Genomic DNA, 912,664 nt, shown 5'->3' with positions numbered 1-912,664 from the left:
ATGTTCCTTCACAGGAATTGTTGGAATCTGTTATCCTACACAGTTCTTTGTCAGCTTGTCTATTAATTTCCATATCTGCTCATGGAGGTATATGTGCTTTATTCACAATACATGTCTAGAACCTAGTATAGTGCTTGACATACACTAGGTGCTCATTGGTTTAGAGAGTTTTTCTGATTGGAGTTTTTAAGAGATAGGGTCTCCCCTGCGTCACTCAGCCTGGAGTGCAGTGGTGTGATCATAATTCACTGCAGCCTCAAACTCCTGGTTCAAGCTATCTACCTGTTTCAGTCTCCCAAGTAGCTAGGACTACAGGCACGTGCTACCGTACCAGGTGCTCACTGTTGACATGAAAGCTCCTTTCCTAATATGAGGTATTATCAATCCATTGACATTTTTGCCACTGTAATAATGAAATCTCTATTTGTAGTTCTCTAATCATTAGTGAAGCTGAATATTTTGATTCCTATTTCTTCCTATTTTTTAGAGTTGTTTTCTTATTATACTATAAATATTCTTTGTGAGATTAAGTCTTTATCCATTATGTTTAAGGCAAATATTTTCTCCTATATTATTATTTACTTGAAACTTTATTCATTACATCTTCAATCATAGATTTTAAATTTTTTATGTACTTAAATCTATAGTCTCTATGGTTTCTGAGATTTGTATATATTGCTTAAAAAGGAGTTTCTACCCCCAAAGTATAAAAGTATAAAATCATCCTTCATTACATTTTTATTGTGTTGATTGAATACAAATTGTCAAACTGTGTATCCTTTTGACATTTGTTTGAAAGAAATACTTCCATTCATAGCTAAAGTCCTAAATACTGAATTTTTATATAAATATGGGTCTACTTTAGATTCTCTACAGCATTCAATGAATCAATTTATAGATTGATTACAATGCCAATAAGACTTTGTTATTCCAACCAACTTTAAAGTTTTTTAGTCTTTTATCTCAAAGTAATTTCAGTTTTGGTTTTAATTTTTTTCCCCAATAGTCATTTTCAAAGATACTTTAAATTTTTTAATTAAAAAATTAACTGGACCTGGTGGTACACACCTGTAGTCCCCCTGCTTGGGAGGCTGAGGTGGGAGGATTGCTCAAGCCCCGGAGGTCAAGGCTGCAGTGAACCATGGTCATGCCACTGTACTCTAGCCTGGGTGACCGAGCAAGGCTCTGTTTGAAAAAAAACAAAAAAACAACAACAAAAAAAACCAGAAAACAAATTTTTAAGTAAATAGACTTTATGATCTCATACTGCTTAATTTCTAATTTTACTACATTTTTCTCAGGGACTGTGGTTTTCTAGAATTTGGGGGGTTTTTGGAGGTTACCAAGCATATTTGAGGCCTTGAACATGGACTTTTAGTGTTTTTAAAGTCAGTATTTATAAAGAATATGTGTTTTCATATATCGAGTACAACACTTTATGTTTATACAATTATGCTTAGCATTGTTGTTCAGATCCTCTTTCCTTATAGTTTTTTGGTTCACTTGATCTGTTAATTTCTATGGAAAATTAATTCAATAAAAGGAAACTTTGGCAAATCCATTGTCTATATTAGAGACTAACAGTTTTTGTCCTATGTATTTCAGATCTATTTTGATAAAGATTTATGACTTGCATTTTCCTTTGGATTATATATTTTATCTGCTTAAAATATCCTTTATCCTGTTGAATGCTTTTCACCTTGAATTGCTTCTTTTGTTAGCATTTATGGATATATTTTACATGCCTTTGTTTTCAACTCTTGATTTATAGATATCCCTTGTAATCAAATATAGCTAGATTTGTATGCAATCTAATAAGGAAATTTAGCCTGTACACGTTTTTTGTGAATGCAGACTTATTGGACATAATACTTTGTTACTTTTTTTTTGAAAAATCCCACCTTCTTTTCTGCCTTTTATTGTAAAGACAGAAATTTATGATCAAATTTGTATTTGTTGTGTTATACCTACATGTTTTTGTATTATTTATCCTAATTTGTACATATAATTAGCACATAATTAACTATATAATAAACACATTAATTTTTCTATCAATCTCTGTAATTGATATCCAACATTCACTCATGCAACAAAGGAAAAAACTTATTGTAGTTCATATCCCTGTCTCTTCCTTGTGCCTCTTCTAGTGCTAAAATCCTCCATGCTTTTATTTAGAGCCTGTTGATTCTTATTTAAACAGAAAACCAAGCATATATTTGACTACAAATGTCACTGTTTGTTCACAAATGGTTCTGGTATCTATGCCTTCTTCCTTCTTGGATTTACTATTAGTTGGACTAGAGCTCATTTTTATGTAATTATTTTATTAAGGCTCTTAGAGCTCACAGAGAAGTGATTAAGTTGGCTGTGCAGGTGGCTTCTCTTTAGGATGGGGATCACATATTCCCCCAGGTACAGTATGTTTACCTGGAGCACTTTCTGGGTCCCAGGGCCTTCTTAGTGAATCTCATGCTTTAAGAACTGGTTCTCAGGCTCTATTGTTGGGGATAAAGGCTGGAGTTGGCTGCTCACTTTCCCTCACTTCTTCCTCTGCCGTCCTTGTTGGAGTTACACGGTATTCGGCGTCTCTTTCCAAACACTATCCTAGATCTCTTATGTGGATTGTATCAATTAGTCTTCTGAGTTGGCAGCTATTGCTATCCCCCACCCCAGACCCCAAGAGGTTAAATGATGTTCTATTAATGAGGAAAAACATTATAGTTTAAACTCAAGCAGTCTAACCCCAGCTCCCCTGCCTTCCCGAAAGAAGAACATGGATGGTACTAGGTTCCAGTGATAAGAAAACCAAGTGAAACTATTTTGTAAGAAAGGAACTAGTCAACTTTTATTTTTTTACCAATTATTAATTACATACAGAGAAAGATAATAACTGGCCTGGCACTCACAGCTAGGCCTTGGTGTTCTACTGTTGAAAGTAACCAAGTCACATAATGTCAACATCCAAAGAGGTCACTGTCACTATAATAGCTCATAACAAAAACAAGACCAATCTATAACATGTCTGAATGCAGAAAAATACATGGACCATGTACAAACTACAAAAGTGACCAAACATCCCAAAATTATGGCTAATATGAGTGACTGCTGCTTCTTTATCAATTCCAGCATGAGTCTCACTCTATTCTTCCCTCTTTCTAGATAAGATTAAAATACCTCATCACAGACCTACCCCTACTTTCTGATAACATCTAATCCAGAGCAAAGCTCACTTCTTTAAACCTTCCCCTGAATAAACTAAGTATTAATCTGTTCTCATGCTGCTAATAAAGACATACCTGAGACTGGGTAATTTATAAAGAAAAAGAGATTTAATTGACTCACAGTTCTACATGACTGGGAAGGCCTCATAATCATGGTGGAAGGTGAAGGAGGAGCAAAGACATTTTACATGGCGGCAAACAAGACAGAGTGTTTGCAGGGGCACTACCCTTTATAAAACCACCAGCTCTCTTGAGACATATTCAGTATCATGATAACAGCAATGGGAAAGATCCACCCCTATGATTCAATTACCTCCAACCAGGTCTGTCCCACAACACATGGGAATTATGGGAGCTATAATTCAAGATGAGATTTGGGTGGTGACACAGCCAAACCACATCAACCTGACACAGACGCAAATGGTATAAGTCCTTTCTGACATCTAAGATGGCCCATGATTCCCCATGGTGTGTCTAAGGAGTCTGGAATTCATTTTATAGGCAGCAGGAATAGGAGATAAACAAATCTGTTAGACTAGAGGAGTGACATGACCAAAGCTGTGTTTTAGAAAACTAAACTTGACAAAACATGTAAGACAATGAAGTGACTGGTTGCAAAGATAGTAATGGAGTCATGGTAGTAGACTGGGGAGTGGCAAGAAGTCACAGAAGACACAGGCCATGATTCAAGTGGCATGTGATAGTACTGATATGAGGCCAGTGGCAGTGGGAATGAAAACGAGGTAACATACACTAGGATATCTGCAGGGAGAATTGATAATGGGTAGAGATTTTAACATGGTTTTAACCATCAGCATAATTTTACATTCAGTAGGTAGGAATTCCCTCTGACCAGATTTTTCATAAGCTGTTCAGTCTTATTCTGAACAAAATAGATATGAGATTTTTGTATCCATAAGTTCACTTTATTAGCATAAGATAGAAAGTTATGAATAGGATGACTTTCTATTCACCTTACCTGGATTATAAAATTCAAGGTTGGATTTAAGTCTACCATATGGATAAGGGATCAACTGAGCCCTTAAGTGTCTTTCAGAAGCTCCCATGAAGGACGTTAGAAGTTTTGTGAGCATATTGGAAGGCAAACTTGGTGCCTAAGTGTGCATATTCAGCAGACTTGCCTGGATTCTCAGCTCTAGGAGACTAAAATAGATGAAGATGTGCCCCATAGGAACTCATCACACTATTACTCAAATGGAAGTAAAACAGATGCATGGTTTCAATGGCAAAAATGAAAAAAACTTTCCGATATTAACAATCGACAGGCTGAGCTCAAGGATAGGGAGGCCCTATTTTGGAATGGGCTTGCTTCCAAGAGCTTTTCCAACTGAGGTTTTGAGAACTGAGCCCCTTCTCCCCTAGAAACAATGTTGGAAATGGTACCTAGGAATAGAGTGCAGCTAGGAGAGGTCACAAAAGCCCATCCACCCTATAGTAAGTTTCATTATGGTACTAATGCAGTGTTGGGCCTGGGAAGAGGAGATCATTCATATATGCTGATCACAGAGAAAGGAGACACATTTCCTCAGCTGCACTTTTACCTATTCTAGCAAAATCTAGATTTTGGTAGAAAGAAATAAAAGTCAACTGTCCAAGTCTTTCTCTGTGAGCTGCCTGTCCCACCCTCTCCAACAGTCCTCTCCACAGGTAGCCTGTGTTTCTACAGTTCTTGCCACCCCTACACCCTACTCAGATATTCCTGACCTAAAAAGTATGTATTATACTTCTTAATCACCTATTTTCCCTAACCCCCAAAATTCCCAAGACCTAGACTTAGTTGCATCACTTACTGTCTCTGTGATTTTGAGAAATTTTAATTACGCTGGGCGCGGTGGCTCAAGCCTGTAATCCCAGCACTTTGGGAGGCCGAGGCGGGTGGATCACGAGGTCGAGAGATCGAGACCATCCTGGTCAACATGGTGAAACTCCGTCTCTACTAAAAATACAAAAAATTAGCTGGGCATGGTGGCACGTGCCTGTAATCCCAGCTACTCAGGAGGCTGAGGCAGGAGAATTGCCTGAACCCAGGAGGCGGAGGTTGCGGTGAGCCGAGATGGTGCCATTGCACTCCAGCCTGGGTAACAAGAGCAAAATTTCATCTTAAAAAAAAAAAAAAAAAGAAAGAAAGAAAGAAATTTTAATTACCTAAACTTCCACCTATAAAATGGGGATACAACCCTGAAAGGTTGATCTGAAAATTAAATGAAAAAAAGCCTATATCAACTGTGTCAAATATTAAGCCTGCCATTCCACAGGTTCAAAATTACTCAGCAGGTATTTTTCAAGCTTTCAAAATAATCTTTATTTTTTAAAAGCAAACTAAAAACACACAAGAAACAAAGAACAAAGTTATCCGTAAGCACAAGCCGTTGTACAGTTTGACACATCCTTTTAAGTCCTGTGTGTATACAGATTCAATACTCAATTTTATAGGATTGAGATCATACTGTGTGTATCATACTTTTTCACATCATGAATATTTACTAATTGAAAATACCAATATATAAGTATTTTGATAACTAAGAATACACTACATGAACTCAATCTGTTTAAAAAAAAATGTAATCCCACCTTTCTTGGGACAAAATTTCATAGAAGACAAAAATGGCAACAGGCCTCTAGATAAAGATATTGGTAGAGTTCCAGTTAATATACAGCATTCCCTTAATGCTTAATTTAAAATGAAACATAAAGCAACAGAATATACCAAGTATAATGTTTCTAAGAAAATTATCAGATCTACAACATTAAAATATTAGCAAGAAGGTATGTTTCTATTTAGTTACTTAAGATATTCCTGTAATACAACCAAGAGATGTACCTACCTCAATGGCTAGCATCAAAATGTAAACATGAATACATCTGTGTACATCTCTCCCTTTTTACTTCCTTCTGCCCCTCTGCTGCCAACATAATGAACAAGTCCTGACCTACACTGCTCAGAGGTGGTTTAACAATTCCATGTCCAACACGCATCTTTTTTATCAACTATAACCAAAAAAACGTACAAATTGGCTAATTCACCAGCTCTACTTTTTATCATACATTGTTTCCTTAGGACATCTATAAAGCTTAAATATTGTGAAATAATTAACTTGATCCACAATAAACCCAGGCACTTTCCTGAAAATGCATATATAGACTTTTAAGGTTATAATCCAAGACAGTCTTCTATACATGGAGATACTAACAAAAGCCCTTCCCGTCACCCACTTCCACCGTTCTGATGACTAGGTACTGAATGACGTCTAACTCCAAGAGGCAGATTAACAAAGGTCACTCGAGAAGACAGGACTTCCTAAAAACTAACAAAAGGACATTTGAAAAGAGATTATTCTACTACCTCTACTTTTAACAAACTTTTAGCATTAGGACTTGTTTATCCTTTAATACACAGCAATATTAATTAAAATTCACATATAGAACAATGGTCAGACAATCTGAACTAATCTAACTCACAACCTGTCTCTGCATACTTGCTCCTCCCCCCAACCTGCCACCATCCAATGAACAGTCAGCATACTCTCCAAAACATCAGACTCAATGACTATTCCCAAATGCGACCACTCCTGTGAAATAACAAAAAAACACCTAATGCTTGTTACTTTAGTCTTCTACTTTTAACATGTCGTGTGTTTTTAAACATCTTGAAAGGCTAGCTGTTTCAAATAAGTTTTCCACTGTAGAGACCGATATAAAATAAGAACCCATTTGTCCAGTATGTACACAATACATAAAGTACAGCAAAGTTAAATGACGTGTACATATACAGGGCAATGGATAAGCTGAAATTTTCTAGTATGTACTAGCAAAGCAAAACACTCTTTGCAACTTCTTCCTTCCCACCTCCCTCAACCCAACAAACAAGTAGAGAGTTTGTTCACAGAGGTGGTTTAACAATTCCACTTCCAAAGATAGTTATTTCCCATTCATTTTTAAAAGCTATTTACAAAACGTATTATTCTATTAGTTCCACTTTTAAATATACCAAGCACTTCTAAGTATACAGAAAGAGTAGATATTTCATATAAGAACTATCCAATATGCACACAGCACTGTCGAATAAAATCGCACACACATAACAATGATTAGAATCTCAGGTGTATTCTAAATATGACCATTTGGGCCTTGAACCATTCCTTCCTTCCTCCCTTCCTTCCTTCCTTCCTTCCTTCCTTCTGCCTTCAATGCAGTTGGTAAGTATAGACGTGTAATGCTTAGAGATGTTTGAACAAATTCATCCTATGATGATTTTTTAAAAATGTTTTATCAACTGTTATTTCACATCTTCCATTTAATAGAAAAGGCCACCCAAAGGTATCATAAATGAATTTTATAAGTAATAAATAATTGCAGAGACTAAAAATAACCTCAAAACTTAGACCAAGGCTAATTGCTGATTTCTACCCTCTGTTTTCAGGCTCAAGAATCCTAGAACGAATTCTAAATTATAAAATTGGAGTCTGTCCCCAGCCAGAGTAGCAGGCTTAATGTATCATTAATCTGTTCTGCTCTCAGCCGCTCATTGAAAGTCACAGTCATTCGATTTTTAAGGAAAAGACAGTACTGCAAAAGTACAATCCAGAGGTCTTTTCATAAAAACCATCCTGTGTGCTCCATCTGCATGTGCAATCTGCTTGTGTATTTTCAGCCAGCTTGCATGGGCAGATTAATGCGTACAATTAGAAAGCAACCTCACAGGCATTCGATAAACTGCCTTCATTATTACACTCAGGAGAGTCCCTTTGGATGTCAATAAAAGCCTAGTTTTCTGCCTGTTAGCTAAATAATTGACAACACTAAAAATAATCAGAAGCAAATGAATGAAGTCAGGAACAAGGTGTTAAGAAAGAGCACATTAAGATTCTCATGGTGGTGCCCCAGGTTGCTATCATGAGCTTTTTCTCCAGCAACTTGGATTTACAGTCTGCTCAAGTCCATGGTTGCCCTTCTCTACAAAAAAAAAAAATCATTCCTGCTCTGCTATGAGTATCAGACAGTGCAGCACAGTGAAACTAGCCAAGTATTGACTGGCTTGAAAGAATTTCTTATGTATGTTTCTATTTTGTGTTCCTTTGTTTGACAGTTTCAGGAGAATCTAATTTGGGAGGTGGGGGTAGGCAGTCTGGTTGGTCTGGCAAAACCTCTGTGCTGTTAAAAATCCAAAGGGCTGGCTGGGCGTGGTGACTCATGCCTGTAATCCCGGGACTTTGAGAGGCAGAGGCAGATGGATAATCTGATGTCAGTTCGAGACCTCAGGAGTTTGAGACCAGGCCAATGTGGTGAAACCCCATCTCTACTAAAAATACAAAAATTAGCCATGTGTGGTGGCAGGCACTTGTAATCCCAGGTACTCAGGAAGCTGAGGCAGGAGAATCACTTGAACCCAGGAGGCAGAGGTTGCCGTGAGCCAAGATCGTGCCATTGTACTCCAGCCTAGGCAACAGAGTGAGACTCAATCTCAAAAAAAAAAAAAAAAAAAAAAAAAATCCAAAGAGCTTTCCTAGACATTTTTCCCACCATAAACTGATTCTAAGAAGTTATGATAAAGACTTGTCATATAGAGGATCCATCTTTTCTAAATCTCTTTTATATTTCTAACTAAATAATGGCTGTTCATTTCATGAGCTATTGGTCTTTTAATTTCAAAAGTAATTCAAAACATAATACTCTTTCAAAAAAGAACCTCACACATGTACCTCTTCTCGTGTTTCTCAATAGGCTTTAAAAATCAATTTGAGATACTTCTCATTTTTAGCCAACCTCCCTTTTTCCTGGTTAACTGGGACTTTTACAATAAGCAGAAGAAAGAGGAAGAGTGAAATGTGCGTGTAATTGAATTCAGCTCCACTGATAGTAGGCTGGGTGGCTGAGGGCAAACTTTTTTTTCTTTACAAAAAAAGGGTGATGAATCTTCTGTATTTGGTAAAACACAAACTCAAGAAGCTGAAACTATAAAAGAAAGGAGGTTGGGTGCACAACTTCCAATATCTACTAAAACTTCAAGAGTCTCTTACCCTTTACTTTGCCATATTTAGAACTCTCCAGAGAAGGAACCCATTCAACTATCCAGTCCTGTACCCCAGGCCCCTCACTGCTAAGCTGGTCTTCCCTCCTCCGATGTAAACCTGGTATGCCATAGGACATACTAGTTTCACAGGACAATGACATTCGTTCTCATTTGTGACTCTAGGCTACTAAAGGCCCCAGCCTATCCCCTAATCGCTCTCAACTCTTCAGGCTGAACCTAAAAATAAATTCTCATTCATTCTCTACCCATGAAAGGGGAGACAGTGATACATTCACATCCTTCAACTAGTGCCTCCCTCCCACCATATTTCTCTGCAAGACAGACAGTTTCTCCTGGTGCTTTGCTCCTTAGCTTCCCACCAGATCTTCACTTAGATGCCTGCCTTAGAAGAGTGGGGAGAGACAGGCTATGGATTCTGTGATGAAAATGAGAGTGATGCTCCTTTTAGCTAAGGAGGATGACATCACTTATCAACACTTCCATCCTACCCCAGCCCATCTCCCATCTATTTTCTGGCCTGGGTAGCAGAGGCACAGTACCTAACTTGCTAAGGAGCAAAGCAGAGGGTTGAGAAACTTCTCTTCCATTCCTGCCTCTGAATCTTAAAGCAAGAAGGACCTGTTAATGATAGAGGCAAGATCATTTTAATGGCATGAGAAATCAGAGAATATTGTGCTTAGAGGAGGAATATGTTGGAGGGTGTCACAAATATGCTCACCGCAATATCTGAGTGATCTTAAATTCTGCAAACAAGGGACAACAATGAAGAGAACACAAGGCAGTCAGTGAATATTTCATATGAAAGTGGAGGGCCCATTACTGGTTCTGGTGGGACCAGAAATCTGTGTTCAGCCTCCATAAAATAAAAGTTGTATGATCCTATTCAATAAGGGCCTCTGTAAGAAGGATCATTTGAAGTACCTGTAATAGGCACTTTTATATCATTTACATATTTTATTTAATTCTTGCAAATGGCATATGAGATAAGATATTATCTCTATTTAAGAAAAAAACCACTGACATTCAAACAGTTTTAGCGGGAGCTAAGACTTTGAACCCAGATCTGCTTGGTTCTATTTCTACCACATTTAGATTTAATGTAGAACCAGAAATAAAATTCTTTGGTTTTGTTTTTTAATCAGTGTGCAGGTAACTGGGCTACCAAGAGTTAGGACATGAACTCATCCTTAAAGCCTGCATAACAAAGTAGAGTACATTATAATGCATGTAATAGGTGACCTACATCTGTTAGCTGCTACTGTTCACAAATCATACTGCAAATCACCTTGATGTATGACCACCAGTTGAGAGTTTTGCCAATAACTACTAAATGATTTCTTAATTCTTGTCTAGAAAAAAATACAAGTACATAGTTGTCCTCAGTCCATTAGATAAATCCCTGGTCAGTTTAGATTCTGCTTAGACACTTCAGCACATATACCCCAATCCTTATATTGTTATCTTGGAAGTCAACATGAGCAGAAGTACCTTTGATCACCAAAGGATCAAGTCTTCCAAGTTATTTATAACAGGGAATTTCTCAAATGTAGTATTATTGCCGATCAATTGACTACTAAAGGATACTTTGGTGAGTAGACATGTTGCCCACCTTAGATTCTCACTTACATGGTGACAGAGTTCTATTACATAATTAATATAAAAGCCAATGATCCAATACCAGATGTTTTTACAAGTTACCATCACCTGAATTTAAAACCTGTATGAACAATCCGCCTATAAAGGTACAAAGCTCTGAAAACATAAACTTACTATTGCTGATGCTCTCTAAATGCTTCTCTTCTACGGTTTTCTTCGAGCCTTTTTTTCTCCTCCAGTTTATTGCTCTGAAATAGCAAATATCAAAACAAAACTTATTAAAGATGCTTTAAGAAGAGTCATGATGCTAAAATTACCCAAGGCCCAAATCCCACAGTTCAAGTGGCTTTGATAGTCTAATACAGTATCCTGCTAGAGGCTCCGAGATGGTATTCCCTGTCAGACCCATGGGCACTGCACTGACAGCCAGGAGCTCCAAGTTCTTTCCATAGCTCCCCTCTCCCAACTTGATTGGTATAATCATAAAACCAGTATTTCCCATTTTTATACTTTAGTTCAAACGATAGCAACATTTATTTTTTAAGCAGTGCTTTCAAAATGTTTTCATGAAAACATGAAATGTCCATACCAAGCATGTTAAATTAGAATTATAATAAATGGTTAAATAGCTCATGCAGAATTTATACATACACCAAATTCTACTAAAGTATTCGGGAAGAGATTTTCAATAAGACAACCCAACTCCCTTCTGACTTAGAATCAGATACTTAAAGCCATTGAGGGACTGAACAGCACATGTCATTTAAAAAAAAAAACAAAACATCCACTTGAATAGAAAATAGTTCTTTTTTTTAATTAGCTGTTTGGAGAGCCTAGAGATAAAGGGCTTCATATTTGATATTACTGTCACCATGGCACTGGCATATTTTAATCCAATTTAAATAACCCAGGAACATTTGCTTTTTGCTCACCATGACACACTGTCATTTTTTAACTTGCTATGACCTATGAAAAACAAGTAAAATTCCTAGACAACAAAATTTGATGAGGAGTTGAAACACATTCTGCAACCCAGGAGGATCATGAAGTTTTAAATGAATCCAAGAGAGACAGTAAGCAGCTGGGTTTGCTTTAATAAAAAATTGAATTTGCCCAGAAGAGGACCTGTGAAAGGGGAATAATGGAAATCATCACTTTCAAGCCCAAATATGAGTCTGGTTCTATCTTTCAAACAAAGGAAAACACTGCTTGTATTGTTCATTTCCATGAAAGTCTTCATTCACTCAAAACTAATTACTAGTCCCATTTTGAAAGGCAAAATGAATGATGGTTTCAGCTTCAGAAAAAAACTAAAGGAAATTTTCTACAAAGAGAATCAATTATAAGGCAAGCAACTGGATTATTAATGAAACACAGAATTCTAGGAGGCAAACTAATGGAAAACTGTAAAACCAAATACAGATACTTCTCATCTAGGAAAAAATCCTGACTCAAGAGTGCAAAAGCATTCCATTTTTAAGAGTTCCCTGCCTTCCAGGGTAGGGACTGAGGGGGATGGCGGGTAGTGGTGGATCTAAAAGGGTAAAAGACAGCAAGCAGGCAGTATTCAGAATGCTACTCAGAGAACAGTGAGAAAGCCACAAAAACAGCTAAAGACAAAAGGCTGGGTTCCCTTAGCGAGGTCAGAAATTGAGACCATTGGTTTTAACCTTTTCACTAATAGATTCCAACTCACAAACAGTCACACAGTAGCTAAATTTTATCCAACAAAAGTCTGTTTATGGCCGGGCGCAGTAACTCACACCTGTAATACAAGCACTTTGGGAGGCCAAGGCGGGTGGATCACCTGAGGTCAGGCGTTCAAGACCAGCCTGGCCAATATGGTGAAACTTTGTCTCTACTAAAAATACAAAAATTAGGTGAGCATGGTGGCTGGCACCTGTAATCCCAGCTACTAGGGAGGTTGAGGCAACAGAATCATTTGAACCTAGGAAGCGGAGGTTACAGTGAGCGAAGATTGTGCCATTGCACCTCCAGCCTGGGCGACAAGAATGAAACGCCATCTTAAAAAAAAAAAAAAAAAAAAAAAAAAAGTCTGTTTATGCCTCAGCAGAAGTTGATAATTTATGGAGAAGTATTTTGGGGGAAAAAGTAGTAGTAGTAGTAGTAGTAGTAGTAGTAGTAGTAGTTGTAGTAGTAGTAGTTGTAGTTGTAGTTGTAGTTGTAGTAGTAGTAGTAGTAGTAGTAGTAGTAGTAGTAGTGAAAAATTGTATTCAATCCCTATTCCTATCAAATGCCTGTTACATGCTTGGTACTATGTTAGATGCTGGGAATACAGCTATGAACATAGCAGTGCCCATCCTAGAAAATTTCAGAGCCTAGCTGGGAACACAGACAAGAAAGCAATGATGGCGATATGCTAAATACGTCAGGAGAGAGCAGCAGTTTGCAAATAACATAGTAAGAATACAGAGAAAGCACTTACCTGGATTGTCAGAAAATGCTCTCAAAAGTTCCCCAGCCACTCAGTGCCTACTGAGTGTTAGACTCTACCTGGGCATGAGAGCCAAGAAGTTGAATAACACTGGGAATGTGGTTTCTAACTTTGGGTAGGCTGCATGTTACAAGGATGCTAGAGTGCTTCTTTCTATGGAGAGTGGACCCACAGCTTTCTTCATATTTTCCAAAGGGCTGATGACCAAATAAAAGGATAAATATCATGGATCTGATCAGAGATAGAAATTTTATATCTAAACCAATCTTAAGCAAGAGTGTTTCAGGAGAAGGAGAAGGTAGGAGCAGGATTACTACACTCCATTATATGGGTTGTTCAGCCCAGGGGGGTCCCAGCAGGTCGGAGGGTCAGAAAAGAAAAACAGAGCCAGTGTTCAGCTCACCAAGACTTGCACTGCAGCATGTGGCTGCTTTAGCACAGACTAAGTGTCTTTTTCTGTGTCTCACAAAGGCACTACCTATCACCAATCTGAGCACCCATAGATTTGACTGCCTGGATGAAGAACTGGTCTCTAATTTGCACAAAGGCAACCATGGGCTGCTAGTAACCCTGGATAGGAAAGGGGGCATTCCCAGAACTTACAACTTTTTTTTTTTTGAGATGGAGTTTTGCTCTTATTGCCCAGGCTGGAGTGCAATGGTGCCACCTTGGCTCACTGCAACCTCCACCTTCCAGGTTCAAGCGATTCTCCTCCCTCAGCCTCCCAAGTAGCTGGGATTACAGGCATGCACCACCACGCCTGGTTACTTTTGTGTTTTTAGTAGAGATGGGGTTTCTCCATGTTGGTAGGCTGGTCTCAAACTCCCGACCCCCGCCCACCTCGGCCTCCCAAAGTGCTGGGATTACAGGTGTGAGGCACCATGCCTGGCCTACAACATTTTTAATGTACAAAGGCACAAGAGAGTATGTCAGTTCAGGGAAACCCAAGAAGCTCATGGATAAATTGAACAGTGTTTGTAGAGAGACGAGTAGAAGATAAGGTTGAGAAGAAAGAAGGGATAATTATATAGGAATGTATGTGCCAAGTAAAGGAGTTTGGACCCTATGACACCAGTGATAAGCCGTTATTTTATTTTGAGCAAGAAAGGAAGCAGCTCACTCTTATAGCAACATGGAGGTTAAACTGCAGCAGGGGCCACAAATACAAGAGAACCCCAGGGGTGATTCTCACAGTAATCTAGTAATCTCACAGTAATCACAGTAATCTAGGCCATAAATTATGAGTCCCAAGTTAAGTCAGCAGGTATAGGGGAGAGAGAAGAAAGGACAGTCTTGAGAAAAACTTAAGGGACAGAAGTAATAGAAAGTGTGACGACATGGATATGGGATGAGTAGAAAGGGAGGAAGAGTCTAAGATTGCTATCATTTAAGAGCATTAGAATGAACAGGAGTTCAATTTTGAATTTATTGGACTTGAGGTAAACTTGCAGAATATTTAGGGAGAAATATCAAGCATGCAGTAAAATATATGGTTCTGGAATTTAGAAATATGGTCTGGCCTAAAGATACGGACTGCAGAAATCAGCACAAACAACAACTAGATCCTTAAATGCAGACGTTTTCACCTAAGGAGAGGGGGCCTAGGCCCAGAAGTATTAGAGGAGACCATGGGATGGGATCTGGTGAGCATCAATCGTGGAAAAACAAGTCCAAGACAAGGATCTCAGGGAAGTTCAGAAGGCGGAATTTGAAGGACGGAGTAGGTAACAGTTAATTTTAAATTTAAATTTTATTTATATATTTATTTGATATAGGATCTTGCTCTGTGCAGTGCAGTCGTGCCATCTCAGCTCACTGCAACCTCCACCACCCAGGTTCAAGTGATTCTCGTGCCTCAGCCTCCTGAGCAGCTGGGATTACAGGTGCAGACCACCACACCTGGCTAATATGTGTGTTTTTGTAGAGATGGGCTCACCATGTTTCTCAGGCTGGCCTTGAGCTCCTCAGCTCAAGCAGTTAACCCACCTTGGCCTCCCAAAGTGGTGAGATCACAGGCATGAGCTACCGCACCCAACCTTAATATTTTATTTTACTCAGAGCAAAATAAGTGAGGAATTTAAGAACCTCCACCAGATTATTTTCTTTCTTTTTAAGAGATGGGGTCTCACCACGTTACCCAAGCTGGTCTTAAAGTACCGGGCTCAAGCAATCCTTCCTTCTTGGCCTCCCAATGTCCTGGGATTACAGGCATGAACCACTCTGCCCCGCTGGATTTTTCCATTAAGAACAACATTGGTAGGCCAGGTGAGGTGGCTGATGCCCGTAATCCCAGCACTTTGGGAGGCTGAGGTGGGTTGGTCACTTGAGGTCAGGGGTTCAAGACCAGCCTGGCCAACATGGTGAAACCATGTCTCTACTAAAAATAACAAAAATTAGCTGGGCGTGGTGGCATGTGCCTGTAATCCCAGTGACTCGGGAGGTTGAGGCAGGAGAATCTCTTGAACCCAGGAGAAGGAGGTTACAGTGAGCCAAGATCACGACATTCCACTCCAGCCTGGGCAGCAAGAGCGAAACTCCATCTCAAAAAAAAAAAAAAAAAAAAAAAAAAACACCACTGATGATCTTAGGTAGATTAGAACCAGAGAAGTATTTGAAAGAAAAGCCAAACTTAGTCCATCAACAAATGAGGAATCAGAGAAAGAAAGGAATCAGAGAAGGTAAGTTCTTAAGCTAGGTGAGCAATGCATCCCCGGGGAACATTATTTAAATACAGAGATTCTTTAGTTCCGGTGATTGTCAGAGTCAGTCTGTGGACTGACATTTAGGAACCATATGTGGTAGAGAAACTTGAAAGTTCAAACTTTCAAGAAGTTTGAACCATGATGCTAGTGATAAAGGAGTTGAAAGCAGACCACCATACAGAAAATTTGTTTTTAAGATGAGATATTTGAGTAAGATTAAATCCCTAGAAAGAAAAACAAAAATAAACAACAAAACAAGAAAGTGAGAGGAGAAAGGAAACTTAACTGATGGAGAAGTAAGGTCCCTGTGGAGACGGGAGGGAAGATGAGATGGTCAACACAGGTGGAAGAATCCATGTTAGCAGTGAGGAAAGGGGCCTTCTGATTCCTCCTGAGATACAATGGGGGTAGGCGCAGCAAAGGGAGAATGAAAGAAAAATGAAGACACTTAAGGCCAGTGACCTTTATTTCCTATGAAGTGAGAGATGAGGTCACGTGCTACAAATGAAAGGAGGGTATCAGAAGAATATAAAGCCAGCAAAGATTTTTGTAATTGGGGTTAGTCCTAAAATGCAAATTTAAAAAAATGCTGGGCATTAGGCATTGGGAAAGACCAAGCTGAAATGAAATCTCAGAAATGTGGTGTGGCAAAAGAAAACCCAAAAGTCACATGTGTTTTTCTCTCCAGCAACCTCATTCATGTGGGTTTAGTAGAAATGAACATTGAACCCATCCAGTTCATGCATAAAAATAATAATATGCTCTATGACCCCCTTCCAAGAGGCTGATATAATAGACTCCACTGAGACAGTGTTAAAGCACTTCTTTACATTTATAATTAGGTTAGGGTACTTTTACTGAGTGCTTATGAAGTGCTAGGTATTATGCTAAGGGCTCTTCATATATTGCATCCTCTAGTCCTACCAGTCTCATTACATTATTATTATATCCATTTACGAATAAGGTAAGTGAAGCGCAGAGAAGCTATCAGCCCACACTCTTAGTACCACATCTTTATTTCAGAGACATTAACATTACAACATTACGGGATTAATTAGTGAGACCCTATTTCAAGAACCAAAGGCTTAATGCCTCTACCAATTCATCTACAAAGAAATGTGTGATGTAGAAACCACATTTCTTGGAAACACTGATAGTCCCTGAAAGTTTTCAGAAATGGAAATGTCTCCCAGTTTATATAAACAACATTGAAATAATTTCCTCAATGTTGAGTTTACCCCTAAAATTCTCCTTAAACTGTTAGCCCTTGCTACTACTTGCTTCCTAAAAATAAGAAAGCAACAAGTGTGATTCCTTAACATGTACATGTATGCATCTCTGCATCTAATATGCATAACTTATATTCTACCAGTTATTTTCTACTTCACTGTATAGCATTAAAACTGTGCTTCTCAGTGACTGCATAAAACATTGTGACTTCCAGTGCTTCAAATGGTTTTAGCAGCCATAGCTTACTGGAAAGAGCAAGGAAAGGTGTTGGAAGCCACTCAGATCATTAGCTGGTTTCCTGAATTCTCTGAGGTTACCATACCAAAAGGTTGGGGAATCAAATCAAGTACAGTTGGTCCTCCTCATCTGTGAGTTCTGTATCTGCTGACTCAACTAACTTCAGAAAGAAAATATTCAGGGGATGAGGGATAGATGATTGTATCTATACTGAATATGTAAGACTATTTTCTTGTCATTATTCCCTAAACAATACAGTATAACAACTGTTTACACAGCATTTGCATCATATGCAGTATTATAAATAACCTAGAGATGACTTAAAGCATCAGGAGGATGTACATAGGCTTTTACAAATACTACTCCATAAAGGATGGCTGTATTTGAAAACTATATAATACTGTATATTATCTCAAACATGTGTAGATCAAAGGCAGAGTAAGATGAACCTAGGGAGCAGAGAGAGTCTTTAAAATGGAGTTAGAAGATTTTCATATTTTAGGTTTGTGGGTATTATGAAAGTACGAGAAAATCAAATTATTATTTATCAATGTGATTATGAGGGAAAAATGTGATTTACTCCCACAGCACTAAATTTGGGTGAAATACTTGCTGTGGGGAGTTAGGAAAACCTATTTATGCTGAAAGAACCAGTGGCAAAACACTTGCATCTGGTAGACTGCTTTTTACTTTAAGCAAGTTTCCTTTACTCTAATGTTCTAATGTCCTAGAGACATTGTCTCTATAGATTTCTTGGAAAAGAAATTAATACATCATTATAAAACCATGAGTAGTATTAGTTTCCTATTGCTGCTGTAATTAATTACCACAACAGCTTAAAACAATACAAATTTATTATCTTACAGCTCTGGAGGTCAGAAGTACAAAATGGGTCTCAATGGGCTAAAATCAAGGTGGAAGCAAGGCTGTGTTCCTTCTGTAGGCTGGAAAGAAAGCAATTAGTTTCCTGGTCTTTTCCAGCTTCTAAAGGCCGCCCACATCCCTGGGCTAATGGCCCCTTTCTGCATCTTCAAAGCCAGCAGTGGTGGGCTGAATCTTTTTCCTGTTGCCATCTCTTCTTTCTCTATCTCCCTCTTCCAATTTTAAGGACCCCTATGATTATATTGGGCACCTGGATATTGCAGGATATGCTATTTTAAGGTCAGTTGATTAGCAACCCTAATTCCACCTGTGACCTTAATCATCTTATCCATGTGAGGAAACATGTTCCTAGGTTCTGAAGATAAAACATGGACATCTTGAGGTGGAGCATTATTCTGCCCACCACATGAACTATAACCTATTTTTAAATCAGTAAATATCAACCACACAATAGGACAGCTATTTCCCCAAATCTTTGCCCTCCCTACCCCTTTGAGGCTTGGCTTTGGAATGTGGAGGGGGTGGAGTAAGAAAATACCTTTTTCATTTAGTGCTAAGTGGTGGTGTGCTGGTCAACATTTAAGAATCAGGTCTAGAAGGGAGGAGGAGGAGGAGAGAAAATTGATCTGTAGCATTTACTGATTTCCACAGTGTAAATATTGTCCACCACAGTCAGTTTCAAGCTGCCAACATGAAGTCGAGTAGCTTAAAAAAAAAAAAAAAATCCAGAAAATTTGACAATCTATTCTCACGGTATAAGCCAGTGCAAGGAAGCTACAGCACAGCACTAGACATATATATACCATGACAGACTATAGCCTAGGGAATGCAAGTTACATTCCTGAACTGAATACAATTGAAATATACCAAATACTCTCTCCAAATTTCCCCTTTTACCCGTAAGACTAACTCTTCCCATCAACATGAATGGATACTAAAGAGCTGGTTGATTTTCACACCTTTCTGTCTATTAAGGATCAAAAAATACCCACAAATGCTGGCAAGGAATCCAGTCTACTCTTCTCTCACTATGTGCTCCACACACAGATGATGAACAATCAGAATGAGACCCAAGGTCCCCTGGTGACTTCTTCTGGGAAAGGAGAAAATGAAAGGCAGAAGGGCAGTGGCCAGTTGGGGCAAGACCAGAGACAAAGCTAGAGGCTGTTGGGCAGCAATAGGCTGCTTGGATTCTACTTGACTCAGAGTTTCTGGGCAGCAGCCATTTGCCTAGGGAGGAGGGCAGTGTGTTTGCAGGCTGATGTCCATTTGTGTGTTTGCTGTGCATTTTAAAAATTAAGTGCTCCATAAGCACAGCCATTATCACTTGCCTTGGCCATTTTCACACTGGCAGTGTGAAATATGTCATTTCTAGATGGCTAATGTTCATTTTTCTTATCTGACACAAGCTACTAACTAGGCTCACATTTAACATGAAAAGTTACAGATTTATCTATGGGAAATGCTAGGATCATGGTGGCAGTGCAGGCCAATCAGCCACAGAAATCGCGTCTGTGGAAGGACAAGGATGGGTCACTCCTTTTTTTTGCAAGGTCGTTTAAATTAATGCTCCTCAAGCTTTTACGTGAACAGGAATTACCTGGGGAGCTTGTTAAAATGCAGATTCTGATTCAGTAGGTCTGAGGTGGAGCTAGAGATTCTGCTCTTTTAACAAACTCCCGGATGATACCAATGTTGCTTGTTCAAGGGCTGTATTTTCAATGAGAAGGGTCTACAGATCATCTCTCTCTCCCCATCTCTCACTTTCTGGCAAATTTATGGCAATAGAATTACAGTTGTCATATTAGGAAAGAGAAAAACACTACTGTTAGACAATGTTAAAACAGTTTTGGCCAGGCATAGTGACTCATTCCTGTAATCTCGACACTTTGGGAGGCCGAGGCAGGTGGATCCCTTGAGCCCAGGAGTTCGAGATCAGCCTGGGCAACATGGTAAAACCCCATCTCTACACAAAATTAAAAAATTTAAAAAGCTATGGTGGTGTTCACCTATACTCCCAGCTACTCAGGAGGCTGAGATGGGAGGATTACCTGAACCCAGAAAATTGAGGCTGCTGTGATCACATCACTGCACTCCAGCCTGGACAACAGAGTGAGACTCAGTCTCAAAAAAAAGAAAGAAAACAGTTTCAACCACAAACATTTACGAATAGTATACATTATTGATCCATGAAGAAATTAGCTGTAAATGACCCACAAGCCAGCCAATCATGGGTATTAAATGACAATAAATGACTTTTAGGACAAGAGGTTGCAATACAATAATGATTAAAGGTCTGCAAGCCTCTTAACTCTGCTCCTGGTGATGACTTAATGATTTTCTTTGTTCTACCTGAAATACAGACTATGCACTGTAAAGGGAGTGCCTCCTCTAAAATTGCAAGACCTAAGCATGAATCTTCCTTTGAAGGAAAAACGGAAGAAAAAACACTGGATGAAGAAAAGAAGAGTGGGGAACAGAAACACAGAGAGAGAGAGAGAGAAATACAGGTAAATTTTTAAAGTTGCTGTAATAAAAATTTTCTACAGTGAAACCATAATCATTGATCAGTCAGAAATGGATGGCCAAGTCAAACTTTATGAAGTTCCTATGCTCTTTTTATACTTCCAGCATTTTATTTCAGTTCCTTGTTTGCAAATCCAGTCTTATCTCCATCCACAAAGCCCACATCTCTACAGCAACAGGGTGCCCTCGAACTTGGGAGAAGAAGGTTTGGTGCTTCAGAAAAAGTTGGGAGCCTACCCAAGGTCACACTGCACAACAGACATCTTCCCAGATGGATTAGTCTGCTCCCAGCCAGGATGCATTCCCTTGACTTAAGGCTGCAGCAAGTGTCATGCATGGTGGTCAGTTTCATGAGCCAGCCTTGTCCCCAAACCTCCAAGATTTAAATCTATTACAGCTTAGGAATTTGTGGAAAATGAGAGTAGTAGGAAGAATGAAGGAGGGGTGTGGACAGAACACTACTACCTTTTTTTTTATTTTTCTCTAGCAGATAAACATTTTTAGGAGACTTTTTCCCCCTAAGTCCCAGAAAGAGTATCAAAACTAACACATCACTTTGAGGTTTAGAATAGATCATGTCACCAAAAAGGAAATGCAAATATAGGCTTTTTCTTTTATCAATAAGAGAGGCATGCTTACCTACATCCCACCCAATCTGGAAAGTTCAATATTTGGATGTAAGTACAGCAGCATATACCACTGATCGCCATCATTACTAGCTGCTTTGCCTTCTGGAAAAATATATGGTTACTACTTTCATCACTCCCCTAAGGAATGAGACAGTGTGGTGACAAGACACACAGCTCCAAGGCCAGTCTGCCTGGATGTGAATCTCAGTTCTTCTTACTGGTTGATATGGTTTGGCTGTGTCCCCACCCAAATCTCACCTGGAATTGTAATAATCCCCACGTGTCGAGGGTGGGGCCAGGTAGAGACAATTAAAGCATGGGGTAGTTTCCCTCATAATATTATTGTGGTAGTGAATAAGTCTCACAAGGTCTGAGACTTTTATAAAGGGGATTCCCCTGCACAAGCTCTCTTGCTCTGTTGCCGGCTGCCATGTAAGACATGACGTTGCTCCTCATTCACCTTTAGCCATGATTGTGAGGACTCACCAGCCATGTGGAATTCTGAGTCAGCTAAGCCTCTTTCTTTTATAAATTCCCCAGTCTTTATTAGCAGTCTAAGAACAGACTAATACACTGGCTGAGGGGCCCCAACCGGTAGGCAAATTATCCAGCCCCAGTTGCACAATTGGGTAATAAGGGGGACAGGTTCTTCACAGAGTTACTGTGAGGATTAACTGAGTTGATATACGGACAGTGTCCAGAAGACAGCCTGGCATATTCTAAGCCCTCAGCAAATGTGAGCTAATGCTCCTCCTCCTTACCTTCTCTCTCTGAATTGCCTTCATTTTTTGGAGTTCAGCTTCTTCAGCTTCCTTCTTGATTCTTACAGATTCTTCTCTTTTTAGCTAAATTATATTGAAATTACAGAGAACGAAAACAGTTACCATTTTTCAGTCTGAACTCTGGAACACAAAATTATGATGAAAGGCAAATTGCAGTATTGTTTGTGCTATACCTCACCATGATTATAGGTTGTTACTTCAAGCTACTTAGATCACAGAGACTGGCCGGGCTACGTCTTCTGCCTGTGAAATTTCTGTCTTTGTGTTTCTTCCTTGGTCTCTCCCTTTCTCAAGGTTTCTGTCTCTCTCTCTCCCTCTCTCTCTGTGTGTGTGTGTGTGTGTGTGTGCGCACGCATGTGTGTGGTATGTGTGTGTATTGGGGAGGGAAAAGGGAAAATGATTTTTCCTGATTACAAAACTCAGTGTTCATTGTAAAAATCACTGAATATCTTAAATCTTTTTTGTACTGCTTCCACGATTGGCCTGTGGTAAATAAATTCACATTCTTAGAACCAAAATATTCCAGACATAATAGACTTTAAACTATAGTTAAAATATAGTTAACTTAAACTAGAAAAAGAAGTCCTTTAACTGAGTGATAAAGGGCTTAGATAAGAATTGAAGGTGTCCATTTCTGAACTTCTTACTTCCTGATAGCTTTGATTTTGAAAGCTGCCTTTGCAATTGGCTGGAAGATTTTATGCTTTTGGTAAAGTTACTGTGTTATTTCACGGTTACTTGAAAGAGCTGGTACTCATATTCCTTACCAAAATTAAACCAAAAGAGATGAATTCTGACCTTTTGCTGGTACTTAGATTGCCTCAGCTGGAGTTGTTGTTTCTGTCTGACTTCAGTTTCTGACTGGCTTCCACCTTAGGAAAAAAAAATTCACATAGGTGAAACATAAATATTAAGCTGAAATGTCAGCCATCAAGGACTAATTAATAAATAATAAATTTGTAACATGAGTTTTGTGAATATTCTCATGCTCTTGGAAATAAGAACATAACCTGTTTTTCTAATAAGAACTTAAATAAGGAGAATACTTAGAAAAGAGAGGTGGATGGAAAGAGGAGGCCATATTTTTAAAACAAAAGAACACTTCTAAAGATTTTCAATCATGTAGGTAATTCAACTTTTCACTTGGATTGAAATCATACCTAAAGGTCTGCACTAAACAGAAGAAACAGTTCCTGTCTAGGAAACTGTAGAATATTCCTCCTTCTTGATTATGACCATGACTGAACCTAATAAAGATGGTGACCAAAGGTGCTTCTATTGCTTTTCGTCTTCCAACTCTATTGCCTTGTGTTCAAGCAACAAGGCTCAGGAAGCTCTCAGAGGTCTTGCCACTAGACAAGTATTTAATCTTTATAACAGTTTCTAAAAATACAATGGGAATAGTCTAGTTAGTAACTGATCATCAATCCATACTATTTATTGTTCTTTCTTTATATAGTCAAACTAAAAATATGGATGTTAAATTATTTACTTGCTCTCTTTTATATACACATATTTTAAAAATCAGATATTAAACTGATAAGAACAGATACTAGATTTTAGCCAAAAGGCCGAGAAGCAATATTGCTCTCTCTTAAACCTAAAAGAATTTGGGGCCAGAAATCCTGACAGCTTGACAATCATCTAAGAATTGCCCTTTAGGGAATTATCAGTATTTACGCAAGCTTGGTGTGCATATTATAGAGGTTCCTTTGAAATAATTCTCTGGTGCTTTGGTCACTAAAAGTGTCAGCTTTCTGAAAGATGCACTCTCACAGAAGATGCATTAAAACAATTTGTGTTCACTATAGATCTTATAATTGAACTGAGAAAGATACCATAGGGACTTCTCTTCTGAGATTCAAAAGATATATAAGGGCTGTTTGATGTGGGCCCTTCGATTGCTATTGTGGGGGGTAGGGAATGTTTCTTTCTAAATAGTGAAGAATGTTGACGTCTTTCATAATGTTACAGCAACTTTTAGCATCTCCTGCAACAATTCCAGTATTTTAAGGGGTAGAGAAATAGAGGAGTTGAAAATTAGAAGAAATGTAGAGAGCCAGATGTCTAAACATTTACAAGTTTTGTTCAAAACTCATCTTAAAGTTTAATACAATTTAGAATTTTCTTTTCTACCCCCATGCCCCTCCCCCACCACACACACCTTACTATCCCTAGATAATGTATGTAACAGGAATTTGCAATAAGAATCCTGGTCACTCTACTGTTTGAGAAAAACCAAAAGCTTTAATTTTTTACATCATCCAAAAAGCCTGGGAAAAACTAGTCTCACATAGCCAATCTCAGGACCAGGTTAGAAGAGATTAAAGCTATTTTCTGATTGTACCCTTCAAGTCTGGCTCATTTGCACCAAGGAAACACTTGAGATAAGCACTTTTAATGAAATACAGTGGGATGATGATAATATTACTACTTCCTCTCATTAAATAATTTCCAAATTAGATTATTTTTACCTATGTTCTTGGGGGTGGGGAGGGAACTCAAACAATCACAACAGTAAATGGCTTCTGACACAAGACGTGCTTCTATTAACTAAATCTGTGGACACTGTGTGTCCAACCCTTTAAATTTTCGGCTGCTGCTAGAAGAAAAAAGGCAAAGAAAAGATGTGAATGATTCCCATTAGGTGGCATCCCCTCTGAATGATTCAAACACCAGCAAAGGCAGCCCAGACAATTCATCACACTGGCAGCACCTGCTCCAGAGGCCCAGAGGTCTCTATCTGCAGAATAAAAACACAGGTGATGTTTCTCTTATACCCACCACCGGCTCTCCAGCTCACTCTCATCTTGCTCTTGGAACTGACTCTCCACTCCTTTTCTTCACATTAACATTTAACTGCCATGATTAATATGCTTGTGTTAGCGTTTACTCCCATCCTGACTAGTGCTATGCCAGGGCATATGCAGCGCCCCAGGTAAGCTCTCTTCAGAGTCAGTCATCTAAGAGGCTCTAAATTATTTCGCAATTAAGCCATCACTTTGTTCCCATAGAACGGTAGCATTACAGGTTTGCTACTTACAGAAAATCAGAAATATGTATATCTTCATTAAATGCATTCCACCCAAGCAGCACAATGACCAAACAATCTGCAATGGACACTCACAGACATATGCAAGCTGTTAACAGGATCATCCATCGGGGGCCCCGCCCTCCCGCATTCGGGCCGCGTGCTTGCTTACCTAGCGGCCTGGGCACCAGGTGAAGTGGTTTAGCTCTGTTCTGCTCCTTCCATTTCTCCAGGTTGGCCAGCTCTTGCTCCGCAACTAAGCAGGTGAGAAATATCAAATTGTCAATTACTAGACTTCTGAAAGAAAAACAGTCCCTAAGAAACAACTATTAGAAGGCAATTAAACAACAATTAGAAGGCAATCCATGTTCACTACATGGGAGCATGAGTGAACAAGGCTTCCAGGACAGGAATATTCAGCCCTGACGCCTATGGGTCACCCTCCGCCTGTGGCACATTCTTACCAAGAGTCAGCACAAAGAGTTCAAATTTTGAAAAACCACCTGGGCTCCTACTAAAACAAAAAATGTATAGATTTTCCTACCATTCTGGCATTCTTAAAACTCTGTATCAAGTTAATTTTTAAAGTTTCCTATAGACAATGTGTGCACAACTAGAATATTTTCATGTCAAGAATTTTCCACACACAGGTAAACATGCTCCAGAGAATTCTGATACCCATACTCGCTTTATGTTCAATGCTCCCCAAGCTTACTGCAACTCTAGGGAGTGAGGGCTCGGTGCCACAGGTGGGGACCCTCGCTCTGGTTTCGGGCATTCCAGACCAATTATGCAGAGTGGGCTTCCCGGGGAGCAGGGCTCGTTTCCTAAATGTTCACTCTGCACGACAGCAGGGGGCGCCAGAGAGAAGAGAGTTTTGTCAATCCAGTGCCTCCCCTTATCTCTCCGTGAGATCTGTTTCAAATGTCCATTAGAAAAACAAATTCTGAAACATTTCAGAATCCAGACCACAATGAGACTTAAGCTCCTATTAAGTATCTTAATCAAAAGCTTGTAAGATACCAGAACGGCTGGCAGTTCCCACAGTCCCTGCATGGCGGTGATTGTCATCTGCACTGACCCCACTATACCTCCCGGGGCTACATGTCTGGTGGGGACTCTTTAGAGAGCTTTTGTGCCTTTCTGTCCACATTAGTCATAAAGTTAAATTTCCTATCAATGATCTAATAAAGAAGACCATCGAATTTCAGCATCAAGCTTGCAGTTTGTGGACTAAATGAACTTTATCTTCCACCTCTAAAGGATAATGCTATAACTTTAAATGGCAGCATTTATATTTACTGTACATTGATTAAACATTAAACATACAGAGAGCACAAAAACGAGTAAGATGTGATCCCGGCCCTCAAGGAGGTTTCTTGGCAATAAGTGTAAAGTTGTTCAAGCTAGCAGAAGTCCAGGAGCTACCACCATGTCATGAGTTCTGTTACTAAGGTAGAGAAACAAACTTAGAAGTGTTAATAGAGTATTTTTAAGGTATAATCAAAACTGCTGATGTTTAACAAAAAAATTAAAAACACTTGATGAGATTTAGTGAGTCTACATAAATCAGAAAATACTTCACACCAAAACAAACCAGTTGTAAAGAGAGAGAGAGAGGGCTGGGTGTTGTGGCTCATGCCTGTAATCCCAGCACTTTGGGAGGCCAAGGCAGGTGGATCGCCTGAGGTCAGGAGTTCAAGACTAGCCTGATCAACATAGTGAAACCCCATCTCTTTATTTAAAAAAAAAAAAAGAAAAGAAAAGAAAAAAAGAGAGACAGAGAAGAACTCTGAACGTTAAATGAATGATTATACGTACTTCTTTGTATCTGATTTCTTCGGTTTACATTTGGTGCTATCATGGTATATGCACTTGTGCTGAAAGGAAGAGAAAAAATATTGCTTATCACCACGAGAAACTACCAAGGTATATAAGCCACCAAATTATTTTTCCTTCTGTTATACTGTATTTATGATCATCACCATCAAATAGGCACTATGAAAGATAATCTTAAGACCCTGACCTGTTCTCTGAGACCTCACAATCTTGATGTCAAAGTAAACAAAGGACATGGCCAAATACGGAAATAGAAAGCAATCAATGAAGAGTGACAAGTGACTAGCTGGTATACTGTCCTTGCAGGGGTCCACTGTTCCTCTAGATGATGCTTGTGAGTAAATTCCTTTAAGATTGCTTTAGATTGGCATTCTCTTCCATGTAACCATACTGGGGTACAGGAAACATTAGTGCATTTTTGTCCCCACAGACTGAGCCTCAAGGCCATTTGCAATGCAGCCACCTCCTCTTGATGACCTGAGTAGCCAAATGGCTTTCAGGCTTTGGCCTTTCTAGGCCTCTGTCCACTGGGTCTCTTATTCTCCTAGGGTCACAGGTTGACCATAATCAGGGGCTCAGAGAAGCAAGGAGTCATTTCAAACAGGGGGATCAGGGAAGACTTTATTTAAACAAAAATATTCAACTGTGTGACACTAGGAAGCTATTAAAATATTGTGAGCTTTTGAGGGCAGAGAGTGTGCTTGATTGATGTATATTCCAAATCCCTGGCACATGTCTGGCGCAAAGACACTGGCAGCTTGATAAATGTGTGCTGAATTAAAACAAAACGATGCTACAGACCCAGTCTGTGAGTCTGTGTTGGGATGGCTCATTTTTGAGATGACGCATGTGATCCCACAAGAGCATGAATACTCTGTTAAGCAAAAATGAAACACAGCAACAGACTGCAACATACATGTAGGTACGGTTTTAAGAGAAATGCTGTGGATAAACACAACCAACTTATACCTGTAGTATTTAAGAGGGGGAAAATAACCACCCAGATACTCTTCGAAGTCTCTCTCTTTTACCTGAATGTACAATTTCAAAGGGCAAATTAGCAAAGATTAAACAGTAGAGGCCAAAAGCACTGATTAACAGAAGCCATTTCCTTCCTTATCTCATTATTTTTCTAGCAGCTAGCCTTCAGCCAGCTTCAAACTGGGCTTTAATTTTAGACTTGTAAATGTGAGATATGCAACAGCCTTTGCATGCAAATGGGGCTGCTGGATGCCCAATTACCTAATGTATATCAGCAGACATTGCATGTGTAGCCTAGCATGCATACAACGTTATGAATACAAAATTAGGAGGCTGCCACTGGAAATTAATCCCTTGTCCATTGCATATTCTTTGTTCACCCTAAGAAAAAATTTTCACTCCTGAATTGCCAGTACTTTATAGGAGCTTGGAAAGCTGCAATGCCATGAGTAGTCCCTGGAAACTTGAATATGATACAATGGTGAACCATTCTACAGAGACTGAAAGCTGAAACATGAGATACAAATGTAAACGCCAACCATGAAATTGCTAGGCAATCTTCAATGTCTGCTAACATTGTGGTATAGAGCGTCTCTCTATACCACAGATTTGACTATACTTCAGAGATCAGTAGTTATCAGCCTTAAATTGTGCATCATAATCACCTGGAGGGCTTGTCCACCAGCTTATTAAAGAGTAGAGTTTCTAATTCTGTAGCTCTGTAGTGAGATCCAATAACTTACATTTTTAACAAGTTTCTAGATAATACGGATGTTCTTGATCTAGGTATCACACTTGGAAAACCACTGCTATAGAGCAGTCAAGCTATTATAGAAGATTTGCGCTAAAAGGAAACTTAGGGATTCATAAATCATTGGTAAATACACAGAGGTTGAATCTCAGGCCGAAGATCACCAGGTCAATTGAGCAACAGTGATGAGACTCCAATCTAGGACTTTTGACTTAGATCAGTTATCTGTCCGTGGCTAACTTTTCAACTCAATGTGCAAAGCACAAAATATAACCATCCTTTAACTTCAGCCCCTTGATAGACTTCCAAACAATTCAGCGTACCTAACTGAACACTTATTATGGACTTATCATATCAGAGGCTTACAGACAGTGTGGGGAGAGTCCAAAACGTGGATACTAATCACTTTAACAAAACTTACACTTTAGTTAGGAACAAGTCAAGAAACCACCAAAGCATCCCACAAGAATATCCAACCACTCAACATGAGTTCTGGTTGGGGGGGGAAAAAACAAGAAAAAAGAAATAAATAAATTTATAAAGAATATCCGCACAAGTCTTAAAGTGGGACGATGTACTTACCTCCCTCTTTAAGACTTGTGCAGATCCAAACAGTGGAGATTCATAGAGACCTCAGAGGAGTAGAAAAATGAATAGCATGAAATAAGAATAGCAAGCTGAGGCTTGAAGAATAGGACCTGAAATCGCAGAAGTGCTTCTTTGCCAGGACTTTGCCAAAAGCAGCCTCACAGAAAATTTTCCAAGTCCATGGTCTCTCTTACAGAGATTTTGCAAAAGGTTTGGAAAGCAAAATCAATCTGTTTGTAAACGATTGTATTCTACAACATCTAATCTGGTTAAGTTTTTAAGTCTGACATCATACTAGAATCTTCCGTCTCAGGAATAGGACTTCAGTCAATCTATGGCCAATGTATATAGCCTACAGTTACCTAATAAAGAAACATAAAATCAAGAGAAAGAATTAGCTCTGAATTTAGAGGGTTTTTACTGAAGGCAGTTTAGCATAAATCCAGGCAGTGATTCCAGGAATAAACATTTTATGTAAGTGAATTCCTTGGCAACCTTCTTAGCAATATTTTATTGGCTGAAAATGCCAAATCTAAAACATGTTGTATTAGTCACAAGAAAGCATTGCCAAGTAAATGGCAAGTAACTTAGCTTCTATTTCTATTACTATAGGAAGAAGAGCTTAAGACAAAGGATATGCTTTTTATTTTTTAATATCATGTGTCAGAGTGTAATGCCTTAGTAGATACAAATATTCATCCCTTCTTTCTCAGCTTTCTCTTGACATGAATAGCAAGTATAATTTATTAATGTTTTTAGCCAATTAGTTTCTACCCACAGCAAAGGCTTTGCTGTTTTCACCTATGTGCCATCCCTTTCAACAGTCTGATTCTCAAAGCTGCTGATCTAGACAAGCCCAACAACTAACATTTGGTATTCTTGTTATTTCCTGATTAAGCAACATTCAAGCCACTGTAATAAATGTATATATTTGAAAATGAGTGTTCTTAATTACCTCATTGAAATTTAATGAAGTATCTCAATTTGTAAGATTGTTTTCACTTTCTCAACAGCACACATCCATGAGATATACTAAGGAAGAATATATGAAAGAACAGATAAGATAAAATATTTTTCTGCACCATAGAAACATAAAATAAAAAGATATTCAAGAAATGTTTGGTCGGGCACATTGGCTCATACCTGTAATCTCAGCACTTTGGGAGGCCAAGGCACGTGGATCACTTGAGGTCAGGAGTTCAAGACCAGCATGGCCAACATTGTGAAACCCTGTCTCTACTAAAAATACAAAAATTAGCTGGGTGTGATTGCGCACACTTGTAATCCCAGGTTCTTGGGAGGCTGAGGCAGTAGAACTGCTGGAACCCAGGAGGCGGAGGTTGCAGTGAGCCGAGACCGTACCACTGCACTCCAGCCTAGCCAGTAAGAGCAAAACTCCATCTCAAAAATAAAATAAAATGTTTTCCTTGTGCGGTTTCTCGAGTTACACAACTGCATCTTGTGTGTACATTCTTGCACAATTTGTATAACTTTTTCTCAATAAGCACTCTGAAAAAATGTTACGTTGAAGTTATCAAAAATATCTTGGCTGGCTAAAAGTAATACATAAATATATCCCCTGGTGTGTACAAACTGCACCAGATGTAATTTAAATTTCTAATTAGAAACAATACTGGTTTGACTGAAAAAGAAATGTAGTCAAGAGCAAAAATTCAGAAAGAGAAGATTAAGTGTAAACATAATTTCAAACAGAATAGTAGACATGTAAAGTCACCAGTGTGGCAAAAAAAAAATTGGTTTGAAGTTTTCATAGTTCAAGTAAATCTTATCCTTGGGTATATATAAATTGAAAAAAAGATTTGAGGATAATCAAAGGCATTTGGATATATCCCTTATTTGTCTAGATATGACATTCCATATTGTTTTTTGTTACACGACCTTCAATGTAGGAATCTGAAACTTACTGTTTTCAGTCAACACTGAGTCAAATCTTCTGAGGCATTTAAGTTTCCAAAAGGTTTTTCATAAATAGATCAAATTCCCAAGAAAAAATAAAAATGACAAGATCAGGCCGAGTGAATTGCCCTTGACCCTTAAGCCTGTATCATACCACCCTGATCAAGTGTTCCACTTCTCCAGTATGGAAATGTTTATGAATTATCTTGGCCTCAGAAACTACAAAGCTTAAGACACTATATCTGCACACCCAAGAAGCTGATGTGTAATTGATTAGTTCTTTTATCAATATAACTCATAGCTTCTGTTAGAGGGCTGAATAAACACACAGCGGGTAAAGACAGATAAATAAGCAGGAAATACTCAGGGTCTTTGTTTATAGGATGCTTTTATGGAAACTAGAGGCACACATACATACCCAGGATCCCCATGGCTTAGTGAGACATTGTAAATTCACGCAAATTAGAAAAAAAGCGCTGCTTCTTTCAGGTGGAAGTAATCCCACACTAAGACACATGGTTTGGTATGTATCTCAGCCACAAATTACACCTTAGCTGGGCAAGTATGTGCTGTCACCAATCTGCACAACCATATAGAATGGACCTGAGATGATGTATTTCTTCACTTAAACACATACACATAAATAAAATCCACACCAAAAAAATTAGCAAGAAGGAGTCACACTAACAATACAAAGAATGTATATGAAGTACAATACTGTAGAGACTCAGCATCTTTAAGAGTTCAAAAACCAATGACGGGACCATCATTGAAATGGAGACCAGTTGGTAGGTATACTTACAAAATGTCTTGTAACTACTTCCTAAGTAAAAGTAACTAGAAGAAATTCATATTTTCAGAACATAGAGATGTCAGGTCTGGGATTTGATTGGATTCCACTTACAAGCTAATAAGTTAGCCTGTCACTGTTTCATGGACACTGGAAGAAGACATGAAGTTCCTGGATCAGAGACAAAGGACTTTATGACTCATGGCACCATAGGCAGCATGAGCATCAGTTTATTTACATCTATTCTCTCTGGCCTCAAGTCTTATGGGGGCAACAGGATAGATGCTGCACACATGGCGTGTTTGCATTGCAGCTGAGAAAATGCTTGGGGAATATACCATTTTTACAGCAGATACTTAGTGAGACCGGTCTTTGCCCTGGGGAGAACAAACCTCATCTCTCAAGGTTCCCAGCTAAATAAACAACCCTAAGAAATAGGTTAAAGAGTAGTCTTGGCACATCCAACAAAACATGAGTACAAGAGGCCCTAGGGAGACACTCTCTTTTCCAGCAAGAGAATATTTAGTATTAACATTCCTATTAAGAATGACTTAAGAAAGAAATTGGTATTTGCATAAAACCACCTACTTATGAAATCTGCTATATATTTTCTCTTCATATTATTAGCAGTAGACTTAGAGCTGATTATGTTCACATCTGAAGCATTACTCCTCAAGATTATCTACAACCTAAAGGGAAAAACCAGCAATGCAAGACATAATGATGTACTCCAAAATCTGTGCATGGAACATTTAGAAATGAAACTTACTGTTTATTTCTGATTTTGAAAGAAACACACTTGTAAAAGAAAATTCAGAAAACTATTTTTAAAACATGTAAAAGTCACACATAATCCCATCCCTTAAAGATCACAATTACAATTTTATTTGGACGAATTTACTTTTCATCTGTGTTCTATATATATTGCACAGTTGCAATCATATTTTAAGTACAGTTGTATATTCTGCTTTCATTTACAAGTGGTTTTCCTAATTTGATTATATGCATAACATGCTTAATGCTCAATGGCTGCATAGTATTTCATGACATTGGTGCATCATACAACCTCTCAACTATTTTAATTATTCACTATTATAAATAATCCTGCAGGATGTACAAAGCATACCACTTTCAACAGAAAGTTATCCAGAAGAAAACGTGAATAGTCCTCTGAAATCACTACTCTGAACAGGAATGTGGGCTACATTTAAATTTTTCTTCCTTACATAGCCTACTTATATTTCAAAAATCTCAGAGACAACATAATCACATGATTAATTTCCACTCTTATGCTTGAATCCCTATTTTTTTATTTTTTTATTTTTTTGAGATGGAGTCTCACTGTCACCCAGGCTAGAGTGCAATGGCGTGACCTCAGCTCACTGCATCCTCCGCCTCCCAGGTTCAAGCAATTATCCTGCCTCAGCTGCCTGAGTAGCTGGGATTACAGGTGCATGCCACTGCGCCTGGCTAATTTTTGTACTTTTTTAGTAGAGACGGGCTTTCACCACCTTGGCTAGGCTGGTCTCAAACTCCTGACCTCGTGATCCACCCACCTTGGCCTCCAAAGTGCTGGGATTACAGGTGTGAGCCACCGCGCCCGGCCGACTCCCTTTATTCTTAAACTAGAAGATATGTAGTAGGCCCTACCCAACATTCACTCTTACTTCTGCCTTATTGATAGCACTTCTATATATCATTCAGACAGACAATGTGCCCAGCGAAAAGACTACAGCCACCAACCTTCTTTATAGGTAGGTATGATTATGTGATTAAGTTTGAGAAATTGAGATATAAGCAGAAGTCATTGAGAGGGATTTCTAGAAGTCTCCTTTAAATGGTAGAAATAGATAGACAAATAGAAAAAGCTGTTTTGTTATTTTCCTTCTTCCTGGAAAGCTGAAATGGTAGCTGGTACTCAAGCAGCCATCTTAATCTGTGAGGCACCCTGAATATGGAAGACATGATCAGGAATAGCAGAGCAGAAGGACAGAAGCAGTCTGGTGCTCTGTGACCATGAAACCACCACATTAGTGGTCATCTATTGCTGTACTGCCCGACTTCAAACCGTAATTCTGTTACTTCCTAACTGTCCAACTTTGAGCAAATTATTTATTTTTTTCATTTTCCCACCTGTAAAATAGGGATAACTATCCACTTCATAGAATATAAAGTGCTGTGAACCCCGAATAGCTGAAACGGGTCTCAGTTAATTTAGAAAGTTTATTTTGCCAAGGTTGAGGATGAGCCAATGACACAGCTTCAGGAGGTTCTGATAACATGTGCCCAAGGTGGTCAGAGTACAGTTTGGTTTTATACATTTTAAGGAGACAGGAGACATCGAACAACATACGTAAGATGAGCATTGGTTTGATCCAGAAAGGCGGGACAACTGGAAGCAAAGGTGAGACAACTGGAAGCCAGGAGGTGACTTTGAATAGAATGGAAGGCAAGTTTGCCCTGAGCAGTTCCCAGCTTGACTTTTCCCTTCAGCTTAATGATTTGGAGACCCCAAGATTTCTTTTTCATTTCACAGTGCTTAGAACAATGCCAGAAAATATTCTATTATAGTTTCCTATTATTTTTACTAGATCAGCCCTAGACCACCTACCCCCAGACTTATTTTATGGGAAAGAAGTAAAGCCATAGATACTTGGTGAAGAAGCCTAGGAACATCTATTTTATCGTATGTAATTATAGTAAGTATATATAAGGTATATGACATCTATTTTATGTGTAATAGAACCTAGCCCTGAATCACTAGTACGTCTCCTTTATTCATGCTGGGACTGATTCCCTTTGCTGCATCTTCTTTCATAAATATACATCAAGTTATTTCTAATTACTTCTTTATATCCCTGTTTCTGGCTCTTCCTTTTAACATCTATATCCTGGTTCCTGATTCTTTCCTTTGAATAATAAGGACGACTGCACGAAACAAAGTAGTATTTATAAATAATACAGCTTAAAGATTAGTACATATTTTTCCCCTGTAAATGGTAGTATGAGTCTGAGCCCAGGCTTTTTTCATTAAATTATTTATTAAAGTATAATGTACCTACAGAAAACAACACAAATTTTAAGCATACGGCTTATGTCTTTTCTTATTTTTATTCAGTCTCCGTAGAGACTGAATAAATTGCCAGTGCCGACTGTATTGCAAGTTGTCATGGCGGGGTATTGGGAATGGTTTTCAATTAGCAATAATCACACCTCGAATAAACCTCATTGGCTGCGATACTGCCACTGCGCAAAGCTGGTATACAGCTTCATAACAAAAGTTCTTTTACATTATCCAGGTTCCAAAAGAGAAAAGGAAAAAAATAAGAAGAGGCACAGGCCGGGCGCGGTGGCTCAAGCCTGTAATCCCAGCACTTTGGGAGGCGGAGGAGGGTGGATCACGAGGTCAAGGGATCGAGACCATCCTGGTCAACATGGTGAAACCCCGTCTCTACTAAAAATACAAAAAAATTAGCGGGGCACGGTGGCGCGTGCCTGTAATCCCAGCTACTCAGGAGGCTGAGGCAGGAGAATTGTCTGAACCCAGGAGGCGGAGGTGAGCCGAGATTGCGCCATTGCAGTCCAGCCTGGGTAACAAGAGCAAAACTCCATCCCAAAAAAAAAAAAAAAAAAAGAAGAGGCACAATAGTTTTAGAGTATCACCTAAAATTACATTTCTCCCAGTGTTTTAAGAAATTTTAAGCCTAACAAGCAAAGTTAAATATTAGTAAAGTAAATACCCATATACTATTTATTTATATTTACCAGTTGCTAATGTTTTCCCACATTTGCTTTTTCTCTTTTTTAACCATAGGAAAATAAGCTGCAGGATCATAACACATCATCCCTGAATATTTTAGCATGTATCTCCTTAAAAAAAAAAAAAGTCTCATACTTAAATACAGTAGCATTATCACAGCCAATAAATTTAACATTAATATTGCCTAAAAGTCTATATTCAAATTTCCAAATTGTTTTCATTTTAATATTCTTCCCTACCTCTACCTCATCCTAGATCCGATTATGGATTACACATTTCTGTTGTTTGACATGTGTCTGTAGACTCCTATAACCTCAGACAATTTCCTTGACTTTTTTTTCTTTCTTTCATGGCTGACGTATTTGAAGGGTTCAGGCAGCTTTTCTTATAGAATGCTTCACAATCTGGATGTAAGGAAATGATTATTTCCTCATGATTAGACCAGGTTAAACATTTTTAGAAACAGCACTAAATAGGAGAGGTCGTCCAACATGCCACTGTGAGAACAAGGGTTGTTTTCTTGTACAACTAAATAATAAGCCAAAGTGAAAAACATTGTCTGTATGATGGGGTGCAATCACAGTTTAAAACAAAGATTAGAAAAAGAGTATCTGTCACCTTCTATTGGCAATAGAAATCAAAGGGCATTGTACTAGTCCATTCTCATGCTGCTAATAAAGGCATACCTGAGACTGGGTGATTTATAAAGAAAACGAGGTTTAATGGACTCACAGTTCCATATGGCTAGGGAGGCCTCATAATCATGGCAGAAGGCAAAGGAGGAGAAAAAGCATGTCATACATGGCAGCAGGCAAGAGAGCATGTGCACAGGAACTGTGCTTTATAAACCATCAGGTCTCTTGAAACTTATTCACTATCACAAGAACAGTACAGGAAAAAACCATCCCCGTAATTCAGTTACCTCCCATGGGTCCCTCCTACGATACATGGAGATTATGGGAGCTACAATTCAAGATGAGACATTGGTGGGAACACAGCCAAACCATATCAGGCATCATGGCCCTAAGGTTTTCCAATTGGCATCAAGAGTCAAAAAGTGCAACCTATACTTTAAAGGTTTCTTTACACTCAACTTTGCAGTGTTTATTTCTAAGGGTCAGAATTGCAGGGACTTTCACATTCTGTATTCTTTTTGTAATGTTTGAGTTTTTATAACAAGCAGATTTAACTTTACTTTTATAACCAGAGAAACATATTCCAAAGATTTTTAATAGAGAAATATTTAATATAAATATTTCTTAAAGCAGGGTCTCAGCTTTTCTTACAAGATTTGGCAGCATAGGTTTCTGCTTTCACTAGTACATAATAAAACACTGGGCAATACTAGCCCTTGAGTTTTAATGATGGTAAATGTCTTCAGTTTTTCTACAGGACTTTAATGGATTGCCTTTTAAGTCTTCATATTTGCAGGGGTGGGGGACAAGGAATTACAAACATTAAAGAACAGAGGAAACATCATCAGCCGATTCTCTGATATAGAACAGATCCTTCAAATGCAGTCTTCTCCCTTTGATTATTTCCTTTCCTCTAAAGCTTTTGTTTCAGATTCTAATAAATTCTGAATAGATGCAATTAACCTTAATATGTATAACCTTACAGCACTCTACTGACTTTGAAGTAAGTAACCTTACTGTGTAATTGAACAAAGTTTCCTTTTTTCTCATTTCTGCTATGGTTCTACTGATTATTATAGGTATTATGTGTTTTCAAGCTTTCATCATCCTGTTGATTTATTCACCATTTGAGCTGTCAAAGACTTTTTGAGCAATTCCCATTCATTTTTGATGATATTGTATTTGAACAAAAATGACTGCTCCCCAAGACTTGGCAGACCACAAATGTATACCATACTGAGGAATGGAATCCAGTGCAGAAAAGTTGGAAATTCCTTCTAAACAGGACTGTAATTTCTACCCTCCTGCACAATCAGGAAGGTAAATTTGATCTAATCAACCAAAATGCTTTTTCTTTTCATCTACTCTAACAATCTCTTCTGCCATGCATAGAACTGTGCTTTTCTAACTGTAGGAGGTAACCCTCTAATGGGTTATAAAATCAATTCAATGGATTTATTTTTAATGCAGAAGAATAGAAATATAGTATATATTATATAACGCACATATAATCAAGGTGAAAATTGTTTCGTGAAATTTTTTCAGTTATATATACCCTAATATATACTCAGACATGTACTAGGTCATGATGTCAAATGAATTGCTCACTGTCAGCTATGATCAGAGGTCTGAAAAAAATCTCTGGAAGTTACTATGTTGTTGAGGTTGCACAGTGACAGTGAGGTAACTGCTCTAATGCCACAGGCATCTGAACCAGAGTGACTCCATCTTGAATAAGGCTGAGACCTACTAGGCTGCATTTCTAGATAGTTAAGGCATTCTTTTTTTTTTTTTTGAGACGGAGTTTCGCTCTTGTTGCCCAGGCTGGAGTGCAATGGCGCGATCTCGGCTCACCGCAACCTCCGCCTCCTGGGTTCAGGCAATTCTCCTGCCTCAGCCTCCTGAGTAGCTGGGATTACAGGCACGCGCCACCATGCCCAGCTAATTTTTTGTATTTTTAGTAGAGACGGGGTTTCACCATGTTGACCAGGATGGTCTTGATCTCTCGACCTCGTGATCCACCCGCCTCGGCCTCCCAAAGTGCTGGGATTACAGGCTTGAGCCACCGCGCCCGGCCAGTTAAGGCATTCTGAGTCACAGGATGAGATAGGAGGTCAGCACAAGATACAGGTCATAAAGACCTTGCTGATAAAACAGGTTTCAGTAAAGAAGCCAGCAAAAACCCACCAAAACCAAGATGGCAACAAGAGTGACCTCTGGTTGTCCTCACTCACTGCTACACTCTCACCAGCACCATGACAGTTTACAAATGCCATGGCAACATCAGGAAGTTACCCTATATGGTCTAAAGAGGGGAAACACAAATAATCCACCTCTTGTTTAGCAGAAAATTAAAATAACCATAAAAATGAGCCATCAGCAGGCCTCAGGGCTGCTCTGCCTATGGAGTAGCCATTCTTTATTCCTTCAGTTTCTTAGTAAACTTGCTTTCACTTTATAGACTTGCCTTGAATTCTTTCTTGTGTGACATCCAAGAACCTTCTCTTGGGGTCTAGATCAGGACTCCTTGCCAGTAACACTAACATAAGGCTACCAAGCTCACTGTCATTTGTGAAAAGCAGCAAAACAAAAGGAATCCACATAGAAAATTTGCTCCTACAAACCACTTCTCTATTCAAATCATTTTAAAGCTATCATGGGGTTCAGCACATGTTATCCCAAAATATGGCACCTTGGCATTTGAGAAAACAGCAGAAGCAGGAAGTCTTCTCTGACCTTTTCCTGCCTTTCTCCCCTGAAGCAAGCCATATAAAATTTCTCTGACCTTCCTCTAAGACAGGTCATAAGACCCTCATTTCAGAGGGATCCCCCCCTCCTCCCTATACCCAGAGGAAAGGAATAGAGACATAGAGACGCAAAGAATTTGCACAAACAGGCCTTGCTAAGCTTCCCTAGTTTATTTTTAGACCATGCTCCTTTTTATTCAATCTCATTTCTATACAACTATCCACTCATCATCAAACTTAAGCATAAAAAGACAGTTTACCCTGGTTCTTTGGGTGTTCATTTTTGAGCACTCCTAAGTGCTATAAAACCTATGTTAAATGAATGGGTACGTTTTCTCTTGTTAATCTATCTTTTGTTATAGGGATATCAGCCATGAACCTAGGGATAGATAAGGAAAGAAATCCTCCCCCTCTCTGCAGCTGTAAATGTCACATTACTGCTTCTATATTACCACTCTCTTTAGCCTATAGAATTTCTCTTTTCTTAATGTCATTATAAAACAATGATAGGACCTTAGCTAGCTGCACCATCACTCTTTCTATCCTCCACCTATACATCATATTCAAGATCCAGAATTTGGCAGACAGACACAGGTTTGAATACTGGTTTTGTCACTCAAAAAGCCGTGAGATCTTGGAAAATCATTTAAATTTTCAAGACACAGTTTCCTCATCTTTAAAGTAGCAAATGACTTATCATGAACAGAATATTCCATAATATACCTGACATACTTACCACAAGATCTAGCACATGGTTAATCATTGAAAACACATGAGCCGTTATTTGCTTTTAGTCTCCCAGGGGTACCCAGTTTAATTATTCCAGGTCCTAACTGATTTACTTTATGCTATAAGATTGCAATGCTTCACTGTATTTCTCATTTAAAAAATAAGTCAAATAGTATTCATATCTGGTAATCATTGAGACATCTACCCATCTCATTGAGACATGTCATTAGTAAGAGTTAAATACTCTCTGTTGCTTTATAAACTTTCTGCACACTAGAGATTGACTTAAATAATCCCCTAATGAATAACCATCTATATTGAGCAATCAAGAAGGTTACTCATTACAATCACAGATACTCTCTTCCGATGCACTATTATTTCATAACATTAAAAGAACTCCAGCACGATTCAAGTATCCATCTCCAGGGATGAGCAATAGCTGAAGCATTCAGGCCCCTTAGCATCTATAAGCAGAATTTTATTTTCTCATAATCATATAAAGACAAAAATTGAAATGTGGACATTGCAGTGAGGAAGAAATAGTGAAAGCAGTTTTAATATGCTCTAATAAGTTTGTAAACACCTGTGCTTAATTTCAGAATATTTTATGTAGCTGGTTCAGATGCAAATAACGTGAGACAAAATGGCTTAAGTTCTGTCTTACACAGAAGAAACCAAACTTCAGAATTTTAGAAAACAGACATTAAATAGTGATGTTAGTGTTAAATAAAAATTTAACACTGTAACTTAGTGACGTTATTGTGTATATCCCACGTTGTATTCCATTTTATAGTTACAAAATACTTTACAAAATTTAACAATGCTTTTTAAGGAGAAAAGAGAGACATATCAGGATTGGCTGCGATGAAGCGCTCTTAGCAAACCATCATTTATTCTCCTTTTATCTCCCTTGAGAGTTTGGGGATGAAGAGGATTACAAAGATTATTTCCTTCCCTCAAGCACAACAAACTGGTGGGATGCATTGAGGTTGGATCAAGGAAATGTTCCCTGGGCCCTAAAAGAGGAAGTGAGAAAAAGAATGGGTTTCTCCAATCTGCATGGATAGCATGGCAACAGCAGACATGAATACGGTGTCTGAGCTGTTGTGGTTGCAGTAGGGTGTATTAGTCTGGGTCCTTCAGAAGCTGACACCAAGACAAGGGCAGACATGCAAGAGATGAAAGGGGGAAGAGGGGTAGGTAAGGAAAGCCTTGAGAATGAGACCGGGTCTGATTCCCACTGCCAAAACATAAATAAAAGACAGCGAGAGAGGCTCTCCAAAAGAAAATTAGATTTATTCTGGACTGAGCGTTGCAGTGGGAACACAGTGGGTATATTCAAGAAGGTAAAGGAGCCGGGCGCGGTGGCTCAAGCCTGTAATCCCAGCACTTTGGGAGGCCAAGGCGGGTGGATCACGAGGTCAAGAGATCAAGACCATCCTGGTCAACATGGTGAAACCCCGTCTCTACTAAAAATACAAAAAATTAGCTGGGCATGGTGGCGCGTGCCTGTAATCCCAGCTACTCAGGAGGCTGAGGCAGGAGAATTGCCTGAACCCAGGAGGCGGAGGTTGCGGTGAGCCGAAATCGTGCCATTGCACTCCAGCCTGGGTAACAAGAGCGAAACTCCGTCTCAAAAAAAAGAAAAAAAAAAAAGAAGGTAAAGGAAGACAAGGGTTTTTAAAGGAAAAGTGAGGAGGGTGCTGCAAGTTGTTTGAGACAAATATCCTTGGCTATAAGGATCAACAAGGGTAGCGTCAGTCCAAGGTTGAACAGGCCATCGCTAGGCAGATATCCTTGCAGAAGTAGTTTTTGTGTAAGGTTGTAGCTTTTATGCGAAGTTGTAGTTTTTGCAGAGCCTTTTGTGAGAGTTCTTGTTATCGGGCATATGTGCTTGATAATCCTCCCTTTATGGCCCCAGCTCCCTGTGTTTGACACAAGTGACCTCATATTTATTCTGACAACTTTCATTCTATCAAATGACAAAAGGGAAGAGGATTGAGTGGCAAGGTCCTCAGACTGTTAAGGTTTCTGAGAAAATCTTGGACAGGAATATGGGGAGTCTTCCAGCAAATGTTGTCTAATAGAAGAGTCCCATATGGGCCAGGAATGGGCTAGCACTGAAACCATCCCAAGAAAATTGTATAAAATTGATCAAGAGAAAAATAAAATAAAATCCAATCAGGCTTGCAGCAGCCATCATTAAGCCAGCTTACCCTTTGGTCCAGTTCCTTGTAGCTGGTTCTTGCTCGCTAGCCCAGCTTTGAGCTGTCCAATGGACAACCCCAAATTTTATAGCCCCTCACCCTTCATGAGTCCCCTTAAAAACCTTTGCCTAGGACCCCTGGAAGGAATGAATTTGAGGCTTGAGAATTCCTCCTGTTTCCTGAGAACATTGTGATGATCAAACCCTTCTGCTGCAAGTGCCATCGTCAGTGTCTCGGTCTGTTGCTGTGCAGCAGACGCATGAGCCTGGCAGTTCTGCAACAGCAGTGGCACCCTGGAATGCTCAGCCATTGGCTGGGACGGGTGCAGCGCAAGCCAGCACTCATAGGCAAGGTGTAATGGATCCAAATGGGTGGCAGCTGGGGCTGTCAGCTGACTATGCTCCCCACTGTAAGTTCTTCTGAAGACAATCTGATTAACAAGTTTCTTTGGCTGTCCAGAGGCCATTTAAACTCCTGTGCTGTAATAAATAATAAATATTTGGTCACGGTCCCTGGTTCCTGGTTCCTGGGACAGAGCTCCCAAAACCCTGGGATTTCCCAGAGTGCTAAGTGTCTTTTGTATGCCAATGACTGTTGGTGCTTAAGAACCCAGACTGGTATCTAGAAAAATCAACTATGGGATTGGAGGGTTAAAACTTTCAGCCCCATCTCAATTTCTGGGGAGAAGAAGGCGCTGGAGATTTAATCACCGATAGCCACTGATTTAATCAATTATGCCTAGGTAATACAGCCTTAATAAAAGTTTTCGAACCATAAGGTTTGGTGGTCTTCCAGGTTGGTGAACACATCAAAGTATCTGCCTAGAGTATAGAAACTCTTCACACCCCACTGCATATCTCTTCATTCCCCAAGAGATGCCTTACACGTCTCTTCCACTTGACTGAGTTGTATCCTTTATGATAAGCCTGTCATCAAAAATATAGTGATTTCTGTGAGTTTTGTGAGTTACTCCAGTGAATTATCAAAGCTTGGGAAGGTGGGAACCCCCACATTTGTAGTCAGCTGAGCAGTACAGGTAGCCTGGAGACTCAATTCGCAGCTAGTGTCCGAAGTCTGAAGTGTGGGGGGGGGGCAGTCTTGTGAGACTGAGCCCTTAATTTATGGGGTCCACACTAACTCTGAGTAGTATTAGAATGGAACTGTGGGACACTTACTGGGGTCAGAGTTAGTTGCTGTTAGAATGACATATTTGGTGTCAGGGGAAAAAACTACGCAACTCCTAATTATCCTGTAGACCAAAGCTCAAACGTCACGTCTGAGGAAAGATTTTCCTGCTCCCCAAACCAGCTCAGGCCCTGGCTTTCCTTGGAAGCTTGTAGAACCCAGGGCCCACAAGGCGCATGTAGCCCAGGTGGCTCAGGACAGCTTTGAATGTGGCCCAACACAATTCATGAACTTTCGTAAAACATTATGAGAATTTTTGTGTGTGATTTTTTTTTTTTAGCTCATCCACTATTATTACTGTTTGTGTATTTTATGTGGACCCCGAGATGATTTTTCTTCCAATGTGGCCCCAGGAAGCCAAAAGATTGGGTACCCCTGCCTTATAGTATACATATTTATTCACATAATGATTAATAAACGCCTGTCCCATCAATTAGACAGTAAGCTTCATAAGGGCTTATGTTTTTGTTGAATAGTTATTTGTTCCTAGTTTTTAATTTGTTCTTTTAAGCTAGAGATCCTCTTATTCCATGGTGGTTATGAGGACTGAAAAAGTTAATATACATCGTGTGCTTTTACGTAAAAGGTACTACATAAATGCTAATTTATTTATTTATTTTTATTTATTTATTTTTTTTATTAGAGATGGGATTTCTCTATGATGATCAGGCTGGTCTCGAACTATTGACCTCAGGTGATCCCTGCTCCTTGGCCTCCCAAAGTGCAAGGATTACAGGTATGAGCCACCACGCCCGGCCATAAGTACTAATTTATTATTGCTCATATTTAAGTCTCTATAATACTAAGTATAAAGTAGGCCACAAATATGTTAAGATTAACATAATTTACAAATTCAGCTCAAGTTAACTGTAAAATAAAATTCCACATTATAGGTTCATTTTCAAAATCTCTTTGTATTTTCTTCAAACAGCATCAAGCTCAAGGTTATAGACAAGTATATGAATGTGAACTAAACCCTATATTACTAGCATAGGTAAGATCCCATTTCCCAGAATTGGATAAAACTAGGTAAATGCATGTCTTTGTCTTATATTTATCTAGATATGATACAAATGTAAACTACTTACAAAGAAGCAAAATATTAAAAGATAAAGGTTTACTTTGGATTAGAAGTTTGTGTAAGCTCCTCTGTTGTGTAGATAGCTTATGATATTTAAGAACAAGATAAAAATCACCAAATGAAAATATTTGGGAAAGCCAGTATGAACTAGTAAATACTTGTAATAACTATAAATTCAAATTCCATGAAGAACTCAATCTTGTCTATCAGAGGTACTCAGAATCATTTAATATATTAAGAGATAGCCATAGACTTTTACTAGTATATTTTGTTTCTATGTAAGTAGGTGATTGATTGATTGATTTGAGACAGGGTCTCACTCCAGGCTGGAGCACAGTGGTGCAATCACAGCTCACTGTAGTCTTGAGCTCTAGCTATCCTCCTGCCTCAGCCTCTTAAGTAGCTGGGACTACAGGTATGTGCCACCATGCTCAGCTAATTTAAAGTTCTTTTTCTTTTCTTTTTTTCTTTTGAGATGGAATCTTGCTCTGTCACTCAGGAAGGAGTGCAGTGGTGTAATCTTGGTTCAAGTAATTCTCTGCCTCAGCCTCCTGAGCAGCTGGGATTACAGGTGCCTGCCACCACCCGGCTAATTTTTTTCTTTGTGGAGACAAGGATCTCCCTATGTTACTCCTGGACCCAAGTAATCTTCCCACATTGCCTTCCCAAAGTGCTGCGGTTATAGGCATGAGCCCCTATCCCTGACCATACAAGCAGGTGTTTTAAACCTGTGTGTATATGTGTATGTGTGTGTTTAACAGGACACAAACACTCAACTTAAGGGTGACGGCATAGTACTTTACCATGCACAAAGTTATGTTTTATGCATACACACCTGGAAAAATTAAAACCCTATGAAATTGATATTGTCTCATATTCAGTAATGAGAAAACTGAGGCGTAAAGTAGCTAAGGATCTTGTTCAAGAGAAAATGACAGCATAATCAGAACTTGAACGCAGGTCCACCTGGCATCAGAGTCCATGTTCCTAATCCCCACACGGGGGCTGCATGAGGAAATTAATGGAAGGATACACACAAAACCAGACAAATGCTTTACCGTATAAATAAGTTCACATTATGAGCGAACAAATGAAGCTGTACTATTAAAGCATTAACTCTATCCTCTTTTTTTCTTAATTTTTTTAAATCAGAAAGTGCTAATATGTATCCAAAAATAAATAATGCCGCCTTTATTTTGAGGCAGGGGGCAGGGAGGTAATTCTACTGAGATATTATTTGCCATTCGTTTTCCTTGGTTTTCCAACTCCATTAAAGGAAACAAATTTTGAGAAAGTGAATCTAAGTAACTAATGGAGATGCGAGAAGAATTAAAAGTTCATCCAAACAGGATCTCAGACATCAAACCCCTAAAAGGGAATATATAATTCTATACTTACTGCAACTGGTTCACATGAAAAAAAAAAAAAAAAAAAAAGGAAGACTCTGTGAGAGATAACTAAACTCTTCCGGGTATTTTTTAATGGTTTATTTGAAAATCCTTTTAGGAATTGCAGGGTTTTAAGACCCAGATTATCAATCAGAAAACTGTCTCTTTCTGAGCAATTTGCTCTAGCAAGATTCCAGGGTAATTACAACCAAATAAGAAAACAGATAGATGCAACTGTTAATACTTAGGTGATGATATGAGCTTACAAATAAATGGTTAGATCTAAACAAATGCTTTTTAAAAAGTCATGCAAATGGTATTAATCATTAACTACTCATGGACATGATACCATATGTCTACGACCTTTGTTACTGTTAAGTACTATAGTGTGTGTATTTCAAAGTAAAGGCCTGCTTCTATTGTGGTGAGACACCAATTATTCTGAGGAGGAGAGAAACTTAACAATCTCTAATTGATTTCCAGCTTATCTGCCCCATATAAGGGTGAACCTAAGCTGAATAATAATATTAAAGGCCTGGTACTTTCAAAAGCTAAGGGATGAAAGAAAATCTGCTGTTTATCAGTCATAAGGTTATATACTGTTTCTTAGCAACCAGGGTTTGTCTTTCACACGACTAGAAGTTGATGAAAAAGGAGACACTAAAAATAAAACCATTTGGACAGTTCCAGTTCACAGAGGCAGCACTTTAAAGGCAGTGACATTGTGATAAACCATACTGTTGACTTAAAGAAGTTCATTCCATTGGGTGGAAAGAGAGGCCCATGACACTTGAATAATAAATGTTTCCCAAATACTCACTGCAGTCCTTGAACCAAAAGCCAGGAATAAACGCTACCTATCTTTTGCTGCATAGAGCACACATCAACTGGGACAGAGATACTACTGTCACTCACCTCCTCACTCTTTCAGCTCCAGTCCTCTGGTTGTAAGAGGCTAGTTTATCTGGGAGTCTTGCTGGGATTTAGGCTTGCTCCTAGCTAGAGGCAGAATTTGAATTTTCTATACCATGTCACATTTCCTGTTGACCCTTACCTGTTAGTGTCTGATGTAGTAATTCATTTAGGGCACCAAGCTTTGTTATTTTGTTTTGTTTTGAGACAGAGTCTCGCTCTGTTGCCCAAGCTGGAGTGCAATGGTGTGACCTCGGCTCACTGCAACCTCCGCCTCCTAGGTTCAAGCGATTCTTCTACCTCAGCCTCCGAAGTAGCTGGGGCTACAGGTGCGTGCTACCATATGCAGCTCATTTTTTATTTTTGGTAAAGACGGGGTTTCACCATATTGGCCAGGCTGGTTTCGAATTCCTGACCTTAGGTGTTCCGCCCGCCCTGGCCTCCCAAAGTGCTGGGATTACAGGCTTGAGTCAACGCGCCCTACCAGGCACCAAGTTTTTAAAAACAGTAAGGGAAAACCTATTTCCATACGGTTGGAGTATGAGTTCTGGAGATACCTGGAAAATGACATCTTACTGGATGCCTAGGCGGTTTCTAAACACCGTATCTTTCAATTCTGCCGTCAGTTACCAAAGTCAGGAGAGTAATGTTCCTGGAAGGAACCGGCCTGAATATTTACTAAAGGTCTGTAAACTAGCCGACTCAACTTATAAGGAAAGGCATGAATGCTTTCATTAAAGCAAAGGAGCTTTTTCATTCAGTCAAAATCCCTGTGGTTTCAAACTCCTAGGACCATGAAGGTGTTTGTGAGTATGTTTGGGGCCCGGGCTCCCGCCCCCAAGACAGGTTGTTAAAACACTTACTGCCTCTGACCGGCTTGCACGATGCTCTCCCGCGAAGGGTTCTCGGGGGCTGCCTCCAAACCCTGTCTCTGGTCTTGCAGCGGGCCCAGCTCCCCGTGCCGCCCGTAAGGGTCCCGGGGGTCCCGGGCCGGGCGGGAGGCAGGGGAGGCGCCGAGCCCGGAGCTCACCGCTCTGCTGCGGGTGTACATGGTTCACAGCCCGCGGGTCCCGGGCCGCCGGCCGCTGCTGGAGGGATGCGGCTGGGGCGCCTAGCGAGTCTCGAGATGCGATTCCAAAGTGCAAGGGCAGCGGTTTTAACAGCTGAGTTTCGGTTTCTCGGTATCAACTGCAGACTGCGCCCGCCCCAGAGAACTTCCCCATCCTTTCTCCACTGAGGCGCCCTCCCGCCTTACCGCGGGTTAACAGCTGGTGGGATGTTGACTTGAGCTGGCTTGGTTCCTACAGGTGAGACCCTTTAAAGTCTCACAATCACCTTAGAGGTTAATTAGAATAACTGTGACCAGCCACGGACACTTGTTGAGCGATTAGCCCGTAAAGTGACTGCAATCCTGAAAGATACTTGAGAAACTGTTTAACAGATAACTCTAATTTAAGGTTACCGCTGGATATTTGAGACTGTAAAAAAATATTAACCTTAAAATACCAGAGATTAGGTCAGGAGCTAAAATCATCTCAACAAAATGTTGCCTTTTATCAGGAATGACTGCTGTGTGGCTGTTACCAATGTAGATACTTTCAAGTTACAGGAAATGGAAACTGAAATCAAAAGAAAACAAAAACCAAAAACCCACAAAGACGGAGAAGCAAGGTAGACATGATTCTCCAGGCAGCCTTGCTAAGTAATTAACTAGACATTCGAGAACTATTAAATACCTACTCTGTGCAGAGCAGTGTGCAATGGTGATGTGGGGCCATTTAAAAATATGGATTTGTGGCCAGGCACAGTGGCTCACACCTGTAATCCCAGCACTTTGGGAGGCCAAGGCAGGTGGATCACCTGAGGTCAGGAGTTCGAGACCAGCCTGACCAACATGGAGAAACCTCGTCTCTACTGAAAATACAAAGTTAGCCAGGCATGGTGACACATGCCTGTAATCCCAGCTACTTGGGAGGCTGAGGCAGGAGAATCGCTCGAACCAGGAGGCGGAGGTTGTGGTGAGCCAAGATTGTGCCATTGCACTTCAGCCTGGGCAATGAGAGCGAAACTCCATCTAAATATATATATATATATATTTATATATATGGATTTGCAAGACTCAGTTTCTGTAGGTCCACGGGTGAACTCTGGCATTCATATTTTTGAAAAGCTCTGAGATGATTCTGAGGTGTGCCGGGGTTATTGCCAGTGTCACAATGCTGTCCTACACAAAGAGGAGTGAAGAGTGAAGGCTCCTCCCTCACATTACCTGCATTCTGGCAGTATTCTAGGAGACAGGTAAACGGGAATGCCACTTTGTGATAAATGAAATGACAGCTGTGGAGGCACAGGGAACCTAGGGATTAGCCTTCTGAGTAAGTCAGGAAAAGGGACATTTGAGAATGAGCCATCAAAGACATAGGAATTCACCAGGAAGAAGGAGATGCTATGCTATGGCAGGCTTGTCACTTTAAAATTACATGGTGTGTACTTAATTCCAGGGTTTGTCATGTGGCTGGAGCACCACAGCCTTAGGTCAGCAAGGCACTTAGGAGCTGGACTGTCTTCCTTACATTACTGGTGCTTAGAACAGAAAGACAAATGCAGGTTTGATAGCTAACAAAAGAATGAAATTGAAGGGTGGGCAAGGCTGGGACAGGAGAGTAGAAAATAATAACAAGGATCATGGTAGGAAAGGCAGTCAGGGTTTCTTTTTTTTTTTTTTTTTTTTGAGACGGAGTTTCGCTCTTGTTACCCAGGCTGGAGTGCAATGGCGCGATCTCGGCTCACCGCAGCCTCCGCCTCCTGGGCTCAGGCAATTCTCCTGCCTCAGCCTCCTGAGTAGCTGGGATTACAGGCACGCGCCACCACGCCCAGCTAGTTTTTTTTTGTATTTTTAGTAGAGACGGGGTTTCACTATGTTGACCAGGATGGTCTCGATCTTTCGACCTCGTGATCCACCCGCCTCGGCCTCCCAAAGTGCTGGGATTACAGGCTTGAGCCACCGTGCCCGGCGGCAGTCAGGGTTTCTATGCGATCCTAAGGCATTAGAGTTTTGTAGATTAGGCCAGAGTTTCACAAATTTCCGTAAGCATCTGAACCATTTGGTAGAAGGTGTTTTAAAACTGATTTATGGACAGGCACAGTGGCTCATACCTGTAATCCCAGCACTTTAGGAGGCCGGGGCAGGAGGATCACCTGAGGTCAGGAGTTCAAGACCAGCCTGGCCAACATGACTATACCCTGCCTCTACTAAACCTTAGCTAGGCGTAGTGGCAGATGCCTGTAATCCCAGCTACCATGGGGGCTGAGACACGAGAATCGCTTGAACCCAAAAGGCAGAGGTTGCAGTGAGCTGAGATCATGCCACTGCATGCTCTCCAGCCTGGGTGACAGAGAGAGACTCTGTCTCAAAAAAAAAAAAAAAAAAAAAAAAGAGTTTCGGATTCAGGTCTGCAATGGGGCCCAAGGATTTGCATTTCTTTCTTTTTTTTTTTTTTTTTTTTTTTAGTGCAATGGCGCGATCTCGGCTCACCGAAACCTCCGCCTCCTGGGTTCAAGCAATTCTCCTGCCTCAGCCTCCTGAGTAGCTGGGATTACAGGCACGCGCCACCATGCCCAGCTTATTTTTTGTATTTTTAGTAGAGACGGGGTTTCACCATGTTGACCAGGATGGTCTCGATCTCTTGACCTCGTGATCCACCCGCCTCGGCCTCCCAAAGTGCTGGGATTACAGGCTTGAGCCACTGCGCCCGGCCCCAGGATTTGCATTTCTAAGAAATTTCCAGTTGATACCATTGACGCCTGTCTCAGGATCACCCTTTGGGAACCACTGTTGCAGGCAGTGGGGAAGGCACAGGAAGTTTCTCAATAGGGCAGTTATGCAGTAATATCTGTCTGACAACGTTAGCTACTAACAGTGTGATACAGAGATTGAAAGATAAAGAGACTGAATCAGGAAGATAAATTCAGAGCCTAATTATATCTAGGAAGGAAATACAGATCTGAGCTAAGTCAATCCGGAAAGCAGGAAGCAAAATTAAGACATTTCACATAGGCCAGGCTCAGTTGCTCACCCCTATAATCCCAGCACTTTTGGATGCTGAGGCAGGAGGATCACCGGAGGCTAGGAGTTTAAGGCCAGCCTGGGCAACATGCTAAGACCTCATCTCTACAAAACAAATAAATAAAACATAAAAAGCATTTCACATGAGAGATTAGCATAGATAAAAACTAGATGAAAGGGAGAATTAAGTACTGGAAGGAGGCAGGAGAAGGGGAGATGGCTTTTGCAGTACTTTGAAACCAGCTCTGCCGCATACTGGTCACACAACCAAGTCCAAGTCTCTTAATTCCTCCAGAGGCCCAGTTTCCTACTCTGCTTCATGTGGGTATTATGAGGAATAGAGATCGTCCACATCAATGGTTCGCAAATGGAGCTGATTTTTCCTCTAGCAGATATCTGGCAACGCCTGGAGATATTTTTGATTGTGAAGCCTCACAGAGGGTAGGTGCTACTAACATCTAGTGTATAAAGGCCTGGGATGCTGCTAAACATCTTACAATGCACAGAATAGGCCCACATGACAAAGAGATGTCCTGCCCCAAGTGTCAATAGCATTGAAGTTGAAAAATCCTCATCTTCATGATATGCCTACCTTAGAGCCCCAGTAATTTAATGGCTGCTGTCTTTAGGGTGACTTTTAGCTTCATGACTGGATAGGAGGTAGAACCATTAACTTGGAGGAGGGACAACCTTTTTTATTTTACTTTATTTTTTAATTTTTTTTTTCCCAACCTCGCCTCCCGAGGAGGGATAAACTTTGAAGGAAGTTCACAGTGTCTGTTTAGGTGCTGTCGGGTGTGAGGTTCCTGTGGGGTGGGAAAGGCAGACCTGGAGACCAAGAGAAAGAGGAAGAGCATGGCCTTTCTGGAGGCCATCTTCCACATTGTTTTTCGCTAGGAAAATGCCCCTGGAACTCTTGTTTCAGAGGAGAAAATTATTTTGGTGGTTGGATGAAATTTAAAGGTTGAATAAGGGAAAACCCAAATAAGGGGAAAACCACTTCTAAAGGAGCTAGTAATAGGGATGTTGGCCTCAAGAACACACTTAGTTGACCATATTTGTTTCACAACACAACCACATCACACACGAAAGTTTCAAACCTGAGATGTTTCACTCCATTCACTTCTTGTTTTGCCACATTCTCAAAATGTTTTTAAATATGTGAATGTGATTTATTATGGCAACAGACATCTACAGACTCCTTTTGGATGCCTGAGAATGGGCTCTCTACTTGCGAATCATCTATTCTTTCACCTTATGTGTGTGTATTTGGGTGTAAAAATGGGCTGGCCTTTTGCTGGAGTTGTTCTGGGGTGTGTTCTTCTGCAGCAGTGGCTGGTGGAGAGGAGCAGAGGTGAGTAGGGAGGATCCTGGGCCCCCATCCCCGTTTAGCCCAGTACTTTAGCCTCTTAGCTCTTTTGCTTACTGAGCTGCTGCCTAATTTTGTTTGAAGAAAAAATTCAGTGGCTTTTAAAAGTTTGAAAAGCCACCGTACTAGACAATTACCTAGGAATATGTTTTAAGAGACATGAAAAAGACTTGAAATCTAGTGAGATTGTTAGATGGTCTGAAATTTGGCCAATTAGAGATTTATTTAGGAAATAGTTTTCTTTTCTTTTTTTTTTTTTTTTTGAGACGGAGTTTCGCTCTTGTTACCCAGGCTGGAGTGCAATGGCGCGATCTCGGCTCACCGCAACCTCCGCCTCCTGGGTTCAGGCAATTCTCCTGCCTCAGCCTCCTGAATAGCTGGGATTACAGGCACGCGCCACCATGCCCAGCTAATTTTTGGTATTTTTAGTAGAGACGGGGTTTCACCCTGTTGACCAGGTTGGTCTCCATCTCTCGACCTCGTGATCCACCCGCCTCGGCCTCCCAAAGTGCTGGGATTACAGGCTTGAGCCACCGCGCCCGGCCTTAGTTTTCTTTTCAAATGAAACTGCCTCTGGAAAATAATCATGTATTTGTTCCTTTCGGAAAATGAATTTAATCTGAGCAAAAGACATGTTGTTTGGGGAAAAGGAGAGCTGAGTGAAAAGTAAAAGGATTCCAAAAGTTGTGAAAAGAAAAATGTAAAACGAGACATTGTTGGGAAACAGAAATTCAGGAATGCAATGAGCAATTTTAGCCAGCCTTATGACCTTTATGAGAAAAGATTAGGCCTGGCGCGGTGGCTCACACCTGTAATCCCAGCATTTTGGGAGGCCAAGGCGGACTGATCACCTGATGTTGGGAGTTCAAGACCAGCCTGACCAACCTGGAGAAACCCCTGTCTCTACTAAAAACACAAAATTAGCCAAACGTGGTGGCGGATGCCCATAATTCCAGATACTTGGGAGGCTGAGGCAGGAGAATCACTTGAACCCAAAAGGCGGCGGTTGCAGTGAGCTGAGATCCCGCCATTGCACTTCAGCCTGGGAGTGCAAGAGCAAAACTCTGTCTCAAAAAAAAAAAAAAAAAAAAAAGAGAAGATTAAATAAAAAAGAAATTTTACCAATTTATTTTACTGAAAACATGTTTAACTATGTCTTTATCTTTCAAGAAAATGATTGGAAATATATATCTGACTTTCAAATTAATTGCTTTAGATTACTCCTATATTAATATGTATAAATATAGAGATACATAAACTCTAAGACTTGTCAGAAAGTGTATCAATGAAAAAAATCTTAGTTTTTGAAAATCCTAAAAAGTTACATTTTCTTAAATTTGATTCTTCAGTGGAAAGTTAGATTAATCTAAGAGATTTAGGACAGCAGTTATCTAAAGGTGTTTTTTTCTCTTCTAACAGGAGTTACATAAAACTCACTGAATACTTGGTATCTCCTCATTTCTAGTGTGTGTGTGTATGTTTGTGTTTGAACATATTTGTATTGTGTCAATTTCATGTGAAATTCTTTAAATGCTACCATAGAACTGTGGAATGGTACAATTGTGAGTCACCATAAGTTCATACAACAAATATTTTTTGAATGATAAGCATATATCATTCTTTGCATCAGACCCATCAGCTTTTCATTTTTTGGAAGATGATTGTGACAAAATGTCTCTTTTGACAAAGTTCAGAATTTTGAATGTATTTCACTTATAATTTTCCCAATTAGCAGCTGCGTATTACTTTCTAAAATCAAAATAATTATATCAAAGTTTCTGAACCTATCAGAATTAACATTAATAAAAACCTTAACACTCCAATATTTACCCCTGTAATTACATGATCAAGTGATCTCCACAATGATAGTGCTTTATACAACCTGTCAAAATTTCATGAATTGCAAAAAGGCTATATTTGGACTAAAATGTCTCTAACAGTGTTAAAATAATGAGCCTTATAGTGAAGTGCAAAGAATTCTACTTAAGAATGGGAAGATGCTGGGCACAGCGGCTCACACCTGTAATCCCAGCACTTTGGGAGGCTGAGGTGAGTGGATCACGAGGTCAAGAAATCAAGACCATCCTGGCCAACACCCTGTCTCTACTAACTAATACAAAAATTAGCTGGGCGTGGTGGCGCACACCTGTAGTCCCAGCTACTTGGGAGGCTGAGGTAGGAGAATTGCTTGAACCTGGGAGGTAGAGGGTTGCAGAGAGTCGAGATCACGCCTCTGCACTCCAGCCTGGTGCCTGGCGACAGAGTGAGACTCTGCCAAAAAAAAAAAATTATATATATATATATATATATATATATATATATGTATACGCACACACACACTTTTTCTGTTTTTCGGATGACAATGTGTATTGTCACTTGGGGAAATGAGGAATGTAGAAATGTGCTTTAATTGATATTTCCTACCCTCAGGTAGGTGGCTGAATTTCCTTGTTCGTAAATTCAAATCTGAGGAGTAGGTTGTGTAGTAGCTGTCACAAGATCTCTGTTGGCTAGAGGAATGAAAGGAATTTCCCCTAACTTTAGGGAAACTTCTGTAGACTCTGTCAGTGGCTTTGGCAGGGAGATTCCCCTGAAGGGTTTCTTTAGCTGTGATAAATGAATCAAACGGAAACTCTCTAAATTACTATTCATTTTTTTCTTTTGTACTTTTTTTTTTCTTCAGATGAAGTCTAGCTCTGTCACCCAGGCTAGAGTGCACTGGCATGATCTCAACTCACTGCCACCTCTGCCTCCCAGGTATAAGTGATTTTCCAGCCTCAACCTCCCCAGTAGCTGGGATTACAGGCATGTGCCAACACGGCCCGCTAATTTTTATATTTTTAGTAGAGACAGGGTTTCACCATGTTGCTCAGTCAGGCTGGTCTGAAACTCCTGACCTCAAGTGATCCACCTGCCTTGGCCTCCCAAAGTGCCAGGATTACAGGTGTGAGCCACCGCACCCAGCCTTAAAGTACCATTTATTTTTACCCAACATCTATTCCTTTTCCAAAGATGCCCCTTCTTAGGGAATGCCTAGTTGTTCTGATGTTTTCACTTCAAGCCAACACTTTTGTGAGCTTCATGGCAAATATCACCAGGTATGTAAGAGAACATGTGGCACAGGGGAAGGAATAATGCCCACAAAGGTAGAAGACCTGAACTTGAGACCTGGCAAAGCCATTTAAAGGTCACAAAACCCCATGCAACCATTGAAACGCTGAACTTTGGTTGCTTTATTTGTAAAATGGAAATATTAATCATAATAACCCCACCTGTCCTATCTACCTTTGTAGAAGCTTGTGAGGGCCATAAATGGCACCTTGATGCAGTCTAAATTGATGTTATAATTTTTGAGCTGTCAATGTAAGAGCTTGATGTATTTTTTCTAATAATACTTAAATTTGCCCTCAAAGAATTCTTAACTTCAGTTTCAGTGGCTTTTGGTTTTCAATTGCTAAAGCATTACAGAGATGTATCTTTAGTGTGTTTTATCTTGAAATCCCTTTCAGAATAGAAATAAAGTAGTGTTTATAGTTTTACTTACAAATATAGAAATACCTGGCACAGAATACAGTTTCCAGTGAAGCTGGAATTCTGCTGTCATAATTATGAAGCTCTGGGCATTCCATAGACATTTTATGACAATGTCCTACCCTGTTACCTTCTGGAAGCTAACAAGAGTTTCATTTCTGTGGATAAGGCGGTGGGTTCTCCTGTTTGACTTAACTTAGAGAAGGAATCATATTAGGAATTTCTATGACCTTTCATGTTTCCAGGACTGCGATATAGGTTTGGAATTTACCAAAGGCACATCACATAGGTTAGAGTTCAAGACTTTTCCAAATGGTCCACAGTAACCCACCAACTATTAGGTTGGTGCAAAAATAATTGCAGTTTTTATCATTAAAAATAATGACAAAACCCACATTGACTTTTGCACCTACCTAAATACATGGCTCCTCTCCTTGAATTACCAGTAAGACAATCCTTGACCAAGAGAAAGTGATGAGAATAAAGGTAATGAGGTTACATGCAGTCTGAAGAAAGTGAATGGTCCCTCTTATCCATCAATGCAGGACAGTTCTCCAGGTGGCCATGGGCCAATCCAGTTCTCCCTCATTTCTTGCACACAGTTCTCAAGAAAACTGTAGAATGCGCTGGGAATGTTGTATCCCGAGATAGAAAGAAACTGCCTGAAATAGCCCAGGCCATGTTTCTGTCCCTCCTAAGGAATATAACATCTTGAGTTAGGGATGGAATGCCTGAGACAGCCCAGGCTTTGTTCCTCTCTCCCCTAGAAGCAGGATGTCCTTCAAAGCTTTGCCCAGTGAATCACATGGGCTCTGAAGTGGGTAACCCAGGGCAGGCTGCCTTTTGGGGTCCCTCAGCTGTGGTGCAAGTGGGACATGCACAGTCAAGACCGCATCCTCCCTGGGAGCTTTCTTGAGCTTTGGGGGACCTGCTCACACTGGATCTGAGACATCTTTTGTTCCTTACTCTCTGTAAATAGCATGCCAGTTTCATATAACTTGTGTGTGAGTGTGTTCTGTCTCATTAAACTCAGACAAGTAGATAACCAGTATATGGTGGACCTAAATAGTATCTCAGGATATAGTGGGCATATATGTATGGACTCCTATTTCTGACGGTTGACATAGTGATCTTTGCTATTCTCTATGCTGTGGAGGTTCTCACTCAGGATTGGTAATCAGTGAACCTGCTTCGCAACAAAGAGCTTGCTGTTCAAGCTTCCGGTTTTGTCAAATAGTTCTGTGTTTAGATTTTGGCTCTGCTATATACAATTGAGTGACTTTGGGCAAATTACTAAACGTCTCAGGGTCTCAGTTTCTTCTCCTATGAAATAGGAATAATATTTACATGACCTACTGAATAGTGTTGTCGTATACATTAGGTAAGTATAAAATGCTTTATATCATGTATCCAAAGTAGTATATTAAATAAATGTAGTGATCATTATTATTTAAGCTCTAAAAAAACAAAGTGAGCAGGACAAAATACTTCAACAAGCACTTTACACACACACACACACACACACACACACACACACACAATACAAATGGCTAACAAATATATAAAAAGGAACTTCATTTGTGACAGAGGAAATGCCAATTACAGTCATACTGCGATATCTCTATGTGCTCGACAAAATGGTTAAAATGAAAGCAAAAGTCTGTTTTAGGCAAAGATGTGAAACAACTAAAATTCTTGTACTCTGCTAGTGGACTTGTAAATTAATACAAGCTTTTTGGAAAACAGTTTAGCAGAATCATCTAAGGCTGAATATTTTTATATCCAGCAATTCCATGGCTAGATGTCCAACATAACTTTGTACATGTATTCACCAAAAGTCACATATGAAAATGTTCATATTGGCATTTTTCACTGGAGTGTAAAACTAGAAACTACTCCAATGCCTATCAACCACAAAGGAATAAATTGCAGTATATTCCTACAATGTAATACTATGTATGAACAAGCACTGTATTTGTCATTCTGTAAGTACTAGTTGGTCATTATCTTACTTCCTCAGGCCATCCCTAGTTGTTGTTAGACTACTGTCTAACTCATCTCACTTATATAACTTATAATGGTTAAACTTTAGGCTCAGCTGCAGTTGTAGAGAATTAAAATAACTGTAGTTTAAACACTTGCAAGTTTGCTCTTAGATACCAGTCCGGGCATATGCAAGCCAGGGGCTAGGATGAGGACTTAATTGAGTCAAGGGTCTAGGTTTCCCCATTTGCTTTGCTCTGCCTTCTCTACAGTGTTGCTCTTATTTGCATCCAACACAGACACAATGTAGCCAGTGAGAAAGGGGAAAGGAAACTGGAGGACAAGTTCATTTCCTTTATGGGTACAACCTAAAAATTGCACACAATGCTTTTACTTATGTTTTGCTGGCCAAGATTTACATGGCCAAACCCAGTCACATTTACATGGCCAAACCCAGTCACAAAAGAAACCAAGAAATGTAGTCTTAATATTAGGTGTAGGCATACTGTAGTAGCTAACCTCCAAAGTGGCCTCCAATGACTCTTGCCTTCAGGCATTTCTATCCCTATGCTGTTTGTTTCCTCCAACGTTGAACAGGACTATCCAGTGTAACCTTCAGACTCTATCAAGTTGATTACAATTGTAGTTGACATCTTGACTGCAACCTGAGGCAGAAACATGCAGCTAAGCTGCTCCTGAATTTCTGACTCTTAGAAATTATTTGAGAAAATAACTATTCAATGTTGTTTTAAGCCACTGATTGTCAGAAAAAATTTGTTATATAGCAATAGATAACCAAGACAAGCATTGAGGGGAAGAAACTAAAGTAAAAAGAGAACGGGGGTAGGTGTGGTGGCTCACACATGTAATCCCCGCACTTTGGGAGACCAAGGTGGGGGGATCACTTGAGGCCAGGAGTTTGAGACCAGCCTGGGCAACATGATGAGACTCCCTTCCCTACAAAAAAATAACACAGTTAGCCAGGTGTGGTGGCATGTGCCTGTGGTCTCAGCTTGGGACATGGGAGGCTGAGGCAAGAAGATTGCTTGAGCCCAGGAGGTCAAGGCTTCAGTGAGCCAAGATCGTGGCACTGCAATCCAGCCTGGGTCATAGAGCAAGACCCCATCTCAAAAAGAAAAGAAGAAAAGAGAATGAGACATGGTCTATGAAATTTTAGATAGAGTGGCCAGGGGAAATATTAATGTGGCCTCTGAGTAGGGAAATAAAGGATGTGTGAGCACAGCAAGAGTATTTTGGGTAAAATCATGTTTATAGTCAAAGTGTTTATCAAGCAGTATGCCACAGGCACTGACAAACCAGAATAGGTGCCCAAACAAATAAACACTGAGACAGGTCATAAACATTCACCAAGGCCTCACGTGGAACCCCAGCTACGTATCAGCCGTAAGCAGAGGGAAAAGAAGTCAAAGACCCTGAGGTGGGAGAGTGCCTGTGTTTGATAAACCACGAAAGGACTAATGTGAGCAGAGGGTGACAGCAGGAGGAAATAAGGACAGAGATATGACCCAACATGGAGGCCAGACAGGATAGTGTCATCTAAGTCAGAGTAAAGCCTTTGGCATTTATTCTGCATGAAATGGGAAATGTTTGAAAGACTTTGTGAAAAGCAGCAACATGGTGTTACATGTTTTAACATGATCACTCTGGCTGGTATACTAAAAACAGACTGAAGCAAAATGTTATAGATTGAATGTTTGCGTCCTCCCTAAATTCATGTGTTGAACCCTAACCTCCAATGCAATGGTATATAGAGGTGGGGCCTTTGTGAAGTAAATAGGTTTAGATGAGGTCATGAGGGTAGGGCCTTCATGATGAGATTAGTACTCTTAAAAGAAGAGGAAGGGAAAGAGATCGCTCCCTTTCCACGTGACCACAGAGGAAAGGCTGTATGAGGATAATGAGAAGGAGGCCTTCTGCAACCCAAGGAGAGAGTCCTTACCAGACACCAACCCTGCTAGCACCTTGATGTTGGACTTCAAAAGTCTAGATGTGTCAGAAAATAATTTTTAGTTATTTAAGCCACTCAATCTATGGTGTTTGGTCATGTCAGCCCAAGTTGACTAAGACAAAAGGCAAGAGTGGAAGCAGGGAGGCTGTTGCAATAATTCAGATGAAAAATGATGGCAGCTTGGCCAGCATGGTGCAGCAGAGGTGGTGAGAAGTAGTGAGATTCTGGATATATTTGTAAAGTATAATGAACAAGATTTAAAACCGTAAGATGAACAAGAACAGATTGAATGTCAGTTGTAGAGAAAGAGTCAAGGATAAGATCAAGGTTTTGAATTTCAGTCGCTGGCAGGATGGAGTTTTCATCAGCTAAATTGGGGAAGGCTGTGAGAGGCATTTCTGGTAGTGGTGGTAAGCCAGAGTATTGTCATGAGCTCATGTTTGGATTTGTTAAAGTTTTCAAAGCCTGCTAAATATCCAAGTGGAGTAAGTTATTGAAGTACAAATATGGAATTCAGGGAAAATACCCAGATTGAAGACACGAGTTTGAAACTCGTTGTCACATAGAGTATATTCAAAGCCAAGTGATTAAATGATATTACACAGTAGTGAGTTTAGATCAAAAAGAGTTTGGGTGGCCTTGTCCACAGCTTTAAATTGTCGGAGCAACTTTAACACTATCGGAGGAGAACTAGAATTCTCTCCCTGCTCACTCCAGTTTCAGAAGGTTAGTAAGAGTGTGTGGTTTCCAGGGACGGACATTAGTGAGCTGGGTCAATGTTCCAGTGGTGTAGGGTCAACACGAAGGGTGTAAGAACAAACAGACATATCTGAACCTCTAAATCTGAAGTCCAGTCGAGACTATTGTCATGGACAAGGGGGAGATGCTGTTGACTCACAGCCGGAAAACCAGCTCTTTGTATTCCAGATCAGTGGTTCTCAATGTTGGCTACACTTTGGAATCACCTGGTGGGCTTTAGCACCACTGAAGTTTGGTTCCCACCCCAGGATTCTGGTTTAATTGGTCTGGAGTGTAGCCTAGCCTCTGGGAATTTAAAACGTTCCCAGGGATTCTGAGGTACAGCCAAGGTTGAAAACCACTACGGTAACTGAAGAATGCTATAGTCGTCATTATCAGCACCTTTACAAGCAGCTCTTAGTTTGCTTATTTGTTCAGAAAGATGTTAGAGAGAAGTGACTAAACTGTGACAGAATGACAGCTCAGGAGGCTACAAAATAGACGAATTATAGGGAGAAGCATTAAATATATATTTTAAATTGTTTTTTAGTAGGATATTTCTCAGAACATTAGGCTAAAACCACAAGGATGTGTGCAAACAGAATAACAGTTCGGGATTTTTCTGTGGTTTGTGACAGAGTAGGTGGTGTGCAGTACAGCAGAAGAATCATCGGCTGGTTTGTGAGGGAAGGTTCATGAAGCATGGACACAGAGTATATTCAAACATAGGCAATGCGGGTGAATGTAACACTTTTCAGAAGAATGTAGAATAGGTAAGCATACATAAATTGCTTTTTTATCTCTTTTTTTTTTTTTTTTTTGAGACAGAGTCTTGCTGTGTCACTAGGTGCCAGCCTGGAGTGCAGTGGCGTAATCTTGGCTCACTGCAACACCTGCCTCCCAGGTTCAAGCAATTCTCCTGCCTCACCCTTCCCAAGTACAGCTGTGCGCCACCATGCCCAGCTAATTTTTGTATTTTAGTAGAGATTGGGTTTCCTCACTTTGGCCAGGATAGTCTCGATCTCTTGACTCTGGGATCTGCCCGCCTTGGCCTCCCAAAGTGCTGGGATTACAGGCCTGAGCCACTGCGCCCGGCCCTATTTTTTTATCTTTTGAGACAGAGTTTCACTCTTGTTGCCCAGGCTGCAGTGTAATGGTATAATCTCAGCTCACTGCAACATCTGCCTCCCAGGTTCAAGCGATTCTCCTTCCTTAGCCTCCCAGGTGGCTGGGATTACAGGCACTCACCACCACACCCAGCTAATTTCTGTATTTTTAGTAGAGACAGGATTTCACCATATTGGCCAGGCTGGTCTCGAACTCCTGACCTCAGTTGATCCACCTACCTTGGCCTCTCAAAGTGCTGGGATTACAGGCTTGAGCCACCATGCCCGGCCTTCGATATAAGACATTTTTAATAGTTTGAATAGTGTTTTCAGAATTTCTTCAAATATATTTCTGATACGTTTGCTTGCCAGAGTATAGCTCCATCTGACCCCTACTCAGTTGACCTTGAAAAGGTCATGCTGTTCTTGTGGCTGCAGTTACAGGGACATCACATTGATGAGACGGGTAGTTTTCATGGTACAGAATTGTGAAAGATAAAAGTATTTTGAAAAGCAAACACGTATCACCCTAAGTTTCTTTTGTTTTAATCACTTAATATGACTCAATGTAGATAGAACAAGTAAAATGCTGGAAAAGTGGTACAGCTTGTACTATGTCAGCACTGGATTTGTTATTTAATTTAGGTTATGACAATCCAGGAGACTTTGTCCGAAAACCTCGCGTATTCACGTAGAATCTGACCACAAAAGCAAAGTTGAGACCCAGATGAAAACACAATGTTTTCTATTTCCTAGCTGTTTGTTAGCAATGCTTTTTCTGAGGCAAAGGACTTGGATTACCAAGCTGTTGTTCCTTTTTAGGTTGTATATAATCCAAGAAAAATGTGTTGCTGGGTTATAGAATGCTAAGGTTGAGTTTTAAACTCACTGGGAAAATAAATGTAGCAATCCAATATGTCCTGTTATAAAGAGTAATAGGTGGATTAGCTCTTGGGTACTAACAACCTGGGCTTCAAACCAGATGTTTAGTTCTGGCTGGAATCCTAAACTGTGTTCTAAAGAGATGACTGACACTGGTATTTTAGGAATGTTAAACAAGAACTTTCCCGTATTGTCTTTTCTTCTTAAGCTACATGACCTTCAGCAAATTACTCAACTGTTCTGAAATTCATTTTCCTTTTCTGTAAAGCCTCCCCTATTTGCTTTCACATGATCTCAGGGACAAATGTGATTATTCCACATGAAAAATGATAAAGTGCTTTTTATAGTTAGTATTTAACAAGTTAATAATGGCATACTGGATAATCTGTGCTTGCAGATAGAATTGTAGCATGCATTAGTGAGATGGTAACATTTTTTTAGAGATAATGTGTATGTTCCCAACAAGAAAGTTTAAAGATCAAAAAAAAAGTTTACATTTATTACCACCTTATTTATCCTGATATAACCTGTGAAGAATGTTAGTTTTTCCATTTTTAAAGATGACACAAGCAGCTCAGAATTATTGTGCAATAATTAATATACACACATATTTATGTACATATTTATCGGGCTACCTTTATGTGTCAGCCGTTGTTAAGCATTTTCTCCTATATTATGTTAGTTCCAAAAGCAGGCTTCAAATCTAACTCATTAAACTCTCTAACATTCTTTTTACTAGCTAACTCTCTATTTTATCATATTGGGAACTTTAAAGGAGACACACTATTCAGCAAAAAATTGAGATTTAAAATACATGATGACATCATGCACAAGGCTACCCTAGGTATACGAATGAAAGATACATGCAGAGAAAAATGACAAAATACTCTTTACACATACGTAGTACTGAGGCTCCCAGCTCAACTGAAGAAGCCTCAAGGTCTCTCTGACCTTCCCCACTATACCATTTTGTCTCTCCCAAAGCACAGAATGAACTTGAAGTTCCTTTATCTGACTAATATCCAGACCCACCAAAAAGAATATTTTTTTTTTGGCCTCCTCTTCCTGTAAGACCAAGATATAACCACACCTGAACAAATCCTTTCACAAAATAAGGTAATCTCTGTTCCCCGATTCATTCCTTCTCCCTGGTAATCCCCACAACAGAATTCCTCTTCTTCCCCCTCCCATAACCTGTTTTGCCAGGACAGTGTATGAGCTTCTGAACCCCTGTTGGCGGATTCATAATCACTTTGTGGTTCTCCCTACGTATAGCTTAATAAAATTTCTATGCCTTTTCTTGAATTACTCTGCCTTTTGTGGGTTGACTTTTTAGTCAACCTTTAGAGGACAAAGAAGTTTCCCTACAATAGGAATACATTGTTACAAATCTCTTTCAGTTGACTTTTTAGAATTTTCAAGTGCAGAAGATTATATACCTAAGAAGCTGATGTTAATGCAAGCAAACAAAGGATTTATATTGTGACAAAATGCAGGTTTAGCCACTGGCTGCTTGCAATATCCAACAAGGAGGATGTAGTGCAGTACAAAGAAGGCGACTTCATTTTTTGAAGCTAGCAGTGGGGAAGTGGTTCAGGCTCCTGCCTTAAGAAAACCGCTTTAAAATTCTCAGACAAAATGCTAGGGTTTAAGAAGTGAGGAGGCGGTGAGGCAGTACCAGTCTCGTAGCTTGTTCCAATGACTTGTGTTATTGCCCCAACTGGTGAATGGGCTGTTGCCATCTCAGGCTTGTCTGTGCTATCAATTAGCTGCAGCCTTGAGGTAATCTCCTGGTTGGGGAGAATTCCATACACACCTGAATTGTCTCAACACTCGGTCTCTGGAACTTCTAAGCAAACTTAACTAGATAAGCTAGCAATGCAAGCTTATGGTGGAAAGAAGGAGAGTAAAGGTTATTATTTTATTACTAAGAAGTTAATACAAAGGGCTGCAGAAGGAAAAGGGGAGAAAAATTCCTTAAAACCAGGGTACTTAGTTATAGGGTTAGTTTCTTAGGGCTGCCATAGCAAGTACTACAAACTGGGTAGCTTAGAACAACAGAAACGTATTCTCTCACAGTTCCGGAGGCTAGAAGTTCAAAATCAAGGTGTTGGCAGCGTTGGTTCCTTCCTCCCAGGGGGATCTGAAGGAGACTCTGTTCCATGCTTGTCTTCCGGCTGCTGTTTGTCAGAAATCTTTTGGCATTCCTTGGCTTGCAGCTGCCTCACTACCATCTCCGCCTCTGCCATCATGTGGCCTTATTCCCCGTGTGTCTGTGTGTCTCCAAATATTCCTCTCCTTTTAAAAATTTTTATTTTATTTATTTATTTATTTATTTATTTATTTATTTGAGATAGAGTCTCACTCTGTCACCCAGGCTGGAGTGCAGTGGTGTGATCTCAGCTCACTGCAACCTCCGCCCTCCAGGTTCAAGCGATTCTCCTGCCTCAGCCTCCTGAGTAGTTGGGATTATAGGCGTGTACCACCATGCCCAGCTAATTTTTGTATTTTTAGCAGAAACAGGGTTTCACCATGTTGCTCAGACTGGTCTCCAACTCCTGACCTCTTGATCCACCCGCCTCAGCCTCTCCTTTTAAGAACACAGGTTCACCCTAATCCAGTATGACAGTATGACCTCATCATAACTTGATTATATCTGCACAGGCCCCATGTCCAAATGACCTCACGTTCACAGGTACAAGGGGTAGGTTTTCACAGGTTTTCAACATTTCTTTTGAGGAGGCGCAGTTCAACACACAGACTATTTTTAAAACTCTTTTTGCTGAAACATTTGAGTGTAAGTTGAAATCACTTTGCCATCCTAAATACTTCAGTGTGTGTAGTGTTTTTGTTTGTTTTGTTTTTTGAGACAGAGTTTCACTGCGTTGTCCAAGCTGGAATGCAGTGGCATGATCTTGGCTCATTGCAACCCCCACCTCATGGACTCAAGCAATTCTTGTGCCTCAGCCTCCTGCTCAGCTAATTTTTTGTATTTTTAGTAGAGAAAATACAAAAGGAATCTCGTTATGTTGCCCAGGCTTGTCTTGAACTCTTGGAATCAAGTGATCCACCTGCCTCAGCCACACAAAATGCTGGGATTACATACATTACACCTGGCCTTCCTCAGTGTGTATTTTCTAAAAATCAGAACACTCTCCTAAGAATCAAGAAATTAACGTCAATGCTTATTACCATCAAATACACAGATTCCATTCAAATTTTGCCAGTTGTTTCAGTAAATTCTTCATAAGAAAACAAACTGAAAGCAAATTTCTTCCATTTTGCCCCCTTTCTTCATGATCTAGGGTCCAATCTAGGACCATTTAGTTGTCTTGTCTCTTCTCTTTCAGGCTGGAACCATTCCCAAGCTTTTCCTTGTCTTTAATGGTTTTGACATTTTTTGAAGTGTACAGGTCCATAACTTTGCAGTGTCCTTTAATACGGGTTTGTCTGATGTTTCCTCAAAATTCAAATAAGGCTCTGTATTTTGACAGGACTACCACAGAAAAGATGCTGTGTTTTTCTCAGTCCATTATATTGGGAAACATAATATTCTAGTTTGTCCCAGTATTGGTAGTGCTGACTATTATCATTTGGTTATGATGGAACATGCTGGGTTTCTCTATAGTGTGGTTATTGAATAATTAATGAACAGCCGATATGCAATTTTCTGGGAGATACTTTGAGGCTATGCAAATATCCTGCTCCTCATCAAACTTTTACCCTCAGGTTTTTGCATCCATTGATGTTTTCTGCCTGAATCATTTTTGATTGTGAAATAGGAATTTCTAACTCCATCGTTCCTTCTATACTTATTAGCTAGAATTCAGCTGTAAGGAAGAGCTTTCTCTTTTCCCTTTTGTATTCATGTATACAAATAACCCCCCTTGGATATTTATTCAATAGGTTATAATTCATTGCTATCATTACTTTGATTGGCACATTTGAACAGTGAAAGCTGCTTCATGAAGGCCGCTGTATCCTTTTTTTTTTTTCTTTAATTTTTAAATATAGAGATGGGGTCTTGCCATGTTGCCCACACTGGTGTCAAACTCCTGGGCTCAGACAAATCTTCCCACCTCAGTCTCTGAAAGTGCTGAGATTACAGGCGTGAGCCACTGTGCCCGGCCCCCTGTATCCTTTTGAGATGTCCTTATTATTCTTTGAGTGCTTCTTTGCTTTCTGGTATAAGATGTTCCAGATTTCTCTTGTACTTTTCCTGCCTCAGCCATGAAAATATCCATTTTAACCAGGAGCCATGTTTCCTTTTAGTGGGGAGTGCTATTTAGAAACCAAGATTTGGGTGTAAAGTGTACTCCTTTTTACTGGGGTGTCATGGTTTCTAGGCCCTTTTAGAAGACATATATAGGAAATACGTGCATGTATCCATGTCTCTATTTCTGTATCTATCCAGTAGATATCTACTGACCCACTGACAAAGTATAGATAATATAGTAGACAGAATTCTAAAAGTGGCTTTCCTGAGATTCTTGTGTCCTGGTTTTTCAATCAAATATTACAGTAGGTACTCTAGTGAAGGTGGATTTTTGCAGGTGCGATTATAGTACTAAACCATTTGACCTTCAGATAAGATTATTCAGGTAACCTTGGTCCGTTCAGGTGAATCCTCTAAAAGCACAGAGTTTCCGCCAGCTGGGAGCAGAAGGGAAGTCAGATAGATCTGCAGCATAAGAAGGTTTTATGTGCTGTTGCTGGCTAGATGATGGGATTAGAGCAATATAACGCGGAATATAGGTGGTCTCAGAGCTGAAGACAAAAAGAAAACAGAAACCTCAATCCTACAAATGCAAGGAACTAAATTCCACCAACAACCTGAATGATTTTGGAAGCAGATTATTTCCCAGAGCCCCCAGATAAAGGCCCAGCCTGACTGATACCTTGATTTGGGCCTTATAATGCACTATGCCTAGAACCCAGCTGAGCCCTCTTGGACTTCTGACCTATGGAACTGTGAGCTAATAAATGTGTGTTGTTTTTAAGCCACCAAGTCTGTGGTAATTTGTTATATCAGCAACAGAAAACTAATATAGATAGATATTGATATAAATATATCTCTACTAATATCTAAACTAATATAGATAGATATTGATATAAATATGAAACTGAGTTTACACCAATTCTAATCCAATGCCACTGAGCTTTTTGAGTTTTCCCTTTATCATATCTGTACCTCCAAGAAATAATAACCTGATTTCCATTATCTTCAAGATATTTACTTATTTGCTCAATCCCCTCATTTATAACCAACTTCTTTACCACGTGGATCATCTCCTTGGCCTTGGCCCCATAGCACACAGTGGTTGCTCTGGTTAATTGTCCCTCAATCCCGATCCTATCACATACAGTAAATCTTACTGTTTGAGATGGCTCCCAACCAGACCTCATCACTCACAGGGCCTATGCCAGTCAAGTTACCCCTGGCCTAGGGACCCATGGATGATTTATATTTAGGTAACTTTTACTTTATTTAGCATCATTTCAGAAACAAATTATTTGAGAGATAAATGGTAGGTATGTACCACTTTCTACTTGAACAACATTATCACTTCCAATAATATGAAAAATAGCATTTTGCTAAGTCCCATTGTTCTCAGAATTGTATTGGATAGGTTGGGTAGCATTTTGGGTGGCCATGGTGGGTGGATCACCTGAGGTCAAGAGTTCAAGACCGCCGGGCGTGGTGGCTCAAGCCTGTAATCCCAGCACTTTGGGAGGCCAAGGCGGGTGGATCACGAGGTCAAGAGATGGAGACCATCCTGGTCAACATGGTGAAACCCCGTCTCTACTAAAAATACAAAAAATTAGCTGGGCATGGTGGCGCGTGCCTGTAGTCCCAGCTACTCAGGAGGCTGAGGCAGGAGAATTGCCTGAACCCAGGAGGCGGAGGTTGCAGTGAGCCGAGATTGCGCCATTGCACTCCAGCCTGGGTAACAAGAGCGAAACTCCGTCTCAAAAAAAAAAAAAAAAAAAAAGAGTTCAAGACCAGCCTGGCCAATATGGCAAAACCCCATCTCTACTAAAAATATAAAAAATTAACCAGGCATGGTGGTGGGTACCTATAATCCCAGCTACTTGGGGAGGCTGGGGCAGGAGAATCACTTGAACCTGGGGAGGCAGAGGTTGCAGTGAGCCGAGATCTCACCACTTTACTCCAGCCTGGGTGAAAGAGCAAGACTCCATCTCAAAACAAAAAGTATTGGATAGATATTCTGAAGCAATTCTAGATGAGCAGTATGATGACCACTGTCAGACCACCTTTTTTTTTTTTTTTTGGAGAGTGGGTGTCATTTTGTTGCCCAGGCTGGAGTGCAGTGGCAGGATCATAGCTTACTGCAGCCTCCACCCTCTATGCTCAAGTGATCCTCCCAACTCAGCCTCTTGAGTAGCTAGGACCACAGGTGAATGCCACCATGCCCAGCTTTTTGTTGTTGTTGTTAACTTTTTTTACAGGTGGCTGTTCTCAAACTCCTGGGATCAAGCAGTCCTCCCAAAGTGCTGGGATTACAGATGAGAGGCACCATGCCACCATTTTTTAATATGATTAAGTATAGAAGAATTACAACCCTGAATGGATAGCTGAACTTTTACTTTGCCTGACACATTTCTTCTTCAAAATCTAATAGACTGTCTCACGTGGTTTTGTTTTTTGTTTTCTGGTTTTTTTTCTTTTTTACTTTTAACATCATTCAATGATCTCTTATGGGCCAGGTGCAGTGGCTCATGCCTGTAATCCCAGCACTTTGGGAGGCTGAGGTGGGTGGATCACGAGGTCAGGGGTTTGAGATCAGCCTCACCAACATGGTGAAACCCCGTCTCTGCTAAAAAATACAAAAATTAGCTGGGCGTGGTGGCACGTGCCTGTAATCCCAGCTACTCGGGAGGCTGAGGCAGGAGAATCACTTGAACTCAGGAGGCGGAGGTTGTAGTGAGCTGAGATAGTACCACTGCACTTCAACCTGGCAACAGAGCCAGACTCCGTCTCAAAAAAAAAAAAAAAAAAAGATCTCTTATGTCATTTTGAGATTTTTTTTAAGCAAACATACTGTGATATAAGAAACATATATTTAGTCTTTGTCTTAGTCCATTTTCTGCTGCTGTAACACAATGCCACAGAGTAGCCAATTTATAACGAAAAGTAGTTTATTTGGCTCGTTGTTCTGGAGGTCAGGAAGTCCAAGACTATGCATGATGTTGATAACTGATGAAGACCTTCTTGCTTCATAGCGTGGTGAAAGATGTAACATGGTGAGGAAGCATGCACACAAGAGAAAGAATGGGGGCTAAATGTATCTGTCGGGAGCCTACTCCCATGATAATGGCATTAATCCTGTCATAATATAATCATCCCTTAAAAGCCTCACTTCCCAATACCATTACCATTGACAATTAAATTTCAACATGAGTTTTGGAGGGAACATTTAAATCATAGCAGTCTTCATCCACAGTTCTTGGCACAGAGCTCCTAATATCCTTCGAATTCCTGAGTGAGGAGTGACAGGAGCATCTTTTGTTACTCATAAGAAGCTCCTTTCAACCATACCGTATCATAAACATAACATTAATCATATCAAACATATAGTACAAACCGTATCAAACGAATAACATAAACTATATCATAAACATACTGAGTTTATGATAATAAGGTGACTCTTAGATAACGGGAGCTAATTGTCAGGGAAGCCAACCATGTGATTAGGGAGTTGGTATTTTTAGCCCCACCCCCTGACCTTCAGGGAGGGGAGAAGGGCTGGAAATTGAGTTCAATCACCAATGGCTAATGTTTTAATCAGGCATGCATATGTAATAGAACTTCCTATTACTTTTTGTAATTAAAAAAACCCTTACATTTATTAAAATATAAACAATTAACAATAGGATTTGAAAAGCTTCTGGGCTCATGAACCCATTGAGATGATGAGAGGATGGGTGCCCAGAGTGGGCACAGAAGCTCTGTGCCTCCCACCTCCCAATACCTCATCTCGTGCATCTCTCCCATGTGGCTGTTTATAATAGTTGTGTCCTTTATAATAAACTAGTAGTAATACAACGTTTCACTGACTTCTGTGAGCCATTACAGAAAATTCTTATACCTGAGAATGGGGTCACGGGAACCTCTGATTAATAGCCAGTCAGTCAGAAGTACAGGGGGAAACCTGGGACTTGCAATTGGCATCTGAAGTGGGGGCAGTGTTATAGGACCTAAGCCCGTAACCTGTGGGGTCTGCAGTAATTACAGGGTAGTTAGTGTCAGAACTGAATTGTAGGACACACAGTTGGTTTCCAGAAGGGTGGAGAATTGGTTGGTATGAGAAAAAAAAACCCACACATTTGGTATAAAAAGTGTCGTGTGGGTAGCCAGAAACAGTTTTTCCTTTTACAGCCCATGTGTTTATTAGGAACATACCTTCTACACATTTCTTCTCTTTTTAGGACAGAGAAAGAAGAGGGAAGAGCTGAATTTGAAAAAAATGTAAAACATAATAAATTTTAATTATAATAGGTAATACACAGAACTTGTTTTGCTATCTAGGAGAAAAAGCCCTCTTCTCTCAACTATAAATTTGGCTGAGAGACAAGGACAAAATAATTGTATATTCACCTCCATCTTTCAATAAAGGCAGAAAGAGCTTTCCATTTCAAACTTGTTTTGTTTTGTACCACATGTGGGTTAATTAGATAAAACCATGTCATGTGCCAGATTCAATCAGCCTGAAAATAATCAGAAAACTGAGTTTGGCATTGTTTATGCTGTTGTGGCTCAGCTAGACAAAAGCACAAAATGTAAATTGGCTCCAGAAAGCAGCGTATGTGTACTGGTGCCAGCTTTCCTTTCATGGGATTATCTCTAGCTGGCACCTGAGCAGCAAAGGCTGCTCTGGGTGACCATTAGACAAATCTACATGATGTAGATACCCATTTTCCTCAATTAGACAGTGGACACCATCATGAAGGGTACTTATTTTACTGCTTTGACGTAGGCCAAAACTAGCTTGCCAACTACTGGCTGTCAGTCAACTGAAAATACAGGTTAAGGTTAAAAAAAAGAACCACATTTTTGCTTAGCATATCCCCTTGTGGCTTCAAGTTCATTTCTTGATTTTTAATTGCCTGTAAGATTAGAAATAAAGGCTGGGCACGGTGGCTCATGCCTGGAATCCCAGCACTTTGGGAGGCAGAGGCGAGAGAATCACTTTAAGTTGGAAGTTTGAAATGAGCCTGGCCAACATGGTGAAACCACGTCTCTACTAAAAATACAAAAATTAGAGGATGTCATGGTGCATACCTGTAATCCCAGCTACTCAGGAGGCTGAGGCACCAGAACCGCTTGAACCTGGGAGGCAGAGGTTGCAGTGAGCCAAGATAATGCCACTGCACTCCAGCCTGGGCACCACCGCACTCCAGCCTGGGAGACAGAGTGAGGCTCTGTCTCAAACACACACACACACACACACACACACTCACACACACACACACACACACACACACACACTCTAGAAACAAAGCCCCCAAACCACCCCTCAGCTATATATCCTTATTGTAGGTGGTTCAGTGAAATATTATTAAAAAGAAGGCTGAGCATTTCACTGTCTTCCTACCTTAAGGTGGTTTTTTAGTGTTTCAAGGGTTAAATATTTTAGCAAATATCCAAGCAATCACAGTATGAGAAATAGTCATTTCAAAGACCTGATCATCTGACTGATGATGATAAGCTCCACGAGTTGGTTTTCTCTTCTCTTTTTGCTATATAAACTATTTGACATTACAACACAGAGAAATAGCATTATATGTTGCTCTATTTATACTTTTTTTTTTAAAGAATACTTTCTAGAATATTCTAGAATGTGGGATGAGTAGTGATCATTGTCTCTCTGCTATAAATGAAACTCTTCTTGCTTAGGTCACCAGTGATCACCTAGTTGCAAATCTCATGGGAGCATTTTATCCTTACTTATCTGTGAGCACCTGGCATGTCTCATTATTTCTTTTTTTTTTGGAAAACTTACTTGGTTTTCATGACCCCACTTTCTCCTCGCTTCTTCTATCTTTTTGGCTTTTTATTTGTAGTTTCTGCCACCTCCTCCCCTCTCCTCCCACTGTCCGTTCTTTGAGTCTTAGTGTCCTTAGAGCATGATCTTCACTTTCTTTTCTTACTCTGTATATTTTTCCTAGCTCTGTAGTTGCCAAAGGAAGAAATCTTGGATCTTTCCTTGGATCCAATGGAAAAATCACCTTGGATCTTCCTCTTTTCATTATCTCTCTTATTTTTTCAACCCCAAATCATCTCGATGCTATCCCTTTTCCATCTTATAGGTGAAAGCAGGACATCAAAAAATGTTGACTCCTTGGATCAGTTAGAATGATGGGGTTGCAAATACAGAAAACCCAGCTAAAACTTGTCTTAAAAATAAGGTGATGGTTTTCTCAACAAGTTAATATATTTAAAAAGGTGTAGAAAGGGATTTTTAAAAATAAAATAGGACTAATATGACATAATGATTGTCTTCATCTAGATTTTGTTGCTATAAAAGAACACTATGGACTGGGTAATTCGCAAAGAAAAGAACTTTATTGCCGGGTGTGGTGGTTCACCCCTGTAATCCCAGCACTTTGGGAGGCCGAGGTAGGTGGATTACCTGAGGTCAGGAGTTCAAGACCAGTCTGACCAACATGGTGAAACCCCATCTCTATTTAAAAAACAAAACAAAACAAAACAAAACAAAACAAAACAAACCACTTTATTTCTTATAGTTCTGGAAGCTGGGGAGTTGAAGGGCATGGTGCTGGTGTCCGGTGAGGGCCTTTGGGCTGCATCATCCCATTGTGGAAAAGTGGAAGGGCAAGTGAGCACATGCAAAAGATAAAAGCAGGAGGGGCCGAGCTTGCTTTATAACAACTCACCCAACAACTAACCCAGTTCCATGATAATGGCATTACTTCCCTTATGAGGAAGGAGCCCTCATTACCTGAGGCCTCAATTCCCAACACTGTTGCATTCAGTGTTAAGTTTCAACATGAGTTCTGGAGAGGACATTCAAACGATAGCAACCATCTTCTGCTATGTGTGGACTTTGTTTGGATCTGATATGAGCAAACTATTTAAAAGTTTTCTGTAACAATAAAATTTGGATATCAGGTGACACAAAAGGTTATCAGCAATTTTTGTTAGATGTTGCATGGTGCAGGTATGTCAGAAGATTGTCTGTATTTGGCAGGAATGCATACTCAAATATCCAGAGTGAAATTTCTTGATATATTTTAAATACTTAATCAGAAAAAGGAAAATAAATGAAGAATGGTGGCAGCATCTTGACAATTGTTGAATCTGGTTTTGGGAGATGGGGGCGTTCATCATATTATTCTTTCTACTTCTTCAATGCTGGCAATTTTAAATACAAAATTTTAAAAAAACATAATAAAGGAAATTTTTACTCTCATAACTAAAAAGTTTAGAAACAGGGTAGATATCAAATGAAGCTTCATATAGTCAATATAATCAAGGATCCAGTTTCTTTTTAATTTCCCCATGGCTTTCAATGGTGTTTACTTCATCCCGAGGCCATCTCTTCTCATGGTACAGGGACCATATATTACAGTTTGCTAGACAGTCTCAGTTACATCTATTGTCATAATATAATTATTTATAGCACTATCTTTCTCTCAAATGTGACCTTGTTTTGGATGATAAATTAAATGGTCACCCTAGTTTATGGTTGTCAAAAGACTGCCAACCACAATTAGGGCTTCACGCTTCTCTGTTCATATCCAGCTAAAGAGAGAAGCTGCTGTCCCCAAAATAACCAACAAACCTTTCTTATAGTCCCAATGTCTCAGAAGGGCAAAGTGACCATTCATGAAACAGACATCATGGCTAGAGTGATGGGATGCATTGGTTGGCTTAGGTCAATCAGGGACCACCCTGAGAACAGGGGACAAAGTCAATGGATGGGTCCTTGGTAGGTGGGGCCAAGAGGGATTAAATGTGGGGAAGAATCCAGTTAAAATCAGTATGCTCCTCCTTGCCATATTTTCTGCCACTGCCCTAGTTTAGGGCTCAGCATCTCTTAGACTATTGCAAAAACTTCTTAGCTGATCTCCCTCCTTTTGCTTTGGCTACTATGTTGCTGCCACAGTGATCTTCTTAGTATGTAGATCTGATCATGTCACTGCCAGATTCCACATTTTTTGATGTCCTGCTTTCACCTATAAGATAAAGTCTAAATGCCTTTGCTTATTACATAAAGCTGTTCAATACTTGGCCTTTGTCTGGTTATCTGTCCGCATCCATCTTCAGTCTCTTCTTTATACTTTAAGCTTTAGCAAAACAGAATGACTTGTAGTATTGTTTACATACAAGGCTTTCTCACACCTTGTTTCCCCAAGCCTGCCTCATTCTTATCAGTTCAGCAAATTTGTTTTCATCCTCCCATGTTATCTTGATGCTGGCTTCTCTGACTCCTTCTTTGAATATTTCAGGCCCATTTTTGGTGCCCACTGCACTTTGTCATACAGTAAAGCCAGCCTTTTTTCTGATCAGACCAGGATAGTGGTTGGCGGGTTAATTGAAAAACCAATTAAAATCTGAGATCATAACAACATACATATTTTAACCTTTTTTTATTTTTATTTTTTGAGATGGAGTTTCACTCTTGTCACCCAGGCTGGAGTGTAATTGCATGATCTCAGCTCCCCGCAACCTCCGCCTTCTGAGTTCAAGTGATTCTCCTTTCTCAGCCTCCCAGGATGCTGAGATTACAGGCACCGGCTACCACACCTGGCTAATTTTTGCATTTTTAGTATAGACAGCATTTTATCGTGTTGGCCAGGCTGGTCTCGAACTCCTGACCTCAAGTGATCTGCCCACCTTGGCCTCCCAGAGTGCTGGGATTACAGGCGTGAACCACTGTGCCCAGCTCACTTTAACCCTTTTTTTACATCATATATATAATACATATGATATATATGTCCCTTTTTTTTTTTTTTTTTTTTTTTTGAGATGGAGTTTCGCTCTTGTTACCCAGGCTGGAGTGCAATGGCACCATCTCGGCTCACTGCAACCTCCGCCTCCTGGGTTCAGGCAATTCTCCTGCCTCAGCCTCCTGAGTAGCTGGGATTGCAGGCACGCGCCACCATGCCCAGCTAATTTTTTGTATTTTTAGTAGAGACGGGGTTTCACCATGTTGACCAGGATGGTCTCGATCTCTTGACCTCGTGATCCACCCGCCTCGGCCTCCCAAAGTGCTAAGATTACAGGCTTGAGCCACCACGCCCGGCGATATATGTCACTTTAACCATTGTTTTACATCACTGTTTCTCAATCTTTTTTTTTTTTTTTTTTTTTTTTAAATTATCTCCACCCAAAGCTTTTTTGGACTTTTTCCCTAATAACAATCCCTATATTCACATGAAATTTTAGTCTCACACAAACAAACTGGATATCTATTCACATACTCTATGTGTATCTGCAGGGCTACAGGGCTAAGACCTTTTATTTGGATATGGGTCCTCTGGTCCAGTTCTGCCTTGGATTTCTTCCCCATTGATAACCCATCCTCTATGATTCCTAATTAGAGTTTGTTTAAAATGAAGGTGGAGCAAGATATTTTTTAAAAAATGTACAGGATCATAGTGTTTGTGATTCTCTTCTGATATTCACCATTCAATAGCTTTTTAAAAAAAATTTGGTTTTATCAAATCTTTCCAAGGTATTTCATTTTCATAAAAACAACTATTTCTTCTCCCACAATTATACTTTATCACTATGCAATGTTAATCAGATTTTGTAATTTTGAAGACAAGACAATTGGTTGGGGATCAGCACAACTGTTGGGGGAAGGAGGCAGAGCTAGTGAGAGAAAATACTCAAGGAAATAAATCGGTGAAAGAGGTAATGTAAAGAAAATAGTAACTGACAATTTTGTAGAAGTTACTAGGTATCAAGCACAGTTCTAAGAGCTTTGCAAAAGTGAACTCATTTAATCCTCACAGGAAAGGTGCCATTATTATCACCTGCTTTACTAATGATGGAACTGAGGCACAGAGAGGTCAATTGTCTTTGTCAAAAGTCCTTTCAAACAATAAATTTTTAACACATTTTCTACTGAGATGTTTCCAAGACATATTACCAATGCAATCTGCTTTTCTCTTACAAAGTCTATTGAACATCATGTAATTTGTCTTTGAAGTGGCATAACTAATAAAAGTAGGCCAATGAAAATTTAATGTGGCCTCCCTTTTGGGTTTCACAAAAAGTATTTTTCTTTGTTCTGTAGAAGCGAGGAAAATGAGTTTAGCTAAATCAGGAAAAGATCCTTGTGGGGGAGAGGAAAGGACTTCATTGCCCTTTTTTCATCCTTTCTTTGCTGAGGAGGGTGAATTTACCAAAGAACCAAAGGCTGGGAACTGAGTAATCGTTGTGGATGAGATTTTTCTTTAAAATTGGCTACATCTGTAGGAGTGGACACCTGAGGCAGCAGTGGAATGAGGTCAGTCAGGTCTACAAGCAGCCAGTCACCTGCTCTCAAAAGTTTGGGGTCTGAGCTGAGATGCAATCCTGCTAAGTCCGCCTCACCTCCACCTTGCTATATTCTCCCCTTCCCGCTTCTTCTATTCCTCCTTTTCTTGGCTTCTGTTCTGAAAGCTTCTCCCCAGTTCCTGATCAGGGGTAGCAGCTGTCCTAACAGGAGCTGAAGCTAACCTGGGTCTTGCTCTAATTGTTCATTTGTTTCAGGCCAGCAGCCTGTTACTGCTAGGGCCCAGCTGCTAGCGTAAGCCAAACTCCAAGGAATCAGAGACCTTATTTGTATGTTTGACTGTATAGGTCCAAGGCCTAGCATCGTTCCTTATACCTAACAGATACTCGATAAATATTTATTGAATAAATAAATGAGCGGAAGAATGACCTGTAGGCCCTGATCCAATTTATTTGCCTAATTTGCCAGTGTGCTTCATAGCTGTGGATCCATTTAACAAAAATTAATTTCTGTAATATGATTATTTCTCTGAAGATTCCTAGAGTATTTTTTACCCAGTCCTATGAATCACCTTTTTTCATTTCCTTGCATTTGTTTCCAGTTGAAATTTATGGTATTTCTTCTCTTCCATCAAAACAAAAAACAAACAAAAAAGTACCCATTCTTTTTTTGTTTATTTTATTTTGAGACAGAGTTTCATTCTTGTCGCCCAGACTGGAGTGCAGTGGCCTGATCTTGGCTCACTGCAACCTCGCCTCTCGGGTTCAAGTGATTCTCTTGCTTCAGCCTCCCTAGTAGCTGGGATTACAGACATATGCCACCACACACGGCTAATTTTGTATTTTTAGTAGACACAGGGTTTCTCCATGTTGGTCAGCCTGGTCTCGAACTCCCAACCTCAGCTGATCCACCTGCCTCGGCCTCCCAAAGTGCTGAGATGAGAGGCATGAGCCACCGCGCCGGGCCGACCCCCGCCTTAATTAGCAAAGCGAGCGCGGTCTGCTGCATCTGAGAGAAGAAACCGCCCTAACTAGTTTGTCCCTCCGGCTGCCTCGTAGGTGGTGCCGCGGCGCCCTGCGTCTCTCCGGCCGGACTGCCATGGCTAGCCGTGGTGTCGTCGCCCCGGTCGGCGAGGGGTTGCGCTGCGCTGAGTACTTACCGCCCTCCGCCAAACGTCCCGTCGCCGACCTCGACCAGCAGGGACCGGTGAGTCCTGCCGGCGGCCCCCACCCCTCTCTGGCCCCGGGCTGCCCGGCTCTGCCCAGCGGGCGTCCTCCGGGGCCCCCTTCTAGCGTCGGCTCCAGCCCTCCCTGCCGCCTCCCCCTGGAAGCTTTGCGCTCCCCCGCGTTCGCTCAGCTGCCCGTGTCCTCGCGCTCCTTCGTCAGCGGAGAGACCGCTCTGTGCTCGGCTCTGACGCCTGGGCGTGGGGGGCGGAGCGGGTCCGAGGATCTGTTTCCTCAGGGAGCTTCCAGTCTTGTCTGGGACACGAACCAAAAAGCTAGGCCATTGCAAATACGGTACGACGAGGGCTGTGTGCGGATTTTCCTTTCTCCTCCGAGGCCCTGCTCCCGTCTTGCAGGAGACGTGGTGGGATCAGGGACGCTTTTTGGAGAAAGCTGTAGTTAAAAATTAAGATCTCAGCCGGGCGTGGTGGGTCTCGCCTGTAATCCTAGCACTTTGGGAGACGGAGGCGGCTGGGTTGCCTGAGCTCTGGAGTTCGAGACCATCCTGGTCAACATGGTGAAACCCCGTCTCTACTAAAAATACAAAAAATTAGCCGAGCGTGGTGGCGTGCGCCTGTAATCCCAGCTACTTGGGAGGCTGAGACTGGAGAATCGCTTGAACCCGGGAGGCGGAGGTGCAGTGAACCGAGATTGCGCCTTTGCACTCCAGCCTGGGCAACAAGAGCGGAAACTCTGTCTCAAGTCAAAAAAAAAAAAAAAAAAAAAGAAAAGAAAGAAAAGGAAAGAAAATTGAGATCTGAATGAGTACAAGCAGTTCACTCAGCAAAGAGAAGGGGGAAAAGTGTTTGAACACCAAGAGTACTATCTCCAGAGTCTCAGGCACAGAAACAGGGCCCAGTTGGAAACAGCAAGTGATGTATTCAGGATGAACTATGGAGCTGGGAAAAGAAAGTGTCCCGCAGAAACATATTGCAAGCCACATATGTATTTTTATGTTTTCTGTTAAGTGAAGAGAAACAAGTGGATTTAATTTTAACGATGTATTTTCTTTAGCCTGATACATGCGCAGTGCCTGATAATATTTCAACATTCATTATAAAAAATGGCTCAGGCCTGTAATCCCAGCACTTTAGGAGGCCCAGGCAGGAGGATAACTTGAGGCCAGGAGTTGGAGGCTAGCCTGGGCAGCATAAGAGACCCCATCTGTACAAAAAATTAAAAATATTAGTTGGGTGTGGTAGTATGAGCCTGTATTCGTAGCTACTTGGGAGGCTGGGTCTGGAGGATCACTTGAGCCCAGGAATTTGAGGTTATAGTGAGCTATGATTTTGCCACTGCAGTTCAGCCTGGGAGACAGAGCCAGACCCTGTCTCTAACGAAGAAAAAAAATAAATGGGGCAATAGAGATTTAGAAAATTTTAAGTAACGGGCCGGGCGTGGTGGCTCACGCCTGTAATCCCAGCACTTTGGGAGGCCAAGGCGGGTGGATCACGAGGTCAAGAGATCGAGACCATCTTGGCCAACATGGTGAAACCCCGTCGCTACTAAAAATGCAAAAAATTAGCCAGACATGGTGGCACATGCCTGTAATCCCAGCTACTCAGGAGGCTGAGACAGGAGAATTGCTTGAACCCAGGAGGCGGAGGTTGCGGTGAGCCGAGAATGTGCCATTGCTCTCCAGCCTGGGCAACTAGAGCGAAACTCGGTCTCAAAAAAAAAAAAAAAAAGAAAATTGTAAGTAACTTGTCCGGGATCATCCCTGGTAAGTGGCAGATCAGTGATTCCAAATGCTACACTTGTTCCACTATAATTTGCTGACTCCTTAGAAATAAGGATTTCTGGGTAGTCTTCAGTGTATGACATAGCTGAACAAGATTAGGTAGAAATAGTCCTTTTGTGGAGAGTTGTAAAAATTGCAGTATCAGACGTTCAAGGTAGTTGGGAGCTGTGGTAGTTGGAAGATAGAACTAATATTGGTGATTTTCAGGTCTGTAGGTATTTTTAATTGGAAGAGGAAAGAGTTTACAGAATCCAGCGTATCAGTTAGGAAGCATCTTTAGTAGTGCAGGTACATGAAGGCTAAAGTGTAGGCCAGTGATTCTCAAACTGTCTCCTGTAACATCCTGAAATCTGAGGGAAGATTCATAGACAATAAAATATACCCCTAAACATAACTTTTAGTAATCAGTATAATGCTTTAATTGAGACATAAAGGTGAAATATTTTATTTGAAAATAACATGTCCACAAGCTGTGTGCAGTGGCTCATGCCTATAATCCCAGCACTTTGGGAGGCCAAGGCGGGAGGATCACCTGAAATTAGGAGTTCGAGACCAGCCTGGCCAACAGGGTGAAACCCCATCTCTACTGAAAATACAAAAATTAGGCATGGTAGCACATGTCTGTAATCCCAGCTGCTTGGGAGGCTGAGGCAGGAGAATTGCTTGAACCCAGGGGGCAGAGGTTGCAGTGAGCGGAAGTTGCACCACTGCACCCTAGCCTGGGCGACAGGAGTGAGACTATCTCAAAAAAACAAAAAAACAGAAAATAACATGTAACGTGTCTACAATTTAAATACGTAAATACTTAAACATTATTACATTAGAACACATCATGCAGTAATTATTAGTTGCTAGCATGTTGCTCCAATTCATAGAGTCACTGTGTATATGACAGCTACCAATGCAGATTGTTTATCAAATGTAATATATTGGCTTTTCAAATAGCAGAAGCACCATTGTCCTTTACAAACTTATTTTTCTCAAATGGCAAACAATTTCTGGTAAAAATTTGAACAAAACAGTGGAATCTCCCTCAATTTACATGACAGTTGCACTTGTGGAAAATTTAGTTTATACTAAAACAGTGTAATATATATTTATATATTATAAAGTTCTGGACTAAGATTATCATAAACTTTTCACCTACTTAATGTCCAGTGGAATCTTTTAAAATTGAGGGATGCAAACAGTTCTTTGTTATACAGGATTGCCTTATGTATTTTAGGACGTCTAGGATCAATAGTCGCCTATCCACCAAATACCCTCCCTCCTATTCAAATTATTATGCAACCAAACAGGGCCTCATGTATTTTCAGAATGTCACGGGGGGTTGTTCTGCTTCTTTTGGGAATTGTTGGTCCAGGCAATGATCAATAATGAGGCAGAAGATAAGATTGTTGATAATAACTTTAGGAAACTTGGAAATGCTGAAAGCAATGAGACGCTGACAAAGGTAAGTATTAGGAAAGAAAAAAATGGCCACGGTGTGGGGCATATTTGGCAAACTTATTGAAAATAAAAAATAATGTTTATCAATAAGTTAAAAAAAAACCTTTCATACTATATTTTAAAATGTAATTCATTTTCAGGTTTATGAAATATATCTTGGTGGGCTCAGCATGGTGGCGCATGCCCTAATTCCAGCGATTTGGAAGGTCAGGCAGGAGAATCCCGTGAGCCCAGGGGTTCGAGACCCAGCCTGGGCAATATAATGAGAACCCTGTCTCTATAAAAGAAAAATCAAAAATAAATAAATATATCTTATTTATTTATTTATTGTACTTTAGGTTCTGGGGTACATGTGCAGATCATGCAGGATTGTTGCATAGGTACATACATGGCAATCTGGTTTGCTGCCTCCATCCCCCGTCACCTATATCTGGCATTTCTCCCCATGTCATCCCTCTTCCCTAGCACCCCCAACAGACCCCAGTGTGTGATGCTCCCCTCCCTGTGTCCATGTGGTCTCATTGTTCAACACCTGCTTATGAGTGAGAACATGCAGTATTTGATTTTCTGTTCTTGTGTCAGATTGCTGAGAATGATGGTTTCCAGATTCATCCATGTCCCTACAAAGGACACGAACTCATTGTTTTTTATGGCTGCATAGTATTCCATGGTGTATATGTCCCACATTTTCCTTGTCCAGTCTATCATCAATGGGCATTTGGGTTGGTTCCAGGCCTTTGCTGTTGTAAACAGTGCTGCAGTGAACGTATGTGTGCATGCGTCTTTATAATAGAACAATTTGTAATCCTTTGGCTATATACCCAGTAATGGGATTGCTGAGTCCAATGGAATTTCTATTTCTAGGTCCTTGAGGAAGCGCCACACTATCTTCTATAATGGTTGAACTAATTTACACTCCAACCAACAGTGTAAAAGTGTTCCTATTTCTCCATATCCTCTCCAGTGTCTGCTGTTTCCAGATTTTTTAATGATCGCCATTCTAACTGGCATGTGGTACTTTCTAATGTGGTTTTGATTTGCATTTCTCTAATGACCAGTGATAATGAGCATTTTTTAATATGTTTATTGGCCTCACAGATGTCTTCTTTTGAAAAGTGTCTGTTCATATCCTTCTCCCACTTTTGAATGGGTTTGTTTTTTTCTTGTAAATCTGGTTTAGTTCTTTGTAGATTCTGGATATTAGTCCTTTGTCAGATGGGTAGATTGCAAAAATTTTTGCCCATTTTGTTGGTTGCCAGTTCACTCTAATGGTTGTTTCTTCTGCTGTACAGAAGCTCTGGAGTTTAATTAGATCCCATTTGTCTATTTTGGCTTTTGTTACCAATGCTTTTGGTGTTTTAATCGTGAATTCCTTGCCTGCGTCTATGTCCTGAATGGTTTTGCCCAGGTTTTCTTCTAGGGTTTTTATGGTGTTAGGTCTTATGTTTAAGTCTTTAATTTATCTGGAGTTAATTTTAGTGTAAGGTGTCAGGAAGGGATCCAGTTTCTGCTTTCTGTGCATGGCTAGCCAGTTTTCCTAGCACCATTTATTAAACAGGGAATCCTTTCCCCATTGCTTGTTTTTGTGAGGTTTGTCAAAGATCAGACGGTTGTAGATGTGTGACGTTTCCAAGGCCTCTGTTCTGTTCCATTGGTCTATATCTCTGTTTTGGTACCAGTACCATGCTGTTTTGATTACTGTAGCCTTGTAGTATAGTTTGAAGTCAGGTAGCTTGATGCCTCCAGCTTTGTTCTTTTTGCTTAGGATTGTCTTGGCTATTCGGGCTCTCTTTTGGTTCCATATGAAGTTTAAGGTGGTTTTTTCCAGTTCTGTGAAGAGGGTCAAAGGTAGCTTGATGGGGAAAGCGTTGAACCTTAATTACTTTGGGCAGTATGGCCATTTTCACAATATTGATTATTCCTAACCATGAGCATGGAATGTTTTTACATCTGTTTGTGTCCTCTCTTATTTCCTTGAGCAGTGGTTTGTAGTTCTCCTTGAAGAGGTCCTTTACATCCTTTGTTAGTTGTATTCCTATGTATTTTATTCTATTTGTTGCAATTTGTGAATGGGAGTTTGCTCTTGATTTGGCTCTCTGTTAGTCTGTTATTGGTGTATAGGAATGCTTGTGATTTCTGCACAGTGATTTTGTATCCTGAGACTTTGCTGAAGTTGCTTATCTGTTTAAGATTTTGAGCTGAGAAGATGGGGTCTTCTAAATATTCAATCAAGTCGTCTCAAATAAAGACAATTTGACTTCCTCCTTTCCTATTTGAATACCCTTTATTTCTTTTTTTTGTGCCTGATTGGTCTGGCTAGAACTTCCAGTCTATATTGAATAGGAGTGGCGAGAGAGGGCATCCTTGTCTTGTGCCTGATTTCAAAGGGACTGCTTCCAGTTTTTGCCCATTCGGTATGATATTCGCTGTAGGTTTGTCATAAATAGCTTTTATTATTTTGAGGTACATTCCATCAATAACTAGTTTATTGAGAGTTTTTAGCATAAAGAACTGTTTAATTTTGTCAAAGACCTTCTCTGCATCTATTGAGATAATAATGTAATTTTTGTCTTTGAGTTCTGTTTATGTGGTGGATTATGTTTATAGATTTGCATATGTTGAACCAGCATTGAATCCTCGGGATGAAGCCTACTTGATTGTGATGGATAAGCTTTTTGATGTGCTATTGCATTCGGTTTGCCAATATCTTATTGAAGATTTTTGCATCTATGTTCATCATAGATATTGGCCTGAAGTTTTCTTTTTATGTTGGGTCTCTGCTGGGTTTTGATATCAGGATGATGTTGGTTTCATGAAATATTTGGGAAGGATTCCGTCTTTTCGTATTGTTTGGAACAGTTTCAGAAGGAATGGTACCAGCTCCTCTTTGTCTGTCTGGTAGAATTTGGCTGTGAACCCATTTGGACCTGGACTTTTTTTGTTTGGTGGGCTATTAATTGCTGCCTCAACTTCAGCCCTTGTTATTGGTCTATTCAAAGTTTCAACTTCTTCCTGGCTTAGTCTTGGGAGTGTGCAAGTGTCCAGGAATTTATCCATTTCTTCCAGGTTTACTGGTTTATGTGCATAGAGTTGTTTGTAGTAATCTCTGGTGGTAGTTTGTATTTCCAAGGAATCGGTGGTGATCTCCCCTTATCATTTTTTATTGCATCTATTTGATTCTTTTTTCTTTTTATTAATCTGGTTAGCAGTCTGTCTATTTTGTTGATCTTTTCAAAAAGCTAGCTGCTGGATTTATTAATTTTTTTTTGAAGGGTTTTTTGTGTCTATCTCCTTCAGTTCTGCTCTGATCTTAGTTATTTCTTGCCTTCTGCTAGCTTTTGGGTTTTTTTTGATCTTTAAATAACTTTTTCTTAGGTAAGCTTCCCATTAGAAACTAAGAACTGGTGTTCATTAGCCTGTTTAGGAGATTGAAATAATTTGGTAAAATATGTAGTATCTTGAATAAAATAGCATTTTACAATTAATGGTTTAATAGTAAGAAGTTATGATCAAACTTTGCTCTGCCAAAGCTGGTTCACATGGAAGAGTAGAAAAGAAACTTTTAAGTTAAAAAGAGAATATTATCACATTTTAAAGTAGTTTGAACAAAACTCAGTTTGTATGAAGTGGTAGTCTTTTAGTTTCCATTACTTTCCTGAAAATTGTAACTCCTGTTATTTTTATTTTTCTTCAGTTTTTAAGTTCAAGGTTACATGTTGTAGATATGTGGGTTTGTCACACAGGTAAAGTGTGCTGTGGTGGTGCGCTGCACAGATCATCCTGTTACCTAGATATCAAGCCTAGTATTCATTAGCTGTTCTTCCTGATGTTCTCCCTCCTCCCACCCCCAAACTCTTGTTATTATTAGAATAGTGTAATATGTAAAAAAAAAAAAAAAAAAAAGCCGGGCGCGGTGGCTCAAGCCTGTAATCCCAGCACTTTGGGAGGCCGAGGCGGGTGGATCACGAGGTCGAGAGATCGAGACCATCCTGGTCAACATGGTGAAACCCCGTCTCTACTAAAAAACTACAAAAAATTAGCTGGGCATGGTGGCGCGTGCCTGTAATTCCAGCTACTCAGGAGGCTGAGGCAGGAGAATTGCTTGAACCCAGGAGGCGGAGGTTGCGGTGAGCCGAGATCGCGCCATTGCACTCCAGCCTGGGTAACAAGAGCGAAACTCCGTCTCAAAAAAAAAAAAAAAACTAGACACATATATGTTTCATTATAAGCAGTCCTGATACATGAAAACTAAGACTTGTCAAAGACACAGATTATCAAGCATTTATTCATTACCAAAAATATGGTAATGCTGTAACTATTTTGCAATTACAACATGAATTGAAACATTTTAATAATACTTTGAAGCTTACATTGGTAATCACATGGATTATTTACTGTATACCTATATTTTTAACTTTTTTTTTTTGAGACATAGTCTCACTCTGTCACCCATGCTAGAGTGTAGTGTAGTGGCACGATCTCAACTCACTGCAACCTCTCCCACCTGGGTTCAAGTGATTCTCTGGCCTCAGCCTCACAATTAGCTGGGATTACAGGCACCTGCCACCGCACCAGGCTAATTTTTATAGTTTTGAATAGAGACAGGGCTTCACCATTTTGGCCAGGCTGGTCTTGAACTCCTGACCTCATGATCCACCTGCCTTGGCCTCCCAAAGTGCTGCGATTACAGGCATGAGCCACCACACCCGGCTGGCTTTTTTTTTGAGATGGAGTCTCACTCTGTTGCCCAGGCTGGAGTGCAGTGGCAGGATCTTGGGTCACAGCAGCCTCCGCCTCCCAGGTTCGTGTGATTCTCCAGCCTCACCCTCCCAAGTAGCTGGGACCACAGGTGCCCCATGACCTCACCCACCTCATTTTTGTATTTTCAGTAGAGATGGGGTTTCCCCATGTCGGCCAGGCTGGTCTCAAACTCCTGACCTCAAATAATCTGCCTGCCTTGGCCTTCCAAAGTGCTGGGATTACAGGTGTGAGCTACTGCATGCAGCCTAACTGATTCATTCTCACCGTTTTTTATATGATAGGAGGCTAGAAGGTTAAGTTTCGTGGACCGGGACTTTATTTGTTCTCTGGTGTATATTTCTAGCATTTATAATGGTGCCTGGTACATGGTGAGCATTGCAAAAAGAAATTGTTGAATGAATGAATGTTATTCTTGAATGGGAAGAAATGAGAACTTTTCTTTCAGTAAATGGAGTCAGTAAGTATTTCCAGATGTCTACCAATGAGTACCACACACAAAATACAAAATTCAGCTTATTTAAAATGTAGCTCATTATAGCTCTCCCTGAGCATGCTGACTCTCCTCTTCTTTCCCCTTTCTTGACTAGTGCCATCAACTCCACTTTCTGCTTTACCTCCACCATTCATCAGTCACTTTGCCTCATTTGTAATTTTTTTTTATTGCTGTCCTTTCCTTTGCTATTCTCTTATTGTCTCTCCTCTGGCCTGTAGTGATCACCTTTAAAAACAGGTCTCTTTGTTTCTGGTTCTAAACTTCACACAGCCATCAGTTATTTTTCTGCAAACCAGACTTGTTGATGATACCATCCCTTTTTATGAGTTTACTACGATCTAAACCTTTCTCAGGATCTTATACAGGACCCTTGATGTACTTATCCTCAAATGATGTATCCAGCCACATTTCCCATCCCCTGTGTTGCACTGTACCCTATACTGAAGTTACATTGAGTTTCCCTCATGAAATTTTATGGTTCTATGACTTTACTAGAGCTTTCTCTTTTGTCTGAAATTCTTTTCCAGGCTAATTCCTATTCATTTTTTAAAAGACACATCTTACCAGTGTGAAGCCTTCCCTGACCCCACTTCTCCTTCTCTAATAGAAGAAAATTGTTTCATACCATGTGTTTCCTTAGGAAGTTGAACAAATTTTTATTATGTAGTTTATTAGGGGACATCAAAATTATTTATATTTGTATAGGCACCTATGGTGTGAAGTCCTCAGGGAAAACACTTTCATCTGTATCTGTGATTGACATTGTAATTGGCATATGATAGTCATTCTATTATTGTTGAGCAACTTAATAAATAAACATGGATATTTGACTTTAATATCATATTGACACCTTTGTTTTTTCCTTGCTGGGTCCTCTTATATGTTGGCCTCTAAGGGAGAGCAAGAATCTGTTTGTCTGGCTCACTGCTCTTTCCCCAGAACTTAGCAAAAGTCCTGGCGTATGCCAAATAAATGTTTATGTATTCATATGGTAAACGCTAAGTAAGTATTTGTTGAATGAGCGAATAGTCTCTGTCTTTCCTCTCTCCATCACAGCTACCTCCCCTCTTGTGAGGAGGAAGAATAATTTTTTTCTTCTTAATTTCCCTCTGGTACAACTATTGTTTTTCTTGGACTCAGATATTCAGTCTCAAGATAGAAGTTTTAGCATTTTATAACACTTTCAGGCAATTTATATTTATCTAAAAAGTTATTTACTGTTTATATTGTTTTGGAAGAATAAAATACCTTAGGGAATTTGTAAACAATTTTGATGCCTTTTTTTTTTTTTCAGCTTTAGCAGCTATAATGGAGTCAGCTGTTTTCTCAGTTTTCAGAATTTTTTTTTGTTTTTTGAGACAGAGTCTCACTCTGTCGCTCAGGCTGGAGTGCAATGGCATGATCTCGGCTCACAGAAACCTCTGCCTTCTGGGTTCAAGTGATTTTCTTGCTTCAGCCTCCCAAGTAGCTGGGATTACAGGCACCTGCACCACACCCAGCTAATTTTCTGTATTTTTGGTAGAGATGGGGTTTCACCATGTTGGCTAGGCTGGTCTTGAACTCCTGACCTCGGGTGATCCTCCTGCCTTGGCCTCTCAAAGTGCTGGGATTACAGATGTGAGCCACCGCACCTGGCCATTTTCAGAAATTTTTTGATTCATATTAGTGGAACGTTTAATTTTTCTGCTTTTTTATTTTTGTTGTTATTTTGGTTTTCTAGTGGATATTTGAAACCAGGTAGTGGTAACAGATACCTGACATGGCCCATTTGTTGATTTGCTGGCATTATTTAAATGTTTCTTCTTCTTTTTGAAATATGCCCTTTTAACTAAAATTAGATATTCTGTATAGACAGGAATGAAGTGTTAAGGATACTCTTTTTTTTTTGCCCTTGAACACCTCCCCCCCGCCCCCCACAAGGATACTCATTCTCTCAGTTCCCAACATAGTACCAGGCACATGGTTGCTCTGCTCCATAAATTTTTGTTGACTCATTAAATCAACAAATGAATGAAACAGCTAGCCTGGAGATAAGTAGATTAGGGAAGTATTATAGAATGTTGAACTGACAGCCTTAAGGAATTAAGAAAAGAGTAAGATAAATGAGACTATGCCTCTTTGACTTTTGTAATAGTCAAGAGAGCCTAAAATATAAGTGTCTAATCAATATGTGTGTAATCAGAGTAGGTATAATTCTCTGACTTCTGATGTGCTTTTTCAAGTTTTGATCATTGCTTATTAATATCTCCAATAACATAGGCAGTCTTCAACTTAGAAATAGGTTCTGTTTTTAAAATTTGTCAGTTAAATTCACTTTAGTAGATTTTTGGGTAACACCAAATATATGGAAGCTATAAACTAAATGTGTATGGGGAGGATATAAATAAACCAAGACTGCCACCCTCACGGGCAGAGGATAGCAAACTTAATTTGTAAAGCGTTAGTAAACGTTTCAGGCTCTGCAGACCATATCACCTCTGTCACAACTACGCTCTTGTAGAGTGAACACACAGACAATAAACAAATGTGGCTATGGTCCAGTAAAACTTTATTTACAAAAACAGTTGCTCTAGGAGGCAAATTTGGATCAAATTTTAATGACCAATTAAAGACAGATTCTCGTAAGTGCTATCATATTTCTGTTCATTCGTTCATTTATTCTTCCATTTGCTACTTTATTTATGAAGTTGCACATTATTAGGTAAAGTTCTGAGGGTAAGTGCTATAGTGGATACAAAGTTAAGTCAAGTATGCATTTTCTCCTCAAGGGATTTGACCAGAAACTAAACCTAGACTCCTAAACTGGGAACTCCCCAGCAGTGGAAATCTGTCTGATTCACTTTTGAGAATGACTTGTAGGGCCAAGCACAGAAGGGGGTAGGTTACAGATACTTAGTAAATGCCTTTTCAAGGGTAGGTGAATGAAAGACTAAAGCATAGGTGTCATAAGAGAGATATGTGGATACAATGCTTGATTTCATAGGAATGATCCGTTGTTTCTTGTTTGGAAAATCAGAGAAAACTTTGTGAAAAGTTAATGAATGAGTTGAATGAGCCGAACATTGAGAAAAGGGAATAAAAAAAGGGAAGAATATGAGCTAAGTTAAAAAGATAAAATCTTAGGCAGAGGTAGCAAATTCACATGCTTAAGGGGGCCAGGCAGGTTGCATAAATGAGTGAGGGGATGACTGGGTTAAATGCTATTGTGTTGTATGAGTGATGATTGTAGCAAGATGAGAGAGTACTTGCTTTTCTAAAGGAGGCAGATCATTGGAATAAACCATTATTACCAGACATTTGAGTTTTCAAAAGAAACCAGAAAGAAAAAAACAGGTTTTCTAAAATGTGGGTTGTATCAAGGAAGAAAAATAAGGAAAGGTAGGTTGAGTTATGACTATAGATAGCTCCAAATGGCAAATTAAGGAATGTGGACCAAATTTGTAGACAGTTAGTTTTGTAGGAGTTGTGTGATCAGTGGAGGCCTTCAGGAGAATTAAGCCCAGAGCACTGTTTTTAAGAAAGGTAGAAACCAAACCTAGACTCCTAGACTGGCAACTCCTCAGCAGCGGAGATCCTGTAGAAGAGGACAAGCCCAGTTGAAAATGGATTACAGTGGGTAGTACTCTGGGAGTATAGAGGAGGAGATGGTAGCAGCAATAATAGTAATGATAGCTGAAATGTTTTGTGCGGGGCTTTATGCTAATGTCTTCAATGCGTGAATTCATTTAGTCTATATAATAACCCTAGGAGGTATAGATACTATTAATATTATAAGCCCCCTACTTGTAGATGAATAAATTGAGGCTTAAAGCACTGAAATAATTTGTGCAAGGTCACCTATTTAAGAAGTAGATGAATCCCAGAGGTACTCTGCTTTCTTGCGTCTGTGCTTCTAATCAGAATATTCTCTTTGTTTCTCTTTCCCCTTCAACTTTGCTAATTGTGTCACTCAAGTTCTAACTAGGAAAATATAACTTAAATAATATAAAACAAGGGAAATGTAATTCAAGGCATTGCTTTCATAGCTGTTGGAGTCGTTGAGAAACGAAACAGGATGGCAAAGCAATCCAGAGATTGGGAACAGTGAGGAACCAATATCACTCCTAGAGCTGTAGGGCCAAACGGAGGAGTTGGTGTTTTCAAAACCACTCTACATTAATTGAAACCATGGATGTCTGTAGGGGAGCTGGAGCCACTGCTGCTGCTGCAGCAGTTGCTAAAGGTGGAGAGGAAGGGGCGGTAATACCCTGGTTTCTTCCTTGTTTTCACTGTCCAGTCTTTCACCATTGCATCCCATTGGTCTGACTGTACTGGGAGCCAGCTGACACAAGAGCTTGTAGGATGTAGCTATTCTAACAGAACAGAAAATAGCCAAGGAATTGATTGGTGAATGCAGATAGGCCTGAGACCAACACATCTGATTTCAGCTATAAAGTAATTTGAATTCCCCTGTTACTGAGAAATTTGAAAGCAGCCTCCTAAAAGCAATGTTAGAAAACACTTTTTGAAATATTAAGTGTTCCCTTAATGCACAGAAGTCAGTTTAACCCACAGTGTAAGGGAAATAGAGTATTATTTTATGGAATACCATTTGCACTGTCTTAAGTCCTTCAAATATTATTTCCATGCTATTAGAGATGAAATAAATACTGTTGCCAGGCGTGGTGGCTCATACTTGTAATCCTGGAACTTAGGGAGGCCAAGGTGAGCAGATTACTTGAGGCCAGGAGTTTTAGACCAGCCTGGTCAATATGGTGAAACCCCATCTCTACTAAAAATATACAAAAATTAGCTGGGTGTGGTGGCACATGCCTGTAGTCCCAGCTACTTGGGAGGCTGAGGCAGGAGAATCCCTTGAACCCAGGAGGTAGAGGCTGCAGTGAGCCCAGGTCGTGCAACTGCACTCTAGCCTGGGTGACAGAGCAAGACTCTGTCTCAACAACAGCAACAAAAATAAATAAGTACCATTAGCTTTCAAGACTGGGTAATTTATAAAGAAAAGAGATTTAATTGGCTCACAGTCCCATAGGCTGTACAGGAAGCATGATGCTGGCATTTGATCAGCATCTGGAGAGAACTACAAAACTTGCAATCATGGCAGAAGACAAAGTGGGAGCCACCATTTCACATGGCCAGAGCAGGAGGAAGACAGAGAGACGGGGAGGTGCTGCATACTCCCAGACAACCTGATCTAACACAAATTCACTATCACAAGGATAGCACCAAGGGGATGGTACTAAACCGCTCATGAGACATTGCCTCCATGATCCAATCACCTCCCACCAGGCCCCACCTCCAACGTTGGGAATTAGATTGAAAGTGAGATTTGGTCAGGGACACAACTCCAAACTATATCAAGACAATATACTGAGATCCCATTTCTACAGAAAATTTTAAAACTTAGTCACTTATGGTGGCACATGCCGGTAGTTTTAGTTGTTTGTGAGGCTGAGGTGATAGGATCAGTTAAGCCCAGGAGTTCAAGGTTATAGTGAACTGTGATCATACCACTGCACTCCAGCCTGGGTGACAGAGCGAGATCCTATTTGGGAAGAAAAATAATAATAACAAACTAATATTGATACATTGTTATTAACCCGAGTCATATTTTATTCAGATTCTCATGCTTTTTAGTTGATGTCCTTTTTCTGTTCCAGGATGTCAACCAGGTACCACATACATTTAGTTTTCATGTTTCTTTCGGCTTCTTGTGGCTGTGAGAGTTTTTCAGACTTATTTTTGATGACCTTGACAGGTTTGAGGTATACTGTTTAGGTATTTTGTGGAATACCCCTCTATTGGAATTTCTTAGATGTTTTTCTCATGTTTGGACTGGAGTTGTAGGTTTTTGGGAGGAAGATCAGAAAGGTGAAGTGCCGGGCTGGGTGCAGTGGCTCATGCCTGTAATCCCAGCACTTTGGGGTGCCGAGGTGGGTGGATCACCTGAGGTCAGGAGTTTGAGACCAGCCTGGTCAACATGGTGAAACCCCATCTCTGCTGAAAATACAAAAATTAGGTGGGCATGTTGGTGCATGCCGGTAATCCCAGCTATTCAGGAGACTGAGGCAGGAGAATCGCTTGAACCTGGGAAGCAGAGGTTGCGTCGAGCTGAGTTAGTGCCATTGCACTGCAGCCTGGGCGACAAGAGCAAAACTCTGTCTCAAAAAAAAAAAAAAAAAAAAAATTCTGTGAAGTAGAAGCAGAAAAAAAAAAAAAGGTGAAGTGCCATTTTCATCACATCGCTTGAAGTGTACATACTATAAACATGTTTCTTGCAATTGATGTTGATCTAATCTGATGCAGTAGTATTTGTGAGTTAACTGTAAACTTTATTTGCATACTGTACTTTTTGCAAGAAAGTCACTTTGTGCAGCCCACATTTAAGTAGAGAGTTATGATCTCCATTCTTGAGTGTAGCATAATCTGTCAGATTATTTGGAATTCTTCTGCATGGGAGATTTGTCCTTATACTCACTCCCATTTATCATTTATTTAGTTTGGTTTCATGGATATTAATTTTATGCTTTGGATTTATAATCCAATACTGTATTTATGTTGTTGTCCGGCCTGTTTCATCTTTGGCTGTTGGGATCTCTTTTGTTGACTCTTATGTACTTTTGTCATATCCTCAACATTGTAGGGGATTTTTTGAGCACTTTCTTACTTTCTGGTACTGCATGGTACTCTAGGCTCATTTTGTGTATTTCCTGCCCCAGTCCTAAAATCAACCATTTCTCCAATGAGTTCTGTGTATATAACATTTTATCTCATGGGGAACTTCATTCTCGGTCATAACTTAAGATCCTAATCCATTTTTCTCCTCCCACCAAATCTTCCCCAATTCCTTTATCTTTTTTCCCTATATAGCTGATGAGGTAAGAGTAAAGATCCTTGTCTTGTTACATATGGCTGCTGCTTTCAGTCCATCAAGGACAGTAGAATTTTTCCCTGAAGCTTCAGTAAAGTACTTTTGTGTGTGTTTGGTTTGGGCATTATTTTTGTTTTTCAATATCTGGTGTTAGGGACTGCTAATGGAGGGAGGTTGGTGGTGGGGGGGATTGTGAAAGGAAGAGACTCATTAACTCTTCTGCATTTACCATTGTATTTCAAGTTTTTTTAATAGAATCTTAGTACAGGTCAGGTGAACAGAAAAGAACCTATCTCTGGGTATAAGGTAAAAAAAAATACATACATATATATGTATGTATTTTTTTTTTTTTTTTTTTTTTTGAGTTGGAGTTTCACTCTTGTTACCCAGGCTGGAGTGCAATGGCGCAATCTCGGCTCACCGCAACCTCCGCCTCCTGGGTTCAAGCAATTCTCCTGCCTCAGCCTCCCGAGTAGCTGGGACTACAGGCGTGCGCCACCATGCCCAGCTAATTTTTGTATTTTTAGTAGAGACGGGGTTTCACCATGTTGACCAGGGTGGTCTCGATCTCTTGACCTCTTGATCCACCGCCTTGGCCTCCCAAAGTGCTGGGATTACAGGTGTGAGCCATTGCACCCGGCAAGGTAAAATATTTATTGCATATTCCTTCCTCTAAAGAACTAAATGTGGTCTTCAAGAGAATGATTTTCACTTCCTTTTGGAATACCTAGAATTTAACAATCACCAACACACTGATAAAATGTTTTTATATCGTAGGCGTTAGAACTAAAGAGGAAACCAAGAGTGAAAGGAATGCTACTTTAAATAGCACTTCCCTCTCCCTCCCAATAATGCCTAGCTGCAGTGATGTTAAAGTTTAATTCAAAGACATTACTATATAGTACCTGACAGATTTTTTTTTAAGGTATTATGTGATTTTTGAATAATTACTGTATTGATTTGTAAATAATTTTTTTCAAAGTACCAATTTATTTTTAAACTTGCTTTTTATTTCTTTTGAGACAGGTTCTTGCTCTGTCTCCTAGGCTGGTGTACAGTGGTGTGATCATAGCTCACTGCAGTCTCAATTTCCCAGGCTGAAGTGATCTTCCTACTTCAGCTTCAGCTTCCCAAGATGCTGGGACCACAGGAGTGTGCCATCATGCCTGGCTTTTTTATTTTTATATTTTGTAGAGATGGAGTCTTGCTATGTTGCCCAGGCTGATTTTGAACTTCTGGGCTCAAGGGATTCTCCCACCTCTGCTTCGCAAAGTGCTGGGATTACGTGCATAAGTCACTGTGCCCAGTCCAAAGTATCAATTTTACATTTTAAAAATTGGATTCTAAAAATCTGCCTTCTTATCTGAAGACTTTTTCAGATTCCATTTTATTTTGTTACTTTTTTTTTTTAACTGTGATTGGACAAAATGTTTTTCCAATTTTTTGGGGGAGGGTGTGACAGACTCTCATTGTCATGCAGGCTGGAGTGTAGTGATATAATCTTAGCTCACTGCAACTTCCACCTCCCAGGCTGTACTCACACCTCAGTCCTCCCATCTCAGCCTCCCGAGTAGCTGGGACTACAGGCAGCATCACCACACCAAGTGCAGCCCTCAGCAGAGAGGAGACCTGGACTGGGTAGCTCCTATCTACAGACAGGTTATTCTGATGAGTGAGTGAGTCTGGCTGAGTCTGCAGGTTTTTATGTGCTCAGAATGTAGGAAGTGCATGTTGATTGGTCCATGAGTGGCCATGGGCAGCCCTGGAAAAAGCACCATCCAACTGGCTGATTGGTCATCAATGAACTTCTCAATCCAGTTGGTGGACTTCATCCAGAACCGGCAAGCTGGCCCATAGGCTTTAGGCTGGTCCTAGCTTGAAGGAGGAGTCCCACCAGGAACTCACCCTTTCCTGCCCAGGAACCTGTCAACTTCGCACTGCCATTAACATGCCCTTCATGTCACCCTGGCTGTCAGTGCTGCAGGGAGCCCACAGGCCCACACCAAGCTGCCCTCAGTCCCCTGTCAGACTTCCCTCAGGCTTGTCGGTGGCCAAAGTCTGGAGGGGGCTGAAGGGGCAGGGAGCAGGCCGTCCTGAGTGCATGCACACCCAGCTGGGTTGAGACAGTGCCTGAGCTTAGCCACAACTTTGTCCCACAGTGGAGTGGATGCTGGGAGTGGGGAGAGGCCAAGAAGCATGAGCAGGCACTTCAAAGCCTGTAGAGGCAGGGGGCTTCCTGGGTTCCTGAGAGTGTGGCTGGGTGGCTGCAGCTGTGCCGGGGAGCACTTGGCTCCTGCCCAGCCAGCTTGGTAGGTGGTGGGCCTTCCACTCGTTCCCAGCTCCTGGAAGCTTAGCTGAATGCACAGCCCCCACAGTGCCTCCCCTTCTGCAGCCAGCTCCACACAGTGCTGTGGTGGCCACTCCAGAAGGGCCGTAGCAGCCATGCCTTAAAGTAGGATTGGTTGCCGTAAGAGAGTAAAAGTAGCTTTCATTAAAGGGGATGATTTCTCAAGCAAGAATAAATAAGCAAAGCTACAAAATGTTGCAGATAAGGTGTACATCGGATATAAGCTGAAAAAGAGAGTTTGAGGCGTTCTTGCTGGAAACTTCAAAGTCAGTATAATAAAAACTTGTTGGAGTACTTGATAGGACAGAGGCCAGCTAGAGACACAGTGGGATCATTTTTATGATCAGGGTGCAGATTTAAGTGCAAGGATAAAAAGAGAGACACCAAAGATCAGTGTACTAGTTCTTATTGAAGAATGCCAGGAAGAATTCATTTTTAAAGTTTATTTTAAAGTAGACAGGTCAGAGGGTTTTTCTGTCTTCTGAAGTTAAAACTTGTTAAACCCATCTCACAAGGTGGGATATTCCTAAGATTTTTCTTTTTTTGATAACTTTCATTTTTTCCCCCTGATTTTAAAAAGAAACGATTATGTAATATTATATAGTAATTGTAATAGCTACCATTTGTTAAATGTTTATCCTGTGTCAAATATACTAGTTTATGTAATGAATGCCCTAACTTATTTTGGAATTAAGTATAATCATCATCCTCATTTTACACATGAAGGAACACACAGAGGTCTTGTGACTTGGGCGGGTCATGAAGCTGACAAGGAGCCAAAACTCAAACCATATTTCTTTGATTCTAGTCTAATGATCCCAAGACTTTGTTTTAATGAAAGCATTCTTTTTTTGTAGCCTGCTTTTATTCTGTACTTAATGTATGGTTGCTAAACATTCGTCGATAATGTATTTAATTGTTGATTCATATTTTACATGTGCCTTAATTTATTTAATTATTCCCTCATTGTTGAGTAGTCAGATTGTTTCCAATATTTTGTATTACAAATAAAACATGGTGATGAATTTTTATTAAATATTTTTATGGATTTTTCTGATTATTTTCTTAGGATAATTTTTTTGAATCGTAGTTACTCAGCCTAAAAACATTAGTATATTTAAAGTTATTGATTCCTGTGACCAAAGTAACCTCAAGACACATTGTCCCAATTTGCATTCCTAGCATAAGGAGATTGTTCACTGAACCATTTTTTTGACAATTTGTAAGACTTGGTGAAAATGTTATACCTCTCATTATTAACAGGCTGTGTACTGGAGGTATGGCAGATTGTCACATGGCCCCATCCAGAAGAAAAGCTGAAGGAGGACTAGTAATGCCACTTTCATACTCATCAAACTCATCAAAATTTTTTTTTTTTTTTTGAGACGGAGTTTCGCTCTTGTTACCCAGGCTGGAGTGCAATGGCGCGATCTCGGCTCACCGCAACCTCCGCCTCCTGGGTTCAGGCAATTCTCCTGCCTCAGCCTCCTGAGTAGCTGGGATTACAGGCACGCGCCACCATGCCCAGCTGATTTTTTGTATTTTTAGTAGAGACGGGGTTTCACCCTGTTGACCAGGTTGGTCTCGATCTCTCGACCTTGTGATCCACCCGCCTCGGCCTCCCAAAGTGCTGGGATTACAGGCTTGAGCAAAATTTTTATATTAAATATAGGAGTATTGAAAATACAACTGAGGGGAAAGAGACCAAAGATAAAATTTCATGAAATAAAGAATTATGAGGAGTAAGGACACCAAGGCCTGGTGCTAGGATCTAGCTTGAGGTTAGATAATAAAAATGACACTGTATTCTCTAGGAAATTTAAAAACCTACTTAGTAATAAGTTGTACAAGACTATATACTTTTTTTGCGAATGGGCAGATGGGGTGTTTTGTTGAGTGTGAGCTCACACTGGAAAAAATCTGTGAGTAATTTTTATAATCCTTTAAAGGGATTGTGGGAGTGACTTAAGATTGTTGCTTAAAGGCATGAGCTCTGTTCTGGAATTCAAATACCTGGGCTCTAGTCCAGTGCAGACACTGATAATTGTGCTGCAATTTGCAAGTCAGGTAACTTCTCAGGCCCTCAGTGTCTTCCTTAATTCTATGATTCTGTCATGTTGACTTAATTTATTATTACCCTCGGAAATGTCAACAAAACATCCTGTGGAAACTATTGAAAATGCCCCAGAAACATCTTTTTGTATAAAATTATAGTGTTTCATACCTAGAAGTCTTTGTGTCCTTTTGCTTGTACTTTCCATGCAATCAAACAAAAATGAAAAATTTCCATAAAGGGACAAGAAGTAAATTTATTGAGGGGAGAAGTGTGTGATTGAGTGTGTAGGAGTCAGGGGGTGGGGGCACCAAAGGAAGGCTAATTTGAGGACATAGGCAAAATCGTTCAGAACTTATTTCAGGAATTTAGAAACTCATTGACCAAAAAATTTTAATAAAATTTCAGTACAATAATAAAATGATAAAAAGATGTTGGTTGGGTGAAAAAGATCCTTTCCTTCAAGTTTTAGAAAACAGAACTAAGGATACAGTTTAAACTTGAAAGAAATAAATTTGGCTGGGTGTGGTGGCTCACATCTGTAATCCCAGCAATTTGGGAGGCTGAAGCAGGTGGATCACCTGAGGTCAGGAGTTCGAGACCAGCCTGACCAATATGGTAAAACCCTATTTCTACTAAAAATATAAAAATTAGCCAGGTGCAGTGGCATGCTCCTGTAGTCCTAGCTACTCGGGAGACTGAGACAGGAAAATTGCTTATACCTAGGAGGCTGAGGTTTCAGTGAGCTGAGATCACACCACTCCACTCCATCCCGGGCAACAGAGCGAGATTCCATCTAAAATAAATAAATAAATAGACAGACAGACAGACAGACAGACAGATAGACAGATAGATAAATTTAGGACTAGTGAATTAAATAGCAGGGATGAGCAAGTTAAAGAATCTCACTCCTAGACCCGAATGAACCTTGAGGAATCCAGAAGACTGAACTTTTGAGAGCAGCTGTATCTGAAGCTTCAGACTTAAAAACAATTGTCAGAAGTTGCATTACTAGACTTGACATATGTGCCAGCCATCAAGAGCCACAAAGCAAAGATATAGAGCCTACTATAGTTCTTTCTTCCTAATAAATTCTTTTCAAATGCTGAAGCCTTTTACAAATATTTTTTATGGCTTATTTTCTAACTAGAATTTGGTTTTGGCTTTGAAATTTTTGTCCCTTTTTGGCTTACCTGTTTCTGTAACCATAAACAGGTAATCTTGAAATGACTCCATAATGTTAAATAGATGGAAGTTGACTTTACATTTTACAGGTTGTCTGGTCTAATCTGTATTTAAAGTATTCTGCAGGCCTAGTCTGTTTTTAACATATTCTGTGGTTATGTAACATATTTTGTAAATGTTCCCTGCCTCCCAACACACACACAGACTCGATTGCAATAACATAAGGTAACAGTGAGTTGAGGGCGGAATCTGAGTCGGAATTCACCATCTAACCGTGGTTCTCTACCTATATCCTCATGTTTCCCTTCTTGGCCTAACCTTGAACCTGTGCTTCAGTTTTAACTGTACTTTTCTAAGAAGCAGTCTGTGATCCAGAAGCAGAGGACTCAGCCAGCTGGCCAGCTGTCTGTTTTACCATCTCTCCATGAATACATCCATGCAGTCAATTAATTGCCAGCCTTTATTTAGCCTTTACTATGTATTGGGAATACAAAGGTGAATGAAGCCTGTCTCTTGCTCTCTAGAGGTTCATAGCATGGTGAGGGAGGGAAGTTTTGAAGTGTGGCCCAGGATTACAATGGAGCAATAAGCTGGGAAGTAGCCAGGTGGTGGTATCTAAATAGGTAAGACCGTAACACTGACATTGACTTCTTTCATGGTGGATTTTTACTTAATCCTGCTGCCTGTCTTAGTAGGTCCCCTCTTATCTGTGGGATAGATGTTCCAAGACCACCAGTGGATGCCTGAAACTGTGGTTAGTACTGAACCCTACATACAAAGTATTTTTTTCCTATAGTACTGAACCCTTCATATACAATTGTTTTTCTTATATACACTTAATTTAGTTTATAAATTAGGTACAATAAGAAATTAACCACAGTAACATAATACAGTGGAACAGTAATAACAGTATACTGTAATAACAGTTATGTGAATATGATCTCTCTTTCTCTGGAAATAAGTTATTGCATTGTAACTGTGGAAAGCAAAACTAAGAGGACTGCTAGAGTTTCATTTCTTCTTCTTATTTAGGAGCTGAGAAGCAATATATAGTAGGTACTCTCCTGTGTTAGGGACAGGGATCAGTCATAACATCTTTAGTTGAAGGGTGGTGAAACAGAAGGGCAGGAATGCATTAAGAGTCAACTAGGATGGGGGAATATGACTCAGATGTCCCAGCTCCCAGCTGAAAGCCAGCAAATTCAAAAGAGGGAGAGCTTATTTCGAGAAAAAAAGTCATGGTACCACATAGGGTAGGGACCAGCTCAACAGAGAAAATGTGTAAGACTAGATGCTAGTTTCTTAACGCTTATATCCCAACAGGTTCTTCTTGCTGCACAGATAAAGTCAGTACATTGAGAGTGGTGTTCAGTAGAGAAAGAGTTTAATTATTACAAGGCCAGCTGAGTGGGAGGACGGATGTTTCTCAAATTTGCCTCTCCAAGAGCTCAAAGGCTAGGGTTTTTAAGGTTAGTTAGATGGGCAGGAGGGCCAGGGAGTGGACGCTGCTGATAGATTGGGTGGTGGTGAAATCATAGGAGTGTCAGAAATCTCTTTGCGTGCTGAGTCAGTTTCTGGGTGGGGGTTATAGGAGCTGTGGAGTCAGTTCCTTGGTAAGAGTCATGGATCCAGGTGAAGACCAGTCTTAGATCTTACAATAGTGATATTATCTATAGAAGCAATTGGGGAAGTTTATAAATCTTGTGACCTCTGGCCACAGCCACATGACTCCTGAGCAGTAAGTAGGCCAGGGAACAATGGCTGGTTATCACTTAACTGTGGGTAGGTTTTAGCAGAATTCATGCCCCTCCCATAATTCTAACCTGGTAGCCTTTCATTAGTTTACAAAGGTGGTTTCAGTCCCTGAACAAGGAGGGGATTAGTTTCAGGAAGGGACTATTATCCTTCTTACTTTAAACTATAAATTCCTCTCATAGTTAGCTTGGCCCACACCCAGTAAAGGAGGACAGTTAGCTTGTAGGTTAGAAGCAAGTGGAGTCAGCTGTGTTAGATTTCTCTCACTGTTATAATTTTGCAAAGGTGTCTTCATTAATAGCGGCCTCTGATTAAATACCCTCTGAAACCATTTTCCAGCCTCTCACTTCCACCACCTTCTGTCAACACTGACTTATGAAATTGTAATAAAGAAGTAAAAATGTAATTTTCACCTCTCAAGTTAAATCTAGTGTCAAAAGTCAAAAAAAAAAAAATTAAGTTTGCCTGGGCGAGGTGGCTCACACCTGTAATCCTAGCACTTAGGGAGGCCAGGGTGGGCGGATCATGAGGTCAGGAGATTGAGACCATCATGGCTAACACGGTGAAACCCAGTCTCTAATAAAATACAAAAAATTAGCCGGTTGTGGTGGCACATGCCTGTGGAACCAGCTACTTGGGAGGCTGAGGCAGGGGAATCCCTTGAACCCAGAAAGGGGAGGTTGCAGTGAACCGAGATCACACAACTGCATTCCAGCCTGGGCAAGAAAGTGAGACTCTTGTCTCCAAAAACAACAACAAAAAAATAATAATAATAACAACTAATAAGTTTCGAAGGTCATACGTTTTGTTTTGAGATTGAGATGAGAATCAATTTGTAACCTTTGTAAGGTCATTTTATTGATCTGTATCTCTATGCCTAGTGCAGTGCCTAGCCTGTAGTGGGCATGCAAATTAAATATTTAAATATTGAATTAATTTGTGAATAATGAATTAAGGGGATACCAAAAGCATTAATTTCTGAAACGGAACAGAAATTTGTGTCAGTCAGGGTTCTCTAGAGAAATAGAACCAAGTGGTATGTATGCATGTATGTATGTACAGATTGGATATCCCTTATCTGAAATGCTTGGGACCAGAAATATTTCAGATTTTGGGTTATTCTGGATTTTGGAATGTTTGCATATACGAAATGAAGTATCTTGGGGATGAGACCCAAGTCTAAACATGAAACTCATTTATGTTTAATAGACACCATATACACATAGCTGAAAGGCAATTTTATACAGTTTGTTTATTTAATTGTTTATTTATTTAGAGATAGAGCCCCACTCTGTCATCCAGGCTGGAGTGCAGTGGCTCGGTCATCGCTCCCTCTAGCCTTGACCTCCCTGGACTCAGATGATCTTTCCACTTCAGCCCCCTCACCCTTCCAACTGAGTCGCTGGGACTACTGCCATGCACCACTATGCCCGGCTAATGTTTGTAATTTTGGTAGAGATGAGGTTTTGTTATGTTGCCTAGGCTGGAATTTTTTACAATATTTTCAATAATTTTTTGCATGAAACAAAGTTTGTATACATTGAACTATCCGAAAGCCAAGGGTTCTATCTTAGCTACCCATGTGAATAATTTGTGATGTCACATTGATGCTCAAAAAAGTTTGAGCATTTCAGATATCAAATTTTTAGAATGGGGATGTTCAACCTTTGTCTGTTTATTTCAGGGAATTTGTTTACATGGTGGTGTAGCTGGCAAGTCTAAAATTCGTAGGGCAGGCCCACAGTCTGAGAGTTTTCAGATACGATGAGATTCTTGAGGCAGAATTTCTTCTTCTTCAGAGAAACTTCAATTTTGTTCTTAAATCTTTGTAAATGATTGGTCCAAATAAATTAGCTAACATAGATTATCAAATATAAACTCCATATATATTAGCCACATCTCCAAAATACCTTCACAGCAACCCCAAGATCAGTATTTAACTAACTGGGTAATCATAATATAGCAGGTTAACACATAAAATTAACTGTCACCATGTACCTGGGTTCAAGGTATGCAATCTGGTTTAGCAAGCCTGTGATGGATTCAGGGGCTCCAAGTGCTCTCCAGGCTGCCAGGAAATGGTTGATGACTGGGGCAAGATTTCTGACCCATCACATTTATTCACATTTTGGTTTAATATGAACAAAGCTGCTTTTTAAAATTTTTTTTTATTTTTTAAAAGGTAGCCTTGCCCTGTTGCCCAGGCTGGAGTGCAGTGGCATGATCTTGGCTCACCGCAACCTCCGCCTCCCAGGTTCAAGTAATTCTCCCACTTCAGCTTCCCCAGTAGCTGAGACTACAGGTATGTACCACCGTGCCTGGCTAATTTTTGTATTTTTAGTAGAGACAGGGTTTTACCATATTGGCCAGACTGGTCTTGATCTCCTGACCTCTGTTGATCCACCCGCCTTGGCCTCCCAAAGTGCTGGGATTACAGGCGTGAGCCACCATATCCGACCTTAAAAGCTTCTTATGTTATGAGAAGGCAGAGCCACAACTCACACCATTATTTTGAGTAAATGCAAAAGTACTTAAAAGATCATTCTTTTAATTATTTATTTATTTATCCTAGACCTTTCTGACAGTGTGAAAAAGATTATTCTTAAAAAATCATTATCTATAGTGAAGATTTAAGTTTGAGGAGTTTTTTGTTAATTATACTGGGGAGTGGAGTAACATTCATTTGGGATAAGCCTAAGAGTTTTGTTTCTTAACATGTTTGGCTTTTGATTTAGTGTTGTTGTTTTGCTCTTTATTTATTCATTAGTCTTGCTATAGATATTAATGCTTGCCTGTGGTTTAAGAGAAATTAAGTGACTTACAAACAAAGCAAATAGAAATGTAGTTGGCTTTGCCTTTCTTTTTTGCTTAATTTAAGGCTTTCAGGGGAATTGATGTTTTGGGAGGAGTTCAAATGTATTTCCTTTTTGCAATGGAACAGTAATGGTAAGGGTAGGGTATATTAATGTAGACTGGTTCAATTTAGATATCAAAGTCTGAAATTTATATTGGCTTGAAGATTTTAGGGCAGGATAGTTGTAAAAATTCTCTTGTTAATGTCATTTTATCGTCTGACACTTTTTCTTGAATGTAAATTTTCCTCCGCTCCTTATTCTGATCTGCATGGATAATTCCTCTCTTTCCCAAATTATACTGATTTGCCAGCAGACTTTCTTGTTCCCTCTTGTGGGTCAAGATGGCCAGGGGGAGACCTATGTTAATTCTAGCTAAATAATTAAAAGGTTGCTTGGCTCAGAGTATGCTGAAGTTTATACACCTAACTAAACTATGTTATTGGTGCAGTTAATTAGAAATGAAGCAGCAACAGGAGGCCTAAGGTAAAGACCATCCAGGAGCTCGATAACACCGGGGAACACCTCGGGGCGGTTGCAGAGCAGGGAATACTGCTCTGGTCCCATGAATGCCTTCTCAACATGGAGAGTGTATGAGGGCCTCCTAAAGAGGTCTCAGGCAAAGATCTCCGAGAAGGAAGGCAACCTCTGCTCACAAGATCCAGGAGGGTCTTTGCAGATGGGAGCTGCCCAGGAGAAAAGCCTTGCAGGGCAGAGATCACGGAACACCTCAGGCTCTGCCTAGGTTCTCAGAATATGGAGTGATTTTAATTACTCTATGTCAGGTGTCCCCAAACTACGGCCCGCGGGCCGCATGCCCCCTGAGGCCATTTATCCCCCCCCCCCCCCCCCCCCCCCCCCCGCCGTACTTCAGGAAGGGGCACCTCTTTCTTTGGTGGTCAGTGAGAGGAGCACAGTATGTGGCGGCCCTCCAGTGGTCTGAGGGACAGTGAACTGGCCCACTGCGTAAAAAGTTTGGGGACGCCTGCTCTATGTTCTCAATGCTCGGGAGATAAAAGCCCCTGGATGCATTGGGTATGGTCAGGCCTGGTGGCTTCTAATCCGCTCTACTTCTGATGCAGCCACACCCTGATAGCAATGGATGATAAACTCAGAGTACTAGTTTAACATGTCTTAGAAGGATCTCAAATGCTGTCAAATACTCAGAGCACTAGTTTGCAGGTCTTAGAAAGATCTTAAGTGCTCTCTACCCCTTCACCCTCCCCTTCCACACTCATAAGATCAATGAAATTATAGACGTAATAAAAGTGTTTGGAGCCTTAGCTTGGGGTCAACGCTTGCTTTGGTCCCCTGGACCCATGCTGTAAATTCTATTCTTGTATTTCTGTCTTTATTTCCTTTTCTCAATCCCTTGGCACCACAGGGACTAAGGGCACCCACTTACGGGGTTGGGCTGGTTCCCAACACCTCTCTTTTTTCTCCTTTCTACTTGCTGTTGTTTAAATTCAAAGAGTTTTCTTTGTGGAAATTGAACCTAATAGTAAGACAGTATAAGCACCGAGTTCAGCAGAAAGTGATTTGCTTGTGATTAAGCCTTGGGAATTAAGTCACTGCAAGGTAACGAAAGAATGAATGTTTTCGAAACATCAGGCCCATTCTTCTTTTCCGTTAGTAGATGAGACCTCCCTATCTTTACCCTCTAAGTGTTAGGGATTCTCATACTGCTTTGCTTAGGTTTTATTTATCATACTCATCATGGCATATTGTTAGAAAATAAGTCCAAAAGAGAGTTCATGACATCCCCTTTCTTTGCCTCAGATATCTCCCAGCCCTTGCAGCAAAGGCAGTTTCATTCTTTCAGTTGTGCAAGACAATTACCTTGACTCTTCTCTTATACTTTTAGTTGTTCAAGACAGTAACCTTGACTCCATATCCAGTCTCTCAGCAAATCCTATTGGCCTTACTTCCAAAATCTGTCTAGTATCTCACCACTTTCCTCATTTCCATCATTAATCACTCTAGTCCAAGTGACCATTATCTCTTTCATGGATTATTTAATAGAATTAGAACTCATCCCCATGCCTCTGCTTTTGGTCCTTTACAGTCTATTCTCAACATGACAAGTAGAAGGATCCTTAGAATTTTAAGTGAGATAGTCTTAGGCCTCTGCTCAAACAATTATGTATTGTATCGCTCAGAGAAAATCTAGTCTCTATGTTGATCGTATAAGGCCCAGCACGTTCTGTTCTCCTTGTGACCTGTCTGACCTTACTGCCTATTTTTTTTGCTCTCTCTCCCTGCTGTAGGCACACTGGCCTTCTCGCTATTCCTCAGGCACACTGGCACCACCTGTGCTTTACGGCCTTTAAACTTGTTCCCATTGCTAGCCGAAAATGTAAGGAATCCTTTTGCTTTTTTTCCCAAAAGTCCTTTTTCAGCGAAGCTTGCCCAATTCACTTTAAATTTATTGCTCTCACCATGTAAACACACACCTAATTCTTCACCTGCTTAATTTCTTTTCCATAGCACATATCACTGTGTAAAATAATTATATATTTTTCTTTTTTATACTGTTTGTTGTCTGTCTCTCACTAAAATGTACTGCATGGGGATAGTGATTTTGTCTGATATATCCCTAGGGCTTAACATCATGACTGGCACATAGTAAACACTCACTGAGTATTTATTGAATTAATTAATGAGACAGTCAGAGATGGGAAGTAGCCTTCAAATGGCTGTTTGCTAAATTACGTAACCTTTTCATTGGAAGTTTATTTTCTTTAATGTTTGTTTAACAAATTAGTTATTCCTTCATGTTTTCCACATAACCTGTGGATAGTCTTCATTTTTATTTATTTATTTATTTTTTGGTAAGGAAATATACCTGACAAGGTCCTAACTTTATTTGCTTTGTCTTTCATGAGACTTTTGGATATATTACCTGGTCTAGGATATTTTGAAGCATGACTATATGTTAGATTCTTAATTAAGTTTAACTAGCGTTGTCCATTATTTTTTCCCATTTTAAAACATAATTTCAGCCACCAGTATAGTACACATATAGTATGAGCTACAAGAGACATCTGGGTGGTAGGAAGGCTTCTTAAGATCATTTTCATGTTATACAGACTTTTAGAAAACGTATTATGTACCAGATGCTTTGCTAGATTTTGGAAATCCAAAGAAATACAACACAATCCGTACCTCCAGAAGCATGTATGTTGGAAGGGATTTGAAATAGGTAAATGAGTATAACTAATGTCATACGTATTGTAGTAGAAAGATCTGCTGAGTACTGAAGAGTTGTGTTTAGGTAAGAGGTGAGTGGGGAAAGCATTATTGAGAAGATGAGCTTGAAGTTGATTGCTGAGTAAGATTTCCTAGAAGAAGTAAAGCAGAGAGGAACAGGAGTAAGAAGATGGGGTTGAAATTGATTGCTGAGTAGGATTTCCCAGGAGGGAAAGCAGAGAGGAACAGGAGTAAGAAGATGGGCTCGAAGTTGATTGGTGAGTAAAGATTTCCCAGGAGGAGTAAAGCAGAGAGGAACAGAAGGAGTAAGAGTAAATAATGTGAAAATGAAAAAAGGACTTACGTGGAATATCCACCATGTTCACACAGGTGCTGATCATTTTTCATAACCTTGTTTGAATCATTGTGAGCATATTATGATATAGGTATTTATATTATCATTTTCTAGATGATGAAATAGGCCCAGAGAGAATAGCTTAGGGTTGCAGAATGTTGAGGTGGAATTGAGCTCAGGTCTGATTAACTTGAAGCCCATGGACTTTCCATAGCAGCCCCTTACATAGCATTCAGGTGCGAAGGAGTAGAAAGCATAAGGGGTTCATGCTTGCTGCATGGATTAAAAACTTGAAGGCTTATGTGAAAAGTAAAAGTTTAGTAAGAGTCATGAGGAATGGGAAAGGGTACTAATTAACAATGAGGAGGATAATGGTACAGAGCAGGCCTGAAGGGCCAGCAGGCATCAGAAACCGTAGTTGTGTGTTGGTGCTATTTAGTGAGAACGTAAGACTTTTTTTTTTTTTTTTTTGAGACTGAGTCTCACACTGTTGTCTGGGCTGGAGCTCAATGGCACAATCTTGGCATGCTGCAACCTCAGCCTCCAAAGTAGCTGGGATATAGGTACGTGCCACCACACCCGGCTAATTTTTCTTGTATTTATAGTAGAGATGAGGTTTTCACCTGGTTAACAGGGTGAAAACCCCATCTCTACTAAAAATACAAAAATATTAACCAGGTTTCATCCTGTTAACCATTCTCTGTGGTAACTCTGCCACCATTTTGAAACCAATCAATGATTTCATTGACAATTTGCCACCAAGTCTGCAGTGCTATTTTTTGCATATGCCTGGAAGTTTTTAAATCCAAAATATTCATGCATTGTATATAGTCAGAATGCAATGAAAGCTTTGCTTTTTGTAATTTTTGACAAGTGTACTCTAAAGTTGTGAATTTTAAATACTTAAATACTCTTGTCCCATATCACATAAATTTGTTTTTTGAGTATATATCATCTTTTCTTTTCCCACGGTGACCATGACAAGATTGTTAAAAACTAAACTTCTAAATTTGACATGAGTAGAATGTTAGGTTTTTGGTTTTTCTTACGTAGAAACCACTATTCCCTAACACCATTCTGGGCCAGTTGTAAAAGAATTTTTTTTTGGTGGAGTTTGTAACTGATTTCATTTTTAGGTATATATGTGCATGTATTTATAGAAAGATCAGCATGTTCTATAAGTAGAAGTAGGTGTGTGCCACTCTAATTTTGTATAACAATAACAAATATATCCAATAATTTATTTAGATATTCTGCAGGCCTAGAAAATGTTAGCTACTTTTCTAAGCCATAAATATCTGACTCTTCAAAGAAAATGTTTCAAAACTAAAACTCACCCAAGGCAGCCTTGTGGATTTTTTTTTTTTTTTTTTGGCAGAATTTTTTTTAAGAATTAAAAAGATGCCTTATGGCATCCACATTTATCATCCACTGCTACATATGTGTTACAGTTAGGGCAATATTAGCCTATACAAGGGTACAGGAATATACTTACTTATCTTTTTTAAATCACACTTTCTGATTTATTTTTATATTCCAATTTTTCCTGAGTCAAAGAAACAGCAACATTTCTTTATTTCTGCAAAATTCACAGATTTGTTTAATCACATGAACAGTTTTAGGCATTTAACCTGGTTATTGCCATGTTGGTAGAAAATGACTGTAGTTGTGGTAAGAACATTATGCCTGATTCACCATTTTGCTGTTATACTGTCTTTTCAGTATCATTTTTTCTCATTCTGTTATTGGCAGTTTTAGTTTTAAAGCATCATGGTTTAAAAAATATTCAAAATAAAAATTGAAGTACATCTTTCTGTTTACAACTGGATCAATATGGTGTTGTGCATATAAAAGAAACAAACTACAGCTCCTCAGCCTGGCGCGGTGGCTCATGCCTATAATTCCAGCACTTTGGGAGGCCATGGCAAACGGATCACGAGGTCAGGAGATCCAGACCATCCTGGCCAACATGGTGAAACCCTGTCTCTACTAAAAATATAAAGATTAGCCATGCGTGATGGCACACGCCTCTAGTCCCAGCTACTCAGGAGGCTGAGGCAGGAGAATCGCTTGAACCCGGGACACAGAGGTTGCAGTGAGCTGAGGTTGTGCCACTGTACTCCAGCCTGGCGACAGAGCAGGACTCTGCCTAAAAAAAATAATACAAATCCTCTTAGCCCAAGGATATGATACTGAAGTTTAGCAAATGAGAACTAGCATAGTGATGAAAGAAGCATGTTAATTTTTTTTTCAACAGTAGTAAAATAGAGAACATGTTGATGGAATTATTGCATATTTACAGTTATGCCGGGTAATAAACCATAGGTTATTAAAAAACTTCAGTGTGTTTTAGATGTTATTTTATTCTAAAAAATTAAACCAAAGAAAGGTTATGGTCAAGGGTTCTGTGTGAGTTACTTCCTTAGACTTAGATTGACTCCCTTTCTCCTGTATGTCTGTTTTCTACATTTGAAATTAGTTTCTTTTTCCTGTTTGAGTCATTAACATATTTGGAAGTTTGAGGAGAATTGTTACTGTTTTACAGCTTACGAAATCTGTGTCTGAAAAGAAATAACAGTGGGTTTTTAGCAAATAAAAAAATGTTAGGTAGTAGGAAACAATTCATATTATTCTGGGTCAATTTAAGTTTTATTTATTTATTAATTTATTTATTTAGAGACAGCGTCTTGCTTTGTTGCCCAGGCTGCAGTGAAATGGCACGATATCGTCTCACTGCAACCTCTACCTCCCAGGTTCAAGTAGTTTTCCTGCCTCAGCCTCCCAAGTAGCTGGAATTGCAGGCACCTGCCACTACGCCTGGTTAATTTTTTCTATTTTTAGTAGAGACAGGATTTCGTCATGTTGGTCAGGCTGGTCTTGAATTCCTGACCCCTCAGGTGATTTCTCCCCCTGCTCCCCCCACCCCGGCCTCCCAGAGTGCTGGGATTATAGGTGTGAGCCACAGCACCTGGTCAGTTTTAATTGTTTATAGATCTAACAGCCTTCCTATTTCCATAAGAAACTTTATAATAACTTTTATTCTTTCCTTTTAAATTTTTAAAAATTTCGTAGTTCTTTTGAGACGGCAAGCTGGAGTGCAGTGGAATAATCACAGCTCACAGCGGCCTCAATCTTCCAGGCTCAAGCAAACCTCCCACCTCAGCCTCCCAAGTAGCCGGGACTACAGGCACACCCTACCACACCCAACTAACTTTCTTTTTTTGCGGTAGAGATAGGGTCTTCTTGTGTAGCCCAAGCTGGTATCCAACTTCTGGGCTCAAGCAATTCTCCCATATCAGCCTCCCAAAGTGAGGTCTTTAATTCTTATTTCAGATTATAAAATCTGATTTTATAGGATATATGATATTTAAAAAAATTTCAAGTTGATTTCAACTTCTAAATATGTTTTTGTTTACTATCAATTGTTCGTGCTCAAAGTTATATTTTAATGTTAATTAAAATACAATGAAAGATAATTTAGATTAAACCCTCTTCAATAAAGAATTTTTAAGATTAAAAAAATTTTTTTAGCCTTGATTTGAAACTGCATAAGGAATTTTAATTCCAGTAAATAAATGAGTTTTTGATAAGTAAGATTTGATTGTACAATTTTGATTATTTACTGAACATCCTTTTTTGCTCTAGTGATCTACTTAATTTGGATTTCTTTTTGTTGTTTTTATTACTTTTATTATTTTTTATTTCGGTAAGTTTTAGGGGAACAGGTGGTGTTTGGTTACACAGATAAGTTCTTTAGTGGTGACTTCTGAGATTTTAGTGCACTCGTCACCTGAACACTGTACCCAGTGTATAGTCTTTTATCCCTCACCCCCACCCTTTACCTGCCCCACGAGTCCCCACAATCTGTTGTATCATTCTTATGCCTTTGCATACTCCTATCTAGCTCCTACTTGTAAGTGAGAACATACAATATTTGGTTTTTTGTTCCTGTGTTACTTCACTTAGAATAATGGTCTCTAGCTCCATCCAGGTTGTGAATGCCATTATTCATTTTTTTTTTTTTTTTTTTTTTTTTTGAGACAGAGTCTTGAACTGTTGCCTAGGCTGTAGTGTAGTGGCTTGGTCTTGGCTCACTGAAATCTCCCCCTCCTGGGTTCAAGCAGTTCTCCCGCCTCAGCCTCCCAAGTAGCTGGGACTACAGGCATGCACCACCACGACCAGCTAATTGTTTTGTAATCTTAGTAGAGACTGGGTTTCACCATGTTGGCCAGGATGGGATCTCAATCTCTTGACCTTGTGATCCGCCTGCCTCAGCCTCCCAAAGTGATGGCATTACAGGCGTAAGCTGCTGCGCCTGGCCTATTTGTTCATTTTTATGGCTGAGTAGTATTTCATGGTATGTATACACCACATTTTCTTATCCATTCTGATCATGAGCATTTGGGCTGGTTCCATATTTTTGCAATTGTGAATTGTGCTGCTATAAGTATGCATGTGCAGTACCTTTTTCATATAATGACTTCTTTTCTTCTGGGTAGATACCCAAGAGTGGGGTTGCTGGATCAAACAGTAGTTCTACTTTTAGTTCTTTAAGGAATCTCTGTACTGTTTTCCATAGTGGTTGTACTGGTTTATATTTCTACCAGCAGTGTAAAAGTGTTCCCTTTTGTCATATCCATGTCAACATCTATTATTTTTTTATTTTTAAATTAGGGCCATTCTTGCAGGAGTAAGGTGTATGATACTGTCGTTTTGATTTGCATTTCCCTGATAATTAGTGATGTTGAGCATTTTTTAATGTTTGTTGGCCATTTGTGTATCTTTTTTTGAGAATTCTCTGTTCATGTCCTTAGCACACTTATTTTGAGATGGAGTCTCGCTCTTGTCCCCCAGGTTGGAGTGCAGTAGTATGATCTTGGCTCACTGCAACCTCCATCTCCCAGGTTCAAACAATTCTCCTATATCAACCTCCCAAGTAGCTGGTATTACAGGTGCTTGCCTCCATACCTGGCTAATTTTTGTATTCTTAGTGGAGACAGGGTTTCACCATGTTGGTCAGGCTGGTCTTGTACTCCTGACCGCAGGTGATCCTTCCACCTCGGCCTCCCAAAATGCTGGATTACAGGCATGAGACATTGTGCCCAGCCATTAGCATACTTTTTGATGGGATTTTTTATTTTTTTCTTGCCAATTGATTTGAGTTCCTTGTAGATTGTATATATTAGTCCTTTGTTGCATACGTAGTTTGCAGAGATTTTCCCCTACTCTATGGTTGTTTGTTTATTTTTCTGATTGTTTCTTTTGCTGTGCAGAAGCTTTTTAGTTTGATTAGTTCCCATCTATTTATCTTTGTTTTTGTAGCATTTGCTTTTGGCTTCTTGGTTATTCAGAAGCAGGTTATTTAATGAAATCTTTGCCTAAACCAATGTTTAGAATGGTTTTTCTGATGTTATCTTCTATAATTTTTATGCTTTTAGGTCTTACATTTGAGTCTTTGATCCATCTTGAGTTGATTTTTAAATAAGATGAGAGATGAGGATCCAGTGTCATTCCTCTACATGTGGCTTGCCAGTTATCCCAGCACCATTTGTCGAATAGGGTATCCTTTCCCCACTTTATGTTTTTGTTTGCTTTGTGGAAGATCAGTTGACTGTAAGTATTTGGCTTTATTTCTGGGTTCTCTATTCTTTTCCACTATTGGCCTGTGTGCCTGTTTTTATACCAGTACCATGAAGTCGGATAATGTAATGCCTCATGATTTATTCTGATACCTTAGTTTTGCTTTGGCTATGCAGGCTCTTTTTTGGTGCTGTATGAATTTTAGGATTGTTTTTTTCTAGCTCTGTGAAGAATGATGGTTGTATTTTATTGGGAATTGCATTGAATTTGTAGATTGCTTTTGGCAGTATAGTCATTTTCACAATATTGATTTTACCCATCCATGAACATGGGATGTGTTTCCATTTGTTTGTGTTATCTATGATTTTTTTCAGCAGTCTTTTGTATGATAGTTTTCCTTGTAGAGGAGAGGTGTTTTACCTTCATGGTTAGGTATATTCCTATGTATTTTTTTTTTAATTTTTTTTTTTCTTTGCAGCTATTGTAAAAGGGGTTGATTTCTTGATTTGATTTTCAGCGTGGTCACTGTTGGTATGTAGCAGAGCTACTGATTTGTGTACATTAATTTTGTATCCTGAAACTTTGCTGAATTCATTTATCAGTTCTAGGAGATTTTTGAAAAAGTCTTAAGGGTTTTCTAGCTATACAGTCATATCTTCACCAAATAGAGACAGTTTGACTTCCTCTTTGCCGATTTCGATGCTCTTTATTTCCTTCTCTTGCCTGATTGCTCTGGCTAGGACTTCCAGTACTATGTTGAATAGAAGTGGTGAGAATGGGCATCCTTGTCTTGTTCCAATTCCTAGGAGGAATGCTTTCAACTTTTCCCCATTCAGTATTATGTTGGCTGTGGGTTTATCATAGATGGCTTTTATTACATTAAGGTATATCTCTTGTATGCCAATTTTGCTGAGAGTTTTAATCATAAAATAATGATAGATTTTGTCAAATGATTTTTCTGTGCCTGTTGAAATGATCATGTGATTTTTGTTTTCAATTCTCTTTATGTGCTATATCACATTTATTCACTTTGTGTTAAACTATCCCTGCATCCCTGGCATGAAACCCACTTCATCACAGTGGATTATCTTTTTGATATGCTGTTGGGTTTGGTTAGCTGGTATTTTGTTGAGGATTTTTATATCTGTGTTCATCAGGGATATCGGTCTATAGGTGTTTTTTGTTGTTGCTATTTTGTCCTTTCCTGGTTTTGATATTAGGGTGATAACTGGCTTCATAGAATGATTTAGGGAGGATTCCCTGTTTATCTTTTGGAATATGTTCAATAGGATTGGTACCAATTCTTTTTTGAATGTCTGACAGAATTCAGCTGTAACTCCATCTGGTCCTGGACTTTTTTTTGTTGACAGTATTTTAGATTACCATTTCAGTCTCACTTCTTATTATTGGTATGTTCATAGTTTCTAGTTCTACCTTGTTTAATCTTGGAGGGTTGTATATTTCTTGGAATTTATCCATTTCTACTAGATTTTGTAGTTTGTTCATGTAAAGGTATTCATAGTACTCTTCAATGATCTTTTGTATTTCTGTGGTATTGGTTTTATTGTTACAGGAAATAGAAATATGGTCTATCTTAGAGAATGTTCTATGTGCTGATGAATAGAATGCATATTCTTGCAGTCGTTGGGTAGAAGGTTCTGTATATATCTGTTAAGTCCATTTGTTCTAGAGTGTGGTTTAAGTCCATTGTTTCTTTGTTGACTTTCTGTCTTGATAACCTGTCTAGTGCTGTTAGTGGAGTATTGAAGTCCCCCACTATTATTGTGTTGCCATCTATCTAATTTTTAGGTCTAATGGTAAATTTGGGAGCTCCAGTGTTAGGTGCATATATATTTAGGATTGTGATATTTTCCTGTTGGACTGATCGTTTTATCATTATATAATGTACCTCTTTGTCTTTTTTAACTGTTGTTACTTTAAAGCAGGCGTCCCCAGACTTTTTACACAGGGGGCCAGTTCACTGTCCCTCAGACCGCTGGAGGGCCGCCACATACTGTGCTCCTCTCACTGACCACCAATGAAAGAGGTGCCCCTTCCTGAAGTGCGGCGGGGGGCCAGATAAATGGCCTCAGGGGCTGCCTGCGGCCTGCAGGCCATAGTTTGGGGGCGCTTGCTTTAAAGTCTGTTTATTCTAATAAAAGAATAGCTAGATACTCCTGCTACTGCCTCCTTGAGTAGCATAATAATTGCCCTTCTGAATTCTTTGTCTGGCAATTCAGATATTTCTTTTTGGTCTGGATCTATTGTTGGTGAGTTATTGTGGTCTTTTGGGGTTGTTAGAGAACCTTGCTTTGTCATATTACCAGATTTTTTTCCTGGTTCTTTCTTGTTTGGGTAGACTATTTCAGAGGAAAGATCTGGGGCTCAAAGGCTGCTGTTCAGATTCTTTTGTCCCATGGGGTGATCCTTTGATGTGGTGCATTCCCCCTTCCCTAGGAATTCAGTTTCCTGAGAACTGGACTGCAGTGATTATTACTGCTCTTCTGGGTCTAGTCACCCAGCAGAGCTACTGGGCTCTGGGCTGGTACTGGGGAGTATCTGTAAAGCGTTCTGTGATGTGATCTGTGTTTGGGTCTCTGAGCTGTAGATACCAGCACCTGCTCCAGTGGAGGTAGCACGGGAGAGAATTAGACTCTGTGAGGGTCCTTGGTTGTAGTTTTGTTTAGTGAGCTGGTTTTCTTGAATACTGGTTGTACTAGCAGTGCACTTGTTACATGGACAGACTCAGAACCTCTGGTTAGCCAGTGCTACGGGCAGTGGAATTAGCTGTTATTTTCTTCTTTCTTAGATTGTAATTGTGCTTTTATGAGTTTCTGTAATGGCTTGAGTTGGTTGGCCTCTGTCCAGGAGATGGCACTTTCAAGAGAGCATCAGCCGTGGCAGTATAGGGGGGATACAAGCTTGCCCTAAGGTCACCTGGATAAGTCTTTGGTTTTCTCAGCTGATGGGCAGAGTTCCCAAGAGATTATTTCCTTTGTTTTTGGCTGCCAGGGCTAGTAGAGAAAGATAACTCGGTTGGGGAAGGGTGAGGCTTGTCTGAGCTCAGACTGTTCTTAGGGAGGGCTCGCTGTGGCCACTGTGGCAAATAGTGTTGTGGTTCTCAGGACTGGGAACTTGCCCCAGGCCACAAGTCTCCCATGGCTTTCAGGCTCCCTGCATGCTTCAGCTGCTGTGTTCATATCTGCACTTCCTGTTTGATCCTCTCCCACCCCTTCCTCTTTTCTTCCCAGGAAAATTCACACTGGGAATAATTGAAATTATTACAAAGGTCACCTGGAAGTTTCCTTCTCTCTGTGTTCCCTCCCTAATGCCATTGGCAGCCCTCCTGAAGGACCCCTGTGAGATAGTCAGAAATGGCTTCCCTGGGGACCAAGAGTACTTAGAGTTTTTGGTCCCCAGGGACCAAGGGTTCTTCCCACTGTTGCATCTACTTTTATTTTTTTGCTCAGCTCTCCAAATTGGCTTCAGCTCTAGGTAAGGTTAAATCCTCCCGTTACCTGGATTTTCAGGTTCCCCATTGAGGTTGTATGTTCAGAGGCAGACTTTTCCCCCCTCACACTTTGGGCACTTACAGTTTTTCTGCCGTCTCATGGAGTTTGCAACGGCAAACTGCTTCTTTCAAAGCGTCTGTGAATTCCTTTGGTTCTCCTCCGAGAACTTCTGGAGCAGTTCTTGGAGCAAAAGTTTGTGATGTGAGTCTTCACATGCTGTTCTGTTCATCCAAGTGAGATCTGGAAGTTAGTCCTGCCTTTTCACCACTTTTTCCTTTTTGTTTTTAAAGTTTACAAGGTCTTTTTTTTTTTCCCTATAAAGTAAGTCTTTAGAGAAATAGTCTATTCTGTTATTAAAAAATTAAGTTTTTAATTATATTATTGAATGAATGAAAAGTGAAATATGTGACAGGTCTTCTGATTTGCTCTAGGAGATGAAAATTGAATGAGAGATCCTCTCAGACTTCAGTGAACTCATATATTTATATATTTATTTTTAAAAAAAGATTCTTAGGTTGGAGCTTATGAGCTGAAGGACTTCGGGAAAACCCATGGAATCCCCTCAAATTGTATAGAAATTTTTGTAATATGTTTGTGTTTTCCTGAGGAGATGATCCATAGATTTTTGTCAAATTTTTAAAGACTTTCAATACATAGAAAAGCTGAAGGAGGCGTGTTAGGCTATTCTTGCATTGCTATAAAGAAATATTGAGACAGGGCAATTTATTTTAAAAAGATGTTTAATTGGCTCATGTTTCTGCAGGCTTTGCAGGAAGCATGGTGTTGGCATATGCTCTGCCTCTGGGGAGGTATCAGGGAGCTTACAATCATGGCAGAGGTGAAGTGGGAGTAGGCATTTCAAATGGCGAAAGCAGTAGCAAAAGAGGGAGAGTGTGGTGGGAGGTGCCACATACTTTTCAATGACCAAATCCCATTTGTATTCACAGCAAGAGCTCACTAGTATCACCAAGGGATGACCCAAGCCATTCACGAGGGATTTACCCCCATGATCCAAACACCTCCTGCCAAGCCCCACCTCCAACATTGAGGATTACATTTCCACATGAGATATGGGTGTGGACAAATACCCAAATACAAATGTCTAACTAATTTAGTACAATGGATGTTGTAATAAGGATAAAAAGCAAGAACTTTAGGAGATTAGTGTAGAGTTGGAGGCCTACCTAGCATGTTCAAATTTCTATATAGGACTCATTTGATATCGACACTTGGGCCAAGTTTACCCTGTTCCATGCCACATCTCTCACATGCAATACAGTAACTGGTATGTAGTGATGATTTTATCAGTAAGAATCCTGGTAGTAATAGGTGGATTTTTTTTTTTTTTTTTTTTTGAAGGTAGTTTATTGAAGGGACTATTTGCAGAGGTGTGACCATGGTTTAAGATAATTAAGAAAGGATGATGAATCACCTAGAGACTAGCAACACTTGGAAACTGTTATCTATCCAGGTGACAGGACAAGGATGGAAACCATGTTCCAAAACTCAGTGAGAGTTGTAGGCAGAAAGAAGAACCACCCCAACAGGAGCGGTGGCCAAACAAGAAAAAAGACAGGGAAGAAACGGGGAATAAATTATACCATTATTTCTCTTTCCTTCCGCTGTTTCTTTTTCTGCTGATTCTTCCTCTCACTGGTGAAACCCAACCAGAAGTTAAAGGGCAAGTTATTCCCTAGAAGTAAGGCGAGGCAGAGATGCAGAGCAAGGCAGAGAAAATTAGAAAACGGATCTGGGGAGAGACAAATGGAGAATAATCAACACATGATACTTATTTGTTGAATTAAATCAAATTTTTATTGTTAATCACAATTTAGCCTTACATATTGTTAAAATAAAGTGAAAAATGAGCAAATGCCTGATGGTTTAACATTTTCTTATATACCTTTAATCCTTGAAATAAAAATCTCTTTGAAATTGTAGAGGCAACTATTTCTGTCATTTGAATGGTTGAAATAGTAAAATGATGCAATAATTATTAATCTATAAAAATTCAATATTACAATAGCTTACCTTTTTAAAGACTTTTTATTTTTCAAATGTGCATTTATCAAAATGTGAAAAATTAAAGTAGTTAACCTAGGAAAGACCAGTTCATTTTCCAGAGGCTACCTCAAAAACACTTTGTGAATCTTCTCTTACTCATACATATTTAAGTGTTATAGAACTTTGTTTGAACTTCTGTTATAATACTCTTATTTAATAGTAGTTATTTTTATTGATAATTTTTATTATCATTATTATTATTTTGGAGATAGAGTCTTGCTCTATCCCCCAGGCTGGAATGCAGTGGTGTGATCTTGGCTCACTGTAACCTCCACCCCCTGGGTTCAAGCGATTCCCATGCCTCAGCCTCCCGAGTAGCTGGGATTACAGGAATCCACTACTATGCCCGGTTAATTTTCATATTTTTAGTAGAGACGAGGTTTCACCATGTTGGCCAGGCTGGTCTCAAACTCCTGACCTCAGGTGATCTGCCCACCATGGCCTCCCAAAGTGCTGTGACTACAGCCATCAGCCACAGCGCCTGGCCTTTAATTTATTTTTTGAGAGTCTGGCTCTGTTGCTCAGGCTGGAGTGCAGTGGCATCATCTCAACTCCCTGCAACCTCCACCTCCCAGGTTCAAGTGATTCGCATGTCTCAGCCTCCTGAGTAGCTGAGATTACAGGTGTGCACCACCACACCCAGCTAATTTTTGTATTTTTAGTAGACATGGGGTTTCACCATGTTGGCCAGACTAGTTTTGAACTTCTGACCTCTGGTGATCTGCCCTCTGTGGCCTTCCAAAGTGCTGGGATTACAGGCGTGAGCCTCTGCACCCAGCTTTTACTGATAATATTGAAAGCAGTTCACATTTACTGATTGTTTGACGTTTCCCAAGTCACTGTGCTAAATCCTGTATGTGTATTCTTACGTTTTATCCTCACATAACCCTGTGAGGTGTGGATACTGTCGCTATGCCCTTGGGATGCATCATTGGACAAAACAAGTTCCATAAAGGCCACAGATGTTTGTATTCTGATATTAATATTCTGTGCCATTCTGTTGTTGGTATTCTCTTGTTCTGCTTGAAATGGAACACATTTTTGTATGTTTATTAGCCATTTATTTTTGTGTATGTGTTTTATGAAATTACCGACTTAGTCTTTTGCCCATTTTCCATTTGGCTGTCTGTCTTTTTATTATTAATTTGGAGGAAGTCTGTATGTATGTTTGAATATGTGCCCTTAGCTATGTGTTATAAGTGACTTCTGCCATTCTGTGGCAGATCAGGCTGAGATATTAAGAGCAGGTAGGATTTGGATAGACAAATATTAGTGTTTCTAATGAGAAAACAATAAACATAATTATAAGGGAAGAAGATATAATTCACATATGAAATAGTTGAATAGTTTGATTGGACTGAGGGTCCTTAAAGTGAACCAATGGAAGGTCAAGCCAGAGAGCTCAAAATATAGAGCTTCCCATTTTCAGGGAAGCCCTAGAAAATGGCAAAAAGATACCTCAACAGAATATTATTTTCTTTAAATACGTCTTCTTTTCAGGAATAGTTTTCTGTTTCAGGCAGGCTAGACAACCAGAAAAGAACCCTGAAAATTGTTTGCTTCTCTGGTAGGTAGCTCTGTGCGTTCTCTTCTCTGCTAGGGAATAAATCTTCTTTTACTGAAATGGCCCTGCTCTCAGTTCCTTGTGAAAAGGCGTGACTTAAAGCTGGAACTGATGGGGAGAGAAGCCTAGAGGAATGTCCTTCATCTTGTCTTCAGGCTCTAGATTTCTCAGAGTTTTGCATATTAAAGTTAGAGTACCTTCACGCAGCTACCTTTGCTGACCTGGTATTTCTCTTTATAGAGTCATTCCTTGGAGGCTGGGACTTTGATTTCCTATGATTTGGTGTGTATATTTCCTTCCAGAACTTGAAGGCCAGTGGCCGAATGGCTTTTTGGTTTTAGCATCCCTTTAGTCTCAGCCTCCATCTTACTATGTCTGCACCAATGAAGTATATTCATTCTGTTCCCTAGGGAGATTATGCTAGTGTTTTAAAAGTCTTTGCTGACCCTTATGGATTTGCCTCTCTCACCACTTATCAGACAAAAATGTTTCTGTGGTTTCACTTCTTAATTTCATATCCATTAGAATTTGTTTTGGCTCCAAGTGCCTAAAACCCAAAAATATATAGTGGCTTAGGAACATAGGACTTTTCTTTTTATCTCATGTATTAATAAATAGAGACAATTCAGGGGTGACAAGGCAACTCCTTGATCATCTGGAATAGTGTCTTTTCATCTCATTGTTCTTCCTTCTTTATCCAAGAGCTCCAGGAATAATGTATGCATTCCAGCCATAAGGAAGGAGAAATGGAAAAGGAGAAGGACATCTCCCTCCCACCCCGTGGGTCTTCTCAGAACTTGCATCCACTACTCTGGTTATATCTTATGAGCCAATGCTTAGTTAACATAGCCACACCTAAGTCTTAAGCAGGCTTGGAAAAATTTGTTGGGCTAAAAATAGGAATTCCTGATCCTGTTGAAAAAAAGGAGAATGGATGTTGAGGATAACCATTGATCTTTGCCACATAAATTTTTTGTTATTGTGCCATTAATATTTTCCTGAGATGTTTAAGGAGGGAAAGCTTAGAATAATATAGGTATACAGCCAATTTAAAATCGATTTTCTTCAGAATTAGCTTATGTCTTTAGATTCTGACATTCTGAATTTTGGGCCCTTATTTTAAAATCTTTACTCTAGGGTAGACATTAACCAACTCTTGATTTTTTATTATTATTATTATTATTATTATTGTTAAGTTTGGAAGCTTTATTTCTTCCCTAAACATTAATGTCAGATTTCATGAAATTTTTAAATATAGCAAATGCTGTTGAACATTGCAAACGTAAAATATGGAGGAGGAAATATGTGCCTTTTATCTTTATAGAAGATAAATATATTAAACCCACTGTTAAAAATAGTCTATAGAAAAAATTTTAGCAATCGGTAATATAAAAGCTCTTGGTTAGAATGGATTCAAATATATGGAAATTAAATGAAAATCTAGACTCATTTCAGTTCATTGAGAATTAGCTGATATAGTGAGCAGCAGATATAATCTCACAGACACTGCATACTTTTTAAAGTCCTAGTCTTCACAGTAGAGCTTGAAGAAAATGTATTGTAACATAATTATTCTCATTATTAAAAACAATTTACTGTTAAAGCCCAGCATGTTACATCATAAGTAATATTCATTTTTTTCTTCCATAGTCAAGAAGTTTGATAACTGTAGGACTGGGTGTTGCGGCTCTTGTATTTGCAGGTAAGATAAAGAATATATACCAATAAATTGCAGGAGAAATATTTCCAAACAGCATCTACAGTGATTCATGAGTAGACCCTTAGTGTTCTGAGGTTTTGGTTTTTAGGCATTATACATTCTCATTTTTTCCACCATTGGTAGTTACTGAACATTTGTCATTGTAGCAAAATCTAGATAAACTTTATGGGAAGAAAATTAGTGGTACAAAAGCCAGGAAAACTAGCTCCAATAATAGTTTATCTTCCTGGCATTTTTTTTTTTTTTCAGTTTCAGGTATACTATACTATAAAAAGAAATCTTTAATATTATGTAATATAAGTGGTATGGGGTTCCTTATTCTCCCATATTTGTTTATTCTTGCAAATAGGTTTATGCATTTTAAGCTGTCAGTTTTTTCTCATGAGCATACTTGTTCCCTGTAGTTTTTTTTTAATTTGTCTCTCAACATATTGGTATAATTACCTTGATAAACCCAGGAGACTTTTTTCACTGCTAAAATTACCTTTCTCGATAGAATAGTTCTTAAGATCTAAAGTAAATTTGTTGAGTCTGTCGTTAACCTATAGTAGTTTAAAATTAGCTATTTCCTAATTAAATGTTAATTTGATAATATTTCCTTATTGATAAAGATTTACTTTTTTGTTTTAGCATTTGCGTTTGTAAGTTCTATCGATTCCATCTTGTTAATTGGATCTTCTTTTAGGCGAAGTTGCATTCCATTGTGGCTATGTGGAGTTTAGTAAGATCTAACAGAAAAGTGAGAAAAAAAGAGAGTCTTGTTTTATATGGTATTTAATTTCTCATGATTATCATTTAAACCACTTTATTTTAATCTTTTGTCTTGCAAGTGAAAAAACACCTGAACAATCAGAACTTTAAAATCTAGATCAAGCCAGGCGCGGTGGCTCAAGCCTGTAGTCCCAGCACTTTGGGAGGCCGAGGCGGGTGGATCACGAGGTCGAGAGATCGAGACCATCCTGCTCAACATGGTGAAACCCTGTCTCTACTAAAAATACAAAAAATTAGCTGGGCATGGTGGTGCGTGCCTGTAATCCCAGCTACTCAGGAGGCTGAGGCAGGAGAATTGCCTGAACCCAGGAGGCGGAGGTTGCTGTGAGCCGAGATCGCGCCATTGCACTCCAGCCTGGGTAACAAGAGTGAAACTCCGTCTCAAAACAAACAAACAAACAAACAAAAATATAAAATCTAGATCAGTGGTTCAGATTCTCTTGATCTTTTTGTCATCAGGATCTTATGTCTCAATTATATAGCTTATACTTCACTAATTTCTGAGGTTTCATGAGAAGAATATCATGTCTCAAGAAGTTCTGACAAACTCTCCCCTAAACATAAAGCAATTTTAGTATTAATTATTATAGTAGAGTAGGCATAGTTATAAATTCAAATGTAAGATTTTGATTTGAAATTAGATAAAGAAGTATTTTTTCCAGGGTTGTCTTTCTAAAATGACAATTGGTGTGTGTATTCTATGTAGAACACACAGTTTCCAAATTCGTATTACTGACTAGAATATTATATTAAATAATAGCAAAATCTCTTCCAGAGCCAAATACAACCAGATAACAGAAATTAGGAGAAAGTACAGTTAGATTTGTTGGAACTAGGTCCTCCAGTTAGAGTAAACCATCACATGTCACTTCTTACAGCATTTAACTGCTTTTTAACTGAGACTAGAAGTCAGTCACTATGGTTTTGAAGAATTTTGAGGTAATATAAAAGCTACATTTCATACTATTGTAAAATCAAATGGAATATGTCATCTGTGTGATAAGACATACAGTCAAGTTAGGGAATCAGCCTCATTTAATTTCACTTTAGTGTTCTTATTTATGTCAAGAGCTTTTTAATTTTCACATTTTCCCGTTTCTGGCATCCTGTCTTTCATGTAACGTGTTTGCACAGAAATAACAGTATACATAGGCAGGTAAATTTTTCTAAAAGATCTAGGTAGTTGAATTTTTTTTTTTTTTTTTTTTTTTTTTTGAGATGGAGTTTCGCTCGTTACCCAGGCTGGAGTGCAATGGCGCAATCTCGGCTCACCGCAACCTCCGCCTCCTGGGTTCAGGCAATTCTCCTGCCTCAGCCTCCTGAGTAGCTGGGATTACAGGCACGTGCCACCATGCCCAGCTAATTTTTTGTATTTTTAGTAGAGACGGGGTTTCACCATGTTGAGCAGGATGGTCTCGATCTCTCGACCTCGTGATCCACCCGCCTCGGCCTCCCAAAGTGCTGGGATTACAAGCTTGAGCCACCGCGCCCGGCGGTAGTTGAATTTTTGCAGTACAACTTTTGGTTTGCAAATAGGCTTATGATTAGCATAAGCCTGTAGTGTCATATACTGTTTTTCTAGCAAGGCTGTTGGAGAAAGAGATACTAGAAAATACAATCTGATTGGGGTGCAAAAGATAAATTAACTAGATAATATTTTAATCTTGTTTGATGCCCTCAAAATAATTTAGAATCTGTTTTACTATTGACTCTTAGTTGTCAAGACTCAGTGGAGTTTTGATTGTTAGGATTTCTAACTAAGGAAAGAGCTAAAAATAAGTTTTTAGAGAGAGTAGCCATCCTCAGTGAGAAAAATTGATAATTAACATCCTTGGTAATTATTTCATACGTATTGCCTTTTTACTTTATAATAATTCTATTAAGATCATATGTGTAGTTTAGATCATAAACAGAATTTGTTTTCTGTATATTTCAAAGTGATTATCACCATAAAAAGCAATACAATTGCCGGGCGCGGTGGCTCAAGCCTGTAATCCCAGCACTTTGGGAGGCCGAGGCGGGTGGATCACAACGTCAAGAGATCGAGACCATCTTGGTCAACAAGGTGAAACCCCGTCTCTACTAAAAAATACAAAAAATTAGCTGGGCATGGTGGCGCGTGCCTGTAATCCCAGCTACTCAGGAGGCTGAGGCAGGAGAATTGCCTGAACCCAGGAGGCGGAGGTTGCGGTGAGCCGAGATCGCGCCATTGCACTCCAGCCTGGGTAACAAGAGTGAAACTCTGTCTCAAAAAAAAAAAAAAAAAAAAAAAAAAAAAAAAGCAATACAATTAATCATTTTAGTATTATAAGTGTCTTTATATGTAATAGGAGTTTACAGTTTGTTGTAGAAAGAGTACTAGGATCTTTTTTTGTGACCTGTACCATAATACAAATGTAAGATATTATACATAAATGTTGAAAATTTCTAGTTTTATTATCATAAACTAGAAGTTGATAAATTTAATGGCTATGATAATGGTATTAACATGAAATTCTGCCCTCCAGTAAGTTATAAATTTGAAAAAAAAAATGACCATCTTTTTGGTAAGTTTTGAAATATTTATTGAAATAACATATATAAGCTATCAATAAATACTATGACAGGCACTTTGAAGGTAATGATTGATGTCGATTATAGAAAATATGTTTGCTTTTATTCCTTTTACTATTTAGGTCGCTATACATTTCGGATCTGGAAACCTCTAGAAGAAGTTATCACAGAAACTGCAAAGAAGATTGTAAGTTGAATGTGGCTTTAGTTAGAAAACTCGCTTTGGGCCGGGCGCGGTGGCTCAAGCCTGTAATCCCAGCACTTTGGGAGGCCGAGGCGGGTGGATCACAAGGTCGAGAGATCGAGACCAACCTGGTCAACATGGTGAAACCCCGTCTCTACTAAAAATACAAAAAATTAGCTGGGCATGGTGGCGCGTGCCTGTAATCCCAGCTACTCAGGAGGCTGAGGCAGGAGAATTGCCTGAACCCAGGAGGCGGAGGTTGCGGTGAGCCAAGATCGCGCCATTGCACTCCAGCCTGGGTGACAAGAACAAAACTCAGTCTCAAAAAAAAAAAAAAAAAAAAAAAAAGAAAACTCGCTTTGATTTTTGTTGGTATGGCATATTTGAATTAGCTTAGAAAATGGCTTGGATTTTCCAATGTTTGTAGCTGTTTATTTCCTTCAATATCATTGATGAGTTTGTCTAACTTACTGACTCAGTTTCTTTTAAGTTTTTGGTCACATTATTTTTATATCTAACTTTATTCCTTGTTTTGATATCTAGTTATTATAATCTGTTTAGTATTATTATATCAATTTTCATATAGCTTAATTTCCCTGTTTAGTTAATGTTTATTTACTCAGTAAACATTTAATGAGTCCTGATCCCTGTGCCGGGAGCTCGGAATAGCTGATAAACAAAGAAGACATGGTTCTTGTCCTGATGGAGCTTACCCAAAAGTTGATGCCATCTTGAAACTTGAAACTAGACCCCTTATAGCATCACACCTGGCCATCTGAAACATAAAATTACAAGATTCCAATGATGAAATGCTATAGAACTAATTATACATTCTTGTACGGGCATTATAGCTATTCTTGGGAGCTGACAATAAGTGGAAAAGTGAATGATAGTATGTATCCTTAAAAGTAACAGTATGAATTGTAGTTTGCAACAACTGAAGACAATATAAAGAAAAGTCAATGAAACCCTGTAGCATAAACATTGGCTTCAGGGAAATAGAAGCAGATTTGGGATAGATCAACTTGGTTGAGATTTGAAATTCTCAAATTGCTGCAAACCAAGTTGATTATCAGCTATTCTAAGCTGCTGGCACAGAGATGAAGAATCACTAAATGTTTATTAAATAAATGAACAGTAATTAAACAGGGAAGGTAAGTTATATCAAAGTTGACATAATACTACTAAATGTAAAACTTACTTTATATGTTATTTCATTATATATTTCAAAACCTACCAGAGAGACTGTCATTTTTTTTCAAATTTATAATTTATTGGAGGATAGAATGTCATATTAATACTATTATCACAGCCATTAAATTTATCACATTCTAGTTCATGATCATAAAACTCAAATTTTTCAATGTTTATGTATAATATATTTGTATTATGGTGTAGGTCACCAAAAAATGAATAGCTTGTGAGACTTAACCATGGACAGTGATAGCACCAAAAGATGACATACTGACAAATAACTAAACTTAGATTCACACACACACACACACACACACACACACACACAAACCAGCAAGTGATTTTACAGTCTTATAAATGCATATCTATGATTAGAGGGAACATAGGCATATTTTCTGTCTTCCTGTTTATATTTTATTTGGCTAAAATAGTGGTAGGTATTGAGTAAATATTCATTGAACACCTAGTACATGCTAACTAGACATTATCATAGATAGTAGGATATATTTATGGACCAAAGACATTGCCCTCTAAGAGCTTACATGTTAGTAGAGAGACACAGTTAAGAAAAATGTAGTAAGATATATAATACCCAGAAGTGTCGCATGCTTTTGAGAAAATCAAATCAGAGTAAGAGTCTAAAGAGTAACAACAATGAGGTATCTTTACATTAGATAGGCCAGGTAAGATTTCTCCAAGAAGATAAGGGAACAGGCCATGTGAGCCATCTGGTGTAAGAGCTTCCTGGGTGGTGGGATCACTACATAGGTTCTGAGGTGCAAATGAGCCTAGAAGCAAGAGTAACTCCAAGGATTGTATGAAGGGAATAGTGGCAGCTTGGGCCCAGATCCCTTAGTGCCTAATAGACGATGAAGGAAAAAAAAAAACTTCAGATTTTACCTTAAGCATGATATGATAGAAAGCCCTTGGAAGGTTTTTTGTTTGTTTTTGTTTTTGTTTTTTACATGGAGTCTCACTCTGTTACCCAGGCTGGAGTGCACTGGCGCAGTCTCAGTTCACTGCAACCTCTGCCTCCCAGGTTCAAGCAATTCTCCTGCCTCATCCTCCCAAGGAGCTGGGATTACAGGCGCCCACCCTATGCTGGGCTAATTTTTGTATTTTTAGTAGAGACAGGGTTTCACCATGTTAGGCTGGTCTCAAAATCCTGACCTCCAGTGATTCACCCGCCTCAGCCTCCCAAAGTGCTGGGATTACAGGTGTGAGCCACCGTGCCTGGCCCCTTGGAAGGTTTTGAGCATCAAGGCAATGTGATTTGCATTTTAGGTTATAACTCTGCTTGCTACCTAGATCATAAACTAGAGTGAGCCAGAGTAGAAGCTGTGAAACTGGTAAGAGGGTATTGAGATAGTTCAAGTGATAGATGATGATGGCTTGAAATAAAGTAGTAGCAATGGACACAGTAACATAGTTCTTTAAATGAATTCTATTTATGTCTTTCCATATGTTTATAAATAATAAATAATAAACATATGGAAAGACATAAATTTCAGAAGAATTTCAGAAGTCATTTCTCTTCTGTTATGGTGATCTTCAGTATACCGTAAATAGAAAATTATGAAGCTTTGCAGAACTATATAATTTCACATTGTAAAAGGAGAGAGGGCAAGAAAATGAGGAAATCTTCAGTACGTGGTAGAGACAGCTCACAGATAAGGCAGGGTAATTCAAGAGATTACAAGGGATACACTCATGTAAACTCTTTCTTTAGTGGCTCACATGGTCTGCTCCCTCATCTTCTAACAGTGGCCTTACTTGTCCTATTTAATCTAAAGAGTCTGAACCTGGTACCTGCATTTCTTAAAGGAAAGAGAAATGATGTGTACCCCCCTTTCGTTCTCCTTTGTGGGTCAAGGTAAGAAACCTGGCTTTCAATAAATCTTGCTCCTTTTCACAAAGTGCTACTCTTGAGTTTTCAGTAAAACATCTTAGAATATCTTTATCATCATCATGATCATCATTATTAAATTTTTACCTCAGTAAAGATGCAAATATTTTTAAACAATTTTTAAAATAGTAATCATTCTAGGGAAGCTGAGAAATGAAGTATGTGCATACTTTCTCTTGGTGTTGATGAATCCTAATGTCATACCTCAGACACAGCGTATACAGTGTTTTGATTTTATAAGTATTATTCATTATTCAACCAAATAAGGTTACTAAAAAGACAAGAACTGCAATTGTGTGTCACTAAATCTATTATTCAAAGGAGACTGTCCAAGGCTCAAGTTTCAATGGAGTTTCATTTCATTGTTTTTTAAAACTTCATTTCCTCTAAGCTTTAACGTCTTGTTCTTAAATCTTATCTTTCTCTTTTTCATATTTTTTTCATTTTGCAGAAATAGTGCCTAGAATAATTTTTTACATGAAATGCATGGTTGGTAAACGTTTTTTCTTCTTTGTTAAACAGTTTGTTTCTTTTGTTTTCACTGTTGTCAGCTGCTAGCTCCTTGAAATCTGGTGGAGCCAACATTAGAGAAGTATAAAAATCTCTGCTGAGATGAAGCCTCAGTGCCTGCACTCCTGCGTTTTTGTATACTCACAGCTAGATTTTTTTGGTGGTCTTCTGACTATTCTTATTCCATTTGTAGACAACCTGTTGTTTTCATTTTCTTTTGTTGTTTGGGTTTGGGGTTTTAGGTTTGGTGGCAGGTTTTTTTAGCTCTGAAAATTTGTAGGATTTTCTCTTCCTTATTGATGTTCTGGAATTTCTTAAGAATTCTTAGTGAGCCCTGACTTACTTGAAAATGGTCTTTAGTTCTCTAAGATTTTCTTACAGTTTTTTCTTTCATTATTTCTTCCCTTCATTGTGTCTCTTCTCTGTCTGTAGAACTCTGAATAGAAAGATATTGGACTAAATAAAAAGATGTCTACTCTCTATGTCTCTTGCCATTTTCTCTTTTCTATCTTATCTTTCTTTGGTCTTCAGTTAGGGCTCTTCATTCTATAGTATTTTCACAGCGTATTTTCCAGATCACCAGACTGGGCTTTAGCAATGTTTATTCTGTTATTCAGTTTATCCACTGAATTCTTCACATTGGTATTTTTTTTCTTTTTTTTTTTTTTTTTTTTTTTTTTTTTTTGAGACAGAGCCTTGCTCTGTCACCAAGGCTGCGTTGCAGTGGCACAATCTCAGCTCACTGCACCCTTTGCCTCCTGAGTTCAAGTGATTCTCCTACCTCAGCTTCCTAAGTAGTTGGGGTTACAGGCACTTGCCACTGTGTCCAGCTAATTTTTATATTTTTAGTGGAGATGGAGTTTCACCATGTTGGCCAGGGCGGTCTCAAGCTTCTGACCTCAAGAGATGGCCCACCTCAGCCTCCTAAAGTGCTGGGGTTACAGGCGTGAGCCACTGCTCCTGACCCACATTAGTAGTGTTCTAAATTCCAAGGATTCTTTCTTATTTCTTTATACAAGAAAAATTGCAAGTCATTTTTTAATTAATTTGATATCCTTTTGAATATTTCTAAAGCGATTAATTAGAATTTGGCCAAATTCTCCTCTGCTTCCTAATTTATCTCCTCTTCCTAAAGCCAGTTGTTATTTGTTCATATTGGTTCTTTTTTTCTCCTCCATGATACTGGGTTTACTCAAATGTCCAGTGACCCTTGGTTGTTGATTTATATTTATGATAACTAAACTGACTAGTAGAGGTAATATTCATGACTTTCTTCAGCAGTTTGGTAGGGTTGGTTCAACAGCTTAATTGAATGAGAGTGTTGACAGTGGGCTGTAAGTAACATAGGTGGGTTTGTTAACAGGCATGTCTTTCCAAGCAAGGAGACTAGAGGCAGGATTGGTACCTGGAGAGTTCAAGAGAGGTTGAGCACTGTATACATTTTACTCCTTGGCATAGCTTCCCACCCCCTTAGACTTCTAGGTTCTGAAATGGGGCCTGCTGGTATGCCCCTTTGTGTCTTGTAGTACCTACCACCCAGAGTAAGATGCATATCAGAGTAAGAGGCATATGGTTCTCTTTCTCAGCCTGAGGGTAAAGTGACAGGTGCCAGGCCTCTTATGCGCTGTATTGGTAGAGAAGGAATGATCTATTTACGCTGCTCTGGTTTAATAAGTTACACTTATTTTTTTATTGTTGTTATTGGCTCTGAATTTAGTGTTCTTGTTTTCCTGAAAAGAGTTTCTTCCGGCCGGGCATGGTCGCTCACGCCTATAACCAGCACTTTGGGAGGCCGAGGCGGGTGGATCACGAGGTCAAGAGATCGAGACCATTCTGGTCAACATGGTGAAACCCCATCTCTACTGAAAATACAAAAATTAGCTGGGCATGGTGGCGCAGCCTGTAGTCCCAGCTACTCGGGAGGCTGAGGTAGGAGAATTGCTTGAACTCAAGAGGCGGAGGTTGCAGTGAGCTGAAATCGCACCGTTGCACTCCAGGCTGGGTAACAAGAGCGAAACTCCGTCTCAAAAAAAAAAAAAAAAGTTTCTTCTTTTCTCTGGTGTTTGAGACTGCTGGGATTTTTCTGTACATGCAGTTTTTATCTAGGATTTCTTTTTTTGTTGTTTGTTGTTTTTTTTTTTTTTGAGATGGAGTCTTGCTCTGTCACCTAAGCTGTAGTGCAGTGGCACGATCTTGGCTCATGGCATCCTCTGCTGCCTGGGTTTAAGCGATTCCCCTGCCTCAGCCTCCTGAGTAGCTAAACTACAGGTGCGCACCACCATGCCCAGTTCATTTTTTTGTATTTTAGTAGAGCTGGGGTTTCACCATGTTAGCCAGGATGGTCTGGATCTCCTGACCTCGTGATCTGCCCCCCTCAGCCTCTCAAAGTGCTGGGATTACAGGCATGAGCCACTGAGCCTGGCCTTATCTAGGATTGCTGTAAACTTTCTTGTTTGCTGTTTATTCCATTTCTTGTTTCCTAGGCCTATTAAGGTTTTTTTGCTTTTTTTTTTTTTTTTAATTTACAATGTCTTTTCTCATTTCAAAGGTACTTTGGAAAGCAAAAGATCTTTATAACTCAGTCTGCTCTTTTGAACCAGTGCCCTTTTGCTTGTTTGTTTTTGTTTGTTTGTTTTTGTTTTTGTTTTAATGTATATTATTGACTCAGCTAATGTCTAATTACTCTACATTTTTTTCCGGAGGAGAAAACCCATCATTCATCTTTTTATTTATTTTGTTTTTAGGCTTTTAATTTTCTATTTGTGAATCTGTCTTTTTATTTAAATATAATTTTTTTAAGTTGCATTTCTTTTGTTTTATGGTCAAGTGAAATTATTGAAAAATACTGATTAAAATCATCCTTTAGTTTTTATAAATCAAATAGATTATTGTACATAATAAAGTTTATAGCTTATGGTAAATGTATTGGAGGACTTTTGCGTTTCAAGCTATCGAGTGAATGAATTAGCTAATGAGGAGTTTGTTTTAACTTAGCAAAGGAGATGCAAAATGATCTAACATGGCACTACAGCATTTAGTGCCAATTTTAGAAGGAAGTGATTCTGATTTCTGTTGTTTATTTATACAATATTTTACGAATGGAATAATACAAAATAATCATTTGTAAGGTCCAGGATGTGTTCCTGTTCTTAGAAAAATAGGACAATTTATTCCATCCATTTGATGGTATACTTGTTCCTTAGAGTAATCTCATTTTTATAGATCTAAACATTTTTTTTTTTTTTTTTACCTACTACAGTGTGGTCAGAAAATGGTTCCGTACCACCTTATCTGTCAGTCCTAATATAATACAATATGGGTATATTATTTTCAAGCTTAAAAGGGCCTTTCAATTATACTTTATTACTGGGGAGGAATAAAGAGTTACTATTTTGTGCTTGCTCATGACATGGACACTAATTCGAACATATTAATAGATTAAAATACTGTGATAACAGTTTTGTTCTATTTAAAGCTGTATAAGACCTAAATTTCCTACAAGTTTAGGAATCATGATTTTCTCTGAAGAAATGTGTAAATACAGTTGACCCTTGAACAACCTGGGTTTGAACTGCACAGGTCCACTTAATCATGATTTAAAAAAATAAACTCAATGAGCCCTCCATGTCTGCAACCAAGCGTAGATCAACAACGTAGTATTCATGGGATGCAAAACCCACCTACACTGAGGGCCAACTTTTTGTATCTGTGGTGTCTGTAGGGCTGACTATGGTACCTGAATATGTGCAGATTTTAGTATGGGTGGTCCTAGAACCAGTCACCTGCAGATGCTGAGGCCTGAGTGTATTTTAGTAGTGAGTAATGTGGCAATTTTTTGTTTTCACTTTGCATACTTTTCTGCACACTGCCCCAAATGTAAGTTTCTGTTTGCAAAATGGTCCAGTTCTTTTGGAAGTGTTGTGTTGATTTTATATATATGTACATACAGAATGACTTATTCATAATAAATTCAATGTCCACATGAACTTCTTCCAGACACTAGATTTTAAGGAACCTTTTCTGAGACTCTGTGTCTACCTGGGCAAAACTGAAAATTTAAAAATCACTCAGTTACCAATACCTGCTTTTAAGGTTAATGAGCTTTCTGACTATAATGGGAATGACAGTTTATAAAACATCCTGAGTTTATCTTTTTTATTATGCTGGTTCCAAATTTTAGGTAAATAAAGACTCATTGAAATATTTTTATTCTGAATAAAGAATTACTCTATGCATTAGTTCCAGGCATGATTTAAAAACAAAAGAACAAATATTAGGTGATACTTCTGTTTTGTTATGATGAAACTAATTACCTTTAATTTAGGGGTAAAGTATGCATCTAGTAGAAATTTTGGTTTCCTGAAAGAAACCTTAAAACCAGCGCTATTCCTCTAAGTAAGTCCCTCATTCTTGTTTTTTTTTAACTGAGAAGGAGTTTCACTCTTGTTGCCGTGGCGCAACCTTGGCTCACCACAACTTCCACCTCCCGGGTTCAAGCTATTCTCCTACCTCAGCCTCCTGAGTAGCTGGAATTAGAGGCATGTGCCACCACACCCAGCTAGTTTTTTTATACTTTTAGTAGAGATGGGATTTCTCCATGTTGATCAGGCTGGTCTCGAACTCTAGACCTCAGGTGATCTGCCCGCCTCGGCCTCTCAAAGTGCTGGGACCACTGCACTAGGACATTTTTTTTTTGAGACAGAATCTTGCTTCAGGCTGGAGTGCAGTAGTATAGTCTCGGCTCACTGCAACCTCTACTTCCCAGGTTCAAGCGATTCTCCTGCCTTAGTCTCCAGAGTAGCTGGGATTACAGGCATGCATCACCACACCCAGCTAATTTTTATATTTTTAGTAGAGGCGGGGATTCACCTGGTCTTGAACTCTTGATGGGGTTACAGTCGTGAGCCACCATGCCTGACTCCCCATATTCTTTCCATTCGTATCTGTATCTAAATTTCTCTCCATATCTCTCTTTATATATGGGCATACTCTCTATGTAGTACATTTAGAAAGATATAAAGTTTGTTCAGTTTAGTATGTGTAATTAACCCAATTTGATATCCTTCCTCTCCTCAAAACTTGTATCCAGGGTGGGGGACTATTTGTTTTTTTCACTGGATTGTAAATTACTTGAAATTTGGATAGTACACTGTATTCTCACAATATTGATTCAGTGATAGATTAGCATCTATGTGATGACAGACAGTCCTTGGTCTCTCATTTGAAAATTGCCTGGCACATAGCAGTTGCTGAAGTGTTTATTGAATGAATTAATTGCCAGAAATTATTTATTACCAAGTAGAAATTTATAACAAGCTGTTCAAAGACTGTAGCTTATATAAATGGCCAGATCTGACTGTCTGGAACTCATTTTTTTAAGCTCTAGTTATTTCCTTGGTTTCTTATAGTATTCTTCTTTTTCTTTAGTTGTATAAATAACATGGGTTCACTGTTGAAAATTTAGAAGTTTAAAAAAAAAAAAAGTTGTAATCCTACCAGCTAAAAATTAAAGTTATTTATATGCTTTTAGATTTTATTTTATGTAAGCATACATATTTTTCTGAAATGGTTTCATGCTTAGAAACATATATGCTTGTAATCATATATGCATATGTTTCCTCCTAAAAGCTGAGTTTGTACATCCTGTCTCTCTGTTTAGAGCTACTGTAAATAGTGTCTTTACTTGCTGTCTCCATCCTTTTCTTCCTATTCTGTCTTAAACACACTCTAATCATATGCTAGCTCACCTTCTGCAACTCTTAGTTTTTGGTGTCCTCTGCTAAATCCAGAGGTTAGTTCTTGGCTCTCATTTTATTACTGATCAGAAACTTTGAAACCATTTTTCATTTCCTCACTCTTGACTTGTAGTTTCTTCCTCCCTTACTGCTAGGCCTTCTCAGCCTCCTTTACTGATTCCTCTCCATTTCTATATCCCTAAATGTTGCAGTTTTTAGAGTACAGTCCTTGGACTTCTACTTTTAAACTCTCATTAGTCTCATGGCTATAAATGCTATCTGTACACTAATGACTCTCAAATGTTAAGTCTAATGTTAAGTCAGACGTTCTCCACGTGGATATTTAAGACATTTCAAACTTAATATATACCAAATCATTCTCCTCATGTCTATCACCCACAGCGAATAAACAACTGCTTCTTTCCTAAGTCATTAAATGGCAGTTTGGCAGTTTAGGCCAGAAACCTTGAGGTCATTTGCACAGCTTGGGTTCTGTGGAAATCAGAGTGTTACAAAGACAAGAAAGCTGTACTTTTCTTCGGGAGTACTCTTAGCATAAAAAACTCCAGAAAGAAAGGGAAAGAAGGATAGAAGGACAAATTAGTCTTCGGTGCAGTCCTAACAAAAGCCTCTGCCAATCTCACAAAGACCTCTAAACAAGGATGACTTATTGTAGTTATCCCAAGTTGGGGCAAGGGGTCATGAGATTAAATGACGTTACCTGGGAAGTGAGTATAGGTAAGTCCAAGGACTGAACCCTAGAGAACTACAATGTTTCTTTCCCATGTCAGCCAGTCTCAGTAGATACAGGCTGCCCACAAAGTGGGTTGAGCTTGAGTGTCTTTAGGCAAGGATTCCTAAAGTGTCTGACAGCTGGGAGCTATCAGCCAGCCACAGCCCTAGTGTCTGGGGAGTAAGTCCTTCACTCCTGATGGGAGATCTAGTGAGCACATAACAGTGTCCTCAGCATCATTCTTTAATTCCTTTTTTTCTCATATCCCAAATTCAATCCATCAAGCAAGTGTTAGTTCTGTTTTAAATATAAATCCAGAATCTGACCGTTTTTATCACCCCTCTGCTACCACCTTAGTTATACCATCATCGTCTGTTTTCTGGATTATGGTTATGTTTTCTTAACTGGTCTGCTGCTTCTACCCTTGCACCTTTCTCTTCTCTACATGGCAGTTAGATTAAATCAAAGTTAGATTGTGTTATTCCAGTGCTCTGGCTTCTCTTCTCACTTAAAATCCTAATTTCTTTCCATTGTTTACAAGGCCTTCCCACAATCTGGCCCCCATTACATCTCGAATCCTCCTCTTCTTCATTCCTCTCCAGCAGCATTGAAACTTTTCAGTCCAGCTTCCCAGCCTCTCTTGGCTTGCCTGTCTGCCACTGTGACATAGTCACCACTTCATCAGTTCCTCCCCATTCTCTGTTGGCTAGTGTGATAGGGAAACCATATCTGCCATATTAACATTAAATGACTTGATCAAGGTTATCCAATGAGAAAAGTACTACGAGCTTAGAAAAAGTTCAAGCATTTTGCTTCTACCAATTTCTTTTGTTCCTTCTGTTATATCTTGGTATAGAAAAATTAACGTTTGAAAGTGAAAAAGAAGTTAACATTTTTTAAGTCTTCATGTTGGTCAACGTTTCCTGAAAAGTTTCATTGTTTGGTTGGTCCTTCCCCCCGCCCCATAATTTTGAGTTGACTTCTAGTAAAATGCATTACTCTAACTGCAGCTGTGTGATGAGATTGAGGTTATGCCACCTCATGCATGGAACTAATGATTTCTTGCTCTTTTCTTCTCTATACAGAGGCTTTCATCCTACTATAAAGGAGGATTTCAACAGAAAATGAGTAGGCGAGAAGCTAGTCTTATTTTAGATGTAAGGTAAGTGTGCAGTGTAAGTATTATTTTGTTCTGTGGCCAAGCTTGTCTTTAAAAAAGAGAAAACGCTACAGTAAGGTTATACTTACATTTAAAATTATGAGTAGGAGGCAGAGGAGAAAATACCCAATTTTTCCATTTTAAAGCCTCAAGTCTAAAAGAATCCCACTCCCCTTAAAAAAAAAAAAAGGCAAAATTGTGAAGTATCTTTATTTAGCAAGGATCTATAATAGTTGAATACTAATGTTTCAGTCAACCAAAGTATCCTTTTTTGTGACACTGAATTCTCTCTGGACTCAGTTTTATAATTTGATATGTCTAATATTTTTAATTATAATGCAGGATATGTTTCATAGTTTTTTTCTGCTTCTGCAGTGTGACATCAAGCATATTTTATTGTGCTTTTTTCACCTTAGTATCCATTTGTTGTCTTTTTGGACAGTATGGGACAAAATTAATGATATTATGTGATTGCTGTGTGATGTCATAAAACATTTACTGTTAATAGTATTTTCCCCTATGATAGATTTACCAACAGTTGTATTCATTTGTTTACCATATGTTCCCTTAGAGCCCACTCTCAAATTTTTGTGGGAATTGGTTACAGTATGTCATGTACAGCAAATCTTCTGATGATATAATCAACGCAATTAAGCAAATTAGATAGTAAAGTCCTATATTGGCAAAAAAAAAAAAAAAAAAAAAAAAAAAATTTGATATCTTGTAAATCAGATTTTTTTTTTAGAGATGGGGTTTCACCATGTTGGCCAGTCTGGTCTTGAACTCCTGACCTCAGGTGATCCACCCACCTCAGCCTCTCAAAGTGCTGGGATTACAGGCATGATCCACCATGCCCAGCCTACATTTTTTTCTCTTTTATGATCTGGCAGGAAAAACAAAACAGGAGGAGGAGCTCAGTTTAGCTTGGTGCTTTATTTAAATCTAAGAAGAGATGAGATCTCTCCTTTTCAGACAACGGAAAATAGGAAATGATTTTAAGCATGAGAGTTAGATTAGGAAGTTAGCTATACTGCTAACTATTCCTTGCTTAAAATTATCCAGAATGGCATTGTTATTTTTCCTGAAGTTTTATTGGCCTCCCAAAATACCTTGTTGGTGATCTTGAAATCTGAGTATGAAACACATTAGAAAACCAAATACAAAGAGGATATCCTTTAATATTATGCAGGACACTTATGTTGTTAGGACAGACAGGAGTTGACTACATTTTGACATTCTCTTAAGATAATATGTTTATAAAGTTTTATCCCATAGAACTGAAAGCTGTATAAAATTCACTTGGAAAATGTAGTGATTAAGAGCACAGACTCTGGTCAAGTATCTGGGTACAAATACCAGTTTACTACCTACCAAATGGGTGACCCCAGTTTTATCATCTGTAAAATACAGATAATAGATTAGCTTTAACTGCATAAGATGCCATGAAGATTAAATTATGTAACATGTGAACTTCTTTTTTTAGAAGTTTGTTTTTTCTTTTTTAAACTTTTAGGTTCAGGGTTATATGTGCAGGTTTATTATAAAGATAAACTTCTGTCACAGGGGTTTGTTGTACGGATTATTTTGTTGCCCGGGTACTAAGCCAGGTACTGAAAGAGTACCCAACAGTTATTTTTTCTGCCTTCTCTCACATCCTACCCTCCACCATCAGGTAGGCCTGTGTCTGTTGTTCCCCTCTTTGTGTCTATTTAGCTCCCACATATAAGTAAGAACATGTGATATTTGGTTTTCTGTTTCTGCATTAGTATGCTGAGGATAATAACCTCCAGTTCCATCCACGTTCCTGGAAAGCCCACGATCTAATTATTTTTTGTTTTTTTGTTTTGTTTGTTTTTAGCTGTTCTATACTTTCGCTTCTTCATTTTTGAATTGAGATTAATAATATTCTGCCTTGTTAGAATAACATAAGAATGATATGTTAATACCTTTTTATATAATACCTACCAAATATCAGGTTCTGAAAAAATTTTGGCTCTTGTTTCTTTCCATGTCTGTCATGAATGCAGAAGCTAGATATTTGCCCCAACACATTAAATGGAAAGGTAAATAAAACTTACCTGCTTTCCTCTAGCCCTTTCTTTCAGTCAGGCAATTTTAATTATGACAAGATAATTTAAGATATGAGTACATGGCTATGGTTCCTGTGATCTTTGAATATTTACTATGTAGACCATATAACAGGTAGATGAAGACAAAATGGACCTGATCCTTTTGATAACTTATTTTTAAAATACTCTGTGTGTGCTAGATGATTCTATACATTCTGACATATTGCATAGAATGAGAATTGCTTATTGAAATGCATATTTGAGTCTTTGCCTTATGTTTTTCCTTGCAAAAGAATGGTGTCCTGCACTATACCTCATGTCTATAACAAAAAGCCTGAATTATTTTACAAAGCTGCCCAGGAAAATTGTTTTTATACCTGGTACAGTAAGTCCTCACTTAATATCACCCATGGGTTCTTGTAAACTATGACTATAACTATAATGAAGCCAGTTATTTTCATCAGTGTTATAAAGAAAGGATGTTAAAGGAAATGACATTATTCAAGGACCTGCCATACATCATTTTGCTTAAAATCACAGTTTTTTAAAGAACTGTCAGCAACATTGAATACTTACTGTATTGTCTGAAATGATGCACGTTTGTGATTTTTAAGCTTTCTAAAAACTTTTGTGGAACTCTGTTTATAAACTATATGTATTAGTTCATTCTCACACTGCCATGAATAAATACCCAAGACTGGGTAATTTATAAGGAAAAAGAGGTTTAATGGACTCACAGTTCCACATGGCTGGGGAGGCCTCAATCATGGCAGAAGGCAAAGGAGGAGCAAAGGCACATCTTACACAGTGGCAGCAGGCAAGAGAGCATGTGTAGGCGGATTGCCCTTTATAAAACCATCAGATCTCATAAGACTTAGTCACTATGATGAGAACAGCATGGGAAAAACCCACCCCCATCAATCAGTTACTGCCCACTGGCTCCCCTCCCATGACACACAGTGATTATGGAGCTACAATTCAAGATGCAATTTGGGTGGGGACACAGCCAAACTGTATCACTATATGTTACTCAAAAGCTCAGTAGTAAAAAAAAAGATGAAACCAAAACTGCCGCATTTGCCGGAAGGTCCAAGAACACCACTCAGTTCCACACACCCCTACTGCCAGCCAGATGCATTCTAGGGAGCCATTTGAAATATCTGGTCTGGGTAACATCATGTTTAAAGTTATATTTTCAGTTTCATAGTAAAGTTGTATATACTGGAGGTATATCATCATAGCCACATTTAATTTTTTTTTTTTTTTTTTTGAGACGGAGTTTCGCTCTTGTTACCCAGGCTGGAGTGCAATGGCGCGATCTCGGCTCACCGCAACCTCCGCCTCCTGGGTTCAGGCAATTCTCCTGCCTCAGCCTCCTGAGTAGCTGGGATTACAGGCATGCGCCACCATGCCCAGCTAATTTTTTGTATTTTTAGTAGAGACGGGGTTTCACCATGTTGACCAGGATAGTCTCGATCTCTCGACCTCGTGATCCACCCGCCTCGGCCTCCCAAAGTGCTGGGATTACAGGCTTGAGCCACCGCGCCCGGCCTCACATTTAATTTTTATACTGAACTTAAATACTAGACTTCTCTCATGTTGTTTAATCTTTACAGCACAAACATATATTAATATTAAAATGTATTAAGGTTTAAGAGACTTAATATAACAATAACTAAAAGGGAGTGAACACTGCCAGCAAAGCAGAATACGTCTCATTTGCAGAGTTCACCATTAGGAGTCTTGATAATTATTATCTTAAAGGCAGAGTGTTTTGAATGCCATGTTTGCACATATGTACATTCCTTCCTTGTGTTTACTTTAGTTCAGTGGTTGGTGGACCTCAGTGTGCTTATGGTGTTTTATATACAAAACCACGTGGACTGATTTTTATAGCGTAATTGATTATCAAGGATAATTTTGACTAATTTTCAGATTCGGTTTTATGTACTCAACTAAAACTTAATATCTAGAATAAAATGGACCTTGCCATTTATCTTCTAAAAAATATACAATGGTTCAGAAGAACATTGACACATATATACACATATACACACACACAGATATATAAATATGTGTGTGTGTGTGTGTGTGTATGAAATTTGGATTTTACTGAACTTTGATCTTCATTAAGGGCCACATTGGTGATGAGCTTTATGAAATAAATTCTTTGCATAATCTTTGTAATATCAGTATTTACTAATATGGAGTATTTGTTCTTTTAAGTTGTTTTCCATTTTACAGTCATTTTTGGAGAGTTATATCAAATACATTAAGCCACCTATATTATATACATTCTAAATTCTATTTTAAGATACAAATCATAGCTTCAGCCCTAAAGTTATTTAGAATCTACTTAAGGCAACGTGCCAAATACACACAGAACAGCTAGAAAACATGACTAACAAAGGCAAGATGCTCCACAGAGCACCTCTATAGAGGAGGTGATAAATGTAGATTAGCCAAAGAATTCGAAACCATTATACTGGAATTTTTCAAAGTAATAGGTTTTTTATTTCTTAATAGGCAATTAAACAGTATAGTGTTCATGCCTCTGGTATGATGTTTAACAATTGCTTTCTCAAAATTTAGTAGTCTTTTAACCAGACAATGTTTAATTTCTCTTTGGGGGTTACCTACAAGCCAAAAAGCAAGTTCAGAATGCTGCCTCAAAGACTTAGGTAAACAGCCAAAAGGAATACCCTTAGGTCCTTATAGGAAAAGATTTGATTCATTTTACTCATGATAGAATATTTTATGTGCTTACTTAGCAATTAATAGTGCATTTGAACGTGCTTGGTGAGCTGTCATTTACCCACAGATTAGAGGTAGCAAGTAACTGGCAAGGAACTGCCCAAGACTAGAACAATAGCAGAATCAAGGATTGACAGCTGATAGCAAGGGGGAGGCACTGTTCAAAATAGAACTTAAATGAATAACATTCTAGGTCCATTTAGCAGGAGGACAGGCAAACATTACCAGACCTTGAGAGTTTAAATGATAATGATGACAATGCTCTGAGCCATTCAAGAAATGTTAAATTAAGTTATTTGCACTTTATTTTTAGAAAGCAGGGAGTATCTCTAATACATTCTCATAAGCATCCTTTATATTCATGTATGCTAGGTTATATTAATCTTTTTACCTATATTATCTAATTTAAATAAATCTGGGAGGTAGATTTTATTACCTGTATGTTACATATGAGAAAATTGTAACTGAGTTTAAGCAGGGCAAACTTTCACAGCTAATGAGTAGTGGAATCAGGACTTTGAACCTATTTCTGACTAACTCTAAAAGTACATGCTTTTAGCTATTACATTGTGGTTCATCCATGCAAATTAAATTACTGTGAGCTTCATAGCAACTACCCTGTGCTTTAAGTCAACCATTATTATCCCCATTTGAGACTCAGAAAAGTTAAGTAGCTTAAACAAGATAGTATAGCCATTAAGTAGCAGTAGATATTGTTGTTGTTAGTGTTATTTTTTTTCCTTGCCTAGAAAATTTACTCATAAGCAACATTTCCAATACTGGATAAATTAGGTTTTACCCAAATAATTTTAGGAGAACGGCTAGGCATGGTGGCTCACGTCTGTAATCCTAGCACTTTGGGAGGCTGAGGCAGCCAGATCACAAGGTCAAGAGATCGAGACCATCCTGGCCAACATGGTGAAACCCCATCTCTACTAAATATACAAAAATTAGCTGAGCATGGTGGCACGTGCCTGTAGTCCCAGCTACTCGGGAGGCTGAGGCAGGAGGATTGCTTGGATCTGGGAGGCAGAGGTTGCAGTGAGCCGAGATCACATCACTGCACTCCAGCCTGGAGACAGAGCAAGACCTGGTCTCAAAAAAAAAAAAAAAATTATCTACTTTAATTTTTGTTTACAGCATAGGCTTACAGCCAAGCTTTTCCCATGGGTTTTTTTCTCAGAGCTAAATAACTATGAGATATAAAGAGTTTTGAGATGCTCTGTAAAGATAAAAGATATTAAAGCATTTGCTACATTCCAGGTATTGTTCTAGCACTTTGTAGGCATTAACTCATTTAATCCTTATAGTTGCTCTAGCCCTGTTTTACAATGAGGAAACTGAAGCACCAAGAGAAAGAAAATTTGATCAAGCTCACCCAATCTGATGCTGGGATTAAAATCCAGCAGTGGGCTGGGCGCAGTGACTCACACCTGTAATCCTAGCACTTTGGGAGGCTGAGGGAGACAGATCATGAGGTCAGGAGCTTAAGACCAGCCTGGACAGCATGATGAAACCCCGTCTCTACTAAAATACAAAAATTAGCTTGGTGTGTTGGTGCACACCTATAATCCCAGCTACTCAGGGGGGCTGAGGCAGGATAATCGCTTAAACCTGGGAGGCACAGGTTGCAGTGAGCAGAGGTCGTGGTACTGCACTCCAGCCTGGGTGACAGAGTAAGACCTTCATGGAAAAAAAAAAAAGTCCAGCAGTGTCCCTCTGGAATCCAAATACTTGCCTGCTACACTATATTTACTGCCTTCCCCCAAAATAACTTAAAAGCATACGTTTTCAAACTTACAGTATTGTCTGCAGACTCTGACTCCCCTAACCTATATATCGTTTTGTTTTTTAAATGAATTGAGAATAAGGACTGATATTACAAAGGACTGAAGAAAAACACATGTAACATTGAATCAATGATTTATTTTGATGGTTAGTGGAATTAAGTGGAAAGCTGTAATTTCGTATTTGTCCACAAGATGGTGAAATTCTCATTAGGTTTTAATTTCTTGAAACCCATATAAACCATTAATTTATAATCTGCATTTGGCGCTATTTATTGTAAGCACTTTGATTTCTTTTTACAGCCCATCTGCTGGCAAGGCTAGGATTAGAGCAGCTTATAGGAGAATCATGATTTTGAATCACCCAGATAAAGGTAGGCAGAATTCTTATTTTTTATAATATGTGTATCAAAATATACTATGGATTTCTTTCAAATTAAAGTCATTATAAATGATATGTAGTTGAGATGGAAGTTTGTGTGCCACATGTATTGTGATATTTTTTCTCATAAATAGCATTTAGGTTAAAGTTGAGTGATTCACACAAATAGTGGATTTATATTATATACTTTCAAGAACTTAGTTGCTGGTTTTGATATATGACTTCCTGAACCCATTTGATGTACCTACTATTTTGATCAAGAAAAATAAAAAATATGAGTTCTGGACTCTTTGGTTGTATAAATTGATTTGGATATCACAGATTATATTTATTTAACCTTAAATGTAAAACCACGAGTGTTAGAGGATTTCCTCCAAATCTCTGAATGTAGTATGTCATAGATGATTCTGAATTTCTTAATTTTATTCTGGAGGACGGTGAGGCTGAGCCATTTGTTTTTAACTGGCCAGGTTTTCAATGTAAATTTATCTTACAGAAAGACAATTATTATAACTTTAACTACACTACAGCTGCTTGAGAGAGAAAGCCCATATGTTCATTGCTGTTTCTGCTTTGAAATAACAGATGGTAGAAAGTTACACTGTATTTCAGAAGTCAAAGGAGGGGAGGTAGGAGAGTGAAGGGTTTCTTGGATTCTTATTTACAGACTTTCAGTTTTCTAATTATTCAAAAAAAATTAAAAACAAATTTTGGATTCCTCTCCATCCTAACCAACACCAAAATAAGGCATTCTTTTTCGGCTTTCTCACTTAATTACTTACTATAAAAATTCTTTTCGTTGAGCATCATCTCTGTTGCTTTTTGCACTTACTGTTCTTTAGCATGAATAAACATGAGAATAAACTTTGAAAAGAGGTTTTGCTGAAAATTTCTAAACAGTTTCAACAGTTACTGAAAGATTCACTCAGCTAATTTACTTTGCATTGTGGGCTTTTGGAGTAATTGGCGGAGAAAGAAATGTGTTGAAGTGCCTCCTTAAAGCCCTCTGTTTCCTAAACAGTCCTGTTCCTTCCAGGTCAAGTGAATACCCTTCTCTGATTGATTGCAGTAGGGTCAAGCACTCTGTCTGTCTTTCAGATGACTGACAAGTTGTTGATTGTGCCTGCTGGCAAGGAAGCAAGTTCTAAAATGTATCTAACAATATGTATTTTTAGACAGTTGTAGTAAAAAAAGAAAATGTTTGTCTCTCTTACAAGCCAGTAGTGTTTAAGGAATTACTTGATTTATTCTGAGATGGTATATTTATTCGAAGTGAGATTGTTCACTTTAGTGGGCTTACTAATACCTTCGGTCTGGCCCTGTGTGGGTAGCTGGGTGTGAAAGAATGGACTTAGGAGCAAGGGGTCAGCATGTTTCTCTGGCTTCTACCTTCCAGCCAGCATGGCGGCCTTGAACATTCTTTTAACCTCTCCAAATATGAGCTTATTATTTACAAAATGAAGGGATTTATTTCTAAAGTCCTTTTTGTTTACATGATTTAATAACCTTTAATACCTATTCAATAATGTAAAGGCTGCACCTTATGTCTCTGTTCAGATCACATTCTTTTTTCTTTTTCCTTTTTTTGAGACTGAGTCTCACTCACTCTGTCACCCAGGCTAGAGTGCAGTGGTACGATTTCAGCTCCCTGCAACCTCTGCCCCTTGGGTTCAAGCGATTCTCCTGCCTTAGCTTCCCAAGTAGCAGGGATTATGGGTGCACACAAGCATACCTGGCTAATTTTTGTATTTTCAGTAGAGACAGGGTTTCATTCGCCATGTTGGTCAGGCTGGTCTTAAACTCCTGACTTCATGATCTGCCCACCTCAGCCTCCCAAAGTGATAGGATTACAGGGGCAAGCCACTGTGCCCGGCCCAGATCACATTTTTAATTTAAGAAAGATGCTTTTGCCGGGCGCAGTGGCTCAAGCCTGTAATCCCAGCATTTTGGGAGGCTGAGGCAGGTGGATCACGAGGTCAAGAGATCGAGACCATCCTGGTCAACATGGTGAAACTCCGTCTCTACTAAAAATACAAAAAATTAGCTGGGCATGGTGGCACGTGCCTGTAATCCCAGCTACTCAGGAGGCTGAGGCAAGAGAATTGTTTGAACCCAGGAGGCGGAGGTTGCGGTGAGCCAAGATCGCGCCATTGCACTCCAGCGTGGGTAACAAGAGCGAAACTCCGTCTCAAAAAAAAAAAAAAAAAAGAAAGATGCTTTTAATTTTTTTGGATTATTGTACTCTCTAAGAATATATTGACAACTGTGGACTTTTTTTTTTTTTCCATATAACTGCTCATTCACCCAAAGTTTAAAAACACTTGGAGTTTTAGAAAGTTCATGTGCTTCCTAAAACCCATCTGTATACTTACAGTTAAGAACTCCAATTAAGGAATGTTGGAACCTCTGATTTTGATGGAGTTGGAGATGGTAGCTTATGCATCGGAAGATTATCTTTGAGGAGGAAAGTTGTTTTGTTTTCAATGGGAAGATAAAAGATTTTAAACAAAAATGCCTCACTGCCTTTGGAAAGAGAAATCCAAGAGTATTTGGGGAAGTATGAGAATGGGCAGCTTTTAATTTTGTTTCTTCTTTTTAGAATCTTTCAGCATATTTACTTTGGCCAGGTCACCACTGGGTATTGTTGGTAGCTGGAAATACTTAAATCTCATTTCCAGTGCTTCTGAATTTATGAATATGTTTCCTCACCCCACCCCACACCCAAGTAACTTTTCTGTTGGTTTTGCTACCAGCTGATAGAACAAATTTGTAATCTCAAATGTTGGACCAACTATAATTTGTTACATATTTCATTATCAGCTGTGCAAAGAAAGTGACACCAGAAAATTGGTGTGGGAAATGGCTGAAAATAAATTTTTTGTGATTAGTTTAAAATGAGCATTTAGATGTATTTTGGTAAAAAGGAAATTTTGCTTTTTCAATGTAGTGAGATAAAAAATTAATACAGTAAGCCGGGCGCGGTGGCTCAAGCCTGTAATCCCAGCACTTTGGGAGGCCGAGGCGGGTGGATCACGAGGTCGAGAGATCGAGACCATCCTGGTCAACATGGTGAAACCCCATCTCTACTAAAAACACAAAAAAGTAGCTGGGCATGGTGGCGCGTGCCTGTAATCCCAGCTACTCAGGAGGCTGAGGCAGGAGAATTGCTTGAACCCAGGAGGCAGAGGTTGCGGTGAGCCGAGATCGCGCCATTGCACTCCAGCCTGGGTAACAAGAGCGAAACTCCGTCTCAAAAAAAAAAAAAAAAAATTAATACAGTAAAACCATCTTAGGTCCTTGATCTAATGCTTTCAGGGCTAATATCTTTTAGATTACTGCTTTTCTTAAATTGATGAAGAAAGAGGTTGGTGGTTATGAAATCAGTAGTTTTACAGTAATACGTAGAAGGGGAGAGGACAGATTGCTCAGAGATTTCTGAAAGGCTATCCAATGCAGTCTTAATCAATGTGTATTTTGCCTGTTCTTGCCAGGCCAGTTTGTGCAAGTTAAAAACAGGAATCAAAAGTGAACATTTAGAAAGTTTTATAACATCACCATGATAATCAAATGTGTGATACTTTTGTGCTATGTATAAGTATTGGTCCACTACAGATTGGAAATTTTTTTAAAATTTAAAAATACTCCTTTGCCGTATTTTGAGAGGCACTGATCTAATCAATGCTACTTCCTACACAAACTGCTGAGCCCCAACCCCAGGTTTTCTGATTAAGTATGTCTAGGGTGGAACCCAGGAGTTTGCATTTCTAACAAAAGCCCACAGGAAGCTGCTGACAGTGTAGGGACCACATCTTTAGAAATGCTGATATAATGTAATACATCAACATTTGAATGCTATATAACTCTCAGTGAAGCTGTATTTCCCAAATGACCAATGAATTATGTTACAAAATCATAGATAGCAAAATAATAATAATAATAATTCAAAGTAAAAGACCAACAGATATTAATGTAACAGACTTTGAAAGTTCATTGGCATGGTTTCAGGTTCTACAATACAACTGATCTTTAAGAAACTACCACTTGTTGAGTTTTGAGTTCGCAGCAATGAAGAATATCTGAAAAGATGAATAAAATACTCTTTCCTTTCCCAGCTACCCATTTGTGTGAAGTCTTATTTTCTTCATACATTTAAACAAAACAACATATCACAGAATGAGTGAAGAGGTTGATACACGTATCAGGGTATTTTCTTTTAAGCCAGACATTAAAAGAGATGGGGCATGCACCTGTAATCCCAGCTGCTTGGGAGGCTGAGGCAGGAGAATTGCTTAAACTCGGAAGATGGAGTTTGTGTTTTACGAAGCCCTCTAGTTGATTGTAATGTATACTAATGTTTGAGAACCACTGCTCTAAGGGTTCCAACTGGGTTTCTGGGGTGTTCAGTGGGGTTCCTATGCCTGGCACGTTCTGATCTCTAATCACAGTCTCCTTAGCATTTTGAAACTTTCAAAAACTTTACTGTGCTTTTCAGAAGCTTCTTGCTTTTTTTCAGAAACTTTCTGTATAAACTTTGTTCTATTCTGTATAAGTTCAGAATTTGGGGTGTGTGTGTGCATGTGTGTATGTGTATATAAAACACCCAACTGTGTATCATGCTCTATTTTCAAGCTTGCCTTTGTCAGGTTGTTTGTGTGTGTGTATGTGTGTATGTGTGTATGTGTAAAACACCCCACTGTGTATGTATCATGATCTGTTTTCATGCTTGCCTTTGTCAGGGTGTGTGTGTGTGTGTGTAAAAACTCCCAACTGTGTATCATGCTCTGTTTTCAAGCTTGCCTTTGTCAGTTGTATCCTAAATCTTTCTGTCTACAATTTTTGTCTTAGCAGTGTGTCCTTTGCCCATACTTTTTAATTTCTTGCCTTACACCAGGAATCATCAATACTCCAAGGGAAAAAGCAGTTTCAGAATGTCATTTTACCTCTTCCCTTCCAGAATCCTCCCCTTCAGAATCTTTGGACCCTCAAGTCATGGTTTTCTTAGCAGTTTCTCTGTAACACTAATTCAGCAGGTAGGGTTTTTTGGTAGTGGTTTCATTTTTGTTACGAATTTCGTCTGGCTTTTTAAAGTTGTTTTCAATGTGAGCATCTAACACACTATTCCATCATAACCAAAAACAGAAGTAAAGAAAGTTACTTTTAGACAGTGTGACAAATTAAGGTCATCTGGGAGGCCGATACAGTAATCTCAGTGAGAAATAATGATGACCTAATTCAGAATGGAGACAAGAAAGTGAATTTGAGATGTGTTTTAGAAACAGAAGCAACACTTAACTGCCAGTTGATTTGATATAGGAAATTTAGTATTTCCCCTTGATTTCTGAGTCAAAAAATTAGATAGATGGTAGAGCTGTTTACTGAAATGGGAATGATCTAGAGTAGACAAGTATATTGTAAACAGGTTTAAGGGAAAAAAATATGTCTTGATGTTAAGTGTATTAATAAATTGTCCAAGTAGAAATGTAGAGTAGAAATTGAATAAATGACTCTAGAGTTCAGAAAAACAGACAGGACTTAAGAATTTGGGAATCATCAATTTAAGATAGTGTTGAAACCAACCTTAAGAGGTCCTGAAAAGTGAAAGTATGGATAGAAATGAGGAGGAGGGAAAAAGCCTAAGGATCCAGGTCTAAGGAACCAAACACTTAACCAATCAAGTTAGAAAAGGAGAAAACAGCAAAGGAGACAGAAGGAAAAAAATCTAAGGAGAAAATCATACCAGAGAAGCTAAGACAGGAATATATTTAAGAAAACCAGGTGATCAACTGGGTTGAATGCTGCTGTAAGAACCATTAAAATAAGGATAGAGAAGAGGGCCTAGAGTATTTTCGCAACATTGGAAGACTTTGATGACCTTAAAAAACGGACTTTGGCACTAGCCTGACCAATGTGGAGAAACCCTGTCTCTACAAAAATTAGCCCCGTGTGGTGGCTCATACCTGCAATCCCAACTACTTGGGAGGCTGAGGCATGAGAATCACTTGAATCTAGGAGGCAAAGTTTGCAGTGAGCCAAGATCACGCCATTGTACTCCAGCCTGGGCACAAAAAAGAAAAAAAAAAACCACTTGAAATTGGTGCTGGGTTAAGGAGTAAAAAGATGTGGAAGTTGAGTTAGCTTATGTACATAGCTGTTTTAAGAGTTTTGTGAGGAAGAGGAGGAGAGAAATGGAATAATATCTGCAAAGAGGGGGATGAGTCATTATGGAAAAAAATGCCATTTTTTGTTTTCTTTTGCTTTTTACTTTTTTTATTATAAAAGTTTGTTGAGTAGTTTTGAGCAGGTTTGTGTGTCAGTGGAAATGATCAACTAGAGAAGTTGATGATTTAGAAGAGATTATGTTTAAATTTGGGGGGGGAATAAATGTGATGTTTTAAGTCTCAAAAGTCAGTTGTATAAATATTGGACTGATTTGGCAGTGTTTCACATGGAAGAGAGCCATGAGACATGTATTTGATCTGAAGGCCTGTAAGAGTCAACAACATAAAAGCTACTAAAAATTTTATGCAGTCCTAAGCTGCATAAAGAACACATAGTATCTTTACTAAAGACCAAACATTACTGCAGTCCTCTGTATTTGTTTGTTATGCATTCATTCAGTTAACATGTATTTATCCAGCTGTACTGAGCTAGGCATTTAGATCTCATCTAGAATTTTGTGTCTGTTTATGGATGCTAGATTTTTTAAGGATACTTACAAATCAAATAGTATTCAGAGGAAGTTGAAACAGGATCATGAAGTAACTGGAAACAATGTTATATGAGCAATTATTTATTCCTCAACAAAATTTATTGACTACTTAATGTAAACCAGATAATGCACTAGGTACTGAAGAAGATAACCAAAGACTTTGCTGTCATGAATCTTACATTCCACTGTGAGAGACTGTAGTAGATAGGTATTGGTAGTCTAAAAATGGCCACAGATTCTTCATAGCAACTGTCATCAAGAGGTGAAGTCTGATGTCTCACCTTTTATATTCAGGTTGGCCTTTGTCATTTGCTTTGACCAATAGAATATAGCAAAAATGACATGTGATTTCTTAGCCTAGGCCTCAAGAAGCATTGTAGCTTCAGCTCTTACCTTCTTAGATCTTTGAGACCACCAAGTGAAAACGACTAAGCTTTCTTGAAGTATGAAAGACCAAGTAGAGAGAGGCCTACCTATCCTAGCTTAGGCCCTATTGAGGCCATCCTGTACCACCCACTCAGAAGAACCACCCAGCCAGTTCACAGAAAAGTGAGAAATAAAAAGAACATAGTTGCTTTCAGCCACTAAGTTTTGGGGTGGTTTGTTATGCAAAAAAGACTGATATAAAAAAATGCCCATGATGTCATGGATCATAAGTGCTTTGAAGAAAAAGCAGAGCGTGAGAGATAGAGAATGGCAGCTGGAGGGGAGGCGGTTGCTGATTTACTTATAGCCTTCTTAGAAATTCTCTCTAAGGAGATAATATTTGAGCAGGGACCTAAGGGAGTAAGTCATGCAAAATGAAGAAAGAATATTTCAGGCTGAAGAAATACCAAGTGCATAGGTCCTGAAATGAGAACATATGGTTTGTTTCTGGAATCATAAGCAGATTAGCTGGAGCATAGCAAGCAAAGGGGAGTGTGGTAGCAAATACAGTTGGAGAGAAAGCCCAAGGCCAAATGATGGAGTGACTTGCAAGCCATACTACAAACTTTGGGTTTTACTTTTAGGTCTTATGGGAATACTATTACCTGTTTTATAGTATATAGAAGACTATTTTGCTATGAAGCAAATAGGGAGTCAAGAGTGGAAGCAAGGAAGTCACTAGAGAAAATTGTAATTCAAGAGAATGACACAGTTTTGGACAAGGGTTGTAGTAGAGGAGGTCAGGGAAAAAAGTCTAATTCAGGATATATTTTGAGGGAATGCCCAAGAAAGCTTATCAATCAGGGGTAAGAAAAAATGAGGAAAGATGACTCCTAGGTTTTTGGCCAAAGCAATGGTTAGAGAAAAAGAAATTTGCTACACTGAGAAACTGAGAGGGGATCTGTGCTACATCGAATACTTAAAATGCAGCATGCATGTGAAGTCCCTCTTCTATTCCTCTATGAGGACAGAATTATGTTCGTCGAGAAGAAACAGTGAAAATTTGACCCCTATAAGGAGGGCTTTTCTTCTAGTTGGAACACAAGACATCAGTAAGCTAGTAATTATTGAGGCCTTTTGAAAGTCAGTAGAACAGGGTACTCTGGCACTGGAGCTACAGCAGCAGAAAAAGTGATGTGCAGATAGAGGCAGCAAAGGTAATTTGATTGAAAACTACTAGAGAACAACTTGTTAGGGATGTCATAGAAGGTATTCATTTATTGAGTAAGAGGTAGAACCCTTTCAGACCCTTCCAACTCTGGGTTTCTGTGATTCTCTAATGATGTGATAAATAGAATCTGACTCAGATATTTTTCTTCAGATCCTCTGATCTTTATTTTTTAATGCTATATTGAGATATAATTCACATGCCATACAATTCAATCCATCCACTTAAGGTGTACACAGTTCAGTAATTCTGGTTTATTCTCAGACCTATGCGAACATCACCCTCAATTTTGGAATGTTTTATCACCTCAGGAAGAAACCCCAAAGAAACCCCTTTAGCTATTGTTCCCTCATCTTCCTGTTCTCAGTTCTGTTCCATTGGTCTGTCTGTCCTTGTCCTAGTACCACACTGTCTTGATTACTGTTGCTTTGTAATAAGTTTTAATATTGTGACATGTGAATTCTCCTACTTGATTCTTGTTTTGTGGAATTGTTTTGGCTATTCTGGGTCCTTCCATAATAATTCCATATGAATTTTAGAACGACCTTGTCAATTTCTACAAGGAAATAAGCTGGGATTTTTGATAAGAATTGCATTAAATCTGTAAATTAGGGTGGAGAATTTTGCCATTTTAACAGTGTTAAGTATTTTGATCCACAGAGACAGGATGTTTTTCTGTTTATGTAGATCTTCCTTAATTTCTTTCAACAATGTTTTGTAGTTTACAAGTCTGAGTTTTGCACTTCTTTCATTAAATGTATTCCTGTTGTATTCATTTTAAGGTTACTGTGAATGGAATTATTCTTGTAATTTTATTCTCAGGTTGTTTATTATAAATGTATAGAAATACAGTTGAGTTGTATATTGATTGATCTTTTATCCCACAACCTTGCTGAACTTATTTATTAGTTCTAATAGTTATCAGTGGATTCTTTAGGATTTTCAGCATACAAGATCATGTCACCTATGAATAGTGATAGTTTTACTTCTTGCTTTCCAATCTGGATGTCTTTTTTTTTTAACCTCATTAGACTGGCTTGAAACTCCATTACAATATTAACTAGGATTATGAAGAACAGACATTCTTGTCTTATTTCTGAGTTTGAGGAAAAGCATCTAGTTTTTCCCCACTCAGTCTCTGAGTCTTTTATAGATACTTTTTATCTACAAACATACTAATACTTAGACAACTTCTTTCTATTACTAGTTTGCTGGGTGCTCTTTTCACGAAAGGGTGTTGAATTTTTTCAAACCCGTTTTCTCCATGTATTCAGATCATTATGTGAATTTTATTTTCTTTTGATGAGATTGGTTATGTTAATTGATTTTAGTGGTTACACCAAGCTTGCATCCCTGTGTGGGTAAATCCCACAGGGATGCAAGGTTTATAATTTCTGCATCCCTTGGTTGGTCATGGTTTATAATTATTTTTATATGCTGCTGAGCTTGGTTTGCTAGTATTGTGTTTTAGAATCTTTGCATCCATATTTATAGGATCCATATTTGTTGATCAGTAGCTTTCTTGTGATATCTTTGTCTGATTTGGTATGAAGATAATACAGGCTTTATAAAATAAATTAGGAAGTGTTCTCTCTTCTCTAAGCCATCAGGGCCTGGGCTTTTCTTTGTGGGAAGTTTTTGTTTATTCAGTCTGTTAGAGGAATATTCAAGTTGTCTTTGCTTACGTCAGTATCAGTAGTTTATATCTTTTAGGAGCCTTGTGCATTTTCTCTAAATTATCTAATTTATTGACATATAGTTGTTTCTCTTCTTTTTTCATTGTCTTAGATAGAAGGTTATTTATTTGAGATTTTTTTTTTTCTGTCACCCAGACTAGAGTGCAGTGGCACAATCATGGCTCACTGCAGCCTTGACCTCCCGGGCTTAAGTGATCCTTCCACCTTAGCCTCCTGAGTGGCTGGGACTACAGGCACATGCCACCCTGCTCAGATATATTTTGAATTTTTTGTAGAGATAGCATTTTGCCATGTTGCCCAGGGTGGTCTCAAATTCTTGAGATTAAGTGATCTGCGCCCCACTTAGCCTCCCAAAGTGCTGAGATTACAGGTGTGACACATTGTGCCCAGCTGTCTTCTTTTTTAACATAGACATTTATAGCTATAAATTTCTCTGCACTCCTATCCCTGTGTCCTGTAAGCTATAGATGGTGTTACTCATTTTTAATGTCATTTTTTTATGGTTGGATAATACAATGTATTATTTCTGTCCTCTTCAACCTATTAAGTTTTGTTTTATGGCCTAATATATACTCTGTCCTGGAGAATATCCTCTGTGCATTTGAGAAAAATTGTATATTCTGTTGTTGGGTAGTGTTCTATAAATATCTATTAGGTCTTGTTAGTTTATAGTATTAAGTCTTCTGTTTCCTTGTTGATCTTTTGTGTGGTTGTTCTATCTATTATTGGAAGTGGCTTGTTCTATCTGCTACTGGAAGAATATAAAATATTCTTCATTTTTTAATTTCTGTTTTTGTTTTGGTTAGTTTTTGCTTCATATGTTTTGGTGCTCTGTTGTTAGGTGCACATATGTTTATAGTTGTTCCATTTTCCAGATTCATTGGCCCTTTTTTCATTATGAAATGTCCCGTTTCATCTCTAATAATATTTTTGGTTTCAAAGTTTACTTTGTCTCATTAGCTAGTCTAGCTTTTCAGAGATTGCTGCTGTCAGGATATGTCTTTTTCCATCCTTTTACTTTCAGTTTATTTGTCTTCAAATCTAAAGTGTGTTTCCTGTAGAGAACATATAGTTGGTTAATCCTTGTTTGCTTCTTTTCTCTCTTTTTAATAGAGACAGGGTCTTACTGTGTTGCTCAGGCTAGCCTCAAACTCCTGGACTCAAGTGATCTCCTGCCCAGGCCTCCCAAAGTGCTGGAATTATAGGCATTGAGCCACTGCACCTGACTGGATCACGTTGTTTAATCCAGTCTGACAACCTTTGCCTTTTGATTGGATTGTTTAATCCATTCACATTTAGTGTTATTATTTGTTATTTATTTTTATTTTTATTTCAATAGTTTTGCGGGAACAAGTGGTATTTGGTTGCATGGAAAAGCTTTCTCATGGTGGTTTCTGAGATTTTGGTGCACCCATCATCCAAGCAGTGTACACTGTACCCAATGTGTAAGTCTTTCATCCCTCATCTTCCCTTTCTGTCTCCCCACTCCAAAGTCCATTATATCATTCTTATGTCCTCGTGTCCTCATAGCTTAGCTTTCACTTATAAATGAGAATATATGTTGGTTTTCCATTTCGGAGTTACTTCACATAGAATAATGGTCTTCAGTTCCATCCAGGTTGCTGCAGATGTCATTATTTATTTCTTTTTATGGCTGAGTAGTTTTCCATGATATATATGTACCACATTTTCTTTATCCTCATGTTGGTTGATGGGCATTTAGGCTGGCTCCATATTTTTACAATTGTGAATTGTGCTACTATAAAGGTGTGCAAGTGTCTTTTTCACATAATGACTTCTTTTTCTGTGGAAAGATAACTAGTAGTGGGATTGCTGGACCAAACAGTTCTACACTTAGTTCTTTAAAGGATCTCCATACTGTTTTCCATGGTGGTTGTACTACTTTATACTCCCACCAGCAGTGTAAAAGTGTTCCCTATTCACCACATCCATGCCAACATTTATAATTTTTGATTGTTTAATTATAGCCATTCTTGTAGGAGTAAGGTGGTATGGCATTGTGGTTTTGATTTGCATTTCCCTCATAATTAGTGATATTGAGCATTTTTTATATGTTTGTTGGCCATTTGTTTATCTTCTTTTGAGAATTGTCTTTTCATGTCCTTAGCCCACTTTTTGATGGGATTATTTTTTTTCTTGCTGATTGGTTTGAGTTCCTTGTAGCTTCTGGATATTAGCCCTTTGTCAGATGCACAGTTTGTGAAGATTTTCTCCTACTCTGTGGGTTTTCTGTTTATTCTGCTGTTTATTTCTTTTGCTGTGCAGGAGCTTTACTGAAAATTTTTATTATGAATGTGTGTTGAATTTTCTGAACCTATTGACATGATTATATATTTGTTTTTTGTTCTGTTAATGTGCTAAATTACATTGATTAATTTTTCAATATGTAAGCCAATCTTGCATTCCTGATAAAAACATAACTTGGTCATAATAGCTAGTCACATTTGATGAGTGAATATTTTGTTTGTTTTGCACCTGTGCTCATGAGAGATATGGGTCTGTGGTTTCCCTGTGACATCTTCACTAGGGTTTGTTATCAAAGATATGCTACCTCATAAAAGAGTTAAAAAGTGTTTTCTGTTTTTCAGAAAAATTCAGTAAACTCATGACCAGGATTTTTATTTATGGGAAGGTTTTTAATTAATGTTTAGTTTCTTAAATATTCTTTTGATTTTTCATTTCTTCTCATATTGAAGTTTTGTTTTTCTTGGAATTTATCTTTCATTTACATTTTAACATGCTGTGACATGAAGTTGGTTAGTTTTTTTAGAGAACTAATCTTTCACTATGTTGATTCTCTCTCTTGGATGTTAATTTCTATTGTGATATCTTCCTTGATGCATGAGTTATTTAGAAGTGTATTGATTAAGATTCAAATGTTGGGATACCCTGGATATGTTTGTTACTCATTTCTAGTTTAATTCTACTATGGTCAATTAACAGACTCTTTTTCAGTGTTTCTCGAACTCTTTGTGTTGGAGGACTTTTTTTTTTTCTCTCTCATCTCAAGTGGACTGACTGCTTTTGTAAAATACAATGAAAATTAAATTACTAGAAAATTATAATATCCAGGTTTTACAGGGATACAATATTATATCAAACAGCTATATTTTCTAAACACTTATTCTCAATTTCCAAATATGTCTATGGTCTAATAGTAGTTGTAAATCAACATTAGTCCATGGAACACACTTTTAAGTAGAACCATTTATTGTTATTTTAATCTTTGAAGTGTGTTGAGACTTGCTTTATAGCCTTGCACATGGTCAGTTACAGTAAATGTTCCATGTGCAGTTTAAAAGAAGATACATTCTGCACTTGTAGGGTGGAATGTTTTATGTGTCAGTTAAATTAGGTTTGTTCATGTTATTTTACTTCAGTGTTCCTACTCTCATCTTGTCTACTTGTTTTATGCGTTATTGAGAAGAGGCATCACTCACTAAGATTGTGGATTTGTGAGTTTTTTCTTTTTGTTTTCTCCTTTTTTTTTTTTTTTTTTTTGCATATTTTGAGGCTATCTTATTAGGTATATTCAAACTTAAATTGCTTTCTCTTAGCAGTAGACTGACCCTTGTAACACTATAAATTTGCCCATTTTATTTTTGGATTTTGCCTTAAAACGTACTTCATCTCATAATTAGCATAGCAATGTCAGCGTTATTTTTGATAGTGTATATATTTTTCTATTTCTTAAAAGTATAGTCTCTTAAAACAATACATAGTCTGCTATGTATTTTTATTAATCAACTTTATTGAGATATAATTTATATAGAATCCCCCATTTAAATGTGCAATTTGATGAGTTCTGGCAAATGTATCTGTGCCTGTAACCACTAACAATCCAGACATAGACCATTTCCATAAGCTCCAAAGATTCCTTTTTCCTTCCCATTGCCAGTCTCCCTTCCCTCCCCCGCCACAGCTTGGGCAGTCACCATTCTTCTTTTTGCCATAGACTACAGATTAGACATGTCATTTTAGAGTTTCACACATATAGAATAGTATTATATACTCTTTTGTGTCTGGCTTCTTTGAAGGAAAAAAGCAGTGCAGAATGTTGGGCTCATCATAGTGCATTTCCTTTATCAGGATCTTGGCCCTCAAGACCTGACTGACTTGGTAGCCCTCCAGTGCTTTTATACTGATGTGTTTATATTTTATTTAGCTCTTCTAGTTGGGTGTCAGTGGGAGGGTTGGTCTTAAACATGATAGTTCACAGTAGCCAGAAGCAGAAGAACTCTGGCAATATTTAGTGGTAGAAGTACAAAGATACAGAAATACCAAGGGTGAAGGTTGAGTGTTCTAATTAAATGGAACCCAGTGAATTCCCCCAGAAAACTGAGAGGGATTGAAAAATGTTATTTTCTTTATTCTTTTTCTTTCTTTATTTTTTTGGAGATAGGGCCTCACTCTTTAACCCAAGCGGGAGTGCAGTGGCGCAATCAAGGTTCATTGCAGCCTCAGCCTCTCCGGTAATTCAGACTACAGGTGTGCACCACCACACCCAACTAACTTTTTAATTTTTTATAGAGATGGAGTCTTACTATATTGCCCAGGTTGGTCTCAAACTCCTGGGGTCAAGCGATCCTCTCACCTCAGTCTCCCAACGTGCTAGGATTACAGGCGTGAGCCACTGTATCCAGCCAAGAGCATTTTGTTTTCATTAAATCTAAAATATGCCATCAGTCAGGATTCAGTGCCAGCACCTAGGTATTTTAACCAGGAGAGCATTTTTTCTGACTGCTGAGTGAGCATATTACGGCCTGTGATTTAAATATCCAGAATGCATATCAATCAATTAAAGGTTATGTTTAAATTCAATTAATATTTTAATATTTGCTGAGGATATTCAGGACATTGAGGATATCACTCTGATAACTCTTAAGAATTTAAACAGCTCACCACATAGGCACTGCCTAATTCCTGATTGCTAGATCATCTTCAAACATAATCATGAAATCAGTGTATTTCATAACCAAGTACTTTAAACTTTTATCGGCTTTCTTTGTAACTCTGTCACCTGGCCTGAGTGCAGTGGTGCGATCTCGGCCCATTGCAACCTCAGCTTCCCAGGTTCAAGCAATTCCCCTGCCACGGCCTCCCATGGTTGCCTTTTTAAACATGCATTTTATTTTTGTGACATCGTAAGCCTTGATTAGGACTTTAAAAGACCTCTTGAATTGATTTACCTTCTTCAAAAAGATACCCTCTTCACAGATGAATATGTCTTTAAAAAAAAAAAAAAGAAGTCATGGGAAAGCCTGTAACTTTATTTACCTAACCATTCACTTAATTTTAGAACATTCTCTGGTCAAATGAATGATGAATGTCTGACCAGTGAAATATTTTATTGTTTTTCAAGTTATTTCTGATCGTACCTTTCTTCCATCATTTTTCTCAGAGGTTTTTTTGATTGTTGAATAGTTGTAGGAATTCACTAATCAAGTTTAATTTATATGGTTTGGATTTCTAGTTAGCTTATAAAATAATTCATCAGATGATTAATGTGTGAGACAATATCAGAGAAGAGTATTTTTATATTTAGGGGACTTTAGAGTATGTCAATGATGAAGTACATTTTAATTCATTTTTCTTTTTTTCTCTCAGGTGGATCTCCTTACTTAGCAATCAAAATAAATGAAGCAAAAGACTTACTAGAAACAACAACCAAACACTGATTGATGCTCAAGCATCACGCTGAAGGGGGAAAAAAATAAAAAAAATAAAAAAGCCTTGCAAAATATTCTAAAACATGGTCTTCTTAATTTTCTGTAAGCATTGACCACATCCTTCCTTCCACCATTAGGCTGTATAACAATAAAATATTAATAGTCTTGCTTTTTTTTTTATCTTTTAAAGGATCTCCTTAAAATTCTATAACTAATCTTTTTTCTTCTTTGTGACATTCATACATTTTTAAGATTTTTGCTATGTTCTAAATTCCCTCCTACACACACACGCACACGTGCACACACACACGTATGCAAAAAGTGTAACTGTCAAAGAATGCAATTGGGATTTGTGAGCAATGAGTAGATATTATCTTATTGCTTATATTTGTACCTATATTGTCTCTCTTTTTCAGGGAATTTGGGACTTTACCTATATAACGTGCTTAAAATGTCTTAGAACAAGCAAGCACTGGCTGATACCTCTTGGAGATATCTGAAATGTAATGGAATTTATTAAATGGTGTTTTGTAGAGTAGGGTTTAAGAACTTGTTCAAGAACCCTGCTCTCTCTGATACCCTATAGCTAAAGTGTGAGGGCTTGGAGAGCTACTAAAATGATTCAGGTTTACAAAATGAGTTCTGTGAGGAAAGGCTGAGAAAAGTCTGAGGAGTTTGTATTTAATTATAGTCTTTCAGTACTGTGTATTTATTCATTACTCATCTACAAATATTTATTGACCCCTTTTGATGTGCTAGTCACTATTGTGGGTCCCCTGAGAGTTTTAAGTATGAAGCAGTTATGGATCATGACCCAAAGGATACATAGAAGGATAAATCACATAAATGGTGAATAGGGTTAGCTACAGATATATTTTTAAAGTTCAGAGGAAGAAGAGAATATGTTAAACAGTGCATGAGGGAGGAATAAGTGGCATGGAGCTTTGTGGAGTTTGTGGCATAGAACTGGGCTTTAAAAAAGAAAAATAAGAGATACCATATGATTGGTGAGATGAGTCAGTGTTATTTCTCCTGAGAGGAGAATTAGCAGAAATAGATATATCAATTAGTGTGATTAGAGTGCAGGGTTTCTGGAAAGCAAGGGTTGGACTGAGTGGTCATCAAAGGCCAGTCCTGTGACTTACACTGCATTAAAATTAATTTCTTAAAACGTAGTCCCTGATCATTATCACTTTACTATTCCAAAGGTGAGAGAACAGATTCAGATACAGAGTGCCAGCATTATTCCCCAGTACTCTTGGGTTAATTCCAGGTAAACAGAACTACTGCATTTTCTCTATCTTAAAATACTTTTTAGATATCCTAGGTACATCTTTCAATTTCTAACATTCTGTAGTTTAGGAGTTCTCAACCCTGGCATTATTGATATGTTAGGCCAAATAATTCTTTTTTCTGTGGGAGATCTCCTGTGCATTTTAGATGATTAGCAATCACTACTAAAGACTAGTCATTTCTCATTAGCAGTGACAACAAAAATGGTTCCAGTTATTGCCAAATGTCCTTTAGAGAACAAAAATCGCCCCCAGTTGAGAACCACTTCTGTAAAACTTTAACACTTTTTTCTTTTGGTTTATAAAACAATGATCCTGACTTAAAATTGGTAGAACCTTAAAGCCGATGAAATATGGTTCTTGCTTTAAAGTCCTTATACATGTCCTACTCATTTTCTTATGCTTTAGTGTTTTTCATTTTTCTCCTGTTACCTTTGTACCTAAGAACGCCATCCCAGTCCCCAGATCTCCACCTGCTCAAAGTCTAGGCATAGCTGAAGGCCAAGCTAAAATGTGTCCTTCTTTTACTGGTGCTTCCAGCACAAGTAATATCATGAATTATCAGCTCTCTGAGAGCAGACATCATGTCTGTTGTTTACTGTTAAATTGGCACCCAATAAATATTTGTTGAGTGAATGAATAAATTCCTGTAGCACTTTATTCTTCAGATGGTATATAGGGACTATAGCTTGGTACCTTGTGAGCAACTCTTTGTGTAACATACCTTATTTCTCATACTAAAATGCAAGAACCTTCAGAGCAAGGATCTTGCCATTCATCTTTGTAACCTCTTGACTCTGGAGCACTTGTATTTAGTAGGCATAAAGTTGTACGTACTGAGATAATGTTGCTGTTTTCTGAATGCTGTACATCAGAAAATGTTACTGCTGATTTGGAAAGTTCTGCTAAGGAATATTGGGGCAGCCTCAGATGCATCTTTTAATTGATGTCATGTTTTTCTAATCCATACTTTATTCATGAGAATTTGAGTCACCCCAGCATTAGCTTGGAATTTCATTAATTCCCATTTTCTTTGCAGGTGCCTTGAAGTCAGAGCTGATTTTAAATACTATCTTCCTGTTATGTGAACTTGGGCAGTTACTTAATTTTCCAGTCAATAACTTGTATCTATAAAATAAAGAAAATCTAATAAGGTTATTATGGGGAATAAGGATGTGTAAAGCATTTAGTCGCATAAATGCTCAAAAAAATTTAATTTTTACTTTCACTGCCCCATTTAATTAGTTTTATCTTTAAAACCACCTTGGATTAAGGGTAAAGTTTCAAGTATGTCCCAGTAATCATGTATTTTGCCCTTAAATCTGCAATTTGGGTAGAATATGGTGGGGACAGCTCATCTCTGTTCCATGCAGCATTAACTGAGGCTGGAGGCACCACTTCTCTGGCCAAAAAGTTGGACCTGGTTGTTGACGGAGAGCCTTGGTTCCTCCCTCCATGCATAGGTTCCTGTTTACATAGGCTCATCCCTAGGGATGGTAGAGCATCGTCACACCATAGCAGTTAGAGAGTGGCCCAAGAGGCAAAAAAATAGAAGCTGCCAAATTGTTCTTCCTGGGTCTGGAAACTGTCCGGGCATCAGTTGTGCCATATTCAGTTGGTCTAAGAGTTACAGAGCCTGCCTAGATTCAAAGAGAGGATAGGACTGAGTCAGTGGTCATCTTTAATATGCAGCAGGACAGGGTTGGGATATTTTCTCCCTTAAATCTGTGAAGGCATTACTTAAAATCAGGCATATATAATTGAACTATAGCTACTTGGAGTATAAGCTCAGAAAATTTCAGTTAATAAATACAATTACTGTTTTTCTGCTGTTATCCTTGTACCTAAGGGTGCCATCCTAATCCCCAGATCTCCACAACTCTACCTATGTAGTTGAAGGCCAAGCTAAAAAAATGTATTCCTCTTTTTCTAGTGCAACCAGCAAAAGTAATACCATGAATTATGAGTTCTCTGAGAGCAGGGATCGTATCTGTCTTGTTTACTGTTGCAGATACCCAGGTATAATTCTCTAAATGGCAGTATACTTACAAAACTGAATTTTCACTAGCTACCCACCCCCCAACTCCTTATTATCTGTAAAAAGCTAATTTGAATGGTTACCTATCTTCAGTAAAGATTGCACTTTCGTATTTGCTGTCATTGCATATTCTCCTTAATTAAGCTCTTTGTTGATATTGCAGTTTCTGTGTATTCTTACATCTTAGATGCAATCTGAGGGACGAGGAAGGACCTTTTAAAAACAAAACAGATTGCAGAGAAAGTGTAAGTCATATGGACAGTTAATTAAAGGGGAACACGGCATCCCTGTAGATCTATTTAGATCTTAGTTGATGGTGCCAATCTTCAACATAAAGTCAAAAGTGGAGAGAAGATTAGGAAAAAATGTTGGGCTTGGAATACATTGTTTAGTCTTCAGAGCACTTTACTCTGTATTAAATGTATTTTAGACATTCAGCAGATATTGAATACTTAACTATATCAGGCAGTAAAGATATAAGTTCATTCCTAAAATGTTCAACATGTTCAAACTAAATACAAAAAAAAAAAAAAAGCATTCTTAAACAGGTGACTTTTTTGCCCCATACTTTTTAATTAATGAGACAAGTAAGAGTTACATTAATGGTCATGCTTATGATTGCCCAGCAGGGTCATTAGAAATAACATATTTATTTATGTGCAGAAATCTTTTGGTTGTCATGGGGAACCTTGCACACAGAAAAGAGCTTTTATTGACTTGCCTTCAACACACTTGACAATTAGCTTAGTACAGTTTAATGTCATTCATGGGAGAAGATGAATCAGCCCGGCCTTTTATGTGAAGAATATGAAGTTTCTCTAAACCAACTTAAGATGAGCTACAGAGACTGCAGTGAAAAGAAAACCAGCTCATTTCACACAGTGGAACCATGCTGTCCCCAGGCACTCTGCACCTCGCCCAACAGTCATCAACCAGATACAGGCCCCTGGCTGCAAGGACGATTTGATGGGAGTGAGTAAACGTGTCATTATAGTCCCTCCCTTCTAATGGAAAAGCATCCCAAAGAGCAAATACTGTGAATGCTGGATCACTATCATCTAGTCAAAAAGATTCCGTGAATTATGAGTCAAAATTTTACTTACGGTGGCATTACATTAAGATATTGGGATTTTTGTTAGCATAATTTATTAGCTGGAAAAATTGAGAAGGTTCTCTGGACTCATTTTTATAGGTGGAACCTAAGTGATCTGGATCATTGCCCACCAGCGAAATTGCTGGGCATGGTGGACAAAGAAAATGTTCCTTCTAATGATTTTTTATGAGCTGAGTAGCTATTGTTCCCAGCTGAGTGCTCTTTTCCTCTTTTTATTGTTGCTGAGCAAAAGAATTTATAAAAAGCTTTCTTTTTTATTAAAAACTCTCTCAATTGAAATGCAAGTTCATTAAGTACTGTTCATTTCTCATCCTGCCATAATAACCCTTTCCCCCTCTGTTTTATTCAACAATGTCTAGCAGCACTGATCAAAATTTTAAGTCTGAACAGACTATATTACATAGATACAGAGAAATAGATAGTAAATCTTCAACATTAAGAGGGAGTTTAATTTCACATGGTTAGAATATGATCACTCAGGCTAGATGTTGGCCATAAATTTCAAATTAATATCTCAACTTAGATGGGGGAAGGCAACAGTGGCAAATTTCAGTTATGACAGGATAAAAATCATGTAGAGATACTGGTTCATTATGGACATCTACTAAACTATAATGCTAATGGTCAATAATTAGAATGAGTTCATTTTAAGAAAACCAATAATAATATTATAATAATATTAGCTAATATTTGTTTAGTACCTGTGCCAAACATTCTACCTATGTTACCTTGATTTTCCTAGCTAGCCTAAGAGATAGCCACTATTATGTATCCCCATTTTACAGATTAAGAAACAAAGGCTCAGAGGAGTTTAAGATCTTTCCCAACATTACATAGCCAGTAAGTGGTGGGACTAAGATCTGAATTCAGACTCTGAAACACATACTGTTTATATATCACACTCATATATGACTTTTGGCTCATTGTATGACTTTGGGCTCATTCTTTGATGCCTGTGACCTTGTGAAAATGTGAAATTATGTTTACAAAAGGATCCAGTGTCATCATGCGTCATGAGCAAGGAGTACCTAATCTTTAATTCTTCCCTAGAAGCTTAGGGTGTCCATCCAAGAGTACATAGCAAAAGTTCTGTTGTAAGGTTTAGTGGAGTGAGTTTCTCTGACTCAGAATGAGGATGGAGAAAGCTCGATAAGATTTTATCTGAAATGTTCATAGGCAAGAGCTTTCAAGGAGAACATCCAGAGCAAGGTTCAGAAGACAGCTCGTTAAAGTGAAGCAGCAGACCTTGCACAAGAAATGAGGAGAGAGCTCAGTGTATTCAAGACGGAGACAAGAAGACCGATTGATTGAAAGGAGCAGAGGCAATGGAAAACAAGACAACTGAAAGCAGGTAACTTGCACCAATTGAAAGGGAATTTTTGTACTTTTGTAGAATTTAAAAAAATTGTTTTCTGCTATTTATTTTCAATTTTGGACAGGGTTATTTGTCCATGCCATACTTTTTTGCCAATTCCAAAATTTTATCTATATAGTTCTACATTGTCTGGTGGAATCAGTGGAACTTTGGTTACCAATCTAAGAATGTGTCTTTGAAATTATTCAGTGAACTATTTCCGGTAGCTATAATAAATGGTGAAAAGGTTTCTAACTCCTTATGACTAACATTCATAACAGACTTGTGAGTTCTTGAACACAGGATACACCTATATTCAAAAAGCGTATTCCAAAACCAACTCTGTGATCTTTCCATGTATCTATTCTTGGATTAGCGGTGGCTTTGCTCTTTCCTTCTGTAAATGTGAATAGTTTAAGAGTTGACTGTGGGGCCGGGCGCGGTGGCTCAAGCCTGTAATCCCAGCACTTTGGGAGGCCGAGGCGGGTAGATCACGAGGTCGAGAGATCGAGACCATCCCGGTCAACATAGTGAAACCCCGTCTGTACTAAAAATACAAAAAATTAGCTGGGCATAGTGGCACGTGCCTGTAATCCCAGCTACTCGGGAGGCTGAGGCAGGAGAATTGCCTGAACCCAGGAGGCGGAGGTTGCGGTGAGCCGAGATCGCGCCATTGCACTCCAGCCTGGGTAACAAGAGCGAAACTCTGTCTCAAAAAAAAAAAAAAAAAAAAAAAAAAAAAGAGTTGACTGTGGAAGTGTTTACCCTTTGGCTTCCATGCCTCTGGAATGTTTGTGCTTTGGTGGTGAGATGTGAGACTGTATTTGTATAGTGTGCATCTCTCAGGCTGTCCCAGAATGTTGTGTAGTGCGGTGCTGAAGAAAGCAGCAGGTACACACAGAAATGCAGCCTTCCCTGGTTAACCCTGCTTGGATCTGAGTGACGCTTTGTTTCTTGATTTCTTGGGACTTAGGTAATCAGTTTGTCTTCTACACCATCCCATTTTGTACTCACTTACATACTATATTCTTGTTTGGTTTTTTTTTTCTTTCTTGTAAGCAGAGGTTTTTCTTTTTTCTTTTCTTTTTTTCTTTTTTTTTAGCCAATATGTGAAAATAGGGATACCCAAAAATAAATAAAATACCGTTGTGTTTGTTTTGCTTTAAAATTGTAAAAGATAAGCAATAAGATAGTTTTATCTATGTGGTTTTCCCAATGCAGTTAAAATAAAATCTGACCTGCCAAAATTGAATTGAATTTATATTCAGTTTTTCTGTTGTGTAACTGTTGAAGATCACCTTGTCTGTTACATAACTTCATCTACACTGTGAGCTCTTTTGTTCATTAAAAGTCTATGTTAGTCTTTCATTGTTTTCTACATTTCCCTTTACTTCCTCATGAGATGCTCAGCCTAGTTGTCCCTCAGGACACAGTATTGACTGGTTCACTTTTAAAAGCAGCTATTAGAAACCCAAATCATAGATGTGAGTTTTCTCAGAAGCCATTATTGAAACTTGGATTTTTATCTCTCATACCAAAATAAGGGAAAAAATAGAAATCAGCCCAATAATACTTTAAAATTGATTTTTATATTTAGCTTGTAATGCAAATACCAAGGAAAAGTGCCTAGTTCCTTGGTTTATTTACTTATATCTTGCCTCTGTTATCTTTATATCAATTTTTGGCCTTAGCACTTTTGATTGCATAAAGAACTCTAAACATAGGCAATGGTGATAGAAATGCTGAAACATCTGAACTGTCAGCCCCAGAATATATTATTGAATATGACTGCACAAACGCCTGGAACTTAAAGAATAAGGTCACTGTTTTCAACTTCCAACTGGAGGAGAATACAGACAGATGTGCCCTCTGTTTCCCCTCTCTGGCTCTTCCATTGTATTTCCCCACCTCTCGTGTATGTATACATGCAGGCACACACACATACCAACACCTCCTGCCCCATGAAGTGGTCACATCTTAATATTTACTAAGGCCAGTTAGACATTCCGTGGGCAGAGTGTATGTTGCAGTTGCTTAACTGGCCTGAGGTTTCATGATGTCATGGGCACCATCCAGGGATCTGTTTTCAAAGCTGTAGGAGGAGGAGGACTGGTAGTGTTGGGCTCACGTAACATAAAGGGCCTGTCTACCGTAAACAGGAGCTTGGATTTGTTTTGTCAAGAGATGAATATGTTTTTTACAGCAGTCTGGTGAATTAAGAACAATACACAGACTCCCACAGTGAGTGTGTTCTATTTGATGCTGTTGCTGGGATTTATGTATGGAACATCAATTTTCTGTATAGACATAATTGAATACATATTATCATGACCTGAAACCATGTAAGAATATGTATCGTGTATGGGAAACCTGAAAACAGATACAACTGATGAAGTTATTAGTTTACATTTTTTTACTCAAAATATTTGTGAAGCAGCTATTCCCTGCATGTGCTCTATGTAGAAATGCAGAGACAAATAGATGATTGTAATGTGTCACCATCTCCATTTTGGACTGAATTTTTAATAGAGCAAGAAGGCCTAAGAGAGAAATCCCTCAGATGTGGTATGTGGCTCAGTAATGCCCTCAGTTCTTTGCAGCTTCTCCCCTTAGGACTCTGAATAAAGTCTCTGGTGTCAGAAGGTCTGAGGGTCTCTTGTATTTAATAATATCAAGGGAATACAGTGTTATCCCTCAAAGCCTGGTCAACAGTTCCTCCTGGAGAAAGAAAAACAACCTGGCTGACAAATATGTCACCCGTGTAAACTGACCAGAAATACCTAGAGCCATGAACACCTAGTTCGTGGGGTCAGCAATAGGCCAGGCAGTAATTGCTCAGTGCCTCATTCAGTAGCAGCAGTGGAATTGCTGTAGTGTTGTCTTTAGGGGCCAAATTGATCAACCAAAAGAGGTTTAGAGATTTTTGGTGTTCTGGTTCCTGACGAGGGTTCCTACTTTCTGGATCACATGATGAAATGTGTGGCAGTTGACTCTTTGCTCTCCTCTAGGTTCTGTGTCTCCCTTCTAACCCTCATCAGCAACCATTTCTTGTTCTTGAGGCTGCTTAGTCTAAGAGCTTTTGGTCTTTGCTGTCTGGGAGTTACGAATCCACAATCTTTCTCATCCTTTGTCCTCTCCTGCTTTTGGCCTTTTTTCACTTTTGCACCAGTTACACTTGCATCCGCCTGCTAGACAGCATCAGGGCACTGAGGCATGGTTCCTGCTGCTCAGTCAAGGAGTTCTGGGTCCACAGCCCAAATCCCCAAGCTGCCTTGCCTTGTTGCCCCTTCTGAAATACCACCCACCGACCTGCCCACAGAGAGAGACAGTGAGACTTACATGAAGGTCATAGGGAGTAATGAGAAGAAAGGGGCCCAGCATGTTCTGGACTCCTCGAAGAGAAGTGTTTGTTCAAGGCATTATTAATATTTTTGCAAGACACAGTAACATTGATTTTGTCATCCAAGAACCATTTTGCATTTGCAGAGTAGTTGCTAGAAGGTTGAACCATTTTCTTTTGTACATGGAGGAAGTGTCTCATCCTCGGCCTAAGAGCACCAAATTTGAAGTTGGTATTTGTTATGTCCAGTTCCAGGTGTGAATCTTTGTTCCATATTGCAGATAGCTGGAAAATCTTCTGTTTGTTTAAATCCACCTTGGGTAAACTGCATCATTTTAAGTTTTCTATCTGGAACTCGGAATAGGAGTTCACCAATGCCAAGCACGGACTCTGCATAGAATGCTGTATATAGGCTCCATGCTGCAAACCTCCCACACGGGTGGATTTAAATTTTTATTTTACATCCCAGCCAATCAGGTGTCTGACTGTAACTTGAAGCCAATTAGTATTTTTCACAGAGCCAGGTGCAAAGCTGCCAGGTAACATCTGCAAGTGACTTGCATTGCTCTAATGGGATCTGCATATGTTCAGCTCTATATGAAGATGTTTTTCACTTGACATGAAGTCATCTTTGGTCTTGTTCTCCCCTGACTCCATTAAGCAGACACACATACATGTGTTGCCAATTTGATCCACTTTCAAAGGAAGATCATGCCTAGTGTTTCTTTTCATGATGCTAATATTTATGCTGATGCCGCTTGGGAAACTCACCTACCCACCCAAAGTGCTTTGGAAGGGGAGGGGAGGGGGTGTAGCAACACATCTCTAGGTTACTCTCAGGGTATTTTCTGATATACTGCCATCTAACCTAAATTATGCTATAAAGATTTACTTGAGGACTTTATAAATTTTTTTAAAAAATATATCTGATGGAGGCAATTTTTTCTCAAAGAAAGAACACACTGGCCAGGGGCAGTGGCTCATACCTGTAATCCTAGCACTTGGCAGGCCAAGATGGGTGGATCAAAAGGTCAGGAGATCAAGACCATCCTGGCTAACACAGTGAAACCCCATCTCTACTAAAAATACAAAAAAGTAGCCAGGCATGGTGGCATGTGCCTATGGCCCCAGCTGCTTGGGAGACTGAGACAGAATTGCTTGAACCTGGGAGGCGGAGGTAGCAGTGAGTTAAGATCACACCACTGCACTCTAGCCTGGATGAGAGAGCTAGACTCTTATCTAAAAAAAAAAAAAAAAAAGAGCATACCTGAGTTCCTGTAACTTTGAGGAATGAAGATGTGGGTTCTAGTCTCCTAGTCTGAAGCTAACAAGCTGTGTGACTCTGACAGGACATAGCCTTTGCTGAGCCACTTGCATTAGGTACTCACTGATGGCCATGGGACCTGTAGAAGGAGCACACATTTCCAAGTCACGCTGACCTCAGTTTCAATCCCTGACCCACTCTATTAGCACAGTAATCTTGTGGAAGTTTTGTAAGTTCTCTTTTGGTGTTCTGACCCATAAAATGGGTGTAATAATAATACATACTTCAGAGTTATTTGGAGAGTTTAATGATTTCATAGATACAGACATGGCTGCTTAGTACCTGTACATGATAGCTTTTCAAAAAAATGCTCGTTTTCCCTGCCTATCTTTTTTACTCCACTGCTTTTATTTCAAGCACTGTACAAATATTACAAGTGGATTTTTAAAACGGTGGATAACAAACTACCAGTATTTCCAACATCTTAATCTCAGCTATATTCTTTTTTTTTTTTCCTGGGGTCTCTTCTGGTACATATTCATGTAAAGCCTTAGGAATTGATCTTACAGAAAATGGCTGTAGATAAATATGCACATCTCTAGATTGGAATTTGGGCCATTGTATTTACAACGACATCGTAATGAAATTTGAATATTTTTATTAAATAACTATCAATACTTGTGGCTAAATAAGAATACGTGTTTAACAGCTGAAAATTTCATCCAAGAACATTTAGAAAAAAGAAATAGTCCTTTGGCCAGGTTTATGGTAAAGCAAGGTATGATAATATTAATAGCTGTTAATTACTGAGTACCTGATATTTGTGTCAAATGTTCTTTTTATATTTTTTTATCCTTACAACACCCAGTTAGCTATGAATCTGTTTTCAAATAATGTTTTCAAATGTATAACAACAACGACAACAAAATCACAGGGAACCAATTAGTTTAAAACACTTTTATAAAATTAAAAAACATTTGTGATATAGTAATGTATGTGCCTTATAATTAATGCTAAATGTAAAGATTAATTTCACAAAGAAGATGTTCAAGAACATAAGTACTTTTCATAGAATCACATGGTCAGGAAGGGGTAGGGTTGGATCTGCTTCCGGACCTTCTACCCCCATAGTCTGTCCTCTTTCCCCCTTATCCTGCTGCAGGGAGCTTAAGACTCAGCCTAAGTTCCTGAAAACTTCTCTCCTGGCTTAAAGTGAATGCTGGGTAATTAATTTAGTCTGCTCAGGGTAGTCATTCATTCCAACATGATTGTAGTCCAAGGCCCTCCCTACCTTTCAGAACATTTGTCACTTGTCATGTTGCATTTAGGACGCCAGAGGAGGCATCCAGTGGAATGAACAGGAGGCACTTTTGTGACAAATAGACTTCCGAAGCTAAAGCTGGAACTGGAAGAGACCTTGTAGATCTTCAAACCTCTTTAAGGTACAGCCTGATGGATTTGTAGATCGTGACATTTTTTAAACACTTGATCACAGCAAAAAGAATGAACACTGTGATTTAAAAGGAAGACCCCGGACCTGGGTGTAAGAGAGAATGTTGCCACTTTTATGTAATCTCCACAGAGAAATAGCAGGATTTCATGAACTTGGACTTTGGACGAAGGCTGATGTGGATTTAAATTCTGGGTCATATACTTACTTGTTATGTGGCTTTGGACAATTTACTGTAAAATGGAGGTATATCACCTACTTCACAGGATTGCTGTGAGAATGATAATGCATGTAACACACTGAACATAGTGCCTGACACCTGACTGGTGCTCCATAAATGTGTGTGCACAATTCAATTCCTTTCACTAAACCAGTGATCCTCTGCTTTGCCTGTTTCTTAGAACCCTTACAAGGCAGCACCCCAGACCATCAGACTTTCTGGTGTGGGAGCCAGGCAACAGTATTTCTCCATATCCAGCCAACATTGAGCATCCCTGGAGTAGATACAGGCTGAGTGAGGCCCAGGCACAGAGCCGGGCCTGTCTGGGAGGGCTCTGCAGGAGCACAGCTCAGGAAGGCAGCAGGGGGAGTTGGGGGCGGGCCCCAGGGCCTGAGGGCAAATGACTCTGAGGGCTTTCCTTCCCCCACAGCACTTTTATCAAGGTGAAACTAGCTTAAAACGGAATGAAAGGGCAGCCTGGAGAAGTATTATAATCAAAGCAGACAGCTTAAAGAGCTATGGTAAGGAAAGGGGGAAGGAGAGAGAGGGGTGGTGAGAACAAGCCTGCACCTGCACAGCTGACTGCGGAGGCTCTCTGACTTTCAGTGCAACTGTCCAAAGTGATCGTCTCTTTCACTTGCTCAGAAGTCAAGGAAGGCCTGGGCGACCCATTTGTCTCTTTCACCTGCTCTGAAATCTAGGACTTGGCGAAGAGCGTTTCCCCCAATCATTGTTGGGAAGTTCATTGTGGTCCCAGGATCAGCAGCACAGCATTATCAAAGAGCTGGTCAGAAATGCAGAATCTCAGACCCTGCCACAGATCTGCTGAGTCAGAATCTCTAGTGGTGGTGCCTAGGAATATGCATTTTCACAAATTCACAAGTGAGCGTGATTGAGAAGCACTAATGTGTATAGTGAAAACAGAACAAACTTTAGGGGGCAAACAGCACTTCTGAGTTTGAGCCCTGGCTCTTTCACTTACTGTGTGATCTTTGAAAGGTTGCTTAACTTCTCTGAACACCTGTTTCCTCATTTGTAAATTGGGGATAAAAATACTTACTTTAATAATGGACATCCAAGGAAACTATATGAAATGGAGGAGGGTCTTTGTACTTGGATTGGAAAAAAATTTTTTTGTTTGTACAAATTTCTAACTACAATTTAGCATTTTCTTTGATTATGAATGTAAGCAACATTTGTTAGCATCCTGTGACTTTGTCACTGGTACAAACCACGGACATTTCCATATTACATTACAGTTGTTGCAGATAACTCCAAATATCATTTGTATTCATCCAGTTCAAAATTACAGTTGCTCTTAGACTTGCTGCTAGATATTTAATGCATTAGTAATGAGGGACATACACCATGATATCACAAATGTTTTTTTAATTTTATAAAAACTGCATTTTAAATTAATTGGTTTTCTTTGTAATATTTTTATATGCAGTTGAAAACATTATTTGGTGAGAGGTCCATAGGCTCATGCCACAAAACACTTTCAAAAGCCCTCCCTGCCCAGAAAGTCGTGATGATTTACTGATGGAATCAAATGTGTCCAACACTTTACAGAGACTCAAATAACAGTGCCCTGATTGTCCTCCCCAGCATTGTCGTGTCTTGCTTCACCCTAAGCCTGGGCCAGAGATCCTCTAAACTTTTCTCAGGGTGTGTCAGAATGCATACTGTCTGGTTAACTTACCCTGTAGGCATTTCTCTGGCTGAGCTTGGTTTCATGGAATGAGAGCTGTTGTGTGTTGAGTGCCCAGTCTGTGCCACAGTGGTGAAGTATGCTGTCTGGAATCACACAGCCAGTAAGTGGGAAAGCTGGCAGGTAGTCTTCATGCTGCCATGTATATTCCTGGGTGGAGCTAAGTCCAGATGGAGCGGGACAGACTAAGGACTCTCCTGCATCCTCCCAGTTCAAGAAGATGACAGAAGGGCTATCAGTGGATTCGCTAAGCACCTACAATCTCTTAGTTCTTGTACAAACAATAAGCATTTATTAAGCACTTACTATGTGCCTGGCCCTATGCCAGTCACTAGGTTACGCAGCTGGGTAGGCCATAAGCCCTGCCTCTAAGAAGACTATGGGCCCTGGGAGCGGAGAAGGTATCTCCTAACCCAGTAGGGGAAGAGGTGGGGGATTGAAACAAGGCTCCCCTGAGCTGGTGGTTAATTTATGTGTCAAATTGGCTGGGCTACGGTACCCAGGTGTTTGGTCAAACATTATTCTGGATGTTTTTGTGGGATGTTTTTGGATGAGATTAACATTCTAATAGGAGGAATTTAAGTAAAGCAGATTGCCCACCATAATGTGGGTGGGCCTTTTCCAGTCAGTCGAAGATTTTCATAGAACAAATACTGACCTCCTCCAAGCAAGAAGGAGTTTTGCCAGCAGGCAGCCTTCAGACTTCAGCTGTGGCATAAGTTCTTCCCTGGGTCTCCAGCCTGGTGACCCACCTGGCAGATTTTCGACTTGCCAGCTTCTATAACCTCCTGAGCGAATCTCTTAAAATAGATCTCCCCTTCTATCTTCACCTCCCATTGATTCTGTTTCTTTGGAGAGCCCGAATACAAAGTCCAACTGGCTATATTCATTTGTCCTTATGCTCCTGCGTGCTTTACTTTTTATTTGATTATGTCTTATTATACAGCTCTTGTCCTGGGGCTCTGAGACCCTGAGGGATTTTCATTTTATTACATAGGCCCCTTGTGACAACGGTATATCTGGGCTAATATAACCAGTGCTGTTTCATTGGGCACAAACCATTTGAGGTGCACTGGGAAGCCTGAGTGAGGAGGGAGAAGGAAAGACATTTATTATGGCTACTGACTGCCAGGCACTGTGCATTTACACTCATTTCAGCCTCTAATGCTCGGTATACAACAAAGTACGCAGAATTTTTCCCATTGCACAGACAAAGAAACTGAGGTCAGGAAAGGGTAAATGACTCATCTGAGCACATGCAGCTAATAAGAAGAATCAAAGATGGCACACAAATCTGAGTGTCTGCCTGACACCCAAGACACCCAAGGCCAGGCTCTTTAAAACATAAATGCTGTTTCACAGAAAAGGTGCCAGGCCCAGGGAAGAAGAGCCCCTTCTCTGGAGAGCCATGTCTCCGTAGCCCAGTAAAGCTTCCCACCACCAAGGGTCCCCTGCAGCCACACCACCCCCTCCCATGAGAGATTCTCTGCACCTTGCTTGAAGCTCATCAGGAAGGTCACCAAATTGTAAGACAAAGGAACTCTTCAGTCTCAGGAGGATCTGTGAAACACTCCACCTCAATCCTTGGCTGAAGAGCCTGGGTTCTACCCAGGGCTTTAGGGACTCAGGCATTTGGACCATCAAGTGCTACTTGACCCCTCTATATTTCACTCCACAGTGACCCTGCCATTTTGCTCGGCTGATGAGGATATCACGTCGGGCAGCATCGCAGCTCTTGTGCAGCCCGGGAGATTGCATCTATTGCTTGTTTCCTTATCTGTGCGCTCTTTCATTCTATCAGACAAGGAAATTAAATTGGTCTGGCACCATTTGCTCTCTAGAAAGCTACTTTGGCTGCTAAATCCACCAAAGGGGGTGGATTTATTTGGGTGTTTCTTTCCTAAGTGAGTGAACAGGCCTTTTCAGAGCCGCCCACAATTAACTGAGAGGCCCGAGCTGCGGTGCCAGGCCCACCTGTCAAGGGGATGGAAGCCAAATGGGGCAGATGGGATCGAAGCAGGGCCAGAAAATAGCCTTTTAATTTAGCACCAGAGTCCTCTCCCACTCTGCTCCAGCCCCCCTACAATTAGAAAAATGTGGAAGGCAAAAATGAGTCAGAGAAAACTATCCAGGAACCTGGGTGTTAAAACCCCACCTCCAGACTGCAGCAGGGAATGTTAGGAACAAAGGGCTGGAAACCAAACGTCAATATTGGTTTTGCTCCTGATACCTGGAAGGGCCCCCTTGCCTTGTCCTCTTCATGAAGGAACATCCACCTCTTCATCCTCCAAAGGGGGCCCTCGTAGGAGTTTTCTGCAGCCTCCATCTCCCCATTTTCCCAGGCAGAGCCCACTGGCCCTTTTGCATCTTCTGCACGTTGAAATGATCCATTGTCATACTTACGGGCTGACATTATTATTTTTTTTATTTTGACTTGCCCCAAGAAGGAGTTGAGGTGGGTTACAAACTATAATTGAACTTTAAAATAAACCATTCACTTGAAAGTTGGTGACAAGATCAGAGCACAAGGAAATAAAAAAATTTATGTAAAATATTTACTCTGGGGTCTTCTTGGTGGGCCATGGCTTTGGCCCCCAGCTTTCCAGGAGCCAGCCCAAACTGCTGCCTGTCAGTTCCTTGATTCACGCTGTTCATGGCTGGTCAGGCAAAGCACAGCTTTTCCAGTTACTGAGGCCTAAGAGGAACTTCGCTCATAGTTTCCCATAAAAAGGACCCTGTGAGGGGTCACGAACAATGTCCTGAGCGAATGGACACTATACATGTTATGGACATTGTCCTTAGGATAGACATGTTTCATGGGGCTGTGTCATATAACATCTTTTCTGTCCTATGGTACCACATCACATGCCCCTTGGGGAAGGCAGTTCTACAGGGTGGCCAGTACAATGGGACTTGGCTGTAATTTCCTGTTAGCCTGCCTAGATTCACAATAGGCTTTCTGGAATCTAGGGATTCAGGATGCAGTTTTCGCTTGCCTCAATGGAGGTTTGAATGAGTTTATGCAGTTGTCATGAATGAATATTCATTCTTATCATTGCTGAGCATCTGAGCCCCCTCCTTGGCTTTGTGGAATTCCCTGAGCTAAGGCAGATCTTGCCTCCCATTGCAGAGGCTGAAAGTGGCAGCTACTTACTTTTCTAGCCTCCTTTGCAGCTAGCAGGTGGCCAGATGGCCCAGTCACCACCAAGCAGACACATCGCCCCCAAGTTATAACCATGACAAGGGTGCTGGCAGTGGCTGCAGAAGGATAATCTCTTTAGGACAGCATGTGCAGCACACTGACTGGGGGTATCCAGTGACTGGAGTCAGCATATCAGCATTGGAGACTGTGACCTCCTCACTTGACCCAAGCCACTGTCCAGGCTGTAGGAGCCTGAACTTAGTTCTTCTGCCCTCCTGCTGAATATGTGAGCCTCTCGATATCCTTGTAAGGTGTGTATAGTCTGCTTAAATCAGCCCGAGTTGGCTTGGTTGCAAGAAAAAATGTGCTTGATGCAAGCAGCTGTTCTTCTCTGCTCCCTGCCCACCTACATGCAAGGCATAGGAAAGTCATACTGCTGTGAAAACCAAGGATGCATACACACATAAGGACACAAGCCAGGTCTGCTCACAGAGTTCCTAAGGGGCATGGATAGAAAACTTGTGGGCCCTCCCTGCAACACAGGCCTGGAGTCAGAAAGGCTGTCCCAGAGCTGGCTAGCCTGGCATCAACAGTCTAGATTTTTACTGTCCAATATGGTAGCCAGTAGTCACATGTGGCTGTTTACAATATGAATTTAAATTAGTGAAAATTTAGTACAACTCCTGTGGAGAACAGTTTGGAGGTTCCTCAAAAAAATAAAAATTGGGCTACCATATGATTCAGCAATCCCACTGCTGGGTATATATCCAAAAGAAAGGAAATCAGCATATTGAAGAGATATCTGCACTCCTATGTTTGTTGCAGCAGTGTTTACAATGCCTAAGATTTAGGAGCCAACTAGTGTCCATCAACAGATGAATGGATAAAGAAAATATGGTACATAGGCTGGGAGTGGCGGCTCATGCCTGTAATTCCAGCACTTTGGGAGGCCAAGGTGGGCAGATCGCCTGAGGTAAGGAGTTCAAGACCAGCCTGGCCAACATGATGAAACCCCATCTCTACTAAAAATACAAAAATTAACTGGGCGTGGTGTCAGGTGCCTGTAATCCCAGCTACTTGGGAGACTGAAGCAGGAGAATCGCTGGAACCCAGGAGGTGGAGGTTGCAGTGAGCCAAGATCGTGCCACTGCACTCCAGCCTAGAGGATAGACCAAGACTCTGTCTCAAATATGTATATATATATACATATATATATTATATATTATTAATATATGGTACATCTATTATATATAATACATATTATTAATATATGGTACATCTATGAGTACTAATCAACCATAAAAAGGAATGAGATCCTGTCATTTGCAACTACACGGATGGAACTGGAGGACATTATGTGAAGTGAAATAAGATAGGCACAGAAAGACAAACATCTCATGTTCTCACTTATTTGTAGGATCTAAAAATCAAAACAATTGAAGTCATGGACATAGACATGGAGACTAGAAGGTTGGTTACCAGAGGCTTGGAAGGGTAGTGGGGGGCGGGGGTGGGGAGGTGGGTATAAAAAAGAGAAAGAATGAATAAGAACTACTATTTGATAGCACAACAGGGTGAGTATAGTCAATAATAACTTAATTGTACATTTAAAAATAATTCTAAGCGTATAATTGGATTGTCTGTAACCCAAAGGGTCAATGCTTAAGGGGATGGATGCCCCATTCTCTATGATTTGCTTATTTCACATTGCATGCCTGTTATCAAAACATCTCATATACCCCATAAATATATACACCTACTGTGTAACCACAAAAATTAAAATAGAATTAAACAATAAAACATTAAATTAGTTAAAATTAAGTAGAATTACAAATCTATTTCCACAGGCACATCAGTCACTGATGGAGTGCTCGGCAGCATATGCACCTACAGACTACCGTTTAGTACGGGACACACAGAGAACACGTCCACAAGGTTCCACTGCACAGTGACCACCTAGAACCGTGACATTCCAGGCCGAGTGGCAGGATTTCTGCCTTTTTGAGTCACACGAGTTGCTTCTGGTGTCTGACGAGGCTAGGAATTCCCAGGACGTGAGGCGGCAGTTCCACCCTCCTCCATCCTGGTGGTCTGAAATCCACACCAGCTGTCAGGACCACAGAGTACCGGGCCAAGGCTCAGGGAACCCTGTTTCCCCTGTCGCATCTCCGTCTGTGTCCCTTTTGCTGCTGGTTGGCTGCTTCAAGGAGAACAAAAGTAAAGACAACCTTGGGTCAAGTTCTCACCATCATTCTCATCACCCTGGAACCTGGACCAGGCTCTGCAGCCTGGGCTGGCGCAGGGGCCATCTCAGGTATGAAAATGAGTATGTTATGCAAATGAGCGCTTCCTCCAAATAAATGCTTTATGCAAATGAGTGTTTGCATTCTCTCTCACACTGGGCTGAACCGGGGGTTTGTACTTACCCCGGGATCACCCGGCACAGTGCTTGCCACATCAAAGTACTCAGCAAATGTTCACTGGGTACGCATGGATGTAACACAGATCCCGAGGGACCTGATGGACGACAATCATTTCCAGGCAGAGTGTCTTCCTTTCAGTCCCAGGGAAGGACTGAATGATAATGATACTGAGAGTGATGACATGTATATGAAAAAATGAAAATATGGAGTATAAGTTTATCATAAAAATGCAAAGAAATTGGTTACAAGTGTAAAGAAGTGTGGAGTTATGGGCATATTTTTCTTTTAAAATTCCTTCAATATTGTTGTTACCCATCAGGGTAGTTAGGAGTACGCTCAGACAGACATGGTCCTCCTCTGTGAAATGGGAGCTGCTACCTCACTGGGCTGTGTAAGGACTAAATGAGATAATGCATGAAAAAATTCAGTGCTGCCTTTGGCTCATAATCAATGCTAAGTACAAGGGAGCAATTACCGTTATTTTTGCACTAGAAATCCGTGTGATAACAATAGAGCAGAGCAGGACTGCTGGCGTCCCTGTCGTTTGTGGCTGTCGCTTCCCACCCTCCTGGAGTGGGGATGGAAAGCTCTGGGCCTGGATGTGACTTCTGTATCCTGACAGCCCAGCCCTCTGCCCACAGGGCAACTGGGCCAAGTCCCCACTGCATGCCTCCAGCAAGAGGGCGCTGCCAACCTTCTCGTACCTTTTTATGCTTCTCAGTATAAGCCATGGGGGGTTGGAGGGATTTTTTTTTGAATTCAAGATCTGTCATCCTTGCAAATGAGTTTGCCCTTTGCAGCAAATCCACACAAAACAGGGACACTCTCCAGTTTTCTTTCCCTTGCCTTTTCTCCTCCCTTCTGTTCGAGTCCTGCAGCTACTAATGAGGGCCTCTGTCAGCTCCCTGGGAGCACAGGAAGAGCCGCCATTCGTTCTCCTCCCCCGCTCCCTGTCTCCCAAACACACGCACAGGGACTCAGGAGAGCTGCCCCGTCTCATCTGCCCCTCCCTTTCCTCCTCGCCCCCATCTTTGCCCTTATCTGGCTGTTTCCACACTTTCTTCCTCCATTTCTCCTGTGACTCTTTTTCTCTGAATCTCATCATCTCTTCTATTTCCTCTCGCATAATAAGTGTGATATAAGTATTTGCTGTGATTATGATGTCTCCCCCTTCTCTCTCTCTTCCTGTGTCTATCTTTGTAATCTTTCTGTCTCTCTTGGTAACTGGCTATTTCTGTCTCGCACTGGCTCTGTCTATCTCCCTCTCTGTATGTATTTCTCTGTCGTCATCTTTCTGCGTGCATCTATTTCTGTCCCTCTCTTCTCCCTGTCTGTGGCTCTTCGGCTGGCTCTTCCTGTCCCTTAAATCTTCTAAGCCCCTCTGAGGGCTGTGGTCTGAGTACAGGAAGCAATAAGGAGGAGTGTGCCTGTTCCCACCCCCAGCCACCCAAGTCCTCACCACAGCACCAGAGAAGCGAATCCGCCTCCCCTTGGCCTGAGATGAAAATGTATCTCTCTTCTAACAGCCCCTTTTCATAGAGAGGAAATACTGTGTATGGGGTCCTGCCTGGGAAAACTTCTGGTTGAGGAAGTCATTTTGCAATGCTTGCAAAACAAACTTTCAAAAACCAAATGTCTTGAAACCAAATCTTTGTGGCTGTTTAACTGATTTCGTCTACTGGTAGACGTGCAGAGTAACTAAGATGTTTATGATTAAAGCATTGCACTTTATCTTTACCCTTTGATAATGCTTTTTGATACTTTAGCCCACTCTTGTTTCTCAGCATGACCTTTTCATAGTAGGAGAGGTGGCATTATTATTATCTCCATTTGTAACAATGGGAAGCAATACTTATAGAGATACACTGGGCCGGGCGTGGTGTCTCACCCCTGTAATCCCAGCACTTTGGGAGGCTGAGGTGGGTGGATCACAAAGTCAAGAAATCAAGACCATCCTGGCCAACAGGGTGAAACCCCATCTATACTAAAAATACAAAAAATTAGCCGGGCATGGTGGCGGACACCTGTAGTCCCAGCTACTCAGGAGGCTGAGGCAGGAGAATCACCTGGGAGGCAGAGGTTGCAGTGAGCCGAGATCGCGCTGCTGCACTCCAGCCTGGTGAAAGAGCGAGACTCTGTCCCCCAAAAAAACGAAAACAAAAACAAACAAAAGAGCTGCAATGATTTGCTCCCTATTGAGTTATTTTCAATACCCCAGGGTGTAGGACACTCAACCACTAGGGACCGTGAGCCCCTCTTGTGCCCTCCACTCTAGGGCTGTGTGAATCCCACCGGAAATCCCAAACATCTCAAACCAAACCTGCCCAAGAGAGAATCTATGTGGCTTTTTTGTGCACCGTGTCCTTTGTAAGTCATTGTTCCCACCTCACGTGCACCCACTGTCTCCAGACTGAAGAGAGTTAATCACATTTCCAGACTCAGGCCATGGCAGTGAATCTTACAGCCATGCACCCAGCGCTGCAGCAGAAACCCTGGTGACAGAAGGAGCTCTCTGAGGATTTGATGGGATAAATTATTACAAAAGTAGTGAAACTTAATTCCTGCTACAGATTGGGACAAACAAAATGTGATCTACTGCATTGTCCTTGCTCATCCAAATCTTAGCTTCTTTTTCCATGTAAATAATTGGGGGGAATAAAAGTACAGAGACCTTCTGGAGCATTATCGTATTAGGATCCAATTTTAACCAGAACGCTGAAAATTTTGTATGGAATGCAAGTGCCTAGTTGCTGTACATGCAGGCAAACTTCAAGGTGAAGGGACTCCTCTGTGTAATCGAGAATGCAAATGTTCAAAGCTACTCAACAATTTTCCCCTTGCAGCTGCCCATTTTATCTCTTGCAAAACTAGTAATGATACAGCAGTTGATTATGGTTTACAATAGCAATAAACCTCTCAGAATTGGTTGTTTCCAAAATAAATAGCCATTCTGTTAAATGTTAAATAACAAGTCATAAACTGCTGAAAACAACCAATTTCTTGTGGATTATTGCCTGAATAAATTTCAGCAGGACCGGCAGATCATTAAGCTGTGAACGTCACAGATCAAAACCATTGGATTTTTAAAAAAGCAATCAATTAACTTAAATCGATCCAAAGGAATTCCCATTTTACAAACCAAATCACACCACACATTTTTACGTCTTCTTTTGAGCTTTTCCTTAGCTAGTCATGGTTAGTTCGATTCTGGCCAAAATGCCTTCATTGTTTTTCAGAGATTAAAGAATACCTAGCCTTCGTGGTTAGATTGGCTCATTCTGAGAGCGTGCAGTTTTCGTCAGCTGCATTTTCTGCAAGTCTCTGTCTCCAGTGTTCCAATTGATAAAACACAGACCTGTCCACTAAGTTAAACGTTTGAGTCAAGGCTCAGTGGCAAATATATTCAAACTGCAGCTCTAATAGAGGCTGTTCTGGTAAGAGAAGCCAACTTCATCGGGGTGATTGACAGAAGATTCCTCACCATAGCAACCAGGGTTATCTCTCTGGAATAACAACATTAACCTCCTTCATAACCAGTTTTTCATCCCTGAGTACAAAAGGCAGCTGCATGCATCTTGTATGATCCTTTATTTTTATTTTTGAACGAACAGTTAGCACTTAAATAAAAATGGGACAAGATGCAGCAAAATCAAATTAATTTTGAATTCCTCTTGAAAAAAAGCATGGCAATGGATCTTGTAGGCAGAACAGTTAAAGAGCAGAAAGGGTTCCTGTCTCTTCTGAGCACAGGGCAATAGCAGGGAGATTTCTATTCATCTGCTGCCTCTGAAATAGCCTCCTCCATTGATTCGCTTTCTGCTGCTGTGGAGGGTGGGGAAGGGGCAAAGAATTTGTTTCTTGTTTTATTCCTGTCTTATTCTTTGTCTTCACAACTCCCAACACACACGCGCACACACATACACACACATCCACTCACACATATACATGCGCGCACACACACACACACACACACACACACATCCACACACATCTTAGAGGCTCTCAGGTGCAAAGCAATAAATGGTCTATGGGAAAATGGTGGGAAAATGCATATTATTTCTGGAAAAAATGCATATTCCATCACTATTTTGAAAGAAATTGCTAAATGGACCCCAAACCATCTCCTCTGACTTATATCTAATGTTTTGTGGAAGCTGTGGACATTGGTACCTTGAAATGTCACTGAAGCAGCTCACCAGCCCCTCACAGAGATGCTATGCCATGCTCAGAGCCTGACTTCTCATGCCAGTCTCCACAAATGGCAAGCATGGCACTCAAGCCACAAGGAATAAAGAGTGTGACAAGGAAAGACAGACTGTCCACTTGGATGGGCCACTGCCAAGTCAGGTCCTTCCCTGTGTCATTCCATTTCAGATGTGTTTCCCGTTGGCACCATCTTCATTGCAATTGCCGCCTTGAAAAGTAGAGCCATCTTGATTGAGGCTTCTGTGTCACTCAAGGTCACAATTTTGAAGCCCAAGGCCCTGGTTATAACCTCGAGAAATGTCAGTCCTCTGCTGAGGAAAGAGGCTGAGCAGGGAAAATGTGCCACCTGGGCCCAAGCAAGGGGCATCTGGGAATATGGCATTTACAAAGAGGAGGACAGCGTGGGGCCTCCGAGGGGCAAGGGGTCATCCAGCAGAGCCATTCCAGGTGAATGGCCTGATGTCAATGTAAGCAAACAAACTAGCCAAAAGGCGTGACAGGTGGACTTCAAAAGATGTTCTGTGAAGAAATGCTGTTATTTCTGAGTTGGAAGTAGGAAGAAATCTTTGAGATCCCCACTGTGTTACACAAATGTTGACAGCCTCCTCAGATTCCTTCAAAGCCACCTTATTTCCAGAGGTGCTACCTGCCCCTCATACTCCTCACCCTGCCAACAGCATCACTGTCATCACCAAGCTCTGGAACTACCTGGAATCCAGTTGGGGCCCTGAGTCTGTGTGACCCTGTTACCAGAAAGGGGTCAATTCAGACCCCAAAAGAGGGTTCTTGGATCTTGCACAAGAAAGGATTTGGGGTGAGTACATAGAGCAAAGTGAAAGCAAATTTATTAGAGAAGTAAAGAAACAAAAGAACAGCTGCTCCACAGGCAGAGCAGTGGCGTGGGCTGCTCGAATGAGCACATTTATGGTTATCTCTTGATGATATGCTGAACGAGGGGTGGGTTACTCATGAGTTTTCCAGGAAAGGGGTGGGCGGTTCCTGGAACTGAGGGTTCCTCCACTTTTTAGACCATATAGATAACTTCCCAGCGTTGCCGTGGCATTTGTAAACTGTCACGGTGCTGATGGGAGTGTCTTTTAGCACACAAATGCATTATAATTAATGTATAATGAGCAGCGAGGATGACCAGAGGTCACTTCCATCACCATCTTGGATCTGGTGGATTTGGGCTGGCTTCTTTACTGCATTCTGTTTTACCAGCAGGGGCTTTTTCACTTGCACCCTGTGATACCAGTCCTGCTGACCTCCTATCTCATCCTGTGACTAAGAATGCCTAACCTCCTGAGAATGTAGCCCAGCGGGTCTCATCCTCATTTCACCCAATCCCTATTCAAGGTGGAATCACTCTGGTTTGAATTCTTCTGATAACCCCAGCCGCACTGCTGAGCATCCTCAGTCCAGAATGCCTTTCCACTCCAGGATTTGAATAAAATGCCACAGCTGTGGGCATGGGACCCAGCCTCCTGAGTAGCTCCTGAGGAACCAGGTGACACCCAGAAATGCAGGGTGTTACCTCCCTGGAGTGTGAACCTGAACCCAGGTAACTAGAGGTGGAGAGTATGTCCTCTCCACCCTGAGGTGTGGTTCATCCTGGCAAACCTTTTGCAGAAGTCCCACGAGCTGAGGGGACACACTCACAACAGCCTGTGTCTCTAGCCACTCACCAAGAAGGAGCATCTGGGGCAGCACCACTGCATCACCTTGATCCTCATCTTTCCTGCCTTTCCTCCTCTTCCCCTCGTCACCTCTCCAGGGTTACACCTCTCAAATAAAGCAGCTGCACTGTAATCCTTGCCTCAGGCTCTGCAGGGAGGACTGGGGGGGGGTTCCTCCCTGTGGCCTGCGTTTTAGGCAAAGAAGTGGGTGGTGAAAATCATGGCCTTTCTCTATGAATCAGTCCAAAGACTCTCCCTTTCATTTGCTAAATGACCCCTGATGTTATAGCCACCTCTGGAAGCTGCAAGTTTCCTGAAAGCTGAGGTTGAGGAAGGGTTGGTTGGTTAATTGCTTTTAAGAAGCAGTGTAATGGGGCTTATTACTTAATTGACAAAGGGCTTGACTGGCGGAAAATGAAGCCTCTTTGCCTCCAAGATGTTTGCAATTAGTTTTCTCTAAAACAGAAAAGAAATTTTCTTGAATAATCAAAAGAACAATAGCAATAGTAGCAACACCCCGAATTACAAATTGGGCTATTAGACTGAGGAGAACTAAAGCCTCCCTTAAACACACACAGAGTGGGGATTGCCTTTCCCTGTGCAGAGGAAAGAAAGCTGATGCTCTTCCCCTCTCACTCAATGCCCTCCTCACAAAGTCTTGCTAATCCTGCCCTGTGTATTTCATTATTTATGGGTGTGCTGGTTTATTCATGCACCTGCCCAGCCATGCTGTGATCTCTCTGTTTGTGTGGAGTTTGTGTGACTAGTTGGTTGCAGCTGGTGCTAATAAGGCCAAAGCCTGGGTTCAATCCCCAAGGGGGCCAGTTAACTTCACCTGCTCCGTGGCTGGAGGCTGCACTCAACTGCTCTGATCGGAACGTGGGTTGTATGTATTGGACGAAGGGCACAGTGGGTAGAGGAAAGGGAGGAGATGGTTCAACAAGTGGTCCCCACGTCTGCTGGAAAAACAGCCACTGCCTTTAACCCTTCAACCTCTGCAAAGGTCAGTACTGTTGCTGTTCCCCGCTCCGCCAACCTTTTTTATTTAATCAGCAAGTATTACCTCTTATGAGTTAAAGAGTGAGGCACACTTGTTTTGCATCAATTCCTTTGGCATCCATTATTCATTTACTAGAACACACAGCCTATGCGAGAGGTGCTTCCGTGGACATCAGGAAAAAAACTAGGTGGAGTTACAGATTGTGGCATAATGTTTAGTGAAAATAATCACGAAAAAAATCATTTATTTATTCACTCAACAAATACTGACTGCCTATTATGTCTCAGGCACTAGAGATACAATAGTGATCAAAATAGATTTTAACATTTCTGCTTTATGGAGCTTAAATTCCAGTAGGAGAGGGTGGCGCCATAGACAGTAAATAAGAAAAGGTAGTTTTAAAAAATGTCTATTTTACATGACCATAAGTTTGAAGAACAGAGTAGGCAATGGACAGACGTCACTAGGAAGGGTACCGCAACTCTAACGGGATGGGCAAGGTAGACCTCAATGAAAAGTGATGTTAGGGCGTGGATCCAAAGCGAGGGGGCGTGAGCTGCGTGGTTAGCAGAGGGAACAGCGAAGGTGAGAAGGGCAAGGAGGGAGCATGCGCGTGGTGCATGACTTGTTCGAGGGACAGCAGGGTGCGCCAGCGTGGCTGAGGCAGAGGGAGCAAAGGAGAGGCGACGTTGCTGAACTGCACCGGGGTCTGGGGCCTGCTGGGTAAGGTCAAACGTCCGCACCGAGGTTTGCAGAGGGAGAAAGGAGGGCGTTTATTTGCGGGGCACTAGGCAAGGTTGATTGGGCAGCTCATGCTTAAGACCTGACCCCTGCAAAGGCTTGCAAGCAAAGTTTTTAAAGGCAGGGGAACTTTTCAGGAAAACAGAAGTTAATACAGGCACATTTAAGTCAATGCATGGAGGTTATATATTGGTTGGCTGAAAAAGGTAGGGTAACTTGAAGCAGGGGCTTTACAGGGCATAGGTGGGTTGACAGATTTTCTGATTTGCAGTTGGTTAAGGAAGAGAAGCTTTGTTTAAAAAATTGGAGTTAGCAGGAAAGAATGTTTGCTCTGGCTCACAGAAGTGACTTCTTCAGGCCGGACGCGGTAGCTCAAGCCTGTAATCCCAGCACTTTGGGAGGCCGAGGCGGGTGGATCATGAGGTCGAGAGATCGAGGCCATCCTGGTCAACATGGTGAAACCCCGTCTCTACTAAAAATACAAAAAACTAGCTGGGCGTGGTGGCTCGTGCCTGTAATCCCAGCTACTTAGGAGGCTGAGGCAGGAGAATTGCCTGAGCCCGGGAGGCGGAGGTTGCGGTGAGCCGAGATCGCGCCATTGCACTCCAGCCTGGGCAACAAGAGCGAAACTCCGTCTCAAAAAAAAAAAAAAAAAAAAAAAAAAAAAAAAAAAAAGAAGTGACTTCTTCAGGCCCCTCAGGAAGAACAAAGAGCAGTCGTCGGAGTTGGTTCCCCCTTGTCCAGGGTCTGTGTGCCAGCAGATACATTTGGTAGGGGTCCAGGTTTTTGAAAAGCAACTCAGGGATGTACGTTAAGAATTAATCTTTAGGGCCGGGCACGGTGGCTCAGCCTGTAATCCCAGCACTTTGGGAGGATGAGGTGGGCGGATCACAAGGTAAGGAGATAGGGACCATCCTAGCTAATGCGGTGAAACCCCATCTCTACTAAAAATACAAAAAATTAGCTGGGCATGGTGGTGGGCGCCTGTAATCCCAACTACTTGGGAGGCTGAGCACAAGTTTCACTGGAACCCGGGAGGTGGAGCCAAGATCACACCAGTGCACTCCAGCCTGGATGAAAGAGTGAGACTCCATCTCAAAAAAAAAAAAAGAATTAATCTTTAGCTTCCTTAGGGAACCAAACATCCCGGGACTCCAACTTCCTTGCCTATTGTTTTAGGCTACTGTTATCTTGCTCATCCGATTGCTCATTTACTTCTCAGGGCCAGCTAAGTGCCTGCAGTTTTCCTTGAAGGAAGATGATTTTTCTTTATTTCCATGATTGTGGTGGTGGTGAGGGTGGCACAGGCCCTTAAGAGGGTCCCTGCTCCATCTCAGGATGGGAGATGCAGCCAAGAAAAAAGGGAAGAGGGAGAATCAGGTGGCGTCCACAGACCCTTGTAAAGGCTTTGGCTTCTTGCTGAAAAAGTTAGAAAAGGTTTCATCAAAGATGATGCTTTTGAGTCAGATCCCAGGGGCTGAGTAGTGTTAACTCATTCGCTGCAGGCGATTCTCTGCACTCTGCCTGAAGCAGGTGTTGCCAGACTGACCGTGTAATTTGAGAGATAACAGGCTGTTTCCAAACTTGAAGACAGACTGGAGTTATCGTCGGCTCCTGCCCTTCACTCACCCACCCCGTGCCTATGCCCTTATACATGCTACTGGCCAGGGGGCCATGCGAGGCTTATATGGTTCCAGCCTGGGGGCCCACTCAAGGACTGGGATTAGTCTGCCCACCAGCCAGGCGGTGGGGGCTCAGAACAGATAAAGAGTCGTGTTGTTTCTCGAGCCATAGTTATAGACATCAGTCCATGCTTGCTAAAGAAACAGATGAAAATTAACTGGCAAGGTGAGCCCAGTGCAATGGAGAGAGAAAGCAAACACTCCCCTGGTTCCATGCAGGAAGGAGCCACATGGGGGCTATTTGAGAGGCATGGTGTCAGGGGGAGTTAATTATAGAAGACTTTGAGGGGCAGATAAGATTTGAGTGGGTCTTGAAGCACAGGTGAGTGTGAATCTTCAAATGGGCAGGAGAGCATGGCAAGTCACTGTCCCTTTATGAAGGGCAGCAGGAATGTTTAAAAATGTTCAGGAGTAGGAAGAGGATTGTCTAGGCTAGAATGGAGTGGCTGTGTAGGAAAAGGGCTGGCAGAGAGTGGGGCAGATTGTAGAAGTCCCAGAACGCCAGCTGGAGAAGTTTGGACTTTCGCTGCAGGCGATTCTCTGCTTTGGATGGCAGGACTATAGCAGACAGACCATGTCTGTTCCCTTATGCATATAAGTGTGTGTGTGGTAGCCTTGCCAGATACAAGATGCAAAAGGAACTCTGTTAAATTTAGATTTCAGATTAACAACAAATAAGGGCCGGGCACGGTGGCTCACGCCTGTAATCCCAGCACTTTGGGAGGCCAAGGCGGGTGGATTACGAGGTCAAGAGATCGAGACCATCCTGGTCAACATGGTGAAACCCCGTCTCTACTAAACATACAAAAAATTATCTGGGCATGGTGGCGCGTGCCTGTAATCCCAGCTACTCAGGAGGCTGAGGCAGGAGAATTGCCTGAACCCAGGAGGCGGAGGTTGCGGTGAGCCGAGATTGCGCCATTGCACTCCAGCCTGGGTAACAAGAGCGAAATTCCGTCTCAAAAAAAAAAAAAAAAAAAAAAAAAAAAAACCAAACAACAACAACAAATAAGTTTTCAGTATAAGAATATCCTGTGAAATATCTGGGACATAAATATAGGATGCCCAGGTAAATTTAAATGTCAAACAAACAGTGTACAATTTATTTAATTAAATTAATTCATTTATTTGAGACAGGGTCTCTCTCAACTGGCCTGGAGTGCAATCATGTGATCTCGGCTTACCGCAACCTCCACCTCCTGGGTTCAAGTGATTCTCTTGCCTCAGCCTCCCAAGTAGCGGGGACTACAGACATGCACCACACCCAACTAATTTTTGTATTTTTAGTACAGACAGGGTTTTACCACGCTGGCCAGGCTGGTCTCCATCTCCTGACCTCATGATCCATCTGCCTCATCCTCCCAAAGTGCTGGGATTACAGGTGTGAGCCACCGCACCCGGCCAAACAGTGTACAATTTTTTTTTTTTTTTTTTTTTTTTGAGATGAAGTCTCGCTCTGTAGCCCAGGCTGGAGTGCAGGGGCGCGATCTCGGCTCATTGCAACCCCTGCCTCCTGGGTCCTGGTTCAAGCAATTCTCCTACCTCAGCCTCCCAAGTAGTTGGGATTACAGGCATGAGTCACCATGCCCAGCTAATTTTTGTATTTTTTAGTAGAGACAAGATTTCACCAAGTTGACTAGTCTGGTTTTGAACTCCTGACCTCATGATCTGCCTGCCTCGGCCTCCCAAAGTGCTGGGATTACAGGCATGAGCCATCGCAACTGTCTACAATGTGCAGTTTTAAAGTATGATTATGTCTTGCAATATTTGGGATGTAGTTATACTAAAAAAAATTTCATTGCTTAAATAAAATTCAAATTTAAGTGGACATTCTGTAGTTTTATTTGCTAAGTCTGGCCCTCATTGTGTGATGCTGAATAAATGCTGCTTACCAATGCTATGAACTCCAGGGCAGAGCTCCCTCCTGTTACACTAGCCTGAAGAGTTCTGCCATGAGGGAGCCAATTTCTTGACCACCTTTTGGTGCTGGCTCAGCTCTCCGATGACCCAAGTTTATGAGTTACCTGTGAGAAAATCCTGTTTTCTCAAGAGTCAGCCCCAGATCCCAAAATCTGCCTCTCCAAATCAAGAAATAGGAGCCCTGGCTTTTTCCAGCAGCTTAGCAGCTAGAATCAATAAGCAGCCCTGATGGGTGGGGTGGGCTGGAACAGTCTGCTACCCTGAGCCCTGCAGTATTGATCACGCAGGCGGCTGTCCATAAACCAAGCAGCCATGCTGAAATGGGGTGCTGCTGGCAGCCTTCACTTTCACGGGGATGACTCTTGAGATTTCTCTCAAAGCCTGCCAGGCTCAAAAGGAAAACCAGTAAATTCTTTTTTTCACTAATGTAATGCCCTGGGGAGCTGCTGCATTACATTCTTTTTTTCTTGTTTCCTTTTTAGTGCAAAGTTGTGGGGGTGGAAGACAGAAACCACAACAATCCTCTCTCTTTTGGGATTCTCTCTTAAATGTGGTCCATCATTCAGTTTTAAAAACTAAACACAAAATATAAAAACTAATAAAAGTCATTTTTTATTGAAAGCCTCAAATGTACTGGGCATGAGAGTGAGCAGTTTGTAAGTCTTGTGGTGTTCTATCCTTATAATAATTCTCTGAGATTGATATTTATTACTATTCCCATTTTACAGATTCAGAAATGGAGGCTCACCCAGGCTAAGTAATTTGCTCAGGGCCGTGCATCCTGTATCGGGTCTGTGCTGTGGTCCAAACCCAGGTCCGTTTGACTTCTTTTTTTTTTTTTTTTTTTTTTTTTTTTGAGACGGAGTTTCGCTCTTGTCACCCAGGCTGGAGTGCAATGGCGCGATCTCGGCTCACCGCAACCTCCGCCTCCCGGGTTCAGGCAATTCTCCTGCCTCAGCCTCCTGAGTAGCCGGGATTACAGGCACGCGCCACCATGCCCAGCTAATTTTTGGTATTTTTAGTAGAGACGGGGTTTCACCATGTTGACCAGGATGGTCTCGATCTCTCGACCTCGTGATCCACCCGCCTCGGCCTCCCAAAGTGCTGGGATTACAGGCTTGAGCCACCGCGCCCGGCCCGTTTGACTTCTAACGCTACTGTCTGCTCAATGAGCCCAAGACGTCGTAAACACTACCGGCTTGTCATCCTAGCTTGTCCTTTTAGATTCCTGAATTCCTGAGTGATGAACATCCTCTGATAAACTGTCCCTGGTTGCTCTGAAAAAAGCCAGGTACTCCGCTGCGCCCTCAGATGAGTTTCTTCCCATCTGTGTGATGTAGAACCTCTGTGTAGTGCTGTAAAAGCACACCCACCTTTCTGTGTCCTCCTTAGTACACAAAGTCCTCCAGGACCGTGGCAATTTTTTTTTGTTCCAAGTGTGCTCCTCTCTAGCTGCAGGGACTAGACTATTGTTGAACACACAAGCTCTATAAATATCTGCTCGTGGTTACTGCTGTTGCAAATTCTCTTTTACCGTTTGTTTAGGGAGCTTCAAAGATGCTGTCCCGTCACCAGGTTTCATTGTGATGCTGGGCTTTGCGTTTTCACCTATGTTTTTTTACAGTGAGTTTTGTATTTGCCAGTCCTCAGTGAGGACTCTTCTGACTGGTCCATGCCAATATTAATAGAAAGTTCTTCCCTGGTTGAATGATTGAACAAGCATGTTTGCCATGATGCCCGTATTTGCACACATCCAAGTCGGTCTTCTTGATGGTTCTTCCTATAATTTGGTGGAAGGGTATAGAGGTAAATGAACCCTATGAGTAGCCAAACTTCCTGCACTTGGGATCTCACAGTCAATGTTTTTTGCTCACAGTGATACAGGGTGTCTCTTGGAGACTCAAGAGAAAGAGAGTTGTCAATGAGAGAGGGTGAAAGATGACAGAATGGCTCTGATCCTACCTTCTCACAAGAGCTTCTGAGAAAAGTCAGCCTACTTTTGAGAAGAGCACAGGTTCTCACAAAACCCCTTCCAGGAAGTAGAGAGACAAGCTTTGCCGTGATTCTGCTCCCAGGAGTAAACATGAGATCCCACATGTCCTCTGGCCCTTTAGAGACAAACAGTCTATGAAGCTGATGATTGATCCTCAGGGACAGGCATTGGCTGAGAGGCCTGGATGGATTTCAGGTCTGCCCAAAACGCTAAGGAAGTCTTTAAATGGGGATTATCGCATTTAAACATTTTTAATCTTTATGTTGTTCTGCAGGTCTGAGGCCCTTCAGACTGACAGTGATCACCTTGTCACTGTTATTAATTCTTCTCACATAGACTGTTTTTCTTGTAGGTCCTATCTGGGGCAAAGATGACTATGACACCAATCTTAGCTTGTTCTTGCTGACAGAGTTAAATTTGGTCTGTGTTTCCTCTGCACGAGAAGAAAGCCTGAACTGCGCTGAACAACTGTCTTGAGGGCACATCCAGAGCTGAGTTTGTCTCTCTCATGTTCATCCTTTTATTGTTTTTGTTATTGTACATATTTCAGTGATGTCAGGATTTTTTTTAAGTTTCCACCTTAGGGGAAGCTCAAGAAATGGGCTGTGTTAGCACTGGTGAGGCCAAGACAGTTTTATGCATATAAGCCTGGCTGTTTATTGATCCCTTGGAATGAAAAACCAATTGGAATATCCTGGCTGTGAGAAATATAACCCTTGACCAGCCAAAGTCATTTATCTGGCTTCCCTGTTGAAAGAAGCACATTTAAAATTTCTCACCTGGGAGAAACTTTTTAGAAAGAATATTTCATGCAGAATACACTTCTTGGACCTGAGTTGCAATTTGGATTAGAAAAAAATGACCTTTGCCGGGCGTGGTGGCTCAAGCCTGTGATCCCAGCACTTTGGGAGGCTGAGGCGGGTGGATCACGAGGTCAAGAGATCGAGACCATCCTGGTCAACATGGTGAAACCCCGTCTCTACTAAAAATACAAAACATTAGCTGGGCACGGTGGCGCGTGCCTGTAATCCCAGCTACTCAGGAGGCTGAGGCAGGAGAATTGCCTGAACCCAGGAGGCAGATGTTGCGGTGAGCTGAGATCGCACCATTGCACTCCAGCCTGGGTAACAAGAGCAAAATTCCATCTCAAAAAAAAAAAAAGAAAAAGAAAAAGAAAAAAATGACCTTTTTATGTCTGAGCACATATTTTTGTTAGAGGCCATTTTGAGAACAGGAGCATGGCGCTGGGGACTGTGGCTCACGCCTGTAATCCCAACACTTTGGGAGGCCGAGGCGAGTGGATCACTTGAGGTCAAGAGTTCAAGACCAGTCTGGCCAACATGGTGAAATCCTGTCTTTTTAGTAAAAAATACAAAAATTAGCCAGACGTGGTGGTACACACCTCTAATCCCAGCTACTAAGGAGGCTGAGGCAGGAGAATCACTGGAAGGTAGAGGTTGCAGTGAGTTGAGATCACACCACTGCACTTCAGCCTGGGTGACAGAGCAAGACTCCATCTCAAAAAAAAAAGAGCATGGGTTATTGAAGGGGTTGTTGAATTGTTTATACATGGTCTATCTCTTGGAGTAGATTTTGGTTGCATTTTGCTCCACATCCTGAAAGAGGGGTTTGAATCTTGAACTGCTATGTTGATTTATTGCTGTGGTTGCTAGGGAGGAGGCCCCAGCAAAGTTCAGAATGTTAAAATGTTAAAGTATGCTGGGAGGAGATGCAGAACAGCCCTCGATTTCCATCCTGAGAGCTTTATGGACAGTTACTGGAGGGAAAAAACACTCCAAAAATTAAAGTCAGAGGTTTATATTTTGAATTTTGGAGAATGTTTCGTCTTCCTCCGGAGGTTTTGTTTTGCTTTTTAAATTAACCAGGTTCTATGAAATACATTCCCTAAGGAATGCTGAAGAAATGTCCCATCAAGATTCTTAGTTTCTAGTGCTTGGAGGGCAACAATTGCACCCAAAAACTTTCTCTTTCTTATAATCTTCCACTTCCAGAGGCCTGTGGTTGGAAGGCAGGTGACCGCGTGGCATTGGGGTACCTTGCTGGAGAATGGATTTCAGCAGCTTACTCTGGGTAGCAAGGGTTGCCAGTCCTGCCAGGCGCTTGGTCTTGTATCTGTTGCAGCTGTGCACTTTGCAAAAGATGAACGATGGGGGCATGACTGCAGAAACCTTAGAAATTAAAAAGGATATATTTCAGATATATCATCAGGGAGATCTTGAGAAATTGCCATTCAGAGTATCACTGGGAGAGACAAGACTATTTTGAATCCACAGGTTCCAATGCAGCATAGAAGATGCAGGAAGTGGTATTTGACCTGATGTTTGTCTCAGTGTCATTGACAACAACAAGGGTGTGTGCTTAAACCAGATTGCAGTACCTTTGTGATTTCTGCTGATGAAAGCTGTGCTTCTCAAATGCTAATGTGTATGTGAGTCACCAGAGGATTGTGTTAAATTGCAGATTTGGTTCAGTAGGTTTGGGTGGAGCCCGAGATTCTTGGTTCCTGAACTCCCCGGTGATGTTAGAGCTACAGGTGCAGGATCTGCCTCCTCCCTCACTCTTTCAAGGAGAAGACCCAACATCTTTCCTGCGTCTATCAGACTAGGCTGATCACCTCCTCTAAGATCTGCTGAACCCTGGCTACTCAAGTTTGCAACACAAAGAAAGGAACCAAAGGGTGGAAACTCCCCTGGGAAGAGATGGGGTTCTCTGAGGTAGAATGCGGGAGGGAACCCAAAAGGAAGCAGGGACCCAGAGGGAGCTGGGTGCAGAAAACAGGGTATTAGCAAGACAAAGGACAGGGATGGAGTCTTCATGGGAAGTTGAAGCCCTTTACAACCTCCCCCTTCCAAAGACTCAAGTCTGCAAGTCTGTCCTTCCATAACAGAATTCAATGGTTAAATGAAATCTACTTAGGACTTCTATTTCTCGCTCATGGTACTGTTATTTTGAGCTACATCTGACCTTTCAATAAATAACTTTCTGCTAGCACTGCTATAATCTCGTTAACATACCTATATCAGGACACAGTGGGGTACCAACAGAAAACCCCTTCATTTTCTCTTACTGTTGTCTTTCAATCCCAGGACTCTCTGACCTTGGACAGTATCTAGGGCCAAGGGCATAGCTTTTTTGAATTTCTTCCAGGTAATGACGTACATTCTTATCAGACAGCAAAAACTTCAAAAACAATCTGATCTCAAAACTGCAATCTCTCATCCTATTTCGAGCTTCTCCTCTCCCTTGAGCTCAGGCCAGACTCCTGCAGAAACCTGCAGGGAAAGAAGATGGGAAAAATTCCATGCCCTCCCCACCTGCTCTGCTGCTTCGGGTCCAGGTTGGACTGAGAGAGAGAGCAGAGGAGCAGCAAGGGGAATCAGGAGCTTTTCATCTGAGCTGTTGGAACCTGTGGTTAGGAATCTGCCCTCTGTGTGACCTGAGTCTTAACTCAGCTGTCTACCAGTTCCCAGGATAATTTCAACAGGAGCACTTACCAAGTGACAACCTCGATCAGCACCATTCTAGAGTTATGGGAAATGAAGATCCTCAAGGTAATTCTCATTGCAGAGTAATTCAGAGCTTGCAATTTGATTTTTCTCTTTCTGGGTCTCATAAACTGTTCTCCCTCTAGGAAAGCATTATAAATTCCCACTAAGAGTGGCCCTTACCTTGAAGACTAGTTTGCAGACATAAGACCTTTCCCTGGGTTACCGGCAGCCCTTTAATTCACCTATGACGCCTCTTTGTCCTGCATTCACAGGTCCAAGAAGGCGGCTCAGGACAGACATCCGCACATTCTTTTGCCCAAGATATATAGATGACTGGAAGTGGAACTATTCAAACTACTACAACTTTCAGACCCCTCTTAAGAATTTGTAGGATAATGTCAGTATATTATAGGTTTAGCATAATACCATGGGGAAAAGAAAGAAGAGAAAAAGCGAGGGAAGAATACTCCCCAGAAGTCCGACCTGAGAGACTTTGTGGGTTTCCGGTCAGTCTGCCCTGATGCTCAGAGGACAAACAGCAATGTGGGGGCAGTGTGAGGTGCTGACCCCTTGACCAGATGAGCTGGATTATATTCATGCTTTGGGTCCTGCTTGCAGAGTAAGAATGAACCCTTAATGCTTTGCTGCCATTCATAAGAGGGCATCAGGTTTTAAAGATTCTTTTGCTGTGGGTTGAATTGTGTCTTCCCTACGCTCCCCAGAAAGATAGGGAGTCCTAACCGCCATACTACAGATGTGATCTTATTTGGAAAGAGGGTCATTGCAGATGTAATCAGTTTAGGTCAGACTGGAGTAGGGCAGGCCCTGAATCCAGTAAGACTGGTGTCCTTATGAGAAGAAGGCCATGGGCAGGCAGAGACACGCCAGGAGGGCTCCATGTGATGACAAGGCCAGAGCCAAAGAAAGCCAGGGGTTGCTGCAGGCAGAGATGTAGGAAAGGACAAAGAAAGATCCTTCCCTAGTGTTCAGAAGGAATGTGGCCCTGCCGTCACCTTGATTTCTGCCCTTTGGCCTCCAGAACCCAGAGCATACATTTCTGTTGTTTTAAGCCACCCAGTTTGTTACGGCAGCCCAAGGAAACTAGTACACCTCTCATGGCCCTTACAGGAAGATGGTAATTGCATTTGCTTGCGAGCACGTCTGATATCTGGCGGTAGACTGGAAGCTCCTGAGGTTCCCTGGAGCCTACTGCCTAACACAGAACAAACACAGTGTGTGCCAGTAAATTTTGGTTGAATGAACAAATGGAGGACTTTCAAACTTAATGGTAGATTAATACAAACAAAATATAAGAATTAACAAGGGAGCAAGTCCTGCCTAGATTGGTGTACGTATTTCATTCATAACAACATTATATAATCTTATTATGATTTGCATAAATGAGCTATTATGCCATCATTTGAAACTCAAATCAGTGGCTTCTCCCTGCAACATGAATGAGATGAAACCAGTCTTCCTCTCCTCTCTGCATGTTAAGGATGATTGCTGTGTGAGTCCAATGATAGAGCCCGGTCTTCACTGTCTTATAACGTCTCAGCATCTTTTCTGGTTTCTCACTGGAACTGGAATGGCTGCCGAGGGACTCTTCCTGCTTGTGAGATTTACATTATTTGAGATTTAAAGCAAACACTATTTCAAAACTAGCGGTAACTTCAATAATTGACGGAAGTTAATGCCCCAAGGCGGAATCTCAGATCATCAATTTGACCTACCTGGTTCTTAATCTCCAGAAAATAACTGGCCTCTGGATCATTGCCGTACACTTAAGAGGCCATGACAGAAGAGTCCCAGGGCCTTGGAAAAGATTTATGGTGGTAATCTCATTGGGACTTTATTTCTTCCTGGTTTCCTTTCTGAATAGCAACTTAGCATATACGCAATTGAGAGGGATAACTGCGTGCATGTGTGCGCATGTGCGTTTGTGCATGGAGCCCAACCAGCAGAAGGGAAGGACTAGAGGACTCATTGCAATCACTTACCTGAGGAGGCATAGAAAATACATGCGAGACAAGAAAAAGAAAACCTAGCCGGGCGCGGTGGCTCAAGCCTGTAATCCCAGCACTTTGGGAGGCTGAGGCGGGTGGATCACAAGGTCAAGAGATCGAGACCATCCTGGTCAACATAGTGAAACCCCGTCTCTACTAAAAATACAAAAAAAATAGCTGGGCATGGTGGTGCGTGCCTGTAATCCCAGCTACTCAGGAGGCTGAGTCAGGAGAATTGCCTGAACCCAGGAGGCGGAGGTTGCGGTGAGCCGAGATCGCGCCATTGCACTCCAGCCTGGGTAACAAGAGCGAAACTCCGTCTCAAAAAAAAAAAAAAAAAAAAAAAGAAAAAGAAAACCTGATTAATCAAAATTAATCATTGGCTGCAAATTATTGACCAATTCCTTTAGTGATGTTGTCTCTCTTTTCACAATTCTTTATCTTTTGTATTTAAAGATTCTGGTTCAATTTGGTGGTATTCATTTGCTGCTGCTTCAAATAGATGACCAGGGATAGTTTGGGCGAATTCTTTTTGGAATCTGGCAGAGCTCATGTCTTTCAATCCTATTCTTAAATTCATACCCATATCTTCTTCAGTCCAGCTTTAATTCAGCCCAACATAAGGTAAGATTTCTTACCTTATGTCAGGCTCAGTACTTGACAGTTGAATACGAAGATGAGTAAGACACAGCTCCAGATGATGAAGAGTTTCTAATCTGGCAAGGGGATGAGATGCATTACCCAGGTGTGACAGGGACCTTTCGTTTTCTGTCCTTAAGGGTGATCTTTGCCAATCCTCAGAGGGCTATCAGGAGGTTAAGACATATTGCCCCTCCCAAATCTGAAGTCTTCTCTAGCCTCTCCTGGGTCGTGAGTCTCTTCTATGTAGCTGATCCTACAAGAGATCTCAAAAGCATCCCTCCCAAAGGGTTGGACAGGCCCATTTCTCCTTGGGCCACCCTGCACTTTAGACCTTGCCAAATTCAATACTTGAGACTACAATTTAGACACATGGAATTCTCTACTGAAGGGCTATTGGTTTAGAGTTTCCATTTGGGTTCTAATCAATCGAGCAATGCTGCATGCATTCCCGGGGTGGGGGGGAACAAAAGGTGGGATCTATTCTATTGTGGATGCAGCAAGTGCCCAGTGACCTCAGGAACATGGGATTCCTGGGCAATGCTGGACTGCAGCATTGTGGGGTCCCTGGGACCAAAATCTACCTTCCTATTCCCTCCACCAGAATTGAAGTTATGTGGTCCTCAGTGAATATCAGGCTGACCTCATTGAGTCATAAATCAAGGAGAAAAATGAGATAAAAGAGGGATGAGCTTGGCTTAGCTTCCCAACAACAGGCCTGTTTGTTTTGTAACCTAGCATGGACCCTGGTTATACAGGACCTATCCTGCCTGAGCATAGAAGGGCCAAGAGAGCAAGAGAGGGGCCGAGCCTGTTTCCCACTTTTAAAGGCAAGCCCCCCACCCACTGGTATGTGGGATGTTTTCCCAGGAATTTCTGCCCGTCTTGGGTCATGAATGAAGCCAGTTCCTCCTCCTTTTTTTAAGAAGGAGAAAACAGCAAAAATGGGGATCAAAATATACATTCCCATACTTCCTCCGATCTTGGAGTGGAAATCTCCTTTCCTCTCTGAAAACACGGGTGTGCTATTGGGTAGGGGAGGCAGCTGAGAAAGTTTCTGGCAACGAGGCAAGCAAACAGCTACTAGACAAAACCTCGCAAGACCATTCCCAAGTATGTAGGGAGGATTCGAGTTGAAATTCTAGGCAGACATTTCTTTCTCTTGTACCTTCCCATTTTGGCCCTGCATGGGGAGGCTGGTCCCTCAGATGTTCCATGAATGCTGGTCCTGAATTTCTTCCCTCTGATCATCCACTCTGCAGCTGTCTTCTCGGGTCTGTGAGCGCAAGAAGACCACATCTGCACCGGGAAAACGTCGCGCCTCTTTAAGGGTTTCTTTGAAACTCTTGTAACCTAGAGCTTCAGCTACATGTGCAAGGATGTTTTCTGCTCAGTCATCACAGCTGCTGGGTGACGGAGGGCTGAGGACTCCTGAATGGGACCCAGGGAAAAGCTACAGGTGGGTTTGTCACCTTACAAGTCATTTGTGTAGTTGTACCTTGCCTCAGAGACCACACAGTCTGATCCTATACATCCTACATGGAGAAGGGGCATGTTTCCCATTTGCTTTTCCTTTAGCTTTGCCTCTTAGGGATGGTGGCCACCTTACTACAGGGCAGGGAAGCATCGGATCCTCTCCCGCCCCTCCCAGGCCCGACGGCCTTATGAGACCATCAGGAGAAACTCGTTGTCGAAGGAGTGATGGTGCCAAGTGTGGGGCACTGCCCTGGACCAAATTGTTTGTAGGTCTTCTGATAAAAGCAGGCAGGAGAGAGTCTGTAGATTGCTCCAATATAGACACATAGGTAAATGAGCTTATTCAAGGGAGGGAAGAGTGAGACCCCACAGAAGGTATCGATAGCTTTTGAAGGTTTTCAAAGAGTAAAAAGCTCAAACCTAACAGGCAGTAAGGGATGCAGCCCGGAGGCAGCACCAGGGGAGGTTGGGGAGGCAGAGGGAAGAGCAGAGGCCTCGGGTGAAAAAGCAAATTCAGCTGCGGTTTGTGTTCAGGAAAAAGGATGATCAGCGTTTGACTGTGGTGTAGAAAATCAGTCAGGAAGTGAGAAGACTGGAAAAGACGAAGGGGCGGAAAGCCAGGCTGTGGAGTTGATATTTCACGTGGGAGTATCCTGCCGTTATTGGAAGTGTCCGAGGAGAATGATCTGATCAAAGCAGCACTTGAGGATGGCTAACCCGTCACAGTGTGTAGGAGGAGAGACAGGCAGGAAGGCAGAGGTCGGAAGGGCGGTCAGCTAGGAAGAGGATGATGATGGTGAAACCCTCCTATGAGGTGAGACTATTTCACAGATAGTAAAACTAAAGAACAAGGAAGTAAAGTAACTTGTCCAGGGTCACCTGGCTAATAAGTAGTGGACGTGGGGCACAATCCAGGTGCTCTACGTTATTTGTCCAGGCAAAATGCAATGAGGAGCTGAGCAAAAGTGGAATGGTGGTCACGAGACGGTGCAGACGGCTTGGGATGTCACAGGGTTGGAGGCCACCTGATCAGAGGTGATGACAGGAGAGCAGTAGATGGATGGGAAAAGGAAAAGTGGAAAGGGCCGTCCAGCTCACTGCTACAGGTCACTGAGGACGTAGCGGTAATAGCGATTAGAATAGGGATTCGCAGAAGAGGGACTGGTTTTCAGGTCAAGATGGCACAGCAGTAAGCCACCAGCATGACGATCTGCAGTGGTGCAATTCTGTCTCCTTGTCCCTTACAGTCCATTCTTTATATGGCAGCTCCTGCATAATGTAAAGTAGATCATGTTATTCCACATCAGTATCCTTCAATATCTCCACAGCTCTCGAATCTAAAATCCAGGCTCCTTACTCTGGCAGACAGATTCCACAGGAGCTGCCCCAGCGTCTTTCTGGGACTGTCTCAGCTTGTGGCTGCATCACTTGAATCTCCCGGGCTAGTACCTTCAAATCTCTCCAGGCTCCATCATCACACTGCTTTCTCCTCCATGTGTCTACGTTAGAATATTTCTCTGGGCCAAATGTGGTGGCTCACACCTGTAATTCCAGCATTTTGGGAGGTCAAGGAGGGAGGATGGCTTAAGCCCAGGAGTCCAAGACCAGCCTAGGCAACATAGTAAGATCCCATCTCTACAAAAATTTTTTTAAAAATCAGCCAGGAGTGGTTGTGCACATCTGTAGTCCTGGCTACTTGGGAAGCTGAAGCAGGAGCATCACTTGAGACCAGAAGGTAAAGGCTGCAGTCAGCCATGTTCACACCACTGCACTCCAGCTTGGGCAAGACAGTGAGACCTCATCTCTTAGAAGAAAAAAATCTCTCTCTGCTTCTCAACCAGAAAGTTACCTATGATTGTACTTTGGGTCCACTCTGAGAATCCAGGGTCATCTTCTCATGTCCATACCCTTATTTTGTCAAATCTGCAAAGACCCTCCTTCCATGTAAGGTGACATAAGTTCCAGGGATTAGGACCTGATATTTTATGGGAACCATTACCCTGCCTCCTATAATTTCTGCTGCCCTTCACTTAGTCTGTGGGGGAAATCAGCTGTACATCAGGTGCCTAGAATGGTACCAGGCACATTATTGATGCTCTGCTGTGATTTATTAAACTGGCAAATAAATGAATATAGCCAAGTGTATTCTACTCTAAAAAGTATTTTTCCCTATATGTTCATAACTTAATAACAACACATCATTTGTTCTAAATTCTGTAACAGTCAAAGAGCTTTGATACAACAGTCATCTTATATAAATGAAAACATGATTTAATGAAATGGCATTTTATGAGCTTTAGGCAAAGCAAACATTTGAATGATCTTGTTTAAATTAAATGGCTCTTTTGTGTTCAGTAGTCAGCATCACTAAGTGTGTCTATCTTGCTAATACAGTGGCATCATTATATTCTAAATTATACAATTTAATTGCATGTAACTTGAAGCTGAAATATTGGTGAGGCACAAGTATGACCTTTACATCCACTTATTAATGTTTTTTCAAATGAGATGACACTCAGAATTTAACAAAATCTTATGATTTTGAATCGGCTTATGAATTGGCTAAATAAAACCTTAAGAAACTGACAAACCCAGTTCCAGCCTTTGCTTTGCCACTTAATGGCTGCACGATCCTGGGCAAGATATTTGAGTACTTTAAGATTTGCAGTCCTCACTCTATAAAGTGGAGTTCTTGAGAAGAGTGAAATGAATTAAGATAAGCGTCTAAAATGTGCCTCCCAATTATTAGCCAATATTAGCTCCTTCTTCCTCCTTCTTTTCCCACAAACATACCAGGCAAAAAAATCTATTTTAATCTGTCAAATAATTCCTGACACCTACGCATACCATACATAAACACACTGGCCTAAAATACGTGGGCAGCGTTGTGTGCTGCCATCGTGAGCCCTGCCTGCTTGCTTTCCCACTGCATTGTGCCTTGAGAAACTGCCCCATGTGTTTTCTGGCATTCAATCCTGTGCCAGAGCCCATAGGATAGAAGAATGAGAAGGAGTTGAGTTGAGCCCTTTCAGAGAGGACACTCTCCTTTGGGCATCGGTGGTTATGTAGGAGCTTCTCGCCACAATTCAGGCTGCATGCCGCTGGCACAGGGGAGAAGGCACTGCACTGTCAGAAGGACAGAGACACAGAGAAGCAGACTGAAGCATGGCGATGGCCAGGCATTCTTCAGGGAGAAACAGGCTACATATGGGGTAAGGATTTTGGAACATGGAAAGAAGGGTCACTTTACCAATCTGAGGCTGTTCAGGCAGTGGTGCCGTAAGTCACAGAATATATGTCAAAGCAAGTTTTTCCTCACGCAGTCATCCCTCAGGATCCATGGGGTATTTAGGTTCCTAGACCCCCTCAGATACCAAAATCCATAGATGTTCAAGTCCCTGATATAAAATGGCACATAATTTGCATGTAACCGACACACATGTTCCTGTTTAATTTAAATCAACTGTAGATTACTTAGACCTAATACAGTGTAAGTGCTATGCAAATAGTTGTTGTATTGTTTAAAAGTTGTATGATTTTTTATTGTCTTATGGGTATTTTTAATTGTTTTTTCAAATATTTTTGATTCACCCTTGACTGAATCCAGATTGTGGAATCTATAGATACAGAGGAATGCCTGTCTTTTTTCTCCTTCTGTGCCTCCCTTTATTTTAGCTTACTATTTATTTCACAGACTCTCAGGTCTGGAGAAGCCCTTAGAGATATTTTGGCTCAACCTCCTTCTCCATGCAGAAATCTCCTTTACAACGTTCGCAACAGATGGCCATTGTGGTGTTGCTTTGTTATAATTTATTTTATTTAGTAATTGGTTTTTATAGAACACCATTAAGTTAAAGAGTTTATTTTTCAAGTCTCCATGGAAATGGCTCTCTTTACCATCTGTGTGTGCCTCTCATATGAGATTAGACCCTGGGACTTCCTGCCCCTTGACGGCCCAAACTATTAGTAAGGGCAGAAAAGGGAAAAGGACTTACCTCACTTCTCAATCAAGACTCCTGGGCAAGAGGCAGTGCCAGGAAATGGGGAGGGAAGGGTAGGAATGATTTAAAAGATATTTCCTAGCTTGGGAAAGGTCATTCTGACCTTTGGTGTTGTGTCTTTAAAAATAATACTGTTGAGATTTCTGCTTATGCAAGCAACCCAGGAGCACAATTTTTAAAAATTATTCAAAAGCAGTAAAAAATACTACTATTTGGGAGTCCTGGGATGATACTGTTTCTTCTTTTATATTCTGCTGTTTTTGCATTATAATGTGCCATTACATGTTCTTCTATAACATAAGTCCTAGTTATGCATCATATTCTGTTTCATAGCTATGGAATTATTTACTTAACTAGACACGTCTGGTTTCCTCTCACCTCTTGCTTCCTCGTGCTGGTCAGAAAAGCTGCCTCTGGCATAAGCCCTACTTAATCTGCCTTGATTTTCATCCAGACACATAAATGCTTGTCCCAACGCATTTGCATGGGATGATACAATTCCAGAGTGTTTCCTAGGAGTAATCATGGTGTTGTAGCGGAGTCCATCTTTGGGCTTTGTGTAGTTGATGTGTTAATTACACTCTGTCAAGCCACAAACTTCCATTCCCCAAGCCTCTCTAGGCAAGCACAGTCATTTGTGTTTCACGCTGCAAGTGAGGATAAGTCTAAATGGACCCTTTAAATCAGCTTGGCTGCTAACTTTGGCTCTATTGACTTGCTACAGTCAGGGACCAGGCGATGGCAGGGCCAGCAGTCTTGGCCCATACTGCACCAGAAGGAGCGGCAGCAGCCTCACGTCATATGACAAATGACCCAGGACAAAGGGTGGTGCCCAGGCTCCCACTCTAGGGGCAGGCGGTCCTGCTCACACACCACCGCTTCCACCCCTGTCTGGCTCTCTGCTGGCCCTGATCGAAATGGGGTGTTGTGCTTTGTTATTGTTGCCGTGAGAAGTGGCAACAGGGCCTGGAAGTGCAAGGTAAATGCTTGCAGTGGCGTTCCAGGGGCATCTCCATGGTCTGATGTTTTGAGCAGTACAGAAATACTCAGGAACACTGATGTCCCAGAATCTGAATCTGTCTAGAACTGACTGCTTAAGATGTGGGTTATTCTGCTCTGTAAGGGTTCACACACACATACATACCTCAACCTTTTAGAAGAAGTCCTGGGTCGATAAGATTCCACCTGCTGGTTCTACCTCTGAGTTCCCCACTCTCGGTCTCATTGGGTCCTGACTGAACGATTGACCATAAAGCCGACCTTGGTTCTTGGTCCTTGATGGTCTTGATGACCTCCACCTGCTCTTCACCTGGCTCCACACCCTGGATGTTGTCATGACCTCATCTTGCTTCCTCTCACATCCTTTGCTAGATATGACTGCTGGTGTCAAGAGGGGCCCTTGGGTATCAGGCTAGGAGTTTTGGCATAAAATAATGCACTTTGGTACTTCTTTGGGCTGTGCTTTGTCCCTGGGGCTGAAGCACTGCGGTTTGTGCTCTGAGTCTCATGACAGCAATGCCCAGGCTTTACCATGCGGCTCTGGAGGCAGCAGTCATGGGCATTCAGGAACCAGAGCAGGAAAGGAAGACAAAGGACAGTATTCTGGTGGCCTGTGTTAGCAATTGATTCTGGCTTTTCACTCTCTCCTCCTCCCTAGTTACAGAACTTCTCTCCTAGCTGCAAAGACAGGCTCCTGATCTAGGCCTAGCTAATCACGGCACCCCCTTTCCCTGGACACAGCAACAGCCCAAGGATGGGTGTGAGTCCCACACAGAGTTCCTCAGAGTCTGTCCCTGGGATTGATTCATAGATGTTGGGAGAGAAAGGTGCTTCCTTTCCATTAGGTTTGCTAAGCAAGGGCTGCCATGTGGTGTGCCATCGGTTACAGAGAAAAGAAAGCTGGTACGTAAAAGAGAGCAGAGACAGACAGAAATGAGAGACGGGAAAAGAGGAGCAGCACAGTGGAGGCTGAGCACCAGCATGGCCCTCGAGGCTGCCGTGCCCTCCACTGCTACTTCAATTACATGAAAAGCTGCAGCATCTTTCTCAACAATGGGAGCCAATTATTCTCCTGTCTTTCATAAGCAAGTTTGTGATGGGCTCTGACACACATGGCCAAAAGGGTCCTGCCTAATGCACTTTCTGATGCCAGCAGGTGCCAGTTTGATTTGTGAATACAGATGAGACATCCCTCCAGGAACTTTAGGAAATAGCATAAGGACACTCTGAGGAAGACCCGTTTCCTGCAGGCAGGCAGGATGAAGTCTTCTGCCACAATAATTTGTATTATAAAAGGGATGTATGACCTTGTTTTGTAATCATAAGCTGGTGAGACAGAAATATGTAGGCTATTCTCTCAAAAATTCATACACATCTCTTATCAGATTGGCTTCTGGCTGGACCTTCTGTCCCAGCCCCGGGCCCCAGGCCGTCAGACCTGCTCAGGTCTGAAATCAAGCCACGGAGGTCACCTGAGCCGGGGACACACTCTACCTCACCCAACTCTCTACAGAGAGAAGTTTCTGTAAGAGAATTGTGAGGTTTTAGTGGACAGATAAATGAAAAGCAGGAGAAATAATCAAGAGTAGCATCAAGATTTGAGACTGGGGAGTCAGGTGTGTGGTGAAGTCATGAACCTAGAGAAAAGGTTATTAAGGGAAGAGGATGTATGTGGGAGAGACTGACTCAGAGTCGGACATGTTACACACAGTATGTGCCTGGCTTTACTGTGTTTGCTGTTTCAGGATGTGCTTGGAAACACAGGTCTCAATCTCAGGGAAGAGCTCCAGGACCCAGCACATAAGACGTAGACATTGTCGGAGTGTAGATGAAATTGAAGTCATGAGGGTTGAGCAAAATTACTTATGAAGAGCGTTACATTGGTTTCCTAGGGCTACTATAACAAATCACCACAAAGCAGGGTAGCATGAAACCACAGAAATTTATTCTCACACAGTTCTGGAGGCCCGAAGTTTGAAATCAAGGTGTCAGCAGGGCCGTGCTCCCCTGAAAGCCCTAAAGGAGGCCTGGCCCTTCCTTGCCTCTTCCTAGCTTCTAGCGGTTGCTGGCCATCCTTGCCATTCCTTGGCTTCCAACTGCATTGCTCCTCTCTCTGCCTCCATAGCCACGTGGCCTTCGTCCCTCTGTGTCTTCCTGCCTCTGTGTGCCCTCTCCTCTTCTTACAGGGACGTTGGTCACCACATTAGAGTGGTCACATTAGGGTCCACTCTAATCCTATAGGACCTCATCTTAACTATTTCTACCTGCAAGATCCTAGGTTCAACTGAGGTCACATTCTGAGGTTGTCAGTGGGACCTGAATTTGGGGGTTGGGGAGTACTATTTAACCCACTATAATGGTGAAGAGAAGAAAAGAGAAAGCTAAAAGCAGAATCATGAGAAGCACTAACATTCTCATGGTTAGAAGGGAAGTGTCAGCAAAGGAAAAGAAAGAGAAAGAGAGAGAGAGAGACCACATTCGTAGCTGCTGAGAGGCCAAGTGGGGTTGCAAGCAGGTCACTGTGTGTGACCATCAAAGAATACTAACTGCAATTGGGTGACTGACTAACACAGTTCACCCGTGACTAAGGTGGCAGTCCAGGATGCAGAACTTTCAGTGCTAAAACTCAACAGTACCAAGCACACGGGAATGGTTGGCCATTCTACCTGGACGCCAGCAGTTCTTTTAGAACTGAACGTGGGGAGAAGGCAGGGCTGAAGCTTACTGGGTTGGGGAATGAGCGAGCCTTAAGAAATGTACTTGCCTGAGGTGTGATTTTGGTTGTGCTGTTTTTCTGACAATTCCACCATATTTGGAATTTTCTGACTTAGGATATGGGCTTGAGTTTGTAATTTAAAGTAAAGTCTTCAGGTAAGGTCAGCTCAGTCCCTAACCACCGAACATCGTGGAACAGCCAAATTATTGGAGATTAAAGTGTCCCTCAAATGTTGTGAATGCCACTCTGACCCTCCTTGCCTGGAGGGGCCCTCCAGGGCATGCTATTTAAATGAACCAAATTTTAAAAGTTCATCTATCTCTACTGAATGTGATAGCTATCTTGCTCTGCCTTCAGAGCACTTATCTTCAAAGCATTCAGCACCAGGCAAAAGCCTTGATTTTTCCTTGAAAAAGAAATTGTCAGGATGTCTGACTCCATCCACACCTTTGCATGTGTGATTTCATTATTCATAGGAATTCAAGTCAGAATTCCTCTTCTGGCTTTTGATCTGTCGTTTACAGAATGTGTGCTTAAGGAAACTCTTTCCCATAAACTGATCTCTTTACCCTCTCAGCCCAGAATAACTTTCCGTTTATTCCTTTGATAAAGCGTTGATGCTGTGAGCCAGCATACATTAAATTTATCATGATGCAAACACAACACTACACTTTTATCCAGCCCAGATCGGGAACCAGATCACTGCCAGTGCCCCTCAAGTGTCTCTGGTGATGAACAGCCAGACCTGTGGAATTTCGCATGACTATCAAATCTGAAGAAAGAATTCTGCTGAGAACAGTTTGCAAAGTCTATCACCAGTATCCAACTCTATTATTAGCTTGCAAGGTAGTTAAAGAAATCATCTCAGCCTTGACTCACTAATAAGCACTTTTAAATATGTATCAAAAAGCCCTCTTAATTAAAATGCTTCAACAGCTTTCCACCTCTCTTCTGATAAATGCCAATATCATTAACATGGCTGTTCAGAAGCCTGCTGCCTCTCCAGCCTTGCCTGGCCCCAGACTCCTCTTTCCCTTCTGCTACTTCCCCTAAGTTGAATGTTCTTGATTCTTCTTTCACCTGCTTCTCTCCTACTCATCCTTCTCTTGTCACCTCAATTATCACTTTATTGGGGAAGCTTTTCCTGACCCACCCCCTGTCCCATCCACCTACTTGCCCCTGATCCCCAGGCTAGGTTAGAGACCTTTATTTGCTTTCACAGAACCACTACCAAGTCAAGATAGGCTGAATGTGACCATAGCAAGCACCACCAAAACCTCAGGGTGGATGGACGAGGATTCACAATGTTTGAGACACTCACCGTCCAAGGCCAAGTCCATGAACCTGGCCTCTCCTGGGAGCTCACAGTGTTTACATGTATATAGATGTGTATTTACAATCCAATTAACTCCTCGTAACAGATTATTTATTAGATATAGACATCCATATCTTAGCTGCAGTTCAACATAGAAGTACTTTGGAAACAGGAAGATACTGTGTCTGTTTCACCTTTGAGTCCCCCACAGTGCCTATAATCTGCACTTACAGACATGAGATGCTCAATAAAGTTCAATTAATTAGTGAATGAAATCATAAGTGAATGATTTTTAAAATCATTTTCTTTTCTTACATGTTTTTGAGAAATGTAGGCATCTTCATCTTCTTCCACCAACAATATTTTTAGAAAGCTTCATTTTCCAACAGCTTTATTTAATAATGTAATTAAAAAGCAAAGACATCTATCTAAATATGTACAGTATAAGTCTGTGATAGTTTTGATCCCATAAAGAGTCAATTCCATTTGGTTCAATTCAGCAAGTATTAATTAAGTGCCTATGAAGTCAAATCTCTGTAGTGTGGCAATAGAATGCTGCATTTCAGTGGGATAATTTAGGATGAAAAACTTCTGAACATCTTTCAGCTCCTAAGTCTGACTTCGGCAGTCACAAAGCAATTCTCCCACGTGTAGACTATATCCATTCATTCATTTGCTCAATAAAACTTTATTGGATATCTATTAGATGTGATCATGACTGCTCTGGATTAGATCTCTTGAAAAGTATGGTATGAAAGAAGAGATTGTGCAGGGTTTGCCCATTTGGAAAGAAAAATTCAGTAGTTAAAGTACCTGACAGAGAGTAAGAGACCTGGGTTTAATTTCCCACCTCATTCTGTTGTTAAGTAGTGAAGGGAACTTAGAAAGTCATACCATGGCCCTGGACCTCAGTGTGTTATCTGTGTAGTAGGGCATTAGACTAGATGATATCTAAAGAATATTAGGGATTAGAAAGTCTTTGTCCTGGATGGCTTGCACGAGTCACTGGAGTTGCTTGGCAGGAAGGCATGATGACATTTTGTACGTCTAAAGCTCTGTCCCTCTCATGCAGCAAATGGTAGAAGAATCCAGAGGCAAAGTTAGGTTTAACAGGAAGTCCTGGCCTAATACCAGGAGCCTGATTCCTGGTTCCATGCTTTGTTTACCTCTACCACTTGCAAGGATAAAAAAAGCATCTCTAGGCCTGGCCCACTGTATGGAATCTATTTTGTGGGACTAGATATTTTATTAGCATTTTCAACTGAACAAGTGATGTGGGGTTAGACGATGTGACAGTGACTAGATGATATATTCCTTAACTAGTGAGTATGAAACTGCATAGAAATAAGATTTCACAATGTTGTGATAGTGATGTACTTTCTAATATTTTACAAGATTCATAGAAGATACATTATTTACAGTTTTGGGTTGATGTACATAGGTAACAAAAATAACTGGAGACTTCTTTTGGAGAAGTTTGCAGTTGGATTAGTTAGCATACATTCCCTTACAAGTGACTCAAAACCCAACTAGCAATGACGAAAATGTTGAGAACATTTACTGTTTACCCAGCAAGACGTCTGGAGAGGGTGGTTTCCGGTGTCAGGCCCTGGATTTGTGTCTCTGCCATTCTCTTGCTTTTTCTCGGTCACAAGATAACTAACAAAGCTGCAGATAAATCCTCACATGACTGACGACTGTAACTACAGAAAGGAGGCAGGGGAGATGAAGAGACCTCTCCCTTTGCACCTCTTTCCTAGTATTAGAGAGAAAAACACCTTTCCAGAAGCTTCCCCAGCTGACTTGTCCTCTGTAGCAGCAAAGAAATTTGAGAAAGCAGAAATCTGTGGTTTTCAGCCTCTACCATGGAAGGTACACAAGTGAAGAGCAAGTTGGGTGTGTCTATGGATGGGCTGCCAACGTTCTTACCAAAATCCATCCCGCAGGTCACCCACTATCTGTAGATATCTTTAGTCTCCCACAGCCACTGTGGGTGGGATGTTGTGGCTCATTGTCTGAGAGAGAGCAACTCCACAGGGTCATCCAGTTACTGTAGCTAGCACCAAATCTTGCACATTTCCACGTCATCACATGTCAATGTAGAGTCCTGTGGTGTAGCAGCTTATAACTAAAAGAAAATGTATCTGCTTCAGATGCGGTGATGCAGAAGTTTAATTTACCTTCCATGAAAACTTGCAATTGGAAAAGGGAATGATAGGAAACACAATGGTCACTGTTTGTTTGTTTGTTTGTTTGTTTTCACATATCTAGTTTTGTTGATCTAGAATAATGAGATTGAGAGAGGATTAAATTCCTTGGCTAGCCCATCTGGCAGCCTATAATGCTGTTCTTTGGGAAAATGTTCCTTATTTATGTTCCCTGTGACCTACCTGAGACATTAGGGAAGATGCTCTACTTGAAAATTGCAGTCTTTCCAGCTCACTGCATTTTAGATCAAGGTTTTGAGATCTTCACATTGTCTTAGGAATTCAACAGAGTTCAATGGTCACAGCCTGTTGTTGATCAGCCTTAGAGTCTATCTGGCAATGCTACTGCTTCAAACTTAGTGGGCTTTTTGAGATCTTTGCTTCAAGTCAATTCCTGCATCCCATGTGTCTGTTTGGGTTTTTTAGGAAGCAGAACACTGAGATGGAGTTGGGAGTGCAAGAGATGTATTTTTAGGGGGCGACAATTATGGAAGTTAAAGTTAAAGAGGCTGGATTGGAAAGGGAGAGCCTTCAGACTGTGATATATGTCTCACACCTGTCACAAGAGATGAGGCAGAAGTAGGATTGGGCAGGAAAATCCTCAGACTATGACACAGATCTGGCAGACGTCTTTGCCACCTCCATAGGGAACTTCAGAGCAAAGACAGCTCATTAGGAGAGCTCCACATTGGGCAGAAATAGTCGGGCCCTTGGATGCCTGCGGTACTTGCCATTGACTAGGGGTTGCTCAGAAACAGTATAATTTCCACTCCAAAGCTAAGCAGGATCCCAAAGGAACTGGAGGCTGTCAGCTAACCGCTCTTGTCGCAAGTTTTTTCTCGAAGGGAGATCTGACTAGGGTACCTCCATGGTGGCCATGGCCCAGGCTCTGGTCTCCCCTCTTCATAGGCTTAACGGTGGTTGTTCTGAAGCAATTCAAAGCAAGAGGTTTGGGTGGGGAGGTCCCACTTTGATCAGACATTTGCCCGCAGTCGTGCCCTCTTTGCCTGTCAAATAACGCTGGATGAGGGGAGTTTAGGAACTTGGGAATGTTGTGAGTCTGACTTCTTGTTATGTGTATACTCCCCTGCTTCTGACTCCAGCGAGTCTCCAAATTATGAAACTTCGGTCAACTTAGACCTCAGACTACCAACAGAGAAGATCCTCAGAAAAATTCCTTTTCTTCTCTCCCTGCTGACAGATTTTTTTCTCATCTGTGCTCATCTTTTTCTTGTAGGACTTTGCCAAAAGCTCCAGGAAGTAGCTAGCCAATGTACCTCAACATCCCAAATGTTTCCTGCCATTTCCTTTAACGCTACAGCCTCAGCTGGCACATAATTGGAATCTCAAGGCACGACAAGCAAGAGTCCGAAGCAAATGTCTTGCTGCCACCCAGCAAGTGCTACCGACATCCAGCCTATTCTAGCTGGGTCCTCACTGCCCTCTGCCTGCCACTGCAACTCAGCCATTCTGTATTTTCAGATATTATCTGTGCTGCTCTGCTTACTGCAGCTAAATTCAGAAGAATGTGTGTGGCTACAGGTACAGAGGATAGGACAATTAAAGGGATTTTATTTAGTCAACAAGAAGTCCGGACAAACATGGTTCCAGGGTTAAGTTTGGCACTTCCATGACATCTAAGCACCAGGTTGTTATTGCAGCCAGCCTCTGGTCTTCCCCTCATGGTCACAAGATGGCTGCCACAGCTCCAGGGTTATCCTCACCTAACAATGTCCAGAGGCAGAAAGGAAGGTCACAGAAGGGTGTTCTCTTTGCATGCCTCCCTCCTGTGATCAGAGAGGAGAAATCCTTCCCAGAGGCCGACTGGCATAGTTCTGTTACATGGCCTTCAGTTGCAAAGGAAGCTTGTGACATGAATCGCTGGCATTTTCATTCTTTAGAGTGGGAGGAGGACAAAGGCGGAGAGGGATTTGGAGCAAAGCCAGACAGCAGTGTCTACCATGGGATCATGCCTATTGATCTTAGTTTTCCAACCTCCAACTTGGAAATAGATAAACCATCTGTCTTCCCTTCCTGGGGAGTAGCAGGTTATGAATAAATTATGCTGCCAGAGCCCAGAGAGTCCTTAAAACAAAATACTGTCAATCCAAGGCTCTCATTTCATTAAATCCGTATTAGTTTCTATTGCTCATTTGATGATGGCATCCGATTGTTCTCTAGGATGGGAGGTATTGGCAGGACAAGGAAAAGGGAGAAAATTAGCCCCAATCCACCTTCCCCATCGCCCTCTTCCCCCAGTGCTGATAGTCATGAGGTCCCCAGGTACTTCAGTTATATCTGGGGAGCTAGTGAGCTGAGTGCACAGGTCCAGGGCCAGGGTATAGACGCGTTCCAGAAAACTCTGTGCTGGAGCCCCGGAGAGGGCCGTTGGAGAAAAGACACATGACTGATGTTGAAAATCCAGCCACCAGTGAGAAAGTTGGGACAGTACCGGGGGACAGTACACCTCTGTTAGCCCCTGAACCTACACCTTATAAAGCTGCTGATCCACCTTTCTGCACACAACAGCATACTTTTCATCTTTTTTAAAAAATTATTTTAACACCAATGCCACTTGCCAAATAATAGTATTCTTATCTCACAATAATTTTATCTTTCCAATTTCTATGATCTCAGGATTCTTAAAAGGGTTATGAGAAAATTCCCCTTTGTTTCCAGGCCTGGTTGATGGCTGGTTGTAGACTCAGAGGTCTAAACTCAAGAGTGCCTTGAAGAATCAAATGCAGCCACATAATCATTATTGCCATTCGGGCTGGAGCCCTTTAAATTGGCCCAGGCTTACTATGCCGAAGGGCTGGGGAAGCAAATGCGAACGACTGCTTATTCCTCTGTCCCCATGGACTTCTCTCTCACACATCCTACCCAAAGTTCTTGTTTTCATCTTCCCTCCTTGGGTCCTCACTGCTTCGCCAACATGTCTTTACTACATCTGACTCAAGTTTCTACTTGCTCCCCGGTGCTTGGGGCACACCCACAGGCCCCCACTGACCACCCCAGGCTTCTAGAGTCCCAACTGCTTTGGGCCTGCTCAGGTTTTTCAAGTTTATCATTGCAAGCCACGAAAAGAGGTGGTACTTGTGGATACTGCCTGGACCTTAGAGGTGACGGTCAACTTGAACTGGCTTCCTCGGGACTTTCTTGGATCTGGCTTGCACCTTTTCTAGATAAGGGTCAGTTCCTTTGCTCCCCTCTCACATTCCTAACATCTGGCTAGTGCTGGTCTGGCTCCCAGAGATGGGACCAATGCACACTCTCCATGCCGGGGCTGTCCCAATAGGCTCTCTCTCCTCCGCGGGCTCTGTTTGTGAGCACTGATCTGACGCTGGTTTCCAAGAACAGAAAAAGACTGCAATCAAAACTCATCTCAGCCCCAAATTCACTGGTTTGAAAATTGCTAATCCAAGATATTTGTAACCCAGATGTCAGCTGGGATCCTTTTGACTTTTGAGATTCAAATGAATTGGCTTCAGAGTATAATGAACAAAAATGTGAGTCCTAGAGTCCATCAGCCCAGATTCTACATTCGGGTACTCTTCTTACTTATTGTGATCTGGTGCAGGCTACTTAATTTCTCTGTTTGTTTGTTGTTTGTTTGTTTGTTTGTTTGTTTGTTTTGTCTATAAAATGGGCATAATGATACCTGTATAAATTTGGGGTGCTGATTTAATGAACTGTTGCAAGTGGAACATTAAGAACAATGGCAAGCATAAAATGTTACCATTCGCTCTGCCCCATGAGGAAGAAACACCCTGTTGGATGAATTTATATTTTTTCTAGTAACTCTTGGCTCAGAATTTCTGCTGCAGCCAGAACAGACCAGTTTCAGGAACTGTCTTGACATACTGTGCTCTCTGATTCTTTTCTGTATTGTCACCCCTTGCTTAATGCCACCTTGATTCCATCACTCTTCCAGATACTTTCTGACTGATAAAATCAGGTATGCAGAGGCTTCCTGAAATATTACGGCAATGAGAAGGCTTTATATTGCAGCATTACACAATTTAGATTTGAACTGAAGACATTTAGTTCTTAGAAGTCCTTTGACTCCATAGTCCCCAGCCTCTAGCCTTCTCCTTTTCTCTTTTCTGGTTGTCTTTTTCCTTAACTTTGCTTGTTTCTCTGTCTACCTAGAATAAAATCATTAGGGCTTTAGCTTCTACGCCAAAAATTACTAGTACAGTACTTTCTTGCTCTTTTCAAATTTTATTTATTTTTATAATTTTTATACTTTAAGTTCTGGGATACATGTACAGAACGTGCAGGTTTGTTACATAGGTATAAGTGTGCCATGGTGGTTTGCTGCACCCATCGACCTGTCATCTACATTAGGTGTTTCTCCTAGTGCTCTCCCTCCCCTGTCCCCTACCCCACGACAGGCCTCAGTGTGTGATAGTCCTCTCTATGTGTCCACGCGTTCTCATTGATCAACTACCACTTATAAGTGAGAACATGTGGTGTTTGGTTTTCTGTTCCTGTGTTAGTTTGCTGAGAATGATGGTTTCCAGCTTCATCCATGTCCCTGCAAAGGACATGAACTCATCATTTTTTGTGGCTGCATAGTATTCTATGCTGTATATGTGCCACATATTCTTTATCCAGTCTATCATTTGTGGGCACTTGGGTTGGTTCCAAGTCTTTGCCATTGTGAAGAGTGCTGTAATAAACATATGTGTGAATGTGTCTTTATAGTAAAATAATTTATAATCCTTTGGATATATACTCAGTAATAGGATTTCTGGGTCAAATGGTATTTCTGTTTCTAGATCATTGAGGAATCACCACACTGTCTTCCATGATGGCTGAACTAATTTACACTCCCACCAACAATGTAAAAGCGTTCCTATTTCTCCACATCCTCTCTAGCATCTGTTGTTTCTTGACTTTTTAATGATCACCATTCTAACTGGCATGAGCTGGTATATCATTGTGGTTTTGATTTGCATTTTTCTAATGACCAGTGATGGTGAGCTTTTTTCATACATTTGTTGGCCACTTAAATATCTTCTTTTGAGAAGTATCTGTTCATATCCTTTGGCCACTTTTTGATGGGATTGTTTGTTTTTTACTTGTAAATGTGTTTAAGTTCTTTGAAGATTCTGGATATTAGCTCTTTGTCAGATGGATAGATTACAAAACTTGTCTTCCATTCTGTAGATTACCTATTCACTCTGATGATAGTTTTTTTTTTGATGTGCAGAAGCTCTTAAGTTTAATTAGGTCCCATTTGTCAATTTTGGCTTTTGCTGCCATTGCTTTTTGTGTTTTAATCAAGAAATCCTTCCCCTGGCCTATGTCCTAAATGGTATTGCCTAGGTTTTCTTCTAGGGTTTTTATGGTTTTAGGTCTTATGTTTAAGTCTTTAATCCATCTTGAGTTAATTTTTGTATAAGGTGTAAGGAAGGAGTCCAGTTTTAGTTTTCTGCATATGGCTAGCCAGTTTTCCTAACACCATTTATTAAATCGGGGATCCTTTCCCCATTGCTTGTTTCTGTCAGGTTTTTTAAAGATCAGATGGTTGTTGATATGTGGTGGTATTTCTGAGGCCTCTATTCTGTTCCGTCAGTCTATATATCTGTTTTGGTACCAGTACCATGCTGTTTTGGTTACTGTAGCCTCGTAGTATAGTTTGAAGTCAGGTAGCTTGATGCCTCCAGCTTTGTTCTTTTTGCTTAGGATTGTCTTGGCTATGTGGGCTCTTTCTTGGTTCTATATGAAATGTAAAGTAGTTGTTTCTAATTCGGTGAAGGAGGTCAATGGTAGCTTGATGGGGATAGCATTGAATCTATAAGTTGCTTTGGACAGTAAGGCCATATTCACAATATTGATTCTTCCTATCCATGAGCATGGAATGTTTTTCCATTTATGTTCTCTCTTATTTCCTTAAGCAGTGGTTTGTAGTTCTCCTTGAAGGGGCCCTTCACATTCCTTGTAAGTTGTATTCTTAGGTATTTTATTCTCTTTGTAGCAACTGTGACTGGGAATTCACTCATGATTTGGCTCTCTGTCTTAAAGATAGTTCTAGTCCTGAAAGGAACTCAAGTTGCAGCTTTTTAAATAACAAAAAGTCTCCTCTATATATGTTGATGATGATAATTAATCATGACAATCAAAGATTTAAATGGCACTAGTAACAAAATGGCAACTACCAACTATCATTAGCATGTGTTTCACAGCTTAGAAAGTGCTTTCAAATTCTTTATTGTCTCATTTCAATGGATTTCCTTTTCATTTTATGCCTGGAAGATTTGTAAATAAGGGCTTTGTAACAGAGGATAGCCATACCTACACATGTGCATGCACACACATGCACATTAGCATGTAGCACTCTGTTTCATGTGGGTTCTGCGATGCTCATATAAAGCTCCCTGAGATACAAGGCCTCTGTCAATCTATAGACAAAGTCATTGGTTCAGTGTCTATTGATCCGGGGTCCTGGGCTGGTTACCCTGACACAACAGGCCACCATGACAAGACATTACAGCCTTCCTTTCTTAGTAGATATGTGTATTGAGTTTCTGAAAATTCAGAGAACGATGGGCTCATCTTCCTCTGGGATTATTGGGTCATTTCTCAGCATGTCTGAAGCCTGAACAGGAGTGAGGCCCTGATGAATCACAGTCAGCATCCACAGTTCAAGCAGGAGAAGTCTGAAATTTCAACAAAGATTTAAGTGCTTGCAAGCACACAGCCTTTCATCTTTAAGGACTAATTCACAGTGTACATTTTATGCATCTTTATAGGGTCGTGTTGCCGTTCCTAGACCCTTATTTCTTGGCAAATGGGGGGTGGAGTGACATTTATAAGTGAATGCATTCAGTGGGAGAGCTTGCCATGACACGTATTTCATTGGGAGAGGCCATGAATATTTTTTGCACACATATCTGTATATCCATGTGATGCTTCATTTTGGAAAGCAACAATAACAACTGCGTCATTAAGCAACAGAGAGGCTAATGTGTCAGCTGGCCTAGTGGGAAAGACAAACAAGGGTCATCTTGTCAAGTTAAAATGGATTATGCTTTGGCAGCAGCTGCCTGCTTGTTTGTGGGTTTGGATTGAACCTGCAGTTGTAACTTAGGGTATCACCGCATCAGGCAACTCACCAGCATCCTTTCTGCCCTCCAAGGTCCCTGCCCTGACTGTGATGGGAAGTTCCTAGAAGTCCACACTGCGGACCAACTATTGCCCAGGGCTTTTGAAAGTGTACCTGAATAGCTGCTGAAATGGAACACACACTCAGGTATGTCCCTAAGGCTCTTGGTTACTGTCATAGCTTTTAACACACCGCATTGTAATTGTTTTGTAGAGGAGGAAAATATTTTTCCCTCTCTCCAGCTTAGGTTTATGGCAGAGTTTCTTATTGCAAAGGGCAGATTAACAAGAGAAAAGCATACATATTTATTTAATGTAAGTTTTATGTGACATGGGAACCTTCATAGGGAAATGAAGGCCCAAAGACACAGTTAAATCTGAATGGTTTTACAGTTGTTTTGATGCAGAGTAGAACATCATGGAGAAATATGATAGGGCAAAGTGTGTGATCTAATGGTAACAAACTGGGGGAACTTAGGCCTGTTTATTCAGATTCTTCTCTGTATCCCTTTGCTTTCAGAGATAAGGATAGTCCTTTCCTCCTGGTATAGGGAGGGTACCTCCCACATGAGAGTCTTATGATCTGCTTTAGAGGAATGTCAGGAAATCCTTCCTAGGTTTTATGACCTGCTTCAGGGAAGAAGGGCAGAGGAAGGTGACAGTGATCTTCCTGTTTATGCAGTTTTCTCGAATTTCTTCAGCTTAAAATACTCTTAGGTAGTGTGTCCTGAATCCCACTGTCAACTGGAGAATCATGAAGTTTGTAAATTTGGAAAAAAGAGCTTTTTTCTTATAAAGAGTTGCAGCCTGTACAGGCTGGCTGTTCCACAGGCTGGGAAGTGTAGCCTCCCACAGAAAGTAAAAAGCAGGCACTTTGAGGGAGGGAAGAATGACACAGAAATTTATGCTGAATGGGTTAGCTAAGTATATCTATTCAACATGTTATAAGAGGAGCTATGAATATTCATGAAAGGGGCATGCATATGCATATAAGCAAGCATACATACATCCCATGTTTGCTTTGGAGTGGATACTTAACATTTAAATGCATTAAAATTAGGCTTTTTACATCAAAAGGTGAAATAGAGGACACAGAATCATTTGGCGTGCAGCTCCTCTGTAAACTGGCCAGAAACAGTCCATGGTCAGCGGTCTCTCCTCAGGAAAGAACACTGGTTGGTTGTTGTGCTAAAACCACAAAAAAGGAAGGGAGACCAGCAAGTCTTTCAAAAGGGCTTGGAACCCTTGGAAAAGAAAGTCTAATGACCATTAGTGGGGGCGGGGATATACTGAGACCTGTCCAACCTCCCATCCCATCATGCCTAGGAGCTCAGTTTTAAGGTTACATTAGGGTCTTGTTGGCCAAGAAGAAGTCTGTTTAGTTGGTTGTGGGCAGGGTTAGGACTTTATTTTTATTTCTCACTATCAATCTGATCATCTCTCAGTCTCCATTATTAGATCAAAAACTCCATGGAGATGGAGACTATGTCCTATTTACATCCATGTACCCAGCATCTAATACAATGCCCGGCATATAATAACTAATCAATAGGTTTGCTGATTGAATAAATGAATAGTCCTGTCCCAACAGGGCAAAGGAACTTGTTTTTCTGAATGAAATTATTCCTTTATGAGCAAGTTCACCTCCCCTAATTTCCTTTGGATTACTTTGTCTCTTGCATCTCATGTAGATGATGAATATTGAGAACATTTATGCTTCATTTAGTCATTTTCTCCCCACACAGACATGATAATGAATAATTTTATCATAAAATCAAATAAAAAGTGAAATGGAAGTATATTGGTTTGGTAGCATAGTAGACAGGATGTCTGGATTGTCGAGCTATATATGCCTGGGATTGTCGATGCTGGGCTTGATGGAGATATATACAGGCAGTGCTCGACTTACGAGCACGATCGGGACCGCGGCACGGTCATAACACGATTTGGTCGTAACTTGAGTAGTCTGTATGTACAGTTGAAATGGTGCACGCGGAGATGGTAGTGTTGCCAGAAGCTGGTCCGCACTGTCGTATGCCCAGCTGGGCAACCTTTGCGCTGCCAGACGTGGAGCGGTCGTGGCTAGCGATTGTGGTTATAAAGTCGAATGGTTGTAAGTCGATCAATGCCTGTAAACACCTTCAGCTGAGAATGGGTCTTTGCCACCTCCTAGGGGCTATGAAATGTGGATGGCTGTGTTTATCATGACTAGAAGGAACTTCTCTCTCTTAATGGACGGGACTCAGGGATGTTAAACATCCTGTAACATTCCAGTCAAATCCTTATGATGAAGAATTTCCTGCCTTAATGCCGTTAATATTCAAGACGGGAATCATCTTTTATACTATAAGTTAGTTTAACTTCAAGATATGCTGTTTCTCTCCTCCCTCCACCTTCTTTGTTCTTTTTTCTCTTTTTCTCTTTCTTCCTTTTCTTCCTTATTTCCTTCTTTCCTTCCCTTCCTCCTTCCAATACTTACTAAACATCTACTAAGGGAAATGGATGGTGATCTTATGAAGATGAATCGGACACAGGCTTGGCCTCAGGGATTAAAGTCATGCAGGGAAAGATATCACATGTGTTTAAAAATCAAGAGAATTTGGCAGAAAGAAAGTAATAAGTGTAGGGAAAGTAAAGGTAAAATGTTATAGGTCAGAGGAGAGAGAGTTTTCCCTGATGTTTTGAATGAAATGCATCTTATAAATCAACACTTCATCATGTTTTGTAGAACTCTATAGTTTACAAAGTCCTTTCCTATATGTTTATTCATTTATACTAATACTCACAATAATCTTAAAAAGGAACTTTATTTGCCTTCGGATTTATTCTTCACTGTTTCTCTGCCCTACTCTGTATTACCAGGGGCCAGACCTTGCAGGCTATGCCCCCATCCTTATTAGCTGGCTGCTAGCTGGGTTTGGCCCAGGGGAAGCACTGGTGGGAGATACGGTCTTCTCCCTTAAGCAGCAGGTAGCTGCTTCTCCTCTGGGCCTCCACTTCCTACCAGACAAGCCTTCCGTGTCTAGACTCCGGAACTCTGTTTCTTCCCTTTTCTCTCCTGCTAAGGAGCAGTATGACTTCCGGCTGTTGAAATATCTGGTTTACCTCACCATTCCCTTTGACTCTTCAAGTCTCTACCACCTGAGTAAGCAATACTTTGTATTAAATTCCCTGGGCTTTAAATATTTGAATGGGATTTTGTTTTCTTAATTACATCCTAAGTAGAAAGAAAGCATTATTCTTAGCACTTTAGAGATAAGGAGAAAGTTAAATGACTTTCCCAAGGTCACTCAGCAAGAAGAGGCAGAGTCCAGGTCTGACTCCTGACTCCAAATCCAGGCTTTTATCCACTGCCTCATACTGCCTTCATAAGAGATAATAACAGTGAAAACATAATATAAAGAAATACTTTTCTAAAATTACATAAAACACCTATCAGATTGGAGGATTTTTTTTTCCTCTGTGTGCTTTTAAATTGAAAAGAGCTTCTTTTGTTTCTATTGTTCTTGGGAAAAGTTAATATATTAGCTAGATTAGGAGAATGTCACACAAGTACATATGGATATTAGCCTGACATTTGACAAAGTCATTCATGATAGCCTACTGGAACAATGCATGTTGGTACAGTCACATGGATTAGTAAATGTTTGATGCAAGGTTTTTAAAAGGCCACATATTACCTTATGCTGTCATATCTTATAATATTTCTATGACTATCATGATGACTTCACCTTGGAATGAGAAAAAAGTAAAAGTCATACTGAAAATGTTTTCAGTTTAGAAAGCTTTCACAAATATCTGAATCAGAGATACATTTGTCCAGGTTACCATGCCCTGGCTACAGGGATATTTTAATTATCAAATATTACTGAATTAGTTACTGAATGTTACCAATCACCAAATCAACTAATTTAGTAATTATTATAAAGCCCTATTCTCTGGAAAGACCTTATGGGGATGGACCAGTATCTGAAGTAAGGGCTTGGAGATATAGGGCTGGCAAAGATGGGACGTGAGGCTCTATGAGAAGGCTCAGTTTGGAGGCGCTGCTTATTCAGAGGCTCATTTGGATGGGGGCTGCTTGTTCAGATGTTGCTATGACTTGAGTCCTGTTATTTCTCCTGGAGAACAAGAAACTAAGAATGGGAATCCAGAAGCATCAGGTCACACTCCGAGAGTGGTTATTTATACCACATTTGTCATCAGCCAAATCTATTTTGCCTTGAAAGCAGAGGAGAGAAATAGGAGGAAGGGCATTTGACAGTGTTACTTCCTTCTTTGTACATGAAACCCAATAAGTAGCCTTATTTCATTTTTAAAGTACATGGTGTTGAATGCTAAATTATCCTTATCCTAGAGGGATTGAGTTTGAATGGGTTCACATATCCATCCCAGTGATTCTCAATTGTAGATCCTAGAGAACATTTGGAAAATTGTGGGATTGTTTTTGTCAGAAATAATATCTACAGGTGGTTTAGCGCATGTTAGTTGTTAGGACAGCTCCATACAACAAAGAATTATCCTAAAATTATCATACCTACCTCCTAGGTGGTACATGTGGTACTCTGTTAGGATTGTCTGATTTTATTCCATGAAGGTCTGTACTCCTTCTGGGGTTAGGGCTTTGGCTGGGGTCTCCCTGAAAAAGGAGGATTTCCTAGGTATTGATTTTCTGGAGAAGAGATGATTTATTAGCCAAAACTCTCATCATTATTTGGGGCAAAACACCCAAGAATATTTCTGCTTGGAACAGATGTAGGCCCATATATAAAAGAGGGTCAACATGAGATCGTATTAGAGAAGCTGGAATTATCACCAATCTTTTGGGCTGTGGAAGGAATAAGTTGACCTGCTTCATCTAACTCCACTAGTGAACAGCATCTTGTCCACATTGTTAGGCTGGGGAATGTGTGAGTCTTCCTTTGGTGGGTGTCTCTTAGGGGCTGAAGCAGCCTCCAATGTCCAGGTGGTGATGGCGGTGCTGTAAATGAAAGAGCTCCAAAAGAAGGCAAATCCAGATAGGAAAAGAAAAAGACTGCAAAGTTCATTCATCTCTTCTCATTTGAGGAGTCTCCTGCCATTGCCACTTAAAAAATTTTTTTTAAATTTTATAATTATTATTTTTTGAGACAGAGTTTTGATCTTGTGGCCCAGGCTGGAGTGCAATGGTGTGATCTCGGCACACTGCAACCTCCACCTCCCAGGTTCAGCGATTCTCCTGCTTCAGCCTCTTGAGTAGCTATGATTACAGGCATGTGCCACCATGCCTGGCTAATTTTGTATTTTTAGTAGAGACGGGGTTTCTCCATGTTGGTCAGGCCGGTCTCAAACTCCTGATGTCAGGTGATCCATCCACCTCGGCCTCGCAAAATGCTAGGATTACAAGCATGAGCCACTGTACCCAGTATTTTTTTTTTTTTTTTTTTTTTTGAGACAGAGTCTCTCTGTTGCCCAGCCCGGAGTGCAATGGCATGATCTTGGCTATATCCTCTGCCTCCCAGATTCAAATGATCCTCTGACCTCAGCCTCCCATGTAGCTGGGATTATAGGTGTGTGCCACCATGCCTGACTAATTTTTGTATTTTTAGTAGAGATGATATTTCACCATGTTGCCCAGGCTGGTCTCGAACGCCTGACCTCAAGTGATCCACCTGCCTTGGCCTCCCAAAGTGCTGAGATTACAGGTGTGAGCCACCACATCCAGCCCATTGCCAACTTTGGAAGATTGAAGTGTTATTATGCTATGGCTAGATGTTCATCAATCCTATTTCCTCTTGTGGGCACATAGAAAGACTACATTTTCCAGCACTTGGTTTGGAGCCATATGACTGGTATGGCTCAGAGCCTGTGGCTGAAGTGATATATGACACTTTCAGACCTGGCCCTTAAAATCTCCTGTGAGATTCTTGACTCTCTCTCTCTGTTCCCTATCTTCATGTATGTTGGAGCCACTCTATGGGAACAACCCAGTTTCCTAGATACTGGTTAAAGGAAAACTGTCCAGAGGAGTCAGAACCAACACTGGACTGAGACATAATTGTGAATTAAACTTCTGTTGCATTAAGTCACTGAGATTTGAGGGTTTAATTGTTACAGTAGCAGAGCCTAGTCTATGTACAACAACTTTGAAAGAGCAATAATCAATAAACTGTGGCTAATTTCTGGAGAAAATGATAGAGTGGTATATGACAAGGCTCTGCTTTCTACTTGTTAATGACCTGGCTGAGAACAGTGGTAGGATACCGATCAAATTAAATTGAAAACTGATAGTAAACAGAAGGGAATACTTCATGTATCTGGCAATAACATAGAAATCTAAAAATTAAAATACTGGACCAAATCAAGGAAATTTCTATAGAGCTAAATGGAAACTACTACACTTATATCCAAAAAGCCAATCTTACAAGTACAGAATAAATGATATGTGAAAAATGACTTCAAGGTTTAAAATGACAGTAAGGTCAATATGAGCTAATGTGTTGCAGTTATGTGATATAATCTTCAGCTGCATTAATATAAATAAAGTCTGAAACTGTAGATAGTAGCATCCTTCTATTTTTTAGTGATTGAATCAATACTGTGCTCTCTAAATGCTTCAGTTTAAACGTTAGGACTAACCCTGTAGGGAAAAAAATAATCACCATTATTGTAGGAGCTTGAATTAATGGCATGGAGAATAATTTAAAAAACCAGACAGGTTTACTTTGGAGAAAACTGAAAGGGACCTTGATAATCACCTAAAAATACATTTTATTGAGATATACTTCACATACCATTACACTTGCTCTTTTAAATTATGTAATTCAATTTTTTAAAAGTATATTCACAAGGTTTTACAATGATCACTACTATCTAGTTTCAGAATATTTGCATCATCCAAAAAGAAACCCTATGTACATTAGCAGTTACTTCCTATTTCCCTCTCCCTGTAGTTTCTGGTAATCGCAAATCTGCTTTAGGTCTCTACGTATTTGTCTATTCTGAGAATTTAGTACCAAGGGAATCGTATAATACGAGGCATTATATGTCTCACTTCTATCAGTTAGCATAATGTTTTGTAGGTTCACCCATTTTGTAAAATGTATCAGTACTTCGTTCTTTTTTATGGCTGAAAAGATTGCATTACATGGATATAACATTTTGTTTATCCATTCATCAGTTGATGGATATTTGGGTTGTGTCCACCTTGTGGCTATTAGAAATAATGCTTCTATGAACAATGCTTCTATTAATGCACATTTAAAAAATTTTTTTTAAGTTCTGGGGCTGGGCATTGTGGCTCACACCTGTAATCCCACCACTTTGGGAGGCCGAGGCAGGCAGATCACAAGGTCAGGAGATCGAGACCATCCTGACTAACACGGTGAAACCCCGTCTCTACTAAAAATAGCCCAGTCTTTACTAAAAATACAAAATATTACCCAGATGTGGTGGCATGCACCTATAATCCCAGCTACTTGGGAGGCTTAGGTGGAAGAATTGCTTGAACTCAGGAGGCAAAGTTTGCAGTGAGCCAAGATGGTGTCACTGCACTCCAGCCTGGGCGACTGGGTGACAGAGTGAGACTCCATCTAAAAAAAAAAAAGAAAAAAATTTAAGTTCTGGGATACATGTGCAGAACATGTAGGTTTGTTAGATAGGTATACGTGTGCCATGACCTGTCCCTTAAGTTCCCTCCGCTGGCCCCACACCCCACAACAGGCCCCAGTGTGTGTTGTTCCCCTCCCTGTGTCCATGTGTTCTCATGTTCAACTTCCACCTATGAGTGAGAACATTAATGCACAATTTTTATGTGACATATATTTTTAGTTCTTTTGGGTACTGATATGGTTTGGCTCTGTGTCCCCCACCAAATATCATCTTAAATTGTAATCTCCACATGTTGAGGGAGGGACCTGGTGGGAGGTGATTAGATCATGGTAGCAGTTTCCCCCCATGCTATTCTCATGATAGTGAGGAAGTTCTCACAAGGTCTGATGGTTTTAAAAGTGACAGGTTTTGTTTGTTTTTTTCCCCTGTACTCTCTCTCTCCTGTCATCATGTAAGATGTGGCTTGCCTCCCCTTGGCCTTCCACCATGATTGTAAGTCTCCTGAGGCCCTCCCAGCTATGCACAACTGTGAGTCTTTCTAAACTCTCTTGTTTAGAAATTACCCAGTCTCAGGTAGTATCTTTATAGCAGTGTGAAAACAGACTAATACAGGTATATACTTAGGAATAGAAATGCTGGGTCATGTAGCAACTCCATTTTAACGTTTTGAGGAAATGCCCATCTGGTTTAGGAATCAGCTGCACTGTTTTACATTCCCACCAACAATGGCAACAGTTTCAATTTCTCCACGAACTGTTCAAAACTTGCTATCATGTGTTTTTTTTATTAGAACCATCCTACTGTGTGTGAAGTCCTATCTTATTCTCACTTGATTTGCATTTCTCTAATGATTAATGATGTTAAGCATCTTTCCATGTACTTATTGCCATTTGTATATCTTTTTTGGAGAAATGTCTATTCAGATTATTTCCCAACTTTTATTGGGTTGTCTTTTTATTATTGAGTAATACTTCTTTTAATATTCTGGATACTAGATCCTGATCAGACATATAATTTGAAAATACTTTATCCCATTTTGTGGATTCTTTCAATTTCTTGATAGTGTCTTTTGATACACAAAAATTTTTAATTTTGAAGCCCAGTGTTACTATTTCTTTGGTTTCTTATACTTTAGGTGTCATCTCTAGGAAATCATTGCATAATGCAAGGAATTAGAAAGATTTAACCTAAGCTATCTTCATTGTCTGTAATTTAGGTCTTTCACACATTTTGATTAAATTTATGTTTGAGTTAAATATATTCTGAGTAAAAATATGGTGTAAGGTACACATCGAACTTTATCTTTTTGCATGTACATATTCAGTTCACTATTTGTTGAAAAGACTATTCTTTCATTTATTTACACCCTGGTCTAGTATTTCCTTTCTTCTGCTTGCTTTGGGTTTAATTTGCTATCCTCTGTCTAATTTCTTAAGGAAAAAGATTAGGTGATTGAGTCAGGATCTTTTTTTTTTTAAATACAGATATTTATAGGTATAAATTTCCTTTTAAACACTGCTTTCATAGCCTCCCTTAAGTTTTGGTATGTTGTGTTTTTGTTTTCATACAACTCAAATTATTTTCTAATGTCTCTCATGTCTTCTTCTTTAACCCATTGGTTATTCAGAAGTTTGTTTAATTTCTAGATATTTATAAATATTTTAAATTTCCCTCTGTTACTGATTTTGAATTTCATTCCATTATGGTCAGAGAATATACTTTGTATGATTTTAATCCTTTAAAATATATTAAAACTTATTTTATGTCCTAACATGTGTTCTATCTTGGAGAATGTTCTGTGTGTACTTGCAAAGAGTTTTTATTCTGTTACTTTTGGGTGGAATATTCTATAGATGTCTATTAGCTCCTGTTGGCTTACAGAGCTGTTCATGACTTCTATTTCCTTGTAGATCTTCGGTCTAGTTGTTCTGTCTATTATTAAAAGTGAAGTGTTGAAGTCTCCAATTATTTCTTCAATTCTGTCAGCTTTTACTTTATGTATTTTGGTGCTCTGTTATTAGGTGCATATATGCAATCATTTTGTATTGCATTGAATTGATAAATCAATTTAGAGAAATTGTCATCTTGACAATATTGACTCAATATATGCATATAAGGGGACTTAAAAACAGTTGTGGGCCAGGCATGGTGGCTCATGCTTGTAATCCCAGCACTTCGGGAGGCTGAGGCAGGCAGATCATGAAGTTAGGAGTTCAAGACCAGTCTGGCCAACATAGTGAAACCTGATCTCTACTAAAAATACAAAAAATTAGCCAGGTGTGGTGGTATGTTCCTGTAATCCCAGCTACTTGGGAGGCTGAGGGAGGAGAATCACTTGAACCCAGGAGGCAGAGATTGCAGTGAGCCGAGATGGCACTACTGCACTCCCACCCGGGCAACACTGGGAGACTTTGTCTCAAAAAAAAAAAGTAGAAAAAATGGAATTCAAAGTAAAATAACAATAAAAAGTATAAACTTTATTTCCAATATAAGCTCCATCAAGTTCAAGACACCTTTCTAAGAGATGGTTATCAGCCATTTAGCACATCCCTAAAGGACTGAGGGTCTTGGGAATTTAATCACATCAGTACAGTCTTTTTTTGCATTATTATTATTATTATTATTATTATTATTATTATTTTTTGAGATGGAGTTTCGCTCTTGTTACCCAGGCTGGAGTGCAATGGCGTGATCTCGGCTCACCGCAACCTCCACCTCCTGGGTTCAAGCAATTCTCCTGCCTCAACCTCCTGAGTAGCTGGGATTACAGGCATGCACCACCATGCCCAGCTAATTTTTAGTAGAGACGGGGTTTCACCATGTTGACCAGGATGGTCTCGATCTCTTGACCTCGTGATCCACCTGCCTCGGCCTCCCAAAGTGCTGGGATTATAGGTGTGAGCCACCGCACCCGGCCGCGTTATTAACTGAAGAATAGTAGGTGCCCTTTAAAGATATTTTAAGATAAGAAAAAAAAAAAAAGATCAGAAGGAGCCAAATCAGGTCTGTAAGGCCTAATGATTTCCTATGGAAATTCTTACAAAATTGCCCTTGTTTGATGAGAAGATAGGAGCATTGTCGTGATGGAGAAGAACTCTCTGGTAAAGGTTTCTCAGGCATTTTTCTACTAAAGCTTGTAGTAATCCCAGCACTTCGGGAGGCTGAGGCAGGCAGATCATGAGGTCAGGAGTTCAAGACCAGTCTGGCCAACATAGTGAAACCTGATCTCTACTAAAAATACAAAAAATTAGCCAGGTGTGGTGGCATGTTCCTGTAGTCCCAGATACTTGGGTGGCTGAGGGAGGAGAATCACTTGAACCCAGGAGGCAGAGATTGCAGTGAGCCGAGATGGCACTACCGCACTCCCACCCGGGCAACACTGGGAGACTTTGTCTCAAAACTTTCTCAAAATACTCTCATAATAAGCAGATATTATTATTCTTTGGCCCTTGAGCAACCCAAAAAACTGTTGCCATGACCTTTGCTCTTGGCTAGTCTGCTTTTGCTTTGATTGATCCACTTTTACTTCTTGGTAGCCATTGCTTTGATTGTGCTTTGTCCTCAGAATCATTCTGGTAAAGTCATGTTTCATGTCCGGTTAGAATTCTGCATAGAAATGCTTCAGGATCTTGATCTCACTTGTTTTAAAATTTCCATTGAAAGCTCTGCTCTTGCCTGCAGCTAATCTAGGCACAATGGTTTTGGCCTCTATTGAGTGGGAAGTTTTTTCAACTTAATTTTTTAAGTCAGGCTTGTATAAGCTGAACCAATTGAAATGTCTATGATATTGGCTATTGTTTCTGTCATTGTTGGTCTTCTTCAATGAAAGCACAAACTAGATTAATTTTTTCCCTGAAAGAAACTCTTTTCAAACTGATGTCTTATACTTCTTAGTGCATCAAATAGAATTAGGTTCAGACATTATAACAAGTTAGTACAAGTTTATTTTGGTGCAAAAAGATTTTGAAATACATTCATAGTTTTTTTCGTAATATGCATTTTCCATGAACTTCGTGAAGACCCCTTGTACAGTATATCTCTCCACTTAGTTAGATATTCTCTAACTTATCTCAGTAATGTTTTATAGTTTCCTATGTAAAGGTTTTGCATATATATATTTTTAGATTTTTTTTTTGGTACAAAGATATATAATTGGTATATTTACCATGAAACTAGTACTTATAATAAATTATACATTTTAATAGCTTTTGGTCACTTTGAACTTTCTACATATATAATTTGCCTTCTAGAATAAAAAGAAAAAAGAAACTGGTTGTTTTATTTCTTCCTTTCCAACTCTTAAATATTTATTTCTTATTCTGGCTGCATTCTGCTGGCTATAACCTTTATTACAATATGAATATAAATGGTGATAGTAAGAGTCCTTGGTTCATTTCAAATCTCAGAGCAAAATCTTTTAACAATTTACCATTAACTGTGATGATTGTTGTAGGTTTGGATAGGCATTCTTTAATAGATAAAGGATATTCCTTTCTATTCTTTGTGAACAAAGAGGTTTTCATTTTGCTGTTTCTGAGTTTTTGTTTTCGTTCTCCCCTCTTCGACTTTCATTTATTTCCACAACTCCTTGAGAGAAGCAGTCATAAGCAGCTTGTTCCATCTTCATAGCGGAGAAGGGCACAGGATACTTAAAGCCTACTTAGTCAAAGAATGAATTACAATGTATTCCAGAATGAAAATGTGATGACTTTCTCAATTTTGAAGTTGATTGTTAAACCACAGAGGCTTTTAAAATAAAACAAGAGTCCATTCCAGGGGTTGCAAACTGGTGACCAGTAGGGTAAATCCGGCTGCAGATGGTTTTATTTGGCCCACAGTAGTTTTAAGCTTCTGGTTTTCTTAAATTCTTCACCAGAGATACAAAAATTTTACCTTTACATCTGTGATTTCTGCCTTCACTTTAAAAAAAAATTGACAACAATGGGCCTTAATGCAAAATCAGCTGGAGAAGACTCCCTTTTTAAAACGCATGTGTTCTTAAATTTGCCACTGATACTCACATATCAAATTTCTACTTTTAATTTTGTTGTATAGTTTTGAATCTGGGCAGACTATCTGCCATTTGGTAAAAATGTTGTTTAGTATGTAAATAAACAGAAACACCTAAATTTTACATGGCTACAGAATGCTGAATTACATAAATTGAATGAAAATAAAAAAGACTAATTAAAGGATGGGTGTGTGGGGGGGGCGGGGAGGGCAGTTTGAACTTAAAGATTCCAAAGCAAGTGAAATCATAGTACACAGCTTAGAAAATGTATGTGTACAACATAAGGTGGACTGTGAAGTTAACCTTAAGAAAACATCAGCAATTTGAAAGGGAAATTGACAGACCACAAAGGTTGTTTCCTCTATCTTCCTATCAATATCTTAATTCAAAATGTTTAATGGAATGACTCCTCTGACAGTTAAGAAAATTTACATATTAAAACACTTATTTCTGTAGGATAGGTCTATCATTTGAATGTTAAGACCAAAGAATACCTTACTAAACAATTAACTGCTTTTAAGTATATCATCTGTGATCAATTCAGTAAAACTAAGTTTATTACACTTCAATTCCAGGCATAAAATGACTATCCAGTAAACTACAAAGCGCTCCTTACAAAAGAAGTCCATATAATTACAGATATTGTAGAATTCCAGGCTCTTCTCTGAAAAGTGCAAATCAATCAATCTTTGAATACTATGGTAATCCACATCTTTCTCAGGTCAGACTATGCCATATACTACAGAAATGTTTAATCGGTTTTAGCAGCCCAGGCCACAAAGCCCCACCACAACATCCTGAAGTTGTTAGAATCTAACTGTTGGGTCACTGTTAAGAACTGCAGGATCTTCAAGGCTTTCTGGGAACCTCTGCTCAGTTCGCAAATCACATAAAAGGGAAGAGTTGCCTCTTCAAGTTTGCCTGGCTTCCCTTCCAGAATTGCTTCTCTTAGCAGTTTCAGGCTCTTTGGTATTTTTCTATTTTAAAGGTTTCAAAGGGATGTGTAGGGCATGAGTCAAATGACATATCCATCACCATTTGAGGTCTGATGTCCAGCGTCAGGTGGGTGGCCTCAGAATCCAGAAGTTGCTTTAGTCTGTGATAGAAATCCAATCCTCGGCAACTGCAGGGGGCCGCACTGAGGAGCCACAGAAGTCCATGCAGTCCTCCAGATTGGTCACCGTGGGCAGGCCTCACAAGCATGCTGCATACTCCGGCCTGCACTCTGCAACAGAATCCTACGGAATTACCCTATGAAGGCATCTAAGAGCAGCAGGCTGCCACTGTGAAGGGGCCCAAACAGCAGAGATCTCTGCACTTCCAGCATCCGCACCAGCACCCCATTACTTCACGTTGATCCCCCTCTCCCCACGACCCCCGGATGCCACCCCCCTCTGCTGGAAGTGGTACGGGCGAAGACAAAGGGATGGCATGCCGTAAGCGGTAGCCTGTCATGTGGTCCTCCAAGCGCGGGAGAGATTGGCCGGCATTTATTAACCACGTGGCGAACGGGCACTTCGTCTGAACAGTCACCCGCAGGTCCTAGCGGCAGGCTAGGTCAGCGCGGTGTGTGGAGTGAGGGCCTGGACTTAGGGAACGCATCCATGGCCAAGGTGAGGCGGCAGAGGCAGAAAAGGCGGAGGCCCAGCAGGCCAGGCAGCACCTCACAGCGCAGTCCGTGCTACTCCTGCTCGTATGTAGTCATTGTGCGGCGCAGGCCAGCGCAGGCAGCACTAGCTGTCGGCCGAGCGCATCGCGGCTCCACGGCCTTCCGAAGACAGAATCAGTGACTCAGGCTCTGCCTCCTGCTTTCCCAGAAGCCTCCACCGGGCACGGCTTCCGGGAACCGAGCTCCTCTTCCTGCTGGGCAACTTCAGCTGCAAGGTAAGTGTCTCCTTCAGAGCGGCTGTGGTAGCCTCTTTTGGACGTTATTTTCAATACATTGGTTTTTGAATGTGAAACTCGCCTTTTTTCTCTTAAACCCAAATTGTTCATGGTGTGTTTTTTGTAGATTGCTGTATTTGATTTGCTAAAATTTTGTGTATCATGTTTTGCATCTGTGTAAATGAGAAAGGTGGATCTCTAATTTTCTTTCTTTCCTTCATTCTTTCTTCCTTTTCTTTTCTTTTCTTTTCTTTTCTTTTTTTTTTTTTTTTGAGACACAGTCTCTCTGTCACCCAGGCTGGAATGCAATGGTGCAATCTTGGCTCGCTGCAATCTCCCCCTCCTGGATTCAAGTGATTCTCCTACTTGAGCCTCCCTAACAGCTGGGATTACAGGCATGTGCCACCATGCCAGGCTAATTTTTGTATTTTTAGTAGAGATGGGGTTTCACCCTGTTGTCCAGCCTGGTCTAGAACTTTGAGCTTGTGATCTGCCTGCCTTGGCCTCCTCAAGTGTTGGAATTACAGGCGTGAGCCACTACACCTGTCCTCTAATTTTCTTTTATTGTAATGTCATTGGCAAATTTTGTTTTCAGTGTTATGCTGTTCGCATAAAATGATTTGGTGAGTATTCTCTCTTTTAATAATTGGCAAATTTTGTTTTCAGTGTTATGCTGTTCGCATAAAATGATTTGGTGAGTATTCTCTCTTTTAATACTTTACAGAATTTGTCAATTTTATGTAATTTTTTCCATAAATATTTCATGGAAATCACTGGTGAATTCTGCATCTAGAATTTTCATTAAGGGAAGGCGTCAATAGCTATAGAACTATTGAGTTTGCATTTGGTTTTGATAAGTTGCACTTTCCTTAGGGTTTATTTCATCTAAAATGTTAAATTAATTGGCCTGAAGTTGTTCACAGTGATCTCTTATGAGCTTTCTAATGTCTGATAGGACCTATAATGATGTCCTCTTTCTCAGCCCTAATTTTAGTTTGTGTGAGCTCTTGCTTTCTCTCTTTCTCTCTCACTCTTGCTGTCGTTCTCTCATGCGCTCTCTCTCTCTGTCTCCAAAGACAAAAAAAAAAAAATGTATATATCTGGTCCTTTACAGAAGAAGTTATTTTATTCCTAGTTTCTCCTCTCCTATGTTTATTACAGTAATATCTTTTCTTTTATTGTTTTTATTTAAATTTAATTTGCTTTTTAAAAATATCTTGAAATAGTTTCTCAGATAAATTGATTTCCAGTCTTTCTTCTTGACTACCTTATTTATGAAGTCATACATTTCCCTCTAAGTAAGGCCTTGACTGTGATTCATAAGCTTCGATATATTTTTCATTACCATTTGGTTCAAAATATTTTCTAATTTTCATTTTAATGTTTTTATTTGAAACTTGGGTTATTTATTGGATGTCTTAACTTCAAAATATATTTTCTAGTTATTTTTTGTTGTTAATTTCTAGATGAATTTTAGAGTACTCTGGGAATATAGCATATATTTTTTTTTTCTTTGACATTTTTGAGACCTGCCCTATTCTCCAGCATATGGTCAATTTTGGTAAATATTCTGTGTCCACTTGAAATAAATGTGCATTCTGAAATTATGTGCAGTGTTCTAAATATGTCAGGCCACATTTTGTAATCCTGTTGCACTAATCTGTACCCTTACCGATTTATTGTTTGCTTGTTCTAGTTATTATTGAGAGTTATGTTATACTCTTATTATAATTGTAATTTTTTTTTTTTTTTTTTTTTTGAGACAGAGTCTTGCTCTGTCACCAGGCTGGATTCTGTCATTTTGGCTTTATATATTTTTCATACAAATATGGGTTAGGTACATAAAATTTCAGAATTGCATATGATCCTGGTAGATTGACCATTTTATCTTGTGAAACATCCTGATTTATCTCTGGTAATTAATCCTGCCTCAGTGTTTACTTTTCTGATATTTAATAAACTGTAGCAGCTAATTCTTCGTTAAGCGTTTCAATGTCCTGTCTCTTCTTTTTTTATCTGACCAATGTATTCACACATCACACAGTTCTTTAGTTTCAATATTTAAATGCTCTTATAATTAGTACCTGTTTCCTATCAGCAGTATATGGCTGATTGTTATTGTTAAATGTATTCTACCAATCTTTATATTTCAATTTGAGTAGTATAGATATACTGTATTTACTGATACATTTCAATAAAGGCTATTTTTCCCACTTGTTATCTTTCTTTTTCTAATCTTTATTGGCTCTTTTGAATTAATTGTTTCTCATAATTCAAATGTTCTCTCAATATTTATATTTTTAGTAGTTATCTTAAATTACTGACATTTTAGAAAATAAAACAATGTATTTACCTCTCACCAGACAATGTAAGGACTTTAAATCTACTTCCCTTCCCATCAGCTTAGGTGACATTGTTGTCATGTGTGTTGATTCTATATAAATTTTAAATCCTAAAATATATGATTGAGTTATAGAATTAGTGTTCTTTTACATTTACCCATGATGTCACTATTTCTCTTAGCTGTTATTCCTTTTGGCATCTCCTTGCTTCATTGAGAAGTCATCTTTCTTCAACCTAAGGAATATGTCAGTATTGGCCGGGCACAGTGGCTCATGCCTATAATCCCAGCATTTTGGGAGGCCAAGATGGGCGAATCACCAGAGGTCAGGAATTCGAGACCAGTCTGGCCAACATGTCGAAACCCCGTCTCCAGTAAAAGTACAAAAATTAGCCGAGCATGGTGGCGGGTGCCTATAATCCCAGCTACTCAGGAGGCTGAGGCAGGAGAATCGCTTGGACCCAGGATGTGGAGGTTGTAGTGAGCCGAGATCATGCTGTTGCACTCCATCCTGGGTGACAAGAGTAAGACAGTGTCTCAAAAAAAAAAAAAATAAATAAATAAAAGTCAGTATTTCCTTTAGTGTGAATCTTCTGTGGTGATTTTTTCCCTCAGTTTTGTTTGACTGAAAATGTCTTTATCTTCTTTTTTTTTTATAATGAGACTTTATCTTCCTGCCTTTATAATTTCCTCCCGGTTTTTATTTTCAAAATTTTAAGTGTGATGTTTTCTACGTGTGATTTCCTTCTATGTGTCTTTCTTATAGCTAATGGACCTTCACTAGTATCCTTCTTCAGTGGTTTCTTTTGCTCTATTTTTACCCCCTGGAACGCCCATTATAGGTCTGTCAGACTTTCACCATGTCCCATATAATTCTTAAATTTCTTTTTTTCCCTGTATTTTCCATCTTTTTGTCCCTTTGTGTCAGTCAACACATTTTATTTTGGCCTATATTCCAGTTTACTAATCATCTTTTTAATTGTAACTTTTTCTTTTCTTTTTTTTAGAGACAGGGTCTCACTCTGTTACCCAGGCTGGAGTGCAGTGGTGTGATTATAGCTCACTGTAATCCCGAAGTATTGGGCCCAGGTGTTCCTCCTGCCTCAGCCTCTCAAGTAGCTGGGACAAGAGGCATGCACCATAACACCTGTCTTGAACTGTACCTATTGGCTTTTTAAATCTATCCATTTGGAATCATGCTATGAGGATTTTTTAAAAACAGCTTTATTGAGACATTAATTCACATACCATACAATTCACCCATTTAAAGTGTATAATTCAATGGCTTTTAGTTTATTTACGTGGTTGTGTATCCATCACCACATTTTTTTGATACATTTAGAACATTTTTATTACCTAGTAAAGAAACCCTGTACCCCGTAGCCATCACTACTTAACCTCCCATCATGCCCACCTCTGGGCAGCCACTAGTCTGCTTTCTGTCTGTATAGATTTGCTTGTTTTTGACATTATGTATAAATGAAATCATGCAGTATGTGGTCTTTTGTGGCTTGTTTCTTTCACTTAGCTTAGTTTTCAAGGTGGGTCCATGTTCCATGTATCAGTACTTCATTTGTTTTTATTTCTGAATAACAATGTATACATGTATCATATTTTATTTATTCACTCATCTGTTGATGGACATTTATGTTGTTTCCGTCTACTGAGTTTTAAATTTCACTGATCGTTTTCAGTTTTAGAATGCTAATTTGATTCCTTTTTATATTTTCTAGTTCTAACTCTTGTTAGAACTTCTTGTTAATTTGTTGAACATATCAATCTATGTCATATCTATAGTATCTGGATTTTTTGTTGTTGTTTTGCTCTGTTTCTGTTTCTTTTTCTCATTTTTTCCTCTTTAGTCTGAATGTTTTTGTATACCTGTTTATTTTTTATTGAACTTTTCAGATATTTTTCATGAAAAATGGGAGAGATAATTTGTGCCTCTGGATTATGCTATCCCCTCCAGAGAGGGTTTACTTTTTTCTGGCAGGCATTTAGGCAAGGAATTTGACCACCTGAATCCAATTAAGCTTGCCTTAAGTGTGAGATGTGGTCTATTGCTGGTTCACCCATATATTTTAGGTCTGCAGTCCTGAAAGCCCAGGTGTATGCCAGGGTCCCGCCTTCTTAGTGATTTCCAAGTTTTGATCCTTAAACCTGGAGCTGTTAAAAGCCCTTCTCTGTTTCTGACTCTTAGCTGCCACTTGTACTTTGAGCATCAGTAACAGCCATAAGTATCAAAGTAGCCATGAGTTGTGGGTTTAAATTTTTTTGGTTTTCTCCTCTTCCATGTCTTTGCCTCACAAGTCTTACTTTCTTGGGAGATCTCATGTCTTTAAAAATATTTTTAAAGTATATATTATCCTGCTTCTGCAGTTATTCTGTTAGAAGGCTTCTTTGAAACAATCTAGTTGGCCAAAGCTGGAAACAGAAATCTACCCACAAATTTGTTAAGAATCACCTTTTTCAAGGATATAGTAAAGCAAGCATTCTTACACATAGCTGATTCAAGTATAATCTAGTTCACCTCTCTAAAAAGCAGTGTTTCAGTTAGCCCATGTTCTTAAACACATTATACTCTTCGATGCAGCCATTCTAATTCTGTGAACAAATCAGAAATAAATTATTAGAGAGGCAGAAAATATATTTATATACAAGGATATTCATTAAAACTCTTAATAGAGAAAATTGGTTGTAAACTAAATATTCAAGGATAAGGATGATAATTAAATTATATCATCTATGAGATAGAATAGTATGTGGTGATTCAAAGTCATGTATTGAAAAGTGTTGATATAGAAGACTAAGACATAAAGAGGAAAATGATCTATACTTTTCATGGTAGCATGATTCCAATGTTTTGAAAAAGTTATATGGTCAGGGAAAGTGCTAAAAAGAAAACCGATTTTTAATGAACTTAATGTTAGATGGTGAGATTAAGGGTTTTTAAACATTTTCCTCTTTATACATTTTTGTATTTCAAAGGTTTTTAAATATTGAGTATGTACTACTTTTATAATGAAGAAAAAGTCACAAAAAAGAAAAGCTAAACTCACTTTTAATCTGGTAGATTATATTCCATTCCTTTAATATAGTCTTTAGCAAGCTAGAAATTCTTTAAATTTTTAAAGTCTTAGAAATTAAGACAAAGACCCTTGCAGAAAACAACATAGGATGTTGCTGGAGGGACAACAGTGAGCATATTCATCATGAACCAGGGAGCGGTTGGCTGCATGATCCTAGTTGTCGTTTCAATACTTGACAGAGGTTTCAGCCTTTGCAGAGTTAGTGGTCTTCAGACTCTTATTGATTGAAAAAATACCTCTCTACACAAGTACAATAGGTTTTGAAGTCTTTCACAGTGAAAGGCATATACCCTACCAGATTTTATTAGCTACAATTTTTATTTTAAAAACCTCTGGGTGGTATTAGAGACATTCTCTTCTTGAAATTCCAAATGGATTTTCTAGCTAGGTGTGGTGGCTCACACCTGTAATCCCAGCACTTTGGGAGGCCAAAGCGGACGGATCACTTGAGGCTGAGAGTTTGAGACCAGCCTGGCTAACATGGTAAAACCCCATCTCTACCAAAAAATTAGCCAGGCGTGGTGGCACAAGCATGTAGTTCCAGCTAGTCAGGAGACTGAGGCACAAGAATTGCTCAGACCTGGCAGGCGGTGAGCCAAGATTGCGCTGCTGCACTCCAGCCTGGGTGATAAAGTAAGACCTTGCCTTAAAAAAGAAAAAAAGAAATTTCGATTTTCATAAGAACCAATTTTTCCCACTGTTCTTTATAGAACAGGTCATTTATGGAGGGATCTTACTTCTGAGGAGGGAAGGTTAGGAGGGGCAGTCTGGTTATTTGACTGATTACCTAGCAGCTTTATATGGGATGTTTTATTTCACATTCTTGAATTAATCATTAACTAATTTCTCGTATCTGACCTCTGTTTTCTTTGAAATATTGGCGAACCAATCTTCTTCCCACCCTACCCCAACACTTTACTTTCTTCCCCAGCTTGGTTTCAGATAATCGGCAACCTTATGTTTGTTGCTTCAGATATGGACGGTTCGGGAACTATCCAAAGTTTCTCATTGCTCATCTGTAATAATACTTTACATGATATCACCAGGATCTTAAATTCTGGTCTGATTCAGTAAGATGATCCATTTTCATATTTAAACTGGCCTGAAAAAAGTAAGGCCTCTTGATACAGGTAGGGGTCCACTACCCTGAATTGTTGCTAAAAAGCACGTTTCAATTTTATTCAAAAGCTTTTTTTATGTGTATTCCCCCAAAGCACCTTAGCTGAAAATCAAATTTTATTTTAGAGCTCTAAACAGACCAATGTCTCCTTCTTGCTTCCTGTACACCAATAAAATGTGTATTTCAATTTAACCTCAATCTGCCTGTGTTTAAAATATAACGCTAAGGTTAAGGGCTTTCACTGCTAGCAACCCTACCTGGACATCTCTATTTCTAGGTAAAACCTTTTACTGAGAACATTTTATTGGCCCTGTAGCTCAACTCTGCCATATATACCAGCCTATCATATTAATCCTTAGCTACAAAAATATCAGAATCATTTATGGGCTAAAGTTTTTTTTAAGCTTTTTAATTTTCTGAGCCTTTGTGGTATTATTTGGGTCAATTTGGTTGCTGGGGCTCCACCTCAATCCAGTGTCTCTCGGTTGGGGCGAAGAGTCTCAGGAATCATGGGCACCAGGAGGCCTTAGGACTGATCACTTGCTGTAAATGATGGTCTCATGCTGGCCTGTTGGCTGATTTGGGATGCAAGATGCCCCATCACTTTCCTTCTGTGTTGTTCCTCAAGTCCTGGAATCCCACACCAGCTCATCTTGTTTTGCCACTCTTTGCTCTTCTTTGGGCCTATTGCACCATTTCCAGATTTTATAGTGTGCTTAGTGGGAAAAGCTGGGAGAAATGGCTCTGCACCATTTTGTATAGACTAGCTGTTTTTAGCTATATAAAAGATTTCTTCTATTTAGACTTATCTTCTTGTTCATAAAATGACACTCTACCTTCAGAGACATGTGATTTTAATGCCAGGACTCCAAGGCTTGTTCTCTGCTCATATATAAAAGCAATGACTGGGTTGAAGTGTTGCAGAACCCATGAAGTAGTGTCTGGACCAGTTCTACCACTGAGGCTCAGGATCACTTAGGACTTAGTTCTAGATTTCATACTCATATTTCAATGTCATACTCAAATGAGCTTGGCAGAAATGCATAAGTGGGTTAGAATTAGGGCCTGAGGAACCACTGTCATGCTTCTTTCTGTCCTTTAACAGTTAACAGGGAAACCGACTGACTGCTGAGCCAGAGATCTTTGTTTCTTGGAAGATTTTGCTTCACCTGGGTTCTCGCCTCCTAACAGAAGTTTGGCTGTGTCCATGTTTTTATTCACCAAAGCAGGGGTCTCAAGTGAAATGTAGACATCACTACTGGGCTTTAGGAATGTTTGGTGGCTCCTGGAGAAGTAGTAGAATAGACTGGAAACGTGGGTGTCTCCTGGGAAACAACTTCAGCCACATCCACTGCTGGAGCTGAGATAGAGGCATGTGCTGTTCTTGACTCTTCTCTTTCCTTTACCTTCCATATCTAAGATATCCACAAATATGTTACCACCATCTTCTAATGCATCCAGAATCCAATAGCTTCTCATTGTCTCCCTTACCACCTTCCTGGCAAGCCACCATCCACTCTCTGTGGACAACTGCACTACCCCACTAGCTCATCTTTCCTCCCCTGTATCTCCCCTACCCCAGAAATGCAAGTCAGACCATGAAACTCATCTGTGTTTTCCATCTCATTCAGGGTCAAATGCGAAGTTCTTCAGTGGCCTGTAGTACCTGGCATGATGTAGCCCTGATACTTCACTGGTTTCATTTGCTGCTTCTCTCCTCCTTGCTGATTTCTTTCCAGCAATGTCAGTCCTTAAACATGCCAGGCACACCCCCACCTCAGCACCATTATCTTTGGATCCCCTGATGGCAGTGTTCTTCCCCTGGACATCTGCATGGCTCACTCTTCACCTGCTCAAATGGCACCCCGTCAGGTTTCGCAGACCACTCTGTAAAATTTGTTCTCCACTCTTGGGTTGCTCTTAATCCCCTTTTCCTGCTCTGTTTTCCTTTGTGACACTTGGCATCACCGGACATAGATATATATCTGTTTGCCTCTTTGCCCCTTATGGAAATGAGTGATAGGACTTTGATGCATTCCTTCTGTATCTCCAGAACCTAGAACAGAGCGTGGCATGTAATGGGCTTCCACTGTTTAATGAATAAATGAAGCAGTAAATGAACTGAGATAACCTCATACATCTCTTCAAGGTGGAATTGGAACTCATCAGAAAGAAATAAGGCCTACGAGAGTTTTAACCAGTAGCTGAGAAAGGTAATTCTGAAGACAGAATAGTGATTATCTTTAGGCCCAATGCCCATTGGACACACGTCTGGTCTTTGGAAAACAGTGAAGTTATAAATAAGATCAGAAAGATTCAACTGGGCATGGTGGCTTATGCCTGTAATCCCAGCACTTTGGGAGGCTGAGGCAGGTTGATCATGAGATCAAGAGATTGAGACCATCCTGGCTAACATAGTGAAACCCTATCTCTACTAAAATACAAAAATTAGCTGTGCATGGTGGTATGTGCCTGTAGTCCTAGCTACTCGGGAGGCTGAGGCAGGAGAATTGCTTGAACCCAGGAGGCGGAGGTTGCAGTAAGCCAAGATCTTGCCACTGCACTCCAGCCTGGTGACAGACCAAGACTCTGTCTCAAAAAACAACAACAACAACAACAACAACAACAACAACAACAACAAAAATCAGATTCATTTACCTGAACTGTAAAACAAGACTGCTCTGGGAGTGTTGTTCTTCCTGTTTCACAGGCATTAGTTTTCTATCCTGTGTAACACAATACCAGACAACACCATTATGTCACAGTTCTGTAGGTCAGAAGTCCAGGCAGGCATGGCTGTGTTCTCTCACACAGCTGACATCAAGGTCTTGATTGAGCTGGACTCTCATCTGGAGGTTCTGGGGAAAAATCTGCTACTAAGCTCATTCAGGTTGTGGTAGAATTAAGTTCCTTGCAGTTGCAGGGCTGAGGCTCCCATGTTTTTTCTGGCTGTCATCTGGGAGCCACTTTCAGCTTCTAGAGGCACCTGCATTTCTTCCCACATTGTCTGTCCATCTTCAAGCGAGCAACAGCACCTTAAATCTTTCTTGTGCTTTGAATCTCCCTGACTTCTCTCTCTACCATGAGCTGGCGAAAACTCTGCTTTTATGGAGTTTCTTAGGTTTATGTTGGACCCACCTGGATAATTTTTGTTTTGCCAAATAAGGTAGCATAATCATAGAAGTGAGAGCCGATGATATTTAGATTCCACTTACACTCAGAAGGACCCACACTGTGAGTTGTTCTTAGAATTCTACTGCACAGAACAGTGCAGCTTGGCACTAAGAGGGTTCCTGGGATCACAGTGATACCTGATGGAGGCGCAGTGGTCCCTACTGCATTTGTGGACTGTTTTGCCTTGGGGTGTATTGAAGGGAAAGAGGCTACTTCTAAGAGTGGCAGCAAGATTCTTTTAGCCTGGTGGGTAGAGGCACTTGCAAGAATAGACCTGCTTATGGACCTATGACAATGACTGTATGGAGACCTATAGAAAGACTTGCAAAAATTTCTGAGGGTAGATGATCCTGCAGCAACACATGGGGCCACAGACTAATCAAATGTGAGTCACTACTGTTGGAGTGGCCATGTTTGTGTGCATACAGTAGTGAGGACTGGAAAAATGTTCCTCAGGTCACAGCAGATGTCAGTGACTTAATCTGATGAAGTCCTGAAGATCTGTTGTATGACCCTTCTATGCCCTTGTCCTTTCAATTTTGAGATTATAAACCTGGTAAATAGCTAAGCTAGCATTCAGCCAGTTTGTCAAGCTCAAAAGCCCATGAATTCTTCTCACACAGTCTGCCAGGGATGGGAAACGGGTGGCATGCTTACTGTGATGCCATGCTCCCATGTACTATCACTGACCACACACCACCTTCCTGCTAAGACCTGAGCAGCCTGGGAATCATCATGACTCTGCTCTCAACTACCACTGGCAATTAAACAGAGTTGAAGTTCAGGGAAGAACTCAACTCCCATCCCTGGAGACCACACTATACCTCAAATTCCAGCAATGCTAGAAACAGAAAGATTTCTGCCAATTTCTTACTCAGCTGCAAAATCATATATTGTAAATGTGAGAGGAATACCTCGACTCTCTCTATTGTGTACCTTTAGTTGAATCTGACTAGGGCAAGGGAAGTTAAAAGAACTGAAATCTTTTATACATTTTTAGGACTATTACTCAAATTTTAATTCTGGGATTTTCCTTTCCTAGCTTTTCTTTTTTTTTTTTCTAAGTATTTCACTGATTAAAATGAATGGGAAAGGAATTAAAATCAATAAATGGCAGGAATGTCGACCCAAAGAGGATATACTAAAGCCGTTTGTGCTATTTAACCTTCTTAGAGGGAACTGATGATGTTAACATTAAGAGGCTGTGCTCTGTTCCCACAGAGAAGCAGGGCAGCCTTAGGCAAGCTGTCAGGGAGCTCAAGTTAATGGAAGTTACTGGAAGCTCTGTAATGTATTGCTAAGAGAGGCGGGGTGGAGGGGGAGTCTCTTGGATGGTGCAGCAACTGTATTTGGATCTGGGAAGGTGGAGAAGTGGGCTGCTGGAGTGTCCTGTAGTCCTATATTTTGAAATGCAAAGGTTACCCTTTTTGTATTGACATTTCTAGGATGCATTCACATGGTGCAGCCATCTCAAACTAAAGATCAGGGAGGTTACTCTTTTTTTTTTTTTTTTTTTTTTGAGACGGAGTTTCGCTCTTGTTACCCAGGCTGGAGTGCAATGGCGTGATCTCGGCTCACTGCAACCTCCGCCTCCTGGGCTCAGGCAATTCTCCTGCCTCAGTCTCCTAAGTAGCTGGGATTACAGGCATGTGCCACCACGCCCAGCTAGTTTTTTTTGTATTTTTAGTAGAGACGGGGTTTCACTATGTTGACCAGGATGGTCTCGATCTCTCGACCTCGTGATCCACCCGCCTGATCCACCCGCCTCGGCCTCTCAAAGTGCTGGGATTACAGGCTTGAGCCACCGCGCCCGGCGGGAGGTTACTCTTAAATTGGTTTTAGGAGCCAGTGATCTAACCCCCACCTACTCCACCGTCACTTCCCAGGATCTGGGCAGAGGCCACACTGGCCTCAAGGTTTTCCGTGTGGCTCTTTTCCCTTTGGTCTGTTCTCGCCTACCTCTTTGTTAGAGTAACTCCTATTTAGTGGTGCATGGTAGACACAGCTGATAGCAATAACGTAAGCATACTCTGAGAATGATCCTTAGGGCAGACACAAATGAATGTAGGTTTCCAGGCTCAGGAATCTGGGAGTGGCCAAGCCAGAGATTGATTCCTTATCTATGAGGAACATCTGAGCCCCTAGCTTGTCCCCCTGGAACCGGGGTCAGACAGGAGATCCAGGCCCTTTGTGTTTGGTTAAATGAAGATTGCCAGGTGGAGGTTGTTGGGGGAGGGCGCTAAGTGAAGGTGCTGTATATAAACTGCTTGCTTATTGCAGGCCGGGGTGGTTCTCTTGTCTAGCCTCCTGACGCTGCACCATCCGTTCGAGTAAGTTTCCCACTGATAAAACCCTGTGTCGTGTTCACTGGTTCTGGGACTCGTTTTTGTCTTCTTGAACTTGGTGCCGTCCCTGCTGAAGTGAACAGGGATCCAACATGACAAGTTTTCTTGTCTTAATTTAGGTGCATGCCTTGTGGGGCTCTTTTCTGTCCTGCAAACCTTATCAGATGCCTCAGTTACACCCTCGCCTACAGCCGTGTATCCTGCCTCAGTCACACTTGTGGTTGCTACTCAGTAAGGCTTACTGAATAATTAATTTATTGTGTGCTCTAGTTCTTTTTTAAAAATGGGATTGTAAATTCCTTGAGGCCAGGAATTAAGTCTCTTTCGTTCACTGCTGTATCTGCAAAACCTCGCTCAGTATTTAATACTCAGGCAAGGGCTTGGCGAATATGTGTTGAATGAATTACTGTGAGAAACAAAAAACTAGCAGCCCAGAGCACTGGCTATGACACGAACATGCAGCTGGTGGGTTTTGTTCTCGGTACACCTTCTCCCTCTTGCAACGTCTCTCTTCCTGCATACATCCACACATGCCAGGCTCAATTCGTAGGGCTTAGCTCCCAGTTGACTGTTAGGTATTTCCTCAGCTAAGGAACTGAGTTGACAATGACCAAGGCTGTTTTGAGCTATTTTTGGAGAATCTTAAACAACAGAGATGTTTCTAAGTTTTTGCTGCTTGGAAGATGTTAAATTGGTAACCAAGGTAGTGATCTAGGAAATGCCATGTGCTATAAGGAGATTCTCCCCCATACTATTAAAGGAATCTCCAAAATGAGGCCACATAGCAGATGGGGGTAGGTGGGAGGGAAACTTTTGTGACGGTGATGATGCAGGTGGAGTGAATTAGATCAGCTGTTTTCATTTTTAGCAGAAAATTGTGATGGTTGAAACTGACAAGACCTCTGTGGCATCTTTATTAAGCCTCCAGCAGCTACACACCTCAATATGAGGAGGGGCCCTGCTTGGTTGATTAGCAGGTGGTCGGGTGGATGGTTAGTTGGTTGGTTATTTTCTTCCGGTCAAACTTGACTTTCTAAATGTGTAATAAAGTCATAAGACTTTCATGCCTTTGCCCAAAATGACTCTTTCTGGTCAGAATTCACTGTGGGTACCTTGGTGCTCACAGAGTGGTTGGCAGACATTTTATTTCATTTTGTGCTCCCTCAACAGACACTAGGCCTTTTAGGACTAGAAGCCTGTTTCCCACATCTGTGTCCAGAGCCTCAATCCCAGTGCATCTCACGAGTCAGTCCTTGAGACCGATGTGTTGATTTAAACCCAATGGAATGTTTTAGAGGACCCGCCTGGCCTGGCCTCCCTCACTACCGAGCATGGGTTGGCCATGGAGTAACAGGTCTGAGGCGTCTGGGGGGCGTGTGCATGCACACTCTTTCTCCTTTTGGCCTTCTGAGTTTTTCTCCCCTCTCTCCTGCCTTTCTTTTTCTTCTTTCTTCCTCCTTTCCTTCTTGTCTCTCTCTTAGTTTCAGTTTCTCTGAGTGATTCTTTCATCTTTCTTTCTTTGTCTGTTTCTTCCTTTTTTTTTTTTCTCTCTTCTCTGTGACATGAAAGGGTTTATAGGTTGTTAATTGCACAAGGACCCCTTGGCAAGAGGAGAAATGAGGGCAGAAATCCAGCCCACACTATACTGGCCGAGGCATAAGTGCTGGCACGGGGTTTTGGCTGCCCAGAGAAGGCATCTTTTTCTAATGTACACAAAAGTGTTTCGGGGGCTAACAGTAGCCTTTTCCTGGCCTAGAATATTCTCAGGGGAAACAGTCATTTTCTATTTTCCTTTTTATCCGGGTTTCCTTGTATCCCAATAAACCCTCCATTACCCTCCTTCTCCCATCTGCTGACCAAACCTGGGCAGGTTGGTATTGCATTTGTATTAGAAACATATCATTTAAAAAGTGTTTTGCCGTATTTAGGATTTTTGCCCTTTTTTTTCCCGCCGATTTTTTATTTTTGTTGGACTCTTTTTTTGAGTAGATGAGCGAAACTTTTAATCATTTTCCTTAGATGTTTCCCTCTAATTTTCTCTTCCCAATTGTCTATATAACTAAACCTTCCTAAGCTCTTGTTGATCCACTGGCAATGAAGGTATGTTTGTCTAACAGTGGTGTATGTTCCATAATCTCTGACTGAAAATACTGAGGATGGGAAACCTTTGCATCTGCAAGCAGCCTGACAATCAGAATTGCAAACAGGGAAGTTTGAGCTTTGGGGATACTTTTGAGATTGAGGTCCATTTCTAATTACCTTTTGTACCTGTTGTTCCTGGCACATCGTTTAGTACATAACAGGTATTCGTAAAGACTGCTGAATGCCTGGATGAAGAAGTGAGTGAATAAATCCTCCTCTAGTCACAGGCTATTTAGGAGACTCACACTAGTGTTAGGAGTAGCCAGTATAAATCCAGGTCAGGGCAGGCACTGACCCTTGCATTCCGCTGGCCTCAGCTGCAGTGAGATGATACTTGTATTAGGCTCTTGTAAGATTCAAGAAACAGGAGCACACTAAGGTTAACCCACTTAAAAAACATAAAATACATGGAAGCCAGGGAGACTGGAAACCAGATCAGTATTTATAGACAAGGTCTCCGGCAAGGCCATGCAGATCAAGAGAGCAGGAGAGATTGTTCCCTGAACTGCTGCTCCACCATTGTGATGACGGTGATTTTGGTCTGCCTCTGCTGTTCCCATGGACTGCTTCTTGCTCTCCTCCAACCTCACACTTCCGCCTAGTGTCTGGTCTTGGAGTTTCTCCCAGTGTCTGTAGATTATGCTTTCTGGTGGCTGTCACTATAGGTCCCATCGTCCAGCTCTTCTGACTGGGTGGTCCAACCATGTCCAAAAATGGTCCTGCTATAGAATGCAGAACCCTTGTGCCAGACTGCCTCAGGGACAGCATCCTGGATGTGGCAAACCCCTCAGACAGAGACCATTAGTGCAGGCATTTCAGGCTTCCCAGAAGCACATGGGCTGGGCACTTTGTAAAGATCGCTGCTGTGTCTTGAGTGTCAAACCAGAATGCTGTAAACTGTAAATTTTCAGTTTACAGTCATACCTCATTCACTTAGAGCTGGCAGTCTCAGAATACTTTTATAATACGGGCGAATGCAACTCCATTACAGTGCCAAACCATGTAGTCAGTAAAAAGACAACCCCGGTTGACAATAGAGAGTGTACTATCGAAGCTCTCAACCAGTGGCACTTGCAGGTCATAGAGACCTAGCTCTCCTTGATTTAGGGTAACTCTTCCTCGGCTGTGATCTCCCCTTCTGTTCTTCATTCATGATGCCTGACAAAAGATGCTAGAGGTGTCTCAAAAGTGTCAGAGGTGGTTTTACAAAGTTTCAGTCTCTTTCAAGAAAATGGTTGAGGAGACAGAATGAAGCTATTAGGGTTTGGCAGAAATTCTTTGACAATATGAAAGAAAGACCTCGTCAAACTCACTGCAACCTGGGATGACTGCCTGATGATCATACAGAATTGGAAGGAATGATGTCGGAGCTTGTCAAACTTCAGGGGATTTGATGAGGACAGTCACTGTCTCTTTAATGATGATGCTGTAATGACTGTGTGCATCGCTTATCTCATTTTGGGGAATGCATTCTCCCCACCCTCAAGCTATTTCCCAAGAATGAACACAGGACAATTCCCAGGAGAAGAGCCCTGATCTTTATTCTGTCTTAGCACAACTGGAGCTCACTGACATTTTCTTCGCCAATGTAAAGAACACACAGGGCTGAATCTGTTCTCTTGTGCCACGGTGAGTGTCGCCGTAAGTCCAGATACTGTTTCCCTTCTGGGGACTTGGCAGCTAGCCTGAACCTCCTGCCTGGGATTAGCAGGGACCAGAGAATGGAGGGGAGGCTGCCCAGGTCATTGTCCTTGTCCCCCTTGATCTCTCCCTTTAAGCAGCAGATTCAGTCACTGGAGCCATCAATCTAGCACATTTCATAAACAGTAAATTCATTTTAAAAACCTGCTGCTGAGCAGCCATCTGTCTCCATTTTTGTCAATCTGCTATCACAACAATGCTAGTGTATTGTGAGGTTGTCTTTCACTAAAGACTCCTTGATCTGAAGGCGAGCACACTAAACGCAGAGACAAGAACTGTGTGCCAACTGACAGCATTTCTGACCATTAGCCTTTCATCACTGGAACCTGGAATCTAAAACTTATTTTTGACCTAAAATGATGATATTGATGGTTTCTATATCTTGCTGTGCTTGATTTCCATACTTTAAGATTATAGAGTGTTCTAACAACCTAACTTATTACTGAATAGGTAGGAAGAAGACCAAGAAGGCTTATTACCATTTAAGTGTTCCCAGTAGATAAACTGAGGCAGAGAGTAGTTAGGTGCCTAAGGTCACATAGCAAGGAGGAGGACTGGGAATATATCTGGAGCTGTGGTCTCCCTCATGAACAACTGAGTCATCTTCCTCTATCTGCTTTTTTTTTTTTTTTTTTTTTTTTAATATCATGTAAGCATTGCACAGAATCTCTACACATGGACATTTTGCTCTCCAGAGGCCAGTCTGAGCACAGCAAAGAGAATTGGAAGCAGCTCTGAGCTGTGTTGTAAGAAGAAGCTGACACCTGGATCCCAAGCCAGCTTTTAATACATAACATCCTACAATGTATTCTCCTTGCAGCACACAGGACCTCTCTCCACTAATCATTTTTATTAGGAGGAAAACATATTAAACAAAACCAAAAAACCTCAATAACATAAAAATCACTGAAAGCGAGCCAGGGATGCAGACAGCACCAGACGGACTGTAGGCAGTGGAAATACTCTCTTGCAAAGGAAGCATGTTAACTTACACTCAGGCCCCACAGGCTTGTCTCTAGATGAAATGATCTGTAGGAACCTGGAGTTTATTTTCCTGTGCTTACCACCCCTAAGGACCCTTACAAGCCATTTTGGATGATAGAAGAAAAGTCTAGGTGGGAAGCTGGTTCTGAGCCCATCAGGATTCCATTATGCCCATGACGTTGGCATGCCCTATCTGTTAACATGTTAACATTTAGAGCTACCTAAAGTAAGTCAGATCTAATCTCCAAGCATAGATTTGAAGGCAGTGAGCCACTCTGTTGTTCATTCCTGCAGCATCCTGGGTTGTCACTCCCTGCCTGGCTCCCCTCCACCTTCCTTTGAGGAAAGTGCTTGGCTTTGACATGTTCCCTCTAGTGTCTGTGATCATCCTCTTTGTGGCTCTTCTACTGCTTTGTTCTTGTTTTTGACACATGGAGCAAAGCACCTGGAATTGACAGGGTCAGCTTCCCTTTGAGCAATCAGTGGATGCCAAGAATACTACTTCTGCCTATTCTTATTCCTTGGGGTTATGGTTAACTCTACATCTCAACTTGGCTAGGCTGTGGTGCCCCATTGTTTGTTCAAACACTTGTCTAGATGTTGCTGTGAAAGTAATTTTTAGATGTGATTAACATTTCACACAGTAGACTTTAAATAAAGTAGATTACCCTCAGTAATGTGGATGGGCCTCATCCAATCTGTTGAAGGTCTTAAGAACAAAGACCAGTTTCCTAAGGAAGCAGCAGATGTTTGCTTCAAGATGGCAACATAGAAATTCAGCCAGAGATTCCGGCCTGCTGGCCTGCCCTGAAGATTTTGGACTCAAGGCTGTAGCATGGACTCTTATCTGTATTTATAGTCTGCCTACCTATCCTACAGATTTTGGACTTGCCAGATTTCATATTTGCGTAAACCATACCTTAAATGTCTGTCTGTCTACCTGTCTATCCATCTACCCCACCCATCCACTCAAACTTTTTGTTCTGTTTCTCTGGAGAGAAACACTAATATACTAAGCAACAAATACACTTGGTCAATTTCAACATTTCCTTCTCTACAAAGGACTAGAAGGTAATTAGAACATTCTGGAGCTGCCCTAGCTCTGTCTTTTATTAGCTCTGCCTCTTGTATGATCTTGGGGAAGTTGCAAACATTGCTGCCTCTGTTTACTCAACTGTTAAATCGGAATAGATTATTTGCTGCTAGGTTGTTATTAGGATTAAATGAGGATGTGCCACAGAGTAAATGCTATATGTTTTTAAAATTAAAACATGTATATTAAAACATATCCAGCAGTTTGGGAGGCTGAGGCAGGTAGATCATCCGAGGTCAGGAGTTTGAGACTGGTCTGGGCAACATGGTGAAACCCCATCTCTCCTAAAAATACAAAAATTAGCCAGGCATGGTGGCGCGCATCTGTAATCCCAGCTACTCAGGAGGCTGAGGCAGGAGAATCATTTGAACCTGGGAAGCGAAGGTTGCAGTGAGCCGAGAACATGCCACTGCATGTCAGCCTGGGCAGCAGAATGAGACTCCATCTCCCCCGCTCAAAAAAAAAGAAAGAAAAAAAGGTAAAATTATTTGACGTAATATAAAATCCATTGATTTGATGTTGTAGGCATATAAAGTGTTCCTGTGTGTTCTAGTATGTGAGGAAGTGCCGGAGAAAATGTGGAATGCATTTCATGTTGTTCCTGAATCATTGCTTCTAATTTCCTGGAGGACTGTGGTTGATGTGTTGAAGGAAAATGCAGGGGCATTGGAGGTGGATCAATCCACCCTTAAATCCTTGTTCTCCTGTCTTACCACTTTATGATGTAAAGCAAAGGATACTACCTTTTTGAGACTCGGGACTTTTTAAGACCCTTAGTTTGACCCTAGCTCCGTAGAGGTGGAAGTCTTGAGAATGCGCTTAAGTGGATCCACAGAGAATTCACCCTGAAAAGGAAAGGAACCGGAGGACACTTGCTTGGCACGGGACCTTGATTAGTCACCACTAGGATGCAAGACTTCAATGTGCCTATTCCCCAGTTTTGCCACTGAATTTGTCCCAAATTGTTCAAGAGTGATGGCGTAAAAGCTTGGAGAACAGTCTCCCCATTGGAAGCCTAATGAAGAGCTATAAAACCTGGTGAGTAGAGCAGCAAAAGGGGTTGGCAGTCGAGGACAAGTGGAAAAGAGAAAAGAACAGCTGTTAAATGATGAGGGTTTTTAGTGTGAACAGCTGTTGAGATGTCTCAGCCGGATACAAGGGCAGGGGCTTGGAGGGAAGCTTGCCACCCCATGGTCATTTCCTGGTGGTGGTGGGATCAGTTTTTACCCCAAAAAAAAGGTTTAGTTTAGTTTAGTTTTTTTTCTTTCTCATATTCTGGAGCAATTGTTCTTAGCCAGTGAAGATTTTGTCCCCCAGGGGAACTTTAGAAATGTCTGGAGTCTTTGATTGTCATGAAGGGGTTGCTTTAGTCATCTAGTGGGCATCTAGAGCTGCTGAACATTCCGCAATACACAGGACAGCCTCACAAGAAAATACTTGGCTCAAAATGTCAGTAGTGCCAAGGTTGAGAAATCCTGCTGTGGAGCCCCTCTGTGCCTTAAAGGAAGAGTAAGCAGCCCTGGTACGGACTGTTATATTGGTGGCAATAATAGCATAGGAGTCTTGGAGAACAGGAGGCTCAGATGTATTTTGGATGTTTCCTCCAAGACAATAAATTTGCTTGAATGTCTTGTGTGGTGCTGTGGGTGCTGCCTCACTCAAACCAGGTATTTCAGAATTGATTTGGAAATGACTTGAGACCAGTTCACCTATTGCTTCAGCATGATGGTAACATAGAGCCAGGACAGCATCCATGACAGTAAAATGGCTTTGATAAAATGACTTCGTTCCCGCTGTTCAGCTGGGGCTTTCTGCTCCTCATTTGATCTTCTCAGTTGAAGTGCAGACTCAGAGTGGGCAAGAGCTGTGCCTCCTCCCTTTCCTGGGCCTCCCTCCATTCCTAACAAAGGGCAGGACCTCAAGAAAGAAATGTTTCATAGAGGAAAGTCACCTCCTACTTTAATATAGTTCAACAGGCTGACAACCTGAAAAAAAAAAATTAGGACAGGAAGGAGAAAACCATCTCAGTGATGAATGTTCTAAAATTAGAGTCTATGGTGCAGGTATTGTATTTCCTCAGAATATTAATATACCCTCACTGGAATACATCATTGAGATTTTACTGGAAAATTAGAAAGGACAAGGAAAGAGATTCAGCCTGAAGGATATTTTGAATATCTTAAGTTATTGAAATAAACAAATTAAAAAATGAATTTGTTATGTTCAGGTCCAGATTTATGACAAGGCAGTAAGTTTGAGGTCATTTTAATTGTGGCACATGGGGAAGCCTCTGAAGATTCCTGTGTCCCAAAGACCTGTTCCCAAAAATATTTTCCAGATTCTTCTAACTCAGCTGTATGGGAGCATAGAGAATGGTGTTTCCTATCGAAAGTATTTAAGAAGCTGTCACTGACTCAAGATCACTTAGTCAGTGACTAAGCCAGAACTAAAGCCAGTTTCCCGGCGATGAGACCATCACCCTGCGCTGCCCTGCCTGCCATTTGTCATGGTGTCCGACATTCCACCCTTGACAGGTAGGGAGATAAAGATGATAGGTGTTTGGAGTCAGGCAGATGTGAGGATGCAGCACAGCTTGGCTGCTCTTTTCTGTGGGGCTTGTGTCACTTTTCTGATTCTTGGTTTTCTCATATGAAAGTTGAGAAAATAATTAGTGGTTTACTTTACCTGTGTCATGAAAACTTCTAGGCCTCTTACAGCTCCTTATTGTAATGCAGTTATGACAGTGACCTTTTATAACATACACTGGTGTTACTCAGATTGTGATTCACGGAATACTCATTTTCAAGATGTGTTTAACTTTTTCAATAATTAATGTGTTTATGGCTAAATAATTATAGGAGACATCAGTTAAATCGAGATAAACAGAATAGGAATTCTTAGAGCCTCTAATAGGTGAATGGGTAGGACTTACTTTGAGAATATAATAAGCAACATTTTACAAATATGACCATAGAACTTTTTTTAAGTGGAACATCTGATAACAACTTGTGGGATGCTAGTTTCCGTGGGACACAGTTTGGGAATTATGGTAGGTTGATTATATTGATGGGTCTACTCCTTGTTTCTGGTCTCAGATATGTGACTTATTTTGGCTGTTCAGTGGTTAACAGGTGTGATGCAAGCAGGAGTGATGTAAGCAGAAACTGAGAAAGTCCTTGTGCATTGAGTTTTGCTGTCTTGCTGCTCTTTATAATCACAGATACTAATTTTCTCTGGCTCCTTCATCATAACTGTTGTACTGAACCCCTTTAGACTCCACTGGGGATGGTACCAGGTTCTAGAGGCTGGAGAAGAGACCCACAGCCAGTGAATGAGGCATGAGATTTTACTGGGTCTTACATATGGGGGAGAGAGTCCACTGGCGATGGGCTGGACAGAATATTTGCATGGATTAGTGGTGGTGGGCTGGGCAGGAGAACCACAACTGCTTGCAAAAAATGTGTTTTATATAGCATTTTCACTGAACACCTTTTCCCTGACCACTTCCACCTGGCAACCTTCATGGAACTCAAATCTCAAGGCTTCAATCCCCCATATAGCCCATGTTCCACTGGACAGGCAGGGAACTCAGATGTTCCTCATACACAAGGAATGAATCTCCGGATTGGCCACTCCTGAAACCCCTGGCTTAGAACACACATTCAGTTGTATGTGCCATACAGGGTCATTCTCAGGGTACGCTTAATGTTGTCAGTTGGCATTTACTATATGGTAACTATGAGTATATGCTAGGTTAGCATATGCTAACCTGCTGGAAGAATGTGGGGGAGATTGGAATTGACAAAGCTGTGGTCACTTGACCTTATTGCCCCAAGCCAACAGCTGGCCAACCACCACCAGAAATGGAGTCTCAGCTGAGAGCCAACTGACCTAGAAAATATATAAGTGAGTCCAATCAAGATCAGGAGAAATTTCCAACTTAAATCACAAACCTGTAGGCCTGTGAGCCAATACGTGATGGTTGTTTTAAGCCACTCATTTTTGTGTGGTCAGTTATAGAGCATTATGTGTAGCAGTGTAAAGCTGATACAGGAATTGAAACAGATAGGAAAGTGGAATGTCCACACTCTGGCCCCAACTCTTTCTTTTATTCCCTATGTACAATACAGTCCCTCCCTCCTCCCAAGATCCTTAAAGGTCTCGTCATAGCATCAGGTACAAGGTCCAGGATCTCAAGGTGTAAAACAGGTCCTGATGTGGCTCCTTGAGTACAGTTCCTTTGGATTGAAGATCTATGAGTGAAAAAGACAAATTTGGCCTTCAAACCTAATGCAACAGGGTAAGAAAGGACAGAATAATTATAGTAGACAATCCCATTCAAACAGCAAAAGAATGGAAAGCTGGTAAGAGGCACTGGCTCATAATAATCCTGAATTCTGTCCTTGAAAATGCTACCAGGACCTTCTCTTCCAGAGGAGGGGAATATTCTTAATTAGGCCTCGGTTCTGTCTCCTGGGAGTGACTCCCTAGTCCACTGTTTTCTAAGGCTCTGTTTTGTACCATCTGGGTTGTCTTTTCTACCCCCTCTTGGCTACTCCTATGTGTTTTAAACTTTTTTAGCCTGTTTCCTGATTGTGGAAATTAGAGACCTAGAGGTTTTCTTACATTTTGAATAGTCTCAATTTCTTTTTGTATAAACTGGTGATCCTTTTGTCAGTATAGTACCATCAAAACTTTGTGAGTTTCTTATAAATCTAATGGACCAAAAGCAATACAATACTTTTAGAGCTATATCTCTCTCTAGACTCAACCATGGTTATTTGGGCAAGTTAAGTACTGTGAGACAGTGTTCTTAAGATTCCTAGTAGCCCCTTTGTTGAGCTTAGAGGATCTGCTATTTTCTGTCCTGTTTCTTTCCAAGGTCTTATAGATGGTCTTAAAGACAAGCATTTAATTACATCCTTGTCCCAGGCTACATTTCACTTTGAGGCTCTCTTGCTAGCTGAAGGGACAGATGAAAAACAATTTTCTTTTCCAGCCAAGAAGTCCGAGTTCCTCTATGGTCTCTCTCAATTTGCTTATACACTGGGCAGTTATTTTTCTAGCCCTTTCATTTCTTGTAGCATCTTACCAGTTTGCAGCAGACACTTTCAGCGTTGTGCCTGGAAATGTTATTGCTCAAATCCCAAGTTTTTTAAGGAAATTTTCTACTGTCTGAATTGACGCTTGTAGCAGTTTTGTCTTTTTTTGTTGTTGTTACTGCATAACATCTTGTCGTTTTCCATCCTCTTGTAGCAGTTTCCTCATAATTTTTCTAGCCTCTGGCCATTTTTTTTTTTTTTGGTTGCAATAGCACCTTAATTCTAAATAAGTGTTTCAATGTTAGCTACGTGTTGCTACAAATAATGTTGAATAACAAGTCACCCCAAAATAAGTGGCTTAAACAATCATTTATTTAGCTCACAAGTCTGCAGATCAACTATTGAGGCTGAATTGTTCTTCTTGTCTCTGACATATTTTCTTGAGGAATCAACTGGCCATCAGCAGATCCAGATGGCCTTGGCTGGGGCCACTTGGCTCAGCTGCCCATATGTGGCATGGCTAGCCCAGTGGGCTGGCCCATTGCATCTTGTTAGAAGTGTCTAAGTGCAAGAGTATGCAAACCTAACCATGCCAGAAGGCAAGCAGAAATGCACAGGGGCTCCTCCAGCTTCTGCAGCCATCTCACTGGCCAAAGCAGCATCAATAATCAAGTCCAGAGCTGGAGTAGGACAAGATTTCAGTGTTACAGAGAGCAAGAGATATGGATATAGATAGACCATTAAATAGTGCTGTTAATAACCTCTGTATACTATAGAAATTATTTCTGTGTAACTATAAGAATTCCTGCTGGGTGTGGCGGCTAACACCTGTAATCCCAGCACTCGGGAGGCTGAGGTGGGCAAATCACTTGGGGTCAGGAGTTAGAGACTAGCCTGGCTAACATGGTGAAAACCCATCTCTACAAAAATTACAAAAATTAGCTGGGCATGGCAGCGATGCCTGTAATCCGAGCTACTCGGGAGGAATTCCTGAGTTAAAAGATTGTGCCAGTGCCTCCCTGGAACAGAGTTCACTGATGTCCTTGTGGGTTAACTGTGTCAGTTTCTTTGCCTTTTCTGGCTATTTCATAAATTTGTTTGAAGTATTTCCAATCCTCCTACATTTCCTGCCAGTATCATCTTTTTAAAGTAAATTTCATATGTTTATTACCTACAGGGTTGAGTGTCACCTTCTCTTACTTGTCCTAAGTTAGTCATCCTACTGGGAGAAGTGAATAGCTGAAAGAAATAGAGGGAGGAGAGGGAAGCACCTGAGGGATCAAAAATGATTACCAAAAGCAGAGATATCTGGATGTCAGTGAAGTTGTGAATATGTGTAAATGTGGCTACATGTATATATATTTGTACCGGATGTAATGTTTACATGAGTGTGTATACAAGAATTTTTATTAGTGTAGGTATGTGTGGGTGTGTATACACCTGTGCACATGTGTTTTAGTGAACGTATACATGTGTGGTAATGGGTATTCCTTCTACTTCATTGAAAATCACTATGCGTGACCTGATTAATGAATGAGCCAGTTACCTAAGTACTCACAGAGCAAAGCCCTATGGCAAAAGAAGGAAATAGAAACACAGAGGAAAAAGGGTTATAAGAACAAAGCAGGAGTTGGGGGCTCTTACACCCCATCTTAAACTTCCAAGTTTGAGAAATTCCAAATGGCATTAATGAGCATTTAACTCCTTCTCTCCCCATATCCTTTCTTAGGTCTCAACACTGAGGAAATACGAGATAAAAACATCAAGTTGCCTTTCCATAGAGTAATATGAAACAGAGGAACACAAGATGGATTTTATCCCTTTGATTCTCCCACCAAAATGTCCCATCCTTACTGGAGATAGAGGACCCAGGAGGTGCTATCTAGTCCCTTCTCTGTCTCAAGAGCGTGCTGTTGTTCTATTTCCTCTGAAATATTTTATTTTGAGAACACATAACCGATATGTCTTTGCCAAGACTCTTTTTTAAGAGGCCTGGTTTGAGTTAGGAACTTGCCTGTTACTGGTTTCATGAGTTCTCAGAACCCCTCTGTGAAGCTTCAGGAATCTGGGGTTCTTTAGAGGTCCTAATTCTAGTTCCACACACTTACCAAAGCTCTTGAGACAAGTGGGAGATTTTCTCTTACGCTGTATGAAAGCATTTGTTGTTCCAGGGAGGAATCAAGAAGTTGATTCCATTTGATGTGTTAGTGGTGATCTCTGAGGGGAAATACTTTTCAGTTGGCAGGGGATGGTGAGTCTATGAGACTGAAAACTTTTGCTTGAACAATTCTGTAATTTTAGATGACTCAGTATTACTTAGTCAATGGATAAAATTACAGAATTACTCCGTAAGGGTTAGTATTATCCCATTTCAGGATTAAACCTCAAAGAGATTAAATCACATGCCCATGATCACTCAATTGGGATGATTCCAAAACAATGCTGTTGAGCACCTCACTCTACTGCCTCTGTCTATTCCCTCCAGACCAAAAGGCTATGTACTTTATTTACCAGTCCCCCGTGGTAGAGCAACAATACAAAAATAGGTTAACTGGGCTGGGCACGGTATAGCTCATGCCTGTAATCCCAGCGCTTTAGGAGTCTGAGGCAAGCAGATCACCTGAGGTCAGGAGTTCTAGACTAGCCTGGCCAAACCCTGTCTCTACTAAAAATACGAAAATTAGCTGGGCATGGTGGTGGGTACCTGTAATCCCAGCTACTCGGGAGGCTGAGGCGGGAGAATCACTTGAACCTGGGTGGGAGGTTGCAGTGAGCTGAGATCGTGCCACTGCACTCCAGCCTGGGTGACAGAGCAAGACTTTGTCTCAAAAAAAAAAAAAAAAAAAAAGAGGTTGACTGTAGGCTGACACAGTGTGGATTTCTCTCTGTCCCCTGCTATCCACAGTCTGCTTGCATAAAGGCTCAGCCTACAAAGCCTTGTCTTAGATACACACTGAACCAAAGTTCCCTTTATCTCCTCAAGGAACAGACCAGTGAGGTGCAAAATCCTACTTTGTTGCTGCTCAGCCTTAGACAGTGACAATTATTCTAAGAATTCATAGCAATCATATTTGAAACTTGATTTACTGTGATTGCGACTCTTAAAAATGATGCATAATATGTCAATTTTGATGTAACAATGTCTCTTTAATAAAAGACCCACAGTAGTTTTCATACATTATCTCCACCTTAAGATAATGTTTGACTTCCCAGACCAGACTTGCTCTTCTATCTCAAGAAATGCTAGAGAAACAAATTCTTGCTTATGCATAAACATATTCAAAGGCAAAAGATTTATTGATGAGAACCTCAAATTGACCAATTTTTAGCCTTTTCTTCTGAAAAGAAAAATGTTTTCCAAAATGAGATTGCTACCAGATGTAGTGAATTACATAGCACTTTCTCAGATATGAAAAGCAGATGAAATGGAATATTCTGGTTTCTGATTCAGCCCTATTCTTATCTACACATAACTCTTCTTAAGTGAACTTGACAGTGTTGTGGGCTGATATTAAGATAGACTACTTTAGTAAACAAGAAAAAGGGTTTCACTCCCTGCAATAGCAAATGAGCTTTATAATAGAAATTTCTTTGTGCAGGAGAAGACATTACAACTTTCAACACACACTAAATATATTTGCTAGGCAAAAAAATGCATTTCATTACATGCAATGCACTTTGCTGTTGTACATTAACCACTTTTGGCTTTGTATTGAAGATGTAACATTCTCTACCGTAAAATGTCTGCAATTTATTTTTAGGCTTCTGTTTTTCCCATGAAGTAAATAGCCCTGTTCTGATAAATGTACATTATATAAGAGGCAAAATGTGCAGAGCAAACATCTGAGTTTGTTGGGGTATCTGTACAGTTTTGTGAGCAGGCAACAGTTAAAATTTTGGACCACAACAGCTAATTTTATTAACACAACCAGTCTGTAATTACTAGATTTACTGGAGTCCTTTACTTTGACACTCTCAGCAACTATAATAGATGTGTATGTTCTCTAAAATAATACTATTGCAGCTACAACTATAATTTTTCCTGACAATGTGTCTGCTGGGTTAAAAAAAACCATAATTAATACTTTAGTTAATCTTTGCATACTATATACCTAGTTGACCATCATTCAAAATGGCAGTAGCCCAGAGCCATAGTTTCTTCACAGTTGAATGTATTTGACCCTAATTACTGCTTATTGGAAATACACCAAATAAGAAAAAGGAGCTGTAACAAAGAATTCAGGCTTTAATTTTTTCTGTGATGAGAGGGCTTTGATGGTCATTACTTATTTGCCTATAAGAGCTGCGGATGTTGGGAACCAGCCGAACCCTGTGCGTGGGTGCCCCGGCGTCCTGACGGTGAAAAGGAAATAAAGACACAAGAGTAGAAGTTCACAGCATGGGCCCAGGGGGTCCAAGGAACTCTCGCGCGCTTGGTGAACTGCCTTTGCACTGAGCTCTGGGCTCCACATGCTTTTTTAGGTATATACACTTGTTACTTGAGGGGTGGGGGAGCAAGGAGGGATGATCAGGGGAGGCCTTGAAACTATTGGGAGAGGCCTTGAAACTAATGTGAGCAAGATACCCAAGGGGGAGAGGTAGGGTCTGCAGTATTCACTAGCAGATGTGATTCTTATGCAAACCTAGAACACTGAGTTCTACCACTGGTTGCTACCAAGGTGCATTTGCATCGAGCTTAATGGTAAGGTGCCACCAGGTTTGACCACACCCCTCCCAAGCATTTCGGACACAGAGCCATCAAGCTTACTCCATATTCTGAGAACCTAGGCAGAGCCTGTGGTGTTCCATTAATCTCTGCCCTGCAAGGCTTTTCCTCCTTGCAAGCTCCTATCTGCAAAGACCTTCCCGGATCTTGTGAGCAGAGATCACCTGGAGGTCTTACACAAGTCCTCTTTATGTGATCCTCATGCAACCTCCGTGTTGAGAAGGCATTTGTGGGGCCAAAGCTGATTTCCTGCTTAGCAACCACCCCGCGGTGTTCCACGGTTTCACTGCACTCTCAGATGGTCTTTACCTTAGGCCTCCTGCTGCCGCTTGATTTCTATTTTACTGCACCAATATTTGATACAGCTTAGTTCAGGGTATAAACTTCAGTGTACTAAGTAAAGCAAGCTTATAATTATTTAACTAGAAACAACATAGTTCTGCCTCTGGCCATCTTGACCCACAGTGGAAGTCTGCAGGTTAGAGAATTACAATTATCTTGCTAATGTCAGTCTTACACTTGAACATGTTTAATGGACGATTGGTGGGGATTATGCTTGCTTTATACTTATTTTATCCTTGTATTTAGAAGCATAAGATTGACTGTCGGTGGTCAGGAACAGGAATAGGCGGATAGCAGGTTAAGGGCGTGTCCCCTTTGCTGGAAATGATGTAGTTGAAGTACTATTCTTGTAGAAACAAATGTCTTCAGTCTGCCTGGCTCAGTGTTAGGGGGTGCTTTTGCATGCTGTCTTATTTAATCATCACCCTGTGATGTAGGCATTAACATTCCCCTATTATAGATCTGGGACTAGCACCTCAGTGTGGGTAAGGAACGTGCCCTGGCCACAAGGTCAGTGAATGTTGGGGCTGGGCTTGACTGCAGTACCGCCTGAGTGCTCGCCTACACAGTATGAGACATTTCCAAACATCTGAAGCCTGGGAATGAAAAAAAAGTCCACTTGCAAGTAGAGGAGGAAATTGGAGGTGGCAGAACTAGAGAGACAGTATTCGCAGTGATCTACTGTATAAACACATTCACTGTAACTTGTCTAAAATGCTCCTTTTTGGTGCGCTGCAGAGGATAGTTTCTTCAGCTGCTTATGACAGTCTTATTTAATATGCATGTGAACTTTTTCCCATGTTGATGAAAAATAAGTCAAGCTATAAGATTGTAGAGATCCGATGTCTCTATTTTCTCAGTTTATGGGAAGAAATTGAGTATTATGGTAAAAGAGGTCTTATGTTTTGGGGATAAACCACCGTTTATTGAGTCCAATAAATAAACACAGTAGCCATTTTCTGAAAAGGGCTATAATCCCCTCCCCACCACCAAAAAAAAAAAAAAAAAAAAAAAGAACCAACCTCAAAGTAAAACATCCCCGACCCTTACCAAGAAAAAGCAACTTGTTTTTCTTACGCAGCCTATTATTCAGCCTTAAAAATAAGTGAAATTCTGATACATGCTACAGTATGGATGAACCTTCAAGACGCCATGCTGACTGAAAGAAACCAGACACAGAGGGCAAATGTGGTATGATTGCACTTACATGAGATGCCTAGAATAGGCACATTGATGGAGGCGCAGGGCCTGGCAGTCACCAGAGGTTAGAAGGGGAAGAGGACGAGGAGTTATTGTTTAGTGAGTACATAATTTTTGTTGGGGATAACGTAAAAGTTTTGGGTATAAATAGTGATGATTGGTTACATAATACTGTGAATGCATTTAATGTCATAGAATTGTACACTATGACTGGCTAAATTGATAAGTGTTTTACCACAACAAAAAATTAAAATAGAAAAATAAGGGTTTTGCCAAGATATTACAAAGGAGAGACGTAAAGTTCTAGCCTCTATTGCTGGACCTAATGCCTGAATATATTCTGATTCAACAACTTCAGAAAGTTCCTGTGAGTTCTTCTTTCATTAATGTGATAAATATTTATTTATAAGTAATAATATGTCGTGTCAGACTCTGAGGGACTGGAGGGATAAGTAAGGGAGGTCTCCTGCCTGCAGGAGAGGAAAGACAGCCACATTAAAAAATGATTAAAATACAGTCAATGGGCTGCAATAGAAATGTAATGAATAGTAGGGGGAGCCCAGGAGAAGAGCTCCTGAGGGAATCAGGGCCTCATAGAAGAGTTGATAATTGATCTGGGTCTGAAGTTTCAGTAGGAATCGGGTTGCTTATTTTTTTATCTCAATAATATGCAGTACATTCTCACTCACATTTCCCACCTTGGAATCTTGAATCTAAGATATTTGCAGCCTTTTCAAATATTTTGTAAGATTTTCCCCTTGGGTATGTATAGCCAAATTGGTACCTGGAGGCAGAAAAACATCTTGGATCACTTTCTGTCCTACTTTCTAAATATTTATAAGCAAAATCACTTTGAGAAATAATTCAAAGTAAATGAGATGTGTTCAGGTCCATCAGAGAGCTTGTAATATAATAGGGCAAGGACAGCTGGGTGGCAAGTGCCTTAAAAAACAGTCAGTGTGAGATGACTGTGCAGAGGCAGGACGAATGACTTCTGCTGGGGCATGAAGGCTTATTTCCCACTTAAAGTTGTGTAGCACTGTGATAACTAGATGTGACGAAGGTGGTTTCATTCAAATAGGTGAGCAAAAGCAGAAAAGCAAGAAAAGAGATGAACCATATTCAGGGAAACAATGACAACTGTTAGAAAGGCCCTTTGGGGCCAGATCACAAGGATCTCCAAACCTTCGATACTGTGCTTGTTCTAAGGAGAGAAAGATATGAAGAGCCTTCACCTCTCTGCCCATGTATAAGGGATGGTGGAGAATAAAAAGGGATCCAAAGGCACTGGATGGCACTGGGCTCACAGGTGGGGTGGAATGGGTTGAACTATTAATAGAAGTATGACCAGCGAAAAGAAGAATATGTTTGGGAGCCAGTTAGCCTTAGGTTCAAATCTCCATTCAAAATGTACTAACTGCAAAGTTGGCCAAATGACTTAAAACTTCTGAGCCTCATTTTCCTTGTGTGACAAATGGGGATAATAATATTATCTTCATATAGGGTTATCAGGAGGATTAAAGGAGATGAGGTGACAGATATACATAGACTCCAGACCACCCTCATAGGCACTGATGTTAGTTCTTTCCCAGGTGAGCTCTAAAGTCCCAGCTGAACTTGAGAGTCTGTGAAATAATTTAGAGGATAAAAAAAAATCCAAAACCAAATTATTCACATAATTGAAGTTAAAATACATAATCAATATATTTCTAGACAAGTAATAGAATTCATTTCAAGTATAAATAAAAAAATTACAGCCCAAATAGATTTTTCTAGTGCAGAAGCCTATCTCCAGCAATGACCGTAATATTTTTGGAAGCTGAATTAACCATTTCATCCCCCCAAGTTGTGCTACAGAGCTCAGATCCATGTGTTTGGAAATGATATCTTTTTGTCAGATCTAATATGAGGTCCTCGGCTTTGTGTGAGCACAAAGCTCAGAGTTAAGGGTTGACCCTGTGCAGAATGTCTTCCTGCTAAAGTGACTGCTAGTAATACTGGAAACTATCAATGCATGCTTGAAAATATCTACCATGCTTTCCATTAGAAATAGCATAGACTGTGGTACCTTCCCCTATGTCTTCATTAGACTTCATGACTTTATAACTAGCCACTTTACTGAATTCTATTTTCCTTGTTTTTCAGGTGAACTGCTTAGGTTTCTATTTTACAATAATAGCAGCATCTGTAAATGATGTCTTCTCCTTTCTAACTATTGTGTCTTTACTTGTGTCTCCTGACTTGGAGCTAAATGTTAGGATGATGCTGGCTGTAGGCATGGACTGATGGTAAGGGAAGGCGTGTAGGGTTTAATATGATATGGGCATATAGTTTGAATGCCATAGCACTTGTCATATCTTTCTTGTTCCAAGAATCACATCGTATATAAACTTTTGGGGAAAATGTCTTTTTCTTTTATCTTATTTTTTGAGATGGATTCTTGGCTCTGTCATGCAGGCTGGAGTGCAGTGGTACCATCTTGGCTCATTGCAACCTCCACCTCCCAGGTTCAAGTGATTCTCCTGCCTCAGGCTCCTGAGTAGCTGGGACTACAGGCACCTGCTACCAGGCCCAGCTATTTTTTTTTTTTTTTTTTTAATTTTGAATAGAAAGAGTTTCACCATGTTGGACAAGCTGGTCTCAAACTCCTGACCTCCAGTGATCCACCCGCCTCAGCCTCCCAAAGTGCTGGGATTACAGGCATGAGCCACCGTGCCTGGCTGAAAATGTCTTCTTCATACTGAACTCTGAGCACATTAAGAAAAGGGTCTTTTCTATCTCATCTTTATATTCATTAGTGTTAACCCTGAGCCTGAACAAAACACATGTGTAGATATTTATGGGAGGTATGAGTAAATACCTTAGTTAGTTTATCAGAGATCAGTAAAGGTACTTATCAATAAAGGTATCAATAAAGGATTATTCCAATAGGAAATTATGAATATCTTTTCATAATATCAGAGAACATGAACTGTTTAGCTGTCTTCCTAAAAAATGTTCCAATTTCAATTAAGAATACTTGTCTTTTTTGTGATTTTTATGTAGGATAGCAGGAAGGGTACCAAAAGCCATATCCCATTTGTTATTAAAATAAAGAGGGGAAGCCCAAATTCTATCTAAATTGTTGGTCCTAGTGTGGAGCCCTTAATTTCTTTTCTAATGTGTTTTCCAGTAAACATACAAATGCATAAATCCAAGAGTTAATGAGATTAATGGACTACTTTGTAACTGCCCAGGAGAACACAAAACAAAGGTAAAATTTGTTTATTATTTGTGGATGCTATATCCTCCTATTTTAAAAATCTATTCTAATGCTATATACTAATGCTGTATAATCTCCTTTCATGGTAATATCCACTCCATAATTTTTATATATTCCTATCTGAAATAATGTCTTAGCTCTTAATGTCACTTACGTATTTAATCATTTTTAAATGGTAGGATATGAGATGGGACCAAATAATGAGAAAAAGATTTCTTAAGAGAGAAATAAAATATGTCAAAGAATAATTTGTAAAACCAATATGGTAGAAGTCATATTTATTGAAAAAAATTAATATCTTTGCTATAAAATTTGTAACAGGAATATTTACTGAATGTTTATTTTGATGCATAAACCTGAATGTTACATACCAAGTACAAGACAATAACACTAGTTTTTCCTTTATTTACACTTTATGAAAATTGTTATGCAGTCCATGTTAAAAGAACTTATGATGGAGAATTGTTACATTAGAAAAATAATATTCTTGATAAAGCATTCTCAATGTGTCCAATCATATTTTCTGCCTCTTCAATAAGGCAAAAGTCCCTGGAACAGCATATAACTTAATTTACAAAATACAATAACTATTTAGACACATATTCAAGTTTTCTTTTGGTATGATTTTTCCCTTACTGTAAAATTATTTTTTTCTTCCTTTTTTTTTTTTTTTTTTTACTAAAACAGAAAGACTTTCAGGAAAATGTCATTTAATGATTTCAGCTATACATTACATATACAACTCTGTAGCCTAGCAACAATCATCGCTACACCATCATTAACTTTAAATATTTTGCTTGGTGAGCTATTCTCAAATGTAGCATATTTTAAAATTTTGCCATCATTATGACTGTGGAATCATTGTTTGGTTTTCATAGGAAACAGATCTGTCACAGTATGAAGCTTTGTTTATTTTAAGGAACTGGTACACAATTACATTTCCACTCACAAGAGAACGCCACAGATATAACTAAAGGCAAGCTTCGATGTTTCCACAAAGGTTGCGTGCTGGACCAATCCCACACCTCCTGCTCCCCCGTTGCACAGCCTGGCCAGGTTCACATGGTTTCATTTCCAGACATGTTTTTTTCTTCACAGTTAGGTAGTTTTAATTCCTTCAAAGGCACACAATTTCCATCTTTTTTCCAGCGTGGCTCCCACGCCTGTGAATTCCTGTTTGAACATGCGTGGCAGCCTCATCAAAAGCATTTCTATTTCATTTGCAGATATCTGTTAGAAAGGAAGAAAAGTTACTTTGGGGAAAGGAACTCATCTTAAAGGAGGAATGGATTGGGGAAGGATGAGCTTTTCCAGTGATATAAATAGCATTTAGTTTTCTATGGGGCCGTCAGGGGATGTCCTTATAGAAGGACCATTCAGAAGTACTGAATGTGATTATCCCATCTCCCGAGCAGCTGGCGAGGTGGGGCATGAGTTGGATGGGCAGCAAGTGCCAAGTTCACCCTTCATATGGATGGCCACCTTACTGGCAGCACCATGCCTGAACAGCCCTCCTTGATATAAAAGGAGATGGGGAGGGAATTTAAGAGGGCTGAGAGCAAATCCATCACCACTCCTGGAAAGCTACTAATGTCTTCATCATCATGTTTGAAGGACAGCAGTTTTTTTTAATGCTGCCAGGAGCAGAGGACACTTCGGTGGATTTCTTGCCACCCAAATTTCTTTCTCTTCCTTAACCTTCACATGGACCAGAGACCATGAAGGTTTAGGAATGGAATCTAAACTCCAAAACCTATAACAAAATAAGTCTTGATATGCAGTCATAAAATCCAGGTATATTTTTTAATGCAACTTTTTTCTTCTCCCAATTTTTATACCAATAATTCATTTTATCTTAAAGAAAAAAGCAGCCACAATCCCTCTGCTCTAACACAGTGATGGCTTTTGTTTTCGTGGGTTAACATGCTAATCCATCTGTGTGCATGTGGATTTTATATAGCAGTGTGGCCAAGTTGGGGTCTGATACTGTTTGAACATCCCCAGAATTTAGGGTCTGATACTGTTTGAATCCTGTACCTACCATTGTTACAAGTTAAATGACCCTTGCAAAGACAGTCTCTTTAAGCCTCAGCAAATGGAATAATGACCAAAGAGATATCATTTTAGAGTCTACACTTTTCATCTAACAATATTAGGATTCATTTAAAAGCAACACAAAATAGACCAAGAAGTGAAATCAACTGTTCATTTCCTATTCTCATGGAAAAGACTTCATATGATATGTTCACTATTCTTGGGCCTGTAATACAAAACTTTAGTTAAATAGAGGCAGTGCTGAAAATCTAATTGAATTCTGCAATTTTTTTTGGTGAATTATTTTGAAATCTGAATGCATTTCCATATTAGAATGGAACACCGTATTAGAGGGATGGTTAGATTCCCAGGTCAACCGACAAAAGCCTGTGACAGATTATGTGAAGGTTTGTAATAACTTTGAGAAGTACATTTTCTCGCAGTGAGCATTCTGCAAAGCACCTTCACCAGTGTTCTCATTTAATTCACACAGCATTCCTGTGAGATATGTGAGCAGATATTATGATGCATCTCCACTTTATAGCTCAGAAAACTGTGTGAGCTACACAGGGTTAAGTGTTTTATCAAAGACAGAACTTGGGAAAGAACGCACAGTGCATGGCTTAGGGCCGGGGCCTTGATTGGTGTGCCTTAAGCACTTCCCATGATTGTCAAAGGCCAGGGGTAAACAACCCAGGGGTGTTGGGAGGTCTTTCTCAGTAGCAGTCACCTGAGGCGCTTGTCAAAAAAAAATTGGATCCCCCAGCCAGCCTCTTCTCTGGAGACCCTGATTCAGCTGGTCTGGGGTGTAGCCCACATAATCTATTTTTAACAACCATTCCAGATCATTCTTATTGTCAGGCATATTTGGATTAAGAATGGGGACTTAAGCCAGACAAGCTTAAGATTTTACTTTGGTTAGGCCTCAAGCTGTGTGACTTTGGGAAGATTACTTAATATTTGTAATGCTCAGTTTCTTCAGGTGTGTAATAGAAGTCATATCTTTCAGGGTAAGTGTAAGGATTATGTGTAAAATGTAATACAGTGTCTGTTTATGGATAGAAAATGACACTATTATCTAACCTTTTGTGGTATAGTTATATGTGGTCAAACATAGTTTTTTGTTGATGCAGAAGACGGTTTTCTTTAAGCCTTGCGAGACCAAGTTACCTTCTCAACAAGCTCCCTTCTTCCTTTTGGTGGAGGACAGCACAAATCATCTATGGCAGTCTCTAGTTGCCAAATTCAAGTGCCACCACTGGCATGTCCTTCCCCAGATCCAAGAGAGGCTTTAGTAGAATAGACAGGCCGAGGTGCCCACCAGCACCTTGTTTCCAGTGTAACTGCCACCTCCCTTGGAAATGGAAATAGCCTGTGCTATTCCTTAGGAAGGAGAGAAAAAGCTAAATTCTTGAGGGAAAAATCAATATCTGATTTAAAGTTAATGTGTAGGAAGCCAGCTGGGATCAGAAGCAGTCCCACCCTGCAGCCTTACAGCTGGCTGTAAAAGTATGATAACTTACAATTGCCGGGAAACCTTGCCGGACTCTTCTGAAAACAGTATTTATTTCTGACACTCTCATAAGATAGGGAATAATTTACCTATAAGAAAACAAGCCCTGATTTTCTGCCAGGATGGCCAAATAAGAATAGCTCTGCTGCACAGTTCCCAGCGAGATAGATGCAGAAGGTGGGTGATCTCCACATTTCCAACTGAGGTACCTGGTTCATTTTTTTTTTTCATTGCATTTTAGGTTTTGGGGTATATGCAAGATAGTTGCATAGGTACACACGTGGCAGTGTGATTTGCTGCCTTCCTCCCCTTCACCTATATCTGGCATTTCTCCCCATGCTGTCTCTCCCCAACTCCCCACCTCCGACTGTCCCTCCCCTATTTCCCCTCAACGGACCCCAGTGTGTAGTGCTCCCCTCCCTGTGTCCATGTGTTCTCATTGCTCAACACCCGCCTATGAGTGAGAACATGCGGTGTTTGATTTTCTGCTCTTGTGTCAGTTTGCTGAGAATGATGGTTTCCAGGTTCATCCATGTCCCTACAAAGGACACGAACTCATCGTTTTTGATGGCTGCATTATATTCCATGGTGTATATGTGCCACATTTTTCCTGTCCAGTCTATCATTGATGGGCATTTGGGTTGGTTCCACGTCTTTGCTATTGTAAACAGTGCTGCAATGAACATTCGTGTACATGTGTCCTTATAGTAGAATGATTTATAATCCTTTGGATATATACCCAGTAATGGGATTGCTGGGTCAAATGGAATTTCTATTTCTAGGTCCTTAAAGAATCCCACACTGTCTTCCACAATGGCTGAACTAGTTTACACTCCCACCAACAGTGTAAAAGTGTTCCTATTTCTCCACATCCTCTCCAGCATCTGTTGTCTCTAGATTTTTTTAATGATCGCCATTCGAACTGGCGTGAGATGGTATCTCAATGTAGTTTTGATTTGCATTTCTCTAATGACCAGTGATGATGAGCATTTTTTCACGTTTTTTGGCCTCATGTATGTCTTCTTTTGTAAATTGTTCATATCCTTTGCCCACTTTTGAATGGGTTTGTTTCTTTTTTTCCTGTAAATCTGTTTTAGTTCTTTGTAAATTCTGCATAGCAGCCCTTTGTCGGATGGGTAGACTGCAAAAATTTTTTCCCATTCTGTTGGTTGCCGATTCACTCTAATGACTGTTTCTTTTGCTGTGCAGAAGCTGTGGAGTTTGATTAGGTCCCATTTGTCTATTTTGGCTTTTGTTGCCAATGCTTTTGGTGTTTTGGTCATGAAGTCCTTGCCTACGCCTATGTCCTGAATGGTTTTGCCTAGATTTTCTTCTAGGGTTTTTATGGTGTTAGGTCTCATGTCTAAGTCTTTAATGCATCTGGAGTTAATTTTAGCATGAGGTGTCAGGAAGGAATCCAGTTTCTGCTTTCTGCATTTGGCTAGCCAGTTTTGCCAACACCATTTATTAAACAGGGAATCCTTTCCCCACTGCTTGTTTTTGTCAGGTTTGTCAAAGATTGGATGGTTGTAGATATGTTGTGTTGCCTCCAAGGCCTCTGTTCTGTTCCATTGGTCTTTATCTCTGTTTTGGTACCAGTACCATGCTGTTTTGATTACTGTAGCCTTGTAGTATAGTTTGAAGTCCGGTAGTGTGATGCCTCCCACTTCACACTTTGTTATTTTTGCTTAGAATTGACTTGGCTATGCAGGCTCTCTTTTGGTTCCATATGAAGTTTAAGGTGTTGTTTTCCAGTTCTGTGAAGAAGGTCATTGGTAGCTTGATGGGGATAGTGTTGAATCTGTAAATTACTTTGGGCAGTATGGCCATTTTCACGATATTGATTCTTCCTAACCATGAACATGGAATGTTTCTCCATCTGTTTGTGTCCTCTCTTACTTTGTTGAGCAGTGGTTTGTAGTTCTCCTTGAAGAGGTCATTTATGTTCCTTGCTAGTTGTACTCCTAGGTATTTTATTCTCTTTGTAGCAATTGCGAATGGCAGTTCGTTCTTGATTTGGCTCTCTTTAAGTCTGTTATTGGTGTAGGAATGCTTGTGATTTTTGCACATTGATTTTGTATCCTGAGACTTTGCTGAAGTTGCTTATCAGTTTCAGGAGATTTTTGGGCTGAGACAATGGGGTCTTCTAGATATACAATCATGTCATCTGCAAATAGAGACAATTTGACTTCCTCCTTTCCAATTTGAATACCCTTTATTTTTCTTGCCTGATTGCTCTGGCTAGAACTTCCCGTACTATATTGAATAGGAGTGGTGAGAGAGGGCATCCTTGTCTAGTGCCAGATTTCAAAGGGAATGCTTCCAGTTTTTGCCCATTCAGTATATTGGCTGTGGGTTTGTCATAAATAGCTTTTATTATTTTGAGATACCCTCAATACCTAGTTTATTGAGGGTTTTTAGCATAAAGGCTGTTGAATTTTGTCAAAGGCCTTCTCTGCATCAATTGAGATAACCATGTGGTTTTTGTCTTTGGTTCTGTTTATGTGGTGAATTACATTTATAGACTTGTGTTTGTTGTACCAGCCTTGCATCTCTGGGATGAAGCCTACTTGATCATGGTGGATAAGCTTTTTGATGTGTTGTTGCAATTGCCTTGTCAGGTATTTTATTGAAGATTATTGCATCTATGTTCATCATGGATATTGGCCTGAAGTTTTGTTTTCTTGTTGAGTATCTGCCGGGTTTTGGTATGAGGATGATGTTGGTCTCGTAAAATGATTTGGGAAGGATTCCCTCTTTTTGGATTATTTGGAATAGTTTCAGATGGAATGGTACCAGCTCCTCTTTGTATGTTTGGTAGAATTCGGCTGTGAACCCATCTGGACCTGGTCTTTTTTTGGGTGGTAAGCTCTTAATTGCTGCTTCAACTTCAGACCTTGTTATTGGTCTATTCAGGGTTTCAACTTCTTCCTAGTTTAGTTGGCAGGAGGCAAGTGTCCAGGAATTTATCCATTTCTTCCAGGTTTACTAGTTTATGTGCATAGAGTTGTTTGTAATAATCTCTGATGATGGTTTGGATTTCTGTGGAATCTGTGCTGATATCTCCTTTATCATTTTTTATTACATCTATTTGGTTATTCTCTCTTTTCTTTTTTATTAATCTGGCTAGTGGTTTGTCTATTTTGTTGATCTTTTCGAAAAACCAGCTCCTGGATTTATTGATTTTTTTTTTGAAGGTTTTTTTTGTGTCTCTGTCTCCTTCAGTTCTGCTCTGATCTTAGTTATTTCCTGTCTTCTGCTAGGTTTTGAGTTTTTTTATATCTTCTCTAGCTCTTTCAATTTTGATGATAGAGTGTCAATTTTCAGTCTCTCCTTGCTTCTCGTGTGGGCACTTATTGCTATATATTTTCCTCTAGAGACTGCTTTAAATGTGTCCCAGAGATTCTGGTATGTTGTGTCTTCGTTCTCATTGGTTTCGAAGAACATCTTTCTTTCTTTCTTTCTTTTTTTTAATTGCATTTTAGGTTTGGTGGTACATGTGAAGAACATGCAAGATTGTTGCATAGGTACACAAATGGCAGTGTGGTTTGCTGCCTTCCTTTCCCTCACCTGCATCTGTCATTTCTCCCCATGGTATCTCTTCCCACCTCCCCACGCCCCCTCCCTCCCCCATTTCCCCCCAACGGACCCCAGCGTGTAGTGCTCCCCTCCCTGTGTCCATGTGTTCTCATTGTTCAACACCCGCCTATGAGTGAGAACATGCGGTGTTTGATTTTCTGCTCGTGTCAGTTTGCTGAGAATGATGGTTTCCAGGTTCATCCATGTCCCTACAAACGACACGAACTCATCGTTTTTGATGGCTGCGTAATACTCCATGGTGTATATGTACCACATTTTCCCTATCCAGTCTATCATCGATGGCCATTTGGGTTGGTTCCAGGTCTTTGCTATTGTAAACAGTGCTGCAATGAACATTCGTGTACATGTGTCCTTATAGTAGAATGATTTATAATCCTTTGGATAAATACCCAGTAATGGGATTGCTGGGTCAAATGGGATTTATATTTTTAGGTCATTGAGGAATCGCCACACTGTCTTCCACAATGGTTGAATTAATTTACACTCCCACCAACAGTGTAAAAGTTTTCCTATTTCTCCACGTCCTCTCCAGCATCTGTTGCCTCCAGATTTTTTAATGATCACCATTCTAACTGGTGTGAGATGGTATCTCAATGTGGTTTTGATTTGCATTTCTCTAATGACCAGTGATGATGAGCATTTTTTCATATGTTTGTTGGCCTCCTGTATGTCTTCTTTTGTAAAGTGTCTGTTCATATCCTTTGCCCACTTTTGAATGGGCTTGTTTGTTTTTTTCTTATAGATCTGTTTTAGTTCTTTGTAAATTCTGGATATGAACCCCTTGTCAGGTGGGTAGACTGCAAAAATTTTTTCCCATTCTGTTGGTTGCTGATTCACTCTACTGACTTTCTTTTGCCGTGCAGAAGCTGTGGAGTTTGATTAGGTCCCATTTGTCTATTTTGGCTTTTGTTGCCATTGCTTTTGGCATTTTGGTCATGAAGTCCTTGCCTATGCCTATGTCCTGAATGGTTTTGCCTAGATTTTCTTCTAGGGTTTTTATGGTGTTAGGTCTGATGTTTAAGTCTTTAATCCATCTGGAGTTAATTTTGGTGTAAGGTGTCAGGAAGGGGTCCTGTTTCTGCTTTCTGCACATGGCTAGCCAGTTTTGCCAACACCATTTATTAAACAGGGTATCATTTCCCCATTGCTTGTTTTTGTCTGGTTTGTTGAAGATCAGATGGTTGTAAATATGTTGTATTTCCTCTGAGGCCTCTGTTCTGTTCCATTGGTCTTTATCTCTGTTTTGGTACCAGTACCATGCTGTTTTGATTACTGTAGCCTTGTAGTATAGTTTGAAGTCCGGTAGTGTGATGCCTCCTGCTTTGTTCTTTTTGCTTAGAATTGACGTGGCTATGTGGGCTCTCTTTTGGTTCCATGTGAAGTTTAAGGTGTTTTTTTCCAGTTTTGTTAAGAAGGTCATTGGTAGCTTGATGGGAATAGCATTGAATTTGTAGATTACTTTGGGCAGTATGGCCATTTTCATGATGTTGATTCTTCCTAACCATGAACATGGAATGTTTCTCCATCTGTTTGTGTCCTCTCATTTCATAGAGCAGTGGCTTGTAGTTCTCCTTGAAGAGGTTCCTTGTTAGTTGTATTCCTAGGTATTTTATTCTCTTTGTAGCAATTGTGAATGGCAGTTTGTTCTTGATTTGGCTCTCTTTAAGTCTGTTACTGGTGTATAGGAATGCTTGTGATTTTTGCACGTTGATTTTGTATCCTGAGACTTTGCTGAAGTTGTTTATCAGTTTCAGGAGATTTTGGGCTGAGACGATGGGGTCTTCTAGATATAGAATCATGTCATCTGCAAATAGAGACAATTTGATTTCCTCCTTTCCAATTTGAATATCCTTTATTTCTTTTTCTTGCCTGATTGCTCTGGTTAGAACTTCCAGTAATATATTGAATAGGAGTGGTGAGAGAGGGCATCCTTGTCTAGTGCCAGATTTCAAAGGGAATGCTTCCAGTTTTTGCCCATTCAGTATGATATTGGCTGTGGGTTTGTCGTAAATAGCTTTTATTATTTTGATATACGTTCCGTCAATACCTAGTTTATTGAGGGTTTTTAGCATAAAGGCTGTTGAATTTTGTCAAAGGCCTTCTCTGCATCAATTGAGATAATCATGTGGTTTTTTTCTTTGGTTCTGTTTATGTGGTGAATTACGTTTATGGACTTGCGTATGTTGAACCAGCCTTGCATCCCCGGGATAAATCCTACTTGATCATGGTGGATGAGCTTTTTGATATGCTGTTGCAATCGGCTTGCCAGTATTTTATTGAAGATTTTTGCATCTATGTTCATCATGGATATTGGCCTGAAGTTTTCTTTTCTTGTTGAGTCTCTGCTGGGTTTTGGTATGAGGATGATATTTGTCTCATAAAATGATTTGGGAAGGATTCCCTCTTTTTGGATTGTCTGGAATAGTTTCAGAAGGAATGGTACCAACTCCTCTTTGCATGTCTGGTAGAATTCGGCTGTGGACCCATCTGGACCTGGGCTTTTTTTGGGTGGTAGGCTCTTAATTGCTGCCTCAACTTCAGACCTTCAACCCTATTCAGGGTTTCGGCTTCTTCCGGGTTTAGGCTTGGGAGGATGCAGGTGTCCAGGAATTTATCCATTTCTTCCAGGTTTACTAGTTTATGTGCATAGAGTTGTTTGTAATAATCTCTGATGATGGTTTGGATTTCTGTGGAATCTGTGGTGATATCCCCTTTATCATTTTTTATTGCATCAATTTGGTTATTCTCTCTTTTCTTTTTTATTAATCTGGCTAGTGGTCTGTCTATTTTGTTGATCTTTTCGAAAAACCAGCTCCTGGATTTATTGATTTTTTTGAAGAGTTTTTTGTGTCTCTATTTCCTTCAGTTCTGCTCTGATCTTAGTTATTTCCTGTCTTCTGCTAGGTTTTGAGTTTTTTTTTTATCTTGCTCCTCTAGCTCTTTCAATTTTAATGATAGGGTGTCAATTTTAGATCTCTCCTTTCTTCTCATGTGGGCACTCATTGCTATATATTTTCCTCTAGAGACTGCTTTAAATGTGTCCCAGAGATTCTGGTATGTTGTGTCTTCGTTCTCGTTGGTTTCAAAGAACATCTTTATTTCTGCCTTCATTTCATTGTTTATCCAGTCAACATTCAAGAGCAAGTTGTTCAGTTTCCATGAAGCTGTGCGGTTCTGAGTTAGTTTCTGCATTCTGTGTTCAAACTCGATTGTACTGTGGTCTGAGAGACTGTTTGTTATGATTTCCGTTCTTTTGCATTTGCTGAGGAGTGATTTATTGCCAATTACGTGGTCAATTTTAGAGTAGGTGTGATGTGGTGCTGAGAAGAATGTATATTCTGTGGATTTGGGGTGGAGAGTTCTATAAATGTCTATTAGTTTTGCTTGTTCCAGGTCTGAGTTCAGGTCCTGGATATCCTTGTTGATTTTCTGTCTGGTTGATCTAATATTGACAATGGGGTGTTAAAGTCTCCCACTATTATTGTGTGGGAGTCTAAGTCTCTTTGTAAGTCATTAAGAACTTGCCTTATGTATCTGGGTGCTCCTGTATTGGGTGCGTATATATTAGGATCGTTAGCTCTTCTTGTTGCAGTGATCCTTTTACCATTATGTAATGTCCTTCTTTGTCTCTTTTGATCTTTGTTGCTTTAAAGCCTATTTTATCAGAGATGAGAATTGCAACTCCATTTTTTTTTGCTCTCCATTTGCTTGGTAGATCTTCCTCCTTCCCTTTATTTTGAGCCTTTGTGTATCCTTGCATGTGAGATGTGTTTCCTAGATACAGCACACTGATGGGTTTTGGCTTTTTATCCAATTTGCCAGTCTGTGTCTTTTGATTGGGGCATTTAGTCCATTGACATTTAGGGATAGTATTGTTATGTGTGAATTTGATACTGTCATTTTAATGCTACCTGGCTGTTTTGTTGGTTAGTTGATGCAGATTCTTGATTGTGTTGATGCTCTTTTACCAGTTGGTATGTTTTTGGAGTGGCTGGTACTGGTTGTTCCTTTATATGTGAAGAGCCTCTTTCAGGAGTTCTTGTAGAGCAGGTTTGGTGGTGATGAAATCTCTGAGTACTTGCTTGTTCGCAAAGGATTTTATTTTTTCTTCACTTATGAAGCTTAGTTTGGCTGGATAGGAGATTCTGGGTTGAAAGTTCTTTTCTTTAAGGATGTTGAATATTGGCCCCCAATCTCTTCTGGCTTCTTGGGTTTCTGCTGAGAGATCTGCTGTGAGTCTAATGGGCTTCCCTTTGTGGGTAACCCGACCTTTCTCTCTGGCTTCCCTTAGCATTTTCTCTTTCATTTCAACCCTGGTGAATCTGATGATTATGTGCCTTGGGGTTGCTCTTCTTGAGGAATATCTTTGTGGTGGTCTCTGTATTTCCTGGATTTGAATATTGGCCTGCCTTGCTAGGTTGGGGAAGTTTTCCTGGATAATATCCTGAAGAGTATTTTCCAGCTTGGATTCATTCTCTTCACCACATTCAGGTACACCTATCAAACGTAGATTAGGTCTTTTCACATAGTCCCACATTTCTTGAAGATTTTGTTCATTCCTTTTTGTGCTTTTTTCTCTGTTCTTGCCTTCTCTTTTTATTTCATTGAGTTGATCTTTGACCTCTGATATCCTTTCTTCTGCTTGGTCAATTCGGCTGTTGAAGCTTGTGCATGCTTCGCGAAGTTCTCATGTTGTGTTTTTCAGCTCCATCAATTCACTTATATTCCTCTCTATGTTGTCCATTCTCGTTAGCATTTCGTCCAATCTTTTTTCAAGGTTCCTAGTTTCTTTGCATTGGGTTAGAACATGTTCTTTTAGCTCACAGAAGTTTCTTACTACCCACCTTCTGAAGTCTGATTCTGTCATTTCATCACACTCCTTCTCCATCTGGTCTGGTTCGCTTGCTGGTGGGGAGTTGTGATCCCTTTTAGGAGGAGAGGTGTTCTGGTTTCGGGAGTTTTCATCCTTTTTCCGCTGGTTTCTTCCCAGTTTTGTGGGTTTATCCACCTGTTGTCTTTGTAGTTACTGTCTTTCAGATTGGGTCTCTGAGTGAGCTGGCCCTTCTGCTGTAGGACTGCTGAGGTCCTCTCCAGGCCCTGCTTGCCTGGGGATCACCTGCAGCAGCTGCAGAACAGTAAGGGTTGCTACCAGTTTCCTCTTCCGCTATCTTTGTCCCAGAAGGATGCTCGCCAAATGTCAGTCCGTTCTCTCCTTTATGAGATGAGTCTTTGGATCTATGGGGGTCAGGTAGCTACTTGAGGAGACAGTCTATCTTTTATTGGGGCTTAAGTCCAGAGCTGTGAGCTCCGTTGTTCATTCAGAGCTGCTGGGCAGGTACGTTTAGGTCTGCTGCAGCTGAACTCATAAAGCACTTTTTGTTCCCAGGTGCTCTGTCCTGGTGAGTTAGGGCTTTATGAGTTTCCGTTGTGCTGCTGCACTTGTTTTTTCTTTCAGGTCTGCCCCGCCCAGCTAGCGGCCCGCCTGGCCACTGTCTGCCCGCAGAGGCTTTGCTGAGCTGCTGTGGGCTCTGCCCAGCTGCCCTGTGCTCTTCCCTGCAGTCCTGTTTATATATGGGCGTAGTTAGAACTGCCTCAGCAATGGTGGCCCCGCCTCTGTTATGGCAGACTCTCTCTGTTTTGGCAGATTGCCTCACCAATGGCGGGTTGCCTCAGCACAGGTGACCTGCCTCCGTAGTGGTGAAGAGTCTCAGTGATGGCAGATGCCCCTCCCCCACAGAGCCGTACCATCCAGGGTTCAGCTGTGCTTGCTGTGAAACACTCAACCCAGAGAGTTTTCAATTACTGTTTTTGTTTTCCTTGTTGTTGGGGGTGGGGGGGTGGGACCAACCAAGCCTGATCACCTGGCTCCCTGACTCAGAGCCTTTTTTTTTATTTTTCAAGTTGAATGACCCCGTGTTCCAGTAACTTGTTGAGAAGGCACTGGGATCTCCCATGCTGCGACTCACTGAGTCGGCTCAAACAGCGGTGCTGGCTCCTGGCGGATTTTTTGCCTAGGAATCTCCGGGCCTGGCTCGCTATTTCGGATGAATGGGCAACTCTGCCGTCTCAGGGCTCCAATCGCCAGCTAAGAGGGCTCCCAGACCAGTGGCTTTTGTTTGGAGAACCGCCACAACAGGGCGTGGTCACAGCAGCCGCGCAGGCCGAATCAGCCCCGCCGGAGCCAAAACAGCCGCACCGGCCGGAACAGCAGCGCTGGCGATCCCTCTGCCTGGGTATCTCCTGGTCTGTGGGCAATAAAAATTCATCTGTAAATGCGGCGTCCACTCACCCTCTGCACTTTCACTGGGAGCTGAAGTCCTGAGCTGTTCTTAGGCAGCCATCTTGCCAGCATCCCCTGAACATCTTTATTTATGCCTTCATTTCATTGTTTATCCAGTCAACATTCAAGAGCCAGTTGTTCAGTTTCCATGAAGCTGTGCAGTTCTGAGTTACTTTCTCAATTCTGAGTTCCAACTTGATTGCACTGTGGTCTGAGAAACTGTTTGTTATGATTTCCGTTCTTTTGCATTTGCGAAGGAGTGATTTACTTCCAATTACGTGGTCAATTTTAGAGTAGGTGTGATGTGGTGCTAAGAAGAATGTATATTCTGTGTATTTGGGGTGGAGAGTTCTGTAAATGTCTATTAGGTTTGCTTGTCCCAGGTCTGAGTTCAAGTCCTGGATATCCTTGTAAATTTTCTATCTTGTTGATCTGTCTAATACTGACAATGGGGTGTTAAAGTCTGCCACTATTATCGTGTGGGAGTCTAAGTCTCTTTGTAAGTCAGTAAGGACTTGCTTTATGTATCTGGGTGCTCCTGTATTGGGTGCATATATATTTAGGATCGTTAGCTCTTCTTGTTGCATTGATCCTTTTACCATTATGTAATGCCCTTCTTTGTCTCTTTTGATCTTTGTTGCTTTAAAGTCTGTTTTATCAGAGATGAGAATTGCAATTCCTGCCTTTTTTTGCTCTCCATTTGCTTGGTAACTCTTCCTCCATCCCTTGATTTTGAGCCTTTGTGTACCATTGCATGTGAGATGTGTTTCCTGGATACAGCACACCGATAGGTTTTGGCTTTTTATCCAATTTACCAGTCTGTATCTTTTGATTGGGGCATTTAGTCCATTTACATTTAGGGTTAATATTGTTATGTGTGAATTTGATACCGCCATTTTGATGCTAGCTGGCTGTTTTGCCTGTTAGTTGATGCAGATTCTTGATTGTGTTGATGCTCTTTACCATTTGGTATGTTTTTGGAGTGGCTGGTACTGTTGTCCTTTTATGTGTGTAGAGCCTCTTTCAGGAGCTCTTATGAAGCAGGCCTGGTGGTGATGAAATCTCTGAGTACTTGCTTGTTCACAACAGATTTTATTTTTGCTTCACTTATGAATATTGGCCCCCACTCTCTTTTGGCTTGTAGGCTTTCTGCTGAGAGATCTGCTGTGAGTCTAATGGGCCTCCCTTTGTGGGTAACCTGACCTTTCTCTCTGGCTGCCCTTAGCATTTTCTCCTTCATTTCAACCTTGGTGAATCTGATGATTATGTGCCTTGGGGTTGCTCTTCTTGAGGAATATCTTTGTGGTGTTCTCTGCATTTCCTGGACTTGAGTATTGGCCTGCCTTGCTAGGTTGGGGAAGTTTTCCTCAATAATATTCTGAAGAGTATTTTCCAGCTTGGATTCATTCTCTTCATCACATTCAGGTACACCTATCAAACGTAGATTAGGTCTTTTCACATATTTCCACATTTCTTGGAGACTTTGTTCATTCTTTTTTCCCCTTTTTTCTCTATTCTTGCCTTCTCATTTTATTTCATTGAGTTGATCTTCCACCTCTGATATCCTTTCTTCTGCTTGGTCAGTTCGGCTGCTGAAACTTGTGCATGCTTCTTGCAGTTCTCGTGTTGTGTTTTTCAGCTCTATCAATTCACTTATATTCCTCTCTATGTTGTCCATTCTCATTAGCATTTCGTCAAATCTTTTTTCAAGGTTCTTAGTTTCTTTGCATTGGGTTAGAACATGTTCTTTTAGCTCACAGAAGTTTCTTACTACCCACCTTCTGAAGTCTGATTCTGTCATTTCATCACACTCCTTCTCCATCTGGTCTGGTTCGCTTGCTGGTGGGGAGTTGTGATCCCTTTTAGGAGGAGAGGTGTTCTGGTTTCAGGAGTTTTCATCCTTTTTCCGCTGGTTTCTTCCCATCTTTGTGGATTTATCCACCTGTTGTCTTTGTAGTTGCTGACTTTCAGATTGAGTCTCTGGGTGAACTTCCAGTTTGTGGATGATGAAGTTATTTCTGTTTCTTAGTTTTCCTTCTAACAGTCTGGCCCATCTGCTGTAGGACTGCTGAGGTCCACTTCAGGCCCTGCTTGCCTGGGGATCTCCTGCAGCAGTTGAAGAACAGTAAGGGTTGCTACCAGTTTTTTCTTCTGCTATCTTTGTCCCAGAAGGATATCCGCCAAATGTCAGTCTGTTCTCTCCTTTATGAGGTGACTCTTTGGACATACGGGGGTCAGGGAGCTGCTTGAGGACACAGTCTGTCCTTTAATGGAACTCAAGTGCTGATCTGTGAGCTCCGTTGTTCATTCAGAGTTGTGGGGCAGGTATGTTTAGGTCTGCTGCAGCAAAACTCATAAACGCCTTTTTTCCCCCCCCCCAGGTGCTCTGTCCCAGGGAGTTAGGGCTTTATTTATGAGTTTCCGTTGTGCTGCTGCCTTTTTTTTTTCAGGGCTGCCCTGCCCAGCTAGGAGGCAGCCTCATCACTGTCTGCCTGCAGAGGCTTTGCTGAGCTGCTGTGGGCTCCGCCCAACTGCCGTGTGATCTTCCCTACAGCCCTGTTTATATGGGTGTAGTTAGAAGTGCCTTGGCAATGGTGGTGGTGGCCCACCTCTGTAATGGTGGACTGTCTCTGTAATGGCAGGTTGCCTCGGCAACGGTGGGCTGCCTCAGCGATGGTGGACTACCTCTGTAGTGGTGGAGTGTCTCTGTAATGGCGGACACCCCTCCCCCACAGAGCTGGACCATCCTGGGCTCAGCTGTGCTTGCTGTGAAACTCTAAACCCAGAGCATTTTCAATTGCTGGTTGTGTGTGTGTGTGTGTGTGTCAGGGTGGGTCCAGCCAAGCCTGATCACCTGACTCCCTGACTCAGAGTCTTTTTTTTTTTTTTTAGTTGAATGGTCAACTCTCTCCCAGGTGTTCCAGTCGCCTGTTGAGAAGGCGCCGGGATCTGTGTGATTTCCCGTGTGGCGACTCACTGCGCTGGCTGAAACAGCTGTGCTGAGATTCATGGCAGTTTTTTTCCCAGGAATCTCCTGGCCTAGCTCCCTGTTTCAGTTCGTTTTAAAATCAGATGAATGGGCGATCTGCCTTCCTGGGTCTCCAATCACCAGCTAAAAGGGCACCCGGACCAGTGTATTTTGTATGGAGAACTGCTGCGCCAGGGCGCCGGCAAAGCAGCCGTGCCAGCCAAAACAGCTGTGCTGGCCAAAACAGCCACGCTGGTGACCTGTGGGGCTCTTCTGCCTAGGAATCTCCTGGTCTGTGGGTAATAAAAATCCATGTGGAAATGTGGCGTCCACTCACCCTCTGCACTTTCACTGGGAGCTGCAATCCTGAGCTGTTCCTATTTGGCCATCTTGGGTCCTCTCCCGTACCTGGTTCATTTCACTGGGGCTGGTTAGACAGTGGGTGCAGACCAAGGAGGGCAAGCTAAAGCAGGGTGGAGCATCACCTCACCCAGGAAGTGCAAAGGGCTGGAGAACTACTTCTTCCAGCCATGGGCCATTAGAGACTTCCCCCAACACTCTGGCACTCTGGCTCAGATACTGTGCTTCTCCCATAGTCTTCACAATCTACAGACCAGAAGATTCCCTCTGATGCCTATAACACTAGTGCCTCAGGTTTCCAGCACAGAACTGGGCAGCTGTTTTAGCTGTACTTTTTTTTCATACCTCATTGGCACCTGGAATGCCAGCATGACAGAACCACTCATTCCCCTGAAAGAGGAGGCTGAAGCCAGGGAGCCAAGAGATCTGGCTCGGCAGTTCCCACCCCCCCATGAACACCAGCAAGCCTAAGATACACTGGCTTGAAATTCTCACAGCCAGCACAGCAGTCTGAGCTCGACCTGGGACATTTGAGCTTGGTGTGGGGAGGGGTGTTCGCCATTGCTGAGGCTCTGGTAGGTGGTTTTAACCTTGCCTGTGTAAACAAAGTTGCCAGGAAGTTTACATAGTGACCTCGCAGAGCCTATGGCAGCTCACCAAGGCCACTGCAGGCAGACTGTGTCACTAGACTCCAGTCTTCCTGGGCAGGGCATCTCTGAAAAAAGGCAGCAGCCTGTCAGGGACTTATAAATAAAGCCCCCACCTTCCTGGAACAGAGTACCTGGGAAAAGGGGATGCTGTGGGTTCAGCTTCAGCATACTTAAATGTCCCCGCCTGGCAGCTCTGAAGGCAGCAATGGATCTCCTAGCACAGTGCTTGAGATCTGATAAGGGACAGACTGCATCCTCAAGTGGCTCCATGACCTCCCGTGTATCCTGACTAGGAGACACCTCCCAGCAGGGGCTGACAGATACCTCATACAGGAGAGCTCTGGCTGGCATCTGGCAGGTACCCTTCTGGGATAAAGCTACCAGAGGAAGGAACAGGCAGCAATCTTTGCTGTTCCGCAGCCTCTGCTGGTGATTCCCAGGCAAGCATGGTCTGGACTGGGCCTCTAGCAAACTTGAGCAGAGGAGCCTGATAGAAGGAAAACTAACAAACAGAAGGAGTTTCAACATCAACAGAAAGGACATCCACTCAGAGATCCCATTCAAAGGTTACCAACTTCAAAAACCAAAGGTAGATAAATCCAGGAAGATGGGAAGAAACTAGCACAAAAAGGCTGAAATCTCCACAAACCAGAATGCCTCTTCTCCTCCAATGGATCACAACTCCTCACCAGCAAGAGAATAAAACTGGATGGAGAATGAGTTTGACGAATTGACAGAAGCAGGCTTCAGGAGGTGGGTAATAACAAACTCCTCCAAGCTAAAGGAACATGTTATAACCCAATGCAAGGAAGCTAAGAACCTTGAAAAAAGGTTAGATGAAATGCTAACTAGAATAACCAGTTCAGAGAAGAACATAAATGACCTCATAGAGCTGAAAAACACAGCATAAGAACTTCATGAAGCATGCACAAGTTTCAGTAGCTGAATTGATCAAGCAGAAGAAAACATATCAGAGATTGAAGATCAACTCAATGAAATAAAGTGAGAAGATAAGAGAAAAAAGTTAAAAGAAATGAACAAAGCCTCCAAGAAATGCGGAATTGCATGAAAAGAACAAATCTATGTTTGATTGGTATACTTAAAAATGACAAAATGAAACCAAGTTGGAAAACACTCTTCAGGATATTATCCAGGAGAACTTCCCCAACCTAGCAAGGCAGGCCAACATTCAAATTCAGCAAGTACAGAGACTATAAAGATATTCCTCAAGAAGAGCAACCCCAAGACACATAATTGTCAGATTCACCAGGTTTGCAATCAAGGGAAAAATGCTAAGGGCAGCCAGAGAGAAAGGTTAGGTTACCCACAAAGGGAAGCCTATCAGACTCACAGTGGCCCTCTTGGTAGAAACCCTACAAGCCCAAAGAGAGTGGGGGCCAATATTTTACATCCTAATAGAAAATAATTTTAAACCCAGAATTTCATATTCAGCCAAACTAAGCTTCATGAGCAAAGGATAAATAAAAATCCTTTACAGGCCAGGCACAGTGGCTCACGCCTATAATCCCAGCACTTTGGGAGGCTGACATGGGTGGATCACAAGGTCAGGAGATTGAGGTCAGCTGACCAATATAATGAAACCCTGTCTTTACTAAAAATAGAAAAATTAGCCAGGCGTGGTGGCATGTGCCTATAGTCCCAGCTACTTGGAAGGCTGAGGCAGGATAATCTCTTGAATGGGGAAGGTGGAGGATGCAGTGAGCAGAGATCATGCCACTGCACTCCAGCCTGGGTGACAGAGCAAGACTGTCTCAAAAAATAAAATAAAATATAAAATAAAATCCTTTACTGACAAGCAAATGCTGAGAGATTTTGTCAACACCAGGCCTTCCTTACAGGAGCTGTGAAGAAACTACATCAACTAATGGGGACCATCGACATTATGAAGAAACCGCATCAACTAGTGGGAAAAACAACCAGCTAGCGTCAAAATGGCAGGATCAAATTCATACATAACAATATTAATAAATGTAAATGGGCTAAATGCCCCAATCAAAAGACACAGACTGACAAATTGGATAGTCAAGACCCATTGGTGCACTGTATTCAGGAGACCCATCTATGTGCAAAGACACACATAGGCTCAAAATAAAAAGATGGAGGAAGATTTACCAAGCAAATGGAGAGCAAAGCAGAGGCTGCAATCCTAGTCTCTGATAAAACAGACTTTAAACCAACAAAGATCAAGAGAGACAAAGAAGGGCATTACATAATGGTAAAGGGATCAATGCAACAAGAAGAGCTAACTATCCTAAATACATATGCACCCAATACAGGAGCACCCAGATTCATAAAGTTCTTAATCACCTACAAAGAGACTTAGACTCCCACATAGTAATAGTGGGAGACTTTAACACCCCACTGTCACTATTAGATCAACAGGACAGAAAATTAACGAGGATATCCAGGACTTGAGCTCAGATCTGGACCAAATGGACCTAATAGATGTCTACAGAACTCTAACCCCCAAATGCACTGAATATACATTCTTCTCAGCACCACATCATACTTACTCAAAAATTGACCACATAATTGGAAGTAAAACACTTCTCAGCAAATGTAAAAGAACAGAAATCATAACAGTATCTCAGAACACAGTGCAATCAAATTAGAACTCAGGAGGAGGAAACTCACTCAAAACTGTACAACTACATGGAAACTGAACAATCTGCTCCTGAATGACTACTAGATAAATAACAAAATGAAGGCCAAAATTAAGATGTTCTTCAAAACCAATGAGAATGATGACACAACATACCAGAATCTCTGGGACACATCTAAAGCAGTGTCTAGAGGGAAATTTATAGCACTAAATGCTCACAAGAGAAATGAGGAAATAATTAAAATCAATACCCTAACATCACAATTAAAAGAACTAGAGGAGCAAGATCAAATAAATTGAAAAGCTAGCAGAAGACAAGAAATAACTAAGATCAGAGCAGAACTGAAGGAGAGAGAGACACAAAAAACCCTTCAAAACAAATCAATGGATCCAAGAGCTGGTTTTTTGAAAAGATCAACAAAATAGATAGACTGCTAGCCAGACAAAGAAGAAAAGAGAGAAGAATCAAATAAATGGAATAAAAAATTAAGATAAAGGGGATATCACCATTGAACCCACAGAAATACAAGCTGCCATCAGAAAATACTATAAACGGCCTCTATTCAAATAAACCAGGAAATCTAGAAGAAACGGATAAATTCCTGGACACAATCTCCCAAGACTAAACCAGGATGAAGTTGCATCCCTGAATAGACCAATAACAAGGTCTGAAATGAAGGCAGCAATTAATATCCTACCAACCAAAAAAAGTCCAGGACCAGACGGGTTCAGAGCAGAATTCTACCAGAGGGACAAAGAGGAGCTGGTACCATTCCTTCTGAAACTCTTCCAAACAACAGAAAAAGAAGGAATCCTCCCTAACTCATTTTATGCGGCCAACATCATCCTGATACCAAAGTCTGGCAGAGACATACTAAAAAAGAATATTTCCGGCCAATATTCATGATGAACATTGAAGTGAAAATCCTCAAAAAAAATACTGGCAAAACTGAATCCAACAGTACATCAAAAAGCTTATCCATCATGATCAAGTCAGCTTCATCCATGGGATGCAAGGCTGGTTCAATATATGCAAATCTATAAATGTAATCCATCACATAAACAGAAGCAAAAACAAAAACCACGATTATGTCAGTAGACACAGAGAAGGCCTTTGACAAAATTCAACAGCCCTTTATGCTATAAACTCTCAATTAACTAGGTATTGATGAAATGTATTTCAAAATAATAAGAGCTATTTATGACAAACCCACAGCCAGTATCATACTGAATGCACAAAAACTGGAAACATTCCCTTTGAAAACCAGCACAAGACAAGGATGCCCTCTCTCACCACTCCTATTCAACACAGTATTGGATGTTCTGGCCAGGTCAATCAGGCAAGAAAAAGAAATAAAGCATATTGAATTAGGAAAAGAGGAATTCAATTTGTCCCTATTTGCAGATGACATGATTATATTTAGAAGACCCCATCTTCTCAGCCCAAAATCTCCTTAAGCTGATAAGCAACTTCAGCAAAGTCTCAGGATACAAAATCAATGCACAAAAATCCCAAGCATTCCTATACACCAATGACAGAGAGTCGAATCATGAGTAAATTCTTATTCACAGTTGCTACAAAGAGAATACAATACCTAGGAATACAACTAACAGGGATATGAAGGACCTCTTCAAGGAGAACTACAAACCACTGCTCAAGGAAATAAGAGCACAAACAGAAGGAAAAACATTCCAAGCTTATGGTTAGGAAGAATCAATATCATGAAAATGGCAATACTGCCCAAAGTAATTTATAGATTCAATGATATCCCCATCAAGCTACCATTGATTTTCTTCACAGAATTGGAGAAAACCACACTAAACTTCATATGGAACTGAAAAAGAGCCCACATAGCCAAGACAACCCTATGCAAAAAAAAAACCCCCGAACAACAAAAAATAAAGCTGGAGGCATCAGGCTACCTAACTTCAAACTATATTACAAGGCTACAGTAATCAAAACAGCATGGTACTGGTACCAAAACAGAGAGATCTACAGAACAGAACAGAGGGCTCAGAAATAATGCCACACATCTACAACCATCGGATCTTTGACAGACCTGACAGAAACAAGCAATGGGGAAAGGATTCCCTGTTTAATAAATGGTGTTGGGAAAAATGGCTAGCCATGTGCAGAAAGCTGAAACTGGATCCCTTCCTTATATCTCATGCAAAAATTAACTCAAGATAGATTAAAGATTTAAACATAAGACCTAACACCATAAAAACCCTGGAAGAAAACCTAGGCAATACCATTCAGGACATAGTCATGAGCGAGGACTTCATCACTAAAACACCAAAAGCAATGGCAACAAAAGCCAAAATAGGCAAATGGGATCTAATTAAACTAAAGAGCTTCTGCATAGCAAAAGAAACTATCATCAGAGTGAAAAAGCAACCAACAGAATGGGAAAAATTTTTGCAATCTACCCATCTGACAACGGGCTAATATTATGTATTAAGAAAGAATGTAGAAAGAACTTAAACACATTTACAAGAAAAAACAACCCCATCAAAAAGTGGGCAAAGGATATGAACAGACGCTTGTTAAAAGGAGACATTTATGCAGCCAACACACATATGAAAAAAGGCTAATCATCACTGTCATTAGAAAAATGCAAATCAAAACCACATTGAGATACCATCTCACACTAGTTAGAATGGCGATCATTTAAAAAGTCAGGAAACAACAGATGCTGAAGAGGATGTGGAGAAATAGGAACGCTTTTACACTGTTGGTGGGAGTGTAAATTAGTTCAACCATTGTGGAAGACTGTGGTGATTCCTCAAGAATCTAGAACTAGAAATACCATTTGATCTGGCAATCCCATTATTGGGTATATACCCAAAGGATTATAAATCATTCTGTTATGAAGACACATACACATGTATGTTTATTGCAGCACTGTTCACAATAGCAAAGACTTAGAACCAACCCAAATGCCCATCAATGGTAGACTGGATCAGGAAAATGTGGCACATATACACCATGGAATACTATGCAGCCATAAAAAAAGGATGAGTTCATGTCCTTTGCAGGGAAGGACATGAAACTGGAAACCACCATTCTCAGCAACTGACACAAGAACAGAAAACCAAACACCACGTGTTCTCACTCATAAGTGGGTGTTAAACAATGAGAACACATGGACACAGCAGAGGGGAAACATCACACACTGGGACCTATCGGAGGTCAGGGGCTAGGGGATGGATAGCTGAGGGTTAGGGGATGGAGGGATAGCATTAAGAGAAATGCCTAATGTAGATGACAGCATGATGGATGTAGTAAACCACTATGACACATGTATACCTATGTAACAAACCACGTTTTGCACATGTACCCCGGAACTGAAAGTAAAATTAAACAAAACAAAACCTCAAGAGACTCAGTAACTCCCATAGGGTAACACAGGAATTAAGTGTGGACCACCCTCCTGGTTGTGGTGCCTTGTTCTTAGACACCACTGCGCACCTCCACTAGGGAGGGGACCATCTGGTAAGAACAGGAAATCTCTTTGTCACTGCTTCTCTGGTCCTGAGTGGGTCTGGGTGCCATGGGAGGCATCTGTGTACAGGAGGGCAGGGCTTCTCTGTGGTGAATAGTATTAGAGTGATATCAACATCAACAACAAAAACTGAAAATTCCTAAGTCACCTGGCTCACATACATTCATATTGCTGATGCTTGGGCAGCCCACATGAATGATCCACCAAAACAGTAAGCAAATCATTGGAAGTCTTGACTAGCATGTACTGAAATGTGGCAACATCTTGTTTTCCATGGTGTCTTTTGACCTGAGCCTTGACTTTAACCACAAAACAAGCAGGACAAGGCTTTCAGCAGGAGAGAGGTAGCTTACCCTCTACTGGGCCTTCACTGCAGGAAAGGGAAGAGTAAGTGCTTTACCTGCATTAATCTCATCAGAAAGCTCATTCAACAAGCAAGTGCACCTGTCACTTGCAGGAATAAAGAAAAAGAGACACAAAAGGTTTGGATCACAGTGACAGAACATTCATTCATTAACCTCTTCCTTTGTTAACCTCTTCCAGTTTAGTAACCAGTCACTTAACTTCTTTGGGGCTTGTTTCTCATTTGCAAGACAAAGGAATTGGAAACAAACACACAGAATGCCCTGATGGCTTGGTTTGATTGCTGGCCTCTCCATATCCTAGTTTTTGTTTTAGGGCAAGCCATTCAAAATTCATCTGTCAATTAGGTTATGGCAAAGATCTCAAAATGAGAGGATGTGATAGGTCTTTTGTGCACTTTAAAGCACAAAACAAATGACAGTCCCCACTTTAGTAGCACTTACTGTGTGCCAGATACTGTTCTGGAATGCTTTTCATCTACTAAGTCATTTAATGCGGACAATAACCCCCAAAAACCCATTTTACAAATGGTGAAATTTTGGCACAGAGATATTAAATAAGCTACCCAAAGTTAAACAGCTAAGAAGTAGTGAAACTGGGATTTGAAATCCTCATAATTACTTAATACATACTTCAGATTTTGAGAAAGCAAGAAATTAGTATAACGGGAATTAATCTCTAATGTATTAGCTGTAGTTTCTGTTGATAGTGTTAGTTAACAGCTAACAGTCTACCATAAAGATGCAAATAATATACAGTTGTGTCATAACTATGGAGGAGACCACTTCAAATAAAATCCTATCTAAAATATCCATTTAATAAGACTCTCAGCAGCTGGGCATGGTGGCTTACACCTATAATCCCAGCACTTTGGGAAGCCAAGGTGAGAGGATCACTTGAGCCCAAGAGTTTGAGACCAGCCTAGGCAGCATAGAGCAACCCAGTCTCTACAAAACATACAAAAATTAGCTTATATGGCTGGGCGCGGTGGCTCATGCCTGCAGTCCAGCACTTTAGGAGGCCATGGTGGGTGGATCACAAGGTCAAGACATCAAGACCATCCTGGCCAACGTGGTGAAACCCCATCTCTACTAAAAACACAAAAATTATTTGGGCGTGGTGGCATGCACCTGGGACACGTAGTCCCAGCTACTTGGGAGGCCGAGGCAGGAGAATTGCTGGAACCCAGGAGACGGAGGTTGCAGTGAGCCAAGACTGCACCATTGTACTCCAGCCAGGGCAACAGAGTGAAGACTCCATTAAAAAAAAAAAAAAGGCTGATATGGTGGCACATCCCTGTGGTTCCAGCAACTCAGGAGACTGAGGCAAGAGGATCCCTTCAGCACAGGAGTTTACAGGCTGCAGTGAGCTCTGATCACTCCACTGCACTCCAGCTTGGGTGACAGAGTGAGACCCTGTCATAAGAAAAAAAAATCTCAGCTAATTCTAGAAGAATTTCTTAAAGTTCCTTAAAGATATTTATATCTCATGACAGAAGAAACATCAAGGAGAAAGCTGTATCAAGTAAGTTAGTTTTATGATTTTCAAACTTCCCCTACCCTGAAAAATAACCTTTATAATATTTTACCTTTTGGGATTTTTAAGACAAATTCAAGAGAAAATTCAATTTGTCCTCTTTTTTCACCCTATGACCAAAGAATTTTTAATTTTCAAATATTTCCACTTCAGTTCTATTCTCTTCCTAATAATTTGTCAGCTACTATCATCTTGCCATCATAATATCCTTTGCCTTCTCATCAGTACATTCTTTGTATTGAGAATTCAGAGTCTGGAGTCATCACGTGAAACCAAGCACCCAGACCTCACTGGCCAAGCTCTGAATGAAGTTTACCCCTTTCCTCACCTCCTGTGCAATTCTCTTCCTGTAAGGTCTTTTAGGCTGACTCATGGCACCATGGTCACCATGGTAGCCGCTGTGACATACACAGACACTCCAGATGAGTTCCTGGAACTAGATAGTCTGAAATAACTGGAAGACCACGAAAAGAGGAAGAATGATCAACCCTTGCAGCACCTAATTAACTTGAGACATTCTTCTGTTGTTCCTTATTCCCAACTCAACTGATAAGGCAACTGGACTTTGTAACCAACCTTCAGCCCCCTCCCAGCTTGCAAAAACCGCCCTGAACTATAACTTCTGTCACTTTCCACTGCCTACCCCAAACCTATAAAACCAACTTCTATCCTACCCTCCACTGACACTCTTTTCGGACAGCCTGCATGCACCCGGGTAAAGAAAGCCTGTTTGGGGCGGTCTCTTCATTCAGAGTGCATGTTTTAACGTTTGGTGCTGAAACCTGGGACGGGGGAACTCCTATGGGAGACCAAACCCCTGTCCCTGTTCTTTTTGTGCTCCCTCTGTGAAGAGACCTACCTACAACCTAGGCTCATCAGACCAGCCTGTGGATCTACTCACCATCCTTAGATTAGGTATAGTGGTCTGCCTCAACTCTCTTCTTTAGCCCTTCTCACTACCTGTCAGCCTCCTTCTCCTTTCAGTTTCATTTTCCTCTCCCTTTCAGTGGAGACAAGAAAGAAACGACTTTCTATGAGGTTCATGACCAGAAAAAATCCTATGTAGGTCATGGATCTGGGAAGACAGTCTTCTCTCGGTGACTGATCATTGCAGAGACATCAGCTCTGGTCACTCACTTGCACGCATAGATGATGGATCAATGCGATCCATTGGTCAGACCTTGGTCTGACCGATTCACCCCAGGTACAGACCAAGGTTTAGTCTCGGACGCCAGCTAAGCTGCTTGGTTGCACACTTTCCTTGTTTGTGCTGCTCTTAAGCTATGGGAAGTCTCCCACCCTCTATCCCTCCCTCCTCTCCCTAAGCGTGTTCTAAAACATCTCAAACCCCTCCAGCTATTACCTCACCTAAAACCTAAGCAACTTATTTTCTTCTGCAATACCGCTTGGCCACAATATAAACTGAACAATGGCTCTGAATGGCCAGAAAACCGTATCTTTGATTTTTCTATCCTGCAGGATCGAGACAACTTTTGTTTTAAAATGGGCAAATGGTCTGAAATTCCCTATGTCCAGGCCTTTTTTTTTTTTCTGCACTCCAATCCCTCCATAATCTCTGCTCTCAATGCAACCCATCCGAAATTTTCCTTCTCTCCCTTCTGTCTGCCCCTCCTGCCTCTGCCAGTGACCCAGAATACTCCTTGTCCATCGACCCTTCTGACCTTTCTCCTCCCTGTCTGTCTGAACCAGACCCCAATCTAGGTCCTAACCACCCCCTCCACCCCAAGAGCCTCCCTTCTCTTCCTCTGCCTACAAACCACCTCCTTATACCCCTCTTGTCACCTCCCCACCTCATACCTGGTCCGGCTTATGGTTTAATACTGAGGCTAACTCCTCCACCCCTTCCCAACAATTCCCCCTTTGAGAGGTGGCTGGAGCCAAAGGCATAGTTAGGGTGCATGTTCCTTTCTCTTTATCCGACCTATCCCAAATCAGCCAATGGTTAGGCTCTTTTTCATCAGATCCTACTAAATATATACAACAGTTCCAATATTTAACCCAGTTCTATAATCTCACCTGGAGTGACTTAAATGTCATCCTTACTTCTACTCTCACCCTTGAAGAATGCTTAATACGCATTTTATCACCCAATCAGCCCCTGACTGTTTGGTAGAAAAACCCACAGTCCTCCATTTTGTCCCTCACTTCCTGGAGTCCGCCTGCAGACCTTATTCTGCCTGGTAGCGCAGGGCGACCAATCACTGCTCAGCCTTAACCCGCCAAACCTAAAGCCAACCCCCATCCCCCACCCCTTGGCAGTTGCAGTAGTCTGCCTAGAAACAAGGCAGCCAATAAAATTCAAACCTAAGCCCGCCAAGAGGTGACCAATCCCCTTCTGGCACACAGAAAACCCTCCTCTGCTCTCCCTTCCACCAATCACTCCACAACACCTAACCTAAGCAGGCCCCCTCCCTATAAAAACCCTCTCCGGCAGCTGCTGGGTGCAGCTCAGCTCCCCTCCCGCCTGGGTTGCCCGCAGATCCCAATAAACCTGGACTCGGCTTAACAACTCCTCGCTCTCATTTGCTTCGGGAAGGGTCTCTGCGGGTCGCACACTGACATTACAAAAAACTATGGAAATTAGAATCTGGCTCTCAAACCCCACACAGGAATTAATCAACCTCACCTTCAAGGTGTTCAATAATAGGGAAGAAGCCGCCCGGCAGCAGCACGTCTCAGAACTGCAGATGGTTGCTTCTGCTGGAAGACAGACCCCAGCCACATCACCAGCTCAAGACGACTTCAAAGCACCCCTGCCCCTCCTGGACCTTGCTTTAAATGTCAGAAACCTGGCCACGGTGCCAAGGAATGCCCACAGCCCAGGATTCCTCCTAAGCCCTGTCCCATCTGTGCAGGGTACCCACTGGAAGTCGAACTGTCTGACTTATGTTGCTGTTCCTCGGCTTGGCAGCTGAAGACTGACACTGCCCAACATCTCAGAGGCCCCCTGGACCATCATGGACGCTGCGCTTTGAGTAACTCTTACGGTGGAGGGTAAGTCCGTCCCCTTTTTAATCAACATGGGGGCCACCTACTCCACGCTGCCTTCTTTTCAAGAACCTGCCTCCTTAGCCTCCATAACTGTTGTGGGAATTGATGGCAAGGTCTCCAGGCCTCTCAAAACTCCCCAAGTCTGGTGTCAATTAGGCGAGAACTCCTTTCCACATTCTTTCCTAATCATCCCCTCTTGTCCAGGTCCCCCGTTAGGCCAAGATATACTAACAAAATTGTCTCCTTAACTATTCCTGGGCTACAGCCACACCTCATTGCCATCCTCCTCCCCAAACCCGTACCTCCCTCAGTAGCTTCCCTTATGTCCTCCTACCGTAACCCTAGGGTTCGGGACGCTACCTCCCATCCCTTGCTACAAGTCACTCACCCCTCATCATCCCCTTAAAACTTTACCACCCTTATCCTGCCCAGCACCAGTACCCCATCCCACAACAGGCTTTAAAAGGCCTAAAGCTTGTTATTACTCACTTACTGCAACATGGCCTTTTAGTTCCCACTAACTCTCCTTACAATTACCCTGTCCTACCTGTCCAAAAAGCAGACACATCCTGCAAGGTAGTCTAAGACCTCTGCCTCACTAACCAGATTGTACCTCCCATCCATCCTGTTGTACCAAACCCCTATACCCGCCTATCTTCCATGCTTGCTTCCACAACTCACTATTCTGTTCTTGACCTCAAAAACGCTTTTTTCTAAGGCTCTAATTTCTTCCCCAGTCGTTACCTGTCTTGGTATAATCTCGATATAATTTGCCAGCACACGCGCTCTTCCTGCCGATCACGTTTGGGTAATCTCCCAAACCCCAATCCCATCCACTGAACAACAGCGTCTCTGCTTCCTAGGCGTTGTAGGATACTTTTGCCTTTGGATACCAGGTTTTGCCCCTCTAACCAAACCACTTTATAAACTTATAAAAGGAAACCTATCTGACCCCATTGACCAAAAATCCTCCCCTATTCTTCCTTCTCTAAAAAAGGCCTTAGAGACAGCTTCTACTTTAGCGCTCCTCAACTCCTCTCAACCCTTCTCTCTCTACGCAGCAGAAATAAAGGGCTGTGCCATCAGAATTCTTACACAGGAACCAGGCACACAGCCTCTAGCCTTTTTTATCCAAACAACCTCACAGTCCTGGGCTGGCCCTCATGCCTATGAGCAGCAGCTGCCACCCTGATACTTTTAGAATCCCTCAAAATCACAGGCTATGTCCCACTGACCCTCTACACCTCTCACAACTTCCAGAGTTTAGTTTCCTCTTCACACCTTACACATATACTCTCTGCCCCTAACCTCCTCCAACTCAATTCACTATTCATTGAAACCCCCCCAGTAACCATTGCTCTCGGTCCTGACTTCAGCCCAGCCTCTCACTTAATACCTAACCAAATCTTGAATCCCATGACTGTATCTCCCCAATTCATATAGCATCCTCCCCATTTCCCCATATTTCTCTTTTCTATTCCAGACCCAGACCACACATGGTTTACTGATGGCAGTTCCTCCAAGCCCAGTTGGTGGGCGCTGGCCAAAGCTGGCTATGCTGTTGTATCCCACTCCTCTATCATGGAGGCTGCAACACTCCCCTCTTCCACCACTTCTCAGCAAGCTGAACTGATTGCCTTATGCCATGCTCTTACTCTTGCCAAAGGACTACATGTCAATAGCTATACTAACTCTAAATACGCCTTCCACATCCTGCACCACCATGCTGCCATATGGGTAGAATGAGGTTTTTTCCCACCACACAGGGGTCCTCAATTATCAGTGCCCCCTTAATAAAGGCCCTCCTTAAGGCTGCTCTCCTCCCAGTCAAGGCTGAAGTTATCCACTGCAGAAGACACCAAAAACCATCAGATTCTGCTGCCCAAGGAAATGCCTTAGGTGACAGAACAGCCAAAGGAGCAGCGGACACCCCAGTATCTCCCCCATAAGACCAGTATTTTCCCTTCTTATCTATCTTCCCCACCTATTCTTCTTCCAAAAACTCACTTTACCAGTCACTTCCTACACAAGGCAAATGGTTCTTAAACCATGGGAAGTTCTTCCTCCTGGCCTCACAAGCTCACTCTATCCTCTCATCCTTTCACGACCGCTTCCATGCAGGATACAAGCCCCTGGCTCGTCTTTTAGAACCCCTTATTTCTTTTCCATCATGGAAGTCCATCCTCAAAACAATTACATCTCAATGGTCTGTCACTCTACTATTCCTCAGGGCTTTCTCAGACCCCCTCCTTTTCCTACACATCAGGACTGCAAAATTTCCCCTATCCAAGACTGGCAAATAAACTTCACGTTTTGCCTAGGTAGGCATTTACCCTGTCTCTCACCCTGTCCTTGGCTGCCCTTCCCTGGTTCATCTTCTGTCTTCCAGACCCCTCTTCCTGCCTGCTCATACCTAACCTTGTTAATGAAAGTGAGTGGTTACTTACAGATATCACATACTTCCTCATACACCATGAAAACAAAAGCTCTCCCTCCACAAAGTTACCCTACCAAACCCTGCTACAACCTTCAACAGCCACAGCCCTTGCTGGTTCCCTTGGCATTTGAGTCCAAAGCCCCAGCCCCTTCAGAACACTTTCTTACATTTTCAGTGTACACTTTCAGTTCTGTCTAAGCCAAGGACTTATTTTCCCTCTGTGGTTCTTCTTCTTACATCTGCCTTCCTACCAACTGGACAGGCACTTGACCCTAGTTTTCCTTACTCCCAAAATTCAGTTTGCCAATGGAGACAAAAGCCTCCCTGTGCCTCTTGTGGTCCCAATACGACACAAGTGGGTCATTCCATTGATCCCCTTACGTCTAGGGTAATTCCTAACCCTAGAAGTTAGGAATTTCGGCATAGCAGGCCTTACCACCTCAATCGTCACCTTCTGTAGCCTCTCTGATGATTTCTCTGCTAGCATTGCAGAATTAACTCCATCACTATCCCTTCCTCAAGCTCAAGTAAATCCCCTAGCTGCAGTTGTCCTCCAAAACCACAGAGGTCTTGATTTACTGACTGCTGAAAAAGGAGACCTTTGCCTATTCCTAAATGAAGAATGTTGTTTTTATGTAAACCAGGCTGGTCTCATATATGATGCCATCAACAGATGAAAAGATAGAGCCCAAAAGCTTGCTAATCAGGCAAATGGTTAGTCTGGACCAGGCTGGGCTGGCTGGACACTCTAATTGGGTGTCATGGCTTCTTGCAATCCTTAGTCCTCTGATACCTATCTTTTTCCTTCTCTTATTTGGACCCTGTGTTTTCCCATTAATCTCTCAATTCCTACAAAATTGTATACAAGTCATAACCAATCAGTCAATATGACAAATGCTCCTTCTAACAACCCCACAGTATCACCCTTTGCCCTGAGGTCTCCCAGCAGTCTAAATTCTTTCCTATTTTTAGGTTTCCGTGCCACCCATAATCCTGCTTGAAGAAGCCCTGAGAAACATTGCCCCATCACCCCTCTGTGCTGGCCTTCCTAATATTCCACTGCCCTCCACTCTTCATTTCCTTTTCCTTTATATTACTAATATGAAAAGACAGCAATGTAAGGTCTTTTAGGCTGACTGATGGTACCATGGATGCCACAATAACCTCTGTGACCTGTGTGGACACTCCAGATGAGTTCCTGGAACTAGAAAGTCTGAAGTAACTGGAAGACCACAAAAAGGGGAAGAATGATCAACCTCTGCAGCACCTAATTAACTTGAGACATTCTTCTATTGTTCCTTATTCCCACCTCAACTGATAAGGCAACTGGACTTTGTAACGGACCTTGGTCAAACTTGTGACTCCAGACCCTACGACCCCCTCCCAGCTTGCAAAAACCACCCTGAACTATAACTTCTGTAACTCTCCACTGCCTACCCCCAACCTATAAAACCAAATCCTATCCCACCACCCTCTGCTGACTCTCTTTTTGGACTCAGCCCACCTGTACCTGGGTGAGTAAACAGCCATGTTGCTCACACAAAGCCTGTTTGGAGGGTCTTTTCATTCAGAGCATGCATTTTAACACTTCCCTGAATCACTTCTGAGATCAGGGATTCTCTCTAAGCTCCTGCTCCTGTTCACGGATGGAGCCCTGGGGTCCGGGGAAAAGCTGTTGCTTGCCTAGCAGATAAGTGACGGGGTAGAATTTGGAACAAGGCCTCTGAATCTGGCCCTGCTTTTAGAGTGATGCAGTCCCTCACTCCCAAGCGTATCATGAGGAGATTGTAATACACATGGTTAAGAGACCACTGTGCTGCACTGTGATAGAGGTTAGAGACAGGTGCCATGACTATGAAATCTTTTTCCCATACACCATGTATTTAGTACTCTAGCAAGTGGAGAAGATAGCCATCACCCTGAAGTTTTGATTACCCTCTTACCCAGCTGGCTTTTTTTTCCAAGAAATTTGTGGCCTATATATTTTCAATGTTTGATATTGTCAGTGGATTCTTCTACCTCTTTTTTGTGAAACTTTCTTACACTTTTAGGAAGGATTTATTTGCTATAATAATAATAATAAAAAAGAAAGCAAACATGAGAACAAACATGAGAAGGAAAAAAAAAGGCTCTGTGTAACCAAGGAGCTTGTGTGGTGTTAACACCAGAGGTCATTTATAAAATCTGCCTGATTTATTTTCTAATTTGCTGACTCTAGGCCAAGCCTGCCGCCTCCTGGCCCAGCCTCTAAGCACATGTACAAATGGACACAAGCAGATGCAAATCAGTTTGTTGTCATCATGGTTGGCTCCATATCCCACATCATCAGGCAAGGGAAGCCCGGTGAAGCAGGGCGCCAATCTGGGACACTGAGAAGACTGGCAGAGGCCAGAGCATCAGGGGAGCCATTTGAAAACCAGACTTCATTACATGGGCAAAACTGACTTTGCACCTTCAATGCACATTTAAATCTTGTTCATGCTTCACATCCTGGGCAGGGCATAGTGTTAGCACACACAGACACCTTGCAATAAACGTTCACAGAGAAATACAAAGTGTATTTGTATTGTATGGGGCAAAGGGAGGGAAGGAAGGAAGGGAGAAAGAAGGAAAAGAGGAAAGAAGACATCAAGTCAGGAATTCAAGGAAGTGAAGCAAGAAACTGGTAGAGGAAGGGAAGGGGAGAGGAAAAAAAAAGTGATAAAAGAAGATAAACAGGAGAGAATTAAAAGGAGAAAAGAATATGGAAGGAAAATGAGGGAAGGAAGGATAGAAGAATGGGTGGGTAGAAAGAAGAGAAAGGAAAGAAATGTAGCAATGTTAGCTAAAGCATTCCAGAGGAAAGCCACCGGAAGACGCATGGACTCGAGGATACCTTACTGTTAATCATGACTGTCACAGACTTCACCCTTCTCTAACTCCTGTCTCACAAAGTATCTTCCCTACCCAATTTAACACTTCATTAGCTCACGTCTGATTCTCAAGTTATTTCATCACTGGGCTACAAGCTTGTTGAGAACGTGGTTCTAACTTAGATTTCTTTTGTACTTGACCATCTCCTGTTCTTGTCTGGTCCCTAAGACAGTGCTGGGTACATGAAAAGCAATGAGTTATCCCAGCATTCATTAGGTCCCTGCCAACCTTAGCAACTTCTCTCACTGTGATGTGCAACTTCTTTTTTGTTCTTTATGTAGTCAAGTGGGAAGTATTGTTATCTCTGCTGTCATGTATTTTCCAGAAGTGCCACAATATCTAAAAAACACATTCATTATAGTCTGTCTAAAGAATCACTCATTGATATTACTGTGACAGGTTGCTCTTAAGGAATGCATACTGTTAAAGATCCTTCAGGTGGGCAATCTTACAAACACTACTGAGAACTTTTCACCCACCCTCACCACCTGGCTAGAGTCTGGGAAAGAATGCCATCCAAGTAAAGCAGGATTTCAATCTCCTTTCCATAGCCAAGACATTTAAATTTTGTGTTTGCAGAGGTAGTACGCGTGTGATTTTTCCCCTCTGGTGGGAAATGTAACACATGCCCATGACCTCCCAAGCTGGTCACGGTGGTGTGGTGCCAAAATAGCAGGTCCTCGTATATCCTCAAACCTCTGTGGCCACATTACACCGAGTCTGGTTTTCAGAACTAAATCTTCCTCACTATGGGCCTTGGGATGAAGCTGCAGGTGTGTAGAGGGGGCAACTAGACACACTTGTAAAACCGAGCCGTCATCTCCTAAAGGATACATAAACAGGGAAGAGCAGACAGACCCCTCCTCTTGACTGTAAGAAGTATTCATATGCTAATGCTCAAGTCAAATGTGTCTTCTGGGCTGCTTAGGACAGACAAGAAGTTGGGCCTGATGGGTCCTGGGGCTGACATGGAAGATTCTGTGCATTGATCAGAAACCATTTTCACGACAGTGTTGCCTGTTCTGAAGAGTTTGCCTGCTGCGCTCTGGGCATGATTTTTGACTCAGCAAAGCTTCAGAAGCCATCACCCCTCTAGCCCTTGTCCTGTCTTCCTCTGAATGAACCTTTCTGACTTTTTCAAGTGTTTCTGATACAAGAGAACCGAGTGAATGAAAGTGGGTAATTTAGAAAAGACCAAGAAGAGAAATATGCAAATGTCATTATCAAGAGTAGGAATAATATTTAACTAGAAAATAGCCTATTATTGGGCTACATGGTTTTAGGAAGCCATGTGCAATGTACATGCCCAGCATAATTTAAATCAGGCGTCCCCAAACTTTTTACACAGGGGGCCAGTTCACTGTCCCTCAGACCGTTGGAGGGCCGCCACATACTGTGCTCCTCTCACTGACCACCAATGATAAGAGCTGCCCCTTCCTGAAGTGCGGTGGGGGCCGGATAAATGGCCTCAGGGGGCCGTAGTTTGGGGATGCCTGTTTCAAATGAATTCCTTCCATTTATGGTCATTATTATGCCCATATGTAGCCTTTGGGGAAATCCTAACAACAGTGACATTACTGGACTGGGTTGAGCCTGCTTTCCCTGTTCTCATCAGTAAAGGGTGGGCACTGGAGTTTGCTCTCTGGATTAAAAAGTCTAAATATCCTCTCAGCTTCACTGGAATAGAAAGAACATGTGGTCTGATCCCTGGCCCCCAGCAGTTTGGAGCACTTTTCAATATACTTTCTACCCCAGACATGAGGAGGAAACCTGACAGCTCTGCTGGGCGTTTCATTCAGGAGATGGAGGGCTATCTGGGGGTAGACAGGGGACACCTCGTGTGTTTCCTCTGCGAGGGAAATACTTTCATCATCTTCCAAAATAAAAGTACCAGTCTGATAAGATGCAATTCCCTTGACTGAATCCCATCCAGAAAGGCCCATCATCTAATGGCCAGGGACCAGGCATGTGAATTCTCTCTCCTCAGAGACTGATAAGGGAGTCACAAATCTGTTCCTTGAGCCCTGAGAATAAGAATAAAACAAGAGCTCTCATGCACCTCCCCCAAACAAATCATTAGTTATCAATCCCTTCCCATTCCCAGGAGACAATTTTACACACACACACGCGGGCACTTACATACACACTTCACTGGTGATCATCATAGATGTCAGCCTGTGATGATGGCGTGGAGAAAATTCTTTGATAAAAATGACAAGTCCTGAAATTCTTTGATAAAAATGACAAGTGGATTCTTGGCTATTTCAATTCCTACTAAAACAACAACCGCTTCTCAACAAAGACGTCCCACTTGGGACTTCCAGAACGAGGAGAACAGAAATGTCAACAATACAAGGGAAAGATGGTAGCAACAATAGGAATCATTTCTTGAGGGCTTATTCTCTGCCAAACACATTGGTGCAAGCAGTGTTTTGTTTAATCCTCTAGGCAAAGGTGGCGCTGATATTAAGGAACAATGGTACTAGTGAAGGGGAAACAACAGCAGAGAAATCCTTCAAATCTGAATGACAACAAAGGAACACAGCAGCAAGTCCTTCTCATTTCATCTGAGTTTAACCGGAACATTTTCATGTAAAACCACAGAGAAAACAACAGACGATTCTGAACCTCAAGAATTTAAAAATCCTCTAACTCCTTTCACCCTGTTTTGTTCTGCCCTGTCATAAAAGGCATGAGTCTGTTTGACCGAAAAGATTCCTCTCAAAGGGGAAGTTAGATTCATTTAAGAGGTTAAACAGTTTTGGGATCATGTACTGGGAAGATTATTTGAATCAAAATAAGAACACGAGGTAGTCATTCAATGCATGCTAGCCATTGAAAATTGAGCATGGTTTATCTGTGTCTGTTCAGGGACCCAGCAATGCAGGCTGCTGGTCTGGTCGTACCAATCCCATGCATTTTTCTGTGCTCTATGGAGGACCTTCTTACTTATTTCCATTTTCCTTCAGGACAAAAATTGATAGGTGACTCACTGGCTTTTCTAGCTTCTCTGTTTCGCTTCCATGTTCACCCTGCTTCTGGGCTTCCCTAGTATTAGTTAATGATATTGTTTTATTTTGACAGGGCCCTTCCCATTGTTCATATGAATTTGACACATAAATCATATTCTTTTTGTCCCTTCTCTTTGGGCATACAAATACTGCAATGGGCTAGGAGTACAGCTCATTTGCAGATGGGAAAAACTGAGCTTCAGGGAGGTGAGGAATGATGTCTGCCTCTGGATGTGAGCCTGGAGGGGTACAGCTGAGAAGAAGTCACTTTTTTTCTACTTAAAGAACAATGCTGAAAAACAGCCATGAATACAGCTTTCTTGAGTCATAGAAGATCTTTGTATTATTTGGGATGATCTTTCCTCAATTGTGTGAAGTCCAGAATATGGAATCCTATAAGAATATGGTTTAAGGATAGTGCCCTATTAGCCACTGTCACCTGATTTCACACTTATTTTGGGAACTTTCAGGTGAACTCATACTTTTAAATCTCTCATAAGCTTTTCAAATTAATTTGGCATCTGATGAAAGTCATTACCATTTTGGATAAGTGCTTTTCTTTCTACAAAGACAAAAGCAAGCAAAAAGTAGAGAACTATCTGCCAAAAACTGAGGTCACTGCAAAAGAGAAGGGCTGATAAACCCCCAGAGGCTGTTACATCCCTAGTGCAACTCATGAAGAGTCCACCTGCAGCCAGCAGTTATGCTAAATTTTAGCAATGCAAGTTCACTCGAGCAAAATAATTTACCTTGGAGTCCAGTTGCTGCATGTATGACCAAAGATATTCTATATTGGCTCCGAAAGGATGGACATGAAGAAACGTTGATATGATACCTGAATTAAAAAGGCAAACATTGGAAATTATTCAAAGGCAAATGAGAGTCTTTGTTAAATAATGCTATCTAACCCCAGTGACTGATCTGCCAGACTGAGTTATGGTCCTGCCATTTCTAGCAGCCATCAACAAACATTCAATAATAGCACATTTGAAGACAGTAACAGTAACATGGCAAACAGAACACTTTATCTCCTGAAATGATAGTAGTTAGCAAAACTAGACTCTGAGATAATATAAAGCTGAATAAAGGTATTTCAAAACAAAGACTCCTGGAAGCATTTCAACTACCAATTTTATGCTTGATTTACCAATATAAAATTATAGTTATTGGAAGGATAAAATTTTCTTTCCCTCAGTGGACTTTGCAGTATGAAAATGGCTCATACAACTGTGTCAGAAATCACACTGCCTCAAATTTTCCTGATAATTACAGTTGCCAGTTGTGAAGAGTATTTAATCTATATTTCCCCCAACTGCCATTGAAGGAAGCCCAAATTCTTCCTGAAACATTTGCTGTTTTCCCCGGTTGTTGCTCTTGTTTAAAAGGAGCCAGCTCATTCTTCCCTTCTCGCTGCTGTAATTTACAAGATCATTTTAAAAGGTCAGGGAATGGATGGTTTGGATGCAGTTTGATTATAAATCATAAGGCTTTTCCATCATGAAAATAAACTGTCAACATTGTACTGACAAATGAGAAGCTGGATGTTGGTGTCAGGAATGAAGTACAAAGCATTACCTTCCTCTTCTCCCTGCTCCCAGATCCAAAATCAAAATAGTGAACACAAGGAAGTCAACTCCATAGACTATAGACTGTTTTTTGTTAAGAAGTTGTGCTCTTGCTATTCACAATAGCAAAAACATGGAATCAGCTCAGGCGTTCATCAGTGGTGGATTGGATAAAGAAACTGTGGTATGTATACACCATAGAATACTATGCAGCCATAAAAAAAGAAAGAAATCATGCCCTTTGCTGCAACACCCGTACAGCTGGAAGCCATTATCCTAAGTGAACTAATGCAGAAAGAAAACCAAATATTGCCTGATCTTGTAAGTGGGAGCTTAGTACTCATGGACATAAGAAGGGGAACAGGAGACACTGGGGACTGCCAGAGGTGGGAGACAGGGACAAGCGTCAGTGCTGAGAATCTACCTATTAGGGATAATGCTCATTACCAGGAAGATGGGTTCAGTCACACCCCAAACCTTAGAATCATGCAATAGGCCTCTAACAATCCTACACATGTACCCCTGGATTCTAAAATAAAAGTTGAAAAAGAAAAAAAAGAAAAGTTGTGCTTAGACGGATAGTTTTTAGCATTCTATTAAGAAGGTTTCACAGGTTTCGAGATGAATAAACCTGAGGGTAAGCCTTCATGTTCTGATTTTTGTGAGCCTTCATGCTTGGAAACCCAAGGTCACAGGGCAGACCCTCACCTGTATGAAATGCAATCTGGGTGGGCACAGGTGGGCACAGCATTCTTGTACGAGGTCATCCTCTATTTGTAGGTGACCTTGAATTGATCTGCCATAGGGTTTCATGGCTCCTGATGCTATGAGATGAGCGTCAAGTTTTTAAAGAAAAGTAACCCGTTCATCCTTAGGCTGAGACAGAGAACCAAAAGGACTCTCCAAGACCTGTCTTCAGAATACTGCTTTTCCAGGGCTTCTGGAGGTGTACAGTGAGATGGGGAGGTAGAAACAATTCCAACATTTCCCTGTAAAGGTAGAATCTCAGTTTTTAAAGACTGACCTGTTCTTTCTGAGATACAAAGAACTACCATTTTATTCTGAGGTTATAGTCTTCCTTTTCTTGTCAAAATGTCCTTTTTTGAAATAATGGCAATGGTAGAAGGTAATGAGGGTACTTTAAAAGTATCTTTAAGTGGCAAAATAGCCACTTTTAATGTACTCAGGAAGCACTGTGTTGTCCCCTCCCCTTATTTATTTGCTTATATTTTAATTTTAGAGATCTGGAAGCTACTTCCCTGTGTCTGAAATTCTCAACTCTGGTGAAGTGGCTTTGTAAGTAATTCTATTACTAATAAGAGTTAAAATACAAAAGCTCATGAGTGATTTCTTTCAAAAAATTAAAATATAATAGAACTATTTAGAAATGATTTGTTTCATTTGCATTTCTTTTTTTAAAAATTTAATTGATATATAGTAGTTGTACATATTTTTGGGGTACATGGCATATTTTGAAACCTGTATACAATGTGTAATGATAAAATTGGGGTGATCAGCATAGCCATCACCTCAGACATTTATAATTTCTTTGTGTTGAGAACATCCCAACTCTTTACTTTTAGCTATTTGGCAGTATAAAGTAAATTGCTGTTAACTATAATTTCCCTACTGTACTATCAAATACTGGAACTTAGTCCTGTTTTTTGAATGAGAGAGTAAAGGCTGAATCATAATATGTGTAGAGGGAATCCCCTCTCTTTCAGGATGGTGAGTGGGGCTTTCACTGACCATCCCAGGTACTGTGGCCACCGCTTTCCACAGCCAGCCTCCCACAAGTGATGGGCAGGAGAAGGACAGGCGAGGGAGAAGGAAAAGTCAGCTTTGGCTTTGTGAGCAAGTGAGGGGGTGCTCCTAGTTGGAAACTTTTTTTCTTGCCCACAGGGTTCTCCCAGGGAGATGAGGGGTGCTGCAAGGTGGAGAGCAGCATGCCTTGGGTGGATATGTGCTTAAGCAGCAGGGCTGAGACAGGGAGTGGCAGTGGCACTGCAGACTTTGGGGTGACAAGGGTGTGTAAGTCTCCCATGAGGAAAGAGGGCATAAGACTTAAGCAGTCTTACGTAAACTACCTCAGGCACCCCAGCAAATAGATAACAGCCTTTTTCTTATTATCCCTCCTGGACAGAGAGTCTTCAACATCTCCTGCTGTAGGTTATCTACAGCCTCTTGTAAATGCCCATGGGTGTTTCGTTATCAGTTTAAATGGCTTTAATAGGATGAATAAAACAAGTCAGAGGAGGATGGGGTGGGTTGGGGGAAAGGTTGATAACCCTTAGCCTAGGAGATCAAGTGTTGACATGGGTAATTTAGGGCCACCAGAAACGGGAGGACCTAGAGTGGCCTCTTTTGTTGTACCCTCTGTGAACATGGATTTGCTCCTCCACTATCTGCTGTTGCCCCTGATCCTAGGTCTGCACCCCAAGGAGCTGTGCTCTTAGTCTTTGTGTGTTCTGGTTCCATATCCAGAACACAGTGTACATTTACAAGAGGTATATGTTGAATGTATTTATTTGCCAGAACTGGAAATTGCCAGCATACTTGTTTAAAATTTCTATTAGTCTATTATTGATAAATGGGGATAAATAAGAACCTTAAACATTTCTACAAGTAGTAACAGATCTTTAAAAAACCAGGTAACTTTGAGGTATTATTCACTGGCAATTCTTACTCTTAACTCACCCTGTCATGGATTTAGAAGGACAGAGTAACTTGGATGTTTTGTGCAAGGAAAATCTTCACTGAAACTATTTTGCTCATAGCTAAGGGGAAAATGCTTACATGATTTCTGTGTACTTTTCTAAAATCAGATTAGAAATCCTGATGTGGACTGGAGCATTCTTTTAGGAGGGTATGCAGAACCATCTCTGTGGTAGCTGATATTAAGAAGGCTTTAGCTTTTCCTTATAAGAGTTCAGCAATTGCCACTAGATATATGTAGGGTCAAGGCAGGCAGTCACATAAAGGCTTCCCAAGCTTTTCCTGTGGATGACAACCCAATTATCCAGTGTTGTTGGAGACACAGCAGAAAGGAAAGCATGAGTCATCATCCTCCACAGTAACTTGCCTCTCCTCAGCCCAACTCCCACTCCTGCATCTGCCCATCCCAGGAGCACCACATAAGCATCGGTCATGCCACTTGAGAAAATGTTTCTAGGCCCTGTGATTTTGGATCAGGTTCCTTTGAGGGGATCTTCCTAAATAAACAAGTAAAGCATCTTTGCAGCTTCTTTAAAGGAACTGGGATATTCCCTGGGGTTGGAAAAAGGATGGCTGTAACTCAAAACTAATGAAAAATACCACAAACCTGGAAAATTGAGACTATCTTATGGTCCTCTGGAAGGGACCAGAAGGCTTGATAAAAGGAACACTAGGCATGGAGGGTGCGGGATTTAGCTGTTACTGAACTGGTGGATCTCCAAAGGAACGGCTCAACAGCTGGTCTTGCTTGTTTCCACGGAGATGCAGAAGGCCTCCATATTTGAGAATGGGTTTCCAACAGTGGAAGAAAACATTTTAAGCAGCTAATTTTAAAAAGTTTTAAAATAACAAAGGAGGTTGTCTGTACTATTGGGTTTTTTGCACATCTTGGAATCTTAAAAACTAGTTTAGAAAGATACACTAGCTCTGGACGCCTGTGGCAAATCTCGTTAGGAAGGCCCATTTAAACTGGATACCCAAAAGCACTGTGAGCTGCTCCCATCAAAACCAGCTAGTTTATTTTCATTACTGGGCCTCACTAAGACTAAGGAAGCAGTATTTAAATTAACCAAATAGTTCCAGATTTGTACTACTTCATCACTTATTTTATATTTTACACACTTAGCAGCCAGGAGGTGGCAAGGTGCTAGAGGCACAGCATTGTATAAGACAGGCAAAGGGCTGGTCCTGTGGAACTTTTATTCTAGGTGAGCAACACAGATAATAAACAAAAAGATGAAAAATAAATATTTTTAGATAGTGCTTAGCACAATGAAGAAAACCAATCAGGGAAGAGGACAGAAGAGAAACCTGCAGCTTGCTGGAGTGCTACTTTACACAAAGCGGATGTGGTTTGGCTGTGTCCCCACCCAAATCTCATCTTGAATTATTGCTCCCATAATTCCCACATGTTGTGGGAGGAACCCAGTGGAAGATAATTGAATCATAGGGGCAGTTTCCCCATACTGTTCTCATGGTAGTGAATAAGTCTCACGAGATCTGATGGTCTGATAAGGGGAAACCTCTTTCACTTGGTTCTCACTTCTCTCGTTTGCTGCCATGTAAGACGTGCCTTTCGCCTTCCCCCTTCCACCATGATTGTGAGGCCTCTCCAGCCTTGTAGAACTACAAGTCCATTAAACCTCTTTTTCTTTATAAAATACTCAGTCTTGGGTATGTCTTTATCAGCAGCATGAGAATGGACTAATACAGTGATCATGTGAAGACCTCTCCCTGAGAAAGCAGACCTTCTCAAGTGTGAGATGGGAAGGAGCCAGCCACGGAAAGCCTAGGGGAGATCATTCCAGGTACAGGCCACAGACAGTGCAAAGGCCCTGAAGTGGAAGCGAGCTAGAAGAACACACTGGGCTGGAAAGTGGCACAACATATGTTTAGTGGTATGCGGGGGCCAGATCATGCAGGACCTTGTATGCCAGGGGAAAGAGTTTGGATTAGATTTAAATTCTAAATGTTCTAAACCAATTTTCCTGCTTAGAACCAGGTGCTTGACATGATCTGTATTATGTTTTAAAAACTTTTCTCAAGCTGCTGTGTGGAGAGTAGAGCCGAGGGGATCAGGGAGACCAGTTGGAAGTGTTTGCACGAGACCTGGAGTGGTGAGTTGTTATCTGACTACAAAGGGAGAGATGGACTCCAAAGTTAGAACCACGGTGGGTGGTGCGAGCAGTGAGGCTGGGGAAGAATGAAAGATGAGTAAATAGTTTTTCACTTGAGCAACTGGGTGGGACTATTTTCTCAAAGAGAATACTCGGAGAGGAGCACATTAGGGTAGAAAAAAGGGGAATCAAGAGTTCTGTTTTGTCCTCATTAATTTTGAGATGTCCATTAGCATCTAAGTGAAGAATATTAAATAGCAGCTGGAGATGGTATAAATTTGTGAGTCAGTGGCAACCAAAAGGGATTTGAAGCCTAAGTATTCATTGAGATTACCTAGGTAGAGAAGAGGCCTTGACCAAAGCCTGAAGAAGCCTAAATTTAGAGGTGAGCTGAGGAAAACTCATCAGGGGACTCTGAGAGGGTGTGATCGATAAGAAAGTATGGCACCATGATGGCGGGCTGAAGAAAGTATTTCCAGAAGATGTGAGTGGTCAACCATGTATAGTAGCTGCCAGGAGTTGAGACATTGGTGACATGAAATTCTCTGGTGATGTGGAAAAGAAATGGTTTTTGTGTGAGGATGTAAGCCAGACCAGAGTAGGCTGGAGAGAGAGGGAAGGAAGGGGACGGAGAGTGTGAGCATAGCATGTTGGAGGAATCCTGCTTTGGACAGGGGTGGGAAATGGACTGTTGGTGGAAAGAGGTCATGGTGTCAAGACAGATTTTCCTTCTTGTTTGTTTTAAAGTTACAAGATAGTAGAATCCATATTTATATATTGATGCACATGATCCTCTACTTATATACAAGATCACTGTCTACGGGGCAATGCAGCTTTCATAATAGTCCTCATATATTACAGAGAATTGAGTTGAAAAAGACCATCTAATCAAACCTCCTAATTTTATACAGTATGAAGGCTTATACATCACAGTGGATAAGCGATTTGGCTTAGATTACCCAGTGGATGAAATGCCTCAATCCATAAATATTTAGGACCTCTCCCTCTGCCCCACCGACTGGGGCTGCTTACAGATCATCAGGTATTATGGTTTCTCACAGGGCTAACCCATCCCACTCCTGTGTTTTGCATCCTTATGCAGTCCATCCTTATGCAAAAGATGGGAGTGGGATGGGTTAGCCCTGTTACAGTTTAATTGTATCGGTTACCCGATGAGAATAAAGCATCACTTTGTGCATTCAGTTTGGTCAGCACATTATTCTCTTTGAGTGGAATGAGAAATGGAATCTTTCCAGAACATACTCCCCATCCCCAGGCTGCTTGGAGTTTTTATTCCAAACTCTTCGTGTCAGGTTGTAAAGTTCTGGCTGAGATTAGTTTTCTCTATATCCACACTCGTTGATAGTCTCCTAGGAAACTTCAAAAGACCCTGGGGCCCATCAGCTCACTGGGATAGAGGGACACCTTGGGGCTTTCCAGAGACCTTGACTCTGCATATGAACAGCTGTGTCTCTAGACACAATCACATCTTGCTGGGAATCACCAGAGGCCTGACCATAAACCAGCCTGAAATAGTCTTGTTTCATGTTGAAGCCCGTATAAGCGCTCTATGGATGTTGAACTGGAGAATCAGCGGGGAAAAAAACCCATGCAAAATCTGGGTCTCCTACTAAGCCACGAGGGGACAGTTGTCTGTGGGCAGCTGGAGAGTGATGAAGCACATATGGGAAGTGAAGAGAAACTGTAGGAAACTGATCAAACCCTTGTGGTTTGGGCCGATGCTTCTCAGTGCTGTGGGATTCTAAAAAGCTTTAATTTTCCAAAAAAGCAGTTTGTTCCGCTTACTTGGTGAGTACAAAACCTAATCTTGTATGGCTGATTAGTTTTGTTTTGTAATATTTATCTGTCTTATTTTTTTCAGTTAAGCCCCTCATACTATATTTGGGCCTTTTAGTAGTAAATTGTTTCTGGTACCTGAAATGCCCTTAACAACTTCTTTATCCATCCAGTGAAAACATTTTTATCGTTTAGGACTAGCTCAGCTGTCCTTTCTTCTTGACAAGACATCTGTAACATAAGTAGCCCCTTCTCTGTGTCTCTAATTTTAGTACAAACCACAGTTCATTGTAATTAACTGCATTCTATCTACGAACTTCTTGAGGGAGGGCATTTTTCCACCATCAGCTAACACATGGGTTAGCACAAAGCAGGCCAGCGTTTCTCAAACATGGTACCAGATGTGCTTGCTTTAGTATCCCCTCAGATGTTAGTATTACAATGAACAGGATCTCTCTCTCTCTCTCTTTTTGTTTTTTGACAGGGTCTCACTCTATCACCCATGCAGTTGTGTAGTGGTGCTGCTCACAGCTCACTGTAGCATCAGGCTCGTGGGTTTAAGAGATCCTCCCACCTCAGCCCCCCAAGTAGATGGGACTACAGGTGCATGCCACCATGTCCAGCTAACTTTTTGATATATATATATATATATATATATATATATATTTTTTTTTTTGGTAGAGATGGGAGTCTTGCTATATTGCTTAGGCTGGTCTCGAACTCCTGAGCTTAAGTGATCCTCCTGCCTCAGCCTCCCAAGGTGCTAGGATTATAGATGTGAGCCACCACACCTGTGTGTGGGGCTAAAGATTCTGCCTTTTAAATAGGCTGCCTAGATAATTCTTTTCCACAATGAAGACTGATTATTCTTATTTTAGGCTCTTGACAAATGTTTTTTGATTTACTGATATGGACATTTGTGCCTTGGAAACAAGATTGAGGTCAATGACTCATTCTTTATGGTCAGCAGCTTTCAGAGAGAAACATATTCCCAAGATCACTTTTCTCAGGTACAGCCTAAATATGGCCTCAACTTTATTCACCAAAAATCATCAAAAAGTTATTGCTTAATCCTCTTTAAAAACATTTTTCCATATTACACTCAGCTGTTTCTTAATTCTCATGTTAGGAGGAACATTCCACTTCCAGTATAGCCTGGTTGTGTGCACCTGTGAGATGGAGACTGTGATGGAAATGATGTGTATGTCCTGATGTGCAGAGGACTCAGGATATGTAATGAAGTTTGCCTAATCATTGTCAACCTGAGGATAGTTCTCAGGGGACCAGGGAGGTTTTAGATAAAAGCTGCTTTGCAAATAGTTAAAAGTTGTGGAGAAGTTTTTGACTACATCTGGATAGTATTTACAATGACTAGCATCAACAGGGTGCCAATCAGAGCTGCTGGGATTGAAATCTGTTGTGTTAATATTATTATAGCAAGAGAAGATAGAGTGGTATGGACCCAGAGTTATCAGAACTATTAGATTATTAATAGAAAAATTTGATCCATTTTTCCTTCATAATGATCTCCAGCCAAACACAGCTCTAAAACTTTGGCCCCAAATCAAAAGTAATGACTCACTCTAACCCAAACAACTTCAGTGTATGCCAATCCAACATGTGGGCCATATGTGAAATGAACTAGGAGTTCTGGCATAGACACTGCGCAATGTCAAGCTGAGCTTCTGTTTGGTTACTATAGCGTTATGAAACATAAAACGCTACCCTGCAATGCCCCCATAAAAACAGAATTCTCTAAGGTCCAATTATATGTCAACTTGTCTTTAAAAAATTGATTACAAAATAACCCAGAAATCACAATAATAAAGTATTTTCTAGGGGCCTGTCTTCTTTAGTTGATTGGAAGACCCATTAATTGTCAAGAAAAAGATTGTCAGAATGGTCGAACTCTAAAAATACTCAGGATCAGATCTGTAAAATTCCATGTCAATAAAATCCCATGGATCCTCTCTAGTAAGTACCAACTTATATGCCCTGAAATAAAGATTCTAGTTTTATAAAGTGGTCATGAGAATGTCTGGACAGAATATACACTTTTGCCCAGATGAATTGGCGTCACAAATAATTACACATAACTACAATTGTTCATTGTTTAGGAAGTTCCAGCCTCAGTTTTTTTCTCTCCGTAGATGGAATCCATTTGAAGAGGTTTTTTCCTCACTCCCTTTCTCTTCCAGGGAATGCTCTGTGCCAGTGTGCATTTCTTATATAACATTTATGTGCCCCAAAAGGGCATCGATCATATGACTGTACTGGCATACAGCATATACTATAAGCATGCAGATGTGATGACGATTTTGCCAACTAATATTTCCAAGTTGTGGGACATTTTCTCCTCCTAGGCTGGCTTAGAGTATGACTATTGTGTCCTCTCTACTGATTTAATTATTCCAAGGGAAGATTTCAGGGGAATTGCAGAGTATTTATGACTGCTCCAGATGTACCAGAAGGCCAGAGGGCTCCTAAAATCATTCAACATATGAGAATTCTTCAGAGAAATGTAGCCCCAGCACCAGGAAATCCTTTTTCTCTTTATTCTGGTCCAGAGCAGTTTTGTCCCCATCACAATCTATATCCAGATTCCAGAAGCTTCAGGGGAGATCTTTATGGACCCAACATTCAGGTATCTACAAAGTATGAATGACCAAACTCAATTAGCAGATTGGATCATTTAGTGGCAGGATGCAACTGCAGCCTTTGGCAGGATCCATTTTGCTGGTCTTGGAAACTGTTCCCCATTGTGGCATTCTTTTGGAGGATTATTCTTTCTTTGGTTACAAAAGACTAGAAATATATAGGTGTTTTGGAGGTGGGTTTGGCCAGGAAATGACATCTGTTGTCAAAATATCATTAAGAAGAATAAAATATGGAGAAAGGGAGCAAGATAATGGATAACTGAAGGGAAAGTTAAATTCCTATTTATTTTGATCAAACACTGAAGTCTCTGGCCTCCCTTATACCTAAATATTCTCATATATTGATTCAAAGTAAGTGTCACCCCCTATTTCTCTTTTGCCCTGCTCCTAACTTCAAATGCTAATATAAAACTAGTTCAAAAGACCAACAGTGAGGGGAAAAGTCTTAGAAAATTTAGAGTTGGTTGTGTATGCTTTTTATTGAAGATCCTGACTAATATTTTTCTTTCTAACACACTTGAATTAACTAATTTTATAATTTTTTTGTGATGCCAAAGACATCAGCAAGCATAGCATGTTATAAATGTAATCTTCCTACCTATTCCCATTAATGTACTGCATGTAAAGCATATCATTTAAAAATATTTGAAGTATCTGACTAAAAATGTACATATATGTGTGTACATATATAAATAAAACCTAATAGCTACTTGGAAAATATTGTAAATGAACTGTGCTCTCCAATTACAACACAAAATAAAAGGGGAAGCAATCGCTAGTAAAAGGAAAAAAATAAAGAAAATAGAGATCGGTTCCCATTTTTTTAACCTTCAAATGGACAGAATTATTCCTAAACCAAGAGGGAAAAGTTGGCTGCAGATCGTTATTTGCTTTGTTCATACCCTAAAAGCATTAGAGGGAAAAATCACACTTTGGTCACACCGAGTGACAGAGAAACAGTTGTCAGAGTTGGACATGTTTGCCAATAGAAGAAAAATCCAGTTACCAACTACATATGGTTCATTTTGGGTTCCTGGAACTGATAGCACATCAGCATGTCTTCCGAGACTCGTGCCTGGCATGTTATTACAGCTGTATATCATCAGAGCAAAAAAAAAAATAATAATAATAATTGGTTTTCCTTGGAGTATCTCTAAGTTGATGTCATATTCAATAACCCTGTAGTTGAAAAATCTATATATGATGGATGGACTCTGGACTATCTTTTGAATTTAATTCCTCATGTGCCAGCTTCTCTAGGCCCTGGTGTACCTGTCATTTTTAGGTGAGCACATGCAGTATTCAGAAAATGCAACCAGGGCTGGGCGCGGTGGTTCATGCATGTAATCCCCAGCACTTTGGATCACCTGAGGTCAGGAGTTTGAGACCAGTCAGGCCAACATGGTGAAACCCCGTCTCTACTAAAAATATAAAATTAGGCCGGGCGCGGTGGCTCAAGCCTGTAATCCCAGCACTTTGGGAGGCCGAGGCGGGTGGATCATGAGGTCAAGAGATCGAGACCATCCTGGTCAACATGGTGAAACCCCGTCTCAACTAAAAATACAAAAAATTAGCTGGGCTTGGTGGCGCGTGCCTGTAATCCCAGCTACTCAGGAGGCTGAGGCAGGAGAATTGCCTGAACCCAGGAGGCGGAGGTTGCAGTGAGCCGAGATTGCGCCATTGCACTCCAGCCTGGGTAACAGGAGCGAAACTACATCTCAAAAAAAAAAAAAAAAAAAAAAATACAAAATTAGTTGGGCATGGTGATGCACACCTGTAATTCCAGCTTCTAGGGAGGCTGAGGCAGGAGAATTACTTGAACCCAGGAGGCAGAGGTGCAGTAAGCCGAGATCATGCCACTGCACACCAGCCTGCATGACAGAGTGAGACCCTGTCTCAAAAAAAAGAAAAAGAAAAAGAAAAAGAAAATGCAACTACTTCTGCCAGATAATGAACTGTAGGATAACAATTTGTCTTGCATGTATAGTCACCTCATTCTTCACTCTTAACCATGCCACCAAGAAGCCAGTCTCAACTTGCAACTCCACACTGGGGTCCACTGCCAAGGTGCAGCTTGAATCAGTGCTGTGCACTGCAGCATGAGGGTGGTGGCTTCCCTTCCTCTGAATTTGAGGGCTTCAAAGACAGCCTTAAACATACAGGTGCCTAAGATGGGCTTCCAGGCACACTGCCAGCACATCCTCAAGAACTCTTCCTTGTGAAAATAAGTATGATATCTGGATCCACTGAGGATGCTTTTGTTCCTCCTGGACATAAGGATCCAAACTTGGACAGAGACGCCTGGAGCTGACTATCCTGGATTAACCTAGCACCAGTACCCTGCCTGCCCCTATTTCCCAGCATTGCAGGTCTAGCCTTGGGGCTGACTTTAGGATGTGGCCTCTGCTAAGGGGCTTGGAGTTTAATCTCAGGGTTCAAAGCTGTTCTTGAGCCTGGGGATGTGGCTTGGTTTAGAACTAGATGCAATCTGGCCTCCAGTTAGAAGTGACATGCCCAAACTTAGAAATTCAGATTTGTGACATGTGAGATGCAAGTTAATGTCTTCTTGAACTCAGTTTTATGTCTGAGGGTTAACATACACAGTTACAGAAAAGCAATACCCCCATTAGTTTGTATGCTACTAATTTGAAATGTATGTAATACAGTCTGATGAAATTAATCTCACCTCTGACCAGAAGGCAATGCTGTTTAAATTAACAAGTTGGAGGTGAATTGCTAAAATATTAAGTTAATTACCTAATAATGATTTAAGAGAACAGATGAAGACAACAGAATTTCCTTACCTATTAGCAGAGCTTCTTTCTCTGATTTTAAGCCTTGGCTTCTTTTCTCAATATTGTTCTCTCGGTCTTGGTTGGCCAATGCAACTGTCAACACATTGATTTCCTATAAAGTTAAAAACCAACAACCATTCATGGGTTTATGTAGATTCTGTGCATGTCAATAAAAACACCAGATCTCTTAAACTCTATAAATGAGGTCATCACTTCTATTTATAACTAAAGATCAAATCTTTTATACAATTGATCTATTTGCCCAATAGTAGAAAAGTAACTCTGTAAAGTTAGTCTCCTAGATACTGTTCCCAGCATGCCATGTAATTATCTGCATAAGTGGCAAATTTGGCACAAATTATCTTAGATTTTTGTTCACATTTTGATTCAACTCTGTTCATTAAAACTCTACTTGACTATAGCTATTTTAATGTGTTTTATTTCAAATATGAAAAATCTTTGGGAAAGCATACAGGATATTGACTCATAATACCATGCTAATAATGTGTGTGAATTGAATGTGTAGAGAGACAGGGCCTATTGGAGAGGTAAGATAGAATTGTTAGACGTGTTTTTAAGTTTGAAAACTAAAAATGAAGAGTTGTACAACAAGCCAATAACACATGCAACATTGAGGCTCTACTATTTTTATTTTTTTCTGTGGTCTTTTAACAGAGATGAAGATTTAACTCATACCCTCCTAGACTTTTGATATTAGGACTCAAAATGGAGAGTGATTTAATGGAAAGTCAATTTAATGATCTGCATATATGACCTGCATACATGGGATAGTAGAATCACTGAGTCTTAATGGAGGAAAGTTGCTCACTGAAAGATGGTACCAAAGAAGGACTCGTATATTGAGTAGTTGCAGGGAACCTGCAGGAATGATAGAGAACAGGTAGGGAGAGCCGAATGGACGAAGAAGAATTCAGAAGGTTTGAACAAATGGGTTGACAGGTGTTCCCAGGACTGGAAGTAGTTATAGGAGAGATATTTAGCTCCTTAGTACATATTAACAAAACTGGTCAGATCCAAGAATATAGGAAGTATTGGGAGCATGATGCACCTACAAAAGTGAAAGCCACACCTGAAGGCATTCAAATAAGAAAAATAAACTCAGCACATCTCAGTCAAAACAGATCTATGAGCTTCATTTAACTTATGAGCTACTACTTTGTAATCCAGGGTTAATGAGAAATTGCCAGGAAAGAAGGCTCTACTGAGAAACTGCAGCTGCTAATATCTGATGAGCATTTTAGAGGCTCCTCTTAAGGTCACACTTACTTGCTGAAGACCAAGTGATCAAGACAGAAGGAGAAATGAAAAAGGGCAAAGTAAAGAATTGAGAAAATCACCGTGATGTGATGATACATCACAGGGAAGAACTTGGTTGGCTAGAGGGTATAACAGGCCTCAGGCTGATGGTAGGAACATTCCAATAAGGACAGGAGTCAGGAAGAGTTTGGGGAGTGGTCTAAGCTAAGTCTGGAGCCAGCTAGTATCATCAAAGGTTACTAGAGATGAAAGATGCTCTTACAAATCAGACACAGGATCTTGGGAGTCAGCCTCAATTGAAACACAATGAAGAATTTTAGAAGAAAACAAATCAAAAGGCTTATGTAGGTGGGATTAGAACATTTATAATGAGAAATTACAGGAAAGGAAATAGAAGTTCCTTCTATAATAAAATAACATTTAGTACTTTCTGATTAGGCTGTCTCAACTGAAGCAGAGTAGGTCTGCGTGTGTACACATCATCTTTCTGGGGTAGTGGGGTCAATGGGCCTGCTGAGTTCTATTAGTGATATGCCTTAAGGACAAATAGGTCCCACAGGGACATGGCACTGGACTTCTGGGCCTGGGAGGTGAAGACTGCTGAGAAGATGCAGGCTGAGGCTCTGTAAAGATCTCCCAAGGGAGGTGTAGGAAGAAAGAGGATAGAAGAACATTAACTAAGATAATGATGGCATCATTAAAAAAATACAAAAAATGAACCCTGGAGCTGAGTGGAAATAATATCTCCAATAGAGGGTGATCTGTTCACAGCCTGGATGGTAATTGGAGCCAAATGAAATTATTCAGAATGAGTTTAGCATGTAACAGGCCCACATTAATTGCCAAGACTGAGTGGTGTCCTGGGGCCATCACATAGTTGAAGATCCAGGTTCACTGAGGGAAATGGGCTGTAGAGGGTAGGCAGATGTCAGGAGCCAGTAGAGAAAGGCAAGGGCAGAAAAGACAGACCACCTGAGAATGCTGTTCTCTCCCAAGGTCCAAAAGTGGAATCACACAGGGGGACTCTGAGTAAGGCTCAAAGAATTGCTGCTGAATCAACAATGCCTACTAGGAGCCAGATAGGGTTGGGAAAATGAGTATGGAAAGATAAGAGTTTTAGGATCACCACTCTGTGGAAGTATTTCTTGAGACCGGAGTTTGTGCTCTGCTGACTAGAAATGGTGTGCTCTTATGCAGTCATGGCCAGTGACTGGAGTGGACACATCTCCTCATGGCTCCCACAATAGTCCCGCAGGCCTGGGCTTGACGGAGGCCAGAGGCTTGGCAGACACTCCAGCTTTGGGGCACATCTGTGAGTTTTCTCCAGGTTGGAGACAGCTGTTTTTCTGACTCGTCTAGAGGGAGAAGAACTATGCTAGAAGTGGTACAGGATCATTGAAGCTGATCAGGCAGACTCCAAGGAATGCTCGCATCTTATGATAAACTGGCCTCAAGAATCTCCAAGGGAAAACATCATTTCCGTTAGAGTCAAGGGTGTGTCCAAGCCTATGAAATAGTCTGTAGCATTGAGGGAGGTGGACCAACTTATGACCAGTCAAAAGAGTCACTACTGACTAAGCTCTGGATCCTAAGCCTGCCTTGGGCCTGGTATAAGCTCAGGCTCTTGCTGACAAAGTCACAGAGCTAATTAGATGGGTAAATGCTCATGTCATCCATTTTGCCAAAGAGAACAGTTAAAGTTAATATAGTTGTGTTTCAAGGGATAGAAGACATGATAGCAATTTTAGACAGCCACATTATATGTTGTGGTTTTACCTTTTCCAACTATTCAAAAAGGAGAGTTTTAATGACTCACTAATCATGGGTTCCTTAGAAAAATAAGGTTAATTTGATTTGTTGGTATTTATGTTGGTATTGTTCAGTTGAATAAGAAAATGACAATTATTGATAATCTACAAGTTTGGGGTAGTCTACAAAGTGGATATAAGCAACAGCTGTACCCTCTCTGTTTTTATTTATTGTCTAGAAATCTAAATTATCACATTTGTCAAAAGAGTTCCATCATCATGATTGCTTAAGGTGAAGGGAATACACAGAGAAAATGTGGAATTGAGTAATTCCCAAACCAATTCCTTGTTGCATGTAAGCTAAGCCTGTTTTTACTTTCAGCCACTGAGTAAATATGTATGCTAAATACATACATCACATGCCTACTATATGCCAAGGAATTCTAAGTTTTTAAGGATATGGCATTCAAAGTGATCAGAAGTGCAAGCTTACCCAGGGACCAGCAAGCAATTCTTATAAAAGGTCTAAAAGAAAGAAATATGAGTAGATGAAGCTGGAGAAGTAGGTAGATCATGGTAAGAAGTGTAGATTTTATCTGGAAGGCTTAACAAGTGAAGACTTTTGAGCTCTGCATTCTAGAACATTGGTTTAGAGGCAAATGAAACTGGAGTCAGCCTACTGCAAAAGTGTATCCACTTTTGCTTTTTGATGATGACAGTCAAAACCAAAACAATGATATGCAGAGTGCCAACAGCATTTAAGAGGTGGAACTAAAAAGAAAAAAAAAAAATTTGGTGACCTGGTGGATGATGAAAATATTGAGAATGAGTAGGTGCCTCAGTGAATAGGAAAATAGAGAAAGAAGCTAGTCAGGGAGAAGACTGTGTGTTCAGTTTAGGAAATACTGAACTTAAGGTTTCTATAGCATCTTGTCAAAATATTTTAGAGGAAGTAGGATGTGCATGTTTCTGAACTCAGAAGTGAGGCTCTGACAGCTCTTTTTATGGGGCCTTTCTCAGGTTTTATTTGCAGGAGACAATCTTGATGTTTCCTTGTGGGACAAAGAGCAGGTTTGCTCATACCTGATATAAAAAAGGTAGATTCCTAAGCTTAGTGTTTCTATTTTGTAACACAAACCACTGCATGCACTGGCATCCTCTGGGACCCTCTACGGAGATGCTCAGGTTATAAGATCTGTGAGGGTAAGTCTGGTGAAGCCAATATTCTTCTGGGAACAATCTCTCAGTTGGATTTCATATTATTCAGATAGGACACTCCAACTTATCTTTTTAGTAATTGGGGAACACATATTATAGAGACATTGAATCATAAATTATGCATGGTTTTGCTCCTTTCGTAAAAGGTTCATAGTCCTTATTACTGTCTCCACCCCAAATCTCTAGAGAATGGAAAGGACCGTATCAGAATAAGAAAGTTTTATCATTAGAAACATAAAATTATGAAGACCCTTTATCCTTCTATCACCTTAAAATCCTTTAGCCTGATAGATGCAACATGTCCAGAAGAATGATGAGTGTATTAGATATTCCAGAAAAGAGGTTCCAGATGCCTAGTGATTACAAAGTAAAAGTGAGTCAGTGGGGATGGAGTGGGCGGTGAGGAAGGTTACTAAGCGTAAATGGTTAGTGCTATAGAAAGTACGCAGTGGAAAGGGAACATTAGGATGGAAATCAGATTTCCTCCTTCCAGTGAGATCTATTGGATTATGAAGTAGTCTCCCAAAGGAAGTGGCAAGAACACAGTAAAAGCACACCAGAGTAGAAAATGCACTGCAGGTGACAATTATGCACTTGACATGAGATTGGAGATTACCTAATAAATCTTTTCTCAGCCTACCTTTTAACTCTAATTTCTGTGATACTTAGAAGGAATCATTAAAGGGTTAGAGAAGAGGTTTTCAATAACTGGAAACTAGATATCACAGACTTTTTAAAAGATTTCTTTAAGAGTTAGCTACTTGAAGGCAGAAATTTCCCTTCTCAGAGTCCTCATCACTTACTTTGAGAAATGATCAAAGTAATTTATCATTTAGATGAGCTCTTTTTCAGTAGTCTACTAAGTTAGAATAGTGCTTTGTTGTTTTACTTTTGTTTCTCTCCACCCACCCAAGCCCCTAAGGACCAAGAAAATGGCCTCCATGGCTTATAAAATCCTTTCGCTATTGTTTTCACTTAATTATTCCTGTGGTTTCCTTATCTTCAGGCCTGTTTTCTTTCTGTGCAAATCTTCTTGGATACATGTTGCCTACCTGTGTTTACTGCCTTATCATCTGAAATCTCAGCTTTTTTTGTTAGGCACTCTAACAAATCTACTCTAAATATTTCCAGTGACCTTCTTGCCAAATGATTATTTTCTCAGTCCTCTTACCATGTGATATTTGAATTGCCTCACTTCTCTACACAGGAGGTCTTGGTCTTTTTCCTCCTAAATTCTTGTTTAGTTTTCACTGGGGCTCTTTTGTTCCCTCTGCTGGCCCATTGAATGTAAAGAAGAGGCTACTCTGGTAGCTTCGTCACAGAAGGATATTCAGTACTTGAACGCAGATCTGGACCAAGTGGACCTAATAGACATCTATAGAACTCTCCACCCCAAATCCCCAGAATATACATTCTTCTCAGCACCACATTGTACTTATTATAAAGTAGATCACATACTGGAAGTAAAATACTCCTCAGCAAATGCAAAAGATCAGGAATCCTAACAAACAGTCTCTCGATCACAGTGCAATCAAATTAGAACTCAGGATTAAGAAACCCACTCAAAACTGCGCAACCACTCGGAAACTGAACAAAATGCTCCTGAATGACACCTGGATAAATAATGAAATGAAAGCAGTAATAAAGATGTTCTTTGAAACCAATGAGAATGAAGACACAGTGTACCAGAATCTCTGGGACACATTTACAGCAGTGTGTAGAGAGAAATTTATAGCACTAAATGCCCTCAAGAGAAACGAGGAAAGATCTAAAATTGACACCCTAATGTCACAATTAAAAGAACTAGAGGAGCAAGAACAAACAAATTGAAAAGCTAGCAGAAGACAAGAAATAACTAAGATCATAATGGAACTGAAGGAGATAGAGACACAAAAAACCTTTCAAAACATCAATGAATCCAGGAGCTGTTTTTTTTAAAAGATCAACAAAAGAGAGAGACCACTAGCCAGACTAATAAAGAAGAAAGAGAGAAGAATCAAATAGATGCAATAAAAAATGATAAAGGGAACATCGCCACTGATCCCACAGAAATACAAACTACCATCAGAGAATACTACAAACACCTCTATGCAAATAAACCAGAAAATCTAGAACAAATGGATAAATTTCTGGACACTTATACCCTCCCAAGACTAAACTGGGAAGAATTCAAATCCCCAAACAGACCAATAACAACATCTGAAATTGAGGCAGTAATTAATAGCCTACCAACCAAAAAAAGTCCAGGACTAGACACGTTCGCAGCTGAATTCTACCAGAGGTACAAAGAGGAGCTGGTACCATTCCTTCTGAAACTATTCCAAACAATAGAAAAAGAGGGAATCTTCCTTAACTCATTTTATGAGGCCTATCTCATCCTGATAGCAAAACCAGGCAGAGACACAACTAAAAAGAGAAAATTTCAGGTCAGTATCTCTGATGAACATGGATGTGAAAAACCTCAATAAAATACTGGGAAATCAAATCCAACAGCACATCAAAAAGCTTACCATTATGATCAAGTCAGCTTCATCCATGGGATGCAAGGCTGGTTCAACCTATGCAAATCAATAAACATAATCCACCACATAAACAGAACCAAAGACAAAAACCACATGATTATTTCAAGATATGCAGAGAAGGCCTTTGACAAAATTCAAGAGCCCTCTATTTTAAAAACCTCAGTAAACTAGGTATTGATGGAACATATTTCAAAATAATAAGAGCTATTTATGACAAACCCACAGCCAATATCATACTGAATGGACAAAAACTGGAAGCATTCCCTTTGAACACCAGCATAAGACAAAGATGCCCTCTCTCACCACTCCTATTCAACACAGTATTGGATATTCTGGCCAGGGCAATCAGGCAAGAAAAAGAAATAAAGGTATTCAATTAGGAAAAGAGGAAGTCAATTTGTCTCTATTTGCAGATAACATGGTTGTATATTTAGAAGACCTCATCTTCTCAGCCCAAAATCTCCTTAAGCTGATAAGCAATTTCAGCTAAGTCTCAGGATCGATATGCAAAGATCAACAAAATCGATGTGCAAAAATCATAGGCATTCCTATACACCAATAACAGACAAACAGAAAGCCAAATCATGAGTGAACTCCCATTCACAACTGCTACAAAGAGAATAAAATACCTAGGAATACAACTAACAAGGGATGTGATGTGAAGGACCTCTTCAAGGAGAACTACAAAGGACTGCTCAAGGAAATAAGAGAGGACACAATGCAAAAACATTCCATTCTCATGGTTAGGAAGAATCAATATTGTGAAAATGGCCGTACTGCCTGAAGTAATTTATAGATTCAATGATATCCCCATCAACTACCACTGACTTTTTTCACAGAATTGGAGAAAACCACAATAAACTTCATATGGAACCAAAAAAGAGCCTGCATAGCCAAGACAATCCTATAAAAAAAAAAAAAACACAAAAAACAAACAAACAAACAAAAAACAAAAAACAAAGCTGAAGACATCATGCTACCTGACTTCAAACTATACTACAAGGCTACAGTAATCAAAACAGCATGGTACTGGTACCAAAACAAAGATACAGACTCATAGAACAGAACAGAGGCCTCAAAAATAATGCCACACATCTACAACCATCTGATCGTTGACAAATCTGACAAAAACAAGCAAGGGGGAAGGGATTTCCTGTTTAATAAATGGTGCTTGGAAAACTGGCTAGCCATATGCAGAAAGCTGAAACTGGATCCCTTTCTTACATCTTATATAAAAATTAACTCAAGGTGGATTAAAGATTTAAACATAAGACCTAAAACCATAAAAACCCTAGAAGAAAACCTAGGCAATACCATTCAGGACATAGGCATGAGCAAGGACTTCATGACTAAAACACCAAAAACAATGGCAACAAAACCCTAAATAGACACATAGGATCTAATTAAGCCAAAGAGCTTCTGCACAGCAAAAGAAGCTATCATTGGAGTGAACAGGCAACCTACAGAACGGGAGAAAATTTTTGCAGTCTACCCATCTGACAAAGGGCTAATATCTAGAATCTATAAGTAACTTAAACAAATCTTCGAGAAAAAACAACCCCATCAAAAATTGGGCAAAGGATAAGAACAGACACTTCTCAAAGGAAGACATTTATGCAGCCAACAAAATGAAAAAAAGCTCATCATCACTGGTTATTAGAAAAATGCAATTCAATAACACAATGAGATACCATCTCACACCAGTTAGAATGGTGATCATTAAAAAGTCTCAGGAGACAACAGATGCTGGAGAGGATATGGAGAAATAGGAACGCTTTTACGCTGTTGGTGGGAATCTAAATTAGTTCAATCATTTGTGGAAGACAGATTCCTCAAGGATCTAGAACTAGCAATACCATTTAACCCAGCAATCCCATTACTGGGTATATATCCAAAGGATTATAAATCATTCTATTATAAAGACACATATACATGTATGTTCATGTGGCACTGTTCACAAGAGCAAAGACTTGGAACCAACCCAAATGCCCATCAATGATAGACTGGATAAAGAAAATGTGGCACATATACAGCATGGAATACTCTGCAGCCATAAAAAATGATGAGTTCACGTCCTTTGCAGGGACATGGATAAAGCTGGAAACCATCATTCTCAGCAAACTGACACTAGAACAGAAAACCAAGCACCACATGTTCTCACTCATAAGTGAGAGTTAAACAATGAGAACACATGGACACAGTGAAGGGAACATCACATACTGGGGCCTTTCCGGGGGTGGTAGGCTAGGAGGTGGGATAGCACTAGGATAAATACCTAATGTAGATGATAGGTTGATGGATGCAGCAAACCATCAAGGCATGTGTATACCTATGTAACAAACCTGCACATTCTGCACATGTACCCCAGAACTTAAAGTATAATTTTAAAAAATACAAAAATTAACTGGGTGTGGTGGTGCACATCTGTAATCTAGTATTTAGGAGGCTGAGGCAGAAGAATTGCTTGAACCAGGAAGGCAGAGTTTGCAGTGGGCCGAATTCATGCCAGTGCACTCCAGCCTGGGCAACAGAGCAAGACGCCATCTTAGAAAAAAAAAAAAAGAAAAAAAATGTCTTTATACTCCCTCCATGCCCCACCAAAAAAACAAAACAACAACAACAAAAAACATCTGAGTCCAGGTCCTTCCTGATGTAGTTTTCTAAAATTCTATAATTTTATGTCTAAAACCCAGTTCATCTCATTCATCAAACTGCACCCTCTTCTAAGTTTTCTGTTTTTATTAATGCCGGCATCATTCTTCCACTTGCCAGCGCTCAAACCCTCATTTTATCTTTGATTCATTCTCTACTGTCCCCTAAGTGCTTTTAAGACATCTTTAAATCCAAATTCTATCAAGTGTCTGTGAGACGTCTCTCATGCCGTGTTCCCATTTGCACTCCTGGTGCTTTACCCTCAGTTCTACTTGTTTCATACTTTGTTTTAGAGATGCGGTCTCACTCTGTTGAGCAAGCTGGTCTGGGACTCCTGGGCTGAAGCAATCCTTTTGCCTCAGCTTCCCAAAGCACTGGGACTACAGGCAGGAGCCACTGTTCCCAGCTGATTTCACACTTGGACCACTTTGACTGCTGCAAGAACCTCCTACTTTGTCTCTGCCTCTAGGCTCTTCCTCTTCCACTCTATCTTACGTCATACCACCAGGTCAATTTTCTAACATGTGACTTTTTTCTCATCTCTCTGATTTAAAACTTCAGATGCTTTCTGACAACCTACAGGACACAGTCAGATGCTACTGCCTGGCATTTGGGGTTTACTCCTATCAAACGAGCCTATCTTCTTTCTATTCTATGTCCAGAAATGCTCTTAGAAAGCTCTCTCCTCTCCTTGCCTCACGACTTCCTACTTATATTTTACACACAACCCAAGTCCCGTATCTCTCAGAGGCATCTGTTTCAGGCCACTTGCAAGGCTTCCTTATCTGCACACATTTCCTATGCCACTTATATGGCAGTTCATCACTTATACATGTGGGTAAAAAAAACCACATTTCACCTGTTTGGTTCCTCCACAAAACCACTGCCTTCTTTAAACAGTAATTACATCCAAGCAAGTGAAGCAGAATGGCTGAATGGAAGCTGTGTTCTAATTCTGTCTCCATTATTTACATACTAGATAACTTTAGGAGAGCATTTCTTTAAAGCTTAACTTTCTTTAATGAAAAACATGGATAATACCTTATGTCTCTTCCCCATGGTTAGTGTGAGGACCAAATATAAGTGAGACAGTGCTTTCAAAAACTATAAATTTCTAGGAGTATACTGTGGCGTCACTATGATGACCATTATTCACTTTTATGATTCACAGGATTGACTGGATACAGAACAAGTGGTGATATATACTTGGGGTACTGAATCCATGAAAGAATTCTGTATAAGACTTTGACTAAAATTATATAAAAATATTTATGCCAAAATGATAACTGCAGTTGTGTTCAAATAGTGGATATCTTCTATTTTTCTGTGTCAATGTTGTTATTATTATCCTTATAATTAAAAAAGCAAGAAGAGAAACCAATGACATACAGTTGTTTTGAAGAGCTACATGTAAGGATAGCCAGTCACTGAATACTTAACATATTGAGTGACACCACTCACCCCCTATATAGAGAGACCATCACCCTGTGACTTCCCCTATGGCCCTCCAAGGGCTGGTGGCCACCATAGCTGCTAGTGCGAGGTGAGTGGGACAGTCAACAAGACCTGTGTTGTAACGATTCGCCATGTCGCCTCCCACTCTGCCAGCAGCATACCGCAGGGCTGGCTCTTCTTCTCTGCCCTCTTGTTCCATGGCCTTCTTTTGCTGTTGGCTCAATTCTGCTAATTGCTCATAGGCCCTACTCTTAAACATCATACTTCATGAAATCTGGGGCCCTATAGATAATTGTCAAGATGTCTATCAGCTACTTTCTTATCCTTTACTCATATTTTTGTAAAGTGTCAAAAACAATCCATCAAATCATGTGCCAGTCGCCAATAACCTTCAAACTATTCCTCAGACGATTAGAACTGTGGCTGGGGGAGGAAGGAGAATGGAGATACTCCTTATACTTCCTTTTATGAGCCAGAGACTAGCACATGCCAAGTGCCCAGTGGCTGATAAGCGAAGGAATGACCCACCAACAATGGCCTGGAATATTGAAAACATGATGATTTGGACATAGAAGAAACAGATTCTATTTGCCACTGACTTGCTGTGTTCCTTTGTTTCCTTTTTGCTCTTTGTACAAAGACAGGACTGAAGCAGATGACCTCCACAGTGTCTTCCTGCACCCTGATTCCAGGCCTGCTCTGTGCCCTCTCCCCTGACTTGGACCGTCCCTTCAGATTAGAGTAGCCAGCTTGGTACAGACAGTATATACTTATCCTGTATTTCTGATGCCAATAAGAATTAGAGTGGAAAGAGGAAGCAGAGTGAGAAAAACAAAAACCAAATAGATGAGGAAAGGATTGATGAGAATGTGTGACTAAGCTTTAGAATTTTATTTTGAGACGGAGTCTTGCTCTGTCACCCAGACTGGAGTGCAGTGGCGCAATCTTGGCTCGCTGCTACCTCTGCCTCGTGGGTTCAAGCAATTCTCCTGCCTCAGCCTCCCGAGTAGCTGGAATTATAGACACATGCCACCATGCTCAGCTAATTTTGTATTTTTAGTAGAGATGGGGTTTCACCATGTTGGTTAGGCTGGTTTCAAACCCTTGACCTCAAGTTATCTGCCCATCTTGGCCTCCCAAAGTGCTGGGATTACAGGTGTTAGCCACTGCACCCAGCCTAGAATTTTTTATGGTTTCTTACAGGAACATAAGAATGCATCCATCCCCAAAGAGTGAGCAGGGTCTTGGGAATTTCCAGTGGGACAGAAATCCCAAGGCCTTGCTGATCTGATCAGTTGGGAAAGGTTGGCACTGCCCATCCAATGGGGGTCATGGGCTTTCACCACCTCTACCCTTTTTCAGCAGGCTTTGATGGTCAAGGTCTGGACAAGGGAAGCCTCAGAGGCCCAACAGTTTTCAGTATCAGAGAGATAGTCTGAAAGCAGATGTGTGGGGCTCCAAGTTCATCATGATATGACCATATTTCACATGCTGAGATGTTCCACCTCATTGGGGTTCAATTGCTGGATCAGGAGCACATGCATGATGTCTTTGGGCAACTCCAAGAACTGTGTTTTCTAAGATTTCCAATTGCAAATATTAAAATAGGTGAGAACTAGTTACAGGTCACACGAAGGACCCTTTAAAGACAAATGAAGACTCAGTGTGATTTAGGTGCCGGTGATATCCAGATACAGCATTTCTCCTGGTGGCCTTCTTTCCAGGTCACCTTTGGTTATAATTATTTAACAAACACCTGTACAGTACTTATTATATGCAGGAAGTGTTATAAGCACTTGACAAATATGAATTCACTTAACTTTCATAAGCGCTCAAGATCATTTTCATTTTACAAGTTAAGAAAATGAGGAATAATGAGGCTAATGATTTGCCTAAGGTCATGCAACTAGTAAGAAGCAGCCTCAGGATCTGAACCAATGCTGTCTTGCTCCAGAGTCCTAACCACTGCACTAGGTTGCTGGTTGCATGGATGTTGAGTGCCTGTGGAGCTCTGTGACCAAACCCCTCCTGAGGGCTGCCTAAAGTCCCAGCTCATTCAGGAGCCAGCAAGGCTCCAGGCAGGCCTGGTGAGCTGTGGTTCCCGTACAGACATGAAAGGGAAGAGGAGCAGGGTGGGAAGCCACCAGGGCCTGGCCGAGGAGCAGCATTAGCAGAGACTGAGGAGGCTAGCTGGCTGCTGCTGTCGTGATGACAGACTTCTTCAGTGTGACTTTTAACCACAGTCTGTGCAATGGGGAGGGATTTCCAAGGAAGGGTGCTGGGGCCAGTGAAGAAGAAGAGGTGGTGCCCACGCTCTCTTGATTTGAAGGATGTGGGTAGGGAGAGCCAAGGTCAAAGTCGCTCTCCAAAGACTGTGGTTGGGCTACATGCAGAATTGGCTGGGCAGGTGGACAGGCTCATGCAAGGAGGCCCCTGAAGCTTCTCTAGCCACACCCCAAGGATGTGGCAATAAGGTAGAACCCCAGAGGTGACAGGAAGAGAGAAAAAAAGTGGAAACAGAAGGCGTTATGAAAAAAGAATGGAAAGATTCTATGTGTGAAGCAGTGAAAGGCAAGTTAAAATTATTTAAGCAAGTCAAGTCTACACAGCTAGCAGAATAGTGACACCAGAATCAGAGATCGTGAACAATTAGAAGTATTGCCTCCTCTAACATTTTAAAATACTGCAGTTGAGGTCTTAGAAAGGCTGAGGGTCGTGGGCTCTCACCACCTGGGCCCTTTTCCAGCAGCCTTCAGTGGTCAAGGTCTGCACAAGGGAAGCCTCAGGAGATTTTTCAAGTTGGTAGTTTTTTAGGTTGTGAAGGCTGTGGACTTGATTAGCTACAGCAGTGTGGGTTACATTTTCTGCATACTGAAGAGGAACACATGCTATTCTGGAGATCAAGCGTATTGTTTCATGTGGTTATGTCTACAGCGGCATCCAGGCTGGGAGTACCCCTTTCTGGCCTCTCTCTTGCATGGTCCCAGTGCACCTGTTGTCCCCAAAGGATTAGCAACAGTGCCACCTTTCACCCTCAGAGACAACGGTTTGAACTTACATGATCACTTTACCTATAATCTCTACAGAGCAACAATGCCCTCAGTACCTGGCCCAGTGCTCTGTACATAGATGCAATTGATATTTTTAAAAGAAAAAAATATAAATAGTAGGCCCTCTCATATTACATCAAATGAATTTGTTACAACATGGAGAGGCCAGACCTCATGGGTGAAAATGGCTGGCCATCATAAGGGTTTGGTCAGTACCCTGGGCCTGGAGTCAGCTGGAAGTCTCTGAGGAATATATCTCTCCACTATATCTATAGTGGATAGTGAAAAAAACTGTGCAATCACTTTGGAAATTTTACAGCCTTTTGGTCCCTAAATGCATTTATTGTAGTATAATTTTAAAATAACAATTTCTTTAGCCTTGTAGACTGAAAGAGGTAAGGAAGTTAATTTTTCATTTTTATCTATTATTAATGCTTTTAATGTTTTAAGTATTAACTTTTTTTTTTTGGAAGACCAAATCACAAGCTTATAACCTTTTTCCTTCCCTTTCTTGTCCAAAATATGTATTTTTTCTAGTTGACTTTCTTAGTAATAACCTTTATTCATTTTCTCATTCAAATAAAAAAATATATATTCAGTGTAGAAAATATACAAAATAAATATTAAAAAGTAACTGAAATTCTACTACTGAGATATAAATGCTATTATTCAGATATTTGTCTTTTATAGTTTATATATAATCCCCTCACACATATATATATAAGATATATATGTGTTTGCATATATACATACATGTATAGATGGTTGTTTAATTCTTCTTTGAAAAATAGGATTATGATACATATATAGACCCCAAAGAGAATATTCTACATAAAGAACAGAGACTTTGATAGAAAAGAATAATTTCAATTTCTTAATGTTTCCCATTAAATACTAAGAGGATCACTGCTGCCTGGATCATAACTTAATAATGACAATCACAGTTCACACCATGCTTAAATTGTAGTCTCAAGCTGGCAATTAAATGACTTTCTTTTGGTCTAGTTTTGTGACAGCCATGTTAAATAAAAACGATCTAAAAATGAGAAAAAAAATCCTTTGCAGTAACTCCATTCATTATCTAAACTGTTAAGTTGTAGTATCTTATTTTTAGTTTTACTATATGCCACTGTAGATATAATCAAATGAAAAAATATACTTGATCTCAAAAATAGCTGTGTTTTTCTCTCAGTATGTAGAAAATGTAACCCATACTTCTATAGCCACTCAAGTCCATGCCTTTCATAACCTGAAAAAGTACTAACATGAAAAATCTCCTCAACCAATAAAAATAGAGCAGCAAACAGAAGAAACTAAAGTGAAATACTTTTCTAAAACGTATGTATGTGCATCCAGAATTAGTCGGTTTGATTTATCTTGTATGATACTAACTCTATTGCTGGTAAAGATTAATTGTATTATGGTGCTCTTGGCATGTTATTTTCTCAGTTCATTTCTCAGTATGACATTTCTTATTTTTCTCTGCTACAAAGCACCCACTATCATAATTTTCACCTGCTGAGTTTATGTTACTAATGATAATATTAAAATTTAGAGGTTTGTTTTTGGACCTTTACAGTGGTAAATTAGGTCATAAAAATAGATGGCACACAATCTGATAAATAGGAAAGAGAAAGATTTGATTATTGTTAAAGTAAAACCAAGTTTTATAAGAATTCCCTGGCATACTATGAGATCTTAGTAAACACTGAATATCTTCCTTCTCTCACACTCCCAGACTGAGTTCTCTCTATTCACCGCTGTGTTGCATATGCCACATCTGAGAACTATTCCAAGAACCAAGTGCTCCTGATTGCTCCTGCATGGTGCATTGGATGTCCTCTGATTAAAACCAAACAATACAAATAATAGTGGTGATAATAATACGAACAGACCTTATCGAGTGCTTGGTAGATGACAGTACTGGTCTCTTACTCTCTCCATTTTACAGCTTAAACACTGAGGCGCAAGTATACCTCACTGTTTAATCTGTAAAACGGCGATAAATAATAATAAGTAGCTTCCTTAAGCTCACACACATGGAAAGCAGTGGCATCATGACTGGACCCCAGGCAGTCATACCCCAGGGCCTTTGGTCCGTGCTGCCTTCTGTCTGAATGACCTCTCAGGAAACTATAGATTCTCCACTTGGTTCAGGCCCTTGATCCCAAGTCTGTTCCTTACTGAGAAGACTGCAGTCAGTCTTGAGTGAGTTCCCTTTTCAGTTGTATGCTCTGTCTTCATGGGGCCATGTGCTGCTCTGTGATCTAACGTGCTCCCAATAGCTGGCATTGTGCCTGTCATGTGGACTTGGAATGACCTTGTTAGGAGTGGCTAGTTATGGGTCCACTGATCTTTTTTGTGTATTGTCCAAATCAGAGTGATTTCTTAAGAACCAGAGTCTGACAATTACTAGTGATGAATTTTCTTTTGGGAGTTGAATGGCAGCAAAACTCAACATCTGGATTAAATGAAGTATCTGTACATCTCACTTCAGTATAATTTGATTGGAATTTATTGAGCCTCTTCCTCTTTCATTTATTGAGAACGTATAACAAGGGTACATTTTGTGTTAAGACAACCAGATTCAAAGATGAATAATAGTGATTCCTGCTGTCAAAGAATGTAGCAATCTAGAGGGCAACGAGCTATGTAAAATAAGTTAAAATACAGCATGATTTCAGCTATGGCAAAGGAAGAGCCAAGGTGCTGGGGAAGCCCAGAGTGCCACCTAGCCTGTCCTAGGGTGGAGAGCAGGTGGTAGTGTTACCCGAAGTGTGGTCCACAGACTGGCAACACTGGCATTATCTGGGAGCTTACTAGAAATGCAAATCCTCAGGTCCCAGCTTGGACCTGCCCAATGGAAAACTCTTAAAAAAGCTATTTTTGATTCTGTTGCTTACTAAGGTTTGAGAAGCATAGCCTTGGAGAACATAAGACTCATAGACACAACAATTATACAAGAAAACATATACCTAATTTAAACCTGTAAAATGAGAAAGTTGGATGATGTGATCTGTACCACCTCAGTTTTAACCATCAGTCGACCAGACTTCTATACACATCTTAAAGTTAACTGGAGTGAGGTATATTTATCTTTAAGATCACCTGCAGATAATATGCAGAAGGAAGGTTTGCACTTCTCACCTAACCACACCAAACAGATTCACAGAGCTGACTGAGGCTGCTGCATTCCTATCAATTCAATCATCAGTTGATGAGTATTACTAATGTACCCACCTACCTAGGCTCATTACTGTGTTAGGTTATGCAAGGAATACATACAAATTCTCCACTTTGAGGAACATGACCTGAGTTGGAGAGATAAGCCTCTATCAAAAGTGGGTTGTTCAAGATGGTTGGAATGATGATAAATTGTAGGAATCTGGAGAAGATGGTGATTGATCTGGATTGATCTTAGGGTAAGGCCCTAAGAAATGGGAATTGAGCTAGGCTTCAAAACAGGCAGAATTTGCATTGCAGACCAAAATGGCGATAAGATAGATGGAGAGGCTGTGTTATCAATACAAAATCTAATTATTTAGAATTTTTAATGAATGGTGCACCAAGCTGAATTTGACCTGTTGACTCAAACCATTTATTCAGGAAATCAGGCTAACATTTTTTTCTGAGTACCAGACCAATAGTTATTCTGTTTTCACCAGGGGGAATAGTTTGAATACTGTCATATAAAATGGTCAAGAATGATATATATGCTTGCAGCTGTGAGACTTCTATGTTATGCGTATATGTTTGTGTGATTGTGTGTGTGTGCGTGTGTAGTAAGGGGGCCAGAGAATTATGATGACACGGGTACTGGGGCTTGATATAGATCGTATTTGTATACCGTTCCCATAGTTTCACGTCATCTTCCTAAAAGTTGGCATGGAAAGAAATTGCCTGTGCAAATTAGATTATGCAAGTCTCATAAACATAAGTAGCTCACCAGCATACACTGAACAGTCTGGAAATTGTCCAGACAGAGAAAGCCACACTGTAATCTCACAGGGAAGCTGACATAACAATAGAAATGACTTGTTACTGAGTTTCACGGCCACAACCTCCCCTGCAAGGACAGTTTCAATCTGGGAAAGCTGAGATTTTGAGGTTTTTCTTGGGGAAAACAATTAAATGAGCAGAAATATGGAAAAAATATCTATTAAATGTTCCAAACCTGGTTGAATGTTTTCAGGGGAACCTAGAGTTTTCCGAGAACGGCCTCCATATACCTGGTAAGGAGCTGCTGCCCAGAGAGGATGACAGGGAAAGCCCTCCCTGTCTCTGACATCTGCCCAGCTCAGAAATGCAGTCATTTTTTCCCCCCAGGAAACTCTTGTTTTCTTTCTATACAAACATTATTTAAAACTGTAACAAAACATGTGAAAGCTTCTTTCTTTGGGCAACAGCTTTTCTTCCAAATCAAACTTTTTCTCTGCCTGAATTAGGAATATGTGGAGGAGATGAACATTGAGGTGCAGTCTGCTGAATTTCTGACAGGTTTTGAGACCTCAAGTTAGATTTAGAGCTACCAGTGCGGGGTTTGTAATCCTGGAGGTCTGATTTAAATGCCCTGTTATGGGGGCTACAATCAGGTCCCACTGGGCGTGGTGGGCAGGTCAGTAAGGAGGTATGGTGAAGCTGGATTTGGTGGCCATGAACTCTCACCTGGGTATAGTTCTCAAATGATAGGCCCCAGCAAGGGAAGGGAGGGTACAGGGAGGGGGATCTCCATCAGAGCTGGGAAGAGTTTTGAGGTTGGAAGGATTAGAACACACTTCAGTGTGTTGTGGGAAATTTAAACATACTTATTTCCAAGTCTGACCTTTGTTTCTCCCAGGAAGCCCACCAAGAATGTTACTTGTAGACTGACATTTGAGCTTTTTTGCTTCCACTTCAATAGCCTTAAGATAAGCATTTCATAAAGTGTGGATATTTGTGCACACCTTTGATATAAGCAGATTTCACAGCTAGAGTTGGCAGGGCAGTTGCGTGATGGTGAAAACTGCTGCTCTGCTGCCTGCCAGGGTCAATGTGGAAGGGCTGAAGGGCAGAGCATGATGAAACTTAGGCAGCTCTTTCTGTTCCAGTCTTTCCCACCTTTCTTCCCTTTTTTCTTCATCTTATCTTTGTACATACTTTTTTCCTTGCCATTTTCCTACATGTTTTATATGTAGGAAAATGCCATAGCCCAGTGAGCTACGTGTCAATGAGATGGATGATGTTGGAGATGAACATTGTATGAAGAAACAGAGAATGACCATCTTTTGCAGCACTGCAGAACCATCCTGGGAGAGCTGGAGAGTACCAGGCAAGGAATCCTTGCAAAAGACCAGTGTCAAGGATGGAGTCAGAGCAGTGCTGGCAGGTGCATTTCACACCTCTCCCCTTCCTGGTCTCATGTGTGTTCAGCAGAAATGAAGCAGTATGGAAATCACTATGGAACAGTTAATAACGTAAATTAGAGAGGTGGATCCAAGACGGCCGAATAGGAACAGCTCTGGAGTGCAGTTCCCAGTGAGAACAACGCAGAGGGTGAGTGATCACCACATTTCCAAACAAGTCATTACTGCCCACAGTCCAGGAGATTCCTGGGCTGAAAAGTGCTATGACGTTCCAGCATGGCTGTTTCACCTGGCACAGTGGGTCTCTGCACAAAAACACACAAATCTGGGTGACTGTTTCAACTGGCTTCTGGAATGCCTGGGAGACAGAGCTGCCCATTCAACTGAAAAAAAGGGGGCTGAAACAGGGAGTCAGGTGATCTGGCTTGGCTGGTCCCACCTCTACAAAGACCAGCAATCTGAAACGCTCTGGATTGAGAGTTTCACAGCAAGTGCAGCTGGATGCAGAATGGTCCAGCTCTGTTGGAGGAAGAGCGTCCGCCATCACTGAGGCAGTCTGCCACTACTGAGGTAGTCCACCACTACCGAGACAGTCTGCCATTACAGAGGCAGTCCGCCATTACTGAGGCAGTTTTAACTATATCTCTGTAAACAAAACTGCAAGAAAGTTCATATAGCAGCTGGGCAGAGCCCACGGCAGCTCAGAAACCTCTGCTGGCAGACTGTGACTAGGCTACATCCTTGCCGAGCAGGGCATCTTTGAAAAACAGCAGCAGCACATCAGGAACTTATACATAAAGCCACACCTTCCCAGGACAGAGCCCCTGGGGAAAAAGGCGGTTATGAGTTCTGCTGCAGCAGACTTAAATGTATCTGCCCAGCAACTCTGAATGGAACAACGGAGCTCACAGCCCAGCACTCGAGCTCTTATAAGGGTCAGACTGTCTCCTCAGGCAGCTCCCTGACCCACATGTATCCAAAGAGATACCTCACAAAGGAGAGCTCAGGCTGACATCTGGTGGGTATCCTTCTGGGACGAAGATAACCAAAGAATAAACTGGCAGAAACGTTCACTGTTCTGCAGCTGCCACAGGTGATCCCCAGGCAAGCAGGGTCTGGAGTACGCCTCCAGCAGTCCTACAGCAGAGGGATCTGACTGTTAGAAGGAAAACTAAAAAACAGAAAGAAAAAAACTTCATCATCAACAAAAAGGATGTCCACTCAGAGACCCCATCTGAGTCACCAATCACAAAGACCACAGGTAGATAAATCCATAAAGATGGGAGGAAACCAGCATAAAAAGGATGAAAACACCCAAAACCAGAATGCCTCTCCTCCTCCACGGGATCACAACTCCTCACCAGCAAAGGAACAAAGCTGGATGGAGAATGAGTCTGATGAATTGACAGAAACAGGCATCAGAATGTGGGTAATAACAAACTTCTCTGAGCTAAAAGAACATGTCCTAACCCAATGCAAAGAAACTAAGAACCTTGAAAAAAGGTTTGATGAAATGCTAGCAAGAATAAACAGCTTAGAGAAGAATATAAATGACCTGATGGAGCTGAAAAACACAACACAAGAAGTTCATGAAGCATACGTATGTTTTAATAGCTGAATTGACTAAGCAGAAGAAAGGATATCAGAGATTGAAGATCAATTCAATGAAATAAAATGAGAAGGCAAGATTAAAGAAGAAAAGAGTGAAAAGAAATGAATAGAGCCTCCAAAAAATATGGGATTATGTGAAAAGACCTAATCTACATTTGATAGGTGTACCTGAATGTGACGGAGAGAATGAATTCAAGCTAGAAAACGCTCTCCAGGATATTATCCAGGTGAACTTTCCCAGCCTAGTAATAGCAAGGCAGGCCAATATTTAAGTCCAGGAAATAAAGAAAACACCACAAAGATATTCCTCAAGAATAGCAACCCCAAGACACATAATTGTCAGATTCACCAGGGTTGCAATGAAGGAAAAAATGCTAAGGGTAGCCAGAGAGAATAGTCGGGTTACCCACAAAGGGAAGCTCATCAGACTCACAGCAGATCTGTCAGCAGAAACCCTAGAAGCCAGAAGAGAGTGGGGGCTATATTCAACATCCTTAAAGAAAAGAACTTTCAACCTAGAATTTCATGTCCAGCCAAACTGAGCTTCATAAGCGAAGGAGAAATAAAATCCTTTATGAACAAGCAATGGCACAGAGATTTTGTCATCACAGGGCCTGCCTTATGAGAGCTCCTGAAGGATGCACTAAACATGGAAAGGAACAACCAGTACCACCCACTGCAAAAACATATCAAATTGTAAAGACTATCAACACTATGAAGAAACTGCATTACCTAATGGGCAAAACAACCAGCTGGCATCAAAATGGCAGGATCAAATTCACACATAACAATATTAACTTCAAATGTAAATGGGTTAAATGCCCCAATCAAAAGACACAGACTGGCAAATTGGATAAAAAGTAAAAACCCATCGGTGTGCTGTATCCAGGAAACCCATTTCACATGCAAGAACATGCAGGCTCAAAATAAAGAGATGAAGGAAGATTTATCAAGCAAATGGAAAGAAAAAAAAAAAAGAAAAAAAAAAGCATGAATTGCAATCCTAGTCTCTGATAAAATAAACTTTAAACCAACAAAGATCAAAAGAGACAAGAAGGGCATTACATAATGGTAAAAGTATCACTGCAACAAGAAGAGCTAACTATCCTAAATATATATGCATCCAACACAGGAGCACCCAGATACACAAAGCAAATTCTTAATGACCTACAAAAAGACTTAGACTACCACACAATAATAGTGGGATTCTTTAACTGCCAATATTAGATCAATGAGACAGAAAATTAACAAGAACATCCAGGACTTGAACTAAGATCTGGATCAAGCAAACTTAATAGACATCTACAGAACTCTCGACCCCAAATCCACAGAATATACATTCTTCTCAGCACCACATCACACCTACTCTAAATTTAACCACATAATTGGAAGTAAATCACTCCTCAGCAAATGCAAAAGACATGGAAATCATAATAAACAGTCTCTCAGACCACAGTGCAATCAAATTAGAACTCAGGATTAAGAAACTCAGAACTGTAAAACTTCATGGAAACGGAACAACTGGCTCTTGAATGGTGACTGGATAAACAATGAAATGAAGGCAGAAATAAAGATGTTCTTTGAAACCAACGAGAATGAAGACACAACATACCAGAATCTCTGGGACACATTTGAAACACTGTCTAGAGGAAAATTTATAACAATAAATGCCCACATGAGAAGCAAGGAAGATTGAAAATTGATATCCTATCATCAAAATTGAAAGAGCTAGAGGAGCAAGATAAAAAAACACTCAAAAGCTAGCAGAAGACAAGAATAACTAAGATCGGAGCAGAACTGAAGGAGATAGAGACACAAAAAACCCTTCAAAAAATCAATAAATCCAGGTACTGGTTTTTTGAAAAGATCAACAAAATAGACCACTAGCTGGATTAATAAAAAAGAAAAGACAGAAGGCTCTAATAGATCTAATAAAAAACAATAAAGGACATCACCACCAATTCCACAGAAATACAAACTACCATCAGAGATTACTGTAAACAACTCTATGCACATTAACCAGTAAACCTGGAAGAAATGGATAAATTCCTGGACACCTGCACACTCCCAAGCCTAAACCAGGAACAAGTCGAAACCCTGAATAGACCAATAACAAGGGCTGAAGTTGAGGCAGTAATTAATAGCCTACCAACCAAAAAAAGCACAGGTCCAGATGGGTTCAGAGCCGAATTCTACCAGACATACAAAGAGAAGCTGGTACCACTCCTACGGAAACTATTTCAAACAATCCAAAAAGAGGGAATCCTTCCCAAATCATTTTATGAGACTAACATCATAATGATACCAAAACCCGGCAGAGACTCAACAAGAAAAGAAAACTTCAGGCCATATCCATAATGAACATAGATGCAAAAATCTTCAATAAAATACTGGAAAACCAATTGCAACAACATTATCAAAACCTTATCCATCATGATCAAATAGGCTTCATCTTGGGAATACGAGGCTGGCTCAACATACACAAGTCTATAAACGTAATCCACCACATAAACAGAACCAAAGACAAAAACCACATGATTATCTCAATAGATGCAGAAAAGGCCTTTGACAAAATTCAACAGCTCTTTATGCTAAAAACTCACAATTAACTAGGTATTGAAAGAACATGTCTCAAAATAAAAAACCCACAGCCAATATATTACTGAATGGGCAAAAACTCGAAGTATTTGCTTTGAAATCTGGCACTAGACAAGGATGCCCTCTCTCTCCACTCCTATTCAACACAGTATTGGAAGTTGTAGCCAGTGCAATCAGGCAAGAAAAAGAAATAAAGGGTATTCAATTAGGAAAGGAGGAAGTCAAATTGTCTCTGTCTGCAGATGACACGATTGTATATTTAGAAGACCCCATCATCTCAGCCCAAAATCTCCTGAAACTGATAAGCAACTTCAGCAAAGTCTCAGGATACAAAATCAATGTGCAGAAATTACAATCATTCCTATACACCAATAACAGACTTAAAGAGAGCCAAATCAGGAAGGAACTGCCATTCATAACTGTAACAAAGAGAATAAAATACCTAGGAATACAACTAACAAAGGATGTAAAGGACCTCTTCAAGGAGAACTACAAACCACTGCTCAAGAAAATGCTAGAGGACACAAACAGATGGAAAAACATTCCATGCTCATGGTTAGGAAGAACCAATATTGTGAAAATGGCCATACTGCCTGAAGTAATTTATAGATTCAATGCTATCCCTATCAAACTACCTATGAACCTCTTCACAGAACTGGAAAAAAAAAATTAAACTTCATATGGAACCAAAAGAGAGCCCACATAGCCAAGATAATTCTAAGCAAAAAGAATAAAGCTGGAGGCATAACGCTACCTGACTTCAAACTATACTACAAGGCTACAGTAATCAAAACAGCATGGTACTGGTACCAAAACAGTGATATAGACCAATGGAACAGAACAGAGGCCTTGGAGGCAATGCCACACATCTACAACCATCTGATCTTTGACGAACCTGATAAAAACAAGCAGTGAGGAAAGGATTCCCTGTTTAATAAATGGTGTAGGGAAAACTGGCTAGCCATGTGCAGAAAGCAGAAACTGGACCCCTTCCTGACACCTTACACTAAAATTAACTCCAGATGGATTAAAGACTTAAAGATAAGACCTAACACCATAAAAACCCTAGAAGATAACCTAGGCAAAACCATTCAGGACATAGGCACAGGCAAGGACTTCATGACTAAAACACCAAAAACATTGGCAACAAAACCCAAAATAGACAAATGAGATCTAATTAAACTCCAGAGCTTCTGTACAGCAAAAGAAACAATTATTAGAGTAAACTGGCAACCAACAGAATGGGAACGAATTTTTGCAATCTACCTATCTAATAAAGGGCTAATATCCAGAATCTACAAAGAATTAAAACAGATTTACAAGAAAAAAACAAACCCATTCGAAAGTGGGCAAAGGATATGAACAAACACTTTTCAAAAGAAGACATATATGAGGCCAAAAAACATATAAAAAAACGCTCATCATCACTGGTCATTAGAGAAATGCAAATCAAAACCACATTGAGATACCATCATCTCACGCCAGTTAGAATGGTGATCATTAAAAAATATGGAGACAACAGATGCTGGAGAGAGTGTGGAGAAACAGGAACACTCTTACACAGTTGGTAGGAGTGTAAATTAGTTCAACCATTGTGGAAGACAGTGTGGCAATTACTCAAGGACCTAGAAACAGCAATTCCATTTGACTCAGCAATCCCATTCCTGGGTATATATCCAAAGGATTATAAACCATTCTGTTATAAAGACACATGCACACATAGGTTCACTGTGGCACTGTTTACAATAGCAAAGACCTGGAACCAACCCAAATGCCCATCGATGATAGACTGGATAAGGAAAATGTGGCACATGTACATCATGGAATACTATGCAGCCATAAAAAACAATGAGTTCGTGTCCTTTGTAGGGACATGGATGAATATGGAAACCATCATTCTCAGCAAACTGACACAAGAACAAAAAATCAAACACCGCATGTTCTCACTCATAGGTGGGTGTTGAACAATGGACACAGGGAGGGGAGCATCGCACACTGGGGTCTGTTGTGGGGAATAGGGGAAGGACAGCAGAGGGTAGGGAGGTTGAGAGGGATAACATGAGGAGAAATGCCAGATAGAGGTGACGGGAGGATTGAGGCAGCAAACCACATTGCCATGTAGGTACCTATGCAAGAATCCTGTATATTCTGCACATGTACCCCAGAACCTAAGTGCTATAAAATACATATAATGTAAATCATAAAAACAAATGTCCAGGGCCGGGTGTGGTGGCTCACGCCTGTAATCCCAGCATTTTGGGAGGCCGAGGCTGGTGGATCACGAGGTCAAGAGATCAACATCATCTTGGCCAACATGGTGAAACCTCATCTCTAATAAAAAAAATACAAAAATTAGCTGTGTGTGGTGGCCCGTGCCTGTAGTCCCAGCTGCTCGGGAGGCTGAGGCAGGAGAATTGCTTGAGCCTGGGAGGCGGAGGTTGCAGTGAGCCGAGATCGTGCCACTGCACTCCAGCCTGGCGCCTGGTGACAAAGCAAGACTCTGTCTCAAGGGAAAAAAAAAAAAAAAAAAAAAAAAGGTCCAGGAAGCCTTATGGCTTGTGAGTAACATACAGAACTAAGAGGAAGGGGAGTTTATCTGCTGGTGCATCCTTGCTCCTGGTGGTTTTATACAACTAATCCTGGTACCATGTCAGTGGGGACTGAAAGTGCTTGAGGAAAGGAGGCTCCCCACTCCCCTGCTGTCTACATGAGGCACTAGGGCAATCCTCTGCTTCTGTCCACCTTTTGGGCTCCCAACTCTTTTCACAGATGCTACTGAATGTTCCTCCTGTTTCTTGTTGCTTGGGATATTAGACAGTGCTAAGTCATACCTCATGTGAGGCAGGAATCCTGTAATTGAGCCCTTTTGGCTTATTTGACTTGAAAATGATCCTGCTTGCATGCAAGTGATGTCTGCATATTTGTATATGCATCCTCTGTTGATTGTTTGGAGTTTACCTGAAATTTCTTGGCCATAAGTAGAAATAAAAGCTTAATTTGGGGGTTGGGTTAGAACTTATTTTGTTAACTTTCAATTAATCACTCTTGATCTCACATGTTTTCTCAAGACGATGGACAAGCCTCATTTGGGTATGGATGGCTATTAATGTTGGTCTGGGGTCCATACAGAGCACAGGCTCTATAATCCCTAGGCCACAAAGAAGGCTCAGATACAGAGTTCACAGCATAACACCCCAAGTAATATATCTGAGTATTGTTCTTCTAAATTATTTATGAAGTATATAAAATTTGCCTTTCTCTTCAAAATGCAAGTATTATTGAGGTTATTTTCCTTTCCAGTTGAGGTATTCAGTATCTTCTCTATGTGGTAATATTCAGCCTTTATTATGGGGTGTTTATTTCATTATTTACCAAGTTGGGGACTTAGCTTTATTTAAAAAAAAAAAGATTCAGTGAATCTTCCTCTGTTCCTAAATTCCAATCAAGTATAAAAGCTTCCCTATTTATAAAGTGCTCTTAATTATAGATGATTAACCAATACACTGTCAAAGAGTATCCATTGGCTATTATCCATGACAGCAAAAACAAATAAGATTTTAAAGTCCCACAGCAGGTACTGATTAAAGAAATTAGTGTACATCTGTGGCATGAAATATTAGGCAGTCATTAAAAATTACAAAACAACTGATACCACAGCAAATACAAATGATCCTTAGAATCTGTTATGAATAACTATATACCAACAAATTGGAACACCTAGAAGAAATGGATAAATTCCTAGACACATATAATCTACCAAGATTGAACCGTGGAGATATAACATACCAATTAACAAGTAATAAGACTGAAGCAGTAATAAAAAGTCTCTTATAAAGAAAAGTTCAGAATCTGCTGTCTTCACTGCTGAATTCTACCAAGTATTTAAATAGTAATTCAATTCAAACTATTCAAACACCAAAGGCCAATATTAATGACAAACATAGATACAAAAAAATCCTTAACAAAATACTAGCAAACATAATTCAGCAACGAACTGAAAAGACCATTCACCATGATCAAGTGATATTCATCCCGAGGATTCAAGGATGGTTTAACATATGTAAATTGGTAAACACAATATATCACATTAACAGAACCAAGAATGAAAACCATATGATGATTTCATAGATGGTGAAAAAGGATGTGGGAAAACGCAACATCTCTTAATGATAAAAACTCTCAACAAACCAGGTATAGAAGGAACATAAATAAAAATAATAAAGACCGTATATGACAAACACAAAGTTAACATCATACTAGATGGGGAAAAATGGAATGTTTATCCTCTAACATCTGGAACATGATGCGAATAGCCATTTACCACTTTTATTCAACATAATACTGGAAGTCCTAGCCAGAGCAATTAGGCAAGAGAAAGAAAAAAACATCCAAATTGGACAGAAGAAGCCAAATTAGCCTTGTTCACAGATGACATGATCTTATATTTAGAAAACCGTAATGATACTGCCAAAAAATTGCTAGAACTCATGAATTCAGTAAAGTTGCAGTATACAAAACCAATATACAGACATCAGTAGTATTTATATATACCAACAGCAAGCAATCTGAAAAAGAAATCAAGAAAACCAACTTACTTTTAACAGCTTAAAAAAATGTAAAATGTGTAGGCATAAGTTTAAGTAAAGAAGTAAAAGATATCTACAAGGACAATTATTAAATACTGCAAACATTGCAGATTACACAAAAAATTGCAAAGTTATTCCATGCCCATGGATTAGAAGAACTGATATTGTTAAAATGTCAATATTACCAAAAGTAATTTACATATTCAATGAAATCTCTATCAAAATACCAGTGACATTCTACATAGAGACAGAAAAAAAGTCCTGAAATTTTGAAGAAACTACAAAAGATTCCAAATAGCCAAAGCAATCCTGAGCAAAAACGACAAAGCTGGAGGCATCACATTACCTGACTTCAAAATATACTATGAAGCCACAGTAACCAAAACAGCATGCTACAAGCATAAAAACAAACACATAAGACTATTAGAGTAGGGAACCTAGAAATAGATCCTTGCATTTTTAGCTAACTGATTTTTTACAAAGGTACCAAAAACATAGACTGGGGAAAGGACAGTCTTTTCAATAAGTGGTGCTAGGAAAATAGTATGCAGAAGAATGAAACTAGACAGCTATCTCTCACCATGTATGAAAATCAAGTCGAAATGGATTAAAGACTTAAATCTAAGACCCATAACTATGAAACTACTAGAAGAAAACACTGGGGAAATGCTCCATGACACCAGTCTGGGCAAAGGTTTTTTTTAAGGAAAACCTCAAAAGCACAGGCAGCAGAAGTAAAAATAGACAAATGGAATTACATCAAGCTAAAAAGTGTTTGCACAGCAAGGGAAACAATCAACAAACTGAAGAGACAGCCTACAGAATGGGAGAAAATATTTGCAAACTCTCCATCTGACAGGTGATTAAGAACCATAATATAAGCGATTTATAACATAAGGAACTCAGTAGCAAAAAGACAAATAATCTGATTACAAAATAGGCAAAATATCTGACTAGACATTTCTCCAAAGAGGACATACAAATGGCCAACAGTTATATTTTAAAAAAATGATGAACATCACTAATCATCAGAGAAATGCAAATCAAAACCACTGAAATATCATCTCACCCCAGTTAAAATTGCTTTTATCAAAAAGACAAAAATAATAGAAGGTAGTGATTATATGAAGAAAGTGGAACCCTAGTACACTGTTAGTGGGAATGTAAATTAGTACCACAGTTGTGGAAAACGGTACGGAGGTTCTTCAGAAAAGTAAAAACAGAGCTACCATATGATCCAGCAATCCCATTACTGGGTATATATTCAAAAGAAAGAAAATCACTATATAAAAGAGATATACTGATTTATTACAGTGCTATTTACAATAGTCAAAATGTAGAATCAACCTAGTGTCTATCATCAGATGAATGGATAAAGAAACCATGGTATATATATACAATGGAATACTATTTAGCCATACAAAGAACGGAATCTTGTCATTTGCAGCAACGTGGATGAAACTGGAGGTCATTACATAAAGTGAAATAACCCAGACACAGAAAGTTAAACACCACATGTTCTCACTAGTATAGGGGAGCTGAAAAAGTGGATCTTATGAAGATAGACAGCAGATTGGTTGCCAGAGGCCAGGCAGGGTTAGGGTTAGGGATGAATAGAGGTTGGTTATTGGATACAAGAGTACACTTAGAATAGAGTTTGATAGTTTAGTAGGTTGACAAGAGTTAACAGTAATCTATTGTATATATTTCAACATAGCTAAAAGAGAAGAATTTGAGTGTTCACAGAATAAAGAAGAGCATTCAAGGCAATGGATATCCAATTGTCCTGATTTGATCACTATGCATTATATGAATATATGAAAATATCACAGGTACCTAAAAACATCTGCATCTATTATGCACTGATAAAATATATTTTTAAAACTTACTTAATAACATAAGTAAATGTTCACTCTTGATAAATTTAGAAATGTAGGTTGTAAAATTGTCCATGTGATATGCTATAAACTTGGTTAAAATGTATATACATGCACATAAACAGAGATAAAGAAAATACAAAGAAGTGGAAACTAATTTGTGAGTGGTGAGATGGCAAATGGTTACCTTTTAATTTTTTCTGCATTTCTACATTTTCCACAAAATGAAAATGGTACTTTAAGGATAACAGTATTTTTGTGTATTTATCTATATGTATATTGGCTCTATTAAAAGTTACCATTCTCCATTCTAAACAACTGCTTTTGCAGTTACCTCTGGTAGGATTATCATGAACCTTTCTGGGGAAGGACGTTCTGTCTCCAAAAGGGGTAACTTTTGTTCAGACCTTGGTTTTACCTATACAGGTATCCATGTCCATGTCAGACCATTTCACACAGCACTGAAATTTGTTTCCTTTGCCTGATTTTCTCTAACCTGGCCTGGAGGAAGAAGTTATTTTCACTTCTCTAAACTCAATTTGTCAGCTTTATTAAACCTGCTAATACTGTTACATGCTCCAAATTCATTAATGACCAAGCAGGTACCACCAACTCCTGCCCTTATAAAAAGGACAAACTTCTCGCCCCAGCCTCCAGCAGTGGAAACAGTAAATTGGCATTGAGGTGTCTGGGAAGGAGGCCTCTTTGAGCCTTCACTGGATACAAGACCACTCACCATGAGCCAGCTTCTGTCCATTTTTGACAGCAGTTCCCTCTCTAATCCTTCTTTGGAGCTCTGTACATGCTGGGATGGGGATATCCTAACAGGGTCCCTTTGCAATCACTGACTTTTTCAAGCATGCTGCATTGGGATGTGTGTGGATTTTTTCAGATGGAACTATGGGTTTCACAGTGAATTGCAGTACATGCAGTTAATTCCCAGCAGAAAATACAGTGAAACAGCTGGAAGGCGGCAGATGCATGGGGGTAGGGGGTATAGAGACAGGGTGGGTTAGAGATGGGGAAGGAAGCATTGGCAGGAGAAAAGCAATAATGTTACAGGGGCTATAACTAGAGGCAAAGAGCAAGTTCTGGGTATGAGCATGTAATATGTGGGCAGGGTAATATATCCAATAGGGCAAAGGAAATATTAGTCCATGAGAAGTCCACCTTCTTGACTTAGGCCTATCTATAGAGCAAAGGTGACCTCAGACATCTACAGAGGCCCATCCCTCTCTAAAGGGAAGACAGAGTGGCTCCTGATTTTCCAGTTGAGCTTTCTGGAGACCATGAAGTTCTCTGTACCACTCATTGTACTCCACTCCTACCAGACTCTCCTCCCAAGCCTGCCAGGGAGCCAATCCTTCCAAAAAAGGTCTTGTCTCCAGAAAATTGCTGGAACCATACAAATAAATTGCCTCAAGCCAATTCACTGTTATACTGACCTGTAGGCAGAGAATGAGTCCTGACAGAATGAAACAGGATAGCGAGTTTTGGTAAGTGAAAGGCATGAGGACAGGGAGTCAGCTCCACGTTGGAACAGAAATCACGTCTTTATTGCTCACCACAGTGTCTCCAGAACCTAGCCCAGTGTGTCCAAGGCTGGAGTAACAGTAATGTCAAACATGTGCTGATCACAGCAGCACTGCAAAGCAAGACTCACAGTGACCCTATGAGGTAGGTATATTATTACCTTCATTTTGGAGGTGAAAAAAATGGAGGTGCAGGGGTTCAGTGTATGGCTCAGAGTCACCCAGATTGAAAGTGGGCTGCTTGACGTCCGGATCTGTTCAAAACCTCTACACTCTGCTGCCTCTCTTAATGAATGCTGGTGGGTGTACTGAGTAGAAAGTGATGTCAGGCTGTGTGGGGACAAATGAGGCCTCTGTACAGAGGCTGGGAGGAGAGTCACATGGAGCAGAATGCAAGAGCTGCGACACCTTTGGTCCCATGTTGGTGTCTGCTAGGCTCAGTCCTAGTGGATCTAGGCTCATTTTCCTTTCGATAGAGCTGTGGGTTGGGGTGAGGGAGGTGTGAAACCTTCTATTCATCCCTTTCTGTTTTGTCTCCTCCTCTCCCAGTTCAAGATCAGGGCCCTGAAGACCAGGCAGCAAGTTCTGGGAAGAAAGAATCCAAGCTGAGTTGTTTTTTCCCTTTTGAAGATATGGTGCCATTCCTCCATAGAGGTTGTCTTTTTCTTTCTCACCTTGTTTGGTACATCAGGATGTATTCTCTCTCATGCCTCCCTGCCTAAAGGGAGAAGCTACACTCAGAAACCGAGCAGAGAACTCGGCACGTGTGGAGGTCCCTCACATACATCATTAAAATGCATGGCTAACGACGGCCTTCTGCTGTGCTGTACTAAACTTGAAGAATGTTCTTTGCACATATCTCTTCCATACGCTCCTAACGTCTTTACTCTGACAGATTTAAAGACAGCTCCTAGGATTTACTTTCTTACAGAGGTGATGTGAAAAACTGAAAAGTCTTTTTTCTTTTGTGTTTTTGTTTTATTGGTAGATGGGAAGGGCTTCTGGTTGACAGTGGCAACCTTCAGCATCACCAATTAAATCTCTTTAGAAATTGCAAATGATTTCTTTAACCCCAGTGTGGGAGTGTGAATTGAGCCAATAGAGGAATGTGAGGTGACAACTTTCCTGTAACAGAAACAAGGACGGGAGGAGAGAAAATTCATGGAAAGCTTTTAGACCAAATTGTTCTAAACATTGCTGGCTTAAGCTGTCACTGCATTTCATTCCTCCTACCTGATCCTACAGTTCTCCTTCCGCCTCCTTCTCTTCCACAAACACACTCATGCAAGGATCATATGTGGTGATACTGCTGGGAAGAAAGTCATCAAAAAAGATGCAAGATAAGACCATGGTATTTACTTATTTTTATAATGTAAGGTGTTGATATCTGTTATACACAATTACCAGGGACTAGGTTGGTTATTCGGCAGTCCTAGGGACATGGAGATGGCTCAGAGACAGAGATGAAAAGAAAATTTATAGCTTTGCTTTCCAGGAAAGAAAATTGGGTCTGAAAAAACAGAAATCCTTAAAGAAACTGGAATAAATGTTAGTTTTAAACTTGGTTACACTTAAATGGTTGAATTGCCTGTCGTTAATCTACCCAGTTCTAAATACAAAGAAAAAAACCAGCAAGCATGAGCATGAGTTGCGCAAGTCCTCTTGGAGAGCAGGGTCTTTGCAGCTGACTTCAGTTTCTGGCCCTAACAGTTTTAAATCTGCTTTCAGAAAACTTTTCTCTCAGGCGCGCATTTGCAGAAGATCTTGTGATAAGGGGCCAGGGTTGGGTTTTTAAAGGGTATATCTGTTTCGAGACCTCAAGAATGCTGGATAGGGCTGGGTGCGGTGGCTCAAGCCTGTAATCCCAGCACTTTGGGAGGCCGAGGCGGGTGGATCACGAGGTCAAGAGATCGAGACCATCCTGGTCAACATGGTGAAACCCCGTCTCTACTAAAAAAATCCAAAAAAATTAGCTGGGCATGGTGGCGCGTGCCTGTAATCCCACCTACTCAGGAGGCTGAGGCAGCAGAATTGCCTGAACCAGGAGGCGGAGGTTGCAGTGAACCAAGATCGTGCCATTGCACTCCAGCCTGGGTAACAAGAGCGAAACTCTGTCTCAAAAAAAAAAAAAAAAAAAAAAAAAAGCTGGATAATGTGTTGGTCAGATTCTGGTGGTACACAGTAAAACATAAAAACAACAGAAAAGTAATACTAACAGACCATAAGCTAGATTAGTCTTGAGACTAAGACAAACAAGGAAATTCAAGATGCTACATATCCTTTAGTGGATCCCTTCAGGACGACTAATAGATACTGTAAGGGAACAGCAGCCACACCAGCATCCTGAATGCCAGGCAATCCCAGAAGTCTGAGGCTCCCTGCCAGACTCCACCACAGAGCTAATAACATACAGAATCCCCCAGAAATAAATATGAAATGCAACCAAGATTTATGGATATGTTAATTACAGAATTATTTACAATAGCAAAAACAGGAAGTTAAATGCCTGACACACAGGAGTGTGGTTCAATTATTTCATATCTACATCATACAGCCATTAAGAATCATGTCTTTGAGGAACATTTGGTGACAAGAAAAATTATGATATAATGAAAAATCAAAAAGGTACAAAACTGAAGACAAGATGACAGTATTTACGGGTTTTTCCCTCTGGTCATATACATGTACATGACTGGAAAAAACAAAAATAAAATGTTAATGGTGGTTATCTGAGTAATGAGATACAGAGGGTTTTTTTCTCCCTTCCCTTTGTACTCTTTTCTATAATTTTCAAGCTTCAAACATACTTTGTTTTTTACTTTTATAGTAAAACACTGTTTTTTTTTTTTTTTAAATTCTCAGCTCTCACAAGAACACCCAGCTAGGCTGGTACCAGTCCACTGTATAACTGTTATTAATAAATGATAATGCATAAAATTCCTGCCCCCAGATGTAAACAACTGTAAAGAAAAATAATTTATTTGTCTCACTCAATAGCCTTTGGGCCAGAGGCTTTAAACTTTGTGGCCTTAAAATTTATCCTGCCAAAGTCCTTTCAACTATATTAAATACTTTTTTGTTTTTGAGACAGGGTCTCTCTCTGTCACCCAGGCTGGAGTGCAGTGGTGCGATCTCTGCTCACTGCAACCTCTGCCTCCTGGGCTCCTGCTTCAGCCTCCCAAGTAGCTGGTACTACTGGTGCACACCATCACACCTGGCTAATTTTTATGTTTTTGTAGAGATTGAGGTCTTACAATATTGCCCAGTCTGGTCTTGAATTCCTAGGCTCAAGAGATCTGCCCACGTCGGCCTCCCAAAGGGCTACGAATACAGGCATGAACCTCTACACCCAGCCTATATTAAATACTATTGATGCATAAAGATAATTAATACTTGTTGAATATGTTAGGCTCGGTGTTAATGTACATGGCTTCACTTAACACACAAATGAGGAATGTGAAGTTCAGAAAGTTCAAATAACTTGCCTCAGTCACATGTCTACTCAGTAATCAAAATGGATTCAAACCGTCTCAGTCTGATTTGAAAGCCTCATCGCTTTTGACCGCCACAAGGCTGGTGGCAACTTCAGATGAGATGTAGACTTCATTTCAGACATTTAAGAATACATTTGCAAAATATTTTGCTAGTGCTCCTAATGTGAGAGCAAAATAATTGATTTTTATTTCTTTTTCACACGCCCTAGTAGAGGTACTAGGGAAACTGCCAAAAGAGACAAAGTTCACACAGAAAAGAGGATGAGTGAATAATCCACCAACCAGGAAACCCTGACACAACAGGCAGTGATTGTTAAGATTAGCCCAGCCGTCTGCCTAGGAAGGGAGGTGGCGGCCTGCAGCGACTGGTAAGGACTGTCAGGCTCTGTCACTTCATGAATATCTCCCCCACCCTAGGTCAAGGTGCTGCTCTCCCCTCCTACTGGGTCAGAACCCGATCTCTCAACAGTCATTTCTTTGAGTTGATTACAAAGCCTACATCACAGACTCTAGATAGGTATCTTAAAAAGCTGAAAACTTTCCTACTGAAGGGACAAAGACCACAAAGATTATCTCCCTTTACTTTTTCCATTGAATGGTAATGACTTTTAAAATTTTTCAAAAAGGGCCTATAGGCTAGATACTGTGTTACCAGCATAAAAAGGCTGAGAATACCCCAAATCAGAATGCCTCTCCCTCTATAGGGGATCACAGTTCCTCATTAACAAGCGAACAAGGCCTGATGAAGAATAGGTGTGTTCCAATAAGAGAATTAGGCTTCAGAAGGTGGATAATAAGAAACTTTTGTGAGTTAGAACATGTTCTAGCCCAATGTAAAGAAACTAAGAACCTTGAAAAAAGGTTTGATGAAATCCTAACGAGAATAGACAATTTACAGAGGAATATAAGTGAATTAATTAAACTGAAGAATATAAGAGAACTCTGAGAAGTATCCATAGGTTTTTAACAGTTGAATTGATCAAGCAGAAGAAAGGATATCAGAGGTCGAAGACCAACTTAGTGAAATGAAATGGGAAGACAAGATTAGAGAAGAAAAAGTAAAAAGGAATGAGCAAAGTCTCCAAGAAATATGGGACTATGTGAAAAGACCTAATTTACGTTTGATAGGTGTACCTGAATGTCATGAAGAGAATGAATCCAAGTTGGAAAATGTTCTTCAGGATGTTATTCAGGAAAACTTTCCTAACCTAGTAAGGCAGGACAATACTCAACTCCAGGTAATACAGAGAACACCACAAAGATATTCCTCAAGAAGAGCAACCCCAAGACACATAATCATTAGATTCACCAGGGTTCAAATAAAGGAGAAAATTCTAAGGGCAGCTAGAGAGAAAGGTCAGGTTACCCATAAAGGGAAACCTATCAGACTCACAGCAGATCTCTCAGCAGAAACCCTACAAACTAGAAGAGAGTGGGGGTCAATATTCAGTATCCTCAAAGAAAAGAATTTTCAACCCAGAATCTCATATCCAGCCAAACTAAGCTTCATAAATGAAGGGAAAATAAAATTTTTCACGAACAAGCAAGCACTCAAGAGATTTCATCACCACCAGACCTGCTTTACAAGAGCTTCTGAAAGAAGCACTACACAGAGAAAGGAACAACCAGTATCAGTCATCCCAAAAACTTACCAAAAGGTAAAGAGTATCTCCATAATGAAGAATCTATATCAACTAATGGGCAAAATAGCCAGCTAGCATTAAATGACAATATTAAAGTCACAAATATCAATATTAATCCTAAATTTAAATGGATTAAATGCCCTAATCAAAGACACAGACACGCAAATTGAATAAAAAGTCAAAACCCTTCGGCATGCTGTATCCAGATCCATCTCATAAGCAAGGACATACCAAGAGTCAAAACAAAAGGTTTGATGAAGACTCACCAACCAAATGGGGAGGAAAACAAACAAAACAAAACAAAACAGGAGTTGTAACTTTCGTCTCTGACAAAATAGACTTTAATAGTAACAAAGACGGACATTACATAATGGTAAAAGGATCAATGCAACAACAGGAGTCAATGATCATAAATATATACGCACCCAATATAGAAACACCCAGATACATAAGACAAGTACTTCATGACTTATAAAGAGTCTTGGACTCCCGCACAATAATAGCAGGAGACTTTGACGCCACATTGTTAATATTCGACGGATCAACGAGATAGAAAATAAACATTTATTATTTGAACTTAGATCTGGAACAAGTAAACTCAGTGAATATCTATAGAATTCTTCACCCCAGGTCCACAGAACATACATTTTTTTTCAGTATTACTTTACACCTATTTTGAAAGTGACCATATAAATGGAAATAAATCACCCTTCAGCATTTGCATAGCATTTCACATATTTAAATGAAATATTGGTTGGCTGTTTTTGTTATTTTCTTCCCTTATTCCTTCCAGTCGCCATTGTTAAGTACAATTATTGGCATAAAAGAGGTTTTTAATACCTATTTTTAGATTGTGTTCCAGCCTGAGCAATAGAGAAAGACTCCTGTTCTCTCTCTCCGTTTCTCTTTCTCTTTCTTTCTTTCATTAAAATAAAAAAGAAAAAAAAAAGGAAGGCAAGGTAGGAGATATCATCCCCATTTCACAAACTAGAAAAAGGAGGCCCACTGCCACTTTGTTTGGCTTACTGGAACAGAGAGCAGCTTCCCTGGAAGCCACAGGGGGACTGGCCCTATGTGGAGTGGATATGAAGGTCTTGGTTGAGAATGTGGCAGCCACGTGTCCCTCAAAGACAGGATCCTGAAGAAGGGCTTTAGGGTAAGGACGGGGGTCATGAATATTAGAGTGCAAAGACAAACTATGTCACATGGCACTGCCTATGGGGAGCTCTGTATGAACGGTTCCTCCTCTGGCTTTCCACTTTCTCAATCCTGTTCACTCCCCAAAGCCAAACTCAAGTCCCACAGATCCAGGAAGCCTTTCTTGATTATCTAGCACAAAGAAATCATACAGGTAACCACCTTAAGGTTTTCCCAGGCCTTAGCTCATTACAATATTATGACATGTTTTTTAGATAGGCTTTGTCATTCTTTTTACAAGTGAGAAAAAGGAAGCTCAGAGAGGTTAAATAACTTGTCAAGCTGACACAGTTGATAAGCAGCAAAGTCTGGACTTCTGACTATATCACATCATAGCTGCCTCAACTTCCTGTATGCTTATCACCTCCTGTATATCATGTGTTTCTTAATTCGTTAGCTCAGTTATAAGTTCCCCGAGGGCAACAACAAGTCATATATTTCTTTGTTATCCCCATTTCTGTCCTCTTGGAACTTAGCAGCGCACCTATGAACATAAAAGTCCTCAATAAACATGATATGTTAAATATCTGGTGGGTAGGAACAGTAATGATTAAGTGGGATTTTTTTTGGATGCTCTGAATATTAGGCTCTCTGTTGTATATCATTAAAACAAAAGTGAACAAGAAATATATAATTTCTCCTAGCTCCAGTGTAATCAGGCATGCATTATCCTGTCTAATTCTGTGTTCTGTGAAAAGAACTGCTTAGTAAGCATTTTCTATGATGAGGATGATCAAATACATACAGATATCAGAGAGATTTTAAAAAGACAAAATCATCAAACATATGGAGAGGCAATGATCTAAATGGTCTAATATTCCATCTGAGACTAAAGAAGTTTCAAGCCAAAAAGAATACTTGTTTCCATTCTGACAATTGGATATTCAAGGAAAACTAAGAGAGGAAGTCACGGTGTAACTGAGATCTTGTACCATCACACATTATTCTCTATCAAGAAGATGGATGCACCGTGCTACTGTTCTGGGTGAGGAACAGAAAAGAGGTGCAATTTCAAGGGCTATTCTGAGAGAAGGGGTTTGCTCTGAGATCTTTTCAGCATGTCAATCATTTAAGTACCACCTTCACTGGCAGGCAAACTTAATGAATATACATGCAGTGAACAATTGATTACCCTGTCAGGTCTCTTTCCATTTCCCTCCCACTATATCATCAGTCATAGTTTTGGAAATATTAAGAGCTCAAACAGACTCACTGAGATTAGATTTTTTGATGGTGGGGATTAGCTCACATACTTCTAAATTGACATTTGATAAACTAGGCTAACAATAGCAGTGCCTGTCAACCACACTTTCTTGCCAAACCCTACATATTAATCTTAAATTGCTGAGGGGCAGAGCTTCTGATTTCCTCCAAGTTGTAGATAAAGTGCCACATCCCCATGTGTTCAACCAACACCAAGCAGGAAGAGCAAATACCAGGTTTGTGGTACCTACATTTGAATCCTCATGGCTGTGGCCATTGGTCTCGACCAATTCCTTGGTACCTTTTAACTGCAAATTTGAAGGAAAAACAACGTGAAACAAAATAACGAATAAGCAAGCAAATCTCTTAAACATATCATCTTGTTAACTGATTTATCTGAGGTTGCATTTTATAAAACTTCCAATGAGGTAAAACAGATGGAGCACATATTTCTAATGAGCCTTATTGGAGCCAGTTTGAGACCAATATTTTATGAAGCTTGATGCCTGGCAAACGAATAAATGGGTCTTGGTCATTATTTTTTAAATAATAAGATTAGAAAGCAGTTCCATAGGCATAAAATGTATAAGATTGGTTCTTAAGAATAATAAATGATTTCATTTCCTAGTTGGATTGCTATTAATTTAAACCCTGCAGTGTTTGCAAGTTGCCACCAGCAAAATGATGTTATATTAACGATTATTCGTGAATGATACATTTTTAGCCGCTTTTAACATGCTGCCGTGCTACTAGACATGTCTTCCTTGAGAATATATTTGAATGACTGACATCTCTGGAGGCCTAAAGACGGCTGCTTCTTTGGTAGAGAAAGAGTTTGGATGACATCTCCTTGGCCACTGAAGCATTAGAAGAAATGATATTTCTCAAATGAGATTTTTAACAGTGAACATTTGAAAACACTTCTCTTTCTCAGAGGCTTAGGAGTAATCGGTTATCTGGAGGTTTCAGAAACCCTTTAATTGGCGTTTTATCCTATCCTGACTCAAAACAGACATTTAGAATCTGACAGCAAAGGAAGAGGGTGAGCAGGTTTGCAGCTGTTTTGCCAGCATTTTTTCCTGGCTTAGGAAGCAGCATCTCCTCCATTATCTTTTTTGTGCCTAATACAAAATATTCACGGTAGGAAAAAACACTTTAAGAGTTGAAAGAAAATCAATACACATATACCACCAATGTGTTTGATTCAGAACACTGGTTCCTTCTATTTGTGCATATGAAAATGAAAGTGTCTTTAGATTTTTAAAGCCAGTCTTAAACTCCCAGCTAAAAAGCCCTACCTGCTCCATGCCAAAGGAGGGGTTTTGCCAAAAGAATGGTAACATGAAGAAACTGAGGATCAAGTAGTTGATTATGGACCAAAGGCTCTTTGGCTCATTTCCATATCACACCCATTTAAGAAAAAAATCTGCCCACTGTCCTTCAGGGCAACATCATTGATGTTTCTACACATGACAGACAGGGGAGCATGGGCAATGTATGGCGTATATGACAAGGCAGAGGTGTGCTACAGTGATAGGAACACTACCTATTATCACAGGACACGAAAGGACTTTCTAAAATCCCACCCCCCCCACCCCACCCAGCTCTTTTCCTAGCTGAAGGTTTCTTATTGCAGGTGTCCTGCATCATCATCTTCTTCATCAACCCTTCTGCTCATCCCACTTTGGATCCTGCAGTTTGTGCTCCCATGAGTTAGAGTGGGGTTAGCTCAGAAGGTCTTGCTCTTTCTCAGTAGAAGTAAAGGACTATTTCATGAATGTCTGTTCCACCTTTACGTGTTCAGCAACATAAATGTGCCAGTTGCTCTCCTCCCTCTTAAATAAACTCCATTCTTCCTATTCCATGATGTCCTCTAACTCTGCCCTCGCTGTTTCTGCTCCTGTTTACTCTCCCTCACTCCCTGTCTCCTGGCATTGTTCACTCCGGTGTGCTCTGTAGCCAGAACCACGGGAGGAAAGCCCTCCCACTGCACATCGCCCTCTCCTCCCTTGGAGCTGCAGCTCAGGACAGTTGCTGCTTTGTTGTTCCCTCAGCTCCCTGCTCTTCTCTCCTTTAGCTGCTACTCTTCCCCAGGTAGGGCTGCACATCTTGTCTGAGGAAACTTAGGTTTGTGAACAAGCTCCAGATGTAGAAAGCTATCCTCAGTGCAAAGGAGATGAAAGACAGGAATCAGTGGGGCCTGGAGCGACCTAGAGAAGCTGCATCTTCGCGTATGGGAAGACTGAGAGCTTAGGGAGTGGCTGGTCCTTCCTTGGATGGGTTGGGCCTGAGGGTAGGAAAGGTCTGCCCCCAAGACCTATCCTTTCTTGTCAGGATTCCCAGCAAGGGGCAATCCCATTAATAGCAACATCCTAAATCTTCAGAGAAGGGTGTATCTTTCCCTGCATCTGTCCATTTGTTTAGGCCACATCTATGTGGCCGCTGAAACTGTTTGCACATGGAGTTACTCTGCACAAATCCAAAGAAAGCCTCAAAGGCAATGGTCAGCGGAGGTGAGAGGTGTGGCTGTCAGTGCACATCTGTGTGTGGGTGCAGGGGCCTGGAAGGAACCTGTACACTGCTTGGTAATGGTACCAGCACCCAAAAATATTTGGTGTCTCAGGCTTAAAGATTCTTGGTGTCTTTGCTTGGAAAGAGCTATCCCATTTAAATTAATATCGCAGATTCAAAATTCTTCCTTCTCAATCATATTTTCTAGGTCTTTAATGACTTTAGTTGTTTCAAATCCTCTTCACGTTCTCTTTTTTTCAAATAATGGAGAGTGAAGTGTGATGTTTCACCCATGCCTGTGTGTGCTTTGCTCTTTAAAAATGCATGCCATAACAAGATATATCAATACTTTCTGCAAAACCCAGAATCTAGTTTTATGACTAGGGTTTGGACTTAAAATCAAAATAAAAGATTTGAGTCATTTAGAGGAAAGAGAAATTCACCCTTCCCCATTCCAGTCAAAGCTATCTAAAAGGAAAAAAATCAGGGTGAGAGAGCAGGAAAAACAAAAGCTCAGAACTATATCTGATTGATTTGGAGCAAATTTGGACCAACTCAGTTCCAAAAAGCTGGGAGTCTTTTCATATTATAACAGTGGAAGGGGCAGTGATTTCAGATCTCCTCAACTACAGGCCATTGTAAATTTAGTCAACTAGATTTTTCACTTCAATCTGTTATATTCGAAATCATAGTGCCAGCCTCAGTACATGTTACTGAACCTGTTTTCATCACATAAAGATAATTATTAGTTTTATGAAGTATTTTCTTCCAAAGCTATAAAAGTTTATAAACTGATATCTTTACTTTCCCCTCACAAATCAATCATACCTTTAGGAGAAAATAAGATATTTTCTGGACCCCAAAGCATTAAAAAAAAATCACCCATAAAGTGACATAGAGCTGACTTGATATATTCTCAAATGTCACCTTTGAAGTTATTTATACAGTGTAAGGTTATTTATACAATATAAAACCAGGATGTATGAGTGAAAAATTTAAAACAATCGGCATTTCGTTACCCACAGAGGGTTGGGGTTCTTCCTTCAAATTACCATTCATATATTGTTGGCAGCAAGTGAAGGCCAGAAATAGGAAGGCGTTTCAAGAGCTCTCCTGGCTCCTCTCATGTAGATAGTGGGCTTAGATTTCACTCTGCTGCCTGCCGAGTGCTCCGTCTTACCCTGCCGTAAGACAATGCTTTCCAATCCACTTATCAATGTCAGGCCACACTTTCATATCAAAGAAAGCCAGAATGAAATGATCAGATTTACAAACTCCATATAAAAGGTCTGTTGCTCACCACGGTTAGATAAGTACCGTGATGCACAGGGAAGATATTTTTTAAGTGTTGCTATGAATCAGTCCTTGTTCATGTGTCTGCAGGAGTCTCATGGGTTATGCTAAACTCATTTTCCTCACTGTTAGACTTAAGAAGAAACCAGCTGCTTACTTTGAAACTTTGAAACATACCTCATAGCCAGTATTTTAAAACTTTATCAAAATTTGGTTGGCTTCTGGAAGAAGCTTTCACACAACACTGGCAGGCTTGGGCAATCTAAACAGGTACAGGAGTGAGGACAGTGATGCTGAGAATGAGATGATAAATTCTGCATAGCAAAGCTGCTAGGAGGTTAGACAGGGTTCAGGCTAATTGTACTGCAGATTACTTTCAGTAAATGTTTGCACTGGTGACGCACAAGGGAGGTATGCATTGGGGTGTTTGAACTGATTCATAAATCAGAGCTGTTTCATTCACTTACTTGTTCCTGGAGGACTTTTAGTAACGCTTGTGTATGTGACTGCTCTTCCTTTGCTTGTTCCAATTCTGACTTTTTGTTGTTTAATTCCTCCTGGATGGTTAGCAATTGCTGTGAAATTAAAGGATATTTAGCGTAAGTAGGACTGAAGGTCAGATGATTTAAAAATATCCATGAAACCCATGCAAAAGTATAAGTAGAAGATTTTTACATGTCTTGAAGCTGCATTCAGACCTCAGTTGACCTTGTGTGTTTTCCCCACTAAGTATCGGGGCACTGCAGTTTTTGACACACGGTTATGTTGTTTGTGACACCAATGTGCAAAACTTGTTTTCATATTTGTGAAGGCATCATTATATTCCTTTGAGCAAATGCCTATTTGTAAAAAATATATAGGGTAGTGCTAATATATAACATTGATAGATGAAAAAATTAAATAAAAATTTAATTAACTTGTCCAATATTGCTTCATTTCACATATTACAGTAAAGCTAGATTTACAGTAATTCTATAAAGCTACTTTGCCAAGTGGCTGGGACCACAAAAGATCCTTTTACTTTCTCTGTTATGATGGTGATGTTTTATTAGATCAGCAGGACTGAAGTCCAAACTGCAATCAATATATCAGCTGAGAAAACTGCTGATATAAACTGTCAAAACACTAAGCTATGGCCTACACTGCTATTTTTAAGCAGGGCCACTGAAGGGATTTTTGTAAGCCCTGAGCTTCTCTCGCCCTATCAACTGTAACTCATGTGAAGGCTTTCCTTGTCTGCCAAAAGCACAGCGCTGTGCAGTGTGAATTCTTTGGGACATGGTTATACGTTAATATATACATAGGTTGGAGAATACATTCAAGAGCTGCAAAATAGGCCCTGGGAACAGCTCTGACTATTCCGAGCTTCTTGACAACAAATGACTAGTTCAAAAAGACAGAAGTGCATTTCTTCTGCTACCGTACATAACAGTTGCTGTACTGATGATCTAAAAATGATAGTGGATTCCTGCCGTGAAGAGACCTGTCTCCAATAACCAGGCTACTTCTTCAGGGCCTTGACAAGCTGGCTGCAGAGCTGTCTGGCCAGTTCCTAACCATCAAAGCCTGGAGAAACGTTGGCACTGGAATTCTCAGGCTTAAACCTACCAACTGGAAGGATTAAATTCTATCTCCAAAACTACTGGTTTGGGGGGCTTTTGCAGGGTAGGAAGTACTCAGAAAAACATACTGCACTTTCCCCTGGGCTTGCTTGTTCTGTTAACTACTGGGGCACTGGGTATAAATATAAGAACCTACTTTGGTCCTATAGCATAAACAGTGATTTCTTGAAATTTTCTAAAAGCTCAGTGCATCCTGTTTCACTACCTACCCATGAAATAATCAATCACATTTGAGGTAATGCATACATTCCACATTGGCTCTCTTAACAGTTTATGGGATTTCATTGTGCATCATTGATTAAAGTACAGAAACCAGGGAGCCCATATTGAACTGTGGCACAGTGACAAGTACCTACATTGTGTCCAGACATTGGGGAATGGCCCTGTTCCTTCACTCACATTCCTGACTGGCCCTAGAACAGTTCCAAAGGGAACAGGTACTCTGACTTGGATAATGCTGAGTGAATTTTACTTTCTGAGACAATTTCAAATCCAATCCTTAAGCCTCTTTTGAAAAAGGAGCCAAATGAAGGATAGAAAATCATCCTCAAAGGTAGGTAGCTTAAGTTTGCTTATTGCAGTGTTTGGGGTGGCAGAACCAAAAATAACTGATGTCCAGAAGAAGGAAGGTGGACGTTAATAACGGTGTATCGGTATCCCAGGACACCATGAGCCATTAGAATGAAGTTGCACTAATGTCTCCTTACGACACAGGAGAAGCTCACAAAGCACTGCTCAGCAAAAAATACACTCAGGTGACAAAATTTAACTTGGCAGCATATTCCTAGGAAAGGATCTGGATGCTGTTTCTGGGTGGGTGGGTTCACGGAACTTTCTATTTTGCTTGCCAATTTTCTGGTATAACTGTAAAACACATACTGCTTTAGTAATGAGAAAAAGTCAAATGAATTTAAGATCGGGGAAGAATAAAGAAAGGAATACTACTTGGACACAACTTTCAACTATTACCAACACTGTGCATAAATTAGGGGGAGAAGTGTATTGGAGTCTTTATTTCATCCACACACTTACAACTCTTTCTCCTATTAAAACAAACACACACCCACACCCACACACACTCACATACACCCTTTCCCTTGACCTCTTTTCTTCCTTCAGCCTCCCTCTTATCTCATCCTTTCTTGAAATCACACTTTTAAATGAAACGTCTTCACTCTCATCAGTGAAGGCAATCACTGATTTTCTTTTCTTCTTATGTGTAGGCAATCACTTCAATGATATAGTGTCTAGATTTTTATTTCAGTGTGTTTTTCCAAAACATATATTGTCATTGTTTTGTATGTATTTTTATGTAAGTGATATTATGTTTCTCATTTGTTACTATGTTTTAAATTAGCATTATGTTTTCAAGATTGGCCAGGTGCAGTGGTTCACGCCTGTAATCCCAGCACTGTGGGAGGCCAAGGTGGGAGGATCATGAGGTCAAGAGATCGAGACCATCCTGACCAAATGGATGTCTCTATTTTTAAAAAATACAAAAGTTAGCCAGGTGTGGTGGTGATAGCTTGTGGTCCTAGTGACTCTGGAGGCTGAGAGGCAGAAGTTGCAGTGAGCTGAGATTGTGCCACTGCACTCCAGCATGGTGTCAGAGTGAGACACCATCTCAAAAAAAAAAAAAGAAAAGATCCATCTATGTACTATTTTTTTTTTGTTAATGAATAAATGAATTTATTAAAAAACCTAATAGATTTTCCCTTTTTATTCCCCAAATGTGCTATATATAAGGAAACTTTGAAATTCCCTTGCGATTTTACTGAGCTTGTTTATTATTATTATTATTATTTATTATACTTTAAGTTCTGGGATACATGTGCAGAATGTGCAGGTTTGTTACATAGGTATATACACGTTACTATTTTATATATCTAATCCATGCTTCTTATGGAGTATATCCACTCAATTTTACCCAACCCACTCTCACAGTGAAGGCCATTCAGATTACCCCAATTCTTCCTGCTGTATATAATCCTGCACTGGAACATGCTAGTGCACGTTCCCTTATGGCCCCATGGGAGAATTTCCCTGGGATGCGTCTCCAGTGGTAGAACTCTTAGGTCAAAGAGTGAATTTGGCAAAGCTGCTCTCCAGGATGGTTATGCCAGCCTACCTACTGTCAGTGGTGTGTAAGAGCTGCTGTGTGCCACTGAATAATAACACCAGGAATTATCCAGCTTTCTAATTGTTGCCAGTTTAATAGAATATCAAGACCCTTCGCCTTTGAAAAATTTTGTACTTCTTTGATTCCCTGTAATTTTAAGCATCTCATCATATGCTTGCTAGCTATGGGAGTTTATTTATAATTATTAAAAGAATAGTCAAGAGCAGTGGTTCTTAATTATGACTCTCCATTAATACTATCTGGGAAACTTTTCAAAAAAATGCTTATTTCTGGGCCTGACAGAAGACCAATTAACTCAGAATATTGAGAGGTGGGACACAGGCATTGATCCTGTGAAGGTATTTTAAAAATACCTTCACAGGTAATTATTCTAATGTGTAACTGGGGATGAAAACCACTGTATCCTGTAATGCTTATTTAATCTTCAATCTACTATAATGTGACCTTAATCCCTAGTACTCTAGTCAATCCGTTCTCACTACAGTCACCAGTGCCTTGCTAATTGCCAACTAGTATTCCAGGTTATTTTCTTCTCACTACACGCTCTCTCCAGGGGATCCTATTCATGCCCATGGCTTTAACTACACATCACATGTGCTAATGCTTTATAAGACTGCCTTTACAGCCTCTGCTTCTTTCTTACTACCTCCCAGAACCTTCACTTCTATGTATTTCCAACTGTGCCTATTAGCATACCCACCCTTCCCACGCCAACCCAGTCTAAGCCTCTTCCCCTGGTATCCAGAATTAAAACCTTGAAGTCAGCGCTGGCCCTTTCATCACCCTCACGGCTCCTTTGCCGGTTCCTTGACCTTTTCTACATCCCATCCTAGCTATCTAGTAAAGGTTACCATTTCCTCTCCTCTGGGTTCTTCCTGTTCCCCCTGCCATCATTTATCCAACACTCCTGGGAGAGTTGACTTCCCATGATTAAAAATACTGTTAATTCTCCTACCGTTGTAGATAAAATCTAAACCACTGAACTTCTCATCCTTCTCCAGACATGCCAGCTGCTTCTATGACTTGTAAGTTTCCCACTCAGGATTCTGCCTGGCTGATTCCTACTCATTCTTTAAGCACCACCTCACATGTTGCTTTTGGCTCAAGATCAACTCAGTTAATGCCTTTGTAAAACTGAAAAGAGCCCCAACATCCCAGACACAACCCCTCACTGGGTATATGGTGGGGTACTGGCATCGAGGCTTGATTTCATTCCCACTTACTCCTCTGGCCTGCTGCTGTCCAAGGCTACTGCACTATGAAATGCAGTAGGCTTGGGTTCTTCCTCCGTAAAAATGTTCTCTAATCACCCAAACAAAGTTAGTTCATCTACCTTCTTGCTCCCAAAGCACTTAATATGGTATATCACATTTCATATCTGTCTCCCCAATCAGACTACGTTCACCAATATTAAGGTCAATAATCAGGTCACCTCTAACATATAATAGGTGCTGAATGAATGAATAAATGAAGGGATGAAAAGTTTGCTGTTTCTCCGCTTCTATGGGATTAAACCATGATCTAACAATAACAAAAAACCCCCCACCAAAATAACAACAAAAACAACCCTCCCCCAAAACACCTGAGGAACGATAAACTACTAGGGTAATGCATTGTTCTAAACGTAAGAATACAGAAAACTTTTTGAGGAAAACAGCAGTTTCACTTAAGACATTTTGATTCATTACTTAGCAGTTCCATATATCCTCCTTAATCTGAAAAGAAATATTTCTCAACAGGCTAAGGAAATCCAATCAATGAATTTATAATTATGTAATTTATTCCTTAAGTTTCACTGCAATAAACACAAAATTACCACTATCAGAAAAATAAAATCAACACTCCTAGACTGTTTTGTGCATTCTACAAATTTAATGCGTTCTGTTGTTTTCAAAGTATAAACTCACAATCTAATATTTATGTATTCAAAACAACAGTGATTCAAAACTGCCACTCTTCATTTGATTAGGGGTCCTTTAAAAATAGGGAGGTAGTCCACAACTAGATCATTTAATTCAGCCTTTCTGGTCTTTTTCACTTGAAATTTATGAGTCTCTATAATATTCTTTCCAGTTTGAATTTTTAAGTACTAAAGTGCCTCAATTATAGAAGTTCATAAGCAGCTAGAACTTAATCAGAAGAGTCTCTTGGTTGGATTGGCTGATGGCAGCATAATTTTAATTTAGCATTTGAGAGTGTGGCATTAAACAGATGCACTATTACATTCTTTGGTGGTTACAATTGAGTGTGTTCCAATGAGACAATTATCCATATGCCAATCAAGTGGAAACACTTGGGCAGACCATAAGCAGGTAAATAAATGCTGTACCTGACACATCTTGATATTTCCAGGCCACTGATTTAATGGATCATTTGTAATGCTCTTTGGGGATGTAGACTTCAGTATGTAATGGGTCTTTCTTTCTGACAAATTCAGAGCATTACAAATGTTATTTGGAGCCCTAGAATAAGTGAGGTCACATTTCCATTTTTACAGATGGGAGAATCATGGGCACATAGAGGTTAAGTCATATATCCAAGGTCACACTGTCTGAAAGAGACCTACCACTTGCACAGCTCAATTTTCCTTCTTCATCTATGGTTTCTACCTTGGCAACCACACTGTGCTGTCAATTTGTAATGGAAATCAGAAGATGCCAAACTTCAAATCCTCCTAGCAACGACTTCTATCTTAACATTCATCATTTCCACTTAGGAGCCAGGCTTGTTAGAGAAACGCTTTTGTGTATACTTCTGTGAGCAGTGTGGTAAATTCAACTTCACTTTAAGAACAACAATCCCTTCCTTGCCTTTTTTTTTTTTAATTATATACTTTTGCTACCAAGATGAAGTTTTTATATAGTTAACAGATTATATAAGGTTGGTTCCATGAAAGTCACAGATGACAATGCAAATGCCCTATGTGAAATGTATCAGCCACATCTCATTGTAATCTGGAACTCACAGGATTGTGATAATTCAGGAATCTTTGGCAGGATAGTGTGGGGTTAGGAAGACTTCTGTGGGATGGAGGAGTAAGTACCCCTTCTAAATTTAGGTTGGTGGTGGGTCAGGTAAACTCCTAACACAAGAAAGACAGATATAGACAGTGACTGATATCAACACACACACACACACATGCGCACACACAATTTCTTTTCTTCTCTTTGTTTCAGGATTTCCCCAGTGCTTGGCTCTTTGTTCAGTTCTAAAACAATCTGCTAATATTTATTCATTCATTCCCTTAGCCAACACTAAGGTCCTACTATGTGCATGGTACTGGGCTGGGCAATGTGAAGGATACAGAGGAAACAACAGTAAGTCGCCTCTCCTCTAGATGCTGGGTCACAAAGGTTCTTTTATGTACATGATAACTAAGTCAGGGCTGTACAAAGTACTCTTGTAATGGCTATAATTGGTGCGATTTGCATAGGAATCCAGGAGACTTCCGAGGATCAGTTTAGGGGTCAGGAGAATGAGCTCAGGGGATCCATTTTGAATCACAACTTATTCTACTTATTGGAAATGAACCACTGAATATTCACAATAGTCTGGAAATATTTGAATCCATAGAATATTATCAATTTAAATTCAATGTGTTTTTATTCTTTTGATTCAGTTTTAGTAACTGTTGTTCCATCTCCATAACTCTGCTATATATCAGATGTCCTACTCAGTGGGATATGCCTTTAAGGCCAGTAGAATATCACCTAAGGAAATGAGGTCCAGAGGTTTCCAAAGAGAATTCTCACCAAAGGCAGTGGGGGGTGTAATGTGTTTGATGGTCTCATCCCAGCAGTCCTTTAAATGTTTGCTCTACGTGGTGATATCCATGAGAGTGTCCTGCCCCATCCTGCCTGTGCACCTTGCTGCCAACCTGATTTCTCCCAGTATTTCAGCCTGCAATCTGAACTCCACCTGTTACCAGCTCTGCCAGATCCTTGTCTTACTATAGAGCTTGAGATGGAAGTATATACCCCTTAATCCCCTTTCTCTTGGTGGGATCCTATCACCCCCCACCACCCCACAGCTTACTGTGTCTTCATGTCTCCCCAGGACTCTCCAGACCGTCCACTGCTCCACCGAGTTTTGGTTCTCACTGACTTCAGCCTTAGGTCTGCTGATCAGGTCTACCTAGCTTGTTTTCCATCTTACACTGTGAATTCTGAGCTAATCCCTGATTGTTAGAGAACGTTTGAGATGTAAAAACTCATGTGCACATCATCACAACCAAAAAGCAAGGCTTTGCCTAAAGGCAAACACATCTAACAGGATTTCTGACAGAGTAGAGAACCTGTCTCTGGGGAAGGACAGTCATTTACCACCTGGTAGCTACAGTGCTCCCTTTTCTCCTTGAAAAAAGAAGGAATTGAACTAGTTTGAATTTTTTTGTTACACGGGCTGGTAAAACTACTCAAGATCTATTCTAGTTTAAAATGTCATCTGCTTCCACCTGGGGATGAAACTGCACTCAATTTACACCAAGGTATGAGGGTAACCAAGCCCATGGCCAGTGTATTAATCCTGGTGCCCCCCTCTCTTGCCTCAGGCATGGTGACCCCTGGGGTAGAAACATCTCTTGGAGACAACTCCACCAGATGACTGATAACAGGAATGCTGGATCACAGAAATGAAATTGTGTTCAGAGCCTAATATCCTATTACACTAGGCTATACATATTTAATTCTTTGGGTCTTTCCTCATAAATCAATTCCTCTAGGGCTTTAATCTCATCAATATCTTTTCTGATATTGAATTTTAAATGCCACTCTCATTGCTAGGCAGAAAGGCAATCTCTTGTTCGTGATGAGATCAGGCTTCATTTATAGCTGAGAGATGCTGGGAGCATGGCCCTGTTCCCTGACCCTGCTTTAAGATCTTAATGTCAGCCAGACTCAACAGCCCAGGTGCAGGCCTGCCTGGGTTGATCTCTGACAGGTCAAGACCATGAACTCTGCGGTCATGCCTATCATTAGTTTGGGAGCCTGGAACAACTACGGAGATGAGTGAGAAAGTTCAAGTAAGTGTTTCCAAGGGTCTGGGTTCTCACGGGGCCACCTGAGGCATGAAGCACCCTGTTGACACTGACCTGGCAAGGATTCCTGTGGACTGAGTAAGGCATGAGCTAAAGGATGCACACTGTGTGCATATATCGGAGCAATAGCTCCCAGGGCAAGGGTGAAGGGAGGGCACAGGCTACCTGTTTTCTAGGGGCAGAGAGGGGATGGAGGAACTCCAGAGAATAAGGACTTAGAGCTGAAATGTTTCTAGGTTCCCCAGGATTGGCCTAGAGTGCAGTGGGATTTCCTCTGCTGCAGAGAAAAGGAAAAAAGTCCAAGAATCTTTAAGCCAGGAAAAATTTACAAAGGGAGGAATGAGTTTTGTGGGACCTCGAGAGCCACAGAGAAGTTGGGAAAACACAGGAAGCCATCTGAGAAGCAGATTTGAGGGCCTAAGTCTACAAGAAGTGGTGGGGCCTGGGAGCTACCTGCCTTGGGGTAGGAGTAAGCAGGTACAATTGTACAGAATGTAAAAACAATAATAAAGCTAAAGGTGTATCCATCTATCATCACTATGCACCAGGAATTCTAAGCAAAATCATTGATAAAATTCTCCTTCCTCATAAAAATCTTTTGCTGATCTAAATTCGAATCGTTGCCATTACCATTAAGATTTAATAATATGTATGTAATCTTCAAATCAGCATATTCTGTTCCTTGCCCTTTAACAAACATATTTTATGTAGAAACTGATTTGGGAAATTTCCAGTCTTATAGTCTGCCCAAACTCTCTCTTACACATGGACTTAGCTGCACACATTTGTTCTGACTTCAGCTTGCTTTGGATAGTGTTTCCAGCCTCCTGTAGCACTACATATATTGTGCATTTCTAAATTAGATTCAAAATAAACAATCAGCTGGGCGCAGTGGCTCATGCCTGTAATCCCAGCACTTTGGGAGGCCGAGGCGGGCAGATCACGAGGTCAGGGATCGAGACCATCCTGGCTGACATGGTGAAACCTCGTCTCTACTAAAAACACAAAAAATTAGCTGGGCATGGTGGCACGTGCCTGTAGTCCCAGCTACTCGGGAGGCTGAGGCAGGAGAACCTGGGAGGTGGAAGTTGCAGTAAGCCGAGATTGTACCACTGCATTCCAGCCTGGGTGACAGAGTGAGATTCTGTCTCAAAAAAAAAAAAAAAAAAAAAAAAAAAAAGCACAGTTACCTCCATTCATCCCCACAGGACCACTCTGAGAATTTTTATGTTTAAAATTCAAAACAATGAAACATTCTTAGTTGGCAAGTTAAGATGTTAGTTCATATGTGAAATGTGTTTACCACATTTTAGTATTTTTTAAATTGAAATTTTTCTTTATAGATTGCTCGCTTTAAAACTAAAAGACAAATCAAGGAAATGTTACATCAGAGACACAATACTTACCTAAATTGTGCCCTTTGCATTTGGTTTCTTTAATACTCACTATGATTCCCTGGACAATTATTTACATACAGTACTATGTTAACTATAATCAAGGATTAAAGTTCAAACTGTTAGGTAAAGAAAACTATTGAATAGATAGTTGTAATTTTTTCCTTTTATCATACTATTTTATTTTCTTACTGGCATAAATATACGCGAAATTCAATAGAAGAAAAATTTTAGTCTGCATTACTTTCTTGGCAAGTATTATTATTCATTCCATTTTAATAATTAATGAAAACAATGCTGTCTAAATTTAGAGGAGGAAGTCTTTAAAAAAGGATCCTCTCTGAGTGTTAAATTTCACTAGACAGGACAGTCATGACCTTGGCCTGTTGGGCTGGGGGCTGGGGAGAACTGTTTCATCAGACAAGATTTTAGAGACCATTTCCTTTGCTTGAATATGCCCCTGGGAGCACCTGGTGTGAAAGACAGATGCTTCGTGGCATTCCCATAATCCACCGGAGTTACTAAGCATCATATACTATATCCCAATATGCAACATTATTCTGAAAAGATATATAGCCAAGGACTGGCAAAAAGGCAAAAATTAAGCATGTCAGCATTTCAAAGGCTAGCGTGATTAGCTCCATTATCCGCTTGCTGTGCAAGTTTGAACAAGTTACTTTACTGCTCTGGCCTCCTCTTTACCCCAAGCCTTCTATCCTTACAACTGTCTCATGAGGAATTATTAATCATTTGCAAAGCAAGATATCAATGAATGTCTTGACTATGGAACACAGTAAAGGCAAATGTAAAAGTGGTTTGAAAGGCTCTAAAATCTATATTCTCTTCTACAGACAATTTTCTTAACAGTGTAATTTGCAGGGTCATCTCAGGTTCCCGTTTTCACTTTCTTCACATGTTTAATAAAGATAACACTTACCAGTGGGATATTAAAAGACTAAAGAACACACGTTAAGTATGTGAGGCTCCCTGAATGGCAAAAGGTGCCCACTGAGTTAAATGAAAGTGCTGTTATTATTCTCTTTGCAAAAATGGAGGCACTAAGACCCACAAGGTGAAGTGACTTTTAAGTCACAGGAGTGGGCAGTACTGGGATTAATATTCAGAGAGAAAGGTCGGTTGTTCAGCCCCAGCCTAGCCATGCTGGTGTCCTCCTTCAGCCCATGTTTAAAACACAGGCCAGCCAACTTGAATTAACACCATTCACGCGATTCACAAGAGAAGGTGTCAAATGCCTTGCTGAAGTAGGAACATGTTTTAGTGATATTCTCTCCCTTGCCTTTGCTGGCAATTTTGCTGCAAATGATAATTCAATTTGCTTGGATTTATTTATTCTTACCACTTTTTTTTTTGCAATTATATGAGCTAGTCATCACCCCAACCTCTGGGCATGTGTACAGTTGTTAATGTGGAAATTTAAAATATTAACATGCTTTCCAGCCAGGTTGGCCCGTTTACTTCAATCAAATAAGGACTTGATTGAACAGCTGGGTCTTGCACTATGCCCTGAAGGGCAAGAGAAATTTGTTCTTTCTTTACAGATTTCATAACCTAGTCATGATCAGAGACTATGGCTAGAAAACCCTCTATGTGTGACGTGTAACCTCTTTGGAGGTGCCTTTCACAAAGTGATCTGGGCCTCATTCAGTTTAGCCACCGGAGAACCAAACCATAACTTGTTTCAGCAGCATTAACAGATATTACCATCATCACTAGTCTCTTTGGTTACAGTTTTAGGAAAGCAGCTTTTGCCTTAATGATTATGGAAGAAGGATGTGTGTTGGAGTCCAGAGAGCTTTTAGTTGAATCTTAATGGTGAGAGTTACAATGATCTAGCATGTTTTGCAGATAAGTGAAGAGAAAATATAGCTGAAGGTCTGATCTCTACATCAGCCATAGATGTCTGACTAAGGATGGAAAACTTTATTATGGATCTAGAAGGTGTGTATCACCTATATTACTTAACTCCTGATAACTGTAGAACTTTAGTGAAGTTAATCCAGTAAATTACAACATTCCCAATTTTTCTTTGTTAACACAAGTAAACATTTTTATGACTAGGAGAATTAGACATTTAGGGGCAGGGTAAAGAGAGAAGAATAGCCCTGAACTTAGCACATTTAATCTTTAGGCAACTCTGGAACAAGATATAGAAATAAACGGGCACATTCATCAATCACTAAGGAAAGCGAGAGGGAGAGGAAGTTTGCTCCTTCTTCAAAGTTTCCAAGTTACTTAAATACATTTAGGCTGATCTGGAACCCAACATGTGAGGAGTGTCAGATTAATTAGAACCTTTGGAGGTCTTCAAGATTTATGTATTCCCTGCTCCAGGGTCAAGCCCTGGATAGACAGGTGAGGGCTGCATTAGACAGGAACAGTTTCTCCATAGGCTTTCAGCCACCTGTAGCAGCTACTGAACCTCTGAACTATCTCAGATTTGCCCTGTCTTTAAACTTCAGACTCCTTGTAAGGAAAAATAATAATATTAATAATAGCAGCACAAAACCTCAACAAATACTGCCATTGTGAAATGTGCCACATATTCTTAATATCGGCTGCTGAGATCTATCCGGCAAAATACAATACAGCACCACCGTCTTGTATAGATTCCCAAGTGCAGAAAATGATCATCTTAAACCAATCTTCTCTGTTTCAGAGACAATAAATATAGAAAGCATTAAAGAAGTAAGCTGAATTATTCAGAGCCTTTGCTATAAATGCTGTCAACATGGCATGAATTTGATAACAGCAAAAAAGACTTCAAAGATATGAAAATTAAGAGAAATTAGAGACTTAGCTTTATACTTATTATCAATATCCACATGCCTGTGATGAAGTGCTCCTCTAGCCTTAGGAATCCCCCTACTCTCGTTGGCAATTGTGCACATTTTAACATTGCATGTGATGTATACTCACGAAAATTTCAATCACAAGTTTTGCTTAAGTCAGCTGAAAGTCCAGCTGCTAACAGTGATGGCACAGAAAAGATGATCATTTGTGACATATGGGTACTTAAGTTTGTACTATAGAAACAGGGGAGGGATAACACTAAGGTTGGTGCTGATGACTTTTCAAAAGGGAAGAATAGAGAGGCCACATTTTTAGGGTCTGCTAGTAGGCTTTGTGCAGCAATCTTTTCCTGCTTCTAGGGACAATTTGAAAATGTAAATCATGATACAAAGCAAGTGACGTAAATCATTGCATTCTAGTCCAAATGATTATATTAGGTTTAAGAGAGATTATATTGGGATTAGTCTGGGAGAGTTTAAAAAATCACAATTTGTCACTGAGGTTGCTGGGGATAATTTTTATCAGGATAAGAAAGTTCCCTTCTATTCCAAGTTGTTAAAAGCTTCATTTTTCTTTGGTTGTTTTAGTTTTAAACCATGAATTCACATTTGGTGGCCATCAGAATGATTGTATTATTCTGGTTTAACCTGTTAATGAAATACATTTCATTGATAGATTTTTCAAATGTTGAACTAACCTTGCATTCCTAGAATAAATCCGATTTGGTGATTTATAAACTCTCAGGTTAATTTTCCTTTTCTAAAAGAATTATAAACCCATGTTAATAACTGAGACTTGCCTATGAGTTTTCCCTTTTTAACTTTTACCTGTCCTTGTTTTGTTTCAATATTATATATACTAGCCCTATGAATTAGTTGGAAAGTTTGTCCTCTTTTTGCGTTCTCTGAATGAGTTAAAGATTGGTATTCTTTTTTTTCTTTTTCTTTTCTTTTCTTTCTTCCTTTTTGAGACAGGCTCTTGCTCTGTTGCCCAGGCTGGAGTGCAGTGGTTCAACTGTAGCCTTGACCGCCTAGGCCCAACAATCCTCCTGAGTAGCTGGGACTACAGGCATGTGCTATTTTTAAAATTTTTTGTAGAGACAGAGTTCTTCCATTTTACCCAGGCTGGTCTCAAACTCCTGGGCTCAAGCGATCCACTTGCCTTAGCCTCTCAAAGGGCTGGGATTACAGGCATGAGCCACCACACCCACCCTTAGTATTATTTTTTCTTGAATGTTTGGTAGAACTTGCCTATAAAGCAGTTTGGGGTCTGTTGCTTTGATATAAGATTTTAAGGTATTGGCCAGGTGCAGCGGCTCACGCCTGTAAGCCTAACTCCTTGGGAAGCTGAGACAGGCGGATCACAATGTCAGAAGTTTGAGATCAGCCTGGGCAATATGGTGAAACTCCGTCTCTTCTAAAAATAAATACAAAAATTAGCTGGATGTGGTAGCATGTGCCTGTAGCCCCAACTGTTTGGGAGGCTGAGGCAGGAGAATCACTTGAATCCGGGAGGCAGAGGTTGGAGTGAGCTGAGATCACGCCACCGCACTCCAGCCTGGACGACACAGCAAGACTCTGTCTTAAAATAAAATAAAATAAAATAAAATAAAATAAAATAAATGTTAAGCTATTAATTCAAGCTTTCAGTTTCTTCCCAATTCATTTTTAATTAGTTATTTTTTCGTACTGAAATTGGTCTATATCGCCAATGTTAAAAAATTTGTCATAAAACGATTCCTAATATTCTAATATTTCTTTAGTTTTTGTTGCAGCTGTGGTTATACCTCATTTTTAATACTGTTTTTAGATTGTTCTCTTTTTTATATGCATATTGTTAAAGATTTTCCATTTTATTAGTCTTTTCAAACATTTGGCTTTGTTGATCTTCTCTATTGTATGGTTGTTTGCTACTTTACTTTCATTTTTTGTATTATCCCCACTACTTTGTGTTTATTATTATTATTATTATTATTATTTTTTTGTTTCTTTGAGATAGGATCTCATTCTGTTACCCAGGCTGGAGAATACAGTGGTGCAATCATGGCTCACTGCAGCTTTGACCTCCCAGGCTCAAGGGAATTCTCCCACCTCAGCTTCCCAATTTTCTGGGACCATGGGCATGTGCCACTATGCCTAGCTAATTAAATTTTTTTTTTTTTTTTTGGGTAGAGCTGGGGTCTTGCTATGTTGACCAGACTGGTCTCAAACTCCTGGGCTCAAGCAGATCCTCCCGCCTTGTCCTCCCAAAGTGTTGAGATTATAGGGGTTAGCAACTGTACCTGGCCTATTGTTTTCTTTTTTTGTTAATAGAAATGGATGCTTACCTTACTGTTACTAGTTTTCTTTTTTCCTAAAACAGACAAAGTTTAAAATTTTTCCTCTAAGTTCTGCTTTAGCTGCATCCCACAAGTTTTGGTATGTTATAATTATCAATTACTTCTACGTATTTTAAGTTAATTCTAATTTCTTTTTGAGGCTATAAAAATGACATATGTTTTAAACCTTCCAGATATATGGAATTTCTTTTAGTTGTCATTTTTGGCCCTGATTTCTAACAATTTAGTGTGGTCAGAAAATACAATACCACTCTTTTGACATCCACTGAGATTTGCTTTAAGGCCTAATATGGGATTAATTTTTGTAAATGTTCCCAGTATATCTGAAAAGTATGATTTTCTTTATATGTCCTACATATTGAGTTTATAGTAGCTTATAGTTATAATGTTATGGACTTTACAGTCAGGCCCTTGCAAAAACCTCCTGAAATAAATTGTAAGTGGCACTGAAGATAAGAAATACAAACCACTAGGAAAGAAATATAAACACCAGGGAGAAGAGGGCAAGGTGCACAGAAAATTAGCGAACAAAATCATGGTATACCACCCTATGTTTAAATGACTGAAAAAGGTGTAACACAGTGGCTCCAAATGATTTAGTACAAAATATAAATCATGGGTGGAAATATACGTATCTTAACACCATCAGTGAGAGTTTCAAAGCTGGCCAACGAAACCCGCTCTGACTGAATCCCTGAGTGATACCTGGTTTAAAATAAATTAAGATGGTGATGGTGGTAGGGGGCATAAAAAATAGAATGCAGTTGTCTGGTGGGTCAGCAGGATGAATTAAGAGAAAAAAACGAAGAAGAAAATAAAAAAGATAATTTTTTCATCTCTTTGAAAAGTCACTGTGTTGGTCTTTCATTTATGAGCACTACTTATTATACTCTTCTTGGAAACTTACAGCCAAAGTTCAGATATACTTTCCCCTTTATTGTCTTTCCCAGTAAATACGGCTGTTGTGGTTATTTGTTAAAGGGGGGTGTGTGTGTGTGTGTGCGTGAGTGTGTGTGAAAGAAAGAGAGGGGAGACAGGAATAGAGAGAGAGACACAGAGAAGAAACAGAAACCACTAAAACTGGAAACTGGAGAGGTAATGAGAAGCAATTACAAAAGAGGAGATAGAAATATGTAGAGAAGGAGAGTCAGAGATAGAGACACAGAGAGAAGAAACAGAAAGCACAAAAACCAGATAGGTAATTACCAAATGGAAGAGACTGAGTACAGATAAGAACGTCACAATGCAGGGTGTTCGCTGATCAATTGAGCGAAATGGGTGGTCTGTAAAGTGAGGATCAGATTGGGCACTAACTTGTTTAAGTTTCCCTTGATGACTATTCAGGGTGCTTTGTTAAACAGAGGAGAAAACATAGTCTTTAACTAACCGTCTAACATCTTGGAACTGAATTCCCAATGCTATACTTTGGTTACAATTCCAGACACTTTAACTAAGTCTGGCTATTCTATTGGCCAGTATTTAAAAATGAGTAATACTCTATGTTTATATGTTTATGGAGAAAAAGATTCCAAGGCCATATATAAATGTTAGCAATAGTTATATCAAGGTAGTGACACTATGAATGATTTTTGTTTCCTTTTATACATTTCTTTTATGCTTCCAAGTTTTGTGCGTTGAGCATATATTCTTTTGTAAAATGGAAAAACAAAACAAATTTAAATGACAAACTTGGACCCAGAAAAACTGCTACTCCCACCTATGTTTCTCTTCCTCTGTGTTTTCTCTTAGTCATATAAGGAGGATTTTTTTGCTGAGGCGGGCAGATCACCTGAGGTCAGGAATTTGAGACCAGCCTGGCCAACATGGTGAAACCCTATCTCGACTAAAAATACAAAAATTAGCTGGGCGTGGTGGCAGGAGCCTGTAATCCCAGCTACTCAGGAGGCTGAGGTAGGAGAATCACTTAAACCTGGTAAGTAGAGGTTGCAGTGAGCCGAGATGGCACCATTGCACTCTAGGCTGAGTGACAGGAGTGAGACTCCATCTCAACAACAACAAAAAAAGAGGAGGTTTTTTTCCCCTCTGACTAATTCTTCTTTCTTCTTTGTTCCAATGCTGTATTTCTTTGCCCCCACCAATTTCTCCCCACATTTTCTTCACTGCTTTCATTTCTGACAAGAAGGAGTTGGCTGGTCTTCCTATTCCTCATGTTGCCTCTCCTAGCCAGCTGCATAGAGAAAGCCTTGGAGCATGAAGACCCCCAACTGTGGCTAGAGTTGAGATGGGTGATTATGTCAGTTTGGCTGTGAGCAGGACACCTGCTATAGACAGAAAGCTGCTGGCAGGGTTCAGGGCTTCAGTGTGAATGAGTTTTTGCATTGGCAGACTAAAAAGAAATGAAGTCAAGGCCAGATCGCAAGCATTCATTTTAGTGTCCGTGGCTGGAGGCAGAAAGACAACAATGGTCACCGTGGAAGGCCAGTATGTGTCTGCAGCAAAAGTCCACTTTGATGTATTACATTTAAGAAAAGATCCATTTTACTGTAAATCTGGTACTTATAGTGTGATATAGACTATAAGTCAGGAGGCAATTTCCAAAAGAGGTAGTGAAAGGGAAGGTCATTCAGAGGTCATCCAGAGACTGCCAGGGACACAGTGTTGGGAAAAGCAGAGTTCCTTTATCCTGGGAATGGAAGTCTACTGGAGAGTCAGGATTTCCCATTGCAGACATCAGGGAAAGCAGCAAAAGGCAGAAGCCAAATGATTTTAATAGTCTGCAGGGCAATGCCATTATTTCTGCCCCTGGCTCCTACATTGATTCGTCTGCTAGCCTCATTATTTTGAGAAGGAATGATTACTAATGAGGATGCATTTGATGATCAAATTAATTAATGGCAGAGCAGGATAACTAATGAGGAGATGAAGCCTCTCATAGTTAAATTTTATTAGGGCTTCTCTTCCCTTTCCCAGAAGTGAAGAGATTTATTCATGATTCAAATTTAATAAATAAAAGCTGTATGTACGTTACTTTCCTTTTGCAGGCACTTACTCTGCTAATGCAAAGACCAAATTAGGGTCTATGACAGAGTTAGAAAACAGGCAATGGGTTTTTGCCAGTATCATTTTTAGCAATCTCCAGGCATAGGAAGAATGGAACTTCCTAGTCTTCTGCTGTTGTGATTACTGCAGTTCTGAAGCACTGCTTTCAGGGTACACTCTGGAAAGCTATGGTGTGGGGTAACAGAGGGAACCCAGGGGCTTGGGTCAGACAGCCCTAGTTTGCAGTTCTCACTCTGTGTGGTGTACCTGTGCCCTGAACCAGTCACCTGACACCTCTAGGTCTCAGTTTCCTACTTGACAAACTGGGATAGGTACATACCCCTGAGCTGTTGTGAGGACTACATAAAATAATGTGGAGGTGCTTTTGTGAGTCAACTGGAGAGACTGGGCCTTCCTGTGGTAAGGGGCACAACGCAGGCCACCCTGTGACAGGAATTTATGGCCTGGACTTGTCCAGACTAACTCTGTGATCTTCAGTCTTCTTTTAAGCCTCAACATCTTTTCATATTTTCACCTGGAATATGGCAATGACAGTTCACATTTGTGAAATGCTTTTCAAAATGTCCTCACATACATGATCACATGTGATGGATGCTTTTATCATAGCAAGGTCTTACTGAGGTTGGCAGGACTTACTCTCCAGGAGAAGAACTGGAGGCCCAGGTACCCTGACTTTCCCAAAGAAGTACAGAAAACAGTGAAGCTGGAGTCACATTTTCCTTCTCCTAGTTCAGTGTTTTCATTTCATCATTCATGCCCTTGGGTGGCATGAGTACATCTTATCTTCCTCCTCATCTTATGACCTCTGGTCAGTGAAGACAGCAAGATACTCAGTGGCCCATCCTCACTCAAAACTACTAAAAAATATAAGGAGGTTTCCTCTCCATTATCTTCATTTTCAGTCTTTGTATCTTGTCCAGAATCAAAAGGGAAAGTGCTTTGAAAACTCCCAAACCTCTAACAGATGTCAGGTGTGATCATTTCAGACAGGTAGGTCTTTGTAATGGAAAGTCCTGGGCCAAGAACTGAAGAATTGGTTTCTATTTCTGGTTCCAAACAGAGCCAACAATTCCTTCAAGAGTCTTACACTGAAGAGTCTCATACCTTTTTTGGATGTACCACGAGTATAATATGCAAATGTCAGAAAATGTACACACTGCCAGCAGGAACCCTACAAATGACCTTGAACAGCCTAACGAAAGGTGCCAAGGAATTATAAGTGAGGATTATCATCTTGTGGCCTGTCATCATAATGCATCATCCCAAGATTCTTGGCCAAGGAATGGATAAAAAATGAAACCCTGGGATAGTTAAAAGAAAGAATGACCATAGTGGATCCCAAATTTGGCAGCTCTTGTGAACCCTGATGTTTAAGTCACTGAACCTTTTTAAAGCCATGTCATCTGAGAGATGTCCATGTTTTATGATTTCTCTGATTCTAGTAAAATGTCAGTAGCTCTTAATATGAATGTGGAAAATGTCTTCTGCATTTCCCATATCCATATTCTATTCTATCCTATTCAGAAAGAAAGAAACTTCACCTGGATTGTTGAAGAATCAGATAAACATGGGATATATCTTTGCAGCCATAGCTCGTAAGGACTCCAGGCTTTTATATGTGTATGAGTGTCTATTTATGCAAACACATATTTACTTTTTGGACTTTTTAAAGCTGAATATTTGACTACTTGTACATGAGAGTCTAAAAGAAAGCCCCTTTCTCTACACTGTAATGAGATTTTCTTGCCCTGTCCAGTGATACTGAATTATTTTCTGCACTAATGTAAAATCTGTCATATATTAAAGATATTAGGATATCATTGTTCTTGAATGAGCCAATAACCAGATCATTGTGTATGGGCTATTCCTTCCTTCTAATTGAACATTTTTGAGGCTCATGATCTCTACTTAGAAGATAGATTCTCCTGATACGTTGCAAATTAATTTCCAAACTTTCAATCTTTAGGGTTTTTTTTTTTTTTTTTTTTTACATTCTACATCTAAGTATTTAAATCTTTCGTAAAAGCTCTTAAAATTAGTAAAGTTTCAGGATACGATAACTGTGTACAAAAATCAGTAGCACTTCTATTCACCAACAATGTCCAGGCTAAGAGTGAAATCAAGAATACAACCCCACTTACAACAGCCACAAAGAAGATGAAATACCTAGGAAGACGGCTAACCAAGAAGGTGAAAGATCTCTACAAGGAGAACTCTAAAACACTGCTAAAAGAAATCAGAGACAATACAAATAAATGGAAAAACATTCCATGCTCATGGGTTGGAAGAATCAATATCATAAAAATGTTCATATTGCTAAAGATTCACCGCTATTACTATCAAATTGTTGTCATTCTTCATAGAATTAAGAAAAACTATCATAAAATTCATATGGACGCAAAAAGGAGCCCAAACAGCCAAAGCAACTCTAAGCCAAAAGAACAAAGCCAGCAGCATTACACTACCTGACTGCAAACTGTATATGATAAAGCCACAGTAACCAAAGCAGCATGGTACCAGATGCCTAGACCAATGGAATAGAACAGATAACTAAGAAACAATTATGCACACTTACAAACATCTAATATTTGACAAGCTGACAAAAACAAGCAATGGGGTTGTTTTCTGTTCAATAAATGGTTCTAGGATAACTTACTAGTCACAGACAGAAGATTGAAGCTGGACCCCTACCTTTCACTGTCTACAAAAATTCACTCAAAACGGGCCAAAGATTTAAACGCAAGACTTCAAACTATAAAAATCCTAGAAGCCAACCTGGAAATTCTCTTCTCGACTTTGGCATTGGCAAAGATGTTTTGGCTAAGTCCCCAAAAGCAATTGTAACAAAACCAAAAATAGGTAAGTGGGACCTAATTAAAGAGCTTCTGCGAAGAAAAAGAAACTATCAACAGAGTAAACAGTCAACCTACACAGAATGGGAGAAGATATTCGCAAACTATGCAGCTGACAAAGGCCTAATATCCAGAATCTCTAGGGAACTTAAATCAACAAGCAAAACCCAAATAATGCCATTAAAAAATGGACAAGGTACATGAACAGATAACTCTCAAAAGAAGACATGCAAGTGGCCACCAAACATGAAAATTGCTCAGCGTCACTAATCATCAGAGAAATACAAAGAAAACCACAATGAGATACCATCCTCACACCAGTCAGAATGGCGATCATTAAAAAATTCAAAAACAACAGATGCTGGTGAGGATGTGGAGAAAAGGGAACACTTACACACTGTTGGTAGGAATATAAATTAGTTCAGCCACCGTAGAAAGCAGTCTGAGATTTCTCAAAGAACTTAAAACAGAGCTACTATTCGACCCAGCAATGCCAATACTGGGTATATACCTAAAGGAAAAGAAATCATTCTCCAAAAAAGACACATGCACTCACATGTTCACTGCTATCACTGCTGTGCTGTTCACAGTAGGAAAGACACAGAATCAACCCAGGTGCCCATAAATGATAAATTTGATAAGGAAGATGGGGCATGCATACACACACACACACACACACACACACACACACACACACACCATGGAATACAAATACAACTATAAAAAAGAATGAAATCATGTCCTTCACAGTAACAGGGATGCAGTTGGAAGTCTAAGCGAATTAACATAGTAACAGAAAACAAAGTACTGCATCTTCTCACTTACAACTGGGAGCTAAACACTGAGTACACATGGACATAAATATGAGAACAACAGACACTGTGGACTACTCTGGGGGAGAGAGGGAGGGAGGTGTGGTTGAAAAACTACCTGTTGGATACTATGCTCACTACCTGGGTGATGGGATCTGTACCCTAAACCTCAGCATCACGCAATATTCCCATGTAACAAATCTGCACATGTACCCCCTGTATCTAAAACGGAAGTTGAGGTCAGGTGCAGTGGCTCATTCCTGTAATCTCAGCACTTTGGGAGGTTGAGGTGGGGGGATCACTTGAGGTCAGGCATTTGAGACAAGCCTGGCCAACATGGAGAGACCTCATCTCTACTAAAAATACAAAAACTAGCGGGGCGCAGTGACACACGCCTGTACTCCCCGCTATTTCGGAGGCTGAGGCAGGACAATCGCTTGAACCCAGGAGGCAGAGGTTGCAGTGAGCCAAGATTGTACCAATGAACTCCAGCCTGGGCAAAAGAGCAAGACTCCATCTTAAAAAAATAAAATAAAAATAATAAAAGTTAAAAAATTTTTTTAAAGCTCTTAAAATATAATTTATCATTATAAATGTTGAACTTAAAGAGATTTCTTCTTTTTCTATGCTTGTGCATTTTCCTTTGAAAGCAGTTTTCACTGCAGAGGAAGAGCTGTTTGTTCTTCTACTGCATCTCCCACTGCTAATGGACATCCTTCTCATCCCGGCGTCTGGAACAGACTCTACTGTTCTGCCTCCTGCACATGCATGGGACCTTAGGTGTGTCCTGCTGTGAACCATTAGTCCTGCCACCTTCTCTTCTAGGACAAGGAAACAGAAATAGTGTGGAGGGCAAGTTCACTGTTTCTCTATCTTTGTTCCGTATTTCAGCCTCTTCATATCACCTTTTCCGATTTATCTTCCTTTCTCGCTTTCAGAAACCATTTTACTTTGGCATCAGCCTCTTCTTGCTCAGACAGCTACCTTCACTCCAAAGTATGCCACCTGAAGTTCCTTTGTCCTTCCTCCTAGACATTCATGAACCTGCTTGCTGTTCTTCCTTTCCCTATATGTTTCTGGGCAGCCAGAACAATTTGCAATACTCCTCTCACTTCTCTGCCACATGGTAACCAAGAACTCATTCAAAGACTGGGTTAGAGTTAAAGGTAAAGGCCCACCTGCCGGGCGCGGTGGCTCAAGCCTGTAATCCCAGCACTTTGGGAGGCAGAGGCAGGTGGATCACGAGGTCAAGAGATCGAGACCATCCTGGTCAACATGGTGAAACTCCGTCTCTACTAAAAATACAAAAAATTAGCTGGGCATGGTGGCGTGTGCCTGTAATCCCAGCTACTCAGGAGGCTGAGACAGGAGAATTGCCTGAACCCAGGAGGCGGAGGTTGCGGTGAGCCGAGATCGCGCCATTGCACTCCAGCCTGGGTAACAAGAGCGAAACTCTGTCTCAAAAAAAAAAAAAAAAAAAAAAAAAAAAAGGTAAAGGCCCTTGAACAGGTTCCTATTCAAGATGTCAGAGGCAATATATGTGTGTGTATTTTCTTCTTCCAGAGACTCAATTAAAATGTCTGTCAATGAATAAACTTACAAAAGCAAGGAGAAAGGAGAGTGAGTTCCAGGAGTTCCTAGTGTATGACAGGTTCTGGCATTTAAGGGATTCCCAAATCTCCTTAAAACGAAGGCTGCCTGTCAAAGAGTTCTCGGCTGGCCACTGCCCAGGTGAAAGACTCGGCCATGCAGGAGGTCCAGACACTGCAATAAACAAAGCCACAGAGCCTCACAGAAAAGCAAACCACACCCTCCATACCTAAATATACACAGACTGCCAGCCATCACCTTGCTCATGAGGAAACCTGTACATAAAAGAGAGACTGAAACACAGTAGCTAAACAACTAATCCTGGAGTAAAGAGAAATGATTCAGGAACTAAAAAGATCTCTAAAATCCTACTTAGTATTCTTTAAAAGATTTGAGAAGATACTGTACCCATAAAATATGAATAGTGTTGCATGAAAATATAATAATTAGAGAACAAAATAACCTCCTGAAAATAAAATAATATGATTACCAAGCAGAAACTTCAATGGGAAGGATGAAAGATAAAGTTAAAATGGAAAAGATTAGGAAAAAAGATGATGGGCACAAGGCATTCACCTATTAGGTCCATTATCTGACTGGTGGGTATTTCAGATAGAAATTAAAAACAGAAAACAAAAGCAAAAAACGATCAGAAAAAAGGAGCACCTCCTGTCACAAACTCTTGCAACCCTCCTCTGTGCTCTTGCCTGCAGCTCTGCATTTGCTGCGTTCTCTGGACCAGTAGCTTCTGAAGTTGGCTGGGGGCATCTGGTCTGCTGTACTTTTGAGGATTTCCACAATTTTCAAGGGACAAGGTTTTAATAAATTTTAAAATCCTATAAAATATTCTTGAATATGTTCATTTTATCTCTTTCCCTAAAGTTTTTTAATCATTAAAAGCACCAATAACCCTACCATAGCCTCCTTCACCACCACAGCCCCCAACACCGCCATAGCCCCCACTGCCACTATGGTCCCCTTCACTGCCATAGACACCATCCTCACCATAGCTACCTTCACCACCACAGCCAACATGACCATCATCGTCACCATTCCACCCTAGTCACCATCTTCATCCCAGCCACCTTTAACACTTCAGCCACCATCCTCACCATGGCGATCATCACAACTACAGCCACCAGCGCCAACATGGCCACTCTCACCACCACGGTCACCATCCTTCCTTACCATAGCTGCCTTCATCACCACAACCAACATTAGCATCACAGTCACCACCACAGTCACCTTCACCACCACAGCCACCAACACAACTACCGCCACCATCCTCACCATAGCTTCCTTCATTACCACATCTACCACAGCCATTTTCACAACAATAGCCACCATTCTCACCACAGCCAGCAACACAACTGAGGTTATCATCCCCCTCACAGGGGCCTTCATCACCACAGCTGATATTAACATCAGTCACCATCCTCTCTATAGTCACCTTCACTACCACGGCCACCACAGCTAACCTTTACCACCACAGTAACAACACAACCACAGCCAGCACCCACACCATGGCCATCTTCATCACCATAGTTACCTTCTCCACCACAGCTACCTTCATCAACACATCCCTCAACACAACCACAGCCACCACAGTCACCAAAACAACCACAGCCACCATCCTCACCACAGTCGCCTTCACCTCCAGAGCCAGTATCACTACTACAGTCACCTTTACCAACATGACAACCATCACCTCCACAGTACCCTCATCTCCAGAGCCACCATCAACACCATCCCTAACATTATTATGATCTTGATTTTGACAAGTAACATCAGACTTAATTACATGTGAGTTTTGGGGAGGAATGGAGTGCAAGCTTTTCTCTTTCTTTAAAAAAAAGTACTTTCTAAGCAACTAAATAGTTTAAACAAGATTGCAGAAGACATGCTGTACTTACTCAAGGGGTCAGATGTAATCACTATGCTTAATTTCAAAAATACTTTCATTTATTCCTTAATAGATATTCCAAAGTCTGACTCTTACTCAACCTCTGGCAAAACTAACTGGGGTTAGTTTGTATTTTAGGGAAGTAGTAATGTTACATTTCTTCATCTTCCATAAAATTAGTCTAAATGGGTGAGATTTCTACAATATACACACAGAAAATCACACGTACATTCTACTTTGAATATAAAGGAAAAAAATACTTGTCACTTAACTTCTAAAATGCTTTTGATCATAATAATCCTACTTTTCCCATTTTTCCCCCTGATATTCCCTTGTTGAAAGTTGTCAAGACAGCAGACCAGGCCTGCACCTTACTGATGGCAAGCTAAGAGTGTAAGAGAGTCACTGCTGCACATGGGCCAATGGCTTGCTGGCCTAAGACAGCTGGTCCTCAGACTAGATTTAACGCTATTCAAAAGCATCAACTTAAAGTACTTAGGAAGGAGCCTTCTGACATAATCATCATGAGTCATATGTACTTTTATGATCAGCAGTTTTTAATGATATCCTGTTATCCAAATGTTTATTAGTCTTGTCAATATGATTACACAAGTCTTCAAAAACAATTCTGATTTTTAAGTGGATTATTAAAAAATATTACATACTAACCTATCCTCACAAATGAAAATAAAATACTACTGCAAATGTAGGTGTGAATAAAATCATAATGAGATATCACTATAAATTTACAACAGTGGTTAAAAAAAAGATAAAACAAATTGACCCTGTCAGTGCTGCCTGATGCGGATGCAGAACTGGAGTTTGCATATGGTCCCGAGGGAATGTATGATGGTACAGACGCTGGGGAAAAAAGTTTGGCAGTTTCTCCAAAAGTTAAACACACTTGGCATATGACCCAGGAATTATAGTCCTAGGATTTGCTCAAGTAAGATGAAAAATTAGGTCTAAACAAAAAGCTTGTAAGTGAATGTTTGCATCAGATGTATTCCTATTTGTCCCAAATTGGGAAGTATCCATCCACTAACTATTGACTGGATAAACAAACCACAGCTCTTTCTTACGGTGGAATACTACTCAGCATCAGATGGAATGAACACCTGATATGTACAGCAACAAGAGCAGTCTCACGCTTATTATGCTAAAGGAAAGAAGCCCAACTCAACAGGTTGCATACTGTTCGATACTGTTCTAGAATGTCATATAATTGCATACTGTTCAATTATATGATATTTTAGAAAAAGAAAAACTATAAGGATAGAAAACAGCAGTGGTTGCTGGGAGTGGGGCTGACTCAAAAGGGGCATAAGGGAATGAGTGATGGAACTGATTTACATATTGATTGTAGTAGAGGTGGTGATGTGACTGTATGCATTTGTCAAACTTCATAGAACGTATGCCTAAAAAGAATATGTTTCATTGTATATAAATTTTACATCAATAAACCAGTGTGGTAACATGAAGAAAAATAAGAGTTTAAAATATGTATATTCTTTGCTTGTATACCTAAAGGTACAAATGAAAGTCAAAAGCCTCACTATCCCTGCAGCAGAGACAGGTATACTTCACCATCAGCTTATGATCAGGTAAAGGCTACTGTGTTACCATGGATATAAGCTCTTATTCTCTTTTGTATGAAGCATTTAATATTATTAAATTGTGATTCACATGGTCCAGGAGTAAACTCGGAAACATCCAAAGTCCCTCAAGGGTTTTTCCATTTTAGGAACCCTGCCCATAATGTTTTCTTCATGAACACATGAGAGACTGTGATGCAGTGAACATATCCTTAAGGGGTTAAAGAAAGAAAGATTAGAAACTTTCTGGCTAAGGGTTGAAGGCAATTCCAAAAGCTATCAGCTAGTCCTACGGTCATTAAGGCTCTTTCTTTTTTTGTTGTTTGTTACAGAAATAACAAACGTAGACTGTGGAAATGGTGATGTATGGGATGATGAACCCTCCTCTCTGTGTCATCTTTCATGTGAAACCATGATTTTCTGATTTATGAAGTAGATAGTGGGGAGACTGAAAGAAGGTTTTAAAGCCAGGCTAATTCTTTGCGGTGGCAAGCAAACTGTGGTAATTTCCTCACGCATGGTAGGTCATGATAGAAATAAGACTCTTTAAAAAGCACATGTATTTTAAAACTCTGCTAAAGATGTTCTGCCACAGAGATAGTCATGCATCCGCCTAACAACCAGTAAACATGAAAACCACAGCAGCCACCAGGGACCAAGCACTTTCTGCAGGCTAAGGAGGCACCGCACACACCTCTCGGGCCTTGGCTCTCCCACTCCCCACCTTGCTCTTCATGATCTAGGCTCCCGCATAGCCCAGAGCTCCCGCGGCACCATGCTAGCCTTGTCTCCAGGCCTTTGTCTATTCATTCCTTCATTTGACACAGATATTCTGACCGTCTACTATGTGTCTGTTACGGATTGAATTATGGCCCCACCGCCCCGGCCACAAATCCAAATGTTGAAGTCCTAGCCCCTACTACCACAGAATGTGACCTTATCTGGAAATAAGTCCTTGTAGATATAAGTAATTAAGATGAGGTCATACTGGAGCAGAGTGGGCCCCTGATCCTATATGAACTGTGTTCTTATAAAAAGAAATTTGGGGGCCAGGCGCAGTGGCTCACACCTGTAATCCCAGCACTTTGGGAGGCTGAGGCGGGTGGATCACGAGGTCAAGAGATCGAGACCATCCTGGTCAACATGGAGAAACCCTGTCTCTACTAAAAATACAAAAAATTAGCTGGGTATGGGAGCACGTGCCTGTAATCCCAGCTACTCAGGAGGCTGAGGCAGGAGAATTGCCTGAACCCAGGAGGCAGAGATTGCGGTGAGCCGAGATCACACATTGCACTCCAGCCTGGGTAACAAGAGCGAAACTCCGTCTCAAAAAAAAAAAAGAAATTTGGACACACACACACACCCACCCCAAGAATGACAAGGGATAAGGAAGACAGAGAGCAGGGTGATGTGCCTACAAGTCAAGGAAGGCCAAAGATTACCAGCCAGCCTCCAGAATCTGGAAGAGGGGCAGAAGTCAGAGTCTTCCTTACAACCTCAGAAGGAACCAACCCTGCTCTTGGACCCTAGATCTTCGCCTTGTAACCTTCAGAACTGGGAGACAATACATTTCTGCCTCAACTACATTTTTAGCTATATAAAGTATGTTTCCTACTGACAAGGAGATTCTGAAAATACATGAGAAGCTCCATTAACTGAATCCCTTGTTCAGGAGGATGGCTCAGGTGGTGATCTGAAACACTACTCCTTTGTGGATCAGGCACGTGGCTCCTCAGTGCTTTTGCAGCCGTGACTGAGCAGCTCACCCTTGCATTCTCTGACTTCTTTTAGATTTAGATTGACTCTGCAATAACCTAAAAGACTGTACTTTTAAAGCAATTGGGATAATCGTTTCTGGAGGGAAAAAGGGAGAGTTGTATAAAGTGTGACACAGTGGCTTTTGGGCTAGGTCTGGTGCCATGGTCTTTGGGGAAATCGACAGCCTCTCATCTTGGCAAGGGCACTGACAAACACCCAATGTTGAGGCATATGGACAACCCCAGAAGCCTCACACAGCAGCTGTTACATCGATTTCCAAGTACAGAGACCTGAGCAATGACTGTAATGACATTTTCCTGGCTGGCTCTGACCTCTGAATCTCACTGATTAGTCTAACACACACTGTGAACATCAACCAGTTAGGACTCCAAGCCAAGACTCAAAAATTGCTTCAAAATGGCAGGAGATGTTTAAGACATAATTTGTGTGAGTTGGTCATTAACTTGCTCACTTCCCGATCCATGATTCTCTTTTATACTCTCCCTCTCAATTATTTTTCCCTGTTAGGCTGATGTTTCTGTAGTAGTTAGCTCTAATCACTAAGATACTTCTGCAGGCAATTCATGCTCTGGATGTTACAAAGCAGTCAATATGAATGAGGGAATTAAAAAAAATTCGACTCACTATATATTCTAACTTTCCATCCATCATTCTACTTATATTTCTCTTCTTTAAATAAAAGCAATCTTTTTTTTTTTCAGAAAATAATATTGATTGGATTTGTATATTCAGAGGGGTAATTAAAAAATACCCAAGATGGTAATTTATGCTCTATTATTTTAAGGTGACTCAAAGGCCCAAACACCTTAAGAACATCAAATACCAATTGACGTTTTCAGATACAAATCTGCCTGTGAATCTTTGATTCTATTTCCTCATTGCCAACAGTCAGATTTTCCTCTCCTGTCAACATTTTATTTCCCACAGTACATTCTCCTTTTCCCTACTCCAAAGCCCTCAACTTTCATTTCCTTTCCACACTTGCCATAAATACACATCTTTAAATTCAGTATGCCAGGATGAAGTCTGGCACTCTTCAACAAAAACACAGCTATTGCCCTGTTTCTAAAGTTACCTAAAATTCGAATGCTTCATCTACTCCATCAACAAACATTTCTTAAACATGTAATGTGCTCGTAGCACCTGACTAGATCCTAAGTGTAGCATAGGAAAAGTGAAAACAATGTAGTTTACATTTATACTAACCTTGAAGACAGACAAACTGCTTTTGTAAAATCAGTTGGCATGCTTTGAACTTAAAAGTTCTAAGATTACAAAACGCTTGTATCATGATCGGCAGGGATCTGCTAGATGTTTGCCATGGGGCTATATTTCACATACAGCCTTTCAATCTCCTAAATCCAAATCATTTTCCTATATTTCCTACCTCCGGGGTGATTTCTTCAACGTATTTTATTGGCTTAGCTTTTCTCCAGATTCTACCCTTCCACAAATAGTCATTAGCACTTTTCTTTCCTAGGAGCGTACCTTTTGGGTTGTGATTTCTTCTTCCCCCTTTCCAGCACACAGCTGCCTTTCCCTTTTCATTTAATACACATATCCCTTTATCTCAAAAAACCACCTGGGTCGGGTACCTGCTGCATGCCTTGCATGGTTTGCTGCAGGAACTGCAGTTGCTGGTCCTTGGTGAGGTTTTCTTCTGTTCGGAAAAGCTGTTCTTTCTCTTGTTTCAGCAGTTCCACCTCATTCCTGTAGGCATCCAGCTGCCAGCGGAGACTGTCATTCTCCTCTTTCAGAGCGTAGGCCTGAGCGGCCAGGGCTGAAGGACAGACAGAGCGAGTGCAAGTGAGTTACCTTCTTGATTAGCTTGAGGAGGCCTTCTGTGGGAAAAGGAGTCTGTCACCCACATTCTTAATGTTTGTACCAGCTCAGAAATAAAGCCAAAATGCCTTACCCCGGTGCTCTCTATTTTGTATTCGGTATGCATCACCTGTCTTGGAATTTTTAACTATTCTGTTTGTCCTGTCTTATGTATGAATGTTTCTTATGGGTGAGGGATTAATTCCTCCCAGATTCTTGTCCCTTCACCTCTCCCTCAATGCTAGATGCCCTCACAGAAATTGGTATGTGGTGTTAGATGGTGACAAAACTCAGAATTCCAGGCAATCACATCTACTAAATACTGTCTTCCCCCTTTCTACAGGATTGCTTAGCTCCTTGGAGGGCTGCTTTCTTTCAAATAATCAGCAGCTCTACAGGTTGAGACATGCGGCAGCATCCCAGGGGAGGGAGGAATTTATATGCACACTATTCCTTCCTGCTTTACTGCTGGGACAAATTGTACAGATTGTTTTTCTCTAACTCCTATCAGAATGGGAACCTAGCTCCATCTGTTTCACCAACAAATTAAAACTCTTTTCCTCTGCAAGGCTGAGTGGTTACTCCAGTACCTCTCCTTGAAACCCCAAATTCTCCATGTTTAGATTCAGACTTCATTCACATATTCATCTTATTAAGAAACCAAGACAGTTAACCCAGGGTCTCATGCATCTCAAGGCTTCAGAAATAGCCGAAACTGAAAAAGAGAACCAATGGTACAAAACAAAGATTGAGGGTAGGGAATCCCTTTTCCTAGTTTCCACCTTATTGCTTAGGGGTCTCTCCGGGAATCATCACAGCCTGCTGAGCACTCACAAAGCACTGGACCAAGAGATTTGTATGAACTCACTCACTTCATTCCCCCATCAAGCCTGTGATGCCGGTGCTGGTCTTATCCCCATCCTTACAGATGAAAAGAATGTGGCACAGAGAAGTTACATAACTCGTTCAATCCCACAGAGTAAGTAGCTGAAAGCCTTCATGCCCAGGCTGCAGGCTCCAGAGTCTCTGCTCTCGATTATCATCGGTCCATGTGTGTTTAGTTCTTACCAGGCTGTTCAAAACCAGTCTCACATTCCCCCACCTACTGTCCCATCAGTTTCCTTTTAATCTTCCCCCTCACAGAAAAGCCATTCCCCAATTTGCTAAGCAAGAGGAAAGTGAAAGAAAATGTGAAACACTTATCAGAAACTTCACACATGTAACTTCCAGTATGTCAAGGCATCGTGCAGGCCCAGTGCACGCCCGTTTCCAGCCCCTGCTCCCCGTGTCGGAGGACCAAATGAAGGTCAGCCTCCTGAGTGCTCTACCTGCACATGACAGTTCCATGGTGATAAAGCTTTACCGAGGTGCTCTGAGACCACAATGAATTCTCTCCTCAAATATCAAACGTCAAATTATGTTAATAATAGCTTTACAGTTGAGTGTTTTACACTATTCCATCTTGCAAAATGATAATCTCTGTGTAGTACACACTGAACTACTAATCAAACAGAACATGCAATTACCCAGAAAATCCCCTACCTCAAGCCAGCAGGGATCAATTACTTAACATGCATTTACTTCATATTTACCTGTGCTCAGGTCTGTGTGGGCATCTCAGACCACAAAAAGAGGAGACAGTATATACCTCTTCTCTCAAAGTGCTTAAGAACTGACACATTTAAAAAGAAATTATTGCTTTCAAAGGAAGAAAGAATGGTGTGATGTCTGGAATACATTAGGCACTCAATAAATGCTGGTTGAATGAATAAATAAATGAGTCAAGAGACATGAAAAAAAAAATGTATCCTATAGGAGTTCAGAGAAGAGAAAGAAAAATTCAGACTGAAGGAATAAAAGAGGGCTTTGAAAGATGAAAAACCAAAGAACTTGGGAAGGCTGTCTCTCAGTCAGGAGCCAGAGCACAGGCAAAAGCCCGGAGATGAAAATCAAAGGTAGAATCCTTGGGGCCAGACGGAGAGAAAGCTGACCAAAAGGGCAAGTGTTTGCCTGGAAGCAGTGAGAGAAAGGTGATCCCTGTCAGGTGATGGGAGAAGATGGGGAAGGTTGGGTTCAACGGAGCGGCCAATTGCGAACCACTGCCAGTGCGTGGGGTAGTGGAAGGACATGATGCAAATGGGATTTAGGAACATTAGTTTGGCAGTGGTGCATGGAATGAACTGAAGGCTGAAGAGAATGAATAAAGGAGATTTTATTTGGTGTATGTGTGTACAAAACCAAGTAGCAGGCACTTTTACAGTTTTTAGGGACTTAGTCATAAAATCAGAAATTATCCAGCACGTACCCAGCAGCATGAGCCAGTGCTTTTTAACATTATGCAGCCTAACTACGGATCCTGTCCACACCCTGAGATACCACCGCCTGACAGCTTCGTTTACCGAGCCATAAGGAAATGGTTATGAGGAATCATTTGTGAGAGGGATGTTGTAATAGGGCAAAATAACAGAAAATGCAAATGATGAAAAAAGTGTTGGCACTACACAGGCACATTACTACATTTAGTAGCATTCAAAGACACTTAAGTCATTTCCTTAGGAAGCTCTATTTGGCCCTTTTTCAATTCAGAGTGGCATTTTTATTATCATAACTGATAGCAGGTGTTTGTGAAGAAATCGATTAGTATGCAGGGATGGAAATTACATTTTTCCAAATGAATTGCATAGTCTGCAAGATATGCTGAAATCTGTGTAGCAAAATGTAAGCAGCTATAAAGCATGTGCCAGCAGCATTATTTAAATAAATTATCTGAACATAAATACATATAGGAAGTGTACCATCCATTATTTTAGGGGATCTCTTATAAACCTATGGAATGGCACTTCTGAGAGTTCTTATTCTTGGCTAAGTCAAGTGACCAGAGTGCCTGCCAAGCAGGATATAATACTGTTTGCATTCCTGGAATAGAATGCAATATGATTATATATATACACGACACACAACAGCTGTAATTCTTCCACCAAAATAAAAAAAAAATCAATACCATAGCAAACTTCATCAACATTTTTATAATTGGGGCATATAACTGATTTACATTCCTGATTAAATGATTTCAAGCTTGATTTTTACAAAAAAAAATTTTGTTACTCATGTGGCAGCAAGTAGTTTATCTTCAAAGGGGTGAGACGTTTTATACTGACTCCACTTAGCTTCAGGCCACCTGTCTGTAAACATCACTCAGTGCCATACTGCAGCCCTGAACCTATTCCTCAGACAAGGCTGCCTGGAAGAGGCTACACTATGTTTCTTGGGCCAGAGCTCTCACAGAAAAAAATCCTAATTAATTTCTGACTTAATATAACTTCTCAGTGTGTTAAAAATTCAGAAATTGGAAAGGGCAACTCTTTTATTTCTCTCTTTTCTCGTTAGTTCTTTCTGGAATACTATACTAAAGAGTTTTGAAAAACGTGTCATCAAGCTTCTATGGTAAAATTTACCTTATGAGACTGCACAACAAGTCCACTATCCAAACAAGCATAAGGATTTTTTAAAAAGTACAGTGTGAATCTTTTGGTAGAAATTCCTAAGGAGTGCACCAAGTACCAACAGATACAATATCTAAGAGACACCCCATATGGATTACCAATTTCCAATAATAAAAGAAGAATAGAATTAGACACCTTACGTGTAAACTGGAGTGAACATAATTCTTTTTTTTTTTTTTTTTGGTGATTTTAAACATACTGCAGAATCTAGTGGTTCCTCTGGATTACCATCAATTATGTTAACAAACTACCCATTTATGTATTGATTGAGAAAACATGGCGAGGAGCTGGAGCAGTCACAAGAAGCTTGAGGCCAGTACAGTCATCCATTTCCGCTTAGTACTTTAGAAAAATTCTGAATACTGGAATTGTATCATTGGATCAAAAATGAAATAAGAATATTGGAAAACTTTTGCTAGGCAAGGTAGTTATACTTCAAAAATTAGCACTGGACTAATAAAACAATCAAAGTGACACTAGTGTATAAATATTAATCCAAAGACTGAACTGCACTGCTGAAGAAAAGCCTTTAAGGTATTGTAGGATCTTGTTATAGTCTTTACTAGATTCTATATAAACTATTATTCTTTATATTAATTATGGTCAAAGTGACCTCCCCTTCTGTCCCTTGTCTTACTGTGTTTCCATGGGAACAGATAATGGCATGCTTAACTTCTTTAAGTAAATAATCTGGTGAAAGCCTTGAAATCTCTTTCGCCAGCCTGAGCCAGCCTCAGAAAAACAATTAGCAATATATGAAAAATGTAAGTTATTTTGGGTTATGTCCCAGTAAGCTGACAGTCTGTTAATATCTTTTTCATGCTCAGGCAAGATGTAACTAAATAATAAAACATTTTAACATATTGTTTCTAACAATATCTGTGTTTCTCCAGAACTGTTAGTCTTTGTGTGTTTGGGGAACTCTGTGTTTAACATTCCCCCTCCACTTTGCCAGATGTCCTCCTGAAATGCTGGAAGGACACTGCTGAACTGTAGCTTTCTTTCCCACCTGCGAAGAAAGTCTTTTTCAAGGATTTCATTGGCTGCTACCCAGGTAGGCAGTTGTACCGACAGCCTCTGAACACAGGAAGACGGAGGCGGGCTGAAGGCCTGGCAGATATCACCACAGTATCTGTGTGCCTTCAACAGCTGCCTCCTCAGCCACAACCCTGCCTCCTGCTCCCCTGTGAAAGAGAGCTATAGTCATGGCCCAGTGACAGGGACTCTCTCCAGCTTCTACCAGCTTCTCTGCATGCTGAATCTTCTTGTGAGGTGCCTTGAGGCCTTTCGATGCTATTCTGTGGCAGAGACATCATCACACTGTGTCCTCAAACTCATGCTTCTCTTTGTATACAGCAGTGTTGCTCCTGAGAGGTGACTGCCCTAGAGGGCGCCATGTGAGCAGCTTTCATCAATGGAGTGTGACGGGGAGTGATGATGCCTTCTGCATGGTCCCTCGTTCTTTGCCTGCTATGGGAATGAGCTTGGGTCTCTGAGTCACCATATGGAGGAAAGGTGCCCACAGTCCCAGCCTATCTGCCTTGGACTGTTCTGTGTCCCAAAAGAAACACTTTTGTTTTTTTGTTAGGCCACTGACATTTTGGGACTTCTTTAGATAGCAGCTGGTGTTACTCTAACCCAGTGTTCTCCAAACATTGGCCTGCATTACAAGCTCCTGGCAGGCATATTAAAACACACGTTTCTAGGCCCTACCCTCAGAGTTTTGCAGTTCAGTTTGTCTGGGAGGAAGCCCAAGATCTGCATTCTCCCAACTCCCCAGGTGGTGCTGATGCTGCTGGTGCAGAGACTATACTCTGAGAGCAACCGCTCTGACTGCCACTCATTCTATCCCAATTCCCAAGTTGGAGCTGTGGCTGGCTTGTTTGGAGAAATGCTTCTGAAGGAACCACATGCTTGGCTTTTCCTTCTGGGTTTATTCCTTGATCTTCTTTTGTATGAGCCCCAGCTCCATGTTCTGCACCTGGTAAGGCAGCCCTGTCACATCCCTGCGCCCAGGTCCCATGAGCTCAGCTCTGCCCCAGTGCCCTGAGTACCTCCTATGGAGTTAGGAGAAGATTTGGGCAAAAGGCACAGTCATTATTCTGTTTTCCTCAAATAACACTAGCAGTAATAAGAATAGCAGTAGTGGTAGTGACAGCTAATGACTTTTATAAACCAGGCACTGTGCTAAGCATATTATTTACACAGTATCCTTTCACCCTCATGAAAACATGATACAGTAGATACGATTATTATTTCTGTTTTCAAGATGATGGAATGGAGTTTCTGAGAGACAGAGGTTTCTGGTTGGAGGCTCAAGGTATGGCTCCAGAACTGCATTCTTCCATGTAATACCACGAGGGTAGCTTAGCTCCACGTAAGCGCCACCCAGCCCAGAGAAAGGAGGGAACCACGGACCCTACTGTAGTGGCTCGCTTGCTCCTAACAGAAGTAAAACATTCCATTTCTGGCTCTACCTGGGGAATGCTCTGCTGGAGAGAGACTCTGCTATAAAAGCAGAGAGGATGATCCTATTTTAAAATAAACATACCTGTATTTTCCTCTGGACAAACTCGGGGATGATTTATGGGGAAGTTAAGTTCACCCTTCAGGAAATCTTGAGGCCTGGCTGGAACCCCTTAAGGATCCTACTTTCTGCCCTATGTCTCTCTCCTCTCAAACAGCCACACTGATACCCACTAATCCCAGAGCTCAAGAGCCTGAGTTGTTAATAATGCTTTATTGAGGGAGTTTTGTCCACAGACCCATGCTGATCTCAGGATTCCAGAAGATGCAGTATGAGACTGTTCACCCCATCTATCTGAACTCACCTATGTTTGTTTTTTAAAGTATCTGTGCCTTCAGTTAGAATAAAGGTGACAGAAACGCCTCTCCTGTTGTGCTAACCTCCCATGAACTCTGTTCCCTGAGTCTGCTCTGATTGGGCTGACGAAGGAAGACAAAGCCTAGTACCATGCTCAGAAGGCCAATGGAGGCTCAGGATCCTTCACTGTTGACGGCCTCAATCTCAATGGCTGCTGATGCCATCAAGGCCTCCCAGTGGCCAGGCACAGAGCTAGAAAGCATCCTGGGATGACGTCTGCTGACAGCCAGTCTCCTGCTGGAGAGCCTCTTATGGTAGCAACCAAGTACAATTGATCTGTTTTTCAGTGATAACCTGTATAACCACTGAAGCAGCAATCTTCCTCAAATTGCTCACAGAAATTTCTTCTGCTATATTTTTGCAGGATTATTATTATTACAACTTAGCATTGACATAACATTTCATACGTGCAGTGTATATTCGAATCTGCACATTAGCTATTATTAGAGAAAGCTAAACAGAAGAAGAATGCAGTGTCTATTTCCATCATTGTGTGAGGCCAGGGGAATAAGAGTGATTTGGAGAGAGCAGGTAAGCTAGATCCTGTTATTATGATGGCTTAATGTGAATCTGGGGGAACAATGGGCAGCAGGTGACTCAGGAAAAGAAAATCCTCTGCTCCTCCCTCCAGAGCTCTTCCTGAGAAGTAGTCTGTACCAGCAGCAGAACCAGGAGGTGCCGCTGGGCTGCTGCCACTATGGAGAATTCACATCATGCCTTATCACTTTTCCGTTTACATTATTATCCTCTGATCCATCCCACAATCATCCCCATTTTCCTCAGAGGAAAATAAGCAAAGGAAAGAGGCATGTTCACTTCTTCCAAAAGCAGGATAAGTCTGTCATTTAAAACGCTCTTGAAGGATGCTGTGTCAGGTGAGGGATGCCTTTAGAGTCCTCCGGGAAACACATCAGAAGTGTATGCTGCAAGTATGAGCTGAGCCCCCTACTCTAGGCCAAGCCGGGGAGAGGGCAGGGAAACATGGCTTTCAGCCCCTGCCCTGCCTGGCCTCGCCTCAGCAGCTCACAGCCCAGCTGCAGGGAGAGCTATAGATACAGAATCTGGTGGAAGATGGTTACAAGGGTGCCAGGAGGGGCCATCCTCACACTGTGTAATGGGAGTCAAATAAAGGAGAGAAGGCTTCTGGCTGGAACATAAGAGCTGGGGGAGGCTCTTTCTGGAAGGCAGGGGTTGAGCTCACATGCTGAAGAGCTGAAGGGAAGCAGAGCAGGACTGCTGCACAGTAGACACTGCTTTACCAAAAGACCCAGTGATCTCCAGGAGGAGGTGCCACGGCTATGGAAGGAGAGGAAGGCAGGCTGCTTCCTACCAAGCCCCAAAGCAGGCAGGAACATCTCAGGAGGCGGCATTTCCCCCCACTCTTCCTTTTCTTTTGATTAGATTTCAGTTTTCTTTTGATTAGATTTCAGTTTTCTTTTTCACTTTCGGTCCCTATTTTGATTTCCAAGATTATAGGGTCATTAAAAAAAATCTAAAGGCTTTAAAGATTCTTTTTCAGGCAAGTCAGACTTAGCTAAGCCAGGCTAGATCATAAAATGACACTAGCTTTCAGGAATAGTACCCCCTGCCCTGCAGACAGCGCACCTTCTTGGGTGTAGCACTCCACCACGGTCTTTGCCCTGTGTGACTTCATCCTAACTAGTAGTTTGGTGTTGTCCAAAGTCAGAAACTTTAAACAGCAATCCCTCCCTCCAAAACAACTCTCATTTTCTCATCAGCCTGCAGTATAAAAACAGTGACCTCTTTTTCCTCCCGTCTTACGGCTTTCCTTCCTTTTTAACAAATGGTCACTTCTAATTTTCATCAAGAAGCCTTCCCCTTAAGAAGTGATATTTCCCTTCTCCTGCTCTACTCCCTACATGCAAAAACACACACGTGCACACACATGCAGAGTTATATTAATATTTGAACTGGTGCTTCTACCACGTAAAACACATCCACACTACGAACTGTGAAATGATGGTGAGCCCAAACCTAAGGTGTCTTCTCAGTTCTATGCATTGCTTTTGCAAGTAGCAGCATCTTTTTTGCAAAGCTTTTACTTTATATGCCAAATACTTGCAATAACAACAGTGGGCTGAACAGAAAACTTTCTTTCGAAAGCTACTTCTGCCTTCGGTAAACCGTTAACTATTCAGACTACTAAGAGTACCAAGACTTCACTTGTATGCTTGGGTAGTGACTGTGCTTGGTCTGTCTGTGAGCTTCCTCCTCCCCACTGTCCTCATGACCAACATTGAAATTGCCTTATGAACACCTACTTTTGTTTGGCAATAGGATAAAAAGTATCAGCATTCTCTCTAAATGTATAACCAAGGTAGGAGGACCTGGTATGAACAGCTAGCTGGTATCTTAAGGTATCTGTATCACTTTGGTATCTCTTAAATGAGCAACCTTGGACTCATCCCAGATGTTATGAATCTGAGTTTCTGCAATGGGGCCCAGGGATGTGCCTTTCAGCAAGTTTCTAGGGTGATTCTGCTGGATGCCAACATTTTAGAACCACTTCCCTGGCCTTTAGGGACCGGGTCCCCACTTCCTAATGCTTTCTTCATAACTTTCTTCTAGTCTTGATTTATTTCATTAGTTTTTCATACTTGCTTTCTTTCTGCCTTTTCCAACAGCTGAAAAAACCTTCTTTCCTGTGTCTACAACCCAACACAGCCTTCTGGGCTTCTCCGTCTCTGCCACGCCTGCTCCTCGCTAAATGCTACCTCCTGACTCTCCTGGAATGACACTGTGACTGAATGCTTTCATAAATCCTACAGGCAGTGTCTCCAAAACACATCGTTCTGATCTGCTCGATGTTGTCGTGCATTCCTTTTCTTTGCAGCCATATGTCTGGAGAAAGTTTCAGCTATGGTAGGTTTGTGGCTGGCACCCAGGAGAGGCCAGGCTGAGCCTCTGGAACTGATTGCCCTTGACCCAGCGCTGGGATCAGCCTTTTTACTGTGGAAGAGGAGACCTCTCCTGCGTACACATGCTTACCATACCAGTCTCTAGATTTGCAGAAGCTTTTCTCCTTGCTGAGTGGCCAGGCATGCTTGCTACCCTCTCTCACTGCTGATGGATGAGCAAACAGTCCCTGTCTCTTCTAGAGGTAGAGAAAGGCAGGGACTCTGTCCCTGGTTTGCATCACCACTCATATCAGGCACCCTCCTCCCCGGTCCTCCCTTTCAAGCTGCCCTTTTTTCCAATGAACCTGAGGATACTCCAAATGCGCCCAGCACAGACGTGTAAGGGGACTTTTCCACCTGGGTCTCACAGGCCCGACTTAAACTACCTCCTTCTCCCTTTCGTTGCTCCTTTATCATTGCCTATGTCAGTCACTTCCTGTCCACTGCAGATTTTTATCCTTTACTCCATTTTTGTTTTCTTCTCATTCCTACATTGTATTACCTTACCTCGACCTGTTGTGTTCCCTCCTTCCTGCCTAACAGGTGGCAAAAGAGGTAACCCTTCTGACATCCTCACAAAAGAAGGTTTTGCTTTGTTCATTAAAGTGGTTTTGCATTTCTGATAAGTATAATTTTTCAGGTAGCCATGTTTTATTCTTACCCGCGCCTCCTTAGCCTTTGCAAGTGCTGAGATGCCAGTTAAGTGCTAGGTGACAGCCATCCATCCTCAGGTTACATGCCAGTGGTTTTCAATCCTTTGGGCCTCAGAATCGCCTGGGGAGGGTTTTAATAACACAGATGCCTGGGTATTAACCCGTGGGCGTTGGTAGGTGCATAAAGTTTCCCAGGCATTTCTCACGTGCAGATGGGGCCGTGAACCACGCACTTATACCTTTTGCTGTTGCCCCCAACTCTCCACATTGCCACAGTGCCTGGTATTTGCAGAATGCCACAGAATCCCTTAATTGCTTATTTCTCACAGCCTCATCGAGGAACTCCCAGGATAAGCCTCATGTCATTGCTGAGAAAGTTGAGGCTTGGGGAAGGGACATTATTTGCCAAGCCATGACAGAAATAAAACCAAGGTACTTCAAGGGCCCTCTGACCTCATCTGATCAAAGTTACTTCTTCTTCTTTTTTTTTTTTTTTTCTTGAGATAGAGTCTCGCTATTAGCCCAGGCTAGAGTGCAGTGGCGCAACCTTGGCTCACTGCAACCTCTGCCTTCTGGACTCAAGCGATTTCTTCTGCCTCAGCCTCCCATGTAGCTGGGATTGCAGGCATGTGCCCCTACACCTGGCTAATTTTTTTATTTTTAGTAGACAGGGTTTCACCATGTTGACCAGGCTGGTCTGGAACTCTTGACCTCAAGTGATACGCCTACCTCAGCCTCCCAATGTGCTCAGATTACAAGTGTGAGCCACAGTACCCGGCTTCCAAGTTACTTCTTTACTGTATTCAGTGACTCTAAACTCCCCTCACCAGTGATACTGGTTCTCACTTGTAGAGGGCCCTTTCTCAGAGCCATGCTAACCATTTGACCACCCAGATGGCCCTCTATTCCAAAGACAGTATCATAGTGAGCTTGGCAGTCCTCAGTCACGCCCCGACAATGGGGAGGAAATGCAGAAGGAAGCCAAGGACTTATTTTCGGGATTCTCAATATTTCAGTGATTCAGATGGCGCCTGTTCACATTCTTCAACTGGACACATCATCACTTCTTTTTATACCCTGAGTTTGAGTGCTACAAAATCTTGCTTTGACAAACTCAGCATTTGTCTTCATGGAGTCCTTGGGCAGGGGAAATGCATGTATTTTATAAACTGTCTGGATGGATAAATTACAGCAATTTCTCCCTGGGAGAGAGTTGTTCAGACATTAAAACCCTCTATATATTGAGCATGATAACCTTTCTCACATCCCCACAAAAAACAGTTTTTGCTTTGTTCATTAAAATGATTTGTTTTGTGTTTCTGATGAGTATAATTTTTCAGGTAGCTAAGCTTCATTCTTACCAGAGCTTCCTTAAAAAGCCTCTGCAAGTGGTGAGGTGCCAGCTAAGCACTATTAATCAAACGCTAAATGCTTTTAAACAGCTCTGCCTTTTTTTCTAATTGAGAAATAGAGCTGTTTGGGCAAGTTTATGAGGTGACCTTGATTGAATTAAAGAGGTCAGTGATGGAACAGACTTCAAACCCATCTTCAATATTTTTTTTTTAAAAAACGACTTCTTTCCAATTAAGCAGAAATTAGCATAAAATACTTTGTTTCTGAAAGGTTAAAAGAATTCCTCTGAGAAGGCAGCTCTCTAGTTACTAGCTTTTTATTGAACATAGGAAGTAAGGGACTATGGATAGTTTCATATAAAGTGCTTTGTTAACATGACCCTGATGAGCCGGCATCAACTGCAATATTCCTTAGGAGCCTAACCTGTTACACAGAAGCGGCAAAAGTCCATTTTAAATTTTACTTCCTATTTCAAAGTCCAAGAACCCAATGACTTTCAATTACTAAGAGAAAGAAAGAAAACTAAAGCAAGATATAGTTTATCATTTGCAAAAATTTCAACCTAGTTCTACAGAAAAAAGCTTCGAATAAATGTTACCTATTTCTTTACTCATCTTCCTGTTAGCCCCATCCATAGTCCCCCGGATTTTAATGACCTGAAGGAATGTCACATTCTTCCTGCCAAAAAGAGTAACATACAAAGTACCTGATACATAATGATGGAAGCAGGATTCCACAGAGGGGAGGAGGCACCACACACAGGCGGTACTTTGGGGACTGCTGGGTGTTTCTGAGCACAGTCACCCTGAGAGACACATGTGATATAACACAGTGCTCCGTATCCCACATATCTACCCCTGCCAACCTCAGAGAGTCAAGTGGACATGGATTATATATAGGAGAGAGGCACAGCAGTGCTAGAGAAAGAGAAGGGGCCCTGAAGCCAGATACCAGCTATGAGGCTTGGGGTAAGAAACCAAACCTCCAAGAGACCTCAGGGTCCTTATCCAAAAAATGTAGTCAGTACTATGAGGACTAAATAATAGGGTTTTTTTTTTTTCTTCAAAATGAAAAAAAAATATCCCCCAACAGATTAAAAATTAGTTCTTCCTGGTTTTACTTTCCTATGCATTCATTTAAAAAAAAAAAGTCACTCCCCTACTATGTACAATGCAGTGGGCTGGGCATTCTTTATGTGAAAGTTTAAGCTCTCACACCTCTTTATGTTAGAGTTTATCTACTAGTTTTTGGCTATGATTTCGGAGGGCACAGAGAGCAGACTGTAAGGACCCGTGATTGGACACTATTCCGGGAAGAGCAGAACTGATGTGATGCTACGGGGATTTTTCAGTGTAGATAAGCAACCTTCTCAGATCCAAGGTTGAGTCTCAGTCTTTTAAGACTTTGTCAGCTATTCTTTCCCCTTTTTCTGGCACTGTAAAGAAGACAAAGGATATGGTCCCACACATATTGTGAGAAGTCACTGAATATTTGTTGCTTTAATTTTATCGCTGCTTTGTATTATGACATTGTTTAAGACAATTTGTGGTGGCAGAGGACTAAGGATAGCGAAATGGATGGCTTTAAGACACTCAGTAGATTAACTACATTAGCAAAGTCCGGTATTGCAGGTGGAGGCATTTCATAAACAACTGACGGGTAAATCACTACAAGAAGAAAAATAAAATCTCTCATCCTACCTCCAAAAGATTTGCCAAATATATGTTGTAGATTAAGTTGTGCCTGAAAACTTGTAATCACAAAAAAATTACAAGTATCCAATACAAACTTGTGATATTTATTCAGCAGCTCAATTATTATTTGGGGCTACCCAGATTCATTTTTCTCATGAATTTAGGACATTGGGGGAAGGGAGAAGACATATTACTTCCAAGATCTCTTCCAGATCAGAATTTCCCTGAGTCTGTGAATCTCAATAGGATTGATATTACTGTAGATACTGTCCCTCAGACTCTTATTTTTAAAATATATTGAGAGGTACATCTCATAAAGAAAAGCCTCGGGGACAGAGAAACAGGGAGAGGCACTTCAATAAGTCTTGAAATTAGATAGTGAGTCAATAAACTGGTGATCTTCAGGTAGGCTCTCCCAGACCTTGGGGGAGCAGAGAAAACACGGGATGAGATGGGAAATCAAAGGTTTGATATTGTAGCTCAGATCATTTCACATCTACCATCAAGCACGTGCCTGTGGTTTGAGAAATATCTTCATTTTTCTCTTTACCTTTCTGGGGACTTATGAAATGGAAAACATGGGTTGTGACAGTGTGTATGGTTACCAAAGGAAACACGTAACACAGCACTGAATATGCCCTATGCGCTTTGCCTCTTCAAACTATTTCCTTTTCTTCTTCTTCTTGTCTAAAGCCATACCGTGGCCTCTGCTTTCAGGAAATAGATGTCACTCAATTAGCAAATGGTTGGTACCAATTTCCTGAATAATTTTTAGCGGTGGCATTTCTGTTGGGATGGGCTTATAAAGAGTTGGCTGGGTGCATTACCTATGTTAAAGCAAATCTCCTTCTAGTTAGTAGAAAAATACAGAAAATGATGGAAGGCCAAGCAGAAACACCAGTCGGCTTTGTCTGGATTAACATATTAAAGTAATAAGCATCTTCAAGCTACCTTGGCCTCCAAAAGGCATTATGGCACCATGTACACTGCAGGCACTCAAAATCTTTGGTTGATTTTATTCGGTTACTGACTCTTACGATGTCACTGAAGACATTTGAAAGAGATTCTAGAGTCTTTTTCCCATCAAATTCACTGGTGCCATAAAAGGGTCACTAACCCAGAAAGGAGAAAGCTAGTATTGAGCTCTAGACTTTCCACTTACAATCTTGGGTAAATAACATAACTTCTCATCATTGTCAATCTCTCTATGGGTAAGAACTCAACATTTCTGCCTGGTTTAGAACTTATTTCTTGGAGCCATTAATTAATATTTATACCAATATGATTAGCTCTTAGAATAGGAAATTGCAAGATTATGTGGTCTGGGAAGGTAAGCATATTATGGTGAGTTAACTGTGGAAATTCCCTAATTTAAATCAAAAGAAGGCAATTCAATAAACTATCATTATCTGATACTAGTTACTATTCCTTACTATTCTTGACTTTCCAGAATGACTGGAAATGTCTAGGTAGTATTCCTCAACCAACATGGATTTTTTTCATAGATTCTCCTAGGTAGTTTATAAATCAATATTTATTGTAGTTTTAATTATTTAAATAATACCTGCATATATTGTAGACATTTTTGATATGCACAGAAAAAAAAGAAAAATCACTTGTAAATACACCATCTGGTGATAATCACTCTGAATATTTTGACCTATATCCTCACAGATTTTCTCCTAACATAAATTGGGAATATAACACATACACACACAATTGAAATTATCCATGCAGGAGTTTGTAACTGCTTTTATCACTTCACAATATATTAACAACCTTCTCTCATCCCATTTATATAGTCTAAACCATGGTTTCTTTCAAGACTGCTCATGGATATACCATTAATTAACCAATACCCTAATGTTAAATGTTTACATGTTTCTAAACTAATTCTGATAACTAAAAATTTAGGTAACTGCTTTGAGCTGCAATGACCAGCATGCCCCAAGTAGAAAGCGTGCACCTTTGGGACACAGCACCTCTAGAACTTAAAGGGGGCACATTAAAGACCCTGCAACACCCTGCCTGAAACACTACGATTAACAGACTCTGTATTACAACTTGTGCTCCAGAAATGTTTCTTCCTACTTCTCTGCTAGGGACGGGAGTCTAAAATAAAACTTTCCTTCTCTAGCCACTTCCTAGAAGGCTTCACAAATTGTGTCCTCAAACTGGGGGAAAGAGTTGCTGAGCTCTTGCTCCCTCTTCGATATCAAGAACATTCAATCAAGTGAAAGAGAGGGTCTCTAAGCCATTTAGATATGGGAGAGCTTACTATAATAATAATTTCCCATAAACTTCAATTTTCAAGGCTAAGTTAGATTTCCAATTTCCTATTTGAAGAGCTAATCATATTGGTATAAATATTAAGTATCATACAATGGCAAGTGGAACTTCCAAGAAAGGGAAGAAAGTAATTTTTTTTGTATTAGTTATGTGACTCTTAACTACATATAGTTAACTAGAATTCCACAAGACAGCCTCCTGTCTTCACCTTCTGTGTTTGTGTAGTATACCTAGCATCGTCAAGTCTTTGATGAATGAAGCTTATGCGCAGCAGTGTTAGGAGTCAAGGTAGAATAATTCTATGTCATCTACTGTGTTTTGATGAACAATACAGTATAAAGGCAGAGGAGAAATAGGACAATGATGATCACAAACAGCACATCACAATGCTAAGAGGCTGGTAACAGTGTATGTTTTATATGGCCTAGTATTGATTCTTTTGGCCAGTGTCCTACTTTAGCAGTGTTATAGTCACACTTCAACATTTCGGATGGAGAGGTAGAGAAGAAAATCAACAAATGCTATTTTTCCACTATCAACTGGCCTACATATCTATAGCTTCTCTGCCATACTTGCATTCAAGGGACCTAAAAGATGCTTTTAGAAGGTCTGGTCCAGTTGCTACGCTTTTAATAGCCTCAGGAATCTACTCTGACCACCTCAAAGATTTTAGTTTCAACTCTCAAAGGTCCAAAGGAAAGAGCCTATGATCCAGGAAGAATACAAACTTATTTGTTCTCTATTTTCCATTTCATCAATATATAAAAATAAAGCTCTTTAAAAAAAGGTCTACTTATTACATGAGGACTCTTGTCGGAAACCAAAATCACGTAGAATTTTATTACTGAGGCTCAAAAATACACAAAAAATACAGTTAACTGTGCAAAAGAAAAAAAATTAGACGCCAAAACATTCTTCTGTAATGTTACAACACAATTTTGTTTTCTTCTCTATTCATTATTCTTAGTCATTAGGTTTTCAAAAACGACCAGGTATTACTTTTATAAAAATACAACTTTTCTTTTTAAAAAATGTTACATGCTGTTAAAGTGCAATAGAGTGACCTACTGAAAGTGTTTTCTATAAGCATCTACTAGAATCACAGGTAAGCACTTGACAAAATTCATTGATGTTTTAAAGGATAATCCCTTTTTCATAATCAGAGATTCCCACATATTGCTTATAAATGAAAAGGGAAAATCAGGAACAAAGTCTACTGAAGAATTCTCTCCTGTTTTTAGCAAAGAACAACAACAACAACAACAACAACAAGCTTACAAACTTGCCCAGATTCTGTCATCTAAACTCCTTCAAAAAATATCCTGATTTTTTCTGGAAGTTGTGCAAACCGCACTTAAATTCCAACAACACTGTGTTAATTTTGCTCAAATGCAAGCTGAAAATATATTTTAACATCCTGTCAGAATGAGATACTAAGAGTGTCGATAAAATGACACTAAAATAAATGTAAATTTAGATTTCTGTTACAAGTGGCTGCTTGGCTCTGGGAAGACGTTAGGTTGCTATAGTATTTTCCATAGCAACTTTGCATTTTATTACATAAATATTCCCTCAGTGTCCTTAAAGCCTGCTACAGAAACAGGATTAAATCTACTCTCCTATGTAATGATCCTGCATCAAACCTTACCAGAATAAAATGCCCAGAAAACATAATAAACTGTAATCTAGATAATGGCGTTCCTGGCAGTCAGTAAGCATCAGAGCACTCGGGGCTGCACGCAGGCAGCAGTGCGGTGACCCTGTGCTGCTCCTTGGCCATGTGTCTTAACCTTTCCCAGGTCAAGGCCTTGGTGGCTCTCCCTTTCTGAAGGGTGGTTGCTAATGTCCTCATTCTTTTCCTCTGCCTGCCAACTGCCCGTCAGCCCAAGCCCTCCACCAGGCTCAAGGGACTCATGGTGCTAAGCAAGAAGCCAAGGCCTGACAACAGCTGGGAACATGCTGGGCTGTCACACAGGAAACCTTGGGGAGATCCCACCCAGCGCCAAGCTAGGATCAAACAGGTATGGATTGTTTAAGAACTTCGGTTAGGCCTCAGTTGAGTTTCATGGAGGTGCAGCACCATTGAGTAGTGAAGAGTATTAGGGAAAGTCCTTGGTCCCCTAGACACTAATGTTAGCAACACAGATCAATCTTACCTAAAATTCCAGATTATGGAAAGTTTGTGCATATATGAGAGAGATGTCAAGAATCATACCATTGTTAGGTGCTACATAAAAATAGGATTATAAGGGGGCTAAGCTTAAAGACAGTTTAGTCTCCAAGTGTGAATTTATAAAACAAACACAGTCTGGTTGGGCAGAAGGAGTGTTTCCATTGAAATGGAATCTTCTGCTACAGGATCAATTTAAATAGCATCTGTTTTATTGCATTTAAAAGGTGAAGCAATTTGCAAAAAAAATTTTTTTCTACGCTTTTCAGAAGCATATCCATTATGGAAAGGGAATTGTAACTGCACACAAGATTAGGGAACTTAAAAATCCACCCAAAATAAACACTTATTTGAATTCCTTGGGCAAGAGTACCAAGATTTTAAAAAACAAAGAAGGGAAAGAAACAGGAAACCCTTGGCTCCTTTGCAAATGAAACTCTGTTTAGAGTTTAGGAAGAAAGCAGGCTACTCAGCCCTCCTTGCAAGATTTCTTTTATCATCTTTAAGCCACATTAGTTCTGATTCATCACATTTCCTTGTTTGGCCCCCTTGGGTTCCCAGAAGAAAAAATGCTTGTCTTTGATTCCGTGGTCATTGATGGACACAGCCCACTGCTCTATTTCTGTTTCAGGAGATAGTGCCCTGGGCTATCATTACATGTGAAAATAGCTTATCCTTCTATGCTTCCACTGGACACAGACACCCCTGCCCTTGGGGTCTGCTGGTGCCTGGAGCTCAGATCCTGACATGTGGCCCCAGACTGAGCCATCTCACTTTCAGTGAATTCTCTTGTCCCTCTGCCAAGTTCTGAGCCAATCTAGAGTGAGCCTGCTTTAGGTTACATTCAGTGCTTCCTAAAAGTAAGTTTCTACCAGCTGTGAATGACAAAGCCCTTTTCAGTTGACCCCTTCAGTCAGCTGCCGAACCCTGTTTGGTATTCAGTAACCCTCTCCTTCTGTGCCCAGGCCGGTGATGCGGTAGCAGTGAGCCTCTTCTCAAGACTGTGCCTGATTATATTCTACTGATGGGCATCTTTAAGGATCTTTCAGAAGCACTACCACGCAGAAAATACTTAATCTGAAAAAAATAGGTTGTCCTGCTATTCAAAGAAATCAATGGGATGGTCAGAGACAGCCCTATTAGTATTTATTAGTATTATTGTAATGTAAAGCTTCCAAGTACATATATAACTATTTAGATAGGCTGATACTTCTAGTTCCAACCGAATCTAATTATGAGTTCCTAATTTGATTTAGTGGCTGAAAGATTTGGAAAGTCCTTGTTTGACTTCTTAGTGAAGTTTAAAAAAAAATTCCTTTGTACCTATGTTATGGTGAATTTTCATGAAAAATTGACAACTCAGAAGACAATCTTCGTAATTAAGAGCATCTGCTCCTATGAAGAGCTCAGAGTTTAAATGAAATGTTGTTAAAATTCAAAAACTTTTTTTTATGTTTTATGGAATGGTATAATGATTGTCTATTGAGCAAGGGACTTTTTAGTTTCACTCTTCTAAAATTTGTGTTCAAAGTACACTCATCAAATAGTGGGTGAAGTATACACACTATGAAGTGATGTTCATTGTGGTTATATACTAAATTTTATTTACTGGCTTTAGGACATACCTAACATTAGAATTACACTGTTTTCACTTAAAACACCCTGGAGGACAGGGTGCCCTGTATCTAACCCTCTGTGCCCAGGGTCTACAGCACCTTGAACATACAAAATGTAGATAATCAAAACAATGCCAGACTATAGCTCTCTGGGGCATGGCCTGTTCACCATGTGGCACTGAATTTTGTGTGTATAAAGTTCTGAACATTTTGTTTGAATATGCCTCTTCAGACTTGCGATTTCAATTTATTTAGAACAAATGCTCTCAGGGTTATCATCTTCCTATCAACTTCCGGGCAAAGGTATCAAAAACATTCAGATCAGAAGAAGGGGAATATGAATTGAAGTCCACAGACTTTTATTGAGTACTTACTGGGGAAAAGCTCAGGGCTGGGTGTTGGAGGATGACGAAGATAACAAGCAGAGTTAACACTTACTGAGTATTTACTAGATGCTCAACACTCTAAGTGAAGTCAGAAGTGCCTTACATGCATTGACTCATTAACCCACAATACTACAACGTATCGGGTTTTGCCATCTGAGGCCTTAAAATCTAGGACAGACTTCCTCTTTCCTTTCTCCTTTTAAATTTCTTGTGGACACTACCCTGCCCAGCAGAGTGAACCTGGAGGGAGGACGGGAGTGGAGAAGGAGAGAGGTAGAGAGAGGGAATGAGGAGGAGAGACAGAAAGAGAAAAAGAAGAACAGATCTGGATTTTAAAGTTTGGCTTCATTTCAGTAGGAGGCAGACTAAACAAAAATAAATTTGAATTTTTATCAAAAATTATCTTCACAGGCTTTAGAGCAGGATGCTGATCTTCTTGAATGAATGCTTCAATAAATCTGTCATCATTTTCAAATTTATTAACAAAATTCATTTTCATTTTTATCAGCATCTTAGTTTTGCTCCAGTGAACTCCCTTTTCCCCTTTAAGATTCAACTGATGAAGAAGAGTGAACACCCCACCCGGAATTCTATTGTAGGTATTGGAGAATCATAGCTAAAGGCATATTGCAAATTATTATATGTGGTAAAAAGTAAAAGTACAATGAAATTATTCTTCATATCCAAAACAGCGAAGATATATTGAAATTGGATTATTTTTTAAAAAGTAAACCCAAACTATCATACAAGTCCTTACACAATAAATTATGCCTTTTCTAAACACTAAACAAGTCATTTCTAAATACCAAACAAGTCAATTCTTTCCATCTCCTCCCTGCCCCCCAAAATAAAACCCATTACAGGGTAGTTTTTGTCTGAGTATGGAGATGACAAGCAAAGCTGGCCCTGGGGGACCAGAGATGGCACAGGGAGGTGACAAATGAAAGATATTCTCTTCCGGAATTTCCAAGAATTCCTGGGTCAGCTACTACCCAGGAGGTCTGGGGCAAAATCCCACTGTTGCAGCGGAGAGGAAATTGGCAAGGGATTCCTTAAAGGATGGAGACTTGAATTTCATTTCAGCACTGGCAATTCCCCTGTTAGTGAATCAGAGTGCTACATTTCGAGAGGACTGCTTCTATGTAGGTGACTGGCAGATGGAAATGTGTACCTAAAAACAAGTGATGTGTCACCTACGGAGATACCGCTGGAAGGTGTTTCCCTCGGGCTATGGCCTCCATCCTTCCCCTTCAAGCAACAGTTAGCAGGGATTTGTCTGAGGTTTGAACAAAAGACCAGATGGGAATTCTTGCTGTCAGGCTGTGTCCCCAAATAAGCAGGGCTGAAAGGAAAACAAGTGCCTGTCTCTGGGCCAGATCTTCAGGGCCCCGTGGAATAAAAAAGGTTAGTTGCCTTCCTTTCTCTTTAATCAGTCCTGTCCTTTCTTCAGAAACCACATGCCATGATCTCTGGTCCATCTCATTTTGAAAAGTACGAAAAGACTCTGAACTCCTCAGGGCCTGGCATTTGAACTCCAGTCCTTTCATCTCTTCCCTCAGAACCTGGTACACAACATGCCCTGCTCTTTGCTCATTAATTCGGCTGACCAAGTAACAAGACTGGTGAAAGTGTTTTGAAAGTTCAGGCTCTACTTCATGCTCTCATCAGATGCCTGGGGAATAAACCAAGAGAGGTGTCGGGGGATAAGCCAGCCCCCGATTCTATAGGCATGTACGTGTTGCAAGACCTCGTCAGTGAGCGTACTGTTCAGAGTCATCATTATTCTGGTCCTATCCTAAGCAGACTATGAAATTATATACAATTCTTACTGGGGAATCTGACAAGCTATTTAAAAAGAAACATCACCCAAACAAACAAAAAGCCACAGGTTCAAATCAGAACTTCTGACTGATGCAGCTCTTTTCTCCTACACCTACCTTGTCAGCATATTAAGAATCCAAGTTTCATGTCAATTTGCCCCTCATCCAGAAGCTTCACAAAGGATTAAAGCGCTTTTGACAAAAAAAAAATATTTCTTTATTTGAAGATCTCGTTGAATTTAAGAAATTCACACAAATCCTTGATTCCCTTCTTTTGCTATGTTAAGGTTTGGAGAATAGAGATCTTGTGAGGAAGGTGGTCTCCTCAAATAAACAAACCTGAGAGTAAAGCAGTCCTGAGGAATCTGATGTGGGCTTAGTAGGAGACATACATCATTGACACATAAGTGCTAGGTTCATTTTTCAGACAAAGGACATACGGCTTCAGAAAATAGTGGCACAGTGCTGGCTGTATGCTAAGCTTCTGGAAGATTAAAATGAATTGAATTTGAGGGTGAAAGGGAAAGTTTCTAAGGCAGTGGTACTCAAATTTTGGCATGCATCAGAATTTCCCATAGGGCTTAAATCACAGACTGCTGGATTTCACTTGCCCACACCCCTGAACTCACTAGAAGTTTTTGATTCAGTAGCTCTTGGGTAGGGCCCGCTAACTTATATTTCTAGTAAGTTCCTAGATGATGCTGATGCTACTGGACTGATAACCACTACTTTAAGGAAATTAAAGCCTTTCTATATATGCCTGTATACAGGAGCTTTTTCTTATGATCACCCCTCGCACCCCTGACATTCTCTTCTACAGCCCCAGAGAAACAGAACATCCTGACCACTTTGCCGTCTTGGTGACCTGATCCTTTTGGAATCTTGATTCTGGCTTCTTAATAAATTAACAAAGATTCTTGACTCCTGGTCACCTGCAATCTTTCTGCTAAAGAGTCTGTAACAGATGTGTGTTTTATTCACTCGTACACATGAGGAGACAGATCAAATCTATACCATCCCTGTCATTTCCTTTTTTGGCAATCATGGCAATTACAGTTCTTCCTAGGTCCTTTAGACGATACCTTTCCACTCAGACAAGCAGTCTTCCTTGGTGTCTCATGTTCTGAATGAGCTTTTCCCTTGCCCGCTTTTATAATACCAATGGATTTACATATAATTCAATGAGAGCATTCTAAATTAGCATCTCCCATTAGACAAAGCACACCAAGCAAGATTCTCTCTAAGCTTCTCTTCTTTTTACAACCCAAGGAGTGACACCCCTAGCTTGATAGCAAATGGGGCCAGCTTTTTAAATACAGGTTAGGTGAAAGAAGATTTATGTGAAAAGAAGTCTAATTCTCCAGCATCTTGGCTCAGGAGCTAGAAAGCTTCTTCAGGGGGATTAAACAATTCCCATGTAAGAAGTATACTGACTAAAACCAAATTTTATCCGTCTTTTAGCATCAGCTGTGGCTGCCATGCTCTGGAAAAGGATTTTTAAGGAAACAGGCAAATATCCCTGAAAAAAAGCATAATGGCCCCAGATCTACATACAGAGAAACAACCGGAGCAATTTAAATCACTCTGTTCCTAAGAAGGAGTTTAAAGTTCTATTAATAAAAAGCAGAGTCACTCAAAGATGAAAGTTTAGTATAATTCAAATAAAAGTGAGTTATAGGGCCATTTCCCAATACTTATTCCCCATCTGAGATTTGGAAGATCATTATGATACCTCATGGGTCTGTGGCAGTTACTGGCATTACCTGATTCATCGACTCTCATTTTTTTTGTAGGGCTGTCACAATTCTCATCATCAGACATTTCCATTTCTTCTTCGCGGCGGATGCCCATGAGCTGCTCACTTTGAGCATTCCGGAGCTCCTGCAAGTAGAGGATACCCAAATGTCAGAGTCATAGACACATATGACTTTCCCCAATGGTCTTTGGGTGTATATAACTGATAATATTAACATTCAGAATCCAAAGGTTTTATCTCCCAAATATAGCCTCACCTAACCTAAAGGAGGTTCTGGAGGGTAGGGGGTAGAGGATAGACCAAGGTCAGGCTGAGATTAATCCCTGCTCACCTATGCCTAATTAAGGGCTCTTTAGCAAATTATTTAATCTCTCTTGAGTCTCAATTTCCTCATTTGTACAAAGGGGATAATAACATTCACCTGGCAGAGCTGCAAAGACTACATAAAAATATCTGTTACATGGCTGGCATATGTACACTAAGGACCTAGAACTTACGGTTAAGAACATTAACAGTGGAATTTTAAAAAGCACTATTCTACCACTGACCCACTGTGTGTGATATTAGAAAGAATTCTTCATCTCTATTAACATAAATTGCTCACTGGAATATTATGATAAAAATAGTTTTGAGGATGAAATGAGTTAATGCATGTACAATACTTAGTATCATGCCAGACACTTGGTTTGCTAAGTTGATAATGCCGGAAATTATTATTTCTCATGCAAACATGGTGCCCCTGCATGTGTGTATGCACACGTGTGATCACATACACACACATATAAGCACACATACACCATCAACTACATTTAAAATTAGTAACATGTTATGGAACAAAACACAGACAGATGCCTTTTCTTTTGTACTGCACATGGTCACGCAGGGGCTATTGTTTTTGTTGTAACGGTTCCTTAGCATCACGTTTAGAGCCACAGATTTTAAGATCACATCTTACTTTCTCCACTTATTAGGGGAGTGACTACAATCAAGTTATTTAATTTATTTGAGACTTTGTCTATTCACTCACAAAGGAGGAATAACAATACAAGGCTGTTTGAATGCAATAGCATTTGTAAAAACTCATTGTAAAGAGTAAAGAATTATACAGTAAATTTCTTACTACTGTGCCTAAAATCAGGACACTGTAATCACTTTTGCTAAATATTTATATTATTTTGTATCAAGCTGTGTATTACATATTTGTGAATCCTTCCTTATTCATTCTGTTCTCTTACATGTACTGTCTTCAGAAATACTTAAAACGGGAAAGGCTCCCTTATGCTTTTTCCCTCTGTAAAGTCTCTAAATAAAAGTCAAAGTTAAAATAATTTCATTTTATGATCAATAAACATATGAGTAACAATAAAAGTAAATTACTACATCTAATTTATTAGTGGTATGACTTTAAACATGGTTCCAGTGCCCATTTGATAGACATGCATATATCACTTCATGTTATGGGTTCTCTCAATTCTTTACTCTCCTTAGCGCACAGATTTTAACTACAGCACGATGGAGAAGAAATTATTTATTGCTAACAGCATTTGAATGATCAACAATGTACCCTGGGAATCACCCTTGCAGAGGACAGGGAAGGAGGAAAGCAGAGAGACAAGGTCTGGGGTGGGGTCAGGGGCACCAATCACAGGGCAGACCTAAGAGGCCAGAGGGACGGCAGACAAGGCCTCCTTATTTGATTATGCCACCCAGAAGAAACAGGTGCCAATTCCATCTTAAATAACACCATCAGGCATTGGAGGTGGGTGTCACATGTGATTAGTGGGGAAATTTTTAGGCTGTGGACAGCTAATTTTTCTACTGACAAAGAGCCCAATTCCCAAAGAGGTGGCCTGAAAACACTTGAAACAAGGAAAAGTCAGGTGGAAAGAATAAATGAGGCTGAAAGGGCCTGTTGTTTAGTCCCTGAGATTAATGACACACTGTCATATGGAAGTTGTTCTTGTGGGAAAGGGTGGTGGAAATGAAAAAAAATTGAGGAAAAAAAAAAAAGCTGAGGGTGTTTCCACAGGGTGCCTCCGGTTCAGCATTAAATCACTAGTACACTCTAATAACTCTGTAGAGGTGTTGCAGATAATTAACAGATGCTGTACATTGGAATGTGGGAAAAAAATCAAGCCAATTATCAAGCTTATACGCAACTGAGAAATCATCCGCAATGTTAAATTACCAACTGGTATTTAATCAATTAAGTGACATGCGGGAAAGAAAATCACAGCTAATTTAGAATTCTGTGTCCTAACGTATGTCAAAAGAGGTGGGGAGAGTAGCAGGAAGGCACAAAGATCCTTCGCAGGAGCACCTTTGACAGTTGCACTCCATCTGTCCCTCTGGAGCCTCACTTCTGCCTCCTAGCACCAAGCAAAGCAAGCAGGCTTCCTTAGGCCCGCATGGAAGCCTTCACACGTTCTACTCCCCACTGTACCCACGGGAGGAGGCAGGGCTAAGCAAAGGTGAAAAGTTGAGACAGATGTGGTGGGAAGCGTGATTCAGATCAGTAAGTGACATTTGCTGACACATTCTAATGATGGCCTTTTTATGCTCAGGTTTATTATCAGGCCACCAGCCTGTCTCTCAACACTCCTTTTAATCATGTTTGGTTTTTATGTGAAGAAATAAATAATTCACGGACTGATCATTCCCGAATCTGAAGCATCATTTATGAACTCCAATTTGTATTTTCATAACCCTCAGTTTGTATACTGCATCACACACAGAGGACTCTTTTTCAATCCTGAAAATCAACCTGGACCTGGGTCTTAGGTCAGAGTCAGGGAGAACACCAGGAAAGCATCCTTCATTTTTCTGGCCCCTGAAAAATTAGAGAGAAATCCCACCTCTTCCTTACTCATAGTCCTGAACAGAAAAACAGAACTGTATCAGTCACCCACCACCTTAGGCATTAGTGAACAAAATTAAAAATGTCCTTCTTAACAATAAATTGCACTAGCATTTTAAGTGTCACATTATTGTGAAGTCATTCGGTATTCACCATAATAACAGTGATAATAAAGAATTCATTTGGTATTCATGTGGATGTTACATCTAGTGCTATTGGTATTCAACTGTAATTTAGCATTAGTTAATGGGCACTTAAAATGCTACCCAAATGATTGATATCATAGTACTCTGTGGTTCCTTAAATTCTATATAAAATACTTATTTTACAAGTGTGAGCCAAAATCATTAAATAAATAAACCTTACCTTCCATAAGTTTGGAATTTTGAAAGAGGGGAATATCATTTAGAGAACTTTAAGATTAACATGCTAGAGATGGAGAGGCATCCAAATGAAAAACGTTCTTTCATTTAAAAAAAAGAAGCAAAGACAGTATACTTACTTTTAAAGTACAGGTTCAAAGGGTACACTACTCTGTGGAGTTAAAAATAACAGCTGGACGACCAATGACTAATGACACATTTTGGTCCTTCTAGGTGACTAGGAGGTCAAGTTCTAGACTGTTCTCTTGGGGGTAGATACTCACACTTCACACATGCATGAATGCCGATGGGTGGACCCAGCTGGCCTAGATACTTACTCCCCTTACAACATTGGCTCTGGGGAGAAGTGTAATAGGATTTACTGGCTAGCATAGGAGATTATGATGAGAAAATATGGACAGAAAGTTGTACTTGTCCAAAGAGCAAACTGTCAGCATCATGTAGAACACTTAAAAAAAAAAAAACAACCCTCTGTCTTTAAAAGCCAGTTTTCTATTGTAAGTTACATTTTTCTTCAAAATAATTTGCTAGGCAAAGTGTCTTGGTTTACTTCTGAGATCTTTACTATGAATGGGAAAAATTATTTTCTCCCATAGCAGGGGAGAAAAACACTCTGTTCTCATAAGTGTTAAGTCAGCTGCTTTTCTGGACAAGGAACAAATCTCAGCTGCATTTGGAGCTGACAGTGAGACCAGACAATGGCAGGCAGACTGCCCACTGTAACAGAAACCATCATGGCTGCAGCCACGCTATTCTCTGCCAATCCAGCTGTGTGATGGTGGTTAAAAAGTAATAATAAAATCACCAACCTCAGAATGCTTTCGCCAAATGTCTATGTTCTTGCGCTGGGCTTTCGAGAAATGGTCCCAAGCTTTTTGTCTGGTAGAAGCGTTGAAAACGGCCACAATCTGCTCAACTTTGGTGAACAAGGAAGTCAAACAAGACAAGTAATTTATGTTGTGATCACTATAGGGAAGCAAAGCAAAGACACTAGGAGTCTATGGATGATGTCACAATAGAAACAACATCATCAATATCCATCCAATTTGTGCCTTTTGTACTTACATTTTAGCAAGGTTGGGGATGTCTCCCTTCAAGTCTGCCTCCATAACTTTAGGTTAAAACAGATTCTAAGTATGACTGGGAAAGGGCATGGGCATCTACTTCCAAGCATTCTTTAGCTGTTGTTTCCATATGTGATTTGGTCTATCTATATACCTAGATCTATAGATATACAGACACTGGTGTTGGCATCCAGATATACAAAGTAATGCCAGGTTGGGTATGGAGAAATGAAGCCAGGGAGAAGTGGCTGAACGAGGAAGAGCCAATCATATATCACTTTTCCTTTTGGTCTCTATCTCAAGGACTCAACTGCAGTCCTCTCAAGACATTATCATGTCCAAGTTCCAAGCTGGGACAATAAACAGCCATGCCATATCTCCCCTCAATCTCAGGGAGTCATTCTTCCTCCTTGGCTCCTGTTTCTCCCCCTGTTGCACTGACTGCTGCCAGCCCTCCAGCCCTCTGGCAGGGAACAGGAACCACAGCCTCCACTTCAAGACAGACCAAAGCTCACCCAACCAGTGGCACTGGCATGCAGGTCTTATTTCAACCACCATAGGGCGCCCTCCATAGCTCCTCATGATCACCTTCCATTGTCACTTTCATAAGGCTCTGGCTCCCAAACCACTTGAAGTTCTAGCTTTACCATCTTGACTTAATTTAGCACTTCTGCTGCTTCCAGACCTGGTGCTACTGGACTGGTAAATGCTGAGAGGTTGTGAACAAAACTACCTAGACAAAGGCATGGGCACTTAGTAGTGGGTGTTAGGGGTGGGGCCAACTAACTGTAGACTTAATCTTCCTTAAACAGTTATTGATCCAGTAAGCATGAGATGAAGGAAATTAAAGCACTGAATTAATCATATGATTAAAACTAAAATTCTAAATTTTTAGTTAGGAAGGCATGGTTAAAATTAGGTTCTCAAGGATTCTAACACCTTATCAACATAAATCTTTCATAAGTGATTCCCAAGGCTCTATTATAAAAAAGGACATCAAAGCTCTTCCAAATCTTCTGGTGTCCAAAGAATGTCAAAGAACAATAGATTAATCCTCACAGAAGAACACTTGGTGCCATAATTTTTTAAATGAGCACACAAAATAAGTGTATAATGGAGCAGAAAGAAAAAAGCAAATTCCATTCACTTACAATATTGTGAATATTTTGTATGCTGATGAGCAACTACTTCTCAATCTATAGCTAATTTTCACAGCGGGCTTTTATCTTTTTACTATTAACATTTTTACTATTTTCCACTTCAGGAGAACACCAACCCCAAATCTCCTTATTTAGCAAAACCTGTCATCATGTCACATGATGAATTTATTTCACTCAATTTTAAGAGGAGGATTTGCCTTCACTTTGGCTCATACTCTCGTTGGGCACATGTGGCTTCCCTCCCCGACCTCGCCTGGAAAAACTAAATACCAGAATAAACACCTGGGGCTGCTCTCAGTGCTGGCCTTGGCTCACCACTGACCCTTAGTGCTCTGGTTGGCTGCCCTGCAGCATGGCCAGCAGAAGAGAGAATCTGTTCTGGCAGATCACTGGGGCTTTTCTGTTTTGTCTGTACACAGGCTGGGATCATTGGGAATTTCAGCTGCCTTCTGTAGGGGCAACACAGAACAGTCAGCCCCAAATCTAGGCTGGCAGGAGTAGTTAATAAAAGAGGTTATTAAAAGAGTAATGGGCTTCATTGCTTATAACAACAGAGCTCTTTGGCATCCTTTAGAAGGGGAAGAACTATGGTGTCCTCTCACCAGTCCTAAGGGGAAAGGACAATAAGGGTTGAGACTGTTTGGGTGGGAATAGTGAAAATTCTGACATCAATCAGAGAAGGCTGTTAATAAAAAAAAAAAAAACTAAAGAAAAGTATATCTGTTCATAAAAATGTGTAAGGGGTCGGGGAGAAGGAAGGTAAGAGAGACTAGCAATGCACCTGGAGGAGTATAGAATAGAAAGCACTAAGGCCCACCTCAAACAAATCTCCCAAGCTGAATTTTTGTTTCTTAATGCTATCTAGGCTCATGATAGAGCCTTCACTCTGTAGGGTACAGAGGAATTTGTTTTTCCTTTAAGGAGTAACGTTTCCAATAGTGCACAGCTTTAGGAGTAAAAGGAGATCCCCTAATATCTACTCAAGCCATGTGCTATTAGAATATTTCCTGTTTGTGGCTAAGTGCCTCAGTCACTTAGAACACATTATTACCATATCCCAGGGCATAAGTTCAGTTGATTCATCATTCAACAAACATCTGGATTCCTACTAGGTACTAGGAACATGATTAATTGCTAGAAACGTATGATCAAGGCCCAGTCCTGTCCTTGATGCAATCATAGTTTCAAAAGAGAAAGAAAGACAAGCAGGTAATTATCCTGTGCAAGAGAGGCACAGATGACAGCTTTGAGGACACAGAGAAGAGAGTAACTAAGTAGATGAGTGGGATTAGAAAACATTCCACAAATAAAGCAACATTTCTGCCAAGTCTTAAATAGTGAAGCAATGCTTGCTAGGCAGAGAAGGCAGGGATGGCCTGTTCAAAGGCTGGTATAGAGTTGTGGGAGAATGAGTGAAAGGAGCTGTGGAGCTGGGGCTAGTGCTAAGTATGAATTAAGAAGGACCATGCAAAGTTTCTCTGATTAGAAACTTTATATTGTAGAATTGGCTTGGGAGGAATTACAGTGGAATGAATTAAGGCAGAGGCTCTGGTGCGGAGTGTGGCACAGGCAGCCATTCGACAGGGAGACTTCATAGGAGGAGGCAGCTGACTTGCTACATGGGAAGAGGAAGAGGGATGGGAGGTCACAATGACTGGAGCTGGGAAGTACGTTCCAAACTACATGAACAAGCACGGGTGAGGGCTGAGAAAGAAGAGGAATCTGCTTTCGGACATGCTGAGTTTGAGATGCCTGAAGGCCATCCAAGTGGGGCTGAAATACGGATTAGGGGTTCAGAAAGGAGTCAGAATTCAAAGAGATGGATCGGAAAATTTCTGGACCATTCTCAATTTCTTGTATTCTTTTTAAAAAGGGTAATTAATTAGATGTAAGACTAAGTGGGATTTAATTGTATACTTTTCTTATGAACTTTTACACTTTTTTCCCTATACCAATCAAAAAGCAAAACAAAACAAGACAAAATCCAACAAAAACCCAATAACTGTGTAATTCAGCTGAGGTCTGGCAACTACGCTCACATGTCCCAGTTTACTTCTCCCATTGCTGCACACACTGTCCCTGAACCAGCTATTTGTCTTGCAAATGGAAGTTCTTGGGCACACACACAAAAAGGACTCTGGAGGATTGCTTGGCTCAGCATTAATTCATGAGCATTAGAGAAAAAGCACCTCTAAGAGTATGCCCTAATGAATGTCATTCAAAGACAGCATTATTTTCAAACTCATAAATCAAGACGACTACGGGGATTGACGTAAATACACTATTCATTGCTTACAGTAGGAACCACCAGAGAGGAATCCCATGAATCAGATGACCACTTACTACTTCTCTGGTATAATTTGTACTACTTATTCTATGTTAAGTAGTTACTATCCTAACAGGCTCTTCAAAACTTTGCTTCTCAGAGAAAGTTATAACCAGCAAACAAGACAGCATTGGCATTTGTTTAAAACAAGCGGCTTACTTTGTGCTGCAGGCAGAACAAATTGAGATCAACTCCCTATCCAACGCCTTCACCACCTCAGCAGTCTACAGAGCGGTGGCCAGAGACCCCACACAATCCTGTCTCAGATAAAAAGCAGAGATCCTGTTCCGATTGCCACCTGATTTATTCAAGAAAGTATACTCGAAAGTTTTGCAGGTAAATTGTTTTTTCCTTGAGGGCTAACATTTTCCCAAATTTCTATTAGCAACTGAGAGAGCGCTCCATCAGAAAATTTAAATGTACCCCCTCACACTTTGCAAATCTTTCCCCCAATTCTGTTTGAATTTTTTGCCTAAATTAGGTTATTTGAGGATCATAAGAAAAGTAGAAATGATAAATTCTTCAGAAATACGCCTGAATGCCAGTCTTAGATATCACAGTAGAGTCCCTAGTATACCCAGCAGCTATAAATGACCCTAAGGGCAGGATAAACGGAGCCCTGATGAAGTTGCTAATCACTCCATTCAGCTGCAAACCCTCACTAGTGGTTATTCATTCACTTACACACGTGTTTGTATGGAGATACATACCCTCACTGAACATACACGTGTTACACACATACATGTCTACATGCTTCCAATTTGAAACAAATCCATAAGACTAATTTAACAACATTTTTTGCATTTTTCCCAACCCCAAAATGTTTGGACATTTGGTGAGTTTACAGCACACTTCTTACTGATAGAGAACTTTACAGACCATCATGAGACGCAACAGACTTTAGTCTTTCAGGGAGGGAAAGCTCAGAACAGGCCATCCTTCTATCCAGAAACAGTCCACACTGAAGCAAACTCCCTGGGAAAAAGCAGCCACTGAGCACAAAAGTTCAGATTTCCGGGCTGCACAAGACACCTGAGTTTTGAGCTCTGGGCAGGAATGCATGGGAAGTGATAAAAGAGAAAGGTTAGGGTCCTCCAGAGAACACAAACGCAGCCCTTTTCTCTTCATGTCCTGCCGAATGTGTTCTTTCTTACAGGCCCTGCACCTCCTGTATTCCTTGTCCCAGCTAAACAGCACTGAAAGAGTCTTAATCCAGTTAGTGTCCCAAATATCTGGAGAAACTGATTAAGTCCTTACAGGCAATAGGCTTGCCTAAATAAAGCACCTCAAACAAATCTCCCAAGCTTAATTTTTGTTTCTTAATGCTATCTAGGCTCATGATAGAGCCTTAACTCTGTAGGGTTCAGAGGAATTTGTTTTTTCCTTTAAGGGATAACATTTTCCCAAATCCTCTATGAATAGCTCATGAGAGATTTTCAAAGGCATATAACACAAATGAAATAGTTGACCTCTCCCACCCCAGCTTGTTTTTGTTGTTTTTAAATACTAACAGCTAGGGGAGAAGGGACAAAAGAAAAGTATAAGGCTTTAGATGTAGTGCTGGAATAGGCGAGCCTTGGCTCTAGACTGAAGAATTATAATGGAGGGAATGCGGTAAGTGATTCCAGCTCTCAGGACACCCAGAGGAGCAAGACAACGTCCAAGGGAGGAGCGGTAAGTGTCGGACAGCACATAAGAGGAAGCTGCTATAAAAGAGATTCCCAGACAGACTCCAGCACATTCACTCGGGTTCTGGGTCCTGAGCACGAAGGAGCTGCCAGTCAGCCTGGCAGAAAGCCCAGGAAACAGAGAATGAATACGGCCAAACCCATACTTTAAGGAGGAATGGACCAGAATTTCAAATTAAGGAGGGAAAAGGGCATTCTGGGGTTTTGTCTTGAGATGCATATAAAAAAAAAAGGCCTCATGTGACATCGTGAGTCCATTACAGCCCTCTTAAAACTGAGGCCAAACCACCACCAGCAGACATCATATTTCTGAACTTCCTGGCTAGATGAGGCCAGATATTTGTTTCTTTCAGGGCAGCACCCCAATGTTTTTGGCACTAGGAACTGGTTTCGTGGAAGACAACTTTCCATAGATGGGGGTGGGGGTTGGTTTTGGGATAGAACTGTTCCACCTCAGATCATCACTAGTTAGATTCCCATAGCAGTGTGCAGCCTCGGTCCCTTGCATGCACAGTTCACAATAGGGTTCACGTTCCTATGAGAATCTAATGCCGCTGCTCATCTAACAGGAGGCGGAGCTCAGGCGGCAATGCTCACTCACTTGCTGCTCACTGGCTGCTGTGTGACCCAGTTCCTAACGGGCCACGGACCAGTACTGGCCCAGGGGTTGGAGACCTCTGTTTTAGGGAGTGGAATTTAAAAAAAGAAAAACATACTGATAAAAGTGTATTAAAAAACAGGATGTTTTTAGCAAATTTCAAGCCAGCAAGAAATGATCAAATTATTCAAATAAAACAGAAGGATATTAGGCATATAGTGACTTTTAAAGGTTTGTATCAATGCAAGTATACTACAGGGAATTGTAGAGCCCTTTATTAATGCATATATTTAACAATTTTGGAAAGTGACAAAAAAATCCATGAGATTATAGATCTAGTATTTCCTCAAAACACATAGCACTTATCAGTTTTTTAACTCCAATAAGTCTCCTGCCTAGATTACCCCTACTGACTAAATGAAAGTAATGCACGTACAGAAGAAAAAGGGGACAATGTGAAAAATAAAAGTCTACCTTCCTATCTTGACAACTCTACCAATTTCTCTTTTGAAAGGTAACCAGTAACCACTATTAACAGACCCATCCAGAAAAAAAAGCTTATGCATATAATACAAATGGCGTATATTTTTCTATGCGAAACTGGTTTTACTTACACAAAGGAGCTAATATTACATATGCTATTCTGTACCTTGCTTTTTTCACTTATCTTGGAAATTCATATGTATGTTATCAATAAGGCTGCTTATAAGCGTCTTCCAACATATCTTCTGAAATCCTTACGTAAGTATCTTTATAAAAAATTCTTAGCAGTAGAAAGGATACATAAAAGAGCACCCAAAGTTTTAATTTTGAAAGGTACTGGCACATTGCACTCTAATTTATGTTCCCGAAGCGTTTTCCAGCTTATTTGTCGTATCCTTTACCAACAGTGCATGATCAAACTTAACTTGCCATTCCTGATAGATGAGAGAAAGACATGGATTACATGGAGACCCACTGTCTGTACCAGTGATATGTACGTTTGCAGTTTCCATTACAAATAACAGAAACAAGTCCAGACTCATTAAGCCTGCCCTGTATTCAGTTGGTTCCATGCTAAGTAAGAGCTGTCACACAGCAGCAGGAGGAGAGACCTAGTTTCTGGGGATCTTTTCTGCTTTGTGACCCTCAAAATGGCAACACTGATTTCCTCTGGGTCTCCACTAACTACATTAATGGTGATAAAAATCATAAAATGGTGATAGACAATTTCTAATTACTTGGCCCTTACTGGGCCAGGCACCACACTTGATGATTTAAAACAGTAGTTATCACAGTATGGTTCATCAGCATCACTTGGGAACTCACTAGAAAGGCAAACACCCAGAGGCCAGACCTACTGAAGCAGAAACTCTAGGGATGGGGCCCAATAGACTGCTCTAACAAGCTCGCTGCGTGATTCCAAGGCATGCTAAAATTTGAGGACCTCTGATGTAACACGTTATCTTACTTAAGTTTTCCAATGACCCTCTGAAGTAGGTGCTAGTATGAATGCCCATTTCACTGATGAAGAAACTGAGGTTTACTGAGAGGTATATTTACTTGTCCAAGGTCATATATTTAGAAGTGATGAAGTAAAAATGGGAATTACATCTGCCCAACTTCAAATCATGTACCTATACCCATAATATGATGTGCCAAAGTCTTATGAGCTCTGGGGTGTGTAATGTGCTAGACTGTACTAGACACTGGGGATAAAAAAGGGCCAAATATGCAGCTGGTCCTTGAGCTGCTCAGAGCCCCTGGGGGAGACAACAAATACATGATTGAATTGCAGGATGAGAACTGCTTAAGGGAGCTGCAGAGGATGCCAAGGGAGGCCAAGAAAGGCTTAAAGGACCCCTGTGCTGAAACTTGCAGGTAAGTTGAATTTTCAAAGCAAACAAGCAAAACACTGGAAGTTGTGATGGAGCAGCAAGCTGCATTTGCCTCTCTACAAAAGTGTATTGAGGAGCATGAGCCACGGTGCAGAAGGATAAAAGTGTCTGGAAAAAAGGTCCCTACTTCTTTTGTGTCTACCAGGCTGGAACCAATTTCTCTCAGTGTGTGCCCTCAGCCTTCTCATTTCATCTAAAATCCAGTCTGTCCTACTTTTTTTGAAGTAAAAGTCATTGAATAAGCCTCAGCAGGGGAAACTTACAGAGGTGGGGCCAAGGGAGTGCTTTCACGAATACAACACTGTTTTGGGGTTGCATGCAGAGGGAAGACAGTTGAGAAACCTGTTGGTCAAGTCCTAGCTCCATCACTAACTAGCTTTGTGACCTGAAAAAGTGTCTATTTGTTTGAATCTCAAGACAAAGGAAGCTGTGCTGGACCATATCTAATCTTCTTTCTGGCTCTGAGAGCCTCTAGAAGAAGGCTTAGCAAACTTTATCAGCAAAGAAACAGATAGCAATTATTTTGGGCTTTGCAGGTTATACATCTACCTTGGTGTAGAAGGTGTCTACACACCTAAGTGGGTTGTCTCCTTAAATAGAAATCCTCTCACTTTGTCTGTGGCTACTGTTTCATGATTATCCCTGAGCACAGTTTTCTTTGGTTGGAAAACAAACACTAAGTTGTACTTCTTTTTCAGTTATGCAAAGAGTTAGTAACACATCATCTCTGCTGTAAAGTAGCTTTATTGACACCTTACTTCTCCTCAATTTGAAAGTGTCCTGGCTTTAAAAAACTTTTGTAAAAAAAGTTTTCATGTGTGGATTCTGTCCAGTGTAACTCAGCGACTATTTCCCAGAGTCCTCCAATGCTAGCCACACACACTCCCCTCTCCTGATGTGGGGCAGTGGCTAGAGCCCAGTCATAGACCCGGGCTCATATCAAAGTGACAGAGTTTTCATCTTTAGCTCCCAGAAGCCATACCTTGCCTGAATTACTATATTTCACTTAACATGCACTCTAGTTCTTTATTCTTCCACAGTATAAGACTTGATTTCTATCTTACATTTGGTATTATTAAAAATATTTTCTTTTAAAAAAACATAATTATTTGACTCAGTATATATATATATTTTCCATGAGACTGAAAGGAAGTTTACCCTTCCCCCTCAAAAAAAAAAAAAAAAAGGTTCATTTCAGTTCTGGCAGGCATACTGTCCCCCACCATCACCTTTGGCATCTTGTGAAATAGAATGCTCTCTGCTCATCCTTGATTTTGAAATTTTTACACAAATTATTTTCTCTGGATATTTATTCCCTGAGACCAAAGAGATATTTTTTTAATGGAAATAATGTTTCCAGCATTTAATGCATTGGCAAATACAGCCATCAGTACAATTTTGAAGAGAAATAGAAAACTTGTCACATTGCTAAAGCAGTTATGGGGATTTTTTTTTTCTTCCCATGGATGAACTATAGCAATGACTGCCACCGACATGGGAAAACATTTTAACACTTCATAAAATTCCTTTTCGACAGCAGGGGACATAGAAGCCAAATTTCCCTTGGTGGAAATAAAAAATGTTGGCTGAGATGTTCCTAAAAAGTAAATGATTTCAGAAAGAGCTTTTCAGGCAGAAGAAATGTGGACGAGGACACCAATCTGCCTAAAAGGGGGATCGTCGTACACAGAGATCAGAAACCCCTCACATTTCACTCTAGCACTTAGCACACAATGGCACTGGATAAATAAATATTTGTGGAATGAATTTAATCATTCATTCAGACACCTGAGGCTTTTACGATTTTACCTGAGAAGACAGATGAGGGCGTGACAGTGGAAAACTGTCAGTGCCCTGTGCAGCTGTCTTTGCCAATAATTCTGACCAGTCTTCAGCACCTGCAGAGTGCTATGCACACAATCGCAACATCGAAACGTTGCTTAAAATTCACTGTAGTCCAAGAGGAGTAACCTTCACAGCAAGGTATAGGCAGAACATTTTCACAGAGTAATATCTGATCATCTGTTCTATGATCACTTTCGGAGCTTTGAACCTCATGATTGGGTCCTGGCAGATACTTGTGTTTAGATATCCAGAGACAATAAAGGATCCACATGGTTGATATGATAAGCACTGTGGAATCTTATGGGTGGAAAGGAGCCTTTGGGGATTATCCAGTTAAACGCTTTTATTACTGAGATGAAGAAAAGGAGACTTCAGTTGCTTAAAAGACTTTCCCAAAGTCACAAGGCTAATTAATGGTCAAACTGGGATTAGAACCAGATCTCTTCGCCTAGTGAAGTCTTTCCACCACTTGCAGTTTTAAGACCTAACATGAGGTTGATGTCATTTTCTACCACAAATGTATAAAGCAAAGTTGCATGATAGTTCTAACCTTTCCAATCTCCAGGTTGAAATAATACTCATAACAGTACCTTAATACTCCCACGGTAAAATTCTCAACTAAAGTATATGCTGTGTGCTCTACTTTAAAGAGAATGGCATATTAGAGCTAAGATCATCGAGATCATGGTTTACTAAAAAGCAACAACGTGTAGACTGTGTTTTGCAATTACTAGGTTCTAGCCCAATTTTCAGCATCATCTTCTTTTCCACCTGTGATTGGTCAACAACCAGTATTTTTTTCTGAGGTCTTCTTTGTGCTTATGATAATTATGTCAGGTCCAGGAGTGGCACAGTGAGGTAGAAAAGAGAACAGTAAGCAGCCAGTATCTCTATTCAACCTACAATCTTGCTAGAGGGAAAAACAAGCAAACAAAACAATAAACTTGATGCACATAAAATAATTAGAAGCTAAGTAAGTGCTCAAGGAGAGAGTATTAACAAGTGCCGCAGAAGGCAGGTGACAGGGAGATGGTTATGGCTTATCATGGATGAACAAGGTTTCAGGGAGGAAATGTGACAGAAGTGGGCTTCAATTTTGGCACTTGGAGAAGGCGAAATATTTCAGGAAAGGGAAACAGCATTAGCAAATGTGTGGAGGTAGGAAAGAGGGTGGCGCCGGGCAAATACTTCATTCTCTTGCCAGATACCAGCATTTACACTCAGTGTGATATCAGCACACCTCTCCAACTCTACCTGTAAACTGTACATTGACATTATAATATTCTTCTGATATTTTCATTTTATAACCACGTACCCACACACCCGCTCATATACTTAGAAAGCAAACTGTACAAGGAGCCAAGAGCCTTGGTTCTAATCTGCCCATAAACTGCTAAACGGCCAAGAATTTGTGCTTTTTCTCATGTCTGCTTTCTTCCTCTGTGAAATGAAAGGGTTTGGCCCAACCCTCTAAGACCACTCTTTGCTCTAACATTCTCTAATTTCTGCTTTTTAATCCGTGCTCATTATATGTGTGGCACATATTCTTAGATTAATATTAACCAACCCTTCTGCACTGCTGCTGGCTTTCCCATTTGCCTCTTCTCCAGTTTGTTGCCTTCTCTCTTACTAGGAAGAGGATTGGGAAAGTAGCAAAATGGGAATACCATGGCGTGTTTGAATTTTTATTCGATAGGTGTGTGTTGTAATTGTAAAAAGGCATGCATAACTCATCATCTTGGCATGCATATTAATAACTGGATGTGTCAGTCCATGCTTCCTGAACTTCATAAACGGATCCTGTATGAGCTTCGAAATGACAAGCCTTGTTCATAACTGAGAAACTAAAAGTGGGCAGGCCTATGGGGAGTTCCTATGAAGCATAAAGTTTTAAAAAGTAAAGATCGAAACTCCAATGTCTCTGAGTTGGAAAACCTTGGGAAGCTCCTGGCAAATGGACGGGTTAAGAAATGACATAAAGCTGAGACGAGGGTACTATTGGGATAAGGTGACATGAGAAAGACGATTTACCTGTGCCGACAATTATTTTCTCTTTCTTCTGTATCTAGCAAATGAGATCTATCCAGCTGGCCCAGAAGGGAAGAGAAAGCCCCAGGTGCCACAGCAGGATAGACAATGTCCTCATCTCACATCTTTGATAACTAGACATCCATGGTCAGAAGTGAAAAATCACCCCACAGAGAAGTGCATGGAAGCTGTGCTCCCCAAACTTCTGGTTTGGTTTAGTTACAGTCCCTTGACACCTTAAGCCAAGGCTTTGACAAAAAAAAAAGAATGACCGCTTGATATTTAATAGCTGGTCCTGGTGTGAAGACCAGAGATATGAAAGATGTTAGAACTTCCGCAAATATGGACAGAACTAAACGCCATCAAAGATAGAAGGTAACGGCTGTAGTTTGAAGGAGATGTATAAATAAATCACGACTTTTTCCTTATGTTATTATTATTAATGGCTTGGGATGTTTTTCAAAAGACATTTGTTAAGCACTGAACGTCAGGAATGATATCTCAGCTTTCTTTCTCCTCAATGGCTGGAGAGTAATCCAGGCCAAACATTTGAGCCTATGGATCCTTTCCAAATGAAAGCAAGAAGAAGTACACAAGCATGGAAAGGAGATGGGGCATCTTATCCAGCTCCTGGGTCACACCTGAAGTTTCCCTTGTCCTATTCAACCACTTAGCTATTTCCAGCAAAATCCATAAGGGGACCCACATGCTTTTAACATGCTTTGAACCCTGCAATGTACCTGAGCTTCCCTGGAAGTTGCTGAGTGAGCCCTCTGTTGGGGATACCAGGCCTGCCCCACTAGTTAGCTAGTTGGCCAATACACCTGCTTCCAAACCACCTCACAAGAATTTCTCAACATGCTTGGCTGTTTAGTGAACGGGCTACCAGGGAATGCCTTCAAGAACGTCGCTGACGCTGAGATCTTTTGGCACTGACACTGGGGAGATCCGTTATGTGGGAGGGAGCAGTTAGGGGTGCTCTGGAATAACCAGGAAATTTCCAGCCACCTGGGAGAAGGAAAACAGAAGTGCAACTCCTGAAGACTCGTGCTTAACAATTCTAATCTCGTTCTAAGGGAAGAAGCCAAAATGTGATTCCTGTGGTGCTTGCCAGGAATATTAAGGCAGACAAATGGGGTGTGACTGGTTCTGCTTTTGGAAAATGCAGCAAGTGTGTCAGTCACGGTGGACTTTGGCAGTTACTGTTTTATAAGCATCCCCACAGTCCTGACGCCAAACTCAACTTGCCACACTGAACAGAGCTGTAGAAAGCAGGAATTGTGGTTGAGACACAAATATAGCTCCACTAGAGGGAGGGAAACTCCAGACAGGAAAGGAAATGCATTCAGATTAAAGGAGGAGGAGATGTGCACACACCTACCAGGTTAGTCAGGTTACTGCTAATATTTTCACAGACCGGGTTCCTCTTTGCAGACTTTTTTGTAAAAGCACATAGAAGAGAATGGAAAGTTCTGAGGCTGCTCAATGAGATATGCAATCTTCCGGTGCTGCCTCACAGGCTTAATTCTAGCCGACGCTCACATTTAGGGTATCTCTCAACTTCCAACTTCAAGTCATCTTGAAAGATCTTGGCTGTCAAGGACTCAAATGAAGGCCCCTCACAGCCTCCATGGCTGGGATGTATACACCCTGGCTAGCACTGTAGGATTTTCATAATCTCGGTTGATATCTGCCAACTGCTGAAATACTTCTCAGAATCAAATTACAGGGCTAAGGGGGATTCTCAAATAGTAACAGACAGATGGTAAATACAGAGATTGCTGGATGGTTAAAATTGGAGATACTCCAACGTAAATTTTTGATGATTCGTTCACCCCAACTCTCCTAATATTTCCTAGCCTCCTACCAAGAATTTGGTAAAGTGTGGCAATTTCCAATAAAAGTACAGCAGTTGAGCTTTTTCTCTGATTTGCTTCATTATACATGCAAGTTGAAACCTTGTTTCCTGTAGATGATTCTCATGTCAATGCCAAACTACTCAATGAGGTCACCAGAAATTTCTGAACTCACTGTTTCAGGGTTCCCTCCTGCCTGTCTTCCGATTCACTCATTCATTCACACACTCATCCACCAAATATTTCTCTCATATTTCTATGTTCTAGCACTTGATATATATTGATGACTAAAAAACGACACATCTCCTCCTTTGTGATGCCTGCTATAATAAATAAAAGCAGACATATCATGAAGTCACTACACATTTGGATAAGTGTTACAAAGGACCTTAATAAGATGCAGCGATAGTGAATCTACTACAAGAGGTGGACCAGAAAGACCTCTCTGAAGAGGTGGCCCTTCAGCCAAGACCTACAGGATAAGAAAAAGCGAAGCATACAGAGTAGGGGAAAGGGCACTCCAGGCAGAGGGAACACAATGTGTAAAGGCCAAATGGTGGAAAAGTCGTTTTGATGGGCTCAGGGGGAGGGGGGCCAATGGAGTTGATACATGGTGAGTCTGAGGATAACTGATGCTAAAGAGGTAGGCACAGAGAGCTCTGTTGGCTAGGGACAGTGAGTATTCTCTAAATGCAAGGGGGAGCTACTCAAGGAATGTTAAGTGGGGAAGACATGATCTGATTTGCATCAGATGAAATGTGAAAAACAAACGAACTAGAGTAGAAGTAGAAAGGGAGGCACTCTGTATTGCAAGAACTGCAACATTCTTCCTAGTAGCCATTTTCCACTCCTGCCTTATTATGATAACTCCAGTTTCACTCTGGAGAGCAGGAGGCCTAGTCAAAAATTGTATTTCTCACATTCTCTGTAGTTAGGCATGGCCAGGTGTCATAATTCTGCCTAATGAGACATATGTGGAAGTCAGCTGGGGATGGATTTTTGGGCAAGTTTTGCTTTCTTGCTATGATGATGAGACTCCTTCCTATGTCTTTGTTCCTCTTTTCTTACATGATTTCAGCCTGGAAAAAGAAGATGTGATGGCAAGCGCAGCAGCAACCATCATAGACAACTATCCAGGAAAAGCAAATAGCACCAGAGAGACCTCAGCCCTGGCAGCCTTGAACCACTGGACCAGTGCCAACACACTCCACATCTGGATTTTACTATGTCTGAAGAGAAAAATCTTCCACTTGTTTCAGATACTGTTTGGCAGAATTTTCTGATACTCACGTGTGGATGCCGTGTCTTACTGACACATCGGGCAACCACAGCCTGACTTGGGTGGTGGCAGTTAAAATGAAGAAGGGTGTGCTGAATTGGGGTATATTTTTGAAGGAAGAAACAATGGGACTTCTTGATGACCTAGATGGAGGTTGTGGTGGTGGGAGATGGCAGATACAAAAAGTACAAGACTTTGGCTTGAGAATTTATGAGAATGGGAAGGAAAAACCAGAAAAGGAACAAGTTTGAAGATTAAAAGCAAAGATTTCATTTTTGGTATTTCAAAGGTGAGGTGCCCAAGAGACAGTCTCCAATCCTGTGGTTTCTAGGAGATAGGATCTTGCTGGCCCTGCTCCACCCCTTCATTTACTCCTTCTCAGGGAGTGATGAGCCCGCCTCCCTGGGAAGAGCATGGGTTCTGCTTGCCTACTCCCTTGCTTAGGCATCCGAAGTGTAGCCTCCAGCGAATGTGGCTGGGGTCTTCACTGCTGCCTGAGGCTGGATGCTCAACACAGCATCCAGCATTTGGAAGCCAATTATTGCTGTAAATCTCCACATCATTTTCCAATTTGGTTTTCATACCAAAAAGTATTTGTAGTCCCCCATGCAACACTTTTCTGTCCACTTCTCAGTTGCTTCAAATATGGGCCAACTTACAGCTGTATAATGACAGGTAGACATGTCGTGTTCTTTCAGCCACATCATAGGGGCCTCATTTTAATAGGTGGCTCTTTCAATAGTTACTGCCAAAGAAAACTCTCACCTATTCTAGCCCATTGCTGCCCTCTTATCTTTATTGTTAGAGCCAACATTGGGTCTCCTGTGCCCGTTGGGACTATACACTGCATGGGAATTAGAACTTATTTAAAATTGATGCCAATCAGTGAAAGGTAAACATACAGTAATCATCTCACTGTTCAGGCATATGACTTCTTACCATAACTTACTTTACAGAAACTGTATTATTAGAATTGTTTTACTCTACTCTCTCTCATTTTTCTCCATTACTAGTTCATTCTTACCTTCCCTCTATCCACTGATCCATTCTCTTCTTCCCTCCTTTAAAAACTGCTGTTAATATTACTTCTCTGTATTCTATCCTAATAACCTTAGAGTTTCTAGACATACACTCTTAAGTAAAGGGCTGCTCCTCAAGGCTGGTGAATCTAGGTAAGGTGGTCTGGTATCAGTCTGTGTAAAGACAGAGCAGTCATTTTTCCTATTCCTTTTCTTTAAAGACAGATTGGTCTTATGCTGGATACTTGATCACTTATTAAAATTCACATTTGAGAATTTGTTACATGACATGCTATGCTGCTGCAGAACCTGTCTTTTGATCAAGTCATATAAGATATTTGTACATTTAAGATCTTGGTTTTGTCCACCCTTCCACCCCATCCTGACAGATACAGTATTTCTTGTGTTTGCACTGATGAAAGAGATGATAGGCATTTTGGCACATGATAGCACAGAAAATAGGACTTATCTTCAGAATGGATATATACACCCCATATGTCACTGTCGCATAGGGCCCTGCACCTGGTTCGGAATGGAGCGTGGCATTGTTACAGTGTCATTCAGTGGCTTTTACCAAGCAAGAGAACATCAGCAGCTGTGATGCATTATGCTGCCGTGACATTAACTACAGACACAGATAGAGTGCCCATAAGAAAAATATACGCCCTTTTTTTGGAATAGAGCCTGGGTAATTACCCTGACTATTGTTCTAAGAGAAAGCCCCATTTACACCCCTTCATCATTTAGACTCTGGACATTAAAAAAAAAAAAAATCACAGGCATTAAGTAGTTAAGGCAATTTGCTTTCCAAATGAAGAAAGGATAAAAACATCTCTACTCTTGAGTTGGCCGTTTTGACAGCCACAGCTCACCCAAATAAAAGATCCTGAGGAGTTTTTCTGGTGGTACCCTTTTCCTACACAGAGCCCAAGGAAAATGTGTTCAAGTTTGCTTCCTACTGTCAGCACTAGGAGGACACAGGGGTCTGTGTGGACAGCCTGCAGATGAAGAGTGGCGGCCCTGCAGCTCTGATATGAACTGTGGTGGCTCCAGCAGGCACAGATGCTTCTAGCTGCCCTGCCCTGGGGGCCAGGCTTGCTGTTCTGAGGAAAAGCTACAGAAACGTTGCTCACCTTGAGAAGTAAACTCTCAGGGCAGGGTCCGTGTTCTTCCAAGTTGCCACAGAACATGAAATAGGTTATGAAGTTTGCCATTGAATATGAAGTAAAAATGGGAGATTATTGAACTACTTACCCCCAAATGAAAAAATAAAATTAATGAAAAAGAAAAGGCAAAAATCACAACAAAAAAAAATGGCCCCCAAAATTTTACTTACATTGAGTGAGAATCCCAGTTAAGGCATTTTTAAAATTCTCCTTGGCTTCCTCCATCTCTTGCTCATGGGTGGCTTTTTCATTCATGAGCCGGCGGACGTGGCTGTTGGCTGACTGTACCATGGAATAGAACTGGTTTGCAGAGCGCCGATTCACTTCCCCTCGTTCAATCCAGGAAAGTAACACTGTGATAGCCTCTGAAAACTTGCTATCATCTGGAAATGGAAAACCACCGAGTACAAATAATGCCAAGATGAGAAAATACACTTTATTCTTGTTCCTCTCAAAAGACAGAGCATAGTCTAACCTACTGGATATAGTTTCAGAACTGAACAAATTGGCTTTCCTGAGACTGACTGCCGTATAATCACTTAACTTCTCTTTTCTCATCTAACTCTAAGGTGCCACAGAATCACTCAAGAGGTTCACACTCTCCTCTACCAACTCCATGAGCTCAGCTCTAGGAGATTTGTTCTAGACATTCTTAGGCATAAGTTCCAGCCTCATTCTTCCACCAAATCTTGATTTCTCTTTCTTAAGACAGACTTGAAAAACTGTTATTAACCTACTGGGTCTCTACTTCATTTCTTTTTTTCCTTTATCGAAAATATTAAACAGTGTTACCAGTTTTCTGATTTATGGAATCAGCTGAGTTAGTGTTAAAATGTGGAAGAAAGAACGGATTACTTTAAAACTGGTTGTAATGTATGGTATTGTTCCTAAGACAAGTAGTAGAAATAAGTCAGTTCTCATTCTACTGTAGTTCAAAACTGATTTCATTTTAGGGCTAATACCACATATTTAATTAAGCTGAAAAATAGAATATTTCCTAGTTTTCTACAAAAGAGGACATGTTTCCTGATGTGTTCAGTGTTTGCTTCAGATGGCTATGGAAAGCCCATTTGAAGCTGGTTTGGGATATATGTGTGTGGTGCTGGAGGCATAGGAAAAGGGAAACGAAAATAAGTGGTCAAGTCTATTTCAAAGGAAACAGACTTGCCTATTTGGGAATGGTTACTGGAACAAACCTGTATTGTATGGCTTGGAGGTGGAGAAAAAGGAAGTCTGCGGGTGATTAGGTTAATTAGAACTGGAAGTTGTATGTCAGTTGTTACAACATTAATCAATCTGACTACTGCTGAAGGCTCACTGCCTATTTTCCAGGCAAACCTGAGGGAAGAAGCCTTTCATTTATATTCTGCAATCCCTAGAAAATGTACTTTAGGGAAAAATATCCTACTTTTCTTTCTTTTTTTTTTTTTTTGAGATGAAGTCTTACTCTTGTTGCCCAGGCTGGAGTGCAATGGTGCGATCTCAGCTCACCGCAACCTCCGCCTCCCAGGTTCAAGCTATTCTCCTGCCTTGGCCTCCTGAGTAGCTGGGATTATAGGCATGCATCACCATGCCCTGCTAATTTTTTGTATTTTTAGTAGAGACAGGGTTTCTCCATGTTGGTCAGGCTGGTCTTGAACTCCTGACCTCAGGTGATCCGCCCACCTCGACCTCCCAAAGTGCTGGATTACAGGCCTGAGCCACCGTGCCTGGCCTAATATCCTACAATTTTACAAGTAACATAGGTAGACTTTGAATTCTAAGAATCAGGAACAAAATTAGATTGAAAGATTCAGATTCTTACCCATTCATTTAAAAAATTCTGAGTGCCTACTGTGTGCCAGGCACTGTCCCTCCACTGGAGGGGCATCAGAGACATCTTTATGTATTGTTTACATATAAACATATATACATTCCACATGAATAGGCAGCTGGAGATTCATGCTTGAGAAAATGATTTTATTTTACTCATCAGATATTTAAAATCAACCATTGAGTTGTTATTAGTATTTTACACACCATATGAAAATTTCCCACCATTGAGTGCTTTGTAAATTTATAGTGTGCTTTACAAACATTCATCAGTATCTTTTCTCATGAGGACCTCCTCCCAGACAAGGGTACAGCTTCCTTAGTATGGCTGATGTTTGCCCACGAGGTGCGCATCCTGAATGAAGGTGGGGCTGAGCCGGATTCAAGGTCCTGCAGCTAAGCTCTGCCTTCCTCAGGGAAAAAAGCAGCTTTTAGGGATGTGCCCTAAGAATGCTGCTCAGCCACCATTCTAAGCCCTCTCCTGCTGCACACAGGCCTTCTAGACTTGGGGATCAAAGCTTTTTTATGAGCAAACCTGCCCCCCTGCCCTCATACTTTAACCAGAGGAGATAACTGGCCTGGGAACACCCACAAAACATCCTGTCAGTGACAGACTCAAGTTTCCTTGAAAATCTCAACCCACAGGCACAGAACACACTTACTGAGTATTGTAGCCAGCTTACATCATTTTGTTAACTTTGGAATTTCAGTCTAAGTTCAACCTTCAGTGAACTCCAGCTGCAATGGTTTCTTATCTCATTTCATGGACCGGAGCGGCTTGTATAAGATAAAATCCATCACACAACTTAACATTATGTTCAGCCCATGGAGAGGCCCATAATTTAGCATTATGTTTGTGAGAGGCCCACTGCGACCGTTCCAGGCAGAATAAATTTTGCCTCCATCCACTCTCTCTACCTCTCTCCCCACCAATATATGTTAGGAGAATGGACCTCAGAACAGACAGTAGAAATAAACCTAATGCTGAGAAGAAATCTTTTTTTTTCCTCTTAAAAGATAACAACAGAAAAAGAGACACTGACTTCATATAGCATTTTTCCCCCTTTGCTGTGACTTTCGTGTCTATGTAACACAGAGAAAGAAAAATCCTTAATGCGTTTGTCATGAGCTTTATAGGGAGGGAGCATAATGCTGTTCGTCTCTTTCTCCCACAGCGGTATTTCCTTCTCTTGCTTGGGGTGCTCAGTTCATAAATAGACTAACTTTACTATCAGGAAAAACACACTTAAATTGTAAAAGTGTATGTTTGCTCAAATGGTCTGAAAGCATTTGATTGCTCTTCACACCTAGATCCAGATCACAGTAAGTTCACTAGCAGACTGTCATTTCAGAAAGAGGAAACAATATTCTTAGGATTAAGCCACTGAAAATACATGATTTCAAAAGTAAGTATCCAAGAGATTTTCTAACATGTTAACAAGTACTAGGAGGCAGAATTCCATTAGCCTAAAAGAGGAATATAGTTTTGAAAACTCCCAATTTCATCTTCATTTCTGAACTTTCTGAAACTGACAGGGCGACATATGATTGATGTACTGACATTCAAATTAAATTAAAAAAACATTAGTTAAGGCATGCTTGATAACGCCAGTCAATATTTGTTGCCATGTAAGAAGTAACTTTAATTTATATTAATTAAGACTAAGCCAGTAACTCTCTCTGGATGGCTACAGGAGGATATTGGGAGTGGTCATTTTCAATACTCAACTGTAAATTCAATTTTGTATTCAGTGGAAAGATCACTGAGAAAGCAGAAAACAATATAAACTAATTTAAACAGGATTTAGATTGCAGCATTATTAAAGCTATTCATGTGGAAAGAAATTAACACTGCTCATAAAAATCACATCAAAGACGCACTTATAAAAATTCCAAAGACTTTCTGCGAACATGCTCAGGCATGACTCTGAACGTGGATGCACTTTAGAAGCTAGAATGTGCAGATGTGCTTTTTCCACAGTAAGAATTGGGAAAAACTGGTTTATTACAGAGTGAATATAAATCATTTGCTCATTAAAAATTGCCACCATTTCTATCAGGGTATACAGTGTTAACGCACCTGAGTTAATGCACAGGTTCATTCACCGGGCTTGCCTTTTTCCCCCGCTTCCATCCGTCCGCCGCTTCCTTTGCCATAGCCCTCTTTGTTAAACACCATGGCATGCCTCCCTGCATTTGCTCATGCTGTGTGCTTATCCTTGGGTCTCTCACACTCCTGGTCCCCCTGGTCAGCTGTTACTCTTCCCTCAAGATTCAGCTTAAGTGCCCTTTTGTAAAGAAACCTCTTCTGCAACTCTGGGATGAATCAGGTGTCTCTTTGCTATGTTTCCACAATTCCCACATATCCTGCTTTAAAGCATTAGTCACCCTGTATAGTAATTGTCGGTTTACAGATCTGTCTCCAGTTTTGAGGGGCTAATAGGAGAATAAAATTTCCAAAGCATATTTCGATCTTCTGGTTACTCCGAGTTTTTCCCGTTGTATTTTATATTTTATTACACTCTGCAATAGTTCCTCCTTATCCACAGTTTCACCTTCTGGGGTTTCAGTTACCCCAGGTGTCAGTTAACTGTGATCAACTGCAGACAAAAAATAATGGAAAATTGCAGAAATAAGCAATTCATACATTTTAAATTGCACACTGTTCTGAACAGCATGATGAAATGTCACGCTGTCTCACTCTGACCTGACCAGGATATGAATCATCCTTTGTCCAGGGTACCCACATTGTCTGTACTACCTCCCTATGAATCACTTAGTAGCCACCTGGGTTATCAAATCCACTGTAGTGGTATAGATGTGTTTGAGTTCAAGTAACCCTTATTTGGCTTAATAATGGCCCCAAAATGCAAGAGTAGTGACGCTGGCAGTTTGGAAATGCCAAAGAAAAGCCACAGAGTGCTTCCTTTAAGTGAAAAGGTGACAGTTCTTCACAATAAAGAAAGAAAAAGAATTGTATGCTTAGGTTGCTAAAATCTAGGGTAAGAACAATATTTTAATCTGTGAAATTATAAAGAAGGAAAAAGAAGCTTATGCATAGTATATATATATAGTGTTCAGTACTATCCATGATTTCAGGCATCCACTGGGGATCTTGGAATGTATCCCTCAAGGATAAGGGGAGACCAGTGTATTCCTAATAGATTTGTAGCAATTAATACTGGAAAGATACAAATATAATGATTAAAAGTCAGGGAACATCATAGTTGATAATAAACATTTAAATTTCCTGTCAAAGAGTATTTTTACATATGCCATTGTCTACCAGAGAGAGATGTTCTCATGACAATTAAGCTGGATGATCCTGTTATACTTCAGGCTTCTGAAGTCATTATCACTGGCAATGAAAGTTAAAAGTGATGTCAGATAATCCCACAGAAGCAAGGCCCTCTGTAGTGAGACACTAAACAGTTTATCAAGTAACTCAAAAATGTTTTTGAAAGCATTTTTAACCATTGGAAGGTAATTGCTCTTTAGCTTTGTGAGGAGTAAATAATATTATAATGATACTATCAGATGTCACCACTGGAATCCACACCCATCTCATTTCATATCTGGTTATTCCAGACTTTGTTAACCTCATTCCCGATCCTTCTCTTCCACGTTTGAAAACTTGGCCCGTAGTAGGATTATAAAACTGCATAAGGGAGAACTCTTTGCTCTTCAAAGACCAGATGCAGGAGCAGCCTTTGGGAGCTTGTTAAAAATGCAGACTCAGCCTTTCTCACACCTCCAGTATTGGAATCTGCATTCTATTCCAGGTGATTTGTATGCACATGGAGGTCCGAGAAGCACTGAAGACAGGACTCAGTGAAGGCCAGGTAAACTGGTTAGGAGCTGACCCGAGTTAAGAGATAATGAAAACCTGAAGTGGAAGGTAGCGGCTGAGATAGTAGAGACTTTCAAAAGGAATAGACGTGATTCTTCAGAGCTTTATGAGTCTCTGTCCCTGTCCCCATGCCCAATTACAGAATAGCTGTGACTTCTACCCAGGAAAAAAAAAAAGTGTTCAAGACTTGGAAATAGGCATAGAGATGACTACAGACCCTTGCTATGGAATGCTGGGCACGAATTACCTAATTCTACAGGGTTGGGAACCTTTAATTCTTTGGCAAATCTCTGACTAGGCTATTTTGCAACTCTGTAGGAGTGGAAGATAAATTGTGGCAAACTGATAACAATACAAATAATTCCTCTCTGTAACAACGCACATGAATTTTTATTCAGTAGAAAATGTAAATCTTTATAAAGCAAATTCTCCTTTGAAACAGTTTTAACATTTTATTTGGTCTCCTCATTAATTAGGGAGTTAAATAAAATCATTGGCACATGTTCACTTTATATTTGTAAGACAGTCATGATTTCACTGCCACAGTATCGTCTGAAAGTCCAGGACATGGCACAAAGTGGTGGGTACCTGGTGAATTTTAATTAAACTGATATATAGATAATGATGGGGAAAAGGAACTCAAATTGGTAAGTGTTTTTTTCCTCCTGCTTTGTGTGCATAGGGAGATGCAGCCCTGAATTTCAGAACAATAGATGGGATAGGAGCCAAGCCAGAAGCACTGAATATGAAACTTAGGTGGGCTGCAGTATCCTTATTTACAGCTGGATCTATAAAGGAACAACAAGGTGGCAGGGATTTTTTTTTTTTTTTTTTTTTTTGAGACGGAGTTTTGCTCTTGTTACCCAGGCTGGAGTGCAATGGCGCGATCTCGGCTCACCGCAACCTCCGCCTCCTGGGTTCAGGCAATTCTCCTGCCTCAGCCTCCTGAGTAGCTGGGATTACAGGCACGTGCCACCACCATGCCCAGCTAATTTTTTGTATTTTTAGTAGAGACGGGGTTTCACCATGTTGACCAGGATGGTCTCGATCCCTTCCTTGACCTCGTGATCCACCCGCCTCGGCCTCCCAAAGTGCTGGGATTACAGGCTTGAGCCACCGCGCCCGGCGGTGGCAGGGATTTTATATCTGAACAGAATGAGGGAAAACAAGACATTCTAAAACACTTTTCTTTCCAAAGAAATGGAGGGACACACACATGTGTACACACATACAAACACAAGGAAAGGTGTGTCTATAGTTATCACTGATTTCTGGCTCCAAAGATGGCTGGAAATTGCTCATAGTGTACAGTTACATAGTCGTCTAAGCAAATTTGGAATTTCAGTATGGTCACAACATTGCTGCTATCACAATCCCCAAATTTCTGTACATGTCCCTAAACAAGTCTCCTTTTCCTGGCTGCTCAATTAACCCTGCATCAAATGACGAGATCGCAGACAGCATAAAAGGTTAAACAAACAGTTAGTGTTCCCCTCTAGCTACTAAACACACATGCAATCTCTTAACTATTTGGAAGCTATAAAAATGGGAAAATTAAGAGGGCAATATGAAAATGCTGATTATTCCTGCTTCAGGGTCAAGCAAAATGTTTCTTTTCTTTCTTTTTTTTTTTTTAATCTATCCAGTAAGCAAAATGTTTCTAATAAAACAGCACATCTTGCCTCTATGAAGGTCAATAACATGTAAGGAAGTTATTTGCAAACAGGCTTCTATGTTTCATATTTCCCTTACCCTATGAAGGAAGCCTGGCTTCTAGCTAATGGGACATCCACTTGGCTCATAACTTTATTGATTTTTACTTTTGTGGAACCATAAATATTGACAACCATCTCAGCAAAATGCTGGTACCACATCTGTCCATTCCTCCCTCTGGCAGACTGACATGGGCCATTCTATATGCAAATCAGAGTCCAGTTCTTTGGAAATTACGAATGCTGATCCCAGGAGGATGATATTCTTGTTGACACATCAGGGAATCTCAAAGGCACTGCTTGCAAGGTTTTGTCAGGACTTCACCTGATTCAGAGAGGAACTCTTCACTTCATCACAAAATGAAAGATTATGTGAAGCTTTCTAAGGGGGTAAAAAGTACACAACAACTTTTAAATGCTCTTGCCAAGAGACATCCCAGTGAATTAGAATATAATCCTTCTTCACTGTCTAATCAATCTCTTCCTTCCACAGTCCAAACACGGGGCTCCCCCGGGGTGGATGGTCCATGTTAGACACACCGAAATTCATTATCTCATCTGCCTGGTGCCACTGTTTCCAATAAAGTGTAATTATGGTGTTATTGAGCTCTTTCTCACTTTCTCAAAGCCATGCTATAAACTTTGGGTTTGTGAGCAGTTACTGCTGACGGTCTTCATTAAGTTGAATTGTCTCAGAACAATGTCTACTTAACCAGCAAGGTGCCTACTAATTTTCTTTTTTAGAATTTGTATTAATTTAACAGGCACTGAGTGACTCCATGTCTCAGACACTACACAAACACAACATAGCGTTTCCTCTGGTTTCAGATGGTCAAGTAGCCAGTGAATGGGATAGCCTGGTCCAGAAGATCCTCCCTCTCCCACTCCGACACTGCCCATCTGGGCTGGCTATCTCCCTTGTGGCAGCACTCTGCACTTCCCACATATAACAAGGGGATTATTGTATTTATTTTAATAGTGCACTGTTATAAGTAGCAAATGTAAGGTGACTTATTATCGCCTCTGTCACTGAAGACACCTAAATTCTTTGAGGCAGGGGCTTGTTCACTGTTGTCCTTTCCACCAGCGGCTTGGACAGTGCCAGGCATGTGGTAAAATGCTAATTAACGAATACTTCTTGAGGGATTCGAAGGATGGCTGAGCACACATCACATCATTTCCATGTACTTCTCATCATGCCCAGTAGAACTGCTGGCCAGAAATTCAACATGCTCATAGATCCAAATAGCAGAAGAGAGAAAAGAATTATTTTACTGAGCACCTACTATGTGCACAGTTTCAGCACTGCACAGGACATGGAGAGGGCCTTTTGAATCATAAGAAAGACTTCATTTTTACAGATTTTGCTGAATAAAGCTGATTTTCAAAGAGAAAAATTATAAGAATAAACAAGTATGATATAAAATAGAGGAAAAGTATCTGTAATAAATCCAAGATAGTAGGATTTCTCAGGGGGGGAAAAAAATCAAATCCAATTAGGTTATTTTCAGATTGCATTTCCATTTCCTTTCTGACACAGATTTCTTTACCTTAGGTCTTGACTATATTTTATGTCCCACATCAGTCAAATCATCTTCAGGGAAACAGTGTCCTCAGCTCCTCCTGTCTGGCTTTGCAACATTATAAGGAGCATGGAGTGGATTTCCTCTCTGAGGCAGCCAATTTCCTAAGCAATTAAATGCTGTTTATATTCCAAACTCTAAGCTTGGGTTGAAATTGTCAAGCTTCATATTACCTGACTCTTGCCTAAGATGTATCCCCATCTAGTTCATTCTACTGTAACAGCCATCTATTAAAATTTCCAATCTGTTCTTTCCTCAAGGGATCACACAGTACTTGGCAAAGATACAGCTTCTGAATTCCGCAAATTATACTCATCTATATAAATATATGTTTTTGAAATGGCAAGGCTTGCAAATTACTTTACCAAATTGACATCCCAATCTGTTATCCTCTAAAAGGAGAGGCAAATGCCACGTACTTCATGCGTGTGGAGACACTTCTGTACTGGATTCTTAAAAACAACATAACCAGATGATACACTTTAATGAAACTGCTCCATGAGGTCACAGATCCAGGTGCCAGTTTTTGTCACTTCTAGGCGTGGACAAACTGAATCCAGTTTAGTCTGTGTAGATCATAATCTGATACCACACAATATATTGGATATTAAAAAAAATTATTGTTCCAGTGAATATTCCTTGTTGAGAACCTTGATGTGTCTCATTTTGGCCACTCCTTATGGTTTCCAGGCTGGATGGAAAAGTGAGATGATGTCTGTATCAGCACTGCATATGCTTTTTTTTTTTAAAGGGACAGCCACAGCCTATGTATTTACATCAGGAAGACATGACTTCTCAAAGCAGCAGAACACATCACAGGAGCATCAGCAGGAAGCATTCCTTGGTTATGGTGTGGGCATTTCAGTGGCAACTGCAGTTGATTAAGGATTCTCAAAGCCCTGGATGGAGGATGAAGATTGGAAGCATAGTGCCCTCACCCCCACTTTTTTTTTTTTTTAAGCATAGAATGTCAACTTCCTATCTTCCTAAAATAGGTGTTAGGCAGCTTTTCATGCATTTTTATTTTTAAGTGGAAATATCCAATCCACTTTATACACTGGCAGCAATACACCAGCCATGTTCTAAAACACTTGAATGATCAGTCACATCCCTCCTCTTATCAGAAATCTGTTATGGCTTCTCCACTGCTTATGAAATAAAACCCAAATCCAACAATAACCTTCAGGGGTCTGCCATCTGGCCCAGATTGCCATTACAGCTTTACCTCACTCTAGAAGGGCAGCTTCTATGCTGAATTCCCTCTGCTTCTGTGGGTTTTTATTCCCAAATCTCCAGCCTCTAACTAGAATGCTCTTATGACTTTCTTTTTCTCCTGGGGGAAAAATTTTATTTATTCTGCAAATTTCAAATTATGCCTCCTCTATGAAGACTTTCTTGATGCTTCCATCAACATTATTTGCACTGGCCCCTGAGTTCCCAAAGCATGTTGCATATAACTTGGTTGACAATCACGCCATTGGCATGGTATTACAGTTAATTGTTTATCTGTAGACACCTACATGTGGCCAGCAACTCTGACTTACGTTCTCTCATCAAATCCTGACAGTGCTCAATGACCTGAGCAGGGTCTGACCATCATTTGCCTACAAAATGCCCATATGTTGCTCAGCTCACACAACTTTGGCCAATAATAGAACTGAATTCACATGTCATCCCAACTTCAAAATCTGGCATCACTGTAGTTCGCAGGGGCAGGTACTAAAGCCTTCCTATGTCTTTATCTCCCTCAGCACAAAACACCATGGAGGCCCTCAGAAAACATTAGAGGAAATAAAACATACTCTCTTGCTAATCATCCTGTAAAAGCTCCACGTGTCCCTTCAACGGCATCTCTGAAGACCGGAATCCCATTCTATGTTTCTTTTCTGTCCTCCGTGGACCCTAGCACCATGTCTGCTGTTTTGCCTTAAGAAGGCTTTAAGAGTCTGGTAAACATGCGCATTCTTTATAGAGCTGGAAGAACACTTAGACCGCCCCACCAATGGCACAACACTGGGTCAGAAGATAATAGCCTGCTTTGGGGGCCTTTCTGTCCCATCATTCAGTGAGATCTGTTGAGTGACTGTACATATACTTTCATGGAGAACACGGGTGAACATGCTGGAAAGGGGCAGGGCTCTGTCCCAGGCAGGAAGATGGAGCCCAGGTGTCTGCGGCTTCCAGGGGACTCCCAGCTAATCCCACCCAACTCTGCAGAGTCTGCACTTACATGAGCCTCTTAAAACCTTTTTAAGACAGAACAGACATTGTACTGAAGGGTCAATGGTGAAGAGGCAGGAAAAACGCACAGTGCATGTCTGGGGATCCCTGTGGAGGAAAAAGAGCCAGCGTAGGTGGCACATACCTTTCAGCTTTTCGGCCAGCAGAGCGGCTTCGTGCTCCGAGTAGTGCATTATGGCGGGCGGGGACGGGGGCCGGAGCCGGTCCTCCTCCAGCTTGCGCCGGTGCCGCTCCTCCCGGGCACGCATCCTCTGCTTGCATTCCCACTCATAGAAGTCATCTCTGGCCTGGGCAAAGTCCACATGAAGGCGGCCTGAATCCTTTTTGTCGGTGCTAGACCCTAATCGCATCCTGTAACCTGAAACCAATGGAAAATCTGGTCACACCATAATGTCACAGTGGCCACACGTTTTTGGTCCAGACCTCCAAGGCACGCTTAGGCAAATGCTCACTTATGTCTTTGACGTCACTACGGATACATTTCCCATAGGAGATGGGAAACGACTATGCTTTTCCCCAGCAATCCTGAAGCTCTCCAAAGTTAGGGCTATTACAGGTTTGGGGATAAACACACCTTGGAGAGTTGTCTCAGAGGGATGCTTACCCATCTTCCAAACCAGTATCCCCAAGAGAGGATGATCCTAAGAACTAGAGGCTTATCATGGTCATTCCTTCTTCTCCCTGGCTTCTAGGAAGCTCAGAAACAAATTTGGCATGAAGCACTTTTTTTTCTCTACCTTTTTATGGCCTTTATTTTATTTTATTTTCAGTTTACTATAATTCTATTGTATAGGTGAAATATGAGTAAATACAGAGTATCTATGATATTTTAAAAGATCTACAAGGTGAACTCTGGAACACCTCACTCATGGGCTATTGCTACATTTCCCTAGAAAATGCTCCTGCTCAATTTTCTCAGCGGCTGCAAAAGCCACAATTACCAAGGCAATTTTGCAATGCTGTTTTATTTCCACTTATCCTCTGAGGCACGCAGGAGAATATTTTACCTTCAATCAAGAGCCCTCACCGCTGCCTTCCTCACAGCCCTGCAGCACCTCATCTGGTATGCAGTACCACACAAATTGTTCTTGTAATCTTTTAAGGCCACAGGAGCCTGTGCAAAAGCCTAGAGCTAGACAAAGAAAAAAATGGGCCTGGAACTCTTTGGGGGATTCACTGTGAGCTACCCAACTTATATAAAGATTATGAGCAGAAACTTGATCTGAGAAATCAACACTAACAGAACTGAAACCAGCCAGCCGGCCTAACTTCAAATGAAGAAGAGTTGACTTTGAGGTTGCTCTTCAATTTGGGGTACTCGAATTTTCAGAACATAAATCCAGGTCCCAGCAGGAACACAGCTGCTGGAGGCTGCCGGAGGAGAGGGCAACATAAGCACTTTTCCAGGGTAGGGGCTTTGCAAATGAGATACAACTGTAACATGCTAGACTGCACTGTGCTGATGTTCAGTATCACACAGTAGATTTCAATGGATTATTTTAGCATTTTTGGGATAAAACTCAGCTGAAAATCTCTGTAGAGGCTGGCTTCTCCCCAGGAGGCCACTTCATACCTCTGAAGTTACAAATAAGATATAGATCTCACATCTGATTTCTGTGATGCCATGGGACCCTTCTCACTGCTAGATTTTCAAGCGTTATCTAAAAATGGGAAGACATAACAATACCAATCAAAAACCAAAACATCCGATCACAGATGCACAGAATTAATGCGAAAGCAAAGTGTATCTTGGTTGTGGGCCAAGGAAACTTCATAAGTCAGCAAGCCACAGTGAGACTTGCATAACAGCTGAGCAAGCAGGACTGTTTAAACTGGCCAGCTATCCCAACTGGCCAAGTACCCTTCCCCTGCTAAGGTCCAGAAAATCAGTTTTCAAACATTTCTGGCTCCAGAAACACCCTAACTTTCACAGAAATGTCATCATTAAGGACTTAAAAGAGACCCTGATGAGGCTGCGTCTAAAATTAGCTAGGCCTTGAAATGTGAATGTGGTCCTAAAATTAGACAGGCCTTCCAGCTGGGCTTGGGCTTGCTGGAGCCCACACACGGGAGGGGCCGCCTGACTTCCTTCCTGCCTTTCCAGTTAATTGGCCTTGCAGATCTTCCTGGGACTGACGCTGCAGCCTCTCAAGGGCAGGGAGGCAGAGTTAGGAGGCTCCTCTGTACCCAGGCAGGGAGGCTGGAGGCCTAGCTGTCTTCTCCCACAGTAACGGGGCAGACCAAGCAGCAATCTGGGCTTTGCTGAAAGAAGTGGGACCAGCACCCAGGCTAGAAAATCCTAAGATCAAGGTATAATCAAGGAGTACTTTTCATACGCATAAATTTGGGACTGTACATCTTTGTCAGTGTCTTATGAGGTTTCTGATTGGGTCTGAACATTGTGTTGTATTAGTGTTGAAAAGAACCTTTGATTGACTCTAACCTCATTTAATCAAGTGGGGTAAAGAATACAGTTGACCTATGAACAACATGGGCTTAATCTGTGTAGGTCCGCTTGTAGGAGGATTATTTCCAACCAAACATGCATCTAAAATACAGTATTTGAGGGACGTGAAACCCACATACATGGAGGGCTGACTTTTCATATACATGAGGGTCCTGCAGGATATACATGGGGCGGGGGCGGGGGTCCTGGAATCAATCCCCTGAGTGTACTGAGGGAAGACTGCAGTTTTATTGGTACAGTGGTGATTAGAAACCAGGTCCCCAAGACAGGGTTCTTGAGATAGAAAAATCAATCCTTCTTTATCGGGATCAGGATATTTGTGTTAAAAACAACCATTTCCTAAATGATCTTTATGTTGCAGGTGCCCTGCTAAGCACTTAATATCCATTATTTGATTTATTTCTCCTCACAATCCTACAAGGTCATACTGTTACTATCTTTATTTTGCAGATGAGAAAACGGAATCTCTAGGCCATGACCCAGTACCACAAAATCACCAGAACCCCCGTCGTCTAACAGCGGATTGTGCGTTATAAAATGTCTTCATTCTATGCTTTGTCTTCCTTCTCCATTTTGAAATGCTTTTCGTTTGTATTTTCTACTTTGTAAGGTTTTACTGAAATAAGGAGTTTTAAAGTTCTGCATATCACTGTCTATCTCAGGTAAGTCTCTGCAGTACTCTACCCTCCAGGCTTCTGGGGTTTGCACAGAATTTCATTGCAATAGAGGCAGACTGCAGAAATTAAGTAAAACCTAGGGGGAATCTTCAGATAGGTTCCCTGCTATTGTTTTCCCGCCTTCCCCCATTAACTTTGCCTCAGGAACGGGGAGGTGAAATGCAGAGGGACAGACTGAAAGATGGAGCTAGGGAGTGTGAGGGAAGGGCAGTTAATTCAGTCTAAAAGTATGTCCTTCCAAAGCCATCCCCGAATTCTTAGATTTGGAAAGGCCTTGTGGACAGACTCCATTCATTTGGCCCAGCACCCACAGATGGGGAAGGCAGCACTAGGCTGAATTTCAGTATCTGCAAAAATCACCTATAAAAATTGGCACCAAAGGACAAGGCTTAATGAACCACCAAAGAGGGAATGATACCAGGGCCTTCTCCCAGGGCCCCCGAGCTACTTTCCCGCAAGGAACTGACCTTGCTTTGGTACCCTGGTGTCTAGAAAGTGAATTCATTTCCAAAAACCTGAAATTATTCTGAGAGAGTACTTTACTCCCCCAGAGGATTACATCCAACAATAATAATGATCCTTAGTACTCATAACGTTGCTTTTCATCTAATAAGCACTTGAGAACATTAATTAGAAACTCGATGGAATTCCTAAAGACTGGATGGTGGGAAATTGCTCTTGCACTGAGGTACCTTCACAGACTTAGCACAGAGCTTCTGGCAGCCAAGAAGCCAGGATTCTTCCTTTTCCAGCCCCAGACTATGAGGACTTTATTTTGCATTAAGGCCAAAGGGAATAAGCTCATATTAACATCACAAAACATAACAAAATGCCTAGAAAACTCCTTATGTAATGCAAAGTACCAGAAAGGTAAATGGCTTTATCAACCATGAATTCCTCTGCAAAGCGAATGTGACAAAAATTCTTCTTGCTTTTCCGAATCGCTGTAATATCACCGCACTGTTCAAAGACTTCTTGAATAATTTCTTCAGTAGCATTTTCTGGTAATCCTCCGACAAATACAGTCTTACACCCAGGAGGTCGTTCTCTTGTGGAAGGAGGTGGAAGATCTAATAATCACAACAAAACAGAGTTTTGTCTTTCATTTATTTACTCTCTCTTTCTGGTTTCCCCGGCAAAACGAAAGCTTGCAGAGTAACTGTCTCCAGACTGACTGACGGTAAATTTCTATACCAACTTACATTTAGCCCAGGCTGCCTTGTTTCTAAGTCACTCTCCCCTCCTGCTCCCAACCTCTACTTTCTGTGTTCAGTGCTACACAGAGTAGCTATATGCTTGTCCATGAACAAAGATAAAGCAAATGTCTGCATAATTTCCTTTCTCCTTTACACTACAGAAGCCCAGAAAAGGGAGGGAAAAAACTTCCCAAAGTACAAAACACGATGAAAGGACAACGTGATGAAAAACCTCAACGTGTTATCTGCTTTGTCTCATTTCCAGATAAAGGAGCAGCAAAGCAGAATACGGCAAGCATAACCTAAAAAAGCACACGCAATACCTACTCAGCTGTGAAACGCCCGGCCTCAAAAAACACTTTGTTATTATTCACATTTAAATGAGCAAACTATTAAATTTTGGGAAGGCTGTATAAAAAGATAAAATGTACACTCTTACAACATTTTACCTAGTTTATATGTAGATTACTAAAGCAATCTCCTGAAAAGTCCACTTAAAAAAGGCAACACTGATTAATGTGAAAAAAAAAAAAAAAGTACTAGCTTTCTAAGCCCATAAACTTAGTATCTGAGGCAAAATTAAAAAATAAAATTCTGGCCCATTTACTTCATCAAATGTATGTTTCCTTCAAGCAAATGCAATTTGGTCCAGAAACTCTGAGATGCAGGCTTCCCTCTCCCCGCCCCTACATTGCTAGCTGTCAAATTAATTCAATTTTCCATCTAGCAAAACATATTTCAGAGTTTTTCTCCCACATTTGTGAAGATGGATGGAAGTGTTCACATATTTCACACTGTGTTCTCTAGCAAACACTAGACTTCACTGCATGCAAAAAGTCTTAACACCGGATGCACATCCCCAAATCCCACGTACTGGCTTTACAGTGTGGATGCAGCTTCTGGACAGACACGTGGCCACATCCCTGTGTATGTATTCTAATCGAGAGACAAAGGCCTTCTGTAGAATGTTCCCCATTCTGTGCATTTACGTGTGAGTAGCATCTGAAAATGACTGCAATGCCATTCTTAAATTTAAAAAGAAAAAAATTTTAAATGATGAGCAAATATTTCTCATAGGTGTTACTTACTTGGATTCTGAGGAAAAAGAGTACAGCTTTTGCAGTGGATTATTTCTTTGACAACAGCCACTTCTGTTGGTGGTGGGGGAGGTACCAGTCCAAGGCCTGGTATCATTGGGTTAATGGGGGTGATTCCAGTCATCATGTTGAGGCTTGGATCAAAGCCTGGGACACAGATTGAGTCTGTAAAGCATACAAGATAACATTTTGACTAGAGATTAAATCCATTTCTGTTGTTGTTTTTGCCATTTTCCTGTGAAGATGATTTGATTTTATGCTTTCTATTTTTCAGGAATTTCTCCTGGTATAAGATGCAGTATTATAGAAAGCTATACCAGAAGGGTAAAGAGAAAAAAAGGAAAAGATGAACCTTAAGCTACACGAAAAGGAAATTATATTACTTAAAATATTAACATGGCAGAAAGAACACAGCATATTAAAGTGTAAAAACCATGCACCATGAAGCTTCGCTATTACTGCGAATGCAATTTTCTGTTTCTTAACGTTGGTGTATTGTTTATACTGCCTTATGACCCAGAATACGGGAAGAATATCATTTAACATTGAAGTGCCCTGGGAATCTAATTGTCAACGTGGTTTCATCAAACGAGCCTTCTTACCCAAGCGACCTAGATTTAGAAAAGTTCAATTTATATGTGTATACTTTATAATGATGTATTCAGGTCCCACCTAACCTATTTCCCCCAGAATTAAAAAAAAAAAAAAAAAAAAAAAAAAAAAAAGCAAAACAAAGTGATTACAGTTACTATGGCTGGGTTAGCTACATGCAGGTATAAAATTAGCTATATTCATTTCTGGATTCCATTGGATAATTGCACTTTCTTCCTACAATTTAGTCAACAAATAATTGACCTACCCTTTTGAAATCTTTATGCCCTGTATTAAAACACACACACACACACTTGAAAATAGAAAGTGTGCAAAATGAATGGATTTTCCAGCATAAACACTGACTTTTTTTTTTATCTGATAATGAAACAAGTGATTTCAAAGGTGACATAGAAACTAGTAAGCGAGACCCTTCTAACAGCAGGGACTATGAAAGTACTGTACTGAGTCGCTACAAGGGGATCCCGCTTATGAGGGTTTTCCCGTTGGCAAAAAACAGTCTCACGGGTGGTGTGCAAATGTTCCCAGGTAGACAGGAGAGATCATGGTGCTCTCCTCTCCCCCTGCAAGAATGAAACTTCCTTCTTGTCTCATACTCTCCTATCTTTTTCTCCCTCCTCACCTTACGTCACTTCCATTCTTCCTTCCTGCCCCCCGAGCCTCCCGCAGGCCCCTTTTGGTTCTTCTGTACAGCTTGTGCCTCAGGCCTCTGCATGGCCTCGCTCTTGCTTACCTGTGCTGGAAGGCTGAAGGAGATCAGAAGCAGAGGACAGGATAACCACACCCTTTGTTTACTAAGAAGCCATAGGATACAGAAGGTCTAGAAAAAGGTTTCTTTTCTGGAAAAAGGTTTACAGACCCTGCCAGCTACTTTGGACATTTCCACTCCTCCTCTGGGCTGAACAGAATAAACAGTGTGATTCTGATCTCTAACCCCAAGAGGACTGCTGTCCCATTTATTAAAAACTGCATTTAAGTTGACAGTGTACTAGCCTGACTTCAGTAAAAGGAGGGTGTTTTGGTTGTTTTTTTTTTTAAAAAAGAACCCTAAATATAAATGTCAAATAAGCATTTTCTTTCAAAGTAGTCACCCTGGCATTCTAGGTACTTCCTCTACAGCTATGGCTCTCGGTTTCTTCATCTGCATTATGGGACTGTTTGACTGGATTCTCTCTTGGAGTGCTAGCATTCCAAGACTCCAGGATTCCATGCTGATGGTGCTCGGAACAAACTGACATACAAAACACATAGAGGTTTACAAGTGGCAGGGATGACCCTGTTTATTCTCTCAACTGTCAGAAAGTTTCACAAGTATTATTTCCATTTTACAGAAAAGAAAGTAGGGTGGCAGAGTCATAATGAGGGCCCGGGTCTTTGTCTCGGTATTTAAACACGTATTAAATGTGACTATTTCAAAGTTTCCATCTAGAATGACCCAACCTGATTATTCACCTAATACAAGCCACTACTTCTTAAAATTTACTTTACCCTTAAAAAAATCAAGATGGGTCCTGATCCAGATGCTAATTCTAAAGGAAAAGTTCCAGAACAGAATGGTTTTCAACATCATCATTAAAATAACATATTGGCCTCCAAGGTGACCACATTAGAAAAAGAAATATTGGCAATGGGAATATTGGCATGCTTGTGCTTTTATTTAATCTCATCCCGTACATAGGCTTCATCTGTTTCTTTCCTGGCCTGGCCCTCGCTATTATTTGCCAACACGGGATGATTTAAGGCTGAAACCACTCAGGACTGCAAACCCTGAAATGAGAGCCCTGTGAATTATAATCAGCAGATGGTTCCCACAAATGAGAAGAGAAGCCCAGTGCTTGCCTTCTCTTTAGTTGTAACAGACTCCTGTGCTCTTTCTAAATAAATAAGTGTCCAGAAATGGGGACAGAAGATACCACTCTTGTAGAAAATATTTTAATATACAGCAAGAGTTACTTTGCTTTTTCTGAGACATCAGTGTGAGGAGACTACGAGGTTTAATGAAGTCTGCACGGCAAGTGCAGTTGCTTGAAAAGAGCTTAGAAAGGAATTAACACAAAAATTATGTTGGACCTCAAAGGATCGGAGATTCAGTATTTGAGAGGAGAAAGGAAGGAAGGATTAGAGTTTAAGAAAAAAAAAGAACCCATTACTTTTTGACAATATTTGTAAAGATGTAAATTGTTTTCTCAAACAGCACAGGAGAATAGGATGTACTCACTCATTAAAGCAAACGCACAGACTGACAATCCAGGAAGACACAAACACAGGAAGACAAAGGTGAGAAGGCAGCACAACCCTAAGAGTCAGCTCCAGGCCCTGTTAGGAAAAGCTGCCCTGCAAGCTTCAGAGATAATGAGGTATAATTCTACTCAGCGAATAAGAGGAGAACTGCTTAAATCACAGCAAGAAAGAATCCAATTAAGTGTACAGTAGAACTTTATTATCAAAACTGTACTGAAACGAGAGGAAGGAAGGGTTATTCATCTCGGACCGTGGCCCTGTCTGGCTCCTCTCTGTGTTGCCTGCTCCAAGCAGAGAGTGTCCATGGCCAGGGCTCAGCAAAGGTTTCTTTTTGGTTCTCTGTTCCCAAATGGATGAGACAAAAAAACAAAACAAAAATCCTGTTTACTGATTCACAGGCCAGTGTTTTATCAATTGGATGAGCATTTTTCAGAAGGCAGGTTGGGGCTTTGTGTTTAGGATTTTAGAGGCATGGCAGTTGAATTAATTAAAGCACTCATTCAGCTGAATTAAAGCGTTCATTCAGCATTTCCTGGGCACATACGACTGCCAGGATCCAGAGTTACAGAGGTGACAGTAGTAAGTTCCCCACTTGAGCCTGAGGAGAGGATAAAGGATGGGAACCAAACTCCGCAAAAGAGTTGGGACACACGAGCTGAGGCTCAGAGGACACAGACAGAGCCTGGTAGGCCTGGGGAATTCCAAACCATTTTTCATGGCTGTCTCATGGTGTGCATTTGGCAGTGTGGCCACGGTGTCTGAAGAGACTGCAGGAATCAGATCAGATCAGAGGGACCCTGCTATTCAAGCTGGTGAGTTTCAACTTTGCTCTTCCTGGAACTCAGCCCCTCCAAGTCAGATATGCACCCTGCCAGGCCAGGGCCTGGGTGCCTGGGCCGCCCTTCCTCACTCCTCCTCGTTGCTGCCCACGAGCCATGGCTTGCTCCTTTTCTACCCTTTCCAGTCAATGCTTCAGTTCAGAGTCTCGTATTTGAGATGAGAACTAGATTTCATTTGAAAGAAAGGTGGTGGAGGCCTTTTGCCCGGGAAGGCTAGGCATACTAACTAGGTTAGGTGTGGGCAGGGAAAACAGACAGAGAGAAGTTCTCAGTACCAGGAAAAAGTCCGGCCTGGAAGAAAACATGAGGCGGTAATCAGGCTAAATGACTGCATTACAGGTGTAGTCCTGGGCTGAGGGTATCCTGACAAAGTGGTTGAACACAGAGATTATTAGCAGCAGATAAAACACATGTCCAGCCAAGGCGGCTGCTCAGAGGACTCTGTCTATGGGTCACAGGGCATACACCCCCTGGTCCAGGGTTCAGATCCAGCCCAGGGGAACTAGAGTTTGCATCAACTCATGAAGTCACAGTTGAGAAATACTAGGCCAACTGGCAGGTTACTTAAGCCAGGATTCAGGTAGGAGAAGCAAGACAGGATCCAGACACCAGAATAGAAGCCTGGGGTTTGGGGAAGGAGATAGACCCCTCAGTTATCAAACATGGAACACAGGTCGCAGCCTGACCAGCATAAAGCCTGCTTGGATGCTGAGTCTTAGAATGCAGGGCTCCATAGCCCCCTTCCTTCCTCTTGCCTGATGCCAGATGGACCCTCAAGTCCAGGGAGAGGCTGAGTGTGTGGCGCCAGGTCCCAGGACTTACGCAGGGCAGAGAGACAGGCTAGAGGGCTCTAACAAACATGCAGTCACTCTGCTTCTTCTTCCAGAATTACTGGCTTAGAATTACTGACCTATCATCACTCTGCTGCAGAGAAGCCACGTGATACACGAGGACATTCTGTTTAGCCGGAGTTTCCAATGGAAAGACTTTTTCAGAATAGCCTGCTATTGCAATGGACAAGTCTTGCTGTTCTATAATATCATTACATTTGTGAACTATTAAGGTAATGCTTTTTTTTCATTCCATGTTTTCCTTTTTTCAAACATTCTTAAAAAACTGCTCTGTGCACAGCAGAGGAAAAGTGAACATTTTCGAAAAGGTGATCTGAAAGACAAGGGATCTGGCACAGCTGGATGACCTAAGGCTGACTGGCTTTTTAACCTCTCTGGGCTTCAGGGTCTTCATCAAGGGAAGGAGAACACGAATACCGGACAGACATACTGGTCTTCCCGGGCACCCAACAACATCTGGGTGATAGCAGTATATCAAAGTATGGAGACCCCCACTGCCTGCATGACTTTGGGAAATTTAATCTTTCTAAGCCTCATTTATAATATCTGTAAAATAAAGTGAATAATATTTACTTTTTAATGTTCTTGTGAGGATTAAATGGGATTAATAAAACAAAACCAAAGTGTTTAGCATAATGTGCAGCACATGGTACTCAATAAATGGTAGCAATGACACACAGCATTGATAAACATATTAACATATAGAATATTTACATAACCTTATATAAATGTTATTAACATAGAATACACACAATTATAATGATGATGAAAAAGTCTTGCATCTGACAAACATTTGAGTGCCTACTGGGTGTTGAATGTTTTGCTAGGTTTTCTGCATTCAAAGACATTGCAATGTCCTTCCTTCACAGATGTGGAAAGCTAGTGACTGTAACAACTTAGCGGAGAATACCAATACAGTCATGACATCTATTTTGGGACATTTAAATGAAGGGCGCTATGAAAACACTGAAAAGGGGACATCTAAACCAGTCTGGGATAGGGGGTATAAGGGTTGACTTGTGTCCCCCAAAAAGATATGTTAAAGTTCTAATCCCCCATACCTGTGAATGCAACCTTATTTAGAAATAGGGTGTTTACAGATGTAATCAAGATATGATGAGGCCATACTGGATTAGGATAGGCATGATTTAATATGACTGGCGTCCTTATAAGATGAGGCAAAATGACACAGACACAGCGAGAATGCCATGTGATGACTGAAGAGATGCACCTGCAAGTCAAGGATCACTCAAGATAGCCGGCAAACACCAGAAGCTATGAGAAAGAAAGGCATGAAACGGATCTTCCTGAATCCTGCAGCCAGAATGAGGCCCTGCCAACACCTTCTGGAGACTTTTGGCCTCCAGAACTGCAACATGATACATTTCTGTTGTTTTAAGTCACCCAGCTGTGATACTTTGATACAACAGCCCTACCTAGAAAACAAATGGGGTTGGAGGTGGAGGGGGAGGTGCTGGGGGAGTGTCAGGAAAGGAATCCTGGAGGGGTGACAGTGACCAGGTTATTCAAAAGGATCTGTATATGCAATGGGCATGTAAAAAGGTATCCCCCAAATATACCTATTGGGATCATAAATACAAAGATATGTCTAAATATTCTCCTGGGAGGAATGTTCAAAACCAGTCCCCTGGAAGCAGAATAGCTCTTAGGTTTTTCCTTTGTTAAATAAACAAACTCTGAAGATGGCTACATATTTGTTAAGAAAAAATTAACCACACAGACTATATTAACATAACAGAATACTTCATGAGTAATGCCTACAACCTGGATCTTTAAAACAGTGAAATTGAAAATGCTTTTATAATCTTGCCAAGGAGTTTCAAAGGCAGCGAGGTATGTTTTCCATTTAAACCCAAGATGTATATCCAGAGTGAGCTCCTGGTGCCCTGCTGTGCACACTTTATAAACAAAGACCTCATTCCATCAATAAAACCCTCTGTCTCCTTTGACCAGGATGCAATGCTGGCAGAACTGAAGAATGCAGCCGTCAACAGCTATTCTAAGTATTGTTGACTTGGGTTAGGAGATCTGTATCCACGTTTGAAAATATTACATGACATGAAGCAAAGAGAATTTCAAAACTCCTGACCAAAGCTGGCAGAGAGAAAAACTGACTGCTCAAAGAACTCCATCAGATCTTTCCAGCAACCTGTGCATGGAGCATGCACTTGAAAAGCAAGTGTGTTTTGAGTGAGCAGGAGGTAAGAGCTCATCAAAGGTTCTGCAAAATTCACTCACATTGCGGGCCAGGAATTCAATGGCAGCACAGTTTCTATACAGAAGCCTGGGCTGACACACTTAGAGCAAGCTGCTCTAGCTTTCTTAGACCTGCTGAAACACACTCTTAAGATACAGTGGGCCTCACAGCTGAGGCGTGAAAACCATGCTGGCATGTGACAACCAGGTGTGGAGGGGTTCATTTTGACAAGGAGGCAGCAGACACTGGACCTAACCAAAGATTAGGAAATTGCAAAGCTGAAAGCAACCTGAGCATTACCAATCCTACCGTCTTGATTTAGAGGTAAGAAAATAGATTCCCAGAGAGGTGAAGGGACTTGCCCAAAGTTTCACAGCTAGTTCAGAGGAGAGCTGGAATCAGAATGAAGAGGCCTGCTGCTCCTTCACTGTGCGCCTGAGCTCCTGTCTCTCCAGTCTGCCTGCCTTTGGATGTCTCTAGTGATATGGCACTCACTAGCTCCTGAAGTGGCCATTCTATTTTTTAACAATTTTCATAGTGAAAAATTTATCCCTCATATGTTGACTTAGGACTTGATAACCTGTAGTAAAATCCATTGTCCTTATTCAGTACCCCTGAGTTCCTGTGACAGGTCTGATTCTGTTTCCCGCCATTCCTAGCCAAATCCATAAAGAAAGCTCACACAAATACCCGACTCTTTCTCCCATTCATCCTCAGCACCCTCTTCCCTCAGTCCTTCCATGGACTAAAATATACCTTTTCTGAGGTCTAAAAAATTCTAAAAATCCACGTTTTCTGAGATCCAGGGTTATCCACAGAAAGAGGCCAAAAAGAAGCTGACCAACCAATTAATGGTAGTCCTAGTTCTGAACTTGTACGTATATATTTTACTAAGTTGGTCTGTTATGATTAAAAAGCCATGGTCATGTGTACTCCTCGCTTTGTGACAGGCCTGTGCTGAAAGCTTCGTCTCATCTCATCACGTCATCTTTTTGGCAGTCCATCACAAAGCTGACAAATGCTAAGTGACCTCATTCAGCTAAAACACACGCGTCTTGTCTCTCCTGCAGAAGGATGCTCTCATGCAACTTTGCCATTGACATTTTGAAACTAAATAAAGGTTTTTACATTTTCCATTTAATTTGCCAAAATCTGTCTTCTTAGTTCTCCTCCTGTCTTGAATTTCCCCTCCCTTGCCCTCAATAGCTATAAATGGCTAGACAACCCTCTCTTAAAGTTCCCGTCTCTTCTAATTCACCAGCAAATTTCTTCTTGCAGCCACAGAGGGCCAGAAGATCCTTCTGTTGCCACATTTTGGAGGTGAACCATTAGCTGCCTTCCTGGCTGATTCTTACTGGGGGCCTGGAACTTGGAGCTGGCACGTGGAGCACGTCCTCCTCCATTTCCTCCCTCCGTCCAGGCGGTTGGTGCTTTGTTCTCACCACGGCAGTTTCTGTTCTTTCCCCTCTCTACCTTCACCCCAGGTGTACACCAGGCTCCCTGCACCCTCAGGTTTGTGAACTCTAGCATGTGCTTCTAGAAATATCTTCTTAAGCAAATCTGCTTAGACTCCTTCCCCTAACACTGATTTCTTCTGAATCCTCTGTTGTTAACTTCCAGTTTTAAGGGCCATTGCCAGGTCTAAGGGATGCACATGGGGTCCCCATTAATTCCTTAGGTCAGAAGCTCATGTGTACCAAGTTATTTTCCCTGCTCCCTCTCACTCTTTATTCTATCTTGTCTCAATGTACTCCATAGAAAATTGTTTCTAGGATCCTGGGCATCTGTGCTACTCTACTCCTCTTAGACACTTTGGGTTAAATAACTTTAGGGCTTGGCTGTTTCTTTTAATGCCACCAACTCCTCTCATTCCTGGTTTAAAACCTCTATAGGTAATCATATCTAGTCACTTGCCAAACCCTTTCAGATGGAGCCACCTTAGAAAGGATTTCTATATCATTTTCTTTTCTTGTTCCCATTGCTAATTTAGGTTCTCATTAGCGCTCATCCGGAATACTGCGAAAGCCTCTTTTTGTTCCCACAAGCCGTAGCTTCTATATCCGCCCTGTCCTCACTCCCTCCTGTCCTTCCTCCCTCCACCTCCTCCATACATGCCCTTCTCACACCCCTGGACATGGGATCGGCAAGCGACGCACATGGGAGAACTATGAGATCAGGCCCTAATTGAGGCCTCTAAATTACTTCTTTTAGACTTCTTTTCACATCCCCATCTCATTAGCTGATGATTAATTTTCTCTCTGTACAATGTTATGTGACTTTGTACAGCAGGACTGTTATATAATGATAGGGAGGGAGAAAAGGACTGAACTGGCTCTGGGTGTTCTCTGCTTTGTCCTGACAAGCTCATGGCGCAGGAGGAGACAGTAGAGGCAAAAAAAAATCATTAAATGTTGAGAAAAATTTTTGAATATTCAATCATGCCCCTAAGAAGTCTTCAATTTTTATACATTGTATAAAAACTACTTGTATCTTCCTGAGGAGTGGGAACACTCCAAATATATGTTGAAAGACTAAATAATAAATAAAGACCAAATACATGTTGAAAGATTTTCAAATATATGTTGAAAGACTAAATAATAAATAGATTGAAGGACTAATTATTTGAAGTCAGGGTAATAGCCTTGTGACACCATACAGATATAAAGCCCACTATAGTCAGTAGTTTAACAGCAGAGATGGTATTTCACAGCATGTAAATGTCTTTATAGGAATCTTCCCTTTGAAACCTGCATATTTCTGAGGGAATATGCAGGTGTTAACCTTTTGATTTTACTTATCAAGTTTCGTTTCTGTTTACAAAGGCACGTGAGAGATAGGTAACATCTCATAAATTTTAAAAAGAACAAAGAAAAACATTCAATATTTAGCTTCAGAGAAAACATTCCCATCATATTATTTTAAACAATTTATGTAGGTTTCAATTTAAACTTACTGCTGGAAGGGACTGAAACAACACAGAATTGGTCTCTTTAAATAATATCGGTATCTAACTGTAGACTGGGAGAGAAAATAGAGCCTGTTTTAAAGATAAACACATCATGAATATTCCAAAAGGGAACTGCAAATTGTGTGTGGTTTGTAAATCACAGACTAATCTAATATTAATTTAATTTTTATACTAGACTGTGCAGGCAAGGAGAACTGGGTGATGTAACTTATCACTTATCTCAGGGTCCAACATTGCCCTTGGCATATAGTATCCTCTTCAACAAATATCAGTTACATGAATGAAACAAATTACAAAATTTACAGAATTTACAGAGTTCATCCTCAAGAGACAAGACAAAGTAGTATTTGGTTGCTGAATCCACAATGTCGCAGCATAAATTCATATATGATTCTAAGCAAATGACAGGTGGTATTCTATTTATCTTATTAACTAAACAGCAAGAACCATGAAGCTTTTTGTTTGTTATTCCTCCATAATTGGAAAATTATGATGACGATGACATACATTTCGCAGATAACGAGGCTAAGAGGCACAAGGAGTGAGGGTGTGCTCACCGAATAAATGGACAGAATTGGTCACTGAATGCTTCTTAATATGGCATTCTGGAGGGCAGACGTCACACTTCCCTTTCCTTCTGACTACAAGAACCCTGATCTGAGATCGAAGTAATAACACAGAGGGGCAGTAAATACAGTCTTACCTAAATCCGTACAAGGTCATCTCGTACCATTCAGCTTGGGAGTGCCTGAAAAATGCAGGACAGGAACAGGGACAGGAGAGATCGTAATCCCATGGCTCAGGGGAACACTACAACCTAGCAGGAGCCTAAGTGAAGGCAAGCTAACCAAAACAAGTTTACAAAAGAGGCAAAAATAACACTTCACTCATCTGCTATTAAAATTTTAAATAGGAAGCATAAACCATAGGCAATAAACTCAATCTTCACTTCTATACGACAGTAAATTAGTAAGGGAAAAATAGAGAAAATACAGGAACTGTAGATTCTGGGTAGAGATTAGAAGTAAAAGGAAGAAGTTGAAGATGGAAGGAAAAGAAGTCAGAGGGAGAGGCAGCAGCAGACAGATGGAGGGACGGTTCGAGTTCTAGTTCAAATGTAGACTAAAGGAAACTGTGCCTTGTTTCTTAATCTACAAAATAAGAGTACTAAAGAGAGTCTTTACCCTGACAGCATTAGGATACAAACTAAAATATGTACAAGGCTTCAAAGAATACCCGCGACAGAGTAAGCACTCAACACGTATTAGCTATCACTTTGATGAAGATTATATGTATTTGTGTGCGCAAGTATATGCACGTGTATATTACAGCGTGTAGGGTGGTACAATACTGCTTTCATGTCCTTCCTTTTTTTTTTTTTTTTTAAGCATACCTTACATCTTGGTGGCTTCTTAAGTTCGTATTTTATTATCTGTCCTAACTTCTTTGGGTGGAAACCAGGAGGCCTTCTAGGAAAACAGCTGAGGAGAAAATGCCATATAGTTTCTCTACAAAAGAAACTTCTCCAAGGGAAATTAGAAACTTCCCCACCCTTCTCCCCCAGGACCTAAGATATGCTTCATGCTTGGAAATGAGAGTTGCAGCATTGAGAGCTGTTTCCTCTCTGCTTTCCCTGCCAGGAAGATTAGGTGTTGTACCCGACACACCAACTGCGCTCATTCGTATGTTTGGCATACCTGCTTCCCCCTTAAGCTGAGTTTTCTCTTTGTAATTCTCTTTTATTCATCCCAATGAATATGTCTATTTTGAGCTTCTTTACACACACACACACACACACACACACACACACACACACACAGACATCTTTTTAATAAATTAAAACTGAGCAGCACCAGACTTTATTACATCTGAGGCCCTGGCCAGATTTACTTATTTACATGTTGTTGTGCATTTTAATTTAGAAAGCACCAATGCCAACCCATACTCCCCCATAGCCTGTCATTTCTGGAAACATCCTGAGTAATTCCAGGGGCGATTTTTTCAGAGAAGTAAGCTAAGGGGGAATAATTTAACTAACAAATTGCCATTTAAAGCTAATTTAGCCTTTTGGGCTGAGTGCAGTGTGCTTAGAGGAGCATTCCTTAATGACTTGTTTGGATAATGTTTTTCTCCATAGTGTTGATCCCTCAACATTAGAAACTCAGAGAGCTCATTTCTCACATGAAAAACATACCCTAAAAGCAGAGACTATCACCCAGATTTTTCATTTTCTTCCTTTTTCTTTTTTTAGATAGTCTCATTCAGTCACCCAGGCTGGAGTACAGCAGCTCCGCCACGGCTCATGGCAGCCCCAACCTCCTGTACTGGAGTGATTCTCCTACTTCAGCCTCCCAAGTAGCTGGGACCACAGGTGTGTGCCGCCACACCTGGCTAAGTTTTGTATTTTTTGTAGAGATGGAGTTTCACCATGTTTCCCAGGGTGGTCTGGAACTCCTGGGCTCAAGTGATCCTCCCACCTCAGCCTCTCAAATGTTGGCATTACAGGCATGAGCCACTGCACCCAGACAGATTTTTCATTTTCAATTAAGTATTTTCTGCCCAGTTGTAACTTCAAGGTACATTTTTATACTTCATTCAGGGGTCTACATTTCATTCTTACAGCAACTTGTAGTTTTGAATTGTTACTATGCTTTCATGCAGTGCTACATTTTCAAAACCCTTTCTTAGTCATTTATAAAGCTGGTCCTCATTATATCTCCACAAGATTTTCCCTCTCCATAGATGAAGAAGGAAGTTGAGGTTTGGAAGGCTGAAAACATCTGCTCACAGTGTCACTGGAGCCACAGGGAAACAGGCCGTGGTTCACGCTATCCTGCCCGTGATGAGAGTCGACTTGTCTGCAGCCTCCAGGGTGGCACAGAGCAGAGGGGAAGAAGCAGGATGCACCGTATTCAGGATTTCGTTGCATGTGAAGGTCAGCTTCCTCATCTCAGATGTGAGGCTGCAACCTACCTACTTACTTCACATTGTTAGTATGAATGCCAAATTCTGTGATTGATGTTTATGGGCCAGCAATTTACAAACAAGGAATCAATACACAAGCATAAATTATAGTCAGCATTTTTTCCTATTTTGGTGACTTCTGAGATTCCACAATGCTGCTAAGTGCCCTCCCCGTCCAGACAGAGAATTCAATATATTATTCAGCATATTACTGTGTTTTAACAAGAATACAGAAGCATGGCCGGTGAGAAGGAAAGAGGGAGGAAAAGGAGGAAGGTGGGTGGAGAGCCGGGGGGAGGGGTCTATGTATGTGCATATGTCCTCGATCCTTGTAATCCATGGTTCTCAGCAGAACTGTGCCATTCTCCACGTTAGGGTCAGAGAGTTTTTATAGTTGGACAATTGAAAAGCAGAGTGGCATATTGCCCTAGGTCCTTCTAAGATATTTGTTCATGCAACATTTATTAATTACATACAAGTTTGCTAGGCAAGACACTGGGGGCACAGAGGTAAGTCAGGGTCCCTGGCCCTAAAGTGCCCCCCAGTCCATGGTGCTGCAGACACGCGGACACACAGCTATGTTAGAGAGTGGCAGTTATTAGCGAGGCACACAAAGTACCTACATCATCATCCTGAAGACAGCCTGACCATTCTCTGAATTGTGAGTGGCCTTCCACAGTGAAAGTATGCATCTAGCTAAGCCGCTGTATCCCCAAAGCCAAGCACAGAGCATTCTGTAAATACACACCCAAGTCAGAGAGTGGCTACCCCGTGGGTCCCAGCCACACTTTCAATAGCAGTCATTTTTCCTGCATTTATCAAAAGACATTTTGGGGGCAGAGGATTGTTGGGCATTTTATTATTTATCTTTATATTTTTACCTTTCTCCTCTTCTTGCCACAGGAACATTCCGGATCAGTAGGCCTCTTGAAAGTTGAGTCTACACCAAAGGTGCACATACTGCGGAAGGCTGAGGTTATAAAGGATAAATCTGTCACAGAGACAGAGTAGGAGGGCTGGCTAATCTGTATTTGCTTATTGTAACTGAATAGGGAATTTATATTTGCCAGAATAGCAGAAAAGAAATATTAGCTTGGGCATTCATGCCCTTATTCAATTATTATATATATTTTTGGCATAACAAAAACAGATCTTCACATTTTTTTCAAATACATTTGGCCAGTCAGTCAAAGGAATTTGAAAAACATATCACAAGTATTTAACTTCCTTCTATCAGCAAGTGATGGAACAGAGAGATGAGGGAAGTGAATCATTTCATCATAAAGCTTTTGTTAAACAGAGCTAAGCTAAACTGAACTAAAATAGAGCAAGCTGGATGTATGAGGCGTGTATGATGAAAATTTATCCTGGGACCTTTTCTGTTCAGTGTCTTTTCTTGATGTCTTGAACAAAGAATGCTATAACACACTCACTAAGTACTCACCATCAGCAAGTACTTGTGTTGAAGGCATGTTAGGTGCTAAGAACACAGAAAGGCTGAAGATGAGTGTTTAGGCTTCATGTTTCAAGAGGGACAGGAACTTTCAGAGTACATTAAAGTGACAAAAAGAGTACTTTAATTTATTGAAAAGCATGCTAAAGTGAAATTAAAGAATTGAAACTATAGCCAGAGTTACATGACTGACACAGTCACAGTAGATTATAACAGAAAGTCAAACATGTAAGAGGTGAATCCTAATTCCAGAGAATAACGTAAGAGACATCGGGTCTCACAAAGCATGCCTCACACTGTTCCCCTTGGCCACCATCTGTCAAGAAGTGGTACCAGGTCAGCTCTTGTTATTACCATGAGAAGCAGAAAGGTAAGAATTGGGAGGATCCAGGTCAGATGGACTTCTCCTAACCTCTTCCAGTTGAAATCTGGGCACTTCTCCCCTGGCCTCACCCCTTCACACCTGGCTTGGCTGGTCTGCCTTGAACTGGCCTCACCTGTGACCATGCACATCAGCTACCTCTTAGACAGACTTTATACTAGTCTGACCAGAAGATCTTCTTAGCTATGATGCTTACTGCCCAATTTTTCCTTCTGTCCCTGCTATAGTTTGAATGTGTCCCCCAACATTTTATGTGTTAGAAATCTAGTGTTGCCAAGCATTAAGAGGTGAGCCTTTTCAAAGGTGACTAGGGACGTTGTGCTCTCATGAAGGAATTAATGCTGTTACGGTGGGAGTGGATTAGTTATTGTAGGAGTGGGCTAGTTATTGTGAGAGTGAGCTCCTGATAAAAAGATAAGTTCAGCCCCCATTCTCTCTCTGTCTCACATGCTTACTTGCTTTTCTGCTTTCCACCATGGAATGATGCAATAAGAAGGCCCTCACCAGATGGCTGAGCAGATGCTGGCACCATGCCCTTGGACTTCCCCATCTCCAGAAACATGAGCCAATTAAATCTCTTTTCTTTATAAATTACCCGGTCTGTGGTACTCTGTTATAGCAGCATCAATGAACTAAGATACTCCCCACCTCACATTTGTGATTGTATTGGGACTCTTTGCCACAAATAAAACTCCTGGATATGATCTCCTCCCCACCCTCCTCCGCCTTTTTTTTTAAGTGAATTACCCTCTGAGTAAAAATCTAGCTTTGGGGACTCCAAATGGATTGTGGAGGAAGGTATGGGAAGAGGTAGGGTACTCATTTTAACCAAGTATTCCAGGTGCCAGGCAAGGTGCTAGGCATTTTTGCATAACTTATTTAATTTTATCTTCCGGAAGACAATGCAGGGGAAGTTAAGATGTGGAGAAAACTCAAGTCAAGTGTCAGCTGGAAGCAGAAGAGTCAGAGCTGACACTCAGGTCAGTTCTATTGCAAAGCTTTTTTTGTCTCACCAGGGCTGTCAACGATAAAACCCTAAATTGGATGGATTATAGGGTCTGGCCAGGACACAGGACACGATGGACCTTTAGCTGGTAAACACCAGTATGGGCATATCACAGTTTTAAGCCAGCATCTGTTCTGTTTGGTCAGTGCCCAAGACCTATCAGTTGTTAAATATTTAGGCATCATTGTTGCCCATATCAAAATGAAATGTTTGGCAAATAATAAATGTTTGACTTTTACTCTGGCAAGGAGACAGTAACAGTGACTGGATATGTTCTCCCACCTGAAACAACTAAAAAGCCAGATAAAGTATACGAAACACGGTTTTCAGATACTGAGCATCAGGTAATGCAAGACAATGATTCGTGAAAGAAGTAAAACAAACGAAGTGAGCTGTATGATTGCCACAGCTTACTGCTAGGAGAGTTTCTAGGCTATAGCACAGGGAAGAGGAACTCTGGAAAAGCCTGACAGTCTTCCTGAGTAAAGAAATAGTTGGTAGTTTAGGATGGCAGCCTAGAGTTCACAGGGTGAAGTACCACAGAGAAGAAAATTGCACACATATGTGGGCACACAAATACATCTTTCCTTGGAGGTATAAAGAGGGTCTACCTCAAGTCTTGAGCTGAGAACTGATCAGTGTATTCGTGTGATAAAACTACTAGGCTGAGAAAAGAACCACTCAAAAGGTTTAGAAGGAATAATCTACAGAGATTACAAAAGACTGTTCTCATCAGAGTAGAAAAGTCTCATAATTCATGAGGTTATTGGGTATTATACTCACACATTTGTAGTAGGACAAAATTAGCCCAAGAAAAAAAAGGCTGCTCTGATGTCTCATAACAAAGCTTAAAAGCAAGCCTCAAAGGACTCAACTGCTTCCCAGTAACTTAAATAGGTCCTAAAATAAACCTCAAGGATGTAAGAATACAGAAGTACCCAGTACCTGACAAGGTAAAATTCACAATGTCTGGCAACCAATGAAAAATTACCAGGTATGACAGGATAATTCCCAAACCTGTGAATATGTTATTTTACATGTCAAAGGAACTAAGGATACAGAAGGCATAAAGACTGTTAATTGGCTAACTTGATATCAGATTATTCTGGATTATTGATGGGGGCACAATATAATCACAAGAGTCCTAAAAAGGGGAAGAGGGAGGCAGAAGAGAAGGTTGGAGTAATTTGATGTATGAAGAATTCAACCCTCCATTACTAGTTTTGAAGACAGAAGAGAGCAATGAGCCAAAAAAATGCAGGTAACCTCTAGAAGGCGGAAAAGGCAAAGAAACAGATTCTCCTCTGGAGCCTCCAGAAAGAAATGCAGCCTGATGACATTCTGATTTTAGCTCAGTGAGATTTGCATTAGATTTCTAACTTACAGAACCACAAGATAATAAATTCGTGCTGTTTTTGAGCCTCTAAGTTTGTGGCTACTTATTATAACAACAGAAATAAATAAATACAAAGTACATGGCAGGCATACAAAGAGGCAGGAAAATGTGACCAATAATAATGAAAAAAATAAAACAGCAGAACAAAAAATAAATAACACAGATGACAGAATTAGTGGACAAAAATATTAAATAGTCACAACTGTGTTCCATGTATTAAAGAAGGCAGACTTCTAAAAGAAGATTTAACATATTAAATAGAGACATGAAAGATTAAAAAAGACTCAGAATGTACTTGTAGAGATGAAAAGTACAATGTCTGAGATAAAAAGATGTACCGTATGAAATTAACAGCAGATTAGATGATTTATAAAACAGTAAACTCAAAGAACAGCAACAGAAACTATTCAAAATGAAACATGGAGAAAGAAGATAACAAAATGAACAGAGCATAAAAGGGCTGTGGGACAACTGCAAGGAGCCTAATATATTTGTAATTAAAATTACTTGAAGAGGGTGGGGCAAAAACAAATATTTGAAGAAATAATGGCTGAAGATTACCCAAATTTGATAGAAACTATAAGCTCACAGATCTAAGAAACTCAAGAATAGAAGGCACAAGAAACATGAGTAAAAGTATATGAGGGCACATCATAATGAAGTTACTTAAAATCAATGATAAAGACAAACTCTTAAGAGCATCCAGGAAAAAAGACATATTACATACAGAGGAACTAAGATAAAAATAAGAGCATATTTCTTATTGGAAACAATGTAAACTGGAAGACACTAGAATAACACCTTTAAAGAATTGAAATAAAAAAATATTTTCTTTCACTAAGTCCTATATCTAGTGAAAATACCTTTCAAAATGAAAGCAACAGAAAGACTTTCAGATATAAGCTGAAACAATCCGTCACCAGCAGATCTACACTATAAGAAATGTTAAAAAGGAATTCCTCTAGGCAGAGAAAAATCATGAGCTGTAAATCTTGATCTACACAATAAAATAAAGAACATCAGAAATGGCAAATACATGACTGAATAGAAAAAAATAATTTTTTACTTATTTTTGAACTCTTTAAAACATAATTGCCTGAAAAGAACAAAAATACTAAGAATGTATTTTGGGTTTATAATATATAGAAGTAAAATATATGACAGCAAACATAATACAAGAATATAGTTTTTATACTATATATGAAGAGGTCAGCCAACAAAGGAGATAAAATTGAAATCAAACAGATACTCAATCCAAAAGGTAGCAGAAAAATAGAAAACTGAAATAAAAAACAGTAAAACAAAATCAATTATTAAGATTAATTTTAACCCAATCATACTGATAATTGTATTAAATATAAACAGTCTAAATAAATATCCCAATTAAAAGGCAGAGATCAATCTAATACATCAGATTGATTTAAAAACTCTGCTACTTATAAGAAACCCACTTTTAATAAGAAATCATAAAGAAGTTAAAAATAAAAAGACTGGAAAAATATACCATGCTAATATTAATCAAAAGAAAGCTGGAAAGAGGGCATGTTAACATTAGGAAAAGTGAATTTAAGATAAAACATATATATATATATATATATATATATATATATATATATATATATATATAAAATTATGGTTCAGGAGTGGTGGCTCACACCTGTAATCCTAACACTTTATGAAGTCAAAGTGGGTGGATCACCTGAGCTCAGGAGTTCAAGACAAGCCTGGCCAACATGGTGAAACCCCATCTCTACTAAAAACAGAAAAATTCACAGGGCATGGTGGCAGGCATCTGTAATCCCAGCTACTCGAGAGGCTGAGGCAGGTGAATTGCTTGAACCCAGGAAGCAGAGGTTGCAGTGAGCTGAGATTGTGCCATTGGGCTCTAGCCTGGGGGACAAGAATGAGACTTCACCTCTCTCTGTCTCTCTCTCTGTCTGTCTTTCTCTCTCTCTCTCTCTCTCTCTCTCTCTCTCTATATATATATATATATATATATATATACACATATATATATGTGTGTATATATATATACACACATATATATGTGTATATATATATATATATATATATATATATATATATATATAACTATGGATAAATGAGTCATTTCATAATGGTAAAGAGGTGAATTAAACAAGAAAATATAACAACCAAAACATTTATTAACTGCATAACAGGACTTCAACATATATGAAGTAAAAACTGATAAAATGGAAAGATGAAGTAGATGAATCCAGTCAGAAACAGTCAGAAATTTCAACAACCCTCTCCTAATAATTGCTAGAACAAGTAAACAGAAAGTCAGTAAGGATATAAAAAATTTAAATAATATCAACCAATTTGACCTAATTGATATTTATGGAGTGCTTCACTGAGCAAAAACAGAAAAGACGTTCTTCTCAAGATTACATGGGTATATTTATCAAGATAGGCCATATTCTAGGCATAAACCAAACCTTAACAAAATTACAAAAACACAAATCATATAAACTATATTCTAAGACCACAATAAAATTAAAATTATAGATTGGGCACCAAGATGGCTGAGAGGTGGCAACACTGGAATGAAGCTCCCAGAAAATGAGACGCAGAGGGATAGAGGACTTCATGATTCCAAGCGAGGTGCTGGGTTTGTCTCGGTGGGACTGGTAGGACACTGAAAATTGCCCAGGGAAGGAGCCAAAGCAGGGTGAGAGCCATCCAGGAAGGGTTAACCAAGACAGGGTGGAGTGTGTCCCCACCTGGAATGTGCAGCTGGCTCGGAGGGTTGGGGACTTCACCCCTCACTGCTGCGATTTGGATCCTATGCTTACCTTATCCCTCCTGCAACCCATGTTCCATGAGAGCCCCGCCAGACTGAGGGGCACCATGGGTTGTCAATGCCAATCTGAGTGACAGCTCCCACCTGGTGCCACAAGTTGTCGGCATGGACCTGGGCGGAAATTTGGAATAACACCAGCAGGACAGACCGTCCCACAGAAAGAGGCAGAGTTGAAAGAAGGGAAACAGGCCATAAGGACTGGCAGGCCCCACCCCCACAAAACTCAAACTGTAGTACGCGTGCTAGAGAGCTTGGCAGTTAATACACCAGTTTGAGCCCAACCGGGAAGATCGAGCTAGGGGAAGGAGAGACGCCATTGGGAAGGCGGGGCTAATCTCACCTGCAAACAAACTTCAGGGGAAGACCACCCACCCAGCAGCCTGACTGAATCCGAGGCATCCCAGCAGCATCTCCACAGGCCAAAAAAGATACAGCTCCAACCTCAACAGAAAAGACATGCACTCAGAGTTTCCTCCCAAAATCACCAACTTCAAAGATCAAAGGGAAACAAATCCACGAAGATGGGAAGAAACCAGCACAACAAGGATGAAACCATCAAAGACTGGAACACCTCTTCTCCCAGGGATCATAACTCCTCACCATCAAGGGAACAGAACAAGACAGAGAATGAGTTTGACGAATTGACAGAAGCAGGCTTCCAAAGGTGGGTAACAACAAACTTTTCTGAGTTAAAAGACCATGTTCTAACCCAACGCAAAGAAACTAAAAACCTTGAAAAAAGGTTAAATGAAATGCTAACTATAATAACCAGCTTAGAAAAGAAAATAAATGACTTGATGAAACTGAAAAACACAGCATGAGAACTTTGTGAGGCATACACAAGTTTCAACAGCCAAATCAACCAAGCAGAAGAAAGGATATCAGAGACAGAAGATCAAATCAATGAAATAAAACAAGAAGGCAAGATTAGAGAAAAAAGAGTGAAAAGAAATGAATAAAGCCTCCAAGAACTATGGGATTATGTGAAAAGACCTAATCTACGCTTGCTTGGTGTACCTGAATGTGAGAGGGAGAATGAATTCAAGTTGGAAAACACTCCTCTTAACACTTGTCAGGATATTATCCAAGAGAACTTCCCTAACCAAATAAGGCAGGCCAACACTCAAATCTAGGAAATACAGAGACCACCACAAAGATACTTCTCAAGAAGAGCAACCCTAAGACACGTAATCTTCAGATTCACAAGGGTTGAAATGAAGGAAAAAATCCTAAGGGCAGCCAGAGAGAAAGGTTGAGTCACCCACAAAGGGAAGCCCATCAGACTCATAGTGGATCTCTCAGCAGAAACCCTACAAGCCAGAAGGGAGTGGGGAAGCAATATTCAACATCCTTAAAGAAAAGCTTTCAACCCAGAATTTCATATCAGGCCAAACTAAGCTTCAAAAGTGAAGGAGAAATAAAATCCTTTATGGACAAGCAATTGCTGAGAGATTTCATTGCTACACAACCTGCCTTACAAGAGCTCTCGAAGGAAGTACTAAACATGGAAAGGAACAACCAGTATCAATTACTGCAAAAATGTACCAAATGGTAAAGAACAATGATGCAATGAAGAAACCACATCAACTAATGGGCAAAACAGCCAGCTGGTAACAAAATGGCAGGATCAAATTCAAACATAACAATATTAATGTTGAATGTAAAAGGCCTAAATGCCCCAATCGAAAGACACAGACTGGGAAACTGGATAAAAAGTCAAGACCCATCAGTGTGCTATATTCAGGAGACCCATCTCACATGCAAAGACACATATGGACTCAAAATAAAGGGATGGAAGAAGATTTACCAAGCAAATGGAGAGAAAAAAAAAAAAAAAGGAAAAAAAAAAAAAGCAGGAGTAGCAATCCTAGTCTCTGATAAAATGGATTTTAAACCAACAAAGATCAAAAGAGACAAAGAAGGGCATTACATTAAGTAAAAGGTAAAAGGATCAATGCAACAAGAAGAGCTAACTATCCTAAATATATATATGCACTCAATGCAGGAGGACCCAGATATATAAAGCAAATTTCTTAATGACCTACAAAGAGACTTAGACTCCCACACAATAATAGTGGGAGACTTTAACACTCCACTGACAACATTGGACAGATCCATGAGACAGAAAGTCAGTAAGAATATCGAGGACTTGAACTCAGATCTGGACCAAGCAGACCTAATAGACAGTTACAGAACACTCCACCACAAATCCACAGAATATACATTTTTCTTAGCACCACAATGCACTTACTCTAAAACTGACCACATAATTGGAAGTAAATCACTCTTCGGTGAATGAAAAAGAATGGACATAATAACAAACAGTCTCTCAAACCACAGTGCAATTAAATTAGAACTCAGGATTAAGAAAAGCACTCAAAACCACGCAATCACATGGAAACTGAACAACTTGCTCCTGAAAGACGAATGGATAAACAATGAAATGAAGGCAGAAATAAAAATGTTCTTTGAAACCAATGAGAATGAAGACACAATGTACCAGAATTTACGGGACACATTTAAAGCAGTGTCTAGAGGGAAATTTATAGCGATAAATGCACACATGAGAAACAAGGAAAGATCTAAAATTGACACCCTATCATCAAAACTGAAAGAGCTAGAGAAGCAAGAATCAAAAAAACTCAAAAGCAAGCAGAAGACAAGAAATAACTAAGATCAGAGCAGAATTGAAGGAGATAGAAACACAAAATCCCTTCAAAAAAAAAAAATCAATAAATCCAGGAGCTGGTTTTTGGAAAAGATCAACAAAATAGACAGTAATAAAAAAGAAAAGAGAGAAGAATCAAATAGATGCAATAAAAAATGATAAAGGGGATATCACCACTGATTCCTCGGAAATACAAACTACCATCAGAAATTACTAGAAACAACTCTATACACATAAACCAGTAAATCTGGAAGAAATGAATAAATTCCTGGAAACTTGCATACTCCCAAGACTAAGCCAGGAAAAAGTTGAAATCCTGAATACACCAATCACAAGGGCTGAAGTTGAGGCAGCAATTAATAGCCTACCAACCAAAAAAAGTCCAGGTCCAGACGGGTTCACAGTCAAATTCTACCAGCAGTACCAAGAATTGGTGGTATCATTCCTGTTGAAACTATTCCAAGAAATACAAAAAGAGGGAATCCCTCTTTTCTATTAGACCAACATCATCCTGATACCAAAACCTGGCAGAGACACAATTAAAGAAGACTATAGGCCAATATCCATGATGAACATTGATGCAAAAATCTTCAGTAAAATACTGGCAAACCGAATCCAACAGCACATCAAAAAGCTTATCCACTATGATCAAGTAGGCTTCATCCTGGGAACGCAAGGCTGGTTCAACATACCCAAATCTATAAATGTAATTCACCACATAAACAGAACCAAAGACAAAAACCACATGATCATCTCCATAGATGCAGAGAAGGCCTCTGACAAAATTAAACAGCCCTTTATGCTAAAAATTCTCAATAAACTAGGTATCGATGGACTGTCTCTCAAAATGATATAAGTTATTTACAACAAACCCACAGCCAATATCTTACTGAATGGGCAAAAACTGGAAGCATTCCCTTTGAAATCTGGCACTAGACAAGGATGCCCTCTCTCACCACACCTATTCAATACAGTACTAGAAGTTCTAGCCAGAGCAATCAGGCAAGAAAAAGAAACAAAGGGCATTCAATTAGAAAACGAAGAAGTCAAATTGTCCCTATTTGCAGACATGATCGGATATTTAGAAGACCCCATTGTCTCAGCCCAAAACCTCCTTAAGCTGATAAGCAACTTCAGCAAAGTCTCAGGATACAAAATCAATGTGCAGAAATCACAATCATTCCTACACACCAACAACAGACAGCCAGCCAAATCATGAGCGAACTCTCATTTACAATTGATACAAAGAGAAAAAGTACCTAGGAATACAATTAACAAAGAATGTAAAATATCTCTTCAAGGAGAACTACAAACCACTGCTCAAGGAAATAAGAAAGGACACAAACAGATGGAAAAATATTTCATGTTCATGGTTTGGAAGAATCAATATTGTGAAAATGGCCATACTGCCCAAAGTAATTTATAGATCAGTGCTATCCCCATCAAGCCACCATTGACCTTCTTCACCAAACCAGAAAAAAAACACTTTAAAATTCATATGGAACCAAAAGAGAGCCCACACAGCCAAGACAATACTAAGCAAAAAGGACAAAGCTGGGGGCATCATGCTACCTGACTCCAAAGTATACTACAAGGCTACAGTAATCAAAACAGCATGGTACTGGGAGCAAAACAGTGATATAGACCAATGGAACAGAAAAGAGGCCTCGGAAGCAATGCCACACAGCTACAACCATCTGATCTTTGACAAACCTGACAAAAACAAGCAATGGGGAAAGGATTCCCTATTTAATAAATGGTGTTGGGAAAACTGGCTAGCCATATGCCCAAAGCTGCAACTGGACCCCTGCCTTACACCTTATACAAAATTAACTCCAGATGGATTAAAGATTTAAACATAAGAAGTAACACCATAAAAACCCTAGAAGAAAACCATTCAGGACATAGGCACAAGCAAGGACTTCATGACTAAAATGCCAAAAATATTAGCAACAAAAGCCAAAACAGACAAATGAGATCTAATTAAACTCCAGAGCTTCTGCACAGCAAAAGAAACAATCATTAGAGTGAACCAGCAACCAACAGAATGGAAAAGAATTTTTGCAATCTACCCATCTGACAAAGGGCTAATATCCAGAATCTACAAACAACTAAAAGAGATTTACAAGAAGAAAAAAAAAAAAACAAAACAACCCATTCAAAAGTGGGCAAAGGATACGAAGAGGCACTTTACAAAAAGAAGACATATATGAGGCCAACAAACATGAAAAAATGCTCATTGTAATTAGAGAAATGCAAATTAAAACCACATTGAGATATCATCTCACGCTAGTTAGAATGGTGATCATTAAAAAATCTGGAGACAACAGATGCTGGAGAGGATGTGGAGAAATAGGAACACTTTTAAACTGTTGGCGGGAGTGTAAATTAGTTCAACCGTTATGGAAGACAGTATGACAATTCCTCTAGGATCTAGAAATAGAAATTCCATTTGACCCAGTAATCCTATTACTGGGTATATACCCAAAGGATTATAAATCACTCTATTATAAACACACATGCACATGTATATTTGTTGCAGTGCTGTCTATGATAGCAAAGACCTGGAACCAACCCAAATGCCCATTAGATAGACTGGACAAAGAAAATATGGGACATATATACCATGGAATACTATGCAGCCATAAAAAACAATGAGTTCATGTCCTTTGTAGAGACATGGATGAATCTAGAAACCATCATTCTCAGTAAACTGACACAAGAACAGAAAACCAAACACTGCACGTTTTTCACTCATAGGTGGGTGACGAGCAGTGAGAACACTTGAACACAGGGAGGGGTACAACACTCACAGGGTTAGGTACAGGGGTGGAGGGGAAGGGAGGGGAGGGACAGTGTGTGGGCAGGGAGGATGGGGAGGGATTACACTAGGAGAAATGCCTAATGTAGGTGGCAGGGGGCAGGGGATGGAGACAGCACAGCACCATGGCATGTACTGACCTACGCAATAATCCTGCAGGATGCAGGATGTGCACATGTACCCCAGAGCCCAGAAAGCATAATCAAAATAAAAATAAAAATCTTTTAAAAATTATAAATTAAAGAAAAAATATGTAGAGAATCATGAAATAATTAGAAAATAAATAACACATTTCTGAATAATCTATAGGTCAAATAAGAAACCAAAAGGAAAATTTAGAAATACTGTGAATTAAATTAAAAGCAAAATTCATTACATGCCGTTAAAACAGTACTTTAAAAATGTGTAAGGCACTAAAAGCTTATACTAGAAAAGAAGAAAGATCTTATATCACTGACCGTGGCTTCCACCTTACAAACACACAGACACACACACACACACACACACACACACACACACACACACACACGAAATTGAGCCTGTAATAAGCAGCAAAAAAATAATAATAATAATTAAGGAAAGGAATCAGTGCAACAGAAAAACTATAAAGAAAATTAATCAAACTAAATGCTTGTTCTTTGTGAAGATCAATGAAATTGATAAGCCTCCAGCCACCCTTAGGAAGGAAAGCAGAGAAGATACAAACTACTAATATTAAACATAAGGAATGTAACATAACTACAATTTCCATACATTAGTATGAAGGTATATTATAAAAATTGTATGTCAATAAATTTGACAACTTAGATGCAATAGATTCCTTGAAAGACACAAATTACCAATGCTGATTGAAAGAAAAATAAACTATCTATATAGCCCTGTATCTATTAAAGAAGTAGACTTTGTAATTACAATTATTCCCACAAGGAAATTTCATGCCTAGATGACTATGCTAGAGAATCCTACTGTAGTAGAAATTAAACATTAAAGAAAAGATAACACTAATTCTACACAAACTCTTCCAGAAAATTAAAGGGTATACCTCCCAATTTGCTTTATGATTCCAGCATTACTTTTGATACTTAAACCAGATAAAAACATTAGAAGAAAGAAAACCTATAGACCATATTCAGCATAATATTCAGCATAAACTTTGATGTAAAATTCTAAACACAATTTTAGCAAGTTGAATTTAGTATAATGAATAATACATCATGACCAAGTAGAGTTTATCCCAGGAATACATTGGTTTAACATTTAAAAAGTAATTCATGTAATTTACCAAATTATTAGCCTAATAAAGAAAAACACACACATACACACACATGATCATCTCAATAGATGTAGAAAAAGCATCTGATGAAAATCTGACATCCATTCTCTTAGTAAACTAAAAATCAAAGGAAACTTGCTCAGTAAAGGTAATACACTTTAAAACGACACATATGCTCATACTTAAAATGGTATTTCTTCATAAGGTCAGAAATAAGGCAAGGACGTCCATTCTATTTCTATTCACCCATCAAGATATATGACAACATGGGTGACTTTCAGAGTAACTATATTGGGTGAAAGAAACCAGAAACTGAGTATATTCTATATGGTCTCGTTTATATCAAATTCTTAAAAATGCAAAACAATTTGTAGAGATAGAAGATCAGTGGTTGAGAATGGGGATGGGTGGGAGAGAGGGTTTGAGTAGGCAGGAAAAAGGCAAAATAAAGGGAATCAAAAATGTTTTGCTATGGCTGAAATGTCCATCATTTTGATTGTGATGATTTCACAAGTATATACAGACGTCAAAACTTATAAAATTATAGAATTTAAATATGTACAATTTCTTGTATGTCACTTCATTAAAGCTATAAAATATAACAGACACTTTAGGTCATAGGTAAACATGAAAACCCTGCTACAGTGAACCAAGCTATATCCAGCCAAGGTCTTGGGTTCAACTAGGGAATGCATGATAGGAGGGCATGGTTGTCCTTCCTGGCATCAACTTAAAAGCATCAGATATGTATATATAAAGCTTTTTAGTTTCCCAACAAGAGATACTTAATAGATCTCAATTTAAAGAAACACAAGCAGTTATATGCCAATTCTCTGTGTTAGAAGTCAACAAGCAGCATACTGGGGATCATAGATGAACTAAACAAAATCTAGCATAAAACATGGTACCAGACCTCAAATCCCTTCAAAGGGATTTGAAGACTGTAGATGAATTAGTAGAGTGAGGTTAATTCTCACTCTCAACACAATCCAAGAGAGGAAATTTCTCCAAAATAACAAAAATTTGCAGAGTTTTAGGTGTCACTGTATATCTGAATTTACTCCACAGAAATTCTTTTCCCAACTTGTTAAATTTCAAGACTTCTCCTTGGAGCCATGAGCAGAATAAGAAAAACACAGATGGCTCAACTTCACGGTAATAATGATTCAGGGCAGGCAAACCTTAAGCTGTTTGTATTTCAGATTAAAATAGAATTGAGGAGAGAAACATCGTCCTGGGTGCTAAAATGAATATTAAGATAAAGCTAGTATAAGTATTATTAACACTGCACTATTACCATCTTGGGTTTGTAATCCATAGGAAATCCATGTATGCTTCTGTTTGCTTCCCTCAGAACTGGTATTTTAAATAAATTCTGCATGCTCAATAAATAGGGTCTATTTAGTCAAAGGCGACAGACCCTATGGTACTCTCCACAAAGACTTCCCTCATGGCTTCCTGCTGCTGTTGTTTATATAGGGCTGCAATTACAGAAAGAATTCTCAGCAAAACGAGCAATGACACCATTACCATCAACAGGAAATCTCCTGGCACTGTGGAGATTCTTTATTGAAAGAAATACAAAGGCAGTGTGTTGCTAGCAGAATGCATAAATTTGTTTGGCAATGGCTTTCTCCTTCTGGACACCACCCTGCAGGTTAATGACACTCAATTCTGAGCATCCTTCTTCTCTTCTTTCAGCAGGTGTTTTCACACCTTTCTAAGTTAAGTGTCCCAGAACGCAAGGGCTGCCACGACAGGGAGGCAGCAGGACACAATGCATGAGACTGATTGGCTGTGGAGCCAGACCGCCTGTGTTGACATCCTGGCTGCACCACTCACTGGCAGTGTGACTTCAAACACATTATTTAGCTTCTCTGTGCCCTGGTGTGCTTATTCCTAAAAATGAAGTAATAACAATACCCCTTTCACTGGATGAGGATTAGATAATGACTATGAGATGCTTAGAAAAATGCCTGGCACATACACAATAAATGCAAGCAATTATTATTATTAACACAGCTTTGTTGACACAATAGCATTTGTGGAGAATGAATGACAGCAGCTACTCTAAGCTGCCTCCTTATGGCAAGCACAGTAGGAACAAAAAATAGAAATACTTTCTCTAACAATGCAGCAAAATCTTCTGAGAGAGAAAGCCATACAAGACCAGCCTATCAAATAACAATAATTATATTAATACCACCAATTACATAGTACCTTCTACACATCGCAGTGTGTAAAATGCATCTATATATTATCTTATTCATTCCCACAACCCCACAAATTAGATGATTTAACTTCCATTTTCCAGATAAAGAAACTGAGACACAGAGAATTAAGTAATTTCCCTCAGTTCATGTGGCTAAGACAAATATTTCTGCATAGAACCACCTGGCTCTTAGCCAGGTTTTTCCACTATACCATGTACTTTTTCAACCCAAAATGTAGTACGTAGTGTGTTCTGAGCAAAGGCACGCAGGAGAAAACAAATCTGTCAGGAGGCAGAGTACCCAACAGCACACTGTCTTTGAAACTACTAAAAGGACAATCTTAAGTACTGCTAAGTGAAACACAGTTTCCTTGTCACACCTGAACACAGAGACAGCAATCCTAATTGCTGGGTCATCTCTCAGTGGCAGGATAATATACGTACTTGAAAGGATGATCAGTTGTTTCCTGGTTTTTCTTTGGCCCCCACTAGGTACCCTGATTCAAACCAGGCTGTTCATTGATTACCTCCTCAGAGAAAGATACCATGCAGAAAGCTCAGAGAAAAAAAAGTGTGTGGTATGCTGGCATCATGGCATTACTGTAACTGGAAGGACTGTGGCACTGGGATCTAGTGTAAGGTACTCCGATTCCTGCATGGGAGGGAAAGGTTCTATAATGCTTAAATGAGTCCCTTTTTTTGCACATTTGGGATATTTCATAATTAAAAATTATAAAGTAGGCCGGGCACGGTGGCTCAAGCCTGTAATCCCAGCACTTTGGGAGGCTGAGGCGGGTGGATCACGAGGTCGAGAGATCGAGACCATCCTAGTCAACATGGTGAAATCCCGTCTCTTCTAAAAATACAAAAAATTAGCTGGGCATGGTGGCGTGTGCCTGTAATCCCAGCTACTCAGGAAGCTGAGGCAGGAGAATTGCTTGAACCCAGAAGGCGGAGGTTGCGGTGAGCCGAGATCGCGCCATTGCACTTCAGCCTGGGTAACAAGAGCGAAACTCCGTCTCAAAATAAATAAATAAATAAATAAAATAAATAAAAAGTAATTATCTATAAGCAGGAGAAAATTTTATTTTATTATAAGTAACTCAGAATATTCTCAAGATTAATTTTGAGAGGAAACTAATGATTAACTTTTATATTAAGTAACAATTATACAAAAACACAACAGCCTAAATCAATTCAAATCTTAAAGTAAAAATATTTGCAACACCTATGACCTATTGTAAAGGGACAGAATCCACAATAAAGAACCCTAGTAAATCAACAAGAAAAAAAGAAAATATTTCAAGAGATAATAAGTAAAAAACAGCATATTAAAAAAAAAGTTACAGTAAATTAAGATTTGGAAAAGTTCAAATAAAAGCAAGATATTTTTCACTCATTAGCAAATATCTAAAGAAACAATAATAGCAGTTTTGGCAAGAATTTGAGGACTGGACCAACAATATGTCTGGCTAGTGTTCAAAAGGTATTTATTGACATGAGAAAATTTTACTTTTTTTCCTTCACTGGTAAGAAAAAATGATAATATATTTGGAATGACATCAAGTTTTTAGGATTAAACACATTTGTTTATACATTTGTAGAAACAGAAACTCGAAGGAAATACAAGATACATGCAGTAGTTATTTCTGCATCTTCAAATTATTTTTTTCTTATTTATACCTTCATATATTCAAATTTTTATAATAAAATTATATTATTAAAACTTCCCTTTGTGCCAGGCACGGTGGCCCACACCTGTAATCCCAGTACTTTCAGAGGCCAATGCGGGCGGATCACTTGAGGTCAGAAGCTTGAGACAAGCCTGGCCAACATGGTGAAATTCTGTCTCTACTAAAAATACAAAAATTAGCTGGGTGTGGTAACCTGTGCCTGTAATCCCAGCTACTCCAGAGCCTGAGGCAGGAGAATCAATTGAGCCTTGGAGGTAGAGGTTGTAGTGCGCTGAGATTGTGCCACTGCACTCCAGCCTGGGGAGCGGAGTGAGACGCGGTTAAAAAAAAAAAAAAAAAAGCAAACAACAACAACAAAAACTTTCCTCGGTACATTCTAGGTTCTAAAAACAAAAACCAAAAAACAAACTTTATCTTTGATGGAAAATGGAAGAGACAGGATTCATGTTACACATCCCTCCTAAGGCCTTCAGGGCCATGCGCAGATGATGTATGAAATTTCTTTGTAACAATGTTGTCGTTGTTTTCCCAAGAGCATTATTTAAGAAGAATGGATAGGTCTATGGGAAAATTTACCTTTATATGATTTTTAGGTCTGAAAAGTCTAGTTCAGCCTGGCCATACTCTTCTATGATAAAAGAATGAAAAAAACAAATCACAATATCATATTAAGGTTATTTTCCTAAGCAAATAATGTGTTTGACAGCTGCTCCCATTCAGTATATCTGTAAGTGAGGAAAGTCAATTGAAACTAATGTTTACCAAAGACTATTTTTAACCACCCGTTGCTGATTTGGATGTAAAATGGTAAGCATTTTGTTTGAAAATGAAACAAAATAAAATTACTTTTTGATAGTAGAATCCAAATAGCCCAAGAATATGATTTTCTTGGGGATTCCTTTTGGGAAATTAATTTTGACATTTCACTCACGTTATAAACAGAAATCTCTCCTTGGTTGTTTTCTTAAAATGTTTAGAACTGATGTTAACAAACTTTAGTTTATTCATTGCAGCAACTTTTGACCATAACCTTTCAAATTCTGGAGTTCAAATAGTAAAACTTGACCTGATAAAAATGCTTGCGGGACACCTTTACAAAATGGAATGTTTAAAAAACTCCAGGGGATTTAGAAATGGGGGAAGAAAATTATACGAAAAGATTTGGAGTCCTCTAAAGCAAATGCTTTATTGAAATATTTTTTCACCCAGTAAGTATTAATAAGTACCTTCTATATGCCAGGCATTGTTTCAGGAATTGGAGACACAACTTGGAACAGGACAGCCTTGCTTCCTGCTTTCTGGAGGCTCACCTCCTAGTTAGGATATACATAATCAAAAAGTAAAGAAAGAAGTTACTTTCAGATAGTGCTAAGTGCCACTTACAAGAATGTAGGAGAGTTACCAAGTTACCTGGGGTGAGAGAGGAGGGAGGAAGCTGTTTGGTTGGTTAAAGATGGTTTGTCTGGAAAATAACTTTTGAGTTCAGTTCCTGAAAATGAGGAGCTGGCCTGTGGTGGGAAGATAGGGAGGAGGTGATTATAGGCAGAGGGAAGAGATGGGGCAAAGGCCTGAAGGCAAGAGCAAGCCTAGCATATTTCAGAACTAAAAGGAGGCGAATGTGAACAGAGACCGGTGGGCAAGGGGTACAGTGACGGATGTGAGATCCAACAGAGGGCTCCCAAGGGCCTCCTCATCCCCACTACTCAACTGGATAACTACTGTCTTTTATGCCTATTGACTTTCTGCTTGAACAGTCATTTAAAAGTGTTGTAAGTTGAAAAAGAAAGGTTTAAAAATCTCTAAGTAGTTTGAATTTTATTCTGATTGCTAGAGGAGATACATAAACATACACGTGCACACACATATGCATACAAACATAAATATATAAATGTGCACATATATACATATATAAACATTTATAGATATATATATGAAAACATACACAGACATACACGCTGTGGTGCTCTTAAACATTTGACAAGGATCCCTACCAGAGAATCAGTGGCATCGAAATCACAGTATAGGAGGTAAAATTGGATATTAATGTTTGGAAGTACTTTAGGTTGCTGAGGCAAAGTTAACCATAGGTGGGTGGAAGCTTTTCCCCAGCTGGAGAAGCTCAGTATGTCAATGAAACCAGAGGTTACTAATAAAAGATACATGAATGACATGAACAGGTATATTCTGAAAATAGCAGGGTTGGAAAATGTTAACATTAGAGTCAATAACAACAATGAAGCCTGCCAGAATTAAGTGGATTGGTGTCACTTAAGAGATGTGATCTAAATAGAAAGAAACTCAACCCATTGGATGAGGATGCTTAAGATATTTTGTTTGAAGAGAAATTTATCTTGCTCAGTGGAATACACCAGAAGACTAAACAAGAAAAGACCACTGGGGAAAGATACCTAACTATAAAGATCATTGCAGCCCTGTGTACAACAGCAAAGACCTGAAACCAACCCAAATGCCCATCAATGATAGATTGGACAAAGAAAATGTGGTACATATACAACATGGAATTCTATGCAGCCATAAAAAATGATGAGTTTGTGTCCTTTGTAGGGACTTGGATGAATCTGGAAACCATCATTCTCAGCAAACTGACACAAGAACAGAAAGCCAAACACCGCATGTTCTCACTCATAGGCGGGTGTTGAACAGTGAGAACACGTGGATTCAGGGAGAGGAGAATCACACATGGGGAAAGTTGGAGCGGACAGGGGAGAAACAGTGGGGGGTAGAGAGGGTGGGGAGGGATAACATGGGGAGAAATGCCAGGTATAGCATGCACCTAAAGTAAAATAAAAATAAAAATGAAAATTTAAATTAAAAAAATACAAATTAGAACAATGTGAAAACAATAATATGTGAAGCCACCTATATTAATAAACTTGGTTTGTCTGTTCGGAGTTCTAAAAATGACTTGTGAGGGGAGAATACGGTGTTTCTTTGTACTCCATTACTCTTTGAGGTAAAATGTTTGACGAATAACTCAGTTCAATATGACTGACAGTATTAATTATGCACCTATATGTGGCTAGCCCTGTACTAGGAAGTGTCTCTGCTCATAAAGAGTGAAACCTGCTAAAGAGAAAAGGCATGACAGACCACCTGGGATGTGGAGTGTATCCATTTACAAAATCTTATCAGCAGAGCAAACAATGGGAACAAATTGACCACAGGCCAGGTCAAATCCTATGGTAAGAGCAGTAACTGCCTTGGGGCATGTAGGAAAGAACATCTCTGAAATTAGCCAGAGCTACCAAGGAAGGCTATTAGAGAATAGAGAGGGACTTGAGGCTGCCCTTGGAGGAGCTGGTAGGATTTTGATAGGTGGAGAGGCAGGGGAAGATATCTCTGAATCATTAACAGCTGAACAAGAGCAGTTCAATCTGATCCAACTGTGAGTCTAGAAATACTGCCTAATTATTAACTAGCAGGTGAAAAGAACAGAAAACAAACCACTGGTGCCACCGCCAAGCTTCCATCTGGCTGTGGTATCATTAGAAGCCCCTTAAAGCGATAGTTCTTGGGCAATAAGAAGGCAGCATCTTTTACTAAATTGACAAAATTAACTTACTAAATAACAAAAGTAATTTTAATTACACCTAGATTTAGCAAGGGTACCAAAAAGCAAACATCCAAGTGTCTCTGCTGATAAGAATACAACCAGAAAACCTCTTTTGGATGTAATCTTGTGATGTCTCAAGAGTAACTAAATGACCATGTCATCTGTTGACCTGGTGACCTTAAGGAAATAGTCCAAATGGGAAATAAAAAGTCAAAGATACTACTTGCAGAGTTATTGATACTATTGAAAAACTGGGAGCAGATCAAAGATTACCAACAGTCGTCAAAGTAATGGAAATAGATGTGTGATATCATTTGCCCATGGAATTAGTAAAAGTTAAAATTATTTTAAACATTCCCTATTGGTGTGAGTGTAAAATGGGTTTAAATTTTATACAGGGCAATTTTGGAAATATCAAAATTTAAAATATGCATTCCTCTGAATCAGCTCCAGAAACGCTGAGAAGGGATCAATAGTTAAAATACTTAATCCATGTAGAGGGTTTTACTGAGTCCAAAGCATCTCCTTATTTCCTTTCTTAAAAATTACGTCATTCACAACACATATGATCTTTGAAAGAAAGATAGATATTTATTATTGATAGTCCCATTTTCTAACGAGGGAAATGAAGGTCAAAGAGGTAAAGTAATTTAACTGTCTCTAGCCCTAAGTTCAAATGCCTGAAAAGTCACGATGCAACTGGTTGGAATTTCACAAGGCTAAATACAGTCATCTTGTTTATGTGAAAATATCTCTTTGTTTAGAAATACAATCCCATTTCATGGAGCCAAGGCAGTAGAGTCTAAACTAACAATGGCTCTCCTATTCTTCCCTGGGGATGATAACACTGCTTCTACTACACTTGGCAGAGGCGGGAGAAGGGGAGAAAAAAGTAATTCGTTGGTCTTCTGACCTAGCTTGTGTGAAAGAACAAATAAAAATAACTTAGGTGCGAATATAAAATACAGTGTGAATACTGAAAATGAAGTAAGGATTATGAGAGGTCTGTTATCTACATGTATTGTATATACTTGGAGAGCACATTTGAATGGGGGAGGTGAGGCATTATTTCACAGCAGGAGAAATCATCATTCTCATCATTTCTAAAAGCCATGCAGCCTTCAGTTGGTTTCACAATAATCAATTAATTAGCCAAAGTAAATATTTAGAATGAGTTACAGCACAAAGATATGAAATCATGGCCTATAAATGAGCTTTAGACATGTAAACTTATTCTTCAGGGGGAGAGATTACTCAAAAGGGAGAAGTGGTATTGCACCAGATGGCTGGGTCCAACAATAACTTTCAGTGGACACATAACGATACTTGTTTAATTATTTATCAAGGAGAATGTCTGCAAAAATTCAATTAGTTTATAAAATTTTTGGCAAGTACAAGACTGTGTCAGCCAATAACGTATTCTGAGTTTTAAAATGCTCCCTCTTGGTGGCTTATGATAATACCTAATCCTAGATCAAGGATTCACCATTTTTCTGTGTCTCAGTTTCACCATTTATATTAAGAACTGGAAAACCTTTACCCAAATCAAGGAGTTGGGACTCTTTCTTCTCTAGGACTTTATTTTTTATATTAAGCCCTGAATCAAATACTTCTTCCTACTCAAACCATGTCTAAAGGTGTACCGTCATATCCTAATTATCTTCATCCTGTCTCACTGCCGTTTCCCCCTGAAGTTACCTCCCAATCCATCTGCCTGACTTCCAGACAAATAACTTCAATGAGTTGTCTAAAGAAGGTTTCTAGTTTTCTTTTTCATTTCTTGTTACTCTTTCATTTATTTCTCCCTTTCTTTCCCCTCCCTCCCTTTCCTTTTTTGTTTTTTGTTTTTTTCATTTTGAAGAAAGCCCAATTTAAAAACAAAATGAAAACTAGCACATCCATTACTATCTGAAGGCACTGGCTACTATGAATCCCTTTTCTTTGTCCAGCTCTTCTGGCTTTTTGCAAGACCTCTCTAGGTACCATTTCACCCACTCCTTATGATACTGTTCAACCTTTAGCCTGCCGACCTGCCTTCTATTCTCACAACTCCACCAAGATGGCCCTTGCGAAGGTCACCAATGACCCCAGCACCCCCATGGCAGTCTTTTTACTTTGCCCCTCAGAAGATATCAGTCATGCCGGCTACTACTTGGCTGAATGTGTGACTTGGATCCCATGATGTTGCACACTACTGTTTTTCTTCTAATTTTCTGACTACTCATTTCTTCTCAACCCCCTTTACTGGCTTATCACCTTCTTCCTAAATTATAACTGCTGGAAGTTTTCAAAGCCTACTCCTATTCCCTCTATTCTCTTTATGCCATTTCCCTCATGCCGATGGTGCCAGGCATGCTGATGAACACAGATCCCTCTGGATGTGATTATCTCTGGTCCACCGATCTCTTACTCTAGAAGCATATGTCCCTGTCTCTACTCAATATCACCACTTACATTTCCCACAGGGGCTCCAACCTGGGAGGTACCAATCTGAGTGCATGATTTCTCCCTCTATTTGTTCCTCCTGTGTTTCTCACTTCATAAATTCCATTTACCCAGTTGCCTAAGCTAGAAACTTGGCATTCATCTTGATTCTTTCTCTCTCACTCCTGTGTCATCTAATCCATCACAAAATCCTAAGTCTTCTACCTCAGAATTTATCCCGATTTGTCCTTAACTCTCCAACTTCACTATCACACCCCGAGTCAAAGCCCTACTCATCTGGGACCTGCACATGTGTCGTCTCTTAACTGATTCTCTTGCTTCCATTCCTACCCCTCCTCCCAAATCCATTCTCTTTTAACATTAAATTCAATCACAGAATCCCTCTGTTTCAGGGAGTAAATAAATAAATCAATCATCTTCAATCAATTAATTTTAGAATTAAGTTCAAACTCTTTCCCGGGACCTGCAGGCCCTTTAACAACCACCTTGAATTCTTCACTTAACCATTTCCATCTAAACCACCAAGCTGGTTGTCCAGGATTTCTTCAAGTGAATCAAGCTCCTGCCTGTGGGGTCCTCTTCTATGCTCTTCCTTCCCTGCTTTCCAGAGCCAGCTCCTTCTCATACTTCAGAATGTCAGCTTAAATTTTGTCTCCAACATTTTGTCTCCACTGTTCATGGTTACCTGAAGATCCATGGTAAGTTTCCCCTTTATGATCGATTATTGCAGCATCGTATTATTTGCTTTATAGTAATCATTATCATTTCTAAGGATATGTTCATTAATTGATTTACTTGTTTACTATCCGTCTCCACAATCAGAATATGAGCTCCATGATAGCAGGAATAATTTTAGGTATTCACAATAAAAGGTAGTTAACAAACATGGGAGTGAAGGAGGGATACTGCTAAACGGACATTAAAACTAGTATGAGGTCGGGCGCAGTGGCTCACGCATGTAATCCCAGTACTTTGGGAGTCTGAGGTGGGTGGATCCCGAGGTCAAAAGTTCAAGACCAGCCTGCCCGACATGGTGAAACCTCATCTCTACTAAAAATACAAAAAGAAAAGAAAGTTAGCCAAGCATGGTGGTGGGTGCTTGTTGTCCCAGCGATGCAGGAAGCTGTGGCAGGAGAACTGCCTGAACCCAGGACGTGGAGGTTGCAGTGAGCTGAGATCATGCCATTGCAATCTACCCTGGGCAACAAGAGCTAAACTCCCTGTCAAAACAAGCAAAAAACTAGTATGAATCCCTAAAATTAAGGGAGGAGGAACGTAATATCAATTCAAAAATCCATTTTTTTCCTTGAGAATAAAATTTTAGTTTCAACATTTTCTACATATTTTTGTTTCATTTATACATACACATTTAAACTATTAATATGTTTTTCTTTAAAAGCTACTGATTTCCTTATGATTTTTTTCCATTCAAAGCATAAAATGAATGACTCTCCGTAGAAATATTCTGAAGAAATATCTTTGCTGAAAGATATTGACAGAAGCAGGCTTCAGAAGGTGGGTAATAACAAACTTCTTTGAGCTAAAGGAGCACGTTCTAAGCCAACGCAAGGAAGATAAGAACCTTAAAAAAAGGTTAGATGAAATGCTAACTAGAATAACTGTGTAGAGAAGAACATAAATGACCTGATGGAGCTAAAAAACAGAGCACAAGAACTTCGTGAATCATATATATAAGTTTCAATAGCCGAATCAATCAAGCAGAAGAAAGAATATCAGAGACTGAAGATCGACTCAATAAAATAAAGCAAGAAAACAAGATTAGAGAAAAAAAGAGCAAAAGGAAATCAACGAAGCCTCCAGGAAACACAGGATTACATGGAAAGACCAAATCTACATTTGATCAATGTATCTGAATGTGACAGGGAGAAGGAAATCTAGTTGGGAAGCACTCTTCAGGACATTATCCAGGAGAACTTCCCCAACCTAGCGAGGCAGGCAAACGTACAAATTCAAGAAATGCAGAAACCATCACAAACATATTCCTCAAGAAGAGCAACACCAAGTAATTGTCAGATTCACCAGGGTTGAAATGAAGGAGAAAATGATAAGGGCAGCCAGAGAAAAGGTTGGGTTACCCACAAAGGGAAGCCCATCAGACTCACAGCAGATCTCTTGGCAGAAACCCTACAAATCAGAAGAGTGGGTGCCAATATTCATCATCCTTAAAAAAAAGAACTTTCAACCCAGAATTTCATATCCAGCCAAACTAAGCTTCATAAGCAAAGAAGAAATAAAATTCTTTACAGACAAGCAACTGCTGAGAGATTGTGTCACCACTAGGACTGCCTTACAAGAGCTCCTGAAGAAAGCACTGAACATGGAAAGGAACAACCAGTACCAGCCACTGCAAAAACATACCAAATTGTAAAGACCATCAACACTACGAAGAAACTACATTAACTAACAGGCAAAACAACCAGCTAGCATCACATGGCAGGATCAAATTCATGCATAATAATATTAACCTTAAATGTAATAACAATATTAACCCAATTAGAAGACACAGACTAGAAAACTGGATAAAGAATCAGGATCCATTGCTGTGCTGTATTCAGGAGACCCATCTCACATGTAAAGACACACACAGTCTCAAAACAAAGGGATGGAGGAAGACTTTCCAAGCAAATGGAGAGCAAAAAAAAGCAGGGATTGCAATCTTTAAAGTCTCTGGTAAAACAGACTTTAAACCAACAAAGACAAGAAGAGACAAAGAAGGGCATCACATAATGGTAAAGGGATCAATGTAACAAGCAGAGATAACTATCCTAAATACATATGTACCTAGATACATAAAGCAAGTTCTTAATGACCTACAAAGAGACTTAGACTCCCACACAATAATGGTGGGAGACTTTAACACCCCATTGTCGATATTTGACAGATCAATGAGACAGAAAATTAACAAGGATATCCAGGACTTGAACTCAGATTTGGACCAAGCAGACATAATAGACATCTACAGAACTCTACACCCCAAATCCACAGAATATACATTCTTCTCAGCATCACATCACACTTCTCAGCACACATCACTCTAAAATTGGCCACATAATCGTAAGTAAAACACTCCTTAGCAAATGCAAAGAACGGAAATCACAACAGTCTCTCAGACCACAGTGCAATCAAAGTAGAACTCAGGATTAAGAAGCCCATTCAAAATCGCACAACTGCATGGAAACTGAACAACCTGCTCCTGAATGACACCTGGATAAATAATGAAATGAAGGCAGAAATAAAGATGTTCTTCAAAACCAATGAGAATGAAGACACAGTGTACCAGAATCTCTGGGACACATTTAAAGCAGTGTGTAGAGGGAATTTTATAGCACTAAATGTCCACAAAAGAAATGAGGAAAGATCTAAAATTGACATCCTAACATCACAATTAAAAGAACTAAAAGAGCAAGATCAAACAAATTCAAAAGCCAGAAGACAAGAAATAACTAAGATCAGAGCAAAACTGAAAGAGATGCAAAAAACGCCCTTAAAAAAAAAATCAGTGAATCCAGGAGCTGGTATTTTGAAAAGATCAACAAAATAGATCACTAGCCAAATTAATAAAGAAAAAAAAGAGAGAAGAATCAAATAGATGCAATAAAAAATGATAAAGGGCATATCACCACTGATTCCACAGAAATACAAACTACCATCAGAGAATACTATGAGCACCTCTATGCAAACAGACCAGTAAATCTAGAAGAAATGGATATTTTCTTGGACACTTACACCCTCCCAAGACTAAACTGGGAAGAAATTGAATCCCTAAATAGACCAATAACAATGTCTGAAATGGAGGCAGCAATTAATAGTCTACCAACCAAAAAAAAGTCCAGGACCAGACAGGTTCACAGCCGAATTCTACCAGAGGTACAAAGAGGAGCTGGTACCATTCCTTCTGAAACTATTCCAAACAATAAAAAAGAGGGAATTCTAACTCATTTTATGAGACCAACATCATCCTGATACCAAAACCTGGCAGAGACACAACTAAAAAAGAAAATTTCAGGCCAATATTCATGATGAACATCAGTGCAAAAATCCTCAATAAAATGCTGGCAAACCAAATCCAACAGCACATCAAAAAGCTTATCCATCAAGATCCAGTCGGCTTCGTCCCTGGGAGGCAAGGTTGGTTCAACATAGGCAAATCTATAAATGTAATCCATCACATAAACAGAAGCAAAGACAAAAATCATGATTATCTCAGTAGATGCAGAGAAGGCCTTCAACAAAATTCAACAGCCCTTTATGCTAAAAACTCTCAATAAACTAGGTATCAATAAAACATCTCAAAATAATAAAAGCTATTTATGACAAACCCACAGCCAATATTGCAAAAGCTGGAAGCATTCCCTTTGACAACTGGCACAAGACAAGGATGCCCTCTCTCACCACTCCTACTCAACATTGTGTTGGAAGTTCTGGCCAGGGCAATCAGGCAAGAAAAAGAAATAAAGGATATTCAATTAGGAAAAGAGGAAGTCAAATTGTCTCTATTTGTAGAAAACATGATTGTATATTTAGAAGACCCCATCATCTCAGCCCAGAATCTCCTGAAACTGATAAGCAACTTCAGCAAATCTCAGGATACAAAATCAATGTGCAAAAATCACAAACATTCCTATACACCAGTAATAGACAAACAGAGAGTCAAATCATGAGTGATCTTCCATTCACAATTGCTGCAAAGAGAAGAAAATACCTAGGAATAAAACTAACAAGGGATGTCAAGGACCTCTTTAAGAAGAACTACAAACCACTGCTCAAGAAAATAAGAGAGGACACAAACAGATGGAAAAACATTCCATGCTCATGGTTAGGAAGAATCAGTATCATGAAAATGACCACTGCCCAAAGTAATTTATAGATTCAATGTTATCCCCATCAAGCTACCATTGACTTTCTTCATAGAATTGGGGAAAAAACTACCTTAAACTTCATATGGAACAACAACAATAAAAAAAGCTGGCACAGCCAAGGCAATCCTAAGCAAAAAAAAAAAACTGGAGGTATCATGCTACCTGACTTCAAACTATTACTACAAGGCTACAGTAATCAAAACAGCATGGTACTGATACCAAAACAGAGATATAGACCAATGGAACACAACAGAGGCACCAGAAATAATGCCATGCATCTACAACCATCTGATCTTTGACAAACCTGACAAAAACAAGCAAAGGGGAAAGAATTCCCTATTCAACAAATAGTGTTGGGAAAACTGGCCTGCCATATGCAGAAAGCTGAAACTGGATACCTTCCTTACACCTTATAAAAAAATTAACTCCAGATGGATTAAAGATTAAACATAAGACCTAACAGCATAAAAACCCTAGAAGAAAACCTTGGTAATATCATCCAGGACATAGGCATGGGCAAGGATTTCATGACTAAAACACCAAAAGCAATGGCAACAAAAGCCAAAATAGACAAACAGGATCTAATTAAAGAGCTTCTTCATAGCACAAGAAACTATCATTGGAGTGAAGCAGAAACCAACAGAATGGGCAAAAAAAATTTGCAATCTACCCATCTGACAATGGGCTAATATCCAGAATCTACAACGAACTTAAATTTATAAGAAAAAAAAAAAAACCAACAAGAAGTGGGCAAAGGATATGAACAGACACTTTTCAATAGAAGACAATTATGCAGCCAACAAGCATATGAAAAAAGCTCATATTCATTGGTTGTTAGAGAAATGCAAATCAAAACGACATTGAGATACCATCTAATGCCAGTTAGAATGGCCATCAACAAAAAATCAGATGCTGGAGAGAATGTGGAGAAATAGGAACACTTTTGCACTGTTGGTGGGAGTGTAAATTAGTTCAGCCATTGTGGAAGACTGTGTGGAGATTACTTAAGGATCTGGAACTAGAAATACCATTTGGCCCAGGAATACCATTACTGGGTATATATATCCAAAGGATTATAAATCATTCTATTGTAAAGACACATGCACATGTATATTTATTGTGGCACTGTTCACAACAGCAAAGACTTAGAACCAACCCAAATGCCCATCAATGATAGACTGGATAAAGAAAGTTTAGTGCATATACACCATAGAATACTATGTAGCCATAAAAAAAGATGAGTTCATGTTCTTTGCAGGGACATGGATAAAGCTGGGAAACCATTATTCTGAGGAAACTGACACAAGAGCAGAAAACCAAACACTCCATGTTTTCACACGTAAGTGGGAGTTGAACAATGAGAACACATGGACACAGGGAGTGGAACATCCCACACCAGGCCTGTCAGTAGGTGGGGGGCTTAAGGAGGGACAGCAGGGGATGGGGAGATAGGGAGGGATAGCATTAGGAGAAATACCTAATGTAGACGATGGGTTGATGGATGCAGCAAACCACCATCGCACGTGTATACCTATGTAACAAACCTGCATGTTCTTCACATGTAACCCAGAACTTAAAGTATAATAAAATAAATTTTATAAAACGGAAACAATAAAAATTCATATCTCCCTTGGTTTCTACTATAAAAAAATTATTTGCTGTGTTCCTTTCTCTGTGTTCAGCCACGAGAAACTGATGAAGCTGCTGGAGTGGGATGGGTCCCTATCCTGACAATTATAAGTCAGTATCGAAAAGTCTTAGGCAGAATCAGGCACAACTCCGTGGGCATTTCTACTATTTCATATTAGTCATTAGAAACAATTCATATAAAAAGGAGGATGACCAATAATAAGAGAAAATAACGTGAAGCATTGTATTTTTAAATTGCTGTCAGAAGGGAGTTCATTTTCAGCCAAAACACAATAGTACTTCAGTCCTTTGGCTGGAAGTACAAGTGATTCCAAGAAACTTAAGTATTCTCAGAGGTACCTGCTATGAGCATTTAGGCCTAAGACCTGATAAAAGACATTCACAAGCTTTTAAGGAGGTACTTTTTAATTTCTTCTTTCCAAATTAAAAAGAAAGTGAGCAAATGGTTTGTATTATTCTAATAAAGTAGATTAGGTAAAAGGGGCTAGAAATCACAGGCTAAAGATTTTTTTATTCAATACATATTTATTGAACATCAATGCACAAGAATGGTTCCAGGAGGCATAAGAAACACAAAGATGGATAAAATATAGTTCTTTCCATTAAGAGGCTCATCAGTAAGCAGAACACACAGATTAGATAGATGGATGGATGGATGGACTGATGACAGGTGGATGGATGGATAGACGGATGGGCCAATGGATGGGTGGGTGAATGGACAAATAGATACAGTATAAGAGAGGACAAATGAATAAGTATGATCTTCCAGCACAAAGAAAGTTATAAGAATTAAAAATGAGGCCGGTCGCGGTGGCTCAAGCCTGTAATCCCAGCACTTTGGGAGGCCGAGGCGGGTGGATCACGAGGTCAAGAGATCGAGACCATCCCGGTCAACATGGTGAAACCTCGTCTCTACTAAAAATACAAAAAATTAGCTGGGCATGGTGGTGCATGCCTATAATCCCAGCTACTCAGGAGGCTGAGGCAGGAGAATTGCCTGAACCCAGGAGGCAGAGGTTGCGGTGAGCCGAGATCGTGCCATTGCACTCCAGCCTGGGTACCAAGAGTGAAACTCCGTCTCAAAAAAAAAAAAAAAAAGAAAAGAATTAAAAATGAAACAAAGAATAACTGAGACTCTATGAATGTAAAGAAGTGAACATGGTTCATTAATTCCATATCTCAGTTGCCTTGTTGATGTGGTTTGGATGCATGTGCCCTCCAAATCTCATGTTGAAATGTGATCTCCAGTGTTGGAGGTGGGACCTAGTGGGAGGTGTTTGGGTCATGGGAGTTGATCCCTCATGGATGGCTTGGTACCCTTCCCACAGTAATGAGTGAGTTCTCACTGTTATTTGCAGGAGAGTTGGTTGCTTAAAAGATCTTGGTACCACCTCCTCTCTCTCTTGCTCCCTCTCTTGCAATGTGGCACACCTACTGCTTTCCACTATGATCATAAACTTCCTGAGGCCTCACCACAAGCCTAGCAGATGCAAGTGCTATGCTTGTATATAGCCTGAAGAACTATGAGCCAAATGAACATCTTTTCTTTATAAATTACCTAGTCTTAGAGATTCTTTTACAGCAATACATAATGAACTAATATATTTGTGCAGTATAAACAGGGTTTTATTTTAATATCTACAAAATTCTTACAGAGGATGAATGAAAAATTAAGTCCCCTCTTGAACAGCCCAAGGTTAGGCTGCTCTTGTATGACTAGCCAATTTCGCTGAGTGCAAATTCATTGGCATCCCCAACTTAGCACCTTCTTCATCAGGCAAGGAAAGGAATAAGCAAGAGTGCCTGGAGTATTTCTCTCAAATCTATTAAAAGTGGAGAAACTGGTCAAGACACATTGTTTTATAGAACTAAACAAGACAATCTTCAGACCTCTGTCTCCTTGTCCATAACACGAAAGTGCTCTGGCAGTCACTGATGAGCAGCAGCCATGGCTCTGCATTAATCTGGGGACCTGGGCCTCAAACAAGGGCCACAAGGTGACTAAGAACACAAGCAAGCCAAGGCACAGCCACTGGTATGGACATCCCACCAAACACACCAAGCTCATGGGAGACGTGATCTGAGAGGTGTGTGGCTTTGCCCCATGCAACCTGCCACGGAACTGCCACAAGTCTCCAAAAACAAACAAGCCATCAAATTCATCAAGAAAAGTGTAAGGAGTAGGAAGAGAGAGGAGCTGAGTAACATTCTGGTCATGGCCTCTAAGAGGAAAGTGGCTGCCAAGAAGGACTAATCCCTTCCCTCCCCACATAATAAAACCTTTACAAGAAAAAAAAAAATGCAAGGGCTGGATCAGATCAATGTTAGCAGAAAGATTAGCAGATAGATTTCTTCACATATGGACTGGTGTTGGCTACTTGGAGTGCTATGTTGTGATGTGAGCACACATCCTACCTCGGCAGCAAGAAGGCCCTCTGATCGGCTAGCAATGTCTGCCATGAGCATGGGAATAGTGTGACACATTCACTACTGTAGGGCAGATCACTAAGGTTTAAATGAAGTATCGTCTCCAGGGCTGGGCAGTGACTCACACTATAATCCCGGAACTTTGGGAGGCCTAGGCAGGTAGATCACTTGAGCTCAGGAGTTCAAGACTAGCCTGAGCAACATGGTGAAATCTCATCTCTACTAAAAATATAAAAATTAGTCAAGTGTGGTGTGCATTTGTAGTCCCAGCTACATGGGAGACTGAGGTGGGAGGATCACTTAGATGGCTTGAGCCTGGGAGGTCAAGACTGCAGCGAGCCAAGATCCTACCACTGCACTCCAGCCTGGGCACCAGAATGAGACTTTGCCTCCAAACAAAACAAAACCAGCATGAGATATTATTATCTGAAGTCCTTTCCAACTCTCAAATCTTATGATTTCCACTAACACTGAGTTGGTGAGATCATCTTCCCGTATAGTGGACACCATATCACAATACATTTTTAATTATCCATACTTATTTTTGCCCCAATTTTGCTTTTGTTCTCATTAATGTGATCAGAAGAAACATGGCCTTATCTACAAGCATGGTGGTCAGCAGGAAGCTGTTTAAGGCAGAATACTTTGTTTACTCATTCTGAGAAGAAGCCCATCCCACCCAGGTTGCAATGGACTCAGGAACAGCAAGAGGCTTGCCAAGGGGATGCAGGTAAGAAAATAGCTATTTCTTGTTCTTTCCTGCTTATATTTTCACAAAGTTTCTTTACAGAACTGTAAATTCAGAAATCAGATAGAGCCATGATGAAAACAATTACAAATAAAAACAAACAATGGCCACTTTTTTGAGATTTCAGATCGCGTGTACCCTGGTTACCTTTTACTGATAAGAACGTCTCTACTTGTGCTGCTCTTTTTCTAAGATTGCTTGAACTGAGACTATCTAATCTCTAGTATCTAAATTACTATTAATTTTCACATCTGTCCTCTGATACTGGTTACTCAGCAGATACCACTGCTAAGTCAAAAGCCCAGAAACTGGCAGGAAAATGTCCTTCCTTCTCTTGCCACTTGTTTTTTCAAAGCCTAGCAAGATTTGAGTTCCTTACAATGATGCTCCAACATCACTCACATGACTCTTCAGGAGTTCCTTGCATCCATTAAAGACCAGATACATAAACAAAAACACCAACCCCACCAAAAAAATTACCTTAATTTTTTTTTTTTTTTTTTTTTTTGAGACAGAGTTTTGCTCTTGTTGCCCAGGCTGGAGTGCAGTGGCGCCATCTTGGCTAACTGCAACCTCCGCCTCCTGGGTTCAAGCAATTCTCCTGTCTCAGCCTCCTGAGTAGCTGGGATTACAGGTGTGTGCCACGACGCTCAGCTAATTTTTTGTATTTTTAGTAGAGATGGGGTTTCACCACGTTGGCCAGGTTGGTCTTGAACTCCTGATCTCATGTGATCCGCCTGCCTCAGTCTCCAAAAGTGCTAGGATTACAGGCGTGAGCCACTGTGCCGGGCCAAGGCTACCTTAATTATTAGGAGATAGTCTTCCTGTAATTCCTGTTAAAAAGTTATCATGTTGCTTGGATGTTAGTCATTTTAGCATTGTGCATATTAATGTCTTATGTTCTTAAGATTTTCCTTCTAAGTCTTAGAAAAGCAGAGTTTTAGTGGGGCCTAAATACCCGCCTTTGACAGCTGGGCACTGCAAGGCCCTTGAAATCCATGCAACTTGCCCACAGCCACTTTGCCACCGTGTGACAGCAGGGTAGGAGTAACACCACCTCTCTGGGGCCCACGGCCCCGTGCTTTCCCCCGCTTACTGTACTGAGTGGCCTTTCCTGCACTTTCATGCCCTTTTCAGTCTTCTTTGTTGGGGGAGGCCTGCTGCACACTGGGCTCCTCCTGGTACCCCTGCAGAATCTCTGGCCTGCCCCTCTCCTGGCGAAGCCCCAGTAAAGATGACATAGAAAATTCAGACAAGGATGAAATCATCGTTTTCCTCTATTATTTTTCTAAATTGCCTTTTTCCTACCCATGACTAGGCAGTATTTTCTCACAGCTGGGGATGAACAAATTCAAAAAGATGTTCTCAAATACATGGTTTCCAAGAGGAGGCCACTAAGTCTTGAAAGTATAAAATGAACATTTTTGAGTGATTGCACAGTTCATGAAAACGTCTCTGGTTAGAACCTCATCAGCAGTGATTCACTCTGTGCACAGGGTCCCCATGGAGACTGGAGTCACCTCACATTAGGGTATTGAGGCTTATTTTTCCCGCTGAGATGGAATAAATGGCTAGGATGCATTAACTGACAGAGGTCACAAGGGGCCCATCCAGTGAAGTGAGGAATATTTCTTTAAAGACGCCCTTACTGAACCTTAAGACTACCACATTTTTCCTTCCCCTTAAAGGAAAAGGGTCCTTCCGCCCTATAGGCATAAACTTTCAAAGTAAACCCTCAAGGTCAAAATTATATCTTCTATGATAGCAAGATAATGTCCCTGTTAAGGAGAAAAATACAGTTTATTACAGTTCAATCTTGTTTGTTTTGATGCCCAAAACATCTTTTTTCAAGATAATAACCAATTAAATGAGATTATATACTGTGTGTCTTAGTCTATGGGGGGAGGGGGCTGCTGTAACAAATACCACAAACTGGGTAGCTTATAAACAACAGACACTTATGTTTTGGAGGCTAGAAAGTCCAGGACCAAGGCACTTGGAAGATCTGCTGTCTGGTGAGGGCCCACTTTCTGGTTTATAGATGGCCTCTTCTCATTTCATTTTCACAGGCTGGAAGCAGTGAGGGAGCTCTCTTGGGTCTCATTTAAAAGAGCACTGATCTCATTCACAAAGGCTCTGCCTTTATGACTTAATTATCACCCAAAGTCCCCATGTTGTAAGATCATCACCTTGGGGGTTAGGATTTCAACACACAAATTTGGGAGTATGCAAACATTCAGACCACAGCACAGTGCTTGAGCATAGTAGGTACTCAACACATGAGTTTTAATTTGTATATGCAACTTTTAGGTACTTTACAGCTAAGCTACTTTTAGTTTTAAAATTTTTAGTTGTAAAATTACATTGTAGGTAAGACCACAGAAATGTAGCATCAGACAAGCTTCCCTACCCCTTCCAAGGCCAAATGAGGTACTGGTTATTTCTCCACCAGCACTCCACCTGGGGTGCTTCAAGGACTCAAACTTTAGCTGCAGTTCCAGACAGAAGGTCTAAAATAGGCCCAGAAATCTACTGTCAAGAGAATGCTGAAACAGATGGCTTGTAGAAAATACTCTAATATAATTCACTATTGAACAATATGGGTTTGACTTTGAAGGTCCACTTATCACTGATTTTTTTCAGTAAAAGTGATACTTAGTGTGCCTGCCTCTCTTGCCTCTGCTTCTACCTCTGGCACCCCTGAGACAGTAAGACCAGCCCTAACTTTTCTGCCTCCTCCTTAGCCTACCCAACATGAAGACGAGGAGCATGGAGACTTTGATGATGATCCACTTCCACTTGATTAATAGTAAATGTATTTCCCCTTCCTTATCTATTTTTTTGAGACAGGGTCTTTGTCACCAGGCTGGAGTACAGTGGCATCATCATGGCTTACTGCAGCCTCGATCTCCCAGGCTCAAGCAATTCAGCTGCTTCAGCCTCCTGGTAGCTCGAACTATAGGTGTGTGCCACCATGCCCCACTAATTTTTTGTATTTTTAAAAATAGAGATGGGGCTTTACCACTATGTTGGCCAGGCTGGTCTCAAACTCTGGGGCTCAAGCAATCTGCCTGTCTCAGCCTCCCAAAGTGCTGGGATTGTAGGCGTGAGCCACTGGGCCCAGCCCCTTCCTTATCATTTCTTAACATTTTTTTTCTTCTAGCTTACTTTACTGTAAGAATATAGCATATAGTACACATAAATATAAAATATGTGTTACTGTTTATGTTATGATAAGGCTTTTGGTCAACATCAGGCTATTGGTAGTTAAGTCTTGGGGAGTCAAAACTTACATGTAAGTTTTTTACTGTGTGGGGGTCAGCAACCCTAATCCTAGCTTTGTCTGAGGGTTAGCTACAGTGTCACACAGCTATGATTTGTGGGTGTGCACTGGGTGTGTGTGGGTGACTCCACATGGCTTGCAGAGAATGGTTGTCACTTTTCCTCGAATAGGAGAAGTCAGAGGCCAAGTCTTCTCTTTCCTTTCCCTTAAAACAGGAAGTCATCCAAGGTCACGCTTCTCCCCTTCCCCAGGCCTTCCTAATCTGCTCTCCAATGAGGGTAACTCAAACTAACACATCTGGTCCCTGTAATATGTACCATACTTTACTGATTCTAGAAATGGCAACAATTCACTGCTGATTATCTCCTTCTTTATAGACAGACAAACTCAGAGAAGTGAACTAACTTGCCCAAGGTTACAAAGCTAAGGGAGCAAGCCTGGATTCAAACCTAAGATCTCGGGCTCTAAAACCACCATCTGCCTCTTGCAGAGGCAGTTCCTCAATGTGGAAGGAAATATTTTTTCTCCTGAAAAGACCACAGAAAGGATCCCCACCTGCTGCTATAATGGGCTAACGCCCCTCTGTCCTTGCATGTTCTCACCTTTCCAACCCTCTGCTTGCCATCCTCAGCTCTGTCCAACCAGCCACCCCTCCACTTTCTCGCTCCATCAGCCCACCCCTTTTTTCATGGCTCTACCCCGACTCTTGTAGGATTGGGTAGCCCAGCCCTGAAATTACTCTCCTGAAAATGCTCATGCCTTCTTTGTGCCCCGTCCTTTCATTCTCGCCACCTGTTAGAATCCAACCTTGGATAAAGCCCACCTTCCTTTTCTGTGCCTGCCTACTGGGAAGACACAACAGTGCTGGAGAAAACCATACAGAGTTCTTAAACGGTGTCCAGACAGCTTACCATATTTTCCTGGTCAGCTTCCTGTCTCTCCCCCAGCGAAACCTTCCAGGGTTCTCCCTTCTCTTCCAACTTCCTCTTCCTTATCAGCCCACTTATCCTCAGCAGCTGACCTTGCCTGTCCTTTTATAAGAATTGAAACCCATTAGCCAGGAACTCCCTCCACCTGAGTTACCAAATCAGCAATCCCACCTGCTCTGCATTCTGGACTTCCCATGCAGGATGCACGTAGGTTGACTCAAGTCCATCTCATCTGTGTTAATCATTAAAAATTCCAAGTTTCTTTTTTCTTTGAGAGAGTTTTACTTGCTTTCAGACTGCAGTGTATATATTCTCTCCCATACTGATGATCACTTTTTGGTTATTGTCATAAACCTGAATGCATGACTGCCATAGTGTTATTCATAGAAGTCTACTTTAAGTTGCTAAGTTGTTCCTGGTTGAACTTTAGTACGATATCTAGATCACTGGACCCAGGTTCGAAATGGAAATCTTTAGCATTCAAGCACAACAAAAAGTGATATGCATAAAAATTAAATAATTGAAATATTTTAAATTTCAATATATTACAAAGAAATCTCTATGATCCCCCCCCCCCACCCTAGCCACCAATGATGTGTTTCCGCCCAAGGTATTTATTTTTAAAAACAAAAGTGTAAAGATAGAGTCAATTTAAGGCAAAAAACATAGGAGTTTTTGCTTTAATCATTTGCCCCCAAATCCTCATACAGTGGAAATAGTTTAGGCAGACAGATCTGGTTATCAATTCCAGCACTGCTTCTTTTCAGCTGAGTAACCTTGGTTAAGTTAATTCACATCACCTAAACTCAGTTCCCTCATATATAAAATGGGCTTAATAATATTTAGCTAGCAGAGGATTCAATGATGCAAGATGTTTACTTGTTAAATCCCTAGGAAATACATGCATTCATTTAAAAAAGACTTGTCTGTAAACTTCTGCTTCCAGCCACCAGGAAGCAACAAGAACAGAATTTATCCTCCTACTTTAAACAACTCAAAAATCAAGCAAAATATATGAAATGATGGGTTTCAGATACTGTACAACAAGACGTGCTGGGCAGTGATCAGTGAGAGAGGGGAAATAAATGAAGTGAAACTTACGATAGGCCCAGCCACTGTCTAGAAAGTTTCCAGGGCTTAATGTGAGGAAGAGAAACCAGAACAGAACCCAAGGTCTGTCTGAATTTGACATCTGGGGAGACCAATGCTCCTGGAAATTTCAGGGCAGAGTACAAGAGAGGAAGGAGCAAATGAGAGACAGAGAGAGAGAGAGAGAGAGAGAGAGAGAGACAGAGAGAGAGACAGAGACAGAGAGAGACAGAGAGAGAGAGACAGAAAGACAGAGAGAGAGAGAGAGAACAGTGCGAGAACTTTTGAGAGGTCCCCTCAGAGTCTGTGGCTGCATGTTGATCAGGAGAGGATAAGAGGGAAGTGCTAAGGCTGGGGCAAAAGAGACACGTGGAACCTTTCTGAAGCTCACAAAGGACAGGGAGTAGCTCAAGTTCCTGAGAGCCAGAGAGAAGAAACCTTGCAATATACCGGCAAATAGTTCCCAGAAGCGTTTGCCTCAGAAATGGGACTAAATTATCTTCAGTCTAAAGGCTGGTTAGATCCATTAACCCAAGCATAAAATCAAAGCCTTGAGAGAAGTAAACTGTTTCCAAGGAACTTCAGTGCATCTCAAAAAAAAAAAAAAATATATATATATATATATATATATTTAAGGAAGACAAAAAAGCAAAGAAAAAGAAAAAAATCCAGCACCTGACAACATAAAATTTACAACCAATAATAAATCAGTAGGCATGCAAAGAAACAGAAAAATAAGAACTATCATAAGGAGAAAAATCAATTAAGAAAGAGATTCAGAAATGTCACAGATAATAGAATCAGTAGATAATAAGTACACTAAAACAGCTATCATAAACATACTCCATCTGTGCAAGAAGGTAGATGAAAGCATAAGCATGATAAGAAAAGACAGGGAAGACACATTTTTAAAAAAGAAGGAATTGAAAATATAAGGCTCAATTATGAGAAAAATAAATCATGGACATCAAATAATGGGGCTGGAGGTCATAGTTACTCTTCATCTCTAACTGATTGAAGACAGAAAAGCTGTATTTCAGATAGTCTAAGGACCAAGTATAAAAGCAGCTTTTCCAGGTATTACCCATTTTATGTAATTATTTACATAAAGGAATCAAATTACATATTCATTCAACTATATAGTTGCCAAGCACCCAGCTTTAATGATAGAGAAAATACAAAGATGATTAGCTATAGTTCTTTCCCATAGAAGTCCACCACGTCTATTTAGACAGATGATAGAATAATTACATAAACACATAAATGGCATGTGCTTACGATTCAAGAATGCAGTATGTAACACATAGTAAACTATAAGGCAGGCTGCAAAATAATAAAAGGAAATAAAAGCAAACAATGGATATGGAAGAGAAGTCACCTATGCAATTAATCCATAGTTACAAATAAAAGACTTTGGCATTAACCCAAAGCAAAAATCCAATATACAATAATTTACATGCATGCAAACACATATATACACACACTTATATCAGGACAGGAACACTCAAACTATTTTTAATATGGGAATTTAATGTTCTGGCTTTTCTTCCTATTCTCTGCTGAATTAGAATGTCCACTCTGAGCAGAGGATACAATTTCCTAGTGTGGAATGTAAATATTTTCCCTCAGCTCATGCGACTGTTAAAGATACTGAAGCTTCTCTACCACAGAGGAAATCAAGACAATTAGGGAATGTATGTGTTTGTGATGTATATACACAGATAATAATTATATATTACATAGTATATATTTAATACATGTACATATGTAAATTTACATGAAATTATTTAAAAAGATTGGCCAGGTGCAGTAGCTTACACCTATAATCCCAGCACTTTGGGAGGTCAGGAGTTCAAGACCAGCCTGGCCAACAGGGTGAAATCCCCGCTTCCACTAAAAATAAAGAGCTTAGCTGGGCGTAGCGGCAGGTGCCTGTAATCCCAGCTACTTGGGAAACCGAAGCAGAAGAATCACTTGAACCTGTGAGGAGAAGGTTGCAGTGAGCCGAGAGCATGCCAAGGCACTCCAGCCTGGGCAACAGAGTGAGACTCTCTTCCCCCCACCAGAAAATTTTTTTTTTCTCTAGTTTTAGTCTAGTGAGTGAGAATGTGGCCAGTATAGTTCAAAAGGCTAATGAGTAGTACATATACCAGAGTACGACAGGGCAAATAAAGATCAAGCTAATCAAGAGGTACAAACTAGAATAAAATTTACATCTATATGTATTTGTTGTAGTATACACAGAATGAAAACAATTTTACATTAATAATTCAGAAGAGGTTGATCTAGTACTAAGCAAGTAAATTTATCTTATTCATTATATGGAATAGAAAAATGACTATATTTCAAATGACTACATTATATTAAGCATTTAACAAGAAATCTGTAACCTCTCTAGCCAACAAGGATATAAGCTTTTGTGGTTTGTGGAGAGTTATTTGAGAACAATCCTTAATTTGCTTTAAGTAATGTCAATTACCTTATATAGTACTTGGGATAGGCCAAAGCAAATCTTTTGGAAACAGATTTTACACATTCTCTTATCTCTAGAATTACTATAGACAAGCTGGGTGCAGTGGCTCACACCTGTAATCCCACCACTTTGGGAGGCCGAGGTGGGCAGATTGCTTGATCAAGCCCAGGAGTTGGAGCCCAGTCTAGGCAACATGGTGTGAATTCCCATCTTACTAAAAATATAAAAAATTAGCTGGCACACACCTGTGGTCCCAGCTACTCAAGAAGCTGAGGTGGAGAATCTCCTGAGCCTGAGAAGTTGACGCTGTAGTGAGCTGTGATCAGGCCATTGCACTCTGGCCTGGTTGACAGAGTGAAATCATGTCTCAAAAAAAAAAAAAAAAAAAAAAAAAAGAAGAAGAAGAAAGAAGAAACAAAAGAAACAATAAAGACACACACACATCAGCTTAGCACTAGAATGCAAGTTCCAGAGGAGCATGAGTATCCTAGCACCTATGGCAGTGCCTGCACATGGTAGATGCTCCATATTCCAGTCCCAAGGGATATATCTAGGCCATTTACCTCTGCCATCCCTTTTTGGACAGCAGCCTTCTAGATAAACCCAACCTCCCCTCTTGCCATTCATCAATGTAGTCTCTATTAAAACAAGTCAGATACTTTTTTGTCAGGGGAAATAAAGAAACAAAAAACTCGAGTCAGAGTTTACTTCTCTGCTTAAAACTTTTCAGTAGTTTGCACTTCAAATAAAAATCTCTATTCCAAGCTTTGGAAGGCACGGTCTGGCCCCAGACTATCCCTCTAGATTTGTGTTGAGCACCAACCTGCCAATCCCACTCCGTCCCAATCACCACCTCTGGGTCACATACACCCAGTTTTCTCTTATTTGAAGGGGCTAAGCTCCTTTCATCTCAGGTCTTTGAAAAGGACATTTTATGCTTTTAGAACTTTCTCATCTTTTCAAATTCCCCACTTGGTCCTGCTCTTCTGTCCTCCTACCTGGATAAGTCTAATTTATCCTTCAGGTTTTAGTCTGAATATTACTTCTTTAGAGAAACCTTTTCTGAAGCTCCTCTAATACATGCAAGCAAAGTTACACTCCCAATTTCTCTTTATGACACCCCACAGTTATAATTAGGCATTTGTACAATTATTTGATAACATCTTCTTTAGAGACACATGTTCTCCATAAGAGCATCACCAGTCGGTCATGCCAGTTGCTGTTCCTCCAGTGCCTTGTAAAAAATGCTGTAATATTGTGGTGAGTAAGTAAATATGTACTGTCCTAATGTCCAGGGGATTAAGGGTAAGTAACTACACAGAGTGTAACAGAATTGTCACAAGTACATGAACTCAGGTACATAAATTGTGAAGCATAAGTCAAGGGCCTATTTGTTTTCTGACACTTGATAGTGAGAAATCGTTCAACAAGATGAAAAATAAAAACAGAAGAGAACTCTGAGCATTGTCCTTTAGAAAGCCCCACTGCTACCCACCAGGCTATCTGTATCCCTTCGCCATATCTGTGTCAGAGAATGTCACCCTTAATATCTGAAGGGACTAAAGAAACTTTGCTGGTATGAGTATTATTTTCATTTTAAAATCGAGCATGTGGGATGGTTTATCAACAGACAGTTCGGAGTGTATCTGTAAGCTGAAGAGACAGTTTCAGGCAGATTTCAAGATTCTATTTTTTACCTCCAACCACTTCTCTCATTTCAAGTCTTGGAGGCTTGCAACAGTGGGAATGTAGCGGAGCACAAGAGAGGAATCCGGAGACCTGGCTGCAGGTTAGGCTGACACCTGACGGAGGATCTGAGAGCTTCTTCCTAATTTCACAGCAGAAATGTGTCTGGGCATTACAGTCCCCAGGGCATCAACAACCATCCCTATGCTATGGCCACCAAAGCCACATCTCCATCTGTCCTGCCTTCCTGCATGCCAGGCCCATAAATGTCCCTGCTCACCACAGGCTTTCTTTCAACAGCTTCCTCAAACTCAACATATCCAAAAGGAAACTAGCCATCTTAGCCACCCTTCTCTTTCAGCCTTCCCCACCTTCTCTTCTAAGCAAACAGCTCTATGGTTAACCCAGTTAGCAAGTCTAGAAGCCTACGAGTCACTGTTGATTCTTCACTCTCCTTACCTTCCATGTGGTCTTTGTCACCCATTCCTGTGGTTTCTACAATTAAATGTCTCGTGAGTCCCTTCAGATCACTCCATCTCTACTGCCAGGATAATCACTGGCATTACTGCCATCACTATCTCTTATCTGGGTATCTCCTAACTGGTTGCCAACCTTTCCACACCCCCATCAGTCCTTTACAGGGCTTACAAACATGCTCTGATCTTGCTACTCCCCCGCTTAACTCTCTTCAATGACATTCTACAGCACCCTTTATCTCTGAGTAGCATAACCACTTATCGTGCTGATTTGTATTTGTGTATTTACTCTTTTCTGATTCTCCCACCACTCTAAAGCATGACAGTAAGGTCTGTGTTCTGTATTTCCAGTATTGAGCAGAACATCTGGCTCAATAAATCTCAGTTAAAAGAGTGATGCTTGAGGAGATGAAAGGATTTAACAAATCCCTCTTCATATCTGGGCATATTAAAGAGGATAAAGGTGTTCCTGTGAGGATTAAACAATCCAAGAAGGAAATTAGAAAAAAGTACTCTGAGGAAGCAGAGAAGAATGAAAATGAGTGGAAACACCAGTGAATGGGAGAGGGCAGTGAAGGGGACAGAGAAGGAATTGTAACCTATCTTAGCCTTCCATGGGTTAGAAAGCTAAGTTCTTCTCAGAATGGCAGGAAACAGAAGTAGGGATTGTGAACCCAGAGCTTCTGAAAAAGAAACAGCAAAGTATGAGCCATGGAACAATTAAGGGTGCTGATAGACCCTCACAAGTGTAAAGAAGTCTTTTTTTGGCTCCAAATTAGTCACTGATAAAGGATGTGGCTCCGTGTAGTTAACTGGGAAGTGTGATGTCTTTTTGGAACACACGTTTAAAATACCACAAATGGCATGCTAAGAAACTTGGAGTAAAAGATGTACATCACCCCAGAGGCAATAATGGCTAACGAAAGACCACTGACATTAATTAGGAAAGGAGATTTCAAGAAATTTAGAGAAAAGCAAGGTGTTATCTCATGGCCAGAGAATATCCAGAAAACACTACTAGTTCCTAAGCAGGCCTGGGCAAAAAATTTAAAGCCTGGGTACTCGGCTCCTGCTTTTCAGCTCTGTTTCCAGTTGATAATTATAACTTTGGAAAAGAAATTAGGGTATACAGGAAGAGAGCAGCTGGTCACACAAGAGGTGCCAAAGCTTGGGATCTGATATTCTAGATTTCAGCTTGTGACACCAGAGGTGGGGCCTCCTGGAAAGGGACAACGTGTGCCACAGAAAACTGAGAAGAAGGTTTCAGGTAACACCTGACCAGAAGAGAGTTATTTTGATATTTAAGATTAGGGAGTGACACTGTTCAGAACAAACATAAACAAAATCGTACACTAGATCATGCAGAGGTTATCATATGAGGCATAGAAGGATGGATGGTGGTGAAGACGGATCTCCACAGTGAATATTCTAGCATATTATGAGAGGCTTACAGGTTTTTAAATTAATTGATTTTTAAATTTTACTTTAAGTTTCGGGATACATGTGCAGAATGAGCAGGTTTGTTACACAGGTATATATGTGCTATGGTGGTTTGCTGTACCAATCAACCTGTCATTCTAGGTTTTAAGCCCCACACGCATTAGGTATGTGTCCTAATGCAGGTGTTTTTTAAAGGCTAAATTAAGTTTGGGAATTCTATGTAGTAGGTCCCACTCTTTGAGAACTACTTATTATACTTTAGTAGCACAGTAAATGCTTGGGAAAAACCCCAAAGAAAGCAATTTACCTGTGTTTAACCCAGAGTTTGCCACTATTGTTAGGCCATCTAGGTATAATACTTATGTGCCACCCAACCTACCTAACAACAACAGCAGAACACAAACGTTCCAAGAGACCAGTTTAAAAAACCTAGATCTACACCAATGCACAAAGTACTGACAACAGAAACAAATCAACGGCAACAAAAAAACTTCACAAAACCAAAACAAAGTATGGGGAATAAAACAGACAGGAAACAATAATGGAGGCAAATATCATCTCACAGAGCAGCCAGAACTTTGGAGTATGGAATTTAGGATTGGGGTATAACAGTATAATGGTTTATTTTGGATATAAGGAACAAATTCAATGTAATGATCTTGAGTAGCACTTCCTATGAAGAAGGTAAACAGAGAAGTTCATAAAGGTGGGAGCAGAATCATGGAGATGATGAAAGGGGAGGGAAATGGAAGAGGTGTCGCTGTGGAAGTGCACCACAGCACAGCACGTCTGAAAGGTATGCTACGACAGTAACGAGAGATTTGATTTCCTAGGAAATTCTTTTGATAAAATCAGAGGATATAAAAATTTTACTCCTTCCTTTGCTGATAATTTTAATCTCTCAATAAATTGAAAAAGCAGTGAGGAAAGGGATTTAGTGTCAGTTTAATTTTAACAAATACAGGAAGAGTGGCTGGCCATTTAGAAATATCAGAAACTTTGGGAGAAAGCCAAGCACTCATAAAATCGAGCCTCTCCATAATCCTGTCAGAAATATTTTAAAGAGGATTTCTTAGAAGGAAGGTACACTAAATAATCTTTAAGTCCCTTCTGCAACATTAAATGCTGCCTCTAACATTCTGCATTCACAGTGAAGAACTCCAGAGGTGGCCAGCATGGCAACCAAGCAAACAGTGGCATCCCAGGCTCCGTGGCTACATGGAAAAGAAACAATAGTGCTGCATACCAGTTACAGTAAAAAGGGCATTTACGTCATGTAAACATACCATAGAACTACAAGAACTGAAACAATGTGGTCTTGGAATAAAACTAGTTAAATCAGTACTACAGAATAGATACTTCAGAAATAGACAAATGTGCTTAAGAACTTAATTTCCAAAAAAAAAGGCAGAATTAAGTCAATGGGGGCATGGAAAATAGGGAATATAACAACTTCCAGAGTGGGCTAACCCTTTGTATTTAGAAATGGAATAAAAAACTCATAATGAAAAATTAAATATAAAAACCATAAAAAAGAACCAGCATTAGGAGTCAAAACATGGACTAGATATTTTTAGGGAATATGAAGTCTGAGGATTAAAATGTTTAACAAATGCCAAATATAACCCCCCCCAAAATTACCAAGAACCCGATCTGATAAATGGATACAGTGTGAGAATTATTTATAAAAGCTAACATATGAATAGAAAATAAAGGGAAAAAAATAAACAAGGGTACTTATAAAATAATTTTAAATAAAATAATAGGATGCCATTTCTGCATATCAAATTAGTAAATGTTAAATCCATACATATATTTTGGGAATTAATTGACCAGTACTTACCAAGAGACTTGAAAATGCTGATTTCTTTTGACCTACTAGTTCCACATGTACGAGTCTATCCAATGGAAATAAGTCTAACAGCTAAAAAGTCCCATGCATAAAAATGTTCACTGAAATGTTTTAAAGCAAAAATGTATTCTTTGCTTTATAAAAAGCAAAAAGGAGGAAGGAAGGAATAAGAACACAGGAGAAAGAAGAATATTTAATGTATGCTTACCATATGGAGGTTATATAAATTATCCCATTTAAATCTTACAACGGTTCCATGAAATAGATATGATCACCATTTTATAGAAAAGGTAAAATGTTTTTGCATGCTCAGAGAGACTAAGTTCTTTAAAGAAACTTGGTTAGTACCAGTGAAAAAATGAATACAGGCTAAATGTAAATAGTAGAATTGTTAAGTAATCTGGGGAAGACTTCTTTGGTGGATTGTTTTTAAATTTTTAATATAAAAGAATACAATGGAAAAATCGTTTAGGGTAAGATGTTAAAAATGCATAACAGAAAATGTTATATTCAATATGATTGAAATACACAGAAAAAAGACTGGAATAAAATATATAAACACTAATCAAACACAACAGAACCTGACTCTGAGATTGTGTCAAGAAACGTAGTTGGCTGGTGGCCCTGAGAACAAAGCAAAGTGTAGTTAAATTATCAGGCTGTGTAAGATGAAGGGAAGCCCTGAAAGACCCTGAAAGGCTCAAAAACAGTTCAAGCAATTGGCTAATACAGGAGATAGAAAAAATAATTTGGGGCAGATACGGTAAATCTTGTGTAACAAGTAGGGCTGTAATTCTTTTCATGGCAAGTTGCTGGGAAAATCATAAATTGGTCACAGTTAAAATGTCAGAAGGCTCAAAATCACAAGAAAAAATAATGAATTATTAAGGTTTCGGCTTGCTCTAGAATTGCACAACATTTTCTGCAAGTAGGAGGTGAGACAAGCAAGGTAACTTTTGCTCTCTGGATATTTCACTTAGGCAGCTGGGGAAACTTGGCGAAAAAAAACAGATCTTTACTCTCCAGTTAGAAGAAAGTATCTGTCTAGGTAAGCTTTAGGGAAAAGGGGCCTGGATAAACATGTGTTCCAACCATAGAAAATGTCATTTATACACCCTCCTCCCTGAAGCAGACTCGTCTTCAATTGTATGAATTTGACAGCATTTTGAAGAATTTGATATCCTAAATATAATGTTTTAAAACTCAGCCTTTGTATTTCCTTTGTCTCCTACTTTCCCTGGTCTCTAATCCATTTCTAATCCATGATCTTCTAATAAAAGAAACCATATATATTATATATATGTGTGTATGTGTATATCTGTACACGCATACACAGATACACACACACACATATATTATTTACTAAAATTAATTCGGAATTTTTCATCTATGGCCACTATTTGACCAAAAAGAAAAACAACAAAAACAAATGCTTGGTCAACGCAGCACAAAGTGCACTGGTATGTGGGAGTAGAAATCAGTGATTTCCAAAAGTGATTGGTTTCTACTTAATGGTCACCATCTACCCTCACCTACCTTGATGGCCGAAGGTGAATTTTTCTTGTGCCATTGTAACAAGGACTACTGCATAATGCCTGATTGTCACCTCTCCACTATAAATTCTCAGAGGGCAGCCCATGCTTATCTTGTTTGCTGCTGGAGCCCTTGCACCAGGACACTGGCTCAATGAATATTTGTTGAATGAATGAATGAGTGAGTGAATATATAAATCCTCCTCATCTCTACAGATTTAGCTCAAGTCCTGCCTTCCTGATAACATCGTTCCTCAGAGCCCTAGTCACTGATCTCATTATCACATTACCAGTCTGCACTGCTACTTAACACACCTGACTCTACGCATGATTTTTATTATTGTTTTCCAGGTATTGGTGTTTTATTTTGTTTCAATTTAGAGAGAAAGATTCTTCAAAGACACTTATATACATATAATACTTATTCTATTTCTCAAAGCACTTTTTACAGGGCATATGTAAAACCCTCAGCAAACACCTGTTAAACTCAATGATTAAATCTTTTAGGTAACTTTTGACTTCGTGATATTTCTAAACATTTTCTCTACTGAATGCACGCATTGTATTACGATTCCACCATGTGGTGAACAGAAAACGGAATTTAGTGTCAGCTGAGCTGAGTTTACTAGAAAAGTCACCTAAACTCTGCTTTTCTGCTTCTCTATTTGTAAAATGGAAACATTAACAAGAGCAATAACAAAAATAAATATCTACCTATCATAAAGGGAAGAAGGGTGCAATCAAATGGGATAATGTAGGTGAATGAGTTTTGCAAATTGGAAAGCAAATATTAGCCATTCCATTTACCAATTTAAAAAATGCAATCAATGTTGCAAGACCGTGTATAGCAGCAACAGTTAGCGTGGCTTTTTCTGGGAACAGCTATTAGGCAGAAAAGAAAGGTGATGAGGAAAAGAATCTCAAGCACAACTTGCCAAACATGCCCTAGTCATAAATCAAAGAACATGTTCAACACTCGCGGTGTGGAGAGATTACCAGACACCTGTCACCTACACCCTTCGGCACTGCTGCAAGTATCTCTGAAACCAGGAGAACGCTTACCAGACACGAGCTGCTGTCCAGGCAACCCCACGGGAACCATGCCCAGGTTATTCATGGCTGTAGCCCAGGCTGTCGGATCTGTCACGGACATGTTGAGCTGGGTCGTGTCTATCGCTATACTCCCCAAACCATCAGCTGCTGTGGGGAAAAACAAACCATGATTTACAGCCCACAGGCAAGGGCATTTGTTTGAAAGAAAATCACATTTCTAGAGATGTGAGGCTTCATTTAGCACATTTCCAAACTACAAAAAAATAAAGAACTATAATCTACAGCAATGTTTTCTCCAGACTTAAACATAAAGCATTTCCAAATACTTTCTGGGAGAAAACTTAATGACATGTAGTTTATATTATACACAGTATGCTATTAAGGAGGTACCCCTGGAAAAAACTGAAGAATTGTTTCCTTCTCCCAGTGAAACATTAGTTAAGTCACAAGGCTGAGCTGCAAAACAGTAATACTCTCTTGGTAAAACAAGTTAACTGGCTTACTGTTTCCAGGTGTAATTCTTGAGCAGAAAGGCCTTCTAATAAGAAAATAGTTGTCAAGCAGTGAAACTGGTCCTGACTGAATTTATTAAGTGTTACCTCATAACATATTCCTTCCTTTATAAACCTTTACATTATTACATTAAGAAAGTGCAAGTGTCTACCTAAAGTGACTTTTCCAAGGTATTTCTAAATAAATAAATAAAATTTAAAAACAAGTAGCATAAAGCTTAAAGAACCCAAAACAAAACAGAAGAATGTGTCAACTTTGACTTAATCCTCTTTCATTTTCACTAGTTCTACAGCCTGATTTCTTTAAGGGCCCAGGCTCCTGGTTCAATGCAAAATTTTCAAGGCAGGGCAAGCTTTTCCGCTAAGAACTCAAGAAAGCCTTGTTTGCTTCCTTCACTGGCCACTGGCATTTACCTGCAGCCATCATCTGAGGAAGCTCCTGGGGAAGCTGTGTGATGTTCTCAACTCCACCTGCATCTACCATTGAATTATGAGCATCCAGGTGGGCAGGAGCACTTTGACGGCTGAGTGCAGGGTCCCCTCGGAGGTCATCAGGTTCTGCAAAAGGGGACAGAAGTATCATGAGAAACCCTAATAGTTAACTGAGAGAGAACATCAAGGAACAAACTGTTATCTATTCAAAATAAAAAACAAGGACCGATTTCCAGTCTCGAGCACAGAAGAACAGCTGCTTTCCATCCCTCAGCGGCTGTCTTGTGGCTCAGTTTCAGAGCCCTGTGAGATGCGTGGGTCAGCTCATCAACTCACCTGAAGCCAGGGCTGGCTGAATAAATAGCACCATTTGTGAGTGCCTCAAAGGCCTTGCTTCCTACTGAAGCACCTTCACAAATGGGGGCTTATCAGTCCCTGCACAGCCTCTTCTACACACACTACACATCAATGGAGAGGGCAGACTCAGGGCTAAAGGTTTTTTTTTAGTTAAAAAATTAATTGATGCCGTTATTTTGGAAGATGGTCGTCTGTGAAATGTACTCAGAGAAGAAAAAAAAAATGGGCGGAGGAAGAAAAGAGCAAGAATCCATTTACCATGCAGCTGGAAAACTACAGCTAAACTACAATAGGAAAGGCCAAAGAGAAGAATGGTATGCTGGCCATAAACGATCTGGAAGGTTTTAGGGCAGCAAAGGAAGAACATTTGTTTTTTCAGTTCATTGGAAAGATTAACTGGCCACAACTTTTTCAGTCTGAATTTTCCTTAGAAGTGCACAATATACTGTGTGACATATATATGTAGCTTTAAAAGCACTTATAAATATAAGTAACAAACATTAAATAAAGTTACAAAGGTCTTCTCAATATCACACTATTTATAAAATGCTATGGCTTCTCTCCACCCTTAGAAATGCAAAAACAAAGAGCTTTCACATATATTTTAAGTGCATTTTCACCAGTTTAAAACTTAGATGAGTGACATAACAACGTGGATCTTAAGTAGAATAGATATAACTAAGTCTAAATATTTACTTTTATTTTAGTATAAATTTAGAAGTTTTTCTAAACCATGTTCCTGTTAATGATGATTTTAGAATTCGATGTTATGGTTTGACATTGTATCTAATGTGAAGTTTGAAACTCTTATGGCATGTCTTTTTGTTTCTTTCATTCTTAGGTATAAGATCAGTAATTCCTTGAGCACTGTACTGTCAAAAATTCTTATCAGTTGAACAGAAGTTGAATTCAAAGCTCAAGGTTCAATTCTCAAGGACAGGTGAATAATGAGCAAATAGTTTCTATAGTCTCAACAAATCCCTAGTCCTCAACTAGAGGGCTAAGTAAGAGAGCAGGGAAATTTTTTCCAATTGTCTATCAGGAAGATGAATCATCATCATCATCATCCAGCAGTGAATGATTTTTGGGGCAAATCATTTTTGGATCTTTGGGAGCAAATTGTACTGAGAAGGCATATTTTATTCCCACTATACCCTACTGTCCAAATGAATCAGAACCTGCATATGTATTGTGCATCAATTATCTTAGGCAATGGGTGCCAACAGACAAAGAGATTCTCGCCATAGAAAAATAAATTCAATAGCATAAGAAATGCGTACCTAACCTAAATGTCTGGTCCGTAGGCTGTCCATTCACCAATGATCTTTCTATGATGAAATCTCCAAGCACTTTTCTCTCTCCACTTCAACCATTTCAGAGTAGCAAGGCAGAGTCAGGCTAGAATGTGTTCATTCTTTTGTTCAAATGGCCCTATAGCAGAGCTGTTTCAGATCTTTGCAAGGTCACGATTTGTCTTACTTATCTCCCCAAATGAAGTTTAGTTGGCTGGCTTCCTTCTGCCTCAGATTCTTCCCAAATGGGCATTAATCACACATTTTTTTTTCTCTCTAATAAGTCTGCAGTTCTGAAACACTATATCAGAGAACATCCCTCTACTTTGTAGGCTTATGACTTGTGCCTGACCCATCACATTTCACCTTGACTTTTTGCTGCAGTGTTTTAGGGATGGCTTTAGTTTTTCTTGGCTCTATAACAGTCTGTTCCAATGGCAGTTTCACCTTAGTGATTACAGTCCTATAAAGGGGCATCAAGTGTCCTGGAGGCCCATAGTTTCTACCTAACACTTTCATGGCCATCTTAACAGACTGCCAGGTGTTTCACTGAAAGCAGTAACAAACTGCTACTGTTACATTGAAAAAAAAAACATTGTTCTGTGGTAAGATGTGGCGTGTAAACCTAGATTTATCCCCTAATCGAGCTCTTGTGACATTCAATTTATTACATCTCTTCAGTCTCCCAATCCAATGGTTTTAATGACATACAACTTTGTGTGGCTACCACGTGCCTGGGATGGTGATTCTAAAGTAAGTTCTGTCACATCTTAGGAATTTCCAATAGTCTCAAGGCTGCCATTGTGACATTGTTTACAAAATTTAAATTAATTCAATCACTCATTTTGGAAGAAAGGTTTAATTTAATTAATTACCAACTAATAATTTATGAATAGTTCTAAGAATGATTTTTATACTTCATTAGCATCTATTGTTCCTATTGAATACCTGCCTCTTTAAAGGATTCAAGCCATAATGCCTAATTTATCATTCACATCAATTTCTCTGCCTTAGTTTTATTATTTCTAAACTATAGAAAAGTTTAATATTCTTAGTGATGTTTATTTACACACAGAGAGGTGGGGAGTTAAAAATTATAGCTAATAAAGCACTCTGAATACCGTAGGTGATAATTATTATTATTTTATTTGGAAATGTAGTGTTTCCATTAACGTACCCTGGGATCTTTGTGTTCTGGTAGATAATTATGTAATTAATTCTAAAACAGTGAATAACACTTGATATTTCTAAAAGTAAGTGTTGCCCTAGTTTTCTGTGCCACACCTCAGTTGTAGCACAATGTTTCATTTTCCACCATTCCTTTATAAAATAATATGATGGGGGCCAGGTGCAGTGGCTCACGCCTGTAATCCCAGCACTTTGGAAGACTGAGGCAGGTGTATCACCTGAGGTCAGGAATTCGAGACCAGCCTGACCAAAATGATGAAACCCCACCTCTACTAAAAATAGTAAAATTAGCTGGCTGTGGTGGCATGCACCTGTAGTCCCAGCTACCCAGGAGGTGGAGACAGGAGAATTGCTTGAACCCAAGAGGCAGAGGTTGCAGTGGTCCGAGATCGTGCCACTGCACTCCAGCCTAAGTGATAAAGCGAGACTCTGTCTCAAAAAAATAAAAATAAAATAAATAATATGATGTAACTTAAAAGATACATAATTTTTTTCTCTCTAGGACTTTTCTGCCTATGCAACTACAAAAACTTTCAAGAGATTCATGACCAGTTATGAAATTGGCGGTTTGTACTTACAGCTTTTAATGAAGCACCACAAAACAATCTGATATACAAAATGTCAAGGATAAAAGTACAGCTTTGTTTGGGCTTAACAAATATATAACATGTTTCCTGTTAAGATATATTCAAGTACAAAATCTCATACCAATTTCATAACTGTTCAACAAAATGTATTTATGCTCAGTATTTCATTGGGCTATATAACGGAACAAATAGTTTTTGAAACTTACCAAGTCTATGGAAACACTATTTGGCTTAAAAAATTGCACAGGATACTCCCACTATTAATAACAGAACTTCTTTTAACCCTCTTCAATTTCAACAGGTACCAGGGATATGCACATCATGAATATAAGACCTACCTGTAACTGTCCACAAAACACAGATTCCTATTAAAAGAGGGTAGAGATCAGCTAGGTATTGAAAATCCTTCTTATTGATAAAAAGAAATGGCTAGATGTGGTGACTCATATACATAATCCCACCTATGAGCTCCTGTTTGTAATCCACTTTGGGAGACCAAGGTGGAGAGATTGCTTGAACCCAGGAGTTTGAGACCAGGCTGGGTAACACTGAGCAATTTTGTCTCTAAAATAACCTTAAAAAATTAGACAAGCATGGTAGTGCCCTCCTGTAGTCCTAGCTGCTCAGGAGGCTGGGGTGCGAGAACTGCTTGAGCTAGCGAGCGGGGGGTGCAGAGGTTGCAGTGAGTCGAGATTGCGACACTGCACTCTAGCCTGGGTGACAGAGTGAGACCCTGTCTTAAAAAAGACAAAAAAAAAAAAAAAGCATGATTTTGTTTGATCTAGGTCTTCAGGTTTATACCCACTTCAGTAACAAAATAATTACAGTGAAAGAATCAGATTTGTTAATGTCTTATAAAGAGTTGATACCAGGCCAGGCCCAGTGGCTCATGCCTGTAGTCCCAGCACTTTGGAAGGCTGAGGGGCGTGGATCACTTGAGGCCAGGATTTGAGACCAACCTGGCCAACCTGGTAAAACTCTGTCTCTACTAAAAATACAAAAATTAGCCAGGTATAGTGATGTGCACCTGTAGTCCCAGATACCTGGACAGCTGAGGCAGGAGAATGGCTTCAACCTGGGAAGCGAAGGTTGAAGTGAGCTGAGATCAAGCCACTGCACTACAGCCTAGGCAATAAAGTGAGACTCCATCTCACAAAGAAAAAATAAAAACCAAAAAACAGAAAGAGTTGATACCAAAGGAAGCTTACTTCATATGGTATCTGCAACTTTCTTATTTATAGAAACTCTTCAATCGCATTATCATGGTATATATTTGTAGTAAAAAGAAAGATATATTTCCATCCAAAATTCACTCTTCTATTCCATCACTAAGGAAACACCTAACTTCGATCTTCACATAGTCAGTACCATACTCTCTTGAGGTTACAGAAATGTTCCACAGTTTAAAACAATATAGAAAATTGTGAAATGGGTATGCTTATGTATTAACTCTTAGATTTTTTAAGCAACTGTCTATGAATAGTAAGGGAGATACTTCTGCTTCCTGTAATGGTACACTATGTAACTGCAGATCAATCTTCCCACTGAGGAACAACTAAAAATCTTAGTATCTTCCATCAGTTGTGTAAAATTCTCACTATCATTTCAAAGGACATTCTCTGATTAGTGTAGTGGGTTACTAATCTGGCTTCTAAATAGAATGGGTCCTATTAACTACTGGGTGTTTCGTTTTATTGTTAAGGGGGGTGAGTGGAATCTGCAAGTTTAGGGGCAGAGTAGGAATTGCTCTGCAAAGTGTGGTAAAAGAACATACAAAAGCTGAATGTTTTGAGGGGAAAGAAATAAGGAATCTTTGGTACTCACCCATGAAAAGAAGATGACTACAGAGAAGATCAATGACTTATGCAGAACTTCAGGTGGTTTAACTGGGAAGCATACAGTGTAAATCTCTCCTTACCTCCTCAGAAATGTCAGCTAAGTCTATCTTGCTCCTTAATTCTTAGATAGGAGTAAGTTTGGGGGGACTGGGAAAACTTGGAGAGCTTCAAGAAAAGAATAAAAAGGTGGCTAATAATGGGGATTACATAACATCCTACACAACAATGCACAATAAACTCTCAAATCTGTTAAATATAGAGGATAGTGATTATTTGTTAATGAACAATGTCAGCCGATTGATGAGAAATAATAGGATTAAGGTTTTGGGGAAGAGATTTAGATTAGGCATATCATGGAGAATTTCTGATGAGATGACTGTAAAGTAGGAATATTATGTCAAATAAAACTAAAAAGCTCTTTCTCAGAGATGGTGAGAAAAGCCATTTTCTGGTAACAGTATGGGCAGAAGATGGAGTTGGGCAAAGATCAGTTCAAATAGGGGTGATGCTCATATACAGATGCTCCTCAATTTATGATAAGGTTATGTTCTGATAAACCCATTAAGTTGAAAAAATAGTAGATGAAAATGTATTTAATGCTAGCAACACAACAGACAGTCCCGGAATGACGATGGTTTGACTTACAATTTTTCGACTTTATGATGGTGAGAAAGCACTATACATTCAGTATAAACCATAACTCCATCACAGGTTGTAAGGAGCGTCTTGACTTGGAGTTACATCCCAATGGAGTTCTGTCCCAAAAGCCTAAGTTGAACCATCCTAAATCAAGGACCATTTGTGTTTAGAAAATCACTGAACTTTTTCCTGAAGTGTCACAGTTTTATATTCATCATCCCACATTGCACCTAAAAATAGAAGGCATTCCTATTCTTTTTCCAGTTTTCTGTTAAGGCAGAAAGATAAAGGAGAAATATACTTTCTCCTCCATGCACTCATAGAACTCTGTACCTTGGTGTATCCTCGCACTTTCACTCATATTGTAATTAGTTTATTTCTAGCTCCCTAATAAACTATAAGTTTAGGATGATCAAGAAAATTAGCCATCTGTGCATACCCTGTGGCTAGCAAAGTACCTGAAATGTGGTAGGTGTTAAATATATTGTGATATATTAAATATATTGTGATTTTATATATATATGTTACAAATTTATAAAATATATTTTAAATTTTATATAAAATATAAACATCTTACATGCAATTTCAAATGAATTCATGCATGGAGGAATTAAGAGATGAAAGTACAAATGAAGAAAAAAAGGTAAAAGGAAATAATAAAGGAATAAAGGGAAAAAAAAAATCTCAGTTCCACGGTCCCAAAGCTTGGAAGTTTGAAGCTAAAGAACATGATGGGGGTGGAGGAATTTTTCCTGTAAACTAGAACACAGATGAATTTAAAGTGTTAAAGAATGACAATTAAAAAAAATCTGTCAGATCTTTCAAGATAAGCTTCTGATACACTTAACAAGACACCCTCTAAGCTCTAAGATTCCACACCTCCCTGGCAACCAATGTAGGGTCATGAGCAGGTTACAGTGATGTTCTCCTTTTGTGAGACTTCTTGCAGCTGCTCTTTGAATGAGCTGAAATCTATAAATAACTGCATCTCCAGACCCATTAAGCAGTACATTAGTGTAACAAAGGCATATATGTACAGTACTAAAGAAGTGAAATTGTCGGAAGAAAGGAAAATTTCCATTTGGCATGCACTGCAGAGGATGAAAAGCAGACCTGACCATTTCTCAAACATGAAATTCCATTATTGGTTTGTGATTACATCCTCCTTTTTTCTACTTTGTATAACAGCCATTTTTTTTTTTTTTTTTTTTTTTTTTTTTTTTTTTTTTTTTTTTGAGACGGAGTCTAGCTCTGTCGCCCAGTCTGGAGAGCAGTGGCGTGATCTTGGCTCACTGCAACCTCTGCCTCCCAGGTTCAAGTCATTCTTCTGCCTCAGGCTCCTGATTCACTGGGACTACAGGTGTATGCCACAACGCCCTGCTAATTTTTTGTAATTTTAGTAGAGATGGGGTTTCACCGTGTTAGCCAGGATGGTCTCCATCTCCTGACCTTGTGATCCACCCGCCTCAGCCTCCCAACGTGCTGAGATAACAGGCATGAGCCACTGCACCTGGCCCAGCAGCCAATCGTATACTACAAATCGTCACCTTTCCATCTTAGAGAGGAAATGGTTACTACATGGATAAGGTTTTACCCATGACATGTCTATCTTTGAAGAACTCTATATTCAGAGAGAGAGAGAGAAAGAAAGAGACATGACCTGAAGGCCCCCTGTAAAATCATGCAATCAAACAAAATGACCAAATTTGCCAAAGAGACAACTAGCATGGGCAGGACAGTAGATAAAAATAATTTTCTTTTGACACAAAAATATTATTCGGCATTACAAATACAATTGTAGAGAAATGACAGGTAAGATTACTTTTCTCAGGAAAACTTTGCTTTTGAAAAAAGTATGTTTTATATTTGTAAACTGAACAAATAAAAAAAAATCTTGAGACCTTAAGAATAAAGAACCTCTCTTTCTATTAAAAACAGAAAAGAAAAGAAAACAGGCTTTCATGCTACTATGGTAATCTGTAGAGACAGGGATTGGTACCATTGGCGGTTTCTGGAATCGACTGGAGGTTACGCAACTTATCCCCTGTGAGGAAGGGAGACCACTGCATGTCATTTGAAAGTCTTTATATAAGCAGGTTTTAAAATATAGGCCCTTTCACATTTAGACTTTTAGAGATTTTCTGAAAAGGGCAACATTATACTTGAAGACAGTTTATTAAATACGTAATGGCTCAACTCATTCCCCTCATTCATGAATATCAACCAACCACGTACACAATCTGCTATCGTATGTTGTTGTTCTCTACTTTCCAAAATACACCGACCATAACGAAAAGTGATCACTGCTAGACTCTGACGGTGAGTGAATTATTAAAGAAAGAAATATCATCAGTAAACATAAGCCTGGATCCATTAAAGGTAGAAGAGTCCCACTTTAGGCAAAGGTTTTCTAAACCCCTGGGATTCAGGACAAACACATACAGGTTCATAGAGCAAGTCATCAAGGTTTGAAGAATCAGGTAAAACCTGAGTTTATCAACTCTTACTTCTCCCAGATAAACATGTTTCTAAAATGTGTCTGACAGGCAACTGTCCAGCCTTAGCTAGTGATGGGTGTGGCAGCTCACTGTGCCAAACAGTCCTAAGAGTTCACTGTTCTTCCTCCTGAGCACTTACCTGAAGAACAGGAGATCTAAATCTAAATTCTGTCCTCAAATCCTACTTCTGCAGTGATATGTGTCCTTGAAAAAGTGACTCTTCTATCCCTGGAATAGGGATACTGAGGCTTAACTACCATCTTACCTAGCCACAGACAAATTTATGAAAGTAACTAAGGACATATCAGATAATTCTTGCCTCCCTTCATCACGTTTTTTCTGCGTTTGCACTCCCTTGTTCTCTTCACATTCACATTCTAAAAGTTCTAAAGAGTAGACAATGTAAACAGAATGTAGTAACTAAATAAAAGCCTCAACTAAAATGGCAAAGCTTTGGAGACAGAGCAAGAGAGACAGGAAAGGGTTGTCTTGAGGAAGGGATAACGCCTCTGGGACAAGACTTCGGGTGGATTTCAGGCTTCAAAGACGTGAATTCTATAAACCATACACATGGCCACAAATCTAAGAATAACTTTGTATGCATGCACAGTACAGAAAGGCAATGTTGGTCACATCCTCGCCTCTTCAGCTGCACTGATATACAGAAAGCAATTTCTGTAAGCATTACTGTCTTCTTATAAAAGGAAATCAGACAATATATAATTCTATAATTTGTGCTGTTTTGTGCTCAGTGTTTTCATTATGTACTCATTTTATACCTTGACCCAACTGTGGAAAACGTTAAGCTACAACGTGGAACGTTTTAATTGTAGTGGATAAATAACTGACCCTTGAATGGTGGCAAACTGGCAAATTAGTTATCTATTTTCCAAAAAGCCCTGGTTATAGCCCTTTAATTTATGGAAATCTACCTGCAATAAAACCCAGATCAGACCAAGACCAGCCTGAGCCAGTTGCTCATCCTGTTTAACATTTCTCCTAGTAGGGTCACAAAGAACATGTTAGTTACTCTTTAAACAAATGTGCTCTTAATGATGCCACTGCAGCATGATGAATAAAGCATTAGCCCTGCAGTCATGATCGCCCTGGCACAGGTGGGTGTGTTTAGCAGAACACACCCACCTTGCATGGATTGCCCTGGGCCGGAAACCTGGCTTTATCTTTCTCTAAAAGACTATCCACAGCCCTTGCTCTTGTTCCGTAACCAGTGAGCAAGAACAGTGGAGCCTTGGGTCCCCAGCGAGGGTCCTTTTTACTTCTCAGGGCCTCATACACAGTATGGCTATATGATCAGGGGAAACCCAGAAGGCCTGGTGAGGTAGTTAGGGGAGGGCTATGGGGGCACAGGAGGCTGATGCAAATGCCTGCAGGGCAGGACATCTGGTTGGAAAGTTCTAGTTCAGCAGTGAGCGTTCTGAGAAAATGGGTCAAACCTTTAGTGCTGCTCTTGTATCCAGCAAGATTTAAATGAAGGTGCTCAGAAGAGAAAAAGGCCTGAGTGTCCAAAAGGTAATTAGGCTCCTGAGGCTAAAGGCAGATTAGGGGGCACAGAAAGGTGGTTCCAACCTCCAGGGACATACATGATTCAGAAGCTGAATCCTGGTTATTTCTTGGTAAAACGTCTTTATGTTCTAGCTGCTTTTGGAGGACAGGCATCATCAGACACAGAAATTGACTACACCTAGTGATCTCAGCAGTTCCTCATAACCCAGAAAACCTCCACGGAGGCTCCTACCCCCATCAAAAGAGAACAAATGCTGATGGAAAGGCTCCGGCACCGAAGGTAAAGTTGAAGGGCACTACAAAACACTGCTGCTACAGACCCAAGCCCTCTACCCTCTGTCTTAGTCACAGATTTGCATAAAAAGTTGCCAATGCCCTGTCCTCCACCCCCACTGTCCCCCATTAACACATTCTCCTTGTCAATAGGAGGAGATACTTGCCTCTTAAGAATGCCATATAAAAATCCTTTCTTACAATGGGATGGCATTTGGAGGACTAAGCTCCTCAAATAGTCTCTTTTTCTGCTATAGTCTTTCAGACCAAAGGATCCACCTGCCTCTGAGGAACTAGTCTATTTATTTAACTAGGGCCATGTTCTCAACTAGGCACTAGAGGCATAGGGTCTACAATAATACTGGAGACCTGAAAATATTTTGTGTCAACATGCAATGAAAAGCATGCTATCTAAAACACATACTTAACTAAATGTCTATAAATTGCATATTATGACAATTCTAATTATCAAATTTAGTATTCACATAAAAGTCATTATAGTTGAAAACCATTTGCAACTGGGCTATCTCACTTTGCAGAAATTACTGAGTCTGCACAATTGTGGAGAAATCAGAGCTGGTTATAAATGAAAGAACTTTTTGTAGGCAAATAATTTCAAAAGCAAAATGATTAAAAAAAATCCTTTCCAAAATTTCTAGAGACAAACTTATACTTAAACATCAGATGTGAATGCACTTGTTATGTTTGATCTGATATGGAGTAAATACATCTGCTGCTGTCTATAAAGGTTTCAAATGACTGTGTTCTGAAGCACTGTTTCCTTCCTGCCTACTGTGGGTAAGATAAACAAAGCTATATTTCCTCTCAAATTTGTCAACTCAGTTTAGGTCAAATGCCATTCCATTATTTATTCATGGATTACGTAAATTATTGTGGAAAAGGAGGAGGCATGAGCAAAAACTGACCTTAAAGAATACAGATATGAGAGAGAAAAACATCTGGCTCATGGTACTAAATGCAATTTCATGTTAGCTTAGAGTCATCATATGCATATATGGTTTTATTATTTATAAAAAAAGAAATCGTGCTGAATGTACTTTGTGGGAATTGCAGTATATAGCTATTGCTACCACGGTTTATTATTTTCACAGCTATGTGGCTTAAACCCAACCTAAACAAATATTTTAAAAGAATTCCCACCAGCATTATTACTTTTTTTCTTTCTAGTGTTAATGAAAAAGATCTTCTGCTTTTCTAGTCCTCTGATTTCTTTACTCTTGAGCAATTCTCACTTTTATGGCTTATAAGATAATGTTTATTGAAAAATGACAACTTAAGAAAATAACCAGCAACTAGTGGTGGTTAAACAGTGCAGTGTGTGAAGTGTGGGCATTTGAGAACCACATTGTCTATCAACTCCAAACATTGACCAGGCCTTGACTATTAACAGCAATTAGGATGATGATTTTATTACTTGCACACTGAAGTAGACATGTTTTTGTATACTCATCCAAGTTGTCAACTTGACACAATGTCTACCACAGACAGAGTTTTGCTAATAAGGTAAAGATAAGGTAGATGTAACAGTGAGACACATAATTAACATAAAACGAAATGCACCGTCATGTCCAGACTTCTCACTGTATGATCTCCTAACAACATACCCTTATTTTAATAGGGGTCAGCACCTTCATTCAAACACACTCCCCAAACTCTTGCTACTATTCTTAACTACTGGCTAATTCACCATCCTTTTATCTAAGCGTAAAATTTGCACAGAAATGCAATGACACAGTTCTCTTCATTCTGAGAGTAAATATCAATACACACTAGAAAGCTGGGAATTTTTTTTTTATTTTAAAAGTATTATTGCTAATACATGTAATGAGTTCAAACAAAGGTAAAGTCTATAAAGTAAAAGGGGAATGCCATTCCCTTACTCCTTATCTGCCAGTCAACCACACTCCCCAGAGGCAACCGCTGAGAAAATAGCTCACTATATAGCAGCCACTGTGGCAAGCAGCTCACATCCTCACAACCTATGAGACAGGTGTTATTCCAACGTTTTACAAAAGAAATAAACCAAGGTCCAGAAGGCTACTCCTTTGGATTTTTATTCAAGGTCAGTGAGTCAATGAATGGCAGAGTCCAGGACTCAATGTGTCCTAGCCTGGACCTCTGTTACAGATTTGGGGAACTCCAACTTTCTCCAGCAAAGAGTCAGACTAGAAGGTCCCTCTGGGTTTAACTGGCTATAATGAAAGAAAGAAGTCTAAGGTAAAAGTTCCACTTCTGGGGGGAGATGCATTTATGCCACAGATCTTTATTAGATGTCGACTCTATGTAGCACGGTGCTTGATACTAAGAACATAACAGTAAGCAAGACATAGCCCCTGTCTTCAAAACGATTGCAATAATAGTCAGGTAACTAAAAAAACTAAAAAGCACTGTCAGACATGAACTTTCCATAGCATGGCAAATTAGATATTCTTAGGAGCATGCCTCTTATAAGAAAACAACAACTAGATTCTGGATAAAAGCACTTATTTGTGTATTACTTTCTACTAGGCTTGGTAAAGGAAACTCTGTTAGACATCTGCTTCTACAAAAGAAAAGAAAACAAAAAAGTTGGCTGAAACCAGAAGGATGAGCCAGGACTATTAAGTTGCTTGGAGGGAAAGGGTCAACATCAGCAATGCACCAGGCGATACCCTGCCACAGCAAGGACAAACCCTGGTCTCATGGCAATCAGGACCTGAAGGTTTGTTACACCTTTACATGGCCCTTACCCCAGTCAGCCTTCTCCAACCCTCGACTTCAGTTCTAGTAGGTAAGTGAAAGAATCTAGGCAAATGAGTAGAAATCACTGCTGAAAGACAACTCAAGACCTGTGCTTTATTAAGAGGCACATTTTTCTTAAATAAGTCAGAATAATAATTGCATATATAGAGAAAGAGAGAGAGAACAAACATATAAAGTGTCTACTTAGGGTTGATCTGTAACCCAAATTGGGCTTAACTCTGTCCAAATATGTATATCGAGAGTAAATTGGTAATTTGAGCTGAGAGCTTGGGATAAAAAAGGTATAAACATCATCATCAAGGACTGTCCAGGTCCATTCTCCCTGTGTCAACAGCTTCTATTTGCAATCTCTAAATCACCCACACCCTCCCCACAACCATACTGCCTGATGGAATGCAGTAGTGAGTGAGGTGAATGGCGAGGTGGAAAGGCTGATCCCAGCTTTCTGTATAGAAAGCCTGGGAGGTGGAGTAGGGTTACTATTACTTTTTCTTACCTCATCCTCTTTCTGCCAGAACCTTTTTCTGTTCTACTTCTCTTAATTGTACCAAATACATTATCTCTAACAAAAGCTATCTCATCATGTTGGCAGCTAGCTACAAGGAAGAGGCCTGGGATGCAGTTCTCCTTCCTACCTGTCACTGGGAAGAGAAGCTACAGAAACTAGGGTGGGAGGTACTGTAGAGCTGGGTAAAGCCACAAGCTGAATAAACCAGAAAACCCAACTTCTGACTCCTAACCCAAGGGATCGCTGATATTCTGAAGGTGCTGGGAGAGTGGGGATCTATGTCAGTTATCAAGTGGGACACTCAAAGTCCCCCTAGGTGCTGATTAGAATCATCACCCATTGTGGCAGCTATTTTTTCACACCCAGTAGAGACAAACTGAAACCCTGAGAGCTGATCTGGGCAAGTTGCTTTCTCTGACTCTCCGTAAGAAATGTGCAAAGCAGTTTCGCAACACAATTTGCATTCCAGAGAATAGCTCCTGTCACAAGGACCCTGTGGGCCAGTTGCCTGAGCTTTTCCACTTGATGCTTTCAATCCTCATCTCACGAATCATTGGAGAGGCTAACGTATAATGCCTTTTGGAGGAGCTGAAAGGAATGAAACATTACTAGCAAAACTGTCATATTTTGAGAGTTAAAATGCAGATCCCTTTAGATAGGCCCTCTGAAAGAAATTCTTTTGACTGCAGCAGCAGCAGCAAAAACTCTGCTAAGGACAGCTTCGTGAGCACAACTTCCCAGCCACTATTCCCACCTGCAAAGTACATAATCTGGTCTGCCTTTTTTTTCTACCAGTATTTTGCTTTGATTCATTGTTGATACACATGAGAGCAGAATAATAAAGTAGGTAGTTTGAGCCTGTGTGTGATGGGGGTTCAGCACCTGCATCACGGTTTGGTTTGTATATTCCTCTGGTACGGTACATCAAATGGGGAATGACTTGTGTAATGTGAAACTCAGAGCAATGGCCAGCAATAGCAGGGATCTTCTGGATATGTCATCTGCTGTTAGAGCACATGCTTGGGAACCAAAGAGATGAGCAGGCCATGTTAAGAAGGGCAGCAAGAAGAGAAAACATGAGTTAATATTAAAAATGTGATGCAAAATAAAATAGAGCTTATAGTCATATCCTTCCAATTGTATCGTGCTGAAATTGTTTCTAGATTTGGAGGCTCCCTTGCTAAGCTAAACTGCAGAAACAGGATTAGAGGAGGAGAAAAGTTAATTTCTGAAATATGTTAAACACAATACAATTGCTGTGCAATTATAGATGAAATCCAGAAAAGCGTATTTCCTTCACGCCATGTGATCAGTTTTGTTATAGTTGTATGTTCTTATTTTATGCTATCTACTGGTTTTCTTGTCTTTGCATATTCTTGATGCAAACCAGTGAACGCATGTAAGTGTAAACAATAGGACCTCAACATGGAGCCTACTCAAACGATTTAACTGTGTGGCATTGCTTGTCTTGTCCATTGTGCAAGCAACATTCATAAAATATACATTTTATATGTTACTGAGGTCTGGCTGATGTGGAGGAAGAAGTGTGAGAACTAGGATGGAGAAGAAGTGAACTCCGACAGTCTACTCTGTAGTATCCTCCCTTTACCTAAAACAAAACAAACAACTGATCAGCTACTAGTGAATAACACACTTAAATTGACTGGGAAGGTTGTTTTGCTCCTGTCCATTGACCTACGTACACTGATGCGAAATTGGGAAACTGTGGCCTATTTAGTTATAAGGTCTTTCTTTTTACATTCATAATTTCTCTTTCTTCCCCCCCTTTTTTTTTTTTTTGTTGTTGTTGTTGTTGTTTTTCTTCGGAGAACACCTTTCCTGATATAGGTCTTTTAAAATTCTGATCAGAACTGGCAGTGGGAAAAGAGCTGAGGAAATAATGGAGACTCGTACGTATGTGACACATTCACAAACCCTATGAATTTTTAATGAAGGCACAATGTCCACAATTAGATTAGAAATGAGGTTTTCTTTGTAGGCGCTCTTATAGTAAGTGGTGTGCAAGTGAATTTTATTTTACATTCAGTAAACGATACCAACTGCAAAAAACAATACAATTTAATAGAAAATAAAAACAAATTGTTGATTGTCCATAGCTCCTTTTTCATCTCTTAGATTTACAAAAGTATTGCAGTTAAAAAAATTGCATTTCATTTTATGTAAATACCACATGGATGCCAAAGCAACTCAATGGTACAGAAAGTCATTTGCAGTCATGACCTAAAGCTGTCCTTTTGCATTGTGCGGAGAAGTTTTTGTTTGATTTGTTTTAAACTGTAAAAATAACTTCTAAATGTAGACCTTTGGGGAGAAAGATATTAAGCTCCCCTATTTGCAAACTAAACCATTTCAAATGAACATTAAAAAAAATCTAATCGTGTAGAAAATAAAGAAATAGAATGGGCTGATGGATAGTTCATTTGCATTTTGATTCTAAAGCTTAACTCTTGTCTTCATAGGGCTTAGGTTTCCAGCTTCTCAGAAATAACAGTTCCCCGTCCTTCTTAGATGGTTTCCAAAGTCCTTCAGATTCTGGCTCCTCGTCACTTGGGCACATCATTTCCTCAAGCTTCTGCTTCTCTTGGAGCTGCCACAACACAGGTCTTTTTACTCTTCCTTGAGCCTAGCAAGTGTGATCTTCTCCTAGTGACTTTGCCCTTACGATTCCTCCAGATACCTGCACAACCACCCTGTTCCCTCACCTGGGTCCTTCTCTGATGAAATGTCATCCCTGACCTCTACCTAAAATAGTAACTGTAGTTACCTTCTGTCCTTCTACTAGTCTTATTTTCTTTCTCTCTAGGATTTCTTGGCATCTGAGACTATATTACAGTTATTTCTTTGATAAGTTACCCACCCATGAGAGCAGGCTTATATTTAACCTTTTAAAAATGTTTTTCTTGGTAAGTTGCCATCAGCCAAAACAGTGCCTAGTACTTAGTAGACACACACCCTTCCCTCTTACATACGCAAATTCTTTTATTAAATATTATGAGTGAGTGGGTATATATACACATACTGTATTAATCATTACCATTTGATTTTCTGTATTCCCGATGCTTTGACATCTGGGTTCTTGCTAACATTGGAGGGCTCACCCTTCCCAGGGCTAGCCAATCCAAGAGAGCAAACACCTCACCTGGGAGCACACACTTCAAAGGCAAACCAACCAATCCAGAGCCCAGACCCTCAACCACCTCCTTTACTGGCTCTCAGATGTTAAACCACTATTCCTCTGGCCTAATCACCCCAGAGCCAAGTATTCTGTACCTGACAGAGCCCTTATACCCGAGCTTAAATTATTCAAACTCGCCCATCCTATGCCTGTTTATCCCACCTTGCCTTGCCTCCTCTTTTGCAGAAATCACAATAAAGGTGCTCTCACTTCCTCTCCCTTCTGACTGACCCTGGTGCCTCCCTGTGTGGCTTGTGGTATGGGATGGCATGCTCCCTTCTCTTGAGAACTGTGAGTAACAAACTATCTTTTCTATGACAGTCATCTCCTGATCTGCTGGCCTTATCACATCCAATAATATTAAAATGCAAACACAAAAAGTAATAATGTAATACTGTGTTTGCATTTGAAAACAAAATTTTCAAATGTAAACACATAAACACTCAAATAAAATTCACTGTATTTTCAAGGACAATGAAATATATGAATCACCAGAAGTTATGGTTTTCCTGGACTCATAAGAAATAAAATCAGGCAGGGTACAGTGACTCACACCTGTAATCCCAGGGCTTTGGGAGGCTGAGGCAGGTGGATCAACTTGAGGCCAGGAGATTGAGACCAGCTTGGCCAACATGGTGAAACCCCATCTCTATTAAAAATATATTTTTTAAAAATTAGCTGGGTGTGGTGGCACACATCTGTAATTCCAGCTACTTGGAGGCTGAGGCACGAGAATTGCTTGAGTCTGAGAGGCAGAGGTTGCAGTGAGCTGAGATCATGCCACTGCACTCCAGCCTGGGCAACAGAGCAAGAATCTTTCTCAATAAAACCCAAAAAACGATAAATAAATCAATAAAAATAAAAAGAAAGAAAATGACTTTGACACTTTAAAGATCTGTGTACAGTTTAAACTCCATCTCAGCCCTGAGATTCATTTATGGATTGTTTTTGTGGTTATTAATGTTGCTTTCTACTTTCACCCTTTAAGTTTGTTTGTTTGTTTTTTAGGGGGATTGAGACACCGTTACCTCAAGGGAGCAGCCTGCCTTATTCTTTTTGCCAGACACAAATAGTTAACCCTATTCATAAAACAGCAATTAATTGTCAATTAAACACATATACACTGTGAACTCTGGTGTCAATGTAGACTTATCAACTGTAACAACTCTGAGGAGGATATTGATATGAGGGAGGCAATACATGTCTGAGGTCTGGGGCTATGTCTTAGTCTGTTTAGTGTTGCTATAAAAGAATACTCGAGGCTGAGTAATTTATAAAGATTAAGCTCATGGTTCTGCAGACTGTACAAAAGGCGTGGTGCCAACATCTGCTTGGCTTCTGGTGAGGGTGTTTCATGCTGCATTATAACATGGTAGAGAAGATCAAGGGGGAAGTGAACACGTATGAACAGGCAAAACCTCAGGGCATCCTATTTATAACAACCCACTCTCATGAGAACACTCCTTGGAGAACTAATCCAGTCTTACTGGAGAGAGAACTCACTTACTACTTCAAGAACAACAACAAGCCATTCATGAGGGATCTGACCCCATGACCCAAACACCGCCTATAAGGCCCACCTCCCACACTGCCATACTGAGGATCAAGTTTCCACATGAGTGCTGGTGGGGACAAACTCACACCATAGCATATATATGGGAAATTTCTGTACCTTCTGCTCAATATTGCTGTGAACCTAAAAGTGCTCTAAAAGAATTAAGTCTTAAAAAAATGCATATACATATGTTTATTCTTTTTAAATATAAGAAAATAATAAATCCTATCCATAATTTCCTAAATTATAGTTAGCTCTAAATGTAATAGGGTACATTTCTATGACTTGATGCACTCTGAGTTTTTTCCAACACATTTGTTCCTTTTTTATTCCAAAAACTACTGTTCATGTTGTTCCATGGCCAATTCGCCAGATGCCTCAACTTTCCCTGCTAGAACACACCTCAGGCCTGCCCAGGGCATGGCAACCACGGACACTGATCCTGGGAAACTGACTTTCAATATATTTTCATAGTAAGCTCAGAGGAATGAGCTGGGTGGTTACCCATTACTTGCACCTGGCAAGGGCACAGGCCTGAAGCTGGAGTCTCTGCATAGTAGAGATGGGCCAGCAAGATATAAAGATGTCCACAGGCGTGGCCAAGGGAGCCTCTAGAATGCACTGGATGGAGCCTCAATGCAGTCAGTTGCTCATGTTGGCAGTAGGACCTTTGGTGGGATTTGATAGCCTATGCAGCTGTCTTCATGCAGTCAGATTCAGGCCTCCTTTACTTACCTTACAGAGCTCTTGTCAAAGTGGTCACCCTGGTGACAACCATGTGCTTTCTAACAGAAGTACCTGACCCTGCTCAAGGTATAAGAAACAATAAAAGAATAATTTTTAGGAAACTTGAGAGAGGTCTTAAAACTGTGCTCATATGCTTTTTTGAAAACATGGTTTTCAAATAAATGCAAGGTTGAGACATCAAAGGAGCTAGCCACTCTCCCGCTAGTCCTTCAGTCTTCCTTTCTGCCTGGTGTTGCATGCTGCCTCCTATGTGCCAGTGCTCACAGCTGCTCCACTGTGGGTATGGCTCCTCCTTCTCTTCTCTATGCTTCTTTTTAGGCTCACATAAAGGCCCACCTCCTCCAAGACCCCATGTAAGACTGATTCTCTACAACCACTTGCTCCTCTGAACTCCAGAGTTCCCCAAGGGTGGTATGTCAGAGGATTTAATGTGACCCAAAACCATTATTTTAATTTTTAATAGCTATATTTGCTTTTGAGTCATGTGAAATTGATGTTTCTGTGGATTTTTAAAATGGTCAAATATTGGCAGTTTCATATAGTTCAACCAAATATGTGTCAGGGAAAAATATATTAAAAGAAAGCCAGACATCATTGTTTAGGATGAGGTTAAAATGAGTACTTTATTGAACTGTGTAAAAATGAGTAAAAGTATATAAATGTTTTGATGGTAGAGATACAGCAAAAATTGTTAAGCTTGTATACACCATCGAAACACTGAACAAAACGTATTTTGACAAACACTTCCATGTGTCCCTTTAACGTGTCTCATTATTGTGTATTTTTTTCCTATATCTATGTATTCGTGTTTTCTCTTCCATTAATTTCCCAGATATTTGTATGCAAGAGGCAAGTGGAGATTACAGACCTCTTCACATAATACCCTGCACGCAGCAGATGGAGTTGTTATAGGGATTCGTCTGGTCACTTGTGATGAGATCTTACCAGAAAACATTACTTGTTTTCCTTGTGGTCATTCTAAAACCGGAAATTGATGGGCCGTGCAATGAAGTATGCCATTGCACCCAGGAAACCTACAACCTGGAGTAACTGAAAACACAGGACTCCTATGGAGTACAGCATGCTGGAGCTCACCTCACCACTGGGAAGTGTTGGGGGCAGTGTGGTCTGTTGGCTAGAATATGGTTGACGATCTGGATTCATTCTATTCAGCAGCGTGATTGTACATTATGTCCTCCACTTCTCTACTCCAACTGACAATGCCTCCAAGAGGTGAGAAAGCAGAGGCCATGGGAAGCTGGTACCTACCAGGATATCATATTGGCACCTGTCCTCTCTACCCAGTAGCTGACCACTGCAGCAAGCTTCAGATTCTGCTTAATACTGTCCTTCACACAATGATGCCTGGGTCTTTTGAAATGGATAGGGATAATTATGATTCATATACTTCAAAAAATAAACCATGGTACTCACGCAACCTACATATTTCATTTCTATTTTAAAAACACAAAATACTTACATGCTGTTGGTATTTTGAAAGCTTTTGTCATTTATGCTTTTTAAAATATAATGGTTCAGAAACAAAATTCTGCCTACTAATCAGTCTTTATTTCCATTCATAAAAAATATGTCTCAATAATGCCAACTAGATGTTGAAACAAATAATATTAAAGAAAAACATTTATTGTAGAAATGTGTGGTTGAGGCAGAAGAAAGGTGTTATTTTCATCTGTGGTATCAGGAAAGCACCAGGAACAGAGAGAAGAATATGGACTGAGTCTCAAAGGATTGAAAAAAAAAAACAAAACAAAAACCTAAATGGGAAGAGAGAGGGAAAGTGCGCAGGCAGCTCAGGCAGGAAATGGTAAACTCAAATGTGTGAAATCGGGAGCGTTGGAGGCTGCTGAAAGGACATAGCTGCCTCTTTACTATTTTACATTTAAGTCAAGTTATTCAGATTATATTGGTCTCTGTATTTATATGATGACAACAGTAGTTTTATTCTCTAAAAAGTTGCTTTGAGAAAAATGTCAAGGGATTTAAATTCATGCTTTTAAAGTACAATGTTTTCCTACATAAAGATGCTGGTTTATCAACTAGAAAACTAAAGTGAGCTTCTTTGTAAAAGATAGACTGAAAAGATTAGGAAAGTCTTGACAATATAAACACACATTTACTCACCAACTCATGAAATACTAAAACTAGGTTTTACTGCTCAAAGAAAGCATAAAAGAGATCATTTCAGTAGAAGGAAAATAGAGCACATTTTTTACAACACAGAAAGTAATCTCAGAATTCACTAACCAAGAGACCAAAAACAATACATAAAATATTATATATTTTAAGAGAACCTTAAATAAAGTCCTGGAGAGCAGATTTACAATGCTTTAATTAAACCAGGACAGGAATGGCAGGAGTCTATTCACCTTTCATGGCAGAGAAGAGCTATGTAACAGCCTTGATATTGACCAGCTGCAAAAAAAAGTCAATAACAACATGAAGATGACAGGACTCTTGGAAGAAAGTTACTATACAGCTTGGAGTTCATAATGGTGAGGAAAGAGAACATTAATTCTAATCAGATCCACACCATTGACTTATAGAAAACATTTTTTTTAAGGTTCAGAGAAAATATAAGTATGATATGAACACACAGGTAATAGGGCTAATAAGTATAAGAGAGATTTAGAAAAATAAAATTTTGATTCCATAACTGAAATCCTAATGAAAGAAAAGGAGGTGCCACCGTAGAAATCACTACGTCTTACAAGAACTTCTCTGATGTATTCTGATTCTAAAAGGACAGGTAATAAATGGGACGAAGGACAAAAGAGTAAAGACAAACACTAGTATGTAGGAATAATTCCTAGAAGAACACCGAAGAGGACTAAATACAGGACTGGGATTGGACATGTCAAAAAACACCCTGAAGGGATGTTTATAGGACATATTTTAAAATATCTTAAAAAGAAGAACAAGGGAAAAAATAGCAATATTTTTGGGGAAGGTCATTAACAATAAACAGCAAAGATGACAGAACTGTTCAACCCCCGTTCTGTGAGCCCTCCCCTGCAAACAAAATAATCCGTACATTGGGAAGGGCAGTACAAACAAAATAAGCATGGAATTTCAGCTTTAGGTAGTGATGGGGGGATTTACTCAGCAACACAAAACTAGCATCAGACATTCACAGAACAAGCCAGTAAGACCCAATCCTGGAATCGACACAGTATGACTCTAGGTTAAATGCTTCCACTTTACTTTCTCAAAATCTGAGCTTGTGGCAACTTTGTCAGGATTCAATCATTTAACCTTCAGAACTTAGTGCAACTATGGAAATGAGCCATAATGACTACTGGAATTCCAGAGTTGGTGCCAGTTTTAGAATGATAACTTACTAGGTTTGTGACCTGGGGCAAAGATAAAGGATGAAACTGATCTTCACATATTAGAAGTAAAGCAGATATAGAAGGTGAACTAGATTAGTTAAGCAATATGCCAAAGAATGGAATTAGTGCCAATAGGTAGAGTTTACGGCAGACTGATTTCAGGGCCACTCGTTCTTTCTCCCATTCATTCAGTGGGTATTTAGTAACTTCCACTGTACGCAGCAGCATTTTAAATACTAGGTGAACAAGAAACTCACTCCAAAGAAGGGAGGCCTGGATAGATAGGTCAGTATACAGGCAGGTATACAGATAAATGAGTAAATGCATTAAAATGCAGGTTGATAGAAATAAAACAGAAGAAAAAACAATTCACTTTGAAGGTAATTTTAGATTTTCTCCAAGGTTAAATAGAGGGAAAAAAAATTGGTAGGGAGGGATATTAAAACACCTTAAAATGTGTTTTAAGCATTGACGACACTATGATCAAAAATACTTATGTGTGAAAAGTATGTGCCATGGTACAGAAAATGAGTATTTTTGTTTGGCTGTAGTTTAAAAGGAACATGGTGAAAAAGTGGGGAATGATGCTAAAAATGTAGGCAGGGGCCATGCTAAGGAGTTTCATTCCCACAGGCAGTGGGACCAAATGGAATAGTTTAAATGGGGAGTGACAAGATCAAATTTGTAAGTTAGAGTGATAATTCTTAGAGAAGCACAGGGTAAACGCTACAGGAATTCAATCCCGAGGAGGGTTAACCTATTCGGAGGTAATTATGAGAGACCAGGCAAGAGGAGGCAGCGGCAGTGGACGTGAAGAGAGGCAGCAGACTTGAGAGGGGTTTCTGGAGACACAGGAGGTAGCATTTGGTGAGCAACTAGAACGTGAAAATGAGAGGGAGTGAGTGACATGTGTGACGGTGCAAAACAAACACATTCAAAAATGAATCGCAGGTTTCCACCTCAAAGGAACCGGTGGATAAAAATAGGAATTTCCATGGCACAAGAACACTTAAAGGATTAGTTTAGCTCAGGAGAAAAACTCAAGTTTTCCATAGAGCAATCAAATGCTTCAATATTAAACTTACAAACCATACAAAAATGTGCCTGTCCCTTGGATGGCTATTTGCTTCTCTCAGTAGCCACAAAGCTATGTTGTGTGCCTGGCACACAGTGGCTCTCAACCTCTGATGGGCACTGGAATTGAATCAAATTGCCTGAGGAGGCTTTTCCAAATGCGTATGCCTGGTCTTCACCCTCAGCAGATTTTGATTTAGCAGGTCTGACCTGAGGCGCAGGCAGTTTTAAAAACAGCTCCAAAGGAGACTGATACGCCTCCAAATTTGACAGCCACTGTAGTATACAGTCAATCCATAGCTCCGTGAGTAATTAGTCGAAAGGAGGAAGGGAAGGAGAAGGATTCTTGAAATTTTTGAAGAAGCAGCTAGTTGACTTTCTATGTTCAACGGTGTAGTACTGAGTGAGAAATTTACAAAATAAACGTTCCTATCTTCTCATCTTTTTATTTATCTATTTATTTTGAGACATAGTTTCACTCTTACTGCTCAAGATGGAGTGCAGTGGCAAGATCTGGGCTCACTGCAACCTCCAGCTTCTGGGTTCAAGTGATTCTCCTGCCTCAGCCTCCCGAGTAGCTGGGATTACAAGTGCCTGCAGCCACGCTCAGCTAATTTTTTTGTATTTTTATTAGAGACAGAGTTTCGCCATGTTGGCTGGGCGGGTCTCGAATTCCTGACCTCATGTGATCCGCCCATCTCGGCCTCCCAAAGTGGGATTACAGGTGTGAGAGCCACTGCACCCAGCCTTCCTGTTTTCTAATCTTAAGGGTCCACAAATGTGATGTTATAGTGTTCCTGGCTTAAGCTTGCAGACAAAACACTGGCTGAGAGATCACTGGACTCACTCGAATTCAATATTTTCTTACATTTTTTATATTATTGATGAACGTCCTTTCTTCTAGTAACTCGTTCTTTAACATTTTTATGTGCTTTTACATAGTTTTCTTCATTTACTTTTTTCTCAATGTCTATTCCTCCGACTAGACTGATGTTCCATGAAAGCAGGCATTCCATATCTTTTGTTCACTATCGTATATATCAGCACTGACCTTGTGAAACAAACACGTTCAGTGAATAAATGAGCAATGAGCCAGATTTTTCCTGTGAAATATTTTAAGCCACAATGCATTATTTTCAATATTCGTATAGGTATGTCCATGAGTGTATTATAGATTTCAGAAAATGGTTTCAGAAATAACCAAAAGCATACAGCTATAGGTAAAACATTTTTAGTTTTTTTTTTTTTAACCTCGAGGTAACACTTTGACTCCCAGAACTTTGAAATTATATAAGGTAGCCCCTTACATTAACAAATAAAATGTAAAATAGGGAATAAATATCTAAAAGGGTGAATTAGGCATAGATGTTTAGCCTGAGAAACAGAAGTTAAGTTTCTAGTTCCTATTTTTTATCTATTAATAGATCTCAGAAGCCTTAGCCTTGAAGTGTGATAAATCTAGAGCTTTCCTGTCATTTATATCTAACGATCAATTCTAATAGTTAAATAAAAAACCACTAAATGAATGAAAAGGTGAATTACTGAGAAACTTAAAGTGTCTTTTAGCAGAGCAATTAAAGAAGTAGAAACAAGTGGCTAACTTGAAGAGCCAGAAATGTTAAAAATCTCTATATTAATTGTGATTATGAAAGTGTTTTTATGTTCCAAGTTAAACATTTGCTGACAGTGCTTACTCAATATGGAAGTAACTTACGACACTTTTCTGGACATTTTACTGCCCTGAGATTGAATGTGAGTTTTTTTTAACACAAAAATTATCAAAATCAGAATTCTACTTTACCTAAAATTTGCCAAGCACTTACTATCTGTTACCACTTTCACATGTATCATCTCATTTAGTTTCCGTAGAAACTGTACTTTGCCAATCAGAAAATTAAAAATAAGAGCAACCTTACATGAATGCCTAAAACTAGAATGCTGTAAAAAGTGTTATTATAATAAAAATCACTGAAGTATCATTTTTATCCAGGTAAAATTATACATATTTTTAAAAGCATATTTTAAAAAATACTAAATATGAATCCCAGTCATAAGAATGATACAAGAACACTATGTTTTGATTAATGATATAATTTAGCTAACTGGAGAAAACCTTGTTTCAATTGATGTTATTAAACAGATATTGAAAGCAGTAGTAAGACACATTGACAGGATGTACCCTTAACATGATACACTGAGAAGGTTATACCACCTCTGTGGTATTCTTGCCAAAATTTTATAACTTCAACTTAATCATGAGAGAACATCAGACAAACCTAAATCAAGGATATTCTATAACTAGTATGCTTCAAAAATGTCACAGTCATGAAAGACAAAAAAACAAAAAAACAAAAAAACAAAAACTGAAGATCTGCCCTACTGATTTCTGATATTTCTAATTTAAGATCAGTAGTCATTATATACTACTGGATGCATAAATATAGGCTTAAGAAATTGGAATGATTCTATGTTGCATCCGGGGTATTAACTAAGTGTTATGATGCAAACTTGTTTTCATATTAGCAGCAATGTCCCCCAAGAGTTATAAGAAAAAAAATCCTTATTAACTAATGACTCCAGGTTACTCACTGAAATTACATTATACTAAGTTAAATATTCATGTCGTTTCTTACAAGAACTGCATGTTTTTTTAAAATCTCAGCTCAAATTGTTAGAATTATCATGGTTACTTCAATTGTTCAGACAGGAAAAGACAGGAGGAGTAAAACAAAGAGAGAGGGGCCATTTGAAGTAAGGAGAAAGAAAACATGATTCTAAAACACATTCGTTAACCTAGGACTACTACTAGATGCTCTAGGCTACAAGTTACCAGCCTGCTTCTAAACAGTTTTTAATTTTTAATTCAGTGGAATAGGTCAGATACAGCTCTCCCACCTGGAGACCCTGTCCTAGAACCTACCTGCCTCAAGGCAGCACTGCGGGTCTGTTGGTAATCATCTTTGGGTAAATGCAGTCTCCAGTCAGCTACTCCCACTCTGCATGCTGAAATCCCAAGAACGAGTAATAAAAGGTGGACAAGATCTCACAATGAGGTGGAGGTTTTCTCCTTAGATATTTTTTTAGGAGCAAGAAAAGATACTTATATATATATATTGCACTTTAGACACTTTTTTTTTAAGCCAATAGAAATGTTTTTAAACATAGAAGTAGAAGGAGGGATGTTGGTGTTTGAAAGAAAATTCTAATAAATAAAGATCAGTTTTACTACTTAATTAAAATTGGGTGGAAGCATATACGTGGGTCTAAATTTGATGCTCACCATACGAATGCCAGAGACAAGAGAGATCTCCTGGGAAATTAAAACGCCTACATGTAGGGAGAATTGAACAGACCAGGGCCCCAGAGCCTCCACACATGGAGCTAAAACAAGCATAGAGGAACCGAGTAAGACTGATTCCCCAGCTCTTCACAGCCCCCAGATTAGCTGGGTATTAGTGCAGGCTGGTCTCAGCTGCCCAGGAAAATGAGAACACATTTTAAAACTTGCATTTGAATTTGAAAGGTACTCAACATTTCTAGTATTGTTTACTGAAAAAGGTCAACACTCAAGTGTTTTATTTATGCACGGCAGAACCTCAGTCTAAAAGCACTAGGCTTTCCATATGGCATATGCTGAGAATGTGTTAAATATGTAGTTCCAGAGCCAAGAGTATTATTTTGCAACTTAGTGAATGCATTATTAAAAGAGCTCTGCTGTGCCCACCACTGGGAGATAGGGCAAGAGGCAGCAGTGACCCTGCATTCTGAATGCACAGAGACACTGACAGTCACTCACTCTAAACACCAATCACAGTATCTCCAAACCCACACTACCCCATCCCTTGCTCTGATTTAGGCCAATCTGGAAAAAGTAAAAATGGAAACATTTACATAAAACTCATATAAAACGTCAGTTCCAAGCACAACATTTTTGGTTCTTTGGACATTAAGTGTTTTGCTGAAATTTATGCCTAGAGTCCTTTTCCATATCCCAGCTCTGCATCAGTATTCGCATCAGCCCTCAGTTCTTCTTGCAAATCAAGGGTATAATATACTGATTCCCTCAAATAATATTTGTGTGAAAATCATTAAATGCCTACACAAGTAATTTTTTATTAATGGGATGAGAAATAATACATACCAATTTTATGACAGTAAGAGGAGTTATTAACTTTAGAATATCTGTTGTATAAATTAAAAATCTTCTTAAGAGTCAGTCCAGTGTTTTAAATATACCATGGAAAAACAAAATTAATGCCAGGAGAATTTTGACTGGAATACAGAAGTGCCTTTATCATTCTGGGAAAAAAATACTACTCTATAAAAGGCGCATTCTCTGATAAGTTCAGAAATTATTCTTTTTATATAAATATTATTCACTTGGAAAAATGGTCTCTATAAACAGCTCCCTTAGTGCATTTTAATGTATACTTTTATTTACAGACATTAGATTTACACACGTTTCCAGTATACATCTTTTGTATATAGCAGAAAGAATCTGTGACCAAAAATTCTGTGGGGAGCAAATAAATGACCATTGTCCCCATATACATAGTAATATATGGCTAATTTTATATAAAACATTCACATTAAAATAAGAATATAAGAATTTTTAAATCTTTAGAAACTGTCTTCAGGAAATTTCAGAAGATTATGACTTTTAAATTATGCTTTTACTTGATCCACCTTCCAAAAGCTCAGAATCCTTTTATTAAAAGAGCTGACACTGACATAATTTGATTTAATCTTGTAAATATGCAAAGAAGTCCCAATGCACATCATCTACTATGCTCTGCCTGTGTGATGCAAGAGCAATCAGGCACCATCCACCGTCCCTCTTGTTGAGGAGTCCACAAATGTGCTGGCAGGACAGACACACACGTAACTGGTTATAATGTACTGGAGATAACTGGTATATTCTGGTGGTAAGAGTAAGAGGCTCTGGCAGCATGGAGTAAACAGTGAGGATACTGGAAGGCAACCTGGGCATGGGGAGAGTGGAAGCTCACCTGAGGAGGTGACGTTTGAGCTGGCCGTAAAGGATGAATAGGTTCAGACCAGGCAGAGGAGAGGCATTCCAAGTGAAGAAAAAATAATCATCCACACATGCCACATTTTTCAGATTTGGCTTTTAAAAGCCTTTTACTTCAAAAAGGTTTTAAGTGTGCAATGTCTAACATGAAGCAAAAATTACAATCTAGATTGTTTCTTTAAGACTAGCCTGCTCTTCCCCCAAGGACCCTACCTGTTTAGGAAGTACAGGTAGTAAGAAGAGGATGTGAAGTACCTTGGTAGATACAGAGAAAGTGAGAATGCTGCAATAACTGAAGTAAAGACTAGAAGTAGCACTGCAGGCCTGTGAGTGGGGAGGGCTACCAGTGAATTGAGAAAAAGCAGCAGTGTTTTAAGCAGACCACAATAGCACCTCTTTTCAGTCTGCTTAAAACACAAGCCTTAACCTTAAGAGTCTGAACCATCATTCTCAGCAAACTGACACAAGAGCAGAAAATCAAACACCGCATGTTCTCACTCATAGGCGGGTGTTGAACAATGAGAACACACATGGACACAGGGAGGGGAGCACTACACACTGGGGTCCGTTGGGGGGAAATGGGGGAGGGACAGGGGGTGGGGAGGTGGGAAGAGACAGCATGGGGAGAAATGACAGATACAGGTGAGGGGAAGGAAGGCAGCAAACCACACTGCCATGTGTGTACCTATGCAACAATCTTGCATGTTCTTCACATGTACCCCCAAACCTAAAATGCAATTAAAAAAAAACAAAAAAGCAAGGAGGGCCGGATCATTTTCTTTCAGTAACTTAATCACACGGGTGTGTGTGGAGGCGAAGGCTGAGCTGCAGGCTTCATGTTCTACTTCTTTCACAGAGGGCAAAGGAAGGGTAGAAAAGCAAGGTCCCCTGGGTGAATCTGGAGAGAGAAAAAAGTTCTGAGACATCCCTTGTCTGCAGCTGGGCTCTACGTGAAGACCAGCGGTGACAATGGCTCAGGTGAAGATGGTCGGAAATGGCTGGAAAGACCAAGAAGACAGACTGTGACTCGTTTCACGGTGCCTAACTAAACCAGAATTTTAAATCCTTAAATTAGCTGGAAACATATTTCATTTACTCACATTTTATGAAATCAAGTTAATTCGTTCACATAGGCATTTAAAAAACATATGTAAGAGAGGTTAAAAAAAAAAACAGAATTGTGTTCATTGTTCACTTTTCTTTGACTCATCTACATGCAGAGTCAAGTTACAGGAGGAATGTATTCAGGACGACAGGCCTTGGGGATTTTCTATTATTATCCTCCATATAAAAGAAAATGGTTTGTTAGATCCAGTGCCACCCGCACCTCTTCCCTGGGTGTGTGGCCATGAGGCAGGGGGCAGGGGCTGCCCGGAGCCAGAGTGACCTGGGCTCCGGCTTCCAGTTCTGAGTCTGCCACTGACCTCCTATGTGAACTTGGGCTGGTCACAGTTTTCTCAGGTAAGAATGAGAAGCAAGGATTTGGATTGTACTCTCTTCCTGGCTGTTTTCTGCTTCAGTGCTCTCTGATTCTATAGAACAATATTACGTTCTAAAGAAATATTTTCTTCTTTCTAGGTCTTACGCATTTCCTTTTTTTAAGAGCCACTGTTAATAACAACAATGCCCCACCTAGTGTTAAAAGAGGGAACGTGGTCCATGACTGCAGAAGAAGGAACGGCCCTCGGGTCTTTCCTGGCAATGGGAGCTCTGAATGGCGACTGAAGGGCATGGATGCTGCCCAGGTGGTTTTTGTTGAATCTCAATGACCCAACTTTGTAAAAGAGGGCATTTTAAAAAGACTATGTTTTACAACTTTTATGTGTGATGTACGACACCAGCACAATAGGACTGTTACCAAGGGCACATGGAACAATCTTTCCTATTATTTTTACTGGCAGCTATCGCCAAAAGCAAAAGAGCCTCCTGGGGATGAAGGTCATCAGGCAGCCCCTTCCTGTGGGGAGATAAGAAGAGATTCTGGGTGTGACGCAAGCAATTCGGCTAAGCCCTCACTCGCCATTGAAACCTTCACAGACATAAACCTGGGAGTTCTGCAGGGTTTAATCACTTCAGCCTCCCCTTTTCATTGCTTTTCTTCTGAAAGCTCCCATGAGGAAAACATCTCCAATTTGGGTAATAGCTAACCACACACTCATAGAACTTTCCAGGTTCCACAGTAGTCTGTCCCTATTCTTCCTAAATGCCATCCCACAAGAAAAGAAATCAAGGGAGGAAACAAATGTAAATACTGAGACAAATGATCACCTTCCTTCTTGTGTGTTTGTCCTGTGCCTTTTTTTCATTAAGTGTCAAGACAATTTAATTTGTATATTGCCATATAAAAATGGCCTCATTTGAAACCTGCCTCCCTCTCGGAACCCAGGTTAGTTCAGTGGAATATTTGCGGAGTGACTACAGCATCCCAGACACTGTCTTAATGATGTCTGGGCTGAGAGAACAAAATGAGCCCGAACTCAGAAATTTTCCATCATGCTGCCAGACTTGCTCAGAGCTTTGCGGCTTAGATTACCAGAATTTTCAGTGTCAAGGATTTTCTTTTCTTCTTCTTCTTAAAACTGAGTTTCCTGATGGTGGCATACAACCCAGTGGCTCCTTATCTTCTCAGTGCTTAAATGCCAACTGGGCTGACAGCTCTAACTCACCTGCTTATTAACCTGCGTTGATCTCTCCTAACTGGCTGCCTCTCTATACCCTCCATCACTATTCTGCCTTCTGGGCTTACCTTCTAGTCAATTACTTGGAATTCTCCTATTTATAAGCCCCATTCAACTTCTGCCCAACCTTGCCAGTTTAATCTGTTTCTACTGTGATCCATGTCCTGAAATCAGCTAGGTTCTCACATGCCCTAAATTGCCCTTAACTCCTCCATCCCACAATCCCATATTCCTATTCCACAATCTTTGTGACCATCTGGGAGTCGCAGTACTCTTTGACTAAAGTTTAGAATGATAGTCTCTGGTCAATCCTGTTGTACTAGTCAAACCTTAATCTCAGTCCAGGTCTGGCAGCTGCGATAATCTTAAGTACAACTATAAACTGGTCATCAGCAACTGGGATAGCTCGAACAGAACACCAGCAAATGAGATTTGCCTTAGAGGGCCATGAGAACATAGTGGTCTCTGATTAGTATCAAAGAAAGAAAACATCTTGAATACTTCTTGGACAGCTCAAGTAATATCTGGTACACAATAGGAGCTCAAAAAATTGGCAAATTATAGAAAGATGTCTTTTAAATAACACATTGCAAATGTTTAGAGATATGATTGGCTATTGTAAGCTTTTCCAGATAAACTGTCTGATTCATGTGTATATCCCAAGGTCCCAGCACAGTGCCTGGCATATAATAGGCTTGATAAATATTTGTCGAACTGAAATGACTTTGTTGGGAAAAGTATGTCAATGTTACTTTGTGGAGGACATCTACTTTCCCAGGAGTGTGAATGAGCAGGACATCTTAGGATGTCTGAACTAAAGGATCGGCTTAATTGGACCCCTAACTTTACATGCCAAGGTGTTTTTAAGGCACTAGAGTATGGGCGTCTATCAGATGGACATGGACCACAACAAGAGAGAGGTAGGAACCCTGCAGGAGAGTCTGTGCCTGACTTACATTCCCCCTCTGCTGGGATTCTCTGGACCTTTGGGTTTCATCCAGGATGCAGGAGATCTTTTTGACAGCTACTCATTCATATGCAAAAGGAGAAATCTGGGTCTGGCCAAGTGTCTCTGATGTTGGAAACATCCTTACAGCTCTTCTAATGGAGCCCTATATAGCTGCCATAACAGCTGATGGCTTGGTTTAAGGCTAGTGGTTTAGAACTTATATTTTGTATTTATTGTTGAAGCTATCAGAAATATAGGGAACGCTGAGGTCAATCAAGAGTGTATGATTTTCCAAGCATATTAAACTGTGTTTGTATTCCTTTCATACAACATATAAAACATCCATCTTTAAAATGTTCATAGCAATCAATGCCTTTAATTAAGCAGAAAAGCATACACAGATACAGAAATGTTTCGTTATAGCTGTGGTTCCTGACAATCATCTTCAGAGATAAATTTCCACAATGGATGTTTCAATTAAGACAGTAATATTTATTGAAAGGTAAACCATAAATGTATAGCCACTGGAAACATTTTTGAACAAAAGTAATTTATGCTGCAGTTGGTGCACTGCATTTTCACACTGCTTTGATTTCATCAGCATTTGTCAATTAATCAACATGAACCTTGTAAAACATGTTCTCTTATTAGTTGGAACAGGCACTTGCTTGCAGACTTTGCAGGAGAGGTCATTTAATAATTTGCTAATTGTGCAAAGACAGATTTAAATTAAAAATAAAAAAGGTAAACTCTCATTACCACTGTACCTAAATAGGACTTTGTTTAAGCTTAGCCTTGCCTATTTAAAATATAGTCAATGCTTTAATTTTTTAAAAAAATTTCAAACGGCAGAGAAAGATTAAGATGATGATCACCCTAGTTCCAGGTTTCTAAAATTTAAAAGCATTTTTGTTTGCACCTTTGCCACTTCAAAGAGTTACTAGCCTTGAGGCTATAGTTATAAGACAAATCAACAGTATTTTACCGGCAGAAAAGTGAAGAGAAAAAGAAAAAGAAACAGGAAACGCAGCAACAAAGAACAATGCAATGATAAAGTTCCTTTTTTTTCTTTTTTGCTTCAACTCATTCTTCATTCCTCTAGATGAGATGTCAGCTCCCTACTTTTGACTGCTGGTTCATTTTCAGTTCAGTAAGTGAGAAAGAAGCTGAGCCAAGCCCTCTCTTTGGGTAATCCATGCATCAGCACACTCTCCAACTCTCCTGGCAACCAAGAAAGCACTGTAACTCAGAGCGGCATCACCACCACCAAGCATTCCGCAGCCATCTAAAAGGACACAATGGAGTTTAAAACGGGTAACATACCTTGGAGAGCAATTTCTACACTGGGGTCTGCAGGGCTGAATCGAGAAATCCGCACCATCTTAGAAGTGTAAGTGAAACTTAAAATGAAATAGCATGCCTTAAGGCATTTATAAGAGTAAGAATTTTGCACAGAGTTCACGGAGACAATGTTTGTTGAATGAAGATGGGCCTTGCCAGAGACAGTCTAGGCAAAGTGCTTTGCTGCAGAGCTCCTTTTATAAGCGTTTAGAAGCCCAAGTTGCTCTCTGCCTGCTCAAACTGGCTTATCAATCCATTCCATTCCATTTCTGTTCTCAGTTCTAAATAAGTCATTATTTCAGGCACATTTCCCTAAGCAGACGCAAACACTGTTTTCCAGTGTGAGACTCCCTTGGGCAAATTAGGTTTCCTGGAATAGGGTCAAGGAGCGATCAAATAAAATACCTACTAGAAACAAGGAGTTTCAGGGGACATTGTGATACCTGCAAACTACAAGTCAAATTTTAGACAATGGTTGGGCAGTAATATTGAATGTGATAGGGCCAGTTATGGGGAACAAAATCCTGCTATCTGCAGTTTCTTTTTAAGATAATAACGAATTAGTGTATTTCTTATGGAAACAAAACTGATGGTCGTAAAACAGTCAATAGAAAGTTTTCTAATATTTCCAATTAAAAGCTGTCAAATTTTAATTTCTTAACAAAATTGTAGTAAAATAACCTTCATAAGGCAAAAGTTCGTATCTTTTATTTTTATAACCTTACCAAACAAACATGAAATACTTCTAAAATAGATACTTCTTATTGCATTTTTTTCCCTTGAGTCACAGGGAGAAATGTCCCTTTTATGTTTTTAATACTTGCTTTTATTAACTTCAGCTTCAGTTAGCTCGCTTCCATATATCAAGACTCTTTCTACAACCGAAGAGACAAGAGGTAAATGCAAATGTGGGTAGGGAAGCTACTTGGTCACATCATAGCTGCTCCCTGGCAGGAGTTATTTCTATCTAAAGCATGTATACCATCTTAAGAAGCCACACTGAAAAATGAAAGGATGAAATGGCAGGTTTTAATTTGTTTTTGACATTTTAGAATACCGTAAATAAGTCTGTGTGTTTGAATTCAAATGGTTCCATTACCTTGGAGGTCTTAATCATTTGTAATAGCAGTTTCAGAAGTGTTCAAAGCTTGTGCTTAGAAATATTATTGGCATTCAATATAGTCATTATGATATTAAGCGGATTTATAACCTTCTATATGGTTATCCCTGATCATCTTTATTTAAAAATAAGTTCAGGCTGAAGGATGGCTTACTATCCTCTTAGATTTTGGCTTGTGACCCATCTCCTGACAGAAAATCTGACTCTGCTGGACACCCTCTCACCTCTCCCAATAAACCTTAAATTTGCAAGGTGAAGTGAGGGCCAGGGGATAGCAGGAGGAGTTCAACTAAGAAGTTTAAAAGGGAAGCCTTTTAAGGAAAGGTACCTGGGGTTTTGGTTTTATTCAGGTATGACGAGGCCAACAGATCAGGAGGTGACTGCCATTGAGAGGATAGTTTGTCAGAGTTCCCAAGAGGAGCAGGCATGTCAGACCACGTTGGGCCACCTGGAAAGGCACCAGGGTGAGTAGGAGGCAGAAGAAGTGAGAGGAAAATGTGGGTAAGGACCTTTATTTGGTTTCCATCAGAAAGGACAGGCAGGACAGAGTAAGGAGCTTTAGGATTAGCTAATTTAAATAATTTCAGCAGGCTCTGTAGTATAAGGGTGGTTCCTAGTTATGCAGCATCTGGCCCTGGAGTGATTTAGGGCAGATAAATAGTGTTCTGGATTGCAGGAGCCTGATAAAAGAAAGCAGGTGGTGGCATGGACTCAGGACTGGTTGGTTTGGATATCAAAGGCAAGCTCACAGGCAGGATGTTTGCTATCTCTAGGAATTAGCTGACCCTGGAAGGTTAAGTATTCCAAGTCCACAAGGCCCCAAGATGTCAAAGCATTGTAAAATATAGAAAATTTAAAAAAAATATGATTAATAGAAGCCTGTCTGAAACACTGCTGTAAGAAGCATGAAAACAGAGCTTCTCAAACTTCACTGTCCACAAGGATCACATGAGTGTTTTGTTAAACTGCAGATTCTGATTCATGAAATCAGGTAAAGGTTGAGACTCTGCGTTTCTCATGAACTTCCTGGTGATGTTGGGAATGTATTTTGAGTAGTTAGAAGTAAAATATCATGAAGGGTCTTCTCTCTGGCTTATCTTCTGTCAGGAAAGGGGAAGAACCTTGCATACTGAGACCTACCTTGAACCAGACGCTGCAAGCCATTGAATATATACGTGGTCTTGTTTTGCTTTAAGAGTAGCCTTCGCTAGGGGGAAAATTAGCCCAATTTTATAGGTAAGGGAACTCATGCTGGTTAAGTAACCTGCTCTAGGTCATTTAGTCAAAAGTTAGTAGGTATAAATGTATCTGGCCTAAAAATCCATTTTCTTCCCTACCACAATGTAAGTACACAGGGCACTGCTCTGATGGAAAATAAAAAGTCTGTTGGTAAAGGCTTCATAAAATATAAAGCCCATGAACTGGAATAGTGATCCAGTTACAAGTTTGCCTCTACAAAGCAGAGAAATTCAGAATGGTATTTATTATCTCACAATTAGAAATAAATGGTGTTTTTTAATAACTGATTTTCATAGTCTTCGCAAAACACCTTAAATCAGATTCCCTATAAAACTAGTGCTTTTATTTAAAAAATGATATGTACATGTACATGGTAAGATACATAAAATAAGAAGTCTTTCTCCTCATCCCCTAGTTCTGCTGCTCACAGATCACCACTGTGAAGTTTGTGTAGCCTTCTACAACTGTTTCTATGCAAATATAAACCCTTCTCATATAACTGCATTCATTTGGTTATTCTAGGCACTTAGGAAAAGCAGTAAATAAACCAGACAAAATCCCTTGTGTATGTTATATTCCAGTATGGAGATAGATCACAAACAAACAAATAAGGTATAGATTATGTCAGATGAGGACAAATGCTAATGGAGAAGAAGGGGAGAGGGGACAAAATGCTTTCAAGTATGAATTCAGTGGTTAAGGAAGGCCTCTTTGGAAAGGTGACAGTTGAGTACAGACCTGAAGGAGGTAATCCTATTCCACTCACTCTCTTTCTTTCTTTTCTTTTTCTTTCTCCTTCCTTCCTTCCTCCCTCCGTTTCTTTTTTTTCTTTCTTTTTATCTATCTATCTATCTATCTATCTATCTATCTATCTATCCATCTATCTTGAGATGGAGTCTCTCTCTGTCACCCAGGATGGAGTGCAGCAGCAAGATCTCAACTCACTTCAACCTCCACCTCTCAAGTTCAAGCCATTTTCCTGCCTCAGCCTCCAGAGTAGCTGGGATCACAGGTGTCCCCCACTATGCCTGGTTAATTTTTGTACTTTTAGTAGAGACTGGGTTTCCCCATGTCGACCAGGCTGGTCTTGAACTCCTGACCTCAAGTGATCCACCCACCTCATCCTCCCAAAGTGTTGGGATTACAGGCGTGAGCACTGCACCCGTCATGCCTTATTCTTTTTAAAGGCTCCACTGGACTCCATTGTTTGCCTGTACCATAATATTGCTGGGCTTTTGTTATTTCCATAGGTGGGTGTTTTAGATTAATCCTGTTATAGTCTGTTAGATGATCATTTGAATGGTTATAAAAAATGATCATTTGAATGGTTATAAAAGAGACTTGGGGCTTATAGTATAAAGCCTGATGAAATAGAAAGATACCTAAACTGGGCATGGGAAGCTATGAATGCAAGTCCTAGCAGTGCTACGCTTTACACAGGTGACCTTGCTGTCTCATTGAGTATTTGTGTACTTCCTTTTTTATTTTCTTGTTCTGGCCTCATAACAGGGTTTCCATTTCTCTGCTGTATCTTAGGCTGTGCTATTGTCCACCAGGTCCAGGGTAATGTCTAGGTGCTTCTTCAGTTGGAGACCTAAGCGACATCCTGCCCACAGCAATATCGGTGCCAAGCGACCTGTAACCCTGCAGAGTCAAATAAAAGCTTACAAGCTTTCCACACTCTCCAAGAAGGAAGTACAAACAAAACTTTTTGGGAGCAGTTTACCCTCTGGGCTCTGTGCACACTCTCCCTGCTTAGGAGGAAAGCACATGAGCTTCCTTAAAACGACAAACAGCCATACATTCTAGTGATATTTATTTTTGCAGATAGAGATGTTTAGCACTGGGCCATACGACAGAGTGGATTTCACGTTTAAAAGAAGATTAATTTGTCCATTTGAGTGATATCTGAGGCAATCCCTGGAATATGCCAGCACTCTGCCTGGCACTGTAGGAGGAGCAAATATCAGTGCAATATGGTTCCTGTCCTCTGGTGTTTGTTAAAGGCAATACAGCAGAAATGAAAAGAAAGGGGAGAAACACTGTTATCTAGGGTTCCTCAAAGGTCCCTCAGAGAGCTATCTGAGCTGACATGTAAACAGGTAGGGAAGTGTTCAAGGGATGGAGGTACTACAAGGGGACCTTATAAAGGGACCTTCACTCAACTATGTGTGAGTGTAAGAGTGTGTGTTAGGAGTATGTATGAATGGAAGGCGAACAATAATCGCGCTACAAGCAAAGGTCCAGATAAAGGAAAATCTAGGTGTTGTACAGGAAACATCAAGTAGCCCTGTTTAGCTTAAAGAAAGAATGTGGGAAGTGGGTGTAGATGACGGGAAATGTTGGTTGGAGTAAGGCTGGCAGAGGGTCTTGAGTCCTACTTTGTTATGAGGCATGAGGTAGATAAATGAGTAGTGAAAGATTAAAAAATCACTAACTTCTTCCTCTTTAGTTTTGTTTTATTTGGGTGGGGGGAGGGTGGGAGCATTTAGCATGCTGGTTTTATAATTTCTACTTCTGATTCCAGTAATTTTTAAAAATCAGCATAGTATTTATGACAGTAATATATGCCCACAGTTTAAAAAGGTAAATAGTATTATAAGGCTTATAATCAAAAAGAGTACTTCCTTCACCGACTTTACCGACCAGTCCCTCTTCCTGCTCCTCAAAGGAAACTACTTTGTTTTTTGCTTTTATTATGAAAAAGGCTTATTTTCCAGAGTGTGTAACCTCCTATATAGGCTGCAACCAACTGTTCTTGGTTTGGTTAATCTACGGTCTTTTCCAGCGCAGGAAAACTAGCACCATCCAGCAAATGTAAGTTGGGAGGTTGAATTTCACCAAGGGAGAGGAAACCACTTTTAACTATGATATTTACATCCCTATACTTAAGTATTGTGTGATACTGATACTACCTTATCATTTTAAGAGATTATCTGCCTTATTACTATGCAAAATAAAGAAAATTTAGCACTCTGATACTATCACAGGCTTCCGAGTTTTCTTCCCCGACCTTTTCAGTGGGTTAAATGGCAATTTGGGGTTAAACAGATATTCTAGTTTACCTTACTATGACCATGTAATATTGTTTACTACTAAGACAAGTAGTAAAAGAGTATATGTTCAGTCTTGTCCAACACCTTGCTCTTCCTGGTGTTGTCTTTTACTTTGCTTGCCTCTTTTGTGTATCTATCATAAATTGTTCATGAACTATCCACAAGAACTACAAAACGTATATTAAAAACCATTTTTTACACAATTAGTCCAACTGGTTAGTCTACTGGATCTCTTTTTCCCTGGAGGAGCCTCCCGTCCAGTCCCTCTGGTCTAGGGTTTTTCCAGGCCAGCTGCCCACCTGTTGTCCTGGGGCTTCTTTTTAACACCATCTTGCGAAATCCCTGTGCCTCTCTCCTGTGTTGGAGCCCCCGTTTCCTGGATCCCATGGTTTCCTCTTTGTTGGTTTACATCCTCATTTTTGTAGAGCACATTCTCTAGTAGCTTCCTGAGAAAAGGTACATGGGAGGTAAATTTGTTGAGACCTTGTGTGTCTGAAAATGTCTTAATTCTACTCTCATACTTGTTTGTGAGTTACACTTGTAATTGAACGCTAAGTAAAATGCAATTTTCCCTCAGAATTTTTAGGCTGTATTTCATTGTATTCTGGCTTCCAGTGTTGCAGTCTCAGGCCACTACTATTCCTTTTACCATGCATGATCTTTTACATGTGACCTGTGTTACTCCTTGGAAGGTTTTGGAATCTTCTTTTTAATCCTGATATTCTGAAGTCTCAGAATAAAGAAACATAGTGAGCTAATGGTTCTTTTCTTACCTATCATTTTGGGCACTTTATGGTCTCTTAAAATCTAGAAAATAGTATTGTTTCATTTTGACTATTATTCTTCTATTATTCTTTGGTACTTGTTTCTCAACCATTTTTTTCTTGTTTTCTCCTTCTGGTTGCCTATGGCAAAATGTGGAACCTCATGGATGAATCCACTCCATGTCTTACCTCCACCTCACCCCATCTCCATTTAACATGGTTGGCTGTGTTCCCACTCAAATATCATCTTGAATTGTAGCTCCCATAATTCCCATGCATTGTGGGAGAAATCCAGTGGGAGATACTTGAATCGTGGGGGTGGTTTTCCCCATACTGTTATCATGGGAGTGAATAAGTCTCATGAGATCTGATGATTTTATAAGCGGAGACCCCTTTTACTTGCTTCTCATTGTCTCTTTGCCTGCCACCGTGTAAGATGTGACTTTGTTCTTTGCTTGCCTTCCACCATGATTGTGAGATTTCCCAGCCATGCAAAACTGTGATTCCATTAAACCTCTTTTTAAAAACAAATTACTCCATCTCGGGTGTGTCTGCATCAGCAGTGTGAATACATTTGGACTATCCAGTTTCTAGAAAGTTTGACTTCTATACCTTTGAATCATTTACATTCTTCTGTAAGTTTAATTTCCAAACCTCCTTATTTTCTAATTGTTCCTGTTTTATATAATACTTTTTATTTTATAGATATAACAGTGTCTCTCATCTTTCTGAAGTTAGTATAAAAAGCTTTTCATTTGCTTTTCAAAAGCTTTTTTATTCTTTCTTTCTTTCTTTATTTTAGAGATGGGGTTTCACCATATTGGTCAGGCTGGTCTCGAACTCCTGACCTCAGGTGATCCACCCACCTTGGCCTCCCAAAGTGCTGGGATTACAGGCGCAAGCCACCGAACCCGGCCTCAAAGCTTTTTTAAAAGCTTTTCAATTGTTTCCTGAAATATCTGTATTTTCTCTGAGCTCCTTTAGTCCCTTTCTCTGTTTTGATCTCTATATGTTAGTCTACATTTTACGTGAGCAGATATTCTCAAATATCTGATGGCCCTTTATTACTCATTTATATTTAAGAAATATATATGTTTATTTTACATATATACATTATATATATGAAACAAACAATTCATTTGCATTTAAAAACAGTGGGTCTAGTTTCCCAGGGAAACCCTGAGTGTAGAAAGGGTGTGCTTTTCCCTTGACTGGCATCCCTCTGAGGTGACAGAGTGGGGAATCTAACCATTTCAATCGGGGCTCTGCCACAGTCGTTTTTTGGACTATTGAGTTTCTGCAGATAAGAATCTCCAAACCCCTGTCTAAGGAGGCAGTCCCTAGGTGTAGGTTTCCTGGAGCTATGTCAGGGAAATAGTCCAGGAGGGTTTCACCTGTTCCTTCTGTGGACTTTCATCCTCTCTTCTGGGCCTGATTTCTGAGTCCAGAGTACCTCTGATTCAATGTAGCCCAATCCCGATGCCTCACATAGGGATGGGGGAATCGGTAGTGGTAGTGTGAGCTAGGGAGGGCAAGGCCTAATTACTCCATATGCTATGCTGCTCTGAAACTCCCGGCAATCAATCCTCCTCCTTCCAGTCTCATGACTCCTAAGCCTCTGCAGTGTCCCATGCAGGAAATTGAAGGCTTGACTTAGGGAACCTCAGTTTTTCCTCCTCTTTCACTCTGCCACCTTCCACAGGTTGGCTGATACCTCACGTTCAGTATCATCTCCTCTCTTTGTTTTCTCTCATTTGCTTTGTATCCCTGCTTTATAGTTTAACTTCTTTACTAATTTTAGTGAGGTTTATTTTTTATTCTTTACTAATTTTAGAGAGAGTAATTTTAGTGAGATTTCTGGAACAGGAAGATATGAAAGCATGTGTTCAATCTAATAAAACCAGAAGTTTCTAGTGTTATACATTTTACTTCATAGTTATATGGACTTATGTATTTTGTTTTGGTCTAGTTTGTTTATCCAGAGAACTTTATGCATTTCCTGAAATCGACTACTAACCACCTCACAACTACTTTTAAGGAGGGTATTGACAAAATCATTTTACTTCTCTGTTATTTTTTAGGGATTATCAGGCAGAGTCAAGTTGACTTTCCATAAATGTTATCTTTATCAAGACAATGGCATTTTGTTATCTTGGCTCCACAAGTTTGGACAAATAATCAATTTGAGGTAGATGCACATCAATTTATCAGTAAGGAAGGAAAGATATAAGGAGGAAGAAAGACAGGAGAAAGGTGGAGGGGGGGAAGGAGAAAAAAGATTTTAACTAGAACAGCAGGAAGACTGGCCCAACTAAATAATTATACTAAGAAAAGCTATGTACATTTGCTAAATAAGAAGAGAAATTTCAGAAAATCATCTGGCTTTAAGATAACTCCAAACAATGATCACTGATTTGGAAGGCAGTTGAGCAGTTTATATCATTGAAGGTTAATGGTCAAACTCCATTTTATCATTCAATAAAAATATACCCAAAATGCATATGAAAAGCAGTGTAGCCGGCAACAAAACCTATCAGACAATAAATTCTCACAATTACATGTCCAGATTAACTTTAAACTATATACTGATTCTTATCGCTCTGAAATGTATCTATTTTTTGGTTCAAGAAGGTATGCATGTATGTATGCACCAAGGTATATATGTGTGTATTCCTCCCCTCATCCCCCAAAGAAATTGATGTCAGCTTGTAGGTAATCCTTTAACTTGAACATATGTTTATTTTCCTGAGTATATTTCTTACAAATGTGTCTACCTCACATTATGTAGTCCTCTCCATTCTTTGTCATACTCAATTATGGACCAATAACTTTCTTAAAAAAGTTAACTATGTTATCAACAAGATCACTTCCAATGTAGCTGTCATCATATCTTTGAGTTTAACAAGATGTTCAACTTTACAGTCAGACTGACCTTGTTTTAAATCTCCAGTCTTCCCTGTACTAAATAAATTCCCCAATAGGAAAATGGACATATTCTGTTTTGCAGGATTTTATGAGAATTAAATCATACAATGCATAAAAAGAACCTGGCATATTGTAGGTACCCAATTTTTAAAAAGTTATTCAAATCAAAATATGAGATGATATTGAAACCTTAAACTGTCTAAAAGTACATCTTTAACAAGTGACTAGTTTTTCATTTCCGTTTTTCAGCATCCCATCATCGGTAAGCTGGTCACCTGGAAGCAACGCATCAGTCATCCACTGAAAATGGGTGTGCGGAGCTTTTACAAAAAATTAGAAAAAACAATATAAAAGTAGGGGAAAAGGAGGTCTGGACAAAAACAATAAAAGAAAGTATGTGACCCAGGATCAGTTTCTTGACGCCTTTAAAATTCTATTTGTTTAACTACAAAATTAGGAGGCTAGATGAAGTACCTCCAAGTGTTCACGACAAAGAGTTCTGCGGTTAGACGATTCTGAAACACACCTTGATTATCTCATGCTCCCCGCTCCATTACTGATGCTTTGAAATACATATGAGGTACCTGTTCCATTTTGTTTTACCTTCCATTATGCAAACTGACTTAACTACAGACTCTGCCTCTTTTTTCTTTTCTTTCAGGTAATATTTATTGACATACTTTGGAAAAGACTGGATGATTTGATCTGCAACTTCCCACTCTAACATATGTTTCTCTGAATTTCTACAACTTCAGCTAAATGTTTTAAGGAAGGAAAGGAAAACAGAATATGTTATAATTTTTATTGATTGATGCTTCCTCCTATAGCAGCATACCAATTTTAGAGTGAGAGAAAAATCTCTTATGACTCCCATGAAATGAGGTATTTCTAAGTATAGCTTGATATCTTGTCCCTATGTGGTACCATCAACATTTTAGACAGATGAACACCAAACCATTGACTGAATTGCTGCATAGTGGACTTGATTTGGTTAAAAAGACACTTAAATGACTAGGGCACCTCTGGAAATTTTTGTAATCAATAAGCAAAATGAATCAACTATGTAGTGGTCAGACTGACTATCCAGTGATCAACGTGACCAAAACAGAAAATAACGGAGATAAGTTAATCCTTAGGTTGCAGGACTACACCACAAAATCAGCATAAAACTCAAGTGGACATTCATGATGAAAAAAAGTTAATGCTATCATTATACAACAAACAGCTAAATTTTTATTAAAATGTTTTCATTTTTCTATCAATCTAACAACACTTATTTTTATCTGAAAGGAAGGTACTATGTGAAATGTGTAGTAGGAAAAAGCCAAAGATCCTACCGGAAAATGATCTAGGAGCCACATGTTAGTTCTGTCCGTAACTTTCCATGTAGCTGTCAATAACCCTTTGCTTTCTTCTTTGTAAAAATAACTATGCTCGGCTGGGTGCAGTGGCTCACGCCTATAATCCCAGCACTTTGGGAGGCCAAGGGAGGCAGATCACAAGGTCAAGAGTTTGAGACCAGCCTGACCAATGTGGTGAAACCCTGTCTCTACTAAAACTACAAAACAGATTGGCTGGATGTGGTGGTACACCTCTGCAGTCCCAGCTATTTGGGAGGCTGAAGCAGGAAAGTTGTTTGAACTCAGGAGGCAGAGGTTGCAGTGAGCTGAGATTGTGCCACTGCACTCCAGCCTGGGCGACAGAGCGAGATTCCATCTCAAAAACAAATCAAACCAAAACAAAACAAAACTCTATTCAAGGAGCATATTGTCTAATTATATTTACAAGTTTGGGATTTTTGCTCCATGCCTTCTTATGTTAACAAAGTTATCCTTAATTTTCCTACATAACAGAGATAAAGGTAAATATTTTTATGTTCTTTAATTAATTACATGCCATAATCCCCCTCCTTCAACTTAACTGCAGAAATTCTATGAAAACCTACTGCATTGTTTTCCATTTTTCTCTTGATATGTCTCTTTCCCCTCAAGGCTGCTAAGGTTTTAAAGTGTTCTGTTTATATTTTTCCACTAATAATTATATCAGAAACCCCACTTTCTGTTTCTGAAGAGGAAATTTATCCAAAAATACCTCTGTGGTATCCAAGTAATAAGTGTGTAGGTAGTAGGATGACCAACTGCCCTGGTTTGCCCAGTAAAGAGGAGTTTCCTACTATGTGGAACTTTCTGTGTTAAAAATGGGACAGTGCTCTACAAAGACAGTAGGTCACCTTGGGTGTTAGCTTGAGAGAAGGATTGGATATGGCACGGAAACCTGCCCCAGAGAGGTGCAATTTTAATCCTATTAGAAACACTCTTCTTTCATTGCTAAACAGCTGTATACAGTAATCAAACACCAGATGGATAAATGAATTTAATGACCTTTACGTTTCCTTTACACCAGTGGTTCTCAATTTGGGGTTCTTACTAAAATCATCTGGTTAGCTTTTTAAAAAAGATAGTGCTCCCTGATTTAACTTATTCGAAGGTGAGTCCTTGTCATGGGCATACATGTTTGAAGTTCCCAGCCAATCCTCATGTAAGTCAGGGTTAGAAACACTGCTTTATACACATTCTGAGATCCAAACTATATGCCTAGCAAGAGCTATTCAAAGCAAGGAGAAATCTACTTTGTGATCTGTGACTTGTTAATCATTACGTGCAAGTTTCTACTCCAAATTTAAAACAAATGAGAACCCACAAACTGATTTTATTTATGTATTCCCCTACATTTATTTATTCACCTAGGGTTCATGATACATAAGCTTCTCCCTTGTCATGTTTGTATTCTGAATACCAATCACTATCAATATTGATAGTTTCTTTCTTACAAGAAATGGTACCAGGCAACGTGGGGCTGTAACAATTTAAATTACAAGGACTCTGTCCTCATAGAGTCTATAAGTAGAATACAGGAAAAGGTGACTACATGATCAAGGCAAATGACCCACCGCCAACGAGTGAGGATGTGGTCATGGCCTGGGGATGGTTAGGAAATCTTCATAGAGCCGGTATGATTTTAAGGGGCTTTGAGTACTGGGTGGAATTTTAATTAGAAAGCCAGAAAAAGGGCCAGGTGTGGTGGCTCATGCCTGTCATCCCAGCACTTTGAGATGCTGAGACGGGTGGATCACCTGAGGTAAGGAGTTTGAGACCAGCCTGGCCAACATGGTGAAACCTCATTTCAACTAAAAATTAAAAAAATAGCCAGGTATGGTGGTGGGCACCTATAATCCCAGCTACTCAGGAGGCTGAGGCAGGAGAATCGCTTGAACCTGGGAGGTGGAGGTTGCGGTGAAGTGAGATTGCACCATTGCACTCTAGCCTGGGTGACAAGAGCACAGCTCTGTCTCAAAAAAAAAAAAAAAAAAAAAAAAAAAACAAAGCCAGAAAAAGAAATATAAAAAGGGAGAAAAGCAGTTTGAGAATGGGTAGGGAGGAATCAGTTTACCAAAGTTGAGCATGTATACAAATAATACAGTTCACATTCTGAGCCATGCAAACTGTATCTAAGGATACACAGAACCTTGTATGAGGCCAACTGCTGAGCAAGGGAATGTAATTAGCCCAATCACTTTTACTTACTTAAGACATTGAAAAAGGGGATTAGACTGACTGATGGAACAATTGGCTCTGGATAAACATACAAAGCTTGGTCTACAACGTGGAGAACGAGCCACTAAACAGCAATAACCCAAGTCCCTTCCATCTGGTGCTGGGCCCACGTGAGAGACCTGATTACCCAGACAGTGAGGCAGGTGCTGCATGGATCACTGCCTGAGGGTCCCAGTCTATCTGATCCAGTGAGATGATTTAGTGTTGAAGAAATAAATTTAGAACACAACTTATGTAAAAGGTAAGTGTTACCTTATATATGATGTCATGTGATTATCAGTCACTGATTTCCAATTACTTTTATAATGCAAGAGCCTTTCCTCTGGATTTCAGAATTAAAGAATTTCTGTGCCATTTGTCTTTGCCTCCTAAAATAGTTCTCATATTTACTCCAATAGCTGGTCTTCATGTAAGATATTAACTAAATGCCCATTAATGGCCTTGGTATGCAACTCAGGAAGTCAGTTGGCAAAATTAACATTTAGAAGTAGGCACCACTGGTTATTTCACACATTATTAACTTATATTACAATTCAAATAAGCTTACAGCTGGCAAAAAAATCTCTTCTGTAAAGTGATCTCAAACATAATAGGCTTAATCAGAGATAAATTAAATTAGGCAGCCATGCATACTACAGCATATTAATTCTGAGTAGTTATTAAATACATTTTCTGTTATCACTGGTGTGAACAACATTATATGCAAACAAATTCTTCAAGAGTGTAGCAAATAAAGTTTATGTTTGGGATGCCATGTGCCTCACATTTTCCCATGTTTTCTTAAAATGTTAAATGATCTTTTCTGCTAATAATGACACTAGGTTAAGTCCCCATAAATGAGTCAACCTCACTCCCAGGAAATTAAACAAATGAACATCAGACGAAACTGCTAAGTGTGGTTTTGGATTGTTCCAAAGGGAACTTCTCAACTTTCTCTGGCAATAGAGCAAAATTGTCCAAAACGTAAGGTACCGAATAGTCATTATGTTAAAAATCGATGCCTCTCATTCTCTGTTTTGGGTGACTTATGTTGCCTTAGAATACTCAAAGAAAAAAATTCTGAAGGTGGAATGCTATTTTCTAAACAAGATCCTGCCATTCTCTCTCTCTCTTAAACGGTAGTAATCTAAGCCAGCAAACTAGTACTCAGATCCCACATGACAGCAAATGATGCTTTTGTGAAAGAAAATGAAAAGATGCATCTAACCTTTATGCACACATACTCATGTTGCCTTTTTTGATGCACTTGTGTCAGATTATTTTATTCTTGGTTAATGAACCAGGATTTTTAATTTCTATATTCAGGAGTAATTCAATTTACTTGGCATGACAGCCACCATCGCCCACAAGTCTGAGAAACACGTTTCACTTTCTTTGTGCTTTGCACATTTAAGACTCAATGTAAGGTGACAAGAACATTAAGCTGCCCAGTGAGCAAAATGTGAAACTAATCACTATCTGTTCTACAGATAGTGGGTACAATAATTGGCAAATTAAAGAGCCTGGGAAGAGCTGGGCCACCTGCATCAAAAAGCATCACCTCGGAATGTCTAATGAAGATAAATGTATGCAGTTAGCTTTACTGACAACTAGTTCAAACACCAGCAGACTGAAAAAGCAACATTACACTACCTATTTCATTGACTGTAAAGTATGTGCCATGTAGAATTTTTGTTATTTAAAGAAAAAAATATCCGACCACTCTCAATATGTTCTATACATGCTGGCTGAATTGAGGCTAGTACTTACTCCTGAAAAGCCAATGTTTTTCTTTTAAACTGGCAAACTGGGATCAACTTGCTTATTAAAATGTTGAATTTGTATTTTCATGACAACTAGGTTCAAATAAATTAAAAGCCTACGAAAAGGAAAATAATCTAATTTCAATAAATTGCTACTCTTCACTTATTCATCCATTCATTCATTTATTTGACGGTTATTGAATACCTACTATGTGCAAGTAATGTGCCTGACATTTGGCAGAGAGAGACGAATGATATCCTTAAGGAGATTGTGGACTATTTGCAGGCAAGAGGAATGCTTACAGGCACGCACGCAGGCAACTAGGAAGAATCACGTGCTATCGTAGAAATGTTTCAGATATGTGTCCCTTTGCCCTAGAGCCTTTCAAGAGAAGGCTCACTCCTAAGCTGAATTCTAAGATGATTTCTGAAGAGTTTTTGAGGGTGAATAAGTTTGAGAATGGTCTTCCAAGCTGAAAAAAAAATAGCATGTTCAAAATCAACAAGAAGGCCATGATCTGCTTGAGGAAAAGAAAGTGCCTTCAAAATATGTGAAGGAAATAAAAATACAGAAATAAATATAGGAGGCAAGAAGTCAACAGATGATGAAAATGAAAGCTAGACAAGGGTGAGAATATGAAGGGCCCCAGAAGACATGTTGAGGAGTTTGCATTTAATTCTGCAGGGCAGTACTTTTCACAATGCATGACAGAGAACCCTGGAGACCTGAGGAAGGAGGGAGGGAGCCTGGAAGGGAGTGAGGAGTGAGAAGAGGCTGGGCAGTCAGGACTCAGGCCTTATACCCCGACTCATGCCACAAGAGCTTTGCCAATATCTGTTTCATCTTTGGGGCCTTCTTATTATTACAGTTTTTAACAACTTTTTATATTGGAATAATCTTAAATTTGCAGAAAATGTTGCAAAGATAATACAAAGAGTTCCTACATACTCCTGCCCTAGTTTCCCCCAGCGTTAACATCTCACATTACCATGGCCCAGCACGTTTGTCACAACTAAGATGCCAGCACTGGTGCATTACCAGTAACTCAACTCCAGACTTCATTTGGATTTTACCAGTCTTTCTGCTAATGTCCTTTCTCTGTTTCAGGATCCATTCTAGTCTAGGATATCACATTGCATTGAGTCATCATGTCTTTCAGTCTTTTTTGGTCTGTGACAGTTTCTCAGTCTTCTCTGGCTTCCCATGACATTGACAGTCTTGAGGTGTATTAGCCAAGTCTTTTTACAGCATGTCCCTCACTTTTGGGTTGCTAATGTTTTTCCCTTTGACTGATTAGGGTTATTGGGAACAATGTCACCCAGGTGAGGTAAACTTCTCATCACATTGCATCAGGGGCGGGCAAATGACATCAGCCTGTTAACTTTGATCACCTGGTTAAGGTAATGTTTACTAGGCTTTTTCACTGTAAAGTTACTATTTCCCTTCTTTGGAAGCCAGTCATAAATCCAGCCCACATTTAAGGGAGAGGATAAGCTTCATTATCTGAAGGGGGATATATCTACCTGTACTATTTGGAATTCTTTTAGAAGAAAGACTATTAATTTATTGGTTCAATCATTTATTTATTTTAGGATGACTCAGACATATTTATTTTATACTGTGGGTTATAATCAAATATGATGTTATTTATTTTATGGCTCAAACTTTTCCAGCTTTGGTCTCTGGGAGCTCTATTAAATTGGTTCCTGTATGCCTTTTGTTTTTTTGAGCACTTTTTAAAGGCATACCACCAGGTGCTCCAAGATTTTGTATTTTTACTGTCCCATCCACAGACTCAGTCATTTCTCTGAGGATCCCTAGTTCCTGTTATTGGAAAATAATATTTAGAAACCAAGATCTGGGCACTCCATGTGCTCAATGCTACTGAGGTATCACTGCTCCCAGGCCCCCTTAGCAGAAAGAGCCAAGAAGTATAAATACATATTCCAACCCAGGTATATAAACATATCTATAATTGTTTCTGCATCTGACCATATGTATATTTATGAAACTAAACAATAGTTAAGCTTACATGAAGTTACCTGATATGCCCAGCTCTAACCCAGCATTACAGGGATTACTGCAGCCCAGTCTCCTAACTTACTGCAATTGCCCTGACAATGAGAAACTTGGCTTGCACCACCTATCAATCATTCATTTATTTGTTCAACCTCAGTATTTGGGTGTTCTTTTGAAAATAGATTTCTGTTACTTTAAAATAATAATATATAAAAGGGCTTTATTTTTATTAATTATCATCACTCTAATTGCTCTGTTTTCATCAAATCATTTCATACTTCTCCAAGGCACCCAGGAAGACTATAATTAACATGACCATTTGTATTTTGGTCTAGTTCCAGTTAAAGGAATGCTAGTAGAATTGATTCTAGCTACTTGTATCCCTAGCCTCTATAATCTGTTGTGGGATTCTCTACTTATATTATCTATTTCTTTGATATCAGATATAAGGGACAGTGGAAAATTCCGACAATAAAAGAGAAAAACTATATGACAATGGAATGAAAACAAAAAATAACTTGAAAAAAGTAAATTTCACTAAGGATTTTTAAAAAATGCTTATCAACTAGAAATGGAAGAGAACTTCCCTAATACAATAAAATGCATCTCTGAAAATCCTACAGTGGGCATTGTACTCAATTGTTAATAAAAAATTCCTCATAAAATCAGGATCAAGACAAAGATGTCCACTCTCACCACTTCTACTCAGCATTTGCACGGAGTTTGAGTCATTATAATAAAAAGAAAGAAAAACTACAACAATTAGAAAGAAACAAACTGAGTGGTATATTTTATATTAAAAATCCCATTAAACCTACCAAACAACTATCAGAACTAGTAAGTATATTTACAAAAATTATATATTTACAAAAACTTTTTTATTGGAGATATAATTTTTATAATGTATAGTTCACTCTTTTAAAGTGTACAGTTCAATGCTTTTTGGTACATTGACAAGGTTGTGCAACCATTCTTCTTTTCTAACTCCAGAATCTTTCATCACTCAAAATGAAGTATTGTGCCCAGTAACAGTACAATAGTCAATCGCCATTCCCCCAGTCCCTTATGACCACTACTCAACTTTCTGTACTTATGGAGTTGCCTATCCTGGACACTCCATATAAATGGAATCAGACAATATATAGTCTTTTTGTCTGACTTCTTAATGTTCTGAAGGTTTATCCATTTTGCAGCATGCAAATGTATTTCATTCTGATTTTAGGTTGAATAATATTCTGCCGCATGCATATATCATATTTTGTTCATCCATTCATTAGCTGATGCCTATTTGGATTGTCTGTTCTTTTAGTTATTAGGAATAATATTGCTATGAACACCCACGTACCATTTTGCATGAATGTATGTTTTCAGTTCTCTTAGGTCTACACCTAGGAATGAAATAACTCTATGATAAAGTTTTTGAGAAAATGTCAAGGTGTTTTAACAAAGTGGTTACAGCACTTTACAATACCATCAAAATGCATGTTAAGTTCAAAATTTTCCACATCCTTGTGAACACTTGTTATTGTCTGTCATTTTTAGACAATTATCACATTACTATATACTATATTACTATATTTACTGTCTAAAAAAGTTAGACTATAATAATTTGACAGTTAAAATAGTAATCCAAGTGGGTATGAAGTGGTACCACATTGTGGTTTTGATTTACATGTCTAAGGGCTAATAATGTTGAGGAATTTTTTGTGTGCTTATTGGCCATTTATAATATCTTCTTTGGACAAACATCTGTTCATATCTTTTCCCCATTTCTAAATTGGGTTATTTGCCTTTTAATTGAATTGTAAAAGTTCTTCCCATGTCCTGTATACTCTTTACTAAATATAACATTTGCAAATATTTTCTTCTGTCTTTGAGTTCTCTTTTCACTTTTTGATAGTGTTCTTTAAAGCACAAAAGTTTAAAATTTTGATAAAGTCTAATTTATCTATATTTTTCTTTTGTTGTATATGCTTTTGGTATTTCATCCAAAAACTATTGCCTGATCCAAGGTTATAAAGATTTATATCTATGTTTTCTTATAAAAATTTCATAGTTTTAGCTTTTATATTTAAATCTTTGATCATTTTGAGTAAATTTTTGTACTATATGGTGTGATACAAGCATCCAAATTCATTATCTTGTATTATTAGTACATGTGGAAATCCAGTTGTCCCAGAACCATTTGTTGAAAGACTATTCTTTCTTCCACTGAATTGCTCTGGAACCCTTTTGAAAATCAATTGGCCATAGATGTATATGTTTATTCATGGATTCTTTATTCTATTCCATTAATCTTTCTATCCTTCTGCCAGCACCAAAGACTCTTGATTACTCTAGCTTTGTAAGAAGTTTTGAAATTGGGAACTGTGAGTCCTCTAACATTGTTCTTTTTCAAGACTGTCTTGGCTATTTAGGGTCTTTGTATTACCATATAAAGTTCAGAATCAGACAATTCTTTTAAAAAGCCAGCCAGGCCAGGCACAGTGGCTCATACCTGTAATCCTAGCTTTTATGGAGGCCAAATCAGGAGGACAGCTTGAGGCCAGGAGTTCAAGATCTGCCTGAGCAATATAGCAAGATGCCATTCTCCACAAAAAGGTGGGAAAAAGGACAAAAGCCCGATAAGATTTTGATAGGGATGGCATTGAATCTGTAGATACATTTGGGGATATATGGCATTGAATCTGTAGATATATATGGGGGGTACTGACATTTTGCAAACTGAAGCTTTCTATGATCATGGTGTGTTTCTCCATTACTGAGGTCATCTTTAATCTCTTTCAATGATGCTCTGCAGTTTTCAGTGTGCATATCTTATACTCTTTTTGTTACATTTATTCCTAAGTATTTTTTATTGATGGTATTATAAATAAAATGGTTTTCTTAATTTCATTTTTAAATTGCTTCTTGCTAGTGTATATAGCTGGTCTTTGTATATTGATTTTATATGTTGCAACCTCACAGAACTCATTTATTAGCTTATAGTCAGTAATGTATTGACTAGAAGTGGGTAGAGTAAAAATCCTTGTCTTGTTCCTCATCTTAGGTAGAAAACTTTCAGTCTTTCAACAATAACTGTAATGTTAGTTATAAGTTTTCCATAGATGTCCTTCAGCTGCTTAAAAGCTTTCCTTATATTTCTAGTTTGTTGAGCATGCTTATTATGAAATGGATTTTGTCAAATATTATCTCTAAGTTTATTGAGATGATTGTATGTTTTTCATTTATTCTATTAATATGGAGTTCACAGTGATTAATTTTCAAATGTTTAAGTAACCTTGTATTATGGGATAAATTCTATTTGGTTATGGTGTATTAGTCTTTTTTATATGTTCCTGTAATCAATTTGCTAATATGTTGCTGAGAATTTTTCTACTTGTATTCATAAAAAACAGTGGTTTACAGTTTCCTTTCTTCTTATGTATTTGTCTGGTTTTGCTATCAGGGTAATACTATAATTGTAGTTTCACATATTAACAGGAAAGTTTGAAAACTAAAAATTTTAAATTGTATCTACAAATGGAATTCTGAGTAATAAATATAATAGTAGCTATTTAAGATGTTTATATAAAATATTGCTAAGAGGTTTTAAAGAAGACCTATATAAATACAGAAATAGTGTATGTTCATGGATTGGAAGGCTTGATATTAGTGAGAAGTCAATTCTTCTCAAATTGACCCCTAGAATAAATATATTCCATATCATAATCCCACTTAGCTAATTTCTTAGAAACAAGCAAGGTAATTCTAAAATAAATCTAAAATTTTACAGGAACTAGGATATACAAACCAATTTTGTTAAAAAAAAAAAAAAGGAAGGAAGGCTTATACCATCTGACTTCAAGACTTATTACAAAGCTACAGAAATCAGTGTAGTCTGGTACTGGTATAAAAAGCTACAAAAACCACTGGAACAGAGCAGAGAGCTCAGAAATAGATGTATATTTATGTGGTCATTTGATCTTTAAGAATAACATTAAGAAATTCCAATGGGGGAAAGGAACATCTTCAAATAGTGCTGGAAGAATTAAATATCCACATAGAAAATTAAAAAACTGTATAGGAACCTCACACAATAAATAAGAATTAATTCACTAGGGAACACAAATCTGAACCTAAAAGATAAAACTATACTTTAAAGCTCTACAAACTATATATATGACATATATATACAGTATATGTGGTAATATGTATATAAATATATTTATACATATATTACTTAGAGATAACCTTGTTTCAGACAGGATACAGAAAATAATAATAACCATAAAAGAAAAAAAAGCCCTGATAAGTTAGACCTCAAAATTGAAAACTTCTGCTCATAAAAAGACATCACTAAGAGAAAAAATTAACAAGGCACAGACTGAAAAGAAATACTTACAAAATATACCTAATAAAGTACTTGTTTATATACTTACATATATGGCTCATACATACAAAGAACTTCTATACCTCCATAATAAAAATACAAACAACACATTTTAAAAATGAGAAAATAATTTCAACGAACACTTTACAGAGGAAATTATAGAAATGACCAGTAAGCATATGAACATGATTTCAACATATTAGTCATTAAGGAAAAGGCGTATTAGATCATACTGCAACATCACCACATATCCACCAAAATGGCTAAACCTAAAAAGTCAGACAGCACCAAATATGGTTGAGAATGCAGAACAACTAAAGCTCTCATATTTTGTTGGTGGGAATATAAATAATTAACTTTGGAAAAGATCTTGCAATTTCTTCAAAAACTAAAGGTACACCTATCTACGACTAGAATCCTACTTTCAGATGTTGATCTAATAGAAATGAAGACCTATGCCTTCAAAAACATCTGTACAAGAATGTTTATAGAAGCTCATTCATACTAGGTGAAACGTGGAAGAACGGATAAGCAAACTGGTAAGATGGGATACAACTCAGCGATAAATAGAGAACTACCAACAAACTCAAGAACAGATTGATCTCAAAAACGTTATGCTATATGAAAGGAGTCTGACACGAAAGAGTATATATAGTATGGTATCATTTATATAAAGCCCTAAAAGAAGAAGCAATTTGCTCTTGGTGGGGTAGGGATACTGGGAAGGGGCCTGCAGGAACTTTCTGGAGTAATATAGATTTGGGTACAACAGGTAGATACATTTGTCAGAACTCGTGGAAATTCACTCATAAAAGTTGTGAGTTGTATTATATGTAAATTTTACCTCAAAGGAAAAAAAAGAATCATAAAATTTAAATTCCGGTAATAATGCACACAGCCAAGTATTTAGGAAGATATATAGTAATTTCTATAACTTGCTTTGAAATGTATCCAAAAGTAAGATTCATGAATGGATAGAGGGATAGAATGATGCACAGTGGTGGGTATATGAGTATTTGCTGTACATTTCTTTAAACTATTTGGCATAGTTAAATATTTGCCTAATAAAATGTTTAAAGAAAAAAATCCTTTAAAACTGAGTCATTCACACACAAAAAAAAGAAAATTAAAAGAAAAAAGAGAAAGCAATCCCAGTTTTGTAAGTTACTAGCCATGCTTCACAAACGGTCTAAGCCTAAATCTCTTCATTTATAAAATATAAAAAATAATATCTACTATACAGGACTGTTAAAGGATTATACTTGCCAATTATATATAAAATACAGTTCCTGGTATAAATAAGCACTGAATAAATGTTTTAGCTACTATTTTTAGTAAGCACAGAATGTCTGTAGCCATAAACACACAAAAATAAAATTTCTTGAAAAGGAGAACAATCTTGGCACACTTTGTTAAAATAATTGTTATGTTTGTTGCATGGACAAAATCAGACTCACTGTGATTTTTTTCTACATGTGAATACCATTTATTAGGCTCCCTAAGTGAATGAGCTAGTAGAAAGGAAATATTATATTTTAAAAACTCCATAAGGCATATTTTTAGAAACGGTATTTCCTTGACTTTCGTTCCAGGAAAATTCTAACACACGGCACGGAGCATGTGGAGCCCAGAAAAGAAAGCCTACCAGATGCCATAGCAATAAATAGAGTAGGGCCTTGGAGACGAAGCATAAAAGGAAAATGTGGAGCATCATATCTGCAGCGCCCTTCTCCATCTGGTATTTAGCCCACTGAAGTTATCGGATTTTTGGAAATTCACTTTTGTAGGCTATCTTTAATTATTTTTCTTGTTTATTTGTTCAGCAAACATTTAAATCGTAGCCTAATATGAGCCAAGTTCTATGCATGCCTTCCAGGACCTCCACAAAATAAAGCTGGGTATGGAAATTTCAGGGGGAAAAAAAAAAGTTCTAAGTACAGTGTAATGAAAGGTTAATACTATTTACATCTTGCCATCTCTTTTTACAAGATTAATTTCACAAATACAATTTTAGCATTTCCAACCAATAAATTAAGCAACAGCACATTTCCTCAAATGACAGGAATTCTCAGACAGGAAAAAAAGGGAGTAGAATTTCTTAAGTGGGTAATGTCTCATTTTGCTAAGAAGGGCAGAAGTGAAAATAGGTTTTTATATATTATATTTCCCATGGGGCTTGTATTATCCTTTTTATAAATAGATATTTTCCATGCAAGTGGAATTTCATCACATGATCTTTCAATTTAGTAATCTTTCTGATGAGCAAACTGAGCTGTAAAATGTTGAACATCGTTTCATCCTACTATGACTGCCATCCTTTGGCTTGTCGAATACATATTCCTGTGATAATTCTAAGAAACTACAACTACTGGATTTTTATCCAGAATATTTTTAAAGCAACAAAAAATTCTTTTAAATTAAATGAAAAGTACATTCCATTCCCTTAGCTCATCTTTTTTTGAGGGGGGGGATTGCACATTCTCTGCTAAAATTTAGGATGCAATTTCTAACAGTGATGGCACTGTTCAGTAACTAACAGTCTTTTGTGTGTGTGAAAAATTTTAAATGAATAGAAATGATCTCACAAATTTTATCTTGAATACGTTTGCCTATAGTATTCATTCAAGTGTTGTCCATATTTTAGGAAAGAATTTAGAAAAATGTCCTTTTCATAAAAATAGATAGTTTTCTTGCGTCTATTTAAAAAGGAACTCCCTCTCCTACCTCCAGCATACACACTCATCTCTGGGCTATCAATAAAAGCTAAAGAAACACTGGCTGCATGCCAAATTCTGGGTTAATAGGGAAGAGAAAGCTGGTTGGCAATCACCCTTCCTAGTACTTATCTTTTCCTCCCCTTATGTCCCCTGTACTAGGGGTGCTGGGATGTCTGTACTCTGTAACCTCTTCCTCTGAGTGGAGACAGAAGCAGGAAGTCAGGTGACCTGCACTTTAATGTTTTATCATTCTTCCTCTTGAGTGAAACCTTAGTTTTAAGGGGAAATAAAATGCTATATGTAAATGAAAAACATCATTTGGAAATCATCATTCTGGTTTACAGCACAAATACGCCTGTAATCTTAAAACAACTTTTTAATTTAAATTGTAATGAATTTGTCAAAAAAGTGTATTAGGAGAACTACATTCAAATTAAGTTTACCACTGGCTTAGGTATTCTAAGTTAATACAAGTTGCTTAAGACAGTGAAAGGCCAAACTTTTGTGATTCTTTCCAGTATGTATCATCCTGGAGCAAAAATCTTGGGGGAAAGTTAGGGATTTGTGAAGCAAGATAGCGAGGATTTTTATTGTTGTTAAGGTTTGCATCAGGAACAAGCTTATATTACTAGATTTACTTGGGAGTATACAACCGCCCTTGAAATGAAACATCACCCACTTCCAACAAGAGTGCTCTCTCCCTAGTTCACCCTAATTAAGGAGGCTTTCCTATATTAATTTTGTCTCTTATACAAGCATCCTTGAGATTCTTTGTGCTTAATTATTTATGTCTTTGTCTCAAGTGTTAACAGCACACTTGAAATTTAAGATTTTTCTAAGTTCCTAACACTTAACTAGCTTTGTTTTCTGCTTAGACCTGTTTATCTAATTTTGTCTTCTAGACACTTTTGGGAATAATACATTGCTTATCCTTAAATTTTGCATTGTAGTTTCTGTATGGAAGATTTCAAATTCAGGTTTCAATGTATTCAAAATGAAGTTGCTGGTCCTCTCACTGGAATTAAGAACTATACTTACTTTTTTCACTCTTCTTTATTGTATTTCAAAGTTTGGTGAGTACCTTCTCAAATTGTATTTGAAAGATTTAGAATCCAGTACCAGGACTAGTGCCAATCTTCCTTCTGCTAAGCCACTGGTAGATTAATTATTACTTTCTTAAAAAATTAATATGGACCCTGATATATAAAGAAAAGGAAAACAAATATGGAGGGATTTCAGCAGACACATTTTCTCATGTTCCTCGGTAGCTTGACCCTGCTGGCTGGTATTTCTGAGAGAATGGGCCTGCCCACAGAGAAAGGGAGAGGGAGGCAAGGAAGTGACAGGTCTGCTGGTGATTTGAGCTGAATCTTCATGCGATAACTTGAAGGCAGACAGATTGGCAGAGCCAGTGAGTTGATTTTCTAAAGTGAAATCCACCAGAAATAGAGTTTACAAGGTGTTGGAATTCTACCACGTTTATAAATAAATGTGCCACATAAGAACCCAAGGCCATCAGCAGATCTATCATTATGATAGCTATTAATAAATATAAAAAACTGACCATTAAGAAAATAGCACTAATTATCTCATACTGGGGATATCAGTACCACCACACAACAAATTCTACTTAAAAACATATGTGAGCTAAGGCTGGAAAGCATTTCCCTGCTGATTCCACATGTCCACAACAGCCTAAGCAGTGTGGGGATGGCCAGAGGGACAGCGATAGGGAATGTATGCCAACATTTCTGACAGAAACTCTATTTTCTGAGGATTTAGGCTCAATTATGAGTCTGCTGAAAATGAAAATTGGCATAAGTATTGTAGCTTAGTAGAATTCTATCAAATACAACAAAAATGAAGATTAAGGAGAGAGAAACCCTATAAACTTGACTTTCAGAAAAGACCAGAGCATTGCTAAGGAAAACCAAAGGAAGTTCTCTTTTATTTATTTATTTATTTATTTATTTATTTATTTATTTATTGCATTTTAGGTTTTGGAGTTCTCAATACTTAAATCTTTTCATAAAGCAAATCACAGTGGGATAGTGGTAAGATCATTTATAGTCTAATAATTTTCAGCATATGGAAGGGAATAAATAATTTAAAAGGGTAATGATTGAACCTAGGAAAGGTGGTGTCAGTTCTAGAAATAGTTGCTTTTACTCCTGAATTTTTGAAGTTCCATTTTCTTAGTGGTGGCACTGGCCAAGGCCACAGTCATATACAAAAATATAACCAGCCAAAAAAAAAAAAAGGGCTTTAATCTCTTAGAATAGCAAAACAGAATATGAGAATAGCCTAAACTCTTAAGATATACAGCTCTTAAAATTTTAACATAGAGGATACTCTTTTTTTTTTTTTTTTTTTTTTTTTTTTTGAGACAGAGTCTCATTCTGTCACCAGGCTGGAGTTCAGTGGCATGATCTTGGCTCACTGCAACCCCTGTCTCCCATATTCAAGTGATTCTGCTGCCTCAGCCTCCTGAATAGCTGGGACTACAGGCACACACCACTACACCCAGCTAATTTTTGTATTTTTAGTAGAGTCAAGGTTTCACCATGTTGACCAGGATGGTCTCAGTCTCCTAATCTTGTTTTCCAACTGCCTTGGCCTCCCAAAGCGCTAGGATTACAGGTGTGAGCCACTGCACCTGGCCAGGACATGTTTTTAGAGCCCTAAATAAGATGGGAACCCTACACACAGATTCACAGTCTTTAATTTTAATACTTTGGGGAATGGATGGTCTGAGTGAATGCTAATATTCCATTTGTTTATAGACCTCAGTTTTCAATTACAGGAGGTCTAAGCATTGAAGTGTTGAAGTGTTCTAATAGATGAAAGATGATTAATAGAAATTTCAACATATCAAGTCAAATGACCATGTCATCTCTACAAATATTACTGTAATCTCTACAAATATTTGTTGTTTTGTTTATTCACTCAATCATTCAAAAAAAGATTTATTGAGCACATGCTAGGTGAAACACTCCATAAAACGAGCCTAAAATCTACCGAAAATACAAATATGTATTCATTTGAGAATTTTTGATAGTTTTCAATTTGTGAATGTACCAGACACTAAACAACATTTAACTTGAGACAGATATGAAACCTTTAACAATGTACTAAACTTTAAAAACATCATGCACATTTTTCTTATGTGAGTCTGAAACAAAGAGACAAAAAGGAATTTTTTATTTGTCTAACGGAAGAGAAAAGTCCTCAAAAACTAGCTGACCTTCCAGATAATGAAGTGTAAAAGAATGTGCAACTTCAAAAAGTAACTCTCCGGGACATCAACTGAACCTTTAGAAGCTAAAGGGGGAAAATAACCCCTTCCTCCTTCTTTTACTCTCCATAGTTTGTCTTTGTTCTATTTTACCTGTCATTCCCTATTCTTCAGATACAATTTTAGTTGATTGAGATGTAATAAGTAAAGCCACATTAGAAACTGCTCATGGAAAAATCAATAGAAAAAGATAGAGGCACATTTAACAGAAACAACAAAACAAAACAGAAACACTGTTGAGAAGAGGGAAGTGAGAGGTTTTTGCAGCAGAATGTACAGAACAGGTATTTCCCAAGTGCCTATTCTGTGGTAGGTAAAACACAGCAGCATCCCACAGTCACCTTATATATCCACTGTAAAAGAAGAGATGGTGGGGGCAGGCAGGTGATTGTCCAGAAAAAGCAACAGACTGGTTCTATTATGAGAAAGTGGACATACTTCATTTGTGGAAAACTATGTAACAATTAACCACTATAAATGAAGTAAATCTCCATATATTGACAGAGAGAATTCTAAAACAAAATGGTATTAAGAAAAAACAAGTTTCAAAGGTATATATTCAGTATGATCCCATCTGTGTAAACTTAAAAAAAAAACTGCACATACATATATATAGATTAATTATAAATATATATGTGGTGAATGGTATAACATACAACAATCTTATTATCATGATATTACCTCTGGGAAAGGAGAAATAGATATCTGAAGAACATTAAAAAAATTTTAAATATGGGAGTGGATACATAAGCTTTGCTCTTTTCTGTAGGTTTAAGCTACTTGACAATAAAAATTAATATATTTGTTGAAATTTGTTGTTTAAAGAAAGAAAGCTGTAGAAAATAAGGCAATTAGAAAAAGCTGTTCCAATAAGTCTAACTTTCTTATTTCTGAGCTGAGCTGAGAATATACAAGGATGATTATTTTCCAACTTCAGAAAGAGAAACAATGGAGACGTACTGCAGAAGAAAAGACTGTCCTTACAATGAGAAGTCAGTGGCACTTTTGGCAAATGGATGGTCATTTCCAGATCGAAGTGAATTATCTGAATGTAGTGAGTCCTCTAGTTTTAAAAGAATGTTTCAACTCATACACTATTTATGTGAGTTACTCTTTTTCTTCCTTATGGGGTGTGAATATGAGGTTTAAGGGATACAGTTAATAGATGCCAAATTTTCATTGTTTCTACAAACGTACATAGAGTCTGGATTTTGGAATAACAATCTGCACACTTACAAGTCCTGATTAGCTGTGCAAGACTACAATGAATATTACTTTTTTAAGCTTCTCACAAAGACTCCTTTTTTTTCAAAATTGCCAATAAACATTTTCTAATATAATCTGTAAGGAGCGCATTCATTGGATGCTGGGTGACTCCAGCAGGAAGGAAACCTACTAATATTTTATTAATTTTGGATCATGTGTAATTCTTAGAATTAATGGCAAGGAGCCAGAAAGGTTTTTTTTTTTTTTTTTTTTTAAATCACAGTAGAAAATAAGCCTGAAATGTTTCACTAGTAATGCAAGAGTCATTTGAAATATATTATTAAATATGAGGGGTAGAAATAAATCACAGATGCAAGTGGTATTATACAGTGTGCATTTTTCTTAAAAAAGTAGACTCCATGCATGAGGATTAGATATACACCCACAATAAGAGGGCATATTGATCTATAATTTTCAATATTACATCCTTGTATTTTTTATTATATGCTATTTTTCAACTAGTAGAGGAACGTGTTCTCATAAAGCTAATATTTATTCTGCTATGTTTATACAGCTAGTAGTGCATTTCAGGAAATGAGAAATTCTGAGAAGCCAAATATAACTTGATGTCCTATGCACAAAAGAAGATAAGACAGGAAAACCCCATATTTAAAAAACCTGACTCAGGAACTCACTCAAAAAGCTTTAAATAATTAAATAACACAGCATAATGAAAGTCTTTTGATATTTTTTCTACCCCCATAAATACAGCCTATTCACAGATGATACATCTTACCTTGTAGTATTCCACATTTTACTAGAAATCAAAGAAAAGGACCCTTAAGTCCAGTTCTCATTTTCAACACTGTACTTACTGTGTGTATTTTGTGGAAGCTAAGGTGGATATTAAGTATAATCCCACTATAAAAATTGAGATACCCCTACTAGAAACTGTGTTGTTAATTCATGAATTCTTCTCATTTGATTATTAAGTAACCTGGTATACTTTTGTGGGGAGGCTGTATTCATAATATATTATGGTAAAAGCCTCAAGAGGTCAGAGCCATTTTGGGGGGAAAAATTCCCCAAAGCTTTTGGAGGAGAAATTCCCCAAAGGTCAATTGTTTCTATGTCCTCTCCTTTTAGTTCATAATTGCACTTGAGCCCTTGGGGAATCAGGAGAAAACCAAAGGTGTCAAGTCATTTCCCCATACTTCACATGCATAAAGAAGGAACTGGGTGTTGGCAACAGTAAGTGAGGCAGAAGGCAGAAATGTTAAGGGAGCCAGCAGGAGGTGAGGCCAAGGAGGTTGGGACTGAAGGGAGAGAGAGGTTAGGCTGTAATTCAGGGCGCTGAGCTCCCCACAAATGGATCCTTGAATTTCTGAGGCAACTTGTGACCTAGAGCAGAGAGCTGAAACTATGGTGTTTCGCAAAAAGCAAGTGAAAAAAATACTATTTTATGACTTAACTTTTCTCAGTCTTCTCGCAGATTTCAGGTTTTCTACCCCTTCTGCTCTCAGTAACTGACATGCTACCTTTGTGGCATCAGCCCCACCGCTTTTCTGAGGTCCAAGTTTGGCTGTTTCCTCATCCCCAGAGCTGTCCTCTCTCTGCCATTTTCCTGTACTGAATTCTAACATTATCTTTCCCTCATCCATGTTCCTATACCAAGGCAATGATCTCCTTTAAACACCAAACCAGAATTTCTGGTTTTTCAAAAGAGTCTATCCCTCCATATATGTATGTTAGTGTATTTCTAGGCAGCTAAAAAATAAATGTAAGCTCAGAGTAGAAGAGTACAATAGAGTGGAAAGAGAATGGTACCCAGAGTTAGAGAAAGGGGGTACTCCTAGCTCCACCTATCTGCCGAAGTAGCTGGGATTACGGGTGCCCGCCACCATGCCCAGATAATTGTTTTTGTATTGTTAGTTGAGATGGGATTTCATCATGTTGACCAGGCTGGTCTTGAACTCCTGACCTCAGGTGATCCCCTGCCTTGGCCTCCCAAAGTGCTGGGATCACAGGTATGAGCCATTGCGCCCAGCCAGTTACTAAACATTCTAACATGCATGGGACAATCTTGTAACTGTCCCACCTAAAATGCCAATACTGTGCTGATGAAGAAACATCAATAGATGATTTTTAATGCTCCTTCAACCTATTTGGGCTCTTAAACTTAAGCGAAATGTAGGGGATTTAAGGGACTCAGGAAAGAACTGTGAGGATAATTAAAATTTTGGATTATGTAAATTTATAGGAAAAGTTTTAAAAATGGGCTTATCTCTCCCAAAGAGAAAAAGGATGATTTAAGAACTGAGACTATGATGATACAGGGGAACTCTGACCAATAAATTTTCTTATTCCATGGAAGAAGAAATAAATTAACATGATATGAGGTCAAAAATTATACTGGCTTTCCTGAGAAAGATTCAAAATCAGAAATGAAAGAGGGGACATTACAACTGATATTACAGAAATAAAAAGGATTATGAGAGACTATAATGAACAATGATATGCCAACAAATTAAAAACCTAGATGAAATGAATACAGTTTTAGAAACATACAACCTACCAAGGCTAAATAAAGAAAAACATAGAAAGCCTAAACAGACCCATAACAGGTAAGCAGATTGAGTCAGTAGTTAGAAATCTTCCAACAAAGATAAGTCCCATATCAGATAGCTTCACAAGATAATTCTACCAAACATTTAAAAAAGAATTAATGCTTACCCTTTTCAAACTCTTCTAAAAAATTGAAAAGGATGAAACATTTCCTAACTCATTTTATGAGGCTAGCATACACCTGATACCAAAGTTAAATATGTCACAAGAAAACTACAAGCCAATATCTCTAATGAATATAAGTGTAAAAATTCTCAACAAAATACTAGCAATTTTTTTTTTGCTAGCAACAAATACTAGCAAACCAAATTCAAGAGCAGTATGTAGTATGCTGCATGCAGCAATATGGTGTTGAATTTGAAGCTCATACTTCCTGATGTCAAAACATGACAACAAACTCTCTATATGTTATATATAGAGTTTCAATCACAAAGATGAAAAAATTGTACAATATAAAAAGCTACAGTAGTCAGAATGGCATGGTACTGACATAAAGGCAGATACATGGACCAATGAAACAGGAGAGTCCAGAAATAAACCCATACATATAGGGTCAAATTAACTTCAACAAGGGTTCCAAGACTCCACAAAAGTATAAGAACAGTTTCTTTAATAAATTCTGCTGAGAAAACTATATAGCCACATGCCACAGAACAGAACTGGATCTTATTTTATACCATACACCAAAACAAACCCAAAATGAATTAAATAATTAAATATAATATCTGAAACTACACAACTACTAGATGAAAACTCAGGGGAAAAGCTCTATAACATTTGGTCTTGGCTGTGATTTCTTAGATATCACAAGAAAAGCACAGGTAACAAAACAAAAATAGACAAGTAGAATTATATCAAATCAAAAAGCTTTTATGCAACCAAGGAAGCAATCAATAGAATGAAAAGGCAACTTATGGAATGGAAAAATAATTTGCAAACCATATATCTGATAAGGGGTTAACATATTAAATATGTAATAAACTCCTACAACTCAACTGCAAAATATCCAAATAATACAATTTAAATATGGGCAAAGGACTTCAATAGACATTTATCCCAAGATGACATACCAATGGCCAACAGATATATGAAATGATACTCAGAATCACTAATTATCAATGCAAATCAAAACCACAATGAAACATCACCTCACACCTCTTAAGATGGTTATTATTTTAAAAAAACAGACAAGTGTTAGTAAAGATATAGAGAAACTGGAACCCTTGTACACTGAGGGTGAGAATGCAAAATGGTACTTCTGCTATACAGTATGAAGATTCCTCCACAAATTAAAAATAGAACTACCATATGATCCAGCAACTTCACTTCTGGGTACATATCAAAGAAATATGTGCACACTCAAGTTCACTGCTGCATTATTCACAATAGCTAAGATGTAGAAACAACCTAAATGCCTTGTGACAAATGAACGAGTAAACATGGTCTACATGTAGAACAGAAGATGATTAAGCCTAACAAGGAAATCCTATCATCGGTGACAACTTGGATAAGCTAAGGTCATTCTGCTAAGTGAAATATGCCAGTCACAGAAGGACAAATACTGTATGATTTCATTCATATGAAGTACCTAAAGCAGTCAAACTTATAGAGTAAGGTAAAATCGTAGTTGCCAGAGCTGAAGGGAGGAGAAACAGGGAGTTGCTTTACAACAGGTATAGAGTTTTAGTTACTCAAGATGAAAAAATTGTAAGGATTTGCTATACAACATGCACAGTTAACAACGCTAATGTATGCACTTAAAAATTTGTTAAAGGGTAGATTTCATGTCTTATGTGTATGTTTTCTTTAACCACAATAAATTAAATAAATAAATTTTAAAAACTAAGAAAAAAGGAACTTGGACCCCGGGTATGAAGGTTTGAAAACAAATAGGTTGGCCAGGTGCAGTGGCTCACGTCTGTACTCCCATCACTTTGGGAGGCCAGGGAGGCAGATCATGAGGTCAAGAGAATGAGACCATCCTGGCCAACATGATGAAACCTTGTCTCTACTAAAAATACAAAAATTAGCTGGGCATGGTGGTACATGCCTATAATCCCACAGCAGGAGAATCACTTGAACCAGGGAGTTGGAGGTTGCAGTACGCCAAGATCGCACCACTGCACTCCAACTTGGTAATAGAACAAGACTCTGTTTCAAAAACAAAAAAGAAAAAAGAAAACAAATAGACTTTTATTGGTTTCAGACAGTTCACGCAGAATCTTACTTGTATACCAGGGAGAAGCACTTAGATAACTTCTCACGTCCTTCCCTGCACTTCTGTTTCTATGGAAACAGTTATTAGGTTCCAACACACTGTGATATCCTACCAAATTGACAGGCTGGAGAGCTGAGGATGGAGGCACAACTTTCCATGTGCCCCATAGCCTAGTAAATACCCCCTGCCTCACTGTTCAATGGGGGTTAATCATGAGGCCCAAGAGCGAAGGGTGCAGTGGGAAAACTGGAGCCTAGCCCAGCACTACTGTAAAATCTACTTTGATTCTTAGTAGAAATAAAAGAAATAAAAAAAAGTAAAACCACAGTAAAGGGCTATTAAGGGAGAAAACATTTGTCACCGTGGACAGAATAAAAGTACCTCCAAATGAAATAAATGCCTATGGGAAAAGATATGTCATGCTAGAAAGTACTGTGTTCCTTCTCCTTTGCTCTTCATTTAGTTTTCATCCACTCAATGGACCAAGCCTTACCCTACATCCTGTTTCTTTTTCCAGCTTTGAAAGATGCATGGACTGAATTTATCCTTTGGTTAGGTCTTTGTCAGAAAGTACCTTCAAAATAAAAGTGTTTTACTTGGTACTATCTCAACTGCAAACATGTATTTCCAAAATGAAATGCCTGCTCTGCTAGCAAGCTTTTTCCTTGAGTAAGCAACAACGTTTTTAGTAATTTTTCAAACTGTTAATACACATACACACATCACACAAAACCCCAAACAAATCCTATTCTATCATTTATAAATCATAGGGTGAATATCCTCTGGTAGGACTAACTGAAACATTCTGGCCACTGAGTTTTACAATTTGAAAAATGATAATACTAGTTGATATTGACAAATGCGGTTTTGATTTTCAATGTTTCAAAATATAATTTACCCATAAGGTCTTAAATAATTGAAAGTACTTAACCAAATCTGATATAGGTAGACCCTTGGTATAAATTGTTTGAATCTATTCAGTTAGAATTTATAAACACAAAAATAAAATTTGTTGTAAGCCAATATGGGGTATATTTTATTTCTAATATCCTTGTTACATTCCACAGAGTATACACAATTAAGTATGACATTTATTTTCATTTATATCTAAATTTCAATGAGATTAAGAAATGAAAATCTGTTTAAAATCTACTCCCAGAGTTCTAACTGAAATAGAGTGAAAATATTTTCCATTAAAAATATCCTTCAAAATTAGTATCTTCAGTTAAAAAAAATGAAAAAATTAACAAACCTTAAAACTGCTAGCAGCTCAGAAGATAAGTGTATTCTTTGGGGACTTGATTGAAACGATGTGTTCATAAAAGTCTTTTAAATGGATGCTGTTCACAAAGAAAGTCCCATGGAAGACAGTGTGGTTCTGACATACCAGAGGCTTCTGTAAGCAAAGAAAAGCACATCATTAGGAAATGTCTAAAGTGCCATTACTGCCTGTAATGATATTATTATCACCTGTATGTATTATCAGTGTGATGTTATTAATTTCTATCAATTTTGTACCCCAAATCTTCTTATTCATAAATGGCAGGGTGGGACAGTAACCTTTCAATATTGCATTTAGAAGTTTCTAAAGGTCAGGAGTATTTATAACCAAGCAAACTTCTGCTTTTCCTCTTATCTAACTAGGCTGGGATTGAGTAACTGTGGGCAGGGTATGAACACAAGGGCAATGACAGTATTTACTGAGTGCCTACCAGATATAAGGCACTGTGCAAGTGGCTTTTAAATCTGAGATCTTTAATATGAATAGCCCTGCAATTGAAAAGTATTGGCTCCATTTTACAGATGAGAAAACTCAATGCATAGATTGCTGACCTCAGGCTTAGAACCTGCAACCATCAAAGTCTTAAAGCCTCAGGGCAAGTACTTTCCCTCATCTCACTCTGTGGACTTGGTGATTTAGACAAATATTTCACAAACTGAATTGACAAGAGACAGATAACAATGCAACATACTAAATTAATTCAAATTTTACTCATTAATTAAGAACTTGTGTTGCCTAATTTGCTTTAGTTTTATATTAAATATTGTCTTATTCAGTCAGGCCCACATAAATACAAATGCCCAGCTTTAAGCAGTATATTTTTTTCTCCCAACCTTTCTTCCTTATGCAAAGAGAGAATGTTGATGGAAACTGAGGAGCTCCCTTGTGTTTGGTGAGGACTGTGTGCGGGGCTACATCAAGGCTAGCGCTGCAAATTTCTCATCTTTCTCTGGCTCCTTCATGTGACCCACAGTTCTTCTACTGTCCCAATGAATGAGAACACTTAGTTTTGCTGATCAGGAACAGAGCTCACATCCTCTGTGGCTACCGCTGAGTGACATAACTGTATCTCTTTGTGGCTACATCCACCTTAATGGCTGAGGGTGACAGAGCCAGGGCTCTAGTTGGAATTCCATTCTCGTTTTTAGCCAACTCTATCTATACATTTGTTTCTGATGGTTCCAGTGCCAACACTGAGACCGCCCCCCCCCCACCAAATTACCCTCCACCAGCTCTCCCAGTACCCACTCTCACACTGTGTCCAGGGTCACTGCTGACCAAATAAATGCTTCTGCACATCCCTTGAAATGATAGCTTTGGATGCCATAGACTTTTGTCTGTCATGAAACTTCCAGCTCATGGCTACAACTGCATGACCAAAAGTCCCTCAGATAGACTAGAAAATGATGGAGTCAGGAAGGTCATGAATAACTTAAAAAATTTTTAGTTTATTGGATTTTTGGACACAGAAGCTTAAGTCATGAATAAAGAAACAAAAGGAAATGATTGATAGTATTTTCAAGTTCCAGAACCAAATCCTAGAATTATTACATGAAGAAAAAAGAAAAAACAGAGGAAAACAGAGAGAGTTTATCTTTGCATCAAAGAAGAAAGGAGAGCGTGACAAAGAATGGGGAAAAAATACTTGAACCAATGGATCTAAACTAAGTGAGAGGAATGTGAAATGAATAGCTACTCTTCTTACAACCTCATACACTAGCATTCTGTTTACTACATGCCATTCAAAAACAAATTTTCAGGCCAGGCACGGTGGCTCATGCCTGTAATCTCAACACTTTGGGAGGCCAGCAGGCAGATCAGTTGAGGCCAGAAGTTCAAGACCAGCCTGGCCAACGTGGTGAAACCTGTCTCTACAAAAAATACAAAAATTAGCCAGGTGTGGTGGTGCACACCTGTCAATCCCAGGTATTCAGCAGGCTGAGGCTTGAGAATCACTTGAACCTGGGAGGCATAGGTTGCAGTGAGCCAAGATTGCACCACTGCACTCCAGCCTGGCCTAGAGAGTGAGACTCTGTCTCAAAAAACAAAAAACAAAACAAAAAAATTTTTTTTCAGATTAAATGTCTACACTAGTAGGCCCTTTTTCTATAAAATCCTAATGGAAATTTTCAAACATTCATTCAGCCACTATTTATTAGATACTTAGGAGCCAAACAATAAGTTGGAAATTCCAGGAACACTGCAGTAATCAAGACAGTCTTTTAGTCAAAATCTTACTGTCTTGTAGAAAGATACAACTAGGATGTCAAAAACCATAACAAGGTGGTACCAGTAGGTGTTTGTAATAATGGGGTCTGAAACCAAACTGTCTGCGGGTGTTCCTGTTTCATTACTTCCTGGATGTATGACCTTGGGCAAGGTACTCAAACTCCTTAACTTAGCCTCCTTATCTGCAGGATATACTTCCCACAAAGGCTGTTTGAGGATTAAGTAAAATAAGCCATAGTAAGTGCTTTGTGCACTGAGTGGCATACAGTAAGAAGTCAACAAAAGTTAGGAAATGTTGGCTGAGCACAGTGGTTCATGCCTATAATTCCAGCACTTTGGGAGGCCAAAGCAGGCAGATCACTTGAGGTCGGGAGTTTGAGATCAGCCTAGCCAACATGGTGAAACCCCATGTCTACTAAATACAAAAATTAGCCGGAATGATGGCTCATGCCTGTAATCTTAGCACTTGGGAGGCTGAGACAGGCAGATCACTGAGGTCAGGGGTTCGACCAGCCTGGCCAACATGGTGAAACCCCATCTCTACTAATTACAAAAATTAGCCAGGTGTGGTGGTACATGCCCATAATCCCAGCTACGTGGGAGGCTGAGGCAGGGAGAATTGCTTGAACCCTACAGGTGGAGGTTGCAGTGAGCTGAGATCATGCCATTGTGCTCCAGCATGGGCAAAAAAGCAAGACTACATCTAAAAAAAAAAAAAAAAAAAAAAAAAAGGGTTAGGAAAGATTAGTACTATTGTATAACAGATCATGGGTGATATCAGTGATAGAAAATGTGCTCTGAAGCTTCAGTGGAGTTGGAGATCCTCTCTTTTGGGGATTAATGGAATCAAGAAGACCTCAGTGAGGAAGGCAGCATTTAAGATCAACTATAACTAAACAAACAGACATGATTAGGCATTTACAGAAATTCTTCTATTATAACTGAAAAGCCAGAATATTATACACTTTAGAAAAAAATAGGTTTTCCATAGCTTAGTTGACCAAAAAAAAAAAAAAAAGAAAGAAAAGAAAAGAAAAAAACAGCTTCATGAAATTAGACATTATTTTACAGGGTTTGGTGTGAAAGTAGATATTGAACCTAACAACACAGCCAGGTAATAGTACAAAGAAAATCAATGTATTGTTACCAAGAGAGGTACATGATCCCACAGGATCCTGTTCTATTCAACTGTAATCCAAAATGACACCATGGCTTTTAATGGAGCTTGGCAAGCTCTATACATGCCAATTTTAAACTTAGCCTCAAATTTAAATCACAGGGTTTGAGACTCAGATCTCCAGTGTGACCTTTCCTTGGCATTGTTCAAGAAAACATGTCTGTCACTCTGGACAGAAACCATATGCCCTTTTACTCTGGAAAGTATAATGAAAAAATGTACTGTACTTTTACAAGCACAGAGCCACAAAATGATGATGGCTATAATTCCCTAGGAGCAATAGAAACAAAGACTGTTTGATTTGCAATGTTCATTTAGAAATATTGTCTTATTGCACTAATAAGCATTTGTATTTCCCCCATACTCAGTATTTTAATTCAAAAGAAGCTTGTCAGGAATCTCATCATTTATGGATTTAACATATAGTTCCTCTGAATACATTCATTTTGCAAGGGCTCACTGAGAACACTACTTTGTCCTTGCCAGACCCATACAATATTGTACTGAATAGAGGGGCTAAAAGCCCACAGTGGCTTGAATTCCTCTACACCCTCCCTGTTTCCGAGCCCTAGAAGGACTAATTAAAGAGAGTGCTAGGGTTTGAATGTGTCAGGTGTTGCCAAAGTGATAGTATGAAGAGGTAGAGCCATTAAGACATGATTAGGCCATGAGAATTGCCTCCCTCATGAAAGTGATTAAGACCCTTATAAAAGAGGCTTCACACAGCATTCAGGTAGGTGGTCCTTCTGCCTTCCACCATGTGCAAACACAGCATTCCTCCCCTCCAGATAAACTATCTTGGAAGTGGAGAGCAGCCTGCACCACAGACAATTGAATCTTCTGGTGCCTTCATCTTGAACTTTCCAGCCTCTAGGACTGTGAGAAAATAAATTTCTATTCTTTAATAAATTACCTAATCAATGGTATTTGTTATAGAAATGACAAATAAAGACAGAAATTGGAACCTGAGGAAGGGAATAATGCTATAATAAATACCTAAAAATGTAGAAACAGCGTTGGAATTGGGTAATGGGTAGAAGCTGGAATGGTAATGGGTAAATGCTGGATAAAGCCTCTACCATCATGAACAGAACATTAAGGGCAACTCTGCTGCAGGCTAAGAAGAAGCAGGAGGCTCTAGAGAAAGTCTGACTTTCCTATAGATGCCTTAAGTGGTTGTGAACAGAATGTTGGTATAAATACGAACAATGAAGGTTATTCTGTTGAGATCTCAGACGGACATGAGGAACAAGGTAGTGAAACCTGAAGGAAGGGCCATCCTTTTTATAAATTGGCAAAGAATTATGCTGAATTCTGTCCTGTCCTAGGACTTTGTGGAATGCAGAACTTAAAAGCAATTAACTAGAATATTTGGTAGAGTAAATTCTGAATTTTCCATTATCCCAAATTGTGAGAATTTGGGAAATTTTTAGCTTGGCCATGTGGAGAATTTTAAAAAGTGCATTTAGAAGAGAAAACCAAGGGCATGACCAAGTGACTGTTTGGTTAGGAGATGAGTATGGATAGAAGGAAGCTAAGTGCTATTCATCAAGACAATGGACCAATGGCCCTAAACACATTTCGAAGATCTTTGAGGCTGCCGCTCCCATCACGGGCCCAGAGTGCTAGGGCTTTGAGGGCAGAATGGTTTTGAGGAAGGGGCCCAGGGTGCCCGGGGTATCTGGGGGCTCACTGCCCAGGGCAATCTCAAGGCCCTGTTCCCCACATTCTGGCACAGCATTCCTCAGCCTCCCCAGTTGTGGTTTGAGTGAACCCAGCTGTAGCTGTTAAACCTCGGCAGCCTTCATGCGGTGGTAGTTCTGAAGCTTACAGAGTGCAAGAGCTGTGGAGGCATGGCTACTTCCACCTAGATTTCAAAGGATGTCTCAGGCAGCCTTGGGACTGAGGCAGGGACCTGCTTGCCACAGAGGCAAGGCTATGGCAGAGAGCATTCACTAACTCAATAACTTGTAGGACTGTGGGGTCAGAGCCACTGCAGAGACACCCCAGTATGGCAATCCTTAGTGTAGCCAGGGGGGCAGGTCCCTCATTATTGTAGCGCCACAGCATGCAACTCCAGCCTGAGAGAACTACAAGGGCTGAACTCCAACCTGTGAGAGCTGCTTCATGGGCTGTGCTCAACAAAGTTGTCATAGAAGGGTCTCCTGGAGCCTTGGAGATCCAACCTACCCCAGTATCTCTTGAAGGCAAGACATGAAGTAAAAGACTACTTTCAAGTCTTAAGATTTAATGTTGTTTACCTTGTTGGGTTTTAGACTTACTTGGGACTTGTTACCCCTTTCTTTGCTATTATTTCTCCCTTTTGGAATGGAAATGTCTATCCTATGTCTGTCCCACCACTGTATTTTACTTTATTTTTGAGACAGAATCTCACTCTGTCACCGAAGCTGGAATGCAGTGGCAGGATGTGAGCTCACTGCAACCTCCACCTCTAAGTTCAAGCAATTCTCCTGCCTCAGCCTCTCAAGTAGTTGAGATTACAGGTTCCTGCCACCACACCAGCTAAATTTTTGGTAGAGACAGGGTTACATCATGTTAGCCAGGCTGGTCTCAAAATCCTGGTCTCAAGTGATCTACCTGCCTTGGCCTCCCAAAGTGCTGTGATTACAGGCATTAACCATTGTGCCTAGCCCCACCATTGTATTAATATTTTACAAGCATATGACTTGTTTAACTTCACAGGTTCATAGCAGGAGAGCAATTTGCCTTGAGAAGAATTGTGGCTTGAGTCTCAACCATATGAGATTTAGATGAGACTCTAGATTTTAGACTTTGAGTTGATGCTAGAACAAGTTTAGATTGGGCTACTAGGATGGAATCAATGTATTTTGGATGTGAGAGGACACAAATTTGGGAGAGGGGCCAGGGTGGAATACTGTTGTTGGAATGTGTCCCCTTCGAAAATCAGGTGTTGCCAATGTGATACTATTGACGTTGGTCTTTTTTTTTTTTTTTCTTTTTTGAGACAGAGTCTTGCTCTGTTACCAGGATGAAGTGCAGTGGTGTGATCTCAGCTCACTGCAACCTCTGCCTCCCAGGTTCAAGTGATTCCTCTGCCCCAGCCTCCCGAGTAGCTAGGACTACAGGTGCATGCCACCACACCCAGCTAATTTTTTGTATTTTAGTAGAGATGGGGTTTTACCACGAGAAATTGGTCTTTTAGGAGGTGACGAGGTCATGAGTACTCCTCCCAGGTAAATGAGAATCAGGCCCTTATTAAAAAATGTTTCACACAACATTCAGATAATTGGTGTTCTGCCTTCTGCCATATGAGGGCGAAGAGTTCCTCCCATCCAGAAGAACTATCTTAGAAGACAGCTTCCCTTTCCAGAAAACTGAACCTTCCAGTGCATTTATCTTGAAGTTTTCAGCCCCCAGAACCGTAAGCAAACAAATTTTTATTCTTTATAAATTACTTCATCTATGGTGTTTTGGTATAGCAGCACAAATGCACTAAGAGTGAGCCTGCAGTAAAAATAGAGTACCCTTATTTATCCCTTTCACTGAAAACCTGTCAACACTGTTTTCCATTCATTGCAACTCATGACATCACAATTTATGCACTACCATTGTGTCAGTTCATTCTTACATGGCTATAAAGAAATACCTGAGGTTGGGTAATTCATAAGGAAAAATTTATTTTGGCTCACAGTTCTGCAGCCTATATAGGAAGCATGGTGCTGGTATCTGCTTCTGGTGCAGCCTCAAAAAGCTTACCATGGTGGAAGACAAATAGGAGCAGGTCCATTACATGATGAGAGCAGGGGCAAGAGAGAAAAGGCATACATCCAAGACTCCTTCAAACAATCAGATCTTGCATGGACTTATTGATAACTCACCTATCACAAACAGGATGGTACTAAACCATTCATGAGGGATCCAGCCCCATGATCCCATCACCTCCTACCAGGCCCTCCCTCCAACACTGGGAATCAAATTTCAACATGAGATTTGGAGGGGACAAACATCCAAACCATTATCAACCATAAACTTCTAGCTAGTATTTATTCCTGTAGTTCATCCTGAAAAGAGCCCAAAATGGGTCTTCCTCAGACTATAATGGTGACAAACATTTGAACTAAAGTGAATGAGGCAGGGCACTGTGACTCATATCTGTAATCCTAGCACTCTAGGAGGCTGAGGCAGGCAGATCATTTGAGGTCAGGAGTTTGAGAACAGCCTGGCCAACATGGTGAAACCTTGTCTCTACTAAAAGTATAAAAATTAGCCAGGCATGGTGATGCAGGCCTGTAGTCCCGGCTAATCAAGAGGCTGAGGCAGGAGAATGGCTTGAACCCAGGAGGTGGAGGTTGCGGTGAACTGAGATCACACCATTGTACTCTAGCCAGGGCAACAGAGTGAGACTCTGTCTCAAAAAAAAAATTAAGTGTATAGATGAGATAATTCTTAAAATGTAACTCTGTGTATATCCACTACTCAAGAACTTGCAAGGGCTCCCTATTTTCCAAGGATCAGACCTAAGTCTTTCACTAGAAATATCTGTTCCCAGCATCCTCTGTAATTTCAAAACAAACTATTTCTGACCAAAACCCTTAGATCAAGTAGAAATAGTCTGCTCATTATGTTATATAGTGAATCTCAACTAGAGGTGCATCATAGGTGCATGGGATGTCACCCGTGACAAAAGTAATAAATGACATCTCTCTTGCCCTCTTTCTCTAACATAAACTGCTACTTTGTGAACCACCTTATGGAGAGGCCCATCTAGAAAGAAACTGAGGGATGTTTCTAAGTCAACAGCCAGTAAGAAACTTAGGCCCCTTTGTCTATTAGCCTATGAGAAACTAAATCCTGCCAACAAACAATGAGCTTGGAAATACATTCTGCTCCAACTGATCAGAGTCGCTATAGATCCTGCTCTAGTTGAAATTACTACAGGCCTGGCCACTGCTTTGACTGAAGCCTTATGCAAGACTCACGGCTGGAGGACCCAGCTAAGGCATGGTCAGATTCCTGACTGTTGTTAAAGCAAAATTAAGATGGGGGCCAGACCTGAAAAATTCCTGAGCAAACAAAACCAGAGGCCTTAAAAATAACCTTAATCTTGCTTAAATTGCCAACTTGAGCAAAACTTAACTTGGGTCACTTCTGATAAATGCTTATATTAGAACTAAAACTTAACCCAGTGCTTCATAAGCAGCTAACAAACATAATTATGTGACTAGGGACTTTCCAAGAATGTATCAAAGAAAAGGCCATTTTGTAATTGCAAACTAGTGAATTTTATTTGCCTTTGCATTTTCCCAATAAATGCTTGCCTCATTTTGTCATTGAGACACTAAGCCTCTTGCAATCTGGTATTTGCCCATCCATAAATTGCTTCTTACTCAAAGTCTTTAAAATTTTGTGCCTTAAATTTTAATGTAGTGATAGTTAATTTTATGTTGTCAACTTGGCTAGGCCATGGTACCCAGATATTTGCAAACACCAGTCTAGATGTTACTGTGAAGATGTTAAAACTAACATTTAACTAGCAGAAACTGAATAAAGCAGATTACTTTCCATAATGTGTGTGGGCCTTATCTAAGCAGTTGAAGCACATAAGGTAAAACAGACTGAGGTCCCCCAAGAAAGAGAATTCTGCCTCCAGACTGTCTTTGGATTTGAGCTGTAATATTAACTCTTCCCTAGATCTCCAGCCTGCTGGCCTACCCTGCAGATGTTGAACTTGCCAGTGTCCATAACTACATGAGTTAATTCCTTAAATTATCTTAATTTTTTCTCTCTCTCACCCCCACCCCAACGTGGTATAGTTATCAAGCTAAGAAATTAACATTTATATACTACAATTAACTATAGTCTCTAATTTATTCTTTTTAAACTAGTTTTTCAACTGTGTCCCATTTTTGTTCCAGGATCTAGTCTACGATGCCATGGAGGTCATATTTCTTTAGTATGCACCAAACTGTGACAGTTTTAGGTTTTCTTTGATTTTCATGACCTGGACAATATTTAAGAGTACTGGTCTGATGTTTCATAGAATATTCATAATTTTCCTAATGTGTTGTCACAGTTAGGTGTGCATTATGGACATTAGGAAAAAATATCACAATGGTAAAATACATTTATCATAGTATCAAAGGTGTATGATATCAACATGACTTTAAATGGTGATGTGAACCTTGATTAAGGTGGTGCTTGCCAGGTTTCTTCACAATTACTACTTTCCTATTCTATATTAGTTTCAAGCCAGTCACTAATTCTATCATGTAGTCAAGGGGAAAAAATTAAGTTCCATCTCCTGATGGTAGAATATGAAAAAAATTTAGACATATGTGAAAAGCCACAATAGTAATTAATATGTTAGAGATACTACTTTGAGTCATTTTAACTGTCCTGCTCCTTGTTAAAGTTTTGGCCACTCATTTTTAGTATTCATCATTGAGTTTTGCCTGTAGGAGTTCTAACTAGATGTTCTAATTATTGTTTCTGTCATACCATCTTTTTTTTTTAAATTTAGAATTCTTCAAGAAAGATACTTGTTTCTGCTCACTCATTTATTGATTCATTCAGCTGACTACTGACAATATTATGGACTCATGGACAATTATTTTATTATTTGAGGTATATAGCCCAGTATTATTATTTATTATTTCTCAAATTGTTGCAGTTTTGGCCATTGGGAGCTCTTTCAGTTGGCTCCTGTTAGTTCACTGTGTCCAATCTTAGTTATTATCACTATTTTTTAACATTTTTCATGCTTCCTGTTACTATAAGATGCTCCAAGCATATCGGTAATAGATATCAAGCTAACCAACAGAGTGGACAAATCAGTAATCTCAGAAACACATATTAAATGTTAACAAACTATGCTAAATGCCATGGAAAACAATAAAAGTTTAAGATATTTCTGCCTTATAGGACACTATAATCTATTTTTCAAAGGTGAAACAAACTAACAAAGATGATTGAAAACACATAGCAGTGCCAAATTATATCAACAAGGGCTGGAGAAGCTTTTAGAAGAGGAAAAAATACCACTGAGTTTAATATGCCAAGAAAGGAGGTCCAGGGAAATATATATGGTATAGTCAAGTACAGGAATTATTATTACAGGATATCAGAAGCCATATGAAATAAAATCATCTTAGATGAAATGGACAAGGGGATAAGCAAGGATAAGCAAGAGTAATTCAGAAACACCTTTGGTAACAGCTGTAACAACTACTTCCAAAAAAGACACAGGTTGCAAATAGAAAAATAAATAATAAACATCAATATCCACAATACAAAGATCTTGGACACAAATCTACTTACCCACAGTCCCTGACACCTGACCCACCCATGGACCTCATCAACAGGGCCACCTGCAGACCCTACCAAATGTCCTGCCCAGAATCTTCCAAAATGACTTGTGAAGAGCTTTCTCTGCCAAAGCCAGTCTATAAATATGTAAAGAGGTGACTGTTTCCTCAAGGGCACAGACACCAAAATAAAGATACAAAGATCACAAAGAATCAGGAAAATGACACCACCAAAAAGACAAAATAAAGTTCCAGTAACCAACCCTAAAGAAATGAAGACCCATAATTGCCAAAGAATTCAAACAATTACCTTAAAGAAGCTCAGTGAGCTACAGACAACAAATCAGGAAAATAAATAAACAAAATTAGAAGTTCAACAAAGAGATAGAAACCATAAAAAGAAACAAACAGAAATTCTGGAGCTGCAGTTATTATGACTAAACTGAAAAATTAAACAGTTTCAACAGCAGATTGAATCAAGCAGAAGAAGGAATAAACTCAAAGACATATCATTTTAAATCATTAGTCAGAGAGAAGAAAGAAAAGAGAGAAAATCCCACTAGACTTACAGCAAGCAAACTAATCAGCAAGCAAACTAATATATGCACTATGGGACACTCAGAAGAAGAAGAGAAAAAGGAACAGAAAGCTTATTTAAAGGAATAATGGTTGAACTTTTTAAAATCTGAAGATGAAAACGGACAACCAAATTCATGAGAGAACTCAAATAGGTGGAACCTAAAGAGCTCCAGGAGAAATTACTATTAAATTTTCAAAAGCCAAAGACAAATTTGAAAGTGAGAAAAATGACTCATCATGTAAATAAATTTCCATACAACCATTAGCAGATTTTTTGAAACTGTTGCAGGCAAGATGAGAGTGGGATGATATATTCAAAGTGCTGAAAGAGAAAAAAAGCTGCCATCCAGAAATACTGTATCTGGTAAAAATGTCTTTTAAAAGTGAATGAGAGCTAAAGATATTTAAAGACAAATGAAAATTAAGGAAGTATATAAACACTAGGTGCTCCTTACAAGAAGTGTGAAAGGGAATTCTTCAAGTTGTGACAAAAGAATACTAAACAACAATATAAAAGTATATAAAAATAGAAATTTTGCTGGTAAAAATTTATATTTTTATATAAATATTAGTAATATGTATATAATATATACATTATATAATATGTATTAATTATATAATATATTAATTTTTATAATGTATACTAATACAATACTATACATTGTAATGTATTAGTCTGTTATATTAATATAATATATAATATAATGTTAATATAACAGACTAATACATTACAATGCATATTGTAATGGAGCTGTATAAGTGACTTTTAATCCTAATAGAAATTTAAAAGATAAAAGTTTTAAGAATAACTATAACCAAAATATTAATAATGCACAATATAAAAAGTAAATTATCAGATCAATATCAGTGTGTAATAAATATGTGCTTTTGTATGTAATTGAAGACATGTTATCTTAAAATAGACTGTTATAAGTATTATGTACACCTCATGGTAATCACAAAAATATAGTAGATACAAAAGACAGAATAAAAGCTTATCACTACAAAAACTCAAAAACAGCAAAAAGGAAGAGGAACAAAAGAACTATAAAACAGAAGACAACTAACAACCTAATAATAGTATTTTACTTATCGGTAATTTAAGTGATCAAACTCACCAAATAAAAAATATAAAAATAAGATTCAACTATATGCTGTCTACAAGAGAAACACTTTAAATTTAAATACACATAAGGCTAAGAATAAATGAATGGAAAAAATACTCCAAACAAATAGTAACACAAGAAAGCAGGGGTGGTGATTTTTAAAATATACAAAATCCCTTTAATTCAACTGTTGCAAGAGACAAAGATCATTATATAGTGAAGAAAAGAGTCAATTCAACAGGAAGATAACAATAGTAGACTTCAACAACTTATCTTCAATATGGATTGATCATACAGAAAATCATTAAGGAAAACAGCAGTCTTGAATAACACTATATACCAAATGAACTTAACAGAAATGTACAGAACATTCTACCCAGTAGCAGCAGAATAAACATTGTCCTCAAGTGCATATAGAACATTCTCTAGGATAGACCACATGCTTGGTCACAAAACAAATCTTTATTTTAAAAAGATTAAAATCATACGAAGAATCTTTCTAACCACAATGAAATCAAACAAGATATCAATAACAACAACAACAAAAATTCACAAACATATGGAAACTTAAAAACACACTCCTAAATAACTCTTGACTCAAAAAAGAAATAAAAAGAAAATTTACAAAATATCTTGAAAAATTAAAAAAAACCCTAAAACTTATTGGATGCATCAAAAGAAATATTAAGAGGGAAGTTTATAGTGATAAACACTTAACCAAAAAACTGAAAGGAAAAAACTAATTTTATGCATTATAGAACTAGAAAAAGAATAAACCAGTCCAAAAGCTAACAGAAGAAAGAAAATATTAAACATTAAAACAGAAATAAATGAACTAGAAAACAGAAAAACATTAGAAAATAATAAAATAAAAACTTGGTTTTTTGAAAAGATAAAATTGACAAGTTCTTACCCAGACTAAGAAAAAAAGATTCAAATAAGTCAAATAAAAGAGGGGCCACTACAACTGATGCCACACAAATAAAAATATTATAATAAACTATTATATATGACAATATATACCAACACATTAGGTCGCCTAGGAGAAATGAATACATTCTTAGAAACACAGGACATACCACACTGAATCAGGAAGAAATAGAAAGCCTAATTAGATCAATGACAAATAAGGAGACCTAATCAGTAATCAAAAATCACCTACTAAATAAAAGCTCAGTATCAGATGTTTCCACAAGTGAATTCTATCAGAATTAATGCCAATATTCTTAAACTCTTTCAAAAACTAGAAGAGGAAACACTCTCAAACTCATTTTATGAGGCCAGATACCCCAACACAAACCAACACAAAGACACCATGAGAAAAGAAAATAGACCAATATCCCTGTTGAACATTAATGTAAAAATCCTCAACAAAATAACAGCAAATCAAAGTCAACAGCACATTAAATGGGTCATACACCAAGGCTGAATGGGATTTATTCCTGGGATGCAAGCATGGTTTAACATATGAAAATCAATCAATGTGACACATCATATTAATAAAGGATAAAAATCACATGATAGTATCAATAGATGCAGAAAAAGCACTTTATAAAATTAAACATGACTTCATAATAAAAACTTAACAAATTAGGTATAGTAGGAACTTACCTGAACAAAATAAAGGCCTTAAATGAAAAGCCTGTATATATCATCTTACTCAATGGTGAAAAACTGAAAGATTTTTATTGAATCAGGAACAAGTAAGGATATCCACCCTTAAAATTTCTATTCAAATGAGTACTGAAATTCTTGCCAGACCAATTAGGCAATAAAAAGAATTGTGGGTTTTTTTTGTTTTTGTTTTTTTTTTACTTTGTAAAGGAAATAATTGGAAAAATAAAATCATCTGTCTGCTGATGACATGATTCCATACACAGGACCTAAGAAGTCCACACACACACACAGTGTTAGAACTAATAAATTTAGTAAAGTTGCAGATATAAAAATCAATATATAAAAATTAGTTCTGTTTGTATACATAAACAATTAACTATCTGAAAGGAAATTAAAACAATCCCACTTACAATAGGATCAAAAAGAACAAAGTACTCAGGAATAAACCTTACCAAGGAGGTGAAAGACATGTACACAAAAATGGTAAAACACTGATTAGACAAATTAAATCACATACAAATAAAAATCCCATGTTCATGGATTAGAAGAATATCAAAACATTCACACTACCCAAAGGAATACACAGATACAATAAAACCTCTATCAAAATCCCAGTGGCATTTTTTACAGAAATGAAAAATACAATCCTAAAATGTATATGAAACTGTAAAAGATCCTGAATAGCCAAAGCAATTTTGATCAAAGAAAAAGCTGGAAGTATCACATTTACTGACTTCAAAATATATTACAAAGCTATAGTAATCACCTGGCATAAAAACAGGCATACAGTACAATGGAACAAAGTAGAGAATCCAGAAATAAACTCAGGCACATAAGATCAAATGATCCTCAACAAGAGTGCCAATACTATAAACAAATGATGGTGGGAAAAGTGGACATCCACATATAACAGAATGAAATTTTACCCTTATGTTACACCATACACAAAAAGCAACTCAAAATGAAATAAAGACTTAAACAAAAGACCTGAAACCATAAATTTTCTAGAAGAAAGCATAGAACAAAAGCTCCATTATGTTGACTTTGGCAGTGATTTATTGGATATGATAACAAAGGACAGGCAACAAGAGCAAGTAATAGATAAATGGGATCACATCAATCTAGAAAACTTCTATACAGCAAAGGAAATAATCAACAAAATGAAAAGATAACTTACAAAATGGGACAAAATCATTGCAAAATGGGGGAAAATAATTTATCTGATAAAGGGTTAATGTCAAAAATATATCACGAATTTCTACAACTTTATAGCAAAAAAAAAAAAAATCCAATAAAAATGGACAAAGAAACTGAGTAGACATTTCCCTGAAGAAGACATACAGGTATATAAAAAGATATTCAACACACTAATCATCAAGGACATTCAAATCAAAACCAAAATGAGATATCATCTCACATCTATTAGGCAATTATATATATAAAAAAAGATAAATGTTGGTGAGGATGCAGAGAAAAATAAACCTTTATAAGCTATTGGTGGTAATGTAAATTGGTGCAACCACTGTGGAAAACTGCATGGGGATTCCTTGAAGAATCAGAACTACCACTTGAGAGTAGAAATCCCACTTCTGATTATATATCCAAAGGAATGGAAAGAATTGAACTCTGGATCACAAAGGAATTTCTGCACTCTCATGCTCACTGAAGCATTAGCCAAGATATAGAAACAACCTAAATACCTGTTGACAGAGGGACAAATAAAGAAAATATGATATATACATACACTAGAATGTTATTCAGCCTTGAAAAAGAAAATCTTGTCATTTGCAACAACATGGGTGAACCTAGAAGACATTATGCTCACTAAACTAAGCCAGGCACAGAAGGAAAAATGCTACATGATATTACTAATATGAGGAATCTAAAATAATCAAACTCATAAAAGCAGATAGAATGGTGGTTGCCAAGGTAGGGAAAGGGTAAAATGTGGAGTATGGAGGTATTAGTCAAAGGGTAAAAATGTTCAGTTATAAAAGAAAAGTCGTAGTGCTCTACAGTGCCTAAAGTTAATATTTTGTAACACTAAAAATTTGCAGTGATCTTATTTGCTAGATCTTATGTTAAATGTTCATATTGTAAAATAATATGAAACTTTTGGAGGTGATTAATATGTTTATGGTATAGATTATAGTGATGGCTTCAAGGTTATATACTTATCTCTAACTCACGAAGTTATATATATTAAGTATGTAAAAATTTTGCATTATTCTTACCTCAAATGATTTCTCTTTAAAAAGATCAATATCCAAAACCACTCTGACTTCAAAAGTCAGGTAGATAGTTCTGACTCTTTTAGGAAATAAAAGAAACTTACGGCTATCTTTTGGTAAGGTAGTATCAAATTATTTTACATTTTAACTCTCAAGCAACTGTGAAGAGACATAAGATTTATACTTGCTCTAGAATCTTCCAGTTTAACATGGTACTCTGATCACATCAGTTTATTCCATGCCTTCTTAGGTTCTCAAATAGCCATAAATCTACAGAGCCAAAGAAAATTGGAGTGAATGAAGAAATGCTAGAAAAAGTTTAGATGATGGAATTGAATAGGACTGAGAAAGCCACAGCCTAAGTACACGTGAGAAGAAAGGATTAAAGAATGCAGAAACCGGAGTGACTTCTGTAGGGAAACAACCATATTTCTAGAATACACCCTAAAAAGCAAAATATCAGGTTATAATATCTGATACAAAGTTTGTAATCAATTTTTCATTCTTAAATATAATCGCGTAACAGGTACTGATAGGCATTTGAAGAAAGTTGGAAAGATAAAGGAAGAAATCTACAATCAACAAAGAAAAATAATCCTTGAGGAAATTTGAGTAATTGAGAGAATAAAACTTTTAAAACTCTAAAAACATAAATTTTATAAAATTATCAATTTAAAAAAAATCAATATAAAGGAAATTTTGTTTCATAATCCTTCCAAAAAGTTCTTAAAAATTGAAAGAGAAATGAAAAACAGAAGACGAAAGACAAAGGATATAGAGACTCCAACCAGAAGACTAAGAATGCCAAGGAGAATTTCCAGTAAGAAAAGCAAAGGAAAAGAATTAAGGAATTGAGCCGGGCGCGGTGGCTCACGCCTGTAATCCTAGCACTTTGGGAGTCCGAGGCGGGTGGATCACGAGGTCGAGAGATCGAGACCATCCTGGTCAACATGGTGAAACCCCGTCTCTACTAAAAATACAAAACATTAGCTGGGCACAGTGGCACGTGCCTGTAATCCCAGCTACTCAGGAGGCTGAGGCAGGAGAATCGCTTGAACCCAGGAGGCGGAGGTTGTGGTGAGCCAAGATGGCGCCATTGCACTCCAGCCTGGGTAACAAGAGTGAAACTCCATCTCAAAAAAAAAAAAAAAAAAGAATTAAAGAATTGAAATTTCCACAAACTGAAGGTCAGAAGTTTTCAAAATTAGACTCATCAAGAGGTAAACATAATCAGTAAAGAAAGGAATCATAACCAGATATGTTTTTATAAGAGATCCTATAGATAAGTTTCTAAAAACTGAGGAGGAAAAAAATAGTAACTTACAAAGGGACAGGAATTAAATTTCTGGTCAAAAATACTGGATACTAAAAAAGAGAGTAATGCCTCCAAATTTCCAAGGGAAATTTGTTTTTAACTTATAAATCTTAATCTAGCCAAATCTAGCAAAAATATTAATTAAGTCACCTTTAGATACACAAAGATTCAGAGTATTTACTTCCCGCATGTCCTCTTTGGAAAACTTCTTGAGGATGTACTTCAGCAGTAAATAAAATTAAAGTAAGAAAAGGCAGGAACACAAGCAAAAGCAAGGAAAGATGCCTACGTACCAGTTGCCCCAACCTGGAACAGAGGGAGGTATTTAGGAAAAAGGGAATTTCTAAATATTTTATTCTATTTCCTGAGTGAAAGTGCTTAAGAATGCGATAAAGGCAAATTATGCAAAGGAAAGTAAAAGCAATTAGAAACTCTAGGAAAAACAACAAAATAAAGCAATCAGTAGTAATAACTACATATTCATACATATTGATTTTTAACCATCAGAATCAACCTACAAATATTACAACTAGAGTTGTAATATATTTGAAAAACATTATATCAACCTTCACAACTTAAAAGCACATCTGAGAGAAACTGGAAGGTATTAAAAGGAGGAGTTACAGAAAGGATAATTGTTCTGGTCTGAATCTGTCCAAAATTCATTTGTTGAAACTCAGTCCTCATTGTGCTTTTATTAAGGGGTGGATGAAGGCTTTGGGGAAGTGATGAAGTCATGAGAGCTCCATCCTCATAAAGGGATCAGTGCCTTACAAATGGGCTGGAGGGAACTGGCATAGAGCCTTTTAGCTCTTCTGCCATGTGGGGATACGGCATTTTCTCCTTTTGCCCTTCCTCCTCTTCCACATGAGGATGCTTCCATGAAAACACACTATGGACGGAACAGGCCTTCACTAAACACAGAACCTGCCAACACCATGATCTTGTGCTTTCCAACCTCTAGAACTTAGAAGTAACAAATTTCTGTTCTTTATATATCACTCAGTGTCAGGTATTTTTGGTACAGCAACACAGACTAAGACAGTAATAGTCTAATCTTAAAAAAGAATCATTTGATAGTGCATATGATTGAGATAGAAATAAAGGAATAAATCTATTACTCAAAGGCGTAGAGGTAACAAGAACCTCTGTAGTTTATTCACTAAAATAATTAGAGGTTTTACTCTCCAAAATATGACGGTAATTTAGCAATGGGGCAGTACAAATGAGCTAAATCATCATGTATCACAGTGGTTAAGTCAACAGACAATACTGAAATTTTATAAATCAAGAAATTGTGATCACATACACATGCATATACTTGATTCAGCCAATATTATACAGTTAGAACTATAAAGAAACTAAAAATATATATAAACATAGAAACAGCTAAAAACAATTATTAGCTTTTCTTTGGGCAGTAAATCTGGAGGTAGGATCCAGGAGTATAGTTTCTCATTATAAGCCCTCCTATACTCTTTAATTTTTAAAAAGCATTCATATGCAGCTATTGATAAAATAAATTTGAAACATTTATTAATGTTTAAAAATCCATCTGGAAATCATCCAGCTAGACTAATTCTTCATCATAATGTAGCTTACAGCATTTAAATAAAGTCTTATTGATAATGCAGAAATTACTACATTTTTAAGCTCAAACAGCAATGTCTTCTACACATTCTACCGTGTGGTAGAAAATATCACAGTAACATTTTAGAACAGAAGATAAAATACCTGATTTCAGATACACTAAATGTTAAATAAAACTATGGTTTATTTAACCATTAACTAAATAAACTAGGGTTAAAATATTTGCTAAAAATATGAGGTGTGGCCAGGCATGGTGGCTCATACCTATAATCCCAGCACTTTGGGAGGCTGAGGCGGGCAGATCACAAAGTCTGAAGCTCGAGACAATCCTGGCTAACACAGTGAAACCCTGTCTCTACTAAAAATACAAATAATAAGCTGAGTGTGGTAGTGCCTGTAGTCCCAGCTACTCAGGAGGCTAAGGCAGGAGAATTACTTGAACCCAGAAGGGGAGGATGCAGTGAGCCGAGATCATGCCACTGCACTCTAGCCTGGGCAACAGAGAAAGACTCCATCTCAAAAAAGAAAAAAAAAGAGATGAATAAATGCCTGTCTAATGAGTCTCCCCACTAGTATCTAATACTAGTGGGAACTAACATTAGAGAAAGGGGAACATTGGTCTCTCTGCTCACTAGCACAATGGAAGACTGCTTAAATTGCAGCCATCCTGAAATACCTTGAGTCTGTCATTTATTCCCTCTGATTTCCCATGAGTAAGATTACAAATTGCCTACTAGAATCAGGGTCTGTGAGCCACATCCCCAACTTTCATTTCTAGGACATAATACTCCTGCCATCAATCATGGCACAGCTGAAATTTATTGAAGCATAGTGGGACCCAACTGAATTGTCACTTAAAATTTGGAATATACCTGATGTAGCATGAACTGGACTTTCTAAATGTGTTAACTACTCTGCAATATAGATTTGGAAAATGTGAAAATGAAGTGGAAAACCTTAAGACAAACGTCCAAATAAGAAAGATTATAGAATCTGTGAATGGTATTCTCATTCATCTTCAGATTTCCTTTGCTTTGTGTTTAAACCAAATGAAGAGGTTTTCCAATGTCATTTGATACAGGCAAATATCTGAAATTCAACAGCAAACTCCCCTTCTTGCAGGAGCTTTAAAAATGAAAGCTGGCTTGCTTTTCCTAGAGAAAGAAAAAAAAGTATCTCCCCTACCCCCGACACCCACCCTTTCCTGAATGAGAATTTTCCAGCAGCTGGAAGTTTCCAGACCTCTGTTTTCATTGTTGGACAGCCTTATATTTTACTCATTTTTAGCAAAATTAGGGCTCAGAAAGTTTCGTGAGTAGTAATACACATCAGACGTCGATTGGAAGTTATTGTGAAAGGGTTTCTCTATACATATGTATAGATCTAAGCAGGAGATGGAAATCACCAAAATATTTTTGTGACAGAACAACAACAACAAAAAGAATAATGTATAAATATTATAGGACTGTCTTTTGGACAAAATCAGAGCTCAAAGAGCCTCCAGATCAATCCATGTGAGATTTTGCAGGCCTTCTAGAATTGGTAATGAACAAAGTTTTGCTTTCCTGCCAGCCTGCACTCCTATTTCTGATGCATTCATACATAGTGATGGTTGTTACTAACATTATAATTACTATACAGTCCTTTTAAGAATGTAAGTTCCATGAGAGCAAGAATGTTGTATCATCCACTGCTGTATTCAATCACCTAAAAGAGTGTCTGACACATAATAGGTATTCTGTACAATTTTTAAATGAATTAAAAACCTTGTAAACTTATAAAGAGCAAAGGAACAAGATCAGGTGAAAGTGGTTTGCAAATTAAATTCCAAAACATTCTAAGATGTGAGCAGTTGTTACTCTGTACAATCCAATCCCTGTTGGGGCCTGTTCCTTAAGGGCTCTGACAAAGCCATTGCCTGCATTTTGATTCCTGCTACTGGGCCATAATTAGACTCATCTACATGGGAGACACAGGATAATGCAGTTGTTCAAAATATAAACTCTGAAACTGGACTCCGTGAATTCAAATCCCACCTCTATAACTGACTTACTAGCTCTATGATCTTGAGAAAGTTATTTAACGTCTCTATGCTTAATTCCCTTATTCTTAAATTGGGAGATGATAATGGTGCCTAACTTACAGGGTTGTGAGAATTAAATAGATTAGTATCTGTAACTCATTCAGAGCAAGGGCTGGTATAAAGTAAGCACTGAATACTGCTGCTAGTGCTGTTGTTACCACTCCTATTATTATAGGGATGCAGAAAAAATATAAGGAAATTCAGCAATGTCCATACTGTGATTTTTTTCTACTAATGCTACATGCAAGTTTAAGGGTATATTTTATATTGCTGAATTCCTCTGAAGTTTCAACTTCACACACTATTTTTCTACATATTTAGTTTCTTAAAGAGCTCAATGGAGCTACATCTCAGAAAGTTATGTGTTTGGGATAAAATAAGGATATGAGTTGAGGCATTTAATCATAGAAGCAGCCTCAGGCTCTCTATCCATTCTTGGCTTGTTTTTCAAAGCCAATTGCTAAATGTGTTTTCTTTTTCATAAAGTTTTTTAGAAGTTACTTGGACATGACAAGCTTCTTTAAATGGAAAAGAATTTTAATTTTTATTGAGATTTGCTTTAGGAACATTCTTAGGGTTGGTAATATTTTCAGACAATAATTTTATTCAAAAGACCTTATTTTATAGATTAACTGCATGATAAAGTTTGTGCAGTTACATTTACATTGACTGTGCTCCACTGTCCTGAAATCCAGATATCAGTTTACTGTAGTATAAGCATATCAGATTGACCTGAATTGCTCTAGAACATTCAAAAGGCAAACCCCAAAATGAAACAACACACCACCTCTGAACCACGTATTCTGTGCTGTGAGCAAGATCTTTCAGTTAAACTTACTTAATTAGGTCAAGAGGTTCTTCTAGGAAAAGAGAGTTTGCCAAAGCAATTCTAAAATTCCCAAAATAAGGCATACAGCACTGTAACACTTCACTGATTCTTATTCTTTCTTTTATAGTGCTTTGGGAAATGTTAGGCCATTGGTCTCTATCATTTCACTTCCTTGTAGGGGAAAAACTGTCACCAGCAACTGCTTCAAACTGTAATAATCTTCCAGGTTCATTCTAGGGAATCCAAAAGGCGAGCACCAGATATTTCTTTTCCTTTCCATAGGCAATCATGCAAACTCCCTAGCTTAAGGCTGAGAAGTGTGTGTGTGTGTGTGTGTGTGTGTGTGTGTGTATACTTATGCATATTATGTATATACGACCTATGGATATTTTATACACACACACACACACACACACACACACATATATATATATATATATATATATATATATATATATATACACACATACACATACACTATCCATGGATATTATATATATGCCATCTATGGATATTATATATGCATAATCTATGAATATTGTATGTAGATACATAGCTAATATACATACATATACATGCATTCATGATTTTATAAAATCAGTTGAGATTTTCAATCACTGGCAGGTCTGCAAAGGCTGTTGAGATTTAAACCATTATAAACAGTTACATGAAAGTTGTCCCAAAGTCACAGATCCCGGAAAGCTAATTCTAACCTGCTTTCCTTCTTATGTACTATATACTCCTAATTACCCAACATGGTTAGGCTCTCATACCATTTTGCATATTTTCATCCAAAAATCCAAACCTACTCCATCCTGAGAACAAAAGCTGGCAAGAAGCACTCAAGTGATGGGTGAACAAAATGCAGTAAAAAAAGCAACGTTCTGACATGGAAATGTCATGTGAGTTGCTGAATGGCACACAACTCCAAAGTCTACCATAATATTTTGAAACACTTTGCCAATGAGCATATAATTGACTGAAGGACTTGCCAGCACTATTCCAGAGATGTTTAACATACTACATAATAAAATCATTTACATAAAAGAATTAAATGTTAGAAGTACATTTTTAGAGAGCTTCTAAAACCAATGTGTGTGTGGGGTTTTTTTTTCCCCCATTTTGGGGCCAAAGAAATAACTCTGATATTCTCAGTTTTCACACTTTCCCTTCCATATTTGATCTGCTGCCTATTGCATTTTTGCAAAACAATCACACGAGTCAGTAATAAACCTGTATTTATTGAGAACCTCAGAAGTATAGATATCCTGGCTCAAATTGTTATAAGATCCTCCCTCATGAGGTCAGCCTCTGTCCTTTTATTATGAGCATTTTTTCATCCATCTATCTTTCTAGCAAGTATTTAAGTACCTAAGATATGTCAAGTATTGTGCTAGATGCCAGAGAGATAATGATGGGCAATATAACGTCACTGCCACCACAAAGTTTATAGCCTATCTGGGAAGGGTCACAGTTAAAGGAATAATAATCATAATTTGTGGCTGGGTGCAGTGGCTCATGCCTGTAATCCTAACATATTGAGAGGCTGAGGCACTCAGATCACATGAAGCCAGGAGTTCAAGACCAGCATGGCCAAGAAGGTGAAATCTTGTCTCTACTAAAAATGCAAAAATTAGCCCAGTATGGTGGTGCAAGTTTCTAATCACAGCTACTCAGGAGGCTGAGGCAGTAGAATGGTTTGAACCTGGGAGGCAGAGGTTGTAGTGAGCTGAGATAACACCACTGTGCTCCAGCCTGGGCCATAGAGCAGGGAAAGAAAGGGTATAGAACATTAAAACAAACAAACAACAACAACAACAATAACAAAACAACTCAGAAAACAATGGCTGGTATATAGAAAGAAGGGGCAAAGTTGCAAGAAAAAAGACTGGAGAGGTGAGCACAGGCTTATTACTGTTTTTATAAGATCCATTCTTTGCCATTGGTCCCTCTTCTATGATCATTTACAGTTCTGATAAATACTGGACTGGATAGCTAGCAACACACCCTGAAGTAGTAACACACAATAAAAATATTATTCCATTATTCTTAACACAGACCTCTCCTTGTAACCCAGTGAATCATCTACGACAAAATCCAAAGCAACTATCCATCTACTCCACCAGGAAATTTTGAATTTTTTATTAATAGATGATACGTCAGGATTTATGATCATATCTGCATTTGTGGCTGACATTTCCTTTATGAGATTTATTATAATGAGGACAACACAAAAGTAATACATTTAAAATCAATAAAAAAGGAGAAAAATCACAAGTACTCCTTTACCTTTAAGGAAAAGTTAACCCTTAGCTATTAACCACATAGTTTAAAAAAAAAAATACAGGTTTCAAACAAATATAAGAATCTCAAAACTATGATTCTGCATCAATTTATTATATAAATGTTTTCATAGAAAACATCAATATATAACAGTGAAATGTATATATTAATGCAATGTTTGTTTACATTCAAGTACATTTATACACACATTTGCATGTGCATTTATTTCTCTCAACAGGCAGTTACAGGAGCAGTAATAATTAGCTTTTATTCTTCTGGGTTAAGTAGAACAATATCTACTTCATGTTCACTTCTTGAGACAAAGAGGCAATTTTGTATTTCAGCTCTTTTTCTGGTTGGATTCTATTCAAGTTGAGGTAGAATAAAATACAATTCAAACCAGTTTTACATATCTTAAATTTTCAATTGAGAGTTTTTCGTTTTTAGTCCTAAATATTTTGTCTCCATCACAGTAAGTCCCTATGGGTAGCTGCTAAATTCCTAAACCAGAAGCAATTATATCTCAGGAAAGAGTCATTTAAATGTTTGTATCTAGCACCAAATATATTTTTGTCTTAACAAATTACAAAATGTCTTTCCTATGCCTTATTTTTTCTAAGTCCACTCTTGCTTCTCTCTTGACTTTGGCATATGAACTTGTACTCATAGCCAAACACATCGGTTGAGCTGGGAGTATTATCTTAATCGGCTGGAAGGGAGTGATGCAGATGCTTGGCCAGCCCGTCAGCCAGCCTTCCTCTCTTTTCTCCCCTCCCACGTTCTAGGTTTTGGCTTCACCAGTCCAACCAGTCTCTTCAAATTAACTCTTTCATACTCAGTTATCTAAAGTGATATGGCAAAACTTACTGGCAGTCCCATTTTGCATTAGTTTGTAGAATATTTGTGTCTTTACAAGTCATGTCTTTACAAGGCAAACAGTCCTATTACTAGACAGCTCTTGTTATGTGAACATTCTACAAATTAACTCCCATCACCCAAATCTGCTGAGCATTGGAATATTAGTTGGACTGTCAAGACGCCATGGAGGAGACAGGTAGTTTCTCTGGAGAAAAGCTGCCAGAGGACGGGTTCTAACTGCAGCTCCCCTTCCTAAAATAACTTTGTCACCAGGATTAAGGCTTTCTATATGCCAGATTGTAGGTTGAGGCACCCACAGTTTCAATAACAAGACCATTTATCCATGGTAGCTTCATCAGTAACTTTCAGATACACATTTTCACAGCAATGCAACAATATTAACCCCACACAAAGAAACGGATACTCAGAGCATTCACTAATTTGTCCAAAGTCACGCAACCAGTACATGGCAGAAGTGGGACCAAAACACAGGACTTCTGAGTTCCTGTGCATCACATACTCCAAAACAGCAAAGTCTCTGATAATGTCTCTCAAAAATTCTCAGACTGTATCAGGGTGATTTTTAAAATGCACATTCCTGGATCCAGCCAAGACCTAAGAATTACATTTTCTGAGAGTAGGGCCAAGAATCTGCATTTTAATGAGGTCCCTAGGTAATTTTTATTCACAGTAGAGTTACAGAATGGCTAAGTCTTTTCTTCTACTGCTAAATTTTGGAGTATCCGTTAGCTTTTCATCAGAAACATTTCTGGGATTCTTAAATTCATTGCCTGAGTTGTCTTATGAACAAAACAAATACCTATATAATATTTTATACATCCTAGCTCTTGTGAATTGATTAAATTCTCACAACAACCTTACAAGATAGATAATAATATTACAATATCCATGCTATAGATAAGGAGACTTAGGCATATAAAAACTAAAGGGACTTCCCTCAAATCACACACAAGATGCTATCCTGGGCCACACGGCTCCAGAGTCCATTTGTCAACCATTGCACTATGCAAGAGCTGCAGCTTCAAACAAAGAATCACAGTCACTGAGAAGTGCTAGAGAGCAACTGCTCATGGAAATCTTTGATCTGAGCTTCATGGAACAGATCAGAGTTACTCCAAGATGTCCTGCTCCATACTCTAGTGCCTTCACAGCTGTTCTTCCTGCTAACATTCCCTGTATGCCCTCCTAATCTGACAAAACTCAGACAGTCTTCCTGGATGTCCAGAGTGGGCCAGATGCCCCTCATTTTTGTCCCAGGGTCTAGTGCAAATAAGCCTCATGGCACTAATTATACTGACCTACACCTGAAAATCTAAGCCCCTCTCCCACTGGAAACTAGGGACTTCCTAAGGGTAGATATTGAACCTTATTTATTTTCTGCCATAGGTACCTAGCAGTCAGCAGGAACTCCATAATGGAATATACAGTAAAGAATGGTTATTCACTTTATAACAGAATTTGCTAAAAATTTCTGAATCCCTGTGTTCATTGACATATCATTAATGTCTTGACAGAAACTCTAAAGGACATAAAGTTAAAGCCACTGCCAACTGGAGATCAATATCAGATAAAACATCTTTGAGGTTATAATGTAAGTTAGTGGGAAAGCTTCTATGGGATCTGAAAATGTGACTTAGACACAGCTTTTCAGGGACACTCCTGTTGCACAAAGGGAGTGGACACATTAGAGAAGGTTGGCATCAGTGTTATAAACATGTAAGCAGGTGGGGGCATGAAACTTAGCTTGTGAATTCAGTCCTTTTCTCTCCAGCTGGCAGAGGCAAGCATTTTGAGAACTCTGCTCTCTTGTCTACTGAAGGATCATGTTTCCTTGCTCTGCAATGACCATCAAAGCCATCTGGGAAAAACAAATTTCTTTTTCACAAGAACATAGCGAGCAACAGGGAAGAACAAAGCTGCAGTACTTTGGTTCTTTGGCTCCTACTTCTGGAAAACTGTAGTTGGTATTTTATCTAGCTTGTTCTCTCAGTGGTGTAGTAAACAGGATAGTTGTAAAATGTTCTTAGTCTTGGGGAAGAATTTCTTACATGCCTACAAAGCCACCAGAGTTGTAATTAAATTCCTCAAACAAAGTGGCCCCAAACACACGGAATATTACCTTCCCCATTTTGTGCAGTTTACTGAGCTCTTGAGATAGTGTACATGTTAAACACATTCACTGCCATTTTCTTCCTTGAAAGAGATATTGAGTTTTCTCTCACATCAAAGATTGTATATCAAAGAAATACAAAATGGAATTTGTGATTAGTAGAAACAGAGCATATTAATGTTTCCTTCTAAACATTACCCTAAGATGAAAACAGGCTAAAGACATTATGCTAATCCAGTGATGGAGGGCTCAGATTACCACACAAACAAACAATATGACTCACAATACAGACTACATTGTGCTTCATAATTATATTTTATGGTGGAATATATGTTTACAGAGCTTTTGGCCTGGTCATTTAAGAAAAATGCCCTTAGGCTAGGTACAATGGCTCTTGGCTGTAATCCCAGCACTTTGGGAGGCCAAGGCGTGTGGATCACCTTGAAGTCAGGAGTTCAAGACCAGCATGGCCAACATGGTGAAACCCCATCTCTACTAAAAATACAAAAATTTGCTGGGTATGGTGGCATGTGTCTGTAATTTCAGCTACTCAGGAGGCTGAGGCAGGAGAATCGCTTGAACCTGGAAGTCAGAAGTTGCAGTGAACCGAGATCGTGCCACTGCACTCCAGCCTGGGCAACAAGAGCGAAACCCTGTCTCAAAAAAAGAAAAAAAAAAAGCCCTTAAATTTGTAGGTCTTTACAAGTTTCATGTGAAATACAGAGTTCTGTGAAAACCATGTCTCATGGAATAAATCCCAATCAATGTCCTTGACCGGAAGTTTAGGCGTGAGTGCCCTCTGCCTATGGTCACAGGTTTGATCAACTCCAGTGTATGCCACTTATCTCTGCTACTACGGTCTGAATGTGTGTGTAATTCATATGTTGAAATCTTTACCTCCAAGGTGATATTATTCCGTGGTGGGGGCCTTTGGGAGGTGAGTACATCATGAGAATGGGATTAGTGCTCTAATAAAAGAAGCCCAAAAGAGAACCCTCATTCCTTCCACCAGGCGAGGACACAACTAGAAAGTACCATCTATGAACAAAAAGTAGGCCCTACCTAGACATTGAGTCTGCTGGCACCTTGATCTTGAACTGCAGGAAATTCGGTTGTTCATAAGCCATATGGTTTACATTATTTTGTTATAGCAGCCTGAACAGACTAAGACATCTGCTCTGTCCAGTGGTCAAAGATTGTACTATTATTTTCTTTCGTCATGGATCCTACGGCACAATTAGTCAGGAAACATAGATGCTTGCTCAAAGAAGCAACATCCCCAGAACAAAACCAATCTAAGAAACCAAACAAAACCAACCAATTCCTCACCAAGAAGAATTTATCAATATTTACATGTTGTCCTCTCTTTTAAACTTCTATTTTTTCCTCCTTTTTATTCAGTTCATTCTCAGGAAGTGTGTTGTGAGAACAGGTCTAAGCCAATCTAATCATCAATATTAGGTTCCTTCTGGTAGGTGAGACATGTAGGTCTCCTCTCCCATATCTTACTACCAAATTGGTCATATGTGCAAATGTCTATTAGCAAGCAGATACAACACAGGTAATCAGTTCCATGATAAGTCACGGTCTCTGTTCTTTTCAGTGGCCCCCTGGCAGTTTGCATCAAGAGTTCAGTGGAGGCAGATGCATTCATGTTCTGGTGCAAATACTCAGCATTATTTTAGTTATTATGGAACAATCCTGTATGCAGAATTGTCAAGACTATAAACCTACAGTGACATTAAAAAGGTGACTGAGTTTTCAGACTTGCATCATTAGATTTCCAAATGTTGCTCATGTCATAGTACAGAATCCACAAATCTTGAACTCCACTTAACTATTATATAAAAAAAATGTATTTCTAAGTCTTCTTTGTTGATCAGATATATTGATAACTGAAGTGTTTATGGTAATCATCTCAGGCATCTTTCAAATACTGAACACTCTGAAATTAATACGCTCAATTAGGTGCTTCAGAAATTGGTTTACCATCTCTGAGAGATAGAATAATTCACATGTAATACACAGACTCCACAGTGTCCACATGGATGAACTGTAAATTACAGAAAATAAAAACAAGTTGAAGATCTATTTTTAACATTCTTTCATTAAATTCAGCATCAAAATGAGTGACTCCAGGCAGTACATGACAAAACTCTCCCCACTCAGGTTAAGAGTCCTTAGCAAATCTTGTTTGCTTTCTTTAGTATATGAAAGCCTGGGGATCCAGAGAGCATGGATAGAGAACAACAACCAAAACCCGGAGTGCTAGTTCCAGGTATGCAAAGAGCCATGCAAGTCCATTTAGTTAGGAATTTTGGTGCTAAAGTTTCCCCAAGAAGTACTGTCAGATCAATTGAGATACACATTAGCTCATCCTCAGACAAATGCAACAGGTTCAATTCAGTTGAGTTAGATAACATTATGGAACACATGCTTGTGCTTCTCCCAGTCTCACCATCAATCCTGTATTTCACCTTTGAACTATCAGCTTATAGGACTGCATTAATCACTTGCCTGTTTTAAAAAAACTTATTTGCCTACTATAAATAACAAATTCTTTAGCCTAAGAACAAAACTTCAATCTGCTTCTACAGCCTGGTTGGTGACCACTTTGACCATTTCTTCCTATTCCATTGAGAACGTCAGCATGAGCTAATCTCAATAACCAAAATGACTTTTCACACCTCTTCAAGGATCCACGCTTAGCTAGCTCTGAGGATGTGGTGAATTCATTTTAGCCTCGCCACAGCACGTGGCAGAAAGCTTATACTCAATGTTGGTCTGGCAGCCAAACTGAGCCCCCTAAAGACCAGGAGACCCCAGACCACAGAGCAGACCCCAGGAGCAGGCCTGAGGTAGACAAAGTAGCTAATCAGCAAGAGAAGGCAGCACCAAGCAAAGAAAGTCCAAGGAACTGAATCCCTTGTGATCTTCTCTGAGTTACTCTGTGAAGCCTGAAGTATCTTGTGCCATAAGCAACTTTCTTGGGAGTCTGAGACTTGTATTCAAAGCCTTTGTCAAGCTTCCTCTGCTTTCTATGCCCTTGACTTAGACTGCAGAATTGGTCTGGACTTCCAGTGGGTTCAGTGTGCCTCCCAGGTCCCCCTGTGATAGGCATTAGTCTCCCTCCTTGAATGCTTTACCTTGCTTTTTAACTATCTACTAATGTATCTGATTCCCCACTGGGCTATACACTTCCTAAATGAGCCTGGGCCTCATTCATCCTAGTGCTCCGAGAACCCAGCAAAGTGCTTAGCTCATAGAAAATGCTTTTTAAAATGTCCATCAAGTAACTGAATAAATAAATGCACTCTAGTTTAGAAATGTAATAGCACTTCCTCATTGCTGCACGGATTGTTGATCTAGATTCTCATTATCATGACCCTGGATAATACCCATTCTTAAACTCTTTCATAGTGGATCCGAAGCAAGCCCTTGAGCCCCTTCCCCAACAAACTTTATTAGAATGTGCTTCATTATCCCTGGTTTCTGTTATCCTTGGTAAGTACAACAGTCACCCTGCACACACGCAAGGTATCTTGATGTTTTGATTATCTTACTAATAAGTTCCCTCAAGTAAAGGGCAAGTTTGTTTGTTTTTCAATTTTATGACTATGTTTTATTTAAATTCTTAAAAATTCTCCAGTATCACTAATAAATACCATATGCAAGAAACTAGGCTAGCTGGGTGGGGCCCAAAAATGATATGACAACATCTTTCTTTTCACAGAGCTTTTTATCTACATGGGAGACAGGATACAGACCCATGAACTGAATGACCATCACACAAACTATGCAGATGGAGGATTAGGGAGGCTGTGCCTGGGTGGCTGCTGGTCAGGTAGAGATGGCATGTGAGGATGTAAGAAAGTGGTACTAAGACAGAAGACATAATTTAAGCACTTAAGGGTCAGTAAAGTGGCAGCAAGCAGGTCTAGGATCTGGAATGCTTTGCAACAACCCCAGTAGTGAGTGAGAAGAGGCCAGAATCTGGCCCAGTAGAAAGGCTGGGTTGAAACAGACTCTGTTTAAGATCAATGGTAGTCACCCACCACATCCAAACAATATGATTCTTCCAACTTAGCTAAGAAAAGGGAGGAAGGGAAGCAGGGAGGGAGTGAGGGAAGCTCTTAGTGTAGCTACTTCTAGAAATTTGGTAATATATGTACACTTTGCAGGAAACAATGGTTTTTCCCTAACACAGCAATGCATGAGGATATATTACTATTTTTCAAACAAAACTCAGAACAGCATACTCTGCCCTACTCTCTTATTTGGAGCTGTGTGAAAAAGTAAACATAATTTAACTTTTGTCTAGACATTTTAAATAAGGTAAACTGACTCATATCTGGAAACAAGTGTTCTCTATAGTAAGAGAATAAATTTTACATTTTATGAATATGTTATTAAAAACACCAATCACTAAACTCCAAAGGATATGTTCAAGTTTAGACCAATGAGATAGTCACCGTAAGATGTATCTGTGTACAACGTGATGTGATGATACATAGTGTGCAGGATGTTATCCAATGATGTACATCAGAGGCTCATCTCAGGCTGCTTAACAACCACAATCTGGGCTGGGTGTTCCCGCTCTCTTCAGGAGGGTGGGTGGCCAAATTCCACATAAGGAGGGCTGCAAAGTCTCCCCTATACTTTAGACAGACTGCACACAACTGAAGTCCTTTGATGCCAAAGTAATATTGTTACTGAGCCCTATAATACCACTCTCATGTCCTTCCACATAAAAAGTAAGAGATACAAAAGATACTTTGCCCCAGAAGGTCTTTGCTGAGAATGTAAATAGAAGGCTTTGAATACAATGACTTACTGAAAATATACACATTCTAATACTGCATGTATACTGTATTATAATGATTTATTTGTAAGCCTAACTCTTCTACTGGATGGGGAGCTCCCTGAGGTCAAGTCTAAATGATATCTCCAAGGCTTCATTCAGTGCTCAGTGGACAGTGTGGGCTCACTGCATGCTTTTTCAAGTATACAAAAAATAATAGTAATAATAAAATAAATAAATGCTACAGGAAGGAGAGTGGCCCTAAATGAAAATTTGAGTTTTAAAGTTGCTCTGGCATAGAAGAACTTAAAAGAGATCACAGAAACTGCTTTGTATCGAATCATGACTAGAATCAATCTTATGTGTATCATAATGTATTTGTGGACAAGCTCATTGGAGTAGCATTCTGGATCTCAAGGTGGGCTCACTTTCTAATGTCAGAAGCTGGTGCTTATTGGAGTGTGCCTCTCAGTCACATCTAGTTCTTAAATTCTGAGGAAAATCTATTTAAAAGTAGGGAGATCAAAAAAAATGAGTCTTGCATTAACTAGATTCTGATAATTCAATATTTTTACTACTAAACCACAGAGATCTAGATTACTAGGGAATAGAAATTGCTTTGAATTAAATACCACTCTGAGTAAGCCAGTATTGGCTTAATGAGCTTTTTGTGTACTGGACTTAATAAAAAATTGTATTAGTCATTTTATATAAATAGAGTAGAGCTGATGAATTACTCATAATAAAGAAAAATAACCCCTAATCCATTCTAATAATTCCCATACTTCAAAATATAGAAATTTGTCCTTAAGCACACAGAATCCTAGATGATAATACAGGCCCAAAGAAATGAAGTGAGTTGCCAAAGTTACATAGCTAATTAATGAAGGAGATAAGATTAGAACCAAGGTCTCACAGTGCCTTGTCTGGTACACTTCTACCACATCAGGGATTTCCAAACAGTGCCTTGTAGAAGCCCTTCCAGGATCCTGGGACAGCAGCTGAAGGAAAATGGAGGGCACAGCTCCTCTCTTTGCATCATGCTGCCATTTCATGCAGACCCCTGTGCTTTGGCACACTGGTACCCAGATTTATGGATTTCATGTTACTTTAAAAAAATAAAGAATGACTACATACAATTACTATCGTGTCATAAAGAAGGGATATTTTAAAACTCAAAACATTTGGAGGACAGAATCTTGGAATAAATAGAAACTATTTACAAAACACAACACGGCTCCACATTTTTCTCATTTCACTATGAATAACAGGAAAAAATCCTCAATGTGGAAAGTCACTGTTCTGTAGACCTCCTTTTGAGAAGCAGTGGTTTTGTGGCACAGACACAGAATTTGGATGTCAACCACATCACAGCCGCAGTGCATCCTGAATGAGTCATTTTGATTTCTAAGTTTTGTTTCTCATGCATAAAGTTCAATAATACTTCCTGACACACACCACAGTTCCCCACTCCAATCCTCTGCAAGAGTTGGTCCTTTCAAAGATACCTAATTCTGTTATTCTCAAAAGGTGGGCTCAGGACTACCTGCATCAGAATAATCTGAGGTGTATATTAAAAACTCAAGTTCCTTGACCCTAACACAGATGAGGTTTCCAAAAAATGTGGTTGGTTTTAAGTAGTTTAGTTTAGAAGGAACAAAGCCTGAATTGTTATTTTTTAATAATGGTTTACAACATCTGCTCTAATTACCAGAGGCTGATGGTAAGATTATACAAATAAAATTCCTTTGGAAAACTGCAATTACTATAAAAGTAGAAAAGAGGAGAACAAGGAAAAGGAAGACAAGAACAAGGACTAAAGAGAAGATTTGAGAAGGCAAAATTCTCAAATTCGCTTTCTTCCTTGATGAACAAGGATTGTGAACTAGATAAGTAACTTTAACCACCCTGTTAGCAGCTAAACTATTTTCAAAGAAAATATTTTAAGGAAACAAATCTTTTAAGAAAGCAATGTCATCGATGGGCATTTGGGTTGGTTCCAGGTCTTTGCTATTGTAAACAGTGCTGCAATGAACATTCGTGTGCACGTGTCCTTACAGTAGAATGATTTATAATCCTTTGGATATATACCCAGTAATGGGATTGCTGGATCAAACGGAATTTCTATTTCTAGGTCCTTGAGGAATCGCCACACTTTTACACTCCCACCAACAGGGTAAAAGTGTTCCTATTTCTCTACATCCTCTCTAGCATCTGTTGTCTCCAGATTTTTTAATGATCGCCATTCTAACTGGCATGAGATAGACTGGACAGGGAAAATGCGGCACATATACACCATTGAATATTATGCAGCCATCAAAAACGATGAGTTTGTGCCCTTTGTAGGGACATGGATGAACCTGGAAACCATCATTCTCAGCAAACTGATGCAAGAACAGAAAATCAAACACCACATGTTCTCACTCACAGGAGGGTGTTGAATGATGAGAATACATGGACACAGGGAGGGGAGCATCACACACTGGGGTTTGCTGTGGGGAAATAGGGGAGGGACAGTGTGGGGTGGGGAGTTGGGGAGTGATAACATGGGGAGAAATGCCAGATATAGGTGAAGGGGAGGAAGGCAGCAAATCACGCTGCCATGTGTGTACCTATGCAACAATCTTGCATGTTCTTCACATGTACCCCAAAACCTAAAATGCAAAAGAAAAAAAAAGGAAAAGGAAAAGAAAAAGAAAGCAATGTCTTCTGACAAAGGCAGCGCTGCCCTAGAAGTGGCCCAGAGTTCTGTCTGGTCAGTTCCCTCTCTCATTCCCTCCATCCCCCTGGTAGCCTCTGAGGCCCCTTTGCTAGAAGATAATTGAATGAACTGCTTGCTATCTGAGATACTGTTCTGATTCCAGAGAAGGCAGGTCTCACCATTAACCTATGCCATGTGTTTTAATATAATCAGCATAGAAAATGTAGAAAAAAGGAGGACAAGGGAAAGGAAGACAAGAACAAGGACTAAAGAGAAGATTTGAGGAAGGCAAAATTCTCAAATTCGTTTTCTTACTTGATGAACAAGGATTATGAACTAGATAAGTAACTTTAACCACCCAATCACCGGATTCTCCCTGACAAGTGATTCATGTGAAAGACATCTTAAGCGGTGTGGCACACCACAAACATGATCAATAAAGAGGTACCACACTTAATTGTTTTAGTTCATTCCTGTTCTTCATCTAACGTAGACGTTCTTACCAAGTATAATTTGCTTCCTTTCTTTCCTCACAGGACCTATGGAATCTGTCACTTCCTTTCCATCCTCTGTGGCTACAGCCATCATACAAGTTTCAGGAACGCCACCCAAATTGCCTACTTCACCTGATCCTCACCTTCAGACCCCTTTAGTCCATCTCAAGTCTCCTTGCCAACTCACTGTCTTGATAGTGACATCTGAAAATAAGTTCTCACCCCATGGTCTTCATAGAGACAATTCCAACTCGTTACCTCCGGCCATTCGCATTTCCTAGCTCCTCTCATTAATAAGGACACTGGCCTAGGGGTCTTTTTGAGTCATCAGGGTCCAAGCTCCTGCTCCACACCTCACACACGTGTTCTCTTCTGGGTTCCTATCTCAGGACGTGACAGATTCCACCACTTGCCGAGGGGCTGAGATCAAACGGTTGTAGTCATTCTTGACGTGTTTACTTCTCTCACATCCCTACCCATCCACATGCATGAAACGTTGACCCTCCTGACGCCCTCCAGCCTGGCCACCATCACGCCTCCTGGCTTGTTCTCTGCTCTCATCTACTTTTTTTCTTGCTCGGTTCGCTTTGCTCCTGCTCCCCAGCCTTCTTGCTGTCCTCAAACACAAAGCACATTCCAGTTTCTGGGGCTTTGTACATGCCCATTCCTATGCCTGGAATACTCTTCCCCAAGATGTCTACATGGATATAGCTGTCTCTTCATTGAGGTTTCTGCTTCAATATTACTGCTTCAGAGAAGTCTTCCCTAAGCACCCTATTTCAAAGAGTACTTCTATGACTCTATCTTTACCCTGCTTAATTTTTCTTCATAACATCACCACCTGAAATTCAATTATATATGCATTAGTTGACACATTTATTATCTGATTCTGCTCTCATTAGTTGCTGAGCAGCATGAAGTCTGAGTGGTAACTTTGTTTCTGACCCAGTCAGTAGCCCTGATGTCTGGAACCATATAGGGCACTCTGAAGGTTTTCAGTAAGTCGATCACTCAGCCAAACAAAAATTGAACTCGTCTTTAAATCCCCCATTTTATCAACTATTCCTTCACATTTAAATAATGTATACTTTAAAAATGTTTAAATTGTAGTAAACTATTCCTGCCTCAGCCTCCTGAGTAGCTGGGATTAAAGACGTCCGTCACCACATCCGGCTGATTTTTGTATTTTTAGTAGAGACGGGGTTTTTCACCATGTTGGCCAGGCTGGTCTCAAACTCCTGACTTCATGATCGACCTGTCTTAGGCTCCCAAAGTGCTGGGATTACAGGCGTGAGGCACCGCGCCCAGCCCAATCTTAACCATTTTTAAGTTTGTATAATGGTAGCAGTAAGTGAATTCACATTGTGCAAGCATCATCATCACCCAGCCACAGAGCTCTCTTCACCTGGCAAAACTGAAACTCTACATCTATGAAACAATAACTCCTCATTCTCCCTTCTCCAGCCCCTGGCAACTACCATTCTACTTTCTGTCTCCATGAATGTGACTACTCTACGTACTTCATATAAATGGAATCCTATAAACTACAAATCATTATTTGCAAAACTTGAATAATCTTCTTTTTAAAGCTTATATCAATTCAATTCAATTTTTGACTGGCCTATTTCACTCAACATAATTTTTTCAAAGTTCATCCATGTTGGTTCTTCGGTGTATATTCCCAGAAGCAGAACTGCTGGATCATATGGCAATTCTGTCTTTGCTTTTTTGAGGAACTGTCCTACTATTTTCCACAACAGCTGCATCATTTTACACTCCTACTAACAATGCACAAGGGTTTCAATTTCTGTACATCCTAACCAAGAATTTTTTTTTTCATAGTAGTCATCCTAAAAGGTGTGAAATAATATCTCCATGTGGTTTTGATTTGCATTTCCCTAGTCATTAGTGATGCTGAGTATCTTTTCTTGTGCTTATTGGCCATTTGTGTATCTTTGGAGAAACGTCTTTTCCAGTTCTTTGCCCATTTTTAAATCAGGCTGAGTTTTTGTTATTGTTGGGTTGTAGAGATTCTTTTTTTTTTTTTTTTTTTTTTTTGAGATGGAGTTTCGCTTTCGGTACCCAGGCTGGAGTGCAATGGAGCGATTTTGGCTCACTGCAACCTCCGCCTCCTGGGTTCAGGAAATTCTCCTGCTTCAGACTGCCGAGTAGCTGGGACTACAGGCACGCGCCATATATTCTGAGTATTAACCCCTTATCAAACACATGATTTGCACATATTTTCTCCCATTCAGTGGGGTTACTAAATAATTTATGTTTTTCATTTCTCAATTTAGTTGTGTTCTCTTAATCTATCCAAAATGGTTTTTACTTGGAACAGTGTACTACTCATAGAGAAGAGAGGTGGTGCCTGTTGATTTGATCCCTGCAATGCTTAACAAACAATGCTCTGTGCAGGCTTGATGGTTCAAGTTTTTTGAAGATTATACAACAATATGGTGTACTATTTGGTATCACTTTTCTTTCAATAGTGGCAGACAAATGGAAGTATAACTGTTAATTAAAAACACATAATGTTGCCTGATTATGAGTAAAATGTCCCAGCTCATTAGAGCATAATTCCTACAGCGTTAGTGGAGAATTAACTAGTTTTATTAAAGATTTGGAGGACTAGTCACTTTTTCATCATCCTTTAATTAAAACCTTCATTCACATCTTCCACTTGAAAGCCTTTGTTTCATACTCATTATTTTCATTCTTTATTCTGGCCTTGAAAAACCAGGATGAAAAACAGTAAAAGCAAAAAGTTTCTAAATTAGTTTTTCATGCTGTAATAATAAAAAGGCACAGCTTACTTAAATACTGGAAAAAAAAAAAAAGGTTCTTTGAACTAGAAGTCCATGAAAAAACTAGAGAAATGCAGTGTTTAGTAGAATATTTTGGACTTAAATGTTCTTTTATATTTTAAAATGAATTTATGCTAATATATAATTTCTCTCTACCTTCCCACTCACACTAACTGAAAGATACCATAGTTCAGGGGTATCAGTTTAAGGTCCTAAAGTGGACAACTATTGTTATATTATAGCCTACTTTACTTTTTTCTTAATTTGGAATCATTATTTATTTTGAAGTAAATGGCATGGTGCAATGGTTTGAATGTGACCCCTCCAAAATTCAGGTGTTGAAACTTAATGGCCAATGTGATAGGATTAAGAGGTGACATGGTCATACAGGTATCTTCCTCATAAATGGGATTAAGGCCCATATGAAAGAGGCATTACACAGCATTCGGCCCTCTTGCCCTTCTGCCATGTGAAGACACAGTGTTCCTCCCCTCTGAAGGATGCGGGAACAATGCACTATATTGGAAGCAGAGTGCAGCTTTACAGACACAAACTTTCCAGAGCCTTGATCTTGAACTCCCCAACCTCCAGAACTGTGAGAAAATAAAATTATGTTCTTCATAAATTACCCAGTTTCAGGTATTTTGTTATAGCAACACTAATGAACTAAGACACATGGCAAGATATAACCTCCCTCAGCCTCAGCTCCCTCCTCCCAAAGACCCATGCATAAGGGTGTCCAGAACAGTCCCTCACAAATATCAGACACTTAACAAAGGTTTTTAACATAAATTAATAATTTTAAAAACATTAGCTGTAATTTGTTGTGTGTTCTGTGCCAAGCCTCGTACTGTGTCTTCATACTCACAACATCACAACAACTACAGAGGTAGCTGTGGTCACTTGATGACCACTATACAATGTTACACTTAATTGCATATTTCTCCCCCTAACTACCCCGTCCCAAGTTACAGACTTTCTCTCCTCTAAAAATACTAGCATATGCTACTTAAGGAAAAGAGACTTGATTCTTAAAAAATGTATTGATTTTGGAGCCTACAGTTCTAAATCTTTTTATACAACTAGAGTTCATTACATAGCTAATATCAGCCTAGCTGAGAAGAAATCTAAAAATAATATACTTTTTGATTTCATCATTGAAACATTCATTCTGTCACTGAATTCAGCCCGATGCCTCTCACAGAAAGAAAAATCTGATATAATGTGTGTGAAAAAGAATCTGACTGATGCAAAGGAATAAAAGTGAGCCAGTGGAATTGTTATACCGGAATTATTATTTGTATGATTAAAACATAAAGACACCTGAATTGAACTTTTCTGCATATGCTGTTTGAGTCTCATTAAGACTATGTTTCTACTTTCTTCTAAATATTGTTTTCCATATTTCAAACATCTAATTAAGTAAACACATTACAAAGTGAGATGATATACTGTTTGGAAAACCATAAAATTATAGAGTAGATAGACTTCCATTATAATCCAATTTTCATTCTGTCATAATTTTCCAAGAGAGTTTCCTTTGGGGTTAAAATTTTCTAAGCTTGATTTCAGTTCAAAACTGAATGTTTTCATTTACTTGTATGTAGAAAAGACTCAATTCAGCCTTTTCTCTTTTGCCTTTATGTTTGAGAATTCTAGATTCAAATAGTTTTCCATGAGAATTTTAAAGTCTTGTGCTTCATTGTGTTAGAGAACCCCTAAAAAATCCACTAATGGAATGCTCTTTCTTTCTTAGGTAGATTTTTAAATATATAGTTTATCTTTCTTTCATCATGCTAGGAAAGTGATTGTCTCACTTAATCTGAAGACACAAATCTATCTTCAATTTAGAGAAATTATCTTATTTATTTGATAATTGTTTTGTATTTTTGGAGGAGTGCTTCAATTTCTCAAGTAATAATAATAATATTAATAAGGATAACAGAAGCTAATATATGTTAAACATTTCTGCTTGTTTTAAATATTTTACATATATTAGGTCATTTAATCCTCATAGAAACCATGTTACAGTAGTCCCTCCATCTTTAGTTTCACTTTTTTACACTTTAGTTACCCACAGTCAACTACAGTCCAAAAGTATTATTGCACACTGTTCTGAGTAGTATGATGAAATCTTGCACCCTTTTGTCCAGAAGATCCTCGCTGTAGGCACTTGTTCCCAGTTAGTCACTTGGTAGCCCTCTCAGTTGCTGAATCAACGGTCCTGGTATCTCAGTGCTGCTGTTAACGTAACCCTTATTCGACTTACTAACGGCCCAAAGCACAAAGTAGCAATTCTGGCAATTTGGAGAGGCCAAAGAGAAACTAGACAGTGCTTCCTTTAAGTGAAAAGGTAAAAGTTCTTAATATGGAAAAAAAAAATCATATGCTGAGGTTGCTAAGATGTATGCTAAGAATCTATCTGTAAAATTAAGAAGGAAGAAGAAATTCATGCTAGTTTTGTCATCACACCTCCTCGAATTGCAAAAGTTATGGCCTCAGTGTGTGAGAAATGCTTCCTTAAGATAGAAAAAGCATTAAATTTGTGGCTGGAAGACATGTACAGAAATGTGTTCCAACTGACAGAATTGGGTTTGGTACCGTCCGTGGCTTTAGCCATTGACTGGGAGTCTTGGAACATACCCCCTTGGTTAAGGGGCAACCACTGCATTCCCATTTTACAGATGAAGACATTGACAGAGGCTAAGAAGCTTTCCTAAATGATACTATTAGAAGTGAAAGTGCCAACTTTACTCCCAGGCCAAATGTCTCCAGGGCCCAATCAATATAAAAAGACATTAACTAAAAATTGTTTGCACAGCTATTAAAACAACAAACTATGATTGCAGCTGTCATACTAACCTGTCCAATCCAGGGCAGTCTGCGTTTAAATGCCAAGAACGCCTCTGACTCAGGATCCTTCTGAATCAGTGACTAAAGTCAGATGACTCTCCTGTGTAAGAGTGCTGTTTCAATATTCATCTAATATTTATGTGGAATGTGAGTGAAGGGTACCTTGAAGCAGAAGGAAGGTAACTAAACAAAACATCCAACGTTCATAGTAGTATTTCAAACAATACCTATCAACTTTCATAAACGGTCTGATTCAATGGAGGTAACAAGCTTGACACCGATAGTGTTAAGAACAAAAGTATATGATTAGAATAGACAAAGTACTTAAAGGATATATTTCCTGATAGAGTAGAATTTTTCCTAAAGAATCAAAGCTGTACAAAGCTGTCCATCCAATTACTTCCTACTTATCATCTCTGATAGGAACCTACCTGGGGGTGACCAGCAGAGTCTACCTGTGTTAAGTTTCTTCACATAGAGCTAGCTCATCATGCAAGTGGCACTAAGAAATGAAAATCATATGGCTTAAAAAATGATTGTAGCAGAATGTCAACAAGAAGAACTACCTCATGAGCAGATATTATGCAACCCCAGGATTTGAAAATAGTTACCTTTATACACTAGTCCCATGCTGTGTGTGGAATAAACTGGTTGAGAATGATCAAAAGTTAAAAAATAACAGCAAAAATATAGTTATAGCAACAATCGTATAAAACAAAACCGTCTAAATGGAAAGTACCTTTGGCTACCTTTAAATCTTTAAGAACAAACAGAACTTTGCTAAATCATTAAAATCAAATTAGCATAATTAAGGATCTAAAATTGTTAGAGTATTAATGTGATTACATTTATTTAAACTCTGTTAATGAAAAATTACTCTTATACCCCTTTAAGAAAAAAATTACATTAACTTATATCATTGGGTACCATTTAGATTAGCCAGTTAATCTCAATATAACCAAAATCTGTATCAGTAGTAAGAGTGCTAGTAATTTACGTATAATTAGAATGAAAGGTTTTTGGCCATAGACAATCTGGAAAAGTCCTTATAAAATAATAAGTGAGAAAACAAATTGTCCTACTCAGTGAAAAACATTATGCAAAATATAATACAAAACTAAAAACTAAACTAAAATAAAACTTTTTTTATAAGAAGTAGAAATAGTATTATTAAGATAATAGTACTGTAGGAGGTTTTGTATTTTAAACTTTTAATTAAAAAAATTTAATTTTTAACATGTTAAAGACAGAATAAATAGCTCTGTTAAAGAAAAAGAAGAAAATAAAATGTCATCATTTTCTATCCAGTTTAACATTTTGGTATATACTTTTCCAGTTTTTCTCTTTATTATTCATATTTTTAATTTAAATCTATAACTCTTAAACTATAATGTTAATAACAATTCTGTACTTTTGTCACTTAACAATATACTGTGGAGTTTTTTCACATTTTAAAATGTTCTTCTATGACAGGGGTTCTCAAAGAATGCTTTAACCCTAGAATACACATTTCTTGAAACGAGGACTACTCTATAAATCCTAAAGGGCCTGAGGAAAAATCTGCACCCAGTGAATAATCACTTGATTTTGGAACCGCAGGTTATAGTCATCGTATCTTCGCCCAGGTGTAGGGTTGACTGAATAAGAGGGTCTAAGAGTAGATAAAGCTCCCTCAGCTACGGGTGGTTACATTCATTTTCCTGTTAATCTTTTTTTCTCTCTTCTCAATTTTTTCTAGGATTGCCACAGAAATACATTGAAAGAAGTTGGAATACAAATTTACTTCAGTAAGTCAAATATTTTCCTTTAGTTCACATGAAGCCTCTGATATATTTTCTCCATTTCTCATTGACATTCTATCAGGTTGAGTCCTGGGTACATGACTTTTGTCACCCAACTACCTTCCCATCCTCCCTACCTCTGAGTCACTCACTGGTGACACACATGGCCCTTAATGACATGGCCCAGTTTATATGTTTTCTAATTCTAGATTTCTTAAACCAGATTACCTACACTAATTATTTTTTAATTTAGAAATTAGAAAACAAGTCTTCCCAGAGTTTGAAAGCATAAAAATTCCATAAAATGCCATTCTCTCATGCATTATATTACTTCTTAACAAATTAAATATACACAGAGTTAGCCTCATTAAATGCAAATGGTCTCTAGGAGACTTACCTAAGTAATTCTGAGGCAGACTAGATTCCCTAAAATGTATTCTGAAGTACTGAGGACTTTTCATTGTTATGGAGGCATTTGAGCACCCATTTTTTTAGCAGGCCAGGACATCCATGCCAGAATGCTAAACAAAATAGAACTAAATGACAGTACAGCCATGTAAGGTTCTCAAACTGTGAACACTGATGCTGTTGATTCCATAACTTAGTGTAAAATGAGTGTGGAAATCTTTATCAGTGATTTTCAAGTGCAAAAGTTGAATTTGTCCTCTAAAAATTTGCACTGGCTTTACTGTTACATAAACCAAATCACAACCTCCTTATCCAACATACCCTTTCCATTGTATGACTCCAATCACAAACATATTTTGGATCCTCAAGAAACAATTTCTCAGGAAAACACAGTGGAGTAAGAAGCAACCCACTCGGGTCCTTACCCAGGTTCCTCTGAGCCTAGGATGACTGCATCTGGGCTACACGCTTGTGTTCTAAACAATAGGCTCAGTGTTGCTGGCAACCAATGAGTTAAAATTTCCAATCAATACTCCTCATCCACAGCCCTGATGTCTACCCCTTTCCTCTCCCAGAATAAGTCAGTGATTTCCATACCAGGTGCAGAGTCTGATCAGTTTCCAGGGATAATATTTTACCTTCTCTCACTTCTGTAATAAAAGGAAAAAAACTGTTTGCTACCCCATCCTCTAACTTCTAGAGTGTAAAGACAATACTATCATAGACTGAAGATGGTAGGTGTACCTACGGTAAGTCTTCTAGGGGTTGTGGAAAATGATGCTTTTAGTCTCTGCAAATTATAATTTTCCAAGATGACCACAGTAGGAATGGGTGCTCCTAAAGCACAGATACCTAAGGTGGTCTTTTCAGTATTTGTCAATTGGCAACAATTTTGCTCTCCAGGAGACATCTGGCAATTTCTGGAGACATTTTTGGTTTTCACAAGAGGGGTGGGGGGTGTTGCCACTAGCAACTAGTAAGCAGAAGTTAGGGATGTTACTAAACATCCCACAATGCTCAGGACAGACCCCACAACAAAGTATTATTTAGCCCAAAATGACATCAGGTTAAGAAATCCTGTAAAATGTCTAATGTAAATGTTTCTGATCTATGGATTTAAATGAAAACACTGCTTGCATTACCCAATAGTTCATTTAACTATTTGCATTTGTGCAGTGTTCATTATCAGAGATCTGAGCCTGGCTCTAACATCTACTAGTTGTGTGACCTTGAGCAAGGAGCTTAAATATTCCACACCTGATCTATGAATAGAGAAAATAGCTCCTCCACACAATTGTTATAGAGATTACACTATGTAGTACACATAAAGTGCTTAGTGAGTAAAGGTTAGCTGCTGCTGCTATCATTATCATCACCATTATCACGAAAGACTTAATAACTACTAGGTGCCTGACACTGTGTTTGGACCTGAAAATACAATAAACAATAAAGACTTAGAACCTATCACTAAAGAGCTCACAGACACACCTAGCTGAGCAAACACATATGAGAAGATCTATCTGACTATGCAGTAAGTGCCATCTTTCCATTTGCCTCGAGCATCCCAGGAAGCCATGCTTGGCCCTCTCGGGTCTTCTCATACTCTGCCTGCCACTGACTCTCCCTCTATCATAACTCCACATACTCTAGTACCTCAGGCACTTTGTGGCAAAGAGTTAAGCTCACAACAAAGAGAAAATAGCAGGCAAGTGAATGACTTCCCATGAACAACTTCACCATGTTCAAGACTCAGGTGTTAAAAGTTTCAGCCCATGAGGAGCATATGGTCAGCACATATCATCAGGCTACTTGCTCCCCATGGCATTTTTGGCATTTGTAAGGTAGAAACTCTTAATTTAGAAGAACTAAGTATCTTTCAAGGAAAAACAACCCCTGCTAAAATATTCTTCATAATTTATTTTCCTTATTGTATCAAGTGACTTTTACTTATCCTTCTTATATTACCTGATGCAGTTCTGCTCCTTGTTCTATGCAGGAAAGTTATAATTTGCACATACACGTTATAATTTGTAACTGTAAGAATGACTGCAGTGTCACATTCACTAGAATAATGGCCTGTAGCATAAATAAATAGGGGTTATAAGGGAGGTATATGCCTTAGGAGAATATCCTTTAAGCTGTGCGGTTCAGAAATGAGGTTCTGTCTTGCACCATTCTAAACATTCAGCAGCAGGAAAAATTACTTCGGAGGTAAAAGCTCCATTTAGATGCTGCATTTTTTTTTTTTGTTGATTTGGATTAAACCCAAATGATTATTTTTAAGTTAATGTAAAAACACCGTGGAAAAATGAATCATGTTTTAATTGCTATAATGCTGCATAATTTACTTAAACTACAAATGATTGGTGAATTGGGTTTGCTGGTACCTCCCAAACAAGCCAATTAGTACAGAGATTAACCTCTATAATCACTCTCTAGCCAATTGCTTTCCATAATTTTTTCATAAAATTTGTTTGCATTCATGTTTTTTAATGAAGCAGGTAACTAGCCTTACATTTTAGAATTTTAGTCCTCTTGCATAGGAAAGTTTATAGTATTTGCTTTGGAGAAATTTATTGCTGATTTACTTGCATGTAATACAAAAATCCCATATTTTGCTGAGAGGCTTCAAACCATAAGAGGATACAAGATAATTAGCTTTTGGACAATTTAGGAAGCAGGAAATTTCATTTAAAAAAAAAATCCATGGTTTCTCAACTCTATAAACAACCCTTCTTCAAGAAAAATATACATTCCAAACCAGAATGATAAAGAGGGCACAAAAATGTCTACATGATAGCCTTCTTCCTTCAAAATATATAATCACTTTCCATAACATTTGCTCTATCCTTTGGTTGCTCATATCATATGGTTGTCACAACCATATATGCTCAGAAAGGAATATTTATAAGAACTAATTGTAAGAAGTACCCAACTGTTCACCATTTTGTTGAGGCAGTCCAAATAGTATATCTGTCCTGTATCTGATTTGATGCTCTATTTGTATCTGTCTCTAACAAACTTATCTGACACGTATGAAGACTATAAGGTGAATTCTCTTTGGACCAATTTACATAAAAAACCAAGGAGCCTCCTCAGATGGGAATGGAAGAAAATGGAGTGACATGGAAACAATTTGCTTCTAGGACAAGAAACAATGATGCCAGAAATGAAAAGAAATCACACATACAGGTAAAGTCTTTGAACATTGAGAGACTGGTCCAGTGGGTACTCACGAGTCCTTGGTAGAGAAACTGCAACAAATGCAGAGCTAAACATTAAGAATAGTTTATCAGACATCTCAGTGGGGCACTAGAAAGGCAAGACATTGGCACTTGTCCACTGATGGGAGATAATACTCATTACTGAGTTATATGTAAGTGCCACTAGACATGTGGCTCTGTCACCTTAGATGGGTATCAGCAGGAGTCACAACAACTCCCAGCTACCAAGGACAAGTGAAAGCACAGCAACTGGAAACATTCCCAGGGTAGAAGGGAAATGACTTGCTGGTGATTAGTGGTAAGTAAAAGGCCTCATTCATAGAATGTATGTGAGACACTCAGTGGAGTCTCTAGAGCTATTTGGGAGAATCTGAGCGAGCCAGCTGGAGACAAAGAAATGCTATTTTGTAACTGTTACTGTGATTTGTTTTTATTCCCAGGATGAAGTGGCTTGGGAAATACAGGAAACTTGCAGAAGTAATAATGATGACTGTGATAATAGCTACTTTATTTCCTATGTCATTCTCTGCATTGTTTCTGTGAAGTAAGACAACTATATCAAAATATTTCACTAAAAATTAATAAGCTCTCAAGTGAAATTATAAGAGATTCACTGATGTGAGACACACTATCCAAAAGTACTGAACCAAAAGTACTGAAGTTCAGCAGGTGGAGGAAACTGCTGAACATCAATGTTTGCTCTATTTTCTCATGATAAACCACAGACAGAGAACATTAACTGTCTTATTACTGATTTGAACTAAGGAGTAGAAAAAAATACTATCTCATTTCCCTGGAGTCTCAAGGTTGTGTGGGGCACCCCCAGCATCTGCCCAGCCTTTTCTCCAGGAAGAACACTCCTCAAACATACCTAGAGGCAGAAGACATCCTACAGGGTACTTAGCCTCTGTCCTCCAACCACACAATAGTCCTGCCTATCAGTGAACTGGCCTTTCCTGGGTTCAGGACCCAACAGCTCCAGACCTACAACAGTCATGGTCCTCTTAGCGCTAACTGATCTCCCTCAGCCTGTCCCGGGGTTCAAACCACCTGATCAGGCTGCCTCTGAGCCTGGCCTTTCTGCCAGGTGTGTACACATTGATACAGCCACTCTCTCAGGTAATGCCTAACTTAACATCGTAATGATATATTTAATTCTCCCATCTTTACAGATATTCTGTATGGTTTCAAAAATAAAATATTTCCTTAATTTCTCTTTATTTCACCATTTTTTAAAAACCATAGAGAAGATAAGAAACTAAATGTGGAATTGTATGGCACATGTCTGAATAAGGCTAGAATGACACTAATGTGACACACATTTTATATTGTAGACTTGGGGTATACATATGTAAACTATACTGTAGATTTTGGGGTGGGTGAAAATAATATTCAGATTAGGAGAACTTCCTTTCATTGCTTTCATACTAAAAACTACTATTTGAATTAATGTTGAATTTGTTGAATTTTAATAAATACTTTGTCATCATATGAGGTAATCATGTGCATTTTCTTCTTTATAAAATTAGTACGTAAAATTATGATCCAAGATGGCCGAATACGAACAGCTCTGGAGTGCAGCTCCCAGTGAGAACGTAGAGGGCAAGTGATCACCACATTTCCAAAAAATTTTTACTGTCCACAGACCAGGAGATTTCTGGGTGGAAAAGCACCACGAGTCTCCAGCATGGCTGTTTCAGCTGGTGCAGTGGGTCTCGACACAAAAGCTCACACAAATCTGGGTGGCCATTTCAACTGGCACCTGGAATGCCTGGGAGACAGAGCTGCCTATTCAACTGAAAAATAAGCAGGCTGAAACAAGGAGCCAGGTGATCTGGCTCAATGGGTCCTACCCCCACAAAGACCAGCAATTTGAAATGCTCTAGATTCAGTTTCACAGCAAGCACAGCTGGACCCCAGGATGGTCCAGCTCTGTGTGGGGAAGGGCAGCCACCAGTAGTGAGGCAGTCCACCACTACCGAGGCGGTCCGACCTTACTGAGGCAATCTGCCATTACCGAGGCAGTCCACCATTACTGAGGCAGTCTACCATTACAGAGACAGTCCACCATTACTGAGGCAGACCACCATTACCGAGGTAGTTCTAACTGTATCTCTATAAACAAAACCGCAAAAAAATTCACCAGCAGCTAGGCAGAGCCCACGGCAGCTCAGCAATGCCTCTGCTGGCAGATTGTGACTAGGCTACCTCCTTGCTGGGCAGGGCATCTCTGAAAAAAGGCAGCAGCACGTCAGGAACTTATAAATAAAGCCCTACCTTCCCGGGACAGAGCACTTGTGAAAAAACAAAAGGCAATTATAAGATCTGCATCAGCAGACTTAAACGTACCTGCCCAGCAGCTCTAAATGAATGGAACAACGGAGCTCACAGCTCAGCAACTGAGCTCCTATAAGGGTCAGACTGTCTCCTCGGGCAGCTCCCTGACCCACACATATTCAAAGAGACACCTCATAAAGGAGAGCTCAGGGTGACATCTGGAGGGTATCCTGGGACAAAGATAACAGAAGAAGAAACTGGCAGCAACCCTTACTGTTTTGCAGCAGCTGCAGGTGATCCCCAAGCAAGCATGGTCTGGAGTGGACCTACAGCAGTCCTACACCAGAAGGGCCTACCTGTTAGAAGGAATACTAAAAAAAACAGAAATAAATAACTTCACCATCAACAAAAAGGATATTCACTCAGAAACTGCATCCAAAAGTCACCAACTACAAAGACCACAGGTAGATAAATCCAGAGACTGGAAGAAACCAGTGCAAAAAGGATGAAAACACCCCAAACCAGAATACTTCTCCTCCTACAAGGGATCACAACTCCTTACCAGCAAGGAAACAAGGCTGGATGGAGAATGAGTCTGATGAATTGACAGGAACAGGCTTCAGAAAGTAGGTAATAACAAACTTCTCTGAGCTAAAACAACATGTTCTAACCCAACACAAAGAAACTAAAAACACTGAAAAAAGGTTTGACGAAAAGCTAACAAGAATAAACAGCTTAGAGAAGAATATAAATGAATTGATGGAGCTGACAAATACAACACGAGAACTTCTTGAAGCACATACAAGTTTCGATAGCCAAATCAACCAAGCAGAAGAAAGGATATCAGAGACTGAAGATCAACTCAATGAAATAAAATGAGAAGGCAAGATTAGAGAAAAAAGGGTAAAAAGAATTAAATAGAGCCTCCAAGAAATATGGAATTATGTGAAAAGACCTAATCTACATTTGATAGGTGTACCTGAATGTGACAGAGAGAATGAATCCAAGCTGGAAAACACTCTTCAAGATATTATCCAAGAAAACATCCTCAACCTAGCAAGGCAGGACAATACTAAAGTCCAGGAAATACAGAGAACACCACAAAGATATTCCTCAAAAAGAACAACCCCAAGGCACATAATCATCAGATTCACCAGGGTTGAAATGAAGGAAAAAATGCTAAGGGCAGCCAGAGAGAAAGGTCGGGTTACCCATAAAGGGAAGCCCATCAGACTCACAGTGGATCTCTTGGCAGAAACCCTACAAGCCAGAAGAGAGTGGGAGCCAATATTCACCAACCTTAAAGAAAAGAACTTTCAACCTAGAATTTCATATCCAGCCAAACTAAACTTCATAAGCAAAGGAGAAGTAAAATGCTTTGTGAACAAGCAATTGCTCAGAGATTTCATCATCACCAGGCCTGCCATACAAGAGCTCCTGAAAGAAGCACTAAACACAGAAAGGAACAATCAGTACCAGCCACTCCAAAAATGCACCAAATGGTAAAGAGCATCAACACAATGAAGAAACTGCATCAACTAATGGGCAAAACAACCAGCTAGCATCAAAATGGCAGGATCAAATTCACACATAACAATATTAACCTTAAATGTAAATCGGCTAAATGCCCCAATCAAGAGACAAACACTGGCAAATTGGATAAAAAGTAAAAACCCACCAGTGTGCTGTATCCAGGAAACACATCTCATATGCAAGGATACACATAGGTTTAAAATAAAGGGATGGAGGAAGATTTACCAAGCAAATGGAAAGCAAAAAAAAAAAAAAAAAAAAAAAAAAAAAAAAAAAGCAGGAGTTGCAATCCTAGTCTCTGATAAAATAGACTTTAAACCAATAAAGATCAAAAGAGACAAAGAAGGTCATTACATAATGGTAAAAGGATCAATGCAACAAGAAGAGCTAATGATCCTAAATATATACTCACCTAATACAGGAGCACCCAGATACATAAAGCAAGTTCTTAATGATCTACAGAGAGACTTAGACTCCCACACAATAATAGTGGGAGACTTTTACACTCCACTGTCAATATCAGACAGATCAATGAGACAGAAAATTAACAAGGATATCCAGGACTTGAACTCAGATCTGGACCAAGCAAACCTAATAGGCATTTACAGAACTCTCCACCCCAAATCTACAGAATATACATTCTTCTCAGCACCACATCACACCTACTCTAAAATTGACCATATAATTGGAAGTAAATCACTGCTCAGCAAATGCAAAAGAATGGAATTCATAACAAACAGTCTCTCAGACCACAGTGCAATCAAGTTAGAACTCAGGATTAAGAAACTAACTCAGAACTGCAAAACTTCATGGAAAGTGAACAACTGGCTCTTGAATATTGACTGGATAAACAATGAAATGAAGGCAGAAATAAAGATGTTCCTTGAAACCAATGAGAATGAAGACACAATGTACCAAAATATCTGGGACACATTTAAAGCAGTGTTTAGAGGAAAATTTACAGCAATAAATGCCCACATGAGAAATGAGGAAAGATCTAAAATCAACACTCTATCATCAAAATGGAAAGAGCTAGAGGAGCAAGATAAAAAAACTCAAAAGCTAGCAGAAAACAAGAAACAACTATGATCAGAGCCGAACTGAAGGAGACAGAGACACAAAAATCCCTTCAAAAATTAATAAATCCAGGAGCTGGTTTTTCGAAAAGATCAACAAAATAGACTACTAGCCAGATTAATAAAAAAGAAAAGAGAGAAGAATCAAATAGATGCAATAAAAATGATAAAGGGGATATCACCACCGATTCCACAGAAATACAAACTAACATCAGAGATTACTACAAACAAGTCTATGCACGTAAACCAGTAAACCTGGAAGAAATGGATAAATTCTTGGACACCTACACCCTCCTATGCCTAAACCAGGAAGATGTCAAAACCCTGAACAGACCAATAACAAGGTCTGAAGTTGAGGCAGCAATTAATAGCCTACCAACCAAAAAAAGCCTAGGTCCAGAATGGTTCACAGCCGAATTCTACCACATGTACAAAGAGGAGCTGATGCCACTCCTTTTGAAACTATTCCAAACAATCCAAAAAGAGGGAATGCTTCCCAAATCATTATATGAGACCAACATCATCCTGATACCAAAACCTGGCAGAGATTCAGCAAGAAAAGAAAACTTCAGGCCAATATCCATGATGAACACAGACGCAAAAATCTTCAATAAAATACTGGCAAACTGATTGCAACAGCACATCAAAAAGCTTATCCACCATGATCAAGTAGGCTTCATCCCAGGGATGCAAGGCTTGTTCAACATACGCAGGTCTATAAACGTAATTCACCACATAAACAGAACCAAAGACAAAAACCGTATAATTATCTCAATAGATGCAGAGAAGGCCTTCGACAAAATTCAACAGCGCTTTATGCTAAAAACTCTCAATAAACTAGGTATTGATGGAACGTATCCCAAAATAATAAAAGCTATTTATGAGAAACCCACAGCCAATATCATACTGAATGGGCAAAAACTCGAAGCATTCCCTTTGAAATCTGGCACTAGACAAGGATGCCCTCTCTCACCACTCCTATTCAATATAGTATTGGAAATTCTAGCCAGACCAATCAGGCAAGAAAAAGAAATAAAGGGTATTCAATTAGGAAAGGAGGAAGTCTAATTGTCTCTATTTGTTGACAACATGATTGTACATTTAGAAGACCCCATCGTCTCAGCCCAAAATCTCCTGAAACTGATAAGCAACTCCAGCAGTTTCAGGAGTCTCAGGATACAAAATCAATGTGCAGAAATCACAAGCATGACTATACACCAATAACAGACTTAAAGAGAGCCAAATCAAGAATGAACTGCCATTCACAATTGCTACACAGGATAATACACCCAGGAATACAACTAACAAAGGACGTAAAGGACCTCTTCAAGGAAACTACAAACCACTGCTCAAGGACATAATGGAGGACACAAATAGATGGAAAAACATTCCATGCTCGTGGTTAGGGAGAATCAATATTGTGAAAATGGCCAAACTGCCCAAAATAATTTATAGATTCAATGTTATCCCCACCAAGCTACCATTGACCTTCATCACAGAACTGGGAAAAAAAACACCTTAAACTTCATATGGAACCAAAAGAGAGCCCGCATAGCCAAGTCAATTCTAAGCAAAAAGAACAAAGCAGGAGGCATCACACTACCAGACTTCAAACTATACTACAAGGCTACAGTAATCAAAACAGCATGGTACTAGTACCAAAGAAGCCAAGCTACTTGACTTCAAGCTATACTACAAGGCTACAGTAGTCAAAACAGCATGGTACTGGTACCAAAACAGAGATGTAGACCAATGGAACAGAACAGAGGCCTCGGAGACAATGCCACACATCTACAACCATCTGTTATTTGACAAACCTGGCAAAAACAAGCATTGGGGAAAGGAGTCCCCATTTAACAAATGGTGTTGGGAAAACTGGCTAGCCATGTGCAGAAAGCAGAAACTGGACCCCTTCCTGACACCTTACACTAAAATTAACTACAGATGGATTAAAGACTTAAGCATAAGACAAACATCATAAAAACCCTAGAAGAAAACCTAGGCAAAACCATTCAGGCCATAGGAATAGGCAAGGACTTCATGACTAAAACACCAAAAGCATTGGCAACAAAAGCCAAAATAGACAAATGAGATCTAATTAAACTCTAGAGCTTCTGCACAGCAAAAGAAACAGTCATTAGAGTGAACTGGCAACCAACAGAATGGGAAAAAATATTTGCAATCTACCCATCTGACAAAGGCTAATATCCAGAATCTACGAAGAACTAAAACAGATTTACAAGAAAAAAAAACAAACAAACCTATTCAAAAGTGGACGAAGGATATGAACAGACACTTTACAAAAGAAGACATATATGAAGCCAACAAACATATGAAAAAATGCTCAACATGATTAGAGAAACGCAAGTCAAAACCACATTGAGATACCATCTCATTCTAGTTAGGGTGGCAATCATTAAAAAATCTGGAGACAACAGATGCTGAAGAGGATGTGGAGAAATAGGAACACTTTAAACTGTTGATGGGAGTTCAACCATTGTGGAAGTTCAACCATTGTGAAAGACAGTGTGGGGATTCCTCAAGGACCTAGAAATAGAAATCCCATTTGACCTAGCAATCCCATTACTGGGTATATATCCAAAGGAGTATAAATCGTTCTATTATAAAGACACATGCACACGTAGGTTCATTGTGGTACTGTTTACAATGGCAAAGACAATCTAAATGCCTATCGATGATAGACTAGACAGGGAAAATGTGGCACATATACACCATGGAATACGATGCAGCCATAAAAAACGATGAGTTTGTGTCCTTTGTAGGGACATGGATGAATCTGGAGACCATCATTCTCAGCAAACTGACACAAGAATAGAAAATCAAACACCACATGTTCTCACTCATAGGCAGGTGTAGAACAATGAGAACACATGGACACAGGGAGGGGAGCATCACACGCTGGGGTCTGTTGCAGGGGACTAGGGGAGGGACTGCTGGGGGTAAGGAGTTGGGGAGGAGTAACATGGGGAGAAATGCCAGATACAGGTGATGGGGATGGAGGCAGCAAACCACACTGCCATGTATGTACCTATGCAACAATCCTGCATGTTCTTCACATGTACCCCAGAAGCTAAAGTGCAATAAAATATACATATTTAAAAAGAAAAGAAAAGAAAAATTACATTGAGTCAATCTTGTGTCCCTGGTTTAATTCTAATTTGCTCATGTATTAACTTTTTAATATATTACTTGCTAATATTTTCATCAGAATTTTGGGCTTATTTGACATACACTTGTTAATATCCTCTTATTACCTTTTTAATGTCTGCAAGAATCTATAATGATGCCCCCTTTTTTCATTCTTACCACCTTGCCATAGTTTTAGTTTATTTTTCCTTGTTTGAGCTTGAACACGTTAATAGCGTTTTCAAGAATACATCTGCCTTTTTTTTTTTTTTCCTTTTTGGAGACAGGGTTTCAGTCTCATTCACACTGGAGTGCAGTGGTATGAGACTGCAGTCTCAAACTCCTGGGCTCAAGCAATCCTCTCACATCAGACTCTCAAGCAGCTGGGACCACAGGTATATGTCATCATGCCTGGCTAATTTTTTCATTTTTCAAGAGATAAGGGTCTCACTATGTTGTCCAGGCTAGTCTTGAACTCTTGGCCTCAAGTGATCTTCTTGTCATGGCCTCCATAGTCACTGGGATTACGGTGTGAACAACACTTGGCTCTTGGCTTTGATGATGGTTTTTGATGTATATTTATTTCTCACTGTTGTTTCTAAATTTTCGTTCTTTTCTGCTCTCCTCTTTGTTTTCCTTCTTTCTACTTTTAGTTTGTTTTTCCTTTTTTCTAAGTTTTTGAGATGAACATTGTTTAATTTTTAGTCTCCCTTCTAACATATGCACTTAAGGCTTTATATTTTCCTCAAAGATGGCATCAGTTGCATTTTATATATTTTGAATATCAACATTTCAATATCATGCAGGTCAAAATATTTTCTAATTTTCATTGTGTTTTCTCCTTTAACCCATTATTTATATAGAACTATATTTCCTAATATTTAAATATAGAAATATTCAAGATTTTGCTGTTGTTTTTTGGATTATTGTTACTGTCTTGTAGCTTAAATAAATTATGATCAACTTTTGATTCTTTTTAAGTTTTTAATCCTTTGAAACGTTTTTAGATTTGCTTTTTGGCTCAAGTTTTTTTATGTTTTATGTATACTAGAAAAAAACCCAATTTTCTGCACTTCTGTATTCAATATACTTATGTGGCCATAAGTAAAGTTTATCACATTATTTAAACTTTCTAAATGCTTACTAATGTTTTGTGTGCACTCTTAATTCCTGAAAGACAGTTATTGCAATCTCTTACTATCTGAATTTTTGTTTTTCCTCTTCGTTCTGTCAATCTTTGATTTAATTAGCTTTTATTATTAAATGACTAAAACTCTGAGATTATTTTAACTTCCAGGTGTATTAAAGTTTTCATACTTGTAAAATATCTTCTTTGTATCTGGTAATGTTTTCTGATTTAAAATCTTATTAACGTTAGTGTAGCTACCATCACCCTTTGCTGGGCAGAGAGCATTAGTATTTATATCTTATCCATTGTTAAATCTTTTGACTTTCAGCCTTTTTACACACTCATTTTTTAGATATATCTCTTGAATGTGGCACTGAGTTGGAACTTATCCAGTCTTACAATCTTGTCCTTTAATTGAAACACACATCTATTTACAATTAACACAATTAGAAACAAATCTGAGTTTAAGTTTACCATCTTAAAATCTGCTCAGCTATTCTGAACCAAGTCTAAGATTTGGTTCAGAAAAACACAATTTGTTTTTTCCCCTAACATTAGTCAGTACCAACTTCAAATGTGTATTATGAGGATTAAACAAATTTATATGAGATTTGTATAAGCTTTGAAAATTACAATGTCCTAAAGCAGACTTTGTGTTACTAACACAAAGATTTTCCAAAGATCTCTGATATAGGCTCTTAAATGCAGTTTCAGACAAGTTGAAAACAAAACCAATGAGTATTGGCAGCATGATAAGACTCCCAAGATGATCCTTTTAAAAGAAAGGGAGCTCATGACATTTGGGATAGAAAAGTATGTTCAAAGACTCTCCGGAGAAAAGGACTTGGTGAGTTTAGGGAATCGTAAAGATGCCAGTGTGGTGAGAAGTGGTGAGAATGGTGAGACAGGTATGAGCTAGGTCCTTCAGAGCTTTGTGGGGTTGTTGACTTTGTAAGAAATGCACTTCCCAGTATGTAGTGCAATAGTTCAGGTTTACATTTTTATTTCTTTACTCAGTCAGCTGTGGCAAAAACTAACTAGAAGAGGCAAGAATGAAGTGGAGTGGACAAGGTAACCATTCAGTCTTCTAAAGGACCCCTTCAAAAAAGGTGGTGCCTTTAACTGGAGAAACAGAAGCAGGTGCCTTTGAGATGCCTCTGAGGGTAGAATCAACAGCAGATGAGAATCTCATGTGGGGAATAAGAGAGAGGGTAATTCCAAGGATGATGTCCAGAATTCTAAATCAATCAACATGCTGAGAGGTGTTTGTAGTAAATTCTTATCTGCAGTAAATAAAGTCTAACACTTACAGACCATTTATCAAATCCACTGCACATCATTCTGCTGTCTTATTTCCATTCTTTAATACATTACAAATATCATAAGCTTATGAAAACCTTTCATAATTCCACACTCTCCAATCTTACATTTTTCTCTCTCTGTGGTTTTTGTGCTAAAAATGATTTCAGGGACCATATGCTGTGGCTCACATCTGTAATCCTAGCATTTTGAGAGGCCAAGGCAGGAGGATTGGTTGAGGCCAGGAGTTTGAGGCCAGCCTGGGCAAGACAGTGAGACCAAAAGAACAATTTAAAAATTATCCAGGCATAGTGACATGTGCCTATAGTTAGTCCCAGCTACTCAGGAGGCTAAGGTGGGAAGATCACCTGGGGCCAGGAATTTGAGGCTGCAGTGAGCTATGACTGCACCACTGTACTCCAGCCTAGGCAACAGTGCAAGAACTATTTCTAAAAAATAAGAAATAAAATTGATTTCAAATGAAACTGAACAGTTCACCACATACTACATTATTCTTTTCACAAAAGGCACACTGTAAGGTTTAGTCAGAAACCTTCAGAGGTTCAGGCCAGGTTGACACTGTCTCTAAAAAAAAATTAAAACATGAAAGTTTCATTGTATTGCATTTTCACAAGAAAATAAATTGAAATAGGCAGTCCATACAAAACACAATTTGTTTTTTCCCTAACACAATACTCCAGTACTGTTGCTTTCAAAAGAAGCATTTCTATTATACAATCATCATGTTTGTAATTGAAATAATAATGTCAAATCATTATTGGGCCTGCATTCCATTTAGGTTTTCAAGTTTTGAGGTCTCTGCAGAATAAAAAGATAAAGTTTCTAATGGAATCATAAGACCGTTGAGTAACAACATTTTTCTTCTTTCTCTAGTTATAAAATTTACACCAAAAAGCATCTCTCCCAAAAAAAGAGAATGGTTTCTGAACACTAGAAAAGTTTCATTCACTGTGGGGGGTTCCAGAAAATCCCCTTAGCAATCAATCTGCAGAAGATCATAACAAATTATACAATTCCCTCAAATACAAAAATGAACAGTAGAGACGGCAGAGGTCCCTGGAATCTAAAGCATAAGGTTTGTTTGTTTGTTTGTTTGTTTTTTTAAATAAGACAGAGTCTCCCTCTGTCGCCCAAGCTGGAATGCAGTGGCATCAACTTGGCTCACTGCAACCGCTGCCTCCCAGACTCAGGTGATTCTTGTCCCTCAGCCTACGGAGTAGCTGGGATCACAAGCACCTGCCACCACACCCGGCTAATTTTTTATATTTTAGTAATGATGGGGTTTCACCATTTTGGCCAGGCTGGTCTTGAACTCCCTACCTAAGGTGATCCACCTGCCTCAGCCTCCCAAAGTGTCGGGATTACAGGTGTGAGTCACCTCACTGGGCCGTAAGTGTCATCATTCATTCAGACTGATTGGGTTTTGCATCCTGGTTCATAGATGGCTGTCTCCTTACTGAGTTCTCACATGCTGGAAGGGAGCTCTCTAGGGCCTCTATTATAAGGGTACTGTCTCCTTGATGAGGGCTCCACCTACATGAACCAATCACCTCTCAAAGGCCCTACCACCTAACACCATCATCTTAGGGATGAAGATATCAACTTATGAATTTGGGGGGAAAAACTTTCAGTCTGTAAGAACAAGTACGAAGGAGGGCTGAGAGGAGGGGAGTATGTATGTTACATATGGGGATATGGAATGGGGAAGGGTGTGAAGAAAGTTCTTTTTATTTCTTCTACTGCTTGCTATAGTGATATTTCTCCTGGGATCGTGCCCTGAAGAGAGGAAGGAATAAAGAGAGGAGAGGGAAAATCTAGGGGATCCGATGAAAGCCCTGTTTTCCAAACATCATGTTTTGAGCTAGTAGTGAATGTATCAGAAACAGAATTTGTTTTGGTAAGCTAGAACAGAAGATATCAGAGTATATTGTATGTAATGGCAACCTCCACCTCCAGCATTCACACAACTCTCCTGCCTCAGCCTTTCGAGCAGCTGGAATTATAGGAATGTGTCACCATGCCTGGCTAATTTTTTTCGTATTTTTAGTAGAGATGGGGTTTCACCGTGTTGGCCAGGCTAGTCTTGAACTCCTGACCTCAAGTGACCTGTAGTAGGGGTAACATTTCATGATATGTTTTGTTTCACATATAGATGAGTCTTATTTTGTGGGTATATGTAAATATGTGTGTGTTAATTTGTCATATAAAATGCTTTTCATATTATGGTTTGTAGTTGAGTCACTGAACTAGAGTATTTAAAATTCTCTTCTCCTGCTTCCCATAGTACAAGACTGTTATATTGAATATCTGATCTTCATATTTTACTTGTGTTTCATGCCTTTAGAACAAAACAGTGTTTTCTTTATCTCTGTTACCCATAATGCTGCAAAGAAAAAAACCCTGTCTCCTGACTTTTCAGAAATTCTTATTGTTCTCATTTCCACACATCGATTCCCTGTTAAGTAGTTTTCAACTCTCTATAGCCATACTAGATCACTGAGCTCTTAGAGATTACGAAGATCATCTATCTCCTTTGTCTCTTTTGTAGATGGTTTTTAAAACTGGCATGTGAAGAGGCTTTAAAAATACATTCCCATCTACGTTTTTTTTTATTTTTTGGAGATGTAGTCTTGCTCTGTCTCCCAGGCTGGAGTGCAGCAGCATGATCTCAGCTCACGGCAACCTCCACCTCCAGGATTCAAGCAATTCTTCTGCCTCAGCCTCCTGAGTAGCTGAGATTACAGGCACGCATCACCATGCCTAGCTAATTTTTTTGGAATTTTTAGTAGAGATGGGGTTTCACCATGTTGGCCAGGATAGTCTTGAACTCTTAACCTCAAGTGATCTGCCTGCCTCAGCCTCCCTAAGTGTGGGATTACAGTTGTGAGCCATTGTGCCCAGCCTGAGTTACTGTCTACTGGAAAAAAAAAAAAGTACACAATCAATCAGAATCACTTTCTTGCTGTGCAAACTTGGAAAGTTATTCATTCTCTCTGAGTACCAGTTACTTTGACTATAAATTAAAGCTAATATTATCTCCTTAACTAGATTGTTGCAAGGAGTGGAGATGACTCATGTAAGTGCCTGACCAAAGTTAGGCATTTGCTAAATGATATTTTGAATTACAATACAATGAGAACTCAAGCACACAACCCTTTCTTAGTAACCTCATATATAAGCAGGCCTCTTACTGTCTACTGCCTTGAAGAGCACATTTAATCTCCTTTCACCCCACCAAGGGCCAACACATGGCCAGACACACAGTTGATGCTTGATAAAAGTTGACAGAATTGAATTAAGGGGGGTTGCTGTTGTGTTTTCCTGATAAGAGAGTACACTTATCCTGCCAAAATAATTATAGAAATTAAGTTTTATGCCCAAATTAACTCGTTAATTTAGAGGCTGGGAGAATAATCACAATAGGAACTGCCCACCTCCCAAATGATCCAACTACAAAGAGAACGAAAGTCAAGTTTTATCCAGTAAGCATCACCTTACCTGGCAGGGCTTTACTGCATTTCTCTGCTCTGGGAAGAAACCAATAATGGAAAGCATCTGCTGGTCAAGACAAGCAGAGCATCTAGGCTGAAGAGGGAGTGGTATTTCTGCTTATCTTTTTTTTTCTGCTTATCTTAGTTGATAAGAGAGAACAGTGGTTTGCTCTGAAAACAGCCTGACAAACCATAGGTCAGTACTTACTTTCTTTCAAAAACTTCCTTTCTTCTGCTCCCATTTATACATAAACAAAACCCATCGCTAAACCCCAGCCATTGTTTTGCCCTCTAAATTCTTAGTCCCCGTTGGCCTCACTGGCAGCACATGCTCTCCTGACCACACAGTTGCATCCAAGGGAGGTGGAGGCACAGCCTTCAATGGTATCTCTGCTATCTCAAAGGAATTCCAGATGTCATTAAAACAATGTGTCTGTGCCTCTAAATAAAACAGGCCAGAAGTGTTTTAGTAAACTGACAGTCTTCTCTAAAGGACCCCGAGGTATATGCAGCTACTGAGATTTCCCATCCTACCATCTTCAAAGTGATAAAGAAAATACAATTCTTATGCAACTAGCCTTTCCAGCTGACCCTAGGGTGGCATTTGCTGTCTATTCTTCCATCAAACTACCTCACAAAAATCATCTTTTTGTAAAGTTTCTTTCTGTTTCCTCTCTCATATATATGTAAGAGACACCAGGCATGGAGGCAGTGTTAAAATGGGGAGAAATGGACGGGACTCCCGGGAATAGCCTCCATCAGAGGCCTGGTCCGTGGGCCCCAGTCACTGTGAGGGGTCGGCGGGGAGCGGGGAGCTTCCCAGGATCCTGTCTCTCTCCCTGCTTTCTGCCAAGCAGCAGGAACACACAGTTCATTAAAGCAAAGCCAAAGGGCACGGACTGAGAAATAGCAAGAAACTTCCAGGGACTTGTTGATTTTGGAAACTTAATGTCCACCCTGTATAACAGTGTGCATGTTCTCCAGTGGGGAGGAGATTGCTATTTATGTCAGAGAGTTGTTTCAGAGGAAAATGTCTCCTCCAAGCAAGGAGTATGTGTCTAGTTGTTGGCCTCTACCGTCCTCTCTCCTTTTATTCAATAAAGTGAGCCACCTTATCTGAGTTACAGAGACCTCTGATAGGGGCAGGAGAGGATATTGGAGGGGGTGCCATTTCCATAGGTTGTCATTTGCTCTGTAATGGCAGGAGGCAGTAGAACTATTTGTTTATGTTTCAAATATGAAATAATGAATCAGCACTCGAGTAAGTCTTGAAAGATAAAATGTTCAGTGTTAACTGAGCCTCTATATTGTGCCAGATAATATTTATGTGCTGAGAATACAGTGCTGAATAAGGTCTATGCCCTCATAGACAGGTATTCTAGTAGGAAGAGACAGAATAGACAAGCTAAAACAAATTTTCAAAGAGTGATGAGTGCTATGGAGAAGATTAAACATGGATATAGACTGACTGGCTATGGAGGGGGCAGATTTCAGCAGATTTAGGGAAGGCCTCTCAGATGAGCTGGCATTTAAACTGAAAGGTGAAGGAAGAGAAAGAGCTGCCAAGCCCCATCCAGAGGGTCCCAGGCAGCAGGTGCAAATGCCCTGTGGTGGTGTGGAGGATAGCTTGGCCGTGTGCCTGGAGCCTGGTCAACGACAGGCAGGTGCATGAGAAGAGGTCACAGGGTAGGGTGGTAGGACCAGACTCCACAGGAGCCTAGGGATGGTGGGAGGAGTTCCTATGTCACTCTAACTGTAAAGGGAAACCCTGAGACTGCAATCGAATAAATCTCCTTTGCCTCCTCACTGCCGGAGCCCTGCTCACCACATCTGAAGGATCCATATCTTCCAGAGCTCTGCAGATTTCAACAGCAAATATTTGCTCCTCATACCCCTAGCTTCTGCTTTTTCATTATTTGTGAGTATTAAAACAGGACTCTGATGACAAATTATTTATATATAAATAAACCAATCATTAAAAAATGTAAGATCTCTCACCTATCACCATTATTTCTCACTTACCATTCTCTTGCATCCCAATGACTTGAACAAAAAGAAATAGAACCAGAAAATAACCAACACGGTACAATTTAATCTAAATTATCCTTCTCACAACATCCCTGAGGTTGACTTGCCAAATCCTGTTTGTTGTCAGATTGGATTCTCTGGAAGTGAGTGCCTTCTGCAAAGTATCTCAGACATGGATAATGCGGGCAGGACTAAACTGCTTTTCTCCCCATTTGAGTTGTCAAAACCTCCCTCTGGGTCAATACAGGATTATTGTTTCAACAATACATGTAAGCTAATTGTTTGTTAAGCTGGCTCAGCCAACCGTAAAATCATAGGAGAGTCAGGCCTGGCCCATCCTCTTGCCTCTGAACTGGATCACAATTAATATCTCTGAGAGCTCCACCCCAGGCCCACAGACCAACTGGGGAATATAGCTCTCATGCAAAGTCTGAATTTTGTTTCCATGAGGAGAGATTTCTCCAACACAATCAACTACAATCACAAACAATCACAATGTTTGACACATTCACATTCTTAAGTCTGTTATCTGCTTTGGTTTCCTTAAATAAAAATAAACCAGAGATAAAAGTATGGAAATGAAATAGTTTCAAACAGCAGAGAGCCCTGTGGAAGAATCCACTAACTTAATAAGTACTTCCAGATAAATGACAAGATATGTGTATAAGACAAGCAAACTTCTAAAAAAATTCATTAATGATGTATGAAGATAAAAGTTTTCGTTGATGGGAAAAGGTAATTGATAAAGACATCAAAGAGAAGGATCTGAAAGTGAAATTTCTTTCTACATACTCACCAGATAAAACATATAAAGGGGCATTTTTTTTTTAATTGTTGTAGGTCTAAAGGGAATACTTTCATTTTCAGTTATTTGTCAGCAAACAGCTCAGCAAACTTTACTATTTGAAATGAGTAGTTTAACAATAATGACCAGATATTATGAAACCGTGTTGTCTAAACACATCCACAAATCTTCAGATGACCTACAAACCCAATACTGAAGCTAAACAAGACATGGCCTCTTGATAAGCTCTTCTGGAAAGTGGGATTCTCTGGTACTAGGGATATCACACTGTGAACCCCAAAAGAGAGAGAGAGCTCTGACCTCTGTGAGATCAGGAAAGGCAGATACAGGCCCTAACTTGGTTTCCAGGGTTGATGTCCCCACTGCTGGGGGCCTTCCTGTTCAGAAACCCAAGTCCTCCTCAAAAGAAGTGGCTAGAGAGTATATACAAAGACAATAAACCTTTCACAGGAAAACAATGCCTTTCTATCACTAGAATTTGGCTAAAGGTACTTTTTCAGTGTTAGTGATATAAAATTCTGCTCTAAAATAAGATAATAGCTTTAGAACTAAGCTTAAATTTCTGATTATTTGAACACACTGGAAAAAGAAAAGGAGTTTCTATTTCATAAGACATAGTTATTTGGAAACTGCCACAACTTAAGTCAAAAACAACAAAATTTCATAAAAGAAAAATAATTAACACCCTCCCTCCTCAAGCTTCCAAAGAAATCTTTCTTAGAACTATTCTGGTTGCACATAATGGAAACCAAATTCAATGTGGCTGAAGTAAAAACAGGGACTTAGGGGCGCACTTAATGGAAAGTTCAAGCGATAAGGGGGTTAGGTATGGGTAGAACTAGGTGCTTAAATTATGAGAACTTTTCTCCATCTCTTAATTCTGCTGCCCTCTGTATTGGCTTCATTTTGAAGTAGATTATCTTTAACTAGAGGCAAAATGACTCTCAGGACTTCCAGATTTATGTTACATCATACAGCAACTTCAGTTTTATAAAACAAAACTTCTGGGAGTTCAACGAATGACTCAGGATTGGGTCTCCTTAACCTGGCTGCATGCCATCCCTATGGTCTGCCATTCCTGTGGTCTGAATGGCCAGGCCTATTCCTGCAGATGTACCACCTGGATTCCATAAGCTAAAGAGGGACAACCCAAGGAGTAGCTAGCAGGAAAGGAATGCAAGCTGACAGATATCAGTAATGAAATGTCCATGTCTCTCCCTCTATTTACCTGTTTCTGCCTCTTTCAATCAGAAGTCTATCAAAACTGGGTTCAGATGATATTACCTTCTGCAAAAATGCTTGCCAAATTCCATGGAATTGTTCACTTGAAAATGGTTAATGTAAAAAACAAACAAACAAATAAAAACCCAAAAAAACTCTCCTTAGAATCTCTTCTTTTGGTATAGAAGTCCTTTCTGATTCTCCCAGAAACTCTTATGTTTCCTTATATCATTGAATTTATTACACTTTCTGAAACTCTGTCCGTATGTTTGTCTTAAGCATAATAAATTCCCAAAAAGCATTTTATCCTTGCCATGTAGAAAAGTCTTTGGCACAAAATAGTAAAAATTTATGGAATTAGACTGTTGTTGTTGACAGAGACAATTCTTCTCTCCCAGGGTGTATCAATCAGTCCACCATAATATCAGTCACACTGAATTTATTCTGAAATAACAACGAAACAGTCTCTAGAAAACCTCCCATCTTTAATGTCTCTATCTTGTAAATAGAAATTTGAAAACTCAGCAACTGAGAAATGCATTTTTACCTAGTCAATAGAACTCAAACTCAGACAAGAATAGCAAAATAACAACTACTAAAAGTACTTTAAAATGACTCATTAGGAAGTGCAAGTCCCTCTATTCAACAGAAAACCTAGTAAAATAACTAATTCATCTCTAACTTCATTTATATTTTCAGTTCATCTTCTGACTTCACAAAAATGAAAGTTTTGTATTCTACTATGATCAATACCTCATGTAAAAATAGGATACAGCACAGCAATGCATGACTTTTCAGATGATGTTATTTTTAATATTGCTGAAATTTACCACTATTTAAAATACACTGACTGCATTAGTAGATTCTGGAAACTACTCCTCTCTATCTTGCAAATTTATAAATGCTCTGAGCCTAATGCTCATGTGGCTCCTTCTCAGCTTCCAATAAAAATGAGGTGTATTCCACAATAATCCAGTTCTAACATGTCTGGTTTCAGAATCATCCACTTCAAGTTGAACTCCTGTGATCAAGTCCTTCAAAGCTGTATTGAATTCCACATTTGGGTCCCACTGGTTCAGGAGAGACTAATATGAAGGCTCTAAAACGGCGGTCTCCAAACTTTTTGGCACCAGGGACCAGTTTTACGGATGACAATTTTTCCACAGATGGGAGCGGGGGCATGGTTTTGGGATAAAACTGTTCCACCTCAGATCATCAGGCATTAGAATCTCATAAGGAGTGCACAGCCTAGATCCCTCGCATGCACAATTCACAAAAGGGTTCTCACTCCTATGAGAATCTAATGCCTTCAGTGATCTGATAGGAGGTGGAGCTCAGGCAGCAATGCTCACTGGCCGGCCTCTCACCTCCTGCTAGGCAGACTTGTTCCGAACAGGCCACAGACTGATACTGGTCCATGGTCTGGGTACTGGGGACCCCTGCTCTAGGGTCCAGGGAAACGTGAACTAATATTAACAAAGGGAAGGTAAACTAATATAAGCTGTGTGAGGCATAGTGCTGGGTATCTTACACGCAGGTGGGGCCCCACAATATGCAATCGCTCATTCAACATGGTTTCTTCCTTCAGTTTCCATCGGCAGTTGGGCTTCATACCAGAGGGACAATGGTCTGTGAGGACTTCCCAAGAGATGGCACAAGTAGATCGAGAACCACATTTGCTGTTCCTTATGCGAAATTAGGCACATTTCAAGAATAGTTTTGCCTACATATCTTTCCCATCTTCTACCTGACTGCAGATAAGGTACATCTAATACTGCTTGAGATAAGATGTGACTGCACTGCTCAGTGCCTCAGTCAGCTATCACAAAAACTCTGAGAGGGTTAAATTATTACCAATTTATAGATGAGAAAACAGAGCCTCAAAGGGGTTAAGTAATTTTTCCATGATAATGTGCTCAAACACTACAGAAAGTCTCCTTCTCCTTACGAAGTTTCTAAGGCCTATCTTCAGGGTATGTGTACATAGCAAAGAAGTTGTACTTTGCATTGTGTTAAAGAAGCAATCATCTCCAACCAATGAACCTTTTAGACATTACAATAGCAATTTAGATGAGCAGTTTATGTTATTAAGAAGTTCATATCACAAAATATGCCACCTCTTATTTAAGAGTTTAGACGAGGCGTCCCCAAACTGCGGCCCCCTGAGGCCATTTATCCGGCCCCCCACCACACTTCCGGAAGGGGCACCTCTTTCACTGGTGGTCAGTGAGAGGAGCACAGTATGTGGTGGCCCTCCAACAGTCTGAGGGACAGTGAACTGGTCCCCTGTGTAAAAAGTTTGGGGACGCCTGGTTTAGACCATACGTAACCCACATTTAGAGAGTAAAACCCTGGTGTTCACTGTGCTTTTTCCCAGTAACATCCTTCAAATATTATCATAACCAAGAGACAACTTAAGAAATTTGGCCTAACTATGAAAAAGATACACAATCCTAAACGTACTTTCACTTGGATTTTTAAAATAAAATAAAAATTACAGATGCTATCTCAAGATATGCTCTCTCAATACTTTTCCAAGTATAGCATACCTAACACAGAACATAGTTTACATTTGTCCATGGTGGAGCAATTAGATCAAGTTCAGGGGATAATTTATTTTCTAAAAATTAAATGGATTTTAATTCTATTTATGTGATGCATCACATCTATTGACTTGTGTACGCTAAACCATCCCTGCATCCTTGGGATGAAACCCATTTGATCATGATGTATTACCTTCTGAGGTGCTATTGGCCCAAAAACTGTCAGAATAAAACATAATAATACAGAGAGAAAAAATAAAAAATTACACAGAATATTTCTGCTTCAGGAAGCTACTGACTCATTTTTTATCTTTTAAGATAAAAATATTTTTGTATACCAAAAATATTTACCTTAAAAGTTACATTATAATTTAGCCAAACTTGATAGTCATGGGTTTCATAAGCTGCAACAATGGATTACTACATTTGATTAATATGATGACTGAAAAGTAAAAGAACATTTGGTATCTTAATATCAATTTAAATTGCACCCAATCATGATGGCAAAATTGCCCACAAAGCTGTTCTAGCTGTTTCTTACACCTCTCCTCTTCTACAGCACATTCAGCCAGCACAGGAGAGGATGGCCCAGCACAGCTGTGCCCACACACTAACTCAGACAAGATGAGGTTATTTTGACTTAAAGGGTTTGTAATAAGCTTAATGTATTTAAATAATCTTCACAGAGACTTTAATTTTTCTCCATTTGCTTCTTTAGTTTAAAAAACACTTGTTTTATAAGGAGCTGGGTTTTTTTTTTTCTTAGCTTCTCTGTATTTTAACGTCCTGCTAGCCTGACCTGGTCTCTGCCTGATATCCTGATTTCTGAGTCATCTCCAACTTCCGCAGGAAGAAGCAGGGACCTTTAGCCCTGTCAGAGGTTTCTGGTCTCTTACTAACCCTCTTTGAGGACCCTGACTTAAGAAAAAAAAAATGCTTAAAAATAAAACACTGAAGTATTCATTGACAACCTCAATTTCATTGTGACAGCCATTCTCTGACATCATGAAAGGGGCATGCCAGGGAGGCCATCCACCAATTGATTTTTGAAATTCCTAGAAGCCATAGAAAAGGACTCACCTCTGCTGTAGGAGGTAAAGAGTACTTCATAACGTATTTATTAACCTAGACACTTTTAGCTAAAAAAAAAAAACCACACAGCCTTTTAGTATATTCCTAGAACCTTCCTCATCCCCCTTTCATTCCTTAGCTTATTCCCTCTTTCTTTCTCATTTGCACAGAATCTCAGGGTCAGAAGAAACCTTGCAGGTTAAATAATTCCACTCTTCTGGTTATACATTCTCCTCCCTTTCTATTTCTCTGCATCTCTATGCCCCAGCTTGCTTCCCCTCTCATCTCTGCAACTGTTCGTCCTCCTCTCACTTGTTCTGAAATTGCTGCTGCCTCCAGGGTAGACACTCCTGGATATACACAGTAGAACCAAGATAAGCCTGACATGAATGGTTTTGCCTGGGTCATTAACTTGGGTCCAGGACTGAACTACCCAAAAAGAACTACCTAACCCTGTAGTCCTCCTGTCTTCCTACAGGAAGGTAAGACTAGGCAACCAGTTATTTGTTGAGCTAATGAACAAATGATTGCTTCTCCAAGTGAATAGTGTATCATTTTCTGTTAAAGTAAAAACACACCCCTAGGAGAATTATGGGAGGAGCTTCACCGGTCACAGATAATCTTATTACAAACTAATTTAAGGATATGACTCCTTCCTAACAGAACCAGTCATAATAAAAAATGGGCATTTGTAATAATATTGAGGAGGAGGAAGAGGTAATTTTGGCACCTGGGATATTTTGTATTGGGAAATATTGGAGGTGGAGGTGGGGGTTGGGAAATCTGAACAGCCAGAGGCAACCTAGAGACACCACCGGTACCTAAAGACAGGTGTGAGGAGGCACCAGGAGGTGGGAATGGCACACAAAAATGAAATACAGCAATAAAATTCAACACGAATACTACTATTAAATGTAGGTCTATGTAGCTATAGTCATAACACCAATTCATATGTGCTGAATTGGGAAATCTTGCGTTAAGTAGTTGATAAATAGGTAATAACTAAAGTTAACAGTGAAGGTAGGACCATCACCATTCCAGTATTTTAATTCTCACAACAAGCAAGAAGAAAAAATGCTATCCCATAAGACAGACTGGGCTTGACACTTGGTTGCTCTGAGAACAAAGGCCCAAACAAAAAGTTCATATTTTACTGGTGTCAAAGTACTCACCGCTTCTTTAAAACTGGCTCACTTAAATATATCTGCCTCATCCCTTTGTGATATCATTTGTACAATTCAGTTTTGCTTTGGCTTCTGGTTTTGCAAATTGTTAGTTCCTGCAGGTAATGACAAGCAGAGGGATTAAAGAAAGTTCAGGATAATGAACAAACAAAAAGCATGACATAAATCAGGCACATACTGATGTTTACTTAAGGCAGATATGTTAGAGAATCGACTGTTGTTTTCCATTCTAGTCCTGGAGTATTTTGAGAAATAAAGTATCTTTCTTTCTTCTTTTTTTTAAGAGGGAATTTAGCTTTTATTACCCAGGCTAGAGTGCAGCAGCATGATCTCGGCTCACTGCAGCCTCCACCTCCCGTATTCGAGTGATTTTCCTGCTTCAGCCTCCAGAGGAGCTGGGATTATAGGTGTGCTGTCACCATGCCCAGCTAATTTTTGTATTTTTAGTAGAGACAGAATTTTGCCATGTTGGTCAGGCTGGTCTCAAACAACTAAGCTCAAGTGATCTGCCCACCTCGGCCTCCCAAAGTGCTGGGAGTACAGACATGAGCCACCACGCCTGGCTGAGAAATCACAAAGTATCTTTCTAAGTGTGCTAATGCTACTTGGGGAAAATACAAATAATTACAGATGGATCCTAGATAAGGAGACATTCTCTGTTACTCCCAAAGAAATTCCATAACCTTTGAAGATTCCAAGGAGATTTTCCATCCCTCCAAAATCAAATGAGATGCAAAAGGCAGGTATACATGAGAATCCACGTACACGTTGAATCAGAAGGAACGACTGTGACAAAAATAGGAAGCCACATTACAGACTCAACAGCAGTCTGGGCTAAAATCCTATTTCTGCCTACATTTACTTTAAGAGGAATCCTTTGCTGCCCTTTATATAAATTCAAATGATTTAAAAACATAGTTAGATATGTATAGTGCTATACAATTTACAAAGTACTTAGGCATTCATTATCTCCTTTCACTTTTATAATTTTTTTTTGTCTCTCTAGTTCCCAAATAAGAAAAGTGGTACCCAGAGGACTTGTGTAGCCAGTACAAGAACACATAGTAATGGTAACTGGTTTCAAAGCTAGGACTCTAACCAGGTTTTTTGCTTTTGTTTTTGACACAGGGTCTCACTCTGTCACTCAGGCTAGAGTGCAGTGGCACCATCTTGACTTACTGCAGCCTTGACCTCCTGGGCACAAGCGATCCTCCCACCTCAGCCTTCCAAGTAGCTGGGGCCACAGGTACACACCACCATACCTAGCTAATTTTCGTTATTTTTTGTAGAGATGGAGTTTTGCCATGTTGCCCAAAAGTCTGGTCTCAAACCCCTGGGCTCAAGCAATCCACCTGCTTCAGCCTCCCAAAGTGCTGGGATTACAAGTGTGAGCCACAGCGCCTGGCCTCAACCAGGTTTTCTGACCCCTAGCCCAATATACTGTTACACCAGCACTGTTTCCTTATTTTCAAAACTGAGCTAATTATACCTTGGACATGAATACTTTTAAGACATTCTAAACATACAAAATAGCTAGAAAAATATCAAGGTGATTCTTGCATTTTTATCCTTTCTAAGAGCTTAAGTGTCAAATGACATCTTCCTGTCTATTGGTATCTCAAGATAGTAAACTATAAAAAATAAATTGGAAACAAATTCCGAACCTGTTAATATCCCAAAGCTTTCATGAGTAAAAAGACGTTAGGATTAAGGAGAGAAAATACAGAGGAAAAGTGCTATCATTAAAACATCACCTTAGCTGTGTCTTAATAATCACACAAAGACACTGTCATCATTACATGTGTCCTCACCCATCTGTGTTCTCAACCCTTGCTTTTTTGTCTTGTAGCAAACTTTGCTAGTTTCACAGTACTGTACAATACTTCTTGGTATTATGTGAAGTACTCTATTTGGACATGTTGACTTCACTAATTAGTCTATAAATACTTGACTTTTACCCACTGCTTTGGTAAGTGAGATAATTGCTGAGGAAAGGCCAAAGCATTTATGGTCAATCAGATGAGGAAAAGGGGAATATGGTCTTTCAGCTGAGTAAAATGTAAAACATTATGTGGCAAGGCAGAAGCTATTAGCAGGATCAATAGCTCTCCTAGTACCTTAATAAATCATTACATCAAAGCTCTGACAGAGGACGGACAAAACCTCAGTCTACCTACATGGAAGCTTCCAAATTGGAAAGTAAATTCCATTTAAATTACAAAGACCCAATTTGTGTACAATGGAAATGACAAGCTACAAAACCAGTCTCCAAATCTTGGATGTGTTAAGAGTTTTGAATCATTAGTGCAGGGAGAAAAGCAGAAAGACAAAGAACACTGCTACTCTCTGGGCTGCACATTCGTAATTCGCAAGTGGTAAATATGTATGAATCTGCTCCACTGCAGCTAGGGATGACATACTGCTTTTTAGAGATAGCACAGGGCAGAAAAATCAAAGAAGAGGAAGGTTTGGCCATTATAACTTTCCTCCTACCACATTTAACAGTTCTCAGTCTTCTCAAATCTCCCCTTACTTAAATTGCTCTCCTTTGGGATGGCTTTCTAAAATGAAAAGAACTTTGATACCAAAGAATGTTCAATGTATAGCAAAAAGCATCCCATGGTGAGCTCTCTCTGCAACATGGGGCGTAAATAATTGTATTTTTTCTAAATCTTTAACAGCTCCCACTCTCTTTGATGCTTCCAGGAAAATAAGCAAGCAATTAAAAGAAGTTACGAGGCTAACTTTTCCAGATTTTTTTTTAACTCTACAAGTAATTATTTCTCTGTTCTAATATGTAGCAAAAGACAAAAGAAATATTTGCAGAGATTAATATTATAGAACATTAGGCTTTCCTTTAAGGATACTGTATTTCCTCACTTATAGAGATCATATGGAATATAGACACTACTTTGACTCCACAGCAGCTTTTGCTTTGTGGTCATACTGTTTAACTAAAAAGTTTTTTTCTTACAAGTTCAAATTACTTTACTATAGATCTCTCAAACCTCATAGTAAGTTGAAACTGAGAACTAAGAGGTCACACTGGGAAATTTATATAGATAGGTCATAGCTGGCAAATCAGCAACAAAAGAAGGCAGGGATTCCCAACATCTTGAAACATTCATTCATGATTAATTATTTCTTTCATTTCACAAATATCATTAGACACTTGAGAATCACGCTTGGGCATGAAGTTCTCAGAAGGTTCTATTCTCAAAAGAGTCTGAAAATCTAGGTGAGTACATAAGTCACCCAATACTTAAAAAGTTAGATAATAGCTGGGTGTGGTGGCTCATGCCTGTAATCCCAGCACTTTGGGGGACCGAGGTGGGTAGATCACAAGGGCAGGAGTTCGAGACCAGCCTGGCCAAGATGGTGAAACATCATCTCCATTAAAAAAACACAAAAAATTAGCTGGACGCGCTGGCATGCACCTGTAATCCCAGCTACCTACGCAGGAGGCTGAGGCAAAGAACTGCTTAAACCCGGGAGGCACAGGTTGCAGTCAGCTGAGAAGGTGCCACTGCACTCCAGACGGGGCAACAGAGTGCAACTCAGTCTCGAAGAAAAAAAAAGTTAACATTGGAAGATATAAATTACATAAAACTTGATTGCCACAAGTGCCATAATTGTTGAGGTGCCAAAGTAGGGCTACAGTAAGCTCTTAAAAAGAAATCTCTATTGGCAGGGATTACCACGGAAGGAAGTAGGGGAGAGAGTAAAAGACCTGAGCTATACAGAATTTGAATATGTGAAAAAGAAAAGGGCACATATCTCAATCAGTAGAAAAAGCCTGGACAAGTCAGTGCAAGTACACAGTCCAGGGTGAAGCAGGAGGGCGTTCACAGTGCGGATCAGTGGGTCAGGATAGACAAGTCTCACCCGACAACCAGAAAAGACAGTGGCTGGACTGATATCTTAAGGTAGGAAAGTTTTTACTTCAGATGGGAGAAAAATGGAGAGTCAGGAGAATTCTGATACCATGTCCAAGTCCAAGATCATTTGGGGAGTCAAAGTTTTATAGAAAGAAATATCCTCTCTATAAGAAGCAGATTTCATTTATGGCCAGAAGGTGGTAGGGGTTTCTATAAAGCAGTCTGAGGCTATCAGGAAGCCTGTTTCTTACAGAAAAGGGGTTTCAGCAGGGACAAGACACAATTTCAGGAAAGGGGCACTAAAAGATGGTTCTTTTAGCAGAATCTTCCTGACAGAAACAGGGATGAGTGCCTAAGGGAGGAGCTCCTGCCTGGGAGAGGCAAGAAAGGCAGAAATGAGAAGCAGAATGGCTTTGACTGATCTTCCTGTTCTAAGGGGAATCTTGTGTCTTGCTGGTTCAGTAGCCTCATTCTGGGCTGGAAATAGCACCCCACTCTCACCTCACCCTTCACTGACAAGGGTAATATCCTAAGATGCCTTACAGTCAACCCAGCCAGATTCCAACAGCATAAGAAGTTTAGCTGAAAAGAGGAGGTTCATTTTGTGTGGTGTATACCCATAGTTACAGCTACTCAGGAGGCTGAGGCAGGAGGATCCTTTGAGCCCAGGCATTCAAGGTTGCAGTGAACTATGATCATGCCACTGCTCTTCAGACTGGGTGACACAGGGAGATCTTGTCTCTAGCAGAAGCTTTAAATATTTTTAAAAATTCATTTTGTGGTTATAAGTACAAAAAAAAACAATAATGATGAGAAAAAAAGATATAGGAAGATTGTTGGTGAGGAGATCATAGCTGATAGGGTCTGTACTACCTACTACCACTCACACTATCTTCTGTCTTATGAAGTTAAAGCAAATCTAGGCCCAGTGTCCCACTGAGTGAAATCACAAGAATTAGAGGGGTCCCATCCATGAGCACTGCACCATGAATATATGCTACTTGGAAGGCTGCTTCTGTGGTCAGTCTGAGAGCTGGGGAACCATCCTGGTGCTGAGCTGTCAAGAAGGCAGTGTCTGCTGATTCTGGTACCACTGGGGAGAACAGGATACCTCTTTACCAGGCAACTGGCTGCTGGTCAGCAGCTGCCCCTTCTGCTCCCCAATAAGCACCTTTCTGATTACAGTCAGTTTTTCAGCAGAAAGGCCATCAGCTGTTGTGTTGATGATGGGGCTTCACTGGCTGGAAGAATTTTGCAGTCTCCAATCTGAGCTATTCCTCTGGGTGTCCTTATTCAAGCAGCAGTTAATTTGAAAACAATTAGCTGGTTGTTCACTTCCTTAAGGCAAAGCATGACTGGATGGGCTATCAGGCTAGACTAAGATTCCAGCAGAGCACGCTGAAGGAGCCAGAAGGTTTCTAGGATGGGAATGCTTTTTGTTGGCTTCAGAGAAAGTCTAGCATTTCTAACCCTGATCACTGTGAATTAGTCACTATTTCCCTTAGTTGCTCTGGCAGGCTTTCATTTATTTTTGCCTGGGTGACAAGGAGACATTTCTACCTTTCAGCATTAAACAGACTGGACAATTCATTTGTTTTCTTCTTTTTTTTCACTATTCCAGGTAAAGGGAAAAATGAATCCTTATGGTGAATTATAGATGAGAAATCAATGAAAGACACAGAGACTAAAGAGATGTAGAGTGTTATAAGAAAGTGACTGGATTTGTTTTATAAAGTAGCAAACTTCCTTTCACAGGCTCGCAATATAATCTTTGGAACGGAGATACCTTTCTGATGAGAGTATGTCTTTTCTGCCACTGAATCCTCTACTTATATCCTCTGTCACACTTTAACACACTCTTAATGAGGACAAAGCAATATGAGAAAAATTTTGTTTTCCTCAGCCTCCCAGTTTCTTTTCTCTCTTCTCTGCAAAGCACTCAGCTTCCATAACAAAAAGGGTGACACAAACAGAGTAAAAATATGTTACAGAGACTTTCTCAGTTCATGGCAGTATTCAATCAGCTGAATCTGGCAAACTCACACACATCTGGCCTGCTGGCAAGTCTGACTAGAATTCAGCTGTGCCTGTACAAGGAGGCAGGGGAACAGCACTGAGAGTTAGACAGCCCTATGGCCTGCTGACTCCTCAAATATGCAAGGGATCTATTCACAAAATGCTTCACGAAAAATGGCTCCACCAAACACATGTACACTTGGTGTTTTTACACCTTTCTCTTTTGGTGTTTTTACACCTTTCTCTTTTCAGTGCTAAGCCATCTTCTTTAATTAGAACTATTTTTGTCTTTTGTCACTTTATATGCTGCACTGGAATTCAGCATTCCATGCACAACCTTACTTTTTGTATGACAAGGAAAACAATATGGGAATCAGAGGGACTTAAAGTCTATGGATCCCAATTCCCAAACTGCAGATTTAGGTCTTACCGTCTCTCAGGCAGGTTAGATGAATTCTGAAAAGAAGTACTTATTTAAATAAGTTTATTTTATTGTTATTGATGTATGCATAAATTATCCCAAGTTATAGCTCTCCAAAACTGTGAATGAGAGTGTGTGGAATGTTTTTCCCTTCAACCTAGTGGAAAAAGATAAGACAGTAGGAAAGGTGCTGTATAGAACAATATTGGGAGTTGGCATCATGAAGAAAGTTAGCAAGATGTGTTTATAATAAAACTTGAATTCCAACAGAAATTCTAACATGCCAAGAGCATGGACCTTCAGGAAAAATATCTATTTTCAGGGGTTAAGTAACTTTTTAAAAAGAATAAAACACAAATTCCTTTAGTAAAATGGTTTAATATATTCTAACTAGGGCTTTTTTTTTTTTTTTTAAGAAGTAAGGTACAATTAAACTAAAACTTTCAAGTAGTTCAGTAAACTAGGCAAGAAATGTTGGCTTCCCTCCAACCAGAATCCCACTTGCTAGAGATAATAACCATAAAAGTTTCCTGTGTAGCCCACACATATACACGCATATATACCTGCATATTCACACATGTGTGTATTTGCTGGTACTGGCCTAAAATATGGAAACATTTGCTATTTTATTCCAAAGTGCTCATACCATATATAATATTGATGCAACATTGTTCTGTATCATTGACATAGATTGGTTTGTTCTTTTTAATGGCTGTATTATGTACTATTGAATAGGTATGCTATAATATCTATATTCCTACTGGTATGCTTTTAGGTTACTTTTGAGTTTTAACAATTAAAAAATATGCAATATGCCTTCTTACAGTTATAGCTTCCAACCTTGTATAAATAGAACTAAAACGTCTCCAAAAATTACTTTTCCAAGCTACACTCCTTCCAACAGAGTAACAACTTCTCACCACCACTATATAGTTATCAACCGTTTAAATTGTGTCCAGTTGACAATTGAAAAATACTCTCTTATTTTAATTTTTGCCATCATTAATGAGGCCGTCTTTGTTTGGCCATTGTATTTTTCTTTGAACAGCCCATTCATATTCTCTACTTGTTTTCTTCTATTAAGTTGTTACTTATTACTAATTAAGTCCCTTGTTTCACAGAGAAATTAGCCCATCATCTGTCACATGTACTACAAATACAATTCCTAATTTTTCATTTTTCTGTTGGCTTTGGTTTTGTTTTGGAATGAGGAGACAGTCTTCTAGAAAATAAGACATATTAAAGAATATATTGGTAACCGTAAAGCACACATTGTATGGTGCCAGCCATCATGTGCTTTGTTCAGGTGTTATCTTAGGTACCAAGGTCACCAGGATTAATTAGTAAAAATCCGCTGAGTTTCAGATCATCTCAGTGGCCCTCTATCAAGTGTTCCCACTCACCCGGCAGCCTCCCTTCTTAATCTCAGTTGGGATTCTAACCCCCAAGTGCTTCCTCCTTGTATCTAGAAGTCGTTTTAAAAAAGTAATCAAACTTTCTGTTCTCTTTTATTTGTTCTGTGGTTACTATGTGACCACAGAAAAGGGAGGCCCAAAGGAACAGTTAAGAAATGCAGTGAGGGCCAGGCACAGTGGCTGATGCCAGTAATTCTAACACTTTGGGAGGCAGAGGTGGGAAGCTGAGGCATGTGAGCCCAGGAGTTCAAGACCAGCTTGGGCAACATGGAGAAATCCCGTCTCTACAAAAATACAAAAATTAGCCAGGCAGGGTGGTGTGTGCCTATAGTCCCAGGTACTTGGGACACTGAAGTAAAAGGATCACTTGAACCCAGGAGGTTGAGGCTGCAGTGAGCCATGATAATACCACTGCACTCCATTCTGGACAACAGAGTGAGACCCTGTCAAAAAAAGGGGAGGGAATGGAAAGGGAAGGGGAGGGGAGGGCAGAGGGAGAGGAAGGAGGGGAAGGAAGGGGAAGACAGGGAAGGCAGGGGGGAGGGGAGTCGGGGGAGAAGAGGGAAAGGAAGGGAAGAGGGAATGGAAGAGGGAAGGGGAAGGAGAAGGGGAAGGCGGAGGGAGGGAGGGAGATGCAACAAGGAGAAGAGATGGGGAGCAACAAGGCCAAACAGAAGCCTCCACCACTCATCCTCCTCATAAGAACACCAAATTGAGCAACTATTCACATAAAAAAGTACCTTCATAAGGACCAAAACTTAGCTTAGTTACCAGTTCAGTCAAAGTGGGGCAGAGGAACGAGCAGTCTCTTGGGGTTCCTGAGCCCAGGTTCTGGTTCCTGGATGTCATTGCTGGAACTGCCCTGGGTCACAAGTGAGCCAACTTCCCTGAAGGGAGGTTCCCAGGCCTGGTAGCATTCACCACAGGCTGACTGAAGAGTCCACGGGCCTTGAATGAACACTGACGGTAGCCAGGCAGTACTCACTGTGGGCCTGGGGTGGTGATGGCCTTGGGGAAAGACTCCTCTGTGGGAAGAGGAGGGAAGAGGAGGAAGGCCTTTGTTTTGTTGCTTTGGTGTAAGCTCAGCTGCAGCAGAGGAGAACACAAGGTAGATTCCTAAGGTTTCCAAACCTAGTCCTTAACTCCCAAATGGCATTGTTGGACCCCCCAGGAATCATGGAAAACTCACTACCCTAAAGGGAAGAACAAAAGCCTGGCTGGCTTCACTACCTGTTGATTGTAGAGACCTAGGGACTTGAGTAAACATCGGCAGTAGCCAGGCAGTGGTTACTGCAGGCCTTGGGCAAGACCCAGTGCTATGCTAGTTTCAGGTCTGACCCAATGCAGTCTCAATAATTGTGGCCACAGGGATGCTTATGTCATCCCTCTCCCAGCTCCAGGCAGCTTAGCACAGAGAGAGAAACTCTGTTTATCTGGGACAAAGTAAGAAAAGAATAGAGTCTCTACTTGGTAATCCAGAGCAATATTCCAGATTTTATCCAAGATAATCAAGGTGGTACCTCTGCAAGTCTGCAAGAGTCACAGAATTACTGCACTAGGGATGCCCTCATTTAATGTAGATATGGCTGTAATGACCAAAACAAACATACAAACAAACAAACAAACAAAAAACAAAAACCTCAGATCACAACACCCAAGTCCTTTTGAATATCTGGAAAGCCTCCCTGTACAAACAAGCCCTGACTAGAAAGAGAACCATAAATGCCTAACTTTTTAATGCCTAGACACTGACAAATATCCACATGCACCAAAACCATGTAGGAAAAGATGACCTCATCAAACAAACTAAGGCACCAGGGACAAATCCTGGAGAGAGAGAGGTATGTGACCTTTCAGACAGAAAATCAAAATAACTGTTTTGAAGAAACTCAATGAAATGCAAAATAACACAGAGAAAGGAATTCAGAATCCTATCTAATTAATTTAAAAAGGAGATTGAAATAATTAAAAAGAAGTAGAAATTCTAGAGTTGAAAATGCAACTGACATACTGAAGAATGCATCAGTCTCTTAACAGCAGAGTTGATCAAGCAGAAGAAAGGATTAGTGAGCTTGCCGACAGGCTATTTGAAAATACACTAAGTAAGACAAAAGAAAAAAAGAATGAAAAGGCATAAAGCATAACTATAAGATCTAGAAAATAGTCTCAAAAAGCCAAATCTAAGAGTTAAAGAAGAGGTAGAGTGAGAGATAGGGGTACAAAGTTTCTTTGAAGGAATAAGACAGAACTTCCCAAACCTGGAGAAAGATATCAATATTCAAGTACAAGAAAGTTTCAGAACAACAAGCAGATTTAACTCAAATAAAATGACCTCTAGACATTTAATAATCAAACTCCCAAAAGTCAAGGATAAAGAAAGGATTCTAAAAGCAGCAAGAGAAAAGAAACAGCATAAAATGGAACTACAATCCATGTGACAGCAGACTTCCGAGTCTTCTCAGTGGAAACCTTGTAAGCCAGAAGAGAGTGACATGGCATATTTAATGTGCTTCAAAAAAACCTTTTATGGGTTGGGTGCAGTGGCTCACACTTGTAATCCCAGCACTTTGGGAGGCTGAGGCAGGCAAATAATGAGATCACGAGTTCAAGACCAGCCTGGCCAATATGGTGAAACCCTGTCTCTACAAAAAATACAAAAAAAAAAAAATTTAGTCGGGCATGGTGGTGTGCACCTGTAGTTCCAGCTAATTGGGAGGCTGAGGCAGAAGAATCACTTGAACCTGGGAAGAGGAAGCTGCAGTGAGCCAAGATTTTGCCACTGCACTCCAGTCTGGACAACAGAGTGAGACTCCATCTCAAACAAAACAAAACAAAACAAAAAACCTTTTATGCGAATTTAGTATATCCAGCAAAAATAGCCTTCAAATACGAAGGTGAAATACAGGCATTCCCAAACAAAAGCTGACAGACTTCATCAACACCAGGCCTGTCCTACAAGCAATGCTAAAGGAAGTTCTTCAATCTAAAAGAAAAGGGCATTAATGAGCAACAAATCATCTGAACGTACAAAACTAACTGCTAATAGTACGTACTTAGAAAAACACAGAATATTATAAGACTATAATTGAGTATATAAACTACTCATATCTTGAGTAGAAAGATGAAAAAATGAACCAATCAAAAATAAGAGCTATAACAACTTTTCAAGATATAGACAGTGCAATAAGATATAAATAGAAACAATAAAAAGTTAAAAAGTTGGGGAATGAAGTTTAAAGTGTAGAGCTTTTTAGTAGTCTTCTCTTTGTTTATTTATACAATTAGTGTTATCATCAATTTAAAATGGGTTGTAAGATATTTGGAAGCCACATGGTAACCTCAAATTAAAACACATACAATAGATACATAAAAATTAAAAAGCAAGAAATCAAAACATACCACCAGAGAAAATCACCTTCATTAAAAGGAAGACAGGAAAGAAGGAAGAGAAGACCACAGAACAAGCAGAAAACAAATAACAAAATGGCAGGAGTAAGTCCTTACTTATCAATAATAACACTGACTGTCAATGAGCTAACCTCTTCAATCAAAAGGTACAGAGTGGCTGAATAGAAAAAACAAAACTTAATAAAAAAAACAAGCTCCAATGATCAGCTGCCTGTAAGAAACATATTCCACCTATGAAGACACACATAGACTGAAAAGATACTCCATGCCAATAGAATCCAAAAAAAGAATAGGAGTAGCTATACTGATACCAGACAAAACAGATTTCAAGACAAAAACTATAAATAGAGACAAAGAATTATGATCCATAGGTCAATTCAGCAAGAGGATATAATAATTTTAAATATAACACTAGAACACACAGATATATAAAGCAAATGTTGCTAGAGCTAAAGAGAGAGACCACAATACAGTAATCACTGGAGACTTCAACACCTCACTTTTAGCACTTTCAGAAAGATCATCCAGACAGAAATCAACAAAGAAACATCAGCTTTAATCTACACTACAGACTAAATGGGCCTCAGAGATAACTACACAACGTTTTGTCCAATGGCTGCAAAATATACACTCTTCTCCTCAGCACATGGATCATTCTCAAAAACAGACCACATGGTATGCCATAAAACAAGTCTGGAAAATTTCTAAAATAACTGAAATCATATCAAGTATCTTATCTGACCACAGTGGAACAAAACTAGAAACAAGCAACAAGAGGAATTTTGGAAAGCATACAAACACATGGAAATTAAACAATATGCTTCTGAATAACCAGTGGGTCAATGAAGAGACTAAGAAGGAAATTGAAAAATTTCTTGAAACAAATGATAATAGAAACACAACATTCCAAAACCTATGGGTTACAGAGAAAGCAGTTAGAAGAGGGAAGTTTATAGCTACATTTTAAAAGAAGAAAAACTTCAAAGAAACGACCTAGCGATGTATCTTATCTAACTAGAAAAGCAAGAACAAACCTAAGACAAAATTAGAAGAGAATAAATAATAGAGACCAGAGCAGAAATAAATGAAATTAAGATGAAGACAATACAAATGACTGATGAAATTAAAAGTTTGTTTTTTGAAAGGTTAAACAAAATTGACAAATCTTAACCTAGATTAATTAAGAAAAACAGGGAAAGACTCAGATAAAATCAGATGAAAAAGGAGGCAAAGGACCACTAGAACCTACTAGAAGCCACTGTATGCCAATAAATTGGAAAACTTAAAAGAAATGGATAAAGACACATAGAGTCTACCAATTTATTGAACCATGAAGAAAAATCCAAAACCTCAAAAGACAAATAACAAGTAATGAGATTGGAGCTATAATAAAACGCCTCTCAGTGAAGAAAAGCCCAGGACCTGAAGGCTTCACTGCTGAATTCAATCAAACATTTAAAGAAGAATACCAATTCTAGTTAAACTCTTCTGGAAAGAAAAAAGGAGGAGGGAATACTTCCAAACTTACTCTATAATGCCACCATTACCCTGATACCAAAACCAGACAAACATGCATTAAAAAAGTAAAATAAAGTAAAAAACTACAGACCAATATCCTTGATAAATATTGATGCAAAAATCCTTAACAAAATACTAGCAAACTGAATTAAAGAAGTGAAAAATCTCTACAATGAAAACTATAAAACTTTAATGAAAGAAATCAAAGAGGTCATCAAAAATGAAAAGATATTCCCTGTTCATGGATTAGAAGAATCAATATTGTTGAAATATCCATACTACCCAAAGTATTCTATAGGGTCAATATAATCCCTTTCAAAATGCCAATTACATTCTTTACAGAAATAGAGAAAAAAATCCTAAAATTTATGTGGAACCACAATAAAACCAGAATAGGCAGAATTCTCATGAGCAAAAACAACAAAACTGGAAGAATCACGTTAACTAACTTCAAGTTATAGTACAGAGCTATAGTAACCAAAACAGCATGACACTGGCATAAAAACAGACCCACAGACCAATGGAACAGAATACAGAACCCAGAAATAAATCCATATATTTACGGTGAACTCATTTGTGACAAAAGTACCAAGAATATATATTGGGGAAAAAGAAGTCTGTTCAATATATGATGCCAAAAAAATTGTATATGCAGAAGAACAAAACTAGACCCCTATCTCTCGCCAAATACAAAAATCAAATAAAAAAGAATTAAAGACTTACTCTAAGACCTCAAACTATGAGAATGCTACAAAAAAAAAACCAAAAAAAAAAAAAAAAACGTGGGGAAACCCTCCAGGACACTGGAAATCAGCATTTTGAAGAGCTATCTGCACTCTCATGTTTACTGCAGCACTATTCACAACAGCCAGGTGTGGAAGCAAACGTGAGTGTCCATCAACAGATGAATGGATAAAGAAAATGGGATATATATACACAATACAGTACTATTCAGCTATAAAAAGAATGAGATCCTGTCATTTTCAACAACATGATGGAGCTAGAGGTCTTTCTGTTCCTAGCTTATTTCACTTAATATAATGAGTTCTAATGAGACCTTTTTGGTTCTTTTCTCTAATGAGAAAATAAGTTCTCACTTATTTGAGAATCTAAAAATCAAAACAATTGAACTTGTGGAGTCAGAGCAGAAGGATGGTTACCAGAGGCTGGAAAGGGTACTAGGATGTGGGTAGTGAGAATATGCATGGGTAAAGGGTACAAAATACAGTTAGAAAGAATAAGATCTAGTATTGATAGCACCACAGGGTGACACAATAATTTACTGCACATTTTAAAATAACTAAATGAGTATAATTAGATTGTTTGTTAACACAAAGGATAAATGCTTGAGGTGATGGATACTCCATCTACCCTGATGTGATTACTATGCATTGCATGTTTGTATCAAAAAATCTCATGTACCCCATAAATATATATGCTATGTACCTACAAAAATTAAAAATAAAAATTTTATAATAACAGAAATAGAAAAGAAAAAAATGCAATGAGGAACAGAAATAGACAGGATTTGAGGAGGAGGCCTAAAATAAACAAAATCAAGTATTGTGTGTATTCCAAAAGAGGAGAAGAACCTTACAAAAACACCTCAGGGACAATGAATAAACTACTCGGAGTGCCGTGAAAGCCTGCGATTGGATAGTTGGAAGGGATTACTTTAAAAATCCAGATTGCCAGCTTCTCAAACTCTGTTTATTTAAATGAAAATGTTTGCTTATTCTTTGCTCTGAATTAATAAACTGAATCAGCTGTTATCAGAGTAGTATTTCAAATGTTAACCTTTAGAGCAAATATTTTTAAAAAGAAACACCTTTCCCACAGAAATCCTGATGTCCAGGATGGAGGACTTTCTAGGCTGGCACCTGCAGCCCCTGACTACAAATGCAAAGGCAGAGTAATGATATTATACTATCATCAGTCCCATTCACTCATTCATTCCTTCATTCAATAAGCATCTGATGAATGCCTACTACCAGTCCATCACTCTCCTAAAAACGAAGTAATAGTGGTGAACAAAGAGAAACAAGGTCCCTACTCTCGTGAGGCTTCTATTTTAGTGTGGGGCAGGGGAGTAGCATAAAAATAACCAGATGAGTAAGATTAAGATTACCTCAGAGAGTGAAGAGTGCAATGAAGCAAATAAAAGCGGATGCTGTCATGGGGTGGAAGCCCTCTCTGAGGAAGTGACACCTGAATGATGAGGCAGAAGATAAGTGGCAGGAAGTCCCTGGCAGACAGAACAGCAAGAACAAAGACATTATGGCTGGAAAGAGCTTGATGTGTTCGCAGAACAAAAGAAACGGCAGCAAGGCTGGGGCCAAGTGCCAGGGTCTTAAGCAAAAAGTAATTCTGAATTCCAACTTTGAACGTCAAACACACATCTCTCCCTTCCTTCTGTTGGCTGCCAGAGCTTTAGCAGCTCCTCAGCTCTGGACACAAAATGCATGGTGTTGAGAGCCTCAGAAGCTCCCATGGCCCAGGGCTCTCTCTCACAGATCTGGGAGGAAGCCTGGGGATCAAGAGCCTGATGTAAGGAAAGGGAAAGGCGTAGGGAGGGAAGGATAACCAGGGTAGTCACAGCTCCAGTACCTACAAAGACGCTCTTTAGAAAGTAGGGGATTTCGATCCATTTGGCAGAATTTCAGTTAAGTTTAGTTCATTTATTTAGATGAGGGAAAGATTCTTGCCTTTTGTTTCCTTAGTTTGTCTGTGAGCTTCCAAATGAGCACTTTGGACAAATCAGTTAGGAACAGCAGAAAATCCAAGGGTGACCTATGTGTAAATCAAGACCAGGAGAACTAACAGGTGCTAGTGCATAACTAATCTTTTAAGATTTATGTTAGAAAACAAGCAAGCAAAAACCCCACCATACCATCCTAGTAAACATCCCTTAGGATCATTCTGAAAAATAAAACAGATCCACTGATGGATAGAAAATGAATCTCACTGATTATGGCAGTTTTTAACAAGATTTTTCTATTTATTGGCCTCATTTTTAAATTCTTGATCCTCATAATCACCATGTGCATTGCAGTAGCAAAATAACTTGTGACTGATGATAATTAAGAAAAGGAAATTTAAGAAATGCATGTTTTCCTGAGCCAAGTTTCAACTAAATGTTTTTGCTACTAAAATTATGCTTTTATATACAAATGTTGAACACAAGGAAGTTTCTCTGGGGATGTTAATGTTTACATTTTTTTCCCATTTGTTATTTATTAGCATGAATTAATATGCCAGTTTGTATTTGACACTAGATTTTTTTTTATTCTTGCAATAATAAGACATTTCTCTATGCGGTCATACTGCTTTCTTAAAAAGGATGATTATCTCACAGTCAATGAATTTGGCCACATATTACAGGTATTTTGATATTTCAGATATAGTTATTTTAATATAAATCATCAATGCATAGATCAATAAATTTTATACTTATTATACCATATATATTCTACTGTACTAGTATTTCTAAGAAAAATGAACACCCAGGGCAAATAAATGTATTTATTTTATTTCTGAGTTTAGAATACACAAATTGTTATTTTCAGTGGCAATAGCATATCTATCTTCTGTTAGAATGTTTTTTTAAAAAAATACTTCTATCTGCAGCAATGCAGAAGGAACACTAGTTATTTGGTAAAGAATTATTTCTAAAAAAATTTGAGCAAAGACTAAAAGCTAAGAACTTTTAGTTATTTGTACTAAATGTTATCTAGTATCATCTGAGAGATAAATAATTACAGGATATTTTCTCCAGTCTCAGAAGAGAAGGTGTAGATCTTTGAAAGCTTTAATAATTTACTGAATTATAGTCTAAATAAGTTTAAATGTTCATGCATGTGAAAATGCTTTGTGAATTAAAAACTACCATAAAATGTAAGGGCATGCCATTATTATTTTTGGAGTTAGTTTCTTATGGCAATTCTTTCAGCTAAAGCCCTGTCAATTATTATTTTTTCGGTGACCAGGTCCAGACCATCAAAATAAGAATGAGCAGAACAATGAGCCCTCCCAGAGGAAGAGACAGCCAACAGAAAATGTTATTCCATCCAAGAAATCAATTTGTTTATTTATAATTTGAACAAAGTACTTCCATGCCAATTCCTGATTGGTCTCTCTAAGGTCTTTTTTTTAAAAAACTCATCATAACAGATGGAGGAAAAAATATGTACAACTAAAACCTGATAGCATAATTAGTGGCCTGGAAGCTTGGGATAAAAACCACGTACCCAAATCCTTAACAGGAAGGTCAGTATTAAGACATATTCATTATACTTTGAATAGCTATCAAAATACACATGTTAATGCAAATCAGTACCAAGTGCTTTTTCCCTATGTCAGTATTTGTTTTTTTATCTAATTTACTTGTATTATTACTTTTAAAATGTGATCTTCAGTCCAAAGAGTTCTATCACTCTTCCTTTTATCTAGCCCTCTTATAATAATTTCCAATGTTTAATATGCTTTAAAATGGAACAAATCATATCCAGGAAATAAACTGCTTACCAAGAGGCACTTTGTTTAAAAAAAAAAAAAATTAACTGCCTGGAGTAATTAACTCTCAAAGTTCATTTCATCCCTTCTACATGTGGCTTGATAATTAATTAATCTTATATTTATGAAAAGTAGGAGAAAGAGAATCTTAAACGTTCATAATTTAGAGGAAAGGAAGTGAGATACAGTGAGATGAGTACCTTGTAGATGAGGGATCAGTACTTAATCTACATGTCTACTTCGTTCCCACAGTCTGCAAGGAAGAGAAACAGAATTTATAAAGTAGATTTGTAAATCCTGATAACCTGAGTCAGGATATGATTATGTAACTTCAAATATCTTTGCATTTAACAAGCTAGAAACCCAGAGCTTGATATTTATTGAATTGCATACATGCCTTTTCCTGGATTCTTGTTTACAATAAATTTTATGGCAAGATATTTAGATATGTGAATTCTAGCCAGACTGCTCCCTAATGAGACTACAGCTTATCTGGGTTTTAAAGCTTTATGACATTTATAGATGTTTACTTTGCATCTCTAAAAAACACAGAAATGCTCCTATACTATAAAAATATTGATCTGTAAACTTTCAAAGCATAATGCGAAAAATCCCTAGGTGACAAATCTTTATTTGTGACAGAGTAATACTTTTTTCAATTCTTTGACAAGTGGCACTATTATTTATAAACTTGAGTTACATAAGATAATATATATAACTACAGCAACAATATTTTGATAAAAGGTGTCAGATAAATGCTTCGTCTAAAAAGGCGAATCCAGAAAACTTTTTTCCACTTCCTTTTGTATGAAACCTCTTGAGTAGCCAACAGGCACGAGGCACATTGCCCACAGAGAGTGGCACACACCAAGAACACAGAACATCTGACTTAAAATTCCAGCTTTTGTCAAAGAAGAGTTGTCTTCAGCACCCATGTCAGGGTGCCCTCGGAAGAAAGACAGAGACTCCTCTGGCTTTTCTGTTATTAAGTGTGTGAAAATCATACTTTAACCAAACTAGTGTGATGGTGATTACCTCCTCCAAGAAACATTTTGATAGACTGGCCCATTCCACTTGAGCTGCTAGGGGTTATGCCAGATAGCAAGTTGAGAGGAGGGAGAGCAGTGAAAATAAGAAATAACCCAAAATGAGGCATCCCTAGCACAGTTACCAATTCCAGCTTCAGCCATTCTTTTATCTAGAGTGGGTCCTAAAACCCCGAAGGTTTTTTTTTCTGGGTCTGCCAAAATTCAAGTTCCTACACTAATTTGTTGATTTGGGTCTATTAGTATAATTATTATTTTCATCCCTACATTTGAAACTCATTCTATGAGAGTAAGCAGAAGACAAACAGATTTCATTTCAAAAGCCAATTTTTATCTATTACTAGTGGCTGCCTTAGGGGTCTGATTTGAGCAGAATTCTGAGGCTGAGCATGGTGAGAAAGTACAACCTAATGATTTCATGATGTCTGCTAGCTATAGGTAGGTGTGTCCAATCCCCAGGGCTTGCAGCATGTGCAGGTAATCAAAAACATGTTTGTTGAAACTTTGGTTTTATGAAAAATGGCTGAGGTCTCTTTGGAAAAGAAGCTTTAAAAACAAAGGTAATAGAAAATCAATGGCTGTATATCCTTAGATATAAATGCAGCCATTCACCCACTTACCTTTCATCTGAAATAACTCAATAGCTCTTTCTTGCCTCTTTCCAAGCTAAACTGATATAAAAATGGCCTTTCTACTTTGGATCATGGTTGCTTTTTCTACCCCTGGTTCCTTATTCTCATTAGGCTCTCCTATGAAGCATGTCACACAAGCATATAAAAGCCACCTAGAGCAGACAGATAGATAGATAGATAAATTAGACAGAGAGATGAATGGATGGTAGGTAGGTAGGTAAGTAGAGACAGAGAGACAGAAAGACAGACAGACAGACAGACAGAACTAGGGCACCTTCATTAATCAATTTTCTGGTTATTCTCTACATTCTGCCCCCTTGCATAAGTATCTCAGACTCTTTGCTATGGCTCACAGACCTGGGTTCTCTTCTTGAAACCTTGACTTTATTGCAGCCCACAGGTTAAGGTAAAAGAGACTCCCAATGACACTCTCAGAAGAGGAAGGGTCCCCTGGCTTTACTGCATGGAAAGGCAGATTGAGACAATACCTCATCCTTTATTAAAATCCTTTTCTTAGAATATAAAGGGTAAGCTCCTTAGAGATTTTTAAAAAATAACTGTCTTTCTCCATCTGGGTCTCTGCTGTTTTGCTTAGCCTCATACAACCATACAACCAATTCCCATTCTCAAGAATGAGCTTTTTAAAGCTCCCTCACTACACCATGATGTTGGGTTTCACATCTTTTCACGTGGTGTTTTTGCTTTTTTGTCTGCTTGACAAACTCTGACTTGGTTTTGAAAACCCAGTTCATAAATCATCCTATACCACACTCTGGAAAAAGTTAAAACATTCCCTACTCTGGGTTAGCTCTGCACTGTTCCCATAAATATTTCTATAGTTACATGAATCATGTGCTTTGTTAGGTTAAATTAATATCTGTGAACTGGTTGAGGGCAGGAACTTTGTCTTAATTTTCTGTTTTCTTAGCACTCAGCACAATTTAGGACACATTGAATATAACTCAGGATATCTTTGAAGTTTTCCACTTGGGAGAAAAAAGGAATAGTGACAATATTATCCAAGAAAGGAGAATGAAAAACAGGAGCAGATTGCATTATGAGATGCCATTTGTTTCATTTGGAGATACTCACATTTCAAAGTCCCAGTTAGATGTACCACAGAAGAAATCAGAGAGTTGGGAAATCTGGGCTTCAATCTGGGAAAGGGGAGTTGGAATTGAAGATGGTCATCTGGGAGTCAGCAACACATAGATAGTAGCGGAAGCCATAGATAAATAAAGAGAACCTAATGAAAAATTAGAAAAAGTGGCAAGAACCCTGTAGATCACTAAAAATTTGGCCTCAAATTTAGGAGCCAATGAAGAACATGTGGATAGATGAAGACTAGGAAGAATGACAAGGAAGAACCTAGAGGACCTCAGAGGCCAAGGACATTAAAATAAAAAATAAGAAGGGGTATCAATCATATTAGTGTCTCATAATGGTTAAGTGGGATGAAAAATAAACAGATGAGATTAATTTTACAGTACGAACAAAGGGGTGTGCAGGGCAAACCAAGACATTATTGAGAGCAATTTCAGTGGAGGCAAAAGCCCAGGATAGAAGAGACCGCAGTCAGTTGAGTGAATGAGTGCCTTTCATCCAAATTCATTACAGAAACTGTAATGGCTCAAGCAGGAAGACTTCAGTGGCCTTTTGGGCAGGAGTGGAGGGGAAGAGGGATGGAAAGGTATGGTGAGAAGGAATTAGCAAATGGGCAAAGCAGGAAGGATTCTACTGTTCGCACAGCAACATTTTATATATTGCATATTTTAGGCAAGATGTCCCTAGGCAAACAGTCCCATAATCCTTTTTGTTGATAAATGCCTATTCCCTCATTCCTCATGTTTCTATAAAGGAAAGGGAACATCAACTCTACCAGAAGATACAGTGTCTGGCTTCTCATTCATTTCTTCTTGGGAAGAAATAATTAATTTGATTTTTGAGTTTGGGAGAAGGAATTGAACTTGCAGTTCATCGTCTTCCTCCCTTAAATTCATAACAGGCACAGAATTTCTTATTCTGTTATGCTTTAAGCAGCCTGCCACAGCAGGGGAGGATGATGCTGTCTACCAGTGCCCATAACTGAGGGCTCAGTTTACATCAAAGGGAGTTGTATTAAGTCCATGTGGTCACGGATGTAAGTCATATTCCTCAATTCAACGCACTCCATTTGTCTCACTTTCACATTTGCTTCTCAACTAAATGTGAACTCAAGGGGGGAATTGGTGCTTAATTATCATTGCCTTAAAACCTTACAATTACATTTCAAGGAGATCATTTAAAAATAGAGAAATATAAGGCCTTCAATTCTTCATCTGTGAGATAAAGGGGCTGAAGTAGATAACCTTTGAGTCCCTCCCAGCAATCTCTACACATTTGTTTGCTATTGTGTGCGTATCAGACAAGGTGGCCTCGGGGTAGGAGGGGAGGTGGCAAGGAGCTAGACTATCTTCAGCAAAAGGAAGGGAGGAATCAAAGCAGGAGCAGGCAGTCACCAGTGTAGTAAGCAGAAAGGTCACCTAGGCCGAAGACAAATTAAGAGATTAGAGAGCAACTTACTTATTAAGAGCATTTTCTGAGACAAAAATGAAAGTTGCTATATAAAAACAAAAAACATAGATATACACACAAATACCTTATGATACATAGAGATAAATAAAAGCAAAATACTGAAGCAGGCTGGAAAAAAGTTCTCCCCAATTCACCAGCCCTTCTTTGCTTACATAAGTCCCTTCCCTCATTAGATTTTAAGATTTTGTACCTTTGCACCTAAATTTTCCAAGAGAAAAAATGAATAGGCCACAAAATGCCTAAAAGCAAATGTTAGGAATTGTTTGGCTCAAATAGCAAAACACAGACTCTTAACTAAGCTGAGGACAGTGGAATATCATTTTGCTCTCTTGCCTGTTGGAAGCACTAAGATATTTCCAATTCCAACATTCCATAGACCAAGAGGCTTAAAGAGAAGAGGGTTTCCAGGCTCACAGCTCAGTGAAAACAATAATGATCCAGGGGAGTCATGGCACTCATGTCTTCAAGACCAATGGATTTCAGCTGATTCATCAGTGAACGTCTCTCAGACCAAAGTGGAGAAAGCAATTTTTTCTTCTGTTAAACAGAAATCTTACTCGGTCTTACACTGAATTCTTTCACAGAACATCTCTGCTCATCTGCCTTTTGAGACACACAAGGTCTCCAGCAGGTGCTCTCCAGAGGTGGAAGGAAGGTGTGCTCTGTGCAGTGCATCAGTTGCTATGCGTTCCATTGCAGCAACTGTAATTCACAAGGGCATAGCTGAGCTACCACAGCATTCAGCTGTAATCCTCCTGGAATCTAACCCGGCTGTTAGAGGGATAATTATCTGGTTATCCCTGAGGCCAGTTCTTGCAGCTTTCACATAAAAATCACCTCTTGCATAAGACATGAAATTTAAAATCATCTCCTCATACATATCATTGAGTCACTCCATTACCTCTGGGACATATATAAATTATGCATTCTTTGATTCTCTTTAAATTTTTAGAGGCACATGGGGACAGTGAAGGATCTCATTGGTACTAAAAATATAAGGCATTCCAGAAAGAAACAATAACTTGTGTGATAGTAACTGCTACTAGTGTTCCAAAGGGTCCCTGGTTGGTCAAGGAAATCACATAAAGCATGAAAAACTAATAGCAGGCTTGCATGCTAATGACTGCCAGTGACAAGGACTCACTGAATGTCACTGCCTCACATCCTCATGCTGTTCATTTTTCAGTGACTTCTCCTTTACAGGACTGATGCTGATACTTCTCTAAATTGGCACCTGAGTGTCTGCAACCAAGAAGGCACTCAAAAATGTCTGTAATTGAACCCTCATGCCCTTATTCCTACTTCTTCCTCCAGTCCCATGCCTCAATATTAAGAAAGTTATTTGTCTGTACCATGGAAATAGTGCTTTATGAATCCTCTGGAGCTTGTTTGATTTTATCTCTAGATGTGTCCAAGGCTAACTATCATACGTGCATTCATATTAAAGAGACAGGGTGACATTAGCATGAATAAAATGCAATGGCTGTCACGGCAAGAATGAAGAAATGTGTGTGTCCTCATGTCCTGCCATTAAGATGAGTTCACAGATGTAAGCTGACAGCACAGCACTGCAACTATGTTACCCAGACATCCACGGATGGCTACAGATGTTTCATTCTGTATTCCCCATTCAATACAAATATGGCTAGCATTCCTTAAAGATTCAAACTCATAGCATGTTGTTCACTTCTGATGCCTGATAAGTTTAGGACAAACATAAAAACAAACTGGGGGAAAAAAAAAACCCATCTTACCAAAGAAGTGAATTCGCTTGCTTGAGCTTTACAGCTGCTGGTAGAAGTTTGAGGAGTTTCCAGACTTATGAAGAAAGTGAGATAAACTTCAGTACCCAGCATTAAAGGCTTCCTGAGGCAAAATACATTGTGCAATATTAATTTTTCAAGTTAAAAATTGGAGGTATTTGAAAACCACTGCTTCCCCAAACAGGAAGGAAAACCACCATTTGGATGGTAAAATGTGCCAATTCTGTACAAAATGCCTTTAAGCCCTTGACCTAATGAGGTTAGTGACAGGAATATGGATGACTAGAACAGAAAAGGAAACTCAGAAAGAGTTTTGTGCATGAACTGCCATATTTCTCCTGTCATTTAACCAATTTTCCCTCTCAAAATTACAACATGGACTGCAAATCTTCAAGGCTAATGCTGCATATGACAGACTAAGTGCTATTTAAAATGTAATAATATATCTGTCAATCTGATAGGAAAAAACAAGAGGCCACTCAAAGGACTTTTCAGGTAGACATGGGTCCTAAGAGGTTATAAAGATGGCAATCAGGAAAGCAAGTCACCACACAGCTTTTCCCATCCGATTAGTAAAAGCGTAGCAAGTTCTACAAATGCAAGAATCCTCTTTCAGCCTGAGCATTCAATGGTGTATACCCACTCTATTAACTGACTTTCATTGTACAATACATTAATTTTTACTAAAATTAATGTTTTGGGTTAAAATCAATGCTTAGAGGACATTAATGGAAATGATTTAATATGTGTGTCATGCATACTGTTTCAAAAGTTTTGAATCTTTTCAATTCGCTACAAACCAAAATTATTAGAGATGGAAGAACACTGAGAATTCCAAAACTCCCACTGCTGACTAAAACATACCACTTTGTTTTCCACTTTAATCCCAGTCAGGGCATCTGTGCTATTATAATCTGTCATGCCTGAATTATCAGTAAAGAGAAACCACTGGTTTTCTACAAACATACTTTATCATAGTAGGGGACTTTCCCGCTAGATCCGCTGTGTGGATGTTTACAAGGATTCACAGCAGAGACACTGGGTGTGTATGATTGAAGTTATTTAAGATTTTCCCACAATGACTGGCATCCATATGGAGAGACACCAAATTGCATGCCTCTTCTTAACCAATTCAGAGGCGGGGAAGGAAAAGCAGCATGCCTGGGGAAACACCATGACAAATGAGAGAGCCACATTCTGCTTAGGAGCTTATTGCTTTAAAAGTTCAACTAAGACTGAATCTAAAATTTGTTTTAAGCACCTGTAATAAAAGAACATTTTAGATTTTGGGAGAAAAGGTACAAGTGTCCAACATGGAGTGAATCACTTGGCCCTTTAATATTTAACTTCACTGAAAAAGAATCCCCATGGAGACCTCTTAAAAGAACGCAGGAGACTACACAGAACTTTCTCAATTGATGGTATAATGAGAACCATTAGGAAGTTTGACTCCATTTGACATCTTAAATCTCTGAGTCCTCCTTGCAAAAGGAAGCAAACAGAACCTGCTTCCCAAGTGAGGGCTGAGTGGAAAGTCTGCCAAAGTGAGACAGTTTTCAGAAAACAAATTTCAGTGAAGTCTCAGGAAGCTACACCACTACTGCTTTCTCTGTCTCCATGCCCTGCTCCTGACAGATGGGAAACATATCAACTGCACTCTGGGCAGAGGTAAGTGACACAGAAGATTTCAGTAGACAGTGTTCAGGTCACACCTTCCTGAACAATTGGTTTTATTAAACTGTTCCTAAGAAGAACCTCTGCCTTCCTGTTGACCTTAAAATCTCAAGAGATTATAACATAAGATGCTTTTACATTGTGGTTATCAAGAGCTACCATTTATCCCAGAGGGTCAAAGCAATAGGATGAGGATTGCTACCAAAAGAATAAGACATGGAGTCCTCGGTAATTTGGCAAATTTCTAGCTGTAGTATTCCTTGCCCAATAAAATGCTTGGTTAGCCCTGTGGTATTTTACTCTAGGTTCCTCTTCTGTAAAGTCAACCAACGCAGGTGGCATGACTGTCATGATGGTGGCAAGGGATGAAGATGTTTACTTTGACTGTATTTTGGAGGTAAATGCCTGGGCAGAGGAGAATATAGGAAACCACATCGTAGAACTATGTTGTAATACATATGTTTCTAAAAACTAAAAAACAACTAAAATAATGTACACTCCATTAAAACGTACTGGCCTTTGTGGTCTAATGAGAAACTTAATAGAAGACAATGAAACAAAAAATATTTTCTTCAATTAATAACACAACTCAGGAAGAAACATTAAGAATGACAATAAAGGACTCTTTAAAAAAGCAACCAGAATTAACTAAGAAATGCATATCTAACCCCATCACTTCCCTACTTAGATTGTTACCAAATGCTTAACACAGACGGTTGCGATAGGACAACAGAAACTATTGAAGAGTTTCAAACTGGAAGGGGAGGGAAGCATGCAATCCATCTTCCTACTTCTAAGGCTCAATCCATTGTCTGCTATTTTCTGCTTTCTCTAGGAAAGCTTCCCACAGCTGACAAGGAGGTTAGGTTCCCTAGAGTATCATCTTGTAGGACTGTATACTTTTTCTTGACACTTATCATACTTATAATTACTTTTTCAATGTCTCTCTCCCCAGATCTGTGATAACCAATATGGTAGACAAAAGCCACATGTGGCTCTTAAGCATTTGAAATGAGCCTAGTTCACATTAAGATGTGCTCTAGTGTAAAACACATGCCAGATATGACAAACTTAGTACATACCATTAAAAAAAAAAAGTGGCCCTGCAGAAACCTTGATTTTAGCCCATGAGACATATTTTAGTCTTCTTAGATTTAGTAACATAAGAGAATACATTTACATTGTTTTAAGACATTAGTCTATGGTAATTGTAACAGTAGCAATAGAAAACTAATACATGTGGCTTCCAGAAAGTTTAAATTACATATATAGATCATGTAATATTTCTATGGAACAGCACTAGGTTAGATTATAAACTCCATGAAGGCAGGGACTTGTCTGTTTTGTCAGCTGCTCCATGTTCTGCACCCAGCATGCTTCCTGACACACATAGTCCAAAATAATGTGGATAAATAAAGTAATTTAAAGAAGGTTTTACCCCTTTTGTACATAGTTCATTCATTATTCCAATAAAAATTATTAAGCATTTACTCTGAACCACACATTATGTAAGGCACTAAAGATACAAGTATAACAAGAAGTGTTTGCCAGAGAATGGGGGGAGAAGAGATTAAGGAGTAACTGCTTAATACAGATATGGACGGTCCTTTTAAAATGACAAAAACATTTTCTTTTTCTTTTCGAGATGGAATCTCTCTCTGTTGCCCAGGCTGGAGTGCAATGGTGCGATCTCGGCTCATTGCAACCTCTGCCTCCTTGGTTCAAGTGATTCTCCTGCCTCAGGCTCCTGATTAGCTGAGATTACAGGCATGCGCCACCACACCCAGCTAATTTTTGCATTTTTAGCAGAAATGGAGTTTCGGCCAGGGTGGTCTCAAACTTCTGACCTCGGGTGATCCACCTGCCTTGGCCTCCCAAAGTGCTAGGATTACAGGCATGAGCCACAGCGCCCAGCTTCAGTATTTTCAAACTAGATAGCAGGGCCCGTGTCTGAAGAGGGCTCAGTGTCCACTTCCAAGATGCTGCCTATGGCTGTATGCCCCTAAGGGGAGGAACACTGTGCTCTCATGTGGCAGAAAAGGCAAAAGGGCAAAAGAAAAGACAAATTCCCTCCATCAAGCCATTTTACAACAGCACTAACCCACTCATGAGACTGAAGCCCTCACAACCCCAAATCCTCACAAAGAGCACCACCTCCCAACACTACTGCTCTGGGGACTCAGTTTCCAACACATTAATTTTTGGGGAGTCCTCCAGACCATAACATTAACCATGCAAACTGTAGAAGGAGGAGTATTCCAGACAGAAAGCTCGTTTATAGCATCTCTAGATGGCTCTTCAAACTCTTGGCCTTCTCTATTAACTGACAACTTTCTGCTTCCTTGCTGCTATCCCAATTGACAGTTCCTAGAGAGTAAAGCCTGAATCCTTGAAGTCATAGCCACCATAATAACCCACAGTCACAGAGCCCATGGAACAAAAAGCTGTTCAAAATAGGATGCTAAAAAAAAAGAAGAATGGGATCCAGAGACTTGATCAACTTACGGGCAATACAATAAAATATGCATACAATATGTAATCAGAGAAAAGAAAGGAAGAAAAAAACTAGGTTTGCTTAGACTTTAGCTGACAACACAGGACAGCCATTTGAAATGATCTTGATTCTAATACAAGTAAGATGTAGAGCCATAAATACAATTTGGGAAGAAAACCAAGAGGGCATCAAAATCAAAGGAGGGTGGATAGCGCCATTTGGCTTCTCTTGTGGTTGAGAAAGATTTAAAAACAACCTGGGAATATCAGTGAAATTTATTTCAACTAAGAATTGATGCAAACAACTGTACACTAGATAAAAAAGTGCTAATTTTTTAAAAATGTATATTTGTGCCTTAGAATAATTGTTTTTTACAAAAAGTTTTTGACACATTCGAAAACTTTTATCTCTAATTCTTAATAAAATGCTAGTAATTCATACTTAAAATATTTTAATAATAACAAAATTTATCTAATACCTAATAATAATGAAATTTATCATCAGTTTGTGTGTTATCTTCTCAGAAGGGCCTTCCCATCATAAGTAACATCACTCAAGAGACACAACCAAATCCCCTTGCTTTATTTCCTTGAGATTATTATCTGACACTTCTTGTTCACAGTGTATCCACGTTTCTGCTTACATTTGCCTTTTCTCTCTAGAATGTAGGCTGTTAGAGCATAGCTGGTAGGGTCTTATTCACTGCTTTGTCTGCAACCATCCTTAATAAAGTGCCGACCCTTAGTAGGTACTTTTGTAGAATGAATGAATGAACAAAAAATCAAAATATTATTGCTTGACTTAATTCCACCTTTGATCTCCTCACCCAATGATATATAAAACTTTATAACTGGAAAATTTGTTAACTTTATTTTTATTCGAGAAGCCTTACTAGATTTAATAGGTATTGTAGAGTTAATTAAGCACATGGGACCAGAAATAATATTCCTAGATAGGAATTCAAGTTCCTTCACTTTTTCCACCTCTCCTTGTGCGGCCTGGGGTAAACTACTTAAACTTCTTATGAGTTAGTCTGATCATTAAAATCAAGTTATTAATATTAGCTATGTCTTAGAGTTACTTGAAGACTCAAAGTGTAGAGAACAGTATCTGGGACCTACTAAGCACACATTAAATGTAAATTCCATAATAGGTTGAAGTCATAAATGAGGAAGAATGGTAGCTTAACAAAATGTAAGATTTTCTATCCTCACAAAGAAACAGATGGTTTTTAGAGTAAGTTATCTCTATCCAGAGGTGTTCAAACAGAGATAATCATCCACTTGATGGAGATATTAGAAAGAAGATTTATGTATCTGAAAGCCAATTAAATCAAATAAATTTTAACAGCTTCCTTTCTACTCTTGCAACGCTACGCTCCTATTGTAAACTGAAGCTGAGAAGTACACAGTACAATTCCCAGATGCAAAGACAAAGAGCATTTCAGTCTCCAATATCCAGCAGATGCATTTCTATTATTTTCACAAGGGATTCAGTGTCTTCTCTGTACTTGGAGAACTTCCTGTTTATCTTTCACTGTTGGTGTCTATATTCTTGATCTCCCCATGAGACCACAAAGAATCGGGGGAGTGGGGCAGGGTGGAGGAACATGGGAAATGGAACACAGGCATTCTTGGAAACTAGAACGCTGAGAATTCTGCTTGATTAGAAGGCTCATGGTAAAGAAAATCGAGGGTAAACCTGAAAGGGAGAAATTGCAAGGACTCTGACATCTTCAAAAAGTCAAAAAACAAAACACAACAAAAGCACTACAATTCTTAATTAGAAAGGAAGAATTTAAATTTATCCAAATTCAAAGCAGCCCATATTCTACTGTAAGTACAGGGATAGGAACCTGGGAACCAGCTGACATCTCCCAAAGTGGTCCTAGAGTAGGAAAGAGTTCAAGGTGTTCTTCCAAATTCCCACCAACAAAGCCAGCAAGGAGGGCAGGTGTAAGGTGGTAAGGGCTGTGAAAAGGGCTGTGCCCACGTGCAAGCAGATAGTAAGCATGCCTTTTTAAAAAGAAGAGAGACCTGGAAAATCTAAAACCAGGTGAAGACTTGAGAATGAGAATGAGTCAGTGGGCTTCTAAATGTACCTCATCAGAACATTAGCTGGGATGTTTATGTCCTTGAGCTCTGCAAAAGATTCCAAATCACCTGCTATACCAGAAAAGACCAATTAAATGACACTCTACATTAATATTTATGTTAACTGAATTTTATCACATTCAAATTGTCTAACACTTACCAATTTATATGTGCACAGTTAGTTGACCCTTAGCCATTTAGGTTTTGTTGTAAACATTAGTGGACACTTTTGTCAACAATAAGTAATGTTATGTAGCATTCACAGACATAGTATGACTTAATTCTCACCAGTGGTAAATTTGGAGCAGCTTCTCTGTGAGGTATTTTCAAGTGCTGACCAAAATAGCTGCACTAAGAATGGTTCTTATATGCTCAGGTGAATACCTAAAAATACACAGGCATTCTTCTTTCTACAGCAGTGAAAGTCATTTTCACCTACCCTACAAAAGACTTTGATGTCAGTGTGTGTTAGCCTCAGTCAAGCTGTTGCAAATCCTATGTATACATTTGGGGAAGTTCTTTCAAATTCTGATGAGCTTGCCAAAAATTGCTTCCGAATTATTACAGTCCTTCCTCACTGTTTGCACACAATTTTTGGTAAGCTCATTTTGAGTTCAAAGAACTTCAAAGTTTATTTTTATAGGTAGGGTTCCACCCTCTCTTAGTAGAATTCTTATTTTTTGTACTGTATGTACAGAAATTTGCTGAAGTTTATTTTAGAAAGTTGAGAAGTTTTAAATGTACACATGTGTTATTTAGTAAGTCACATTTACATTCAAGAACTTGTCAATTTAATATAGCTTGTCCTTTAGGAGATTAATTGCAGCAGGTGGTAATAAAAGTTAGGACCTTGTGTTGAAATATGATAGATGAATTTATTTTAAGGCTATTGGAAGAGCTAGTTTATTTGATATACCTTGTAGTCTCTTATACCTGAACATAGAGCAAAATGGGGAGATACTCAGGTATCTGACCTAAATAATTTTAGCACTACCTGATTCCTAATGGACTCCTCTGGCATCAATATTTCATCAGTTTTGTTCCATCCCCAGGGAGGAAAAGTCCATTTCTTACATATACAATTAAAAATAATTTTCTAAAAATCTTAACTTCTGGCACAAGACATATATTATAGAATTATCATACACACGAGACAAAAAAGTTTTTAAAACATTTTCCAAACATCAGTGGTTATCAATTACAAGTGATACTTTCCCTATTCTCCTAGTGGGTATTTTTGATTATCCAAATAACCTGGAAGACTCTGTTGACCTTTACTGTGCAGAGGAGCCAGGGATGCAAAACCTCCTGCAATGCACATGGCAGCCATGCACAATAAAGGACTGTGCCACCCAAAATGTCAGCATGGGGATACAAGAGAAAAGTGGAGAAACCAATTCACAGCAGGAAATTATTTACCTCTTTCCATTTGTGATCAATCAAGTGGATAAAAAAATAAGGAATTATCCAGAATATTTAAATAACCTAATTAAAAGAGTAGATCATATATAATAAGATCTAAAGCATGTATATATCATATCTGCACCTGGAAACACAGAACACACCGTCTTTTCCAGTATCCACTAAACAGGCACAAAATCTGACAATCTACTATGCCACAAATAAAACATCAGTAAATTCCCCCAAATAGAAAAGCATAGAAAACACTCTTGCATCATGATACGATAAAACTATCAATATCTAACAAAACTAGAAAAAAAAAAGTCTTACCTTCAGAAAATTTTAAACTTCTCTCATAATTTTGAGGTCATGGAAGGAAAAGAAATAACTGCATGCAGAAAATAACTATTTTTTAAAAAATAAACAGGATAGTCAAAGTCATGCTTAAAGGAAAATTTATAGATTTAAATAGTTTATTAATAAACATGAAATAATAAAAACTAAATTAAACATTCCACTTAGGGAGTTAAAGGAAACAAAACTATAGAAAGGAGAAAAAGTAATTAATATACAGAAATATAAATTAATTGAAAGAAAGGGTATTATTTATTTTCAATAAATAAATTGAAAAGCTAGTACCTAATTAGTACACCAAATCAAAGGGGATAAGGAAGGAGGCTAATACAATTACACAAAATAAAAATAATAAGAGGCAGATAAACACCACAAAAGACATTTTATTTATTTTTCTTTTTGGACACAGGGTCTTACTCTGTCACCCAGACAGGAGTGCATTGGCGCCATCATGGCTTACTGCACACTCAGCCTCCAGGCTCATGGGATGCTCCCACCTCAGCCTCCTAAGCAGTTGGGACTATAGGTGCACACCATCACACTCAGCTAATTTTAAAATTTTCTTTGAAGAGACAGGGTCTTGCTATGTTGCCTAGGCTAAAGATATTTTTAAAAATTATAATCGATTCCTTTGCTCAACCCTGTGAAAATAATTTCAAAACATGGATGAAGGAGAATGTCGAGGACCGTCCGGGACGGGTAGGCACGTCTGCCAGGGGTCTCTCGACCTGCAAAAGGGTCCCAATACCTGGAAGAGAGCGTGTGCTTGGAAAAATATGAAGGAGACAGAGAGAAAGCGAGGCATCTGGAGGGCTGAATAGGGTGTGCCTAAACAGCAAATTTTATTTTTCAAAGGCCAGGAATAAATACACTTTCTTTGCTCTGGTTTACGTCATAGCAAAAGGAAATGCAAATCTATACCTTACATGGCCTATACAATAGAAAAATCAGATATGCAATCAGTGTTACATCCAGACATTATTCCTCCTGGCTGCAGGTATTTCTGGTTTTCCTCATCAGAATATCTTTTAACCGGATTCTCCTTTGTCTGCTCCTGACTCAACTTATCTCAACTTCCCCATTCAGGAGTCTCTGAGTCAGGAATCAAAGCCATCCCTTATGGTGGCATTTGCTTTGCAAATATCCCGAGACAGTTAAACCATTATCTAGGGTACAAGGTAGTCAGGCAAGTAAAGAAAAGGTTAAAGCTTATTCTTAAAGAAAGAGTCATAAAAAAGTTAAAAGCAGGAACCGGTTGCTGGCAGGGGGTCACTCGGTCTAGCGGCACTGCATAGTTTTAGGCCCAAACGATATTGTGGTTGATATTAGAAACTGATCATCCATCTTTAAGTTCCTTTTTTCCCCGATAGCTCGACTGCCTCCAGTAGGAAACCATGTTTGGGATCAAACTCACCGTATAGTGAGACTCACGCCTTTTGGGGGTCTCACACGGGAATGTTCCCCACAGGAGATAATTTCTTTCTTTCTTTTTTCTTTTTTTTTGAGATGGAGTTTTGCTCTCGTTACCCAGGCTGGAATGCAATGGCGCCATCTTGGCTCCCTGCAACCTCTGCCTCCTGGGTTCAAGAAACTCTCCTGCCTCAGCCTCCCGAGTAGCTGGGACTACAGGCGCACGCCACCATGCCCAGTTAATTTTTGCATTTTTAGTAGAGATGGGGTTTCACCATGTTGACTGGGATGGTCTCGATCACTTGACCTCATGATCCATCCGCCTTGGCCTCCCAAAGTGCTGGGATTATAGGTGTGAGCCACCACACCCAGCCTGAAGGAGATAATTTTCTAGAAAATATCATATATCAACCTACCTCCAGAAGAGAGAGAAAATATATTACACTAATTATCACACAAAGACTTTTAGAGTTACCCCCCAAACTGGACACACATGCACACACACACACACACACACACACCCTAGATGGTTTCATAGCACAACTTGCCAAACCTTTAAAATAACAAAAAATTCCAATGCCATTTAAACTCCTTCAAAGCATAAAGGCAAAACAAAAAAAGACTAGGACAGATTCCAAGTTCTTTTTATAAGGCAAGAGTAACATTGATACCAAAATTTGACAGACTGCACCAAAAAGAAAATTATGGAGCAAACTCATCCAAGAATAGCAATGCTAAAATTCTAAATTAAATATTGACAAATATAATCCAACAGCAATTAAAATAATACACCATGACTGACTGAAATTTATTTTATTCAGGAATGCAAAATAATTTTTTTAAAAAACCGAAACTTAGAAATAAATCTATCAACACCAAATCACTCATTATGGCATTCAAAGCCTTTTATAGATGGCATAGTTTTCTCTTCCACATTAATCCCACTATTTGAATGACAGTCAAACAATATCACTCACTTTTTCTCGTACTTATGCTATTTCCTATCTCTTAACCTCCGCTAATTTTGTATCTATGTTTGGAATGCCATCTGCCTAAACTTCCTCCCAGTTCTAAATATCCTATCTAGCCATAAAAACAATTTAAATATTAACTCAAAAAAGCTTCCTTGATTCTCCCCACAGATGCCTGTTTTCTGCTAAACAACCAAAATGCCATCTTTCTTACGGCACTCATTATATTTTTTAAAAAACAGATCTTCTATAGTCATCAAGTAAACACTTGTTATTTTTAGCCCTGTATTACAGGTATTTGTGTAAAGGTTCTACATCTCCTATTAGACATGAACTTTTTTTGTTTTTTAGGATAAGGGCCATGTCTTATTTACCTTTATATTCTAATCACTCCAAGCACAAATCCTTCCAGAGGTAAACATTTCAGTGCAAGAGCACACAAAAACCCAGACTGTAAAAGCAAACTGAAGACTTGCAAAGAATAGTTTCCCTTAAAATGCAACTGCATGTGCATAGAATGAAGAGTTAGAATCTGAAAACCAGCAGGGCACTAGCCAGGCCAGCCCTTCTATCTTCCCATAGGCAGAATCACAGCAGCATGAACTGCACTCTAGCTCCAGACTGAGAAACTCTAATTACCTTCAGTGAGCAAGTAAACTGACAGTAATAGCTACTGCAGGAGGCAAAAGCAGCTACAACTTTCAATTCCAGGCACGGAAGTAGTAGTAAGTAAAGAAGTCAGGATGGAACTGTTGGTTTCATTAGGTTTTTGATTTGGAAGCAATTATTTCACATCTGCCCCCTCCTTCACTATACACACTCTTCTGCTTCATATTTTCATTATGCCAAAATATTAACCTATGTTCTAAAATTTCAGGGAAGATGTATAAGCTAGTGAGAGAGTCATAATGTTGAGTTTCAAAATGTATGTATAATTTGTTATGCATGGCAGGGTCAACAGTCCTATCAGAAATGCACCCGAAGGTTTGCTAGGAACAGAATATTAAACAGAGCAGACTATCGAATCTAACATGATAAACTGACATTAGGTTAGAACAGTCCAAAAATGCCAGATTCCAACCATTGTGGATATACTTCTGGAGAACTGGGCTTTCGATATGAAGCTGTTATTCTGGGTGCAATTTTAAAAGCAATGAAATACAATGAAATGACAAATCTCTGGCTCATTCTGAATACAAGAGTTCCTGCTTATTTTGAGCCCATGTGAATGAACCAAAGAAGTTATCGCCAGCACTTTACCCACAGGCTAACCTAGCAGTGACTTTTCATTTCCTGCTCTCTGTGGTGATCCATCTCTCCACAGCTTTAAGACCAGCCTGACTACAATCAGTCTTAATGTCATCAAAATTTCTATCTGCAGGCAAGAAGGAGATACCTAGCTGTTCCAGTTTGTTACCCAGATCACAAGCCCAAACTGGGACCGCTCTCTCCATCCCAACTGTGGTAGGCTGAACAAAGGCCTCCCAAAGATGTGAAGGTCCTAATCCCCAGAATCTTCGAATATGCTATCTCATAAGGCAAAAAGGATTTTGCAGATGTGATTAGGTTACGAATCTTGAGATGGGGAGATTATCCTGTGGACTCTATGTAATCACAAGGGTCCTATAAAGAGGGAGGCAGAAAAATCACTGTAAAGTAATTTAATGTGAGAAACACTTGACTGGCAATCCCAAGTTTTGAAGATGGAAGGGGGCCATGAAACTTGTGAACAGCCTCTAGGAGCTAGAAGAGGAAAGGAAAGATTCTTCCTAGAAGATTCAGCCCATTTAAGCCCATGTCAGACTTTTGACTTCCAGAATTGTAAGATAACATATTTATATTGTATTAAGGCACTAAATTGGTGGCAATTTGTTACAGCAGTAATAGGAAATTTATAGATAAACAATTCCGTTCCTGGTCTATATCACCAGCTCAAAGCATCCTTATTCATTGATCGCTCTCAATTACCACCCTGCCACTTGACTTGCCAAGACCTATTGATTCTGCCTCCTGAATTCTTTTTTGTTTTATTTTTAATGAACTAATAACAACTGTTGATATTTATGGGGTACAGTGTGATATTTTGATGTATATATACATTGTGAAATGATCAAATCAGGCTAATTAGAATATGTATCACCTGAAATATTTATTATTTCTTTGCAGTGAGAACATGTGCAAGCCTATCTTTTCCTAAGGTGTCTATGTTCCATCCACCTTTCCTTGTCTCCACAGATACTCCCTGAGACAGACCTTCAGTCTATGGCTCCTTACTCTTCTCCCTGCATCTGCTCAGGCCATGTCCTCCTCCAACCCCAAGCAGGGCAAGGCCATTCATCAAACAGCCCTAGAAAGTTTTTCTAAGACAAAAATCTGAAATAAGACACATGGCTTGCCACTGACAGCAGAATGACAATCACTTTTCTTTATCTTTAAAAAAAAAATCAGTTTGACACTTACCTAAGAATACAACTATAATCTTTGCTTCCTGGTCAAACTTGCTGCTCCACCAGCATGACAATCACACATGGTGCTTCATCACGACTCTGTCTGTGTCTGCTGTTCTCTCATTGCTCCTCTGACAAACCCCCGAATATCTTTCAGTACTAAAGCAATTGTGTTAGCGGGTTCTTGACAGTAAGCTCCATGAGGGCTGGGACCTCTCTTCATCTTTGTCTGCAGTGGCTAGCCCAGGCCTCCCTCTGAACGAATAGGAGGGACAAGACTTCCTTTCTCATAACTGCTGACCTACCTTCTTTCTTGCCCCCTTAGGTTACTTTTACTTCTGGCTCATATTTGGCTTTGGAATTACTTTCAGAATTAACAGCTGATACCGGCTTGGTGAGACACCAGGCCCTCACATTCCTGTTTTCAGTGAACAGGTGAGAGAATTAAGAAATAGTTAAAGAACAATCAGCCCCGATATCCTGGCTACTTCTTCTAATGCTAAGACCTTCACCTTATAAGATAGATTTAGGGTAAGAGGCACTTGTCAGTCTCAATTTTGCTCCACCTCAGGACACACTCAAAACTACTTTTACGCTTTCCTTTCTTGGTTATAAAGAATTCCACTGTGTTTCAGTTTTCAGCATAGATAAGTTTTTTACTTTCAAATAATCTTCATTGCTTTTCCCTGGCCCATCTCCAATTTCCTAATATTGTGTTTAAAATATGGAACTCAAATTAGGCTCTAAAATAGACCTTATCAATGTTGAACACAGTTAATAAATTTCATGGTCCTTGTGTGCTACATATATTCTAGTTAATGCAACCCCAGATCATGTTCACCTTCTTGGTAACAGCCCTATATTGCTGACACATCTCCCTGAGTGACAGGTGAGAATGGATTTTTACCTACAGAGTACCTACATGTCAATTTCAATCTTTATGATGGCTAGGATAGTCTATCAGTATGTTTTTCTGGAATAATAAAAACCTCACCTATTGCAAAGAACTGTCTAATACACTGACAGTATAGCTCATCTTGACTTGATGTTTCACTCTATAATTGGAACCATTAGACTCAAATCAGAGCTTCAGAAAATTCTCTCAGAGTTTTATTTTTAAACATGTTATACATTTATGTGGGCGCATAATAATTTCAAAGTAAAAATAAACACATTTATTCTTCAACTATTAATTGATACAACTTCATTTTAGAAGCCATAAATACCAGAAACAATGATTTAGATAAACCATGTGGAAATAGTTTTAGGAGGTGTCCTCCAATTGCATTTATGGAATTCTCTTTGTATTTTCCAAACAAAAAATGTATAACAGCAAAGACACCTGAAGGCAGAAAGCGCTTTTTAAATGATCTGCTTTCTAATGAAGCAATGGAAATGGAAACACAAATTATACTTCTGAAGTGAAATGGGATAAGCTTAGCAAAAAATTTCATCTCTAATTAGCTCCTTAAAAATTTTCAGTCCAGATTAAGTATGTTTCTGTTAATTTACATATATAATTTCACTTTCTCATATTGACCTGGTAAAATTAAAACATACAAATATATCTAAAACATTTTGACATACTTTAATGACAGGTTGAATATTATCTTATTAAAACAAAGTGTATAAATAAGTGCTTTAGAGTGAAAAAGTCTGGATCATGGTCTTAGCTCATTCAATCACTATAAGATCAAAAAAGTCCTATTATTCTTTAAAGATTCTACATTTCTTTTACATGATAATGACAATCAGTAATCGTCGTAATGCTTACAACACTCTGCTTCTTTCCTCTGATATAAATGTGGCTGAGAAATCTATAAAACCCTTAAAAAATAGGAAATAATATTAAAATACAAGCCTGTAATGTGGACAAGTATGATTTCTAAAATATGATCTGACACTTAAGTATAGGGAAACTGAGGTTGAAATTTGAAGTTGAAAGTCCTACTGGAACCTCATTCCCTATATCTCCCCTAAAGATACGGCCTCTGAGCCAGTGTTTCCTCATTATTGCATCAGATAGACTGCACTAGTTTCAAGTTTTTGTTCTTGAAGGTAAAATTCTGCTCAGATCCTCAATAAACAAATAACGAAAACGGGGCTTCTCTGGTGATGCCGATGTGACAGATGCGGGGCACTTTGCACCCTAACCCTCCATTCCATGGCCCCCAGCAGCAGTCACATGGAACAAAATTTTAAAACCAATGAATGAGATCCAGATATGATTGTCTTCAATGATCAAGTTTTGGTGTTTCTTAAGCATGTGCACTTGCCAGAGTTGGGGTGAGGGAGAAGTGGTATTTTAATGGCAAAGAGCACTGGGACAGATTTGGAGTTCTAATCCTTGATGGCCTAAATATTCAGGAAAGCTCTCCTTTCATTAAACACTTGCATGATGGACAAACAACTAGCTTACAGGTAAACACACTGCTGAGCCCTCCAGAAAACAAGGGAAGCTAATACAAGATGAAACCTACAAACTAAACCAAAATGCTAAACAAATCCTGAAGCTGGGACTTTCAGGCAGGAAAAAAATGACCAAACCAGGCACCCAGAGCTTCGGACATTAATTAAAAAAAGCAAAGGGTCTGCAGAAAAGTAACACTGTCAAGTCTGAGGTCCTAAATTCAACTGGCACTAGAAAGAAACTCACCCTCGGTGAAAGTGAGACCAAAAGCCAATAGCCTGTTGCAGAGGAAACAGATAGGAAGCCTACCTGTCCCTGCCTACTATCAGGATATATACAAGAAGAAAATAATTGTCTTCTCTCAGAATCTACAATAGAATTCCAGATCTCAGATGGTGTGGAGTTTACATTACTTGGGTTGCCAGGAAAACTCCATGTCAAATAATAATAATAACTATTATTAAGACAGGGTATCACTTTGTCACCCAGGCTGAATTGCAATGGCACAATCATAGCTCACTCAGTCTTGAACTCCTGGGCTCAAGCAATTCTACCATCTCAACCTCCAAGCAGCAAGGATTATAGGCACATGCCACTATGCCCAGCTATTTTTTTATTTTTTATTTTTTTGGGGAGATAAGAGTCTCACTATGTTGCCCAGTTTAGTCTTGAACTCCAGGCCTCAAACAATCACCGCATCTTGTCCCCAAAGCACTGAAATAACAGGTATGAGCCATCATGCCTGACCCAGGCCAAATAATTAAATAAAAGCTGTCCTAAGTTGGCTGCTTGTTGAAGTCCTGGGTCCCCACTGAAGGACAGGCAAGACTATTCTGGAAAAAAACAACATCCTTAATATACATCCCTCATAATTCCTACAGATTAAGTTCAGCCAAGTATAAGCTCACAACCAAACATTAATATACATAGGTGAGGAACCAAGCCACAGCAAGCCAAAAATTTAAAAGCTTGATGGCCTCAAGTATAAGCATTAACTGACACAAAATATAAAATTGTTATACTCTAAGTGGCTAAAGAAATGAAAGAAGAAAAATTTTTCAATGATCAAAAAATATCCAGTCAGACTTAAAAAACAAGAAAACAGATGACTTTAGAAATAAAAAATTTTTTGAAATAAAAAACTGAATATGGGTTATACCACAAATTAGTGCACACTTAAAGATTCAGTGAACTAAAAGAAAGACCTGAAGGAGTAACCCCAGATTGTAGTACAGAGTAACAAAGAAAACAAAAAATGTAAATTAGAGGCTGAGGCATGGATGATAGAAAATGAGAAGAAACATTACAATTAAAATTGTCTTTATCCAAAGACACCATAAAGAAAATGAAGAGCTAATCCGCAAACATGGTGAGCATAAAATCCAAAGGGATGTTACACAGAATACACTGAAAATGCCTATATATCAAAAGATAAAGACAATCCAACGGAGAAACGGGAAATGTCAAAAATAGATATTCAAAGAAGAGAAAGTAATCAAAAAGCTTATGAGAAAATGCCTCAAATAGTAACCAGGAAAACAAATTTAACCAGGAGATATCACTTGATACTCAAGATTGTGAGAAATTAGAAAAGCTGTGGTTTCGAATGTTGAGGAGAACACAGAGTATTGAGTGCTGGTGGAAATTTAAATTTAACAGCCACTTTAGACAATAATTTAGCATTATATTTGAAGTTGCACATACCCTTTGGCTAATTATTTCAATGACTAGATATATTTCTCAGACAACCACCTGCACCTATGTATCACAGACATAAAAGGGCTTAGCAAAGTAAAATTGTTTTTAGTAGCAAAGTAAAAATAAAACACCCAACTATGAACAATTCAAATGATCAAGAGATCATTAAAAACTTTTGAATAGTCATACAATGGAATATTGCACAGCAGTGAAAATTAATGAAGTGTAGCTACACAAGTACATCTCAGGGAAAAAAAAATGTTGAATGAAAGAAAAGCCAAACAGAGTATGAGTCCATCTATATAAAATTCAAAAACACATAAAATAAAATATTGTCTACAGATCACACATGTAGAATCAAACCATAAGACAGAACATAAAAGGCATAGAGGGGAGGTTTGGTGGAAGAGAGAAAAGGGCAGCAAATGAGAAAAGTGCACAGGAGGCACTCCGTGTATTGGCAATGGTCTTTAGCCGGGCAGTGCACACACAGGTGTTTGTCTTTCTAGTCTTATAACAAAATACCTATTATATGCTTTCTTTTATATGTATGTAATATTTTGTTGAAAGTATTAAAATTCTAAAAAGAGCATTGGAGTTGGGAGTGAGCAGCAAACCCTGGGGAAAGCTAGAGCTTTGACCAGATTTGTCTCAGACCCCTCCCACCTGCATTTTGTCTCCACCTCTTACAGCTGCCACCCATGAACGCTGCCAAAGGAGTATGTGATAATCTGGTGTTGACAATTCAAATTTGGAGGTAACTTTTCCCATGGAAACTTTGAAGGCAAAAGACAAGCCTGGCTTTGACACCCTCCCCAAAACACCCTGGTGCCAGGGGACGCCTTCTCACAGTAGCCGACTCATCTCCACAATGGGGGTGACTGGAGGGCCAGCCTGTGGACCACTTAAAAGAGCATCCCAGAGCCTCTCCATTATTTGACATGGAGTTTTCCTGGCAACCCAAGTTACCCCTAATGATCACAATGCTCTGTATATGTGTTTCACCATGTGTGGTCAACAAGCTCCTATCATTCACCTTAGTTGAAAAAAAAATATTCTGACCAACTTTTTGACTATATATAAAATGTGAAAGGAGTCCAACAATGATACAGATGACATTTCTTGTAATTATATTACTATTTAAATGTTAGTGACTTCTGAATTTAAGAACTGTGTTATTATTTGTCAGTTAATCAATATGTTTACTGAAACATTAGGTCCTTGTAAGCATAACTTAGTGCATACTGCAGTAATTTAAAATCTTGAGCATCTGGGACAGGTGAAATATGTGATTAAGTAATTTATGGGAACATTCATGCAGCTTTATTCATAGATAATTTAAAATGCCATTATTGCATTTTTTAAAATAAAAACAAGTATACAAAGAATAGAACAAAGTTCTAAGAAAAAAATCATAGTAAGAACTAAGCCACTAGAGGCTAACAGCTTGATTTATTCTTGTCAATAATAGAATATCAATATCTATTACAATGTCATTTAATTCCCCAAAATAGTTTGGTTGCATTTTCAATGTATTTACATCAGAATGCAAAACTTATTGGTATAGATTTTTCTATGCTGCAAATGCTATCTTAATGAAATATAGAAGGTAGGGAAGGAAGGAAGGAAGAAGAATTAAGATTTTTCTAAAGACAGGCTACATTATTCAACTAAGCTAATTTAACTTAACTGCATTGATATTTACCAGATTGCTATCCACCTTTGCAGAGAAAGGCCCTGAAAACACTAATGTTTATCACGAATTCTCCTAAAGTCAAATTTGGGTCTCATAAAATCAACAATTCTTTGGCACACTAAAAATCGATCTCAAGGAGATATTGACTTAAAATTATTCCTTTACCAGATACCCACGCAAAAACACTTTCATAATTTGTTAGTTTTACTTAATATTCTGCATCCTTGAGGTTCTCAAAAATATCAGTAACTATCATGTTAGTTATTCAGCAGTATTTCATATAGTAACAGAATAAATGTCAACTAATTCCATGAACTGCTTGCATAACTGGATTAAAAGTTTTACTAATACTTATTGTAGAGAAGACCAGCAGCCTAGAGTCTGACAACGATTGTTGTCTGGAGTGACTTCTCATCTGTTTACCTTCCTATAGGCTATGTGGACCATTTCACTGGCAATGAAGGGATTCTTTTGCTCAAAATCCATTCTCAGGCCTACATCCTTTCGGAAAGAAGAAACAAGATGAATAAATGATCCCACGGCCTTATCTAGATCAGCAATCAGAAATAAAATGGTTTGGAATTGAGGGTGAGTGGGGAGAGGGGAAGCCTGAGACGCCACTGCAGGAGGGCCTTTCTAGGTCTCTGAGGCAGCCGCAACTCCTCCAGTTTTGTTTTCTTGGTTACTCTGTCTGCAGTGAAACCCTTAAAGCAAAACAAAACAAAGAAGCCCTTCGAAGTCTACCTGGGAGGTGAACAGAATTAAGGAGAGGCTATGGAGAGTGTTCGTACTCCACAGGAATTCAAAACCATGGAAGTAGCCAACAAGAGAGCCCTCATCTCTCAGGATCCATTTGGATTTGCGATTCTATTTCCCCACCCCCACTTGCCACCTGTACGCACATACAGGCACCCCCTTTGGAGAAATTTATCAGGCTTTCTTCTGGGGAAAGTGTTGGAGAAAATATTCGTTTTCTTAACTTCTCCTCCTTCTCCTATTGTCAAAGACCTGTTTTGTACCAGAGAAGCCACTGCATGATGAAGTTATGAAGTGCACTAAAACTGGCAGTTCATCCAGGTAAAGCCATCTGGGATTTTGTGCCAGAGTCTAATCCTCTTGCCCACTAGGTCTGGAGTTATTTCTACAAGGTCAGGGAGATGTGCTCCTACCTAAGTGATTCTCTCTTACTGCACCCATCAATGCCAGGCCCCATTGTGCTCGGATGAGTGAAGGCATATGGTATTGCAAGGCCAAGAGGGCAAAAGAAACTCTTTCAAGACACACAGATACTTCCTGTCTAATACCTCTGCACCATCCACAGATATGAGGAAGGAGAAGTTCCCTTTACAATTTGGAATACGGTATCCAGGAATGTGGTCTAATTCTTTGCTTTGGGTGATAAGCATGAATGGCAGTGGTAAAAACAGCAAGTTACTTCTGTCTACCAACTGAGGTCAAGTCATTCTTTCTTAAAAACCGTTAGCTAGACTGTTCCTGTCTGGTGAAATAGTGTGAATAAAGATTAATCTATACATATACATACAATTCCTCAAAATAGTATCTTCTTATAAGGAGAGTTATATTTCTATAAAAGAATGTGTTTGAAAATTACAGGCAATGTAGCAACAATTCCTGAATTATTCTTTTGTTTACTTAGCACTTCAGTTCAAAAGGCTAATTAGTATTTTGTTTCAGTTGTAGGAAGAGCGGGCTGAGGCTGACACAGAACCCACAGTATCTATCTTTGGCTTACATAGTAGGTGGTTAGGCTATATCAGGCACTGTGTTGCCCTCCCTCACTGAATTTTCACAACAATCCTGGGAAAGAGGTAATATCTCCATTTTGTAAGTGAAGAAACAAACAGAGAGAGAACTTAATGTCTCATGGTCCCATAACTAACTATTAGCAGAGCCAACATTCAAACCCCGGCCTAACTCCACACCTCACAACCAAAGTTGAACCAATATTTATTAGGAGATGGTACACGAGGCAGCAGGGAGATTCCTGGATCCAGCTTTCCTTCAAGAGACTCTGCTGCAAGGAGCATGGGTGATGAATAGCTTCCAATTTCCATACCTTTGCATCACCACAGCTTTCACTCTAAGACCAAGATTTTCCAGGGCTTCTCTCAGCCCATGTCTAAGCATGGTGGGGTACTAGACCTAACTCACTGCTCTAAAGCTGGGATTCCTCTAAAGCTGCACTGTCTAATCTCGTAGCCACTAGCCACATGTAACTGCTGAGCATCTGAAATGGGAATGGAATGACTAAGAAACTGAATATTTAATTTTATTTCAGTTTAATTCATTAAAATCCATGTAGTCACATGTGGCTATTGGCTACCATATTGGAGAGCTTAGACATAGGACATTTCTGCTACCACAGAAAGTTCTATTAAACAGCATTATCCCAAAGAGAAAACTGTTGCCCAGAGAGATTACCTGGCTGAATACACAGCTCCAAACAGGAGGTAAAAAGGACTTATCTTAGAGGCACTTCCTTTTGAGACAGTAGTCTGGGAAAAATTAGCAGGCACTAAGAAGGTTGTCAGAGGTGAAAAACTTAAGTGGTTTATCAGAGAGGTGGGTGAGGATCTGCAAGGACAGTGGTGTGGATCTCAGATGCCTCAAAGACACCAGGGCTCCCTGTGGGTGAACCCACAGCTAGGGAAAGAGACGCTGCCTCAGGGAGGGGAGAATGGCATGCCTAGATTGGAAGGGCTTCGTGTACCAGGTTTTAAGAGGCTGTTAAGTGAGAAGGGAAGCCAGGACCCAAATGAGGTATAGATATTGGATGAATAGAAGTTTGCGGAGCAATGGCAGGTGGAAGGAATTATTTACGTTTTCTTTTTCTTTGGTGTCTCCTGTCTTCTTCCTCTTTGATTATCTAACTCTAATCTCTTTATAAAAACTTATTCTTGTCCTTTTTCTTTCATCCTCCAGTCAGCAGAAAAACCTAACTGCAATGAACATTTTATTTCTCCTACGTATTAGATTTTATGTCCATTGTTCTCCATACAGATTAAAATTTTTCTTCCTCAAGAAGAGTTAAGTGCTCTTTTAACGTGTATCATGGCCCTCAATTAACATTCTTTCATAGAGTCATAGGGTCAACAGTAAGAAGAGGTTATACTTTTCACTTTCATCAGAGGTATTTTCATAGCAAAATAACTGGCTAACATAAGCTTTATCCTATAAAATTAAAACAGTAGTGAAAACAAAATGCACTTAGAAAATATCTATATAAAATTTCACTTACTAAAAGAGCTATAATAAAGGCAAAGGTTTTTCTTAAATCAATCAACTTTCGGGAGCTACTTGAAAATTAGTGTCTGTTCTTTTCTTTGCCAGTCATTAGCCTGAATTGGTATCCAGGCCATGACATAAGAAAATAAAGGACTCGTATCCTTTTAAATTCTGTAGTCTCAATTACCATATATGCTCTTATTAATTGTTTCTCTGAATTCCTCTGCAAAATGTGTGGAAGTAATGCATTCACATGGAAAGGCAATGAGTTTTTATATACGGCTTAAAAATACAAACTTCAGCAACACAGATGTTATACCAAATTCTCACTTGCTTACTCCCTGCTAAACTCAATCTCTGAGCTTTAAAAAGATTTTCTAAACTGCTAATGATTAAAAAAAATGACATTATACATTCACATCTGGCTCTATCACCATTTAGGGCATGTTAATATAGACCAAACACCTGGGCACAGGGGAAAGGATCTATTGGGACCTCTTGGCTACCATGACAACTGAAGTGTACTGTTGCTCAAATAGTTCAGTCTCTGCTCATCTACACTTAACACTACCACAGTCCTTCCACTTTTCGCCACTTAAAAACAACAATCATCATAGGAAGTAATGCTCATATGTAGAAAGTTCCTAGGGAGGGCGTTTCTCTTGTTTCTGTCCTGCTTTAATGCTGTAGGTAAGACAGATCCTTTCTCTTTGCAGCAATGCAGTTAAATCAGTTTGGATTTTCTGGCTTTTAGACATGGAAGTCCTTCTATTTCTGAGTCACTCAAGAGATGGCTCTTAATGACAAAGTCTTAATGAAAATGATGAAAATAACCCATCATAATTTTTTCTACAAAGTATCCTCTTTTCTGTGTGTTCAAAATTTTATCAACATTCTAAAGAACAGAGAACATGGGCAAGAATAATTATAGATTCTATGTGTCGTTTTCTGAATGACAGATGTACAACATACTTTAGAAATACTATTTTTCATTCATTCTTCAAAAGTACTTATAATATTATTATTTAAGTCTTATACTTTGGAAAATTAAAATATGGAGAGAGGTACAACAACATTCACACAACTATGTACTAAATGCCTAGGTTCAGGCAAGTGCTGTGCTAGGCAACAGGAATGTAATGGTAAGAATTACAGCACGCCCCACCCTCATGGGGTATATTAGTCGGTTCTCACACTGCTCTAAAGAACTTCCTGAAACTTAGTAATTTATGAAGAAAAGAGGTTTAATTGACTCACAGTTCCAGAGGCTTAACAGAAAGCGTGGCTGGGAAACCTCAGGAAATTTACAATCATGGCGGAAAGCAAAGTGGAAGAAAGTATGTCTTTCCATGGCAGAACAGGAGAGACTAGGTGAGGTGAGGGGTGGTAGGGGAGAGCCACACACTTATCAGACAGCCAGATCTCGTGAGAGCTCACTCACTATTAGGAGAACAGCAAAGGGGAAGTTTGCCCCCATGAGCCAATCACCTCCTACTAGGCCCCTTCTCTGACATGTAGAATTACAATTTGAGATGGGATTTGGGTGAGAACACAGAGCCAAATGATATCATGGCACTTACCATCCATGGGCAAAAAATGGAAACAAAGGGCCACTGACAGAGGTGGGAATGGAATCTAAATCTGACTCCAAAGTGAAAACCAAAACCTCAGGTCTGACTGACTTCTAAACCAAAAGCCTTGGAGTCGTCTTTGACTCATCTTTTCCTGTCACACACAATATATCCAATCCATGCAAATCAGCCTATCTCTGGCACAAAATCAATCCAGATTACAACCACATCTAACCCACCCAGGTCAAAATCACAGCCATCACTCAACTGGATTATTATCTCGACTTGTAACTAACCTCTCCATTTCTAGCCCTTTCTCTGTTTATTCTGTTCTCAAGAGACAGCCATCTGGGTCTTGTTAAAATGTTTTGTCAGACATGTCACTCTTCTGCTCAAAACCCTGCAGAGTCTCCCATCTCACTCAGAGAAAAGGCTGAGTCCTTCATCAGCCTGCAGGTCCCTAGGCAATGTGGGTCTGGGTTACTATATCTTTCACTGCTTACTTTCTTGCTCACTCTTTTACAGCCCACAGACTTCTCTATTGTTCCTCAAACATATCTGGCCCCTTCTCATATCAACAGCCTCTACTTGCTGTTCCCTCTGCCTAGAACTCTCATCCTTTCCAAGTGGTACCAGCTTAGCAAGGCCTGTCCTGCCCCTATTTATGACAGCAAGCCTCCTCCAGCACGTCCTGTTCTCCCTTCCCTGTCCCATCACCCTCTGCAGCACATATCACCATCTGACATATATTTTACATGTTGAAATTGTTCGGTGGCTGCCTCTTGTGTCTCCCAGCTCCACAGAGCTGACTGTGCTCTTTTCCCAGCTCCCATCCATTGATACCACATTGCTAGCCTGAAATCAGCTTTGATCAGCAAACATTACAAAGTAGGCCTTTAAAGAAAAAAAATGATAGCCATATTAGTGTACAGCACTCTCCTCCTAAGGACACACAGCCCCCTCCAACAAGAAAATTTGCTGCATGAAACAGAGTTTTTGTTTATTTTGCTCCATGCTTTCTCCACAGAACCCTGGTGATTGGCAGATCATAGGAGCAAGATAAATGTTTGTCAAATGAGTGAACATTTTATCATTTCTCCTATCCTCAAGCAGATTCAAAGTACTAGTACCAGAGCTCGAAACCTCCATTTTCAGAACTGCTCTAAGCACATTCTGTGCTTTAGAAAGCATGGCCATCTTCCTGAACCTACTCCATCTGTTTCTAACGCAGGCTCCTCTCCACTTGCACGGTCTATGGGCAGAAGACACAAGGATTTCCAGTGCCACCCAGTTCCTGTACATGCCTCTAACTCACATATGGCACAGCAGTAAATTGGGAAAAGCTTGACAAAGTGGGTTTTTCATTTTTATTATAACTTGCTAAAACAAATATTAAACTACAGATGATACAGTGTGCTATGTTCAAACCTGTAGAAAAATGTTTGTTAAAACTGTGGGTCATGTTTAACAAGACCCCTTTAAAAATATAAAACTAAATTTTTTTTTTTTTTAGGATCCAAGGAGCAGTTTAACAGAGGCTCTAAAGGCCACAGCAAACTGATAAGGATCTGCAGAGGAAACATGTTATTCTGTCACATACATGGAGGATAACTGTTTGGTAAGTAAAAGAGAAAGAATGTCACTGATCCACTTAAATGTGTTAACAGGACCTTAATTCAGTTTAAGTGGGAATTCTAGAATGTTCTTAGCTTCACGAACATCATGGAGGAAAGAGGTCAGAATTCTGTGGGGCAGGTGGGAAAGTTTGTGATTAAGGATAGCAATCAAAGTATTGAACTAGGAGAAAAAAGGGGAAGTAGATGGCTTAATAAAGCCTCCAACAATCATGCTCCCTTCAGGAACACAAAATTGGACAACTATTCACACAAAAAAGCACCTTCAAAAGAACAAAAAGTCACAGTACCTGGTTTTAAATTTATATCACTGAAAGAGGCACTGAACAAGGTAGAAAAGACACTATTGAATTGCTGATGCCACCCCTTCCCCATCCCCTGGCAGTGTATCCCACCATCACTGCACTCTCCCTCCCCCAAAACACACTTGAGAAAGGGAGAGTGCAGTGATAGTGGGATTTTGCATTGAAACTCAGTGCTGCCCTGTCACAGAAGAAAGCAACATTAGGCAGAATTCAACTGGCACCCACAGAGGGAGCATTTAGATTAGCCCTAACCAGAGAAAAATCATCCACTCCAGTGGACAGAACTTGAATTCCAGCAAGCCTCATCACTGCAGGTTACAGTGCTGTAGAGAGCTCAGTAAACTTGAAAGCAGTCTTGGCCAAATAGACTGTAAAGGCAAGTTCTGGTGCTTTGTTGGGCCCCAAGCAGTGGACCCAAGGGGCATGTGATCTAGTGAGACACCAGCCAGTACAGCCAAAGGAATGCGAGCACCACTCCTCCACCAACCCCAGGCAGCACAGCTCACAGCTCTGGGAGAGATTCCTTACTTCTGCTTGAGGAGAGAAGAAGGAAGAGTAAAGACTTTGCAAGTCCAACTTCAGGACTTGCAACTTGGATACCAACTCAGTCACCGTAGACTAGGATATTAGTCAGAGTCCTGAGGCTCCCCATTCCAGGCCCTAGCACCTGGATAACATTTCTAGACAGATTCTGAGCCAGAAGAAAAAAAAAACCCGGTCTTGGGTGATTCATCACATGCTGACTAAGGAGCACTTTGACTCCAAATAATCAGCAGGAGGACACAGGTACTACTCACTGTGAGCTTCGGGTAAGACTCAGAGACATGCTGGCTTCAGGTTGGCCCAGCATATTGCCAGCTAAAGAGGCTATCGGGAAGGACCCCTTATGCTTGAGAAAGGAAAGGGAAGAGTAAAGGAGACTTTGTCTTGCAGTTTAGGAACCAGCTCCATCATAGCGACACAGTGGGGTAGAGCACCAAGCAAGTTCTGGTGGTCCTTAATTCCAGGGGTTGACTCTTAGATAGCATTTCTGGACCAGCACTGGCCAGAGAGAAGTTCACTGCCCTGTAGGAAGAGTTCTAGGCTGGCAGTATTCACCATAAGTTGAATGAAGAACCCTTGGGTCTTGAAGGAACAGTGGTGGTAGCCAGGCAGTACTCACTGCAGGTCTGGAGCAGTAGTGGCCATGGGGAAAGACTCCTCTGCTGGTGAAAAGGAGAGGGAAGATTCAGGAGGACTTTCTCTTGTGGCTTGGGTGCCAGCTTAGCTACAGTAGAATAGAGCATCAGGTAGATTACTAAGGTTTCCAACTCCAGGCCCTGGCTCCAGGACAGCATCTCTAACCTGGGTGGAGCTTGCTACCCTAACAGGAAGAAGACAAACTTGGCTGGCTTTACCACCTGCTGATTATAGAGCCTGAGGGCCTTGAGTGAACTCAAGTGGTAGCCAGACCGAAGTGGTTACTGCTGGCCTTCAGCAAGACCAAGTGCTATGCTGGCTTCAGGTCTCACAACACAGACCCAATAATGGTGGCAACAGGGATGCTTATGCCACCCTCTTCCAGCTCCAGGCAGCTCAGCATAGAGAGAGTCTCTGTTTGTCTGGGAGGAAGTAAGGGAAGAAAATGAGAGTCTGCCTGGTAATCCAGATAATTCTTCCAGATCTTATTCAAGACCACCAAGGTGATAGTTCTCTGAGTCTGCAAGAGTCACAGCATTATTGGACTTGGGGTGCCCTCTAATGCAGATATGGCTGCAATGACCAAAAACTTATAACTCTAATATCCCTTCAAATACCTGGAAAACCTTCCCAAGAAGGACAGGTACAAACAAGTCCAGACTACGAGGATGACAATAAACACCTAACTCTTCAATGACTAGATTGGATGAATGTCCACAAGCATTAAGATCATCCAGAAAAACATGACCTCAACAAATGAGCTAAACAAGGAACCAGGATTATATCCAGCGGGGAGAGAGATATGTGACTATTTAGACAGAGAATCTGTTCTGAGGAAACTCAATGAAATTCAAGATAGCACAGAGAAGAAATTTAGAATACTGTCTAAATAACAAAGAGATTGAAATAATTTAAAAGAATCAAAAAGAAATTCTGGCGCTGAAAAATGCAGTTGACACACTGAAGAATGCATTACAGTCTCTTAATAGCAGCATTAATCAAGCAGAAGAAATAATTAGTGACCTTGGAGACAGATTTATTGGAAAATACACAAAGGAAACAAAAGAAAAAAGAATGAAGCATGCCTTCAAGATATAGAAAATAACCTCAATAGGGCAAATCTAAGAATTATTGGCCTTAAAGAAGAGGTAGAGAGAGAGAGAGATGGGGGTAGTAAGTTTATCCAAAGGGATAACAACATAGAATTTCCAAACCTAGAGAAAGATATCAATATTCAAGTACAAGAAGGTTACAGAACACCAAGCAGATTTAACCAAAATAAGATGACCAAGACATTTAATAATCAAACTCCCAATAGTTAAGGATTAAAAAAAAGATTCTTAAAGCAGCAAGATAAATGAAATAACATATAATGGAGTTCCAATACATGTGCTGGCAAACTTCTCAGTGAAAACTTTATAGGCCAGAAGAGAGTGACATGACATATTTAAAATGTTTACAGAAAAATCTTTTTATCTTAGAATAGTCTATCCAGAGAAAATATCCTTCAAATAGGAAAGAGAAATAAAGGAACAATAAACTATACAAACATAAAGAAAATAAACAATAAGCTCCTAAATGACTAGTGGGTCAATAAAGAATTATGAAGGAAATATAAAAATTTCTTGAAACAAATAATAAAAGAAACACAATACACCAAAACCTATTAAATACAACAAAAGCATTACTAAAAAATAATGTTTGTAGCTATAACAGCCTACATCAAAAGAGTAGAAAAACCTTAAACAAATAACCCACTGATTCATCTTAATGAGCTAGAAAAGCAAGAGCAAACTTAAACCTCAAATTAGAAGAAAATAAATAATCAGAGCAGAAATAAATAAAATAAAATGAAAAAAGCAATACAAAAGATCAATGAAATGAAAAGTTGGTTTTTTGAAAAGATAAACAAAATTGGTAAACCTTTAGCCAGACTAAGAAAAAGAGGGAAGAACCCAAATAAATAAAATCTCAGATGAAAATGGAGACAACATAACTGATTGTGCAGAAATTCAAAGGTCCATTAGAGGCTACAATGAGCCACTATATGTCAATAAATTAGAAAACCTAGAAGAAATGAAGACATTCCTAGATACATACAACTTAACAAGATTGAACCTGAAGAAATTCAAAACATGAACAGATCAATAATAAGTGATGAGATCAAAGTCGTAATAAAAGGTCTCTCAGCAAGGAAAAGCTCATGACCAGATGGCTTCAGTGCTGAATTTTACAAAATATTTAAGAAGAACTAATTCCAATCATACTCAAACAATTCTGAAAAGTAGAAGAGGAGGAAATACTTCCAAACTCATTCTATGAGACCGGTATTTCCCTCATACCAAAGCCAGACAAAGATACATCAAAAAAGAAAACCATAGGCCAATACCCCTGATGAATATTGATACAAAAATCCTCAACAAAATACTTGCAAACTGAATTCAGCAACACATTGAAAAGATCATTCATTGTGACCAAGAGGGATTTATCCCTAGGATTCAAAGATGGTTTAACATAGGCAAATCAATCAATGTGATACATCATATAAACAGAATGAAGGATAAAAACTATATGATCATTTCAATTGATGTGAATAAGAATTTGATAAAGTTCAACATCCCTTTATGTTAAAAACTCTCAAAAACCTAGGTATTAAGGAATATACCTCAATACGATAGAAGTCATACACAACCAAAGAACAGCTAATATTACACTGAGCAGAGAAAAACTGACACCCTTTTCTCTAAGATCTGGTACATGACATAGATGCCCACTTTCACCACTGTTATTCAACACAACTGGAAGTTCTAGCCAGGGCAATCAGACAAGAGAAAGAAATAAAGGGCACCCAAATTAGAAAGGAAGAAGTCAGATTATTTTGATTGCAGATCATACGATCTTATATTTGGAAACACCTTAAGACTTTCTCACAAACTATTAGAAATGATAAATTTCAGTAAAGTTGCGGAATACAAAATTAATACTCAATGATCAGTAGTGTTTCTATATGCAAACAGCAGACAATCTGAAAAAGAAATCCAGAAAGTAATCCCATTTACAACAGCTATAAATAAAATGAAATCCACAGAAACTGTGTATTTCACAAAAATGTGAAAGATATCTACAATGAAATAAAATACATATGAATTATGTATTTTACAAAAATATCTACAACAAAAACAATAAAATACTGATGCAAGAATTGAAGAGGACACAAAAAATGGAAAGCTATTCCATATTCATGGGCTGGAAGAATCAATATAGTTAAAATGTCCATACTACTCAAAGCAATCTACAGATTCAGTGTAATCCCTGTCAAAATACCAACGACATTCCTCACAAAAATAGGAAAAACAATCCTAAAATTTATATGGAACCACAAAAGATCCGGAGTAGCCCAAGCTATACTGAGGAAAAAGAACAAATGTAAAAGAATCACATTATCTGACTTCAAATTATACTACAGAGTTTTAATAGCCAAACAGCATGGTACCGGCATAAAAACAGATACATAGACCAATGAAACAGAATAGAGAACCCAGAAACAAATCCACACATCTACAGTAAACTTATTTTTGACAAAGATGTCAAGAACATACATTGGTGGAAAGTACGGGTTCTTCAATAAATGGTGCTGGAACAACTGGATATCCATATGTAGAAGAATGAAACTAGACCCCTATCTCTCACCATATACAAAAATCAAATCACAATGGAGTAAAGACTAAAATCTAAGACCTCAAACTGTAAAACTACTACAAGAAAATATTGAGGAAATTCTTCAGGACATGAGACTAGGCAAAGATTTCTTGAATAATACCCTATGAGCACAGGCAACCAAAGCAAAGATAAACAAATAAGATCACATCAAGTTAAAAAGCTTCTGCACAGCAAAGGAAACAATCAAAAAAGTGAAGAAACAACTCAAAGAATGGGAGACAATATTTGCAAATTATCCATCTGACAGGCATTAATAACCAGAATACAGAAGGAGCTCAAACTCTCTAGGAAGAAATCTAATAATCCAATTAAAAATGGGCAAAAGATCTGAATAGACATTTCTCAAAAGAAACCATATCCCAATGGCCAACATGTATATGAAAAGATTCTCAATATCACTGACCATCAGAGAAACACAAATCCAAAGTGCAATGAGATATTACGTCACCCCAGTTAAAGTGCTTTTTATCTGAACGTCAGGCAATAGATGTTTGCAATGATGTGGAAAAAAGGGAGCACTTGTACACTGTTGGTAAGAATGTAACTTAGTATAACCACTAGGGAGAAGAAATTGGAGGCTCCTCAAAAAACTAATAAAAAATAGAACTACCATATGAGTTAGCAATCCCACTGTCAGATATATACCCAAGAGAAAGGAAATCGGTATTTCAAAGAGATATCTGCACTCTCATGTTTCTTGCAGCACTATTCATAATAGCCAAGGTTTGGAAGTATTCTATGTGCCCATCAACAGACAAATGGATAAAGAAAATGGGGTACATCTACACAAGGGAGTACTATTCAGCCGTAAGAAAGAATGAAATCATGTCATCAACAACAAAAACAGATGCAAAGGAGGTCATTACATTAGATGAAATAAGCCAGGAATGGAAGGACAAACTTCTCATGTTCTCACTTATTTGTGGGATCTAAAAATTAAAACAATTGTACTAATTAACGTAGGGCATAGAACAATGATTACCAGAGACTGGGAAGAATAGTAGGGGCAGGGGGAAGGGAGCTAGTTAATGAGTACAAAAATATAATTAGATAGAATGAATAAGATCTAGTATTTGACAGCAGGGCATGGTGACTCAGGCCTGTAGTCCCAGAACTTTGGGAGGCCGAAGTGGGCAAATCACTTGAGCCCAGGAGTTTGAGACCAGCCTGGGCCACATGGGAAAACCCCATCTCTACCAAAAAATAGAAAAATTATTTGGGCATGGTGGCATGTGCCTGTAGTCCCAGCTACTTAGGGGGCTAAGGTGGGAGGATCACTTGAACCTGGGAAGTGGAGGTTGCAGCGAACTGAGACAGTGCCACTGTACTCCAGCCTGAGTGACAGAGCAAGACCCTGTCTCTCTCTCTATATATATATAATATATATAATATTATGTATAATTATATTTTATATCATATATTATACATATATAATATATATACATATTATATATATAGTATTTGACAACACAACAGTGACTATAGTCAACAATAATTTACTATACATTTAAAAATATAAGAGTGTAATTGGATTGTTTGTAACAAAGAAATAATAAATACTTGAAAAGACGGATATCCCATTTACCCTGATGTGATTATTATGGATTGTATGCATGTATCAAAATGTCTCATGTACCTCATAAATGTGTATAACCACTACATACCCACAAAAATTAAAGATAAAAAAAAAAAAACAGAGTATTGGATTGGGCCCAGAGTGTACATACAGAGTTTGTGCTTATTGTGCATAGAGTTTCCTTCTTTATTAATCAGGTGTTGTTTTCCTTTCTTTAGAGTTATCAATATACCCTAAGTAATTTATTTGTAACTGCATAGTTTGTTGATAAAAAGTTCCCTACAATTTTCCTTATTTTCAAGTATTACTAGTGGCAGTAAGTTAACACAGTCATGGGAGCAAAGCTACAAAAATGTTAATCTGGCCACACAGTAAAACCTCACTTGATGTGTGTTTAGTGCTTACAAATCCCCAGATATGTGAGATACGTTATTTCATATCACTTGACCAATAATTTTCTAGAGCAAATATTGTAAATCTCAAATATTACAATACTCATGAGTGTAGATAAGTTTTAAAAGCTGAAGCTCACAGAGGTTTGCTCACAAATTAGGGCAAATACAGTTGCTGAAGTCCCACCTCGCAGACTCAAGACCCTATTGCTCTTTCTATCGTGTGATGCTGAGTCTCTTGAAGAGAAGTTTGGAATCGTCAGAGGTGTATGTTAGGCCTGGGTAGATATAAGGGTGCTCTGATGAAGCCTCTGGTAGAGACATCCTGTGAAATGTCTGTGGTCTTCATCTCGGGGTATTATCTGTCTAAGTGTTTCTTGAGCTCAGGGAGTTGCAATGGCTTAAGGCTGGAAGCACCAAGTCACTGATCTGAAAAGGCAGGGGCAGGAGACCCTCTGACTTGCATGTATGCTGCAGAATGGCCAGGAATTATTCCATCACATGATACCACTTTACAATATCTTCCTTTGTTATGTGTTCCTGAAAAATGCTTCAGAAATATATCCTCTTCACTATTAAAGACATCTCAGTATTTGACTCCTTAATTCAATAAATGAAGCATCATTATTTTGAGGTCAGAGAATGGGTTTGAGGATGGGGAGGGTGAGGTATCATTTGTGGTTGAATTTCCTGAGAATAAGAACACTGGACTTTAAACAATATATGACTTTTTCCCCAAAACTTAAGTTATGTCTATTATATTTAGTGTCACATATATTTTAATTATTATGTTAAAAATACTGTGTTAGATGTCAAAGGATATAAAGATAAATAAGAGATCATTTCTTCCCTCAAGGAATCACAAATCCAATGAAAAGATGAAACTCATCTTTCTAGAATACATTTTCCCTGTGTTTACCTCCTTTAGAAGAGTATACTGAATGTTATACAACTTCTCCTTGATGACTGAGGGCCATAATTCTGAGCCAGCTGCTGTGCTAGGCCACAAGAGTAAGCACAGTTGCAGCTAGAAATGAGTGTGACAGAAACTTAGGGCTACCGGTTATGAGTTAACCAAGAACTACCTTCTCCCATCTCAAAAGGGGTGGATGAGGGACTAGACAGATAACAGATATAAATAGCCCTGATGTCAGTTTGCTTTCTGGTCTTTTCCCTCTCTCCTCCCATCCTGTACGAACCAAACACCTGCTTTATGACTAATGTGCTTTGAACCAGCACAAAACTGCCATCAGCCATCACTGAGGTACAGGTAGCAACAGCTGAAGACCTTTCCTGTTGGGCACCCTGCAGAGTGTCCAGGGCTGACCTAAATGTTACTCCTTATTGCTGGGCCTCCTCTAACGTCACTGTCAGCTACCCACCTCACTTTCATGACTTGAATTTCGACACCAACTTGCATCACCCCTTCTAAGCTCCGCCAGTTACTCTGCTATTCAGAACTCTCTGTTCTCAAATTACAGTGTGTATAAAATGTTCAGCACAGGGCCTGACACAGAGCAGGCACTCAGTAAGTGCTAAAGCCCTTTTCCCTGAATTTTATAGTCCAGTCTTTGATCTGACATTTTTCCTTGTCTCTGAGTCTTTTTACAATCAGGTGGATAAACATAGGTACTTGTCTTCTTTACGGTCAGCAAACCAACAGATCACAATCCATTACTTTCTATTTGTACATATCTGTGAATAAAGCTTCTTTTTATTTTACCCCTGCATGAAATATGTATTAGCTTACCTATACCTTAATAACTCATTTGCAACTGTATAGTTGGATAGCTTAAAGGTTCTTTATGATTTTCATAAATTTTCTCCACCCAGTGGTTCTAATTTAATAAATTCGTCACTTTGGCTGTATCTGTATTTTGTAAATAGTTTATGTTTGGTATAATGAATAATGAATAATTCTGGGTCTGAGTTATGTGATTGTGGATATACAATTTCACTACCTTTCTGATGCTGCCTCCTCTCATCTAATGGTAACAACCTAAGAGATAAAGGATTCAAATCTAAAAGGCAAAGCAATTATAAAGTATAGCACATGTAGCATCTAAGTATTTTTCTACATCTAATGTCATACATGCAATTGGAAAATTGTTCTTTTGTTATTTGTAAAATAAACCATGTCATTTTATTTTATTCCATTTTCACTTCCACGTAGGCTCTCATTAAAGCTTGTACATGTATTATTATTGCATTGAAAGGTAATAACTTCATTATTATGGCATAACAATTAATGTAAGATGTATCAACACAAACATTTAAAATGACCATTACAAATATGAGAAAAACATTAATCCACTACTAGGGACTTACTTCATTTACGTAAGATTTTTTCCCATCTTCTGTTCATCTGGAGAAAAGCAAGGTAAATTAATTTTTTGTTTTATCAGGAAATAACTTCCTATTTCTCCCTAAGTTTTGAAAGTTTGCAACTTCTCATAAGTATAAAGGAATCTCAGCATTTCACTTTGACCCATTTCAAATTTGTATGGCAGATTTCCAAATGCTGGGAATTGCAAAGTGTCTGTCTGTTCTTAGCACATGATATCTACCATCTGCCCTGGCCATCAGGATAGGGTCCAGATAGTTCTCTAACGTAACATTATAAAGTCAAAGCACTCTTGGCATTTATGTAATGTTTCTGTAACATTTTGCAGGTGACAAATAAGTTCTAACTTTTCAAACTGGGGCTCACCTAATTATATGCATGGGAGCACTTTTCTTGTGCTGTGTATTCAACTGTGTATGCTTGTACCTGCTCAGTCATCCCCCACACCCACCCCATACAATCTGTCCAACTAAGATTGGATCATGTGAGTGTGGAGAAAGGCTAAAAGTCTGGTACGCATTCAAAATGATATTTTAAAGTACTTATTCAACATATATTAGGTGGAGTTGGGGAAAACTTACATTAATTATGTCTCTCTTTATGCTTAGTTAATACACAGGGTTAGTTCATGCACTAAATGAACATATCACTTTCACTTGCATCAGTCTTTCATTTCACAATTTTGTGGTTCTCATTAAGGGACAGCATTAGTTATTCATATTCAGGAGGGCAGAGGTAACTCTCACAGGTATGGTTACAAAGTTACAAAACAGATATCAAAGTTCTTTTATTTACTTTCATGTTGTTAAAACATTTCTCACTTTTCCATATTTCTTTTTTCAGTTCAGTTTTCTTTTATGACTTACCAAACCAGGAAAATGCTTGGAAAGGATAATAACAACTTTTAAACTTAATATTAAAAACAAATCAAACAAATCACTCATTGCCAGTAAACACAACACACCTATGTAAAATACTACTCAGTGTAAGAATTTCAGCTGACAGTGACCTATCAAATTCAGGCAATTCTAAAATAGGATGGTGGTGGTGCTTCCTGTTACACTGTGCAAAATATTCAATAGAGAGAGTTCAGGAATGCCAGTGATTTTTTGTTATTGTTATAAACGCAGTTAGTTCAACAATGTCAATAAAGATAGTTCAACAATGTCAGCAACTCTTACAGTTATCTCCTTCCTATTCCACCTTGGGGGCCTTGCAATAAATTTTGCTTGCAAATTGCCTAAGTGTAATACGTGGAAAGCTAAGTTAACAGGTGCCATGTTTCCCATTTATATCACTGATGCTTTAATACAAGGTGCCTGGGGAAACTGCCATCCCTTAATCCAGCTCTGCTCACCCAGACATATACATGCACCCATCAATCCATCTGTTAGGCATTAAGAATTACAATAGTATAAAGAACAATCCTTTGGTGTACATGTTTAAATGTGAAATGTTAAATATATACTGAAGGATTTGAATCAAGGATCTGGCAAACATGACTCTATTCTACATCTGGTTCAGCCTTGTCTGGATGTCAGAATGCATCAGTTATTTTGGATTTAGGTATAATGACAGAAATCAAGTCATGGCCCATGTAGTCTCAAAAGGCTACTTAGATGATGATGAAGATAAATACTACTCCCTGAAGTGTGGCTGATTCTTCAGCTTTATTAAGAATATACATTACTGACATTTTAAATATCTTAAGTCAGTGATTTTGGCCACCTGGGAAAAACAATATTGCAGCATGAATTTTGGTTATTTCAACAGAGCCAGTTCAATCTTAAATCATCATTTCTAACGCATTCTAGCAATGTTTTTCTTTTTGTAAAGTGACATTACACAACACTTCCAGAAACCACAGAATGTGACTTAACAACCAATTACTTGTACAGTTTGCGAAACAAGTAAACCTCTCAGCAGTTGGGAGCTTGGCTGAGAGGCCTAGGCTTGCCCCTGGCATGGTATCTTGCTCTTCTTCATGAGTTCACATTGCTTTCTAGCCTGCTAATGCACTGGCCTTATGAACATAGATTCCCTAAATGCTTTCCAAGAGTCTGATATCACATTCAGAGTTAACACATTTTTTCCCCTTGCTATAATTCTGCAGTTTTTTTTCAGTCATTCATACCCAACCAGTTGCTGTCTACAGGCATCTTCACATATGAATGTTAATAATGTATTATTAAAGAGTTCCTGGTAGTTTATTTTGTGGGTAGAGTTGATGAGGGGTGACTACAGGAAGGGAAGCCAAAGGAAAAACATTTCAACTACACTGGAAGCTGACCTCTGGAAAGCAGTCAGAGAGAACAGACAAAGGAGCCAGGCAAACTCCTTTTGAATAAGATGGTGTACGTTACAGCTAGGAAGGGCCAACAGAGTAGATTTCACTGTGACCAGCCCAGCTAACAGCAGTTGAAAATATTAGTCATGAAAATACAGACGCCCACTGTATGGATTACCCTCATATTTTCACAGTCACTATTTGAGAAACAGAGCTTCTCTTTGTAATTGAGAAAGATCAAAAAGGGAACTGAATTTTCACTGGCAAAAAGACTACATAAATAGAAGTAACATCTCTGTTAGTGCCTCACTTGTCATCAGCTAGAAAGGTCAGGGGTTTTTTTTTGCAAAAAGCTTAGGAACAGGATTTGGGTACTTTCTAAAAGAGTAAAGCAAAAGCAGACTTCATGGCTCCTAGGAAGTTTACATCCGTGAATCCCCTGTAATATAAACTTGATTCTTTTCCTCTATAAGAATTTGTTTCAAAAATTTAGTACAGTAACTAACTAATTCTCGTAAATTGTCCTCAGTATTTTTCTCCCAGACTTTCATATGATTCCCAAAATAAATCAGTAGCATTATGATCTGTGCCTTCTACTTCTGCATAGTACTTTGCTCCATAAACATAATATGATGAACATTTATGTACCACTACCTTTATTTACATACTTCATTAATATCATCAACAAAACGTATTTGATGCATAGTTGCAAATAAATATTAAGCTTTACATTTTGTAATAAATATTTCTGAGTAATAAAAAATGTTTCGAGTGATCAAAACATTTGATGATATTTGATGACTGTATTTGAAGTAATGCATGTTTACATTTTTCAAAACATGTTATACATGATAAACATACAATGGGATCTAATTAAACTTAAGAGCTTCTACATAGCAAAAGAGACTATCATTAGAGTGAACTGGCAACCAACAGAATGGGAAAAAATGTTTGCAATCTACCTATCTGACAAAGGGCTAATAATCAGAATCCACAAAGAACTTAAACAAACTTACAAGAAAAACCCCATCAAAAAGTAGGCCAAGGATATGAACAGATACTTCTCAAAAGAAGACATTTATGCAGCCAACAAACATATGAAAAAAAGCTCACCATCACTCGTCATTAGAGAAATGCTAATCAAAATCACATTGAGATACTATCTCACACCAGTTAGAATGGCGATCATTAAAAAATTAGGAGACAACAGATGCTGGAGAGGATGTGGAGAAATAGGAATGCTTTTACACTGTTGGTGGGAGTGTAAATTAGTTCAATCATTGTGGAAGACAGTGTGGCAATTCCTCAAGGATCTAGAACTAGAAATATCATTTGACCCAGCAATCCCATTACTCGGTATATACCCAAAGGATTGTAAAACATTTAACTATAAAGTCACATGCACACGTATGTTTATTGCTGCACTCTTCACAATAGCAAAGACTCAGAACCAATGCAAATGCCCATCAAAGACAGACTGAATAAAGAAAATGTGGCACATATACACCATTGAATACTATGCAGCCACAAAAAAGGATGAGTTCATGTCCTTTGCAGGCACATGGATGAAGCTGGAAACCATCATTTTCAGCAAACTGACACAAGAACAGAAAAGCAAACACTGCATGTTCTCACTCATAAGTGGGTGTTGAACAATGAGAACACATGGACACAGGGAAGGGGCCTGTTGGGGAGTACAGGGGCTAGGGGAGGGGTAACAGGGTTGGAGAACTGGGGAAGGCTAACATTAGGAGAAATACTTAATGTAGATAATGGGGAATGGATACAGCAAACCACCATGGCATGTGTATACTTATTAACAAACCTGCACATTCTGCACATGTATCCCAGAACTTAAAGTATAATAAAAAAATCAAATAAAAATTAAATTTGAGTGTTATATTTGCGTGATAACAAATTTAGACCAGTTGATAACAGAATATATGTCTCAATAAATTTTATTGTTTACCAGTCCATCTTCAAAAGTTCATCATATTAACTACAGTCAGACATTGGTTCCCAAAGTTCATTATATTTATTACAGCCAAAAATAGGTTGTAGGAAGTCCATTGTATTTATACAATTAAAAATGGCTCAACCTGTTATGGGGTACAAGGTTTCTTTTAGGATGGTGAAAATGTTCCAAAATGAGATTATAATAGTTGTACACCTGGAACATAAATGAAAAATTTTATACTGCTGAATTGTACACTTTAAATGAGTCAATGTTATGGTATGTAAATTATATCCCAATAAAGCTATTTTTTAAATGGGTCAAATCAAGGACACCAAGAATTGTTTATTTGAAAAGTTCAAAAAAACCTGACAAACCAATAGCTAGATTAAGAAAAACTCAAATAAATCAAATCAGAAATGGAAGAGGAGGGATTATAACTGATGCCACGGAATTAAAGAATAAGAGACTACTATGAAAAATTATATGCCAACAAATTAGATAACCCAAAAGAAATGGATTAATTCCTAGAAACATATAACCTACCAAGACTGAACCATAAATAGAAAGTCTAAACAGACCTATAAGTAGTAAGAAGATCAAATCATTAATCAAAATTGTCCCACTAAGAAAAGTAAAGGGCGAGATGATTTCACTAGTGTATTTTAGCACACGTTTTAAGAATTACTGCCAACTCTTCTCAAACTCTTCCAAACAATGAAGAGGGTAGAACACTTCCAAACTCATTTTGAGGCCAGCATTCCTCCCATTGCTAAATGAGAAAAAGACGCTATAAGAAAGGAAAATGACAGGCCAATATCCCTGATGGGAATCCTCACTTCCAAGGAGCATATGCCAAAGTCCTCAACAAAACATAAGCAAACCACATTCAACAGCACATCAAAAGGATTATATACCATGACCAAGTAGGATTTAACCTGGAGATGCAAAGAGGGCTCAACATATAAAACACAATCAATGTGATGCAAGTAACAGAATGAAGGATAAAAATCACACAATCATCTCAATAGAAACAGAAAAAGCCTATGACAAAATTCAACTCTTTCATAATAAAAAACACTCAACTAACTAGAAATAGGAAAAAATTACCTTACCATATTAATGGCCACATATGAAATTGGCCACATAGCTCACTGGTAGCATTTTACTCAATGGTGAAAAACTGGAAGTCTTTCCTCTAAGATCCAGAACAAGGCAAGGATGCTCACTCTTGCCACTTCTACTCAATAGAGTACTGAAAGCCCTAACAAGAGCCATTAGGCAAGAAAAAGAAATAAAAGCCATCCATATTAGAAAGGAAGAAGTAACATTATCTATGTTCACAGATTATATAACCTTATACAGTATACAGAAAACACTTAAATTTCACTAATTTTTGAATAAAAATCTATTGGAATAAATGAACCCAGTAAAGTTATAGGATGCAAAAATCAGTGCTCAAAAATCAGTTGTGTTACTATACACTAACAATGAACAATTCAAAAAAGAAATTAAGAAAACAATCTTATTCATGATAGCATCAAAAAGAATAAAACTTAGAAATAAACTTAACCAAGAAAGCGAAATACTTATATACTAAAAACTACAAAAGATTGATGAAAGACAGTAGACACAAATAAATAGGGAAAAAAATCCTATGCCATGGGTTGGAAGATTTAATACTGTTAAAATGTCCATTGAAATAAAGGAAATCCTGTCATAGACTATAATGTGGATGAACCTTGAAAGTATTAAGCTAAGTGAAATAGGCCAGTCACAGAAGCACAAATACTGCATGATGCCACTTATATGAAGTTATCTAAAATAGTCAAACTTGTGGAAGCAGAGAGTACAATAGTGGTTGCCAGAGGCTGGAGGGAAAGGAAAATAGGAAGCTACTGTTCAATGAGTATAGAGTTTCAGTCATATAAAACGAAAAAGTTCTAGACATCTGCTGTACAACATTGTGATTACAGATAATTTGTACTACATGCTTAAACATTCGTTAAGAAGGTAGATTGGCCAGGCACCGTGGCTCATGCCTGTAATCCCAGCACTTCTGGAGGCCAAGGCAGGTGGATCACCTGAGGTCAGGAGTTCAAGACCACCCTGGATAACACGGTGAAACCCCGTCTCTACTAAAATAGCAAAAATAAGCCAGGCATGATGGCAGGTGCCTGTAGTCCCAGCTACTCAGGAGGTTGAGGCACAAAAATTGCTTGAGCCCTGGAGGCGGAGGTTGCAATGAACCAAGATTGCGGCACCGCACTCCAGCTTGGGCTACAGAGTGAGACTCTGTCTCAAACAAACAAAAAATATTTACACATTTCTTTCCACCATAATGACAAATAAAAGTGTCAGTAGTCCTAGGAATATAGGATATCAAAGGTGGGGCAACAGGGCATGTGGTGCTTTTCTTAGATTACTTTGACAATGAAAACTTCTATCTTTGTTGCTGTTGGAATAGTATTTATTGAAAAGCAGCCTCTCCACCCTCCTCACCCATCAGGAATCTGTGGTTAGCTTGAGAGCATACAGAGAGCCATATCAAAGTTACTATGGGAAGACTATTGTGTCATCAGAAACACAAAAACACTGGATACAATCGGTTTCTCTTGACAGTTCCAGAAGAAAAGCCCACCGATTGGACAGGCTGCCTGCTGAAAGCGTTGTCACTACACAGAGCATGCCCTGAACCCTAGAATAAAAGTACTGCTATCTGTGTGACCAGGACTGAACAACTCTGAGGCTCTTTTTCTTAACTCTTGGATTCCCGTAAGAAACTCACACTCCTACCTCACCTGTGATTTGGACTTCAAGCTATAAGTGCAAAGTCTGCCTACTTTCCCCATAAACATTTCCCCAAAATAAAGGGCTTCTTGTTCAGCATTTTCTCATTTGTGTTCTCTCTTTCTCTGTCTTCCTTTCCCTCCCTCCTCCTCACCTTAATCATCATCAGCTGGGTCCCAATCGAGTCTCTACATTTACATTCAATGACTAAGGACCCACCAGCAGCACCTAGGAGCCACTACGCAGGTACAAACATTTTCCCTGCCAGTTACATGTGGAGGGCATGGGAGGAGCCTCCCATTTCCAATGAGGGTATGTTAAGTACAATTAGAACGATGTAGGATATGGCCTCTGGAGCCTTGCTACATACAAAATGTGGTCTGAGTACCAGCAACAAGGAAGGCATCATGTGAGAACTTGCTAAATATGCAGAACCTTAGATCCTACCCCAGAACTACTGAATCAGAATCTGCATTTTAACAAGATCTCTTGATGATCTGAATGTACATTAAAGTTTGAGGAGCCTTGGTATAAAATTTGAATATATTTTGAGACAAGACTGTGGAATTTGGTGGGGATGGGGAAGTGGTAGAATTCTTACGTACAGGGCTATTTACAGAGTAAATAAACAACATCCGGCAAACACTGAATGAATAATTTACTTTCTTTAAAATAAGAGGAATAAATAAATCCAGTTACTAGATGTATAGGGCCTTGAGACATCAGTGAGCTTAGTGAAACTTCAGCAGTAGGCCTTAAATACATATTCTTATTCTTTGTATTTTAATAAATTCGCTTGCATAAGAGCTTTAAATTGTATCAGTGACAAGTAGTATGTTTTCATAACTGAATTAATAGTAAGCAATAATGCCCCCAAAAGAAGGGGAGCAAGGCATAAGTAAACAAAATGTATGTGTCCAGAGTACATTTTAACAGGTGAATCTAGCATAATATGATGAAAACTTCAGTTCCGGGGCCTGTACATGCCCGTTCCAAAAACCAGGAACTAACTTTGTATTCAAAATTTTGTTCTCCTTTCTTACAGACAGACTCAAAAATTATACGATCTTAAAACTTCACAAAACTTGGAACCATGCCCGATCTAATTAATTATTAAAACTCTTCTTAAGTTTGACACATACAATATATATGTGTGTGCGTACACATATATATACACACATATATACACATATATATATGTGTGTGTGTATATAAATATATATATATATATTTTTTCTTTCTTTCTTTGTTTTTTTTTTTTTTTTTGAGACAGACTCTTACTCTGCTGCCCAAGCTGGAGTGCAGTGGCATGATCTCGGCTCACTGAAACCTCCACCTCCTGGGTTCAAGCAGTCCTCCCACCTCAGCCTCCCAAGTAGCTGGGAGTACAGGTGCTGCCACCTCACCAGGCTAAGTTTTGTATTTTCAGTAGAAACGAGGTTTTGTCATGTTGCCCAGGCTGGTCGCAAACTCCTGACCTCAGATGATCCTCCCACATCAGCCTCCCAAAGTGCTGGGATTACAGGCATGAGCCACCGCACCTGGCCAACATATACAATATTTTAAAATCCTTTCAATACACTAGGAAACATTTAGAATGATAACACTATCACTCAATCTACAAATGAAAATAACAACTTAATTGACACATGACCTAGGAACAATTCTGCTCCTGTGTAAGAAAAACTGTAATGACATGGTTCATATCTTACTCTCCTTGCAATGTTATCATTTAACATGATCAAATTTAACAAATACATCCTTTGTTCACATTTCCCTCTCTTCCCTTCTTCTTTTCCTCCTATTTTAACTTAGAAACCTAATAATTGCAGAGGTAGGAAGATAACTAGCAGAAATATCCAAAAATGCTCCTCAGGAATTTTTGTTTAATTTGTTTTATTATTTTCCTCAGGTCTGAAACTCATTCCTACTCGTATTTTTTAAAGAATGCAAAAGGTAAAACAAGTAAACACACACGCATATAAAAAAGAAAAATTTCGGTGACATTTTAGTGACTAGTATTTCAAACTATTTAGTTAAGACTTTTTTAACAGTGTGGTTTTGAGAGTTACGGGTGAGTGTATATATGAGTATGTATATATAACTATATGAGAGAGGGATCTAGAAATTGCTGTCTTACTCACCAAACTTCTGATACACCTTTCATACAGATAAAGTAGCTCTGCCTCAGCATGAGCTAGAATGTATTCTGTAGGTATGGTTTTCAATATAAACAATCTGCCAATGCTGGACATTCCATGTGTTTCTGATTTTCCATTTACAAATGAAGCCGCTATGGATGTCCTTATGCATGATCCCTCTTGCACTTTCCTCACTTTGTCCTGAGGACAAATCCCTGTAATGAAAATTGCTGGATAAAATTTTGAAACACAATACCAGTGTGCCTTCTGAAGAGTTTCATCAATTTGTAGTACAATCAAAAGACAATTTCACTTTAAAAACATCACTTGCTAACCTAAGAGATGAAAAAAAATCCATTATTGTTTATATGCTTACTTAAAAAGTTTTTAAAGTAAAATATACAAACAAAATAGCACACAGCTTAATGAGTTATTACAAAGCAAACACCTCCCTGTTCTACCTGTAGCACCCTGTACTGGGTCAAAATACAGAATATTCACTGGCAGGGATGTGAGGGAGTCTCCATTCTCTTGAAAACTAACCCCCAACCTGACATTTATCACCAGAGACTGATTTTGTAAATTATTTATTTGGCTCAACATTCTGTGCGTGAGATTCACCCATGCTATTCCTTGTATCTGTAGTTTATTCATTTTTGTTGCTGTGGGGTCATCAATTATATGAATATACCACAGTTATTTTGCCATTTTCTTGTTGAAGTATTACTAAGTGCAGTTTATATATGTGGTTGCTGCTGCTCCAGTCATACAAAACCTTAAACTTTTATATCTTTAAATTCATCAATATTTTCCCTCTATGATTGTATTACTGGTGTCCCACTTTTAAAAGACTTCTCATACCCCAAGATTATGAAATATTTACTTATATTTTCTACCACCATATTTGTTTCTGTTTGTTACATTTATAGCTTTACTTCATTTGGAGTATATTACAATATAAGAAGTATGTATTCATATGTGTACATACATACATATCTAAATGGGTATTTACATGTATATATACATGTGAATAGGTACACCTGAGCCTGTTTCCGGAAATTACATCTTTTTTTAAAACATGCAAATATATACTTGAATTGATAATATAAGCACAAGGTGCAAAATTCAAGTGAAATAACAGGGCATATAAAGATAGTAAGTAAGGCTTTTCCCACATCTTCCATCAGACACACAGTTGCTCTCCCTAAGCCAAATCATGGTTTCTAGTCACATGTCTATCCCAAAAGTACTTTATGCATATAAAAACGTAGACATGAACTCTTATATTTTTATTAACATGCCTTTATATAACATTCCATAACAGTTCTAGATGTGCATTTTCATATAAATCAATACATTTGTAGTATCGCACTCTTTGTAATATCTGCACAGAATTTCATTGTATGAATTTATTAAAAAGTACCTCCTGATGGGCTAAAACATTATGTATAACCTTTTGCTACTACAGCTAATACTGAAATGAATATCCATTGAATGAATAATTGGGTACATGTGTGAGTACAAAATATTTATAGAATAAATTCTTAAAAATTCAGTTAAAGATCAACTGTATGTGTTTTGTTTTTGTTTCTTTTTGTTTTTGACATGGAGTGTTGCCCAGGCTGGAGTGCAGTGGTGTAATCTGGGCTCACTCACTGCAACCTCCACCTCCCTTCCAGGTTCAAGCAATTCTCATGCCACAACCTCCCAAGTAGCCAAGAACACAGACACTTGCCACCATGCCTGGCTAATTTTTTTGAATTTTTAGCGGAGACAGGGTTTTACCATGTTGGCCAGGCTGCTCTTGAACTCCTGACCTCAGGTGATCCACCCATCTTGGCCTCCCAAAGTACTGCGATTATAGGCATGAGCCATGGTGCTCGGCCAAAGTGCATGTTTAATTTTATTTATTTATTTATTTTTGAGATGGAGTTTTGCTCTTGTTGCCCAGGCTGGAGTGCAAAGGTGGGATCTTAGCTCACTGCAACCTCCGCCTCCTGGGTTCAAGCGATTCTCCTGCTTCAGCCTCCTGAGTAGCTGGGATTACAGGCATGCATTACCACACACAGATAATTGTGTATTTTTAGTAGAGATGGGGTTTCTCTGTGTTGGTCAGACTAGATCTCAAACTCCTGACCTCAGGAGATCCACCAGCCTCAGCCTCCCAAAGTGCTACGATTACAGGTGTGAGCCACTATGCCCAGTCATGAATGTGTATTTTTAAATTAAACTTTTTATTTTGAAATAATCCTATCTTCCTATGTAGTTAGAAGAAACAATAGAGACATATAGTGCAATCTCTGCCCAGTTTTCCCCAATGGTAGCAACTTGCAAAACTACAGTACAGTATCACAACCAGGATATTGACAATGATACAGCTAAAATAGAGAATATTTCTATCACTTCAAGAATCTCTCATTTTGCCTTTTCATAGCCATATCCACTTATCTTTTTTCCCATGCTCTTTTTAGCTTTTGGCAACCATTCATCTGTTCTCCATTTCTATAATTGAGTCATTTCAAGATGTTAAATAAGTGGAATCATACAGCATAGAACTTTTGGGGATTGGTGTTTTTCACTCAGCATAATATTCTGGAGAGTCATCCAGGTTGTTGTATATATCAATAATTCTTTCCTTTTTGTTTTTTTTTTTATTTTTCCATAAGTTATTGGGGGTCCAGACAGTATTTGGTTACATGCTTGCAATACATTCTGTTCAACAGCACGTGGAACTTTTCCAGGAATTTATCCATCTCTTCTAGATTTTCTAGTTTATATGTAAAGGTGTTCACAGTAAACTTGAATAATATTTTCTATTGCAGTGGTTATCAGTTGTAATATCTCCTGTTTCCTTTCTTAGTGAGGTTATTTGGATTTTCTCTCTTTTCTTGATTAGTCTTGCCTATGGTCTCTCAATTTTATTTATCTTTTCAAAGAACCAGCTTTTTGTTTCATTTATCTTTTATATTATTTTTGTTTCAATTTCATTTAGTTCTGCTCTGATCTTGGCTATTTCCCTTCTTCTCATGGGTTCGGGTTTGGTTTGTTCTTGTTTCTCTAGCTCCTTGAAGTGTGACCTTAGAATGTCAGTTTGTGCTCTTTCAGTCTTTTTGATGTAGGTGTTTAGGGCTATGAACTTTACTTTTAGCAAAGGATCCAAGAGGTTCCTTTGCTGGATCCCAAAGGTTTTGATATGTTATGTCACTACAGTCATTCAGTTCGAAGAATTTTTAAATTTCCATCTTGATTTTGGTTTTGACCCAGTGCTCATTCAGGAGTAGGTTATTTAATTTCCATGTACTTGCATGGTTTGAGGCTTCTTTTTGGAGTTGATTTCCAGTTTCATTCTACTGTGGTCTGAGAGAGTGCTTGATATAATTTCAATTTGCTTAAATGTATTAAGGCTCATTTTATGGCCTATCATATGGTCTACCTTGAAGAAAGTTCCACGTGCTGTTGAACAGAATGTGTATTCTGTGGTTTTTGGATGAAATGTTCTGTATATATCTGCTAAGTCCATTTATTCCAAGGTACAGTTTAAATCCACTGCTTCTTATTGATTTTCTGTCTTGATGACCTGTCTAGTGCTGTTGGTGGAGTACTGAAGTCCCCCACTATTATTGTGTTGCTGTCGATCTCATTTCTTAGGTGTATTAGTAATAGTTTTATAAATTTGTTAGCTCCAGTGTTAGGTGCATATATGTTTAATATTGTAATATTCTCCTGTTGGACAAGGCTTTTACCATTATATAACGTCCCTCTTTGTCTCTTTTAACTGCTGTTGCTTTAAACTTTGTTTTATCTTATATAAGAACAGCTACCCCTGCTTGCTTTTGATGTCCGTTTGCATGAAATGCCTTTTTCCACTCATTCACCGAAGTTTATGTGAGTCCTTATGTGTCAGGTGAGTCTCCTGAAGGCAGCAGATAGTTGGTTGGTAAGTTCTTACATATTCTGCAGTTCTGTATCTTTTAAGTGGAACATTTAGGCCATTTACATTCAATGTTAGTATTGAGATGTAAGGTACGATTGCATTCATCATGCTGTTTGTTGTCTGTGTACTTTGTTTTTTTTTTTTGTTTTTGCTTTTTAACTGGTATTTTTGTTTTATAGGTCCTGTGTGATTTATGTTTTAAAGAGATCCTGTTTTGATGTTTCCAGGATTTGTTTCAAGATTTAGAGCTCCGTTTTAGCAGTTCTTGTAGTGGTGGCTTGGTAATGGCAAATACTCTCAGGACTTGTTTGTCTGAAAAAGACTATCTTTCCTTCATATATGATGCCTAGTTTCACTGGATACAGAATTCTTGGCTAATTGTTTTGTCCGAGGACACTGAAGATAGGACCCAATCCCTTCTAGCTTGTAGGGTTTTTGCTGAGAAATCTGCTGTTAATCTGATAGGTTTTCCTTTATAGGTTACCTGTTGCTTCTGTCTCACAGCTCCTAAGATTCTTTCCTTCCATCTTAACTTAGGATAACCTGATGACAATGTACCTAGATGAAGATCTTTTTGCAATGAATTTCCTGGATTTCTTTTTGCTTCTTATATTTGGATGTCTAGGTCTCTAGCAAGGCCAAGGAAGTTTTCCTTAATCATTCTCCCAAATATGTTTTCCAAGATTTTAGAATTCTCCTCTTCCTCAGGAACACCGATTATTCTTAGGTTTGGTTGTTTAACATAATCCCAGACTTCTTGGAGGCTTTGTTCATATTTTCGTATTCTTTCTTCTTTGTCTTTATTTGGATTTTGGGTTTATTCGAAGACCTTGTCTTCGAGCTATGAATTCCTTTCTTCTACTTGCTCAGTTCTATTGCTGAGACTTTCCAGAGCAAAATTGTGTTCAAAGTTTCCTGAATTTTTTATTGTTTTTTTTTCTTTAAGCTATCTATTTCCTTGATTATTACTCCCTTCACTTCTTGTATCATTTTTTGGATTTCCTTGCATTGGGCCTTGCCTTCTTCTGGTCCCTCCCTGATTAGCTTAATAACTCACCTCCTGAATTCTTTTTGAGGTAAATCAGGGATTTCTTCTTGGATCCATTACTGGTAGTGTGATTTTATCGGGGGGTGTTGAAGAGCCTTGTTTTATCATATTACCAGAGCTGGTTTTCTGGTTCCTTCTCATTTGGGTAGGTTCTGTTAGAGAGAAAGTCTAGGGCTGAAGGCTATTGTTCAGATTCTTTTGTCTCATGTGGTATTCCCTTGATGTAGTACATTCCCCCTTTTCCTATGGATGTGGCTTCCTGTGAGTCAAACTACAGTAATTGTTGTCTCTCTTCTAGGTCTAGCCACCCAGTAAGTCTACCTGGTTCCAGGCTGGTATGAGAGTTGTCTGCACAGAGTCCTGTGATGTGAACCATCTATAGGTCTCTCAGCTGTGGATACCAGTGCTTGTTCTGGTAGAGGTGACAGGGATGGGGGTCAGGAATGAAATGGACTCTGTGGGGGTCCTTAGCTTTAGTGGTTTAATGGTCTATTTTGGTGCTGCTTGGCCTCCTGCCAGGAGCTGGCACTTTCCAGAGAGCAACAGCTGTTGTAGTATGCAGAGGAATGGGTGGTGGGTGAGGCTCTGGAATTCTCAAGATTATATGCCCTTTGTCTTCCACTACCAGGGTGGGTAAGGAAGGACCATTAGGTCAGGGCGGGATAGGAGTGTTTGAGCTCAGACTCTCCTAGGGAGGGTCTTGCTGAGGCTGCTTTGAGGGATGGGGGTGAGAGTCCCAGGTCACTATAGATGTGTATGTACCTAGGACGATTACAGCTGCCTCTGCTGAGTGATGCAGGTTGTCAGAGAAGTGGGAAAAACTAGAAGTCACAGGCCTCACCCAGCTCCCACACAAACCAAAGGGCCAGTCTGACTCCCACCATGCCCCACTCAACAGCCCCAAGTCTGTTTCCAGGCAGAGAGCCTGAAATCCTGCCCCAAGCTACCTGCCTCCAACTAGAAAAGAAAAAGGCTTGGTTCTTCCCCCGTCTGTGGAGTCTGCACACCGGATTTGTGCCCTCCTCTGAGTTCTGGACAGGCAGCTTCTCAATCTGTTCAAATTGTTACAAAGTTCAGCTAGAGATGTCCTTCTCCCTGTTAGGTTTTACCCCCTGCTCCTCTCCTATTGGATCCCTGTGGTGCCAGGAAGGAATGGCCTGCTAGGGGACCCAGTGAGCTCCCAGGGCCCTTCCTACTGTCTCCTCTACCCATGTATTTCACTCGGCTCTCCAAATTGACTCAGCTCCAGGTAAAGTCGGAAACTTCCCCACAAACAGACCTTTGGCTTCTCCAGTGGGAGTGTGTGTTGAGGAGAGGATGATCTACCTTTCCCACTTCCATGGTTGGGGCATTCACAGTTTTGCGGGAGTGGTCTCCCGGGTCCTGCAGGAACAGTCTGCTTCCTTCAGAGGGTCTGTGGGTCCTCTTGGTACTGCTGGTTTGTTCCTGCAGTTGATCTGGAGCTAAAATTCACGATGCGAGCCCCCGCACATTGCTCTGTCCAGAGATGCAGTCTAATCCTGCCTCCCATCCACCATGATGATCCTGCTCCTCCTTTTCATTGTTGAACACTATTCTTTAATATGTATGTATCACAATTTGTTAAAGCATTTGCCCACTGAAAGACATCACTGTTTTTTCCAATTTTTGATTATTGTAAATAAAGCTGCTATGAATATTTGTGTACAGATTTTTGTGTAAACATAAGTATTCATTTCTCTGAGATAAATGCCCAGGAATGCCACCACTGGTCTGTATGACAGTTGCAGGTTTAGTTCTTTATGAAACTGTTAAATAGTTTTAGAGGGTGGCTGTACCATTTTACATTCCCACCACCAATGTACAAATGATCTAGCTTCTCTGCATTTTTCTAGCATTTGATGTTGTCAGTTTTTATTTTACTCATTCTGATTCATGTATAGTGATACTCATTGTGATTTTAACTTGCATTCCCATAATGATTAATGATTTTTAGTATCTCTTGGGCTTATTGGCCATCTCTATAAATATTTCCTTCTGTCTTTTTCCTATTTTCTAAATGAACTGTTTTTTACTGTTGACTTTTGAGTGTTCTTTATATAGTCTAGGGTCCTATATAAAGTAGTCCTTTCTCAGATATCTGGTTTCAAATATTTTCTCCCAATCTATAGCTTATATTTTCATCTACTCACCAAGGTCTTTTACAGACCAACATTTTTTTATTTTAATGAAGTCAAATTTCTCCATGCTTTGGTATCAAGTCTAAGAACTCTTTCTCTATTCTTAGATACCAAAGATTTGTTTTCCTATTTTTTCCAATAGTTACACAGTTTCGTGATTTGCATGAAGTCCATAACCCATTTTGAATTTTTATATAAGGTGTGATACTGAGAATGAAGTTCATTTTTTTTGTCAATTTCCAGCACCATTTATTTAAAAGAGTATTTTGTCTCTAGTGAATTTTTGTCTCTGTCAAAAGTCATATGCACCTCTGTTCATATTTGTGTGGGTCTTTGCCTGTGTTCTCTATTTTCTTCCGATGATATATCTCTATCCATCACCAACCACAGTCTTGATTGCTTTACCTATATAATATCATAAAATTGCCTAAACTGAGTCCTTGCACTTTATTTTTTTTAATTGTTCAAGATATTCTAGTTCCTTTGCCAATCCATACAGAACTTAGAATAATTTTGTTGACACCCCCAAAAAATATTCTTAGGATTTTGATAGGAATTGCTAGCAACACCACCTATCAGCATGGGAAGAACTGACATCTTCCACTCCATAAACACGGTATGTCTCTTTGTTTATTTAAATCTTTTTTTTATTTCTTTCATCAGTATTGTATAGTTTTCAGCATGCACTTCTTACACACTTTGTTATATTTATGCCTAATTCTTTTTACAGTAATTGTAAATTCTATTGTATTTTTCAATTTCTGCATCCATGTGTTCATTGCTAGTATATCAAAATACAATTGACTTTTGTATGTTCAGCTTATATTTTGAAACCTTGCTGAACTAACTCTAGGATTTTTTAAATAGAGATTCTTTGATATTTTCTATATATGCAATTATGCCATCTGCAGATAAAAACAACTTTTTTTTCTTCTTTCCAAATCTATTGCCTTTCTCTCCCTTTCTTGCCTTTTGGCACTCTGTTGAATAACAGTAGTGAGATTGAATATCCTTGCCTTGTTCTCAACCTTGAAGAGAAAGCATTCAATCTTTTACCTTTAACTAAAATGTTATTTCCAGGATTTTTTTGTAGACTGTCATATATCGAGTTGAAGAAACCCCACTTTTTTTTTCCCCAAAATTTTACATCATAAATAGGTGTTGAATTTTATCAGATTTTTTTTCTGCATCAATTGATATGATCATGTGGCTTCTTTTCTCTAAACTGTTAATGTGGTAGATTGCATAGACTGATTTTAAAATATTTGACCAGCATTGCATCTATAAAATAAATACCACTAGGTTATCATAAGCAATTATTTTATATGCTGCTGAATTTGATTTGCCAATATTTTGCCAAGTATTTTTACTTCTCTATTTATAAGTGATATTGGTAGGTTTTCTTTGTACTGTTTGTCTGGTTTTAGTATCAGGGAAATACTAGCTTAATAAAACAAATTGGGAAGAGTTGCTTCCTTTCCTATTTTCTGGAAAAGACTCTGTAGAATTAGTACTGATTATTTTCAAACATGTGATAGAATTCTCCAATAAAACCAGTGGGGCCTGAATATTTCTTTGGAAGGAGTTTTAAAATTATGAATTCAATTTCCTTAATAATTACAGTACTATTCAAATTATGAACACAATATTGGGCAAGTTGTGGTAGCTCATGTTTTTCAAGGAATTGCCCCATATCTTCGAAGTTGTCAAATTCATGACAGTAAAGTTGTTCACAGTATTATCTTTATTTCATTTTGCTGTCTGCAGGGTCTGTAGTGACATCTACAATATCATTCTTAATCTAAGTAATTTATATATTCTCTCTATTTGTCAGTCTTGCTAGAAGCTAATTTAATTGATTTTTCAAACAACTAGCTCTTTGTTCTTTTACTGTTTCCTTCCTATTTGGATAACTTTTTCAAATCACATTTCTAGAGCAGTTTTATGGTGACTAAATCCCTTAGTCTTCCTTATCCAGAGAGTGTCTTTATTTCTTCTTCATTCCTGAATGATAATTTCACTGGGTTTAGGATTATGAGTTGATAATTTTTTTTTCAGCATATGAAAAATTTTGTGCCACTTTATTCTGCATTTCATTTTCTCATGAAAAATATGCTGTCTTACTATTTTTCGTGTCATTATTTTCTCACTTTCGATAATTTTTCCTGAATACAGGTTTCAGAAGTTTAATTATAATGCATCTTAGTGTAAACTTTTTTGTGTTTATTCTGTTTGGGGTTTGCTCAGCTAATTGAGTCTGTAGGTTTATATCGTTTTCCAAATTTGAGAAGTTTTCAGCCATTATATCCTCAGATATTTTTCCAGCACTTCTCTCTTACTCCTTCCTTCTGGGACTTCAATGGCATGAATGTTAGATGTTTTGTTACAATCCCACTGGTCTGTGATGTTTTGTTATCTGCTTATCATTCTCTTTTCCCTCATTGTTGAGATTGGAATTTCTATTGTTATGTCTTCCAGTCATTGATGCTTTCCTCTCTCCCCTTCACTATGCTGTTGAGTCTATCCACTGAGCATCTTATTTCAGTTTCTGCATTCTCAGTTCTAAAATGTTCCTTTAGTTCCTCTTCATATTTCCTTGCTGAGACTTTCTATTTCTTTGCTGAGCTTTCTATTTTTGCATTTATTTCAAGTGTAATTGGTTGTTTAAGCATTTTTATCATGGCTGCTTTCAAATCCTTTTCAGATAATTCTGACAGTCATCCCAATGTTGGCAGCTATTGGCTGTCTCTTCTGATACAATTTGAGGTCTTCCTGGTTCTTTGTATAAAGAGAGATTTTCAATTGAAAGCTGAACGTTTTTATATTATGCTCTGTGACCTTGAACTTTATTTCAACCTTCTGTTTTCACTGGCTTTTCCTGACCCTGCTCCAGCAAGGGAAGGGAGAACATCACTTTATATTACTAGGTATAAAAGTCCACATTCCCCACTTGGCCTTCACTGACACTGAAGTCGGAGTTTCTTTTACTGCTGGATATGGTTAGGGTTTCAGGCTCTCTGTGGCCTCCATGGGCACTTAACCTCTTGGCAATGGTGAAAGTCCTGAGTCTCCCTAGGTTTCCAGTATCAAAGCACCAGGAAGAAGGGGCAAGGGTACATAATTTTTGCTTGGTGGAAGTGGAAATCTACATTTCCCATCGATACTCCAGCAAGAAATGAGGAGAAGGAGCAAGTTGTTACCGGTCAGCAGGGATGAAAGTCCTGGCTCCCTACTTTGCCTCTGATATTACCCTACAGGAGCATAGTTACAGCCTCTGGAAAGTGAAAGGAAGTCTAGATTCCCCACTCAGGCTTTCTTGGAATGGGTAAGAGTGGGGCCACAATTTTTTCTGTTTTTGGGCAAAGAGATTAGTGTCTATAAGTGTTCTGTCTTGCTACAATGTCCCTTTTTCTACTTTTCTGGCTAGAGGAAGTAGGTTTCGTTGAGGAGTTTTTGTCTGTGTCCAATGTTATTCCCAGCTTGCTAGCTTCTTCAGTATCAAGTCTTGGATATGAAAGTTAAGAAGACAACACAGGGAACCTATCACCAGATTCCTCTGGTTCTCATGTCCCTAACCAGTCTACTTCCTTCTCTCTGCCTTTCAGAATCTTGTGTTTGCTCTATATGGAATGTTCAGGGGTTTTTGTTGTATTTAGTGGGTAGAATAGGAAAATCACATCCACTCCAATTACTTGAAAGTGGAAGTCTGCATTTTAAATTCACATAGCTGTTACCTACGCCTTCCATAGATGTAACAATTTACATTTACATTTCAGTTGAACCAATTACATTTCTTCAGAGTCGACATTGGTTTACACCATTGGTTTTCATTTCAGATGTTGTTCTTGGCCATCTATTTTTGCCCTCACATCTGCTATTTTAGAGTCAACTTAAGAATTTTTTTATAGAAAATTCTTCCTACAAGGTAGACAAGAAGTAATGATGTTCAGGAGTGAGCTTCTAGTAGATGAGTTCCTTTCATTTGCCTGCCTCACACCTAGCCCTAGCTCATCGAATTTGAAGGTGATTAGTGGAGCTTTTCTAAGCCGCCTCCACTTAACAAAAGTGCACATTACACAGATTCCTGAAAAGGGAAATTTTATTCCAGTTCCTGGTGTCTTCTATTTTATTCTAAATCAGATTATATTAAACAAAACTTCCTTTAAGTTTGAGGTATGTTATTGGGACTATTCCCTAGTTTCACCATTCTCCTCACCACGTATGCTTATTTTTGTCTGTTTTAGTCAGTATTTTGGAAGAATGGAGTAGACTGCTATCATTCAAAGACGTGTTAAGTGGACATCTTTTATAGGCAGCTTCTTTTCAGGGGCAGAAATAAGCCATTACACGTGTAAAAACTAAGGATGAGCAACAGCAATTTTGCCAGATGAGTATCCACTTTTACTGTTTAGTCCCTCACACTTGATTACACTGTATCTTTATTTTCTGGACTTGTCTGTGTGGTAGTTCTTAAACACTACTTTCAACACTGGTGTGAACAGAGTATTCCAAGAACAAGAGAGCAGTAACTAGAAAGCCCTGTCATTTAAGATAGGAATATAATTAAAACACCCTCCCCTCAATTAAAGTTTATTGCCACAAACACACAGTCCCCAGAGGGTTTTTGTTTGTTTCAACTCAAAAGCTGAAGCTGCTCCCTTCACTACAAAGAAACACATACACATGAAGTGAAAGGATTACCTCCTTGTGAGCCTCAATGTAGTATATGGGGTGTATGTATAGATATATTGCAACTTCTCAAACTAAAAAAAAAAGGTATATAAATACTTCTGGTAAAATATTTGCCCATACTAGAATATTTTGTACAAAAAATACATAAAAATGCAACTTCACATAATACTATCTAGCTATAAATTACTGTAAAATGTTTTCTGAAATATTTTGTTCCAGTCTCTTCCTAGGCATTTATATATATATGTATACATATATAAACACACATGTATATATTTACATATATACATGTGTGTATATAATATATACATGTGTGTTTATATATTTATAATACATATAATTAGATGGGCTCATACCGTAAATGCCACTTTGACCTCTGCTTTATTCACTTAACATAATAATGTCTTTTTCCATTTGGTTAAGTGGTCTTTAAAAACACGAGTCTTTAATGGCTGCAATAATAATATTCTGCCTTTTGAAGGTGCCATCACTTAAACTTTCTTCTATTTGTGGGTATTTAAGTTTTTACATTTTTGCCACTTTTAATAACACTGCAATGCATATCCTGTTACATAAATCTTTGAGTTTATTTTTCTCAGGGTTTACTGCTAGAATTTGGATTACTGAATTGCAGCTACTGGCTGCACTAGGCTCCCTCCCACAGCAGGAAACTCTGTTCTGGGTTAGGTCCAAGTTCTCTCTTGGCCTCGGCACTGAAAAGAGATTGCAGATTCTGCACCCCTCTGGCAAGACACTGTTGAGGTTCTCTTTAGATTTCTTACTTCCTGTCAATGGTGCAGCCAGGTAAGCCTGGGGCTCTTTCAGCTTGCATAAAGGTGTATTTGCTGCTTCTGCTCCTTAGAAGAACTGGTAGAAATCAGGGAAACTGAGTCACATGTGTGTGCTCCCTCTGGTTTGTATTCTGCCAGTGTGAGTCAGTATAAAGGTAAGAAGCTTTTTTTTTTTTTTTTTTTTTTTTGCGGCGAGGGGCGGGGGGTGTGGGGGCAGGAAGCCTTGCCTGCTAATTTATCTTAGAACAAATATAATAGTTTCCATAGTAAAGGAAACAGTATCTTCAAAACAAAATTGGGAAAACACAGTATCTATATACAAATAGACTTTTATTATTTTTTTCTTTTATTCTTTGGCTGAAACTTAGGCACTACATAGTTTTACCACATTATCTGATTGTGAAGCTTCATCTCTGATCATACGTGGCTGTCATTAAGGCATTCTGGAGGCTTTCTTTTTCTTAATCAATCTGGAAAGTTATTAGATCGTAAAAATGTGGCTACTTGTATACCACCTTCTAAAATTATTACAGAATACTCTTCTTTAAAACAAGAGTGCTCTCCTCCATTGCCATCAAGAAAAACTGCAGTAACTTGACACAAAAGAAGCATTTGTCTGTCACAGTAATTTAAAACACCCAATATTCATCAGCTGTTTGCCCTTCTTGAAGTAGCTTAGCAGGAACATGTTAATGTTTTTATCCATTCATGCCCTTTGTTCAATTTTCTATTTAGATGTTATGTTTTTTTCTTCTGAATTTGAGAAAGCCCTTTAAGTACTGATTATATTAACCCTATGTCTATGTCTGTCATAATTGTTTAAAATAAATTTTCCCAGTTTTCACTGCCAAATGATCTCATAGATGGTGATTTTTTTTAACCATTCAGAAATATTTAAATTTAGTACATTATATAATGTTTTCTACTTTAGCATTTGTTTTTATTTTCAAAATTAGGGCATCATCTCAACCTGAAAATCATATATATATATATATATATATATATATATACTCATCAATTATATTTTCTTTTTCTAGAGCATTACATATGTAATTAAATAAGATTATAATAGTGTATTTCTATTATGATCTTAATGTTTTTGTTTCTGGGTTTTTGTTTTTTGTTTTGTTTTTTTGAGATGCAGTTTCGCTCTTGTTGCCCAGGCTGGAGTGCAGTGGCACGATCTCAGCTCACTGCAACCTCTGCCTCTCGGGTTCCAGTGACTCTCCTGCCTCAGCCTCCCAAGTAGCTGGGATTATGGGTACCCACCACCACACCTGGCTAATTTTTTGTATTTTTAGTAGAGACGGAGTTTCTCCGTGTTGAACAGGCTGGTCTTGAACTCCTGACATCAGGTGATCCACCCATCTCGACCTCCCAAAGTAATGGGATTATAGACATGAGCTGCCACACCCAGCCTGTTTTTTATAATTTTGTTTTATAATTTTAAACAGTAATTAAATATCATTTTTGAGAGATTTGAGTCTTCATTGGTTTTGACACAACTTTTATCATGTACTAAATTATTTCATACACTAGGTTTTTATAACCTGCTAGTTGTACCACTGTGATGTCTGTTGTTTCTTAGACTGTTTACTGGAGGTATATCACACATTTTAATATCTTGTAAAACAAGTATTTTCTCCTGCTATCATTTACTTATTCTTTTCCTCAAAATTTTAAGTAGCTCACCCATTTGTTCTAAATGACTTTAGATTTGACAATTCAAGTTTCAAAATTTCTAAATGAACTTTGGGATCAACAATTCAAGTTAGATTTAAATTTCATGACAAATATAATGTTTATAGCAGTAAATATGTAAAAAGGCATTCAACCTCACTACTAACCATGAAATTATAAAGTATTTGTTATTAAATAAGTAAAACATTTTAAAGGTTGATAACATCCAATGTTGATATAAATATGGGTAAAACGGGCATTTTCATAGACCATTGATGAGAAAGGAAATTGGTAGAGTTATTTTAGAGGAAATTTGCCAGTATCTATCATAATGCAAAATGTGAGTATCCATTGATCCAACAATTCCCCTTCTAGGAATCTGTCCCACAGACATTCTTACACATGTACACAAAGATACAAGGTAGGTCACCATAGCACTGTCTGTAATAATCCCATATCTGAATCCACAAAAATCTCCACGTGTAAAGGACTGATAAAAGTAAATTATGAAGTATCCATACCAAGAAATGTTGTAGAGCTATTAAAAAAATAATGAAGTAGATATATGCATAATAATATGGGGAAATATTTCAAGATATATTATTACATAAAAAGACAACTTTCAGAGCAATCTGAGCAACATAATGCTATTTACATTTTAAAGTGTGTGTGTGTGTGTGTGTGTGTGTGTGTGTGTGTAGACAGGTGGATTCATAGTGTGTATATGTATAAATATATTTAGAAGGATAAGAACAAAAATGATAGTAGTGTTTACTTTTGGGGAGGAGAGATTAGAGAGTAAAAACAGCTGATAACTTTTTAATCTAAGTATTTATATGGCACTGAGTACTATGTAGGTGTTTTTTTAAGTTTTAATTTAAAATATATAAGTTACACATAAATGTAACCTTATAATGAATAAGTAAATTTTAAATACATTTGTATATTTTAACTTTAAAAACTTAAAAGCAACACCTACTTACTATAACATCACCTTTACCTGGATCATCATTTTGTGCGTCTGTGTGTTTATTTACTGTTGAAATCGCAGAAAGTCATTCATATTTGAACTGGCCAACAGATAATATTTGTACTCTCCTGCTGGCAGTAGCTTCTGAATCCCCTTCCTGGTTCCACGCTACAGCGCAAGTTGTTCTGAACACTTTTGATGTTCAACAAGTTTTCATCCTGGACTAACCTAAGCAACTGGGCTGAGGTATATTATTTCCTATTGTGGCATATTTATTTACCCCAAACTCCCATCAAACAAAGAATACAAGGAAAGCCACAATACATGTACCCAGTGCTAGACAAGCTCTTCTTGCTTCCAGTTACAGATTTGGATGGTGGGTGACAGAGGAGAGGGAATTTTACCAGATAGAATGAATTTCATTTTTCTTCTCCAGCATGACCCACTAAACAAGTAAATTTCTGGGAGTTGCCATCTATGCAGATATTTTAAAAGGCTATTGTAGAGAAGGAGATCTGCAACAGTATTTGGAACACGTCAAAAAGCCATACCCACAGGAGATAGCTGCCTAGGCTTTCTAACTGCTGCAGAAATCCAGTGTTGGTCAAAGACAGTCATTCTCAATTCAGCTCTATCAGCCTTGTAATCCGCAGAAAGTCCTCTAGAAATCCTGCAAAAGGCTATCAGTCTTAGTTTCCACCAGTATGTTTTTATCTTTTTATGTCATCATGGGTATGTAAGTGGAAAAGTGGGAGAGGCTACATCGGGGTATATCAGCAAGATGACACTACAGACATGTTCCTTTGGAATTAAAAGTCCAAACATAAAATAACAATGTTAATGGGCAAAAGAGGCCATAAACACAGAAGGTATATGTGGGCACATACTACTCTTAGAACATGTTTCCACACCATGGTGGCTGTATCTGCTACTTACTAATCAGGCATGGTGGCTCTCCAGGGTATCAATTCCCCCAAGGACCAAGAACACATTTATTGTGTATGTGTGCAGAGAACAGGGAAACGTTTCTATAGCAGCTTCCCAGAAGATCAGAAGCAAGAGGAGAGAAAGGAATGAAGGAAAGCATTAATGAATACAGAAAGCCTGAAATCTGGGTAGAAATAAAGGTAAACAGTAGGGGATAAAAAGGGGGTAATACCTGTGAAATGATAAAAGAGAACAGACTCCAAAAGGGGGTATAAGAGAAAAACTCTACAAATAATCAGTGGGAAATGGCAGCTCCACGGGAAAAGTCATTCAGCTTAGTTTAATTCAGATTTAAAACTGGGATTTAGTGCCACCAGAAAATACGTAAGCATGAAAGTTGAAGCAATTTATCAAAATTGTCATTTCTACTGATGAGGATTTCTTTCAAAAAATGTCCATTACAAAAAGCAAAGCCAGAATTGCATTAATTTCTCAGTACCTAGTGCTGTTTCCTATAAAGAAACTAAGGGAAAAAAGCATAAAAAGAATGAATGTATGATTTTTTTTGGTCTTTGACAGAGATAAATGTGCTAGAAGGAAATCTTCCACTCTATTTGAAATATAAAAATACATGTTTGGTTCATATATTTCCTGTAATTTCCACATGTGAGAAGTGAGAAATAATGTCTAAAATTATCCAGTATAAAATATGATGCATATCAGGATTTTGTTGGATCTTGTCAGCAACTCATAGGCAGATAAGGCAGGAAAGGAGGGGCTAAAACTTGCATTAGATTTGCAGTTAAAGAGATAGAGAAGGGGAGAAGGGAGAGGGAGAGAAAGAGGGAGGGAGAAGGAACGGGGGAAAGAGGGAGGGAGGGTGGGGAGGAGAGAGGGAGGGAGGGGGGAGACAGCAAGAGGGAGAGAATGCACATACATGCATTGAAATGGGCAAAGCATAATGCTCACTCTGACCTCAATCCAGGGGCAAAAGGACAGTTACAGTTTCAGGAACCAGGGCAAAATGCAGAAAGGGGGCCAGCAGTTCTCATGATCCTTCTTGCACCAGTCAGTACACAACTATCAATCAGTGGGGAAGAAGCAGGGCCCTATCATGGGACTGAACTTCTAGGAAAGTGCAGCCCCAATATAGCCAGAATTGCTGCCAGCACAGCTAGGTAGGGCTTCTTTCCTAGAGCAGGGACCAAATAACCAAGAGAGTTCTGATCTACACCACCTCAGGCTGCCTCAGGTTGGAGAACTCAGGCACAGAAATTTAGCTGTAGCTAAGAGACAACAAGTAGGCAGAGCTGATGATAGGTCATGAGCACTGGGTCCTATGCTCATGTGGTCACGAGAATAATAGTGACATACAGCAAATACTATAAAAGGGTAACCTGCCATTGATAATAGTAGGACATCACAGCCAATTTCAAATGATAAAATTTTGAAAGTGAAGTTTTTGCTTTTAAAATCTATGGTTAATAACTGTTTCATGGAACCACAGGAGATAACTCTGGAAGAGCCAGCAGATTATCTGGTGCCTGCCAGCTTCCAGTGTAACTTGCTGTTTGACATTGAGCATCATCATTAAACCTTTTAGGGCCTTGATTTCCTCATCCCAATAGTCTCCCTGGCCTCCTTGGAAAACTCTTGTGGCCCATGAATTTTTGTTATTAAGCTCTTCCTACAAATATTCTCTTAGTAAAAATTATCCTATATTTGACACTTTCAATTATTCAACAAATCTAGAGGAAATAATCACACTACAAAATAGATGTCCAGAACACTCCAGCTTGCTTCACAGAAATCCTTTGGAAAGTAGACATGGCAACAGCATAACCAATGGCTTGGGTGGCAGAGATCCAGGAAGACGAGTCAGGAAGCAACAGTGCTAAGGAGAGGAGGACATCAGCCACTGAAGAAATTCTGGGACACAGCAATCAGTTACTGGCAAAGAAGGCACAGCTTAGAGAATACACTAAGGAAAAGGGCGGGAGGGAGGAAGAGAAGGTGGGCGGGCAAGCGCGTATTTTATGTTCCATAGTGCACTGGGGAAAACAGGACATGAATGAAAGCTTTGGACTATGAGTCCTGCCGTAGCTCAATTTGAGACTTTGATCACGTTACAACTCTTTGAGCTTTGAGTTCTTTTCTGTAAAATGAGAAATCAGGATTGCTGAGATGACAGTTAAGGATAAGTGGACTTTGTCTACAATGAGACAAACGGAGCAGAACCACATTCTATATGGACCTAATTTTAGGGAGAAAACTGTATCTTTCTAATGGTGCTGACTGGGAGTGCTGCTATGCAAAGCCCAATGTGTTCAGCCCCGAGTTCCTTACCTTTTATGGAATTCTAACTCTGATACAATGCTCATAGTTTAGATTTAGTCAGAAGCAACTTACCAGACCTCAAAATATTCCACAGAAGCCTTTGTTTTTATTCATCTATCAAGTCTTTACAAAGTTTCCTTCTTTTTGGTCAGAAATGAACAAAGTAGGTTAGTCTCATGTCTTATTTCAACTGGTAAGCCATGACTTAAGGAGAACAGGCTATCTATCACAGATGAAACAGAAAGTTAAGGATACTCAAAAACACCGGTACCTCAAGGAGGGGGTCCCAAATCAATGGCATATCCACAAATCTTTGTCCCCTGAAGATCTGCAGCTTGCAAACTACAGGGGAGGCCAGGCCTCCTCTCTGTCCCAATAGTATTGCAGATACTATTATAGGAAAAGGCAAATTCAGAGCATGTATGGATTTGATTGTTCTGATCTCAGTGGGCAGTTGCCACATATGAATTTAAGACTTAAAGAACAGCGCAGCACTCTAACAAATTCTCACTGATCATCTCTGCTTTATCCACTGAGATTTTCAAACTACCTTTTCATCACCCATAACTCCCCAACTCTAAAAAACAGTTGTCCCCAAATTTTATAGCATAAGTCTCTAATTGTTCCCTAATAAATAATTTGAAAATGACAGACACGTTTCTCCTTCATCCTGCCAAATTTCACAAAGTTGAGAATACAGGTTTAGGTTGAAATCCATCATTACAAAACTATCCTCATCTGGCAACAGGAAAGACTCTCAACATAATTTTCCACTGAGAGTCATTAGAAAAAGCTAAAGCAATAGCAGGGGAAAGGGTCAGATAGCACCTCTAACTTACAAAAGCACAACCCACTTTGTTCAACAAATAAAAGCAGAGCCTGCAGCTTTGTTCAACTCGTCCTCTAAGAGGATATGGACTAGAAAATCTTTATTGTTGCAGCCTCATTCTACAAAATAGGACTATATTTACCCATCTTTCTGGATGGCCAAGAAATAATGATACATCTTGTTAAATATAGGTTGGTTACTTCAGAAAGGGGCAGGAATTAATTTCAAATCTATCACATGGTATCAAGCTATTTCCCATGAGATTTGATACCAGGCCAAAGCACTGGAAGCCATAATTTCCATATTTATTGAAAACAGCATCTCAGCCAAAGGGGTGCATTGTGTCCTCATAGTGAGACCTCACCCAAGGAACTAGAATTAACTCACACTACCATCATAAGTGCCTAGGGTTTTTTTTCCCCAAAAACTGTAATATTGACTCTCTATTTCAGAGAAAGTTTCCTTAAATGCACTGAGCTCTAACAAAGACTGTAATTTAAGAAACCGATTCCTAACCTAATAAACTTTCTTGCCAGCAAACCAAAAAGTTTAAATCTGTGCAGTGCAAAGTAAAAGATAACAGAACCAAATAGTTGAATTTTTTAAAAATCCATGTGTCTCTCAGCAGCACTGCTTGGTCTTTATTTATTTATGGTTATGTATTTTATTTTCCAAGGCTGTTTCACAATCCATTTATATAAATTGTGTGTGTTAATGCATGTGTTTGAGTGCTGGGGGGCAGTGTACAGACTCATCTAACTTTAGGCTGTGATGAAGTAACTGATGATAAAGGATGCTATGCATGTGTAATGTATCTAAATTCTGTATTTTAAAACCACTTTTAATGGATGGCATTATATGATTAATTTTTTTAGACTTCTGGCTCAGGTTAAAACTTTCTACAAACCTATTTTGTTCTTGTTTTCCTTTGTTCTAGGAACATTAATATAATTTTGGGAATGACAGCACAGAATTGGCATGAACATTAGTACTTTCCCGGGGAGGGGGGGGAATGTGACATATACAGGCCAGCTGTGGTGGCTTGCACTGTAATCCCAGCACTTTGGGAGGCCGAGGAGGGCAGATCACCAAAGATCAGGAGTTCGAGACCTGGCCAAGAAGGTGAAACCCTGTCTCTACTAAAATCACAAAAATTAACTGGGCATGGTGGGCACCTGTAATCCTAGCTACTCAGGAGACTGAGGCAGGAGAATCGCTTGAACCCAGGAGGCGGAGGTTGCAGTGAGCCAAGATTGCACCACTGCACTCCAGCCTGAGTGACAGAGTGAGACTCCATCTCAAAAAAAAAAAAAAAGTGACATATACAAACTTTTTCACTAAGAGAAAAAAATTGGAAAATTAGGTAAAATTAATCAATGAAAACAAACTGTTTATTGTACAAAATTCTAAGAACTTAATATTTTCTTTAAAAGTTTTGCCCTGAAGATACACTGACAGTCTAAGATCACCAGGACCAGATTCAATTCCTATTTACTGATAGACCTGGATTGAAATAAAAGGCACTGATCCAGATAGTCTCAGTTAGGAGCAGGCACTTAATTACTGGAACTGACAGTTATGCCCTCCCACAACATATCTTTTGGTGTCACTGAACAGACCACCAGCATTCATGACTCTGAGCCAACATGGTTTTTACGTTTTAAAAAACACATACTTCACATCTATATGTGATTCACTTAGAATTTTTTCAGTGCTACTTTAATAATAAATAGGCCTGGTGTGGTGGATCACACCTATAATCCCAGCACTTTGGGAGGCTGAGGCGGGTGGATCACGAGGTCAAGAGATCGAGACCATCTTGGCTGACATGGTGAAACCCCATCTCTACTAAAAATACAAAAATTAGCTGGGTGTGGTGGTACGCACATGTAGTCCCAGCTAGCCAGGAGGCTGAGGCAGGAGAATTGCTTGAACCCGGGAGGTGGAGGTTGCAGTGGGCCGAGATCATGCCACTGCACTCCAGCCTGGTAACACAGTGAGACTCCATCTCAAACAAAATAAAACAAAACAAAAAATAAAAATCTTGGCTAGGTGCAGTGGGTCATGCCTGTAATCCCAGCGGTTTGGGAGGCCGAGGATAATGAATCATTTGAGGCCAGGAGTTTGAGATTATCCTGGCCAACATGGCAAAGCCCTGTCTCTACTAAAAATATAAAAGTTAGCCAGGCATGGTGGTGTGCGCCTACAGGCCCAACTACTCAGGAGGCTGAGGCATGAGAATCACTTGAACCTAGGTGGCAGAGGTTGCAGTGAGCCCAGATCACGCCACTGCACTCCAGCCTAGGCAACGAGCAAGACTCTGTCTTAAAAATAAAAATAAAAATATTTACCTATTGTTTTTTCTTGATATTATTATATAAGAAATACATAATCTGGTCAGCTTACAAAATTAATCTTATAATATTTTTCCTAAATTATTACAGTAAAAATAGATTATATGCTCCCTAACAGGGGCATCTGTTTTTAATCTTTGAGTATTGAAACCATGTAATAAGTTTATGCCTATTAAAAAAAGTAATCTTTCTAAGGAAAAAATTAAATTTCAGGTTGCCCATTATCATATCTAATTCCACTGCTCCTTAATTCTAGGATGCATGCTTTTTTCACATTTAAACATTTTTGAAAATAAGATACATCTTAAAATAGTGTCTGCATTAAAAGTGGCTCTGTTCTTTTTTATCTTCTAAAACGCTGTTACTGCATCCAGCAATCCATAGTGTATCAGACATGAGAAAATATGCTATTTTCTGCATGCCTACAACTCACCAGGTTTTTCTGGATGCTTGGTACACAGAAATCTATGAGGAGTAGGCTCACAACAATAGGCCAATTGCTCAGGAGGCAATATTTTAGAGTGTTAAAGTTGTTACTTGGGTAATATGCATCAATCAACTCAAATTTTGTTATATAATCTTTTATAACTCTCATTTTCAATAGGAAGAGTCTATCCCCTCCACCTCCACCCACCTACACAAAGAATACCTGCCCAGTATCATCTATCTTTCAATAACTCACCAATACTGTATATTAAAACTAAAATCGAATAAGCATGGCTGATGCTTGCTGACTGAAGGAAGTGAGAAATTTTAATTGTTAAGAATTAAATTATTTAATATGCCTCCCAATTACTTGTTTTAAAATACACACACACACACACACACACACAAACACACACACACATACCCTACAGCAAAATCAACCTTCAGTAAAACATAGAACAATCTTTCACAATTTTTCCTCCAGATGATTGATCCTGCCTTGGACAGAGAAAGCAAATGACTTAGTCCATCTATTATTAACTAAAAATTATTTCCAGCCAGACACGGTGGCTCATGCCTGTAATCCCAGTACTTTGGGAGGCCAGGCTGAGGAAGATCACGAGGTCAGGAGATTGAGACCATCCTGGCCAACAATGGTGAAACCCCATCTCTACTAAAACTACAAAAATTAGCTGGGTATGGTGGCACACACCTGTAATCCCAGCTACTTGGGAGGCTAAAGCAGGAGAATTGCTTGAACCTGGGAGGTGGATATTGCAGTAAGCTGAGATAGCACCACTGCAGTCCAGCCTGGCGACAGAGCAAGACTCTGTCTCAAAAAAAAGAAAAAATTTTCCCCCCATGATGCTAATCAATAGATATTGATCAAATATTTAAGTAATATAAACTTGGAGGAGCATCAAAGTATATCTGACCAGGAAACCCACACAACTTGGAACAGCCCTCACCAAAGCCAGAACCCAAATTTCAGGCCTTTTGGTTTCCAAACCTGGCTTTAGGACCTAAAAATCCTTGGTTCAGAGAGGTGACCCAAGAAAGCCCACAGCAGGTAAGAAGCAAGAACTAAACCCAAGCCCCTCAATTCCATGCCCCAGAGTTTTGTCCAGATTTGTTGAGCACCTAATCAGATAAAGTGCTGTCCCTATATTGTGATCTATACAAGAGTAAGACATAATCCTGCCTTCAAGGCCTTCAAGTCTCTACAAGGAATTGTGCGATTTAAATCAATACAACCAAAGTCAGAGACACGAAAGTAACAGAGTATAAAATCTTTTAAATTTTTAAATTTTTTAAAAAGAAGTCTCATGCATCTATCAAGATATTTCAAAATAAAAGAAAGTTTACAGTTTGACAAAGCTATAAAACACAAATAATCAAGATCAAAATAATCATGATAATAATAGTCATGTTAACATTTATTGAATACTTACTATATTAAACCCACTTTGTTAGGTGCTTTTCATCATTTAATCCACAACAAGATCACTGTATATTATTATTATCATCCTAATTTTACAGAAGCGAAAACCAAAAAGCTTTGAGGGTTGCTTAATAACTTACCTAAATTTACATATGCTAATAATCAATTCAGTCTCCAATTTCAAAAGATCCTGCCACCATCCTGTTAAGTAGTTCTTAAAAAAGGGATGATAACTCTCCGACACACAATCACACACACATACAAACACCCAGGTACAGCTTTATCAGTCTCTCTTTATGGTCTGCTTGCTTTGAAGATCTCAAAATTCAATCAATATTAAGAAAGAAAGCTGGGAGCTTGGAGCTGAAAACTGAGAAAAATACTACCACAGTAAGTTGGTCATTGGTAATAAATAAATTAATCAATAAGGTGAAGAATAGGAAGAGTTTAAACAAGAAAGTTTCCAACATGTTACACTTTAATTAATTGTGAATTTGAAGTAATTATTCGGAAAAAAGGACAGTATTTTTAGAAAAGCAATTACACTTAGCCGATAGGTGTCACTGACACTAAGGTCATTTCAACAAAAAGGATTTTCTGAGTAACAGCAGCAGAACTTAGGGCTGAAGCACCCAAGAGATGGCTTCAACAGAATCAAAGACCAATTTTCCCCAATGTTCAAGGAAAGGAAAGTATAAACTTCATTTCCCCCAAGATTCCACTGGGATTGGATTCCTTCACTTAATTAACTACTCATCCACAATACTACCTAAAAAATGCTGACCCTACAGCTTTGTGCAGTTAATGTGCTATAGCCTCAACTACTTTATTTATTGGAATATCCACTTTCCTGTCTAATAGAGCTCAGAAGTTGAACTTCCTTCACTTAAGTTGATATTCTACTTCCTCATTTATGCTATAGATATGTTTGTACTGAAAGGCATTAAATATTTATATTTATGTCTATGATCATACGGTCCAATGTAAGGAAGAATACAAAGAAAACTAAGAGGAAGAAATAGTGATTTCACTGTCTTTCAAAGTAAAATAATTATGTGAGAAAAATATTATTTGTAAAAACTCAAAACTTTTTTTATTTATAAAGAAAAATTGTTATCGATTGATTTACATGTTTACAACTGTCCCTGTCTCACCAATGTGCAAGCTTTCCTACCATATTACAAGGTTCTTGAGAGCAAGGGTTAAATTCAGAAACTTCACTTCTTACATTGGATGCCAAGGACCAAGGGTGGGTACACAGTGTTTGTGTTCCCCTACTGTCTACCTGCTAGCTATGAATGAACTGAGAAGACATGCTAATGATCGTGATCAGTTTAGTCACCACAGATCCAGCACAGCACCCTCCCCATTCATGACAGATGTCTATTTAATATGAGCCGGACTACAGGGAAGTAACATCAGTGTTATCCAGTTATCTCCATGAATCACCAGTTGAAACCAGATTTGATATATCTTCCCAATTGTTTAGTTTGTTTCTTCCTTTGAAATAGCTACTATTTAAAAGGTTTAGGCATATGGTATTACTTAGCAAGAAGTAAATATTTAACCCAATCTCCACTAAGTAAAGCCCTTAACATTTTATATATAATCTGAAGACATCCTGGAGATATATATATATATATACACACATATACATATAAATATATATATGTATATATATATATACACATATATATATACACACACACACATACATGCGCAGCCATATAAATATCCATATATATATATATATATATCTCGATTTAAGCTGGCACTGTGATATAGTGCTATTTTCTACATTATTTTCTACATCATAGAAGCAAATCAAGATTTAAATATCAAGAGAAGGCATTTATCTTCCATCATTCCATCTTCCATCATTCCATCTGCTGAAACATATTAACTTTCCTTTCCCCATCTCCCTACCTCTTCAGTCATGTCTACCTTTATATGAAAAATACGGCAGCTGCTTATTTTAACGAGTACAGAATTTCACTAAATATTCTTCTGCTCATTGTGCTTTCTCATTCCATTCCCATTACAAAGCTTTTAAGTTTTTTGTCAAGTCTAAAATCTCTCTTCTACTTTTCACTTGAGAGATTGATTAATTTGGCAATAACAGAATCCCAAACTGCTGTTGCTGTTTAGGTCATCTTAATTAATTGTAATTAGTTGTAAAATATTCAGTTCCTGATTTCCCATAAAACTGAGGACATCACACACACAAGTAAGCTATCATTATTTCTTAATAACAGCACTTGTAATAGAAAGGTAACCATCCATTCTTTCCTGTGGTCTTTCATACTTTAAACCCTGATTAGTATGTGAGTGGCTGGTAAATAATTAATTTTATAGTGAGTGACATATTTTGAAATCTGCAAAGTATTTTATTCTGGGAATTTAAGCCAACCCTTGCATTTCCCTAGATAGCTCTGTGTACGCCTACAATTATAAGTTGAAGCAGATTGTTGACTTTCCCATTAGCATCTAACAATTTATGAGCTTTTGATATCCATGGGATGATTTTTAAATGATGGCTTTAATTCCCCAATGCACCTAGATAACTAGAAAAATAATAGACAATAAATGAATGCTTTAGCAAAGGAATTTAACTAAGAATTTAAAGCTTCAACCAAGCTGAAAGTAATCAAAAAAACTTTGTAATGGTCCTGAATTGACTTCAATATTCTCTTTACATTATTAAAGGAATGTAGCAGCTTCAAATAACTTATTTCGTATGGACTGCATAACTATCCTATTATGTAGTAATCATTATATACAATTTATAGATGAGAAAACTGAAGCTCATATATTTTAGTTAAATTGCAGAATTAGGAATTGCCAGAGTTGGAGTTCAATCCAGATCCAGCCGCATTTAAAGCCATGTTCACAGTACTGCACCAACTCCAGGCAGAACGTGGGTCCTTGCACTTCTGGCATTTACAGCACCTTTTGGATATTATACCAATTTTAAGCCTAAAAAACATATTTGGGGTTTGGTTATTTCATATATTATGCAATTTATTTGGGTTCGATTTGTCATTGACTACACACTGGGTAGGCAGTAATAGGTCTATAATATTTAACCATAACTAAAGATAACATATTTGAGAAATTAATTTTAAAAATCAAATATAAAGAAACACGTATCAAATAATTTTTCCATTAGGAACTTGGCTAAAAAAAATATGATGGAAATCAAATAAAAGTGTGTGTTTTTCTTAGCCAAAATATTTTTATTTATTTATATCTTCAGAGAAGGGTCTCATTCTGTGCCCTGGCTAGTGTGCGGTGGCGCAATCACAGCTCACTGCAGTCTCTAATATCTGAGACTCAAGTGATCCTCCCACTTCGGCCTCCTCCTGCATAGCTAGAACTACAGGTGCATGCTGCCATGTCCAGTTAATTTTTTTTTTTTAAGAGAGGTAAGGTCTAACTATGTTGCTCAGCCCAGCCTGGTCTAGAATTCCTGGACTCAAGTGATTCTCCCATTTAAGCCTACCAAAGTGCTGGGATTACAGGAATGAGCCACTGTGCTGGACCACAAAAGTCTTTAATAAGATTCAGTTGGCATCATCCATTGTCAAAGTACAAAATTTGTATTTTCATTAACTACTGTAACCAAAGGTGATTAAAGGGACAATCAATCATATACCCTTTGCTCATTCCATTTAAACAATCGCTCATTACAATACCAATTACCAATTCATTGGAAGTTCTGAACTCCATGGAAATTGAGTATTTAAGCGACAAGTTTGGTTGAATCCTTATTCTAAATTATTTAGTAGACCTCAGTAAGTGAAAAGAATAAGAAAAGAATTCTTCTCAGAATTCAGATTATAGCAATTCACTTGTAAAATTTTATATATTTAAAAAACACCTTTTGTGGTCATTACTAGAAAGTTAGCTAATTATGCACTAGTATCTATTGGGAAACAATTCTCTACCCTGTGGTATCTCTTGTCTCAGACTACTATTCAAGGATGTTTGTAAAGCAAACAGCCTAGAAGGATAAAGATTATGTCTTCCTCCTCCAGGACAGAGGATAATTTTGTTTCCTGGCAAGAATTATAAAGATAATGACTTCCTCCAGGGCAAAGGTTGGGCCAGTGTGCCAGAAACAGTTTATAAGAGCAGTGATTTCCTAAACTCTGTATTCCTCAGTTGTGACACAGACCCAACAGGTATGAAGCATCTACCTGGGCCCCCTCTGCATTGCCCCCAAGGGAGTTTCCCCTCAAGGAAAACCAAGGTAAGAGCTTGTAGGCCATGCTGCCTGCTGTGCATTGAGCAATAATATCCTTTATGTCTGATCCAGAAGTTTCATGTCTTCTGCCAGCATGTATGAATCAAGCAGGCTAACTTGCGAGCTCACAGGCAGGGTAAAATCTCAGACGTCTCACTGCTCTTGACAGCTCTTCATGATTGATTATTTAAATAAGTATTTACAGATGTTGGCTAACTCCAAGGTAAATTTTTACTCCTCTCTCTGAAGCCTAGAACTCACAGCTGTCACTTGTGCTCATGTAATTAGGGCAAAACTAAAGAATACCATCTTCATACCTGAAATTTATATGAAGGAAGTGAAGATAAGCACAGGAGGCTTTTCCTTCTGGTGGCCACTGTTGGGTTATTAGAATCCTCAGCTGTACACCCAAAGACAAGCTATCCTTCTCATGCCCTGATTGATTACATGCTGTCACAGGCTGACCTGTACATCCCTGTCATCAATCACCCTCTCTCAGAGAGGAAATGGGAAGATTTCATGTCTCAGGTATGCTCTCCAGTTTACCCCCGGTGACAAAAGCCAACTAGGTTCTTGGGGCATGAAGGTGATCATACTCACTTTCCTTCCTCACCTTGTCATTTAAATATGTGGATAGTAACAGCCAACATTTACAGAGCATGTCTCAATAATCATTTTATCCTTCTCCCACACTGGAGATGCAGACCAGCAGAATTTCTGTTTTCTCTTCACAGAGCCTCAACGCATTGAAATGGCTTGATCCAGGCGCAGATCTGGAAACTGAGGAAGCAGAAGTTTCTGACCATTCTATGTTCCCTCCACTTCACAAAATGAAGGAGGCCAATAGATGGCCTCAGCACCCACTCTGGCCCTCTTGGAGGCTCCTTTGGTCACTCTATAATGGGCCTCATATGGGGCAGGGAAGTGCAGTGGTTAGGGAGCATTGTTGAGACCTAGAGTGCCTGAGATTTTAAATCCTGGCTCATTCAATCATTATTAGCTAGTCACTCCTGCCTCAGTCACTTAGGTAATCTATTTCACCTCTGTGTACCTTAGTTTCATCATCTGTAAAATGGGGATAATAATACTGCTTCTATTACAGGGTTATTATAAAGATTGAATAAAATACATAAATTACTCCAAAGAGGCCTATACTTAGTATTATCTGACATCACTATTGCTATCACTACAACTGCTTTGAGTCCCTTTTGGACACACTGATCTTCTTCTGGTTAGAAGCCCAATTTCTGATTATCAGGTTTGGTTAGGAATTCAGGAGAACTTCCCCAGGGTCTCCATATCCCACCCTACAAAACAGCAATCTAGGCTTACTCTGCCACCAGGAACCAAATTATCAAGAAGAACGTGACAAGATCCAAAAATATTTCTTGTTGAATGAATAAATGACTTGGGAAGACTCTCCGTTTTGCCATATATATTCTGGAAGAGAAATGAGGCTTTAGGCTTGACTAACCCTATACCTCCTTTGTGAGTTAATCCACGTGACAGGCAGAATTATGACTACCACCAAACTCGCTTTGAAGACGGAAAGAGATCACAACCAAGGAATGTGTGTGACCTACAGAAACTGGAAAAGGCAAGAATATGGGTCTCCCCCAGAGTCCCCATTAAGGGGCGCAGCCATGCTGACACTTTGATTTGAGCCTAGTAAAAACTGTGTTAGACTTCTGACCTGCAGAACCGTAAGACAATAAATCTGTGTTGTTCAAGCCACTAGGTTTGTGGTGATTTGTTAAGGCAACAATAGAATCTCTGGATTCTTTCACTAGGGAAAGATCATAACCCAGTATTGGGACTATTCTGTAGAGTTAAGCAACAGGAAAGCATGTATTTACTTACCAATCGATTCACTGATTGATCAGTGAGTTCACTGAGCAGCTACCACAGCCCAGACACTATTCTTTGGGCTGCAGAAGACAACAGTGAACCAGAGAGCCACGGTCAGCTTCTGCAACCATGCAGCTCACAACCCAAAGGTGAGAGAGAGAGATTAAGCAAGCCAATTAATAAATTAGGTAACTGCAAACAGTGGAAAGTGCTGTGAAGAAAATAAAATGAGATGATGAGATAGAGAACACAGAAGGCGGAGCTGGGGAGACAGAAACCTCAGATTTGGGTGGATGGAAGGCTCTCTAAGAAATGACATTTGCCAGCCAGGCAAAGGTCCAAGTGAGTTCAGAAGCCACTAACTCGTGGCTTCTTACAGATGTGTAAGAGGCAAAATACCCATTTTTGAGAAACTGATATGACTTCTCACTCCAAGGAAAAGTGCATTGTGTGAATTGCTACTCTAATTTTCCTGTCTCCACTCTTCACAAGCATGACTTTTAAGGCTTTATTTTTACCATATTTTATGAACAGTGTAAAGGCAGCATTATCCCAGAGTCCCTGGATATCATTTTCAGTGAGAGCACTCAGTGTTCTCCTTATCTGAATACGGATGTGGTTAGACTCCCTGTGATGGCTACATTGCTGTTACTGTGATGGATTTCCCTGCACTGGCTGCAGCCTGTATCAGCGATACTGGCTCTGAAACCAAATGCATTGCTCAGGGTAAGACCCAGACACAGCGCTACAGCCTACGTAGACTCCAGCTGGTTCCACTGCACATTTAGTTATGACCAAAATGTCAAAATGTAAAGGTGGTAAATAAGTGTACAAAATTCTCTCTCCTGTCTTATCATGTGGGAAAGATGATTTCTGATATCCAAATCATATACACACAAAATAGGCCACTCAATTCATTTATTGTAGTGTCTTGCTCTGATATCTATGGGAAAATAGTACAAACAACTTCAATTTTTATTAAAGTTGTCATAGCATCAATAATTATTTCTCACAATTACTCCTTTCATAGCTTGTCTATAAAAGTAAAACTAGAACATCCAAGTAATCTGACACAACCCAGAGTTCCCAGATACACACAAACAATGCAGGGCAGCACAAATTACCTTCCCATCTGGTTAGTTTGTTCTATAGGTGCCTTCCCTGTGAGAAGTGGATAAGCTGAGGTATAAATGAATCCAATTCTGGAGCTATTCTAACCATTTCTAATGTTGTGTACGTTAATCTACTGAGCTTACAAATAAGCAATACCGAGTAAGATGGCTTTTGTGTTGGGGATGAGGTGCAGAGTTCACACTTCGATAATTCAGATTCCAAGAATGGTGCTCAGGTTTTAGAGCCAGAATATCTAGATTTGATTTCCAACGTCATCATATAATAACTCTATGACCTTGAAGAAGGGACTCTATTTCCCTGACATAGCATCCAACCTTTTTTTTCTCTATGAAATGAGGTCAAAAGGAACACCCATTCTGCCTGCTTCAGAATGGCATAAAATAAGAAATACTTCGTAAACTATAGAACCCAGGTACAAATCAAAAGTCCCCTGGCATCCAGGTGCCACAGATATGCCGTATTTAAGGCAACAGCCTAAGTCTCAATCCTCTGAGCTCCATGCATGGAATGAATGGCAGGAAATCTGAGCTTTTCCTGGGATCCCTCCCTCAGTTACTCCCTCCAGGATTCCCTGAGAGTTAGACTTAGGGCCTGCTGCCTGACAATCCTCCTTTCTTGACAATCCTACTCTCTTGTACTTTTCGTCTGCTCCACATGGCTTCATCACGCTGCCATCACAAGTCACCATCAACACCTTTGACAACATTCTCAGGAAACCTCAAGGCCTCACCATCAGGGAAGCCATTTCTACTCTTTGTTTTGTTTTTTTTTTCTTTTTACAACTCTTTAAAAATGTAAAAACAATCCAGCAGGCCACAGGCTGGATTTTCCTCAAGGCCATGGTTCAATGACCCCTGCTTTATGACACAGTCATCGTTCATGCCATAGTATACTTGCGTTTTGTGTGAGCAGGAGTCTGTTGCAGGTGGGGAAATTGAGGGAAGGCTCATTAGGTCAAGGGAGGTACCTAGAATCACTGCTACTTGGACTTTCACACCCAGTAGCTCAGCTGGGTGTGGTGACTCACTCCTGTAATCCTGGTACTTTGGGAGGCCAAGGCGGGCGGATCACCTGAGGTCAGGAGTTCGAGACCAGCCTGGGCAACATGAAAAAACCCTGTCTCTATTAAAAATACAAAAATTAGCATGGCGGCAGGTGCCTGTAATCCCAGCTATTCTGGAGGCTGAGGCAGGACAATCACTTGAACCCGGGAGGTGGAGGTTGCAGAGTTGAGATGGCACCACTGCACTCCAGCCTGAGCAACAAGTGCAAGACTCCATCTCAAAAAGAAAAGAAAAGAAATGAAAAACCCCTGTAGCTTGGTCTGGTCCATGTTAGCAGACTTCTTCACTCATGGCTTTTTTTTTTCAGGAACTCTATCACATCCCTCGATCCAGTCTTTTCTGGGGAATCCTAAGCTATGGGAGAGATCAGTGCATGTCTGAATGCCAAGAGTCAAGCTCCAGTTCTTACACTAAGAGCCCCTGAGCTCTATGTAAATCTAGCATGTGACTTCCGTGTTTCTATGACAGTCAGAAAGCTGCTCCACCCACACCACATGGGACCTCTTGGGTTAGAATTCCGAATGATACAATCAAGCCTAGGAAAAATGCATCTCTGAGCCAGTCAGAATATACATTTGTTAGCTACTATGATTATTACCAAAAAACGAAGAAGAAGAAAAAGAGGAGGGGAAGCGAAGGAGGAGAAAAGGAGCAGGGATGAAAAGGGAATAGAAGGAGAATAAAGCACTGCAGAAAATTTTGCCAGGATGCAATTATGATCACAAAATTAAATTATCCTCACCTAGTACTTTCTCCTTGTAATAAAAGACTTCACTTTGAGGCTGGGCACACTGGCTCATGCCTGTAATACCAGCACTTTGGGAGGCCGATCACTTGAGGTCAGAAGTTCAAGATCAGCCTGGCTGACATGGCAAAACCCTGTATCTACTAAAAAATATAAAAATTAGCTGGGTGTCGTGGCCAGTGTCTGTAATCTCAGCTACTCAAGAGGCTGTGGCAGGAGAATCACTTGAACCTGGGTGGTGGAGGTTGCAGTGAGCTGAGAGCATGCCACTGCACTTCAGCCTGGGCGACAGAGTGAGACTCTGTCTAAATAAAAAAGAAGACTTCACTTTGAATCATTTTGATTGTCGTATCTATTCTGTAAGTCAAGGCTTTTATAAGCCTATAGGTACCTAGCTGCAAAGTAGTAAATAATGCCTACGTGGCCCAAAAGTGAATCAGAAAATGATGCCTCTTCGGGTCTATGACCTAGCCCCATTTGACTAACTACAGGTCACTTTTTTGGAGGGAAAAGGAGTGAGAGGTGGAAGTCACCTGTTAATCCTGGCAGATCCCGCCATGCCCAAGGACACACATGAATAGCAGAAGCAAGATGGATTCTCATCCCGACTTGAGCCCTTGACCAGGCTGCACAGTAACACAGAGGCCCTAACTCAGGTTTGAGTCAATGTCCACAGGCCCATTTTGTGCAGCTACTTGTAGTATGCTATCATGCTGACACAGAAGTTAGTCCTAATATCTACTGTGATGGTGGTAGTGATGGTGCCACCAATAAAACTTGTCAGCTGAGAGCCCTTGCTCTGGACCACTTAAAGAGGGTTGATTTTGAGTGAGATGAAATAACTTAGAAACATAGAGAATAAAGTGGTCCTTAGGGTTGGTAAGGTGGAGGAGGGTGACTAAGTCATGAAAGATGTGCAGTGCAGACAGAAAAATGTTTTAAAAATTAGTCTAAATAGTGTGCCAGAGCAGACTGTTGAAGTTGAGGACAAATGTTTGCACCCTCCAGAGAATGCTCCACTCTAGAGTTTCACAGTGCAAGATGACCTGACTTTCATAGTGGGCAAGAAGGCCTGGGTGCCTTGCTTTGGACTTAGGAAAAGTAAGCAAGCTGAGTAGCCAGGATGCCAGTGATGAGCATTCATTCATCGAAAGGAGAAAAACAGAACCAGGTGGTGGCCTGGTGATGTCCAAGGGAGAGAAAATCCAAAGCTGTCTGGAAGATGCATGGCAGAACCCTAAACAGATTGGAAGTGGGAAGAAAAAAGGTCATGGCAAAGTTAATGATGACTGGAGCTCCCTACCTGGGGAAAGGATGGATGGCTGTGTTTTAGCTGCCAAGACTACAAGCCTCAATGGCAGGCAGAGAGGCTACAGAGTCCCTCTCTGGGAGTCTCTGGCCGTCAATTGTGCAGCACTGGCATGTCTTCCTCCACTTGGAAGTACAATATCGTGCTGTGGTACTGGAATTGTGTTTATCACTGAAAAGACCTCCGAGTATACAGGATGGCTGAGGCTGCAGTCATGCTACAGAAACACGTATCTCTCAGCATTGTTAATGGAAACAAACATCTGCAACACCTAACTGAAACTCATTCACAGGAAAGATAAATAAAAACATTCTAACCTCTAGCATTACACTTTTTAAATCCAGAGAATGTTACAGCAGAGATCTACCTTCCTGATTGAGAGTAGGTACTACATATATTTTCCTTTGGAAACTAAAGATACTACAAATAAATTTGAAAACATATATTTCTTCAAAGTATTAATTTTTAAAGCAGCCAAAATTGCTAACAACCAGGGAAAGTACCAATTTATAATTTATGTTCTTGGCATATAGTATATATTGTGAATTTGCATGCATATTAAATGCAAATAACCAGAAGAGCATAACATTAAGGCTTCAAATTTATATGTGCAAAAGACAGTAAATTTTAACATTAAAATTCTTCCCAGAAAATATTAACTCCCCACATCCCATGTGACTGTCACATAGTCAGCTAAACAGCCTCACTACAGAACATGAGTAGTCAATAACCTTGCTCAATGAAAATTTGCATTTCCCATGCCTATTCTGTTTACCAGGCAAAGCAGACAAGACCATTTGGCATCATGTAGACACGGGTAAGGTACTACCGTGGCCCAGCTTTTCAAACAAATTAACTAATAATTTGACAGGAACAAAAAGTACCAGCAAAACTGCCACCGGTTGAACCACGAACAGAATCTTTACTCCCTTGTAAAGCTTGCCAACATTGGGGAAAAGGAGCAAAATGTAGCTGACTCTGCTCTTTCCACTATAATAAAAATAAGAAAGAGATTTGAGATGCCAAAACCATCTGAGTCAACCTAGCTAGGCTAGGGTGCTCAGGTGTTTAGTCCAATACTAGTCTAGATGTCGCTGTAAAAGTATTTGATAGATGGGATTAGCATCTATAATCAAGTAACTTTAGCTACAGGAGACTACCCTTGATCATGTGAACAGGACTCATCTAATCAGTTGAAGGCCTTAAGAGCGAAACTGAGTTTCCAGGAGAAGGAGTTCTCCCTCAAGACTGTAACATAGAAATTCTGCCTAAGTTTCCAGCCTGCCAACTTGCCCTACAGATTCCATACTCAAGGCTTTACATAACACCAACTCTTTCCAGAGTTTTCAGACTGCTGGCCTGCCCTGTGATTTTTGGACTTACAAGTACCCACATATGCATGAGCCAGTTCCTTAAAATAAATCTCCTAATAAATATATATTTATGTATCTAATACATAGATAGGTAGATAGATACTGTCTGATGAACACTGATACAGGATTCAAAGGGATTTGCAGTGTAGAACTAAAACAGTACACACTATTATAATGCATTCTTCTGGGTGGATAAGTGCTGGTTGATCTTGATTGCAATGTAAAAATTAATGTATTCTTTGTTTAAATAATGCTACTGCTTTGCAGTGCAGAATTTATTGGAAGATTTCCTTCTTGATAGCCATTTAAAGAATTTTCAGAGTCAACCCTAAGACAAATAAGGGTGAATTTCATTTGTGTGTAAGAAAAGAGTCTCATGAAAATCTTTCTGGTAGCTGAGCCCAAAAGGTTTTGGGGCTCACCTTGCTGCATTTATATTGTGAATTCTCTGTCAGTGCTAAGTCTTGAGAGATGAAACTATCCTTTCATTTACGTATAGCCTGAAAACACAAATCAGACTGTACATTCCAATGAAGCAAGTATCCACTTAAGTTTAGATCAAACAATTCCATGAGTATAGAGCCACTCCAACCACTCGGTTCTTTTTTGCTCCTTAGCCTTTTCATGAAGCATCTCGCAGTATTTGCTTCCACACCTCTGCTCCTCCCTTCCTTCACTCTGTGACAGAATGCTTATCCACACACTCAGACCCCAGTGCTGTGTTTGCTAATGATCCCCAGACCTGTGCTTCCTTCCCTGACCTCTAATTCCTACCACATTCCTTGTTTATTGCTGTCTGATGATCTTCTGGGAGTGGATGGGGCAACAGCAACAGTCATAGCACATCCAAAAGAGAAATGATCTGTTTAGCAAATTTCTATCTTTTGCTAACTGTTCCATGTCTACTGTTCCATGATTTGTAAGCTGGGAGGAAAACCAACCTGTTCCACAAGGCATTTGGATATTTGCTGGCTACTCTTCTGATCATTTTGCTTTTTGTTTTTTTGGACTGGTAAAGATGGGAGTTGTTCTCTAAGGCAGCAATCCAGCCTTGACTTAACACTGTCTATAACTTACTTTTATCTTCTGTCTTCTCTATCAGTCCTGTCATCAAGTCCAATTCCTTCTCACTCTTCTGCAGTCCTTCTTAGCATGCGCCAACTGTCTTCCTTCTCTCTGAGCTATTTTATAACACAGCAACAATCATCTTCTCAAATGTCATGTTGATCATGTCACTTGTTGCCAAATGTTCGAAATGTTTCTTCTTGAATTATGTCAACCCCAGATCTACAAGTCCACAGCTAACTCCCTTGATGCTCCTCGTCCTGGCTGTGGTCTGCACCTGCCCACTGCTCCCCACACTCCCTTGCTCTCCACGGCTGACTGTACCCTTTTCTGTTCTCCAGATAGCAGGACAAACTTTTTGCTCTTATTACCTCTCCCTTAATATGTTCCTGCTCTGGAAAAGTTCAAGATCTGGTGGGTCTCCTTGATTCCATCTTCCAAATAACTACCCTACCATGGTATTTCACCATTCCTGATTCAGACATCTTAAGATTTGGGCTCAAATCCAGGACCTCCTGGGTCAAAAGGCAGAACTATGTGAGTAATCACTCTTGACTTCATCCAAAAAGAACCCCTATTTTTACCTTTTCTCTTACTGATGTCTCCGATAAAAAAACCTCTCAAAAATTTAAATTTCTTCTTGGCAAATTAGACATATAAACTTATCTAAGAAAGTATTATTATGCATGTGTATCAGAATACATTTCCCATTGTGATTTATCCCCATGTTACATGTAGTTACAGATTATTTTTAGAAAATTGTTTTTTTAAATATTTGATAACCATTAAAAGGGTAAAATAATAATCTGCTTCTTATGGAACAATGAGATGCCATTCTATCACTTTTGCAAGTATTTGCAATTGTAATCAGTAAGGCAGGCAGAAAGAATGCCAGGGTTTTTCAATCATCACTGGCAAAAATGTAAATTTTTTAAAATTAAGACTTTAAAGATCACCTGCATTAATCTTATGCTAATGCAAGCTGGAACTATTTCCTAGGATTCTGAGTGGCTTAACATCATCAAGACATGTCACAGGCTTCATCCAAATTATTCAATTCCTACCATACATTATGCTGAACCTCTCAGAAGATGAAACAGGAAGAGGCAACGTAAGTGTTTGGAGAACAAAAGGAAAAATGAAGCACAGAGTCCTCAGGCTAAAAGCGTAAACCCTTGAGAGGGTTTTAAGGACATACTATAGGACTGAAAAATGAGAACAAATCAGCAGGCCCATTAGCTGTGCAGCAAATTAAAGCACCATTGTTTCCAATTTCAGCCTTGAATCTGGAGGGCACCAAACAGACCACACTCTCAGTCCCCTCCATCAAAGAAGAGTGTTCTCTGCTATGTATTCTCAAGTGCCTTTCTTTTTTTTTTTTCCCCCAGATAATTTAGTGAAAAATGACTATCAGTTTCCCACCTCGTCTCCTAAATCATTATTACAAACTTCCCTAGGAACATGTTAAAGGGACAAAAGGAAAATAATCAGTTTCAAAACACAAGCAATATTTATCATTAATTTCAACTTATCTTTTTCCTTGTATTAGAAAACGAAGCTTGCTATCTTCATATTTATATTTCTTCTATCTTAATCCTTGGGGCAAAATATGGCATGTGGATAATCCACAAACTAAATAGCCTCTGCATTTAAGAAGTAGACTATAGTCCAGAGTTGTATACATTTTGTCATCTCATCGCATAAAAACGAAGTTGAAAGCAGCTCTGTGCAGTGTTTTGACAGAGTAAAAGGTCTGGAAGATTCAATAAGACTACACAAGAGATTTTTAAAAAATTAGTCTGTATTTAAACCAATTTATTCATAATATAGCCTCAACTGGTAAATAGGACTAGGTCCAGAGATAACTGCTTTCAATTATTTAAGTAATTCTTTTGGAATTTGTTTTCACATGTAGAAATCAGAGCTACCCAACTGGTAGGTGTTGGCACACTATTGTGCAAAGAATTGATTTCAGGTATGCAATGAAGTATGGATGTCTCTCAGCCTCTGGGAATCAGGTGGGGTTCTCAGGTGGCAGGTGCCTCTGGGCAGATCACACCTGGCCATCAGCTTCCTCAAGGTACAAAGGCATAGTGCTCATGGCATTGCTGAGAGGCACTAGGAACATCCATGGACACCCATGCCAACAAACTGCTGCAGAAAGCACCCTTTCACTTTGTGCAGAAGCAGTCCATGTGATGGCTGGAGAAGGTTTCATTCCAGGTATAGAAGGCACAGCTGGTTGAAAGTGGAGCTCTTGAAAGGTGAGCGCAGAAAGGCCTGGTAGCCAAAGGTACAAGTGACCACCCCCCAAATTCTGTCTTTATATATACCAGATATTCCTTTCCAGTTGAGTCAAATGTCCTCTTTGACTGGCATCCAAGCTACCTATGGGGTGACTGCTCTAACAATAAACACACACTTTATAAATTCAGGCCTTATTATTATTTTTAATTACTTCATAGGAAAAAATCAGTTAATTTGAAATCTGTTGGAATTATAAAGAAAGCTAAAACTATTAATTTGTTTTAAATACAACTTTAACTGTTATAGAATATGAAATAGTGGTGAAATGGCTTGTTTTTAAAAAAATCACTACTTGTGTAATGTCTCACTGACAATGACTAAAAAGAATTTGAAGAGAGCATCATTAAGCTATTGATGAAGAATTGTGTTCAGCCATTTCAGGCATATAAGAACTATACAAACTTATGTTTATGAAAGCAAGCTCAGGTTTCTCATTGAAAAATCTGAAAATATTTTATTTGAAGTTTTACATCTACTTAATATTCTATAAATGATTGTGTCCAGCTTCCTACATTATTTAGTTATCAGTTTCTATACATGCCATACTAAAGCCAAAAATTTATATGCACTGGTTTAAATAACATATTTCTCTTACTGTTTCTTAGTTTTTCAATTTTAGGTATTATTGATTGACCTCCTAATGAGGACAATGAGGGTTAGGTTTTTTTGTTTGTTTATTAGTTTGTTTGTTTTGAGACAGAGTCTCACTCTATTGCCCAGGCTGGAGTGCAATGGTGCCATCTCGGCTCACTGCAACCTTTGCCTACCGGGTTCAAGCAATTCTCCTGCCTCAGCCTCCCAAGTAGCTGGGAGTACAGGCGTGTGCCACAATGCCAAGCTAATTTTTTTTTTTTTTTTTTTGAGACGGAGTTTCACTCTTGTTACCCAGGCTGGAGTGCAATGGCGCGATCTCGGCTCACCGCAACCTCCGCCTCCTGGGTTCAAGCAATTCTCCTGCCTCAGCCTCCTGAGTAGCTGGGATTACAGGCATGCGACACCATGCCCAGCTAATTTTTTTTTGTATTTTTAGTAGAGACGGGGTTTCACCATGTTGACCAGGATGGTCTTGATCTCTCGACCTCGTGATCCACCCGCCTCGGCCTCCCAAAGTGCTGGGATTACAGGCTTGAGCCACCGCGCCCGGCCGCCAAGCTAATTTTTAGTAGAGATGGGGTTTCTCCATGTTGGTCAGGCTGGTCTCAAACTCCTGACCTCAGGTGATCCGCCTGCCTTGGCCTCCCAAACTGCTGGGATTATAGGCATGAGCCACTGTGCCCAGCCAAGGGTCAAGTTTTTTTTTTTTTTTTTTTTTTTTTTTTTTATCATACACGCACATGCCTCGTGTTCTCATCCTCTGAGAATAATTTCGGTTGTGTTAAATACCCATATTTACATCATTAGAATCATGTAGTATTCTATGATTATATCTCCTTTCCTGCCTTACTTTTCATCTTCCTTGGAATTAATCATTGCTATATTTAATTTGTGTTAGTTTCCTAGGTACTTATCATGATGTTATTGCCAAAGCCTCCCCAAGATCTGTAAATCTCCTCTCAGCACAAACACACTAGATGTTTAATCAATTTTACCATCTTGAAGAACTTTCTCCTGAATCACTCTACCTACTGCAATTTAGATCAGTTGATCACTAGTCCAGTGCACAGCTGTTGAGATACCTTTTACCATCATCTGTGAGGTTCTTTTCACCTTGCTCTTTTGTTGGCCCCATCTCTGGGATACCAGGTCTTTCTTTTTATTAGTTTATCATGTCATTATTGGAGCACATTCTAGTGTTGTAAAGTTTCATGATCATCTATTGTTGTTCCCTTTTATCAAGAAACTTCTGCTTTTGAGCAATTTTGTTGAATTATTCCTTCGATGGTTTTCCATCCTCCATTTTCTATATTCTCGCAATCTGGTGTTACTATTTTTAAATGTATGAAACAATCCTCTAAGCTTATTTTTTCTATGTTATTTTCTATTCTTTCTCTTTTTACTACACTTTCTGGAAATTTTCCTTAACTTTACCTCCTAACCCTTATAAATTCTGTTGTGTTTCATGGTTATAATATCATGCCTTACCTGTCTGGAGATACCAATGATTTCTTTTTTCAGGTTATTCTTCCACCTGAGCATTGTGGTTCACACCTGTAATCCCAGCACTTTGGGAGGCAGAGGTGGGTGGATTGTATGAGGTCAGGAGTTCAAGATTAGCCTGGCCAACATGGTGAAATCTCATCTCTACTAAAAATACAAAAATTAGCTGGATGGTAGTGGCACATGCCTGTAATCCCAGCTACTAGGGAGGCTGAGGCAGCAGAATCGCTTGAGCCTGGGAGGCAGAGGTTGTAGTGAGCCAAGATTGCTCCACTGCACTCCAGCCTGGATGACAGAGTGAGACCCTGTCTCAAAGGAAAAAAAAAAAGATTTCTTCTTCCTACTGAGGTTGTTTCCTCCAAATTGCCTTTTTTGTTCATGTGCTTTAGTTTTTGTCTCTTATGGTATCAGACATTTCCTTAAATGTCTCATGATTCTTGGCTGTTTGCTGATATTTAAAGGAAGGGCACTAGAAGGTCAACAGAAAGGTTGGGAGTGTGGTTGTTGATACAGGATTTATTTTAGAATTGTTCTGACCAGGCCTTTACTTGAGGGAATCCTTGATGTCAGTATCCTTGAATTCTATTTTTAGGTTAGAGTCCTAGGGAAGTTTCCTGGAGTTTCCTGTAGGAAGGTATCCTTAGCTGCCTGCAGGCTAAGGAGCAGGGAATAGAAGGTATTGCCATTCTTAGGATTTGGTAAATCAATGTAATCCACAACCTATCACATTTCAGGACCATATTATACCACTTTTAACCTTTCCTGGTACTTTTCAATCCAGAAATCTTCTGTTTTGCCATCTTTATAGAAAACATAATATCCATCCCTCTGTTGGAGTGAAGGAGCAGTTTCCTCCTTGTATAAAGTTAGGAACAAGATCTGAACTTTCAACCAATACTTCTCAACTGTATCTTCACTCTCCCTTCCAGGGATTCTTGTTCCTGAGTTTTCGCAGAGTTCATCAGTATAATATGGGTTACCTTTTTCCTTTCTCTTCTGCTAGATTAAAACTTCACTTTCTCAGGTCTGCTAAAGTTACCACCCATCTATCTATATACCAAATCCCCAAATGCTGTAACTGTTGCCCTCTTTCTTTGCTCTCATTGGTGTGTGCCTTTTAAAATAAAAATCTCTTAAACATCATTTTAGTGAGGTTTCAGGAAGGGTCAGGAACTAACACATGTATTTATCCTTAATCTGAAACCTATCAGTTAGTCTTTATCCTTTTGCATTGACATCAAAATGGGTATTACTCTTTTTTTCCCCAAAAAAACATTAAAACAAGGCCCAATGATCAGGAGAAACAAAAAGTAGAGAAAACAGCAATTTTTGGATTTGGATGAAACTGAATTTAATAATTGCAAGCTCTTATAAACTAGTACATCATTGCCTTAACAATGTATTGGACATTGTGGAAAATAAGAATATGTCTCTATTTCAAAACAGTCTCTACAAATTCTCAAAAAGATGAAAATTAAAGAGGTCCTTGAATTGATAATTAACCTAAAAGAGAGTATGCAGAGAGAAAAATCCCCATGCAAGGAAGAATGGTAAAAGGCAAACTCGGTAGAGGAAAAAGGACCTTAAACTACATTTTGAAAAATAAGCGTTATAGACATCTCCTCTGCAGAGTTTGCATAATGTGTATTAGGTATAAAGTGATCAATTGATTGGGGAATAAGATTTATTTTATGCAGACTAGAGCTCCTGGCATAATAAAAAAATAAAAGCTCTTCTTTTTACAACACAGTTGCTTTAAGTGTCTTTATTCTCCATTTCTCACAATAGTGGGTCATTAAGATGTTGAAACAATTTTTTTAAATACAAGCTTAGTTCACTACAATCTTATAAAAAGAGATATAACAAAATCGTTTTTTGTGATGTTCAGGTTTTAAAGTTATAATTTTACAGAGATTGAAAATACCATTATTATTTAAATAACTTCAGGTAAAACAACTTTGTTATTGTGCCCCTGCAACTCTCAAGTCCCCAACACTATTTATGCTACTGAAATAATTGTCTTTCTAGCACAGCTTTTGATAATGTGCAGTTTTAAGGACTATATTGCCTGGAGCAGAAATGACTTTAATTGGATGGATATAGATATGAGAGGAAGGATTCCATGCAGAACATTGTGCGTGCTGCAAAATGGGAAGACCGAATGAAGAGATGAATCTATCTTCCCCATAGTGTCTGGGTAGGGGGATGGTGGAAGTTAAGTATGGACGGGTGGCTGGGCAAGTCTGAACACAGATGCTTTCAAAGCCATGTAGTGGGAAATGAACTCTAACGTACAACGAGCCCACAATTTTGTAGACAACAGAGAGACATCGATGTTTTCTGAATAGAGAGTAGTGTTGGCAAAATGATATTTCAAAAAATGTAATCTGCCAATACCGTATAAGGCAGAAAGTCTGGTCACAGAAAACAGTTAAGACACTAAATAATACAGAGATACAAAGTCACGTGAAGCTGGCCATTTTTCCTTGGCAGTAAAAATGTGAGAGAACTCACTTCAGAGCAAGAATCAATAAAAATGAGCAATCTACATTTACGGTACTATAGATATAGGCAGTCCAGTAAAAGAAATGGGACTGAATTAGGACTGATAAAAGGACTTACACTGAAGTAGTTTTTAAACTAAATCCACGATATCGTTTGGTTTTCAATTCAAGAAACATTTACTGAGTATCCACTATATGCAAGGCACACAGTCTTTTCTCATCATTTGTCTCATTATCTTAGAAGCCAAATGTAAAAAATTCCAGTTAATTGATTTCACAGACTGATTGATGTTCTTCTGTAAGAACAACAGATTGATTTTTTTCATAGACAGCAATACTAATTCTTCCATCATGTCCTTCTCTTTCTGTGCACATAGTCCTATCGACTTTGGGGCCAACTCAATACAAAAGCAGAAGAAAGGCATTAAGAGAACAAGGTCCATTAGGCCCAATATTGCCTCAATTACTTTAATTCCACTATTCTTGTTCATATTACTACTTTAATCAATAACTCTTTTCAGTTTTTCATGTTTACCCTTTTCAAAATCACAAGTAGTAAGATTACAGTCTTTTGAGCTCACTGGCAACAGATTTTCATAAATATATTTCTGAATTTGTTATTGTCTCCAGATCTGCAACTGAGAAGTCTTCAATTAAATCAAGTTTTCCAGAGGCCATTTTATTTAATAATGCAGAGCATCTTCATTCAATATGGGTGCTTTTACCTGTTATTCCATCTGTCACTCACTATTAAAGACAATCACACATGCTAAATGGCTTCCTAAGTATCTTCTCCCCATGCCTAAACCTTTGGATAGTTTAATTGATTTTCAAACTGTGTCTTTTTTCTGTATATATTCCTGTCTTTTGTTTAATGCAATCTTTCTACCTTCATTGACAATTATTCTTCCCTCTAAGAGTTTCATCTGGATATTATGTTAATTCCTACCCCTTCTATATGACAATTAATCAATCCCTCAGTTCCACCTCTGTATCAGCCTTTCAAATTGAAGGAACTCTGTTTTCCTCTATTCTTTTAACAAATATCCATGCAATGTCTACTACTAATACATGCAAGAAGCTGCACTTTCAGCATAAACAGGATACATGGTAGGTATATGGCCCTTCTCTTCAACATGTGGATAGTCTGAGAATGCTATAAAAATAACTTGTGACATATGAGAAGCATGTGAAAACTGCAATATGCAGAAAGTTGCAATGAAAGTTCTGGAATTGACAGGGATAAATCATTCATGAGTAGAGAAAGTTTTCATAAAGGATATGAATTTCAGTGAGGTCTTAAAGGAGGGGAGGATTTTGAAAATGGAATCTAAGAGCAAAATAACAAATTCTGTGTGAAAAGCAAAACAGGAAAATCTAGGAGAGTAAATGATTCCATGGAGTAAATTAAAGAGAGAAAACTTGACTTCCCTTTGGAAGCAGTGAGACCAGAACAAGGGTCATAAAGGAAGAGTTTGGCAGGATATAATCACTCTTTCACACAGCCATTCTCCCTGCAAGGAGCAGGATGAACTGAAGACATAACAAAGAAGGGCTCAACAATGTGTCAAAGGACCTTCAAGATTTAATGTCTGCCTTCCTATAGAGTCTCATCTAGCCCTATATCCCTCTCCTGACTTTATGCTCCAGCAATATCTCAACAACATGGAATACACAAACATGCCCTGCCCTGTCATACCTCTCTGCTAATCTACCCTCTGTTTCCTTTAGAATGTTCTCTCTCTACCACGCATCTCCTACTAATTTCCATTAAAAAAATATTCTCTCTATATAAGTATTTCCTAATTGTCCCAAGCCAATTTAGTTGCTCTGTTTCCTATATAAAAGGTATACTTAGTTTTATTGCTCCATCGTAGTCATGCAAAAATCAACTGCTATCTCCCATATAAATTATAATATTCTTGATACTATGCCCAGAACAATGTTTGGCACCTGTCAAAAGGGTACTACATGAATGAATGAATGAATGAATGAGCAAATAAATGAATGAACGATCCAACGAGCAAACAAAACAGAATGGTCATATGAACAAGCAAGAAAAAGAGAAATGCTTAGAAATAACTGTAGATTTAAAAAAGGAAAGTAAAATATAAAAGAATTATAGAAATCTGACAGAGCCTAGTGACAACTAAATGTAGATGAAGAGAATTCCAACCTTCTGAGTTCCCTGCCAAAAGCCACTGCTCTTCATCACTTTTATATTATCAGCTCATAAGCACTTAACATAAACTCATGATTTAAAAGAAACAAAGAAGGAACCATCAGAGGGAGAGGAAGAAGATCCTACAGAAAGCAGACATTAAGATTCATATTTTAACTGATTTGTGTTCAAATTTTGAAGTATAATTTGTTTAATTAAAATACTTTCCATAATATCATAATTACATTGTAATGTCAGAGATCTAAGAAAAACTAACCATGTTAATTATTAACTAAAAGGACATAAGAATCATTTTTCTCATTTTCCCCTTTTTAAAATCAGAGTCTAACAAGTTAGCAAATTATTATCAATTCCATGAAAGTCTTATAGCTGAGTTTTCAGAAGAGTAAGATTAGTGAAATTAGAGAATGCAAAATGGAGTACAGACAAAGCAACAGTAACAAACTCGTTTTTCATGTTCAAGGCACCTGAGGTTTTATTTCTGGGTTATTTTCTCTTTAATAATAGAGAAGTATTAGGTACATGTAAGATTACTTGATTATTAAAATAAGACTTATTGGGATGTTATGATTGTTGTAGCGCGCATTGTGGAGTACTTCACTGGCTATTTTGGGACAGATGAATTACAAGCATATAATTGCTCACCAAGCCCTACCTGCAGCTGGCAAGGGCTATCCTGCCATCACTTAGTTTGATCATTGTCTAACCAAAACAAATTAACTGTTTCAATTTTAATGAAACCCTATAGACACGCCCACAAGCCACACTTAGCAGAGTTCACAGGAAAGTTATAGGAGACCTCTAATGAAGGGTAGTAAGCTCTTGCATAAAATGGAAAAGCAAAGTAAGCAGTGCAGACACAGGATGAAGTTATACATCTATACCTGGCATTTGGTAGAACTGTGCCTGCATGCATCACACACGTCATAAATATTTGCTGTTTGATTTACCAATTTTTTTAGGACTAATGTCAGTGTGAAAAATGCTAAAATGAATTTTTATTTTCATTTTCATTTTCTACTGCCTGTTATCATCTTATAAATTCACTGCTGCCTAAGCCAATGCTATCAGTTGGCCATGGGACAGCCTGCAGCCCCACCTGCAGGAATGCAGAAGTTCCTGTGGGGCTGTAAAAGCTTATATGTAAATGATTCCACCCTTTCTGCAGCTCAGACTTCCTGGAGGCCTGGGCCTGACCCACACAGTCAATATCTAGACATTGGCCTGACTGCTTACAGCAGCTGCACACAGCACTAATTCCGGGGCTTAAACGAATTCGCAGGGCTCCTAAAGATGCCTGCCTCACTCCCAGGAGATCTGCCCCTGGACTTTCACTCACCTCAGCAGGAGGTTTCCTTTTGCTGTTAAAAAGGTAATCCTTTCCTGGAAGTAACAGTAGACATGGCTAGAAAGCACTATCCCAAGAGGAAATAAAGGGTTTCCCAAATAAGCAACTCTAAAGGATAGATCATTTAAGTGCTACCTTGAGACTAGTATCCTAATAATTTATCAACATCCAAATCTGAACACTTAAAAGGTAACTTGTAATAATGTTGAGCTAAAGGAAGCATAAAGAAGGAAGAAGACATGATTAGGGCAGATCTATTTCAGGATAGCATTTAGAGATTAAAGCCAGAGAACAGAATGTTAAATTTAATAAGTGCAAAGCGATGCAGCTGGAAAGAAAGAATAGCCCGGCTAAGTATGATTTAAATTGTATTGAATTAGCTGGAACGATATCTTGATGTACTGATAGAGGCAGCATGTAAATTGGCAGTTCAACCTGTGATGCCAATGGAGACAGCAGTACCAGCTCACACAAAGGGCTGTATTTTATAAAAACCCCACCTGCCACTACCTTTAAAGGAAAACTCTTATCTCATTTATGATACTGTTTAGCCTGGACTATCCTGAAGTCAAGAGTTCACTAAGGACAAATGCCGGCATAATACCTGTCCACCTCTGGTCACTGCATTTTGCTTTGTCAAATTAAATTTGGCCATGGCCTTTATGGTCTGCGCCATTCACTAATTCAACAAATATTAAGCTGCAGGCACCATGCTAGATGCTTTAGGGGTATCTAGAGGAATTCAATTCAGGCATACCTTGAATATATTATGGGCTCTGTTCCAGATTATTACAATAAACCAAGTCATACACATTTTTTGGTTTGCCAGTGCATACAAAGGTAACGTTTACACTATACTATAGTCTATTACGTGTGCAATAGCATTACATCTAAAAAACAATGTACATACCCTAATTTAGAAATCCTTTATTGCTAAAACAGGAACACAGTATGAGCTCATGTTGTTAGAAAAATGGTGCCAGTAGAATTGCTGGATGCAGAGTTGCCACAAACCTTCAAATATATAAAAAAAACACAATATCTGCAAAGCTCAATAAAACCAAGTACAATAAAATGAGGTATGCCAGCACCCACATAGTGTTATCTGCTGAATCGTGTACACCAAAAAGATGCTGCAATCTAAATCTCTCATACATATGACATTTTTAGAAATAGAGTCCTTGCAGATGATCGAGGGAAGATGAGGTCGGTAGGGTAAGCCCTAATCCAATATGACTGGTGTCCTTACTAAAAGGAAACCTGGACACAGACACAGACACACACATAGGGAAGACAGTGTAAAGACACAGGGAGAGTACCATCTACAAGTCAAGGAATGCCTGAGGCTGCCAGAAGGTAGGAGAAAGGCCTGAGACAGATTCTTCATCACGGCTGAAAAGGAACCAACCCTGCCAACACCTGGACTTTGGGCTTTCAGAATCCAGAACTGTGAGACAATACATTACTGTTGTGTAAGCCAGACAGTTTGTGATGCTTTGTTAAGGCAGTCAGATGAAACTAATACATACTGGGTCACCAAAGAAGCAAGACCAATAACAACATTGCCGTGGTCATCAGAACTCCTAGTGTGGGTCTATCTACAGAAGCTTTGGCTCAGTTAACGAGTCCAGGTTTAGTTACTGGACAATAGATCACCACCATCCAAATCAGTTCTATAGAGGTCATCAAAGAAAAAGATGGCTCATATCCTAAGGAGAGACTAACCCAATGAGGACTTTTCAATCCTCTAAGAAGATGATTAGAAAGAAACAGAAGCAATAAAGGTTTATGGAAAATTAATCTCAGTGACCTATTTGGGAAAATCAAAGTTCTGAGACATGCATTTATTTCAAAAGAAAATACAAAGGAAATTTAGAAGGATACCTTTAGATAAGGGGACAGAGATAAGACTTTAATTAGAAGTCTTCAGTATTCATTTATTTACATAAATGTTAAAAAGATAAAGGCCTCATGATAAGCTGATAAAGTTGAACAACAGTAGTAATTTTATGTAAACGCTGTAGAAGTTGGAAAGAGATTTCAAGTGACCAGTCCTGTTTCATTGCTGGATGGTCACAGAGGTCTTGTCATAGGTATTTTGTAAATGCTCCCCAAATACATGTTAGTTCACTGAGATCTTCTGCCACAGGCCCTGAAACCCAGATATAACTTAGACACAACTAAGAATGCCAGAGGTATAATCAAACTAAATCCCTTCCCATATGGTGGGAGATAACTAACCTGCTTGTTATTTGTGGTGCACATACCATCCCTTTACCTGAGCATGGTGAGCTCTCTCTCCTCCACATACTATAAATATGATAGCATGCTGGCAGCAAAGGACCTGTAAAATAAAGGCCATCTTGTTAGAAAAAAACTTCAAACATCAATTTCAGAGAGGTGACTGAACCTATCTATGTAAGCAGATGCAAGGTTTCGCCTGCAAAGTTCGAGCTGAACATAGCCCTTTCCATTTCTGGCCATTGCGATTGAATGCCCTTGGAGAAGGTCTCTGTATGGTGCTAACTTGGTAACAATCAATAAATGTGAAGGTCTCATAATAAACAAAGCCTTAGAACTGTCAATCTTTCAAACAGTATTTCTGCTTTAAAAGTAGTTTTTCTTGCTAAAGTAGATAAGGCCAGTCCTAGGACCAGGGCTTCCCAAATCTAAGAAAGCCTAAACAAATCAGGCTATATGTTAATTCAGGGTAGTACAATCTAAAATGTCATTCAAAAGGTGAGGGGAAGGAAGGCAGCAAACCACACTGCCATATGTGTACCTATGCAACAATCTTGCATGTCCTTCACATGTACCCCAAAACCTAAAATGCAATAAAAAAAGAATAAATAAACAAATAAAATAAATAAAAATAAAAAATAAATAAATTTTTTTTAAAAAAGCAGTTTTGGGGGTTGACTAGTATCAGATGTACTGTTTTTAAGTGTGAAAAATTCTTGCAAGTTTCCAAATTGAAATAAGAGTTACACACTTACAAGCTTTCCCTCAGGAAATTTGTTGTTCTGGAAACTATAAAGTGCTCCTAGATATTTTCATAGGATAAAGCCCAGCTTTATTTTCTAGAAAGTGTTTTAAAGCCTTGTTACTCAGAGTGTGGTCCATAGGCAGTGAAATCAGCCTCACCAGGAGCTTGAAGTGCTGAATCTGAGAACCTACCTGTGACCTATTGCAACAGAATCTGCATCCTCAGATAATCCCTACGCACATTAAAGTCTGAGAAGCATGGTTTTAAAGTGCCTTATCCATCAGGCCCGGGAGTCCTAGAATCATAAGAAATAGGTTGTCCCCAAACTTCAAGACCATCCTCTGGTATCTAAAACTTAATGGAATCCCAAATCCTTTATTATAGTTACATGAATCTGGAAACAAATATCCTACTAAACTCTCCAAAAACACCTTACAACTGGCTACATCTCTTTTCTTTCCAGAACATGCAGACTAATTGTAAACAGGTATCAAAAAGCATAGCCAAATTTAGAAGAATTTATTTTACACTCTAAAGATCAGCATCTGTAGACATCAAAGATAGACATTATTCGTTCCATAACGAGGTGCTCAGTAATAATGAATACTGTGCAAAGAGCCTAAAGTGGAAGGATAAAAATTACCACACAACAGCCAGGTGCAGTGGCTCACGCCTGTAATCCCAGCACTTTGGGAAGACGAGGCAGGTGGATGAGGAGGTCAGGAGTTCAAGTCCAGCCTGGCCAAAATTGTGAAACCATGTCTCTACTAAAAACACAAAAATTAGCTGGGCGTGGTGGTGGGTACCTGTAATCCCAGCTACTCGGGAGGCTGAGATAGAGAATTGCTTGAACCCAGGAGGCAGAGGTTGCAGTGAGCTAAGATAGCTCTACCGCACCAGAGTCTGGGTGACAGAGGAAGATTCTGTCTCAAAAAAAAAAAAAAAAAAAAATTACCACACAGCATGACAGATCTAACAGGAAAAGGTCAGCACAGGAAGGCAGGGGCGGGGGAAGGTACTAATACACACTTAGAAAGTACCTGACCTAGGTGGGAAATTCTGGGAAGGCTTCCTGAGCTGAGTCTTGAAGCAATGCACCTATAGGTATAGTGACTGTGGCCTTAGGTTAGGGCAGGTCACTAGACCAAGACCAGCAACAGTCAACTATCTTACTTCAAAAAAAATATCAAAATGTGATTTTATCGAGTTTTTTCAGCTTCTTTAGTATTTGAATGCATGAGCTATAAATGTGACAGCCCTTAGGAACATTTCTCTTCCCCTTCAACTCTCCTACAAGACACGGAGGAATGGCAAATGTCAAACACAAGATGCACTACTCAGAAGTTGGCTGCAAATTGTAAGGGGGCGGGAATAGCAGAACTGTAGCTACACATTTGCTATTTGATCACATAGAATGTCGACGAAACTGCCACCACCAATAAGGGGACAATAAAGAGAATCACATGGAAGTTAATACAAAAGTCAGGAAAATGTCTTCAGCAAGGGACACTGGCTATCTGGCAGATGCCCTGCTTGGAGTAACTGAAGGCTCTCAGTGTGACCAAAGTGTCCACTCCCCTCTCTGAGCCCCTCTCTTCTTCCTGAATTTAAACAGTTCTTATCCCATTTCCTTCCCTCTCACTTATTCTTGTGATTTCTCTGACTCACTTTCCTTCTCCTTCACTACCTCCAAGTACCCTTCTATCTCTAATTCAACTCACTTCTTTACCTTTTAATCTGCCCATTTTTCCACCCCTTCCTTTTGTGAGAAGAAGACGCTGAGAAAGAGAAGGAAGGACAACAAAACATCTTTTTTCCTTTTTTCCTTTGCTCTCTTCCCTTTTCTTCACTAACATCCCACATTTTTATTTCCCTTTTCTATGCTCTCTTTTCTTTTCTGGAATCAAACCTCTGTTGTCGGTATATGACCATTACTGCAAAGCACAGAGCTTAGAAATGATAGGAAAATTGCTTGACTCCTCTACTGTACCATTGTAATTCTTCGGAGTTCTTGGATTCTCCTAACCTACTGCCAGGTCAGTGATTGAGGGAGAAAAAAAAAAAAACTTTCAAAAATGCAGTAACTTAGTATTTTCTTAGCATTTCTTAAAATGTAGTACAATTCTGAGTTATTCGAATAAAAATGGAAAACATATTAGACAAAAGGCTTCATTCTACCCCGAGTTCTCCCTACGTGTATTTCCTCCAACCCACCATGAAACCAATCCTCTTGTTACACGTACTCCTTTTTGTGCATATCCCCAAAACCCTACTGGAATGACTGAAACAAGCTTCATTACCAGTAAGAGCCAGATAAATGACACGGCAGGAGTTAACAGAGTGCTTCTTTACAATGACACAGTGTAGCACACAAAGAGCCTCATTTAATGCCCCATCAGGAAGCCTTATAAGTTACAGCTTAATAAATATATGAAGATTATCATAATATAGAAAACATCTGGTACCACTTCCCACATGAAATGCACTTAATGGAGAACTCTACAGAGTAGGCTCTGATATGGCAATCTTGCATGTAGCCTTTGAATTGCAGAAAAGCAATTTGGTTTCCTTTAGGTATTTCACTCTTTATTTTCAACCTATGAACTATCAACAAAACTTTGTAAACAAATCTGATTTCCCAATCTTTTTATCCCAGCCCCTATATACCATATATGCCCCTGAAATATAGTACATATTCCCAAAATATTTGCTGCATGAATGAGTTGACTAGCCAAACAATCACTGGCCAATCAACATAAGCCTTAAGACATAACTGAATTAAGTATTTGAAGGAAAACGGGTCCAGGTGCAGTGGCTCATGCCTGTAATCCCAGCACTTTGGGAGGTTGAGGCAGGTGGATCATTCGACGTCAGGAGTTTGAGACCAACCTGGTCAACATGGTAAAACTCCAACTCCACTAAAAATACAAAAATTAGCTGGCACACCTGTAATCCCAGCTACTTAGGAAACTGAGGCAGGAGAATCACTTGAGCCCAGAAAGTGGAGGTTGCAGTGAGCCAAGATTTCAACACTGCACTCCAGCCTGGGCGACAGAGTAAGAATCCACCTCAAAAAAAAAAAAAAACAAAAACAACAACAACAACAAAAAAAAACCACCAAAACAGTATTTAAAGGAAAATATCACACAATAATGTGCTTTGAAAATTTCCCCTAGACTTTTGGCATTGACAGCTGATATGGCTCTATGTCTCTATCCAAATCTCATCTCAAATTGCAATCCCCACATGTTGAGGGAGGGAAGTGACTGGATTAAGGGGGTGATTCTCCCATGCTGTTCTCATGATAGTAAGTTCTCAGGAGATCTGATGGTTTAGAAAGCAGTTTTGCCTGCTCTCCTGTGCTCTCTCTCTCACCTGCTGCCCTGTAAGATATGTCTGGTTCCCCTTTCACCATCATTCTAAGTTTCCTAAGGTTTCCCCAGCCACGCAGAACAGTCAGTCAATTAAACCTTCTTTGTTTATGAATTATGCAGTCTCCATTTGTACCTTTATAGCAGTGTGAGAACCAACTAATACATCATCTAATCATAAGGTCAATATAGGGTCTTGGATATAACTTACCTCTAAGAACTAAAATGAAAAGAGGGGCTGCTTTGGGCAGAGATGCTCAGCAGTCAGATGTGACAATATTCTGTCAGCAAATGAAATGGAAAACTCTAGAAAGCAAACAAAAGTTCTAAAAAACTACTATTTGTTCCCATGATACTCTCTATACATATCCCATTATTACTGAAGGGCTCATTACAGCATTACATTCCTTCAAAGGTTTCTGAGTTATACTGGAATATCAGGACCTGATTACAGCCCACTATGATTTCCTAGGCAAGCCAAAAAGAAACCTCCAGAATAGATCTGCTCTAAAGATCAGGAAAGGGATTGGAATCCTATTTTGCAGAAGGTGAAGACAAGTTGAGCTGTGTCTGGATAGAACCCAAGGATCCCTATTTCTCTGGATTCACTTCTGAATTCAGGAACTAGGTTAGCAGTTCCCCAATCAACCAAGAGTTTACTGGAAGAGCTAGTAGTGGGAATTTGTTATATCTTGCTCTAAATCTCTTAATAATTTAAAATATATATTTTATTAAATATCACCAATAGTGTTGCAGATATTAGAATCTACTTTGTGTTCAAAAACTAAGAGATAGCATGGGGAGAAATGACAGATACAGGTGAGGGGACGGAAGGCAGCAAACCACACTGCTATGTGTGTACCTATGCAACAATCTTGCATGTTCATCACATGTACCCCAAAACCTAAAATGCAATAAAAATAAAAAAATTAAAAAAAAAATTAAAAAAAAAAAAACTATGAGAGGTGCTTTCTACCATTCATACCATTGACATCATTGGACTGGGATCATCACCCCTCCAGAAAAGAACTCTTTAGAAACCTACCCAATCTATCACAGAGAGAGAGAGAGTTTCTTGTATCTTTCAACTCCATTATCCCTGCAGACTTGAGACAGTTTTAACAAATGCCCTGCACTTACATCTGAAAAAGATTTGACCCTTGGAAGAAGAAAACGTAGACATTTCTAGGATATATGTATTTTAGTGTAGCTCTAACCCAAAGTAAAGTATTTTGCAAATACTTTAGCAAGTACTTACTAAAGTAAATTTACTAAAGTAAAGCCTTGGAAAATTTCTCCCACTTTTCTACCATTAGATAATATTCCCTTTATCCAATCCTATTTCTCTACAACTATCCACTTTTTCATCACCTAGTATAAAAATACACAAGTATAACCATTTCTTCAGGTCCTTGCGTCCACACAAAAGCTTCTTTGTCAGGTACAATTTATATTAAATAAATTTGTATGCTCTTCTCTTGTTAATGTCTTTTTAAGAGGGGCATCAGTCACAAACTTAGGATGAATGAGGAAAAGCTATTTTCTCCTTCTACACCATTTTAAAGCAATCCCTAGGTACTGCTCATATTACGTCTGCATGTCGTGAGGCCTAGTTCTGTTACCATTCAACAAACAAGGGTTCTAATAATAAGGAAACAGAGAAAAGGAAAATGTTCTAACCTTTTTCTCTTTAAATTTCACTTTGAGATTTCCAATATAAGTTTCCTAGTTATATAAAAACTATAGCTCTATGATTTTAATCCTGTAAGTCTGACTTCATCCTTATTTCATTTCCAGAAAGAAAAACATAGTTGCATTTGCCATCTGAATTCACTACCTACAGTTCTACAGCTATGTTTTTGTACTGGGGCATTGAAAGACAGAAATAAGTAGGGACAAAAAAGTCTGTTACCTTTTAAAGCCAGATCTGAATGCCTTCTCACCCTGCAAATCACATGCCATCCTTTTCCAGATTGATTCTTTGTTTAGTTTCACCAGTACATCAGCATCTTTCAATTTCTTCTACTCTCATCTCAATAAGCTATGGTTTATGGAAAAGATAAACCTGATTTTTTTTAAAAAAGCAGGTTTTTAAAAACCTGCTTCCTTCCATAACATTTGTTTGCATGTGTGTATATATATACATGCTCAATTCTCATATGATTTCCAAATTGGAACTCAAGTTCAAATAGTCAAATCATGCTTACAAAACAAGATCTACAAAGTGAAAACAGATTGATGGAGTACCCTTACCACCACTTGTACCATATCCCTGACAGACAGGAACCACCCAGAGGATCTGCTTTTCAGTCCCTAGGTGCAGCTAAGCCCTCCACTAAACAAGGCTCTTCCTGACTGAGGGATTGGGTGAATGCCTCTATAAGAGATGACCGCATATTTTCATAGTTTACAAGGATAAAGCAATTACAGCTTCGGTTGTTCAAGAATAAAGCCTCTTTAACATTTTAATGAGAACATTAACTCAGCTTCACTTGGTTTGGCCTCTCTAGGAAGTCTGCTAGCCTAAGAGAAAGTTTCTTTAAAAACCAGTAATGAAACTGCAAACCTCTCTGTGCCCCAAAGGGCATAAATGGGCCACAAACACTGGCTGCACTATTTCTCTCCTGAAGTAGCCTATATTTTTTTATAAGACTACAGTTTGGTAAATCAAAGAAGGCATCTGAAGAAATATCTCTCTGCAGTATTTGTGTGCTTGTATGTGTTCACTCATTTTATATCTGACTTGTCTCCTAATTCCTTTCTATGTTATACACAGCTTTGAGTACAATGTGTGACTCAATAAATGTTAAATCATACTTTTCTGCAATTTTCCTTTAATAATTTTCTACTGCCTCTGTTCACTCTTGCAGCATGACTGATTCCCACCAAGGCTACCAAACTGCCATTTGCCTGGAGACCCATTAAATTCAGCAGAAAACCAGCAGAGCTTCCGAAGCCAAAGGTGAACAAGAAATAATTCCCAGACTCAGTGACTTAACATGAATTTCTGCCTCTACTCTGAACAAAACCTGGAGCAAAGTGAATGAAGAGAAGACTCTTGTCACCGTAAGAGTAAAGCTAAAAAGAACGAATGTCCAAGTTTTAACTCTTTAACTCTTCAAATGTCTGCTGAGTATGTACTATGCAGCAGGAATTGTTCTAGATACTGGGGATACAAGCCAGGAACAAGACAAGACTCTCATTCTCTAAAGTTCTAATGAAAAAGACAGGAAATAAAGCAAAACAAGAATGTCAGAGGGCAATAGGAGCTATGAAGAAAATGCAACAGAGTGACAAGAGGCTAGATAAATAAGGTGAAAATTTAAAGCCAAGCAAAGCGAAAAACTACAGCAAATCCTCAAGGTCATAAAAAGACATGGAATAACCTTAAAAGCTATTATTAAGTGAAAGAAGTCAGTCTGAACAGGCCGCATTCTATACCACTCCAACTACATGACATTGAGGGACAACTCAGACTATGAAGACAGTGAAGACATAAGTGTCTGCCAGGGGTTATGGAGTAGGGAAGGGCAGGAGGAATAGGCAGTGGGCAGAAGATTTTAAAGGCAGTGAAACTATTCCATATGATTCTATGAGAGTAGATACATGTCATTATCACATTTATCCAGACCCATAGAATGTACAACACCAGGAACAAATCCTAATGCAAAAGATGAACTTTCGATGATAATGATGTGTCATCGCAGGTTCACGGATTTTAACAAATGTAGCACTCTGGTGGGGGGTGCTGATAATGCAGGAAGCTATGCATGTGGGAGCTACATGGGAAATCTCTGTACATTCCACTAACTTTTGCTGTAACCTAAAACTGCCCTCCAAAATAAAGTCTGTTTTTTAAATCCTTAAGAAAGAATGTGGTGAGCTAAAGAACTGAAGAGCCCAGCTTGGCTAACGCACAGTGAACAAGGTAACCAGGAGTGTGACTAGAGTAAACCAGGCAGACCATGGTTAGAAGCTTGAATTTCATCCTAAAAGCACCAAAAAGCCACTGAATAGTTTCAAGTAGGGCTTCTCATTACGTGTTCCACATTTTTGAAAGGTCACTCAGGCTGCTGTATGGAAAATGGATCACAGCGGGGCAATCAACAGAGGGTGATGATGGTGGTCTAGTCTAGGATAGTAGCATCAGAGCAGTAGAAGTAGATGGATTTGAAAGAGGAGCTGATGGGATTGGTGATGCACAGATTGTATGTAGGGCATGAAGGAGAAAGAGGAATCAAAGATGATTTCTGAATGGGAGAAGAGACCATGCACTGAGATGGGGAAGACCCTGGCTACGAAATCACACAAGGTGCCATGTGCCATGGTACAGATCTCTGGAAGCAGTGAGAGTGTTCAGTCCACTAAGGGAAATCAAGTTCAGCTTGCTTGATCTCTGCCTCAGCGTGAATAGCAAATGTGTGTGTGTGCACACATATACACATGTATATGCATATATACATGAATATTTGTAAATACATAATTTTTAATACTTTTTTTTGCAATTCAAAGCAAATTTTAAATCATGTCAGCAATCTTTCGAAAAACAGAGAGCCAGGGTTGTTATTGTCCCAATTAACATGCAAGGAAGCTGATGGCAAATGAGGTGAAGGGTCTTCTGAAGGTCACACAGCAAGCAGTCAGCAATGCTGAAAGGAGGGACCCAGCTTCCTTTCAGGAGTCCCTGTGGTACATCACGCGCTCTGTCTATCATCTGGAGCACACAGGGCACCCTGTAGGCACTAGCCTCAGTGCGAGAACATTTTCAGATGAGGTAAGGGTGAGGGTGCTGCTGCCTTACCCGTCATTTTCTTTTTACTCATCCCATCACAGACACTATTTTAATAATCCATAAAATGTGGCTGATAAAACTGAAAGATCGTTAACACCAAAGCAAACTTTACAGAGAGCAAATCAAATGTTAAGGTATATTGTGGCATAGATTTTTAGACAGATATTTAAATTATGTACCACAAGGCCTCTACCGCAGCTCTTTAGAAATCCTTTTGAGGGCTGAACAGGTGGAGATTCCTCGTGAATGGAAGGAACACACACCCAGGACTCACAGGCCTTTCAGGAGCCTCATCTGGAATTCTTCATCTTGTCTTTAGGTTTCTCGAAGTACATCAAAAGCACAGCCAGCACACATTTTAGGAAAAAAGACAAAAACGCTAGAACCAAAGAGTTCACACATCTGGTGTTTGTAACATTATTTAAAGGAATACAATTTATCTGATGAAATTACCACTAAAATAAGTCAGATCATATTTAAAGAAGACTCATGCTAGGGGCAGGACTGGGAAGCCTGGACACACTGTTTAGTCTGTGTACTACCTGTACAAGTTTCAAAAATATGCTTTCGTTTTTCATCTACCAGGCTTTCCCTGGGAGCTGTGAGGACTCCCACCTCATATTTAAAAGTCTGACAGAGAAACAATGAAGCAGCGTCCGCCTCTGTGTTTGTCCCTGTGAGTCATACATTTTCTGTTCCTACTAAACGTGGGATGGTTTTTCTCTTGTTGACTTGCAGACTTCCTCTCTGCTGCTTTTCTCTAATAATATTTTTCCAAAGGACCCCTACCTTGCAAGCACAGTCCCACTAAGGAACAACAGGCAATTATGCACAATCACAGTGATCACAGTTACTGAAGCCTGATATAACTGGACTGAGAACACCCACAGAAAGGGGTTCAGGAAAAAGAAGCTTGAGATACCTGATCAGCTGCACCCTGGCCTCCGGTCTACAGATTTAGAAAATCACTTGTCAGGACTGAAATCATGGTGGTCATATGTGTTGCCTTCTTATGAAGATGGAGTCATTTCTATCTATTACTGATTGTCTTGCCAATACTCTCACAAAGGTACACAGTAATACGCTCTCAGCACATGCAAAGTAGAGTTGAAACTTGCCCTGCTGTTAAACACTCAGGTGGGTGACCCTCTGAAACTGCCCACCGAGTCTCCTGCCAAGACCCTCCATCAAGGCCTTGTCTCCCTGTCCATTCTGCCCTACAGAACCCGTTTTACTTCTGGACACATCACTTTCCTATTTTCTCATATCATCAAATTTTTCTTTCCTTTCTGGGAGTGTGGTCAGTGAGATTTGCAGAGAATATAGGAAAGGCATATGGCAAGAATGAAGGCAAACTGGGAGTAATTTGGAGGGTTCAGAAAGCCTGCTCCCAGGAAGAGCCAGAGTCAGCCATGGAGATGGACTGATGGTGGGAGGCAGGGAGAGCAAAGGGCACATTAGTGGGAGCGGCCAAAAGGAAGCAATGGGTCAGGAATGAGAAAGATTCAACATGGGAGCCTTTGCTGCCACTATGAGACATTGTACAGGTGTCTCTGAGGCTGCAAGCAGGAGGCTGTAGGGTGCTAATGCCACCTAAACTAAAAAGGGCAAGAAACTGGGCACTCAAAAATAAGACAAATACTGACAATCTTCTCCCTTCACACACAAAACAACCTCTCTCTAGAGCTCTATTTCTCTTCTTCCCTTCACTTCTTGAGCCCAATGTCAAATCCCTAGTATCCTCACTTGACACCTTGAGGTGACAATTATTATAATGATGATTCTATAAAGATCTTTACACAATTTGACACTATAATTTTCTCTGCAAAGCATTTTTTTTATATCTATGGTATCTTTTAGTTCTCACAATGTTGTGCCATAAACATTATTAAATAAACAAACATATCCAGGCTCAAAGAAATTTAGACTCGTACACAATGCTACACAAGTGAAAGAATCTGTATTCAAATCCAGGTCTTCTGACTTGTGATCCTGTGCTTTCTAGAATATACTATTAGTCTATTTCTTCTTTGTTATTTTCATTTATTTTTAGGTTTCACTTTATTTTTAATTGATAAAGAATAATTAAATATTTTATGTTAGTTTGTCTTGTTCTCTAACTCTCTATTCTGTACATTTTACTAATTTAGACTTCACTAAGACTTCAGAATTGGTGAGGCAATAAAACATCATTTGATACTCTATTTACTTGGAAATCTGGGAGGTGCTAAATATGTATCCAATATATCCAGGAGGCTGAATGGGGATGCTATCATTCTGAAAATGGAGAAGAAAAAGAAAGCTTGCCTTCTTTTAGACATCAGGGCCAACATCAGCAGTTTAACATCAATATGAAATTTTTAAAATGGATTTGCTAACTACAAATGACTTAATTTCAAATTTATATCTACTTAATATTTTATAAAAATAAAAAAAACCCAAATATAAAAAATATAATCTTAAAGTAATGGTACTGAGTCCACAGGCTAATTAAAAAAAAACAACACATTCTTATGATTTTGTCATATACTTTTATTATGTAATATAGTATCCTGTAGTTCAATTTTTTCTATAAATTTGGCTCTGCCTCTTCTTTTACAGTCTGGCATGAAGTTGGTTTTCAAATATTTGTTAAATAGATGATGGATGCATAAATGGATGAATGCATAAATGGATGAATGCATATGTCTGTAAAGTTATACTCCATGTCAGCTGGAGAGTTAAATGCCACTTCCTTCAGGCACAGTGGCCCAGTCCTGGACTTTGGAATTTCAGAGATACAAATACCAATCTAGCTGTTTGTCAGCTACATCATCTTAAACAAATTACCTCACCTCTTGATTCCAAGTTTCCTTATCAGCAAAATGGTAACAACACTGAGTACCACACAGGATTGCTGTGAGGATAAAATGAAGTCAGACACTTGACACACTGCCTAGGCTGCAGCAGTTAATACAACTTATTTATCCTCTCCCCTCTCTCTGTCTCACATTTAGCATGACCCCTTTCATAACACCAACCTTGATAATGGTGTTTCAGTATATAAAACCTGCTTGTAAAGTTAACGGCCAAACATCAAGTTTATTTACAATGACTCAATTTCCCCTCTACTAACATTAATCTTATCTATTCGTGGTCTAGAAATAGGTTGTTATGCATAGCAGGTGTTCAATACATTTTTATAACTTTGGAAAAAATTCCCAGGGAATTGAAGCTCACTCTTTTGGGCACTAATACTCTCTTCATTGAACGCTTTCAAAAATGTAATATACACTCAATCACTATGCTAAGCAGCAGGTTGAAAGAACTCTAACCTCTTCTTGACTCAGTTGTCAACATGAACTTAGACTTAACACCATAAAGAAAAATAATAATTCCTTGAGGGTTTTTTTAAGTCAGTAGATTTGCTCATACCAAATCTACTGACCAGATTTCTATACCATGATCATTTCTTCCTGTGATCAGCACCATGAGACACTGGGGAATTAATAAGATCAAGTCCCTGTCATCTTCAAAGGGTTCACCAGGAACAATTCCCAGCTATTTCTTATCTGTGGCCTCATGACACACACACACACATTTTGGTAAGAGCTTTAAGGAGAGACCATAGTCAAAGGAGGACTGTTCTGTCCGTCATTTTACACATAATACCTACTCAACAAGCATTTATGAAGCAAATTGAGTAAACAGTATGTAACTTTTGTAATTATTAGTTTCTGTTTGGAGATGTTTTTCTAATCCATGGCTAGGCCCTTTACTCATTTGCAGCTATACTTTTTCATATGTGAGATAAGACAATTGGGTTAAATTATCCCTAACATCCTTTTCAACACTAATATTCTATGATCTAATACTCCTAAGCTCCCAGATGATAGAATTGCTGGAAATATGACCACTGGATACGTGAGTTATTAGGGGACACAATGAATAAACAATGCATCCTTTGCCTTCAAATGCAAAATCCTTTCAAAAAGATATTATCTGTGTGCCATGGAAACAAATGCCCAAAAGATTAGCTCTCTTACTTCTTTCTCTCACCTTATTAGCAAATATAGGAGTAGACATATTGACCTTGGAGTGTAAACATACTGATACTTTTCTTTCCCTTGTGTCAAATGTTCATAATAAATAAAAAACCCTAGTATATCTCAAAAGAAGTCAACTGTATTCAGGCAAAAACAACCTAAAAGGATTTTTCTCGAATAACTAAATGTAGTGCTTCACTGACCTTTTGTTTGTAGATATTTCCTCAAACACCACTTACTTGGTTCATATATTAATTTATTCGCATATTTGTGTAATGTTACACTTTTACTATTTGTACAGAAATGCAATCAAACTTTCTTAAACTATGGTTTAACTATTAAAACTAAAATTTCTAAATTAAAAGAAGTTTCATAAGTTGTACACAGAAAGGAAGTAGATGCTTTCAAACAAGTCAAACATTTTTCAGCAAGAACCTTGGGAAGGCGTTCTGAGCACAGCTTTGCCCCTGGAGGCCCAGCTGGCAAGAGAAGCCACAGACAACTCTCTGTTCCAGATAGGACGATGTTCCTTCAATTCAATTCAAAGTATAGTATCTTCTCCAAGCAGTATACCAATTCTAAAGTTAAAATGAAAAATATACGTCATTTCTGCCTTGGAGAAGATGCAGCAAGACTGAGCGCATACAGCAGTGACACTGAAAAATGATTTAGGATAAGACCCCACCTTCACCAAAATTAACTTGGTAAGAGCTTTAAGGAGAGATCATAGTCAAAGGAGGACTGTTCTGTCCCTCACTTTACGCACAATACCTACTCAACGAGCATTTACGAAGCAAATTGAGTAAACAGTATGTAACTTTTGTAATTATTAGTTTCTATTTGGAGATGTTTTTCTAATCCATGGCTAGGCCCTTTACTCATTTGCCGCTATATTTTTTTCATATGTGAGATAAGACATTTGACCTCTCTGATTTCAGTGTCCTTATCTGCATAATGGGGATGATAACAGTACCTACCTCATTGTGTTGTTATGAGGATTAAATACAGAATTACTTCTAAAGCATTAAGAATGATTTCCAGCACACAGCAAGTACTCAAGGTTAGTGTCATCATCATTATCATTACTGTGAACATACAACCTATGAACGTTTTTTTCTAAGTAAAACTGAAGCTATAACAGATGCCAGGAAATGAAAAGACAAAAACAATCTGGAAAATGATTTTTCCCACTTTCATCCTTGTTCTGGTTTCTTCCTGACAAATCCTAACTACACCTATTCCTCAGAGAGATATAGAGATGGTAAGCGAATGGAGGTGTGAAGAAAGAAGAAACAGAGAAACATGACAGGAAAGGGGCGGGCGCAAACAGGAGGTGCATTTCTGCATCATCCAAGCCATCAGAAAGGCAGACATTGAACTAAAGTTGGAGAGATCCCCACACTTGCTGCAGCCCTGCCCTGCCCCTTTCCCTTCTCCTCCCAAAAACTCCTCCCTCAAGCATTGAGCTGCACTTTTATCCTAACCATTTCTGTGCTTTTCTTTGCCCTGTTTATACTTTTGTTTTATAGAATATAAGGAAAGACTTTATATGTTTTATAGAATGGAAAAGGCTTTAGAAATCACCACTTAACCCAATCCTCTCAATTTATACATGAGAAACACTAAGGGCTCATGAGACAAAGACATTTTCCCTGGGTTGTATAGCTCTATAAATGGCACAAACAAAATTAACACCGGACTCCCTAAATTTATGCTGTCTCCCTTAGGACAACAAAATGTACACATTTATTCAAATGCAATATGGCTGGCCTTTATTCCATTTGGCAGACATTTAAATGTTTCTCTTGGGAAGAAAATCTTAAGAATTTTTTAAATGAGTTAACAAGAATCTTACTGTTTTTAATTTAATAAATATATTTTATTATTGACTTTATTGCTTGCTAAGCCTGAAATTATATTTCTCTACGTTTGAGTAGGTCTTGTCTAACCAAAAACAGGACAACCAGATTGCAATTAAACAGATATTCCCATTTGGACCATAAAAAACACACACACACACACACACACACACACACACACACACACACAATATCAAGAGGCACTTAAGGCAGGGAGTGATGGCTCACACCTGTAATCCCAGCACTTTGAGAGGCCGAGGTAGATGGATCACAAGGTCAGGAGATCAAGACCATCCTGGCTAGCATCGTGAAACCCTGTCTCTACTAAAAATACAAAAAATTAGCCAGGTGTGGTGGCACACGCCTGTAGTGCCAGCTACACAGGAGGCTGAGACCAGAGAATCGCTTGAATCCAAGAGGTGGAAGTTGCCGTGAGCCGAGATTGTACCACTATACTCCAGCCTGGGTGACAGACTGAGACACCATCTAAAAAAAAAGGCACTTAAAGTTTCAGCATATTCTCGTTGTCACTTGTCTGGCCTGCGTTTAGGAGAAGGAGATATCAAATATTTTAAGGCTCTTCTAATATACGGACTTCAAATCATTTATCTTCCAAAGGAGGAACAAGTTTCTTGCCATTTCTCCATATGGTATTTCTAACCCCACTGCCTGCCCACTGTACTCAACAAGCTTTCATATCTGGCCTCAGAATGTCCTCAGTATGCTTTGCCCAAATCAAGTCTATGGCCTCCTACACATTCATCACTCCTTACTCTCAGCCTTCAACACCACAATGAAAGACTGAGGCTCTGAAAGCAGAGCCTTATAATAATACATTTTTTAAATGGACCCGATAAGTGTACTTTTCTGTTGTTATATCTCAGATCTTTAAGTATAAGGATCTGGATAAAGCAAACATTTTGAAAGAAACAAAGCCCCCTGGTGTGCTTATACTCTCCTCATTTCTCTAGTATTCAGGGTAGCTATCTTCCCTTCCATTTGCTTCATTCACTATATGGGGCTTCAGAGAAAGATGTGAACTCACCGTGACTGAGAGAAAGGTTTTGGCAGTCTCTTCACACTTGTTAAGGTAATAGGAACATCTGAATCAACTAACTCAGTTCCATGATGTAAAGAAGTACTTACTTTTAGTAGACTAGACCTGCAGAAAGCCAGTTTATTAGAACCATGCTTGCTAAGTATTATTTACATGGATCTATACTACTATTATGTGTTTTGTTTTCCTTTTTATCTTTATTTTTCTTTCATAGCAAATGCAGACTGGCCACCATGGGTGGTGGCAGTTGTGGTTGCCATTCTCATTCATATGAAATTCAGTAATAAAAAAAGTAGAATTCAACATTACAAAAACAATTGCAAAAATTAAACACTCAAAGCTCAGAAAGAGTTGAGCCAAGATTTGAAAGTTTCTAAGGAAGGGGAGAAAATACATCGCTACATCCTCCCACCCTGCATGCCAGCTAGCAGTGGCAGTTCAGTCTCTCCAGATGCCTCTCAGAAAAAGAAATGCCACAAATATAATAGGTTGAGGTCCTGGGGGAGCCAATTAGATTTAAGCTGCTTTCAAAATTCTGCAAGAGAAAAAAAAAAAGGTATTAGAAAAAATTTGGCACTTGAGATGTCATTTATGTGTTCCGCTTAGGGCTTATGGAATACTACTCATATAAGGGCTAGTTGCCATGCTTGTAAAATAAACTTTGGGTTTTTGATGTAACAGAATAAAATCATTAGCTAGTAAAACAAACAGCTTCAGAAGGAGAATGTGGCATGTCAAATCTAAGGTATCTCATCTTTTACCTTTGGAATCATCAGCCAAAATATGACAAATTAGGCCAAAGTCAGTGGCGGACACTCTACTTAGAAACTCTCCTCTTAGAACTGGCTGTTGTGTTGTACTTTGAGTTTCTGGCACTTGTTGAGCAATTCTTTGGGGGTGAGCTGCAACGCAAAAGAAACTTTGAGCCCTCAGCCAACACCATACAAGCTCCTTAACTGCCTTTCAATATCCTATGGCAAGAGAGGCAGGGGTTGGGAAGGAAGTCGGGGGCTCATAAGGGCCTGCAGTGTCTCCACAGTTACAGAAGCAGGTCTGGTGTCCAGCTGGTGATGGGGAGAGATGCATTACACGAACGTAATGGCTATTCGTCAGTCCATTATAACCTTTCCCAATGAGATGCAAAGCAGATCCATCAAAGACAAGAGAAGCAGACAAGAGACAGTGAGATTTAAAAATACACCAACTTCAGTTGGGTTTCTGGAATGATTTATTTTCATCCCAAGATGAAGCAGCCACAGATTCACCTCCAAAGATGAGTGGAGGCTCAACCAGGCTTTCCCCTCAGAACCCCATTCACTCCTTCACCTTCTCTTTAATATGACATCAAAGCAGTCAGGTCCAATAAGCAAGCATTGGGGTACATACCCATCTGAAAAACATTCCAGGGCTACTGGACAAAGACAACCTTCTGTTCTGCCATAGAGAAGTGGTTATTTCACTGCCTCTGGTCAGAATTCAAGTCTACAAATATATATTTAGGCATGGTTCTGTGTCAGCCACTGAAGCATGTGTCGCAAAGGACACTATAGGAAGAGAACTCATATTCTGTCTCCACAGATTACCCCCTAAAATAATGAAGATGTACATGTTTGTAAAGGAAGCAACTTCACCTGCTGAAACCCAATATGTTCAAGGCTTACCTTAAAGTGTAACCTCCTCCATGAGATTGTCCTAACCAGAAACAAAATCTCCCTCACTTGAGTGCCTATGTCCTTGTCTATCTTCTACTTTAGCCATTTATGAAATTGTCTTATTGCCCCTTTAAATTCTTTAAGCAGTGATATTTTAACTGGTAATAGCAATATATGTGAAAAATGTCAAGCTCTTGACTGTGTGGTAGACATAAGTATCTCAATTATTGAGGAACTAAAGTGGTCAGAAAGGATTTCACTCAGCTATATTTGATGGGACACTAAAACTGAATTGTCAAAGGGAAAGAAGGGCATGTTAAATTAAGTAAGAAGGTGAGCAAAAGTCAGATATTCCAGGATGTCTCCTAGCACAGATATTTAAAATAAGTTCTGACAACCTTCTGAGTAGCCATGAGGGTGATCAAAAGTTCTTTTATAGCAGATTCATCAATCTCACGATAGCACCTCTAATCCACACTAGTGACGGTAACAATTGAGGAATAATAATGTATTTGTTTTTGAGTCCCATCTCTGAGGACTATCACCCTACAGAGAACAGGTAATCTTCAGAAGCAATTTAATTCCCATGTTACTTTTACCACAGCAACTGCTATGACCTCTTTGGAGGGAAGGAATGAATAAGAGCTAAATTAAGCCAATGTTCCTTTCTGCATAGCAGTCATACTCAACCATAAAAAAATCTTGTCTTTTTACAGATTTTTTGAGCAATATTTTTCCTAATCATAAAATAGGAATGCATATATTATACTCAGCCAAACAAAAAAAAATCATGATCATAGCTATATACCACCAATATAAATACTTAAACTTTGCAATGTTTTTCAAAAATAAATCGTATTTAGAATGTCTCTTTAGAGCTGACAGTTTTTTAGAAATTACTGTCCCATAAGCATTTGCTTTCTTTTTAGCCTCATTGTGTAAATCATGCTGCTCTTCCTCAATTTCTCAGGATCTCCAAGGCCGTTCTCTACAGTGTTTGCTTTAAACAAAACTTGGTGCCAAAGCGTCTGCCACAGCTTTCAAGTTCGCCCAGATGACACTTTCCCACAATGGGTCTCTTCATACTTCCCTATATCCGGATATAGTTGATCCACATTTTCTGCACAAAATCTCATTCCCCAGCAGTTGCAATCTGTATCTTGCATTGCATAGTTTCCTCCTATTCCCCTGGGTAGATTGCTGCCAGGAAAGCAGAGGAGAAGAGAAGTTTTTTGATGCTAACAAGGCCACTGTGTAGGACTCACAGCTAATGGTAAGGAGTTGAGTATGGCATTTCTCAGGGGAGCACAAGTGAGCGAAAGTGTAAAGGCACAGCTGACAGCCATATGCCTAAAGTAGGCTGTCCTAACGTAGGCCCTCCAACCTCTGAGCAGTAACCTGTTCATGGTTTACATCATGAAGAAATGAGTTAGTGTACTTGGCAACTCATGCCCTAACTATGTAAGGCCTTAACTGAATAGGGAATTCTGAAAGAAAGGCATTACGTGGTGACAGGTTTTTTTGTTCTTTAAGGTGCTGATGGTATAATAAAGGCTAATGAATTATGAACATGTGTATTATTCTGCTGTCTTTCTCCTTCTAGACGTTCAGATGACGGTGAGCTCAACCTTGAGCTCAGCTAGTATTGTCTCCTAGGCATTCTGAGAAATGAGAACACCTTTGCCTGCTGGGAGGCATACCCATTACTTATCAAATTAGCCTTCCTCAAGAATCTAACAGACTTGCCACTGCCTTTTAGAAAACCCAGAAAGAAACACACACACACACACACACACACACACACACACACACACACACACACAAGCTACATGGTTGAAACACTCAGAAATCTCTTGATATAAGTGAAGTCTTTACCAATATACAGAAACCAAAGAGTCAAAAGTCATGTATGAGTCTTCAGGATAACCTTTCAGTAGGCTCTTGCCACTGTCATGATTGGAATACAAAAGGAAAAGTGCCTGACCTTCTAAACAAAGAAGAAATAATCGGTAAGGCTTAGATATTGGGACTTCATAACAAAAGATAACCTTAAGTAGCTCTTGGGACATACCAGGACTTTATTTGTGTTATTTCATTTAATCCTTATGATAATCTTTTAGGTAGATTGTTAGTATTAATATTCTCATTTTTTAAGATGAAAAAAATCAAAGCTTAGCAAGCTTCAGTAACTTAGTCAAGTCTTCCCAGTTAATCAGTGGCAGAGATGGGATGTGAATGCATGCTATCAATTACTTCTGCTTATCAGTGGTCAATGAGATTTTCTATTAGTATTAGCCAATTTCCAATAAATTTTGAAAGATGAAGGAAAAGATGAGCAGAAAAAAAAAATACAGGAGTTCCTTATTTTAAAAAAAAGTGAAGATAATAAAGGAAAAGAACACATTGTCAGTCCATGTCTCTGTTATCTGGCTTACTGAGGCAAAAGGAGGTTCTGAAGTCGAACCATATGAATGTCGACCCACAAAGGCCAGGGTTTGCTCTTAGCTAAGTAAGTCTTCAGTTAAAGATTCTTGTGTAGACTCTGAGACCTTACGCATATGGTATCACACTCATTCAAGTGCAAGTTGCCCCATTTGGCCATTTCAAGTAGTAGACACACAGAAACTGAGTTTTCCTCCTGTGTCTCCTTGGGGAGGTTAGGGAGGGGTGGTGACATCATGGGAACAGTGTCTGCCTTCCCTCCTATGACTCACCCGAGTATGTCAAAGAAATGCTGCTACTGCTAGTCCTGCAGCATGAATTATCTGATCTGCCAAGCAAATTCATGTGGAAAACAGCATACTCTCTCCAACACAGCACCAAAGAAAAGTGGGAAAGGCAGTAATGAGAAACTACTCATGCAAAACCAAAGCACAAGAGAGGTGAACTTTACTCACTTCCTCCACTCCTCATAAAAAGTATACATACATTTCCATTTTCATGTTGCCAGAAATAGGTAACAACGAAATTTGCTTCCTCCTCTGTGCTCTCATACCACTTTGTACAAATTGCTAAAGGGCAGTGCTTACCATATTGTCCTATAATTAGATTTTAGGTGTCTGCCTTCTCACTAGTGTAATAATTTCATTTTTCCCTTACTATTTGAATTCCAAGCATCTGGTATCACATTTAACAAATATTTGCTAAACAAACAAATGAAAGGTTGAATGGAACAATGAATAAATGACATTTCCTCAAGGGCTCTCTCTAACTAGGACAAAACGTAGTGTTTTTTTCCCTCTATTCTTAGTGATGAAGATGGCTGACCTGGTTACATTGGACAGGGGAATGGATCATGTCGGTGTGGAGTATTGGGTGTCTCAGATGTTCTGGCAATTACTGAATAAGTGTCATATATGCAGTTACACGTGTATCTCACAGTTTCCTCTGCTACTGTATTCTACAGAGTTTGTGTCTTCCCTATTCACACCCACCAAGCCAGCCTACTTCATGACTGGCTCCCTTAATCACTTATTTTCTTTGACCTAATTAGGTCAATTAAAATCCTTACTCTAAGAAAGCACTCTTCTTATTTTAAGTTCCTGGAGAGAGAGGAGGGCAGGAAACATGACTTGATATTACCCGACAGTGCATGGCATGTTCCAAGCATGATGGAAGCTGGATATTCAGCAAGACTCAGTACATCCAAGCCCCTTCCTCTTGCAGAATTTACAGACAGTGAGAGGAGGAGAGATAAATCATAAGGTCAGTAAAATGTAGTAACTATGACAGAAGCAGCACAGCACGGGATGCTGAGGGGCACATAGGAAGGAAACCAAAGCTCATCAGGAAGAGCCTCTACATACCTTTTACATTTTGACCTCAGGTAAGTGAGACTTACCCAAGTGAAAGTAGAATGTAAGAATGAGGAGAAGACCCAGAGACTAGGGAGAACACAATATAAACAAAACACCCAAGGTCACTGAGGAGGCCAGCATTGAAGTGAGAAGGCAAACTCAAACTTCCCAGCCCTTATTCTAAGGGCAATGGGAAGCCTTTGAAGGATTTTAACCAAGGTAGTGACATTTGGATCTGAGTTTCAGGAGAGACACCTGGGTTATAGGTAAAGTCAATAGATTTGGGAGTGGTATCATTATGGGAGGTTAACTGCAGCAACAAGTAGACCCTCAACATTTCCTTTTAGCAAGATTACTTTGGCTGCCATATGGAGAATGGATTATAAAACTGTGAGATTAGATATGTAGAAACCACTTAGGATGCTATTTCAGTAGTCCAGATGAAGATGGTAATGGTGACATTTGAAATGGAAAGAAGTGGATGGGTTCAAAAGAATACTAAGATGACAGAATTAGCAGGCTTTGGCAATTGACTAGATGAGAGGTTGGCAACATTTCTCTGCAAAGGACCAGATAAGAAACGCTTAGCCTTTGCCAGCCATATGGTTCCTGTCACCACTATTCAACTCTGCTGTTTTAGTGAGGAAAGTGGACACAGACAATGTATAAATGAATGAGCACGCCTGTGTCCCCATAAAAATTTACTTACAAAAAAAACAGGCCATAGGAAAAGTTCGACCCAAGGCTAGGGCACGCCAACTGCTGGACTAAATGAGGAGTGTGGCAATCAGAACAGTAAAAATGGCTCCCAGGTATGTGGCGTTGGCATCTGGTTGTCCAGGGCTACTATTTGCAGAGAAAGGAGCACAGGAAAAGGAGTAGGGTCAGAGGGAAGGAGGCAGTGGCCAGTTTTTAGAGCTAAGTTTAATGTATCTGAAATATATCACCCAAGACATGTCTAATAAGCAGTTAGACAGCTGAATCTCAGTTTCAGGAAAAAGACCTGGGCTCTAGGTAAAGATATATAGATTTAGGAGTTGTTCTAGTTAGGGTCATCTAAAATCTACTAACAGACCAAAAAATCAGTGGCTTTAGTAATAAGAAGTTTAATTTCTTTTTCATATGATGATAGAACTCAGACCACGGCTGGGAGTAGACTGGATTTTGGTGAACAGCTCCCAGGATCTGCCACCAGAGTAAAAAATACATAGAGAGGTCAAGAAGGCATGAAAACAAATAAAAGTGATTCAGGCAACTACAAAGCATGAGGCCAAGGTCAGAGCTCTGAAGAACATCAATGTTAGGAGGTACACTGAAGAGATAAAAGGAAGATTTAGCAAAGTAGAAGAATGACAAAACAAAAATAAAACTAGGACACTGTATTAGATACTTAATGTATGTAGAAATGAGTACAAATTTCATCATTAAGCACTGAGCACATCTCTGACAAGCTGACATTATTTGGTGACTCTGATATTTAGATGAAAAATAAGCCAAATTTGATTTAAGAGAAAATGGCAAAAATCAGCTTCTCAAAAAAGCCTGATTTTCATTATCATGCAGGAAGACTGCTTTAGGGCTATGTGTCATAATATTCATTCTTTCCATTTACTTTTGCGTCCATAAGTCAACTTGTACAGGTGAAATGTATATTCTGCATCGAAAATTGTATGTGATCTTATACACGTATAAACATAATATAAATAGGAATATACATCTGTCGTCGTATACATACACTCGACACTCACAGGATTCATTACCAAATGCATTTCTTTTTCACTTCCATTTTTTTTGCAATTTTCCATGCTCTCTGCTTTGCCCGAGGCTTCTTCTCCACCTCCCATTCCACCCCACTTTGCACGTCTGTTCTTGGCTCTCAGTGGAAAGATCAAGGAAAAGAAGCTGGATTTCACCCTGATAACATTTTAAGTCCTTCTCTCTAATTACAGAATACAACAGATTCTGTAGCCTGAATGAAAAATCCAGGCCAGAATACCATGTCCTTTTCCTTGGCTCTTCCTCCAAGAGATCTCAGCTGGAAAAAGGGAGATCTGAAATCTTGCTGGCATAGTTACCAACTAGCAGAGTGGTATCCATTAATCTAGCCTCTTCTCTCTCTTTAGAATGTAAGATATTCAGGGCAACCATGGGGGTTCTGAGATTTTTGTATTTAGAACACTCTTTTTGGCAAAGAACAGCCAATCTTGCTTATAAATAAGTTTTAAAAAAAGCAGATTAAAAAAAAACTGCCCAGGAGGCACTCATATAGAAAATAAAATTAGTAACCTCTTCTACTAGCCCAGCATAAATTATTAGTGTACTCAGCCTGACCAAGTGACTATTTATAAGCCTGAACACCATAGTGTTCAATAAATATAAGTTGAGGATGGTGACAATGCTACCCATATTTCCTTACTTAATGACACCCAGTTGGCAGTTCAGCAGCACAACTCACATGCATTTTATTCTTCCTTTACTCCTTTCACACTGTAACTCATATCAGGAATGAACTTAACCCCTGGAAATAGCCTTCCAATTAGCAAAATTAATTTTTCCTTTGATTTGAAAGACACCAGCCAGTGGATATAAGCAAGGAAAAACTCTGTAAGCAGCATTTCTGGATTCTGTGAGGAGATACTCTGTCAGCTCCAACAAGTCTTTCTTATTGCTTCTTTTATAGGGTCATCATTATTCAAAGTCTGCTAGCTTCAAATACCGTCTGCAAAGCACATCTAGAAATTTAGCTGCTGATGCAGATAATGTATGAAACTGAGAAACCACAACTTGTTTCCCACTGGCTAGGTTAAATATGCAGTTTAGACGATTCTGGAACCTGTCTGCTAGTCTGAGGTGGAAGAAGGGCATGAGCTCGCCAACGCCATGTGTACCTAGCCCGTGTACATTTGTTCAAAAGACTATGTGAATGCAAAATTCATAATTTGGACATTTTATCTAGCCTTCAAATGGTAACTGGGCTGGAACTCCATCAAATTTTGTTTAGTCAGACCCTTCTCTCACCCCTGCCATTCTTCTAAAGCCACCACGTCAACCCTGCCATCTCTTTCTCTTCGCAAGATGATCTTGTCTCCTCTGTGTGCAGAAAATTGAAACCACTTACCAATACTGGGAAACTGGGTACCACCTTTCACTCACCCATCGGCATCATTCTTCGTAAGTAACAGAACAGGCCTTTCATCTGCCTCTGTTCTCGCCCTCCACCACCGCTATCTTAGTCAGGATGCCTGTTACCCCTTACTGAGACTAATACAGAAACCGCTCATCACCTTCTTGCCGACTGCCTAATTTCTCTAGAATCCATCCTATTCATCTTGCATGGAAAGAAAAAAAATATCTAAAAAACCAATCAGATGGCATCACGCCTCTGTATAAACCATCATAACAACTACACCATCTGAGAATAAATCTACATTTATCCCATGGCAGAAGAAACCGTCCAAATATTAGGCTCTTGACCATGGTTACAACCTCATTTCTCACGACTTCTGTCACATATTTCACGCTATATACACACAGCTGCTAGTCCTCACCTATGAGACCCACACTCAAGTCTCTGCCTAGTATGCACCTCCTCATTAATTACCCCACCCTCACTTGGCTCATACCTACTGTATCTTTTTTTTTTTTTTTTTTTTTTTTTTTTTTTTTTTTTTTTGAGACAGAGTCTCACTCTGTCGCCCAGGCTGGAGTACAGTGGCACGATCGCAGCTCACTGCAGCCTCCGCCTCCCGGGTTCAAGCAATTCTCCTGTCTCAGCCTCCCAAGTAGCTGGGACTATAGGCACATGCCACCACACCCAGCTAATTTTTGTATTTTTAGTAGAGACGGGGTTTCACCATGTTGGCCAGGATGGTCTTGATATCCTGACCTCATGATCTGCCCACCTCAACCTCCCAAAATGTTGTGATTACAGGCATGAGCCACCGCGCCTGGCCACCTACTGCATCTTTAATGCTCATTCAGGAAACACCTCCTGGAAACCTCATTATCTTTTTTTTTTTTTTTGAGATGGAGTCTCACTCTGTCACCCAGGCTGGAGTGTGGTAGCTAGAACTCAGCTCACTGCAACTTCCACCTCTCGAGTTCAAGCGATTCTCCTGCCTCAGCTTCTCAAGTAGTTGGGAATACAGGCATGTGCCACTGTGCCCAGCTAATTTTTGTATTTTTAGTAGAGATGGGGTTTCACCATGTTGGCCAGACAGGTCTCGAACTCCTTGGCCAGACTGGTCTCAAACTCCTGACCTCATGATATACCTGCCTTGGCCTCCCGAAGTGCTGGGATTACAGGCATGAGCCAGCACACCGCCTGGACTCATTCTTAATCCTCTCCAAACATTCTTTACCTAACTCTGTGAGTGAACTCTAATATTTCTGTATGTGACTCTACTTTTGTCTCTCTGAATTAGTCAATGGTAATCGATATATGGAACAGAATACAGGAAAGAGACTTAGACCTAAAGATCCAGGGGAACTTGGTGTATGATGACTGAAAAACCCATGGATTCTGAAATAATGGTGTTGGGATAACAAGTTAACATATAGAAAAAACAAGTTTAGATTCTTACCAATTTTAGATTCTTAACAATTTTAGTATCTTCCCCCAAAATTAGTTCCAGAAAGATTAAATTTTAGATTTTTTTAAAAAATCACAGAATTAGAAGAAAATTTAAGGTAAAATTTCTATAATCCAAGGGGAGAAAGGTTTTTTAAGTATAATTTTAAAAACCGGAAACCATAGGGATTGCTACATTTGATTACATAAATAGTAGCTTTTCAATTGGGAAAAAAAATGCTATAAATCCAAGTAAAAAGACAATCAACAAATAGAGAGAATTGCATATTTAGCACATTGCCTGACATCTAATTTGCTTTGTATAAACTGATGTATATGAAGAGGGATAATCTCCCTAATATATAAAGAACTCTTTGGAACCAATACAAAAAAGACAAACCTCCTTTTTCTAAAAAAAGCAAAGTGAATGACATGAACAGGCATAAAAATTGCCTCTAAATTTATGTAAAGTTTTCAAACTTCCAAATAAATTCAAATGTTAAATGATGTTTGTATAACAGAATGACAAAGATTTAAAAAAATACTCCAACTTGTTGAAGATGTGGGAAAATGGGTACTGTTAAATATTGCTAAGAGTAAACTGATAAAAATTTGTGGAAACTAATTTAATAGTAGATACCAAAAATATGTTATTTTCACCAGAATTTATCCTAAGGAACAACTTAAATATCTATCAATGAGGCATTCTTAAATTATAGTAGCTCTTTATAGTATCATGCAAATCACAATCAATAACATGCATATTTATAAAAAAGCTATGCTTATGTTATAAATTTCTTTTAAAAACTGTATTTGAAAACAATTTAAAACATAGTCATCTTCTTAAATATGTGTGTTTACATGTACAAAAGGAAAAACACTCTTAGAAGGATATTTATCAAAATGTAAATCATCACGATCTCTAGGAGGTTGAGCTATGAATTCCTTCTTTATACCTTCTTTCTTATTCATAGATTTGTGCATTATCTGATTTTTTTATGAAGAGCATGTATGCTTTATAATTAAATTTATTACCATCAATATAATTACTTCTACTGTTTAAAAAGAATGGAGAAAGGAGAAACCCAGTGTTTGTGTAAATGGAGAGAGAAGTCACATGTCTAAAAAAGCTGCAATTTTAACTAAATTATACCAATCACAACCAAAGAAACTCATAAAGTCCAGCTTGTACAAGTTTGCCAAATACAATGAACAAAATACCATAGACTGCCTGGACAATTAACACTATAGACTTCCTTTTCTGAATCTTTCTCATACACAAAACAGTCAGCTGCTATTCTAATTCCAGTGGTTATGAAACAAGAATGAACTGTTTCCTATTCATTCAACTCTGATCATTTTTATAATAGAAAAGGTGAAGCTAATTTCCTGAAAGTTTGCCCATCTTTTGTCACAAAAATGTTCGATGACCTTACAGTTCTAAGGATAAATGCCTGCAGAGGTTACCAGGGATGCTGCAAGCCTATAAATATGTTCTCATATTAACAATAATCATGTCAACGATTAGTTAACAATTCTCACAAAACAGACGGGTATCAGAACATGGGCAGAAAAATCCAACAAACAAAAATGTCAGTGAAGCTTTAAATTTTACATAGTTTATTACCCAGTATTATAAATTCTACATGTTTTATTACCCAGTATTTAAGTCCATCATTTTAAAATAGGGTTTATCAACCATAGGTAGTATGGGAAAGATAGGACTTAGTGACTGGTCTTTATGAGAACAAAAGAAGTAAAAGTTATTTATAGTGACCTTTTAATGTTTACCTTAGAGCTGCTAATCAGATGTAAATTGTCACCCCGTGGATATGCATAATCAACTTCATTCCCTTTGCTAATTGAGAAATAGAGCTGTTAATGTCAAGAAACGTTTGAAAAATGCACCAAGCCTGCTCAATGGAGCAAGTTCTTTTTAAAAGTCAGAGTTTCCATATAGTAAAATCATGGAAATTGGGCATAGGGAAAAAAAAGAGAGAGAGACAGAAAGACTAATTTGTTATTAAGCTAGTCTGTGCTAGAACAAAATCGGTCTTAACAACCCCAAACCTGGAAATTTTGACCACTTCTTATGTTCAAAAATAACTCCCTCAGCTTTTAGAAAAAATCATTCCATCACATCCCTCCAAAGCTCCTCTCCTGCTGAGTTTATGCTTTCCCACCTGCAGTGGGTCTGGCTTAGCAGTCACTTTGCCAGGACACTCATACAATGCAGTTCACACAAGTCAGTCCTTCTCTTTCTTTTACTCTCTGGTAGGTCGTCTTTAGAGTTTTCTTTAAAATTGATCACTGAGAAGTAAATGGTCTTCTGCAAATGGTGTAAAAAGAGGACGACAATACATTCCCTTGAGTGATACTTCAGGATTGCTGTTACCTTTATAATGCCACATATGGTAGAAGTAGGCAAAATTTTAATTTATGATTAATCTTAGAAGAGATGTGGTTAAAGTAGTGGCTGGCTGCAAAGGACCACTTTGCCCTCTCCTATTCCAACACAAGACTCACCTCTACCCTTCATCAGTGACTTCCTTGTTTTATAAAATCCAAGTTTTCTCCCATTTTTTTGAGACAATCCTTACTAGTGGACATTCTCCCCCTTCAAATAGCTTAATTAAAATCATCTCCTTAATTGTCTGCTGCATTTTGTCTAAGAAATTGAAGCCAGACCTAAACATGTGCCCCAACCATTCTCTTTTCACAGGCAAGGCCAGCCAGCAACCATTCTGCTTCTACTGAGGACAGAAAACACAAATCACAGTGAGAAGAGCAAAAGCACTAACCACCCACATCTATGGCACCCTTCAAGGCCCTGCAAGGCAGACTTAGTCCTGAGCACATCTAGACTTCAATCTCCTGCAGTCACCAGGCCCCACAGTGATATGTTCACTAAGACACACCTGATGTGAACTGCCTACTCTTCTGAGAAGGTAACCCATAATTAGCAGAATAAGCTCATGTTTTTAAAAAATGGTCCTTACTCCATTCCCACCACACACTGCAGGAGTCTAAGTAGGGGTTACCTAACCTCTCTGGGCCTTGATCTCCTCATCCATCAAAGTGCTTTAACTGACCTAATCACAGCCAGAGGGCTCACCTTGATTCAACAAAACATATTCAAACCCTTTCTCCTTTTACTTTTAAAATTATCTAATTTTTTCCTTCACTTTTTTTTTTGGATGGAACCTCGCTCTGTCACCCAGGCTGGAGTGTAGTGCCACAATCTCTGCTCACCACAACCTCTGCCTCCTGGGTTCAAGCAATGTTTCAGTCTCAGCCTCCCAAGTAGATGGGACTACAGGCATGCACCACCGTGTCCAGCTAATTTTTGTTATTTTTAGTAGAGACGGGGTTTCACCATGTTGGCCAGGCTCATCTCGAACTCCTGACCTCAGGTGATCTGCCTGTCTCAGCCTCCCGATGTGCTGGGATTACAGGTGTGAGCCACCATACCCTGCCTAATTTTTTCTTCATTTTTACAAAGTAACAGTTTTACTGAAATATGATTCACGTACCCTAAATATTCTTCCTTTTTAAATGTACAATTCAGTGGTTTTAACATATTCACAGAGTTGGGCAATTATCACCATTATTTACTTCCAGAACATTTTCATCATCCTCAAAAGGAGCCCCATACCCATCAGTAGTCACTCCTCATCCCCCCACTACAACCCATGGTAACCACTACTCTACTTTCTGTTTCTATGAATTTGCCTATTCTAGACATTTCATATGAATGAAATTATACAATATGTAGCCTTTTGTGACTAGCTTCTTTTATTTAGCATAATGTCTTCAAAGTTTATCTATGTTGCAACATATGTTGGTACTTCATTCCTTTTGATGCCAGAATAATATTTCATGGCATAAATATATTAACATGAGATTCAGTTTATCCTTTCATCAGTTGATGGACATGTGGATTCTTCCCATCGTTGAGCTATTATGACTGATGTTCTTATGAACATTCATGTACAGGTACTTCTATAGACTTATGTTTTAAGTTCTCTTGGAAGTTAAGAGATATGCTGGGTCATGTGGTAACACTATGCTTAACCTTTTCAGGAACTACCCAATTGATTTTCAAAGTGGTTGTGCTGTTTTCTTTGCTATTTATTTTGGTTCCTTCTGTGTCTGCTTTCTGGTTTTGGGGGTGCAGCTGGGAAAGTAGTTGGGATACTTCAAAAGAAATTTTATACATGGTGGACAATTTTAAGCCATTATAGGTAGACACAGAGTGGCTAATATAAGCTTGGGAGCCACAGAATGTGGTGCTATAGGGCACACAGAAAGGATATCCATGCTAGTTAGCAGTGATGCCTGGGGTTCAGGGACCAATTTAGGAAGATGTGGGTAGGTCTTGATACGATATAGCAATAAATGACACATAGATACACTCACTTATACCTTTATCTCAGGGGCTTACTATAACCAGGACAATTCAAGACAAATGTAAATAATGACAAGATACATTTTTAAGATTCCTTTTTTAAGAATATATAAGAATATTTCCAGCTGGCCATATCAGAGAAGATCATTTTGGGACAGAAAACATCTTCACTGGCTCTTGAAGGATAAAAAAGTTTTAAACAAGCAGAAATGAGGAGGTGCATCTCAGACAGAGGCAACTGTATAAAGAAAGGCACAGAGTGAAAAATACAAATGAGAAGTTGGAAAAAGATACAAAAGAAATGAAACAATTAACATTGACTGAATGTGAAAAGTGAGGTAGAAGGTAGAATACAAGATGACTCCAGGTTTTTGGCATGGAAGATGGGATAGACGATTGTGCTATTAACAGAAAGGATGGTCAAGTCTGAAGGAAGAACTAGCAGGAGCGAGAAGGAAATGAGTTCAATTTTACATAGATTGGGTGTAAGCTATCAGGGGAACATATATAGGTGGGGTCCATTAAGCATATAAAAATATAGAATCAGAGCTTAAAAAATATATTTCCTAAGAGAGGTCATTGCTGAAGCCTCCACGGTGGAAAACAGAGGAAGAAGAAAAGTATCCTGTTATAACTTACCCTCAAACGGGAAACTCAGTCCACCCAGGAAGCAAAGGAGAACAGGACTAGGCCATGCAATGGCTTGGGAAACTGGCCCAATTTTAGGGCTCAACCTTGAGGAAGTGAGCTGGCTGTTCAACTACAATGTTTGGAAGAACACAGCAAACACAGGCTTAATCAGGCTAGTGTTTCTAGATTAAACTACATAGGAAGTTTAATCTAGAAAGTCAGGCACAGTAGCAGGAATTTCCAGTCAGAGGCTAGTCATATCAGGACAGATCTGCCACTGGATCAGGAGATGAAGGGCAGAACCAGCATCTCCAGGACTAGCAGGAGCTCAGCAAAGTAACCAAGTTCCATCCAAAGGGACAGGATTCCAGGAAGGCTCTAGTTCACACAAATCAGACAGATCTGATAGGTTTTGCAGGAAGGATACACGATGGTGTGAATATGAGTAACCAGAATTCACTCTACCTCCCATCTGTCAACATCTGCCTTAAAGTAGCAAGACTGGTTTGGGTCCCCATATGCTACTTACTGTAGAAGAAGCTTCTATTGTTCTTTCTGCCCTGTTCAGGAAAGGCTCAATAAATGAATGAAGCTAAGCTTCCAGATGCTCCATTACACCAGAATCAGCACTGAGGAAGGAAAAGATAGAGCCTTACAGTACATCCACTTTGGGCAGGGCAAAGAAGGAAGAGAGAAAAAGAAGATACGGTGGAGAATACATTCAAACACTCTGTAGATCAGCAGAGAATAATAGTGAAGCAGGAGAGAAGCAGATCAGAGAAAATGAATGAGTGAATTCAGAAAAAAATGGGTGAGTCATCAGGGAATCCCTTTGTGTCACTGGTTTTCACCTAAAATTTTTACTTTACCATATCCAACAGTGATGCTCTATTACAAACAATGCTTTGTCATCCCACCTCCAAAAGCCCCTTTTGTTTTCAGCAACCAATATGTAAGAATTGCAACTCCTACATAAGTTCCTTTTGGTAAACACATTCAATCTTGACCTGGAAGCTATAGTTTAAAAAAAAAATCAATTATATGAAGTTGGAAATAAAGACTTCCAAAGCCCTAATTGCTACAGCAGCCGACAAATATCAGAAATTTTACAGAATGCCAAACCACAGCATAAATAATAAAATGTAAAACTCAGTGGTTATAGACTGTGAGCTAAAATTTAAACAATTAAGCTGTATTATAGAAATGTATTTTTTGAAAATTTAAAATATTATCATTTTAACACATAAAAATTCACAAAAAATGAATAGTTTGTTTACCTCATATTTTATCAAGGCAAGCAGTAAAACAAAACAATTATCTTCACACCTTGATCAAAAATAGAAACTTTCAATCAACACCGCACTTTTCACAAAATTATAACAGGCTGAAAACTGCAAATAGCACATGTCAAGTCTTTGCACACTTCACCAGAGATATATTTATTCAAAACAAAATGTCTCCCAACGATCTTACTCTAGAAGGAACATGAGTCATATATGCTGAGAAACTCTTCTTACAGTTTTAACCTTTTGGGGGAAAAAAGGCAGAGCTTCCAGCCTATACACTAGTAAAGAGCCTGTGAAAAACAATTTCACAGTTTAAAAAGCAAGCATCGCTTTGGCACTGATACCCAACATTTCAGACACAGAAGCAAAGAGCTCATCCCAGCTGATGACTGCCTTACAACTTGGGAAGCAATTGCATAATGACTAATTCTGGAACTTGTGCAGACACTGGGACAAACACTGCAAACCTTGTAAAGGACAAAAAAATCCCAGTAGTGATAAATCAGCATGGTTGCTCAGGCCCTCTAAGTAGCATCATGGAAAAGTGCAGTGGCTCCTAATATTACACTGGGGCACCAGCTAAGAAATGACTTTAGGGAAGAATGCCTCCTATGGAATCATCAACAAGTCAAACAGATCACTTCATGTTTACTCACTTCTGGTTCAGGAGTCTGATTTGGGGCTCTACAGAGGAACACAAACCCCATGCTAGCAAAAAGGAGTGGAAAGAATTATTTTCTCCTTCTAGAATGGTACCTCAGCACAATCAGAATTGCTAGAGGGCAGACAGGCAACAGAGCATTCTTAAAGTTACCCCTTTTCTGAATACTAACGAACTTTTCTCAGGCTTTTTGAATGAGCTGAAAACCAGTTTTGAAAGATAAGATATTAAACCATTTCTATAGGGAATAAGAACACTGGAGATTATTTACTTTGCTGTAATTACTCTGGCACATAGGGAGATTAGCTTTCAAATGCTACTAGGTTTGCATACAGAGATTTCAGTAATGAAGAAAAATTAGTTCATGTTTTGAATATTTAGGGCTTGAAGTATATATTATTGCTAAAGAATGAACATTGGTTAATACTTGTGCAGAGAAGAATAATTACCAAAACGATTAATTGTTTTAAAGTCTGCACTTATTTCCCCACAAACAATCACTTGTTTGGTTCTTTTCTTTCTTTTTTTAAATCAATACATAATAGTTTTACATATTTTGGGGGAACGTGATATTTTGAAACATACTTACAATGTGTATGCATGTATGACACACATCAGGATAACTGAGATATCCATCACCTCAAACATTTATCTTGCTTTATGTTGGCAACCTTCCAATTCTTCTATTTTAAACTATATATTAATTGTTCATTATAGTCACCCTACTGTACTACCAAACCCTTGATATTATTCCTTCTAGCCAAATATATTTTTGAACCTGTCAACAATCACTCGTTTATAAAAAGAATCTTGACTTTTATTAGCATCCATACTAAGTGAAAATGCTCTTGGACATTCACAAACGAGTTTGAATTTCATAAGTCTTGAGTTTTATAACCAGGAAGCCAGACAGCCAACAATTCCATCTAGTAAGGGGAAAAATAAAACTTCTTCTGAGTTAAATGAACAAACTTCAAGAAGAGATAAATGGAATAGTAGAAATTCGTTTTTTTAGTGGAATATTTTCTTGGGTTTTCAAGATTGTTTACGTCATGACTTTAAGCTGGAACCAAATCAACCAAATTGATTTCTGAAGAGTCTGGTAGCATGTCTCCCTTTATACATTATAGTTCATTATAATTGAATTATAACTATATAGTTCAATATAGGTCATTATAATTGAACTATATATAGTTATAATTCAATTATAATGAACCATATAATGTAGTTCATATTTATAATTATAGTTCATAATTATAGTTCATCTCCCTGCTTGCTGTCTGCTGGGTGAGGAGGGATTGAGATTAAGTGACAGTGTTTACACAGGTATTTTTTACTTTTTATTCTGAAACAACTATCAATTTACAGGAAGCTGCAAATGTTTTGTGTACTTTTTGACAGCTTCCCCTGGACAGTAACATCTTAACATAATTATCAAATCCAGGAAACTTAGTTTGGATTGTAATCCTGGAAGATATAATCCCAAATGTTGAAATCCTGAAGGATCAAAATCCCTTTAAATCAAAATCTGAAAGTCCAAAATCCTGAAAATTACAGTCACAAGTTAGTTTCATCATGTTAGATGAAACTATTACCTTGTTACTGTCTTTATTTGGAAACTGAATATGGTTTAAAGAGAGCTGTGTCCTGAAAGAAAAACCTCAGCTATTCATCATGATACAAGACTTCAAAATATAATGACTGTGAAAGTCACCCAGCTCTTATAAACTATCTCCATGCAACTGTCCATAGTCTATTCCTGCAATATATTTTTTCATATGTAGAATTTTTAAGTATTTTTCTTATTTTAGTTTTTTCACTATTTTAAATTATCAGCAATAATTTCTATAATTCATTTGCTGTGTATTTCATCTTTACATCATTTCAATACTGGAGATTCTGTAGATACCTTTAGATTCATTCTGTAGATACCTTTAGAGAGTTCCAATTAGTTTTATGCATTTTTTTTTGCAAAAGTGACTCCACAAAAGTGCATTATCACAATATTAATTTTTTTGTAAGCATTGTACATGCACGTAAAAACACTGAAATTTACTCAATAAGGAGATGTACTTTTTGTACATGTTCATTTGCAAAAAATAACATTTCTCGAGATCTCAGCAATTTGGGTGACCTTATATGTTGTAGTGACCCATCTTGGTTTTTTATCCATCTCCTCAAAAGACTTAGGTTGTTCATCACAACATTTCAGATGACCACAGGTACAAAGTTGGGTACACACAGTTATAAACCATAATCATATGTATGTACTCATTATTTCCCATTTTACCTATTCCTTTATGAATACGGTTTATCTGCTCATTAACTGTTATACCCATGCAACTATTGTGCGTATACCTGAGTGTTTACACAAAATATCTGTTAGAGTTTCATATTTTCTTGTGTAAGGTAACCTATGAAGTGTTCTGTCATGTTTTCACATGTTTCGTAAATAAATCTCCTTTTAAAAATGCAAATAAATATATTTTAAATTATTTTTCCAGAACTATATTTTTCAGGATTTTTATCTTTCAGGATTGTGATTTTGGGGATCTTAGACTGAAGGAATTTTTATTCTTTTGGGATATGGTATTTGGGATTGTGTCTTTTGGAATTACAATCATCTCCCCAAGAAACTATGATAGTATTGATACCCTTATACGGACTACAGACCTTATTCAGATTTTACCAGCTTTTGCATGCACTCATTTGCACATGTATATGTATGTATGTATGTATGTATATCATTTACACAGATTTAGTCCCTGTATAGAGTCTGATAACCATCACTATAATCAGGAAACGGCATTATTCTAGCCCCACCAGGGAACACCCTTATGCTACTCCCTCCACCCTTAACCCTATCCCCTGGCCACCACTAATGTGTTCTCCATCTGTATAATTCTGTCCTTTCAAGAATGTTATATAAATGGAATTATACACTATGAAATTTTTTGAAACTAGCTTTCTTTCACTCAGAATAATGTCCTTTAGACCCAGCCAAGTTGCTGCACATATCAATAGTTCATTTGTACCCTTTTTAGTGCTTTGAAATATTACTTCCATTTTGATCATCATACAAATTGACTGGATACAGAAATATATTGTTGAGGTTTAAATAGATAGATAAATAACACTTCTCATAAGTTCCAAACAAATTAAAAGGGAAATGAAGTAGGAAGATAGGGGATAAAAAGATATCAATGCTTTACTCTTCAGTCTGATTGGAGAACATAGTTTTGTATCTGATGCACAGGGGTTGGCTAATACTCTATGGCAGATAGATCTGGAAGCCCAGGGCATGCTGAATTCCTACTCTCAAACTCACGTTTCAGGTAATGCCATCGTCAAAATGTGTCCACCCAAAACTCATATATTGAAACTTAGTATTAATAGATAGGGCCTCTAAGAAGTGATTAAGTCATGATGCCAGAACTCTCATAAACAGGATTAGTCCTCTTATAAAAGAAGTCTGGGCTAGGCACAGTGGTTCATTTCTGTAATCCCAACACTTTGGGGGTCCAAGGTGGGTGGATCACTTGAGGTTAGGAGTTCGAGACCAGGCTGGCCAACATGGTGAAAACCTGTCTTTAATAAAAATACAAAAAGTCAGCTGGGTGTGGTGGTAGCACCTATAATCCCAGCTACTCGGGAGGCTGAGGCAGGAGAACTGCTTGAACCCAGGAGGCAGAAGTTGCAGTGAGCTGACATCGTGCCATTGCACTCCAGCCTGCACAACAAGAGTGAAACTCTGTCTAAATAAATAAATAAATAAATAAGGTCTGAGGAAGCTCTTTTGCCCCTTCTGTCATGAGAGGACACACAGAAGGCACCATCTGTGAGAAACAGGCCTTCACCAGACACCAGATCTGCGGGCACCTTGATGTTGGACTTCCTAGGCTCCGAAACAGAAAGCAGTAAATTTTTATTGTTTATAAATTATTTATTCTATGGTATTTTGTTACAGTACCAGGCACAGACTAAGATTAGCCTCAAATGCAGGAGAGGAATGACTTGGGAGGCACAGAAAAATGGGTAGTGTTCTTTCCACATTTTTTCTTCCTCAGGTGCAGTGTGCACATTCTCTCCTCTGTAGAAACATAAGGAGTATGGAACAGACCTTGTAGCCAACAATTTAGATTTTCTCCCCCTTATCCCTTTCACTGTCTCTCAGCTTTTCCCTTCTATTTATGGGTAACCAGAAATGTTGCTATTCCCCTGAGTGAAGACTGCTTTTCAGGGCCATATATCCAGGCAACTTTAGATGGTATTCTTAGATAGCTCCTTGAGGCATCTCTGGGAATGTTACATGCTTATCTTCCTTTCTACTTCAGAAGTCCTACTCATGGTCCTGTTCCTTAGTTCTATAGAGTATCTCAATCATATCTCTTGAGAGTAGATTTTACTTAGTACATGGCAAGTTTAAAGTGAAATATACAATAAACAGGCAATATGCTAGGAGTTAAGAGAACTTAAAAGTTAAGAGAACTTGGAAATTTCCTTAATTTCCAAATGAAGACTCTACCTGTTTTGTTTTCCCTAATGTTTGCCTAAAAAGGAATAACTGAATACTAAAAATACACTATGCTTACCAGTTCCATAGCAACCTTCCTTTGGAAACTGTCTCTTTATTAGCTTTTCCTATTTTAAAAAATGACAAATGATCCTGTATCTAATGGAACATATGTTTTTTTTTTAAACAGCTTTTTTCAATTTATAGCAAAACGGTAAACTAGAACAGGTTATTGTATTTCTTCCTCATGCTCAAACCTGAAAAAAAAAAAAAAAGTCCTTAGTAGCAAAGAACTAAAAATGACAGGGATGGTGAAAGACACCAAGAATAGGTATGCCATTGTACTCTTCTTGATAGAATTACAGATGACAAATTAAGATACTGATAGACAAAAATAAAAGAGAAGACTGTATCAATAAGTTAGGGAGAATCACATAATGTTGAATTAATGTCTTCTAAACAAAATAAAATGTGAACTATACAAAGGAAATCAGAAAAGAAGAGAAAGTTAAAAAAGAAAAAATAATAAACAGAAAAAAATATAACTAAGATAACAGGAATAAGTCCTGATGTAACAGTATTTAAAATCATTGTAAATGGTAGAAGCCCACCAATCATGACCCTCAGAAGAGTTCTGACTTCTAGTATTGGTGGAGTAGCTTGTAACAGAGTAACCGTGGCTGAAAACAGGTACTAACGCCACACAAAACATAAAAACAACTTTTTGAAGGCACTGAAGAGAAACCAGATGAAGAAGGAAACTGACCTGTGAAAGAAAAACAACACACTGAGTAAGATCTACTTTTATATATCTTTTCCCTTAGAACAGAATAGGTAAAATTCAAGCAGAAATCCAGTCTTGTTGGTATGAAGTGTCAGAGGACAGAGTCTGAGGCTGCCAGAACATTGCAAAAAGCAATAGGGGGTGGGATTGGCAATCCAAAAGGAAGAAATGCATATAAATAACACCTAAAACCTGAAACCTGCATATAAATCCTTGGCTGACCGCTTAAATTGTGCGTACAGGCATGCATGAGAGCAGACTCCAACCCATGGAAGGCTGAAGGAACCAAACAGAGATTTCAGCAGCTGTATATTTCACCTGCTGAGAATTATAATCATAACTTTGCAATTTAAGTCCTGCCAACTAGTGGGGGCCTGGGAAATAATAACTTGGACTTTCTAGTGGTATCACAGAAGGGTCATGAGTTAAAAATACTTATTTGAAGAACTATTTTCCTTACAACTAAAGACAAAACAAAAAAAGTTCTAGCCTAACAAAGCCTAATACCAAGCCTCCCAAAATTTAATACAATTGACTGGTAACATAATTGGATATTGGATATTATCCAATAATATGAAAGATACAGGTAAAAGATTATAAAGGATATAAAACACAATACGAAAAATATTTAATTAACCTAAAAATTTCAGGAAAGGGGGAACAGAGGAACAAAATAGAGGAGACAAATGGAAACGAAAGAGCAAAACTGCACACTTAAAAATAAATATCAAAAATTATATTAAATATATATAACACTAATGCAGTGAGCTGAGATTGCACCACTGTACTCCAGCCTGGGTGACAGAGTGGAATTCTGTCTCAAAAAATACAGATGTGTGTATATATATCTAAAATATGTATATGTAACACTCCAATTATAAGGCAAAGATTGCTAAACTAGATAAGAAAGCAAATACATGCTCTATTAAAAAAGATGCATTTTAAATGTAAAGATAGAGACAAATATAAAAAAAGAATTTTAAAAATACATCAATTATTTCCCACATAAGAAAGCCTGTATGGCTATATAAATATCAAACAAAGTAGACTTAAAGACAATGTATATTACCCAAGAAAATGAGTGTTATTTCATAATGACAATGGGTGTTACTATAGAGTCATTTCATTAATAAAGTATAATTGCCGAAAACATGTAGGCACCTAAGAATTTTAACATTTATGAAACAAAGAGTTAGTAGAAATAAGGGGAAAAATAGAAACATTCACATAGTTGGAGAGTTTTAACATCCCTCTCTTAGGAAATGATAAAACAATGGACCAGAATGATAGTATGAATGCAGAAGATTTTAACATTGTCAGTGGACGTCAACTTAAAATATATTTTGAATACTAAATTTAACAAAGCAAAATTCATATAATACACATTCTTGTCAAGTACACTGAAGAATAATAGGACAGACCATATATTGGAACAAAAACAACTCTCAATAAATTTTTAAAAATCAGATAGAATGTCTCCTGTCTACAAAGTATTTAATTAGATATCAATATTAAGAAGTCTAGAAATTACCAGGCCTCTCCGAATATTTGTAAATTAAGCAGCACCCTTCTAAACAATCCATGGGTCCAAAAAAATCATAAGTGAAATCAGAAAATATTTTGGACTAAATAATAATAACATGTAAAAATGTGTAAGATTTACTAAGGCAATGCTTAGAAAAAAAAATCTGTAGCTTTAAAAATCTTACATTTAAAAAAGTAAGAAAGATTTAAAATGAATCATCTATGTGGCCAAGTTAGGAAGCTAAAAATAGAATAAATTAATACAAAGTAATTAGAGACAAGGAAGCAATAAAATAAAGCAGAAAACAATGAAATAGAAAAGAGGTAATAGTGAATATCAGCAAAGCCAATTTGAGTTCATGAAAAAAAAAGAAAGAAAGAGGTGGAGGGAACATACAACGACACAATTTATAATTATCAGCCTAATAAAACATGATAGTAGCTTTATAAAAAAGGAAAATTACAAACCAAAATCACTTATAAAGATGTAAAAGCCATAACAAAATATTAGCAAATTAAGCCCAGCAACATGTAAACAGGTAATACAGTTTGGCCATATGGTATTTATCCCAAAAATACAAGATTAGTTCAACATTCAAAACTTCACCTGATTAACAAAAATATTAACAATATAAAGGGTAAAATAAAAATTATGATCATGGTAAAAGATATAGGAAGGACATTTTACAAAATTGAACACATGATCAAGAAAGAAAAAATAAAACAAGCTCCTAGTAATAGAAGGGAACCTGATAAAACTGAGAAAATCTCACTCTAATATCACAATTAATGTTGAAATATTGAATGTTTTTCCCCTAAAGTAAGGAAAATATCCACTTACCACGTCTACTCAATATGGAACGAGCAGTTCTGTATAGTGCAGTAAGGCAAGAAAGAGATACATATAAAGCATAAACATTGGAACAGAAGAAGTAAAATCGTTTTTTGCCCCCACCCTCACCCTTGACCCGGACAACATAGTTGCTTACAGTAGAAATTAAGGAATTTACATACACATAAAATTACTGGAATTAAAAAATTCCTTTAGAAAGGCCAGATGACAGAAGGTGAATAAATGAAAATCAACTCTATTTCTATATACCAGCAATGAATACCTGAAAATGAAATTTAAAATAACACTATTTACGACTGCATAATAAAACATTAAAGAGGGGAAAAGCATAATGACAAATATGCATTTGTCCTCTATAAGGAAAACCAAAAAATATTAGAGGAAAAAATAAAGACCTATGTAAATGAATATATGTTTCATGTTTCATGGAAGTCTCAACTTAAACTATGACCTGCCCCAAAGTTGATTTGTAGATTCAATGTCATCCCTATGAAAAATCACAGCAGGATTTTTGTGGAAATTGGCAGGTGATTCTAAAACTCGTATGGAAAGGTAAAGAACCTATACTTATTAAAACAGTAAGAACAAAGTAGAAAGATTTATAGAAACTGATTCCAAAATTTACAAAAATGCTATCAGAAAATGTGGTTTTGATATAAGGACAGAAAAAGAGATAAACGAAAAGAAATAAAGAATTGAGAAATGTAAGTGGACATATGTTGTTAGAGTAGGTGGTTAGGCAGACATGAGCAGGGTAGGAGAGGGGCCCCCTTACACTAGGAATGTCAGGCTATTATCAGGTGATGGCCAGGCGGTTATTAAACTGTCTCTCTAAACAAATAATTGGTTGTAGCTGGTGCCAAGGAAAGGCAGTTTTCCAACAGATAGAGAACACCTGAAGCTGGTGATCAGCAGCTCCCCGATAAGAGCTCGGGAGTTGGCTCACGCATGCGCACTAAGAGGCAAAATGGCAAGTTTAACTGGTATATGAGCTTGCTCTAGGAACACTCATCTGGTAAGGGAAGAATGCCTTAGGTGAGAAAGCATACAACTTCAATAAGCACATTGTGCATGCAGTCCCTCCTAACTGCGGACAGGCTACTGTGCATGTGGACAGCCCACCCCAAGGGAAGAATCACGGTAGAAGTAACATAGACCCTGAAATCATGCCAATGTATTAAGCCTCAAGTCAAAGGTCAACAGGGCACTTGAACCTCTCAGGTCATCTGCCTGGCCCTCTTCCAGCGTACTTCACTTCCTTTTGTTCCTATTCTAAACTTTTTAATAAACTTTGACTCCTATTCTAAAACTTGCCTTAGTCTCTCGCTTTGCCTTATGCCCCCACAAATTATTTCTTCGGAGGAGGCAAGAATTAAGGTTGCTGCAGTCCCATATGGATTTGCTGCTGCTGCTAACAACATGACATATTAATTTTGAGCAAAAGCACCAAAGTAATTCAATATACAGAGAAACTGTGATCTTTTCAACAAATGATGCTGAAACAAATGTAAATCTGTAATGAATAAATAGGCCTCACAATATATAGGTAACATTGCCCAAGACGATTCATAGAACTACATATAAAAACTAAAAATAACAGCTGATAAAGGGAAAAACCTTTATGACATTAGAATGGTAAAGATCTTTCCATACACAAAACCCGCTAAGGATCGCGCAAAACAAAACCAAAGCCATTCTGCTCTTCAAATGACATCACTAAGAAAATGAAAAGGCAAGGCATTCCCAGAGTGGCTTTAAAAAGTAAATAGCTTGGTCTATGAGAATTACAGTTTTTTTAAAAAATAAGAATATAAAATTACTAGGGTAAAAAGGAAGAAAATATTTAAAATACACATATCTGACAAATTATGTCTTTCTAAAATATATTTTTTAATTCTACAATTTAATAACAAATAATACAATAAGTAATGGGTAAAAGAATTAAACAAAACCTTGAGAAATGAAGATGCAAATGGACAATTAGTGTTTAGAAATGGCTTCAATTTGACATCATTAGTTATCTGAGAAATGAAAACTAAAACGACAAAAACTGATGAGGTAATCAGCCACAATACTGAAAAACACAATACATTCCAGTGGATCAACATTATATAGAAAATTTTTATGACCATAGTATGTAGTAAAATCTGAAATTAATAACAAAGGAACATAAAAGTAAAAAAAGGTGGCAAAATAAATATTAAATAGCCATTACAGAGGAAATATTAAGCTAAATTATAATTTTAAGTACATTTTTAAGGAAACAAAAAAGACTGAAAACAAGCAAGTTAAACAGTCAACACAAGAATCTGCAAAAAGCAAGTAACAAATTGAAACACATGAAAAAAACAATAATGAGGGCAGGGATTAATGTAAAAAACATTCATAAAGGATGGAGGAGGAAGACAAAGAGAAAGAGGAGAAAGAAGAGGAAAGAAAAAGGGAGAAGGAAGATAGCTAGTTCTTGAAAAAGATTGCTAAATTATACATGAAGAAAATCTGAAAAAGATAAAAATGTAGAAGTTGTAAATTAAATTTAAAAACAGAAATAACTACAAACTGATTTTTAAAGAAGAAAAGAATATCAAATATTCTTGAAAATATTAAGCATCAAAATTGTTTAAAATAAAATTGAAATCTTGAATAAAACAATAATCATTAAAAAATAGAACTGGAAATAATAATTTTTAAGCCTCTTCCAAAAAAGGAAAAGATCATGCCCAGATCAGCTGGGTGTGGTGGCTCATGCCTGTAATCACAGCACTTTGGGAGGCGGAGATGGATGGATTATCTGAGGTCAGGAATTAGAGACCAGCCTGGCCAACATGGTGAAACCCCATTTCTACTAAAAATATAAAAATTAGCCAGGTGTGGTGGCACATGCTTGTAATCCCAGCTATTCAAGAGGCTGAGGCAGGAGAACTGCTTGAGCCTGGGAGATAGAGGTTGCAGTGAGCTAAGATTGTACCACTGCACTCCAGCCTGGCTGACAAAGGAAGAGTCTGTCTAAAAAAAAAAAAAAATTAGGCCCAAAACTCATTTTGCCAGAGAGTTTTACTTTCAACAAACTGATCATTTCTATTTTATATAAGTTGTTAAAATATCTGGAAAAAGAGGATAAGCTGCCCAGCATATGTGATAAGGACACTGGTACCTTACCTCCAAAACCTAATAAGGAAAATATAAGAAAATCTCACTTACCAACATAGATGCAAATATGTTAATATAAACATAGTCAATCACATCCAACAGAGTATTAAAATAGGAGGGGAGGGAAAAAAGAGGGCAGGAGGAGGGAAAGATGGTGGCAGGGCAAGGAGACTATGACAAAGATAACAAAGACATCATGATCAGATAAAAGTTTATCCTGATGTTCAGATATAATCCTATGTCTGTCTGGAAAACAAACTTCCTAATAATTCAATGATGGTTTGACATTAGAAAATCTATTAAAGTAATCCACCACATTAACAGATTAAATGAAAAAAAAAAACCACTTGGTTATCTTAATAAATGTAGAAATAACATTAGAAAAGTATACAATGATTCATGTTAAAAATTCTCAGACTACTAAGAATGAGGGTAATTTCCTGAATAAGATAAACGTTCTATACCAAAATCTATAGCAAGTCCTCAATTAATTTAAAAACTTTAACTCATAATACTACCTCAAGCCATAACACTACTTCAAGCCAACAATGGGAGAAAACAAAAAGAAATCAGAAGGATAATAATTGAAGGAGGAGAGAAAAAAAGTGATCAACATAAAAAATGTCTATCAACATAAAAAAATTAACACAATCAATAGATAAAGGGCAATGTGCCCAACATAAAAAAGTAAGCTAAACCAATAGATAACAATTAACAGAATCAACATATAAGTAGAAAAATAAAAACAAATTTGAACAAGGTGGTTGAATTAAAGATAAACATTAACATCTACAACACTGTTCTACAGAAACAATTATCAAGTAGAAAAATATAAAAGAAAATAAGACAGCATCCACAATAAAAGAAATATCTTGAAATTAACTTGAAAGTAGAATGCTCAAGGAAGTCCTGCCCAGAGCAATCAGGCAAGAGAAAGAAAGAAAAGATATCCAAATAGGAAAAGAAGAAGTCAAATGATCTCTCTTTGCCAACAATATAATTCTACACATAGAAAATCCTAAAGACTATGAATTAGTTTATCAAAACTAATTCAGTTAAATTTCAGGATATCAAGTCAATGTACAAAAAAAAATAGCATTCCTATACAGTAATAATTTTCTAGCTGAGAATCAAATCAAGAACATAATCCCATTTACAATTCCCACAAAAAAATGAACTACCTAGGAATTCATCTTACCAAAGAGATCTAAGTAATGTCTGCAGAGAGAACTACAAAACACTGCTGACAGAAATCAGAGATGAAACAAATACATGGAAAAACATATGAATATCATGCTTATGGATTGGAAGAATCAATATTGTTAAAATGGCCATACTGCCCAAAGCACTATATAGATTGAGTGCTATCCCTATCAAAATACCTATCAACATGGTTTTTCGAAGAATTAGAAAAATCTATTCTTAAATTCATGTGGAACCAAAAAAATAAAAATGAAAAAAAAAAAGCCTGAATAGCCAAAGTAATTCTAAGCAAAAAGAACAAAGCAAGAGATATCACATTACCTGACTTCAAACTACATTTTAAGCCTACAGTTACCAAAACAGCATGGTACAGGTACAAAAACAGATACCAAGGCCAAAAGAACAGCATACACAACCCAGAAATAAACCTGCACGTCTACAACCATCTCGTCTTCAACAAAATCAACAAAAACAAGCAATGGGGAAAAGACTTCCTATTCAATAAATGGTGCTGGGATAACAGGTTAGCCATATGCAGAAGAATGAAACTGGATCCCTACCTCTCAGTATAGCAAAAATTAATTTAACATGGATTAAAGATTTAAATTTAAGACCTCAAACTATAAAATTCCTAGAAGAAAACCTAGGAAATCCCTTCTCAACATTGGCTTTGGCAAAGAATTTATGGCTAAGTTCCCAAAAGCAATTACAACAAAAACAAAAACTGACAAGTGGGACCTAATTAAACTAAAAAGCTTATGCAGAGCCAAAGAAACTATCAACAGGGTAAACAGCCTACGGAATGGGAGAAAATATTCACAAACTATACATCTGACCAGGTCTAATACCCAGAATATATAAGCAAAAACAAATCAACAAGCAAAAAATAATGCAATTTAAAAATGAGCAAAGGACATGAACAGACACATCTCAAAAGAAGATATAGTATAAGTGGCCAACAAACATGAAAATAAAAGCTCATCACTAATCATCAGAGAAATGTAAATTACAACTACAGTGAGATACCATCCCATACCAGTCAGAATGAATATTACTAAAAACTCTAGAAGAAAACATAGACAATACCATTCAGGACAGAGGTATGCGCAAAGACTTCATGACTAAAACACCAAAAGCAATGGCAACAATAGTCAAAATTGACAAATGGCATCTAATTAAACTAAAGAGCTTCTGCACAGCAAAAGAAACTATCATTGCAGTTAACAGGAAACCTACAGAACAGGAGAAAAATTTTGCAATCTATTCATCTGACAAAGAGCTAATATCCAGAATCTACAAAGAACTTAAAACAAATGTACAACAAAAAAACCAACAACACCATGAAAATTTGGGCAAGAGATATGAACAGACACTTCTCAAAAGAAGACATTTATGTAGCCAACAAACATGAAAAAAAGCTCATCATCACTGGTCATGCGAGAAATGCAAATCAAAACCACAATGAGGTATCGTCTCATGCCAGTTAGAATGGCAATCATTAAAAAGTCAGGAGACAACAGATGCTGGAGAGGATGTGGAGAAATAGGAATGCTTTTACACTGTTGGTGGGAGTGTAAATTAGTTCAACCATTGTGGAAGACAGTGTGGCAATTCCTCAAGGATCTAGAACCAGAAATACCATTTGACCCAGCAATCCTATTACTGACTATCAACCCAAAGGATTAGAAATCATTCTACTATAAAGACACATATGCACATGTATGTTTATGGCAGCACTGTTCACAACAGCAAAGAGTTGGAACCAACCCAAATGCCCATCAGTGATACACTGGATAAAGAACATGTGGCACATTTACACCATGGAATACTATGCAGACATAAAAAGGATGTGTTAATGTCTTTTTCAGGGACATGGATGAAGCTGGAAACTATGGAAACTATCATTCTCAGCCAACTAAAATAGGAACAGAAAACCAAACACTACACATTCTCACTCATAAGTGGTAGCTGAACAATAAGAACACATGGGCACAAGGAGAGGAACATAACATTGGGGCCTGTCTGGGGGTGGGTGGCTACGTGAGGGATAGCATTAGGAGAAATACCTAATGTAGATGACAGATTGATAGGTGCAGCAAATCACCATAGCACATATATACCTATGTAACAAACCTGCACATTCTGCATATGTATCCCAGAACTTAAGAGATAATAATAAAAAAGTTAAAAAATAAAATGCTGGCGAGGCTGCGGAGAAAAAGAATCATATATACATGTTGCTGGAAATACAAACTAGTTCAGCCACTGTAGAAAGAAGTCTAAAGATTTCTCAAAATAGTTAAAGTGGAACTTCCGTTTGACCTGGCAACTCACTACTGGGTATATACCTCACAGAAAATAATCCATTCTATCAAAAAGCCACATGTACTTATAAGTTCATTGCAGCACTATTCACAATAGCAGAGACATGGACTCAATTTAGGTGCCCTTCAACAGTGGTTTGGATAAAGACAATGTGGTACATATGCACTATGGAATACACTGCAGCCATACAAAAGTGAAATAATGTCCTTTGTAGCAATATAGATTGAGCTGAAGACCATTATCCTAAGAGTATTAATGCAACAGAAAACCAAATACAGTATGTTCTCACTTATAAATGGGAGCTAAACATGGAATACACCTAGGCATAAATGTGGGAACAACAGGCACTGGGAACCACTAGATGGGGGAGGGAGGGAGAGAAGAGCAGATGGGCTGAAAAAGCTTTTATACCAGCAGTGTAAAAGCGTTCCTATTTCTCCAGATACTAGGTACTATGCTCATTACCTGGGGGACAATATCATTTGTACCGCAAAACTCAGCATCACACAATATACCTATGTAACAAACCTGCACATGTACCCTTTAATCTATAATAAAAGTTGAAATTAGTTAAAACTTAGAATCACAATAAAGCTGTTAAAATAGCTCAGGAATAATGATACAATGTTGATGTAGGACCCTTCAAACAAGCATCTGTTATATATTCCTCCTTGTGCAAGTATTCTACTATGTCCTTTAGTAGTATTTTTAAATTGTCTTCATAAAGGTTTTACACATTTTCAGTTTTAAAACAGAATGCACAAGATCTCTATGGAGAAACTTTATTTAAAAATTACATTAAGATCAGCTACAATGGACACGATGAATTAACTGAGAAATATTCCATATATGGGAAAAATTATCATCATCCTATCATTTATTTTTCCTACCACTATTCTTTTCCAGCTCTCAGGGAGGCAACTGATTTATCCCCTGAAGGCTCAGGGCCTGATTCCAAGCTGATCTAGATGTAAGACTATCAGCATTTTACTTCTCACTGGCAACCATTCCCTGAAGGTCTGGAGCTAGTCACTCTTCCAGGTATTTGTTTCCACAAAGATTCTTAAGCCTCTTGTATGTACTGCCTATTAGAAATCAGATGTCCTTCAGCAGTGATAACTGTGTTTTCATACCTGCCACTGAGTTGTAGCACTCCATATACACTCATTCAAATACACACACATGCACACCCACACACACACCCACACACACACACACACACGTTCAAGGTTAGGTGTGGACTTTGGTTTCTGTGACTGTCAGCCTGCCCTTCTGCCTGGGTGCTGGAGCTGCTCATTGCAGTGCCTGGGCATTCAGGCTCCCCCTGAATTCTCTATGCCCCAGTGGTCATAATCAATGCTGTGGCTGGAAAGATGAGAGATTAGAAGATCGAAAGCGAAATTCTAGAAACTAGAAATGTACCAAGTCCTAAGGGACTCATAGACAAAACACCTGACTAATCTCTCATTTCAACAGAAGTAATCCAAGGGAACAACCAACTGCCAGAGAACCCTAATGTAGCACACCAAGTGTGGACAGTCTCGGAGCAGGCAGTGGAGCACCAGAATCCTAAAAAGACCGGCCAAAATCCTGAAAAAGCTTGCCACACCCTTTGGCTATAGAGCTTTTCACCTAAGGGGCCATACACACTCCCAACCTCCAGCCTGTCCAAATGAATGAGTCTCTTTCCCAGTTCTGACCTTCTAAGACTGCTAGAAAGGTATCAGATCTCATATCCTATTTCTGAGACATCAAAAGAGCAACATTTATAAATTTGCTTAAATTTCCACCATTTGTAAATTTACTGAAATATAAAGAAAAGAACCTATAGCAGGTTCACCTAATCCTCTCTTCAAGCAGATATATTTGAAAAAATTCAAGATGTATATCTTTAACTGTAATCACTCTAAAAACAAGACAGAACAGTGTTTCATTCTGAAGGGAAATTGTCTAAAATTAACATAAACTACCTATGTTATTATTGAAAAATCACATATATAAGCCTGATGTTTTTCTCAGGACTGTGCTTACAGATCCTATGCAACATAAATAAGAAAGCAATGATCTCACTCAATCTTCTTGAGCCACACAAGTAAATGTTCTATAAACATACTACGTTCTCTTTAAAAAGGCAGTCCTGGACTGGGTCTGCTCCCTGAACCTACCAGTTTCTGTACTTCCATCGCTCAGTGACTTACCCCAAGTTTTCCTTCACACAGAAGCTCATTCAATGCCTCTCTCTATCATTTCCTTCTTCAATGGCTACTCAAATATCACCTCCTCCTTGAAACTCTGCCTACTCTTCCCAGGTGCCCAAGCCCTCTGAGCTATCTCAATTATTCTCTACTACTCACAGTGCTGGTGTTATGGGCATGTGACTTGTGCAGCCACAAAAAAAAGCTTCACTCTTAGAAAGACACACCTGAGTTTAATGCTCTACCGTTATCATCTTGACATTTTTAAGAACGTTATTTTTGAACTTGTGTTTTGTAAATGAAGTCTGATGGGACACTGGAGCATGGGCATGACCAGAGGGGTATATATAAGTGTGTCCCCATTCCTTTCTACCTTATTTGTATATAGCTTTCCTGATGCCCCAGGAAGACAGAATTCCAGTGGATCTACAATGAGCAGGAGGGAGTCTAACAAGACTCAAAGCCAAGTACAAGGTAAACACATGACTAAGTAGTGCGTAAACAGGGACACTCACAACACTGAGAGGGCATGCTCTCCACTTGAACCAGAACTTGATTCACAGGCAGAAAGAAGGCAACGTTGTTCTAAATAGTAGTCAACCGCTTGCTGGAAATAATGACACAGAGAAAAAGAAGAAGAACAACACAGGGCAACCCATTATTCATTTTCTTTTCAGTCCTTCCTTACTTATCAGTAGTCCAAAAGGAGAGAGTGGTGGGTAGAACGTGCATATATCAAGAAGTGAAATAGAAACAACAGAGTTAGTTTTGTCCAGTGTTTCTGCTGGTTTAGTAAGAACAGATTTGTGTCATTTCAATGATTCCACATACACATTTAGTATCCTTATATTACATTTAAAAACAAAATTACACAGTACACGGATGGTAAAATTCACGCTAATATTTAAATTTTTAATTATTATTTTCTTAGGATATTAAATAGCAAATTTAAAACACCATACATTGAGAGACTACACAAATAAGAAAAAATGGTTTTATATATTTTATACCTTTACTGGCACTTTTCCCCCTGCTTTTTGAACAAGGGACCCCACATTTTCATTTTGCCCTGTACCCTGCAAATTAGGTCAACAGCCCTGCTACTGAGCCATCAGTCTCTGGAGCATAGAGACTCTGATTCATGCATGGCTTTATGACTGCACGTAGGCTATTTCTTTATGTTCATTCAGTGCTCAGTAAACACTTGTTAAACACAGAATGTGGTGCATATCGTAAAGAACAAAAGATCTTAGCATCCCAAGCTAGGAAGACAATAACCCTGCTCTCCTCTGTTAAACAGACCATACTTGGGGTATAATGTCCAATTCTTGGAGCCACCTTTGAACAGGAATGTAGAAAAGAACTCATCAAAAGTTACTGGATTCAAATTATTTCAGCAGCTTATTAGCAATGTATGCAAACAGAAATTGATTAGCCTTTGTGAGCCTCAATGTCCTTTTTTGCAAAATTTTAAAAGACAATTTTAAAAGACAATGTAAGTGAAAGCATTTTGCAAATTCTAATGCTTTATACAAATTTTAGTTATTATGATCCTAACTAGAAGGTATCTACAGGAGAGTAACTGGAATGATGAGATGGCATAACATCAGGGCCTTAGGCAACAGAGAAGATCTAAGAAGAACACAGCCAATGATTTCTAACAGTTAAGTGTTCACAGAGGATGCAGGTTAAGAGTGACCTGTGAGAACACAGTAAAAATCTCTGGGAAGAAATTTATAATAAAGCAGGAAACAAGCATGAGGAAAAATTTCCAAAGAAGCAAACATGGGCCTGTCTGAGGACACAGTAAGCTCCTTGTCCCTTGAGAGAGTACAGGACTACCTAAGGTTTTAGGAAACATGTAACATCAGATAACAACTGGACATAAAGTAATAATCATAATGATGGTGGCAGATATTGTTTATTGGTGTATCCTAAATACTAGACACGATGAGAGGGACTTTACATGTATTGTCTTTTAAAATCATAACAAATCCATAAAGTAGGTAAAATTACTCTTATCACTGTTATTACTCTAAAAGTTAAAAAAAAATAGGTTAACTAATTTACTGAAGATCACAAAATTAACCACCTTCCTCTGAATTCAAAGTCAATATTGAACATTTACCCCAGTTGCTAAAGGAAATACGAATGATTACAAATCCCAGGTCTATTTGTGAAAGACTACTAAAATGGCATCCTCAATTTCACACAAACATGACAATAATCATCTGAATCATGAGAAAATCTAAAAGATATACCAAGAAAATTACATCATTGTAAAACAGAGTTTTAAAAATATCAGGGAGACAAAAGGTTTTCTTCCCAGGGCATCAACACAGTTTGTGAGCTTCTAGCCCTTTCCAAACTGTCCCCCAACCTTAAGAAACACTTGGGGATCTAGAGCTTTATCTCTACACAGAGGATTCCTGAGCACAGACCTTAGGCCCCGCCTTGGCAGAGCAAGTGGAAGCCTGGGCCTGCCAAACAGGACCTTTGTCCCATTTGAAGATATACTATACAGCTTTTATTATTTAAGCATCTTGAAAATCACTCTAAAGAAAGCCATATTGGGGTACTTAGAAGTATAGCAGGTGTGAAATTACCTCTTGGTGGGAGGTAATTTCTGTTCACTTCCCCACCACTTAAGCCCAGAGCATGATTGAAATCAAAATCTATAAAAGCAAAGCTGTAACATTCATTTAACATTTCTATTCTCAAAAAAAAAAAAAAAAATTACTTGGGAGCCTTGTAAGTACTCTGTATTCTACCCGTTAGGGTTGTTTTGAAATGACATCACCACAAATTTCAACTGAAAATTAAAAACTGGAAGACAGCCGACTTTATCTGCTATTCCTAAAAGCACTTCAAACTCTTAATCTTCTTACATTCATTTCGAGTAGGTAACAAAGCACTCTATGAGTACAAATTCATTTTAACAGACTCTTCCCAAAGCCAAGACAAATGGAGAGTCACCGAAGACACTCAAAATTTAAAAGTGTGCTGATCACACCATAAATGAGACCCAAGACACTTCCTGTCCAGGTGTTGCTATACTTCAAATTGGTGGTGGGATTTTAAGCATCTATACAAATGCCTGAACCTACACACACACACATGCATACACATGACAGAAAGAATTGGACCAAACCTTTAAGCTGTAGAAAAAAAGAAAATGAGACTCCAGAATTTTTCATAAGGATAAAAATGTCCAAATATAAGCTTTGCTACTGAATACAGTTATTCTGGGATATCTGATCAGCAGTACAACCCCTTATCTCTTCACATCACTAGAGTAGTTTTTATATTTGAAACTGCATCATAAATTATGCTGTAATACCTATCTGGCTCAAACACAGTAGAAAAACACCTATGCAGCATAAATCATACATGACATCGCATTAGGTCTTTTAAATAATGCTGTGAACACCAGGAAAAGATTCTAAAAATCCATTTTTCATGCTCTTTCTTTTCGCTATTACCCAAATGGAAGTGTCCACTTTGCCCCTCCACCAGTCCTTTTCAATTAAATAAATCAAATATATACAAAGGACTTCTCATGCATGAAAGGTAGCACATGCTTCTGCACAAACAGGAGAGGCATATCCATCCTTCCCAGGACCCAGAACGCTGAGTTCATGCAGGCCTGGTCTGTCCTCTAAGTGCTCTGCCTCTTAGAGGTCTGACACTCTGCTTCCCCTTGTGTCCATTTTGACAACTCTGTTTCAACAGTGCCTCCAACATACGGACAGAAAGGACAGGGGAGGGAATTCCCCTAGAATCTATGCATCCCTCACTCCTTGGCACACGATTTTACCACATTGATGAAATAATCTACTTGCCTATACCTGAGCACAAGGACCATTTTATTCATTTGCGTATCTTCCCCGACTAGCACGATAGTAAAAACAATTAACACCAAATCCATAAATATAGATTAAACAAAAACCAGTCGAGTTTGCCTTTGTATTGTAACTCTGGTAATAGGTTTTAGAGGAAATTCAACTGAAAACTAAAATGAACTTAAGGAGGCCTGATTTTTTTCCTAATCCATAGTTATCTCAGTCACCCTTTCTCAAAAGGAAGCTCTCTCTTTCCTCCTCTTTGTCAGCTCTTGCCTGTCTTTCCCTTTCTCCAGTTCTCTCTCACATACAGGTTGTATCTAAACCTAGGCAAGAAATACATTTTGCATTAGTGATTTAGTCACTGTTACCCTGCTTCATCTTGTTATGAATGCAGCATGTATGAGATAACTACAAAAGGAAGAGTATCTAACTCTTATTCTGTGGGATCCACTGGGACAAGGGGAGAGAGAGGGCACAGCTGCCTCCATGGAATACCCAGCTGCTGGGCATGACAAAGCTAAGGTAAAGTTCTCTGGCATACCTGGAATTCAGACATGATTAAATGGATGTATGTCTCACCTTTTTTGATTATTAAGTTATAACTCTAGAGTATTTGGCCAGCAGGAAAGGATAAGCTTTTTCTGAAGCCTATTTAGAAAGAAGAATAGAATCATTTTATTTTTAAATTCTGCTTTTATGAGGAAACCAAATAGGGTCTCCCTTCCCACTGGTTGAGCAACTATAAGCCAATCACTCTGAGCCAAACACAATGACTACAAAGGACCTTAGTTCCCTGAAATGCTTGAATGTTAAGGGATTACAATATGACTAACTGGACTTTTATAATCATTGCCAAGCTGAAGAATACAGGCCTCAGAGCTCACTAAGCAGTAGTGTTATTCCTTTGTTGTGAGGGGACCCAAACGGAGGGACCTAAAGAGTTGACACAGTATCAGCCAAAGTCTGCTTCTCTCCCTGAGACAAAGGCAAGAACCGGATGCGAGAATTTTATACATAAGAGTGTATCTTTCAACTCCTGTATCAAATTTAACTTCCACAAGTATGAAATTTCTGCAAGAAAAGTGACTGCTGCTCTCTGCTGTTATTTTTACAGCCTGCTTTTTTCCCTGACCAGCTAGAAGCCACTTAAAGATAGTTTTCACTGGACATGGTGGCTTACGCCTGTAATCTTAGCACTTTGGAAAGCTGAGGCCAGCAGATCACTTGAGCCCAGGAGTTCGAGACCAACTTGGACAGTATAGCAAAACCTCATCTCTACAACAAAAAAAAATTAGCCAGCCATGGTGGTGCACACATGTGGTCCTGGCTACTCAGGAGGCTGAGATAGGAGGGTTTCTTGAGCCCAGGTGGTCGAGGCTGCAGTGAGCTGAAATTACACCATTGCACTCCAAGCTAGACAACAGAATGAGACCCTGTCTCAAAAAAGAAAAAAAAAGTTCTGATTTGCTTGCCTTCTTTGGTAACCAGATATGGTCCCAGGAGCACATAATAACAATACCCTTTTTTTAGCAAGCCACATTCTTATCTAACAAAGACACACACAAAAAAAACCGTGATCATAAAATTAAAAAAATTAATCCACAATAAAGAACACACCAAAAAACAAAACTTTAAACTTTTAATTTTGTCAGGCAATTTTTCATGGCTTTTTTATTTTTTATTTTTTCAAGGAGTTTCACTCTGTTGCACAGGCTGGAGTGTAGTGATGTGATCTCAGCTCACTGACTGCCACCTCTGCCTCCCAGGTTCAAGCAATTCTCATGCCTCAGCCTCCTGAGTAGCTGGGCTTACAGGCACATACCCCCACACCCCGCTAATTTTTGTATTTTTTTTTTTTTTTGAGACAGAGTGTCGCTCTTGTTACCCAGGCTGGAGTGCAATGGCATGATCTCGGCTCACCGCAACCTCCGCCTCCTGGGTTCAAGCAATTCTCCTGCCTCAGCCTCCTGAGTAGCTGGGACTACAGGCACGCGCCACCATGCCCAGCTAATTTTTTTGTATTTTTAGTAGAGACGGGGTTTCACCACATTGACCAGGATGGTCTCAATCTCTCGACCTCGTGATCCACCCGCCTCGGCCTCCCAAAGTGCTGGGATTACAGGCGTGAGCCACTGGCGCCCGGCCTAATTTTTGTATTTTTAATGGAGACAGTTTCACCACGTTGGTCACGCTGGTCTCGAATTCCTGACCTCAAGTGATCCACCCACCTCGGCCTCCCAAAGTGCTGGGATTATAGGCATGTGCACTGACTTCTGTCTTAAAGCCAAAGTCATGCACCAAAGAACAGCCTGTACTTCTCAGCGTTTGTTCTCTCCTTCATGGGTGTTGGTACTGAATTTCCAGCTCTTTCCCGGTGCACTTCTCGCTATCTCAGACTCGAGAGCAAAGACAGATGTCCCCCAAGTGATTTTAACAGACTTGAGTTACATCCTTTTTTAAAACCATCCTGGGGCTAATTCCTCAACACATGTTAAACCAGGTGGGAATAAGAGACCAAATCTTCCTCTAGACTCAGCAATCATGGGTCCCCTCTACCCCCAGATGAAGTTCAGCTTTGCAAGGATACCCCAAGTTGTACAGTTCATCACTTTTAGCAGACAACTTAGACACAGATAAAAATGAATGCAATCCATGTTCTTCTCTGTTTGGCTGGCAGACATCAGAACTAGGCCATCCTTACAATGTTGTTCCAGAAACTTTGTTTTAGGCCTGGGGTTCCTGATGTCAGTTGGCTTTCCATGAGGAAAACTGGGATGGAAAATACGGTGCTGAAGACCATGTATGGCTGCTGTTGGGGAGTGCGGGAGGAGAGAAAGGGCCAGACAAGATGGAGAGAGAGCTTATAAATTAAATCTTATGTTAAATGGCTAAGTAAAAAAGAGAATTAGGCAGCCCCTTTCTATTCTCCCCTCTACCCCACTTTTTCCTACTGCCCCACCTCTACGTACATGTATAAAACAATTTGAAAAATATTAACAACTTTGAGAGGTTTTTAAAATAACTTTGGCTACTAAAATTATTGCCATTAACATTATGCATTTGCTTATTGATACTTTCATTTTAAAGAAGTCAAAGTTTTTAAAAGACTAGTTGTAGATCCAAAACAACCATATTAACACATCTGGTATAAATAGTAATACTGCCAACCCATAACAATAAATTATTCTAAGTTTAAAACAAAAGCTCCCCCAACACTATTTTCTACTATAGAAAATACACAATAGTTTAACGGCTAGGGCAGCAGCTGCTAGAATTTAATGCCCCTTGGGCTTTTGTAAATCCAATTTCCCCTCCTCTTAGTCTCCTTTGCTCTTTTCTTTTCATCTTTCTTCTTCTCTAGAGAGAGGTGAAGGAACGGAAATGAGGTAGGGTTAGGGCAAGTGACCTGTGAATCAAATCAGGTCAGATTGCCACAAGTCAGAGAACCTTCTTTTTCTAGAACTGTCCTCAGAGTAAGTGAAAAAAGTGAAAACCTCAAAATCATAAGTTTTAGCTCCATTCTCTTGCCCAATTCGAGATTAAAGACAATCTGAACAAAATGGCAGCACTTGTCAGTTTAAAGATTTTGAGGGGAGAAAAAACCATTTCTTTCTTTCCGTAGCATATCCATTTTCTAGGCTTTTTGGCACTGCAAGAATTCATGAGGTTTTGATGCACATCTGAGTCCACCACAGTACTGCTCATCTCTCTGGCATTTAATACCCTATCCCCTCAGCGAACATCTGGAGAGCTTGGGCAAATAGATCACTGTTTCCCAAAATGTGCACAGAGACCAAGGGCTCTCTGGGATGGTAATAGATTCTGAGGAAAATAAGAATCTCATAAATTCACTTGGGAACTGCTCTGCTTGAAAAAAAAACAAAAAGTAACCATATTTGTTTACAGCAGAGCTTCTTGGAGACTGGAAGATACACTGGGAATTTCTAAGACGGGGATATGGCGAGTAGCATTTCCCAAGACTTAGCTGACAACTAACTCCTTTGGGGTGATGTGTCACTAACCTTTGTTCTATAAAACACAAGCTGGAGAAAAAATGGACCACATATCTACAATCCAATCATGCCTATTTGTGAAATATTTTCTCTGAATCATGCTAAATGGCAAATTGAAGTAGGAGAAGTATCATTAAAAATCTGACTAATAAGCTGTGATCATACCACTGCACTCCAGCCTGGGCAGCAGAGTGAGATCCTGTTTCAAAAATCAATAAATAAAAAACTAATAAATAAAGTAATTTATTAAAGTATAATGTGATAGGAGTGAGCCTTAATCCAATATGTCTGGTGTCTTTACAAGAAGAGGAAATTAGGAGACACAGACATGTGTACATGCAAAGGGAAGATCACATAAGAACATAGGAAAACGACAGCCGAGGAGAGAGGGCTGAGGAGAGAGCAAACCTGAAGACACCTTGATCTTGGACTTCCAGCCTCCAAAACTGTGGGAAAATAAATTTCTGTTGTTTACTCTCAAAAAAAAAAAAAAAAAAAAAAAAAAAAAAATCTGACTGACTGGGAAAGAAAGAGCTGGAGAAAATTTCGGCCTTTCTATGGCGAAGCTGCGGATGTGTTCTTTCTCAGCTGTACTCATTTGATCAGTAATAATAACTACCACAAAAACCACTTAGTTCCATCCCTTTGTTTTGCACATGAGAAAACTGAGGCCCAAAAAAGTTATCTGCTTTGCCTGAGGTCATTCAGTGAGAAAGTGGCAGAATATGGAACAGAAAATTCAATGTTCCCCGATCCAACATTCCCTCAAATTATGTTTACCCAATATGTACTCGAGGTAATTATATATGCCAAGATAAAGTATAAAGTCTAAATAAGTATCTATTTAACTCAGATTAAACCACTCTTCTGATTAAATTATAGTAAAGCCTATTAATTTCTACTCTGCAAAATTGGCATTTGTGATAACTCGGGTAGGTCTAGGTAAATGTGCTCTTGTATTATTTATGAAGAAGGAATATGTCTAAACACAATTAGCACAGGGAACACTTAATTTATATATGACAGTCAAAAAATGATTTTGGAACATCTTAACAGTAACCCACCAAGTACTGACATTTTAATCTACTTTTCATCTATTTATTAAAACATTTTTATAGTTTTATTGTGGTACTTAAATCTTGAAAAATAAATTGGTATTAGAAGTATTCTTAGTAACAGCAGCCTTGGGTTAACATGTGTATTCTCTGCCATGTCTCCCCATCGACCACTAGAAGTCAATGTTTTGTTCAAAGTGGAATCAAGTTTTAAAAATTTATATATATACACACACATATATATGTATATATATATATGTATCTATATATATATGTGTGTATATATATATATATATATAATAATTTTTATTTGAGATGGAGTTTCACTCTTGTTGCCCAGACTGGAGGACAATGGTGCTAACTCAGCTCACCACAACCTCCACCTCCCAAGTTCATGTGATTCTCCTGCCTCAGCCTCCCGAGTAGCTAGGATTACAGGCATGCGCCACCAGTCCCAGCTAATTTTGTATTTTTAGTAGAGGTGGGGTTTCTCCATGTTGATCAGGCTGGCCTCAAACTCCCGGCCTCAGGTAATCTGCCCACCTCGACCTTCCAAAGTGCTGGGATTACAGGCATGAGCCACCATGCCTGGCAAAAGTTAATATATCAAAGGAAACTACAAAAGGAAGCAGATGACAAAACGATAGGCTGAAAACAACAATGTCTCTCTTATGAAGGAATATACCTTTGTCTTTATCGACAGAAAGTGAACTTTGTAAACTGAATCTGGGTGTGTAAACAGCCTTCTCCCCGACACTGGATCTCTGTATCGTTCTAATTTTAGTCTATGTGCTGCCAAAGTGAGCACAGCACTGGATCTCTTACTGAGTTACCACTCACTGTGTGGGGGACATCTCCTCTGCTCCTTCTCTGGGAGAACTTCCCATTCATTTCTGTGAGGGCTCCCTCCCCTCTCTCCGGAGGATCCCCACTCTATCTATAAAAGATCTCCTCCACCCTGTGGGGGGATTCTCATCACTCAGGGGGTATTCCCTCTTACCCATGTGGGATAGGAGAAATCTTTTCCACTTTCACAATTTTATCTACCACCCGTATTTTAATGACTCCAAAATCCTTTGCTGTATTTGGCTACCTTAAATACTTCTGTAGGGGAGCAGCAAAGAAAATAAAGAAAGGCAGGGGGGAAAGGTGGTAGCTCTAGGACTGGCCTCACACCAGAGTACTGTTTATGCCCTACAAGCATATTAAATGAAGCTTCTTCTCGACTTTGGCCATACACCTGATTCTCCACTTTTATTCTCAATCTGTTGTTAGCAACAGCCATCCACCAGATAGTCAAACAAGGACTCTGGGGTTCATTCTGTATTTCTCAATTGCCCTGAAAACCTATATTCAATCACTCTCCAAAGTCGTCTTCTTTTACCAACCAAATTTTAATAATTCTTCTTTTTTGCTTGGAGAAATCCATAAGCCCTCCTACCTGGTCTGCATGCCTCTGACCTTGTTCTACCCTCAAATTCATGCTCTAATCAAGAAATCCCCAGAAATCTTTGTAAAACGTCATACTGACTTCATCACATTTTTGCCTAACACCCTTTAGTAGTACCATGTCACATACAGGACAAAGCTCAAACTCCCTAGCAGAGGTTCACATCTAGCATCTGCCCATGGCCCAGCCTCACCATCATGACCCTTACTCTGTGATCCACAAACTACCTGCAGCTCCCTGCAATGTCTGTGCAACTTCTGACCTGCATGCTTTTGCTCCAGCTGTTCCTCCATCCTCACCTTCATTCTGCGGGACTCAGCCCAGGCATCAGCTCCTCCAGGAAGCATTTCCTATCTTCTGGACTAGTCTAGCTATCCAGTCTCAGCACTCTTATGACACCCCGCAGCAGCTGCTGCTCTTTAACATTGCCTCCCAACTCTTTCTTCATGATGTGTCTCATCCTTGGGGGCAGATGTAGTGTCTTACTCATCTGCATATGCCCAGTTCCTATTACATAATGTATGCGAAATAAATGTCTACTTAATGAATAATACGAGTAACCAGCAATGACAAGGACAGACCCACTAAGCCCAACTTCTCTCCGAGTTCCTCCTTAGTCCCAAGAGCCCCTTCCAAATTCTAGGTAATGACCCTGGGTAATTACCTCAATTTGCCATACACTAAAAATTAATTTAAACTTCACTAATTTGGCTGGCCTTTCCAAGTCAGTTTTAATTAATGAGGTTCTCTCTGTTGAGATATTTCACACAGAGTGTTTTCTGGACTAAATTATTCTCTGTGCCTCAGTTCTATGTCACTTTCCATGGGTAGAGCTTTGTATAGTAAATGACAAAGTCTATAATTTTTTTAAAAGTTCCTGTTGAAAGGGAGGGGAACATCACACACCAGGGCCTGTTGGAGGCTAGGGGAGGGATAGCATTAGGAGAAATACCTAATGTAGATGATGGGTTGATGGGTGCAGCAAATCACCTTGGCACACGTATACCTATGCAACAAATCTGCACATTCTGCACATGTATCCCAGAACTTAAAGTATAATAAAATACTAATTAAAAAATTGTTTAAAGTTCCAGTTGAAGATATTTCTAAGCAGAAGAGTATAGCCACCTGTTTTCACTCAATCATAACTCCTTTCCTCAGCTAAGCTTTTTAAAGCTTGGTCCCAGTCCTATTTTATTTTCTTCAGGAAGAATTTGAAAAAAAAAAAAAAATCAAATTGCCATTCTGGAGTAAGAGAAGATTGAAAATTATTAAAACATACTTCAGATTTAAGGTGTAACTGCTTTTGGCTCAGAAGAACCAACATATTTCAAAACCGTATTTAAACTACATTTTAATTTAGTATCTAGCATAGTCTTCCTCATGAAATCACTGTTTAACTATCTTAAAGCAAAGTAAAACATTTTCAAGTGAAAAAGAACTAACATTATCATTTCTGAGTAAATGCAATCAACATAATATTTTAGCAAAACATCACAATTTATAATACATAATAGTAATAAACATTTCTGCCACTGAGGTCCTTAGCACTGCAGAGATAAAAAAAGGAGCTTGCCCCCTGGGCTTGTAATCTAAATTAAACAAGCAGTATGAGTCACACAAGTTTCACAGGTGAGAGTTAATTAACATTTTATCCCAAGCAGCGAAGGAAAGGGGAAAGAAAATTAAAATCAATATTAACAGCATCAGAATTTACTCCAACCTTACAGGAGTCATCTGAAATGTGAATATAATTGAAGAAGCTTATAACACTACCAAGCCTGCCTTACAGCCCCTTGCTCCTGCTCCTACTTGGCTATCACCTAAACAGCTTATTTGTGTGTTGATTCTTGTGCAGCCTCACACAGGCAATGGGCAGAACTCCCTAAAGACACAGAATGAATAAGATGAACTTCAAGGACCTTTTCCTGCTTTATGACACAAAAATTTTCTCCTAGCTTTTTGACTTCCTCACTCCTTATGACTAAGCAGGAAACGGCATTGAACCTGTACTCAACAGAAAATACATTGAACCTGTACTCATCTCACACTGTGTTTGTTCATGAGTATATACCTTCAAATCCTCATTACCAAAAACTATTTGGAACTGATGCATAAACAATGTAAGCCTCTAGAATGTATTTCCATTCTCAGACAATTAACTCCGATTTCCACCAAGTCATTGAAAAATTTGTACCAAGTAATGCTGTGGGCCCAATCAGCTCCCTACCTTTTTAAAAAAAAATTAAAAAAAAAAAACTAGCTTCCCACTGCTAAATACTGAAGAACCAATACCAAAAACAGTATGCTAAAGAAAAAGACAATGCGCAATTACATCAAAGAATACTAAGATATACTGCCTCTTAAATCTTGCTCCAAGGTTTTCTTAAATGAGAATGCACACAAGAATTACTTGGTAGATTTTATAAGGTCAGAGGGTAGAGCATGGGTTCAACAATGCTTCCTATTAATGTTTTTGGTTTACCAGCCCTCAGCACTCACTGAATTTTCTCTGGCCTTTCTTTCAGCCCCAGTAATGCAAGACAAAGCAAGTTCTCCACTTGCCCATCAGACTGCTCTGAATACGGCAAAGTCAGTGCCCATGCTGCACACAGTGACAGTTCATATCACTGACACAAATTACATCTAATTGCACAGAGGCACACATGGAAAGTAAAAGACAGCCCACACCTAACTGGCTGGGTCAGCTGCAAGACAGATCTCACTATTATCTATAGGCCTTTCCTGGAAACCTCCCTCCATCCCTGATGAAGAATTAACCTCCCTTCATATGTGAAGAATATACCTTCATACTTGCATAACCAGACCCATTCCCACACCAGTATGAATGTTATGATGTTAGAGAACAAAAATATAAGGATTTCATGCACTCTAAATAATTGTATACCATCCATGTAAGGAAACAGTAATAACATCCCCCACCTCCTGCCAAATACAACAAATGGTAGGTAAAATACCTCCTGTGCAAGAGAAGAGCAAAGACCAGATAGCAATTGCTATATGAAAGGCACAGTAACGGTGCTATTGAAAAACACCAGCAGTTCAGTTATTTTCCACACAAAGAACTGAAAGATAATAACCTCTATGCACAAATGAATCTTGGGCTTTACAAACATGTCAGAAGCATCAAAAGGCATTAGAGTAAGCTACATCCTATGTGGTGATTTATCCTTGACTTTGTCTGAATGCTCCATAGAAAGAGAGACCTAGTTTTTCAATACACCAAAAGCACTGCCCTTTAAAAAGCCTTCTCATCTTGCCTTGTACCAGACACTTGTTTTCCAAACATACCCTGTTCATATTGCTGATCTTAAGGTTCAACCCTTCATTAGAAGACTTTCTGCAACTGTGACATGAAAAAAAGCTTCAGAGTTATTAGAAGTTGAATCGTGTCCCCCAAAAAAGGTATATTAAAGTGCTAATGTTCAGTACCTGTGATTCTGACCTTTATTTGGGAAAAGGGTCTTTCAAGATGTAATCAAGTTAAGATGAGGTCCTTAGGGTGAGCCCTAATCTAATCTGACTGGTAAACTTATAAGAAAGAACAGAGCCCAGGAGTTACAGTGAGCTATGGTTGTGCCATTGCACTACAGCCTGGGTGACAGAGCAAGACCCTGCTCCTGCCCCTCGACTCCACCAGAAAAACAAAGAAAAGAAAGAAGAGATACAGGCAGAACACCTTGTGACAGTGGAAGCAAAGACTGAAGTGCTGCTGTGGAAGCCAAGGAAGGTCTCAAGGACTTCAGACAAACCAGAAACAAGAAAAGCTTCTCCCTACAGGTGTCAAAGGAGCACGATCCTTTCAATGCCTTGATTTTAGATTTTTAGCCTCCAGAACAATGAGACAATTTTGTTTTTGTTGTTGCTGTTTTAAGCCACCTAGTTTGCACTTAATGGAAACCCTAAAAAGCTAATATAAGGGTTGTCTCTTCCATTCTTTTACCTGCAAGCAGGGCTGCGTGAAAATTAATCCTGATAGGCAGACTGTGTTAGAGGCTATAGAACCTTCTGTAACCTATCCCAATGAACAAGACTCCCCAAATTCAAAATTCTTATCAGTAACCAAAACAGAAACAAAAAAGTGTTACTCCAATTCACCACTTTCCCACCTGAAAGTAGCTTTGAAAATTTCTGTCATCCTGCCTTCCTTTCCTAAGGGAATCCTCCCGGAAGAGGCAATGAGGCAAATCCAGAAGGACCAGCAAGCAACTTCTCACTCTTGTCGTGTGTTTTTCAAAACACTGAGATCCCAAAAACTTGATGCTTCAACATCTGTAGGTATGAGCACATAGGCAATGACAACTCTCTATCATTTAATAAAATCACAGTATTCACCACCAGCAACTGGGAAAATGGAGCATTCCTATTGAAGGCGCTATAATAAAATGTGCTCTAAAGAAGATTTTGGTTTGCTCTGTTTGGAACAAAGATATATGAGACATAGTCACAAAAATAGAGGACAGCTCTAGAAGACAGAATCAGAGAACTTGTTGTTAGCTAGTTATATTTTTAAAGATCCCATACCATAATTTTACAGATGAGAAAAATCATGCTCAAGCTACATCTTTGAGACACCATTGTGAGCCCCGGCTTAGGCAGGCTTTCCACCAGACTGTGATCCCAATGCTTCCCCCTCCAAAGGGAGGATGATAATACTTGTTTATTACATGCTTCAGATATCCCAACTAAAACTCGTTTTGTTTGAAAAAAGAGTTTTGCAAGAAAGGAAAAAAGAAAAGAAAGCCTATCACTTTAAAGTGGAAAGTGGGGAACATATTAGCAAGTTCTAAAATCCCCAAATACTCAATGCTTAAATGTATCAGAAAGCATGACATTTAGGGCAACAAGCTAGTAACTGGGCCTTTAAAGACCACAATTACAACCTGGCTTTTCTAAACGACATAAAAAATTCCTTTCTGCTGTATATAACAAAACAATCATATAATAAAACATATTATTGTATTTACCAAACTGAGACAAACAATAAAATTTATTATCACCCATTTTAAATAATACAAGTACTGTGGAATCAGGCAGGGTAATACGAAAAAGGCAAATGTGAGCCTGGCACAGTGGCTCATGCCTGTAATCCCAGCACTTTGGGAGGCTGAGGCAGGCGGACTGCCTGAGTTCAGGAGTTCAAGACCAGCCTGGGCAACACGGTGAAACTCCATCTCTACTAAAAATACAAAAAATTAGTCAAGCTTGGGATCATGCTCCTGTAGTCCCAGCTACTCAGGAGGCCGAGGCAGGAGAATTGCTTGAACACAGGAGGCAGAGGTTGCAGTGAGCCAAGATTATGCCTCTGTACTCCAGCCTGGGTGACAGTGCAAGACTCCATCTCCAAAAAAGAAAGGCAAATGTGGAACAAAACTAAAATGTGAGAGATAAAAGACCATGGATGATCTCTACAATGGTAGGACAGTTGAAACACATATATATAATCACACCAGAAGATCACTCAAGGTCGAGACTTAAAACATCTATCCTTCCATTTAGTGGTGACCACAGCACAGACAATGACAGGAAGAATCCTTGCTTCTACAAACTTCCCGTAAAAGTGCAACATTACAGAAGGTAAAGTGAGCAATAGAGAATGATGATCAAAACCCATTTTCAGGACTAACTCCGTCCATTTCCCTTCTTTTATTGATTTTTTTTAAACCCACTTTGCACTCTCTCAGTCAGCTTGGTTGCAGGGAACATCGTTTAATGTACCTTATTGATTCAATCGCACATATTTAAACTTGTGTAGAAACTTCTGCTACAGTGCATTTATTGATCTTTTAATTATTAATGTAAGCCACAAAACCTGAAGAGCTTTATTGCAAGTATTTTTTATTTTCTCAAATTATGACAAGAAAATTTTCAAAAATTGTCAGCAAATGATACATGGTAGTTTGCTTATTCCCTCTAAAAAGGCTAATCAACAGGTTACGTATCAAATGTACTGGCAATCAGATTTTTTTTCTAAAGTCATAATTATACAAGCCTGAACAGTTCTTTGGATGAAAACTTTTTTAAAAAAAAATTTCTAGAATTATTACTGTGATGCACTTAATTTGGTTCTGGGAATGGGAAGCAAGTGTTCCATTCCAGTGTGGCCATTTTTGGATTGCACAGAGCCATTAGGTGAGCAAGCTGTCTGTCAAAATGGTCACAAGATAGGTCCCTGTGCTAACAGCTGTAGACATATTGTGAAGTGGCCTGCATTATCTAGTGAATTACTTTATCCCACTTGTCTCTACAGTACAGTCCTCCAGACCTAGGGAAAGATGCATTCTCAACCAGACACTCTGTACTAGATTCAAAATGAAAATTAAGGGGGCTGTCTGGGTGGAAAGCTCTGCAGAACCAGCCACAAGGCTGTAACAAAAGGCAGATCCTGCAGCCTTTGGAAGAAGCGGAAGGGGTGGTGATGAGTTCTTACTGAAGAAACAGGACGCAGAAAAGACATTTAGGTTCAAGGTGGAAAGAGATGAAACTCTGATGATCATCTTTTCCCATGCAAACTCCTCCCCCATTTCTCCCTCTAAATACCACTTTAGCTAGCCTTAAATATAGTCCATGCAAACTTGGATGAATTAACTGGATCGAAAGATAGATATGGTCTTAATACAGGCTTAATTCTACCCTGCCATAGATCATTTCTAGTGAAAGCCAGCTTTACGCTTAAATTTCTTTTAGAATATTGACCAGCAAATATGTTTGCCATTGCACCTTATACTTTTCAATACCAAGGCAATGATGTGTATAATAAAATCAAGCATAACCTCTACAAAACACTCCAGAATTTGAAATAATAATTTCAATCTGTGTTGCTACCTTCCAGAGTCCTTTAGGTTTTTCCATTTCTAGACAATCACAAGAAGATCTGCCATATCTGGACTGAATGGTCCTGAATATGAATAGATGGGTCACATTTCTAACATGGAGCACTCACAGTAAATACCAGAAAGCCTGGGCACTGGACCAGTGACGGAAGCAGATATCCTCAAGCAAATGTTGCTCTGGATCTCTGGAGAATCTCTGCATTGCTCAGCAATGGCAACAAATGCTTGAATAGTCTGTCAGGTTCCACTCACTTCCAAGCTTCACTGTTCCTGCAGCCATGGAATGCTTCTGTTTGGTTCAGACCTTCAAATAACTATGCCAGATAGATGGGAACCCTTCCTCAGAACTGATCTCACTAGCCAAGGACACCACCCATTTGTACAAGTTATATACATTACCCAAAATGCATATGTAACCTATTTGTAGACCATGAGTGAAACGCAGAAGAACATATTCACAACAAAGGAGACCAGGATTGACCTTCTAAAAGGGACCACGTGGTTAAAGATCTGGTATCCACAAATATACACATCATCAAACAAGTCATAATTTGTGATTGTCATGCATATACCTTGACTTTATTATTTAAAACACACATACAGCTAATTTGCCAATTACACAGAACACACAATAGGCCCTTTTGCAGCAAACATACCTACTCATGTGCTAATTCTTCCTTCGTTCTGTATCTCCCACAGCAGATCAGAAAATCAGCCTTACTGAAATAATTTCTGACAGGAAAATCTGAGCTATGATTTTAAACCATTTTTCTGTTCCTTCTGAAGAATTCCTACTTTAATTTAGACCCAAATCACAATAATTAGTTTCCTTGAAAAATCATATGTAATTGAAATGTGTAGGAAAATGTTCTTAATTAAATGACATTTTCCGAATATCTTAAAGCATTAGAAACACTACATTCTTTTTTTAGAGTACGATTACCTTCACAAAAGCCCTTTTACCCAAGCGTAAAGAGTACATAGTACATGATACCACCTAGAGGAAACAATTTTATAAATTAGGCCAAAGTATTTTAAACGTATGACTTTAATCAGTTTTTCAAAATAGTGTGTAGCTATACAGCCAAGTATATAAACAATGCAGTAATTTAAATTTCTCTGACATTAAATGAATAAAGTAAATAATATATTACATTCAAAATATCTAGCTAACTACCATTCTCTCAGGCCTTGTATAGAATTACAAAGGAAATAGTTCTTAGATTATCAATTTTAAAAATTAGTCAATATTAACAGTCTCTTTTTAAATAATCTACTTCTCACTCACATTTAATTAGAAACAATGTTTTCATTTACTACTCTTCAAAGAGAGGTGTCTTCCAAACAATAATTTTTTTAGTTACATATCATTAGAAAGGTTTTGAAAAAAAATAAAGGAAGTTAATGTCCAACAAGCATACCAAGATGGCAATTGATTGTTCTTGGGTAATGTTTGCTCAGTTCTTTACAATAATACCTGATTATAGGAATATATATACAGATTTTTTGTTCTCAAAAACTCTGAAACCACTTTGCCTAGTCATACCAGTTTTGCTAATCAGCAACTTCATTCTTAAGAAGGCCCAGCATTCATCCCAATTAAAACTGCAAAGAAAGGGGTTTTGGCCTTTTACCCAGCTCATTTCTGCTTTGATAGTCGTTACATTCCATTTCCTCTCTGAACTTTTTTTCTCAATTAGCACCCAGGACCCTTACCTTCCATACTCATGGCTTAGTGGGACTGTTCCTTTATGGACAGTACACACCATTCCAAAAATTAACAAATCTGCAAGGACACGCTAAAAAAAAATTCTATCCTATCTCCCATTTCCTCTACCACCAACTGTTTCTTAGGTTCCAACTAGTTAATCAGATTAATTGATACCATTTATTCACTAAGAATCTTATACTGATTCATTCCTTCAGCAAATATCCACTACAAACCTACTATGTGCCAGCATTTTTCTAAGTAGTGGGGATATACTGGTGAACAAAACCAGGCCAAAATTCTTCCCTTCATGGGAGGTCAACACAATATATCAATTAATAATAAATATTTTGGCTGGTGTGGTGGCTCATACCTTTAATCCCAGCACTTTGGGAGGTCAAAGAGGGAGATTGTTTGAGTCCAGAAGTTCAAAACCAGCCTTGGCAATATGGCATAACCCCATTTCTACTAAAAACACAAAAAAACTAGCTGGGCATGATGGCATGCACTTGTAGTCCCAGCTACTTGGGAGGCTGAGGTGGGAGAATCACCTGAGTTCGGGAGATGGAGGCTGCAGTGAGCTGAGATACCACCACTGCACTCCAGCCTGGGCAACTGGAGTGAGACCCTGTCTCAAATAATACTTATTATTATAATATAATAATAATAAATATAAACATGTGTGTGGGTTAGATGATTCTAAGACCAATAGAGAAAAATAACGTAAGAAAAGAGCTGTTGTGATGAGGTTGTATTTTATTAATAAATAAGATGGTTAGACAAAGTGATGGATAAAGTCTAAAGAAGGTGAGGGAGGAAGCTGTGTGATATACAGTTAACCTTTAACAGCATGGGTCTGAACTACATGGGTCCACTTAAACACAAATTTTCTTCTGCGCCACCTGTGAGACAGCAAGACCAAAACCTTCTCTTCCTCAACCTCTCCTCAGCCTACTCAACTTGAATACAACAAGGATGAAGACGTTATAATGATCCACTTCCACATAATGAATAGTAAAAATATATTTTCTCTTCCTAATGATTTTGCTGTAACACTTTCTTCACTCAAGTTTATTGTAAATTTGAGGGGAGTCAAAAGTTATATGCAACTTTTCAACTACAAGAGTGGTCAGCACCCCAACCCCCACATTGTTGGAGGGTCAACTGAATATGGGGAATGCATTCCCAGCAGAGGGAACAGCAGATTCATAAGTTGTGACTTAGAAGAGTGACATTTCTGAGGAACAGAAATGAGGTCAATGTGCCTGTAGTGAGGTATGAGACAAAAGGTAGTAGGTATTCAAGTTAGGGAAACACCAGGAACCACTGGAAGGACTCTGCATTTACTCTGAAAGAGAAGGGAAACCATTGGGATTTTTTTTTGTTGTAATTTTTTTTTTTTTAATTGTACTTTAGATTCTGGGGTAATGTGCAGATTACGCAGGATTGTTGCACAGATACATACATGGCAAGGTGGTTTGCTGCCTCCATCCCCTCATCCCCCACATCTGGCATTTTTCCCCATGTTATCCCTCCCCAACCTCCCCACCCACCGCTGTCCCTCCCCTAGCCCCCCACTAACAGAATCCTGTAATGCTCCCCTCCCTGTGTCCATGTGTTCTCATTGTTCAACACCCGTCTGAGTGAGAACATGTGGTGTTTGATTTTCTGTTCTTGTGTCAGTTTGCTGAGAATGATGGTTCCAGGTTCATCCATGTCCCTACAAAGGACATGAACTCATTGTTTTTTATGGCTGCATAGTATTCCATGGTGTACATGTGCCACATTTTCCTTGTCCAGAGTATTACTGATGGACATTTGGGTTGGTTCCAGGTCTTTGCTATTGTAAACAGTGACACAATGAACATATGTGTGCATCTGTCTTCATAACAGAATGATTTATAATCCTTTGGGTATATACCCAATAATGAGATTGCTGGGTCAAATGGAATTTCTATTTCTAGATCCTTGAGGAGTCACCACACTGTCTTCCACAGTGGTTGAACTAATTTACACACCCACCAACAGTGTAAAAGTGTTCCTATTTCTCCACATCCTCTCCAGCATCTATTAGCTCCAGATTTTTTGATGATTCCCACAAAGAAATGACCTCAACTAACTTACCTGTTTTTTTTTTTTAAGAAAAAAACACCTTTACTGAAATGTAACTGGCTTATCATATCCATCTTAGATGTATAATTGAATGGGTTTTAGTATATTCACAGAGTGTGTAATCATGATCACAGTCAACTTTAAAACATTTTCTTTCTTATTATTTTTATTTTTTTAAGTTCAGGGATACAAGTGCAGGTTTGTTACATAAATAAACATGTCTCATGGAGTTTTCTTGTACAGATTATTTCATCACCTAGGTATTAAGCCTAGTACCAATTAGTTATTTTTCCTGATCCTTTCCCTCCTCCTACCCTCCAGCTCCATCACTCCAAAAAGAAACAGCATATCCATCAGCAGTCACTTCAACCCCCACCTCTGTATGAACGGTCATACAATATGTGGTCTTTTAAGTCCGGATTCTTACATTCACATGTTTTTAAGGTATATCCTTGTGACATGTGTCAGTACTTCATTTCTTTTTGTTGATGAATAATATTCCATTGTCTAGCTATATCACAATTTGCTTATTCAACAGTTGAAGGGCATTTTTGTTGTTTCCACTTTTTAGCTATTATGAATAGTGCTGCTATAAACATGTAGGTACTAGTTTTGTGCGTACATATTTTCAGTTCTCTTGGGTAAATATCTAGAAGAATTGCTAGGTCATATGGTAACTCTGTGTTGAACCTTTTAAAAAAGTGCCTAACTATTCTCCAAAATGGCTGAACTATTCTACCAGCAGTTAGACAGTAGTGTACGAGGGCTCCAAATTCTCCATAACCCCAACAACAGTTGTTATTATTGGTCTTTTTGAATATAGCCATCTAAGCTGGTGTGAAGTGGTTCTGATTTACATTTCAGAGACAGCTAATGATACCAAGTAACGTTTCATATGCTTTTTGATCTCCTCAGATCTTTGCTCATTTTTTAATTTTGTTATGTGCCTTTTTTATTAAGTTGTATGAGTTCTTTATATAGCCAAGACACAAGTCCCTTATCAGATACATGATTTGCAACTTTTTTCTCCCATTTTATGGATTGCTTTTTCACCTTTTATGGTGTGCTTTTGAGAGCTTGTTTGGACGTTCTAGTGGGGGAGGGCAGCTACTTGTATACCCTTGACCAAAGACCAGTCCTCCTCTACTAGGGATGGTCATCCTCACTGACTGAGCACACAGCTTTGGGAGGGACACACATGGAGCTGTTAGGGAGGAAGGGGACACCCACCTAGCCAGCCAGATCAGCCAAATCAACCCTGATGATCAATGGGGTGACAGATGTCGCAGCCAGACTGCCTTCACATCCTATGGTGTGCTTTGAAACACAGAATTGTAAAATTTTGACGAAGTCAATTCATCTATTTTTGTTGTTGTTGCTTGTGCTTTTAGCAGAGAAGCCAGTTAGGAAGCTATTATCATAAATCATGTATATTAGGGCTTGTCAGAGAAAAAGAACCAATAGATAAATAGAGACATATAGAAAGAAATTATAAAGAATTGGCACACATATCATTGAGGCTGAGAAATCCCATGATCGACATGCTGGTCAGGAAAACCAGTGACATAGTAATAGTCCAAACCTGAAGGCCTGAGGAGCCAATAGCATAAGTCCTGGTCCAAGTCCAAAGTCCTAAGAACCAGAAGCATCAATGTCCAGCCTTTATACCCTTAACTCCTAGTGACATATAATTTATAATCCCATGCCACATGTGTTGCTGCTAAGTGATGAGTGTGCTAGCCAGCCAGATCAGCCAAATCAACCCTGAAGATCAATGGGTTGACAGATGTCACAGCCAGATTGCCCTCACATCCTATGGTGTGCTTTGAAACAGAGAATTATAAGAGACAGGAGAAAATGGATGTGTAAGCAGAGAGAGAGAGAGGAGAGAGTGAGTTAGTTCACTCTTCATCTGTCTTATTTTTCTATTTGGGCCCTTGACAGATGAGATGATGTCCACTCACATTGGTGAGAGGCATCTTCTTTACTCAGTCTACCAATTCAAATTCATATCCAGAAATAATGTTTTACCAGTTATCTGGGCATCCCTTGGCCTTGTGAAGTTGACACATAAAATTAATCACCACACCAAGTAAGAGATGATGGTGGCTCAACCAAGAGGGTAGCACTGGAAGTGGGGAGAAGTGGTTGAATTCTGGATGTTCTGGAAGCTGAGCTGATAGGATCTGCTGTGAGACTGGATGTGAGTGTGAGATAAAGAAAGGACTAAAAGTTGACTCTAATAATTTTGTTTTTTCAGTTAGACAAACTACAATTTTGGTTTGGGGAAAAGGTACATGATCACTCAAACTACTGTATGTAAAACAGACTGGGGACGGAATTGGGGGGCAGGATGTAAGCCCTCTATCCTAGAAACAATTTCCATTTCAGTGAAAATCTGAGTCTATAGGGCACAGAGATGTCATTAGGTAATGTTCCTTTACAGTGAAAGGAGCTGTTGGTTCACTAAAAAAAAAAAAAAAATGACTTGAGGGTTCTATTAGGGTCTTGAACTAAACTCTTTCTGTCCGTTTGTATAACAGGTTCTCAGAACCAGTTCAGAGTTGCCCAGAGGTTATTTTCAGAGATGACCTAAAGCCTCATACTTTCACAGAAGGAGACCTTGATAATCCTTCATCAGGAATTTATTTGAAATGTCGTTAGAACTTCCTAGAGACATCACGACTGACCTAACATAAATAATTAACTGTAAGAAGGACAGATTTTGCCACAAGACAGTGGAAAAGACATTACAGGGCAGTAGAATTTTAGGAACCCCTGAAATTACACTCTTCCAGAACATTTTCACTGGAAGACAACGGAGCTTCATTTCATGTTAACTTAGAGACTCTTTCAAGCATCTGTTGTCATAGATTTTCTAATAGGTCCAGCCCAGGGAGTTCTCAGGCATAAATCCTCAAGTTCTATTAAAGCCCCTTGAGAAGATGGTCAAGGCACAACTTGAATAGCTTATACCACTGAACTGGAAAAAGCTCCTAAAGCTCTAGCATCCTTTGAAGAGACTTAATCTTCCTCCCCTGTCCTTAAGAGAGGTAGATAAAGCAGGATAAGTACTGCAATACACAGGAAAAAAAGAAAATCATTGAAGATATCTCTTTCTGCATAAAAATGGATGAATTTCTTCTGGATTTAGCAGCTGTCTTAGTCTATTTTGTATGGCAATAACAGAATATCTAAGAATCTTAGACCTCCTAGCCTCCAGAACTATAAGAAATAAATCTCTGTAGTTCTAAATTTATGAACTACAGATATTTATTTCTTATAGTTCTGGAGGCTAGGAGGTCTAAGATTGAGTGGCCATCACCTGGTCAGAGCCTTCTTGGTGCATCAAAACTCGGCAGAACACATCTCATGATGAGAGAGAGCCAGACAGAAGGGAGCAAACTTGTCTTTTATAAAAAACCCACTCTCACAATAACAAACTTACTCTCAAGACAATGAATTCATCCATCCATGAGGGCAGAGCCCTCATGATCTAGTCATCTCTTAAAGAGCCCATCTCTCAAAACTGTTGCATTGGGGATAGGGTTTCTAACACATGAACTTTGGGAGTACACATTTAAAACCATAGCAGCAGCTTTTCACTCTCTCTATCCTAGAAACAATTTCCATTTCAGTGAAAATCCACTGAGTCTACAGGGCACAGGAATGGCACTAGTTAATGTTCCTTTACAGTGAAAGTATGAGGCTTTCTCATACTTTTCAGTGTTTCTCTGAAAACAATTTCTGGGCAACCCTGAACTGGTTCTGAGAACCTGTTATACAAACAGACAAAAAAAGTTCAGTTCAAGACCCTAATAAACCCCTCAAGTCATTCTTTTTTTGATGTACCAACAGCTGATGAGGAAGCTGTGCCTCTTAACGCTAGAGATATTCAGAGGAAAGGAGGCTAGGATACCATGTCAAGCATCTCCAAGACACACAAAGGAAGATGTAAATCTTTCCTCAGGCCTGGTGACAAGACAAAGACCAAATGGAATCCTAAAATGAGCTCTCACATCTAGAGGAATGGAAGATGTGATGAACTACTCTAGGAACTGATATTAAAACAAGCAACCCAAATGTAAATATAAAGACTATTTGCTTCAATTAAGTCTTAGCTACAGGAGTGTGAACTTTAATATTTCCTCAGTGTACATCTCTGCTAGTGCTTTCACCATTATTAAAGTGTGTTTATACAGGGTTTGGCTTTCTAGCTATTATGGAAAAATTATATCTTGCCAACAGTACTACAGGGGCCTAAACAAAGTAAATCCTCCACTGACCTTGAACCCAAGCTAAAGCAAACAGTCACTCTCCTTGGTGCTGAACTGCCTAAATGATGCTCTGTGTAAATGGCTGTGAATCTAAATTACATCTAAAATGCATCTTAGCATTATGGATTACCAACAGTTTTTCCAGAAGGCAGTGTTTATAGAGGCACTGCAATGTGAAGGAAAATCTTAGGGAGATAACTGGGAAAACATTCACTTTGAAATTATAATCATTTATTTATTGAACATGAGAAGTATGCTAGGCCTTGAGCTCCACAGAGGAGGTAGCAAGGTGATGGCAGCCTCTGGCTAGAAGGCTTTACAAGAGTTGGGGAAGAAGAAGATGCTTAACAGACGATAAGCAAGAAGAAAAGTAACTGAAATAGAAAGCTTGAAATGGTAAAGCATCACAAGACAGAGAACAGAAAACAGAAGAGGGGGAAGACAATGAAAACATCAACTGAAATATCTATTTAATATAAAATTACACTTCCCTTTGAACAAAAATAAAATTTATCCACATGTAAAAGTGTTCATAAAGTAACATTAAATGAAAAAGCAAAATATAAAATGATTAAAAACATAAAATCATATACATACAAAAGGCCAAAAGCTGGAAGGGAATAGAGAAATCAAAACCACTTAATGAAAATGTTAGAATTGTGGACATACCACTTTTCTTTCGAAACTCCCTTTAATCATATTGTAAGTACACATACACTATATTTTTTAAATGCAATTTGAGTATATGTGAATATTCACTACAGCTCTGTTTGTGATGGTAAAAGAAATAGAAACAACTCAAATATCCATCTATAAATAACATATTAAATAAACTGGCATATACATAAAATAAGTTCCTATGCCACTGATACGGTTTGGCTGTGTCACTACCCAAATCTTATCTTAAATTGTGGTTCCCATAATCCCCAAATGTTGTGAGGGGACCCAGTGGGAGGTCATTTCATCACGGGGGCAGTTACTCTCTTGCCATTCTTGTGATAGTGAGTTCTCATGATATTCGATGGCTTTATAAGAGACTTTTCCCCATTTTGCTCAGCACTTCTCCTTGCTGCTGTCATGTGAAGAAGGACATATTTGCTTCTCCTTCCACCATGAGTCCAAGTTTCTTGAGGCATCCCAAGTCACACTGAACTGTGAGTCTTTCCTTTACAAATTACTCAGCCTCAGGCATGTCTTTATTAGCAAAGAATGGACTAATATAACCACTTTTAAAATGGAGATATACCTATTTGAATTGACTTGAAGATGTGTCTGTGATACATAACTAAGTAAAATTTTTAAAAGATAAATTAAAAAATATATATGGTATAATCATATAAGAATATAAACAACTGTACTAATATACATCAGTGTGTATACCAGAAAGAAAAAGTTTAAAGCAATATACACTAAACAGAAAAAAAATTATGGAATGGGAGATTTTTATTTTTCATATTAATGTATTTCTGTAGGTTTGTATTTTGCAACCTTGTATTACACATGTCATTAGTAAAAAACTTTAAAGAGTAAAAACTGAATTAAAATTTTAAAAATAACTGCCATGTTAGGAAAATTTATTTTATGGTATTAAGGGTTAAAATTTAAGAGGAGCTTTGAAGGGCAGGGGGAGGTTAGGGCAGGAGACAGGCAATGTAATTAAGGGAATTAAAATAAGTGGTCGATAAGCTGAACTCTCAGCTGGGCAGTAGTAAACCAATCAACACTAAGTTGAAGGGTAACAGGAATGAGAAAATCATCTGAATATAAACATAAGAGAAGGTGTTTCATAGGGTACAACAGATCACTGTTCATCCATATAGTTCTGAGAAAAAGTAAAGGGGAATTTTTGAAAGAAGAAAATAAGTAGAAAAGAAGAAAAAATGCAAGGTTGAAAACTGGTGGGTAACAGTGAATAAAACAGTGCGCGCGCACACACACACACACACACACACACACACACACACACACACACTGGAGGAAAATACACAGAATTTATGAAGGGACTCATAACATATGGCTAATTTACCAAAAGCTAGTCAAGCTCAAAGTTATCTGACTCCAAACCCATTAACCTGAAATCCACTTTCTTGTTCTGAAATGCAGTCTGAACTTCAAACTGCAGTTTGTCTCCCCTTAAGCGGTTCAGCTAACTCACTTGAAAATCACCATTTTTCATTTTAGTCTGCATCACCATGCCTCAGAAACTTGCAGGAATCAGGGAAGCCAAAAGTGTTTCAGCTATTGGGATCTTCTCTCGAGTTTAGCAGGCTGGGTATGGTGACAAGAGTAAGTGGCATGCCTCAGTATAAAAAGTAAAACGATTGGCTCTACCATTTACAATCACAACCGCTACACCCTTCAGATTCTTAATCTGAAAAATGGGTATAATCTCAAAGAATTGTGGGATTCAAGTAACAAACAAATGATAGCTCAATGCCCGAGACACAGCAGACTCTCAATAAATATTTCTCAATGAACAAGTGAACCAGTGTGTTATGATACCATGTGGTGCCACTTTTGTGCACAAAAAGAAGGTATGGAAAAGGGTAGTATTCTAGTGAATTCTATCACTGTAGTAAGGTCAAGTAACTTCCTGTTATCATCCAAGTCTTCCATGTACTGCTTCCACTGCTGTAACTGCCCTTCATAAGCAAGTTTCTCAGGCATCTATAATCCCACCTCCAACTTTTAAAATTTAAGTCTAGACCTTTTGCCTTCTTTCTTTAGAACTATACATTCTGCGATGGTAAGGGTTGTATCTTTATACTTCATGGACAGGCATATAACCAACAAACCATGCAGAGGAGAAAACAAGTGTAAGCCTTCCTCAGGCCCAGACAGAATCCTCTGGTACCAACACCTATATGGTGGCAGTGAAGGTGATTCCAGATTCTCTGGAAATGTTGAAGCAAAAACATTTTGAGGACCTAGATGTGAACAGGCCTTTACATTGGATCCTTTTTACGTGAAGGATGTAATATTAAGCAATACCCTCTGAACTACAGTTTGTTAATTCAGGTCCTCAGATCCCAAAGGGATTCATGGATAGAATTCATGGAAGTACTTGAATTCAGATGGAAAAAAATAGATCTTTACTGTCACCAGTATCTAACAGAAATTTAGCATTTGCTTCAATTAGGAATTTAGGCAACAAATCTTGGCAGCATTAGCAATACTTACTATATCTATCTCCAACAGAAATCACAGACTATTTTCATATCTCATTGCAATTCTTATCTCAAAATATTATCTGTTTATCACCACTTTAAAATTAGTGATCATTATGTGCTCTGCTAGATATAGCACAATGTGTTAATGAAGAAGCATGTATATTACCATAATACAAATTCGTTTTAATAACTTAGTAACTATTTCAACATAATTGGCTCCTTGTCATTCCGTGTGTTTTATTTCATTCATTCACATACTTTACTCTGAGAAACAGTCCATAGACTTCAACAGACTACCAAAGATGTCCATAGCACTAAAAAGGTTAAGAAGCCCTGCTTCAAACTAGAATGCCCAATGATTCAAAGCATTATGCAGGTACAAATCCAACTGCTTAAAGCACTTTAACTATAAAGATGAAAACATTATTTGAGAATCTGCAATCATTCTGATGTGTAGGAGTTATTTATGTTGACCAAAAAGTTCTAAACTAATGGCCTGATTTACATAATAGAGCAGCCTATGTATGAAACAGTCCGGTTTGAGTTCTTGTTGTAACATTTTAGCACAGAGTTAAAAACATAAGTATTTCTATCAAGGTCTTGGCTTTGAAGTTTGTCTTGAATTTACTATCTGACCTTGGCCAAGTCAGTAACCCCAGCTAAGCCTCAGTTTTCTTATCTATAAAATGTTGAAAAATAATATCTCCTTTAAAGCATTATTAAGAGAATTAAATCATACACACAAAATACTAAATAATGGATATAAAGTATTTAGCACAGTATCAGACATAGTAAGTATGAAGTAACTTACATCAATATTATTGCTCTACTTTAAAAAGAAATTTTTTTTTTTAAATGAAGTCTTGCTTAGTCACCAGGTGGGTGTGCAGTGGTGCAATCTCGGTTCACTGCAACCTCCACCTTCCCAGTTCAAGCAATTTTCTCCTGCTTCAGCCTCCCAAATAGCTGGGATTACAGGCGTATGTCACCACACCCAGCTAATTTTCTTTTTTTTTTTTTTTTTTTTTTTTGGAGAGTCAGGGTTTCACCATGTTGGCCAGGATGGTCTCAATCGCTTGACCTCGTGATCTGACCGCCTCGACCTCCCAAAGTGCTGGACTATAGGCGTGAGCCACCATGCCCAGCCCTATTTTACTTATTAATGCCATTTAAGTAAGACTTTATATTGAGTCTTTAAGATGATTTCTTTAAAGTATTCTATAACTAAAAGACAAGAGAGCATGTTGCTTCAGAATAGAGACTCTAATGACAGACTGCCTGGGTTTAAATTTTTTTGTACCACTGTGTAGTACAAAAAAGAGTCTCAAATTTTTTTTACAAGCTCTGTGTCTCTGTGTAAGTTACTTAATTTCTCTGAGGTTTAGTTTTAGATCTGTAAAATAGGGAAAATAATATCTACACAATAGGGTTGTTATGTGGGTCAAATTAGTAACTACATGTGAAGCACATTAAAACATGCCTAGCACATGGTACTCTGTAATTACTAGCTATTATTATCAAGAGTAATTATGTAATAGTATCACATCAAGTTACACAGGACCTTTTCTTCCTCTTTAATCTGAATTTTAGTGAAAATTTCTTATAAATGAAGTGGAGTCAGCTACATTAATCATACTATTTACATGGTTGTATATGAAATCAATAAGAACGAGGCAGGGAATAAATTCAGCTACAATTATTTACAAGGAATTAGGAAGACGTCACTTCCTTTGGCTTTGTAACCAAGTTAAAGACTATAAAAGAAAGATTCTCTCTAGTTTGAAATGCTTCTTTTACAGCAACAGATCTATGAATTATAGAAATAAATATAATTTTGCTTTTATGCCTTTAAACAGGCACACAGAGGAGCCTCTGTGGCCCAGGCTGGGGCTCACCTTGGAGAAGGAGCCATGGAAATGCTGGGCTTGGTGACAACAGCAAGGACATTAGCGTCATGTAGCAGAGATGCACCTGTTTCCCAGCAGGGAACCAGCTTTGCTCCTTACGGGCAATTAGCAAGGTTTGACTTAATTTAAAACCTACACAAACCACTGATCTCTGAAAATATGACTGATGTTATTCTTTAACTGAGAGTAACAGTAAAACAATAATAATGATAATAACAAGCACTTCACTCCTCTCCATCTTTTAAGGTAACACAGAAAAACTATGAAGCATGTGAAAGTATTCTCACCATTATTTTATTTCAGTTTTTTACTTATGAGCTTTAAGAATTTAGGATCCTTTGCTGAATATATTAATCCTCCCAACATATAAGACAATGAATATTAAAGTCAAATTATGATACATACCCCAAGAATTCCATTATACTCTAAAATTAATACTCATCACCATCTCCAGGACTCACCAAAAATGCAAATGCTGGCTGGATCTCATTTTATTATAACAATTAAAAGGTTATTAAATCACTAGTGTTAAACGGTCAGCAGCAATAAACCTTTAGGTTTTCACAAGATGTACACAGAGGTCTCCCTTGGAGATTTAGTTTTCCAACTCATATGGCTGAAGGTCCATTCCCAGGAGGAAGAAAAAACAGGAAGCTTCTCCCATGAGTAGGAAAATAAAACGTGGCATACTCTGGGTTATAGTGACCAAAGATCATCGAGAAGTGGAAACTTTTACAGTAGAATCAGTGCAGATGTGATTATTAGAGGGCTCTGTGCTTTCTGCCAGTATTATTATTTCCAGCATCCTTTAATATTGTCAAAAGGGTTAACATTCAGCTGAGGGATTAATAGCTGCCCTAACAACAGAGCACATAGCTGGCTTTCAGCACAGCAAGGGGCTTTTCAAAACACCCCAAAGTAGATAGGCCTGGTCTTTAGTATTTGCAGCATGGGAGTTCAACTACACTGAGATACCTTCCAAGTCTCCCAATTATGAAGCTAGGTTCTCAACTCCACTCTGACCTGATTCTGCAGTGAAGCACCTCTACAATTCGGATTAAGACAAGATCTCTGATCTGGAACCTTTTGTCAAAGGAGCCTTGGAACAAGACTGATGGATGTGCCCTCTACCTCAAGAGGTAAGGGAAAGACAGGAGAGAAACCTAGAAATGTATATACACGTGTGCAGCTACATAGGTGGCACCTGGTGCAAAATGTTCCATGTGATCAAATTTCTTTCAGGCCCACTCAAAACAAAATACTTGCAGGGAAAGTAATCATAAAGAACACTTTACGGGTTGGAAATTCTCCTCTTATTTAATTAAAATCCTACATATCCTTAATCATTGTAGTTTAGCATTCATTCTAGTGAGAATAATCTTCCTAGAACACAAACATGGCCTGTTACTCGTCAGATTAAATGTCTTTGGTGGCTCCCCTGGGTCTATGGGCTAAAAAGTATTAGGAATACTTTGGGATGACAAATAAGACCTCTGGTTTGGCCCCCACCTACTTCTCTAGCTGCCTTTCTCTCTGGTTGCCAGGACCCCACATTTCTTGAAAGTCCCCAAATAATCTGTCATGCTCCTTCACATATCTCAGCCCTTACTGGCAACACCTCTGTGCCTAGAATGTTTTGTCTTTGTGGCAGTTTCAACAAATGCTTATTCATCTTTCCCAGCTCAGCTAAGGTCAGCTAACCTTGCAAAGCCTCTATCAACTTCCTTTTCCCAGGAGTGACCCACTGCTTTCCCTGGACTAACAGAATCCCCTGCACCACTCCTGCTCTTCTGGCTGCCATAGCACTTCACAGCACTGGTTTTTTCTAACAGCTTTATGGAATAATAGTTCAAACACAGTAAACTACACACTTTAAAGTTTACAATTTCATAAATTTTAATGGATATCCATACCTATGAAACCATCACCACAATCAAGATAATGAACACATTCACTACCTCTGTAAGTTTTCCATGCCCTTCTGTCATCTCTCGCTGTCACCCCTCCCTGCCCTTCCTCATCCCCAGGGAACCACTAATCTGCTTAGCATTAGCATTTTCTGAAGTTTGAAACATACAGAATCAAACAATATGCAGCCTTTTTATTTTTGCCTTGCTTCTTTCATACAACATAATTATACTGAGATTCATCCATGTTACATGAATCAATAGTTCATTACCTTTTACTGCTGAGTAGTTTCGGCATGAATAGGGCCATACTACAATGAATTTGTCTTTTCACCTGTTGATGGACGTATGAGTTATTTCAAGTTTTTGGTCATTACAAAGAACACTGCTATGAACATTCACATAAAAGTCTTGGTACAGACAGGTTTTCTTTCCTGCTGAGGAAACACTGAGGAATGGAAATACAGGCCATGTAGTAGGTATATGTTTAATTTTTTAAAAACTGCCAAACTATTTTCCAACAAGGCCAAAGCATTTTACATTACCACTAACAGTGTGTGAAAATTCCATTTCCTCCACATCTTCATCAACATTTGACATGGTTTGTCGCTTTAATTATAGACATTCTACTATGTCTATCATATTATCTCGCTGGGGTTTTAATTAGCATTTCCCTAATGATTAATCATGTTGAGAATCTTTTCACGTGCTTATTTACCACCCATAGTTCATATTTGGTGGAATATCTGTTCATTTCCCCAGTTTTTAGTAGGTTGTTTTCTTATTATTACATTTTGAGAGTAGTTTATATATTTTGAATGACAAATCAGATATATGATTTGTCATAATATTTGAAATATTTTCTCCCAATCTGTGGTTTATCTTTGCATTCTCTTAATACTATCTTTTGAAGGGCAGAAATTTTTAATTTTGATGACGTCTAATTCAGGAATTTGTTCTTCTATGAATTGCGCTTTCAGTGTCATATCTAAGAAATCTTTGTCTAATCCAATATCATAAAGATTATTTCCTATGTTTTCTTCCACAAGATTTATAGTTTTAGGTGTTACATACATGTTCATTTTGTATATATTTAAAAATATGGTTCAATGTTCATTTTTTGCTTATGGATATCCTGTTGTTTTGGCACTATTTGTTGAAAAACTGATCCTTTCTCCACTGAATTGCCCTTATACCTTGGTCTAAAATTCATAGTCTGTACACATGTGAATCTAATTTTGGCTCTCTCTTCTGTTCCAGGGGTCTATTTTTCTGCCATGTTGCCAGTCCCACACTCTTTTGATTACTATAGCTTTACAAGTCTTGAAATCAGGGAAATTTAATCCTTTAACCTTTTTCTTTTTAAAAATTGTTTTGACTATTCCATGTTCACTGCATTTGTTTTTTCCTTTTGAGACAGGATCGTACTCTCTCACCCAGACTGGAGTGCAGTGGTGCTGTCTCGGCTCACTGTAACCTCTACCTCTCAGGCTCAAATGATTCTCCTACCTCAGCCTCCCGAGTAGCTGGAATTACAGATGTACACCACTACCCCCTGCTAATTTTTGTAATTTTAGTATAGACAGGGTTTCATCATGTTGGCCAGGCTGGTCTCGAACTACTGACCTCAAATGATCCACCCGCCTTGGCTCTCAAAATGCTGGAATTACAGGCGTGAGCCACTACACTCAGCCTCATTGCATTTCTATATAACTTTTAAGATTCATCTTTTCAATTTAAAAACTGCTGGCATTTTGATTGGGGTTGTGGTGGATCTACAGATGAATTTGGGGAAAAATGACATCATAATAATATTGAGACTTTTTATCAAATACAAGCTTTAACTCTCCAATAATTTAGGTCTTTTAAAATTTCTCCCAACAACACTGGGAAAAATAAATGGCATTTTTATTTCAGTTTCTGACTGTTCATTGCTGGTATATGGTAACACAATTGATTTTTATATATGGATATTACACCCCAGAACCTTGCCAGAGGACACTGGAATTAAGAATTAAGATGAATATTTTGATGCCTAACGGGACAAAAGAAGTTGATCACAACAACCCATAGGAAAAGACATGCTGTGGAAACACATTTGCTCAGGAAAGAGGAGAAATAAAAGTATACCCTCACCCTCATCATTTATATTTCTACGCCTTTGGCCTAGATAGTTTGAGCCTTTAAGCCCATCAGCCAAGGGATATGGGGAAAATTCAAATATGTAACATCTATGGATTTACATATTTGTAAAAACAGTTTCTGAAATGTGAAACAGTATAGTCCCTTACCATAGAAGAGAAACTCAGGGGTCTAGTAACACTAATGCATCACCTTTCTTTAGGTCTTGATTCTTTTAGGTTGGTTTCTGTTTCTTTCCTTATCCAATTATGACAGGATTTCCTTAACAGGAAATGTAATCCTGACATTAGATTTCCTTAATCTAGTCCTGACATTTCAGAGACTTAAGCTGATGTATTTCTTCTATGTATTTACGTGTGTGTGTGTGTGTGTGTGTGTGTGTGTGTGTGTGTATCTTTTTACTCTGTCACCCAGGCTGGAGTGCAGTGGCGTGATTGTGGCTCACTGCAATCTCCATTTCCTGGGTTCAAGCAATTCTCCTGCCTCAGCTTCCTGAGTAGCTGAGATTATAGGTGCACACCACTACATCCAGCTTATTTTTGTATTTTTAGTAGAGACAGGGTTTCACCATGTTGGTCAGGCTGATCTCAAACTCCTCCAGTTGTATCTTTTAATTTTATTGGGGTTTTTTTAGAGACAGGTTCTTTCTCTCTCATCCAGGCTTGAATGCACTGGCAAAATCATGGACCACTGCAGCCTCAAACTGCTGGGCTCCAGAGATCCTCCTGCCTCAGCCTCCTGAGTAGCTGGGGCAACAGGTGCATGCTGCCACACCCAGCTAATTTTTTGTCATTATGTTGCTGAGTCTAGTTTCAAATTCCTGATCTCAAGTGTCCCTTCTACCATGGTCTTCCAAAGTGCTGGGATTCTATTTGTATTGTGAATGACTGGTCTTAGACTACTGACTCTAGAATCTACATATTAATATATGCCTCTATGACTAAATCTGCTTCTGTTCTTCTTGACCCTGCATCTGTAAATAAAATGCTTGCTTAACAATGCAGCATTTCCTGCTTGTTGCATTGATTCGCCACAATGGAAAACTCAGAGGTCACATGTTTCTCCATCCTTCAATTCACCAGAATTGTATCTGCTCAGGAGGAAAAAAAAAAAAAAAGATACCGTTTTCATAAACTCCAGAATACAAAACACTTCTCCATTCCACACAGAAAACCTGAAATCATGTTCCTAATTGAAAAGATTTTTGGTTAAACATGAGCTTTTTCAGCTTCTTCCACATCTCCACATGGCCATCACTGTCAGAACCATCATCTTTAAGTATGAATGACATGCTGTATGAAGGGCAGAGAGAAACAGACACCAGGAGAAAAACATACAGAATTAACATCAAAGAGCAAAATCTGGTCAAAATTCCCTAAACCTGCTTCTTGTCTCTCTAGGTTGGTGTCATAGTCATTCAGGAGGCCTCGGGCACTGCTTTAATCAGGGGCTCATGTACCTGTGAAGCTCTAACACCTCTCACTCCTGCATGCTCCCTCTCTCATTCTAAATAATCACTTGTGGGCCTTAACTTTCTTTCCCATAAAAAACTTCAATGTTTTTACAATTACAATACATGTTGACAGTATAAAATTAGAAAACCCAATTCAGCCTGGATAAGCAAACTAAAATCATCATTAAACCTAGTACTCAGAGACTACCACTCCTAACATTTGGTACATATTCTCCCACACTTTTCTCCTCTGTTACAACATTTTCAACAAAAACAAAATTATAAAATCATCCACAGTTGTTACCTAAGTTATAAAATAGGTAAAATGGCAAGAATACCTGTTGATTACTTTCTGGTATGATCTTAGCAAAATAAGTAAAACATTAGAGACAACTGGACCTTAAACCAAGCCACAAAATAATTATGATGTGAGACCTGAACTATCTCCAGCTAGCCCATGGTTTATTACCAAGGTGAGCAGAATTAACTAGCAAATGAAGAAGTTCCTTACTAACTGAAAATCAGAATACCATCACTCACCCAGGTCACACGAGACTGCTCAGTCCACAGACAGAGCTCTAAGCAGACTATAAATATATGTGGTTGACACATTGAGGGTGACATAGTGGAAAAGAGTTAAGGCTGAGTTGGTACTGGTGAGAAGAAAAAAAACATAAGTGCCAGAGGTCCAAAGAAAAAGGGCTGGGCATGGTGGCTCATGCCTATAATCCCAGCACTTGGGAGGCCAAGCCAGGCAGATCGCTTGAACCTAGGAATTTGAGATCAGCCTGGACAATATGGCAAAACCCCATCTCTACAAAAAATACAGAAATTAGTCAGGTGTGGTGGCTCGTGCCTATAGTTCCAGCTACTGAGAAGGCTGAGGTGGGAGGCTCACCTGAGCCTCAAGGGGGTCAAGGCTGTGGTGAGCAGGGATCACACCACTGCACTCCAGCCTGAGCGACAGAGGGAGACTCCGTCAAAAGAGAGGAGAGAGGTGGGTGGGGAGGGGAGGGGAGAGGAGGAAGAGAAAGAGATCTGCATGAATAGGGAGATGCAACACACCACTGGCCATTTTTATGTGCATCCATGTCTCTCACTGGACTGGGAGTTCTCAGCAGGTATCTTATTCCTCTCTTTTATCCCCAGTGCCTAGTACTTAGTAAGGATTTGCTCATTTAGGGGCTATCCCAGAAGCAGTTGAGCTGAAATTGGACAGGCAGAAACAAGTCTGCATTATGCATATCACAAAAAAGACGAAAATGACCTTTGCTAGTTATAACTGTCCCACTGTGATTTAGGTGAAAGCCATCCTGGATATGTCACAGGTAAATGTAAATAAGCAGGACATACTTGGGAGGCTGAGGTGGGAGGATCCATAGCGAGACCCCTGTCTCTCCAAAGAAAAAAAAAAAAAAAAAAAAAGCCAGATAATTTTAGGGATGTAAGTATCCTTAATCCAATTTCTTAACACAGACACATAATATTGATTTTCAAACTCCCAGTTGATTATTTTTCCCCTAAGACATACTGTTTCCAAGGTTAATATGTGTTTCAAATGATAAAAATGTATGGAGATAATTATATTAGAGACATGATGTGGTAGATTAATTGCAAAATGAACCCCAATTCTCTGTTCTCTTTGTATGCATTCCCTCTGATATCTCACTTTGCAACTTCTCCCATCAAGAGGTAGGGTCAATTTCCCCATCCTTTGAACTTGGATTAGCTTTGTGACTTGCTTTGCAAATAGGATACAGGGGAAGTGAAAGTGTGCCAGTTCTGAGACTAGGTCTTCAAAGGTCTTGTGAGCTTTCCCTCTCTCAGATCTCTGCCTACCACCAAGCTGGCCAGCTGGATGATAAGATACATGTGGTTGTGTGGCTTGGCCACCTCGTCACTCCAGCTGACAGTCAATCAACTACCAGACATGTGAGTGAGGGCACCCTCAACCAGCTGGCTCTGAGCCACTCTGCCATGTCAGCACAGATGCATGGCATTTCAGCAAAGAATTAGGGAGCTGCAAATTAAAGCCATAGTGAGGTATCAATACACACCTATCAGAGTGGTTAAAATTAAAAATGACAACTCCAAATGTTGGTCAGGATGCAGAGAAACAAAGTCACTTGTACATTGCAAGTGGGAATGCAAAATGGTACAACCACTATGGAAAGCATTTTAAAAGTTTCTTATAAAACTAAACATGCACTACCTACTAGTGTACTCTTGGTCATTTATTCCAAAAATGTATGACTTTTTTTCATCCAGCCAAACAAAAACCTACATTCAAACAAAAACCTGTACAGGAATGTCCATCACAACTTTATTCACAGTAGTCAAAAACTGGAAACAACACAGAAGTCTTTCAACAGACTGGCCAGGCACAGTGGCTTGCGCCTGTAATCCCAGCATTTTGGAAGACCAAGGCGGGCAGGTCACTTGAGAACAGGAGTTCAAAACCAGTCTGGCCAACATGAAACCTCAATGCTACTAAAAATATAAAAATTAGCCAGGTGTTGTGTTGTGCACCTGTAATCCCAGCTACTCAGGAGGCTGAGGCAGGAGAATTACTTGAAGCTGGGAGGCAGTGGTGGCAGTCAGCTGAGATCATGCCAGCCTGGGTGACAGAGCAAGACTTCATCTCAAAAACAAAACAAAACAGATAAACGTTTAAAAAACAGGATTACTCCTCAGCAATAAAATAGAACAAATTATTAATACACACAGTAATGTAAATAAATCTCCAGGTAGTTATGCTGAGTGGAAAAAAAAAGACAATCTCAAAAGGCTGAATATTGTGTTTATAAAACATTTTTGACATGACAAAATTATAGAAATGGAGAAAAGATCTGTTGCCAGGTCACAGACAGGAAGAACAAGAAGAGAGGGAGGTGGGTATGCATAGAAGGGCAGTGTGGGGATCATTATGGGGATGGAAATGTCCTGTATCTTGGCTTTTTCTACATCAGTATCTTGATTGTGATATTGCACTACAGTTTTGTAAGATAGACTATTTGGAGAAACTAAGTAAGTTACAAGGAATCTCTCTGCATTATTTCTTACAGCTGTGTAGGAATCTATATTGCAAAATAAGTATAATTTAAACCTATTACCTGAATGGCTTTGTGCAGGTTACTAATCCTCTCTAAGCTCTGGTTTCTTTATCCATAAAATGGGGGGAAATAGGACTTAATGAGGCTTACATTAGATGATTAAATGATGTTTACAGCATTCTCAGTGCATGATTAGTATTCAATGAATGTTATTGACAATATTTGTAGTAATATTAACAAGTAATCACGAATACACATAGTCATAAATTCATAAAGTTTATTTGATAAAGTCCTACCAGGTTTGGCGGGCATGGCAGCAAGGCAGACAGCAGTCTGAGCACAGGAAAGGAGGCTCTGTTTGCTCAAAGTCCAGAAAACTGAGAAAAACAGCTCTACCTTACAAACAGCTAGAGAATTAAACAGACAGGACGTGTCAGAAAGTTAAGTGAAAACCTGGCCTGGGAACTGATAAAACTGGTAAGTTTTTTCTTTTTTCTTTCTTTCTTTCTTTTTTTTTTTTTTTTTTTTTTTTTTTGAGACTGAGTCTTTGTCTGTCACCCAGGCCAGAATCCAGTGGTGCCATCAAGGCTAACTGTAACCTCCGCCTCCCAAGTTCAAGTGATTCTCCTGCCTCAGCATCCCAAATAGCTGGGGTTATAGGTGCACATCACACCTGGCTAATTTTTTGTATTTTTAGTGGAGACGGGGTTTTCAACATGTTGGCCATGCTGGTTTCAAACTCCTGACCTCGAGTGATCTGCCCACTTCAGCCTCCCAAAGTGCTGGGATTGCAGACATGAGCTACTGCTCCCAACTGCTGGAACTGATCAGTTTCTATAAATATATATATATATATATCCAAAGAGTCATCAAACTTTGGAGTTAAATTAGAACTTGATCTCACTGAACTTTTTAACCCCTCAGGCTATACTAAAGCAGTCTCTACAATATCTGATCAATAAAGGTGTTTTCTTAACTTCTAGTGATGAAGCCACTATCTTGCAGAGTAAAATGTAATTGTTAAACTCTAAATCAGATGACATTAAACTGCACATCAGAATCATTTGATAAACATCTTAAAAATGAGAGTTTAATGATTTTCAACAGCATGATTTTTTTTTTCATTACCTTGGAAAATTTCTCTTCAGTGTGGAGATACTGGCAACACTTAAAGATGCTGTATTTACTTATTGGATGACATCTTAATCCAGCCAGAGAACAGCATAATCAAGTTGCACCACAGTAGAGGATATCCACCCACCCATCCATTCATTTAACAAATAATTACTGAGCATCTTCTATGTGTTAAAACACCATATTAGATGCTGGAGCTACAACTATAAGCAAGAGTGGCATAGTCTCTGCCTTCCTAATACGTCTATCAAGAGAAGCAAATAATTGCTTAATTATCACAAAATTATGCACAATGGTGCGGATTAAAGAGGGGCTTTGGGAATGCAGAAACATCTATTTGTCTGAAAGGTTATCAACAATAAGACTCACTTTCCTATAGGAATACACTGAGAAAATACAGATCAACTCATTGTGTGTGTGTGTGTGTGTGTGTGTATGTGTGGCCACTTAGATAATGAAAAGAAATATCTCATTTGTCTGCCATCATCAAAGAATATTCTGGTCTAACTGCACTTTGTAGAAGGCTAGAATGTATCACCTTGTGCTAAAAGTTTATTTAACATTTGTAAAACCAAGTCCTTCTAAAATGCAACATTGGACACCGCCCTGAATCACTAAAATAGACAAATGATTGTAATTTACACTATTTTCAATGGCTCCTGGTAAACCTTATGAATGCTAGTACTCTTTATTTATACCAGGAAGACACGGAACTCTCTGAGGGATGTAGAGGAACAGATCCTTGCTGCATGCTGTTCCCTGCCATCTGTCCATGCCCTCCCTCGACTGCCTAGAACCCAGGGTGTGCATGTTTGCTCCCACACTAAACATTCCTGGATCAGGGATGCACTGTTTTCCTCCTTAGGGCCCATTGATTCCACCAGCACTTGTTCACACTGCCTGCCTCTGACATCATTCCTCCCTTATAACTTGCTCTCTTCAGCTAACTTGTTCTCCTCCTTGCATTTTATAAGCTGGAAGATAAATTAAAATTTCAGAGGGAATCCAAACAACAGCCATCATGTATAAATTTAAAGTAAAAGGACTCTTTGCCCAAAATGAAGCTTACATGCACAGAATTTGTGGAAAATATTTTCAGTGGGCCAAGAGCCATTGCATTTTCCTTACTTTACTTCCAGGATCACAAATATTCCAAAAGCATTAAAGTGGAAAAAAGAAAAGAAAAGAAAAGAAAACAAACAAGAACAAATGCCACCTGCCTGGCAGTGAGCATTATGTCAATTATCATTATCATTACACAAAATTTTCCCTAGAAGAAGCTCAAACATTCGTACTATTATCTTCCTTATTTTCCCCAAATTCCTGAGATATGAAAAAAGGCAAATAGAATTATTAATATTTTGAGAGGGAAGCTGAGACCACCAAGATTCTAAGTGAGCTCCCCAAAGTCACAGAAAGAGGCCTGAGGATCCTCCTGTCTTCCTGCCCTCATTCTCCTTCCAGGAGGAAATGCTCCCAGAGCAGAGATACCCACAAGATACCTAGTTTTCCTCTCAGGTATGGAAAAATTGAGGCGAGAGAATGCAAATTCCTCAGCACTGAAACCAGTGAAAATTTTTAATAGACATTTTCAATCTGAAGGAAACCACCTTTATTTCATACAAAAACACACAGAACCACCTAAGACCATAAGGAAAATACCCTCATGTTTCTAAATCACCACATGGACTCATCACCTTTCCAAACACCTTGAAATTACTTCAGATAAATGCAGTAACTCTCAGAGCATTTTTCATACAGAGAAAAACCACACTGTTCTGTGAGAGTATATAAAACTACCCACACACTTCCACAGAACAGAAATGACTCTGCATTAGCATGTTACAAATATCAACTCCCCGCCCACTATCCCTGGATGTCTGCTCACTTTTCTGCATGAGACTAGATTGTTTTCAGGATAATTTCATTCTCTTGGGGGAGGCCTTTCGCTGCTCTTCAACTGGAGGGATGGTAGGTCCTCTTTCTTTGCCTCTGCATCTGCTGAATCTACTCAGGATTCTTGGAATATAACATTTTTTAGTGCTCACCATGTTCTTGCTGCTTTAAGTCAAATCTGTATCTCCTTCTAGCTCCAATTAGTAAAGTATTACAAACTTTTACAGGAAAGGAATTGGAAACCTCATTCTAAGTAGTCAGCAGTAGAACAGGAAGAGAAAGAGCAACAAAAAGCAATTAAAAAAAAAGTGTGTCTCTCCTCTAGGGTCATGGTACCTCCTCCTGCAAATCTAATGCACATTCTCCTTGTCTGCTTTTTCTAAACCATATGTCCTATAAAACTGGACTTACCGGTACAAGGAGAAGGTTAATGTTTAATGTGCATGGGTGTATCTGAGATGGATAGGGCTGCTGAGATGTCTTGAGGGATAGCTCAGTGTTGGCAAACGTCTGAAGAATTCATCTGGCAACATCTCAAGTAAGTGGGAAACTCATAAATTAAAGCAGCTCAGGGGCAATTTAAACTTCATTACCCAAGTTGGTCTGGAGCTCTAGGAAGAATGTAAACTCAGTTTTCTGAGATAATTAGGGATAGGTAAACTAAGCTTCACATTCATATTTGAGTTTCTTATCAATTCTCTCACATACATAGTTAACTATGGGATAAAATTTGAATTTAACTCCTTATGATTGTCCCTCTATGTCTTTTAAGTGGTAGTCCTACTAAGCATTGTGCTAATTGAAACACTATATGGAAAGAAATGGAGAAGTACAGCCTAAGCCTCTAGTCTCCAGTAAATCTAAGCCAGTGGAATCCATTTTCACCAGATGGAAGGTAATAATCTGGGACAGGCACACACTCGGAACCCTAGAGTACTGAAAGGCACTCGTGGTAGCCACCTGTGGGAATTAGGCAAGACAAATGCAAAACAATGCTTATTCTACTTAAAGTCAGAATATACTTTTTAAAAAGAAAGTCTCGCTTTATATGAAGCCTCTGAAGTATTACAAGAAATATTTATGAAAATTTTCAGTATTTGTTCCTTAGAAAGGTATCGAAGGGATTCAATTGGTTCTCAGTTATTTCCTACTAATAGAGTTAATCAATGCAATGGATAGCCTAAAAAGGCAAACTGTATAGCTTATATATGGCAAATAAATTTACTTTCTTTATTACTGGTATATGATGCATGGAATCTTTTTCATATTTAACTGAATTCACCATTTTTGGAGAAGGTGAAAATCTTAAAGAATAATTTTATTCAACCTTCTTACTTTTCATCCAAGGGAAGCTGGGCTTAAAAAATGTTTCAGGCAATTACAGTTTGCTAAGCAGAAGAGCTAGGCCTTACCTTTGTCTGGGCTACTGTAACAGGATACCACAGATTAGGTGGCTTATAAACAATAGAAATCTATTTCTCACAGTTTGGGAGGCTGGAAAGCCCAACACCAAGGTGCCAGCAGATCTGGTGTCTGGTGACGGCCCATGCCCTCGCTCATCAACAGCTGTGTTCTTACCGCATTTGCACAGGGTGGAAGTGGGGTGAGGAAGTGTTCCTGGCTCTCTTACAAGGCAGTAAGCCCATTCATGAGAGCTCTGCCTTTGTGACCTTATCACCCGTGGATTAGGATTTCAACATATAAATTTTATGAGGACACAAATATTCAGTCTATAGCAGTTCTTTTTCTTTTTTGATACAGAGTCTCGCTCGGTCACCAGGTGCCAGGCTAGAGTGCAGTGGCACAATCTTGGCTCACTGCAACCTCCGCCTCCCAGGTTCAAGCAATTCTCCTACTTTAGCATCCCAAGTAGCTGGGACTACAGGTGCGTACCACCACTGCTAATTTTTGTATTTTTAGTAGAGACAGGGTTTCACCATGTTGGCCAGGATGGTCTTGATCTCTCGACCTCATGATGTGCCCACCTCGGCCTCCCAAAGTGCTAGGATTACAGGCGTGAGCCACCGTGCCTGGACCATAGCAGGTCTTAATCTGAACATTACAACTGACATCATGAAATGGAGCTAGGAGGACTCTATTCAAAACAAGCCTGAAAATCAACTATTTGCTTCAGTGTCTTCCCACTCCAACCCCAACCTTAGTTCAACCCTCAAGTCTCACTCACTTCCCAAAATACCAGAAAAGAATACCTCTGAGAACTTCCTAAGTACAATGTCATATTGCTTTAATGCTGCAACTTGAATAGGACTTCATGTCCTATTATCTTTCCATAGTAGTTGATTGACATTTCCCTGACAAAGTAAGCAATTAGCAATTTTGATCTAAAGAAAACATTACTGAAAATGTTGCTAGCCTAAAATAAGCAAAAAACTTTTAGGTTAATCACACTTGTGGAACAACATAACTTAAAAGTGTGAACACTATCTAGAAAAAGAGTTGCATGTATTATCACAGATATGTTAAGATTCATAGACAATTTGTATCCTAGACCTATGAGAATTTATCTGATTCCTGAAGAATCCCAAAGGAGATTCCACAGCTTTTTACAACATTCCCAGGTAGCACAGTTTAATGTTTGCCTCTCTCACCACCGACATAAAACACCTATTTAAAACCTGCCTACTGCAGCTTAACAGGCATAGGGTTTATTCTAATTTTGCCAAAATGAGGTCAGTGAAGATAAAACAGGGGATACAGTGCATTTTCGCTGTCACCCAGTATAGCTGAGTGACACTTAAGAGGCAAAGTCTACCTTGTTTTAATCGCAGTCACAACCCTGAAACATCTACAAAAACATATTCTAACAAAAAATTTAAATGATTGGAGACTTAGAGAAATCCTTAAGATGTTTGTGAAAGACAACTCTGCTTGAACAGAGGGCCTTATATTCTACAACGAAACATTCTCATAAAGGCAGCTAAGAAATGAGCCCACTTGTAAGAGCACAACCAGGAGCCAGGATAATTACGATGGAAACACTTTATTTCAAATCATGAAAAGAGTTACACTTGATTTTCTTGTTAGCATGGGCTGTGCAGACAGCAACATTTACTGTGAAATGTAAGGGCAGATAACAGCTGATTTGAAAGGGGATTGTGTAAATCTAGTTAAAGAGCAACTTTAGAAGATTATTTTCAATTACTGAGATAACATCATGGCTCTCAAAAAAAAAAGGAAAGGTTTGTTCTTTACACCACATACAGTATACGAAATCTAACAAAAACGCCTGCTTTCATGCAATAATATCAGCTAACAGCTAATATGTCTTACCTTCACTTTATCCTCCTTCTTCAAGTTGTTTTCAATTATTTCTAATATTTCCACATGTCTGTGAACAAAAAGTCACTTTCTAATCAGAAGAAACAGCTTGAAAAAACACCATCTCCTTCAAAATAATTACTAAAGCTTTTATATTTGCAAGTGCCAAATATACGTAATCTGTGAGCCCTCTAAACTAGGGCTAAGGTCATGAGGTAAGAGTGCTTGCAACCTGGGGTTGATTAAAATGTTCACTGCCAGAACACTTAAATGAGAATGCCTTAGCCCCCACTCACATCACCTTAACTGATCCATAGGAACACACACCGATTTGTACATGAACCAAAAAGCTATACCTCTAGCTTAAATGAACAACCTTGTCAAGTGAAACCCCTAGTTGTCATATTCCTCCACATGGCATGTATAGAGGGTGCCAATAATGTATTTAGGGGGAAAAAAACTGAATAAACAACAAAGAACCTAGCCTAAAGGAAAAACATCAAACTGGGAAGCAGAAAACCCTGTACCTTCCTGACTCTGCCATTTACAACCAATATGACCTTTCCAAGCCTCATCTTCCTGTACTTCCCACATGTTCTCAACATCTCAGCCACTTAATACTACGTTCCCTGGACATACTGTGTTCTTCTGTGTCTCTGTATCTCTGCTTTGAATGACCTTCTCCACCTGGAAAGCACCTTGGCGCCTAGCTTAATTCCCCTGTATATGAACAGCACTGAACTCCCTTGTCAGAATTATTCTGACACCTTGCTGCGCACTCCTCTAACACTTTGTAACTATTTGCTTCCTCATGCTGATCACACACTGTAATTATCTATAGCCATCCATTCCTCAAGTAGCTTAAGTGCTCCTCGAGGACAGGGACCATTTCATCTTTGTATATTCAGAGCTGCGGTAACATTAGTAAGCACTCAGTAAACATTTGTGAAATAAACAATGAATCAATGAAGGCATGAATGACAAAGTCACTTCACCAACTTTCATCACCTTTATAACAGAAAATAATCATTAGCCAGTTCATTCAGAAATCATAGTAATCAAAAGACGAAATGATGCTTTTCACATTGTTAGGTGATGATTATAATAAAGATAGTAATGTTAAAATGTCATAACATACAAATAGAGTATGATGTCTTCACATACAGACTGCCTATACTCAATTTCTTCTCATAAAAAAGAGATTGAAATTTTAGTAAAAGGGGACACTTCATTGTCCAAAAAGTATTCCTACAACACTAAAACTAAACCTCTAAAAGACAAAGAATCATTAGCCATTTCACATGTGCTTCTCCTTCCATTAATCAGCCGCATTTCTCAGCTTGGACACGTAGCTAGATACAGATTCCACTCTGTGATGTACACTGGACACTGCATATTCCACTCTCGTGTTGCCACCTCAAAAACATTTCAAAAGCAAAATTGCATTTCTCTGGAAAAACAGGTCCCTGATTCACTGAAGGACTGAGGCAACTCTTTGAAGAAAAAAAGGTAACTGAGGGATCCTGAAGGTGCACAGGAGCAGTGATAATGGTCTCATATTTCAGCTGTAGGTAACTGAGGGCTGTATGTTAAACATTTTCTTCGAATATCTATGTTCTTTCCAACCAAAATACTTTCTTGTCACAGACAGAAAGAATTATCTTATTTGATAAAGACTACTGCTGTAACAGTAAATTCTAACACGGTTCATTCACTTGAGGAAACAGTATCCTAGCCATGCACTGAAGCCAAAGCACCACAATCCTCTCAGGCCCAGGGACAATGTGGTGGTGCATTGCTATAGCTCAACTGTAGAAAGGTAAACTTTGCATCACTGAAGTCTAAAAACACATACGGGGAACAGTTATGAGCTTGTATTTCAGGATTATTTTAAGGTAACAAATAATTAGAATTATATTGAAGTCCCAATGTTGCCATTGCTCAGAAGAGCAAAACAGACTCGATTTCTAAACTTGTAGACACAGACAAGGTCAAGCTACGGACAGTCAAAAAACCATGCAAAAAAAGTTAAACTAATTTCATCATGGAACAGAAGGATGGGAACTGAGAATTCTTACCAAAGAGATGAAAAGGATATCCCAGCTGCAAGTTATCATAAGCTAGCTGGCCCATCATCTGCCCGGCTGCAGCTGTAACCAACTATCAGCTCACCCAGAGATTCATGCTCTCATGGTGCCAAAATGAATGTCTTCCTTAAAAAAAAAATGCCCAATTGAAAATAACTCTCTAATCTGCCTCCTTTCAATAGAAGTGAAGTGCACTTCACCAACACAGAGCACAGGCATCTTGAATTAGCAGAGAACTATTTTTAACACATGAAGGATAAGATATGAAATTAGTTTCACGGGGAATGAGAGCCTTGGAGATTATTTACTTTGCCTTAATTACTCTGACTCACCATTAATTTAGCTTTCCTAGGGTACTAAATATTTCACGCTAAGATTTTGAGACTAAAGAGACAGGAGCAAAAATTTGGAGCATTGGAAGTTTGCAGCAGCATCCTCAACACCGAGTCACAGATGTCCCCATTGGGCACTGAAGACCATTCACATAGGCACTGCTCCATGACATTTTTAGTTACTGTTTCTGTGTTGTTTTTAACCTTGGAATCAGAACCTGTGCCCTGAAGTAAGCAGGGAGCCAAACTTTATGCAGCTTCTGTTTTACTCCTCAGCCAACAATATCATCAGTGTTCACAGCTACTCCCAGCAACTGCCAAATAGGGCAGGCAGCAATTGCCTCAAGCCAAGGAGGGAAAAGTTTAGACTGTGCATTAAAAGAAAGTTTATAACGATGAGTGCAATTGAGCAATTAAGTCAATTCCCAATAAAGGTGACTAAGGAGACAGTACAGCAGATTTCTGTAATGGATTCATTAGGGCATCAGTGGGAAATAATGCACTCAGCCTCCCACCAAAGCACTTACAGTGAGCAGGGTCTGTCATACACAGCTGGGCACTTGCCAAAACCCTCTACTCTCCCCCATGGCTCTTAATCAGTTGTCCACCGGCAGACACCACAAACATGGGCAGTGCATAGCAGCCAGCAGGAGCCTGAGGAGAGCAATACACTGGATGCCAGATGTAATACCAGACTCACTAGGACCACTCAATCTGTCAGTGCCCTCCAGTTCCACCTGGCATTCAGCAATTAGGATTGAGGAGGAGGTAGAGACTAAGAGAGCAGGGGCTCTTCTTTCAGTGGATGCCCACAAAGAACTGTTCATATTCTAAATGTCAAATGAACTGGTTCTGTGTTACATAACTCATTCCAGTAAACTTAAGCCATATTTTTCCACTAAGTAGTCTACAACCTAACATTCTCTTTTTTATATGCATATATATTCACTCTGATAAAGCTGTGCTTTCATTGATGTTGTGCTTTTCTTCCTTTTTGATTACTGTTTAATTGTTCTATATCCTTCTAGCATTCTGAACCCAAATAAACACCGCAGACAAGTTCAATTATCTCCAAATCTCTATCAATCAAATTTTCTGTAATGAACATATGCTTCTATAATAAACATTTCTAGGCTGAGTGTGGTGATTCATGGCTATAATCCAAGCACTTTGGAAGGCTCAGGCAGGAGGATCACTTGAGACCAGGAGTTTAAGACCAGCCTGGACATCATAGTGAGATCCTGACTCTATAAATAAAATTTTTTGAACTACCCAGGCATGGTGGCACATACCTTGTAGTCTTAGCTACTTGGGCAGCTGAGATGGAGATCACTTGAGCCCAAAAGTTCGAGGTTACAGTGAGCTATGATTGTGCCACTGCATTCAAGACTGGGCAACAGAGCAAGATCTTGCCTCTTAAAACATAAATAAATGTTTAATTTGACCATAATAATTACTAACATTTCTTTAACATATTTATAGCTTTAAAACTTAAATATACCATATTACTTTATCTTGTCTATTTTTACCACTTGGCCTCATTCCATGTTTCTCATGCTCATGAATACCCCCAACTGGCAGTTATTTTTCACAAGTAAGCCTGTTTCCTTTGTCACTGTCAATTGGACTTCCTTGCCGTCTGTCTAGGTCACAAACCTTACTTGGGCCACTTATATTTTCAGTCACTTATCATTTATAAGTCTTAGGTGAATCTCTCTAAAACCATATCTCAATTTCAATATTTAACACTGTATTGCTTATTTGGTATTATCAGTTAAAATAAAATAAACAAGTTGCTATTGGTTAATTTATATCTGGGGAGAAAAAAGCAACATAGAGAACAATGTGGTGAAAGAAGGCATTCAGAACTCTTGCTTCTTCTATTTACCAGCTATCACAGTGGACAAGTTACTTAATCTATGTTTTGGCTTCCTTTTATTGACATTAAAAAGGTTGCCATGAGGATTGACTAGGATGACATACGCAACTGCGCCTGAAAATGCTCAAAAGCCACTACCTATATGCTGAATCTTCTGCTAGATTTCTCTCTAAATGCCCTTCTCCTTCACATTAATAAAGGCTACTATGGCAAATTAGCATCCCTCTGCCACTGGGCCCCTGCAAGTGTCCCACCCCAACGAATTTCCCCATTCACTTACTCAAAAGATGACCAACACACACTAGGTGTTGCCACCCCAGAAATCACTGATTTCTAAGTTATTTTATTTTTTGTTTTTTTTACTAAATTCAAACTGCAAGAATTTCAGAAAAACTACAGTTGAGGGCAGAGAGTAAATGCATAAATGGCCATTAACTCCAAGCACTTCCAATTATGCTTCACTGGCTTTTACATCCTATATTGGAATGGGGAAGTAGTAACAGACTGACTGCAGAGCAATCATGTGTTGACAACAGGATACAGGTGGGCACTCAGGGGCTCCCAAATAGTCTATCTCTAGGCCATCACCCACCAAGCACAAGGCTTGCAGCTAGTAGAAGACATTCCTCTCCATCCCTTTCTCTTTGCCTTCCTCGTGAAACACTTAAAAATCACAGGAGCTTTGATTAACCTCAAATGATGTCACTTCCAACTGGTCTTGCTCAGAGAAATTGTGACACCTGAAATTCTGCTTTAACTCTGAAGCCTCAACTTAAAACATTCAGAGACTGAAAAAAAGCTCACAACAGGCAGTTGAGGGATATCAATGCGTAATTGGCAATAAAGTAGTTTCACAGCATAGAAAGCTTACGTAAAATGCAAAATGGGCATATCTTTTGACCTAGCAATTCCTCTAATAAGAATTTAGCCAAATGAGATAATTGCCCAAGTATAAAATGGTGTACATACAAGTACACTTAGAGTAGCAATGAAATGAAAAACTGGAAACAAATGTCTATCAGTACATCTAGAGTAAACTCTAACCGGTACCACTAGCTGCCTAGTCAGTGAGGCATTTCCCCTTCTTCTCTAACAAAACTCTAAGTTTCCAAGTCCTGAGGTTTGGATGAAATTAGCATACACTTCTACCCAGATCTGAGACAATGAGAAAATGCCATTCCCCCTAGTCACATGACCCACAATGGTGTAAGTAGGAGTAAAAGCAGCTCTTTTTCTCTGGAAAGTGAATGTGCTCCTAGAGATGTAACAATTTTGCTACCATTAGGAGCATAAAAAAGAGTAAGAAATAGAAAATTATAAAGAAAGAAATCCTATATCCTGATTAAATCATGCCTGAATCCCCTACCCACTGGATTTTCATTATGTTCTATTTATGCTAGTTTGCTGTGGGAAATGTATTAATTACAATGAAAGGCACCCAATAAAAGTATTCAAGTCATTAAAAATATATTAACATGGAGAAAGGCCCATTACATGTTATTAAGAAAAAAATGGATTACATAATAGTACATACAACAAAAATCCCATTTATTTACAACTTTATCTGCATAGAGTATATGCATATGTATACACAGACTCAGAGATATGCCTGGATGTGTCAACAATGATTATTTCTAGTAGGAATTCGGAGTAATTTTACCTTCTTTTTGTATTCTTCTACAGTGTTTGCTGTGGTGCAAAACATGCATTTTTGTGGGAGAAAATAAGCTTCTAAAAACTGGCTATTTACTGATTCTGTCTCTAGTGTATAATAAATGGACGGCTTTGCCTCATATCCCTCTCCAAACTTAAGTGCTCCAGGAAGAAAAAAAAATCAAGAAAACTAGCCAGGCACTCAAAATATTATTTCATTATAAAAGTCCACGATGAAGCAATGAAACCCCTTTCAAATCTGAATTTATACATGCTGAAAAAGAAACACAGCTAGCGTTACCTAAATATCTTTCTAGAAAAGTGGAAATGACATTAACCAAAATGAAACATCCTACAGACGCTGAACACTTCCTATCTCAAAAACAGAGAATCCACGGGGGAAGAGCAGAGACATAGGCAGAGCAATGACGCAGCTGCCTCCTGGAAGAGCAGGAACCTTTGAGGCCACATAAAAGCTGCAAAGGGGTTCTGGGCACTATCATATTAGACAGATGGTTCCTCCCTTACTATCCACATCCTTTTTTTGTGGGATAAATCTCCGAAGATCTAACCCACCCCTCAGTAAAGGAGTCTTATTCTAGTCACTCAAGGCTCTCCAAAGGTAATAGTTTCAAGGAAACTAGAAGATTAGATGTTCTCTGTGATCATTTTCAGTTCTAAAATCATAACTTAATTAAGTACATTACATACATTTTGTGAAGAGAGACTCTTTGAAAGATTTTTGAAAAACATGGGTTACAGACATCTGACTGCTGTAGATTCAGGCTGGAAGTGACAGGTCTAAGAGGTAATGTTGGGTTTAGAAATATCTACCAAAGGCAAACAGAAGTCAAAGATAAAATCTCCATTTGTTTACTGGTGACTTTCTTGTTAAGAGTTTGTAGAATCTTCCCAAAAATGTCTCAAAAACTCTAGCTTCTACAATCAGTTCATTGGTGTGGTATGTCTTTAAAGTAAAAGGAATCTTATAGATACAAGGTAACTGCAAAGATAATAGGATAATTTCCATCAGTTCCAAAGTTAATTTCTAGCAGTTACTTGTTGCTTTTACAATAAGTTACTACACTACTTACATTGTATTTCATGATGCTAGCATTATTCACAGTCAGACACTACTTTGTTCTGAGAAAGTCATCGAAAATAAACACCAAGTATCAAATTGTCTATACTACATGTTAGCTTTGGAATCAAGTTAAAGACCCATCCCCAAAAAGCATTTCTCCCATTCAAAATTACAAGCATGCACTAGGTTATCCATTTGTCTATTCTGTATCTGATTCTAATTCCCTCCCACCTAGATGGACTGTTGGCAGCCTTCCATCTTACAGGGCATAAAAATGAGAAAGAAGGTCCCAGCACTTTGGGAGGCTAAGGAGGGCATATTGCCTGATGTCAGGAGTTCGAGACCAGCCTGTCCAACATGGTAAAACCCTGTTTCTACTAAAACACCAAAAATTAGCCAGGTATGGTGGCATGCACTTGTAATCCCAGCTACTCAGGAGGCTGAGGCAGGAGAATTGCTTGAACCCGGGAGGCGGAGGTTGCAATGAGCCGAGATTGTGCTGCTGCACTGCAGCCTGAGTGACAGAGCAAGATTCTTTCTCAAAAAAAAAAAAAAAAGAAAAAAAAAAGAAAGAAGACAATAATGAGTAGTTCTCAAACTTCAGTTCCAACAAGAATCCTTTATAGACGATTTTCAGCATTCTGCATCAGTAGCTTGAGATGGACTACTAGCTGTAATTTTAAAAACATACGGACTGCCCTTTGGGAAACAATGATCTGTATCATTACAAGGTGATTTTGTCACTTACAGATAATCAAACCTCATTCTATAACTCTGTCCTGGATCATTCTACTCTTTCCTGCATCTATGGTCACTATTCTTGTCCCTTGCCTGGGAGCCCACCACCACCTAACCTGCACTTGAAAATAATTTCCAAGTTAGTTCTCTTATTTCCAGTCTTGTCCTCTCCAATACCTCCTCCAGAAATTTGCCAGAAAGATTTTATGTATTACAAATCAGACCACATCACTTCCCTTAAAACCCTTCAATAACTGCTTAAGGAGTACAGGATTTCCTTTTGGTGGCTGCACAATACTGTGAATACACTAAATGCCACTGAATTGTTCACTTCAAAGTGGTTCATTTTGTGTCATGTGAATTTCACCTCATTTTTTTTTAAAATGGTGGACAAAAACAAACGCAAATGGCAGAGAAAGGCAAAAATGCTTCAGTAGCTCTCCATTGCACATAGGAGAAAATCCAAAGTCTCCAGTATGATTTATTAGGTCTGATATCATTGAATCCTAACCTCCACCTCAGCAGTCCTGTTCCTGCCACTGTTAACCCTTTCTCTCTATACTCTCCAGCCACATTGGCCTCCTTCAGGTTTTCTAAAAGCCAAGTTTTCACCCATCTGGGCTTCATACATGGGACTCTCACCTGGATAACCCCAACCATCCTTCAGGTATGAATTTATAAATTACTCTCCCATATAGGCCTCCTCTGACCACTTCACCCTCATTATACTCTTTCAGAGAAACCCGGTTTTTTCCAAGTACTTATCATAAGATCCAATTACATAATTACTGTTCTGTTTATCTGTTTGATGTCTTTTCCAGTAAATTATAGACTCCCAAGACAGGAATGGTGCTTATTTTGTTCACCACTATGTTCCCAGCATCTCGTGTGAACTTGGCACAACAAATACCTATTCTTTAGGCACACACAATGAATATCTAGCATGGTTTTCTCCAAAAACATTAAATCTCTACCACAAAATTATTATAGAGCTATAATCACAATATCATATGAAATTTAAAGTACATGTTAAAGTTATTCTAAAACTCAAAATAAGTAGATGAGGAAAATCAGAAACTACTTAGAATCAACCCAATATAAAGTGTATCCACCAAGCTCAGAAAACAGCTTCTCTAACTTCTGTAGCACCTGCTTTGTGATGTTGATAGAATCAAGTCTCTAATGCCCAAGAAAATTCCACTTAAAAACTTTCTCTTCAAGCCACAGCACATTACTAGGTAATAAGGAAAGAAACACAGTGTACGTCTCTGCAGAAAGATACAATTGAAATGGATAAAAGACTAGAATTCAGAAGGATGTCAGGAGAAACTGTTACCTGTTCTCACATAGGCGTGACTTTCTTGAAAAAAGGTGTATAGAGTACTACCAGAAAATAAAGGCCCTGGACTTAGTCAGTTCTGAGAGACAAAGAAAAAAGGAAAATGGAGGAGAAACTCACAGAAAGGCAGGCATGATTGGTGTTTTGTTACTAAACCAACTGCTCTTCAGTGATTATAGGTGTGCACGTGATTGATTTTTCTCAATCTTGCACTTGCATTAACTAGAACCCTAATTTGTCCATGAGGCTGAAGTGTGTCTTAATCACCTGCCTTCAAAGCTTATGCCCATTTAAAATAAGCTTATTTCTTTTCCATTGTCTGTTCACTCAGAGCCGCTTAATCCACAATCCTCCCGCCCAGCACTCACCACTTCTGATCATTATGGAGAGCAGAGGCAAGGGATGGCCTTACAGACAGGTTCCAAAAAGATCCATCTGTTCCTAACCGTGCGCACCAGCCGACAACACATTTCTCAGCCCTGCTCTTACTGCAAGGGCAGCAGAACATCAAGACCCGAACACATTTACCATCCATGCCACAAGCAATCTTTTCTCTTTTTTTTTTTTTTTTTTGAGATGGAGTTTTCGCTCTTGTCACCCAGGCTGGAATGCAATGGCATGATCTCAGTTCACCACGACCTCTGCCCCACAGGTTCAAGTGATTCTCCTGCCTCAGCCTCCAAAGTAGCTGGGACTACAGGTGCCTGCTACCACACCCAGCTAATTTTTGTATTTTTAGTAGAGACAGGATTTCACCATGTTGGCCAGGCTGGTCTTGAACTCATGACCTCAAGTGATCTGCCAACCTCAGCTTCTCAAAGTGCCGAGATTACAGGCCTGAGCCACTGTGCCCAGCCTCTTTTTACTTTTTCTTTTTCTTTTTTCTTTCTTTCTTTCTTTTTTTTTTTTTTTTTTTTTTTTTTGGAGAGAAAATGTATCCCATGCTCTTTCACCCAGGCTGGAGTACAGCGGCATGATCATAGCTCACTATAATCTCAAACTCCTCTGTGCTCAAGCAATCCTCCCACCTCAGCCTCCTGAGTAATGAGGGACTACAGGTGTGCATCCCTAACACATTTAATTTTTGTAGAGGGAAGGTCTCACTTTGTTGCCCAGGCTGGTCCTGAACTCTTAGCCTCAAGTGATCCTCCCATCTTGGTCTCGCCAAGTGTTAGAATTATAGGTGTGAGTCACCTCACCTAGCCCACAGATGATTTTTTGATACTTTAGTTTTCTTCTGCCAAAGCTTTGAGTTTTCCCAGGCCGGGTAGTGATTTGCATGGCTACTAATTTGAAGACTATCCCCATGGGTGCTGCAATGCCTAAACTGCTCCTGCCATCTGAGGATTGAGTGCCCACAACTGGGTGGTTGATGTGTCCTTTTGAACATCTTAGAGACAGCTCTAAAGCTTGTTCTTAATTGAGGCTGCAGCTTCCTGCTCTCTGTTTGGCTGGGGGCCCCTGAAAAAAGAATGAGGCTGCTAGGGGGCCTACATGGTTGCAACCAACAAAACTGCTTTCCAACAGAGACGGGGAGCCTGAGCAATCACCACAATGTCCCACTGCCATCCCTAAGGATTCCAAGTTGCTCTTTTGTGCCTCCTTCCTTAAGGCAGTGTGTGTGACCACTGCGGTGGCCCCCAGCTTTGCTCCACTGACAGACCTTCTTAATTTGCCTTATGTTTGAAGATGCTACTTGAGGCCTGTTTCTTTCTTACCCAAGCATTCTTATTAATGTTCTTGCCATTGTTTTTATGATAGAACCACTATATTTCCAGAGGCAATGAGGTGGAGGACACTGATAATACTATAAAAAGTATTTTTATGCAGTAAAGTGCCAGCCAAACCAAACCCGATGGAGCAAAGGTATGACCTGAAAGTCAACGTACATTTAGGTGTGAGTCATGAGACCAATATGTTAGTATGTCAAGAATATAATACATAAGAGATGAGGTCAGTGAGAACTGCTGGTAGAAAATAAGATAGGGAATGTTAGCAAATGAGGGTTTGAAGGACAGAATAACAAAGACATTGGAGGGAGATTACCAAATTGCCAAACATGTATGAAAAAGAGGTGCTTGGAAAAATGCAGAGGAGGAGGGAATGAAGAGTCAGCAAAGGAACAGAAATTACTGGTGGCAGGGGTGAGGTTATAAATGCCGGTAACTTCTACCCCACCTGGAATTAGCAAGATTTTTGCAGTGGAAGAAGCTACAATGTCAGAAGACAAAAATCTTACCAGACTTATAACATGTCCATGCTTTGAAGAACTGGGGAATGTTTAGGAAAATAGAAATATCTTCAAGTATTTTCCACTGAGGAAATTAAATGCAGAGAATTGATTACTCAGGTGATGGAGGTGCAGACGGCCTAACACCAGATAGTGAGGTAATCTAGAGATTAGCACGAACAGGAAGCACTACCTCCCCTAGACTATAGCAGGAAGTAGTATTGCTGGAATCTGTGGGACAAAGTCACTAGTAAGCAGCTAGAACCAGAGAAGGTCTATCATGCAAAAGCAGTGCTACAGAGGTGAATTCCCATTGCTAGGGATGCTACCCAAAGCTAGGAAAAAGAATTTAAAAATCCTGCATTGCCCTTTTTCCTGTAGTCTCCCACAAGTGTCTCTCAAAGGTAAAACACAGCAAGCCAGCTGACTCAGAAATCCGAGAAAGAAGCCTGCAGGGGTGAGCCCCCTCGTATAGAGAGAGTAGGAATGAAGAGCAAGGAATGCTGTACCCAACACAAGACGGGAGGACAGACATGCTAGTGAAAAGATGAGGAGTTCAAGAAGCTCCTTTTAACAGGCATATTAAAAAGGTTTGCTTATTGCCGTACAATGGTCACAGAGGAATAAATAAGCTAGAAGTTCTACCTTCTGGAATAGCTGACTGACCTTCCTGCCACATTCCAGTGGCCCCTAATGCTGCTACGCAAAATCCAGGTTGAAAGGGGGTTGGGGAAATTATTCTCTGTTACATTTTCTTCAGTTACAATTAAGTCAGGACTAGTCCAAACAGGTGAAAAAAATTTATAAGAAAAATTCTACACTAAAAAAGACTTTTAAAATGAAAAATATCATTAATACTGCATAAAAGTAAATACATATGTGTGCATACACATACACACATGTACAAGTAAAACTGAGGAAATCTGAACAAGATTGTCAGTGTCAACATCCTGCTTATAAAAGTGTACACTACAGTTTTACAAGATGTTATATTTTTAAGAACTGGGTTAAGGGTACACAGGATCTCTCTGTATTATCTTTTCTTTCTTTCTTTCTTTCTTTTTTTTTTTTTTTTTTTGAGATGGAATCTCACTCTGTCACCCAGGCTGGAGTGCAATGGTGTGATCTTGGCTCACTGCAACCTCCACCTCCCGGGTTCAAGCGATTCTCCTGCCTCAGCCTCCCAAGTACCTGTGATTACAGGCACCCGCCACCACTCCTGGCTAATTTTTTTTTTTTTTTTTTTTTTTTTGTATTTTTAGTAGAGATGATGTTTCACCATGTTGATCAGGCTAGTCTCGAACTCCTGATCTCAAGTGATCCACCCACCTCAGCCTCCTAAAGTCTGCATTATTTCTTAAAATTGCATGTGACTCTACAATTACCCCAAAATAAAATATTTAATTAAAAATAGCACAAATATGTACATAATATCCACAACAAGGCTTCTTTTTTTTCTTCTTTTTTTAGACAGAGTTTCACTCTTGTTGCTCAGGCTGGAGTGCAGTGGCACAATCTCAGCTCACTGCAACCGCTGCAGTGATCTGATTCTTCTGTCTCAGCCTCCCAAGTAGCTAAGATTACAGGCGCCTGCCACCATGCCCAGCTAATTTTTGTATTTTTAGTAGAGATGGGGTTTCACCATGTTGGTAACACTGATCTCAAACTCCTGACCTCAGGTGATCCAGCCGCCTCGGCCTCTCAAAGTGCTGGGACTACAGGCATGAGCCACTGCACCTGGCCTGGCCTCTTCTTTTCTACTCTGTGTCCGGGGCCTCTTACACTCACATGCTCAGTATTTCTACTGTCAGCATTCTTTGTTCTCTTTGTTAAGCAAAGCCCAGGAAGCTCTCTGCTGACCCACTCCACAACTTCTCACGATTTGGTCTTTTGTCACTGACTCTATACTACTTTTGAAAAAATATGGGGATAATGTCAGGTTGCTCTTGTTTGATTATTCAGCCTTTGCATTTCTTACTTCAGAGAGAAGCCAGAATATTGGTATTCATACATGGGACAATTAGAAGCCTGCCTTATCTTATTTCATATCTTCTAACAAGCTTCAACCTGTTCATTTCATAATTAAGCATTAAATGCAAAACAGCTCTCTTTACAGATTTATGCTTTCTTGCTCTCACTCTCTGTACCCCTTTATCTCCTTTGGGAACTAGTGGCCTAAGAACTGGCAGGAAAAAATGGCAGTCAAAAGCTTGGCATTATGACAGAACAAGATGAAAAAAACAACCCCACCCCCAGCTACCACTCATTCACTTAGCTAAAATATAGGCTATCAAAGCAGCAGGGAAAACAATAGATACAAATGTACAAAGAGTCATGCTAGGTCTTCCAGAAACTGATGGTGGATGAAAATCACCTCTTGGCCAAGAGCAAGGGGGAAAAATATCCCTATTCATCACAAAATGATGCACCACAGATCTCTCTTCAACTCTCCTTCTCTACAACTCCACAAATCCTTCCTGTAAAATATAACTTTCTTCCTTTAATGATCTGATAGTGAATTATTCATATTCTTCAATTTATCTTTCCTTCTTCTTTTATTTATGCTCAGACATGTACTACTTGACTATAGAAAGCCTAAGATTACAGGCAAGACAGAGGATTCCCAGCCCTTCCAGGGTTGCCAAGTCCAATAGGCAGGGCAGGGCAACAGGACGAGGTGGAGGACTGAACACTCGTCTGCAGAATGGCAGTGAGCTAAGTGACCACATGGTGCAGGCCTCTACATCATGCTGACTGTTTAGACAACAATCTATCTCAAATCCTTTCCTTATCTCTATCCCCACAGTTACTACCTTGGCTTAGGTGCTCATGATTGTTTGTCTGAGCAGTGCCACTTCCTAGCTGGTGTCCGTGCCCCCAAATCCTCCTCCATCCATCCATTTCCCACACCTTTGCCAGTATAATCTTTCTAAGCTGCAAATCTAAGAAGCAATGACCTCATCTTAATCCTTCAGTGGCTCTCTATCACCTGAGGCCAGGTCTCCCAAACTTGCCTCATTATTGGAGAAAAAAAAAAAAAAAGCAGATTCTTCCATATCTTACGTTGAAGAAGCCAACCTTGTGACCGAATCTAAGTACAAAGTTATTTATTTGGGGAGGGGATCCTAGGACATACTGGTAGAGGAATGGAGAAGGGAGAAGAAACCATTTTTAAAGCACAGGTCGTCTAGCTGGCTATGACTGTGGGTAACTGAGACTCAGTTTCATATGGAAACTATGGGATACAATGTGAAATATGCATCAGTTATTCTACCCAATGGCAGAGAATGCTAGCATATTAACTGGCTTTCTTGTGTCACTGGCTGAGGTCTATTCCTGAGGCCATTAACTGTGCTGCACTATTAAGCTTCCCCCACATAGGAGAGAAACCCCGGGTGGGAAATAGGAGGTGCCTGCAAAACTGCATACTGAACCAGGGAATGTCAGGGCATATGAGTAGCAAACTATGTCCACTGCACCAGGCCATGTCCCTGACTATGTCCATTCAGTGGATCTTGGGTGGGATCTGGAAGTCAGGATTGTGACGAATACATCATAGGATTCCTATGAATAGGCAGATTTGAAAAACACTGACAACATTATTAAGTCCAAACTCTTTGGTGGACTCTACCAGGCCCTCCATGGTCTGTGTCTTCTGCCCTGCTCACCAGACCAACCTCCATGCACAGTCCATGTGGCAGAACACACTGAATATGTGCACTTCCCTGCAAGCAGCATGTTCTCTTCCATGAGGAGCAACTGTGCCTTAAGAATCTGTATGATCACTAAAGCCAAATACAATACCATTTATATAGTAAATGCCTAACATATGTTTATTAAAGAAATAATCCACAAATAAATACATAGTATGGTATTATGTAAGTAGTATTGAAAGGTTCCCTGGCCAAAAAAGGTCTTCCCTGTATATTAAAATAGTAGGTACAATTCCACTATTAAAACTTATCAAATACATATTGAGCACCTAATCTATGCAAGATACTCAGAAGTCCCTCCAGAAAAGTACTTTAACCTTTTATCAGCTTTTACAGTTTACCAAAGATTTTCTGATACACAGATGTGAATAAAACCCTACAAAGGAGTTAAACACCTGAGCAGTGGTAGAAAGGTAAAGGGCACTCATTGTAAAAGGAATTGGAAGTATGTAAGACTTCACCTATCCTGTGATTCTGTCAGGTTTGTCTTCGGGAACAATACTTCCTCCCTCATAAAGATTCAACAGGATAAAGAAGAAAGTTTTATTTCAATGTCATGGAACACCTGGAATTATGACTTCTTCCAGTGACTAGAAATGTGGTACTTGGGATCCAGATGGTGACTGTGACTCTAGGCTCTATCCCTCACATGCGCAATGGCTTTTGAGGCTTTCTAGATGCTCAAGGTGCTCTCTTGCAAATGAGAACAGAGCAGAGGCAAGGCGTTGGCCACTGCAGTCTTACAGACCTCATCTGTGGCTTTTCTCCCACTGTCAGAGATGTTAACACAGCACCTTGGCCACATTCCAGTCTGGATAATTACACTGAAGCTAGCAAACTTTACCCTCCAGCACCAACTAAGCAAACTATTTCTTTGGACTTGCTGCCATAACCTTTGTTATGCTGCTGTGGGCTATTGAAGAGCTATTCTCTACTTGGGATGGCTGTATTTGTGGAAAATAAATAGCTCTGGCATTACTTTCTATACTGAAAATATCGCTGGCTAAGTTGGCTATTTTGGCTTAAAAATGTAGCGCCAGAAACAATTAGAAATTATAGTAATTTCTTCTCCAATCTCTAAACTTTTATTATCCACACAGATGAAGCTTGAAATATTTGCAGCATTACACAAAGAGGGAGAAAAGATGTATTAATTCCACAAAATATATACTTAGTGTCTGCCATATGCCAGGCTACATGTCGTAGGTACTGAGCACTGTTCTCTGTGCTGAGGGCACTGAAATATTATGTTGTCAGTGTAAATACGAAAATTTTCCAGAGGGAGTAATTCAAATGAATTCTTCCTATGTTGCTACATTTCTAAAAATCTGAATACATTATTTTAACTTGAAAAACTACGATACACAGTTCTCTCAATAAAATACTACTTTTGTCCACTTTTAAAATAAGAGTCTGTAGGACCTTAAACTCTATGTGTATGTGGAAGTATATGTGTATCTAAGAATGAGAAAATACACTTTCCTGGCTATCCTGGAGGAGGGTAGCAAAAAGAATGCTGCTTATATATTTATTTGTTTGCTTATTTTTAGTAATCATCCTATTTGGGTGGGTAAAAGTTTACAGGTTATAATAGTAGAAGCTGACATAAGAAAATTGGAAACATAAATATCTCTTGTTTAAAGCTCTTTTACTGAATTAAAAAAAAAAACACAAAAATTAGGCGCTTTAGTATTCTATCACAGGAATGAAAAATGACAAAAAGAAAAAAAAAGTAAGTATTGTGAGTGTTTGCACATATATACAAGTTATCTTGCACATGAAAATAGGAGAAATAAGTTAATTAAATCCCAAGATTCCAGTAGATTAAATTAAATATATGAACTACAGAATATTTAACAGCACACTATGGAAGTAGAGAAATAATCCAGAATTTTTTTTAAGAAACATAACCCTGAAATTCAGATAAATCCTAGTGGATCTGAAACAAATACTCTTTGAGACAAATTATATCCAGTCAGTAGAAAATATATATTTTTTAAAATAAAGTTCACTTGAAATTTGCCAAATTATTATTCTTTTGGAAAATCCTTCCAGCTAGAACAAGTTAATAGTAGGATTCTAAAACTAGGTTTAACATGCTGTAAACCCATTTATTCCCCTCTACAAATCTACTAAAGTATGTCTTTTCTGGTGAAAATGGTTCTTTAATGGTACTTAATACTGTCACTACATTGTTTCTCCAATCAGTCAATGTCAAGGTTTTCTACTTAAGGAGTGGCATTAAAGTCAAATGCTTACTTTTGTCACAAATAATAAACAGCAGAATACAGATTCTTTAAAATAGCATAAGGAACCTTAAAATGTATTACACACAATATATATTTCCTAAGTTTAGAAGAAATGCTTAATAATGCATATATGATCCAAGTTTTACATCCAATAATCCATTCATTATCCTTTTAGCATTAAGAAACAATCTGCACTATCACCTCTCTCAGAGATAGAGGACTCATCTTCCACTAACAGGCATTAGGTAACACCTTTGGCAAGATGGCTTTGATAAAAGACTGAAAAAAATATTATGCAGGGATACAGCCATCCCATGAACTTCCAAGAGCCCAGATCACTATACCAACAGTATGTCTACTGCATTGCAGGATAGGAGCTATAATGAGTGATTGATTGTTTAATTAGCTAGAATGTACTCTTACAGATATACAAACTGACCAACACCATCTTGAATCTCATCCCTGCTGAAAATTCACACACAGAATAAGAGATTATTAAGGACTGCCCAAAGCCGTAGACAACTACCAAAGCAAGGAACTGGGCTTCCCAGTTTAGAGAAAGAGGCAGGAATCATAGGACTTTTAGAGACTGAAGGCAGAATATATTGTACACAATGCATCTAAGACCACAATCTAGCCTAGCATGTCAATGCTGAATTTTTACTCTCAAATGTTACTGTATTTTCTAAGTATGAAATGAGAAATTACAATGTTAGATTTTTATTAAGATAAAACTATTTGTTGCAAATTTTATATAAATAAAGAACAAAGAAAGAATAATTAAGGACAGAAAGGAGGGGGAAATGGTCAAGTGTGACCCAGGGGAAGAAATCCTGAGACTGGGTCTGTCACCAGGGTTGTGTCACAAAATCTTGATATGCCTCAGTGTTCCTTAAAATTAAAGGGTTAGGCTAGGGCCACAGTCTTTACTTTTCTCCTAGAGTAAAATCCTGCCATCTGTTTAGGTATCCTAGAAAACTCGAGTTTTTGTAATATCCTAAGAACACCTAGCAGCAGCAGAAAAACGTGCTTACGATGTTTAATGACAATAAAGGGAAGAATGAAAAGGGTCTAAACAATCACCCCAATCTTGCATTTTTCAGTTTATACTAGGCTTAAGAGGGCAATTGAAGTTAGATGCTTCATTTCATCCCACAATAATTCTTATTATAATAAAACATTTAATATCCCTTTAAAATATCAAAAAAAAAAAAAGAAAAGAAAAGAAAAAGAAACAGCTTCACCTTACTCAAATGAAACTTAATGGATCTGTCTCATTTGGAGGGTTGCAATGCCTGAGCTACAGTGTGAGTATCAGGATGTGAAAGCAGCTGTCACTGCTTTGTTTTTCATTCACAGTAGGTGGTTGCCAGGCAACAAAATACTATTGTCTGTTTCCATGATCTATTGGCCAATTCTTCTGGTGATAATGCTTTCTACAGTTTAAAACAGGGCCACCTTTTGGACAAAAAGAGATGAGAAAAAAAATTCCAAGGATGACAATAACATATATATGAATAAATATACTGCATGTACCCTAAAATTATGTGTACATAAATATACAACTGTGTGCTGATATACATACAAATATTTTGCACGTATGCATATATGATTATATACATTCCCCTACATACAAACTCATATAAATTTCATAGGCCCACAACTTGAATCTAAATCCCTTAGGAAAATCAAGGCATGAACTAGAGAAAAAAAAACAGAATTATTTTCTTAACAACAGCAATAATTTCCAGTTTATCACATATATCAAATCCTGTTTCCTGAATAGGAGGTCCTCCAGTCAGAAAAGCAATTCTGTCTACTTATATAAAAATAATAATAATGGGAAGCTTTTACAATCTACTTTGGAATCATGTAATACATTTAATATGTTGTTTTACTATCATATGCTACCAGTATGTACAAAGATAATTCAAAGAGTGTTGCTGTTTACACCCAAGAATCTTAAATTTTATTCATCTTAAAAATAATTGAATTGTTCTCCCTGAAATAGCCTCATGTGATTCCCCACTTTGTTTTGATATGGGTCCCTGGGGAACAACAGTCATGCTATGTTACTCTTGCATATTTCAATAGCTTACAAATAAAATAACACACAGTGTACTCAATGTAAAGTTGTCAACATTAACTTGCATCAGTTGCTGTTTGTTTTGCATTGACAAGGCTTCTAAAGATAAGAATTACAATATTCTTAGATGTACAAACACAACATCGAAACGGCCTGAAGGAATTAAAGCTGGAAAATGCTAGAGGCAATCACGCTTTGAAATGAAGAGAAATCAGTATCATTTATACATACACACATATTTCTTCAAAGGCTCTAAATAACGCCAGAACAATCTGCATTTTATGCAATGCTCATCCGTCTTCCCTCACAATATTCCGAAAGCACTTTAAGGTATCCCTTCCAAGAGGCCTTTCACTTTTTGAAACTCATTATCACTTTCAAATCTGTATATTACAAGAAACTGGAATAAGCAATATCCATTACATGAATAGACATTATTAATATAAAGTCTCTATCAAAGCGGCAACGCTAGCAAAACAAAAGCAGAATGTGTTAACCATGAGCTAAGTACCAGCCAATATTACCACTTTCCCTGACAGATCTCTCTCCAACAGTACGCACCTACCTCTTGAGAGTGCCCACCAGGTTTCTCCCTCACATCTCACCCCACAAATGACCCACTTCCTCCTCTCTCAGCTTTCCAAGCTCGCTCACCTGTGTCTCTCCTTCAGGAATCAATTTCCTTTCCACTTTATCCGCCTTCGTCAGATCCCTTAAGCACCCTTCATTACTTTCTCTAAACTACCAGACTCAAATCTGCAGCCCAGTTGGCCACGAACCTCTCTCTCCATATGCTCTTATTTCCTGAATTCTCCTAGGTCTGCTTTTAAAAATTGCTACCACCAAACAAATGCAAGCTTAATAAATTAGGATTAAAAAGCCAGTTTCTTTTTTCTTTTAATGTTAAAGCAGTGAAAGATTGAGGGAGAAAAAGAGAGAAACAGGAGTGCATCTGGGTGAAGGAGCGTGGCTCAGTGGCCATACAGTGAGACGCAGGGATTCCACAGAGTTGGGCTTGCCCACCTGTCGACCCCACTTTCCCCATGTGCTCGCCGCGGGATGACAATGACAACACTCCAGAACCACCCCCCTCCGAAAGGGGGCGGGGTTACGCCTTCAGCCAATCAGGACCCGAGAGCACCGGGTGTCCAACCTATGGGGTGGCTGTGGCCGTGCAGGGGGAGGACGTGGGGTGGTTTGGGAGGGGCCGCGTCCGTGGGAGGCGCGCACGTGTCGGGTCCGGAGAGGCGGGGAGGCTACCGGCGTCCAGGGGACGAGGCGCGAGCTCTGCACCTTAGCAGCGGCCGGGTCCGGCAGCCCCAGTGCCTCCTTTGCCTCGCGCGGGGCCTGGCTGGGCGCGCTTCCGCCGAGTAAGACCTGTCCAAGGTGTCCGAGCTCCCCGGGAGAGGGGGCAGTCACAAATAACAACAGTAGTACCCAGCGCAGACCAGGCGGGGAGGAAAGTTTCCGGCCCGCAGCAGAGCGGAGTCCGCCACCAATGGAGGAGAAGGGATGCAGGGCGGGAGGGTGACAACCTGCAAAGAAGAGGGCAGCGGGAGCACTGCGCGGACAGGACCGGTTCCCGGGGACGACGCCCGCCGGGGGCGACAGGCGCGGGGTGCGCTGTCCAAGGTGCAGGGGAGGTGACTGGCGCGCGCGGGCGCGGAGCCCGGAGCCGACACTGGCTGGCGGACGGCGGGGAGAGCGAACAACAGCTGTCTGGGGCGCGGGGCACCCCCGGGCTCGTAAAAGTGACGGAGCTTGAGCCAGGGCACAGCGGGGAAGAGTGTGGGGGCTGCACCGAAGCCCCCACGCGTCCACGCACCCCTCCTTACCAGCCTCACCTCTAGCTCCACTCCCCTCCCCCCTCGCCCACTCCTCTCCCAGTCTAGATCCAGGTGCCCTGGCGTGGGCGAGACCAGAAGACCCCGGCTCGGAGCCCGGACGCCCGAGGGATGCTGCGGGCCCCGGAGCTGCTTACCTGGGGGCGCCGTATGGGGAGCGGAGGCAGCCCGCCGAGCGGAGTGGGGCGCCGGGCGCGGCGCGGCTCCTCCTAGCCTCGGCGTCCTCCTTCTTTGCTTCTCCCGGACTCTGTCCCGGGCACGGAGCTGGGAGATGGGGCCGGGCTGCAGTCGCCGTTCCCTCCGCCGCCGCCGCCGCCGCTGCAGCAGACAGAGGACGCCCCGTGGCGGCTGGAAGCCTGTGTGAGTAGCGGCGCCTGGGAGAGCGGGGATCTGCTGAGGGGCGCTGGAGACTCCGCGGCTGGAGGCGCGCGGGCGTGCGCACGCGCGCCTGCAAATGTGAGTGTGTGTGTGTGTGCGCGCGCGCGCGCCCACGGGGTGGAGGAGTCGCGAGGGGAGGGGGAGAGAGGCCGAGAGATGCTCGTAGGGACCGAGGCAAAATTCTGCGCTCCCGGAAATCCGTAAACGCGGGGAAGGAGGATCGAACGCGCGTCTTGCTTGGAAAAGCTGCCCACGGGGCGGCAGCAGAGGAGAAGGGGAAGGCAGCAAGGCGCGCCCGGGCTCCGGATCCCAGCCCGGCGGAGCGGAGCGGAGTGCGCAGCCACCGATGCAGCAGAGCAGAGGCGGCGCCCGCAGCCCACGGTCCCGCTGCCCCCTCTCGGGAGGGGCCGAGGTCGCTCGCTCCCTCCGGAGCCGTCGCGGCGGTCGGGACTGCTCTGCTGGGCGCTGGGTAACCGAGAGAGGGACCACACGGTTGCTACGGCGACCTTGGAGGCTCCGGGCCAGCTGAAGGGCCAAGAGGAGAACCCGGGCGCACGTGGCTGACTACTGGCCGGAGCGGTCATGTGCCAGGGTTGTGGGCTTCGGGTAGATGGTGGAATTGGGCCGCGCGGCCTGAGCAGAGGATGCGGTGTATGCGGCCCAGCGTGGCTCGGCCAGGGTGCGGTCAGTGTGCAGGTTGGTAGGGGTGGGAGATCCTAACCCCAGGTAACGTGTCGCCTTTTTTTCCTCTTTGGATGCTACTTTTCCTCAAAGTTACCCACTTCCCAGATAAGAGTGCTGGCCTCCTCTTTGTTAGGATTCAACTTAGCTCTGCAGGCATCCAAGCAGTGCCTCCTTCAAATCAGGCTCGTCCAAGAGTCGATCCCACCCCACAACTCCCGCTCCTCCTTCATCCCACCTACATTGTAATACCTAAGAAGTAAATGTTTAAAGCACATTACATGCCCTGCCTCTTAAAAGATATACTGTCCTAGCGGTGTACTTTTCCTTGCTTATTTTAAATTCTGAGTGGAATTTTATTCAACCAAGCATTTCTTCAAGGGTCTTAAAGTCTGAGTAATACTTGAAATACCCTTCCTGGCAGGAATCCTCAGTTGCAGGGATTGTGTTTTGCATACTTTTGCATGCCCTCCAGTGCTTAGCATAGTACCCTGTACACTGTGAGCTCCCTGTAAATGCTGAATGAATGACATTGTTTTTCTAGCTTCACATAACCTGAAGGCAAAGAGTTGGATGCTGGGAAAGTCATTACCACCCCACTAGGCTTACTTGATTTTAACTTATGCCATTACCCTGTGTGTGGCTATTTTCCCCCCTGGCAGTCAGAACCCAAGCGCAAAGAAAGACAACAATACTGATCCATTGTGCACCCTTAACAAAGAGTGCACGCAGAAGCACTCTGCAGGGAACCCAGTGGCATCCCCTGGGTATGAGAGGGCCAAAGCTTGGAACCTAACCTCTCAAAACATGAAAGTCGCTCTTCATAAGCAGTTTATAATGTACCTTCTAGAGCAGAAGGATGGGGGAAAGAATTTTAAGAGAAGTACACTGTTTATTGTTTTGTTTTTGTTTTTTTGAGATGGAGTCATGCTCTGTCGCCCAGGCTGGAGTGCAATGGCACGATCTCAGCTCACTGCAACCTCTGCTTCTTGGGTTCAAGCGATTCTCCCACCTTAGCCTCCCAGTATCTGGGATTACAGGTACCCGCCACCAAACCCAGCTATTTTTTTGAGTTTTTAGTAGAGAGGGTGCTCACCATGTTGGCCAGACTGTTCTCCAACTCCTGACCTCAAGTGATCCACCCATCTTGGCCTCTTAAAGGGCTGGGATTATAGGCATGAGCCACCATGACAAGCCAGAAATACACACTTCTAATAGCTTCTCAGGTACGTATTTTTATCTTGTAAAGAGTAGTGTTCATGCACACTGCCCAATACATGCAGGATCACCCCAGACTGCTAATTCTGCTGTCTGGTGAAGCACCAAGTCTACATCCTTCAACCTCGGTATTTCTACAATCATCCTCTTAGAAGCAGAAGTCTTCAATTTTGCATTCCATGCTAAATTTCAATTCCTTTGAACTAGGCTCGCCTATGAGCTGCTTCTATCTCCACTAATGATACAACAGCTGTGAAATATAACTGAAATAAAGTGAAAATTAAAATGGATTTATTTGGGTGCTGCCTTGTGGTCTCTAGTGGGGGGTTCCTGTAACTGACTTCTCTACCTTCACTCAATTTACAAACTTCTTAGAAGACATTTATTGTGATATTGGAGTTTTTTGTTAGGTTGAAAGCTTAGATATTTAAATTTTTCACTTGAAAGTAGCTCTAAAACTTGCAGAAGAAGCAGAAAAACTCTAATGCCAAAAGTGGATGCTTGACAGCCAACCTATAGAATGGGTATGAGTCAGAATTTTCCAAAACAATTGTAAAGCTTCATTTTCCTTAGAAAGTTGCTCTTAGGGTTTTGTTGGGCTCAAAGAAACTGATACCTGAAAATATGGAACTTTGACATGCTGGACTAAAGAAGCAGCTGCAAGGTCTCTTTGACCTTCTTGTGTCTCCTGTCTCTCAGTCTGCTGTCTCACCCAAAGCACAGGGTGAAGTTGTTCTCTGAAGTTCTTTTATGTACCTAGAAACCAGACCTGCCAAAGAAGAATGCACCTAGCTTCCCTGAGTTTTTATTAATCTAACTTACATTCCAGGAGGATAGACTGAAGCCTGACAACATAACTGGACATATGTTTGTCACACTGCTCTTCAGGCCCAACAGACTTTATCCCAGGCCATTGTATGTTTACCAAGCTCATTGAACTCCACCAAAAATTCTTTACTATCGCCCATAAAATCATCCACATTTCCCTTTCTATTCTTCCCCTGGGAAGGATATATGAGCATCTGTACCCCATTGGGTTATTGGGCAATTATTCTGCAATTCCCTTGTGTTATGCAAATGAAAATAAATTTTGTATATCTTTTCTCCTATTAATCTGCCTTTTGCGAGTTGATTTTCAGTGAACTTTCAGAAGGTTAAAATCCTACAATTTTAACAGCTTCCCAAGTGCTTGCCTTGGTGGGTGGACGAATGTTAATAAAGCTGTAACTTCTCTGATGACCACCAAAGGGGGCAGTTGGGTCTTTATAAAAATAAATACACTTGGCTGGGCACGGTGGCTCACACTTGTAATCCCAGCATTTTGGGAGGCTGAAGCAGTTAGATCACCAGGTCAAGAGACTGACCAACATGATGAAACCCCGTCTCTACTTAAAAAATACAAAAATTAGCTGGGCATGGTGGCACGCACCTGTACTCGCAGCTACTCAGGAGGCTGACGCAGGAGAATTGCTTGAACCCAGGAGGTGGAGGTTGCAGTGAGCTGACACGCCACTGCACTCCAGCCTGGTGCCTGGTGACAGAGCAATACTCTGTCTCAAAGAAATATAAATACATACATACATACATACATACATACACTTAGCCGGGCGCGGTGGCTCACACCTCTAATCCCAGCACTTTGGGAGGCTGAGGCCAGCAGATCATGAGGTAAAGAGATTGAGAACATCCTGGCCAACATGGTAAAACCCATCTCTACTAAAAATACAAAAATTAGCAGAGGATGGTGACGCATACCTGTAGTCCTAGCTACTCGGGAGGCTGAGGGAGGAGAAGCACTTGAACCTGGAATGTGGAGGTTGCAATGAGCCAAGATGGTGCCACTGCACTACAGCCTGGAAGACAGAGCAGGACTCTGTCTCAATAAATGAATGAATGAATACACTTTTAAGAAACCAACATTTAAAAATAAGAATGTAGGCATATAGCAATCTTAATGTATGTTAACTTAATGTATGTTAACTTATAAATAATAAGTTAATGTATGTTAACTTAAAAGGTAAATAATAGAATAACAACATGGATATATAGTATTTCTGACCAACTTAAACATAAAAGTTTGGAGGAGCCACTAGGATTATATGCTATCCACCCATAGCTCCTCCTACTACTTAAGTACTAGGTAGTAATAAAATGTACAGCCGAGATGTCCATTTTTATGTGTTATTATCAGCTGGATTTAAAATCAACAGCATATTTGTAAAAGCTCTATTTTTCGTCTTAAAAAGGGAATGCTGTTTAACATAACTGCTTTATTCAGTTTGCAGCCATGCAGTAAACTGGCCAATCATTAACTTAAAAACACAGGATGGTGAAGGTGTGGGGCCTATGGAGAAAGATTCTAAACTGATTTGATGGTAACTGTTTTGTCAGTCTAAATTAAAAAAACAAGGCTTTCTACCTTTAAAGACTGTTACCTTTAGACTGTGAGATGTACCATGAATTCCAAAGTCAACTCCTCATGCTAGGAGCCCATTGCCCCAAATTCTCTGAAGTGAGAAGGCAGGGACCGTTAGCTGAAATGCTGTTGATTTTAGTGAGCACACATAAGGATACAGGTAATGTCCCCCATAATTAAGTCCCAGACCACTTAGTCCATTAGAATTTTAAATGATTAAAAAACACCTTGACCTACACCTGGAAAGAAAGCACCAACTCAGTTGAGAGTTTAGCACAGGAACAAGAAGCAGCCTCAAGTCATCCTGTTTGTATCCATGTTTTTAAACATTGTCTTATTCCACATACTATTTAGGAAAACTTAATTTTTGACTGGAGATCAGACATCTTTAGGAAGGTAAAAAACAAAATCAGATAAAAAAATGTTGTTATAGTTTCTGCAAAGCAAAAGAAGACTGCGTTTCTTTCTTAGTCATCATTGCTGACATTTGGGGTGCAGGTAGACATGTTTAGTATCAGTGATTCTAACAGTTTATGGAGCAATGGATTTCCAAGAAACTGAAGAAAGCTATGGATCCTTTCTTCAGGAAAATAAACACATGAATGTGTAAAAAATGTTTGAATACAATTTCAGGGGGTTAAGGGAACTTCCTCTGAAGCCCAGGTTAAGAACTACTGCCTAGGCCGGGCGCGGTGGCTCAAGCCTGTAATCCCAGCACTTTGGGAGGCCGAGGCGGGTGGATCACGAGGTCGAGAGATCGAGACCATCCCGGTCAACATGGTGAAACCCCGTCTCTACTAAAAATACAAAAAATCAGCTGGGCATGGTGGCACGTGCCTGTAATCCCAGCTACTCAGGAGGTTGAGACAGGAGAATTGCCTGAACCCAGGAGGCGGAGGTTGCGGTGAGCCGAGATCGCGCCATTGCACTCCAGCCTGGGTAACAAGAGCGAAACTCCGTCTCAAAAAAAAAAAAAAAACAAAAACAAAACAAAAAAAAAACTACTGCCTAATATAGATTCACTGCACCATGACATTTTATGGCTAAAGGGAAAAGAATTGGTAGATTTACTAATATCACTTTTAATCTAATAATTTATTTTATTGTCAACACCAAGAACATGCATAAGCAAATCAGTAAACCGAACTAGTATTTATTGAGTACCTACTTCATAATCAGTTCTGCTCTTCAAGCTGTGTTTGTTACCAATAAAGTATAAAATATGATCTGTGCCTTTAAGGAGACTGCAGTCTAGTAATCATTATTCTTGAGAACAAAAAAAGTAAATATAAGCATAATTTATCACTTGACCAGGTGCAACAAACTTCAATATGAATTACCGGTAAGACTTGATAAAGCTATTTGTTAAATAAATAAACCACTTGGGTTATATTGATTATCAGTGGCCAATGTATATATGTATATTTTCATATTCATATTCCCTAGTAGTAATCATTTAGATGATCACACCATATATCATGTAAAAAGCTAGTCTATTGCTGTACTGTGGATTTTAGATTGAGGATATGAAGAAGTTGACAAGGAAGGATAGACTATGTGGGCAATGACAGCTGTGGATGACAAATCCCTGGGATCCCTGGGCAAACTGGAATAGATTAGAATATGCTAGAGCTTATATTTAACCCATCCAATAATTTATAGGGCAACCCATGAACAGTATTTTGAAGTTTCTATGTCTACGAAGACCCAGAAGTCTCTTCTTGTACAATTTTAACATTCTATTACTACTCTCCTTACATTTTTTTTTAATTTTCACCTTCTCAGTTTCTTTCCACTTATTAACACAGAATTATTTTTAATTAATTTTTAAACTCACAACTTCTTCATGCAATTCCTGAAAAAATTATGAAGAGTCAAAAAGCACTTATAGAGTGAATTGACATAAAGCCATTTACTTAATTAGAGCTGTCTGAAGCCCAACCATCCATGTATTGAATGCTTTACATAAACTGCCTCCCAATGGGCCCCAGAGGCTTCTGGGGAAGCTAGGACTGTTAGTCACATCTTTTGATTTTTCCAGAGGTGGTCTTAGCGCAGCATGAAAGTAACACAGGATACTGAATCATAAGATCTGAGTTCAAATCCCAGCCCAGGCAACAACCTGCTGTGTGAGACTGGGCACCTCACTTTCTGAGCCTCACTTGCCTTGTCTGTGAAATGTAGATAATAACGCCTACCTCATTAGTTTCTTAAGAAGCTTTCATAAAGTAAAGGGTCCCTTTGTTGTGTTGTAGGAACTCAGTAAATCTTTGTAAACTTTGGATCTAAATCAAAAGTATGTGGCAGAGAATTGGAACACAGTGATGAATAGGAAGCTCCTGTAGAAATTCTGTAAATCTTTATTATAATGTTGAACTGAGCTGATTCCTGGGAGTCCCTTCCAATGATATTTTAAGAAAACCACAGACAACCAAAAGTTGGCAGAAACTGACACATGCAGGAAATTGTGGATTCCATAATTCTAGAGGTGCTGTAATTCTATAAATTCTGCTGCTGTTGCAAAACCCAAGCTTTGTGTTCATTCGTTTCTAATTAGCCTCTGTTTTGTTTCTGTCACACAGATTCTGCCTCCCCAATGGTGCTTTGCCCTGCTAATTTAACTACGTGAACATTCATTTTACAGATTAATACCAACTGTGAAAATGTCTTTCTTTTAAATAAAAATAGTTCACTGTCCTCTCCTCCCCACCACTTTCCAATTGTAAAAGTAGTGTGTATGCTTACAGAGAAAAAATAGGCAATACAAAAATGTATAAAGAAAAAGATTGGCCAGGCGCGGTGACCTATAATCCTAATACTTTGGGAGGCCAAGGAGGGTGGATTGCCTGAGCTCAGGAGTTCGAGACCAGCCTGGGCAATGTGGCAAAACCCTGTCTCTACTAAAATCTAAACAATAGCCAAGTGTGATGGTGGGCACCTGTAATCCCAGCTACAGGTGGGAGGCTGAGGCAGGAGAATTGCTTGAACCTGGGAGGTGGAGGTTGCAGTAAGCTGCGATTGTGCCACTGCACTCCAGCCTGGGCAACGCAGCAAGACTCTGTCCCTCCTCCCCCCGCCAAAAAAAAAAGAATCGCAGTAGTATTACCGTCTCAGGGACTTCCTACAATTACTATTTTGGTATATACCCTTTCAGACATTTTCTTTGCATATATTTATTCTTGTTAAACAGTCATTCAGGTCAGCCAGTCACAGTGGCTTACTCCTGTAATCCCAGCACTTTGGGAGGCCAGGGTGGGTGGATCACTTGAGGTCAGGAGTTCGAGAACAGCCTGGTCAACATGGTGAAACCCTGTCTCTACTAAAAATACAAAAAAAAAAAAAAAAAAAAAAAGCTGGGCATGGTGGCATTTGCTTGTAATCCCAGCTACTGGGGAGGCTGAGGCAGGAGAATCTCTTGAACCTGAGAGGCAGAAGTTGCAATGAGCCAAGATTGTGCCATTGCACTCCAGTCTGGGTGACAGCCAGACTCCATCTCAAAAAACAAAACAAAACAAAAAGTCATTCAAGTCAAGATTCAGCCATTTTAAATGTTACCATTTTAGAAAAAAAAGACAAACACTTTCACAAAAAGTGAAATGTGTTTCTTTTCCTTTCCTATACTTTCTTTCCAAGATGGGCTCTTTGCTCAGCAAGTCCTTTAAAACAGAATTTTCACTGGTCATCCTTGAAACCTTCTTTTCATATTTCCCCACTTTTACCACTTCTAATAATGAATACTTTTAATGGCCCTTTAAAAACTTGATCTCACCTTGTGCTGATGCTGATATGTTCTGGAGTCACAAGCCCTGCTCCTTGGCCTCTGGCCACTCTGTAGGTGCTCTGCATTACTTAACCTCCACCCTCAAAATGAGATCCAGTGCTAACCTTGGATTTAGTACTGCATTCCCTGAGAGAGCAGAAAAGATTCTTGGTTTCAATAAGTAACCAGAGTGTTCATTGGAGTGACCATCTACATACTGGCCCAGCAGAAGCTTGGCCCAGAGGTGGCGAATTATTTGAATTAATGTTTTATGTCCATTGCTGGAGGCAAGTTTTGGAAAGTTTGTTTTATTTTGCTTTGAAGAATCTATAAACAATCCTTAACAGTTAATGCACATGATGGCTAAAGTTCCAATAGAATTTCCTACTTCTGCAGTTCAGTATGTGCACTAGTTTACCCAGGAAGCTATCATTAATTAAAAGTCTAACAGTGTTTGCCGGGCGCGGTGGCTCAAGCCTGTAATCCCAGCACTTTGGGAGGCTGAGGCAGGTGGATCACGAGGTCAGGAGATCGAGACCATCCTGGTCAACACGGTGAAACCCCATCTCTACTAAAAATACAAAAAATAAGCTGGGCATGGTGGCGCGTGCCTGTAATCCCAGCTACTCAGGAGGCTGAGGCAGGAGAATTGCCTGAACCCAGGAGGCGGAGGTTGCGGTGAGCCGAGATTGCGCCATTGCACTCCAGCCTGGGTAACAAGAGCGAAACTCCGTCTCAAAAAAAAAAAAAAAAAGTCTAACAGTGTTTGTAATTTTGCCAGTATGCTAGTTGCATAGAGGGATATGGGTTCCCAAAGTAAAACGGCTTTAATCCCAGCCCATCGCATTCTGAAAGTCTAAGAAAGAATTCTAGTGCCACTCTTAAAATGAAAGCTAGAGAACTGATAGAAGAAAAAACGAAGGAAAGGGAGGGACAGAAATCAAGGTGGGATATCTATGGGAGTTCTCTGTAGAATATACACACTATATTGTAAATTATGAAAGTTCTAAGTACAACTCATGTGCAACTCTTCCAAGAAAACAATAAGATAAAACGTGACACATGAGACAAGCTGTATCTTGGGAACTATATACATGGTATAATAATATGCACTGAAAAGTTTTAGTGACTGCTAAATTGCAAAAGAAGAATCAGCGAATTGGTATTATGTCTCTAGCATTAATCAAAGCAGAGAGAGTCATCATATTTAACAAATTAGAGAAATTCAGCAACTGGGAAGATGAACTCATTGCTCAGGAGCACTTGTCTTGATTTTTTTTGTGTTCTAGGTGCTGTAGGTGTATTTGGTTCACCTTGGACTGAAAAGTGACCTTGGGCAGGAAGAGGTACCGAAGTCTTTATTCAGAGATGCCAAGTATATAGCATTAAATCTAAAAATGAGGTGAGAGCAAAAACAGAAACTCTGAAACTGAGAGACATGATGAGGCCATTGGGTCCACAACCAAGAGATGGAGGCTCTCCACTTTCATTTCCTTTGACTGCATCATCAGAAACCAGTCTTGAATATAATACAACCATATTGACCAGAGTGACGAAAAATGAAAATAAGTTCCAAAACATTTTTAAATTTAAATACTTTGGTGGCAGTTCTAATAAAACAAATATGCTGTAAATCCCTTAACTTAGTATTCACAAATCAGAATCATCAGAATAAACATTAATATTGAATGGAAAGATAGGCAAGCATGGAAAAGTAAAAGTATGATGAGATTTATGATCAGATTGAGCTGGATTTGGATCATGGGTCTATCACAAGTGAACTTGGATAAATTTTTTGACCTTGATATCTTCTTCTAAAAATAGATTATTTAATACCTATCTCCTAAGACTTTCTATGAAGATGTAATGAGACAGTGCGAAGTATTCCCATCTTCCCTAACCTTGACATACCCCTCATTAACGGATTTTGGATACAACCACTTTAATTAATCCCCAAGGGATAGGAGGGGTATGTAGAGTTTATCTTCCTCCTCTACCAAATAGACCATGGAGGCCACTTGTGTGCTTTCTCTGTGTTTCATCAAGATGTCACCTGTCTCTTCTTGTTTCTATCAGTGTGACTGACTGTAGATTCTTATCTGTTCAAAAGAGAACTCCATTACATAGATTCAGGAACATCTATGTTTCATTATGAATTCTCTCTTTACTAACTTAACATATGTCAGCTGCATTCTAAATAAATAACTACTGGAACTTTGTTTTTCAGACACAGTGATATCTGTACAAGAACAGCCCAGCAGAAAACATACACATCTCCTCTTCCTCCTTCCAGCTCAACGCCCCAGTCCTCATATCACACCATATTCCCATGCTTGTAAATCAATTTCCTGTGATTCTAGCTAGCATAATTTCACTGCTCAGGGCCTGACCACTCCTCAACTTGTATTATTTATTATTTATTTATTTACTTGAGACGGAATCTCACTGTCACCCAGGCTGGAGTGCAGTGGCATGACTTCGACTTACTGCAACCGCCACCTCCCGGGTTCAAGTGATTCTTCTGCCTCAGCCTCCCAAGTAGCTGGGATTATAGGCGCACACCACTACACCCAGCTAATTTTTGTATTTTTGGTAAAGACGGGATTTCAACATGTTGGCCAGGCTTGTCCCAAACTCCTGACCTCAGGTTATCTGCCCACCTAGGCCTCCCAAAGTGCTGGGATTACAGGCATGAGCCACCGTACCCAGCCCACTCCTCAACTTTTAAAACTGCAAAACTGTGCAGGGAGCCTCAGACCATGAAGGTCCTCTTATTAAGGAAATGCCTCCTTCATGTGACCCAGCCAGAAACATTTGGTGAGTTTCATGTTATAAAAATCACAAGTTTTTTAAATAAACGAATTCAAGATTTCCATATCTAAAACATTTTATGAGTCAAATTTTCACATTTAGAGATTCAGTCTGTATATTTATATTTCTTAATCTGTGGCATGAGGGATTTAATCAAAGTATAAAGAGCTTCCTGACAATGAAAATGATTGTCCCCAACATGAGTTAATAAGAAAGATGGTGGAATTGTCTTCTCTGAAGATCTTTATAGTTTTTCTTCAAAAGCATTTATGCGCAGTTCTTCCTAAAGCCAGACACTGAAGATCAGTCAAGTACCCTTTTAGTCAAAAGATTCTCTGATGCTATAGAAACTCCAGAATGTGGTTTTATGCTGATACATTTTTGGTAGTTTTGTTCTGTGACAATTATAGGAGAAAAAAATGAAAGGGTAAAGAAATGGAAATTGGTTTCTAGCAGCTGTTTTAGTAAGACAATCTGCATTTTAGATTACAGAATGGAGATACTAGTCCAAGAGAGGAGAAACAAGATTTTGTTCTTATTGTAGTAAAATATCTTGTGTTAATGTTAAAGATATTGCTCTCATTGTGGAGTGACAGAGAGAGAGATCTTTTACCCTGACTTTGGCAAAGGGGTTATAAAGTAATCTGTTCTTGGACCAGAAGACTATTGGATTTCAAGGAAATCATTAAAGTTTTGCTAATAACCATGCTTAATTATTTGGATGTGTATATGTTTTGTGTGTCTAGTCTTGTCATTAATACAATTAACTAGAATCCTGTTTAATTTTTGAAACTGAAATGTCAATTGTCACTTTGTCATACTTTTCTCTAAAACCATTTTCACTGTCTTTTTAGATAACATTTTTACACATGCTTACCTATTACTATATAAAAATAAGTGTTATATCGTACCAATGTTCTCTTTTGAGCATCCTAACAAATATGAAAGAAATATGTGCTATGCATACACAGAACCACACTCTATGATTAAACCCAAACAGTGACATTCCTTAAGGAGGCAGTGTTTGTCTGAAAGAATCATTTTATAAAATCATTCTAATGATTGCATCACTTTGAAAGCCAATGAAATTGATTTGTAAACTCTAGAACTAGATTAAGATAAGGAGTATGAGGGAAAATGTTTCCACATTCAACTCTTGCTTTGAATTTTCTTTTAAATTTATTTTCCAGAGTTTCTTTTCTCCCCAACCATAAGAAAGCAGTCTTTATTCCATAACAAAGCAGTATTATGATACTGCTTTATTTTAGACCATGGATTTACTTTTGTGAAATGAAGATAAATAATGCACATATCTTCAAGTCAGAAAACATAGGTTCAAGCCATGGGTCTCCTTACTGTCTTACTTTGAGTAAATTATTTTGCCAACTTCTGTCCCGATTTTTTCATGTCTAAATTAGAGATAATGATTATGCTAATCCCACAAAGTTATTATGAGAATTAAATTAAAATGTTTGCATAAAAACTTTGAAAAATCTGAGGCATTGTACAAATGCTAATATATTTAGGGGTATTACTATAGTTGTTACTATAGTTAGTGTTAATATTTTCAAAGTTAAATAATAATATCATAGTCAACCATGAGTGGAACTACTTGGCATAGTTTACTGAGCAAAGCAAACTGTCCACTTGCAAATTGAGTTGTTGTTCATCTCATGCCTACATCAATGTTTCCCCCATCTAGGACTCAGTATAATGTAAAGCGTGTAATAAGATGTTCAACACATTTTTTGGACTTACCTGCCCCATGCCTCTTTCTTTCCTTCTTTCCACTTTCACTTTTTTTCTATCTTCTTGTATCTTTCTTTTCTTCTTGTTTTTAAATCACATAGATTATCATTTTTCACAATAAGCAAATATCCTAAGAATTATGAAAAATGCCCACAGGACTTTCCATCTAAAAAATACATAAGCCTTTTATAAACACATAAATGATCATTGCAAAATGTTGTCTACCTTGAATGTTTTCTCATCTTTTTATCATGCATGTCTGCCTAGTTTAAAATCACAGGGCAGGAACTCTGTCTAATTCTATTTGTAAATCAGAGAGAGAGCATTGTTGTTCAATAAATGCCAAAAAGAAACAGCATCTGTATGAGGTGAATAGGTGGAAATTACTATTTCTGTCTATAGCAAGGTGAAAATAAAATGAGTGCTTCACAATTTTCAAAGCATTCTCATATCGATTATCTCATTTGTATATCACACCGACACTGAGAGAAAGCCAGACAGAGCAGTTTTACTGTTATTCTCTTGCTGTCCTTGTATGCTAGTGGAAAGTGATACTAAGAGGTTAAGTGCCTTGTCCAAGTCAATAGGGAAATCTCAGACTACAGGATCTCTATCCTGCTCTTCTGTTTTTAAATTGGTACAAATATTTGTACATTCTTATGGAGTGCATATGATATTTTGTTACATATATAGACTGTGTAATGATCAAATCAGGATATTTTAAGTGTCCATTACCTTGAGTATTTGTCATTTCTATGTGTCGGGGACATTTCAAGTCCTCTTTTCTAGCTATTTTGAAATATATAATATACGGTTGTTAACTGTAGTCACCCCATTATTGAATATTAAAACTTAGCCCTCCTACCTATGTGTTCCTACAGCCTCTTGTTATACCCCTCCCACCCACTCACTCTTCCCAGATTCTGGTATCTGTCATTCTACTCTCTACCTCCATATGATTCACATTTTTAGTTCCCACATATGAATGAGAACATGCAGCATCTGTCTTTCCATGCCTGGCTTATTTCACTTACCATAATGATCTCTAGTTCCATCCATATTGTTGCATATCACAGAGTTTCATTCTCACATTTTCTTTACTCATTTTTCTGCTGATGGACACTTAGGTTGATTCCACATCTTTGCTATTATAAGTACTGCAATAAACATAGGAGTGCAAATAGTGAATTTTTTTTTCCTTTAATTACCCAAGAGTGGGATTGCTGAATCATATGGTAATTCCCCTGCTTTTCTCAACTAATGCTATGGGAACGTCATAGCAATATGGGTCTTGATAGGTCTTGAACATGTCAGGAAGTATATCTATTTTGTTACCTTTGTGAGGAAGCACTTAACTCTGACCCTGGCCCACAGCAAGTGCTTAGTAAATAGTTGTTTGATAAAATTAATAAATTAATAATTAATATTATAGACATCAAGTCACCAGAACTCAGGAACTAATTATTGAATCCATGGCAAGGCCTGACATCCTTACCATCTTGGCTGTTACTCAACCCACAAAAACCTTTACATATTGTTAATTTTCTGTTTCATTTAGTGAAACTTGTAATGCCAATTTTCAATATTACTTTCCATTCAAATCATTCTTCCAACTGCTGCTACCTCTGTTTAGTAGCTCAGGTACATAGGCACTTCTTTAATAAACTTAATTATATCATGCAAAATGCAATCAATGAAAGAGCCCTAAAAAGTTTAAGCTTAACCTTTCATTTCATTAAGAAAATATGTGATATGTTTATTTAAACCTTGTGAGTTGTCAAGAAAACCCCAGAAGCCAGACACTGATACCAGGATGCATATGACTTAAAACTGAGAGTCTGCTATTCATGTCCTGTTTGTGCTAATGGCATATAAGAGTTCTAAGACATTTATTTGTGTGTTATGTTGAGCTTTGAAGAATATTGGATACACAAGCTGGATTTTATAATAAGAGAGTTGGGGAATCATAGAAAATAAAAGAAGGGTAAGAGAATAACTGTGCATTTCTCAGTGGCTATTTTCCTTAAATGTGGCTGAAGACAGTCAGTAACCGTATTAGCCATGCTAGTTTTGGGCTGAAGGAAATGCTCACATATTAGTTGTTAGGAATGCCCTACAACCCTTGATTGTGCTGACATCAAATGACAATGCACATATTTATTTGATATGTGCACTAGCTTAGAGACCATATCAGCATCCTCAACATTTCTTCTATATAAACTGTAAGTTTGCAGATGCATTTTGGTCTTTTAGCAGCAATTTAGCTAAATAGCTTTTCAAAATGGTTCAATAAGGAAGCTGCTGGTTGAACTCAGTATATCTTATTTCTCAGAATCATAACTCGAAACCACCAATTCTTTTTCACCCACACAGTCTCTCTTAACTCTACATATTGTTGTATTACAGCTAACCTCATATCTTTAGTTCAGTTGTTCATTTTTCAGAAAAACTGATAAAACATCAAATTATTTATCTTAGAAGAAAAGCTTATTTAAAGTGAAGACCTTGTGAGAATATATTCTAATAACATTTTGAATAATTATGGAATATACAATCCTGGATTCATTAGTGCGTTCAGTGTCAACATGTGGTCATTCAATTTTATTATCCCTTTAATAAAGCCATCTAAGATTTTTAAGTAGTTTGTCAACTTCTCATATTAAGTCAAATGTCTGAGGGACATGCAGAGACAGTTACAGGAGAAAGAGAATCCCAGCTCTTCACCCGATGACCCTTGATTCTCCTTTATGTTTATTTTTCTTTACCTTCAATTTTTATATACTGATTGTCACATATTAACTACCATCTCTGAACAGAGCTAGGAAATATGTGTATGCAACATATATATGAATGTGTAACATAGGTGTATTATATACATATTAAATACATATTGATACTAGCTAAATTTAAAAATGAAATTACCTAAATATCAACCAGTTCTATTTAAAATAAAACAGAATTTGGGAGGCCAAGGCGGGCAGATCACTTGAGGACAGGAGTTCGAGACCAGTCTGGCAAACATGGCAAAACCTCATCTCTACTAGAAATACAAAAATTAGCCAGCATGGTAGTGCATGCCTGTAATCCCAGCTACTAGGGAGGATGAGGCAGGAGAATTGCTTGAACCCAGGAGGCAGAGGTTTCAGTGAGCCGAGATCGCACCACTGCACTCTAGTCTGGGCAACAGCAAGACTACATCTCAAAAAAAAAAAAAAAGTAAATAAATAAATAAAGTAAAACAAACAAACAAAAATACTTGTTGGGTATTATTCCAGTGTGTGTATGTGGTGGTGGTGGGGTCATATTTATTCATAGGAGTGAAAAAATAAATGGCTTAGAAATGATGCTATGTCTTGTCCTTTGATGTTTTTAATTATACCAGTATATTTCACTACACCTAATATTTTGCACCATGTTGTTTTTGTTAAATTTTATATGTGCTAATAGATGCTTATTAAAGTAATTCTGTTGCTATTTCTCTTAAAATAATATTTTAAAATAATTACCCACAACTACTTTTTTGTTGTTCCAAGTCCAGATTTTCATATATAAAGTTGAATAAGGACTCACCTATGCTCAATGTTAATTTTTAATCAAGTATTGAACATCTACATTTCAGGCATTGTGATAAAATACACCGATCACTTCCTGTAGGGCATGGATTATTATTCTCATTTTTTATAGATGACAAAGCTCTGCTTCAGAAAGGTTAAATAAGTTCCCAAGGTAAGAAAATTGATAAATGCTAGAACCTGTCTAGGAATCTAAATCTGTCTTTCTCGAAGGCCTATGCTCTTTTCAGTATAACATGTAGCCTCTCAAAATTTAAAACTATCAACGTTTGTAAAAATATACGTACTTCACACACATATATACACCCAGGCAGAGTAGGATTATTTTCTTTTGAAAAATAGCCTTGACAACCAAAACATAATTGCATTGGAAAGACATGAGTTTTGGTGGTGAACTTACGACATTTGGTATATACCTGCCTTGGTTTTAACCTTTACAAAATCTCAATTAGCATTGGGCCAACCTTGATGAATCATCCTTGCTCTTAGTAAAGTAAATACAATTTGTGAAAGAGACAGTTTCCCATTTTCTACACCTCTAAAGAGTTGTGTCATCAGGTATAAAAGCTAACAATAGATGTAATAAGCTGTTTATTTCTATAATGAGATAAACCCTTATTTTTCACTAGGAATAGACTGAATTTGGGGATACTATAATAGATGTCAGAAATAACAATGGAAAATTCTGAATACATTAGAACCACAGCATGATGCAGACCAATTAAAATTGACAACCCAGTGAAACAAATACACATGGATAAATATAGAAAATTCAAGTTGCTGTAAGGGTGATTTTTTTTCTTTCCTCTTTAGTACTTGATATTTTTCTTTCTCCTTGATATTATTTCGTTAATCTTTTCCTGCTTGGCTTCTGATTTTTAATTAAATTGAAAGCTGACAGATAATCAAACTTTAATGCATGTAGACTACCTTAGCACTTTGATGTATTTAGTGCCCTGATGTTAGGAAACTCACTAACTAGAAGTACCAACACTTGTAGACAATATATAATTTTCATAATCTTTTTTTTTTTTTTTTTTTTTTTTTGAGATGGAGTTTCACTTTTGTTACCCAGGCCGGAGTGCAAAGGCACCATCTCGGCTCACCGCAACCTCTGCCTCCTGGGTTCAGGCAATTCTCCTGCCTCAGCCTCCTGAGTAGCTGGGATTACAGGCACGTGCCACCATACCCAGCTAATTTTTTTTTATTTTTAGTAGAGACGGGGTTTCACCATGTTGACCAGGATGATCTCGATCTCTTGACCTCGTGATCCACCCGCCTCAGCCTCCCAAAGTGCTGGGATTACAGGCTTGAGCCACCATGTCCGGCCAATTTTCATAATCTTAAACAAAGATGGGAAAAATAGATACTGTGCTTAATGTTTCAGCTGTGTGTTCACCTCTCTGTATTAAATTTAGTATTGACAGCTGAGTAGGAGATTATAGGGTACAGCTACTTTAACCTTCAACAGTAAATGATGCTTGTTGAATTGTCTCTGTGTGCCTCTAAAACCCAGGAAGCTTAAAAATATAGGCTTGATGCTAATCATGAGAAAACACGGTAAATTAACATCATGTAGGTTGGAGGAAAGTCGAGATTAAATGTATTGTTAATGAAGATTATGCAGTTAATTTTTCTGAAGTTCTTGAATAATGTTTTGTATAGAGCATGTCTGACTATAGGAGATTGAATTTGATATAACAACATAAAAAACAAATACCTGGAAGGGTGGCACTGGGCATGGTGGTGCACGCTTGTAATCCCAGCACTTTGTCAGGCTAAGGTGGGTGGATTGCTTGGGCCCAGGAGTTCAAGACCAGCTTGGGCAACATGGCAAAACCCTACTTCTACAAAAAATACAAAAAATTAGCTGAGTGTGGTGGCATGCACCTGTAGTCCCAGCTACCTGGGAGGCTGAAGGGGGAGAATCACCTGAGCCAGGAAGTCAAGATGTGATTGCACCACTGCATTCCAGTCCAGGTGACAGAGTGAGACTCTGTCTCAAAACCAAACAAACAAAACCCAAACCAGATACCATTTATTGAGCACCACTTACTATATATCATGCATTTTACTGGATGCTATACATTATCTAATTTCATTTTTGTAATACCCTACGGAGTAGGCATTATTAGCACAAGCATGCATATGATAAAATTGATCAGAAAAGTTAATTACGATACCCAGAGTTAATGATTAGAGCTGAGACTAGAACTCTAAAGCCCGTAGCTGTGTCCCTTTTGATTTTGGTGACCTACCAACATCTATTATATATTAGTTCCCATGTCAAATACACAATAAAGTATTTGTTCATGAATGTATTGTCATGTTTAAAAAATAATATTAGAGAACAGCTAGGTGTAATCCCAACTCAAACATAATTTCATTTAAACACAAATGCAATTCTGGCCTGAAATTGATTTTTAACTTCCATATTTTTTGATGAAATGGCACTGTAATGTGTATGGGGGATAGCGGTGGAGGGGGCAGAAAAACAGCAGTTCCAGGAACACTGAAAGAAAAGGATCAAGTTAAATGCTTTCTACTCTCAGACAAGATTAATAATACTTAAAATACTTTTCTTATTTAATAAATTGTGACAGAATCATTCAATATGGGCTCAGAAAAGGACAAAATGATCGGGTTCCTTAGAAGTAATGCTTTTAAAAAATTGAAATCAGATTTATACTAATCTGAAAACAAATAGGTTTGGGGGTAAGAGGAATCAGTCTTCACTGAATTAATTTGTAAAAAAGTAGCAAACACTGCCATCTACTGGGCTTTAGTTTTCTCTTTGTTACAGGTTTTGCGGATGATCGTAACTATTACGTATATTGAATACATAAATAAGAAAAGAACTCGTTACTTGTCATAAAGATTTCAAGCTACTTAAAAATAATTGAGTGACTATGTTTATTGTTTATTTATTTATTTATTTATTTATTTATTTATTTATTTGAGACGGAGTCTCGCTGTGTCACCAGGCTGGAGTGCAGTGATGCGATCTTGGCTCACTGCAACCTCTGCCTCCCAAGTTCAAGAGATTCTCATGTCTTAGCCTCCCGAGTAGCTGGGACTGCAGGTACGCACCACCATGCCCACCTAACTTTTTGTAATTTTAGTAGAGACGGGGTTTCCCCATGTTGGCCAGGATGGTCTCTATTTCCTGACCTTGTGATCCACCCACCTCTGCCTTCCAAAGTGCTGGGATTACAGGCGTGAGCCACTGCACCTGGCCTATTTCTTTATGAATACATTCTAAGTCACTTTATTATTGGTGTTAAAAGAAATATTCAGGAAAAACAAAACAATTATTTTCAAAGAAATGTATCTTAATATTTTGCAAAACCTTTTGAAGAAGAAAGTTAAACTCCCCTGTAGAGAAGCATCACCAAGTAAAACTTGAGAGAAACTGTCACAGGTTTGTGAAATCATGCATTTCCTCTGCTCAGTTGGCAAGTCTTATTCCCAAGCTGTCTGATCCATCCCAGAAGCTAACATATTTCCCTCTTTACAAAAAAGAAGAGGAAAAGAGAACCACTTTTCCTAGCCAGGCAGCTATGTGTGCCCTATGTAGTGTGTACAAATGATCATTCCATGCTTCCTGCATAATGGAAAAGAGGGCCTGGGTGTACCTTACCAAATCCTCCCTGCAGGAGGACTCAGTGCCCTGGCTCATCTGACTTAGTCATTGTCAATTCACTGAAGAAAATGGTTTGTGATTCACCCTCTGATAACACATCAGCACAGTGTTTGTGTTCTTTGGATGACCTGCATCAGTTTCACCTGGGGAATTTCTTGAAGATGCAGGTTCCTGGCCTGAACCCACGACATGCTGAATCATAAACTTGTGGTCTGGCACCCAGGAATCTGTGTTGAACAGGGTATTCTTTTTTTAATTTATTAATTTTACTTTAAGTTCTGGATACATGTGCAGAATGTGCAGGTTTGTTATGTAAGTACACATGTGCCATGGTGGTTTGCTGCACCCATCAACCAGTCATTTAGGTTTTAAGCCCTGCATGCATTAGGCATTTGTCTTAATGCTCTCCCTCTCATTACCCCCCACCCCACAACAGGCCTCAGTGTGTGATGTTCCCCTCCTTGTGTCCATGTGTTCTCATTCGAACAGGCTATTTTTATGCATTTTGGAGGTTGATAACCACTGTCCAGAACCTTAGGATTCTTACTCTTGTAACCTCTGTGGTACCTTAGATCAAACTGCTGGTGGGAAGGCCTGCAATGCTTCATTCCAGGCCTGTCCTGCAGGTACTGTTCTAGAGCTGTGTACCCCAGCACATCAGCACCAGCTGTGGCACTTTGAAGCGTTCTGCTTCCTGGGTCCCATCTCAGTGATTCTGATTCACTAAGTACCTTCTCAGGCTGCACCAATGTACAGCCAGGCTTGGTAAGCTGCAGCTCCAGGGAAACTCCAGGATTACCCCTGCAACGACAGTCTCCAGAAGACTGTGAAGCAGGAAGCACATGTTTGCTCTCTCCCACTGTTTTCTGCATATCCCCTCCCTCTCCTCTTTGTACTCCACCTCCTGCTGTGGGCACCTCCTCTCTCTTTCACTACCAGTTATCTGATTCCTTTCATTTATCCCATTTTTGATAAGCGTCCTTGATGGCAGCTAACTTCTCCCAAAACATTAGCATTTAATGAACTTAGGTGACCACAGGGTGGTCTATAAAATCTGGAAATATGAAATGTTGTCATATATTGTAATGTAGTGTCCAAACCAACTATGTCTTCAGACTTAGTGCTCCTTCCTTATGTTTCTACTTTTTTTGAGATGGAGCCTCACTCTGTCACCCAGGTTGGAGTGCAGTGGTGCAATCTCAGGTGACTGCAACCTCCATTCCCCAGGTTCAAGCAATTTTCCCACCTCAGCCTCCCAAGTAGCTGGTACTACAAGTGTGTACCACCATGCCCAGCTAATTTTTTTCGGTATTTTTAGTAGAGACAGGGTTTCACCATGTTGGCCAGGCTGGTCTTGAATTCTTGACCTCAAGTGATCCACCTGCCTTGACCTCCCAAAATGCTGGAATTACAGACATGAGCCACTGCACCCGGCCAAGTGCTTCTTCCTTAGATACAATGTCATTGTGTTAGCCTGGTAAAGGCTGCCAGGTTGTCATGAGGAGGAGTGTGTGTGATTGCACCAGAGCGTACTATGAACAGTATGGCAGTTGGAACAGAGCTTTCCTTGTAGAGACTTTTGTGGAAGTTGACTCACATGAAATATCACTTATTTTGGAGATGGTAGACCCCACAAAGGCAATGAGGTGTCAGCAAACCAGACCTGTCTGACTTTCCTACCTAACAACAGTGACATCAAGGAAAGACACTCATCTCCAGGACCAAGAACACCCTTCTGTCACTTATCTATAGCCAATCTGGCCATCAAACTCAGCTAACATCTAAGCCGTCTGTGGAGGCTTCCAAGGCCAGTCCTGTTGATAGTGATCTCTTCTTTTCCAAAACCATAGCATGGCTACTTTGATCCACCAAATGACAACTAGTCACAGACTGTTTTTGAAATAGTCCTTAAGTTGTGTTAAAGAAGAAGGCATAAAGAAGGATGATTTGAAAGAGAAAATTTGGGATGACATGTAATATGAGTATTATTCACTTTACCATTATCTTTCCAACTCACTGGAAAGATGCTCATTGGAGGCAGGGACCATGTCTTGTGTTTTTCATATCTTGCATGGTATCTCACACAGAGCAAGTGCTCGATAAATATTGGTTCATTTGATACAGCTTTTTCTCTTACATCTCTCCTCAGAAATGAAACATGAAAAGCAATTTACTGGAGTGCTGAAAGCGCTTATAATGTAGGACTTGTTGAATATTCTCCAGACTGACAACACAAAGCCGCTGAGTCGGAAATGTCTCAGGTAAGAAACCCTCTGGAGTCTCAAATTCAGACCCTTCCCAGATGAAGTCCTTTTTTGGTTGGTGATCTTAGAAGCCTACTTCTTCTGCTTAGTTCTATCTGTTCTGGTTACATTAGAAATGTAACTTCATAAAATGCTGACATACAAGCTTCTAAGCAAGTTCGATTTAATTGATTTAAAGAGAGGACCAAGAATTTGATGTTTTTAAAATTATTTTGGGTAATTCTAACATGCAGTCAGAATTGAAAACACTGCATTTTCTGTTTTATATTGTGCTCATCTAAGAAGTTCCTATTTTGTCTTTCTCCTCAAATTTAGGCCAGAACCCTGGCTTACGATTTAACTACTAAAAATTAATATTTGCAAGTATAGACATTTACCTTAAAAAGCCGACAGTGATGTAGGCTCTGTAAAATAAAATCAAATATAATTATATGAACATAATGTATAGTAGAAGAGTGTTATATTCTGCTCTACTTATATTACCTTGTGGAGGTAACGAGACTCCTCAGATATTTTAAAGGTTTTGAAGCTAGAGATTCCCAAATGGGTTTGAGAACTGCTAAGTTAATATATGAATTATAAATTGGTATGAAACTGAAAGATCTGATGAAACAAGATCTTGAGAATCTCTACCAATGTTCTTTCTCCCCAAGCATTTCTGCCAATTTCCCCAAGCATTTCTACCAATTTCAAATGCTGGAGAAGTCAAGGAGTCAAGAATGTGATTTTCTTCAAGGAAAGGATTGCCTTGAATAGAATTTAGAACACATGACTGCCACTCAGTGTGCTGCCCAGTAGAAGATGCTGCCAATGATTAAATCAAACTGGGTTTGCTGCCCACTCTGTACCGTTTCCAGGATTTTGATGTTAATTACTGTTGAGTACAATAGCATGGGATATTTCTCAGCCCGTCACTATGTTTTGTATAGCACATAAAGTGTCTGGGGTATATGTGAATGGCTAGTAAATATATGTGTGTAATAACTTTTGCTGAAATAAAATGATTCACATCAGGACAGAATGCCCTCCTCCATCCATTTGAAATTGTTTTATTTAATTGTATTCTACAATATTGAATCCCTAATATTTCTGTCAGCAATCAATGGAAATGATGATGGCATAAGATCTATACGCCTAACATCTAATTTATCAGGAAAAATTAGCAGGTTTAAATATGTAATTAGTTTATAAAATGTGTTTTTGAACACATTTAAAGAATGAGAGTTTTTATCTGCCAATTTCAGTGAAAAGGCCTTTATGAGTGTTTAGGGAACTTTGAGGACAATTGTAAAAGAACTTGGAACCAATTGGAGGATGATCCTTGGAAGAGGAGCATAAACTGTTGACCCAAAATTGTTATGAAACCATTTCATTTTCCCAAAAACATATTTTGTGTGAGTTCCAAACAGCCATTTCTCTATTTCTGTTCCACCTTCCTTGCTTTTTGTTTCTCTTTTAAGAATGTTAACAGAGTTTGCTAGGTCTAGGTTTTGTTACTTTTGTAAAGATACATAGATGAGTAATTGAAAAATCAAAAAGATTTGACAAATCACAAAGCCAGAGTGAGAGGCAGAATACACAAACGTGTGATTCTTGAGAGACCCCCAACCATGCTGCCTTCTCTTTAATTTTCAGAACTGTTATGTAGGTATATTTTATTTGTTCTCTTTTTTCCTGTCAACTAAGCATGTCAAAGTTGACCCAGCAGCATTTAATAGCTCTTTAGAGATGAAGTGGAATACAGTGGCACAGCAGAATCACTACTTTTAAGCATCAAGTTTTGTTCTTTTAGAACAGTTATTAAGATTGGGTAAATGCCGAGGTAACAGATTTTTTTTCCCAGAACAGAGGACAAGGCTTTCTTCCTAACTATCTTGAAAATTAATGAAGAATATTAATAGAATAGAAAATTGTCAAAAAATGATGGTTCTCTGCTGCCACGGCAAGGACAAGGTAAAATTAGAAAGTAGATGGCAAACAGAAGCCTGCTTTGTAACAATGAATGATTAGCAGTGACTCGAGGTTTTGAGCAACTGATCAATTGATGAGAGAAAGAAGGGGACACTGTAAGGGGTGGGAGGGAAATAAATCTGCCTCTATTTTGCTCTACTAAAGAAAATTGTTTTTTTACCTTTGAATTAAAACCAGAAGATACTTTGTTGTTGTTTTTGAGACAGGATCTCACTCTGTCACCCAGGCTGGAGTACAGTGGTATGATCTCGGCTCACTGCAACCTCCACCTCCTGGGTTCAAGCATTCCTCCCAACTTAGCCTCCTGAGTAGCTGGGATTAAAGATGCTTACCACCATGCCCAGCTAATTTTTGTATTTTTAGTAGAGACAGGTTTCTCTATGTTGGTCAGGCTGGTCTTCAACTCCTGACCTCAAGTTATCCACCTACCTCAGCCTCCCAAAGTGCTGGGATTACAGACGTGAGCCACTGCACCCAGGCTAGATACTGTTATTGAATATCATGATTTATAAAGTTATGAACTGGTTGAAAATTATGCCTTCATACTCTTGTAGGATAATGGCAATTGACTTCTTCTCCTCTGCAACTATTTAAGGTAGTCCAGGGAAATGTATTGCAATAGACAAAACCTTAGTGTTCTACATTAATAGATGATAGGGCCATGTTTTATATAATTCCAAGGGACAACATTCACGTAAGTGACAATATTTTTGCACAGCAGGTAGGATTCTCAAACCATAAACATCACTGTGCAAGACATACCCACTTATTTTCTATAACTGAACTTAATTTCTGACTCTAGGATTCCCACCATCCATTTTTTGGAGGAAAATTTTCTCCTCTGCCTTTCTTGGAAGCCTCCTCCTGCCCCAAACGTGCCATTGTTCTGGGATTTTGCACACCGCCAAGTGGATACTGGGAGGAGCCAGGTTTGAGCTATCTCCAGAGGCCACCTATTAAAGTGAAAGGTCCCCAGCAAGCAGAAAGAGACTGTGGGTCATCACGAGAGGGCAAAAGCTGAGAGGCTGGAAGAAAGAGATCATTTTGAAGGTATCTCATAGAGGATGGTGCAGATCAGAATTCTCTGGTGGGGAGGCATTTAAATAATCTGAAAATACAATCCAAAAGAGACTACATTTTAATGACCATTGAGAAAGAACCACAAACAGTAAAAGCTAAGTAAAAAGGCCTTTTCTTTTGCTTTCTGCCCTCCTTTCCCCACTGGAGGGGTGGAGGGGATGTGGTATTGAGATCTGGAGTTGAGAAGAAGATAGCAGTAGAAACAGCCTGCACTTCCTACGCCTGGTACCAAAACAAAGCCAGAAGTCAGGCTTCAGTTGAGAAGACAGAAGCTTTAGTTTCAATAAAAAAATTAAAGTAAGACTTACGTGTACCTAAAGATAAGACTGTAGCTGTGGTTGAAATGACCAGAAATGCTATGGGATCTGTCTGAGATGTTGCCAAGTGGTAGGGAGGATACACCTAGTAGGGCCTGGAGTGAAGACAGTGGTTTGCTGATTGTATCCTACAGAGAATGTGTTATGTGCTGTGTCCCTTCCAGCCTGGCTGCCCTCTGAGGCCTCCCTGTCCTTCCTCCCTATTTCCTGAAGCCATTCTGCATTAGGTTCCTGCTGCCTTCCTGGAGGCTGCATTTGACTCCTGCCTGCTCCAGGGCCTCCCTTTCTGGGGAAAACTGTTATCCTCCTACTTTTTTCAAACTCCACTTGTTCCTGCAAGTATTTTCTCCCTTATGTATCCTCTATAAACAGCTTACATTTTATTTTTAGAAACAAAAGCCAGAAGGGGCAAAGGCTACTTTACTTTCTATATCTGAAGTAGTGACTATTGGCATGAATATGGAAAGGGCAAAGGAAAAATAAAAACAGTGGGAAAAAATATAAATTATATATCAAAACCTTATGTAGTTCTACTTTGATTTCTAATGCAACTTAGTAATTCTTGAGCTGATTGGATTTTGCTGCTGGACACAGCAGATGAATGTAACCTAAATGAATCACAGCATATTTTATAAAACATATGCTTGCCTCTTTCCCTGTGCTATATGTGGGCTGTGTAAGAGGGGAAGCAGAGAACTCGCCATATTTATAATTAAATAACCTCATAGCTCTTACACATCTGCCTTCCCTTCTCAACTTTTCACTGTGGGTTCGAATTTCTTCTCCATAGGTATATCTTGTTACGTAAATGACTGAATCTGTCAAAGTGTCAGGTGTGGTGAAAGGTGTAGGTTAATAGCGTGGCAGCCAGGACCAGGCTACTATCCAGCCACTTTACGTGAAGAGCAGGGGATTTGGGAGGGGTGAGTAGAATTGGACTAAGTTGTCTGCTGAGATCCCTTACAACACACCCAACTGTCTGGGGGCTTTCTGATTCAGGGTCAGTCTGGTCTTACATATGACCTGCCATAGCTTTGAGGGTCATGAGATATATTATGATAGATTTTGTTCAAGCACTCATCAAAACTAAACATTACCAGGCTATTTCTTTTTACTTTCTAGAGGCATGATAAAATGGCATCAACCCATTGGTTGCATTTATACCTATAAACAATAGAAACATCTCAACTTAGTGTTTGGCTTTAAGAGAAAAATTTTTTGAATTAAATTGCCACTTCCTCATATTTATTTAGCATATTCACAGACTAAAGAAGATGTAATTGCATGTCTCTTAAAGGCCTCGTGGCTTACGCCAAAGTCAGTAGTTTCCAATTTAACTTGGACTAATGGGACTGGTTAGCTGAGGATTGCTTTTGAGAGAGGGACTTACTTTAATGATTACAGAGAACACTGATTCTTAAAGACTTCATATTTTGAAAAGCATTATAATGATGGAATGATTATAAATAATACTCATAGAACACTTTATAAAGAAGCTTGTCATCGTTATGATTTCACGTCTAAACCAATCCAGAGAAGTTGGTAGTAGCACATGAACCAATGGTGTAGATCCTCAGAGACATGTCTTCCTGCTCCCTGACTCCCACCCAGCCTCTGGTTCTCAATACAGCTCCGATTCAAAGATTCTCTTTTATTCCTTCTCCATGATAGTTAGACCCACGTGCTCAGTTCTGAGGTTGTTCCAGTACACAATGGCTATGGTTTGAAATATCCCAGCCTTTCCTTTCTATTTCATCCATATTCTGCCCAACATTGTTCATGCCTCTGAAAATTTGTGAAACATATTTGGTATTTCGTTATATTCACCCTTTCAATTTTGCTGAAGTGTTTCATGTGCTTCAGGTGTTAGTGGCACAACTGGGTGTGAGATGAGGGAAGGAGTGGATCATACCTTGTACATTATTTGCAGAGATGCAGTTAATAGATATACAGTTGTTGAATAAATGGTCCAGAATTATGGCAATTGGAATACTTCCTTAAATCAACTTATATGTTTGTGTGGTGCCCTAGAAAATGACTAGCACTTCTTAGGTGTTCAATAAATATTAATACTGAACTTGTAATCTGAGATGTTGAATTTGGTTTTAAAATAAACCAACAAAGTAAGCAAGCAACTTCCCAGTTACGTTACATTTTATAACTTCTGTGTTTACAACTCTACTGCCATATTGAGAGAATAACTGTTTAACATGATGACCCTGTGGTAAAAATCAATACTCATTAAAAAAGAAAAGTTTGAGTTTCAAGCCAGTTACAGGTAAAATGAAATAAAGGAAGAAAGAAAGGAAGGCAGGAGGAAGGGAAGAAGAAAGGGAGGGAGGAAAGAAGGAAAAAAAGAAAGAAATCCAAACGCATTTGACATATTGAATCTATTTAATTGAATTGCTACCCAGTCTTTTGCAGGGCCTCCTAATCCTGGACAACAGAACATTGCTGGACAACCATGGCAAAGCTGAGCTCAGTGGGCTCACCATGGATTTACTCTGATCTGTATTACTTAGATCATTAATGCTAATCCCTTTTTTCCCAGTGGCTTTATGTCTGTTCACATCATTTCATTCTCATTTGCGCTAGCTCTATGCTGTTACCCTCAGTTGTTATTCTTACCCTCTATTTAAACAAGAGTTCTTTTGATTTCCTTCCTCCTCACTTTAAAATTTTCTTTTTCCTTTGATCATTCTCTTATTTTTCTCATCCTGTCTCAGGAGTGCTCTTTCTTTCCAAGGCTATGCCTTCCCTCTCTGCCTGGCTCCTGTCCCCTCCTGGCTTTCCAGGACCACTGCATGAATCACCTTCTATTTTCTTGCATCTTTAGTGTCACCCTTTTCATGAGCTCTGCAACAGTCACATTGCCCAAGCTCTAGAAAATTATTGTATTCCTAGCCTTTCACTTACTATCTCATTTCTCAAAAGTGCAGCAAACATGTTATCTCCCTTTTTCTACTCCTTTGGTTTGAGGTATATCATCCTTCTAGTTCTTACACCAAAGGCCTCAAATTCCACCTGTAAGGAGATGAGTTTGCACTTACATTCTAGGCTAAATCTAGTCACAGGAAAGCAGCTATTGCAGTAAGATTCACAGTTTGGAGTGTCTGTAGAAATGCTCCACCTTGGGATGGGGTTCTGCCTGCTTTGCTGTTACTCAAGCATACCGATGCCACCTGGGTATCCACCTGCTTCAGCTTCTGCCTGCTGACCCCTTGCACACTCCCTTCTCCCCCTCTCATTTTGGAAGAATTAACCTCTAAATGTTAACTTCATTATTGATAAAGTCATTTGGGGAAGATGTCTTTAGATATTTGGTCAAAAGCCTTGCTGAGTTGAATTTTCTCCTACAACAGCAGCCCAGAATGCATTCTCTCAGAATGCACTTGGTTTGTAGGCTGGTTTATGGAGAATCAGGGATTAAGTGTTCTTCCAACTTCACAAAAGATAAATCACTCATCTGTTAGGAAAAAAAGGAAAACCAAAGATAAGCTGAAAGCATTCCTCCCATAATTTTCCATTCCTGGGGAGTAGATTAGCTATTTTATTTCCTTAATTGAAACATGAATTCTGAGGAATAATTAAGTGTCCCCTGCTATCAGGCCTTCGTCTCCCTTCTAGGGCTTCTCCTGGTTCCTGTTCTGCCCCCAGAACGCTTGCCTAATCTTAGCTACTCTTGATCCAGCTTCCACCAGTCCTGTTGCTGCTGGTATACACTTGTTCCTTAACTGCACATACTATGGTTTCTGCTTTAACAATCAACCGTAAGATTTTTATTACCAAATCTAGCCACACCTTCTCAGTCCTTTTCTCCTCTACTTTCTCCATTCTAAAATTTTGAATACATCTCATTTGATTGTGGAAAAAGAGGCAATGATCATAGGGTGATGCACTATGTTTTTGTACACTAAGTTTCTTTTTAAAATACTGTTGTATCTAGCCAGGTGTGGTGGCTCATACCTGTAATCCAGGCACTTTGGAAGGCCAACGCAAGTGGATTGCCTGAGGTCAGGAGTTTGAGATCAGCCTGACCAATATGGTGAAACCCTGCCCCTACTACAAATACAAAAATTAGCTGGGTGTGGTGGTGTGCACCTGTAATCCCAGCTACTCCATAGTCTAAAGCAAGGGAATCACTTGAACCCGGGATGAGGAGGTTACAGTGAGCTGAGATTGTGCCACTGTACTCCAGCATGGGTGACAGAGCGAGATTCTGTCCCCAAAACATTAAATAAATAAGTAAATACCATTGTTTCTAATTTTAAAAAGAAAACAGTTTCCTTAACATTCAAGTATGCTCTACTCTAGGCTTTTCTAAAAATGAGTATTTGTGTAAAAATTACTTTCTACTGATGTAGTAGAGGGGTAAGAGCTTTGGAGTGAAAACAGATTAGAGCTTGGGTTTGAATTCCAATTCTATCACTTATTAGTTAAGTGCCTTTATCTAATTTCTCATCACTTTAGTAATCTCATTTCTAAACTGGGGATTAACAGTGGCTAATGTGTATTAAATAGATTATGCTAATCACCGAGGGCTTTATATGCATCATGTTATTTAATCTTAAAACTCCATGAAGTAATCCTATCATTATTTCCATTTTACAGATTTTAAAAATGAGACTTAATGAACAAAAGAAACTTGCCCAAAGTCACACAACCAGTAAGTGACTGAGTTTGGAATCAAATCTAGTAAAACACATATTTGAACTCAACTTTATATAACTCTGAAGTTAAAGCTCTTAAACGCTGTGCATTTCTTCTTTTTCTATACTTAGCGTATGCTAAGATCTCCTACAGTGCCTTGTACTGATTATGAAGTCACTAGATAATAGCTGTCATTATCATCATTGTCATCATTATTATAAACAAACGATTATGTTTGAACTTGGCCATCAGTCTTTTTGCAGTGTTTTACACTTTGGTTTCTTATTATGGATTTACTAAAAGGAGTCAATTTCTCTTTTTTCTCTGAACAATTTCTAGTAGAATTGAAAATAACAATTATTAAATAAATTGACATGTTATCAATGTACTAGAAGGAGATATTGACATGTTCCTTAATAAGCTAAGTACGAGAAAAACTTTCCTACGGCACAAAATATAAAAACAATTTTAAAAAATGGATCAATTCAATGACATAAAAATAAAAAAACTTTTGCATGGCAAAAGTAAGTATTATTTAAAAAAAGTAAAATGATAAATGACAAGCTGTGAAAAATAATTGCTACTTCTGTCACAAACAAAAGATTATTCTGGCATGAAGACAACGACATTGACCTACAAGATAAAACAGAATGCCAAGAAAAAAGCTCTCATATACATGGTCAAAAGACTTTTGACAAGTGGTCCAACACCATTTCATGAGGAAGAAACAGTCTTCCACAAATGGTGCTGGGAAAACTGGATATCTACTTGCAAAACAATGAAGTTGGCCCCTGCTTTTATACCACATACAAGAATCAACTCCAAATGTATCAAAGATTGGGCCAGGCACAGTGGCTCATGCTTGTAAACCTAGTACTTTGGGAGGCTGAAGTGCTCTCAACTCCCAGGGCAGCACTTAATTCATTGTAAAGTCCCCCAGTTTTCCCTCCCGCAAGTGCACAGATTCTTTCTCTCTGAGCCCCCCTAGTCATTGCTGGTGTATGGAGGAGTGGTGGTTTTGATGATTCAAG

The 912,664-nt window shown here is 39.4% G+C and overlaps 4 protein-coding genes, 1 non-coding gene and 1 pseudogene across 26 annotated transcripts in view; 1 reads left to right on the top strand and 5 right to left on the bottom strand.

Annotated features, from left to right (window-relative positions):
* Positions 1 to 48,018, bottom strand: part of EPSTI1 (epithelial stromal interaction 1) — a 98,130-nt gene extending 50,112 nt beyond the window's left edge. The window contains exons 1-6 of one of the 2 annotated variants that reach the window (XM_010344928.3): positions 47,717 to 48,018; positions 27,165 to 27,223; positions 25,516 to 25,599; positions 23,111 to 23,184; positions 22,292 to 22,375; positions 11,044 to 11,117 (exon numbers count right to left, since the gene is read on the bottom strand). In XM_010344928.3, coding sequence (XP_010343230.1) covers positions 11,044 to 11,117; positions 22,292 to 22,375; positions 23,111 to 23,184; positions 25,516 to 25,599; positions 27,165 to 27,223; positions 47,717 to 47,904 — 563 coding nt within the window. In that variant the 5' untranslated portion in view covers positions 47,905 to 48,018. The remainder of the gene's footprint in view (positions 1 to 11,043; positions 11,118 to 22,291; positions 22,376 to 23,110; positions 23,185 to 25,515; positions 25,600 to 27,164; positions 27,224 to 47,716) is intronic. The other variant, XM_003934378.4, reaches the window with a different exon arrangement.
* LOC120365874 (U2 spliceosomal RNA) lies at positions 23,787 to 23,895 on the bottom strand (annotated as a pseudogene).
* LOC120365883 (U4 spliceosomal RNA) lies at positions 35,328 to 35,467 on the bottom strand. The gene has a single exon (XR_005580717.2). It is a non-coding gene; the product is annotated as a U4 spliceosomal RNA (small nuclear RNA).
* Positions 48,019 to 78,060: 30,042 nt separating the features above from the next.
* DNAJC15 (DnaJ heat shock protein family (Hsp40) member C15) lies at positions 78,061 to 178,414 on the top strand. Of its 4 annotated transcripts, none has more exons than XM_039473258.2 (8): positions 78,061 to 78,195; positions 121,631 to 121,682; positions 125,147 to 125,211; positions 136,372 to 136,448; positions 143,359 to 143,429; positions 159,066 to 164,922; positions 170,858 to 170,971; positions 177,900 to 178,414. In XM_039473258.2, exons 1-6 carry the CDS (start codon positions 78,088 to 78,090, stop codon positions 159,134 to 159,136), a joined length of 444 nt encoding a protein of 147 aa, XP_039329192.1. In that variant the 5' UTR covers positions 78,061 to 78,087; the 3' UTR covers positions 159,137 to 164,922; positions 170,858 to 170,971; positions 177,900 to 178,414. The 4 variants fall into 4 exon arrangements, with proteins under 4 accessions (XP_039329192.1, XP_074243878.1, XP_074243880.1 ...); XM_074387777.1 differs by lacking the exons at positions 170,858 to 170,971; positions 177,900 to 178,414 and adding exons at positions 103,047 to 103,166; positions 105,984 to 106,072 and having other exon boundaries at positions 78,117 to 78,195; positions 159,066 to 169,270; XM_074387779.1 differs by lacking the exons at positions 159,066 to 164,922; positions 170,858 to 170,971; positions 177,900 to 178,414 and adding exons at positions 103,047 to 103,166; positions 105,984 to 106,072; positions 138,473 to 138,508 and having other exon boundaries at positions 78,117 to 78,195.
* An 86,567-nt stretch (positions 178,415 to 264,981) lies between these two features.
* ENOX1 (ecto-NOX disulfide-thiol exchanger 1) lies at positions 264,982 to 881,701 on the bottom strand. Of its 18 annotated transcripts, XM_074387763.1 has the most exons (20): positions 861,968 to 867,379; positions 859,902 to 859,959; positions 765,235 to 765,337; positions 649,202 to 649,308; positions 579,976 to 580,119; positions 551,525 to 551,671; positions 512,404 to 512,547; positions 511,487 to 511,624; positions 449,510 to 449,683; positions 448,089 to 448,295; positions 444,206 to 444,439; positions 433,054 to 433,266; positions 415,787 to 415,893; positions 411,745 to 411,862; positions 388,470 to 388,654; positions 358,450 to 358,557; positions 354,430 to 354,486; positions 315,182 to 315,284; positions 302,276 to 302,361; positions 264,992 to 265,950 (listed from the first exon to the last, which is right to left on the bottom strand). In XM_074387763.1, exons 6-20 carry the CDS (start codon positions 551,610 to 551,612, stop codon positions 265,819 to 265,821), a joined length of 2,094 nt encoding a protein of 697 aa, XP_074243864.1. In that variant the 5' UTR covers positions 551,613 to 551,671; positions 579,976 to 580,119; positions 649,202 to 649,308; positions 765,235 to 765,337; positions 859,902 to 859,959; positions 861,968 to 867,379; the 3' UTR covers positions 264,992 to 265,818. The 18 variants fall into 18 exon arrangements, with proteins under 18 accessions (XP_074243875.1, XP_074243876.1, XP_074243877.1 ...); XM_074387765.1 differs by lacking the exons at positions 859,902 to 859,959; positions 861,968 to 867,379 and adding an exon at positions 881,261 to 881,701; XM_074387773.1 differs by having other exon boundaries at positions 511,487 to 511,621; positions 859,902 to 877,935.
* Positions 878,627 to 882,085, bottom strand: LOC141581532 (uncharacterized). The gene is made up of 2 exons (XM_074387351.1): positions 881,338 to 882,085; positions 878,627 to 881,252 (listed from the first exon to the last, which is right to left on the bottom strand). Exons 1-2 carry the CDS (start codon positions 882,083 to 882,085, stop codon positions 880,396 to 880,398), a joined length of 1,605 nt encoding a protein of 534 aa, XP_074243452.1. The 3' UTR covers positions 878,627 to 880,395.
* Positions 882,086 to 912,664: the final 30,579 nt, after the last annotated feature.

Source organism: Saimiri boliviensis, chromosome 16 (assembly GCF_048565385.1).
Source record: "Saimiri boliviensis isolate mSaiBol1 chromosome 16, mSaiBol1.pri, whole genome shotgun sequence".
In the NCBI taxonomy this organism is placed as follows: Eukaryota; Metazoa; Chordata; class Mammalia; order Primates; family Cebidae; genus Saimiri; species Saimiri boliviensis.
This window is presented reverse-complemented; position numbering and strand designations above follow the sequence as displayed.

Bases quoted from the DNA above. Each gene is read 5' to 3' on its own strand.
- DNAJC15 (XM_074387777.1), top strand. From the start codon at position 103,085: ATGATCTTGGCTCACCGCAACCTCCGCCTCCCAGGTTCAAGTAATTCT. The intron at 103,167-105,983 runs GTATGTACCACC...TCCCTGCTGTAG, and splicing joins CCCAGTAGCTGAGACTACAG to GCACACTGGCCTTCTCGCTA. The intron at 125,212-136,371 runs GTAAGTTGAATG...TTCTCTATACAG, and splicing joins CAGAAACTGCAAAGAAGATT to AGGCTTTCATCCTACTATAA.
- ENOX1 (XM_074387765.1), bottom strand. From the start codon at position 551,612: ATGGGATCCAGGAAACGGGGGCTCCAACACAGGAGAGAGGCACAGGGA. The intron at 388,655-411,744 runs GTAATGCCAGTA...TCTGTCCTTCAG, and splicing joins AATGAGAGTCGATGAATCAG to CCCTGGCCGCTCAGGCCTAC. The intron at 358,558-388,469 runs GTACCCGACCCA...TTAATTTCACAG, and splicing joins CCATGCAAGGCATGCAGCAG to CAATTGCTAACCATCCAGGA.
- LOC141581532 (XM_074387351.1), bottom strand. From the start codon at position 882,085: ATGACCGCTCCGGCCAGTAGTCAGCCACGTGCGCCCGGGTTCTCCTCT. The intron at 881,253-881,337 runs GCTAGGAGGAGC...CCAGGTAAGCAG, and splicing joins CAAAGAAGGAGGACGCCGAG to CTCCGGGGCCCGCAGCATCC.